This window comes from Dermochelys coriacea, chromosome 13 (assembly GCF_009764565.3).
Source record: "Dermochelys coriacea isolate rDerCor1 chromosome 13, rDerCor1.pri.v4, whole genome shotgun sequence".
Lineage (NCBI taxonomy): Eukaryota > Metazoa > Chordata > Testudines > Dermochelyidae > Dermochelys > Dermochelys coriacea.
Window position 1 is genome coordinate 8,962,368 of NC_050080.1, and position 1,153,433 is coordinate 10,115,800.

At 40.7% G+C, this 1,153,433-nt stretch overlaps 1 protein-coding gene and 2 long non-coding RNA genes across 4 annotated transcripts; all 3 read right to left on the minus strand.

Annotated features, from left to right (window-relative positions):
* Positions 1–13,235: 13,235 nt before the first annotated feature.
* On the minus strand, positions 13,236–680,052 carry CDH4 (cadherin 4). Of its 2 annotated transcripts, none has more exons than XM_043495751.1 (16): positions 679,869–680,052; positions 676,509–676,620; positions 251,022–251,122; positions 235,734–235,910; positions 158,559–158,714; positions 146,474–146,618; positions 129,052–129,224; positions 79,983–80,120; positions 61,368–61,553; positions 52,109–52,362; positions 47,686–47,828; positions 37,811–38,044; positions 36,074–36,307; positions 26,707–26,846; positions 20,787–20,951; positions 13,236–19,146 (listed from the first exon to the last, which is right to left on the minus strand). In XM_043495751.1, the coding sequence occupies exons 1-16, from the start codon at positions 679,926–679,928 to the stop codon at positions 18,940–18,942; spliced, it is 2,625 nt and encodes an 874-aa protein (XP_043351686.1). In that variant the 5' UTR covers positions 679,929–680,052; the 3' UTR covers positions 13,236–18,939. The 2 variants fall into 2 exon arrangements, with proteins under 2 accessions (XP_043351686.1, XP_038226212.1); XM_038370284.2 differs by having other exon boundaries at positions 250,899–251,122.
* On the minus strand, positions 316,789–328,242 carry LOC122456433. Its single transcript, XR_006275359.1, has 4 exons — positions 328,230–328,242; positions 320,002–320,004; positions 317,469–317,586; positions 316,789–316,969 (listed from the first exon to the last, which is right to left on the minus strand). It is a non-coding gene; the product is annotated as an uncharacterized LOC122456433 (long non-coding RNA).
* A 57,726-nt stretch (positions 680,053–737,778) lies between the features above and the next one.
* On the minus strand, positions 737,779–805,280 carry LOC122456527. Its single transcript, XR_006275462.1, has 3 exons — positions 804,762–805,280; positions 797,640–797,854; positions 737,779–739,663 (listed from the first exon to the last, which is right to left on the minus strand). It is a non-coding gene; the product is annotated as an uncharacterized LOC122456527 (long non-coding RNA).
* Positions 805,281–1,153,433: the final 348,153 nt, after the last annotated feature.

Consider the following 1,153,433-nt stretch of genomic DNA (forward strand, 5'->3'; position numbering starts at 1 on the left):
CTCGTCAACCTTGAAGAGTAAGATAAGTTCTAGATACAAGGGTGAATCATGATGAGTTAATTAGGTCAGTGGTTCTCAAACTATTTACCATCCAGCCCTTCTTTTATCAAAGGGGATAAACTAGGAGGGGAGAGAATCAAGAAGGTAATAGGAACTGGATGGCAGTTTTCCTATTTAGGGGTGAGGGGAGGGAAAGTGGAGCAGCCAGGGAGAGGCATTTTTGTGCACATTGAAAGTTGACTTAACAGTCTGAAATTATCACACACACATTGGCAGAGGAACAGAGGGGAGTTAAAAAGTCAAAAGGGAGACTAAAAATCATGATTCAATGGTTTTTAAAATCTCATGACTTTTGAGGATCTGACTCATGAATTTTGATCTCTTGAGGTTGGCAATACTGCCAGTGAGACCTGTTTTAATCGCACTCTTAAATGGTAGAATACCAATTGAAATTTATTAAATATTATGGATGTTTTTCTATATTTTCAAATATTTGATTTCAATTACAACACAGAATACAAAGTGTATAGTGGTCACTATATATTATTATTTTTATTACAAATATTTGCACTGCAAAAATGATAAAATAAATAGTATTTTTCAATTCACCTCAGACAAGTACATAGTGCAATCTCTACCATGAAAGTGCAACTTATGTAGGATTTTTTGTGTTAAATAACTGCACTCAAAAACAAAATAATGTAAAATTTTGGAGCCTACAAGTCTACTTCTTGTTCAGTCATTAAGCCAAAAAAGTTTGTTTACATTTATGGGAGATAATGCTGCCTGCTTCTTATTTACAATGTCACCGAAAGTGAGAACAGGTGTTTGCATGGCACTTTTGTAGCCAGCATTGCTAGATAGTTATGTGCCAGATATGCTAAACATTTGTATGTGCCTTCATGCTTTGGCCACCATTCCAGAGGACATGCTTCCATGCCACTGATGCTTGTTAAAAAAAATAATGCATTAATTAAATTTGTGACTGAACTCCTTGGGGGAGACTTGTACATCTCTTGCTCTGTTTTACCCACATTCTGCCATATATTTAGTGTTATGGCAGTCTCGGATGATGACCCAGCACATGTTCAATTTAAGAACATTTTCACTGCAGATTTGATGAAATGCAAAGAAGGTACAATGTGAGATTTCTAACAGCACTTGACCCAAGGTTTAAGAATCTGGAGTGCGCTTCAAAATCTGAGAGGGATGAGGTGTGGAGCATGTTTTCAGAAATCTTAAAAGCCACAATACTCAGATGCGGAAACTACAGAACCTGACCCACCAAAAAGAAAATCAACCTTTTGTTGGTGGCATCTGACTCCGATGATGAAAATGAATGTGCATCAGTCCGCATTGCTTTGGATTGTTATTGAACAGAACCCGTCATCAGCATGGAAGCATGTATTCTGAATTGTGAATTGTGGGGGGAGCATGAAGGGACATATGAATCTTTTGCGCATCTGGCACATAAATATATTGTGATGCCAGTTACAACAGTGCCATGCGAATGTCTGTTCTCACTTTCAGGTGACATTGTAAATAAGAAGCGGACAGCATTATCTCCTGCAAATGTAAACAAACTTGTTTGTCTGAGCAATTGGCTGAACAAGAAGTAGGACTGAGTGGACTTGTAGGCGCTAAAGTTTTATATTGTTTTATTTTTGAGTGCAGTTATTTTATGTACATAATTCTACATTTGTAAGTTCAACTTTCATGATAAAGAGATTGCACTACAGTACTTGTATTAGGTGAATTGAAAAATGCTATTTATTTTTTCTTTTTTACAGTGCAAATATTTGTAATAAAAATATAAAGTGAGCACTGTACACTTTGTATTCTGTCTTGTAATTGAAATCAATATATTTGAAAGTGTAGAAAACATCAAAAATATTAAAATAAATTATATTCTATTGTTTAATAGAGCGATTAATCATGATTTTTTAAAAATTTTTTGACAGCTCTACTATTTAGTAAAATAAGATTTGAGTAAATGAAAAATAGCTTCTGTTTATAAAAATGCAGCATACAAATGACTTTGGAATTTTGGAAACTTGTGGTGAAAATTAATTTTGAATTTTTCATCTGCTGTACTGATTTTCTCCCTTCCCCTTCCAAGTGTCTTACCTCACCCTTGTCTCCTCTGCCTAATTCATTCCATATTTTATCTCTACCAAATTCCTTTTTAATACAGCTGGTTGAAGAATGGCAAAATTAGAATTTTTTTATGGGGGGTGGAAAAGGTAAAATTCTCATGAAAAACTTGTCTCTTTCCCCAACCAGCCCTGCTTTTTAATTTGAACTCACTGTTTCCATCTTCCTCTCAGTTCACATCTAACCTTGCTGTCATCAATTAGGCTGCCATCGTGTAATTTACTAACAATCAAGACAAGGCTTTCTTCATTTCTAGCATTTATTGCATGATATCAAGTGTGTTCAGGAGGAAGAGAAAAGAAAACAAACAATATTGCATGATATCAAGTGTGTTCAGGAGGAAGAGAAAAGAAAACAAACAAAAAAACCCCCAACCAAACACTTCCCCTCCTCCAGAGAAACATCACCTTTTATAGCAGAACCAGGTGACATGATACTGGGTTGGAGTAGGAGAACTCCTCCACTAGGCACAGTGTGGAAAACAGTCCTGTCTGCAGTTTATTATAGGGTTCAGAAGTGAGGAGTTATCCTCCTGAAAAGATCTTCTAGCCAGCGTTTGGCAACAGTACATGCATCATTCGCCCATTAGCCACAACTGTAGCACCAGCTTCCACTCTAGGATTATGGGACCTTCTGGTCTTCAGGTGCGGGAGGTCAGGCAGACCTCATGTGAGACTTGTCCTGGGTGTCCTGAGTCAAAGCTGCCACTGTGCTGAAATGATGTGGAGTTGTTCTATGATGGATATTTTTTCCTGACTGCATGTCTTTTACAAGGACACAAATGTAATCTTAAAAGAAACCACTTTGATAATGTTCTCCAAGGTTAAATATTTTATATTGTGCTATATTTATTGAATGCATTTCCAGCCTGTTGTACTTTTATATTTTGTAAGGTCTGCTGATTATGACAAGGGCCTGTTTCCAACTCTGCTACTGATCTTGGGCAAATCCCTTAATTTCTCTCTATCTCAATGAAATGGGGATAATAATACTTTACTATTCTCACTGGGCTGTTGTGAATCTTGGTTACTTAATGATTATCAGGTGCTTTAAGACCTTGCATCAAGAGTGCCCTATTAGTGCAAGGTATTTATAGTAGTGTACCTTCCTGAGATGAAACACTGAGGTGTATGGTTATATCTTGGATATTAAAAGCTTAGACAGCTTAGGTCCTACCTACAAGACACACAGCCACATTTTTTTAAAATTATGTATACTGAAATGCGTACGTATTTGTGTCCAATTTGCACTTACAATTAGCACAGTTGTAGTAATTAGGTGGTAAATGACCTGTTAAGTGGCTGAGTGAGCGCACTCACAAGTGATCGTGTGTAATACTGAAAATCTGGGCTGTAATGTCTAAGAAAGAGAAAATATATCAAGCACCTTTAAGGTATCAGGGCCTGCTTTAACAAAGCAAATAGCAATGATATCATCCTGTTACAGGCACAAGAAGTTGTCAGTAGCACCTGGTGAAGTTATATCTTACTGCGCAAACATATGTGTGACATGTTGTTGCATGTCGCTCCATACGGCATTGGTTAAACCACAACCACCTGTACAGTAGTAATGAGGATATAATATCCCACTTAAAATGAAAAGATACAACATGGCCATTTTTTGCTGGTGGACTGTCTCTTGTGAAGAAATTACATGGAATGGTTTATGTGCACGTTCTTGGTTAACTAAACAATGCTACAACATGCCCTGGTCAGACCTTTCCTGTATCGATTCAGCGTGTTTTGTTTCTGACAGTAGCATGGGATGTTTGGAGAGCAGGAAGTTCGGTAACACTGTACATTGATCTCAATAATTACACACTTGGTTTACATTTAATAGTCTGGGTATTGTGAGTTAAAAATAAATCACATGATTGATAAAAGCGGTTACTGAGGATGTAAATGCTCTTACCTAGTGGTTGAATGCTAGCACACAAGGCTTTCATGGTATGGAATTTGTTATGGCACCTTTCATGCTCAAGGTAACTCAAAGTACTTAAGCAAGTAATGAGTTATAGATAGTGTAACATCTTAGAGATTAATGGAGTTGCCATTATGAACTCAGTTATAAAGCATTCATACAACCTTGGATATTAACCCATTTTAACGAGAATGGAAATATTGGCAGGGACACAACAATTCTCTAGTCTTTCTAAAGAATCACATGAGACCTTGATCTTCTATGAAGGTAGCTTCCAGGGATGGACAGAAAGGGACTTTAACTTTTCCGTGCAAGATTGGCACCTTGAACAACACAGCCTATCACTGCCTCCACATTGGGCATTAATCCTTGGATTTTTACTTGCAACAATCTGTCTGAGGCTAAAGTGCCATCAACTGAGCCAGTCACACACAATCATAAACCAGAGGGGATGCCTTCATAGTTTGAACATTGGGTTTGAAATAATTGTGCTACTTGAGATGACATGAATCTAATCTAGACATGGTCAACTCAGCTCATCATCCTCACAAAGTGGATAAACTGAGTTGCATATTTTTACTGAAAAAAATCTTAAAGATGGAAGTCCTGTGCTGTCTGCATGGACAGTAGAGATCTCATGAAGCTTTTTAGAGAGTAGAAGGTTTGCAGTAGTGCTTTTAAACAACACTTTCCCTTTCACCACTGTTGGGTATCATGCTGCCTACCCATTTAGTTCCATCTCCCATCCCAGAGGGGAATGAGTTTCACTGACTCAATATGTCTATAATGTCTATGAGATTCTTTGATCAGGTGGCAAGGTAAGGCAGTTTGACCAATCAATAATCAATTTAACAGAATGCACTTGCTTTATAGATAGGGCAATTATTGGTACATGTATCTAAATTTAATATTCATTTAGTGTTAGATTATGATTCTTAAAAGAATTTAGAAAGAACTAAGGGGAGATTTTCAGTGGAACAAAGAACAATCAGGAGCCCAATGCCCATTGGAAGTCAAAGGCACTGACTCAAAAAGTGTACTTGTGAGATAGTCTATCATACAAAGTCATGTAATGAATAAAAACTTTTAAAACTGATAATATCAATTTTAAATTAAATTCTTGCATGAGATCCAAATACTAAATTGTAAGCAGAAATTTTCATTTCTGAAACCTGCCTATATGGTATGTTTGAAATAAGATGAGAAACAATCCTTAGTTAAAGTGCAGTTAGCAGCTTTCTTGGAGTATGTCTCACTATATATGAATGTTTCCTTGGAAGTTGGACACTATGATGAACAAGTCAGGCAGCCCTCATCCATCCCTTCAAAGTCAGACAGTTTTGTAACCTTTCTTGTGCTGACGCTTCTTAGAGTTATTTGACTTATTGCCTTCAGAGAAAAATAACTCTCTGGTCTTGGATCTGACATCAAGTTCCCAGAGTGGCTGTCTGAACCGTACTGCATCAATCATACTGGTGTCCATCGTTGTGAAGCAGAGCAACATCGAACCTGAAGAGACTGCCATGTTCCTCAGAGCAGCTATCACAACAGCTCACCAATATCATTTAAACATTTTCTTCCTGATTTCTTTTTCCTTTTTGTTCTGGATAAGCACAGCATTTTAAAATGTGTTCCATCGCATTTTAAAATGTGTTCCATCACATTTTGTGTAGAGGGTACCTGTGAAAGTGACTCTAAAAAAAGACATTGAGGGTTTCCATATTTATTCTCCTGGTGACATGCACACCTATTAAATTGGCTCAGATGACAAGTCAAAGGTGATATTTTTCCCACTGTAGTCTTATAAACGTCACCAGGGCTCTGAACAAACAAAGTATTATTCTGTTTTCTCCTACTTCTTCACCAGGAATAGACAGTTTGCCATCTGCACTTAGGATCAGATACTAACTCCTGGCTCAGGCCTTTACTCCTCTTTGAGCTTCTCAAGAGATGAAGGATGATCTAGTGGTTAGAGCAGTAGCCTGGGAGTCAGGAGATCCAGGTTCAACAACCTGCCCTGCCACAGACTTCCTGTGTGATCTTTGGCAAGACATTCAAGGTTAGAGCTACAAAGGGGATTTAAGCTCAGCATTGTGAGGCCACCTGTCACTCACTGGACTCCCCAGTGCTGAGTTAGGCACCTAGGCTCCCTACAGAATGCTAGAAAATGCTAATTGCCTAAGAATGGTGTTCATAGAAGCCAGCAAGTTGAGAGGAGTGCTCACCTCACTCCTCACATATAAACCTGGATCCAATCTCTACTCTACCTGATTCAAAGTAGGGACTTGAGCCCAGGTCTCCCAAATCGCAGGGAAGGAGGGTGCATTTGCTTGTCAGCAAACACCAGCCATGCTCTGGCTTCCACCAGCCTTAGTTATTACTTGTTGGGTGCCCCCCCCCACCACACTCCCATTCCCTCCCTCCCTCCCAAATATGTGTTCTCTACTGAGCAGCTCTCTCCTGGACAGGTCAGATATTTTAGATCTGTTGTCCTTGTAAGAGAACAGTATGCAACAACATACTCCTTTTAAGGCCAAGTCTACACTACTGCTTAAGTTGATGTAAGTTACATTGTGAAAAAAATCACCCCCCTGAGTGATGTAGCTTACATCGACCTAACGCGGTGTCTATACTGTGCTATGTCAATGGGAGACGCTCTCCTGCTGACTTAGCTTCCACCTCCCAGGAAGATAGAGTACAGAAGTTAACGGGAGAGTGCTCTGCCATTGACTTATCGCATCTTCACAACTCCTCCTGGGTCTTAGCGAGGCGCCAATTCCACTGTGCTGCCCCTTGGAGGCTCCACGTCTCCTGGTCACGGTCAGCTTCTCTCCACCTTAAGGGGCCATGGTATACAGAGGCCAATGAACCTGTGGGGGGGGGGGAGGGGATAATGGGGAGGAGAGCAGCAGCCAGGCAGAGGCAAGAAGGCTGGAGGTGCTGCTAAGCTTTTATATGTGTCATGCAGGTTCCTGGGATGCTGAGGAGGTGGTAACTGCTACTCAGCTTCCTGGGTTCATCAGTAATCCTCCTTGAATCCATGGAGATTACTGATGAACCCGGGAATCCCAAGCAGATACCTGTGCCCCAGCTGCCCAGGAACCTGCAGGGCGCACAATAAAAAAGTCCTCTGGCAGAAGCCCAGATGGTGCAAACCACCATAACCTGCAACCCAGCATCCAGCGGTAGTGACTGAGCCAGGGAAGGCTCAGCCTTCCCTGCCATATTATACCCACTGCCCATGGTTCTGCCCCTTATTTTCATAGTTCAGACACCCTGTGAAATGCATTTTCCTGATAGTGACCTCCCCTGCTCCCAGATAAAGTTCTTTTCAGCTGAGAACAAGCAGACTCAGAGTCTTGTGGGGAAATGGTGTTATGCTGTTTCTCTTCACTATGTATGCTGATGTAGATTTTCTTTGTCTTCATTCAGCCTCCCTCTTGCTCTCTGAGGACTCTGTTTACAACTTGTACGCAAACTGAGATAAACACACATCCCTTTGTTAGACAAGCTGGCTTGACTAGTTCTACCTAATTGGGAGAGGGTGGTATGGGAGTTTGAACATGTGCCTTTAACAGCATACAGAGGTGATTTCATAACTTTGTACAAGCTATGCCTTGTAAGGTATCATTTGAAAACTAACTCACTGGTCACAAATATCAGGGTGAAATGTATATAGCAACATTGTAGTATAAAGATTATTACAATAGTGTGTAGGGTGTCAATACAGGTGTGCATTCCATCACACGCAAGTGTACGTATTGGCTAACTTGAAGTTAGCCTCACGGTCATGATGCAAATTAATATGAATATATGAAAGCCTGGATTCATGTCGGATGAAGCCAGCCATGGTACCATGCTCACTGAAATGATAAGCATGGCCCCCGCAGCAGATTACAACATCAGGTGGGCACTCAGCAGCAGAAGTAAATGAATTCTTAAGAAATGAAGATCCACTTTTCATGCAACTATGCCTAGCAATAGAGGCTGAGGGCAGACAAATCCCCAAGCATGGAACCACTACAAGCAAAATTGTTTTAAAATGGAATGTTTTATCAAACTTTTTCCCATCACGGGCTGCTTGCTGCTCTTTAAGGAGTTGGGGTGCATAACTACTACAATTACAGTGGCAGAATGTGAAAGCAGCCTATAAGAGCTGGGTGAGGTTGGCCCTTGATTCTTTAATCCACAATTAAACAGGAAGGAACAATTTCCCTTTTGTTCCCTGTTTCTGATTTCATGTAGAAAAGACCCTTTGCAAAATGAATGGACTGTGAATTAATTCAGAATCATGGAGCTTCTTGAGGCAAGCGTCCCCTTCGAGCCTCGCTGGCTGACCACTGAAATTCCTTTAGTCTTTGGTGAGCAAAGACTGTCAGGTTAGGAGGCCATCTAGGTCGGGCTAAGATTTCTGAGTTGAACAGACAGCTGAAAGATGGCAAGTTCAGACTCCACTCCTCCCAGCACCTTTATCTTAGTCATTCAGGGCTGGATGGCCCACAAAGTTATTCCATTTCCCAAATGTCAGGGAAAGATGCATTGGCAAAAGATGCCACTTCCTTGCTGTGATGTGGCATTAAAAAACACAGCTGCTGGGTTAAAAAGGTCCTCATCCCTCATTACTGCATAAAGAGATCTCCAACCAGCTCACGCGTCACTGACGGCCTGTTCAGATGTGGGAGAGGTTTGATGTCTTATGCCTGAATGCCTTCCCTACCCTTTGCTTTCCCTTCATTGCAGTCACCTGACTGGAGATTCAGCAGAAGTAACCGATGCTTTGGAGAATTTCCCTTCATCCGAAAGAGTCATTTGTGGGAGCTGGGGGGGCTTCTCTCAATGATGCAGTGCAGGGACATCACAGACCGCTTGCAGGCTGGCTGCTTCCTCCGTAGGTAGGTCAACATGGGGCCTGGTGCTAATGAGCTGAAAGCTGTACACCACAGATGATGGACCGACGCGCAAAATGGCTTTCTGTCATTACTCACAGCCACCACCCTGCTGCTGCTTCCAAAAAAAGCATTACAGCAAAAAATAAAAATATTTTTCTCATTAAAGGGCCAGAGGGAGGGAGAAGGGCGGGGGGGGGGGGGGAGAAAAGGCCTACAAGCAGGATAGATAGATTGGGCTGTGGAACTGAGCTGAATGCTGTGAAGCTGTGCATTAATCACAGTGGGGGGGGGAGATAATATAGCTCTATCAGGAGGAAACCATGTGTTATAAAACAACACAGACACATCTAAGCAACCGAACAGCCATGTGCGATAGGGAAAGGGACATTTCTGTTCAACCCAGGTAGGTGCCTCATTCTGTGGATGTTTTAATCCCCAAAATGAGAGGCAGGGGAGAATCCAAAAAAAAAAAAAGACTCATGGCTAGGGCTCGTTCCCTATTAGGATGCTATGTCTGTGAGCTTCTTGTAAAATCCTCCCCCTCCCCCCAACGCACACACTTTGCTTCAAAATACAAATCTTTAATGTCTCATTAACTCTATCCCCCTGTGCAAGCTCTACAGCAATCAGGAGATGAGACAGTAATAAATAATAATCGAGGCTGAGGCATCCCAGCGTAAGCTGGAGAGAGGCAAAAGCTCGTAAAAGAAGCTTGCAAATTCAGTCCCCTCGGAATACCCTCACTTGTCTTTGTTTCCTTTCACTCTACATTGGTATTAAGAGAGATGCTGCATCTTTCACTAATAAGTTGCACAAAACTTGTTACGTCCATTCCTGCAGCAAATGCGCTGAATTAAAAACTAATCAACTGAAAGCCTTTCTGATAAAGACTCAGAAGAGAGTGCACTTAAGAGTTACTTCCTACACGATTTGCAGTGTGAGCTACCACTTATAGACAAGTCTGAATATCCCGATGAACAAGCATATCCTCAGGCGGGATCATTCAGCCTGAAATTCAGCTTTGGTCCTGTTAGTGTGTTTACTGACTCCCTGTTTCTCTAACTGATCATTTCACTAGCGGCTGTTCTGAAGGATGGGCCCTGGCTCTCTGTTGCCAGAGGCTGATCTCAAGGATAGCACTGTAAATCTCAAGGTCCATGATAGCACTCAGTGAATTTACAGTGGTGTAGCTGAAATCAGGAGCCGGCTTCTAGAAACGCTGATGTGAATATGAAGCAATTTGGTTTAAACCCCCACACTCCAGTGAAATGATGGCCATGCGCTGAAGACTGAGCAAGTCAAGGGGGTGGGGGGGCAAAGGGAGCCACTTCCTACTAACTTTAAATGGAAGTTGGGCACCTCTCTCTCTCGCTCTCTCCTTGGCTACGTAGAAAATCCCAGCTACAGCCTTTAATTTGTCAATTTTCCCACTGAAAAACATGAATGTTTTGACTGCATAATCCAACTGTGGCTTTCTCACAATTACCTGCCTTGCACTTGAAGGGACCTTTCCATTGGTCTCATTATTTCATTTCTCCACCCACTTTGGGTCTTCAGAAAGTTGATTTCTTTTTTCAATGCTAGGCTTTCCTTGTGGGGGAGGTGGGAGGAAATCAAATATCCTGATTTTTTTCTTTAATCAAAAGAATAATAAATAATCGTCACCCTGCTCCTGCTAATAATGTCAGTGCTAATGACAGCTGAATGCACCACATATGGAACACTGAGACCAAAAAAAGAAAACAAAGTCTTCCTTTGGCCTAAGCTAAAGTTTTAGGGCCCACTCCAGAATTTTATGTACATGCTTAACTTTAAGCTTCAGTCATCTCTTAAAGTTAAGCACATGTCCACATCATTGCAGGGCCAGGGCTTTTGGGAGCAGAGAAGACGCTCTTATTATGGTGACGAAGCCCACACAAGTCCCTAGAGACAGTGAAGAACTAGATTTTTGTGATACAACTGTGTTGCATAAATTCTTTGCTAAAAATAATTCTAAGAAACTGAGCAGTGCAGTTTGAGAACTAGCGAACCAAGTATACACAGTTGACTCAGGGAAAGCAGCTTGGTATGTATAGCATTTTTCAGTTTGCTTGTTTGCTTAAAAAAAAAGAGCCAGCTGGGTTCCACACGCTTGCCTGAAATAGCGCCTGAGCATGGTGGTAGCGCTCTGTTATCAAGGAGCTGAGACAGCAAGGTTCTTAAGCACTTATGCAACTGCAGGTATGTGCCTAGTCCTCCTGAAGGCAACAGAGTAAACTGGCCTACTGATCAATGGTGTAAAACTGGTGTGACAGCAGAGCTGGGCCAAGACGAGGCAAAGGGGACCTGTAACATCAGCTCATGCTTTGGTGGGCAAATAAAAGGTATCCCACCTCGAGCCTTTATAGTGTGTTGGGAAAATACTGGTGATAGGCCTGGATAAATTCTGGATCTAGCCATGTTGGCCTGGCTAAAAAATGCAAACGGTTGGATTCAAACATTGGCACTGGAGACCAGCTGCAAATGTGCCTCTGGAGGAGCTCAGGGCCTGATTTGGATCAGAGTTTTGTAAATGTGTATGTGTGATTTTAGTGCTAGTTTGAAGCAGGTATTGGCCACTGCCCAAGAAGGCCATTCAGGATCTTGGAGCAATGGTCTAAGCAGGTCTGACAAAGCCTATGGCATGTAGTGCTGTTGCAGCTGTGTTGATCACAGGATATTAGCGACACAAGGTGGGTGAGGTAATATCTTTTATTGGCCCAATAGCTGGTGTGTGTGTGTGTGTGTGTGTGTGTGTCTCTGAGAGAGCAAGACAAGCTTTTGAGCTTACATAGAGCGCAACTTCAGGTCCTATGGTCACATTAGTAGCATCCGATGAAGTGAGCTGTAGCTCACGAAAGCTTATGCTCTAATAAATTTGTTAGTCTCTAAGGTGCCACAAGTACTCCTTTTCTTATTAGTAGCACACTTACAGCAGTGTGTGTGTGTGTGCACCTGGAAGAACAAAAGATACTTTGCCTTGCTGAATGGGGCTGCAGATTTGGGTAACATTTACAATTTTTTCTGAAATCATCTACAAGACTGGGTCCTTCATACTGTACTTTATAGTTGGGCTAGTTTATCACTGGCACAGCCACTGACTTAAACAGCACTTCACTTGTGCACATTCCTACAGCTGGGCAGAACCACAATGGTTTTACACCTTGTGACAACGCCACCAGTGTCTTTTGTTGGGTTAGGCATGCTCTGAGAATGTGAACTGGGTCAGGTCCTGCAGGCAAGGAACCACCTGAGAATCCCACAGGGGTTTATGTGTGAGCTAGGCGCTGAGGAGCTCGGTGCCATCAGGACTTTGGCAACTTTGTGCACACACGCACACACAAGCGATTTAGGCTCCTTTACATGGCTAAGCGGCTGCTGAACAGGAGTTTGAGGAGTTCAGTAGTCCCTAAATGCTGGACTTTGCCACCTAAAGGCTTGTCTACACAGTGGAGTAATGCGCCCCACAGGGCATGATTTCTAAAGCCCACTATCATGTTGTGTATTAATTGGTCTGTGTAGACCCTGCTAGTACGCACAGAAGGTTCCCCAGTTGCACATCAATGTAGTGCTATGTGGATCTAGCCCCTAATGACATAGTAGCTGTGCTTGTGTGAGTTCATGCACTGGAGTGTCTGAATGTCTCCTAGCACTATCTCTCCACTCATCTCTGTTACTGACAAAATGCACAGCTCTGTGTGTGTATGCGCGCGTGTGCACTCGCAGAATAAGGGGTTGGCCGAATGGCTGTTCGAGGTTCTGCATTGACTGAGTGTGAAGGCACCAGACGCTATGTGACCTGCTGACCTCCATCCATTCCAAGTGACAATGTGTTTGCTGGCAGTGCAAAAGTGGCTGCCCAATTAATGCTCAGTGAGAGGCCCAGGAGTGGGCTGGCAGGTTTGAAGGTCACAGACTGTTGCCAGAACATTTTGGGAAAGGTTACACAGCACCTGCCCGAGTTACGCCTTGTGCTAGCCTACTGTAAAACAATTACTTTAATGAGCACTCAAGTCACAACAACAAGACAAGTTTGGAATATCCTGAAGACAAGGGGTTTGCAAAAGAAGTGTTGACACCACCTTTACTATCAGCTCAGTGCAGCTGTCCAAGAACTGCAAGACATGTCCACAGTTTAAGATCATTATTGCTTACCCTTATCTTCTTGCTTCAAGACACTATTTGAACTCTAGTAGGTGCTGTATTTTTTGCTAAATGAATAGGGGCTGTGTATATGAAAAAAACAACAAGTAAGACTATTAAAAGGGGGATTTTATTTATTACACTGGAGCTAGGCGCTAATGCACCAGTTCAGCTTTGATACACAATAAATCAGCAAAGCTGTTACTCAGTTTTGAACCAAGATTGCAGTGGCACTAAAAACACATTGAAAACATTTACTCTCTTCCCTTTTTTTCCTCTTTTGTTTTTGGTACAAAAATGGTACAAACAACAATACAAAATAGTTGTGCTGTTGACAGTTACAAAAACGGTTTTTGAACTTGTTTAACTGATGCACTTGCTTTTGCATTTCGGCATGAATACATCAGAACACTAGAAGTCTTCTTGAAAACAATCACAATCATGCGGGCTGCTACACAGTTTGTCCATTTTAAAAGGAAACATGCAAAAAGAAAAGAAAAAAAAGCGCTCCCATTATACATGTTTTTTTTCTTCCCCTACTTCATTTGTAGCTTTGAGCAAATAACTACATTATGTACACATTGCAGTGAGCAATTGTAGGTGGTTTTTGTGTGTACTTGAGATACCTTTTTCTTTCCACGTGAAACTGAGAGGATTTTTGCCTGGGAGAAAACTACATTGGCTCGTTGCTGTTTTTAAACATATGCTTTTAACACATACATTGTTCCCCCCAACACTTTTACATTTACACTGAAGAGTTCCAAAAGATGTTACAAATAAAGGTCCCATAGTTTCAAGATAAGTTGTCTTCAATATTTTTTTTAGGCCAATCAAAGTTGCAACTGCTGCATGTGTGTTCTACAGACCCTTCACAGACTATAGCAATTGTGCATGGGTGAGATTCACCCCTGTATGAGGGAACTATGGATTAATTAATTCCCACTGAAACCCTATGGGGTGAATTCAGATCTGAGCATCACTGAATCAGGCCTTAAGGGGTACCTGACCTAGTGCTGGCCTACACACATGAGTGAATTTCACCCCATTGCTTTAAAATGATCAAAGGCAGCTCTACTGGTCCAAAAACAGAAACAGAACTATGAGTAGTACATAAGGACAGTTAATAGCACCAAAGGTTATCCATTCACTGTCAGTTTCCTGTAATCTCCTGTTGAGGGCGTCTCTGGTTTTGCTTTGTTGCAAATTATTTCCTTGACTGATGCTTAATATTTACAAGTTACATAATAAAGATTGGATACTGACAGTTATCTTTACTAATGCTATGCCACTGGCCATGTTTGGTCATGAGGCAGTCCCAGGTGTGAGAGTGACCTCAGTTATTTATGATCTCTGGCTCAGAGACTATATGTAACCCTGGTCTCTGGGAGGTAGGGCAGCTTCTACATTGCATTCAGCATGCCCCTTGCTGGCCTCTTCCCTTTGGCAGAGGTGAGAGGTGCTACAGTGTTTATTGACTGTTGTAAGAGGCCTAGTGGGGACAATGAAAATCACAGAATGATGATACCAGGAGGGGGTAACTCTCCATTCTTCCTGAAGCCAGCGCTCTTTCAATCATCTCCCACATCACACGGGAAGTGGAGGATGAAGGCACCCATGCTCATATGTCTGGACTCCACGTCTTTCATTAATTAGCTTGTTATACCTACTACTATTAAGTAGATTATTCAAAGAATAAACTTTCTTGTCCCCAACACATTAGCTGTTAAAAAACAACAACTTACAAGTGTGTCTTGGTAGCTGGTATCCTGTGCCTCTAACAAAAAATGGTATGTCCCATCATCATAAGGTTCAGAGGAATGGTTTGGTACTAGGCTGGGTGGGAAATGTTTTTCCCCATCCCTGGGAAATGTTCCCATATCCACATTTTTTCTTGCCCTGAATCAGAATGAAAAGTCAAAACTCACAGTTTCATGAACCAAAAATCTGACATTTTTTGGAGGGTGGGAGTGTGTTTCAAGTCAATAGGAATATTTTATTTTGACATTTTCCTCTTTTTTAAATTAGTTTAATTTAACAAGATTTTGAAACAAAAAGTTGTTTTTGACTCAAAAAATTTGAAATTTTCCAGTTCAAAAATTGGCACTTTTTGCCCCAAAAACTTTTCACGTCAGAAGATTTGTTGAATCTAACCCTGTCTTCTGAATGGTTTTGGTTTTGACAAATCAGAATTTTTTGGCAAAAGAAGGAGTCTGTTAAAAAAATTCTCAATCAGGTCTGTTTGATACAAACATCTTTTTAAAGAAGCACTGTTATCTTAAATATAAGCAAATTTCCTCGCCTATCTTACAACCACCAACTAACATAATAAATGTGAAAAACTGTAAAAAGTGAATTTATTTTTGCTCTTTATGCTGCTTGCTTACCTTTTGCATGTCCCGCAGCTTGGACAATGGGTCAAATTCTATCCACAGTTACCCCCATGGATGTCATTGGGGTCTTATAGGAAATGTGTGAGTAGAATTTGGTCAGAAGACAACAGATTAATTTGTTTCATGAATGAGCTCATATGCACCTACATGGGCTGCAATATTTGGAGGGGCAAATGCTGCAGGAAAATGTTTGTTTATTTTTAAAATTTACAATGGAAATAGGTTACTTTATTTTATTTTAAACCACTGAAAGATTTCTGTTAGTCTTCGGATTGGTGAACACTAAATGTTGTAATATGCTTAACCCTAGCACTGTCCCTTTAACTGTTGGTGGATAAATGGCTTGTTCATCTCTATTGTAAGTCCACTTATTGGGATAATCAAATTAACTTGTACATAGTTACATTGTAAATCTCCTTAACCTCAGCTTCTTGTTATCATAGTTCAGCATTTTTACCTATACCACTACCATACTGTTTTTATTTTGGAAAATGCACCACCACCAAAGACACAAAAGGTAACACCAAACCTTCCAGAACAGATGTTTAGACTTTGCATTAGCCAAGTAGTACCAAGTGGTTTGCATAGCATAACTTAGAACTGGGGACCATGAGGTTTGACTCCTGGTTGGCTATTCACTTAGAATAAAGTTTTCCAGGGACTGGCTGTCTGCATAGAGGGAAAGAAACATGCTAGATAGAGAGAACAGGGCACTACTTGCATCTTGCATCTCTAAACTGGGTAACTCCCTCCACCCCTTTTGCTTCTTCCTCCTCTGATGAAAAGGAGGTTACAATAATGGTTTCAAATAACTGACATGTACTAATCATTGAGAAACTCTAAGTGCATGTTTTTTATTCATTAATTTTGTTGTGATTGGGCAGTTTCCATACAGGTGCATCATCCATCCTGGTTATAATCTATTCAAGTCTAACACTTTTCTGGAAAGAAAGAGGATCAAGACAGTACATGGATAAAGATCATAGGCCAAATCTCTGCAAGGAAACTGCAATTCAAAACAAACTGCTGTACAAGCGCCGTTATTTCCCCATGTATCAAAGCAGGTACAAACTACTTGACTTGCCAGATGCTGTATAGAAAAGTTTGCCAGTGTGTTACATTGGGTTGGAGGGGTGAGGTATGTAGTGCTAGTGAACTAAGGTTTTCATACTCTGCAAGTGGCAAGATGAAGAAGGCTGAGTTCCCAATTATGGAGTAAATATTTTTGAAAGGCATCAGATACTGAATTTGTCATGCACTGCACTTCATCCCAGTTGAGGCATCTGCTGACAAACACCCTTTTGAACAACACTGATATGTTGCCACTGGACTCCTCATTGTTTCCTGAGGTATTACCTGCCACAATTTTCTCTCCTCAAGAAACTTATATGTACACTTTTTATTTTATTTTTTTTTCCTGGATAGTGAAAGGATAAGCCAACCGAACCCCTTCCCCCATACTTGGTAATTAATAATATAAAAGATAGAGATTGAGTCCTCTCAAGCATACTTTTACCACGTTCCATTTCAGACAAGACACATTTCAAATGCTCATTAATTTACAGAAATTGCATTTTATAGAAAATATGATACAATGAAATATAAAATGCACTAGGAGCATTTTAAAAATCTATAGACACAATCCTGCAGCCTAGTATTCCTTCTTAAACAATGTCTATTCATTATCACGCACACACTTTCTCTCCCGCTTCCCCCATTTAACTCTCAGCATTCAATCTACATATCAAAAAAGCAAGATCATCCCCTGGATAATCACCTTCTGATACTGTGCACATTCTTGGATTTAAACGAAAATATATCTAAGCACTTCTACAATTTTTTAGTGAACCCACTGCAAAATTGTCTGCAGAATATAAAACATAGGTAATCCAAGATTTCATAGCACATGAATTAAGTGGCTCATAATCCATTAAATGTGGTTTATATTACACATCCATGCAGTCTAAATCATTTTACAAACATTAGACATAAAGCCACTAGTTCAAATCAGTAAAGGAAAAATGTAATAATAATAATTAATAATAAAAAAGCTAATAACTATTTGTTATTGGTTAAACTGACCCTACATATAAACTAGGTAGTATGCTACCATTTATAATACTGACGTTGTGTCTGGATGCTGCAAAACCTCTTGCTTAATTGGCGATGTTTGAGCATGTTTACCACAAAATACTAGGTCTTTGTTGCTTTTCTTCTCCAAAAGACATTTAATATAGATAGAAGTGCCTACCCATCAAATATAAAGGACACACGTTAGTTGGGTTACATGATGCTGTTGAGCTTTGGCTACTGATGCTCAAAGGCATTAATATTGTACTAGACCTACTTTATTCTAATGTCATGGTAATGTACTGATAAACTGTCCATGTTATTAACACTGCCCTAGTCTTGAGGTTACTGATTATGCTATCTCCCTGTGTATGGTTAAGCTAAGAAAACAGCATTGATTTTCATACTAACAAGCATCATTATGGATGCATGACAGCAACATGTAACCCAGCTTTTATTTACACTACTCAAAAGGTTGGTGGAGCCAAAAACACATCGATAGCAAAAAACAAACAAATGGCCTTTGGTCATTTCATGATTTACTATAGGGTTTATGCAAGGTCTGTTTGAGATTTTTTGTTGCAATAACCAAAGGCTTATCAATGCTATAGTTCTATGCAGCTACATCAAGTGTGACCAGGTTACAGGAGAAACCCCAGTCAATATTTTGCATCTGATAAAACTGAATTATATACAACAATATGACTAATTCACCACCTGCTTAGGCTTAAAGATGGCTGTTAAGATTTTTTTCCCCAACCCCAAAACGAGTCACCCACTTAAAAAAAAAAGGCAAAAAAGAAACAATCTCCACAGTTTCTTTTGTTAACTCCTTCCCAGCTAGAACTGGCTTAGGGTCATAGAGAGTGCTGCTCAAGATGGTTGAAACATTTGTTTTTGTATGTTTGTTTTGATCACTCCTGAGATTGAAGGGAATCTGATACATGTACCAAAAGGCACTTTCAAATATATATATATATATATTTTAAAAACAGTGCTTCTGTTCTAAGAAATTCAAGTTAAGACAGAGTGCCTTTCACTCTCTTTAGTCATAAAGCGGATAAATGAGTGATATCCCAGCTGACATTTAAAAAAAAATGCAGCAGAGACAAGTGTTCATGCTAGACAGCTCAATGTTCTAAAAAAACCTAACCAAACCCATTAAAAAAAAACAAAAAGGAAAAAAAAAAGAAAAACCTCCTAAATCACTATAATACAGTCAGCAGGGGATATTAATTAAAAAAGCTGCCACTTCTGTACAGTTCTTGCTTCTTCATTGTCTCTTTTTTCCTGTTTTCATCTTTTTTTAAAATGTTGTTCTTCCTTTTTTTTTAAAATAAGAACATGAGGTCAGTTTAATCTTCCTCGCCTCCCCCATACATGTCTGCCAGTTTCTTGAACCTAGGCCCCCAGTCGTTAAGGTAGTCGTAATCCTGATCCCCGGAGCTTGAGGAGTTGAGGGAGCTGACAGAGCCTGCAGTAGATCCGCTCCCCTCGTAGTCGAAGACCAGCAGGGAATCGTACGGAGGGGCTGTAGGGTCATTATCTGCTGCTCTCAAGCCCTGGGATTACAAAGAAACTGTAGTAATAGATGCTGTTCGTTATGTTCAGGGTATACACAGAGAGAAGTTAGATAAAAACATAAATATGCTTCCTTGACGATTGTAATGTAACCCTACTTTATTTCTTAGAATTCAGAATGATAACACACAAGAACCCAAAACCAGAGAGAGACAAAGCAGGCTGCTCCATAAAAACTGAGAGACACAACTCACCCCACCTTACTCTAGGCTGTCTGTCTGCAGAACTGAGTGCTGCTTTCAGATCACACACTTCACTACAGAGCCCCTTTAGTCTGCAAGCAGGACCAGGTACACCACTTCCCCAAAATTCTTAAAGTGATACCTTGCAATTCTAACACTGTTCACTATACCACACTGTTAAACTTAACAGAACTCTTCAGGGGCTGTGATAATGAGGACTGTAAGTACCTAGACAGACAGATTTAAACGGGAGTACTGCATGTGGTGGCCTTGATCCAGCAAAACACTTAGGACCAGATTTTGTGCTACACCTGTACAAGGTGAGTCTCTGGCACATTTTGGGCTGTCTGTTCTGGTTCACTCTGCACAGACCCTTTTATATGGCTGCAGTTGGGGCTAGGCTGAGCTAGGCTAGGGAAGAGGTCCTGGGATATGGATACAGATTTAATTCCAGTCCAGTATAAGGGAAAAATAACATAATGGAAAGTACCTGATCTACAGCAAAAGTTCCTCTTTATTAATCATTTCCAGAAACTTCAGTCAAGGTATGAGTGGGTGGAATTAGTTTTACTGGACTGAATAATAGTGGAAGTGTGTCTGCATGCAGAGGTGCGTAAACATCAGTGAAAAGAAGGGGAGAAAGAATTTAATGAGAAGGATAAGAAAAAAACCAGCATAAATGGGTATAATGATAGAATGAAATTGTTGCCACATTTATATTTTTGACATATGCAATGAATCGTGTTTTGTCTCAGAGGAAATAATGCATTGATTGGTTCACAAACACACAATCATTCATTTAAAAATGACTGGATAAATATTTAAAAAGAATTAAAAGTGCAGTAAAATTACAGTAATCTAACATGCTCTTCTCAGTTATGAGAAGCATTTCTCTGTTATGAAAAGGTTTTGGTGCCAAACAGAGCATGTTGGAGATGGAGGCATATAAACCAATAGGGGTCTGGGAGGCAGGAGCTCCTGATAGCTTTTGTGGCTGCAAGCAAGTCATCTAACTCCTCTGCCACAGCTTCTCCATCTGTAAAAACCCTCTCTTAGTCAGAACCAGGTGCTGCTTTCATTTCAGGTAACTGCGAAAGTCCTAGGCACTGAAATGGGAGAAGGATTAGGGCACAGTTCTTTGAAGATGAAAAGCTACATGCTCAATATTGCATTCTGGGTGAAATTAGAAAATAAACCTTGGGCTTCATTGTTGCATTTTGGCTCATTTTGATTTTAAAGCCTTGGCGGGGCCAAGTCCTGTTTCCATCACTTCCATTGACTTATGTCTGATTACTTGCCTGAGTAATGGGAGCAGAATTTTGGCCCATGGTGAGAACTGAAAATGTGTTGGTAAATTGTACTCCAAGCATTTTCTATCAGTGGCATTAGCTGACTGAACAAGCTTTGAGAAGTGATAGAGAAAGCCTAAAAGAACATACCTCATTAATAAAGTCACCAATGTCCCCAGGATGGGGGATTACTGGTCTTATAGGATACTGGGGTTCAGCACCGATGGGTCTCTCATCCACTCGTCTGACTCCGGGTGCTTTGTTCAGTACATGATCCATAGTCTCCGGCTGTTGAAGTTGGCTTAAATCATAATCCTGTAACAAATGGAGAGGCACAGAGTGAAACCTAGAGCTTTTCGTTGAGATTTTCAAGGAAGTCTACAACTACACTGGCATATAAATAACTTGATGGACCCAATCCTGTTTCAACTGAAGTCAATAGCAAAATTTTACCACCATATATATGGCATCTCTAGTTGTATTAACCTAATCTATAAATGACTCATGAAACTGACCCATGTGTGCTCCATGAGACTAGCCCCATTTAAAACAAATTTAACATCTAAGTTAAATCAAATACATTTCAAACACTGTGCGTATTTAACTTCAATACCCTATATCTTCGTGATAACAACTTGGATTTATTGTACATGTGTGGCTGTGGATATATGTGCAACATTTTGATCAAATATGTCATTTACTATAAGAAAATCAATATTGGTAGCTGTATTATTGCAATAATGTTTCTGTATTTTAAAAGATTAAAAACAAACTTGAATAGCATGTATGGATATAGATCTTTTGTAATGAATAGGTTCTTTTCCTATAGAAAAATGAAAGTAAGATTTTACCATGTAACAAGCACTAGGTAATATGTCAAAATCGTATCTATAATGGTGTTTTGCTGCACTTTCTTTGCTGCTATTTTTAAAGAATTCTTCCTAAAACCACATTTAGTTGCCTGAAACCAGATTTTTCAGCTGGTTTGAATATTTATTACTTTGGATATGGGATGCTTAAATCTATAGGAGCAGTATTTATAAATAATATCTTTGTGATATTAAAAACAAGAAAGAAGAAAGTGAAAGAAATGCTAATTATGAGGATTTTTGCGTTGAATAAGAGCTTCACAAGCCTTGGACAAAGTTCTCTACTCAGATCATCTAGGTAGATCTTGACTATGAGAAGCTTCTTTCCCATGGATGTCAGAGGGGGTTCTGTAAATGTAGGGAGAGCAGACTATTGGAGTTGACTCTGGATTCTGTTAAATGGGCATGACTGAGTTCATAAGTCCAGTGTTTTGACATTAGTGCAGCACTGATGCCAATATTGTCATATTGTGTCCTTGTATTCCCCTGTGTATCTGTACCTATGTATCATCTCATAGTCAGATTGGAAATTCTTTGGGGCAAGGATTGTCTTTTTATTCTTGTTTTTACATTTCCTAGCACTATGTGGTCCTGGTTCATGACTGGGGATCTTAAGCACTACCATAATAGAAACCATAAAAATTTCTTTTACGATAAAAGTGATGTCAGAATAATGATATACCTAAAGGAAAATGAGATTCTAGGGCAGTTCTGTTTGCCCTTTGTATTACGGTGCCTGGCCATATTCACTTCTGGAATAAATGAGCTCAGTTCCATTGACTTTGTTAGAGTTGAATCCATTCACACCAACAGTTAATTTGACATTGTGGATCTGTATGCACGAAGGCAAAAATGAGTTATGCAGCCCACATCAAACAAATGCTGATAAATCATTTATACCACCTCACAGCTTTATGTATTCTATATGGACAACAGATTTTAGAGAAGATCTATTTTAGAAATGGTTTAGAAAGTTTTTAATGGTACTATTTCTTGTATACCTCCACCTGAAAAGCCAGGGACCTTAGTTGTGAGTGCAACTGTCCAGGGGCTGGAGAGAAGAAAACTAATACATTTCTAAAAGTCCCTAAAATAACCTGAGATCGGCAGGAAAAAATGCATAAGCAATTTACAGCTGTACATTAGATCCATGATCTATGTACTATGATCATATTATACACACACAAATTGAAAATTCCACAAACAGTATATATCAATATTTTCTTTTCATCTGTAACTCTCCCCCTTCTACACAATACAACACAACAGAAAAGGTGGAGGAGTTGCACTGTATGTAAGAGAGCAGTATGGTTGCTCAGAGCTCCAGTATGAAACTGGAGAAAAGCCTGTTGAGCATCTTTGGGTTAAGTTTAGAGGCGAGAGCAACAAGGGTGATGTCGTGGTGGGCATCTGCTATAGACCACCAGACCAGAAGGATGAGGTAGACGAGGTTTTCTTTGGACAACGAACAGAAATTTCCAGATCACAGGCCCTGGTTCTCATAGGGGAGTTCAATCACCCTGACATCTGCAGGGAGAACAATACAGTAGTGCACAGACAATCTAGGAAGTTTTTGCAGAGTGCTGGGGACAACTTCCTGGTGCAAGTGCTGAAGGAACCAACCAGGGGCCATGCTCCTCTTGATCTGTGACTCACAAATAGGGAAGAATTGATAGGGGAAGTAGAAATGGGGGGAAACCCTGGGCAGCAGTGACCATGAGATGGTCGAGTTCAGGATCCCGACAAAAGGAGGAAACTAGAGCAGCAGAATATGGACCCTGCTGGACTTCAGAAAGGCAGACTTTGATTCCCTCAGGGAACTGATGGGCAGGATTCCCTGGGAGGCTAATATGAAGGAGAAAGGAGTCCAGGAGAGCTGGCTATATTTTAAAGAAGTCTTATTGAGGGCATCCCGATGTGCAGAAAGAATAGCAAATATGGCAGGTGACCAACTTGGCTTAACACAGAAATCTTCAGTGAGCTTAAACACAAAAAGGAAGCTCACAAGAAGTGGAAACTTGGACAGAGGACTAGGGAGGAGTATAAGAATATTGCTTGAGCATACAGGGGTGTAATCAGGAAGGCCAAAGCACAATTGAAGTTGCAGCTAGCAAGGGATGTGAAGGGTAAGAAGAAGGGTTTCTACAGGTATGTTAGCAACAAGAAGGTCCGGGAAAGAATCGGACCCTTAGTGAATGGGGGAGGCAACCTAGTCACAGATGATGTGGAAAAAGCTGAAGTACTCAATCCTTTTTTTGCCTCAGTCTTCACAGATAAGGTCAGCTCCCAGACAACTGCACTAGGCAACACCGTATGGGGAGGATGTGAGCAGCCCTCAGTGATGAAAGAAGTGGTTCGGGACTATTTAGAAAAGCTGGATATGCACAAGACCATGGGGCCGGATGCAATGCATCCGAGGGTGCTGACGGAGTTGGCTGATGTGATTGCAGAGCCATTGGCCATTATTTCTGAAAACCTGTGGTGACTGGGGTGGTCCTGCACAATTGGAAAAAGGCAAATATAGTGCCCATATTTTAAGACGGGAAGAAGGAGAATCCAGGGAACTACCTTGGACCAGTCAGCCTTACCTCAGTGCCTGGAAAAATCATGGAGTAGGTCCTCAAGGAAACCATTTTGAAATACTTGGAGGAGAGGAAGGTGAACAGGAACAGTCAACATGGTTTCACCAAGGGCAAGTCATGCCTGACCAACCTGATTGTCTTCTATGATGAGATAACTGGCTCTGTGGATATGGGGAAAGTGGTGGACATGATACACTTTGACTTTAGCAAAGCTTTTGATACCGTCTCCCACAGTATTCTTGCCAGCAAGTAAAGAAGTATGGATTTGATTAATGGACTATGAGGTGGATAGAAAGCTGGCTAGATTGTTGGGCTCAACAGGTAGTGATCAACGGCTCGATGTCTAGTTGGCAGCTGGTATCAAGCAGAGTGCCCCAGGGTTCGGTCCTGAGGTTCAACAAGGACAAGTGCACTTAGGACGGAAGAAACCCATGCACTGCTACAGGCTGGGGACTGACTGACCAAGCAGCAGTTCTGCAGAAAAGGACCTGGAGATTACAGTAGATGAGAAGCTGGATACGAATCAACAGTGTGTCCTTGTTGCTAAGAAGGCTAATGGCATATTGGGCTGCATTAGTAGGAGCGTTGCCAGCAGATCGAGAGAAGTGATTATTCCCCTCTATTCAGCACTGGTGAGGCCACACCTGGAGTACTGCATCCAGTTGTGGGCCCCCCACTACAGAAAGGATGTGGACAAATTGGAGAGAGTCCAGCAGAGGGCAACTAAAATGATTAGGGGGTTGGGGCACATGACTTATGAGGAGAGGCTGAGGGAACTGGACTTATTTAGTCTGCAGAAGAGAAGAGTGAGGGGGGATTTGATAGCAGCCTTCAACGACCTGAAGGGGGGTTCCAAAGAGCTAGGCCAGGAGCGGGCAAACTTTTTGGCCTGAGGGTCATATCGGATTTCTGAAATTGTATGGAGGGCCGGTTAGGGGAGGCTGTGCCTCCCCAAAGAGCCAGGCATGGCCCAGCCCCCACTCCCTATCTGACCCCCCCTGATAGCCTCCCCGGGACTCCTGTCCCATCCAACCCCCCCTGTTCCCTGACGGCCCCCCAGGGACCCCTGCCCCATCCACCCCCCTGCTCTTGGTCCCCTAACTGCCCCCGGATCCCCCGCCCTCCCACCACCCCATCCAACCCCTCCTCTCCTTCCTAACTGCCCCCCTGGGACTGCTGCCCCCATTCAACCCCCCTGTTCCTCGCCCTCTGACCGCCCCAACCCCTATCCGGCCCCTGACTACCCCCCAAACTCCCCTGCCCTCTATCCAACCCCCCCGCTTCCTGTCCCCTGCCCCCTTACCATGCTGTCTCGAGCACCAGTGGCTGGCAGCGTGGCTGCACCAGGACAGACAGCTGCACCGCGCAGCACAGAGCACTGGGTCAGGCCAGGTTCTGCAGCCATGCCGCCCAGAGCATTGCGCCAGTGGCGTGGCAAGGCTGAGGGGGAGGGGGAACAGCAGGAGAGGGGCTGGGGGTGAGCCTCCTGGGCCAGGAGCTCAGTGGCCGGGCAGGATGGTCCCATGGGCCGGATGTGGCCCACAGGCCATAGTTTGCCCACCTCTGAGCTAGGCTGTTCTCAGTGGTGGCAGTTGACCGAACAAGGAACAATGGTCTCAAGTTGCAATGGGGGAGGTCTAGGTTGGATATTAGGGAAAACTATTTCACTAGGAGGGTGGTGAAACACTGGAATGGGTTATCTCCATCCGTAGAAGTATTTAAGGCCCGTCTTGACAAAGCCCCGGCTTGCATTATTTAGTTTGGGTTGGTCCTGCTTTGAGCAGGGGGTTAGACTAGATGACCTCTTGAGGTCTCTTCCAACCCTAATCGTCTATGATTCTATGAACGCACCACACCATACCCACTCACACACATGGCTTAACTCCAAAGCAAAGCTTTGCCATTATCAGCTTTGCAATGGAAAAAAAATCCCCAAACATATTTAGACATTTCTTACAAATTAAGGCCAGAAATTAAGAGAAATGAAAGGCACATTAGAGACTATTAAGGAAATACAGAAAAAGCCCAAGGCTCAAGCAAACCCTGGGGCCCTGGGACCCAAGGGAGGGTGGTAGCTGCTATCTGATTTTATGCAGGCATCTAAATGGAAAATGGGAAAATACACAATTTTAATTATTGAAATAATAGAAGTATTGTTTATATGTTAGTGTCAATATGTTGGTTTATCAAATTTTCCCCAGCAGATAGGCTTATGTGGATAAATGCTGCACCTGTCCCCACATCACTGTCCAACATGCTTGTAAATGTCCCATCCATGGTGCATTGTCCCAGCTACATACAATGGACCAAGTTGCTTCTTATATATGCTCATGCAATATTACTGAAGCCAATAGAGTTGCACAGGCACAAATGAGGAAAGAACTTGAACCTGTGCATATAAATCAATGAACCCCCCCACCCCCAGAATAAACTGTAACTTCTAGTACACCTCTGTATCAGCTAATATAAATCTCGTGGCTACACCCTGGCCAGGATGAGCCTGGCAGCCACTGCTTATCTAAAATATCACACTTGGGAGCAGAATGAAGATTGTGAGGTTTGTAAGATGCAGAGAAACGACTCTGGGCGATCCCAGGCCGAGTGTTCAGCTCTCCTCACCTGGTCTTCCTCTCCACCTCCCTCTTCATCGTATTTCAGAATGTTGTCCCTCACATCATCTTCAGGGTCGATCAGAAGTTGCTTCGTATGCCTCTCCTTTTCCCTGCGTTTCATCCACACCACAAACAGCAAGACCATGGCTGCAACAATGAATGACAGGAGCCAGAGTAGTGAGATTTCACATAGCACACGGACGAGCTGCATCAGTTGGAGGGAGCATGTTAAAACACTCTAACCTCTCCCCTCCCCCGCTTCCATAACAAATGGGATGTGGCTGTTAGCAAAGAGCTACATCCTGATTTATTCACCCAGAAGCAATAGAGGTATGTACCATCTCTGTGCTATTAGTTCCATTTTGTTAAGGTGACATTTATAGCAGTGTTAGCAGTTAATGCTGTGGTAAATAGAGCTGCGGGCACAGCTGACTTTTGGGTTTACTGGTAGTTCCGAAAAACCGAAAAAAAAATCATTATGGGCGGAACTGAAACCCAAACTTTTCAGCATATTTTGTTACTCAAAAATATCAGAAAAATTATATTCCCGGTTGAATGAAATTATTCATTTCAGGAATTTTAAATAAAACCAAAGCAACTGAAGGGCTAGATTCACAAGGTGCAACCCCCTTTTACTCAATAGCCCAGTGGCTAGGGCTTTCTCCTGAGATGTGGGACAGTCAGTTTCAGATGCCCACTCTAGAACAAGGGCTGGAACTCAGGTTTCTCCCTTCCCAGGTGAGTGCCCCAAACAGGCTATAGGACGGATATCTTCCAGGCTGTCCTGTTGAAGCTGTTCCATGTTGTATAAGTAATTAAATATCCAGAGGAGCAGGGACTGGTCCCAGGGTCTTCCCCACTCCCCTCACCATAAGTGCCCTCACTGCTGTGTGATAGCATCATTCTTATTCTCTTTCTCTGGCGCTATGACCATTGAAGAATTTTATCCAAAATGGAACTGCTTCAGCAAGCCACCAAAATTAGCACAACAAATGTCACCCAATATCTCCAATGCTAGAATCTTCTGAATGTTTCAAGGTGTACATTTTAACCAAACAAGCCTGGAATAAATTGCAAATGCAGTAACTTTTAGCATGGATTACAAACCCCAATATGATTGGGGAAGAATACTTACATTTTACTAGTAAGCTTCATGCAATTCTTACCTGTTATTGCATGTTAAGAATATAAAAGGGAGGGGGGGGTGTAGATTTTCCCAAAAGCTCCTTGCTACCCATATTCCTTTAAGCATGTTGATTGAGGCCAAGGCTGAAAGGAGCCACATGCATAATCCAAAAGAAAATGAACAGAAAATGGGAGAACAGTAGCTTTCTCCAAGCGTTTATTCTAAAATGCAAGTGACTGCAAGAGCTGAAGGATGAAGGAACAAGGGAAGGGGCATCAAGATGTTAAGAAGCAACCAAGCCACAGTCTAATGCCGAGCACTTTCCCATGAGTGGGTGATTTTCAGTGGCAGAACAATAATGCCCTTTGAGTTTATAAGACAACACTGCTGTGATCTTTTTTCCCCCTTAATGATCTGCAATTTACTCAGAAAGGATGTAATGGGGTGGATAACATTAGTCCCCATAATTCAATTTGGATTCATTCTCATTCTTTTTTTGTGGGGGGGGGAGCTTTCTATATTTCCAAAATCACATTAACTAAAGCATTCAGATATGCTTTCTGGTGCCCGCTTGGAGAATGGTTCTAAGGATCTTTCAAATCTTTCCAGGGAATGGTGCTGGGTTTTGCAGCACAAGGGAGTGCAAGACTAAGTCTGGTAACACTGAGCTAAGTTCTTGAGGCATCAGTTTTTATATACCAGGCTCAGGGCTGGCCCACAACATTTTGGCACCTGAGGCGGGGAGCTCAAATGACACCCCCGTGCCTCCTCGCTTGGGCCAAAACATTGAAAGGTCTCAATTCTGCCTTCTTCCTGTTCTACTCCTCTCATGGTACTACTCTGCTACCTACCCTAAAGGAGAACTAACAATTTAAAATGCCTTGTTCAAAAATTTTAAGTAACGCTTAACTTTCAAACGCCTGAACAGCAACTGTAACTTTTCTTGTCTGCATAGTAAACACTGGCATTTTTATCTGTTTGAATAATCTAAGTGGTGCTTTCCATGCCTTCTTGGTTGCAAAGATTTGAACTGCTTCCTGAAGGTCCACAGTCTGGGCTAGCTCATGCCGTTGAGATAGTTGCAAGGCTGACCAGCCTCTCCTGTGTCATTGTGGAGTGTAGATGTAATTTTATTAACTTCAGCTTGGAGAAGCTGCTTTCTCCACTGGCAACTGTTACAGGAAGTGTTAGAAGCATGCACAGAGAAACAAAAGCATTTGGAAAGAGGGTGGTCATCTTATTTGTGCACGTATATTCCAGAACAGCCTTTGGAGTTGATCCTGCTGAAATGTATCTTGAAAGGGCTTTCAGTTCATCACCTAAATCACTCTCATCAATATTGCGCATGTCATCATGTGTCAACACTGTCTCTAGTGCCCTGCATTGCTGGTGTACGTCTTCTTCAGGTATAGTGAGGAGTTTGGAAATGTCATACAACATCCCAAATATACTGCTGTGTTCCTTGAGTTCATGAAAAGTTCTTCAACTGACTATATTGCACAATCTAGCACCTGGTTAAAGAAGCCAACTTCTGTGCATTTAGAGCAGAGAGAATACATGCACCAGCAGCAGACACAATTTTCTATACTCTGGGTCTTAGTGGCGCCCCCCCACAGTCTGGCACCTGAGGTGGCCGCCTTAGTTTGCTTCATGGTAAGGCCAGCCCTGGCCAGGCTGTAGTTAATCTCACTGGTTCAGATGCTACAGTGACATAGGTAGGTAAATCATTCTTAAATCACAGGAAGATGTTTGCCACTTAAACAGTGTTACACAAACATGATGCTAGCTTCCAAGCTCCGTAACCTTGTTATTCAAAGCCGCATCTCCCAGGGGCTGAACTTAATTTGTTAGTCTCTAAGGTGCCACAAGTACTCCTTTCCAAAAAGGCTAACAGAGTGAGACACATTAGCAGCAATAAGGACTCTCCCAGGTCTCCACTAACACTAGGTAATGCAACCTCTCTTGTTGTTAGCTTTAAAAAAATTTCATTGTTATTATAGTTTTTACTTGAATAATTGATATACAGCTGAGAAAAGAACAATCAGATTACGGCTCTGTCACATTATCTTCTCTAGGAAAAAACGTGTTCTTAACTGGTGATACCTAATGTGCTAACGAGTATGCGGTAAAATCCTAGTGAAGACAAGGCAGCTTGTAGTTTTAACATGAGTTAGCAGACTCAGATACACCCTAGGGTCCCTATAGTCTTTGCTTCACCCAGCTAACTCATTAAAATCACAGATCACCTTGTCATCACTAAGTTTTTACCTCATGTTCTTCCTACATATTAGCTAACTTACCTTAAGAACACACATCTTTTTCCCAAGTGAAGAGACACCTGCAGGGAGAATGCAGGGGTTTCAAATTCTATTTGGAGGCTCTAGCTGTCCCCGGGTATTTAGCTGAACAATGGGAATGAACATTTCATATTTTGCTGTGTCTCACTGTGTTTTAAAAACATTTTTGCTCCTTGTCTCCTCATGGTGCCTCAGCATCACTTCCCTGAACACAAGAGGGAAAATGAGACAAACTTGGGCTGTGCAGACTCCAAGGGACTTGCAATCAAGGTGAGCTATCCGATGTCCTTTCATCTAAAGTGGTTAGGAACTTGGAGTTCTTCCTCTTTCTTTTCTTCTGAGTGCTACAGTATTTATACCGAACAAGAATTCACTGAAGTGAATGGAAGAGGACTGGACAACTAATTACTGCCATTGTGTGCCAACTGGCTGCCATCCCTGCCTGCTAGCTAACAGAACTGTTTTCAGATTGTTCTGCATTTCTTTACAGCGTATCCTAGATCTATTCTGGAGTAAAAGAAAAAATTGAAAAAAAAAAAGGTAACTCTTATCTCTCATGTAAAACCTCTTGACTATTTAGCAGATGACTCAAGTCCTTTTCTTGTCATTTTTTTTCTAGTCTCTCACAACAAGCTTCCTGCCTGGCACGCAAAGAAAATATTATAATGGTAGCAGGTTTTTTTTTAAATGCTACTTTTCCATCGAGTTTTTGGAAAAACGGTGCCATTAATGCCTTTACAGCTACCTTGAAAAAAAGACCTGAGTGTCAATAGCAGATGTCGTGCGTTCTCTCTCTCTCAGTCCTTTTAGTCACCCGACAGAATGGGAAGCTGTATTACTGCTATTAGATCCATTTTAACTCTGCATGTAGTTTTTCTTGAAATCTATTGTCTTCACCCTTCACAGTTTTTTATTGCATAGTTCTTTCCTCAAGTGTATTATCCTGGCAGCTAATACATCAGGTATGAAGGGAAAAAAACATTGCACCAAGGTAAAAGAAAGAAACTTTCTACCGCTTGCAACCACAGCTACGAAGAGTCCTGTGGCACCTTATAGACTAACAGACGTATTGGAGCATAAGCTTTCGTGGGTGAATACCCACTTCATCGGATTCACCCAGGAAAGCTTATGCTCCAATAGGTCTGTTAGTCTATAAGGTGCCACAGGACTCTTTGCCGCTTTTACAGATCCAGACTAACATGGCTACCCCTCTGATACTTGAAACCACAGCTAGTGTATCCTATTCAGCTTGTCAGTGGCGAATTTAGAGTTAGTGGGTCCTGTGCGCAGCTTCATTTTCAGCCCCCTACCCCCTCCGGACCTAGCCAAGAAAAAGAACATTCTCTTTTAGTAATGGGAAGTAAGTGAAAATAAAGTGAGGTATCTGGATTGGAGCAGGGGGTTGGGGTGCTAGAGGGGTGTGTGGGGGGCAGGCTCAGGGAAGAAGTTTAGGTGCAGAGTGCAGGCTCTGGCCTGGGGCAGGGGGTTGGGGTACAGGAGAGGGGCAGGGGGGCGGTGCTTACTCTGGGTGACCTGACTCCCAAAGCAACAGGAACACACACTCCTCTGTCAGCGGCTCCTAGGCGGGGTGGGCCAGGGCGGTCTCTGTGCACCGTTGCCCACGGGCACCACCCCTGCAGGTGCTGCCCCCACAGCCAATGGGAGCTGTGGAGTCCCCCCTGGGGCCACAGGGACATGCTGGCCGCTTCCGGGAGTGAAATGGCATGGAGGGAGGGGAGAGAGGCAGAGTGGGCAAGGAGCTGCCTTAGCCCTGCTGCTGGCACATCTCTGTGTGCCCCTTGGAGGGAGGGGGGCAGCAGATTTCCATGCACTGCCTGGGGCAGGGGCAGCGCACGGAGCTGCCTCCCTCCTCCCTCCCCCCCGCCAGGGGCGTACAGAGACGTGCCAGCAGCCAGCTGCTTCTGGGAGCAGTGTGGGACCACCGGCCATGGCATGCAGGCAGCCTGCCTGCCTGAGCCCTGCTGCGCCGCCAGCCGGATATTTGTCATTTTGGGGGCCCCCCACATCATTGGGTGCCCTGTGCCACTGCACGGTTTTTTTCATGGTAAATCCACTCCTGCCGCTAGTGTATCCTATTGCTTGGTCTGATTTATAAAGCCTGACCTGTCTGACTCCAGAATGGAATTACAGAGCAAAAAAAATCACGTGCCTTTTTCCACACCATCGTTCAGAGGCCACAGCGTAAAATATACCTTTAAAAATAAAAAGGTGAGACAGTAGGACAATGTAACTGAAAAGCTCTTCTCATCACAAATTACATTTTTCATCTCTGCTAGAGGCCTTTGCAGCTCTTGAACATTAAAGAAGTCAATTAGAATGACAATGAATGTACAAATAAGCTTTTGTAATAAAAACCATAATTTAAAATGGGCTAATGTATCTGACAATGAAAAAGGAATATCTTAAATCAAGTGTCTGTCAGCTGGAGTTAATTTTAGTCAATAGAATTTTCAAGTGTTTAAATCACACTTTCGAGCTGGATTTATACAGGAGGCAGCAAAAGGAAGCCTTGTGGTCTATTGCTTCTGTTACTTCTGGTGCAAAGTTTTACTATGCCCTCATTCTTTTTTATAAAAAGAAAAGGAGTACTTGTGGCACCTTAGAAACTAACACTAAAGGCCAACATTTCATCTGATGGGGCTTAAATCGGGCCTGCCTACGCACACACATCACGCAACTGCAAAAACCACACCTGCTTATTACAATGGACAACCATGCTGCACACAGTGGTCCTGTGCGTGGACACACCACTGCCTGTCACTATGTGCAAATGCAGGGGTAGCTCCCCCTGGACTTGCAGCTTATGTTTATGTTGGAAGAGGTGGTCATAAAAAAGCATCAAAAACGTAGATGTAGGGACCAGATAACCCTTTGTACCCTGTGTAGATAGTAAGGTACAGATTTTCAGAGATGAGTGTGACAAATGTGCATCACATTTTATTCTACAACTACCACACTTCCATGAGACTTTTCCCCATGCCCACGTGGACAGTTAGCTGCATAGCTGAGCATGTGCAGATGCAAATCCCCTGTTTTAATGCTCCACCTTGGCATTTGCATGTATAAATTATATATACAACTGTGTTCTCCCATCATTGAAACTCAAGCCCTAGAGGGTTGAGTGTATGGCCAATGGTAACCCTCTCTCCTAATGTACCATAGCATATATATATTAGGCAGCATTCACAGCATCAGTTGCTCTGCCTGCTCTCCATTTAAACACATTGGGGGTAAATATTAAGCATGATTTAGCACCGGAACTCCCATTAACTTTAATGGGAGTCCCACAGTTTCATCCTGCATTTCCTGATGAATATTTACCTCATTGTACATTTCAGTGCTTCTTTTTATCCGTCCCTACTGTGCCAACTCCTGCTTGAAGTTATAATGATATCATTTTTATTTTTAAATGTGTATACATTCAATGTTAGTGCTCATGAAAGCCCAGGAATGACGGTGCTGCTAGAAACAGGGCATCTTCCCCTTAAACCACTGTGATACAGCCTCTCTCAACTCTTTCAGCAGGCCTGTGAATAGCAAATGCTTCTTGCTGACAATATGAAACTGTGCTCAGATACTACAATGGTAAGGGCTGTACGAGAACCTTAATTAGAATAGAACACAGTGACAGAACTCTATTTTTATCATTCCTAGAACCATCCACAAAAACTATATCTTTGCAAATGAATGAAGGTGGTTAGCTTGCATGAGAAGTAAATGATACTAGATCGAAATCAAGATGTCTACAGGTATTTAGGCGTTGCTTCACTCAGCCTAACTGAGTTAGGTGCCTAAGTCTCATTTTCAAAAGTGATTTAGGCACTTAGGAGCCTCTCACTGAAAGACAGTGGGACTTCAGCTTTTGAAAATAAGATTTAGTCTCCTAAATTAGTTAGGTGTGGCAATACTGAATGGCACAACACCTAAATACCTGTAAAATTCTGGGCCAAGTAGTCTAATCTTTTGCCCAGATATATCAAGCTTAATTCTGTTATGAAATGATTAAGTTGTTTCCCTTCTAAAAAAAGGTATGAACAAAGGAGTAATGTAAAGAAGGAATCTATTTGTACACTCGTGTCTTAAAAATGTGAGGTGGGATATTTTTATTTTGCTTGATTCAACCAGCTTGAGGGAGTGTATATTTATGTCTTTGTCTTAAAGAACCCAATGTTTGTTTAAATTATCTTTCCTGAGTGTTCCTCAAGCTTGAATTTTTACAAGTGATAGGAATAGCTATCATTCTTTTGGAATCCAACACCTGAAATAGGCCAGGATGTGGCGTGGGTACAGCAGGAACCGGTAGTCAGGGACTTGGTTTCTAAATGCTACAAGCAGCAACCTATACACACCATACACAGACAGACAGGTGGGTGATCTGGGTGCTATTATGTATTCTGTCACTCACTTGCTGTGCAACCTTGGAGAAGTCACTTAACCCCTCAGTGCCTCACTTCACCTGTCTATAAAATGGGTATAATCATATAATTACGGCATGGGGATAGTTAAGTGCCTAAGAAAGCTGCCTAAGCTCTCCAGGAGTGAAAAGCTGAGAAGAGGAGTGGGGAGGAGGCAAGCAGAGGAGCTTAGGTGCCTATGTGGCTATTTGGTGTGCCTGGCTGAGAGCTGCAGACAGCCATGCCCTCTCCTTGGGATACTCAGCCACACTGCCTCTCCTGGAGTTCGACATCTAAGCCAGGCCAGCTGTTTAGGAAAGCACATGCCCTTGCAGGTGAAACCAACTCCCTCTCTCTGTCTCTTGCTCACACTGAATAGCTCTCTCATGCTCACTATACATTTCTCTTTGCCGCCTGCATCTTTTGGGCAGGTGCTCTGCGGTCTTTCCAACTGTTGGTGGCCTGCCTCTGCTGATGCTGGTGCTGGCAAGTAATGGGTGTTATGTGCGCTCAGAACACACACCTGTAGGATTGGGTCTGGCTGACAAGACAGATGTTCCCCTGCCTGGTTTGAGAATCTGACTTCAGGGCCCATGGGGCTTCATCTTGAACCAGGGCTCTGAGTGGCTCATTAGCTGGGGAGTGGCATCAGCACTTCAGTGGCTTGCGAATGATGACTGGAGGAATGTTATGTACCTAGCGGTCTTAGGTGCCTCCAGGATTAGGTGACAGCAGCTTTGAAAATATAAATGACACCTAAATGATGGACGTAGGCACCTAAAGGGGCAGACAGAGGCCTAAGTACCATTAAGAATCTGGGCCAAAGTGTTCTGGATTAGTGATTCAGTCCATTCTGCTTACATTTTAGTGATGGCAGTTTGAATGCAAAAGAATGAATCACCAGCAATCTGGTCTGCACCTTTGTGCAGTCTGGTCTGCACCCTTTGTATGAAGCTGGTATGCATCTTGAAAGATTCAGCATATAAGAGTGAGACTAGGGAGGAGGCGGGCAGGAAGGGAAGTGGAACACTAACGCTTGTACATCAATCCTAGGTGTACCTCTTTCATCAACAAAAACAATGTCACATAAGGGTAACCTGGCAGAAGGAAGGACACAGAGGTGTTTTGAGTGGGCTGCTCGGCACCAGATATTTTCTGTTTTGCTCAGGTACCAATTCTCTATAATACATAAATAAATAATAAAGGAGTCCGAAGTACAGCATCACATGGACCACGATTCACTGTAAATATTTTGCACAAGAGTTTGCTTCCAACCTGTTACTTCTCATATTGTTTGATGATGCAGCTGCTAACTTAAAAGGAGACTATGCCACCTTAAATGACAGTCCTGGCTTTATGGCCCATTTTCTTGGCCACAGCTGAACTGTTATAATGCAGTTAATCAGTCAGATCTCTAGGAGAGAATGGAATTTGGTTGCTCTGTGATCTACTGGGGGGATCTGCTCATAAACCTTCTATTTCAATCAGAATGATTCTGGCTTAAGATTTCTGAATGTTACCTGCTGCAACACTTACTTAGTAAAATAATGATGCATATCAAGATCGCTATGATGGCACCTGTTCCCAGTCCAGCGGCAGCGACAGCCCCGATGGTAGTGCAATCTCCATTCTCGTCACATGGACACACCTTCACTTTAATGATGGAAGTGTTGTACAAGGGAGGGTTCCCTGAATCCGTCACGACAATTGGGACATCATACATGCCAGCCTCCAGATACATTATTCGCAAACTGAGCTGGGCATAGTCACCTGGGGGCAACAGAAACAGACAGACTGACGGCAGCTCTGACAGAGGTGCTAAAAACAATATTAATATATTGGAAACTCCACTCTCAGATTAGTTCAGTGAAAAAGGCTAACCAGGCTACAACACCCTACTCCACATCTGAACCACTTGAGCTCCAGACTGTTTTCCTGAAGTCTTGTTGAATGGTCAGCCTGCCAAGACTAACAGGATGAACAAGATGCATCACGCATGCTTCATTTCGAAGTAATGCCAGTTCCCTATACTATTAATCCTGCTTGATGTCCTTAGAAAACCAGTGGTCAGTTGCTTGAATTTAAAAACGGATGGCAAGGAACTAGTGAAGCACGTATGATAATGTTGAAAATTGGCTGGCCAGATTTGGGATATCAGTGGTAAAATGCCTTTGCACCTCCCCAGTTCTGGGCTGTAACAGGGCCACTATGCTGGGGCTCTGCTCATATATTCTCCTGCCCCAATATTTTTGCACAGCCCTTTCCAGTCATCCTACCATTTTATTTCTTCCTATTGCTACACATGTAATGACTGCGAGAGGTGCTGGATTGGAAGGTTAGGAGACTGAGACGATGTCTACCCTATGGAGACTACACCAGCATAGGTATGGTGCCGTAGCTATGCTGGCATAACCCATAGTGTAGACTCAACCTACACCCATGGAAGTGGTTTTTCTGTCACTGTGCAACAGCACATCCCCAAGCAACAGCGGTTGCATAGACGGAGGCATTCTTCTGTTGACACACCTGTTTCTACACTGGGGGTTAGGCCAGCAGAGCTACGGCACTGGAGGTGTGTGTGTTTTCTCACACCTTGACCAACTATGTCGCCCTAACTTTTAAGTGTAGACCAAGCCTGAATCCCTCTTTTCAGCCACTGAACAAGCAGCTTTCTTATGCCACTCTGGCAGAGTGTCTCAAACCTGGCCTGAAGGGATCAGCTTTTAAGACAAGAGGGTAGTTCAGTTTCCACGACACGTCCATTCCTTTCCTTCTACCCTGAAACTCCCAGTAAGTGGGCCAATTAGAGCCAACTGAGGTTGCATGCCGCTATTTAAAAATCCTTTACATACTGGTAATCTTCACACTTATCTAGCCCGCCTGGTTCCATGGTAAATTAAAAGGCTGCCTTTAAGCAATTATGGTCAGAGAAATGAACATTGATCGTGATTGTGACTCATGACAATTACACTGGAACATAAGGAAGACTGATAATAGCTTTTTTCCCCTTGGCCATCACGGATGATTTATACCCAGTTCAGTCCTGATAACTGTTCATAATTATGAACTGCATTAAAAAAGCCAAGTGCCAGAGCTCTTAGAATTATGCTACAGGTCTGATACAAATCATTTCTGATTAGCTATCTTGTCTATAATGCTGGACATAATGTGTTTAAAAAAATCAGACGAAGAAGCAAGGAAGTTTGAAACTGTACGCGGTCCTCATTAATGCACAGGATTCCAAATGTCCTCAGGATTGCCTGCCCCATTTACCATTTAGCCTTGTTATGGTCCAGTTCTTCCTGACTGCAGATGGCACACTTGGCAGCTCAAAGACAAAGGGTCCAACATTTGGATCGATGTCAGCATCTGCGGCTGTTATGTTGATGACATTCAGGTTTGGCTTTTCACAGATCTGTGCCTCCTTTGGCAGAAGCTCAGGAGCATTATCATTGATGTCAATTAGATAGATCTGCAGAGTGCCAGTGCCACTTGCTGGGGGGATACCTGAACGGGAGAGGCAGATTCAAATGAGTAATGACAAATACAGCACAAGAAGTGGCATGCACAACTACGCAAACCCCCACACCCTTGGAAAACCTTACAGCTCTATGTACTAAAACATGGCTGAGGCCTGAAGGATTTTTTGTTGTTTCCCCCTTAGATTCCTAGTGATTTCCTTGTCCATGTGTGAAATCTTACAAGATGTATCATTAAAACCTTCCAAAGTTCTCATGAAAAATGCTGTTTTGTTCCATTGAGTAAAATGGAGCTGTTCCATGATTTTACACTAGACCCCATGTTACACAATTCCCATGTTAACTGTGTAGTTAGTCCCCATCATACTGGGCAGGCAAGTCATTCAGTAGGAGGGAGGAAGAGTTAACGAGAAGGGAGGAGTCCCTAAAGCAAGACATTTGGTATTAACATTATAGCTATTTGTAGTGATTAGTTGGTAGGGGAACAGAGACATTCAGAATTGGTCAAGCCAAAGCTCAGGGTCCAGGTCTCATTTTCTCCAAAGCCCCAAAGTTTGGGAGACAGTCAAATAAATGGTTCCAGGTTCGGCTCAGTTCTCTATAGAAGGGCTGAATCTGCAATCGTTTCATTCTGCATAACCTGGTTGGTTAGATTTCAGTTTTGCTAAACCATACCCAGGATCTGGGTCTCATTTTATTCAACCCCCAAACCGGTAGGAGGGTTGGATTGAATAATTTTTACTAATTTCTGTTTGGGAGGAAAGAGGGGGGAGGGCTGAAGCAAGATGGGGATGGGGCAGGGATAAGAAAGAAGAAATAGATGTGGGGTCAAAGATGAAATGAAGTATAATTCACTGGTCAGGATGTGCTACGTGTCTCCCTCTCTGTCCAATCCACAGATGATATGGCTTTATTATGGCTTTTAGGCAGTCTCTCTGATTGCCAGGTGCTGGGACAGGACAACAGGGGATGGATCACTTGATAATTGCCATGTTCTGTTCATTCCCTTGGAAGCATCTCGCACTGGTGGGAGACAGGATACTGGGCTAGGTGGGCTACTGGTCTGACCCAATATGGCCATTCTTATGTTTTTAGTTCAAGCTGGAGAAACACCTGTGTTTAGGTCTGAAGTCCTTGGTTCAATCCCCCGTATGTTGGTCCAGATGGTCACGGTCGCAAAAACACATTATGATTCTACCCAAACCATGCAAAAATAGATGGTCCCACTAAATATATCCTCCTCCTTTTGAATTCTAAACCTTGTTCCAGTTAGCAGGGGTGCTGTGCATCTTCCTGACACAGAGGTCTCAGTCCTGCAATCCTTACTCAGATGAGTAGTCCCACTGACTTCAGTTGAACTGTTTGCCTGAGTAAGGCTCAGTCATGTAAAATTATCTGGATCAGGCTCTTAGTTTCTGTTTTACTTTTTAAGATTAAAAGCTTAATCTTAATCACCATGTCCTGTGAAATCCTCTGCAAATGTCTGGTTCTTCTGCTTTCCTGGCCCTGCATGCTTCAATAACCACCCCTCTAGCAAGAAAAACAGCTAGTTTTCTTTTAAATGGTTCAGTGTTTTTCATTTCCCCCCATCCCTGAACTGCAGGCGGTTTCGTTCCAGGCCTCTACACTACTTATTTCCTCAAAGAGCTCTGCCTCGGTAATTTTTTTTAAGCTTATATTTTCAATTCATGGTCCCTTCTTCCTAGTTCTGGCATGAAACAAACTAAAAAAACACCACTTTTTCCATCATTCCATGATGCTTTCTGTTTGTTTAGGACTTCTCTATCAAACAAGTTTAGCCGCTCAAAAAATCAGCTCAAATAAGCTGCTCAAAATGCAACATGAGCTGACTTCTCTAGCAAACAAGTTTAGGACTTCTTCTATCAAACAAGGACGTGCTCCTTGCTTGTTTTTGCTGACTGTGGGGTCTCAAAGTCCTGGGTGGAGCCCTGAAAATCCCTCTCCCATGATTCCTTCATTTTCCCTCCCAACCTTTTATCACAGACACCATCCTTTCACCCATGGAGCTCTACATAGGTCTCCCTTTAGAACAAACAGCCCTGGAGTTTGCTGCAGAGCGATGCAAAGCCCATGGGGCTTCAAAAGCTGAGTCATTGTTAGTATCTTCTGTGGAAAAGCGTAGGTGATTTTTCCTGTTTACATGGTGCCCAGAATTTAGGACTGACTACAGACTTTACATGGGCTTCTGCACCTTTAGTTTTTAAAGGGTCTTTAAAATAAGTTTCCAATACTAGGAGGCAGTAATGCAGATGTGACTGAAATAATCTGCATTTGCACATGCAAACCAGATACTTGCAAGTGCATGCACAAACGCTGATTTATGCATGCCAGTGGGTGTCTCCGTGCCCAGTTACTCATTTAGCAGGTTCTTGATGTCCCTGAAGTGCATTCAGGAGCAACCCCAGGAGAGATTAAAACAATCATAATACTGATTTAAAACAATTTATAGAAATTCCCTTTACCAAAAAACAGATAGTTTCAAATTGTTTCAGCTACTCTATGGGAAAGGGTGGGAGGTGTTGATGTCCTAAAAGGATCATGGAGCTGAATCTTCAGCTGGTGTAAATCAAAACAGCTCATTTGACTTCAGTGGAGAATCTGGCCGCCTGGCTTGATCTGAGAGTTAAAATAGAAATGAAGCTGGTATGGAAAAGATTTGGTACTTCTCAGCACAAGAGTAGAGGTGACAACTCTACGTCTAGCCAGAGTGCGAATGAACACTGTCTTTTCCTTTTTCATAGTAATGAGTGCTCTAGTTAACAGCATCAAGGCATTGGAAAAGCCTGCTTGACACAGGAAGCAGCTTCTGCAGTGAATCAAAAATGTGATGCTTCCCCATTATCATTTCATTGTACCTTTGGAGGGATTTTCTAGACCACCCATAGATCTGCTGCCTGGTGGGTCTTCTCCATTCAAGAGAGGGAAAATGCCTTTAAAGTGCCCTCCTATGTATAAGGACGTTTCCCTGGAGCCTGTAACACTGAGCTGACAAGTACTGGCGGAAACAAATTAAACTGAATTTATGTGACCTGGTGCTGGGGAACCATGCACCCCCTCTGTATCACTGTGTAATGGCAGACAACCCAAGAGGACCCCCACAGAAGCACAAAAACATTAAACTGATTATGATTTTTTTAAATAGAAGCTGCACTTTTTGCTCCTGTGTGAACAGCTCCTTATTGTAGCTCAGGGAGCAATCATGTCCAACGAGTGGAAAGCTTACTAATCACATTCAGAAAATATCCAAAAGGATTTAACAAAACAGAATGTTGTTTCTTCCTTCAAGGAAGGAAAAAAAACCCCAAACTTGCTTTGATAAGTATGTGATGACACAGCACATGGAACTTAGGACGAAATTTGAAAGGAATCAATTAACGTAGACAAAACTTTAGCCATTCCCCTAAGCACTCAAACCAGCATTTTAAATAACGGGGTGTTGTTTCAGAGTAGCAGCCATGTTAGTCTGTATTCGCAAAAAGAAAAGGAGTACTTGTGGCACCTTAGAGACTAGAGCATAAGCTTTCGTGAGCTACAGCTCACTTCATCGGATGCATTTGGTGGTGTTATTTGTGCATTTTGATGGCTGCAATAGAACAGCAACAGATTAATTTTTCAAAATAAAGGAATTCATCCAGATTTCAGCTCTTGGAGCTGCTGAATAATGGCTCAAGAGAAGGTGCTGCTATATGGGCAGCTCTTCTTTATCAGTATTACAGCAAATGAGACAGCAAATGAGAGAGCCCCTAATCATGTTCCACCAGTGTCCAACCTGAATTGCTGGGTAGGTGGTGGGAACCCTGGTGGGAGCAACAGGGAATAATCATGTCCCTTCCTTTAGTGAGGAAGGGTGGTCTTGTGATTCAGGCATAGGCGTGGGACTCAGGAGATCTGGCTTCAATTTCTATCTCTGCCACAGATTTTCTGTGTAACCCTTGGCAAATCCCTTAATCTCTCTGTGGCTAATGATCCTTCCTCTGTGTGTCTCGTATACTTAGATTTGGGACATGGACTTTTACAGTGTGAATGTACAGCAGACTTAGCACAATGGGGCCCTGATCTCAGTTGGGCGTTAATATAAATAAATAATAGCCACCACTTTAGCCTCAAGCTTCTGTGGAGCACAAAGGTCACCTGGTGCTCCCTGCTTGCCTGTATGCTAGTCTACAGGGTACCCTCCATGGATCTAGACTCTGTGGTAGGCAGGGGCTACCTGTGGGCTTGCAAAATCCTGCCCCGCTGAGGAACTCTGGTGGTTCTCTTGCAACTGCAGGAGGCAGGCAGGATTTGCTCATTAGTGCATTGATTAACAATGACAAAGCAGCTCTGCTTGCTCCCCTTGCTATGCCCCAAACTGGCGTTACCTGGAGGAGAGCTTGGGAATCAATAAGTGTGAGGGTTTCTACAGGACAGTGAGCATCTCTGTATGAAAGCACTTATGTTTTATCTAGTGGCTTTCAGCCTGAAGGATCCCAACAGGCATTGCAAACCGAAGCTGACATGCAGACCATGTCCCTGATTCAGCATAGCACATAAGCAGTCCCATTTACTTACTCACGTGCTTAAAGTTAAGTACATGCTTAAGTGCTTTGCTAGACTGGGGCAAATGTGTGTGTGTCAGCTTAAGTTGGGACCTAGGCTAAAAAGGGTGAACATTTGCTCCTTTTCCTCTCTTCCAGGGAGTATTGTGAGGCACTGGCTGGCTGCTTCCCACCCTGTCAGCTTCAAAAGGGGCTGTCATGTCAGGCTATGGACTCCCGTTCTGCAGGGAACAGGGTGAATCACGCAAGGGGTTCTGGGATTTATAGTGCAGCTGGAGTTAAGCAGAGGCTGCAGCAGGGAGCAGAGAGTGCTGCTGCCATGCGTATGTTAGAGGTGGGGAAGCTATTACTGGGTCCCACAACACCCCATGTGATTAGGGAATTGGCAGCCGTACCTGGCATTCCCCTCAAAGGTACCATTTAGAGGGAATAGCAGCTTGATCGCTCCCAAGACCTCAGGGAAATGAGGAGGGGAGTGGAAGCCTGAAGAACTCCCTCCCAGTCAACTTTTAAAGGAGGGTATCTGTGGCGGGGCAGAAAAGGCAAAATCATTTTGGCTCAGCAGGCCGAGCCAATCTGCTGATGGGGGTCGGAGAGATATCAGAGCCACAAATTCTAACCTGGTATTGGGTATTTTAAAGCATGGGATGGGTGCCCAGGCATAGATTCACAAAAGTACTTATTTATACCTGCCTCTGGAAATTTCCACTACATGCATCTGATGAAGTGGGTATTCACCCACGAAAGCTTATGCTCCAATATGTCTGTTAGTCTATAAGGTGCCACAGGACTCTTTGCCGCTTTTACAGATCGAGACTAACATGTCTACCCTCTGATACAAAAGTACTTAGGCACCTAAATCACAGACTTAGGTGCCTACATCCCAGTTTTAAGTTCCACCTAAGTTTTTGCAGTAAAATGTTCCCCAGGCACCTCTGTTTCTGACTCCGCTAGGCATCCTGGCACCTATCTCCCTGCCTAAGCCCAAAGCAATTCACAAATCAAAGGAAGATAGGCATACATCTCCTAACTTATGTGCAGGGCCCAATCTGATAGCCATGGTCAGAGGCCATATGCTAGATCTGGCCAGGCAAGTTCACACAAAACTGCCAGAGGTAGTGGTTCCCTCATAACTTTTAGCCCTGGGTATGCACCTGGAAGGTTGGTGACCCCTAGTTCAAGTCCCTCCTCCAGCTGGTGAAGAGAAGGGATTTGAACAGGGATCTGCCATCTTTCAGGGGAGCACCATAGCCATAGGACTATGGGATATTCTGAGGTGGGGCCCCATCCATCTTTCCTGTTGGACACTTAACAACTCCATGGAGCAGAGGAACTGGATCTGGGGTCTCCCACATCCTGGGTGAGTTGCTCTAACCACCAGGCTACAGAGTCCTGCTCATGCTTGTGCTCTCTTTCTTTCCTGCACCCAAATAACTAAGTAGTTACCCACAGTGGAGCAGGTTACAGAACCATCTGTGCCAGAGAGAGAGAAATGCCTGTAGCCTGGTGATTAGGGCAATCAACCAGGATGTGGGAGACCCAGGAGAGTACCCTAACCATTGGGCTAAAAGTTATGAGGGAGCTCCTCCTTCCCTTTCCCCACCCCCAGCCCTCTGGCTTCTTGAAAAAAGAAGCCTAACCACAAGGAGGATTCACAGCTGAGCATGGCTAGCAGAACATCAGAATGGCCATACTGGGTCATACCAAAGGTCCATCTAGCCCAGTATTCTGTCTTCTGACTGTGGACAATGCCAGGAGTCCCAGATGGAATGAACAAAATAGGTAATCAAGTGATCCATCCCCTGTCCCCCTGTCCCAGCTTCTGGCAAACAGAGGCTACGGACACCATTCCTGCCCATCTTGGCTAATAGCCATTGATGAACCTATCCTCCATGAACTTATCTAGTTCTTTTTTGAACCCTGTTATAGCCTTGGCCTTCACAACATCCTCTGGCAAGGAATTCCACAAGTTGACTGTGCATTGTGTGAAAAAATATTTCCTTTTGTTTGTTTTAAATCTGCTGCCTATTAATTTCATTTGGTGACCTCTAGTTCTTGTATTATGAGAAGGAGTAAATAACACTTCCTTATTTACTTTCTCGACACCAGTCATGATTTTATAGACCTCTATTATATCCCCCCTTAGTCGGCTCTTTTACAAGCTAAAGTGTCCCAGTCTTATTAATCTCTCCTCATATGGCAGCTGTTCCATACCCCTAATCATTTTTGTTACCCTTTTCTGAACCTTTTCCAATTCCAGTATCTCTTTTTTGAGATAGGGCGACCATATCTGCATGCAGAGACAATATGATATTTTCTGTCTTTTTAGCTATCCCTTTCTTAATGATGCCCAACATTTTGTTTGCTTTTTTGATTGCTGCTGAATTCTGCATGGATGTTTTCAGATAAATATCCACAATGACTCCAAGATCTCTTTCTTGAGTGGTAACAGCTAATTTAGACCCCATCATTTTATATGTATCGTTGGGATTATGTTTTCCAATGTGCATTACTTTGCATTTATCAACATTGAATTTCATCTGCCATTTTGTTGTCACCCAGTGACTTTTGTTGTCACCCAGTTTTGTGAGATCCTTTTGTAGTTCTTCATAGTCTGCTTGGGACTTAACTGTCTTGAGTAGTTTTGTATCATCTACAAATTTTGCCACCTCACTGTTTACCCCTTCTTCTAGATAATTTATGAATATGTTGAATAGGACTGGTCCCAGTATAGACCACTGGGGAACACCATTTACCTCTCTCCATTCTGAAAACTGACCATTTATTCCTACCCTTTGTTTCATATCTTTTAACCAGTCCACAATCCACGAGAGGACCTTCCCTCTTATCCCATGATAGCTTACTTTTCTTACAAGCCTTTGGTGAGGGACCTTGTCAAAGGCTTTCTGAAAATCTAAGTACACTATATTCACTGGATCCCTCTTGTCCACATGCTTGTTGACCCCCTCAAAGAATTCTAGTAGATTAGTGAGGCATGATTTGCCTTTACAAAAACCATGTTGACTTTTCCCCAACAAATTATGTTCATCTATATGTCTGACTGTAGTTTCAACCAGTTTGCCCAGTACTGAAGTCAGGCTTACTGGCCTGTAATTGCCGGGATTACCTCTGGACCCCTTTTTAAAAATTGGTATCACATTAGCCATCCTCCAGTCATTTGGTACAGAAGTTGATTTAATGATGGGTTACAAACTACAGTTAGTAGTTCTGCAGTTTCACATTTGAGTTTCTTCAGAACTCTTGGGTGAAAAGCATCTGGTCCTGGTGACTTATGATTATTTAGTTTATCAGTTTGCTCCAAAACCTCCTCTAATGACACATCAATCTGGGACAGTACCTCAGATTTGTCACCTAAAAAGAATGGCTCAGGTTTGAGAATCTCCCTCACATCCTCAGCCGTGAAGACCGATGCAAAGAATTCATTTAGTTTCTCTGCAATGGCCTTATTGTCCTTGAGTGCTCCTTTAGCATCTCGATCATCCAGTGGCCCCACTAGTTGTTTAGCAGGCTTCCTGCTTCTGATGTACTTACATTTTCCACTTTTTAAACACTTTTTGTCTTTCACTGCTTCTTTTACTTTGTTGTTTAGCTACGATGGCACTTTTTTGGTTCTCTTACTATGTTTTTTAAAGTGGGGTATACATTTAAGTTGAGTCTCTATTATGGTGTGTTTAAAAAGTTTCCATGCAGCTTGCAGGGATTTTACTTTTGACACTGTACCTTTTAATTTCTGTTTAACTAACTTCCTTCCTGCTCTTAGGCCCCTAACTCTGGGAGATGGGGGAGCTTAGCATACCTCCTCTGGTCAGCATCACCCTTTGTCTATCTTATGTGGCTCCTGGCCTAGCGTGCTGGCTTCTGTGAATCACAGTCTAAGGCACCCATCTCACCCCCTTCATTTACAGGGTGCTTGGGTGCCCGAATCAGGCTTTGTGAATCACACTGTCTTCCTGTGGTTTTCTAGGTGCCTAAAAGTGAGGCTCATCCTTGCAACATCTCCATACTTTTGTGAATCTAGCCCCCAGACGCTGGAATGGGCATCCATAGAGGCTGCTCCAAATCTAAAGGAATAATAAATTAAATAATAATGTGGCGGTGTCTGGGTGTAGTTCCAACCATAGCCACCTTCGCTCATCTCTGGCCTCTCCTTGGAACTAGGAGAAATGTAGGTCAGCAGAATTTAATCGCTTGAGTTTGCATTGGGTCTGGACACCGGGGTTGACACCACTAATTTCATTAAAAGTGCTGTGCTATCTTTAATGACCACAAGTGTTCAGGACCTCAGCCTGACATCTCGAGTAGATGACTAGAGGTGTTAACTGTCCACATCATTTTGAATTGTCTCTTGCAACATGTGTTAACTCCTTAGCTGTTCCACATTGTATTTAGCTGTGAGTCACGCTCTGAGTACCTTTCCCAGACCTGAAGAAGGTCTGTGTAAGCTTGAAAGCTCGTCTCTTGCATTAACAGAAGTTGGTCCAATAAAAGATATTACCTCCCGCACCGTATCTCTCTAATCTCAGGAAGAAGCATTGTACTGCTCACAGCTATCCAGATACACTAAAGCACCCTAGTACCTAGTTACTATGGTGATAGCTGGGCACTTTAGAAATGTAGATTGATAGAGAGAGATCAGATCAGATGAGACAGACAGTTTTAAGAAAGTTATAGCATCTTTACATTAAAACAGGTCCGTTTCTTTTTAATATCCTCCCTTTGTCCCTTCAAATTGTTTCTGATTTCCTGATGGAACATTTCTCAGCTGCGGGTTTTGTATGATAATGAAGATTGGTGTTTTGCAGCACATGGAGCTCATACTCCTTTAGTATTTCCTTAGATATAAGCTACACTGCTACACAGAACTTCCCAAATCAATTTTCCATTTGCCCTGACTTTCCCTTAATAACACTCTCTGAATGCAGTGCACATTTAAATTACTCCAGCAATTTCCTGTCCCACTTTCACATTTTTAACCATAAAACCTGGGAAAAAGATAACTTATACTGACAACTCTGTCAGGGCATCATTCCTGTTAATGCATCACATTAGAGTATTATTGAAGCATGAATAATGGGAAGCTTGGGCCCACCGTTGTCAGCCGCCAAGAATGTGGCCTCATAGACATTATTCTTAATGTAGACTGACTCTCGATCAAGGACAGCAGCAGTAGTGATCTGACCGTTTGTGGCATTAATGTTCAGCCAGTTTGCAGGATCTGACAGCTTGGAGTATCTACAGAGAAAGGAAAAAATACATGGCAGTCTTTTCAGTCACATGTCCTTAATATAGCTTGAAATAAGGTTTTTTTGGACTCCTGACCCCTGATTTGAAGGAGCTTTTGGATAACTGGTTTTGTTGACAAACAAAACACTAATTGAGTGTCTATTGCTGGTCATTTTTTGACCTCTGCAATTATTCAATTTTTCCATTTCCTTCCCGTTAAAGGTTCTGCCTTCTGCTAAGTGCCACTTATGCTCCAGCTTCCTGCTACAGGCAACAAGCCTATTCTACAGCAAGTTGCTAATAAAGATAAAAGATAAAAGCCCTTGTTAGAGTACAAAATGGTTACTACATTCATGTGTTTGTTCCTCAAGAGCTCAGACTAAAGGAGAGATTATTTCCCCATTTCCTACTCCAGCCCTCCTACAATATAGATTGCTCCGAAATACTGGATATACCTCCCTGTCTACCCCACATACCATAAGAAATTAGTGCTGGAAGGACCACATCTACAAGGTAGTACTCCTAAGACTGACATCCTTCTGGCCAATCAACTTATTTTACATTAGAACCAGACACAGTTACCTCCATGGTGTATGAAGGGGACTCATGGTTGTATTTGCCAATAGGCCCATGAGGCCAGGTTGAAGCAATTTTAGGTGTGCCATTTTGGAGTGGCTGCGGGGAGGGGTGTGCGTATGTGCGTGTGTGTTGGGAAGTTGGAGAAGAACCTCAGACAGGGAGATGGACGGTCAAGTGGATTCTGAAGAGTGTCTAGCCAGTATGTGAGACATGATTAGCTGGTGCAGCTGTGCACTGGCTGTGGAGAGTAGAGCAGCAGTGTAATGGCCGGCAGGGAATTTGGGTTGACCGCTACTGTAGACCCGGCTCTGTGAGAAGAAAGAGCTGCAATGGAAGTGCTGAAATTCTGTGACCGTAGTAGCTGCAGGACAAACTTTTAGAGCCTATGGAAGCTGATAGGGTCAATACAGTCCTGAGAACAAAGAGTAATACAGAAAGGAATGTATTTTGGTAGTTAGTGTGCATGACTGGAAATTGGAAAATCTATTCCTGGCTCTGGCTCTGGCTCTGAGATACTGCATCTCCTTCGACAAGTCACGTCATTTCTCTGTGCCTCAGTTTGCCCTGCGTATCTCAGGGGTACTATGAGGCTTACTTAATTGCCTGCCAGTAGAAGGGCAAATGATTGGTCATAAGATATCTATCTAAACAATGCAATCGTACTAGATCTGAGAATAGTATTGAAACAAATTCATTCTTTTTCACTAGGTCAGTGCTGAAAAATTCACGGCAAAGCCAAGAACCATGCAGGGGTCCTGATAGCATTGCAGTCTTGAAATTCAGACCAGGTGGTTCAGCACAGTTTCACCTGAGGCACATTTTCTGGCAATCCCCAGGGGTGCTCTATTAGGACCAGAGGCAGGGCATTCTCAGCTGGAGGGCCCACAACTGTGGAATTTATTACCCTATGGGTTCTGGAACAATTTCTACAGTTGGGGTTGCTGAGAGCCATTGAACCAAACTGTAAACGCTGTGTATGATGGAAACAACTTCAAGCCAGAGGGTTCTGCAACACATCCCACACCCATAGTCCCAACACCTATGTACTCCCCTTGCCAATCTACCATAGTTCAAGTCTGTTAGCATTCTACATGGTTGGTTCTATACAGCTTGGTGCATTCCAGTCAAACCTTTCCCAAATGGCTCTAAACAGAGGCACTCTCTTTAATTTTTTTTAAATTCTCTCTTTATTGCTCATGATGTCTATGTGGCTTACTTTTCTAATGTTTATGTTAAAATGAATCTTTGATGTTATCTGTCATGTGTCCAGGAGCAGTAGAAAGGACCATATTATATGTTATTGAAATAAGCAAACACCCTTGGGCTTATTTTGGAGACAACTTGGGCTTGTTGATGGTTTTTGCATCAACATCCTGCAAAATTCAAGGTCCCCTGATACGTAAGCAGGTGAAACTCCATGGCTTTGGCTGAATTTCACTTTCAGGTGCTGGTTTGTTTGAAGTTGGAACTCAAAGTGAAAAGTGAGCAGCCTGAGGCCAGTCTGGATTCAAACAACAATAAATTGTCTGCACAAGCTCCTGCCAAGTAAAACTGTTATGTTGCATGGAGCTATATTCTTTAAGGTGATTTTTAATATCATTGTTGTCACTGTGCCCTTTCATTGCTGAAAATGATCAGTGATCCAGCCTGCAAAGCTGCCTTCATAGATTTGTTTGTGGCTAAAGAAGATAATTTGAGCTGTGACATAGGCTATGATCACTAACAATAGCTGTGGCTTGTTGGGGGATGTTCTTAAGCCCAGATCTTTCATTTGGGAAAATTATATTTAATAAAAGACTATAAATGCTGCTTGCAAAGATATAGTGGCTGGATCCTGTTCTCAGCTAACTGAAAACTGTTTAGGAGATTAGTGTATACATATGTATCTCCCATTCATTTCACTGCTTCGAATATTTACCCTCTAGCATTTTTTGTGTGTCTAACTCAGCAGTGCCAGCTGTGAAGACAAGACAAAAACAAACCAAAACATCATTTTGCCTTGTTCACAAAAACTGCTGGGGAAAGTCTCAACTGAGCCTAACAATATTTTGTAGCTTCTTGCAAAGCCATGGAATCACTCTGCCGTGATGAAACCCAGGTAGAGAGAGCTACGCTTACATTTAAAAACAGTGTTATTGGATCCAAATTTTCAATGAAATGTGCATCCCGGGAATGCTACGAAGAACAGGTCAAGTAACTTGCTGTTGATATTTAGAGAAGATCATGCAAGGTCCTATGTATCTGCCAGGCAGTCAGAAAAACGGCTCAGCCCAGTGTGTCATTCTCCCAAAAACAGGAGAAGTTACAACTAGTAATTTTCATTTTGGAGTACAATCCAAATATCCACAGATCAGAGAGAGTATTTGATCTGATGGGAACTGTTCTCCTCTATGGACTTCAAAACTGGCTTTAGAGGGGAAGGAAGGGAAATAAAGACCCTTCAAAGCAGTGATGGGCCACCTGCGGCCTGTGGGCCACATGCAGCCCATCAGGGTAATCTGATTGCAGGTTGCGAGACATTTTGCTGACGTTGATCATCTGCAGGCACCGCCCCCCACAGCTCCCAGTGGCCCTGGTTTTCTGTTCCCACCAATGGGAGCTGCTGGCCACTGCTTCCCGCAGCTCCTTTTGGCCGGGAACAGAGAACAGCAGCTACTGGGAACTGCTGAGGGTGGTGCCTGCGGATGGTCAACATCAGCAAAATGTCTCGCGGCCTGCAATCAGATTACCCTGATGGGCCACAGGTTGCCCACCACTGACCTACTTTGTTCTATGCAGAGCAGTAGCTGCATGATGCAAGCCTAACCATTTTAAAAGTCAAGCCCATAAAGTTCAGTGGAATTTGAACATGCATCTGGAAGGTGCCCAGGTGCTCCTGAAAGGGGGATGAAGGATGGTCTTGTGATTCATTCATTAGAATGGGACTCTGGAAAAGTTGATTCGGTTCCCTGCTTTGCCACGTTTTCTTTGTGACATTGGGCAAGTCAATTAGGGCTGGACTTTCAAAGGTATTTAGGCACCCAAAGATGCAGATAAGCACTTTTGAAAATCCTGCCTATCTGCATGTTTAAAGGTCTAAATACCTTTGAAAATCTAGCCCTTAATCCTTCTGTGCCACCTGTAAATTGGAATAATATTACTTCTTTCCTCCTACCCTTTGTCTGTCTTGTCTATTTAGACTGTAAGCTCTTTGGGGCAGGGACTGTCTATGATGATCATGCATATGTACCTAGTACAGTGGGGCCTTGATCTGAGTCAGGGACCCTAAGAGTTACTATAATAGGAATAATAAATATGTTTTATACTGATAAGGGGACTTAGCTCCCTGAATGTTGATTGATTTCAGTGGGGGGTGGGAGTGGGTGGGTGAAGGCTCTCAGCACTGCTCAGAATTAAACCCTTTCTGAGATTCACTTATGTGACACTGGGTCTGACTGTGTCTTACTCCACAAATAGCCCCATTCAGAATCTCACCGATTGGTATGGTCCTGAATATTAAAGGCTGCTAAGTGTGTTGAGAGCTTTGGATGGAAGTTGCTAGAGAAGTGCCAAGCATTATAATTACATTATATAGGCTAGTTTATGCAGTAGATTCTGATTGGTGCATACTGTTGCTTTGGTTGCTCTGATTGGTGCATGTCCCCAGCCTTCTATATCCTAACTCTTGCTCTTGATTTTATACTACCTCCTTTGTCTACCTGGTTTCCCACCTTACGGCTTGCTGCATGAAGCGATCAGGATCCACAGCTGAAAATGTTGTCAATGCCGTCCCTGGGGGCACCCCTTCCTCCAGCCTGATTAACTTGTGGTTCGTTGGAAAATAGGGCGCCTCATTGATATCCGTGACTGAAATGGTGACTCCTGCTGTTGACTGGAAGGACATCTGGATTCCGCTTGCTAGTGGAGCTTGGTTTGACACCATCACGGTCAGCATGAAAGCCCTGTTCATTTCGTAATCGACAGCCTACAACAAACAAGCACACAAAATAGCCCCATGTGGAGAATAAATTCCACCTGCTGGTAGAAAGCTGGAAGATTTAGAATGGGGACAATACCAGAGGTCACTGTGTAATCTAATTTCTGGATGTAGGGCCAGATTCTGCGGTCAGTTGCAAAGGTGTAAATCCAAAGTAATAATCACTTCAGCAAACAAAATTACTCCAGATTCACACTTGTGTAAATGAGGTCAGAATTTGACCCTTAGATTTCTGGGAAATAAGAAAACAGGATAAAAAGACCTGGAAGGATTTTCCCTAAGTTTTGTTCAGGTGCTAAGTATTTTCCAGAAGGGAAGGAGACTGACTTTAGGGCCACGTCTCCATTAGGAGTGCTTTGCCAGTATTTAACTATCCCAGTATCAGGGGCTCCGGAACAGATGGGGCCATGGGGCCACCCCCCCCACTTTTTACCAGCGATAAGGGCAAGCGACGGGGGGGGGGGAGAGGGTGGAAAGGAGCGAGCAGGGGGCAGAGTCTTAGGGGGAAGAAGCAGAATGGAAGTGGGGCCCTGGGGAGGAGTGGTGCGGGGGCGGGGCCTCTGGGGAATGGGCGGCATGAGGGCAGAGAGAGGAAGAAGGGGTGGGGGCATGGTTTGGGTGCCTCTGCCCCCTCCCCCCCACTTTTAAGGTGTTCCACTGCTCCTCCCAGTATATTATACTGGCAAGGTGCTCCTAGCTTGGATGCAGCTTTTGTCAGTATAGTTTACTCTAGTCCCCCTGAGGAAAATAATCTATTACGGCAAAAGTGCAGTTTTGCTGGTATAACTGCGTCCACACTACGGGCTTCTGTGAGCACAGCCCTGTCGGTCAGGGATCACACCTCATCCCAACCCTGTCCGACAGAACTATGCTACTAGGCTTTCGTAGCGTAGACCTGGCCTACCATATTTCAGATTTCAGCAACTGCTCCCACCAAGGGCAGCTATAAAAGCAACAAGCATAGCCATGTTAAAAGGAATTAGACAGGTATTTAACAGAGTTATTAGCATTTAAAGCTGCTGGCTAAGTAACTGGGTCAGATTCAGTGGACTTCTGAGCCTGTAGTGTTCCTAGTTTCCTCTCAAGGTTGGGTGGCAAGGTACTAAAGCTGGTTCGGTAAATCATCCTGGCTCCCACTGGTGCCTTTGAAAGCTGGTCTCACATGATGTTTTACGGTTACTCACACATTTCCAAAGGTATGTTTTGCCAGTGGGTGGCTGTAGATCTCATTTTAACATACACAAAAGGAGAGTGTCTCTTAGAAGTGAGAGGGAATAAAAAAGCTTTACCTGGCATAACTGATTGAACTGCAGTGTAATAATAATCTCTATACCATCCCTGTAATTATTATGAGGGTAGCTTCTAATCATATGCCAGGGAGGCTTGAGTTATGCAGAATCACACCTCTGCCTGTTAAAACATGTTTTGCCATAATTTATTAATTGAGAAGTATATGAATTCCCTCTAATATGTCTTCTAATGTGATGACTATTGACTGGCTCTAGAGGCTGAGTGCCAGGGTCTCAGCTGGTGAAAACTGGCGAAACTCTAACGACTTCAGTAGAGACACACTGATTTTCACCAGCTGAGGCACCGTCCCCTATGTTCCATGTAAGAAACTGGAATGCCAGGGCTTAATTCAAACCACAGAGTGGCTGGTCTGAGGCTAACGGCCACAAAGGAAAAACAAATTCCATGGAGGAAAAATGGCAAAAGGTCAAATATTGGAATCTGTGTTTGACTGAAATGCTTGTGCACTGTTCCCATTATTAAATGATTTCTTGACAGGTAGGTCCAGCACTTACTTAATAAATAAAAGGAACTCACACAGACTGATACCCAGAACACTCACTAGCACTGGTGCAGGGACTTATGCTGCTTTCAAGAAAAGAGGCACGTTAAAACTTCTTGCTTCAATACTATTTGAATTGTTCAGCTAATGTGTTTCTGGCTCCGAACTCTCCATCTAGTCTCCTTAATTCATATTCATTAATACTTCATTTTCCTCTGCACTTGCCTTTTGCTAAATATATCAAACTAAAAAAAAATTATTTATACACATTCAACCCACCATTCCGTGGACTGTAGTTCATCAGATGAAGATATGTTGAGGGACGGGGCCCATAAAGCAGAAGACACTACATTGATATGCTTTGGGAAGCAAAGATTTGTTAATGACTTCAGAGTTGTGGCCTGGCTCTTGCTTCCAGGGGGAACTAATTCAAATCTATCTGTTCTCTCTCATCCTTAAGGCCCTCACCAAGGATTCTTGAGCATCCCGTTTAGAACCTTCTTCCCTACAAGGCCCAGTATTGTAGCCAAAACTTCCTTAGCCTGGGCTGGAGAGGATGCCTTCAGAATGTAACAGTGATCAGACTTGATCCGCTATCAGTGCTGACACTAGAGGCCACTCTCAGTTCTCACTAATATTTCTTCCACTGTGCTGAGAATTTACTGATGCTGTGCTGTGTTCCGCACCCTTTGCACAAAGAGAGTGGAGACCGACTGCCAAATCCTAACCCTCCCCTGGAATGAGGGAGTCCTCAGCAGGTGCAGACTGGTGTAGCTGGTTCTTATGCCAGCAGAGGGGTGCACTGGGGCAGGAGGGAGTTGTTCAGGGGCAGAGAGAGGTGGGCAGCGGGGAGTGGCTGGACTGCGATGCACTCTGGCAATCCCCAGGTGGTAGATAGTCCCTTGAGGATCAGGTTAGAACAGCCTCCAATCTGCACCTCAGGTTGGTCAGAGAATCAGAGGGCTACAACTGGCTCCCTGACAGCCCTCTTAGACTCCTGGCTTAGCAGAGAATCTGGTCTTACTTGTTTTAGGTAAGCAAAGGGAATGCTAGGCCCAAATTCAAACTACAGCAACACTGAGGCCAGTGGAGAAAATTCCATAGGAAAAAAAAAAGGTGAAATATGGGCTCTGTTTCTGACTGAAGTGCTTGTACTAATCTTCCCATTGCTAAAGAATTCCGTAGCAGTCAGGGCTAATTCAGCCATACACAGACTTAATACAGCACATTCCCTGGACAGTATCCATACTGCATACCCACCAGGATGGCAAGCTATGCAAACTGCACATCCCTGCCTGAACGGAGGTCAGTCCAGTTTTCAGTATAATAGCTGTGTGCAAATGGAATAATCCGCTACTATTGATATTAATCTCAAACTTTATTTCATTTCTGTATGGCTCTGGGGTACCATATGGTTTATCTGAGCGTATGGATGGCAAATGGGTATGCAATGGGTGAGCATTACTCAGATGTGACGGGACAAACCTCATAGTGGTTTGTTCCTCCAGTTCTCAATTCTTCACACTGGGCTAACATTTTCCATCTTCATGTCACTGAACATGCTACATATTGATTACCCCAAGAGCAGGAGCAATAGCCCGGAAATATGTAACATCTTGGATGAGAATATGTCTCAGGCAGATTCTGATTCCTCATGTATTTCTTTTATTATATATATGTGTGCGTGAGAAAGAGAATGAATGTGTAGTCATATAATATATTACACATACACAAACACAATAAAAGAACATTATTTAAGATTGCAAAATCAAACACTCAAAAGACAGGAAATTCCAGAATTAAGGTTGCCCGAGCAATCTTAATTCAGTCCCCTTATGTGTCTGCATTATCACAGTTTTTATTACATGATCACATAGAATTTTTACCACAAGACCTCTGTCTCAGTCAGTGAACAAGACAGATAGTGCTCAATTAATGAGCAGCTATTCAATATTTTTTCCCCCTCCTTGTTCAAACCTTACTCTGAAGACAGAATTATTAATTTCATCAGAGGCTTTTCTATTGCAGTTGTCACTATAGCTTGAGTACTTCACAAATATTAATGAATTTATTTTCACAACACCCTTTGTGAAAGGAGGGGTTATTATTATCCACATTTTGCACATGGAGAACTAAATCAAAGAGGGAGTAAAGTCAAAAGTATTCACCAATTTTGAGTGCCCAATTTGAGCTGCCTAGAATCTGTTTTTTAAGAGTACTTAGCATTATATAGCATTTCAGAAGTTTAAAGCACATGTCCCATTGACTTCAGATGCCACTGAGAGTACTCAATACTTCCGCAAAAAAAAAAAATCAGGGTCTCAAGTTGGGTGCCCAGAAAATGAGTAATATACAATTAGTGACCACCTGTGCAATGTTTTGTTTAGATGACTTGCCCAACATTACGTAGGAACTCTGTGGCTGAGATAGGGATAAAATCCAGTTCTCCAGGGTAGAATTTGACTGTCTTAACCATGAGACAATTTTCTTTACAAAATCCCAATGAATTTACAGAGGAAACAGGTCCATCTTGTGCAGTGAATGAGGCAGGGGTCTCGTCGTCCTCGCCTCACTCAACCAATGCCAGTTCCTTTCCTCCCAGCTTCTCATCTGATCTGTCTCTTCCCTCCAGCTCTCAGTCCAAGTCTCCTTGCCCAGCCAGTCCCAATCTTTCACCCCACCCCAACTCCCATTTCCAGTTTCTGCCCTTCTGCCCTTTGGGCTCCTTGTCCCAATCTGCTTCCCCTCCCAGGTCCAGCTCTTGTTCCCTCTGCATTTCAAGCAGGTAGCATCCTCCTCCACATTGCCTGGGCTCAGTTGCAGGTTACTGAGAGCACAGGAGAGACAGGCTTCCTGATCTCAGTTCAGGTATCTGGACCTGGACAGGGCACAGACTGTAGCAGCCCAGAGCTGCCATTGAGGGAAAGTCTTGCTCAGTCCCAGGCTGGAGTATGCCTTGTGCATATGGAATCTGAAAGGAATTTAGCTTCTAATAGCCAAGAAGTCTCTATGCATGTGCAAACTGATTTTTCAGAGGTTTATAATGTGGCCAAATTTGGACAGATTTTCTGGGGGTGACAAAAGGCACATCCCTGTCATAAAGGCCAGTCCTCTGCCAAATTTCAAGTCCCTTCTCCAAAGCATGGGAGTGCTACAACTATTTAAAAAAAACACAAAAAAGCCCACAAGCCCCAGATTTTTAACATTGGCAAAACAATGTATTTTCCCCAAACCTTATTCTCAGAAATGACTGACCTGTTTTGACTGAAATTTTCCAAACAAATTTAGCCTGAGGCAGACATCCAGCATGCAAAATTTCAGCCTCTCAGACTTGGGAAAGTTATAAGCAACTGAAAACAGGGTCTTCTAATTGGAGCTATTGGGCAACCTTAATAATAGATACTGCTACCAGTCCCACCTATAATATATTTACATTTCTCTTTGTGAGCCAGAATTAACAGCATATGAATACAATAAATGATATTCACATTAGAACCTCCTTTATCCCTGAAGTTCTCTTATCCAAAACTGGGTTATGTCCCCAAACATTGATTAGTTAGATTATGAACTTCCACACTTACCTCAAATTTCTGAGAGTGACTCCTACACCCCCTCACCCATTTGGTTAAACAGCATTCAGTTCTTCTCTATTCCAGTGGAACATATAACAGCCCCAGTTTGGGGTTGCACCCATGTAACCATGGGCAAAGCAAAGCATATATTCTTTAACTCTCTATGACATTTAAGATACGCAGGCCCAAATGTCTCAAAGCACAAGCAATTTATGTGCACACTATTTGCACATGCATAACGATCAGTGCTTCACATAAGGAATTTGAACATGCACAAATCTATGTGCACAGACAAACCTGACTTGCCTGTGATTTGGGCGTTCAGCCTGAGCACTTTTGCAAGCATACTTACATTTTGACCCCACAGAAAAACACAAATGAAGATCAGCATACATGCCAATGAGAGATCATACACACACTTCTATTATATGTGCCAGACTGGGGTACTTATGGGGCTATCCTGTTACCTGCCACCTGGGATGCTTCTCTTTCATTTTGCAACACCACTTTCGTTGTATTAAATCAAGAAATCATTTTCAGTTTTAGCCTCTAATTTTCATGACAACTGCTTGCCACCGCAAAAGTGGGTCTGCACCCACTGGGTGTATACCAGTATTTAAATGTGCGAATCAGGCAGTTGGGATCAATGTATGAGGGGTGTGCCCACTTTTGCAGGCACTATCCGCTGTGTGCACAAAATTTGAGGCTGTTCAAAAATATGGCTCTGATATCTTGTCTTGGGATGCACAGATCAGCCTCCTGATCTCAAGTTACTAAGTGTCTCAAGTTACCTAGGCACAGCTGATTAAAACAGAGGGCTTACAATGTCCTTCTCTTCTCAACATACTTTTAACTGAAGGGAACAAATTTGCTTTATGCTATTGCTTTCATTAATGATCTGACTCTTGGCATAACATCTCCATGCAGAGTACTTAATACTCAGTGAAGCAGCGTATCAACGACATACTTCTTCAGCTCAAGAGTCTGGTCTGTGGGCCTATGTGTTCTGGGTGGTGGGAAAGACCTGGTCAATAGATGCCACAAGCTGTGATTACTGAGGGGTCTGAGGTCAGGTTGCACTCAATCCCCCAACAGTAAAATATTTTGTCTTAACTGAAAATGCTCAACAGTTTTCAAAGCAGAAGGTGAAATCCAGAGTCTTTTCTTCCCCACCTGGAACATTTAGTCAGAGGCAGTTTTCTCTTATGCTTTCCTGTTGAAGAGCACTGAGAAACTCTTATCAAACTGACAGGTTTCAGAGTAGCAGCCTTGTTAGTCTGTATCCGCAAAAAGAAAAGGAGGACTTGTGGCACCTTAGAGACTAACAGATTTATCTGAGCATAAACTTTTGTGAGCTCACGAAAGCTTATGCTCAAATAAATTCGTTAGTCTCTAAGGTGCCACAAGTCCTCCTTTTCTTATCAAACTGGAAGACTGAGAAGCTTAGGATATACAGAAGGAGCAGGTGAGGTTATCTACTAAAGACATTCTATGGAACTTCAGACTTTCAGCTCAGTGTGACACGACAGGATTTTCGGTGTGATTCGTTGCACTGTGATCACTATGGGTTATATAGCAATGGAAAATCAACATTGGCATCAGTGGCATCTTGACAAATCTGTCCTGCTTTTTGCCTGCAATTTCTGAATAAGGGATGGCTCATTATGCAAAAGTCCTGATGTCGCAAGGATGATCATGTAAATCCCCCAGTTTTCACTTTGATGCAGTTTGAAAACTACTGTCATGACACTTTGTGCTTTGCTAGAGTAGGAATAAAGGGCTTTTTTTTCTTTTAGTGAAAATTTGATGAATGTTGGCATTTCTACTTCAGATCAGCGGCCGAGGTGGAAAAAAGTTAAATTGTTTCATTTTGCCATGTTAAGTTTTTGTTTTTTAAGCAGAATAAAATCCCCCATCCCCAACTCAACCAAATCTGAAAAGGTATTTTGATATTGCAGCAGAGAAGGCTGTCAGTCATCGTTAGAGAGTAATAAGAGTGGTAAATAAAAAGCCCTGCTGAAATACCATCTAGCAGGTAAGATGATGCTTCCTTTAAAGTTTCAGCATTTGCATGCACGCGCACACACACGCACACATACACACACACACACACACACAGAGATTAAGGGACAAAGAACAGGACAAGCTCGCACATTCCTACCACGGTAATCTGAATGGCATTTCACTTATGTCATTTTTCCTAATAGTCGAAGTGTGTGTATTAAGAATGACTGCAATTTGTTAGCTACAAGGGAGTGTTTTTGCACCCACAGTCATTCTTTAATTGTGCAGCTCTTTACACTTTAGTGCTGCTGCTGCCATGTATTTATTAAAACTTTTTGTTAAGAGAAGGTCACACTTTTCAAAAGGTAAAGGCTTTGTTCTTGACAGCATAAATAAATCTTTTCAGGTGCCGTGCATGGTACATGTACATGGTACAGGGCAAGTTCCTTCAGATCACAGCAGTCTATTCATGCTTCTTTCGCTTTCTTGAGAGTCAGTGGGAACATCAGTAGGAATCTTATCTACTAACTGGTTCACTGAATGTTGAATGAATGTAGCTGTGTTCTGACTGCATTTAATATCTGCAGAGGCATTCACTGCCTGGGGTTGCTGGTTTTATGTAAGTCAATGCGAAGCAAACCCTCAAATGAAGACTGAACTCATGCCCTTTGGAGGGGTAAGGGATGAAGGGAAATGGAATTTGATACCTATTCCAAATACTTTTAGGGTTCCAGGTTCCAAGCTGTAGCATTTAAGACATTATAGAAACTGGATGACAGTGGATGAGGAGGAGCTCTGAACTTCACATTGCTAACTTCCTACTTCTGCAGCAATATTGAAAAAAACAAACTGTAGGTTAAGAATATCCGGGGACCTGTTTCTCAAGGAGTCTTTGGGTCAGATCCTCAGCTGGTATAAATATGTATAAAGCCTTTAATGTCAATGCAGCTGCTCTGAGTTACACCAGCTGCATATCTGGCCCATCAAGTGTGTTGATGGTTTGGTATCGGTAAAGCAATAGCTTCCAAACTTTTCAGGCAACTCCACTAGACTAAAACCTTCTCTGCACCAACTACTGATGACTTCTTCCCCTTTTCTCTTTGCCACCAGCAACCATATCCCTCCTTCTGATGACAATCCTCCTTCCCTCCCTGTTTTCATAAGGTATCAGGTGTCCAGGTTTTGTGCTGCTGCCCATCTCATACGCAGAGGGTATGCTCCAACCGTCGATGGAGCGGGTGCACTCCAAATTCTAGAATACGTCAGACTAGGCAAGGCTACAGAGTATAATCTCCACTACAGTTAGGAGCCAGATAATGGGAAGACAAACAGGAATAATATCTTGAAGTGCAGCTCAGAGACGGTGTCCTATGTTCATCATGTAAAAGTTTGTGAGGGCATGTGGTGGCGCAGCCAAAGAACGAGAGGGTGGTGAACCAAGAATTAGTGGATTGTAGTACAGTATGCATGTCACATGCTACAGAGAGAGATGGAGATTCAAGCACTGACATTCCCAGGCACAGAAGACATGAAATAATGGTAGACTTCTGGGAATCCTCCTGGGAGTAATTAGCTTAGAGGGTCACAAAGACTGACTCAGTTTGGCTCCCATTGAAGTCACCTACCTTCACCACAGTTACCATGCCTTCATTGGTAACTGGATCTGTCTGAATGGTGAAATGACCTGAAGGATCTCCACTGATAATGCGGTACACGGCGTTCCAGTTGCGGGAGTGAGGCTGGTCCCGGTCCATCACAGTCAAATTTGCAACCACAACTTCCACTCTGTTCTCAGGAACCTCCCCGGAATACTGCAGTCAAAAAACAGGAACTGTTATGAAGAGTTCTTAAGGACTGCAGGGCTAAATCCCCAGCTCGTTTAAATTAGCATAGCATCCTTGAAGTCACTGGAGCTATGTTCATTTACATCATCCGAGGAACTGGACCTTAGTGTTCAGAGACGGTACTAGTAGTAAAATAAGAGTTAAAAGTATTCTCAGTTACTACACCTGCCCCTGAGTTCCTTTTGCACTTGTGGTTTTACAAATTCCATTTTCTTTTCTTTAAATGTTTTCCCCCACCCTATTGTTGTCTGAAAGACCTACACAAACAAATGCGTGAAACTGACTAACTAGCCAAAAAAAAAAAAGCCAAAGCGTTGTCAGATGTGCAAAGTAAGCAAACTGGGGAAAAAAGAGACTTTCCCCCCTTAGTAATCATGTTCAGTTATAGTAATCGGAGCTGTTAATTGTGACAACAGAAGATTAAACGTCAGACCAAGGCGATTTTAAATTTTTTTTACTGTGTCCCTTTAATGTAAAACATTTTCAGATACTCAGCTTTCAAATGATGCAATCTTATAACTTGATTTTACCTAATTTTTCTTCTTTCTTTTGATTGGATTTTGCCTCCTATTTTTCTAGTGATTTTTTGCATCAGCCTTTCCTATAGGTTAATGCTATTATTTGTTTTCATGAACCACAGCCAGTTTATGCATATTATGATGCATTATCTGCCTTCCTCTCAATTTTCTGCTTTCAAACCCTCGATTTAACATATATCTGGTCAAGGACCCTTGACAGTTCATATTTCCTGTCTTTAGGGCCCAAAAGCTCCCACTTAGACACCTAAACAATGCCCACATCTTCAAACGTGCCCAGCAAACAGAAGCTTCTATTGACAACAACTGTGAATCAACACTTAGATGGGCATACGGCAAATTAAACACCGGGCAAACAATGGAGCTGCTGGCCCCAGTTCTGAAGTTGAAACTCAGGCCCCAATTGTGGGCTCAGAACATTTTCGAAAATCTGGCTCTTGATATGTATTTATGCAGAAGTGTGCTAATTACAACAAATAATTATTTTGTTATTTAGCTGAAGATTCCCTTTAAAGTAACATTGTTCTAGTTTGACACCATTGAACATTTTTGTTTATATATACTTACCACCAATATATAACATTTCACATCTGACAGCAAAAAGTTTTAATTTGCCATATGCCAATCTAAATGTAGTTTTTCCCTTTAGTAATATCTTGATTTTTTGATTCAAATCAAATTCATTTTGATTTCCAGGATGCATCAAATTATACTGAAGTCATTTAACCCTAGAGTTTATTTTTGTCTTGCTCAGTACTTGACAGCACATATGTACAAGCATCACTCAAAGGAGGAAAGGGAAAGAAGCTGGGAAATGAAAAGTTCACATGATGACTTTATGACTTTGCAGCATCTCCTAAATCTAGTCTGAACTGTAGAGCCAAGCATAGTGGAGTAAAACCAAGTAGCTCCTTGTAGCCACTCCTTGTGTGTGCTGATGTGAGATGGATGAATAGGAAGAAAAATTATTCAGGTTCATTTTGGTGACTGCTACAGGGAATTTCATTTCTTCCATGTTAGCCCCTCTTTCTCTTTGCCCTTCATGAAGATTTGCTATAGCAAAGACTTGCTCATACGAATATTTGTAAAAAAGTGAATTTCTGATCTTTAACCATAATTGCAACACAGAATTACTTGTGGGTAGAAGCAGTTTAGAAGGGTTAGGCTATCCACACAGAAACAATGCCCTGTGATGTAGATGACCAACCACACAGCCTGAATATCGAATCACATGTACCTAATACTCATAGGAATGCTCGCAGGGAACAGTTTATGATCAGTCCAGAAGTGGAACTTTGTTTGCACAAAACTATTGAGCAAAGAATTTTGAATATTAAATAAATTGATAGAAACGGCAGTTTGTTGACAATTTGTATAAAGGAAAAAGGGTTAGATTATCCTATAAATCATTAATTGACAGTTCTTTGCCCAGTTTCAGCACTGAAACAAGCAAATGCCATGCTATTGAATGCTCCTATACCATGTTTATATGCCTGCATTTTTACTTTCAGGATTAAATAAGTCTTCTACATCTCAGAAAAGCCCAGAGAAGTAAAACAACTCCAAATTGCATTCTTTATCTGACAGCTGGATATTTAGATCAATAATCCTCTGTTTTTTTTCTTTCTATTTCTACTACCAGTAATTTTGCTTCTCTTCCTAGCAGCCTAATTGCTGTTTTCTTAAGCCTTGCCATCAGTTCTCTGACCTTTAATTTTCAATATCATTGCTGTATGGATGACTGCACTAGGTTCACAAGTTATCCTATCTAATCTGGTCTCTATGCAGATTTGGATCTCAATTTCCGTTACCGTGTAAATCTGGAGCAAAATGGCTTCAAAATTTACCCTAAATTTACACTGGTGTAGCCATAATCAGAATCTGGCCTTAAATCTCCAAATTTTGAACAAGATGATCAAGTCTGGTAAGTAATGTAAATCGTATTTTTTGTGTGTGTAAATCTGGCGGATATTGCAATTTTAAAATGTTAATCAGATTTTCTTAAAGGCCTTCTTAGTGTCATATGTTCTCTTTCTCACATTGATTGTGTTCTAGCTACCTATCTCCACAGTCCTTCTCCTGAAGAGTAGCCCACTGAATACCTACTGCCTATCCTATCATAAAGTGACCAATAAGCAAACTCCCTTTCCTTCTTGTGTTCATTCTTACAGTCTCTCTCACGCAAACAACATTGCAGTACACTTCTGTGCATATTCACTTGGATCAATTCAGTATTCATTTCATGGTACATATGACACATCAGACTAGTTATATGCCATGTGGCAAATGCCTTCCAATACATAATCTGCAAAAGTCGAAAAGACCATTCTTGCCAACTTGCAGTTTTGCTCCATTGTCACTAGGCCCAGCTGTCACTTATCCCTTTATGAAATGAATTGCTTGGGTTGGATACATTTACTCTCCATGTGTTTTTTAATGATCTGCAGGAGTCAGCCTTGTTTTAATGATGTTCAGGAACATGGATTTGGTAGCTCACCAACTATTAAAGGCTGATCTGGAAGTGCTAGCTGTATCTTCACCATTTGGTGCTATTAAAATGCCTGTCAGACTGAAAAGCTCTGAAACCTGTGAGTGAGGTTCTAGGGTCTATTAAAGGCATTATGTTTGCATGCTACTATCTTGTTTATTTACAAATGTGTCTTGATTTAAGGCTTATAAAGAGAATAGTGAATAACAGAATTTAAAGAGAAAAAAAAGCCCAGGAAAGAAGCAAACTGGTCAGAGATTGGTTCATTTGTTTACTTATAGATGTTTAGGGTATCTTTTCTATTTCTCTTTCACTCCGACAGTGGGCTTGCTGGCAGGATCCTAGAATGTTGATATGCCTAGCACCAATGGGCTAAACATTTCTTCCAATTGTTCAGGTGCATTCCCTGACCCTGTTTGACGCTGCCTGGTGTTTGCAGCTTGGACTGTGGGGATGACTTTGTTGTCTGAGTATAGCACCTTTCTGTTTCTAAGCCCCACCCCTTGACTGTGTGCAGAGACAAGCAACCATTTTGATCTCAGACTTGCTGAGAGCTGTTGTTCTTTACCAGTGTTGCTTTCCTTAATCTCAAGTAACAACTAGATTTAACTGAAACAACATGGTTTGCTCTTTAGATAAGGAAACATAAATTCAAACTAAGAACTTGGAAAGAAGGAAATGTGCGTTTAGGAATGGCACATCCTATCCTCCTTGCTCTGAGCACTAGAAATGGAACCTCTGTAATCTCAGACTCTTACATTCAAGAGGGCCAAGCTTGCATCCAGTTTTAATCTTGCATCAATGACTCCCAGAGTATTCGTCAAGGATTCACAGACAAGAGGACAGAATGGTGGAAGGCTTTTTTTAAAAGAAGCTTTGCATTTCCCATAACAAAAGTTAATTTTTTCATCCTTAAGATGTTACATTCTTTTTACAGTATGAAAAGATGCTACGAAAATGATGACACTGAGACACTGCTTTGCTGCAAGATAACCATTTCTGGATAAATGTATCATATGAAATGAAGCCCACATATAAATTTATACATTTCATAAAAATGCTTTACAACACAAAGGAGCTTTTAACAATGTTCATATGAAAGGTTTAAAAAGAGATTAAAATTATGTCCTTGGAAAGGCGCACAGTCTTGCCAAGGAAAGAAAATTCTACATTAACCCCATGGAGGAAAGTTGTGTGTTATCTGTATTTAAAAGGCTATAAAGTACTACTTTAATCAACCTACTTGACTTTGGGGACTTTCATGTCTCACTGAAACTCATGAAGTCTGGCAGAGTGTGGCTTCTTGAACACAAAAGCCTTTAATCTGTAACCTGGCACTCTTGTACATTCAAATCCTGATACAATCACCTTGTTAGGAAGAAAAATTGTGAATTTATCCAAAATGGGATCTCATCCAGTCTAAATGATGTAGCCTTTGCAGCAATGACCTTTAACAACGGTTGTATTCAACAATAAAAGATCTTATCTCAAGATCCAATGGAAACAGTGTATGTTAACATTCTGATCTGATAGCAGAGACTTCTATTTTCAAGTTTTGATGAGAAGCTCTTGAACAGTCCATTTGCTTCTTGTCTAACCCACCTTTCTTTCTTGCCTGAGGAACAAATGGCATGAAAAAGAAACGGGTGCATTTCTGGTGAATATTTGTCAGGTTTCATTAATAATGCTATCTGTTAAATAAGGGCATAGATGCTAAAAATGCTGGAACTGGCTACAGAAACCTACAAAGCTTAATTCTGCTAGTAAAATAGCAATAATTCTTTGCACTGATATAACACTTCTTTACAATGTAGCTAACACTACAGCCTGCAGCGCAGAGAGGCTGTGACTTGCCCAAGGTCACACAGGAACATAGTGGTCGTGTCAGCATTGGAACTCAGGCCCTGTGCTCAGCTGCCTAGACCAGAGCTGCCTCCTGAGAACATCATGAATTAAAGCACATATTTTACAAACACATTCAGGTCAGTCCAGGTTAGTCTCTCTGTCACCACAATGCATTGCCTTATAGATCTCTGATAGCCATCAAGCTGTTGAGAAGCAAAAGACAAGATATGAAGCCTGGAAATGAATTGCATTAAACACTGTAAACCAATGCTAAGGATCAGCAGGCTCAGCAACACTTCAGTCAGCAATTTCCTCCTCAGAGTTTCACAACGCATTGATTTCAAAGAAGAGAAACCAAAATGGTTTTACATCCCTAGAAAAAAAATCAACAGCATTAAGAACAACCTGGGTTATAAACCAACCCTGTAACAGCTGGTTGTAAAGTTCCGTCTGTAGTGGTGGCAGGATCTTACCCTCCTGGACTCAGGAGCAGTGCTAATGTGACTTTCACCTTGCAACAGGTGGTATAAGCAAAGCTTTTCAAAATACAGCATTAGATCCAGATTCTGCCATTATTATTTATATAAAACACTTACCTTCCTGAGACTTGACTTCTCATGTGCTCAGGACCATGGTGAAAGAAATTATCAAAGAGGAATGTTTTGAGGCCAGATTCCCATTCTAATTACTCAGTTGAATAACTTTTGCTAACTGAGATCAGAACCTGGTCCCCAAATTCAGGAAGGCACTTAAGCACATGCTTAACTTTAGGCATGTAAGCCGTCCCACTGAAGTCGATAGGTCTATTCTTGTGCTTAAAGTTAAGCACATGGTAAAATACTTTCCTGAATTGGGGCTTTGGTCATTTGTAGGCAAACTTTCTTTTTACACAAGTCTAACACAAAAATCCTCCTTTAACTATGTTAAATCAATTTTAAACCTGATGAAACCTACTAATGTGTTGGAATGCATAATTAACAGGACCAAAACCTTATTCTTCTTTCCTATACCTTAAAATGGCAAATCAATATGCTCCATTCACTCAGATTTTACAAAACCTTCCTCCCCATTTAGAATATAAACCCACTATGACAGACAAAGATTCATTGATACAGTTCAAACCACAAGCCACTGAAATGCACCCCATGGATTTGACTCAGTACTTGGTGAAATTTGTATAGAACAAGTTGTTTTAATTCATGCAAGTTTAATAAAGTTTTATAAAGAAGGGCCTTAAGCTGATAAATCTAGTTTAGGGTATTCTTATTAACTGCCCACTTCTCATAATGAGTTTTTAATTTATTTTTTTTTCAAATTTTAAGGCATATAAAAACTATTCGTGTACCTTTGGGATTTGAAGGCAGCTATCTGGGAAAGGAAGACATTTAAGAGTACCAGAACTGAATTTTTCATCTACACCATAATCCTAGTATTGAGATTTATAATAAGTTTCCTCTGTAGCAAGGCTCAATCAGTCTGCATGGCGATTTCTTCTCAACTTCTCATTCCGCACTGCAATGGAAAACTCTGCTGTTTCCAGATTAGTTTCAGAATTCACATATGGGATTTTTTTTATGATTGGAACTGTACAGCAATACTAGACTGGAAAATCCAAAAAATCTGCTGTTTATAGATAGAGCCCCCAATTCAGTAATGTATCACTGTTCAAGAAAGACACTTAAACACAAGCTAAAAGTAAAGCACGTCCTTAGGTCCCACTGATGTTAAAGGGACTTAAACACATGCTTTTCCTGTATCAGTGCCAAGATGATTATCACTGTTTGCTTGTTGCTATAAAAAATGTAGTGTACCAACATGCAGCAGAAAAAAAATGTAGGCCCAGCTGCAAAATGCAAACATAAAGTGAATGTAAGGAAATGAAGTCAATGTTTTGATGGAGTGGCAAATATGATGGAGGGGTAAAACAACAGTAAACATGAAGGCCTGGCTGCTTAGAATAATGTGGAATAGTGAAGAATAAATAAATAGATAAAATACATGGCAAATAATGAATGGACCTTGGAATGAGAATGAGAGAGACAGAGAGGATTAGAAAGAAAAGGAGGAGGAGAACTGGGTCTTTTCTGAGAAAGAGAGAGACACACACACAGATACACTGAAAGAGATGGGGAAGAAGGAGAAGAGAGGAAGGCTGTGTTTGTGGTGTCAGGGGTGCATGTATGCGTACGTGTATCTGATGCCTGGTGCCAGGAAAATGGTACTTTTTCTTTTACAGTTAGATTATTTTATTATTGCGTAAAGCTGAACAGTTGAAAAGTTCTAACATACTTAAAAAAGTCATGTGAAACCTTTTGAAAGTCCTTTCCATTTCTAATTCTTCCTGTACTGTGTGTCATGACCCTTTTCACTGCAATTGGGAAATGTAAAGGCATCCTGGACAGTTAGAAATATTTGATAAGAGAAAAGTCACAGCACTACTAAATCCTTTGCCAAGTTATTTTATTTAAGTATGTCACTGAAGATTTTATAACTGAAATGTGCTTAACAGAATTCTGACTATATATCCTCTTATAATGGCATCCTTGGAAGCAACTGTTTTTAGGCCAGTTAGATTTTAATACTAAGTCAACAGGATGTTGAAGAATTTTTTTTTAAAAGCCCAGCCAAAGAAGTTAGCATATTTCAGAAAGAGAAGATTCATTTTTAGCCCTTTAAGACTATGGATTTACTATATGCATCCAAATTTCTCAAACTCAAATCAGAATTACTAAAATAATCCATTACAAATGGGTATTTGCCCTAAATTTGTTCTGTCAATTGTGTCAAATCTAGGCCTATAATATTACAGCACATTTTAGTGTGGTGCCCTGGTTTACAAAGCAAAGGAGCCAGGCATGGTAGAATATAAAGGATATAAAACAATGCATCATAAAACCACAAGAGATAAAGTCTTTTTCAAAATTCCTAATTATGGATTGATACTGAAGGTAGATTAAAAAAATGGTCCAGGTGAGGGCTGCATGACATTTTTGAATAGGAAAATTAGGCTTATACTGTCCTCCTGAAACTAATCAAATGAGACAGTTTAGAAAGAAAACATCTGAAATCTCAGCTGCTCTGTGGTTAAACTGCAAAGCAAGATTTAAAAAACTATGACAGTTGGAAGTACAAGGGGTATTGAATTAAGTGCTGAGTTGTTGACCCCATTTGAAAATCATTCTCTATCTCTGACAAAGCCTGCTAACATTCAGAGGCATTTGTATTATGTCAATAGCTTACTCACCCTTGCATTGATGGTCTAATGAACTATCAATATTTTAGCATATATTGAGCAAGTTTCACAACTGTCTTTTGATCTGGTGAGCCTAACTTAACACATGTAGTTGAACATATGCACAAAAACTGTGCATCTCTTTGATGTGCAAAAAAAAGGTTTTGCATAAGCAACTTGAGCATTTAAGGGCCCAAGTATTTGTGTTCTCAAAATATGTCCAGTTGTGCAGTCATCATTTGCACACACAATACTGAATGCACAAAATCAGAGACCAGCTGAAAATGTCATCCAAAATTTACTGAATAATAATATAATATGGCATTCAAGAAATTAAGATTTTAAGAATCCTAATTTGTCACCCAAATTTCCAGGCCACAGCAACACTTTGGGTCAAGGTTCTAAAAACAGGTGTCTAAGTTACACATACACAAAATATAAGTGTGCATATGCAAAATGGATAATTGAATGTACAGCTGAATGTAACTACGTATTTTGCATGTCCAGATTCAGGCCCAAATCCTCAGCTGGTGTAAATGACTTCTTTCAAATGCTTTAGAGGAGCCATGCCAATTTACACCCAAAACATTAAAGCACATGCTTAACTTTAAGCATATAACTCCATCCCACTCAGCAAAGTACTTTAAAACATGCTTAAATTCCAATGAAGTTAATGTGATTTAAGCACATACCTAAAGTTAAGCATGTGAATAAATACTTTGCTGAACAGGGGTCTAAATACCTGTTTTTGAAAATCCCCATGATTTGGAGTTCTGAGACCCAGCAGGAAATATTGCCTTTATATCTCCAAGCTATTTTTTGATAGAAAGAACTAAGAAGACACCACGGGTTGTGGTAGTGGTGTCTAGTAGACACACATCAGTTGGATAGAGAGCACTGGTGTTTTGCCTCAAGACTTACCACTCAATGTAGGTAGAGTGGAGATCATTTAATTTAATTGTGGACATTTTATCGGCAACAACTGGTAATGTCACATCTCATTGCACTTTGGCACTGGCATCTTTTTTACACTCTGGATATTTCATCCACATTTTTACATAATGCATATTACAAAGGTATGGTTTTATGGTTTCTTACTCTAGACCCCATATATATATTAAATGGAGAAGGAAAATTGAGATGAGACACTATTAAATGAGCTATCACAGTAGGAGATATAACACAGCCAGATGTTGCAAATGAAATGGCTCATGACAAATGGGCTATGACAAGATAATGACAGAGCGGATGTGGTGATATAGAATGTGTACGCTCACTTCAATATACAGCTTTACTGAGCAGGTTGATAATATTAAATATGCTGAATGAGCCAACAAAAAACATCATGCTTGAATATCCAACATCCCCGACAGATTACTGGGTGTTACTAAGGGTATGTGCACGCAGTTCATTCCCATTAATAGGAATTACATACAGGCACTGAGAGGACAGAAGAGGTCTTAGTGTTGTAAACTAAGGCTGAGCATGTACTTATGATGTATCCATTCACTGGGGTTATGTTGTAATTTTTGGATTTCAACAACTTATGTGTTGTGAAGCAGGGAATGAATAGTGCCATGGGCTCTACCTCCTGTCTGGCATTGTAACTCTAATTGGCCAAAATCTGTGCTTTCTAGTGTAGAAAAAGATGGTTGCATTATTCTTGATTTTAAACCAAGAAATACATTGGTCCAATTTAAGAGAGATCAATCAAGCATTTTTTACTGCCTTTTTTTTTTTGCGGGGAAGGCGGGGGTGCAACAGGGAATTGAAATCTTTAATGAATTTGTCATTTCCATATTTTAAATGCACTGGTTTTTGGCAATTTACAACTCTAAGGTCTGAAAAATTCATTATTATTAACTTCCATCAAGGGTGTTCCTGAAACCAAAATTACTTCATCAACTCAATTTAGCTTCTTGCGTAGACCTAATTCAGAAAAACTTTATCTTCCTGAATTGTTATTGCAATTAATTTCTTTCCCCTTTTCTTTTCTGCAGCAGATTACGTTACAGTAATTAGATATTTTATAAAAATGAGTTATATTCATTGAGGGTAGCTTCACTTTTACATTTGATTAATCATATTACCACTGAGGTCTGGGGTTTGTCTCCAAGGAAAGTTTAATGACCTCATTTTAATTCTTCTTTTAACCACAGAGCAGGTATAAATGAAAAGAAATAAAATTATTCGCCCCCCCCCACGCCCCACACGCAATCTCAAGATTACATTTGATGGTTTTGCTGTGTGACTGACCCATTTATAGGGAGCAGTCTATCTGATTCTAATTAGAGACAGAGCAGAATCAGGCTAAATAGAGCCTCGAACTGTCTCTTAGTAACCCAAGCTCAGTAGAGTGGTGAGGAATCAGTGCTACTGGAGCAAAATGGCAGCCAGTTTTTAATACCTTGGATATCTAATCTAGGAATAATTAGGCAGTAAAAATACTAAAAACGAATAATCAAGCCAAAAGGCACTAAATTTAGATTTAAATTAAAGGATTTTATTTGTAAGGAAAATATATCAGGGAGACCAGATGTTTGTGTGTGTGTGTGTATAATGGGATCATTAAACTTATATCCCTTTAATTAGTTTGGAGGCACTCACAGCTATGGCACCACCTTGTGGCTACATCTGGGGATTAGCTGTGCCCCAGTCTGACACCCCCTCCTTCAGTTGCTCATCCCCATGCTCGCTCTCTCTGAACTTTGGCTGATTCCGAATTGTGACTCAGCCCTCTGGCCAGGTCACTATATTCCTCCCTTTCCGGGATTTCAAAGTCCCACTGGACAAACTGTCTATCTGCAGTCTGGTTTCAGGGGGTAGCCATGTTAGTCTGTATCCACAAAAACAACAAGGAGTCCGGTGGCACCTTAAAGACTAACAGATTTATTTGGGCATAAGCTTTCGTGGGTAAAAAAACACTTCTTCAGATCCATTTCCAAGTCTGTGCCATTTTTTCAGTGGCCAGTAGGGGAAACCAGGCCCCCCCCATTACTCCAGGTTCCTGCCCATGAACCCTATGCTCAGCATCCACAGTCTGAGGTGGGTGAGGCGTTGCCCGGACAAACTAAATGCTTTCCTAAGGGTGTCAGAGGAAGTGGACCCAAGTTCCAAAATTTGTATTGATTTATGGAGTTTTGTTCATTCTATAAAAAGGTGGGAACATCTGTGCAGGTCAGATCAGTATACGCTTCAGATTTCCAAAGCTTTGCTGGTCAGACCTCAGTCCATCTCTAAGTGTCCCAAAAAAAGCCAGTGGGCCAATATGAAAGCTATTGTGCAGACCTGGATTTAAAGAACTTCTTAAAACCTCTTTTTAATCGACAATAAAGATATCCAATTGGCATTAGTCCAAAGTTGCACAGGCAAGGCTGTACGTCAGATAAGAGGAGAGAGAAAGCACATGTTTGATCAGCAAGTCCACTCTCTCCTTTTGCTGCTGTTACTTCTGGTCCAACAGCCTTGCTCTAATTAATTATTTATGACAAAGGTTTTCAGGAGCACCTGGAATATAATTAAGGGCAAAAAGACCAGTTCAATTTAAAAGCACTGAGTTCTTATTCAGAAGAACTAATCTGAATTTTGCAGTTTCTAATTAATTACTAATTTGCAGTTTCTAGACTTCATTATTTGTATATTTAATTGAAATGCGCAGGAGATTAAGAATATGTTCCAGTAGTAGCCTAATCACCTGGGCATATGGGTTCACTTGAATACAGTGATTTACTTAGGTTATAAGATGACAGCTCCGTGACTGCATATACTTTACAGTGTACTTTGTTCCAACTTCATTTTGAGTGAAAAATGAGTAAAAGACTATAAACAGCTGGGATTTTCCATGAAAACACAATTGATTTTTAATAATAAATCTCATTTGCAGAACCTTATAGATCTCGCTTGTTAGCTTTTATCTATAAATCAGTGCAATAATGTAGATTTCTTCATGATGACAGGAGGTCTTTTTCCTTGCCAACTTTGATCTGTGCTGTTCACCTCTGTCTTCATTTTTGTCTCTTGTGATAACTGTTTCCAAGTTGTGCTGGTGCCACTTTGGTGATATAAATGATTATTATTTATTATTATTTTAAATCGATCCCCAAATTTAGTCCCACATTTTCTGAACAGTTGACATGCAATCATGGTGAATGCATATGCAAATGGCCACCTAAAGGGCTGCACCACCATTGCACATGGAGTCATTGTATATGCACTGGCAAATTAGGCAAGTTGTTCTGAATATCTAGGCCCTAAATCTTTTCCAAGTATGGACACAACTGTTTTCTACCATCCCAGTCTGGGGCAGACTACTCTTTAGGATGAGACACACTGGTCAGTGTCCTGAACCATCACTTCAGAGTTAGGTAAGTGTCATTATTCCGATTTTACAAATGGGGAACTCAGGCACACACAATAACTGACTTGACCACGGTCACACAGTGAGTCAGTGGCAGAGCCAAAAACAAAAGGTAGGTCTGCTGATTCACCGTTCTCTGCCCTCACAGACCACATAGCTGCCTTTTCGATTCAGATGTCTCTTTTTGCCATCAGTCATACTTGACATTTGATTGATCTGATTGCTTCAGCCAAGTGTGAAAAACAGGTTACTAACATAATATTACTTAGCAGCCTGATATGATTCCAATCTGAAGCTATTAATTAAATATCCATGTGAAAAATCATCCAGTCAATTTGGCAGAACTGCTAGAGACTACTTTTTTCCAATGAGATATTTCAGTGCACTGGTAATGAATGTGTATGCATTCCCTTCTACAGCTAGCCAACTCTTCCGCTCAAAGCAGAGTGGGACTGGGTCATGCCCTGCTCTCTGTCCTGCCCCTTTTGTAGAACATAGCAGTGTTCATTGTACTTACCTGAGGGCTTGTTGGTGTTACTCCAGAATAGCTCTTTCTGCTTTGAATTCACATCCTACCTTATTCCAGAATAACTTACTTGTGTAGACAAGCCCTTATAACAGTCCTTGTGTTCCCTGAATATAAGGATTCCCACTGTGAATGGTGCCTAAGCTAGGCATGCAAAGTGGGAGAAGTTCTTTGTGTCCATTCCCTTTTCTTTTCTGCACACTTGTGCAGGAGCCAGGCCGATCTGGTGTGTGTACAGTCCTCCCCAAATTGTAATCCGGACTGTGATTAGAGAGAGCACTGAAAGGAAAATGGTTCCAGAGGCATCCCCTTCAAATATGCTCCTTTCTGCTTTGACTTCAGCACTGGAATAGCAGATTCTTAAAGCAGTGCCAAAGGGAAAATTTTAAAGTAGCTTTAAATAAGACCTCCTAAGACTCAGGAGCTTAGAGAACTTGAGTAGCCCAGTTTCTCTCTTTCTCTATTTTTTTCCTCCTAAAGGACATCTTGATTGCAAGGCAAGTTTTCCCAAGAATCCACAGCTCTGCTAATCACAAGCACTTCAGCCTTGCTAAATAATATTTCCCTTCCATGGGCTACTATAAAAACAAGTTCTGCACAGTAGGCAAATTTAAAATAACTTTTAATTAACATTTAAGTCACAGAAGTCTGATCATGCAAATTCATCTGCATCTCGTGCCTTTGTGCCTGATTGTTCCTGATTGAATATGATAAAAATAGACTTCAAGTGAGTCAAGTGTGGGCATGGAACTCCCTTTATTTCTCCTCCTCTCTGATTAAGCATTTACTTACTTAAAGTGGAAACCTTTGGATGGCTATTAACTGTGTCATGGGTAAAACTGTAGAAAGGCATCCTGTCCCATACGTAGTTATAGATTGCATTGTAATTAAATACAGTTTTTCAGTGGGCAAATAATGTTGTCTTCGAAAATCCAACCATTTCAGTGACTTACATACATAAGGATTGCCATCGTGCTCCCAAATCCCTGTTCAGAAACACAGCACTCATCAATGTATCATTCCCAGAATCAATGCTAATTTGTGTGACATGATTTGATGCGCCTCCTGTATCTGAGATGAGAGTCTGGCCTATGAGAGGCATAGTTAAGGTTCTGTGGAAATGCGCTACAACTGTAACTTTTCTGATCATGAAGGCTACTGGATAAGTGCAGATAATAAAGGTCTGCGATAATATAGGGTATTTTCCATATCATTAAAATATCTCAGGGAATATGACCTTGTTATCGATCTCAGGAAGTTTGGACAACTGAATGCATTCGATGAAGTGCGACTAACACGGCTGCTACTCTGAAACCTGAGCTTATACTGTATATTGATTGCAATATCTCAGTTCACTGCAACTGTCTTTGTGTCCATTGTCCTGGTAAAACTCCCTACTGGACCTTTTCAGTCTAGTTCAGTTGATTTCAGTGAAGCTAAGACAATTTATTCCAGCTGAGGATCTGACCAATGGCTCCCAATAGACAGCTATCCATATCAGAAAACCACTACTAGAATTGGGTCTAATTGCTACCTTTGTTGGCACTCCAAGCAGAAGGGGCAAAGACTGACTGAGCAAGAAGATTAAAAAAATGCTCTGATCCCTAGCGGAGAACCATCCAGGACTGGGTGATGCACATTGTTCAGGCAACATGGAGAAAGTTACCACAGCCAGTGCTGTTCCCTTACATCTTTTGCAGACAGAAAACTTTAATCCCTAGGGCTAATTCTATTAACCTTTCGCAAGCACTAAAATTCACACGAAAAACATTTTAGAAAAAAGAATGGGTTGCAAATATCCATCTGTTGGTCAGAAGAGTTTTCAGCAGTTTATGCTACTGCACAGCTTCAGTGCACTAAATACTTAGAATTGACCCAAGGAATTACTGGGTAACTATCTAAGAAGATCTCAAAAGTTTCACGAGGTGTCATATTGTTTCAATGTAGATCTGGCTGTTCCAAACTCGGAAACATCCAACATGATGCTCCCCCACTGCCAGCTGCTTTCTGCTGCCACAATGCGAGATAAGATACAAGAGAAGCAGGTAGGGTAGCCTCTCCCTAACAGTTATGAATATTCTAGTTAAAGAGTTCATTCTTCCTGGAGATGGCAAATCCCTCTCCCATATGGCTTCAGAACCCTTTACAAGAGAAGGCAAGGTTCTTTTTTCTCATCATTCTACAGGCCCTCTCTCCTTTGTCTTCCAGGTGATATATTAAGGGATATGATCAATACTTTGGTCCGGTATCAACTTAGAAACCAATCATTTCTGGATTTTATCATACTGTTTTCGCTTTATAGTTTTAAACAGCTCTTGCCTGACTTTACTACTTCTCTTTCATTCCACATCTAGCACAAAGCTTTTATGACAGTGCAGCTGTGACTTTTTTTGGTGCTCTTTAACCAAAACCGTTTTTTATCATAATATAAGCTTTTTTGTTTCTTGGTGTGTAATTCTGACACGCATAAATCTGTCACTTGGGCCTAAAACTTCATCTGATATATATTTATTGTTAAATCAGTCTTACAAGCAGACAATTTGCCTGATTTTTGACCACCACTGTGGTTGGTTTTCTCCTCCTTTCCAGTTGTTAAATTTTACATAGTAACATTAATTCTTGCTGCTGAACACATGAGCTGTAACACCAGCATGTTGCAGCATCCTGCTAGGCTACATTTACAGCCAGAAACTATTAAGTCTAAAACCACCCAATTTGAATGACAGGTAATTTAGGAACACTATAGGGTGTGCTTTTGTATGTTTCTGCGCTGAATATCATCTTTGATTTCCTCTCATCTGGCAACTTTCCAAGAGCAAACCACCATTTCAGTTGTTCAGCCTATTTTGTTTTTGATTGTATTTCAGTGCAGAAATATCTTTTAAAAGGCATGGTATGCTTTTTTACCCTTAAAGAAGCTGTGGATTTAGTGGAACCTTTTTTTTTTGTTTAAAGCACCAGGGAGGCATAAGAATACATTTCAGAGTTGGTGGGGGGAGCAAAGCAATTCACTTCAGTTTGAATGAGAATTATCAGACTGATGATTTTACCTGTGGCATCCACAGGTAAATGGGATTTTTACTATACCGAGGAGGATACAGTATTAAAGCTCACGTTACTAGAGAATCATGAGGTAATATCACTGTAAAATATCCTCAGGTTTGAATTATGAACAGTCCCACTTGGTGCTGTATAAAGGGCCTTTTTTTGCTCTTGAAAAACTCTGTCTCCAATGATTGACATTAGAGAAATGATGGTACAAATCATTCCTGCTTAGGGGAAGAGTAGAATTTTCTGATCCATTTAATCTGATTCTATGGATAATTGTCTTAGCAGCTTTTATCCCTTCTGGATCTGATCAATGCTGAGACTTGAAATACTCAGAATTTACCTGAATGCAATTTTCCATGAACTCCCCTCTGTCAAATTCAGTTCTGGATAAATAAAGTCCTGGTAAGATTTTTAACATATGCTCTTTTATCTCACAAGTCTCACAATATAAATACATGGTTTCCTCCAGAAAATGGTAACAGAGCCATATGGCCACTCATAACATGGTTAATGTTAGTGCCAAGGAGTTACCAGTCACTTTAAATTTCCTCTATTAACTTTATTTAGAGACAAGTACCAGTTTTCCTGGGATATCTTTTAAGAAATTCACATCTGTGCTTAAACAACTTGGCCACTAGATGTCAGCACTTTTTCACTCAAATTAAGGTGGAAGAAGTATTTACATGGCAGCAAAGTATTAGCATGCTGGGGCACATATATTTTTGTGGTGGAAAGACTCATTGCTTGGGATATTGAAAACCAGACTGGATAAGACTCTACAAATTGTACAGGAGGAAGCAATACTACACTGGCAGAGGAAAGGACTAGATAACCCAAGATCCATCTTTGCGTTCTATGGTTGTATAGAACTGCATGTGTCATATGCTGAAATACATTCTTTAATATACTAAATGGAAAATACCCCATTAAATGTATTACTATGACAGACATCATCACACATACCCTATGGTGAGCCATACTCTGTATGCTCTGGGCTAACAACCTCAGATACTGAAAGCTGAGTTACTTCCATGGCAAATGCTGAGTTTCACCGGGTGCCTGTGGTACGCTCTCTTCCCTAACATCAGTGAAAGATGAAGGAACTCAGCAACCTTCTTTGAGATACTCAGCACCTTGCAGGTCTGGAATCATGACCCAAACTGAACTTTCAGTTACACCTGTAGAAGCCCAGTGAGTTCAGCAGAGTTTCATGGATGTAACTGAGGGCAGAGTTTGGCTTTATGCTAACAAATATTGATAGTACCCTTTAGAATACTATCATTCAGTATCATACACATGTAGTATGAACCCACTCCATATACCTACAAGAGCACTCAGTGACATGATACGCAGTACACTTTTGGCTTTAAGTGGTGCTGAAGAAAAGGCACAGTTCCATCTCTCTGGACTCTGTTTTCCCATATCTACAGTGATATTCAAGTAGGATGCTCAAAGATGCTACTTTGAGCTTTGGTTGCATTTTGAGAAGTATATTCCCTTTACGACTGAAACTTTGCTTTTCTTAATAGCTGATCTTATTACTAACGTAAATAACTCAAAGCTAATAAATTCATTATCTATCATTATTATTTCAGCATGACATCATTACACACATTCAGAATACTGCACTTCTCAGAGTTCCTGATATATCATTAATTCCTGCATTTATTTTTGGTAAAGAGATCAATTAAATTCTTTTATTACCTTTTTATCTCCCTCCCCCCAGCCCCACCCCCTGTTCCTTACATTACCTTGTCCATTGCAATTGCTTTATATTTCCCAGTCGAAGAAGTTAGAGCAATGGTCTTGGAGCAGAATAAACACATATTGCACTAGTATATGAAAGATTTTGAGCTAATTAAAAACAGATGCACTGTGGTTTACTGCATTTACTGCCTGCACAACAGAGACATCTGTTACAGTTATCAGTGAAATACGTATGGGTGACTAACTGTTACCATTCAGACTATTTATTTCTTCTTTTGAACTTTAATCCAAGCTACAAAATATAGTTCAGGGTTTAGCTCATAAGTAATAACTCTGATGTGTCTACAACCACTTGCTGTGACACCACTGTATCCTCCTTAATGAAAGCAGACACTATCTTTGTCACATTCTTTTAGTTTCTTCAGTATCTCAGTGAAACTAGTAGCCAAACAGTGTTGCTAGTTCAAGAATCTCTCTCTCTCTCTCTCTCTCTCTCTCTCTTTTTTCCCCTCTGAAAGTCTTTGTTACACAGTTATTTATCAAGTTTTTTTCTGTCTGCCAAACCAGCAAACAGAGACGAGCGATATCAAATGTCTATGAGTTACAAACACATTGTGTGTGCATGCATCATTGTGCTGATGTATTGATACTCACAGTGCTGGCAGTGAATTCTGGTGGGTTGTCATTCACATCTGTCACCGTAATGATTGCAGTTGCTGTGTTTGAGAGACCATAGTTAAGATTTCCTTCCATATCTGTAGCCTGAATGATGACTGTGTACTTCTGAACTTTCTGGAAGAGAAAAAAAAAGAGACAAAAATACCATTTAATATGTCTTGAGTTATTCCACCCCACACATTTGTAGCTTAAAGGAATACCAAGAGTTATTTGAATTCAAAATGTCAGTAACAGGGTTGGGCAAAATTTACCTTCAAAACTTTTTTTGATGAAAAATTTGGTAGTTGACTAAGTAAAAATGTTTTGCAAGTGTCTGCTTTTTAACATTTTCACTTTGTCAGAAAGTGCCTTTTTTGGCTGAAAACAGAATATTTTCTTCAGTTTTTAGCAGTTTTTGGTGACTGAAAACTGATATTTTTTCAGTTTTTGACAGAAAGGTGAAATTTTTCCACTGAAAGTTTTGCTGAAAATGAAACATTTTTAATGTTTGTTGACATTTTCTACAGGGAACCTCTTCCAACTCAGTTTTCCAACCAGCTCTGATAAACTGGTTTTATAAAACCTAGGATTAGAAGAAATATTTTCATTACACACTTGAACAGAAATAAAGCTCATCACAATCGGTTTTTGGGAGTCAGTCATTCTTTTGAAGGGTTTGAAACCTAAATGTTGCCACCACATGCTATTTCATGAGAAGCAGAAAGTGAAATGACTATAAATAAAACTGCAAACAACTACTCTGTTTTCATTGTCCAACACAAATGAAAAATAAAAAATAAAAAGGAAACACACAGCATAAACATGGAAGAATAAATAATATTTTTATAATCACTTCAGTTTTGATAACCTGGAAGGGGGAACTGACTTCTCTCATGGACAACCATCGGATGAGCTGAAAGAGAAATGAGAATTTTCCCTCATGGAATTGTCCTCAGTCCCATTGGAGAATACAGCAAAGGATTTCAACCTCAGAGATCCCATGAAATCTGCACAAATCTTGGGGATTCAGTGGAGCCCTTCTGAGCTGGTTCTAGGGTCCTTTGCTGGCTCTTTGGTTCCTGGACAATGCAGCTTTCCCTGCTTGTCACTGCTCTTGGGACTTCCCCTTTAGATTGGGTTTTCACAAAATGGAGGAGAGGGGAAGAGTTGTGCAGACACAGGCGGCATTAATTTTTAGTGCAGTCTTCATGCAGTTAGACAAGAGATGATGCATGTCCCCCAACTGTGGCCCAGACCTTCATCTTCCTACCCGCTCTGTATATCCAGTCCTCAGACCCACATGCAAAGGGGAAGATACAGTCAGAGAGGGTCACCTCTATGTGTGGCTCATGGGTGAATGATTTTCCTCCCCTAGTCAAACCTTGGCATTCTTACTAAGTTCTCACTTATCCTCTATTCAGGCCAAACTAAGTAAGGATTTCAGAACTGGACCCCTACTGAACTGATAGTGACATGAAGAAAGAACTTAAAATATGTTATTCTTAATCCAGCGTTTCCCTACAATAAAGCAAATGCATTTCACAATGTACGTGAGTAGCAGAGGGTTTTCCACACACAACTGTTCTGTGTATATCTGTTTTCTCCAGTTCACTCTCTGTAAGCGACCCATTATCATTGAACTGCAGCATAAGGATGTTTGACTTGGTTTTCATTTCAAAAGACTGGAGCATAGGAAACCAGAGCATATTTAAAAATGTATAGTGACATTTATATAAAGCAGCCTAGAAAAAGGAGCTTTTTTATTTACCCTTTTGATGGTAGAATTAATGTCAACCTAAGATGCCTATTTCTTCTTAATCAAGAGAAGGGCAGTATTAAAGCAGTAGGGAAAAAAAAGATATAGGACGCCAAAAATTTTGCCAGACAAATGACAAATTTGTGCTTCGCCAACTCAGCAAGGTCAGTGGGGAAAACATGCTACATATGAAAAAGCAATTAGAGAAAAGCTAACATTCCTGGTAAGGGGGATTTTAACAAGGACAGAAAGTGTAATGCAACAAATCACTTACTGGTTATTGTTTTACCTGTGCTATTTTTCATTAGCAATGTTCTTTCAGTCCCATCCTTACTGGGAATCATTTAGAACTGAATTGCCACCAAGCGCTGATCTGTTTCCTTTATTAATACTCACAACAGTCATGGGTGATCACGGAGGAATAAATTAACATTAATAAATAAAAAAGAACCAATTCAGTGTTTGCCGCAAACGGTTAAAGCAAACCTAAACTTGTTGGGTGTACCAAACAGTTAAAGCAAACCTAAACTTGTTGGGTGTACCAAACAGTTTGGTTAATTTGAAGAACCACCTTTAAAGAACAAACTGTGCATATCAGATGTTAATCGCTTAACGAACTACTGGAAGGCACGCATACTCTACGGTGATGAGGTTGGTATAAGAACCTATATTGACTAGCACAGAAATTGGCTCTCATCTTGTATATGTACAAAACACCACAGGAATCATCTACACTTCTGAATACTCAGTTGAACCAAGACAAAACTCCTAACCTTTAGAGTTGCATCCAGTGATAAGTCTCCATTTGGGACGACACGATGTATTGTTATTATTGATCAATTCAGTAGTAACAGTATGCAAAGCAGGCTAGAGACAGGCATGATAACCAGTTCCCTGGCCTGAAGCATGGAAAGTCTAAATGATGTGAAAAAAATGAGGAAGTGATCCAATCAAAATTAGTGTGATTGAAAGGCGAAACTAAGCATTAAGTCACAATCGCTAAGCGCGTCACGCTGCCATTCTTTGGTTCACACATCTGTACTGCGGTGGGAAAGATACTGGAATTTATACGTAATTTGGGAAAGGTGCTTTTGAGGAGGGATGATAAGAAGGAAAAGATGGAGGCACGTTCAACTGTAATCAGTGGGTTCAAGGTATATGAAGCTACATGGAAGAAAACCAAGACACAAGGCAACTAACTGAGTGACTTGGGGGAAGTAAAGTGGAGACTGAGATGAGTGAAAGGAGATAGAGGCAGAGTGTTACACAGGAACTAATATGTGCAGGGCTTAAATGGTCAGGTCAAGGAAGGTGAGGGAAGCCAATAAAGAGAACTGAATAGGGAGACAGACATTGCTAGAGCAGCTGGCATGTTAAAGTGCGTGTAGGTATGATGTTTTTCTGGTGAAAATGAGCTGAAACCCTGTTTTGTTTCCATCCACTGATGTTCTATGGAGTTATTTCAACCTAAGAAAACTGAAAGAGTTTCTAGTGAGGATTAGGTCAATTTGGTTTCCTTTTCATTGTTCAGATATTGTTGCAATAATGGAACTTTCCTATCCTTTTCTTCCTTGTTGGTGTAAAATGGAGACCAAAATTTCAGCCCTACCCTCACTCTGCGGCCTTTCAGTGACAGGTGTTAACTCTTTAACTGGTGTAACTGCACCTGACATCACATACCAGCTTTCACTGGCTCACTGTAGCTGAAACCCATGTTGGAGGCAGCAGTGGGGCCATGTTAATTCCCACTGCCTGGGATGAGGCCTCCTCTTTTTGTATAATAAAATACCAGGGAGGAATTGGTCAAGGCACAGGACTGTGTGCCAGGAAACTGTGTTTAAGCCTAAGGTTTCCCATCTACAGGGATAATAGTGCCGTCCTCCCAGGTGTAGTCCATTAAAGTTTGTAAAACGCTTTGAGATCCTCAGGTGCTGTAGAATAGAAGCACAGTGTCATTATTAATGAATGTGCTCTCTCTCTCTCTCAAGAGAGAGAATTTACATGACCGATATTAGTGTTTATATACAGCCCAATGCTCATGTGCTGACTCAGTGGCATAGCTAGGAGTGAAAATTTGGGTGGGCCCCGACTTTTGGGTGGATGGGCAATGACAGACTGTGTTAGTTCAGCTTCTCCCCTGACGCCACGCTCTCTTCCTAGCCCTGGAGCCTCCAGACACAGGGCTTCACCTGCCGAGCTGAGCACAGGCATGGGGCAGCTCAGAAAATGGCAGGGGAGAGCTGCCGGAGCGAAGGGTAGGTGCAGAGCTCCGTCCTGGATTTCAGGTGCCCAGGTGATGCTCCAGGACGCTGTGGCAGCACTAAACCCCTCTCAGATTTGGGTGGGCCTGGATGCTAAGTGAGTGGGCCACAGCCCACCCAGGCCCACCGTGGCTATGCCCCTGTGCTGAATTATCTTTTTAATGAGGTTTAAGCATGGAGGGAGTGGGGGGAGGAGGAGGATTTGGGGGAGGGAGATTTAAAAGTCATCAAATTTCACAAAAATTAGAAAAATCAGATGGAAGTCTATATTAAAGACAACAGTTCAACAATGTCTGCATACAAAATGGTGACACCACTTCCAACGTTCATCACTGCAGCGAGATGTGAAGCAAGCAATTTAAAGCACTTTTTATTTGATGGCATAGCTGTTGCACATTATTATAAAGGCTTCAGTGCCTCAGTAACATAGCAGAAGAAACTTTCCATGAAAGAACAGGGCGATAAAACATTCCTCATCCGTGGGTTCTCTGTCTCTTTTTTTTTTTTAAGTTTCAGTTTTCTATTTTACCTTGTTTGCAACCCGACCCTTTCAATACTTGTTGGGCTTAGAGGCTACCACTTACAGGTTTATCCATTGGAACAACCTGGGACTGTCAGAGCCACTCACTGCTCTTGTCTTTCTGTCTTGCCTCCAGCTAGGGCACCACAAAGGCAGTTTGGTTTCTGTGTCAAAAGCAATTCAGAAACTCATGACACTATTAATGCAAACTTTACTCTGAACTCCAAGATTGAACTGCAGACCTTGGATAAGGTCACACTAGGCTCCATGCTAGGCTGAAAATCTAGACGGTAGTAATTCATATTGGGCCTAAACTTAAAAAACTCCCATTACCTTTAATTCTTTGTTTGTTTATTTATTTATTAAAGCAAAAGCTATTTGAAGAACATTTCTTGAGAAAAACCATCTGACAGAATACTAGATAAGGGACCAGAAAGTCTCATTTTCAAAAATTTTGTTACTTCATTATCTTGCTTTTCTTTTTGTAATATAGATCTCAGAACCTGCCATTCATTTGAGATACCAAAAGACCCTCTCTTGATAACACGGACTGATAGGACAGAGTATTTATTTAATAAGGTGCCTCTTGTGAAACATCTTCCCATAGTATAAAACAAACACAGAAACAAAGCCCAAACACAGAATAATAAAGGAAGGAAAAATAAAAACAGGGAACAAGCCAACTAAATACAATACAAAGCCGGACAATGAAAAAAACGCAGCACAAGCAAAACAAACTCAACAGTGCGCAGCCAAACAACCCCACCCACGGAGAGATTATTCTCAAGCTAGGAAGAGGAATAGAGAAAACAAAAGTGCAATGGATACAAAAATAAGGGTAGGGGATCCAAACCAAGTCAAAAACACAATACAGCAGCTAAAGTAAATTATGTTTGAAGCATGTCCTAATGGCAGATAGTGAGGGACCTAGGGAATTAAAAAAAGGCCTGTCTTGGATGTAGCTGTGAGTCAGGGACACAGGGTGAGAAGCAAACTGCTGATATAAAGCTCTGCTGAAAATCAATGGGGAGATACTGATTTCCACCATCTGAGGATCTAGCTCACTGGGTCTAGAGTAGATAAGGAAGCATGTTTGTCTGAACTACTAAAGAAAGTTTCTAACAAATGGAAAATGCTCCAGCACTATGGTTGGAACTTCGAGTTGTATTTAATCTACAGACAGACAAAATATAGGAGTATGTGGTTGGTAAAACCTGAGGCATTAGGTTTGGATCCATTTGCACTGGCTTCAATGGGACTACTAACATGCTTAAAGTTAAGCACATGCCTAAGTGATTTGCCTATATCTGAATTTCTCTGGTGTGCAGAGAGCCAGCACAAGGCCTATTATATCATTGAATTCCCATTGTGAACCCTATTTTGAGGGTTTGGGTAGGATTTAGGTCGTGCATAGCTTGGTCATCTGTGAAGGGGTGAGACCATTTGCATCAGTAATAGGATAAACTATTACTTCCCCATCAGCTTCATTCTGAAAATGTGAAATGTTTCATACTGCTTATTATACTGATTCTGGATGCTTTCTTAGGTTTAATATGACTCACTTTATATTCTGTTGGTGAAAGGTACAAGCTTTCAAGTTACACAGAGCTCTTTTTCAGGTCTGGGGAAGGAAATCTATGGTTCAGGGTTTTGGTGTCTAGTAGAGTTATGAATTTAAATTCACAGGCTCATCTTTTGAGGTGTTGAGCAGATTTCCTCTAAGCATGAGTATTGAAAGATCAGATATGGAGTGATCACTTTGTGAAAAGCTTTCATCCATGGGTGACAGAGTGTTTTTGTTGATTATCATTTTTCTGTGCGAGCTCATTTGAAAGAGTATTGATTGCGTGGTTTAATCCACACAGTTGTTATTGGGGCATTTGGTGCATGGATAACATACTCCACATGTTGTGATAGACACCCATGAATCTCGAAAGGTATCTTGTGGGGGATATTGATCATTGTAGCAGTGGAGATATGTCTGCAGGTTTTGCATCTGATGTTCTGGCAGGGTCTGATATCACTTTGGTGTGTCCTGGTGTGTTGGTGTGTCCTGGTCTATGGGGAGCTGGCTTCTGATGATGAGCTTGGCAAGACTGAGGTGTTGTGTGAAGGCTAGAATAGGGGGTGTGGGAAAGATTTATTTTAGTATGTAGCCCCCATCAAATATGGGATCTGTTTGATGATACCCCATAGGGGTTTCAGTGACACAACAGGGACATGGCTTTATGGATCATTACAATAAATTGTAACATAACACACTGCCTGGGGTACTTTTAATTGCCTTCTTCAAACCCTCAATAACAATCTAACCCTCAATTTCCCACTTCACTTCAAGTGACCACCTACAATCTGCATTACTCCTTAAGCTTAACAATCTGTCCCAACTTGTGTTTAGCTCAGACACTCTGGTTACCTTCTGCAGACCTGAAGAAGGGCCCCGTGGAGCTCAAAAGCATGTACCTTCCACAAAAAGAAGTTGGTCCCGTAAAAAATATTACTTCATCTACTGTGTCTCTCTCATATCTTGGGACCAACATGGCTACAACAAACTGTAAGCAAACTTTATATTTCCATCCCGGGAAAAATATCACAGATCTTATGTATTATTTTTAAAAATGATGAAAAAGATTACAAATATAAAAAAACAGTCTTTTTGGATCACATAAAAGTTACTTGTAAAGTAAGGGGATAGCAGAAATCAGATCTCCTGGCATGCTCTATGTACAAACAATTTTGAAAAAAACAAAACAAAACAATTTTTTGTCCAAAAATCACTACATGTTTTTGCAACAAGGATTTAAGTAGAGAGGTTTTCTATTTTATGACCCCTTTTCTTAACACAGATCAATATCACTGAGCAAGTTACATGGCCAAAACAAAGGAATCTATGACCTGAACAAAATTACAGTTATTACATGTGGCTTTCTCCATCAAGACCCAGACTGGCATGACAGATACCTTTTCCAAGAACCTGGCAGCACAAGTTATTGTTGTGAGAGTTTATAAACAAGAGTAGAATATATTTACAAAGAGGATCTAAAGGAATTTGGCATTTTTGAGTCAAATAGCAACAATAAATAAAACCTATATGTGATTTGTGATCCAAATTTTCAAAAGTGCAGGCACAGTTGGGTTTTTTTTTGCACACAACTGTGTTCCCAATATACACCTGTAATGCATGCAAATTGGGAACTGTATGTCAAAGTCCAGAAATACAGTAATTATGTGATTAAATTAATCCACATTAGTGGACACAGAGTTTGAAAAATTCAGATCTACATTTTCAAAGCACAGTTCAAATATTTTCCAATTAATTACCATTTTCCTAGGAGTGGGTGTCTGGTTAAATTTACCATGTTGTTTGTTAAAGCAATATAAGGTTTCAGGGATGTTGCTTCTGAGTGGAGAATTATTGGAGAGAGAAAGAGAAAATCTATGCATTCGATGAAGTGAGCTGTAGTTCACGAAAGCTTATGCTCAGATAAATTTGTTAGTCTCTAAGGTGCCACAGGTACTCCTTTTCTTTTTGAGAAAATCTATAGGTGTTGAAATGTCCTATTTCTTCTCACATCTACCCTTACATCTTCTCTTCTGATATTTATGTGTTTTTTCTTCTGCTTCATGCTAATGTAGTAATGCTGAATGCCAATGAAAGTAAACCTAGTGTAATCCTCCTTGGTTAATTTTATTTTTGGCCATTAAGAACTTGGAATTTGCTTTTCAGGTATAAGATATCTCATGTTATCCAATGGCCTTGTAAAGTAATAAATATTGTACCCAATCAGGAAAGTCATTTTTTAAAAAAATTGTCTGTCTGTACAGAAAATAGTTTTTGCAGAGAGATCTAATTATCAATCACTTAAATAAAGCTCAGGAGGACAGATATTTAAAAGAGTTTAGCACACAACACCTCCCACTTAGATACACCTCAATATATGGCCAGATTTCCAAATTGCTTAACTCCCATTAAGCTAAAGGAAGCGGGCAAATTTTCAAAAATGCTCAGAGCATCCAGCAGCTCTCACTTTTCTGGGTAGGTGTTGTGTGTTTCCAACTCTGATCCCTTCATTTAGGTGCCTAAATGGGAAGTTAGTTCTTTTTGAAATCTGCCCCTGGTTGTGGGTGCTGAGCCCTTTTGAAAATCTGGTCTTTTTCTTTTTCACTACAGTGACAGGTTATGTCTTTGGTTGGGTTGTTGGCATCGGGGATCAAACCTGGGACTGCTTGCTCTTCAGGCATGAGTCTTTAGTACCTGAGCTAAAAGATATAGCTAGGTTCGCCAAGTCACAAGCAGGCTCATCAGCCTCTGTATGTGGCCCAGCCCCTCCAGAGGTGTGTTTCATTTACTATGTGCTGGGTAATAACATGAGAGACACCATGTTTCTAAAACTAAATTGGGTCTTTATTAAGGGAACTATTTACAGAAATGCTGCCACTGCTGCTAACCTTAAAGCCATGTGCAAACAGACTGACTTCCTGGTGCCTCCTTCAAACTCTTCCCTCCAGCAACCTGTGTTCCTCCCTTCAAGTTCCACACTACAAGAGGGCTACAGAGTGTCACACTAGGTATCAGTGACTTACAGTAATAATGTTATTTTTATTCCCTAAAATTTCTACTCCCATAGGATAAAATTCACCCCTATGAAAGGGGTCAGTATAATACCTATGGACCGCCTAAATCCAACTTTCATGTACACTGCCACATATTCTCTCTCCTCCCATGCGCCACTTTTGTAAGTGAAAACCAAATCAGACTGATTTACTTTGCTTTGTTACTCAATGCAATTCAATTACAATGTTGTTCAAACAGGTAATATTTCATTTACAGGAAGTACATGCGAAAAGCTGGCATAAACAGATCAGCTTTAAATGGGAAACTGTCTCTGCTATTCACGCACAGGCTAAATTCATTCCTGCTCAGAGGACCAGCCTAGAGCCTAGTTGCCGCTGAACGCCCACCTAAACTTTACTTTGAGGACTTAAATGGGACTTAGGGGGGCAAATGCCTCCCTGTGCTAGACCTCTGCACAGTGGTGAATTTCCACATTCAAGTGCTGATTTTTACTGTGACTCAAAAGAGACTAGAGACACAAAATATTTACTGAGAAATAATTCACATGAGCAATCCTAATGTTCACTCTGATTCACGGGCCAAAGCGCAGGAGGGTTTTGCCCACAATATCACGTCAGTCAGAAAAAATGCTCCATAAATCTTGGGAAAGCATTGAAAACATTGAATATCAGGGTTTTTTTGAAGCAGATAGAATTCCAGAGGTCACAGTCCAGAATCTTCATTTTAACACTGCTAAGTTTTTGAGAGTTGATCTTCAGTAAATAGGTTTAATTTATCAGTGTGACGAATAATCACAAATTCTGCTTTTTTTAAAAAAACAACCCACTCTCCCTCAGTGCTTTAAACATGTAAAACACTCTCACACCTTATATTTTACATCTCTGTTTGTTTCCTAAGCTATTACCCTTTGTCTTTTAAAATGCTGTGATATGCAAATATTTTCTTGTTATAAAAAACACCTTCTGAATTGACAGATACTTGATCATTTCTTTCCTGCTTCAGGTTTTCCGGGAATAGGTGTCAAAAGCTTAAATATAAATGTGAATCCAGCTTAATCCACGTGATTTAACATTAAGGATTTCTTGTGTGGTTACTTCTGAAAGCGCAGTTCTTCATTCTGCTGGTGTTTATATCATCTCGATAATGTTAACTCCAGTGCTTTTGCATGAGGAAGTGTTTTAAGAGTTACCTGAAGGAAAGTGGAAATAATATTAATCTTTTTCACTATAGAGATTATAAAGTTAATAACAGAGCAAAACCCTCGTTGGGTTCTGTTCTCTGGCTTCTGAGCTGGTTTGGACACAATGGAGCAGATTCTCTGCCCCTGTTTGTTCCCTTTGTGCTGCTCAACTGGTGTGGGAATGGCAACCTCTTTTTAGCACCCAGCTCGTAGAGGAGAGTCCCTGGCAGGCTTGGAGACAGCTTTGAGGGCTACTATACCTCCCCTCCTGAAGTCCCTAGTACACATGGCATGTCAGAGGCACAACATTGCCAAATCTCATGATTTTATCAGGAGATTTATTGGATTTGGTATTTTTCTTGAAGACTTGGTTCTGGAAATCATGTGAGCATGTGAAAAATCTCACCTCAAAAAAGTAAGTTTCTAGCCCTTGTGGGTGTGGAGAAAGTGCAGAAACATGCTCACTAAAGGCTGGAAAACAAGAAGGCAAATAAAAAGAATCACACATTTATTTAATGTATTTATTTATTTATTATAAAATGACATGGTTTTTAACCCCATCACATGATTTTGGGGGGGCCTGGCTCATGATTTTTACTCTTGGGGTTGACAATCCTGAGGGTCCGTCCCCTGGGGAAGGGAAGTGGCTGGAGGGTGATGTACTCCAGCTATTCCCAGTCAGTATACTTTTTACAAGTGGGTTGAATTTTTCCCCTGGGATACCAGACAATAGACTAGTGTGATCAAGGTTTTGGAAAGCAAACCCCAAAGTCAGCAGACACATCCTGTTCTTGTGGAACATGCAAGTAATATATATAAAAAAGGCACTTCTGTGCGAGGAAGGGGGACTGTTGAAAAATACCACAATCAGAGTAGTCAGTCAGTTCCCACACACCCTCCAAGATATCTATCATGCTCTGACCTTGGGCAGGCACCATAGATGGTGAAAACATGTTTTAAAAATGCTCTGTATCTAAGGTTAATAGCGAAGCATGTTCTGTTTTTACCTGATACTAGCTCTAGATTATGAGTTGCAAAGGGTGAAGCTAGAGGCCACATCATTTTTTATTCTATTTGTTTGGTTTAGGAGAATGCCATTACTTGCACATGGCTGCCTGAAAAAAAATAGACTGTGTTGAAAAACAGAAGCTGTTAAACCCAAAGAATTTTTTCATCGCTAAATAGCACCTTTAAATTCATCTCATTCTTCAAAGTTGACACAAGCACCTATTTTCTAAATTGTGCCTCTATAGTTAAGTTTGTGTCAGCGTTTTCTATTTTCAGGGGTTTTATAACAAGGCCATACAATTTGTTTATTGACTAAAACTTGGCAAAAGGCACAGCAAGCATGGAGCAAATTGAAAATAAAAGGTTGGGCTGTTTTCAAATTATAGGTGTGTGTATATGTGTGTTCGGGGAGGAGAGGGGGAGAGAGAGAGAAGAAACCAGTGTTTTCAGGTGTGTTTTTGTATTCTTTTAAAAATTAAGGCCCCAATCCTAAAGATGGTTTGCCACACCTGCACAGAGCCCTCTCAAAGTCAATGGGGTCTCTGTACAGTCAAATCAATCTGTCCAGGCACAATAGATTGTAAGATCTGGACCTAAACTAGTCCAAGCACCAGACTAGTTTAGAAAATGTCAAAGTTTTCAGACTTTGCAAATGCTAGAATTCCTTCCATTGAACTGTTTCCAGCAGGAGAGCCCAGCCATCTGTTTCATGACTTTCCAGAATAATTCCCAAATTAGCGTATTAGAAAATATTGTGCTTTAGAAATGTGCACTGTGCATCCCAACCTGCTGTGGTCTACATATGGGCCTGAGACTCAAAATAAGGGACATGAAAAGTGTTAGTGCAAGAGGCTTAAATGATGGTCAACTATATTTTGTGACCTTCTTACCTCAGCAGAAAGCAAAGAGCAACTTAAATCTAAGAGATGCCACTTTCGACTGATGTCAATATTTTGTACCCTTTATGCTCTGAAGATTCCATTTTCATTTTAGAAATTACTTGAAAATAGGACTGAGGAACAAGATTCTGGCTGTGGCAATTTTTGCAAAATTACTGTATTATTTCTAGCTTTTCCAGGGCAGAAAAATACTCAACAAAAGTTTAATATCTAGGTGGCCACACAGCAACTGTCACTGTCAGCAGATGCCCTTCAGTAAATATGTCAGAGTTGCATTCAACTGCCGACAGTTTGCGTTTGCCTTGTTATGACAATGGCAGTGAGTGTTAGAGAAAACCTAATCAGGTGCCATGAAGAAGGTAAAGGGAATGACAATGTTAAAAAAAAAAAAGAAAGCCCTATTCTGGAGTTCTGAAAAACAAATCCTTCTCTGCAGTATGTAACTTCTTGGTGATTACCCGAAGGCCATGCTTTAATTTTAAAAAATCCTAGTTATGTCCCTTGCACTTTCATAATCTGCAAAACCTTTGCTGTCAAATGCTGCCAGAGCAATTTAATAAACAGGGAGAATGCCTTAATGTATTCTGAAACCTGAAAACCACCCGTCATTAGTCCCACATGCTGTTTCCCTATTTTCTCTGCTTTCAGCCATTTAGCTGCTACAGCTGTTTTCTTCGCAAATCTGACTTCTGTTTTATCAGCCTGATTTGTTTTCGGGTGTATCTGGTTTGATTAAAAAGGAGAAAAAAAACCCCACACAGTTCAGTTTTAGGAAAAATTGCCTCCTTTCTCCAACTTTGTGGGCTGGGCTGCTTGAAAAAGATAGTCAAGAGGAATAAGATAAATCTAGGCCAATGCATGTTGATAATATTGTCCCCCTCATTTTTGTAAGGAGACCAGAGTTGCCATGATAAGGTGCCACTTTTCATGGGTAGCTGAAAAAATGCAGCAGAGTCATAAGTTTTAAATCCCTACAGTCTTGTGTTAATGCACCCATCTTAAAAAAACACACTAAAATATTTCCAATCCATTTAATTAAAGATATTTGCTTTATGTTTATATATAGATAGTCTAGCTATCTTGTTTCTAACAAAGCACCGGAAGGGTCTAGGATTTTGGATCCTAAAGATTATGGCACTTTGGAGTGAACCACAAGCCTTGGGAAGCTAAGGAACATTGACTCTATGGAATGAACAAACTATACTGCAGCAAATCTGATGTCATCCAATATTTAATAAATTACTTCACTTTCATTAAATAGCTTTGCTTGCTTCTTGTTAATGGCATATCAAATTTGCTTATACCTTTTAACAAATGCAGGGGGACATCCAAAGAAAAAAGGAACAAATTACATTGGAGAAAGCAACTGACTGAATTCAATTCAGCAAAACGAAAGGTTAGTGGGAAGTAGTAAAATAACTGAACAGACATTAATGTGAGGTTCTCCCTACTCTATTTCCCCTACAATTTGTTTTATACAGTATTGGCAGGCCCATGTTGACTTCCTGGGTCGATTTGCTGAGAGAGACTGTGATTGACATTATTATCGGAAAAGAGACTAAAAGTCAGAAAGGACTAAGAGGAGCTTTTGTGAAAGGAGAGCTCTGAAGACAAGTGACCATTTCTCTGCCCGTTGAGGGGAGTGTAGCCTTCATGAGCCAAATTCTCTTCCAAATTCTTCTAGGGAAACACCATTGATGTCAGTAGGGAGTCACCGGAGTAAGGTCCAGATCCAATTTGATTTAGTGGAAAGGCTTCCATTGAAAAGGGGCAGTGGTGTTAGGTGTGTCAGCACCTCCCTGAGAGCATCGGAATTACACCAGTGACAAATTTGGTCCAATGTGGTTAGCGGAACCTGTTGGCCCTGACTGGATTGGTGCCATGGACTGAGTGAGCCATTCAGGGACAAATCCTGCCCCCAGCTCACTGCAGCTTTGTTTTACAGGATGGGGGAGACTCTGGGAAGGTGTGTGCACCACTTGTGTCGTGTAAAGTACAGCTCCAAAGGGGATCTCTGAGTCTGGTTATGCAGGAGCATCCTCCTCTGTGCACCTCCTCTGGTTCTCTTCCCCTATGGAAGACACCAAGCCAGTGGAATACACTCCACTCCATTAGGCTGAAGTAGTGGCCATAGAGCAAATCCATGGTCTGGGAAATGATACCTCTTCACTTACCCCACACGTCTCCAGCACCCAGTGAAGCTATTCCACCTGGGACCTGAGCCGCAGTGACATACAAAAATGTAAGAACTCTTTAAACGAACAAAAAAAACCCTGCACGGAGGCCCTGAAGAGAACTGTGTTTCTGTTAATTAAAGTGTTAGGGATGTTCCGGAAAGTGTATTTGTTTGTCTAAATGGTAAGTAATTCTCTTGTGATCTGCTTTCTGAGTTACAGCTGCTGCTTTTCATGCATTTTTCCCCCATCACTGTATCTCATTTCCTGGGTTTATTTGATGACTGTGATGGATATAACTTGCACTACACTAAAAACGTGAGAGAGCATAAGGGTGTCAGAAACATGGTCCTTGGGCTAGATGTTACCTGGATGATATCTGAGCTGGCCTGCAAGTCCACTGCTATTCTGAAAGAGTAGATTTCTATGTGAAAATGAGTGCAAAGGGAAACCTACAGGAAACTACCATACATTTAACCATTTATGCCATCCATTCTGCCACACCCTCAAAACATTTCTGAAAATAAGGATAATTTTATTGTGGTAGAACCAGTTTCAGAGGGATGGAGGTGACTAGTGACATGCAGCAAAGATCAGTCTGAGGCGGGAACGTATGTTCACTGTATGTATAAATAACCTGAAAGAAGTAACATGCAGGACACTGAGAAAAATGCTGATGATACAAAACTTGTTGGGGAGTAAACACATAAAAGAAAGAATGACTTTGATAGACTAGTAGTATGGGTGCACAGCATTCATTTCTGGGCAGGGAAAAGTAAGGTAACAAAGTGAGGGACAAATGCTACAGATCACTCTCTCAGCAGGAACATGTTCTACAACAAATGGACAATACAATTCTGCAATTTTTGGTGCAAGGTTTCTCAGGAGTTTTCTAGAAGCTAACGAAGAGCCTAAGGTTTATAAATAGATGTATTGTATATAAATGAGAGGATTATTTTTGGTAAGTATTGCATTAAGGGAATTGTGTGGAGTCACATGTGGAATATTAAGCATACTTTTATTAAAAGGAGGTTACCAAAATGAAAACATTTCTGCAGAGGGCAGTATGAATGTCCTAGAGACTAAAAAGGAATTTGCTGATGTGCTCAGTACACTTTGGAAAAGGGATCTTAACATGGGAGCTCACTTTGCTGTGAGTACAACGTTCCAAAAGGGAAAAAGTTGATACCCGTAGGTAACATTTGGCTCTTCGCAGGAGTACTGAACAGGGAAACAAGGAAAAGTAACTTTAGCTAAGAGAAAGTATGGAGAGTATGAGTGGTGTGAAATCATTATATAGTTAGCATGAAATAATGAATGCTAATAGAAGGTAAGTATATGGTAACTGCACAATAGCTCCATTGGAAACAATGGAAATCATATTATAACTCATGCTAATGATAACATCTGAACATCTGTGTAATCCAAAAGATCCTGTATTCTTGCTGGCAGTCAGATCATCACACCTTGCAGCTTTGTTTAGGTTTATGATACCTGTATAAAATGGTGTAGTGGCATGATCACTGGTGTCAGTTTACAGAACTAGTGTGAACTTCATTTTTGGTTTTAATTTGAACTGGTTGTAGCCCTTGAGTTTGAGGTTCAGTTAAGCCCAAAAGCTCACAGCAACAAAAATCAGGGGAACCCACCATTGGCTTTTGTGATGAAACCATAAACTAACTCCTGGTTTGCTTGAAAGCGCCTGACATTTTTTGACAGGTTTCAGAGTAGCAGCCGTGTTTGTCTGTATTCGCAAAAAGAAAAGGAATACTTGGGGCACCTTAGAGACTAACAAATTTATTTGAGCATAAGCTTTCATGAGCTACAGCTCACTTCATCAGATGCATTCGGTGGAAAATACAGTGGGGAGATTTATATACACACCCACAGCTCCTGGTGTGTATATAAATCTCCCCATTGTATTTTCCACCGAATGCATCCAATGAAGTGAGCTGTAGCTCACGAAAGCTTATGCTCAAATAAATTTGTTAGTCTCTAAGGTGCCACAAGTACTCCTTTTCTTTTGACATTTTTTGAGAAATCTGGGATGAAATCTGAGTTTGTCATGAAACCTGTGAGTTTCATTGCTGTTTTCTCACAGCTCCAATATGTGTGCATGTGCTCTCAGAGAGGGGACTTGTACATTTTAATACATTGCCTACTCAGAAGGATGAAGATGGCTGAGAAAGAATGGCAAAACTTGCCTGAGTCACTTTATGATGCTGGTAGACCAACTCAACTGAAAAGCTGAGATGTTTGTCTCTGTAGCAACCTTACTGCCCTTGTGGCTTTTTCCAACAGCCTCCTGCATTTGGGATCTAGCCCTCCAGCCAGATTCTTCTAAAAACCCACAGCTCCTGGGGCAAAAATATCCATCAAATTCCAAATCATATCCTCCAGCAGCATTAAAGCAAATCGTGCAAAACATCATGGTGCAAAACCGATTTCATTCTGGGATCAACAGAGTTAAAACAAGGAGCTTCCCCGGTGCTGATACTGGAAGTGATCAGACCTTGCGATGCTAAACTTTTGGTTGCGGCTAAGGAAAATTGTCAGGCCAAAGTTCAGTAGAATCAAGTTTGAGTTAGAAAGACTTAGAGACTGAAGCATTGCAGAGTCATTCCAAGCAATGATTGGCGGAAAATTTGCTCCACTGCTTGCTCTAGAGGTAGACATAGAAACAATGACCAACAATTTTAACACTGTAATGAATGAGGCAGCAATGGAATTCTTGGGAAACACCATAAGAAGACAAAACCTTGGGTCACAAATGAAATATTACAAATGTGTGACATTAGAAGAGAACTCAAGAGAGACAAGAACAGCACTGAGGGAGCTGATAAATACAGAGCTATTGGTAGAAAGATCAAGAAAGAAATGAAGGTGGCCAAGGAGATATGGATTGAAAAACAATGCTCCAAAATGGAAGAGTGTATCAATAATAAAAATAGCAAATGAGCCTTCCGGATTGTAAAAGATCTGATGAAGGAAAGATGGACTAAAGCTAATGCAATTCAAGACAAAGAAGGGAACAGTCTTACAGAAGAAAAGGACATCATCAACAGGTAGACAAATTACTGCTCTGATCTATACAACCATCAGACAAATGGAGATCCTAGTGTCCTGGACAGCCCAGATTCAAAAGAGGAGGCTGACTTTTCAATAGTGTGTGAAGAAGTGGAGACAGCTGTGAAATCACTCCATAATGGAAACACTACAGATATTGACAATATCCCAGCCGAATTGATGAAATTCGGAGGAGAAATAGTAATAGATGTACTCACCAAGATCTGCAATAAGATCTGGCAGACTGGTGAGTGGCCCTCCATGTGGACACTGTCACTAATCATCACTCTGCCAAAGAAAGGCAACCTGTAATTGTGTCAAAATTACTGGATCATAAGCTTAATTAGCCATCCCAGGAATGTGATGTTGAAAGTCATATTGAACAGATTGAAGCTACAAGTGGAGAATATCATCACTGAAGAACAGGCTGGCTTTCATGCTGGAAGAAGTACCACAGAACAGATTTTCAATCTTCGTGTTCTGTTTGAGAAGTACTTACAACACCAGCAGGACATCTACCATGTCTTTGTTGACTTCAAGAAGGCGTTTGACCGAGTATGGCATGAAGCTCTCTGAGCAATCATGAAGAAGTACAATGTTGGTCGTAAGCTTATTCTTACCATTAAACAACTGTATGCCAAGGCCAGCAGTGCAGTTCTCGTCAATGGAACAATAGGAGAGTGGTTTCGCACCACTGCTAGAGTCCGGCAAGGCTGCTTTCTTTCAACTGTTCAACATCTACTTGAAGTGCATAATGACTGATGCCCTTGAAGATCACATATTCATAGTCAGCATTGGGGAGTGAACAATCCCAAATCTTTGGTTTGCTGATGACATTGATGACCTGGTAGCGAAGATGAACATACCAACCTTGGGAAACAATTGGATGAAACCTCCGCAAAATACGGCATGGAAATCAGTTCAGAGAAAACCAAGCTGATGACAAAGAAATGTGACGGGATTAGCTCACATAACTGTGAGCTGATCAGTGGACAAGAGCTGGAGACAGTGAAACAATTCAAGTATTTGGGGGCAATCATCACTGATGAAGGATCAAAGGCAGAAATTCTGGCAAGAACTGTGCAAACAACAGCAACAGTGGCAAAGCTAAAGCCAGTTTGGAGGAACAAGAACATCTCCCTGGAATCCAAACCGAAACTGCTGCAAGCACTGGTCATCTCCATTTTTCTGTATTCGTGTGCAACATGGACCCTTACAGCAGAACCTGAATGGAAAATACAGGTAGTAGAGATGAGATGCTTCTGTGAAATCCTGGGCATCTCCTACTTCGACCACGTCACTAATGAAGAGGTCTGCAACATCACCACCCAACGCGCTGGGTCATATGAAGATCCCCTGACGACTGTGAAGAAGTGCAATCTGAAGTGGTACGGCCATGTAACAAGATCATCTGGCCTACCCAAGATCATCATCCCAGGAACAGAATAGGGGAAGAGAAGAAGAGGTAGACAGAAGAGATGGATTGACAACATAAAAACTTGGACAGGAATGGACTTCGCAGAGACTCAAGCACTGACGCACAATCGTCAGGGGTGGAGACAATTGGTTGATTGCTCATCAATGATGGTGCCCCAACGACCAATGCAGTTATGGGAGTGATGATGATGAGGAGGAGGAAACCCCAAAAAGTTCTCAGCGCTTCTGGGATTTCTCTTCAGTCCCAGTCTCTCCAGCAAAATTGAGAGTCTCAACTGCTGGGCCTCTCTCCCCGCTTCTGAGTTTGAGGTTTCAGCCTTTCCTTCACTTCACACTGATACTCCATCCTTTTCTCAGAACACTGACTCACAGGGATGCCTCCCTTGAGTCCTGCCCTTTTGCAGGGCCCATTACAGGAACTAGTCCTGGTTCTGTAGCCATACCCCTTTTCTTTCCCCATTGATCAGGTCCGAATCCAGTCTGTCTCCGAGGAGAACACTTCCTCTCTCACTTGACTGCCCTTCATTCTTACTTTTAAGTTCCTCCTTCAACTTAACCATGCCTTTCCCAGGCATAACAGGTAAGATCAATAGAAGTTTCAGGCTCATTTTAACCCTTTTTGGGGTGATGTGCGGTTCATTCTGCTCATCAGAGTCATGTTGCAACTGAGAGATTTCTTCATGATGAACGGGACTTTTTTTTCCCTCCAATATTGGCCTGTCAACTTTAAAGATGTCCCCTTCTCTAGAATCACCCCTACAGACAGGTAAGATCATTATTCAATTAGAACAATTATTACCATACATGAAACAAACTGAGCACGTCAACCACAGTAAAAGAACTTAGTGTGAACAATTTTTTAAAAAGTACTCACTCCGTGTTTTGATATATAAAGTATTGGAGGCAAGGGCATATTTATTAATTTAAAAGGAAGAAGTAGATTTAGATGGGTTTCCTTTAATTCTAAAATGTTCCAAACGTAAAGGGAGACTTTTGGCAGCATAAATTGGGCCCTTTTTTATAGGTATAAAGAATCAAGCTGTAGCCACAAGCCATTTCAATAATTGAAAGGAGGATTTAATTTTCTCAGATCAGACCCTTAATCAAGCGGTATTTAATTTCCATACTTTTTGTCATCCAAGGATGCATAGAATCTTTGCAAGTGTCAAAGGCTTTTAAGTGACCAGTAAGCAAGTTCCATTTTAGCAGAGCAAATTTCAAAAAAGAATCACCACTGTGGACATCCATTGACATGATCCCAGAGTCTCGTAATATGGAATTAATTTCACATTGCCAGAAGGTACCAGAGAGGAACTTGCCAATCATATTTACATGATGAAATGTAATTAATGTAGATATAAGACTGGAGAAACACTGAAGTTTCCTGTTTAGTAGCTGCAAGGGGGAGTTTCTGTAGCAGTTTTAGCTACCTTCATTAAAAAAAAAATTAGGCTATGGAAGATCTGAATTTCATATGGGAAGCAAAATGACCCTGAATTTTAAAGTTGAATTTAGCAGCATATATTCTAATATAGTCAAACGTAATAAGCCTAAACTGAAAAAAAAATTGCAAAATATAATTTTGACAAAATAATTAATTGAGGTTAACTCGGCACCTGATCATATTCAGTGCTTCACTGAATGTTTATTAAAATGACATACATAATGGTGGTGTATTTTATTTGATTTATTTAGCAGATACAAGCATTAACAATTTCATCATCATGATACTTCTGTGAGGTAGGGAAGTGATATGCTCATTTTTCAGATGGAGACCTGAGACACAGAGAGATTCAGGACCATATTTTTGAAAGTATCCACTAATTTGGGGAGCCCAGTTTGAGACACCCAGGCCTGATTTTCAGAGTGTTGGAAATAGTCTTATTTGATGGTTGAATTTTCCTGGAAAGTTTGAGGCAAATTGTAAATAGTGTTTTGGAGACCAGATGTCTTAAAGAATGTTTAATTGCAGTGTTGACATTCTGGCTCAGGCAGCAGCCTGAGCTCTGAGACCCTCCCACCTCTCAGGGTCCTAGCGCCTGGGCTCCATATGAGCTTGGACGTCTACACTGCACTTAAACAATCCTGTAGCCTGAACCCTGTGAGCCTGAATTAGCTGGCATGGGCCAGCTGTGGGTGTCTAATTGCAGTATAGACATATCCTTTAAGTCCTGAATATTTTCCCATTGGTCTGGAGGTGAAACTGTGAATGAAATGATCTTCACCCAGGAGAATGCCAGTGTGGCATCCTCACCCTCCAAATATATCTCATGTTCTGAAATCTCAATTCCCAGCACGCCAAGGGGTTAAATAAGCATAACCTTGAAATCAGAAGTCTCAAAAACCACACTGTTATTTTCTTTAGGATCTCTTTTTGTTTCCTATCCCAACAGCAATTTTGGAGGGAGTTACCTGAACTCATTAGGATTAATTCTCTTCTCACACTCATTTTACAATAATGTAACTCCATTCACTTTAATGCGGTTACTCCTGAGATGCACAAGTGTAAGAGGAGTATTAGGTCACCTTTGTAACCATACAAATGCCTGCAAGCAATTTATACCGATGTGCCATTGACACTTTTTGAGAGGAAAATAAATAAATAATAATAATATTTTAATCTTCTATAGAGCTTTTCACCTGAGGTTCTTGAAGAGTTTTACAAACAATATAGTAATTATACTTTATAACACCCATGTGAGTTAGGTGCATGCTATATTTCCTCCATTTCTTGGACAAAACTATTTTGTGAAAGTACAGAGAATAGAAACTTTACAGCAGGCCAAAAACAACTATGTGCTATTCTGACCTGGTAGGACCACCCTCTTTAGGTAGGATGTGAGGGGATTTAGATCCTGGGCATGGGTCTCTCCTAAGTAGAAGCTGCAGGCTGTGATAAACTATGGTTCAAGGTTTTTGCGAGGCAGATTAGCTCCTTGCAGGGAATAAGGTGAGATCATGAAATATATTTAATTTTATCATGAGTTGCAGTCACTTTTGTATCTCAGATGTGAAAAGGTTTTATCTTTGCAGCTACTCGGTCCCACCAATCGTACTGGTTGTTTTAGTTCAGAGTTTATGGAAGCTATATAGATTTTTTTTTTATTTCTCCTTTCTAGTAGCAAATGTCAGTACAATCCAGGCTTTGAAATTTATTATGTGACAGAAGAAACAAAGCGCTAACTTAAATCAGCCATAACAAGTCCCTAGTTTGAGTCCTCGGGGTCTCTAACTAAACTATTAGCCCATGGAGTCATTGATTTAGATGATAAAACTCATACCACATAAAGTTCTTTTTAAACTTTCAGGAAGGACAAGTGGAAAATACAATACATGTAAATACGATCCTATTTTCAACATTCAACAGGGGAGTCTATCATACAACTAAAGCTTTACCGATGCCGATGAATGGGGGAAAACACAAAACAAGGAATAGATGGCAGTACTACCACTCAAGATTTATTTTAGTTTGCTTTGGAAATTACAAAACTCAGCCTGCTCCTGTGAGGGGCTAAGACCCTCCTATGAGGTTGGAGTCTTTGGGAGTTGAGGGGGTTGCTCTAATAACGGTGCCTACAAATTTACCCTGATTGAGAGATCAACTGTAAAAAGTAAGTGAAAGCTCATAAAATATCACAATAACCTATAATAACAAATGCTGATGGGAAAAGGTACAAAAGGGAGACAGAGATGGAATTAGTCCAAACAAAAAGGCATCCTAATATAAGTGTTAAGATTATGCCTGGTAAACAAGAGGAACTGAGGTCTGAAAGTTAATACACCAAAATTGGTATGTTGGATGTTAGGACTAATTAGTGGACAAAATAATGAGGAGATGGATCATTCACCCATCACTCCCTTTTGGGGTTCTTAAGAAAGAGACTTTGGGGAGAAAAACTGGCTACTGAAGCGAGCATCACAATCATTGCTGCCATCCCTACCATTACCTGTGACCCCAGACCTTCTGCTTCCTAAATCCTAAGAGATGTCCTCACCATATCAGGCCAGAGAGAAGGAGCCAGATGACACCACCAGGTCCATTAGCTCCAGCTGAATCCTGAACACCATCTGGGATGTGAGACTTTGTCTTTCCTTCCCCACCCTGTGTCCTTTTCCTTCCCCACCTTATTTCTTCCCTTTCCGATCTCTCTCCTTTTTCCTTCTGCCTAATAAAAATCTGGCTTAGCAGGCAAAGACTCTGTATTTTGCAACACTGCTATAAGCCTGTGACCCGAAAGAAACAACTAAAAGCAATGCCCTAAACAACTTGATGCTGGTACAAGGTTGCCAAATTCCAGAGTGGCTAATATGACTGTGTGCTGTGCCTGTTTTCCTCCATCAGTGAGGCTGCAAATGAAAGTCAACACCAGAGACAGAAGCTACATTTTCTATCTTTGCATTTCTTTTCTCTTCCCTTACGTGTTTGTCTTGTTTTGTCTTCTAGGAAACAGGATCAGACTAACAATAATAGAACAACGTCAGCTCCAGCCCATCATAACTAACTTCTTCTCTTTTTTCCCCGAAAAGGACAATTACCACCATCTATGATACCATCTAAAAGACCGTCAAACAAGCTTTTTGTTTTCTTCTAAAAACTCTCTCTGGCTATTGGGAAAGGGAACAAGGGATGTTGTTAAAACGAACGCCTTATTTAATACTTTGCATTTCAAATGCTTTGATGGTGTTTTCTTTCTTTCTGCATTTTAATAGACATCTAAAAGGATTTTTAATTGTGTGTTTACCACTGTGCTAAGCAGACGGATGTCTGCAAACACCAAACCCCAACCTTTCTGAACATTGTTGAATGTTGGACAGTGACTGGGTTCTGTTAACATCTTCGGGCCCCTCTATTCCATCTAAATTAATTGAGATAGTGTTTTGGTTTTTTAAAATGTTTTATTGAATACTTCTAAATGCTGGGCATGATCCTCCACTGTGTTAGACTCATGTTTAGCACAGCTGATAGATATGGGCAAAGGTGGTTCTAAGCAGTGGTGCGGGACCTAGGGAAGCTGGGGGTGCTGCCGCACCCTCTAGCTTGAAGTAGTAATAACAAATACATGGTTTCCATCATCAGCAACCCCACTATAAAAATTGTTCCAGCACACCTGGTTCTAAGCAATTTTTATGCCTCTCCCTATCCTGGGGGCCATTGAAGATCAAACAAACTCCTGGTTCAAGCGATAGGAGCCACATGGTAGCTCTAATATGTGCAGGTTTGGTACTGTTCCACTGGCCGGACATTGGCAGAGTTCCAGAGAGCCCTGTCCTCTCTGAGCTGTGTCACGGCCCCTTGTCTTGGCTCCCTGCATTGGTGGTCAGCCCCCAAAACAAGAGGAATTCTTCTCATCCCTTTTAGGGCAGATTTAAGGTCCCTCTGTATTGCTCGCAGTGGTATGCAGGGGCTGAGGATCTGGCCTGATGTCATTCATCAGCTCCCTTTTCAAGTACAGTGGAGTACTAGAAACTCAACCCTGTCCCAAGAGCACACCCAGTTCCTGCTGATTTCTGCTCAGCAGCCTGCATAATTGGGCCCTGATTTTTTCATAAAAAGAAACAAACAAAATTGACCAATGGACGCTTTCAGCTGGATTGTGATATATTTGGCATTTCTTTAAAAGCTGCTGCTGCTACCTAATGGAAAATGTCCATTGAGAACCAGTGAAGGTTTCTTTAGCCCATATTTTTTGCATTTCCTTTCCATCATTTTTCAGAGCTACCCTTTTTCATAGCTACCATACGACATTTACTACCCTTGTTCACTCTCAGCACCTTGAATTGTATCCTCTGTGGCCTCAAAGCTGGTTGCTGTGGAGATGACTGATGCCACAAACAACAGTTCACATCTTCAAGTGGAGAAGGAGTTTGTCGGGAGAAGATATGTTGTTCAGCAACAAAGGTCCACCTCCATTTTACAAATCTTATATGGGAGAACGGAGAAGAAAATATAAGCATGGCATCTATTAGGCAGGACACTCTTTCTAAACAGAAAAACAATGAGGAGTCTGGTGGCACCTTAAAGACTAACAGATTTATTTGGGCATAAGCTTTCATGGGTAAAAAACCCACTTTTTCAGATGTGTTAGTCTTTAAGGTGCCACCGGAATCCTTGTTGTTTTTATGGATACAGATTAACACAGCTACCCCCTGATACTTTCTAAACAGAATGTTTTCCACAAAGTTTTCTGAGAGGTGTCAGCTGCTTTTCATATCACACAGAAGCAAGGTACAGTACCTTTCTAGTTTTGACACCAAAGAACATTTTCTACCTGTATTTGAATAATGTGAATATATTAATTAAAGTTGATAATGGCTGATAATGATTTCCATCAGCAGTGGAATGTGGCTATATTTATCTTTATCTATGAGAGCCTAATGCCTAATTATAATTTATACAGAGAAGACATGAAGTAATGTGAACTTGCCATTTTAACAAATTTCCTGAAAACCCTTAAAGCAACAGAATGTTGTTTTCACAGGCATCCTTTGCTGAAGATCTAGAGGGAAGGGGTTCCATGCAGCAGGGGAGTTATAGGCAATTGGATTTTGCTGCAAGCAGGTACAGTTTAAGAGGAGCTGATTTTGGGGCCTGTCACAGCTGGGACAAAAAATATTTGCCCACAGTTTAGGAAAAAATTATAGGCATGGCTTTGCAGGCAGAACCCTACCTTGGTTTGCAGTTGCAATCAGAGGTCAAAGTAAGAGGAGATGGCGGAGCAGGGACCATAAGCTCAGCTAACTTTTCTCTGAAAAAATCTGAGGTGCATTCCCTCTGTTCCTCTGGGCTTTGATGAGCAGCATTCCTGTGGTGAGAACTCCCTCTCCTCTTTCAATCCGTTTTAACCCCTGGAATGCTCAGTGCCCATTAGAGTTCACACCTTGGCCAAAGTCTCCTGTTTTCCCCAAGTGCCATAAGGGGAAGTCAGATGCTGAAAATCTGTCTCGAAAATCCAAATCCTGTTCCTAGTGGAAGTTGATGGCAAAAGTCCTCTTGACTTGAGTTGAACCAGAATTCACTCGAAAGACAGAGAGTAAATACAGACGCTTTCTTAAATATTTAAGGTAAATCTAAAAAGACTGTGTAGGACAACATTAATTACATTGTACAGCAATCAAAACAGAGACTTTGAGTCTAATGAATCCCTTCTCTTACCTTTGGAACAGAACTGGAGTGTCTTGTTAGTCCATAAATATTCTAATTAGGAAGCAACTCCAGATGAATAGGATTAGCAATAAGATCATTTTAGACTAGGTACACAAGAAATACTCTAAACTGTCATGTCTTATCTAACACTCTCCTGACATTTATAATCATGTAGAAAAGCTACATTTACATAGCTCTGCCTAATTAGACATGGTTGCAGTTATGTTTGTGGGCTTTTTTTCTGCCCAAGTATGACTTACACAGTCAAAAGAGGCCATGGGAATTGAAAAGAAGCTGCAGCAGAAAAAAAATGACGTGTACAATTTTTTAAAAACTTTTTTCAATTTTCAATTTACATTTTAAAATCCAAGTTGTTTAGATCCTACACAAAACCTGGATGTCACCGATCCAATTTCAGCATCATAGATTCATAGATACTAAGGTCAGAAGGGACCATTCTGATCATCTAGTCCGACCTCCTGCACAGCGCAGGCCACAGAATCTCACCCACCCACTCCTATGAAAAACCTCACCCATGTCTGAGCTATTGAAGTCCTTAAATCATGGTTCAAAGACTTCAAGGAGCAGAGAAGCCTCCCTCAAGTCAACCATGCCCCATGCTACAGAGGAAGGAGAAAAACCTCCAGGGCCTCTCCAATCTGCCCTGGAGGAAAATTCCTTCCCGACCCCAAATATGGCAATCAGCTAAACCCTGAGCATATGGGCAAGATTCACCAGCCAGATACTACAGAAAATTCTTTCCTGGGTAACTCAGATCCCATCCATCTAATATCCCATCTCAGGAGATTAGTCCTATTTACCCTGAATATTTAAAGATCAATTACTTACCAAAATCCCATTATCCCATCATACCATCTCCTCCATAAACTTATCAAGTAGAATCTTAAAACCAGATAGATCTTTTGCCCCCACTGCTTCCCTTGGAAGGCTATTCCAAAACTTCACTCCTCTGATGGTTAAAAACCTTCGTCTGATTTCAAGTCTAAACTTCCTGGTGGCCAGTTTATACCCATTTGTTCTTGTGTCCACATTGGTGCTGAGCTGAAATAATTCCTCTCCCTCTCCTGTATTTATCCCTCTGATATATTTATAGAGAGCAATCATATCTCCCCTCAACCTTCTTTTAGTTAGGCTAAACAAGCCAAGCTCCTTAAGTCTCCTTTCATAAGACAAGTTTTCCATTCCTCGGATCATCCTAGTAGCCCTTCTCTGTACCTGCTCCAGTTTGAATTCATCCTTTTTAAACAGGGGAGACCAGAACTGCACACAGTATTCTAGGTGAGGTCTCACCAGTGCTTTGTATAATGGTACTAAAACCTCCTTATCCCTACTGGAAATGCCTCTCCTGATGCATCCCAAAACCGCATTAGCTTTTTTCACAGCCATAGCACATTGGCAGCTCATAGTCATCCTATGATCAATCAATCAATACTCCAAGGTCCTTCTCCTCTTCTGTTACTTCTAATTGATGCGTCCCCAACTTATAACTAAAATTCTTGTTACTAATCCCTAAATGCATAACCTTACACTTCTCACTATTAAATTTCATCCTATTACTATTACTCCAGTTTACAAGGTCATCCAGATCCTCCTGTATAATGTCCCGATCCTTCTCCGAATTGGCAATACCTCCCAGCTTTGTATCATCTGCAAACTTTATTAGCACACTCCCACTTTTTGTGCCAAGGTCAGTAATAAAAAGATTAAATAAGATTGGTCCCAAAACCGATCCCTGAGGAACTCCACTGGTAACCTCCCTCCAACCTGACAGCTCTCCTTTCAGTAGGACCCGTTGCAGTCTCCCCTTTAACCAATTCCTTATCCACCTTTTGATGTTCATATTGATCCCCATCTTCTCCAATTTAACTAATAATTCCCCATGTGGCACGGTATCAAATCCCTTACTGAAATCTAGGTAAATTAGATCCACTGCATTTCCTTTATCTAAAAAATCTGTTACTTTTTCAAAAAAGGAGATTAGGTTGGTTTGGCACGATCTACCTTTTGTAAAACCATGTTGTATTTTGTCCCATTTACCATTGACTTCAATATCCTTAATTAATTTCTCCTTCAAAATTTTTTCCAGGACCTTGCATACTACAGATGTCAAACTAACTGGCCTGTAGTTACCCAGATCACTTTTTTTTCCCTTTCTTAAAAATAGGAACTATATTAGCAATTCTCCAATCATTCGGTACTACTCCTGAGTTTACAGATTCCTTAAAAATTCTTGCTAATGGGCTTGCAATTTCAGGTGCCAATTCCTTTAATATTCTTGGATGAAGATTATCTGGGCCCCCCGATTTAGTCCCATTAAGCTGTTTCAGTTTCGCTTCTACCTCAGATATGGTAATATCTACCTCCATATCCTCATTCCCATTTGTCATGCTACCATTATCCCTAAGATCCTCTTTAGCCTTATTAAAGACTGAGGCAAAGTATTTGTTTAGATATTGGGCCATGCCTAGATTATCTTTAACCTCCACTCCATCCTCAGTGTTAAGCGGTCCCACTTCTTCTTTCTTAGTTTTCTTCTTATTTATATGGCTATAGAACCTTTTACTATTGGTTTTAATTCCCTTTGCAAGGTCCAACTCTACTCGACTTTTAGCCTGTCTCACTTTATCCCTACATGTTCTGACCTCAATTAGGTAGCTTTCCTTGTTGATCCCTCCCATCTTCCACTCCCTGTATGCTTTCTGCTTCTTCTTAATCACCTCTCTAAGATGCTTGCTCATCCAGCTTGGTCTACTACTCCTTCCTATGAATTTTTTCCCCTTTCTTGGGATACAGGCTTCCGATAGCTTCTGCAGCTTTGATTTAAAGTAATCCCAGGCCTCCTCTACCTTTAGATCCATAAGTTCTTCAGTCCAATCCACTTCCCTAACTAATTTCCTTAATTTTTGAAAGTCAGCCCTTTTGAAATCAAAAACCCTAGTTGCAGATTTATTTTTGTTAATAAATAGTTCCACGCTGCCAAATTTTCAGAATCAACCACTAGGATGAACTCAATTTAAAATGAGCTTTGATAGCACAACTCAACATGTTTGGTGGTTATCAGCACTTCAAGAGTAGGCATTAAGTTAGGCATTAAGCATAAGTAAGTCCTGCCAAGACTTACACGTGTGAATAGTCCCACTGATTTCAATGGCACTCCTCCCATGCCTGAAGTTAATCACGTACACAAGTGCTTGAAGGATTGGGGACTGGTAGTGCTATGAAGATCTATAACCAGGAACAGGAACACTAACACAACAGGGAAGCTTCAGTTTCCTAATAAACTTTTTGTGGCACTGAGTGCTGATTTTACAAATCATTTGAAGCAGATAAGCTACTGTCAGAAAGCCATTTTTCATCCATTCTTTGCAATTGACTATTAGTGTCCAGTAAAGACCTGAATGGCCAATTAATACGGTCCCACTGTCTTTAGATTGCACCCCATTGGTTGTGACTGATACAGGAGTCACAAAGAACTGTTGATGTAACTCAGAAAAGTTCCCACAATATGGTGTGTGCTCTAAGCTCCCATTGAAGTCAGTAGGAATGGAAGCACCTTGCAGGATTGCACAGCATCCCACAGGATTAAACCCATTGGGCCCTATTCTGTGATATGCCGAGCACCCTGAAAGCTCACCATGAGCAGACTGGCAGGGCTTTTTCCATGAGGGCCCTTTGACTTTACTACTTCCACTCCTCTCCCTGTTCTGAAATAGCCTGAATGTGTTGATGCGCTAGGGATGCTGCAAAGTCTGTTTACTCTCCCTGGCTTTTGGAGAGGTGAGGAGTGATGGAGCAAACACTGTGCATTTTCTGTATGACAATTGTTGACTGTATTGGGAGAGGAGTTAGATAAATTAAGGGAGTGTGTATTACAACAGGGGTATTTCTATATATCATCAAATGTTCCTAGAACCATGCATAGGTAGGCACTCTTATCTTATCTTGTAAGAATGCCAAAATATATAATCTTCACTAAAGACAAAACACATTACAAATGTCAGTTTTCAGGATTAGATCTTGATCCTGCAAACTCATGCATCTAGGCAGATTGCTTACAATGGTATGGAGCTCCACTGGAGTCAATGGGGCATCTTCACAGGCGGGAAGTATGTATGAACGTACGCGATCCAGGCCATAAAAAATTCCTCTGCCAAACCACCAAAAATCCATTTTATTGTCACTTCAAGATCTAATCCTTGCCTCCTCAAAATGCTTTATTTATAAGAAAAACATCCTAAATGACAACTTGCATGCCACAATTTGGCTCCATGCGAATGACACCAGCTGAATTATAATGCTCTGAAAAGCAAGGCTTTATGGCGTCAAAGGTAAGTGACCCTAAAGCACAGACACCACTTTAATAAAGCCATGCGAGGAATAAGCACGACTGAAGAATGTTATCAGAAACCTCTTGCTCAGAGCTTAACAGCTGTGGAACTGGGAGGGAGGATAAACCAAAATGAAGTTCAGGCTGAGGTTTGTGCTGGTAAAAAATTAGTCAATTAAAAAACCCATGATAATTAATGGAACATAACAAAATAATTTCTTCTTACCAAACTGCAGAAAAGCACATTGTTCCAATGAACTGGTATTCTCACATGTCATTTAAATGAAAGCTTGGACCCCTAGTACATATCTGACAAACTAAGGGCCTGATCCAAAAGCCATTGAATCTCAATGGAAGCCTTTCAATAGGCTTTAGATCAGACTTTAAATGAAGAATTAATCCAAATCCAATATTTTTTTAATATTAGAGTTCAAAAAATGCAACAATCAACTTCTAACAATGAATGTAGGTTGCTTTCTCTTTGACTGGAACATTTACCTATCATTTACTTTTTTATCAGAGTTTTTAATCTGGAGCCTTGTAAATCAAGACAGCTGGATCCAAAATCTCAGGATGGCATACCAAACAGCTGAAGATGAAGTCAATAACTATTCAACCCCCAACCTCCTTCATCTGCTCTGTTATATTTAAGATCAATCAATATGTACAAATGACTAGCATCAGGCACATCGGCACTAGACTAGCACATAATCAACTTTATCTTGTCTCAGTTTAATATAATTTTCCACCAAATTAGCAGTCTTTATGTTATCCTGTTTTTTCAAATAAATATAATTCAGAATAACTACATAGTTCAATTGGATTATTTTAGTTATGTGCATATTCACACACACACACACACACACACACACAATCCTCTCTTCAGACACAGCTTCTCTTCATTTTGTTACCCAATGGGATTATAACCATGATTAGAGTGTCTGTGATGGGGTGACACTCAAGGCAATATCGAACCTTTACCAGTACCACTTCAGAAAAATTCTATGGGTTTAAAAGGATGGAAAAAGAAATGAACATAATATCAAACACTGTGCTGTAGCAGCCATTAAAAATGTCATACAGATTTAATGATTTGGGAGAGGGTTGCTGTTACATAAACTAGTTTACCATTAATATGCCTTATTTGCTATATATTTTACACTGTAAAATTATCAGGACGACCCTGATGGAGTTGGAACATACATTTAGAAAATAATTATAATCTCCACTGGGAAACCACAGAAGGTCCATTGGCTTCCAAACCACCTCCAGATTAGATAATCAGTGATAAACTAATCAGAACTCTTCTTCAGACCTGTGGGTGTCCATTTCAGAGAACATAAAATTAGCAGGAAGCTCATGCTAACAAGATCTCTACCATCATCAGAATTTTTATATTGATTCAGGGTCAGAACCTCTGCAGCATCTGTTGCTTAGACACATAAACCCAGTCAAGACAGCATGAAAATAATTTTCTCTCTTGAATTAGTATGAGACTTTGCTTAAGTCAACTTCTAACTCTTTGGGGTAAGAAATGTCCACCCCAAGATACATCTCTGCACAGGTGTCCATTATGGAGGTTTCATACCTTCCTCTGAAGCTCTGGTACTTGGCAATGTCAGAGACAGATACCAGACTATATGGACCATTCATTTGATCTAGAATAGCAATTTCTATATTCCTTTAAACACAGAGGTCACATCCTTTGATATAATTCACAAGGAATGTAAGGAGGGGCAAAAGCTTTAACTCGGTAGTATCTAGGACAAAGTGTGGGCCAAATTCTATTCTCAGCTACTGTATAGTGTTACTTGACTAGTCTTTACTCAACTTCCTTTCTTCCAACCATAGGGCACCCTTCACATTTCGGATGGGACTCTGAGGATACCGTAAACAATCATTGCTTTAACTCTTCCTTCTTCCCAGGATGTCCTATACTGTAGCCACCATTCTGAGTCAGCACCATTCACGTATCAACTGGAGGTCTTGCTCCCATTGCTTTCAAAGCATTCCAAGCATCTACCATCACAGAAAGCAAGGAAAGGGATGTTATGCCTACTCCTTTAATCCCTCACACCCAGAAATTTCTCATTGTCTCCTTCCACCCCTCCAAACTCCCCCATTTCCTTCTACCTTTACCCTATCCCCTGTCATTTCCACAGTGTTTCTGTTTCCCTCTATAGTCAGGAAGGTGAGTGGCAGATCTTGTCTCTTCCCTCATTTCACTATGTAGTCAATAGGCTGCCTGGCAGCTAGGACTATCTCCATAGGCCAGTGGAGATCACTCTGCAAAAATGTTTTAAGTATATCAGAAGCAGGAAGCCTGCCAAATAATCAGTGGGGCCCCTGAACGATGAAGGTATTAACAGAGCACTCAAAGAAGACAAGACTGTTGTGAAAAAGCTAAATGAATTCTTTGCTGAGGATGTGAGGGAGATTTTCACATAGGAGCCATTCTGTTTGGGGGATAAATCTGAAGACCTGTCCCAGACTGGCCTCTGTCAATAGAAGAACTGATAAATTAAATACTAATAAGGCACCAAGACCAGATGGTATTCACCAAGAGTTCTGAAGGAACTCAAATATGAAACTGCAAAACTACTAATTGCAGTATGTAACCTATTGCTCAAATCAGCCTCTGTACCAGATGCCTGGGGGATAGCTAATGTGACACCGGTTTTTAAAAAAGGGTCCAGACGTGATCCTGGCAATTACAGGCTGGTGAGCCTAACTTCACTATCTGGCAAATTGGTTGAAACTATAGTAAAGAACAGAATGATTACACACATAGATGAACATGCTATGTTGGGGAAGAATGCCTCACAAATCTAATACAATTTTTTGAGAGTGTCAAAAAGCATGTGGACAAGGGTGATTCAGTAGATATAGTGTACTTGGATTTTCAGAAAGCCTTTGACAAGGTCCCTCACCTTAAGAAAAGTAGGAAGAATGGGACAAGAGGGAAGTTCAATTTCCAGGTGTAGGCCGGGCTGGGTCAGGGCTGGGGGAGGGGAGCCTCTCCTCCAGCCACTGCAGGTTCGGGGCTGGGCTGGATCCTGGCCGGGAGGGGCACCACAACGGGTCAGGGGCTTGAGGAGAGGCATCTCTCCCCGCCACAGCCCTGAGTGCCTGCGCGGCCCTTAATAGACAGCTGCGCGGATGCGTAGTTTAGAGGGAACTTAGGATATGATAGAGATCTATAAAATCATGAATGGGTATTGAGAAAGTGAATAAGGAAGACTTATTTACCCCTTCAAATAACACATGAGCCAGGGGTCACCCAAAGAAATTAATAGGCAGCAGGTTTAAAACAAACATAAGGAAGTACTTTACACAACATACAGTCAACCTGTGGAACTGGTGGCCTGGGGATCTTGTGAAGGCCTAAGTATAACTGGGTTAAAAAAGAAAAGGAGTACTTGTGGCACCTTAGAGACTAACAAATTTATTAGAGCATAAGCTTTCGTGAGCTACAGCTCACTTCATCGGATGCTGTAGCTCACAAAATCTTATGCTCTAATAAATTTGTTAGTCTCTAAGGTGCCACAAGTACTCCTTTTCTTTTTGCGAATATAGACTAACACGGCTGCTACTCTGAAACCTGGGTTAAAAAAGGAATTAGATAAGTTCATGGAGGATAGGTCCATCAATGGCTATTAGCAAAGATGGTTAGGGATGCAACCCCATGCTCCAGGTGTCCCTACACCTCTGACTGCCAGAAGCTGGAACTGGATGAGAGGGGATGAATCATTCAATAAATTGCCCTGTCTTATCCATTCTCTCTGAAGCATCTGTCACTGGCCACTGTTGCAAGACAGGATACTGGGATAGATGGATCATTGGTCTGACCCAGTATGGCCATTCTTATGATCTGTGAACTCTGTCCAAACAGAATACAATGGCAGAAGGCAACTCCACACCCTTACATTACATTCCTGACTTGCCTTCAAATTAAAGACTCCCGGGAATCTGGCCCCCACATAGTTGAACATCCCAAAAGCTGTCTCTGAAGTTGTACCCAGTTATCAATGATCTAACAAATGGACAGACTACGCTTTTGAAGTGACATATTTATCCATTTGCAGCGTGTTGTAGTTGTGTCGGTCCTAGGATATTAGAGAGACAAGGTGAGTGAGGTAATATCTTCTATTGGATTAACTTCCGTTGGTGAAAGAGGAAAGCTTGCAAGCTTACAAAGAGCTCTTCTTTAGTCTCTCAGGAAGATCAAAAGCTTTCTTGTTCACCACCAGAAGTTGATCCAATAAAAGATATGTCCTCACCCACCTTACCATGTCTCTCTAGTATTTATCCATTGCAGGTAAGAAGAGGAGGAATACGAGAAGGCCTTTCTGCAGCTGAACAAAAATCAGTTAATGGCACAGACATGCGGTATTTATTCATTCATCCATTATGCTTCGCTCACAATGTGTTGCAAAGTGCGCTTAAAACCAGAGTTCCACCCCAAAACCAATTTAATTCTTATTTACAAAAAAAAGTACAAAACAGGGTCTCTGATTTTGATAAGTGCCTCTGTGATTATTCCTTCAATAAATGCCACAAGATCCTTCAGATTGTTCTTTCATGTTTTATTTTGGTTTGGAGCAGAGAAGAGAGAAGTCACAGAGACAAGCAGCCTGTGCCTTGAATCACTTGCTTTATTTTTTTATTTATAAAACCCAGGGAACTACTAGAGCATATTTCATTGATACATAAGGAACTTTTGAACAGTGGATTATACTTTGTGAACTGGACTCCCAGTGGAATATAACCAATGCCCAGCTATAGAAAGTGTCACGATTTATGAGGAAATTGCATCCTGTTAGATGATAATGCACTAAGAGTAGGCTTTCAATATTATCACCGCTGATCATGACACAGAACTCCCCTTGAATAGAAATAATCTAGCTTTCAAAATAAGCAGCAAGCCAGTCTGCTGCTGGAAAGTCTGTGAGCAAAATGCATGCAGAGTAAAGCCAGCATACTCTAAACATTAGTTCACTGCACTGGAAGGGGGTGAAGAATGTTAAATGAAATGTAATCACCTCCTCTGACTTTTCTGCTTATGTTCACTTGTCTCAAGCTAAAATGTACAATTTGTTTTGTTTACTGGATGTGCTTTTAAGGTACCTATCAACATAATATCTGGAAGCACAAAATATTAAGGATGGGATTTTCAAAGATGCACAAGGATGTCCAACTCTAACTGAAATTCACTGCATGTTGGGTGTCTAATTCCCTTAATCTCCTTTGAGAACCCTAGCCTATATTCAGAGTAAACATACACTGTACATATTCGGGGGGGGGGGGGATCTGTGTTTATGCAATGATTCAAGCCATTCCACACACAAATGGCTGCTTAGACATGAAATGGCCTGATGTGACCATGCAAACAATAAATTATATATTAATGTCCAGACTGTGCCTTGCCCAGAAATGGGAGAGAGAGTGCAAGGAACCTCGATCCCTCTCAGGCTGGGGCAGTTCCCTGTTAGCACATCTTTATGGAACAATGAAAGATGGCGAGGCTGTAGGATCAAGATTTCAGTCTTCCTGTCAAACTATCAGGATACAAAGGCGTGTAATAATAATGTGTGGCTCACATGTAGCCCAGTACATTTTCAATGGGCTGCGTAACAGGAATGACAGATTTTAGAGAAATGTAGGACTTTTTGATGTCAGATGGATGAAACCTTCATAGAGCTGCAGTCATGTTTGCTGATTCTTTCTGAGGTCAGCTCAAGATGGCCCTATTGGTTCCAGCCAGATATGGAAGCATTTGAGCAGCTCTTTGAGGCAGAGGGGCATTCTAGGGGAAAACCCAGAAATAGTTAAGGTTTAGGCCAAGGTAGGAAATCCAGCTGGTTAACGGCTGTATACACATTAACTGATTAATCTGTAAATGTAAGGGGGGCCTGAAAACATGGAAAAGGGGGAAGATTAGACACAAAGTGTGAAATCTTGGCCCCATTCAAATCAATGGGAGTTTTGCCATTGATTTCAATGGGGCCTAGATTTCACCCAAATAATCCAGTTGCATCAATTCACAGAAGTATATACATTATTTCCTATGTCCTTGGGTGAATAGGCTGAAGCTTCTTCAAACGCATTTATTATCGAAAATTACAAGCAACATTTTCATCCTTGGTTCCTCTATAAATATGACTCGATCCGAGGTCAGCAGTGTTATGGAGGAAGTCATCTCCAAATCCATGAGAGTTCCTTCTAAGATGCTAATACCAAAGGCAGTGGTCATTTAAGTGATATCAGTAGTTTCTTACTATGGACAATGGAATATCTTTTTTCAGCTTGGCATGTGAATAATTTAGTGCTCATCTCAATATCACATATGAAGTGGATGCACTGATAGCAGCAGCAGAAACCATGTATAAAGCAGCTAAGAGGGCATCAGGACACTCAACAAAAGCAGGCCATGTTAAGTTGTTGTCTCTCCCTGGGCTGTGAAATCATTAATTCCTGTGCAGTATATGCTGATGGAGGCTGCCTCTTTAGTTACCATGTAAAATGTACAGTCCGTCCGGAGACACACACATTTCCTATGGACTGTGATGACTACTGGAACTCCCTCTCCTATGTTCTCTTCAGTCTCTAATATGTGATCAATCAAATCACATCCACCTTCTGGTTTACAAGGGAAATATCATGCTTTATGTTTTTGTAAACATCAAGTCTTCTGCTGTCAAAGATCAATGTGGGAAAAAGGCCTAAATTACAAATCTAATAATACATTTCCAAATCCCATCATGCTTCTCAGCAATGCAATGGCCACAAAAAAAGATGGAATCAGCCAAGATCAAAGCACTTCTAAGGCTAGGACTTAGTGGCTAAAAGAATTAGAAAAATACGTATCTCCAAAACAAACCACTCGGAAAATGAGTATTGTATAGAGTCCTCCTAACTACTACTTCACCTTGGCATTAAGCTCCCATGGCACTTAAACAAATATATTCAGATACTTCAAACATAACAGATCATTACAGCGACACCAATACCACTGCAATGCAAAGTAATCATTCTCTTGGTGGTGTGGATGGCACATAATGCAACATGAGAAGCATGTCCTAATGTTCGCTTCATCCTTATAAAGATCACTTATGGTAGACAGAAAAACAACGCTTTTCAAATAAGATTTAGTCTTTGGTACATGTTTTCTTATGCAATACTAGATCTTCTTTTTCGAAAGGCAGAAATTTACCAGAAAAGCTATTAGCTATGACACAAGACTTACAAACTATTAATTTACAGACTCTGTGCCAGATCATCAGTTGGTGTAAATCAGATCTGCTGAATTATAACAGTTGAGGAATTGGCTCCTCTCCTCTTTTTTAAACATTTAAAATTGTTTACTGTTTCTGCTAATGGACAGGAGTTCCATATTCATATACATGTGAAATTGCAACCCAGCAACAGATCAGTCTGCTTGATTTTTTTTCATAGATCCACAGAATTTAAGGCCAGAAGAGACCACTTGTCACAGAATTTCAACCATCCTGCCATTGGGGTTTGGCTGTCAGATTTAGGGTCAGCATCTGCGTAATATGGTTATTTAAACTGAAAACTACAGATGTGGCACTGGAAATATAAAATGTTATCAAGTGTGAATAAATGACGAAATTGGAAATATCAACTCACTGTGCCAAGTGCTATGGCATACATACCCATGATTTCTTGCATTACCTTCACACTGAACACTGGTTTTAAAACCAGGAGTAATAGGATGATGATGGAAACGAACAGATTTATCTTAGATATTAGGGGAAAATTGACTGTAAGGTCAAATGGACAACGGAACAGACTGTCTAATTGCTACTATAATTACTCCAATTCCTAGATCTCTAAGGAAAGATTACATGTGTTGTGGAAAAAGAAGTATAAGTGCCTTCGTGCTTACAGCAAAAGCCTAGTATAGATTATCCATTTTAAACCTATTATCTATGGACACAATTTTCAATCCCTGGTGCCTAAAGTTAAATATTAGTGTTAATTACTTACACTCTAATAGTGCCTAAATTGTCCAGTGTGAATAGTCCCTTCCCTCCTTCAAAGGGCCAGATTCTGCCACTTTTTCTCATGTTGTATAGTATGTTATTCTTCAAAATCAGTGGCACTACTCGAGGAGTAAGGCACTACCCCGTCTGAGTAAAGAGTGGCAGAATTATGTTTGTCAATTCACAACCATCATGTCCTCCATAACTGTATATTTCATTTCTGTAAATAGGATAAAAAATTCCATTTGGAAAGTCAAACTCCCCAGACATTGTGGAGTTGCAATTGCTCTTCTTTGCACTTAAGCTGCCTTTCCTCTGCATTAGGCTGAGAAAAATGTCTGCTGAATGCTGACATGGACTGTAAATTTATTCCTGTGCCACAGACAGAGCTGCAAAGATAAGACCTCTGTAAACAAAGTAGCCAAAGGGTATGTTTTAAATATTGTACCTCTGTATCCTTAAATATAGCCGTCGGCCACATTTTAAAAGAGCTTTACTATTAAAAATGAATGTACATAGCTCTAGAAAGTAAAGAGTTAACTTAGCCGCTCTTTAAAATGCTAACAACAGACAATGGTTTGTGGATAAATTAATTAGCAGAGCCAGCTTGTGTTTAATTATTTCACTTGACCTGGTGCAGATTTATACAATAATCCCTTTCGAGAGGGGAAGGGGCTGTCGGAAACTATGTGATATTCCAGAGGAAAAAAAACTTTAAATCTGAGTAGTGACTCTTCTGACTAAAACTCGAATGATACACTATTCTCCACTGTAAGACAAGCTCAAATGGAAAAAGAAATGCAGGTCTGAACCACAGAGATTATGCTAAGAACCTGGTGTGCTTCCTACTCTGATACTTAACCTTCCCCGCCCCATAATCTGCTGGGATCTTACTACTGAATAAGGCATGAACCAACCCACTTAGTTGGTGGTGGGATTTCATGAGCAACCCGAAACAAGTGCAACCAGACTTGTACCAGAACTTAGATCTATCTGAGATCTTCCAGCAGAGAAGAAATGGAATGAGAACTGAATAGGCTATCTGGATTCTCATTCAGAATTTGCTAATTGGAATCCAATTAGACTCAAAGGTGTATTTTGACTCAGTTGGTCAAAGTACTTTATGTCTAGCAAAATAAATTGTAAGGTGCCTGAATCTGAGTTTTCATGAGAAATTAATGACTCTAAAGACGTCATTACAGATCAACATGCAAGAGCATGCACAGAGACAAAGGATGCAATATCTTAATGTCAGCAATACCTAAATGAGATCAGGTGCAGTGGAAGAGAGTCAAACTCAAAGAGAAAGAAGTGAAAAAAACTGGGGAAAACAACTCCGTTAGCCAGCAACTGGCTTTAGATTCACTCTGTGATTGGGAAGAAAATTCCCTCCATTTGAGCCAAGTACTAAGAAATCATCCTTGGTGGAGATTACTCAGAGTGGGTGTAAACTGGCTCTCAAGATACCTTTAAATGCTAGATCTTCTGTCCATTTTCAGATGTCACCATCCTCCTCTGCTCATCATCAGAAATGATTTACAATGGCCCAAGAACTTGAGCTGAAAACTTTTCTATAGGACAATCAGACTCACCATCACCATGTGAGCAACAGCATTGCCTCTGCTTTTTACTCTTAATGAAGACATCATTGATGGAGAGAGAGGTGGGGGAAAAGCAGGACCAAGGGTAAGGCAGACAGTGGCATAGGGCAATCTCTGTTTTAGGGAAAGCAGCGTGACCAGGAGGCAGATTACCCATTAGCTCCCATGGCAGCTGCATGTCACTGGAATACCCTCAAGAGTGAAATGCCTGATTGGAGGAGACATAGCTTTCTTGGCAACTGGTCCACAACCAACTTCTCAAAGGGATCGGCATGCACTTCTTTGACCTAGCTATCCTTCAATAAAATTGCCAATTCTACCCTCCTCCCACACCTAAACAACAAGGAGAATTCCCACTGATGGCAGAATGAAAGAAAGACCCTGAGAACACTGTGTGTTCACCTTGACATGTGTAAAGTGCTCAGATACCAAGATAGATTGAATGTGGCAAGGAATTATTGAAGAAAAGTTCAAAATTTAAAAAAAAAGTTACAGCTGAGCACATAAAATACACTGTGGGCTGGAGATTTTGCATAGACACTTCTGATTTGCTGTATGGCTGGTGAGTGTTGTACCAATGTTTTGTCACTTCAGCAAGTTGCAGGCAGGTATGATTGAAATAGCAAGAATTCATGTGATAATCCTCCATGGAAGGTACCAGATTATGGATCACCCAGCGCAGGCCACATAAACCTAAAAGCAGCTCTTCTAGCTAAACAGAACGGTTGATGTACTGTTGATTCACCATGTCCAAAGTGTGCAGCCCTGCATCTCCTTTTCATCAGCATGACTTCAGGAAGTCAAGGATTAAAATGTCACATGGACCTATTGATCTAGAACTGCTCCCAAAGATACAAGCTGGCATCTAAGTGATTTCCTCTCTCAGTGTGTCCTGAGTAGGTGATTGAATGTGTGTGCTTTGCTCTGTTTTACTTTGTCTTTATTAGTGTTTATCTGTGTTTGTCAATATTATTTACTTCCTAAAACCAGTAGCGATATTAGCAGCATGTGCATTTAAACACAGGTAGTATACTTAGTGAATGGAACTAGGGCTGTGGTGAGCTATCTGCCTGAAATTCAAACTGCCATCAGGGCTTTATAGCTTATATGACTAACTGTTCTTTGGCCCATTAAGTTTGTATCCAGCTCATCTTCTTCCTTCACTTGATTTTGTGAAATGATAACTATTGATATTAGAATTGAATGTGCTAGTGTGGCCCCCCTTCTAAGCAGGAAGAGAAGTCAGGAGAAGTCCTTGGAACATTTTTTTTTGCAGAAGGAACCTAACTAATTTCTGTGGTTCCTTTCTCTCTCTGTTCATAGGGCTGACAGCTTTTAAATCTCCTTTTCTCTATCCTTTCATTCTGCTTCAGTTGAATGATCTGCTTCTCCTATGATCTTCAAATCTCTTTCCTAGGGACACTTGTGCTCATGCTCCAGTTCTCTCTCTCTTTCTGACTACTTCCATGGCTTAAATCTCCTCCAGTCTCTCTTTAAGTCACTGATACAACAGCTATCATTGCAGTACTTGTGAAACTTCACCATGCTAAGTGACAGACTGGGGTTTTCTAGGGCTACCTTTAACTCTATGAGTCATGGCCAGCACTCCTACCCCTACCACTTATTCTAATATTTCCAGACCAGACACACACCTTGTCAGACACTTTAGAATGATGTTTCTGTCACCGCCTCCTTTACTTTCCTCCTCTTTACTCGATTCATCCAATGGCTGACTTGGTGAGTGGATAGTCACTTATCGTCCATCTTGCTCCCTCACCTGATCTTTAAGGGGCCATTATAATTAGTCTTATTTAATAATGTATAAAATGTATCCATCAGAAATATAACAAAGAAGATAACATATTGACTAATGTCAACTAAACTGTCTGCTCCAACACCATCTCAGCACATCATCTCCCTCATCAGGCAAAAGTCTAAATAAATAGATAATTCTTATGTGATTTCTTTAATTTCAACCAACAAATCCAGATCTGAGGATTGGTATGCCCCAAATCTAACCTCTAGATTTAAAATGTAGGGAAGAGTAGCAGAAGTGTCTCAGCAACATCTATGATGGTTCATAGGAAAGATGCAGTCTCTCCGTAAGGTAGTCAGAACCAAAACCACTCTGCAATCAAAATCCTCATCTTGAACTTCACCAGAGGCAAACACGAAGCCAGGACAGCTATATAATCTTTATAATATTGCTAAGTAAGCTGGCAGGAGTCTTCTACCCTTGCTGAAACTTCTAAACCATCTTCAAGGATAGTCTCATATAGAATGCTTTGCGGTAATCTAGTTCAGGAAGCACTAGGATGACTGGAAAGGGCTGCATCAGAAAAAAAAAGTTCACAACCACGAGTCAAACACAGATGGTGGAAAATAACACTTCTGGGCACTGTGAATCCAGGACTGCAAACTTCAGTGACATACCCTCTCGTTAATAGGGGCAAACTGCATTCCTTCTGGAGCCTCCTTATACATCTTCCAAATATTGGAACTCCAACTTCAGAGGGTTTGGTTCTGTGGAGCAATGCTGAATGGAGAGTATTTGGAGTGGGTTCCAAATGCTTGATATCTGTAGCTTACTACCAGTGGCTCTACACTGGGTGTATGCTGTGTTTCCAAAGGCACTAAATGGGGTTAATAAACTGACCCCTCTTCATTGAGGAGTAGTAGCACTCCTCACAATAATTTATTGACAGAAGGTCATTCTGATCCCTAATGAGAAAATGAAATGCGTGTTGGACTTGTGGAACAAGTTCAAATCAGCCGTGCATACAATGTAGAAATATAAGCTCAAATCAACTATACATTTACTGGCTAAATTCAGTTTACAGCTAATCAGCTCTTCCTTTGACAGATAATGCTGCTGAGGAAGTGGGATAATTTCATAAATGAATAATTTAAACCGTTTTATCTTTTAAGTAATGATATTCAGACATATTAACATATAAAGCCTCAGTATTTACATTTTTGTTACATAGACCTGCAGAATTAAAATGTATCTGGAGTATTTGGTGATAAATGACATTTATAGAGTGGCTTTCATCACACTGGGCTTCTCTGTGCTTCACAAAAATCCCTGGGATGGAGCATGACAGACAATTGGCATACAGCTCACCACATGACTGCATTAGGGGAGAAGTTATATTTTAATATTGTAGACAAACTTTTCTTCTTTCATAGGTTCACAGATTTTAAGGCCAGAAGGGATTATTAGGTCTTTCAGTCTCATTTCCTTCCTAATACTGGCCATAGAATTTCACCTCTTTACCCCTGTTTTGAGTGCAATAATTTGTGTTTAAGTAAAGCTCATCTTCCAGAGAGGCATTCAGTCTTGATCTGAAGACAGCAAGAGATGGAGCATCCACTCCTTCCCTTGATAGTTTGTTCCAGTGGTTAGTCACAGCACTCTGAAATAAAGTATCCTGGAAACCTTAAGGCCACATGTTCAAATACAGAGACTCGATCTGAACACACAGAAATACATGTGCATGTGCAAGAGTGTACCAAGCAACATATTTGCAAATTTCCACACTTGTGCATGCAACCGCTGGAGTATTTTTCTGCATGTGTTTTTAATGCACTGACCTCAGGGCTCCATTTTTGAATAACGTCCTTTAGGCCCATGAAAATCAGACAGAGCCTAGTTGTTTTCGATCTTGTTGAAAAGAAAACAATGAAGAGAAATAAAAAAGGAACTATTACACAGCAATATCTGTTTATTTAAGGCGAAGGACTCAGATAGTACATGGAAAATACAGCTCATCTTTAGTGGTGCTTGCCATAGAGTGACAAGCCCTTACCAACTTTCTATCAGCCATTGCTGCTCCTTTGAGATTGCTAATTTTGGTGAGGAAAATATGAAACAAATTCATATAACACAGACAAACTTGTTAGATGCTATTTTCCTCTCATTCATTGTCCCCGCCCCTATACACCCTTACCCATCTGATCTGTATAGATTTGCCAAGGTATACCTTGTATCATGTCAAGATCCTTCAGTATCATGTTGCAGCAGATGTTGTTATAGTCTTATTCAGAGAGGGAGAAGTAGGCTTGGATAGCAGCACACTGATAAGAAATAAAAAAACACAGATCCTAACCGCAGGCTAAATCCCTTTTGTGCTGTTCCAGTGGCATAAAGGGGGATTAAAGCTGCCAATAAGGCTCTGCTCCAGATTGTCCTGTCACAGTTGATTCCCTGGTGTCATAAAGCCAGTGAAGCCAGTCTAGGTTATCTACATCTTGTGCCTAGTGTAAAGGACTGGCGAGGAGAGAAAAGGAGCATGCTGGAATGCACTGCATTTCAGTAAGCTTAGACCAATGGAATAGTGTCCAGGGCACCATTCCAGAGGGTGTAAATTAGAGCAACTCTGTGGATGCTCTAACTTACCACAGAGGCTGAACTAGCCCCCAGCTGTCCCCAGGACTGGAGATATAATGTCCTTTCTGCCTCCTCCTTCTTCTTACAGGCACTGAGCAAAACTCTGGTGCACATGAGCATCCAGCCCAATAATTCTCCAATAAAGTTACCAATGGATTTCTAACAAAATGGCTCCTGCAGTTACCAGAAGACAACTGTTCTCATTCACCTACATACTCAGAATAGTTACCATGCAGGACACGAATGAATCCTGACACTGGCCTAGCTGAATTACATGAAGAAAGCAAGGACATTGTTTTTTAAATGCACCCTTTCAAAATTCTGTTCTCCCAAAAAGTTCTAGTTTCAACAAAGACATATTGGAGAAGAGGTCAGCCACATCTTCCAACCAGTGAGAGGAACCTTTCCTTTCACACCCCCAAAAATCCTACTGTTTCATTCATAAATAAAATAAACCACAAGTTCAGTTGCTGGCAGGCACTCCCTTTTATCTTTCACTTGGTTGAGAAAGAAACTAGCAACATCACATTCTCAGAAAGCCAAGGGTGGTAATCACAGAACTGGTTGTCATGTATTTTTAAAAGCATTTGCAGAAGCACTGCTCCAATCATTTTAAAAAGAATTATAAGCATGCAGAAAATTCTGAAGAAGCAGCTTAACTCTCTTCTTTACTTATTTTTAAGATGAGAAGAATGCACTGGAAAAAGACCACTTTCAAAAGGAGATCTCAAAAAGTTAGCACCATTTCACTACAATCACAACAGAGCTGAAATACTTATTATCTCAAATAAGCCCGGGTGACATTTGAGATATCTCGACAATTATTGGCCTGCCAGCAGTATGTGGAATCAGCCAATTCCTTTTCTCTTTTTGGTATCTTTTTTTTTTTACATGCTCAAAGGCCTCATTCATAAAATATGTAGCGGGAGCTCTTCAGAGGAGGATATTGCTTATGCTGTAGACCTGATGAAGTTATTATGCTGCTGAGACAGATATTCTGCCACAAGATAAATCAATGTAGCTGGTGGAGTTGAATCACTGCATCAAGAGCTCAGTGGTTGCCATACCGGCCTTCAGAGCGACAGTCTGAGTTTGATCACAGGCTGGTGGGACAATTTTGAGCTTCAGTGAGAGTGTGGAATAAACACTCAGTATGGTCCTGGTCACTATCCCATGGGTGCAGGGAGAAATGCTACTTGTTAGAATAGGAAACAGATGCGAGTTTGTGACACACTCCCATGCCATGTGATAGGGATGCACTTGGCCCATTTATCTCCAGCATGCACCTGGGTAGTGCAGACAAAGAGAGAACAACGAGGACTGGAATCTGGACATATTGCTAAATTAAGCAGATAAAATGATTAGCAATTGTCCAGCAACTTGATATAAACCAAATAGAAGAGCATGGCTTTTCCCCTACAGTTTAGTTATATCCTGTCTTGCAAATCCAAATATTCCATGCTCTAGTCACTGCCTGGTTTTCCCTTGTCTTAATACGTTCTCCAACAGCCATTTACATCTGCTTCACTTTGGCCTGTTTTAGAGCAAGTGTTTGATTTTAATCTGCTGATGTTAGCCTCGGTGTTTCAGAGTACCTTTGAATCTACGGTTCTTTACATTCTAAAACCCCATCATTTTCTCCTATTAGTTCAATGGGATAGATGCTCTTTTGTTCCACCTTTGGCATTTCTTACCCTTTTTGCAGACAGGAGTTTAAATCAGACAGTTGCTAAAAAATCCTCTAATAATTTTTATGAAGTACAGTCCAATTTTCTTTATCTTCCTTGGGGATCCATTCAATTAAGCATAGTCATAATGAATGAATGGACACAGAGCTTTGTAACCATATTTACATCCAGATTAATGGGAACAAGGTAAGATAACTTTAAAGCCATCAATATTTTAATACCTTTGCTTTTCATTTTGCTATCTTCAATGTCAGATACATTTGGAGGCTGAGTTTTTAATTTCCTCCTCAGTTTGTCAGAAATCAGAGTTTATATGTGGCTTTAAATTACCAAAATTTGCCTCAAAATAGACTTCTTGCAGGTCTTCCATCTTGATAGTCAGCTGAAAGACTGCACATGACAAACTGAGTTGCAAAGCTGATCGTTTACTGGTGACTGTAACAAATATCTATTTATCTACATATTTCCAAGAAACCAGTATTTATCAATATTAATATTTAAATGAAGACTCAGAGAGAGCACTAAAAATATATTTTAGGGAACATTCAGGCAATAGAAATGGTGAACTAGATGAGCTAAAATGTCTTCTCCATTTCACCTTTACCACTCATGTTTAACTATTTTATCCAATGCAAGGTGTTGTTGGTAGACTTCAAATATGAGCCTGATTCTCATTTATACTAAGGCTCAGATAGTTATATTTATAGAGCTGTGTAAAAGGGTCTTACTCTAAAATGAAAATAAGGTTCTATATCAATAGAATCATAGAATATCAAGGTGGGACAGGACCTCAGGAGGTCATCTAGTCCAACCCCCTGCTCAAAGCAGGAACAATCCCCAACTAAATCATCTCAGCCAGGGCTTTGTCAAGCCTGACCTTAAAAACCTTAAAGGAAGGAGATTCCACCACTTCCCTAGGTAAACATTCCAGTGCTTCACCAGCCTCCTAGTGAAAAAGCTTTTCCTAATATCCAACCTAAACCTCCCGCACTGCAACTTGAGACCATTACTCCTCGTTCTGTCATCTGCTACCACTGAGAACAGTCTAAATCCATCCTCTATGGAACCCCCTTTCAGGTAGTTGAAAGCAGCTATCAAATCCCCCCTCATTCTTCTCTTCTGCAGACTAAACAATCCCAGTTCCCTCAGCCTCTCCCTCATAAGTCATGTGTTCCAGTCCCCTAATCATTTTTGTTGCCCTCCGTTGGACGCTTTCCAATTTTTCCACATCCTTTTTGTTGTGTGGGGCCCAAAATTGGACACAGTACTCCAGATGAGGCCTCACCAATGTTGAATAGAGGGGAACAATCACGTCCCTCGATCTGCTGGCAATGTCCCTAATTATACAGCCCAAAATGCCATTAGCCTTCTTGGCAAAAAGGGTACACCGTTGACTCATATCCAGCTTCTTGTCCACTGTAACCCCTAGGTCCTTTTCTGCAGAACTGCTGCCTAGCAATTTGGTCCCTAGTCTGTAGCGGTATATGGGATTCTTCTGTCTTAAGTGCAGGAGTCTGCACTTGTCCTTGTTGAACCTCGTCAGATTTCTTTTGGCCCAATCTTCTAATTTGTCTAGGTCCCTCTGTATCCTATCCCTACCCTCCAGCATATCTACCACTCCTCCCAGTTTAGTATCATCTGCAAACTTGCTGTGGGTGCAGTCCATGTCATCCTCCAGATCATTAATGAATACAATCTAACAGACCAGTGTCACAGACAGTATGATATGTACATAAACATCTGAGAAAATTATGATTTAAAATGGAGAAAACCACGAACACCTTGGTAAATTTAACTATAGCAGGGTGTGAATCCTGTTGTGTTTTTTTTTTAAAGAGTGATCATCATATTATCAGTGGGAGATCACAGTACAGTAAACAATTAGCACTACCGATCACTTTTATATAGTTCAGAAAATAAGATCGCCGTATTCAACATTTGAAAGGTGGTAACCCAACCAATTGTTGGATGATGGAGAAAAAGACATGGCATAAATTCTTCCTCCACCATCAGCTAATCAGAATGGATTTTGAGGACAGCAATCTCCACTCCACTGGTTTTAACTTAGGGGCAAGAAATTCCCCTTTCTTTTCTGTTCCACTTAGTGACTGATTCTGGGGACAGAAAATCCTAGCATTTATGATAATCTGGTCATTTTTTCTGTGAGAGGTGGAAAGCCTATCACTGGATTCACCCTGACTTTATCTAATAAGTAGTACATTTCCAAAGAAGGTGTGTGTTGGGGGTGGGGGAGGTGGAAGGGCCTTGTGAGACTCACTTTAGCTAATCTGAGTTGGTGGAGTGTAGTTTTTATGACATAACAGTCTTTTCCATTTGGAACATTTGCATATTCTATAATGACAGCAAGAAGATCTATTTAGAGAAGAGTGCTTCTCAAAACAAAAGCACATGTGCCTTAATATATAGCAATAGACATTTTCTTAATGTTGTCAACATAATCACTATTAAAGTGGGGACCTTGCTGATTCTCTAACACTAGTGGGTGAATTTTTTAATGCCCGATAATGAAGCAGTGTTTGGGATCTAGCATTTCGATTAATCATTACATGTATTAAGAAATTAAGAAAATGTTCACAATGGTGCTCTAATTGTTTCCAAAGATAAAATTTAAAGACCTGTAGAAGTTAGAGATGGGAAAGACCTTTGTCCAGAGCCCTGCAGGTGAATAACTGTTCTCTACAGTTTATTTTCCATGGCTTTGTTTAAGTTATCCAGGGATAAGGCTTTTAAAACTTTTAAGACTATCCCACAGTTTCATAGACTGCGGAAGATGAGGACAAAAGGTCCAAACCAGAACCCAAAGATCCCCACCTCTGGGCTTTGTGCAAGTCACATCCAGATCTGAACCTCATGGCTTCACTCTGAAACAGAATCCTGAATACAAATGGCTCCACACTTTAGAACATTTGGGTGTAAATCCAAATCTGGATTTTACAGTTCAGTAAATCAGTGACAACCAGAAACATCTATATTTTTTTCCTTTAATCTTACCTCTCTGTCAAGTCCAGCAGCCACTGTGACAATGTCTCCTGTTTCACTATTAATGGTAAACATATTTTGTGATGGACTCTGTGGGGTCTGAGTCACAATCCGGTATCTCACCATCCCATTGGCTGTAGTACTATCATCGGCATCATTTGCAGTCACTGTCATCACATAGGTCCCTTGAAATAAGAGAAAACAAAACACCAATATCTTTTCAATCAGCAGTAATGCATTGTTGGTGAGCTGGAAACCTGCGCTTCATTCAGAAATGTAATAGGCAAGAACATCACATTTGAAATCTACCTAATTACCCAAGAAGCATATTGTGAAAATACTATCCCTGTTTGGATTGGATACTCTGGAAGGCTAATGATAATATATAACCAAGCTTCCCCTGTTTCATTATCAATGCCAGCCTTACAGTTTTTTCAAAGGATTGCATGTTTTAAGGCAACATTTGCCCTCTGCAGCTTCCTGTGCCTCCTCCCAGAGGTATAGGTTTCTCCTTCCAGCCCTTGCTATGAGAATATTTCTAGAATTTAGCAGTACAAGGTCTCCTGGGGTTCTCAGCAACTTCAGAAGGACCTACCAACGTGCACCCACTGCAGCAGGGCTTACCCCATGCCTCCAAATCCTGCAATAACAAAGTCCATCACTGTGGTGCCAGCACCATTTCAGTGCAGAAACAAGGCTTATCTGCAGAGCAAACCAAACAGCTGCTGCCCAGCAGGGAGGGAAATCAATGGTTTGGTATGTGTGGCCAGCAATGTATTGAATCGTTGGTTTGTTTCTTGCTAATCATCAGCTTCTTCATTTGCCTTGCAAAAAGCCTATTTTCCAGATATTGCTAGGAGCACAATGATAGGCTTATTATCACTGGAGTTTGGCAGCAGGGTGTTCTGTTAAAGTGGGAAATTATCATTATGATGGTACAGGATGTTGCTTGATTGGATGGACTCCTGCAGCTGCATGGTCTTATGACCCCCACCCTCCCAACAGCTGATGCACCGCAGCCTAACATTTGTTATTATTAGGTGGAAAGAATGATTTAAAAGATGGGCACACACTACTTACAAATAATGATCTGCAATAATATATGTAACTGATGATAAGGTACCCAAACAAGAGAAAGAGGAGAGCAGGGCTGTACCCTGTTTACTGGCTACAGAAAAACAAAAATCAATAGAAAAATGGAGGGCATCATTATTACGCTACTCATTTGAGAGTCATGCATAGTGAGGGACAGATTATGGCTGGCAATCCATGGCCCACACTGGAGGAGATGCAAAGGGGTCTCAGCAGGGACTCTAGCTCACCCTAAATGGACACTCTTTCAATGGTGGCAGCACACATGCCCTTCTGAACTCCGCCAGCTATAATGGCCATCGCAGTAATCACTGTCTGCCCCACTTTTAGATGGCTACCACCTTTGGGGGTGCTAGCAGGAAGCTCCCCAAGAGGATCACATCCTTGTGCAGGTACACATAGTCCTACTGGACACTTTCCAGCTTGCAAAACCAAGCTGTCTTTGTTCTCTATGGTACTGCAGATCCCTGTGAATTTTGCTATTTTAGCTTTTTAAAAGATGTGTAAGGCAAATTCCTGTGATACATGCAAGTCCTATTTTTCTACAATAACCCTGGTCCTCATTTGTGAAATGAGAACAAAGTATTCAACAACCTTAACATTTTTCTGATAAATAAACTTGAGCTGAGAAAAGGAACATTGACTTGGAACAAGATTGCATGAGTTATGATTTGTTCTCCTTTCTCTTGTAGCATTCTTTTTTCTCCTGTAAATGATGAGAAAACTGATACAAACAAATAATCCATCCTTAGATAAATGCTTTATAGGAGAAATTTCAATAGCAAATATGCTGCACAAGATGTTTGATTTGAAATTTATGTTATCTTAATGCATTCCATAGAGATAATAATCTCTGAACAGAATGTCAAAACTTATGGTTAATGAAAATGGTAGAGAAAATAAAATCTATTTTAGGAGCTATAACAGACACTGTAGTACACAGGTATCCAAAATACCAGGCTCTAGAGAAACAGACTTCATGATTTAGTTTTCGGTGTAAGAAAACTTAACAGTTCAGAAATTTGGTACACTATGTTGCCGAAAGGAAGCAAAGAAGTTTCTTTTATATTCATGAGAGATGCATAGGTGTAGGAATTTACGAAGTGCCAGACTCTGCAAATTCTTACTCATGTGAGTAATTCCATTGATCTCACTGAGACAGCTCCTGTGAAGAATGACAACCCAGGTGAGGCTTTGTAGGATTGGGCCTCATGGCTTTTCTGTCCCTTCACCCTTTTTCCCCTTGATGCAGCACTTTGACCAATAAAATAACATTTTATACATTGCAGTTCTAGAAAACTGATTCTATCAATTGTCCTTGACCTGCAACCCCATAAGGACACACAAGACGTGTTAAATGTCTCTTATGATGTGAACTGAGAACCAGGCAGCTGTGGCTCTTGCTGCAATCTGCTCTGATTCTCATGTGTGACTATTATAATTTTCCATTGTGAGATCCAAATTAGCAGGAAGCAAAGAAAGGGTTGGGGAACTTGACATGAATGCCTACCTTGTAGCGTAATAAGTAAGGGGGCAAGTAGCTGTACCGCCCCAGGGTAGGTTCCGTAGATTCTGAGAAAGTCACGTTTCCTTCCCTGCTTCCCTCTTTGCTCCAAGAAGAAAGTAAGCCGATAACATTCCACTATACACTAGTAGCAGATTACTTTCTCCTCCATGCCATCTCTGCTCTGCTGCCTGATATGTGGATGGGTGCAGCCAATGTGCCCATTCCCTTCACCTGCCCACCCAATTCCTGCCTGGCTCTGTTGGAGGAGAGGAACAGCTTTACAGAATCTGCTCAGCTTCCATGCTGTGACCCGTGTGCAAAGGTGCACTGTCTTAAGGGCAGGTGACAATCCTACCATTATTGTGTGTATTCCATATTCAGTATTATACATATTTATTCCATCTTAACCAAGACACTGCTCTTGCTGGACACCTTCTCAGGGTATCATAGCGTTCAGTTAAAAAAAGGTACATTGTTAAAATATGGCTTGCTGAAGTGAATACCATAAACATACATACACATATTCTATATATACCTAGATGGAGTGGGATGGGCATAAGCTGCTGTGGTATTGGGCATCTTTGTGACTGCAAATTTAACTACTGTCAGCACATCTAAATAGTTTGCATAGCGATACTTGTTTGTATATTTTTAATTGAAATAAAATATATACTGTTTTTACAGTACGCATCCTTGTAGTACCTAGGTACATATATAGGGCTAGACTGTACAGCCCTTACTCAGATAAGGATTCCTACTGACGTTAATTGGGCTACTCATATGAGTAAGGGTTCACCAATGTAAGGACAGCCCAATCTAGCCCATATAGTGTGTGTGTTTGAATTTAGCAGAAATGAAAAGTAACAGACTAACAGTGCTGGCTGGGTGCCATTGTGCATGCAAAGAAATGGCCATTATCATCCCACAGGTCTTTTCCGTCCAATATCATGGACTGACACTGTGAATGCTGTTCCAAAGAGCCTTGCTAAAGTGTCTCATACCTTACTGTTGCACTTCTGGGTCAGCCACTGCCAACAGTAATGAATTACAACGTGGTTTTTAAGATGTGGGGACTAGAATGAGATGACCAAACCCATTTTGTTTCGTAACCTGAGACAGGATTTGAAGCTGTCATGGATTTCTGATAATTAATATTGTTACTCAGCACTTTAGTTCTGCAAGCACTGTATAGGCATGAACTTAGTGAAGAAACATTTCTTATCACATCAGGTACAACATAGATTAAATAAAATACACCTCCTAGTAAATCGTCAATATTAAATCAAGTTTGTTACACCTGTTGAACAACCATCCTAAGCAACTGATTGAATGATCATGCACAGATAGTGCTGACAAGAGTACTGTACATTAGCTCTTCATTGACTAATGTGCCAAGTTCATTTCTCAACTGAGTCAAAGTTAACATATAACATGGCATAGCTGATCTACCATTAAAAAGAAGATACCAAGAATCTGAACTTGACAGTGCATGTCTTCCGTTTTACAACGAATGCAGCCTTCTGGACATAAATTTGCATTACTTGACAAAGTAATTTCAACCAGATGACAATTGAATATATGAAACAGCAAGGCATCCGTTGCGCTGATCTCCTGCCTGCCTGAGACAGAGGGTATGCATACGCTAAATCTGATGGGGGTAATTCCAGCTCAGGTAGACATACCCACACTAGTTCTGATTGAGCTAGCATGTTAAAAATAGCAATACAGCCATGGCAGCGCAAGCAGCATGTGCAAGCTAGCTGCCCAAGTATGATCCCATCTGAAACCCTGGGCACGTACTCAGGGCAGCTAGCCCATCTCATTACTAGTACTGCGGCGATTGATTGATCAGAACAACCATGGGTATGTTTTCCTGAGCTAAAAATTACATCTCCAGCCCCTTCTAGACATACCCTATGAGTGTCACTGTGTGAAAACGTTCCCTTCAGATTGATTGGGCTTTCTGTGGATGTGCACATGATTAGAGAAAGTGATAAAGAAACCAATAAGTGCAAGACAGAGCCTTACAGAATATATTATGGCTGGAGGAGTGGGGGCTGGTAAAGATGGTTAATCCACTTAGTGCAGAATGAGAGTTTCTACACAGGGAGTTAGCGCGGAATGGCTTTTGTGCTTCATATTCACATCCTAGTGACTTCGCACTCACTTCCCCAAGCCCTAAGATTGATTCTTATTCAGTTTGGAAATTACTAAAGTGCAGTTCTGCATGGAAAAGTTACTATGTAAAAATGGCTTTGTGAGGTTTCTTGTATCTCAGTGATTCAATAACATACCGTACATACTCATTTGATAAGTAAAAATAAAAGTAAAAAAAAGATAATATTTGTATCTCTATATACATGCACAGATGCATGCACTCAAATGTTTAGCTCTGCAAAGTCATCCTGGGACCTGAGTGGATTCGTTCTGGCTCAGATGTTAATAATAAAGAACTGCAGACTAATTGCTGCCCTCGCTTTCCCTTTGTCTTCAACCTCTGATCTCTCTCACATCCATGCAACCTCATTTCTGTGCAGTAAAGATTGGGTTTCCACAGTGTTAAGATGTACAATTGTGCAAACAAAATCTGAGAACAGTTGCACTCACACCTCTTTGAAAAGATGGCCTGTAATGCTTTTGTGTTACAATTGCATCATAATTACCACTATTCTAAGGTGGGTAAAAACAAGACTGATGTTTATTAGTTAGACTTAATGCAGAGCTAATGAGGTACTTATCAAAAAACTTAAAGCCTTCTACTCCGTCCTTTACACCTTTATTTACCAATGCAATAAATAAATACATAAAATAACCCCCGCCCTCATCTGTTCATGTGTAGAAACAGACAGGCTAAAACTTCATGCAGTTTTCAGTGATAACTAATTCTTTATTGAGCTGTGTCTTACAGTTTATGTTTTCAAATGGCTGGTAAATGTTGCAGAATCATTAAAGGTTGGTTAACTTTCTCAGTCTAATTTGGTTTTACAAGATACTTAATTTAATCATCTCCCCATAGAAAAGGAATGAATCATTATGTGCAGACATGTAGTGATGACCATATTACATTAGATCTTCATTAACCCAAGTTAATAATGTCTTTGAACTGATGGACTCCTCCCCTTCCTCCTTATTCCCCCTCCACCCCCCAAATTGCAAAGCTCATGTAGTGAATGCTCTACATACCAATGTTTGATAGAAGAATAAAGTAATCACTGATGGAAAGTTCATGCTTTAAAAGTAGCACAAAATTTGTAATACTTTCCTAAAAGTGTCAATTTCTAATTTAAAAGCATCTTGATAATTGCAATCTTATACTACCTGGGTCAGATTCTCAGACCCTTACTCATGTTGAATAGTACCTTACTCTTCAAGCAATACCATTCATTCCAAGGAAACCTCTTGCAGAATAAGGTATGGCGCAGAGAATAAGGATGGCAAAATCTGGCCCTATATTTGTACAAAATGGGATCCCAAACCTGAATAGGTTCTCTGGGTGCTACAGTTATACGAATACTTCTCCTCCACTTACAATAACAACTTTTAAATATTTGTTCAGTGTTGAAGGCAGCAACCATCTGAAAAAACTTAGGTTCCAGGTTGAATCAGTCCGTTGTCCATCTTGGACTTATGTATGAAAATTGTACTTTGCCTTTGTTCTCCACTCCTTGATGATTTCATTGTTGTGATTCCAGCAAACAGCAAAATGGACAAGACTCTTGTTCTGAGAAGCAACTTCAAGTTCAATCTTTTGCCAGTTTGCAGGACCAGACATGATTTTCATCCAGCTGCCACACTGAGGAACAGATTCTTAATGTAAACAAAAGGCACCAATGGAGCCACAACTATTCACACCACTGGAGAATCCGGCACTGGCGTTTTAGGTCCACTGAAGCTCTTGTTTTGGGGGGCTGATATTCTTTTAAACTATCAAGGGAATAGTTGAAAGTAGAAAACATGCTTGTGTGATGGTAGGACATTTTGGGCCTTGCCACTTTTAACCATGATCCTTTACAACTGAAATAAGTGCAAGAGTTACACACTTGTCCGTAAATGGGGCGCCTTATGGCTGTGACCAGCTGTGTTTGATACACCAAAATGCAGGTCCTTCATGAAGCACTGTAGAATCTGAGAACAACCCCATACATATGAATATTAAATAACAACAACAACAACACCTCTTATACAGCACTTTTAAATCAAAAGATCTCAAAGTGTTTTAGAAGGGAGACCACTGACTGTATCTCCATTTTACAGATGGGGAAACTGAGGCACAGAGAGGGGAAGCAACTTACCCAAAGTCATCTAGAAGAAGAGCTGGGAATAGAACCCAGATCTCCTGAGTCCCAGTCCAGTTCTTTCTCCACTAGGTCACACTACCTCAGCAGTTAACAACATATCAGAAAAATCAAATCAGAATCAGAATAGCCCTGACTAAACTAAGCATTATATTTTGATCTAGAAACCCTCATGAGTTCTAAACTTTCTTGGGTGAAGGAACAGGAATCTTGTCATTGAAGCCAATGGGGCCAGCATTTCATTCCTTGTATTTTGTCAGCCAAGGAGGAGGGCAAAAACTAAAACCATGATCATTCAAAGTTTTAAACGTAGGAAAGGAAGACAGACACAAGTGCAAAGCCATAGCCTACGAGAGTGAGAAGGAAATAAAATAAATGTACTATTTTAGTCAAATAAGGAGAAGCAAGACTTGGAAGCCACTGAAATGCCAGAATAACTATTTTCAAATCAATGAAGTATTGTCTGCATAATCAATGTAATGAATGAAGAATAGGGAGAGTTGTCATTACTAAATGTAGAAATAGTGAAGATGGTAGAAGAGGCAATTTAGAAGATATGAACTTGAGGCCAGCATAGAGACAACTGCTGTAGTATCTAAGACTAAAGCTCATCAGTGCACAAAAAATGGATTAAATAGATGGTAAAAAGCCATTTTTACACTCTCATCACCCCAAATGCAAAATGAGAATCAGACCTTCCAAATTTATGCAGTAGAGTCATCAAAATAAATAAATAGTGCCAAAAACAAACAAGTGCAAGGCATGGAGATGAGACAGATGCTTGAAATTCTGTTGCAGATTTAATAAATTACAAATATGTCTAATCTAAACTGTATCCTGCATCACACAGACAGAAAAGTAAAGTAGAAGCAGCACTTTCCTTTCAGATGCTGCTCCCTGGGGAGTAGCTGATAGCTCCTAGCATGCTCTTTTACCATTTTTTTTTGTAAACAATGGCACATTTTGACCTTTCAAGCAATTAACCTAATTCACAGAGGATGTCACTCCCTAATTACTGGAGACATCAGATTCTCAACCTCAAACAAGGCATGAATAGACAACCTAATGTGAATAAAGAGAACATGTGGATCTAGAGAGATGATTGAAAAAATCAGAAAGGGTGCTGTCATCTGGAACTGAAGAACAAAATAAACATCTTGGGAAAGAAAACTAATGAATACACTGAGTACAAATCACACAGAGTTTAGCCAGATTTGAGGTGAACTCTTGTACGATTTGGGAATGTAGTCTGCAGCCTGGTGAGACTGAAAGCACCAGAGAGAAGTTATGTGAAGTAAAACTCCAAGAAAGGCAAACAGACTTCTGTCCAAATGGATGATCCTCAGCTCATGAGGCAGTTTAGTAAATGGAACCACTTGCTTCTCACAGTAAACTCAAAGAGTGGAATAAGAGAGATTTAGGACAAAATATTCAAAAGTGTGAGCAACAAACACAATTTGCATAAAAGCATGAATGCATTTGCCTAATTTGCGCACACACATTGCACAGCTATAACTGTGCATGCAAACAGAAAGACAGCTGTCCGATGGCAAATGCATATGCAAATAGTGAAATTATGCAGACATTTTTCTACAAAATCTGGGCCTCCACATACACTGCACAATGCCATTGTGCATCTTGAATTTTCATTGAGAAAGCAGTCTATAGAATTATAATGTAGTTTCATAATTTCCAAAATAGAATAAAAAAAAGTGTTAGGCTTTTTTCATGACAGAGTGGAAATTAAAGTGCACAGCAGAAAATCTATCAAAATTTAGTTGCCATTAATGCAACTAAAGAAACAAAATATACAATAGATGGTACTTAATATTCAACAGATTGAGAACTGGAAGAATGTATCAGGGCAACTGCAACAATGTTTTCCCTCTGTGGTCCAGCAAGCATTCCCACTCTAGGGTCCCAGATCCTCATTTGTCAACTCTCTTGAGCAGAGACCCATGTCTCTCTTGCTCCTGAATGGAGTTTTTCCCCAACCTGCACTCTTCAGTACCTACACTGTGATATTCTCAGCAAGCCAGACTGCTTAAACAGGCCAGTGTATGTGCTTTACTTTCTCTCCAAAGGCTATGAACAGCTGTAATTGCCAGCAACCACAGGTTACCATACAGCTCTTTATAAGCAAGCACATTTATTCTTAAAGTGAAAGCATTACAGAGAAAATGTATTTAAAAAAACCCTACAAACATGCTAATAAGCTTACCAGAGATCACTTCCCAGTTCCAACAAAGGCTCTGGTAGGAGTCAGTCCTTCAAACCACACAAAGGAGTTTTCTGTGGTTACAAGCTTTCACAGCTTTAGCTCAGAACTAGGCCACCCATGACCAGATAGTCTTTCCTTTATACAGCTTAGGCATATGACATTGGTCTCATGTAATAGGTGATATGCAGAGAAAAACAGTCTCCTCAGGGTATAACTTCAAAAGACTGGGTTTTTGCATAACCAGTGGTGAGGGATTTGTATTAATCTCTCCTTAGGTATTTTCTAGGAACCCATGTATTGTCTCAAAAGACCATTCTTGTCTGGCACATTGTTAGATATAGTCCTTGGTCCATTCAGGCTTCTCATCACATCTCTCCCCTAGAGCAGCTACATACAAACCTGGGCCACAATAATATATAAACTTTGCATTTAGTACAATGGACTCAAAGAGACAAACTTAAGACAATAAGGTTTTTTAAGGATATTAAAGGAAATTGCTGGCTCTGTCACAGCAGCTGCACAGGATGTCTCCAGAAAAGATGCAAGATTTGCTCGACACCTGTTCCATCCTTTCAAGCATATTTAGATATTTTCATTTGATGTAATCTGATAAGACTTGGTGATGCTAGGTGAACAGGGAGGGCCAAAGTTCACTGACTTCAATGCAGTTAGGTCAGCAGAAAATGTGTCCTTTAGTCTACAAGGGGAAACTGTGTAGACTGTGCATAGTTTTCTTGCACAATATGTTACAGACACACAGTCAGCGCACGCGCACACACACACACACACACACACACACACACACACACAGGCAGATTCAACAGAGTACCAGATTCTTGATTGTTTTTGACTATTCACTACTTGCTGGAGGACCCCTGGAAGCGTAGTTACCACCTGGTTAGCATGATGCTTCACAGCTCCTCACTGCTATCAACTTATTCATTTCTATTCTGTTAAATAATGTGTCTTGATTATGTTTCCCCATAGGTATATGGTACATTATTTGCGATTGTTTGGTAAAAACATTGCAGTGGTTGGGCTACTGTATTACTATAATTTATTTCCAGACTGGTCTCGGAAGATTGTTTCAGCCAATTTTTCTTTATATCGACTTGGCCATTTTCTTTGAAGGGAAAAGCATCAGAGTTTTTGGATGTAGATATTTTCCTTCTTGAGCCCAATAATTCACTGCATTGCTACTGGGACTGGCTGTTTCTATACTAAAAAAATAAGTAAGCAAACAAACTATTCCATAACTACCCAGTTTTGACACAAAATGGAAAACAGTAAAATGTGGTTGCATATGAGCACTTTCTTATCCCAGAATGGTGCTTGGCTGAGCAAAAGACTTGAAAGAGACTTTCCTAAATTTATGTGCAACGTGTCAGAGAGAGAGAGTCGGATGAAGCCATTTTTAATAATTTACAAAATGCAAGGATGAGATTAGCCTCTATCCAAACTGAACAGACTGAGGCAGCATTAAGATATTTAAATGGGCTGTAATAATGCATCTGGTAAGACCGAGAAAACTGCTGAATCATATTCTGTTAATAAGGCAATCAGATGAGTTTTTAAGTGTTATCCCTTTAAGGACGATGATACTCTTGCTATTTCAATGCTTTCCTAGTTCTTGTGATGATTAGGAAGAAAATGCAATTAGAAAAAACACACTCTCATGCAGGGTAGGATCCCCCATAAGATTTCACTGTATACATAGTAATGTGGAATTTGATCGTGAATGGTAATAATGACTGAAGTGAGTAAATCTGGGTCATGTTGAGAGAGGCATAGTCTTCTCTTGCTGTGTCACACTTAAGTTGCATACATTTTAGGTCTCCTTTTTCATTTTGTAAAGGACAGGTTTAGATTTTTAAGGGTACAGGTATTATTAATTTTGTCCAAAACTAACGTGAATAATACTCCACAATTTCAAGAGTCAAAGACACTCGAGACATTTTCATCATATTTCTAGGTCTACACCCACCCACCACACAAACGTACTGTGACATACAGTTTCAAGTATAAGTCTCTCTTTCACTGTGGATCAGTTCCTCAGCTGTGTCAATCACTGTAGCTATATCAATTCACATATGATGAATACCTGGCCCTATATATTCATGAATACACATTGATGTTGGGATGTGGTAAGTGGTAACCCACTGTTTCCAGTTCATAAGTATGTTACGATGTCTTTGACTTGCCCATTCCATTGGGCACTTAATATTGGTATAAAAGTCTGGCTATGGATTTTTCTGAATACTCCTCATTTATTAAGGCCCTGACAGGACAAAGCACTTGTAGACATGCTTAACTTTAAGCACATATTTAAGTTCATCCTCATTCAGCAAATTGCTTAAGCATGTATTGAAGTTCGATTGGCTTAAGTGAGATTTAAGCACACGTTTAAGTGCCTTGCTGAATCAAGGCCTTAAATAAAGAATAATGAAAATGATTTGCCTCCAAACTTGTAAAACAACACTGACTGTATTAAAAGTTGAGATTATTAGCTGCAGCTTAGTGTTTTTGGATTGATTCAAATTCAAATGGGAAGGAAGTGTTTTTCACTTACTGTCTGCTGCCAGCAGTTAAAAATGATGGTTCTTATTGCCACTGACTCTGGAACTTTACCTTTGCCATTTTCATTTCCTTTCTCACAACAATTTTACCACCTACAGCACTCCCCCCCCCTTGTAATTTAAGTGGAAATACAACCTTCAGGATGATGAGCATCTCTTTGCTAACTGTACTAACAGGTGAATGAGAGGAAGAGCCAGGAATTCAGAACCTCAGTGCTTCACACAAGTGTATGTATAAATGCAACTCTGTACCTTAAAGGATTAATTTCACAAGCCTTAAATTGCAGTTTAATTTGAAAACTAATTCAGCCCCATAATTGGCTTTTCTATTCAAATCGCTGAGGCTAAAGATTTAAATTCTTAATATTCAGATGACTTTCAAGTATCTGGCCCCATCTGTGCATTAGTCCATGGTGTTAATCTCTCAAGGGAATCTCTGCTAGCATAGAAATAAAACAAAACAAACAAACAAACAAACTGGGACACTAATAGCATAAACTGCTTTAAAAACCCTGATATTATATAGAATATTTATTTTTATGAGATTTCTTTAACTCAATTTGCTACATGTAGATTTTGCTCCCAGCTATTTAATTTTTTAGGTGACATCAATATCAAGAATCACACTATCAGAATTGCATGGAGTTAGGGGGAAGCAGCGAATTTTAATTACAACATTTTTCACTTAAGGAGTATCAATTATAATGCTCCATTTCTTTGGAGGTTTACCCATGATGCTTAGAGCTTCTTCCAGTTCATTCAGGAGTAAGAAACTGGTGTCAACTCTGCCCTTCAGCTTAACAATGCACTAAAGAATCAAATGAAAAACAGGGGGAGGTGAAATTCTGGCATCATGGAAGTCAACAGGAGTTTCGCTATGGACTTCAAAGGGTCCAGTATTTCACCTAAGCCATAGGTGGGGGGGAGATAGCGGATAGATTAATATTAAAATGCCTCCCACATAGAGCTGGTTGGAAATATTCCAACTGAAGATTCTTCCAGAGGAAAATGCCAGTTTGTCAAAAGTGAAACTTTTTTGTATAAAAAAAAAAAATTCGTTTTGAAAAAACAAAACCAAAAAGCTGCTGGAGTGAAGCATTCTGATAAGGTTGATACTTGTTTGGCCTTTCTGGAGCAGAATGTTTTGATTTCCCATTTCAAAACATCTTTTCATTTCAATTTTTAAATAATATTATATTATATAATATGTAAAGTCAATATTGCAACATTTAGATTTTGTCAAAACACAACATTCGGATCACACTGAAATTAAACTTTTGCCACAAGTCCATTTCATGGGAAATTTCAATTTTTTGTTTTGTTTTCATTCTATTTTGGAAGGGGGGGCAATTCAAAATCACAGAATTTCCCATGAAATGGAAAATCCAATTCCCAGCCAACATTACTCTCACAAAATATTCCTGGGATCCCTCAACCCTGTAGAAGCACTGCTGTAAAACTCTAGTAGCTACAGTTTGTGTCAGGCAGTAACTGGTAAAAATATTTGCAAGAGGATTCTGCGAAGCATGGTAAGAAGTAGAAGAAGAAGAAGAAGGATTTTTTTCCCTGGCTATTACCCAATAAGCTAGTTTGCCCTGGTTCACAGAAATAAGCTTTCGAGGTACAAGAGAATTCTTGCAGCACGTACTACATTCAGAAAAGCAGCTATGCAATCCATACAGCTTTATCAGCTCTTGAAAGGAAAGTTCTACAGTGATGAGGGAACTAGAACTTTGCTGATTAAGGCTACCGGAGAAGCCAGGGGAATTTCAGCGCTAGCTTGCAGCAGCATTTTTAAAACTTAGCTGTGTTCTTCATACAGAGGCAAAGTTCAAAGAAGCAGAACGTTATTCAATGTGAGTAAAACATGGCCTTTTAAGATGCACCACTGTTTGAAAGTGTATTAAATCAAAACCAACTTGAGTGTCTGTGTGTGGTGGGGGGGGGAGCTGATTCTGTGGGGAAAAATATCACACATAACTATTCATGTTGTGTTTGTTTGGGAAGGCCCTGCATTTTAAAAACTAAAGGTTTCATCTGCATACCCTTAGACTAAATAAACTAGAAACAGCAAGGAAGAATTTATTGCAGAGTATCAAAGAAGGGAAAAGAGATACATTTCTATACAGCATCTAGCACACATTTGGGGATTGTACAAGGACCAGAGAGTGACACCCCTATTCATACTGAGTAGTACCTTACTCTGCAAGGGGTAATCCCATTAATTTCAAAGGGACTACTCCTGGCATATGGTACTATTCAATTTAAGGAGAGCACAATCTTACTCAAGAATAATAGATTAATAATACATGAGCTTAGGTCAGCATTCCTGTCCAGGTCTGATTTCAATGGTGGCTTGCACCCCTCAGACAGTACATTCTCTGGAAACCTGGGCAGTCTGTTGGATTCCGAATGCCAGGCATTCCATTAAGCCTATTCACCAAAAAGGCGTTCAGACCCTCTTTGACTAAATCTATCCATCCTTCTACTAGCCTTCTCCTGGCTCTTGGTCGGTCTAGATGGCCAAGGAAGGCTATTTCTATGTTTGAAGGAAGTGAATCCATATTTAACCTGGGGTGACACACTGGGAAGCTAGGCAGACAGAGTGAACTAGCCACATCGCACCCTTGTAGCTCACCCACCCATCTGCATTGCCATCATCTTGAAGCTCAGCACCTTCTTTTGGATCCTTGGCATCAAACTCTTTAGGCCATCTTTTGACTGGACCCCCACCACTCACAGCAAAGGCCAGGCACAGTTTGCAGTTCCTGGGCTCTCCTAACCATTGGGAATCTTCCCTCCTGCTGTCTCCCCAGGGGCAATAGCCCCCCTAAAGGTGACAGGGAGTAAGCAAAATGCTAGCTCCTCTTCACTCTGCTCACTAGAGCTTTGCTGGCTGCTAAGAAGGGAGCATGCTGCACATGGCAACCCCGTGTATGCTGCAGCATCTTCTTGAGGCACAATCCCTTCTACAGCTCCCTCTGAGCTGGGGCAGGTCCACTCTGCCCCTTACCCAGAGATGTGCTGTAACGGCACAACAGAGTTCTTTGTTTTTCACTTCAGAGGTGATCTGCTCTAGTGATCCTGTTAATCAGCCTCACAGGGGCTTTCCTTTGTATCTCAAGGTCATTGTGCTCTGCTCAGCTGCATATATTTGATGATCTCTGGGAAATTTCCATGGATCAGATCTTGAGCTCTTTACTATTTTCATTTGGGCAAAATTTCCACTAAGTTCAACAGGACTTTGGCCCCTGGTAGTGGTTGCTATTAAAGTCAATGTTTATCTAGGATACTACAGTTACTTTCCTAAGTTAAAATACATGAACATACCTGTGGCTTTCCTCTATAATGTGGTAATTGAAAAAAAAAAAAGTCTTTTCAATATTGACCACTGTACATGGACACATAGCAAGTGTCAGAAAGAGTAATCAAGGGGCTAGTCAGAGATGAATAGTTCAAGTCCCGAGAAAGAGTTCAATAGGAGTGAAATGTGTCTTTTATGGCAAAGACTTTTTTCAGCTTGCTTGAAGCAGAACTGTGTTTGTCTATACATATAATATAATGCATTGCTGAAACAGTGAACATATTTTGCCTTTTGTTTTCTGTAGGAATATTTGTTATATCTTTCATTTGTTGATTGTTGTGATGAATAATTAGGAATCCTGGCTTCAGGTTTTTTTTCCGTTGTACAAAGACCTTAGTGTAGTACCCTCTTATTATTATAATTTCCTGAAATAACTTGAGTGAAAAAGAATGTTTCCAAGTCTCTGGGAGTGTCATGCTTAACTAAATATGCTGTATTATGTCATTTTAGTTATATATGTCTCCAAACAAAAAGAGTGATGCCCTGCTTTGAAATGGGTGAGAAGCGCACAGGTTGCACAACCTAACTCTACGACCTCTCCGTTATTATCTCAAAAGACATAACCTCACAATTATTGACATGTTTCGCAGGAAGAGGGCATCAGACACCCAAGTCCCCAGACGGTTTTACAGAGGCAAGGAACAGAAATTCAATAACTATTATAAACCTTTAAAAGAATACTGATTAAACAAGAAAGGAGGGAAAACAAATACATCAAAGGCAAATGTAATTGTTTTTTAATAAAATAGACTGTTTCCGATTTACCTGCCTTAAAGGCAGGCACACTGGTCTGGGATGCAGAATACCAAAAACCACTGGTATAACCAGAGGCAGAAGTATTTTGTAGTCCTATTCTGATTTAATGGCTTATAGGCTTATCTGGATTTCAAACAAGGACGGACTGCAATTTACTCCTTTCATCATCCTAATGAGCAGAGCTAGTTGAACATTTGGGAACACTTTCAATATTGATTTGTTTTAGAGTAAGATGTGGGAAGTCTGATTTATTATGGAAATGTCATGAGCATCATGGCTTATTTCAATCAGCATTTCAGATCTTGATAACTTGTACGTGGAAGCCTCAATGTGGCCTTAGTGTAAAGGGGAAAAAAAACCCAAAACCTCTGTGAAAGAGTCATTAAAATGATCGGTTCAGTTTCTTTACAGCCCAACTCTGAGGATCAGAATCTGGATGAGAACTTTGAAGCTTTGGTGCATCTCTACCTCAAAACATACCAAGTGGGAAGCTATGTAATGTTCTTTCCTCAAGAAATAATGTCACCCTTTGTCCCCACTACATGTCACCACAAGAGCCATTCTTCACAATGCTGAAAGACAATCAGGATTGCAATTCACCTTGTTAAAAATAGTGGCCTCAGGAGACTTCTCTATGACAACTACCTCAGGCAGCAGAGAAGTAATGATAAATGTTTGCTGACACAAACCAAAAATCATGTGATGTTTAACCCTTCTACGTGTAAACAACTGAAGATAAATTTATTCGGGGGGGGGGGAGAAATCTCATTAAGGCTTTAGGAGCTTTATATTTTATAGCAGTTTACCTAAAACTAGTGGCAATAGTTTTCACAACACAATCTCCACTTCATTAAATAATGAATTCATTCATATTAGTTATATTCAGCAATAAGCTAAAGCAAACCATTTACCATATTCTAAACTGCCTATTTATGCTTTACTCACTCACTGATTTTGCATGAGAATTTGCACACTTAATTTTTTTTGAAAACCTGGTCTCAGATCTCTGCGTAATTCACGATAGGCAGAAAAACCATGGCAAGAGAGCAAGACACTATGAAGTCAGTGGGAACCTTGTAATTTACTACAACAATTTTTTGATCAGGTCCCATATCAGTAAGTTGTTTTTCCACAACTTGGGACACAGACTTTACTGGACTCTGAGTGGATGGAAAATACTGATCTTACAAATGACTGGATTACTTTTCAGTCAGATAGTGCATCCAATGAAGTGAGCTGTAGCTCACGAAAGCTTATGCTCAAATAAATTTGTTAGTCTCTAAGGTGCCACAAGTCCTCCTTTTCTTTTTGAAATACTGTATATCTATCTGACTGAAAAGTAATCCAGTCATTTGATTTTACAAAGCTTCAGCAGTTGCTTTTGCAAACAAAACTTCCAAGTAGTGTGATTTGGATGCAGCTCCCATTTTATCCAAGTCTACACCTCCTCCCCTTCAATGTTTATGGTAGTTCAGCTAAAAACTGTTCAAGTTTTCACCAATCTTTTACAAAAAAAATAAACAATCTCTGAGCATCAGGAGGAGTCATGGAATATGTGATCAAACCAACTTGTGCTTTATATTTGAAGACTTAGGCTTATCATAAGAGCTCTTCCAACTCTACCTGGTTTAGATCCTTCATCAACAGATCCATTATAGACTTGGTTTATGAACTCAGGCCTGTTGTCATTCATATCAATCACATAGATGTAGAGGTCAATGGGGTTCTCCACCTTGTTTCCATTCATATCCACTGCATGAGCCCTCAGCTGGAAATAAACACAATGGAAACATGATGTCAGTGACAGAGTTGACTTCAGCATTTAAATTCTTTCCAAAAATTAAACTATAGGAATGTCATTTTTTCAGTAGAAACCAGACATCTGGTTTCCATCTAGGCGCTGCAGGATACATAACGTTTCACAACAGGGCCCAATATTAAAAAATCATTTTCAAATAATAATAGTAAATAGAAATACAAATAATTTTATCAGCTAAAAGAAACATTTTCTCCACAGCTAACAAATCACTACATTAAAGTAAAGTAGTAATTGTTACTTGGCAATCTCCAAAGACTAAGTTTGCTTACTGTTATTAATACCCTGATGACATGGGTTTATTTTGCACTAGTCACAAGAACTTCCACAATGTACCATGAAATCTCACATTGCTTTGTGGCCACAATGACATGTGGTAATTAGTAAGTGAAGAGATCTCATAATTGTTGATACTATTGTTATTATTATTATTTGTATTCTGTAGCACCTAAGAGCACTAGTCATGTAGAGCAACCATTGTCCTAGGCGCCATACCAACTCTGAACAAAAAGATGGTCCCTGCCCAATGTTTATTCAATTTCTCCAAAGGGGAGACCCATAAGAATGGGAAGCCTGTCTCAACATTAACTACCACATCAGTGATGCAACATTATCATAGCCAGCACTGTATTGCCGAGTTCTCAGTTAAAATGGCACTGGGACTCCATCTTATTAGGAATAACTATTGATAATAATGCTGGAAACCGAGACCATCTGTTTTCAGAATAAAAGGGACAGATACAGCATGTCAAAATGAGTAATTAATAAAACAAAGCAATCAACAATAGTCTGGAACAATCAGTAATCAGGTGAGAAAAAAATGGGTAGGTCCTTCATTATATGGAACAGATGGCTGCTCTAAATGGGTCGTGTGCTGAAGGTATTTATCGAAGCCGGCTTGGAAGGAGGACCGGATATGAAAGTCTTGTACCATGCCTGACTTAAGTTGGACAATAGAGCGACATCTGGCTCTGGGAGAGCTTTGCAGCTTTAATTTTGTCACTTTCCCTCATTTCAGTACCAGTGAGCACTGTTGAATCCCTGCTCTGACATAAAAATCAGGGACAGCGTTCAAAACCTCAGGGGCAGATTCTGAAATATTGATGAATGAAGAATGAAAATGCCACATAAAAGGAGTTTGGTGAAACTGCTGTCTAGAGAAACAGGACTGTCACTTTAACACCGATACTCAAGTAGGCTTGCCCAATTACACCACCTGCTATCATAATTTTCCCTACAAGATTCCTAATGTATAATGGCCTAGATTTTCAGATGTGCTGGTATCTCCAGTTCCCATTCACTTCAACTGAAGTGGCAGATGCTCTAAAATTCAGGCCCATTGTGTCAAAGAACGTATGTGGTTCTGATGCATAGCATGTAAGGGTGCTAATTGTATTGATTTCAGTCTTTTGCTTTTGCCGAGACTATGATTGATGGGATTTTACCCCTTTGTGTAGGTTTTCCAAGAAGGTTTAACAAATATAATCATGCTATATTTCATAGGCTGGACTGAGATTTAATCCAGGGAAGGGAGCAAACTGCCACACAGACTGAGGGTGGACATTTACAAAAAAAAACCAAAAAACAAAAAAAAAAGACCACTTAAAAATCACTTTTTAAATATTAAAAAGGCTGACTTCATTTTTAATACAGACTATCATTTGTGTTTCCTGATTCTTAGTACTCTTAAGATTTGCATTTCATGCCTCTGTATAAACCGCTCTGACTTGTATCAGCAGAGCTATCCTTCATTATGTCAGATGTAGCAATTCAATAACTTTTACAAGTCAAAGGTCAGATTGTCTTTGAAAAAAAAGTAATTCTGAGCTAAAATTAAAGTTATCTTCAAACTGAAGGCCTCACTGGACTCCTTCTTGCTGCATTTTCAGGAGCGGAAACGGCTCTATTCAGAGATAAAGCAGAGTGCAAAGCCGATATCTTTCTCTTTCAGATCTGGCTCCCCATTCCCCCAAATTTTAATTACATTTGATAGCTCATTTGAAATCTTCAGGAATAAGTCATTTCTCAGCACTGCGCATCTATCTGCTTGTCACACACATATGCCCGTGAACATATGCATATGTTACTGATTCACTCAAGAAAAAATTCAATAAGCAAGACTGTAGTTATCTCACTAAACCTGCAGAGATACACACACACACACACACACACACACACACGAGGCTCCCCTGCTCCATGGAAACATCAGCATTACAGCCTCAAACCTGAATTCTGAAGGTGAGAACCGTACTTGAGAGTATGGACAGCTGAGCTAAGGCTTGCCCCCCTGATGGATTGAATTGGGTGAGACGCACCCTTTGATTTAACATACAAGCCAAACACAGAGCACTGCAGTCTCAATGCTGATCCCCCGCTGCAGCCCTCCGGTTTGCATTGGTGACTGGGTGCCCTCACAGCTCCCCTTGTATGGTTGTTACTGCCTCCTTTCTGACCATTTTTTCCCCTCTTTCTCCCCCTCCTTTTTGTCTGTTTTCCTGTCCTTTTTTTTGTTTTTTTTTTTTATTCTTTCAGTGCTCTTTTGGTTGTTCTCATCTGGCAATGACCTTCCTCCATATCCTCTCACTCTTTTGTATGCTGTATACTCCTTACCTGGGGGTCAGGACCATCTGCTAATGTCAACTACAGTTGACATGAACTCCATGGGCTGTCGTCTGAATCTATAACAATGCACAAAAGAGTTGCTCCTGGGGCTGGCTACATTAGAGTTCTTTGCAAGAGCAGGGAGGGAAGGCAGGTGGCTTTCAAGGGGTCACCTGCAGCTTTGAGGCAAGTTTAAAGGAGGGACAGGGTGGAGCAGATATTTGGGAGCTTTCCTTTCCCTCTTCAACCTTCTCTTCTGTCCTGCAATCCCTCCCACCCTTGAACTAGTGTGGAGCTCTCAAAATGGGAAAAAACAGACATACCTCATCATCATGAAGCCCAGCATATTTTATATTTTCTTGCTCCACAAGTATATATGACTATGACTTATTTATTCAGTATGCATGATTTAGTCTCACAGTGCTCAGCGGGCAGGGCAGCAATCAAGTTCCAGCTGCTACATGATGGATGTTGTGATAAGACAACGGATGGGATTAGAAGTTGATACACTTAAGTGCTTTTTCATGGTATGTGAGCTGTTCACGGGGGGGGGGGGGGCGGCAGGGCATAGAAGATGACTAAACAACTGTCATGTTTACTTCTGACAGCTGGAAAGGAGCATGCTCAGATTGAGGAAAGGACTAAAGTCTTCTGGAACTGGAGAAACCACTGTTTGAAAGGCCATTTACCACAGCCTTGGGTAGAAGAGAAGTCAGAATACACAAAAACATTTAAATGGGAGACCATCAGATGGAATTTAAATTGGGTGCTTGGAGGGTATTTAGTAACTGTTTAATAAAGTTGACATTAAACATTAAAGTTGTCGCAAAGTGGAGAGCATGGTCTTGGCTGTAGGTTAGAGAAAGAATAAATAGGATCAATGGAAAATGTTGGAATTCAACAACCATTTATAGGATTCATAAATATAAATAAAGTCTAGCTAGTGGTCCAGATCCTCTGCTTGTGGAAGTAGTTATAGTTCCATTTGTACCAGCCAAAGAGCTGGCCAGTCCCCCTGAACAAATTTTTAAAAGTAGGACAGTCTTCATTAACATACTTAGGCAGCAGCTACCACTGGTTTCTGTGTTTTTCTACAGACAATTTCTAGAGCAAATGTAGCTGTTGTCATACAAATGCTTCAGCATCATGATTATTGATGACACTGGAGCCTGGTGCTATCTGAAGGTAGTTAGTCAAAGTCAACAGTGAAATGTGTTAAATATAAATACTACTTCTGCACTAATACTGAGAATACATATTTATATTAATTGTAAGTGACAGATCTTTTTAAAAAATTAGGCATACAGTTCTGTGCCTAATTTGCACATACTTTATCATGATTAAACATGTAAATCAAGTTATTATGGCACAAAGAATTGCAGAATTACCAGAAAGAAAAGGAGTACTTGTGGCACCTTAGAGACTAACAAATTTATTAGAGCATAAGCTTTCGTGAGCTACAGCTCACTTCATTGGATGCATCCGATGAAGTGAGCTGTAACTCACGAAAGCTTATGCTCTAATAAATTTGTTAGTCTAAGGTGCCACAAGTCCTCCTTTTCTTTTTGTGAATACAGACTAACATGGCTGCTACTCTGAAACCTGTCAGAATTACCAGAATTACACATAAGCTTTTGTAAACGTGGTTCAAAATATTATTGCAATTAGTACTAGTTTCTCTGGGTCAAATTCCTTGTTTCTAATAGTCTTTTTGTCTCCCAGAGACAGGTGGGTGAGGTATCTCTTTTATTAGACCAACTTCTGTTTGTGCAAGAGACAAGCTTTCGAGCTACACAGACCCAAAGAAGAGCGCTGTGTAAGCTTGCAAGTTTGTCTTTTTCGCCAATAGAAGTTGGTCCAATAAAAGATATTCCCTCATCCTTGTCTCTCTAATATCCTGGGACCAACATGACTACAACACTGCAAATAATTTTTGTCTCCCCCACAGTCTAAACTATTCCCATCTCAGCCTGTAACCAATCTTCCCTTGTCCAGACACCTCTGACTGATATTTCATAAAAGTGTTAATGGAAGAAAAGTGCTGGTTGGGACCATTCCAAGCTATATCTGTATTTAAAAACAGGCATATAAATGAAGCATGTTAATTGAATATCGTTGCCTGACTGCTAAATATTAGATTTTATGGTGATGGTGTTTTGTTAACAAAGCTTGAATATATGTGGGAGACCAACCAGACTGCAGCTTGATAGGAAGTTCTGCCACTTGAAATAATCAGAAAAGCACCAGGAGGCACTGATTTGTCCATGAGTGTAAGCAGAGAGTCATCACCTACAACACCAAGAGCTCATGGGAACTCAGGCTGATAAGGGTTCAGAGAAGTGATCCATGTTAAACACTGATATCTGCTGAAAGTTAGTTGGCACCGTTTAAAAACTGAGACACAGAGACATCCATGTAACAGAGAAAGTACTGTTGCAACAAGTCAGAGCCTTGGAAAAATCCATCCCTCTGATGCTCAAGAGAAATATTAAAAGCTGACAAGCAAGTTCTGCTTCAGAACTGTCAAAATAATTAAAAATTGATATGATTCCTCTCGAAAAAAAGGTGGGCTTCATCAGGCAAATGCTTTCTAATGTGGAGAATTTAAACAGGACTGCTTTAGAAAGAGCAATTATACAAAAGAAAGTAAAAAGAAAAGGAGTACTGGTGGCACCTTAGAGACTAACAAATTTATTAGAGCATAAGCTTTCGTAGCTCATGAAAGCTTATGCTCTAATAAATTTGTTAGTCTCTAAGGTGCCACCAGTACTCCTTTTCTTTTTGCGAATACAGACTAACACGGCTGCTACTCTGAAACAAAAGAAAGTATACATGGAAAACATGGGAGTTAATGATACAGAACTCGCTATAGCGTGTGTCCTCCCTAATTCTCAGGAAGATTTTTTTTCATTGGCTTTTAGGTTATTTAGAAAAAATAACCATGGACAGCATGTGATGCCAACAGAGATGCCAAAAAAATTTAGCTCTGTGTGGGACTGTAAAGAAATGGAGCTGCGTCGATCATACATAGCCATCACAGCTGAACTTCTAGCCTGTGGCACACAGAAGATAACTCAATAGGTTACATGCTAAAAATCCAAGGGCCAGATCTTTTACCTGCTGTAGTTCCACTGATCTCAAGTGGATTTATACCAGCTGAAAATCTGGCCCCAGGACTCTATTAGGTGAGCTAAGAAGAATCTTCATTAGGTTTTAATAATACCTAGAGATGAACTGAGCTATAAAATTAAGACCCAAACCTGAATCTGGATTCAAATTTTCCCAAAGTTCACGTGTCTGGATCGGAGGTCAGGTCTGTCTAGTAATATTGGTGCTTATTGGCAGGACCCTCAGCTATGGTAAACTGGCATAAGCTCAATAAACTTCATTGGACCCAACGAGAAGCCAGCCATAGATGCCAGCAGGGGCAAAAGGAACCAAAGCAGGGACTGCTGTATTGAAGGGGAGGAGGAAAAATGGGGTACAGCCAGCATCACTCCACCCTCAGCATCTCCCTAGTCCCAGAGCTGTGCACTGCACCAAGCACAGTGGAGTCCTGGTCCATGACTGGGGCTCCTAGGAACTACAATAATAATGATTATGATGGAGCTATGCCGATTAACACCAGCTAAAGATTGGACCTCTGTCTAGTTATGTCCTATATAGGGAAGTCTTGCACATAAGCATCTGGTGCCCTTTCTGTCTTCCTATAACTCTGGGACATTAGCCTCCCCACAGTGTTTTGGGTTACCACTTTATATAAAGGGACATTTATAAAGTCCAATCAGTCAAAAGTTTGTTTATAACCATGGCTTGTAATTATCTATAAAACACCTTCTACTAATGTGCTTACAGCCATTTAAAACATAGAATCATAGAACCATGGGATTAGAAGGGACCACAAATTTCATTGAGTCTAACCCCATGCTAAAATGCAGGATTCATTGGGTCATATTACTCCTGCCTGTAATGGGCTTATTATATCCATCAATCATTTATTAACCCTTAATTTGGTTGTAGCTGTTTGGTTATGCCTAGGACTCTTGTCTTCCAGAAAAGAGACTCCCATGAATGAGATTAAAAGAAGTTGTCATTGATTCCAGGTGTTAGAAATTAAAGCTGTTTTTTGGGAAAGTGATACCTGTCACCACAGAACAGTCTTTTCCAAGTTTTCCTGAAATTTCTGGTCTAAATATACTTATATTTGTTGACATTTGTTATGTATTATGGGTCACATAAGTCATTATTATGGGAGTCTATATAATTTTTTTGGCTCAGAGTGTCTTGTACTCAGCATCATAATGGCTCCATCAAAGGGGTTAGTTTGGGAATTATAACAGCTGAGCTGTTTAATAACCCAGCATCACTGAAAAAAATATCGAACACCGAAGCAACAGGCTCTATCTCAAATATTCTTTTTTCAAAATAATCCTCATTTTCGTGGGCACAGCAGGCAAAATAATTGTTGTTCTTCACAGAGGATAAAAATAATTTTGCTTCAGATTCTTTTTTGCCCAGGGAAATTTCTCTTTCCATCCAATTTAAGAGGTAATCTATTTTCTTTATCCCTCTACTCTTGTCCAGGAGCATTGTCACTCTGGTTAACTGGACACCTGATAAAGTTAACAAAAAGTGTGCATCTCTGACAGAGCAGTTAAAAATATGATAGTGGTGGAAGTAGTCCATACCATTGCATTGACAGTATAGCATCTCCAGCAATGACTATTATGATACCAAAGGATGTGTTCAATGCTGATACAAAGCAATTGATGAAACAGCTTTTTGTAGCCACTATAGAAAGAGAGCTAATGGACAAATGCAGGAAGTACTGAAGTTTTGTGCAGCTGGCATGCAAAGAGTAGTATAATTTTTATCAGTTTGTGTGACTGTATTTATTATTTGCTTATACTTTGTAATTGTAATTGTGCTATAGATTATAATACAAAGATCAATTACACTGCACAAAGAACATTTTGTGAGCCAGTAGAGTCTACGGAAGCATCTCTTGGTGTTACTAATATTTATTAATTCCCTTATATTTACTATTAGTCTATTTACCTACTTAAGATCTTATATGATCTCCTCACTTTACTGTCTGAACACCTCCAGATGATTTAAAATGAAAAATGACTATAATTGTTACTGCATGTCCAACTGCAGTAATGAGTGATGACTCAGTAACTTCCTCTGACACCCTAATGTTGATATTGGTTACTCACATTCTTTTAGGCCTGCTCTATATACAAACTTGACCAGCTCTCAGTTAAACCACTGATAAACTATCAAGTTACACAGGCTAAACTACATCACTCAGGACTAAGAAAAATTTCACACCCTGTGTGATGCAGTTAAACTGACCTAAGCTCCAGTGTGGATATCACTAGGTCGATGGAAGAATTCTTCTGTTGACTTAGCTAGTGCCTCTTGGAGAGAGAGATTTACTGCAGTGACAGAAAACCTCCTTCCCTTGCTGTAGTGTCTATCCTACAGCTGTGCCACAGTAGTTTTCTAGTGAAGATATGCCCTAAATCAGTGTAACGTTGTGTGCGGACACTACATCAGTTTAAAGTAGGCTCAGGTTATGTCTTCATTAGAAACACTATAGTGACATGGCGGCAGTGCTGTACACTGCAGAGATGGAAGGGATTCTTACACTGGAATAGCAAATCCATCTCTCAGAGAGGAGGTAACTAGATTGACAGAAGATGTTTACAACAGGGCTTAGGTTGGTTTTACCACATCATAAACAGCATGAAAGTTTTCACAGCCCTAGGCGATGTACTTCAGCCGACTTAACTTTGTAGTGTAGACCAGCCCAGGGGTGGCAGGTTTGTAGAAATTTTGGTGGTATCCAGAATGCCCAGAGCCTGCCCCTCTTCCCCGCCCCCCCCAAACTTCACTCCCTACCTGCCTAACGCTCTGCAAGGGAGTTTGGGTCAGGGGAGGAGGTCTGAGGTACAGGCCCTGGGCTGGTGCAGGGGATTGGGGTGTAGGACGGTTGAGAGGTTGGGCTCTGGGATGGAGTTTGGGTGCTGAGTGCAGGCTCCAGGCTGGGGCAAGGGGTGGGTGTGCAGGAGGGGGTGAGGGTGCAGGCTCTAGGACAGAGTTTGGGTGCGGGCTCTGGGAGGGAGTTTGGAGGGGGTGTGTGGGAAAGGGGTGGGGTGCAGGCTCTGGCAGGGGGTGGAGTGGGGTGCGGCACATATGTGGAGGGGCTGCCCCTCACCGGCACATATGTGGAGGGGCTGCCCCTCACCATAGCCTCACTGGGGTTGGGGATGGGGCTGCCCCATGCCCACCGTTGGGCAGGAGTGGTGGCTGCAGGGGATGCAGATCACAGGGTCAAACACTCACCGAAGCCCCAGCAGCTGCTCAGGGGAGTAAGGTCCACTCCAGATGTCACCTGTCGGAAGCCCCCTTGGTGTCTCGTTCTGGTGGGTGCATGGGGAGGGGAGACCTGCCAAGCATGTGGGTGCCTCCTCCCTCTCCTCCTGAGGTGCAGCAGCCAGCCGCCTCAACCTGCCGCCAGCGCTGCTCTTGTGCTGTGCTGTAGCCTTAGGCAGCAGTAGCAGCCGGTGCGCGGCAGTGCAGGCAGGTGAGGGAGAGCCGCGCCGCTTTCATTTAAGCAGGGATGCTCCAGGGCTGGGTGGGAGGACGCTCTGGGGCCTGGGTGAGGTGTGTGGGGGGCGGCGCAGTCGGGGGCCGGGGCCACTCCAGTCAGGGCCAGGGGAGAGAGCCAGCTCCAAACACTGGTGGAGCAGGACCCCCAGGCCTGAATATTCCTGGAGTCTGGACACCATGGGCCCATACAACTTGCCACCCCTGGACCAGCCCTTACATTGGCTAAACTTAACCCTGGTGTACGCTTAGAACTTAGGTCAACGTAGCTAGGTAGCTCCAGGATGTGAAAAATCCACACCTGTATGCCATAGTTATGCTGACCTACCCCCTAGTGTAGACACAACTAGATTGATGAAAGAATGCTTTGACCTAGCTACCATCACTCGGGGAGGTGGGTTTTCTACAGTGATGGAAAAAACCTGCCCGTTGCTCTAGTCTGTGTCTACACTACCAGGCTACAGTGGCAATAGCTATGCTGCCTATTTAACAAGAGCCAACCAATGTAAAGCACATTTAAAACACGGAGAGTCTACACTAGAGCTGGAAGGTGTAAATTCCAGCTCAAGGAGACATATCCATGTCAGTCGAACCAATCTGCTAAAAATAGAAGTGTAGTGGTGGCGAGTGGTGTGAGGAGATACATGCTTAGCATCATTCTTAAAGCAGCTACTTGGGGAAGTTAGCCTCTCATGCCACTAGCACCACTACAGCAACATTTCTAATTTTAGCATGCTAGCTTGATCACAGCTAGTGCAGGTCTGGCTCCTTGAACTGGAAATTACACCTTCTAGCTCCCATGTAGACATACAAAATGCACCAATTTAACCAAATCAATGTAGAATTGCACCTTTAGTGAGAACCATGCAAATTTGTTATGAAAACAATGCCTTAGTCCTTTTCTCAGTCACAGGGAAAGGAGTTGATCTGGATAAAATATGTGATCAATAAATCCTGAGCTTGGCAACACTCGTATGCTTTCTCATTTCCTCAAACTGAAAATGCAAACCTGGGCCTAATTCTGAGAAGACAAGTTGGGTCCACAGTTCAACATCTAATATGCACAAAACATTCAGTGATGAGGTGAAACCTGCTGAAATATAGCAATTTTGAGTGTTTTACTTTGACTTTGTGAGTTCAGACCCCAAACTCAGGGAAGGATCCAAATCTGTGTGTCTATTCTAGCCACAAAGTCCTGTTGCACTATTCTAGTGGTTAAAGGGGAGACTGCAACGGGTCCTACTGAAAGGCGAACTGTCAGGTTGGAGGGAGGTTACCAGTGGAGTTCCTCAGGGATTGTTTTGGGACCAATCTTATTTAATCTTTTTATTACTGACCTTGGCAAAAAAAGTGGGAGTGTGCTAATAAAGTTTGCAGATGATACAAAGCTGGGAGGTATTGCCAATTCAGAGAAGGATCGGGATATTATACAGGAGGATCTGGATGACCTTGTAAACTGGAGTAATAGTAATAGGATGAAATTTAATAGTGAGAAGTGTAAGGTTATGCATTTAGGGATTAATAACAAGAATTTTAGTTATAAGTTGGGGACGCATCAATTAGAAGTAACGGAAGAGGAGAAGGACCTTGGAGTATTGGTTGATCATAGGAGGACTATGAGCTGCCAATGTGATATGGCTGTGAAAAAAGCTAATGCGGTTTTGGGATGCATCAGGAGAGGCATTTCCAGTAGGGATAAGGAGGTTTTAGTACCATTATACAAAGCACTGGTGAGACCTCACCTAGAATACTGTGTGCAGTTCTGGTCTCCCATGTTTAAAAAAGGATGAATTCAAACTGGAGCAGGTACAGAGAAGGGCTACTAGGATGATCTGAGGAATGGAAAACTTGTCTTATGAAAGGAGACTTAAGGAGCTTGGCTTGTTTAGCCTAACTAAAAGAAGGTTGAGGGGAGATATGATTGCTCTCTATAAATATACCAGAGGGATAAAATACTGGAGAGGGAAAGGAATTATTTAAGCTCAGCACCAATGTGGACACAAGAACAAATGGGTATAAACTGGCCACCATGAAGTTTAGACTTGAAATTAGATGAGGTTTCTAACCATCAGAGGAGTGAAGTTTTGGAATAGCCTTCCAAGGGAAGCAGTGGGGGCAAAAGATCTATCTGGTTTTAAGATTCTACTCAATAAGTTTATGGAGGAGATGGTATGATGGGATAATGGGATTTTGGTAAGTAATTGTTCTTTAAATATTCAGGGTAAATAGGACTAATCCCCTGAGATGGGATATTAGATGGATGGGATCTGAGTTACCCAGGAAAGAATTTTCTGTAGTATCTGGCTGGTGAATCTTGCCCATATGCTCAGGGTTTAGCTGATCGCCATATTTGGGGTCAGGAAGGAATTTTCCTCCAGGGCAGATTGGAAAGGCCCTGGAGGTTTTTGTAGTATGGGGCATGGGTGACTTGAGGGAGGCTTCTCTGCTCCTTGAAGTCTTTAAACCATGATTTGAGGACTTCAATAGCTCAGATATAGGTGAGGTTTTTCGTAGGAGTGGGTGGGTGAGATTCTGTGGCCTGCGCTGTGCAGGAGATCGGACTAGATGATCAGAATGGTCCCTTCTGACCTTAGTATCTAAGAATCTAGTGCAGAGGAGCTGTGGATTAGGGGGATATATGTACAATGCATTAAAAATAGATATTTTCATACTTACATGGTAGGAAGCTCTTTCTTCTCGGTCCATTGGACGTGTCACATACATTCTGCCAGACACGGGATCAATGCTGAAGACTTCCATAGGTGGCTGGTCAGCTCCTACTCCAGTGATGCTGTATCTGATATGGATCTCACTGTCCTTATCAGAACGAATCTGTATAAATAATTAAGGATAACAATCAGTCAGCTATGGACAATGGGTTGGTGACATTGATATTCAAATACCTGCTATATAGTTAGGAGGACATTAAGGCCCAATCTTGCAAGCCTTCTATATGCAACATTGTTAACTCTGACAGGTGATCTGCATACTAAGGCCTGGAACTAGGCTGCAAGAAAAAAATAAAAAGATTTTTTTCTCCACTTTTGTTTACAATGATCCTTTGGAACCCAGAAAGCAGAACCCTTTGACATTCTGTCCCTGATTCTCAGAAGTGCATCCATTTGCATGCACAATTTATGCAACTGTAATTAAATTATGCACGCAAATAATTAGGGCTGGGATTTTTTAAAAGGAGTCTAATGGAGTTGGGCACCTAATTCCCTCAGTTCCCTTGAAAAAAATCTTAGCCTAGAATTCTAACAGGCTGACTGGGCATACACACCCTAAATTTTCAAAAGCAACTAGTGATTATAGGTACCTTAATTTGAGGGCATCTAAACTGAGAAACCTCAAAGGGAGCTTGACTTTCACAAAGTGCCAAATGCTTGCCCTCTAAAAATCTAGCCCCTTTTAGGTGTTTGGAGCTGGGCATCTGTTAATCACTAGACACCCACTAATCACTTTTGACAATTCTCTGTAATCACCCAGGATTGCATTTTCAACTAGTCTAAATGTGCATGTAAACGTACATATGCTATTCTAAAAACAGAAGCCTTTATTTCATTCCTAATACAAGCTTGTTAACGCGGGGTTACTAATGCCCGATGGACTGCTAGCATTACATTTGAACTTCTTCTTATGGAAAAAGCATTACAGCATTGCTTTTAAAACCCATTCCTCCCAGCCTCCTTCCCACCTTGAGAAACAAACAAACAAAAAATCAAATATGGCATGAAAATGACATGAACTTTGGAAACAGATAAAAGGAAATAAAAAGGCAGGTTAAATGTTACCCTAGAAACCTTGATTGTATTGCTTTAAATCTGAAGGTAATTTCTAGATTAGCCATTTAAAACAAGTTCTTGTAATGTCAGGGCTATTTCTGAAGGAAAATGCAAGGTACAAACAATCTACCACTCCCCACACTGTGAAAAACTGTCTTACAAGTGTCAATGTGAAAAACAGGGATTTTTTTTCTAGCCAGGTTTATGAATGCAATAAATTAATGGGAACATCATATAAATCCATTTTTATAGATGTGGACATTAGTATCTGATATGGCAAGGCATTTTCTGTAATGTCTGCACACTCTGGAATACTACAGTGCATGCAGGAGGCACAAATAACTGAATTAAAAGAAGTTCCATTCTAGGTGAGCCTAGATAGTTTCTGAAGGGGAGATGAGGGTTTGTTTATCAGATGGAGGAAATTGGGAGGAGGGGGCTACTATTTTGAAACCCTCCATATATGACCAATATAGATGCACGTATTTCTTCCCATGGATTTCTTTCATTTGCATTAATGAGAGTTAAACTTTCTGTAAGTAAGTCACTGCAGATCCAGGAAATGAAATACAACATGAGATACACAGGAGTTATCCAGCTGTACTAAGAAAATCTATGAGATAATTATACTACATTGAGCAAAACAGATACACTTTGTTACATCTTGCAAACATTTGGAAATCACTCAAAATTTGCTGTGAATCACTTACCTGAACTTACTTTCCAGTAAGAAAACAAAAAATACTTGGTTTTTGAGAGAAGTTATCTATAGGGAAGTGGTCACAAAGACCGAGGACAATGAGACATAGTATGGCTTGTCACTACTGAGGTATTCCTTGTACAAAAGCACATTAATTTTGTATCAGAACATGTCATTTTAACATTTAGTGAGATTTTTTTAAAAAAAAAAAAAGAATACTTCAAAAAAAGAGAATACTTCCTATCTGGAACATTCTGACCATTCCCAGCATGTAATCTAGTAAATCTTTTTGATCTATTAAGACTTATGTGAATACAATACAAGCTTTGCTTGTTAGAATAGTTACTGAATCAGTTTACCATATTAAAAAAAAAAGAATCACTGTTTCAGGGAATATCCTAGATCAGGAAAGAGCAGCTTTACATCTTATTTATGTCTGGTAACGGAGAAAAACACAACACATGTTTATAATAATACTATGAGTGAAGACTACACACATGCATGCCATTCGTTTATCTTACATTTATAATGATGATGAGAATTATGCTGTTTTTTATATACAGAACAGATGGTGAAAGGTTAATTTATTAACATTTAAAACGTTATTACTGTAGCACCCAGAAGTCCCCAGGATCCTCAACTTTCAACGGTGCTAGGCACTGTATCAGTATGTATGAAGACCTGGTTAAAGTGATGTGTGCATTAAATTAACTTCTGATGTTTGGTGATTGATGTAATGGATTCATTCTTTATAAAAGAGTTTTCACTCTCCACAAACACATGGGAAGGAATTTAGCTTTTGGGATTGTTAACCACATCAAGAAATGCACTTTCAATGGGGAGTTCATTGGATTCAGAATCAGGACAAATGTTATAATTCTGTATATCTAGTTTCTGACATGGCTCTCCTCAGCTTATCCTGAGCACCTCACAAACACTAGTGGAGTTTTCCTCATGCCATCCCAGTGAGGAACAGAATCATCATCTACATCATTTTACAGACGAGGAACTGAGGCCCAGAGAGATTGAGTGACATGAACAAGGCCATAAAGGAAGCCCGTGACAGAGTCAGGAGACCTGGTTCAGTTCCCGAGTCCCAATCAGACCTCCCTGTTGGCTTAATGAGACATGTCATTCAGTAAGCTCAGCATGTTGTAGGTTCAAGCTCTGCTGAGCCAACCAAAATAACGTCCAATTAATTCCCAACTCATAACTGGAAAGAGTTTGAGTCCGATTCTGCTCTCTCATTTACACTATAATAAATCCAGAATAACTGCAGATCAATGGAATGACAGATTTAAAACCAGTGTCAGGAAAAACAGAAACAGCCCTTTCCCCTTTAAAGATTCTGACATAATGGCCAAAATACATAAATGATATAAACTTTGATATAAAATTCACATAGTTCTGTCATCAGATCTGATCTTGTGGTTTCCAGCATTGCTGAATTTTAATGGACTTTCCCTTTCACATGCTAAGTATCCTTCATGTTACATTTTTAGGCAAAATCTTAAGGGACATAAACCTCCATCAAGATGTAACATCCAGCTATATTGTTCCAATAAGTTTTACTATTGGGTGAGATTTCAATTTAAGAGCTTGTTCAAGGTAACGGACTTTATACGTCTGTTTTGTTTCTACTGAACATATACTTGTAGTCTTAATATTCCTAATTCCTGTCCTGGGTCTTGCAGTTACTAACCTTCTCACCCTACAGGGGGACATAATGCTGCTCTATGACAGGAGATAAGAGGAACAGGGGGCTGTTGAGAACTGTATAGTTGGCAATTCAGGGGACCCCAATAGCTGGTGAATTACCCGATCATGTATAATCCAAGATACCATGTAATGACACACAACTGTATTTCACTCAGCAGAGCTGCTGTGAAACATACTATATCACGAGATAATGTGAAGTTAAGGTGGACTTATTTTGTCATTGTATAATATTTGCTACTTGATACAAAATGAGTCATTTACGGGTCACAGGGAAGGTGTATCCAGCAGAGGATGTATTTAGGCAAAGCAAAATGACCACATTATTCTCTGTTTCATTTTCTACTAACAAACTGAAAAATAAGATGATAGATCATCCCACAAAACTCAATGTAAAAGATGAAACTGTAACAATAATATTTGCATGACTTCTGGATAGTTGAATCTGATTTTCTGTTTTACACAGCACTCCATAATTATTAATGGCCATGTAGAACAGCGTCAATGCTAAACAAATAAGTTTCATTATTAAGCTGTTGGCTATTTTGCCCATTACAAGGACCAAATGGAAAATAATTGAAGGCTATATTCTCTCATGTATTCAAAGTGTTGCATGGAAGCCAAGAAATGCAAACATATTCAAATCCTTTAAATTAGCACACTTAAGAGTAAATTTAAGCAGTCTAAGTTTGGCTCATTAATTTTAGTGGAAATATTTTAATTCAGCTACATCTTATTGCTCATTGAGACTCCTACTAGGGTTTTTTTTTTTTATTAAACTGAATTTGCAGTATGTTTAACAATCATTCATGTAAACATTCTCAGCTATAATTTCACAATCTCTTTACAAATCAGTAAAGCAGCAGATTTCTAACACTGCCTCTCCAATCATATTATTGCCTGTTGACTTTTAATCATATTTGATTTTGGTAAGCATGGTCAAAAGTAAAATGGACAGAGAATAATTACGTGAGAGAAATGTGGAGAACCATTGGGTTAAAAATAATATTTATTAACTTCTGTCCTCTATTAGTACACTTTCCAGTGACCTCAAACTGCCACCCAGGCAGGAAGGGAGACACTGGAAAGAAAAAAACATTGCAGTTGTCTTCTGAGGAATTTGTCTTTGCTGGGACTTGAAAAAAGGACCCTAAGATCTGAAAGAAAAAGTGCTACCATATCTGAGCTAAAGGAAAATTCCCACTAACTACAGCAGAAGTAGTTTTAGAGGTAGCACTTAAGCCTTCAGTCTCTAGAACATAAAACTATTATCATATGTAGTGTGTTCCCAGCTTCCCGTAATGGTAGTCTACAAACAAGCTGACTGGAAGGGGACCTTTACCCCTTTTAATTGGGCTGACAAACAGAGAAAGGTTGGAAATACCAAATAGAGTTGAGTTATTGATTTCTTCTGTCTCTCTATGTAGCTACTATCAACATTCCTAAGGAAGAGCTCAAAACACTTAAAACCCCCCCACAAAAACCTAACTGTGGAGGTCTTGTCCATTAGCCCTGTGTTCTCTTAGCCCCTAGTGGCCTGATGCCTCTCATGTGATGTTGAATCCTCTGGAAACTCTTGCCTGTAAGATTTTTTAATTGATTTAGTTCAATGCAAAGGAGAGTAAAATTATTATACTGGAGGCCTTTGGGGGTTAAGAACCTCTTTCACCTGCATTAAAACCTCTGCTTTTACATCTGACTCATATGATCTGTGTATGTGAAGAGAGATGCTGCAAAACACTAAAATACAAAGTAGTAAACCTCATGGCCACTACCATACTTCTCTGCAGCTTTCAAGCAACTACAGGTACTCTCTGTAAGTGCTGGCAATCTAATCATAAATCTGTTTGGCCTCCAAGCCGACTCTTACCAGTAGAAGTCTGTTTCCTCCGCACTGACCCTCTGGATGGGGTGGCAAAGAAAATTTACTAAATTTTGGAATTGCATCCGAGCTTCCAATGTTTTCAGGTTCTTTGGCTTCTGCCAATATCTTGTCAACTCAGCCTCCCAGTTTCTGTTCATGAGCAAGAGCCTGTGTGGATGTACGTCCCTTGATTTCCACCCTCCTGGTTATTCTTTTTAACTAGGTCTTTCCCTCCAGATTTTTCTGGTTTGTTTATTTAGGTTTTGTCTTTCTTCCCTGTGTATGATATAGGGGAAGATGCAACACCAAGCAGAAGGGAAAAGGGAGCATCTAAACTAGGCTTAATAAAGCGACCTTAATGTGTTATTGAAAATCTCCTTTTTCAATACAATCATGAGAGATATTTCAAGGCCACGAGACTTTGCAAAGTGGCAATACTAATTGCACTGGCTATCAGCTGCAGTTTAGCTTTTTCTGCAATACCGTTTGCAACTGTAGAGCACTTGTGTTTTAGCATGAGTTAGCAGTCTGGATGCTGCAGGACTAAGTGACTGTTGAACTCATAGCATCTAAGCTTGCTGTACTCTTATCTACTGGTGCCAGAGTTTAGAGCGGAGATAGGGACCTGCAATGGCTGACAGTTGATGCTATTGCCATCAGGTCTCTTTTTCTTTACTGGTGACTATTCAATATAGTGTAATTTGCTGCATGGTCTTCATGATTAGCTAATTAAGCAACCTTCATTACTTGTTATTATGAAGGTCAAAAAGCTAATGCATCTGTAACAGGAAGTGGCCAAAGCTAATGGGTCTTCTACATGTAATCTTAATTGATACAGAGGAGTAATTTCTAAAACACTATGTAATGTTCTCCAGTTCTTTTGCAATAGATTTAGTTTTCAGATTGAAAAACTGTACCACGTTCTGGAAACTGAAAAATACAGAGGGTTGGAGGGAAGGCAAATGGATAGAAAAAGAACATTACTCAAAGATCTAGAACATATAGCAGCATGTTACCAATATTTTTTACCACAGCAAGAATTTAGATACCCAAAACTGCCAATCCCACCTTTACGGATCTGAGCTCTCATCATGAGAGTTACTAGGGCACATAGTCCCTGGTGATGTAATTAGGGGCACTTCCAATGGAGCAACAGCCATTTCCAGGTGCAGAGAACTTCACCCTTTCTTAAGCTACTAGGGCTATTCCATTTAGTTTGATCTCCCATCATGCAAGATACCAGGGCTCCTTATTAAATGATGGAGGCCTGGAGACTCCATCCTTTTAATTAGTGCCATCTTGCATGATGGAAGTTCAAACAAAATGAAATTGTTCTGGTAGCTCAAGAAAAAGCACTAGTAACTGTCATGATGGGAAAGTCACTGGCCTGCATGCTACAGGAGGACATTTTCCTTAATCTATTAATAAAGGACTACAACCTGACCTTATTAATAATTCAGTCCTGCAGCCCTTCCTCAAGCAGCTAGTCAGTGACAGCTATGCATGAGTGAGGACTAAGTAAAAACCAAGCAAGAATATTGGGATTTTGCCTGAAGTCTTTTCAAAGTGTACCCTTGTGGGTCCAACCACGAGCCTTCCGTTAGCTTCCATCACAAAAACAAAGTAGGAAAGAAAGAGACCAGCACTCTCCTGGGAGTGTTACTGTGTGAAGAATAAAAGCACTTGTTACAGGAGGTTAGAAGAATTAGCAAATATGAACCTTAACTATATCACTGTAACTAACAAGGCCAGTCCTCAGCTAAAGTAAATCAGTATAGTTCCATTGGCTTCCATGGAATTACATCAATTCACCCCAGCTGAGGATCTGGTCCAAGCAGTTTAAAAAAAAAAACACTAACGGCACATCACATCAGTGAGGAAAGAACAGTCTTTGTACAACCAGCATACAGGCATTTCAACTCAAGTAGCATTCCTCTTGGTATCACAGAGTGGGGGCAACAAAAAGGTAAACATTAAGAAACCGACACTGCTGTATCTTCATGAAGGGAAGTTTTTTCCACTCTCATGGGATATAATTTGTCTTGGCGTGACCTTTACTTTCATAATAAGCTACATCTTTTCCCCTGTTGTCTAGCTCTCCTAACCTTAAATAGCAGTGCATTTCAATTCACACTCTGTACTATGCCTACAGTTATCACTGATCACACATTGTGGGATTAGAGATACTATCCTCAGCCTTAAATGAAACCTTTAAACCTGTTTACATGTATAACACAAGAAACAATAATAAAACTCAATTTCTAAGTTTTGGGCTACAAAATCTGCCTAGATTAATTTTTGGGATATTACTTTGTATGTTGGAAGGGCAGGGATTAAGAATTTTGTCACTGTATCGGTACCATCATCGTTAAGTGATCTTTTACACTGAACACTATATTAAGTCTCTAATGATCCCAGCTACATAACAAGATACTTTCCTCCTATAGCATATATTACATTGTGTAGAATATATGGAAAAGTGCTTTCATTCATCAGCAAAGGGATGAGCTAAACTTGAAATGGTTGAAAGCGTAATTCTCCTTAAAAGAAAATACCTATCATAGGGACAATATTAAAGGGCATTGTAGCAAGGTGATCACCCCGCTCCGGCCCTGAAAGGGTTAAAAGCCAGTCCTGGGAGAGAACTGGGGCTGAGAGCCAATAGGAAAAGGCTGGGAGGCAGCCAATCAGGGCCAGGCTGGGCCAATAAAAGAGCTGCCAGGCCAGAAGGTGAACAGTCTCTCTCTAGCTTTAGCCTTGGAGTGGGAAGGACCTAGCTGCCTGGGAACGGCAGGTACCTGACACAGAGCAGTGTTGGGGAAAGGCAAGAAGAGCTGGGGAGCTCCAGCCTGGCAATGCCCCAGGAGAAGATCTTTTTTAAGGCCTAAAGAGGTAGTGGGGCTGAGGAGGTGCAGCCCAGGGTTAGGCAAAGGCAGCTGGTCCAACCCCCTTACCAATGATGAGTGGCCATTACAGACTGCAGTTTACCCCAGAGAAAGGGGGCTAGATGACTATTGGCAGTAGCCCCTGAGGCAAGGTGGGCATAGGGGCAGGGGGTTCCCTTGGGAAGGGAGACCCAGAGTGTTGGGTGGACTGCAGTGGGCAGAACCCCAAGGTAAAGGGTACAGGGGTCTAGGAGTGAAATGGGGGCCTGAGGCAGGAGCAACACCAGCCAGCAGGAGGTGCTCTGGGGCTGGAAAAGAGCTAATTCCTGAGGCAACCAGCAGGAGGTGCTGCGGTGGTGAGTCAGCAACCTGCTACAGGCGTTAATGCACGTTTAAATCCTCCCTGTTTTATTCTTCAGTGGTACAGTTTGAGAGATGGCTGTGATCCCAGTGTCCTTTCATGGAGATACTATACAATTTCTCAGATGAAATATTATTTCATACCATATCTCTTAGGGCCAAATTCTGCCCTTGGACATGCCTTGAACGTGTGCTGCTTTGTACTAAGGACAAAGGCCACTGAACACAGACATCCAAGAGCAGCACTTCTTCCTTAGATTATACTGTCTGAAGAGTGTTGGGACTCCAGTAACTCTGAGAACACCACATAAAGAGTACTGACAAGTGAGCAAACGTCAGCGTAACATGGGGGGGACTCACCCCACAGTGCCTTCTGCTGGTCATCCTCAGGAATTAGCTCTTCCAGCCTTCAGAGCACCCTCCATACGCCGGTGTCCCGCTTGCCCCCCTGTGTCCCTCCTGAACCAAGGTGCCCCTTTAGGTGGGGTACTGCCCTCTGTGGGGAACCCCCACCTTGCCTCAGTCTTTGGCTACTGCTAATCACCATTGAGCCCCCGCACACTGGGGCAGACTGCTGTGTATAAGCCAATCATCATAGGCAAGGGGGATTTGGACCTGCTGCCTCTGCCTACTCTTTGGGCTGCCCTCTGCAACCTCAATACCTATTTGGCCTTCAACTAGGCCTGCAGCCTGGGGGTTTCCAGGCCGGCTTGGCCGGCCTGCCTCAGATACTATGTTACGCTCCCCAGCAGCCAGGCCCATTTCCCTCTACCGCTAGAGAAGACTGTTTGCTCCTGGCCCACTGCCCTCTTATAAGGACCAGCTGGGCCCTGATTGGGGTGTGGCCCCAGCTGAGGCTGCTTGGCCAATCAGCTTTTCCCCAGCAGCAGCCCTCTCCCGGGCTGCTTTTAACCCTTTCTCCCACCCCATCCCAGCCCAGGAGTGGGGCAATCGCCCCACTACAGTCAGACACAAGTCTACAAACACACATCTATACATGTCATATGTACCATACACACACACACTGTACGTATGGTGCATAAACACATGCACACATATACTGCATGCACTGTGCAAAAACATACATACACACTATCCAGATCTCACATACCACACTTGTAAACATTGTATGCACAGTGTACACTAATATACACATGCCATATGCACCCCACACACATACAAGCGTGCATGTGTATGCACACCATATACACCACAAGAACACATGCTGTATGCATCACAAGCACTCCAAATACATTGCAAATAAAACTGATCTCAGGTACACCATAAGGCATACTCTGAGGTATATAATAAAACCAATTTTCAGTCTGACCTCTTGTATAGTGGTAGAGTGCCTCTTAGCTGTCTGGGACAGGCAAACCATTTTGGGAATATCACTCTCCACACATCTCCAAACATTGGCCCAGACTCTCTCTTGCACCAGAGTTCTAACCACGGAAGGGGTGGGGAGCATCAAAAAGCTGTTTAGAGCTGATTCTGAATCACAGAAGAATAGGACTGGAAGGGACCTTGAGAGGTCATCTAGTCTAGTCCCCTGCACTCAAGGGAGGATCACATAATAATGAGACCATTCCTGACAGGTGTTTGTCTAACCTGTTCTTAAATCCTCCACTGACAGAAATTCCACAACCTCCTTACGCAATTTGTTCCTGTGCTTAACTATCCTGACAGTTAGGAAGCGTTTCCTAATGTCCAACCTAAACCTCCCTAACTGCAACTTAAGCCCATTGCTTTTTGTCCTATCCGCAGAGGTTAACAAGAACAAATTTTCATCCTCCTCCTTGTAAAAACCTTTTATGTACTTGAAAACTGTTATGTCCCCCCTCAGTCTTCTCTTCTCCAGACTAAACTAATCCATTTTTTTCAATCTTTCCTCACAAGTTATGTTTTCTAGACCTTTAATCATTTTTGTTGCTCTTCTCTGGATTTATCCAATTTGTCCACATCTTTCCTGTAATGTGGCACCCAGAACTGGACACAATAATCCAGCTGAGGCCTTATCAGCGTGGAGTAGAGCAGAAGAATTACTTCTCATGTCTTGCCTATAACATTCCTGCTAATACATCCTAGAATGTTAGCTTTTTTTCTTTCTTTCTTTCTTTCAACAGTGCAGTGATATGCTGTTGAGTCCTATTTAGCTTGTGATACACTGTAACCCCCAGATCCATTTCCTCAGTACTCCTTCCTAGGGAGTCATTTCTCATTTTGCATTTGTGCAATTGACTCTTCCTTCCTAAGTGAAGTACTTTGCATTGTTCCTTATTGAATTTCCTCCTATTTATTTCAGATCATTTCTCCAGTTTGTCCAGATCATTTTGAATTTTAATCCTGTCCTCCAAAGCACTTACAATCCCTCCTAACTTGGTATCATGTCTGCAAACTTTATAAGTATTTGCATCCAGATTACAGCTCCTTTATAACAACTGAGTGGTGCAAAGGGGCCAGACTTGATTACAGAAATATTTACAGGTGTGGGTAAGCAAAGGGAATTTGTATGTCCTCTCTCCATCCCACTCAGTTCCAGCTATCAACTCCTGCTTTCCTCTGAAGGCAACTGTTGCTGAATCTAGCCTAATCCCTTCCATCCATCTGTGATTTACATTTTCCTAAAATAATTTCCCCTTGTTGATCTCTACCTCTTATTCCTCTCTCCCCTATGACCCTTTCTAATACTATTCCACTTCAACAATCTAAGGACAACAATTCTCTGCAAAACCCTCTTCCTTCTTCATATTCAGAGACCCTTTTGATTCCTATTGCAGTTATCCCTCTTTGTCAAAGACAATTGCCCCAACTAGCTTCCACTCACTGCAGTGCTGCCAGGGGATACCCAGGGCTGTGAGACACTTTGCCACCCCTGGCCCTTAGCATGAGAAAGCCTTGTCTGGGCCTATCATCGGTCAGCTACCCAACTCCACGGGCCATAGCAACGCAAGAACTCCCCTTTAGGCCTTGTAGGTCCTGCTGCCACCCTACAACTTAGCAATTGGCACGCTGCAACCCTCAAGCCTTCTGAGTATCTCCTTAGAGTGTCCAGCCCCGGTCCACTGGACACTCACAGTGTTTATAGATCTGCTGCTTCCAAAGAAACAAGACATCCCAGCTTACCTGTTCCACATCAGATCACTGCTCTATTTAATGCCACAGCAGTTAGAAATATTTATAGAGAAATCAGCTTGTGCTTAACAAAGCCAAGAGATTTCAGTGGTAGCAAGTAGAAGTATTGGCAACAAAGGGTTACATGGAAAGTAAAACCATAACATACATTCTAGAGCCAAGATTTATTAACAAAATACTCTCGTGTCTGGTAGAGTATTGCTCACCCAAAATCCTTGCAGAGCTTTTCAGCCAGGTTGGCTGTGATTCTCCTTTCATGAGACAAGCACACTGTCAGTTGCCTCCTAGGTGGAGGATCCCATGTGTTTCCTTGCACCCCAAGATATTCCTTGCACCCCTGCTGTTTGTTTCACCCTGTAAATTTCCTCTCTGGGACATTTCACAATCTTCTGTTCTGCCCCTTGTTCAATATGTGGATAGGCAGGTATTGTGAGGCCCAGAATGCACCAATGACCAGACAGGCAGATAGGCATCACTTCCTGTCTGAAAGGAACATTTCCAAGGTATGTAACCTCCTGGTGACCTGCCTGAACTCCAAGACCTTACAAACATAATTTTTAGCATCGATACATAACTACTTAAATACTATTCACACATACATTTCACAGTAATTATGATGATCAATGGGCTCTTGGCAGAGACCTCATATCCCACTCTTTGGTGAACTATTGTGCATATATCTGACCCAGGGGATCCCTGAAAGCCCCCGTGTATCCTCTGTGCCCTCTGCCAGTTGTCCCCAAGGGATCCCTGGGTCACACTCACCCAGCTGCAATTCTTACATTCACAGTCTACTTTTCAAAGATATCTTTACCCAACCAATCCCCTTTAGACATATGTCCTCAGACTCCATCAGCCTCTGCTCCTGTCTGCAGAACTGCTTCATTAATTAGGGATGGGAGATTGCCAAAAAATAAATTTCAAACTTAGCTGAACTTCACTGATTTGAAATGTATTCATATGACTGAATCTTTGGCAAGTTTTTCTGTTTCATTTACTAAGTTTCTGTATTTTATTCCCCCAGAGCTGATGGTGCAGTTTGCTCTAACCTGAATTATCTGTGTGTTAGATTAGTTCATCTCCAGCAAGACTTACTGTTATGTCCCTACCCATTTGCCTTTTATATGGGACACAGGACTGCTGTACCGTACTGCAGCATACAGCCCTCTCCTTTTAAAAACACCGTAAGCCTACAGCTTTTAGAGTGTCTATACAACCATGCATATCACTTCCTTTTATGAGAGAATCTCAACATTTCCTTTTCAAACTTAGAGAGACAGCTTTGCAAAACATCAGAAGCCAAGGACCGTGTGCAAAAAAGCCTAACTGTGTGCCTAATTAGTACATGCACTTCCCACTACTATAGGAGCAAATCAGGTATCTGGACAAACAGACGGTCATTTAGACAAATATTTGTTCATGAACAAGTATTATTTCATGCAAGTACCCAAATTGCACATGCAGTTACAAGAAATGCACTTGCAAATTAGGCATGTGTTCACACATGCAGCTGTGTTTCACTAACAGGCAGTGATATCCCTTACCTACAGCATGGTGTTTTGAAGCGTAGGGCTTGTCTACACCACAGGGTAATATGTTCTACCGGAGTGTGATTTCTAATGTGCACTGACATGCTGTGTATTAATTGGTCTGTGTAGACTCTACTGGTGTGCTTTAATGGAGTGCTGTTTGAAATTCACTAGGGAAACTTTAGTGCACGCCAGAAGGGTCTACATGGACCAATTAACGTGCAACATGATCGTACGATTTAGAAATCACACTCTCATAGAACACATTATCTCACCATGTAGACAAGCCTTTAGTTAATGTTTCAAAGATGCCTTGAGATCATTGAAAGAAAGATGCTTTAAAGTGGGAAGTATTACTATTAATAATATATTGAAAAAGGATATACAGTAATCTACTTACACCACCTACTTCTCAGAACACTTCCAGGGAAAGGGCATTCCAAAAATTATGACTGCTAGAAGCAAAACGCTTGCTCTGTGATTTTCCATGCAAATCAGCTATTTGATTGTTTTGTACTTGTAGAGACCATACAGTCCAGTAAGATTCAAGATCTTAACGCATTGTATTTATAATTCCAGATAATTGTACTCTGTCTGACAGACATGTTGACTATCCTTGTTCATTTTTTTGAAGTATTTTTGATATATTAACTGATCATTTAATTTCAGAACTGGTAAATTACAGACAGCTCCTTCACCATCACTTAAATGCCATGTTTAGAGCAGAATAGTTTAGGTAAGCAGATTGCAAGTGCTTAAGGCTGTAAAACATAATTATGTACAGCAATATACAATATACAATAGGATTAGCAAAATACAGTAAATGCAGCTGTCAGGGACTAATTCTAGTTCTTAGGCAACAATCCTACAAAGACTTAAGTATGGGACAGTTCTACTGAGTTAAATGGGACTACTCTTGGATAAAGTTACTCAAATAACTATGCATTAGCAGCATCAGCCTTCTACATTACAGATCTTTCTATTACAGAAACTTTAACTCAAAGTTCTGCTGCTAAACTTCTCTTCCGACTCATAGTCACATGTTAACTAGTATTCTAAGGGACAATCGTTAATTGTTTTAGGAATGTTTGATCCACAGTTAGATCTTTCAACCTCAGCTAGAAGATATATAAAGAGAGAGACTGCAGATTCATGTGGCAACCACCAGTCCAACCTTCCAATTGTTTTGAAAGAATGTAATAGTGGTATATTTGGAAATGTTGTGAACAAAAGTGTATTGCTGAAAACAACCGCGGAAGGTATGGCAATAGAATGTCTACATGTTGTAGACACTTTAACTTGGAAATCACATTTCCATCAGAATTGTTTTCTATTACTGTTTACAACTGAACGTTATATTACTGTAAGTGAAAGAGATCATAGGAAATTTTTTTGTGTGCATTTGCTAGCATGTGGGCCCAGATTTTCAAAACAACTCAGGGGTTCATATTTTCAAAAAAGCTCAGTTCCGACTGAGGTGTCTGAACACAGGTCAGATTTTCAGGAGTGCTCATTTCTCAGCAATTTCTATTGAGAGATTTATGGCCAGACTTTCAAGAGATCCCCACCCCCAAACATACTGAGCTCTTTTTATAATCTGGCTACTTATTTTGGTGCTTAAATGGAAGCGGAGCTCTTATTGTCTGATTGCTTCCTTGTGTCCCCCCCGTCTGTTTGTCTGCCACATCCACCTGCTGGCTATCATCTTATACTTGCATTGTAAGCTTTTTGCACATTAGCCATATGTACCAAAATACGAATGAATAAATAAATAAATGGTGCTCCGTTCTCTTGCAAATCTGGCCCTTTGAGCAAAGCCTGTTTCATGATTTGTTGACGATCACTTGCACTTCCCAATCTCAGGCACTAGCAAGATGAAATCACTCATGCACAGCTCTGTTTTTTTTCCAGGCACTGTAAGAGACTGCTTACTAGTAACTGTAATTGTGAAATTGAAATTGAAGTGGAAGGGGAGGGGAAATGAGGCTTGACCAAATGTTTTGTTGTTGTTCTTGGGAGCACCTACTCTCTCCTGCAAAAAACCCCCAACAACCCTTAAAAACATCCGTGAGGGACAGAAAAACCTCTTAGAGATTCTTTCTTTATAGGAATGTAGTAACGTGTGTGTGTGTGTGTGTTTGTTTAAATTCAGGTCACACTATAAAAAGGGTGCTCGAGCATTTCTTTTGCAGATGTTTCCAGAAACATCTCTAGTTATATGTTTAGTTATATCATTTGAACTGGAATATTATGTGGGACTGAAGTCATGCAGGTGCATCAATCACTTGTTCTCACATAAACTCCCCAGAGCATACTAACAAGAAACAGATTTTTTTTTTAATCACACTTCTCCTGAGATACAAGTTCAGAGATGATGGTCTGACACATGCTAGAATCCTCATGAGGACATTTAATAAGCTCCACAATGGGACTGATCCTCGGCTGTGGTAAATCAGCGTGGCTCACTGACTTCAGCAGAGCTACATCAATTGACAATAGATGAGGAGCTAGCCCGGTAATTTTGTGGTGCTTAGTGTTGGCTGTCCCTTCATGTTTATTTCTAGGAAAAACACAAAGACAGCCCTCGTGTCTTTGATCTGCTGTATGTGGCGTGCTGCTATTTGGGGATGATGTTTTCAAGCACTCTTGTTTTTTCTTAAATAAGGGATGGGGGGAGGGGAACACTTTTCTGACCCTCAGACCTATCCGTGGTTTTGAATAAGCTACCCGGTATGCCTGTAAACAGAAGAAAAAAGCTCTTACATGAAACTCTTTAAAATGCAGAGGAAGATGGACAGCAAATGGGCTGGAAGCCAATGAACACGACAATTAGCACACAAAGTTTTCGGGTTTTATTTTGTCAGTCAGCACTTAAAGAGGCTTTAGAGAGGGGAGAAAACAATCCATTTATATATTAATCCACTACTGCTGTACTCTTCCTCTGTTCCATGGATTTAGTGGGTAATTGCTAAACAGCCATATGCAGAGCTTTGTAAAAGGAGTTTTGTTTATTTTGAAATAAAGACTCCATGTCCATTAGTCCAAACTAATGTCCATTAGTTTACACAAGGAAATTAAAATAAAAAAGCTGCAACTGTGCTGGCTGATGCAACATTCTGAGTTGCAATGGCATATGGCAGCTTCTCCCCATTGGGAAATGTACTTAAAAATCAGGGTAACAAAAAGCTGACACCTCTGAATCTGCTACTGGAGGACATCAGCTTGCTAAAGAGTCAGGTTGTTTGTGTTGCCAACTGTAAGGGAACTCAGTGTAACCAATGGGGGGAAAAACTCGACATCCTGCTCCCCCCACCTTTCTGCCTTAATAGACTTGTCAAACTTCTGAAGAAGAGCTTTACTGTTTCAACATGAAATGTTGCTTTTTTATTATTATTATTTATTTATTATCAAACAGTTCTTGAGCAAGAAGCTGGCCACCAGCGGGAGGCTAAGCAATGCCAATATTAATTAACAATGTCCCAAATGAATCGCAGTTTATGCATAGCGGGATGTTTGTAAGCATGGGAACTTTTAAAACGCTGTGTTGAGCATAATGGTTGCAGTTGTTGGGTTTTTTTTAATCAGACAAAAAAATGTTGCTTTGATTCTTTTTATGGCCCCATTCCCAGTCTTTTGAGCTTTTGGCCACCTCTTTATTCTGAGGATGCCATCTTTGATCATCCCTCTTGCTTAGAGACTATGGCTCTGGGATACTATTTTCCCTCTAATTAAGAGAATGGCATACACAGCTGCCCACACTGAATCTTATATCTCCCAGCAGGGAGTGTATTGCAGTAGACTAAACTTGTCATCGGCTGACCTATTTGATCTTCTGCTGGCCAAGAAATTCGGAGTCCATGGGAACTCCTGAATCTGCCTTCCCCACAGTGGTGCAGTGCACTGGCTCCACTACCTGGCTGCCTTTCTATTTCACAGTTTTCATAACCATGCATTCTGGCCTTTTCTGCACATTGTGCCACAGCATGTGAATCCAGAAGCAGGTAACCGTTACAGCAATAGACTCTGTCTTGACTTCAGGAGTATATAGGAATTTAATGGGAAGGAGCTGTAATACAAAATAAGAATATGGTTTAAAAAGTGCTCCCTTTGGGGAGAGTTTGCTGCTGCTTCTTTTCAGTACTCTGGGCACTTGGAAGGAGTGGAGAAAGAGGAAGAAAAGAGACAGAGAGAGAGTGTATGTATAGAACCCACACTACAATGCCCAGACTTCTCCCACTGTTTCTGAAAATCAGATAGGTCTGGACTACAACCCCAGATCCAAACACCCCTGAGCATGGAGAAGTTCAGATCCAAACCTAACAGACTCATCTCAGCTAAAACATGCTTTTTAACTTATTAATTTAGTAAAATATGATTCATAAGGCATATGAGTACATAACTGTAAACATCAGATAACATACAGTAAAATGAAAGGTTTCAGAGTAGCAGCCGTGTTAGTCTGTATTCGCAAAAAGAAAAGGAGTACTTGTGGCACCTTAGAGACTAACAAATTTATTAGAGCATAAGCTTTCGTGAGCTACAGCTCACTTCATCGGATGCATCCGATGAAGTGAGCTGTAGCTCACGAAAGCTTATGCTCTAATAAATTTGTTAGTCTCTAAGGTGCCACAAGTACTCCTTTTCTTTTAGTAAAATGAAAGTAAAGAAGCTAGCAGACCAAATACACAACCAACCAGAACCCAAAGATTTAGCACAATGGCAAATCAAACAACTCATGGACAAGCCATCCACCTAATGAAAAGGATCAGTTCCCATCTGATGCAAAAATAAAATCAAAGAAGCTGGTTACATCTCTTTAATCTGTGTCCAGTTGGTCAAGTTACTGGCAGGTGGTTTTAACTGGTCTCCCGATGGCTAAATTTTGCTTTGTACTTCATGGGTGAGCTAGTGAAGAAAGGTCCTAGGAAGCCTCTATGCTCCTGCAATGCAATAGGGAAGAATTACTACCAAATGGTCCAAAGAGCACCAAAGAAGAGGCTGGGTACTAGGCTGGATGGCACAACAGGACTTAAAAGAATATATTAAGCCAGACACTGTTGGGCATGCCATCTATTGCAAGCACTAGCCAATGTTGAAGGTAGCTCCTTTTCCAAATGTGCATCCTGTCAGCCAATTCTTTGCAATCCTCCATGGTAATCAGGACTGGAGGAACAGAGAAGGCAAGGGGCAGTGTTCCTGGATCCCCCTAAAGCACTAGGAGGGAGGATTTAGCTATAAGTAGTGACATCCTGAGTAACCCCTGGATTTTTGTATTATAGGATAAAGAGGAGATAAGAGCTCAAGCTTATGTATATTGCAGAAAAAACTCCTCTGTAGGCATATTATTCGGCCTCACAGCAAAGTGCAATACCCTGAAAAGACAGAGGTCCAGGTTTAAAAATTGCTCAATGGAATAAGTGCAGGAGAAAATGTAGGTGGTGTTCTATGTGTTTAGTCATTACATAGCAAAGTGTGGGGGCCACCACAGCCTAAACAACAACCATTTCAGTTTCAATGCTGTAAATTCAGAGTAACTTCATTAAATACAACGGAATTATACCCAATTAAGGGCCCGTTTAAAATCTTCTGACATCAGTGGAAAGATTTTCATTGATTTTAATGGGCTTTGGATCAGGCCTTTACAGTTGAATAACTAAAATCAAAATCCGGTTTTTTGAGAGGATCTCATATTGCATGAAAGATCACCAGATGGGTTTTGATAGGGTTTTATTGTTGTTTAGGAAATTTGATAATTTTATAGAAATTATTATACATATTATACAAATTTCCATGTATCAACACGAGCAAAACAATGTAGGTTTCAGAATCTTATTCGCAGAAACAACTGAACTATTTTGGCAGAAACATTTAAAAAAAAAAAGAATTCTTGCTTAAAGTAGACACCAGGCATGGAAAAGTTCAGACTGAATGGTTAAAGTTTAGCAAAGTTATAAGCAACTGAAAATAGAGTCTTATAATAGGAAGTGCTGGGAGAACTTAAGTAAAGGTGCCACGAATCGCTCTGCCTATGATACATGTATTAGGTAAAATCCTAGCTCCACTGAGTGTTAATGGCAAAATTCCCATTGTTTTCAGTGAAGCCATATGCCACTAATTATGTTTATGTGGCTAGACAGACATGCATCTACACACAATTATTTGTTTTCCATTTTCCACCCATACATCCCATTTCTCCAAGAAACAACAGAAATGTAAGCAAAATGTAAATAGAATTACAGATTTGTTATCTAGCAAAATACTCATGTTTAATACTAAAATATGACATATCATCATCCCAACAAAACCTAATAATCTTTTCAGATATATGAATATAAATTCATGAATCAAAGCAGATCTTTAAAACATGCTTCACACATCTTATAATGATTGGTTTTATTTAAAGCTATGCATTGATATGGAAGCCAGGCATTCCATTTTAAAAAAATCCCACAGACTGGTGAGGTAGTAAAAAAAAAGATTTCTTCTTTTAAAGTTTATGTGGGAAAACTCAAACCTGAAGAGTGTTGGGGTGTGACTTTACTGCCCTTCCCATTATTAGATCCTTCACAGAGTTGGTGTAATTAAGTACTGAGTCTGTGAAAGAAAAATTTATTTCCCATTACAGAGGCTGAACTGAGTGAGCTCTTTAAATAGCTGGTGGGGACTAGCGGGGCCTTATTGTTCTCAGCTCCAGAATCACACTCCTTGAGCCTTCATTCATTCAAGAGGTTTAGCAGGTAAACAGATAAATCTCACTTGAAGTCTCTTGTGTTACCCTGGAATGATGGTGGAGGCTGCACTGGCATTCTTGGTCATGCTAGTGTAGAAAAAAATTAAGGCACTATTTGAAAACAAGTATTTTGGGTTTAGATTCTGCTAGCTTTACCCATGTTGAATATACCCAGTGATTTCAATGGGACTTCTTACACAGGAAGGTGTGATCCAATCAGAGGGAGGCTATAAAATTTGGCCTTTAGTATCTTTTTAAGCTAACGGATCAAAAATTCTCGCAATATCATCTAATTCTAAGGACATTAGCAGACATAGATATATATTACATATCTAGTTATCAGAGAATCTACCACAAGATCTCTCACAGCACAATGTGATGGAATGGTGCTCATTCAAGATTTCAAGCTAAAACTTTTAAATTGTCATCTCATAGCCCTGAAAGGCCTGCATGCCACAGGCTGACAAATGAGCCTGACACATAGAGCCCAAGTATTAAAATAGTTAGGTCCCAAATTGCACTAATGTAATGCACTACGGTATGCAGACACATAGCCTGTTTGCGAGTGGGAACTGAACCACGGGCTTCAGAACCCAAAGCACAACCCTCTGCCACATGCACTAAAGGGGGCCTAACATCTCCACCGCTGTAGTAGGTTATTTAGTTGCTGGGATTATTTCTTTTAGTGGCTCACACACACCAGGCCAAGCATACCATATAACTGTATTAGGTCAGGATATTATGCCAGCATGATGAATAAGTGACTGCACAGATAATTTGTACAAGCAAACGCAACTCTGCTAGTTGAATGTGCATGTGTGTGTGTGCACGCACATGTATAAATATATTTTAAAATGATAAATATGAGTATTAGACCTGTCTTGGTGTCTCTGATTTGGAAATGTTTGTTTATGTTAATTTGATTTGGGTCTCCTAATTTCTCCCTTACTTCCCACTGGTAGACAGCAGCCATGACCACCCCTACCTCCCACTCCTATGTGGCGGTTGCTTCTTAGGTTATCAGCAAGGGTCAGACCTTGTGGTTGTGGAAGAGAAAGAAAAGTTGCTGATTTTTGAAATAGGCAAGGAAAGCACCAAAAGGCTGGCGGCACATTTTAAGGTCCATATCTCACTGGCCATAAGGATTAGAAGGAAATGTTGTATAGTATTGTAAAACCAGGGTCCCCAGCTTGCTGACGTTCCTGGTCAAGGTATTTGAACTTCCCCATGGGGTCCTTCCGTGTTGAGGACAAAGAAACAACTTCTAGGGGAGGCTGGAGTTTCTACCTTGAATTAAAATGAGGGTGGATGGGACCCAGGAATTAGAGCAGGGGGAACAGAGACAAGCTAAATTTTAAATAGCATTCTAAAAATGGATCAAGACTGAGCTATAACTCACCACGCCCCTCAACTGTTAGATAGCGTAGTCTAGTGGATAGGACACAAGAATGCGAGTGAGGCTTCTACTCTTGGCTCTGCCACGGACTTGCTGCATGACCTTTGAGCAAGTCACTTATCCTCCAGTCCACTTCCCTCTCTCTGGCTCCTGCCCTACCCACCCCGCCTCTTTCTAATGCAACTTTCAGGGCTCCTGCCCCTCCCTTTCTGCTCTTATTTACCTGCCTATTCCCCGCCTCTTGCTCCTCTCCCTCTCTGTGACTATACACTCCTCAGCACCCCTCTCTTCCCCCATCTGTAGCCATATTCCCCACAACCCCCTTCCCACTGTATCTGTATACCCCTCAATATCCCCCCCCCACGCACAGCTATTTACCCCTCAGCCTTCTCTCCACTCTGCTCCTGTCCACTGACTCCTCCCTGCCACAGTGTCTTCATCTGTCAAATTGTGACCAGGATGCCCATCCTCTTTTGTAAAGCACTTTGAGATGCATAGATGAAAAGTGCTACATAAGTACGAAGCACTATTATTGTAGACATCAGTGATGCCAGCCATTCTGCCATTTAAAATCTGGATGTCTTACAAATGTATTTGCTGTCTGTTAGTTTTCTTTGTGCCTCTCTCTCCAGAGAGATTACATCTCAGTGAAAGTGATGGGGTGTGCACAAGCACTACGCAGCTTGGAATCGTTATAACTGGGATTGAAAAATACAGTTCAAACATCTCTTAATGACCTATTATCTATGGATCATTGACAGTGTTGATTGTAACGGTTCTAAATGGCTCCACTGGACTATTGTGTCAATAGATACTTAGGGAGTTTATAATCTGTGGATGCTTCTGGAATCACTGCACACTAAAAACGCTTATGAAATTTCTGATGAAAAGTAGTGATTGCTGAAGCAGTAAAAAAAAAAGTTCAGTGTAAAAATAGAAAAACAGCCATTTTTCACATGCCAGGCATACAAAAATAGTGTCTGAGACCAGAGATTCCCCTTCCCCTGTAATGTAAAAATGCTCCAAAATATTTATGCCAGGATACTTGAATGACTTGTTTTCCAGCTGAGCTATAATCTTGGTGAGCAAGAATGCTATTGGTGCTCCTTGAAATGAACGGGTGCTAGTCTATGAAGGAAAGAAGGGGGGAAGCTGTCGTAATTCTGAGCTGCAATATTCCCTATTGGTACAATGTGTGAAAGCATGAAAATAAGGAGTGGCAGGAGCCCACAGAAATGTTCATTTTCTCTCTTTGAGAAGTTTCAGAGTAGCAGCCGTGTTAGTCTGTATTCGCAAAAAGAAAAGGAGTACTTGTGGCACCTTAGAGACTAACAAATTTATTAGAGCATAAGCTTTCGTGAGCTACAGCATTTGATGCATCCGATGAAGTGAGCTGTAGCTCACGAAAGCTTATGCTCTAATAAATTTGTTAGTCTCTAAGGTGCCACAAGTACTCCTTTTCTTTTCTCTTTGAGAAGTAGCATTGCGCACGTGTGTTTTAGTTTTCAAGAAAAAGTAATTTGCAAGTTCATAGCATCAGCATGTAGAAGGTAGAAAGTGACCAATACACAAGGGCTTCTGTGATTAGACGAATACCGAGCATCATAGGCGGCATGTGAGTCTTTCCTTTGGGAGGCTATGGAGCACTGGAAGCTCCCTAGAAGTGTGTGTGTGGACCATGGCCCCACCCGCACTCAGATTCGTCCTCTGAGGCCTTGCACCCATTCCACCTCTTCCCCCCTCGCTCTGCTGCCCAGCCTTGGCCTTACGCTCTGCTGCAGAGCTCCTCACTGGCCCCTTGGGCTCCTTACTGTTCCTCCCCACCCCCCAATGAGCTCCTCTCTTCCCCCTCCACTCCTAGGGCTCCTTACTGTTCCTCCCCACCCACCCAAGGCTCCTTCCCGCCCTACCTGCCCCCGGGGTCCTTACTGCCCCCTCTCCAGGGTTCATTGCTGCCCTACCCCCAAGGGCTCCCACTGAGCTAGGGAAGTGCCTCAGGAAGCTGGACATGGGCCCCTAGGCTGCATTTGCAGCCGTGCTGACGCTGCCCCACTGGCGTCCTGCCCTGGGCTCCCCGCCTGGCCGAGTGCAGCACCACAGACTACCCAGAGATGCCTACAGGTAGGCAAAGCCAGAGTGCCATGCTGGGGGCAGGCAGGGGGGAAGAGGCAGAGTAGGGGCAAGGCCTTCTGGGAAGAGACCAAGCAGGGGCAGGGCCTTAGGACAGGGTGTGGCCAGGGCCATGGTCCAGTTATCGCTGCCCGCCCCCTCCCCCACACTTCTAGGGAGCTTGTGACGCTTCTGGCCAGCGCAGAAGCGGTGGGCCGGCAGGCCTCCAAAGGAAGGTGACCCACACCCCATCTGGCATTTGCCCCCTGCATGGCCAGCCTTTTTTATTTCCCCATGCCTATTATACACACCACCCATGCCAAGCATCTCAACTTACATTGACATTTGACACTTTGCAGGATCAGACCCATATGAAAAAAATTATACAGTAATTTTGTGGGAACCCCCCCCCATATGTCCACTACATATTAGAGACCAAATCCTAGGCATCTTGCTCTTAGGAACATCACATTGTTTTTGCTGCTTTTTTCCAGACAGGATGAATCAAACGGACAAGACCTACAGGATTAGAACCTAAACTAAAAGTACGAACGTCATGTTCATTTTTTACTTCAGGTAAAGAAGTACAGAAGCTGCACTGGTGTAACTCAGAGCAGATCGTGGTCCCTAAATCTGCAGAAATCAAAGGCTGGCTCATGAATCCCCCAGAAGGTGCTAGCATTTAGTCAACAAGGAAATAACCTGTATGTTAAACGAATACTTGACAGTATGTTCCAAAGCATTATTTAAATAGACTTCCATTCAGGTTATTAATGTCTTTAATATGGATTCTCTTCCCCTTTTCTCTTTTTATTACTTTGTGTGTCTTTCTGATTATTTAGAGAGTTGTGAAAAGAACTGGTCAGCACTTCAGAGTTCCCACTGCTCATCGGCGACAGATGCAGACTATAACACTAAGCCAACAAAAGAATCCCAGCATTGCTCTTTCTTACCTCTCTAGGGAGAGAAGGTAAACACATCAGTAACCTTTTCCAACTTCCTGCCATGCAGCAGTAACAAGTCTGCAATGACTTCACGGTGTTCTTTTGACTTGGAATACGGAAGCACCAATGGCCTTATAATTATTGAACGATATATTAAGTTGACCAAATCTGCAGTCCTGGGAGATTTTAGGGTCAGAAGTCCCTGAGAACATCTTGCATCATCATCAGAAGATCTGTGAACACTTCAGGAGTTTGTTTTTGTTTTTCTCCTTACACTGGGTTGCCCGTTCCTTAGGCCAACAGCTGGTTTTGACAGCTTGGATGTTTGATGATGTAGGTGTCACACATGTGAAAAGGGTCAGGGTTCCAAAATCCTTTGGCAGAATAACGGAAGGAGACAGCTCAGTAGCAGCAAAAGCCAGGACATTTCAGCGCTCAGACATAATGTCAGGACAGTTAAAGGAAATCCAGATTGTCTCAGATTCACTAGAACACGTGGTCATCTCCTAATATGTTGGCAGAGTTTTCAGATTACTCCAAACCTATGTGGATGTTTTCCCCCCTGGATGCAACTTGCTCTTCTTTATTTAGAATTCATTTAAATTATGGATCAATTTGGTGACTTTTTAGTGATCACGAAAGCCAGGACCATTATAGCTTTCACTAACATAGGCAGAAGGGTGGGAAGACACTGTCCAAGCTTCCACATTCATGAACTATGGTCCTGACTTTTAATACCCATACTATTTTAGTCCCAGGTTTCTAAGTAATGTTACTTAGCATTTAGGAAACTCTGTATATCTTCATACTACTGAATGGACATTAAGGGAAACCCTACCTCCTGCTGGTGAGCATTTACTCGTGTGAGTAGTCCCAAGGATTTAAATGGGTCTACTCACAAATGAATAATAAGAATTCCTAGCTCACATTTTTATCAGTGGGTCTTAAAGTCCTTTACAAAGGAGATCAGTATCATCATCCCCATCTTACAGATGAGGAAACTGAAGCACCAAGAGGTGAAATAACATGCGCAAGGTCACTCAGCAGGCAGAGCCAGGAATAGGACATCTCTTAAGACTGGCCAGTGCTCTATCCACTAGGAAACACTGCTAAATTCTTACCAGGGTGAGTAAGTGCTTCACAGCCTGCCCCTAATTAATCCAGTTAGGATCTGAACCCAGACCTCAGAAAAATGCTTTAACCTATTGCTCTAACCTATTGCTCTATCAGCCTTCTATGTGTTTACCTAATTCAGAACTTTTCCTACTACCAATAGCAGGAAAATAGTAGGAAGGGATGTTACTAATGAACATTATGGTTGAGTGAAAGAACATGCTTTGCACATTCACTTGCTACTGGATTACATTTATCAAAATCTCTTTCTTTGACATCATCTTGTCACTTCACATCAAGTGACTTCCTTCCATGTTCTCATGCTGGGTAATTCCAAATAAATTAATGACTACCATCTAAAATAAACATGTGTGACTTCTAGATAAGTGGGAGCTGAATGACAAGAATTTTATATTAGGATAAAACCACTAGCTACTTTATAACACTCATCTTGCTGCTCCCAGATTTAATAACTGCCTTTTCAAACAGTATCAATTCACTGAACAAATGCCAGTAGGGAATGACATTATTTTATTTTATTTTCCTTTACAAGGATCATGAACCATTTCCTCTTTAAAAATGTACCAATTACCCACATGCTAGCGGCCCTGGAGATGCTCTGATTCTATAGTATGGACATTCTGTTCAGACCCGTACAAAGCTTTTCACATCACTAGTGCATCTGATATCACAATGGGAACGTGGTGGACTAAATTCAGGGCTGGTGTAAGTGGACGCATTTCTGCTCACCTCTGTGGAACTGCACACACTTACACAGGCTCTGAATTTTGCCCTCTGCCCTAAAGAAGATGACCAAGTTGGATGGAAGTTGGAAGGAAATCTTTTATGTGAAAAATATGTAATTTAAAGAATTAACAGAGAAAAGCAACAAAGAGAGGGTTGAAATGAGAGGCAAACATGCTCGGCCAGACCCAGCCATCCATGGTTGTCCAGAGAGTTGCAAATTTTATCTCTTTGTGCCAGTAGGGACGCTATACTCTAAGGAGTAATCCCTGGGGCAGGGCAGGCAAAGGCTGACTCATCATCTTCCCTCAGGGAACATGCACTGTGATGAGGGGAAATGGATAAAGCATGTCAGGTTTCAGGAGGGACCTAGTTTGGCGATTCACCAAAGGTACAGGTGTGAACTGGGCCAGGCTGCTACCAGACAAGCCCAGGACTCTCAGCATGTAACAGTGGCCTCAATGTGTGCTCAATAATAATCTTTTTCTTATAACTCTGCCTGCCCTCTGCACCACTTACTGTTAAGAGAACAAGTTATGCTAGGCAATGGTAGTTTAAATGTTCTTAGGTTTCACTGCCTGACTGACTTGGCTATGGCCCCTCCTGTGCCAATGCTACCAATTTGCATGCTGGCTTCCTGTGGGTTCCCCAACAGAGGGCAGGTCATGCCACTATGACACTCAGTAACATGGCAATGCTGGCACTCTGCAGCAGCATTCACATTAACTAACTTCTGCCACTGTAGACTCTGAAGTGAATTGGCCTATTTTCGGTTTCATCGGCACGCTTACCCTGGGTAGTCGTGTGTGTGTGCAGTTCTCTCCCATGCTTGCAAAGAGCTTAGTTTGCACTGATTGAGTCACGCTGTGCAAAGTGCCACATTTACTTATCACAGAATATCATATTCCACTTCAGGAAGAGTTTACGCTGAATTTGCTAATGCTCTTCAGTAAAATATATTCACCTATTCTGCTGTTTGGAGTGGGGGGAACAACCCTTAATAAATCCCAATTTAGGAGGAGGTTTATTATTCCAACAACACAGCCCTGGTTATACTAATGGGAATGATGAACGCAAATGCTCAACTGCCAAGGGGAGATGTAAGCTGAGGATGCTCCTCTAAACACTGAGGAAATCATCCCTGTCCTAAGGAAATAGCATTATTTTTATATTTCCAGGACATATGTCACGTACGTCTGGCATATCAAATAGGACTTAAGTACTGATCCCACAAACAATGCCTCAGTAAAAGGCTTTGCCTGTGGGAATCAGGTAAGGGCTTGGTGATTTTATCCAGGGATAACAAATAGATGGACTGGTTATACTCACAGTTAGGGCCAAAACTAAGAGCACACCTTATGGGGCTAAGTAGCAGCCATGACCCTCCAAGCCCCTCCAGGACCTTAGTAGTCTACTGGTTCTGTGCTGAGCACAGACCCACTGGCTCCCATGTTCTAGATCCCATTGAGATTTGCTGAAACCTGGTTTAGAGATGTTCTTGGTGGTGGTGTGCAGGGGGGCTGCGAGATCCCACTGTGTGGCTGCGAACTTGGCTCCCATATGCAACAGACACAAAGAACGTAAGGTGCTCTTGTCCTGAATTACCCCACTTAATTCGGTTCAGGAACTCAGTACGAGTGAGCCCTACTTTAAAAAAAAAAAAAGAGAGAGAGAGAGAAAATTATTCCACTGATTTTCAAATGTGCAGAGATTTCCCAGCAATATAGACTGAATAGGCTGAAAGGGAACAATATGGGGGTACAATATGCCACTCTTACTCAAGTTAGTGGGGACTTACTCAGGGGAGTAGTTTCAGTGACTTAGTGGGACTATTCCCCCTAAGTAAGTGCTCCGCAGGCTGAGTAAGAGTCATACAATCTGACCCCTTGTATATAATTTCAGTATAAAAACAGGGTAAGTCCGTTGAGGAAAGCGTAATATAACCCTTATAGGGTTAGTGTAATATAATATGTATACATAATAATAATAAATGTGAAGAGTAGTGTAACCCTTATTAAATCATCAAACTTCCTGCTATATGGTGGCAGGGAAAAATAAGAGATAAAGAAAGAAAAAATAGAGGAAGAGAGGGAAAAGGAATGATTTGGAGCAGCACTATTTCTGAAGGATGCAATACAAATGAAAGTCTGCTAACCAGTGGAAAAGTCATTAGTGAACATCAGATCAATCTAATCGGAAGTATCAAAGGCAGACAGAAAGGATTGCAGGTTATCAAAGGCAGGGAAATGCAGTATTTTCATAGTAAGTGCAGTAGGAGAATAAGGTAATAAGAGGTGTTTTATTTCTCTTGGACTGCAAGTGATACTTTAATTCGATATGACCCTCAAGGAGCATTCACAAGTTTGAATTCAACCAAACAGACTGCAGCTTTTTCTTTTATTCACTTGGCAGAGCTCCCACTTGTCATTTCTTAGTTTTGGCTGAGGATGAGGGAGCTGGGCACCAGCCCCACTAAACCTCTCAGCCACTTTGGAAGAGTCACCGCAGCTTCCACACTGTGCTGACAGTACAGCTTATAGGCTCTCCTGCAACCCGAGTGATTCCTGGCACATTATAGCCAGTGGCTTTCTAACAGGCTGATCCAATGTTCATTGAAATCAGCGAGGATTGGATTGGATCCTAAATGCATTTGGAATTTGAATTAAATAAAAAGAACAGTTAAGAAGAAAGCTTGGGCCCTTTTCTCCCCCCCACCAGAAAAGCCAACAGGATGGGGTATAAGTCTTCCCCTGTACTCCTCTGCTTCTATCACTGTGCTTTAAAAAATAAACAGAGAACCCCACCTCAAAGAGTCCTGAGAGCCCATCAGCTTCCCCATCCATGGTGGCACAAAGAAGACACTGTCTAGAGATGGATTTCTGTATAGCCTCAGATAGGAAGTTTGAAGAGAACTAGGAGTAGACTCAGTTGGTGATCTCTTAACTTAGCTTCCCATCGATGGCTTCCTTCTGAAAGGCTGGCTTGTCCTGGCACCAGCAGCCAACTTTCCAGGGCATGTGGTTGGATTGGGCTCTTACTTGGTTTATCAGTCTTCATTTTGTTTTCATTATAATGGAAAAGTAAACTCTGTTATCTGCCATCCAAACATGGCAATAATTTGAGTCATAAAAGTGCCTATCTTCTCATATTATTGCCACTGTCATATACTGGACAGTAATATCCTGAACATTATACAAAAATGTTATTCTATTAAAATGATAAACCGGCAATGGTTTTATTACACGAGTGGTTTTCCAGGCACTGAGATGCCCTGTACTGCGGACAAGAATAATAAACACAAACACATTAGGGAACAATCATGTGGTTTTGGAAAACAGTTGTTGCAAACAAGTAAGTTATTACAGTGATGTCCTCAAGAATTCAAGTCCCAAATCTTACCTATTGTAACTAAATATTGCTAATGTCCAGAGAATCTACTTTGCACTTCATCACTTCATTGTTCTTAAGTTAATAAACACTCCATAAGAAAGGTACCAGGTACTGCTGTTCATATAGTCTTTGCAATGCCTTGTAATCTAGGCTCTGATAGTTTCTTACTGAAATACATGGAAGTTGTTGGTGATCAGCATCCTCCTGGATTGTGTCGCTGCTGCAAAACGAGTGGGGAGGGAGGGAGGGGGAATCAAACTGACTAACAAACCTTATGCCCAAAATGGTGCTGACATTATTAGAGATGTTTGCACACTAGAAAGGAAGGAATCAAAGCAGAGTCATATTGGCTTCTTCCCTGGCAGAAAGAAAACGGAGAAAAATAATGCCATTGCTTGCCAAATCCTCCAGTTTCTGCCAACCAGACATAATTGTTGCTGATTTATCCATGAGGGCTATAGAGGGGGCTTTCACTTTTCTGCAGTGCCTTGCTATCCATGGTCATTGCTCAACCAATTGCTTAACCTTAACCTGTGAGGATAGGTTTATGTGAGAGTATTGCTTGCAAATAATATTTAGCACATATATAGTGTTTTACATCTTCAAAGCAGTTTACAAGCATGTAATACAAACAAATATGCTTTGACTGGCAAACACTGAGCTCGTATTTTATTCCCCTCCCTCCCCTAACCCAGATGAATTCACAATGATTTTCATACCACATACAAAGACCTGGGGCACAGTTACTCTGTGTATGTGACTAATGAATAATAGGGTCAAAAAAGTGTATTCAAATATATGTGTCTAAGAAGTCCCAGGTCATTGCATAGATGACTGAATTCTAATGTTATAAACGAATACACACAACACTGATATAAGAAGTCTACATTATTCAAAGAAAAGCAAGGATCACATCAGAAAGGAAAAACATGCCATTCGGCTCTTAAACATTTTGTCCTTGTCATAAAATCAAGCACTGAATGAGAACCAAGCCTTTACTCGTACACAGTGTCTAGCTGAGAACAATTCAATAACATGCAATATGCCTCAGACCCCTGAATGCAGCAATGTATGATTTATATTTGTCATTACGATCACCAATAGTTCACATACCACTGAAGCCATCCGACTCCTTGCTATGTGGTGAAGATTTCAGGGATAGTGGGAAGGTATTCTCACCTTGGCCAATGTGCCTTTGAAGGTGTGAGGAACATGGAATTTTCCCTGTAGTTGGGAAGGGAGACATATGGAAGCTACACTACATATTTCACAAACTGCCAAACTAATTTCATAGGGTCTTAGAGGGCATATACCCCAGGAAGAGTCCCCAGGCAACATGATGGGCTTGATGGCTAACTTTGCTTTGTAACTTGAACACTGGTACAGCTATAGGACAGACATGACTATTCACTTGCCTTGTGCCTCCATGCAGGCGGATGCTGTTGAACAGCAGTTTATCTTTGCTACAAGTGACGAAGGTTTTCTGCATGCGAAGGCTGTGGTTTAAAAAAAAGGAAGAGCAGGATGTGCATTTGTGGGCAAATTGGTTAAAAACACCCCTTTTGGACCAGATTACTCCCTCTTCTGGAGATTCTCTAGAGCCAATGAAGATGTGCAGGTGGCTGAACATGTTCTTTGAAACAGGGGTGCTTCTTGGAAACTCCAGAATCTGCGCTGCCAATGAAATGAGCTGTTTTATTAGCCTCAGGTGTACCCTACAGAACTCACAGAATGACAGAGCTTTACGCCTGGTCTTGGTTTTCAACTTTTGTGATTGCTACTTTTCAAGTACATACTAGCTGGAAATTGATGCAACAGTGTGGGCCATTTGTGGTGTTTAGGTACTCATGAACTGCCAGCTTTGAAAAATCAGTAGTTTTGAAACAAATAACTACAGATTCTAAGTTTGTATGCTGATCCCTTTGTAAGTTAGCCTGGCGCGCAGATTTTTTTTGGACATCCATTCTTTATTTCAACATTTTTGTGGGAGAGGGGGTAAAGGAATTATATCTTTTAGGATTTGGTATTCGAAAACACACTCAGAGATTTGAACCCGCAGTTTGTCACACATGGACATCCAAGTACCTGATTTGTACTTACAAATTATGGACCTGATCCAAAGCCTATTGACATCAATGGGAGTCTTTCCATTGACTTTGATAAGCTTTTGGATCTGGCCCTAAGGCCCTATATATAGTGAGGTCTTAAGCACATGGCTAACTTTAAGTGGGAGAACTTGCAAACGAAAAGTTAAACATGCATAACCTGGTAGGATTGGGAAAGGTACTTGAACATCTACATGAATGTTGTAAAATGAACCCACAATTATTCACAGGAGAGAAATCAAAGGCTGAGTTCAGGCCTTGCTGAAAATTAAGGCCTTAATATTTTATTTATTTTCTCAATCCTTGTTTTTGAACATTGTGGACAGTGGAATTGTTTCCTTAATATGCCAATGTGCTGCACTTTTACAGATGGCTGCAGCCATGCTCCCCCCTAAGAAATAACATGCTGCAAAGCTGTGGGGCACAGAGCTAATGTTAACTAAATGACATTTTTTTCTTCTCTCCTAGGCACAGCAACCTGTTCATCACCCTGGATATCGATCTCTTCCAGCATTATTAAACCATGGGAACCTGGCCTGGGAAACCACGTTCCAACTCCAGCAACATAAACCCTGTGAGTCATGCAGCCAGCATAGCAATACACTCTTCCCCTTTTATACATTGTGCTTTACAATATTGTAATCTTTATGCTCTTTATTCACTTTGTATTACTTTGGCTTTCCCAACTCCTCAAGAATGCTTATCAGGAGAGACACACTGTGTAATAATGACTAAACATCCGATCACCCAAAAAATGAATATAGATAAGTAAATATAGCTTTTAAAAAAGTTTTTCCACTTTTGTAATTATATGTGCATTCCAAGTAGTCTACACACAGTGCGGGGTTTAAGGCATTCATATAAATTATACCAATCAGCAATGAAAGGAGAAAAAATGAGGACATCAAATGTGACACTTTCTTATAACTGATGTACACAAGTACTAAATCATGGCAAAACAGTGCCTTAGAAAACAGGGACTAAAATATCATAAAATGAGTTTCTAGCTTCAGCTTTGCTGCCTCTGTAAATGCATATGATCAACTTAATGATGTATTTTGAGAAGACATGATAAATCACTGAGTTAAAGGAGTTTGTGGAATATGAATATATTTCGAAATTTTCCTTTGAAGAAATGAATGGTGTATTGTAATGAATAGTGCACAGACTTTTTTGTATTAAATCATGTGGTTAAACACCACAGTTCAGTGGCTTCTGGTTTGAAGGGATTAGACTAGATGACGCTTTTGGTCCCCTCTAACCCTATGATTCTATGAGATAAGAGCACTACTTTGTCAAATCCAGTTTAACCAGTCCTGGGGACAAGTTGGATGGGATTCTTCTTTTGACTCTGATGGTTTTGGAGCTCCTGCCATACTTGCCAGGGGAATCAGCATAATAAATGTTTTGTTAGGAAACCACAAGTCCTGATGCCTTAGGATAAGGGACTTTAAGAAAAAATGTAGGATAATCTTTTCAGGCACAAGTGCCATAGCCACTCTTGACCGAACCCCAAAAGTCTGTCAGGATGGGTGCATTTATAACTGCTGCTCATCAGATTTTAAGATACCATTATAAAATACCTTCTGTTGGGCTTGTGAAAGGAACCTTGTAGATCAGTGGGGAAAAGAAAAGATGGCCATAAAATGTTATTTGTGGCTTCTATTATATTACCATCAAGCATTACTACCACCAGCAAAGTTGCATATAGGACATAAAACCATTTAGTGAAATGCCTGAACTTTTAGATATATACTATCCTACAATGGTAACCATTAAAATCTCACTTCTGGCAGCAGTATACCTGTTGCTATTTATTATTGCACAATTCCATGAATACTGTGGTAATATTAACTAACCCAAAGACATCAATAACTGTACATATTTTAATGGTGATCGCCTGGAAGTTACTGTGGATAGACACAACTAATATTGAGATTGTAACTTGTTGGGGCAGGGGCTATCTTTTTGTTCTGTGTTTGTGTCTAGCACAATGGGATCCAGATCCATGACTGGAGCTCTTAGGCACTACTCAGTGCAAATAAAATAATAAATTAGAGATAGTAGTTCTAATGCGGACAGATGAAGCTAGTATTTTGTATATGCCATTGTCAGTTCGCACCCATGCACGCACCCTGCATTTTGCATTAGCAATTCAGGAGTTTGTTTTTGCAAACTGGATCCATGTTATATGGTAAGGAATTTAGATCTGCATTATAAGCAATGATACATAACACTGGGGCAGCTTAAAAGAATGTACCCTGGCAAAGCCAATGCATTGCACTGAAGAATTCAATATCCTTTTCTGTTGCTGCTGCTACAGAGTAAAACAACTCTTAAATAGCCTTCATGGTAATACTGCATTGGCTGTGTTATGGTTGTTTAAAAACATACATTTGATTTTCTATATTTTGTGCCTCTAAAATACCTCATGATGTTGCACGTTAGCTTAGTTTTTTTTTCTGGCTTGTAAAGATGGCTATTCCTCACTGATCAAGTTAAGGCATGTTATATAAAGTCCATTTGATTTTCTTGCCTGGATACAACAGAGCATCTGAATGATACTTCTCTATTTATCAGTGAGGAGATGATGAAAGTCAAGCCAGACCAATTATTGCAATGCCAGTTTGAGAAAAAAAAAAGTCTAGCTCTTTAATCCCTGCTGCTATTTGTGTCTCTTCCTTCCTCCTCTTATTTGTTCTTGCTTCTTTAGGATTATAATTGTCTGGAGTTCATTAACTAACCACAAACTCCTAGCTTTCAACTCCTGCCTCTAAACTCTAGTTTTGTGGGATGGCTCCAGCGCTTGGCATGCATGCTACATTAAACACCGCTTACAACAACCAGATGTGAGGAAGCATTCAAAAATGTTCTAGCTCGCCCCAAGAATTGATTTGTGGGGTGTTCTTACACAGTTTTTTCTATTTTAAGATTGCTTTGTGCAATGGCCAAAGAAAACAGCTTCTTTAAAACTTCTTTTGTAAATGGAGAGAAATTACAGGTTTGGGTAAACAAACAGAATTATAATAGATCATAATGTCATTGTGAAGCTCCATTTACTGCAAGTGAAGGGGGCACAGACAGCAGGTTTGACTTGACTTTCCGTTTGAAAGCTCGGACAGCCTGATCTCTTTATGTCTATTTTTTGCATGTTTTCTGATGGGGACTAGTAGCTTTGAGAATCAAACACCAGAAGAACGAAGTTGCTTCAGCTTAAATTTAATTCTGGAATGAATCTGGTCCAATGCCTTTGAACATTTGCCAGCTGTGGCAGAAACCATCACTGAGTAGAGTATAACTGAGTGAGCTTTGAGGCCCTGCATTTTTTTTCCTTGCTGAAAAATAAAAAATAAAGGATTAGAATTATTTGTGGCCTCACCATGTTTCAAAATATTTTACTCAGAGATACTTAAGCTATTGTACAACAAGGAGGGGTTTAATATTACAGGAGTTCATCCCTCTTCAGATCCACTAACATGATTATGTTTTAATACCGCATCATTGCAGTCTCCTGGGATATGAGAGATTGGGTCAACTCTTGGTCAGAAATTTAGCAATATGATTGACAAGCACTCATGTAATGCACCAGTCAGTGACTTACAGGTATGCAATCTTTGGTTCAGAAACTACCAGAATATAGAAACAAAATCTCTAAGAATCAATATAAAATAACATGTAACTCTAAGATATTGGTAAATACACATTTAATATATCATTTTGCTAATGTAATCAATATAAAGCAAAAATTAAGCTAATTAATCATACTAATCTTTGGCTGAGAAATTTTAGGTTAGTTGCTGATTTTTCTTACTATTGTGCCACAGATGTGCATGATTCTTTGAAGGCAAATGCACTAAGAAAAGGTCCCTATTCTCAGGAGCTTACAAATCAATGGACCAGATTCTGTGAACCATTGCACTAAAAAGTATAGTGCTCACCATCAATGGGATTACTCAGGGGAAGTACTGAATGCTTGGTAGTGAATGTTTGCAGGTTTGAACCCTACAGTCAGTCAAAAGATTAGAGGAAGTGAAGTGACAAAATGGGTGTGAATTTGCATTAGGTTGGTAGTGGCATACATCTGGTACTTTTTTGCATAGGGGTCTGCAACACACAAAAGAAGGCATGTAAGGGGACACACAGACACACTGGATGCTTCTCTTGCAGTGGTTCTAAGCCCATACACACGGTATGCAAATATAACGAGAAGTCCTTGTGGCACCTTAGAGGCTACCAAATAATGCATCCGACGAAGTGAGCTGTAGCTCACGAAAGCTTATACTCTAATAAATTTGTTAGTCTCTAAGGTGCCACAAGTACTGCTGTTCTTTTTAAGGACTCCTCATTATTTTTGCTGATACAGACTAACGCGGCTACCACTCTGAAACCTCAGAATGCAAATAGGTACTCAACTGCCATTACCTTGGAGAATAGAAGGATGTGTCTGCTAGGAGACATAGATAAGGCAGTGCTCTGTTGTTCACTCAACAACCTCCCTGGATGCTAAATTGTATTAAATGAGCCTAAAAGTGCTTATGCACCATTTTCTACCCCCAGGCAGAACTGAGCCCTGAGGTACTAAGTGTTAAGTGAGTCTGGTCTATGACAAACACAAGACTACTTGATTCTGGAGCAGATGAAGATATAAGGGAGATTCAAATGTGAGCTGGGATACTACAGAAAGAAACCTTTTTCAAGTAGAATCAAGGCTAACCTTATTCCCAATGGCCATGTTCTGCAGTTCCTACTGTAGAACAGAGGAAGGAATTGTACAAAGTGATGAGGTAAAGCAGTGCCAGCTAGTTGTGCTAGCAAATGCCACTGCTATGTACTAGAGGGAGAAAAAAAGCATTAAAACTGTAAAATGAAGAGTGAACATTAGCCTTCTATTAAAAATATCAAAATACGGGATTAAAATAGCCCTACTCACCTAATGCCATAGATTGTGAAAATAAGGCAATATTTGAAGGTTTCTTCTCTATTCAATATAATATTTCTGATCTTGGACGATTTAAATACTATTTTATCAAATCCTCATCACTCAAATGTAGGAGCTATTCAGTTTTCAGAATAATACAGAATCATAAATTCATAAAGTTAGTAATTACAAATAGCTTCAATGCTGTAAACATTTTAGGGAAAATATTCTTTATGTCATTTCTAAACATGATTTGAGTGCTTATAGCAAATGTTCTAGAAATATGGGAACTTTGTCTTTGGTCTGCCTTGCAAACACAATACTCATTTTTTATTCTGAGTTTGCTAAACAGGGACAGAAACAGATCCCTTCCCAGCTCCTCCTTCTGCACCTCAAAACAAAGGAAAAACAAATGAAAAAAAAGTCTAATTTCATATGAGAAGAATCCTTATTTAATTTAGCCCTTTCTCATTTGGATGAGCAGTCAGACAGGAGATCACTTCTGGGGATACATGGGTTAATTTAGCTTTAAACATTACTATGCCTCAAACCTGCCAAAACCAAGTTTTTAATGCATGTGCCAGCCACTTTGACTTTGTGACTAACATACATCCACAAACAAACAAACAAAACCATCTGGCTCTAATTTCATCCTTCCTTCCCAGGAGATCACACGTCTCTTTTTGATAGAAAAAGTGTTTCACGAAGACCAGATACAAAAGTGATACCACTTCTCAGAGTCACTAGTCAGCTACCAGAGTACTCAGGCAGTACTGGGATTTCAACCGGTGTGATGACCTCAATCTATAGTGTTGTTGACACTCCAGAGCAATTGACATTGGTTATTGAGAAGATCTGCAGACATAAAAGGTAATGCACATAAAGGCTAAGCCATCAGGTCCCAGATTTTTAAAGGTATTTAGGTCTTGCTGCACTCAGCATTGCAAGGCCTAACTGATGTAAAAGTCTAAGGGTATGGCTACACTTCAGAGTTTACAGCAGTGGCCCGCCGCTATCATCATTGGCGATTCTTTGATTCAAGGATTATCTCTACCATGGATTAACATGTGGGTCCTCGGATAACTCAGGAATCCGATCCTGGAACCACAGATCCACCCGCAGTAGGTACCGACATTTCCTGGCAGATCAGCTGCCTGCTGGGAGAAAGTTTTCTTTTTTCCTTCTTCCTCTCTCTTTTCAGCTTTGAGGGCAAGGCACTTCTCCTCAAAGTGGGCCACTGCCTGATGGAGGATGTGGCACCACTGAGGTCGGTTGATGGTTTGCTCCTCCCAGCTTGCAATGTCCACATCAGTTTTCTTAAGATAGGCTTTCAGTGTGTCTTTGTAGTGTTTCCTCTGACCATGCCGGGATCTCTGACCATGGGAGAGGTGAGAGTAAAGGTCTTGTTTTGGGAGGCGAGAGTCTGGCATCTGCACACAATGTCCAGCCCAGTGGAGCTGCTGCATGAGGATCATTGCTTCTATGCTGGTGACAATGGCTTCAGTGAGGACACTGGTGTTAGTGCAGACACTCTAAGCAGTGGGAGAGAGCTCTCCTGTCGACTTCATTACTTCAGCCCCTGCAAGTGGCGGTAGCTATGTCAGTGGCAGAAGCTATCCCACTGAACTAGCACTGTCCACACCACCACTTAGGTCATTGTAACTTACATTGCCCAGGGAGGTGGCATATTCACACTCCTGAGTGATATAACTTGTACCGACATAAGCTGTAGCGTGCACATAGCCTCAATTTCATTTCCAAAAGAATTGTAGTAATTTAGGAGTCAAAATCTCACTGACAGTTGATCAGATTTAGCTCAAAGTGCCTAAACTCCTTTTGAAAATGAGACTTAGGTTCCTAAATTGGTTAGGCACTGCATCGCTGTGCACACCAGTGCCTAAATACCTTTAAACATGAGGGCCTAGGTTTATGTTTAGGGGCCATGACCTCCTGGTTGCTTTTCAGCAGGATATAGGCTTAAAAACCTTTTATTCATGTTCTTCATTCTCCTTCTCTTTGCGAACATCTGAAGTGAATCAAAAGCCAGGCAGCCAAACAAACAATATTGTTCTGACGCAAGTAATGTTGTGTGCGTTTTTGTTTTTCTTTAACATAATCAAAGAAAGCTTCTAACAGTTCTAAAGACTGTGATCACAGTTCTGGGGAAAAATGCAAAGCCTTTGGTATCTAGTTATAAAACGCTGCCAAAGCGGACTTAGGCTGACTGGTAAATATTGATTTATACTGAAGCCTCGGTTAATTTTTATATATGTGATCCTAACATTTCTATTTTCATTGGCCAGATTCCCACTGCTACAATGAGGTTTTGACGTTCATTTTATCAGGTAGCATACGAAGCAGTTTGTTTAGTTAAATATATTCTTTTAACGCTTTATCTTTGCGCAGGCTACAGCACTCATTTAAAGGGTTTCTTCAGCATTAAAACTGTATTCATTAGCAGGGACTAGATTACAACTGGCCCTTATGTAAAGATACAGTTCAGGAGGGTAAATAAACCAGCTAGAAGTGCAATTTCCATTGCAGGGTTGTGCCTGAACGGTATAACCTGGCCCTAAATAATTATATGGAAGCGCCCAGCTACTGCTGCTATGATAGTAAAATAAGGAAGGATTCTCTGTATCTGTACACATGGGCTCTGCCCTCATTTACATCAGTGTAGCTGGGATCAGAATCTGGCCCAAGTGATCAAATGATTGCAACAACATGATAAGTTATGCAGTTATACTGAATATATCCCCTGCCTGAAATGTGCTATGATGCATGAATTCAAGTATTTAAGCTAACTGCACTTGGAAAAATATATTACCGATTTAACAGATATGTTATGTTCTACTTTTGACTGCTGTAACTATTTGTTTGCATACTAGAGCCAGTCAGAATATTACAGACTAAATGGATTTTTGTCAAAATCTGCTGTTTTGTTGAAGCCGGAATGTTTGCAGAGGCATATCAGTTTCAATGACATTTTTGATGGGAGGGTTTCTGAGATCTAGCGCTCTCTGGTCACTTCTGACCAGAGAGGAGGGTGGGGTGGGGGGGAATCAAATACCTGACCTCTTTGATCCAAAAATGTACTTTTGGACACAAATCCATTTCATAAAAGTGTTTGATGGGCTTTGTTTTCATTCCAACTTGTAACAAAAACAAATGTTGGAACCTCAGAAGTTGTTGCTGTGCCAGACATGGAGCTGCAGTGTAATAAGCCGAGAATAGGGACATGTAGCCATTTTTATGAACACAGTATGGGATCTGCTCAGTGAGGAGACGTGATTGAATATGGGATTATAAGACTTTCCTGCATGAATCTACTGATCTAGCTTAACAGGGAGCTATGGGATAAAAACAAGCAGGAAAGCAACACTTGCTGTAGATAAGCAAGCCTCCCAAAAATACTTAGGAGCAGTTATAGGGCAATGGTTTACGTCTGCACTCTGGCCCAAAACGGCACAGCGGTGTTACCTTGCAGGGAGCCTACACAGCCAGTTAAAAAGCCTTCTCGGGAGAGGAAGAGGGGGGAAGTTCAATTTTCAGGGGCTGGCCAGGGTGACAGGCTGACAAAGAGCGTTCTATGGAGGGAGGGAGAAGAAGCTGGACATTCCCCCAGATCCCCTTCAGGGCAAGGCAGACGTGCAGAGATTGGTTTGTTGTTTTAAGATGTTTTCTCTTAAATGCTTTGGTTCTAAATAAATAACACATTGCTTTAAGGAGGCTGTCAGGTCACCGGTTCCCACTGTCATTGCTCCTGACAAGAACACAACTGTGGAGTTGGAGCTGAAGTCAGACCCGCTGAGATAATCATGATCAGTACCAGGAGACTGCAGCTCAAGGACCGGTCTGTGAGTGGGAGCACTGCATGATTCCATCCCAAGAGAGGTGGTGGCTAGGGTCCCAAGACCTGAGGGGAGTGCACTCACAGAGGTCAGAAGTGCTGTTAGCCTTGTAACTGAGACAATCACAAAACGGAATTGTTATCCTCCAGCTGCCTCTAGTCCCAACCATTATATCAGGCCCTGATATAATGCAAAGTGCTGTAGGGAAATCATTCCCTCATATCTATAAATCAAAACCCATACTTAGCAGTGCCAGTTGTTATATTAAAAAGGAGGACAAAATCCAGCATAACCCACTGCTTCTTTTATGGCCTGAAATCAGTGGGAGCTTTTCCACTGACCTCAATGACAGTTGGATTAGGCCTTAAAGAGAGGTCACAATTCTGAAGTTCATCTCTGTTTCAGTGCAGAGTTTTTCTTTTGTTTCATGTCACATTAAAGATTCAGCATTTCTTCTCCTAATGCTCTGAAATATAGTACAATCTATAGGAGGGCAGAAAACAGCACTTAGTGGGGGTGGGGGGGACATACACCTCATTAAGATCTAAAGTTTGTCCTTAAAGTGCCTATGAACTCAAAATGAGGGTCTAAATGGAGATATTTTTTTCTGCTACAGTGTAAAATGATTACAAATGTCTCTTTGTCCAAGAGCTTAGTGGTATTTTATGCAGCTGGCATTGCAAACCCTGAAACAAATCCAAGAAAACAGATTATATCTTTAAAGTTAGAAATCAAACTTTCTACTGCTAAAGTGCAGATTTTCTGGTAACGGGGCTACACCATAATACTAGAAGCTGTAGCAAACAGAATCACTACTGCTATATTAAGTGAAGTGTATTGCTCTCTTTATTCCTTATTGCCTTTTTATCCATTCATTCCATTCCCAAACTATCATTAAATGGATACTATCACACAATATTTTTTGTTATGGTTTTTCATATTCTTTATTTCTCAACATTATTTCTAATACCTACTCAGAAGACTTGTAGGGAAAACCATAAGTTAAAAATGACTAACTTTTCAAATAGACCTGAAAGCCACCCAGTAGTTTTTATCAAGCAGTAACAATAGCTTCAGTTTATATATAGGAATGTCAGATCTGCCATAGTGGATCAAATCATTGGCCCACCAAGCCTGGGGGACTCCCCACCCAATGCAGCCAGACAATGCATTTATTTTATAAACTTCTCTGGCACCTCCCAAGAATTGGAGAGACAAGCATAATACTTTGTATGAATTCCTATTATTGCAATTAACAGACTCCCACAAAAGCTCAAGATACACTATCTAATCATATCATGAGATCCCTTTGTACTCTCCAGCCCCTCCACTTATGAACCTCTAACCAACAGCCTACAAGAAAGGATGGGTTTTCAGCAGGCCCGGAAGGTTAACACATTTGTCTCTGTCACACTAAGGAAGGAAAAATATTCCAAAGAGGAGGATGTATGCTTGCAGCCAGCATCGCATTCTCATTTAAATACATTGGGCTCCAGGCTTTGTTGATCTCAGCCTTGGCAGCATGGTACAGGAAGGGAGACTGTCCTTCAGGTGATTGGGGTCCCAAACCATTTAGTGCTTTATAGGTTAATATCAGCCCCTACAACTCCACTGGAATCCAGCACAGCTGTGGGAACCATGGTGTTATCTACTCTCCACACAATGCACTGCTCATCATCTGGACAGCTGCATTCTAGTTTGAGTGCTTGAGTAGTCCTAATGCATAGGCTGTATCAGAGAGAAATGGTTGCCTGCTCTTAGCCAAAGACAGATGAAAAATGCCTGGTTTTGGCTACAGCTACTACTGTTTGATCTTTCATGAACAGCCCTGGATCTGATACAACTCCAAACTCAATTCTACGAAGTGGGAACACTGCAGTATTGCCCAGTGGTCAACCCACCCCACCACCTGGCATGTTTCTTTGAGCGATCCAATAGGAAGATACAGAGAGACCTTAAGGAGATAGGGATAGGGAGGAAGCAAGCCCAAGAATGAATAATGCTTGGAGAAGGAATACTGTTACTGTACTTTAAGGGCCCAGAGCCTTTCAGAATGGGCAGGGCAAGGCTCCCTCTCACCAAGCCAGTTACAGAGTAGTTGAGGGATATGGAATAGCATAAAAACTGCCTCCTCTTTCCTCCCAACATGGGAGACACTACCTGGAGAAGGCTGGCCTGCTGAGCCCTCCAGACTGGCAAGCTAATTGGGAAGGGTGCTCAGTTGGAAGGTTTTGGCAAAAGCTTTGCAGCTGACTAACCTAAGGCAAGAGGCTTGAGACATGAACTCCAGAAAAAGGGCAGAGAGGGAACTCCTGTTTCAACCAGAGAGACGCTGACTTAAAGCAAGGGGCAAGGAAAGCCGCCATCAGGACAATCCAGCGGCTGCACTGAAGAGCTGAGACTGGCTTTTAGGAAACCCCTCCATAGAAGAAGCTGCAGGAAGCTGCAAGGAACCTCAAAGTCAAGGTGCGGGCAGCAGAGTCTACACATCTTGTGAAGATGCTGATGAGCGAGGTAAAGGTAGAATCAGCCCAGGGAAAATGGTGGAAGGATTGAATAAAAGAAGGTGAGAATGGCAAATACCACATAAAGGCCAGGAGATAGGCTTGAAGGCCATTAGATTTTGAGTTTCCTATCTTCTGTGACCCAGCTAGACGGCTAGGCCGCATAGGACAACAGACTGTTGTGGCACCAGAACACCAAAAGGGGATGTTAGATGGAGCAAACCTTGGCAACACTCCACTTGAACACTAGGAGGCACTCCGGAGGTGAGAGGCACGATTACTGTCCAGTATACTGTATCCAGCACAAGTACAGACTATATCCACTACACAGTCATATTGCGTATAATTTATACCTTACTTACAATATTAGAAACAATCCATTACTTAGTCATATAGGTCCAGATTCTGATACATTTACTCATGTAGAGTAGTATATAACGCCATGTTTAGTCCAACTGAAGTCAGTGGAACTAATCTGATGATGAAGATATGACAGTGTAAGTCAGGGTTTCAAAAACTGGCCCATACTGGATATGTAGGTTGAGTGTATACCCAGCATATGCACAAACTGTGTCCATTATATATTTAATACATGATATATATTTTAGTATTGATCCTACTGTCCTGCAAGCTCTCTCCTAAGAACTCAATTGATCCCCATTAACCCAAACTTCCACATTTAGATTTGAACCTGAAGAAAACAGATTATTTTTAAAGTTTCCCCATTTGGGAGGTGACCAACCATGCTAAAAAGCTTCGGGCAAAAATATTGTTTCAAAATTCTAGGTTATGAAAAACTGCTCAAATAGGACCTTGACTTGATCTTTGGCAGGCATGTGCTGTTAATAACGAAAAGACAAACATTTATACATATTTACGTTGTTTACCCTTCTCTTTATCTCTGTTCCAGGGGCTCATGTTGCTGGAACTAGGCCCGATTAGTTTTCCTGAATGCAGTAACCTTTTGGCATTCATTAAAGAGACACATGGGGGAGGGAGGAGAGAAGAAACAAAAAGGTCCATTCCATTTTCTGTCATCAGGTATGAATGATATATCCACACGAAAGAGGGACTGAAGACACTTTGGTTGTAAGCTTACCTCTCCCAGAAGTAAAATACAAAGAGTGGGAATGATGCTTACCTGCAGACAGAGCAAGTGATTAAAGGACAGAGAGGGGAAGATGAAATGATGTCTTTAAGGAGATGCTCCTGGATAAATGTTGGAATTTTTCACATTCTAAGAAATGCTTTGCTTTGTTTTCTGCTTCAAGAAATACAGTACCTATGGTACCAAAAGCTATAGCATGAATTAACCCGTTAGCATTTGTCAATCAGATAGAATACCTTGCAGATTCAAAGATGTTGCCGATGGTCAGAATTTTACTTGTCCTACTAATGCATATCATGCATAAGAACTTTGCTGTCATATTTTCTATTTGCATAAATTGATGTTCTGTTAAAAAAAGTATGGAGGGAATGTAGATTAAAGGTAGATTGTCAGGCTGGCTCAGCCTAGTTTGTATTTTCACTCAAATGAATGGAATGTGTATAAATAACACTTTTGATTGCTTTCAGAGATGGGGCTGGTTTCAGCATGGCATTCCAATCACGGTACTTACTTTTTTGTATTACCTCTGCCAGTCATGAACAATATGGAACCTTTTTGTTAAAGAAGTCTTTAATTTCACATAGTAATTACCTATTTGATCAGACAAAAGGTAGCATGAATGAAAGCCATTTACTTGTTTCATGCAAGTGAAATGAGAAGTGTCATTACAGCTGTGAGCTTGTCAAAGAGAAAACACTAGGGGTTGATTAGATAAGCAATGTTGTACAAAAAAAGGAGTGGTGGGAGGGAACAAAAGGAGAAAAATTCCAAGTTTTACTCCATTTAAATATCCGGAAGGAAGTTAATGAGAAATCCTTCCGAACATAATTAGCATAATTATCCTGAGATACAGCTCCTACAACTTCACTAGGGTCAACCTTCCTTCGAGTGAGCTAAACACGTGCATATTCGCAAACACCCCTCCCCCCACCTGGCTTACAAAATAACTAACAAACAATCTGGAGGCAACTTGCCTAACACCTGCTGCAGTTTCTCAGACTCATTCATGTAGCAATAGAAAGTGTGCTACGAGGATGTGAAAAGTATCATTTGCTTAAGCTGATCCACTACTATTCAAACAATGATTTGCATGGCTTGAAATTAGAGCTACAGTTTGCTTTGCAGAGGGATTTTTATTTTTTTAAAATTACTGTATCCAGGAATCTGATAATAGAATGTTGAAAAACAGTTGCAGAAAGATGCTTTTGAGGGGGAAATTGTAGTATTTATTAGAAACGGGATGAGGAGATGGTATTTGTATCTAGGTAAGTTTTTTGACTATAGAAATAATTCAAGAATGAACTGAGGATGAGGGGTGGATTTTAATTTGTTGACGCTGAAATCTCACTAGCAGTCCCCATAAGAATTCCTCCCAAAATGTGGAAATCTATCATGCTTAGCAAGTCTTCAGGCTCATCCAGACCAATACCAGAAGTTGCTCCAGGGACCAAATGTTGGACCAAAACCAGGGGAGGAGGAGGAGAACAGCTGTTCAGATCTATGGATTCTGATCTCACCCCCCTACACCAACACTCAGAGTTGTTCAGACCTGAGATTCCCAGTCTGGCCCATCTCTATTCTTTTATGCTATTATCTGAATTTTAGAAGGAGAGAACAACGTCCTAGATGGAATACCAACACCATGCCAACAAGGCCGCACTGTGTTCTCTGTTTTACACACACAATATGAGGCCTGGTGATTTGAGCTTTCTTTTCCACCCAACTTCCCTCTCCTCCTTTGCTGCAGCCAGGAGTCACTGCGAAAGGCACTGCAATTTCCAGGAGTCCCTTCGCAAGGTAAATTTAAAATTGAACCGGTTTTGGATGCAGCCTGTCTCATCTGTGCTGCTGCTGGCCTCTTGGTACTAGCTGGTTAGAGCAAGACATGCTTTTAGCATTAACTGGAAATATTTTATTCCGTTGGACGACATATCAAACAACACAGCCCTGACACTTTCATTGCTTAGAAACTGTGCCTGGAGGTACTTGAGGGTTCTTGTGGACTCTTTCCCCAGCATGATATTTGAGTGCTACATCAGAACACCAGAAACCTCATGATACTTTTTTCATGTCTCTATTTGACTCATAACAGTGACGCATGTAGCATGAAAGTTGAATACTGGTATTTCTCTCCTTGACACTCCTCACCAAGATAACACATAAAAAAAGGAAAGCACTCAGCTAGCTGACCCCAATTGAATGCCATCACTGGTTCACCCCAAATGCTGAGATACTATCAACACTACAGTTACAGCAAACATGTAGAGTGCCAGAGCAGGGCTGTGGATTAAGGAAGGGGTGGGCAAACTTTTTGGCCCAAGAGCCACATCAGGGTGCAAAACTGTATGGAGGCCTGGGTAGGGAAGGCTGTGCCTCCCCAAATAGCCTGGCACCCACCCCCTATCCACCCCCTCCCACTCCCTCACTGCCCCCCCTCAGAACCCCTGACTCATCCAACTGCCCCCTGCTTTCTGTCCCCTGACTGCCCCCTGGGACTCCTGCCCCTTATCCAACCCCCTCCCCCCTCGTCCCTCACCATGCCACTCAGAGCAGCAGGAGCTCGCAGCCCAGCCAGAGCCAGTCGCACTGCCCGTATGGCTGCGGGGGAGTGCGGACAGAAGGGGAGCGGCCAGGGGCTAGCCTCCCCAGCCGGGAGCTCAAGAGCCGGCAGGACGGTCCCACGGGCCGGATGTGGCCTGTGGATCATAGTTTGCCCACCTCTGGCTTAAGGGCTTTGTGGGAGACGAAAAAAAAATCCTCCTCCTCCAAGTGGCACTAACCCTCGCAGCTCCTGTATGCACACATCCTCCACACACCCCGGTGCCTCACATGGAGGGAGAAACGGAACCCCCTGCTCGGCCCCCCAACCACCAGCTCCGTGCACAGCTGGGCTTCACGGTGAAATAAGAGTTTGCATCCTTGTGTGTTGTGTCCTCCCGACTCCCACCCATGCCCATGGATGGAGGAAGGGTTTGCCCTATAATGTATGTTCTTTCTTTGCAGGTACAGATGTGTGTATGTGTGTGGGTTCTTCTGCTAAACTACACTTGTCACTACTGCTGTACCATCGAGCAGGAGGGTTTCCCTAGAACTGCAAGCAGCCACCGCACATGCAATGCTAATAAATATGCCTCAGGAGCATCCATTCTCTAACAAAGTGAATCGGTCCATTACAGTATCCAATAGTCCTCTTTAAAACTTGCCATCAAAACCTAATTTCACAGCATGATCAGTTCCTGTGGCCGAATAATTCTCTATATTATTTAAATCATGCTAAAATGAATATATTAACAAATAACACTAATAAAATTCATGGGATCACACAGTGGAAAAAATTACACTGCATGGAGAATTGAGTTACAGCAGTTACATCACCTGTTGAATCAGATACAATATACATCAAATCAGATAGATGATTACTTTAATTCTATATACAGGCTATTTAATTCAATGCATCCCTTAGTGCATGTAACTGCTAAATGAAATGCACTGGATGTTCTGCAAACACATAATCACCTTGTAAATGAAATACCTATGAAATTAAAACGGATATAACATTTATGAAAGCCATTATGCAAAGAATCAGTTTTGAGATTTGAATGGCTGGATATGACGACTGCCTATGGTTTTTTCAAATGCTCTGGGTGTTCCCAGACTAAGCAGCTGTGCTTCTTTGAAACAGCAAACTCAGAGGTCCCTTATAAAGGTGGGAGAATGTTGTCTTGGGCATTCCAGTTAGAGAGATGTTGTCCTCGTTCAGCAAGACACTTACAAAACATGCCCGAAATTTAAGCAAGTTCAGGGCTTTAGCTGGTTTGGATCAGGATTTTTATTTTCCTGGGGGCGCACCAATGTGTCTGACTTGTTCTATGGGAAGTTATTATAATATAGGGTGACCAGATGCCCTGATTTTATAGGGACAGTCCCGATTTTTGGGTGTTTTTCTTAAATAGGCTCCTATTACCCCCCACCCCCGTCCCGATTTTTCACACTTGCTGTCTGGTCACCCTAATTTAATAGTATATTAAATCCTCACAGAGCTGAAGTGTTTGGCTTGATATTCTTTGTTTCCTGCACATCTATCCCCCCAGGAAAACTAAGAAAGCTCCATTTCTAGTGGGAAACATGGTTTTAGGACCAGACTGTGAATGGCCTATGTGGGGAGGTGGGGGAATCAGTCTCTCCTTCTTGTAGACGTTGCATGATGGCTAGGGAGAAATGCACGCAGTAGATTCAGATGCACGCAGTAGATTCAGGGACTCCATCTGTGAGCCCTAAAGTGGGCCACAAGGGGCAAGGAGAATACCAGATGCATTGGGGAGATGGGATAGCTCTGAACACATCTAGGATGGTGCAGCTTTCTCAATAGGCTGGTGTGGAGAAAAGGAGAGAGAGAGAGAGAGAGTGTATGTGGTTAGAGGCTATCATGACACTCCCATGCACAGCTGGTTACCCAAGGTAGATTTTCCATCTTCATATTTACAATGCATTTTCAAGTAGTTTACTCAATTTCACACCACCTCTTCATTTTTTTAATCAAGGGTTCAACTAGCCATGAACCTGCAGGGGCTGGACCTTAATGTTCTAAAACCAGGGATTTTGATATAGAAACCACTTGTTGTATTTTTAAGGGAAAGTCTCAGCATTTCACTGTACATTTGTCTCTTGTTTCTAGCCTCTGACATTTTTAGCTTTGCAGAAAGGATGTCCCTCGGCAGAATGTTAGCAGTTGCGCTGATTTACACACTACACACAAGCTTCTATTTCTCATCACATTTAAATCTTTACAAAATGAATTTTGGTTAGATGTGAATGCAAAATTCTCCTTTTTTCCCCCCAATGAGCGACTCTGAAATGCACTTTAAGAGGAGCTTGACTTTATCCTCACTCAGAGACCAAGTGGAGTTCCTACATTTAAACCATCCTGAGGGATGGACAAAACCCTTAAAACCAAAGGCTACCAATTCAATCCAGTGGGGAACTGCAAACTCCCTTTCCTATGCCTTTCAAAAGTCTATCTAGAATAGTGTAAATAAAATGAGTTTCCAGTAGAAAGGGACTGAATGTACTAAATAACCTCCCCGCCCTTCAGAACAGTTCTTCCAGAAAAAAATACGTTTTAAGCACCATCATCCACTGGCTTTTAGTCCCCAAAAGAAGCATGGAGCCTGAAACAGAAGAAAAATTAAACCTAAATACTGTTTGACAGCACATCCCTAGTATGTTCCAGAAAATGGAATCATAAGCATGGAAGCAATTCCTAATACTTAGATACTTATGGAACTTATCACTGCAATCAATAACTGAATACCCCACAATAAGGTAATTGCAGCTGATTTCTCTTTCCTGTCTGAAAAGTTTGTCAAAATCATATTCTGTTCATAGGCAATAACACCACCAAATCTTTCGGTCTAGTATAATCTCAGAATGTTGGGTGACCTGCATTTTTGCTGCTCAGGTACATTTGGTAACTACAAGTATCTCACTGCTTAGTATTAGAGACCAACCTGAACAGCAAAATTCACTTCCAGGTTATTGGTTTGGAAATAAATAATACAGTAGCACCTAGATGCTGCAATCAAGGACCAGGGCTTTATTGTGCTAGACATTGTATATAGATTAAAAAGACCTCAAATGTTACAATCTACGTCCTTGTTTATATTTGAAATTGCATGGGATTAACTAAAGATGTGCTTTAAAATCCATTTAATTAAACTGGTGCAAAACCCAGCATGGAGACACTTACAACAGATTTAAACCTGGCATATATCCATTTATCATAATTTAGTTAGGAACTGAATTAGGTTAAATCGATTTAAGATTTTGCATCAGTGCAACTTTGGATATAGATAGAAAAGGGCTTTAGGACAATGACAAGATGCAATAGTTGGATGAAATAAACACATAGATGAGGCCAGGGAGAAGAAAGTTGAGGTAAGAGTTATACAAGTATGTTTTTGCATAGACTTGCAGAGAGTATAAGGTAGCAAACAAAGATACTAAACTCACCCTTCTTTTCTTCAATAGTTTCTTGACTTATGTTGCTTGGGAGAAAATTCTGAAGACCTCACTTGAATGGTTTTTGTACTTGCCCTCTTTTTGTTTCTCTCTCTTTCACTGGCTACAATCCTTATCCTTTTGCTCTTTGGTGCTCTAAGGGTGATGAGGGATATTCATGACAGCAAGTACCATTTCCTGCATCCTTTATCCACCATCTTGGCAGTGCTGAAAGTACATCTCAGTCGGTATCAGCTTTATACAAATTGACACCAAACCAGACCCACCAGGTTTGCATATTAGTACCTCCAGCCAGGACAGAGTCTTGTACACATTACCCATAATTCCAAGCTATTTTTACTTGTAATCAAATTAGAGTTTCATATTTCCAAGTAAAGCTGAGCAACAGAACTAAAGCGTCTTATTTGGGAGCTCAAGTTAAATTTTAATATTGCACGTATAAAAGTTGGTTTTTTTTAAATTTCAAATATCAAAGCATCTGGAAATGACATCATAGAGATCTCACACTGCCTGTATCCTCCTATAGAGCCACTATTAATTGCTAGCTTTAACGAGTCATACAATGCACCCTGAAATTTTGGGCACTTTATGGTCAGACAGCATTTCTAAAAAAGGCTTCAAATCTGTTCTGGAAAATGACAAGAAAACTCTGTGTCATTCCCTATACAAAGGTGTTGATAAAGACTCTCTCACACTTCATTAAATAAATAGATATTTAATGAATTAAAATAAAGACACTAGGTGTTGCAGTAGTCAGATTTTTTCCCTTCTGTTACCCAATAAAAAAAATCTTCTAAAAATAATTTTCTTTTACGTGGTATATAACTGATAGCTTTATAGATGCACCATAGAATTGTACATTAGGTATGAAATCAAAGAGCTGAAGGTCAAATAATGCCTCACTGCAGAGAGCTTGTATCTGAGCTGTGCTATCCCCTCAGAACCTTCTGCCATCCAAACATGGCAAACATATATTCAAAACATAGAGAAGCCATGAATGCAGCAACCTGTTCAAACACAGGTCTGCCTGTAGATAAATCTGAAGGAAATTAGCTGTGCATGCAGTATCAGGACAAAGACATAAGAGCACACTGAAATCTTCATATAGTCATGGAAGATAAAAATGTGAACCCAAATGAACAAATTGGCAGTGGCTGAGAATTTAAAAAAATCCTTAAATCCACTGACAGTTACTTTCCCTTAAAGAAGACTCCAGGCTGCCTAGCCTTTTGTGTAACATGTTCTGTAGCGCTGAAGTAGTCTTCTCCAATTTTCGGGCAGGATTTTTAAAAGTGCTCAGCATGGGCCTAACTCTGCTCCTACTGAAGTCAATGAAAGTTTTACCATCAACTTCAACTGGATTAGAATTAGCCCAACACAGAACTTTTTTGAAAATCCCATTCACAATTTCACTCCATGATCTGCTGTGATCAGAGAAAGATAAAATTACTTTTTTAATTCAGAATGTTTAGAATAAAGGGACTCTCAACCAGTTTTAACAGAAACTTTCAAGCAGCTCTACTCAAAAGACCTATTATTTACCCATGCCTCAATGCCCAAAAATCAAATATTGGACCCTGTGGTTCGGGCACTAGCCTAGAACTTGGGAAACCTGTGTCTGCCACAGACTTCCTGTGTGACTTTAGGCAAGTCACATGGGGCTTGTCTACATGAACAACTGGACCACAGCAAGCTGGGGATGTGAATCTATCCTGCACTAGCCTGTTTCAGTCTAACTGTCCATGTGCATTCTGCTGACATGCATTAGCATTTGTTTGAGCACTCTGATCTAGTCCTCTTTGAAACAGGACTAGCTCAAAACACATTAATGAACTGTTAACGCACATCAGCGGGATACCCAAGGATAGTTAATGAGGTACATGCACACCCTAACTTGCCATAGTCCCATTATTTGTAGACAAACCCTCAGTCCCTCTGTGTTCCACCTGTAAAATGGGGATATAGCACCACCCTACCTGACAGCGATTTTGTGAGGTCAAATATGTTGAAGACTGTGAAATGCTCAGATAATATGGTGAGGGGCTATATAAGTATATAAGATAGAATTCTAACTCAGGACTTCTGACTTGGGAACCATATGTCTCTAATAGCTAAACTAAAGAAACAACTTCACCTGGAAAGCCAATAGAAGACATACCAGTGAACTAGCATATCAAAGCACAGCAGAGGGCAGCTGTGTATATAAAACCTACAGATATTGGAGAAGAGCTGACACATGAGTAGACCCAGTCCAATGCTCCATTCCAAAGAGAATACTCCTGTGCTCCGTTTAAGTGGGGGAACGATGCCCAACATTTTCAAGAACAGCTAGTGATTTTGTGTGCCTCCATTTTTGGGTGCCCAATGTGAGGCATCTTAAAGGAGTCTGATTTTTGGAGAATGAAGGCTTGGCATTTTCTGAAAATCAGATCCCTTTAAGGCAGGGGTGGGCAAACTAAAGGCCAGATCTGGCCCACGAGCCATTTTAAGCCGGCCTGCAAGCTCCCGCTGGGGAGTGGGATCTGGGGCTTGCCCCACTCCGGTGTTCCAGCTGGGGCACTGGGTTGGGGACTGCACCACAGGGCTCGGCCCTGCTCTGGCACTCTGGCTGGGGGCCGCACCACGTGGCTCCCGGAAGTCGCAGCATGGCCCCTCTCTGGCTCCTAAGCGCTCCAATGGGAGCTGCAGGGGCGGTGCCTGCAGATGGGGCAGCGTGCAGAACTGCCTGGCCGTGCCTCCGTGTAGGAGCCAGAGAAGGGACATGCCACTGCTTCCAGGAGCTGCTTGAAGTAAGTGCCACTTGGAGCCTGCACTCCTGAGCCTCTCCCCACACCCCAACCCCCTACCTCAGCCCTGATCCCCTCCCACGATCCAAACCCCCCAATCTCAGCCCAGGGCACCCTCCTGCACCCCACACCTCTCATCCCCAGCCCCACCCAGAGCCCGTACCCTCAGCCGCAACCTGCTCCCCTTCCCGTACCACTGCCCCAGCCCTGATCCCCCTCCCATCCTCTGAACCCCTCGGTCCCAGCTCAGAGCACCCTCCTACACCCCAAACTCCTCATCCCCAGCCCCACCCCAGAACCTGCACCTCCAACCAGAGCCCTCACCTCCCCCACCCCAATTTTGTGAGCATTCATAGCCCACCATACAATTTCTATTCCCCGATGTGACCCTCAGGCCACAAAGTTTGCCCACCCCTGCTTTAAGGGTCTCAAGTTGAGCATCCAAAAAGCAGGCATTCAGAATCACTAGTTGCTTTTGGAAATCTTGGACAATGTAAGTTTAGTCTGGCTCATGGAAATTTTTAGCCCTGCAGTGCCTATCACCTTAGATAGCCAAGGCCAAAAGTCAGGTTGCCAGAGCCCCAAGTATTCACTTTTAGCTCCACAGTTCAAGCAGCAAGTGAAATTTGCAGTTACAAAGGGAGGTTAGACCTCAAGCATGTTGGAAAATTTACAGCTGAATTTCTATTAATTCCTCATTTTATATTTTCCCAGGTGTCAGCCATAATTTCGTTGCAATTGGTTTTGTGTACTTGTATTATGAATGTGCTATGCACCGTTTACAACTCAAGAACAGTAACAGCTACTTGGATTTATATAACATTTTAGCACATCTAGTGCTTCAAAGAGCTTAACAAAAAGAAATAACTCCCGGGATGGCAAGCTAACCTATCTGTTACAAAATAAATAAATCAGTTTTAAGTTCAGACTTCAAAAGGGAAACAGTAGATGTCCCACTAAAATCTCTGTGGGCAGGGAATTCCACTGAGCAGGAACATAATGGCTAAAAGAGCAGTCTCCCAAGGTGACACATCATGGTCCTTTCCCAGTATAGATTAATGAACAGCAGGAATGGAAACGTTAATCATTAAGAAAAGGTTAAAATGTTCTTAGTGTGCATGAATGATGCATAAAAGGATACGACGACTGTTAAGAAAACACCAAATCAGCACAGAGATCTTTCACAAACTAGATTCCAACTGGGAATATATTAAGAATGAGAAACAGCAACAGAAAAGGGAACCTTGGAGTAAAAAGCCAATGCTAAAACAGCACGTGAAAATCAATTGGAACTGTGGCATCAAGGTACCTTGCACGCTGTAAATTAAAGCACCATTCTGGCCCCAAAGCCAGTCATTTAGTGATTGGAAATCTAATACAGTGAAACATCCGGATATGCCAAACCCAACAACTACTGTCTGAAAAATCAGTTATTTTCTATATAAAATGTCTATGTCAAAGAAATGATATTGCATTCAAGTTCCCCAGATATGCATTTTAATTGATAAGTAACATAGGTCCAGATTTTCAATTCATGCCATTATATGTGCATTTATTATGATTGTACACCCAATCATGCCAAATGCTCACACAAGTAACCAGCTGCACATCTAACTGCCTGCCTGTATGTGCAATGACCATGATTTCATCATCACTTTCATTGAGTGCACATGCAAAATTGGGTCAAAGATGCAGACACAATTTTGGACATACATTTGCATGCACTGATTACTGAAAATCTGGCCCTCATTCCACTGGACTCAGTTGTATATTTTAAATATACTGACTGAAATTTAGTAATGGTATGGCAGGTAACTGCAAAAATTGTAAACGGAAATATCCTGCCCCTTCCATGAGCTTCTTAGGCCTCAGTGCAAAAGAACCAATGCAATTCCTCTGAATGGGTCAGGGCAGGATTTAGGGTGCTGGTGGTCCACCCTCCTGTGTGTAACAGATAGGTGCTCAGTCAGGGCTCCCTCTTGCCATAGTAGAAATGGCGATTAAGAGGGTGAAAGCCAGGGTCAGTGAATCCACAACTATTCAGGTCTACCAGGCAATCTCCCCATCCATGATAGAGGGGCACAGCAGCAACTGTGACCTGAGGCTGTAGAAGCAACTGTGGAATCTGTCTCCTGACAGTCCATACTGGGGAAAGATACTTCCAGTGCCCATGGGAACAAGTCCCTCTCGTTCCATTGGGGTTGGTGCTGAGACCAAGTCATGGCCCTCAATAAATATGTGACAGTCATTGGTTACAGCCCCTTTCCATTCCTCCCTGCCTCACACTCATCTCTTGTCTGAGTTCATTAGACCTTTCCAATGCTTCAGGCCAAGTACAATGAGAACAATACCAAGAACTCCAGGCTCATCCTTTTTAGTCAGCACCTGAGTGTGACTGACTGTCAGTCTCTCCTCAGAGGTGTCTGCTTTGGATAGGCCAGAGATATCTAAGTTCCTTAAAATAAAATATATTCAAAAGCAAAGAGAAGATCAAATCAAGCAGTACAAATAACCCCACAAAACCCTAGGCCTCAGCCTGCACCCAGACCCACCTCGGAAGGCCAAGACCCTTTTAGCCACAGGAGAGAAAACAAATGTTTCAGTTGCCCACTTCTCAAGGATTCTGCATGTCAACATTTCAGCCTATTCAAGCTCCAGTCCCCTGATGACAGCAAATCACTTGGTCTCTCCCCTTGGTTCTGCAGGGCTATCAGTTATACTCTCAGGATGCTCACCGGTTGCCAGTATCAATGTACTCATTACCATACTAGCCAGGAAGGAACCCTTGGTTTGTGCATCTGGACAAAAAGCTTGTTGTGGGGCAAATGCATAAAGCTTTGTCTCCTTTCTTGATAAAATAGCCAATTATAGACCATATTTACTGGGGGACTCTCTAGGACTGCAGTTATCTTTTCAGTTTTCCTCTGATGATCGCTAAAAAATTTTAGAGCTTTTTCCATCAACAATTCCTTTTTTTTTGGCACATAAAGTCTAATCAGAACAAAGTTTGTTGGCATTAAAGGAGTCTTTTGGTGGACGGGGGGCAAAGCAGAGAGTATGTATATCTTTGAAGTGTTGGTGGAAGGGGCATCCCCTCCTCAGTTCCAGTCTTCATTGTACAGTAATGATATTTCCCCATTGCTCAGTAATACCCTCCTGTGTCAAATATGATTCATATAAATGAAAGCACCTAATGAATAACAGACAGTTTTTAGCCTCAACATCTGCGCTTAACAAACATTTAGACACTAGTTTTTTTTAACTTGTGTACATAATTTACTATAAGTTAACCCTCAAGGAAAATATTTTGAATAAGTAGCTCGTATTTAACATACACAAAGGGAGCGTTCTCTATAAATTACTATTCTATTCCTGGTTCTGCCACTGACTTGTGTGACCCTAAATAAGCCATGTAACACATCTGAACCTCAGTTTATCCAGAGATTGAATGGGAATAGTAGTTCTTTGGACAGTAGTTCTTTGAGATATATGAATGAAAATGTTTATTATATAAATGCAAGTAAACAATAATAAATATTAATATAAAATATAAAGATTAACCAAATAATTTCACTCCTCTTTAGCATTCCTCAGGAGGGTTTGTGAGGATTATTTAATGTATGAGAAATGCTTTGAGATCACAAAAGATAGACATGCTAAGAGTAAAAAATATTATTAAAGTCTCATTCATTATCCATTTGCTGGATATCTGCAAACAAAGTTTATAGCATTACCAAAAAGACATGGAGAATCAATGCATAAACTGCATCACAAATCCATATTTCACAGATTTAACTGTGGAGTAAATGCAGTATGGCTTATAAATCAAGTGATCCTAGAGATATTTTTGTCTGTTACATTATCCTGTAAAATACTGCACACATTCTCACTGCAGTACATTAGCAGTTTTGGGGAAATTACATCTGTTTATGAGAAAGCTTACCATTTCTAGTAGAAAGGTATAAATTAAAAAGAGTGATGTTACCTAGCTGGATTTGCACATTGTGCATTTACAGCTATGCACCTACCCACTGCAGTATTTTCATATACCTGTTTGTTTATCTGGGATTACACACTGAACCAAATATCTTTTTTTTCAGTCTTGACAGTTAATATCCACTCTTATGGACATTATGAATTGCAAGCCTCTAGTTAGGAAGGCTTAAAGAGAAATCTGTGAATAGTTCCTCTTTCAAGCTGACACTAGCGTCACAGTAATGAGCACCCAAAAAGAGGAAATGACCTCTAGGATATGAACAGGTCCTAAGGACTCTGCTATCAAATGGGTTCCCAACTACCAGACTGGCAATTCAGAATTCCACCCTCCCCTCAATTTGCTGCAAGGATGCTGTTGAAACCTGCTGGTCTATTCCCCCTCCCTTATTAAAAATGAATTCAATTTAGAGTATCTACTGCAGAAAGTAGTACTGCAATATGGTTCAAAGAAACAAAACAATTTCACTACTCATGCACTCTTATTCATAATATTGCATCAGTCTGCTGAAGTAGTACCATATGGCACTTGAGCACCAAGCCAGAACAAATTGTTCAGCTTGTCATAATCTGGAAAGCTGCATGAAACTTAAATAATCTCTCTATGAAGTGGAAGATCTTTGGCTTTAGTATAACTCACTGAAAATGGTTTCTGCATTTTCCTCCTATTATTCCCCATGTTTTCTCTGATTCACATTCCATTTTCCAGCTCTTGTCATCAGTACAAATGGATGCTAGTAGCAACGGGGCTGAAAGGCTGTTAAAAGCATCTTGCCCATAGGAGCTCCTTGATCCTTCATCAGCAAACTGAATGGTATAAATATCTTCCTCAATCACATTCATATATATCTGAATAAAAGAATTAAAGAGGCACTGTCAAGTCTCACAGACTCACATTCCAACACTCCTTAGAAGCAATATGTTCACTTGTAACACATTTGCCCCAAAGTCATGGACTGCTGAGACATTTGAATGTGGTATACTCGCCCATTAAGACTGAGAAGGGAATTCTTTACGGCCTATACTGAGGTGTTGCCAGCTCTCATATTTTACCCCAAGTTTCACAATGGTGCATTTCTAAAAAAACCCAGCTCCTGGAGTCAGGTGAATACATGAGAATCTCAGCCTTTTATTTTTAAAATAAGTAAGTTTCTAGCCTTCATGGAAGAGGAGAAAAGAGGAGAAATTATTTTTAAGCAAATCTCATGATTTTGGTGAGGGGCCTGACTCACGTTTTTGAATGATTGGGGTTGGCAATATTGATACCATCCCATTCCAGGGAGAAGATGGAGAGAATTAGACATACATTAGTGGGGAGCTTGTCCTAGACATATAGGTAACAGGAATGGAAGTTTGGAGATGGAAATGGGTAAGAATACTAAATGAGGGAAGAGACAGGAGCCAAACCTGGAATGACCATAGGGAATAGAGGAGGACAGGGGTAGGGGTAAGAACAGAGGAGGGCAAAGATGTAGGAAGAAGCAGTGTTATGGGAGAGATTGATGTGGAAGAACACTGCAGAAGTGAGCAGGTCAAAATGACTGGAGAGAATTATTATTTTAGCAGCTGCTTGCTGAATCAATTGAAGAGCAGAGAGGTTAGCGCTGAGCCAGATAGCCCAACAAGGTTTTCTAATCTTTGCTGGCACATACATTCAAGCCTTGTTTATGCATCCAAATAGATGGGATCCTGAATTCATTTTCAAGGACCCATCTTGAAGGCCTGGATAAACTGGAGACCAGTATTGCAAGAACGATTCTTCAAACCCGATTCAGATCATAGCTCGTTTTGTAACGAAACTAGAGCCAAAGGGACATATTCTGTCCTCAACAAGAGGACGACTTTCCATTGACTTCAACAGGCATTAGATCAGACCCCAAATAGTTTTCACAAAGACTGACTTCTACAAAGTCTCTCTGCAACCCTCCAAATATATATGATTTCTCCTGTATTTTAAAAACAACAAGAATAAAAAGGAACTAATTCAGGAAACTTATCTCAGGAATGAGTGGAAAAGAGCCCTCACGCATGGGAGAAAGAGAGAAATTCTTATGCCTGTAGTTTTACTGGAGGCAAGGGAGAGCTCTTGAAACAACTCGAACATATGGAGACAGCCTAAAATAAATAAATAAAATAAATCAGTCCCACTCCCTGGATGAAACAATTGAAGTGAAAATAGATATTTTTCCCAGTGATGCATGCCCATTAACAGTGAACAAAAGGAAAGCTGCAGCTAGACACATCACTGTCATGTAGATACAAAGTTACAGAGGGGTAGAGGCGGGGTAGAAAATCAATGTAAAATCCCTTGCTGGAGAAAAGGCAGAATCTGGCATCAGTGGAATAAGAGAGCCACAAGCCTTTTGTTTAAAGTAGCAAGCAATGGTTTTGCAACGGCGTGAAGTTCTGCCCATCCCCCTAGATGCTTAGCTTGGGAGCACTGACAGCACTGTCTTGCTTTCAACTCTAGCTGTATGAACCCATCATAACCGTACTGACATTCTTGCATTCCCCTTACTCCTTCTATGCTCTATGGACTTGCCACTTGGCAGGTTTTACATACTGATTTTGCTCACTGTGTCAGGACCAAAGGATGGGGGGTAGCAAAGGAAACCAATGTGTGGACGCCGCGTGGCATTTTCTTGTTCGTGGCCGTTATTACTTTTGAGAGGTGTGTGTTTGAATCCTTCTCCTTTCATATTCAACATTTCAGGATGGATTGGGAGAACAGACACACTAGCTCCATGACAAATGATGGGGAAGTATCCTCAGGAAGTATGATCCAGTGTGGGGGGGAGGGAGTCTTTACGCCGGGATTCACTCCTGCTTTGTGGCTGGATGTGGTATATTTTCTTTCTTTCTTTCTTTCTTTCTTTTTTTTTTTTTTTTTTTAAAAAAGACCTTCTGAAATTTTAAAATCTGACAACAAAAATGTCAAGAAAAGCTGGTCCTGGATTTCATTTTAAATGCTAAGGGCCAATTCCCTCTCCTCTCACATAAGGAGAGCAGGTAGGAAAGATGACCCGAAGGCATACAGGGCTGGACCTTTCGAAGTATGTAAGTGCCTAATGGGATTTTGACCAGCACCCACTTGGCATCTATCTGCACCTTTAGATGGGTAAATGCTTTTAAAGCTCTAGCCCAGAGATCATAAGGAAATCTATCTGGCTAAAGATCAGCACTAAGCAATCTTCCTTTCCCCCTGCTGTTCTGGCTAGCTAAGGTATGGATGTGATCTCCATTACCATAGTCTCTAGGCTCCTCTCAATCTTTTATTTATTTTTCCTCCCAACACCCATGTGAGGGAGTACAGTGTTACTATCCTCATTATTAGACATGGGGAAGTGAGACACAGAGAGGCTAAGTGTCTTGCCCAAGTTCGCACACAGGAAATCTGCAATGCAGCAGGGACATAAACCCATGTCTCTCGCGCCTCAGGCTAGTGCCCTAACCATGGGTCCATCCTTCTTCTCACATGTCCCATCTTGCCCACAAATCCCCCATTCATGGTTTCTTCAAGATAATGAATAGCTTCAAGAAGATGAAATAATTTTTATTTAGACAGAGAGGAGAAACAGGACAGCAGAAGAAAGTGTTTTACACTGGTTGTTCTGAGGTGTCTGGGTATAGGCTTTCCCATGACATAACCTCAAGCTAGTATTATGAGCAGTCCGTACAACTAAATGGTTGACCTGAATAGCCTCCATGCCTGGGAGTCTTCAGTAGGCCAGTTTACCAGCATCAGAAATCCAGTCATTATAGTATTTGTGGATATTTTAAATAATCTGTCAAGTCTCCTATCTCAGGGGAAAAAGAGTGAAATGAAAAATTTGTTGTGGGCAATTAGCAGCTCCCTTTGATGAATCTGTTCCAGCATTACCACCTTTATGAGAACAGTCTGCTGCCTGAGAAGTGATTTGAAGTTGCCAGCACAAGCAGAACTTCAATGAAGGATCACAATGGAGAAGATGATGAATTGTAAGTGAAAACACTCATCAACCTGGCCCAGAAAACACACTCAGATCTTGATTAACTCCTTGAGATCCTAGAGTGTACTTGTGCCAGAAAAATAAAGTTTCCCTGACTTTAGTTTCAAGTTATACCACTCAGCATTTGTTCTTTTCCCTCATCACCATACTCACTCTGTGCTCTGTACTTATGATTACCCACTATCCAATTAATACCCCATTAAGCTGAACACCTTCAGTGACTTTTTCCCTCACACCACTGCACAGTAAGTCCATAATTATCTGACATTATTATAATGTTAGAATACAAGGGTCTGACCCAAAGCTGAAAGTGATGGGAGCTCATTGGCTTTGGATCAGGTCCTAACGGCTCAGCATACACACACAGTGAAGTGAAACAGTACCTATTCTTTTAGTCAGCTAGGGTAAGGATGCACTAAGACACCAATAGAAATATTGAATGCTTATTGGTAGAGAACAAGGCAACAGTGAAAACAAGAGAGGCTGTGGGAGAATTATGAGTGTTATATGATATAATAACACATTAGATGAGTTAGATTTGAGCCTATATATTGCCTGATCTGACTCGGCCGTGATGGCACAATCATATGCTTAGAGATGGTGTAATATTGATAACCTGTCTTGCCTTTAGATTTTAGTCTTGAATTTCACTTGAAAAGTGGGATACTAGAGGCTCAAAATCAGTGTGACTCCTTCTCTAATTACTGATTAATCAAGAGCAAGTTTGCTTAAATAAAGAATCATGGGGAGAAGGAGGAAGTCTCATTAGGAACAAGAGGTAAAAAAGGGGGTGCCGTTTAACAACTGGATGGATAGAGAGGGAGAAGGAAATGGCTGATTTCCTAATAGCATGCTATCTCCTAATGTTAAATTTTGAATTCATGTCTAATCAAAAAGTGATAAGAAAATATTCTCTCTAATGCTTGCAGATACTGTATGAGATGCAATTCAAAGGGAATAATGGAGAAATTATTTCCCTTTAATAACTTCAGAAATATATATAGTGTCATTCTGTCTCCTGCATGCGCCAAAGGCCCAGCAGCTGTTTCATAAATTCCAAATTGCCTTTTTCTTTAATGTACAGAAAACTGCACCACAAACATAATGCTAGGTGCAAAATATTTGGTAAACCTAGACAGTTGTTGTAACGTTTGCTCTGATGTTTAAGTTCCTCTCTAATGGGAGCTTTTCTGCAAAAACAGATGCTACCCAATAGCGTTTTTTGCCATCAAGCCGAATCTGAATGTTTTCTTACAATATTTTTTTACAGAGACATTAGAATATATTTTCCATCACTGAAAGAAAACAGGCACTTTACTTCTCAATTCTTTGCTGTCAAATGCGTAAAAAACTATTATAGTCTGCAGTAAATGATTTATGTTCTGATGACGTCTGAGTCTTCTACCCTGGAAATAATTTTTTTTTGTTAGACACTGGTGAATGCTATTACCAATAAGTAAATTGTATACTCCTTTCACCATAAATTACCATGCTTCAAATATAAGGTAGCCAAACAGATTTTTTCCCAACTACAGTAACTTCCAAGTAGGATTGTATGGGGACATGTGGCTGAAGCAAATATTTTGTCCATCTGCTTTACCCCAGTCTGGTAAGCATCATAGCTTCTCCTAAATTCTTGTACTCACTCACCTATGAGCTCTTTTACCAATAAAATTATGAGAATGATGGTCAATTCGGGATAAGCAATGATGTAATCAGAAGTAGTGGTTTTTACCTGCTAACCTTTCAGGAGTGATTTGCAAATATAGCAACTGGACCATATTCTTGCAGGTACGACCCTAAGTATTCACAGATACGTCCCATTCTGAGGATGGACATCCAGGTGAGCTGCATTTTTAGCTCTAAGACTACTGTGACCGTAAATGCCAAATCAAGATCCATTTGGTTTTGTATGAGCCAGAAGATTGTGCCACCTTACTCAAATCAAGTAGTATCTTACTTTGTCAGTGGCTCATTGGAACTACTAAGAGAATAAGAAACTATTCCCTATGGGTAAAAGACATAATCTTGCCCTGCAGTCAAATCTTTTCAGAGATGCAATGCCTGACTGTATTTCTAAGGGATGAACAATGAGACCATGCATTTCTTCCTGCTTTATTATTTTTAATCATCCCAAACATTCTGAAAATAAAATTAGCTTTTTTGTTTAAATAAATGTTACAGCTTATGAAGCCTTGAAGCCCAAATCATACAAATAAGTGAATTGCAAAAAAGCCTGAAAGGATTATAGAACTGAATGCAGATGCAAATGCATCTTAAGGCCATTTAATGTTTTGATTTAAAAAAATGGATATCAAGACTAAAAAACAGATTCCCTTTTATAGACAGCTAAAGTAGTACGGGATTGGAATTATTACAATGATGCTTGCTGGCATCACTGTAGTTAAAGGTCTGTCAATATTTCCATCATAACCCTTCAGTTTCAGGGGTTCATAACTCATCCACAAAAACTTACTGCAGGCTGAAATTTGGGATATAAGGTCTCATCACATCATCGCTATAGATCACAGGCTTACACGCAAAGTTTTAGGAAACAAAGGGGTTGGAGGAGGGAATAAGCCCCACATGACAGTTAAGTGAAAGTTTGCTAAAATGCAAATTTTATGTAAAATATATCATTAGAGTTTGCCTGAATGTGGCAGTTGTTGTCTGCAGTGACTCTGGAAAGAGCTGGTTTTAGGTATTTGTAGCAGGGCTTAACCACTCTGGCTTTGGTCACTGCCTTAGTTTTGCCTTCTTTCCCAGTTAATCAAATTTTAATGAGAAGGTGCTTTCTTATTAACTTCTCAGTTCAGGAGTCTGGTTTATTACGAGAGTCCACCACACCACAAAATCTTCCACCCAACCTCTGAGCTGGCTCAACATCCTTTACGTAGGGTTCTTAGTCTCAGTAGGGACAGGAATTTCTTCTCGCTCCCTTCCACCTTCCTAGTTGGCTCTTGCTCCCTATAGGTCTTCTAGCTAGCTTCCTAGCTAGGTTCCCCCAGGACTTCTAGCTAGGAGCTATAAAGAGTTACACAACATAGGCCTCCTGATTAGTCTTTCCACACTATAATGAAGCATGGACACATTCTCCAGTTTGCTATTCATGGAGTCTTTCCCTTGAATGACCACAGACTGCCCTTATATCCCCCCGCAGGCCTGATTCTTAGTCACATGCTCCTGATTACATGAATCTTGCATTTTCATCTCCTATACCTGCAGAGGTGGGCTAAACCTGATACAGCTGAGTCTGAACCCCAACCTTCTTAAAGGGCCAACTCACCCTGTGACAGTATTACAAGGATCTCCAGAAATGGGGATTCCATCGACATGCTGCTAAACATACACAAACCAAGCACAAGCTTCTATAGGTTAATGGCAACATTCTAAACGTAGCTTTTCCTAACTTTAGGGGCAAAAATCACAGCCTTAGGGCCAAATTTTCATTGCTGGCTTCTGATTTTGTGTGTCCATTTTTTGGAAATGAAACTCAAGGTACTTGCTAAAGCGAGTGCACATTTACATTGTGTATGCAAACATCCCTTTGCATGTGTAAATTTGGCAATATGGTCCCTAAATCCTTAAAATACATGGGCAAGTTATTAGAATGTGCTTGTGAAGAGCTCAATCCTGCCATAGTGTGACCACATTGGCTTGATCGAGCAAAGTATGTAACACATGGTTAACTTTCAGCCCCGGAGTTGTCCTGGAGGAGTCAATGGGGCTTCGTAGGGGATGAAAGTTAAGCAGGTGTTTAAATGCGTTGCTAACTCATGACCAGCATGTTTAGCACAGGATCATGCCCCAGTTGCCTTGAGGTTGGCCACAAATGTGTCCCTTAATATAATGCAGTTGCCTGATTATTCAGTGTGTGCGTATAAAGTGTCTCAAGTAGATGACATGACCAAATACCAAATTTAATCAAAAATGTGATCAATTGTCCCACAGGAACTTTCATCAAGAACAAACTGCAAAAAGAGTGAGGGCTTGTCTACAATGACACTGTAGCACTTGTGAAGGCAATACTTACCGAGAGGTAGTAGCTATGTCATCGGGAGAAGCCCTCCCATTGACATTGCCCTGTCTACACTGGGGTTAGGATTTTCCGTATCTGTGAGTGACAGAGTTCTACTTACATAAGTTGCTAGTGTAGACCAAGCCAGAGTTTTTAATCAAACCATGGCAAATGCTAGACAGCCACACTTCAGTGGCCTATCATCTAACCACATGACTTACAAACCTCAAACAACCTGCATTAGGAAAGGCTGCAAAAGGATTTACTCCTTCACAACTGAAAATCTCAACTGCTAAAAATAAAACAATTAACTACAGTAGCAAAGGCTTAAAATTAACCCAAGAGTAAGTTCTTTGAATCCTAAAAGCTGACATCTGAAATTCCAGGGTGCTGGATTTAATTCTTCAGCAATACAGATTAGAAAAAAGAAAAAGCTGTAATAGAAAAAAGGTGGGTGGTCTCTTTGCTCTCCCTAAGCTATACAGACACAGAACAGCACATTTCAGAAACAGTCTTGCTATTGAGGTTATAACTGCACCATCTTTCAGGTTCCACTGTTTCTTTAAGAATACATTTCAAGTCAGCAAAGAAATCTAATTCCACAGCAACTTGCTACCAAAGTGGGTGAGCGGTGTGAAGAAATGAATTATTCCAACAAAGGGACAGATTGCCTCATCTTGTGTCTCAGCCTTTTTATTTATTTATTTGGCAATGCATCAGGAAAACAAAATCCTTTGTCTTATCGAATTAACCTACCCTCCCTCTATACACTTTGACATTATACATTTTGAATAGCTTTTATGAGCAATGCACATTAGCACTGACTATGCCTTCCTGTCTTTGTCTCTACACATAATGACAGCTGTACTGAATGATTATTAGACTTGTCTCGCTTTCTTAAAAGGATGGGGAACATAATGATATGTTGCAATATGTGCTATGGACTACTACATCCAATTGCTTCTCAGAGTGATTGATAAACTCCTTACAATACGCCTGATACGATTTTTTTGAGGGAGGAGTATTTATCTTTCAGCTCTTCCCACTTTTCCATTTTTCAGGGTGAACTCATCTGGAACTGGATCTAGCAGGCAGGGTGGGAGTGTATGAATCAGTTCAGAATAATCAAGGAATGGGCACTGGGCACTTAGTCATTGATCATGCTGAATGGATAGCTTTGACCTCTCAGTGAATGCCACCCTTCTGCATTAGAGGAGCAGATAGACAGATCTAGCAGTCAGCTTCAGAACAGAATGAGATAAATAGCTGGATATACTAATTATAAACCCAGAATATAGGGTTGCTCATCCAAAGTTCTCAGAGTGCTTAACAATAAACAAACCCATCATGAGATGGATGTGATCTAGAAAGCTAAGCATAGAACTGGGAGCCAATACTCAAGAGTTTTCATCCTGGCCTTGACAATCACTGTGTATGTGGCCTTGAAAAAATCATTCAATCTTTCTGCCTCAGTTTCCTCATCTACAAAACAAGGATAACAGTTGTTATTTATGGAGACAGGGTGGGAAGATCAACCCCTGGAGTGGATCCCCACCCCCAATAAAACAGACAAAAAGCGTGATAGTATGGCTCCAATGTCCAACTCTTTAGGATAATTTTCAGCCAGCAAGAGTGCACGGTGTGGGGATGGCATACCAGTCTATACCCCTCAACCCCAGTTTCGCTAAGGATCATTAGTGGGTTATAAAGCACTTTGTAAATGAAGCCCAAATTTTCAGTGCCCTTCCCCTTTCCTGCATGGCGTTATTTGTGCTTGCAACATTTAGGCCCATAGTTTGCCTTGGCAATGAGTTTCAGGCACATATATTAGCCCTTGCATGGCGTATTACTGGATTTGCACCAACAAGCTGGTTGTTAGTCATGCAAATGGATATATATGTGCCAACAAGTCATTTGCAGACACAAAAATGATGTAGGTTAAATTTTGTTGGGACACCAATGTAAGCTCTCTTGGGTAATGATTGTCTTATTTCCCAATTTGTCTGTACAATGCCTAGCACATTAGAGCCCTGATCTGAGAGCAGGGTTCCTAGATGCTACCTTAATATTAATAAGAATAGGAAAAATGAAATTCTGCAATCATACATAGTCAAATTTGGAACCTCACCTCATTTATCTTTTCCCCAGACTAAACTTTGATCCACAAATAAATAAGATAGTGCATATATTTCTCCTTGAAGATATTCTATTCTGCAATTATGGAAAATTTAGGGCCCCAGAAAGATTTAGTGTCTAGGTTTCTGCCGCAAGACTTTTGTCAGTGGAAAAGCATTTGTACTCTTGGGAATCAAACTGAGAGTCACCCATTTGTGGCAGGTGTTTTAAGCACTCAGCCTAACAACTCACCCCCTCATGGCACTACAGCAATTCAACGACTAATTTAAATCTCTGAATATTAAATTAATGATGGAAATCTAAAATATTAATATATTCTAATTGAATATTCTCCAATAAATTACCTAGGCATTCTCAGCAATTTGATTTTACTTTCATTTCTTAAGGAACTTTCAGCTGCATAAATACAGTTATTAAAGCAATTCAAAAAGGGAACATTCTCTGCTCAGACTAGAGAACTCTAAACACAAAGGGTCTAAAAATTTCTTTCATATGATTGATTAAATCATAGAGCCCAAGACAGCTGAATCATTCAATGACTGCTTTCTTCCTGTCCCTCTGGCGTTAGCAAGGACAATATAAATTCCCCAAAGGTCTGAATACAAGGAAATACAATACATATAGTTACAGTATAGGCTTGAATGCTGTTGTAAGAAAATTTCAAATAGAGCATTTATGCTGTAGTTGCACTTTTCTATCTCTACCGCTGCGCGTATGTACATGTAACCCTACCCGAACACTGGGCTTCTGCTTTCTTCGGCCCAGATTCCAATTCCCATGTGGTGTAAATCGGTGTAGCTCCATCAATTTAAATGGAGCTATGCTGCGTTGCACCAGCTGATCTGTAAAATGATGGGAAATTTAAAATGACATCTAGTCTTTGTACTCTGGGGAGAATGCAAATGGAGGAACATATTGTAGTTTTATGAATATATATTATGGTGCATATTTAGAACCTACTCTCTTCTGTCTTTTTGGTTTTTTACAAGGAATGTAACTTTAGTGCCCTTGTGGCCAACATGGAGTCTGCTCTGCAGGCAGCTCTGGCCAAGAGACGGCAGACTCAGGAATGCAGCAGGAAAAATTCCTTTCACCCCAGGGGCACCTGTTCCAAACCCCCCAGAGTGAACACACCCACCCACCGGATAAGTACAATGGATTTAACAAAGGAAGATATTTATTTACAGAGGGATGAGAGGAGAAAAACAAGGGGAAATGTAGAGGGAGCAATAGGACAGGGTTGCATCCAAACCAAGGCTCCACAGGCCCAGTGGAAGCACAGTGTGAAAGGGCAGACACCGAGTTCAGGAGTCCTGAGCAAAGGTCCAGTCCAGTGCGGAGTCTTGGGTGCTCCTGGTCGTCTTCAGCGCCAGTGAACTTTCCCCAACAACCCCTCTGGTGCCCTCTTCTGCAGCTCTCTGCGAAGCCACACAGAGCGACCACCTACCTCCCCACCTAACTAGCTAGCAGCCTCCCTCCTTATTCCCAATGCAGAGTCACAAGCCCCAGTACTCACAGCCCCATGCAGCTCTGGGCAGCAGTGATACTGGGTCCAGCTCCGGCCTGTCCTTCTCGGGCAATTCCCTGGCACAGTGCTCCTCCTGGCTCCTGTCCTGGGGTGTCCCCGATCGGCCGTCCCAGGCTTCAGGCAGGTTCTCTCTCCTTCACTTTGTCCAGGGCCTCCCTGCTGCAGCCCTTCTCTCCCCCAGCTCCAGAGCCACAGCCCCAAGTTTCCCTTCTTTCTCTCACTGCTCCCCCTCCCCAATAGGAAAAAGATTTAAAGGGGCCATGCTCTCTAAACCCCAAGGGGTTACAGGAGTTTTGAACGGACATGTCAAAAGAAGAGCAGTATGTTGAATCGTTTCTCTCTCTTCAGTCAGTCAGGGTATGGCGCGTCCTTGTCTGGTAACAAAACGTGCATGGTACAATCCCACACCACAGCTTGGGTCTATGGCTGCCTGTACTTAACAAACCTGAAATCCTGCTGCAGTTAATCTTTTTCTGTATACTTTGGGCTGGATGGTTCCAGGAAGGCCGAGCCCCGAGCAGCAGACGGTTAGGCTCTGCACCACCACTATCAGAGCGGCAGGAGAGACATTGCAACACAGGAAGATGCCTGCTGGAGCTCCTTGGGAATAAACTCTATTGCACTACACTTTAGAAAGGTGCAGCACATGCTTTCCTCCATCTCCGGCCAGACTGTGTGTAGGCATGGTGTGAAAATGGCCCTGGCCTCCTCCTCACCCAATCAGTCTGTCATAACTCAGTGATGAAGTCAAGTTCTTCTCACTCTAAGGAATTTTCATGAGAAGATCTATCGGGTCTGGACTGAGCTGGCTACCTGTAGACTCCACAACAGAGACTGGAGTGGCCAAAGGCATGAGTTTCAGCTGGTGACACTTACTGAGGTTACGGAAGTGCTGGGGGTAGTTCCTGCTGCAACCTGAGAGGTGGATCCATGTTTCTTCATGGCTGGCAAATAGCAGCAAGAAAGTACGGGGTCTTGACTGAGAGCATGAATACCCTCCCTCAAGGGAAGCACGGTCTGATGGGAAGCCCTTCCTAGGCTTCTGTTCAAAAAACCTTCTCTTGACTGCAGACAAATGCTATGTCTTGTGTCTCCCTCTTACAGCTAGAAGTTAATGGATTCTGAATAGTCAATTTCATAGTGGTAAGAAACCTAGCTAATACAGGGTCTATTAGGAATTCTGTACAACAAAGAAACTACTTCACACGAAGGTGCAGGGTGTAAAGTGAAGCGTAGGCAGGGGAAATGACAACGTTAATGTTGTCTGCCCAAACTAGGGCAGATTCTTGGGTGTGGTACAATTACTTTCCACCACAAATACTGGTGGGATGTGGAGTTAGAGTTAATTTAAAGCCTAAAATCAGTATCTTACACCCTGGAGGATCACCCCAGTACAGGCAGTTGCTGAGGTGGTGTGGACATGACACACAAGCTCTAACACCATCCGCTCTGCTGTGGGTGTAGCGGATAAATGAGGGTGAGGTCAGGAGACCTCTATTCCACACCAGTCCCCAGGTGCATTTGTGGTCTGTTGGGCTCTTTGCAGTAGATGTTTCCCCTGAAACAAGGGGACTGGGCTGTCAGACAGGAGCAACAGGATCAAGGGAGCACAAAGGTGAGCTTTAATATATCTACAGTGTGTGTAGTTCAGTTGAACCCCAGAAACGGGCAGCTTAATTCTACCCCCTTGTGCACATACATCATGAGAGAGTCTTTTATTACACAGTAACAATTTTTTTCCATAGGCCTCATTCAGGGCACGAAAGAGAGAGAGCACTCAGGGAACGAGGCAACTGTTTAATACTTTCTCCTCATTGTTCAGCGTGTGGCCCCATGCCTCATTTACTGCACATCATCCACAGACTGTTCAGAATAGAGAGTTCTTTTCTTTACAGGTTTTGCTACAGCTTCCACTGCCATAGCATCCAAGCCCCTCACAGACACTAAAGAATTTATCCTCACAGCATCCCTGTGAGAGAGGGAAGAATGATCCCTATGACAGAGGGGGAAGCAAAGCACAGAGAGGAAAGCCAAGATTTTCATAAATAGGCATCTACAAAATAAATGCACTGATGATTAGAGGCTGCCCAGACACAAATGGGTCTTGTAAAGGTAACCGTCCAGCTTATGAATAAGAGTTAATAATATGTCTATGGAAAGCTGACGTACGTTAATAATGTTAATACCGATACACGTTTATTTTTAAATGTGCTCCTAAATCCATATTCAGGCCCCTAAATACACTTTGGTGACTTGTGGTAGGTCATGCAGGAAGCGTGCGTCAGAGGCAGGAATACAACCCAAATCTCATGGATCTCCATCCAGTACATCAAGCACAAGACCAATTATCTTCTAGAAACCCCCAGTCTTGCTCACTATACACCAGACACTTTCTACAGGAAATGAGGTTTGGTGTTACAAAGGCAAACCTGTTTCATGACACACCATGCAAAAACTGGGTTCAGAGTAGCAGCCGTGTTAGTCTGTATCCGCAAAAAGAACAGGAGGACTTGCGGCACCTTAGAGACTAACACATTTATTTGAGTATGCAAAAACTGAAGCATATGAAGAAAGGGCGCCCTGGTCTGCAGGCCATTTCACTATGCAGCGCTGCCTCATTCTTTATCCAACATATACAGTGAATACAGCCTGGATCTTGAAATACTGGATATTAGAAGGCTCTTTAATGCAGAGTTAACCGTGTGTAGGGTTCTAATAAGGGAAAGATACAGGGCTCTGTATAAAAATGATTGTGGATTTGGAGGGCTCTGGAGGAGTTCTGCTTTCTTTAAGATGCACTCTTATGTGTACCTTGTTTCTAATTTGAACTTCAGCTTTCAGTCACTGGTTCTTGTTATGCATTTCTCTGCTGCATTAAAGAGACCTCTAATACCCAGTGTTTCCTCCCCATGAAGGTACACACATATCTAGCCACCTCTCAATCTTCTTTTTGATAAATGAAACAGAACGAGCTCTTTACATCTCTCCTTGTAAGGCATTTCTCCAGCCCTCAAATAAAGTTTCTGGCTTTTTTCTGCACACACTACAATTTTCAACTTTTTTAAAAAAATGTGTACACCAGAACTGCACGCAGTACTCCAGGATCAGTTTCACTCATGTCATATATAGCGGTAAAACCATCTCCCTACTCCTACACCCTTCTCTCCTGTTTATAAGTTCAAGGATCACATTAGCTCTTTTTGCTACAGCACCACATTGTGCATGCTGAACTGCTTGTCCACAATGGCCCTTAGAGCCTTTTCAGAGTCACTTCTTTCCAGGATACTGCCCCCACCCACCCCCCATTCTTTGCATACTATCTGAATTCCTTGTTCCAAGATGTATAACTTTGCATTTGGCTGTCTTGCAATGCATTTGGTTTGAGTGGACTCAGCTTACCAATTGATTCAGATCGCTCTGTATAACTACCCTATCCTCAAAAAGAAAAGGAGTATTTGTTGCACCTTAGAGACTAACACATTTATGTGAGCATATAAATAAGTGCTCAAATAAATGTGTTAGTCTCTAAGGTGCCACAAGTACGCCTTTTCTTTTTGAGGATAAAGACTAACACTGCTGCTACTCTGTACCCTGTCCTCATAATTATTTACCATTCCACTAATCTTTGTTTCATCTGCACATTTCATCGGCAGTGATTTTATATTTACTTTCAGATCATTGATGAAAACGCTGAATATTGTCATGCCTAGTAATACTCCCTGCAGAGCCCCACTAGAAACACCACCATTCTATTATGTTTCCCTGTTGACAACTACTTTATTGAGTTCTGTCAGCTAGCCAGTTCTTAATCCATTTAACAGGTTTCTTTATTGATATTGTATTGTGCTAATTTTTTAATCAGAATGTTGTGTAATACTAAGCTAAATGTCCATATTACATCTATGCAGTTACCTTTAATTTGTCATCTAATCAAAGAATCAAATCAAATCAAATCTTGTTTGACAAGACCTATTTTTCATAAAACCATGTTGACCATATAATAAAGGATAGGAATATAATTAATTCTCTATTAATTGAATCTCATATCAGCTTTTCCATTATTCTGTCCAATACTGATGTCAGGCTAACCAGTCTACAGATATCTGGTCATCCCACTTGCCCATTTTGAATTTTGGCACAATGTTAGCACTCTTCCATTCTTCTGGAATTACCTTGGTATTCCAAGGTTTATTAAAAATGAACATCAGTGGTCCACAAATCTCCCTTTGGCCAGCTCTTTTAGAACTCTTGGGTGCAAGTTATCTAGGTTTGCTGATTTAAAAATCTTTATCCTTAGTAGAAGTTATTTAATATAATCTTTGGTTAGTAATGTGGGCTAGAGAGTACTTCATCAATCTCATGTGATACCAATAGATTCAAGTTCTGTCAAATGACAGTCTCTTCCTGTACAACAAGAGGAATATTCATATTCCACAACTGTACTCTCCTAGTACTAGGGTTTACTCACTCCTTGTTGGCCAATACGCAAAAGACCGTAACTAGGAACTGTATTCAGTTTTCTTGCATGTTATTGCGGTGTGCAAACAGTGAATGACATGGGCTAGAATTTTGAATGAATTGTGGTCTGCAAGTACCTACACAAAAAGAATGTAGTTAATATTATGCAAAAAGAAAAGGAGTACTTGTGGCACCTTAGAGACTGCGAATACAGACTAACACGGCTGCTACTCTGAAACCTGTTAATATTATGGGGGTTCTTTAGGGTGACAAACTAAATAGTAAGATGCAATGGCTAGAAGCTGAAATTAGACACAATCAAATTGGAAATAAGATCCAGCTTAAATAGTGATTGTATTTAACAGCTGGAATAGATTACCAAGAGATGTGGTAAATCATCATCATCTGGAGTTGTTAAATTGAGACTGGATGCTTTCAAACAGATATGCTCTACTTCCAGTCCCCGTTATTGGGTTCAATAGTGTTCGCTTACATAGAATGGAAGGATGATTCCCTTCATTGCAGGAAGGACCAGTTGAAATTCTATGGGCTATGATGCATTAGTCCTGGTGGTCTATTCTGGCCTTAACATCTGCAAATTTTATTCACACAGGATCAAATCAACGAACCACATGGATTTACACTAGCTAAAGATCTAGCTTATAATTTGCTTCTGTACTGCTAATGTTTTCTAAGCAGTCAAATCCAAACAGACATTTGTTCTCTCTTTTATTGTATTCCTCTCGACCTAAACACAATCAAACTTCTAGCAGTTGACACATATGAACAGACATGATGTTCCTTTGAAAGAAACAAAACCAAACCCTGTAGTTACCAGAAAGAATTCTATTCCCTCCTCCAGCCCTCCCCAGGAATAACGTTGTAGAAGTTTGATGGGGTGTGCGGTTCTTTTTTATTTTATTTTTTCATTTTGCCAGAATGAAACGCTTTAACGAGTAAAGAATTACAGCTGATCCCAACTGAACCAGATAGCTCGTAATGCAGCCTTACATGGCTCCCATCAAGCTGTATTCACCTTGCTATGATTTAAACTTCATTCAGGCACAGCCTTGCTAAAAATAGTGACAAGTAACTAATCAACTTCCATAAAATGGAATTTTCCCCTTCACAATAGCAAGCAGGATTAGGAGGGAACACGAAAGATTTGCCTATGCATTTCAAATTAGTCTAACCTATAAAAATGCAAACAGAATCCAGCAAGCAGTGGGATAAAATGTACATCTAGTAGGTTGGGTCTTTTTTAATGTTCAGGTTTTCATATCATTCAACACCTCATCTTGGATATACAAGACTACTCATAGATATCATAATGAATGGACAACTTTTCATTAGCTATACTTGCATCTAAAATGTAAGCTCAGACAGCGCTCTCTAGACCAAAGGGAAATGCAGGGTCTAGGAACTACTGCTACTTTTGAAAGTTTTACAAAACTGATCGCATTCTCTGACACGCACTTTTTTCCACATGTTGGGCTCAATGCTGTATTTCTTCATGTGCTCTTTCTGCTGTACTGTGTGAACAGATGGGAACAGAAAAACCCAACACCCAATCAGCAGGAGTGTTTGAAATCAGACCAGAACTGTTCACGTAGCTCTATTAGACAGCAGAATGTCTTAGGGCAATCTGAAGATTATGTGGATTGAAATAAGCACACAGTTCTGGTCTTTGAAAACATAGGGTTGTCCTATTCTCATCAGTTAAAGGGCAGAGTCTAACTGGTGAACCTTTAATACATGCTACCGCTCACTTCACTCAACCCCCACTTATAGGAGCTATCAAATGGGTCGAGGGACTCGATGCCGCAAATGAGACCAAACACCATCAAATATCAAACACACAAACCAGAAACATCAGGCAGTCTCATGTTCAATCACACTGTTATTTGTGTAAGGCTGTGACTTTCCCCTCCATTATAATTCCTTCTGCACTTCACAAGGCAGAAAAAAACAGTATTTTAAATCATTTCCTCCCCTCCATGTCCAAATTTTGATTTCATTTATTTTATTTTATTTTTATTTTTGTACTACTGTCTGCACAGCAGATCTTGAAGCCATGAGGGAGTTTCTTTCTTTAACAATTTAAGAACATGTTTGCTGTATCTAGCTGGTTTTCCCCAAGGCTAGTGTTTCTTTAAGATGTGAATATTTACTCCTCCATATTTATATAAAAGATAACAATTGCCTTCCCTATTTGTGAACATTACTTCACATTCTGAATTCTACAATCTTATCTTCAGACCATGACAACAAGTATGTGGGAGATATTAGCCATTAACCTACACATCTGCAGTAGGTAACCTGATAACACTAACATGTGGTAAGGTTTAATAAACTGGAGCCAAAGTCTCTTGTCACTCTTCAACCAAAACTCATAAAGAAGTCAATATGGGGGGACCTCTTTTTGCAATTAGCCTGCTTGCTGTGTAGCGCTCAAATACTGACAGGCATTCAGAAGTAACCCAAACTATCCATTTTGCTTAGTGAGGTTTTTGAGTTATTCTCCCTTTAATTCATTTAGGCAACTCAAATTACAATCAATATGACAACAAATTAAAAGGCCAGAGTGTGCCCAGATTCTGAATGCCAGGGAAGGCTTCTTGCACCCTTCCCCCACTCATGCACCTCAGCAGTTGACAGGCACAGTTTGGTCCTGAATACTGTGTTGTACATCATGGACCTGATTTTCACAAAGAGAGGCCTATGCTCTAAATGCACTCTGCACCTACCTTCACATGTGAAATAAATACCATTGCACATACATTTGGCTACATAAATCCAATCCTTGAGTATTATTTTTCACCCCACATCACAATAACTGCAGTGTGACAGTATCTGCATAAGTGTGCAACAAAGTGAATGAAATTCAAGCCTCTTTTTTAAAAACAAAATCAGGCATTAAAATATCTGACTGTCAATAATATTCTGTCCCAAATCATCTCTGTGCTCCTTGCAGAGATATTGTACCAACAACACAATTGCAGCACTTGATATTTGGTGGGTTGTAAATGCGTTTCTTTCAGACATTATATGATTTATCAAGTTTCCTGATACTTCTGTGGGATTGAGCAAACTACTCTTTCTTCCAAGTATCATGCAAAGTATCAGCTAATCAGTTTGGAACAGGTAATGACAGCAATTTATTTTAATCCAGGAAAGGGCTCAGCAAGCATTGTTTCAAGAAGAGTGGGATGAATTTCCTGACAAGGGATGTAAATTACACACCACTGCTTTTTCAAAATTAGTTCTTAAATTCTGCAATTATGTCACAATTTTCTTCTAAAGGAAGAATTATAAAATATCAGTCACTGAGTCTTCATTTTATTTACATTTTTTTTTGATAGCTAGTATTTTTCCTTTCCGGAAACCAAAATCATGGCTCATAAAACAAACAGTCACATGCATTCGTAATTTTGCTACACTTATCAACAGCAATCAAATGCATCCTGTAGTCCATATTTTTGTCATCCAAATGTCAGCATAATGTCCCATGGGGCTAGCTGATCTCTACGAACACCATAGTAAAGAAATGAGCAACATGCAGTGTAGGAGCTAGTTAATGAAGGATTTCATATAGTTTTGTACATCAATACCCTTCTCAGGCATGCAAACGTACATCTGGATCCTGACTCTGACTGATAGTTGAGAAAGGATGCTCAGGATGTAACACCCTTTCATACTTAGGAGTCACCATTCCTGGCTTCACACCTGCAGTCATCATCCAGTTGAGAGGGCTGGCTACCTGCCATTTTGGAGAGTGGAGCCAACATCTCCCCCCCCCAGGATTAGCTAGAAGGAGGTGATTAAACTCCATCTGAGTTGGATTTGAGGGGAGGGAAGACTTGTATTTGCTTCAGGTCGTAAGTGCTTTACCTCCAGGACAGACGTTGGCTCAGGAAGAGAGAGAAATGACGCTGTGTTTGATGCCAGATCTCCCATGCTATAGACTTGGAGTGCACCTGTTATTGCACCAGAACAACTACATTATTATTATTATTATTATTTCAATAGTTGCACTTACCCTAACCAGCTGCTGAGGGAAGGGCCCTCTTGAGTTTTCTGGCACATTGATTGGTGGGATGACCCAGTCTCTCTTTTGCCTTCTCAGCCCATTAGAGTTCTGGGGCTGGCGCCACGGTATTAAAGTGTCACTCGGTTGTGACGCAAGATCTGTAGATGCATTTTTCTTCCCTTTTTGCTGTTTTTGAGGAAAAAGAAAGCAAAATGCAGTTAGTTTTTTCCAAATGGGAAAAAAAGGAAAAAAAATCACCACTTGGGACTTTTGCTACAGTGACTCTTGCTTACATGGAACATTCATGCGTCGCTGTAAAAATTATTGTTATTAAAATGAAGTAAACATTTCTGCATCACAGAAGCATAATAGACTTTATTGGCATCTTTGCTGCCACTACATTTTCAATAACGTATGGAACTGTCATTACCAAATCAAACTGCTGTCCAGAATGTATTGTCTTCATTATACCAATTGCAGAAAGCTTTATGAGCATCTTGGATAAAGAAATCTGCAATTTTTGAGTAAATATAATCTACTGGGAAAACAAAAAAAAAATAACAGAACTCCTCAAGGGTGTTTTAACTCCCCTGTACCACGTTAACCTGCTCATTGGCTTTAAGAGAGTACCAATAACTTCTAGTATCTGGTTTTGTGGAAGTAAACTGGCTGTCCTAACTACTCAGGGCTAGACAATTCTTCTCTCTGGTGTTGAAAAGGTTCACAATCACAGATCTTTCATTCTGTACATAAAATAACATTTTTTAAACAGAACTTGATTTTGAATTACACATATGCCTTCAGTGAAGGTGCATGTGTATGTAATATTTTGCAGCCTGTAAACCATTTTGTTTTTCAGTGCGTGTGGCAGTTCTCTAGGTTTTGTGCAGGGTATTTTGTTTTATTGCAGGTTTTTGTAAAGACAAAAGGTAGCTGAGATAAAGATTGAAGAATTTTGCATTTGGCCAATTTAGGAAAATTACTGATCTTCCTCCTGGCAAACATTGGCCTTTTTTTTTTAAACAGAAAATGCCATTGTCATTGGTGATGTAGGTGGAATCATACCTGAGCTTTACAAATTCTCATTAAAATCTCAGAGGGGCCATATGTGGATGTTTGTGGAGACAAAAATGATAGTTTCCCCAGACTCTCAATCTTTTTGCCATCTTCACTACAAAAAATCAAATTCTAGAAAAATTATCAGAGCCTAGAAAGTGTGCGAGTTCAGAAAACAAAGCAAAAAGCTTTGTTATCTTGTGCATCCGGCTATATACTATAATCTGTATATCAGGTCTTCTTAAAATGGCTTAACTTTAAGCACATAAGCAGCCTCACTGACTTCAGTGGGACTAATTACATGCAAAAAGTTAAGCAAATGCTTAAGTGCCTTGTTGGACTGGGGCCATAGAATATATTTACACATTATTGATGAGTAGCACAATAATTTTACTCATGCCAGAAAAGTTACATTGATCAGTTTACTTAATATTCCCCACTGTGGGATGCTGCATGGAATAAGATATATAGGGAAAGATTATAATTAATTGTGGGGGCAAATTAAATTATTTAGACATCACACTACTTGATTTACAGGTGAAAAGCAACCGAAAGTCACTGCTGGCGCAAGAAATACGAGTGCAAATTTGGATGATGCAAATAGTGCCTAAAAATAGTTTACCCTTTTAAAATCTGGGCCTTAATGCTGGGTGGATACTGAGCTTGGCTGTGATGCTGTATTCCTTGTGTACTCAAAATGCCCACTGACCTCAATGATGTTTGACGTATTTGAGAGAAATTTGGAAAAAATGTTTAGTACAAACCTTAAAGATGAGCTAATTTTTCAAAATATTTAGCCCATTTCCCATCAAAAAAATTCAAAGTGAGAAAATTTTGAACCAATTCTAACCCTAATCTACAGTGATCAGCCTCAGGACTTGACATGATCATGGTTTTGTAAGCCTTTACTCAAAAACACCACCACTACTGTAGCATCAGTACTTTGCCAATCACTGCTGCGATACATTTGCAAAAGCACCAACTCTAGCAAGTGATGAATAGGGAAACAGCATCATAGTGTGGCTCTTGGATGCACTTCCAGTATGTTTTAGGATAAAGTAGGTGCTGTTGAGGTTACCCTTAGTAAACCATTCATAAAGCACAATATTTCCAATAGGGTCCCTTCTACTTTAACATTACAGATGCTTTTCCCTCAATCACTGACAGGAGGCAGTATTAAATCAAGAAAATACTCAGAAATGTGTGTCTTTAGAATAGGCCTACCAGATGCTAGCTATGGGGAAGTATATACTTTTTTTTTTTTTTTTAAATTTGTAATTGGTTTGCAGTTCCGAAGCGGGGTTCCTCTGAGGAGCAGGTATTTGGATCAGTTTACATAATTGGCATGTGAGTGTGGGGACAGATTATGAAGGAATGGACAAATAATTGTGCTCTGCTGAGTTCACACAGTGGAATGCGTCTGAACTAAAGAGAGACTTGAGAATTAACACGAATCCCAAAGCTCTGTGTATACTGAAATAATTAGTGTCAGCTCAGCAAGGCAGTACCAGCCTTTTTAGTCTTTGCTGGCAGGTGACTAGACAGTGACTAGCTTCCTTGTTGCCCTGATGATGTTTTCCTACACTAGAATAAATTGTCGACATGTCTCTGAATTTAATATGCAGAATTTCAAAAAGGGCCTCACAGCAACAATCTTATTTATAAAAACCCAACAACTCTTTTTCATCTTCATTTGTTGATGATGTGTTCTAACGGCCTTAATTTCTCTTGTGTTGTTTAAATAAGTTCAACATGTTTTTCTGCTGTTTCAAAAACTGAGAGACAAACGTAACAATGAATGCCAGACCTGTTCATTCTTCCGACTGAATATCCAAGAATTTCTCAGGAATAGCAACAACGATCAATTATAAACACCAGCAATCTATCATGTTATTTTGAACGTGCAAGGATCTCATGCCCAACTCAAATGTGGAATGTAAATATGGAATTTTCATTATACTAATTGGTAATACAGCTCCCAATTTCATTTTTTTCTGCTGTGAAACACTTTTCGCTTAGCTAAACCCTTGGGCTCAGAGATAAATATCTATCTATCTATCTAGATACTTACATGGGCCTCATTGCCATGGTATCGGAGCACCTCACGATCAGTAGTGTATTTATCCTCACAATATCCATGCGAGATACTGTTACTCCCATTTCACACATGGAGAACGAAGGGACGGAGAGACTTGCCTGACGTCACGGGGGGAGCCTGTACCAGAGGAGGGACTTGAACGCAGGTCTCCAAAGGCTGAAGCTTATGGCCTAGCCACTGGACCATCCTTCCTTTCTACTCTTTCAATACTGAGAGTTCCATTTTAATCTCTCCACCACCTCATTTTCTTTCAGGCCATATTCTGAACCTGGCTCTCTGTTCTACCTGAGCTGCGTTTGTTGCAGGAAGAGGGGAGGGTGTGATGGTGGCTGCAAAGTGGCTATTTGTACTATCAGCCAACCCTCAGCAGAATTTATGCTACTCTACACTAGGAGCTGATGGAAGGCAACAGCATTTCACCCACACTCCCTCCCCTAGCTACATTCCCTGGAGTGACTAAAGGGCCAGAATGGAATGCAGATTTGGGCCCTCATGTCTTTTATTTATGTAGGGCCAAATTATGTCAGGGGCAGAGGAAGTTGCACAGCTATAAACACAGGGAGAGATGCTGCCTCCTCCGCGTGCTGTCCTCTCCTACAACCAACCATTTCTGTGGTTCAGCATGGATAGGACGTGTGGGGGGCAGCACCCCACTTTATCATCCTTGATGGAGTGATGTATGCCTTTGTGGTGCAATCCTTGTGTTCCCCCAAAAGCAGCGACTTACGCTCATCCCTAACCTTTGTGCTTGGGATGCATATAGGCAGATGGTCACCCTGTGCTCTCCCTACCCCCATGCAATTGAATAAGGGACAGGAACAATGTGCCACTTACTTTTGGGCCTACATTTGCAATAGTATCGTCTTTTCTCCTGCTGATTCTCTACACACTTAGTGGATACAAACTCAGTGTGACATTTTGTCCTTTGCAGATCATTACTCTGTAATCACTGGATCTATGTTAGCTGTTTATAGTTTGGCATGAGTGAGATACTCCATGGTGTATTTCAGACAGATTTAGGGGAACTCCCTGTATCATGACCATGTGAGGAATTAAAACAAAGTCCTCTGGACTATATTGACACTGCACCTCATTCTGCAACAGGAAGGAAAACACATGCCAAACCAGGAATCTAATTCTACTTTCTGACAGTGGTTTCTTTCCATCCTGGATGTTTGAGGTGGCATTTAAAATGTTTAGGGCCGTGGTTCAGTGCTGTACATTAAAGCTATAAAGTAGACTCCGTAATTCAGTAACAGCACCTCTGTCCTTGGGACACTGATGCATCAGAGAAGTAGGTAGGAAGAAAAGCTTGGAGTTGGACCAAAGCCATTGAGTCAAAGAAAGGAGACTGAAGACAAAGTATGGGGCCAAGGGAAAACTGTTGCAGGGCAGACTAGGGTGTAAAGCAAATTTGTTACAAATTCAGATTTAGTGTGATTTGGTGCCTTAATATTCATGTTGCAGCAATAACTGTACATATGTGTAGTTAGTACAAAGGTATCAGGGCAGATTTATTAAGAACTGTTCCTGAAAGGACTGTGAAGCTAGCAATGTTATCTGTATTGTTTAGATAGTAAGTTCTTTTGGGCAGAAACCATCTTTTTCTTCTGTGTTTGTACAAAGGGGTCCTGGCCCATGACTGGGGCTCCTAGGAGCTACTGCACTACAAATAATCATACAGGTAAATTTTTTTGTTAATAAAGTAACATTTCTTCCTATGTAAAGCCAAATACAATCAATCAATCACATTTTCAGTATTCACTGTGCGCTCGCGTTATTTTAAAATGGAGCAATGGTTCCGTTCTCTTCTACAGCTTGATCAGGGAGGGCCAGAGTCCCACATCCTTAGGCTGAGTAGCCCCCTAACTTTTCAAGCAGTCCTAGTAAAATCAGTGTGTGTGTGTAGCAAAGTTGCCATCCCAGCCCCGCCCCTTGTGTCCACATGTAGTGCTGCAGCAACTTTTGCCTCAGTTCCCCCCTTCCCCCAGTGCTTTGTCCTACTTCACTTGTAGGAGTGGCCTGGCCCTCCAACCAGATCACTTTACAGTGTCCAGCCCCTTCTTGGGCTTCAGAGCCTGTTACTAAAGTCCATCCAAAACTATGAAAACAACCAAACCTTCAGCCAAGCCACCTCTTTTTCAAAGACACACCTCAAATGCCTCCTATGCCTGAAACATCCCCGCTACCCAGGGGCTGGCATACTTCTCCCCTTTCTAAGCAGTTCAGGCAGGTGCCGCTCATCAGGGTTCCTGCCTCCAATCAGACCCCGTTCATTCTGGGAGTAGCCAGCTCATTCTGCTCTTCTCTCCTTTCTGAAGTTCAGCCTTCTTCCAGGCTGCTCCTAGAAAATAAGAACTCCCACTTCCAACTGGGCTCACCCAGCTCTTTAGGGAAATCCCCTAGCAGTCCCCCATCTGGGTCTGATAACTAAGTTGAGCCACCTGATCTCCGGCAGATGTGTGCACGTGTGGGTGGGGGAAGATAGTTGATCCATTGCAGGCTAAACCCTTAAAGGGCCAGCCAGCCTGTGACAGTGCATAAAGGTGGCAGAATCTGGCCCTACATTTGTAACAAGGGGAAATGCCCTCTACATTCTGTTTTTTCCTTTCAGCATATTTATTGTTAATAGGTTTATAAATTATCCCACAATATTTTCACTTTTAAAATATACTATTACTTGTTAAGGGCTTGATCCAAAGCCCATTGAAGTCAATGTGCGTCCTTCGATTGATGTCAATGGATACTGGGTGAAGCCCTATGTGCTAACAGGGTTCTCAGAACTGAATGAGATACAGAAGACTGTCCCTGCCTTCAATCTTTAATATTAGACAAACTCCTTTTGTTCCCAGGACAATCCATGTGTCAGCACTTGGTCTCATTGAAGTCAAAAACTGGAGTTTGTTATTGACTTCAATGGGAGTAAGTCTGGGTCCCATGTTTCCTGGTTCATTCTCACCTTGAATTTAAATGAGTGCAGATTATAGCCTTGTCTACACCAGGTGTTCTTCTGAACACTGGTATTTAATGCTAGTGTAGATGAGACTCTAGGTGACTTCTAGAGTTTAAAACTAATTTGTCTACACTACAGATCTTACAGTGGCACAGCTGTACAGCTGCAGCTGCGCCGCTGTAAGATCTCCTATGTGGCCACTCTATGATGGTGAGAGAGAGAGCTCTCCTGCTAGCATAATTAAACCACCCCTAACGAGCGGCAGTAGCTACATTAGCAGCAGAGCATCTCCTGCTGACATAGCGCTGTCCAGTGAAAGCGCTGTCCAGCTTTTGCCAGTGAAAGTTTTGTTGGTCAGGGGTCTGTTTTTTCACACCTCTGACTGACAAAAGTTTTACTGACAGAAGTGCTAATGTAATGTAGACAAAGTCTAAGCAAGTTTAGATGAAGCTTCTTAAAACACCAGAGGTTCTTTGGAGCTCTGGCTTTACTGGGCTTCTGCCTGTTTATCTCTTGACTTGAACTCAGAGATTCCTCCTTTTCATTTTGCATTGGCTGCAAAAGCCAGGAGCACCCACTAGGGGCTGATGGCTGTTTACATGCTTGCTGCCGTTAGTCTGTGGCTTGTCAAATTTCAATGGGTGGCCTGTTGTGCGAAGCTCAATGCCCATTTACAAAATAGAGCCAAGAAGGAAATAACTCACAGAAGATGAATGGCACTAGGGATTCCAATAACCACAATTACCATCTCAGATAGCGAAGAGAAAGCTGCACCATAATCTTTTCACTAGTCCACAAATAAAATCAGTGTGAGTGAAGTAACACCAGCTTTCACCTTCCGCTACACTTAGCAGTAACCAGTCCAGCCAGCTGGCACCTCTCCCCTTCCAGCCAACCTGTCTTTGATATCTGTCAGCCTCTGGCTACAGAGACATCTGGAAGTTATTATCCAGCAGAGCGTATCACAATCCCATTTACATAATATAATATATTTTGTGTTCCTGCTTAACTGAACATTTTGGATCGCACTAACATTTGGGTAAATAAGCCGCCATTCTCTGCATATAAATAATATTGTGTCTTAAGGTGTATTCTTTAAAGATTATTAATTTTATAGCGATCAGCCCTGGAAATGAAACATTTCCCATTCAATGCTGAAATATATTACTCTTGCTTTGTGAATAAGCAATAACTGTGGTGGGAGGAGAGGGGAAAGTGTTTTCATTTCCAAAATATCAATATTATTTATGACTTGCTTGTGTTTTTCTGATTTGTTAGTCTTATTATTTTCATTGCCTCTTTATAGCTTTGGGTCATACACATTTCAGAAGATAAATAATCTGGTTTTTGTTTGGTTTTTATTGTTAAACCCAATATTTTACTGAGGTTAGATTTTTTTTTAAATAAATGACAAGTCTCTGTAGAACAATCTTCAATCCAATCCTCCAAAATATCTCTCTTCTTCCTGCACACCAATTCACATTCTGAAAGATGGCACCATTTCCTTCCACGCAGCATATTTATTTAAAAGTATTTATTCTGAAGCATTGTAGCTGGTTTCCATGGTAGCTATGGGAATGACAGCAGAAAATGCTATTTACCAAACCACAAAATAAAACAATAAAAATATATCTAAGTTCTTTAACAAATAGAACATGAGAACAGTGCTGAATAAACATTTGCATGAATTATGTTCTGAGACAACAACATTTTTGCTGACATAATGATTGTAGCAGATGAAGAATCAGGCCCTTTTCTCCAAAATACTGCCCCCCCCCTTTTTTTTTAACCTTTTGATCTTTTAGCAGTGAGAGTGATTTCATTTTATGTTTTCATGCAGCCTAATGAAAGGTTTTCAGAACAAAAGGAGAATTTATTTTAGGGTAATTGATTCTTTTGTATTTAGGTCATTGCTGAATTCGCCAAAGTTGAAGGCAGGGCCGGAAATGTAGTAGACAGATGACTCTTCTTTTTTTAGGCCTCCTTCTAGTACAGTCAGTTTAGTTTAAGCGGTTGTGTTGGAACTGTCCAGGTGAGGAATCCAAAATCTGTTTTTCTTGGTTGTTTTCCTATTGGAAAGTCTATTATGGCTACTTATCAGCCATATTTACAAATAGTTGTAAGCTCGGTGGCGAATTTAATCAAAGATAGCTTCACGTCACATCCCATTAGCATCAAAGCATAAATTGCTATTCATGACTGATTTTTGTGTCAAAGTGCTCTGAAAACTGGCATTTTAGCAGCAAGATGTTCCAATGTGCACAGTACTTCAGCAGGGGCATTAAATTAATGTGTTTGCAGAGAAGCCACTAATTGACAATAAGATGTGATTTTGGCAGTGTATTTCCACTTTAAAGATAATGAACAGTGTTTAGATACAGAGAAGATCCCCCTCTGCTCCTAAAACTATATTAATAATTTGTAGTGCAAACAGGAATAGGGGGAACCAATTCCGCCCGGATATTTCAAGTGCCAAATCAAGCTGTTTGATCATTGCTATTTACAAAAGCAAACAGTGGAATCTTAGTATTTGTGACCTTTATCAAATCTGGCTACACACAGTCAAGAATGTTATGTTTGGTTAGGAACTCATTAAACAAAATTATCTCTCCGTTTATAGAAATCGTACAATTACAGTATAAAACATTTTTAATTAAATCAGCTAGTTAAGCAAAAATTCATTACTTTCTTTTTTTAATCAGGTAACAGTGTGGCTGTATAGAACAGATCACATTAGAGTCAATTAATAAGAAAAATTGTCAGATTTGGCAAGCCACATAGACTTGTAGAACACATCAGCTGACAGACAGGAAAAAGTTTGAGTGAGATTCTAACGAGCTATCTTCCCTAAAGGAGACTGTGCTCTGCAAAATGCGCATACATGTATTATGCATGCCAAATCCATCACTGGTGTGAGGAAACTGGTGCGTTTATGTGACCAAACTGTGCTACCGGCTGTATGCACATGCTATTTGTACTGAAAAATGTTGTGTGCATGCAAATGTAGAATTCTGCAGTTACAACAAGTGTGTGCGCATATTATGCATCTGGCTGGTTGGGTAGGCTTTTAAAAATTTGGTTCTAACTAATAACTCAAATACAATCAGCTTTGTGGAGAACTACAAAAGCTTCTTAACACTTGTAAACCAGTTTAGGAAAGAACAGTAAGAAGAATATCAGATCCATCTGAAAGCACAAGTGAGAATTTTGAGGTAGGCAGAATGCCCATCAGCCAGTCTCCATGATTCAAACCCGCCCACGCATCCAATGGCAGCAGTGGGCAGGACAAGTTTCATTACCTTGTTGCCATGTGAGTTAGTCCATCCCCCATGCATAGGGGAAGAGACTGGTAAGGGAGAGAGGGAAAGAGAATGAAGCAGCATTTCCCCCATAGTCCATATACACATTCTGCGCCCCAACAGGAACGGGAGGGGAAAATACAGCGGTGTGTATAGCTCTACCCCAGCTTCTCCTGCTTGGGATCTTCCCCGCCCCATCCAGAGAACAGTGAAAGGTGTGTTTCACTGCCCCCGGACTCAAAGGCACACCCTGGCTGGCGATGGCGTAAACAAGCCCTATTCTGAACAAGTTTCTTTTTTCTTGTTGAGGTATTTCAATCTTTTACATATGTGATCCAGGGGGTGGAAAACGCTTTAGACTGTTAGCAAGATAAAACTCCACAGATGATAACGTAAGGGCTGTATCTCGGCAAAATAGCCTTAACAGTCAATTGGCACTGATTCCACAAGATTTTCATGTTCACGGTATGTAGCAGCTGATTCTACATCTGGTTCTGGAAAGAACGCCAAAATGAGATGGGACGTAGCACAACCTAGGCACAATTACTTACTAATTGATTTTTTAAGAGACAGACATCTCTACTTTTTTGCTTGTGCTGGTGCATATGCATGTATTTGCAAGGTTTTAGTTGCACAATTTCCATTGACTTCACAAAATCTCTCTTCAGTTATGAGAATTTGGGAGGACAGGGCAGGAAGACAGTAGGATTTACAAAGAGAATAATTGAAACAAATTTCTCCTTGGATAAGTTACTGACAGCAACAAGAGCTGCCATAACACCTCTTGTATCCCCAACCCCTTCTGTTGTGAACTCTCTTCTCTGTTTCTGTGATATTAATATTAATGTATAGAGTGATAATTATAGAAAAATTAAATACAGTAATGAAGAGAAAATGCATCACAACTTATTTCATATGTATAAGGGGAAAAAAAGTTCAGCTTGCCCTTTATGGGCCAAATCCTCAGCGGGTGAAAATCAACATAGGTCAGCTGACTTCAAGAGATTCAAAAGAAGTGGGTGGAGAGGACTGACATGATAGACAGCGATGAGGATCTCAGTAACTGCACTTTGTATAGATTGGAAGGGGAGGTGTGGAAGGCTAAGAAGTAGATGAATACAGAATCATGCATATTCCTTAGGAAGATTTCAGGGTATGCACATATGAAACATGGGGTATTCTGAAGACTGACTTCTTCAGCTCTATCACTGTTCACAAGCATATAGTTTTCATCTTTTGCAGTTGGTTAATTGAATATGCATTTGATAGAAAAACACAGTACATGTTCTTAGCAAAGCCAACAATGCATAGCTAATTCCATATAAGTAAAGCCAGCAAGCTGACTTTATTTTCTTCTAGAATATTATCCTACTCAAGTTTATCTTTTCATAAATGCTGACGTGAGCTATAAGGGACTAATATTAGTTCCATAAACAACAATTTCTTGTTTGCAAACTATACCCACAGGTCCCATTGACACTTTCAATTGCAACAACAGCCAATCAAATGAGAACAGTGTGAAAAACTTTATCTTAGTATTTACTGTTATGCTAGAATATCGCTCAGTTTCCTCTGGGGTAATTCAGCACTCCAGTGGGAAATATGTGACCTCATTTGCATTTTCTAATTGAATTGCTATCAGGTTTCCTGCAAGACTGAACAAAAAAAGTTCCTACAGTTACTAACACCACTTGCACTCACCAGAAAAAAGTTTACCTTCAAGTAGTTGCTAAGAGAAAAAAAATTCTTTACGACTCATAAAATGGGTTTTATACTTACCCTCAGTTTTATCACAATCTAATGAAACTTAGATTCTGTAGTTAAAATCCTTATATTACAGTGGTGAACCCTGAAAATTTGTTGGGCCAGCTATGCCTAGGATAAATAGCTGCTACCTCATGTTTATGTAGAATTCTTTATCGATCCTTCAAGAATGAGGTTATGTTATCTCCAAAATAATTAGCAAATGTTCAGGGTGTAAAACAAAAGAGAGGAAACAGAGCCATAGCATAACCATGGCTCAGCTTTAAAAACATCAGTTTTCACCAAGAGTAACCATGCAGCTGTTACTGAGATACATGGATAACAACAAAATCTCTGGTTTCAGAGTAGCAGCCGTGTTAGTATGTATCCGCAAAAAGAACAGGAAGACTTGTGGCACCTTAGAGACTAACACATTTATTGGCGCATAAGCTTTTCCTGAGCTACAGCCCACTGCATCGGGTGCATGCAGTGGAAAATACAGTGAAGAGCAGCACAGAGCCCTTCTGAATTCACTGAACGCATCCTGACAACACTATAGAGAGGTAGGGCCATCTTATTATCTCAATTTTAAGATAGGGAGCTGAGGTACTAAGAGACAAAGTGACTTGCCCAAGAGCCCACACCTAGAGAGAGCATGGCAGAGCAGGAATCTGATCATATGTCTCCTCAGTACCAGGCTAGTGCCCTAACGACTAGATCAACCTTCCTCTCTGTAAGGGTTCCACTGAAGTAACCATTAGGACAAGCTAACTTTTGAATGGTGCCCACTCCAAGTAGGCCAATAATTTCCTTATGGAATTTTAATTCATTGATCATTCTGAACCAAATTTTGTTTCCCCCTTCAATGAATATGCTAGTGGGTGGGGGTGGAGAAGCAGAGGAATATGACACTTCTCTTTTGCCCAGCATACCTCTGCAAGAATTAGCCACAGCTGGTCAATCCCCAAGGAGCATGAGGAATTACAGGTCAGTGCTAATTAGCCCCAAAGGGAGGTCCGTGTGAGGGATAAATGTGAGCAAACTCTGACAGCATAAGATACTTAACACCAGCAATTTTTAAGTATCCAGGAGCTACAGATCACTTACACAAAATCACTCACAGATTTACAAAGTAAAATGGATTATTTTCATTGTCTACCCCAGTGTTTCTCAAGGTAGCAAGTTGGTCCCTGGTATCAAAGAGGTTGAGAAACACTGGTCTACACTGCAACACAGATCACACATAATGGCTTGTTGTTCTCAAGAAACATTATATATATTTATTTGAAGTCTTGCAGGTGAATCGGAAAAGTCCCTAAAACAGGTTTTGTAAAAGCATTTTTGATTGAGTCGTATTATACCTTATAACAATACATTTCAAATCTTTTCCCGTAACAACCATGAAATGCTGTATATTAGGGTCGTGGCCTGAAACTGGATATTGGTTTTTAGCACCACATTGTTATCTTTGAAAATAATCTCATGATGTTGTTCCTTTCTTTGGTAAACAAGTCTTATTTTGCTTGCAAAAAGCATAAGGGTTTAAATAAAATACAAGTCAGATGCCTGAGATGTGGCACAATAAAACTGTCTGTGACCTTGTCATTAGTCTTGTATTCCACAATTTTTCAGCATCAAACTATACACTAATAAGGCTTTTAGAAAGGAATGATATGAATTTTAAAAAGCTGTGGTTCATTCTATCTTGAACCACAGTTCAGTTTATATTAACATTAGAGGAATTTCCAGTCAGATATTTTACTAAAGCATGTGCATTCTCTGGGTTTTCCCAGAGTGAGAAGAAACTGTAGTATAGAAGCTGCATTACTTTGTTCCCCAATATTTAATCACTGTTAGAGAGAAATGGGCTCTCTTTTGCACAGCTTTGTGATGAATAGTTTTTTTCTTCAATTCACTAGCAACTCTGCATTTTTTATTATCGCTTTTAAGCTCAAACACAAAATGAAATTTTCCAAAATTTTTAGCTTATCAAAAAGTAAAACAAAATTTGTGCAACTCCAAAATGAAATATTTTGCTTTGATTTCAAGAGTTTTATATATTTTCATTTGGATTTTCTAAAATAAAATTAAAAGGACATTTTTGAAAGAAATAGTCATTTTGAACCAAAACATTTAAAAGGTGTCATCTGGAAAAATGTCAAAATGAAAGTTTGATCTCTTAGCATTATTTTTATTATTATTTTTTAACTGAAACAATTCAGTGAAACCAACACAAATTCATGGAACATTGAGGTGTATCTGCATTTTTCTCTGAAAAACTTTGCCCAGCTGGATTCTTTTGTTATTAAGTGGCAGATATAGCTGATATAACGTACAGGGCGTAGTTATGTCTTGTACAAGACAGAGCAATGCTACACAAGATGGAGGAGGTGGTATATGTACATGGCTCAAAGCCTCGTGAAAGTTCTGGAGTGAAAACACTGGGTGGCTACAGAAAACAACTCCATCTAAATGCTTTCCACCATGTCTCCCAGCAGGTGAAAAAACTGTCCCAAAAAGGATGGGAAGGAAGCAGGACCGTGACCGCCCAGGGAGGACTAGGTGTACTTGGGGAGTCAGAGGCACTCTCATAAAGCACGGAGAAGGATTGTGGCCTCTCTGGGCTGCCCCTGTGGTGGGGTGCCTCTGTACCATTGTCATCTACACTACAAGCTAGGATTGTGAGTCCCTTGCTCACGTACACTTACTCGCGCTAGCTCTCATTGAGTTAGCGCAGGCATAAATAGCAGCGTCACTGCGGTAGCACTGGTAATGGCAGTGGAGGCCATGCATGAAACTGGTAGTTTTCAATACTCAATACGGCTCAGCCATGCCTCTGCGCCTGCGGCTGCGGCTACACTGCTATTTATACTCACACTAGCCAGGGGAATCACCCTCACTTATAGTGTAGAAGTAGCCTAAATTGCATGACGTAGCCCTCAGACTGCAGGGCAGGGACTGTTCTTTCTTTTTTAGTCACCATGCATATCAATGATGTTAAATATATAACAACGAATACACCTGAGATGCGATGTCTCATGAAATTTCCCTTAAGTACGTATTGGTGGCTTTTCTAAGGCTTTGGAAGTGGTCTGGGTTATTTAACTCCAGGGAGGAGCGATGTTAATGCTCAGCAGATTGAATGCCTGCCACAACGGTGCCATGATGTGCCTGGTTGCCCTTTTGGCCACTGAGGGCACTAGAGAGTATTGTTAATGAGCAGAAACAATGCTCCAGCCCTTGTTGTCTTGGAAGAAAACAAGCTAAAATCTCCTCTCTTGATCCTCACTGTGGGTACATGCTGCATTTCCATGGGGCTTTAGAGACGGACAGATTGTTCATTGGAAGAAATTTATTTTTATAAAATCACTGTAGAAAACTTCCTGGGTCAAATTCCCCTCTCAGCTGCACCAGTGGAAACAGAGTCAGTGGTGTTAGTCCAGATTTACATCACTGCTACAGAGCAAAATGTGACCCTGGGTGTTTTGAGAAAAGGCTGCAATTAAATTCTGGAAGGCAGCCGGGCACGGGGTCTTATTGCTATTCATTCATTTGAAGGTTGTATTTCAAGTGGAGGGACAATATTAACTGTAAACAGCAAAGAAATTCTAGTAGGAAAAATTCTATAGACTAAAAAGCTTCACTATATAGATCAGAACCAGCTGATCACTTAAGACTATAAAAGTATGAACTGAGGAGTTTATTCTCCTCTCTAGTAACACTAAGTGAAAGCACACGTGTCAGCAGGAGAATATACTGCTAAAGAATTGTTCACAAAATGGTGGCCATAGCTTGTGGCACTTGAAAACCTGCCCTTTAAATACAGTTGTACAATACATGTAGTTCACATTTATATTATGTGCAACTTCTTTAAGAACTAGTAAACGTAATGGGAAATAGATGGAGTACATGGAGATGGCCTAGATGACCTCTTGAGGTCCCTTCCAGCTCTACATTTCTGTGATTCTATGAAACATCACAAGAGGCAATTTTAATCAAGGAAAGACAGCCTTAAAGGCCTTTACCTTGTGTCCACTGTGCTGTGATTTCTCCCCAACAAGTAATCTGACCATTGTTTCCCATCTCTCTAGGGTCTGGTGGTCCCACGCAGTTACCATAAACATTGTCTGTTTCAAGGGGATTTGCACCTGGTGGGTGGCATATATGGTCCCATCTGTCCACACTTTGAAGTCCAAGTTGTTGGTTTCGTACCGAATTCCATTCTTCCCGGGACAGCCACTAAATTTCACTAGAATAGGAGGCAAGAGACAAAGAACATGCACATCAGATAAAAAAAAAAAGCCATCGAACACAAGTTTCAGACATTTAATTTTCAGACGCATGCTCGCGCTCTCTCTCTCTCACACCACCATCAAGGAAATGATTTAACTGTTTCTTTGCCCTTTCAGGAACGCTGTTGTGCTTTATCTCTATCCCCAGGGAAGAAGCTGTGGGCCATTTTTAAAGTATTTGATACAGTTTCATTCGATCTAAAACACAGCTGTTCCCCATTTCTACAAGTGGATTTCTCCCTTGTCACTGTTATCTTTTAAATTCAACTAGAGTCTATTACCCCACTGTGAGTCATCTTTAGACAAGATGTATTTTTTCTGCCCAACCCTTCAACAATTTATCTGTGAGACAGATATGTATAGATGCTTAACTAAATTTTAAACACCTGTAACAATTCCATTATCAGAATAATAAAAACATATTTTTTACACAAAGAAAAATTTTAAATATATCCCTCTGCTGGAGTCGGATACACAGAGAGAACTGTAATCTCTCGCTGATCTGACTGTTTGGCATACTACAGTCAAGTGAAAGAGTTGGAACTCTGAAACAACCTACAAACTGCAATGTACAGTCTCTCTCTCTCTCTCTCTCTCTCTCTCTCTCAAATCAGATTAAAGTTCTCTTATAAATCTTTGTGTATTTTTAAGTAGAATTAATTTAAAGATGTGATTGAGAAGCACTTTTTATGCATGCCAAGCTGAATATCACAAATGTTAGGTTAAAAACAAAACAAATCACCCCATATTAATTAAGCAACACAAATTGACGGATTAGATAAGATTTGAACCGGCAAAGCAAAATATTTTTGACTGCTCCAACAAGCCACCAGAAAAAAAAAATACACCTCTATCAAAAGAAACATATTACAGCAGCGAAAACATTTCAAGTCATTGCGAATGGATATACAGCTATCTGTCTTAGGTACTTATATGGCTCCCATCACTGTCGTATGCGAGCACCTCACAATCTTTTATGTATCTGTCCTCCCAATACCTCCCAAGAGGTAGACAGTGCTATTACAACCCCTTTTTACACAGGGAAGAAAGACAGAGAGACACTTACGATATGTCGTCATAGCAAAGAAAACCCATGCTCCTGGGACTCAGGCTGTTTCGTTGTTGCATAGACTTCCGGGCTCAGGCTGGAGCCTGGGCTCTAGGTCCCTTTTGGGAGGGTCTTGGTGAGTCAGCTGGCATGGGCCAGCTGCAGGTTTTTCCTTGCTGTGTAGACTACCCTTAGGGTTTTGTCTAGGCAGGGACGCTCAGGAAAATTAATCCAAATTAACTAAAGGTACGAATTTAAAGTGGATCAGCTCAGCGGCATTAAACCCCTGTGTGGATACTCTCATTCAGAATTAAATTGGCTTTAATTCATGAAAGCTTAATTCATTTTGGAAGTGAATTAAACTAAACCAAATTGAGGACTCTAATTCTGAACAAGAGCATTCAAACAGGGGCTTTAACTAATCCACTTTAAATTCAGATTTTCGTTAATTCACATCAATTTTCCTGCGTGTCCCTGTGTAGACAAGCCCTAAGTGATTTGTCCAAGGTCACACAGAAAGCCTGTGATGGAGCAATGAACTGAATCTAGGTCTCCTGAGTCCTAGACTAGCACCCCAACCACTGGACCATCCTTCTGCTGCATTATGCAAAGTGCATCTCTAAATGAGTTTAGCATCGAGATCATTTCATAACTGTGCTGCTTACAAAGGCTTTCCAGATTCTATATTTATTTAAACCATTTTAGTACATTTTAAAATCTATATGCTGTTGGAACTGTCAGCTAATGCTGCCATAAATTATGAGGCACCAACAGCAAGTGTCACATTTTGCTGATAAAAACACTGGATAAAGTTACCTAGTATTTAAAAAAATGTGGGTATCAAAGCAATTATAGTGGGAGGATTTTGTTTTTAAGCAATTTCACTGTCACCTTTTAAATGATTTAATTACTGTTTATTCCAAAACTCAGGGGGGAAAAAGCTCCTCACTGTTTTGTTTTATAAAGTGTGTTATTCTGTGACTTCACATTTCATTGCTGCTTGGTTTGCAATACATAACTTTTACGCCGGTCTCATCTGGAATATTTCAGTTTAAACCTCTCCCCAGTTATCTGTGCCTCCCTCCCCCATGACACTAAATATTTTTTACATAATAGGAATGGCCACCTTCTGTATTGCTAGAAGTTCAAACAAAAATAATTACTTGGTTTGTCTAAGAAATAGAGTATCGCATTATTATCATCTTTATTTTGGTTATTATGGGTACGTAATTTTGAACAGCTCTCTACAGAGGTTTGGAAAGGGAGTTTAAGAGTTCACAATCTGCATCAAACAGACATTGAGGGACACTAACACAGGAACCAAATACAGGGATTTTCTGCGGCCCCAGCTCTGTGAAGGTTTTGGTCGTCTCGGGTCCAGCCACGGATGTCATAGAAAATGGAGGATGTGCAGTAGCTTGAAGCTCAGTTCTTACTAAGGCAAAACTTCTGTTGAGACAAACAGGAGTTTTGCTGGGGTAAGGGATGAGGAATGACTAAGAATTAGGCTTTATGTGATGTCAACAAAAATTGGAGGTTGCCTCCAGCCCCCAAGTTCTGATGTGGAACTGAACCACAACGTTCTCAACATCTGTGGCTTTTTGGAGTGAGAATTCTAATTCAGGCCCATTACTTCTTGTTAAAATCCTGGGATCGCTTTGAGTTACTGCATAGACATGTTTCAGAATAGCAGCCGTGTCAGTCTGTATCCGCAAAAAGAAAAGGAGCAGCCGATGAAGTGAGCTGTAGCTCACGAAAGCTTATGCTCTAATAAATTTGTTAGTCTCTAAGGTGCCACAAGTCCTCCTTTTCTTTTTGCATAGATATATAGAGACTGAGCCAAACCCACTGAAATCAAGAAGAGTCCGTCCACCGGCTTTAGACTAGGCTCATAATGAGGAATACACTAAAGTCTGAATAAGTATGAACATGTAAGGTTTGCATGGCATCGCTCACAACCCAAGCTATGTTATTACCAGAAAACCATTAAGTATTTAGCATTTTAGGGGGAGATTTCAATGCCACTATGGGATTTGGAGACTGACTTTCAATGGGACTCCTGGTCCTAAATCCATTAGGAGCTTTTGACAATCTTCCCCCAACTCTAAGCCATGGTAAATATGAAAGAACACACTCAGGGCTTGTCTATATATTTAGTTTGCAACACACTGGGGTGTGAATGTACCCCTCACTAAGTGTCTGTGTAGACCCTGTGGACGTGCACTAACAGTTCCTTAGTGCACTTTAATCTACTTCTGTTTCAAAGCACTATTAGTGCACAGCTGGGTCCACATGGGCAGTTAGTGAGTGGCAGGCTAGTATGGTGTAGATTTGTACCCCAATTTGCTGCAAACTAAGGCTATGTCTACACTAGAGAGTTTACAGCAGCACAGCTGAAGCAATGCAGCTCCGTCGCTGTAAGATCTCTCATGTAGCTGCTCTACGCTGATGGGAGAGAGCTCTCCCATCAACATTATTAAACCATCAAAACGAGTGGCAGTAGCTATGTTGGCGGAAGAAGCTCTCCCACCGACAGCGTTGTGCACACTACCGTTTATGCTGGCGGAACTTATGTCGCTCATGGGTGTGTTTTTTCACATCCCTGAGCGACATAAGTTTTGCTGACATAAGCAGTAGTGTAGACATGGCCTAAATGTTTATGTAGGCAAGCCCGGAGTGTACTATAGCTGTTTTATTGCCATTTATTTATTTTCATACCGCTCCCACCCAGCACTTTATGTACTGTGCAAACAAAATCTGGGAGCATTATTAGCCCCTGACTTATGTAATGGAACTGTAAACTCTAAAACACAAACAGGCACAGTGATAAAATTGATATATAAGAAAAAGAATTAAGCAAACTATAGTGGCTGCCTTTTATAAACAATTCAACACTTAGTTTGATTTCATTTAAATTAAAAAAAACAATGTACAATGTGAAAAACCCCTTCCTATACGTACATATTGATTCAATATTCAAAATACTTAAACATCTGTTTAAGATACAGTGCACTGTTCCAATATGCTGCTCTAGTGTCATATGTCACTGTGCCGACTTTTATGCTCCATTATCTGAAAATGGCTACCTCTTAGACAAAGTCCCTCTGTGATTCACTAATTGCTTCCATTAGTTTAAAACAAACTCGACTAGACAGAGAGAATCCTGAGAGAAATTAAGACTAATTTTTTAAATAAGCAACCTCTCTGCTCCACTTTGTTCCTCTCAGATACAACAGGTAGACAAATACACAGAGATTTATTAAAAACAAGGAAGTCCTCGCCAACTGAGATCTTAGATGGTCAAAAAGACAGAAGACTTCAAGGAGAGTATATGGACCTCAGTCCAGCAAGGCAGCTTCAGTCATAACTAAGTATATTAGGCCAAGTTCATCCTTAGTGTCAGTTTATTAGCTTCAAAGGAGAGACACTAGGGTGCAGTTAGCTTATTGTGAGGACTATATTGTGAATCCTTCACTCAGACTGGTGAGCAGTTACTGACTCTATTGGGCCTATGGGGGTACCTGTTTACCAATGTCAGAGGGTCACCATCTGGCCTATTTGGACCTCTCTTATGACTACTTACATATGCCCTAAAGTGTTGATCTAGGATTGATCTGAGAGATGCCAAGAACACTGACTTCAATGAGGGGGTAAGCTGCTCAGCCCCTTTCAGGATCAGGCCCTGACTGACTCAGTACATGAACGCTTTTGGTAGCCCTTTCATGGCTCACCTATGCATCATGCCCTCCGATACATACCAATGTATTTATGCCCTAAATCTGATGACACATGATGATTGTTGTGACAATCTACACTATTATGGTCACCACTTTTACAAAATTATGATAAATCTTGTCAAGGCTTAAATTCTCAATGATTTTTTCCCGGAGACTCCCTTCCCTCCCCTCAATTCGGAGCTCCAGGCTTTAGCCCCATGGGGGGAAGGGGAGGTGCCAGGGCTCAGGACTTCAGCTCCTGTGGTGCGGGCCACAGGGGATGAAGCCCCAAAGGCAGGTGCCTCCCACAGGTTTGAAAATATATCCTGGAGGTCCACTCTGGTGAATTTAAGCCCTGAATCTTGTGCAAAGTATGCCTTGTGAGGTATCATTGGATAAGTTATAATCTGTTGATCACCACTATCCTGCTAAAATGTGTGTATCATCTTTGTATTTGAAGTTATGAAATTTTGCTCTATGTTTGTTACCGAAATATATTGAGTCTGAGGAATGCACATAGATCAACCCCTGAGAGGTAACAAACGATAGTGAACAAAAACCGCACGTCAAGCCTCACATAGACAAAAGGTGTTGGCAAAAGATTTGCAATTCACCTGAGAGATGCTACGAATCTCACATATGTCACAGACTGAGTGTCTGCACCCCAGCGGGGGATATTCCTAAATGCCAGGAGGAGAATATGAATAAGTGACAGTGACATCACCACTTCACCTCTCCCCCCTCACCTATACTGAAGGCAACAAGATCATTTGGAAGACAAAAACATTTGAATTGGGGGGAGTGGTCCAAACTGGAAAAGCTTTCCAGTTAGCACAGATTGCTGTAGGCTTACATGCTTATACCACTTATAATTGCTTAAAATCTACATTTCTGTAGTTAATAAACTTATTTTAAATGTTTTATCTAAGCCAGTGTGCTTTTGATTGATGTTTGGGGAATCTACTCAGGTTACAAATGCGAGTGCATATTTGTACCCTTTGATGGTACAACAAACTAATTAACGAGCTTATTCTAATCAAGGGGGTCTTGAGCAATGTAAGATGCACATTTCTGGGGTGCAAGGCTGGCGTTGGGGGGAATTTGCAGGTGTCTCCCTGTATACAGTTTGAGAGTGTCTGAGAGAGCCTGCATATAACTTTGGGTGTGCCTTCATATACGAATGGCTGTGTGAGAGCAAAACCTGAGGGGGCTGCTTGCCACTAGCAGAGCAGTGAGAGGGGTACTCTGAGCAAGATAGTTAAGGGGCACAGCAATTCCACAGTCCAGATTGTACCTTGGGGCATGTCACAATTGTACCTTACAAAAACTGCTTCAGTAAATTATGGAAAACACAAACAACATTTCTGGGAAAAAATCCTCTATTGGATTGTTTTATCCGCTATTTAGATCACAATTGCTGTATAATCTCTGCTGTGGACTCTCAGATACCTTTTCAAAGGGGTGTAGAGGGATTCAGCCAGACAAGTCAAACTTTAATGAGAGTTGTGCAACTAAATCCAGGTAGAGGCACTTTGAAAATTTATCTCACAACAATTAAATCCAAATGTCTTTAATGGAAAAGCCCATCACACAGACTCATTAAGATTGAAAGTAAGGTATTAATGTTTTATGGTCGCTGAGGAGTTGAACTTGCATGAGGGATGTATAAGAATGTCTCAGAATTTTTGCGTAGTTTTAGGGACTTTAACAATGCATTTTGTGTATTTTGTGCCACAAGGACTCCTTGTTTTTATATATATATTAAAATTTTACAAATTACACTCCATTAAAGTTAAGCACTGGTTTGAATGCTTTCCTGAATCAGGACATCTGTATATACTGTATGAAATAATATTATATTTCAAATAAAAAATACAGCATGCACCTTATCACATGCACTTTACATGATGCTCCTATGGGACACTGCCTCATTCAGGATGCACTTTAGGAGATGGGCAGTGAATGCTACAATGCACTGCTCCATTTAAAGTTCACGCTACTCACAAATGAATGCAGCAGGGTTCCACAGAATCCATACAGTTCCCTAGGATTTACGTAGTTTGTGGGTGGATATCATTTTTCTGCAGGACAGCAACCTTCAGCCACCAATAAAATGCTGTGGGGGAATCTCCGGGAGTAGATCCTTTTGGGTATTTCCTCCCCATGCCCAATTTTCGCAGAGTTTACAGCAGAAGGAGAAGATCTTGTTTGTAGGAAGTTTCAGGGAGTCAGGGGGAAATGTTTCACAAGGTCTCAGTGGCTGAAAGCTGGAGACTACAATGGAAATGCTTAAGTGTCCTTCACCATAGGTGCTCCAGTCACACTGTAGCACCAGTCACACTGTACATACTAGTACACAAAAATGCAAATATGCTTCCATGTGGTATAGCAGAATTGCCAGCTCTCTACTCTGAAACCCTATTATCATTACAAATACACACAATCCTCGCTGCACAAAGAGCGTGCTTTTACAGAATTTCTACAGCATTTATCTTGGGGGGAAAAAAGCACATTACTCTATTGTAATAAATGTGACGCCAATCCATCTTTTTAAATTCCTCCCTCCCCATTTTGCTTTAATTGATACAGAATTAAACTTTAAAATTTACATGATGCCCAATAACATTGATCTTTTTTCCGTAAGTAGCTCTACATTTATGTCATTTGCAGTTGATGCAAATCTTGTATTAAAAAAACCCAAACAAAAAATCACTGGCTATGTTTACCAAGCTCCGATCTCTGTTGACTTGAATCTATCTTTCTTTGACCAGTTTGAAGTCTAAGGAACACTGCATGAATTTAACATTCAAATGCAGTGGCATCAGTAATTAGGATTTTAGATAAACAGCAGAGCCCCACATCTATCATTTTTACAGGATGGAAATTTTTTTTTTTAATATACTGTGGATAAATGTTCAGTGATGCTTATCGAAAGCTTATGTTGAAAACACCATCAAATGCTGGATGAAAAGAAAACCAGTAAGGCATCCTCATTAGCAGGCTTTTAGGTTTAACCCTTTACCCTCATCATTTTTAATTGCTTGCTCTATAAAAGGAGGCAGTATGACAAATCTGAAATGGCAAAATAGGTACTGAATGCCAGGCAGAGAAGTTGCAGCAGTTTGCAACAGACTTCCTGGCATCAAAGGAAGAAAAAAGTTGTATCTTCCTTCCAACAGGAAATGGTGTAAAAATGCAACACGTTTATGAATTGTCCTTTTATTATTATTTAGCTTGTTAGGCTAACAGGACAGTCTCAAATGATCACACACTGAATATGCAAGATTTTCTGTCTACACATTGAACTTGTTGGTCACCAAAATGCCTCAGAATTAGTTTTATGGGGAAAGGTCTGCTTGCATTTAATTTGACCATGGACACTATTCACCAAAAAATTAGCTTTAAGACTTATCCTTCTGAGTTCAGAACAGGATACATTTTTTCTTATTTAATCCTATTTAATTAACAACAGCCACTTTTTGATAAGCCAGACAGTACCACATGTCCAGGAATAACTCTGCTTCTTTGCCAGGAGTTGGATCATGGCATGACAGCATCCTGCAGTTCAGGGCATTGTCCCCCAGGGAGCACTATTTTCCATCATACTGCCCCGTAAAGGCAACCATTTTATCAATAAAAAGAAAAGGAGTACCGGTGGCACCTTAGAGACTAACAAATTTATTAGAGCATAAGCTTTCGTGAGCTACAGCTCACTTCATCGGATGCATTTGGTGGAAAAAACAGAGGAGAGATTTATATATACACACACACACAGAGAACATGAAACAATGGGTTTATCATACACACTGTAAGGAGAGTGATCACTTAAGATAAGCCATCACCCACAGCAGGGGGGGGAAAAGGAGGAAAACCTTTCATGGTGACAAGCAAGGTAGGCTAATTCCAGCAGTTAACAAGAATATCAGAGGAACAGTGGGGGGTGGGGTGGGAGGGAGAAATACCATGGGGGCCTAATCACATCAGCCACACTATCAGAGGCTCGTTCACCTGCGCATCTACCAATGTGATATATGCCATCATGTGCCAGCAATGCCCCTCTGCCATGTACATTGGCCAAACTGGACAGTCTCTACGTAAAAGAATGAATGGACACAAATCAGACGTCAAGAATTATAACATTCAAAAACCAGTTGGAGAACACTTCAATCTCTCTGGTCACTCGATCACAGACCTAAGAGTGGCTATACTTCAACAAAAAAGCTTCAAAAACAGACTCCAACGAGAGACTGCTGAATTGGAATTAATTTGCAAACTGGATACAATTAACTTAGGCTTGAATAGAGACTGGGAATGGATGAGTCATTACACAAAGTAAAACTATTTCCCCATGGTATTTCTCCCTCCCCCCCCCCACTGTTCCTCTGATATTCTTGTTAACTGCTGGAATTAGCCTACCTTGCTTGTCACCATGAAAGGTTTTCCTCCTTTCCCCCCCCTGCTGCTGGTGATGGCTTATCTTAAGTGATCACTCTCCTTACAGTGTGTATGATAAACCCATTGTTTCATGTTCTCTGTGTGTGTGTGTATATAAATCTCTCCTCTGCTTTTTCCACCAAATGCATCCGATGAAGTGAGCTGTAGCTCACGAAAGCTTATGCTCTAATAAATTTGTTAGTCTCTAAGGTGCCACAAGTACTCCTTTTCTTTTTGCGAATACAGACTAACACGGCTGCTACTCTGAAACCTGTGATTATGCAAGGCACTGAATTTAGCCGTATAGAGTGGAAATCTGTCAACTTCATGAAAAAACTCGCACAGATACACAGACATCATCTTCCTCTCCAAATGCAAACAGATGGACATCATACTGAAAGGACTGAAGGTAAAAAATCCATTACAATCTACATACCACACAGACTATGCTGACAGCTTGTGCCACACACTCTCAAAGAAACTGCGGAACCACCTGATCAACATCCTCTACAGCAAACAGGGAAAGGTTAAGAATGAGCTCTCAAAACTGGATACTCTCATAAAGAACCAACCTTCCACACAAACTTCCTCGTGGCTGGACTTTACAAAAACTAGACAAACCATTTACAAAACACACTTTGCTTCTCTACAAAAGAAAAAGGACACTAAGCTATCTAAACTACTATATGCCACAAGGGGCCACAACAATGGTTCCCGTAACCCACCCAGCAATATTGTTAATCTAGCCAACTATACTCTTAGCCCAGCAGAAGAATCTGTCCTATCTCGGGGCCTCTCCTTTTGCCCCTCCACCCCCACGAACATGATACAGTTCTGTGGTGACCTAGAATCCTATTTTCGACGTCTCAGATTCAAGGAATATTTCCAACACACCTCTGACCAACATATTAACCCACAGAGACCTTCCTGCCAACACTACAAAAAGAAGGATTCTGGGTGGACTCCTCCTGAAGGTCGAAACAGCAGCCTGGATTTCTACATAGACTGCTTCCGCCAACGTGCACGAGCTGAAATTGTGGAAAAGCAGCATCGCTTACCCCATAACCTCAGCCATGCAGAACACAATGCCATCCACAGCCTCAGAAACAACTCTGACATCATAATCAAAAAGGCTGACAAAGGAGGTGCTGTCGTCATCATGAATAGGTCGGAGTATGAACAAGAGGCTACTAGGCAGCTCTCCAACACCACTTTCTACAAGCCATTACCCTCTGATCCCACTGAGAGTTACCAAAAGAAACTACAGCATTTGCTCAAGAAACTCCCTGAAAAAGCACAAGAACAAATCCGCACAGACACACCCCTGGAGCCCCGACCTGGGGTATTCTATCTGCTACCCAAGATCCATAAACCTGGAAATCCTGGACGCCCCATCATCTCAGGCATTGGCACCCTGACAGCAGGATTGTCTGGCTATGTAGACTCCCTCCTCAGGCCCTTCGTTACCAGCACTCCCAGCTATCTTCGAGACACCACCGATTTCCTGAGGAAACTACAGTCCATTGGTGATCTTCCTAAAAACACCATCCTAGCCACTATGGATGTAGAAGCCTCTACACCAACATTCCACACAAAGATGGACTACAAGCCGTCAGGAACAGTACCCCCGATACTGTCACGGCTAACCTGGTGGCTGAACTTTGTGACTTTGTCCTGACCCATAACTATTTCACATTTGGTGACAATGTATACCTTCAAATCAGCGGCACTGCGATGGGTACCCGCATGGCCCCACAGTATGCCAACATTTTTATGGCTGACTTAGAACAACGCTTCCTCAGCTCTCGTCCCCTAATGCCCCTACTCTACTTGCGCTACATTGATGACATCTTCATCATCTGGACCCATGGAAAAGAAGCTCTTGAGGAATTCCACCATGATTTCAACAATTTCCATCCCACCATCAACCTCAGCCTGGACCAGTCCACACAAGAGATCCACTTCCTGGACACTACGGTGCTAATAAGCGATGGTCACATAAACACCACCCTATATCGGAAACCTACTGACCGCTATTCCTACCTACATGCCTCTAGCTTTCATCCAGATCATACCACTCGATCCATTGTCTACAGCCAAGCGCTACGATATAACCTCATTTGCTCCAACCCCTCAGACAGAGACAAACACCTACAAGATCTCTATCATGCATTCCTACAACTACAATACCCACCTGCTGAAGTGAAGAAACAGATTGACAGAGCCAGAAGAGTACCCAGAAGTCACCTACTACAGGACAGGCCCAACAAAGAAAACAACAGAACGCCACTAGCCATCACCTTCAGCCCCCAACTAAAACCTCTCCAACGCATCATCAAGGATCTACAACCTATCCTGAAGGACGACCCATCACTCTCACAGATCTTGGGAGACAGACCAGTCCTTGCTTACAGACAGCCCCCCAATCTGAAGCAAATACTCACCAGCAAGCACACAACAGAACCACTAACCCAGGAACCTATCCTTGCAACAAAGCCCGTTGCCAACTCTGTCCACATATCTATTCAGGGGATACCATCATAGGGCCTAATCACATCAGCCACACTATCAGAGGCTCGTTCACCTGCGCATCTACCAATGTGATATATGCCATCATGTGCCAGCAATGCCCCTCTGCCATGTACATTGGCCAAACTGGACAGTCTCTACGTAAAAGAATGAATGGACATAAATCAGACGTAAAGAATTATAACATTCAAAAACCAGTTGGAGAACACTTCAATCTCTCTGGTCACTCGATCACAGACCTAAGAGTGGCTATCCTTCAACAAAAAAGCTTCAAAAACAGACTCCAAGGAGAGACTGCTGAATTGGAATTAATTTGCAAACTGGATACAATTAACTTAGGCTTGAATAGAGACTGGGAATGGATGAGTCATTACACAAAGGAAAACTATTTCCCCATGGTATTTCTCCCTCCCACCCCACCCCCCACTGTTCCTCTGATATTCTTGTTAACTGCTGGAATTAGCCTACCTTGCTTGTCACCATGAAAGGTTTTCCTCCTTCCCCCCCCTGCTGCTGGTGATGGCTTATCTTAAGTGATCACTCTCCTTACAGTGTGTATGATAAATCCATTGTTTCATGTTCTCTGTGTGTGTGTGTATATATAAATCTCTCCTCTGTTTTTTCCACCAAATGCATCCGATGAAGTGAGCTGTAGCTCACGAAAGCTTATGCTCTAATAAATTTGTTAGTCTCTAAGGTGCCACCGGTACTCCTTTTCTTTTTGCGAATACAGACTAACACGGCTGCTACTCTGAAACATTTTATCAATGTAAACAGTTCCCTTGGTTTTAGCCAAAAGGCTGAAAAATGATAATGTAAAGCAGTCTCCTTTCTCCTGGACTTGAAAGAGTCATCTTACAAATTCTCCTACCTCCACTAATATGCAAAAGTACACTCTGCATTAGGAATCAAACTTGGATCCATTAACTGCCCCACAAACACCCCACTTTCCAACAGTGACAATGGAACAGTCCATTAACCATTTAATTGTATTTGCCCCCTTTTCTTTTCAGAAGACAGGGATTAGAAGCCAGAAGATACAATTGGCAAGTTCACCTCTGTACAAACGGTGCCTTTATTTAACACTACATAGACGGCAATCTGCATGGATCTTGTAGGGAGGAGCACAGTTTCAAGGAGGGAAAAATTTGGAGACCCGTAAGCCAGCCTGTTTGCACAAGGCTTGAATGCTAGCTGAAGTTGAAGTTCTTTCAATATAAGCCAGTTTAGTTTTACTGGCATGGAGTGCTCTCACATTATTACCCAGTACAAGGTGCATCAGACAATTTATAGTGTAAAGGTGTCTCTTTTCATAGTCATTCTTTGTGAGCTTTTTAGCAAATCACTTGCCCTCTTGCTACAATGTGGCCCAATGCTACAATGCATCTGCATTCAAACCTCCTATTGACTTCAATGAATCTTTGTACAAGGAACGATGGCAGAACTGGGTCTTTAGGATATACATTAACAGCCTTTGTTTTTCATATTACTATGTCATCACAGAAGCCACTTGGAGGAGACGAAGCTAAGAACACTAAGACTCCGTAATCAGAAAAGAGGTCACCATACATAACAATTTTAATCACACCTTTTAGGTATTGGTGGGGAATTTATTGCCCTAGACAGCATCAATCTTCTGAAAAAAGGTGTGAGACCATTCAGTGAATCAGGCAATCTAGCTAGCAAATATTCTTAAGTATTTTGTATTTATGGGTCGTGTTCTTACAATCTAGCAATGTTCATTAATTATAGTGTTAAAAAATTTGGAGTATGTCTCACTATAAAGTTTTATTTGTTTGAAAACAATGAGTGTGTAATAAATTTTTGGGCTAAAATTTTCCCAGGTTGCTTGATCAGACCTTTATTGGTGTTTATGCAATGGCATGGTACCTATATGACTAAGTAGTATTACACCCATCTTAAAATATGACCAAATTGAGGTCAAGTGAATTCCCCAAGGCCCAGTTGTGAGCCTATGGCAAAGCTATAAACAAAACCCAGTTTCCTGTTCAACTTGGTAGATCAAATGGCCTCATTAACCCCTTTATGATTATACCAAACATAGGAGATGAAAGTTTGGATTGAAAACATGTTAAGTGACTTCCTCCTGCATGCCACAAAGCAAGGGAAGCAGATTTTGGCATACTGATCCCTCTCCCTGAAAAACACATTCCTTACTTAGCCTAGGAAAAACGGGAAATGGACAAGCACCAAATATATGTTGTTTTACCCACCCTATTGTTAAGAAATCTTGTGGATAAATACGAGAAGTTTAGTTTTATGGACCCCTTCTGGGATTGTTTGGTGTAAATTACAAAAGCTAATGGTGCCAGGTTGAAGAGAAAACGAGAACTTTGGAATGAGATTCTGTTTCTCTTTAGCCTGAGAGAATGCATTTAGCTCTATGCAATTTTTATTATCTCTAAAATGTACTCTATACAGGTGGGACAGTCTTCTTTATAGCATTCAGAGATCTGACTGGTAATATTAGGTTTTTAAAACAAATACAAATACTCAGCAATGCCATTCCATTTACAGCAGCTGCAATGTAAAAACAAAGTAAAAAAAACCTCTTTCTCCCTGGATTGTTTGTAATGAGTCTAATGCTATAATCTAATATCATAACTGGATTTCTCTCTCACACAGACAATAAAATACTCAAAGCCCTCCTTGCTTTGTAGAAGACAAATCATGCATAAATAGAAAAAAATGGTAGCACTAAAACCTGATAAAAACAATGTTTTGTTGGGGTTTTTTGTTTTGTTTTTTTTTTTTTTTTTTGCAAGGTATCAACCTGATGTTACTAATTTTATGCATTACATTTTCAAGAATGTCCCCATTAAAATATTGCACTAATAAACTCTGAATGTCTTTATTTAATATTTATAGCACTGTGGGCAAAACAAAGTCTCCTGGTAAAAGGAAAAGCAGCAATTCAAACAACGTTGATGGTAAGTATGTGTAATGGTCATATCCCTGGTGATCAGGTTTGACAGCATGCAGTTTAAGAAAACATTTTGATATGACAAATAATGTGTGTGTGTGTGTGCGCGAGCGTGCACATAAGAGAGAGTCTGGATGAACAACTGTCTGAGTTTAAAAAACACGAATGAAATATCAGTGGGTAGGGAAGAAGTGTAGTTTATGGAAGGTTATATTTATAATCGGTCTCCTTCTGAAACTGTATATTTATTTGAAATGTATGACTCTTATTAGAAAAACTCACTATTTTCCCATCCAAATGAACCTACCACCACACCCAAAATCAAAAAGCTGAGCATCTTAAGTCAAATATTTTTGTTATCTGTTAGAAGAAAATATGGGTTCATGCTTTTCACTTGTAGGTCCAGCAGTATCTAAAAGCTGTCCCTATCTATGGGAGGCCTATATGAAAAACGCCAATTTCCAAATGGAGAAGTGCTTCCACACACACAGTCCTGTGGTGGGAGCCACAGCTGGGAAGCGAAGGATTTAGTTATTCCGTTCAATCTATCCTCTGATCCGAAGGATGGTCATTCTAAGGGCTAGTCTACTGTGCTGCTGAAGCATGTCTGATGAAGACGCTCTCCACTGACAGGAGAAAGCTCTCCCTTTGGCACAATAAAATCCCTCCTCCGGAGGCGGTAGCTATGTCGGTGGGAGAAGCTCTCCTGCCGACATAGTGCTGTTGGCACCGGCGCGTAGGTTAGTGTAAGTTACGTCTCTCAGGGGGTGGCTTATTTACACCCCTGAACAACATAAGTTATACTGACATAAGCTGTAACCTAGTCAAGTCCAAAGTCATTGTTGAGACACATTCCTTGGCAGGTTGGGGACCCTTTCACTGCTGCAGTCTACATGCTGCTCCTGTTCTGTGGATCATCCTCTCCGGCTGTCAATCTAGAACTTTCCACAAATAGTCTACTGATTTAAAAAATGTGATAACCCCCCCCATATCCCAGTGTATGATTTGAAGAAAACATTTGTGTGATAAGCAGGAAATTCCCTCTCTTTGCTCCTTGGGAGTCAATAATACTGTAACCTGGGGCAATTTTAAACTAATCACCTTGATCAATCTTTCTTTCTCTGTCTCTTGACAATCTCTTTCACATATGTCAATATATGCTTGAAATATTGCATACTAGCAGCTGTCACAATGAGTAATGCTTACCTGACATATAAATGGTCAGACAGCAAATTGCAAAACATGGCAATACGCACCTTGTTGTGCCTTCATTTTGGCAGTTAATTGTGGACATTACACATACTGTCCCAGTAGACTATATGCAATCTTTGTGCTTATGGTCACAAATATTTGCCAGTCTGGAGCACTGTTCCCTCTAAGCTGTGCGTGTGTGTGTGTGCGCACACAGATCCTAAACCCCGTGCACACAGCGAAACACCACGCGCACAAAAATTTGCACAGAAGAAATTTTTTTACGCACACGGCCTGTCAAAAATTAGAGGGAACATTGGTCTGGAGTCATATTAAACCTCCTTTACACTTCAGTGTATGACCTTGTACTAAACACACTCTTATTTATGTTCTTGTAGTCTTCAGTTATAATGAATCCACATATACAGTATGTACAATAGCATAAATTGAATCACATTTGTAACATACTTGGTTAAAGTGATTTCACCCACTTCTCAATTGGCTCCACCAGTGTTTCTCAACCAGAGATATGTATACCCCTCAGGGTACACAGGGCTCTTCTAGGGGTTACTCAACTTATCTAGATCAGAGTTTCTCAACCTGTGGGTGACAACCCCGATGGGGGTTGTGGGATGGGTTTAGGGGGGTTGCAAGTGCAGGGCCAGTATTAGTGGGTGGCAAGAGAGACAATTGGCTGAGGCCCCACAGCAAAGCTAAGTTACATGCTTCAGCCCCGGGCGTCGGGCTTCAGACAAGGCTCACAAGTGAAAAATATGCTCAAGTATCACAGTGAAATGTAAGTACAATATTTATATTCCAGTCAATTTATTTTATAATTATATTGGAAAAGTGACAAAGTAAGCAGCAATAGTGTGCTGTGACACTCTTGTATTTTTATGTCTGATTTTGTAAGCAAGTACCGTATATACTCATTCATTAGCCCATTTGTTTATAAGCTGACCCCCCAAGTTGGATAGGTAAAAATAGTAGAAACTGTATGACCCTTTCATAAGCCAACCCTATATTTCAGGGGTGGGCAAGCTTTGGCTCCTGGTCCGTCAGGGTAAGCCTCGACGGGTCAAGATATTTTGTTTACCTGGAGCTTCACAGGCACGGAACCCCTCAGCTCTCAGTGGCTGTGGTTTGCCATTCCCAGCCAATGGGAGCTGTGCGAAGTTGGCTGGGAATGGCAAACCGCGGCCCCTGGGAGCTGAGGGGCTCTGTGCCTGCAGACACTCCAAGTAAACAAAATGTCCCGACCTGCCAGTGGCCTACCCTGATGGGCCGGGAGCCAAAGTTTTCCAACGCCTGTTATATTTTAAAAGCTGGCATTGCAAGAAACACTCAAAAGTTTTGCGAGAATTATTTTAATGTAATCTAATGAAAAAACCAGTTGTTATAATAACTGAACAAATATGTATTCATCTTCAAAATTACAGTCAATATTTAAAACCAGTAAATGGATATTTAAAACAAGTAACTTAGAACAATATGAGACTTTAAAAAGTCTTAAAATCCTTCAAAGTCTGAATCAGTCTCCAATTCACCAAACAGTTCATTAAACACGGCTTCAGTCACAGCTGCACCTGCATTGTCATCGTAGATGTCGGCAGTGTCATCTTCAGACTCAGATTCTCTCTCATCATCAGCCTCTGTTGTGTCATCATTAAATATAGCATCATCTTCTGACCCGTCGAGTGCCTTGCTGATAGAGCATTTCTTACATGATTTTGCTATCATTTCTGAGGGACTGGACACCCATGCGTCCTTAATACTGGGCGACCAGATTGATTTCGGGCTTCATAAGATTCCCGCCTTTTGTCAACTTCACCATGCCTGAGCACATCCATTCAGATCACATTTTGCATAGCCTGTCTTTAAAGAGTTTGTTCAGGCAGACATCAAGCGGCTGTAGAACTGAAGTTAAGCCTCCAGGTATTACAGCTAAAGTAGTTTTCATATTTTTGGCCACATTTTTCACTTCATCCTTCTTGTGTGCCCTGAACATGTCCCAAATGAGCATAGCAGGTTTCTTGAAAAGTGCTCCTGGTCTCTTATTCCACATTTTTCCCAGCCATTCAGCAGTCCCATTTTCATCCATCCATCCATCCATCCATCCATCCCTTTTCATGTGCACGTATGACGACACCAGCAGGAAATTTCATGTTTTTAGGCAAGGTTTTTCTTTTAAAAAACAACAACAGGAGGGAGCTTTGATCCATTTGCCAAACACGATAAAACCGTAAAATGGATTTCACCATAAAATGGATTTTTTCATGGCCAGTGGTTTTAATTAAAACTGTTTTTTCACCAACACCGGTTACCGTTTTGTTGCTTGGGAGATCGAATGTCATCGGTGTTTCGTCCATATTTCTTATATGTGACAGTTCAAATGCATATTCCTTTCAATATTTTATAATAAACCTTTGCAAAGATTCAATTTTTTCTTTCAGATCTCTCAGCAGCTTTTGCGCTATCTTTGTTAGCTGACGAAGACAGAGACTGTGACTGTTCATGAAGCAAGTACAGCAGCCCACTGATGCGCCAAACATTGATGGCTTTACTGACTTGTATGTGTCATCTTTTGACATTTGCAGAGCATGCAGACGAATTCCAGTTCTAGTGACAATGTACCCATTTTGTCGACATTCAACAACCCAATTATTGAGATCTTTCTTCAGCTCAGGAAATGAAGCGCACCTCATTGGACATTTTTTCTTGCTTCTTGGCATGTCTTTTAATGTTGTTTTATTTTTTTGCCATTCTCTTACTTGCCTCTCATTGATAGAGAATTCATGAGCAGTGGTGCAATTATTGTTTGCTTCTGCATATTCAACAACTTTAAGTTTGAACGCTGCATGATAGGCAGACCTTTTTCTTTTGATTTAACCGTTGTTCATTTTAAATACTAGTATGAAAATAGATTATTATTGTAGTTATAGATTTTGTAGGACTTTATATAGAATGTCACCTGCTTTATCACTGTCAACTTATTATTGTTTTTTGTTATTTCAAAGCAGCCCTGTAGATTGGCATGTCTGTGGGGATTTCAATTTTATTAAAGATTCCATCGATTCTGCACGTTATATTTTCATATTGGCTCAAGACTTAAGAGGTCCATGGGTAGAAATGCATGAAGAGATCAAATTACACAGTAGCGGACTGACACCAGTGCTATAGTACTATCATTCATTGTATTTTTCTGATTGGTTTGTAAGGCATAGCACTTTGTGAAATGCATGGGTCAAACGTCATGCAGATCTCAGCACTGCTCTTTTAGTATTCCTTTCAAGCCAATCTAGTCCACTAAACAAAGCCTTTGCAACTTTAAAAGGCTGCAGTATTGACATCAATAAATGGGTTAGCAAACTTTGGCTCCCGGCCTGTCAGGGTAAGCCGCTGGTGGGTTAGGACATTTTGTTTACCTGGAGTGTCTGCAGGCATGGAGCCCTGCAGCACTGGTTGGCTGGGTATGGTGAACCACAGCCATAGGGGGCTGAGGGGCTTCATGCTGAAAGGGGAACAGTAGTCTGGAAAGGTTGAGAACCACTGGGCTACACTACTGAAACAGTAAACAAGCAACAAGTAAAGGCAAAACTTATTCCATTTGACATGGCTGGTAAAAAAGTTACTTTTTTCTGATTTTCGAGAATAACAAAAAATTAGATTTAAAATTTCAAAGATCATCCTCCATTTTAAGCATACAAATTTGTGCACTCACTTTTCAGGTGCACACACGGACGCATACTGTATAAAATGTCTAAGAACACTGTGTGCAATTTTACATCTGATAAAGTTTATTTTGCACCCACAAAAACCAATGCCTCTAATAGGTTTTATGGATGCAAGTTGTAACCCCTGCTTATGCACAGGTGTTAAAATATAAATAAAGGAGTTGTGAGAGCTGGATAGAGGCCCCACTGAAGAATTTGCCTCTGCATTTCCATAGCGGACTAAATCCCTACAACACCTTCTCTAGCTTTATAACTACTTTGGACATCTCTTGCCTATACAGGATTTCAGTTCCCACTGGAATACTGTGACCAGATGCAAAGAACAGGCACAACACACTTTATCACATTGAAATTTGGATTTGGAAAGGAAACTGAACCATCCTGTTGTTCTTGTAGTTAGCCAACATCAATGAAGAGCTGGGAGTGCATTTAAAAAACAGTGGATATAGTTTCAGATCTAATTCCCACTCAAACAAAACCAAGCCAGCCTTATAATTAACAAAAATCAATTCCCAGATGCTGCCCACCTGCCTCTCATTCTCACCTGTGCCATTTTCCATTTATTCTAAGACAATTAAACTGAAATCAATGTTTTTAATGAAGGAAATGTATATTTCAATTTGGGTTTTGGAATTGGAGGGAATAAAGGCCCCCTGGAGAGAATGATTACAGTACATAATGGAAAAGATGAATCACAGTAGCAGCAGCCAGACATCCTCTAACTAATTTTCAGTAAGCCAGGAGTTCATAGACTATCAGGGTTGGAAGGGACCTCAGAAGGTCATCTAGTCCAAACCCCTGCTCAAAGCAGGACCAATCCCCAATTTTTGGCTCAGATCCCTAAATGGCCCCCATCAAGGATTGAACTCACAACCCTGGGTTTAGCAGGCCAATGCTCAAACCACTGAGCTATCCCTCCCCCCATTGGTCCAATTATACCAGGCTTCTTGCTGTACATTAACATGCTTTATTCAGTTTTTTTCCAGAGCTAAAGTATCAGCTGTAGACCCCAAAGGCTTTTCTATTTAGGATCAATCAATCTACCTCACTGCAGCACAAAACATATGCTGTCGGCTCTGGAGCTAGCTCAGAAAAGAACAGTAGAAGAATTTCTGTATAAAAATTGACGTTCTAGTAGTCAGTAGGGGGACACTTTCAACAGTATCACTTATTTTTATGGGATTAGAACTGAGCACTGGCAAAGACAATATTTCCCAAGGTCCACACTCACCCACTGGTAGTTAGGATTCATCTAGACCCTGTGCTTCAGTTCCAACCTGTGGAGCATTGAAACCAAGGGGGATAAAAAGCCTAACTCAGAGGACATCAGTGTAGTATCATTTTAAATCAAAAGGTCACTAACACATCATGCTGGGAAACTGTTCAGGGGCAATAGGTAACATTGTGCTGCTGACAGACCAGTAAGGGATTCTTTTACCCCCTGCCTTGTAACTTTGGGGTGCCTTAATGCTGTGCTCAGATCCTTGATGCCAGCTCCCAGCTTACAAGCATGAAGGTCCCACCCTGGCTTCCATCAGCCTAGTTATTCCTTGCAGCGTGACCCCAACAGCCCTTCCAGTCCTGAGTCTCCCCAAATTCTTCTACCCCAAGTTCTTAACTACCAGCACTCGGTCTTTCCCCCTTTGGTTTATCACCCACACAGGAGTGAAACCTACCCTGTTATCAGTTCACTTTGTGACACACTCCGCACAGTTTGTATACCAGAGTACTGCTTAGAGTTTAAAAAAAAGGTTACTTAACAGAAAAATCACAGATTCAAAGATGAACTAATAAGGAAACACAAACATATACAACTTACACAAAAAATAAACAAATACGCAACCTCAGGCTTTACACTTCTATATTAGAGAAATTCCCTTTTCTAACAGTCTTTACCTATTGCCCCGAACAGTTTCCCAGCATACCCAGTCATAGAGGGGATCCAGTGTTTTGCGGACAGCGCTCCTCCTCGGTGGTGGCCCTCAGTTTCTGGCTGTCCCTCACTTCAAACCTCTTCTCTTGTAGGGTTTGCAGGTTTTTTCTTTCCCTCAGACTATGGTGATTTATGGTGGGGGAAATTTCCCGCTCTTAGTTTTCCAGGACCGGGATTTTGTTTTCACTTTGGAGTTTTCAGTGTTTTCCCATTAACTTGAATGGTCCACCATGGTCTTTTCCTAGCTGGACAATGGATGGGTACTTGAAGTTAATTTCATGTAAACATCTAGCTGGGAGGTGCCCCTCCCTGTTGTCAAGTGTATTTGAAATTGTAGTACTGGTCATGAACATACTTTTCTATATACATAAATACACAGATTTACAACCATTGTCCGTATACTTATCTCTTAGTGACTATAAAGTTCAAAACATTACAAGCTTCACAAAAAGACCTTACTTGGCATGGTTTTAAACGCAGTCCCATCAGATACAACCAGTTGATTCAATTTCTTACTCTTTGGGGTTCAGACCCTGTTCTCACCTTGTGGTGTCTGGACCCTGATTGTCACACACATGCTTCATATTTCAGTGGAGCAGCTCAGAATGTGTCTCTTATATTATTGAGGCCATTGCCCATCATGCTGACCAATACTGTCTCAGTGTTTCCTTGTACTGCCCCATCTCTCTGTTTGCAACCACCTGCTGTCTCTTGTCTTAGGCTATGTCTACTTATGGTGCTCAGGGGCATGAATAAGCCACCTCCTGAGTGACTTTAGTTACCTAAATGCTGGTGTGGACCGAGCTAAGCTGGTGGGAGAGCTTCTCCTGCCAACATAGCTGCTGCTACTCTATGGGGTTGGATTAATTAAATTGACGGGAGCCTCTCTCCTGTCTACTTAGAATGGCTACACTGGAGAGCTTATAACGGTGGAGCTCCATTGGTGCAGCTGGTCACTTAAGTTCCCTGTAAGCTGCGTGGCCATGCAGCAGCCTTCTTAGTATCATGCAAGTGCTCAGGGAACCTGACCAGGGACCTGCTGTGGCTGTGGTGCCCCTCCCCTGGCCCCAACCTGCCTCGGCTGGGGTGCCCATACCCCGGCCCTGACCCAGCCATGGCCCAGACCTGCTGGGGGGAAGGGTGCCTATCCTGTGACGCCAGCCCCAGAGCTGCCGTGGTGGAGAGAGGTGCCTCTCTCCCTGCCGTAGCCCCGGAGCATTGTTTTGCACCCCAAGCTCTTCATCCCCACCCCCACCCCATAGCCTGCAACCCCAGCCGGAGCCCTCATCCCCTGCACCAAACTCTCTGCCAAAACCCTGAGCCCCCTCCCACACTCTGAACCCCTAGGCCCCACATCCACCTCATGAATTTTGTTATGTGCACCAGTATGAAGGTCATGTGTCACACATATTGGTGCACATAACAAAATTCATTCCTCACATGGGTGGGAAAAATTAAAGGGAACACTGCTGGGAACCAGATGTGCCAGAACCGGAACCAGGGCAGGAGGCCATTGCTCATCATTTTTAACAGCCGTAAGGGCAAGCGACAGGAGGAAGGGGTGGAGAGGAACGAGTAACGGGCGGGGTCTTGGGGGAATAGGTGGCATGGGGTGGAGCCTCCGGGGAGGGAGGGTGTGAGGGCCGGGCCACCGGGAGAATGGGTGGTATGAGGAAAAAGGGGTAGTGAAGTGGGGGCAAGGCATTGGGGGGGGAATGGCAGGAAAGGGGCGCTGGGGTCATGATTTGGGTGCCGGTGGCCCCCCCACACTTTTAGGGAGCTTCTGCAGCTCCTGTGTGCCGGTGTAAGCTCTCTAGTGTAGCCATAGCCTTGGACCGTAATCTCTTTTGGTTAGGGTCTGTCTTGTTGTTCTGTGTTTACAGAGCACTGTTATACTGATTTTAACAGCCAAATGAGTGAAGTCTAGGAGAATAAGAAAGAAGGGGCAGAAAGTAATAAGCAGGGAAGGGAGACAGAGCAGGATTTTACTTGCCTCTGCAGTGCTGGCAGCTAGGTATCCCCATTGATGGGCTGTAGACTGGATGTCATCATGATATGATGGCTTTTGGGACTCACAGGTGAAAAACAAAGTTCCTTAAACAAGAATGATGCTTGCTGGCCTTCCCCTCAGGAACAAAGTCCTTTGGTCTGGCTTGCTTCTTGTGACTTGGGGTTGGGGAAGAAGAGATGAGGTGAGCTGGAATGCTGAGCTGGATGTGTTGAGCTGAACCGAGTAGGGATGAGAGAGCAAGGAGATTTTGTTTTTAAAAAGTCTCTTTTTAGGAACCCCCGAAAGGGAAAAGAATGGACGGCATAGTTCATCCCCCTCATTATTTTGTCTACCAATTTGGCCTAATATTTGATGCACCCATTTTATTGATTTCCGGCTTTATTTTTCTTTGTTTTTACCAAGCATAATTTTAATAGTCCTTGAACCATATTAGTACGCCCTTTTGTTTGGGCTAATATAGGGTTTCTTATCTAGTTTTTTTGCCCTTGCTTACAACATTCGTTATTGGAAAAAACATGGCCTATTTTTATTAACATTTGTCATTATAGGTTATTAAAAGTTATTGTAAATAATATGTGAAAGTTCATTAAAAGTTACAATTGAACTTAGGGTAAATGTTTAGATCCAATAATTATAATAGCATTAGCACAAATGGGCCCCGTGGCTACCAATAGAAATAAATAAATAGAACTAACCAAACAATAACAATAATATACCCAGAAAGAATATTTCTGGTTATAACTTGATCAGATGAACTCCTGCAGAAGAAGTGTTTGGGAAAAATAGTTCAGTTTCTCTGAAGAAAGATGCATCAAGTCACAGTTCATGTCATGGTACAATAAGTCATAAATGACACACAAGGGCCTGATTTACCACTGCACAGATCTCATTTTATGCAGGTGTAAGTTCACCATAGTCCATGGGAGTTCCACTGCCATAAAGTTGAAGTAACACAGTGGTGAATCAGGATCAGCAAATATGGTGGGCACCATCAAAGAACCAACATGTGCCTAACAGTTACCACATAATGGTACAATATAACACATTTTCCCCTCTAACCTTGTTCGATTTGATCCTTAGAATAGGAAAGATCTCGGAAACTCTGTGCTAGTTGTTGGCACACACTGAAACTTTATGGGCAATCACTGTATGAACCTGGCTCTTAAAATTCCACACCTTCATGCTATAGTATTGAAATTTCCTACGGCACTAACGAGATCATTTTGCTAAGTAGAAACAAATCTCTGTCTGCTGTACAGGAGAGTTTGGGTTCTTTGATTAAGCAGCAGTAAATGAACACACATTGCTTTTGGCCTTGTTGCAGGAACTCTCTATGATTAACTCTCCAGATAGGATGGACTGATTGACCTCATGGATCAATCAATGAGTTTTCTCTGCTTCAGAGCAAAGGGCAAGATGTGAGAGCTACCTGCAGTGACATATGTTTTAATTATTATTACTACAGCACAGAGTAAATACATCCCAGTGCACTTAATTTGTAAGAAAAGACTTGAGGTTCTACTTCTTAGCACTAATGATTTTCATAACACTTGGTTTGTCAAGATATATATGCAGGGGAATGTTATAAACATCATCAATAGACGTTTCAGGGTGAGAAACTCAGACAGTATGAAGATGCATGCTTGGGAAATAATAATTTCAATACTCTGTGGGTAAACAAAACTTATTTAACCACAAACATCCCATGCAAAGTGTGACTCTCTGTACCCCATGTTCACCACTTTTGTATGGTTATGATATATTTTGTGCAAAGCATGCCTTGCAAGGTATCATTTGAAAACTCACAATCTACTGAACATCACAGTTCTGTTAAAATGTGTGCATCAGCATTGTATATGGAGTTATGAGATTTTGCTATATGTTTGTTTCTGAAACATACTGAGATTCTGGGGAATGCTCACAAACTAGCCCCTCAGAGACACAAAGGACTGTCCACATTCTGCTAACTGCAAACAAAGGTTTTACATGTCACCTCCAAGACAGCACAAACTGCACATACACAGGTTTCAGAGTAGCAGCCATGTTAGTCTGTATTCGCAAAAAGAAAAAGGAGTACTTGTGGCACCTTAGAGACTAACAAATTTATTAGAGCATAAGCTTTCGTGAGCTACAGCTCACTTCATCGGATGCATTTGGTGGAAAAAACAGAGGAGAGATTTATATACACACACACAGAGAACATGAAACAATGGGTTTATCATACACACTGTAAGGAGAGTGATCACTTAAGATAAGCCATCACCAGCAGCAGGGGGGGGGGAGGGGGAAAAGGAGGAAAACCTTTCATGGTGACAAGCAAGGTAGGCTAATTCCAGCAGTTAACAAGAATATCAGAGGAACAGTGGAGGGTGGGGTGGGAGGGAGAAATACCATGGGGAAATAGTTTTCCTTTGTGTAATGACTCATCCATTCCCAGTCTCTATTCAAGCCTAAGTTAATTGTATCCAGTTTGCAAATTAATTCCAATTCAGCAGTCTCTCCTTGGAGTCTGTTTTTGAAGCTTTTTTGTTGAAGGATAGCCACTCTTAGGTCTGTGATCGAGTGACCAGAGAGATTGAAGTGTTCTCCAACTGGTTTTTGAATGTTATAATTCTTGACGTCTGATTTGTGTCCATTCATTCTTTTACGTAGAGACTGTCCAGTTTGACCAATGTACATGGCAGAGGGGCATTGCTGGCACATGATGGCATATATCACATTGGTAGATGCGCAGGTGAACGAGCCTCTGATAGTGTGGCTGATGTGATTAGGCCCTATGATGGTATCCCCTGAATAGATATGTGGACAGAGTTGGCAACGGGCTTTGTTGCAAGGATAGGTTCCTGGGTTAGTGGTTCTGTTGTGTGCTTGCTGGTGAGTATTTGCTTCAGATTGGGGGGCTGTCTGTAAGCAAGGACTGGTCTGTCTCCCAAGATCTGTGAGAGTGATGGGTCGTCCTTCAGGATAGGTTGTAGATCCTTGATGATGCGTTGGAGAGGTTTTAGTTGGGGGCTGAAGGTGATGGCTAGTGGCGTTCTGTTGTTTTCTTTGTTGGGCCTGTCCTGTAGTAGGTGACTTCTGGGTACTCTTCTGGCTCTGTCAATCTGTTTCTTCACTTCAGCAGGTGGGTATTGTAGTTGTAGGAATGCATGATAGAGATCTTGTAGGTGTTTGTCTCTGTCTGAGGGGTTGGAGCAAATGCGGTTATATCGTAGCGCTTGGCTGTAGACAATGGATCGAGTGGTATGATCTGGATGAAAGCTAGAGGCATGTAGGTAGGAATAGCGGTCAGTAGGTTTCCGATATAGGGTGGTGTTTATGTGACCATCGCTTATTAGCACCGTAGTGTCCAGGAAGTGGATCTCTTGTGTGGACTGGTCCAGGCTGAGGTTGATGGTGGGATGGAAATTGTTGAAATCATGGTGGAATTCCTCAAGAGCTTCTTTTCCATGGGTCCAGATGATGAAGATGTCATCAATGTAGCGCAAGTAGAGTAGGGGCATTAGGGGACGAGAGCTGAGGAAGCGTTGTTCTAAGTCAGCCATAAAAATGTTGGCATACTGTGGGGCCATGCGGGTACCCATCGCAGTGCCGCTGATTTGAAGGTATACATTGTCACCAAATGTGAAATAGTTATGGGTCAGGACAAAGTCACCATGAAAGGTTTTCCTCCTTTCCCCCCCCCCCGCTGCTGGTGATGGCTTATCTTAAGTGATCACTCTCCTTACAGTGTGTATGATAAACCCATTGTTTCATGTTCTCTGTGTGTGTGTATATAAATCTCGCCTCTGTTTTTTCCACCAAATGCATCGAGCTGTAGCTCACGAAAGCTTATGCTCTAATAAATTTGTTAGTCTCTAAGGTGCCACAAGTACTCCTTTTCTTTTTGCACATACACAGAAAGTGTAAACAAGAATTTGCAAGTCACCGAAGGATGGTTTGCAGAGCATGTAGGCAGTGACCCCAGGGCCCAGCAAGGATTTTTCCAGCACAAGGAGTTGGGGTATAAAAAGGGCTTCTAGTTCCCTCTGCTCCCCCATCTCAATACATAAAAGCAAGAGCATTTGGAAGACAAAGAAGCATCACTGATCCACGGGGGAAGCAGTTCCATGCTGAAAAGAGACAGCCTGTGAAATGTATTGCAGCTTGTGGTGAGACAAACTGTTTTGCTTTTAGAATTACTAGCCTTGGTAAAGTTTAGGAACTGGATTGTGATTTTATCCTTTTATTTTCTTTTGTAACCAATTCTGACTTTTATGCCTTCATCACTTACAATCACTTAAAATCTATCTTTCTCTAGTTAATAAACTTGTTTTAGTATTTTATCTAAACCAGTGTGTTTGACTGAAATATGTTTGGGGAATCTCTACTCAGGTTAACAATGGCTGGTGTATACCCATTCCCTTTGATGGCCTGGTGGACTGATTATTGAGCGTATACTGATCAAGGGGGTCTTGAGCATTGCAAGACTCACATTTCTGGGGTGCAAGACTGGGATTCAAAGATATGTGGGTTTTGCCCTGTATCTGTTCATGAATGGCTGGCAGAGCATTCATGTAACTTTGCTGGTGTATCTTTACATGCTTTTGGTTGTGTGAGCGCAGCCTGGAGAGACTGCTTTTCATGAGCAGAGCAGTGTAAAAGACACTCTGATCTGGAGAATTAAGGGGATACTGCTGTTCAAAAGTCCAGCTTGTACCGTGGGGGATGTTACACAAAGAAAGTCATCTGCAGCACTAACATCACTATTTCTAGACCCTGACTTGTCTGAGACCTCATTTGCTAACATCATGGATATTTATCTTGGGTACCAGGATGTACACCTTTCCCACCTGGTTAGTATATAAAACGAAGCAACAGAGAGCTGTAGGAACTTTTCAGAAAGGGAGGTTTGATATAGACCCATTTCCAGCATAGGAGTTCAGAGAAAGGGAGAGTGAAAATATGGTCCTGAGAAGGTATCCAAGTCAGGTAGCTTCCTACTTTCCTCTCCGAATCCTCTTCAAAATACACACACACACACACACAGAAATAGAGGATGCACAAGTCACTGAAGAAAAAATAGAGATCCAAGTAAAGAAATTGAATTCCCAGTAGACTTGTTCTACAAATAAACGCGGAGAACAATGGGCCTGATGCTCTTCTACTTACACTAGTCTGAATCAGGATTAACTTAATTCAAAGCAACAGAGTTGCACTTGTTTAAATCAGAATAAACTAGAAGAGAATCAGGCCTTGTGTTCCCAACTGAAAAGGGAATGTCAACTAATTTGGTGTAAGCAAGAATACTAGGCTTTGCAAACTGCTTTATCAAATGAATCAGGATAGAGTGCCTACATTTGCCATGCTGTTCAACTTGACTATGTGCACAGAAAGTAATAGTATTCTTTGACATTCACTGTAAAGCATGTACAAAATCTGCAGGTTTCAGTGGAAATTAATTTTGCACTGAATAAAGCAGTGCTCAGCATCCACTGGATTTAGCTATTTTGACATTTAAGACAACCAGGCCTATAGAGTTGGTAGATTTATTTCAGACCCAGTTGGGTTCAATTTCAGGCACTCAATCAGCAACCCAGGGGATAACAGAGGCCAGCTTTGTCTTACCACTCTGTCAGGTACTAGTTCATGGATTTCAGATTGTACAGAAGAGGCTGCATCTATCTATAAAAAGTCTATCATATTGATAGTCCAAATCTTACTATTTCGGGACCAAATCATGAGTCAGGATTCAGCCTATTGGCCTTAAACTCACTTATTGGATGTTGCAGAACCGTATATAACATCATCAGCTACACCAAGGGGGTGCCAAAGCCAGTGAATTAGAGAATGTGATAAATGTGGCACAAAGCAGTAAGATCACAGAAGGTATCAAGTAAAGAAACAATAGGAAAATCCAAGACATTTCTGAGTGTAGTGAATCAAATTAAACTGCCTGAAATTCCACATGGAATTTATTTGACAAATTTCTTTCTCCCTCTTCAGTTTTCTATTTGAGATGAACTGTCATCTGGCAGCTTCAAACGTCTGGCACAGTTTCAGCTTCAGTTTGCTGGAGTTGAATCCAAACAGGAACTTGAACTTTACCAGTTCTGCTCTTTTTGTAAACATATTTGCTGTGGCTGCCAAGGGCTTTCCAAAAGTACACAAACCCAGAATCCAAAAGGAAAACATTGTTTTCTCTAAATAAAGATGCATGTAAACACCTACTGGTAGTGTCTACCACATATTGCATTGTGCAACCTGATTATATCCTACCTCATCCTGCATTCTTTGCATGCTCCAAACAGGAATTCAGCAGGAGTTCTGGGTGCAAAAAACTGCTGGATTGGGTCCATTACTGAACCGCGGCTGTAGTCATATACCACTTCCAATTCTGGCTTTCCAGACTGTGGTGTTTGCAAATTTTCCTCATAAGGCTGTGTGTTCAGCCAATAATTTAACAATTACAGTATGCCCGAATGAGCCTACTGCGATGAGACAAGCTGTAGCATATCATTCACAGGTTTGATGGCAAAGACCACTATGGATAACCTTAGTGAGTAGTCTCCTGTTGAACTCTTATTTTTAGGTTTCAGAGTAGCAGCCATGTTAGTCTGTATTCGCAAAAAGAAAAGGAGTACTTGTGGCACCTTAGAGACTAACAAATTTATTTGAGCATAAGCTTTCGTGAGCTACAGCTCACTTCATCGGATGCATTTGGTGGAAAAAACAGAGGAGAGATTTATATACACACACACACAGAGAACATGAAACAATGGGTTTATCATACACACTGTAAGGAGAGTGATCACTTAAGATAAGCCATCACCAGCAGCGGGGGGGGGGAGGGGGAAAAGGAGGAAAACCTTTCATGGTGACAAGCAAGGTAGGCTAATTCCAGCAGTTAACAAGAATATCAGAGGAACAGTGGGGGGTGGGGTGGGAGGGAGAAATACCATGGGGAAATAGTTTTCCTTTGTGTAATGACTCATCCATTCCCAGTCTCTATTCAAGCCTAAGTTAATTGTATCCAGTTTGCAAATTAATTCCAATTCAGCAGTCTCTCGTTGGAGTCTGTTTTTGAAGCTTTTTTGTTGAAGGATAGCCACTCTTAGGTCTGTGATCGAGTGACCAGAGAGATTGAAGTGTTCTCCAACTGGTTTTTGAATGTTATAATTCTTGACGTCTGATTTGTGTCCATTCATTCTTTTACGTAGAGACTGTCCAGTTTGGCCAATGTACATGGCAGAGGGGCATTGCTGGCACATGATGGCATATATCACATTGGTAGATGCGCAGGTGAACGAGCCTCTGATAGTGTGGCTGATGTGATTAGGCCCTATGATGGTATCCCCTGAATAGATATGTGGACAGAGTTGGCAACGGGCTTTGTTGCAAGGATAGGTTCCTGGGTTAGTGGTTCTGTTGTGTGGTGTGTGGTTGCTGGTGAATATTTGCTTCAGACTGGGGGGGCTGAATTGGAATTAATTTGCAAACTGGATACAATTAACTTAGGCTTGAATAGAGACTGGGAATGGATGAGTCATTACACAAAGGAAAACTATTTCCCTATGGTATTTCTCCCTCCCACCCCAACCCCCACTGTTCCTCTGATATTCTTGTTAACTGCTGGAATTAGCCTACCTTGCTTGTCACCATGAAAGGTTTTCCTCCTTTTCCCCCCCCTGCTGCTGGTGATGGCTCATCTTAAGTGATCACTCTCCTTACAGTGTGTATGATAAACCCATTGTTTCATGTTCTCTGTGTGTGTGTGTGTGTGTGTGTGTGTGTGTGTGTGTGTGTGTGTGTGTGTGTGTGTGTGTATGTATATAAATCTCTCCTCTGTTTTTTCCACCAAATGCATCCGATGAAGTGAGCTGTAGCTCACGAAAGCTTATGCTCTAATAAATTTGTTAGTCTCTAAGGTGCCACAAGTACCCCTTTTCTTATTTTTAGGTAGGTGACTTCAGGTTGAGTAAAGCCAGACATATAAATAGAGAGACATAGTCAGGAAACTCCTGAGAGAGCAATAAGTCACCATAAACCAGGCAGATTCTCTCTTTTCCTTTAAAAATGAATTACTGATTCTTTTTAACAACAAACATAACACACATTCATAAATTTCTACTTGGCAGGATGAATACAGTTCTTCATGACTGAAGAGGAGCTCTGTGTGGCTCAACAGCATCCCCCTCTCTCTCTCTCTAACAGAAGTTGGTCCCATAAAAGATATTACCCCCCCCCCCCACCTTGTCTGTTCTTCATAACACTCAGCCATCATTCAGCAATATCCCACCTTGCAGTGCATGGCCTCTTACAAAAACCGTGCATTCTGTTCTCCACCATTCTAACCCGATGAAACCACAACATTGTACACCACTTGAGTTCCATAAACTACATATAATACAGAAGCACTGAAAGGCTGTCGGTGGAGAGCAGCAGACAACGCATTACACAGTGGTGGGAGTACATATTTTGGCAATGGACAAAGGGTCAAATAACTGCTGTTGGTAAAACGTCCATAAAGGGCCGGCATTATCTGTAAGGCTCATATACAAATGCACAAAATACATAAAACACGTAGGCCATATGTATTTATTACACATTTATTTTTTTCCTCCTTAGATTCTAATTATCTCTAGATTTTGCAATTACCTTCTTACTAAAGTTTCTATCCATCCAGCAATATTTTAAAGCTATTTCCTAAAAACCTGAAAGATTTGCAGGGGAAAACATAGAATCTATCTTAGGGTTTTGTGATGTCACCCGTCACCATAGTATCTGAACATCTTTCATGTAAAATCGGTTGCAATAGAGAAGTCTCTAGTAGACTTCATGGAGTCTGTCTCCTCTCACTTTTTGGGATAAAATCTTGGCTTGGGGTATGTTTTTTTTCCTTTTTGTTGGTTGGTTGATGTGATTTGTTGATTTATTTTAAAGGTTAAATACAGGCAATGCACAATACCGGGGACAGTGTTATCAAGTCTTACTACTTTGCCCTGAAAATGGCAACAGGCAAAGGTCACTGCCTCCCTGAAACTATGGAGAGCAGCTGACGATCTGAAAAACCTACCAGCCAAAGTCATTACAATGCGTTATGCACAAACTCTTGGTAAGGATGCTACTCCAGAGAATTACACTTATCTTTGAAGCCTACAGTCCTAAAAAGCAATCTAGGTTTAGACTGAGATGAAGCACATGCAATGGGTAATTGCACGAACAAGCTATATCAAAGCTAGCTATCAATGTAGTGGCCTTTGTGGTCTGTCTTTGGCATATGACATGGTTTGTCAGGACTACCTGCTTCTAGTAGTGTCAAAAATAGCACAAAGCAAAACACTGTGCCTTTCTGACAGTCACGTTCGCCAACCACAAATTTCATCTAATGGAACAGATCAGCAAACCTCGTTCACTGAGCTGCAGGCTTCCACAGGGATCTGTCTTGGCACCATTGCTCTTGAATATTTATATCAGTGGCATGTCATAGATCCAGTCATGGACATTTGGATGTGTGGATTATCTCAGGCTTGCCATCAAGGGAACACTTTTACCCATGTGGAATGCATCCTCAAAGAAGATATGAAAAAACTGGAGGAGTACTGTTATGGTGGATCCTCACCTCAAGAGCACCTTTGTCTCTAGTTGTTCCAGTGCAGGGGGACCTTGTCTCTAATGATCCTGCTGGCCACTTCCTTGGCCCTGCCATGGCCTTTTCTCACTTGTCTTTTCTCCTGAGTCTCTATCTGGTTGTTCTGTGGCCTGATCCCCTGGCCATGTCACAGAAAAGTTCAAACCTCTTCCTAAGTAATGAAAAGTCCACTTATATCTTTCAAATAACATCTTCTGCCTTGCCTGTATTCCTGGGCCCTGCAGAGCTCCTTCTAGGCAGCTTCTTTGCAAGCAGCCTTTCCAACTTTGCTCCTTCCTTCCTCAGGGACTCTGGCAGTTTACCTCAGGGATCTCCCCATCACTTACAAACTGTCTCAGGACTTCTCCCACAGGAGCCTAATATGCTCCCTGTGGCTCTCTTCCAGTCTGACTTCCCCAGGCCTTTTCCAGAAAGGACACCGTCCTTGTTCCTCTCACCTGGGTCTCCCCCTCTGACCAAGTTCAGTTCCATTTAAAGTAGTCCTCCGCAGCTGGGATCAGTCATTCTAATTAAGCTCTATCACAGCCACTTATGATTACTAATTACCCCTAAATTGCTAGATTATGAGCTAGGCTGAGGCACAGCTGCTAAATCACAATCAAGGCTGAGCTCAGCGTGTCTTAATGGGATAGCCAGTTTATTGGTTATGGTAACTATAACCAAAACCTCAAAAAACAGCTGTCTCCATGTTCCACCTGAGCAACAAAACATGCAAAGAAATGCCTTAGTGTCACCTTCTGCAATATCAAGCTCAGGCATGAGGATTTCCTGAAATATCTCGGAGTGGTTCTGGATTGCAGCCTCACATACTGCCAACATCTGATGAAGACTGCTGCCAAGATAATGGCTACAAGCAATATAATCCACAAACTAACTGGGACCAGTTGGTGAGCAGACGCTCACACCTTACAGTCAGCAACCTTGGCCTTTGTCTTCTCAGAAGCTGAATATTGTGTGCCAAAATGGGCAATACATACAAAGTTTGTCAACAGGTATTTGAACACTGCTATGAGAATTGTCAGAGGAAACCTGAAATTAACACCAACAGTCTGGCTTGTTGTCCTAGCACATGCCTTACCACCATCCCTCCAAATTGAAGCAGCAATAATACAAGAATATGACTGTGTAATAACAAACCCAGACTCGCCTACCTATGAAGATCTCCAACCTCTCCACCCCAAGATACAACCTGAAGTCCGTGAACCCCTTCTGGTTAGCAGCCAAAGTTCTTAAAACTTTGGGTCTGTCAACAAGAGACAAGTAGCAGAGGCTGTGGGAAAATGGCGAGGGCAACAATCAAGACCTGATCACAGATTCTACAGACCAATCACTGGGCTTCACCATGCTAGTAAGGTATGGATTACAGCAAACTGCATCAGAACCTCACACAGGCATTGGAACTGCCTACTACATAAAAGGAAAATGAAGGTTCACCTGATATGTGAATGTGGAGAAGACATTCATACCATGGAATATCTAGTGAACCACTGCCCTTGAAGGGACAGCCCTGATTCACTCTATGTCATCAGAAGCCACAGAGTGGATGACAAATTTGGATGGCGACCTTTAATGGTGCTGTGCATGTTGCCATATGAAAAAATTATTTTTCACCAATGTCTTTATGTACTTCCCTCTTGGTTCCATGTCTGATTTGAGATATGAAGTCATCTCTAATATGACTATACAGCTGTCCCAATTTACCACCAGTTACCACACCATGATATCTAAGATACCTCAGCTGAATGCTCACCTTGCTCTCACTGAAATCAATGGAATATTTGGCACTCAGTTCAATGGGCACTGAATCTTACTCCTATTTTCTGTTCCAAATACAGAGAATTAAGACCCCAATCCTGTAATGAATGGTCTTCATTCAACTATTCAGATTACTCCTCACTTACATCACAATTGTATCCTGACTTCATGACATGCCTTGGTACTGCACATTTATGGATATATTCTATCACAACATTTTAAAGATTCAGGGATTGATATTTATGTGCCTAATATCATGCACGGTCATCAGGATTATATGCACAAATCAAATAATTACACTACAAATGAATCTGTTAGCCATTTGTTGCCATCACCTGATTTTCAAATGCGGTAACTTGTCTGAATATCAGGCCTTTAAAAAAGAAATGGGCAAATTAACGCTGATTAGCCATAACCAGCTCTGATGTTGGCCAAAACCTCAAGGAATTTTGAAGGTGCAGATCTGTGTGGCTAATTTAAAGGCTTTGCTAACCTTTATAAAAGCAAACCATTTAAAAACAATAGCTGTTCAATTGGCATTTTGAATCCTGGCACCGTGTCACATATATGTCCTTCCAACGATCACCCCCATCCTTCCCCTTCACATATCTTCTCTGGCAAGCAGATGCTGATCAGAAAGTGGTGAACTAATCTGATAGGTAAAGCTATTGAGAGCTGGTTTACAGAAGTGTGTAAAAGAATAATGCTGTTCTACCCTGAGAAGCTCCCATGAAAACTGAACCTTCCTTTCCTCAGAGAATAAACTCTTGATCTGGATCCATTTTTATTGCCTGACATTGTTCCCTCTGTTGCCTCATTTCCTCCTCTAGTCCTTTTCTTCCCTCTTGCTCACACCTGGTGCACACTGTTTTTGCTAACATCCATCACAAAGTCTCACTGGTGAGTCTAGCTGATAGTTGCAAATCCTGGTACCTACCAAGACCTTCCCAGAACAGATGTACCCCAAAATACAGTGGATTATATCTTCTGCTTTGCCCATTTACACCAGCTGAGAACTTCACGCTTTGCAGGTAGAAGGGATGCTCTGGACATTTGATAACAGCAGATGGACCCACAATGCTGAGATGCTGTCTTTGTGAGGGACTCATTCAGGATGAGTGCACCCTACCAGCTTGGAGTGTGCCTGCGTTGGAGCATTTATTTCCTCATTTTCATGAGCAACAAAGTTACTTGAAATAATGAAAAAATAAATAAAAAGGGAAGAACACACGTAACATGGGAAAATTCCCCCCCCACCTACTGATTTCTGAAAAGAAAAATATAGGCTGTCTTGCTCATTACTGCTGTCAAGTGTTTAAGCTGTCCTTCTTCCAGTGTATTTGTGCTGCACAATGCACCTGTGAAGTGGTGATATTAGATGTTGTCACTATTCCCTGTTGTGTCTGATTGCTTAAGCAGCAAGTGACCAAATATCCTCTTTCATCTGTGCTCCGTTATTAGAGGAGAGGTCACAAGGCTTTCTCCCTACTACCCTACATGCTTCATGTTGCCCAAATGGAGTTCTCACATGAGGTAATTATTTGTTCTTGACATGATTAACTGAGGATTTGCATCGGGTCTCCTGGATTCTGTATTGCAGTAAATCTGAATGAATATTTTCGGCGAGCTTACCCTCAAGTTCACAAAACCTAGTGTGGACTTTGTGGAAAGAAAGCTTATTTTCCCGGTGAATTTTCTCAAGTTTACTCACCTCCACATAAAACACCTTCTCCATTTTTCAGTCATTTCCTGGTTGCTTATCTTTGGTGGATGGCTGATATTTCTGCGTTATGTACGCACTAAAGTAATTTCAAATCCTTTATAATAAAGCTGAGGAAACACTAACAATGAAAAGCCAATGCTCCCACTGGCCCATTAGCAATTCTTAGCTCACAGATGAAGGACTGTATCATCCAAAACTGTTCACTAAAACTTCATTTAAAATTAATATTATTTAAATCAGAGAGGAATGAGTGATGCTCCTGGCTTCTATTGCTATTTCTTCAATGAGAGCCAATAATTAACAGCAGTCTCTCATCACATAATCCTATTTCTGAGATCCAGACAGATTCAGATGTACAGTTCCCATTGATGCTAACATGAGCTGTGCATACAGATCTTGGAGGATGTCTGGCCCAGAAAATGAGTCACACCTCCACCACAATTTGCACAACGGAAACCTTTTCAAATACGAAAAATTATAATTTGTGCTTGTTTTCTTAATGTTGAATACAGTATCAATCAGGCCATTATGATTCAGTTCTTTATTTATGAACATAGGACTCAGAAGATCAGCAATTTGATCTTTTAAAAACTTAAAAGCAAGCTTTTTTTTTGTTTTTGTTTTTTCCAAATCCAGATTACACAGCAACAAAAATTATACATAACATAGAGGGCCAAATATCCAAAGGATTGCAGGGGATTGACTGCATTAACAACATATATTCAAAATAGTGGGACCAAATTTTTAGTATCCCATTCAATAGATGAGCCACTGTCCAGGCGCCTATTGCTCAGGCAAAACCCTGAATTCTGGAGACACTTGGTATTCCTGTACTTGTGGCACCTTAGAGACTAACAAATTTATTAGAGCATAAGCTTTCGTGAGCTACAGCTCACTTCATCGGATCCGATGAAGTGAGCTGTAGCTCACGAAAGCTTATGCTCTAATAAATTTGTTAGTCTCTAAGGTGCCACAAGTACTCCTTTTCTTTTTGCGAATACAGACTAACACGGCTGCTACTCTGAAACTTGGTATTCCTGGGAGTCTTAGAGAGGAGTCTGGTTTCAAATATCTCTCTGTTACAATTGCATTCATAACTGTACACACGCCTCTTGATTTCAAACTTGAAATTATATTAGTGGGAGGAGGTATGGAAGAGGGAAGAAAAAATGCCTCATCCTATGGTCAAGTTCGGCTCAGTGCAGAGCATGGAGAGAGTGAAACAAGTTCTGTCACATCACCTTTCCAAACTCTGCCCACTTCACCCTGGGTGCAGACAGGAGCCAATCCAGTGGCCAGTACAATTTAGACCAGCCTCAGGGCTAGTCTACACCAGCTAATCATAAACCCCAAGAGGGTATTTTGCAGCTACAGACCAATCCTTAACCAGCAACACTGGTTCTGCTGCACCTGGGTATATTCCCATGCCAGGGGAATCCTCAGCCTTCTGATTAAGGCAGCTTTCCAACACGGCTGGTGTGGCCAAAGGCATAGGTGGGGGTCAAGAGCTGGCCCAAAGGCTACAAGAAGATTTCAGGATGGCCAGAAAAGGAAGCAGAAATCCTTCTAAAATTGTTGCATGTTTCCACTTGCAATTCCCCTCACATTCCAGTACATTCCATTCCCTGTCATAACATGAAGGTTGGGGTGAGGTCAAATTGTGTCTGCTTACACCAAGCCTGAATTTGGCTTATTAGGACCACTAGTGTCAAGAGAATTATATCTGGGATGAATTTGTCCTATTGATTTTTTTAGAAACAAGAAGTTAAAAAATTCCGAAAAGCTTTAAGGCTTTGAGAACGTTGCTGTGTTTTTGCCCAGGGAAAAAACCAAACAAACAATCTTCATATCTGAAGCAACAAAACTGTGTTTCTTCTATTAATGAACAGTAAAAGCTTGTCTGAGGGGGAAATCTAGTGATTAGATTTCAACCGCGTATTGCTTCCAAATGTAAAGCCATTTTGCTTGAGACAATATTAAGATGCTAGGATGCAAAGTTTGATCATTAATTATGGCAAACACTACACATTAATGCTGATGCAGCCTTAGATGTTTTCTTCTCCCTCCCTGTTTTAGTCAGCCTTAATGATGCTTAAAGCCAATTCTAATTGCTGAATCATATCACTCTCCACCTTCTCTAAAATGCTTGGGGCAAAAGAAATAGTGAAGATTAATGACACACATATAATTAGAAGAAAATGTACAAATCTTTTGTTAATCATTCAGAAATAATTTGATAAATATGAAATTCTGAAAAGCTCACCGAATACAAAGATGATAAAATGAGTGCTGCAGCTACAGTGCGTGGGGCAGAGGAGAATGGGGATGTATTAACATAACAGAATTCAGCACAGAAGACCATCTGTTTTAATAAAGCAAACTTATTCATACAATGCTTTGCACCACTAACCTTGTTTAGATTGATGTTAATGTTCTATTAAAAGGTAGTTTATCATTTCACAATACTGAGTTAAAGTAATCAAACTCATAGCAATATTCTGCAGCTTATATAGAGGCAGAAAGCTAGCTCATTACTGGGCTATTGATCTTCTTAGGCAGGGAGCCTTTGTTGAAAAGTAACCAGGGTTCCTCTTTTTGTGTTATGGGCAAGTACACAGATAAAAACTTTTCTTAGTTTAGAGAGGTTACTCTGCAAAAGATTTGTAATTATGTGTTTGGAAAAAGACAGGAATGATCTTTGGGCTGTTGATGTCTTTCAAGTCATAAAAGGGTAGAATAAGCATGGTGTGTGGGTTTCCTGTGATAGCTTATGGCGCGAAGACATTCAATCTTTCTCTAGCCTGTGCATTTAATGAGAAAGCAAAAAGTTGAGCATTACTTGGAAGCATGCCGATCATTAAAAACCACAGTCACAAGGGTAAGTCAAAGGAATCGTAGCAAGCGCTGCGTCTGTGCTGCAAAGCACATCTGAGTGTTGAACCAAAACAATAAAAATGTAGGAGGCACCTGTATTTCTTGCTGAACCCAATTTTTGCAAATGTGGTGGATCCTGAAAATGCTCTTACTCCCTCACAGGAGAAGACTGGTACCTAATGATTTATGATTATTATTATGTGGTTGCCTTTATGTAACAGGACTATCCTTGCACCAGCTAATAAATAGAGTGATTTGATAGGTGGGGGCTAGCATCAACAGGAGGAAAGCAGCTCATTGGCAAAGCAGCCATCAGGAAGCAATATGTTTACAAAAAAACCAGGGGTATTGATGGAAAAAAAAACATATGCTACATCCCCTTGAACTGGGCCATAATCAACTGATGGAACAGCTTTTCCTAGCCAGCCATCCAGCTAAAGCTCTCATTCCGGTTCTCATCATCTCATATGTCGTCAATTACTGCAATGTCATCTATTGTGGCTTTTGACAAATGCAATCTCTACGTGCTCAGTTCCATTCCCAATGCTACTGCAAAGACCATCTCCCTAGCTTGTTGCTGTAATCATTCACCCCTCTCTTTGCATCCGTCCAGAGGATCCCTTTTTTTCATTGCATCAAACATAGGCTACATGTCTTCACTTCCAGTGCCCTTCATGGTATAGCTCCATGCTACCTATATTCTCGCATAGGCAATTGAGATGTTGATTCCCTGCTCCAATAAGCCAGTGATATCAGCCTTCACCACCCACTAGTTAAATTTTCAAACGTGCACCTTCATGCTTTCTCCCATGCTGTCTCCAAACATCCACTAAGCCACCTCATTGGTCCCCTTCCGATTCCTTCTTAAAATTCTTCTTTGCCATGATATCGACCAAAAAAATTGGTTAGGCAGCTGATGGGCTCAGACCACATCCTATCATGATGTCCAATACTGGATCATTGTTTACTTGTGCTCCCCCCATCTGTCTGTATCTATTGGCTGTCTCATGTTTTATATGGAGATTATAAGCTCTTCAGGACAGGGACCGTCTTTTTTACGCCGTGTTTGTACAGCTCCCACCACATACGGGTCCTAGCCACGAGAAGGGTTCCTAGGTGCCACTAGGATACAAATAAAATACAGTAACAACAAAACTCCACAGAATGAATACACTGTGAGGTCTGAGGGACTTTCCCCAAAATGTTTGTTTCCAAAGGGTACAATTTATAATTAGTTCCTGGCAGATGAACAAGGAAGATGAAGAATACTACCACTACCTAACTAACCAGCAGGTATATGTGAAGAAATTCTTTATATTCCTTTGTAAAAGCACTGAATTTTCATAATGCAGGGATTACAAAAGTACTACTTCTGCACATTCATCCTAGATTCTCAGAACACTTGGCAATTATCAAATAAACCTCACGCAAGCCCCCTCGGAATAGGTAAGCATGATCATTCCCATCTGCAAAATGGAGAAACGGAGGTACAGAGACGTTAAGTGATTCCCCCAACGTCAAGCTACTACGCAGTGGTAGAGCTGAGAATACTACCCAGCAGTCCTGAATCCAAGACTTCTGTTCTAACCACTAGGGCACGATTCTCAAAAGCTTTCTGTGATGGCCTAACTCTACTCCCATTTAAGTCAGTGGTAAGTCTCTTATTAACTTCAGTGGGAGCCCACCTTAGATGACTCTCCAAAATGCATGGACACTGTAGACCACAAGGATATTTTCTGATTGAGGAGCCACACTCTACTACAGCGTTTCTCAAACTGGAGTCCGTGCACCCTTGGGGGTCCCCAATGGTATTCCAGGGGGTCCGCAGGCCCTGCATATCGACTCCTGCCCCTTCCTCCCTCAACTCTTGTCCCCCCCCTTCACAGCACCACTTCCTGGAATCAGGCTCTATCTCCCGGAAGCTACTGAAGCCAAACTGGGAGATTTTAGGCTCCGCACCACTACCGAAATCGCCAGCACGTCCTTGCGGCCCCTGAGGGGTGGGGAGCAGGGGGGGGGGTCTCTGTACACTGACACCACCCTGAGTGCAGACTCTACAGCTCCCATTAGCCAGGAACTGCGACCAATGGGAGCTGTGGGGGCGGTGCCTGCCAGGAGGGGCAGAGTGTGAAGACGCCCTGGCCGCCCCACCTAGGAGCCATTGCCAGAGGGATGTGCCAGTCACTTTTGGGAATCACTCGAGGTAAGTGCCACCTGGCCTGAGCCAGCACCCCTCACCCTTTCTCGCACCCCAACACTCTGCCCTAGCCCAGAGCCCACACCCAAACTCTCTCCCAGAGCCCACACCCCTCATCCCTTCCTGCACTCAAACCCCCTCCCAGAGCCCGCACCCCTTCCTGCACTCCCACCCCATGCCCCAGCCTGGTGAAAGTGAGTGAGGGTGTGTGAGGGAGTGGGGATGGAGAGAGCAGGGGGCAGGAAGAGATGGGGTGAAGGTGAGGCCTTGGGGGAAGGGGTGGAGTGGGAGTGGAGTCTGTGGCTGAGCACCTTGGGGATCCCCAAAAAATTGTTAATCAAAATGAGGGTCCTTGGGTTTCTAAAGTTTGAGAACTGCTGCTCTAACATATAGGGCCAAATCTCTTGCTAGGGTAAACTCACATAGCTCTACTGAAATTGACACCAGCAGAGTAAACCATGGTGTGTGAGATCAATGATCCATCACTAGAATATGAGCAGACACTCAAATGAACCCCAAAGCCTATATAATGGAAAGGCAGAAGCATGCCTTGAAAAGAAAGATAGGTGTACACTCTGTTTGGAGACGTGCATAATTTCTTCTCTAACTGCACATCAACAATATCACAAGTGAGATACACAGGCCCAAAAAATAATAAAAATGTAGTCAGTAACCAGACAACTATAAATTTATTGTCTACCATGTATTTCAAAAGTGCCCAACCAGTGCTCCATGCTTTAAACAAAATGCTGAAAGCCCAAATGAATAATCAAACAACAATACACAGACACTCATGCCAGCTAGCCTACATTAGGCTAGTGCCACATTTGATCATTACAAACCGACATCAAAATTCCCAACAACATTTACCATCCCAGTATACTCCAGCATCCATTCATTCTCCCTTCTCCTTGGAGAAAGCCTGCGGCCAAGTGAATGATAGGGAAAGTTATAACAGCAATTGTGCTTCTTTGAGAGACAAGGTGGGTGAGGGAATATCTTTCATTGGACCAATGTCTGGTGGTGAAAGAGAGACAAGCTTTTGGGCTTACACAGAGCTCTTCTTCTGGTCTTTGAGAGTGCATTTAACCACTTTTGAGATGGCCCCAGTGCTTCAGTTCCCTCCACTATATCTAAGCGCAAGTCTATGTCTACACTACGCAGCTTTTAGCGACACGATTGTGCAGCCATGCTGCTAAAAGGCATGCAGTGTAGCTGCTGTTTGTTGGCAGGAGAGACAAAAAACTTCCACCCCCCACGAGAAGCAGCGGCTTTGTTGCCAGGACAGTGCTTCTGCCGACAAAGCGCTATTCGCACCAATGCTTTTTATCAGTAAAATTTTTGTCATTTGGGGTGTGTTTTTTTTTTTTTTTTTTTTTTTTTTTTTTTTTAACATCCCTGAATGACAAAAGTTTTGCTGACAAGTGCCAGTATAGACATACCATATGCTACAAAATTAAGTCAACCTAAGTTACGTCAACATGCAGCCATCACAGTAATTACATCACTTTTGCATGTCCACATTGCATGCCTTCCATCAGCGGTATGTGTCCTCACCAGGAGCCCGTGCACCGATTTAACGGTCAGTGTGGGGAATTGTGGGACAGCTTCTGAAAGACAGCAACAGTCGATATAAGCCACAGTGTCTACACTGACACTGAGTCGACCTAACTATATCGACGCAAGCGCTATGCCTCTCGCGGAGGTGAAGTTATTAAGTCGGTGTAGTGAGCAAGTTACACGGGCGGGAGCTACATTTTTGTGCAGATGCTTACAGAGTTATGTTGATGTTAACTGCCTTATGCCAACCTAACTGTAGGGTAGACCAGGGCCAAGAGCCTTATGAGAATAGAACTCTGAAGCCTTATCTTCACTGATAAAAAAAGGTTCATTTTTTACCTCAGGATAACTAGTGCACATGAAGTATCCCATAGTAAAACACAGTGAAAACAAAGCAATTTAGTTTTACTGCAAGGTAAACTAGGCAAGGTTAGCACCATACCCCCATCTGGGGTTGACCTCACCTAATTTACTGCAGGGTAAAACCAAAATGCCTGTCCTCACTGTGTTTTTACCTAGAAATAGCTTAGTTACTTTGAGGTAAAAACAAACAAACAAAAAACCAAGAAACTATTTTTTCCCCTCAAAGCAGTGAAAGACAAGATCTGAGGAAGTGGCTGAGTAGTGTGAAAATGAAAGGGCAGTACAGGGGCAATAATCTTGAAGAATCACACTTACTAAGCACTTATCCGCTTTGCTTCCTTGAAGTGGTCTCTATTGGTAGGAAAGAGAAAGAGCCAATTATTGATTTCATTGTCAGGTGTATTCAAAGTTAACATATTATAATTGTTTTACTAAACCTAAATTAAGTCATGATGATCCCAATTCAGCAAGGTACTTAAGCACATGGCTAACTTTAAACAGATGTAGGTTCTTTGGGATCCCTCCAGAGGTGAAAGTAAGCCAGTGCACCATACCAGGGTGAATCGGCTTCCCCAGGCTCAATTTAAAGGGCCTGCAGCTCCCAGCAGTGGCTTGAGCCCCCAGCCCTTTAAATTGCTACCAGAGCCCCGGGGTAGTGGTGGCGGGACTGGGGTGGCGATTTAAAGGGCCCGGGGCAGAGGCGGCCAAGCCCTGGGCCCTTTAAATAGTCTCCGGAGCCCTGCCACCGCTTCCCCAGGGCTCCGACAGGCTCCGGGGACGATTTAAAGGGTCCGGGGCGGTAGTGGCGGCCGGATCCCCGTCCCCGGAGCCCTGCTGCTGGAGTCCTGGGGAAGTGGCAGCAGGGCTCCGGGAACGATTTAATGGGCCCAAGGCTCCAGCCGCTGCTACTGCCCAGGCCCCTTGAAACTGCCGCCAGAACCCCTGGCTGCCGCTGTTACCCCGGGGAGGGGGAAGGAGGCACTTGCCGGTACAGGTGGGGTCGGGGCTGGCTCTGACCTACCCCAGCCCCGCCTGGAGCCGGCCCCAGCCCAGCCCCGTACCAGTAAGTCCCTAGACTTGCTTTCACCCCTGGATCCCTCACACACACACACACACACACACACACACACACACACACACACACACACACACACACACACACACACACCTAAAAAGTCAGGCACATGCCTGAATACCTTGCTGAATTGGGGCTTATAGGAGGAAGATAATTTAGAGTGTATTTTTCATTTGAAGACAGAAATGTCTTTGGAAATATGCGAGTTAGCTACATGGACAATGAACAAATGCATTGCATTTACACATGACAAATTATGCATTCATCCATTGTTTGAAAGTTTGGAATTCATTGTTGGTGGTAAACTTTTTACTAGAACACACAGATGGTCCTGCCTGATCTTGTTAATGAAAAAACTCTCACACAGCTACAAAAACAGACGTGATCATCTGTTTTTCAATATTCTGGAAAAAAAAAAAATCTACAGAGGTGTAAGGTGCTATACAAATGAGAATAATTAGCTTGTGCCATCTGTGGACATTAAAAAAAAAAGAGTATCTGTATTTCTGTGTTTTATAATGATAAGCTTTATATCTCCAGCAAAGTTCGCAGTTAATAACTTTTCAATTTATAGTGACCTTCTGCTCTAATTTACTTAAGGAACTATAATACTAGCTGCATCTCACGCCTTTTCACCTTATAATTAGTAAGTAATAAAAAATGCCATTAAAAAGTAATAAGTCTGTAGCTGTCTGACAATCCACTGATTAATTTTGCAGATTGTAAAGCACTTTGGAACTTACTTGGCTAAACCACCAGTTTTATCCAATTGTCAATTTGCTGGTGATCAGTGTTCATGAGTGACCAAGTCCTCTAGCATATCTATCAGTAACTGACAGTGGTGGGATGTATCAGCAAATAATACTATCCGAGGACATGATAATGCTTTCATGCATGGGATTTTGTACTAATTTATATTTTATCCCTGCACATGGGGATATTTTACTCTTCTGCTCTTTGATATGGGAGGGTGGCTACATACAGTACAAGGCAGTGTGATAAGCTGGTGATAAATGCTGTTACAAAGAGGAGGGAGAAAAATTGTTTCTCTTAACCTCCAAGGATAGGACAAGAAGCAATGGTCTTAAATTGCAGAAAGGGTGGTTTAAGTTGGACATTACGAAAAACTTCCTAATTGTCAGATTGGTTAAGCACTGGAATAAATTGCCTAGCAGTTGTGGAATCTCCATCATTGGGGATTTTTAAGAGCAGATTGAACAAACACCTGTCAGGGATGGTCTAGACCAGGGATCGGCAACCTTTGGCATGCAGCCCGTCAGGGAAAGCTGCTGTCGGGCCGGGCCGGTTTGTTTACCTGCAGCATCCGCACGTTCGGCCAATCGCAGCTCCCACTGCCCACTGTTCGCTGCTCCAGGCCAATGTACAGTATTGTATTTTATTTCACTGCACAGCATCTTGAGTACCCGGGTGAGCTGATCTTTAATTTATTACTATTCAATCTTTTTTAAAAATATGCTTGTGTTAGGTGTTAAGTGGCTTAGCATTAGTCTGAGATGACCTGGTAAAGCTCATACATACTGTAATCTTCTAAGTGCACTCAAGAAGGCAAATTGACTCACAGCGTCATCTTAAAATAGGAAGTCATGAAAAAGGAAAGAGTTCTGTAATACAAATTACAGGATATTCAATATGGTGCTCTAATGCAACTTTTTTCAGTTCAAGCATGTCACAGAATGTACCATGCAATTAAATGCCCATATGAAATTAAAAGACTAAAAGTCAGATGCTTGATGCTATATGTTAAAGAACCTCATAAACATCAGTGGTTTTTATTGCATGCACACTTTAGCTTGTAGAGATACCAAGAAACATTTGCTTCTAATGGGAAAATGATGTTCATTTCAGAATTGGACTGGCCATTAGTATCCAACCTGAGTGATGTTTTCATGGAAGTCTGAATTGCTGTACACACTGAACTACAAGGACTGGACATAAAAGAGATTTTAGTTTCTGTGTTGTTTTAAATGTCAGAGACAGAGCAATTCATGCGTTATTCAAAAACATAACATGTAAAGGCTTTGTGCCTCTTAATACTGGCAGGCGTAGGCAATTTTCATTTTAGTTCAGTTTTTTGGCAGTAGAAGCTCAAAAGTTCATTTGCCAGAATAGTTCCACCCTGCTCTTCTAGCTTTAGATACTTTAGTGGAGCTTAACCATTAGGGTCTCCTACCAAGTAATGGTCAGAGAGTTGGTCTCATCTAGGCTGTGGAGCAGAGAAGAGCGGCAGAAGGGGTTGGGAGAGCTGTGGAAGCCTGGGTCCCCTCCGACATCTCTCTGAAAATGGGCTTCCATGGCTAGAGCATTTGGCAGATTCCTGTAACCTATCTCCCTGCATTGCTTCTGCGATGGGGCCTCCCAACTGGTCACAGGAGCAGTTGATCCAGACACACTGCAGGCTCCCCCCATAAACCCATCACTCCCCCACCCCGGATAGCATATAAGCAGTCCTCGACTTTACGACATTCGACTTAAGATGAAGAGCACTTATGACATTTCTGAATAGACACACTGATTTGACTTACATATGACACTCTGTCCACAATGGAGTGGACTGCAGTTCTGAGTTACAACATTTCAACTTACAATGCAATTTTCAGGAACCAATTGTGTCGTAAGTCTGAGGACTGTCTGTATAGCCTTTTACTGAATGAAGGAACAAGTGGAAAACCAACCAAGGAAGTGGGGAAGAGACATAGGCGCCTTTTTACTTTTACCCGGGGGTGCTCCAGCCTCCTCTACCATGAGGCCCTGCCCCCATCTGCCTCTTCCCTCAAGGCCTCACTTTCAGCCCACCTCTTCCCATCCTTGCTCCACCCCTCCCCCAAGGCCCCAGCCTCTGCCTCTTCCTGCCCCCACTCCATTCCTCCCTGATGCCCCTGCCCACCCACCGCTCACTGCCCTTCCCCAAGCCCCTCCCTGAGCCATCAAACAGTTGTTTGGTGGTGCCTCCAAACTGCTGATCAGCAGTGCCACTGAACAGCTGTGCCTGGTGGGTGCTGAGCACCCACTAATTTTTTTTCCGTGGGTTCTCCAGCCCTGGAGCACCCATGGAGTCGGCACCTATGCGGGGATGCATGTCAAAAAGAGAAAGAAAAGTTCATGTGGTGTGTAGTAGTTGAGGTATGGTAAAGTGTTCGACTGTGGGAAGAGAAGTAAATGGTGTTGATTGCCAAAGACGCAACTTTTCATTCCTTTTGTGGCTTAATGTCAAGCATGTTGTATCTGTGGCATCCTCCACTCATTTACAAGGTATTTTTTGTGTGTATGAATTAAAACTTCAGTGCTTCCCAATGTCTTTTAAGGTGAATACCCTTATTAAAACAACAGGGTTTCTCTCACATGATTTCCAAATCTCCTGGTCTTTGCCAGTATAATATAGGCCTGTTGCAGACACTTGGGGCCAGATTTTCAAAAGACACCAGCCTCCAGCAGATCCTGTTGTGTCACTTCCAGCACTTAAGTGAAGGTCAGATTTTCAGAAGTGCTCAGTGTTCCGTTGTGACATACGTGGCCAGTTGTTCAAAAGAGCTCAGACCCCAGTGTCCCGAGTTCTTGTGAAAAACCTGGCCACTGAATTAGGTGCCTAAATGGGAGCTGAGTGCTTTGAAAATCTGGCCCCCAACTGTGGGCACTAAGCCCTTCTGTAAATGTAGCTCTGATTGTGAATGTTAAGTCCCTTCTGAAAATCCTGACCCTAAACCAAAGGAGGAAGAAAAAAAGCTTTAAAAGCTAGCGTCTGATATGTTTGAAGATGGGAGTTCATTCTTTCAAGACAGTTTCTGCCTGACAAAGCCGACACAGGCTTAATGGTGTGTTTTTCAGCCTTGGAAATGTTAACAAGATTTTAGTGTTTGATTTGGGGCTTCAAATGAATGAAAACAAAATTATGACATTTTCATGTGTGGTATTGAACACATACACTTCTGCATAAGAGATTTGTGTTTTGTAAATTATACCCTTTAGCCATATCACTAGTCATTAGCCTCATTTAAATTTCAATAAGTTTCTAAGCTTCTATCATTAAAACTAACTAGCTCTTCACTGGGAAGTCGCAATCCAGAGGGTTAGGTGAAAGTAATATTATGAAGTCAGACTATGATTAAATCCAACTTTTATTTAGCGCACCTCCTCATTCTCCCCTGCAGTGATACAAAAGCAGCCCTTTTCTGATGGACAGCATGTCAAAGTGCCCTGTTTTAAGTGTCCCAGAGGCCATTCGCTGCCTGCTGTTTCAGCAAACTGCTGTCTGTCATGTATTGCTAAGATTTATAAAGACACAGCAGGGATCATTTTACAAGCACCTTACTCACAATGTGCTCCAATGAAGGTGGTCAGTCCAGGAATTACCTGGGCAAGCAGCAAATATAATCCTTGGAACCAAATTCAGAAAGAAGCTTTCCTATTGTATTATTCTTTGATTTGTCTTTGTTTTCTTGATGTTATGGGAACAGAAAGTTGCAATCACAGTATGGACTGGCCCTTAACTTCATTCAAATTTCACAGGAGCTGGGCATTCATTTAATGTGAGGCAGAGAAGGAGGACTCACAATATGCCTTCCATTGAAGCCAACAGGCCAGACTCTGCTTATGGCAGCACTTGTACCACTGGAATGGCACTGGCTGGATCCTTCCCAGGAATGAGGAGTATTCCAGTGGTACAGAGTGTGCTGGATGAGGATGGGAAGGAAAGGGGTGAGTTGGCAGTGAAGGGCGTGGCTGGAACAGACTGCACTCCAACTATTCTTGGCAGTGCTGCGGCCCATTGGGGGCTGTAGTTAGCTGTTGTAACCTAGAGCAAGCAGCTCTCAGCAGCGCCTAGTGTTTGGGAGCTGAAATGGTGGCTTTGCTCCATCCCCTTTTCTAATACAGGAAAGGAGTGTCATGGAATTTGGACAATTGTCTTCAGTAGGAGCAAGATAAAGCTCCCAGTGTCATCAGAGGAAACAATGAAAATCCCAGCATCAAGTGAGAAGATAAAAACATGAAAGTTAAAGAGAAAAGTAAGCATCAGGATCAGAAGAGTATAAAACTTGAAATTATTGGGATTTGTTCTTATCAATCATGGAAAATGAAGCCCTGTTAAGTATAAGTCAATGACTGATGCTAGGCAGACCGCAAAAAGGAATATAGTTCTCCTACACAGATCTTGATAGTAAGGGCCCAGTTCTGCAGAGTGAGCCCTCAGCTTCATGCCCTCAATTCCCCCTCCCATACAGGACACAGACAACACCTTGCAGGACAGTTAGCGTAGAAGACACAGGACACGAAAAGCTGATTTGTTTAGGAAAGGATGTCCTTATTGCAAGCTTCGGTCTTCCAACAAGTAGCTTTGGAACCACCATTTATTGCCAATTTTAGCAACAACAGCTTGTGGAAAGACTGATGACGAGGACTGACAGACTAATTGGGCATATGTACAGGTAAGACTTTACTGGAGCTTTAGATGAAAAATGTCTTCTCTACAAAATTGTCTGAAGTGACACAGGATTCAAAGGGTTCTAGCTATGTATTGCAACATTAACAGGATTGTTTATGCCACAGAAAACTGATTTTTTTTTTAAATGTTCATTTAATTGGATAGTCTTGTTCCCTTGTTATCTTAAACACATCAACAATTCCTATACCACTAAAGATCTACCCGGAAAAAGAATACTGCATTTCTTTGATTCTGTTCTTGATTGAAACTTATACTAGAAATACCTTTATTCGTATGAATAACGTATGTACCAGAGTACATAAAGGACATGTTATGCTCAATGCTGTACTGTATATTTGCTTTATGCAACAAGTGAAAGATGTAGATCAAGAATTCTAAAATTCCCATGAAATAAAACTGAAGATTAATTGCAAAATCCTTCAAAGTACTTTTTTGGGGGAAAAAATGGTAAACTGTAAATAAGTATTATGGAACTTTTCCAAGTTTCCATAGCCTATAATTAGAGTTACTGAATACTATCAAATCTGAGGCACCAGTCCAAACAAAGAGTTTTTATTGTTTTAAGATGCATACACAGATGTATGAAATTTGTGTCATCATCAACAGTTGTTTTGCCTCCCTGTTTAATTTCAGCAGTACTAAATCAAGGCTATGCAAGACTTTCACATACAGTGGAATAATTAATTGCAAAATCAGAATACCTACAAGGTTAAGCAATAAAATACAAAATGGGAAAATATTCATAAACAGGGGATTAAGTAGTTCTGCCCGCAGTCTCAGGATAGGGATGGGCATGCCTTCTCATTTAAAAGGAGCGATGCAACTGGATTCTACTTCAAGTTTTTGCATACAGCTTAGACAAATTCTCAAAATCTGTTTTCTAATTACAAACAGGTGTAAACAAAGGCCCCAATCCTGCAATACAATCTATGGGAGAAGACCCCCTGTGTTACACAGAGCCTGGTTGACTTCAGTGGAAGTCTACATAGATGCACAAGTGCTCCAGCATGGTTCTGATTGCAGGGTCAGAGTAAAACAGATAATTCTTAGGATCATGGGAACTTGTGGGAAATGTCAAATTCTGCAGAACTTTTTCATGGGGGAATTTTTGGAAGGCTTTTTTTTTTTTATTAAAAAAAAAAAAAAGGAAATTCACTCAACCCTGCTCACCTTACTTGTGAGAGTTGTGCGGCTCACCTGGAGTCAATGGGAGTGCTTCAGACCCAAGACCCAATTACTACTGTACTTCTCTATTAGAGATAAAAGACATTTTACCCCATCAGAACACTTAGATGGGAATCAGGTACTGTAAAATACCCAGATTCTGTGTTCCAGACCTAAAGTAGGAGGCTTATGGTTTAATATATATATATTATATATATATATATATATATATCCCATGTCTGCATCCATATTGTTTAGTGCTTTTGTATTTTTCTGTAAAAGCATAATTATATATGATCATGAAACTAGAAGTCACAGCATTAAAAAAAACCTCACACACATACAACTGGCAGTGACAATGTTCAGCTTCTGTTGTTCTATGGAAAATATTTGCTGCTCTTGCAGAAACAACACACTAATCTGTTCAATAGCTGAATTATTTTAGAATTAGCCAGAACACTTCCTTTTTGTATTATTGGTACTTGAATGTTTAATTTTAAAAGTGTGAATCATATAATTAAAACTCTGTTTTGAGAAATTATGTTTCAAACATAGCTCTCCATGCTACAGGAAAATACAAAGGGCAATATGAACAAGTGGCCTCCTGCCAGGTACTCCCTCATAGCCTGCAAGTGTCCCCTGGCCTCAGTTTCCCTCTTGGGTTCCCAGGCCAGCTTATCCTCTAGCCCATTAACTTAGTTTATTATCAAAACATAGTGCATAGAGTCCCTAAAAAAAAGTCCCCAAAAATAGTCCATATTACTCCCAGTGCATGAAATCCTCAAAACCAGGCCATGTTCTTAACATACCCTGGTGTCTTCTGCCACACCTCCATCCCCCTGCCAAGACAACTATCCCAGACCTTCCTTCTGGGGCACAACCCCACTCTTCACAGCTGGAACTCCCACAGCCTCTGTGCTGGGAGCATCCCTCACTACCCCAGGTTCCCTCATGGTCCTGGTCTCTGCTGCTGCCCCTTCCTTCAGCCCTCTCCAGCCCTCGACACTGGCTCTCCAGCTTAGGCCCAGCAGACATCATCTTCTGCTGCTCCTCCTGCCGTCAGCCCTATTCAGTCCTCTGCCCCAGGCTCTCTGGCCTGGGGACGCCAACCAGCAAATACTAGGCAACATTGTGGTCCATATGATAGCCTGGGTAGACTGCTGTAACTTAGACAGACAGGACTACCTCATAGATTTTAAGGCCAGAAGGGACCATCATGATCATCTACTCTGACCTCCTGCACATCGCAGGCCACAGAACCCCCCCCCCCACACACACACTTCTGTAATAGACCCCTACCTTCTGGCTGAGTTACTGAAGTCCTCAAATCATGATTTAAAAAGACTTCAGGTTACAGAGAATCCACCATTTACTCTACTTTCAACCAGTACGTAACTTGTGCCCCAGGCTCTAAAGATCTCTGCCAATCTGACCGGGAGGAAAATTCCTTCCCGACACCATATATGGTGGATCTATTAGACCCTGAGCATGCTGGCAATACCCATCAGCCAGACACTTGGTAAAAACTTCACTGTACTAACTCAGAGCCCTCTCCATCTAGTGTCCCATCTCCGGTGGTTGGAGATATTTGCTACTAGCAGACACAGATGGATCGCATGCCATTGTAGGCAATCATAGCATCTCTTCCATATATTTATCAAGCTCAGTCTTGAAACCAGTTAGAGTTTTGCCCCCGTTATTCTCCCCCCCCCGGAAGATTGTTCCAGAATGTCACTCCTCTGAGGGTTAGAAACATTTGTCTAAATTCAAGCCTTACCTAAGTTACACTGAGGGCCTCTCCAGACCCCAGAGCTTCCCAGGATCAATAAGGATCAAGGGTGGCTTAAAATCACAATGCCTACCCCTTCCCCTATCATCTGGTTGCATGTTCTGTGCTGCACCTCTTAGAGAACAGAATTGCACCCAGAATTTTTTTTTTTTTTTTTTAAGAGTAAACCTAACTTATTCCTGTATTATTCATATTGCTGCAAAGAAATCTCTACCATTTTCTTTAGGCCCTGCCCCCAACTAGAGATTTTCAGAAGCATCTTCTTAAAGAGAAATAAATGAACAACTATCCAAAATAAATTGCCTGCCACTATCTTTTAAAATTTTACATTGCAAAATGTGCTTGACTCAATCTTCTAGGCTCAGATTTTCAAAGGAACCTAAGGGAGTTAGGCACCCAACTCCCATTGAAATTCATTGGGATTTGGGTGACTACATGACTTAACCCCTATTCAAATTCCCAGCATTAATTATCTGTCAGATTAAATTATTTCTCAAAGTTATATGCAAGAAAAAATGGAATATAAATTGCTTATCCCATATTTAAGATGGGGTCACAATGGTCTCTGCATATGGCAAGCAGACCAGTTGAATCAGTCTTACAGCTGCTTTTTGTCTTTGGCCTTTGACACTTAGATTACGACAAGACACATTTTATGGAAAGCCACATGCCAGTCATGTCATTACATTCAATCAATATAATGGCCTGATGCAGTGAAGTTAACCTAAGATACCTGATTTAAATTTGAGCAGCTGGCAAACAGAGATATTATCCAACCTCTCAGACATGCAGGCATTTTTGTAAGTGAACTGTTTCTACCAACAAAAACAAATCCCTATTTAATACCATACTAAATGATAACAGCACGTTTTCCCACTTTGCTTATTACACTTGACAGTTCTACCACTGCAGAGCTACTATATGACTAGACCTTTACAGCCTAACTAGTTCAGACCATGGTCATGGAGGCCTGTTTATACTGTATGAGTCAACTGAATCTTCTACTCAGGATGTGGATATATTTCACTAAATATCTGGGTACCATCTCTAATAAATTTTCAGTTCTCTGGAGCAGATTTGTAGCACAGTGTGTGTGGAAATGAGAGTTAGCTCTCAGCCTATTTCTTTCACACAAAATGCATCCTTGACCAGATAATCGGGCAATCTTTCTTTTGTTTTTTCTTTCTTTCGGAACTGTAACTGGGAGATGTTCCGAGTTCTCACGTGTTAGGACAGATTAACCTTGGCGTATATTTGTCTTTATGGGACTTCATACTTCCATGACTGATAAAACCCAGCTGGATACCACTTGGAGAACTTATCAAGACAGAGAGAACACAGTCCTCAGAATCCTTCCTTACGCAGGCAGGGTAAGACACAACACCTAGACAAGGAGATGTCCAGCATAATGCAATCAGCGGGCTGTGATGTCTCACTCCATATTCTGTATGAAAATATGCTCATGCTATGAATATGATATAAAAGATATACTTTATGCAAAATGGCTAATGTGAAATATAATTGGAAAGGTTCTGATTTACTGAATGTGATTATCCAGTTAGTATGCCTGTATCATTTATGTATCTGAGGTTAAGAATATTAACTATGTATCTGTATTTCAAATGCGTTACTTTGAGTGTCACCCCCAACCAGCACTTCAGGTACAACAATGGAAAAAATGGAGACAATGGACTGCGAAAAAGCTTAGTCTTCCTGTGGGCACTGGAGACAGCCTGCAAGCAATGGCAGAGACATGGGTCTGAGTCACCTGGTACTGGACACCTCTCCTCCCCTTTTGGAATGCCAGTTGTTTTCCACTAGAAGACAAAGGGTTCCCACCTTACACAAGAGCTATTTTAGGCAGGGGAGTGACATCATCATGGTTCTCCTCTGCCTCCCCACCTGAAGAGACACTGAAAAACACCTGGAAGCAAGAACTGAACTGGGGGGAGAAGGGTTGAGCCCAAGCTGGAAGGGCGTCCAGCTTGTGAGTAATAATACCTGAGGTCTCAAGATGGAGACCACTGCATCTGCCTTTCAAGACTTTCTATAATCTGCCTGCAACAATATCTAGGGTAAGAAATTACTACTTGTAACCGATTTCTTTAGTGAAACAAGCTTAGTTTGCATGTTTGGTTGTATGCGCTTAGTAATCTGCTTTGTTCGGTTTGCTACCCCTTTAACCACTTAAAATCTGCCTTTTATAGTTAATACAATTTGTTTTGTTTATTATTAAACCCAGTTTCTGTAATTTCTAACTGGGGCAGGGGAAGAAGTTGTGCATATCTTCCACCACATTGAGGAAGGAGGTGGATTTACTAACATACCTTTGGGTCTGCACTCCAAGAGAGGTGGACACCTGAGCACTGGGGAAAGTCCCTTAAGTTGAGCCTTCCCAGAGCTGATCTCAGCATCTGTATCATTCTGCAGTTGGGTGTGGCCCTGCCTGTGTGTGTGTGTGTTGGAGGAGGCTTAATAGCCTGGCTCAGCAAGAGAGGTAAAAAGAGTGCCCAAACTGGCATAACAGGCTGGCTCAGTTGTATCTCAGCACATCAGGGTGGCTTATCTAAGGGGGGCAACCTATCACATGGGCATCCATACATGAATTATTGAGACTGGTTTTATTAGGTGCACACCAAAGTGCCAATAGCAGCATTCGTTCCTTGTCTTTTTCTCAGGGATGCTAAATTATCCCCTTTATGGTTTTATTGCTGCTACTGTGGTTTCTTTTACACTGAAAACACTGATTTTTTTAAAACAATATGTGCTCTGCAATGGTGCCTTGCTACCATTCAATGGCAAATACACCAGCTGCAGAAATCAATTACCTGCACTACCTCTTTGCATACGTTGCCACTGCATCTAGCAACAGGCTCTGTTGTGGCTCCATTTTCAACCTTCCTAAAAGTTGCAATGTTAATACACTGTGGCTAGATTTAAAATGGGGACAGATAATTCTCTAAGCAATAATTTCTCTTTGCTGAATTAAAAATGAAGGGCAGGGTGGGGGCTTTCGGGATTGTATCAGTCAAAGGACTGGTAATGGGATAAAAAGAGTCCTTCATATCTCATTTTCCAGGTCATATCCAGTCTGGGACAGAAAGCTGGTAACATCTTATCCCTATTCAGCATGACGACCATTTATGGGAAATTAGTTGGATGTCTCAGCCATTTCCCAGTGGACAGATTTTCATACCACAGTCGGCACTAATCACCAACCTTCAGGGTGGTTTCAGTAGAAAGGGCCTGGAGAGTGAACTACCCTCACAGTGATCTCTGCAGAACATTGCCATGGCATTATGAGGAAGCTTTAATCACTGCTACCTGTGATGGCCTCATTCTGTGGTTAGAACACCTACTTCCTTTCCCTGGAGCGGTCAATCTGGCACATTTCCCCAGCAAGAAGTGCACAAAGTGATAAAAGAAAAAAAATAACTGAGGAAAGAAGTGAAATACCAGTCTGATGGCAGAGATTGTTTAGGTCACAACTGGATGTGACAAACTCCTTTCCCTTTACTCTGAGGTTAGGAAACCCATGTCTATCCCACCTCATAATTGTAAGAAAGATTCATGCCACTTTTACTGCCTTTAAAATATCCAAAGGTGTTTGTGTCTTGCCTTCTTCTTAAGGGATACAAACTCTTTTTTCTCTTATTTCGGTGACATTTGGTAGAAATGGAAATAATAATAAATGCTTAAAGGAGTGGGATAATGGCAGCTTTGTAACCAAAACCAGGAGAAATAAAGATGCCTACAGTGAAAGGCATATGCCCTTTTGGTCACCAGTATGACTAGTCAGTGTACATATTCACTGGTATATTTTGAGCGTGATTCTACTCTCACTTACACTGGTTTTGTACCTGTGTATTTCCATTGACTTCACTGGTATTATCCCAGATTTAAACCAGAGAAGTGAAAACAGAATTATGCCCTCCCTGTTTGCATATCACATGCAGGTCTGCAGTAGCCTCAACCTCTACAGATACCTCCTCCTCTACAGAGAGGAATGGATTACAAACAGAGAGCTATCAGCCTTGTCTCAACACATGGCACATACCAGAAGACTCTGCAAAACACAGTTCCATGACACACAGGGCTCCGTGACACATTGCATGGGCTCTTGGCAGCTGATACTCAGCTCGGGGAGGGAAGGGGAGGAAAGCAAGGACTGGCCCTAAAACTGGTATTTCTGAGCAGCCAATTTGATGACACAATCTATATTTTTGTACCAGAAATATGGTAACACCAATTGATGTACATCACCGGTGAAGTGCTTTGGGATCTTTCAAGCTGAAGAACAATCAATATATACATGTATTATTATTACTACTAGTCTGTAACCTAGGTGCCACCCAACTGAAATACTATCTTAACAAATCTGAAAATTATTTACTGTGTAAACAGTTTGTTAGAATATTCAGCATCAAAGTTCCTATTCTGATTTGAACAGGAATTGTGCAGAATCAATCTTAAAGCTGTAAAGACTTTGTACCTTTTCCCATTCTTATTACATTCCATGTCACAACAATTAATTTGTTTTCATTGCAATATGTATTACAAGATTAAGACACCAGACTTTGACTGGTTCATATATATTTTCTGAATTATAGAAATGGGCTGCTCTGCTTTGACCTTATCCACATTCTGTAATTTGTTTGGTTAGCCGGTCCACTTCTCTGTTAACAACCTCTGTAACCTTTATGGAAGAAAGGAATGGTCAGCCAATTAAAATACAGAATATTGAGAAGGTCAAAGTTCAGCCTATTCTACCATATTTCACACTAAAATTCTAATAAATTATTCTCATGACAGAAATTGTAATGAGAAAATAACAGCACTAAATATGTCCTCTCTCATGGCAAAGATAACTAAAAGAGTGGCACAAATGTTATCCTCTTCCCAATATTTTGTGAAATCTGTTATCTCGTGGCCCTGCTAGAGTACTATAAAATAGTAAATAGTAAAAAATAGTATCAGGGCTATATTTTCAAAAGTATCTGATTTGTGCACACTGAATTGGAACATAAACTTATTTGCATTTCAACTTTTGCAAATATGAGTTTGGTATGACCAATTTGCAGGTGTAAGTGAAGATTTTGCATGCAAAAACGGTTGTGTGCGCACACACAAGCTTGTAAAAATTTTGTGGTGCAAATGTTTTAAAGGGCTGAGACACTTGCACAATTTGAGTCACAATATTTTGTGTATGCTACAAAAATTATTATAGTGCCTAGGAGATCTAGTCAGGATCAGGACCCCCATTGTGTAAGGTGCTGTAAAAAGACAGAACAGACAGCCCCATCCCAAAGAGCTTAACGTTTAAATATAAATGAGACAAAAATATATAGATACAGTCAGACATGGGAGCACATAGAAACACTGAAGCAGTTGTCTCAACACACTCCAGCAGCCTAATCATTAAAATTAATGATGGGCCTAAATCAGAGTACTTGCCCTTATATCTGCCTGCGTTGTGCCCATCATTCAGACTCGCATATGTTTTTCAGGTTAGATTCCCGTTTTTAGAGAGAGACATTTATGGCCCATAAAAACACTTTAAGGGAGCAAAGTAGAAATAATCTATTTTATATCTGATCAACAGATGTACAGCACCTAGAGTGAGGTTAACATATAATTTACACAGCAGAAGATGCTGGCACAAACGTGTCCTAATGAGAGTGAGCTATTCCGGTCAACAGTCAGGGCTTATTTTTGATAAGATAACATGTTGAAGGCTATTGCAGGAAACCTCACTGTGATTCAGCCCATTATAAATACCACTATACCTGTCCTATGAAATGGACATTATAAAATATAGATGTAAAATTATATTGTGGTGTTTTGATTTCTTTTTCATTGTAATATTTCAGCAGTACTGTTGCTTTTCCTGTGTTTATTTTTCTTTCTGCATCTGCTGTTCATGTTCTTTCTCCGTCATGTACTAAAACATCACCCCATGCTTCCATGGCTATTGTGTCTGCAAAAGCACAGTATCTAGCTCACTTAAAAATAAACCTTAGCCAGCCAAATGCACACTTGACCTATAATGTTTCTAGTAATATTGGCATTACAGAGAATCAGCTGATCTTGAGCCAATCAAGGTAATTCCTTCATCTGCTACCTGGACTGCAGTCCTACCTGTGTGCAGTCCTTAAACAAAACGATATTAAACATATATTAAAATGTATAATGGGTTCTATCACTTTGGTTTCATTCTGAAGCAAGCAAGCCAACGTTAATATCCTGAAATAGCTAGTGCCCAAGGCTGCTAACAAGAAAAGATTATACTGGTACCATGGACAGTTCCAAACTCTGGAAAGGATGTTTGCATCATAGCTGGAATTTTTCTCCCATATAATGAGAAAATCATTGTGGTACAAGAAAAATGAGAAACTTCTGACAACTGAAAGGGGGTGGGGATGTCTAATGGCTGATTTGACCCTCTTCCCCCATGTGGCTAGGCTGGCAGAGTAAACTGCTAATGACTAAGCAGGTATCAGCTGTGTTATCATTAACATTACCAATCTGGATGTATGACTTCAAAGCATTAAATTTCTGGTCTCAGAAAACATGGCTGTTTTGATCTTGTTATGCAGCCAAGCAGTAAAAATGTTGCACAGATTTTCTGCGCCTATCCAAAGAAATTTTTCTTTCACACCCTACTTCATGCCATATGTTGGTAGCTGAAAGAATGAAGGATTTAGCTGTCAGTCTCTGAAGGCAGTACAGGCCTTATTCCAACTCTACAGTGCATCGGATCTGAAAGTATGACATTTCGCTTTAGCTTCTATCAGCACTATCTGCAGTGCATCACTGGTGAACTGCTGAAAATATTCTTGATAGGCAGTTCATATGCACTGGATAGAGTGCTTGTTAATTTTTTTTTTTTAAAGAATTGAGAAGGGGGGTGGCTAAACTCTAAGTGAATCTGAGATGTTTCCAAAATATAATAAATATACAAGATGTATCCACACTGTATTTCTTAGCCAGTGTGGAAGTGAAACTTTATGTTGTAGCTTCAAAAAGAAACCAAACAGTCATTTACAAGTTTTTTTTTATTGTAGCTACACTTTTTTCCTCCCCTCCTATCGATCTTGGTATCACAGACTTAGCCATGCAAATAACACCTGCTAATGACTGCCATAGTGAATTGCATAAGATAAAATGGCTAATACTGAGGAGTGAAATTCCATGTCACATATCACTTTGGAAAGACTGAATAGTAGTTTACAAGAGCAGTAAAAATACTGCTCTTGTAAAAATATGTGGCTGGTTCATATGGGTTACGAGTTTACTACAGCTAACAGATAATGGAATTAATCCTTTGGCTCAATTACAGAAGCTGATGCTTCTAAGTGCTAGAGGTCCTGGAATCTAGTTGCTAGAGCTAGTAAAAAACATTTTTAACCTGGAAATTATGGACAGAATTAATAATTAAAAATGCTTTTCCTCTAAATTTTCCACAGAAAATTGATTTTTCAGTTGAAATTCAAATACTGAAATATTTCAGTTTTGGGGCATTTGGTCTTCTGACAAAACACCCTATTTCCCACAGAGAGCAGACACTTTCTATTAAACATTTGGTCAAAGAACCAATTTTCCAAAAAAACAATTCCGATGACAAATTTTCATCCAGCCCTAGTCTTGAGTTTAATCCCAGTGATGACCCATGATGGTGTTTCATATCCCCGTCCTCAGCTTCACTACAGATAAGCTAAGCACAACAGATTCCTGTATCAAGTCAGTCATGTTTAAGGAGTCACACGAAAACAAGAAAATGAAATTGAATAATGTATTTAATTAGCCCCCCCATTTCCCCAAGAATAAAATCTTTGAACATGAAACTTTGAGATACGAAATTACTCATGAAAAGAGGCCACTAACCCCTTCCAGTGGCAATTCCCTATATCTGTGTCTTATCTTACCATTTTCTGTTTGTAAGCACATTCCTTTTGTAGGACCTGGCACAACAACAGAAGGCCACACTAAATAGTTCATAAAGACTCGAAATGCTGCCTTCTGCAGTGAAACCAAATCTGTGTTTTGGATATAACATTCAATTAGGATTAAAAAGCTAAAGTTATTTAAAAAAAAAAACTAGGCACTGTACCGTAGGAGGAATTTACACTCTAAACAGCATCCATGTCAAAATCATTTAGATGTCACGTATTTTGTGTCTACTAATCTTCACAATCAGTGCACACCATTTATCCCACCTCACACAGCAGTGGGATGTGCAGGGCAAAACCAACATAACTACCTAGAAAGCAAACCAGAGTAAAGGAGATAAAAACCTCTTGTTCCAGCAGACAGGCAGAATATACTTGTATAAGAACAACTGCTTAGCTGCTTAGCTGTTCCCAGCGTCTGCCTGACGGAGTAGCCAGTCATGGCTCCCACTTCTGGAGTCAATTCTATGCTGCCAGCAGCCCTGGCATAGATTAGAACAGCCAAAGATTGCACTAGTTTATTCCATCTATCTGTGCCCCTAAAGGGGTGATCCACTACCAAGGAACAGCTGCAGTGTAGCATGCTTCTGGCCATGCACCCTCTCACCTCAACATGCTACCTAATCTGGGGGTTACAGGAAGGTGGCTTAGGATCTGCTATTCCAGGTCTGTGCTTGCAGAGGGCTTTGCTACACTGGGAGAATCCCCAGCAGGGGAGATGCAACTGTTTTGTGCATGTTTGCGCTGTTCCATACCAGAGAATCTGCCCTAGAAAGTACCTGAGACACACATTCATGGGGGTGAAATGGAAGCACACAGACAGCATTTCACTCTACACTTGTATTTATGCCAGAATTTCCATCTCTGCAACTTTCTCTGTATATTTATTTCAATTTTTGTAAGGCAGCTGCCCTAAACTTCATAACCATGTACAATACAAAAACATATTGAGGGAAATGTATCCATCTCAATAATGACTTTTTCTCACCCCTAACCTCTTAGCATTAACTATTACTATCCATCTGACCCCATGTACACCCTCCTCAACCCAACTCATTTGGAAAGACTGACAAATAGAGCTTGCAGTAGGCCCTGAAGGTCAGCTGATTCACTATGTTGCACCTAAGGGATGCTGGAAGCAAGTTCCAGATTCAAGGGTCCTTTACTGCAAATGCCTTGCCCCCCCCCCCCCCCATTCAGGAGGAGTTTCAGCTCAAGTATCTCAGCTGCTGTGTGGAAAGAGGAGATCTCTACAGTACTTATGGAATTGCCCATCACAAGAAGATACCACATTGAGCACAAAATCACCAGTAAGTGCAAGCACTTTTGCATGGATTTTTACATGCAAATGCACACACACCCTATTGAAAATCAGGGCCTAAATTTCACAGCAGATAATAGTCTGCCCACAGCACACAGCTAGCTCTAGTCCCACCAAGAGAAGGGTCTGATAGATGAGATTACAAAATAGGTTTTCTCCTTAACCTGCTTTTTCAGGGAGGGTATAGAGGAAGATCATTTTGGGGCATTAGGAAAAAACACCGGTGTGAAAGATACATACTTGGTGGGTCTAACTTGCCTGGGACAATTTAATTGTAAGACACAAAATGAATAGCACTCTCTGCCATGACAAAGTGTGTAGCTTCACTTATCGGCACCTAAGCCATTTTCAGTGAAGCAGAACTGAAGTGTTTATGTGAAAGCCGCTTATGTGGCCAGCTACTCCGGACTTCTCACTTTAAAGCACCGTGAAATATACACCCTATAATGTTATTTTCAACCTGTGTTCCAGTCACTCTAACCGGGGCTGGGAATTAAGGACATTTCTCAACAGCTCCGGCTGGCAATCACAGGGAGGAGACCTTGTTTCATTTGGTATTTGATTGACTTTGCGTGCCTAGCCCTGGCATGCTATATGTGTCTTTGGAAATGCAGAGACTGTCAGAGGTTTACTGTTCATCACCAGTAGCACATTATGGTTGTAGCCAGTGATGTTGCAGTTATAGGGTGAGGAGAGACTTTCATTTCTAAGCCTATGTTAAAAGGCAGTTATAGCTTTATGAAAACATTACACTTTGGGTTTAATCTCAGCCCAAAGATGAGTGCTATTGGCAGGTTTGGAAATGTGTTATAACTTATATGGTTATGTTATCAGACATTGATATGCTTGGTAAACTCACAATTTTTTTTTAAACTTCACACTTTCCCCTGATTTGGTTCTTAATGTAGGCAGGTGCCTTTGACATATTCAAAAAAAAGTTTAATTTTTCAATCATGAAGTTACAAGTGTTGGAGTATTCACTGCAAGACCTGCGCACAATTCTCTGCCAACTTTCAACAATATACAACACATAGGTGCTGCGCTCCAGCCAAATGCCTTAATAAACATAACAGAATCTTCTGTATATTTCAGTGATGAGGTTTTCATATTAATATATTAAGTAGAGATGGTCAAAAATTTTCTGACAGAACAGTTTAATATCAGATCACATAATAGATAGAGTTGAAAGAAAATGCTTTGATCTTATTGAAATGAACCATTTTATTAAGGTTTTGATGATTCTAAAATGAAATGAAATATTTCAGAAATTTAGTTTTTGCAGGAAATTGACATTTCATTCAGATTTGGGATGAAAGAAAATTTTAAAATATCAGAATTTTCTGTGGAATAGGAATTCTGGAGTTTCCACCAACTAATACAAGGTCCAGTTCTTCCCTGATTTATCTGTATCACAGCTATTTGTATCAAGCCAATACATATTAATGAAAGATGAACACACATGTTGGAGAGCAGTAAGGCTTCTCAAGGCAAATTCATCTCTAGTGCAACTCTACCGGGTGCGATAGTATCCTGGAGGCACTGGGCTCCATGGGAATTTAAGACGTAGGATTGGTGGACACGTATTGAAATAGATCGCAATGTCTGTGGGCATGAAAAAAAAAGTCTATTTTCAGCATTTGTATTCTTCCCATGTTTTTCTTCAGCATTCAGTGCAGGTTAATCCAGTGGCTGGGGCACTGAGCCAACTATGCCAAAAAGCCTGCTCTGTGACATCAGGCAAATTCTCTTACCTTTCTTTGTCTCAGTTTCCTTATCTATAAAATGGGAATATTGTAACTCTCCTTTGCAATGTGTTTTGATATCTATGGATGAAAAGTGCAATATAAGGGCTCCGTATTATTCATTTCCCTCCATTTTCAGGTGTTTCTCTTCCCCATTTGTCTGGATCTAAGGGAGTAATATGTTTAATGAAGGGGAAATAGCAGATTTGACAGTACTTTAAAAATACTAATACTACACTGGTCTCAGAGTATTTTTGTCTAGTGATTTCTGTGTAAATTCTATCAATTAAGTATTACAGAATCCGTGGGATGCAGGTAATCATTACTGTTTCCATTTTACAAACTGGGAAGCTGGCATAGCGAGGTGACTGACCCCAAGGGACACAGTAAGTAGGAACACAGAAATTGCCACACTGGATCAGACTTATGCTCAGTCTAGTTCGGTATTATGTCTCCTACAGTGGCCAATACCAGATGCTACGAAAGAAGGTACTGTACAAGTAAAATCTTTGCAGTAGAAGCCAGGAGGGATCAAGGATGCAGTTAACTTGGGAGTTTTATAGACTGTGTGAACAAATAAAAGATGGTCAGTAACAAAGTTGAGACTACAACCCAGGAGTCTTGGCCCTTTTAGCTAACTGTTAAGTACAATATAGACAACTTTATAAGTCATTGCAATTACTGTCGTACTAAACACGGAAGGATTTTTGAGAATGCAGGATCTTGCAAATTTGCCCTCCTCTCCACTCCTTGAATGAACTAGGCCTCAGAAGTATCTGAGTTCAGTATAAAGAAAAGGAGTACTGTGGCACCTTGGAGACTAAACATATTTATTTGACCATAAGCTTTCATGAGCTACAGCTCACTTCATCAGATGCATTCAGTGGAAAAATACAGTGTGGAGATTTATATACATAGAGAACATGAAACAATGGGTGTTACCATCACGTATTGTTAGTCTCTAAGGTGCCACAAGTACTCTTTTTGCGGATACAGACTAACATGGCTGCTACTCAAACGTAGTTCAGTATGTGAAGATGTGCAAATTTGGCCTAAAATATGACTAAGCAAATAATTTGGGATTGGAGGGGCTCAAATAATTTCTTAGCCTTATTTCTCATTCTTCCTTTTGTAGGCTAAAAAGAGATTAGTACATATCCAATTATCTAAAGCAGATCCTTTCAGCAAAACACTGACAAAGGGGAGTTTATACTTTTTAAGCCCTGAAATGCATGCAGAAAATAAGTGTTTCCTGCAATATCGTAACTTCCAATAGTATTTGATGAGGCAAAATCAATTTATCTTTGCTGCATTTCATTTCATTCTGTTTTAGAATTTTCTCTTTTAGGCTGAGTCTACACTGGTTTTGTGTTGTTGATGTATTCAGTTTAAAGAGCCATAAGGACTGACACCAAGCCCATTGCAGTCAATGACAGGCTTTCCATGAAATCAGTGCGCTTTTGGATCAGACCATTAGTGAGCCCTAAAGAGAACCATCCTGTGCAATGATGAATTCAATACCTGAGCAAGTGCAAGTGCATAGTCTAATTAAGTTCACTGTTTTATACAGCTTGTAATAGGTTGAAGATGCAATGCTATATTGTATAAATATAAATCTGGAAGTCTCACACCTCTTGGAAGCCAAGACTGCTGTAGATATCTGCTGGAAAAAATTAGTTTGTTTTCAGTTCCAGATCTATTATGAATGTAGTCAACCTCTTAAATAAAGATAGCAATACTTTTAAAGGCCAGATTGCTCAATGTGTTCATGACTCTAGGGGCAATGCTCATCCCCATTTCTATGAGCTCATCCTCACAGTTACTTGGGAGCAATAAGATTGAACTGCTTAAATAATTGACTTGAATATTTCATCATATTAGTGAATCAGTTAAAGAATAACTTTTGAAGAGGCACAAGGACTAGTTTCAGGAATTATTTGTGTTCCTTTGAGATGTGCTCAGTTATACTGGAACACATTGGGAACAACAGCTTTGGCAGTCTATTCCAGGATTCAACCTTGAAAAAAATCCAATAGTGTTACCCACTTAAGCTCCACCCCCAAATGACGATACACCCATGAACCAGGCTTCACCCATTTGACATGTTCATATCAGGCCTCCTCTCATGTGAGACTGTGCAGAAGTTCACAGGTGAATTCTACCTGATGACGTGGGCTTGACTCTCTTCAGTTGCATTCAGAAGCCCTGCTGGGCTCCTTGGGCCTGCTCCAAGCTTGGGCTCCCTTTGTATTCACTGCTGGGCTCTACCAGGCTCCTTAACTGAGGGGAAATAAAGTAAGTGCACTCAATACCACCCAGTAATGTGATCAAGAGGAGATAGCACTTAAAATAAATTGGGAAGATCTTCTTAACATGTTCGTTCCTCTCCTTTTCTACTAGCTTTGTTAGCAAGGAAATAGTTAGCAATGCTGGTATTTAAATGATCATTGCTGGGCATCTGAACTGACACTCATTAAGATGAATAAGGGTATTTATCTCAGAGCTATTGTTTCGGGCTTTCTACAGACTCAAGCAGACGTCACTGCATCAGTGACACTTTATTTGTATTCTGAAGGTGTCCTTCAAAAACATAAGGGCTAGAGACTTCTTTAAAAACAAAAGTCTTACATTCTGGAGCACAATATACCAGCTCCAGAGAGGTGGACATATGCCATGTATATCCCCAGTTTGTCCACTCTGATGTCTATTGGTTCAATCCTGCCCCCACTGAAATTACTCCAGATTTACATGCATGTCAAAGAGGAGAATCTGGCCTTCTGTGCAAGATCTGAAAAAAGAAATAAGCTGTGTGGAGCAGTAGTTTGCTGATGGTAACAGAGAATACCTAAAGAAAGAGGATAATAAATTGAGAATTACACAGATGAAGAATGATTTTGAACAGATAAATGCCTTATCAGTCTCAAGATATGTAAAAAGTTATTAGACTACAGGAATAAAGACAAGAAAAGGATTTTAATGGGCATATACTAAAAAGCACCGGGAAGGGGAAGTATCCAGGTTTAATAAGAAACTTGAAACCTTCTGGCACAGACCTGGAGAACATTAAAGCAAAACAAATTACAGGATATATAAATATAGGTATCAAATCCAGTTCAACTGAAGTGATTATAACATTGGAGAAAGCGCAAGTGAAGTCACATTGTGACTGGCAAGTTGATATTAAAATACTTTCTTTAGAAATGGAGAGGAGTAGAAGTGGCCAGCTGCAGTACAATCCTATTCTTTTCCAAAGAGTTTTAAAAGGAATCTCTTCACACACATTCCCATTTTACTTCTATTGAAAGCAGTGGTAAAACCACCACAGACTTAAATGAGAGCAGAATATCACTTGCAGAGAGGAGCAGACAACATGCGGAGTAAAATGCTTAAAACAGCAGTTGAAGCAAAACAATACAAAAAGAATAAACCAGGGCAGTGCCCTCACTTGAAGAGAGTGCAGCATCTCATGAAATACTCTGCAAAGATCTCATGCATTGCTTAGCTCACAAGTCGATGGCAAATTTGTTGGATTGGCTCATCAGAAAAGCAAATCAATTCAACTGAATATTACAGAAAAATGATCAAACTTCATTTCCTAAAGTTCGGCACCTAAATACAAGCGGCACGATTTCTAAAGATGCTGAATCCCTGCAGCTCTCATAGTGATTAATGGGAGCTGTGAATGCACATTGGATGATCAGGTGACTTTTATTTAGGTACCTACATCTGCAAAAGAAAAAGCTGACCCAAAAGCTTCATTTTTCATTGCAAATGCATTCTGGAGTACTTGAGTGCAGCTACTACCCTAGACTCACTCCTCTGAAGACTGAAGTCTTGCAACCTATAGCAAAAATGTTAAAAGCATTGCAACGATAATGCTCATATATGCAATTTACAACCACACCTCCCTAACCATTTTAAATCTTTAACATCAGTTATGGGCATAGGTGTCCAGAGTAATGTGTGCAGGACATCATGGTTTCCACACTGCAGATTCCCATAGAATTCGAACAGTAGACAGCTCTTTCCTATATTTGAGAGGATTTGTGAAGGGTGAGGGGAGAAGTAGAGAAAGAGAGAAATGCTGATTGGAGAGACTCCGTTCTGAACAGTGGAGCAGAAAGGGAAAATTTCCTGCTCTAAATAGAATTTTCACAAGTCAGATACACTAGCATGGTGCCCACCTAGAGTGCTCATTATAACTGCATTATGGGTGGGTTTGTAGTATCAAATATGGTCAATAAACCTTTCGTTCAACTTATCCTATTTATTTTAAGACTAGGCTGTTCAGTGAAATGTGGAGAAAAATCACTTCTTGACAGGAAAACTATAATAAGAATACTTTGTTCTGAGACCCTGTCCTTCATCCGTGGAGAGGAATGCCCATTAGTCAAGATTGGTGGATCTGATAAGTTGAAATAGGGATTTTTGGACACCTTCCATATACTGCACCTATATTTTATAACCATTCACAATACCCACAAAATTTTAACAGTGCTTTTCTTAAACTCACATACTGTTGATCCAGAGGGTCATGATTGTTGCACACCATTAATCTACTATAAAAGGCTAAAGTCAGGGGGTGAAATTCTGATACCAGTTTTGCGGCTATGAATCCAGAGTAATTGCACTGAATTCAACAGGCTTACTCCAGATTTACTGTACTGTAAATGAAATCAGAATCTGCCTCTACACCAACTTATTTTCCTTAAAAAAAAAAAGTGAGCATTCCAAGCAAGCTATCAATTCATAAATGTTTTAAAAAACAACAAAGGCCCTTCTAATTCCACATCATCTTACTTCAGTTTTCATGATCCAGCTATCAAAGAGTCAGGTTACCTCTAGTGTCAATTTTTAAGGCTTCCCTACACAGGGACGCTCAAGAAAATTAATCTGAATTAACTTTTGTTAAACTGCATTATATCCCATGTGTGGGATGCTCTTATTCAGAAATGAGATGGCCTTAATTCTTTAATTCTGAATAAGGGCATCTGCATGGGGTTTAATGTAGTTTAATTTATCCATTGCAAAGGTTAATTTGGATTAATGTATTCTTGTGTAGACTAAACCTTATACTTTAAAAAAGCAACAATCTGAGAGCAGAGCTAATATTGAGCATTGAGTCAACACCCGAGACCACTGGGGTATTTAATAAAAAAACCACAATATATGGGGGGGGCACCCATAAGCAGCTATACCTAAGAATCATGGGATGAAATAAATTAAGGGAAATGTAGGAAAAAGCTTCCTAGCAATGCAGCTCTATTAGCGCCCCTAATCAACAAGGCACTAAAGCAAGCGGTTAAGTTTAGCAGGAGATTTACAAAGGCACAAATGGGAGTTTGGTGTCCAACTTCCATTTACTTTCCAAGAGAGCTGGATGCCTATCTATCCTTTGCTCCTTTGAAAATTTTCTCCTAAATCTTTAAGTAATTCCCATTGACTTCAACAGGACTGTTCACAGGCTTAAAGTTAAACACTTGCTTAAGTGCTTTGCTGGATGAGGGCATTAGACTGTGGAATGGTCTCCCAAAAGCAATGATGGAAGCCCAATCACATGGGACATTTAAAACTAGACTGGTCAAGGCACTAGCAAATAAACCATAGTGACCAATCAATCCTCCGCTGGAAGACAGGATGGACAACATGACCTCATGGTGCTTTTCCATCTCTAATTTTTAGAATTCTGGTTAATTGAAATTCAGTTGTATAACAAAAACTTGAGCATTTCAAAACACTGCAAGTTGCAGCTTCAATACAAATTGAGTTCTCTCTAAAGTCTCCTTTTTATGCTCTAAATACAATAGTTAGTCATGTACCTATGAACCACTGTTTTAATTTTTTTTTCTTTTGCTTCATTGGGTACCTACTGAGCAGAAGGTACTACCTGTGATAAATGCTACCTGTCAAGATTTTACTTTGAGCATGCTTCAAGAGGGAAGAGTTTCCAAATCATTTGCTTGGAAATTTTTAATTCTTAAGTGGGTTGTTTGTTTGCCTCAAAAGGTAGCACTAACCTATTTTACATAGTCAAAATCTTTTTTAAATGAAGTTCTCCTTTGTACTTTAAATCTTCCCTACAAATATTTGTTAGGCTCATTTTGCAAAATTAAAACTAAAATGGATGATTAAACTATTCCTTGAATCAGCAACTTGGTAGCTCACTATTTATCCACTGGCTAAGGAAGTAGGAACAAATCTTGCCAATGGCTCTGTTCACCTGAGTTAGAGTGTTGCGCTAATACTGTAATTTTTCATGGGCACTGAAGCCCCTCTAAGTGTGTCAAATCACAGACAGGAAAGATTCCTAGTTGGGGTTAAAATTCTATTTAAAGAGTTGAGTACAGTGCGAAAATGTAAGAGCCCTCTCTCCAATGCTTCCACTGGCTTATATCAGGTGTCAGAAATAAAAGCAGGAAATTTGGTGTGGTAGGTGGTTTCAAAGGTCACCTCTACAGCTTACAGAAAGGATTTGCCTTGCTTCACTAAATCCCAGACACTGTATTTCAATTTTACCAGTTAAATGCGACTTCCCTGGACTAAGAGGGAGGGGTGCAACTTATCTACTGTGGACAGCAGAACCCATGGCACAATGCATCGCAGCATAGCAAATGCAAGAACCTCATTGAGCTTGTTGGCTGATAGGACAAATTTTACAAGAGGGAAAGTAAAGCTGCCCATTTTCTTTTAAAGGGAAACATTTGGAGATATACTGATTTTCTGGCTTGCATCCTGTCATTGCAAATGATCGATAGACTTTCTATTCAGAATCAAAAATAATGTTTTCAAGGCTCTACTTATGCATAAATAATAGCAGTTAGTGCAATGGACTCATTCCTTAAAAGAAATTCTACTTCTAGTATGTCTGGGTTAATCAGAAGTCAATGGAGTAGGAGAATGGTTCTCCTGATACTGTAGCATTTGGCGTATGCTCCCCCCATGTTTTTTCATGTCGTCCATGTTAATGTCAATGGGAATGACGTGAGGTGAGAAGGAATAGACCCCCTACTTTACACCACTGTCCATAGACTTAAAGATTTGATTAAAATTCTTTTATGTGAAAAGAAAAATCTCTTTAAGGGGGGAAAATAAGGCAGTTTTTTCATTTTATTTACAGACGTTTGTAAGTCTCCTTGAAACCTTAAGCTACTTTCACTTGATGTCTCAGACCTCAGCAAAGCAGATGTGAAGAAGGCAGATATATAGCACTACAGCATGCACAGCAGGGTTTCCAACTGTCAATAAATTTATGAACAGTTTGCAGATCTATGGGAGTTTTGAGAAAATTCTTATTCTTTTAATAAAAACTGGCAAGCCCTCCTGCATCTCGGCAGAAAATGCATAAAATTACAGTGAGATCACACTAGTCTATTTCCACCTGGAAAACCTCCCTCGTCTTCTCCCACAAAACAAAACAAAAACAAACCCCACCCCTAATGCTGTTGGATCAGATCATTTTCACTTGCAGTTCTTAAATCTCTGACTTAAATTTCTCTACTGTTAGGAAGGATAACTGATGTTTGAAACTGGCAAATGAATTCTGCAGTACATTGAATACTCTGGACAATGTGAGATATGATGCAAACAGATTTTAACTAGTCATGAAAAAGAGCAAAGCTTTTTATTATTAAAAATAATTATCCTAATTTTCTTAATCTATTGGCACCAGGAATTTAAAAATCTAAAATTGTCTTTATGATTAAATGCATTGGGGAAAACCCCCTAATTTTAGCCCAAAACACTGGATAGGCAGACTTTAAATGCTTAGTTTTTCACATGCATTTAGTTTACACAAATCAGATGAACACAGGAAATGTGTACTTACAGATTTAAAGGCTGGGTTGAAACCATTCTGAACACTTGACCTTATAGATATAAAATTATAAAGGGGCAAATTTTCAGATATAGCCTACCAATTTATCTGGCATTGTTTTGTAAATGTGCCTGTTAACCAGTGTCCAACTGGGCATTTCCTTGTATTAATCAGCCAAGCTAAACTGCACAGTTGTATACCCAATCAGCAGACACATACAGAGACTGGTGCAATTGCTGAGGCTGGTTTGAAAATCCAAATCCAAGTACATTTAAACACATAGGATACTCAGCTCTGTCCTTTTCCAGTTAAATCCTAAATGCAGAATTCTTTGCTTCTCCTGTACATTCTAGGCATTGCAAAGGCTTAAATTGGTGAAGACAATAAAGCAGGGAGACAATTGGAAGGCAGCCTTGAGCATAATCATCATCAGAGCCATGCCTATAAATTACTGTTGTAGTAGGGTTGAACTAACTCCCACTGTCTTCACAAATGAAAGATCCTTACAATTAGGAGCAGCAGTACACGAAGGCAGGGAGCTCATTTACATGTGCCATCCTCCCAGGAGGCTCAAAAACTTGCTAACACAGTTGAAGGGGTTGTGGAGTAGCTGTAAGGTGACCTCCTGAATAGGTTGACCCACCATAGATCTAGGATCTGAGGCCTTCCAGGATTAGTACAGGTTATTTTTATATGATTTGTTATCATCATTAGATTACTACAACTACTGATACCATCGCCACCAGATACCTAGTATGACAAAAGTAAGGAAGCTCAGGTTTAAGATTGCCACTCTACCCTCATTCCTTTCTCATTGGGCTGAGCTACGAGCATTTAAAAATTGCCTTTTTTTTTTCCTATTACGTTATCAGCAAAAGTTTGGTAAATGCCAAAAGCAACAACTTTACAGGAACCTTCTAAAGTGCTGGACCACTCCCAAAGCAGAAGCACACTGCAGTGGGAAACCTTGAAGCAGAGAGAAAAGGAGTACTTGTGGCACCTTAGAGACTAACAAATTTATTAGAGCATAAGCTTTCGTGAGCTACAGCTCACTGCATCCGATGAAGTGAGCTGTAGCTCACGAAAGCTTATGCTCTAATAAATGTGTTAGTCTCTAAGGTGCCACAAGTACTCCTTTTCTTTTTGCGAATACAGACTAACACGGCTGCTACTCTGAAACCTGTGTTGAAGCAGAGAGTTTGTATAGGAGGTGGTGAGAAAGAGTGCTAAACTTTGTAAACTAACTTTCTTTTAACATCGTTTTTTGTAGATAATGGTTATAAATAAATGAACATAGAACTGTGATGTCATAGTTCTGCAATGAATACAGTTGCTTGTAGAAGCTAATGAGAGAGGAAATTATTGACACACAACACTCTCAGTTGGCCAGACTAAAACCTTATACCTGTACTAGCGTATTTCCTACTATCTCCATTTCACTTGTGTGCACTCTAACAAATACTGGAGGCTGGTCTGCTCCAAAGCCAGAGGTGGGATTTGGAGCAAATGAATCTCCATTGCAGGTTGCAGCGTGTACAACTGAATGGGAAGTCGGGAGTGGTAGCACAATTTCAGGCTCATCATTAAAGTAGGATATCACAAACCTGCAGTAACAAATGCCTTAAGTACCAGTAGCCAAGTGTGTAGCTGTGGTTCTCCCTACTTCAGTATGCATACAGCGATATTACAAAGTACAGCCATTTCATTCACAGAGAGTTCAATTTTATTTGCTAGGAGAGGAAATTGTTACATATAGTTTTGCACCTTCTGAGTTTGGGACAAGCCAAAAAGCAAAACTCAGCCAAAACTGCCAAGTTTAATATGTTTTGAAACAAAAAACAACATAAATCCCTTCTGGCAACCTATGGAGAGACAAGTAATCACTCGAAACTCAGTGTGGGCTCATGAACCTTTCAGCAATCCTGGGATAGGCTTTATATTTGTAATGAAAGCTGAGAAAACTTGAGTTTCAAAGTGGGTATTGAATCTTGAAATGGAAAGTTCTCACAACTCTATTTATTATGGAAGTACACTAAGTGAACTTGCAATGTGATTCCTAGCAGCCGGTCTGCTAATATTGTCCTCCCTAGTGTTTCAGAGGGGAGGTTTTTTTTTTTTTTTTTACTGGTCATGTGACTACACCAAGACTTTGACTCATGCCAATTCTGTCCTCAGTTGCACCCCTTCCAATTCCTGGCTTCACATTACAAAGCATGCGTGCTAGGCAATGCCACAAACCTGACCTGACCTATTTTAGCATAGAGCCTGTGAGTTAAGTATTACCACTACCATTGCACAAATTACCACTACCATTGCACAGAGGCAGAGAAAACAAACACAGATGACTTGTTTGATTACATGGGATTCAGGGTCAATGTGCAACATATGAGGGTACAATCCAGACCAATAAGTAGCTCTGTCACCCCTGCCCTATAAACTGGGGTGCCCTTTTCAATGCCTTGCTGCTGTAGCCTCCAACCTGGACTGCTCAAAATCAGCCTCCAGTATGTAAGTCATTCCAAGCTAGGTCTGTGTGTGCTACAGTCAGCCAGCCACACCTTGAGTCCTACCAGCCTTAAAGATTAACGCAGGCTGACCCCAGCACATTCCCAGATTTCCCCCCAGAAATGTAATCCCTGAACAGCACAAAACACATTAAGTCTATTATTCCTTTAAGGGGTAATAGTCACACAGCTTGTTACCTCCAAATGGAGTTACCTAGACACTTCAATTTAAACGCATTGGATTAGTTAAACAATAAAACAAGTATACTAACTACAAAGAGATAGATAATAAGTGAGCACAATTAATGAGGCATAAAAGTCAGAAATGGTTACAAGAAAAAATAAAAAGATGCTTACTGGTGCCTAACAAACTATATTGCCACCACCATGTCAAGGCTAATTCCCCTTCTGGCACTTTGAGTGCAGAAGGTGGGGGCCCACAAGGATTCTAAAAATTAATACTGGCCACTCCAGGCTTGTATTAAACTCCCAAGGTTACCACTTTTCTCTGACCTTGGATTGGTAGATACTGCCACCCCCCAAGAGCAGAACCCCTTTGAGAGCCCAGAAAGGTGCACTTGGGAATTCCTTCCTGTGGGGTACCCTCAAGCCCTCTCACTCTCCGCTCCAGGGAAGAGCTAAGAAAAAAAAAAAAAAAAAAAAAAAAAAAAAAAGAAAAGGAAACCAGCGGTTGCCACCAGTTAACAAAATAACATGTGAACAAACATCTTAAGACACAAAAATCCAATTCGGTTTTTAAAAAAGCAAAATTTTATTAATAAAAAAAGAAAATACATCTGGAAACTCAGGCTATTGCTGGATTTTAAAAGAGCAACTACAAGGAATAACCACTAAGAATAGCTTGCTTGAAGTTCACTTTAAAGGTTACAAGTGAAACAAAAGCACCTGAGGTTAGCACAGAGGAATCCACAAGCCATAACGAAATAAAAGGGATAAAACGTAATTGCATCTTCCTAGACATTTCCTGATCTACTTACATATGTGGGGTTTTAAATGAATAGTTTCTAGGTACGATACGATGATTTTTTCACACCTGGCCCAAGCTTCTTACAGCATAGCTGATGCCCTGTCCATCTCTCCCCGGGGAGGACAGACAGACAAAAGGGGAGTCTTTTTTTAATTAAAAAAAATTCTAGCCTTCCCATTGGCTCTTTTGGCCAGGTGCCCACTCACTTCCTTTTACCTACGCATATCAGTGAGATTTTTTAACCCTTTACAGGTAGAACAATTAGAGAACAACTACTAAGATGGATTTTATAGCTACTGGTTGTCTGGGTGTCCATAAAAGGGAGCTATCTCCCCTTCATTTATCACAGATTCAAAGCAAAGTTTCTCACCACATGTTTCAGCAGGTTACTGACCAAACTCTCAGGTCAGGAGCCCTTCCCCAGAGTCTAACAGCTGCTTCCTTTGTCTTTTCAGGGCAAAGAATGCAATGGGCAGGGAGAAAGAGAGAGCGAGAGACCTTGTGGTGTTTGTCCCTCTTTTTTATAATTTCAGTCGCCCTCTTCAAAACATTTCCACCTGGGAACCAGGAGCCAAGGAGTCTGTGGAAAGACACTCCAAGCAGTTTCTTTGATAAAAATGTAGGTTTTGCTCCGAGCCCCATTGCTGCCAAAGAATAGCGACTTGGCAAGTAATGTGCCTCAATCTTATTTACACCTGGCTTAGGCATTAGCTTGCCCTTTGGCTCTGAGGAACTGGTTTGGCCACTCTGCAGACTTATCTGAAAATATACTTTTAGTCAAGATCTCAACTTGTGTTCATAACTTTACATATACTGTTGCTACATGCCTTTTGCCATGACATTACTGATCAGGAAGTTATGAGTTTTTAAATGATACCTTGCAAGGCACACCTTGTACACATTATTAAAGTAGTAAGTAGGGTGTGAACACGGGCATATTCTGTTACACAGTGGAAATGAGATTACAGCTCAGGAGTGAATCCTTGTCCTGTGATAAGACCATTAGAACTCATCACACTCTTAAGATCCGAGTCTGAGTCAAGGGTTAGCTGCAATTCTGAGTACATCAGTCATTTACAGAATGTATTCAGGAGAGAACAAGCAGCACTAAAGCTGGATCACAACTGCTGCATATCTATGGCAAGAACACTTTCAACTCCAATAATTCTTTCATATAGCAATAGGGACAAAAATGACAAATCTGATTATGTTAAAATGCATTTTTTCCTAGCTTCCCCATGTTTACAAATTTACCATGTGATTTAATAAGATAACTATTACATGTTTAAAAAGTAAATATTGTCTCCATTGTAATGGATTCAGTTCTGCCTGCAAACATATATCACTTTATCTTGTGAAGTCAGCTATTGCATATTCAAGTATTATATTCACAAGTGTATCAAAGGGTAAGACTTTAGGTAAAATTGTCCAAAGCACCAAAGTGATTTAGGAGCATAAATCCTAACTTCCATATTCAAAAGTGACTTAGGCTCCTAAGGGAGAAATTTTAAAAAGGTATTCATGTGCTTAGGTGCGTTTGAAAATACCACTAAGTGCCTAAATACCTTTAAAAATCTGACCTTTTGTCTTTAAAAATAATGCACTAATATAGCATTACTGACCTGAGAGTGATGTATAACTTTTTCCATGTACTAGAGACATTTTTGATTTTGGTAGACAACATTGATATTATTCCTCCCCACCCCCCTCTGAAGGACAAGGGTTTTCCAAGTAAATGATTCATTTATTTTATATAATGTGCATTATACACACCCACCCACCCACTATCATTTATAAAAATTCAGGAATTGTCTAACACATTTTGTCATCCTCATAGTAACTTAATCTTATTCTTATGCGTCAGAGTAAACCTTAAAAATTCAGAGAGAACATGCTGTATGGTTTGTCAAAAGGAGAAAATTCAAACGGAGCATTGAAAAGAGCTACTTAGTTGCACTGTACACAATTTGTAGGTAATTAACATCACACTAAATCACATCAAATTGTACACAGAACAAGAATTATGCCTGGAAGCATGACAATATTACTTTTTCATAAAGAATAATAATGCACGCTCTTTCCACATATGACTTCTGGTGAAATGAAGATACTAATAAAGGATCAAATCTTGGTCGCACTTAAGGGTGTTTTGCCACTGACTACAATAAGATTGAGACTTGCCTTCAGATGCTAATATGTCTATAGTTGGCCTAAGATTTTGAAAAAAGTTCTCATTCCACAGTGTAAAATTAGTACACTATTCTGATCCTTTTTTACTAGTACGTGGGTGTAAGAATGTCAGTATCAGAGGACCTTCTTCACCTCACACCTATTGTTATTGTTGGCCAAAACCTTGTTATGGGTTGAGTTAAAACCTCATTGAGATTGATTCGTGTGAACGGTCCCTTCAGTTAATATAATTGTAGGGGTAAAATAATCCCAACCTCCCACCTAAAACAAAAGAGTTATGTTAGCCTTCCCAGGAGTTTTGGATGTAGTTGTGCCGATTACTGGTGTGTGGTTGTGGTGACTGAAGGGGGGAGGATGGAGAGAGAACACAGAACAAGAGAGACTCAAGAAGGCAGCAAGAAAGTCAAGCGGAAGCCTATAAGCATGGTGTGACCCTGAGAGAAACCGAAAGAGGTTTCTAGGTTGGGGGTGTTGGCTGAAAAGAAGCTTGGGCCAGTAAACTAAGAAACTACTCTTTTTGCCTTTCATTCCTCCTGCATTCTGAAAAGCAGGACTTTGTACTTCCCTTGTAAATAAACAAGATTGCTTCACAGAAAATACCAGATTCCATCATCAATTTCTACTCTCAACTGGAACATCCTCAGGGCCTTAAATTTTGACTAGCCACTCAGGTCGAAAAGGGATAATATGTATATTGTTTGGTATACCTCCCTCCCAATAGTAAGGCAGCAAAGTGAGTGATTACATACTGGCTGCTAGGAGGGTTTTGAAGTCCTACACACTTGAATTTGTTATTAAAATGAGGTCTTGAGGAAGCATCTGGTTTATCCTTAAAGAAGGATGGATCTTCAAATCTCAGTTTGCACATACTGCATCTGCACTTTACATGTTCACTAACATTTGTGCAAGCCCTTTAAAGAGTGCCGGTGTCATCATTACCACTTGCAAAATTAATGTGTTTTACTAATCCACATGAAGACTTTCCCACATGTAGGTATTAAACTATTTAAAAAGATGCACCCAAGTGGTAGATATTAGCAAGTGTTTGCATCTGCGAAGTGCTGGCACAGGTTTGTGCATGTGTAATTTTCAGCACACACACACACACAGACTGGGTAGGGGCAATTTCGCCCTTAGGTCAATGTTCAGTTCCAGGCCAAGATTCTTTTTGTCCTTATATTCAGAAAAAAAACACTGCCTCATGAACAACCTGTACTAAGTTAACTCTCTCCAAGCAGGATTTCATAGACAGAAATGTAAAGGGGTCCCTTTGTTCAGAAAAAGAATATATACACAGTAAAACCTACTTACAAGAAACTCAGTTGCAGTGAATGTCCTTTTTTAGTATATGCAGTGTTTTTGTAGCCATGTTGGTCTCAGGCTATTAAAAGAGAAAGTGGGTGACATAGTATCTTTTATTGGACCAACTTCGTTGGTGAGTGAGAGAGACAAGCTTTGGAGCTACACAGAGTTCTTCCTCAGGTCAAGGAAAGTTAGTCAGAGGGTCACAGTTAAATAAAAGGTTGAACAGACAGGTTAGCATAGGTAGTTAATACATATTCTAATGAACCATTCAAGGAGAAGTGGACCATTAACACCCCTTTAGTCATAGGTCAAAAATGGGGTTAGTGGGTTACACACAGTTGTAATAAGCCATAAATCCAGTTTCTGCTGATGAGCTTGGAGTATTTGGGTGTTTGTTTGGAGGGGGTTCAGGAACAATTTATTTCAGGATGGGTCCCCATTGAGTATGCTAACCTCTTGATGGGCCACCATGAAGTAGTTCTGGACAAATACAATGATTTTTTTTTCTCTCTGGACAGATGACAAAACTCCCTCATAGATTTCCACCACAACTTCCACAACCACCACTCATCTGTTAAACTCTCTCTAGAACACTGCCACACCAGCATCAACTTCCTGGACACCATGATCAACTTAAACAATGGAACCCTACAGACAACTATATATAGGAAACCCCTGGATCATCACACATACCTTCACAGATCCTGTAACCACCCTAACACACCAAGATATCTGTTATCTACAGCCAGGCACTACAGAATATGCTCTGAGGAGAAAGTCTGCAATATACACCTTAGCACACTAAAAACCACCTTCACCGAACAAGGACTCTCCACCAGAGAAGTAGATCACATCATGGAACAGGCCACCCATACGCTGAGAGAACCTGCTTCAGTACAGAAATAAACCCCTGTCCATCTGCAGATCCCTATTGGTCACTACCACCCTACACTGGAACCCATACTAGGTATCAAACAACTACAACCCATACTCAGTGGGGACCACATCCTGAAAGAAATATTTCCAGAATCCCCTCCTTTTGGCCTTCACACAATCCCCAGCCTCTCCAAGCTCATCATCAGAAGCAAGCTCCCCACAGGCTAGGACACATCAACTCAAAGCTGCACCAGACCCTGACAGGACAACAGATGCAAAACCAGCAGACACATTAGCAGTGGCAAACTGATCAGCACCCCCCACAACACACCTTTCAAGATCCATGAGTCCTGCACATGCCTATCACAATGCATGGTGTACCTCATCCAGTGCACTAAATGCTCCAACAACAAGTATGTGGGTGAAATTAGACAATCACTACAGTCTTGAATGAACTCTCACAGGAAAATGATCAAAGACAAAAACACCCCATCACCTGCGATCACGATGTATTTGACCTATCAGTCCTCATCTTCAAAGGAAACCTGCACAACACTTTCAAAAACTGCTCCTGTGAGCTTAAATTCATAACTTTGTCACACACTAAAAATCGTGGTCTTAATAAAGACAATGGAGGGATAGCTGATTACAACAAACTGTAACCCACTAACCCCCCCTTTTTTGACCTACAACTAAGGGTGTTAATGGGCCACTTCATCTTGAATGATCCATTAGAAAATGTGTTAAACTACTCATGCTCAACTATGTTCAACCTTGTATTTAGCGGTGATGCTCTGAGTACCTTTCCCAGACCCGAGGAAGAGCAGCACTGTGTAGCTCGAAAGCTTGTCTCTCTGACCAGCAGAAGTTGGTCCAATAAAAGATATTACTTCACCCACCTTCTCACCCTTCTAAGATAGTGAAAGGAAAGCCCTGAATTGCTTCAGCACATTTCAGTGGGCTTTCACTTTTCTACCAAAATTTCCTTCTATTTATAGTGCATTTTCATCCCACTATATTTGTGCCCAGTGTGGTAATCCCCCTGCTTTAAATCAGGATGGTCTATTGTAGCAGACAGGCATCACTGGCTACATTCCAAGGCGATTACCACCTCCTCCCTCTCCCCTTGACTAAACAGAAGAGGCAATGAAACTTGCCACTGTCCAATGGAGGAAGAATCCATGTCTCCTTACTTTGTTGCAATATTCCCAGGGGAGGAACTGCAGTTACAGCTACTTCCCCTGCCAATGGCTGCCACTGCCTCCTGCTCTAGCAGGAGCTTCAGAGAGGTCCTATATTCACTAGCAGGGTGAAGGAGAAGGGGAATGTTTGTCAGGATGTCCCTCTCTGATGACAGTGGAATTCAACTAAATTGCCTTTAGTGATGTTCCTATTTGCACCCGTCTTGAATTTGGTCCTAAATGTCCCATACACTGTTTTCATCAAACATAAATCAAATATGTAATTATAGTACATGTATATGCCTACATTAATGAGTGTTTTGTTTCAACAGCCTAATCTGAAAGAACCAATTCTCCAAAGAGCTCTCTCAACTGGTAGATGTCTTTTGGTGTCCGATTCCCACCCCCCTCAAGATTTTTGCACACAATAAGTTATTTCTAGTATGAGACCACAATCCTGAGGTAAACTCTATGGGCCAGTTTTTAAAGGTATTTCAATGGGCTTTAGGTGTCTAGCTGCTTTTGAAAATCCCTTTAGGTGCCTAAATACCTTCTAAAATCTCATTGTATCTGCTTGCATCTGCACAGACCTCATAGCAGGATTGAGGCCACAGAGATCATATATGAAAATTTTGCCCAAATCATCATCCTTTTACATGCAGTTAAGCATTCCCACTGTCTCAAGTTTAAACTTACACATGGTACAATGATGTCTAGTCTTAATTGAATGTTAAAAGAAATATTTCTACTATATGGCTGCTTAATGTACACAATGGGAAGAGACAACCCTTATATAGATAATTATGTCCTACTTTGGTCTGGAGTCTCTTTCAATCACAATGTGCACTCTCAGCATAGGAATGGACATTTTTCAGCTAGAATTGTATGTATACTCATATATAATTAATAAGGGCCCTCACATATCTGGATTCCAGACTCCTTGAATGTTTGAGCTGAGGCAGAAGATAACGTGTATAAATAGTTTAAATGGACAAGCTGCATTCTATCAAAGCAACCGCCACTGTCTTTGTTGGATATTCCCTCTGTATCCTGGCATATCATATGTTTATTTTGGCATTTTTTTGGATGGCGGAAAATAGATGAAATGTAATATAAACAAGTGAGAGCAACAAAATGCCTAACACTTGACTACAAATCAGAGATATGTAGCATCTAGTAAGAAGTATGCCTCGAGGTGTAAGTGTTCCACATGTCTGTAAATGATATAGCCATGAGAGATCACTGAGATAAGCCTGTAGGGGCCCAAACATGCTACCAGGTGTAGGTGTACAGTCAGGCCATATTTGATTGACCGCATATTTCTTCACTCTATTCTCTACAATAGACAGTGCTTAACCCGTCATAAAATGTTGTACATCCTGGCCACTACAGAACATATAGCCTCCAGACCTGATGCTTACTGTACATTTCTTTAACCAGGGGGCTCCCAAACTGTGATCAGTGTATCTCTGGAGGTACATCAGCTTGATGTTCTATCCATTCACTTCACAACAATTATTTCAATAAGATGATACATGAACCAATAGGGTATGGGAACCTCTGCATCTAAATCAAAACCTAACACACTGGGTAAAACTTCAAAGACAAACTATGGTGCATGGGGATAATTTTCAAATTAATTAGACATAGAAACATTCACAGAGGTACATTCTTACTTAAAACCCTCCAGCTGTCAAATGGATAACACTTAGAAACATAAATAGTACAATATATTAACAAGTTCACCAATATGGAGTTTGCTGGAGTTCAGAAGAGAATTATAAATGAACAAGCAAAATACATTAGAAGAAGTTCACGGTCTTAGGAAGCATTCGTTTTTAAAGACTTCAATGTGTTTTTTTTTAAATGTACACTTAAAAGTATAATTTTAATGGGTTCTGCTGCTTTAATTCAAAATCTGAATTGTGCATTAGTGTGCAATATTTACAAGAGATTTCCCTCCCCCCGCACTACCCTATTTTGTCATATTGTCTGCAGTAGATATGGAATTTTTATTTTCCCCTTAGCAGTGAGATAATTTGCCCATGTTATTTGCTCTGTGGGCATCCTCCTAACACATTCTGAATTTATATCATGATGTCTCTTGAAAGCACTATGAATCCAAGACATGCTGAATCAAACTAATGAAGTAACCCCCATACTAAAACCCTCCCTGCCTCAACCACAGAAGAAGCAGAGAGGATGCAAGACTGATAGACAAATATTTAAAATATAATTCTTTTGGACTCGGTCCACATGCTCTCTAGATAATGAGACCTTAACAAAGATGTAGATGCTCATATGAAATATTAGATCTGACATTTCATTTGAGGTGAAAATTGCCAGTCTTCTTAATGACATCTTTTCTTGCCAGGTACAAGAAGCAAAACTATAAAAAAAAAAAAACTTGCTGTTTTCACACCAGCGATCATGATCTCAACATGTTGCATGTCACTGAAGAGGTTTGAAATGAATACAATGGAAAGTTAGCTAAAAAAGAAAGCTGCTAGTTACAATATTCACCCAAATTTCTGGTTATTTTAAAAAGACAGTCACCAAGATAAAGGTGACATTGATGGGGTTCTATCTGTCAATTTGGGGGTGGCCCAGGGCCACATCATTAAAAGCAGTCCCTTTACAGGCAGAATGCATTGACAGTGACAAAGTGCTTTCTCCAAGTCAATGCTATTTGTCCTGAGGTACTCAGAGGGTTAAAAACAGTTTACATCAACCTAGATATTTTCATACTTCAAGTTCTATCTTCAGCTAAGTTTGTGACCTTACAATGCAATGTGTCAAAATGAAGAGGCATCTGGATATTTTATTTCAGTTGTAGTACTGTGTTGTGCATATATTTATAAATTTTTTTTGCAAAGATGTCACATTCCATTCCATATTGGTCACTCAAACACAGCTGCCAAAAATTATTTTCATTAAAAACTTTCCATAATTGGGGTTAGGGAGGGGACTGACAGTCCTGATTGTTTTTAAAAAAAAAATACTGAAAAGCACATGAAAAAAACAACAACTTTCCAGACGACATAGTAGGACAACTAAATTCTATGGTCGGCTGCTACTCTGAAACCTGCAATCTCCATGAAAATAAGAGATGGCTACATGGAAATTGCTAGCGCCTTTATTTATTGTTCAAGAGATTACAAAAAAGTTCTAAAAAAATAATTTTAACTTTCCAAAATCTTGTAGTTTTATCTCAGTTAAAAGACGGGTTCCCTGCTCAAAATGTCATTGGAGAAAGACATGAGATCCCACAATTGGCAGCTTTTCTAATATATATCCAGACTGTAGCATTTAGCCACAGGGTTCTGTGTGGAGTTGCTGAGCACGGTGACCTGAAACAGCAAAGCATGTAAGCATGTGTTGACTTTAATCATATGAGATTTTAAATCAACAAGGTTATTCCTGGCAAACACTTAAGTGTATGTTTAAAGTTAAGCACATGCTTAACTCTCATTGAAATCAATGGGATTTAAACACATGCTTAAAGTCAAGCATGTATTTAAGTGTTTTCCTGAATGGGCTGAAAGTTATGCACGTGCTGAAATGCTTTGCTGGATTAGTTTTTTTAATTGCTTGACAGCCCTAGTTAAAATCACTTTTCTGTCACACTCACTACCCTAATATGATTGCCTGGATCAATCTCTTCCCTCTATAGCTGCCCCACATCATTACTCTTTTTGTTCAAAATTAATGCTCATTGTTGGCCAATGTAATCTTAGAGGATTCAAAAAAAAAAAAAGGGGGGGGGAAATGATTGCAGTCAATGTCAGTTAATAGAATAATATTTGAACATAGGAATAGTGCAGCCTTCACATTACACACTCAAAAGTCATGGACACATTTGATGTTATGTGACCCCAGTGGATCATAAGACAACCTTGTTCTCTCTGGCTACACACATGCCTCATAAAAGATGAGCAAACATAAGCTTGTCTACTAGCTCTTACATACCCTCAATGTAATCTTGAGGTATTATTGTGAATCTCTCCAGACTGCCTAAGCCCCTGAAAAGGACATTTTATAAAAGGCATTCATCATTTGATAAGAGGATACATCTGGGCTATTCCTTCTCTGAGGTAGCTACTGGTACTGTTTAAGTGGGAAGTGAGAATTGGCAGAACAATCAGCTGTACCACCTAGGAGAGAAATAGCCCAATTCTACTTCTGAGCATGCATGTCTTTTTATAAAGATTAAAATCAGAGCTGACTTTTAATTAAAGCCACACACACACACACACACACACACACACACACACACACACACACTACAGTGATGAAAATAAATTCTCGATCTGTTCCAGAAAATATGATCTGGGAAAAAGCAACATCAATAAGAACCAAAAGCAGTTTTATTGGTGATGAAATGCTGGACTTTAATTTACTAAATTGGAGAAGTTCAGAAAAATGATTATTAATAGCATCACCCCCAGGATAACCATAAATATTACCATTGTCACTGGACCTGATATAGGTCAGTATCCCTATTCAGGACAACACTTTAAGCATGTGCTTAAAATTAAGTGCTTGCTTCTTAAGTGCTGTTGCAAATCTGGATGGATTTAAGTTTGTGTTTAATGTTCCCTTGAACTGTGGCCCTTAAAAACATCACCACCACCATGACTATCATCTTGAAAGATTTTTGACCAACATTTGATAATAGATTTACCTTCTCACAAATCCAAATAGATACATGGTATCAAAAAATATTAATGGTGGGTGGTGGTGGTTGTTTTACAACCTAGCAATATTCCATTGCATTTCAATATTTATTATGGGAGAATTGTTTATTCAAAATTATAAATGGTTGCGGTGAACAGCAGTTTTGATCTATGGACAATTAGCAATTTTATTTATTCAATACCAAAATGAACAGGCTTACAAAAATAATTTTGATTACCAAGACTTTGTTCAGCAATTACTTTTTTTGTTCAAATTTGATTTCTTTTGTTAATTTTAATAAGAAGTCCACTCTGTGCTTGCTGTGTCCCTCTTTTACACACATATTTAAAAGATTAGTCTTAATTATGGATTTCAATATACAGTGCTAAAAACAGCAATAGACGCAATTCATGGGTTTCTGCTAATTTCTCAGCAGGCACAAACACTCTTGCATAGGAAAATAAAGGATGAAAATGACTTCTAAAGTTATGGAGAAGAAAACTTCAGCTAAAAGCAAATAATGCTCTATCTTACACAGTGTGCGTTCATTTTGCAAAACAACCTAAGATTTTTAAAGGTATTTAGGCATTGCTTTGGTCAATGTTATAAGGCCTAAGTGACTTAGGGAAGCAAGTCTTATTTTCAAAAGTGACTGTGGCACTTGGAAGCCCAAATCTAACAGAAAATCAATGGGAGTTAGGTGCCTAGGTGCTTCTGAAAATCCCACTAGGCAACTGTCTGCATCATGCCTAAATACCTCTAAAAATCTGGCCCTTAGACACTTCTGAAAATTTTACCCTGTACGTTCGTGTGTCTGATCTCTTTTCAGGGTAGGAACTCTATTAGTTAAGTGCTTGCAAAAGCACTTTGAAGAAGAAGATGTATTATTTATAACAGTTCATCAATATGTATGAATTAGACTTGGTCAAATAATGGGGTCTTTTTCCATGAAAAAGTGCCCCTTTTTGACTAAAAAATTTAAATTTTGAAAAATTTCAAACTAGTTCTAGTATGTATTTACCCCACACACAATACATATACACACACACACACACACACACACACACACACACACACACCTGCATATTATACATACATAGATATACATTTCTCCTGGGGACAATTTCTAGAAAGTGGTGGCCTTCCTTATGGACCTACGTGTTTCCCACACCCCTCACCTCCAAGTCATTTAATTTATGGAGCCTGCATGTACTTTGTACACTGAGAGAGGTCACATTCTTCCCCCTCTCACACCAAGTCTCTCTGAGTTCAGTAGCCATGCTGCCTGCTTGAATTAAACGATTCATCGGCCCCTCTCTATTTGTCCAGGATCTGAATGTGTTCATTCTTTTTTTTCCCCTCTCTGCCCTTTTCTCCAATTCGGTTCAGTCTGAATTTCTTTACAGCCCTTTCTTCCCAGGAGTCTTTGTTCATCCACATTCATACTGAATGGCAAAGTCTCACTATCTGCTGGGAATGCTGACAACAGATTGTTTCATAATTAATTAAAAAGCAAAACCTGGACATTCTCAGTCACCTGCTGATGGGAATTACTTTGTACAACTTCAGTAAATCAACAGTGCACTGCAAAGAAAAACCACAGGTCAAGTTAACTACCAGCCATTTCACTGTGAGCTAACTGCACAATTTAAATTAGTGCTTATTTTAAGGAATCCTTTAAAAAGAACAGCTTCTACAAAAATGAGAAATATAGAAATTTTGTGGTAGATTATATCTAGTTAGTTTAGCTAATACTTGCCTTCAGGACAAGCTTGCATAATAGTATGGATTCCACTTTGAACCACTAAGTGCAGGTCATTGCAGATGTGCAAAATGTGTCACACGTATTTTGCCCACTACTGTCCCCAACAGAAACAAGTCACAATTTATAGTGCTGATTTTAAAAAATTGCTGAATCACTTCAGTGCATAATGGACAAAAAAAATACGTATCCCACAAAGTAATACCTGTGTGGTATTTTGTATGCAGGATTTTTAATCTCATGTTCTTCTGATATTGAACCAAACTTTGGTCTCAGATACACTTGTGTAAATCTGGAATAAACTGATAGAGAGTTAATCCAGATTTACATTAGTTTCTCTCAGATCAGGATCTGCCACATAGGAATTGCTATATCAGATTAGACCAGTGGTCCATCTAGTTCAGAATCTTATTTCCAACAGTAGCCCATACCAGCTACTTCAGAGGAAGGGTAAGAAAGTGGCTTTCAGTAGTCAGATATGAAATAATCTGCCTACTAGGCAATGTTGTTTCCTAGCCCCCTCTTTAATTAAAGGTTAGTCTGAACATAAGGATTTATTTAAAAAACTTTTTAAAAAAATCTTTACTACTGTAACTTTGCATGTTCTCGTTATCCATATAAATATCGAGTTCCTTTTTGAACCTGACTAAGTTTTTTTTTTTTTTTTTTTAAATAAGATAGGAATTTCCAGACTGGACCAGGCCAGATGTCGAAATAGTCCAGTGGCCAGGACCACATACTTCAGAGGCAGGTGTATGAACAAAGGTGTTCCACAAAGAGCAATTTCAAGTGCCATAGTAATTCAGCACATGTTCAGAAAAGGAGCAACTACATGTCCCTTTAAATATATACTGCACTCCGCCAAAGGTTCAAACCAGGTGTGAAGACCTATATTTACAGATTTTTCATTCGCAACAACTGACTCATTATTACATTTTAAAGAAGTGGTTCTAAAGATCACTTTCTCTGCCTGCAGGTCTGGATTCCAATTAGCGCTCTGCTTACTCCTAAACTCGTCATGAGGAGGCACCAACACAATACACTGCATCATCACAACATTGTATCATGTTGTGGTTGTATCATTGCTATTTATGACTCCATTCAAAGAAAGAATGATTCTCCAGCTGTAAAAGGTGATGGTCTATACAAAATTCCATTCCCTTAGATATTCTGTAACTGCACATTCATTCCATGTGAAAACAAAGTTTGGTGACTTTAGAAATTGTTGTATTAGCTTCACTAGCCAGTAAACATTTCCTTTTAAAGTCAAACTCCATTCTTCCGGTGTCCTCCAAAATCTCACGTAAGTAGGATATAAAATAGAGTTCCTTTCTGCTTGCAAAGCCTTCTGAATGACATATAGATGAAACTGTATGAATCCTAGAAGGTTGTAGAAGCACTACAGCTTCCACAAGTAGTAAGCTTTTGTAGGAGGCCCAGTTCTGAAATATTTAATGCTTTGGAAGGCAGACAAAGGCATCACTCTTTTGTTGAGCACAAGCTCAAAACAATTACTGCAAAGCTGGCTTCAATACCAAAAACAAAACAAAACAAAGAAAAGATTAATATTCTTACCTTCTGGCTAATAGTTTAAAAATGCTCCCTTTCTTCTGTTCAAGATGCTTTATTAATATATATTAAAGCATTGTGCCTAGCGACAGTAAGGATCTGTCAGGCATTCCATTACAAAATCCCATTTTCAGCCATAAAAAGTCCCTTTGGGCTGACACTTGGCACATAAGAAAACTTGAAAGAAATCCATTTTGTGGGTTTTGAATTATAAGAGTGAAAAGAAAATTGATTTAAAATGTTTAAGGGACATTTTTGCTCTTATAACTCAAAAATAAGATTCATGTTTTTAAACAAAATTTTTCCAGTCCCTAGTGGAAAGCATTCATTTTTGCTACTTAAAACAAGTAAAAAGGGAAAGAGTTTTGATTGTAAAAAAAATCAATCATCATCATCAAAGTTGTGTGTCTGTGTGACAACTTAAGATTGCACAAACACTACCTCTCCAGTCTCAGTTGGACATCTGCTGTTTCTAAGTCACATTAAGGACACTCTCAGATACATAGGCATACATGTATGACCAAAAAAAATAAATTGAGGGAAGAAAAAAAAGTTACTCTGGGAGCCATATGAAAGCAGACTTGATTTCTGCCTCTGAATGAAGAGCACATGCTCATATAACGTGGGTAGCCAAAGATACAGCCCATGAAGTTGTGGCCTGTTGCGGACCTTTAGTCTCAACAGCCTTATCAAAGGAAAGCATGTTGTAAAATTGATCCATTACATGCAAATTAGGTGTTTGTGTTATTGTTCTCTCTTGGACTCATGGGAAGTTGCTCTGTGTGCTTTGGCCCAATTCAATATACATACTGACTGCACACATAATGTACACATTTTAGGGGAAGAAAATGCATTTGTTCCCAGCAGAAACCAAAGGCAAATAAAAGCATCATCTATAAAAACCGTCAACACCATTAACAATTATGCCTCTTCTCTGAAGTTTCAAAACATTTGTAGTGACGAGATTAAAAGATAAAAACTAATTATCCTCAGTGCAGGTCCTGACTCAGCCCTTACACAGGCAAATTCTTGCTGAAGTCAACAGGAGTTTTTCTTGAAAAAGGATCAAGTAAAAATGGAATCAGGACTTCAGGAACTGGCTCCTTATAGTTTCAAGCCCAAAGTCTTTACTGAATTCTCTCTCTAGCAAAACACTAATTAAAATCACTGGGATAAACATGGAGTTGTTTATTCAGTTTTTACTGTGTCCTTACTAAGCAAATTTTCACCGACTTAAATAGCTTATCTGAGGAAGCAGCTGGAAGAAACTGAGTAAAAACCTGAGTGAGGAGGTTCAGGATTTGACCCAGTGGGAGCTTTGCCTGAGTAAGGACTTGATGAACTGGCCCAGTATCATCTTCCCCCAGTAAGTTAAAAAAATGGGATGTGTCATGGCTGATTGCAAAATTATTTCTCTTAAGGAGTTGCTAACATTTGCCTAGCTCTGGGTCTTTCTTCAGCTCACTGCGTTTATGCCAGTCCTGTTATTGGTTCATGTAAGACTTCTTTCATTCATTCCTACAGTATGAATTTAGCTACATGTCTCTGTCATTTTCTTCTTCAGGCCTAGAAGCTCTCTCAGTGGGGAAGAGCTGTCACTGCTACCGAGACACTGTTTCTTCTTTCAGCGTTTGATTACCACAGTGTGCTCTCTCCTCTCTTTCTGCTCTCACAGCTTCTCTATGCAGCAAGAAGTCTTGAGGTTTGTGTGTTCCTTCATTTTATTTTCCTGTTATTGCTGCCTTACACTCCCTTCGGGCTTTTTTCATCCAAGCCAGGATAGGTTATTCTTTGAGAGAGTGTGGAAGGACGGTAGTAGGCTTTAATCATCTTCCTCAGTCCTGTCACATTTTATCTCCCTGTGTCTTGGGGACTGAGAGTTTGTCCCCTCTGAAATCCACCGTCTTCCTTCATGCTAGTCTGTCTTTATTTCCCACTAGCAAAAATATTAGTCTCCTGATACATCGGGTATATGATGGAACATACTAGGTCATATCCTTTCCACCACTTCTTCTATAGGCCCTGACAGCTACTGAGAATGTCCTGCTGCTTCACACCACTGACTGTACCATATTAGATATCTCCTCCATGGGGATGCTAGCAGAAATTTGCACTAAAGGCTCTTTCATTTAGTTTATCCTTCTTCCCAAACCCCACCCCCAAAACAAAAAAAACCCCTCTCCTCTCTTCATATACAGCATGATCACTGGATTAGCTGATTTGGAATTTACCTTAATAGCAAAATTTGGTTTCTGTTATTGTATACAATATGAGCATGGTCCTGCTCCCAGTGAAATAAAATGGGAGCAGACTTGTCCCCTTTATGGGACAGTGTATGTGTGATGAGCTGAAGGATGGCATTCTTGAACTCAAATGACATTTTAAACTCACAATGTTACTAAGTGAGAAAAATAGTGAAAAATGTAGCAACATAAAATAGCATCAAGAGAATATCAACATATTTTTAGGAGCGAGTCCATTCTGAAATAAAGCAACTAGTCTGTGTCAGTCAATAGAACTCTTCACATTATTCACTTTAATTTTCCACTGGTTAAGAGGATCATAAAACAAAATGATTGAAATAACCTTCTGCCATGTTTACATCTTCTCCCCTCCCGCAGAAATCAGTAAGGAATTTTGATTTACCTTGAATTCTCTCTCTAATGTACAATGAACTAACAATTCAAATACTCACAGACACACATTTCACACAGCATGAAACATCAGTGTTTTGGTTTGCATGATTTAAAAAAAAAAAGTAACTGTCTGGATATTCTTTCCCATATTGGCTAGACAGCTGGAATTCTTACATTCCCTGTGTTACTTTGAAGGTTGATATTAGTAGACAAAATACCATCTTTATGCTCTTTGTTTGCTTTCCAATTTATTTTATCACTGAAGGACTCTTTCCATAAAATTCTCTCTTCAGTAAGAATACAAACAACAACTTGCAGGTTAAGAAATAGGGAAACATTAATTCGTGGATTGATTGGCTTTTAAATTTGTGCTCTTACAGATAATTGCTTTTTTTAAAAAATTTGAAAGCAAAGGAGACTGAGCCGTGTTGGAGTACTGTTCATTTTATGAAGGAACCAGGACAAGACAAGAGTAAATGTCTGCGAGGATAGCAGGTTATAGGACCTTGTATGACAATGAAGACTATTCTCCTGACTCACTTTGTCAGTAAGACCAGATGTGTCTGATTAGTTCCCAACCCAAGAATATAAGTGGTTGGCAGTCTGTCTAAGGCAACATACTAGGAGCAGGGACTGGAGGCTTCTGCAAGGTGAAACTCTAAATATAGCCAATCACACATGGATGTTTGTGGTTACTTATGTTATAATAAAAGAAACCCCAGGAAATGGGTACATTTGGCCCCTACTAAGTGTACATGTGATGTGTTAGGACCAGAGGGGAATCTAGGGAAAAGAAATCATTCAGTTACTATTTATTGGTGACTTAGGCATGGTCTACAGCAGTGTTTCCCAAACCTGGGATGCTGCTTGTTCAGGGGAAGCCCCTGGCAGGCCGGGCTGGTTTGTTTACCTGTTGTGTCTGAAGGTTTGGCCAATCACAGCTCCCACAGGCTGCGGTTCACCACTCCAGGCCAATGGGGGCTGCAGGAAGTGGCAGCCGGTACGTCCCTTGGTCCGTGCCGCTTTTCGCGGCCCCGCATTGGCCTGGAATAGCGAACCGCAGCCAGCGGGAGCTGCGATTAGCAAAACCTGCAGATGTGGCAGGTAAACAAACCAGCCTGGCCCGCCAGGGGCTTCCCCTGAACAAGGGGCATCCCAAGTTTGGGAAACACTGGTCTATATGATGATATTCACTATTTACATTTTAAGTGCATTGAGAGGCCGCAGTCAAGAATCTGGGCCCAATTATGCTCGGCACTGTAGACAGAACTGATCCAGAAAGTACCTTATGGTGTAAAACAAGAGAAAGTGTTTCTTTTAATTGTCATGGTGGATGAACTAAGCCTCCCAGAGCCTTCCACTTAGAGTTAAATATGTATTAAATAAATAAGTTAAACATGAGAAAATTAAACAAGCTGCTTCTTGGTAGGGCTCTCCAAAAGCCCATTATACCATCGGCTTAATGAAGGAAAATAAATGATTATTCAGAATTCAGGAATAATTTTTGTATTTAAAAACTCAAACTAACTAACAACTTCAAAGTGTGTCTGGGTGAGAGTGAGAGTCAGACTGAAAGTAGATATCACTGGAGAGAAAGGATGGTCCAGTGGTTAGGTTACTTGCAAGAGACTATGAACACCTGAATTCAATTACCTGCTCATCCTTTGCATGAGCAAGTCAATTCTTCTCTCTGTGTCCCACTTTCCCCATCTATCAAATGGGGATGACAGTACAGTACTTCCCTACCTCATGATACTGCAGTAATGCGGGCCATATAATCATCTCTAGCTTGAAACAAAAGCTGCTCATAGGAGTGTCGGGATTCTAACTGACTGGAACAGTTTTTTTTTATGACTCTGAACAGCCTCATGAATATCAATACTGTGATTGGACAAATGAGTTCAAATCTATGTAGATACAATGTGATAACTCCATGACTGGATGCCTCTCCCATTGATGTTTTATTTTATGAAGTATTCCAGTGCATCACAGATAAGATATCATTGTTCTCAGATTTCTTTTGCAGCCACTTACACACAATGCTGTATGAATCCATCAATTCCACTTTCTCTAATTGTTGTTCCACTTACTGTTCTTTTCAGCTGCCTTCAGTCCTGAATGACAGAGAGATTACAGAGTATGCAGACACACTACATGAAAGAGGTATATCTGGAAAAAAGGTATGTAGGAATTTAGCTGCATGACTCTCACTAATCTTCTGGAGGAACATGTGGCTATATCCTTAAGACCGGTTTTGAAAGTTAACCCCTTAAAAATCCTCAGACTTATGATCTCATACCAATTTACTTGAGTGGAGTTACTTCAGATTACACCTGTATAAATGACAGAAAAATCAGGCTTTTTTTGTGTGTCTAATAAATAGAACTACTTAGGGAGCTTTACTGTCTTTTACTATCATCTTCTCTAAATCACATCACAAGTGTGTGTGTGCATATGACCAAATCTACTCCACATTGTCAGAGAATTTTGTAAGGGGTATGAACTCAGATAAATTGTAACAACTCCCTAAATATAAAGGTAATCATCAATAATATTTTGTACTTACAAACTTTTCATCCAAGCATCTCAAAAGAATTTACAAAGATGGATGTTATCATGCCCAGTTTACAAATGGGGAAAACAGGTATAGATTTGCTCAAGCAGCACAATGCAAAACAGTAACAGTGAAAACAGAATCCACGTGACCTCTGGTTCAGCCACTACACATATCGCCTTCCCTTAGGCACACAAGTACCCGACCATGTATGTATTGCACATTTAAAACATCATTCCCACACTACTGGGATTTTAATTCCAATGTAATCCATAATCTATATGGTAAAGCTATACTGACTGCACCAGTGTAAAGAATCAATGGCCATTGTATTGCAACCAATGCCACCCATGTGCATATTTATATAGGGAAGGTCAGTGGGAAGGATGCAAACTCCTGTAGTGAAAAAAAATTAACACAGTAATGGGTACGTTGATATCCATTTCTATTTTTTTTTCCTTCACAGAACTTGTATAATCTTCAATAATTACAAAAAGTTATATAAATAATTTGCACAGTATTAATACAATTTTTCTATTAATCTCTGACAAACCATGGAATCTGATATTTTTTACCATGACCAACCGTGAAATTTGTCAACTCTGCCCATAATTTACATAAGGATCTATTTATAAAACGTTATTAAATAAAGAGGACCACATCATCCGTGCTATCTGTAAATTGGTTTACAGAAGAGCCTCTGTCAATATCTGATATTTACTAGATTTTATGTTTATTTTTTAAAAAGGCATTGGCTTCTACTCATTAGTCTGCCTGCCATTTTTAGCACACATAGTGGCCTGAATAAGGTCTTATCAAAGAGCTGGAATCTGAAGGGGAAATAAACAATCGACTATTACTGTTTATTTTTTAATTTAAAGATTTGACTTTTTTTGGTCTTCCAAATAATGATAACGTAAAGAATTCAAAATGAAAACAATAGCGCTTGATGTGTAACCAGTTCTTACAGTTTATCATTTGTTTTTGAGTTTTCTGTTTATGTGGAGTGCGTTGTGCGCGCGTATACACGCACGACACTTTTTTTTTTTTTAAATGTGGCCAAAGCATCAAAATATTGAAATGCTACATAAACAGCCGTCATTCAGGTCATGACCCTGCACCTATTAAAGACACTGGCAAATATCCTTCCGATTTCAGAAATACATGACCAGGGTTTAAAGGTATTTGATTTAGAGGCTGAATTAACTGCATGCATGGGATTGGGATCCAGGCTTTCCTGAATGCTAATCTCAGCTCTGCCATTGCTAAATCAGAGCCTTATCCAGAGCCCACTGAGGTTAATCTTTCCACCAGCTTCACTATGTGCAAGATGAAGCCTCTTTTCACAAGATTTATGATATTTGGCGTTCTTCTTTGGGCTCCTGGAGTCAAGGGATTAAAAAAAAAAAAAAAAGATTTCTAGCACTCTTGGCAAAGGCCTTGAAGCCTTCCAAAAAGTGAGGGGGTGGGGACCCACACCCTCTCCTCTTATCCTAGAGGCCCCACCCCCTGCCAAGCTGGAAGCCAGAGCAGGGCTGGGAAGCCCGGCCTTCCCCCCCCCCGACCAGGGTGCGTGGGGGGGCCAAAAGTAGGCCCCGCCCATGTCCCTGCCCCCTGGGCCACTGGCCCAGAGCAGATGGAGGGACCCAGACTCCTCACAGAGCTCTCCTGAACCTGGCTCTGTCCAAGGGATGGGGGGCTTCCCAGACATAAGAGCTGCATGGGCAGCTGTGAGGGACCCTCCACCTGCCTGCAGTGCAGGGAACCTGCCAAGAGCAGCCCCCAGCCTGTGTCCCTTCCCTCTGGGCCCCCTGCCCAGGGTAGGTGGAGGGTCCACGGCTCCCCACAGCTGCCCATGGTGCGGTTCTTACCATGGCTGAGCGGTGGCTCCGAGCCCCCTCCTCCAGCTGGAGCTAGGTCGGGGAGAGCTACATGGGCAGCTGTATGGAGCCAGCATGAAGTCACAGATCCTCCACTTCCACCTTCCTGGGGTCAGATGGGGACACAGGCTGGGGGTTGCTCTCAGCCTTTTTGCACCATGGGCAGGTGGACAGTCCAGGCGGCTCCCACAACTGCCTGGACTCCCTGGCTGGGCTCCATGCTGGCCTAGACGGGGGTCTACCCCAGCAAAAAGCGGATGAACCAGGCCTGTCCACTTTTGAAAAGTGGGAGGGGTATGGCCCCCCTGGTTCCAGCACCCTTGACTCTTGGGTTGTGTAGAAAAGCTTAAAAATGTGACTCATAAATGCTCAAGAGCTGGAAGACAAATAAAAAGAACCCCAAATTTATTATTTTTAAAATCTCAATACTTCTAAGCCAACCTCATGATTTTGGGGGACTAGACTCATGACTTCTGAATGCTTGGAAGTTGGCAATACTGTAGCTCATTTTCTCCATCTGCAAAATGAGGTTAAATAATAATAATTACAGTATTTACCTACTCCCCAAGGATGTTGCAAGGATTAATGTAAATGTTTCCATGGTGTTTTAAATATGTAAAGCATTATATATGTTAAGTATAATTCTCATTTGCATGTTGGAGAGCAAACAAACTAGATCCTGGATCTCTATTAAAAAAAATACACCAAACAATCAAACCTAAACTTCACTTAAAGCAGCTTACCTCATCAATAACAAATGAGTCATCCATTATTAGTACTGCATAATGTTAGCGATAGTTGGACAAAAGTCATTTGAAAGAACATATCTGAATGTCTGAACAATCTGCATAATCATTTTTAATCATCTCAGAAGTATTTTCTTTAACATTAGAGAATTTATCACAAAAGTGCCATACGTCACTACTAAACACATGGCAGAGCTCTGCCTTATTTCCACGTGTTCACCAGTATCACTGCATAGAGGAGAACAAGTTAAAGACTGGTTTCAGAGTAGCAGCCGTGTTAGTCTGTATTCACAAAAAGAGAAGGAGTACTGGTGGCATTTTAGAGACTAAAATTTATTTGAGCATAAGCTTTCGTGAGCTACAGCTCACTTCATCGTATGAAGTGAGCTGTAGCTCACGAAAGCTTATGCTCAAATAAATTTTTTAGTCTCTAAAATGCCACAAGTACTCCTTCTCTTTTTAAGTTAAAGACTGAGGACTTGCCTCTAGCACATCAATCTGAGGAAAGCGTTGCAGAAAATTTCTCTGTGACATTCTTCTCTTTAAACCATTAAAAATGGTTTTAAATAGGGTGCACTTTATCAGCTGGACCTTGTTTTGTTTTTCCATTGCAGGATATCAACAATTGCCTAGCACCACTGTCTTCTCTATGGCAAGAATGAAAAGAAAGAGCTCCAGCGACTGGGTGTCTGTATACAACACAAAAGGCATCATTCTGACTTTGGATGTGCGTGTACTTCAATAGAAAACACTTATGGGTAGCTGAAGCTAGAATATGTTTTCCACCCTGGATATATATGAACTGCAAAGTCAGAATTCTTGGCAGACTTCTATGCTTATATATATTTTACCACAATGTAGACTAAGGCTAGAGTGGAACTAGAGCTGCAAAATTTGGACATCCTTGAATTTCAGGGGTGGCTGTATTTTGGGGTGTGGCTTAGGCTCTCCTCAAATGATTAAATAATCTGTTTCTCAGCAACTGTGCCTTCAGCATGAGTGCAGAGGAAAACAAGATACAACACCACCATTACACACACAGTTCAAAGAGAAGTGCTGAGCCAGACTGAGGATGGGAATAATGTGGGGGTTTTGGTTACAAAAGAACACAGGAGGAACGCAAAGCAGGAATCAGCAACCTTTGGCATGCAGCCCATCAGGGAAATATGCTGACGGGCCGGAATGGTTTGTTTACTTGCAGCATCCACAGGTTCGGCAGATCGCAGCTCCCACTGGCCACAGTTCATCAGGCCAGGCCAATGGGGGCTGTGGAAAACAGCTTAGGCCGAGGCACGTGCTGGCCGCCGCTTCCCGCAGCCCCCATTGACCTGGAACGGTGTACCGCAGCCAGTGGGAGCTGCAATCGGATGAACCTGCGGACACTGCAGGTAAACAAACTGTCCCGGCCAGCCAGTGGATTTCCCTGACAGGCCGCGTGCCAAAAGGTTGCTGATCCCTGCTCTAAAGTGTCAGTAAGGGAAGGGTCAACAAAGGGGAAAAGGACCCGGGGAAGAATCTGCAAGCAGTGCTAGTGATTCCATGAAGCCAAACTCAGTGTTTCAACAAGTAGGCCCTGTGAATACAGAACCCCAGGGCTAGTTCTGTACACTGAAGCTTTGCGGGATCTGGCCCTCAAGCAGACCCAATCCAAGAACTTCGATGAGGAAAAACAGAGCATGTGTGATACAGAGCAGGGTGTGATGGTCTACCTGCTCTACTAAGAAAACAACTCCCTATGTCTGTTTCAGCTTTACCTCTTTCTGTGAATATATTTTCATTTATTTATTTTTAATTATTCTTTCCCTAATTGGGACAGAGACATTATGGACCTGATCCCTGGTCCTGGTTGAACGCTGCTTGGTGTAGGACCCAAGAAGGGGGCAAAATGACCATCACATTTGGACTTCCACAATCCTCAGGTCTACCAGGTGGAAAGGCAGTTTGGAACCCAACTTAATTATAGCAGCCTCTATGCTACTCTAACTTACTGTATGTAATAATAGCCTCCTACAAGGGCCATTATGCCAGCTGGGAATCTGGGTTTCTTTGTGCTCTGGCCATACTTCTTCCCTTTGGCATGCCCCTAGTACATCCTTTCTGGTGGCAGGTGTAGCACAGAGCCACTTACGTTGGGTCTAGGCCAGACAGAGATCCTCCCACCCCACGTGAATCCTCAAGCTGCCTACTTAGGGCAGCTTTCCAACCCCTTTGCTCCAGCATGGATAGAAAACTCATCCTCATACTTGTGGGATAGTCTTTCCAGCTGAAAAGGGCAGCAACATGTGAGTTTTCTTCTTGTGTAGATTATGCAAAAATGAGGCAGGCTAGGGAGCACCTGCTCTGATAAGCTACATGTAAAATTATAAAATGTACGTATAACAATTAAAACTGAAAAAAAATCTGCCATCTGTACCCACTCCCCAATAGTGTTATACTGTAGGCAAGAGAGAGAGAGAGAGAGAGAGAGAGAGAGACACAAGGAGTTGTTTAGAGGCAGACACCCTTGGGAATGGCACAACCACTGTGCGCACACACAGGGATTCTCTCCCCCCTTGGACAGGCAAATTTCATGCCCACTAAGCTGCGTTTGTCAGCAAGCAGCATTCTGCAAGTCTAGAATGGAAAATCCCACACTGCAGTGAATTTGCCAGAGAAGCTCACTGGTAAGATTGACAGGTAGCCTGCAATACCATCCCCACCCCACGTTGTCATTTCTGATAATGGGATGAATGCTATTAAGGCCAAGGACTTGCTCTACCAGTCATGTTTTACAAAGGGCTTAACCAGGGCATCCATGATTCTTCAGGCAAACACAATCAGGCAGTAACTTCTGAACGAAAGGTCTACAACAAGGGTAGGCAACCTATGGCAAACGTGCCAAAAGCAGCACACAAGTGGATTTTCAGTAGCACTCATGCTGCCCGGGTCCTGGCCACCGGTCCGGGGGGCTCTGCATTTTAATTTAATTTTAAATTAACTTCTTAAACATTTTAAAAATGTTTATATTATAGACTTTAGAAAGGGACCTTCTAAAAACGTTAAAATGTATTTCTGGCACACGAAACCTTAAATTAGAGTGAACAAATGAAAACTTCGCACACCACTTCTGAAAGGTTGCTGACCCCTGGTATACAACATATAAAGCCTCAAGCTGCCACATTTAAATTAGTAGGGGGTGTGTGTCTTGCTTACAGCTGCATAAAGCTGAGCTACTGACAATTCTGTATGAAAAATCCCACATTTTGGAAAAATACAGTTCCATAACAGCACCTCAGGGCTTATACCATGTATATATAATAGACTGAGCCTTACCACTGAATACAAATATATGATCTTTGGATCCTGATTCAAATCAAAATTTTGCAGCTAGGACCATCTCTAGATCAACTGACTATCCCACAAACCAGGAATTCTGTGGTAGTTCTTGAACTCAGGTCAGTCTCCCAAGAATTAATTCTTATAATATGCAAACCTATTACTGTATTTTACATTCATGTCTCACAATCCGCAAAGGCTAGAAGTGGGGTGATTAAATTTGATTCAGAGACCCAAAATGAGGAACAGAAGACTAAGATTTAACAGGATCTGGGATTAATCTATTAGCAAAAGTAAGAGTTTCTGCAACCTCAGTTTGATGAATCAACAGTTCTAATGTAAATAATTCACACCAGTAAAAGAGAGAACACATCAGGTTTAACTTACAATAGAGGTTAATTTGGGAATAACATGAAGGACATCACTTAAACTGAAGGATAGTCATGAGGAATAGCTGTACTGTACAGGAACTGGCTGTACATATTTTATATACATTCACATACATTGCATATTGCAGTCCTCAGTTAAAAAAAATAGATAAGGGGTGCAGAAGGATAAGGAATTGACAGTAGATAGAGTTTAGATGCTCACGTTGCGCAGCAGAAAATTAACGTGGAGAAGACTGCCCTTGTGTTTGATCACTTGCAATGATACTTCATAGTTTCTGATTTAGCCAGCCCTTTACTTTCATTTGCAAAGGGCAGTGACAGAAGGGTGGAACAAAAAAAGCACCCCTGTATCAGATATAAAGCATAGCCACAATGTATCCACCAGCCCACTCTTTCTTATTTATGATTTCTATAACAGTAGCACCTGAAGGCTCCAAAACTGAAATCAGAGCCTCACTGTGCTAAATACTATACTCCAACATACTAAGAAACAGTCCCTGACTTGAAAATTTTACAATCTAAATAGACAAAAGGCGGGAGAAAGAAATTTTATTTTACAAATGGGAAAATGAGTCACAGAGGGATTATGTGATTTGCCAAGGTCACATGGGAAGCTTGTGGAAGAGCTTGGAACTTAACCCTGATTTCCTGAGTTCCAGTCCTATACATTGACCACAGGTCCAGCCATCTCTATTTTCCAAAGTTTATCTAACTTTTTAATATATTCTACAACATCAGCATAGGGATCAATACTAAGTTTATTATATTACATTTAAATAGCCTTTCAAATGGAAGGATCCCAAAGCACTTTGTATTCAAAAACATTTTATGTATACACAAAATAAAAAAAGGATCACTGCTCACACAACTAAAATGCAGCCACCTCTGTGATTAAAATGTAGCAGCTGTATAACAATGCAATGCAAACTAAAATAATTTTTTTTAAATAATATTAGGCCAGGAACTAAAGAAGAAGATGATTGCACAGAGCTGAAACTACAGGAAGAATTTAGATAACAGAGCAGAATATAATTACACAAATTGGAATCTGTCCAGCAAGCATGAACATTTTTTTCAGCATTTTCTGTTTAACTGTTCTTAATTTATTTTCTTATAAATGTTATTACTGTGGCAGAACTCCAACCTTGTCCCCGTGGGTCCCGCGCTTCCAGGCGGTTTATGCTAGCTTCAGAGGCTCACTGCAACCCTCCATGTAGCCCTTCTCTCTCTAGGGTCAGGGATACAGTCTACTGAGCCCTTTTCATCATAAGCCAACAATGGAGGTTGGTGAGAGAGTTCTCACAGTCTCTGTTGCTCTTACGGCCTCATGCCAAAACAGTTTAGCCTCCTGTCCTGACAGAGGCCTGTTTTCCCCTCTCAGGAGGTGTTTCTGTAGCAGTGGGTTGGGGGGAACTCAGGCCCACCCTCTACTCAGGGTTCTGGCCCAGGGACCCTAACGGTAGCAGCTGTTAGCAGCCAACCTTTTACTGCCAGAATTGCTACATTGCCCTAGGCCACTTCCCCACAGCTCTCCTATTTCTCCCTTCTTCACCCTTACCTTAGGGCTCCCTTACCAATGACTTGAGAGTGTCTTCATTAACCAGCCCTTCAGCCATATTTCCCCTGACTCCTCTCTGCCTGACTGGAGTGAGCCCTTTTATATTATCAGAGGGGCCTTAATTAGAGTCAGCTGGTCACATTAGCTTAATGGCCTCACCTGTCTCTTTGCAGGTTAATTGGAGTCAGGTGTTCTCATTAGCCTGGAACAGCCCCTGCTCTGGTGAGTCAGGGAATAGAAAACTGTTAACCCAGTGGCCAGTATATCTGCCTTCTGCTACTCTGCTGTACCCAACTGGCCTGGGTCTACCACATTACAAAAAATCATTAAAAAAGGAAGAGACTTTTGTTAAACAATAAGCTTTAAACAACTGAAAAATATGTTAATATGTTAGAACAAGAGAATTCTGTAGGATGTGCAAAAGGTCACATATTATTGAGGATTGTGGGTTGTTGTTGTTTTTAAAGTAAACACAAAGTACATTATTATCCAATACTCAATCACCGCTGACTGTCACACGTTGCTCAGCCTGATTTATTATTAGGACTCACTTTTTCCTCTCTGTATGTTTAGTAAAATCTCTAACTACCTTTGATTTCAATGGGTTTTGGGTCTAAACTCTATCTAAGCACATAGGGCCTATGTGCTTAGTTCATTTGGGAGCTTAATTTATGAATCCTCCTGTCTGCACTTTCTTGAAATGCTATTTTATTCTAGTAACTCAACATACTGCGTCAGTTCAAGAACAATACTTCTGTACTCACAGGCTCATCTTTCATTGGGCTATAAAAGCACCCCTTTCAGCCAGATATAACCTCTTGTCCCCCTCTGTGCAGATGTAATTAATATATTTTCCTGTGGATCTCCTGATTCTAGAAGTGGTCTAGAAGTACCATTATAAAACAACACAAAGCTAAATCTCCCCCTTCAAGCTAATTGCACCACCTCTCTAATGTTCTTGGCTCATATCATCTTAGATACAGAGAGAACACACCTGGAGTTTGAACAGAGATGTCCTTGGTAGTCGTTCCTGGCTTTCAGTTTAGCTCACTGCACTAACACCATAACGCAAAATTTTCTTGCTCTAAATATAATGTTAAGTTTTGACAGCTCTGTTGGTAACTGGTCATGCAGCAGACTGAATTTGATATGGGCTTCATGGCATTGCTGCCTTTATTTGTCTAGCTTTAACTCATGAGCCAATGGATGTGTGGATCATTTCAGTGAAAAAAATAAAAGACGGCTACATTATTATTCCTGGGATCTGTTTTGAACTGACAGATATTCTTTTACTATTATTTTTAAGTGCACAATTTCTTTCCGTCAGTTAGAAAATGAGAGTCCCTCTCATTCTTTACACTGGGCCAAATTCTGAAGTCCTTATTTAGACAAAACACTCAGCTGGTGGAATTCCATTCTTCGTGATCCTCATATCACTGATTTTACTCATTTTTAGAAACTGCTTTTTCTAAATACAGTGCAACATGTGCATCCCTTCTAAACCCCTGCATTTGCGTGCAAAAACCCAATGCTTGTGCCCTTAAGTGGCCATACAAGTTCACAATAATCCATTTTACCCTTGTAACATACATGCTTGTCCCACCTTTAGAGGTTTTGTAATGCTGTTTGCTGCTCAGATTGTACAGTACTTTGATATATCTGAATGGCACTTTATAAATCAGCAAATAAGACCATATCTGATAATGAAATATATTATTGATGTTGTTTAGATTCTCCGAGTAGATTTCACATTTTCCATTCATGTGCTGGCCTTACTAATATATGCCCCCTCTGTCCCAAGTTTAGCTGTCCATTTAAAGAATTCCATTGCTTAAAAGATAAGCAGGGAGGATTGCTCTCCATGATCCCAATTTTTAGGGTCTGTGAGCAGAATGTCCTCATGTCCCACTTCTCACCTTTCCTCCCGGATATATATGAAAGACCTCAAATGCCACTGGCATGCTCAATCAACTTACTTTCAGGGTTATATTTTCACACAGAAGTGAAATCAGGGGAACAAGCCCGGAATTTGTGTGATGTCAGCAGCTGATAAAAAAGAGGCTGTTTTGGTGGTGGGTCTCTTACCCACTCCCTTCTTCATCATCTTTATGGGTTCTCATTCTTCCTGCATTCTCACTGAGGAACATAACAGAAGGCAGAATGGGCCCGATCCAGTTCCCATTGACATCAAAAGGATTAACTCCCTCTGAATTCAGTGGGAGTGGGATCTGGCTCTGAGTGGCCTTTCTTACTTTGTGCCAGTAGCCCCATTGGAATTCCAACACAGTGTGGTAATACCAACTGTCTGGGACCAAATGCACCCCTATATTCACACTCTACACACTATTGTAATAACCTTTGTACAAGATATGCCTTGTTGAGGTACCATTTGAAAACTAATAACTCACTGGTCAGTAATATCATGGCAAAATGTATGCATTAACATTACATGTAATATTATGAACATAAGCTGAAATCATGACAGAAGTGTATTTACAGGTCTGTTTCTCAAAGACAAAGAACAAGTTGACGCCTGACCAGACGTCATCAAAGCTGATGGACCACCACCTATCAAGTAGCCATTTTTTGGCAAGGAAAAGGGGCAGGAACAAACAGGTCTGCATCTTGGCAAACAACTTAACAAACCTTCCCTCACCAGACTCCATGGCTCCTTACTCTCAGCTGGAAAGAACTTTATCTAGGGGCTGCTCTCAGGAAGATGCATTTCAAAGGGTGACTGAATTATAAGAGTGAGGGACGAAAACACCCCAAGTTGTCTCTCCTCCATCCATCTCCCTCTTCGCACCTAAGATGACAAAAGAAACAGCCATGGGATTTTGGGCGAGGGGTCCTGACCTGAAAAGTTTGGTCGGTACTATTGTCAGAAGGATGTGGTAAGGACTTTTACTTTGTATTAAGTATAGTTGGTTAAGTTAGGCAGTAGGAAGCATTTTAGCTTTATTTTTCTGGTAACCATTCCCAACTTTTATGCCTCATTACTTGTACTCACTTAAAATCTCTCTTTGTAGTTAAATAAACTTGTTTTATTCTTTAATTGAAACTAATCCAGTGTGTTTAAATTAAATTGTCTGGGTAGCAAGTTGTTGTGTATTGTCCCCTTAAATGGACAACAGACCTAATATCTCTGGATTGACCAGGAGAGGGCTGGATAGTACAGAACATACATTTTGGGGGCAAATCAGGGACTGAGAGTATGTTGGGGTCACCCTGAAGAAGTAACCCAGGCTGGTAAAAGCCAGTGTGTAAGGCGATAAGCCAAGTGTGGCTGGCAGGCTGCAGTCACATACAGACACTCAGGGGAACCTGCATGATGGAGGCTGTTTTTGAGGGATCCAGGTTGGGAGTTACTGCAGCAAGTCATTACTGGGCACCCCAGGTTACAGGACAAATGATGAAACAGTCCCCAGAATGTCACACTGCCCCATAATAACTTAGCTAATATTGTTCACCGTGCTCTGAAAGTAATTAATTGTTCTTGGAACCTAAGTCATTAGCTAAGTTATTATTCCACTGTGCTATCTTGCCTTCCCTTTAATTTATTTCTGATTTCCACAGTTTCTATCTTTACAGCAGTATAGCTCCCCGACAATCATGCACAAGTGCCCAGTTACTGCAGCTGGCTGAGGTTGCTTTTCATCCTCCTTAAAATGGTTGTTGATTTCTGCTAATTCAGAGCTGAACTATAAAATATTAACAAGTTATTATTTAAAATATAGAACTGAGTCTCTGAAAACAGACCAATCCTTTAGCCACAGCTTTCACTGCTCTTCATACATTAATCAATGGTTCATATTAATTAATTAGCACCAAGTTCACTTGGTGATGAAAGAATTTCTATGAATAGGAAAATATCTGAACATGAAAACCCAGCTACCAGACTTCTCTAAAGAGTCTTTCCCACTGACTTAGATGTGATAATGGATGTCTCTTATTTATATTATTAGGTGTTTTGAGCTGCTTTTTTTTTCAAAGGGAAAGGAAAAGCATCTTTTCTCCGGCTGGGTAAGAAATAACACAAACTCTTCCTGTAGAAAAGCCACCTGCCTGTGCTGGCAATAGTTGATTTATTTGGATACACTCATGGATGTGCTCTAACCGTATCAGCATGGATTAATAAAAAATAGAATTTTTACTCAACCAAATCTTACCTTCTCAAAAGAGTACTCAGTTCTAAAATTATCGAATATTTGCCAATTAAAGTGCCAACCCATGGAGTTTATTTAAAAAAACCATGTCTGTATACCATGAAATAAACATTTCTCTGGCTGAGCAAAGTAAGTTTAATCTCAGGAGTCTATCAGCTATTTTAAGGTCTTCTCCCTCTCCCTGCAACAGGAGGGCTAAGTTCAACTCTGTTGAGTACCATTTACTCATGTGAGTCACTGCATTGACTTTAACAGGTCTGTTTGCATGAGTAAGTCCTTAGTGAAACACAAAAATAAAAACCACCACAGAGCTATTTGTCAGAGAGAGAAAGGAAAGAACATCATGTGCTAAGGGTGATATATGTAAGGAAGAGAAGCAAAGGTGCCTCCATGATAAGACACCTTGCTCCCTAACTCCTCTAACAACCTTTAGTACAGGGATGTATTTTCCAAAACACCACAAAAGTGGTAGTAGCTAGGACAACTAGGGTACATGCTGGGAGAGAAAGGACAGTTATAACATCATCTCCTTCTGCTATCAGTGCTAATGTTTCCCAAAGGACCTAGAAGCATTTTCTGTTAAGACTTAGGAAGTTAATATATCATCATAAACTGACTTTTTGAGAACTGAGCTTTCAGTATCGACCTCATTTGTTTTCTAGGGTTTTGTCCTCAAGCTCTCTCTTATGTCAGCTTTATGCTTATAGTATATTACTCTATGTAGTAATATCCTTTATTTTCTTAACTAGAAGACAGAGGAAGGTTTATGGAAACTATTAAGGAATTTCATTCAGACTAAATGTGCCGTAATATTGGAATATTTTTAAAGACTATAAAGGTGGCAGTTTAAAAGATTATTTTTAAGAACAATTATTATAGATGGAAAGCTAGTGAAGCTTTTACTTTCAATGCCACCAACAATTCTAATGTAAATTAGATTAAAGTAGAGGTGTGAGGTGGGGTACTTTGTAAATTTTTGTGGGCTACGGAAGAGAGCAAGGCTACTAAAAATTCTCAGATTGTTCAAGTTGTATGTAACTGCAGTGAGTAAGCAGTTGTCTATAACCACCTTAAGTCTACATTTTTGGTTTGGAAATTCAGAGTTTGGGAACACAGAGTCAGTGTTCCAATAAATCTCTAGATTTATAAAGAAAAAATATATAAGTCTTTAAGTGAGTCAGAAATGAATTAATGTGTGTTGGGAAGCAAGCCATTTTAGCAAGCTAATTGCTGTAGGTTATTTTTTTCAGGGACTATTTTTGAAAAGTATCAAATACCCCTGAGAAATGTCTAATGTGACTGAATAGTTCTGCAAAGTTAAGAACAAATAATTCTAGCCTCTGAGATCCATTGATTCCCTGTGATTACTTAGAGATCTTACCATTCTCTAATTTTTGTGTATAAGGTACAAGGGTTCAACAACATTCAGCAACCAGTATACATCCAAGGAGGCCAAAATGGTTTTTATGTGAAATTGAGATACATAGCTCTCTTTTCCCACCAGCTCTCCCAAAGTTTTCCATCCAACATGATAACACATCCCATATTCCTTTAGGAAGATACTGACTTCAGAATAGATTTAAGTTTGCTTGGGTAAAGTTACTGAGCTAACCAAATCAGCGGCACTGCGACGGCTATCCGCATGGCCCTACAGTATGCCAGCATTTTCATGGCTGATTTAAAAAAATGCTTCCTCAGCTCTCGTCCCCTAATGCCCCTACTCTACTTGCGATACATTGATGACATCTTCATCATCTGGACCCATGGAAAAGAAGCCCTTGAGGAATTCCACCATGATTTCAACAATTTCCATCCCACCATCAACCTCAGGCTGGACCAGTCCACACAAGAGATCCACTTCCTGGATACTACGGTGCTAATAAGCGATGGTCACATAAACACCACCCTATTCCGGAAACCTACTGACCGCTATTTCTACCTACATGCCTCCAGCTTTCACCCAGATCACACCACACGATCCACTGTCTACAGCCAAGCTCTACAACCGCATTTGCTCCAACCCCTCAGACAGAGACAAACACCTACAAGATCTCTATCAAGCATTCTTACAACTACAATACCCACCTGCTGAAGTGAAGAAACAGATTGACAGAGCCAGAAGAGTACCCAGAAGTCACCTACTACAGGACAGGCCCAACAAAGAAAATAACAGAACACCCACTAGCCATCACCTTCAGCCCCCAACTAAAACCTCTCCAATGCATCATCAAGTATCTACAACCTATCCTGAAGGATGACCCATCACACTCGCAGATCTTGGGAGACAGGCCAGTCCTTGCTTACAGACAGCCCCCCAACCTGAAGCAAATACTCACCAGCAACCACACACCACACAACAAAACCACTAACCCAGGAACCTATCCTTGCAACAAAGCCTGTTGCCAACTCTGTCCACATAGCTATTCAGGGGACACCATGATAGGGCCTAATCACATCAGCCACACCATCAGAGGCTCGTTCACCTGCGCATCTACCAATGTGATATATGCCATCATGTGCCAGCAATGCCCCTCTGCCATGTACATTGGTCAAACTGGACAGTCTCTATGAAAAAGAATAAATGGACACAAATCAGATGTCCAGAATTATAACATTCAAAAACCAGTCGGAGAACACTTCAGTCTCTCTGGTCACTTGAATACAGACCTAAGAGTGGCTATCCTTCAAAAAAACTTCAAAAACAGACTCCAACTAGAGACTGCTGAATTGGAATTAATTTGCAAACTGGATACAATTAACTTAGGCTTGAATAGAGACTGGGAGTGGATGGGCCATTACACAAAGTAAAACTATTTCCCCATATTATTTTCCCCCCACCCCCACTGTTCCTCAGACGTTCTTGTCAACTGCTGGAAATGGCCCACCTTGATTATCACTACAAAAAGTTTTCTTCCTCCCCCCTGCCCTGCTGGTAATAGCTCATCTTAAGTGATCACTCTCCTTACAGTGTGTATGATAACACCCATTGTTTCATGTTCTCTGTGTATATAAGTAATCTCCCCACAATATTTTCCACTGAATGCATCCGATGAAGTGAGCTGTAGCTCACGAAAGCTTATGCTCAAATAAATTTTTTAGTCTCTAAGGTGCCACAAGTACTCCTTTTTTTTTTTTTTTTACTTCCTGGATGTTTCACTCCCTTTACTGTCCTGTTCCTCTGAACTCTCTCATTCTGGCAAGTTCATGGGATGCCATGGCTCTCCGGAGCACAGCCTCATAGTTCTCTGAATCCATCCTGTGCTTGTTCTCTCGCTATATGGTCTCAGACCCTGACACCTAGCTCTCCTTCCAGAAGTATGCAAATTCCCTTCAGCTATGTTGCCCTGCTATAGCCATGCCTCTTCTCAGCGGACTATGTTGTTCATAGTTGCATAAGTTTCCAGGCGAGAAGGGCCCACTGCAATCATCTACTTCGACCTCCTGTATAACACAGGCCATAGAACTTTTCTAAAAAATCTTCTCTAGGAGTTATTTTGGGGAAGTTCTATGGCCTGTGTTATACAGGAGGTCGAAGTAGATGATTGCAGTGGGCCCTTCTCGCCTGGGAACCTATGCAACTATGAACAACATAGTCCGCTGAGAAGAGGCATGGCTATAGCAGGGCAACATAGCTGAAGGGAATTTGCATACTTCTGGAAGGAGAGCTAGGTGTCAGGGTCTGAGACCATATAGCGAGAGAACAAGCACAGGATGGATTCAGAAAACTATGAGGCTGTGCTCCGGAGAGCCATGGCATCCCATGAACTTGCCAGAATGAGAGAGTTCAGAGGAACAGGACCGTAAAGGGAGTGAAACATCCAGGAAGTAAAAAAAAAAAAAAAAAAGGAGTACTTGTGGCACCTTAGAGACTAAAAAATTTATTTGAGTATAAGCTTTCGTGAGCTACAGCTCACTTCATCGGATGCATGCAGTGGAAAATACAGTGGAGAGACTTTATATACACAGAGAACATGAAATAATGGGGGTTACCATACACACTGTAACAAGAGTAATCAGGTAAGGTGAGCTGTTACCAGCAGGAGAGCAGGGGGAGGGAGGCCTTTTGTAGTGATAATCAAGGTGTGCCATTTCCAGCAGTTGACAAGAATGTGTGAGGAACGGGGGGGGGAGGGGATAAACATGGGGAAATAGTTTTACTTTGGGTAATGACACATCCACTCCCAGTCTTTATTCAAGCCTAATGTAATGGTATCCAGTTTGCAAATTAATTCCAATTCAGCAGTTTCTTGTTGGAGTCTGTTTTTGAAGTTTTTTTGTTGAAGAATTGCCACTTTTAGGTCTGTAATTGAGTGACCAGAGAGACTGAAGTGTTCTCCGACTGGTTTTTGAATGTTATAATTCTTGACATCTGATTTGTGACTAACATGGCTGCTACTCTGAAACCTGTCAAGTATTCCAGCAGTGGTCAACTAGTAACCTCTGGCGTAAAATAACCTCTGTACTACTACTCAAGATTCCGCTTTTTTATGCATCCCAGGATCAGTTAGCCAGTTTTTAATCCATTTAATGTGTGCTGTGTGAATTTTGTAAAATTCTAGTTTTTGATCAAAAAGTCATGCAGTACCAACTCAAATGCCTTACAGAAGCCTAAGTATGTTATGTCAACACTATAACCTTTATCAACCACATTTGTAATCTCATTTAAAAATCTAGTTAGTTTGGCAGGATTTATTTGCTATAAACCCAAGTTAATTTGCATTAATTTCATTACCCTCCTTTAATTCTTTATTAATTGAGTCCTGTATCAGCCACTCCCTTCTCTCACCCAGACCTATCATTACCCGAGTCATCTGATATACCCTTGTTAAATACTGGCCCAAGATTAACTTTCTTCCACTCTTCTGGAATTTCCCCAATGCTTCAACCTTTATTGAATATCAACATTAGCAGTCCAGCACGCTCCTCAGCCAGCTTTTTTAAAACTCTGAGATGCAAGTTATCTGGGCCTGGTGATTTAAAAATGTCTTCCGTTATAACTTCTTTTTAACATCCTCCAGAGATGTTAGTGGAAAGAAAAGAGTGTGATCATCATGATATGAAATGATTGGATCATCTGGATTTTCCCTAAATACAGAACAGATAGTGTTTGAATACTTCCACCTTTTCTGCATTGTTATTGATAATTTTAACATTTCCATCCAATGCCATTGTCAGGATTCCATTTATTCCTAATATATTTTACAAACTGTTTCTTGTCCTTAACTCTGCTGGCCACAGAATTCTCCTTGTATCCCTTTGCTTCCCTTATCAGTTGTGACCTGCTGTGCTTAGTTGGGGCCTCCAGGGATGATGAATCAAAGGATGAATTCCTGAAATCATCTGTGCGTATGTGTGTTTGTGTGACTGTGTTTGAGGTTCCTGGTTGGACTCAGAGGGACCGAAAATGGAAATATGCACCTTCCTTCTGAATTTCTTAGGAAATTTAAGGGAAGATTTCCCCCTTTTTCTCCCCTTTTAGCTGGAGTATTTGTCTCTAGAGAGTAGGACTCAAGGATCCTTCTCAACCTTTTTCTGGGGAAACGAGATCTCTTTGTGCCCTGTGACTCAGTGGTTCATCAGACTGGATTATTCAGTGGTAAATAAGACTCACTTTAGCTCAATTTGGTATATGATGAATAGTCAGGATATCCTGTTCCTCAGTCTATTGAGCAGTTATCCCTTTCCTACAGCTTTATCAGTGCTGGCCTAACTGATGGAAGAAAATATTTTTGACCTTTCTGGCAGAACGTGAGTCCCTTCACATTCCATTTTACCCTCTCCAGGAGCCTTTTTATTAGCTAGAAAACTCATCATTCGAAGTAAAGGATAATCAGTTTAAAACAAAGAAAAGGCGGCAGAGGCCAAACTATGCATAGAGAATTAGTAATATCCATTAGACCAGGTTACCACAAAATGAAGGGCTAGAAGACCCTATTTATATTGTAGACAAGCTACCACAGAGAGCTGGGGGTTAGGAAGTCTAAAAAATGGCAATGAAAGTAACACATGTTGTATTCATTGTCTCTACATTTCTTTTTCATCTTTTTATATCCTTTCTTTTCATCATGAAAAACATTTGCATAGACACCAGCCCTTAAGTTGCCTCTAGGTAGTCTATGTAGCAAGGTTTTACTATACAATTCTAACTAGAGCTCGTTAACTAACATTCGTTGAATTCCTTATTTCCTGAATAATATTTTATGGCTTAAATATGTTTTTGAATTCAAAATTTCATCCATTATTTAGTAATCTGGAAGGCTATAGTTCAAACACAGGTCACAAACAGATATATCCCTATCCTAGCTGGTCACAAAAGACAAGCTTAAAACCTACTAGCAAGAAGTATATTTACACATGATGGCAGCTAGCCTGGTTCTGATCCCAGTAGCAGCAAGGACCAAAGAGTTTATATGATCTTGCAGCATATGCCACACAGAATGTTCTCATACCTCTATTTGAGACATCATAAGACCTGTTGTCACAGCAGCCAATGAATACGTCACAAAAAGGAGAATGATGATTTAGTGAGACAAGTGCAGCAGGAATAGTTGAACTCCTAGGAAATACAAATATTGCTCTTTTGCAGACATCCACTGAAATCAGAGATGAGATTAAGCTGTGTGGTTTAAAGTGTGTGTGTGTATGTGTGTGTGCAGACTCATGTGTGATAGAGAGAAAATAACTGAGCACGTGGTACCAATTTGGCTTGTCTCTACTAGTAATAAAAATATTAATAGAGAAAGAAAAACTCCAGAAATATATCCAGCTAAGAATGCCAGGTGAATTGTTAATCTTCTGGTTCATGTAAAGTGCTCCTGGATCAAACACCAGAAAAATAAAGCTCATGCAACTAATAGTGATGGGTTTAGAAGGGTCTGGGATACAGACATGAAGGGAAAATTCACAAATAATTACAAAAAGTCGGTCCTTTTGATTTATTTTTAATAGTATGGCTGCTATTCCTAGTATATTAATAAATAACATAGAATATGAATAATGAACCCTTCAAACTTCTCTCCTGAGTACTGGACTGGGACTCAGGAGACCTGGGTTCCACTCTTGTCACAAGGCCGGTGGGTGACCTTGGGCAGGACACTTGCATCTCTGTGCCTCTGTTTTCCCTTCTGTAAAACATTGATCATGATACTGACATCCTTGATAAAGTGTTTTGAGATCTACTAATGAAAACAGCCACATATTATTATTGGTCTCTGAGCCATCCACTGTAAACCGGCGAAATGAACCAATTGGCTCAGCAATAGGAAGTAAAAGTCAGTTTTTCTCATGAAAGTTTTATTCTTGAGAGAGTTGCTTGAAAAATGTTGGGCCAGAATTTCAAAAGAGCTCAACACTCAACGGCTGCCAATTTAGGCAACTAGTAAGTGTTGGATTTTCAAACAAGCTTGCAGCAGTTCCCATCATTCTCAGTGAGAACACTTTTGAAAACTTGGTAATTTCTTTTAGGAGTCTAAACAGAAGTTGAGTTTCTTCTAAAATCCACTGCCAATTGTGGCTGTTAAACACTTTTGAAAACATGGAGCAACATGTCTTTATATTTAAAAAAAGAAAAACACCCCCTAGTTTGGAGAGAAACCCAGCTGTGCGACAAATGAGCATGGACCTCTACCTTCTCAAAAGCCATCCTCTGCCTCCTTTAACAATTTTTATAACATTTCCTGTTCACCCTCAGCAAGCCTAATTAGAACTTCAGTTCCCTTTCTGCCACTCTACTCTGCCCTGTAACTCCTACATGAAACCTAAGCAAGGAGTTATGCTTGAAAACAATAACCTCTGGATCATGTTACAAGAACAGAGTTCCAAAGCAAACTGTTTGTCTTCTCCAGAAAGCACAGTAGTAGAAGGCAAGACCAGGGAGTGAAATACTTGGCTTTGTAAGGACTGTAAAGATTTCATTAGCTGCCTTGTCAAAAGCAGTGCTATTGGGAACGCGTAATTCTGAGAGGGAGAAGTAGTGAAGACAATATTAAGACAAACATTAATTAGAAAAAAATTAAACAAAGACACTAGAGAAAAGTAGGACGTTTACCTATACATTCTACAGAAGCGAGTAGCAAGCCTTATGCCCTTGCTTAGTGTCTGTACCACATAGCTCCCCCTTATTTCTGCTCTGACTAGAAAGGGTTTTATCCTGAAATGGAATCTAGTTTGATGAAGAAGTGTAATATTTAGTTTTTTCCTTGGCGGACAGGATGTATGAAAGTCCAGGCATGTGTGAAAATTTGAGGCTATCAGCAGAACTTGCTATTACTCTGACAGACACCCTGTGCAGCCTTCAAAATTCCCCACGGTTGATTCTTGTCTGTCAGACTGAAAAATAACCTACATTGGTTCAAAGCTACTCCCTTCCTTTTTAAGCATAAAAATAATAAAAAACAAAGGTAAGACTGTACCATTTAGAAATGTGCGGTCTCTGGGTCTCCATGGTGCTCTTTGATGCTGAGGACTTATTTTAAGCCTGTTTATCTTACAGATCACTATATGAAAAATGCTACATATAAATCTGAAGGAAGGGAATAACTTTTTCTACAAGTATTTGTATTATTGCAGTGCACTGCTGCTGTTTGTGCTCAAGCTGCAGGCATACGTCAGCATGGCAACAGCAGTAGGTTTTAGGTGCCTTTATAGGACACCACTTTTAACAGTAATCTGTTGATTTTTCCCCTGTGTTCACCATCTTTCTGGGGGGAAGAAGGGGGGTTCTTTTTTGTTTTGTACACAGGTATATATAATTACCAAAGAAGCACTTAATGTTCACTAAGACAGATCACATCACTGAGCAATTCATTTTCTACCAAAGTAGCCTGGTATGACTGGGCCTTTCGGTAGTAATTGAATCCAGTCTACTGCTGTCAAAACAGAGAATTTATGAATAATAAATTGACTGTAGCCAACAAAGCTAAGTTTGAGATGGCAGGATATGTCAAGGAATCAGAAGAAATTTAAGAACACAATAAAGATTAATTTAGAATCAAACCTGTAACGCTTCCACAATGGACAGTAAAAGCAAGTAAAGCTGTCACTCTTCTCTAACATAATCTATAGTGTCTCAAGGTAAATAAGCTTTTGGCTAAAACAGGGCAGCAAAAACGTATGTATCTATAAAGTGTGTGTGCTAATATAATACAAAATGTATAAGTACACCAGGAACATTTTGGTTTAGAATGAGACACAATTCAAGCTTTCATAACCAATTTCACTTTAATGTACATGTAACTTCACAGGGAAAAAAATACCAGGTACTAACGGGCTCTTTAACCTAGCAGACAAAGGTACAGCAAGAACCACTAGCTGGAAGTGAAAACCAGACACATTCAAATGAGAAATAAGGCACACATTTTTAACAGTGAAGGTGACTGTAGAATCATAGAAATGAAGGGTTGGAAGGGACCATCCCCCTGTGCTGAGGCAGGACCAAGTAAACCTAGACCATCCCTGACATGTTTTTTTTTAACCTGTTCTTAAAAAACTCCAATGATGGGGATTCCACAACCTCACTTGGTAGCCTGTGGAACCTTTGATTAACCATGAGAACAAACTACCAAGGGAAGTGGTGGATTCTCCAGCTCTTCATGTCTCAAATCAAGACGGGATGCCTTGCTGAAATATGTGCTTTAGTCTCACACAAGTTATGGGGCTCCATACAAGGGTATCTGGGTGAAATTCTATGGTCTGTGTTATACAGGAGGTCAGACTACATGATTGAATAGTCCCTTCCAGCCTTAAAAATCTATAAATATATTAGCTCAACTGGGCTCCTTAGAGCAGAGGTCCCCAAACTGTGGGACATCCTCCCCTAGGGGGAGCGGAGGAAATTTCAGGGAGGTGCAGGTGCAGCCTGGGCCAGCCCCCATGGGGAGTGGGGAGGGAGTGCCACCCAGCTCTGCTCCTAGCTCTGGCCCTGGCTGTGGGCCCCATGCCTGGAGTCCCACTCCCTGCTGGCTGTTAGGATATAGATATTCAGGTCTGTCTGCAAAGGCCTATACTTTAAAAATGTAGGTGTATTCTTACCACTTAGCTAGTTATAGAGATATAAAAGAAAGAATCAAAATTATTGTCTGCCTGTTTATAGGTCTTTTCTTACTGTGACAGTCTGAGGCCCTGTTCTTAGGCTAAGCCTTTGGCTAAGCAGCAGAGGCAGCCATAAGCTGGGAAGCGAATGGTCACATCCTTACATTCCAAACTAAGCACATTGAAATAAGGTGCTATTGGGCTGTTAGGAATACAGTCCTGTCCTGATAATGCCTATCACCTCCAGAGAAAGGGAAGAGCCTAGAAGATGTAAAAGGAAACTTAGTTTGAGAACATCCTGTCTGGCAAGAACTCACTTATCAATAGCTGGGATGTGAAATCCTCATTTCTTTGTTGTTCTATCACTGTAGTTCCCAGTTCCCTATTGTTTGTCTGTATAATCTGTCTGGTTCGGTGATTGTTCCTGTCTGCTGTATAATTAATTTTGCTGGGTGTAAACTAATTAAGGCGGTGGGATATAACTGGTTAAATAATCATGTTACAATATGTTAGGATTGGTTAGTTACATTTCAGTAAAATGATTGGTTAAGGTCAGGACCGGCTCCAGGCAATAGCAAAGCAAGCACGTGTTTGGGGCGACACGATTCCAAGGTGATATTCCGGCCATCCCTTTTTTTTTTTTTTGCTTGGGCAGTTGTGCTCTCAGAGCTTGGGGTGGCAAATTTTTTGCTTGGAATGGCAAAAAACTTACAGCCGGCCCTGATTAAGGTATGGCTAAAGAGAACTCAAGTTTTACTGTATAGTCTGCAGTCAATCAGGAAGTAAGGGGCGGGGGGGAATGGGAACAGGGAATGGGAGTGGGGGAATTGGAATTATGTTTTGCTAAAGGGGGGGAATGGGAACAGGGACACATGCAAGGCTCTGTGGTGTCAGAGCTGGGAAGGGGGACACTGAGGAAGAAAACTGGAATTCTGCTTGTTGGAAGTTTACCCCAATAAACATCAAATTGTTTGCATCTTCGGACTCGGGTATTGTTGCTCTCTGTTCATGCGAGAAGGACCAGGGAAGTAAGCGGGTGAAGGAATAAGCCCCTTAACACCGGCCATCCGCTGAGGGCCCTGGCGGCTAGCCTCAGCCTCCAGCCGTGACTCTGCTTCCAGCCCTGCCTCTAGCTGTGGCTCCAGCCTTGGCCTCCTTACCCCTGTCTGTGTCTCCCCCTCCTGGAGCTGCAGCTCTGCACCAGGCTCTGAGGGAGGAGGACATTGACAAGGATAAGGGGGAGGGGGTTGAAGTAAAAAGTTTGAGGACCACTGCCTTAAAGAAACCAGCCCAGATTCTGCAGTACAGTTGCTGGCATAAGATCTTAACAACGACATAGCTTAGCGACAGTATGATTGCCCAAATGTAAATGAATCCTCCACTAGTGTCGAACCATTATATCTTCCAGCTCCTGTGCCATCCCCTCTCTCCTGCTCCCAGTGAAATGGGCATGGCTGAAGCTCTCTTCTTTCTGCCCGCTGCAATAGGTGCTAAATGATCACATCTGAGCAAGTTAATGCATCAGTATTGAACAGAGATCCATGGGTTTGATACCTGGACTGTGTTAGCTCAGTGAGTCGCTGTGAAGTATTTATTTCTGGAGCTCTTGTGAGTTCAGTCCGGGGTGAACTGGTGTTTTTTCAGCATCTCTTTGACAGCTGTAGTATTTATTTTAGTAAGGTCAGTTCCATAAGGCTTTACCTATTCAAACCTCTAACCTCTTGACACTGCTTTGTCACACCTAGCCAAAATCCCTGCACGCAGCCCCTGAGGTTAAACAACAGGAATGGCATATGTGGACTGAGGGCAGTGCATGGCCCTATATCTTAATAGTACCCAGGAGGCCAATGGGAGGGTTAGACAAAATATGCAACAACAACATATTATCTAGGTTCTGCAAGAAGCTGTCCTCCCCCCGAATGAGAAGCAGAAAAAGGGATCAAGCCCTGTCTTTTCTAGTTAGTCATTAACAATGGGTCAATTATTCTACTTTAAATTAAAGGGAATAAATGAAACTCAATTAAGTAATCAAAGCAGTAGATAAACCTTAAAAATTGATAGCTTCGCCATTCTCTGTCACTTAAAAAAGAAAGATAAGTCACTCTATGCTCAGGATACTGAATCTACTCTCTGTTACACCAGAAAATCAAAAACATGCACTAAGTAAATGGATTACACAGTGTAAGGTAGGTGTAAGCGAAGGGAAAAAATTGCACCCCAGCATAGAGATAAGGTAAGACCACAAATTGGGCTTTGAATACTATACATTTTTTAACTTGGCAAAGAATGCTGCTGTCTAATTTCTCCAAGCATGGTGCAACAGACCTGCAAAAAATGCAGCAGTCATTCACATACTTCTGCAAAAACTCTGCCTTTGCACACACAACTTGTAACTGCACTGTTAATGACGCAACATATATTTTGTTGCAACATTGTCAGAAGCTTTGTAAGCTTTGGCCCTATGTTATGATAAGCAGCAGTTGCTTGTATACAGACATGAAATGGCTGCTGCAAGACAGCAAGGTCACCACTTCCGCATGTTGTTTCCCGGATTATCCTGAAGAAAACAGATGAAAGACATGGCATCTCTTCTGGTAGGCCCAGTCCTGTGAGGTTATGGAACCTTGTCAACTCCACTGAGTGCACCAGCACTTTGGAGGATATATGAGAGCTGGGACTGAGAAGGGGGGGGGGGCGACATCCTCTCTCTCTAATTTCGAGAAGTTCAAGGCTCATTCTAAGGGTGAATTCCCATTTCCTAGAAATTTACAACTACAAAGAAGCCTTCTACAATCCGCCATGGACTTTGCTAAGAACAACCAACTCCATCATAGGAAAGAACAAGACCTAAACTCAGTGCATTTGAGGGAAGCAACGCATAATAGTCGGACCATTTTTCTCCCGTTCTGACCTCTTATTTTTCCTGATCTTCTTATAGTCATTGTAGCCTTTTTTTAATACTAGTGAGTGGTTTTGTCATTATTAAAAAAACACATTAAGTGAATCCTCCAGCATTCTACCTTATAGAATATTGAGTAGCCGTTGGGACGTTATTTCTCCTGAAGGGTGGCCTTTTCTTATGGTGCGTTGGTGAAATCTTCCCTTGCCAAATGTTTTCTCTCCCTTCTCCTATGAAGTATGGAGATAAGCTTTATGAATCTACCTTTAATACCTCTCAATAAATTAGGACGTGGCAGTGACCAGGCATATAGAACCCTGGGGAGGGAGGTTATAGAGCATCACACCTCTCTCCGACACACAAACATGTTTGCCTTCATTGCAGAGAATGCCAGGGAACCCTGCCATAACGGAAAAGTGGCTGGGCACAGCTGGAGGGAAGATGTGTGTCCAGAGGGACTATAACAGTAATAAAGCTTGGAACATATACAGTGTCATTTGGCCGAGGATCTCAAAGTGCTTTGCAAACAAATTAAGCCTCACAAGACCCATCTCGGTTAGCTAAGTAGTATTGTACCTATTTTGTATGGTTCCAGTCTGGTGCTCTATCCACTAAGCCATACACACTAATGCCTCCTGGAGACTGTGGAGTATATTCCTTTAAAAAATGTACCTAACCTTTCCTCAGCAAGAGTCTGAGAGGTCTTTTGTCCCCTCAAACAGCTCTCCTTTACTACTTGCCACCTCATTACCTGGCTGCCTAGTGCTTAAAGTAGATGGAAACAGATAGGGAGAGCTCACTGCTTCATACAAGGAGGAGGGGAGCTGTGGAGAAATGCTGATACTCCAAGCCAAGGACTGGAGAGGGAACTTTCCTCTGCTCTTAGCGAAAGAGGGGTTTCCCTTCCTCCCATACTTTTAGCTCTGCTTCTTCCAGTAGCTAATGCCTCATCTCAGATCATGGGCCCTTCTTATTAATTATTACTCATATGATGTAGAGCTGGAAGGTCCCATTGTCCTAGGTACTGTACAATCATATAGCTAGTGAATCTTAGCTAGATGTTCACAAGTTCTCCCAAACACAGAGACTGATTTCTAGTAGAGGCCCCAGGTTTAATCAACTTCTCATGTTCTCTCTAAGCTGCCCATGTTATTTGTTCATATTACTAAAAGCTGGCCAAGTAACTGTACTAAGCCTGTGTAAATAGTACTTTGTCTTACCACAGGATATCTAAAATGTAACTTAATGCACTGTACCAACTGAAAACAATCACACATAATATCGCTTTCCATTAGTTTAACATTAGGTTAACTATGTAACCACATTTTTAGTAGTTCAGTTTGTATCCATTAAGATTTGTTTTAGTGTAATGATATTTTGTGGTTCTTGAGAAAAGGCAAACAATGAAGATATGTCTGGTAATATATTAGCCTCCTTATTACCTGCCCAGAATTGCAGTATTAAAAGCATTAAGTGCAAAATAAAATTATACATTCATATTGTATGAGAATGATTACAGGGGCTCATCGCTGTATGAACAATGGAAAAAGAGAAATGTAGAATTTCTTTACAAGAAAATAAAACTGTTCCATAATGACAAAAAAGTAAAAGTCAGTGGAACTCAGCTTTACCTTAGCCCATCATATATCCATGAATTACAATGTTGCTTGCAGTGTTACTGTAGTCTGGAAACTCAAATTCATAATTCTGCTAGACACAAAAAACCATGAACTCATTACAGAGACTGGTTTAATGGCTCATTATGACAATCTAACACACCGCACTTCTGCTAACCCTTAATTGCCCACTTCATTTTAAGTGGTCTCCTACAGCATGTGTAAACTCTTATGCTTAACAATCTATCCCTCAATCGCCCTCTTCAAGTGGTCTCCCACAACAGGTGTTAACTCCTTACGCTCTGAACAATCTGTCTCAACTTGTAATTAGCTCAGTCTAGCCATCTTCTCCAGATCTGAAGAAGAGCTCTTTGAAGCTTGGAAGCTTATACCTTCCAGCAACAGAAGTCGGCATAATAGAAGATATTACCTCACCGACCTTGTCTCTCTCATGAACTACAATGTTCAATTAATTTATGAACCAATTTCAACATGGAATCATTATCTTTACTTTGACATCTGGTCTAAGTAGTAGTACATACTACTGGGGGCATTCTGCACCAGAAAATTTAAAATTATGCACCAAAAAATTAAAAATTCAGCAAAATTCTCCAAATTTTATTTGTCAAAATAACACTACATAATCACGCCAGTTTCAATTGTTTTGGTAATTTATTTCAAAATACCTGTCAGCAAGTACGTCTGTAACAGTACAGACACACACAAAAATTCCCCCAGCAGTAGAGAGTTAAAGAAATCCCTATCATAGAATCATAGAATATCAGGGTTGGAAGGGACTCCTGCTCAAAGCAGGACCAATCCCCAACTAAATCATCCCAGCCAGGGCTTTGTCAAGCCTGACCTTAAAAGCTTCTAAGGAAGGAGATTCCACCACCTCCCTAGGTAACACATTCCAGTGTTTCACCACCCTCCTAGTGAAAAAGTTTTTCCTAATATCCAATCTAAACCTCCCCCACTGCAACTTGAGACCATTACTCCTTGTCCTGTCATCTGCTACCACTGAGAACAGTCTAGATCCATCCTCTTTGGAACCCCCTTTCAGGTAGTTGAAGGCAGCTATCAAATCCCTCCTCATTCTTCTCTTCCGCAGACTAAACAATCCCAGTTCCCTCAGCCTCTCCTCATAAGTCATGTGTTCCAGTCCCCTAATCATTTTTGTTGCCCTCCACTGGATGTTTTCCAATTTTTCCACATCCTTCTTGTAGCGTGGGGCCCAAAACTGGACACAGTACTCCAGATGAGGCCTCACCAATGTCCAATAGAGGGGAACAATCAAGTCCCTCGATCCGCTGGCAATGCCCCTACTTATACATCCCAAAATGCCATTGGCCTTCTTGGCAACAACGGCACACTGTTCACTCATATCCAGCTTCTCATCCACTGTAACTCCTAGGTCCTTTTCTGCAGAACTGCTGCCTAGCCATTCGGTCCCTAGTCTGTAGCGGTGCATGGGCTTATTCCATCCTAAGTGCAGGACTCTGCACTTGTCCTTGTTGAACCTCATCAGATTTCTTTTGACCCAATCCTCTAATTTGTCTATGTCCCTCTGTATCCTATCCCTACCCTCCAGCGTATCTACCTCTCCTCTCAGTCATCTGCAAACTTGCTGAGGGTGCAGTCCATGCCATCCTCCAGATCATTTATGAAGATATTGAACAAAACGGGCCCCAGGACCGACCCTTGGGGCACTCCACTTGATACCGGCTGCCAACTAGACACAGAGCCATTGATCACTACCCATTGAGCCCGACAATCTAGCCAACTTTCTATCCACTTTATCGTCCATTCATCCAGCCCATACTTCTTTAACTTACTGGCAAGAATACTGTGGGAGACCGTATCAAAAGCTTTGCTAAAGTCAAGGAACAACACGTCCATTGCTTTCCCCTCATCCTCAGAGCCAGTTATCTCATCATAGAAGGTAATTAGATTAGTCAGGCATGACTTACCCTTGGTGAATCCATGCAGACTGTTCCTGATCACTTTCCACTCCTCTAAGTGCTTCAGAATTGATTCCTTGAGGACCTGCTCCATGATTTTTCCAGGGACTGAGGTGAGGCTGACTGGCCTGTAGTTCCCAGGATCCTCCTTCTTCCCTTTTTTAAGATGGGCACTACATTAGCCTTTTTCCAGTCTTCCGGGACTTCCCCTGATCGCCATGAGTTTTCAAAGATAATGGCCAATGGCTCTGCAATCACATCCGCCAACTCCTTTAGCACTCTCGGATGCAGCGCATCCAGCCCCATGGACTTGTGCTCGTCCAGCTTTTCTAAATAGTCCCGAGCCACTTCTTTCTTCACAGAGGGCTGGTCACTTCCTCCCCATGTTGTGCTGCCCAGTGCACTAGTCTGGGAGCTGACCTTGATCGTGAAGGCAGAGACAAAAAAAGGATTGAGTACATTAACTTTTTCCACATCCTCTGTCACTAGGTTGCCTCCCTCATTCAGTAAGGGGTCCACACTTTCCTTGACTTTCTTCTTGTTGCTAACATACTTGAAGAAACCCTTCTTGTTACTCTTAACATCTCTTGCTAGCTGTACTTCCAGGTGTGATTTGGCCTTCCTGATTTCACTCCTGCATGCCCGAGCAATATTTTTATAATCTTCCCTGGTCATTTGTCCAATCTTCCACTTCTTGTAAGATTTTTTTTTGTGTTTAAGATCAGCAAGGATTTCACTGTTAAGCCAAGCTGGTCGCCTGCCATATTTACTATTATTTCTACACATCGGGATGGTTTGTCCCTGTAACCTCAATAAGGATTCTTTAAAATACACCCAGCTCTCCTGGACTCCTTTCCCCCTCATGTTATTCTCCCAGGGGATCCTACCCATCAGTTCCCTGAGGTTGTCAAAGTCTGCTTTTCTGAAGTCCAGGGTCCATATTCTTCTGCTCTCCTTTCTTCCCTGTGTCAGGATCCTGAACTCGACCATCTCATGGTGACTGCCTCCCAGGTTCCCATCCACTTTTGCTTCCCCTACTAATTCTTCCCAGTTTGTGAGCAGCAGGTCAAGAAGAGCTCTGCCCCTAGTTGGTTCCTCCAGCACCTGCACCAGGAAATTGTCACCTACACTTTCCAAAAACTTCCTGGATTGTCTGTGTACTGCTGTATTGCTCTCCGAGCAGATATCAGGGTGATTGAAGTCTCCCATGAGAACCAGGGCCTGCGATCTAGTAACTTCCGTGAGTTGCCAGAAGAAAGCCTTGTCCACCTCATCCCCCTGATCCGGTGGTCTATAGCAGACTCCCACCATGACATCACCCTTGTTGCTCACACTTCTAAACTTATAAACTAATAAATTTGTTAGTCTCTAAGGTGCCACAAGTACTCCTTTTCTTTTTACTTCTAAACTTAATCCAGAGACTCTCAGGTTTTTCTGCAGTTTCATACTTGAGCTCTGAGCAGGCATACTGCTCCCTTACATACAATGCAACTCCCCCACCTTTTCTGCCCTGCCTGTCCTTCCTGAACAGTTTATATCCATCCATGACAGTACTCCAGTCATGTGAGTTATCCCACCAAGTCTCTTTTATTCCAATCACATCATAATTCCTTGACTGTGCCAGGACTTCCAGTTCTCCCTGCTTGTCTCCCAGGCTTTTTGCATTTATGTATAGGCACTTGAGATAACTCGCTGATCGTCCCTCTTTCTCAGTATGAGGCAGGAGCCCTCCTCCCTCGCACGCTCCTGCTTGTGCTTCCTCCTGGTATCCCACTTCCCCACTTATCTCACGGCTTCAGTCTCTCCCCTGGTGAACCTAGTTTAGAGCCCTCCTCACTAGGTTAGCCAGCCTGCTTGCGAAGATGCTCTTCCCTCTCTTTGTTAGGTGGAGCCAGTCTCTGCCTAGCACTCCTCCTTCTTGGAACACCATCCCATGGTCAAAGAATCCAAAGCCTTCTCTGCGACACCACCTGTGTAGCCATTCGTTGACTTCCACGATTCAACAGTCTCTACCCAGGCTTTTTCCTTCCACAGGGAGGATGGACGAGAACACCACTTGCACCTCAAACTCCTTTATCCTTCTTCCCAGAGCCACGTAGTCTGCAGTGATCTGCTCAAGGTCATTCTTGGCAGTATCATTGGTGCCCACGTGGAGTAGCGATCCGAGGGCTTGATGAGTCTCGGCAGTCTCTCCGTCACATCATGAATCCTAGCTCCTGGCAAGCAGCAGACTTCTCAGTTTTCCCGGTCGGAGTGGCAGATAGATGACTCAGTCCCCCTGAGGAGAGAGTCCCCGACCACCACCACCCGCCTCCTTCTCTTGGGAGCGACACGACAACCCAGTTATTGTTTCTCTGCCCCTTGCCCCCTTCCAGAGCCGTGGGACCAGCCGTGGGACCAGACACCTGACAACCCCTCCCCACTAATAGCCCAGCAGTGGTGTACATCCAAACCCTCTCCCCCCAGAGCACAGCTGTGGGGCCCCCATGGGCCAGATACCCACCCTCCTTCCCCCAGAGCCCAGGGATCCAGAGGGAGAAACAGCCTGATGCTTGATCCCAAGCATGGAGTTTCCTGTGTCCTTCCCTCTTCTTCCCTTGGGACATTCTGGGAACTGCAGCTGCCAGGAACCTTCTGACTCCCCTCCTCCCCATGACAGTGTCTTCTATGTGTGAGCTGGGCTCTGCTGGGTCCTGTGGCCCCTAAGGATGGCCAGAATCATTGCAGCCCATTTCTGTGGGGGAAAGGAAATTCTGAGTGCATGTTAATTTCTGCAAAATTCTGCATTGCGCAGTGGTGCAGAATTCCCCCAGGAGTAGCATACTGTATACTAAATGACAGGTTTCAGAGTAGCAGCCATGTTAGTCTGTATTCACAAAAAGAAAAGGTGAAGTGAGCTGTAGCTCATGAAAGCTTATGCTCAAATAAATTTGTTAGTCTCTAAGGTGCCACAAGTACTCCTTTTCTTTTTGTGCATACTAAATGGTGACATTATATATATAAAGAGGCAGCATTAGCATTTATTCTTGCAGTGTAATCACTTAAAAATCATAGGCCAATTTTTCAAAGGAACATTATAGATTGCACCCACAAATTTGTGCATGCAAAATACTAGTATATGTGCATATAAAAGAGCAATTGAGTGCACAACTGCATATTGTGCATGTGGATGTAAAAACACAGATACATGTGCAAAAACAACACAAACATAAATTTTGCTGGAAACATTTCAAAGTCTTCGTTAAAAATCTGGCTCAGTAATTCTTAACACAGGTGAAAAATACACAGACAGGTCCTTAATTAAGGATTCTGCCAGCCCAATCGCTCTCCTTCAACTTTAAGTTCTACAGTTGTGACTATGATAGGTCATATTCTGCTTTGACTCACCACAATGTACAGTAAATCTAAGGTAAGTGCACTGACTTAGCGGATTCACCTCAGTTTTACACTAGTGACACGGGCATAACATAGCCCTATGTGTATGAAAATAAAGTTATTCTACTCGTCTCCATTATCACTTGATGTATTTCTGAGATATAACAAATATTGGCTTTAGTCACCATACGCACTGCTGCTTGAGAGAAATGCAGCAGAAGATTGGAACCTAATTGTTAAATGATGTTTCTGATTGTCAGAAAATTAATGGCACACTGTGGGCTGTGTAGTTCATGTCTTTGAAAAATGGATGAAAGTTCCAAGCTTTTACACAAAGCTCGTTTTAATAAATTTGGTTTATACATTTAATTTGTTTTGAAAGAAAGAAAGAAAACTTCATATGCACACACAAATTTCAAAGAGGGTGCTATTTTCCAGCAAATTATATGAACCATAAAATTAACAAAATGTAAATAATATAAACAACCTCAATTAAATATTAAAACAATACCATAGCTGAATGAGTGAATTTTATTTTCATAAGAGGCTGAACCATAAAACCATTCTTACCAATGCAACACCCAGCTGTTTGGTGTTTAGCATCAGAATAACATTATTCTAGTGCAGCTGCTGTTATTGTTTGCTGTATTTCTGCCAACTTGTGGAAGCCAGAAATGTTAGTTTAGCAGAGAGGGACAGCTCTGATGAAAGCTACAGTTTGACAGAAGCTCCCATCAACAACTTTGTTACTCTGATTGACTACATGGTATTTTAGGCAAATTAACCTGTCCAAAATATTCTTTATTGCTATGCTTGTGCACAGATGGAAGTATGAACTTCACAATTCTGGGTACGAGCTTAGCAATTAACTGAAATGTTTCAATAGACTAATGAACTTTCATTCAAAGCATGCTCTCTGTCAGGAGGAGAGACAGTCTGTGTTTGAGAAAGTGTTATAGAATTTCAAATAGATCTTGACAGCAATGCTACTATGAAATTTGAAATATGAGAAAAATCACAGAAAGAAAATCATTTAACACCTTTGTAATCCAGAGGGATCCAAGCTAAACCTTTATTAAATCTGAAATTGTAATACATTATACATTTACTTACTGTAATTCATAACGTATATAATCACAGTGCTGCAATCACTAACATTGCCCAGTTTTCAATGGTCACCCTTTATTTCCACGGGAAAAAATATCAAGTGGTGACATTTCTAAGGAAGTTATTGGAGATGATGTTAACAATCCAACCTTAAAATTGCAGTAATCACTGTCTGAGTCCTAAGAAACTATTAAATAGAAAACCCAATTAAAGCATAACAATCCTGTGCACTGAAATGGAGGAAGAGAGAACTAGCGTATCACCACTCTACATGGATACATTTTTAAAAATGTGCTATCTGGGAAATAAATCAAAGAGGCTGATAAAGGAAGTGCTGTTGTCATCATGAACAGGACTAACTACCAAAAGGAGGCTGCCAGACAACTCTTCAATACCAAATTCTACAGGCCACTTTCCTCAGATCCCATTGAGGAATACAATAGGAAACTGTACCATCTACTCAGGACACTCCCTACACTAACACAGGAACAAATCAACATAGAATAGCCCCAGTCGGGGCTCTAAGGGTATCTACTACCCAAGATCCACAAACCCGGAAATCCTGGACGCCCCATCATTTCAGGCATTGGCACTCTCATTGAAGGACTGTCCTGATATGTGGACTCTCTACTCAAACCCTACCCCACCAGCACTCCCAGCTATCTGCATGGCACCACTGATTTCTTGAGAAAACTACAATGCATTGGTGATCTTCCATCCTAGCCACCATGGATGTAGAGGCTCTCTACACAAACATCCCACACACAGAAGGAATACAAGCTGTCAGGAACAGTATCCCTGATGATGCCACAGCACAACTGGTTGCTGAGCTCTGTAACTTTATCCTTATGCACAATTATTTCAAATTTGGCGACAATATATACCTCCAGACCAGTGGCACGTTATGGGCATCCGCATGGCCCCACAATATGCCAACATTTTTATGGCTGATCTGGAACAACACTTCCTCAGCTCTCGTCCACTCATGCCCCTTCTCTACCTACGCTACATTGATGACATCTTCATCATCTGGACCTATGGAATGGAAACCCTGGAAGAATTCCACCATGATTTCAACCGCTTCCACCCCACCATCAACCTCAGCCTGGACCAATCTACATGGGAGGTCCACTTCCTAGACACCACTGTGCAAATAAGTGAGGGTCATGTTAACACCACCCTATACTGAAAACCCACCGACCGCTATGCCTACCTTCGTGCCTCCAGCTTCCATGCTGGACACACCACACGATCCATTGCCTACGACCAAGCACTGAGGTACAACCGCATTTTCTCCAATCCCTCAGACAGAGACAAACACCTACAAGATCTTCACCAAGCATTCTCAAAACTACGATATCCACATGAGGAAATAAGGAAACAGATCAACAGAGCCAGATGTGTACCAAGCCTCCTGCGAGAGAAGCCCAAGAAAGAAACCAACAGAACTCCACTGGCCATCACATACAGTCCTCAGCTAAAACCTCTCCAATGCATCATCAGTGATCTAGAACCCATCCTGGACAATGATCCCTCACTTTCACAGGCCTTGGGAGGGAGGCCAGTCCTCACCCACAGACAACCCGCCAACCTGAAGCATATTCTCACCAGCAACGACAAACCGCACCATAGTAACTCTAACTCAGGAACCAATCCATGCAACGAACCTCAATGCCAACTTTGCCCACATATCTACACTAGCGACACCATCACAGGACCTAACCAGATCAGCCACACCATGACTGGTTCATTCACCTGCATGTCCACCAATGTAATATATGCCATTATATGCCAGCAATGCCCTTCTGCTATGTACATTGGCCAAACTGAACAGTCCCTATGTAAAAGGATAAATGGACACAAATCAGATATTAGGAATGGCAATATACAAAAACCTGCAGGAGAACACTTCAATCTCCCTGGACAAACCATAGCAAATTTAAAGGTAGCCATCCTGCAGCAAAAAACTTCAGGACCAGACTTCAAAGAGAAACTGCTGAGCTTCAGTTCATTTGCAAATTTGACACCATCAGCTCAGAATTAAACAAAGACTGTGACTGGATAGCCAACTACAAAAGCAGTTTCTCCTCCCTTGGTGTTCACAGCTCAACTGCTAGAAGGGGGCCTCATCCTCCCTGATTGAATTAACCTTGTTATCCCTAGCCTGATTCTTGCTTCCATATTTATACCTTCCTCTGGAAATTTTCGCTACATGAGTCTGACGAAGTGGGTATTCACCCACGAAAGTTTGTGCTCCAATACGTCTGTTAGTCTATAAGGTGCCACAGGACTCTTTGCCACTTTAAAATAGGATGTGTCCAATGGAAATATTTCCAGTGCACTTTTATTCAAGTTACAGAACATGCATTTTTCCTCAATTGTGTTATTTTGTCTTTGTTAGGGAAGAGTTAAATTCTCCATTCCATTATGTACAGCCTTGTACTTAATCTTGGGGGAAACACTGCACTGTGACAAAATAGCATACACTTTTGCTACACAGCTTGTAAACAATTGGACTCTTTCATAATAAAATATTAAAGCCTAATGTTGTAGTTTGTTCCCTCTGAGGATCAGGACTCAGAATAGCCCCAAGCATGTCAAACATGGATTGGAAATGCTACATTTTAATACCAAAGCAAGGTGTTAACTCATGTACTTTGTAATAACATTATCTAAAACCCTTGCAGAAATCTTAAAATCTTTAAAATATTAACTGTTTGGTGAGTTAATAGCTCTAAAATAATCGCTGACGTTTAAAGGAGGGATTTGGAAGACTAACGAATCTTAGAAAAGTACTGCAAAGCTTCTGATATTTAACCCTATAATGAGCATACTGCCGTTCCTATGTGTGATGTGCAATACTTCCATTGACTTCAAAGGAAATAGGTTGGGGACAACCATTTATTAACTTATAACACAGACAACTCCATAGCACAATGGTCTTTGTTAACATCAAAGTAATTGAGTCACATTTTGCCTGATACGTAACTGCACTCTGCTTGCACTGGTTTAACTGAGGGCAGAATTTGAATTTTACTTCACTGTACTCTCTCAGCTGCAATCTTTCAGTGCTTGGGATATAATTCAAGGCAGCTTTTGGCTTGGATATAAATCATTTGATAAAGTTTTTATGTCGGTGGTCTAACTGAATTGACATGTGCATCTTATTTCTGTTCTTCCTGAAGTTATACCCATACCAATAGCCGCTGGTAGCATTGTAATTAGGTAGACTATAATTGTGAGCAAGACAAGCAGCATACTTACTTATCAAATTTTATGTAAGGAGCAAGTTGGTTATAAGTGACAAACTTACGCATAAAGAAAAGGAGTACTTGTGGCACCTTAGAGACTAACAAATTTATTAGAGCATAAGCTTATGCTCTAATAAATTTGTTAGTCTCTAAGGTGCCACAAGTACTCCTTTTCTTTTTGCGAATACAGACTAACACGGCTGCTACTCTGAAACCTAAACTTACGCATGTTTCCAATTTGTGTCATCAAACTCTGGATAGAATTATGCAAATTTTGCAATTTCTGTTTCACAGAAGTTTGTATGAACTTGTTCACACCAATTAATTCCAGGTAGTTTCACACAATGCTTCCGTCCACCCAGTGGAATTAGCAGTAACTTTGCCTGAGCAAGGAACAGAGGTCAGGTATCTTACACCTAATAAATTCTGTTCTATTCCTACTAAACTACTAAAATTTAACAACCTGCTAAAACCTTATTTAAGCCAAATACAAATTCTGAATATTTCTTAGACTCCTGGGACATGATCCAATGCCCAGTGAAGTCAATGGAAAGACTTCCATATACTTTATGGTCACTGGATCAGGCCCTTGGACAGTGTTTCACATGAATCTTCACCGACACCCTTTTGGAAAGCCGTTTAAAACATCTGCTCACCTTAGTAAAGTCTGGATTAAATATAATTAAATGAGCCTTCACCTTATTTTGCCAAAACCTTGAATTATAGATTTCACATAGGATTCTTCATTTCTTAACAACTTGGCCAAGTTTATAAACTTAATTTTTAACCCCCATCAAATCCCCAATGATCTTTTGCTCCCTGAGCCTGTCTCATGATCTGTAGCATGAACTCCTGTGTCCATGCAGAGTCCCACTGACTCCACACTGTTTTCTCCTGATGCGGGATTGGGGTCTAAATAATCACACTCAAAATAAGATCATGTGATATTTTCAGTGAGCATTCAAAATGGCTCTTGCAAAATATGTTTGTGCATTCCTTTGCATTTTTCACTCTCTCTGCAAATTTAGTACTGACGAATCTTGGACAATGTAATGACATTGCTCCAGATCCTTCATGATCATCATTGAAAAGCAGCCTGCAAGTTGGCTAAACCAGCTCCCTGGTGGTTCTGCCCAGTTGAATGGAATCCCACAGATGGTGCTGAGTTGACATAGGGGTCCCATCTTGCCTTTCTCCTAGCATACTGGGCATGGCTGGAGAAAGAGGGAGTGTCACGTGTGTTGCTGGACTGCAGTGATCCCCAACTGCCCAAACAGCAGAGACAAAACAGGACGGTTAACGTAACAAGCATGAAAAAGCAGTCATATTAGGAAGCAACTAGAGGATCAAGCAATGGCCATGGAGGGCATCCCCCCGCAGACCCATCAACATTCAGGACTCAGTGAGGGACTTGCTCTGTTTAAAGGGGTATGTTTCAGCAAAAAGCTCCATGGAGGATAGAGAACACAGCTGTGCGCAGAAATAGTACAGAGCTTCACTAGCAGAAAGCTTAAGCCCATTTTATGCTAAGATCAGGATGAATTTCCAATTGCAAACACATGTGGCTGACAGACAGGGCTGGCTCTAGGTTTTTTGCCGCCCCAAGCAAAAAATTTGCCTCCCCAAGCTTGGAGAGCACAAATGCCCAAGTGAAAAAAAAAAAAGGATGGCCGGAATGCCGCTCCCGGAATTGTGCCGCCCCAAGCACATGCTTGCTTTCCTGGTGCCTAGAGCCAGTCCTGTTGACAGAAAAAAGATCCTGCATCCTGGAATTCAGATAGGCCTGTGAACATGATATTAATGCTGCAGTTAGCTAGAATCTCTTTGTCTGTCAAGGCCTGGTCATAAAACAGGGGAAAATGGACAGATGGCTTTTTGACTGAGCAGGTCAATTACTTTTGTTACCCAGGCTCATACACCCAGCAGTATATCAGTATTTGTGGTCAAATATTCCCTCTTAACCCCGGAATGAATAGCTTGGTTTTTCTGAACAATATATTATGATAGAAGTTATGGAAACAGTCTCAGGCTGCTAAGATGGAAACTATTGAGGGACGGGAAAAAGCCCTGCTTGCAGCGAAGTAGAGGTAAAAGGGTTGTTGGGGTAACTGCAATCAGATAGCTAGATTAGAGGCATGACTGGGTTCCCTAAAGTCTATAGAAATTCTCAAGAAGGCCTCATATATACACTGTGAAAGCAATGAGTCAGCTGCTGCTTTTATTTTGACTGTTTCATGAGTTTTCCTATTACTTCCTCTACTTTACTCACATTCCACAGATGGAAGGCTTGGTGAAAGTCCGGAGTCTGGTATTTCCTGCACCACTGGGTACACAAGAGTGTACCAAAAATTTTACACTCTCATAATATAGGAGGTAAATAAAGACTAGAGCAATGGCTCCCAAACTAGGGCCACCGCTTTTTCAGGGAAAGCCCCTGGCAGGCTGGGTCAGTTTGTTTACCTGCCGCGTCCGCAGGTTCAGCCGATTGCAGCTCCCAGTAGCTGCGGTTCGCCATTCTCAGCTGGAGGAAGGGCGGCCAGCACGTCCCTCAATCCGCACCGCTTCCCGCAGCCCCCAATGGCCGAGAACGGCGAACCGTGGCCACTGGGAGCTGCCATCGGTCGAACCTGCAGATGCAGCAGGTAAACAAACTGGCTCAGCCCACCAGGTGCTTTCTCTGAACAAGCGGCGCCCCTAGTTTGGGAACCACTGGACTAGAGATTTGCTGCCAGCAGAAGACTTGAGTGGAACCAGTCGGAACATTTTCAGTGAAATGAAGTTTCACCAAATTATGCTCTTTCATGGAGATGTATCAGTTTTGACAAAGTTTCTGTTTGAGATTGGGGGGAGGGGGAGAGAAAGACTGCACACACACACACACACACACAGACACACACACACACACAGCACATCCCAGGCCAATGTCCTAACCACCATGCCATCTACCCACACATCTTCCCAAACTGGAAAATTCAGGCTTCAGTTGGAAAAGATACAACTCTGTTTTTGCAAAAATGTTCAAAAGGTTTTGGAACAAAAAAAAAATTCTGAAACCTTAAAAGTTGACATGACATGGAATTTGTTATCATCTGGTCAACTCTAGATTTAAATCCTCATTTCAAATAGATGGAACAAAAGTACCAATAGGGGAAGTCCTGCATGTATTTCATCACGTTTTGAGTTGTTGGACATGGAGAAGCATAAGGAACAAATTACTTAAATGAAGTAGGTATAGCCAAAAAGGTTTTAAAATAGTGGCTAGAAGTTTTCTTAAATCAATCTGGATTTAATCTTCAGGAGTCAGAGCAGCGTATTCTAAACCCATAGAACATTTTTCCTAGTTTCAACTATTACTTAATTGATACTTCTGCCTCATTCTCAAATTTCTCTATTATCTCTAAAAATGACAGATGTAACTTCCATAAAACCTTGATTTGATTCAAGCCACTTGCTAAATTTATTGCTAGCATTTCCAGAACAAGATTAAGGAACACCCTGCCAACTTGTTCATATCTTAAACATAAATTGTACTTCCCTACACAGAAATTAAATGTGCTTGTTGGATAAGATGGCCAATTGTAACAAGATTTATATTAAGTGCAAATCTTTGACAGACCAGCATAATGAACAGTCTTAAGTATTTATTGCCTTTTTTTTTTTAAGGACACCTCACCAGTTTCACCTTTGCATTTGATAATAATTCATAAAATCTACCAGGTTCCATTTTCCTGTATGGACAATATACTGTGAAGAAAAATAACTTTGAGCTTCTATTTGAAAATAAATCTGACCTGTATCTCTTTACTCAAACTATTAACTAGCTAGACAAAACTCACCTAGTATTTAAAATTGCCCCACGAAAAATACTTTCATTTGATTCCTTTCTCACAACAGAGTTTTTAATTTTCTTTATACATTAATTCAATTATTGCATCCACATTTACACAGCAATGGTTATCACTACTATTTGTTAAGAAAATTTCCTGCTGATGGAGTAAAATTGTAAATCTGGCAACTCTTTCTTGGCTATTATCAGTGACAAGAGAGGCTGTTTTAACCAAAGATCTTCCACTGAAAATGTAAACTTTTTTTTAAAATACTGAATTTGTTTAAATCAAATATTTTTAGTAAACTTCTAGCAGCCAGATCCTGAAGTTTGAACCCACGCCAAGTTCAAATACAGAGAAATGTTACTCCTTTTAGAGCAATATGGTCGCTGTTAGACCTATGGGACTTCGGTAGGATCCTCCCTGTTTCACCATGGCTGGAAGGTCCACGTAGCGGTGGCTTCACTAGCTCAGACCCTGCTCCTCCTCTGACATGCCTCTGCATCAACTCTACATCTTATTATATCACAATGAGCAGCTTGCAGAGCTGGGCTCCAGGGCATTAGCAGGTTGCAGATCCCCTATACAGGCTACAAAAAAATCCTGCTCCTGTGGAGCAGAACTGCAGCTGTGCCCCTACACTTAGGGCCCTCCACAGCTGCAGAGGAGAGAACCTGGTTGTAGCCCAGGTAATCCACCCCCTGTATCTATCTCCACCATCTTATTTGGAGACTTGCCATTTGCTCCTTTCCCAGTAGTGCCCAGAAAGTACCTATTATAGATGCAGTACAAATTACAGGGGGCTTCCCTTTTACCATTTACCACTATTTGTGGTATTTGCAATATTCCTTACTCTTGGAATGGAGAATTATTACAAACAAACATCACAAACAATCAGTCATGGCAGTAAACAACACATTTTTAAGGACACCTGCTGCATTGAATTTATTGAAATGTATGTTTTGTTTGGAGAGTCTGTTTTTGTCCACTGTAAATGACTGTCTCTAATAAGCAAATCCCTCTCCATAAATTACAATACAAATTTTCCTCATTAGTGTCAAGTGAGTGACATTTTCAACTTTCATAGGGAGAGGCATTGCAAGAAATAAGAGATCAGTGTCTGAAATCTAACTGCCTGCTCATTATCGCTGCCCTCACTGTGCTGCTCTGCGGTAGCTCATCAGCAGCTCTGAGAACGGACCTCTGATAGGATCCACAGGAATCACACCTTCCTGTCAGCTAAACGAGAGCTTGAAATATATACCAGACCCCTGCACTGGAGGACAGAACCTGCTAGCCAGATGTACCACTGGGAGAAGAGAAGAGAGTTATGGACACCATCACTGAGGCCTAGGAGCAATGCCCCATCACTGCTGCCACTGCCATGCTGGGGACAAGGAAAGGGCTGGGATTTGTACTAGGGTACTCTCTCTGAACCTCATTTGAGGGCTTTGCGTATGATAGCCGCTTCTGGCTAGCTTGTTTCTGATACATCTGAAGCACCGTCCTTCTATCATCTGGAAGGGAGAAAGAGCTTTCTGTCTGTACTCCCTCCTCTAAAACCTCATGGATACTGCAAAGTGAAAGTGTTGGGGTGTGCATGAGGGAAGAGGGGTAGCTGGTACTATGCTTCTTCCCCAGAGCCCCCTGACTACTGCAACTCTGCTGAGAGCCATCTACTGAAGCAATCATCTGTTTACATTAAATCTCGCTGCAAATATGACAATGGTATCATTTTACATGGATACAGTGCCTTTCACCCCCAAATGCTTCATCTACGTATGGCCAACAGCTGTTTCATAGTGTACGACTATACGGTAGTTTAGGGCAGAAATCAGAGAAGAGTACTGCATCCAGCTGAAACGATAGGGGGATTTTAGGTTGGCAAAATGTGATTATTCACATTGCACTTTTGCCAAAATGCCCAGGGCTAACATCTCTCTGCTCGCAAAATGTTGCCCTTAACAATTCCGAGGGCATTCATCTCTTGACAGAGAGAAATGTCTTTGGATCGTTATGCAGCTTGTACAACTTAAAAACAAATTGAAAATTATTATAAAACCTGTTCCACATTTTTCATTCATTAAAACTGTGTGCACCACGTTATTTCTAGGCATGATCAATCTGTCTGAAAGAGCGCATTCTGTGACCAGTCTCGGTCTCCTTATCTTTCCACCCTGGACGCAGTAGTTGTCTAGCTTTCCTCCACTTTGCTGGATGGCCTGGGTACAAGACAGGATTCCATTTTGGCAAGGATCATGACTGAGGGAGCAAAGCATGGGTGAGCAGCAGTGAAAGAGAGCCGTGAATGCGTGGGGGACGGGAGGGAGTTTAGGAGGAAGAGTTGCCATTCCTACCTCCTGCCCTTCCCGGAAAAAGCAGAGGCAATGGCTAGACAGGCACCAACGTAGGACACCACATTTCAGAGGGCTGGAAGGGCTGTGGATCTTGGAAGTAGCCAACAACATAGGAGACATCATGCTGTGTGAACCTGCCTTTTAATCACAAGTACCCAAAGCCTTCACTTATATCCAGACTTTTAGATCCCAAGACTATATCACTGGGAGCGTGGAAAGAGGTTAGTACCACAAAACAAGCTCCGTAATTTACAGCAGGAGAAGAAAAGAAGTATGGGAGGAGGGAGCTGAGGAATGAAAGAGAGAGTCAGCTTTGACTTGGGTTGCACCAAAAAAAACCAGTTAATTTCTTAGGGTCCCAACACCTACAGCCAAGCACCATAAAAACTACAGAATGACTCATTTTCCTTGCGTTTTACCAGATTAAATCACAATTCTTTCTACCAACAGATCAGAAAGGAACTGAATGACTCGCTCAAAGGAGCACAGCGGGAACAATGAAAACAACAGGCCAACACCAACTAGCATTTTGAATAACAGTCTGAAGGACTAAGAACCTCAATTGCATTTTTTCCTTTTTAAGAGGAGAGCTATAAGTGTATCTTAAAGAAGGCTTTTCATAGTAGAGAAAACTGCAAACGTCCCATGTCACCCCCTGTGATTAAAGTAGGTTCCCATTTGGGCCAGTTAAGGGGGCAGGACTGCACCTGGGCTATAAGGGGTCAGAGGGAGTTTCAGTGAGGACAGAACTGGAAGGGAACAGACCTGGCTGAGACAGAGCCAGGAAACTGGAGGGAGTGACAGTTTCAGAGTAGCAGCCGTGTTAGTCTTTATTCGCAAAAAGAAAAGGAGTACTTGTGGCACCTTAGAGACTAACAAATTTATTTGAGCATAAGCTTTCGTGAGCTACAGCTCACTTCGGCTCCTGCAAGAAAGACCCTTACATCGGGGGAGTTTGGAGGCCAGAGCCCAGTGAGCAAGAGGCTCTGTGGCAGGTGTTGCCAACTTTCTAATTGCACAAAACCAAATACTCTAGCCCTGCCCCTTCCCCAAGGCCCTGCCCCCCACTCACTACATTCCCTCCCCTCGGTGGCTTGCTCTCCCCCACTCTCACTCATTTTCACTGGTCTGGGGAAGGGAGTTGAGGTGTAGGAGGGGGCGAGGGCTCTGGCTGGGGATGCAGGCTCTGGAGTGGGGCTGGGGATGAGGGCTCTGGGGTACAGGAGGGGGGTCCAGGTTGGGGGATTCGGTGTGTGGGAGGAGACTGCGGGTTGAGGTGGGGGTTGGGGTGCAGGAGGGGATATGGGCTCTGAGCTGGGGACAGGGATATGGGGTTCAGGGTGTGGGAGGGGGCTCTGGGCTGGGGGTTGGGGTGCAGGGGGGTGAGGGCTCCGGCTGGGGTGCAGGCTCTGAGGTGGGTCTGGGAATGAGTGGTTTGTGGTGCAGGAGAGTTCTTTGGGCTGGGATCGAGGGGTTCAGAGGGCAGGAGGGGGCTCCAGGCTGGGGTAGAGGTTTGGGGTGCAGGAGGGTGCTCTGGGCTGGGATTGAGGGTTGCAGGATGGGAGGGAGGGATGGGGGAGGGCTGGGGGGGGGAGATCAGGCTGGGGTGGGGAGGTGCAGGAGGGGGTGCGGGCTCTGGCTGGGAGTGTGGGCTCTGGTGTGGGCCTGGGGATGAGGGGCTCCAGATTTGGGGAGGGCTCAGGGCTAGGACAGAGAGTTTTGGCTTGGGTGTGGGCTTATCTCGGGTGGCTCTCGGTCAGCAGCGCAGCGGGGCTAAGGCAGGCTCCCTGCCTGTCCGGGCTCCATGCTGTGCCCTGGAAGCAGCCAGCAGCAGGTCCAACTCCTAGGTGGGGGGGCTAGGAGGCTCTGCGCTCTGCTCTCACCCGCAAGCACTGCCTCGCCCAGCTCCCATTGGCCACGATTCCCGGCCAACATGAGTGCGGAGCCGGTGCTCGGGATGGGGACAGTGCGCGGAGCCCCGTGGCCCCCTCACTTAGGAGCCGGACCTACTGGCAGCTTCTGGCTAGGAAGAGCTGGGAGGACTGGCTATGGGAACAGACTTTGTCACAGGAAGAGCTCCGGTTGTGATAAATGCCAGAGCCCAGTATGAACTTTGTGTTGTGGTGATGGACTTTATTTTGGGATCCTGAGGATTATTTTGAACTGTTTCTGTTGTTAAACTAGCCCCAGACCAGAGAGAAGACTGCATGGAGTTCTTAAGGGGGGAAACAGAGGCAGGGTACCTCAAAATGACCTCTGGCCACAAGGGGGCACTCAAGAGACGACCTGCTCTCTTACGTACTAATATTTCAGCTTCCTGTGGCTTTCATTGTTTTTCTTGCCACTGTTCCCAGTGACTGAAAGTATATTTTTAAAAGCAGGCAGTAGGAATTGCCAGACTGGATCAAACCTAGGGTCCACTAACCTGTCTCCCACAATGGCCAGAACTAGATATTCCAGAAGACACCATAAACACTGTAGTAGGCAGTTATGGAATAATCTGTCAACAGGGAAAGTTTCTTCCTAACCCCTATTAATTAAAGTTTGGCTTATGCACTGAAGTATGAGGATTTATATCCCTTCCAAAACTCCAGTGGCGGGGGAGGGGAAGGATGTTTTATTTTTTAATACTTTCTGTTCTAGCTCTGGATGTTCTTATCGCCCATTTAAAATGGCCAGTAGCTTTTGGAATCTTGCCAGTGACATATTGTGTCAGTGAGTTCCACAGGCTAATTATGCACTGTAGAAAATAATTTCCTTTGGGCTACCTGAATATCCCCTTATTTACAACCCAGGGGAAATAATACAGTATAAATGTCAAGTATTTATTATCCTCCTCCTAAATGAGCTGACTGTAGTTAGAAACATGGAATTAAAATAATTAACTAATATAGAGGCAAGGTGTTCTTAAATTCCACCTAAAAGATTTACTGAAGCTATTTTTTTGGAGGGCTACATACATCTTGGTTGCATAGACTCCCCTCCCCTTTCCACAGCATTGTTGCTCCACACCGAATCACCAAGCCATTCGAACAGCCAAGTTTTAAAGCACATTTTTGGACTTGACATTCTGCCTTCCTAGCTAGTACATGTAGCTCAATCATAGCTTCCTCGGGCTACTTGTAAATAGCTACTAACCAGAATATGAACTCTGGTGAACAGGCTCTTTTCAGGCTCACTTGGAAAATCTCACAAGCTCACTGCTGTTTTCCCCCAAGACTCAGGAGCAAAAGGAAGTCTTAACGCTGCCAATACTTATACAGTACATTAACTCCAGTTGTTTGTGAAACAGAGAAACGCACATACACAAGCGGGAACAGAAACTAGCATCCCAGAACAAAAATAATATATTTAAGGGATTCATTTCATTTTTGATCCTAGTGATTTCTGTGTTGCATTCATTAATGTTCCATCTCGGCTACCGTGCATGGACAGACTCCTCCTTTATTTTTATTTAAAAAGATGGAGCTTGAACACCATGTGGAGTTTCCCAGCCACTCACTCCTCCATGAGCTAAGTGTAGCGACATCACTTAAAGCAAATTGCGCCCTTTCTCTGCCCTCAGCCAATAGACACTGAATTTTTATGTGAAAACATTTTCAGGGCTGTTCTGCATTTATTGCCCTCCTTTCAAAGAACAGGGGAAATCCAAAGTTCAATCTTTTCCACAATGCACTTTCTGAATTCAGTCAGCAAAATTAATCTATGCCCAACAATTCTGCAGAGTACAATAACAACAAGCTGGTTACACAGATGGGGATGCATTTGGAATTTAAATGAGTTCCCATTACTCTTGCTCTCTCAAAACCTACACAGTGCTGAAGGACCCTATCTAATGCTTTTTAAACACTTTAAAAAATCATTTAAAAAAAGTATTTTAGCCCCTCTTCTGTTACTATGGTTTGTCCTCCCCAAGGAAAGAGTGTTTCTTGAAATTTCTTTTGCCACAAATAAAGGCACTAATCAAAGATACATTTTACTCTGGTTGTCTTGACAATCCCTTGTGATTAAAAGTCTCAGAAATAAGTACCTGGAGTTTATCATACATTTAGAAAAACAGTGAAAACATGAAATGTTTTGCAATAGGCTCAATTATTCCATCTTAATTCTTTCTGTTCTGCATTTTTTGGTAATAGTATTTATAGTGTGGTAGTAACAAGGAGCCCCGCACATGGAGCAGGGACCCCATTGTGCTAGACACTGTACAAACACAGAGCAGAATGAATTATTGTATATGTTTTCTTCTTTAAGTTGCTTTCATATCATGTATTTCTCCCACTTTGAACACATATTTAATATTAGCAGGAATGGCTGGCAGTCAGTCAAACCATAGTAGCTTTTTTTACTGCATATTAAGCTTGAATCAGTTACTAAAGAGTTCTTTTTTATTTACAATGTTCAGTAAAGTACAATATATTATTCCCTTGTTTTCCCCTGCCTCCAACCAGTGAAAAGATTATTCAGAATCTAACTTGGAGAAAGGCAACCAGGGTCCATTCACAAGGAAACTTCTGTTCAGTTGCATTTCGAACCCAAGTCCATTCATCCACCTCTATGACCTCTTGATCTGCAACATCAGGTTGTATATAAGTAGTTAACATGGCTTAGATTCCATTACTTCCTGTTTTGCTAGGGAGCTACTAAAGCAGTGTTCATAAGGTAGGTTCCCATTCTGTTCCCAGTCATTCTTACTCCTTACATTCTTCTAAGGCACTGTATAAGTTTTACAGATAGATGAAGGAAACTTCCCATCGAGTTCAATAGGAATTGGGTCAGCTCTTTAAATAGATAATTCAGATATATCTTTACACAGACAGACCCACCAAAACAAACAAATACACAGCCTGATCTCAAGAGGGGCCTGTACTTACAAATCCCATTGACCTTAGTATATTTTGAGAGAGAAGTAAAATATGGGATTGAAATGAAAAATTAAATAGGAGAGCTCTGAAATAATGCCATCAGCTCTCCTGGTGAAGTTAAATCTTGCAGCTCTTATTCCTGTCGCTCAAGCAAAACTCCTATTAGTATCTGCAGAATTTGGCCCTAAAATTATGCCCCCGAAAAGAAAGAAAAAGCATCCCACAATCTACAGCCAACATTTTTATACTAAAAGCTGAGCACCACTCATGGTGGCAGCAGAATGCTTTCCAAGTCTGAAATATTAAATCACATTTTTTCTGAACTCGTGGCTTTGGCAATAAAAGGGGCGTGGGGAATCCTCACTCTCATTTGTTTGGTTCTTCCGCATGTGCTCCTAGAGCTCCTTTCCACATTTTCTTGTAAAGAAAAAAGGAAGAATTGTGGTAATTTAATGCTATTTTTCTTCATGAACCACTCTCAGCTCTTCTGTATAAATAACTAAATGCTCTTATTAGGCCTAACACACAGAGAAATACATACCATTTGAGTCTGTGTCAGTGCGAAATCTTTGGAAAATCAGCTTCTGTCTCACTCTTAGTTTTCCAACAAGAGTCTGGTATTTTCCCCTGAACTGTTGTTTTGACAGCAGGGCCACCAAAGAATAAGAACAGAAGAGGACTGCCCTTCCCTTGGGTGTCAGCACCAACCTTTTCTTCCATAACAAACATATCCAACTGTTGCATTCATTTCAGCGCAGCACATCCCTATCAGCATGTAGGACAAATTCTGCTGCTCCACTGGGGCTGTTAATTCAATTCCAGCAATCCATCAGCAGGAGCAGAGCTGCTATCACTACTACCTCTAGGAAATCTGGAGGTGACACTTCCTGGGGCGTGAGAATCTTGACAAATCAATACATCATGCCACCATTTTTTGTGTCACCAGGCTAGCCCTTTCCTTATATTTCTAATGCACCTCCATTGCTTTTAATCGAAGATAGGCCCAGGAGTTATCTGAAAAAAACCCCCTGCATTTCTCCAAAGCACCTATGACAATGGGTTAATTGTGTTCTTGCCTAGACCTGCAACTTCCATTGAGATCACCAGGAATTGCATGATGACAGGGACAGAACTTAACCTCGTGCGTATTGTTTTCCTGCAGTTTTATAAATTAAGTACAGTAAAGGGCATGCACTAGTGGTCTGAGCACAAGACTGGGAATCCAGAATACCTGAGTTTTAATCACAGCTCATGCGATGCCCTCTTGTCTTGGGCAAATCACAATTCTGCCTCTGTTTTGCCAACTGTGAAACAATGATAATAATATTCATTATCTACCTGAAATTAATATGTTGGGGTTTATGTCTTAGTTTCATAAATAAAACAACACATTTGAATAGGAGCTTCAGAAATGTTTGAGCTATTGTTATCCTTTCCACAGTGAAAGCTTACCTATAAGCACTAGAAGCCCAGACCTGCAAGTATTCTGTCTTGATTCTCCCATTGATTTCAATGGAATTTCTATTCACAGAGTGCTTTTTGGAAGTCTCCATGCCTAGATCTACAGTTAGCATTATCAATGGTGTTGATAATCAGAGTAGCACATCACCAATGGACAAACAAATAAGTATACAGTGGAAAATAAAACTTGTAAAGTGTGTTGGAAATATTCTGTAATGGGGGAACAATCAACATTTACCTGCAATGCTAAAGGATAAAACCAATGAAGAAAAAGTTATTTAAGTTTCCTATCCTATATTACAAACAACAGGAATTAAACAAAAACAACAACAAAATACACATGTGCACATAGGCCTATATTCATATATAAATGTGACTCCCTCCTTTTAAACCCACATTTTAAATTAGGAAGAACGACCACAAGTGAGTGACTTGCTGATTGCAGACTGAATTTAAGACTTGTCTAATCATTGCTGACACTTACACTTGTAATTTTAGCAGCTTCAATTAAAACAAAAAACAACCCCCAAACTTGACACTGATCATTGGGTCTTCCAGACTCTCTTGTATTGTGCAGTATTAACCAGCAGAATTTTTGCTTGGTTTGGTTGGTTTTTTGTTTTTTTTTTAAACTAGCTTCATAAAATAATATCAATGGTGATGATAATACATACTAAGGATAAAGAGTATTCTGCATCAAGACAAGACATGAGTGTACAGTATACAAGAGACATGGCGCTAAGCTCAAGCTGAACCCTATCTAGCTCAAGACATTTTAAATGGCTTTCTGGAACCTAAGCCCCACGAAGGAACCTATGCTGGCTACACAAAAGACCCAACGTGCATATAGGGGACACCTCACTGACTGCATAGGAGGGCTTAGGCATGTGTACACTTTGTTCCTGGTCTCTCCCTATCCCTTCTGCTTAAGTACACAGGAAGCAGGAGTTATCATAGCTCTAAAGCTGCTTAGCAACTTCAAGAAGAAAAAAGCAGGAGACACGCTCAGCCTAGCCTATAATCGACCCTGCTGGCTAACCTATTTCCTCAGGAATCTGGTCCTCAAGTACTGAAAATGTGATATCAGTTTGGACTAAACTGAACTTTTAGGACTAGACTGAGGCCCTTGGATTCTACACCAGGTAGATTCCGCATGTAGAGTCAGCAGCCCCTGTGACACTGACCCCCCTCTTCTTGGCCCAGAGTGAGTGATCCACACAGAGATACTGAGTGACAGGGGTGTTACAGGAGTGCTCTCTTTGTATATATGTAAATAGCTAGCTACAAGATAAGTTACAAGATAGTTAGTTACAATAGATAGTGCTCAAGAACACGTTGTGGTTTTGTAAGATCAAAAAAACCTCCCCAAACCTTATTGTGCCCCCTAAATAGCTTCATCTGGATGCTCTTAACAAGGGGAAGGAAGAGAGATGGGAGAGGGGGACAAAGCTTGTCCCACCAGTGTTGAAAGGAATTGTTTAGACCCTCCTTTAAGAGGGTACATTGCATTATAGCTTAACAGGTTTAATTAAAAGAAAATGTTACTAAACATGGTGCAAAAATACATTTTTACTGGAAGTGTCTAAGGGAAAATCTTCGCCCTTCCCAGTTTCCTAAAAATTCTTTGCTTATTTTTTAAGCAAGGCATGTGTCTCTGAAGCATTTTAACTGGACTGGATCGGGGACAGAAAGGGTGAAGAGCAGTGAGCTGGTAGTCTTGTCCTGGTCAAAATGCGACTTGGGCAGAAAGGGTTGGATGAACCTCAAGTGCACAGCTGTTTACTTTACAATTTAATTTTTTACATTCTGAAAGTTTGTGATCTAATTAGCCATTTTATTTTATAAAAATACTTTTTGGCACCAGAAGACTCTAAATGCGGGAGGAGGGGCATGTGTATTAGTATGAGTGGGGAATAAAGTGTGTTCAACATGAGCATTGGACTTCATTTTCGCAGAATTTCAACTGAAGTAGAGGCGGATTATGGATTGTGGGACCCTGGGCCAGAGCAGGTGGGGGCCCCTCCCCACCCCTTCCACCTGCAAACCCTCCCCCCCCCCGACCCTACCAACGCGCCTGTTAGGGAGCTGGGTCAGGGTGTAAGGGCTGACCTGCTCTGGCCCATCCGGTGCTTCTGCCGGGAAGTGGGATCAGGGCATGGGGAGCACTGGGCAGGCAGAGCAGGGCAAACTTCCATGTCCTGGCCCTCCTGCAGGCATATGGGGGGGGAACGGGGAAAGCCCCCACACCCTGACCCCACTCCCTGGCAGGAACGCTGGGTGAGCAGAGTGGGTTGGGGCATGGAGGCACCCAATTTTCGGGGGGCCCCATTAGCCAGTGCCCAATGGCTAATCCGCCACTGCCCGAAGCAAATCTAATCTAGTTATGCATGGCTATGGTGGTAGGATATCAAGCCATTAACTGCCAGGCCACGGCTTAAATCTAGCTAAGAACAAATAGTAACCCATACTTTTGAGTAGCCCTATGTGAAATGAGTAAATGGTCTCAGATCCCCATTCTGGCCCAAAGAGTCTTCAAAACAAAAGGCCCATGTGCTTTTGATGGTGCTACTTACAATCTCAGCAAAGAGGCCAGGGATTAAAACAGGCATGAACACTAATATATCTTCTTGCACCCTAGAGCTGTCTCTGGTAAATATCCAGAGAAGTGAAAATCCTTCAGGTCAATGTCAAAACTCCCACTGACTTCACTGGGGCCTGGATTTTCACCCAAGATGTCTGGATAAAACAGAAAACTTTTGTCTCCAGTGCACTCAACCAACTGTTTTTATAGATCACTAGATAAAACTTTCTCCTGCATGCAAAGAACTTGCACATGGCATGGACAATGCTTAAGTCCCACTTAAATTCAAAATAAAGTTTAAGTAAGACTTAAGAGACATACCAGCTTTGGACAGGGTCTCTGCAGAGGGGGAAATATCATGCCCAATGGATTAAAACATGCCATCACACCCTCTAAGCCACACACATACATCAACAAGGAAAACCATCTCAATTAAAACAAATGAACTGACTTTGGTGCATATTTTATTCAATATTTTCACATCCTTTTTTATGATAAAACCAAAACATTAAACTGTAAATTTAGCTATAGCTCTTCTGCATAGTTAAAATAATATATCTGATCTTAATTCACAGGGTCATTCCTATTGGCTGAAATTCTAGATTTCTAGCAGGGATAAAAATTAATTTGGGGGTGAGATTTTATGGGTTTATTTATATACCAGTGGTCCGTAGAAAATATAATTATATCACATAATGATCAAAAACACTAATTATGCTGGGATACATGTCCCCTGGCTGCAGAATTCCATTGGGAATGCAGTATTATTAGCACTCAGTGCCATAACATGATTGCATTAAAAGCCTAATTCATGTAACCTGAGGCAAAATCATTACCTTGGAGAGCACCTTGAAAATGAGCAAGAAGTACTTTTTTTTTAAAAGGCTCTCTTAATGCAAAAAGTTGCCTATTCACACACCAACAAAGTCCAATCCTTGTCTGTTTGCTCTTGCTGTGAGCACACAGAGAGAAAAGTGGCTTAGCTTAATTGACAGTGGTGATAATGGGGATAAAGAACTTTTTCACTTCAAATAACCATCTTTCTCTCTCTATAATATACATAACTTTGATGACACACAAGCATACTTCTTAAAAAAATCTTAGTATGTTACTCAGTACTATTATTATTTGCATTACAGTAGCGCTCCAACTGAGATCAGGTCCTCGCTGAACAGGGCACCGTACAGCCATATAGTCCTTGCAAACTAAACAGGCAAGCCAAGGGAAGAAATAGTTCAACTGAACCCAGGCAGCAATCGGTAGAGCTGGTAGGAAAAAAACCGATTTTTCAAAATTTTCCCAGTGAGAAAAGTGAAAGAAATTTCTGGTGAAAATCTTTCCCATCTTTTGACCAGCTCTGGTAAGTGATTTGCTGCACGTCACATGCGGATATGCCATGGGTTGAGTCAGGAACTGATCTCCAGGCAGCACCTTAACTACAAGCTTCTTCTTCAGATCAGTGTCCCTTCATTACTGAAAACAGAAAAGGAGTACTTGTGGCCCCTTAGAGACTCACAAATTTATTAGAGCATAAGCTTTCGTGAGCTACAGCTCACTTCATCGGATGCATTTGGTTTTCCACCAAATGCATCCGATGAAGTGAGCTGTAGCTCACGAAAGCTTATGCTCTAATAAATTTGTTAGTCTCTAAGGTGCCACAAGTACTCCTTTTCTTTTTTGCGAATACAGACTAACATGGCTGCTACTCTGAAACCCTTCATTACTGGTAAGACATTAAATATATTTCATAATCTGGATTTAATGTCTTGATTGTGGCAGAGCAACAGCTATGCTGTGTGGCTGCACGTGTACTCTCTCCAGCGTTCCGATCAGACACATGAACAGGGTAAGGAAGCTTTGCACTATTGCTTTCCAAGGGGTACAAGCTTTCTGGATAAACTGAGGCTCTCAGTCTCCAGCACTCTCAAGTCAGCCACAGGGTTCTCATTACTTAATGAGGCTAAGCATCAATTCACACTTACTTCCTCCACTTTCAAAAAGCCTGGTGGGCAAAGCTCTCAAAAACTGCAATGAAAACAATGTACTTTATTGTAAGATGCCAAGGGCATCTGAGATAGGATGTTCTGTAAACTGATATACATTTTTCTTTCAGAGCGTAGGGGTGTGCGTGTGTGGGCAAATAACCCTTTTATTGAAATTCTTATGTTCTTAAAACAGACAAGTAATTCTCTGTACTGTGAATCCACAGGAACAGGAATACATTTCTCTGAGGTGCATTAATGATGCCATATCTGCTCTCATATATGCTGTGTAAGAGTGACTTCCAGCTGAGAAAAGCAGAGCATGCTGCAGCTCCTGCTGGTAAAGTCAGATGGAGAATTTCCGTTAGTTCATTTGGCAGAGCTGAAGGCCCTGATTTTCAATTTCAGTTGAAGTGGCACACAGATAATACATAAAGGGTCAAATGATCAAAACCGGGCCTGAACTGCTTGCTCAAATGTGCATTAAACACTGTGCCCACTGCAAACTTGCCATGTTCTGAAACAGTTTTCCAGAACCAGTCTTGAAAACGGCTTCAAGCAGCATGGTCAGGATGCCTGGTCAGCTTGTCTTGAGGTGAGTTTTCAACAACCTTCTGTCAAATACAAAGCACTGTACATCCTGGCTGGCACCTGCTAGCAGCGCTGTGTTACCTGATACCATTCTCAAGATCAGTTGTTGGAAATAGATGCAGAACCACGGCCTGTTTCCCTGCGGAGATGCAGCCTTAGGCATACAAATTGCATTGCATAGGTTTACATGCACAAATTCAGCAGCCAGTTTTGGCTGATACTGGCTCCTGCCAATGGCTGGATTTCTGCCCACCATTTGGCAAATGCACTTTCTGTCATGGGTGAATCCAGAACATGCTTCTTATGCAGCACTGTGCCTTTTAATTTAAGAAACCAACACCACATTTCTCTCCCACAAAAACATCATAAGCTGTATTCAGTATTCGAATAGTAATTCTGGACTGAATTTAATCAACAGTCTTGATTTATTAAGCTTTAATGCCTTCTAAAGGAGGGTAATACATTCTATTCTGTAAAAGGGTTTTAAACCACACTCATCACTGTAGTATCTGAGTGCCTTTCAGTAGTGCATTAAGAAACGTGACTAATCATCTGTCACGTGTCATTTATTCTCTCCTTCTCTTCCCAGAGGGAGAAACGTGTACAGTGGAGTGTCTTGTTTGGTAGGTTCTGGGTTTATTTTTAAATTTATAAATATACCTGTTACATTTTTATTTTAGAGAAGGCAGGGGTAAAGAAATGTGCCATGCATTTGGAGTGAAAAGTGGTGAGATTTGTGATGGTCCTTGGGGGAGTTCATTCCACAGTCTCAGATCACCCCCGGAGAAAGTCGTGTCTCCACTGTGGTCTAGCTTTTTCCTCATCTGGTGTCCCCTTCCATTGGTTGCTCAAGCTATGGCCCCTTTTTCCATGACTTGGAATGCTCCCTCTTTGTGACCTGGCCTTCCAGCCAGGTCACTAGATTAATACCCCAGAAGGGAGGGACTATGTCCCACTGGACAAGCTGTCTGTATGCTGTCGCAGGCAGTCTTCTGTTCCAGCTCCAGATCTATGCCACTTTGCCAGTGGATGGTAGGGGAACCTTGGCCCAGCTACAACTCTGGGCTCCAGCTCAGGGACCCTATGACTCGCAACCTAGGTCTTCTCAGTCTCAGTCCTGGTTGCAGAGTAGCAGCCGTGTTAGTCTGTATTTGCAAAAAGAAAAGGAGTACTTGTGGCACCTTAGAGACTAACAAATTTATTAGAGCATAAGCTTTCGTGAGCTACAGCTCACTTCATCGGATGCATTTGGTGGAAAAAACAGAGGAGAGATTTATATACACACACACAGAGAACATGAAACAATGGGTTTATCATACACATTGTAAGGAGAGTGATCACTTAAGATAAGCCATCACCAACAGCGGGGGGGGGGGAAAGGAGGAAAACCTTCCATGGTGACAAGCAGGTAGGCTAACTCCAGCAGTTAACAAGAATATCAGAGGAACAGTGGGGGGTGGGGTGGGGGGGGAGAAACACCATGGGGAAATAGTTCCACTCCGTGCAATGACTCATCCATTCCCAGTCTCCATTCAAGCCTAAGTTAATTGTATCCAGTTTGCAAATTAATTCCAATTCAGCAGTCTCTCATTGGAGTCCGTTCCCGAAGCTTCCTTGTTGAAGTATAGCCACTCTTAGGTCTGTGATCGAGTGATCAGAGAGACTGAAGCGCTCCCCAACTGGTCCTTGAATGTTACAATTCTTGACGTCTGACTTGTGTCCACCCATTCCTCCACGCAGAGACTGTCCAGCTTGGCCAATGCACACGGCAGAGGGGCATCGCCGGCACACAACGGTCCTGGTTGCTGTTTCCCTGGGCTCCTTCCTACCCTGCCTCTCCATCCCTGGGTTTACCACCGGAGCATCTTCTGCGTCCTGTGGCTACTTCAGCCTCTTGTAAATTTTCCTAGTCCTGGGCAGGACCCCAGGGCTTATGCTCCCCCTGGATCTCCTTCTTGTCCCCCTAGAGAGTGACTGCAGACCTCCTCCCAGCAGTCTCTTCCTGCTCTCACTTCCTGGCTTTATACTCCTGTCCCAGCTCCTCCTCCAGCTGGGCTTCATCTGCTACTAGTGCTCATCAATCCCTGGCTTCCCTCCAGGTGCAGTATTAAGGTTAATTGTCTCCTTCTGGCCTATGTTAAGCTGCTCAGAGCTTGTGTGATGTGGATACTCCATCACATCTGCGTTATTCTGATTGTTGAGAGTTCCATTGTGCCAGAGGAGCATAGTTGTTGACCAGGGTCTTCATCCTGAAGCTTTAGATGGTCTTTTAGATACATTACAAAACTTTCAATTAATCTTTAGAAAATATATTTACTTCATTTACTTTGTTAAATCAGGAAAATATATAGGACTGCTAGTTGGAGCATTTGCTGATTCTTATATGCAATCGCATGACAGTGAAACATGCCATAAAAATGCATTTACTGTTTCAGGTGAAACACTTAACACAATATTCTGAATAAAAATATTAGCCTGGGCACTGCTACAACCAGTGAAATGTCCTCTCAAATTTAGTACATGCAATAGGCTAAGAGGAAAAATATTCCAAATATACCAGAAGATCTTATATGTCAATGAGACCTATTCATGCAAGCTGCAGTCTTACTGATAAAAAATGGATATTCCATAGCATTGCCGATAGGAGTGGGAACTAATTGGCCTGAGTTTACTCCTGCTGACTAGCCTCTGTTCATTTTGGCTCCCTCTGGAGGACCCAATCAATCTCAAGCCCAAGCTACATCTGACCCATAGGCAGCTGCAATTAAAAAACAACCCCTGCTTGCTTAAAGGTAGGAAGTGAATGAATTTAAGATTATCTGAGCTAGGAAAGGGGACTTCAGGCTTCTCATAGTGCATAAAAGGTTATATCACTACAGATAACCCTGTTCCTTCTATCTAGTGTTTCATTTTACCTAATACATTTTGGTAAGTTAATATAGCCGTTTAGATTGCAATTGTCCATTGGAACAACTCCATTTATACAGATATAAGCAGATATAGTTCCACTGTGGTTTACAGCAGCTGAGCACCTGGCCCATCATTTTAAAAGAATTCACCGATTCCCAGTTTAATGGAACAATACTTCCTTGACCTAAAACTGAAAACTGAAAACAGTGCCCACAGGACATTGACTAATAAATCACCAAATGGATATCAAAGTGCTACAGGAAGGCAATCCAAAAGGAAAGATCTCGGAATAAACAGCATATGATGATATATTTAGGAGATGACATTGCAAAGCACAGAAAAGACACAGGGGAAATATACATTCTCTGGTGGGAAATCAATGTCTAGTTAGTCTTCTCATGGTAGGACAGATTTTGTTTGGCTGTGCAAAGGAGGGAGGATGGATAAGGGGCTACTTCCCTCCCCTGTGTGTGACCTGCAGAGAACTACAGAGACACATGCAACTTCAACTGTGTCTGTGAAACACAGTGGTTGCTCCTTCCCAGCTCCCTGCACTATGGCATGCGGAAGGGGGCGGGTCAGGGAGGAAGAGAAGCCATCCCCCCTCCAGGGCTTTGGAGTGGAGCCCGCTGAGTAGCTCCAGAGCAGTAGAGCTTCAGCCTGGAGCTGGAGTGGAGCCAGACCACAGCTCCAAAGCCCTGCTCCCCTCCTCCTTCATGGACTAGCCAGCAGAGTCATGCAGGAAGACGCAGAGAGCAAACTTCACCTCCTCTAGGCAATGGACCTCCATGTATTTGGAGCTTTGAAAGGCTCTCTGCTCTACTGGCGCTGATGTGACTCTGCACCACCTCTTTGTACAAGCTGAGCCCATTCAAGCCCAGTGCCTTGTGATCCTTCTTGCAAGAACTTACTTTGCTTATTGTACTAAATGACAAACAATGGGCCAACATCAGTCTGGGTGTATGTTGGGTGCACTCCACTGGAGTTTACAACAGGACTGAATTTGGCACAAGGGTTGCTAAATGCACTGTAGATACAAAACACAAATAGAACTGATTCAACGATGTCAGGATGTTATTGCCTCCAGACAAAAGCTGCCCTTTTAAACACAGTTCAGAGGTAAATCTAAAGTAGCTAAATAGTCAGGAAAAAAAAGTATTAGCAGAGAAAGAGAAACTCAGAGGTATAAACACTGCTGTGCATTTTTCAGAGGTCTAGTTAAAAAGTAACAAACTACTTAAAATGGATATCAAACTTCAAAACTGTAACCAATAACTCAGTTATGCTCCAATATAATCTCTCAATTTCAGATAATTTCTTAAAACTATGCGATTTAATCACTTGTAGGATAGCAACGTGTCTTCCTAGGGCAATGAAATCAGCAACCAGTAAGTCATATTTCAAGCTGGTCATTCCTCTGGCCAACTATAAATCTTCCTGATTGTACATTTTTATGTTTTCTCTGTTACAAATAAAGCAAAGAGACACCTCTGTGCAAACGTGTTACCTGTCAACCCACAAAAAACATAACCAAACAATCAAATAATAAATTTAGGACGTGAAAGAACAGGAATGGCTTTGGACAGCCAAGGCATTACATCTCTATGTTATTTATATAACCAAGCAATAAAACATTAAAAAAAAAACCTAGGGATACAGCAATTGATATTCTGTGCTTAAAATGCAAAGGTTGTATAAATACATGGATTTGGCTGGGTTTATTTGCCTCCTCTGAAGCTAACACAATACATTTTCCAACAATGAAATGCTGTTTTCCCTCTGCATTTTAACTACAGAAAATAAGATGTTTTCCTGTAAAATTATGTGTCATAAATATAAAGGGAAGGTTAAACACCTTTAAAATCCCTCCAGCCAGAGGAAAAACCCTTTCACCTGTAAAGGGTTAAGAAGCTAGGATAACCTCTCTGGCACCTGACCAAAATGACCAATGAGGAGACAAGATTCTTTCAAAGCTGGGGGGGGGGGAGAAACAAAGGTTCTCTCTGTCGTGTGATGCTTTTGCCGGGAACAGGAAAGGAATGGAGTCTTAGAACTTAGTAAGTAATCTAGCTAGATATGCGTTAGATTCTGTTTTGTTTAAATGTCGATACAATAAGCTGTGCTGAATGGAATGTATATTCCTGTTTTTGTGTCTTTTTGTAACTTAAGGTTTTTGCCTAGAGGGATTTTCTATGTTTTGAATCTGATTACCCTGTAAGGTATTTACCATCCTGATTTTACAGAGGTGATTCTTTTACTTTTTCTTCAATTAAAATTCTTCTTTTAAGAACCTGATTGTTTTTTCATTGTTCTTAAGATCCAAGGGTTTGGGTCTGTGTTCACCTATGCAAATTGGTGAGGATTTTTATCAAGCCTTCCCCAGGAAAGGGGGTGTAGGGTTTGGGAGGATTTTGGGGGGAAAGACGTTTCCAATGGGGCTCTTTCCCTGTTATATATTTGTTAGATGCTTGGTGGTGGCAGCAATAAAGTCCAAGGGCAAAAGGTAAAATAGTTTGTACCTTGGGGAAGTTTTAACTTAAGCTGGTAAAAATAAGTTTAGGGGGTTTTCATGCAGGTCCCCACATCTGAACCCTAGAGTTCAGAGTGGTATTTTCCTGTAAAATTAAGTCAAATCTCTTAACCTGTACATGTCAAGTTTTGGAGCACTTTAAAAAGTATACACAAGTTCCCCCTTACACGACCACAAGAAGAAAGTAATTAGCATTAAGACGGAAGCAATTGAACTCTTGCCCAAACTAGTAAGTTTTCCAATTCAATTAGGCATTCATGCTCTGTTTTTGTGGCAGCTCCCACTGAGTAGAACGCTCTGGTTTAATGGTGTAATGACTATAAACTAAGTAGTCTTATTAAAAGGAGAATTCTTTCAGAGTCAGATTTCTGGGCTCCCTTGAAGTTCCTTCACAGAGTTAACAACTGTATAAGACAAACTTTGGAAAAAAGTACAAAACCAAACTTCAAGGCTAATGAAAATGCACATTCTGATTTTTGAGTTTTACATTTCAACCACCAGTTGAAAGACAGGGAGTGACTTTCCTTGGGTTCCGGGCTCTGGGGAAACGAGATCAAATACTGAAAAGTCCACCAACACGTAAAATAATTGAATAACATCTTGTGTAGCTGAACTTGAAATTTACAAACCATGCGCACCTTGCCATAGAGCCACATTTCAACAAAATTCAGCATGACAGTATGTAGCTCCAGTTGTTGTTCCCCTCCTTTACTCTCTCTTTGTACAAAAAGAATGGAAGGACTTGTGGCACCTTAGAGACTAACAAATTTATTTGAGAATAAGCTTTCGTGGGCTACAGCCCACTTCACTGGATGCATAGAATGGAACATATAGTAAGAAGATTTATATATATATATATACACACCTACAGAGAACATGAAAAGGTAGAGTAAGAGGCTAATTAGTTAAAATGAGCTATTATCAGCAGGAGAAAAATACTTGTGTAGTGATAATCAAGATGGCCCATTTAGACAGCTGACAAGAAGATGTGAGGATACTTAACTTAGGGAAATAGATTCAATATGTGTAATGTCCCAGCTACTCCCAGTCCCTATTCACACGCAAGTTAATGGAATCTAGTTTGCATATTAATTAAAGCTCAGCAGTTTCTTGTTGGAGTCTGTTTTTGAAGCTTTTCTGTTGAAAAATTGCCACCTTTAAATCTGTTACTGAGTGGCCAGAGAGGGAGAAGTGTTCTCCTGCCGGTTTTTGAATTTATGATTCCTGATGTCAGATTTTTGTCCATTTATTTTTTTGCATAGAGACTGTCCGGTTTGGCCAATGTACATGGCAGAGGGGCATTGCTGACACATGATGGCATATATCACATTGGCAGATCTGCAGGTGAATGAGCCCCTGATGGCGTGGCTAATGTGATTAAGTCCTATGATGGTGTCACTTGAATAAATATGTAGACAGAGTTGGCATTGGGCTTTGTTGTAAGGATAGGTTCCTGGGTTAGTGTTTTTGTTGTGTGGTGTGTGGTTGCTGGTGAGTATTTGCTTCAGGTTGGGGAGCTGTCTGTAAGCGAGGACTGGTCCATCTCCCAAGATCTGTGAGAGTGAGGGATCATTTTTCAGGATAGGTTGTAGATCTTTGATGATGTGCTGTCACCACTAGCCCGCAACACACCACTAGCTGTCACCTTCAGCCCCAGCACAACAACATCACACTTTTACATCTTGAGCAGCTCAATGCAATATGTAGACAGTTTACGGATCATTCTATTGGCACAGCAGCACCCTGGCTCACCTCATCAATTCTGATAAGAAAATATGTGCAAAGTTCACTTTTATCAGTTTTTTAAGAGCTTACAGAAGTGAGTTTTAAGATTTGGAGGCTTCAGAAGACTTCCAGTTTTTATGTTTATGTCAGTCATCGGTTATTAGCAGTTAAAACTTTGTTTAAAATGTGAAAGTTCAAGTAGTGAAGGTTATTACTTAAGGCAGAACTGTCTCATGGTTAGAGCAGGGAACTGGGGCATTAGTACACTTGTGTTTTATTCCCAACTCTGCCACCGACTCACTGTGTGACTGTAGCATTTCACTTATCTTCTTTATGCCTCTGTTTTCTCATCTATAAAAGAGGGCTAATAATTCCCACTTTAGTAAATTGCTTGAAATCACTGGATAGGAGATACTATATAATTGCAAAGCATTGTCATCACCACATAAGATTAGGGGATTGGTGTTTGATTTTTTTTTATTTATTTTTTTCATGTTGGCATCCACAAAACAAATGATCACAACTGAGGATCCACAGACATTTATAAACCAATTCTGCTTTTAATGGAATATAGCTGCCTCTATGCCATGTGGAGGTTCCCCTTACAGAATGGGACTGGGTTAAGATGGATTAAAGCATACCCAATGGGCCCAAGGATCTGGCTTAAGCTGTTTGACCTGCACTGGGACTTGCACAGACCACCTGCTTTTCATTAAGGACCTGATCCAAAGCCCAGTGAAATATCTTGCAAAGACTCCTATTAATTTCACTAAGGTTTGGATCAGATCTTTAATGGTTTCCATAAAAAGATCAGTATTTTTTTTCTTTTGGTATTATCACTCACTGATTTGCTTTTGCAGCCCCACTTCATTTCACTCTCACGTTGGCAACTTCAAACATTTGGCAAATATTGTCACTTTCCATTTGCCCGTTACATACACACAGATAATCCTCTGCCAATCCTCTGCCCTTTTTTTTTTAAGTTCTTTAAAAATGCTCAGTGAGGAAAACTGTTTATTCAATTAGCTTCAGTTAAAATTCACTTTTGCAAGGCCTATAGAACCTTGTAGATGAAAAAACAAGCGTGTGCTTTCTTTTGCTTTCACCTGTTAAGAGGCCTTCGGGACCGTCAAATTATTATTAATACTAGTAAACATTTATAGTATGACAGCTCTCAAAGATTCTATTTGGGACTGGGGCCCCATTGTGCTGGACTCCGTACAAAGTTAGATCCCAGTCTTGCAAATGCTTAACTTTATGCACTGTGTGTAGCCTCACTGACTTCAACATAATGGGTGCAGATAAAAGATAATCCCTGCCCTGAATGGCCTAGATCATGCAATTTGCTGTTTGTAGGTACATGGCTGTGCTCACATGAAGCCCCACTGAAGTCAATGGATGGATCTAGCTCCAGGATCTAGCCCTAAAATACAAATATCTTCACAACAGACTAAGTGCAAGTCCGGGGAAGGGAAATGTTTGGTTGGTTGCTTGGTTGGCTGTGTGATATGTTGTTTTATTAGCAGAGTATCAATCTGTGGGCAAAATCCTGCAGCCTTCAGTCCTTACTGACAATTTGGCCCTATAGTGATATACCGTGAAGATGCATTCATTAATAAACATTTCACCAACATAGTCTGATTGCAAATATCCAATCCTCTCTTAAACATCTTACTGGTTGGTACAAACAGTCCTGAGTTTATTAGTACTGGGCCCCCCTGGGTTGGAGTGATCAGCTTGCCGTCAAAGAGATGTGCGTGAGACTAACACAAACCTAAAGACTCATAAACCCCCCCCAACATTCAGTTTTCCAGCCCTACTGCCTTTTCCATTAATAGAAATCGGCCTTATTCAGCTGTTCTTTATGCTTAAATCCCTTGGGCTTCTCAGCAGTGATTGCTAAATTATAAAATGATTTAGAGATGTTTTGTTATAGAAACCATTCATACACTTATATGAGTATCATATGGGAAACATCAGGGCCTAAGAGTAACACATGTTACCCCTGCTCTTAAGCCTTAAAGGACGCTCCCATACAGAAGGCGTATAAGAAGTCGTCACCATGGGAAAATGCTGGGCTCTTTCGTTTAAATTGACGAGTCATGTCACATTAGATCTCAAAGCAAAATGATGTGAAATGTCACACAATAAAAATAATGTGTTGGAAATGGGTCAGCGCTGAAATGTTCACGCTGTCTGTAACCCATAGATCATCAGCTTCTCCAGTTCACCACCCTTTTGAAAACTATTTTTTGGCACGAGCATGAAAAGCAAAATGTGGGCTAAAATCTGTCCTCTGTTACCGGGCAGTAAATCTGGGAGCGTTGCACCCCATGTGACTGAACAGGATTTGGGCCACTGGCGGGGAAATGATTTTGGATAGACCTGGCTGAAAACTTTTCCGACGTAACAGTTTTCCACTGGAAAATGCTGATTTGACTAAATCAAAATGTTTCATATGAAGTCTCTACTTGCACACACTATTATTGAAATGTTTAGTTTCAATAAGGTCAGAACTCTTTATTTCAACTTTATCATTTCTATTATTATATTATATAAAATATAGAAGTCAAAACATTTTGACTTCTGTATTATACTAGGAATCCCTGTGATGTAGCGGTGTTCCTTTGTCCCAGATAAGCACCCTTCGCTGGGAAAGGGAGCTGGAATATAGTTGCCTCTGTGCTTCCCAGGGAGTCCCCTTACAGAAGAGGACTGGTTAAGATGGATTAAATAAAGCACATGTAGAGGGATCAAGGATCTAGCTCACTGTGTTTAATGTGCACTGGTGCTGATACAGACAATCACTGCATTACAGCGAGTCCATCGGGAAACTCATCTCCAAAATCACTGATCCCAGCACAGGAGTGGGGGAGAATATAACCAAGAAACAGGAACAAATGAATGAGGTTAAGGTTGGTTGTGAAGACATGTTCTCTGTGAGGGCAGAAAGCAGGCTAGCAGGGTGGGGTGTGAGAGGGAAGAGGGCTGGTTCAAGCTGAAGAGACAAGACTTGGGGCTTGACAATAGGGTGACCAGAAGGCAAGTGTGAAAGATCGGGAGAGGGGGGTAATAGGTGTCTATATAAGAAAAAGCCCCCAAAATCGGGACTGTCCCTATAAAATTGGGACATCTGGTCACCGTACTTGACATAGTACAGAGAAAAAGAACGTCAGATAAAGAAAGGGCTCTAAGAAGAGGGAGATGATTATGATGATCTGAGGGAAGGAAAGAAAAACTGCTTTAGTACTTTATTTACCAAACGAGCTACTGACATGACAAAGGGCCCATTCAAATAAAAGAAGTGAAGTTGGATGCCTAATGCTGGCTGTATATACATAACACAATGTACAATGAAAATACAATTCACATGGACAAAATTAAAAATACATATTGGCAAATTTGCCTAGATAATACAAACATGCATCTATGTGATGGACTAAGAGGCAGTAATGGAAAAGCACCAGTTATTCAACGTAAGGAATGTGTGCAATTTACCAGAATAAACACAGATTATCATATTCAACAATCAACAGTATCCAAATAGCTATCATCTTTCCACAAATAGTTAGCACCATCCTCTAGTAATACTCTAGCAAGTAGCTGGCATATGGATGGTGTTCAGTAACAAAACAATGACATATCCAATCCTTAGCAATAAGGACTTGTGCCCATTCTAAATTATTTATTCTCTTCCCCTGCACATGCACATCCTTCAAAGAAAGGCTTTCACCGAGAAGCAAAGGAAACAATGTCATAACACTTTAGAGTTTAAAGTTCCAAATGGAGGTAGCAGATGGGGATCCAAACATTACTAAACGCCACCTAGCAATACAACATATGCAGCTCCTGGAAATCATGACATCAGCTAATGAATACCAAAAATTTGTACTGATGATGGAATTGCACAATTTACCAAGAGAAAAACTGAGAATCAGCAAGATGCACACTGCCCAGTTCAGGGAAATGAAGGAGAAAAGTGACCCAAAACCACCACTGGTATCTCATTGGCAAGGACAGGGTGGATAGTTCAGAATCAGCAATTTTTCTTGCTGTTCCAACATTTTTTGGCAGGCAAGTAGAGACAACCTGAGAGATAGTTTGTAGATACCTTGAACAGGATAAGCCTCCATTCATTACATCACCTAAGTATAAGTGGATTTGCAAAATGTATTTTTCTTTTAGAAGACAAATAGCTGTTATGCATCTAGATGTTACAGAGTCTGTTATCAGACAACTTATGCTGCAAAAATAGTAAAAAAATCAAACAAATGTCTGTTCATTTATTTATATTTATATACTGTCATCTTTTATTTATTTTATCTTCCTTGGAAATTGAGAAGAGAAAAAAGAGGGTACAGGACATTGGGTCCCCAACCTTTGAAATTCTGGCCTTTAGTCTTGGCATAAAAATACGTTATACTGAGAACTTTCGCTGTAGAATCATGTAATTTAATCAGATACGTTCACAATTAAAGAAGCTGAAAATCCTTCCTGGCAGTATAGCAGCTAAAACTTCAGTACTACCCAGATAATTCTTTTTATTACATTATATGTGATAGTTAGAATATGCTCTTGTATTCTACAAATGCACAGTATGGCCAGATTTTTTTAAAATGTGAATATGCAACTGCACATGCAAAAATATACAATGCATGCCTACTTTGCCCAAGTAAGTGATGGTATAAAACATTCAAATCAGGTAACAGCAATGACTGACCAAGTAAATGAGGCATGCAAATATGTGCACAACGTGAGCACCTACCATTTTTGAAAGTCTACCCATACTATGGGAATTTAGAAGAGATTTGTGATATTCTGTTGTTACAACCTTGGACCAGAAAATAGACATTAGATTGTATTTTGTGTTATAGAACTGAACTAACTACAAAATTTATTTTTTTAAATACAAAGACAGTAACATTTATCTTTTTAATTCAAAATTAAAAACTTTTAATTAAAATCTATAAATCAGAGCCAACCATTGCAGACTAAAGTGTGTTTAGTACACAGAGTGAATTTTATTTTTAAATTCTTTATTGGCCTGTAAGAGAACAAAGCAATATAAATGCCATTCACACTTTTTAATTTACACTTTTAAGAGGTTTTTTTTTGTTTTTGTATTTTGCAGAACAAGCAATGGCACTGCTCGCTGATTAGAAAGTACCAGTTGCATGATGTGTTTGGATCCTGTAAACTTCAATCCAAGTATTCCATTATGCCAAATGATTGACAACAGTTTCCCTAGAGTTCACCCAGTATAGAGGAGTTCTAGGCTCTGGAATTGCCAAAAGCATACCTAAGGTTTGAATTTCATTCTACTCCATATTGCATTTCCTTCCACCTATAGAATTTTATTTATTTATTTATTTAAGAAAGGAAGTTTGATTGGCTCCCCTGACATGGCTGTGTTATTACAAACTGAGATAGAAAGCAGGAAACAGCTGAAGGGCAGCATAACCCTTATCTCCTTCTATCTCCCTCTCTCTGCTCTGAAATGTTGTCACTTGCTACAGCTCAGTAGGGCTCAACATAGCCATATATTGTTAAAAAGCACATGTTTAAAAGAATTTCACTGCAGAAAAGTACAGTACGGTAAATGCAACTAAATTTACAGATATAGCTGAAATTAATGTACTCCAATACTATATATATATACACACACACACACACACACACACACACACACACACACACACACACTTAAGATATAATCAAAATGATAGCTGGAGAAAGAGAGCAAAAAATGTTATTTAAATTTGAAAACAAATATTCATGACAGTTATTTGCTTTTCACAAACATTTAAATGCTCATGCTTTATAACTAATGCTCACCAAAAAAGCAAATTTTGACCCTACACAAAATTCAGATTATATATTTGATTGTAAATTCTACAGTTTGCTCTGTATTGGTTAATTATATAAATATCTAATCCCATAAAAACAACAACAGTATGTGATTTGCACAATGAACCAACAATACGCAAATTGGCAATATTCACAATCCACAAATAATGTGAAAACCCAGAATTATGCACTAACGAAATTTGCAAATAATTTTGAACACTGACCGACCGTTGAAGTTTTACTATTTGCTCAAGGTCAATTCTTCCACGAGGAAATAAAACAGGAAACTGATCAAACAAAATATTTGTTATGAACGATTCACTCAGCTCTGATAAAAAATTAATTTAAGGTGGGATATTTGAAGATAAGTGATATGTTTTACTCTTAACTGAAAATACCATTATTTAGTTTTGCTTTCAAATCATAGATTATTTTCTAGGTGATTGGAATGAATATGCTGCTAACTGTTAAGTAGATGGAAGCATGCCAAACCTCCTACTTTCTAAGCAAGCACAATATGGGTTTACATCTGGTCTCGAGCAGTGATGGGCACACTTTAAACAGTTTGGCTATTTAGTTCAGATAAGTGCCTAGAAGTCGGGATACTTATCCAAAGCTTACTCAACCTACCTGAACCACTTGGTTCTGCAAAATTAGACTGGCAGTGTGGTGATAACAGGCTTTCTCTTAACATTTCTGGCACTTCCTGCTTCCAGTTGGGCTGGAAATCCTGCAAGAACAATCTCTCGCTTTTGACATTTCATGTCGTGGTAAACTGGAAGCGCAAAGATGCACAACATTAAAAATGAAGGAGAAAAACATTTTAATTAAACTGCACTGAAAGACTAGTTGCAGTTTGATGGGAAACTTTAGCCAGGATTTATCTTTTATCTGAGGCTCTGTCTACACTAGCACTTTTGTCAGTAAAACACACCGCTGGCCAACAAAAGTTTCACTGACAAAAGTGCCAGTGTGGAATGTGCTATGTCTGTAGGAGACGCTCTCCCACCGACATAGCTACCGCCGCTCGTTGGGGGTGGTTTAATTATGCCAGCAGGAGAGCTCTCTCTCTCGTTGGTATAGAGCGGCTACACAAAAGATCTTATAGCTGTGCCACTGTAAGGTCCGTAGTATAGATATAGCCTCAATCGCTTCACCTGTCACTAAACAGGATCTATATTTCACAGCTCATAACCTGTGGCTGGCATGAGAACTGACTAACAATGTATTTTCTGAAAGGAAATATCTAGCTAGATGCCCTGTTGTTGTAGCTGTGTCGGTCCCAGGATATTAGAGAGACTGGATGGATGTGTAGACTTTCGGGCTCACATGCGAGCTTGAGCTCTGAAGCCTGGCAGCATGGGAGGGTGGGCTTCAGAACCAAGCCCAAACATCTACACAGCTATTTTTTAGCACTGTAGCATGAGCCCAAGTCTGTGGACCTGGGCTTTAAGACTTGCTGCCATGGGTCACTGCTTGCCAGGTAGGCCGTAACCAGAGAGCACAGAAGAGTGCACTGGGCAGTGCTGCTAACATCTGCGTCAAAAAGGTGCAGCATACATTTCTCCTGATCCTCTGTCTGTTTCTAGGCACTAGCTTGGCTGGTCATGCCTTTTTGGGATCTCGAAGCCCTAACTGTGCTAATCTGTGTGGTCAGAAGGGATACCAGAGAAGTTCTGCTTGAGTCCCCTGTGTGTGTGGTGAAGTTGGGAAAGGCTCCCCGCACTGTCCCTGGTGCAACCCAGCAGGACCAGCTCTCATACAGGTTTGAATGAGTCGAAATTTAATGGGCAAAGCACTACATGACCTTTTAACGGAGGGAAGTTGCTTCTTTAGCATGAAACATCTATGAAAAATATCCATTTCTTTGGGCAAGATTGATGTTTGTGTCAGCATCACTGAGCGTATAGACATACCTGACCTCCTCTTGCAAACCACTGGGGAACGTGCATGTAACGAACTGCCCCATGGCTGGCCTGAAATGACACTAATGGAATGCTGCAGAGAAGGATTTGAAATAGCATGCAAACACTGCACTCCATTCCATACCAACAGGCTTTACAGGTAGCACATGAATGACCAACTACCCTGTGTGACCAACTAGCTGATTCTGAAAATACACGAGTAGTACAAGGTGTTGGGATAACAGTTTATTCCTGCTGTCTCTGGCAGCTCCCACTGCTGGAGCTTTCTCCTGCCACAGGTTGCTGCTTAGCCTTTCCTGCCATGGGGAACGATTCTAGCAGTGGGGAGGCAGCCTTTCACTGATGCGTGTAGCTGCACACTGCAATGTGGAGACAGCTTGCTTTTCACTGTGGCCTGTAGCTACATATATCCTAAAAATCAGCATGTACAGTGCAGATGGAACCGAATACTCTAATGGTCATTGAATCTTCAACAAAAATATAATCCTTCTTTAGCTTTTCACCAGTTATGGTCCTGTTGAAATAGATGTTCATGGCTTTAAATATTTATAAAGCTATTTAGAATTAAAGATACCCAGATATATAAATAGATATACAAGTGCATCTTGGAATAAATGAAGCAAACGTACAAGTGATTGCATAAGTTGCAAGGACAACTTCTTTGTTTATGGAAAGAAAAGGCTATTTTACATGCTATCTATCTTCTCTACATTACCAAGGAAGGCAGTGAAGACACAGCAAAATGGGAGCAGTTATAAATTGCTAAAATCATGAATAAACTCTGTTTAAAAAATATGGACCTAGAACTAGACAATAAAAAAGGTATGAGATTCCAACATAGAGATGTATAAGTGACTTATCTTTAATGTGTGTGTTTTTTTTAAACTACAGTCCCATTGGTCTTTCTGATCTTTCGCTACGACAAATCCATTTATGTTTTCCAAAAATCAAACATGACCAGAAATGCATCCATATCCATGACTGATCTACAAAAAATGAGATTGCTTTGGTTCAGAAAGCTCCTGTGTCAGAAAGACCATGGAATACATGCCTATTGCTATTGCTGCACTTCAGTCACATGGGACCAAATATTGAAGTTTTTACTCAGAACTTACTCATTTAAAACTCTAGTTTGACCCTAATAAGCACTGAGCAAAGACAGCAGGATTTGGCTCACAATTTGCACAAACAATTACTTCCCTTTGTTTGGGTAATGAAGTAATGTTTAAACTCAATTAGAGTATTGAAAATGTATATATCTATTTTAATGTGCAGACATTTGTGATAACTTAGATTTAATATGGTAATGGCTGAACAAATGTTTAGGAAATTGTGTTCATAAGTTGATGGTGACTGACAAAGGATCCATATTTTAAAATGTTAGCTTCTATGGTTTATGATGTGCTGCTGCTGAGAGTCTCTGTTTTGTCTGGAAATGAGTAAACTGGCTTTCCATTACAGAGGGCAGTGCTTTGCCTTTATATAAATGAAAGAAGAACTGGACAAATCAAATACAGAACCGGTCCATTACACACAATTAGTTTCAATGGCCCAGATTTTCTAAACTCATTTCCACCACTGCAGATCCGGAGAAACCATTGACTTCAAGGAAGTTACTCCAGATTTGCACAAATGTAATGACTGTAAGAGAATATATCAGCTATTTTTAAATGCCTCATCATTTACACATTTGACTACCTTTTCCTATACTCAGTGATATGTACACTGAACTCCATGAGACTGCTCCTTATAGTAAGTACGGCTCCATATAACAAATGGTGGAAGAATTGACTCCATATTGATCAAGGAGCTTTAACATCAAATTGACAATATCCCTGAGGAGCAAGCCAGGGAATGCAGGCATAATATGGTTTCCTGCTACACCTCACTAAACGATGACCATCAGTATTCCAATCAGTGACTGATGGTTTTATTTCCCAGCTGAGTTTCTCCAGGTCATCCCTGTCTGTTAGAAAAGTGCTTAGTCATTAAAGCTGCATTGAACAGATGGTTACTGATCAGATATTAGTACCAGAGTCTGGGGTCAGCTGGCTGCCAAAAAAAACTCATCAGAAGCCTGTCTATTTCAGTCACCTCTGGGACAGCAGTTTGCTGACTGCTATGGACAGGTGACTCACTAGGCAATGTTATTGTTCACATTCAGATCTCTCTATGTACAACCAAATCACACTTGATACATAATTTATAGCCCTGTGATTTCAGTGACTGGTACTACAATATCACTTTTGGCTCCAGGTCACTCAATATAGACATTTGAAGGGAGGAAGGGCGAAGATAGGAGAGAAAGAAAATGTTTTGATGTTTTTTAGTCATTCTTCATGGAATCATAAACACAGGATTGGAAGGGACCTTGAGAGGTTGTCAAGCCCAGCCCCCTGTGCTGAGGCAGGACAAGTTAACCTAAAGTATCCCTGACAGATGTTTGTCCAACCTGTTCTTAAAAAACCTCCAGTGATGGGGATTCCACACCTTCCCTTGGAAGCCTGTTCCAGAACTCAACTACCCTTAACATTAGTAATTTTTTTCCTAATATCCTTACCTAAATCTCACCTGGTACAAATTAAGCCCATTATTTTTGTCCTAATTTCAGTGGACATTGAGAACAATTGATCACCATCCACTTTATATGAGCCCTTAATGTTGAAGGGTTTTCAGGTCCTCCCTCAGTCTTCTTTTCTCAATACTAAACATGCCCAGTTTTTTAAAACCTTTCCTCCAGGGTCAGGTTTCTACACCTTTTATCTCTTTTGTTGCTCTCCTCTATATTCTATCCAGTTTGTCAACATCTTTGCTAAAGTGTGGAGCCCAGGTAGGACACAGCACTCCAGCTGAAGCCTCACCAGTGCCGAGAAGAGTGGGACAATTTCCTCCTGTGCCTTACATGCAACACTCCTGTTAATGCACCCCAAAATAATGTTAGCCTTTTCCACAACTGGATCACACTCTGACTCATATTCAATTTGTGATCCACTATGATTCTTCAGATCCTTTCAAACAGTACTACCAGCTACTCAGTTATTCTCCATTTTGGAGTCGTCGTGCATTTTTTTCCCTTTGTATGTATAGTACTTTTCATTTGTCATTATTGAATTTCATCTTGTTTATTTTGGACCAATTCTCTAATTTTCAAAGTCATTTTGAATTCTACTCCTGTCCTCCAACAAAGGGATTGCAACCCCTTCCAGCCTGGTGACACACCCCAAATTTTCCAAACATACACTACATTGCATTATCCAAGTCATTAAGGAAAATATTGAGTAGTACCAGATCCAGGATAGGCCCCTTCAGGACGCCTCTAGATATACCCTGACCCAGTGTGTCAGTAAACCATTGATAACTATTCCTTGAGTATAGTCTTTCAACCAGTTGTGCAACCATCCTCTAGCTATGTAGGACCATAATCCCTCACAATCTCATCAAAGCCTCCTCATGCTTTTCAAAACTTCTGATCAGCTTGTCTATTCATTGGTTTCATTTATTATTATTTCAGCAAGAAAAGGGGGAAAAATCAACCTCTCCCCACCACAACAAATAGACATTAGTTTTCCATTTTAATTACCCTTCCAGTTTGGACCTTACTTTCTGAATGTTGCTTACTTCCAGTAAAACACTGGGGGGCTCAGATATCCAGCATTGTGCCCTGATCACTGTGCTGTGATAAAATTCATGCCTGAAAACATTTTTTGTTGCTAAAGATGCCGAGGGGGTGGGCGGAACGGAGCTTGTTTACTTATCTAGTGGAAGAGGTAGGTTGAGAGTCACTAACACTGCTGCAATTTCTTCTTATTATTTATATTGCCCAAAAGCCTATAGACTCAAACTGAGATTGGGGTCTCATTGTTCTAGAGACTGTACAAATGGATAAAAAGAAAAGGAGTACTTGTGGCACCTTAGAGACTAACAAATTTATTAGAGCATAAGCTTTCGTGAGCTACAGCTCGCTTCATCGGATGCATCCGATGAAGCGAGCTGTAGCTCACGAAAGCTTATGCTCTAATAAATTTATTAGTCTCTAAGGTGCCACAAGTACTCCTTTTCTTTTTGCAAATACAGACTAACAGGGCTGCTACTCTGAAACCTACAAATGGATAGTGAGAGCAGTCTCTGTCTCTACCTAAACAAGAGAGACAAAAGGTGGCAGGGGAAACAGAGAGAGGAAGTGACTTGCCCCAGGTCACACAACAATTCAGTGTCAGAGCCAGGAATACAACCCAGGTCAGGTCTCCTGAATCCCAATCCATTATCCTATCAATCAGCTCATGCCGCATTAGCAATAACTTATTATGTAATGGGTTTGCCATACTCAGTTGCAGGTAACTGAAATAGGAGAGAATATATATAATTCTTTTGAGGCTTTCAAATGAGATACCTTATTTACTCTCATTAAATTCTCTAGCACAGGGACACTATGTCTACTGTATTGAAGAACTAGGTCTGCTATTTCAAATTCAGGATTAAACAACAGAGCATATTGGGATATTTAACGGTATAGGTTTCTCATTACCATTTTTATTCCACTTTCTTGTGTTTTAATGTTTATGTGCATTGAACTGCACATTTCTGTGATATGTTAATGATTTAGGTCCTGATCCTGCAAACACTTACATGTCTGCTTAGCTTTATACACGCGTAGTCTCACTGAATTTAGCAGGACCATTCACATGTTGAAACTTAACTGATCAGCATCTAATTCATTTTTCTATTTTATTCTGAGGTTTTCCTCCTGAATCATTTCTATATTATTCATCAGTATTCTGTCACTGTAGAATTTTGACACTCATGCATTTATTCCAAAATAAATATATTATTTTATGTTAAAAGGTAACATTCTTCAGGATTTTAATGAAATGAAATATTAATGCACCAGACTCTCAAACAGAAATGTCTGGCTGCCCTCATTTCAAACCAGCCAATTTAAAAAATCATGTCTAACCTACTACAAGAACAATTTTATGGTCACAGCTTGAAATTTGTTTTGAATTACCACGGTGATAATATAGCCATTCATTTAGCAACAGTGGTTTTACATGGCTAATATCTCTCTAAGGCCCGATTTCTAAATCTCAATCCTACCTTATCACATTATTAAAATCAGTAATGATCCCTATCAGGAAGCTGTAGTTGGAGTTAATCTCCCCATCACATATGTTTGTACAGAGCCTAGCACAAGGAGATCCAACTTAGCTGGAGCTTTAGGTGCTACTGCAATACAATTGTGAAACAACAATCATTAAAATGTAGATACTTGCACAGTAAAACCTTGATCCTGAAAACATGCACATCAGGAACTACTCGTGAGCATGAAGCTGAGGTCAATGGGATTACTCACATGCATAACATATTCTTGGGTAAGTGTTGAGATTCGAGTGTTCTCACCCAACCCCCTTGGCTTGGGTGGGGAGGCTGCAGAACGTGTTTTTGCTTGTATTTAGGTTGTCTTGTATTTCAAGTACTCCAGACTCTCGCTTGAACGCGTCTATATAGCACAAATTCGCATATAAACGTGGTCGCGCCATGGATCCCAAAGTTAATTACTTTAATTGGAATTCATTTTAACACGGTCCCCGCGTTAACGCAGTACTGTGCATGGATCCCAAATCCCGCATTCTAAAGGTGTTTAGATGTCAAGATAGGCACTTTTTCACATTTTGCATAAATTGGTGGCAGCGGGGAGGGGAAGAATAAATGAAGATGACCGCTGAGGACTAATTTAGCATTAAAGGAATCTGGTAAAAATGTCTCAGCATTTACGAGACAGACAAGGTGGGTGGGTAATATCTTTTATTGGACCTACTTTTGTTGGTGAAAGAGACAAGCTTTTGAGCTATAGAGAGCTTGGTACAATAAAAGATATTACCTCACCCACCTTTTCTTATATCCTGGGACCAACACGGCTACAACAACTCTGCAACCAGCATTTAATGTAATTTTAATCCCCTTGCATGACAATTTTCAGGATAAACTGAAAAATGGGATGACTCATACTGCACAAATAAATGTATACACATTTTGCATCTTACTCCATTACTATACTTCTGCTTGGTCTGGATTCTTACAAATTCACAGTAAAACTTACTGCATCTGTGTGTAAACACTGGACCAGAAAAACAGTGTCGCGTGTGACCGGTTGAATGGTTTCCAAACTGTCCAGCAAACATAGTGTTAAAACCCTGTCCTCTAAAGATAGCCCTGCAAACACTGCTAAGAATCCAGGGCCATTCAGTTAGCTAATGCTGTGGCTTTAAACCACTGTACAGCAAAGTCTATGGTCACTGCTCAGCAGGAGTTTTTTGGGAGAACATTGATGAACTTTAATAGGTAACATGCAGCAGTAGTACAGAAACCACGCAGGTACTTTGAAGTCCTGAGAATAGGCAGAACTCCCTAGTATCTTCCCACATTGGGCTTTGGCTGCACAACCTCTTCCTTCAACCTTTGAACTACGTGAATCCTTCCCCATTTACTTTTGGGGCTTGACTTAAAGAAGATTTTTCCTTTTGCAGTCAGTTCTTAAATAAACCACGCATCCTTCAACGTCTGAATTATGAGTCCCGAGTAAATTCTTTTTCTACCTGCCAGCTGACCCATACCAGCTGTTGTTTTACTTGGCAGGGGGTAGCAACATGTTATAATACAATAATTACACAGTAACTTGCACTAATTCTAATGCATGATCTCCCATTAAATGAACTATTTGCTTCTGTTGTCATCGCATGCTCACTGGACCATACAGGGGCTACTTCAATTACAAGTTCATAGAGCACTTAAGAAACTAATTGCCATTCTCCAGATAATATGGGGCAGATTTTCAAAACTCTAGCTCTAAACAGTGCCCATATGTACACACAGAAAAAGTCATGCACTAAACCAGCACCTCGTTGTGCATAGTGAGTGACAGAATCTACAAGAATGATTTATGTGCACAAAAGTGGCTTTTGTACATACAAGTCACTCAAAGCATATTCCGCAGATCTTCATAATATTACTGTGCCACCTGTTTCTTGTGTGATTAGAACAGTAGTGAAATAGTAAACAATGTTGACACTTCAATTCCCATCATTAGTCTTCAGCATTAAAACCCAAAAGAAAAGAAAAGAAAAGAAAAGAAAAGAAAAGAAAAGAAAAGAAAAGAAAAGAAAAGAAAAGAAAAGAAACACTTGTCTAAAATTTGGCTGTAACTTCTGAAATACACGACTGGTGACATTTGGTTCACATTTTGAAAGTTAGCTTTGCAATCAAAATAACTAGTAACTTTTTAAAAATTTTAAAAGTCCACCCCAAGCTGCATTTGGCTTATCGGGCTCACGTGATTCAGGCACATCAGTTTCTATAGCCAACTGTACACAAGGATGCGATGTGGCTAGCTCCAACATCTGGCCTCCTTTGATTCTCCTAATCTGATGTATCAAGTCCGCTTTTGCAGCGGATTTGACTGGAGGTAGCCCTGCTATTTGAGATGAAATAAGACTCAGCTGCCAGAATTGCTGCTGAGCACTTGAACCATGTGGCCACCACGCCTCACAGCACAAGCTTTAGTATGTGGAGAAAAAAGTACCAGCTCATTGAATCACTGTGAATTGCCCAGTGTGACCAATATAGCAAACTATTTGCTAGAACTATTACTTTTGAGTATGTCTTGTTTGTATTTGGAGCTATGTAACTGGCCACCTAATGTCATATGGTATTGTTTCTGCTCCCTCATTGGATAACCCCCTAGCCCCAGAAAGAGATATTAAAGTGACTAAACACTTCTGATGCAAATACTCAGGTAAATGTATATTGGCAACAGTTTCTTGTGCAGGAATTATCTTATAAGCAACTTGTTTGAACAAATGTTCCTGAAGGTAAATAAACGAGGGTTACAAATATGATTGTTGCTGAACATTTTTTGTTAGGTGCAATGTTTACAAAACTACGCTCTCAAAGCTGTTTTGAGAGTTGATTCATTCGTGTTTGTACAGCACTCCAAAGATGTAAAGCTATATAAAAGTGCTAAGCATTATTATGACTGGTATCTACTGCATGTGAGCCCTATGAAATATACATGGTGAATGCTTATATTTTTGAAAGGGAGAAAGCAAAAATGTAGCTACAAGGAGCAAGAAAAGACATACAAATATCTATGTGCTATCTTCTTTTAATAGCACTCTAAATGTATAATCAATCTTTACGACCTGTCGCTGCAGGGAAGGCATAATAGCATCAAGTTGTGTTATACAATTGCAAATCATGTGAATCCCTTTAAAAAACAAGATTATGCCACTCTTCATTCCAAATCAACACTGACTATTCCTTAAGGTTTATATAAACTGTTTTTAAAAGTGTACATTTCATGCAATATAAATACACTTAATATGGAACAAAATGCCTTCTACCATACTAAAAATGCCATAACTCATTTATCAATCTTAATTCGTGAAAAACACCATTATATCTATTATTTATGTGTAATTTTTTAAATAAAGGTTATATTTTAGTCATCTGTTGCCTCTGTTTTACTCTGTGCCACAATGACCCAATGTACAACATAATCCCAGAGAAGAAAAACAGTGCCCAACTCAAGGTGGACACTGGGCCTGATACAAAGCTCACGGTATTCAATGGAAAGGCTCCCTTGGCTTTCAAAGGGACCAGACTCTCTGTGAAGAAACATGAATGAAAAGAGAAGGTTCTCACGATGACCATCTGGACCCCTTTCAGCAGTGAGCTGGATTTATATTTAAAAATTTAAAAAAAATTCATCCAGGAATGATTTTTGCTGTCATGAATCAAACAGGAAGCTGAAAAAATAGTCACCTAGTGTACGCCTAAATTTGCTAAGCAGTAGGTGAGGAGATTTGCCATTGCCATTGCTTCCATTAAAATCCAGGGAAATTTTAGGATTTAAAATCCCTTGCATTGCTTAGCAAATCTGGGGGTACATAAAATCTGTGCACCATTTAAACTCTCTGCAGTTCTCTCTCAACTTTTGAAATTTACAAAAAAGAAGAAAAAATCCACAACACAGCCATATTTGTGCTCTCAATAGGCTGGAGAAAAGTTACAGTAGAGTCTAGCACAGCAAGCAAAAAGTCATTTTCATAAAAAGAGAAAATACAGAAATTATTAATTCACCAGTTTCCTCCTTGGTATGCTAATCAGCTAGAATAGTGCAGTTTGCTGAATTTAATCTAGTATTCTGCACTTGTAGCTTTATATGTGACCAATCACAGAGTCTGTTTGATCATCAGTTATTAGACAGAATGTGCTTCTGCAAAAGGAAATATAGTTTCTATTGCAATAAACCTTTCAACAGTTTTATATCACAAAAAGTACCCTTTACATTTTTCTCTCAGCATTTAATGTACCATAAGTTTATATTTGACTTTTGATGATTAATTTTAGGAGACAGAAAATTCTATGAGTTTTTTACCCACTCAGGACACTTACTGTTTCAAACATAACTGCATATGGTGGGGGGTTGTTTCATTGTAAGAGAAAGACCATTAGGTGCATTAAACCTCATTTTCCAATCTTGTCATATTTGTAAATTTACTTCAAGATGCAGTATTAAGATGACAGTCCAATATTCAAACAGACACAGAGACACACTCCTTAAGACAATGTTTGCAATCAAATGAAAACAAAAATAAAAATAAACAAATGAAATAATCACTGTTTGGAGTCCAAAACAATTTGGTACAAGTACTATCAAGAATTAGTTTCGAGATTTTTTTTTAACCAGGTTATCATCTACTTAGGAACAAAGGAGAGGAAAACATTTGCCATCTGTTGAGAACATGGACCTGGTGTTTCTTATTGCAAGAACTAATCTTAAAGCTTACACACCCCTATTTGACATTTTACTGATTGCTTTCAAATAATTTTCCTTAACAATTTCTAGTACAGAATTTTGCAACCACACAGTTTTAAATGTTCTTTCTTTTCTGAACAGAAATAAGATGGATTCAATTGTTTCTAATCAACATTTTCTCCAGCAACAATGAAAAAAATTTTAAAACATTTTATTGTATCATAAAATGGGAGAACAACATATAAAGTGATCCCATTTGTTGCCTCCCAGAGTACATATTTGGTTCCCATAGTCCACTCTTTAATGACATATACCTTTTTCCACAATTCCTCAAAATTGCTTCTGATTTGATGTACTTGCAGGGTGGATTTGATTTAAATCACTAGTCAGGAAGACTCAATTTAATCATGGATTTCTACATAAAAGTGCATTCTGGAATATGCTGCTAGAACAGTTTCACTTTTGTTTCTACTGCCTGTCTCTCCCTTCTCACATTTATCTCCAGACTTCTCCTTGTCCACATCTATTCTGCCCCCACCAATCTTCTATTCATTGAACTTTTTGAAACTTTGCACTTTTAGAGGGAGGTGAGGGATTGACTCTGTGTACACAAATTTGCAGAGACACAATAGAGTTGCGGTCTGTTATTTCTCACCTCTATCTATTATTTAAAAACATTTTTGCTGTTAACAAGCATGCTATCTCTGGAGACAAATCCACAGTTTGAAAACTGCAAAACTAAGCATCTCTGATGGCATCTTCTAGACTGAGCACTAAGTCCCATTGGGTAGATAGAAAGATTAACCTAAATAATCGATAAAGAAGCCCCTGGAACCTCATAAAATTGGATCCATAATCCATGAACAGGGTGACCAGATAGCAACTGTGAAAAAAAGGGACGGGGTAATAGGCATGTATAAGGAAAAGTCCCCAAAATGGCACTGTCCCTTTAAAAATGGGACATCTGGTCACCCTATCGATTGGACTATTGGAACTCATTTACAAAACTTTTCTTAAACATTACAAGAACATATTGTCTCATACTATAGAATTAGAATTTATAATCCCTATTCCATGATGAGATATTTTTGAGCTATAAAGTATCTTAATTAAAACTATCTTTAGATAGGTTTTTTCCTCAAAAAGCATTTTATCAAAAAAATCCAATTTTGGATTTTTATCCACCCTGTGTACTTGTATATGAAACTTCTGCAGGTCTAAGTCTAGCCAACCATTTTACTGATCCAGTCTGATGCCATCTCTTCCCATAGAAAATTGGATTCATTTGTAAATTTGAAGAAGATTAATCTCTTCTGTTCTCTGAAATACCTCATTCTATAACCACTCTCATTCATTAGTACAAATAAGCCATACTGATCAACTTGTTAAATGATAATGCCCCAAATAGCTATTATTTATCTGGTACCATATGGCTCGCTGACATTTGGTCTTTAAAAAGTTTCCCAAGTTGAGATATGTACTTGGCAGAGTATGTACTTCTCACTTCCCATATATTAAGTCCATTAAAATATGGGTCATTTTAAAAGAATACACTCTATTTGCTGAGCGTCCACTCACCTGTCTTTAAACTTTAAATATGAATTCCTAAATAAAAATGTGGAGAGGGAATGGGGAGGTGACAGAGAGACTGCATGTTGCAATAAGTAAATTGCTGGGTCCTGAAAAGCAAGATACGGGGAAAGAACAACTGGAACGATAAAAACATCTCATGAGCGGGAGGGAAACAAAATTCTCTTATCCTATTTGCCGCCTTCCAAATGTTATATTGATATAAATTTTATATTTAATCCAGTAAAGAACAAACAAGATTGTTCCTGATGCTTTGAACAAGAATTTCCCTCTCCTATTCTGATGGATCAGATCTGCTACTTAAAACACAAATAATGGGCCATATTTTAGCTGGTGTAAATCGGTATAGATCCATTGGTGCCACTAACTGAAGACCCAGCCCAAGCGGGGAAACCACTTCTAGATTGTTTAGTGTTTTCCTGCTGAGTAGTTTTCCCTTTTCCCATCATTCCTTTCGGATATACAGGCAGCGGATAATCTGGTTTTATAGACATTGGCACTGCATGGTTCATGGAATTGAAAATGAGATACAAAGCCTTTTTCAACTTTAGGTCAGTAGTTCAGATGCTAGCTAGGCCAGTCATGACCACAAGAGGTTACTTTCTGACAGTGGTTTCAGTATATTAAGAAATTCATCACCATAACTGGCTCTAATTGACACTCGTATTGGTACACTCATCACAGCTAAATGGACCATGGATAGGACAGAATAAGCTTTTCTTTTTAAAAAGGATCAGGGTAGCTTTCGTTTGAGCTATGATCCTGAGCTAATAGTTGCTATAATCTCAGTGAAAATACATCCTTAAGCATTGTGGACTATTGTGCCAGTTTCATGCAAGAGGTGCAAATGAGTTTGGGGTGAGACATTAAAATATGCTGTAAGATGGCATTAATTCAGCTGGAATTCACTGTACTAATACTAATTATGGTGTGCTAATGGGGTATTACTGAGAACATAATATACACTTCTACAGGAAATCCACTGTAATGCACCAATTAACGTACTACTATTGTGAAATGTGCTTTATCGTTAGTAGTAGTATTTGAAACCCTCATTTAAAACTTCAGATTAGTGATGTGTTTTCTGGGGGGCAATGTGGTATGTTTTCTTTTTAAACATAGAGTTGAAGTCTGCATAAGATACAGAACAGAGATCCCATTCTACAAAACCTATGAGGATTGGAACCTGTGTTTTTCTCAATATTTCAATGATCATAAATATTTTTTCCATAAGGCTTAGGATCTTACAACAACAAAAACCCTACTTTAAATAAAATACTCCCCCATTGTTACTGCTCATTTTAGAGCCACAATCCCTCTCAATATGGAAGAGTACAGATGGCTTCTTTAGTGCTTGTCAATATACTGTAAGCAGCCAGCAGGTTCTCTCTCAATCCCTGTGCACAGTATGGTGACAGAGGCGATGGATCATGCATTTTCTTAGTACAAGCACAAAACGTTACCGAGAGACCATGAAGTTAATTTTAACACAACCACCATTCCACAAAGTAAATCTCTCACTTTGCCTTTGTCCATCTGATTGCAAGATAAATTCTGAGAAACAGCAAAGAAAGGAAAACTAGCATTCTGAAGAATGGTAAATTGCACGAGTCTGGAAACCATTAGTCAAAATTACTAACTGTGTATAGGTTTCAGAGTAGCAGCCGTGTTAGTCTGTATTCGCAAAAAGAAAAGGAGTACTTGTGGCACCTTAGAGACTAGCAAATTTATTAGAGCATAAGCTTTCGTGAGCTACAGCTCACTTCATCGGATGCATTTGGTGGAAAAAACAGAGGGGAGATTGATATACACACACAGAGAACATGAAACAATGGGTTTATCATACACACTGTAAGGAGAGGTTTCAGAGTAGCAGCCGTGTTAGTCTGTATTCGCAAAAAGAAAAGGAGTACTTGTGGCACCTTAGGGACTAACAAATTTATTAGAGCGTAAGCTTTCGTGAGCTACAGCTCACTTCTGTAGCTCACGAAAGCTTATGCTCTAATAAATTTGTTAGTCTTTAAGGTGCCACAAGTACTCCTTTTCTTTTTACTGTAAGGAGAGTGATCACTTAAGATAAGCCATCACCAGCAGCGGGGGGGGGGGGGGGAAGGAGGAAAACCTTTCATGGTGACAAGCAAGGTAGGCTATTTCCAGCAGTTAACAAGAATATCTGAGGAACAGTGGGGGTGGGGTGGGTGGGGGGGAGAAATAACATGGGAAAATAGTATTACTTTGTGTAATGACTCATCCATTCCCAGTCTCTATTCAAGCCTAAGTTAATTGTATCCAGTTTGCAAATTAATTCCAATTCAGCAGTCTCTCGTTGGAGTCTGTTTTTGAAGCTTTTTTGTTGAAGTATAGCCTCTCTTAGGTCTGTAATCGAGTGACCAGAGAGATTGAAGCGTTCTCCAACTGGTTTTTGAATGTTATAATTCTTGACGTCTGATTTGTGTCCATTCATTCCTTTACGTAGAGACTGTCCAGTTTGACCAATGTACATGGCAGAGGGGCATTGCTGGCACATGATGGCATATATCACATTGGTAGATGCGCAGGTGAACGAGCCTCTGATAGTGTGGCTGATGTGATTAGGCCCTATGATGGTGTCCCCTGAATAGATATGTGGACAGAGTTGGCAACGGGCTTTGTTGCAAGGATAGGTTCCTGAGTTGGTGGTTCTGTTGTGTGGTGTGTGGTTGCATCTGTTTGCATTTGGAGAGGAAGATGATGTCTGTCTGTATCTGTACGAGTTTTTTCATGAAGTTGACAGATTTCTATACAAACAGATGGACATCATACCGAAAGGACTGAAGGTAAAAAATCCATTACAATCTACATACCACACAGACTATGCTGACAGCTTGTGCCACACACTCTCAAAGAAACTGCGGAACCACCTGATCAACATCCTCTACAGCAAACAGGGAAAGATTAAGAATGAGCTCTCAAAAATGGATACTCTCATAAAGAACCAACCTTCCACACAAACTTCCTCGTGGTTGGACTTTACAAAAACTAGACAAGCCATTTACAACACACACTTTGCTTCTCTACAAAAGAAAAAGGACACTAAGCTATCTAAACTACTACATACCACAAGGGGCCACAACAGTGGTTCCCGTAACCCACCCAGCAATATTGTTAATCTATCCAACTATACTCTTAGCCCGGCAGAAGAATCTGTCCTATCTTGGGGCCTCTCCTTTTGCCCCTCCACCCCCACGAACATGATACAGTTCTGTGGTGACCTAGAATCCTATTTTCGACATCTTCGACTCAAGGAATATTTCCAACACACCTCTGACCAACATATTAACCCACAGAGACTTCCTACCAACACTACAAAAAGAAGGATTCTGGGTGGACTCCTCCTGAAGGTCGAAACAGCAGCCTGGACTTCTACACAGAGTGCTTCCGCCGACGTGCACGAGCTGAAATTGTGGAAAAGCAGCATCACTTGCCCCATAACCTCAGCCATGCAGAACACAATGCCATCCACAGCCTCAGAAACAACTCTGACATCATAATCAAAAAGGCTGACAAAGGAGGTGCTGTCGTCATCATGAATAGGTCGGAGTGTGAACAAGAGGCTACTAGGCAGCTCTCCAACACCACTTTCTACAAGCCATTACCCTCTGATCCCACTGAGAGTTACCAAAAGAAACTACAGCATTTGCTCAAGAAACTCCCTGAAAAAGCACAAGAACAAATCCGCACAGACACACCCCTAGAACCCCGACCTGGGGTATTCTATCTGCTACCCAAGATCCATAAACCTGGAAATCCTGGACGCCCCATCATCTCAGGCATTGGCACCTTGACAGCAGGATTGTCTGGCTATGTAGACTCCCTCCTCAGGCCCTACGTTACTAGCACTCCCAGCTATCTTCGAGACACCACTGACTTCCTGAGGAAACTACAGTCCATTGGTGATCTTCCTAAAAACACCATCCTAGCCACTATGGATGTAGAAGCCCTCTACACCAACATTCCACACAAAGATGGGCTACAAGCCGTCAGGAACAGTACCCCCGATAATGTCACGGCTAACCTGGTGGCTGAACTTTGTGACTTTGTCCTCACCCATAACTATTTCACATTTGGGGACAATGTATACCTTCAAGTCAGCGGCCCTGTGATGGGTACCCGCATGGCCCCACAGTATGCCAACATTTTTATGGCTGACTTAGAACAATGCTTCCTCAGCTCTCGTCTCCTAATGCCCCTACTCTACTTGCGCTACATCGATGACATCTTCGCTATCTGGACCCATGGAAAAGAAGCCCTTGAGGAATTCCACCATGATTTCAACAATTTCCATCCCACCATCAACCTCAGCCTGGACCAGTCCCACAAGAGATCCACTTCCTGGACACTACGGTGCTAATAAGCGATGGTCACATAAACACCACCCTATATCGGAAACCTACTGACCGCTATTCCTACCTACATGCCTCTAGCTTTCATCCAGATCATACCACACGATCCATTGTCTACAGCCAAGCTCTACAATATAACTGCATTTGCTCCAACCCCTCAGACAGAGACAAACACCTACAAGATCTCCATCATGCATTCCTACAACTACAATAACCACCTGCTGAAGTGAAGAAACAGATTGACAGAGCCAGAAGAGTACCCAGAAGTCACCTACTACAGGACAGGCCCAACAAAGAAAATAACAGAACACCACTAGCCATCACCTTCAGCCCCCAACTAAAACCTCTCCAACGCATCATCAAGGATCTACAACCTATCCTGAAGGACGACCCATCACTCTCACAGATCTTGGGAGACAGGCCAGTCCTTGCTTACAGACAGCCCCCCAAACTGAAGCAAATACTCTCCAGCAACCACACACCACACAACAGAACCACCAACCCAGGAACCTATCCTTGCAACAAAGCCCGTTGCCAACTCTGTCCACATATCTATTCAGGGGACACCATCATAGGGCCTAATCACATCAGCCACGCTATCAGAGGCTCGTTCACCTGCGCATCTACCAATGTGATATATGCCATCATGTGCCAGCAATGCCCCTCTGCCATGTACATTGGTCAAACTGGACAGTCTCTACGTAAAAGAATGAATGGACACAAATCAGACGTCAAGAATTATAACATTCAAAAACCAGTTGGAGAACACTTCAATCTCTCTGGTCACTCGATTACAGACCTAAGAGTGGCTATCCTTCAGCAAAAAAGCTTCAAAAACAAACTCCAATGAGAGACTGCTGAATTGGAATTAATTTGCAAACTGGATACAATTAACTTAGGCTTGAATAGAGACTGGGAAAGGATGAGTCATTACACAAAGTAAAACTATTTCCCCATGTTATTTCTCCCCCCCACCCACCCCACCCCCCACTGTTCCTCAGATATTCTTTTGCATAATGACAGGTTTCAGAGTAGCAGCCATGTTAGTCTGTATTCGCAAAAAGAAAAGGAGTATTTGTGGCACCTTAGAGACTAACAAATTTATTAGAGCATAAGCTTTCGTGAGCTACAGCTCACTTCATCAGATGCATCGGATGAAGTGAGCTGTAGCTCACAAAAGCTTATGCTCTAATAAATTTGTTAGTCTCTAAGGTGCCACAAGTACTCCTTTTCTTTTAACGGTGTATCGTTAAGGAACCTAGCTTAATTTTTTCCTATCAGAACTCTTTTTTCTGCCGCTAATAGTTACAATAATGAGAAAGTGTATTCCTGTCTCTTAAATTCCTTTACTAGGTTTAAAGGCTAAACTGTGGAAAACAAAGAAAAAAAGAGATTACTTTATTTCATTATTTCTCTAGACCCACAGCTAGATTGGCTAGCATAAAATTACAACATTTGACCTTAGATTGCAAGAGTGAAGAGTTCTGCTCAACTCTTCTCTCTCTTTCATGTATTTTATGAAAAGGGCAATGCTGATAATCTGCATCTCCCTTGCCAAAAGGCTCTGAGTAGCTCCAGCTGACATTTCTGCCTTTTCAGGCAAATGGACCATTTTCCTACCCTTACCTCACAGGAATAAATGCCAGTATGCCCAAAGTCTGGAACCTCACTGCTTGACACTAGGAACAATGTACTGAAATGACAAGTTGTGCCAAGGTTTTTTAAAAAACAAACAAATAGATCTTCAGGAGAAGAGATGATAACAGTCTCATTTATTTCTGTTTTCAGCAACATTACCAGTTCCCTACACACTAACTTCATATCCACAGCACTGCTAGGAATGCACGCTCTTTTCTAAAACATTACCTTAAAAACAGAATCCGATCAAGTGAGCTGTAGCTCACGAAAGCTTATGCTCAAATAAATTTGTTAGTCTCTAAGGTGCCACAAGTACCCCTTTAAAAAAATAGCAGATATCTCAGATATAAGGAACAGAGTCTCCTCTTCTATGAAAAGAGAAATGCCTCTTCTCTGATTGGCTTAGTACTGCCAACACCAAGAGTTAAAAACCTGTGAGTCAGGTTCTAAAATTCATGAGGCTGGCTTAAAAATAATGAATACAAAATAATAAATATGTGCCTCTTTTTATTTGCCTTCTAGTTTTTGAGCACTTGAGCCACATTTTCAAGCTTTCTCCAAAATCATGAGGACAAGAGTCTCGCCTTTCTTAAGGAAAGCTGAGATTATCACATAATCAAAGGACTCCAGGAGCTGGGGCTTTGAGGTAAAACATCATATATTGTGAGATTCTGAATAAATTCATGAGAGTTGGCAACACTACAATCTGACCCTATAGTCTGAGAAAGGATAAGAACTGATCCAATAGTTAGGTTGGTGTCCGGGGACTTGGGAGACCTGGGTTCAAATTCCCTGCTCTGCCACATACTTCCTCCGTGACCTTGGTCTAGTCACTTGGCCCAGATTTTCTACTCAACGTTGCAATGCCTAACTGACTTAAGAACCTAAATTGCTTTTGAAAATGAGAGTGAGGCTCTTTAGTCAGTTAGGTATTGCAACACTGAGTGAAGCAATGCTTAAATATCTTTAAAAATCTGGGGCTTAGTCTTTCTGTATCTCAGTTTTCCATGTATAAAATGGGGATAACAGACTTGCCCAACACCTCCTGCACACTAAATATTGTGAGATGCTCAGATAGGTGCTTATATGGAAATCACCAAGCTAACACACATGGAAATGCAAGGCTTGGGATGGGATTACAAGCTGTAACTGTTTTTGCCTCTACTTCGAAAAAACAGACTGAGATTGCAAAGTAGGTTGCTTCTTCCAAAGACACCGTGGAAGCCAAACTCAACATACATTTTTTACTACCAGATTTTCTCAACATCCAGCTAACAGAAAAGTTGGCCTATAGCCTTTTGGAGAATTTTTCTCTTTTGCTCAATATTTTAGATAGGCAAATTTATCATATTCAAGGCTGGGCCTGGAAGCAGGATGAAATCATTTTACCAGCTCAGCTGCCATGTATTTAATAACTTAGTCACAGTTGTAGGAGAGGGAAAAAGTTGGATTATATTGGTGGGGGGGGGTGAGGAGAAGGGGACTTACCATTATTTCCTAGAGTTGTACAGGACTTTACATAAGCACTCTGAATCATAGGTGCCGGATTCCTCTGGGCTTGTCAGGTGCTCAACCCCCCCACTCCACCTCCACCCTCCACCTTTCCCCAAGCCCTCATCCCCATCCAGCCTATTCCTACCCAAGGTCCCGCTCCCACTCCACCCCTTCTCTCAAGTCCCCACCCCACCCTCTTCCCACCTAGTTCCACCCCCTACCTTGAGTGCCCTGTCCCCATTCCTCCCCCTTCCTCCCAGAGGCTCCTGCACACCTCGAAACAGCTAACTGTGGTGGGCGGTAGGCACTGGGAAGGAGGGAGAGGATTTGATTGGCAGGCAGGAGACACTGGGGAGGAGGGGGGGAGCTGGCTGCCAGTGGGTGCTAAGCACCCGCTAATTTTTTTCCATGGGTGCTCCAGCCCTAGAGCACCCACTGAGTCGGCGCCTATGGTCTGATCAACTGAGTGAGGTCTTTATACAGTAGGACTTCAGAGTTATGAACACCAGAATTACAAACTTACCGGTCAACCACACACTTCATTAGGAACTGGAAGTATGCACTCAGGCAGCAGCAGAGACAAAAAGACCCAAAAACAAATACAGTACAGTACTGTGTTAAAGATTAACTACTAAAAAAGGAAAGTTTAAAAAAAGATTTGACAAGGTAAGGAAACTGTTTCTGTGCTTGTTTAATATAAATTAAGATGGTTAAAAGCAGCATTTTTCTTCTTATTGGAAAAGTTTCAAAGCTGTATTAAGTTAATGTTCGATTGTAAAGTTTTGAAAGAACCACTATAAAGTTTTGTTCAGAATTACAAACAACCTCCATGCCCGAGGTGTTCATAACTCTGAGGTTCTACTGTAACATTTTCTACAGGCTAAATTCAGAGGGCTGAGTTTAAATTATGCTGGTGATGTCTGATGCGTCTTGCAAGTGAACAGAAAGGCGTGTCTGTTCTTAAAAAAGGAGAGAAAGAAAAACAGAAGTCAATTTGCTGAGAAAAGGTTTTGTTTGTAGGACAGAATTGTACTCTTGACTGCAAATGCCAAGTGCAGATTTGTCAAAAGGCATGTCACGCACCTGATCCAGTTGTCAATTGTTCCAGTGGCTAAAAATTATAGGATGACATGTGAAATGAATTTGTACAGGACTTGTGTGATGGAAATGCTTCTAGTTCTTTTTGGCAAGAAACTATGAATGGAGTGAGGGGGCGAGGAAGGAAGCTCTACTGCACTAATAGAATGATTGACCTAATATTGGATAACCCAGTACCCAAATGCTGATATGAAATAAAAAGCCTGGCTCCTAAGTAATTATTAAACATAATAAATTACTAAATCTTTGCATTGTACATATTCTAAAATAAATTAATCATTGTGAACTCTGGAGAATACAGTTTTATAATATGAGAAGAAATAGAATAGTGCATAATAGGGTATTTAAACACTAATACAGTCAGGACAGTGTAAAACATAGCATACATTTTAACACTGGTTTAGTGAATACTAATTATGCTCCACTAAGTAGCCATAAGTGCCATTTCTATGGTTTGCTGCAAGTATTGATCCCGCTTGTGACAAGTATAATTTGCCATAGTTTAAAAAAATCTATTATCAGATTACCAGCCCCTTTTCAAATTTGCTTTCCCTTAGATTTCCTATTGAAACAATTAGTGGCAGTTTAATATGTGGCACTTTAGAATCATTTCAGCTCAGCAGTATGAAATTGAGATTGAATATTATTGTTCCCCCTTTTTGACCTGAGTGGCTAGTCAAATTTCAGGGCCCTGGGGATGTTCCAGTTGGAAGTAGAAATTGATGGAGTCTGGTATTTTCTTTGATGCAATCTTGGTTATCTACAAGGAATGTATAAAGTCCTGCTTCTCCGAATGCAGGAGAAACCAAAAATAAAAGGAGCTGTTTCTTGGTTTACAGCCCCAAGCCTCTTTAGCCAACAGACCCAAAAGCTTGCTCTCTGGCTTTTCCCAGGGTCAAACTGTACTACAGGCTACTGCTTGGCTTTCTTGCTTATTTTTCTCTGCCTCCCTCTGCTCTTAGATAGACAAGGAGGGTGAGGTAATATCTTTTATTGGCCCACTTCTATATAAAAGATATTACCTCATCCTCCTTGTGAATCTAACATCCTGCAACAGACACAGCTACAACAATAATCTCTCTTTTCTTGTCTGTTCCCATTTCTGTGTGTTCTCTCATACCCACACACTAGGGTTGCCAACTTTCTACTAGCACAAAACAGAACACGCTTGCCCCGCCCCCTGCCCTGCCCCTTCTCTGAGGCCCCACTCCTCATCACTCCATCCCCCCCTCTCTGTCACTCACTCTCCCCGCTCTTTTTCACTGGGCTTGCTCAGGGGGTTGGGGTACAGGAGTGGGTGAGGGCTCTGATTGGGGGTATGGACTCTGGAGTGAGACCAGAAATGAGAGGTTCAGAGTGTGTGTGTGTGTATGTGTATGGGGAAGGGGGCTGTGGGCTGCCCCTACACCTAGGAGCCAGAGGGGGGACATGCTGCTGCTTCCAGGAGCCATGTGGAGCCATGGTAGGTAGGGAGCCTGCCTTAGCCCCACTGTACCACCGACTAGATTTTTAACAGCCTGGTCAGCAGTGCTGACTGGAGCCGCCAGGGTCCCTTTTTGACCAGGCGTTCCGGTTGAAAACCGGACACCTGGCAACCCTACCACACACACACACGGTTACAATATGGACAGACTCTTTTAGGCCTTGTTTTAAGTGTGACCTCTTCACTGTCTGTATGATGGGCGTGTTCACACATCAGTTTGAATGAGGTTTTAACTCAACCCATAACAAAGTTTTACCCATCTCATGACATTATTTTCAATCTCAAACCTATTCTGCTTTACTAGACAAAGCCACCTACTTCCCATAATTTCACAACTGGCCACACAGTATACTACATGGACTACCGTCAAAACCAAGTGGCTCTACCCCAATATGTACATGGATCACCCCACATCTATAAACATTGTGTTGGTGTGTTGCTATATAGGGCAAATCCAAGCACTGAGTAACATGCATTTCAGCAAGTCCATATATGTAAGTAGTGGAGGCATTGTGATACCCTCACCCATGTTGAGCTGTCCTTGAGTGTGCAAGCAGTCCTTTGAGGGTATATTGGGATTACTCCTGGGTATGGTATTAATCAGCATGAAAATAGGGGGGGCAGAATCAGGCCCACAGCCACTAAATTTAGCTTAGCTGGGGTGGAGGTCAGCACAGAATTTGGCTCCGATCACATCAAAATATGCCAGGTCACCCCTGACAAATGTGAAGTTGGTAAGCCTCAGTAAATATATTTTAATGATAGTCTCACATTTAATTAACATATAATATCTACTGCATTGAATGCAAATTAAATATGCGTACAGGATATTTAATTTAAAACTTTGCCATTTTCTTTTATCTGCTACATCAAAGAATACCAAAAGAGTAGTGGCTTATTTTATTTTTTTGTGCTTCACAAATATAATGTTAATAGAACTGACTTAGCGGGAACATGAATGCAAATGCAAATTCAACAATATTAACTTTTTCAATTTTGCTACAGAAATTGATTTGGCTTATATTTTAATTTTAACTTGGCTGATCACGGAAAGGAAGTGAGATCAAAACCCCGTGCTGAAGTTTCTCCAGCTGCATAGGAACACTGAGTATAATTCAAGTAGTTGTGAAAAATTAGCACAGCAAGCCATGACAAATAGGTTTGTTTGTCTTTTTAATGTAACAGCATTAGGGTAAAAGAAAGTACCATTTCTGTAGTTCAACTGAAATAAACATTACATAAGGCCAATTTACACTTCCAAGATTACTTGTAATCACACAATGTTAAGGAAAGCAGCATTTTAAGGAAATTATTTGTGAGGTTAGTGTTATTTTGATGTACAGCTGTAAAGATGCCATTTTACTTAGTTATTTAAAATGTATTTCTTAGCTGTTTTTCTTAGCACCAACAAATACAGATGTGCTGTGATCTACTTTTTAGATTTATTTTTATCACTAAAGTTAAACAGAGAATAGTGCTAGACATGCAGTGACATAAAGATAACATATTAGGGCTTTGAAATTAACAGAGGGAAGTGACCCTGAGGAAAAGTAGCATTTTTTCCCACCCACTAGAAGTAGCTTATTGCTAAAAACTTTACCACTGGAAGGAAGTTCCACATTTCATTTGCTTATCCTTATATTGAACTATTGACAGTCACATAACTGCTATTTGAAAACAGAATATAATTACTTTTCTAAGAATTGCAAATGCATGTCATTTAATTTGAATATCTTCAGCTCAACACTAAAATATGAAAACTAGCTCTTTTCAGTTAACGTGGTAATGTAAAAAAATCAAACTTTAAAATATTCTCCAGTTATTTATTGTTTTATCTCACTGGAATGCCTATGGAATTACTCAGCAATTCTATATTAACCCAGATGAATATGTCCAGATTATTATAATTACAATAAATATCAAAGAAATCTAGATGAGCAGGTCACTTACATTTTTTCCACTTTTTCTTGATACTTTTTCAATTTGACAACAAACTTTTTAAACTTTGAAATTACCTGAATATACAGCAATTAACTTCATACAACAGAAAATGATCAAATTCCCCTCCCTTCCTCCCACTCTCACTTCCTTTTTGACAGGCCCCTTAATGTAACTCATTGCATAAGAAATTCAGAGATGTAATGGGTTACAAGAGCCTGGAAAAAAGCTTTTAATGGAATGGCCTGTTTGTTTGATTATTACTATAATAGTGCAACAAAGTCAATGTAATAATTTGGAAGCCACTTAATCCTAGTACTAATGGGGAGCTGCCAAACCAATTAAGATTACTGATTTAGCCGCTGGCACTGAAGACATATAAAATAATCCTGCACCCAGTCACATTGTTCTTATGGGTTCACACAATTGAGGGAATAATATCCAAACAACATGTTTTAAATTAGCTGCTAGAACATCTGCTGAGAGTAGATAGCTTTTGTCTGGAAGACAAAAGCTGCAATCACAAACCCATTTGTGAAAATGGTGTGAAGTCTTGGGTCCCGCTGGATTCATCACTAACTGGGCACCTAGGTGGTATCAGTGGCAAGAAAGGTCTTCTTCCACTTTCATCTAGGATATGTCTACACTAGAAATGCTACAGAGGCACAGCTGCGCTGCAGCAGTGGGAGGGGTTCTTCCATTGCTGTAGTAAATCCACTTCTCCAAGAAACGGTCGCTAGGTCAACAGAAGAATTCTCTCGTGTACACTGGGGCTTAGGTCAGTTTAATTACATTACACATGAAATTTTTCATAGCCCTCGAGCAATGTAGTTAAGCCAACCTAACTCTGTTGTGTAGACTAACCTCTAGTTAGGAGACTTTGCCTCTTTCTCTCTGGCAAGCCTCAGACTACAGTGGCTCAGAAGTTCACCACCTCCAGACTGTAATTTACTATATATGGGGCTGTGGATGGAATTGGTACACAAGCTTCAGCTTGTGCAGAAAATAGCAGATCACACATTCTACCAGCTCTCAATAGCTTCCATTGCTCATCCCAAGCCTGAGTCCTAATCTTCAAAACCTGTTAGTTGGCCAGGATCTGGTTATAACAGCAAGGACATCTCCACCAAGACAGCTGCACTCCACTGGGACAGGGGCTGTGGAGCACCATTTAAACTAGGGGAATTTGCCTGACCCTCCTCTTCCCTTCTCAAGCACCTCACCGCCACCAACAGACTGACCCCCAAGTCCCATGAGCCCCTGCACTCAACTCCTCCAAGTCTCAGTGTGTGGCATTACAACCTGGCACACAGGATCACAGCACCACTCTGCTACCCCGCGTATGAGGTCACAACAGGTCTCACTCAGATTCGGCTCAGACACCCCTCCGTCATGATGGAGGTGCAGCTGGGCCAAACCTGAGCAATGCTGCAACCCCACACATCAGGTTGCAACACCACTCACTCAAATCTGAGTTAGTTGCAGCTGGGCTAAATTTGAATGAGTGGTGTTGTAGCCTGGTGCCCAGGGTCATAGGTCTAACCCAGCCAAAAAGTGACCCTCTGGCTCCGCAGCCTATGTCCTGGGACAATGCAGCTAAACCAAGGAAAAGCCCTGGAGAGCTGGAGATAAAATGTTCTAAGTCTTTAAGGAGACTTCAGCACTACAGTGAAGATTAAGGTCTGGTCTACACTGGGGGGGGTGGGGGGATCAATCTAAGATACGCAACTTCAGCTATGAGAATAGCGTAGCTGAATTTGACGTATCTTAGATCGACTTAGAATCACTTACTTCACGTCCTTGCGGCATGGGATCGATGGCCACCGCTCCTCCATTGACTCTGCTTCCGCCTCTCGCTGTGGTGTAGTTCCGGAGTTGACGGCAGAGCGATCAGGGATCGATTTATCGCGTCTACACTAGATGCGATAAATCGATCCCTGATAGATCGATCACTACCCACCGATCTGGCGGGTAGTGTAGACGTGGCCTTAGATGCTGAAGTAGCTTTTACAACATGCTTCAAGACCCTTTCAACATAGCTAGAAGATTTAAAAAACAAAAAAACAAAAAACAGAATATACAAACACAAACAAAACTTTAAAAATGTTGCCTATATGCCCCACACAGTTTCCTAGAAGATGGGATGGGTGGAGAACAGAATCCTCTATGAAATGTAGAAAGCACTAAGACAGATAAGATCCTAGCTCAGCTGCATAAAACACAAGTATTTAATTTAAAGGTGGGCAAAATGGATTTGTTTAAAGAGCCAAATTCTGACAATTCCAAATCAATTTTCATTCCTTTCAATAGCATTGGTTTAAAATTGCTTATGGGTTTATTCATCCTTACCCTCTCAATCTGTTGTTCTGTTTTGCTCTGATAGGGATATGGAAAGTTATACCCTGCCATCAAATTTCCCAGCCTGAATCCTTTCTCGTAATATTGCTAAAATTCTTCTGATCTCTGCTTTGGCTCCTCTTTGAACGTATCAAGGTTCTTTACTTAGCACTCACTCTTTTTGGATCTGCTTCTCATTTACATAAAGGTCACTTTACCCCACACCAGCAGCGAAAGGATGCCTTAAAAGGAGAGCAAACATAATTTAGGCATCATGAGAACAGGCCCTTTTAGTCCACATATGGATAGAAATACACAGCATCTGAAACTATCTCTACGAGATGAGTAGATCATCCCAGAACAACAACATCAAGTGGGGTACAATCACACACAGAAGATCCCCAAAATACTGTGACACTTTCAGAGGTCTCCTTCAATGAGCCCATGGTATTTGTGAGTACATCCATTTGTGCATGCATGCAAAAACCTGCACAAAGGGGGATGCAAGCACATAAAACAGTTACATCATGTTCAAATAGGGGGGAGCACTGCATTACACATTCTGGCTATATTTGGAATTATTCTGCCTATACACCCAAACCAGTGCAAGTTTTGGCAAGCATTTAAATGGATGCCCATGCAGATATAATTAAGAAAGCCCTACAAATCTTTAATAATGAAAGATGCCTTGGATTTAACAAGGCAGCAGGCATGGGACAAATGAGGAGGTGTATGAGGGAACATGAGGAATTACTTAGGATTTAAAAATAAAGTCTTTCTATTTTTAGACTGAGCATAAAACAGTAACAGGTCCGGGCTGGAGAAGAGTGGTGGGGAATGGCCACATGACAAAAAAAATCTTAAACATATACATTCATTTTATAGTTTAATATTGCACAGGGCTACATGACCAGCAGGTCCCTTTGAAGAAAGAAGTGGGGAGACCGAGCAGCATAAGAAACCAATCTGCTGCCAAAAATAATGGATTATATTTTAAAAACTGTGGGTGCAGAGTGTGCTGCAGTTCCAGGGCAGCAATACAAATATGCACCAGCAAGCAGGCTTTACACTGTGCTTAATATAATTATAAAAAAAAAAAAGTAAATGAGGTGTTGCCATAGCAACCGTTGCCTCCTGAGGAATATGAAAGATAGGGGACAACCCTCACCCAGGGGAATGCTTTTATTTACTGCTTCGTATTTTGAAGGTTCAGCAAACACTATGCTGCAGGACATTACTGTGCACTTGGATTGCAGACCTTCATTTTGGCAGCACTTGGATTGTCCCTGGCTAGGTGTGAGAGAGCGCCCTTGTTGTCATTACCATGAAGCAGGAACAGAGGGATACCTCCCTACTGGCTGTGTCACGGTGGTCAGACAATTGACCCTTCCAGTCTGATGTCCTGCCTCTATCAGCGTCCCGTCCCTGGCTTCACAGAAAGGCCAAGAACAAAACAAACAAACCCCCACAAAAGGACCGAAATAACTGAAAAAATGAGGGGGTAGGAGGAAATTGAGGCCCTTTTTGATAATCAAATTTATGTCTGGACTCATCAAATTTGATTTCCCTTATCTTGGCCTAAAATCATTCAGCTTGCTCTGTGCAGAACCTGTGGGAAGGTGCAATCAAAGGGCCATTCCAGCACATGGGGATAGCTGGAGTAGAGTGGCTCTCTGGCCACACCCTGCTGTTCCAGCCACAACCCTCACCCCAGCTTCACCACCAACATCCCCCCTACACCAGAGGCTGTCACCAAGGGAAACCTCAAGAGGCTGGTTAAGCAAGCTTTATGGCCCATTTTTGCCAACAGAGCACCACACTGGGGCCAAGAATCTGAAGACCTGTGGTCATGAATTGTACTAGCTGGCTTCTCACATTTTCTTTCCATTTATAATTTTCACTTGCCCACAATTTCATTTTTTGTGCTCTGGTGCTAAAAAGTAATACACACTACAACAGAATGAGAACAACCAACACATGTCTAATAGAACCCAGGTAAAGCAGAAAAAGTGAGGGGTAAAGGAAATAGAAAAATCATCAGAAAGTTTGGAAAGCAATGGTCAAGCACAGACCCCAGCCTATATTCCCCTTCACAGAAGCTGAAATACCCACTCTACTGCCGTGAAGCTGCTCCATGGCAACAACAAATTGTTCCAGTGTTTCTTTTATTCTGTGCCCTATGAATGTGGCACGCATTAAAAAGAGAACTACTTCTTACTACCACTGGTGTGGACATTCTGTAGCCCTACTGCTGTTCACTAGAGGATTTAAGCATGTTTTACTTACAAGAATGTGCATACATTCTGTTGACATCAACTGGATGCAAGTTTTTGCCAGTTTGTTTCGCTGAACAAGGATTGATTTAAGATTATGCTTAAAATTAATCATGTGTTTAAGTGCTTTGCAGAATTGTGGCCTTGAACAGTCAGATCTGGGTGTGAAAGGTAGACATGAAGCAGGGCAATGAAAGGCCACTATCAATTACTGTAAGGATCAAAATATTAGTTATAAAAGGATGTTGTACTTCAAAACCATAATCAGTTTCTAGGCATGTTCCTCTTACTAGTGAAGGAGATGTGGATGCTTGTAACATACCAACTTCACTGGTATGATAAAATACAGGAGGTCATCTGAAGATGGCATCATATTTTCTGAATGCTTTATATTTAGTGATGGACTTCCAGGGCAGAAAAGGGATGTAAAGAGAACGTTTCACATTTTACAAGAAAATAAAAATCATGCCATTAGCAACTAGCCTGTCTCTCAAGTCAGAATCTGCTCTTTGCAAAATTTGAAAATTTCTTTCACTTCAGACTTATTTGTGCTATCAAAACAGTCTGATACACGTTTTTATTTGTAGTAATTGAAGGCCAGGTTCTTCCACCCCTACTCACAGTGAGTAGTGCCTTATTCTAGGTGCATTCTCCTCCATGTTTGCTTGTACTATCTCATACTCAACATCTGCATTTTTGCTTTTCATTCCTTCTTCTTAGATCACTGCTAATTCAGCCAACATAGACAGTTTCACATTTGTTCTTATTATTCACCATTTGCTTGAATACCAATCTAAATGATATTTCTAATCCAGACAGTAATACTGCACTGGCACAGTGCAAATACATTTACATCTAATGTGTAATACTCATGTCTTCAAAAAATCCAGTATGTCCAGCTGGAAGTACAAACAGGGTGCTTATATTCAAACAGTAGCTAAAGCCATTTTATTTTAGTTTTAGAAAAATCAATAACTTGCATTATTTCATGCATTCCTAAAGTTGAACATGCTAATGAACTTAATTTAAATCAACCTAAATGTATGGCAAATTACAAAACAAAATCCCAACCCTCTGTCTTTTGCAATAGAAGCCGAATTCATGCTTCCAAAAATTCCAGTTTTAAGCACAGCATACATTGAATATAAAGAGCAGGAAAAAAAAATCTTGACGTTAGCTGCATAATATTCACGTTGTTACGTTATGCAATATAAAAGAAAGAAATTCACCCCATTTTCCACCTTGAAAAACAGATTTTTTTCTAGCCGTATGTGATGCTATTCAATAATGTAATAGAAGGAGACAGAAATTATGCATGTATGGAATGTAGCGAACATCAGAGGAGAGATGGTAACAGTTTCGCCACCAAGTATAGTCATCTTAAAGAAAGAAAGCAAGACAAGAAGCAGAAGTGAGGGGAGGTGGGAAGAAAGAAGGGTTTTATGCAAGAAGGATGAGTTACAGGATTGTAATGTAACATGCTCTTCCCTCTAGGCAGGAGACAGTCTGGGTGTAGCAATAACAAATGTCTTGTATTGCTACAGCAGCTGTAGAAGTAAAAGCTGCAGCTTTAAGACCACCCCAATCGTGTTCTCGCTCTTTCCAGCAGGTCCCTTTCTAACTTTTTAGCTGGCTTTGCTGCCATGGCTAAAATAATACCACTCTCTACATCACATTCTCTTTTTATAAAGCACTATTAACTCCTACCGTTTCATGCCAGATGGGAGACACGGATCTGAATATGTTGGGAGCAATGAGGGATCTCAGCTGAATTTTCTGATGGGGAATATTAACTCTTCTATGGCACACTATGCTCATGAGTTAAGGACTCTTCAAACAATGTCCCTCTTGCTGCTTGAATGTTCAATTAATCCAGTTGCAGGTGCCCATCTGGAAGTGCTCCAGGTGTGTGGAAGCCTCTTAGCGGAGAGTTTACAGTCTATACAGTGTGTAGGACTAGAAAAGCTGCCTTGCCTGGACACGTCCTTTGGAAGTGTTATCCTGATAAATTAACAGCTGTGAAATGCACATAGGTCTGGGATGAAGGCCCATTGACTTCAGTCCAAGTTCATTTGTTCATATTTCTACATGGGGGAGTGTTCCTGATGCCTGGATGGGAAACACTCCCACCCCCACCACTACTCTTTAGCACTCACATAGCCGTGTGGTGTATGTCTACATTGTAGGGGGTGTGGGGTTTTGTTTTGAAAACTTGCATCTTCTGCTGTAGTTGTAAAAGCCCTCAGTTCAAAGCAAGTTTCACTCCAGGGAAGCCGTCTCCGGCTTTTTACAGGTGAAGATCCATGATGAAGGACTGAAACATCCTCAAGTTTCCACGCTTGAGCAACACTACGGATTAGAACAAACTTTAAAATCCCAGCTAATCCTTAGTTTACTAATAAGCAATTTTATCTAAATCTTCCCCTAAAAATTGTGCTTCCCTGACTCATGCGAGTGGAAGAAAGATACTGTCCAATTTACAGACTCTATTCAGCAAGTAGGCTGCCAAGTCATGAGGCTCAATGGACCTCTCTACCTCAGCAGCTATGAAGCCTTCTCTTGATCCCTCTTAGAATTCCAGCTTCAATTCACTCCAGGCCCCATCCCGAGAAGAGCTGAGTAACCTGAACTCCTATTGGCCAATGATGGCGCTATCTATTTCAGGAACTTCTATGGCCCTATGCCATAATGTCTGAATGTATCACAATGTTTAATACATTTATCCTCACAACATTCTCAGGAGATAGGAAGTGCTATTATCTCCATTATACAGATGGATAACTGAGACAAAGAGAGCAAGTAACTTGCCCAAGGTTACACAGGAAGTCTGAAGCAAAGCAGAGCCCAAGCAGGAATGTTTACAGTGCTATTATTAGCATATTAGAGCAAGCCCTAGTCTGTAAACCTGGCTTTAAAACTCACTGCCACAAGTGTTTATTTGCAGTGATGTGACATATCCTTCCACGCCTAACTTGTCTATTAAACCTTTAGAGCAATGCATGGAACCATTGTTAGGCAGCATACTGAAGAAAGTGGGTCTTCAAGGAGGAGAGTCAGGCACCTCCATGCAGGTATTGGGTCGCCCATGACCTCTTCTCTGACATCATCTCAAGAGAGCTGTAAATGTGATTATATTCACTCTACTTACACTGCAGAGACATGTATTGACCTGCAGCAGCCTTCACTGTGTAGCTGCTAAATACATTCATTCAAAGTATGTTAGTTGGCCTACAGTCACAGCTTGAAAATGTTTTCACTGTGGAAACGCTGCCTGGTTTCAGTTTTTATTTTCTGTCCTGTTTGGGAGATTAATTGTGAGCCACAAGGTCATATATCAATTGGCTCTGCTCTGAAGAAGCCAATCCAAGAGCACTATAGGACTTCTCATCAAATCCAGCACGGAACTATAATACTTCCTACATCACACGAACAGCTGTATTTTAAAACTGTGTACCTAATTTGTGCAATCAAAGTAATCGCAGGAACAGTCAAGGTAACTGCATATATAAACATGGCTAATTGGGTGTATTTGTCCACAGAACAACCCTAATTTGCACTTGGAGCCACAATGATTGTGCATATAAATCTGGGGCATACTTTCTCACCCAACTTTGCCATAAAATCTGGCCCATAAAGAAATTCCTGCGGCATGTAGTTGTAATGCAGGGTTTGAAATACACTTGATTCTAGGGAGTATAGCATACAATTATTTTATATACTGTAATACTCTATTAGAAAACAAAAAGAAGAGAAATGGTTAATTCCTTTCCTCCTTTGGGAATAATGAGACCTGGATCTACAGAGAGAGTAAGTTACTGGAGTTGTAAGATGTGGCAAGTTATATTACTGAGCAGATTGGTAGGATGGGAAAATTAATTCATAATGAAATTTTTTTCCCCATCAAAATATGCCTGTTTCCTAGTGTATGAAATTTGAAATTATACATTAAAACTTTGTGCAAACATTTCCCTGCAATCAGGATGCCTTTGCCTTCCTCTTCTGTATTTAAAGCTGGGGACATGGTATTGGTACTGCAGTGTTGCCAGCCCCAAGTAATCAAATATCACGAGTCAGCTTCCTCCCCTTCCCTCCTAGAAACCATTAAATAGGCCAAAAAATAAGATTAAAAAAAACTGGAGTTCTTTTTATTTGCCTTCTGGATTTCAAATTTTCTCCACAATCACAGAGATAAGTAACTTACATTTAAAACAAATGAAAACTGAGATAATCACATCACTCCAAAAGCTGGGTCTTTAAGTGAAAACACCAAATATCATGAGACTCATGATAAAATCGTAAGAGTTAGCAACCTGATGGTTCTTTGATTGTCAGAGTAAGCAGAAGACTTACTATTTGTGAGGACTCAGAAATAAAATGGCAGCAGGGGTGGCTTGGTACTATTTCATGTCATCATCAGTGGAGACGGCAGAATGGTGATGGGGGGCACTTTTCACCTTAACCTGCCATGTTTTCAGAGCGATAATGGTTCTAACTGGTGGCTACTTGGTGTACGGGCCAGTTTATCAACCAAAGATGACAGAGGAGGGGCGCAGACCACCAGTTGTTCCTTACAAAGACAACACAAAGGAAGGGCAAGGGGGATTGTCTGAGGACAGACTACAGTGCAGCCTAGTGGGGTCTTCTGCACATGGCTTAGATAAGCCTCCACATAGCCTTTTTGAAGTTCTTCTGTCACTGGCTTTACTGTTTGCCTACACTTCTATTTACAGTGACCCCGTTTGTCCACATGATTGCTGTGCTTTGCATGGCTTTTATTTTATTCTAAGGTCACCGGAATGAGTTAGCATTTGCTATGCTGTGAGTTTCCAGTGGAAAACAGACTGGTCTACCAACGAATTTCCATAAGAACACCACCAGCAATAATAGACATACAACACGCAGCCTCAGACCTGCTTCCCTCGCTTCAGTTACCTAAAATTATCATTTAAAGTCACATGACTCCTCAATGGCCACCTTTTGGGTGACTGCTGGATTCCCAGGTACTGTAGGGCAGATGGAGCAAACAGGACCAGAGGAGAAACTACTTATGATGATGCAGGAGAGGAAATACCCACATCCTCTGCCTCAGTTTCCATGGATATTCAGTCAACTGCATCATTGGCTGCACAGTGCTCGGATAGGCCTCTACCTTTGATGAGCAGCCAAACTTCCTGGTCATTCAAGACCCACTCACAGTACTCAGTGCTCCACCCATGTTGAGTGACAGCAGCCCCAAAACAAAGGAGACTTCATTCATCTGGGCCTCGGCCTATTCCCACTTTGTGGGAAAACTCCTCCTTATCGCTACATCTCAGCGTGGCCCACTGAACTGCTGAAAAATGATGGGGATTCTCAAGGAACACCAGCGTGCAAATGTGCTTGTCAGCTTCCATCTGCACCTGACCGGATGTGTGTTTGCGGGTGGGAGTGTGGGTTTGTCTCTTTAGATATTTTAATTCTTTAATTTTATTCATAGGCATCTCCCTAGCACCCGTCAGTGCAATATCCGTTTGCCATTGCTTCCTGATCTGCCATGCTAATTCACAGTGTGAATTTTTGAATGCACAAATTTGTGAGAGGTAGATTTCATAAGCTGCTCAGCAAAATAATGACAGATCCTCAAAATTACAGGAATAAGAGTGCCGAGGGCTGGAAAAGCATATGAAATACTGGTTGAAAGATCTGTCTGACTTTTTTTTATTTTTAAATGTCAATTATTCCCAATCCTCTCGGTGGGTAAACACCCACAGCTCTCTTCTTGCAACCATAAGCTTAAATGATGCAAAAGGTTACAAAGAATTACTTTTTAGCAGAGCCTTAAGATATTGCCATATTATTTTGTTTATTTTAAAAATAGATAAGTTGGGGATGAAAAAATTCTATCTAACTATTTATTCTATGGTCTGTTGAACAGCAACATAAAAAAATCCTCTGGATTTCTTATAGATACAATGCATAGCACTGACACAATAAGTTAATATGACAGGATAAAAGCCAATACTCACGCTGGGATCATACAATAAATAGAATCTATTAAAGTACTCTGTAAACTCTCCTGTGAGATATTTCTCTTTGATCCAGACTTTAACAGGAATTATTTAATCATAATGAGATGGTAATAAAACAACAGCACCTGAATAATCTGTTTTATTACCTATTTCTTAATTAGCTCCTGTTCATTATTATTCTTTCAGATATTTAAAACTTATGATGTAAGTGACACAGTGTTAAAATATTGGAAACTGTATATATCTGTGCTAAAACAACCTTTGTACATTATCCAAAGTGTCTGAATATCTCAAAAGTTTATATTTTTGGATCTACGAAAGTATTACACAAAAAATACCAGCAAATGAAGTGCTCTTTTTTCACTAAATGCAGGGGGCGAGGCGAGGGAATTGTGAAAAACCATCTTTTCTATTCAAAAACACAGAAATGGCACAGGTTAAATTTAACACTAGCAAAAATAGTTTCACATAACCTAAAAATAGAAAAGTCAAAAAGAAGTATACTTTTATATTACATCAAAAGAAATTATATTAAAAGAATGTTAAGATTGCAAAATTGAGCAAGCAAAAATTAAGAAATGCCAGAATTAAGGTTGCCACAGTGGCCCCTGTCTGACAGGAGGAGAAACTTCAGTGAAAGCGGGCTCAACAGACATAGCTCCAGGATGGAGCATGCTGTGTGGATGTCACATGCACAATCTGGTCACACGCTGGAGCTCTGAGGGAATGCAGTATTCTTAGTACAGATGGAATCTTTGGAGAATTTAGCAGCCAAACTTTAACAAATCTTTACTGAGCATGTGTGAACTCAGATTTTTTTCAGAGGCTCACAGTTTGCCCCAGTTCGGGACAGTTTCCCTGGAGATGGGAAAAGGAACATCCTGTTATCAGGGCAACCTCCCTGCCAAATTTACAATCCATGAAAAAGCTTCTCAACAAAATGGTTTCATGTAAGGAAATTAGTTAGTTCCACTATTAACTTTCTTTCTTTCTGGCTACACAAAACTCCCAAGTATTTCTGTACATATGGTACACAAATTAAGATGATTAGCACAATTATATAAAATACATTTTGATATTTCATAATTTCCTATAGCTAAACACATTGTAAAGTCCACCCAATTCTTTTTTGAAGACTCTCTTTGAGACCACAAAAAAGTAATAACTGATAACTTGACAGGCCTTTGAACACTGTTGAGTTTTTAATAAAAAATTCATGCCAGGGACCAAAGCTTTAGCTGTATACATGCTAAGTCTAAGGCAAGTTTCACTCTGCTGAGAATGTAATTGGATTAAAACACATCATTTGATAATTTTGAAGTTAGTCAGTGAAATGGACATGTAGGTAATTTCAATTTCACAGAAAACTAGTCATCTTGTGCAGTTTGGTGAAACGCAATTTTTATGAAGTTTGGAAATAATACACTATTTAAAAATGTCTAATATGCAATAAAAGCGGATTCTACTCTTTTTTTCCCTCATGTGCATTCCAGTATTTCCTATATTAGGTGTAACATGTTTTTTTCAAAACACTAGCTGCACTTAGCAATTTTTATAATTTAATTCTGCAAAATGTGTAGATAAGAACAGTATTAATGAAAATGAAAGCTCCACAGATTTCTCTTACAGATGTCTACTACAGTATGTCAATCCTGAACTAATGCACCCTTATTATTTCAGTCTTGTGTAGGCTGGCAATTATGACCTATTATATGGTGACTATGGGCTGGGACCAAATCGGGACTAGGGTGAGATGCAGAAAGTCATTCTCTCTGGTGCCAATAGAAAATATAAAATATGAATGAAATGATAAAAATGAATGTAGAAAAATAATCAATGACAACAAACTATTATATGAACCTACTAAACCATTTAACACCGTTTGCACAAATTCTGAAAGGACACTGCCAACGTCTTTATGCCTTAAATGTAGTTCTTTTGGTTACCCAATACTAATGTGTCATATTTTCAAAAACAGCCTCCAACTTTGATCTCGTAGTTTTACCTTTGCCAGTCCAAATTTAAAGGTCAGGTTGAGGCTCCTCTGAAAATATGTCAAAGCAGAAAAAAAATCAACAAAACAAATTTTCTTTTTTTCTGCAGAGCTCTAAATCCAATCACAATATGTATTTATTTATTTTGATTTATACCGCTGCCACTACAAAAGGAACCTATCCCAGATTCTGGGCAAGTTTGGCAATCTTTTACAATATACTGTTACACTAATTGTCTATTTGTATATGCTCTTTAGGGTTTTAAATCTGTTCTTATGTGTTTGCATAATCCTTCACACAGTGGAACCCTGATCTCAGTTGGTGCCTCTAGATGCTACCATAATAAAAATACAACTATTACTACTAATTATAACAACAACAAACAGTACTATTGTTTTAATAGAAATAGGACAATATTTTGAGGTTAAATTATTATATTCATTTTTGACACCGTTTCTGCAAGTATAATCAACGGTTTATAATTAAAAGATACATAATCCTTTTTCTGTGTTACGCTAAGTTCTCCTACATCTATGACTGTGTCAATTCCCAGTAAAAGTGCCTATTCTGTACTGCTTCTGCAACTTTCCTCAAAGCAGAGTCTTCTAATGCAAGGTACTGATCCAGCAGCAATTACTAGCATGGTACTGAAAAGTTACACTAATTCCCTGTCTTTATTTCCCCCCCCTCTCCCCCAAGCTGCAGGGTATTAGTTTCCAAGTCTGTGAGACTGTGTGCCATACTAGTAACGTTACCTTGTTCATCAGGAATCAAGGTAAACATCACAGCCTGGGTAGTAGACTCTGGGGAGGATAAGAATTAAGGAGAAGAAGAATGATCTTGTAGCTATAACACAGGCTTGGGAGTCAGAGGAACTCTGTTCAATTCCCAGCTCTGGCACAGGCTTTCTCCCTGTGGGCCAAATTCAGAGGTGAGTCTAAATGAGTTGAGAGGTAGTCTAAGAGGGGGTCATGCTTCAAAAATTTCAATTGCTTTGACTAGATATATTACTTCAGTATTTGGATCATTATAAGTATTCCCTATACAAAACTCACTTCAGAGGTAACCTTATCTAATGCAAACCTAGTAAATACTAAAGGATGGCCACTGTTCACCTCCTTCTTGTGCCACAAATCTGTACATTGCAGAAAATTAGACTCAGACCCACTTACAGTATGTAATTTTCCCTCCCTTTACCCTTCACTTATAATTTGGCTGACTGAGTGAGAGTGTAAGGGAGTCTAACTTGGGCCAGCACCCAGTCACACGCTGGTAAGAAGGTGTAAGTCGATGAAAGAGAATCTAGTTCCATCACCTTACACATCACTTATGAATTGGATTTCCACATCTACCAATGTGATATATGCCATCATGTGCCAGCAATGCCCCTCTGTCATGTACATTGATCAAACCGGACAGTCTCTACGTAAAAGAATAAATGGACACAAATCAGACATCCAGAATTATAACATTCAAAAACCAGTCGGAGAACACTTCAATCTCTTTGGTCACTCGATTACAGGCCTAAAAGTGGAAATTCTTCAACAAAAAAAACTTCAAAAACAGACTCCAACGAGAGACTGCTGAATTGGAATTAATTTGCAAACTGGATACAATTAACTTAGGCTTGAATAGAGACTGGGAGTGGATGGGTCATTACACAAAGTAAAATTATTTCCCCTTGTTTATTCCTCCGCACACACACTGTTCCTCAGATGGTCTTGTCAACTGCTAGAAATGGCCCACCTTGATTATCACTAGACAAGTTCCCCCCGTGACCCCCCCCGTGCTCCTGCTGGTAATAGCTCACCTTAAGTGATCACTCTCGTTACAGTGTGTATGGTAGCACCCATTGTTTCATGTTCTCTATGTATATAAATCTCCCCACTTCATTTTCCACTGAATGCATCCGATGAAGTGAGCTGTAGCTCACGAAAGCTTATGCTCAAATAAATTTGTTAGTCTCTAAGGTGCCACAGGTACTCCTTTTCTTTTTGCGAATAAAGACTAACATGCTGCTACTCTGAAACCTGTCATTATGCCAGGCATTGAATTTAGCCATATGGAGTGGAAATCTATCAACTTGATGAAAAAACTCGTACAGACACAAACAGACATCATCTTCCTTTCCAAATGCAAACAGATGGACATCATACCAAAAGGACTGAAGGTAAAAAATCCTTTACAAGCTAAAGACTATGCTGACAGCTTGTGCCACATGCTCTCAAAGAAACTGCTGAACCACCTGATCAACATCCTCTACAGCAAACAGGGAAAGATTAAGAATGAGCTCTCAAAACTGGATACTCTCATAAAAAACCAACCTTCCGCACAAACTTCCTCGTGGCTGGACTTTACAAAAACTAGACAAGCCATTTACAACACACACTTTGCTTCTCTACAAAAGAAAAAGGACACTAAACTATCTGAACTACTACATGCCACAAGGGGCCACAACAGTGGTTCCCTTAACCCACCCAGCAATATTGTTAATCTATTCAACTATACTCTTAGCCCAGCAGAAGAATCTGTTCTATCTCATGGCCTCTCCTTCTGCCCCTCCACCCCCACGAACAGATACAGTTTTGTGGTGACCTAGAATCCTATTTTTGACGTCTCTGACTCAAGGAATATTTCCAACAGACTTCTGAACAACATATTAACCCACAGAGACCTTCCTATCAAGGCTACAAAAAGAAGGATTCTGGGTGTACTCCTCCTGAAGGTTGAAACAACAGACTGGACTTCTACAGAGAGTGCTTCCGCCAACGTGCACGGGCTGAAATTGTGGAAAAGCTGCATTACTTGCCCCATAACCTCAACCGTGCAGAACACAATGCCATCCACAGCCTCAGAAACAACTCTGACATCATAATCAAAAAGGCTGACAAAGGAGGTGCTGTCGTCATCATGAAAAGGTCAGAATACGAACAAGAGGCTGCTAGGCAGCTCTCCAACTTTCTACAAGCCATTACCCTCTGATCCCACTGAGGGTTACCAAAAAAAACTACAGCATTTGCTCAAGAAACTCCCTGAAAAAGCACAAGAACAAATCCGCACAGACACACCCCTGGAACCCTGACCTGGGGTATTCTATCTGCTACCCAAGATCCATAAACCTGGAAATCCTGGATACCCCATCATCTCAGGCATTGACACCCTGACAGCAGGATTGTCTGGCTATGTAGACTCCCTCCTCAGGCCCTACACTCCCAGCTATCTCTGAGACACCATTGACTTCCTGAGGAAACTACAATCCATCGGTGATCTTCCTGAAAACACCATCCTAGCCACTATGGATGTAGAAGCCCTCTACACCAACATTCCACACAAAGATGGACTACAAGCCGTCAGGAACAGTATCCCTGATAATGTCACGGCAAACCTGGTGGCTGAACTTTGTGACTTGGTCCTCACCCATAACTATTTCACATTTGGGGACAATGTATACCTTCAAATCAGCTTTCAGAGTAGCAGCCATGTTAGTCTGTATTTGCAAAATGAAAAGGAGTACTTGTGGCACCTTAGAGACTAACAAAGTTATTTGAGCATAGTGAGCGGTAGCTCATGAAAGCTTATGCTCAAGTAAATTTGTTAGTCTCTAAGGTGCCACAAGTACTCCTTTTCTTTCTTCAAATCAGTGGCACTGCTATGGGTACCCACATGGCCCCACAGTATGCCAACATTTTTATGGCTGACTTAGAGCAACGCTTCCTCAGCTCTCGTCCCCTAATGCCCCTACTCTACTTGCACTACATCGATGACATCTTTATCACCTGGACCCATGGAAAAAAAGCCCTTGAGGAATTCCATCATGATTTCAACAATTTCCATCCCACCATCAACTAAAACCTCTCCAATGCATCATCAAGGATCTACAACCTCTCCTGAAGGACGGCCCATCACTCTCACAGATCCTGGGAGACAGGCCAGTCCTTGCTTACAGACAGCCCCCCCAATCTGAAGCAAATACTCACCAGCAACCACACACCACACAACAGAACCACCAACCCAGGAACCTATCCTTGCAACAAAGCCCGTTGCCAACTCTGTCCACATATCTATTCAGGGGACACCATCATAGGGCCTAATCACATCAGCCACACTATCAGAGGCTCGTTCACCTGCGCATCTACCAATGTGATATATGCCATCATGTGCCAGCAATGCCCCTCTGCCATGTACATTGGGGATACTGGAAAGTCTCTACGTAAAAGAATGAATGGACACAAATCAGACGTCAAGAATTATAACATTCAAAAACCAGTTGGAGAACACTTCAATCTCTCTGGTCACTCGATTACAGACCTAAGAGTGGCTATCCTTCAACAAAAAAGCTTCAAAAACAGACTCCAACGAGAGACTGCTGAATTGGAATTAATTTGCAAACTGGATACAATTAATTTAGGCTTGAATAGAGACTGGGAATGGATGAGTCATTACACAAAGTAAAACTATTTCCCCATGTTATTTCTCCCCCCCACCCCACCCCCCACTGTTCCTCAGATATTCTTGTTAACTGCTGGAATTAGCCTACCTTGCTTGTCACCATGAAAGGTTTTCCTCCTTTCCCCCCCCTGCTGCTGGTGATGGCTTATCTTAAGTGATCACTCTCCTTACAGGGTGTATGATAAACCCATTGTTTCATGTTCTCTGTGTGCGTATATCAATCTCCCCTCTGTTTTTTCCACCAAATGCATCCGATGAAGTGAGCTGTAGCTCACGAAAGCTTATGCTCTAATAAATTTGTTAGTCTCTAAGGTGCCACAAGTACTCATTTTCTTTTTGCGAATACAGACTAACACAGCTGCTACTCTGAAACTCTCTCGTTACAGTGTGTATGGTAACACCCATTGTTTCATGTTCTCTATGTATATAAATCTCCCCACTGTATTTTCCACTGAATGCATCCGATGAAGTGAGCTGTAGCTCACGAAAGCTTATGCTCAAATAAATTTGTTAGTCTCTAAGTTGCCACAAGTACTCCTTTTCTTTTTGGATTTCCTCAGTTTCTCCTTCCGCAAAATGGAGAGTATAATACTTGGCCTGCTTTTGCTACCTAATATTTGGGCTCATACTTGTCCACATTGAGAATAAATCAGAATAAGGTAAAACATTCTGTATCAGTATTGATGCATTTTCTCTCCCAACAGGAAAGTAAACCAATTAGAATGCAAATCTCCTCATTCCCTTGCAGAAGCCTTGACTACCCTAAAAACCCATCAGTTGTAACAATCACTCCTGAACAGTTCACACTAGCCTAGCTCAGGCACTGGGCAATCTGAAAGGTTGCCATCCAAAAGCTAGCTAACAATGGTTGCAGTCCAGTACTAGAAAGTATTCTAAAATTTATCACAGGTTACTTTGTAAGCTTGTATCATTTCCTGTTCAATATGTGTACAATATAATCAGGACATCATTCAGATATAACCAGCTGAATAAAGCATGAAATACTCTGTCTTGAAGCTTACAGGAACATTACATGTCCACAGTCCACAACATGTAATGGCAGGTGAATTCTTGCAGCTGTGGATTCCCAGAGCCCACACCAACAAGAGCTGGCCTCAATATTGGCTTTAAACTATGTCACTGATTGGACAGAATCAGCACACAACAGGTTAGATGTTACCTGTTTATCTCCTGTATCTTCTCTGATGAAGAGAATCTGGGAAGGGGTGCAGTGAAGCAGATTATAAGGGTACAGAGGCACCAAGACAGTCAATTACAACAACTACTGCAGACAGTAGCGAGGAAAAAGGTAAAAAGTGCAGAAAGCTCATGGCTTTCAGCGGAACAATTTTATACAAGTGCGATATTCAAGCGAGGCTCTGTTACAGAGTGAGGGGGGCAAATGATTCCATTAATTCAAATAAATTACCTTTTACCGTGTTAAATAAAAGCTAATAAAAATGAAGCAGCGATGTACATAGCAGATTTATGCTAACTATAATCACGTCATTTCAAGATGGAAACACTTTAACATGATATTAAAAAAGATCAAATTAAACTTTAATGAATACTATAGTAGGTATTAGAAAATGTGCTTTCCCTTTTGACATTTTATACTGTAAAGCATATACTTTAATTCTGCCTGATCTCCAGCTTGTTAAAAAGTTGATCGGCCCCTTTGGAGAAAACGAAGTACTATTACTGCCACATTTTTTTAACATTGAAAATGGTGCACACAAGCTAACCATCACTCTGGAGCATTTTAGGTGGCACTCCAAAATCAGAGCACAGGTTGCTAAATAAGAGAAATACTGTATTTCCGCAGAATAATATGCTGCAACACCTGAAGTTGGGCCTTAATAATATATATGTGATGAAAACAGAAAAACATCAAAGAAACTTGTTGCTTAAACACTACGAAGCCATCTTGACATCTTTCATTTAACCAGAACAATGTGAGAATTCTTTTATCGGTAGAAAAGTCATAGAGATGTAGAAAACAGTAAGATTCCTTATTGCATGACCACTACCTGGGAAAAAAAGTTTAATGTTAACAACAGTAAATGCTGTAAATTTAGCTGCGTGGGGTAAAAAGCTTCTGGTTTTGGTATTATTTGATGGCAAACTATTGTTACTTTCAGCTTATTTACATATATATATATATATATATATATATATATATATATACATACACATACATAGATATGTGCACTGTATTCTTATTTTGAGCAAAAACAAATCAGCAAGCAAATTCTAGGGACAAGGAATGTGGTTGCCAGGAATCCATGCAGACCACCTTTTGAAAAAAATGAAATACAATACAATCAGCATCAAACCACCTACAATCTTCTCTCCCTAAAATTACAATGGTCTGAGTTTCTGAGGAGCACAGAGAGCGAGTGTGAGTCTAGGATCAATTCAAGGCAGTAAACAATTTGAGATCTCACAGGGCTGGAAAAAGACTGAGAGGGAGATTTTTCAAAAGCACAAAGGAGAGATAGGCTTTCAACACACAGCGACTTTCAATGACAACTAGGAGCCTAGCTCCCCTTTGCAGATCTCCCTCCCACCCCCGCTGCTTTATACCCAACTGGAGATTCCAAACTTTCTAATGGGATGCATGATACTTTGCTCATTTCTGCTGAAGGGCTGGAGGTAGCAGGTCTTAAAATTACAACGTTAGGCTTCAATTCTGCAATGTGCTCAGTATGGAACTGTTCAGAGCCCCATTGACTTAATGTAGAGCTCACTGCAGGATCAGGGCACTGATTTCTGTGGAAGTGTTATTTCTGATCATTTGTAGAGGTTTCTAAAATTCTCTCTCTCTTCCTCTAAGGCTTGTGCAGTTGGATTTGCACTGTAACAAAGTCATCTTCGCTTTGCTCTGCATCAGTAAAACTTGATTGCTCCAACATTTGTAGAAAGTAAACACCAAAGGGATGCAATTATGGCCAAAGTGAATTCTTTTAAAAATTGAAATGAATACTTGTTGAACTTTTTTTTTTTTTGCACTATTCACCCAGGTCTACCACCAACCCTGTCTCCAGCAAGAAGTGCAATGGGACGTTTGATTACTGAATGGGGTGAGAAATCCACTGATTTAATTTTTATTAGCATTTACAACATGAGAGGAAAAATGGAAAAAAGCAACAGTTTTGGACCAACGCTGGATCCAGCACAACACTGAGGTATGGGTTTACCTTTTCACCACGGGTAGTCAATGGAATAAGACCCAGAACGATAAGCAGAGGAGGGTCAGCTCCTTTGCACACTTTAGGGGCACGTTTCAAACTGCTTCCCGAATTTGTCCAGAATATACAGGATCACTTTATTTCAATAGGTAATTACAGATACAAATGCGAATTTACTAATGCAAAAAGGAATCTTTATGCATAAACCAGGCACTAAGTACTTATATATCTCCCAGTGTGTGCAAATGTTATGTACTACATTGGCACATAAAATACCATTATATGGGTGATCAAATTCTACCACCCCCAATAGTATGGGATGGTGCAAACTTCACAGCCTCAAGGAAGTGAATTTTTCTACCTATATATGCTTCTCACATGTTCTCCTGCCCAACCCCCCACCATGACCTTGATCCAGATTAGGATCAGTCTTCAGTTGCCCATCTGCCTCCGTCCCAATGGATACAACATTACCCAGGTGTGAATGGAATATCTTTTGGAAGGGTATATACTGAGGGCAAAACTGCTTGCAAAGAAATAGGCCACTATTCACTTTCCTTTCCAGGAAACAAAAGGTCAAATGCAATTTTTTTTCATTTATTTATTATTGCAAGTAGTGCTTTTATTTTTCCCACTGCTGACAGAAAAGGGGAATTCCGTGACCTGTATCAGGCGGGCACTGTAACTTGCTTGTGAATCAGATGGATTGATGTAGAAGTGTTCATGAAATTTGGGTGGCTAACCTGTACCCCCTGTGGCTATACAGCTATTTTCAGCAAGCTTGCTCAATCAAAGCTAGCTAGGGTGTGCCTAAATATTCTGCAATTACACTTCCTGACTGCAGTGCAGACATACCCACTGTGTCAAATCCTGCCTTGCAATATGTATACACAGCTCTTATTGTAATCAACAGGATTTTGCATATACAAATTTGAGGATAGAATTAGGCCCTCGGACTTCACAAACTGAATCACTAGTGACCCCACTGAAAGCAGTGGGAATTCTGTAATCTCTGGGGATCTGATTTGCTTGTTTTATCACTGATGTGATAAATGGCTTAAAGCAATTAATTAGAAACTCTGCCGCTATGACATTTGACCAGATTTACTGCATACAGATTCACAGAGTTGGATTTGTATTATAGGTATCTGACTCTGACTTGATAAACTGCTTGAAGCCTAGTTGGCCCACACAGTTTTGATGACTGCATGCCCCCAGCCAGGATCTGTGCACACAAAACCTACTGAATATTAAATCAATTGTTTGTATGTACACTATGACACGTAAGTATGGCATGTGCAGTAATTATGCATGTACAGGTGAATGAAATAGCATGCATTTTGTGTGTGGAATTACACATGTGGAGTTACAAAAATTTTAATCACATGTTCCTTGCAGGACATAAACAATCCCATGGGCTTTGTGCTATTTTAAAATGAAAATGAAAAATGTATTTTGAATAATTTAAAAAAGCCTAAATATGAACATATTCTTTAGAAGTGAAATTCTGACATCCCACACAAACCATCTAGCCCACTCCTTCTGTGGAATGTGTGCTGAGTGGGTGAATACATCTCTCAGATCTAGCGGCCAAAACAATACAACTCTCTCAACCTAAGCAAACAGTCTTTCCTATGATATATGCACCTGCTCACTGGGTCACTGTGGAATTTGGCAGCAGGGCACGCAGGGGTTACAGTGAGCCCCTGCACAGCCCCTCTTCTTCCTGGCTCTTCTATGCAATTTCTTCTTAGCAGAGTAAGACTAGAGACTTAATCAAAATTTTCTATTAAAGATAGTAAGGGCCAGATTCTGCCACCCTTGTGGAGTAAAGTGCTATTCAACAGGACTAAGAGCATCAAGGATCATGCCTGAATGATTTTAGGAGAATTGTGCATATGATACATTTTTAAATAATAGCCAGTTTGTAGAAGATGAGGAACAAAGAACAAATTCTTCATCTTTTTCTACAGTATTTCTCTTCCATGTGGTAATAATACTTTGCACTTATAAAGAGCTTTGCATGTTCAAAGCACTGTCCAAACATTAACCAATTAACCAACCTCAGATCATCCCAAAGAGTCACTGTTATCATCATCACCATTGCATAGTTGGGGAAAATGAGGCACAGAGCAATGAAGTAACTGCTTGGAACCAAAGAGTGAGTCATTGACAGAGCCAATAATAGAATGCAGGGCCCAGCTCCACCTTCTACACTACCATGTTGCTCAAAGAAGCAAATACAAGTAATTTCTTTCAAGACATACTTCTATAATAAACTGCATGATGTATTTCTTCATTTATCTTTTTAACTGAGATTTACTATTAAAAAGGTCCTTTTGAAAACTGCTTAAGTCCATTTAATTAATCTTCCGCCAACATAAGAAATCTTAAAATGATTATGAACACATTCATTATTACTTCACCCAACCTGTCTCCAGCGGAACGCCTACTCGTGTCTTTCATAAGGCTCACAAGAGCAGAACTGGATCATAACATAAGTAATACTGTAGTAATGTGCATTTTAGTCGACCCTGTTATTTAACCTCTCATTCTTGTGTGCCCTAGACAAAATGAAGCCTGTTACATGAATTGGACATGTACTGCTTGGATGTACATATGTTCAATTGAATTGATTGAATCTCATTTTTACAAAGTCTTAGTCTTTTGTATTCATTGTATCAAAACCATCTAAGGAATCATCAGACAGTTCTTTTTCTTAAAGTCTTTCTCGCTCTCTCTCACTCACTCACTCGGTCCTTAATAGTTATTGCCTGTTGGGAATGCTGAGAATTAATTTATTAAGAAATAAATAATTCTAGAACATAATCTGCAACCATACTGGAATTATCTTCTAAAATGGTCAACTTTTATTTTTGCCTTTTTGTAATTTGAGGACTGATTAATCTTCATGACAGTCACCACTACAATGGCAGTTTCCCCAGGAAAGATATGTCAGTGCAGAGAACACAGCTTTGTCAAACTTTGGTATGAATATGAAGTAAAGGAAATTCAGTGCATGTGAAGGTATTGTTTGGTTTACTGTTAAGTTTTGAAGTCCCAGAAGACAAGTCTTACAGCTCTGAAATCAAGATAAAATTAACTATATCTACTTTGCTACAGGTGACTTATCAGCAGTGTGGAAACATTCCAGACACTCATTATATATGATATACATAAGAAAAGTGAAAATAGTTCTTTCTAATGTATTGTAATATCAATGACCTGAGATTATAGATTTGGTCTTTGTGAGTACTATTAAGAGCATCAGCATATGATTCTGCTGTAGATTTTTTTCCAGGGGAAATATCCCCCAATTAACTCAGACAGGGTAGGTAGAAAGATACTGGTTGTTATTCAGTAGCTGCTTAAATTTACTCTCTGATGGAAATTCATTCATTATGAGTGAAATTCACCCCAAATATGGAGGGGAAATACAAGGCATATGTACAGTTAGAGCCCTCTCTCCGTTTAAGGTTCTGATTAATGCTGTAAGTGGGCTGAAGTTTTGCATACATCCTTATTCTGCACTGGAGTGAAATTCACTTGACAGGGTCTTTACACTATTTTTCATACACTATTTTTCTGTGATGTGTCATTCCATATTCTTTATGAAAATATGCTTATTATATGAATATGACATAACTGAGATATACTTTATGCCAGATGGCTCATGTGAGATATGATTGGAAAGATTATGTTTACTGAATGTGATTATCCAATTTGTATGTCTGTATCATTCTTGTATCTGAAGTTAGGAATATTGACTATGTAATTGTATTCCAACTATGCTACTTTGGTTGACTCCCACTGCTATAACAATGGAAAAACTAGACAGGGCAGATGGCCCATTAGTGACGGCAACAGACTGTGAAAAGGCTTGACCTTCCTGCGGACACTCCATACTGCCACTGACTCATGGACGTTGTGATCCTACAGAGTCAGGTGGTCTTGTCACCTGATACTAAACATTACCTGGGACTTCTTGTAACTTTCCTTTGTAAGGGAAAGGGGGGGGGGTCAAGTTTGAGAAACAAAGGATTCCCGCCTTATATAAATCCTATTTAAGGGTGGGGAGGAAGGCAAACAGGACTTCTCCTCTTCATGGCCCATCTGCCCAAGAAGAAAAACTGAAGGCAAGGGGGTGGGAGTCCAGACTGAGACAGGGGTCCAGTCTGAAAAGGAATATAATGAACGCTGAACCACAGAAGCTTTGCAACCTGCCTGCCACAATATCTAGGTGAGAAGTACTATTTGTAACCAATTTCTTTAGTGAAACTAGCTTAGTTTGCGTGTTTGATTTCATTTGCTTCGTAATTTGTTTTGTTCTTTTTGTTACCCCTTTTACCACTTAAAATCTGCCTTTTATATTTAATAAAATTAGTTTTGTTTATTATTAAACCCAGTTTCTGTAATTTCTAACTGGGCGGGGGGGGAGGAGAAGTGTGCACACCTCTTTCCACATTGAGGGAGGGGGTGAATTTCAGAATATATCTTTGAGTCTGCACTCTAAGGGAGGTGGACATCTGAGTGCTGGAGCAAGTGCCTTAAACTGAGTCTTCCCAGAGCTTATCTGCAGCTGGGTGTGGCCCTGCTGTGTGTATGTTAGAGGAGGTTTTAAGAGCCTGGCTCATCAAGACAGGTTAAAGGGTGCCCATGCTGAGAGAACAGGTAGACTCAGTGGTACCTCAGCATATCAGGTGGCATCCCAAGGAGTCCAACCAGTCACACATTCTTAAATTAATAAGTTGGTATATGATATTTAAATTTAAAGGATATGCTTATAAATTATTAGCTCTAAAACTTAATATATTCTCCAAATTTTCATGTATCACATGTTTGGCTTTCATTGCTCCAACAATGCATTTGTAATTTTATTATTTAATAACAACAACAATAGAGATGATGGATCCGGGATGCCTTTCATCTTTAAACATTAGTTAACAAAGCCTCACATTACGCTAGGGAGGTACAGTATTTTAACTATAATTATCCTCTTTCAAAAACAGAGAAGGAACCTGAGGCAGAGGTGTTAAAGTCCAGACCTTAGGAAGTGTACTTTTCTCAGCACATAGGCATGGAAGTGTGCAATCCCACCTTGAAGCACATGCATGCATCTGCCTGTTTGTACATGGATATTTGAATATTTGAGCCTATGAGGTTTTTACAAGGCTGCAGGAGGAGTCAGTGTCAATGCTGGGATTAACACCCATTTATTTCTGATTTCTAGCCTTATTTTCAGACCACCAGATCCCCTTCCTTAACCATCCTACAAATCCCTGTCCATGGACGCTCTAGTGGAGACATCAAGGCGCACAGCTCTATGGACTCTCCACACACTATATTTCCCTTACACAGAAGAACCATACCACTTCCACTGGTTATCAGGAGTTCCAATTGCATAAAGAAGACAAAGGAGCTGTTACTTACCCCCAGTTGATCAAATTCAATTTTACATCAAGTACATCCAAACTCACGCATAGCTACTTTGCCCCACAGATTTATCAATGAGCCAGCAAATACAATCAACTTAACTTGTCATTATTCCTTAAACTACATTCTCCAAGATCATATCATAGAGCAGTATTTCTGGGTACAACATTAAAAATAGAACTGCCCCCGATTTTATTTTATCTCTGAATTATAACACAGTTTTAGGGACTGATGCAAAGCGCACTGAATTTAATGGCAGTCTTTGTAATTCACACCAATTGGCTTTGGGTCAGGGCCTTTTAAACACCAAAAAGGCTAATAAAGCTTCTTTCATGTGCCCTAGATTCACAAAAAAACATTTTTTTTTAGAGAGACAGAATTAAAAACTCATAGAATATGTGACTGTCTCCCAATTTATATAACAGCTTAAAAATGTATATTTTTTCCATGGAACAACATCCACACTGCAGCCTTCCCTTCTTATCTTTGGTTAATCAAATATGTTTATATGAAGATATACTTTTTAAATCTACCTTTTTGGTCAATTTTACCCATGCAAATTCTAAAAAGCCTCATATTGCCAGACATGTAGGAAAAACTAATGCTACAGGTGTTCGCAAAACCCAGTGATAATGCATGACAGATAATGTAGAGAAATTCATGAAATAATAATGCCACAGAAGGGTACAGCAAAATATGAATCACACGCAATCAATTCTAATCTACTACAGGTGTGACTGCCTCATTACTATTAAATAAAACCAACCTGAGTGTGGGAAAGAAAGCACGTTTTGCATTGGAAATGGAAATAGAAGCTGGCACTTTATGCTGGACTGTATTTCAGGATAGAGTCATAACTCTTCATCAGCTACAGCCTACATCCAATCCAACAAATTGTGTAATTAGAATAATAAATACACTAATCAATTCTTTTCATAGATGTAGGAAAGCAAAGACCTTGCCAAATTTAACTTTCATTGCACACTAATGTGCACTGAACATCTGCTGTCATAGTTCAGCGAAGTCAGGTTTCTATCAGTTTGGTTTTTTACGCAACATAACTCATTTAAACAAAAAAATTTAAATGTTGCAAACAATCTAGTCCATATTTCATGCCTATTGTACCTTCCACAATGAATCTTATATACCTTAGGCCTGTGTGTAAGTACTGTAAATGTGGCTTGTAGCACTCCCTATCAAGATGGCCCAACACCATTATAAAATGCTATTCAATTGCAAATAACTTTGCCAACACTTAACTGCTTGGGCTGAAATTTTCCATGCTGATTGCCTGCTTCAGATGATTTTTTTTTAATTGCAAAATTTCAGCCAAAATGGTTCAGCTGTTTCCTAGAATGAGGTTAGTGAGAAATAGGTTTTGCCCACATTAAAAAAATTCTGGCGAATATTTCTTTGAAACCTTCTAGTGTCTGAATAGTTTGGAACAGGGACTTTAAATTTAGCTGGGGGTGCTTTTTGCTGTTCCTGGGAATATCTGCTCAAATTTGGTCAAGTTATGAACCTTTGAAAAATCTCAGCCTGCTCTTCCTAGAGTTTAAACTACAAACCCTGAAGATTCTATCTGCACTGAGCATGCTCCAACCTGGGGCTAAATGGGACTTTCTCTGAAATTGCTTTCTGGGGTGCTGTGGGCCATGCCAGGGCCAAGCACTGGAACTGTAAAAAGGGAGAATCTCTTTCCTGTGCTCTAAATACCCTCAGGCTGGCACCCAGACAGGGCACAGGAGGAAGCTGCTTAATTCAAATGCACAGGGGACACGAGAATGACCTGGGGGAAAAAGGACAAAGTAGATTGGGACAAGAAGTATAAGGGGAAGACTAGAACTGGAGGCAGGTGATGGGACAAGAGGGAAACTGAGACTGGGAGTTGATGGGGTGGGGGGTGACTAGGAATGGCTGGACAAAGACACAGGGACTAGGGTGACCGGATGTCCCAATATTCTGGACTTTGTCTTATATAGGCACCTATTATTCCCCCATCCCCTGTCCCGATTTTTCACACTTGCTATCTGGTCACCCTAACAGGGATAAAGAGCTTGGAGGCACGGGTCATTGAGACTGGACAAAGCGCCTGGGGAGCAACACTGAGCCTAGAAGTCAGTGGGAATGGGGAACATGGCTGGGTGCATCTGGAGATGGGGAAGGAGAGAGACAGATTAGATGATGTATCCCTAAAGGGCTAGAACCTACTAACAGTTACATCGGGGTAAATCCTGGGTACCCAGTTTACAGGGCTGATTGAGAACAGAGTTTGGCTCATGATTTATTCTGATGCAAGGCTCCAAATACCCCTGTACAATAGTAAGATTTTCTGATCAGCTGATCAAACTCCTCTAGACATGTAAAGCTCCCTTGAATGCACACAAATACATATACAGTACTTCTGATAACATGTAGACACTACAGACGGGGTCAATTTGATACAAATAGTATTTTACACGAAAATGCTTTATGCCTGAATTAGATTTTGCAAAAACTTGCCTGTGCAAAGTTATATGTATAAGACATGCCAGTGAAGATATTCCTGACTTCTGAACTTGGTAATTCACCCCTTAGTATGGTCATGGTATTATATTTTTAAAATGGAAATCTATTTCAAAGAGATTGCCTGAAGGCTATGGAATATGTCACTAGGCTAATCATAGTAAAGTAATACAGTGGACACGATTAAAAATTCAGTGATGACTTACTGTCCCGGGGTTTCTGAGGTAACTGCAGCACTTTGCTGTACTGCAAGCAATATAGAAAGGCAGTGCTAAGTCTTAAATGGAAACCACCCTGTACTATTTTCTCCCAGCATTTAAGAGCATATTTTGTAAGGTGCTAAGCACTCTGGACCCAATCCAGCAAAGTACTTAACCATGTGCTTATCTTTTAGCACATGAAAAGTTTTATTGTCTTCAATGGGACTTCCCAGTGCTTAAGTTTAAGCAGGTGCTTTAGCAGATCATGACGAGAACACTCAGTGTCTGGGCAGGATCGAGGCCTAAATGAATGAGTATTTGTAGAATCAACTGTACAGTGAACCCAGGAGAATGAAATCCTCTGTTTATCCACAGGAAAAAACACAGCATGGATAGTGGGCATGTCAAGTGTCAGCCTCGCACACCACAAACCACCATCTAGATAGGCTCTTCCTGCCTTTTGTGGTGAACAGCTGGCTAAATTTCATCCCATTCAATTCCTGGTCTCAGCTGAGACTGCCAGTTATGTTACCACTGAAGAACTAGCAGTAGACAAATTTTACTCATTGACCCACACTGCATTTAAACCAATGATGCAGTGGTGAACGGCTCTGTGTTCCACCATTGAATGTAAGAAAGCAATATTTAACTAATATTGAACTGTGTCCCAGTAATACTTCAGAAATTATATATATTAGTACCAGGAGAGCCCACACCAAAATCAAGCAGAGAAAATGTACACAAATTTGAAGGTCTCCCAGAGTTCCAAGAAAGAATGGACCATAGCTTAGAACTCCTCTGAAACTGGCCACATAAAGCCTTATGAAACTTTCATAGAATCATAGGACAGGAAGGGACCTCGAAACGTCATTTAGTCCAGTCCCCTGCACTCATGGCAGGACAAAGTATTATCTAGACCATCCCTAACAGGTGTTTGTCTAACCTGCTCTTAAAAATCCCCAATGATGGAGATTCCACAACCTCCCTAGGCAATTTATTCCCATGCTTAACCACCCAGACAGTTAGGAAGTTTTTCCTAATGTCCAACCTAAACCTCCCTTGCTGCAATTTAAGCCCATTGCTTCTTGTCCTGTCTTCAGAGGTTAAGAACAATATTTTTTCTCTCTCCTCCTTGTAACAATCTTTTATGTATTTGAAAACTGTTATCATGTCCCCTCTCAGTCTTCTCTTTTCCAGACTAAACAAACCCAATTTTTTCAATCTTCCCTGACAGGGTCATGATTTCTAGACCTTTAATAATTTTTGTTGCTCTTCTCTGGACTTTCTCCAATTTGTCAACATCTTTCCTGAAATGTGGTGCCCGGAACCAGACACAGTACTCCAGCGGAGGCCTAATCAGTGCAGAGTGAAACAAAATAATTAGTTCTCATGTCTTGCTTTCAACACTCCTGCTAATACATCCCAGAATGATGTTCACTTTTTTTGCAATCATGTTATACTGTTGTTGACTCATATTTAGCTAGTGGTCCACTATGACCCCCAGGTGCCTTTCCGTAGCACTCCTTCCTATTTCCCATTTTGTATGGGTGCAACTGATTGTTCCGTCCTAAGTGGAATATTTTGCATTTGTCTTGAATTTCAATCTACTTACTTCAGACCATTTCTCCAGTTTGTCCAGATCATTTTGAATTATAGTCCTATCCTCCAAAGCACTTGCAATCCGTCCCATCTTGGTATCATCCACAAACTTTATAAGCGTACTCTCTATGCCATTATCTAAATCATTGATGAAGATATTTAACAGAACCGGACCCAGAACTGATCTCTGCAGGAACCCACTCGTTATGCCCTTCCAGCATGACTGTGAATCACTGATAACTACTCTCTGAAAGGTTTTTCAACCAGTTAAGCACCCACCTTATAGTAGCTCCATCTAGGTTGCATTTCCCCAGTTTGTTTATGACAAGGTCACGTGAGACAGTATCAAAAGCTTTACTAAAGTCAAGATATACCATGGCTACCACTTCTTCGCTATCCACAAGGCTTGTTACCCTGTCAAAGAAAGCTATCAGGTTGGTTTGACATGATTTGTTCAAAAAAATCCATGGTGTTACTTATCACCTTATTATCTTCTAGATATTTGCAAATTGATCGCTTAATTATTTGCTCCATTATCTTTCTGGGTACAGAAGTAAAGCTGACTGTCTGTAATTCCCCAGGTTGTCCTTATTTCCCTTTTTATAGATTGGCACTATATTTGCCCTTTTCCAATCTTCTGGAATCTCTCCCGTCTTTCATGACTTTTCAAAGATAATCGCTAATGGCTCAGATACCTCCTCAGTCAGGTCCTTGAATATTCTAGGATGTATTTCATCAGGCCCTGGTGACTTGAAAACATCTAACTTGTCTAAGTAATTTTTAACTTGTTCTTTCCCTATTTTAGCCTCTGATCCTACCTTGTTTTCACTGGCATTCATTATCTTAGACATCCAACCGCCACCAACCTTCTTGGTGAAAACCAAAACAAGGAAGTCATTAAGCACCTCTGGCATGTCCCCATTTTCTGTTACTGTTTTTCCCCCTTCATTGAGTAACAGATCTACCCTGTCCTTGGTCTTCCTCTTACTTCTAATGTATTTGTAGAATCTATTCTTGTTACCTTTTTATATCTCTAGCTAGTTTGATCTTCTTTTTTGCTTTGGCCTTTCTAAGTTTGTCCCTATGCATTTGCGCTATTTGTTTATATTCATCTTTTGTAGTTTGACCTAGTATCCACTTTTTGTCAGACTCTTTTTTGAGTTTTAGATCATTGAAGATCTCCTGAGTAAGCCAGGGTGGTCTCTTGCCATACTTCCTATCTTTCCTACACAGAGGGATAGTTTGCGCTTGTGCCCTTAATAGTGTCTCTGAAAAACTGCCAACTGTCTTCAATTGTTTTTCCCCTTAGACTTGCTTCCCATGGGATCTTACCTACCAACTCCCTGAGTTTGCGAAAGTCTGCCTTCTTGAAATCATTGTCTTTATTTTTCTGTTCTCCCTCCTACCATTCCTTAGAATTATGAACTCTATCATTTTGTGATCACTTTCACCCAAGCTGCCTTCCACTTTCAAATTCTCAACCTCCCTATTTGTCAAAATGAAATCTAGAACAGCCTCTCTCCCCTAGTAGCCTTCTCCTCCTAAAATTAAAAATTGTCTCCGATGCATTCCAAGAACTTGTTGGATAATCTGTGCCCTCCTGTGTAATTTTCCCAACAGATGTCTGAGAAGCTGAAGTCCCCCATCACCACGAAGTCCTGTGCTTTGTATGATTCTGTTAGTTGTTTAAAAAAGCCGCATCCACTACTACTTCCTAGTTAGGTGGTGTGTACTAGTAGACCTGTACCATGACATCACCCTTGTTTTTTTACCCCTTTTATCCTTACCCAGAGACTTTCAACAAGTCTGTCTCCTATTTCCATCTCAACCTCAGTCCACGTTTATACATTTTTAATATGTAATATAAGGCAACACCTCCTCCCTTTTTTCCTTGCCTGTCCTTCCTGAGCAAGCTGTACCCTTCTATGCCAATATTTCAGTCATGCGTATTATCCCACCAAGTCTCTGTGACGCCAACTATTGTCATAGTTGTGTTTATTTAGTGGCATTCAAGTTCTTCCTGCTTATTTCCCATACTTTTCACATTAGTATACATATAACTAAGATACTGATTTGCACCTCCCCCCCAGTTTCATCTTGTCTTTCCCTTATCCCTGCTATAACAGCCCATGCTCCCCCCAAATTCCAACCCTTCTCCCAGGTCTCCATGTTTTGATCACTTACAACTGCTCAGATATCAGGCACATACCATCTGAGCCCCAGCTAAATGACAATGAAGGAAATTGCTGCCAAAAGTATCTGTACATGCTGAATATTCTATAGCACTAATAAGTATTTACAGAAAGGTCAGGGAATGTTCTATTCCCATCTGCCATTATATTTGCTATAGAAAGAGCTGCCCATCTTTCTGGAGATAAAAGGTCTCCTTGGCTACATTTTCCATGTCAGTGTCTGCTGTGTCAGTTACTGATGGCTTCCCCGCAACAGCATCACAAACTTTGTACTAGAGGCAGCCATTCGAACAGAGAGAAACAGAAGCAGTTTTCTTTGTCATGGTCAAAAGCACAGACCATTTTCATTTAGATTTTTGACTTCAGTGAAGAACTAAAAATAAAATAAAAATACAAATAAATCTACTTACAAAACAGAATTTTAAAGTGCTAATGTAGTGCTGCATTATCTGAAAGATAGGTATTATAATCAAGACAGCTCTGCTTTGCTCTACAATCTTTCTAATGAGATGCACTGGCAAATGCTATTCCAATTTTTGTAGAAAAATTACCTTTACTTGTTTTCACATCTGCAATTTTTTAAAAAATATATATATAACCAGACAGCACAAGAGCTCACACAACCACCAGCTTTATAAGTTGTGCTTCTAAAAGTATAAGCAGGCTGGCTCCTGAAGTAGGTGATATTTACAAATGCTTTAATGTATTGTCAGCGACGGTTGTTATTGTGATTAAAGGCTGACTGATTTACAGTACAGCTGTGTTTAAGCAGTTAGAGGTATTTGTCTCATCACAAAAGACACTATCAGTGTTTGGTTAACTTCTAACCTAGTTTGACAAAGACTCCTTTCACAGTTTGCTAAAATAAGATTAAAAAACAAATTTAAAAAATCTTTAGATAAGGCTAAACAACATGGTGGCTTGATTATAGCATTCTGCTAGAATGATCACTCTTATAACCTTAGAACTGACAGTATATTTAGCATGCTGAGTTACCAATTATTTTGGTCTTGTTGCACATATACTCAATGTTATAAAGAAGTAAGAGAAATTGTTGCTGCAAATCACTGCAAATATCACTGCAAATCAGCAGCACAGACTGGAAAAAGGAGAAAAGGAACAAAATGTTCAACAACCTCTACAGTTTTTAATCTAATATTTTCAAGGGTTTCTGTTGTTGATATCTACCAGGAAGGATGTTATTTAACTATTGCCAATAGCAGGAATGTGTTCTGCAGAATTTCCTAGTGGGAAAAAAATCTATTTTGAAGTTCAAGTTCCATTTATCAAGCTCTATCTTCTAGATTGGCTGAGGAGAGAGAGTTTTAGTGATAGCTATCTCTCCACCCCAATCCTCTCTAATAGTAAACAGGACCACAACAGGTGCAGGAATATCTCTCCAGTTTTGTAATTAGGGTTTTTACTTGTGGGATGAAGATGAATGGGGAAGAGAGGAGAGCATGCAAAGCTGATATCTCCAAAGTGGACAACTGTCATTTCTATTTTCCAATTAATTATTGAATGGGGATGAAAATAAACTGTGACAATTACATTTCATATCCTAGGGTATAGAAATTAGAAGTATCCTGTATTTAATAATTTGTCCAATATTAATATCACATAGCAATAATATGTAGCAGGACAATATTAATCTAATGTGGCTTTATTAAACTATAATCCATCTGTGACTATATTTTTTGGGTTTTCTAGACTTTCAAGTAATTACTAGTCAGGCAGTCATTGTTTTTAATACAACAAAGAATGGTCTTGTGGTTAAGGTTCTGGAATGGTGCTCAAGAGATCTGGATTCAATTTGTGCTATGGCTCTTTCTGGGTGACTTCAGGCCAATAACGTAGCCTGGGGATTGAAGGGTCCAGTCAACACTGAAATTTAACAGGAGTTGGGTGCTGAGCTTCACTAAACTCTTTTGATTATCCCAATCTCAGTGCCCCAGTTTCCCACTGTAAAATGAGCTGACGGAAATTTTGAAAACTTTCAGCAACAATAAAAGTTTTTGTTTCACTGGAGATTTTTCATGAGGTATTTTGTTTTTCAAGGAAAAATTTTGAAAACAGCTTTCATTTCATTCTGGTGGGAAAATCCCACTCTCTTTTATTTTATTTCCTCCAGAAAAAAGGTGAAGGGGATGAAATGAAAATAACTGAAGGGAGAAAAGCATTCTCCCTCCCTCCGTCCCTTCCTATCTTTTTCTTGTGTGGGGGGAAAAAAGGGGGAAGGAAAAAAAATTCATGTGTGATAAAGTGGGATTGTCTGACAATTCTGAAATGGAAAACTCAACAAAAATGGCATGTGGCTTTTCTTTGAAAATTGTTGTCATCTGTGGAACCCCATTGTTCAATATAAAAAAAAATCAATTGAAATTTTTTGACGAGTTCTACCAAAGAATTATACTTCCTTTCTCACACAGTATGAGTCTTGTCTGTTTAGATTATAAAATCTCTGGAGCAGCAAACGTATCTTACTATGTGCATGTACAACAACAAGCACAATAGGGTCCCAATTTTAGCTCGAGATTCTAGGTTCTACAATGCAATACAATAATAATAAAAACAAAAGCAACAATATCCCACTTTTATTAATTTACAGATCTAGTCAGGAAAAAAAACACATGCAGGATATAGTGAGGCAAACTTCCTCTTTCAGGTGGCCGAGTCTAGCAGAGGTATGTTCAACGGTTTATTATTGCTTTTTCATAATGGTTTAGTGACACATAACATAAAACAGTATCTGTCCCATTACAGCACATACATTTCAGCAGACAATTATATCAGTATTTTTGCACTGTTAGAAAGTAGACTCTCAGTCCCCCTCAGCCATTATGTTAACTAGACCTTATGTGTCACTAAAAACAAAGGCAACCGAGAATGTGAGATTTGCATACACTTTGATATCTGCACAATCCACTCTTTGTGCAGATCTACCTGCAACTTTTACATTCTCTTTAGTCTGCCCACAGAATTTACCATGAAAGGCCAAGCTACCAGGGTAGGTTGAGAGCAGTAATTCTGAAAACAACTATGTTGTACTCATGATTAGTTCTGATTTTTATTACTCAGATTTGCCAGTAGTAAAATTGCAATTTCCAAGGTTCCCATGTCTAATTTCTACCCTTCCTTAGAGAAGCTCTTTTCAGTTTGCTAACCTAATGGGAACTTTAAAGCGTGATATGTTAAATCAAATCAGTTCAATATGCGTCAGTAATAGTCCCTCCAAGACAGAATGAAAACATATACATACAAAAGATATACATTTAAAAATAACTTCAACAATGAAAATAGCCCAAAGTCATATTTCTTAAGCAAAATATTAAAATATAAAACAATGAATTCTGAGCAGCATAATAAAAAAGAAACACCTTCTTTTACATTAGGAATGCTCTGAACTGCTGTCTTTGTTGTTTCATCTCCCCCCTCCCCATTAAATCAGACACTTCTTTTAAATCAAGCCCTCGGGGAGTAAGAGACAAAAGTGATGAGAATGCAATGCATGAATATAAAAGTGGAGCATGTGTTTTATAACTAACTCTGTTCAGAGATCAAGGGAAATGTCACTGTTTATAGCCATCAGTAAAGAATCAATGTAATTATATTTGTAGTGTCAATTCAGGTCAATATTCTAATACATACACTGTAAAGCCACAATTACAATTTACATCTGAGCTGAACTAGCGTATTTATCTCTTAACTCTTTCTTTGTGGAAAATAATATCCCCAAACCTATTTTAAATTACAGCCGCCTGATTTTAGCTGCAAAATAAAAAGGTTCAATACTGCACCTGGATCTGTTATTCAGCTTGAGTGCATACTGTGCTGACCCATCTCAGAAATCTGGCTTCAAAAGTAAATGGAGAGCTTCTGATCTTTAATCTTCTGAAGTACTACAGCAACCATGAACTGAGTCTCAGGGTGAAGGAAGGAAATACTCCATCCTTGGAGCAACCCCTGTTAGATCATTCATGCTGCAGTGAATTTAAGAGCACTGGCTTCCCCCCTTCCCCTCCCCACATTATTGGTTAGTAATATTTTGTGGAGAGGCTGAATTTTGGGAGCAGGCGCATGTGAGAGTAGTGGTATCGTTGCCCAGCTCTGCTCACAAACCAACCTCTGCCACTTGTGACACCAGAAATAGTAGATTGTGCAGATATTAATAATACATTCATCCTCTGGTTTTACTGTATGCTTCAGTCAGCAGTAAAACAATTGAAAGTGTTGACACTTAAATTGTAATAATTAGGTTGCATTGTTAATGACCCACACAGAGGATTCAGAACCATGCACACCTCTCAGAGATATTGTTTCAGGACGACTGCAGACTAAGATAGACATCGTTGTATCACTTATACTCAGTTCACAGTTGGTGGCTATTTTTGCAACCATAAGGGCTAAAGACTCACACTCCTACATGAAAGCTCAGGTGTAGTAGCACCAGGTGGCAACCTCCACAGAAAAGTACCATCTCAGTGAGCCACTGTTTACCAGACCAGTTCAGCCCCTGCTTTTTCATCACTAATTCAATAAATATCATCAGTGTTTTAGTATGGCAGTTGGGTTTCTGGTATTTGAGTGAACATATTGTCTTTGGCCCAAGCATGGTAGAAGATGGAAGGACTAACATTCAATCTCATAAGCGACATTCTTCATTGCAGTGATAGATGGAGTTATCTACACTCAAGTTAGCCTATCTTGAGTGAGGTATTTGTATCAGCAGAACACAGTAGATGAGTCCCCACTGCATTCCCAGCTCCAGCATCAGCAGCACTTGACCTTCAACTCCCACCACCTGCTGGGACAGCTAGCTCGAATTTAAGGCATCACTTAATTTAAGATAGAGCCTTTTGTGGTTGCACATAAATTGGGTCAGAGGCAACAGCTGAGTTATACTTTGGGCTAACAGTGCCATGAAGGCAAGCCCCCACAGTGTGAATGGAAGAGGATGTGAACGCACTCTTTCTCTGGAAACAAAACCCAACAATCCGAGATGGCACCACATGGCAACCTACAAAATCCTGAAATTAATTTTGGGGGGATGAACTCCTCCAGTTAATCTACCCTAGAACAAACAGTACATCTCAGCACTGAAAGAAATACTCACAGGCAGCATGCAAAAACTTTGTATGCCTCTATCATAATGAATTGCCATGAGTGAAAATGATAATAGTGAACATAATATTTCAGTAGCTGTCTAACAGAAAACCCTAATGCTAGCAGCCCAGCTCAGGCGAGTCACCCTGCAATAACAAATATGCGATACATTGTGGGAAAAATAAACACTAGATAGAAGTTCTCCCAGAGGTTATTATAGATATGATAACATAGTGCTAATAGCTTGCTTTGATTGTTTCTAAGATAGGACAGTCAACATCAATTGCTCTTTCTTGTTCACTGACCATTTTTCTACTCCACTTTGCTTTAACCAAGGAGAATACAGAAGCATTATCTTTCACTCACCATGGCTTGATTCTTGCTGCATGGGTCTCAGAGCACCACTGAGAGTGCAGAGCCCTGCAAGGCTGTGGTGAGCACCTTATAGAGCAGCACATGAACCAAAGCCCACCCATGCAACAGGGGACAGGTGATGCATGCAACACACAGGAGCTCATGGCTCTGCAAGAGTGCAGAGTGGGGGATTCTGGTTGGGGTCACTTCTTCAGCTTGCTGAGGCGGGGACAATATGGGCCTCTGCTACATGGCAGCAGAATGCGTAGCTTTCCAAATGGTGGAACTGGGGATCTGCACCAGTGGGTCCGGCGTGGGTTCAGCACTGCTGTGGGTTCCATCTATGTGGTAGCATTACCCCTTGCCCTCTGGTAGGATTAAACCCCAGAACACATGTATACTCGTCCCTCCCACCTCCTCCCTCTAACATTAGAGGTAGAGCCAGTCGGGATTTTTCTGATGGAAAATGCAGTTTCCACAAAAGCAAACATTGTCATAGGAAAATTTCGATTTTGCTGAACATCTTCAATTTTCTGTCAGGAAAATCAAAACGAAATATGTTGTTTCAGGTCTATTCAACTCATACTGGAATTTTGTTTTATTAATTGGATCAGAAATGTTTCAAATCAGTTCCAAAAAGAATTAATTTGCATTTTCCTAATGTATTGCCTTATGGGAGTTGTAGTTCAAGCCCACATTGTCTCCTAGAGATCAGGCTCCCTGAAGAACAACATCTCCCAATATGCAAATGTGGACCCAGTTCACCAATCTGTGTGGTGCATCATAGGAAACCCAGTCAGGGAGCCTGATGCCCCCATTCTCTCTTATATGTCAGGCTCCTGTTTAATGCTGACTTGACTCAAAAGAAAGCCTTTCAGATCAATTCAACAAAGTGAAAAATATCAATATCTAGAATAGCAAAATGTTTTGATTCAGAAACATCAACACTTTTCCAATCAACACAAAATTTTTCAGAATTTTTGTGCAAATTTTTTGAAATTTCAACTTTTCATCCTGTTTTGGGATGAAAACAAATTCCAAAGTTTATTCCATTCTAATTAGAAGCTCTATTTTCAGCCAGCCTCAAGCTGGGCTCTGAATTGACAAGTCCACTTTGCACAAACTATTCCCTCAAAAAGGGTATGTATGGAGCATACAAAACCTACAAGCTTTTGCCTGTGCACAAAATTGGAGATGAAAATGTGGTCACAAACTCAGAAAATACTGAAAAACCGTAATAAAAGTATCAAAACTGAGGATAATACAGGCCTTACTTCTCCACAGGATAGCCAACCTTTCAGTGCTTAGAGAACTGGAACAGTGAAGTATGTTCTCATATCTTTTGATTTACCGTACTTAAGGAAACTTCCATACTCTTTAAGACCTCAGACACTTACCTAGAAATAAAGAAGAGTGCACATTAAGCAGAGCTACATTTTTTCTTCAATTTTGCTTTTTAAAATGACAAAGAAACTTTGGTCAAACTTTATATTATACTTTATAATTATATATTATAAATACTTTATACGCATTATATTAATATTGCATTTGTACATGATTTATATAGAGTTAATAAATTATTTGTGTTTGTTCTAATGAGTGCTTAATCAATTTTTATATTGTTCTGAAGCCCAACAAATCAGTAGGCTGCTTATAACTCTGGCGTATAACCATCATTACTTGTGTGTGGTATACTTATAATATTTATAACTTTTATTAAATCTTTACACATCATTTGTAAATGAAGCCTTAATGTCAGTGTGACCAAACCTTTCTTAACTGGTGCGAAGCCATATACACTAAAGCAATATACAAAAAGGTGGAGCTTCATTAATAGATAAGGCTGAGATTCAGGAGGCAACCCTATTCACCGCAACACTTTAAAAGGTGCTTAAGTTTAAGCATTTACTTAAACTTCCACCTTTAGGACAAGACTTGGCAATAGCAGACTTAATCATGTTGTTGACTTTCCTGAACTGAGGTCTGCATTTGCATATCACATAAAAAGTTGAGAGACTAATGTGGGAGGAAAAGCCAAGGCAAAAACCACAAGACACAAAACAATATTTGGATTATACTTCTGATTATTTATTTTAATGAAAACAGAGTTCGGGACCAAATCTGCAGTCTTTGATCATGTGAGGAGACCTTACTTTCAAGAATACTCCCATCAAGCTCAGTGGCACATTTGTATATGGGCTGCATGATCAGGCCCAAGTTTTGTATTTTGGGATTATGGCTTACAGAACACTAAAAATGAATACAACCTTTTTGGCTTCTGTTCACAAAGCCCCCTGGTTCAGAAGAGCACTTAAGTACCTGCTTCAGTGATATCCAAAATAGCAGTGCTTCCCAAAATTGGGGGCAAAGTGTTTCTATTAGGGCTGTTAAGTGATTTAAAAAACATGATTAATCTCCTTGTTAAACAATAATAGAATACCATTTATTTATATATTTTTGAACGTTTTCCACATTGTCAACACAGAATACAAAGTGTACAGTGCTCACTTTATATTTATTTTTGATTATAAATATTTGTACTGTAAAAATAAAATAAATAGTATTTTTCAATTCACTTAATACAAGTACTTTAGTGCAATCTCTTTATAATGAAAGTTGAACTTACAAATGTAGAATTAATTATTCATAAAAAATAACTTCATTCAAAAACAAAACAATGTCAAACTTTAGAGCCTACAATTCCACTCAGTCCTACTTCTTGTTCAGCCATTTGTTCAGACAAACAAGTTTGTTTACGTGTGCTGGAGATAATGCTGCCCGTTTCTTGTTTACAATGTCACCTAAAAGTGAGAACAGGTGTTTACATGGCATTGTTGTAGCTGGTGTTGCAAGATATTTACGTGCCAGATGCGCTGAAGATTCATATGTCCCTAATGCTTCAACCACCATTCCAGAGGACGTGTCCATGCTGATGATGAGTTTTGCTCAATAATGGTCCAAAGCAGAGCGGACCAACATATGTTCATTTTCATCATCTGAGTCAGATACCACCAGCAGAAGGCTGATTTTCTTTTTTGGTGGTTTGGGTTCTGTAGTTTCTGCATCGGAGTATTGCTCTTTTAAGACTTCTGAAAGCATGCTCCATACCTTGTCCCTCTCAGATTTTGGAAGGCACTTCAGATTCTAAAACCTTGGGTCGAGTGCTGTAGTTATCTTTGGAAATCTCACATTGATACCTTCTTTGCATTTTGTCAGATCTGCAGTGTAAGGTTTCTTACAATGAACAACGTGTTCTGGGTCACCATCCGAGACTGCTATAGAATGAGATATATGGCAGAAAATGGGTAAAACAAAGAGCAGGAGACATAGAATTCTCCCCCAAGGAGTTCAGTCACAAATGTATTTAACACATTTTTTTTAATGAGCATCATCAGCATGGAAGCATGTCTTCTGGAATGGTGGCCAAAGCATGAAGGGGCATACAAATGTTTAGCATATCTGGCATGTATATACCTTGCAATGCCAGCTACAAAAGTACCATGTGAAAGCCTGTTTTCACTTTCAGGTGACATTGTAAATAAGAAGCGGGAAGCATTATCTCCTGTAAATGTAAACAAACTTGTTTGTCTTAGCAATTGGCTGAACAAGAAGTAGGACTGAGTGGACTTATAGGCTCTAAAGTTTTACATTGTTTTGTTTTTGAGTGCAGTTATGTAACAAAAAAAATCTACATTTGTAAGCTGCACTTTCACAATAAAGAGATTGCACTACAGTACTTGTTTGAGGTGAATTGAAAAATACTGTTTCTTTTGTTTATCATTTTTACAGTGCAAATATTTGTAATACAAATAATATGCAGTGAGCACTGTTCTCTTTGTATTCTGTGTTGTAACTGAAATCAATATATTTGAAAATGTAGAAAAACATCCCAAAATAGTTAATGCATTTCAATTGGTATTCTATTGTTTAACAGTACAATTAAAACTGTGATTAATTGCGATTAATTTTTTTAATCGTGATTAATTTTTTTGAGTTAATCGCGTGAGTTAACTGCGATTAATTGACAACCCTAGTTTTTATATCTATTTCCCATGGCATATATATTTATTAAACAAGTTTATAATATTCCCATAAAGTACTCTGTGGCACCAACTTTATTATATTTTTATCCTTCTAAGATTTCAAGACAAGTCTTTTACAGACCAGTTATTCCTACAAAATGCAATCTATAAAGATTAAAGATGAACATTTATGGAAAAATACCTCTCCCTAATACTATAGAGATGCCATAAAAAGTAATACTTTTCATTATAATATCATTTTATGGTACAAGAGCTTTAGTATCCCACAGTACCAGTATCTCCTTCTCAATATTTAAATGGAAAAGAACACAGATTGCAAAAAGTGGTCACTTCTTTCCTCTGCCCTCCCAGCTCAGCAAATATATATTAAGTCTCTTCGAGATGAGCTGTGTTGTGGAATGAAATAAAACCCACAGTAAAGACAAGATTTAAACAAGATTAGTCATTGTAGATGCATTTTTACTCATTTTGACAATGTAGAATTTTAATGAGAGAATGCTGTAAGGACTTTGCTGTAAGGACTGAAACAAGCAGTTTAATTCACTCAGCAATTCAGAAAGCAAGCCTGAGTAATGACTTTGTAATTTTTAATTATCATAGAAGAACCCTTGTCTGTGTGCTCTTTTTCTTTATTACTACTGTATATCCTATTAAAATTTAGTTTCCATTCTCAAACTAGGCCAATAATATTTTCATTGTTTGGCAAATAAAAACAGTAATGTAAACAAATTACAGAGGGGCACACACAGAGTGTTCACAGAATGGTATTGTCGGGTTTGTGTTTATTATTTTGGTTTAGCATTCAAGCCTCCTTATGATCGTTCAGAAATTTCCAATAGATGCATGTCATCCTTTATTCTATGACAGTGAAATTCATTCATTAAATGTAAGGAACATGGAAGACCTCCAGTGAAAACCACAGTGGTGTGAAGTTGAGAATGGGGACAATTGGGGAGCCTACATCTCCTGTGAATGACACAGATGGCGTAGGACTTCATAGACTAATGATGGGGTGGTGATGATGGCTTCAAGGTATGGCCAGTGGGCTTCTAATTATGGAGATAAAGTGTTCACAATGCTCACCCATCTGCAGGGTTACTTCTCCAATTATTGTCAAAGCTCTGGAGAGTAGAAGACTTGTCACCCCAAGCGCCTGAGAAGTTTCCTACACAAAGGCTGTTATTTTGGGCTTTTCTACAAGGAGGTGGAGATGAATTTCACCCATAAGTTTAAACAATAGCCTGGATTTTCAAAGAAAATTGCATCCAGATAAACCATTTAAGGCCCAAATTTCAAAAGCAGCCTCTGATTTTGAGTGCATCAATTATTGGGTACCCATCCTGAGCACCCTCAGCTTCCACTGATGTCAGCTGGAGTTGTGGGTGCTCAAACCATTCTGACCACCGGGCTCAAGATGTCTCAGTTTGGGTTCCAGAACTGAGACACTCAAAATCAGTGAGCGATTTGGGAAATTTTGGCCTTAACTTCCATTGGTTCTCCACTTACCTTTTGTGAAATAGGTAAAATAATTCAATAAAATGAATTAGAGTAAGTAATAGCAATAATATTTACTTATCTCACAGGGGTGATGTGAGGTTTAATAGCTTGGAGACCCCTGAACAACAGGTGGTGCAAAAGCAGGAATTATTATACAACACCGTTAGCAATTTTGCCCCCACAACTCTTTCGTAAGACATTTATACTCTCATGTGTAGATCATATAAATCTGAGTGAAACTGCTATAGACAACAGACAATCTGCGGTTTATTTTCTCCCTGCTTCTGTCCAAGTGGAAGACGGACAAAGTGTAGCGCAAAAGCAGTAGTTAACTGAGAACTAATATAAAGGACTGTAGCATTAATATTTATTAATTATTTGACTTACACCAGCATAAAGCTTTCTGGCATTCAAGTCACAGCACGATGGGCCTGATCCAAAGCTCACTGAATAAAGGTGAGTCTTTTGATTAATTTTACTAGGCTCTGCCAGCGTTAGTTTGTATCATACTGAAATCAATAATAGAAAATGTTAAAATCTATCCTAAATATAAAATTTAAAAAATTGTTTAAATATTTTACTGAACTGGTTTTGTTTGCAAAATGTTTCCTTATTTTTTATATAATTTTGGAATTTACTGCTAAAATATTACATTCATAAAAAAAGAGATTTGCTTCCTGTATACACATCTGTTACCACAACAACTCATTATGTCCTCAGCAGAAAATGAAAGCCTTCATTTAGAACTCACTTAGAAGCTGGTTATTCTGAATTTCATACAGAAAGAGACACTCTTAAAAGTGAAGATCAATAATGATGCATTTGTCAAAAAGCCATAAAGATTTGGGTGCAAGATTTATCTAGGGCTTTGATACTCCAAATGTGGTACAGATTTTATAGAATCCAATGCTATATGCACAGTGAGGGAAATTCACCACTGCTCCCACTCTGCACAAAACCAGAGTAAGTGAGACTAAACAGGTTTCAGAGAAGCAGTCATGTTAGTCTGTATTCGCAAAAAGAAAAGGAGTACTTGTGGCACCTTAGAGACTAACGAATTTATTAGAGCATAAGCTTTCGTGAGCTACAGCTCACTTCATCGGATGCATTTGGTGGAAAAAACAGAGGGGAGACTAAACAGGGACTCAAATTCACCTGACCAGTTCATTAGGCCACCTGAAGCTACTCCTCATATCATATACAGGAGTTCTGAGACATATAATTAGCTGAAGTGAAGGTCAGAGCCAGTCGGAACATACAAATTCCATTCTTATTTTATTTGACGAAAAAGGACCTTTTTTTTTTTTCAAAAACTTTCACACACAAAAAAATTGCTATTTTTTGACCAGCTCTTGTAGTGATCCAGTGATCAATGCCTGGGCTTGCACACAGCAACACCCTCTATGTTGTATTATTCTCCTTATTAAGGCACAGAGAGCTTGCATATCTGTACCCAGCACTTGGAATTTGCCAGCTCCTGGAACTCTGGCCCGAGGGCTTGTCTACACACAGAGTGCTGCAGCTGCCCCGCTGTAGGCTTAGTGAAGACATTACCTACACTTACAGGACAGCTTCTCCTTTTGACGGAGGTACTCCATCTCCCCAAAAGGTGGTAGCTATGTCGAAGGGAAAAGCCCTTCCATCGACAAAGAGCTGTCTGCACAGGGGGTTAGATCAGTATAACTGCGTCATTCAGGGGTCTGGATTTTCCGCATGGGGGTGCTCTGGACAAGGAGTTTGCTGGGCCAGTGATGAACGGGCGTTCCACCTGCTCAGGGAGAAGGGACAGTCTCACTTGGGGACAAAGAGACTAGTTTTATGAAGTTTTCTGAGTTTGGGAGCTGGGAGAAGCAGAGCAGCTCAGGGGGGTCTCTGGTTGACTCCCCTGGCCTCTTGCACAAAGGGGATCTTTGTGGGATCCAGTACATGGGTCAGGCAGCTCCCAGAACAGGAGAGACCAGGATCAGAGTGGCAGAGAACCAACCCAGAGAGCCAGATGAGACCCCCCCATAGGATGCCAGGACAGGAAACCAGTAGAGAACCCTGCCCCATCAGGGTCGGACACACAGTCAGAGGCTTTTTGCTTAAGCCATTCACTGTGCTACAGCACTCATCTCCAGCCTCCCACCTGCCTGGGAAGGTGCCAGAAGGGGGTGGGGGGAGAAAGCTGGGAGCTGGAAAGAGTTGTGGATGCTGGGAGGTGGGGAATTTGTTGATGCTCAGTACCTACTAGTTATCTCTAACTCTTTCCTTCCCCAGGTCCTATGTGTTTCTGCTCCCAACAACAGTTAATTTGGATGTGTCATTCTTTTGCAGGGGTTTATGTTGATGTACTTTGTTATTTCTTGTGTACTGGGTTTTAAATTCCTTGCCCATTAGTAGCATTGTTCAGCATCCCCAGGGACAGCACCTCTTGCGTCCCAGCTCAGAGGTCACAGTGGGTGGAAGTGCCGGGTGTCAGAAAAAGAAACCAGGACCCAGCCCATGCAAGGAGGGAGGAGAAGCAATAGCACATGCCAGGGAGGGGGCTTGAGCCTTGCACATTATTTCTATTTAAGCATTACATCACTGGAACACACCAGCAAGCAAAGCCCAGTGCCGGCTGCACCCTCCCTGCTGCCCAGCGCCATTCTGTGATGCTGCCCAGGGTACCGTCTGCCTTAGCATGAGGAAATCTTGTCTGTGCCAGCTGTGGATCAGCAACCTGACTCTGCCAGCCTCTAGCAATACAAGCACTGCCTTCCAGGCCTCTGTAGGCCTCATTCTCGCTGTATAGGGCTGTGAGAAGCCCACACTGACTCCTGAGTCCTCTAAGCATCCCTATGGAGTGATTAGCACCTGTTCTGCTGAACACTCTCAGAACTCCCAGATCCTCCAAAGGCACAGCATACACCAGCGAGCTAGATTCAGCTCAGGGTCCCCATTCTACTTAACACACAGTACTGAGATATATTCATAGAAAAAACAAGAATTAGTTTATTAGCAAAGAACCGAACTTTGAATAACAGAAAGAGAGAATATTGGAAACAAATTGTTACATGTAAAACAAAATCATAACATGCTTTCCAGAGCCCAAACTTAATGCATGAGATATTCCCCGTCTTCTACAGGATAGCTTGCCCCAAGTTCTTTTCCCATTGTGTTCAACCAGGAGAGCTGAGATCTTCTTGAGATCAAGCCCAGCAACAGCTTTTCTTCCCAGACTGAAGCATGCCTGATACATCACAAAAAGTTCATTGTCTTTACTCACTGGCAGGATAAGCCCTGCTATTTTTGTTTTTTTCCTGCACCACTTGCAATCTATTCATTAGCTTTTGACTCAATATGCAGGCAGTCTTCCACTGCAAGATACACAATGGGCAACCAGGGAGATAAATGTGCCCTACTTATATAAAGGCTACGTCATGTGATGATACCTCCAGGAATACGCCCAACCAAAATTGGCAACCCTAGTCACACCTCATATTTACATAACACTAGCAGCTACTCCATGCATTCTCCAGCCTACTTGGGGCCACAAAAGAATTCCCTTCTCCGCAATGCAGTGTCTACATTTAGATTAGGTATTTATATGGCTGCTATTACCATCGTATACGAGCCCCTCACAAATTTTTCATATATGTATCCTCAGAACATCCCTGTGGTACTATTATCCCCATTTTACAGATGGATAACTGAGACACATGGGCTATGTCTATACTTTGAGCCGGGTGTGTGATCCCTACCTCAAGGAGACATACTTGCAGTAGCTCCCATCAAGCTAGCAGGCTAAAAATAGAGTGGAAGCAAGACCTGTGTACCCATCCAAGACCCTTGTGTGTGTGTGTGTACCATTCCAAGACCCTTGACAGGTAATTGGTGTGACCAGCCCCTCCCCTCTCTGCCATAGCTACATTCAGTTTTTAGCATACAAGCTCGATGAGAGCTATGAGTATATCTCCTTGAGCCGAGAATCACAGTCATAGAATCACTCTCGTTGTACCCACAGATTCTAACCAACCAACCCAAGGTCACATAGGAAATCTGAGGTGGAGCAGGGAACTGAACCCTGGTCTTTTTAATGCCCTATCCATGGATCAACCCCTCTTCCACAACATGGCCACTACACTTGGCTTTGCCCCCATGAGCACACTGCTAACATCTAATGGAGAGCACCTCAAAGGGGCTCCTCTTCACCCAGTCTGTAGAAATGGAGAATCATGTTAACGTGCAAGAATGATGGAAAACCGTAGAGATGTTTACACAACCTGCCCAATGCCATAGATGGAGTTTGCATCACTTCCTGGAGAATTATTAACACTGAGGGATATTCCACCATTAAGTCTGCATGGATGCACTGTCCACCAAAGATGAAGGTAGGTGCCTTATCAAACACCTTGAAAGGCTGGACCAGTGATAACATGGAAATGTTTAAAGACTAACATCTTCAAAATGAAAAGTACACAGAGTTGTATTTTGTTGCAAGTTTTCACTGCTCTATCCTGAACAAACCTTTTTGTTTTTCTTTCCTCTGTATAAAGTGGAGTCAGGTGCAGTATTCAAGTTTTTCCTCTTCATAAGAGCTTGACCACAGGCTCAGAAGTGAAAAAACACAGACACATCCTGTCCATAGAGACGCTGCTATGCATGAAGTTTTATTGAGACAAACCCCACAGGGAAAAGAAGCTGTGTGGAACACAAGCAACTCAGCCTAAAAATGTAAGTGATAAATATCAGAGCTGTTTACAATCCAATGGCAATCCAAATGGTGCTGAACATCTCCTGTCTGGGCTATATCCAGCCTCACTCAAGCTTGTCAAACTGAAAACTTGCATAAGGATCTGTGTGCAGCATCCAAGATTATTCTCAAGATCACAGAAATGCTTAGGGTTTTGGATGGATAGTTACAGCACCATGGCAAAGTTGAACAGGCAATGATTGGAAACCTTTTAGAGTCAAAGCACGTATAGCAAATCTAAGGTACATAAAACACCCTTTTAAAGAATCAAGTTAAAGCGCTATGCAGCCTGCAGCATAAAAAAATACTAATTACACTTAAAATGTCTAAATAATCCCACATTTATAAAATTTCCTGTTCCAGCTAAAACACAGTTTCTGCTGTAAAGCCAGCCTCCCTCCCTTATGCATTAAACTGCATAATCTCCTTTTTAATAGAATGGTAATGAACTGAGTTTTGGTGCTACTGCATGCTTTGGTGCTATTGCTGTTTTGTCCCAGAGCCTACAAACAGGCAGAAGAGCAGAGCGTGAGGAGATTAACTCCCACTGAAATCAAAGATAGCATTGGCTGAGGACTGCAGGTTTGGGCGCTATATTTGTAAGGCAGTTCTCAAGTTAAAGTACACAGATCAGAGATGAATCCGAGACCACTATGTCTCGCAGCTTTGAAGGTGTTCTAGCATCTGAGATAGTGACTAAATCATCAGGGGAAAGCAAAGCCTTCAGTAGTTCTACCATCAGTCAAAAGGGAATCATCTAACACAACATGAACTGATGGGAACCCAAGTCTGGCCAGGATAAAGAGGAATGATTTAGTTTAACCTCCACTGGTTCTGAAACAATGCTCAGCAAAATTTAAAAGATGGAAATACACAGAGGTGCGTGTGTTATATGGAAAAAGAACTCTAGCCAGGAAACAAAGCAGAGACTAACCCATTCTCTGAAGCTGCAAAGCCTGAAGAAACAAATCAATGAGACTTAAAGCAATCCTTTATTCTAATTCTTTAAATTTGTTTTTCCTAATGATGGGGGATTGTGCTACTAAGAAAAAAAAATCTTATTCAGATATGTCTTTGCCCTGGAAGATCTTCATTCCCAATGTGACATGTTTATTTTTATCTAGAAAGGGCAAGGTCTCTAAAAAGACTTTATTCCAACAGTAATGTATTTTCTTCCTCTAAAGGAACATTATACATGGGTCCTGTTACATTACTCTGCTTTCCTGGTGTGACGTTTTAAGTTTTAAAGCCGTGCCCACTGTACCTGTGTTAGATATAGATTTAAGGTCAAATACAGGCAAAGGTTGAGCACGATTAGCAGTTGGGAAGAAGCAGAGAAGAGTAACTGAAGTGGTAGAAACCTGGATGAGTAACAAACTTAGTAGCATCAGGTGGTATCAGTAAAATGTATCCATATGCTCTTTTAGCAGGGCCGGCTCTAGGAACCAGCAAACCAAGCATGTGATTGGGGTGGCACTTTTTAAGGCATTCCGGCTTTTTTTTTTTTTTTTTGCTTCAGCGGCATTCCGCTTGGGGTGGCAAAAAATCTAGAGCCGGGCCTGTCTTTTAGAATTGAGTATTGAATGATATTGAAGGATATTGGAAAAAATATTATACCACAAATACAATGCTTTTTGTTACCTAGAAATGTTAACTTTCCATTAAAAAAAACACAACACCTTAAAATTACCTGTTAAAGTTACCACATCTGTTAAAATTACCACAATTACAAAACCATAGCAGCTTTTAGTACTGTACTTAAGAAGAGATCCTTAAAATGAACTCACATTCCTTAAAATGGAAAGCCTCCATAACAGAACCCTTTGTAATAAAACATTTAATACATTTACATTCTACCATAGCTACTCAGATTCCCTATGAGATACACATTACAAAAATGAGCCAAATTATAATGGAGCTTTGTGTAGCTAGGTAACATAACATACACTTATTGTAACCTTGCCCTGAGGCATTTCACAGAGAGATGAAAAGAGAATAATAGCCTGTATTTAAGTATTTAATTTTTTTAAGAGAAAAGATAACATGTTGGTTTCCTTAGCCCTTCCTAAAAGGACAGTGGATAGTATTAGGTAGGACAAATCTCCATTCCTACAAAGGCAGACAAAATTATGGACTTTCTTTGGTAAGTTATTAGACGTTTGCACAAGACATCCCCATGCCTGCCATTTAGGATGTTTGTTCCAGTTATAAAAAGTGTGAGCATCAAGAAGGTGACTCATAGCAAGGAATAATGAAAGGACATAAGCCATGCTACTCAGTTCAGTCACTGTACACTGGCTTCTGCTTCAGAAGCAGCTTTGTAACGCACATGACTGGAGAGAAGTGCAGCGCAGAGTATAGCATCACGATTAGTAAGTGAAAGACGCAGAAAGCAGCTACTATTCTACTGCACTGAGCCAACAAGAAACTGAACTGGCTCCTGGAGTAACTTAAAACTGATGGGTTTCAGAGTAGCAGCCGTGTTAGTCTGTATTCGCAAAAAGAAAAGGAGTACTTGTGGCACCTTAGAGACTAACAAATTTATCTGAGCATAAGCTTTCGTGAGCTACAGCTCACTTCATCGGATGCATCCGATGAAGTGAGCTGTAGCTCACGAAAGCTTATGCTCAAATAAATTTGTTAGTCTCTAAGGTGCCACAAGTACTCCTTTTCTTTAAAACTGATGGCTGTTTTAAGATAGTCTAGATAGACTGGCTCCCTAGAGACCATCCTATGGATCTGGCACTGTCCTTGCCACTTGCCCCACAGCACATACACTCAATCACTATCATGTCTTCAGCCAAGTTCAGAATTGCCCCAGATAGCTGAGGGATGGGAGACTGGATGGCACAGAGTCAACAGTGCAGCTTTATGCTATCAGGGGAAAAGAGAAAAATTCTCAGCTGCCCAGAAAGGATCAAAGAAACTGGAAGACTTAGGCCTTGTCTACTGCTTAAGTCAATGTATGTTACATCACTCAGGTGTAAAAAACCCACTCCCTGAGCCACGTAACTTACATCGACTTAATGTGGTACCTGCACTGTGCTGTGTTGAAGGGAGACACTCTCCCGTCAACATAGCTTCTGCCTCTCATTGAGGTGGATTAATTAAGTCAATGGGAGAGCACTCTCCCCTCAACTTATCGCAGCTTCATCAGATCCACTAAATCGATGCTGCTGCATTGATCGAAGAGGTGCCGATTTAGCACTGCAGTGAAGACAAGCCCTTAGATATTTGTAATTAATTAATCTTTACTAAGATTCAATATCCTGTAGGATGCATCTACCAACAAAGACCAATCTCTGCATAAACACAAGTTTAACTTTTTCCTTGCAAAAGAAATGTGGATATATGTTCCCACAAAAACCAATTATTATCCTTCATTCTTCCTCTTTCTTTGCTTGTTTGCGCAGGTTAGGTCTATAAAGGCTAAAAATTGAAAACCTGTTGAGACCTTTAGGAAATATGAGCAGCACGGTGTATAGAGAATTATTTCTTCTCTCAAACTTTGTAGGGTCAAACACACACACACTAAAACCACTCAATTATGTTAAAACCATAACTACAAGAATCCCTACACAAATATACAAATTATATTTTGGAGACCATAAAATGCCATTTAAAAGAGCAATCCAACTACAAAGCAAACTGGCATATTGATGGGTTCTAAAAGGGAAACTCTGACAGCTGCAGGGTATATATATTAGAGCTTCAATGCATATTATTCCTACGGTCAGTGTCTTACTCTTGGCTGACAGTTGTGGGGACCGTACACAAATTAACCAACCAAAGGGCTATTTTGGCAGTCTTCATATCATTTTCCTTTAATTCTCTGTACGCTACAATCTCTACAGTAGACAGCTAAAGGGAGTTCAGTGATTGGTGGGGAATTTACTTCTTTTTTAAAATCCAGCATCACAAATGCCCCTTTTCAGAGCCAGATAATCCGGAGGTTTTAATGACTTTTTTCATAGTATCAATGAATTCAGGTGCTATAGAACTGATAGGTCAATTAGTCCATCTCCCTGCCAAAGCATGATTTTTCCCTAGTATACATAAGCTTGTACTTCTGTCCAATCTAATCTTAAAGGTACCAAACAAACAGGGTTTCCACCACTCTACTTGAGAGACTATTTCAAAAGATCTGACTCTCTGAAAGGTTTTTCTGCTCTTTATCTTAAATGTTTCATTTTTTAGTTTCATCCCATTAATCCTGCTTATTTCCCCTTTACTGTTCCATTCAGCTTTCTCAGTGTTTGGATCACTCAAACATATCTAAATGTTATCATGTCTCCCTGTAGCTGCTTCTTAGCCAAGATAGACATATGTACTATTTAATCTTTCCCATCAGTGGATCTCTTTTATTATGGGAAAAAGGGAACATTTCGCTAGGGGGTGAATTCACACAATATCTGTGCATCACTTAGTCCAAGCTGGTGCATGGTGCTTGTCAGGTACGGGCAATGAGCTTTTAGGTTTGGTCTCAGACTTATGCTTTGGGGAGCATTATGTGGCTTAGGTATTTCAATACTGGTCCACTTTTATTAGGGACTAACCTTCAATGTGCCTCTGGCAATACATAATCAAAAGCACACAAATTTGCACCCAAATCAGTAAAGGCATATTCAACTGGCTGCTTAAGATCACAATTACTTGATCTGCATTTCCAAATGCCTCCGGGGACCTTTAAAAATCTGGTCCTTAAAGTGTACATACACTAATATATATTTTTTATTTATGAGGGAAGTTTTAACAAGATTAGAAAATCCTTGCCATGTATATATCAGAAACAAAATAATCATTACAACAGTTAGCTTTTGTTTAAAGACACATTATACATGAATAGATCTTTCTATTTAACAGAGAGTGTTGCCATATGACAGAGAGATCATCATTACAACAAATGTGTTGTTTCCAGTGATTTCATTAAATTGGGTGAAAAATCTGTATTGACATATTTAACCAACTAGGTATGTCTATAAATGGGAGTATTAAAAAAATTGGACAGGTATGCTGGTATTTTTGTAGGTGAATGTACTTTGAGTACTAAATAAAAAGAAATCAAATATCTAATTATCTATTTGTCCATTTTGCTGGGTACGTAATTGGTGCTAATTTTTCCATAACCACAGCCTCTCATATTCTTTGAAGCATGGTTGGACTATTTTTCTTTTTCCAGTGAGAGGCAACCAATAACAGAGCAGCTACTAGCAGATAAGAGATTAATTTTTTGTTTCCTTTTGTGTGATCACTTCCACCAGGAAGCCCCAGAAGCATTATGAAAGGATCATTTGGTAATAAACATCCAAACATTTGTGATAGTTGGTTACAGATTGCATACCAATACTCTCTAATGACTGGGCATCATCACCATAAATTCTCCAACATTTATCACCATTCAGTCTATATCTATTTTTTAACCTGACTGCTGTGAGGTACCATTGAAACAGTATCTTAAAGAAATTTTGTTTTATTGTACTACACACAGGTTGTTGGTCCTCTTTTTCAGATCAAATCCCATTTTTTGTTTCCTAATTGACCAGATGCCATCACTTCTATTAAAATTAACTTTCTGTATAAAACAGGTTTTCTTAAAAGCTGAGACACATAGTTCCCAACTTGAAAGTACTGGTATCAGGACAGGGAGAGTGGGCCAGCTAAAGTTAGTTTTGGTTTCTAAATAAGAAAAGTTTCTTTACTGAATAGCTGACTTGCCATGTGTCTCCCATGGCTCTCCTAATCTTTGAAACTCTCTGGTTCACGATTTGGGTTAAGATTTTGATTATTTGCATCGGGCCGCATTGGTGAGGGAAAAAAAACAGATCTTATCTCACACTAATAATTTTTAGTGAGTATTTGTGGAGACCCTTATGCAACATTCCTCCTAATTCAGACAGTATCATATAAGAACACATCATCTAGGAAAGAGAGCAATTAAGTTTTTGCTACAACAATCAGTTGTGGGGCATAAAAAAGGGCTGGAAGTAGAAGGAAGCTGGCATTTGTCCCATTTGCTGAGATAAGAAAAAAATGCAGAGCAGAACTGGGTATCTCTGGCATCACAGCATCAGCAGCTGTCACACACATCAATGATAAAGTCCTATAAAGGACATGCCAATTCATTTTGAAAATTGTACTGCTATTTAGACAAGTAAGATCTATATTTGATAACCATCATCTATAAACGTATCTGTGAACATCTGAGATTGCAATAATGTTGCAGTATACAATTTCTTTAGCTAAAAAGCATATACCCGTGGAGGCAGTCAACACCAATCCATAAGTGGAGACAAGAAAGAAAACAGAGAGGAAGACCACAGTCTGGATGATTTTCCCAATCAGGCCTAATTATTAAAATTAAATTGAAAATAAGTGTTTTTAAGAGAACAAATCTTTTGACTCATGTAACTTCCACATATAGCTTATGTGTCCACAGGTGATCACTTCACTGCTGAAGAACAAACTTTTGCCAAAGACATCAAATTAAATAACCAAATTGCCAGTTTATTCTGTATAACTGAGCTGCTCTCTGGAATAAAAGAGCTATAACTAGAGAGATCTACTGTGGCCATTCTCAGATACAGCAGCTTTAGTGTAGAGTCCTGCCATCATCTGTTTAAAATAATGGAGAGTTCCCTCCCACAGAGAAGCTCCAAAAAAAATCTCGCCCCCTTCAAGGGGAAGAAGAGGAGAAGGAAGAGTCTGAAAATGCCTGATAACTTTTAATGCAGCATAGTTCACCAGGTGTGTGTGTGTATGTTGAGATACGGTAGAGTGAAGCAGGAATGAAGAGGACAAAATTAACTGGAGATACTGGATACTATTTCCTCACAGTCAATCTTATGGTTCCAGTTCTAATGATAATTTTGGTTTCATTTTAACCTGTACTGTCTCAGGATATGTTGATTAAGTAAAAAGCAAAAATGTGAAGTTCTTAATGGAGGCCACTGTCTGTATAGTCTTTCATATGAGATGCATATTGGCAGCTTTAACCACCTCACTTGTAAAACTTTTAGCCCCTTGTTTAAGGTACAGACCTGTGACATGGGAAACGTGATTTGAAGAGGAATCTGCCACCTCTCAGATGAGTACTCTGACCATTGGGCTCCCTCGATCTCTTTGCTGAACCAGTTCCACTAGGTACATAATTAAAAGGTCATTTGGGAGAGAGAGAGAGAGAGAGAGAGAGAGAGAGAGAGAGAGAGAGAGAGAGAGAGAGAGAGAACACACACACACAAGCATGAGAATGACTCTATAGCCTAGTGGTGAGAGTACACTCAGGATGTTGGAGACCCAGGATTGAGTCCCCTAGCTCCAACGACTCATTATCCACAGTGGAAGAGCTTCAGCAGGCATCAACAACTCTGGAGCTGAGGAGTGGGAGAAAGGCATTCATATGCCAAGAGGTATGCAGCAGTGTTCATGCCCACTAACAGAAACGTAGGTGCCTACTGAATTTTCACTGTGAAAATTCAAGTGCCTAGTGAGCTTAAGCAGAGTTAGGCAGTGGCAGGAGGTTGTGCATTGCAGTAGTGCCAAAACTGGGACTTAAATGCCTAAACAGAGTTTAGATGCCTAACTCCCTTTATGCATCCAATCCATTCTGCCTAGAGTACATAAAGTTATCCCGGCAGTTTTAACTGGATAAAGTTTATATTTTCTTTCCTGAACTGTCAAGTAATGTTCCTGTGCTGTTATCGGTGACTTCAACCATTTATCCTTGAGGTGACTGCATTTTAGTCTAAGTGAAGTCATTCCTATAGGACCCTACTCCTATATTTGTTAACCATGAGTGGAAATGCCACTGACATTAATAGGAGAGTCACAAATGAATGAAGAATTTGATCCTATTTGGAAATCACATCATCGGACACTTAAAGACCTTTGAAAAATAGCTATTTTTTCCAGATGTCAGTTATTATTAACTCTGAATTCCAAGCCTCTGTTACTTTTAAATGTGACACCAAATTAGTTTAGTGTCACATCTGCAAATTTCATGTGGAAGCCCCATTTTAATACAGTCTTGACTTTTACAAAGCATCATGTAATATATCTAATGATCATTTTTTTTGCTGAGTTAATTAAGAACCACACAGAGGTAATTTTTATTATACATCAGGAAAAAACAGCTAAAGTATTATTATACTGAACTTACATTTTGAAATTTATACATTCTGTTGAGATTTGAAACAGAGCCTGGGGGATTTAGACACATATTTCTATTATTGGGTTGAGTGGAAGGTGTGTCTAAGCCCCCCAATTGCTTTGAAAAATGTCATTTCATACTGTTAAATTCTGCAGATTCACTATTTTCAGGTATAATCTGAGGAAGAAACATCAGTTTCTATAAAAAATATTTTTCATAGCATTAATCATTATTTAAAAGTGTATCGTTAGGAATTAAAAATGTTAAGCCTATTTTCTTAGCGGTAATACATTTTCTCAAAATCTGATCCTCTGTGCCTGTATATGTCATTTTCACAATATGAGCAAATCAGGCAGACAATTAATTGCATGGAAAGTGAAGAGTACTCTGTTTTAAATGTCTGTGCAAGGGAAATTGCACATACAAGCCCTACTGAGCATTCCTAAACCTGTTAGTAACAGAGCAGGATATTTCTCTGGGGTTTTTTTTTTCAGCTCCTGCTGTGAAAATGTTGAATCATCACCACACTCTGGATAATCTCCTTTTAACCTAATCAGCCTAAACTGGGTTCAGGATTGTCAAAAAGTGGATATTAATATAACAGAAGTATACTCATGCATATCAAGTCCTGCAGGTAAAAGGGCTCTGAGGCACATGGCTTTACAGGAAATGAAGCATCATTGATGAACATCAGTTTTTCATTTTAAATATTAAAACAGGCCACAGGACTCTGCCTTTCAGAGTGGGACTGAAGAGACATTTGAAAGGTTAATTAAATGACTGACAAGCATGAGGGACAATAAAAAAAAAGGTCTACTCATAGAGGGCTCCTGTTTGAAGGGAATGCAAACATTAGGAACAAAGTTTTAGTTGTGTGAGTTTCCCTGGTGCTATCTTTGCTTTATCTTTTCATATATCTCAGCTTTAGGTTTCTTTGTTATTAAGTTTAGCTTCATGTGTTTAGATTTAGGTTTTCTTTATTTCTTGAATTTTATTTTGGGATTTGCAATAATGTTGAATAATGAATTAAATGAACTGCGGGGTGAGGAAAAAGTGGGTTCCAGCCCAATAAAATGGCTTCTTCCTCACCCTCACAATAGGGCCACTAGTTTTCCCTCTTTTGCTGCTACCCGCTATGTTGCCTCAGCTTCAGGTATCCCTTTGTCTACCTGGCTCCTGTCTCCACAGATCATAAAAGCCATTGCCACGAACGGCATTCTTGGGGGCAACCTGAAAAGACAGACCAAGGACTGAAGGAGTCACAGAGATGGAACTCCTGCTCTCATCCTCTGGTCAGGGTTGAGGCCCATTTGCAGGACAGGGATGAGGAAGCTTCCATTCCAAATACCCAGGCCAGACTGTAAATCCCTTACTCGCACTGGTAAGCACTTACTCAAGAGGAGTAGCCCTCACTGAAGTCAATTACAACTACTCAGTGGGAGCATGCATAGAGTAAGATGCAATTTGTCATGAGTAAGGGTATAAGAATCCAGTCCTCAGTGGAAAGTCAGTTTCTGCAACAAGAGCTATTAGCTCCCTACCCTTCACAAGTCCTTAATTTACTCCATAGGTATGTAATAATGGGACATGGACCATTCACCTGACTTTATCATCTCTTGGGACAATGGCGGAGTAAGGAAGAATGCTTGGAGCCGTGAGCTTAGAGGAGGCCTCTTTGTGTCTAAAAAAGGGAGTGAAATCCTGGTTCTATTGACTTCAATGGGAATTTTGCAGTTGACTTCAGTAGGATCAGGATTTTATCCACAGACTAAGTGCCTTGAAGGATCCCCCTCCAGCAGTAGGAGAGGAGCAGATCTGTGGGGCAAACACCTGTGCCCACCAGTATTTGTGGGTGCGTAGTCAGAAGACAAAATTAGGTACTCTTGAAATTCAGGATCTTAATATTTTAAATGATATTAAAAACCTAAAGGTATAAATATATATACACAAACACATTAGTTCCCAATCTGATTTGTGCCTGTAGTTCTTTTACACCATTTATTAAAACATCTATCAATCAAATTTTAGAGTAGGCAGCCTACTGCATTTAAACAGCTGCAAAGATGCTTTAATTTTTTTTGGCTGCTGGTCATGAACATTTTTAACTTATGTTCTAGGTACCAGAAACAAATACTGAAAAGTTTCATGTTCTTCGCCCTACACATTTACTTGGGGAGAAAAATGTATACATTTCCTGCTGGCTTGAATTCCTGCTGTGATATCTTGAAGTGCTTAATAAATTCATTAGACCTTTGCAGAGAAAAAAATATAATAAAAATCTGCCATACAGCTACCGAGACTTTGCACTCTTGCAGCATTGGTCATAGAAGTTTTGTTAACAGCAGATATAAAAAATACTTAAGGCATTCAAAAGAATATTTTCAGGGAGGAAAAAAGTGAATGAAATGTTGGAGGCAATCATAATTATGTTTTAAAGAGAGATTTTGATTGCTTAACCTGAGTCACCTAGGGCATAATGATTACAAAATTCATAACTCTTCCCATCTTACAGTAAATGGAAACGTCTTAATAATCTAAAAAATATTGCAGTATCTTTCTCTAGTCTGTGTGAATCAATGATATTTATAACCCTGGAGGTATTAAATTTCTTTTGTATCAAGGAACACCAATAATGTACTATTCCATTATAAAAGAACAGCTCAGAAAAGTGAACATTTTCCAAGACCAAGAGAGTAGAGAAAGTTAAAGTCTAGTATCTACAATCTCATGATGCTCTTTTTCAACCAGTTAGAATGATCTAATGTTCTCAGTAGTTTATAGTACAGAATATAAAAAATAAGATAAAAATGTGGACTGGAAGTGAATTAGCAAGACCTGTAACTGAGTTTATTTGACAAATTAGTGGAGAGCTTTACAGTCTAAAACTAAAAAAGCATTTTGACCGAAGCTAAATAAATAGAATGGCTTAAAAAATTAATGAACAAAAGCCAACATAGGTTTGCAGTGTGATGTGATGGATAAAAGTAATCCTTTGAGAAGCTGAATGGGATTAGGTGGCCCACAGAAAAGGGAAGCAGTGGGCATCTGGCCTCATAACCTCATAGACTTCCCAGGGTGTGATTCTTCTGCTCATGTAAACATACTCATGGTAGTTCAACGAGAGCTAGTGCAAGTATAAATAGTAGTGTAGTCACAGTAGGATGGGCAGCTGCAGTGAAGATAAGGCTGGAGTCCACCTGGAAACAATGGGCAGTAGCTCAGCCATGTCTCAGCTGCTGCTGCCCATGCTACCCACAGTCCATGTTTCAGCCTAAATCCTAATGCCTACACTGCAATTTTAGAGCCCTGCAGCCCAAGCCCTGTGAGCACAAGTCAGCCGATATGGACCAACTGCAGGTGTTTAATTGAAGTATAGACCTACCCACTGAGATTACCTGCACACATGCTTTGTGTAGTCTCTGCCTTGGACCTGCCAGGTGTTCATTCCCACCAACCACTCCATAAGGAGTGCACATTAACAAACATTCTTACAATAATTAATTAGGCACAAAGACAGAGGGACCATTCCCACAGCATGTGATTTAATTGTTTATAATTTATTATTAATATTGTGTATTAATTATACAAAGCATAGCAGAGGAGGCTGCACACATACCCCCAGAAGACACAATATCATGATGCACTTGGTGACCATGATAATGCATTTATGAATGACATTTTAAATTATCCAGTTCCATTGTTGAATATCTTGTTTCTTTATGTACCATGGGTGGGATTTTCAAAGCATTCAGGGTTGGCCTAACTCTGTTCCTATTCAAGTGAATGGGAGTTTTTCCACTGACTTCAACAGAAGAGAAGTTAGGCCGACGGCTCAGCATTTCTGAGAATCCCACTTTATGTGTATTGTTACAGTTAAATATGTACCTTGCTTCCTGGCCATTAGTGTGAAATTCATTCCTGTGCAGAAGACCACCAAAAGCACAATTTACATCCTGAACATAAAGACTTAAATTATGATTTGTATTACCGTTGGACCTAGGAACCCTCCTTATGTGCCAGGAGGCTCTTTTGTGCTGGGTGCTGTGCAAAAACAGAAAAAAAACAGATGGTCCCTGCCCCAAAGAGCTTACAATCTATGTACAAGGCAAGCGACTACAGATGAGTACAAAGCGACAGTTTTTGTCTGATATCCAAAAGGAAGCCTCTTTGATTCTCCCTGGCTGAGATAACATGTGCAGATATAAGTTTCAGCAGCCAATCCAAAAACACAGCCTGGAGGAAGTGTAGCTGGTTAATTGGGCACCCACAGCTTGTCTTCAGTAAAGTAAATATTGACCAATATCAGACGCAAGATACTAGAAAAGATGGACAAACAGCTTGATCCCATGTCCCTCATGTACAGAGTTTCCTTCCCATAGAACTAATTTTGACAGCCTCGTGCTTTGCATGTTATAAAAGGATACAATAATGTTTGATTTTATCCAGCTACTTTCATAAAAGTGTTATTTTAAAGGGCTTTATATAGCAATGAATGGAGTAGCTAATATGTTCTTAACAATAGCTGGCACAGCCTCAGACACGGGGGTTATCACCTACATTTGACAAGTTTCATGGGAATCTTTGACTTTCACCTGAACTGTCACCAAAGAATGGCTCACAGGAGAATGAAGTCCTACTGAGGAGTGTATTAAAAAGGGAGACTTTATGATACACCTTAATGGAGGTCAGAGACAAGGCTACCTTTCTCATTTACGAAGGAAGAGAACTAGATTGTAACGATGGCATCAGGATGGGGAAACTAATAAAGTCATTCCTATGGCTAGCACAGCTGGCCCCATTCAGTAAAATCTTTTTCACCTTAAATATACAGCCTGCACAGGCCTGTACATGTGACTCTGCAGATGGGGTAAGACTACTAACATGCATAGCACCATTTGGAGCAGGTAGCTTTTGTGAGAGAGTCACAGGCAATAGACATTCCACCCAGGGAAGAAAGATTGATTCATGATTCATAGCATTCCTTGATTAAAAGGTTTCAGAGTAGTAGCCGTGTTAGTCTGTATTCACAAAAAGAAAAGGAGGACTTGTGGCACCTTAGAGACTAACAAATTTATTTGAGCATAAGCTTTCGTGAGCTACAGCTCACTTCATCGGATGCATCAAGGACATCGTTCTTCATAGTAAAAAGAAAACTAAAAGTTACATGGCAGTGATCTTAGGCTGTAATTCTGGGATTATACTGAGGAATTCACTAAATATACTCTAAGAGGTCATCTTTCCTGTTTCATTCAAACAGGACTAAGGTTTGACCAAGAATGGTCACACTTGGATATCTTATTTTCAATGGCAGCACTGATGCCTGGCCAGAATAGGAAATCCTGGGCTTTATTCTTATGAGTCTCGCAACCCAACTGAACGCTGTGGATTATGCTCAGCATTCCTGACCTAATGCTTTTGCTCATTCATGAATACCTTTGCTGGCAGGATTAAAAATATCTTTCCAAACAACAGTCAGTCCCCACATACTCACACAATCAAAAACCTGTATGCACTAATATTTGGGAAGAGCGAATCCCAGGGAGGATGAACGTGGTAATCTAAACACATTTGCAAAACTTCTTTTTGGAAAGATAAACCAGCTATCCTGGGTACAGACCTATTTATACTGGACAGCCTATGAGATATAAAAGAAACCTGAAACCTTTCCCAAAATTGCATATGTATTGATGCTTGTGGTCCTACACTCAAGAATCCATTACCCCAATTTCTTTCCACATTCAGAAATCTAATCTGAAACTATCCAGGTTAGCAATTAGAAGCATGAAACCTTCTATTTAGGAAGAGTCAACCAGCTACCAAAATAGCTTAAAAAACACCTGCCTTTCACTGTATGTGTTAAGCATTATAGTAAAAAAAACAAAACAAAAACAAACCCTCTTCAGTCCAGAATAACGTAGCTGGCCATGAACAGCTGAATACATTTGACAATTTTTTTTTAAAGTGGGGAGTAAAGAGGGGCCTCTTACGGTTATGTTTACACTGCGATAAAAGACTCCGGGTAGGAGGAAAGTCCCTGAGCCCAAACATCTACACTGCAATTTTTAGCTCCCCTGCTGTCTGAGCTCTATGAGCCTGGGTTAGCAGACCTGGGCTCTGAGACTCAGTCCCATGGGTTTTTTAAAATCTCAGTGTAGACGTACCCTAGGAGTCCCCTTCTTAATTATTACTCTATCTTCCCCTCCCCGGCCATGCTGGGTTTTCTTAGATTATGGAGTGTCTTTAGTTTTTTGTGGTCAGCTGCATCATTCTGGATTGAAGTGCTCATTTAGTTATTTATTTTAACTATAAGGCCAAATGCTTACAGTGAAAGGCAAGTTTTTTCAGTTATTTTGATAGCTTAGGGTATGTCTACACTACAATGAGAGCTCAGGGCTCACATTAAGACTCAAGGCTCACTCCCTTCCCATCTAAACACAAACTGTGCCAGCCCAGGGCTCTGTTCCTAGATCCCAGGAAGCAACAGGGGTGGAAGGTCCCACCTGGACTGTCAGGTTTGGTGTTACTACTTTTGAAGTGGCACTTTAAATACCAGCTTCCCCTGCTCCCCCCCCGCCTCCCCTCCATCCTTCCAAGGCCTCGCTGCCTTCCCTCCCATTGTCCCAATCTCCCTCCTGTGCACCCCAGGCAGGAGTGGTGGAAGCTCCCTAAAGTGGAGGGGCTACCAGCATCCGAACTGTGGCCCCGCACCACCTACGCTGTCCCTTCCCCCAAGAATCTGCCTACTATGCCACCTCTTCCTCCCTAGACCCCGCCCCCCCACTTGCTCCTCTATGCCCCTGTATCTCTCACCCTTAAGGTCAGTAAAAAGTGGGAGGATATAGCCTTCCCACTTTTAAAAGTGATGGGGCCATGGCCCCCTGTCCTCCCCCGTTCCAGGCTTCCAACACTTACTGGAGGCTGCGGGCGAGGAAGGGACAGGACTCAGCTGGCTTCCCCGTGCCCACACTGGCAGAGCTGTGCGGCCAGCCCGGCTTCCCTGCTCCGGGGGGCATCTAGTGGGGCTCAGTGGGATCACCAGCTGCAGTGCCTTTCCCAGGCATGTCCCTTCAGCTGCACTCAGCCCAACTCCCACCCTGGCAGAAACGGGGGAGGGAATCCTGAGATGGGGAACCTAGGCAGAAGCTGAGGGCAGTGCTGGAGATGATTATTGGCTGGGAGCATGCCCCCTTGTGCACACCCCTGCTGGTGACCCAGAATTCAACAATTCTTAACCTGGGGTTACAAATGAGTGTAGATTCCTAAGCGCCACGTTAACAAACACAGGGCCTGCTAACTCAAGTTCTACTAACTCTGGGCTTACATTGCAGCATAGATATATCCTTACTGTTTTGACAGAGCATAGTATTTCTACCGGTACTTTGAGCTCAGTCATGCCTTGCAAGAGTGTACATGAGATTTCCCTGATGTAGTCTCTCATAAATATACATTTTTCTCTCTAAAGGGATTTAAATTCAGGATGACAGCATGGAACTTTTTCCCCCCACTTAAAAACAAAACAATAAAGTACCTGCTTCCCCAGCATTCTTGCTGGGCATTCAACTTTGTGTTCCAGAAGAAAAGCCCTAATGTTGTCTCTAAACCAACGTTCTTGTTAACTTTCAAGGCCTAAAATCAACGTTCCTCTTGAGGCTCAATGGGGATTTGGAAGCGCATTTTTTTAGATTTGAAGGTATAAAAAATACATTTTTGGAGACCTACATGAACTCTAAGAACTTGCCTAATAGGGGAATCAAATTCTGTATCGCCAAGCTTATTAAATAGGGGAAAATGTAAAATGCACGACTGGGATAAAAGAACCACTCTTTGTTGATTAATTCCTAAGTTTTTGATGTTAGTATCTTTGTCCTGAGCAAAATTGTGTGGTAGCAGCTCAGCCCCAGTGGAAGCCAAGCTACATCAAAAAACTATCCAACACAAGTTAGCAAGACTGTCCAGTTCCGCTCAAGAGGTTCCTGACTAAGCTTGCATAGAGGCAGAAGCATAGAAATGGAGAGCTGGAAGGAACCTCAGAACGTCATCTAGTCCACCCCCACCCCAACCTAAGGTGGGACCAAATATATTCCTGACCCCTTAGGATGGTAAATGACCTAAATTAGATATTATATCTTTAACAAGGCTGGACACGAACATCTCACAGTGCAGCTCTCTATGCTAACTCAAACTTGTAGATACATCAAGGTAGATACATTAGTTTCTAGCTTTACCCAAACCAATTAGCTCTTGGCAGCATTATTCACTTCAGAGAACAAAATATAATACAACATTTTAAAGTACAGTTTAACTAATAATAAGAGTAGTTCCTCAAGGGTAATTACAAACCAATATGTTTTGAGTCCCAGCATGTTACTATGCTTCTCTATACCGCTTTCTAGTGTTCACATTTGATTTCCCACAAGAAAAAAAGAAAGCGGTACCAAACCCTAGAGCCAGCATCTTGTATGACAGCTGCTTCCTCAGCAGATAAGACCCATATATTTTTAAGTGGAAGGGGCAACTTGTGAGACTCATCTAGGTCAGGGTCAAGGAGGGACATTTATAAAACCCTAAGGGTAGCTATACTCCATGGAATATTTTGTCTTTTAAAAAATGAACAACAAATTTTCGGGCCATTTCTTTGCATATTCTTTGGTCTTGCACAACATGATGTAGAGGATGGTGTGCAGTGCTCAAGAATGGATGACATTCATATTTGTATATATTCGCCCCAATTTTTGGCCTCCAGCATCAGAAGTAACAATTATTAGCCCTACACAAAGCTTGAATATTTTATCTACGTTAGGAGAACACATGATGTCTGGTAGAAAAGTTTTATTGACATCAGTATGAGGTGACCACGCTGCTCAAAAGTGGCAAAGCTCATTTATGCCTAATATCCAAATGAGTTAGGATAAAACCTTTATACCACACTATCAATATTCTCTGTTTTCAGGTTTGCAGGAAAAGAGGACATATTTTTGGCTGTTTAAAAAAAATCTAATTTGTTTAAAGATACTCAAGGGCATCAAAGAATAACTCCTTGCAAGTGCAAGAGATGAGGTAAAAGGTGCACGATGAATGGAATTTACCACATAGCTATCACAACTGTAGATGTAATATGTGTGGGCCATCTCAATAAAGCTTGCTGATCAAGTCCACTTCTCAGTGGCGCGTCAGAGTGCAACCAATAAAGTGAAGTCTGCATAAGTCTGCACACACCGTGAAAGGAAACCAGAGGCAGAAGTCAGATTTGCATCTAAAAAAAAAAAAAAAAACCTGGGAGGAGGGGGGAGATTTGGTCTTGGCCCTTTTAAAAATCTACCTTCTTAAAGAATAGTGGTTTTTATTATTATTTTATTTTTGTAAGGGGCTGAGACTAAGATTGGGGTCCTGCCAGCCTTGTTGCATTCCTTTAAAGCTATTTTGTTAACTTTTTCTACGATATTTCAGTTGTTCTTTCAGCCCTACTACTGAGTGGCAAAGAAATGTATGCATGTGTAAGTTAAATATGGAAAACATCAAATCAAACTGATTTTAAGTGCAAAGGTAGTATTATATATATACAGACATGGGCAGCACGTGAACTGCCCATTCAAGGAGGCTAGCCCCCAGCCCTGCCCTATTTGCCCAAGACCCTGCCCCTTCTGCTCCCCACCAGAGCCCCACACTGTGGCCACCCTTGAAGCACCAAGCAGGCGGGCAGCGTGGCCCCAGCCCTGGAGCACCAGGCAGGTAGGTGGCATGGGCCATGGCCCCAGTACCAGCCCCAACCCGGGCCACACGCATGGCAGGGGGGAGGAAAAGCCACAGAGCGGAAAGCAGGAGGGTGCCTGGGGGTGGAGTGTGGGAAGGGCAATGCCTGGCTGTCTGGGGAGGCTCAGCCTTCTCCAGCCTTTGATACCCACTGCCCATGTATATAGATGATATATAGAAATCCACCAGATACTCTATATTGGTGATACGCAGACCTCAGTAGTTCAGGAGCCAAATTTGCTATCAACATTACCCGAAAGATCCATAGTAGGGTGAATTCATTGTTTCATCTCCTATTTTATAATATCTCACAGCAAAATGACTGATCAAGTATTCTACAATTGGTTAATAACATAGTAAAAGCATCCTGATTGGTTAATAATTAAATCACACAGTGTTTTAATATCATGTGCAAAGCGTCACAGGAGACAGATTAAAGAGGCACTTGCAGCTCCCAAGCCTCAGTCTGAGTATCACTGCTCTTTATACATCTAGATACATCATATACAGTAGCTATAATTAGGCAAAGATATATAGTTCTAGGGATGTTTGTGTGTGCAAAAATATGCACTACATAGGTGACAGACAGTGACCCTTCCTTGCTTTAATATTTTTTCAGGCCAATGCTCATATTTTAAATCTGATACCTTCTAATGATAAAAGTGGCTAGGATAATTTATTTAGGACATTCTGGGTTTTTCATTTATTTTAAGTCAGCTTTAAAGTTGAATTTCTAACATGCAACAACCCATTCAGCTTCCTAAAGAAAATAAAATCAAGTTTCCAGCTGACCACACAGGCACAGCTAATATTAAGGGAAAAGGTGAATCCTACATGACATGTACTTTTTTCTTAGGGTTGCTGTGAAGCCTGAAGGAGTCAGAAGGACAGACCAAAATCCCTAATAAACCTGTAAACTGAAAAAAGCAATATCTGCCCATAGAGAGAGAGAGAAAAAAAAAACAGGGTCTAATTAAACTGACACATCCTAACTAGTGTGTATATATTTTTCCAAAACCACTGTTTTCTGAATTTCTAAGTAAATTTCAAATTTCTTCACTTAATCAGTTTAGTATTCTGTTCTTGTCCAACTGTCTTGTCAAAAAACATTACCATAGTCTAAAAACTTTAAGTTCACAGGAGCAGCGGGGGAAGCTGAAAGAGCATCTATTAAAAAGGACATTTATGATCTTCATTTTAAAATAGATTCTACTTTTATGACTGAAGGTACAGAGCTCTGCGCCCTCAAAATTTACCCCACCTCTCAAGGCTTGGGATAGGAAAGCCTGCTGAATAATTCCTTCCTTATCAATTACTAGTGAAGTGTAAAGTAAATCCTCCACAAAATCACAAGTCTCTCAGTTACTGTTTTCTGACTCAGTGGTGTCGGGTATTACAGGTCATTGCACAGGTTAAGTGAACAACCTCACAAATGCAGAAATAACACAAACCGTGATTGTTCCAATTTCCTTACAGCAGCGCGTTAAAGAAGAGCATAATCAAACCTGCTCTCTCCCTATCATGACCTGCCCCTCCTTTTTATTTACTTTTTGGCATTGTATTGACTCTTTTATACAACCAACTCCCCCACAACCATACACCCACTAGTCAAGCTGTTTTCTTACTTAGCATTTCAGAAGACCCCTCATCTCAGAGCTTGTCGATGTTTACTCTTTTCAGAGGAATGAAAGTCACTTTTCATTTCTGGTAGAAGATATTCTAAAGAAGCCTTCGCTGATGACCGATTTGTCAAGTTCTGACACTCGATATATTATTTTTTTACACTAATGTAGTTCATTAACCCTGCATAACTGCCAATTAAGAGATTCTCTCGTTGAGAAGCAACATCCTCTCTGAAACCCATTTAATTACCAAAAAATGAATAGCTTAAATATAACATCCTCTTCTCCTGTTAGTTCAGCTGTGGTGAATTTTACATACTCTTACTATTTTTGGCCTCTGGTTGCAATGAAATGTAAGGTTGGAAAAAATACCCTAATTTTTAAAGATATTTTTTCTGTAATGTTACTCTGAATTAGCTAAATCCTGAAGGATTTACTCACATGGGGACTGTGCCCTTCCAGATCTACAAGCAGCGGGGAACTCCCTGTGCCTTTCTATCTAACTTAGGTACTTCCTTGACCCCCATTATCACAGTATCTGAGCACCTCCCAATCTAATGTATTTATCCTCACAACATCCTTCTAAGGTAGGGAAGTGTTATTATCCCTATTTTTCAAATAGAGAATTGAGGCACCGAGAGATTAAGGGTATGTCTACACAGCAGCTGGGACTGTAACTCCCAGCTCAGATAGACATATATTGGGTCATATTCTCATCTGATGTAAACTGGCATTGTTACATTGCTTCTCTGTATCTTTGCTTCTCTTTCTGTTGAAAACCCTATCAGCATGAATGGATGGCATTCATATATCTCTATAGAAAGAAAAAGGACAAGCATTTAATTGTCATCAAGAGGTGAGTGGAGAAATTAAAACTTGTATTTGGTGTCCTGAACTCTGGGATGAGCTGTACAAAGATCAATAGCTATCAAAGTGCACTATCTAAAGGAAGAAAAGATAATTTAATTTAAATGTATTTATTCAAAGGCATTGCCACTCATTACCGTACTCTCTCATTGTACGAAAAGATACAAGGGAGGCATGGTATAAACTGTTCAGCAATTTAACAAACAATGTAAAATGGATTTTTCCGCTTTGCTTAAGGAACAAAAATTACGCTCCCTGTCATTCTTCTGGCTGCTTATTTCAATTACATACTTCCCAACATTCTGCATCTCACCACTATGCTCATCTCCTCTGAGACTCTCCTTCCTTGTGTTCCGTCAGTCAGGGGCTAGGGGACACTCAAAGTGATGTCTGGTCAGCATGGTCTTACTTAGAGATAAAGCAAATGAGCTGCTCAACCACGTTTAGCATGCATCCTATCAGAGTTCTAAAATAGTTCCTGAACTCCGGTTTTTTACAGAGCAATGCAACACGGAAATCACCAGGTGGCTCTATTATGTAGCAGTCATTAGTGAAAAACCCCGGCCACACAAGACCTGGCTTTCATGTTTTGTAACGTTGCTTGATTACTTGAATAAAAGATGCCGTACTGTCCCTAGAGACTGCTCACTGTGACTTATACCCTGGTGGGGACAATAGAAATTAATTGAAGATATTGTTAACCTCTGAAGGATGTGAGAAGCCCAGCTGAGGACATACAGAGAAGCAGATGACAGTGAAGACTAATTGTTTAGAAAAAGATTCCCTGAGGTTATTTGAAAATGGACTCTCATTTCAGGAAATTCATATTCATCTTTATTGTCTTCAAGATACTCAGGTTCAGATGAAGGCCAGATTCTGACTTGAACAGAGTTCACATTGGAGTGACTGAGATCAGAACAGACCATAAACGCATGTTTAAGATGAGCCCCATCTCAAAAACACTGCACCTGTATGAAGACTATCTTGCCAATTAAAAAAATCTACTGATGAACTGAGGTAATGTGTCCGAGTGGCTAGAGCACTGGACTGGGACTCAAGAAACCTGGGTTTTAGACCTTGTTCTGCTACTGGCCTGCTGAGTGACGCAGGGCAAGTCACTTCAATGCTCTGTGCCTCAGTTTCCCCATCAATAAAATTAAAATACAATGAAAGTGACCTCCTTTGTAACATGCTTTCAGCTTTGCAGATGAAAAGTGCTATATAAAAAAAATCTAAGTATCACTACTACTATTATTAAAGCAGTTTTATTTTTAATTTTACTCTGTTAATTTGGTTTTAAACTTTTCACTCATTGCTACTGCAGAAGACAGGAGTTCTCATTGTGAAATGTCAGTCACGTAACTGTCCAAAGCTGCCCAGGAGATTCTCACCTGCGTTTTAAAAATTATTTCTCTTAACCCTTACCACCAGCCACATAAAGGGCCCAGTTTTCAAACAAATCAGCTATTTTGTGGATCCTACCTGTGTCTGCAATATTTGCAGTCATAACTGAATTGCAGGCACATATCTGAGTATATGTGGGTCTAACTACCTGACTGTGAATGCAAATCAGGTAGCTAGAATCAAAAGTAATCAGATTTGCCTTCAAATATTGTTTTGGGGTTGCAGAAACACAGGCTTACATTTTTCAGGTACAAAAAATGTGTAGGTACAAAACTACCTCAGCAATAGGACATGGTCATAAACAGAGTTATGCACATGCTTAACTTTATGCACTGCAAGTACTTCCACTGAGATCATGGCACTAGTGCAGTGAGTAAAGTTAAGCATGTGCATAAATCTTTGCAGGATTGGGGTCTGTGATATTGATATTATTGTTCTAGGGGAAAAGTACCTTACAGTTACTGCCTTCTGACAGAGTGAAGAACGCACAACTGCATAGCATCTTAAACTAGGAGGGGACAATTGTCATGCTTTTAACTCAAGGAGTTCTCTCGGGGGAGAGTCTATGTATACTTAACAGGTTTCAGAGTAGCAGCTGTGTTACTCTGTATTCGCAAAAAAGAAAAGGTTTTTCCATTGAATGCATCCAATGAAGTGAGCTGTAGCTCACGAAAGCTTATGCTCAAATAAATTTGTTAGTCTCTAAGGTGCCACAAGTACTCCTTTTCTTTTTTATGTATACTTACATATTAAAACTTTTTAAAGATTACCATAATACTCAAGGATAATAAAATACTGTTGGATATTTTTAAAATATATTGCACCCCAATGGCATGTACTAACAAGGTAAGCCAATTTTCTACCAATTGGTAGGCATGGTTATTTAATGGAAAAGCCACTATATTTATTTTAAATATAAAAGAATCCTCTAAGGACCAGAGAGTCAAAGATCTACCTTGGTTCTGAGTGAGTTTGTGCACATCACATAGCCACCACACAGTTCTAAGAAGAAATTTTCCGCAATGGAATACCAGGAAGACTATAATTCTAAAGGGAGGTGCTTTCCCCAAGCTACATGGGCAAAATTATAATTATAGCCAAACTGATTAGTCTAATATTATACATATACACTTAACAAGTGCATCCAATATTTAACAAGAGTAGTTATGATTCCCACCTTCTTTATGTTAAGAGATGATTACCAGAGCTAAACATGAAAAAAACTGTTCCACTGAAAGATAGGAAACCAGTTGAGTTACTCTGGATTTACACTGGTATAACGGAGATCAGAATCTGGTCTTAGATTTATAAAGATAAATAACTAATTTTCTCTGATATTAAAGTGAAATATAAATTGCTTAGTGTATTATAATATCCTCAATTAGATTTTTAGCTGAGAAGACTATATTTTTCAATTTCCTTTTGGCATTAAGTGGTTTATTATAAGTTGATGTGGTTAGTTTTCTGAAAACTTCATTTTCTCATTTTGATTTGCTTTCTTAATAAAATCTTTTTTACAGAGATATCTTCATGTGACCTATTAGAAAAGTTTCATTTTAAAAAAAATTTTAAATGAAAGATCAAGAGCTTTATTTTCAGAGTCCAGTCTCCAGTCGGGCATAGGCAATTTTATAAATGTACACATGCATGTATATTCGCTCCCATGTGGAGATAACAGAACTTGCACACAATAAATGCAAGTGTTAATGCAACAAAGTGCAGGCACAATTGTGCAAGTGAGCAAAACAAAACAACTGATAGTAAACTTTAAATAGTTTAACATCTATGCAATGCTGAATTGGTTTGCACCATGACATTTGTGCAGGTATTAAACAATTACAAGTTCACACAGCATTAGCCATTCTTACTATGTGTATGCATGTGTTTTGCTCCTGAAATCTGTGTGTGAAAGAATGCGTTTTCAGTGGAGAGCGGTCTGTCAATAGATAGAGAACATTCTCATGCTCCTGAACCTCTCTGCAGTGTTTGACACTGTTGATCACGAGATACTGCTATCTCGGCTGGGAGAGATGTCAGAAGTCCACAGTAATGTACTAAAATGGTCTGATTCCTCCAATGGAATGATGCACCCAAAGAGTAGCGATAGGAAACTGCACCACCAGCATTAAGCCTCTCATCTGTGAAGTTTAGGGTGGCCAGGAGCCCCGTTTTTGACAGGAAAGTCCAGTTGAAAAGGGGACCCGGCAGTGTCTGGTCAGATCTGCTGACTGGACACCAAAAGTCTGGTTACTGCGGACGGGGGAAGCTGGGTCATAACTCAGCTGGGACCTCCTCTTGCCTGCGTCAGGCTTCTGCAGCTCCCAGCCCCAGCTCCACAGGCGAGTCTAGAGTGACCAGATCACAAGAAATAAAATATCAGGACACATGGGGACGGGGCAGGGCGGCAGGTGGACCCCCATTCCAGGAAGGCTAGTCCTGTGGCCCTGCCCCTGCCGCACCAGGCCCCGCCAACAGAGGAATCCCAGGCCGGCCCCAGGTCCAGACCCCACTGCAAGGAGGGGGCTCAGGGCTGAGGGTTGGGGTGTGGGAGAGGGGTCCTGGCTCCAGAAGGGAGTTTGGGTGTGGGAGGAGCTCAGGGCTGGGGGTTGGGTTATGAGAGGGTGTGCAGGATCCTGGAGCAAGGAGGGCTGGGCAGGGGGTTGGGGCATGGGGGGGTTTGGGGTGCGAGCTCTGGGAGGAAGTTTGGGTGCAGGAGGGGGCTGGGGCAGAGGTATGGGTGGAGGCGGCTCCCCGGAAGCAGCAACATCTTCCTCTGGGTTGCAGGCAGCACTCGTGGCGGGGCAGTGTGTCGGGATGTGGGGCAAAGAGTTAAATATTGTGACAGTCCCAATTTTATTGGGATGTCTGGTCACCCATGGTGAGTCCTTCCCGACCAGGGGTGGGGGTGTGGGCAGAGGGGAAAGAGCAGCAAGTGATTGGAGGAGGACAGAAGAGGAGCAAACAGGGGGCAGGCCTAAAATATTACAAAGTTGGCAACCCTAGGGAGTTCCACAACCAAGTCCTGGGGTCAGAACACCTAAAAGAACATTAAAGCCCCAAGACGAAGACTGTGGTCAACAACTTTGCACCTCTGGCATAATGGAATAATCAACAATAAGAGTAAAGCTCATGTGTGCAGGAGACAGCACCTTCTCTGGGGTTGGTCTGAGACTGGAGCAGTAACTCCCCCAGAAACGAAGAACCATGACAAACTTCACAGCTTTCTGCTCCAAGTGCAAAGGACATTTCTTTGACCTTGCCTTATGTAATATAATCACATAGCACCAGGTATATTTAACAACCCTCCCCAACCCAAACTACCAAATCAAGGCACTCCCCATGCTTCTCCCTCTGAGGAGAGGCGAGAACAAACGAGACATATGTGCAGTCACCTTGCTTACTGCACTGAAGGAAAGTGCTCAGATACTACAGTGATGAGCGCAGTATAAAAACCAAGACAATAGAATAGTATAGAAAATATTCTAACTGTACCCTTAGAGAGTTACTCATTTTAGCCCCCTAAATGGCTGTCAAAATCAAGTCCTAAACAAAAAGCTTACACCTTTCAAATGCTCAGGAAGAAAAGCAGTGTTTTCTTAATTTTACTGTGCAATTTCTCAGGTTTCCTTCTCATGTTGTACAACAGGAATAAGGCTCCTACCACTGGAGTGTACACGTAATAAATTACTTTTGCAGCTTAGAAAACACTTGCATTTCATTTTGTCATTTAATCATCAAAAGCTGTTTGTAGCCTCATTTACTCTTCCACTATGAACATTATCCCTTAAATATTCATATTTTCATGCAAAGATACAAAAAGAGCCCAGAAACTGCTTTAAAAAGTGACAATAAGGATCAACATGAGTAGACATAGTACAAGAATTTATAGTATCCAATAGCTCATTCATCAATCATACCCCCCGTCATCTCAGGCACTGCTCCAATCAATGTGCCTTGATTATCTGTACTGAACAAGGGCTAGAACTAATCACGTCTCCAATTGTTGGTTTTTGGTTAACCACTTCTGCTGCTCCTTTATTTCAGACACTGAGCTAAATATTCTTAGACGTTAGCTACATTCCAGACCAGTTTTGAGGTTCATACTCATTCTAATCTGTGCTTATCCACCAACCACTGTTAGGGATCATATCATCATGCTCTACATTTGCACACAATTCATGCTTTATTGTGGTTGGTCCCAAAGTGTAGAAATGGGTTCTCTTTGAAATACATCTCAGTCTCTTTCCTTCTCTCTTTTACAGAAGTGCCTTTAAAATGACCATCATTGATCCAATACTTATTAATTTCCTCTGTTATGCCTTCGGGTATTTTGCATGTTCAGGGAGTCTAAATGTATGCAAGTATCTGATTCAAAAACTCACTGAAATACTTGAACATGCAAAGTAAACGTGCTCCATTGCATGGAAGTCTGTGGAACAGCAGCCATGTGGGCCAACACAATGGGGACTGTACTGGGGACCTGCAGAGCTAAAACATACAAACTGTTACATCTTGAGCTAAATCTCTCTAGGTGCTGTGTAACAGATTAATATTCTCTGTGGACTGGGCACAGAGGGGTACCTGTAATGTACACTGACCAGTGGCTTGCACCTATGCTTCAGCCATTTTGAATATATGACTTTAAGGAGGGTCATTTCCAATTGTTATTGCAAGTAGGATTTTCAAAACTGCTTGGTGACTGTGTAACTTTGTATCTACTGAAATCAATAGGATTTCACCATTAACTTCAACAGGAACTGAATTAGGCCAATGTCAAACAATTTTGAAAATCCCACCATTTATTCATTTTGATTATGTTGTACAGTGTCCTGAACACCGTGGCAGGAAGTGTGGGGTAGGGAACAACCTCACAGAAGGTTTTCAAAAGGGGCTGGAGAGCCATCTGTCTTGGATTGTTTAGACACAACAAATCCTGCATCTTGGCAGGGGGTTACACTAGATGACCCTTGCGGTCCCTTCTAACTCTATGATTCTAAATAAATTATATACCCTATGCTTACAATGGGGCTTGGCTTTGCTCCCATAACAGAACATCACAGTGTAATAAGCACAATAAATTGCTTCAAAAATTGTTCTTTAGAGAAAAAAAGTGGTTTACTGTATTATAGAGAAAACTAGAGATTAGGGTACACCATATATGATTAACGGTGCAATCTTTATTTAAAGGGTTGTTCATGTTGTGCATGTTCCGTTAATGTAATAGGGAAAAATAAGGGAAGCAGAAAATGGTACTTGTCAAAGAACTTGGAAAATGGGAGTGTTCTATAACATGATTATTCAGAGTTTTAATTATATCATCTCCTCTCAGTCTGATGGCAACCACCTGTAGCAATCTAAAGTGACCTCTGTTAAATCCGTCCTTTCTCCTGCATAGACCTCATGTCTGCTCCTGAGTTTGAAACCTCCTGAGGAGCTAACTACTTTTGCAGCAGATCCTAGCCAGGCTAGCATTAGGCTGAACTCATTGTTACGCTGTTTTAAGCTTGTCATATTATTCTGTGGAACCAGTAGAAGTTGACTCAACACTGCAGCATAGCAGATGAACAGACTGCGTAGACCCCTAACTTTGTAAAGTGTTCCTAATAGTAGAGCTAGCTGGAAAACAATAATTACTGTTTTACAAATCAGGGACTTGAACCTGTGTCCGAAGCCCAAACCATCAGGTTTTCAGCTATTCTGGGGTGGTAAATCGCTCTCTCTTCTCTCCACACTCCATTTTCAGATCATTTTTATCACTCATACTATGGAGTAAGAAATTAATTTCAGCCACTGAAATAGTCTTATACCAGCTACCCCCATACTGCAATCTTCTTCTTATAGCTTTTTGATCCTAGAATTCACTCTCTAACAGGAAAATTCTCCCAGAATAAATGTAAAAATGTAGAAATGAAAATATTTTGTTGGCACTGGAAATATGGTACATTCTGTTAATAAAAGGGTGAGCTCGGGGGAGGGGGGAGAGCTTTAAAACATTATCTTTGATTAAATCAAATAAATTGCTTTGTCCCTTTTAAAATACTAACAGACTTTCCAGAGAACATAATGGATGTTTGTATCCACACAAACTACGTAAGTATAAATGTAAATAAAATAACTTTATACACACTATAGGAGATTAGAAAGGAAAAAAAGGCATGTATGATGAACCAGATCTAGCTGGACAATAACCACAAGTAACTCCATGCTGTCTTTGTGTTTAGTTCTTTTGAATGATTATTTTGTGTGTTCTGCTTATAAAACATAGTCATGGTCATATATACCACATTTCTGTTATGGAAGAGCACCCAGCATTGCTTACTGAAACCTCTTAGGGAAACAAAAAAAAAACCCCTATTTAAATTATGCAGCAGAAAGATAAAATGTGTTGGATTGGAGTCAGCCACAGCAATTTATGGGTTTGGAAGATTTAAAAGTAAACTTTTGTTTAGTCTGTGGCTTAACAGCAATGAGTTAAATGCACACACAGCCAAAAATAATCCTAACAAAAATTTCCCCAAAGCAATCCATTTTAAGAACCGTTACTTTAACATATGCCACAAAAATCATTCATTTACCCAGGGGACTCAGCCATGTTGGCATCGACAAAGGATGCCAAAGCCACTTAAACAGCTTTGACAGCAAAATCATGGTTCCCTGGTAAGCGTTCAAGAATACACAGAAAAAAGTAAAAAGAAAGAAAAAAAATCAAGTTAATTCAGAGTTATCATTTTTCAGAGGAGGAGAGGCAGAAAAATAAAGAAGTGGGTGAAGGAAGGAGTAGGGTTGCCAACCCTCCAGGACTGTCTTGGAGTCTCCTGGAACTGGCATCAATCTCCCAGTGGCTATTTAAAGCAATCTGAGAGACTTTAATAGGGTATTTAAAGAAAATGGCATTACGTCATGTTGGAAAAAAAATCTCCCGAAATAGCTTCAGTTAGAGTTGGCAACCCTAGAAAGGAAGCAAAGGCCAATATTAGGAAAGCAGTTGTGTGTATTGTGCAATAAGATACATTCCTCATTCTTTTTCAGTTGTAGAAATGATACAATCTCTCCCACAGATAACCAGTCTTCAGACACTAAACAGATCGAAGCCTCAGTTCATCAAAGTACTTAAGCATGTGCTTAAATCCATCCCCACTGAGCAAAGCATTTAAGTATTTGGCTAAGTGCCATTAAAGTCAATGGGACTTAAGAACATGCTTCAGCGCTTTGCTGAATAGGAATGGTTTGCCACATTAGGGCCTTGAGAAGCAGGATAATGAAGTCTGCTTGTCATCTTTCATTTCTGTCATTCTCCCTTGGTATGTGCCTGGTCTGAAAGGTGCTGACAGCTTCCTGGGATATGCCAAAAGTTCTTGGTTCCCATGAAAATCAATGGGAGATGAAGGAGCCCAGTGCCATGCAAGGGTCATGTGTTGTCTGGTTGTCTGCACCAAAGTGCATCAGAATAGGATTTTCAGGATGCCTTTATTGTTTCAGCCATATCGCCGTGTCTCATAAGTTGTAACCTATTATCTCTCTTGTTCCAGGATGCCAATGAAAATGAGATGCTCAGTCTCAGAGGGGAGAAAATAAAGGAGAAGCAAATGTGTTTACATCTAAAGCCCCTTGTATCAGGCACAATAGGTACAAAAGGCCATTTCAGGGCCCCCATACAGTCTTGGTGCCACTGTGAATGAGAGTAATTGATGGAGAAATGCTAAAGCCCAACAAAAAGGGAAGGATGCTGATTTCATACCCAATGCAGTTAGCACACATTCAAGACTGGGGGTGGGGAAGTTTGTTATTTCATTACCACTTAGCACTATGATATATATATATATCTCTCAATGGGAACATTTTTTTTTAAAAGAAAGAACAATTCAATACATCATGGAATATTTTGAAGGCTATAAAAGAACCTTGTGCTCCTGAGTTCATGCAGTGGAATTAGATGGGCAGGATTCGAGGTATATCAGAAAGGTTTTCAGGAGATGATAAATAAATAAATAAAATCAGCCACCTGAACTGCCAAGAGATACCACAGCCACTCTTTGCTATAAATCAAATGAATTTGAGTCTTCAGATATTTTTATTTTAATAACTTTCCCAGCAGTGTCTTCTTTTGAAATTAATATATCTGCTCTAGTCATTTCAGTTTTCCTTGTAAAATAATGACAGTTAATAGGAAAGCACTGTCATGTATTCTGACTAAAGGTAATGTATATGACAGCTGTGTGATCATTAAAAGAAAGGTATTTCCAAAAGACAAAAAGAATAATTAAAATGAGCCTGCAGACCTAGCCTTGGATTTAAATGTTTAAATGTTTTAATTTGAAAGAACAATGGCTGCTTGATGCAACTTCACAACCAGTACTGACAGCCTGCCATTTATTAATCACTGTTAAATAACAGTAGTTCGGGTTTCAACACTAAAGAGGAGATTACGTCTGAGGATCTTTAAAATAGCAGTGAAGTTTCAAAGCTGGTGTATCAAATGAATGGAGTTTTCAAGGGAACCTTCTGAAATATTGACTCTAGAGACAAAGCATCTTTGGAAATGTAACTAATATGACAAGTGTGGCAAGTTTCAGAGTAGCAGCCGTGTTAGTCTGTATTCGCAAAAAGAAAAGGAGTACTTGTGGCACTTTAGAGACTAACAAATTTATTAGAGCATAAGCTTTCGTGAGCTACAGCTCACTTCATCAGATGAATGCATCCGATGAAGTGAGCTGTAGCTCACGAAAGCTTATGCTCTAATAAATTTGTTAGTCTCTAAAGTGCCACAAGTGTGGCAAGTGCGTATCATATTTTTTGTTTAATTCTCTTGTCTGAAGTGTGACCTTTCATGTGTCTCTGAGTAATTTGCTGGCTCTAGGTGTGTCTCTGAAAATAACCAGTGGACCACAATGATGAATGCCTCCTCATCAGTTGACCTAATTAACCAGTCAAAGTAAATTTTCAGCAATTTAATAAATTTCCCAGTCAGCAATCACAGTGTAATTCTTCTTTCTCTCAGAAGCAGTATGTATAGTTATTTAAGGAAACACCGATGAATCCATTGGTACACTATATCTATAAATTTCTGGCAAAATGAATATAGCAAGGCACACAGTTAGATTATCACAGTGTACTCAGGGTTTAAACCAATGTCTGACTTTTAGGGTTTAGAATGACACTGCATGGGGAATTGTGTGGAATTGCACGGATTGTGTGGGGGTTCTGGGCCCTTCCTCTGAAGCATTCAGTGGTGGCCACTGTTGGGGCTGAAGATTGGAATAGAGGGATCATGGGTCTGGCAATTCCAACATACCTTGTCTCAGTGCATTTAGAAAATATTGCTTATCGGCTATTCTCTTCAGAATAAAATCACGTATCAAAGTGTGTTCAGTTGATTTTGAATAAAAATTGGAGGGTTGAGGGGCAAAATGCAGAAAGAATCCTTCCACTTTAGGTCCCAATCCGGAATCCTTCCTCTTCTGAATAGTTTCATAGGCGTCAATAGGCCCAAATGAGCAAAAATTGTCTCTACTTCTAAAAACTGAGGCACCAGTTTGAGTCCACTTTTGAAAATCAGAGCCGGCTTGACTATTCAGGTGATTATGACCTACAATGGATGTCAAAGGACCAAATCTTTAGCTGTGAGTGCCCAACTGAGGAATCATACATGTAACTACCCAACTCACATGTGCAAGGGTGGGCCTTCAGTGTGTACAAGACATAAAATGACACATCCAGGAGCTTAATGTTGGATCTAAATATCTACATATTGTTTCAACCATAATACTAGATCATAGGAGAGGTCTGAGCTTGCAAAGTATTGAATTGTCTCTCTTCTTAATTATGTAGCATTTTTCAATGGAAGACATGTATCTGTTTTGCTGCCAATATCTTCAATGTGATGTTTTCATAGGAAAACTTGCGCCAGAATATATATATATTCTTAGGCTGAAGTGTAGGGATTAAATGAGTCTATTCCACTTACTTTATGGCATGTAAACTATTATTCGACCTCTGGTGAGCAGTGGCAGAGAACTGGGCTCTAGAGCTGGGCAAAAAAAAAAAAGTGACTGAAAGTTTCTTCATTGAAAAATTTGACCTAGTTTAAAAAATATTTTTGATGAAAGTGTTAAAAACCAAAAATAACCTCTGTTCTCTATGCAAATCTGAGACTTTTCTCTAAGAATAATTTTTGTGTTGTTTTAATCTCCGTTTTTTGGGGGGAGGAGGGACAGAAATAACTCATCAAACAGCTCCACCAGACAACACAGAGGAAACAAGACCCTGGTCCCAAGATAACAGAGCAGATAAGGACGACAATATACACAGCAGCCATTCCTCTAAAGGCCTCTTCCCCTTACTCCAGTATAAACCACCATCCTTATATTTAAGCTACTGGCTCCAAAGCCACGAAGAGATGTGCACCTATTTCACAGAAGAGGAAAATGATGTTATTTCTATCTGATTGCTCTGTCACAGGCTGGCTAACCCCTTAAGGCAAGTTGGGCTCAGAGTTGTCTGTGACCTAGCACCTCAGTGATAATCAAGGTATGTCTACACAGTGAATGGCAGTGAGTCTCAAACTGAGTCTCTCCTGGGCCGAGAGACTCAGGCTTGTGAGACTGAGGCTACTGTGCTAAAAAGAGCTCTGCAGACATTGCAGCTCAGGCTCTCAAGCTGCGCCGCGCCATGTCCTCCTCCCTCCCTGCCCCCTCAGCTTCTGTGCCTGAGCTACAACATCTACACACTGTTATTTGCACAGTAGCCTGAGCACCACAAGCATAAGTCTGTCGACCCAGGATCTGAGACTTGGTGCCACAGGCTGCTGCTCCCCAGGTAGAGGTGCCCTTAGTGACCCCATCTGAAGGAGGTTTAATTACAATAACTAACCCCAGCTCTGGGGAGGAATCAGGAAGGGCTATATAAACAAAGTTCAGAACTTGGAAGAATGGTGAGAGTCTGGAGCAACAGGGGAGAGCTGCTGGGGACAGCCAGAACCAGCTGGAGAGTTGGCTGAGCTCCTGAGACAGGTAGTGTGGTAAGCCTTCAAGGAGCAGCCTGACAGTTTAGAGACTACAGTCCCAGGAAGAGAGTCTTGGGAAACTCCAGGGAAAAGAGCTGGGGGAGTAGCGGAGAAACTGAGGTTCTATGTTTGGCTGTGGACAACTGACCTCAGGAAGAAGGAATGGTATCTGCCTGGGGGGAGCCATGGAAAGACTGTTTGTCCCGTAGGAGGCTCGGAATAGAAAGATGGATTGAAAGGGCAAAGCATCCAGATCACAGAAGACCAAGAGACACAGGCCATCACAGGGCTGAGGAAGTGGTCAGAAGGTGGCACAAGAGGTGAAGTTCCATCTAACACCACAACTTGAAACCAGGGGCACTATGGCAGTAAGAGCAATTGCTTACACATCACCTCTTGAAGGTGTAGACAGCTCTTGGCAAGAACTTATCGAATGCAGGACTTTTCCTATGGGATGTCTGGTCCTTCCATATACTACCACCACTATAGTCAGGAAAAAGGGAATCAATAAGGCTGAAGATAGAAACGTTAATTTAATTTCAACAGCCATGTGTGTCACAAGCTCCAAGCATTCTGGGGGTTTTCCCACCTTACATCACTTCACAACAGAAGAGCACAACAGAAATTTTTAATATAGCTGATGTCTATAAATGTACATTCACAAGGTCAAGTATTCAAAGAATGACATGGATCTTCATGTCAGAAAGGCAATGCATCATTCCTGTCAAACAGAATGAAGTGTTCCAACATTATTTAATTGGCTTTAATCGCTAGTTCAAAACAATTTTGGGGTCATCCCCCCAATTTAGATTTTATGATTTTACAAACATTGTGTTAATATCCCTGTAATTTTTTTACACAAACACATTCTGATTCAATACATTTATGGGTGTCTGAAATAAATCATAGCAAAATAAGGAGGAAAAAAAGGAATTGTAATCTTTTTCCTGGGCTTTGATTTTGACTTCAATAGATGTTTTAATTTTAGAAGCGTCTCTCAATCATTCATTTCTTTTCCCCTCAATGCATACACATCATTTTTCAAAGAGCGAAAAAACAAAAAACTTTTTTTTCTTACTAAACAGAGAGTCTTCCATGCTGGAACACACAATAGTCAATTAAAAAAGCAGCAAATTAACTTTTAATTAACTAGTAAGTGCACTAGTATTTCTACAGCCCTGTTGGAAAAACCCTAGACAGTAATAGCTTATTATTCATTTTTTAATTTGAGCTTTGTAAACTGTAAATAGTCTATAGTTCCCATGAAAGTATTTCTTCATGTAACAAATGTGTGTAACGCAACTAACATAAATGCAGCTGAATAGCTCATTTATCTGACACGTAACAAATCTGCAGTTTTCTGTCATATATGTTCAAAAGTAGCTAACTATTCTTTCTTATGGGGTCATCTGTCTTTCTACAAAAAATTGGGAGAAAGGATAGACCTTGAAGTCTATCTGCGATCTAGGTTCAAATGTTGGGTCCTTCATTTTACAGATGGGAAAGATAAAGGTAAAATGCTGGTCCCATTGACTTCAGTGGGTCCAGAATAGTCACTCTAAGTGCCATATTCATTCCTGATGTAACAATTATTAAGTCAATGGTTTTACATTGGGCATGAGCATGACCATGAATGCTTTGCCCAAAGTTTTGTTACAAAAGTCAGATTATAGCTTAGGAACTCCTGCATCTCCCATACCCCCATGAAAAATTCTTTAAACCACACTACTTTTAGACTCATTTCATGTGATTCTTAGAAGTTAATAATTGATAAAGTCATTGAAATCACATACAGTATGAGCCTAAATGTTTTTCCATGGAAATCAATAGGAGTTCCGCCACAGAACATAGTAAGAGCACAAGTAGGACTGAAAGGTAGTCTGTAGCCAGTGAGCTAAATACAGCCCAGATGTGTCAAGGGAATCCCCATCTGAAAAGGGACCCTGGCGGTACAGTCAGCACCGCAGCAGGCCATTAAAAGTCTGGCCAGCAGCTCAGCTGGGCTAAAGCAGGCTCCCCGCCTGCCGTGGCTCTGCACAACTCCCAGAAGTGGCTGGTACGTCCAGCTCCTAGGCACAGGGTAGCCACAGGGGCTCCATGCGCTGCCCCCATCCCAAGCACCGGCTCTGTAGCTCCCATTGGCCGGGAACCACGGCCAATGTGAGCTGTGCAGGCAGCGCTTGCAGGCGGGGGCCGTGTGCTGAGCCGCCTGGCCGCTCCGCCTTGGAATCAGTTATGCCAGCCGCTTCCGGGAGCTGCCTGAGGTAAGTGCCACCCAGAGCCTGCACCCGACCCCCTCCCACAGTCTGCACCTCCTCCCACACCCAAACTCCCTCCCACAGCCTGCACCCCCTCCTACACCCAACCCTCTGCTCCAGGTCGGAACCCTCTTCTTCACCCCAAACCCCTCATCCCCGGCCCCAGCCCCCCCCCCCCAGCCAGAGCCCACACCCCCCAGCCGGAGCCCCAACCACCTGCCCCAGCCCTGATCCCTCTTCCACACGCTGTACCCCTTGGCTCCAGCCCAGAGTCCCCTCCAGCCCCCCAAACCCTTCAACCCAGGCCCCACCCCAGAGCCTGCACCCCCAAATGGAGCCCTCACCCCCTCCTACACCCCAACCCCATGCCTCAGCCTGGTAAAAGTGAGTGAGGGTGGGGGAGAGCAAGCGACGGAGAGACAGGGGATGGAGTGAGCAGGGGCTGGGGGCCTCAGAGAAGGGGCAGGGAAAGGGTGGGGAAAGGGTGTTCAGTTTTGTGTGATTAGAAAGTTGGCATCCCTACGTGTATCTCCAGGAATGTGAAATTCCACTGAATTCCACCTAGAGCTGAGTTTGGCCTAGACCGTAATATCTGTGTGTATGTGCGCGCGCACACGTGACCTATAAAGGATTAGTTAATCAGTTAATGCCTGTAAAATACTTTGATATGTAAGGCACTGTGGTCAACACCCACAAAATGCTAAATTCTACATTCAAAGCACCCACTCAGGTCAATGGGAACCTGTTCATAACAACTAAGATCTCTTTAGACCACAGAGTGAACACACACAGAAAATATATAGGAGCAAAGCTACTGTGCCAAAGATGTATGTAAATAGGTCTTTAAGCACACTGAGATACATTAAGTAATGAAAGACATATACAACCCCTCTCCACAATTCTGTTTTCTATTCTTCTCTTACAAACGCAAATAAAATCAAAAGATCAGTAATGATATAATTCCAGTTTACTCTAACATTCCCACTATGTGGCTTGCAAAAGCACTCGCTGCATACTGAGGCTTCCTTCACAAAATCTCCTTTACTCTCTCACAAGATCTGGGGACAGGCATTTGAGTTAAATATTGATATTACATCAGCAGCCTGATTGCCCCACAATGCTGATAAATAAAATACAGGGTAAAATCCTAGGCCCAATACAAGTCAATACCTCTGACTTTCCAAATTTATCTGACCTACTCCCAGCCAAGTATGAGGCTTAACTTGCAGCATAGGACAATTCCCTCCAGAAAGCATATTTTCAGGATGTATAATTTTAAATATAAATACCAGGCTCTACAATTAAGTTTACACAGGAAATGATATACAGTAATACAAGGCAGCATTGATAGTAAGCTATTACCATAAGCATGCCATTTTGCAACTTTGCAAGTGCCCAATAAAAGTCTTCCAGAGAGTACTTCACAAATAAAATATTTTCTTTTACAATAAAGTGTGTCCTAATGGTTTATTATGTACTTTCAATAAGAAGAAAATCTAATCTATAAAACTAAAGTTTCACAGAAAGTCTGACTAGCATCTTTAAAGAAAACACTACACAAATATCATGAGATTTCAAAAATTTCTAATGGGACTTCTTTACAGAAGACATATTTTTCCACTAGTGTTCACACCACCATAAAAAGAAACAAAAGACAAAATGAAACCATCATCTTCAAAGGAATCAATACTTCAAATGCCAGGCATAATTTAAGATAAGTTTTATTCATTCAGGAAATGCAACCTGCTAAAATGCATTTCATAAAGTATTAGAGATTAGGATCTAAAACCTAAAAATAGATGTCTGGGGAAACTAGCTTCTATGTTCAATAGCATGAATTTGATTTTCCACTAAAAATAGAAGTTGTTCAATATTGTAGTTAGCCAGGAATATAAATGAAGTTTGAACATCCATGGAACAATGTCCATGCTGTTCTTCTGGACATTAATTTCTATTTAAATATATTATCATCCACTGGTACTGTTAGGTCAAAACAGGAATGCAAAGAAATTACCAACATTTGGGAAAAGAAAATAAATCTTTTCATGTTCTTGTTATCTGATCAAAGCCAAGTTTATAATGGTAGAAAACTACAAAAAATACCCCATCTAGCATGGAAAGACCTGATCCGCATTGTTGTTTTTGAGATCTATAATGTGACTACAATTGCTCTTATGATAAGAGAAGTAAAACCTGTTAAACTTGTTTAGCAAATCAGTGCAAAATTGCAAAGGATTTGTGTACCAAAAAAAATAGAACACCCCAGAGCCTTTTTATATATTCTTACTTTGTTGCAGAAAGACTGAGTAGATAATAAGCTACTATTGTATCTTCAAGTGAAAACTGTGATGAAAAAGGGACTGTCAAGGTTCCTTCCCCACTCTGAACTCTAGGGTACAGATGTGGAGACCTGCATGAAAAACCCACTAAGCTTATTTTTACCAGCTTAGGTTAAAACTTCCCCAAGGTACAAACTATTTTATCTTTTGTACCTGGACCTTATTGCTGCCACCACCAAGCATCTAACAAAAACAACAGGGAAAGAACCCACTTGTACACGTCTTTCCCCCCCCCCAAAAAAAATCTCCCCAAGCCCTATACCCCCTTTCCCGGGGAAGACTTGATAAAAATCCTCACCAATTTGCATAGGTGAACACAGACCCAAACCCTTGGATCTTAAGAACAATGAAAAAGCAATCAGGTTCTTAAAAAAATAATTTTAATTAAAGAAAAAATAAAATAATCACCTCTGTAGAATCAGGATGGTAAATACCTTACAGGGTAATCAGATTCAGAACATAGAGAATCCCTCTAAGCTAAACCTTAAGTTATAAAAAGACTCAAAAACAGGAATATACATTCCATTCAACACAACTTATTTTATCAGCCATTTAAACAAAACAGAATCTAATGCATATCTAACTAGATTGCTTACTGACTTTTTACAGGAGTTCTGACCTGCATTTCTGCTCTGGTCCCGGAAAAAGCATCACACAGGCAGAGAGAACCCTTTGTTTCCCATCCCCCTCCAGCTTTGAAAGTATCTTGTCTCCTCATTGGTCATTTTGGTCAGTTGCCAGTGAGGTTATCTTAGCTTCTTAACCCTTTACAGGTTTTTCCTCTGGCCAGGAGGCATTTAAAGGTGTTTACCCTTCCCTTTATATTTATGACAGGGACATACCTCTGGACCAAAGTTTTTATGTAGATAAGTTATAAAGGCCAGCTGCAGCACCACTTTAAATATAAAATGCCCAATTATGACTTTGGTAGGAGGAATTTAGCTGTCACCACAGAGATTCAAGATGGCTAATCATGACTTTTGGCTCTGTTGACAATGTAGAACTTAGCGTGCATTCCCACATTTGCTGCTTGGGTATGGATTTTAACAAGACATTTAGATATATATACTTCCTGATTTCCTGCCCTCTGATTTCTGATGTCTTTTTGGACACAAGAATTTATGGCCAATGCAAAATGGGAGAGAAGTCTGCAAAACCCTAAACTACCTACACCCAGTGGGGAACTGATAATTTCAAGACATACTATTAGCAGATTGTGACAATTTGCTGCCAGTTGTGCCTTCCCTGAGACAGCAAGTACCCTGCTATGTAGGGGTTGATGTTTGGGGAAGGCCTGACACCATTGCGATTCCTGCTGATGTCCTTTGGAAATTGTGCTGCCTCCGCTCCAGGCTGTAGAGCTAACGATCGACTTCTTTGCTTCCCAGCTGGTAAAAGTGAATGCTTCTTATATTATTATCAAGTTAATTATTAATTAATAATAATTAAAGATAATTATTATTATCAAGCCTAATAATGAAAAACTGCAAGTAAAGAGTAAATCAGTCAGCAGCATTGCTTGAGAGCTAAGCTTAAGAATGCAAAAGCACATTATCTTGTATTGGCTGAAGCAACAGGTTTTCTGAACAATAAATAAATAAATAAATAAATAAATAAATATTTGGAAAATGGCACCAAGAGCAGAAACCTTTGAGTAGAAGCTGGCTCTTTTGGAACCTCCACACAGCACAGAGGAATTACTTTAAACACAACTCTAGAAGCCTCATCGCTCTATAAAGATTCACATAGTTTACAGGATGCCTTCTTTGCAAATAAAATTCTGAGTGCATATCCCACACCAGAATGGTGGAGCACTATTGAGAGTGAGGGGTTTTGTGCAATTCTTTGGTAGGGATGGAGATAGACATAAACAAGGAACAAAAGATACGTCTGTAACACAGGTTCATGTGGTCCCGAGCCTGGGAAGGACACACACAAGAAGGGAAGAGATCGGACTTGGCAGTAAATTTTAAAAAGCGCTTGAGTGACGTAAGTTCCTAACTCCCATTTTCAAAAGTGACTTTGGCTTTTGATGAGATTCAGACTCTTAAGTGCCTTACTCACTTTTGAAAATGGGACTTAAGCACTTTTGAAAATTTCTCCCTGGGTAAAGATTATTTTCCACTGCATGCATCCAATGAAGTGGGTTTTAGCCCAAGAAAGCTTATGCTCAAATAAATTTGTTAGTCTCTAAGATGCCATAAGTACTCCGCGTTCTTTTTACTGGATTCAATGTTTCTGTAATTTTCATGGGTAAAAGATAGCACCTTTAGGAACTTAAGTTATCAATTGTATTAATTGCATAATTGATGGTAACATCCTCAGTTCAAAGATGAAATTCACAGGGCTGTTGGGTGAGTTATGCAATGAAAAAATTGTTTATGGTGAATATTCAAGATTAACCTTTGCTTTTTGCATGTATTCATAATTATAAAACCTATTCAGTAGAATAAAGTATTCTTAGAAGAACAACAAAACTGAATCAAGTTTATTTGAAAGATACAAATGAATACTCATGGCATTTATTATTATTTTCAGTATTCACCTAGGTCTCTCACAAATTATGTGATGGTAAAAATTATTTTGAATTGCAAAGTGACCTTCCGAGGCCGACCATTCTCGCCATACATACAACTGAATTGCAGGTGTAAATATGCAGACAAATTTTGTGGGTTCAACTTGGGCTTCTTTGAAAATTTGGCTCTAAATGACCGAGAAAAAATACAAACTAACACTTAGAGTCTATGGGTCAAATTCTGATCACAGATACTCTAGTGTAAATCACTGCTAATTCCAGATTTACACCAAAATAACTTCAGTGAAGCCATATTTACACTGCAGTAATTGAGTTCAGAAGTTGATCTAATTAGCTCTCCTAAACCCTGATCAGCCAATGACCTTCATGCAGTCTACTTAATTTTAAGTGTATCTGTAGATTCCCAATGTAAGTTGGAAATTTGTTATGTCTCTTAGTATGCCAAGTATGCTCCATCCCAAGGATGTGGCAACGTGGGTCTTCTGGGGCCATTGATAACACATTCCCATCACTTTCTCTCCATGCTCTTCCTTTCTGGCAGCCAGATGCTTCCTAGTACTGCCTGATACATTTTTTGCATACTTCTGATAACTTCTTGGGTGCCTTGGCTAGCTCTCCTATGATACCTGGTATGTACCTACATTAACACTTTGCTTTCTAGATTAGGTTTTATCCCATGAGATTGCACAGGCGTAAGAGACAAAATTTTGACCCTGAATATTTTTGATACATATACTTTAAATTCTAAAAAAAACCACTTTCACTTCCAATTACGGAAGTTTAAATTACAAAATACTTGCAACAACTCCCTGTTGCATGAGTATCCTTATTATAACCAGATGGTTGTGTGGTTCATTATGCATATTAATTATGCATTTTTGAACATATTGGTGCATTTAAGGGAGAAATATAATTTAGATAACAATGCTGGTTGATCAGAAGCAAAACAATGTTGGACAGGGAACAGCAGATTAGGATATACAGAAATTTCCACGGCCAAGATATTTTCTAAGTACATTCATATTTTAAACATACAGTTCATGATTCCAACAATTAAATTTCTAGATACAGAATATTATAAACAGCAAGTTATTTACAGTGGTCTTTTTTCATAAAAATGAAATGCTCAGCGGAAGGTGGATTCTTGCTTAACTGGTTTCTCATCCGTTACCAACTATTTTTTCATCCGTTACCAAAATTCCTTAGTTTGCTCTCTCTCTCTCTGCTTTACATGAAATGCTCGATAGCCATTCATTCTCTTTGTGTATGAAAAGTAGCCTGTATCTTTAAGCCTCAGTTTTCAGATTCAGTGCATTAATTACTATGGAGAAATGATACTCGAATACATCATGTGCTTACTCTAGAATGGACAGTTCTTGTCAATAACATATTCAAGCAGCTTAAAACTTCAATAGCCTGGTTCTTATATACTGTAAGTGATGCCGAATGTTCAGTTTTATTTCTCTGTTTCTCTGCAAGAAGCAAATAAAGAACACACTTTTAGCTAAATGAGAACTGAAGTGCATTGGAAGAGTGCTATAAATTATATGCAGGCCACCAAATAAAATTCAATTTTCAGGTAATGTGAAGGTGTAATGCGTCTGGAGAAGCTGTTTTGCATATCACACAAGACAGCAGGCAATAAGGAATGGGGAATGACTAAAAACTGATCTGTCACATGCAACTCTTTGATTGTTTCTCCTCCTTTAGCTACTCTAATCGCACTGTTGCAGTGTTGATTCAGAACACGGCGGCCCATGAAAAATGTCACCGTTCTGTCGATGTTGCGGATCCGCTGGCAATTTCAGCAAGCACTGGATGCACATAAAGGGTGATAAGGCACTACATCCTGCCATGCTCAGCAGGTTTTCCATTTCCTCCTGCAATTACACATCAAACTGTTTTAGCTTCACAAGCTTCTGCACTATGAATGGCCTCAAGGCAGAAGTCTGCTTCGCACACTGATGAACCTATCTTCAAAGCAAAGTGCAAACTCAGGTTTTGGGGAGAGATTTTTTTTTAAAAAAAATCAACCCATACAAACACCCTTTTTCCAGAGCTTTTAAGAGTTTACTTAGAGATTAATCCTATCATTTTCTCCAGGTACTCCAATTAACAGGCAGTTTTATATCAACCTTAACTGGAGTTGCCTCTAAGAGGAGACGAAAGTCATGTATAGGCTAAGAGTGAGCCACTATTTGCTTTGGAATTCTGTTTATAGTATTACATCTTTAAATATCCCAGCTTTTTAAAAATGAGTTTTCTTGAAATTCTAGACTGACCAGGAAAATCATCTGAAGAGACTGGTTTTCAGATATACCAAAGCCTCACAGTCACAATGCTACCAAAGTTGGATCTCTCTCAGGCTGCTCCATTGCAAACAGTTAGAATTCTTTCCATACATCTCAGACCCTTCCCTGCCTCCTGCACTTCTGCATTTCATTTATAAGTGTCCTAATAGCATGCTGCCCTTACTGAATGAGGGAGGCAACCTAGTGACAGAGGATGTAGAAAAAACTAATGTACTCAATGCTTTTTTTGCCTGTCTTCACAAACAAGGTCAGCTCCCAGACTACTGCACTGGGCAGCACAGCATGGGGAGGAGGTGACCAGCCCTCTGTGGAGAAAGAAGTGGTTCTGGACTATTTAAAAAAGCTGGATGAGCACAAGACCATGGGGCTGGATGCGCTGCATCCGAGAATGCTAAAGGAGTTGGCGGATGTGATTGCAGAGCCATTGGCCATTATCTTTGAAAACTCATGGCGATGGGGGAGGTCTCGGACGACTGGAAAAAGGCTAATGTAGTGTCCATCTTTAAAAAAAGGGAAGGAGGAGGATCCGGGGAACTACAGGCCAGTCAGCCTCACCTCAGTCCCTGGAAAAATCATACAGCAGGTACACAAGAAATCAAGAGGAGAGGAAAGTGATCAGGAACAGTCAGCATGGATTCACCAAGGGCAAGTCATACCTGACTAATCTAATTGCCTTCTATGAAGAGATAACTGGCTCTGTGGATGAGGGGAAAGAAGTGGATGTGTTATTCCTTGACTTTAGCAAAGCTTTTGACATGGTCTCCCACAGTATTCTTGCCAGCAAGTTAAAGAAGTATGGGCTGGATGAATGAACTATAAGGTGGATAGAAAGCTGGCTAGACTGTCGGGCTCAATGGGTAGTGATCAATGGCTCCATGTCTAGTTGGCAGCCGGTATCAAGTGGAGTGCCCCAAGGGTCGGTCCTGGGGCTGGTTTTGTTCAATATCTTCATTAATGATCTGGAGGATGGCGTAGATTATACCCTCAGCAAGTTTTCAGATGACACTAAACTGGGAGGAGAGGTAGATATGCTGGAGAGTAGGGATAGGATACAGACAAATTAGAGGATTGGGCCAAAAGAAATCTGATGAGGTTCAACAAGGACAAGTGCAGACTCCAGCACTTAGGACGGAAGAATCCCATGCACTGCTACAATCTAGGGACGGAATGGCTAGGCAGTAGTTCTGCAGAAAAGGACCTAGGGGTTACAGTGGACAAGAAGCTGAATATGAGTCAACAGTGTGCCCTTTTTGCCAAGAAGGCCAATGGCATTTTGGGATGTATAAGTAGGGGTATTGCCAGCAGATCGAGGGATGTGATCGTTCCACTCTATTTGACATTGGTGAGGCCTCATCTGGAGTACTGTGTCCAGTTTTGAGCCCCACACTACAAGAAGGATGTGGAAAAACTGGAAAACGTCCAGCGGAGAGCAACAAAAATGATTAGGGGACTGGAATACATGACTTATGAGGAGAGGCTGAGGGAACTGGGATTGTTTAGTCTGCGGAAGAGAAGAACGCGGGGGGATTTGATAGCAGCTTTCAACTACCTGAAAGGGGGTTCCAAAGAAGATGGATCTAGACTGTTCTCAGTGGTAGCAGATGACAGAACAAGGAGTAATGGTCTCGAGTTGCAGTGGGGGAGGTTTAGGTTGGATATTAGGACAAACTTTTTTACTAGGAGACTGGTGAAGCACTGGAATGTGTTACCTAGGGAGGTGTTGGAATCTCCTTCCTTTGAAGTTTTTAAGGTCAGGCTTGAAAAAAACCCTGGCTGGGACGATGTAGTTGGGGATTGGTCATGCTTTGAGCACGGGGTTGGACTAGATGACCTCCTGAGGTCCCTTCCAACCCTGATATTCTATGATTCTATGAATCTTGGCACAAGAAGAGAGTAAAACCAATGTATCATGTGGGAGTGGCTCTGGCAACCTCCCATCAGTTGTGGAACAAGAAGAGAATTTGCAGCCACTTCTTTCCTTTCCCCACCAAATGAGAGAGAAAATGTCTCCAACACAGAGGCCTCAGGTGGTATGCAGATGGAACAAAAGAGATTACAATAGGTGACACAGGCACAACACTGTACTTCAATGTCATAGCCTGCTCACACAGAATGCTAACGTTTTGCTATTATAAAAGCAGTTCTCTCCTGCATTGTAGGCTAAGGTCTTTACAGCTTTCAAAATTCATGGAGCACCTGAATTCCCATCATGCTGGCTGAAGGCTGGGATTGATGTGGACATGAAAACAAGACACAGATACCATAATATGCACAAATGCAGAGGCCCATCACTTTATGTAACAACTAATACTGAACTCACTGGTAAGCTACCCAAAACTACTTAGCCAAGTTGTTCCAGGGTGGATCTCTATGGGCACCAATGGCTCCAGTGCACTATAACCAAGACTTAGTGTGAAGTCTATGCCCCCTCTTCACCATCAGACCTGGCAAGAGACCCTAACTAGTGACCAAAATGCTGATCCACTCTCCTCTTCAATGCTGGAGGTGAGAGAGATGAGCGAAGAGGAGCCCCAAGCAGTGCCAGAGACAGGGGGCAAGGCATTCCCCACCCCGCACACCATGCCAAGTGACTACTCAGGAGCAGTGCCCTATATCTGGGTTTTAGGGCTCAACTGGACCCTCTCTAGCCCAAATATACTGGAAACCACCAAAGCTGTGACAACTGCAACTTAATACACACAAGCATACACACCAGACCTCCTAGATACCAAATGGAAGGTGAAAAACCCCACCCAGCAGTTCGCCAAATGTGTCATGTGGAAAAATCACTTCCAGAGACCCAAAGAGTTGATCAGCCAAACCATGGGCATCACAGGAGATCCAGCTACTAGCTCAAGTGTAGGAAAGGTGGGGCTGAGAGAAAGTGCCTGAAATGACTACCTGGCCTGCATGCTGTGCGATACACATGCCCCCCTTTCCTCTGCTTCCACTAGAGGGGAGCCAATCACCCAGCCCTGAATGTCCTCCAGCACCTCATCTCTCACTGGCAGCAGCAGATGGTAACACAAGGCCCAGAGCCTGAGCCCACATGCAGCATGTGACTCCCTCTTCTGTTTCCCCTCCCCAACCATGCAGCACGAAGGAGGAAGGGGGAGAATGAAGTAGCAGACCCCACTTGCTGGAAGTGATTGGGGCAGGGAAAATGGGGGCACAGAGAACATGGCTTCAGCCACTCCATGCACAGATCTCCCCTCCTGCACTAGACTGTGACTTCTCTGCTCCCAGCCAACCCTGGCTGGTGGGGTGAGAATTTTCAAATATGCCTAAGGGAATTAAGCACCAAATGAAATCAGGTGCCTTTGAAAATCACAAAGATGGGCTCCCCCCTCGCAATCTGTAAATATTCAAAGAGGGGGGTAAATACTAACTTTCTTGAACTTATTTGTGTGTTCTTCTCACATTTGCTGCCACCATTGCTAACTTGGATATCTACAGCTTTCATCCCACAACAGGATGTTTCTGGAAAAAAAACCCTCTGGAATCTACTCCTAACTCTTTGGCAGATTTTTTGTTTTTAAATCTAGCATTGCTGCTCTAATTTGAACAGAATTAACCACACATTGTTCATAATGAAATGATTATTTCCTTCTTTCTTGGCACCTTCTCTCGGTGGCATTGTTACATTTGCTGTAACTCCCAAGTGTCACTCCAGAGTAAAATCCCATCGTTGATAAAGAGTTCTTCAACTTCCAGAAAAAACAACTGAGCATGTTCTTTCCAATACAGTGTGGCCCCGGTCCTTTCAACGTGAGCCGAAAAGTGCATAATGGGGGAAAACGAGTGCCACGCCAGGCCAGAAAGCAGGTGTACATCACGAATGCCATTACATGGTATGCAACCATCAAATGGAAGAATCCCATGGCACGCAATGTGCCCAAATCAGCTGGACCTTTGAATTAATATATTTTCTTTAAATAGCACCAAAGTGTACTCAGTACTCTACATATGTAATGGCCACTAGCTTCATTAACCAGGGCTCCTCCAGAGCTCAAAGCAGAAGTCTCTGCAACTGGAGCTAAAGAGCCAGGCTCTCTCTAGCTAAGAGCAGTAACAGATTCGCATTCTCTGCGAACTTGTTACAGATGGGGACAGGTAGCACATGCTGACTAGTAGGTTACACATATACAGAGGAAGACATGGTCCCTGCCCCCAAAGAGATATGTAGACCAACAAAGAGAAAGGAGAAAAGAGAAAAAGGCTGGTGGGCAACATAAAAACTAGCAGATGCAGAGTAAGCCAAGATGTACTGGCTTTTTGCAGCAGGACAATACAGACACATTAAGCAAGAGAGCGTTATTCTGTGGCTCTCACATGTGCAGTAAATGAAATGCAAAGCGATGCAGTACACCTGGGAAATAACACACCAGGAGCCAGAGCTTGTCACCGGGCTGCTGAACACTAACATTCCACATTTCTCAAGCCATAAGAAGTGACCCTAATCCACAAGCCTATTGACAGAGCTTCTTGGGCGAGGTTGTAATTTTACAATTTACACTGAATGGAGGGCAGCTCATAGCTTCTCCACCCTAGGAGCAGGACAATCTCAGACACAGAGGGTTTGTCTGCATTGCAATGAAACACCCACGGTTGGCTCATGTCAGCTGACTTTGGTCTGTGTGACTTGGGCTATGGGGCTATAAAATTGCAGTGTAGACATCTGGGCTCAGGCTGGAGCCTGGGTTCTGAAATCCTTGGGCACATTGCAGTTTTATAGCCCCTCAGCCCGAGCCCTGCAAGCCCAAGTGAGGTGACATGGGCCAGCCATGGGTGTTTTATTGCAATGTAGACATACCCTGAGAGTCCCCATTCCTTCCCTGCTCCTGGCTTGGGAGAATAAATTACTTCAACACTTTTGGTGGAGCAGTTTATTCCTTCCTGTGCAACCAACCTGCTACTCTGGCTGGTGAGTAAGTGGGACAAAGCCAGGGTTCCTCCTATTTTTTGCCTTCTTCTACCCACTTGCTTGCAGGGGGAAATAATGGGAAAGCAACCTCATCTCTTCCCACAACATGTACACAAACAGCAAGAGTTGCATGCAATCTAAGCGGGGGTAAGCAGGAAATCTTAGAAGCCAAGGAACGGCTGTGACAATCCAGCCCCAAGGGAATAAGCAGTCTGCAGTTAGCCAATTTAAGAAGAGCAATAAGTGATATAAAATAAACCTAAGGATAAGACTAAAATGAGACTAATTCTGGGAAAAAAAATTTGAGGAAATAAAATTATTACAGGCAGTAAGATACATACCGAGAGAGAGAGAGAAAGAGAGAACACTCCTATGACAAACACAGCTGACACACAAATACAGATACTGTGACAAATATTTCCATCAAGTTAAATACCATAAGAAAACTGTCAAATACAGAGAACATCAAACACAGATGTATTACCAACCTGCAGACATAAAGGGCACGTCCCGTTGAGAAAGAAAATAAAAAAGTAGGGGAGGAAGAGGAAACAGATATCCCTAATGGAAACCCAAATCTTGGTCAGATTTAGATTAGCAGTAGCAGAAACAAGTTCAGCAGTGACAAAGAGACTTTAGCAGCAGCAGTGAAAAAGTAATAAAAAGAACATAGGTGGGCACAAGCAGATTGTCTGACAAGGGAGAAGGGAAATAGCACCTAAGCCGCTGATCCGACATGAAGCCCACTTGCAAATGGCTGCCAAACCAGAAAGAGTCAGAAATCATCTTGTGAAATGTTTGTTATAAAATTCCCTTGCAAAAGTTTGCATGGTTTTGTGGAGTCTGCTAATCAGTGGTCACATGCTATAAGTGAATTAAACCAATTCAGAACCCTGCCTTCCTGGGTTTGATCCTGCATAGTGGCACAGCACTGCAGAGGAAACTTAAATCATAATTCACAGATATCAGCTCTCACAGGTACATTGAAGGGAAGCCTCTGGATAGCTGACTAAAGAGGAACAGTGTTGAGCTCTGAAAATGTCCTAAATTAGCATCATGAAACACTGCTGCTGCAATGTGGTTGGAATTTAAGTGGGCACGTCTTGATTTATAATCCATCGCCTCTAAACCATCCCTCCTCTGCTGCAGGATGATTCATAATGAGTTGCATTGAGATACTGCAACAGTAAAAATTCTACTATAAGAATTTCCACTGTAAATGGTTTTAATTGTGGATACTGGTTTCGTTAATATCAATCAGCTGGAAAACCAGAACTGTTCTTTCACTTTTAGAACCTAAGGAAAGCCAAACACTCAGAAAAGCCTTTTTGAAGACTATGAAATACTGGGAGCTAACATTCCAAGAAGTGAACATAAAATATTAATAAATAACAATAATGATAATAATACCATCACTTAACTCTTTTATTCCATCTCCCAAGCCCACTGTGTGCTCCTTTGCTGCTGTGTTAGATATTGATGTGAATTGTGACAGACAGTGAAGAATGGTATGTGTTGACAGATGAAAGTTAATGCAGAAGGATCTCCTGTTTAAACATATGTTTTGTAACAAAGTTAAACAGCATTTCATTCCATTCACCTGTCGCTTACAGTAATGCTCATAAAAATATTGGTTCATACACATTTTCAGTGTTTTGTATACTGGGAAATTTATATCTTCCTTACTAAGAGCTAACTGCAAATGATCTATGTGTAAATTATGTACCATCCTTGTGTAAATTTCAGTTTTAAAAAGAACTCTCATATTCCCAAATTTGCTAAGGGTGCGTCTGTGTGCTGGGAAGAACGGGGGGAGGGGGGGGAGGGAAGAGAGAGGAAAATGGTGTCAGGAGCAAGTCAGACTAAGAAACCACAGTGAATACAAAAAGAAAAGGAGTACTTGTGGCACCTTAGAGACTAACAAATTTATTAGAGCATAAGCTTTCATGAGCTACAGCTCACTTCATCGGATGCTGTAGCTCACGAAAGCTTATGCTCTAATAAATTTGTTAGTCTCTAAGGTGCCACAAGTACTCCTTTTCTTTTTGCGAATACAGACTAACACGGCTGCTACTCTGAACAGTGAATACAGATTGAGGGTAATAAAGGAATTGACTTTTGGATGAACACTTGCCTGGTGTATTAAGAAGCTGATGATTAATTTGTTTGTTTCAAAGAACATGATTTCTAATGCAGTAAATGGGTGGATTTCCTAAAATTAAATTTTGCTTTTGTTCCTCATAGACAGTCTCCAGACATTGCGATACTGTATACTGCCATAAACCAGTAACACACTTAATTGTTCAGATATGTACAAGTTTAACAATACTGAGTAATTCCAAATGCTCAACTAATCTTTCCTTTTAAGACTAAATACACACACAAGAAAATGAACAGCAGCCAACAACTTCCCCACATCTGGAAACTCCTGTTCTAGTTATGACCATTAATGATGAAGCAAATGGACTATAAACGTTGCCATCAAAATTGGGGTATTGATGGATCAAACAAGCCATAGGTTTGGTTTAGTACCTGAGTATATTAAACTCAAGCCTAGAACAATAATGATGCTTTAAAAATGCATAATGATCAGGTTTTTTTATCAAAACTGTTTTCTTATATATGTGGGTTTGAGGCAGAAATTATTCAGTGAGTTTCTATCACCTGTGTTATGCTGGAGGTCAGACTATGGTCATAGATACTAAAGTCAGAAGGGACCATTCTGATCATCTAGTCTGATCTCCTGCACAGCGCAGGCCACAGAATCTCACCCACCCACTCCTACAAAAAACCTCACCTATGTCTGAGCTATTGAAGTCCTTAAATCATGGTTTAAAGACTTCAAGGAGCAGAGAAGCCTCCCTCAAGTCACCCATGCCCTATGCTACAGAGGAAGGCGAAAAACCTCCAGGGCCTCTCCAATCTGCCCTGGAGGAAAATTCCTTCCCGACCCCAAATATGGCGATCAGCTAAACCCTGAGCATATGGGCAAGATTCACCAGCCAGATACTACAGAAAATTCTTTCCTGGGTAACTCAGATCCCATCCATCTAATATCCCATCTCAGGGGATTAGTCCTATTTACCCTGAATATTTAAAGATCAATTACTTACCAAAATCCCATTATCCCATCATACCATCTCCCCCATAAACTTATCAAATAGAATCTTAAAACCAGATAGATCTTTTGCCCCCACTGCTTCCCTTGGAAGGCTATTCCAAAACTTCACTCCTCTGATGGTTAGAAACCTTTGTCTAATTTCAAGTCTAAACTTCCTGGTGGCCAGTTTATACCCATTTGTTCTTGTGTCCACATTGGTGCTGAGCTGAAATAATTCCTCTCCCTCTCCTGTATTTATCCCTCTGATATATTTATAGAGAGCAATCATATCTCCCCTCAACCTTCTTTTAGTTAGGCTAAACAAGCCAAGCTCCTTGAGTCTCCTTTCATAAGACAAGTTTTCCATTCCTCGGATCATCCTAGTATCCCTTCCCTGTACCTGCTCCAGTTTGAATTCATCCTTTTTAAACATGGGAGACCAGAACTGCACACAGTATTCTAGGTGAGGTCTCACCAGTGCCTTGTATAATGGTACTAAAACCTCCTTATCCCTACTGGAAATGCCTCTCCTGATGCATCCCAAAACTGCATTAGCTTTTTTCACAGCCATAGCACATTGGCAGCTCATAGTCATCCTATGATCAATCAATACTCCAAGGTCCTTCTCCTCTTCCGTTACTTCTAATTGATGTGTCCCCAACTTATAACTAAAATTCTTATTATTAATCCCTAAATGCCTAACTTTACACTTCTCACTATTAAATTTCATCCTATTACTATTACTCCAGTTTATAAGGTCATCCAGATCCTCCTGTATAATATCCCGATCCTTCTCTGAATTGGCAATACCTCCCAGCTTTGTATCATCTGCAAACTTTATTAGCACACTCCCACTTTTTGTGCCAAGGTCAGTAGTAAAAAGATTAAATAAGATTGGTCCCAAAACCGATCCCTGAGGAAATCCACTGGTAACCTCCCTCCAACCTGACAGTTGGCCTTTCAGTAGGACCCGTTGCAGTCTCCCCTTTAATCAAGTCCTTATCCACCTTTTGATGTTCATATTGATCCCCATCTTCTCCAATTTAACTAATAATTCCCCATGTGGCACGGTATCAAATGCCTTACTGAAATCTAGGTAAATTAGATCCACTGCATTTCCTTTATCTAAAAAATCTGTTACTTTTTCAAAAAAGGAGATTAGGTTGGTTTGGCACGATCTACCTTTTGTAAAACCATGTTGTATTTTGTCCCATACACCACTGACTTCAATGTCCTTAACTAATTTCTCCTTCAAAATTTTTTCCAGGACCTTGCATACTACAGATGTCAAACTAACTGGCCTGTAGTTACCCGGATCACTTTTTTTTCCTCTCTTAAAAATAGGAACTATATTAGCAATAGGAACTATATTAGCATCTTAATTTTTGCTGTTTGGCCTTGCTCACATTTTGTACCCTATTAGGCACAGTCAGTATTCTACAGCCAGTATAACCTATTAGACTAGTATCCACACCGCCCTCGCTCCTTATATACATTCTCCTACCCACGGCTGTATCCTTTCTTACTTCGTCTTCTTCCCTCTCAATGCTAAAATCTGGCGTGGAGATTACCTGGACATCTCCCAACCATCTCCCCCTAATTCCTAGTTTAAAGCTCTCTTTATCAGTTGTGCCAGCCTTGATCCTAGAAGTCTATTTCCTTCCCTACTCAGATGAAGTCCATCCCGAGAGTACTGTCCTCTGTCTGTGAATGCCTCCCAGTGGCCATACATCCCAAAGCCCTCCTTATAGCACCACTGCCTAAGCCATCTGTTGACAGTCATAATCTTGTCACACAGTGGTTCTCAATTTAGCTTCGCAGGAGCCCTTGTGGCATGCGGCCTCAGGCAATTGCATTGCTTGCCAACACTGGCCCTGGCTTCTATATGCAGAAAACCAATTGTTGTGGCACAGGTGGGCCATGGAGTTTTTATAGCATGTTGGCGGGGGGGCTCAGAAAGAAAAGGATTGAGAACCCCTGATCTAAACACACCCTTCTGGCCTTAAAAATGTATAATTCTTTAATATATTTCTCAAAAGCTGGTGAACTATTACCATACTTTTAAAATTTCTGGGCATACATATCATTTGGAATTAGAGATTATTATGTGTCATTTACTTAAAACTATAGATTCCTAATCATTTGAAAACACATTTGAGGGTAGAGGGAGGAGTTGGGAGTGGGTTCCATCTCATATGCTCCATCAATTAAAATTCTAAGCACAATGTATTAACTTCATTAGAACTAAACACTTTAAATTGGAGTATTTAAAAAGTTAAACAGTCTTTCTGAAATTGATCCAAGGGAAGCTGCACTATGCCCCATCTCTGTCTGTCTCAACCACGGGAATCTGCTGTGATTGACTGAATGCACCCAGGAGTCAATCAGTCCTTTGACCTAGTGCTCAGGGATAGGTTACAGAGAAGAGAAGGCTGCGTGTATCGTGTTTCACACAGATGTGTTTCACTTTCACACACAGGTATCTTATTGATGTGATGATGGGTCGTGATAAGCTCCTAAGCTAAACATTGATCTGCAGAAAAAGACAAGCATGTTTCAAAGATGGATTGAAGCACTCATTTTATTGAAGAAAACAACAGTATATAAATGAGATCTGCGTCCCTTTATCTTCCATTTTGTAAGAATACCCTGCATTTGATCTGGAATTGGCTTTTGAATTTGCAAGTTAAAAGTAAGTCTCTGTTACAGTGAAAAACAAGCTGGAAGGCCACATTTACTAAACCAGTCATCTTCTTTGCTACTAGCACTTTATAATAACATACTGATGCATTTATAACACTTTAGGGTTATTAATATTTCAGCTGCACAAAGAGATATTACTTTACCTGGTGTCTGAATTGAAGTTACCTATTAGAGGGTCATTTTTATTAACAAACTGTCAATGAATGGAATTTATAACAAGGTGAATTAGAGATTTGCTGAATGGTTTTGCAGTGAGTCTTTGCAGCATTAACTACTGACTTCTTTCCAAGATTGTCCAGGGCAAACTCCATATTTAAATTTAATCTGTGAAAAACTGCAGTTATCCACAAGCACAAAAATCCCATGAATATGACATGGCAGGTAATGGGAATCTTTCACCTACAATCAAAATTACACTCAGCTCTTCTTTTCTCATAGCTAAGATGCCTTCTGTGATCAACAGTTGCCATGCGCGACTAAACATGAATTTTTATATTGCACAAAAGCAAAATACATTGCCTCTAAATATCTTATTTAATGGCAATGTGCTATAAAGATCAAACACTGAGAATATTTTAAAATCTAACACTGAGATTCATTTCAAACATACCCAATGGCCAATTGGACACTCATAAGACATTTCCAGCTTACCTGTAGGATTTACATTTTTAAATCCATTGTTATCGGCACTCCCACATTTGTAGAGCACTCATCTCCCATGAAGAGTGGCAGTCAATGGAAGAAACAGGATGCTACTTCATAGGAGCCTCATGAATACAAACTGTATTTCCAGGAGAATAAAACAGCTTAAAAGGATTTTCCCCCTTTGCCTATGCTACCATAATTCCGTAAAGAGGCTATTTCTCATATATTTATATCAGTCTCTTTTCCACTTGGGGCTTGTCACTTGGGGAACTGCTTCAGTTTAATTAAAATCCTCTCTTTTTTGGCAAGTGGGAGGGTAATGGCGTAGCTCCAAATCAGATTCCCCTTTTCTCTGTTTTATTTTAGGAGATGCTCTCAAAACACAGAGATAGCAGTTAGATGATGCCACAGAGGAGCTCAGTAAATCCTCATCCAAAGCATAGAAGGAGGGGGGGAAAGAGGGAAATTGTTCTCATCAGGGAAAGACAAAAAACAATTTGCCATTAGGTTTGAGAGACGACTGGGGGCAAATAGAGATCAGAATTAGGTTCTCTCTTATTATGGATCAACAGCCAATGTTTGGATTTTAATGTATAGCCCCAGACCAAGTGGCATCAATTCAACTCTTTACAGTACTGTTCTTCCCCATAAAGTTATTTTTTCTAAATGGATTTTCCAGATTTTGAAAATGACTATACAATATTTTCAACAGAGTATCCTGTATCCAGAATAGAAACTAGCTCCAGAAGATTTCTGATGGAGCTCATTGAGAAATAACTTTTTTCCAACCAGGCACCAGAGTCTGATGAGCAATGTACAATGCTTTCTGAAAGACCCAGGAGAATTCTATTGTTTTGAGGCTTAATTTTCAATTTGCATCTTTAAAAAGGTATGATTTCATGCAAATTCACTGGCCTACTCATTTATATTTATCAGTAAGAGACCACATTTTAGTTCCTTTGAAAAGAAACACAGTAACAAATCTGATGTTCAAAATTATTCTAAACTGCAGTCTGTTTGGATAGAGATGTGACTAATTTGTTGTACCCATAAATAAGGGCTTGATTATGCAGCCTCTCTATGTGCAATAATCCCACTGAGTTCCACATGTAAAGCTGCTAAAGAATACAGGATGAGGTGTTGTAAACAGCTCTATTGAAATCAATGGAGCTCAGCTGATTTACATCAATGGAAAATCTGACTCATTCTATAGTGGAAAATATCTGCATCCTAAAATATTTTGTCCCATGCCAGATAAGTCTCTCTTTAACAGTGACAAACTGAAAACCAACTGCAACTGGAATAAATTTAAATTAATTGCAAAGCAGTTACTACCTTGCATCAAATCCCAACTAAAAGTTGTGCCTTGAAGCTTACAATATCCTGAAAATGTTCAAGCCTGATCCCTTCAGATGAAGGCTCTCAACTAATTTTCTATAATGAACTACTTTAGAACTCTAAATGCAATGTTAACTCGTGATGAGCTTTCCGGATTCACAATGGTTTTTGAAAGAGAGCAATCAAATAGCTAGTTATTTTGAACCCATGTCCCTTTTTAAACTGTTTTCCATTTAGTCCATCTGGCAGAGAACCTTTAAGGCAACCAAGATGATGTAATGCCAATCATAAAGAGCTTTCATTACACTAACACTTTCAAAAGACCTGCACTGTTGATTATCACGAGTCCCATTAAGAAAATGCAAGTTGTTCCTCTATTTAAAATGTATTAGTTCCATGGGCATTGTGCACATAAATGAAACTGAACAGATACAGCAAGTGCAATGAAGGGAGAACTTCAGAGCTATCCACCCCTGCTGTTCTCATCACACATCTTTAGATAAATTCAGGGTCCTGCTAATCAAAGACCAGTCCCATCTTGGCTATTTGTTGCTTTTCTCACTAAAACTGCTGGATTGAAACAACACAGGACGGGGAGTGGGGGAAAGAACCCTCACAGTTCACTCAGCAGGAATGAGAAGTTTGTCTTAGTTTCACCCATGACTACCAGATGGCAAAACTAATTCCTCAAGGAAGATAAATTTTAAGGCTGAAGTATTTTCAAAATACACATATGATAAAAGAATATATAGAATGGTAAAGTAATAGTTTAACTCTAGGGTGATTTTCCCAGTACAAAATAATTTGGGAATTTATTTCATCTACTGTATATAAAGACAGAGTAAGGCTTATATAGCAAAAAATGCTACTCTATAAAAAGTATAGATATTTATTTAATTCAAAGTTGACTATGCGTGCTACAGTTCAGGGCAACTGGACCTATATTCCCCCTCTATGATGCAGCATGGGCACTCACTCTCATCTTACGGCTCCCCAGCTATTGTGTCTCTTGAGCGGAGACACACATCTCTCTCTCTCTCCTTTCTGACCAGGGTATTCCACACAGTCCCCTATCTATACTGTGATAACCCCAGCAACAGACAGGCTGCCTAAGCAGGCTTCTCTTACCTTCTCATCAGAGACTGTAAAGACCATAGTTAATCTACCACACAGCTCTTTCTAAGCAAGCACATTTTATTCTTAAGGTAACAGCACTAGAGAGAAAACATACTAAAACAATAAATAAATCTACATGCATGCTAATAAACTTGCCATGGATCACCCCAACTCCAACATGGGCTCTGGCAGGTGAGCAGTCCTTCAAACCCCAACATGGTTTTCCTGTTTCAATTTTATAACATCCTTTGCTCAGAACAAGAACACTCATGACTTTGAGTCACTCACTTATCCAGTTTGGGTCCTTGATGAGACCATGAATAGGCAGTGAGTCAGACAATGGGTGTCTGTTCAAAGCACAACTTCTAAAGGACCCCACTGCCAGAGGTGGGTAATTTGCATTCAGCTCACCTGAAGTATTTCCCTGGAAATCCATTTCAGACATATTGTCCCCAGAAGTCCACTGAAGTGCCTAATACTTCCCAGAGATTGCATTAATCCCGTCCTTCCTCCTAAAGAAGTTATATGCAATCCCACAACAGTAAATAAACAACTGCATTTTTAATACAATGGATTCCTAAAATACTTAAACTTAATTCAGTGAGCTTTACTTTAATTCCATAAGGTTTGTCCCAGAAGATTGTCATATCCATCAAAATGCCATCACAATTTCCCAGAGTTTACGGCCAAAAGGGACCATTTTATCATCTGGGTCTGACATCCTGTATACCACAGGTCATTAAGTTTCACCCAGAAATTCCTATATTGAACCCAATAATTTGAGTTAAGGATTTCATTACTCAGGAGATAAAACTGTTGTGTTGCCATAGGCAGAACAAACGAGATCAAGGTGCCACCAATGCCCAAGGCCCCTCCCTTGGTGGGAAATTGATTAAGTGAGAGATGCCCAAATGATCCTAGCAGGAGATCCATACTCCATGCTGAAGAGGAATGTGACACTCCCCCCACACACACACCCAAGGTCCCTGAATCAATATTACCCTGTACAAGTATTTGCATCAAAAATTAAATCCATTCTAATGGAGCATTAGGGTACAATCCTGGCGCTACTAAAGTCAATGGGAGTTTGGCCACCGACTTCTCTATGGCCAGGATTTCACCCTTGGAACTGAGGTTAAATATATCTGTGTTCGTGAAAGATTAGATATGGGATCGTTCTTACAATTGGGAAACCAGTGACACTCCCTTCTTGCAGCTAGCCTTTCTCCATCCACAGACCACTGTCCACTCCTTTCCAACACATCTCAGGACAATCCCTCTCCAAAGACATCTCTTAAAAAAAAAAAAGACATCCTTGTTACAAACTCAGCTATCCAATGAAAGCTGAAAGGACTAGTTTGTCTTCAAATCCTGCAAATACACCTGCAGGGTTTGATTAAGAAAACCATTTAAAGAACTGAATTCCAGAGAATTCTGTTAGTCTTAATGAATATCAGTATTGTCAACTCTCCTGTAGTGAGTGTCATGACAGCTCATGGACATGACAGACTGCATGAGAATCTTACCTTTCTTTCATTCATTCCTTTTTTTTTTTTATTAAAGTACATTTCTAGGCCTTCTGAATTGTGAAGAAAATCTTTAGAACACAAAGTGAGCACACCCTGAAGACTCAGAAATCAGGAAACAAATAAGAATCACTCCAAATTCATTATTTTAAAAAGAATCTTTAAACTAATCTCATGATTTTTGAAATCTTGAGGTTGGCAATACTGGAATATACCTTATAGGGGTGTGTTTTGTGTCATGTCAGAATTAAGTTTCTGGTCAAAAACAAAATAAAGCAAAATAGAACAAAGATCAACAAGATGAAATAAAACTTTTCCTACTTCTCAAAATTTATTTTAAAAACTATTTTATCAATTCTCCCAGTCTATGCTCCAGCTGTGAGGCCTGCCAAATTGAGACTTTCAAGCAGATCTCAAACATAATGGCATTAAAGTAGGTGAGAACTGAATTAACAGAACTGAAGCGATCAGCAAAACCTAGCACTTAAGTCTGCCCCATCTGCTTTTACTTATTTTGGAAACAGCAGGTTTCAAATATTTTAGATGAAACGAATGAGAAACCATTACAGCAACATAAGTATACATTTTTTGTTGAAGGAAATTAACAGATTTTAAAACAGATTTCTAATACATGTAGAAAGGGTTCCCTGCTTTTTCTCTTTGTTTTTTTTTAATTGGCTCAGTGAAGTACAAAGAAAATGGTTTTATTTTTCACAAGTTTACTTCTATAACAGACATTTGCTTAACAGTTTTGCAGTGAGAATGGTGCTGCCATATCCTGATGCTTCATCCTACAGAATACTGCTAAAATGTATCCCTTCTTCTAAAAGTTTGGGTCTTAATCTTGCAAAGAGTTACACATGTATTTAACTTTACACACAAGTTACTACACTGAGTAATTCCATGAGCGCCTCACCACATACCCTGGCCTGCTCCCACCTTAACTACTGCAGCTACTCTTGCATCTCTGAGGGCATATCTACACTTATCTCTGGAGCGATCTAGTGAAGACTCAATAAATCGACCGCCAAGCGCTCTCCCGTCAACACTGTGGTAAGTAGCTCTAAGTACATCGACTTCAACTACACTATTTTCGTAGCTGAAGTTGTGTAACTTAGACCGACTTGGCTCACCCCCCACCTTCCCCATGTAGACCAGGCCTGATACTCAATTTGTACCAATGCACCTAACATGTTATGCTGCTCCTAGAGTCAACTCTTGCCCACTGCTCTGATCACATCAGATCTGCTACAACAAATTCTACTCCCAACTTCACCTTCCAGGTTTCCCACAGCTCCACCCTGCCTACATCTTTTCTCTTGTTTTCTATCACTTCCCTGCTTGTCTCCCCCACCCTATGAATTCGAGACTCTTTGTTTCCTAGACGTGATTTGGTGCCTCTTTTTCCATGCTGCCTGCTACAGCTAAAATACCCTCACTGATACTGGGTGCCAGGAAAATGCACTCTCCTCCTTCAAACCGCTTTTCTTTTGATTAGCCTTCCAACGATAACCTCTCCAGCAATACGCTCTTTTGCTGATTTTGCTCTGTCTATTGCTGCCCTTTTGACTGCTGCTGAGCAGTCAGCCAATATTCAGAGCCTTGTTTCCATTGGGATGAGAAATCGATGATGAGAGTCAGGAATATTCTTTGATGTAATCTTGTTAGTTTACAGAAAATGTAGAGTCATGTTCACAAAGTCCTGTTCCCCTGAACACATAAGAAACAAACAAAAAGGAAGTTTCCTTACTCAGAAATCCCAGAGACTGCCGCTCCACCGAGTTATGTGCCCAAGAAGCTTTGTCTATCTATTTCCTCTCAGGGTCATGTTCACAACTATTTCTGCTGGATTTTGGCTTCTAACACACAGGCACGCAAACCAACTTCCAAGCCCCTACATTTCCAACCAGGGAAACCCCTTGGTCCTGACCTGCCATGCAAACCAGTGCCTCAGGCAAGGACTGCCGTTGTTCACAGCTGTTTCACTACATAAAAAGGACTTAATTGCTTCTTTCACAGAGCCTGAAAGAGAATGCTTGGCACCCATTGCATTAAATGAGATCTGCGATTATCTTCCAATCAAAGTGTCTCTTGACAGTGGCATAGTTAGAATTGGAAATTTGGGTGGGCCCTGACTTTCGGGTGGAGGAGCAATGACAAACTGTGTTAGTTCAGCTTCTCCCCTGACGCCACGCTCTCTTCCTAGCCCTGGCACCTCCAGACACAGGGCTTCACCTGCCGATCTGGGCAAGCGCATGGGGCAGCTGAGAAAATGGCAGCGCAGAGCTGCCGGAGTGTAGCTTTCTGAAGGGCAGGCGCAGAGTTGGATTTCAGGTGCCCGAATGACGCCCTGGGCTCCTGTGACAGCACTATACCCCTGCTCAGATTTGGGCCTGGATGCTAAGTGGGTGGGCCACCCACCTGTGACTATGCCCCTGCCTCTTGATGGCAGCCATTAGCCCCTTTCAGCATAATATATTGACAGAAGACAGGGGACACAAGAAGATCCAAGAAGAAAACTTCACAGTCCTTCACTACCATAATCCATGTCCTCTCCACTTGCTGCCTCTCTCCTTTCCCCTGCTCTAACATGGGTTCAAACTCGACTGGCTTTACTCACCAATGTGGTTCCATTGAAGTCCCAGTGAGCAAAATGAGGGGATTTGCTACTTGTTATTTTTACTGTGGTAGAGTCATGGACCAGGGCCAATGTGCTAAGTGCTGTACAAACAGAACATGAGAGACGATTCCCACCTGTAGGAGCTTTCTGAAATTACTTCCAAGCAGGGTCTTGTTGACTTTAATGGGTTTCTGCATGAGTGCAGGGATCCATGTACTTGGAGCTCATTGCAAGATTGGGGCCTAAAACCTCAGTCCTGTGAAAATGTTCTATGTGCATTATTCCTTTGGAGGGACTCTCCATATGTGTAATGTTAAACACTACATGGTTTTTGCAGGACTGAGAACTTTGATTATAAACTCAACTGAGCAATGCCTCTTCTTTGTTGACCTGTGAAACAGCACTCACACCTAGGGCACTGGAGAAATCTTAGTGATTCTAAGAAACCAGATGAAGACAAAGCAACATTCTCCACCAATCCATCCCATACCTGACAGCATTGCCATTTCTCTCTGTAACCACTTTCAAGAATAATTATTATTATTATTTTTTTTTTGCAACCCTCATGATTACAATCAAGTCTCAAAGAATGAACTCAAAACCAAGCGGTATGCACTGTTTTAATGCCACTGGTCATTTCTGAAATGTTAAGAAGTGTGAAATTTATCTGATGCTTTGATGCAAATGCAAACCACCATTGTAACAGAGAGTGATGGGTGTGAAAATTAAATGAATTAATCCAACCTTCAAAAGGGATGTCAGCTATCAGCATTGTTTTTTTAGCTATTAAAATAAAAAGCTACTCTGAAAGGGAAAAACAGTGTCTTATTGTTAGTACCATGTAGAAAATGGAAGAATAGACAAATCAGGGGACAAGAATAAATCTAGTGAGCTTATAAATAAATGTGCTTCTGATTTTTGAACCTGTAGATTTATGAGGTCCTGGTATACATCACAACTCTGCAGGCACTCTGGTCAATAATAAGTGAAATCACCATGTCCCTATTACTTCAGTTTAACTGTGGTTGTCAGTCACCTAATTGCATTTAAAATTTAATTAATTAAAAATAACGTGGAGATATTTACATTAACTGAAGACTGCACACAGTAATTTCCAGATTTCACTGATTTTTTTTAAAATTCTTCCTAACATATTTAATTATTACTAAAACTATTAAGAGGTATTGTACAATAAACATTTTCTGGATAAACAAAATTAATAACTCCCTAAGAGTAAAAGTTTTTCATTATGTTTTAGATGTACAAAAGTTTGTTTTAATTTACAATTTACCTGTACAAACACACTGCATGCAAAACATCTAATATGAAAATTAATTTTGAGGTAGGAAAATGTATAAATGCATTTAAATTAGATCTGAATAAGCTGCATTTCTGTATGGTACTATACCTGAAGCACAAAGATGTGACCCTGAAAATTGAAATGATGCAATCTGACTCTACAGTTTTGCGCTCTGAATTTTAAACTAGAACTTTCACTATATGTATGTAGACGATTCTACAACTGCTATTTCTAGATCTTTGACAAGATACTCTGAATCCTGAGTTGGAAGGTTTGCAACCGAGTGCCACAGGCTAAAGAAATTCAATGTAAATAGCTTGGCCAATCTATTAGAGCTGGTAAAAACATATCATTTACATCCAATGGAAATTTACAATATTTTGACGTTTGGATTCCTCTTAAATTGGGATGAAAAGCTGATGTGTTGGAATTTTACATGAAATGAAATATTCAAAAAATATTTTGTTTCAACCTTATTGAAGCATTTTGTTTTTATAGGGTCAAAACATATAGCTTCCACTTTACCATTTTGGCTTTGTTGTATTACATTTCATAATATAGTGCAACAGAAAACTCAAAAAGATAAAATCCAAAGCAAAAAATATAGACCTTACCGAAATAAAACATTTTGACCTCATTTACGTTCAACCTTATCAAAATATTTTGATACGGTCAAAGTAAATGTTTCAATAATTTGCTGTAAAAATTTTGACAAAATACATATGCTTCCGCATAACATTTTGGATTTAATCAAATTCGTATTTTCCAGCAGAAAAAACTGTTCTGACTGAACATTTTCAACCAGCTCTGTGTTACAGCTATATCTATCCAACCATCCTGCATGTGGATGGATCGATGCCCTTTTTTGAAAATGTCTCTAATTCACTCCCACAATCGTCTAGCAAAATCAAATGGCTAATTCAAGAAAACCCCAAATGTATTGGCAAAACCTCAATGCCAATGTAACGTGAACCTTTCTGGTGAATCCTATTTTTATTTCAGAGAACCAGGAATAAAAAATATTTGAATTGTAGAAAACACAGTAAAATTAAAGAATCCAAAGACTCCCTTTGAACAATAAATCCAACAACTTCTCAGGGAAAACAACATTGTATTGTCTAAAGTCCCAAAACTTCATAGGGAATCATTCTGGTGAACTCCACACAACCCATGTGGGTCATCATTGAAGTACTTCCAATGTGGTTATAGGTGCAGGATTGAGGCCTGGCTGATTGGAAACATATCTAGTGTCTACCCTATGCTACAGTTACCATGCTTGCAAAATGTCACAACCCTCTCTGTCTAAAACTGCTTTGCACCATAAAGTCAGTCAGCACAACAGACAACAAAAGCTTCAATCCTACAACAATTTAGGCAAGTGCTGATCATTAAGCATCTAGTCAGTCTACGCACAAGCTTAATGCTAAGCACATACATAAATCTGTGCAGGATTGGTGCCTAAAGCAGGAACAGTTTGCCAGTCAGTTTTTTATGTAATAAGGGTAAATGTGTTTTGCAACAAACCCATGTGCTCCAGACATACAAGTACACATGAGCCACACACACACAAAATCAGGGAGGATAGCTAAGCCCTTGCTCATTCTGGTGAGCTCCCACCTCATGCAGGTAGTCCCATTGATTCTAGTGGCACTACTTATTAACCAGTGTGAGTAGGTGGTTCACAATCTGGCCCCTAAGGAGCTGGAACTAGAACCTCTGACCTTCAACTACAGAATGATAAGCCCTCTGCCTCTTGAGCTGAACAATGACTCCTATAATCTGAAATTACTTGCAGGTCTCATATCCTCCCTGAGAGACACCCCCTAGAACAATGGTTTTTAAACTGTGGTTGCAGAATGGAAGGCACTGGGTCATGGCGGCTCTGGTCAGCATCACCGACTCTGATCAACACCGCTGACTGGGCCATTAAAAGTTCTGTTGGCAGTGCTGCCCGGCTAAGGCAGGCTAGTTCCTACTTGTTCTGACACCGAGTTGCGCGCCAGATATGTTTCCAATCAGCCAGGCCTCAATCCTGCACCTATAACCACATTGGAAGTACTTCAATGATGACCCACATGGGTTGTGTGGAGTAGGTGGGAAGGCCACGGGGCTCTGCGCACTGCCCCCACCCCGAACATCCGCTCTGCACTCCCATAGGCCAGTTCTGAGCCAATGGGAGCTGGGGGGGTGCCTGCGGGCGAGAGCCACACGGTGCTGCTTGCATGCCTCCACCTAGGAGCCGGACCTGCTGCTAGCTGCTACCGGGGCGCAGCACAGTCCACGGTGCTAGGACAGGCAGGAAAGCCTGCCTTAACGCCCCCCCTCTCCCCGTGCCGCTGACCAGGAGCCACCTGAGGTAAGCCCGCGCCCCAATCCCCTGCCCCAGCCCTGAGCCCCCACAAACCCGGAGCCCCATCCTGCACCCCAAACCCCTCATCCCTGGCCCCACCCCAGAGCCTGCACCCCCAGCCCAGAGCTCTGAGTCCCCTGCCACACCCTAACCCCTCATTCCTGGCCCTACCCCGCAGCCCTCACCCGAACCCTCTGCCCGAGCCCTAAACCCCTCCCACAGTGCAAACACCTCATCCCCAGCTCTGTTGGGTCGTGGGCATCAATAACTTTCTTCAACTGGGTCACCAGAAAAAAAGTTTGAAAACCACTGCCCTAGACTACAGGGCATCACTATTCATTCACATACACAGCCAGTACATTACACGCTCCTCCATAGTTAAACAGCATCCAACCTAACCAGCAGCTACTAAAGAGCCATGTCTCTCAAACACATACAAAGCCAGTAGTATACTGTTGTCCAGTTTTGTTCTGCCATTTTCTGCATAATCAGTAAGTTTCAACATATATTCATCCTCCTCTTGAAATATCTTGCTAAAGGCTAATGCTCATATTTATTTGTACAGACCGATACATTTCCCCACAACTGAGAAACATATTAGAGGTTCAGAAATGCATTGTTACCAAGGAAAGGGCAATTGGTTGATAAAAGAATTATGTACAGCATCAAATTTAATTGCTAAATACATTTTACTCTTCGCAAAAGGCATTAAATGGATATAATAGCAATTGATGAACTGGACAATTATTTTTTCTCTCCTGTACAATGGGCAAAGTTCAAATTTCTAAAGCAAACTTTAATCATTTTTCAGGGGGAGGGGGCGGGGGAATAGCTGTAAATCAAGTTTGATGTGATTTCCTAGATGAAACGGATCATTACATCAGAGTGAAATGAGACTAAGTTCACATACCAGTCCTCTCTATTAGCTACACTACATTCTCATTAAATAGAATTTAAAATTATAATGTTCTTAAGGCAGCACTCTGGCAAACCTCACAGCCTCATGTACAGTTCATCTGAAGCAAATCTATTAGCTTAAAGGAATGCTGAAAAACTAAATGTAAAATAATATAAACACCCTCATCTTCCCCCCCCCAATTTTTTTTAAAGTTGAAGGCAGGTCTAATGGATAAATGTATTAGTTTATTTGGAATGTCAGAAGTGGAAGCAATTATGGTGAATTAAACAGTCCTAATACTTATGAAAGAAGGAAGTGCCTTTTTTTCCCCACATCAACCATTCCTGGGTTTTTGTAATCTTCACTCATGCCTCCCAGATCCCATCCACATCTGAAGTGAGAAATTCCAAGCAGTTTCTTTGCATGGTAGAGCACTGAGTGGGATTTTCAGGAGTGTTCGTTGTTGGATTAATTGCTCAGACTGAATAATGGCAAAACGCCCATTGATTGCAACAAGAACAGCCTTCAGAATCCCCTTGAGCAATAAATCAAACAGCTTCTTGGATGGAAATCGAAAGCTTATACTCTAATAAATTTGTTAGTCTCTAAGGTGCCACAAGTACTCCTGTTCATTTTATTGTATTGTTTAAGGCCCCAACCCTCTGTACAGAACTGCAATGGTGGACTCCACACAAACCACATGTGTCACCACTGAAGTAATGTGATTCTGCATTTAAAACATGAAAATAGGTGCACTTTGTCATAGTTCCAAAGTAAAAATGATCACTTACTAAAATGGCAAATAAAGCGAGATTTGACGGGGTGTATGGAATTGCACAAACGTAAGAAGTGCAACCTGTCATTTTACATTCCACACACAGTAGCTACAGGAGTGACAAAGAAAGATGGGGAAATTGCTCCCATGCTACCAAAATGCATAACATTATGATATGTATATTACAGAAAGGAAAAATATGATTGTACCCATTCTGCCCAACATCTCATAGTCAATAGCGAGCATTGGTAAAAATGAAAAATTACATAATAAAACAGCGTCATCCACATTCACAAGCATATGACAGTAAATAACATCATGGACAACTAGAAATAGCCTTGAAAATACAGGTCAATTAACCTTATATGCAGAAAGTTCGTAGGAACATGCAACTGGATGTCACAGAGCGAGAAGCACTTTTATCCAATGTGGCCAGCTACAAGATTGACCAATGTGAGCCACTCACAAGGGGCATGTGAGCTGGCCAATGGCAGCTCTTCTACAAGGGTAAACACCATTGGCTGATGCCAAATTGAAGGGGCAAACCATTCTTGTAAGCCCCTTGTCAGCCAACTGAATTCCACAGAACCCTTATAAAATCAGGAAGAGCAATTAAGACATATGCATTAACAGTCCAATCCTGGTAGGTGCTGAGAGCCTGATCCCACACTCACTGAAATCAAAGAACTCACTGACAACTGGATCAAGCCCAGAGGAATTCAGCACTTTGCAGGATTGGGCCACTGTAACAATGGTATTCTGAAGTGACAGCACTTGAATGTTTAAGAAATAAGAATAGCAATTAAACGTCACACAACAAAACCTTCAGAATCACTTTGGTGTCTTACATAGTGCCCAACATCTTACCCAATGAACTAAGTAGGAGATATGAATGTTTACAATCACAATATTGAAACAATTTAAAAGGCCACACAGTGCTTTTGTCACAAAAAATGTAACATCTGATTAATACATGACATTTCCAAGGGAGAGGTATATTCAAACGTTCAAAATAATTTATATTTGCAAACTAGAACCCTCAGTTCAGTGAAGTGGAAGCATATAAGAAACATAACTGCTAACAATACACAGTAGAATCTCAAATGGGAACATGTCATGATATTTGCAATTCATTTTGTTCTAGTTTTCATAACGAGTAGATTATTCCTGGGTTCCCAATTAAATATTTTATAGTAGTTTTCAGCTTGGGGCAGCTATTCATTTAAAGGAAAAATCCTCTTTCACTTAAGCAGTAACTTTGGAGAATGGATGCATACAATCTGACTCAAAGGCATGGCTACACAACTTTGACAACAATAGTTTTCATCTTTATTTTAATTGCTTTGATTAACCACTATTTTTCTATCCAGAACAAACTCCATATTTTGCATGAGGCTATCACAAACCTACCTAATAGGATCTCTTCCCACTATACAACTGGGTATGAGTCTGGACTTGTCAGTTATAGTCAGGCAGTTGCAAAGGCAGAAAACCCAGCAACAGTTTAAATTTTCTAGCCAAGCCAGAGTAGGCTGTGTAGCAAATTTGAGAGCCTGCAAACTCAGCAGCAGCTGCTACTGCAAAACACTGTTTGATAACAGAAGAGGGAAAATAAGGCCAACTAAAAAGCCTCAGTCAAATAGTTCAAAGGCAGTTATTTTTGCAAGACAAATGATCATTTAATTTGCCAGCCAAACCAGAGTAGATTTTGTAATGAAATAAACTACAATTTGATTACTGGCTGCAAAACACAATTTCATTTGATTTTAGAGGAAGGGCCTTTCTCTAATTCTTTGTTATAGTCTTGGAATTGCACACATAGCTGCTTCTTCAGGGCCTCACAATTTAATTTTCAAATCAATCCTTGATTTAAACACTAGTAATTTTACATACATTGGTATAAAAGCTATATACACCCAGTCTTGGTTGGTATACAAATATATATTTGAAAAGTTTCTGGAATGCACTTCAAACCACCCAGTTGGATCTTAGGGTAAAACAACTACAACAACAACAACAAAACCTCCATCAACTTGAATAAATAGAGGGTAATACTGAAACCTCTGGGCTAAGTAAAAGTAAAGAACATGGCACAGAAAATGTATACTAATGAATATTAAAAATTTAGATGTAAACATACATTCCAGAACTTGTGGAAAGTCAAATATCCATGGGTTTCATGTCAAAAAGATGAAACATTTTGTATAAGTTGCAGCAACCATGAGCAGCTTTCCCCTAATGGCAGTCTTTTGTAACTAGAACTGATTCCTTACATGTACATGACTGCTCTGATGCTCATGTGAAATGCATAAAAGCAGAAAATGTGTAATTTTGTCCCTAAGAAAATATGCTTACAAGTGTGCTCTGTAAAACACATGATGAAGAGATCAAAAAATTTGTCACTTAATTTAAAATTACTTACATGGTCATGGAACACAATTTTAGCTTTAAAAGGTTTGAAATAGCCTTTATATAGGCTCAAACTATAGAGACAATTGCAGTGTCTTGTGGCAGTGTCTCAGGTATTTTTAATGTGCTTGCTGAGAGATCTACGGAGAGATCTGGAGATGAGCAAGATCTGCGTATATCAGTTTTGTGCAAGATGGGAAATGTACCCTGTTTATTCACACAATAGACTCAAAATATGGCATAGCTGGTGGTACTACATAAGGAATAAAGGCCACTTAAGGAATGGGGATAAAGGCAGAAATTCATCTGAGCTGGTTGGCTTTGTATTTGGATGATGCAGCAACCAACAATGGTTGTTTAAGTGGCCAAAATATTACTGTGAATACAGTCTTGAGGTTGGTATTCAGGCTCCCAAAACAAGATCATCCCTACTTTTAAAAGTTGAATCTAATTTAAAACATATTTTCAAAGTCTAATATCCAAGTTCCAAAAGATTATGCCAGCTTTCTGATGCCACAAAGTCAGCTTTGAGTTAGGTGTCCACCATGTATGTGAGTTGTTTCTCAGGCCAGAGGTAATGCTCAGAATTGTGAGTACCACCCATTTGTAACATACTGAAAACATTGAGGCAGAGGGTGAAGTACCTTGAGCTAGGGGAATTCTTAATATATATATATATATATCAAGATATAAAAGTTTAATAAAATACATTGTATTCACAAAGAATTAAGCTTCACTCTGACTGAAGTCTTCCTTACTTTGTAAGAAGATGATTGCTTGTTTGAGGCTTTGCAAAAGCTAAAAAGTGCTATGCCAGAAGTCACACCAATAAAAGACAAACCTAGTCTCTGTGTCTGAAAACTTACCTCTGGGGATGGCAAATTGGAAGTCGGAAACATTTCCAGGTCTACAGGCAAAGCTGCAGAAAAATTAGATCTATACGTGGAAATCTATAGACTCCAGTGCCAGATTCACCAGTTTTCAGTAATGCATTCATACGGGTCCAGAGCTTCAGCTTTAAACAATGATGAAGTGATTAAAAAAAAAAGGAATTGGCCCTTCATGACAATGAACTATTGATTATCTGGTAGACCACTTTACACAGGTATTTACTAAGTGAGGACAAAAAGAAGAGAACCGTATTCCAGTGGCTGCCTGTAAAATTGCCTCAAATAAAAATAAAATCCACAGTAAGTGACAGCATGCATGCATATCCAACAAAGCCTTTAACCACCAGGCCACCTATATTTTAGGATAGATACCTCTGGGTATCTTCTCAATACCCTGTAGCACTGCTGGGATAGAAAGTGGATCCACCATGAACTTCATTAAAAGAAACCTATGAACAAAGAACGTTCTAGGATTTACTGAAGATAAGAGTGTTCCCCAGCCCCATCAGACCATGCTCTGTTAGCTTGTAGAAGAACCAGGAATGTCTATGAACACATCCTCAGGGAACGCTCAATAGCAACAGCAGACAACACTAGTGGAGGATCAAGTTAGAATTACTCTCTGTAACCAGATTGAGATTACAAATCATGGGGGCATTACCCAAACTATTCTTTGGGGATTCAAATTTTTACTTGAATTCGAAATAATATCACAGTCTCAGTCCTGATTTCCAGTCTCAGTCTTATAATAAAGTGAGAACAACTTTAAATATGCAAAACCAAGAGAGATCAGACACCCTGACAACAAGAGAATAAAAAGGAGAAACCCTGGCATACAACAGTCTACAAGAAGAGAAATGCAGAGAAATGCCTTTAAGACAATCACAGTAGAATAATGTTTCATATTACTCAATTTGAGAGAATGAGAGCACAGCTGGAAGATTTGGACAGCTCAGATTTTGTGCTGGACAACCAAATCTGAAGTCTAAGATACTTGTGGACAAGTGATCAAAAAGTTATTTTCCCCCTAGACTGAAATACAGGCAGTCCCGTACTGTAACATACAAGGGCTGTATGCATTTCCAAAACCTGCAGGTAAACAACATTCTAACATTGTGGTTGTCACAAAGAATGAGCAATGTGAATGAAATGAATGTCCCCCACCTCATTAAATGAGCTGATAAAGAGGACTTTCCAAGGGAGATTCAAATGTGCTCTGTGGGAAACTATAAATAAAATAAATGGTAAACATCATAGCCTAATCATGCTGGAAAGTGTAATCTGAGGCGGGGGGGGGGGGGGTTATTCGTCTATTCTATTTTATTAATGCTTCAACAGAATGAAAAATGTTCTTGGTTCAAGAAAGCTCAATTTTTGGTACCAGTTATATATTCACTTCTCAGAATTCTCCCTACGCCGACAATAGGGAAAGCTTTTCTGGTGGACAACTAGTTTTCAGTACATAAAGTGACATGGTAAAATGGTAGCTGGATAAATGGAGGAGATTAATGCACTTGACATTTCAGAAGAACCACTGGCTGAAGTGGCATTTTTCCCCCTTCTGAAATGAATGTGCCATATTGAATTTCTGGTGAATGCTGTGAGAAAGAGTCCGAGATTCTTTGAAAATGTCAAATTTAACAGCACGAGGAAATGTCTTTTGAATCAGAAGATGAGAACTCAGGGGAGTTAAATTAACAACATAGAACAACATTTTACCAAGTAATAGCCCTATATTTTTTCTTTTATGGAGCACTGCTCAGAGCAATATTTAATCTCTTGAGTTTAATGAAGTTTTAAAACTATTCAATAAATACTCAAGGCCATGACAAATACAATCATAAGATAAATTCAGCTCCACTTCAATGGACTATATCACTTTTTGTTATGAAAAATTATAATTTTAATATTCATGGGGACTTCATTTCCTATAAAATAAGGTGTCAGATTTTCTAAATTCACATCATGATGATTGGTTTTCATTAAGTACAATGTAATTTTTAATAAAAATACACGGTGATCCCTTCTTTCTAGGCTATTAATGGGGATTTGTATAAATAGCCCTATCTATAAAACGGTTCTAGCTCTCTGGAAGGCTTTCTTTAATCACACAGGAGGTTAAGATTTTGGGAAGTAGCTAAATGAATAAAATTCACACAAGAGAAGAATTTGTGATGATCCTTCAGATGAAGAACACCATAGTAATTGTATATTTGTGCTCCTCAGTGGGGAAAAAAAGTGTACACAGATGATCTGAGTACTAGGATTAAATTAAAAGACTAAGTGATCAGATTCTAGAGACATGTACAATATAAGACTCTACATCAATTAAATATATAGAATCAAAGCCAAAACCGTTACTAGGAAAACTCAATTCATCTGACAGGATTGTCTTGACTGCAGTGGTTCTGGCATGTGAATATTGAATACTGGTTTAAAAGCTGATATTTTCTTTCTGCCAAATTTTTACTGGAAAAAATGTTTCTCAGAATTTTCCAGTCAGTAATTGGGGGAAAAAGTTATCTATATAAAGTGTCACTGGAAAAAATTCACTGTTTTCCCAACATACGATATAATACAAACATAAACTATGTTAAAAGTGATTATGATTAAGGTTGCGAAGTCAAGCACAGAAAAGTTAGGAAAGGTCAGAATTTAGATTGTCTATGCAATCATAATTCAGCCCCCTTATGTGTATGCATTATGATACAGTCTGCAATTACATGTTCACATATTTTTTCCACAGAAACCTGCTTCATTCAGTACACAAGATGGAATCAGGGTTTTGTAGTACAAGAAGCTGTTGGCCACAGAATCTCTGCCTCCTTTCTTGCAGAAATTACAAGGCCTGTAGTGAATGATGCAGGGGATTGTGGGAAGAGAAAGGACTGTCTCGTGGTTAAAACAGAATATTCTGGAGCATGCTTAGTGGGGATGGAATCTTCAGGGAACTTAGCTTCCACAATCTAAGACGTCTCTAGTAAGCACGTGCAAACTGAAATTTTTCAAAGGCTTATAACTTGGACACATGTGGATGGATTTTCATGGGGACAGCAAAATGCAAATAGGGCTACCTGAATAACTGAATATTTGGTTCAGGTGCAGGTCCAAAAAACTAAAAAATTGTGTGTGGGGGGAGGGGGGGGTCAACATTTTTTTTTCTTTTTAAACCTGAAATGAAACATTTTGTTGGAGAGCTTTTTAAAAAAAACAAAAACGTTCCCTCAATTTTATTAAAAATAAATAAATAAATAAATAAATAAATAAATAGAAATTCCAGAACAAGACATCTTTACAAAACACAATGTCAAAATGTTCCATTTCAGAAATACTTAAACAAATCGTTTAGATCAGTGGTTCTCAAAGCCAGTCTGCCACTTGTTCAGGGAAAGCCCCTGGTGGGCTGGACCGGTTTGTTTACCTGTCGCGTCAGCAGGTTCGGCCGATCGCTGCTCCCACTGGCTGCCGTTCGCTGCTCCAGGCCAATGGGGGCTGCGGGAAGCGGCACAGGCCAAGAAATGTGCTGGCCGCCCTTCTCGCAACCCACATTGGCCTGGAGCGGCGAACCGCAGCCAGTGGGAGCGGCGATCGGCCGAACGTACAGACGCAGCAGGTAAACAAACCGGTCCGGCCCTCCACAGGCTTTCCCTGAACAGGCGGACTGGCTTTGAGAACCACTGGTTTAGATTTTCCTACCCCCAAACATGGAAAATTTCAGCCCAAAAAGTAAAAGTTTGACAAAGTCATTACTGAAAACAGGGTCTTATTAATGAGATGTCAAGCAACCTTAATAATAGGCAGAACTTCCTGCCCCACCTATAATGTATGTTTTAACTAACATTTTCTGATTTGCTCTAACAGTAACAATTTGTTTTAACATGATTTTATGAGTATTAATTGCAAGCTATTTGCATGCTATTGATCAACTAAACTCTTCAGGAGTTTCACTCTGTGAAATCCTACCCACACTGAAGTCAGTTTTGCCGCTGACGTTAATGGAGTCAGGATTTTGCCCTATATCCATTTTCATCTTGCCGCTGATTAGAATAGGCCCACACTTGGCGATCCACTGTGTGCCGATAAAAGAATGCTTAACTGTGCCATAGGATTATCACTCAACGATAGATACTGCTTCGAAGGATTGTGCAAGAAAAGAATAATAAGATTGCAAAAATCAAGCACTCCAAGTTAGGACATACCACCAGAATTAAGGTTGTAAATGTCTATGTTGCCAATTACCAGTATTAAAGACATACAGATTTAACTTTCTAATTTCAAAATAGTATCAGGGTCACAACGGGGAATCTTTTACCAGTCAGCCAATAACAAGTTACAGCTGTCTGTGCATCTCTCCTCTTGGTACGGGGAGGAGACATGGGACAGGGAAACAAAACAACAGGGACTTGGGTCTTACGACAGTGACAGAAGAGTCCCTTGAAAAATGGAATTCTCAGTAGTTGCTAGATTAACTCCCAAAATGTTTACTACAATGCACATAAAGAGGCCTTAACTCTTAGCAAATATTAGGTACATTTCTGAATGTACTGATATGTAAATTTACATAGTGTCCCTTATGTTCCCCACGATTTTGGATATGCTTATCCCTAAATGCTTTCAGAACCTACCCTAGATGTGTGCATATGTCCTCTGAGTTATCATACCTGTAGTGTAGTGTAAGCAGTTTTTCCATTTATTTTCCATTACCTTCCTAGAAAATGGGGGGTGGGGAGGAGGAAACCAACTGCTGCAATTCTTCTTGAAATAGATTTCTGAAAAAATCTGTATATTGAATTTACCTCTTCCATGCACAATTTCTTTGCACTCCCAGGAGCATGTCTCAGTAAAATACACCTATTAGTTTAAGATAGCAAGCCAGATAAGCGATGTGTGTTGGACAAGCACCATCCTCCTTGTTATAGTCTGATATGCCGAGACACTGAATAATTCCTTAAACAGTATTGTGCAAAGCTTTTTACGTTTTACATAGAGAAGGCACTTCTCCTATTTTCCCTTTGGAGCACACACACAAAGTTGCACTGACCACTCAGACCCACCAGACACAAACACATAAACCATTTTAAAAACTCCGTCATATATACTTCTTTTGTCTTCAAGAAGGAAAAGGAGCTCTGCCACAGACTGCTAGTGAGTCTCCAGTGCCAAACGGGTAATTTGTCCTGAAAGGTTAAATGAACAGCATCCAGGGTTTCAGAGAACTCATGTCATTGCTTCCTAAATTTTTCTCAGTCTGATAAAAACGTTTAACTATTTTTTATGGGACACAGGAGGCTGTCATTCTGGTTCATTACAGGACGTGACAGAAGTGCCATACCTAATCAGTCACCACTGAAAACTGTTGTTATTCCCAGCAGGGTTCAGTCAACAATCCAGTGGGGCCACATGCTTGCACCTGGGCTTTCTTTATCAGCTGCAGTTGTCAGATTTAATGAGTTCTGCAGGTACCCAAGCAAAGCACTGATAGTTTCCATTTTCCTTTAATAAACGTACTCTGCACCTTCCCCGGGGGACTCTAAATGATGTTGGTTCTATTCGGATGAACTGTTTTACCAGATATACTTAGGCTGCAAATTGCCAAGATAGTAGAGTAACTAGATGCCTCTTTTGAGGTGTTCTGGTTTGTGCTGGATCACATGGGGTTTTTGCCAATCTTTAGATATAAAACTATGAAATAGTCAAGTTAGCTTTAAAACGACAATGTGCTGACATCAACCCAGCAAAATATTTAACTGGGACTCTTCTGTCACCATAAAAAAGTAAATACTTTCCCTGCTGCCAGACTGAAAGTAGCATTTAAGGCTGGCTCAAAAGACCTCATTCCAATAGAAAATATCTGCAGTCCCTCTCCCTCCTACCCAAACAGTCAGAGGCTGATTTTATGCTGGTGGAAGTCAGGAGTAACTCCATTTACTTCAGTGGAGCTATACTTGATTTACACCATCTTAAGTGAGAACAGAATGAATCGAGCCCAAGGTCACAGATCCTGACTGCAGCAGGTAGACTTAGGCTGGGATAATCCTACTCCTGATGAAGTCAGTGGGAGTTTGGTCATTGATTTAAGTTTTAAAAAACATGGATCATTGTTCAGTGACTTGGGGTCAGACTGTAGCTGGCCTCCGAAAGGAGGAGAAAGCTGCAAGGAAGGAGCCTTCCCTCCTTATATACCTTCTCCTACATGCAGGGTCCAGGAACAATTGCAGTGGAAGGACTGCCCCCTGCTAGGGTTGCCAGGTGTCCAGTTTTTGACCGGACTGCCCGGTTGAAAAGGGATCCCAGCAGCTCCGGTCAGGGCCATTAAAATTCTGATCGGCAGCGCAGTGAAGCTAAGGCATGCTCCCTACCTACCCTGGCTCCGTGCAACTGCCAGAAGCAGTCAGCATGGCTCTGCAACCCCGAGGTGCATGGGCAGCCAGGGAAGCTCCGTGCGCTCCCCCCGTCGTGAGCACAGTCTCCGCAGCTCCCAGTGGCTGGGAACCTTGGCCAATAGAAGCTGCGGGGGCTGCGGCCTGCAAGTGCTGGCAGTGCGCACTGTGCAGAGCAGCTGGCCGCGGCTCAGCCTAGGGGCCATACATACCGGCCGCTTCCAGGAGCAGTATGGTGCCAAGGTAGGCAGGGAGCCTGCCTTAGCCCTGCTGCACTGCCAACCAGGAGTCACCTGAGATAAATGCTGTTCGGCCAGAGCCTGCACCCTGGACCTCCTGCCCCTGGTCAGAACCCCCTCCCGCACCCTAACTACCTCCCAGAGCCCACACCTCCTCCCGCATCCCAAACCCCTGCCCCAGCCGTGAGCCCCCTCCCGGAGCCTGCAACCCACACCGCATCCCGCATGTCAACCCCCTGCCGCAGCCCCAGCCCTCAGCCCCCTCCTGCACCCCAAACCCCTCATCCCCGGCCTCACCCCAGAGCCCACACACCCAGCTGGAGTCCACACTGCCTCCCGCACCACAACCCCCTGCCCCAGCCCTGAGCCCCCTCCCGCACTCCAAACCCCTTGGTCCCAGCCTGCAGCCCCCTTCTGAACCCCAAACCCCTCATCCCCAGCCCCACCCCAGAGCTTGCACCCCAAGCCGGAGCCCCCTCCCGTATCCTGAACCCCTCATTTCTGACCCAACCCCAGAGCCTGCACCCCCAGCGGGAGCCCTCACCCCCTCCCACACCTCAACCCTCTGCCCCAGCCCACTGAAAGTGAGTCAGGGTGAGGGAAAGCAAGCGACAGATGGAGGGGCCTGAGGTAAGTGGGGGCAGGGCTTCATAGAAGGGGTGGGGCAAGGGTCAGGCCTCGGGGAAGGGGCGGGCAAACAGAAAGTTGGCAACCCTACCCCCTGCTAGTGACACAGGACAGCGACCCACTCCAAAATCAGGGGCAGGGAGGAAGTGGGCTATGGCCTTGAGACCCTATCTCACCAGGCAGCAAAGCTGGGGTAGTCACAAATGGGAGTGCCAATTTTAGGGGGTGTAGCAATAGGCATGGGCCTCACTGAAGCACACCTACTGTTTGACTCTGAACAGTCTTTAGTATGCCTGTTGCCCAATAGTTATGAACACACCCTTGGAAAGGGAGGATGGTTCATGACTCTATTGGCCATTTAAAACTAGGGCTGCTTGAAAGCTATTGTGTGAATGATTGATGTTAAAAAACAACGTTCCGCAAGAGACATTGATTTGAATGAGCATTCTACTTTCTGCTTTCATTTATCCTGGTCTAAATCAAGAGGGACTCCACTGACTTCAGTGGCCTTGCACTAGTGCAAATGAGCTGAATTTGGCCCAGACTTTTTGCTGTGGCGAAGATGATGGCTTAAAGTCCCCATGATGCAGTCCCTGTGTGAGCAGAAGAGAGAAGATTTCCCACTTGAGCATCAGGAGTAGCATCCACATCTATGGGCACAGGAGCAGCATGAAGTAGCCATGAAAACTATTTGCAAAAATGCAAGGCTCTCCATTTGGGGGTTGGACTAGATGACCTTCTGGGGTCCCTTCCAACCCTGATATTCTATGATTCTATGATTTGAAAGATTTTTTACCTCTATGTTACTGGTTTAGGTTGCAGAAATAAACTAATTTTCATAAAATAAATGAATAAACAAAAAAAAAATCACAGGATGTTTAATTAGAAAAAAGGTTGCCAAAAATAATTTTAGTTCTTTCCAGTGCTGAAGTTGGTTATTTTCTGATTCTTTGACTGCAGGTTTTTGTACCTTTTATCAACAGAATATGTACTTCTTCTGTACATTTTTTTCCTTTATATTTAATTTTCTGCCTTCCACATTACCTGTGGATTTGCCATAAGCTCTGTGGATTTGCCACAAGCCCTGAGCTAGGGCAGCACATGTTGCACTGCTCCAGGAGCGGACCAAGGACCAATTTGTGATTCAGAGTCACAATCCAATTCCTAGTGCCCCGCTTGTTCTATAATAGGGTAATCTATGCCAGTCTTTGCCTGGTGCAGATTAATTCCCCAAGCACAGCAGCTGAGCTACATGGGCCAGGATGGGAGAAGGGAAGAGGGTGGAGCCAAGGCTTTTCCTACTCCCCACCCACCTACACAAGATGGGCAGTAGCAGCTCCATAAAGGCTATTTTTGATCTAGGTAGCCAACACAGGGCAGCAAATGGGAGCTAAAAGTTCTCTTGCTTCCCAACATGGGAGTCTGGTTACCTGGTAACAATCTGGCTTAAAATTTTCAAATAATTTAAAAAAAAAAAGTGTCTGAATACATACACCATTTAACAAATTAAACAATCTCATATCGACTCATGGATTGTAAGGCCAGAAGGGACCATCTTGATCATCTAGTCTGATCTAGACTTGATCATCTAGTCCAGCACATCACAAGCCATAGAACCTCATCCACTCACTCCTGTAATAGGTCCATAACCTCTGGCTGAGTTACTGAAGTCCTCAAAACATGATTAAAAGACTTCAAGTTACAGAGAATCCACCATATACTCTAGTTTAAAACAGCAAGGGACATGCCCCAGGCTGCATAGGAAAGTAACCCAAACCTGCATATATTGTGCACTCAAATTTCCTATTGAAATCACTGATGTCAAGGAGTTCAGGATCAAGTCCAGGGACACAACAGGTAGAACTTTAAGGAAATCAGCTAACTAGTACTAGGCTATGTCTACACTACGCATCTTTTAGCAACAGGGCTGTGTCACTACAGCTGTGTCGCTAAACGGTGCACAGTGTAGCCGCTGTTTGTCAGCTCTCCTGGCAACTAAAAACTTCCAGCCCCAACAAGTGGCGTTAGCGTCGTCAGCAAAACTTGTCTTTCGGAGGTGGTGGTGTTTTTTTTAACATCTCTGAAAGATAAAAGTTTTGTCATTCAGTTGCCAGTGTAGACATAGCCCTTTAGAAAGAAATTACCACCCATCTAAGGTTGGCTTTAATTACTCAATTAAAACAGGTTCTCAGACCTGCTCCTATTTATCTGTTTAGCACTACACATCCCCATTCCCCCAAGATTTTAAAGAACTAAAGTTTTGATTTTTTTTAATTCATAATTTTTTATTCTTACCATTTACCTGTAATATCCACTTTGCTAATTAAACTTGCCCCCCTTTTCATTGCTGTTTTAATGGATAGCCAGCTCAAATGTTGAAAATGGGTCTTTCAAGAGGTTCAACATACTGTGCATCTATGTAATATTAATTCTGGCAGATTGTTTCAATATAGGCAAGAAAGAATTAGTCTGCCTTTACCTCAGCTAATCCAGAGCAAATCATAATAACTGCTAATAAACATACATAGAACTTTCATGTTCAAAACAATTAGGGTCAGATCCTGCTACCTTTGCGTTGAGTAGTCCCTTACCTCATGTACAGTCCTTTGCAATGGGACTATTTGTGGAGCAAGATACTACTTAGCATGAGTAAGGATGGTAGGATTTGGCCCTTAGATAATATCTTATTATCCCTCACACTACACCAATCAGCTTTGAAAGTATCACCTCAGTTTGACAGACGGGGCAGATTGAGGAAGAATGGTTATAATTGGCCCAAGGTCACAGTAGAAATTAGTATCAGAGCCATCATTTGAACTCAGGTGTGCCCATAGGTGTTCCCATCTCTCAGATCCCATTACTCAAACCATTAAATAGCACCTCAGATAGCAAAATGTAGATACTGTTTTAAATGCCTTTCCCCTCCAGATCTAAAATGCGAGCATTCTCACATAGCTGACATGTTTTCAAAAAAAGCCAATTACTTCTGTTTAACGTGATACACACCAACAATAATTGTGTATAGTTGGTGCAGTTTTCTAAAGGACTTTCTTCTATTTAGTTACACAGGTAAGGTTTCTGATTGTAACTGGTGATACGAGATAGCCAAATTGTCGGTGTACCATCAACTGTAGGTCACAAAGAGGCAAGCTAACCTTTTTGCTGCAGATGTAGCAAAGAGCCTAAATTAAACTAATCACATAGAAAACATGAGACCTAAACATCCATTCCATAATAATTACAGTCATGCAACCCTTTTGAAAATGCATACATAAAGCCTGTATTTCTGATTTTCTTTCAAACGCAGGACTCAATCTCAGCAGAAAATACACCACGCATTTTGTTGGCAAACTGCCGCAGCAGAAATCTCTGTACCTCCTGCTGAGCTAAACAAACTCCTTTGTTTGTGGACTGCAGCATTGGTTGCTGAATAGATTCATCTCTGGGGAAAACTAATGACTTGTATTCTCAGCACTTGAATTCATGTAGCTTCTATGCAGTGTGGTGAGCTATTTTTTCTTAAATCACTTAGGGCCAAATTGTGCACTGACTTACACTCAGTGCAACCCAAATGTAGTTAATGGAGCTGCACAGGGTGAATGTGAGCACAAATTTTGGCCCTTCCCATTTAAAACTTTTCTTCCCATTTCAAATGCAGGTTTCCAGTCTCAGAAGATTAATAGGACACAAAAATTGACATTATAATTCAATAAAGCCAAAAGAAATCTTATCTGTCACTCCATCGTCAGGCCACATAACCTCTTTCTTGCTCTTCTTAGCTGACTTCTGAACAAAGCTGTCAGCTTGGAAGAGGAACATATTTTGAGACTCTACCACCTTTACATTTCTTCCCTGGCTCGCTGACATTCTGTCACCTAGGGAAGAACTTGCTCCAGTGATAGGATTGCTGGGAATTTCCTGACCTTGCTCAGTGGAACGCCAATGCTACATGCAGTTGTCCTATATAAATTCCCCCTCTGAAAGCCTGATCCTGCAAGGTGCTGAGAGTCCTAAAACCCCATTAATGGAACTTTACAGAATTCCTTTTATGTCAGGAGTAGCCTAGCAGGAGTGCAGAGGCTAATTTTGGCTGTATTTGGCCTTTAATAAATAACAATGGTTCCAACTTACCTCACCCTCTCTCTAGATTTTTACACTGGGTCCATCATCAGTGTATCTGTACACCTTACAAATACACTAAGGAGAACAGAAGATTCATCTTCCTTTCCTGATGGGAGGGATTTTCTTTGACAATTTGGTGGCATTACTGAAAGAAGACTAGGACAAAGGGGGAGGAGAGGCTCACACTTCATTTGGAAGGAGCTGAGGGATCATGGTCATTTTGATCTAAACTCTGATAGGACATCGTATTGACATCCCTAGTTGACAGGCTAGGGGTGGAGGTAAATTTGAGCTTTTATGAGTATCAAGCTATTTTGGAAGAGTTAGGGTTTCAGGGTTCAAAAGATAGCTAGAGTTCGAGAGATTTTTGTCAGCCTGTAATTTAAACCTATGTTTGTTACATCTCCCCATCCCTCAAAAAAATAATGATTTGATTTTAAGAGCTTTTCTAGATACAGGAGGACCTCTTACGTATTAGGGAGAGAAAAAGCCTCCAAAAAGTTGAGTTGATACAGACGGGAGTCCTACACAAAGCAAACAATCTAGTGGGCTTAATTCTGCTCTCACTAACATTGGTGTAAATTCAGAGTAACTGATCTGATGGGGTGTTACCAAGCAAAGTGGATTAGGGGTTTGTGGGGCCCTGGGCCAGAGCAAATGGGGGCCCCTCCCCACCACTTCCACCTCAATCCTGCCCCGACCTGCTCCACCCGCCTGGTGCTTTTGCTGGGGAAATGGGGTCGGGTCACAGGGGCTTCCCCCGCTCCCCACAGGAGCGCCAGGAGGGCAGGCTGAGCGGGTGAGGGCACCCATTTTTCTTGGGGCCCTCTAACTGGCCAGGGCCCCTGGGCACCAGCTAATCTGCCACTGGTTTACCAAGATAACAAGTATTTTAGAAATACCTAAAACTGTTTTCCCCCCCCCATTCATCTTCTGCTCCTTTCTCACCATCTCTCCTAAAAAGAAAAACCCGAACAATATTCAATGGAGTGAAACTCTGAAACACACAATTAGGGTATGAAGGACAGTCCAAGTGGTTAAAATGCTGGAATGGGGTTCAGAGACCTGGGTTCAGATCTGGTTCAACCACAGATTTTCTAGGTGACCTTGGGCAAGTCATAATCTACCGCGTGCCTCCATTTTCACATCTGTAAAATGGGAATAGCACTTCCCTATCTTACAAGCATGTGGTGAGGACAAAATGCATTCATGATTATGTGTCACTCAGGTACTATAGTCATGAGACCATAGATAAAATATGAGTGTATTCATGATTAAGGAAAGTGAGTTTGACTATCCTCTCAAATGGTTAACCAACATCTTTCTCCAGAATATTTAATAAATGTTTTCACAATCATTTTCTTATAAATGAAAGCAGCATCCTGTTTCTCAGATTGCTGTTAAATATGAGGAATTTCCTACATTTCTACATTGTTACTTTTACTGAGTTAAAATACATTTTAAAGGAAAAATGCCCTTATTTTTATAAAAGGTATGTGCTACATAGAAGGAGTTATTCACGGTCATTAAGTGAACAATTATTAAATGCAAAAATGTAGCATTAACGAGGCTGAGAACATTATAGGTGAGACTTTACTTTTTCTAAGAACATTTGAGTGCACAATTTTACTACTATCAATGCTAGGTTTTTTGCATTTAGTTTCCTTGAGTTTTGGATGACAAAAGCAGGAGATAATCAGATTATTCATACGGAACCTTTCCCCTGAAGACTGTGTACAGTCTTGGAACTGCAGTTATAGTCAACCCTCGATTATCTGAAGCCTCGTCAACGAAAACTCTGATGTTTCAATCAAATAGTGTTTTACCTATCTCTCTGTCTCTTTTTTTTTTTAAATCTTCATCTGAACTATTTCTTATCACCTCTTATATAGTCACAGTATTTCCAGTGCTGTTCTGAGTGGGTGAAAGAGAACCAGTCTTAAACTCCAAGGAAGGAAGTGACAATCAAAAGATATTAGTTATTAAAATTGTATTAACTGAACACTTTTTTTCACACCAGTGCAGTCACACCAACTGACATCTGCCCTTTTTTTGGAATGTTAACAATTAATATGGTACAATACCCATGCCAGGCACCCAGACTTTGGCATTTAACAGTGTATATTATTTTAAAAAAATGCATATAAATTTGCTAATCAGATTGGATTTATGAATGACAGAATTTTATTTGAACTGTGTAATATCCCACAATGAGATGATATCACCTGTCTCTGCTGTGTGCAGACAACATTTTAAAGGATTTGGGTGAGGAAAAAGAACTGCAGATTTCCCTTGAAGAAACAGTTGCACTTTTTTGTAACATGCAGTGAAATTCCATATCTTTTGTGGATCTGGTGACACCTGAATGACACACAATTACTGGCTTCAGAAAGTTTGCCTTACATGCAAAAGCCAAGACAGCTAAATTATTATATCTCTATCATGAAATGCGGCAGTACAAACTTTAGCACAGAATGAGTGGGTGAAGCTAAGACAACTATGATTAATGTACAAACAGTGTCCACTCAACCATTGAGGCAGTAATAAAGGTATTAATTTGGCTGCAAACATTAAAATATGTACAGTAAGATGGATTTTTGAACAGTGCAGCATGGCATAACCCTAATGCAGTACATTAAAATCATTCATTACAATGAATAAATGACTTAATGAGATTTGAAACATCTAGCAGTCTCTGTATAAGCATCAATGAACACAAATTATACAAAAGTAATACTTTTAATGTAATTATGCAGTTGTATTGTTGCTATTGTTAAATATTCAAATGTACATCTTTCTAGAACAATATCAAATTAGTCTGTACAATAAAAAGTCTATCTAAAATATATATAAGATCATAGTGTGATTTTTTCAACTGATTTATTCTAGTGTTGCAGAGAAATGCTTCTAACCAAGCTTTTTTTTTATTACTATTAAAATTTTTGTTGGCATTTTACTTCCAAAAGGTCAGCTCTCAAATTAAACATGGTGTGTGTATGTTCAACAGCAGGTATTTAATATACTATGTTAAAATGAAAGGATATTAAAAGAACTGTTGGAGCATTTTTTTCATATTCATTTAAATAATTTACTAACAAATCAACCCATTTTATTTAAATTAGGCATCTAACCATGTAATTAGTTAAGTAAAAACACTTAAGGCACATTTTTCTTCCCATTTTAGACAGTGAAGTTAAAGCAGATAAATGCTAAAGCAGTTACTCTACCAATGATTTTTAAAAAAAGCAGATATATGCTAAAGCAGTTACTCTACCAGTTACTCTACCAATGATTTTAAAAAAGGAGAGCACAGAAGTTCTCTGTAGCATACATGGAACCTTGAATTTTGTTTAACAATCGTCTATTTCTTCCCTGTGCACAGATGCGGTTTTTAATTTTTGGATTAATTTCAATAAATATAAAAATTTTTATTCTAACTGTTCTGAAGCACTTGTGATTTACACTTGGAAGTGCAGGATCACTCATGCATGGCTGGCTGTCAATTAATCCAATATCACCCTGCGGATTCTCCAATTTGTAATTGGAAAATAGAGAGCTTCTGGTGCTCTGCAAAGAACAGCAGCCATTTAACTCCAAGTGGGATCTGCAGTGGCAATATGCACATTCATCCAATTCAATGCGCACACACACACACACCATATATAAACAAACAATCAAGAAATTTTTCAGAGATGGAAAATGCATTTGGTGTTATTTTTCTAGTCTTTTTTTCTCAAACTTTTATAAGTGCTTGAAAAGCAGAAATCAGAAGAATGCAAGGGGTGTGAAGTGAAAACATTAAAAATCTTAATTGATCTTAACTTTTTGAAATGGAGTAAGTGAATATACGTTGCCTGATAGTAAAAGGAGGATTTTACGATTATTTAAAAATATATCAAAGATACATCATACATTGTTTTGGACATGATTTTATTAATAATAATTTATTTTTCTCTTTCAAACATTAATGGATTTAGCCACACAACACCCTTCTGTGGGAGGGAAGTATTAGCTCCATTTTACTGATGGAAAACTGAGGCATAACATATTTAAGGGCTAGGTTGTGAGCCCCTTATCTCAGGGGTTGATCAGTTACATGGATGCGGTGTATGACTATTTGTGGAGTAGGAGTATTTTTCCACTTTTCCAGGGAGTTGGGGTGCAGGAAGGGTTGAGGGCTCCAGCTCAGGGTACGGGCTCTGCGGTGGTACTGGGGATGAGGGGTTTGAGATGCAGGAGGGGGCTCCAGTCTAGGGGGTGGGGCTGAGGGATTCAGAGTGTGGGAGGAAGTTGCGGGTTGAGGCAGGAAATTGGGGTGCAGAAGGGGGTGTGGGCTCTTTGTGGGGCCGGGGATGAGGGGTTTGGGATGCAGAAGGGGGCTTCATGTTTTGGCGGTGGCTCAAGGCTGGGGCAGAAGTTGGGATTCGGAGTTGGTGCACGGGTTTACCTCGGGTGGCTCCCAGTCAGTGGCGCAGCAGGGTAAGGCAGGCTAGTCCGTATCTGTCCTGGATCCACACTGCGCCCCAGAAGCAGCCAGCAGGTCCGGCTCCTAGGCAAGGGACGGGAGGGCCAGGAGGCTCCATGCATTGCTCTTGCCTGCAGGCACCACCCCTCCCCCGCAGCTCCCAGCCAATGGGAGTGCTGAGCCGGTGCTCGGGACAGGGACAGCACACGGAGTCCCGTAACCCCCACCCCACCTAGGAGCAGGACCTACTGGACACTTCTGGGGCGCAGCGCGGAGCCAGGACAGGTAGGGACTAGCTTGCCTTAGCCCTGCAGCACCGCCAACATGACTTAACGGCCCGGTCAGGGGTGCTGACTGGAGCCACCAGGGTCCCTTTTCAACCGGGCATTCTAGTCAAAAACCAGACACCTGGCAACCCTATGCCTTCCCCAATAATCTCCCTGCAGTCGGATTCCCCACACAGAACTATCTTCCAAGGTGAATGGGGGATAGATACATGAATTTTGTAGGTGGTGGGAAAACTGACCCAGAGGAGCACTCAGCTAGAAAGCCAAGAGACAGATAAGTTCTGAAAATGAAAGTGCAGAGGGCAAAAACCGCAGACAGCCACAGAGCCAGGCTGTTGTACGGAATCAAATGGAGTAAGCTGATTGCTTTGAACACTGGCTCCCAGAAGTACTACATATTCAATGCAAAAAAGAAATGAAATAAAGATAAACCAAGTGTATATTCCCCACAGTGTCCCACAGAACCTAGTATTTTTACAAGTTTAGAATGCAATGTGTAAAGTTTTATTGTAGGTACCTATTCAGCAGCTATAAAATGGCCTGCAAATTGCATCAATAACCCTTCCCAGCTGCCTCTGTTTGCTCTTCTGGATTTTTGCTCTTCTTTTGGATTTCATAGCATCCTTTTTTATATATACGCTAATCTGTTACAACTAGGACTGTCAAATGATTTAAAAAATTAATTGCGATTAATCACACTGTTAATAATAGAATACCATTTATATATATATTTTTGGATGTTTTCTACATTTTCAAATACTGATTTCAATTACAACACAGAATATAAAGTGTATGGTGCTCACTTTATATTTATTTTTGATTACAAGTTTTTGCACTGTAAATAAACAAAAGAAATAGTATTTTTCAATTCCCCTAATACAAGTACTACAGTGCAATCTCTTTATCATGAAAACTGAAGTTAAAAATGTAGAATTATGTTAAAAAAAAAACAACCACCCCATATTCAAAAATAAAATAATGTAAAATTTTAGAGCCTGCAAGGCCACTCAGTCCCAATTCTTGTTCAGCCAGTTGTTGAGACAAAAAGTCTGTTTACATTTGCAGGAGATAATGCTGCCACTTCTTGTTTACAATGTCACCTGAAAGTCAGAACAGCTGTTTGCAAGGCACTGTTGTAGCTGGCATCGCAAGATATTTACGTGCCAAATGTGCCAAATATTCATATGTTCCTTCCTGCTTCAACCACCATTCCAGAGAACATACGTCCATACTGATGACGGGTTCTGCTTGATAACAATCCAAAACAGTGTGGGCCGATGCATGTTCATTTTCCTTATCTGAGTCAGATGCCAGCAGAAGATTGTTTTTCTTTTTTGGTGGTTCGGGTACTGTAGTTTTGCTCTTTTAAGGCTTCTGAAAGCATGCTCCATTCCTTGTCCTGCTCAGATTTGGAAGGCACTTAAGAGTCTTAAACCTTGGGTCAAGTGCTGTAGCTATTTTTAGACATCTTACATTAGTACCTTCTTTGCGTTTTGTCAAATCTGCAGTGTTCTTAAAACCAACATGTGCTGGGTCATCATCTGAGATTGCTATAACTGAAATATAGGGCAGAATGCAGGTAAAACAGAGCAGGGGACATACAATTCTTCCCCGAGTTCAGTCACAAATTTAATTAACACATTATTTTTTTAATGAGCATCATCAGCATGGAAGCATGTCCTCCGGAATGGTGGCCAAAGCAAGAAGGGGCATACAAATGTTTAGCATATCTGGCACGTAAATACCTTGTAATGTCAGCTACAAAAGTGCCATGCAAATTCCTGGTCTCACTATCAGGTGACACTGTAAACAAGAAGAGGGCAGCATTATCTCCTGTAAATGTAAACAAACTTATTTGTCTTAGTGATTGTCTGAACAAGAAGTAGGACGGTGTGGACTTGTAGGCTCTGAAGTTTTACATTGTTTTGTTTTTGAGTGCACTTACGTAACAACAACAAAAATATACATTTGTAAATTGCACTTTCATGACAAAGAGATTGCACTACAATACTTGCACGAGGTGAATTGAAAAATGCTATTTCTTTTGTTTATCATTTTTACAGTGCAAATATTTGTAATAAAAATAATATACACTTTGATTTCAGTTACAACACGGAATAAAATATATATGAAAATGTAGAGAAACATCCAACATATTTAATAAATTTCAATTGGTATTCTATTGTTTAATAGTGCAATTAAAACCACGATTAATTTTTTAAATCACAATTAATTTTTTTGAGTGAATCGCGTGAGGTAACTGCGATTAATCAATAGCCCTAGTTACAACTCATTCTTAGTTATTTGTTGGAAAGGCTTGTAGTAGTAGTTTGATCACTCGATATTCCACAAATGAAATTCAGTTACAGTAAGCACCATTAACAATGGACATTTACCACGTGCAGTCATTCAGTTAGAATGGGAAGCACAGCAAATACCGTGGTTAAATATAGGAAATACTGCTGAGAATGCCAACAAGGTTACCAATTAGTTTGAATTGTGATGTGAGTACATGTTTACTGAGAACAGAAAGAGGCCACTAAACTCATTTAACATAGACTACCAGCTATCAAATGGTATTAACATACAGTTATTCCTAGCCTGCACTGGATTTAAAGCAGTTACCTAGAGCAGGGGTTCTCAGCCTTTTTCTTTCTGAGGCACCCCTCCTCCCACAACATGCTATAAAAACTCCACAGCCCATCTGTTCCACAACAACTGTTTTTCTGAATATAAAAGCCAGGGCCAGCATTAGGAGGTAGCAAGCCGGGCAATTCCCCATGAAGCTAAGTTGCGCAGAGCACTGGGCTTCAGCCCCATATGGTGGGGCTTCAGCTTTCTGCCTTGGGCCCCAGTGAGTCTAATGCCAGCCCTGCTTGGCCGACCTCCGGAAATCTGCTTGCACACACACACACCCCCCCCAGGGACCCCGAACCCTTGGTTGAGAAACCCTGACCTGGAAGAGAACATTTCTCTATCCCTTGAGCTACCCAGTTCTCCTTCCAAGCAATTTCTGAATACAAACAAGCATCTGAACAATTTAATGAAAGCATGGAAAGAAAGTATTTTCCATGCTTGTCATAAGCCAAATTCAGCTTTAATGGGTTTTCTTCAAACTAAAAAAAAAAAAAAGTCACTTCTGAAAGGAGGCTTAGCATTAGAGATTTCAGCCCAAAACGTAAGTTTTGGAAGAATGTCTGAGTCACTGGAGATCAGAACACGGAGTTTGATTCTTACCTTATTTATGCCCATTTCCAGTCTGACTGGTACACACATGCATTCAAAGGCAGAGCTCACAATGGAAGAGCCTGCTCAACAATAATGATACAGTAATAGCAACACCACCCTGATGTTAGTGCAATGCAACAAGTGAAGCAAGTTGACAAACATCTTTGCTTTCTTCTGCCTTTATATTATTTTTAAAGAAGCGTGTGAAACACAGGGCCAATCCAATAACTGTTGGACTACACAGCGTTGCACTCTTGTTCCAAGAATACATCAGAAAACAGATTATATGCTTCAGCCGCCATCCTGTTTTTTGTTTTTTTTAATTCAATACAAACTAATTCCTTAACAACTAGGGCAAATAAAAAGGTGTGCATATTGTAAAGTAAGAACGCCTGTTGACTTTTTTTCTCCCCAGTGACACATGTTGGGTTAAAGCCAACAGGGCCATAAACTGACTAAGCTGAGATCCAGGGATACATCTAAAACAAAGAAATTTGCAATAACCTCCTTCCACAGCTCTGATGAGGAGGCAGTTAATCTGTTTAATGAAAAACTTACTAGTTTAATGTAGTATTAATTCCAGCACAGCTTGTTTTACACTAGGTTTTATGTAGTAATTACATTTTGTCCTCTCATTAAGGGGTTTAATGTCTAGTAAAAAAATACTCTCATTATATTCTTGGTAAAACAATATTGTTAAAACGCAGCATTGAATTATGCTCTAAATAACTGATGCAATCGGTATTTTGCCCCTTACTTGTAATCATGACCCCACCATTCAATATCAGTGATTTCAAACTAAAATAATTTTAAACGCTGGGGGGAAAAAGTCATTTTGGAAAAACTATATTGCTGAGTCAATACCTTAACTCCACAATGTCTAAAGTAGCACCTTCCAGAGAGCATTCAGGTAGTTAGGAGTCATTATAAAGGATCCCACAGTATGAACAATTTCACTGACTCTCCTTTTGGGGAGAAAATGTCATTTGTATTTTACTTAATTATTGCACAGACAATAAATTACTGATGAATCAATGACATTCATCAACAAAATTCCCCTCTTTTCTTCTGTCAAAAGGGGGTAGAAGCAATTTACGGAGAGAAATATTGGTTTGTGCAGTCAACCAGTTTGGGCTTTTAGAGCTACTCAGAGAGGAAGTCGCATAAAAGATCTGCTCTAGAAATTACTTTGGGGAAGTTCTATGGCTTGTGATATACAGGAGGTCGAACTAGATGATCACAATGGTCCCTTCTGGCCTTGGAATGTACAAATGTATGAAAGTATTCCAACAGGCACAGGTGCACAAAATGGGCATCTGTGCACTAAAAGTGGAATTAATGTCCAAGTGAGCTAGGAGCACAAGACCCATTAAAGTCAGTAGTACTTGTTCACCTCAGTCTAGTGCTTTTGAAAGTCCTTTTTTAAATGCTGATGTAAGCATTCAAGGATAGAATCCTATTAATGCACCCCTATTTAAATATTGGCCCCACAGTGTTCTCCATCAAATCATTTCCACTTAGAAAATACCTGATAACGCCTCAAATTTCCATGTAAGGATGTAACCTGCAGATCTTTGGCTTTTAGACTCTCTCATAACCACTCACCCAAGAACCCTAGAGGAAAAGATCCGAGTGTAATAAGGCCAAAAACTGACTTTAACTAATCTGCAGTTACTGAACAAGCTAGAGCAGGTGTGGAATGTGTGAGAAAAACTTGGAAGCATGCAGATAAATGAAAATACCAACTTCCTGTCGCTAACAATCACACAGAATAGTGTATACACTAGCTTGCATAATACAGTCAAAACAAAAACTGCAGGATATAATCAGAATTCTTGTACAGCTGACCTGGTGGCTTTCCTTCCATAACAGCTTTACTAAGCAGCTTTCAGATCATATCTGCTGTTGCTTTAGTCACACACACACAGTATATGGCAGATCCTTGGACATGTGTTAAGACATTAAATCAAAATAAACCTTTTCTGTTGCAAGTTCTCATTTTGGGGGAAATAACCAAAATGCAGCCTTTTTCTCAAGAACAGGAGTAAACAAATAATATTTTTATTGTTCTTCTTTAGAGGTTCAATGGTTTCTCGCATTTGATCTGCAATCTTGATGCCTTGGTTGTATCTCAGTTTCTTGTGTATCTTTTATATAGTCAGTCTGTAATGTTAAGAAAACATTAAGAGAGGTAGGAAAGACTACTCTAGGGTGGTCAGAAATGAATTCCCAAGTCTAAAGACTGCCAGAGGCATCTGACAATGTGTGTGTTTACAGTGGATGGAGTGGGGATTGAGTGCTCACAAGTGTCCATGGTCCGCAATCCTTCTAGTTACTGTGACCCAGTGCTGTTCCTGTGAATCACCTTATTACTGCTTGCCTCCCGCACCAGGGAGTATTGCCTATGCAAGCTGTGTGTCAGCTCACTAACACAACCAGCCTGTCAGATGCTCAAGCACTCTCTGTGCTACACCAGCCTGGTCTTTGCCTTGCAGATCAACAATAGATGCATCCTAGTCCGTCCCCCCAGAAGTCTCTTCAAAGAGTCCCCCTGTAGTATCCAACCCCTGATCACTGGATACACATAGCAATCCCAGGTCCTCTGTTTCCAAGGATGAGTGGACCTGTTTTACCTTAGACCTTTTTCCTGTATTACGCACAGCACTTGAGTTCAATTATAAAACAGACAATTCATCTAAGAAATAATAGAGATTCAAGTAAAACCCAGTGTGAGAAATGGGAACAAATGGTTATATATTAAAACAAAATCATAACACATATTCTTGAGCCTAAATGTAACTAATAAGTTTATCCTCCTCTCTAAAGCATTTTCAACCAAGCCTGGCTGAGATCACTTTTTCTTGAAGCGAACCTGCTGTCCATTTCCTAGATAAAGGATGCTAGGGAGTCTCTCTGCACCCCCAAATATACCAGAAGAGACTTTTGATGTTCACCTCAAAATAGAGTCCCCCATTGTTTACCTTTTCCAGTTAATTTCCTTCTGAACTTTTTGTCTGCTATTCATTAGCATTTGACTCAGAATGCTAATAGACTCTTATTGTATGACATATAATACACAATGGTCCACCATGTAGACAAGTGTCTCCCATCTCCTATTGGGAGAAGTTTGTCTCAAGACATGCTACCTTTGAGTGACCTGTTTTTAACTACAGATCTAGAAAACATAATTTTTAGTACATATACACATCATTCTTCACATATTTTCCATACGTACATCTTGCAACGATTAGGTTTACACCAGCTTTCAGCAGTGACCTTGCAAGACCCTTTTGGTGAACCTAAGCAATCCCTGTCCCCCTATGTACTCTTGTTCTCTGCCAGTTGACATCAAGAGGTGCTTGAATCACAGTTAAATAAGAAATTAAACATATGACACTGACTATTTGGCTTTCCTAATGCTTGGGGAGTATATCCTAATGGGTGCTCTGATCCTTTTGATACATAAGAGTTACACAAAGCTAGAAAATAATCTCTCTCTCTCTCTCTCTCTCTCTCTCTCTCTCTCACACACACACTTTTAAAGCATACCAATTTGAGTGCCTAATTTTAAAAACACAGTAACAAAATTTTCATGTTTTGCACGTAACCTTATTCACACACACACACACAAACACACACACACACACACACACGGTAGTAATGGATTGCTCTTTGGCCTCCTGTGAACATGCAAATGCAAAAGCAGATTTTACCTGCCAAATGTAAGCGGGGGAAATAGTCCCGCTATTGTGGGGAACTTTCCTGGTTTCTGCACTACCCTGGTGAAGTGGGCTAGCGAAAGAATCTGAGTCTTCACTTCCACTTTCTTTACCCAGTGATCTCCCTGCCCTTGAGGACTCCCCTTCCACTCTCCTGTTTGGCAGAGTCCTCGTAACCCCAACAAGGCTGGACCCAGGATTCCTGGGGGCTCAACCCCCAACCCTGCTGTGGTCACCGAGGACAGGGGTTAGGGTGTCCCCACTCCGGGATACTCTCTCTGCACTGGGCACTTCTCTGACCCAATGACCATTACATACAAGTTAAAGCAAATGCAAGTTATTTAATTAACAATTAATTTTAAAAAGAATAAGGAAAAATGGAAAAGATTAAAGGAAACACATCACCCCATTCTGTTGCAGGGAACATCACAAACAGCGTCTCTGGAACGTCAGGGCAGTTCACAGTCTGTTCCTTGTAAGTCCCAGGCCTTCTTCTCAGGCCCTGGCTGTGCTGCAGGGATGCTGTGGGCTGGACACTTGCTCTGGTGGTGGCCACACGCTCTCAGGCTCTAAGTGGTAGGACCCTTCTTCCCAGTGTCTCCCCCGCCCTGTCAGGGTTACGATCCAAGCCTGGCCTGCAGAGCCCCTTGGCTGAGGCGTCTCCCTGTGCTGGGCCCGCTGCCCAGGGTCCCCCTTGCTTTCCCCAGCTACTCACCGCACCCAGCTCCAGACTGCTCCAGCCCCAGCTGCACCACTCGGTCTCTGCCCTGCTGCTGCTGCTCTGCCTCCAGCTCCCTGGGCTGCTTCCCTGGCCCCTCTGCCTCTGGTTGCTGCAGCTCTGCTCCCAGGGCAAGTCTGCTCTCTCTGGGCTGTGCCTCTGGCTTTGGGGCTGCAGCTCTGTTCCCAGGACAGGGTCTGCTCTCTCTGGGCTGCTTTTCTGGTCCCTCAGGATCTGGCCCAGCTCTGCTCCCCAGCTTAGCTTGGGCCCCCACTTTCTCCTTAGCTCTGTCCCACTCTGTCTGACCGAGGCAAATCCAGCTCACATGGAGGACGGGACCTCCCTGGCCTCCTGACTCCCTGATTAGCCTGCCCGCCCTGTCATTCAGGCTGACCTGGAGCAATTGGCCTCTCCCCATTGTACCTGGGGACTATCAGTCTCAGGGTCCTGGTTTCCCATAGACCCTTCCCCTTTTAGTACTGGGAGCTAGCCAACCAAAACACGCCCACTGAATGTTAGTAAGGGGGCAACAGTCCCCTTACACAAAAATGGGGTAGTTGGAGAGAGAGACTCTTTTTCGGAGGCTAGTTTGAAATTTTGACACTTTCTATATTGGTTGAGTTCAGAATTTAGACTTAGTTTTCTGTCACAAGAACCAATATTCACTTAGAGATGTTTCATTAGCAATAAGTGATCCTACAAGCATGGAGGCTAGTGTAACATGCTGAGAGGCCTGTGTTTTTCTGGTAGTAGCTTGTCCCCAGCCTGCAGTCCAGCATCCCTGGTGTCACATCATACTAGTTCCCTTCTGGAACCTGAACTTTCATCAGTTCCACTCATCACAATTTCTAAAGAAAATGAGCAACAGATAATTAAACTCATTTCCAGTCACACAAAACTACCATAAACCAGATTACATTAGCAATTAGCCTAATCAGAATCAGCTTTACCATGGACTTGAGTAGACACATAGCCCTGAGACAACATGGTTTCCTAAAAAGGGATCAGAACAGTACTGCATAACCGCAAAGGCTGGGGGAAGGATATTTCGCAAGACATCTTAGCAATAACATTCTGTTGAGGACCAAGTTAAGTGATGGCAGTTAAGGTGATGCAGATAACAAGGTAGAAGGTCTTATTAAAGGGATGCAATATGAATCATGTGATCCTATGTTATAAATACTGTAGCCCAGTGGGCTAGCTTGCCTTTATTATATTCACTGCTTTGCATTATATTCAGCAGTAATGCAAGAAACCGAGAGGCCTGTATCCTGTAAGATATTAGCTTCAGCAAGTTAGCATAAGGCTTGAGGCCTATGAACTTTGAACAGATAAACTCTGGACAGATAAATGGCCCAACAGAAAACCCCAGTATTTGGGGAGCTGAAAATAGAGTTTAAGTGGAAATTGTGACCACAGGTACGTGAGTCAACCACTAGGGTGGCCAGACAGCAAATGTGAAAAAATCAGGATGGGGGTAGGGGGGTAAATAGGAACCTCTATAAGAAAAAGACCCAAAAATCAAGACTGTCCCTATACCATTGGGACATCTGATGACCCTATAAACCACAGAAGTGTCCTGGCAATGAACTGACATACATAACAGGTACATGAGATGCATCTAAGACTAGCCTGCTTCCTTATATATCTTTTCTTATTTTATTATGGGTTTGCTTATTTGTTTTATTATAATAGGTTTATATTACAGTCACAGTTGCCAACTTTCACATGGTAAATAAGCACCGCCAACTTTCACAATAAGCCAAAAATCAAGCTAATCCCATTTCAAAACGAGGCCAAAACAAGCCAATCCCTAAGAACCCCAACACTGTATGTGACTAGATCCCCCCAGCGTGCAGTCTGGTACTTGTGGAGGGCTCGCTGTGCACCCCTGATGCTCTCCCACCTCTTGCCTTTGCTTGCCGGGCGCCAGTCAAAAAAAAAAAGAAGCAACAAGCAACAAGCCAAAAACTAGCCAATAAGCAACTCACAAGACAATTAAGCCAAAAACAAGCCCAATTTCTGTATTTTTTCCACGGGTTTGGCATTTCTGACTACAGTATATTTTGGTTGTAATGCAAGGGACCTACAGGCCACATCCTGCATGTTGAGCTAGGACAAAGTTAGCATACATATGTTTGGGACCTTTCACCTAGATAGATGATGATGATGAGCTAAACGATAAGGTCCATATATGGCTGTGATCTTTAACATAGAGGATGCGTTGAAGTAGGCTGGCATAGGGGGCTTCCTAAATTCACACCCTTTTAAATTTAACAGGTAAACCGGAATTTGGAAAGAACCAAAATGACCAGGGAAGATGATGGTGATGAAGAAGATGATGGCTAACATTTTAGGTTGTTCTACAGGAGATGGTATGAGTATATGGATGTGTGGCTGAAAATTCTGTAGTATCTCTACCTACTGAGTTGCGGGGGTTGTGACTGCGCTAAATGTATTAATAAACTATATTAGTAAATATAAGAGAGTTCCTATAGCGTGAGTGTTGCAACTGTGTACATCGGGATTCCCAATTATATCTTAATTTGAATATTACCAGGCCTGATCCTGGGGGAAGAACCTGTCAACCCTCAAAGTGATAATTGGGGATTCCTAAGTAATCAATGTAATTAATACATAATCTAAAGATTGGGCACCATGAGTTATGGGATAATTTTATAGAAATGAGAAAAAGAGCACTGCCATTATGGGATTACAGTGTAGCCCTATGGGAATTCAAGTGGTGAGGAATATATAACATTGCTCTGACAATATCCAGCATAGAAAGTTTAGTGTTCTCATATTTTTCTTTGCAGCATCTACATATTGAACACCAAAATATTATTTTTAATATGTGAGGAAAATTGTTTCATTTTTGTTGAAGGAGCAGAAGACTAAGTGCTAGACTGAGGCAGTACATGCGTACAAAGAACAGGGAGAGCTGAAGAAGCCTCTCTTTCTGTAGTACCTCCCTCCTCCAACTGCAATCCATTATAGCTGCCTCTGGGACACTAGCCACTAGAAAGGATGTGGAGAATGGCTCCACCCTTCTGCCCGGGGAGCGTTTGTTACACATGCTGACGTATAATAGTGAGCTTACTCCGCTCCCTCTACCTCTTTAACTCCCATTGAACCACCACCTGCTCAGAGCTCCAGCTAAAAGCTATGATGCAGCCCAAAGAAAATTAAGCCTGAACTTTGGTATGCTGCACAGTGATTGTTTATGAACTAGGGAATATAGTTTGAACATTAGTTTTTAAGAAACTTATTTTTGATATTTCCATTGCATTCGTAGGGCTTCTCCGTCCCGTATGTTAATTTACCATTAATTCGCCGCCCATCCCTTTGTTTAAGATTATTTAGCCTACATGCTATGGCACCTTGTTTTAGTACAGAAGGTGGTGGTGGGGTTTGAAACCACTAACTCTTATGGTATTAAACATCGGCTTATACCAGTATTTCCTCTCAGTGGGATATGGAAGAACATGTTTCTATCACTTACTTATGTTCTAAACCAAAACAACAATAGAGTGTAACATCAAATAAAAAACATCAAGCATCTGATTTTTTTTCCAAATGGACAGAAGCCCAAGTACACATCTAGTGAGCAAGTACAGTTACTGAAATTGCACACCCAGATTAGGTGTGAATAAGTGTAACTGGGCATTTCTCATAAACTCAATTAAATGCTCCAGGGCTTCTTCAGTATTTTTTCTTCTGGTCACTGTAAACAGATATGTACAAATAGAAGCTTTTGCTTTTAAATCATAGACTTTTTCTCTAGTCCCATTACTTTAATAATATTGCCATTGTTTATTTATGTATTTATTTTGACACAACAGCCTGCTAGGTAAATGACTGTGATGAACCAAATTGTGGATTTCAGAATTCTGAGGTTCAAAGACCATGCAGCTTGGGACATTGCAGTCTTCCCCCCTATTCACCCACCTACACATAATGCTTCAGGGTCCTTTCATTACCTTATTTTTTCAGTTTTCATATTCCATTTTTTTCCTCTCTCCAAGAATCAGATAAATACATGTAAAGAAAAAATTGAATTCAGAAGTTTAGTTTAAGCTAAGCAACATGCCAATATTTTCATTTTATAATAGTGCTAGTTCATTAATTCCAAGTGAAACCAGACTTCAGGTCAGTGACTTTCTACTCTCAATCTTTTCATCTCATTAACAAAAAATACCTTAAATCATCCACTGTGATGGAAAGGACATTTTTTTAAAGATACTGAATAATTAAATGTGTGTCTTTTGTAAGCATCCATCCAGGAAAACTACAGTTCACCCAATTGTTGAGTATCTGGGATTTTGTTTTTTGTTTTCCTTTTTCCAAGCTAACTCAAGGAGATTTATTTATTCACATTCTATTCAGAACCCCATTTGCCAGAAATAGGATACCTGAAACCAAACAAATCTGGGCCCGTATTGCACAATTCCTCTACAAGCATTTGTCTTTAAACCACCTTAATTCCCAGTTCACTGCTCTAGTGTAAACACTAGGCTCGTTGCTTTCACTCTGCCTACAGCGCAATGGGTTGTGAGGACACCAAGGGGGCCTGAACTAAATTCTTTGTTGCATCTACATAAAGTAATAAATGAAGCATACAGCTCAAATTTCTCCTGCATTGGCCAGGCCCTTAGTGCCTTTCCTTATGGAGGTGAGGGATTTAAAGCTATCATTTTCTTTCCCACATGCTTCATCTTTCAACTTTATCAAGCAAGGGGAAAAAAATTAAGGCTTTGTTTTGCACTAACTGTTCCCATCAGATTCTGACACATATCTTGATGAAAGCTAGGCTGTGATGGAGTGAAATCAAAAGAGGGAGAAATTTCACCCCTGTGAAATGATGCTTAAAAGGAAAAAGGCCTTGGAAAAAAAATTCCTCATTGAGTAATTAGCCATAATAAGCTTAGATAGACAACAGATCAAACGAGTGCTCTTAAAAGAGTTGTTGAGGGAAACAAAAGAGAGAGATTTTCTGCAAGGGACTACAAACAACACTAAAAATTTAAAAGGTAGAAATATTGGCAAGTTTCTCTATTTAAGCTATAACAAACTACACATGATTGTCTGTCTCTCTGATCAGTTTCATGATTCCAACTTGAGCTAGGAGAATTTGGAGGGGGAGAACAGCCTTTTGTGCAAGTACACCTATTATTTCTTTTCCTTTTTTCCTTTCTTTCCTCAAAGCTAGATATATCTCTAAAGCAGAAACCAATCCACCTATTGTACATCCTGGGCCCATTCCTGTAAGTTCCCCCTCCTGTGAGATGTCAATGGGAGCTGAGAATGCTCAACCCTTTGTAGTAATCTTCTTCAGGGTTGAAAGTTAGCACCTCTTTCTTTCTCCTTCTCTGCTGAAAGGTCTTGCTCTCACAATGAGCAATCAGATTTCCAAATATAAATATTAGCTTAGAAATCCCTTCATCAATGCAGCAAGGTCTCAATATTTTTCAAGAGATACTTGGGTACTTAAGGACTCCATTATCCTAGTGTCTGAGCTCCCATTACCCTGGTGCCTGAGCCCATCACACTCTTTAAGGTATTTATCCTCACAACACTATGTGAAGAGAAGCACTATTTCCCCATTTTACAGATGGGGAACTGAGGCACAGAGAGATTCACTCAGTGTTTGGCATCTTCAAAGATTTGGGCCTACATGACTTGTCCAAGGCTATGCAGGAAGACTGTGCCAGAGCATACGGCTGAACTGGGATCTCCAAGACTGATGCCAGCACCCTAACCGCTGAACAATCCTTCCTCTCCAATTCTAATTAACATTGAGATCGTTTTTGGTAGCACGACGGGACACTCACAAAACACTGCACTTCAGTACTCATGCCATACGTTAAAAAAGAAAAGCAAAGTGGTAGTTGCAGAAATTTTTTCCTTTAGGGGGAGTTTGAATTATTGGATCATTGGCTCTTTGCAGACTGCCAGGCCAAGGTCAAACTGACTGCCATTTTAAACAACTATTTGAACCAAATCAACCAAACTTAAGCCAATCAAGAAATCCAGGCCAAACTGGAGCCAGACTAATTTCAGATAGTAACTTGGGAGGAATCCTGAGCCAGGCTCCAGGACTGCCCCCCCGCTCTCAGCCCATACATTGGCCAAAGATATACATTAAGTATATATGGGGTAAATTCCTGGCCCAACTGCAGACAATGGCAAAACTCTCATTGACTTACTTCCACCAGGATTTCACTCATGTAGTTTTCAACGCTATGACTACAGAAATTTTCTATTGCACTCAACTGATAAAGGCTAACTGTTTTGCGTGTATTCAGAATAGAATTAAGTTCTGGAGGCTGGTAGTGTCCAATTTTGGATCAGCAATGCATGCCTATAATGACGTATTGGGAAAACACAGGTATGAAACAAAGTCACTTCTTCTAGTCACATTGTAGACTCCTGGCCCATCTCCCCAGCCCAGGAAGGATTGGGATCACAGCTAAAAAGTCCGCTGCAGGCTCTTTTTCTCAGGGCTTCAGCTTTATTTCCTCTATACACCACAAATTCAGCACATCAATTGTCCCTGATCCCGTAACTCAGGGTCTATCTATTCCCTACACGTGTACCCACCCTAACAGCCATTGGATGAGGGTATGTCTACACAGTAGCTGGGAGATGTGATTTCCAGCTCAAATAGGCAAACATGCTAGCTCTGCTTGAGCTAGGGCTTAACAATAGCAGCGTGGCCACAGCAGCACAGGCGGTGGCTTGGGCTAGCCCCCAGAGTATGTATCTAGGCATCAGGCAGGATTGTATGTGAGCAGCAGGCCTAAGCCGTCATCCACGGTGCCATGACCACTCTGCTACTCTAGGCGCTAGCTTGTACAGAGCTAGCGTGTGTACGTCTACTTGAGCTGATATACCTCCCAGTTGCTCTCTACCCCAACTGAGACACTTGCTGCTTTTATAATCCTTTGCTCCCTAGCTGATCAGTCTCAGCTGGCAAGTAGCTGATCCCTCACAAGTGAGGCTGGGCCTAGCTCTCCTTAAAGGGCCAGCCAGCCTGTGACACACATACTTTGATTTTAAATGGCACACCCCTTAATTCACAGGTAATAACCTCAGCAGGCTTTATTCCAATGTTGCACAATAATTTTCCTCAAAGATCATTTGATCACACTATTTCTGAGTTGAAGATACTGCATTTCTCTCTAGAGAAATCAGTAGTCCAGATGTTAAGAGAAGTAAATAGACCATAATGCAAATTCTAAATTTACTTTTCATCTCTAAAACACTGAAATTTGTAGTCAGGACTAAATCTGAGTTATCTCCCACTCCCAAGATAGCTGACTATACAAGATTTGGTTCATGAACTTTTTTTTTTTTTTTTTTTTTTGCATGGGTGGGTAAGCTTTGTCTAAAGCTGGTGTCTTTTTGCCCCGTGCTTGTTATAAACCAAGCCAAAGAATCCACCTCCGCTTCCAACATACATATTGCTTGCTTTACTCTTATAAAGGTTATCATCTGACAATGAGTTCATTTAGACTGCTGTGCTTTGGGCAGATCTGCTGAAACAAAGTCATTGTGTCAAGGTGCTGGTAAGTTACCTGCATCCACTAGATACAAAGAAGATTCAGGAGAATTGAAACTATAGTTGCTGGCAAACTAAGTGCAGGCCTCATGCATGGCAGAAGGGCTGACAATACCATGGTATTGACAGTACCATGGAATCAAACAAAAACAACAACAAAATTAAAACCCTATGTTGCCTCATTTCCCCTGATCAAGTTATCTATGCTTTTTGTGAGCCCGATTCACCGCAAATTGTTCTAATTCTTTTTAGCCTTTTGCATTGTCAGTTTATTTGTAACTATTTATTTCAGGCACCTAGAAGGAACGCACATGCAGAGACGGATAAGGTCACCCAAGAATTTGGGGTGAAATTCTGGCGCTATCAAACTCCATGGCATCTCTCCCATTAACTTCAATAGGGCCCAGAATTCAGCCCTGGAAACAAAAATGGAGTTGTTTAAGCAGCAAAACATTTTTCTTGTAACCATGGTATTTCATTAAAAAGGAGATCAAATTAAATATAGAATTGAAACAAATGACAAATAATTACATTTCACTTTTGTAAATATTAAAATTCTTACTTCAAAACCAGCATATGCAAAATCAGATTTGTTTTAATTAAATTCAAAATTAACTTTATCATATAAACATTTTATCCATTCCACCAAAAAACTTTCATGAAATGAACTATTGTGCTTCCAGACCCACGAAGACAAGCTTTCTATTAAAATTGTTTTTGTTCTTCAAGGCAAATTAATTATCCTGAATTAAAATATGCAACACAGTGCAAATTATGTTTTAAACAAGTATAAATAGTAAATCCATGTAATAGAATATAATTACGATTTCTAGGATATCTTTTTTTATTTCAGGTACGGTCCTACCCCTTCCATAATTTAAAGGGAATGAGTTAGATAATAGGGTGGAAGTACCTATGCAGCCATTATGCATTCAGCCACACATTCAGAGCATGCACAAGCCAGGATTGTACAAGGACTAGATCTGCAAAGAGATATAGGCACATCACGGCCACTTCAGGCACCTAAGTCCAAAATTTAGATCCTCATTACCCCTGCTCAGTTGCCACCTAACTCTGCAGGTGCCCATGCTTCTACTGATAAAATTCCCTGGATGCCTAAAAATCATTGGAGCAAGGACTCAACTTGAGTCTCCCACTCCTCAGGTGAGTGCCCTAACTACTGGACAATAGAGTCATTCTCTCCCTTGCTCTCTTTCCTTGGCCCTTTGTGTAAATAAATAGTTATACAAACCAGAATGGCTTCAACAGGAGAGACAGAGACCCACCCACCCAAGAATATCCCATATCCAGTGCTTAGAGCACTCACCTAAGGAGCAGGAGGCAAGGGTCTAAATCTAGATTCAGATCTCCCACATGTTAGGCAAGTGCTCTCATCATTGGGCTACCGGTTATAAGACTTCCTTCTCCTCCTCCATTGCAGGCTCCTCCCCTGCAAAGAAAGGGTGTTACTCACCATCCCAGAGCACGCTCTTACAGCAAGACTCATGGCACTTCCGCCTCAATTTCCCCACAACGATCTTCAGCCCACTCCTGCCATAGAGGTGACCTGACCCTCCAGCCAAGCCACTTTAAAGCATTCAACCCTTTCTGGGGTAATAGACTCCCTTAGTCCAAGTCTAGTACATCATCAAAACAAGAGAGCAGTTGGCCCCCCACTGAGCTCAGCCTTCAGCCCCCTTCCTTACAGGTGAGCTCTCCAGAGCAACAGTCTGTCTGACTGCCAGCTCCTCCTGGGCTCTAATCCTCCCAGCCATTCAGGTCAGGGTCCTATCCAGAACCTGTGGCAAGCCACAGCCTCAGCAAGTTCCTAGCTCAATCCCAGCTTCTTGCCTCACCTCAGTGCAGCCTGTCCACTCTCCTCCACAGCCAGCACTCAACTGCTGCACTTTCTGCCTTTTAAGTCCTAAACCCTACACACATACAATGGGGGATGGTGGGCTACTGAACAGAGCTGACTGGCCCAAGGCCTTTTGGCCCTTAAAGGCAGGCTGCCCTGTTACAGGCACTTAACTCCAACAGAGGTTCACGGCTGGGAATCCCAAGTGGAGACAGATGCCCAAATCTCTTGAGTGATAGGGTTTAGGACACGCTCCTCTTGTTGGCATTTCCCATTGGCTAGTTTAGGCAGCTCCCCACTCAGCTTGCTGGCTGGCTTTTGCAGATTACATTCTTCAGTGCCTAAACTACACCCCAGGGAATTATGCAAGGGGAAAAATCATAATTATGCAAAATTAAATCCTTTTATTATTATTAACAAATTATAGCACTACTTGAACCTTCTTTAGAAATATATGCAAGTATTTTGTACTTATATAGCAAATCTAGCCCATTTTATCACAAAATCTGTCATATTTTATCATTCCTTGAACAAAAAATAGTGATCCAGCAGGTGTGATTTTGAAAACAAAATAAAGTTGTTAAATAAAGTTGTTAAATTGAGATTAGTTTTTACAATTTTCAGCAAAATGAACATTTTTATGCAGTAAATTAGATGCTCACATCTTTTTAAAGCAACAAATAAATGAACGCATTGAGTCCTTGTACGATCTCAAGTGCTGTGCAATGTAACAAAATTATTGTGCAGGTATATTGGGTTCTTCTCTCATACCGCTTATCAAAATACTAGCACAGTCAGTAAAAATAAAATAAAATAAAGCATCAATAAGACTAACCCAATGGATTTTTTGTAAACAAAGTCTTTTTAAATTCAAAGATTGAATAGAGGAACACCAGCTCTTTCAGTTTGTCTTCCAAAAGAGAACGATTCTGACCGGAAGGACAAGATTATGCAGCGAGCTGGTGCATTCAGTATCAGTTGTGTTTGTTACAGCATTTATCTATCTGAAAGCTAATGTTTTCAAATTCGGAAGACAGTCGGCCATTGATGACCAAAATATGGCAATGTCAACATCCCAGTTTTGTGTGTGAGCAACAGATACTGCACATGTGCAAAAAGGCATTCACACTTATGGAAATCTGTTTCTGCAGTTGGTTTTACTGAAAGATGAAATGCTGTCCTGGGCCTAGGGGTTATCGTCTAAACTTCCATGTGGCCTTTAACACAGGAGAGTACTCCAAAACTGGACTAAGATTTTCAGACAACCATTCAAGGATTAGACACATGGGCATTCAAATCCCATAGCTGGCTTTGATAATCTTAGTCATAAACTAAATTGACACAGAATATATTTATGGTGGCAGTCTAGTCTGTTTTCTATTATACACTGCATTATTTAAATCAATATAAATCCATTTAAAGGTGAAACTATAAAATTGGTTTGTCTGCCATCTCTTCTTGTATAGTTTACAAATACTCAAAGTCAAGGACTCTTTTATGTTTCTGATAATATGTCCATCTATCTACCAATGCCTGGGAAAAAATCCATCAGTTGGATGAAATGCATCTGGCATAAGTTCAGCCCAGGAGAGTCAGCTGTAACGTGGGCAGGAAGGGGGAAATATTCTAAGAAACATGCCAATGTGTATCCACAAATCATCAAGGGAATCAGACCACACAGAGTCAAGATGGTGTGGAGCTTCTTGGTTTAGCTGGACTCCTCAATAACCCTCAGCTAGAGTTGGTCAAAATTTCTGGACCAAAATTTTGTTGTTCTTGAAATAAAAATGTTTTGCAAATGTTCAGTTTTGGTAAAATTTTAATTCTCGATGAAAGAGCTTCTAAACAAAAAAAAAATAAAAAAAGGAAAATGTCATTGTGCTGAATTTAATTTTTTTTCCTTTTGAAGTTAAATTTTCTTTTTAATTTTTTTTCCATCAAAAAGTCAACATTTGCTGACAAAAGTGTTGAATGAAATTGTTCTGTTCAAAATGTTGTGGAAATAGAACTGGATTTTTCAACCAGCTCTACCTTCGACACGAAGATTGCCACAATATCTTTTTTTTTCTTTAATCAAACACAAGTTATTAGTCTCAACACAGGAGTAACTAGTGAAATTCTGTGGATTGTGTTATGCAGGAGATCAGTCTAGATCAGTGGTTCTCAAAGCCAATCGCTTGTTCAGGGAAAGCCCCTGGCGGGCCAGACCAGTTTGTTTACCTGCCGTGTCCGCAGGTTCGGCCGATCGCAACTCCCACTAGCCACGGTTCACTGCTCCAGGCCAATGGGGGCTGCAGAAAGGGTGGCCAGTACGTCCCTTGGCCCGCGCCACTTCCTGCAGCCCCCATTGGCCTGGAGCGGCAAACCACGGCCAGTGGGAGCCGCGATCGACCGAAGCTGCGGACGCGGCAGGTAAACAAACCAGTCCGGCCCGCCAGGGGCTTTCCCTGAACAAGCAGCGGACCAGCTTTGAGAACCACTGGTCTAGATGACCCAATAGTCCCTTATGGCCTTATAATATATTAACCTTATTTCTCCTTCACTTGGCTTGCAGGCTGCGCCCATCTTTCTGAGTTGAGAACTTAGCCACAGGGATCCAGTCCATCATTGCTTCCAGGTTAAAGGATTGTAAGTCATTCTACAGTTAGAAAAGCTGAAGCTGGCATACCACATAATAGCAAACCTCATTAGTGACAAAAGATGATGTAGACACACCACAAGTGTGTTTTACAAACTCTGCTGACTCTCCATTTGCTTCAGAGCAAGTTTCAAAGGCCTGATCCGAAACCACAAAGGTCTAGAACATAACATACCTCAGAGCCCCTCCACGATCCCAGACGATACAATGCAGCCAAGGTCTGGCTGTCAGGAACTGAGAACAGAATATTCCTGGTGGTACAACCCAGAATAGGGAGCTGCTTGCAGAAGATTGGACTGAGCCTGGCGCTCGCTCGCTCGCGCTCTCTCTCTCTCTCTCTCTCACACACACACACACACACACACACACAGGCTCACATGCTTAGAGAAGCAGAAATAGGAAAAGTACCTCTTAGTTGTGGCCTCTTGTACTCTTCAGTTTTATGCAACACTTAGGTACCAAGTACTACATGTAAAACCATAGGTAATTACATTATTATATACTAAGGACCAGCAGAGGGAGCATAGACGCACCAAACAATTTTGTGCAAGTCCTACAATAAATGTTAGCTCTGTGAGTACATTGCATTTTCACTTTCTCAGTGATGGTGTTATGAATTTCCAGATAATTCTTTAATCAGAATTGTTGATTATATTTTTGATTCCGTGACTATGCCTAGAAGCCTGGTAGAGATGTATGTAAAGTGTACATGCAATGCTATTTGATTTGTGTGGGCAAGCATCATGGCTGTATTCACAAATGCAGTAACTCCAACCACAGACAGCTGGTTGTGGTCATTTGCTCATTCTGCGATTCCCAAATGGGGCACTTCAACAAAGTAGCATTGGGCACAAGTTACAACTCTTTGGAAGCCTGGCCCACGCTCTGTCGCTATTTGGGATATTAACCATTAAGAAGAACAGCATGAATATATTTTTGCTCATCTTTTTGTCAAAAATCTTTGATGCACATTTTCCAACCGCACTAACATATATTTAAATAAAGTTTCACTTCACTAGAAAATGTTTTATTAGAAATGTATTAACATAGTATAATACACTTTATAGTACAATTAATAAATCAAAACAGATAGGATTCATTTAAAATCAAATCAGACTTTTCCCACTATATCATTTAAAGCCAAAACCTGCAGTTTTCCAGGGCTCAAGCCATGGAATTAGACATTGTTCTATTTAGTTTTATTTGCATACCAACTTGCCTTCACTGAAAGATGTAGGAAATCTCTGTTGAAGGCCATTTGAAGGTAGGAAGTCTTTAGGAAAAACCCCAACAATTAATTAGTGCTCAGCAAGGTTTCCCCCAGTCTACAATGTGAAGTAAAAGTACGTTACATATACAGTCCCTCACACCTGTTACAGGTTTCAGAGTAGCAGCCGTGTTAGTCTGTATCCCCAAAAAGAACAGGAGTACTTGTGGCACCTTAGAGACTAACAAATTTATTAGAGCATAAGCTTTCATGGGCTACAGCCCACTTCATCAGATGCATAGAATGGAACATACAGTAAGAAGATATATATATATATATATATATATACACAGAAGGTGGAAGTGGCCATACAAACTGTAAGAGGCTAATTAATTAAGATGAGCTATTATCAGCTGGAGAAAAAAACGTTTGTAGTGATAATAAAGATGGCCCATTTAGACAGATGACAAGAAGGCGTGAGGATACTTAACTTAGGGAAATAGATTCAATATGTGTAATGACCCAGCCACTCCCAGTCTCTATTCAAACCCAAGTTAATGGTATCTAGTTTGCATATTAATTCAAGCTCAGCAGTTTCTCCTTGGAGTCTGTTTTTGAAGCTTTTCAATTGCAAAATTGCCACCCTTAAATCTTTTACTGAGTGGCAAGAGAGGTTGAAGTATTCTCCTACCAGTTTTTGAATGTTATGATTCCTGATGTCAGATTTGTGTCCATTTATTCTTTTGCATAGAGACTGTCCGGTTTGGCCAATGTACATGGCAGAGGGGCATTGCTGGCACATGATGGCATATATCACATTGGTAGATGTGCAGGTGAATGAGCCCCTGATGGCATAGCTACTGTGATTAAGTCCTATGATGGTGTCACTTGAATAAATATATGGACAGAGTTGGCATCGGGCTTCGTTGCAAGGATATGTTCCTGGGTTAGTGGTTTTGTTGTGTGGTGTGTGGTTGCTGGAGAGTATTTGCTTCAAGTTGGGGGGCTGTCTGTAAGCGAGGACTGGTCCGTCTCCCAAGATCTGTGAAAGTGCAGGATCATTTTTCAGGCTAGGTTGTAAATCTTTGATGATGCACTGAAGAGGTTTTAGTTGGGGGCTGAAGGTGACAGCTAGTGGCATTCTGTTATTTTCTTTGTTGGGCCTTTCCTGTAGTAGGTGACTTCTGGGTAGTCTTCTGGCTCTGTCAATCTGTTTTTTCACCTCAGCAGGTGGGTATTGCAGTTTTAAGAATGCTTGATAGAGATCTTGTAGGTGTTTGTCTCTGTCTGAGGGGTTGGAGCAAATGCGGTTGTAGCTTAGAGCTTGGTTATAGACAATGGATCATGGTATGACCTGGATAGAAGCTGGAGGTATGTAGGTAAGCGTAGCGCTCAGTAGGTTTCCGTTATAGGGTGGTGGTATGTGATCATCACTTATTAGCACAGTAGTGTCCAGGAAATGGACCGCTTATGTGGATTGGTCTAGGCTGAGGTTGATGGAGGGATGGAAATTGTTGAAATCATGGTGGAATTCCTCAAGGGCTTCTTTTCCATGGGTCCAGACGATAAAGATGTCATCAATGTAGCGCAAGTAGAGTAGGGGCATTAGGGGACGAGAGCTAAGGAAGCGTTGTTCTAAGTCAGCCATAAAAATGTTGGCATACTGTGGGGCAATGCGGGTACCCATCTCAGTGCCGCTGACTTGAAGGTATATATTGTCCCCAAATGTGAAATAGTTGTGGATGAGGAGAAGGTCAGAAAGGTCAGCCACCAGGTTTGCCGTGACATTATCGGGGATACTGTTCCTGACGGCTTGTAATCCATCTTTGTGTGGAATGTTGGTGTAAAGGGCTTATACATCCATAATGGCCAGGATGGTGTTTTCTGGAAGATCACCGATGGATTGTTGTTTCCTCAGAAAATCAGTGGTGTCTCAAAGATAGCTGGGACTGATGGTAGCATAGGGCCAGAGGAGAGAGTCCACAAAGCCAGACAGGTCACAGGTCTTTATTTGAGCACAATCTCTTATTTGCCATTTCAGCACCTCAAGGTTTCCTTTTTAGCAGCTATGTTGACTTCATTTCTTGAATATGATCCTATGAAAGTAGGCAGTGGAAGGTTTCCTTTGGGAAGTTACCAAACTGCAAAATTATTAAAATTAAAAACTTTTGGGGCTTTGTTTTAATTTTGAAATTATGAGCCAGATCCTCAACTGATAGGTCTACAGAGCTTCCTCCAGCTGGCTAAACGGGTAGGATCTTTTGGCAAAGTCAGCATGTTACTGTTTTTACTCTTTTTCCAACAGTAATGTCTTTTTAACATGCACATTTTCTTAATTCCAGGTTTAGTCTTCCCGAAGCATATTTAGTTTATACATGAAACACCGTGATTTGTTATTTCTTTTGTGTGGGCTGTTTTTAAATTTAATTGTGTGGTATTTGTATAATAACAATAGCTTACTATTGCAGAGGAGTAACAAAACCCAGTGCCTTGAATGAAGGGGTAACATGTTCAAGGAAAAGAAGCATTAACTCTTTGATTTTCAAAAAGCCTTCTGGACAAAAATCAACCCATTTGGATCTAGAGCAGCCACTCAGCCAACCCTGCAGTCACAAAACACTCACTGTCTTCAGTGGGTGCTGCAGGCAGGTTGACAACTCAGACTCAGAGAAGAGAGGCTTTTGGGGAGTTTTTACTGACTGCTGGCCGAAGTAAACCATTGATCCTTTTGATTATTTAAGGCTGCTGGCTGGTGGAGTTAATATATTGTGCATTAGTATTGCTGTTGCTGGATGGCTATTGTAAGTGTAATGATCAGGTCAGGCTGAGTTATGGGATGGGAATTCTTTTATTAATATCAAATCTAAAGGAAAAATAATAAATAAGTGTAAGTGGGACTGTGACATAATATTGCCTCTCCACCACTCCTCTTCTCTGTGCCTCTGCTCTTAGTTTCTCCTACTTCTTAGAGCCAGGGCGACAAGAGGAGCATTTTCAGATCCGTAGGGGGCAAGCTGGAGGTCTCTTCCATCCCCTTTCCCTCCCTTGATGATATTGGTATGGCCCTGACAATATCCAGACTCTTAGGATATGCTTCACTGAAGGATCAGCATAGCGGCCTAGTCCTGCATTTGTTTTCAGGGTTCTCATCTCTACTATTCTCACCAGTGACCATGACTGCCATATCTGGAGTTGAGAAGGAATTTCTGCTACCTGCCCACTTTTTGCCTTTCCCCAAACAGCCTTATTAGCAGGTGTCTCAGTTGGTAGGCTGAAAGGCTGAGGATTATCCAGTATGTATGCGGGGCACACGGAAGTTGGTGGTTAGGCAGCAGGAAAACTGGAATCATGACTTGTTTGATCATGTTCCTCTTGTGAGACTGAGTGGTTTAATAGCCATATACTGTGCTCAGTCAAAGAAAGGAAAGTTGGTCAATGGTTAAGGCATTAGCCTATGACTTGGGAAACCAGAGCTCAATTTCCTGCTCTGTCACAGACTCACCATGCGACCTTGAACTAGCCTCTTGGTGCCTCAGTTCCCCGTCTGCAAAATGGGGGTAATAATATCACCTAGTTCTTATACCGTGCTTTTCATCAGTAGGTCTCAAAGTGCTTTATAAAGGAAGTCAGTATCATTATCCTCATTTCTCAGATGGGGAAACTGAGGCACAGAGAAGTGAGGTGAGTGGTGCAAAGTCACCCAGCAGGCCTCTGGCTAAGCCCCGAAGAGAACCCAGGTCTCCATAGTCCCAGTCCAGCGCGCTATCTATTCGGCAATACTTCCCTACGGCCCAGAAATAGTGTGAGGATATATACATTAAAGTTTGTCACATACTTTAGTAATGGGGGTCATTTAAGTCTCTTAGATAGAGGCAGATTCATAGTGTCAATGGGCTACACTTTGCAGCAAGAGCATTGAATGGGGCTATGCCTCAACAGGGTGTATGTCTACACTGCAATTAGACACCCATAGCTGGCCCATGCCAACTGATTCGGGCTCGCAGGGCTCAGGCTCAGAGATGTGGTAAAATGTTTGGCTGCATGTGTGTCTTTTTGTTTTAGGCTCCCTTCCTAGTACAAGAGGCTGTTTAATAGAGGTGCAGAAGTTCTGGCATAGGGCTGCAGCCCAAGCTCCGGGACCCTCCCATCTCCCAAGGTCCTACAGCCCAGGCTCCAGCCTGAGCCCAAACATCTCCATTGCAACTGAACAACCCCATAGCCTGAGTCCCATGAGCCCAAGTCATCTGGCACAGGCCAGCTGCAGGGTTTTAATTGTAGTGTAGACATACACCAAAGGTACAATATGAGATATGTCTTTGGAGGACATAACTCCTTGCACAAACAATGGGTCAGCTGGATTTGAGCAGACACCATGTGTCACGGGTGGCCAACTTGAGCCTGAGAAGGAGCCAGAATTTACCAATGTACATTGCCAAAGAGCCACAGTAATACATCAGCAGCCCCCCACAACAGCTCCACCCTCCCCCTCCACCCCCGCTCCCAGCGCCTCCCACCCACCAGCAGCCCCGCCAATCAGCAACTCCCCCTCCCATCTCCTGATCAGCTGTTTTGTGGTGTGCAGGAGGCTTGGGGGAGAGGAAGAGGAGTGAGGGCACGGCAGGCTCAGGGGAGGGCATGAGAAGGGATGGAGTGGGGGCAGGGCCCGTGGCAGAGCCAGAGGTTGAGCAGTGAGCACCCCTGGCACACTGGAAAGTTGGCACCTGTAGCTCCAGCCCCGGAATCGGTGCCTATACAAGGAGCCGCATATTATCCTCCTAAGAGACGCATGTGGCTCCGGAGCCACAGGTTGGCCGCCCCTGCCTTATGTCATTTTGCCAGATGTGCCAAAAGTATTTATGATGGTGATGGTAGAGGGAAAAACCCTCAATCTATGGAAACTACTTATTCAGGGGAGTAAGTACAAGATACAGAGAGAAGATTATTTCCAGCAGAGAGTTAAAAAAAAACATTATCCTGAAGAGCAAGATTTAATGGAGCTACTGCCTTTTTTTTTATTGCACTGCTATTACTTAAGACTTTTGAATATATAAATGAAAATTACTTGACTGACAGCCTCTTTATCAATAGTATAATCAGCTTTCTTTTGTTGGAATAAGTCATTTATTTCCACAGGAGCAACATTATTTTAACTATAGAAATATAACCCTATTTATTTCCAGTGTGTGAAAGTAACCGTCAATGGTATAATGGAATTGAGAGAGAGAATTTTTCTTATCTGCACAAAGAATAAAAAATAATAAATAATAAATAATAATAAGACTATGGACTACACTGTTAGTGATCTAAAGACTAAGCTTATATTTCCACACTAACATTGGTTTGTGGGCAGAAATTTGAAAGTCTACAATGGAATTAAATTGGTGATAATTCAGTTTTACTAAATGTAACTTTAATAGACAAATGTCTTGGCCTGTTATTTTATCTCCAAGCTGTGAATAGTCTCAGTATGGCTATGCCATTTAATGGTAATGCTGCTCTACTACCTGTTGGTGTTACTAAAATAAATTCTTCTATTTTATTTCAAAAGAAAATAAAAAATAAATAAAAATATGTCACAAGAGTTGGAGACAGAATGTATTTCTGCATACAGATGTGTGCTGATTCCTCCTTGACTGAACATGATCATATTTTTAGGTACTATAATTAATAGCTAACAGCTTTAAAATTCTCTCTAAATATTCATTATTAGAAGGAAAATTGAAAAGGTCTAATCCATTTTAAACATTTCTGACAGCTGCCATTAAAGCATCCTTGTACAAATTGCTGTAGATATTTATATTTATTCAGCACAGAGATGAATCGTGGTAGTCCACATCCTATGTTACATTTTTCCCTCTCTATTAGACATGTGGATTGGAAGAGATGTCAGGTACATTTTAAAGAAACAACATATTCTTAAACCTTCCCTCAAACATATAGGTTAGCTGTAGTCTTCCATTTCCAAAAAGATTATGGGCTATATTGTGCCTGTCAGGCACAGTCAAGAATAAAGCACAATGCCTCTTGGCATTCCCAACATGTGTGGGGAGGAAATAATTTGTGATATCCTTTTAAAGGATCATCCTATTCCTTCTCCCTCCATGTGGCTGGTATGAAGAGCTGAGCAGCAATAGAGGGAGAACCAGAGCCACGGCTCCACCTATTTTCATTCCTCCCTTCCCCCTTATCCAGTGAGATCCTGACACCTTAACTCAAGCAAAGCTTTCTTTACTGACTTAAATGGGAGTGTAAAACTGCTATTCTTTCCTACAAGGGCTACAAGACTGATTATTTTAAAGGTCTAAGATGCTATTTTAAATGTCACTTCTGCCCCCTAATCTGCCTGCATTTTCCTATCAATTAATATCTTTTATTTTCCTTGCTAAATATAGGTTTCAAAGTCAAGGGTTAAGGAATGCATTTTCTTACTTATTAGGATTCTTTCTGCCTTAAGTGATAATCTTTGCTTGGCCTCATAAAATGCCTACTTGCGAGTCTGAGGGAACAATAAACAGGAAAACCATTGGATGTAAGCAACTGTGGACATGCTCTTTTGCATATAAATTCATTTGGGAACTACAATTTTATTTTTATTCCTCCTTTTATTAAATCATTTGAGAGTTATGCTGAAAATGGTAACTGTAAAGTGTAGTTAATCAGAATCAGGGAGCCTACGGTGCCTTTTTTCACAACACCGATATAAGTCATATAAGTGATACGGATTGACCTTACTATCGATGTGCTCCCAGAAAGTTACAACTAACAATTTTTCAGATCGAAATGCACGACTGGCAGCAATCCATAATCCTGACACAATGTTATTGTTGCCAAAGGGCATCCACTGAGTGCTGCCTTTGCATTTTTTAAATGTTTTATGAGCTCAAGACTCCAGGATTAAATATCTTCACTTTGGCAAGCATCCTGCCATCTGATGCTGTGGGCACAAAAAACAAACCAAAAAAAACCCCCTTAGCCCTTAAGTCAAGTCTCCTTATCCTGAAATTCTCCAATTTAAGGGCTCTGAATGTTATAAACTAAGAGCTCTCAGCTTCAAATCCATTACTGTTAACTGTTCTTTACCCTTGTCACTAACTTGTGTTTTGTTTTGTTTTTGCTGCCAACAGTCAAAAAAAAAAAAGAGAGAGAGACAAGCTGATGAGTCTATCACACATATTGTTTGTTATTTCTATTTACTAGTCTCCTATTAACAGCACTGTAGAATTAAGCAGCAAGAAGATATTTACAGTCATGGAGAAAGACAGAGCACGTCAATTCCATAGTTGTCAGTCTGCAGTATTTACCAAACCCATTCCACAGCTTAATAAAAATATAAAACAGCTCATCTCTTATTTGCCTGTAAACACATGAAGAAAATGCCATAATTCAGCAGTTCCACTTAGAGAGATTGCACAATTCCTTGGTTATTTCCAAAGACTTTGGAGGCATGGGACTGCTTAGGCAGCCCTGCAATCTCAGAGTCAGGAAACAGAGAAGCTATGAGAAAAGGCAAGTATGCAGCAGCCTAATCAGGATTCCCGCTACACACAACTCTATTAAAAAAAAACCAAAAAAACCCAAACACTGCTTTTAAGGAGAGTCACTGCTATAATCGTGAATGAGGGAAGTACAGAGCTAGCCACAGCCTCTGTTTCAGAAACATCTCAAAAGGAACTGTGTTCTGGAAGGATTTCTCCATTTAAACTGTGTGCTAAGTTTTTCCCTATAAGAGTTTACTGAAAAACAGAACACCAATATAGCATCAGGTGTTTTCCCAGTTATAGAATTTTTGTTTAAAATGGTATATAGAGGCTTGTATTCTTTTTGTCTATCTTGCTATTAAACGACCATATTAAAAAAACCATAGCTTGCAGCCATACTAACGAACACACAAAACTAAGCAGGGCTGGGTTAGAGCCGTAACTGGATCTGAAGCCTTTAGGAAGCAGCTAGTCTGTATCTACACTAGCAAAATATCAGTCTGACTGAGTCAGTGCAATTAGCAATGGTATAGATTTATACTATTCATCCCATTTTGGGTGCACCACATCCACACACAGCATTCATTGGGAGTACCAAGTGGGCTGTGCAGTGTCATGTGTGTCTCCCTCTCTGCCTGGTGTAGCACCCTAGACCAGGTGCAGAATACCTGTACGTTTACACTATACTGAGGTAAAAATGCTAGAAGTCAGTCCACCCGAATACTCCTGCAATTACTAGGCCTGGCTGAGCTGTTCCACAGGAATGATGGGAGAAGCTCAGAAACACCTGAATAGACAAGGCCATATCCATTTAATTGGCACAATAATTGCTGCAACAGGCAGAACTGTAGGGAAGATCTTTATTGAACATGCTGGGAAGCCAGTGTTCCATGCTAGAAGGCCTGGGTTTGTTCAGTAGCAGCCAGGCTATCAGCTATTATTCTTGAGCTCCTGGTATCACATCAAACTAGGTACCTCCTGAAACCTGACCCTCTTTCTCCAGTCCCATTTATCACCCGAAAAAATATGAGACCTAAAACATCCAATGTATTGCACTCATTTAATATTCCATTTAAGATTTCACACTTAAATAAGATTGACACTCAGAAACACTAACTAATGCAGGCATATGTATATAGCTGATATTTGAAAGAGATTGATTGTTTCTTACACAAACCAACAGACAAAAAAAAAAATCTTTCTGCTTCAACAACTGATCAAAATTGGTTTAACTACTATACAGGGAAAGCTGTATATCCACAAATATTCCCCCAGATTGTTAAAGAATGCAGACATTGTCAATGGATTTCAATCACACAGGCAACCTAGAAAAAGTGCACGAATGGTATATAGATTTTGGGGGCAAGGTGTGGAATCTGTAAGTGAGATCCATGAAAGCCTCCCCTCCCCCCTGCAATCCAACTGAGGGTGATTTATTACATTGTAATAAAATGTCTTGAAAAAAGCAATTTTATGTAACCATTGATTAAGTCTTCCAGTGTATCAGTGGATTACAAGTCACTATAAATCAATTTCTATTGCTTGCCTGCAACTCTAGACAAAAGCCCTCTCTCTCCAGCTCCACGATCTTTTTCCAGCTCTTCCAGAGGTGGCTCAATGTGAATGAAGGAAAACATGAATGTATTAGGAAACCTGAAATTCCAAATCATCATTGGGCTTCTTAAGTGCCTTCCCATCCTCCTAAGAATAAGCCTCTACTGAAAGGTCTGAGGCTTTGAGCAGTTTCCCAGAGGATAACAATTATCCCCGTCACTTGAACAACAGAATCCAACAGCACAGAAACTCATATATTCCAATATTGTCTAATTTTCTCCTCTTGCGTACCATCATCTGTCTGTTGTCTCTTGTCCTATACTTAGATTGAAAGGTCTTTGGGGCAGAGACCATCTTTTTATCTGTGTTTGTATGGAGCCTAGCACAATGGGATACTGGTCCATGACTGTGGCTCCTAGGTGCTACTGCAATATAAATTATTATTATTATTAATAATAATTTCAAAATCATGAGGTGACAAATTATGTATTTATTATTTATTTATATTTATTAATTATTATTATTATTATTATTATTAAAACACTGAAGGTGAACTTCTGTACTACTCTCATCTGGGTGGCCCAATAATGACTCCAAGTTATACATTATTCAGCACGTTAATTTGGAAAGCAAGAAATGGGAAACATTAAAAAAATAAGAACATGATAGAATAAAAATGGTATATGAATAAAATGTAAGATGAGAGAGAACTATTGGTCCCAGAACAGAATTTAAGAATAGTCTAGCAGCTGGCATGTAAAGTTCCAGCCCATTAAGATTTTAAATACCCTAGTTATCATAAAACCAGAGAAATTAAAGATTAGAAAGAGATATTATATAAAATAGCCCACCCTTCTGCCAATGCAGGATTGTTATAAATCTCTTAAAGAAAAAGTCAAAATATGTAATGATAAATGGCCATGACCTTTAAATTCGATAATATAACATCCCAAAAAGCAGTTACCAACTAGTTATCCCTAATGATAGTGTGTAAACTTGGTAAGAGGAGGAAATACAATTGAATATTCCTGGGTTCTCCGTATTCTAACACATCTCCCTGCTAAAAAAAATTTTTCCTCAGAAGTCCTCAAACAATAACTATAATTTTTACTCTTTATTAATAGCAGCCATACTTCCTTACAAAAATGAAAGCAATAAATGTCAGCTTAAATATACTAAACTTTCAGTACTGAATGCAAGAAAAGTTATTCAGTGACTATATACAGCATTCCAGTATAGGAAATGGAAAATATATCTGAAATAATTTTATCAGATGTTTTTAGAAATAACTAGTATAATAGGATTTATATTGTTGTATTTCCACATTAGGAAACTAAAACAAAGAAATAAAAATGGCAACAGAAATCCGTATAGCAGTTAGAACCTCATAATTCCCTGACAATTACATGAGAAAAAAATTGCTGAGACAGCTTCTAAGATATCTTCTCAGTGAGAAGTTTTAAAATGACATAAAAGCATTTGACACGGTGCCACATAGGAAATTATTAGTTATATTTGGGAAGATGGGGATCAGTACAAGCATTGTAAGGTGGATAAGATATTGGTTAAAGGGGGGGAAGGCAATGGGTTGTGCTGAAAAGTGAATTATCAGACTGAAGGGTGGTTACTAGTGGAGTTCCTCAAGGATCAGTTTTGGGACCAATTTTATTCATTATTTTTATTAATTACCTTGGCACAAAAAGTAGGAGTCTGCGAATAAAATTTGTTGATGATATAAAATTGGGAGGCATCATAAATACAGAGGAGGATCAGAACATTATATATAAAAATCTGGATGACCTTGATGACTAGACTGACAGAAATGGAATGAAATTCAATAGTATAAAGTGCAAAATCATGTACTTAGGGTCTAATATTTCTGGAATTATTCTAATTTTCTAGAATTTCTGCTAGAAGATGGGGACTCAGTTGGAAGAGACAGAGATAGGAGAGACACCTCAGTTTGTAGGTCAATCATAGGATGACTATGAGCCACCAATGTGATGCAGCTGTGAAACAAGCAAATGCAATCTTAGGATGTATTAGATGAGGCATTTCCAGTAGCAATTGAAAAGTATTAATCTCATTGTACAAATCAGTGGTAAGACCTCATTTGGAATACTGTGTACAATTCTGGTCACTCAAGTTAAAAAAAGATGAATATAGAACAGGTGCAGAGAAGAGCTACTAAAATGATCAATGGAATGGCAAGCCTATTTTATGAGAGAAGACTGGAAGATCTTGAGTTGTTTAGTTTACCAAAAAGGATGAGAGGGGATAAGTTTGCTCTCTATAAATACCAGAACTATTTTAGTTAAAGGACAAAGGTGGTACAAGAATAAATGGATATAAAGTGGCATGAACAAATTCAGGTTGGAAATTAGAAAGTGGCTTCTAGCTGGAACAGCCTCCCAATAGGAATTGTGAGGGCAAACAACTTAATTAGTTTTAAGAGACAGTTGGACAAATTTACAAGTGCAATTGCATGTCAGGGTTTCTTGTGATGGTCGGGGGCAGAGCTCAACAGGCCTGGGGCTCACTGCTGGTTTATGTCATATGTTCCTAAAGCTCATGTGTCAGGGTTTCAGCTGGCAACTGGCAAGGATCAGGATCTCCCCAATGTATTCTAAGAGAGTTTTTTATTACTCTCCTTCCTCTAAAGCATCAGGGATGGCCCCAAAATGGGACATTGGATAGGGTTGGACAGGGCTATACGGTGGTACCATGCATTCCCTCTGTAGGTGCTTGGCTGGCTGGTTCTTGAACCGTTCTCCTCTTGCAAAAAGTGCTATAGGATCTGTAATGGTCATAACTGGTCAAGAGTTTGGTTTCAGGGCTCAGTAATAAAAGACATTAATTTCATTGAGAATTGTGTGGCTAAGTCCCATAGTCCGCTTTGAACATCTCAATCAGTGCCTCTAGCTGCATGAATATAACACCATATTGGAGCACAGACAGAAGGAAGAGGTCTGTCTATTGTCTCAATAATTTCTTTTGGTCTAGGTGTTCCCTGGAAATGTCCCATCAAAGTACAGACCTGGACCAACACCACTTACACTGTGAAATACATTAGGATTACAGGTTTCAGAGTAGCAGCCGTGTTAGTCTGTATTCGCAAAAAGAAAAGGAGTACTTGTGGCACCTTAGAGACTAACAAATTTATTAGAGCATAAGCTTTCGTGAGCTACAGCTCACTTGCTTATGCTCTAATAAATTTGTTAGTATCTAAGGTGCCACAAGTACTCCTTTTCTATTAGGATTACAGATAAAGTAACACAAGCTGCAGTTGAAAATATACTAACATATCGAAACAGCTGACAGACAAGAACACAAAATACAGAAAAATTCTAGCAAGTAGTTGAATAGACAAAAATATCCCTCTGCAATGATTCTGGAGTCTGCAGTATGCCATGTGACATCAGGGCTTTCCAGTCAACAAAGAGCAGAATGCTTGATTGAAAATAGTAATTTTTGCTCCATTGTACTGTGTGTCAGCGCAATAAAAGCTTGATATTCTATAATTGGCACCCAGAGAAATGTTTTCTTCAATATAAACAATGTAATGTAGTGTAATTACAAATGAACAGAGGATACAGTTTTGGGCACTGAGGTCTGCACAACCATTCCTAATAGACTCATATCAGAAAGATCTATTTCAAATCACTGTGTTGGAAGTGTTCTGGACATTTGACTTTACCAAGAAGAAACTAATACAAAGGAAGAAGCCACAATGAAGAGGAATAATTGACAAGACGTTTTAAGAAAGAGAAATTTGATGGTTACCAAGTATGGACTAGGTTTATAGTTTAGAAAAATATAGATTTATACTCTACCTCAGGTAACTTCTGCATAATGCCCACATAGACCATACTCCTAGCAGGATCTTAATCATAGATGTGAGGACAGCGGTGAGATGGACTTGGCTAAGAACCGCACACCTATGCTGGCTAAATACTAAATAGAAGGGAACATTTGTAAAGAGACTTTCACACACACTACACTAAGAATGGCAGCTGCAGAAATTTGGCCTTGTCTGCATAGGAAAGTTGTAGCAGCTAATTTACCTGCTTTAAAACTAATTTAGTTAAACCAATGCAAACCCCATGTGTGCAATCTTAATTCAGTTTAGGAATGGCTTATTTTGGTTTAGCTTAAACCTGTTCCCAAATGACTTAAGCAAACCTAAAATGCCACTATTAAACCAAAATAAAAGTGTCCATATAGGGGTTTGCATCAATTTAAGTAAACTGGTTTAATTTCACACTTTAGGTGAAACTGATGCAACATTCTCATGTAGACCAATCTTAATTAACCCTAAGCCTTTGTCAGTGTGAGGAAAATGCTACAGAGCACCCCACACACTCATTAATAAAACAGCTTCTATAGAGCCTAAGCAAAGGAAATTTGAGTTTTCTGTCCCAGGTACTCATTTGTAAATGGTTAACTTTTGGTAAATTTCTTGAGGACAATTTTTTCAACTGCTGGTTTTTGAACAGTGTTTTATTTAATTCTTTTGTATAATAAAAACAATAACTGTATTATTACACACTGTTATTCACAGACATCCACACCTGTGGAAGATCAGAAGTGTTCCCCATGCCTGATAATCTCCCAGAGGTGTGATTTTCTCAGGATACCAATAATCACATTTCATGTGTTCATATAAAAGGTGCTATTTATCATCAAATCAAAACAAGATTTCGCCAACCTTGCCATGCTGAATTTGTGGGTTAAGCCTAAAACCACACCTAAATTTAAAAATATATATAAGTCTGGTTTGCTGTAACTAGGTAAACTGTAGTCTTTTATTCAATATATTAATTATGTAATAAAACCTAATCTTGTAGTTATTGTACTGGCCATTTTCTTGATAGTTACCCATTAACAAATTGTCTAAAACATTACATAGTACATATATAAATATCAAATCACATAAATACACTGACATTTATCAACAGTCATATTTGTCTACTGTTGCTGATTTTCCAATATATATTTATTATGGTGAATAATACAACATCATAACATTAAGCAAGAAAATCTCTATCTCATTAGCTTTTAGTATCAATCATCGGGTTTATTAGCACAGGGACCATTTGTGTGTACCCTTGAAGTCCATAAGAGATTTGTCTTGGTAAAATTTGCAGCATTTGGATCTTTCACCCCAGATGCTAAGTCTTTTGGGGTTAATGTTATGTCAAAACTCAGGCACTTCCTGCATCTTTTCTGCATCTGGCAGTAACAATCCTTCATTTTCAAAGGCATCAAAATAGCATGCAGTGAAGATCTGCTATTTTAATACAGTGGAACCTCAATTTTATGAATACCAATCTTATGAATGACCGGTTATATGAACAGTTTTTCCAGACCAGGGCAGAAAAAACCCATGTAACTTAACTGATGTCGCCGAAGAGCAAATTGACATCCCTTCACATTCCAATGCCTTCAATGCGTTGGAAATTGCTTTGCAGTGGCCTGAAGGACAAGAAGAAAGCAATGCAGTGCACCATGCCTACTTTAATTTTGAGATGTTCACTTTTATCATTTTTTTGATTTTATGAACACCTCAATTAGTTTGTAAAACAAGGGTTCTACTGTAGCTTCATAAAAACAATCACAATAGATTAGATAAGATGAATCACTGCATTGTTCTGGTATTAGCTATTCCTATGCTCCTGACTTGTTGGTTGAGTCCTTGCCAGTTCATAAGAACTCAGCAGAGCTTCAGGAATTTGGACCTGATGATTCTCAGAATCCAGATATTCCCAAACCAACCATTAAGCTATTTCCCTCTGGTTCCATCAGGAAAATATGAACTTCAGTGGAGCTATGTTGATTTATACCAGCTTAGGGTGACCAGATGTCCCAATTTTATAGGGACAGTCCTGATATTTAGGGCTTTTTCTTATATAGGCACTGATTACCCCACACCCCCTGTCCCGATTTTTCACATTTGCGAACTGGTCACCCTACACCAGCTGAGGATATGGCCCACAATGCAACAGAGAATAGGTAACTGAAAGCCTTTCCTTTTGGGTTGTTCCACAGCACCTTGTTATGGGGACTGTCTTGTAAATTTGTTTTTCCGCTTTTCAGAACTTGGCCTTTGGGAATAGGTAAGTTTCCTACAGAGGCAGAATCTACAGCTACCCACAGCTTGTGCAGCTAGGAAAGTTGCATATAGACCATGCTGGACAAAAGACTACTGCATTTTTTAAAATCTCAAGACAAATACAATACTGTATTGCAAGAGCAACCATATCTAATTCCAGGCATCCAAGGGAGATATTCCTTAAAAACACTGATTAGATTTCCTAATATTCTGAAGTGCTGCATGTGTGCACTGAGCAATTAGCAATCATGCACTGGGTTCACTCAGCTAATTTAATGCCCTCTGCTATCATGTCATTGTTATATTAATTAATTTCACCTAATACATGTGTACACCTCAGGTAATGTTGTGATGGCCTCTATCTTGACTGACACACTGGCAATTGCATAGAAGACCTACAGAGCTCATCTTCATAACCTATCACTCCAAAACCACAGTCAAGACCTGGTGGTGTCTCTTATCTTGAATAGTTCCTTGGGGGTAAAGGAAGTTGAAAGAGCGTACTACATCAGGCAACGTTCAAGCACTTGCTTATGCTCTCCACATTCACATTAGGGGTCATTCCTCAGTTTCAACTTGAGCATATTGTCTCCCAGTCTTTGCCACCCAACCTCTCGTTCAGTTTAGAATATATCAGTGTTTTCATTTGAGGTCTGTATCTGAGGGAGTTGTTCTGAAGAAAATAGGTTCTCCGAGGTCAGTGGCATTTTCTGCCACTTTGTAGCCTTCTATAGTGGTATTTTGGGGTTAAGGGATTTTCAGAGGCAAAGCTGTTTCTGGACTTCAGCCTCTTAGGTAGCAGAATATGTCCATGTAGTGGATGTCCTGGATTATGCACCTGTTTCTGTCTCCATTTTACTAAAGGCCTCCCACCTCACTGATGATGGTGCAGTCCTCACCAGGCAGTATAATAGCAGTACGGGAGTCAGTTTCAAAGTCCCTCTGATGATCCTACAGGATTGATTGAGTTCAGTATCTCTTTTGTGTGCAGTGCACACCTGCAAAGCTAAATGCATGAACTGCTACAGCATGGGCTAAAGAGCCACGGTTCTCTAGCTAGGGTTGTAACAGTCATATGTTCTGTAGAATGGGCACAGGGGGAGACCTGAACAAGCACACATCCAATGGGTTACAGTATAAATGGTGGCATTTTAGTCATATGCAGTAATGCTTTCACACCAGGCTTCCACAACAGCCCAGAGTTTAATTTTTAATCACTTTGATACAGGAACTATAAACTTCATAATATTATACACTTCCACTGAAATGGGCAGAATCATGCGTGGCACTTTGTTTCCGCTGCACTTTGAGGTGCTATCCAAGCACAGTACATAGCAGCTGCTTCCATTTTTCTAGTTTAACAATTCAGCGCCTTTAACTCCCAGATCTGCATCAACTAGCATACATTGCCAGAGTAAACTAGCCACAGGGGCAGGTCTATGCATACGATTATTTTTCAGTGATTGCACTGCAACAGGAGCATTTATCACCTCATTTTAACCAACCTAAACTGCATTTTGACATTGCACTAAGCGTTTCCTAATTACTCAATGACCTTTTTTGTAGAATAGCTTAGTATTAGTGTTCCATTAAACTATGGCTCATGGGTACCAATTTATTGCTTGTACTCTTGGAATTTTAATAGCAACATCCAGGAATTGTCACAACTGTAGCTTCATTTATTGCAATATTTTCTTTGAAAAAAAAACAGTATTCAAAATACTTAAAAATGGAAAAGCTATAAAGCCATGAAGAGAATTTCTCCAGTTTGAGAGGGTTTTGTTTGGTTTTAAGAACAATAAACTTCTGTATTCCAAATAGAGTCTTTTATTCAAGTGATTGACATCTCAATATATTGCTAATCATCATAGATACTAAGGTCAGAAGGGACCATTCTGATCATCTAGTCCGACCTCCTGCACAGCGCAGGCCACAGAATCTCACCCACCCACTCCTACAAAAAACCTCACCTATGTCTGAGCTATTGAATCATGGTTTAAAGACTTCAAGGAGCAGAGAAGCCTCCCTCAAGTCAACCATGCCCCATGCTACAGAGGAAGGCGAAAAATCTCCAGGGCCTCTCCAATCTGCCCTGGAGGAAAATTCCTTCCCGACCCCAAATATGGCAATCAGCTAAACCCTGAGCATATGGGCAAGATTCACCAGCCAGATACTACAGAAAATTCTTTCCTGGGTAACTCAGATCCCATCCATCTAATATCCCATCTCAGGGGATTAGTCCTATTTACCCTGAATATTTAAAGATCAATTACTTACCAAAATCCTATTATCCCATCATACCATCTCCCCCATAAACTTATCAAGTAGAATCTTAAAACCAGATAGATCTTTTGCCCCCACTGCTTCCCTTGGAAGGCTATTCCAAAACTTCACTCCTCTGATGGTTAAAAACCTTCGTCTGATTTCAAGTCTAAACTTCCTGGTGGCCAGTTTATACGCATTTGTTCTTGTGTCCACATTGGTGCTGAGCTGAAATAATTCCTCTCCCTCTCCTGTATTTATCCCTCTGATATATTTATAGAGAGCAATCATATCTCCCCTCAACCTTCTTTTAGTTAGGCTAAACAAGCCAAGCTCCTTAAGTCTCCTTTCATAAGACAAGTTTTCCATTCCTCGGATCATCCTAGTAGCCCTTCTCTGTACCTGCTCCAGTTTGAATTCATCCTTTTTTAAACATGGGAGACCAGAACTGCACACAGTATTCTAGGTGAGGTCTCACCAGTGCCTTGTATAATGGTACTAAAACCTCCTTATCCCTACTGGAAATGCCTCTCCTGATGCATCCCAAAACCGCATTAGCTTTTTTCACAGCCATATCACATTGGCAGCTCATAGTCATCCTATGATCAACCAATACTCCAAGGTCCTTCTCCTCTTCCGTTACTTCTAATTGATGCGTCCCCAGCTTATAACTAAAATTCTTGTTATTAATCCCTAAATGCATAACCTTACACTTCTCACTATTAAATTTCATCCTATTACTATTACTCCAGTTTACAAGGTCATCCAGATCCTCCTGTATAATATCCCGATCCTTCTCCGAATTGGCAATACCTCCCAGCTTTGTATCATCTGCAAACTTTATTAGCACACTCCCACTTTTTGTGCCAAGGTCAGTAATAAATAAGATTGGTCCCAAAACCGATCCCTGAGGAACTCCACTGGTAACCTCCCTCCAACCTGACAGTTCGCCTTTCACTAGGACCGTTGCAGTCTCCCCTTTAACCAATTCCTTATCCACCTTTTGATGTTCATATTGATCCCCATCTTTTCCAATTTAACTAATAATTCCCCATGTGGCACGGTATCAAATGCCTTACTGAAATCTAGGTAAATTAGATCCACTGCATTTCCTTTATCTAAAAAATCTGTTACTTTTTCAAAAAAGGAGATTAGGTTGGTTTGGCACGATCTACCTTTTGTAAAACCATGTTGTATTTTGTCCCATACACCACTGACTTCAATGTCCTTAACTAATTTCTCCTTCAAAATTTTTTCCAGGACCTTGCATACTACAGATGTCAAACTAACTGGCCTGTAGTTACCTGGATCACTTTTTTTTCCTTTCTTAAAAATAGGAACTATATTAGCAATTCTCCAATCATTCGGTACTACTCCTGAGTTTACAGATTCATTAAAAATTCTTGCTAATGGGCTTGCAATTTCAGGTGCCAATTCCTTTAATATTCTTGGATGAAGATTATCTGGGCCCCCCGATTTAGTCCCATTAAGCTGTTACAGTTTCGCTTCTACCTCAGATATGGCAATATCTACCTCCATATCCTCATTCCCATTTGTCATGCTACCATTATCCCTAAGATCCTCTTTAGCCTTATTAAAGACTGAGGCAAAGTATTTGTTTAGATATTGAGCCATGCCTAGATTATCTTTAACCTCCACTCCATCCTCAGTGTTAAGCGGTCCCACTTCTTCTTTCTTAGTTTTCTTCTTATTTATATGGCTATAGAACCTTTTACTATTGGTTTTAATTCCCTTTGCAAGGTCCAACTCTATTCGACTTTTAGCCTGTCTCACTTTATCCCTCATGTTCTGACCTCAATTAGGTAGCTTTCCCTGCTGATCCCTCCCATCTTCCACTCCCTGTATGCTTTCTGCTTCTTCTTAATCACCTCTCTAAGATGCTTGCTCATCCGGCTAGGTCTACAACTCCTTCCTATGAATTTTTTCCCCTTTCTTGGGATACAGGCTTCCGATAGCTTCTGCAGCTTTGATTTAAAGTAATCCCAGGCCTCCTCTACCTTTAGATCCATAAGTTCTTCAGTCCAATCCACTTCCCTAACTAATTTCCTTAATTTTTGAAAGTCAGCCCTTTTGAAATCAAAAACTCTAGTTGCAGATTTATTTTTTGTTAATCCTTCCATTTAGTTTGAACTGAATTAGCTCATGATCACTTGAGCCAAGATTGTCCCCTACAACCATTTCTTCTATGAGGTCCTCGCTACTCACCAAAATTAAATCTAAAATGGCATCCCCTCTAGTCGGTTCAGCAACTATTTGATGAAGGAATCCATCAGCTATCGCATCTAGGAAAATCTGAGCCCTATTATTATTACTAGCACTGGTCCTCCAGTCTATATCTGGGAATTTAAAGTCTCCCATGATCACGCAGTTTCCATTATTATTTACTTGATTAAAGACATTAAAAAGGGCTCTATCCATATCCAAATTAGATTCCGGAGGTCTATAGCACACCCCAACCTCTATCGTAGGAGAGGCTTTACTAGTTTTCTTCCCCAATGTAATTTTTGCCCACACGGACTCTGTCTTATCCATTGTATCGCTTCTTATTTCTTTACATTCTACCTCATCATTGATATACAATGCTACTCCACCACCTTTACCTTTGTTTCTGTCTTTCCTAAAGAACACATACCCTTCAATACCTGTAGTCCAGTCATGACTACTATTCCACCATGTTTCTATTATCCCTATAATATCTGGTTTCACTTCCTGCACCAGTAGCTCTAGTTCTTCCATTTTGTTACCTAAGCTCCTCGCATTGGTGTACAAACATCTTAATTTTTGCTGTTTGGCCTCGCTCACATTTTGTACCCTATTAGGCACAGTCAGTATTCTACAGCCAGTATAACCTATTAGACTAGTATCCACACCGCCCTCGCTCCTTATATACATTCTCCTACCTACAGCTGTATCCTTTCTTACTTCGTCTTCTTCCCTCTCAATGCTAAAATCTGGCGTGGAGATTTCCTGGACATCTCCCAACCATCTCCCCCTAATTCCTAGTTTAAAGCTCTCTTTATCAGTTGTGCCAGAGTTGATCCTAGAAGTCCATTTCCTTCCCTACTCAGATGAAGTCCATCCTGAGAGAACTGTCCTCTGTCTGTGAATGCCTCCCAGTGGCCATACATCCCAAAGCCCTCCTTATAGCACCACTTCCTAAGCCATCTGTTGTCAGTCATAATCTTGTCACACCTTTTTGCCCTTCTCTAGGAACAGGAAGGATCCCGCTAAAGATCACCTGAGCCTCAATTTCCTTAAGCGTCTTCCCCAGCCTAGCATAGTCTCCCTTAATACTTTCTAGCGAGAATCTAGCCGTATCATTTGTTCCCACATGAAGGATAATTAGGGGATTCTTTCCCGCTCCCTTTAGGATCCTTTTCAACCTCAGGTCTACATCCCGTATCTTAGCACCCGGAAGACAGCACACCCTTCTATTCTCTGGATCAGCTCTAGTTACAGGCCTGTCTATTATTCTCAATAAAGAGTCCCCTATCACATAGACCTTCCTTTTCCTGGTGACGGTGCTATTCTCCAGTCTCTCCCCTGTTCCCTCTGGCTGCAAGTTCTTTCCATTCCTATTTTCCCTTATAATCTTCTTCAACCCATCCTGTATCCTCCTGGGGCTCATATTTGGTATAGTCTCCCTTGACTCTTCTGCTTTTCCTATAGGACTAGCCTCTCTTCTCTTCTTCCTTACCCTTCCACCTTCAACAAGTACCTGCTGAGCCCCTTCTTCATTTTCCAACTCTGCAAACCTATTCCTAAGCTCTATTTCTCCTTCACTAGCCCGTCTTTTCCTCTGCCTGGTTCTTTTAGTCACATGCTTCCACTGACCACTTTCCTCACCCAGTCTCCCCTCATAATTCCCCAGCCCTGCTTCCATCTGTGAGTCTGAGCTTTTCCCTTCAGATACCTCATATCTTTGCTCCATTATCTGCTCAAACCCCTTCCTAAACTCAACGAGACTTGAAGAATGCTTGGTTTTAGGAAGGTAAAAACAAATAGGCATTTCATGGTAATGCATTAATTTTTAATAACAAGGCCAATTAATGTCTAAACACTATAATTCAGAACAGTAGTGCCTTTAAAGTTCCAATAAATACATCTTTAAGGAAATATCCAGGTCTCTTCAAATATTTCCTGGTAGCATGTTCATGCCTTTTTTGGTGCTATCTAAACTTTAAACTTCTCTAATCACTCCTTTGATTAGTCTGATGATTATAAAAATATCAGTGCTACTTATATAAAAATAATAATGATCTTTAGAGAGATATTTGGTGGCAGGAAGGATTTACTGCACCAGAGCTCGGAGTCAAATTCAAAATCTGTATGTACAACATCTTCTGTACTCACGGAGGAGTTTATGAGGACAAGGTACACGATACATTTCCATGTTGAAAATGCAGAGAAAGCTGGTTGCAGTAAAGAAGCAGCTAATACAGGAGATGGAATTTATCAGCTGCATAAATGAACGAAGAGCATGGGAAGAATTCCATGTAGCGTACGCAATTTGGCAAAAGTCGTACACGTGATTCTAAATAAGGGAGCTGGTTAAGAAACATGCACCTTCTGTTTACACACACTTTCTACATTTTTTGGTAAATTTCTTTTTACATTTCCTGGTCCCATTGAAAGCAATGGGAGTTTTGCCATTGATTTCAACGGAGCTAGAATTTCACTTTTATATCTATATCGGTACTGAAGACTCATACAAAGGTTTGCAAGTTTTTCCCACTATACATACTGAAAGGGAACAGGTCAGGTCATAACTACTTGATGTACACTCCCTTTGCTCTAGTCATATTGCATAGCATCCCAAGGAAAACTTGTAATTACATGTTTTATATTGCCATTTTGACCCACCAATAAGAGAGAAATAAGATATTTTGTTGTTACAGTCAAAAATAAAATACAATGAAGCCATGTCCAATGTTGGCTATCAAAATTACACTCATCTTATGTGAAATAGTATGGATCTTCAGTTAATGATGGGGATCAGGCACTTGAAGGATAACAGCAGACAACATCAAGAATCTGATAACGCTTCTCTTTGCAATTTTGCTAAACTAATCGCAATAAATTTTGTGACCAGCAGGCATGTAAGTGTCTACTTTTTATAAAGCATTTGAAACAGCAGGCAAAAAATATCACTGTACATAGTATCAGTTATTACTGTTATCTCTACAAAAACTCATCAGTGTAACTAACTCTCTGCAAATTTTACTGACTAAAATCTCACCCTTTCTACTAGATATTTTCAGTTTGAAATGGTCTTTTAATTACTTGTGCTACTCATATCAGATGTTTTCAAGAAGTACTGAATCAAGACATTAGACTAACAAGGATCCCTGGATGTAGTCCAATAGGAAATTGAGATCAGACTAGCTAAACTAGCCATCTGTCCTAAGCACCACAAATCAAGACTAATATTTTACATTATTTCAATCTGATTTTAATTGCAAGAAAAAACTTACAAAGAAAGGTGACTGTGATAAGGCAGAACCCTGAGAAGTTTACATCTGTTTGTGTTACAATCTATTTCAATTTCAATACTTCAACTTCATAAACACAAGAAATGTCCTAGATACTGGATCAAAGGGGCAATAACAACTAAAATTGCAGTCTTTAAATTGTCATAAGAATGAATTAATGAATTACATTTGTACCAGTTACTGTTCTAGTTACAATTATCAGCAGGAGAATGGATTTATAATGTGGTGGTTCCTGTTCTCATTACAATCATTCTCATGAGAATATATAATCAGAATTTTAATGACTCATCCATTCTGTGAAAGATGGCTGTAAAAATGTATTAATTGGACATTTTCAACGTTTTGTTATTTGATTTGTTGGTTATTTTCTCTAGCATGTATAAATTGTCAGAAAATGTACGTATGATCAGTGAGTCAAAGCATGCTAGTTTATTTTCTTCTTCCAATGTGAAGATTGTGATCTTATGGCCCTCTTTAGATACCACACACAGACTGAGTACAGCAGTTCATTGCTTTAAGCTATCATTACAATTGTTGAATTTCTTCTTCAGTATTAAAGGAATAGTCAGACCCTAAAAGTAAATATTCAGAGCAGGAAAGATAAAAAATATTTACAATCGACAGAATACATTACAAATGATCCATTTTAGTAAGCAGACACTTACCATTATCTTCAGTGTGTTTTCCAAAATATACAAAGTAACTGAAGCATACAGAACTACCAAGAGTACCACGTTATCCTAATATAGTTTCATGAACAGATCCTTCAGACTAGCTGAATTGTGATTGGGCATATCTGGGATGGGGAGAGGGCAAAAGTGGCATTAAGTCACCTACAGGCCTCTCTATTTATGCCAGCTGTCAGCAGGGACTGTTCCTGAGCATGGACCTTGGGGGTGACATATGAGCTGCTACACCAACCCTATGCCACCAGAATAGTCCCTTCTGCATTCCTTTAAACCAGTTTTAAGTTTGCCTTGTACCACTAGCATAATGCAAAGCACACTTAAAAGGCTGCAGAACCTAGTCCTTGGTCTGCAAGCCTTGTTAGAAAAATCATGACACTGTTCTATTTACACATAATACTATAATGAGATGGTATAAAGCTATTGTTCAATATTGTGGATTATCCAGAACTCCAGGTTAGACAAGTGAAATTTCATTACCACCTACTGGCCAAGCTTCTGACCTGCACTGTAAAATGTTGGGTGCACCAAGTGACTTGTGCATCTGACCAAAACCTTAAAATGGAATTTGGTCTCCTGCCTCCATTTCTTTGCAAACATGATTGAAGGAATGGGTAAAGTCACCTTCCTGGCCTACTTTGCTGAACACTTCGATGGTTCCACTCAGCCAGTGCACATAGCTAATTATATACATCCTCTTCAGGAAACTCAGTACTACAACTACTATTGTGATATGTACCACAAACTCATATGAGAGGCCACATGTTACTTTCGGTATCAGATCAGACATGGCAATCAATGCACCCAGGAAATATCAGAACAAAAGACTGTCCTTCCAGGGAAATAAGTGACAAACAAATTAGACAAGCAACTTTCTTCTGCCCAAGCATCAGGTGGAGTTTTTAGATTTTGCTCATCCTAACATGGACCTCCATTCTCTTGCCTTCACAATAGTTTCAGTCTTAACTTCCCCCACCCCTCCTTCTCCTCCTCGTACTGCTCATTCTCTGGGTGAAGCCTCCCCACATGGAGCATGAATGACATAGGTCATCAGTACTGACACATACACCCTTTCTCACTTAGAATACTTGTTGAATTCCAGACCAAGTTGGAAGGAACCCAAAACTGTTGTAGTGTCAAATTTTCAAAAGTCCTTAAGTGATTTAGAAGCCTAAATCCCTTTAACCCAGCTCCCAGTTGACACTGCATCCATCAAGCGGACATCAGAAAAGACACTGCCACATCTGGCACTAAATGCCACTTTTGTTAGAAGTCTTGGCAGACGAATCAAGGACTGACTGGGCAATGGAAACTGAACAAGCCCACTTACTCCGAGAGGTGGTCCCTCCTAGACAACGTTGTGACATATTTGAGGGGACGCTCACACTGCCCTGGTCTGTGCTTCACCTGCTCTGTGGATAAATAGACAACTTCAGTCCAGTCTGAAAAGGAATATAACTGGAACTCTAAACCACAGAAACTTTGCAACCTGCCTAAAATAACATTTAGGATAAGAAATTACGTTTTGTAACCTGTTTCTTAAGTATATTGAGCTTAGGTTGCATATTTTGCTTTATTTGGTCAGTAATCTGCTTTGTTCCATCTCTTATATTCACTTAAAATTCATCTTTTGTAGTTAATAAACTTATTGCTTGTTTATAATATAACAGTTTATGTAATTTCTAACTGGTGGGGGGGAGAGGGCAAGAAATTGTGCATATCTCCCTCCACATTGAGGGAAGGGGAAAATTTCATAAAATCTTTGGGTGTGTACCCCTTAAAGGGAGTGGGCACATGAGTGCTGGGGGAGCCCTCTCACACAGAGTTGACTTCAGCCTATGTCTGCAGCGCGGTGTGGCCCTACCTGTGTGCTTGGCTGTAAGAGGCTGGAGAGCCTAACCCAGTAAGGCCAGGTAAAGGGGACCCAGTCTGGCAGAATAGGGTGATTGAGCAGGGGATGCTCAGTTAAACCCCAGCACATCAGGTGACACCCCAAAGGACCCAAGCCCATCACAGCACCTATTGATCCTGGGGATAAAAAAAATGGAGGAAAAATTTCTCCACAAACCCTAAGTGAAGGAAGTCACCAAAGACACATATAGCACTGTTGTAGTGAAATAAACCTTTCTGATAGCTAGCAGACCATTCATTATGAAACACATGTTCACAAATCTAAGATTTACAGTGTTAAGTATTAGGAAATGAAAAAGGACAAGCATAGCGATCAGCTAAATAACAATAAAAACATAGGTCTTTACAGACCAAGATGACTTACGTACAATGCAGCTTAAAATACAGCTCCTTTGGCTACAAGAAGTTGAAGCAACCATATTTACCTGCTGGACAACAGATTTTATGATCCTTCTTGTCTGTGTCAGTCTCACCTTAATTATTTTTTCTTTCCCCCTAGTCTGGATGCATTGAACAAAGTTGTGACCCATGTTTAGCCTTTTAATTTTTTTTAAAAACAATGCATGCGTAATTTGTAATGGTAGTGACACAAAAGTATTGTCTGACCTAATTTATGTAGCTAATGAGCCATCCTTGAAGAGAGTTGTGTTGTGCTAAATTTTCAAAATCCTGAGTCATTATATTGCTGACCTGACACATGTAGCAGCATGTTGTGCTACTGAAGTTGTTGTATACAAGTGACCTTGGAACAGGAATTCCCAGGGACATTCGGGACTTGGCATGTCAAAGGGGCAATGTTTTCAGCTTCCACAGAGGATGTAATATGCTCACTGTTCTGCTCTTACAGCAACCCCTACAGTCTAATACATGGAGTGGAACCGACGGCAGCCTCTCAGGAGACTATATATCCTGCTTCTGGAAACTGGAGGAAAATGCGACAACAAACAAATTTAGGGGATTAGAAGTAAACAGGTGAGCAGTCAGCCCACGTTACAGAATGAGACTGACCCATTTTGGATCATCTGCACCTATATCTGATGACAACAGTGACAGATTTGCAGCATGCAGTAGTCATGATATTTATCCAAACTACAGCAGTGCTGTCAAAGCTGATGCTTATTGTGGTAAAAGCACAGGATTATGAATCATGAGATCTGGGCTTGGTCTACACGCTTTGCTGCAGATTCACAGAGAGACCAAAGGAAGTCATTTCACCACTGTGCCTCAACTTCCCCACTTACACAATCGCAATACCCACCTTACAGTATTACCAGCAGCCCATGCTACCATCTTCCTGCACTTTAGAAAAGACTGCAACATATGCAAATTTTTAAAGCAATAAATCTGGGTGTCAGAAACTCCACATCACATCTTTCATCAATGCTGATCTTCTGCAGGAGTACAGAGGCCAGGCCAACTAACTGGTAGGGACAGGAAGCTTTTTTTAATCTGCAGTGAGGAAGTGGCCCCATGTTCTTCAGGACGGGGGTAAGGGATGGCTATAGAAATGCAAACCCAGCAGCTTGAATTCTGAGTTTGGATATACTGAGGTGGAAATCTCACCTGCCATAGAATTAGATTTAGATAAAGGCAAGTTAATTGAGATGATTTACAATGGGGGATAGGATCTTGTTCACAGCAGAATTCACCCAGGATACAGGGGTCTTGTTGAGCATGGTCTATGGCTTTCTGAATGGCATGTAGGTGTCAGGCTCAGTTTTCTAAGGGACAAGATAAACTGATTTTATATGCACGTTGTTCGTTTGTGTGAATCTTGCCTTTATAAAGCTATGCCCTTTTCATATCAAAGAAAAAACCTATGGTCATTATTCAGGTGTGCGTCTTTCGGCAATGCAGCAACCTAAAATAAGTCCTAACAGACAAAGAAAGGAAAGCGTTCTCTGAGACAGAGTTTTCTATTCCTCAGTACTGCCTCTCCATAAATATCAGTTCTTGATATTTGCTCTTTTGATGTTTAGCCATTTCACAAACGCCACCAAATGCATTTCATTAGCGTTTACTAGCTTTTCAGTCACACCCGGCTTTTCAGTCACATGCACCCACATGCACACACGCACACACCACAGTCAGTGGTTGAGTGGATCATCCATCGTTAAATCTCTTAATCTTCCCAGTATTACACACACAGGAAAAAAACAGTTTCATAGTAATGAAGCATTGTATTGTCCAGAACCAGAATGTGTACAGAAACATTTTGTGCTCATTAGGTTATCAGCAATTAAGACTGTTGTTGGACACATTCTTTCAGAAGTTTGCAATATAATCTCTTTGACTGCACTGACAGATTCTGACACACAGAAATATACTCCCCATGGTGAAACCCTTGAGACAGCAATGGAGAGAAACTACAGCTAATGAGGTCAACCCTGCCATACAATGCATTGTTCTGGTATGCTGCCCTTAACATTGAGATCAGAACCCATGATCTCAGCTTGCTAATAGACATTGCAGCCCAAGTATTGTTTGAAAGAATTTAGGATAAGGGAGCCTAGAGACTTGCCAGAGCACATACCATATTTTATTCAGCTTTCATAATTTAACAGAAAAGGGAGGAAGGATGGATTAGGTAGTGTGACAAGGTATAAGGATTCTAGCCCCAGGGAGCAAGAGGTTAATTTAAACTCGGCTTCCCTCCTCCCTAGCTCAAGTATTCAAGGGAAGAGCTGCAGGAGAGGCTACTTGGGAGAATGCCTTTAGGAAGGCAGGACTGCAACCCCAGGGTCATGTGACTGGCTTGAACCTCAACATGGGGAATAGCCAGGGTTTGTTTACTATAACAATAAAAGCAGCAGCAACTAGGTTCTTCTATGGTAGTATCTGAGCACCTCACAGGCACACATGAAATGTTTCCTCCCTATTTTACAGACAGAACTGATGCATAGAAAGAACTTGCCCGAGGTCACACTGCAAATTTGTTGCAGAGTTGGAAACACAGACCCAGATCTTCTGAATCCAGACCAGTGCCTTAGCCACAAAGCCATCCTCACTCCTTAGGTTAACATACACGGATTTCTCATTAAAAGCATTCCTAGGAGAGAGAGTCCTTGCTGACTGCGACTGTGTTTGTTGTTTTTCTGCTGAGTCATTCCTGCAGCTCACAAGGATATATTCTCTTTTAGTTAAGATGCGTGCTACGTGCTCTTCCCTGCCCTCAAAATCACAGCCTCAGAAGTGGCCCTGCTACAGCTTGGTTCAATCACCGCAGGAATAATTTGCGTATACTCCTCAATAACTCTAAAATGATCTATGTCTTCAAGCGTCCAATGCTCCGCTCCCCTTATGTCAGCGGAGGGCAAAGCACTGGGCTGACCCATCTGGAGGAGGGAAGCAGCAGCTGAGTAAGCTGACCAAACTATCCCAAACCTGCCCACTCTTCCAGTACTGTGCACTGGATGTTCCATAGGCAATGGATGGCGGGGTGGGATCCAAGCTGAGGTTAGCTACTCTATACAATATGAATCTTTGGGAAAGGTCTGAAAGTCTGCGAACATTCATGCTTCTAGGACACACAACAACTCTCCCTCCACATTAGCAGCCTGGGGGTGGCCATGTGCAGCCGTGGTGGAGAACAGAGCATGGGAATCAGCGGCGTTGTCAGAACCAAGAGGTATGCCCAGAGAGCACATCAAGAAACAAGTTGTTGGCATCCTATAAGATTTGTGCTAGATTCCTAGCTACATCCCTCTGCCGTGGGTGCTACATTTCCATTCATTTGATGGGATGATGAGAAAATATGGCAAGAAGCTTTTGGTATTTGAGAGTACTTTTTTTTTTTTGCTTGGCTGAGGTAGGGTGCTTAAGCTCATGCTTTGCCTTTAACTGTCTCCCTCCCCCAGTCTTTGACAAATGTTTATAGAATATTTATAGAAATTATTCTCTCTCGGTTAACCCAACCATATAATCAGCCACATAATTTCCATGATCTAATGAAAAACTCAAGCAAAATCCTGCATACAGTTTTGGGCCTGATCCAAAGTCCGCTGGAGTGAACAGAAAAACTTCTGTTGACTTCAATAGGCTTTGGATTAGGCCTGTCTCATTGTTTTCACTAATTTCTTCAACAAGGAAAAAGCACATGCTGCTGCATTGCCCCACTCTAATGTTGTAGTTTAGCATTTAATTTTACTTATGAACAAGTCTCTTTCAACCAAATACCAGTACCATCAGTAAGCAACATTCCTGGCCTTCTGAATTACCAGAGACAAGGTGTTCTACCTGTAACAGGCAAAGCAATTCAGTTTCTCACAAGAGGCAGCATATATTAGACGAAAAAGGGTAATCTTGCAAAAACCTAATAGCTCAGAGGCTGATGAGTTTGTCCTCCTTCATTTCCCCCAGCCAAAGATGTATTCAGTCTCACTTGAAACAATAAATTTGTTTCGTCACCACAGACTTGATTTAGGAGAACAAACTGCCTTTCTTTGTAACACTCGACAATTGGGTTGAGTCGTAAACTTTGTTAATTTTTAGCCATGAAGGTCAGCTTTTGATTTCACACTCTCTCTCTCTTTCCCTCCTCTGGTATACAAGACATTTTCCCCCCTTCAGAGGATGATTTTGGGGGGCAACCCAGATAATAGAAGTCATAATCTGTAAAATATATCCTTACATAAAGTAAAAAGGGAATTATTAATTTAACATTTCACTTGTGGGTTTATGCTTGAGTGTTACCGAGATTCTCCCCAGGAGCTTGGCCTGTATTATCTAATCTCAACGTCCACAGAAATCACAGAGGAAAAATGACCTGCATGATGCCTTTTTAAGAATGACCTTGTGACATCTTAGCTCATGCAGATATCACTGGGACTTACTCGTGGAGTAAGATGCTACTCACCCTGCATAAAAAATGGAAGAATTTTCCTCTATCCAAGGTACTTGTACGGCCACAGTATCCGAGTGCCTCACAACCTTTAATGTATTTATCTTCATAACACCCCTCTGAGGAAAGGAAATGCTATTATCCCCATTTTTCAGAGGGGGAAACAGGTGTATAGAAAGACCAAGTCCAAGACTAAGTGACTTGCTGAAGGACGCCCAGGAAATCTGTGGCAGAGCAGGGAACTGAACCCTTATCTCCCAAGTCCCAGGCTGTTATGATTACTAGTAATTGAAAGCCTAGGCTGTCACACAGGTGTAATCAGTAAAGTCATGGCTGTAAAAAAGACAGAAATGGCAGAGAATTTAAAACCAGGATAGTAAAAGACTGCAAAACCCAGTGGCGATTAAACCTTGTGATAAAGTGAATGAAAAGAACTCTCAGCCACGATTGTAGCTGTTTCCATCACTAAACACTTACTGTATAGACTTTTTATAGCGTGACATTCATATTATACACACTATTTATTTGTATGATTGTAGCACGTAGGAGCCCCATTTATGAAACAGGACTGCACTGTGCTAGGCACTCTAACACCACAGAACAAAAAGACTGCTGTTGGTCAGAATTATCCCTTGGAGCAAGAGTGGGAAGCAGAGAAGGACTCATGGCTGCATAAAACATGATTTATTCCCTGCATTGCTGCTGAGGCATCACTTCTATGCACTGACCCTTCAGATGCACAACTGAGCCCTAAATAATTCCCCAAGGGTATTTTGACAGTACTTCTGGGCAACCTTGCAAATTAGATACTTTAGACATAGCCCTCTGCTAATTCATGTAAATTAGGCAATTTTCAGTCTACAGTAAATAAGACCAATGATGCTGAAAGGTATTATAGGCCATCCTGGGCACCTTGCACTTCTTAAGAGCAATGAGACGTCTACACTCCATAGAGGAAACTGGAATACTATAATTTCTACACTAAAAAATAGCTCATCCCTTAAGAACAAGGAGTTGTCTTCCAAGTTTTAAGCCAATCAATCTGCGATTCACCACCACCACCACCACCACCACAATAGTGAGATTTACCTCAGTTTGTACTCTACTCTAATTGGAAGTGGACTGATGGCTCACAATAATAAAAAATTATTGAAACTAATAAAATTACCCATAATAAAATCTGGCTTCCATGGCATTTACTCAGAGCTTTCATCTTGCCAATCATATGATTGCGTTTTATTGTCAATTCACACATCATATTAACAGCTTTCTCTATTTTGCTCGTTTATTTAGTGAAGAATTTATACAGGGTTAGGAATGAGTGCTCGACTCCCAAGAGGATCTCTGTGCACTGAAAAATTGAGAAAGCCAATATTTATCTAACGATGGGTGAAAATCTGAGACAAATGCTTTCTTTAATGATGGAAAAGAAATAATACCAAGATGGTTTAATGGATTGGCTTAGACTGCTTATGCACCTAACACACAATAGACTTTACTTTAGGAGTTACATTAAGACGAATCTAAGGCTTGCAGAGATTGTTGTATCTCTTAGCTCTCAATCTGCTGGAGAGAGACAGTTGCATATTCTCCCTCCTACCTTTCTCCCTTTGCCCTCACCTTTGCATCGGGTTATAGATTCATGGTGCATCATTAACACTCGCCTCATGCCATAGTTGATCTTCCATTTTCCTACTTATAGACGGAAGCACATGCATCCACATGTACACTGCAGGGGTAAGGAAATACAGAGGCACACGTGAATGAATGGTAGAAAACCAACTGTCTTGATATGCCAAGAACACACCCTGGACAAAACAAACCAACAAAAACAATAATACTACAATGGGCCAAATCTTCAGTGGGTGCAAATCAGCATAGCTCCATTGATGTCAATGGAGCAATGCCAATGTCTGTCAGCTAAGGAGCTATATAAATATATTTAACTTACTTCATGCAGGTTTCAGAGTAGCAGCCGGGTTAGTCTGTATCCGCAAAAAGAAAAGGAGTACTTGTGTCACCTTAGAGATTAACAAATTTATTTGAGCATAAGCTTCATGCATCCGATGAAGTGAGCTGTAGCTCACAAAAGCTTATGCTCAAATAAATTTGTTAGTCTCTAAGGTGCCACAAGTACTCCTTTTCTTTTTACTTCATGCAGTTTACCTACAAAGGATGCAGAATTCACGTTGTGATTTAAATGCACAATATGCTTTTTGTCTGTTTGCAAATCAACTTCTTTTATGTACACAAGCAAAATAGCTAAATCTGAGATTGAGGGTAAGGTAGATAAGATGTGCACTAATATAAAAGGCAGCAAATCCCCAAATACAATAAAAATAGTAGAAGGGAAATAAACAAGGATAGCATGTGTATGTTAATGCAGCCCAAGGGCAGCTTTATTTAATGCATCAGCAAGTTGCACAGGTTTGACGTGACTATTTACTTTACAATTCTATAAAGCTGGAGTGATTATAGTACAATAACAACTCCCAAACCACACGCTACTTATGCTTTTACCCCTGAGATACAGACCGCTTTTCTCAAACTAAATATTTTCTGGCATGACTCATAAGGGAAAAAAAATACAGGTAGACTGGTGCTGTTTACAACACTATTATTTATTGGAACTAGGGCTGTCAAGCGATTAAAAAAATTAATCATGATTAATCGCACTGTTAAACAATAATAGAATACCATTTATTTAAAAATTTTTGGATCTTTTCTACATTTTCAAATATATTGATTTCAATTACAACACAGAATACAAAGTGTACAGTGCTCACTTTATAATTATTTTTGATTATATTTGTGCTGTAAAAAATAGTATTTTTCAATTCATCTCCTACAAGTACTGTAGTGCAATCTCTTTATCATGAAAGTTGAACTTACAAATGTAGAATTATATACAAAACGTGTTCAATATACGTGTTCAAAAATAAAACAATGCAAAACTTTAGAGCCTACAAGTCCACTCAGTCCTACTTCTTGTTCAGTCAGTCACTCAGAAAAACAAGTTTGTTTACATTTGCAGGAGATAATGCTGCCGGCTTCTTGTTTACATTGTCACCTGAAAGTGAGAAAAGACGTTCGCATGGCACTGTTTTAACTTGTGTTGCAAGATAGTTATGTGCCAGATGCGCTAAAGGTTCATATGTCCCTTCATGCTTCAACCATCATTCCAGAGCACATGCGTCCAAGCTGATGGGTTCTGCTCAATAATGATCCAAAGCAGTGCAGACTGATGCATGTTCATTTTCATCATCATGAGTCAGATGCCACCAGCAGAAGGTTGATTTTCTTTTTTGAGGGTTCAGATTCTGTAGTTTCCCATCAGAATGTTGCTCTTTTAAAGATTTCTGAAAGCATGCTCCACACTTTGTCCACCTCAGATTTTGGAAGGTACTTCAGATTCTTAAATCTTGGGTTGAGTGCTGTAGCTATCTTTAGAAATCTCACATTAGTACCTTCTTTGCATATTGTCAGATCTGCAGTGTAAGGTTTCTTAAAATGAATAACGTGCTGGGTCATCATCCGAGACTGCTATAATATGAAATACATGGCAGAATCTGGGTAAAACAGAGCAGCAGACATACTATTCTCCCCCAAGGAGTTCAATCAAAATTTAATTAACACATTATTTTTTTTAAACGAGCGTCATCAGCATGGAAGCATGTCCTCCAGAATGGTGGCCAAAGCATCAAGGGGTAAATGAATATTTAGCATATTTGGTATATAAATTCCTTGCAATGCCAATTACAAAAACACTATGCAAACGCCTGTTCTCACTTTCAGGTAACATTGTAAATAAGAAGAGGGAAGCATTATCTCCTGTAAATGTAAACAAACTTGTTTGTCTTAGGGATTGGTTGAACAAGAAGTAGGACTGAGTAGACTTGTAGGTTCTAAAGTTTTACATTGTTTTGTTTTTGAGTGCAGTTATGTAACAAAAAAAATCTACATTTGTAAGGTGCATTTTCGCAATAAAGAGGTTGCATTATGGTACTTGTCTGAGGCGAAGTGAAAAATACTATTCCTTTTGTCATTTTTACAGTGCAAATATTTGTAATAAAAATAATAATATAAAGTGAGCACTACACATTTTGTATTCTGTGTTGTAATTTAAATCAATATATTTGAAAATGTAGAAAAACACCCCAAATTATTAATGCATTTCAATTGGTATTCTGTTGCTTAACAGTGCGATCAAAACTGTGATTAATCGTGATTAATTTTTTTTTAAATCACAATTAATTTCTTTGAGTTAATCGCGTGAGTTAACTGCGATTAATCGACCGCGCTAATTGGCACAATTTTCTATTGGTGATATTGTCAACTCTCATTCTTCCTATCAGCTGGCTTTTAAAAACTGACAAAGATAAAAACTATTTTTTTGGTTCAAGTTAACCATATTTAATTAAATGAAATATAAATATTAATGATCCTAGGGATACATTAATAAACCAAGGGCATCTAAAAGTAATGTTATAAATAGAGGGAAAGGAGGAGGAAATTCTGACCTTCTGTGCAGTTCCCTAACGAAAGTTTTAGTTCCATAGGGCTGCAGGATTTGTCCCTACGGATTTGTTTCCGGTTGTTTTTTTTTAGCCTTATTTAAGAATAGGGACTGAATTCTGTGGTCACATACATTGGCCCAGCTCCACTGAAGTCAGATAAACTACCATATTACACTCGCATGGAATCTGGCTGTAAGGTTTGTGGAGTATTAAAATCTGCAGTGCTTTACCTAAATTACAATATTTGTCTTAGTATTAGTGCCCCTTTTCCAGGTATTGTGATTTAATGGACCATATGTTGGGGTTCTCCTGTCCCTGCACCTGATCATTCTGTCGTCAAGGAAATGCTGAAAGCTGATGCATCTGCTCTATTGTCCCACATCAACAAGGGATGCTTACTGTCCAACACATCCAAACACAATGGTTACTTTATTTCACAACAGATATTTGATGATCACAGGTTTATATATTTTAAAAAAAAACCTAGCATAAAAATTACATTAAAATACATTTTTGTAACATATATGGGTAAACAAACATTTTAAATTTAGTTTTATTACTATGTAACATACTAAAACAGCCTCCCTGCAACTCACAAACAAAACTACATCCCATTCTCATCTCCTTAAACCATTTTCCCCAAAGGTGTAACTCCACTGATATTACGTCTAACTTACATGGTATAAGTGAGATCAGAATGTAGCCGAATAGGATGCTAATTTTAGGCCTGGGAGTGCTCCTAAAATTCTGTTACCGAAGTAAGTCCATGACCTGTAGGGAACGTTGCACTCAAAAGTCAATGTTTATGCTAGTGTAAACGTAGCTCTTCATTTGGTATAAAGTGTCTGCTTTACCCAAAAATGGATGGAGCTTCCAAAATTGTACTTTTAAAAAAGAGGCTGAAAATTCTTAGCTTTCAATCTTCCAAAATAACTCATTCAACTGTGGCTCAGAAATAAAAATCCTTCCAAACTGCCTCCAAAACTCCAAAGCCAATGTCAGAAAATGATGGACTTAATCTAGGGAGAATAGGAGTGGGACAGCTTACCATGCATTCCTGATAGAAACAACAGCTAAAACAAAATTCATAACGGCTGGAGCAGTTTTCTTTAAATTAAAATTAAAATGCCTGATAGTGTAATGAAAATAAAATATCTAAGAAAAAACTTTGTGCAATGAATGTTATTAAGGCAAGGTTTATGAAGTTTGAGTATAATTACAGATAATGTGTATTTATTACTCCTATAGGATCAATCTGTGGCACAGATTTTTATATTTGAAAAAAAATGTACAGATACTTACCATATCTGTAGTTATCTCCAGCACTGAACTCCCACACATCTCCCTAGCGACCCATTTACTGTATCAATTTGTGATATATCAGGATCCTTCATTTTATTTATTTCTGTCTTCTCTTTACAAAAAGGAAAATTCACAACACCTTATTTAAATCTTTGATACGGCACCTAGATTTCTGAAAGGGGCAAACCCGAACAGTCAAAAGGGATATCCAGATTGTCACAGTAGCTACTCAAAAGCCTTCTATGAAATTGGAGAATAAAAGCTTATATTTAAAGATGTGCTCAGAAATCTTACATGATCTATTCACTGGTTACCTGCCAATTAAAAGGAAACTGCGGCCTACCTTCTCCCTTCACAGCCTATATTCAAAAGACAACTGAGCTGTATGGGAACATGATACCATTTCCCTCTGTGCTTTGAGTGTGGAGCAATCTAAGCAAGAATATAAAGGATAAGGGGTATAAAGCAGTGATGAAAGCTAAATAAAAATACTTCATGCAGCTGAATCATCTATATGTGACAAACAGAGTGAGCCAGAAGTATTATCACAACTTCCTTGAACCACACTGTCAAATCCAGATAGAAATGACAGCTCGCTGCATCACTGCATTGCAGATGTATTCCACTCCATGCAGTCCATTGTACCTGGGTCTTTATGGCGAGGTATTCTATACCAATGTTGCATCTGTTCTGTGTGAACACTGAAGATGCCATGGTGCTTTTTTGTTAGGGTTTGCATTGGGGCTCTCAGCCAAAATGGTCCCCAACGTGGATGTGTTCGATTGCTCGGGGAGAGAGGGTATACAGGCAAGTCTTTCTCCCACTGGTGCTTCCATGCAGGAAACACCCATTATATGGCTACCTGAACTCCCTCTGTGCAATATGTGCGGGCAATAGCACTGCTGACAGCTCACAGTGCCCCACAAGTGGTCATGCTTTGATTGGGGTATGTCCAAGGCTTGCCGCACACCAATCTGTCTCTGTAAGGTGGCACAGGGGAAGCACCTTTTACAAAGGGAGTAGCCAGCAGCAAGTGTTTCCTCTGTGCAAATACAACATTATGTTTCAAATCTCCCATATATAGGGGTACTGCCTCCAGTCACTGCTGCTTGCACACTGTCTTTCCCCTATCCTTACTGTGGCTGTAGGTCTAGCAGCTGTAACTGAGCTTGTCATTTTTAAAGCATCCTTTGTATGAAATCCCTATATAATTGTAAAATACTAGTTAACTGCAGTCATCAGATAAGGACAGGATCGTAGGGAACTATACAAACAGAAGGAGGGAGAGTATGTCTTGGCCAAGTATGTCTGCAGCCTGTCAGGGAAATCCGCTGGTGGACTGGGCCTGTTTCTTTACCTGCAGCATCCGCAGGTTCGGCTGATCACAGCTCCCACTGGCCGCGGTTCACCGCTCCAGGTCAATGGGGGCTGCGGGAAGTGGCGCGGGCCGAGGGATGTACTGGCCGCCGCTTCCCACAGCCCCCATTGGTCTGGAACAGCGAACCGCGGCCAGTGGGAGCTATGATTGGCCGAGCCTGCAGACGCTGCAGGTAAAGAAACAGGCCCAGCCCACCAGCAGATTTCCCTAATGGGCCACGGGCCAAAGGTTGACGATTCCTGGTCTAGATAATAAATACTTAGTCATGCCATGAGTGCAGAGGACTGGACCGGATGACCTCTTGAGGTCCCTTCCAGTCCTACAATTCTATGATTCTATGCTGTGAGACCTCAGCAGCTCTGAAAATCAAGCCACTATTACACTGGTGCCCAATTATGGATGTAGGTGGCCAACTTTAATTTTGAAAATGTTGGCTCTGATCCATAGCAAAAACTAGATGGTGCCCTAATAAGATTGTAGGTGTCACTATTCACACAGCAAAACCCCAACATGTATGAAAAAATAAGTAAGTTTACAAACTTTTGTCCTCACCGTAGCACATACGAGAACACATTACTTAATGGTATCTGTTTGCTTAGAAAAGGACTATCTCAGTGGAAGTCCATATTTCATGGAATGCAGAACTCCGGTGCTACATACAAATGTTTACTGAATAGCAAAGTATCATGCATTTCTGCCCAGTGTTCCACGTCAACAACTAAAATTCTAGTCTAGGTGCCCCAGGTAACAGAACTCTGTGTACACTCTGTTTTGAATAAAAATACTGTTTCTTTCTTGAAAGAATAACTTGTCTCTTCTGAGTGATCCTGTCATCTCTTGTTTCCACTAAGATAAATGACGGAGGAAGGGACAGAGAATGACTTGCATTCACTTGAACAGAATTGTGTTCTGCAGTCAAACTTCACAATTGCCTTGGTTCTTGAATGTTCCCCTATGCTCTCACAAATATGGGCCAAAAGCTCAAGCAAAGAGAGAGCAAACAAAATCTTGATTATCCAATGCCAGGACTGTTATCTTTTAAACATCCAAGAACTGGTATAACTACAACTAATGCATTAAGAAAAAGTTAAATTATTTTTCAGTCATTTTGACATACTGTCCTAAAACTCATCAAGGGTAGAACATATCATGTATGTCCAGTGCACCTCTGAGCCTTACACCAATTCTCTACTGTCTTTGATCTTGTAAAATATTTCAGAGAGGAACATCATCCACATAAACATCACTCTTGTTTCTGAAAATAATTTTTTCTCCACTTGTTGCAAGTAACACCACAGAACAGTGGAACTGAGGAGTTGAGAGAGAGAATATTGCTCTCTATTTTCAGTTTGTATACTTGATGCATTTGAGAGCACTTGTGTATAGTCATTTTCACTTCCCCCTGTTGTTTGTTTGGGGCTTTCAACCAGCAACAAAGGAGGAGTAAATGTTTTAAAAACCAAGGGCTTCTCCACACTTAAAATCCTGTAGCGCTTCAGGTAAGACACTACCTGTGCCGACGGTAGGGATTCTCTCATCAGCATAGATAATCCATCTCCCTGAGAGGCAGGGAGTTGACAGAAGAAATCTTATATTGACCTAGCACTGTCTACACCAGGGGGTTAGATTGGCATCGCTTCGTCTGTGAGGGGTGTGGATTTTTCACACCCCAGAAGATAGCTACTGACGTAAATTCCTAGTGTAGGCCAGGCATAAGAAAATTTATCTGTGAAACCACAACAGTTGGCAGGAGGACTCGGGGCTTGTGACTTTTTTTTTTAAATTAGAATTCAAGTTGACTGTCTCCTTTTAAATATTCAGTACGAAACTTTGATAATTCTCAAAAATCTCTATGCAAAAAGTAATAGCGCATGTGTAACACACACTATCTCACTCTCTCACACACATACACACAGTGAAGAGAAACTTGGGGTTCTGCTGGTGGTATTAAGGAAGGGAAGTGGGATGGAAACCTCTGTATAATGTCAAAAAATGGACTAGTTGAAGATCTCATGCCTGTTTGAATACGTAGCATCTTATTTCCAAACGAACCAAGCAAAAAATTCCTGCCGCTGATGGAGGCAAGTTAAAAAGATCAACTGTTTTCAGAGCTTTCAAAATAGCAAAGCACCAGCACTGGAAATAAAGTCATGTTTAATATGATACTATTTCATATCCAACAGCCTCATCTACACCCCCCTTCTCCTCCGTAAAAATATTTTAAACTAAAACCTAAAACTTGTAACAAACAAAATCAATCAAGCCAAAGAAAAATACACCATACAGAATTTTTACCCAAAAAAGGGTAGAGAGCTTCCCACTAGAGAATTCACCATTGCTACATCTTTTTTTCATGGAAGGCGATCAGAAGCTATGGTGATGGGCAGCAGTATAAACTCCCAAGAGAGATGGATAGATTTTAAAGAAGTAGGATAAGATTATACAGCTTTTCTAGAAGAATATTTCTTCATACTGATTGCATCATTAAAGCTAGATCCTGTCCTCTGCAGAATGGGTGCAAGGGGAGGGAATGAAGAAGAAAGCATAGAACTCATAGTTGTGCTTGGAAAGAACTTCCATTCCCGCCCACGCTGATCTCATTGGGCTTTAGATCAGGCTCCTGTTGCAGACTGGGACAGTTTAAGGCCTGAGCCAAAGTCAGCGTGCAATGAGAGCACATTCTGAGGTGAAATAGTGGGTGCCAAAGTGCGTAAAACCTTTGTCACAGAAAACAGAAAAACAACTGGGGTGGTGAAGAGAATAAAAATGGAGGTTCTTTTTAGCTCTGAATTTTTTTAAAGATGTGTTCTTGAGGAATTAATAGAAATTAACTTTTTTTATACACAGCATTAAGTGATTAAAAGCTTGTTCATCACTTTGCTTAATTTTAGAAAGGCCTACTTGCAGATCCTTTGATGCATAAATGCATAATTAATTAATGGCAACGTGATTACATGGCTACTGAAGCAAACAGTCGGTGTGAAGTTCTGTCCCCAAAGAAAAAGAAAATGCATGGAGCATAGGCAGCAATTAGGATATTCCAAAACTTTTCCTAGCTTTCCAGTGGAATCCTATCTCCTTCTGCACAGATATTGCACATCATTGACAAATATCACTTACATGGTGATATTTATTGGTCCACAACTCATTTCTACTTGCACAAGACTTTTTTTGTCAATTGGATCTGACAGAGAAAATTAAAATAATCCTCTTTTACTTCTGCATTATCCTTTAAGTACTTAAGTTTTAATTATATCTATGTCTACCTGAAGACATTTTGGGAAACTTCCAATAATGTGCATAAGCAGTTGAATACAGTGTAAAAGTGCATGTAATTTCCAAGTCCCCAGTTGTTAATGAAATCCCAAACATTCAGATTTTAATTGAACTAGATAAAGATTAAGAAGCTTAGCAGCAGCTGGCATTACGAATTAGTTCTCAGCAGATTTTTATGTTGTACTCTAAATCATTGCTTTTGTAATCTTCCTAAATTGTCCTTTATCTTGCTAATGCAGATATGATTCTCAGAAAGCATTAGACTTCCACTGTTCCCATTGCCTGTAAAATCTTGAACTGTAAAATCTTAATAGTCTTTTTAATAAGTATTATGATCTATATGTATAATGTGCATTCAATAAAATCTTACTGTAATTAGAAGAAAAGTTTTTAGTTTTTACGTGACCTGTTTTGCAGATTAGATTTATTAAACAGTATAAACAGTTGGAGCTGCATTGAGATCTATGCAGGCACGAAGTGGAAAAACAGTACTGAATTTAATATTTGGAGGTTTATCTGCTCATATTCTCTAACAGGGCATTAGAAGACTTCCTCATTCCTGAGGTTCAAGGAGTGATGTATAAATGTGGTTACCATTCTTAAATGTTATGATATTGTACATCAGGGTAAGCAAATAATATTTTCCTTAAAAACATTTTCTAGAAATCAGAGAGAATACACTGCTTATTGCCTCTCCCCCTACCTGATCTTTGTGCACTGCTTTCCCAAGTGTTTTGTCTCTCTTTTCTAACTTAGAACCTGATCTTGCAACAGATCCTCCCAACAAGGGCCCATTTTTCAGGATTCAGGCCTTAGACCATAAACCCTGTGGGGCAAGGATCTATGTTTGCAAAAGTGTCAACACTAGTCTCACAGTACTTTAGAGACACAAGGTGGGTGAGATAATATCTTTTATTGGACCAACTTCTGTTGGTGAAAGAGACAAGCTTTTGAGCTGCATAGAGCTCTTCTTCAGATCTGTGTAGTTCGAAAGCTTGTCTCTTTCACAAACAGAAGTTGTTCCAATTAAAGATATTGCCTCACTCACCTTGTCTATCTTATATGCTGGGACCACCACAGCTACAACAACACTGCAAACTCACATTACTTTGTCAACCACAGCAGTAGCTCCTAGTACCGTTATAGATGTAAATATTTATATCGCCATAAGTTCACATAGTGCTTACTCAGTTGCATGCATTGTGCTTTTTTTCCTCATGCTGATGTAAATGCGTAGTTCCTCCATCTGGTGTAAAAAATGGATGAGAAAAGAACAAGGCCCACTGATTCCATCACCCAGAACTATGAAGCACTTTAGTTAATTTTGTCTTCATTGTAAAACACACTAGTGATTTTCCAGACTGGTTTAGGAATCGCCAACACTTTAAAGCAATTGTATGTGGTTTACAGGAGAAAATTACAAGTGGATAACACAGCCACCTGGCTTTAGGGCTTTAGATATACTCTTTGGGGCAACTAATCAAACTCAGACTTCAACAAAAATGCCTAAGTACTATTAACCCATTGCTGTCCAGTGTAAGGGAATCCATCCTATAGAATTTTTCATAGGAGTGGTGGTATCCAGACCTAATTTCAGTACATTCTGCCTCCCAAGCTTTCTCCTACAGTTTCAGCTGAATACATTATTCTCCTTCACTTCATGTTTTGAGCTGTTGTGCTGTAATGATGTCTGCTGCCGAACAGTTATGCTCCACCACAGAGCTGGCTGCACTTGGGGTGAATGAAGTGATTATTAACCTTTACCTACCTTCAAGGGATGATGACTGGCTCATCTAGCTGTGTGATTCTTGAAAGAAAGATGCCATAAGTGGGGCTAAGCAATTTTTTCCTATCTGAAAGTACTGACATTCTGGCAGACCTGTTTTTTTTCAGAAATCGAAGTTTCAGATGCTGACATTCTGCTCAATCTTTTCAAGCATTTTCACTATCTGAACTTAAGCAAACTTACTATTGATTCAGATGCTCACAATTCTACTTTCTTTTGTTACTACATAAAACAAAGAGCAATCACTGTTCTCATTCAATTTCTTAAAGCATTAATTACAGTCCCCCCCCACATTTTTATGCTTTCACGGATATCAGCCAAGTTTCAAAAAAGTGTCTCCTCACTTTGGGCACCTCATTTTTTGGATGCCCAACAAGAGACACTTTCAAAAGGCTTGATTCTCAGGGGACAGGTGCTCTGATTTATCTAAAAATCAGGCTTCTTGTAGGTGTCTCAAATTAGGCAACCATAGGCAAAAACCACTTCTGAAAATTTTGACCATCACGTTTGTGGTAGATACTAGCAGAAGGCACCATATTGGTTCTAGTGCTGAGACTACCATGAACCACTCTTGCAAAATGCATCATACAAAACAAATCCTGACCCTGTTGAAGTCAACAGGAGCTTTGGTATTTACTTTAGTGGTGCTAGGATTTCATCCACGTCTGTCTTTATGCGAGGTATTTTATCTGGTACACATAAACCAATTTCACTGTCCCCCAAAAAACTACCAATGTAGTGTTTGAACCAAAGTTAAAAAAAATGGAAACATTTCAAGTACAATGAAATTCAGTTCACCCACCCACACACACAATCAATCATTCAACAAAATATTTATATTATTGTAGGAAAATACACAGAGGGGAAAAGAACTACAAAGAGATTCTAATTATTTGGAGTACTGTTAAATGGACTAGTGAGCCTTATAATTAGAAGCATAATAATCATTTTAAGACAAATAAAAATAATGGCTCTTTTGTACTACACAGCATAATAATTGTAATAGTACTTTGCAATGGTTTATTAGTTATTGATATTAGCTTGTTGTCCTATCAAATTTTAGAATTCTGAAACACAGTAAATTATAATCACTTCTGGCCAGACTCAAGATATGTGTGAAATAACCAAGGCGGGGGACTTCTGGGGGACGGGTGGGGAATGTTAATTGTACAAGACAACTGATCATTCAAGTCTATGTACCTTAATCTGACCCTTGCAACACACACGAATTGGTCTCTCTGCCAGCTAATAACCAACCCAGACACTAGTTGGCTTGAGAAAGGTTGTCCGGTATTAAAAGCTATTGTGCTCATGTCCACAGAAATATAGTGACTGAATACAGAGGGAAAACATCATTTCCTAATATATTACCACAGATGTTAAATTATATTTCTCTTATTACTTGAATAATAGGCAAAGGATGCTTCATTGAATACATGAGTTATTGGAATCACTTGTACAAGTACCACTTTCTGATGTTAAAATTCTTACTAGAATTTCATATATGTGCAACATTATATGCCAACACTGAAGCTACAAAGCAGAATAATATTGTATTGCCTCTTGTATTTGATCTGTAACCCAGAGTAGAGCTAAATAAATGAATTAGGAATTTACTGACAGTAGAGGAATCTCTGGAGCCCCAGATTAATAATTTCTAATTATTATTCATATCACATCTGCTTTAATATATTCACTCTGTTTTCCCTACAGATAAATGCAAAGTTCAGCCAAGTGCACATAATAGTTAGCTTTTGAAACCCACCAAAACATTGGGAAAAGCCCAATAAAGATAACAACATAAACTACTGTTGTAGTTATCACAGAAATATGCACACTAGAATAAAGTAATAATTAGTAGTGCATTAAAATGCTTTACTTAACATAGCTGTGATTCTGTGGCATGTAATTTAACGTATCAGCATTTAAAAACCTTTATTATTATTTTTTATTCTAATGATGATGAAAAGTGTGTTAGGTGCCTTGAGGTAAAAAGATAAGGGGCCCGATTCTCAGCTATAGACAAGGACTGCTAGGCACAGCTGGGAGGAAAGAATCAAAGGGTCCTTCATAATCCCCCTCATCCTGGGGCCAATTTATGTCAGTCTGGTCATTCCCAAATGGCTCATACAACATCTGGGGATTGCTAGGGTAGAGAGACAGTGGAGTAGCAGAGGAGCACTACGTTAGTGGCCCAAGGCAGGAGAGATCCTCCAGGAGCAAAGTCTATAAAGTTTAGGGCCACTTGGTGGAACAGAATAAAGTGGCCAGAGTCCAGGCCAGGATAAAGAGCAAACTCCCTATCAGAAGAGCTCATGAACTAAAGCTCTTCTCCTGCAATGAGATCTACATGGGTGGGTCTCTTCAGCCTGTGCAGAGCTCCCATGACTTCAGTGAAGCTCCACACAGAACCACGGAGACAAGTGTCAAAGCCATCATAAACTTGAAGGGATGTGCAATCCTTCAAACTGCAGAGGGTATTGGGCCCTTTGTACAGGTTCCCATATGCAGCAGAGACTGTACCATGTGCCCTCATGGACCTGAAGATGTGGGCTAGGGACAGTGCCCAGTGCGATCAAGAATTTTACATATCTGATGTTTTATCATAGTCATTAATTTACATGAGGGAAAAAAATTGGATACCTATAAAATGCCTTTGCACGTACTGATGAAGAACTGAATCTGATTGTATCTGTTTTTCCAAGTTACATCACTTTTTAATGCAATTAAAAATATTAGCTCTGCCTTATGGCAAGATTTAAATTTTTGCTGAGAGTGCAATTTCAGGCATTGATATTTTAGCATGACTTTGATTTTCTTAATGCTAGAGGTTAACAGACAATTGGCGACAGACCTCACTATTTTCCTAAGACCTTTTTTTTAAAAAAAAACAAAACAAAAAAACCCTCTTCAGACAGGGACAGGTAAGCAACTCATTCACAGCAATACTACTGCCTCACTCGTTCTGCCGTACACAATGATGACACCTGGATACAATCCATAATTTGACCTCTTTTTTTTTTCTTTTCTTTTCTTTTTTAAAGAGCTGAGTTGGGAAATCTTAAAATCCGAAGGAGCTTTCCTTTTACTCTTTTGTCTCAAATGCATTATTTTGCTTTCCCCTGCTTACATAAGAAAACAGTTTACCTGCCTTCAGTCACTGGTTGAAATGGCTTTGTTTTCCCTTCATCTCAATACAATGAATAACTTTGGACATTGCAATACAGATAAAGCTGAGATACCTTATATTTTCAATTGTTGTGTAGTGCAGCTGTATATTATTTCAGCTACCTGTAATGTCAACACAAGCCTAAAATACAATGTAAACACAAGCTGAAGATACAATCTGCTTCATTTGTAGAGCTTTAACATACCAGTTGCTCAAATCCACTTCACTAATTTTTCAAACAATATTACTACTTTTCTGGACAACAAGTACATAACCTGGTAAGAACAGATCTCTTCTGACAAGCAAGGCAAATTGTATAATACTGCCTAAGTGGCAATGAGATTCATTAATTAGGTGGCTGCTTTAGAGTGTTGTTCCCCTGCAGCTATATTCTGCTCTAGGGTGTTTTCAATAGTATTGAATAGATGAAGCAATTACTAAACAAAATCCACTAACTGATGGCCACTGTCAGCTTCCTCTGGCTGCAGTTTCAGAGGGGTTTATGTATTTCCTGGATTATATGATTGAACTTAGAAAAATCAGTGTAATAGCATTAAAGTTATTCATATTTAGGGTGTGATTTTTAAGAACAGCCTCTACTTTTGTCAGCACAAAATTAGAAGCTGAATTAATTTGCTGTTGCAAATGCTAGCTGGAGGATATCTAGCTGCCCGACTGCACATGCAAACAGGGCTGTCTGATATCTAAAGGCTAGTATTTGTGCTCACTATTAACTGCAGGCACAAAACTACACAAGTAGCAACTGATCCTTCTTTGATTGCAATTGCCTAGTTTGTACCTGTATATGCGATAACAGCATATGCCATTGTATGCCTAACTTTTAAAAAGAATAACCTTGTGGCCAGCCAAAATGTTCTTGTTCTGTTTCACGTGCTACTCATCAGTATACTGTAATGCTCCCACTGTTTTATGGTTCCCATAAGGACACAAAATCCTGAGCATGTAAGCAAAATATAGTACAAATGAGTCTTCATTAATAACAAACTGTTTCATATTAAAGATGCGTTAAGGTGCTTTTGTATATGTGCGTTGTTTCAGTTTTTATGATGTTTATACTGTACCTCATTAAAGTTGGGAGCAAAAGTAAATCCGTCTTCAGTCAGGAATATTTCACTGAAAGTTTAGGGTATCTGTAATTGTAACCAATCTTCTGCTCGGCATTAAATCTTCAAAGAATGTCAAAGAGTGTCTTAAAAACTAGAGATGCTTGACTCTATATAGATGAGGAACAAATGCACCTCTGTAATTTTCCCATAAACAAGTAAAAAATGAACCCATCAGCTATTTGGGATACTTGCATGCAATCTGGGAGACGCATCCTTTTTTTCATTGTTTTTTTGTTACAGTTTTTAATGTCTTCTGAACTAAGCCAATGTGCAGTGCTGTTAAAAAGCTTTTACACCATCATATGTTTGTTTTCAGCAACTTACTAAACAGAAGTGCCATCTTAGAACTCTTGCCCTTAAATAAAGGCATTAGCCACTGCTCTTAGCCTCTGAACTCTGAGAATTGCTAATATAGTTCCTATTTTTAAGAAAGGAAAAAAAAGTGATCCAGGTAACTACAGGCCAGTTAGTTTGACATCTGTAATATGCAAGGTCCTGGAAAAAATTTTGAAGGAGAAATTAGTTAAGGACATTGAAGTCAATGGTAAATGGGACAAAATACAACATGGTTTTACAAAAGGTAGATCGTGCCAAAATCAACCTGATCTCCTTCTTTCAGAAAGTAACAGATTTTTTAGATAAAGGAAACGCAGTGGATCTAATTACTTAGATTTCAGTGAGGCGTTTGATACCGTGCCACATGGGGAATTATTAGTTAAATTGGAAAAGATGGGGATCAATATGAACATCAAAAGGTGGATAAGGAATTAGTTAAAGGGGAGACTACAACGGGTCCTACTGAAAGGCGAACTGTCAGGTTGGAGGGAGGTTACCAGTGGAGTTCCTCAGGGATCGGTTTTGGGACCAATCTTATTTAATCTTTTTTTACTGACCTTGGCACAAAAAGTGGGACTGTGCTAATAAAGTTTGCAAATGATACAAAGCTGGGAGGTATTGCCAATTCAGAGAAGGATCGGGATATTATACAGGAGGATCTGGATGACCTTGTAAACTGGAGTAATAGTAATAGGATGAAATTTAATAGTGAGAAGTGTAAGGTTATGCATTTAGGGATTAATAACAAGAATTTTAGTTATAAACTGGGGATGCATCAATTAGAAGTAACGGAAGAGAAGAAGGACCTTGGAGTATTGGTTGATCATAGGATGACTATGAGCTGCCAATGTGATATGGCTGTGAAAAAAGCTAATGCGGTTTTGGGATGCATCAGGAGAGGCATTTCCAGTAGGGATAAGGAGGTTTTAGTACCATTATACAAGGCACTGGTGAGACCTCACCTGGAATACTGTGTGCAGTTCTGGTCTCCCATGTTTAAAAAGGATGAATTCAAACTGGAGCAGGTACAGAGAAGGGCTACTAGGATGATCCGAGGAATGGAAAACTTGTCTTATGAAAGGAGACTTGAGGAGCTTGGCTTGTTTAGCCTAACTAAAAGAAGGTTGAGGGGAGATATGATTGCTCTCTATAAATATATATCAGAGGGATAAATACAGGAGAGGGAGAGGAATTATTTCAGCTCAGCACCAATGTGGACACAAGAACAAATGGGTATAAACTGGCCACCAGGAAGTTTAGACTTGAAATTAGATGAAGGTTTCTAACCATCAGAGGAGTGAAGTTTTGGAATAGCCTTCCAAGGGAAGCAGTGGGGGCAAAAGATCTATCTGGCTTTAAGATTTTACTCGATAAGTTTATGGAGGAGATGATATGATGGGATAACAAGATTTTGGTAAGTAATTGTTCTTTAAATATTCAGGGTAAATAGGACTAATCCCCTGAGATGGGATATTAGATGGATGGGATCTGAGTTACCCAGGAAAGAATTTTCTGTAGTATCTGGCTGGTGAATCTTGCCCATATGCTCAGGGTTTAGCTGATCGCCATATTTGGGGTCGGGAAGGAATTTTCCTCCAGGGCAGATTTTTCTGGAGGTTTTTCGCCTTCCTCTCTAGCATGGGGCACGGGTCATTTGAGGGAGGATTCTCTGCTCCTTGAAGTCTTTAAACCATGATTTGAGGACTTCAATAGCTCAGACATAGGTGAGGTTTTTCGTAGGAGTGGGTGGGTGAGATTCTGTGGCCTGCGTTGTGCAGGAGGTCGGACTAGATGATCAGAATGGTCCCTTCTGACCTTAGTATCTATGAATCTATGAAACTCAACAGAACCCACTTCTCACTGTAAAATGGGCACACACAACATATATTTATTTTCTGAGAAAATGAGATCAGCTACCCTAAAAGTTTTCTTTAAGGTCACATCAATGGGTTTGCAGAAAAGGAGTCTGTATCAGCAATTAAACCAGTTCTTAAATGCAAGAAACACATTTAACTGAGCTCTCCTAAATATGTTTTTTTTTAAGTGCCTCTAGAGTTATGTCTGGCTTTGCAGAGAAGAACAGACACTTACTGCTAAGTATTGATCTAATAGAGCAAAAGCAAAAACAAAAACAAAAAGGGGGGGCAAGGGGGCAGGAGACAACCCATAAATCTGAATGACTTTCAGCGAAAGCTTTCAATAAAAAGCAATTTCAAATAAAGGTTCCAAAAAAATCATGTTTTGGTCAATCCAATACAGTTTAGAGTGCCCAATTTTCGATCAGATTTTCAACCTACACTTTAAGATTTGGCACTTACTAAATGACATTTACCACAATGAATCCATTTCCCATTGTTCTGACTGATTGCAAACACCTTGCTATGGGGCACACACATACAACCTGTCACTGACATGCTAATGGAAATGGTCAGCAAGATGTAAACTAACACCTAATGCAAAGTAATCAGCCCAGAAATGTCTTGCCTCTGGACTGTAGTCAAAACAAAATCAGTCACAGGCCTCAGATTCAGGTAAGGCTTTCAAATCTCTGGAAATCCTATTTCCCTTCAGACTAAGGATGCTTCCATGCTCAATAAAGGCACGACTAAGCAGGTGATCAGAATGGTATCACTCTGATAGTCTACTAAAAAGTACAAACTGTGTGCTGGTTTCTCTAATGAGCCAGAACATTGACATTTGGATTACATGTCTATGAAGTAATCCTTTCGTTTCCTTATCTAGAAAGAGCAGAGAGAAAAGGAATAGAAAAAGCAGCTCATTTCTAACTGAAGATTTTCAGTTACAAAATCATTAAACAGGACTGAGTAAGATGTACATCAGAGACTGATAACATGTGAGCTCTTACTTTGCTTAACTTTGTTTGCTAATGATCTCCTGCCTTGACTGCTGCAGCTCTCTCTGATCTGCCTTCCCTGCCCTTGGCCATGCCCTGCTCATGTCTCCAAAATGTGACTACTGAAGTCATCTCTCACTGCTACTGCTTCACCTGTGTCAGGCTTCCTATGTCTTAACACATTAATTCAAGCTCCTCATCCTTACTCGCAAAAGCCCAGCCTATATCTCTGTGTTCCCCGTGCCAACCCACCTAGCACTGACAGATGTTCGGTTTTCAACCAGAACACCCAGTTGAAAAGGAACCCTGGAGGCTCCAGTCAGACGCACCCAAACTCCCTCCCAGAGCCCGCACCCCCTCACACCCCACCTGCTTGACCCAGCCCAGAGCCTGCACTCCAACTCCCTCCCAGAGCCCACCCCTGCACCTTCTTCCACACCCCAAACCCCTGCCCCAGCCCAGATCCCACACCCAAATCCCTCCCAGAGCCCGCCCCCTTCACCTGCACCCCAACCCCCTGCCCCAGCCTAGACCCTGCACCCAAATTCCCTCCCAGAGCCTGCCCCCTGCACATGCTCTTGCACTCCAACCCCCTTTCCCAGCCCAGAGCCTGCACTCCGCACCCTAACTCCCTCCCAAAGCCCGTCCCCCACACCCCAACTGCCTGCCCCAGCCCTCCATCTGCACCCTAACCCCCTGCCCCAGCCCAGAGCCCGCACCCAAACACCCTCCCAGAGCCCGCCCCCTGCACTGCCTCCTGCACCCCAATCCAGAGCCCTGCTCAGGGCAGCACCAAAAATTATATAAACCTGCCACCCCTGTGGAGAGGTGCCTTTCCCAATGGACGCTAAAAATGTCAAACATAAGAAAATAAGAATGGCCATACTGGATCAGAACAATGGTCCATCTATCCCAGTCACCTGTTTTCTGACAATGGCCAGTGCTAGATGCATCAGAGGAAATGAACAGAACAGGGCAATTATCAAGTGATCCATCCCCTGTTGTCCAGTCCCAGCTCCTGGCAGTCAAAGGTTTAGGGACACCCAGAGCATTGGGTTGTGTCCCTGATTATCTTGGACAATAACCATTGATGGACCTTCATAAACATATCTAATTCTTTTTTGAACCCAGTTATACTTTGGAACTTCACAACATCCCCCAGCAACGAGTTCCACAGGCTGTGTGTGGTGTGAAGAAATACTTCCTTCTGGTTGTTTTAAAGCTGCTGCCTATTAATTTCATTAGGTGACCCCTGGTTTGTGAGTCATGTGAAGGCATAAACAACAAACACTTTCTTATTCATTTTCTCCACACCATTCATGATTTTATAGCCCACTATCATATCCCCCCTTAACCATCACTTTTCTAAGCTGAACAGACTGTCTTTTTAATTTTTCCTCATATGGAAGCTGTTTCATACCTCTAATCATTTGTTTGCCCTTTGTACTAATTCCAGTTCTAATATATCTTTTTTTGAGATGGGGCAACCAGAAATGCATGCAGTATTCAAGTTGTGGGCATACCATGGATTTATATAATGGCATTATGATATTTTGTGTCTTGTCTATCACACACATACCCTTCATGATAATGAAGAAATTAACAATAAGATCAAATTCAGATCAAGCCTTCTCCCCAGGTCCTGGTTTTCCTAGGTTTCCTCCTTCAAACCTACTCAGTTCATGCTTCAATTCCTCCCAAGAGAGCCATTCCCAACTCTCTTTGAGGTTACAAGGCACTTGGCCTGTGTGCAACAGCAAAACTTTTGTAACTTTCCCAGAAGATGCAACACGTGCTCCCAAGGGGTGGTGTTTCAAGGAACTTCCAGGTCCTCCCTCTTCTGATGTCTTCTGTCTTGTGTGTGTCTTTTTGTGTGTTATGTTTTTCTTCTCTTGTTTAGGCCACACACTATTCATGAGAGGGAACATGTCTTATCCACATTCTGTAAAGCATGATGTAAATTTACAGCACATCACAATGTTATTCAAATACTAAGAATTATACAGACAGTTAAACACCATGACTCGGATTCTAGGATCACATTTCATTTTTTTTTTTAAAAAGTCAGAACATGTAAAGCCAGCCCCCATAGGTTAAGTCTTTGTCTCACATATTTAATGTTAATATTAATAATTACACATAAGTACTAACTGGATTTCATTGATTCTTCCTCACATACCACTGCAATTTACCATGATGTGACAGACACTGTTTGTTTTTTTTAAACAGAAAATTAAGACCTCTGCTTTTCACAGGTGTGTGTTGTAACAAAGGGAGAGCTTGTTGAAAAATGCCAACTGGGGGAGGGGAGTTTGCATATTTCATTGTTTGTGTTGGCCAAACTTGCTGCATGCATCAGGGGCCTCTTGCATTCCTCCATCCCTCTCGCAAGCTCCCTGTGTGCCACCACCCTCTCTATTTCATGGATTCCTTGCAACTCCCCTCTCCTCCCATATCAGGGTTCCCTGTTCTTCCCCCAATGCCAGTAGCTCTGTGTGCCTCCCATTTTCCCCTTCCCCCCATGCCAAGGGCTCTCTGGGCTCCCCTTGCTCCCAGACCAGGTTCCCCAATCTCTGCCCCCCACTAGTAAATCAAATTAGGGTATGAAAGTGCAACCCCTCTATACATATATAAATATAAATATTTTATAAATATAATAATAATAAATATAGCCATGGGATTCCTTTTTAAATTAATGCTCATTAAAGACCCGTGCTTTTTCAATAAACACTGGTGGCAAGAACATTCATTTTATGTCTCATTTGGAACATGGCACCTCCAACACTAGTGCAGTGCTTTAATTAGATGTATTAGTCCTGTGTCCCTTTCACAATAGATTTAGTATTTACATAAGTCTAGACCCTCTGGCCCTTACACAGCAAATCTCCCACTGGAGTAAATGGGAAGTGTAGAGAGGCTTGCCAGGGCTCGTCTCTCTCCGGGGCGGCAGGGAACTACACTCCTCGCTATCTTTGGGCTCTTGCGGGGAATTAGTCTGGCTTCGGGAATCTTCCTCTACGGCCTTAGTGAAGGTACAAATAAACACAGTGAGCCCAGGCCCTGGGGCAGGGCGGGACAGGGCACTGGTGAGTCAGATGCTCGGGCCCTCAGGCAGGGGCTGAGCAATAACAGCATTTAATGGTAAGCCCAGGCCCTAGGTCAGGGCAGGGCACTGGTGAGTCGGGCACTCAGTATATAACAACAAGTCCAGCACCGGGGTTCCTCGGGACAGCTGGCCAGGGGTAGACTCGGCAACTCCTCCGGGTAGCTGGCGCGGGGCCGGCTCGGCAACTCCTCTGGGTAGCTGGCGCGGGGCCGGCTCGGTACCTCCTCCGGGAAGCTGGCGCGGGGCCGGCTCGGTACCTCCTCCGGGAAGCTGGCGCGGGGCCGGCTCGGTACCTCCTCCGGGTAGCTGGCGCGGGGCAGGTCAGGCCAGGTCTCGGGTTTCCGACAGGCCACCCGCTGGGCTTTCCCAATCGCAAGCTAGGCCAGAGGCATCTGGCCTCCCCAATGGCTGCTTCCCTAGTGAGCTCTGAGGCCGGGCCTTTATACTTCCAGGGCAATGCTGACCCTCTGTGGGGCGGAGTCAGAGCTCCCTGGCTCCGCCCTCTCTGGTGTCCAGAGGGGCTCGTCTTTCTCCAGGGCAGCAGGGAACCACACCGCCTCACTACAGGAAGAATGTTCTGAAAGTTTTGCCTGCCTAAGGAATAGTCGTTTACCATTTCCCTCTGTCACTCTCTATCATCACTCATGGTGTAAGTAGTCTGTGTGCTACTGGAGATGGACAATTGTATCAAACAAGCTCGATATGAACCCTGTTCCTTCTGCTCCACAAATGCAGGTCTGGAGTACTTCAGCTGAAGTACTATAGCTATCAGTAGTAATAGGTTTGTGTGGGAGTCAGTTTGTGGAGGGCAACATCATGTTCAAAAGCACCTTATATCTGTTTGCATTATTATTTATCATTTCTATTGCAGTAGTCCCAAAGGATCAAAGCCCTGTTGCACTAGGCACTATAGAAACAAACAAACAAGTCTCTTTCTCAATGAGTTTACAATCTAAAAAACCAACAAAAACAGACAAAGTGGGTGACACCATAGAGTTGCATAAGACACAGGTTTGCCAGCAGGTTGATAAAACACCTGAGATAAAGTAGCATAATCAATAAGAATAGTGTATATTTAAAAACTTTTAAGTATGATGTGATCAATTCATACCACAGTAAACTAGTATAACAGAACATCTGCAGCTACAATAAGCTAATTTAACGATACTTCCATCAAGTGCTCACACTTTCAACTACTGTTGTTCATGGTACAATGAAGCCTGTGTAAAAATATGTCATGAGTCAATATGGCATTGTAGAGAAAAGAAAAGACCCACACATCATTAAAATTTTAACTAAGCCTTCATTAAATAAAATACACCAAATTAGCTCCTTCAGAAGAATTTAATTAGTCAATACATGCAGGTTAAACTCACAATATGCCATTGTTATTTTGCAAAGCCATTCATTTTCTTAAAGATGTGCCATAAAAAGGATTTTTTTAAAAAAAAAATGCTAGTAAAACACCACAATTCTTTTTAGAAAAAGATAAAGTATCCCTTGTAGACCATGCAAACATCTCAAAATATTTCCATATGAAAACATTTTTCATTGGTACTGTGAATAGAATGCTGCCTTGTTAAGTTGATTTCAACCATGTTACCCATCTTCATTAAAAAAGTCAGGGATAAGATTCCACTTTTCACAGCAAAAAAACCTCAACAGCTGCAGAGTAAAGGAGGGACAATAGATTCTTAAACAGAAAAGAGGAATTACCAGCTATCTAGCTTGAACTGAAACCTTGGGAAGCCCCATCTGCAGTTTCACTCATTACAAATCATGATAATTATGTGAGTTCGTGAGCCCATATATAAAATTTCAATACCTATGAGGAACTGCAATGCTGCAATGTCCACAATACAAAAACATTGCCAGCTCATTTTGGGAGGCTTCAGGCAAGTTGTAACAGAGATGAATCAATAAAATGTTATCAGTAAAACAGTTTGATTCCTGCACAGTTAAGCGCATAGCCACTTCTATATCTCAATCCCCTCCAGTCAATATAATTTTACAGTTACCCAGTTCTCAGCAGTGAAATGATACTGGTGGATGTTTCAGATAGTCTAAAGTACTTATTTCTACGTGGGGGAAGGGAAAAAACAGAATACAATTTTTTTTTCTATTTTGGTTCAGAAACACAGCTCTGGTAAATTAAGTTATTCTGAAAAGGTTCACTAGGACTAATCCTGAATGATTTATTTCCCCCGCCCTCAATTTCAACAGGAGATTTGGGTGAGTAAAGCAAGCAAGGTTTGGATTTGATCTTTCACCGCATATAAAGATGAGACTTATTATAAGGGTAAGTTTCTGCCCACTTTACTCAAGCAAGTCTTAAGAAAAGGGGAAAACGCTGGTGAGTAAGGCAAACAGAACTTGGCCCTCTTACAAGGATTTAAGAAAAGAAAATAATACTGACATAGACGAACTCTAAAGTTAATATAATATTCCATCATATATGCATGTAATTCTTCATGCATACCCTTAATTTCCAGCTTCTCATCTGAGCATGTAATATAATAATGCCTACGGTTAATCACATCTCCAAAGAGTTGCATTTCCTGGATAAATAAAACATCAAATATACCTCCAAACACAGGAAGAAATCGTTGTCATTGCTAACCAACTACAGTACTCCAGAGGCAGGTAATGTTCACCAGGAAGCTCATTTTAGACACAAATCCACTTTCCTTGATTTCATTTGATAATGGCTTAATAAATGAGTATAATCCTATTAAAGGCCCAATCCAGCTCTGACTAAAGTCAAAGGCAAATCTCCAATAGACTTTAATGGGAAGAGGAGAAGTGAGCCCCAAAACCTGTGCAAGGTTAAAAATATTTCTGCTTTTTCATTTTGCCCCCATTTTCATCCAATTATCTCTCATCTATTTTCTTCTGCTAGTCAGCACCCTGCACGGCACCCAAGAGGCTAAGATAACAGCTGATCCCACAGCCGTTAAAAGACAAAAGGCATTTGCTATGAGTATTTGCTGTAGTACAATAACTACTACTCTTACGCTCAATTCCAATTAATCAAGGATTATGTTGCTAACAAAATTTCACTAAAACCAAGATCAAGCTACTTATTCTCCCTCTACCTTCTAGTAAATCTGTTTTTAAAGGTTTAGTTTACAAATATTTTAAGATTATTTTTAAAATGTGCAAAGCCTATAGAATTTATGCATGGTATTTTTTCCCCATTTGCTATACCTTTACCCTAGGAAACACATATAGCTACATTGTTGGTATAAAATTCTAGCTTAATGGTTAAAACATAAGCATGATTTTTTTTCTGTTGAAAAAACAAAACAGATGTATATGATACAATCCAAGCTGTTCTAACATGTTTGGGTTTTTATGTGACAGAGATTGGTTTTACAACTTTCCCCCAAATAGGTTATCATTTTAGCATTGTAAAACATTAAAGTTACATTTAAATAGCAAAACTGCAGTGATCGTCACATGTCCTATATCAGCATTCTGCACTGTTCATCCACAACAAACCAGGGTGAAGAAAGCAGTTTATCATACTAGAAGATCAAACTTACCAAAATACAAACAAATCAGTCGCTTTAAAAAAAAAAAAACCTTCAGAAATGATATAACTTGCTGGGGGAAGGTTAGAGCTTCCCGAATAGAGATTCCATTGGGAGAAAGAGTTTTAGATTAACACCACAAATAAATAGATAAATCTTTTGCACTGCAACACTAGCTGATATTGTGAGACTAGAACTAAGGCTTAGAAAACAGAGGGAACGTTAAAAAGCATTTTCCCCCCCAATCTGTCCACTTTTGTTTTATAATCGAAACCATCAAATAAACCACATTTCTATATCACATGAGGGATTATCACAATGAAAATATTCTGACTTGATAACACTTTTTAATTGTAAAATTTTGGTCAGCTTTATACTTAAGCTAGGAGGAAAAATGATTTTTTCACTACACCGATAAAGCTGAAAAGCAATAAGGGAACCCCAAGATAACCACGAGTACGGGCTGTCTTTCTGATATAATACAAGTCCTTTAAAGTGAGAAAACAATGTGATTAGATACTTGTGCCGGGAGAGAAAGATACAATTAGCAGTTTCACTCCATCTGTGAAAATTCCTTAAACCTGGTTTCCATTTCCTTTGAATATGTGGATTAAGCAGCACCTACTTAGATTCACCTTCAGGCTGGAGGAGCCCAGTTTTCACTATCATTACTAATGCCTCTAGCCTTGGTTTGTGTGTTTTCACTAACAGTGTTTCTCTCCTCGTTCACCAGGTTGGGGTTTTTTTTCAGACTGGTAGGGAACCCAGGTAACAGGCGAATAGGTCACAGCAGCATCCATGCCCAGCTAATGAGAGTGCACCAAATTTTGTTACGAGTCCATAGATTCCAAGACTAAAGGGCACCATTGTGATCATCTAGTCTGACCTCCTGTACAACAGACCATAGAACTGCCCCAAAACAATTTCCAGAGCAGATCTTTTAGAAAAACATCCAATCTTGATTTAGAAATTGCTAGTGATGGAGAATCCACCACAATCCTTGGTAAATTGTTCCAGTGGTTAATAACCCTCACTGTTAAAAAAGGTATGCCTTATTTCTAGTCTGAATTTGTCTAGCTTCACCTTCCATCCACTGAATCATGTTATACCTTTCTCTGCAACACCGAAGAACCCATTACAAAATATTTGTTCCCCATGTAAATACTTACAAACTGTGATCAAGTTACCCCTTGACCTTCTCTTTGTTAAACTAAATAGATTGGGCTCCTTGAGTATCATCATAAGGCAGGTTTTCTAATCCTTTCAACATTCTGGTGGCTCGTCTCTGAACCCTCTCCAACATATCAACATTCTTCTTGAACTGTGGACATCAGAACTGGATGCAATATTCCAGCAGCAATTGCGCTACTGCCAAAGACAGAAGTAAAATAACCTCTCTACTTCTACTTGAGATTCTCCTGTTTACTCATCCAAGGCTACATTCACCCTTTTGGCCACAGCATTGCACTGGGAGCTCATATTCAGAGGATTATCAATCATTATCCTCAAATCTTTTTCAGAGTCACTGCTTCCCAAGTTAGAGTCCCCCATCCTGTAAGTATGGCCTACATTCTTTGTTCCTAGATGTATAATTTATATTTAGCCATATTAAAACACATATTGTTGCTCAGTTTCCAAAGTAATCCAGATCACTCTGTATCAGTGATGAGAACTCTTTATTATAAACCACTCCCTCAATTTCTGTGTTTTCTGCAAACTTTATCAGTAATGATTTTATGTTTTCTTCCACGTCAGTGATAAAAATGTTAAATAGCACGGGCCAAGAATAATCACTGCAGCACTCCACTAGAAAGACAGAGACTCAACGATAATTCCTTGTTTACAGTTACATTTGGAGATCTATCAGTTAGCCAGTTTTTAATCCATCCATGTCCCAAGTTAATTTTATATTGATCTAGTTTTTTAATCAAAATGTAATGTATTACCAAGTCAAATGTCTTAGAGAAGTCTGAGTATATTACATTAACATTATTACTTTTATCAACCAAACTTGTAATCCCATCCCCCCACCAAAAGTCAAATTTATGCTCATAAATGAGCAATTCCAATTCCTCTTTTGTTACCCAAATTCCTAGCATTGGTGTATAAGCAATTAAAGCATTTCTTCTCTTCATATCCTTCGGTTCCTTGACTAACTTTGTTCTCAACCTCTTAATTCTGTGCTAAATGAGTGCTCATATTTACCCTCTTTTTACCCTCCCCTTTTATTATTCATTTAACATCCTTCTGACTACCCTAGCCGGCCTGTTCCTGAGGAGATTTGCTCCTCTTCTACTGAGGAGGAGGCCATTATACAGTCCCCTCTACCTATGGCAGGTGGACCAATGTTCCACAAAACCAAACCTCTACAGCACTTACTTAGCCAGCAGGTCTCTTCCAGAATCTTCTGTCTTCTAGCTCTCAGAGAAGAGCACTTGGACATTCTTCTTCTTCTTCAGCATGCTTCTGAGGTCCCAGAAGTCATCTGCTATTTGTGAGATATCCCATGATACTATATAATTACTGCTGATTATGAACCATCACCAATGGAGCCTTGCCCGCTGACTTCAGAAGCCTATCCAATCTTAGAATGACATCTCATGTCTTGCCAGTGGGGCTTGGTACATCCTAAAATAAGTGGGCCAGCACTCCTGCCAGTGCACAAAAGAATGTGGCCTTACCCAAATGGCAAACCCCATTAACCCTTATTCCCTAGATACTGTACTGAACAACTGTAATTTATAGCAAAATTTGCCCCAGTGTTTTATTAATGTTGGTTTGATGACGAATCTAGCCTGAGTGGACAAGAAATTACCACTGAAATTTTCAAAGCCACATAGGAGATTTGGAAACCCATTTCCCAATTAATTTTAGACAATGGCTCCAATATCACACATATAATGGCTATCAAATATGCCAGAGGAGTAGCTCATCAGTAGTGATGTTGCACTTCACATATGAAACAGCATAACACCAAGTAGCTTTCATTAACTCTCTGCATTCTTTATTATCTTATAATTTCCAAAAAGGAAATCTAAAGACAAGGCTATCACGAGAACCAAATCCCAATGGCGTTCTTGTGTTAATCACAAACCTATTACAGCCCCTTGTTCAATTAATAGATCATTTTATCAAGTATTCACTGGACAATAAAACTATTTTTAATACTTCTAAGCTTTATGTTTATAATGAGACCGACACACAAATTCTAAAGGTTATGTGCAATAAAATAAAGCTTTTTAAACAAGTAGAGAGATGCGCTTAGATGCCATGGGCTAGAATACTATATTACAAGACGGTAAAACTATAGCCCATGGCTCCAATCCAGCCTGCAGAGTAATTTAATCCAGCACACACAGAAATCAGAAAAATGGCCTTTTGCTGTATCGAATCAGCAATGCTGGTAACCATGCTGCCTTCTATCAGATACTAAGAGGAAGAACTGTTAGTAATGCCAACTTAACATAGAGCAACTATTGGGACAAAAACCAGCAGCAATATTATGGTCCAAATTTTCAGTGTGTGTAAAGTAACTTAATTCCACTGACATCAGGAACTACACTGATTTATATCACCTGAGAATCTGGCCTTATAATTTCATATTTTTATTTTTGTTTTAAATTAATAGAGTGATCTAGCATTGGGATGTTTCAGGAAACCAAGGTTTGGGAGGGATCTTGGATGAGTTTTGGAGTGCAAAGGGAAGGGAAATGAGCCATTTGTAATTCTGACAGTCTGTTGGATGAGATAATTTTGAAGATTATGAGAAAAATATGCATAAAAGGAAGCTCTTTAAAATATATTTGAACCACATTAGCAACAGGTTCCAATGCATACATGATCATATCAAAGATGCAAGAGGAACAATCGTTATTCTTGGGCAAGTTAAGCCTGTCAGAACAAGTTTTACTATGAACTTTCAGTTTTTGCAATAAATGCCTCCCTCCTTCAACAGAGAGGGAAAAAAAAATCTCTCTTGAAAAATGTTCTTAATGAATTTCTTCATCCAATCTGGTTGTATATAATGAAAAATCATCAGCATACATGCTATCCATAGTAATGAGTCATACTTGGGGCCAACACAAAGGTCACAGGTTGCTTGATATTTTTTTTCTTAACTGCAATAGCTAGTGCTTCTACAGAATTGCCAAAAAATGGGATTGCCATTGGGTAAAAAGAAAAGGGAATCTGAACTACAACTATTTGTCATGTGTCAAGCCAAACAGGGAAAAGTCTTGTTACCAACAGATGAGTCTTCAGTGAGCTCTGTGACATGTGTTGATGGTTACAGCCCTGTTACTGATTGCCCATATCTCAAAGACTGCCACTAATATTGGCATTCCTTTTTGAAGTTCTCAGCAGAGTGGTTAAGAAACAAGTGCCCAATTCGGCCCCAGAAACATACATGCACCTCCTATTGACCTCAGTGAGAACCATGCACGTACATGTGAGAGAAGAAACATGTTAAAAAAAAGGATTAGTATGCACAAAACTTTTAAATGGTCAATACAACTACAGCCTGAGGCTAACAGGGCTTATTGGCAGGGCACGGCAAGAAATATTGCACAGCCATTGCTCATGCTGCTCCTGTTGCATAACGGCTTAATCCAAAGCCTACTGAAGTCAATGGGAGTCTTTCCATTCACTTCAACGTGTTTTGGATCACCTCCCGGATAAATAGGGCAATTCATTTATTAGTGCAGTAAGTCTGACACGTTTCATAAGCACTTAAAATAACTGATTAAAAATTATACCCAAAAAAGAATTTAAGCCAAATTGCCTTGTCACTCAAATGTGTAGGCACATTCCATCCATTGTTGGCATCCAACAACAAACAGGTAACATGAGCATTTAAGTCCCCTCTTTCCAATGTATTAATCTTTAAATTGTCTTCAAAGGCATCTATAATTTTAGGGGCACTAAATTTTATGCATCTGGAGGTATTTTTATTAGCTGGGGTTGCATTAAATTGACATTTACAAGGTATTAAGTTTTTTGAGCATGTGACCTAGGTTTTTTGGATGCAACCTTGAGCTGGCCAATTTTTCAAAAAACAAGCGTTTGTATTGTTTCATAAAGCTTCTCTACGCTTAGACTGTAAATTATTTGGGGCAAGAATATTTGTACTACAACTATCATATCTTGGAGGCTACTAGAAATAAATAACAGAGCACAGATTCAGAAGTTTCCAGATGCACACAGTTTCATGGCATTCATTGCTGCATGTCTTTTTTTTCAACAAAACAAAAACATTAAGTGCTAAATTCTTCCTCTTAGAAGACAGAGCTGGACTGGGAAGGGGCACCACTCAAGCTACAGTGAATAGGGTGACCAGGAGTCCAGTTTTGGACTGGAACACCTGGTCGAAAAGGGATCCTGGTGGCTCTGGTTAGCACTGCTGACCGGGCTGTAGACTGTCTGGTTGGCACCACTGCCATGCAGCGGGGCTGACAGGCTCCCTGTTAGCCTCCACTCCACGCGGCTCCCGGGAAGCAGCCAGAATGTCCCCACTCTGGCTCCTACACCTAGGACAGGGGTGGGGAATCAAGGGCCTGCAAGCCGGATTCAGCCCTGTGGTTAATTTCATCCAGCCCGTGGTGCCCCCTTCCATCCCCAGTAAGGCAGGAGCTGCGAGTCCTGGCTCACCCATTGTGATGGGGAAACCCTGAGCCTCGGTGCCCCCCCACCCCCACTCATGGGGCTGGAGCTACAAACGCCAGCTCACTCCGCTGCAGGGGGAAGCCCCAAGCCTCCGCGCCCCCCACATCCCCCACAGCGAGTGAGTGGCCCGCGATTGATTATTTTCTGTGGATCAATGGCCCATGACAGAAAAAAGGTTCCCCACCCCAGAGCCCACACCTCCACCCGGAGCCCTCACTCTCCGGCCCCATGCCCCAATCCCTTGCCCTAGCCTTGATTCCCTTCCCACCCTCCGAACCCCTCAGTCCCAGCCCAGAGCACGCTCCTGCACCCCAAACCCCTCATCCTGGGCCCGACATCAGAGCCCTCACCCCCAGCTGGAGCCCTCACCGCCCCCATGCTCCACAACCCCCTACCTCAGTCCCCTCCCACACCATGAAATCCTCATTTCTGGCACCACCCCGGAACCCGCACCCCCAGCCCAGAGCCTGTGCATCCTCCCACACCCCAACCCCCTGCCTCAGCCCGGAGCCCCCTCCCGTACTCCAAACCCCTCAGCTACATCCCTAGCCGAAGCCCAGTCCTTCACCCCAAACCCTTCATCCCTGACCCCACCTGAGAGCCTGCATCCCCAGCTGGAGCCCTCACTGCCTCCCGCACCCCAGCTCCCTGAGCCAGCTCAGTGAAAATAAGCAAGTGAGTGAGGGTGAGGAGAACAAGTGACGGGGGGAGGATAGAGTGAGCCGGGGCAGGGCCCCGGAGGAGGGATGGGACATGGGCAGGGCCTCAGAGGAAGGGCGTGGCGGGGCAAGAGTGTTCGGTTTTGTGAGAGTGGAAAGGTGGCAACCCTAACAGTGAATGACTACTCTAGGTCATAAAACATTCAGATGTACTGGGCGAAGAACTTGGAGCAATGGAACTTGCTACCCCGTCACAAAGATGAAGTGAGCACCTCCACCAGTGCTCTACTCTGCGCTAGAACATGGCAGCTTTTTAACAGCACACAGCAGCATTGTGTAGGAGTTTAGGGCAGGAAGTGAAAAGAATACCACATCCTATCGAAAATGGAGGTACAATTCAGAGATAAAATGCCATTACTTGCCATGGGGTTCTGCCGGGACATTGGCATCAATATCCATGCGGCTGTAAAATTGTAGTGGGCTCTTAAATGACCATATGTGGTCAGGACCCCTGTTATACGTCTCACCACAAAGGCAGCAACACTGACCCTTACCTCTATATTAGAATGTTGGTTCAGTACTGAGTCAGAGCCATGAGCACCACTTACTGAATCACTTTCACGTGGTTTTCCTTGGTCTGTCAAGTGCATAGCTTCCAAAACGGGAGAAGATTCAAGCCTGAGCTAGCCTCATGCAGAGGCTGGTGTTTGTATTTTGCAAGCTGATAGCCTGGCAGGGGCCCTCTGTGCCAGACCACACCTAAACCAGTCGGGAGGAATCTGCTTGGGATGGGTCTAAGGAAAGGGCCCTGCATCTATCTATCTATATGGAAATTTCCACCCCCCTCGTGGATTCACAAAGAGAGTGACCTCTAGTCCAGTGTAGAATAGTGGAGAATCAGCCACAAGAGAGTTAGGATGCAGTCCACAATCTCTGAACCCCTACTGAGCTCCCTACCCAAAACACTCAACTATTCAGGCGGTTACTGAGGAGGGAATGTGCTATGTTTCGTGGTATATAGCATCAGTCTGTTATGTAGCTTTTTTACAACTCATTTGAACAAGTCATTTGGAAAGTCCCATAATTCACTTTACTGAGATAAACACTAAAAGCTCTCCGGTTTAGTCTCTTGCTGTAGTCTGGCTGTTCCATCAAGAAATGTTTTGGTGCATTCTGACAATTTTCAATGGCAACCTTCTTTCAAGGAAGGATTTCACCACTACATTCAACCCAACCCTGGTCTTTACACTCATCATTATATTAGCAACTCTTCACTACATCTTCCTTCAGCCTCAAACAAAACAAAACCCAAACTCAAACAAAAATGAGATATTCTTTTTATGTCATTTACCCACATTCCTCTATCCTTCTGGGAGGGTCACATGCCAAAAGGGACGTGGAGTCAACGAAAAAAGAAAAATATTTAGAGTCCCATGGTAGGAGAAATAAAAGAATAATTCACCCCTGTAATGTAGGAACAAAACATTAAGCCTTCTGGAGACAAGTGTAACAGTTGCCTTTTACATGTAATTGTATAAACCTTCTGTTTTCAGGGGAGCAAAGCAACCAGCCAGCAAAAATTAGGCTCTTGAAAGACAAGTAGTAATACTTTCAGGACCTGAAATGTTGCCTTCTCCCATTCCCCTAGGAGAGTACTTTTAATGGGAGAGGGAAAATTCTATAAATAATTTTCCATCTGGAAAACCAATCTCCCTACTCTTTTCTCCTCAAATGAGCGGCTCTAGATCTCATCGGCAGGGGGATTTTGTCCCTCTAACAAACAGAGCAGTGAGCTTCTGCTAAAAAAAACCCAAAACAACAACAACCAGTCTCTAGAACGCACTCTCAACAGGTGAACGAGACACGGGCACAAATCAGTGTAACTGTGAAACATGGGCTGGAACATTATTCATCTTACAGAATATGACGTTATGATGAGAACAAGCAACCCAGCAGCTAACTGGTCCTGTGCACAGCAAACATCTTGCCATCAAGACACTATATTACATATATGTTTCTCTGAGGCTCAATATTCTATATTATTGGCAAATGTCAAAGTCCCCAGCCACTCATTTCTCATTGCTGTGCCCTTCGTTCCTCCAAAGGCTACCTCCCACTGTTCATATATAGAGGTGTGCATGCTCCCAGCCCACACACTATCATGGGACCTGGCTTTGATTTAATCCCATGGCTGTCAGTGGATGTTGAGATCAATAATGGATCCTTCAATCCAAATATCCTCCCCCTGATTAGGCTTTGATTCTGATTTGGGGAAAGTGAAAAACCCAGACTGGGAAAAGGCCTTCACAATGCCAAACTGGCACTCCGCTAAACCAGAGCACTTAAAGAAACTAGCCAGTGAGCTAGGACAGCCTGGACAACCATCCAGAAACCACACCCATCAGAAGTGAAGGTTGATGGGAGGCGATTGGAACTGGTCAGAATGGTGCCTGATGCCAGAACAGCTGTTCTTATGCTCTCCTAGGGGCAGAGAAACAATCAGTGGAGCCCCTGCAGCATTCAAACTGGCCAGTCAGGACAGAGTGGGACTCTCTTCCCTTCCCACCAGCAAGAGAGAAAGCTCAACATGCAGCCTAAGGCAGAGGGGGAAGAGAACAGAAAGCAAGGGGCAGCCCTTCCCTAGGCCCCATAAGGACACAGGGAGAGGTGTCTTCCCCTGCTGGCTCAGCCAAAGGCCAATCCCAGGGAACAGGCTGGGCCCTGTGATTAGCTAATTATCTCCATATATTTGTACAGGATTATTTCAACTCTAATCCTCAGTATGCCCCAGCATGGTGAGCAAAGGCTCAAAGCAGCCTTCCTTATGCACACTCCCTCCCCCAAGCACACAATTCCAGTCTCCCATCGCCCCAAGTGCACGGACTGCTCCTTGTTCATGGAAAAATAAGGTGTGGAGCAGGCACAACCACAGCTACCGTAGCCCTCAGAAACAGCTAAGAGTTGCACCTCTTTTAGAAATATTACTATTATTTAACAGATATTGTGCAACTTTAGCACCCTGATGGCCAAGACGGAGCCTGCTCTGCAGGCAGCTCTGGCCAAGAGACAGCGCGCGCAGGAATGCAGCAGGAAAGATCCCTTTCACCCCAGGAGCACCCGTTTCAAACCCCCCAGTGTGAACACACCCACCCACCGGATAAGTACAATGGATAGAAGAAAAGGGAAATATTTATTTACAGAGGGATGAGAGGAGAAAAACAACCAGGGGAAATGTAGGGGGAGCAGTAGGACAGGGTTGCATCCAAACCAAGGTCCCACAGGCCCAGGGGTAGCACAGTCTGACAGGGCTGACACTGAGCAATGCGTCTGCACACAGAGTTCAGGAGGCCTGAGCAAAGTTTCAATTCAGTTGTGAATTTTGGGTGCTTCTGGTCGTCTTCGGCGCCAGTGAACTTTCCCCAACAGTGCCCTCTTCTGCCGCTCTCTGCAAAGCCACACAGAGTGACCACCTACCTCTCCACTTAAATAGCTAGCAGCCTCCCTCCTTATTCCCAATGCAGAGTCACAAGCCCCAGTACTCACAGCCCCATGCAGCTCTGGGCAGCCATGATACTGGGTTTAGCTCTGGCCTGGGTTTTGGGGGCCGTTTCCCCCTGACACAGTGCTCCTTCTGGCTCCTGTCCTGGGGTATTCCTGGTCAGCCACCCTGTCCTTCCCAGGCTTCAGGCATGTTTTTTGCTGCTTCACTTTGCGAGGGCCTCCTTGCTGCAGCCCTTCTCCCTCTCTCTCGAGCCCCATCTGGAGTTTTCCTTCTTTTTTTTTTTTTTTTTTTTTACTGCTCCCCCTGAGGAAAAAGATTTAAAGGGGCCATGCTCTCTAAACCCCAAGGGGTTACAACTGCTGTAGCGCCTAGAGGCTAACCAGGCTGGGGCCCCATGGTGCTAGGTGCTGTGAAAATATATTGTGCATATAGCAGTGGGATGGCTTCCTCTGCACACCTGGCAGCTAGCGTTAGGGCACACAACAGCTCCCAGAATTCCAGCCATGGCATTGCACCCCACTGAGGGGCCATGTCTAGAGGGCACAACTTAATTCTGTTGTTCCCCTTTGACTGAAGGGGATCGCCGGGTGAGAACAAATGTTGCCTGCACGTCTTCATGTCAGTGGAATTGTTTTATGCCATTCTTTGTAATACACTGCCACCCGAATGTCTCATTTGCAGTTTGGATAGAAAGGAAAAGCTTCCACTCTTCTCACCTGAGCTCCACTTAACATACCAACTGTATCATAAAACAGATGCTCCCAGGGATCGTATACATTTGTACCAGCAGTACAACACCATCCTAGTCTGTCTTCTCTATTCATTTACAATCTCAATATGATGAAACTGCAAGTACATTGATTCTTTATTAATAGAAAAATGCTCACAATATCACCCTCACAGTTAAGTGTTTTGTGTACGTCTTCATGAATAAAGTAATGTGCACATTAGGAGGGTGTACTTACATTATAAATATTTGTATCTGTTTTTAGGTTTTCGACAGGCATTTTAAAGGCTCAGAGTACAATTCATGCGGCTGAAATGACAATCTGGGCCCTCTCATGGATGTGTATTTCTAGATGGTAAAATTTCAATCAGAAGATCTCATTTTGTGTCACTCTGGTCCTATGAAAGCCATGAAAAGCAAAGACAAATGCAACTTGACATTTGGATTTATTTCAGTTCATGTGGAGCCCATATACACAGCCCTAGCACACATTCTAGTTAAGGATCTGCATTTTTCTTATCTAAGTGAGGCTGCATTTCCCACTTTCTATAATTTTTCTCTCTCTAAAAGCTTACCTTAAGTCTACCTAAATCCAGGCATAAGTTGGTGCACCAAGGTACTATGAGTTGGTACAGATAAATACTAATGCACGTTAAAAGCAACATGGTCTAGTTAAAATTGACCAAACATAAAATTCAGCAGATGAAGGATTAAACCCCATTCTTTACCAACCCAGCAATGCTGAAATATTGATGAGTCCCAAGACTGCAGACTTAAAAAAAAAAAAAAGCCATACAGCAATTACTGTGGTTTCTCAGAGGCGGTAAAAAAGGGCATGCTTTGGATGGAATTTTTTCTTGAACTCTGAATTTCCTGATTTCACAGTTTAGATCAAACACCTAATGTTTGGCCTGATGGTGGGCTCTCTGACTTGGAGTCAGCTGATGTTTTCCCTGCACAAATAGCTCAGATTTGGGCTCATTATTTTAATATCAGCTTCTTCAATACACTCTTGCTTGCATTCTTTAAGTTAGCTCAGAACTGTTTGGTGGCTCCTATAATGGAAGTGCAGAGACTGATCACCCATAATTGTGCAGGGGAGTTATAGATGTATTGTAACACACATTCTCATTAATTTATTTGTTAGTCTCTAAGGTGCCACAAGTACTCCTTTTCTTTTTGCGAATACAGACTAACACGGCTGCTACTCTGAAACCTACTTAACAGGACAATTTACTAGAAATGGGATAACTACTCAGAGATGGGGGAGTAGAATTAACTTGATAAACAGCTATCCCCAAACCAAATCATTCCCCCCACCCACCCCCAGTCAGATAAACAAACATTTTTATACCTTTCCCAGACTAGACATATGGCTCCAACTTCCCACTGAAGAATCTGTGGCAGAGCCCAGAAATCCTGAAAGCCAGTCTCTGCTCAATTCAAATCTGGCATACTCTGGGACAAGAGTGGTCATTAGGGGGTGCACCCTTAAATCACACAAATTTGGATTTAGTGGCATCTAGGAGAAGATAGGGAGAATCTGTTAAATTGCCCACCATGATCAGACACCTCCCCTCCCACCATGACATATACGGCCCAATATTCATTGTGAAAAAGTCCCCATTCCCCCATTACCAAACTTCTCAGTCATGCCAAATAAGCAGGTGGGGAATTAGTCCTACCTGTGTGTTTGGGGACAGGGGTGTGATGCAATAAGGAAGGCATCTGGGACTGGCAAATGTGTTTATGGAGGAAGCTAGAGAACTAGTTGATGGAGGTTTCCTGTTAAAGAGGGAGGTGGATAGGAATATGTGAGGGCAACAATAAAGAGGAAAGTGGTCTTGATCCAAACTGTTGAACAAGCCAAAGCTCAGTTAACGAGGAGCAGCTCCCATCCCATACCACATGACACCGGAGCACAAGACAAACACTACCTGAACATTTCAGCCAGTCCGCAGTGGGATGGGCCACCATGTGGCGGCATGTTTGGCAACATTATCCAAACCAGCCCAGCATTCCACAAGGCAATGAAGACCCACCAGATGGTGACAACTTGCTGTCATACTAAGAGCCTGATTCTGCACATGAATAGTCTCTCTGAAGTCAACGGAACTTCTCACAGTAGGACTGGCCACAGCAGCAAGTGTATGTAGGAGCAAGCACTTAGGGTTGATTTATATCACAGCTACTTTATTTATTTAAATTCCTGAATAAGCTGATCCTGAATAAATAGCTTGTTACATTTTATGCCTTAAATCAGTACTGATTTGGACTTATTCAAGTGCAACCGCTTAGTCAAGTGTTTGGGTTTTCACATTTATACAAAACAAAGAATTGCTAAACCATGATTTTGTATTTAATTAAAGCACTTACTACTATATTTCTTGGTGGTTTTGCTTTGCATGCCAAGAATCCCAAATTACATTACTCTTTAAGACCAGAAACAGTTATATCTGCTTCTTTGACCTGCCTCTGTGGTCAGAGCCGGCTCCAGGCACCAGCTTTCCAAGCAGGTGCTTGGGGCGGCATTGAGAATGGGGCGGCAGTCCGTGTCCCACGGCGGCAATTCGGCGGCAGCTCCGCTGCTCTTCCCGCCGTGGCGGATTTTGGGCGGCAGCTCCGCCGCTCTTCCAGGCAGGTGGCAATTCAGCGGCAGCTCCGCTGCTATTGCAACGGCTGCAGTTTGGCGGCGACTGCTTGAGGCGGCAAAATTGGTAGAGCCGCCCCTGTCTGTGATGTCTTTCTGTGGACTTTACATAGCAGAAATTGATTGACTGGTTTAACAGCTTTGTAAGTGACAATTTTTGTAATCCTGGCTTTTTATCTTTGACTAATTGCTATGTTTATAATTATTTCAAAGGAAAAATAAAAGGGGTGATTGCTACTAGACAAACTCTGGATAGCAAAGTTTTAGGCTGTAACTCATTTTTATGCCTAATCTATAAACAGCTACAAAATTGTGGTTTATAAAGGAAACGGCAAAAACCTTAATGATAGCAATGCTTCTGAATACCAATGTAACACCCAGATTGGCTCTTGATTTAAATGGAAAGGATTTATATTTTTATTTTTCTGCTGCATGAGTGACACAAATGGACTCTCAGGCCCTACACGAGTACTTCCAGCCCTTCAACTGGGCCTTCCATAAAAATGATTGCTACAACAGAAGAAATTTTAACAGGCTGTAGTGAACCTGACCTTCAGCATAGCAGCTAGCTCCAATGTAGCAAATGGAGCGTTGAATTAGTCCCTGTTATTGGCTCTTGGTGTTACCAAAGAGTGGCAAATAGGAGCAGACAGGAGATGGTAAAGCAGGAGACAAGTGATGGAAATAATTGAGCATTTGCACCAGATGGGAACAGAGGATAAGCAAGAGACAGGGCTGGCATGCAAAGAGTCAGTGTTCTGGAGTTATGTGATGTGTTGGGAAGGGAGAGCAGCAGTAGTAACTGAAAATCTTAGCTTCTAATGACTGTATGGTCCAGATGCCAAAACATTTGTTTCTCCTCTCTCCCTCCGTGCACTTGCAATTTAAAATAAATAAACAAACAAACAAACGCTAAGAGGCCATGAATGCAGTTCTATTTCAGACAAATATCAGTAACAACAACATTAAAGACTGCAGCAGAAAGGAATTTTGCTCAACTAACAACTTTATGCATTTCACAGAAATTCACTTGGGAATGATTCTGCTGAAGGAAATAAAGCAGCCAGTATTACTGACAAATATTTGAGAAAAACAGATGTTTTCCTTTTAATTCAGTTCAAAACAAAATCTTTATGCTGCATGCTCTTGATTAAGTCTGATATTTCCTTTACTCTAGGAGACAAATCATGCTCACAATTACGCCTGGACTTTAGTGGTGGTGCACAGCAGAATTTTGGTCCCTTGTGTTTAAATTGTTACCTCGTTAGAAGTTACCCGTGCTAGAAGCTAGACAAGTACCATTTGCCTGCTAGCATCCATCTTTGCAGGCTATTCCAATATTTCTATTTAAAGCTATTTGATCAACACAAAGCCCGTCTGCCAATTTCAAAAAAATAATTTAAAATGTCTCATTGTATCAGGAAAAAACTGACATTGCATGATACAAGGGTGATGTGGGCCATGGAAGTATCTAGATACAATCAAAAAGTTAACCACAGAGTTTTTGCAACTACAAAATATGGTTTCATATAAAAAAAAAAATACATAGAGATAGATGCTTCTGCCTCTGAATCAGTGCAAGGACTTCAATTGTTCAGGATCAAGCCCATAGAGAACTTCATTTCTGGTCATTGGTAAGGGGTCCTTATAAAGGATAACTCATCGAGCCATTGAAAAATTGGAGTTTTACAAATTCTATCCACAGCATGTACTGGACACAATCCTGTAAACGCTTAGTTCTAGGCATAGTACTTCAATGTGTTATCAGTATCCATAAACTAAACTAAATTTACGTACCCCTCTTCCTCTATATTGTTAAATTCTGGGTCTATGGAAAAAATAAAATGATTGAGGCTTCCCTAGAAAACCCCATCATCAATACTCCTTCTGAATCAGACTTTTAAGCCCCATCTACACTAGTAAATTGACCCGCTGGTGACTATCTATCTAAAGTACTTATATGGCCCCCATTGTCACAGCATTCAAGTGCCTCACAATTTTTAATGCATTTATCTTCACAACACTTCTCTGAGGCAGGGTTGTGCTATTAACTCCAGTGTGCAGATGGGGAACTGAGGCACCAAGAGACTAAGCAACTTGCCCAATGACACACAGGATGTCTGTGGAGGAGACAATAGGAATCAGCAATGGGGCCACGTGAACTGGTGGGGGGAGGAGAAAGAGTTTACCCATTAGTGTGGATAGATTAAACATTTTAAACACTATTTTCATAGATTCATATTTTCATAGATACTAAGGTCAAAAGGGACCATTATGATCATCTAGTCTGACCTCCTGCACAACGCAGGCCACAGAATCTCACCCACCGACTCCTGCGAAAAACCTCTCACCTACGTCTGAGCTATTGAAGTCCTCAAATCGTGGTTTAAAGACTTCAAGGAGCAGAAAATCCTCTAGCAAGTGGCCCATGCCCCATGCTACAGAGGAAGGCGAAAAACCTCCAGGGCCTCTTCCAATCTGCCCTGGAGGAAAATTCCTTCCCGACCCCAAATATGGCGATCAGCTGAACCCTTAGTGTATGGGCAAGATTCACCAGCCAGATACCCAGGAAAGAATTTTCTGTAGTAAGTCAGATTCCACCCCATCTAACATCCCATCACAGGCCATTGGGCCTATTTACCATGAATAGTTAAAGATCAATTAATTACCAAAATCATGTTATTCCATCATACCATCTCCTCCATAAACTTATTGAGTTTAATCTTAAAACCAGATAGATCTTTTGCCCCCACTGCTTCCCTTGGAAGACTATTCCAAAACTTCACTCCTCTGATGGTTAGAAACCTTCATCTAATTTCAAGTCTAAACTTCCTGGTGGCCAGTTTATACCCATTTGTTCTTGTGTCTACATTGGTGCTGAGCTGAAATAATTCCTCTCCCTCTCCTGTATTTATCCCTCTGATATATTTATAGAGAGCAATCATATCTCCCCTCAACCTTCTTTTAGTTAGGCTAAACAAGCCAAGCTCCTTAAGTCTCCTTTCATAAGACAAGTTTTCCATTCCTCGGATCATCCTAGTAGCCCTTCTCTGTACATGTTCCAGTTTGAATTCATCCTTCTTAAACATGGGAGACCAGAACTGCACACAGAAAGCATTCTAGATATTCTATACTGTCAGCAGCAGTTCTGCTTGGTAACATGGCCAGCAACAGGTCACTTTGCTAATATAGATGTGGCTTTATGGTAACCATGTCTTCTTGAGACTAGAAGATGTTGAAGTCAGTGGCGTGGACATCGAAAAAAAAAAACATTATAAAGGTTAACATCAAATCCCAATGTTGTCCCAATATTGAAAACAATATTGTCCCAGATATAACCAAGCCCCATCTCATCATACCAGGAAAAAAAATATATGCTGCAAAAAGAATTTTCTTCACTAGAATTTGCTGTTTCATTTCATTCTTCTCCTAAATATCACCTAGTCCGGGATCGCTACTTTGAAGCAGTGCAATTATTGAATAGTCAAATTACAGAAAAAGAGGAAAAGCAGAGTCTGCTGTTGAAAAAGCCAAGTCATTCAGATAAAGCTCAGTGTCTTCCCCGGAATTTGAGCAAAATTGATTTTACTTAGGTTTGAGACTCTGATCTGGAAAGTAACATTCATTTAACAATACAAGAGACTTAATTTGTAGGCTCTTATTAAATAATCTGGTCCTCTTCAACTGATATACAATTTTTATATTAGGACTATGATCTGAAGGATAATGTGCAATATGGATAAAATGCAATAGCAGCCTCCATCCTGAAATGTTCAGAGAGTCAATGTATTGGTCCCAGCCTGGGGTCTTCCCTTGCATTCCCTATACATGTGGTGCATTCTGACTTGCAACAAGCCCCAGGTGAAGATAAGTACCTTTAAAGAGGCAGCTATGGGGCTAGAGAAGCATTTCCTGGATAGGATAGGTGAAGCGGTGCCTTTTTCTGGAAAACCTTGGGCTGGAAGGAGGAGAGGACAAACCTGTTGGAATGTGCTTCGAAGATTTCAGGAGGAGAAGAGGCCAGCCAAGCTGCCCACCAGTTAGACCAAGAAAGAGGGGATGAACAAACAGTTCCCATCCCAAAATGTAAAGGTAGAAGACTGATCAACATGTAGGGAAGAGTCCTGGGGCCCAATGAGCATTCACCTGGTTTCACGGTTTTAATATAAAACCTTGTAAAATGTATTAGGACAGTGTATGATCTTCTTCAATAATTCCCACTTACAAGCAGATTCTTTTTTGGTCAAATACACTCCCAGTGGGGAGCATGCAGCATAGTCCACTAGAAAGGTAAGGTCACAGTAAACCAGCGGGATATCAGAAATAGTTAGAACAGGCAGTAGTGGAATTCCCCACTGAACACACTAGGGCAGACTGTGGCTAGTACTGAACAGGGGACCAAGTAACCCTCCCTTTGCTTCCTGGAAATTCTAGCACCAGACACATCAAGGGGACATAATACGATGTGTCAGAAGATAGGGCGATGGCTGTGCACCCTTCTGTATGAACTGATGGCATGGAGAGGAAAAGAGGCATGCATGCCGCACTTCCAGAAGGTGGTGTGGAAGTTGCCTCCAATGACACACCCTCAGCGGCACTAAAGGCATTCTATCTGCCTTCAGCATCATGGGCAGAACGTCTCCAGGGACTGACAGCGGGCCAGGACTCCCTCTTCCCCACTAAGCTTTAGAAGCTAAAAGCCACCAAGGAGGCCACAATGCACATGAACGACTTCAAATCCCAGGAGTGGTTTTGGAGATGCTGCATTCACAGGGTTTTATTTTTTGAGTACAAAGCATTCACGACAAGTCTAAAAGCCTCAGCTAAACAATTGTTTCTATTTTTTAAAAACATTGGTCAAATTAGTCTCTCTCTCTTTTTCTCCCCCTAACGAGACACGGAAGAAACCACTGGTTTAAATGCCTCCAGCATGCCATGTTTGTAGTTTCCTTTCATCAATGGACAGATTCATAAAATTGCCTGCGATAAAAAGTAATTAATCTGAGCCCCTCGGAACAGGAGGTTATGGCCTGGGGACGCACTATGAAGCAAAGTTCTTTAAATGTTAAACGTTTCAGGGGCTACAGAATATTACAGCTGTAATCCTTATTACTATTATTTCTCCAGCAGCAGCTAGATGCGACTGATAGCAAACAAAAGAGTTGGGTGCTGGGTTTTGTTTTGTTTTTTAAAGAAAGAACTAATCAAAAGGACTTAGGCAAAAATACAGCAACCCCAGCCAACCTAGAAAATCCTAAAGCAGAGTTAGGGAGTGTTGTGACTCAGTGACAACTGTCCTTTGAGAACTGAAAAGCCAGCACTGTAACTAAACAGAAGGATCATGTCCCGGACTCCAAGCTAGCCCTGCGATACCTGAATGTATCCCCCCCTGCCCCTATTTTGGACTTGGCTTATCCAGTTGAATTGGAAATTTAGGGGCAGGTATCCATTCCAAACCCAACTTTAGATTTCAGCCAGACTGACCGGCTCACTAATTTCTAAACCAAGCAAATGGGCACTGGGAATGAATATATATATTGAATTCAGACTGGACTAAAGTGACTGAAATCCATTATTTGATTGACAATGGGATGGACTTCAGTGAACTAAATTAAATTTGGAGTAATAGGAAAGATAGGTGTGTCATCTATTCACATTCAGAGCATACAATTATAAAAGTCTTGTAAACTATAAGAGTCTGTCTACAGTACATTGGAGCTGGAGGGTAATTTCAAGCTCAAGCAGACATGCTAAAAGTAGAAGCATAGCCACAGCAATGCAAGCAGCAGAAAGGGCTTGCTGCCTGAGTACTTACCTAGGGTCACAGACAGGATAGTATTTGGGGAGGCTAGCCCCGCCTGCTGCCATCAATCAGAGCAAATGTGGGTATGTCTACCCAAGCTCCAAATTCCATCTCTAGCTCCTGTTTAGACCTACCCTAAGACAATGGAGCAGAAATGATTGAGTTTTGTCAAGAATGTCTTCATCAATGTTTTTCATGCAATGAGGCCCACCAGATATTTAAACACACACTCCCTCTCCCTATGCGCAGTAAATCCTTAGGTATACACTCGTTGCTATATATTTCACCCCAAGAATACTGTTCTGTTCCATTCAGGTTCTTATACCATCACCACAGTATCTTAACTCCTTCCAGTGGCGCATTTAGAAACATGACTAACATTTGGTATGTGAGGCTGTTTTTTTCCTCCCTCATATCCTCTCCCCCCAGAAGAGAAATGTGTATGCTCTGTCCTATGCAGCTGGGTGAGAAGTGGTTTTCCCATCCAGAGAAAATTTTCAACAGTTCAAAATTATTCCCCATTCCACAACGGGAAAAAATTTCGTCAACATTTTTTATGAAAAACAAGAGAGAGATTTCAGAGTAGCAGCCGTGTTAGTCTGTATTCGCAAAAAGAAAAGGAGTACTTGTGGCACCTTAGAGACTAACAAATTTATTAGAGCATAAGCTTTTGTGAGCTACAGCTCACTTCATCGGATGCATTTGGTGGAAAAAACAGAGGGGAGATTGATATATACACACAGAGAACATGAAACAATGGGTTTATCATACACACTGTAAGGAGAGTGATCACTTAAGATAAGCCATTACCAGCAGCGTGGGGAGGAGGGGAGGAGGAAAACCTTTCATGGTGACAAGCAAGGTAGGCTATTTCCAGCAGTTAACGAGAATATCTGAGGAACAGTGGGGGTTGGGGTGGCATGGGGTGGGGGGGAGAAATACCATGGGGAAATAGTTTTACTTTGTGTAATGACTCATCCATTCCCAGTCTCTATTCAAGCCTAAGTTAATTGTATCCAGTTTGCAAATTAATTCCAATTCAGCAGTCTCTCATTGGAGTCTGTTTTTTTGTTGAAGGATAGCCACTCTTAGGTCTGTAATCGAGTGACCAGAGAGATTGAAGTGTTCTCCAACTGGTTTTTGAATGTTATAATTCTTGACGTCGTCTGATTTGTGTCCATTCATTCTTTTACGTAGAGACTGTCCAGTTTGACCAATGTACATGGCAGAGGGGCATTGCTGGCACATGATGGCATATATCACATTGGTAGATGCGCAGGTGAACGAGCCTCTGATAGTGTGGCTGGTGTGATTAGGCCCTATGATGGTGTCCCCTGAATAGATATGTGGACAGAGTTGGCAAAGGGCTTTGTTGCAAGGATAGGTTCCGGGGTTGGTGGTTCTGTTGTGTGGTGTGTGGTTGCTGGTGAGTATTTGCTTCAGATTGGGGGGCTGTCTGTAAGCAAGGACTGGCCTGTCTCCCAGGATCTGTGAGAGTGATGGGCCGTCCTTCAGGAGAGGTTGTAGATCCTTGATGATGTGTTGGAGAGGTTTTAGTTGATGGTGGTATGGAAATTGTTGAAATCATGATGGAATTCCTCAAGGGCTTTTTTTCCATGGGTCCAGATGATAAAGATGTCATCGATGTAGTGCAAGTAGAGTAGGGGCATTAGGGGACGAGAGCTGAGGAAGCGTTGCTCTAAGTCAGCCATAAAAATGTTGGCATACTGTGGGGCCATGTGGGTACCCATAGCAGTGCCACTGATTTGAAGAAAGAAAAGGAGTACTTATGGCACCTTAGAGACTAACAAATTTACTTGAGCATAAGCTTTCATGAGCTACAGCTCACTATGCTCAAATAAATTTGTTAGTCTCTAAGGTGCCACAAGTACTCCTTTTCTTTTTGCAAATACAGACTAACATGGCTGCTACTCTGAAAGCTGATTTGAAGGTATACATTGTCCCCAAATGTGAAATAGTTATGGGTGAGGACAAAGTCACAAAGTTCAGCCACCAGGTTTGCCGTGACATTATCAGGGATACTGTTCCTGACGGCTTGTAGTCCATCTTTGTGTGGAATGTTGGTGTAGAGGGCTTCTACATCCATAGTGGCTAGGATGGTGTTTTTAGGAAGATCACCGATGGATTGTAGTTTCCTCAGGAAGTCAATAGTGTCTCAAAGATAGCTGGGAGTGCTGGGCGTGTAGGGCCTGAGGAGGGAGTCTACATAGCCAGACAATCCTGCAGTCAGGATGCCAATGCCTGAGATGATGGGGCATCCAGGATTTCCAGGTTTATGGATCTTGAGTAGCAGATAGAATACCCCAGGTCGGAGTTCTAGGGGTGTGTCTGTGCGGATTTGTTCTTGTGCCTTTTCAGGGAGTTTCTTGAGCAAATGCTATAGTTTCTTTTGGTAACTCTCAGTGGGATCAGAGGGTAATGGCTTGTAGAAAGTGGTGTTGGAGAGCTGCCTAGTAGCCTCTTGTTCATACTCCGACCTATTCATGATGACGACATGATGAGAGAGAGACGCACAGACAGACAGACAAACCCTAGAACAGCTAATAGCTGGTGGTTAGAATGCTCACCTGGGAAGTTGGAGTCTCAGCTTCAAATCCTTGCATCTCTCACATGCCAGCTGAGTGATCTAACCAACGGATTATGAGACCACCATCCCAGAATAAACAAAAGCCTGATAATGAGGGGAATCCCCTGGGATGTGGATGATGCATGTTCCCTGCCCTAAGTCAGGCAGAGCCGGGTCTTGAACCTGGATCTCTCACTTCGCACACGAGTTCCCTGACTACGCACATGTTTTGCCCTGCTGAAAGGCTAACAAACTTGTTTCATTGTCATAGAAGTGTTTTAGCTTTGACCAATTGCCATTGTGTGCCAAAAAATTCTCAACCAGTCCTAGTAGTGTTTTGTTTTGGAAGGGTTCTGTTTTGTGTATAAGTATCCACCTTCTCTTTCCCACATCTATTATATATGTAAGGGGACTGTTGCCCCCTTACTAACATTCAGTGGGGGTGTTTTAGTTGCTAGCTCCCAGTACTAAAAGGGGGAAGGGTCAATGGGGAATCAGGACGCTAATACTGACAGCCCCCAGGTACAATGGGGAGAGGCCAATGCTCCAGGTCAGCCTGAATGACAGGGCGGGCAGGCTAATCAGGAGTCAGGAGGCCAGGGAGGTCCCCTCTTCCATGTGATCTGGATTTGCCTGGGTCAGGCAGAGTGGGGCCAAGCTAAGGAGAAAGCAGGGGCTCAAGCTAAGCTGGGGAGCAGAGCTGGGCCAGATCCAGAGGGACCAGAAGAGCAGCCCAGAGAGAGCAGACCCTGTCCTGGGAGCAGAGCTGCAGCAACCAGAGCCAGAGGGGCCAGAAAAGCAGCCCTGGGAGCAGAGTCATAGAAGCAGCCTGCAGAGCAGACCTGTCCTGGGAGCAGAGCTGTAGCAACCAGAGGCAGAGGGGCCAGGGAAGCAGCCCAGGGAGCTAGAGGCAGAGCAGCAGCAGCAGTGCTGAGACCGAGTGGTGGAGCTGGGGCTGGAGCAGTCTGGGGCTGGAGCTGGGTGCGGTGAGCAGCTGGGGAGAGCAAGAGGGACCCTGGGCAGTGGGCCCAGCACGGGGAGACGCCTCAGCCAAGGGGCTCTGCAGGCCAGGCGTGGATCGTAACCCTGACAGGGCGGGGGAGACACTGGGAAGAAGGGTCCTACCACTTAGAGCCTGAGAGCGTGTGGCCACCACCAGAGCAAGTGTCCAGCCCACAGCATCCCTGCAGCACAGCCAGGGACTTACAAGGAACAGACTGTGAACTGCCCTGACATTCCAGAAACACTGTTTGTGATGTTCCCTGCCACAGAGCGGGGTGATGTGTTTCTTTTAACTTTTCCATTTTTCCTTATTCTTTTTAAAATTAATTGTTGATTAAATAACTTGCATTTGCTTTAAATTGTATGTAATGGTCATTGGGTCAGAGAAGTGCCCAGTGCAGAGAGAGTACCCCGGAGTGGGGACACCTAAGCCCCTGTCGTAGGTGACCAGAGCCGGGTTGGGGCTGGAGCCCCCCAGGAATCCTGGGTCCAGCCTTGTTGGGGTTACGAGGACTCTGCCAGACAGGAGAGTGGAAGGGGAGTCCTCAAGGGCAGGGAGGCCACTGGGTAAAGGAAGTGGGAGCGAGTACTCAGATCCTTTCACTAGCCCACTTCACCGGGGTAGCGCAGAAGCCAGGAAAGTTCCCCACAATAGCGGGACTATTCCCCTGCTTACATATACACAGGCATTTGGAGCAAGCACATTAGAGGCTGGTCTGAAATGTGACCTGGACATTTTTTTTTAATTGGGAATTTGCTCATTTTTGCTTTTTACTATTGCATAAAGGGTTTATGTTTTTTCTCTCGTTTTACACCTTGAAAATATCGGGAATGTGGATTCTGATCTTCCCTGGGTTTGCAAAAGACGTCTTGGCGGGGTCTTAGAGATGTTTATTATTAGGAGCTTTTACACCTTAAATGAATATGTGAGGAGTATGAACCTTTAGGAAAAACATACTTTATCCAAAATTTTAATTAGGCCAGGCCTGCATACAGATTTTGTATTAGTTTAATTATTTCAGTTAGGGGTGTGGTTTTTAAAATAATCAAAATAGTTATACCAGTCAAAGCCCTAGTGTGGATCCAGTTATACCGGTGAATAAGTGTCTTGTAGTGCTACAGATTATCCCTCTTCTCACATGGATATAAGCAAGACCAGTATAAGGCCATGTCTACATGTATAGCGCTGCAGTGTCACAGCCACATCACTGCAGCGTGTCTGGTGAAGATACTCTACACCAACGGGAGAGAGCTCTCTCCCGCTGGCATAAAAAAAGAACACCTCTGTGAGTGCAGAAGTTGTGTCTGGGGAGAGAAGCTCTCCGGCCGACACAGCACTATGTACACGAGCACTTATGTTGAGGTACCTTATGCAGCTCACGCAGGGGTGGTTTATTCACAATGCTGAGCAACATAAATTATGCGGACATAGGCTGTAGTGTAGACATAGTCTAAACACTTTTTTTTTTTAAACCAATGTAAGTGTGTATACACTAGGGGATTTATATCACTTTAACTGTACCAAAATAGGTAAAGCACTGCCACTTTGGTGTGTGGACAGGACATAAGTCAGTGAAGTCAATGAGATGTGAACAGCAACAAACAAAAGGGAGTTTTAAACAGTTTCACTAAAAATCCTGTTCCTTCACAATTGCTCCGCTTTCAGTCTCTTGAGTTTTGTGAGAGCCACACATCAAGGACACTAGTCATGAAACCCAGTGCTCTTCGGGGAGGTGTTCAAATGCTACAGGATGTTTAAGAACCTATATAGACTAGAATTGTGATGTCATCATTCCACTAGTTCCCCAGGCAAAATAGAGTCTTCACAGTGCAGATAATGCCTGAATTTTTAATGTAAAAATCCAGATGTTTAAATAAAGAAGCAGCACAATTCAGCCTTTCAGACTTTATAAAGAAGCATAAAAAAGGGGACCAGACCAGTTTGTTTATATACTTTTGCAAGTCACCTTTAAATGACACATCCCACTATTACCAGCAGCCTACTCGCTACCCCCTCCTCCTGCCCTCTGAGGCAAAAAGGTCATTGCCCCAATACACCTGAACCCCACTAACCCAGGGATCAAACCCCTATGGTTGCTCCTGAACTCAGACTCCACAGTAGCAGTACATCTCAGTGTCATAACCCCTCAGGATAGGTGTTCTCACCAATTTAAGTTAACATTAATTATTAAAGCAGAGAAAGATACCAGCACAGTAACTGTCCTCTGCTACACTGCAGCTTTGAGATGGTTCAGTTTTAGCCTAAGGAAAAATACTTTAACCATCCTATTTTAGACATTACTATGCATCAGTGATCATGACTGTAAGTTTATTATCCTGAAAACAAAAACAGACAAAAATATATATGATTACATCCAAATAACTCATAGTAAAAGAGGAAGGGGCAGCATTTCTAAGGGAACCAGTGGCTCTCCAGACCACATCAGCTAATACTCCATATTAAGCTACGACATTTGCAATGAGGTGCCATATACAGTATTTGCAGCCCTATTGGGGAAAACTATTTAAAGCCTAATTAGCATGAAATTTTTAGAATGCAATGCTTTTCATTTAGACATAAAACAAAATACCATGACATTTCTTCCATCCATTTATCATAAACATATTAATTACTGTGTAACAAATCATTCCTTCTGGAATCTGTGTGTTTTGAGGAAGTTAGAGAGAGCTGACTCAGGCAAATAAGATGAGCCACAAAGTAGTAGTTAATACCTGATGACATACTGATAATAAAACAAGGACAATGTTAAAGCTTTTATTGTCAAATTAAGGCTAAGCTATTTCCATTAGAATAACTCAATTATAAGTAGTCATTATCTGTTTAACTTTATTCAAACCAGGAATGCTAGGAGCACTTTTATTTTGATACATGTATTCATAACGTATATATTTGTGGGCCACGTATTACAAAGCTTAGCATGTAAATGCTGTATTTATCATCTCCTTGTTTTTAAGTAGCCTGGAATAGGCTTCATTTATTAACACTGAATCTTATTAACGTTGGCTGAAATTCATTCCGGTCCTGAGGTCCAGCACAAGGCCTACTGGACCACACAGATCCTTTGGGGGTAAATCCTCAGCCGGTGTAAATTGTCAGAGCTCCAGGGAAGTCAACTGCAAACTACACCAGTTGATAATCTACCCCCTGGGGCTAAGTGGAATTTGTGTTGGTCCTCACAGAAGTACATTTCATCTTCTGAGAGTCACTTGAAAAGAAGAGAGACTCCCCCTTCCCTCTCCCCCCCCCACCCCGAATCCCCAAAAATCTTGGCAGGCCAAAACCTACATGACTTTCTCACACAAACAGTCCCACTGAGCCTGAAGAGGAATTGCTGAATACTGTTGACAAGATGGTGGTAACTGGCAGAAAAGCTTTGCTTGGCTAGATAGTGTGAAACATATGCCAATCCATCAAACACATTAATATAAACAACATGAACCCATTTTGGGGCTGAACTATTGTTGAATACTTCACCCAGATGGAAAGAAAGAGCTAAACATTTTATGTTGCAGACACAGTGTGTTAGGAAGTAAAATTAAATGAAAAATGGAAAACTACCAATTTTGCATGCTTGAGTGTGTGTGTGTGTATATATATATATATATAAAGAATAACATAAGCACAAAGTAGAATTTTATGTAGCAGATTTTTTCCCCCAATTATACAAATTAATTAGCTATATTTCTTTCTCTATGATAAACAGCAGCATGTATTGGAGTGTACAATTCCAAAGATGTAAAGAAGACACTTTAACTGGCAAACACAACATTGTTGGCAAACACAACATTTTCACTTTTTTCCTCTCTCCTACAGTTGACAAAATGGTCTACAACTGACATAACACCTGGCAATGTTACATGGCACACATTTCACATACAATGTGTATGTATGTTTATATATATATTTAAACAACATATTGAGGGCCAATTCTCCTCCATGTCATTGAAAGTTTTGCCATGACTGCAGTGGGAGCTCAATCAGGGTTCATTATATACATGTTTTTATTCAACTCAACTAGACTGACTGTATAAATATAATATCATATTATTTAAAGATGACATCTGTTATTGAAATGAAATAACAGCTACTCCATTGGCTTAGCTTGCAGTAACTTTGAACTCTTCTAAACAGACCCTCTGCTCCAGCCCTGTTGTCCACCTACACGACATGCAGCACAATTAATCAACAGCAAATTGTCATAAATACTCCTCCAAAGTAGCAGACTAATGACGTTATTATTTAGTAAGATGAAAAGGAAAGAGAAATATTTGGAAAGCGCTGTAAATCAAAATGAGTTCCCATAGCCAAAGAGTCAAAATCTAAATGCTCGGCTCACAGACTGATCAGCAAAATCCTACAGTTTTGGTTGCCGGGGTGTGGGGGGGGGAGGGGTGTGTGGAGGGAAGAACTTTAACTATGTAAACACCTGGTAGCATTTCCGTATTACTTTATGCCTTATGGTATTCCTGGATTTGTCTGTGTGACGTTTCTGTATAGTTATCTTTCAAATTAAAAATAATAAAGTTTAAAAAAGTCTGCTAATTGATGCCAGGGTCAGCCAGGTGAATTCTTGTACAGCGGAACTAAGACAACTAGGCTGAAAAAACAAACTGATTGCCAGACCACGGAGAGATAAAAAGGCTATATAACTGAAGCAAAAATGCTCAGTTCCAGATGATGAAGCCAGAAAGAGAACCACAGCAATCCTGTATCTCTAATGAATCCAAGAGGTAGAGCTAGTGTCAGCTATTGGGGGGGGGGGGGGGAAGACAGAAGAGGGCATAATTCCCACCATACTGGGAAAAGACCCCAAAAAGTGAAAAAATAAAACTTGTCAGAAAGTTTACAATCCATTCAATATAAAACATTGAACACCGGTGTCCTGCTTAGCCCTTTTCAATGTATTGTGATTTCAGAACTCCTATATAGCATCTGTTGGAGATTACCAGTGTACAGAGGTGTCATATTTTGTCTTACAAAACTGCCCAGCAGGAAAACAAGGATACATTTCCTGTATCATGCAATTATAAAAGTTTAATTATTTTTAACTTGAAAGGGAAACAGATCAATACACAAGATTATCTATTGCCATTTGGATTATGAAGATGTCTTAGAGTTTACAATCACAAAAGTGTTTATAATCCTGCAATTACTATACAGCTAATTGGTAATGTCTTCCTGCTTGTGTTTTCATGTTGTCAGTGGGGCAGTAATGAAAATGAATGCCATATTTGTGAACAGAATGTCTGTAGGCTTGTTTACCACATTTCCAACAACAAGGTCTGCTTTATCATGCATTTCAAAGCAGGGATAATTTAAGGATCTTTGAATTTCATACGGAAAAATACTCTGTAAAAATGAAACCTAAAGCTCCTGCGACAGGGTGGGGAGTGGGAGATTCAGAGCTGAAGTGGATGAGGTCATGTACTATATTCCAATAATTCACTAGAGCCAGACAACGTGTGGCCATGGAATGATTCATCTAATTCACAAAACTACTACTCTCAGGTAAATTACTTCATGCTTCATCCTCCTACAAATGTTATTCAATGGATAATTTCACCAGCAAAACCAGAGAATTCTGGCCTTTTGCCTCTCAGATCTCTAAGCTTCTCTCCCCCACAAGGAAAAAAAGAAGAATGAGAATAAAATATTTTCACTGCAGCATCTAGGAATCATTTCATTCCACTTACCTTTGAGTAACTTCTGCCCTTCCATGATATTTTGCGAAACCAAAGCTGTGTAATCTTCTTCTGAAAAGCCAGGCTTGCAAGTGGGTCTGACTGTAAGATCCCCATTGTGTGCCTGCAGAGAACAACCAAAGGGAAACAAACAACTTTGACTTTTGTTTGTTACGATATTCTTGATCAGGTGTTGAGGAGCAGGGAAACTTGAACAACAAAGCAGGGTGCAATAAAAGATGGATCCGGTGAACCTGACAAGGAGTCTGTAGGAGTGGATCCAGACCAAATTAGAAAAATTAAACTGGACAGAAAATAGTGGCATGAAATACAATAAGGAATCGTTATTCATAGGAAGCCTGGTTTACTGGGTTTGATTAAAGGGGTGGGGAGGAGGATCAGCAATTCATCAATGACAACCATGTTCCTATATTGCAGGCATCCTGCGCCCAGATCTTGCAACCTTAAAATCAGGGGAAGTTTTGCAATCCTTAAGAAAGATCGGGGCGGCACACTATCGGACTGGAGTGTGATTAAAAATAATTCAGAGAGAACTGGGAAGAGGAGCACCCGTGTCTGAATTTGACAATTACCCTGCCCACCAACTCCACCCCATGCCCCGAATGTCTCTTGAAGTCCCAGTTAAGCTGCAGTGCGCGGCTGCTCCGCATTTGAGACGTTAAGCACCGGGCAACTCGCCTAGCAAATCAGGGCAGAATTGCTGAGCAATGACCACCTGGCAGGGAGCGAGGGTGCACGCAAGCCTTAAACACAAGAACATGCACCCGAAGGTTAATAGAGAACAGGCCCCCTAAGGATGACCCCACACCTGCTGCCTCAAGCCAAGGCAGCCTATTAGGATCGCCCAGCCAAAACCCTGCCGGCCTTAGAGGGAAATCGCCGCCGGAAAACTTGGCTGCTGGCAAGCAACTTTCTCTTTGCAGAGACGGATGCGCCAAGGACTGGGCTCCGGATGCGATACTCCCCGCATGACCCCGAACCCAGGGTGGGGTAGGGGGCGATGTGATGCTCTCTGACTGCTGGATAACTGCCCCTGCTCAGCTTCGGCCAAAGTACCAAGCACCGGCCGGGACATCTTCCCCCATAAAGCTCCTTGTCTACAAATAAATGCTGGTGGCAAGGGATGGGGCTGAAGCTCTGGGGGCAAAGAGAAGATCTCTCCCGAGCAGTAGCTAATGGATACAGATTTCACATGGAAACAACCCAGTGGGCTCTAGGGTTTCACTGATCAGGGCGAAAGACAAACTAATCAGATACCCAGGGAACATGCAACTTTTAACTCAGGAAGAGTTTGCCTCCAAACACAGACTCATACTCCCACGCTGACAGAGCCCCTCAAGCCAGAAAATGAGATCAGCTCCACTCAGGTGGATTTTAAAATAATTATGAACTGAGAGAAAGCTGCATTTAAAAAGAAAAAAAAAAAACCACCCGGCTTGTCCTTTCAGATGAGCTTACTAAGCAGAAAGAAAAGCCTATGTAATCTCTGCTAGAAAATCACGCTTGGGAGACAGATGCCAGCTCCTCTATGGGAAGTGCAAGAAAGCAGAGCTCTGTGGACTCTTAACTGTTGTCTCCGGCAAGATGTTGCAGTTAGGAAACATTTCAAAAGGGCTGACTGAAGTGAAGAGAATAGTTTTTGAATTTAAAATCGCCCAGTTCTTAGAACTGGGCTCGCTAGTGCCGCCATAGAGGGGGAGGGTGCCACTGTTCCCCCCCCCCCCCGGGCTGTTAACTGGGGTATGATAGACCTTTCCCACAGATTAAACTTGGCACACAGGGGCTCAGCCTGAAAAATAAATAATGCCACTGGTTTATAGAACAAGCCCGACACAAAACCAACAACAACATTTTCCAGGCAACATTCTAAGAACGCATCTACGTGACTGATAGATCGTTTGTGTATTATATAATGGGGGGGTTCCTTTGTTTTGTCTATCTCTTTGATAGGATTGCATTAAGAAACTGAAAACAAACTTTTCAAGCCATTAGCCCGTTGGACCCACCAGACCCAGTTAAAATATACCGTAAATTATATAGCGGAAATATGGAGGTTATAAAAATAGCTACCGTGCAGGCAAAGGAACTGCTCGTGAGGATTTGTACTCCACATTCAGCACTATGGAGCCACAACATTCAATTCGGAAGACTCCATTACAGAGCCTCCTGCGAATGTGCATTAAAAATACACCGATAAATGAGCTCTGTCTTGCAGATCCGGAGTACAGAATGAAGACTGACCGTTTCACAATACAGCGAAGATGAGCGTAGCAATGCATACACAAGCCATTAAAGTTTATCGTGGGAAATGCATATTGAGAATCATGCACAAGTTTTGTCAACGCCCCCCCCCCCGCCTCCCCGCTGCACTGACAAGAGCCCTTGAATGACATCAAACGTTAGATGCGAAACTAAGCGAAGTACGCCATAAAAACGGCACACAGCAAAGTCTATAAGGGAGCGGAGATAAATCTACCAAAGCTACGGAACTCAGAAGTTAAAGGATGCTCCGTCCACGTTTAGCCCACCCTGCCGTGCCTGGTCCTCTCTCTGCCGCTCATCACTGCATGGCTTTTACTCTCGGGAGTCGCTGCAACACCGAGGCAAACACCGTGAGGGTGAAATGCTGGGGTTCAAGTCCCAGTTTGAGCCTCAGCTCTGAAGTTCCTGCATTTGGTCGCATTAGAACAGAGCCTTAACGTTACTGCAAAAAGAAAACCATACTCCCCCCCCCCCCCCGCGCTTCCAGGAGAAGAATTGGACGGCACGGAGCTGGAACTGATCGGGATCTTCATCTCGGCCGGCCGAGGGGTGCCGTGTTACCCGCACCGCTCTGCCTTTGCGAGACAGCCCCCCCCCCCCCTGGTTTCCATGTAGTCTCTCCGTACAGGAGGTTTTGTCCGCCAGTGCCTATGAATGGCTCGGGAGACAGCCGTGTGCGTGCGTGTGTGTGTGTGTGTCCGCTCCAGCACGAGATACACACAGACCTGACATTGTTGCACACACTCTCCGCACCAAGCCAGGCAATAACGCGCGTGCGGCCACTTTCTCCAAACGGGAGATGAAACACACACAATCGCGCGCTCTCACACACGGGGGGGGGGGGTGGGATTCTCTAGCTGCAGGCAGCTCTGTGCCTGGATAGCCCAACGCGCATCTCCCCAGCTGTATACAGATAGATCTGTGTGTGTGTGTGAGTGTGAGTGTGAGTGTGTGTGTGGATCTATGTTCCAACAGGCTACCCACGCCCCCCACAACGGACGGAGGCGAGCCCACCCCGGGGCGAGCCCCCGCTTCCCAGCTGCACCCTCTGGGCCACTCGGCGGCGTGGGAGCCGGGCACCCCACTTACCCTCGCCGAGCCACAGAAGGGAAGCAGCAGCAGAAGTAGCATCCCTGAGCCAATTGTCATTTCCCCGGCTGCGCTCGGACTCCGGGCTGGCACCGCTCCTCGCCGCTCGCCCAGCGCCCGGGCTGCCTCCCTCCAGCCCGCCGGGGCAGTCCCAGCGCCCCTGCTTCGCTCCCCCGCCCCCGAAAGCCACTCGCCGGCTCCCCCCTTCCGCTCGCCCGCTCTGAACTGCAGGTGAAGCGCTCGCGGTGCAGCTCCGGCGAGTCCCCGCCCCCCAAGCCCGGCCCACGCGGCTCGGAGTGACAGGCGGCCTTAAAGGAGCCGCCTCCGTCCGCTCCCCGCCCCGCCGTGCGGCAGAAGCGGAGAGGCAGGACCACGCTTCACACCACGGCCACAGGCGAGGGTCGCCCCCGGCAGCTTTATACCTGCCCCGAGATCCAGCCTGAGCCCTGCAGGAGGTACCCCTGTTCCACGTGTGCATTGCACTAGATAGAGGGCTTGCCGTGGCTCACCAGGATCATTTAGGTTTCAGAGTAGCAGCCGTGTTAGTCTGTATTCGCAAAAAGAAAAGGAGGACTGGTGGCACCTTAGAGACTAACACATTTATTAGAGCATAAGCTTTCGTGAGCTACAGCTCACTTCATCGGATGCATTTGGTGGAAACCAAAATTGGCTTTTTTTCCACCAAATGCATCCGATGAAGTGAGCTGTAGCTCACGAAAGCTTATGCTCTAATAAATGTGTTAGTCTCTAAGGTGCCACAAGTCCTCCTTTTCTTTTTTCAGGATCATTTAGGTAAGTGAAGATAGGAAGAATAAAGACACGACGTGATCACCATGGGAGTGCCAGTCTCCAAGCAGGAGCCCCAAAGGACTTCATTATCTGGCTAGCTATCACACAGTCACTTAGCATTATGAAACCACTGGTATTTAAAGCATGTAGCTAGTGTTCCTTAGTTTTATTCAGTGTACTTGGGCACAAGTGCCTTTGGTCTGGTAGAGATGAATACCTTCAACACAAGTCGACTAGTAGTTTGAAGTTAGGCAGTATCCTAAACGGAAGTACCATGTACTCCTGTCTGGGCTGTTACAAAAGTCTAGCACCACTTTAAAAGCATCTGCACTGTGTATAGGAGAAAAAAAAAATAACCCACACAGTTGTGTTCACAGAAGTCCAGCTTGCATCTGAGACAGGATTAGGTTAACCTGCCCTCCTTCATGTTTATGCACCACACTGTAATGTTCTTGAGAAGAAAAACCAACAGACCCAAACATCACAGTACAAATACCAGTTTGGAATAGCTTCCCTTCCTGCAAAGCTGGGAGAGTGGATGCTTATACTGAAAGATATTCTGAAAGTGGAAACATTGTTATATAGGTACAGTTAGATAATGCGGTAATGGCCATATTAGAAATTACAAAAGAAAAGAGACTTCATGAAAAAGAAAGGCTGAGTTTACAAAGGAGTGGAAGTTTGTCCGTGTTCAGTTTTAACGAAGGGATAAACACATTGCTCTTGACTCAGGTATTCTGAGGTTTCATCCACTGTGTTTGGCTGGAGACCCAGGTCTAGAGGTAGCATAGGTCCTATGTTTGTTCTAATTGCATTTATGGTAAAGAGGGAAGGGTTGAACAAAATAGGCATGTGTATTCCTCTGATCAAAGTCATTTGTGTGAAAGCCGGTTCTAAAAACAGGTATTTAAAGAAACAAGTCTTGAGCCAGACCCTCAGCTGATTTGAGTGGGCCCAACTCCAAACAAGTCCCTTATTTATTTACTTAATTTTAAGGGAAATGGATACATTTGGTCTAATTCAGATCTTACAGCAGTGTAAATTAGCATTTACTCCACTAAATTCAGTGGAGTTACCTTGCTATAAGATTAGAATTTAATCAGGCCTGGGAGCCTCCCTCAAATGAGGGAAACTTTGTACAGCATTTTGAAAATGTAAAGCAATGATAAGCACTATAATTTATTATTTTCAGCCAGCTTGAACCAGGTATCCAATTGTGGTCATTCTTTTTTGTGCATGCAGTTCAACTGCACATAAAAAAGTTATCAGATACACATTTTGTGAATATATGACCAGTCTTTTCAAGATCAAATTGGATACCTGGGCACCCGACCTCCTGATTTGCACATACAGGAGCATACCAATTGCTGTTTGTGCAAAATGCAGGGCTGAAAGACTGGTCCTTAAATAATTCTGCTAGATATACAGATTAGAATAAGACACACATGTCCATTTAGTGCGTCCTTTGCTATTGGGTAGGTTTATTAGTATCATGTTAATCAAAGACCAGGGCCTTGTTAGGTTAACCTCTGTATACATATATAATGAAAAATAGTCCCTTCCTCCCAGTTTAGTAGGTTACAACCTTTACCCTGCTTTAAGCAGATAATCCAAACTGGACAGTCTCTACGTAAAAGAATGAATGGACACAAATCAGACGTCAAGAATTATAACATTCAAAAACCAGTTGGAGAACACTTCAATCTCTCTGGTCACTCGATCACAGACCTAAGAGTGGCTATACTTCAACAAAAAAGCTTCAAAAACAGACTCCAACGAGAGACTGCTGAATTGGAATTAATTTGCAAACTGGATACAATTAATTTAGGCTTGAATAGAGACTGGGAATGGATGAGTCATTACACAAAGGAAAACTATTTCCCCATGCTCACAGCAAGGCCTGTATTTCCCCATGGTATTTCTCCCTCCCACCCCACCCCCCACTGTTCCTCTGATATTCTTGTTAACTGCTGGAATTAGCCTACCTTGCTTGTCACCATGAAAGGTTTTCCTCCTTTCCCCCCCCCCCCCCGCTGCTGGTGATGGCTTATCTTAAAGTGATCACTCTCCTTACAGTGTGTATGATAAACCCATTGTTTCATGTTCTCTGTGTGTGTGTATATAAATCTCTCCTCTGTTTTTTCCACCAAATGCATCCGATGAAGTGAGCTGTAGCTCACGAAAGCTTATGCTCTAATAAATTTGTTAGTCTCTAAGGTGCCACAAGTACTCCTTTTCTTTTTGCGAATACAGACTTACCCGGCTGCTACTCTGAAACCTGAATATATTATGTAACATCAAGTAAATATCCACTGCTACTTTAAATTTATATTTGCTATTACTACCTTTTGCAGAATATTCCATAATCGCATGACCCCGTGGTAGGAAAAAAAATAAAATCTCACCTAACTTATGTCTAAATTTGCCCTTCTATAATTTCACCCTGAGCTCCAAAGTTTGTCATGGGCTTTTGTCATGGATTTAAGGGCAGCTGTTGTTGCTGCTACATAAAGTCTAAAGAGCCCTGCAGACAAGGTTGTTTTTACTTCTAAGATTTTAAGAAAGTGGATTTGTATGGCTAAAATGTGAGTATTCTCTTGTGAACGCCTACATGCTGTTGTCTCTAACTGGACTACAGCTATTGCTGTGTCCATATTCCTTCGTGCCTCCCCCCAGTGATACTATTAACATTTCAAGTTCCACAGTATTATCAAAATAAGTCTAACACCACAACTCATCATGAAGAAAAGCAGAGCAGATTTTTTCCCCCAGTATGGCTCGAGAAGATTTCTAATCTGATGGCATATTACATTTTTTAAAATCTACTGCTGCTTCTTTAAATGTATTTATACCTTAAAGTAACAGTTAGTTTTTCTTCTTTGCTTTTAACAAAGTGTCTTTTTCTCTTTCCAATGACTTGAAAATATTTCTCTAACCTCCTTGCATTTTGGATCTGGAAGAATGCAGTGCTGCACTGTTTCAATTTGTGCACTATTACACTGCTTGCGAAGCCTGGCCTCTTTTCATATCCCATTTAATTCATGTTTGCCAACCTTCATTTCTAAGCAGTGGCCACTGTCTCTATACTTGGGGAATAGAGACAGTGATTGGAATTCCTGTGACTGGAATTTTTCATTAACTCACCCAACAATCTGTTTGGAATAGTTTCCATTTAGGGATCTATAACTCTGACTTGTGTGATCTATTCTTTACCCTGGCTCTCAGGGCCCTATTTAGTGTTTTCAGAGGAATCAAGTGATCAGGGAAGGAGAATACAGACCTAGAATATTATAGACAATGCAAGCAGATAGTATCTGGGTCCCCTCCCCCAGTTCATTTTCCTACCTCAAATTTCTTTAGTAAGTTTTGGAACCAGATTAACTGCTTTTACCTCCATTCCTCTCTGTAAAGAGTTAGTTAATTTTAAAGTGTCCATAAAAAGGAAAATGGAATCATCTGGTTAAGTTGTTTATATCTATTGAACTGCCATCAATTATTTGAATCTATGGGTTAGAGAGGAGGTTGATAGTGTGCAATCTCAGGAGGCTGTTCTCAGCTTTACTAACTATATTTTGTTTCATCTTCCTTTTTCTCCCTTCCATGCTCACTTTCAGTCTTTTGCAGGGAACTAGTTACGAAGACTCCTGCATAAGAAGGAAATAGGAAAATCTATCATCTGATGTGCAAACACTACAAGACATGGTTTTGGCCGGATGAAGGTATTCAAGAATGTACACGTGCACATTAAATTAACTTGCTAAACACCTCAGGAGCAAGACTGCTGATCCTGAGAGCCAGCTTGCTACACTACACAACACTCAAGAGAATAAAAGGCTCATAGATGAGACATTTACAGAACTGACTGTGCCAAGATAATGAGGAGAATGGAGTACACAGGGGATCTGTCTCCCCTTGATGCCCACGTGTAATTCCTATTGACAGCAATGGGAGTCACACATGCATATCAAGGGGACAATAGAACCTTTAGTAAAGGAGATGAGTATCAGATGTAAGCTGCGTTACTGAGGGCAGAAAATGAGATACTTGAAGGTGTGATCACCGAGGAGGGACAGCACAGTGCACAATAAAATTGTCAAGCAGGCATCAAATATGTGAAAGCATGGGAACAACAAATTAAATGTACAGGAGGAGGGAAAACAAAGCCAAGAGGCATATGCTGTCCCAACCTAGGCACCCAGCTCTGAATTCCTTACTCAGGAAAGACTTCCACTCAATTAATTAGTTTACTTCCATGGGAGGTTGAGTTCAATGAGAGGTTTCCTTGAGTAAGAAGTTCCGGTCAGATGCTAGCGGGAAAATAACCTATACTAAAAAGAAAGTGACATATGGAGAGAAATGAAATTAATACAATGTGCAATCATGACCTTGGATCTCATATAAATTTGATATTTTCAGGTTCTGAAAGTAGGAGACAGGTAGCTGACTCCTGATGTGATCTGGAGAGGCATTACTACTAATCTTGGTCCATGTCAAAAGCAATAACAAAGGGAGGAGGAGTTTGGAGATCCAGAGAAACAACCATGCCAAGGACTGATGGTGGCCTTCCATTAGGAGTGGCACTGTGATCTCCTTACTGAACACTACAGGCAGGGCTGGATTAACTCTCTTGTGGGCTCAGGGCTATTAGATTTTGTGGGGCCCCCGTATACAAGTCTTGTTCCTAATTGAAAACAAAATTATCATAATTATGGCATTGAGGCTATTAACGCTATACTAAACTTGCCTTTTAATTAACATAAAGCCATTCTGTGGTTACATTTCAGTCTTAAAACATGTAGAATACAGTTAATTCAAAATAGCCCACTTCTTACCTCAGAACAGCTGTTATATTAATTTCTTTCTGGGAGGGAGTTTGGGTGCAGCAGGGGGCTCCAGGCGGGGCAGAGTGTTGGGGTGCAGGATAGGGTGAAGGGTTTGGGCTCTGGGAGGGAGTTTGGTGCAGGAGGGGATTCTGACCTGGGACGGGGGTTGGGGTGCAGGAGGGGGTGCAAGGTGCAGGCTCTGGACAGGAGGCGCTTACCACATGCGGCTCCTGGCCAGCGGCACAGCAGGGCTCAGGCAGGCTGCCTGCCTTCCTGCCATAGCCCCATGCTATTCCCAGAAGTGGCTGGCTGCTGACACGTCTCTGCGCGCCCCCTGGCAGAAGGGGGACGGTGTGTCTCCGTGCTCTGCCCACACTCGCAAGCGCCACCCCGGCAGCTCCCTTTGGCTGGCTCCTGGCCAATGGGAGCTGCAGGGACAGTGCTGGGGGTGGGGGAGCACACGGAGACACGCTGTACCCCCTCTCCCGCCAGGGGCTGCAGAGACGTGCCAGCAGCTGGCCGCTTCCAGGAACAGTGTGGCACTATGGCAGGCAGCCTGCCTGAGCCCTGCTGTACCGCTGGACTTTTAGCGGCCTGGAGATCGTAATCGACTGGCAGAGGCTCCAGTATTGACCAGTCAATCACGATTGACGGCTTGATGACCACTGAATTGTATATAATTATGGATTTATTTTTGCGGGGTCCTTTTTAGCCTGAGGCCCTGGGCTGCAGCCCCTAAAGTCCCTGTGTTAATCCGGCCCCGAGTACAGGCATTGCCTGGAGTGTTCCAACACTGGTTATATTAGAGACAATTAAAAAACCCTATTTCCAGCTCATTTTCACCTTAGGCAAAGTAAAACATCAACATACTTAATATGGACATAATGTAGAATTAAATTATTATGCTCATAAAAGTGTAAAATTTCTGATCTTGTTTTTTCTACTTACATTATTTTTGCAAATGAGGTGTCACCCTACACTCTTCCCCTTCTCCTTCTCTGACACCCTCCCCCCAAAAAAGTAATAAGCCAAAGGCAGATAAAACAGTACTTGTTTCAGGTCTCAGAATAGCAGCCGTGTTAGTCTGTATTCGCAAAAAGAAAAGGAGTACTTGTGGCACCTTAGAGACTAACAAATTTATTAGAGCATAAGATTTCGTGAGCTACAGCTCACTTCATCGGATGCATTTGTCTGTAACTTTATGACAGATTATAGTTTAAAGCAGTGATATTTTTACAAGCCAGCTATTCTATTTGTTTTGTTCTCCGAAGGTAAGTTGTTACGCTATTTTTATCACCATGTCCCTCTAGCACTGGGGATGAAATAAAAGTTTTGGAAAAGATTCCTCTGCAAGACACCCAGGCAAACCTGAATATGCTTACTACAATCAGAAGTTGATATAACATGACTGAAAACAAAATGGCCATGTAGGTAATTTTAATTCATGTTAGTGCACATGGTCATGTTGGCTAAGAGCTAAATAATGGCTGGGCTTGTGCCACTGTGCAAGGGAATAAAGGGAAGTAAGGCACCCTTCCACACCAGCTACCTGGAGCCACTCCACCATGTTTGCTATGTTCCCCACTCCTTGTGTGAATGGGCAGGATGGGGAAGGGAATGGTTGGAGCTTTGACTCCGCTCCCCAGGCCCCAAATGCTGCCTAATGTAGCTATACCAGCAGACTGGAAGAAATATATTGCTACAGGTATACACCACGCAACAGGTTACAACCTGCTTCCTGGGCTGCTCAGTGATGCTCTTCTCTTCCCTTTACTCAGGGCAACAATTAAGATGCTTAGCCAGTAAAACAGAATAATATCCCTGAATTTATTTTAAAGAGATGTACTGATTATCTCAAGTACAGTATCACAAAAAACTGACTCATCATAAACTGTGCTTGATAGAAAAAAGTGTTTTCAAGTAGGCTGCAGGAAGGAATTGCTTGTGCCATCACCTCAGAGACAAAGCTGCATAAGAATAGCTAATCACCACATAGGCCTAAAACTCTGGAAATCCAAGGTAGCCTTAATGTTGTAAAAATAGCTTGAGTCAGGAGAGGAATTTACCAAGATAACATACAATTATTTAATTGTTTGTTTTTTTCCCCCCTAATCGAAAAGGAATTTGGGGATCAAGCCCAGTACGCAGAGATGGCTGTCAACCAGCACTTCCATCACCATCATGGGAAATTACAGCCTTCCCCTGCCCTGAATTATGGTCAAACTGACAGTTTCAATGAAAATTAGCAACAGAAAAGAGAAGGACATTGTGATGGGTTTGGGCCCTTTGGGGTGTCACCTGATGTGCTGGGATGCCACTGAGTCAGTCTGTTCTGCCCGCCTGGGTCCCTTTTACGTGGCCTTGCTGGGTTAGGCTCACAAGCCTCTTCCAGCCAAGCACATAGGCAGGGCCACACCCAGCTCCAGAGAGAGACAGAGATCCGCTCTGGAAAGATTCAGCCTTAGGGGCTTTCCCCAACACTCTGGTGCCCACTCCCTTTAAGGGGTACAAACCCAAAGGTTTTATGAAATTTTCCCCCTCCCTAGGCACAACTTCTTGCTTCCCCTTTCCCCCCAAGTTAGAAACTACATAAACTGGGTTATATTGTAAACAAGGAATAAGTTTAACCACAAAAGGTGAATTTTAAGTGAATATAAGAGATAAGACAGAACAAAGCAGATTACTGAGCAAATAAATCAAAGTACACAAGCTAAGCTCAATATACTTAAGAAACAGGTTACAAAATATAATTTTTTACCCTAAATGTTATTTTAGGCAGGTTGCAAAGTTTCTGTAGTTCAGAGTTCCAGTTATATTTCTTTGCAGACTGGACCCCCATCTCAGTCTGGACTCCCCGCCCTGCCTTCCCTTTAGGTGGCTTTTGAAGTCTTTCTTCTTGGGTAGACAGACCATGGAGAGGAGGAGTCCCATTTGCCTTCTTCCCCACCCTGTAATAGGATTTAAATAAGGCAAGAATCCTTTGTTTCCCAAACATGACCCCCCCCCTTCCCTTCCAGTGGAAAGTTACAAGAAGTCCCAGGTAATATTTAGTATCAGATGACAAGACCATCTGATTCTGTAATATCACAGTGCCCATGAGTCAGTGTCAATATGTAAAAAGAAAAGGAGTACTGGTGGCACCTTAGAGACTAACAAATTTATTAGAGCATAAGCTTTCGTGAGCTACAGCTCACTTCATCGGATGCCTGAAAACATTTTGGTGTGTAGCACTGCAAACTTAAAAGACACTGATATCTGCATTAAGTATAATTGTCTTGGCATTTAGCCACCAAAGCAGAGGCAGTGTGCCTCAGTTTTCCCGTCCACAAAGCAGTCTGGACTGGTTATGCTTTCTCTGCTATGCCCAGCTCTAAGCCTATTTACAGGTACTAGCTGAGAAGCAGTATTCTTATAGGACTTTGTTACTGCTCCCAGTTTGTATCAAAGATTCTTCCAAAAATCATGCATGTCACATGTCCTGAACATATAATAGATTCAGCTAGGACAGTGTTAGTGTTTTCCAAACTTGGGACACCGCTTGTTCAGGGAAAGCCCCTGGCGGGCCGGGCCAGTTTGTTTACCTGCTGCGTCCACAGGTTCGGCCGATCGCGGCTCCCACTGGCCGCGGTTCACCACTCCAGGCCAATGGGGGCTGTGGGAAGCAGTGGCCAGCACATCCCTCGGTCTGCGCCGCTTCCCGCAGCCCCCATTGCCCTGTAGCGGCCAGTGGGAGCTGCGATTGGCCGAACCTGTAGATGCAGCTGATAAACAAACCGGCCTGGCCCGCGAGGGGCTTATACTGAACAAGCGGCATTTGGAAAACACTGAGCTAGGAGAATAAGGACCAGTATATACTTAAAAGTTTTGCTTCTTTAACTCTGCTGGTATAGTTGAAGTGGTAAAGCTCCTATCTAGTGTGGACATGGTTTACCAGCATAAGAGTTCTCATATTGGTATAATTTATTCCAGTTTGGGAACTGATATAAGATATACTTGTATAAGGCACTATTATACCAGTATAACTGTGTCTAGACTAGGGCTTTTAAAAATATAGCTGTATTGGCAAAGAATCACAACACTAACTGATATAAAATTGTAAGTGTAGACCAGGTCTAGAATATCAATGACAAATATGGTTGTTTTTTTTCTTCTCTGAAAATTACATGGTTTCTCAGGGAGATTTTCTAAGCCACACATGGGAGTTAAGTGTCCAGTAACTAACTGGCTTTTAAGCCTTAACATCTTCCCCTATGTGAACATCAATCAATTTAACACCTGGGCAGGGTTTTAAATGTATTTATCCTGAAGAGCAGATGTTAAGAGCTGCACATTGGAAGCTACCATTATTTGGTTTGATATGAAATAATTTTCTGAAGCTGTCAAAATCATTGGCCTAAAACAATATGGAAGATGAGGTATTTCACAGGAAGGAACTTACAAACCTAAGGGTTTGAAGGGCACAACTGAAAATAAAATGTAGGTAATATGCCTTTGTAAGAGATCCACTAGAAAGTTGGGACTCCCAAGAGATGGGAAGGACCCCTGTCTCAGGAAGTATCTCTGAGAGGAAGTTCAAAATGTGTGTTTGCAGGCTCAAAGAGAGAGGGGGAAACTGTTTGTACCAGCAACATAAGGGGAGCTGCCTCTGTACCCTATTACTGTTATAAATACAGGTGATTCTGTTACATGGAGCTCAGGCCACTGTCAGTATTCTTAGGACTCTGCTTGGCTGTGCTAACCAACCAATAAGGAGACCATAGGGGCACAAAACTATTTTACAGCACTTTTGCTTTTGAGAATGGATATTATTTTAGATGATAAAATTATGTTCTTTGCCTTAACAATGATCTGAAATTTTGTTTGGTTCAAGGCAAAGACTGGATCCTGGAATCCATCTATTAGTAATTTGGGGATTTTGACAACATATCATTTTAGCGGTTTATTCTGAACTCTCTTGCAATAGGTAGAGCCTAAATCTTGTTCTGAAAACAATTGCAGGTTACTGACTTTGGAATGATCCATATGCAAGCCACTGCATATTCTTAGACAACTACATTGTTTTATTCCAAATGTGTCACAATCTTTATTTGTTAAAAGAGAGAGGGGTTTTAATATATATTAGTTATTTAATTTGCATGCAGAATTGTCAAGAATATGCATGCAGATAGGAAAGTTCATGTACAAATGACTAATTGGTTGAGTTGTGTGAGAATTTACCTAGTTCATGCATGCAATCTGAGTAATTGTACACACAAATCTGTGTGCAATTGCATTTGCATTTTGTTCATTAACTAATTAAAAACATTGGCTTTGTAAGCTTATTGCTATGTAGGAACAATTGATCCATAGCACAGGATTGGAAATGCAGTATGTTGATAGGAATTATTAAAAGACTATGAACTGTACAACAAGACTGGGATTTACAGTATCTTCTACTACTGTTTTTCCAATTTATTTACAATCATAATGTGATCTATTAAAGTGATGAACATATAGTGCCATCACTAAAGGGAAAAAAGTCTGGATGTAATGAGCCCTTTTTGTTCAAGTGGTGCAGAAGCAAATATTTTACTTATTACTCAGCACAGCAAACTGAAAGCTCACATGTCAAGAAGCATTTTTCATTAAGCAGAAACTGGGGGGAAAACAGGGCTTTTGAGCTGCAAAGTTTAAATGAGTGAGAATTTAAATATCAGAGAGACACTTTATCAGAGAAGGCTATTTTAAAACTGGCTTAAAATGACTCAAACTGTTTTCTCCTCCTTAGAAAACCTGAACAAAAAATAGCAGAGAAAGGCATTAAAAGATCCAATGGATGAAAGTTGAAATTGGAAAATAAGCAATTTGGAAATAATGTACATTTTACAATTTTAACTGTGTGGGTAATTTACAAGTGAAACATCGTGCCAAGGAATGTGGTATATTTTCCATCAAGTCTTTAAATCAAGATCACAGATCTTTCTAAAGATGTGTGCTACAGCAACTGGAACTTACGGGGTGAAATCCTATGGCCTATATTATACATGAGGTCAGATGAGATGATCATAATGATTCCTCCTGGCCTTTAAATCTATACATCTCTGAACCTGAAAATGATTTTCATTTAAAACAATGGTTCTTATCCTTTAGCTGGTGACATTGATGTGCCTGAAAAGTGAAGCTTTACATCAGATTGCAAAACAATTTTGATATTGCTTGGGCTCTTTTTTAAAAAAGAGATTTGTTTTGTGCTATATAAAAATAAATTTTATGTATATTTCTATTTTCAGGCATTAAAGTTCTTTCCTGATTGTAAAACTAGTTGTAAAAAATGCTAGGACATGTTTGCAATGTTTCCCAAAGGGTCCCTTCCCACCGTGGCTCCCTTGTTGCTAAAGCTATAAATGATGCAGTTTGTCAAGAAGTTGGCTGCTGTCAGTAGGAAGTTCAAAAGGGCCAATTCTAATTTCAAATGTAGTTCATGGGGACCAGATAGTCAGGGCATTGAGAATGGGCTATACGGCATTTCACTTCTAGGATGATTCATTTCCTGCCCAGGGGACTCACTATTCACGTGAATAAAGGATGACATTCACCTTTCTGCACCTATGCACCACCTAACTTCAAAATAGGGTGCAAATGGGACTTAAGTGGTGCATAGGACTTTTGCGCAAAGGGTAAAATTCAGACCTATGCAGAAGGTCACCACAAGCAGTAGTTCCATTCAACTCAGTAGGATTTTAAGGGCTAGATCCACAAAGGAAGTTAAGTATTGCAACACCTAAATTTTAGGCACCTTGCCACCCATTGGAATCCACAGCCCTGAGTTATCTGCCTAGGCTCCCTATGCAATACATGGGGAGATTTAGGACACCCCGCCCCCCCCATACTCCCTTATAACTTTTAGCTCACTGATTAGAGCATTCACCTGAATGTGGGAGATACCCCCTATGCCTGATGTAGAGAAGAGATTTGAACTTGGGTGTCCCATCCCTCCAAAGGAATAGCGCATAGCTCAGTGGTTAGAGCACTTACCTGGAAGGGAAAAGGGATGGGACACTCTGACCATTGTGTGGGGAGATAGGCATACCCTGAGAACACCAACCTGCACAGAGCTGCATTAAGCTGGCTTCCAATTTTCTGCTCTTTGTAGTATGTGCAATTCACCATACTGGCAACGAGGCTAGTGTCCCTGTAGTGTGTGCAAGACACAGAATGGCACAACCAAAAGTTTGGGCCACAGATTTGTGCAGGCAAAAATGGTGCTTTGGGGGAACAATATTGTGTTCACAAAAGCAGACATGCAACTAGATTAGATTCCAGAAAGAAGGATTTGAAATAGGCTTTCTGCCACTAAGTGGTGCTGTATACAGTACAGCATCTTTATGATACCACAACTGAGAAGAAAAACAGAGCATTGTCAGGATGATTAGGCTGATGCAGGCACTTAACAAGTTTTCATTATACTGATTTAGTCTCTCTGTGGTACTGGATAAATCAGGAGGAAAAGCAGAATCCAGATGAAAAATGTTATGCCCCAATCTTTGCATTTCTTTAAACATCAGAGGCAGAGAACTGCAGAAAATTGCTTTAAAGCATTTTTTTTTTTTAAGAAAAACCTGTCTTGGTTAATCCTATTCTGCTTTTTCCATTGTTTCAAGTCTAAATGTTTTTAAGGCCTCGTCTGCATACCAAATCATACTGAAATAATTAAATTTTAATCCCCCTTTGTTTTTTCTAAGTCAGTCAAAAATCTCATTTTTAAAAAAGCAAAAGTTGAAATTGGCAATTTAAATTGGCAAATAAATAAATAAATACATAAATAAATACATAAAATCCCGTTAAAGAAAGGACACTTATTTGGAACCGTGTCTACACAGACTTGCACCAACACAACTAAATGTGTCAGTTAAAAGCAATTTAGTTATTTTAGTCTACGTACAACATTGCCCCAATCCAAAGCTATTTTAGTGGTATTAGTGTTTTGCAGGCTGTTTATATAATTACACACATTTATGCAGATACTACTGATCCTCATTAGAAAATTTTGCTCTGATGAACTTGGTATTTGTTTCAGTGGATACATCCCTTTAGGATTTTGGACTAGAGCTTTAATAACTTCTAGTTGTGTTAAACATTGCTTGGATTACCCTACAACACATTTGATCCCAGAATTAAGTTCTTAGCACCATGATGAGGAGTATGACAATTTCTTTGCATGAGCGCATTCTCAGTAAATCTGGCCTTCTTTCTCCCCTCTGTTGAGGATATCAAGTCCATAAGGGAAAGGCTGCTGGATATAGAATTCTTATGCCATTTGCTAATGTGCTGTAACATCTTCCTTTGGAAGTTTAAATTCCTGTTACCTGACAATCTGGAGTTGGTTGCTATTGGAGAACAATGTTTATTTTCCATGTGTATTTTATAGCATAGATTGCCTTCACAAGGGCTAACAGCTTAGCTGTAATAAACAAGGAAAGGTAGTCAGAGAACTTTCCTTAGCAAAATGGTTTTTAAAAGTAATGGTTAAGGAACTGTCAGGAAGATTTTCAAATAATCCAGGGTTTGTTTTCAGGGTCATTAGGGATACTAAAGGAGATGTCAATCCTTTGTGTGATGACCAGCAGGTTTTAGTCAAGAGATTCTCTGCAGCCTTGCTCAGTGTCATCATTAACCCCACTGAGAGTCAGCACTTTGCAGTATGCCCTGAGTAAGGACAGCATGTAACTGTGCTGCCCCAGAAGCAGAATAGTGAATGGACTATGTAACAAGTCCTCCCTATTTCTCTCTTACTCTAGGGGAGAAGTTATTTCACTCCTTTTTTTTGTGAAGCATCTTACTCTGCACTGTGTGCCCTACAAGCCATTCTATCCACTAGTGTCTACTCTTCTCCCCCCTCCCCCATTGCTTGCTCTGAGGAGCATTGGGAGAGTAGTCCCTGCTCTCCCAACCATGGCTGCAGTTGCAATCTGAGCAAGGGCAAGCCAAGAAAAGAAGGCCTGACACCCTCTTAGCCCTCATACACACCTGGGTAAGGGCTGTGACAATGTAGCCCAATGGTGTGACGAAGGCGAAGAACTGATGGGGCTCACAGATCTCACATTTCCTGTAAAACATTTCTTCAACAAGGAAAGGGGAGGGGGGAAGTGATGCTTGATTTGGTGCTTCCTAGGTGCAGGTTCCAGCATTGATTGCATGTGCACCAGTGTTGGTCTGTCTTCTGAACCAGATAACTTTCAGAAAGAGGTAGACCTTCTGGACGGAGCAGCAGGCTTTGCTATGGATTGTATACATAATACACTGATATTTAGGTACAATTTTCCCCTGTAATAAATTTAGACCAGGAGTTGAAAGCTGAATGGGTATTTGTTTTCCTGCTGTAGAAGTATGAGAGTGGATTACTACAGAACATTTTACCGAAACAAACTGACTCTTCGTTGATTGTTTGGTAGTTCTCTAGAAAGGAGGGCTGTGTTAAGCCACAAACAGTAGTTCCTCTTTATTTTGCATTTTCATTCCATGTGATTATTTTTAGTGCTGTGTGTTAATTCCATTCTTGAAATGATATTAACAGGCAGAAGTTTCTGATTCTTTTTGAGAATAGAGGGATGATTTATAGACAAACAATGATAAAATATATAAACCACTGAACTAAATATTTCTTTCAGTGTTTGTACACGAAGATGGGGACAGAGTAGGCCACAAACACATTGTAGGAGACTGTACCTTTTCCAAGCTTGCTATTTAAAATAGGCAAAGCATGGTCAGGGAAACAGAGGCAAAGGTGAAGTGACTTGCTCAAGGTCACAAAGCAGGTCCGTGACAGAGCTAGGAATAAAATGCAGCTCTGACCCCCAGTTCAGTGTCCTATCCACTCGAGAGCATTACCTTACAGAGTTCAATAAAAGCCTCTTGGACGATAACTTGGGAGGTACCAATGAAGTGAATCTGAATCCATCAAATGTCACTTACATCATGAATAAGGCTCCACCATCCCTGTCTATGCCACTTTTTGCATGTTCTCTGCTGTCACATCCAGTAAGTTTTCCTTCTTTAAGTACTGGTCAATGGAAGGATTCTTTGTTGGACCCTATCATGAGTTCCTCCAGTGCCAATAGCATACATGCCATGGTAGATACACTGGCTTCACCCATAACGTTTGTCCCAGATATCTTCATCTTCTTTTTTGGATAAGGGTTGTTGAACTCTGGGGAATCTCAATTTGTTATAAATGAATTCCATTAAATACCTACTATTCTTTCCTAAGGCATTTGGCTGGGAAGGCATGTCCATCTGTACCTTTGGTGGATTTCCAACCTTCACATTCATATTTTTATGTGGCAATATTTGAGTTTAAGTTTAGTAGTTTGGTCTTTACATAGAAGATTTCTGACGACCAAATCTTGTTTATGCTGGTGAATGAAGCTGCCACCATGCCAGCTAGTGACATTGTTTCCTTCTGGACATGCTCATTGGTTTGCATGTTACTGCCAAGGTATGTGTATTGACCCACCTCTTCTCCTCCTTTGCCTTTTATGTAATGTCTGATTTGGGAGTTGCTAGGATTCTCAGAGGGTTGGGTTTTTTGGCGGGGAGGGGGTTCATAACTGATTAACCCCATCTTACTGGTTCTGCTGGACAACCTTTTGGTTTTTATTCGCATGTTGGTTGAGCTGTCACTCAGAAGAGCTATACGGTCAGCAAAATCGAGGTCTTCTAGTGTGCTCTTATAACACAGTGATTGCGTGGCTCATTTGTCTATACTTTTTTCTCCTAATGAATCAATTGCAATGCCAAACAGAGAATGCATTCTTGTTTGACACCAGTGTCCATGGTGAACCATTCACTCAAGACTAATTCACTTTAACTGTGGAAGCTGCATCTTGATCATTACTTTTGTTGGCATACTGTAATACTCAGGATGTTCCAGAGTGAGTCACATGGGGGTAGTCAAATGCTTTCATAAATCTATGAAGTTTGGAGTGGCTCTTGCCATTCAATGCTGTCTCTGATGATTTTTCCGAGGATGAAAATCTAGTCAACACATGATCTTCCAGGTTGCCCTCCTTTTAGGCTTGCCTCATAGCATTTCCTTTATTCTGCTTGAGGTGGTGCTGCAGAAGACATTGACTATAACTGGAAGGGAAGTAACACTTTTGACTCTAACGTCATTACTCTCTGGAGGCTTCCTTGGTCCCATACTTGGCTGAAAAATGTGGTGATTTTAATTACTGGTCTCATCATCAGAAGCTTTCAACATTTCTGTGGTGACTTGGTCTTCATCTGTAGTCCTCCCAGGTTTTAAATATTTTTATTGCACCTTTTACTTCTCTGTGTTGTGGGATGTTATGATGTTTAGTTCTGCGTTCTTTGTTTCTTTGTCAACATCAATACAGTACACACCAATTTGGATAACGTGTTTGGATGCACAGCGCTGCTGTTCACTAACATAGGGATTCACTAACATAGGGGGACTCACTGTGAATTTGGACAGCTAGAATTTTCAGATGAAGGGAATTCAGATAATGGGAATTATACTATAGTTTCTTGTGGTGTTGCTCTGCTTAGCACCTTATGAAAATGCTCTGCCCATCAGTCTGTTTTTTGTGTTGTTAAGGGCACACAAGGAAAGACCCTAACAGGTTCTCTGGCTGATGTAAGCTTGCCAATTACAACCTTGGTGAGCTAAGAACATTTTACTATCACCACTTTGAGCAGTAGTGTCAGTTTCTTTTGGCCATGTTATCTATCTAGTTTCTTTTCTCATGCTGCTTTGTACTACTTTGTCCTTATTTTATAAATATCTTTTTAATTCTTTTTCTAAAAGGTGTCCAAGTGGTTGAGGTTTCCTTTGGCTTGTTTGCTTTCTTTCACACAGTTCCATATTTCCTCACTTATCCAGCCTTTATGTTTGCTTGTCTGGAAACCAGCTACAGTTATTGTAGCATCTATGATACTGTCAGCAGACAGGGCCATGACATGTCAACATGGATGTCTTGTGGCGAAACTAAAGCATTGTAGCACCTGATATCTGTTCAGTTCATTTGAAAATCGCTGGTGTAACGTCTTGTCTGTTAGCCTTTGCTGTTAATTTTTCACAGTGCTTTTGGAATTTTTCTTTTTTAAGTTTGATTCTTCTGTCTTGCCACACATATTGTGGTCGCTTCCAACTTTGCTCCTCTTTTGCTCTGACATCCTGGTGAGTTGATCTAAGCTTCCTTAGATGGAATCCATGGATGGTCAGTCTGGTTCCTGGTGACTCCGTCTGGGGGATTCCAAGGTACTCTATGGATATATTTGTGTGGGAATAGTATTCCAGCAAATAATACTAGGTCCGGTTCTTTCAGTCTTTCCATCATTTTGATTTTGGGAACCAGGGCCATGCTTGCCACTTGTTCTCCCCACACGGCTGTTATCCCCAAACCAGGCACTGAAGTCCACCATTGCAAAGCAGATGTCACACTTACACATTGTCAGAATTTGCAGGCAACTGTAGAACTGACCTTTTTGTTCATCATTATAGTTATCTTTTGGCGCAAAACATTGTATAATTCTTATCATCATGTATTATGTTTGAAACCTAGCTCGGAGCAACCAGCTGTTAATAGGCTACCAGTCTACAAGCAATTTTTCTGCTTTGGAAATAATTAATTCTACTCCCTCTAAGTGGTAACCATTTTGCTTCTGTGAATATATTATGACTTTATTTTCAATGTTTAATAGCTTTTCGTCAGCTTGTCACCATTGACATTCATTTACTCCACAAATTTCGACATTAGATTCTTCCATTTCTTTCATCACCTGTGTGGCTTTTGTTTTGGCAGCCATTGTTCTAATGTTCCAGAAACCAACTTTCATTGTTTGTTTAACCTTTAGTAATGAATCAGAGAAAGGCAAATGCAACTACTTATATTTAAGGAGGAATCTAGAGAAGATCCCAGGAAGCTAAAGACCTTCATGGTTTTACACTACTAAGAGACTCGGATATTACTTATCAAACAATGCTAGTCTCACTTACTAAAACTTATTTAAACAGTCGACATAATTCCTGCTACAATGACTGAAATGGATAAAAAACTTGAAAGCTTTAGTTTAAAATTGCAAGAAGCTTAAAGAAAGAAAAACAGAGATAATGAGTTTGAATTATGAATAGGACATGGAGTGGATATTTTTCCTTTGTAGAATTTATATATTTAATATGCATATTCATCTCTGTACCATTCAGCAAGATATTGCAAGAAAAATTGATTAAAATTTGGAAGATACAATATAAACAATGCCACTCATGTCAAATATCAAACAATAGCTATGCAATACCCTTTTCATGTATCTGGCTTTATGAATAATGAAGATAATGTTACTGTAACACCAAAGACTCAGGTAGTTTAGAAAGTGAAACAATATGTGCAAGTGAAACTTCCAGCCCAAAATTATACAGGGCTCCTAGTAACATAAATGGGAAAGTTTTCTCTATTGGCTAGAGCTGAAAAGGTGCTTCATGCCATCTTGCAGTAGAGTCTCTACTAATAGGCTAACTTAGCTGTGTGTCTGGTCATCAGACAACTGATGACCTAGGAAATAAACCCAAATTAAGAATTTTGAGTTTGGAGTGAGTTTGTGATATCATGAAGATGAAATATTTTGCACTGATTTATGAAAGTGGCGAGCTTGATAATGCATCATCAACTGTCATATATCCAGGAAGACCCATCAGATAACATCCCAAAGAGACCATGTAAAATGTGCATTTCTTACTATAAGGGTCAAAACTTTGAAAAACGCAACCAAAATCCATAATTCTAGGACCATATCCTCAGGTCCACCAGCTGAGCTATGTCTGGTGCTTTATATCATCTTTGCTTTCTCGTGGTCCTGGGGCAGCCCATTTGTTTTTGGTGTAAGTTAGAGCAGCCTCAAGGCTGCTTCCATTTGCAGTGTCTGAAACCATTCAGAATCTCCTGGACATTCTGTTGGCCCAGTCTTACTGAACTCTCTAGCCACAGACTTTCTTTCTCTGACATGCTCCCTATGCTGTGAGCAGGAGTCACTCCCCTACTTAAGGGGAATCCCCAGCTGGTTTAGGTCAACTCTCCATCCCTTTCACATAGGGCAGGACAGAGAATTGGCCCTTCACAGTTTCAAAGTTTCACTTTGTCTGAATTATAGTCAGTAACATTCTCGGGCACCAGGAATCTCCTGTGAATGTTAAAGTGGGGCACGAAAACATTAGCTTGGAATATCCTTTTTACTGACAGGCTCCCTGTGGAAGTTAGCGTCATAATATTTTTGGGTTCAATCTTCCAGTCCTTATTCACAGAAGTACTGCTATTGACTTCAGCCATACTATTCATCCACTGATATCTTCAGTGACCATTTCAGGACTGATCCTTTGCTTTCCCCATTGACTATAATGACATTTTTTAAAGAAGAGGATGGCAGACTTCAAGCAAGCAATAGAAGAAACAGATTCAGAGTACCAGATAGTCAAGCTATTTCACTTTTCCCTTCTGTTCTCTAATGGCCCAATCCTGTATCACTGACATCAATGGTAAAATTCCTACTGGATCCCACAGGATCAAGGCTTAAGAGTTACTGCAAAAGGAAATGGTTTATGAACCTATACACACACACACACACACACTTCATTTAGTACTACAATTATCATATGAAATTAATCAAAATCCATGTTGTGAAACCTCCATGACCTTTTTACTGGATGAGTTCTCTTCTGTTCTATTATTTAGAAGTACGCATAATTCAAACTGATATGCGCTATAGCTGAGGAGAAGCTGAGAAATCAGGAATAAATAGCAGGATGACGAGGATTTTTGAAGGAGGAATTCAGTTTCACACCTCTCCATACTGGAAATGTGGATATTAATGGTTTTTGCAGCCAGCGAGCCAAATGATTTCAGTAGCTCTACTGCATTGAAAGTACATTGAGCATTAATTTTTAAATGGGCCAGGTTTTCAAAGACTGATACCTAAATTGTGGGCACAAATCCTGCCCAAGGACCTGTGCCCTGGAAACCCATATTTAAATATGTAAATCCAGTAACTTATTGCACAGAATTGTATTTACATAATACATGTGTGTTTCTATCTAACAGTTACAGGTGCATTTACCTTTTCATATATGTATTCCATACTTTGTACAAATCATTTATTTAATGAGGAGAGAGGATGGACCATTGGTTAGGGTGCCAGCCTTGTAATTCAAGACTTGAGGTCAACTATCTGTTCTGCCACATAGACTTGCTTTGTGATCTTACTCAAGTTACCTAGTCTCTGACTCAGTTCCCCGTCTATAAAATGGGGATAATAGCATTTCTCTACGTCACAGGTATGTTGCATGGATAAGTACATTAGAGTGAGGCATTCAGACCCTATGGTAATGAGGGCTATATAAGTACTTCAGAGATATTTAGGCTCTATGACTTCAAAATTTGGTGAGGGAGCATGGAAGAATACAATACATGCATAAAGAAGATGGGGGTACCCGGTCTTGTATTTTATAGTGTGATGGCCTGAACATAAAACATACCTGGCCAGAAGATACCAGAACTGGCCACATATAATCTCCTTCTCAGGGCCAACAGTTCTTGAGCCAAAACACCATGCATGATGGACTTCCACTCCACAAACTTTAGGAAGAATAATTTTGCACATTACCTTTTCAAAACATTGTATATACATCAAAGGACACTGGGAGTGCCACAAGTAGAGCACTTGGTCTGAGTAATAAAGGTTTGCTTCCCAGTGCTCACAAATCCCATACTGAATTCACAAACAGCATGACACATTTCTGTTTGGCTAGTGTTGTGAGATTATTATAATCTTCCTAAGAATCCTTCTTCTCTTGCCTAGATTTCCTGGTTTCTCTTTTCAAAAAGTGGGTGGGTGAAGGATAGAACATTCTAAGGAATGCTAAATTAATAAAAAGTATATATTTTTGACCTTGTTCATTATTAATCATATAACTCTTAAATGTCTGAAAGTATTACATCACAGTTGATAAACAGCACTTGTCAAATATACTAGTTTTCTAGCTCTATAATTAAGGAAATTATTTATTGAAGATGCAGCCTGCTTATGTTACCATTACTTACTTAACAGTGCAGTATTATTTAATAAACCAAATTAAAAAATGATACTGAAAAATAGGAGGAGACTTTCATTATTGTTAATGGTTGTTGCACACCTAATTCCCTGCTTGCTGTGCAAAAAAAAAAAAAAAAAAAAGCGTTAACATTTCCACTCCTCCTAGTTAGAGCAATGAGTTATAATCACTGTAGGTCATATAACTAAATTCTTAATGTAGATAATTGCAATGCTTCATCTTAGCATTATCATCATAGTAACAGGAACTACCCACAGTGCTAACAATATCAGAGATAAACCACAGCTAAGGTAGGAAGTTTGTCACAGGGATCATTGAAGTCATGGGCTCAGTGATTTCCTGAAGTTGTTTGTGACCTCTATGACTTCTAGTTTCAAGCACTAGATCTTCTGTAATCAGTTTCATCTATTTATATTGTCTGTCTTACTTTGTTATCCAAGAGAGAGTATGGTGTGTTCCTTCTAGTCTCCATCTCCAGCAGGGGGTAATTTGCTTTCATTTTGCAGGAACAAAGATTGTGGGTTTAAACTGTTCTGCAAAAGGGAGGCCAGTCACCCTTAAAAAAAGATACCCTCTTTTAACACAACATTTTTTCTTAGAGTTAAGTGCTATTGGCATGCTCTGCTCAGGGAAAAAAAAATGAAAGAAGTCACAAATTAAATCGATTAAGAACTGGTTAATGGACTGATCTCAAAAAGTAATTATCCATGGGGAATCATCATCAAATGGAGTTGTTTCTAGTGTGTTCCACACTGGGCCTGACATTAGTCAACATTTTAATCATGGTCTGGAAGTAAATACAAAAATCACGGCAGAGGAGACACAGTTTGGCAGAATGGTAAATGATGGAAGACAGGGGCATACAGAGTGTGTGCTAAGCAGGTGCTATTAAAAGAAAATGTCTTTGAATATAGCCAAATGCAAAGTTATACTTCTAGCAATAAGAAAGGCAGGCCACACCTACCAAATGGGAGACTGTATCCTGGAAAGCAGTGACCCTGAAAGAGATTTGGGGGGTTATGGTAGAATAGAAGCTCAACATGAACTCCTGATGCAAGGCTGTGGCTAAAAGGGCTAAAGTGCATCCTTGGATATATAAACAGGGGACTAGGGAGTAGGAGTAAAGAGGCTGTGTAGAGCATTGGTGAGACTGATACTGGAATACTGTGTACCGTTCTGGTGTCCACATTTTTAAAAGGAGGTGGAGAAATAGAATGGGTCCAGAAGAGCCAAACAAACAATGATTTGTGGGCTGGAGAAAATGCCTTACAGTGAGAGACTGAGGTTTTGTCTACATTGCGTTTATACACCGCGGCTAACCCATGACAATTGACTCAGATTTAGGCTAAGGGACTGCTTAATTGCAGTGGAGACATTCAGGCTCGGGCTGCAGCCCAAGCTCTGGGACATTCCTGCTTTGCAAGGTTCTAGAGCCCAGGCTCCAGCCCAAGCCTGAATGTCTACACTGCAATTAAACAGCCCCTTAAGCTCAAGCCCTGAGAGCCTGAGTCAGTTGACATGGGCCAGCTGTGGGGGTCTGTAGATGTAGATGTCTGTAGATGTAGATGAACCCTTAAAGAGCTCCATCTGTTTAGCTTACCAAAAAGAAGACTGAGCAATGACTTGATTTCAGTGTATAAGTACCCTCAATGAGAGAGCACAAAGGACAAAAGGGCTGGGGAATTTTGAGGGGAGACTGGGTGAGGAAAGTGGTCAGTGGAAGCATGTGACTAAAAGAACCAGGCAGAGGAAAAGACGGGCTAGTGAAGGAGAAATAGAGCTTAGGAACAGGTTTGCAGAGTTGGAAAATGAAGAAGGGGCTCAGCAGGTACTTGTTGAAGGTGGAAGGGTAAGGAAGAAGAGAAGAGAGGCTAGTCCTATAGGAAAAGCAGAAGAATCAAGGGAGACTACACCAAATATGAGCCCCAGGAGGCTACAGATGGGTTGAAGAAGATTATAAGGGAAAATAGAAATGGAAAGAACTTGCAACCAGAGGAAACAGGGGAGAGACTGGAGAATAGCACCGTCACCAGGAAAAGGCAGGTCTATGTGATAGGGGACTCTTTATTGAGAAGAATAGACAGGCCTGTAACTAGAGCTGATCCAGAGAATAGAAGGGTGTGCTGTCTTCCGGGTGCTAAGATACGGGATGTAGACCTGAGGTTGAAAAGGATCCTAAAGGGAGCGGGAAAGAATCCCCTAATTATCCTTCATGTGGGAACAAATGATATGGCTAGATTCTCGCTAGAAAGTATTAAGGGAGACTATGCTAGGCTGAGTAAGACGCTTAAGGAAATTGAGGCTCAGGTGATCTTTAGTGGGATCCTTCCTGTTCCTAGAGAAGGGCAACGAAGGTGTGACAAGATTATGACTGTCAACAGATGGCTTAGGCAGTGATGCTATAAGGAGGGCTTTGGGATGTATGGCCACTGGGAGGCATTCACAGACAGAGGACAGTTCTCTCGGGATGGACTTCATCTGAGTAGGGAAGGAAATAGACTTCTAGGATCAAGGCTGGCAAAACTGATAAAGAGAGCTTTAAACTAGGAATTAGGGGGAGATGGTTGGGAGATGTCCAGGAAATCTCCACGCCAGATTTTAGCATTGAGAGGGAAGAAGACGAAGTAAGAAAGGATACAGCCGTCGGTAGGAGAATGTATACAAGGAGCGAGGGCGGTGTGGATACTAGTCTAATAGTATTAGTAATAGTAATAGTAATACTGGCTGTAGAATGACTGTGCCTAATAGGGTACAAAATGTGAGCGAGGCCAAACAGCAAAAATTAAGATGTTTGTACACCAATGAGAGGAGCCTAGGTAACAAAATGGAGGAACTAGAGCTACTGGTGCAGGAAGTGAAACCAGATATTATAGGGATAACAGAAACATGGTGGAATAGTAGTCATGACTGGACTACAGGTATTGAAGGGTATGTGTTCTTTAGGAAAGACAGAAACAAAGGTAAAGGTGGTGGAGTAGCATTGTATATCAATGATGAGGTAGAATGTAAAGAAATAAGAAGTGATGCAATGGATAAAATTACGTCTGGGCAAAAATTACATTGGGGAAGAAAACTAGTAAAGCCTCTCCTACGATGGTGCTTGAGGTGTGCTATAGACCTCCGGGATCTAATTTGGATATGGATAGAGCCCTTTTTAATGTTTTTAATCAAGTAAATACTAATGGAAACTGCGTGATCATGGGAGACTTTAACTTCCCAAATATAGACTGGAGGACCAGTGCTAGTAATAATAATAGGGCTCAGATTTTCCTAGATGCGATAGCTGATGGATTCCTTCATCAAGTAGTTGCTGAACCAACTAGAGGGGATGCCATTTTAGATTTAATTTTGGTGAGTAGCGAGGACCTCATAGAAGAAATGGTTGTAGGGGACAATCTTGGCTCAAGTGATCATGAGCTAATTCAGTTCAAACTAAACGGAAGGATTAACAAAAATAAATCTGCAACTAGAGTTTTTGATTTCAAAAGGGCTGACTTTCAAAAATTAAGGAAATTAGTTAGGGAAGTGGATTGGACTGAAGAACTTACGGATCTAAAGGTAGAGGAGGCCTGGGATTACTTTAAATCAAAGCTGCAGAAGCTATCGGAAGCCTGTATCCCAAGAAAGGGGAAAAAATTCAAAGGAAGGAGTTGTACACGAAGGTGGATGAGCAAGCATCTTAGAGAGGTGATTAAGAAGAAGCAGAAAGCATACAGGGAGTGGAAGATGGGAGAGATCAGCAAGGAAAGCTACCTAATTGAGGTCAGAACATGTAGGGATAAAGTGAGACAGGCTAAAAGTCGAATAGAGTTGGACCTTGCAAAGGGAATTAAAACCAATAGTAAAAGGTTCTATAGCCATATAAATAAGAAGAAAACTAAGAAAAAGAAGTGGGGCCGCTAAACACTGAGGATGGAGTGAAGGTTACAGATAATCTAGGCATGGCCCAATATCTAAACAAATACTTTGCCTAAGTCTTTAATAAGGCTAAAGAGGATCTTAGGGATAATGGTAGCATGACAAATGGGAATGAGGATATGGAGGTAGATATTACCATATCTGAGGTAGAAGCGAAACTGAAACAGCTTAATGGGACTAAATCGGGGGGCCCAGATAATCTTCATCCAAGAATATTAAAGGAATTGGCACCTGAAATTGCAAGCGCATTAGCAAGAATTTTTAATGAATCTGTAAACTCAGGAGTAGTACCGAATGATTGGAGAATTGCTAATATAGTTCCTATTTTTAAGAAAGGGAAAAAAAAGTGATCCAGGTAACTACAGGCCAGTTAGTTTGAAATCTGTAGTATGCAAGGTCCTGGAAAAAATTTTGAAGGAGAAATTAATTAAGGACATTGAAGTCAATGGTAAATGGGACAAAATACAACATGGTTTTACAAAAGGTAGATCATGCCAAACCAACCTAATCTCCTTTTTTGAAAAAGTAACAGATTTTTTAGATAAAGGAAATGCAGTGGATCTAATTTACCTAGATTTCATTAAGGCATTTGATACCGTGCCACATGGGGAATTATTAGTTAAATTGGAGAAGATGGGGATCAATATGAACATCAAAAGGTGGATAAGGAATTGGTTAAAGGGGAGACTGCAACGGGTCCTACTGAAAGGCAAACTGTCAGGTTGGAGGGAGGTTACCAGTGGAGTTCCTCAGGGATCAGTTTTGGGACCAATCTTATTTAATCTTTTTATTACTGACCTTGGCACAAAAAGTGGGACTGTGCTAATAAAGTTTGCAAATGATACAAAGCTGGGAGGTATTGCCAATTCAGAGAAGGATCGGGATATTATACAGGAGGATCTGGATGACCTTGTCAACTGGAGTAATAGTAATAGGATGAAATTTAATAGTGAGAAGTGTAAGGTTATGCATTTAGGGATTAATAACAAGAATTTTAGTTATAAGTTGAGGACGCATCAATTAGAAGTAACGGAAAAGGAGAAGGACCTTGGAGTATTAGTTGATTATAGGATGACTATGAGCTGTCAGTGTGATATGGCTGTGAAAAAAGCTAATGCAGTTTTGGGATGCATCAGGAGAGGCATTTCCAGTAGGGATAAGGAGGTTTTAGTACCGTTATACAAGGCACTGGTGAGACCTCACCTAGAATACTGTGTGCAGTTCTGGTCTCCCATGTTTAAAAAGGATGAATTCAAACTGGAGCAGGTACAGAGAAGGGCTACTAGGATGATCCGAGGAATGGAAAACTTGTCTTATGAAAGGAGACTTAAGGAGCTTGGCTTGTTTAGCCTAACTAAAAGAAGGTTGAGGGGAGATATGATTGCTCTCTATAAATATATCAGAGGGATAAATACAGGAGAGGGAGAGGAATTATTTCAGCTCAGCACCAATGTGGACACAAGAACAAATGGGTATAAACTGGCCACCAGGAAGTTTAGACTTGAAATTAGATGAAGGTTTCTAACCATCAGAGGAGTGAAGTTTTGGAATAGCCTTCCAAGGGAAGCAGTGGGGGCAAAAGATCTATCTGGTTTTAAGATTCTACTCAATAAGTTTATGGAGGAGATGGTATGATGGGATAATGGGATTTTGGCAAGTAATTGATCTTTAAATATTCAGGGTAAATAGGACTAATCCCCTGAGATGGGATATTAGATGGATGGGATCTGAGTTACCCAGGAAAGAATTTTCTGTAGTTTCTGGCTGGTGAATCTTGCCCATATGCTCAGGGTTTAGCTGATCGCCATATTTGGGGTCGGGAAGGAATTTTCCTCCAGGGCAGATTCTAGAGGCCCTGGAGGTTTTTCGCCTTCCTCTGTAGCATGGGGCATGGTTGACTTGAGGGAGGCTTCTCTGCTCCTTGAAGTTTTTAAACCATGATTTAAGGACTTCAATAGCTCAGACATAGGTGAGGTTTTTTGTAGGAGTGGGTGGGTGAGATTCTGTGGCCTGCGCTGTGCAGGAGGTCGGACTAGATGATCGGAATGGTCCCTTCTGACCTTAGTATCTATGAATCTATGACTAACTAAACAGAGAAAGACATAAGAATCACTGGATTGATGCTGAAGCCAATCAAATTCAAAGTTAAAAAATTGTGCCTAACTTCTACAGTGAGGGAGATTAACCAATGGAACCAGCTACCAAAGGAGTGGCGGATTCTCCATCTCTTGGAGTCTTCACTTCAAGACTGGATGCCTTTCTGGAAGAAAAGCTTTAGCCAAACAGATGTTATTGGACTTAATACAAGGGTAACTGGGTGAAATTCAAGGATCTGACATTCTGTATATCCCAGACTAGATGACCTAATGGCCTTAAACTATGAATCAAAAAGCAGGCATGCTGCTGCGAATGACAGAGTTGTATTGACAAATTCTGAGGGGAATCATAGAAGATTAGGGTTGGAAGAGACCTCAGAGGTCATCTAGTCCATCAACCTTCCTTGACTCAAGATAGTGGTGGTATTAGTCCTTCACCTTCTCATGCACTCAAGGTTTTATCCTGCACCTCTTGAAATCAATGGCACAGAATCAGGCACTGAATTCACTGACAAGTAGGTGATAAAGCGAAAAATATAGGGCCTTGATGTTTTTTTCATGATACTAATATCATGATAAATCCGGTGGAGGCATGTAGGTTATTTTCATGCACTTCCCCTTTTCCTTTAGTTGATACTAGATAGTATGGATAGATATCTTTAGTCACATAAAACAGAGTTTATCTTGCTTATCCCTCCTCACCTCTTTTTTCCTACTTTCTGATGCCCTTCTGGTGTAGTTTAGGTTTTTATTGAATTCAGCTTCTCTACTACTATTGAGAAGACTAGCTGTTGTATTGAGAAGACTAGCTGCTGTTGGCTATGAGTCATTTCTAATTTTTTCTGTAGCTAACATTATAGTATACATGTTCATTGCTGTGTAAAATAAGCAGAATTGTGTGATGACATTCAGACTTTGCACTACGGATTACATATTCCTCAAATTACACCCAAAGTGGTGTGAGTTTCATTTGCCATGGTTTAAACACCAAGAGTTATGAAGACTGTATTTTCAAAGGCTGAGAATTTTGTTTGGCAAATAGAGTGATTCCATAATGTCTGGCTATTTTATCTCTCAAAAGGCTTTAGTGTTGCTTTACCGTCTAATTTAAAAACCTTCGTTAGACTTGAAATCAGACGAAGGTTTTTAAATTAGACGGTAAAGCAACACTAAAGCCTTTTGAGAGATAAAATAGCCAGACATTATGGAATCACTCTATTTGCCAAACAAAATTCTCAGCCTTTGACGAAGGTTTTTAACCATCAGAGGAGTGAAGTTTTGGAATAACCTTCCAAGGGAAGCAGTGGGGGCAAAAGATGTATCTGGTTTTAAGATTCTACTCGATAAGTTTATGGAGGAGATGGTATGATGGGATAATGGGATTTTGGTAAGTAATTGATCTTTAAATATTCAGGGTAAATAGGCCAAATCCCTGAGATGGGATATTAGATGGATGGGATCTGATTTACTATAGAAAACTCTTTCCTGGGTATCTGGCTGGTGAATCTTGCCCATGTGCTCAGGGTTTGGCTGATTGCCATGTTTGGGGTCGGGAGGGAGTTTTCCTCCAGGGCAGATTGGGAGGCCCTGGAGGTTTTTTTGCCTTCCTCTGTAGCATGGGGCATGGTTGACTGGAGGGAGGCTTCTCTGCTCCTTGAAGTTTTGAACCATGATTTGAGGACTTCAATAGCTCAGACATGGGTGAGGTTTTTCATAGGAGTGGTGGGTGACATTCTGTGGCCTGCGCTGTGCAGGAGGTCAGACTAGATGATCAGAGTGGTCCCTTCTGACCTTAGTATCTATGAATCTATAATTCCTGAACATTTATTTTTCAAGATATTTGAAGTACAGTGTTACACAAATTGTCAGTGGTTTGGATAGTAGTACATTAAAATGAAGAATAAAAGCAGATCTCAGCTCTTACATATTCAATTCTGCATGGGTTTTGGTCAGTCCTAAATTTACTCAGAAAATTTGACTACTTTATCATTGTACAAATAAGGGCGAATTTGCACCCAATCTTCTAGATATTAACCAAGAAAAACCTCCCATGCATGACTTTATAATTTCTGCATAGAGTGCTCAGTGTATACACATTGAGATAGATAGGGACTGGAAAGAACATGACCCAACAATGCTTATGTGGGTTTGATTAATGAAGCACCACGAAATAAAAATAACTATGCTGAAAATCTGGAGAGTAATGCAAACTTTTTATAGCATTTTCAAAGTATTTAATCATAAAATTGCTCCTCAATTTGTTTGATGTGAAACTTCATTACAGCCTAGAATGTTAATATTGAGTTGCAACTGCATCATAAATTACTAACTTCTTCAATGATGCATGGCTCTGTCCTGCTATGGCCAACTGCAATTTTAATAACTCTCTCAAAAAGTGAGAAATTTACAAATAATTGCATGAACTTTAAATTAAGTTACTGTTATAGAGATCATAAAATATAAATTGGTTAAAAGGAATAAAAACATTGCTAGTTTCACATAGGCAAATGATGCAGTTCTTTACTGTTGAAGCAAATTCTAGATTCTAAATGCTTATTTTTGAATGGATCCATTAATAACCCATTCAACTGACCTAGCTTTCTGCTACATGACATGCCTGACAGACAGTGAATGAATTACTGCACGTAACTGGCAATTTAACCATTGGAAACATTATTGTGTGTACAACTAGTAGCTTGCAGTATCTTAAAAAAATAATATTCAATTTTTGACAAGTCTAAAGTACCAAGTTACAGCAATGTTTATTGACAGACATCCTTGTTTAGAGCTTAATATTTAACAACACAGCTGGATCAGAAGAATCAGAAGAATCAGTTGAGTATTTTTATGGTTTGTAAAAGGCAGGTGAACAGAATTACCATGCCGTTGTGCTTTTCACCTTCACGGCAAATTTTGCAACAAGGTTCTAGTAGCATTTTTTTTTAAATGAACTGCCATAGCCACAACATTTTGGAATGCAAAAAAACCCACAAACAAATAAAACCCAGCAACTTGCTTAAGATGGAAGTTTATTACTATGTGCGTAATCCAGAGTCCACTATAGTTGATGTAAAGATTCCCACTGATTTCAGTGGGCTTTGACCCAGGCCCTACTATCATTTCAGCTCAAAGCTAAATCAGCATCTCAATGATCAGCACAGAAAGAGAGGCAAGGAGCAACAGTTAGCCTGGATGTGGTGGTCTGAGGGCCAAAGACCTCAGTGAAAACAGGCAGTGTTGAAGTTGGAGGTATGAAATGAAAGGATTTATAGGCCAGTTCTGTTTGGTCCTGGACAAGGGTACTGAGCACCTTATTTGTGATGCCATTGCCTAAATATTCCAGTGAAGTGTCAAAATGATTTACCTTATCTTGAAAGTGATTTTTATTATATATTCAACCTGGTCAAAATTTTCCAGGTTTCAATTTTGATTCAGTTTGTGAAAAATGTGGATTTTTTCCCAAGAGATACTCCCCTACCTCCCCCCCCAAATATCACCAGTAATACAGCTGTTCAAAATTCTTCAATAATGGAAGGAAGGGACAAATTTTTGTAAAAAAGTAAGTTACAAAACAGCTACAAACATTTTTATTAACTCAGTTGGATACAAGACTATCCCCACTGGCTCCTCAGCCCTGCCATTTATTAGACAGCTAAATGCTTGCAGTCATCACTAAAAATGGGTCTTCATTATATAGCACTTTTGTTAATAACATAAACCACATGAAACATATAACATAAATGTTAGGGAGAGCTATGGCTTTCCGAATTTCATAGGAAGACTGACCCATAGAATCCAAGGGGTCCACACAATGCAAGAACAGCAGCCAGCATGTGCCCAAGAAGAAATACCAGATCCATTGAATTCTTGTGAATATCCTTTCCTCATAGCCTTTGGGTGACTTATGGTTGTAAGCTCTTCGGGACCAGAACCATGCCTCCTTATGTGTACAATGCCTAGTATGCAGTGGCTGTGATAGTTTAAAAAACACAATACACCTTCAGATATTAAGGAGGCAGAATGAAAGCCCTCCAGAAATGATTGGTTCAAGTCCAATTCAGGAATATCACCATTTTTAATTGCACGACAGTATTACACAACAGTTTCGGACAGGAAAGAAAAAAAAAATACTAGAGGCATTCCAAATTGCAGAAAATTAAAATCAATCATTTGGAATTTGGCCAGACGGAACACTAGGATCAATAACTTTACTTTTATGAAAACCAAAGTGGGATCTTTAATGAAAACTAGTGTATGTGCATGTGCCTCAATTTTACATCTCACACAAAAGATGACACATCTGGTAATGGCCCTTGCAACACACAGTTACAATGCTCACAATAATCACTACAAGTCAATACTCACTACTGAAGCAAAGAGTACCAGATTTTGGTGCAATGTGGTGTATAAGCCCTACAACAGGCAAGGAGGAGTTAAAGAGCAGATTTGGCCGCAGGAAGCCCTGACCCACCTAAGCTGAGAGGCATGCCATACTTGGAGGGAGAAGCTCAGTTCAGAAGGCCCCAGTGTGGGGAGGTGGGCAGACCTCTCAAAACGAGAGCCATGCTACCTTTGGTTACCTGTGAGCACAGCCTGGTAGGATAGAGGGCTGGATGATCTTGGTAAGACAGAAACTGGTACTGCTTTTTATTTTCATGAATTAGTTTCCTTTCCTTTGTTGATTTGAGAACTGGGACTAAGGGCTTGACACCAGGGAGCAGACCTCCTGCTGAAAATACTAAATAGGTAAATTATCCTGTGACCTGAAGAGACCTGTGTATAATTAACATTGAAATTTGGTGTATACATTATGTAAGAAAAAATATGTATTCATTGCAAAAGTTCTGAGCTGATCTGTAAATGGCTCACCATTTTCTGACTTCAATCAGAAATGTAATTTCTTCACTTAATAAAATACTCAACTCAACAATCCTTAAACACTTGATCTTTAGAAATGACACCTCCTGCTGTGTGTGTGTGTGTGTGTGTGTGTGTGTGTGTGTGTGTGTGTGTGTGTGTGTGTGTGTGTGAGAGAGAGAGAAACAGTGGGAGGAAATCTTAAAGCTTCAACTGGCGAAAAAGATCCTTGCATGGCCAGATAGACTGACAAGCTGTTCAGGAGCATGAGGATTTTTAGTGAATAGAATTCAGTTTTTCGGTATCTTTTTGGTAGATTGTGATAGCTAGAAGTCCATACGTACTCTGCTGGGTGATCATTTCACCAAGGCGGATTTGTATTTTCAACGAGGAGGTCTGCTCCCAGGTCTGCAGGAGGCATTGAATTTTCACCTCAACTGTAACCATCAAGAGATGGGCCAACACAGGAAGTAGCCCAATGAAGACACAAAAGGACTGACTAGAGAGAAGTTAGGTACTTGTTCCAAGGATCCCGGGGCTGGTAAAAGGCAGGGACTGGGTTCCCCTACAGCATCGCTGTGAAGGCTAGTGGGAAGATGCCAGGCACAAGGGGCCAGGACTATTGGGCCTGATGTGAGGCCCTGCAACTACTGAGTGAAAATCCTGCTTTACCCCAAAAGGGGTTAGACCAAAGGTGAACTGGCGAAAGAGCTGAGTCCACCAGGCAAAAGGATATCACCAGCAGACCTGGTTGGCCAGCCTACAAAGGAAAAACCCTGCAACACCACAGCTAGCCCAAGTGGCGCAGTGTCTGCTAAGTCACTTTGTCATAACTGGTTAAAAAAAAAATCAATCACATCTCACAGCTATCTGGGTTTTCCCCTGAAGATATTTCAGTCAAGTATTATTCAAATCAAATTTTGCTTAGCTAATGAGTTCACAGCCCCAAATAATGATTGCTCAACATCCAGACACCCAATAGTCTATCATGCAACCACTTCCACAAAATATTGAAGAATGAAAATACGGAATAGATTACACATCAGAACCAACATACGATCCAGTCTCTTATATTTTGATATTTTTGTCACCCATGCATCTCCAAGTGGTGATTTTTAAAAAGAAAGGAATTTGTAAAGAAACGAAGTCTACATGAATAATTTCTGAATAGGAAGAGACTGTATTCACCGAATATCTTCATTCAGCTCCACTTAAGTTTCTGGCAAAACAACACAAGTAGTGCAATGTGTAGATTACAAAGGTCAGAATTAAAGCGGCAGATAGAGAAGGTTAGGTAGGTTAATAGGAAACCCATCTCTTGATGGTTACAGTTGAGGTTAAAATTCAATGCCTCCTGCTTAGGAACTGTTTTTATGATTATTCATCATGATGAAAATTATAACTTGGATCCAAAACTTCAGCTCCAAAGAAATGCAAGTTGTAGAATGTTAATTTTTTTTGTTAACTGCGCTGTCATTATTCAGATTCTTTATTTAAAACAAAGACCAGGATGAGAACAGTGATGCCAGATTTCATAACAAATCATTTGAATTTAATTGAATCTGTAGCATTTAACGTGAAATATAAAGAATTAACTTTTATTTTTGTTTCCCTTTGGTATAATGTATAATGACCTGCCATGTGATATGAACAGTCACTCTCAGCTCACTTATGCCTTTGCCCATTAATCTTCACCTGTAATCTAAGATGTAGTTTATTTTATGGATGCTCATTATGCATCTGTTACTCACACCCAGCAGAGTACGTATGGACTTCTAGCTATCACAATCTGCCAAAAAGATACCGAAAAACTGAATTCTATTCACTAAAAATCCTCATGCTCCTGAACAGCTTGTCAGTCTATCTGGCCGTGCAAAGATCTGTTTCGCCAGTTGAAGCTTTAAGATTTCCTCCCACTGTTTCTCTCTCTCTCTCTCTCACACACACACACACACAGCAGGAGGTGTCATTTCTAAAGATCAAGTGTTTAAGGATTGTTGAGTTGAGTATTTTATTAAGTGAAGAAATTACATTTCTGATTGAAGTCAGAAAATGGTGAGCCATTTGCAGATCAGCCTCAGAACTTTTGCAATGAATATATATATTTTTCTTATATAATGCATACACCAAATTTTAATGTTAATTATACACAGGTCTCTTCAGGTCACATGCTAATTTATCTATTTAGAATTTTTCATGATTGGTTCACCAAGGCACTGTCATTGTGTCCTGTTAAATATTTTATTTTTATTTTCCTGAGGCATAAAAAAGCAAAACAATGAATCTGAAAGGTGGCAAGAGGCATCCATTTTAACATGGGGAGGAGGAGCTCTCCTAATCCAATGCTCATTGAAATCAGTGGGAGATCTTTCATTAACTTTAATGGGAGGTGCTTTGGGCCTGAAGGTGTCTCTCTGCAGAACATCATCAAGGACTATCTGCAGCTTTCAGAATTTTGCCACAACGAGTGTATTAAATCCATTTGTAAACAATCATGGAAACATTAAGAATTATCAGTGCAGCTGAGCAGGTGTGCCTGCGAAGGTGACTTAAAGCTTCCCTGACTCTGGGTTAGTTGGAATGGCAATAAGTGGGCTGTAATGAGGAGAAGAATCAGAGCTTCTGGTCCCTAACAACTCAAATGTAATTGTTCTACATGCTACTGTGCAGCATTTCATTTACACTGTAACTGTATCATGTGACAAATATATTAGAGAAGTTATCTTTTTAAAAGCCTACTATTGATTGAGACACAAGGTGGGTGAGGACTAGCTTTTGTTTGTGAGAAAGACAAGTTTTTGAGCTTTATGAGCTCTGTATAGTGCTGTTAAAGCTTGTCTCTCACCAACAGAAGTTGGTCCAATAAAAGATATTGCCTCACCCACCTTGTGTCTCCAATATCCTGGGACCGACACAACTACAACACTGCATGCTATTGACTGAGTCAAATGTCATTTTAAAAGCTAGAATAAGGATTTATCACTAATTTGATGGTATGTTTATGCCACTAAAGGTTTTCAGTATGTTTGCCAGATATATATGCTCTGTTTAAAGTGGGGGTTTTTTTCCCACACAATGGTCAATATTAAAAGCTCCATATTCCAGAAATCGACCGTGTGAGTATTGCTTCAAGTCTTTTAATGTGAGTTACAATGAAATAATTAGTGATGCTTCTTGTATGCTACCCCTGATGAACACAGAGGTTCAGATTTTCAGCACACACTCTTACTACAGCTACAAAATTGAGAGTGTGTTCATTATCTGTGCACAAAACCTATTTTTCCACTCAAGAAATTGGGGACAAGACCAAATGAGCACATAAAGCACACACTTAAAAAAAATCTTATAGGCACAGTTAAGAACATCAGACAAAAGTTTGGCTACCCACGTTCTTATCCACTCCCAGAAATAATTCTATAAAATACAAACATCAAATAGTATTTACAAGTTTCTCTCTAGATCAATGTGATTTTTTATTTATAAGCAGATGTTTTTGGAGGGAGAAGAAAATCTGACACTTAGCCACAAAAAAACATTTTTTTTTGAGTCTCATTGGGAAACAGACTGATTTTCAAGTACATAAAGCGAATTACCCAAAGCCAAATGTGATTTGAGTTTGAGGGGGCAAGACTCAGCAGACGTCATGTGAAATAGTTTTAATAGTAACTCCAGCTTCACCTCAAATATTTGTTGCCATTGTTGAAATGTGCTTTAAAATAATCATTTATGATGAGGTAACAGCTAACATTCGCTCTATTTTCTTTCTTGAATATCCTGCACAAGGCGTTTCTGCTTGGCTTTTGGGACAATTGCTCTGTGATGTCCAATGGCATGTTGTGGAATCAAGAGGAACTTTGGGTTCCTTTCAGCACTACAGACTATAAACCAGCACAGGACCTGGAAGCAGCATGTTGCTCTTACGCGCATTGGCCCAGATGGTTAGAAATGCCTGTGCAAATGAAGCGCACAGATGTGTACACACTTTTCTGAACATTTGGGCCATAAGCCTGTGTAAAAACTTGGGAGAGGGGAGCAGAGAGTCAGATGACTGAATTTCATCTCAGAGTTTTCCAACACGCAACCTTTCAACAGGCTCCACAGCCCATTAAGTTGGCAAGTAGCCAGGCCGAAGAACCCAGAAACTCCACCCCCAGATCCATGGACAAAGGAGCCATCCAGCTTGGCCCCACACCCTCCAGACAATAAAAGCTTCTGTGGGAGCCCTGCAACTATTAGCTGTCTCCTGAAGCTGAGCAGGGGATGGTGCCCCAGAAAGGCTGTCAGCTTCTTTGGTGTACCCTTCTGGCCTCTTCCTCAAATCTATGGAGCCTCTTCTGCACAGAATCCAGTAGGGAGTGTGTGTGCTGGGAGTGTGTGTGGGAGGGATGGAGCATTCCTATCTGTGTATTTGGTAGGGGGCAATCCTACCTAGTCATCATAAGCAATGACCAAAATTCAGCTTTCCAAATATCCAAGTCAATAACTAGTCCTAGAAACATTCCAGAATCTCAGCTTTCATCCCTTCTCTACCTTATCAAGTGATCAAGTGTGTTGCGTGTGGATCTTCATATTCAGAAGAGGTTGAGGCAGATTTCAAATTAAATCTCAATGTAAGAAAAGCCTATTGTGAACAGATTTTCTGCTAACACTTCTAATGACTGAAAGTTACATCTTTGCGATTTGTTTCTGGCTTGGCAAAAACATGCCTATTTTAATATGAATTTGTTATGAGTTTTAATGAGGGCTCAGAGAAGCAGAAAGATTTATGGGGCAAAGTAGTATCCCAAGCTGATCCATATCTGTGTACGGACTTGAGCAAATGAACTAGTGAAACAGCCTTGAGAAGCATCTTCTAACAAGCTGAGATGTTAATTAGGTTCAAAATGAGCTCAGCGGCAAAACATTTGGTTCTCTTAGTGGGAGACTTCTGCAAAACTGAACACACCTGAGGGCTAAAGGAACATGGTTGTCTCTCTGCTCCTGTACTCATTTGGAAGAATGAATATTCTCCTCTTTTTGGGGACTCTTGGCACTTGGAAGATGCCTTGTGACACTCATGGAGTGTTATACACTCAATGATAGGCAAAAAATATGAAACCCTCCTCCCCGTATTTGTCTATTATAAAAACAGCATTTTGGGGAAATGGGCAGTACAATTAAAGGATTGATGAAATGGGGGAAGGAGATGAGATAAAGGGCACATTTTTCCAAAACAACTAAGTGACTTAGGAACTCAAATCCCATTGAATTTCAATGGGAATTTGGGTCCTATGTCTCAGATGCTTTTGATTTACCCAAAGCCCATTCTGCTCAGAGTTCTCGAACATGAAGATCACAAAAAGTGATCAATTTCCTGTAGTTCATTCTTCTGAAAGAAACAATATTTTTCAAGTATCTGGCAGAACTTCCAAAAACTACCAGAGAGACCTTAGATGTCATTCTTCTTTCAAAGAAATGCTATTCTTTTATAGTAAGGCAAAAATTCTTTTGAGGAATGTTCAAACAAAACAAACTCTTAGCCTTGTGGGTTATAGGGAGAATAGCAATTCCTTTTGCTACAAACTTCTCCTAAAGGTAATCCTACATTAAGTATTCAGTATAAATGGCACTAACCTACTGAACATAGAGAAGACTAAGATTGATCCTGTAGTGCAATTAGCAAAGGTCACAAAAATAAGCAGAGGAAAAGATTCTGAATATTCTTCACACAGTTTAAAATAAAAAGAAGAATTCACTTCTGGCTGAGGGCAAGGCTTTTTAAAAAATTAATTAATTAAGGAAAAATCCTGTCACACTTATCCATCCAGAAACATTACATTACACCTGGGGATTTTATAGGAGCAACATCCCATTGAAGGATTTAAAATTCTAGAAAGGTGCAAGCTTATTTAATATGGGATGACAGTCTTCTGACAGTGAGTAGCCAAGAGGAACGGTTTGAAATGGAAAATAAATCTATGCAAGTTTTTCAGCCATTATGGGCAATAATATTGGGGACAGGAAGTTTGATGTTCTAGAGAATCACAAAATCTAGAAGCACAGACAAGTTAAATGGGTATTAAACACATGCATCTTCTGTTAGTGACTATGGGCAAGGCCTGATTTTCAGATGATTTCTGTGAGCAAATACACTCAAAGTTCTTGATTCTCTTCTCATTTACCATGGTGCAAATCTGGAGCAATCCCACTACAATTCGTGGTGATACCCTTGATATCAACACGCGAGGGAAGGATCTGGCCTTCTTCACGGAAAGATTTCTCTGTTCTTTCTTGTGAAAGTTGTTCTGTGTATCAAATTCAAAACAAACAATATAGTTGGAGAACTAGTTACATGTTGCCACAGTAAGTTAGAAAAATCAAATGACTGGTCAAGCACTTTTTGCTAGAGTATACTGTACACTCTTCCAATTTCTGTTGATGTGTACCTTCCCAAGCTAGTGAATTTGAACCACTTTACTCACCCTTTGCTATGAACAATATTGTGGTGAACATTTTCAGAATACATCTCTAGCCCTCAGGATTCAGTTGATTTTGATATAAAATGTTATTAACTTTGGCTCCTAGTACAAAAGGTCTTGATCAATAATTGCTTCCATCTTCTAAGACACTTTTGGGCTGCTGCCAAGGCATTTCAGTTCATAAGCACATAACGTATTCCATGCCACAAGGCTAGGAGGGTTTCTCTCACAGTTTCATTAGCTTGAAGATTTTTTTTTATCTACATAGATTAGAATTCACCATAACTGTTTAAGGTCACCCTGGAAAAAAAATACTCCTCCTCAGCCCTCAGTAAACACCAGCTACCTTTCAACAGAAGCCATAGTCATTGCACATCAATACCTCTTTGTATCAGTGGTTTTTAAACTCAGAGTGAGACACACAATCCAAACTATGTAAACTAATAGGCTGCTGTTCACAAGTCCTTCCTTACAAAAAAAACAACAACAAAACACACACATGCTGCCACCATTTTATTAGGGGATTTCAGGGACAGGTGGGAGTCAGGTGGTCCTAAATACTGCAGCACTTAGTAAGAGAAGAATCTTTGGTAACTATGACTTACAACCAGGGCTGGCTCTACAGTTTTTGCTGCCCCAAGCAGTGAAAAAAACTGCCACCGCAGACAGCAAAAGGGAAAAACTGCTGCCGAATTGCCGCCCCGGAAACATTGATACCCCTTTCTAACTGCAACCCCAAGCTCCTGCTTGGAACGCTGGTGCCTGGAGTCGGCCCTGCTTACAGCACTACAGCTCCAGGCCACACTGGAAACACTTGTGGGCAATGAGAGCATCTTAGACATATGATTTTTCCTTTACTGCTTAGGGCTAGATCTGCACTGTCCGGCATTTTGGAGGATGCTTGAAGGAGATTATATTAATGTGAAATAGGAACCTTTAAATTCACACATGCAGCGTCCACGTGGGGGAGTTACAACACAGAACTTTAGTGTGCACTGCTGTCCGTGCCCCTGTCGTCAGAACTCCAGGGCAGTGTAGACAAGCCCTTAGAAGGCTGCACAGGCATTGGCAGGACAAGCGGCACGGTGCAAATCTGGCATTGTTTGCTTTGTTATGCTATGGTGTTCATGGGTGGAGCCCAACCCTTCAGTTCACAAGGGGATGGTCATGAATTTGCAACTGGAGGTTTAAGTTCTCCACCTCTCCCTCCCTCCTTGACATTCACCAGGCTCTGTGACCAACTCATGCATCAGTGTCATTTTCAGCAGGACCTGGTAGTTTCCTACCACCTTCTACTGAATCCGGAGTGGGCACTGCAGCTCATGGCTTCTATCAGGGTTCCTTCCCCACTCTGAACTCTAGGGTACAGATGTGGGGACCCGCATGAAAGACCCCCTAAGTTTATTCTTACCAGTTTAGGTTAATAACTTTCCCAAGGTACAAACTTTGCCTTGTCCTTGAACAGTATGCTCCACCACCAAGCATGTTAAACAAAGAACAGGGAAAGAGACCACTTGGAGACGTCTTTCCCCAAAATATCCCCCCAAGCCCTATACACTCCCTTTCCTGGGGAGGCTTGAGAATAATATCCTAACCATTTGATTATAAAATCATCAAAGACCCAAACCCCTAGATCTTGGAACAATGGAAAAATCAGTCAGGTTCTTAAAAGAAGGATTTTATTAAAAAAAAAAAAAGGTAAAAATCACCTCTGTAAAATCAGGTTGGAAAATACTTTACAGGGTATTCAGATTCAAAACACAGAGGATCCCCCTCTGGGCAAAACCTTAAAGTTACAGAAAACAGGAATAAACCTCCCTCTTAACACAGGGAAAATTCACATAAAACAAAAGATAAACTAATCCGGCTTGCCTGGTTTACCTATACTGGTTGCAATATTGGAGACTTGGATTAGGATGGGTTGGAGAAGATGGATTTCTGTCTGGCCTCTCTCAGTCCCAAGAGAGAACAACCACGTAAAAAAAGAGCACAAACGAAAGCCTTCCCTCCTCCCCGCCCCGATTTAAAAGTATCTTGTCCTCTTATTGGTCCTTTGGGTCAGGTGCCAGCCAGGTTAGCTGAGCTTCTTAACCCTTTACAGGTAACAGGATGTTGCCTCTAGCCAGGAGGGATTTTATAGCACTGTATACAGAAAGGTGGTTACCCTTCCCTTTATATTTATGACAGCTTCCTATCTTTGAGGGGGTTTATTAGGCAGATCTCCTAATATGGTTAATGAGGAGGCCACAGCCAAAGAAAACCCTCCCTCTCCCACTGATACTGGAGGCAGGTACTAAGATCTAGTGTGGTCGCTATGGGACCCTTAGGAGTTCCCTAGCAACTATGCTACAATTATGAGGCTTCACTTAGTAGCCGATGGTTGCTAAGGAACCCTGAGGGATGGGTAGGTCAGGCACTTTTCTGGCTTCTGATTCAGAAGACTCTCCCTGGTCGACCCCTGAAGACAGGAGATGTGGAAACAATTACCAAATGTGCCCTGAAGGCCCAGGTATCAGTAGGAGGGGTGGGGAAAACTGGCTTATTTTCAACATACCAGATCTGAATCTGGTCTCACCGGAGTCAGTGAAAAGTACCAATTGGCATCAATGGGAGTAGGGTCAGGATCCTGTATGTCCGCAGTATCCTCCTTAGTGCATCAGCTCAAAATGTAAAAACAAATATAAAAACCACTTGCTGGAATCCTTCACTTTTTAAGACTGATTAACTTAATTTGTCATTTCAACAACACATGCCTGATTCCCTCAGTATGTCCCCAGGTGTACAACTGGCAATGGAGCAGAACCACCAGCATGGTTCAAACTTGTAGATTAAAAATGTGACCGTTTTTCTGAAAGTTATGATGAAAATATGTCAGGCTACTATAAATGTATTTTTAAAACAATTATCCACTCCCTTTGGCTAGTGAAGATTTATATGGGCAGAGAGAGCATAAGCTGTTTTGCCACCTAGACACATTTAAGCCTTTATCTCCAAAGAACTGAGCAGGGACTCCAAAATGGAATGAATCACAAATCAATCAATCAAGTCTTTTTTGTTCATAAGAAGTATTTTCTGGTACACAATATTTTTTACCATAGTTATAAGTGTAGCAAATTCCTAGAGAGATTATTTCCTCTTGTGATCAGCTTTTAGAATGTAAGTAAAAAATTAAAACCCTAGGGGCAAAAAAGAATTCAAAGGAGTTCTTAAATGTTCAGAAAGTAGTAAACAAAAGGCAGGGGGGAAGAAAGAAAAATAAACATCTGGAGGTGTTGTGAAAGGAGTTTGGATGTAGCTTCACTGTCTTTGTTTTGGTTGGTAAGTGTCATACAGAGTTTTACAGTTCGTTCTGTATGCAGTTAGCCTTTGAAGCAACATTTTGAGAACAAATCTACCATCATTCTTTGATTCTCCATTACTGAGGGCTGTTTCTTATTACAGCAGAATGAGCAAAGAGATTCATTATGAAGAACATTACAAAGCAAAATGCAGAGACCACAAATTGGCTAATTTGGGTGAGGAAGTGTTGTGAAAACAGTAGATGAGTTTCTGTGGCCCTCATTACTGGACTGAGTGCCTCACAGATAAGGAATTTCTCCTCACAGTCCCTTTTGGAGGTAGAAAAGTACCATTAGTCTCATTTTACAGATGGAAACTGAGGCAAGAAGAGACTTATGTTATTTGCCCAAAGTCACACAACCAAGAACTATATTCCTTTCTCTCCTCAAACAAAGACTTCAGTGAGATTTAATTGATGTGCAGGCCTCATACTGGTCCAGAAATGAATTTCACCCAAGGTGAATAAGCATATGGCATCAATACATCTTGACACCACTTTAGGTATGCCGACGCAGCAAAACAAAACAAAAACAAAACAAAAACAAAAAACCCCACAACCAAATAAATATAATGAAGTGTTAATGTAGGATTCCGAAGGGTACAGCTATGCAGAAAAAAAAAATCCTGCAGGAGCAAGTCTGAGAGCCTCGGTCAACTGACTCGGGCTCCTGCTGCAGGGCTAATAGCAGCAATGGAGACATTTGGCTTCTGGCTGGAGCCCAGGCTCTGAGAACCTCCCTCCTCGCCACATTTCGGAACCCAGGCTCCAGCCCAAGGTGGAATGTCGACATTGCTATTTTTAGCGCCGCAGCAGAGCCCAAGTCAGTTGACCTGGGCTCTGAGACTTGCTTCTGCAGGATTTTTTTTTTTTGCTACATAGATGTACCCTTTGAAACCCTACATTAACACTTCATTATATTTATTTTACTTACAGTTTATTTAGAATTAGCAGTGAAAATATGCAATCTACATAATACATTGCATACTGGTTTTTGCAATCTACACAGGCTCGCAGTTGATTGGGACCACATTGTAAAAGTGTGGTCTGCAGTGCCTCTCTGTGCTCCCTGCTCATGCCTGCACCACCATCTGACAGCAATCTACTCCCCAACCCCCTCCTCCTAAATAGGGCAATGTTTCACTGCAAAGGGTTGCAATCTACTTTTATCTCATGCTTTTCTTACAAGCTCACAGATATCTGTAAGATGCCGGTAATTGCTGTTCCCTTATGCTGATGGCATGGATTAACACCCACACAAGGTCTGTAATCCCTTAATAACACTTGCACTTAGCATCTTTCACCCAGACACTTGGAAATGTTAATTAATGAAGGCTAGAGCTGATCAAAATTCAAAACTTCTGTTCCATGGGCAATTCCAACATTTTGAAAATTTCCTTTACCAAATTGGACCAAACTATCCAAATTGCCCATGAGAAGAAATTTCTAAAATAAATAATAAAAGAAGTGTTTCAGAAATATCAAAACAACTTTATCAAACCATTTTATCTTTATCATTTTGACATCTATTATAACTAATATGAATTACATAATATCAAAGTTGAAACACAAAGCACTTCAATAATTTCTCATTGAAAATTTTGATGAAATTGGTAAGTTCCCATGAAATGTTTTGATTTAGTCAAATCAAGCATTTTCCAATGGAAAAAAACTGTCCTGTCAGGAATTTTTTCCAGCTAGCTCTAATGAAGATCTACACCACTACTGGAAGGCAGGTGGATTTATAACCATTTTACAGATGGTGAAAACAAGACAGTTGGCCCCATCCTATTATCCTTACTCGCAGTGAGCAGTCCCTTATTTCATGAGAAATCTATTAAAGTCAGTAGGACTACTTGCAAAATAAAAGGTCCTTGTAAGAAGGGGGGAGGCATAAACAGGTCAGAAACCAGGACATGGGCAGATGTGCCTAGTGGTTGGAGCAGGAGTCGATAGCCAGAAATAGGAGCCCAAGGTCAGATGCCAAAGCCAAGGGTCAGAGTCAAAGTCAGAAGTTAAGAATTGGAGCCAAGGCTCAGAGACGGGTTACCTGGAGTGAGGCACAGAGGACAGGAGCAGGGCTGGAACCAGGCAGGAGCAAGGATGGGGACAAGCAGGGGCAGGAGCTAACAGTCATGGGCAAAAGCTTTGAGCAGCCAGTATAGGGTGACCAGATAGCAAGTGTAAAAAATCAGGACAGGGGGTGGAGGGTAATAGGTGCCTATATAAGAAAATGCCCCAAAAATCGGGACTATCCCTATAAAATCGGGACATCTGGTCACCCTAAGCAAGTGAACTGCTGCTCCTGAGTTTAAGAACTAATCAGCTGACTCTGGTTACACTACCTGAGTGGTGGGAAATCAGGCAGCTGGTGTACTACAGGCCAGCTGTGCACATAAGGTTGCCCAGAGTTGGGCTTTACAGCAGACCCCGATTCCTGGACTCTTAGAGATTAAGTGATTGAACACAAGTCAGAGTCAATGGCACAGCCAGAAACAGATAATAGGAAACATGCTTTGTCCAGAGATCTAACCACAGTGAAAATGAATCTGCTTCCAAGTTCACCAGTGAGAATCCACTAATTATAGTGAAATGACTTCTGATTTACACTTGTGTGATGCCACACAAGTGTTTGGGCTTATGGCTATCAAAGGGAAAAAAAATCCCCAATATCAGTGCAACTGGTTATTCTAGCCCTCTTTTTGATTTCATAAATGCAAATTAAAAATACTTATCTGCTTTAAAAAAGACTTGGCATGTTTAAATAACTATTATCCTTTAAATATATTCCAGTGATGTAGGAATCATTATTCTAACAGATAGAATAGGCATTAAATCCACAGGGGAGTCATTAAAAGATGGCTATTTCTCTCTGTTTGACCGAAGCAGCAGTTATAATGTATTTATTCAGGATTTACCAAATGGAATTCAATTAGAAATGAAACGGCATTAAATTGAGTAATTCCTATTGTATTTGTCTGACAGACAGGAATGGCATGACCTGAAAAGTTAAAAGGAACAGTATTCATCTGAGCCATCCGGATTCTATAGCACTTGTTGACAGAATGTCACTAAACTGGTGTATATCCTACTTAACTTCTTAATCATCTGCTTAACACCTGTAGTAAAAATAAGGACCACATAGGTTTATTGACATTATGTGGTGAAGTCATACCTTAATATGAATAATCCCCTAACATTCACTGTATTACAGTCAGATCTGAGTCTGGTGCTCAAACATAATTGTATTTTAAATAACAAGGAAGAATTAAGTACTATACAGTAACTTGTTTATCTGGTACTTTGTTTTTTAATGATAGTGAGATTTCATGGGACTTCAAGCAGTTTGTTCTTTGTTTCGGTTTGGTGCAGGTATGCGTGTGTGCTTATACAATATATATACACACACACACACACACACACACACTATACACATACATAAGCAGGTCACATGTCTAAAACATTGTATATTGACAATGTAGGAGTGTATGAGTGAGATTCACAAAATAAATAGCTTCACTATTTTTCATACAACCTCTTTGAAGAGAGCAGATTGTGGGTATTTTCCCTTGATGATCCAAGAGGAACATGTATTCACCTCATTGAGCACAAGATGTCACTATTAATCAACAAAATTCCACCCATAAGGGCATTTACCTGGCTGTAACAAGGCTGTGTCTTTTAAAAAAGGACAACAATTTAGAGATGTTATCTGACATATGTTAAATATGCAGGAAAACAAAGTGGCAGTATTGGGCCATCAGGTGAAGCGAGCGTTCCGGTAGATTTATGATCTCTATTAAAGAGCTTGCCAGCACTCAGCTACCTTATCCATTGCTGCAATACTTCTGCAATAAAATATTGTATTAAAGTAGTAATTATAGTAGTAGACCTCATACAATGCAAATATACCGAGGGGAATTAAGATTTACTGGGGTCCTGGGCATGAAGAACATTTGGGGCCCCTGCACCTCATTAAAAACCCATGCACACACACTGGGGGGCAGGAGGCTGCATTGCTCCCCCAAACTGCAAGCCCTAGGTAGGTGCAGAGTAGCACTGGCAGGCTCTTACCACTCACGGCTTTGAGCATGTCCGGGGGCAGGGCCTCGGGTGAGGCGGGGGGAGAAAGAGGAGGGTGGGTCCACAGGGAGGGGTGGGGCCTTGTGGTAGGCATTGGGGGGGAGGGCAAGATTCCAGTGCTCCTGCCAGGGACTCCCAAATTGGTGGGGCCCCTGGGCACATGCATTAATCTGCCACTGCAAATATAAATTTCATTTTTAAAAAGCAGCAAATCATATTTCTTATTTATGTATCTGGAGCACAGAATTATATCAGGTCCCTCAGTTTTACTTTTTTTACTCTTTCCTGAAAGCAGTGCTGATTATCTCCAAAGACCAGATCCTGGCAGACCTTAAGCACATATATAACTTTATTCAGTCCAATTAGTCTCCAAAGCTCCAGTTCAGCAAGACCTTAAACACATGCTTAAATTCTCCATTGAATATGAATGAAATGCTGAAATGAAGCCTGACTACAGTGGGATTACTTATGTGAGGAATGTTATGCCCGGGCTTAAGTGTTTGCAGGATTGGGACCCAACTAACAACAAGATGACAATATAAGAACTTGATCCTTCAAACTCTTCCTCGGGCTACAGCTTCAAGAATAATTAGGTTTGGTTCCTGGCATTTCTGAAAACTGAACAAAAAATTAGCTGCAGATCGACCCATAATGAAACATTTGATTTTCAAGCTTTTTTTAAAATATTGAAATAAAGAGTCATTTTGAATTGAAATATTAAAATATTTCCAAAATGCATAAATGAAATTATTAGATCTTTTCTGCTTTTTAATCAGATCCCCCCAAAAATTATCTTGCAAATTTGTGGATCAACCAAATCTGCATTTATTGATGGGAAAAAATTTCAGCTGAATAATATTGCCCAGCTCTCTCCCCACACAAATACTCTTTACATAAGAAGTCCCATTGAAATCAGTGAGAGTAAGGGATATTCATATGAATAAAGGTTGCAGAATCAGTCTCAAAATGCACAATTGAGTACAACTGCATTTTGAAAAAAATCTGGATGATATTGGTGGTACCGAAAGAAATATTAAATAGTATGGAAACGCTTTTAAAAAGTCAAGAGAAATTCAGTTTTTCTAAGGAACAAACTGTAGTAGATTCAAAAGGGAAATAATGCTTTAGACCAATATTTTCAAAAGTGGTTAATATTTTTGAGTGCCTAACTTGATTTCCTTAAAGGAATTGATTTTCAGAGAGTGCTGAGTGCTCACATGCTGATAATTGGGTTAGTTTGAGGTATCTCAGGTTAGGAATCTAAAATCACTAGTCTCCTTTGAAAATCTTGACTTCAGATTAGAATACGAGTGCCCGGCATTAAATATGAAAGGATACAATTGTCAGAAAACTTCATAACCACCACCTAGCAACCCAAAGATTTTTTTTAAATGTATAAATGATATAAATAAATGCACTTGGCTGTTATCTAACTATTTAGATGTTCACAAAAAAGGTAAACATATGATAAAAATCCCACTGGACAGTGATGTCCCCTTTGGAGTGTTGAGAAGCAGATGGTGGGGTTTTTTGTTTGTTTGTTTTAAACAAAAAACAGGGCAAGGAGGCAGATGCTGTATAGTTTCCACAAAAGAACAGTGGTAACCAATAAGTTCAGACAAACTTTTGCTCACTAGTGGAATATATTATCCTGGTGTAAAAATAATTACTTTAAAAATATGTCTAGGAAATAGCCTGCAGTTCGATTAAATTATTTTTATAACCATCATCCGCTTCACATCAATCCAAAAGCACCTCCAAAACAAAATACGAAACAAAAGCTCATGGAGTTGAAACCATCATGTGGAAACACAGGATAGAAAAACGAATTCTGTACTGAAACGTTTAAGTCAAAACAAATGTGGATGGATAAAACACATAATTTCAAAGCATTAAGAGATGCAATTTTAGATAGTTAAGATGCATGTTAATTAGTATTTATTCTTTGTCTATAGGGTTTACTGAGCTGCAGAAATACCAGGATAATTGCTGAACGTTATGTATTATCACCACAAGGCTTGCTCATAGACGTTATTATGCACAATTCATGCTTAGAAACTGTCTGACATACAGAGTGACCAGAAAGAAAAGGAGTACTTGTGGCACCTTAGAGACTAACAAATTTATTAGAGCATAAGCTTTCGTGAGCTACAGCTCACTTCATCGGATGCATCCGATGAAGTGAGCTGTAGCTCACGAAAGCTTATGCTCTAATAAATTTGTTAGTCTCTAAGGTGCCACAAGTACTCCTTTTCTTTTTGCGAATACAGACTAACACGGCTGCTACTCTGAAACCTGTCATTATGCAAAGAGTGACCAGAATGACAGTTCCCATGTATAATTCAAGAACAACAGAAAAACCATGCACTTTTTTGCCTTTATAGATCAGCCTGAAGAATTCACTATGGCAAGAGGTTATGGAGTCATACATGGCAGCATAGGGGTAATCACATGTAATGCTTTGAGGTGTATCTGATCACAGCAGGAACTCTGCATCTTATGGACAGGTGCATTATTATAAGGGAGGAATTTTCGTCTGGGGCATGAGGCATTGACATGGTATTTGTCATACAATTCCATGAGCAGATATGCCTGGTATAAACTGGTGCAGTTCTATTCATGTCAATGGAACTGTGCCAGCTGACACCAAGAATTTGGCCTTATAGTTCTAACATCAAAATTTGATAATGTCACAAACAAGTCATCCTTTTGGTTTCCTTCACCACTGAAATTTAGTTACTACCATTCCAAAACATTTAGGGCAGGAAGTGAAGAGTAGCGAATACCACTGAAAGTACAGAGGGGAATTTAATGAGACAAATATACTACTGACCAAATACAGCTAAAACTCCTCTCCTAGAAAAATGTGGCAGGGGTTTTGCATGTTCAGAAGCCATCAAGGCCTCATTTTGAGGCCTGATCTGAATGCTGGCACTTCTATCAGCACAGTGCCTATCTGATGGCAGCATCTGGGTCAACATCAGGAATTCAACCACGGACCTGCAGAGATGAACACATGAGTGTCTCTACAACTTGAGCTAAAGAGCCAAGTCCGACATGTGTAACACATCCATCCTACTCTGTGGATCAGGCACAGAGAGGAGGACACATATACACACTAACCAGAGGGGTACATCTGCACATGTCATACTGGGGCAATTTTGTCAAAGAAGGAAGACTGCCACCTACTGAATCCACAGCACCCTGGTATTTCCTGAAGGCTTCTCAAAAAGTACTGATCAGACCTGAGCCCCAAAAAATGAGTTTGTGCAATCCAGCAGGATCCAAATCTGAGGTGCTGTTGCTGCACACTATTCCTACTATGGTGACAGGTTTCAGAGTGGTAGCTGTGTTAGTTCGTATCAGCAAAAAGAACGAGGAGTACTTGTGGCACCTTAGAGACTAACAAATTTATTTGAGCATAAGCTTTCGTGGGCTAAAACCCACTTCTTCGGGTGCATGCGGTGGAAAATATAGGCTTGAACAAAGACTGGGAGTGGATGGGTCATTACACAAAGTAAAACTAAATTTCCTCTGCTTGTTTTTTCCCCTACTGTTACTCACACCTTCTTGTCAACTGTTGGAAATTGGCCATCTTAATTATCACTACAAAAGGTTTTTTTTCTCCTGCTGATAATAGCTCATCTTAACTGATCACTCTCATTATAGTGCGTATGGCAACACCCATTTGTTCATGTTCTCTATGTATATATATATATATCTTCCTACTGTGTTTTCCACTGCATGCATCCAATGAAGTGGGTTTTAGCCCATGAAAGCTTATAATCAAATAAATTTGTTAGTCTCTAAGGTGCCACAAGTACTCCTCGTTTTTATTCCTACTATATATTTTTCATTCAAATTGTATAAACAAATATATTTTGCTTTTGGGCATTACTGCTTCTAACCAGCCTCATGCACTATGAAGCCTGGTCCCAATAGCTTTTGGTGTCCAGGACTGGAAACCACCCCAAGACATCAGAAGGGGAGGACTTCTTCTGCTATCGTGTTTTCAGCACCCATAGGGCTTCTAAAACTTCAGCTACAGAGTTCTTTGAAGGAGACTTTAAGAAACAAAAGAGGAGCAGTCATTGAGGTCTTTCGCTTCTGGCTTTTTCCATTCCTAGAGTATATCTTCCCAGAAGGGCCAACAGTTTCCAGGCTGCCCTAGGGGCAGATTTCAAATAATTTTTGTTTGATTCGGAAAATGCCAGAGAAAAGCTCCACTTTTGAGATCTATTTGGACATGAACCCAGAACATCCCTAAGCAGAAGGCTGGTTAATGGAACCATTGACACATCATGTGGACTTTTGAATTAGTCATGGGACTTGTGTGGACCTGAGGCACTTAAATGGTCAGATTAAGACAACACCCTGAACATTAGGTGCTACCGCTGAGCTGAGCCTTTCCAGGCTAACAAGTTACAAAAAAAGTATAGAGGAGGTATGAGCCTGGGATTAAGGTCCTGGATAGGGACTCAGGAGAGCTAGATTCAATTCCTACTTCAGCCACAGATTCCCTGCACGACCTTGGGGCAAGTCACAATCTCTGGGTACATCGACATAATCTGCAGCAGCTCGCCTTCCAGCCCAGGTCGAGGGGCTCACACTATCGTGTTAAAAATAGCTGCGTAGACAGTGCTTTGAGATTGCAGCTCGGGCTGGAGCCTGGACTCTGAAGTCCACCAGCCTTGTTAGGCCACAGAGCCCAAGCTCCAGCTCAAGCCATGACACCAACACAGCTTTTTTAGCATGGTAGCATGATGCTCGCTGCCACTGACTGGGTAAACATACTCTCTGTGTTCCAGTTCCCCATCTGTAAAATGGGAAGAACAATAATTCCTGGTCTCACAGGGAGGTTGTGAAGATATGTATTAATATGCAAGGGGACCAGAGACTGCAGTGATGGATATATGGGGAGAGGCATTTAAGTACTTTAGAAAAGGTGTATTTATTAGCCTGCACCACAGGAAGAATGTACAAATGAGGAGCACAATTTTCATGACAGCCTCCTGGCTGCTGCACTCCAACCCTGCACTGGTAATTTAAAATCGAAAAAACATTCCCATTCTAAATTTTAAACTAGGTCTTTTACAGGGCTCGTTTTAGTTTTCCTCCTAACAATGCTCTGTTTGGTTGGGATTCTTTTTTTCCTTCTTTCTTTTAAATCCCAGTCAAATTTAGATAATAAGAAAGTTGAAAATAGAAAGATAAAGACTTTCTGCTACATTTTTCTTATTCAGGTTGGAAGATAATTTTGTTTACTTGGTTCAGGTAATATTCCAGTTGTATTGCAAGTGGTTCCAGAGGAATGAAAAATTGATTTTCTCCTTGTAAAGTATAGTGTACACAAACACCTATGATCTTTATACATTTACAATAATATAAAAAAGGTCATAGTACATAAACATGTCAAAACCATAAAAATTCTATGGGCCAGTTTTCCACAGGCCTCTCTAAAATATAGCTGTTGCTTTTGCATGTGCAGAGACAACACACACTTATTTGCATGTACAAATCAGGCACTGGTTTATGCATAAAGGACATTTCGTATACCTACATGTGCCTGCTCACACACAGAAATACAGGGCAACCAATATGCAAATAAACTATTTTTGTATTCTCATTGAAAAGTTAGCACCCTCTTCAAAGGGTACCCCCCTCCACTGCCCAGTGTGGTATTCTACCCTGCCTGTTTCCACCACCACCCACTCATAAACACACCCAGGCTGTTTTTTCTTCACCAAATGTACCTTTTATGCCACAGTCCTTTTTCAAACAGAACATGATACAGCCATATTCCAGCAAGAGTTTTCGATACAGTGTCTCTTCTTCACACTGCTCACCCTCTGAGCTCCTTCCCCCGTACTTCCTGTTCTTCCCACTTCTGTCTTCCCAATTACTGCCAGTTGTAGCAATAGCCTAGTAACTACCACCCAGGTGCTTGTAATTCACCAACAGAAAGTGGTTAACTGCTTCCAGATCAGCCTGCAGCCTTCTCAGAGGGGCAGCAACATCAGTAATCAGGGTGCTGCTGCTGCTAGCACTCTATCTCACATCCAATGTTTGTCAAGATTTCAAAAGTAGCTAATGATGTTTGGTGCCCAACATGATATACCTTAAAGGAGACTGATTTTCAGAAAGTGCTGAGAGCTCACCCTCTGAACATCAGGCCCCTTTAAGCTGTCTCAAGTGAGGCACCCAAAACTCAAACACAAAATCAAAGTCATTTCTGAAAATTGTGGTTACGGGCTATATTGTTTCTTAAGCATTTTACCCAGAAGCAACCAGATATAGTATCGGCTTAACCAAGCGGAAACAATACAACAGACCTCCCCCCCACCCTCCGCGACTTGCCGTTTAATTTCTTTGGAAAAAATATGGTGAGGGTAGCACTAGATTTTGCATATTACATATTTGCGCTTTTTTATTAATATTTAGTGCGCTTCTTGTTGTGAAGTTGGCTGCTTTTGATGAAGCACCTGAAGTAACAATCTGCTTCATGATTTGACACTGAATCTTTACATAATCCTGCTTAAATTATTCCTTTTTTAGGTTTGCTCCAGATGTATGTTACAAATAACCTGACACGTGAAAGCAGTGCGCATGGAAAAACTGATTCAGATAAAACAAGAACCTCAGGTCAGGTTTTGGAACCTAACATTTTTTAAAGTTCTGAATCATCTGCTGGGGCTTTGTCTACACGCAAAAATAGTACTGGTTTAATTAAAGCAGGACAACTCTATGGGGTGGATGCCACCATACCCATGTAGCTTATCCCGGTAAGAGAAGAGGAAATAAACTATACTGGTGTATAAGAATATACTGGTATACATGCACCCACACTAATGTTGTAGCAATATTACTATTTCAGTTAAAAAAAAACCCATACACCTAACTGAAGAAGTTATAGCAGATATAGATAAGGTTTTAGTGTTTGTTCACTGTCTGCAGTGGGAAATGATAATGCTTTTTTTATGGCATTCCACAACAGGTCCAAGAAATGCACATTCCTCAAAGAAATCCAAACACTAAAAATGTCTATGAGCATAAGGGGTGGAACTAGGAGTGCTGCCGCACCTCCTGGCTTGATGTGGTTTCCATCACATACAGGGTTTACAGTTTGGTTCAATTGCTCTCAGCACCCCAATATACAAATTGTTCCTGCACCCCTGCCTAGGAGCGACCGAATTCTCCAGTATAGTGACTTTGCCTCTGATACCATGGCAAGGCAAATGTACGTAAACTGTCATATTACATATACAGATTTGGATGGTTCAGACAAACATTCAAGCTTTCTAATCCTTACCCAAACAGGGAATCTTTTGAGGTTTGCTCATTCCTAGGACTTAAATCCCGCATCAATAAAGTCCATGGCAATTTTGCCACTGATCACACAGGACAAGATTTTGGATGGTCCTCATGCAGGTGCATAGTGATGGTGGAAGAAGTAAGGAGCCTACCTTCACCTTTTGCAGGACATGTGAAGTCCAGACAGAACTGCAATCCTCGGGCATGTGGTGTGTGTGTGAGAGAGTAGGCAGAGCCATGTTCCTGTCTCCTCACACGCCAGCTCACTAAAGTACATTGCATCTCTTTAAAGGGTGTAAGGGTATGTATGTTTGGCCACACAATAGGAAACTCTTGGAGTGTCCAGTGGTGGAATGCTGCCAGTCCTTCCTTTGAGTGATGCAACTGTGCCTTATCCCCAGCATAGATATATTCCTAAATGATACAGCCCATCCAATGGGAGCAGGAGCAGGCCCAAGTTCTAGACAGAGAACCAGTACTTTGTCTAGAGAGGAAAATTAGCAGGCATAATTATACCACTAACATTATACGGGTCTAACTCCCACAATTCACTCATATTCCAGAAAAGGAATACCTTTTTCCAGTGTCACTTATGTCACTTTGAAAGGTATAAATATCCTAGTATAGTTATCCCCGTAAATTTGCCCCATGTAGACAAGCCATTACTTGACAGAGGCTTGTTTATTTCAGGACCAAACATTATGACTCTAGGGGTACGTCTACACAGCCCACATCAGTAAGCCTCCCAGCTAGGGTCAACAGACTTGAGTTAGCAGGGCTTGCATTGGCGCTCGAAAGGGAGCTGTATAGGCAGCACTTGGAAGTTGTGGCCTGGACTGGAGCTCAAGCGCGGAAGTCTTGGGAGGTGGGTGGGCCTCAGAGCCTGAGCTGCCACTTCAGAGTGCTGTTTGCACAGCTGTTTTTGGAGTGCTCCCATGAATCCCACGTGCCCAAGTCTGTTGACTCAGGCTACAAGGCTCGCTGCTGCAGGCTGCATAGGCATACCCTAAAAAGTATAATTCTTTCATGTTCTTGTTTGGCATGCACTGCGGGTTTGATGTGAATATTATTCACGTTATTCAATCAATCAGTCTAAAATGCAATTGTTTGCCTTGAACTCCACTATAAATTCCATTTATTTTCTTTGTTAAATTCTCTGAGTCACAAATATTAATTACCCAATCAACTAATATTGCTGCTACTTTGCATTTCACTGCCAGATGATGTATGCTTGCACCAACCACAAGACAAACACCTATCCTGTTTCCCAGAAAGCTGCTCACTTTTTTGCTGACTAATATTCTTTGCCTTTCTTTTCAAGTCTAATCCCACAAGTGAGTTCATTTGATTCATTCACCAAAAGATAAGTATTATACAGGTATGGAGTCTGTTATTTTTCAAATAGCATCAAGTTATATAAAGTACATACCCAAATGTAGGCACTACGCAGACAATTTTAAAGAATTTCCTTATAAATTACCCATACAGATATGGAATGAAACTGGTGACATAAATTGCCTGTGGCAGTAGCTTCTTTTTGTGCCTATTTGTTTCAGCAAATAGAGGCTGCAATATAAAATCAGATGCTTAAAATTTGTGCATTGCAAGCAGTTTTATTTCCAGGCTCCTTCAGTGTTTTGGATGCTGGAGAGAGCTGATTGAAGGGAGAAAAAATTGATCATTCTATTAAAGATCTGTACATTCTAAACACAAAGTGAATACCCTGCAACCTTAAGCAAAAAGGAAACAAAGAGTGTATATGTCTGAAAGAAGTCAAAGGAAATTAATGCAATCTGACCTAGATAGAACATGCTTGAGGTCTTTTTCCCCCTTAGCCAAGGTATTCATAATATTAATGTGCTAACCAGTCATAGTGCATGGATGCCACATTGATTTTGTTAATCTGAAATATTTTACTTTCACCGAAACCACATAACTATATTAAGATAATATTAAAGGTCTGACATCCCACAAAAGCAATGATTGCTAAACTGCTTCCTGAACTCACTTCATCATCAGGTCAGCAAATGAAATAATAATGTTGACACTTTGAGATCCTCTGATGAAAGGCATAAGTGCAAAGAGTTTTATAACGTTGGGCAGCTCTTGCTATCCCCATTTTGCAGGTGGGGAAAATGAGGCACAAAGTGAGAAGATCTTAATCTCAGTAGCACAGCTGGGAAGAGTGCCCAGGACTCCTGGCTCCCAGTCCCCTGCTCTAAGCAGTGGGCCACATTGTTTCTCTGACAACTCCTCCCTTCTCCCCACCATGTATGTAAACAAAGGGGGCGGGACAACCCTTTACCTGATAGCTAGCTAAGGAACAGCCTTTCTCCCACAGAAGTTCGTTATCTCAAGTTCCCCCGACCTTGCATTTCAGTAAGTCAGGTACAGCACATCCCCTCACTTGAAAGGGGAGAGAGCTCAGCAGCAAACCTTTGCTCTCCCTTGCTGCTGCACCTCCTCCTCACTGCACAAAGGAAAATAATATAGGGGAGCTATAGTGTATAGTAATAGGTAGCATGCCTTTAAATAGTTTGAACACACCACTAGTGATTTAAAGGGACATCACACAATTCCTACACAATACAGGAGAGGAGGCAGGCTGGATGTATTCTGAGGAAAGAGAGGTCCAAGAGAGCACAGTAGGAAGAAAGGACAAATGAGGGTGAGAAAGAGATGAGAGAGGGAAAGGAGGTGGGGAATGAATATAGGACAGAGGGAGAGAGGTCTTAAAGAAAAAGAGAAAGAAGTTGCATGAGGAAGAAAGAGTAGAAGGAGAGAAAGGGAGAACAGAGAAATAATCATGTTTATTTAAAAAAAACAACCCGTTGTTTAGTATGTTTCAATTGGCCTATCTAATCCACAGTTTGCGGCAAGGGAGTGATAAAAGACAAAATATCCTGGCCTTTGGCTGGGGTGGCAATGACTTCCTCTCCCTTGACCCACCTCCCACTGAATACCACATATCACTCTCATTTTCAGCCCTACTCACCTGCCTTTCCAGTGGCTACTTTCCAGGATTTGGGGGAGACTTAATTCTCTGTTGTTTGTAAAGGTTTGGATGAGAGGCAAGTGTGGAAGAAACACAAACAATGTAGGCTGCTTGTGTACACCCTTCGAGCAGACTGAGGTAATGAGCGGGAGGTGGAAAAGACCAATGGGTCCCCCAAGAAAAAACGCACTTGTGATTCTCTAGAATCCTAAAGCCAGCACTTACACTGTGGGCCTGATTTGCTATAGGAGCAATGTGATATGATGCATTAGCAGCAACTTCAGTGTGAATGCTCATTTTTTAATCTGGCATCCAGGGGAATGCACATTGTGACAACACAAAGAGAAGGTGACGGAGAGCCTCAACATTTTATTAATTTCTTTGCAAATATTATTTGTTCTCCAAGTCTCAAGTGCTACATTTTCTTTCTCTGGAGAAGCTATTCTAGCTTTTGGGAAGCCTAGCTTTGTATAGCCTGCCCTTCCACATCCCTAATTGGATCTTTCAATGGAAAGAAATGTTACATTCATTTCACAATTTCAGCAAGGTGAGAAGTAACATATTATGATTTAGTGTCTTCCTTAGCAGTGTAGCATAACCACAACTAAGTGCCATCCATCTCTGGCATATACACTATAATATTCACACCTGCTTGGGTATGAATTCATGACCTTCTCTATACATTAGATATTAGGAGTTCTTGAGTGTTACTGTACTTTGTCAAAATAAAACCATCTCCCCATAGAAAAGGGACATTGTAAATTAATATGAAAATAAAAGAGCTCAGCATCTTTCCAAACCCAGGACGTTGTGACCACAATACACAGTTTCTTGCAACAATAACACTACAAATAATAGCCTTTTATATTCAAGGAATTAAAAGCAATCAACATGTAGTAACCTCTGTCAATGTGGCTTGTCAGGTATTCTTCCAAAGGCTTATCAGGCAATCTGTGATAGGTTTCAGTGTGACTTTATTTAACACCACAGTCACTCATGCATAGTCTGTCATGAGTTGCTTCTTACTTTTTTCTGCGGATGGTTCAACTTCATGTAGTTTGTTGTCATCAGGATTGTTTGACAAACCCAATATACCATTTCAGAAGTTTGCAAAACATCAATCTTTTTTTTCTTTCCCCAAAGGTGAATCACTTAACTCCCCGTTTCCATTAAAAAGAAGATGAAGAACAACAACAAAACCCACGGCATTAGAAAGGAAACCTGTGCAATGTACCTATCTATCTTAAGTAATTATATGGTCCCTATTACCACACTCTCTGAGTACCTCACAATCTTTCAAGTATTTATTAGAAATACTGGTGTTATGTTCATGGCATACATACAGAAAAGTTGTATAAAACCATAATATTATATTTCTGGAAGGCTGCAATGTAACCATACTTAATTGTCCAGAACCCTAACACACAAGAACCAAAAACAGAGAGGCAAAGCAGGCTGCTCTCTTAGGCAAAAAGGCACTCTCAATCCACCTTGCTCTGGGCTGGCTCTTTGCAAACTGCCTGCTGAAGACCCAGAGCTCTAGAGCCTGCAAGAAGGATCAGAAATCTCTTTAACTTAAAGTGATGCACAGTTTTCAATATAGAGGAACTGGTTCAAAACTAGGATAGCATAGATTAGTTCTGTCTCCCTTTCTCTGTATATAGGATCAGATTTTTAAGTACCCAGCACCCAAAACCGAGGCCAGAGTTTCAAAAGTGCTCAGCACCCAACAGCAACTATTGGCACCAAATTTTCAAGATCACAGCACCCACAATGGATAGCTTTCTAGGAACCTAATCCAAAGACCGTTTAATCAGTGGAAAAACTCTCATTGATTTCAGTGGGCTTTGGATCCAGTCTTGGGTTTTCTTCCTTAAAGAATGTTGTAGTTGTTGTAACAGTGAAACTCACAGCTATTCCAGTTAGTAAATTTGTGTGTTTATCCTGCTTTAACCTGAACTTGCCCTTTGGAATCCACATCGAATGCTGGATTTCAGAGCAAACCTCTCTCAGAACTGATGGACTGGCAGCATCGATTTACGGGGTTTGTATGGTGATACATAGTGGTGATATTTATGGGCATGGATGGCTGGCAGAGATACAAGCACATAGCTGAAGGTGAGCAGCACTGATTAATGGCATGGATTATTAAAGCAGGTCAGGCAGCAATATTAATAATCAGTAACAACGTAAACCATCTTCAGGGAAAGCATGAGGGTAGGAATCAGTGCAAAGATGGGTTTCTTCATTTCTATCAGCATAAGAAATAAAAATGTCCTCGCCTCTCATGCATCATTTTGCCAACTAGAGACAGCTGGATAGTCTGGTCTGAGGTCAAATACAGCTATGGTAAGCTGCTTCTCCTCTCTTACTATGGTAACAAAAAAGGGTCTGGAGTACGGGCTGATTTTTCCAGAGCTACAGAACAGATATCCAAGTATTCAGCACCCTAACTGGGACCAGGTTTTCAAAAGAGCTCAGTTCCCATTTAGGCACTGAAAGGTGGGCCATGTTGCAGAAGAGCTTAGGCACCTGTGTCAGCTGTAGCCAGCTTTTCAGAAAGATCTCAGGACTCACTGTGCTCAGCTCTTTTGAAAATCTGGCTACTTAGTTTGTTGCCTAAATGTCAGATCCTATTTATCTGATCTGACAAAATATATCTATATCTACATCTCTATATATCTTGTGTACCTTCCAGTCAAGTGTGTTTTAAAATGCATGTTTTAAAAAATGGTTTGCCCTAAAAACACAAAAATGTGGTGTACATTTTTTGGATATAATCATGTATAATTTGACAGGAAAAAACATATGTTTAAATTGTCTAGAGCTCCATCAGGATTTTCTTTAAATACAGGCACAACAGAGGCAGATGCCTCTAGAGAATGTTAAAGTCACTTTTGTCTCGCCTCTCTGAATTATTCTGAGTGCATCATGGATAGATCTGAGGATCTGATGCATATTAAAGGAAGGAAGGTCTCCTTTCGGGAAACGGTGGATAAAAGAGCTCTCAAGTGGCCAAGTCCCTCATTCTGAATGAAGAAGAAAAAAAAAGCTCATTAATCATCTATCTGCAACTTTGTCAATAACAATCATTCTTGGGCCATGGATCAATAGGCAGGGGTCACAGCACTTAAGTCACTCATCACAGTCTTCCTTTCCAAATACCGGTCTACAAATGCTACTTCCAGAAAACTTGATTAAAAAGAGTAATTAATTGTGATTTGAGAGTGCATCTAACCTGGCATTTATTGTGTTATGGAACACACACCTCTATTATTGTATCTTATGTAGCAAAATTATAAAGTGCCCAGGACTGGCTCTAACCACTCTATACTCTGAGAAGCCCTCCCTTCCTAGTTTCTTTCTTTTGTTCTTGTTTGATGGCAAATCTTGAGTACTAGTTCCAGAAGAGTGGGCCCAAATGCTCTCGTTTCTTTTTCACAAGTGACATATGGATGCGGGCCTTGCACTCCCCATTGATGTGGAATGATATAATTGCTATGTGCAAATTCCCAAATGATACTGCACATTCTTTACTTTTTTGTTGTTAGTGGTGCTTCAACAATGAAATGTTGCCACATTGCTCACAATACATGGGCCACAGCAATTTACCAGTGTCACTCATATAGCAGTATGAATTTGCATAGTGATTTACAAGACAAAAGCTGAGTGCATCCCCCCAATAAAGGGAGAGAACATGCAGTAGGGGAGAATGACAATGAGAATGAAGGCAATATAAGAATGCAGTAACTTTGAAGGCTGAATCATGTCTTGATGGTTACATGGTAGGGTTATTTTATACACACTCAAACACACAAATACACACACACTGAACTATAGCCTCAGTTGCACTCCACCATGATATAAATGGCGATAATTATATATGTACTAACAAGCATGAAGGGACACAAAAAAATCAGAAAAAGCTAAGGCACAAACTGAGTTACAGCTAGCAAAGGCCAAAAGAAGAGGTTCTATGAATACATTAAAAGCAAGAGAAAGATGAAGGGAAGTGTAGGTCCCCTACTTAGTGGGAAAGGAGAGTAATAACATGACACCAAGAAGGCTGACAAGTTTAATGCCTATTTTGCTTCAATCTTCACTAGAAAAGTTAATTGTGGTCAGATGCTTAACACAATATGAACAAGGGGGAAGGTTCAAGCCACAATAGGAAAAGAACAGGTTAAAGGTTATTTCAATAAGTTAGATATATTCAAATAGGCAAAGCCCGATGAAATTCACTCTAGGGCTCTTAAAGAATTACCTGAAGCAATCTTAGAGCTGTCAGTGATTATCTTCAACAACTGATGGGCATGGGCGGTGGGTGGAGCCCCCCTTCAGGGAGGATAGCCCCCGGCGCCACCCCTTCTGCCCACCCCCCTCGGGGCTGGAGCCATGAGCTTTCTCCCACTCAGAGGAGTGCTGAGCAGCTCCCACCTCGGCTGGAGGAGCCCCGGGCCAGCCGCAGCCGCGCTGCACCTCCCCTCCCCAGACCCCAAGCCGCCCCAGGGAAAAGAGTCTCATTCTCATCCCGAAGAAGCACATGCAGGTTCTGGGAGTCCAGAGAGATTATTGTTGAACATACCGCTACCTCTGCTGCCCAGGAACTCACATGGGGCATAATAAAGCGGAAACTTCCCAAAAAAACCCACAAACAGGGGTCCGGCAGCCTCATCAGGGGAGGCTGAGCCTCCCTTGGATTATTATACCCAGCACCCATGCTCATGGAGAACCGGTGAGGTCCTACAGGGTTGGAGAAGGGCAAACATAGTACTTGTCTTTAAAAAGGGGAACAAAAAGGACCTGATGGATTATAGATCGTATAGCCTAATGTCAATACCTGGAAAGATATTGGAACCAAAGAATAACAAATTTGCAAGCTCTTTGAGGATTATAGGTTGATAAATAAGTAGTGATTGACTTAATCTGTAGCAAGGGAGATTTAGGTTAGATGTTAGGAAGCGCTTTCTTACTGTAAGGATAGTTAAATACTGGAATAGACTACCAAAGAAGGCTGGGGAATCCCCATCATTGGAGGTTTTTAAGAACAGGTTAGATAAACACCTATCAGGGATGGTCAATGTTTACTAAGTCCTACCTCAGCACTGGGGGATGGACTAGATGGTCTCTCGAGGTCCCTTCCAGCCCTATATTCCTATGATTCTATGTACATACAAACATTATATATATGTATGTGTGTGTGACTCGAATGTATTCATTACTTTACACTCCTTGATTGTGTTCCATTCTATATATATTGCTCTCATCATTGTAGTATCTGAGCACATATGAAGTGAGTTGGAGTCAATCATGGAAGGATACACATTTATACTGCCATAGACAGTGAAGGCTGACATGCATTGTTTATGGAATCTTTCCTGTCAAAATATGCTGTTTTAGAATATCCTGTTTTAATGAATGAAACCATTACCTGTCAGGTAAGACACAGACCTATATGCTACTTCCTTGAGAGAATACAGTTTAATTGTTATCATGATGAATATCCAACTCTACATTGTAAAAAACGGAGTTGGCATGTGCTAGGGTGGGGTCAGATAAAAACGAAGCTTTGATTTTAAAAGAAAATTGGGGGCGTACTTGTGCATCTAGTGTATGCAAGAATTTATACAATTTCCATCATGGGGAATCATTAAATTAGTCACACAAAAGTCTGTATTTTTTAAAAATGCAGGCTGTGTAGTTTTGACTGGTGGTGGAGATGAGGAAGGTAGAGAGCTCACGGTCAAAGCTGGAAAGCAGTAAGGCAAAAATGAAGCCATTCTCATATTATTTGTTGAAAAATATGAGGTTTAGCTGCATCTTACCATGGAGACAGTGTCTTGTTTGAGTCCTAATCTTTTTCTAGCAGTTAAAGACCGTTACACTAATTAACAGAGGAGCTGGAAATCAGTAGACATGGGCAGGAACTGGATTTTCCATTTTATGGCATTTTCCACAATTCTGAATTTTTTTCCGTTCTGAAAAAGAACAAAAAAAAGCATTATTTTCAAGAAACGAAGAAGAAAAAAGTCCTGTTTGTATTGATGGAAATGTCTTGTTTTGATAAAATTGAAAGATTTCATCCTGATTTTGATTTTTTTTTACATTTTAATAATGCTCCATTCTGATTTTTTGTCATGAGAAAATTTTGTCTAAATTGACAAGCTTTGCTTTTGATGAATCCACGTTTTTGTTTGTTTTTTTTACAGAAAAATGTTTTTCCATTGGAAGATTTCTGATCAATTCTAGAATTTAGTCAAAATGGTAAATGAAAAACTAGATTCAAATCTCAGTTACAGAAGTGCATAACTGAATTAAGCTCAGTGACTTCAGTAGACTTACTCTGGATTGTCACCAGTGTAGCTGGGAGCAATATTTTGCCCTAGATTTATAATAAAAAATACCAATGTAGATCAAGTTCAAACAATCCTCCGAGTCCCAGGTAAGATAGATAAATAATTGGCACAAGAGGGCTGAAAAATATTGGAAAAAGAGAAAGAACTTAATATGAACCTTCATGGAAAATTTCTCATGGAGTTTAATGAAGTTAACAGTAGTGATTTTAAGAGATGGCACAATCATTTATTATTATTATTTATTTGTACTACTTTAGTGCCTAGAGATCCCAACTGAGATCAGAGACCTAGTGTGCTAGGAACTGTACAAACACTAGAGCTGGTAAGGGACTGATTTTATCCCCTTCAAAAATTTCAGGTTTTTGTAAAAAAATGAAATGCTCAAATTATTCAATGTTTAGCAATGAAAATGTTTCTGGTTTTGGCATTACAAAATAATTTATTTTTTGGTTTTCAATTTTTTTTAATGAATGTGGAAAAGTATGGAATGGAGATTTCTGGGGGAGAAAATTCCTGTTTAATCGAAAAGCCATTTTCTCATTGAAAGAGAAGATTTTTGACCAGCTATAAGAAACACATAGTAAAAGACAGTCCTCCCCTGAATTACACACAGTCTAAATAGGCTAGGTAGACAAAGTGTGGGAGGAGAAACAGAGGCACAGAGAGGTGACTTCACCAAGGTTGTAAAGAGGCTAAGTGGGAGACCGAGGAATAGAACCCAGATGTACTTCCTTCAAGTCTGGTCCCTGACCACTGAAGCTTGCTTCTGATTAAAATGGACAAAAAAATCTTTCTAGAAAAAAGTGGCAGTGAAGTAGATTTTTTCTCAAGCGTTCAAGAAATGTAATGCAAAAACTGTCTTAAATATTCTGTAACTATATGGAATTTCACAGTAATTCTGATGAGATTAAATGGAGTTTTATGAGAAATATTTCTAAATGTTCAGTAAAGTGCTTCTCTGAGAATTTTCAGCCATGTAGTCTGAAAGCAAGACATTAGGCCAAATTCTGCCCTTAAACTGCAGTGGCATGACACCAGAGCAAGAGAGAAGAACTTGTCTCACAAACTTCACAGCCATACTTTAGATCCAGGATTTAGTCTTCACTCTTTTCAAAACCACATCTTGGGCCTGAATCTCCTCCCATTTAAACCACTCAGCTCCAATGGAGTTACTCCTGACTTACATACACCAGTGTAAGAGGAGACGCAGGACTGTCATAGTCAGGTAAATTTCATTCTGGTGTATCAGTCTCAGTCTGATACAACATTATGTTATTCCAGTTTTACACTTGTGCAATTTCAAATTTGCTACACTGAGATACAATTGGAATAATGCATCCGATGAAGTGAGCTGTAGCTCACGAAAGCTTATGCTCAAATAAATTTGTTAGTCTCTAAGGTGCCACAAGTACACCTTTTCTAATTGGAATAACATAGTAGTTAATCAGGCCCCTGATATTTGAGTGGACTCAGCAACTCCAGCTACCCCAACCATTCTGTTCATTTATCCTTAGATCACAGAAGTCAGCAATGGAAAACACTTATTTTAGCTCACGTACTCCCTGTGCAAGATGCATCTTCAAAAATCCTCATATCACAGCTTGACAATGACATGGTAGGGTTTTTACAGGGAACTGAGAGTGGGGCCAGTTTTGAAAGCCATTGCTATACAGGTGTCAGAAGGAACATAAGAATAGCCATATTGGGTCAGACCAAAGGTCCATCTAGCCCCAGTATCCTGTTTTCTGACAGTGGCCAATGCCAGGTGCCCCAGAGGGAATGAACAGAACAGGTAATCATCAAGTGATCCATCCCCTGTCACCCATTCCCAGCTTCTGGCAAACAGAGGCTAGAGACATCATCCCTGCCTTCTGGCTGATAGACCTATCCTCCATGAACTTATCTAGTTCTTTTTTGAACCTTGTTATAGTCTTGGCCTTCACAACATCCTCTGGCAAGGAGTTCCACAGGTTGACGGTGCGTTGACAAAGAACATGCTAAAACATGCTCTCGTGCTGATGTTTATTGAAATTAAAATGAAAGCACATAAAAATGTCTCTTTAGCTTGTAATATCCTGTTCCAAGTCCATTCAGCAACAAAAACATGCATTTTTTAACTGATTAATAATTCATGTGCTTTATAAATGAGGCCAGTTCATATGACCACAATTGTCGTATCTCCCACCTTTTGGACTTTGAGATTAACCAATAATCAATCATTTTGGGGTTAATTTGTTTGGTATAATGTGTATATTAAATTGCAAGAAAAGGAAGATTCATACTCAAATACACGATTTGAATGTGACGATTAGTGGATGTGGAAGCATTCAGTGTTGCTTTATGTTTCATGGCAGTGATTGTCCAGAAATATTAAAAATACACAAGGTAACAATCTGTTCTAATATCGCAGTCACAAACTTGCTATTATCTAAGAACATACAGATGCTCTTAATGGTGTGATGTGCTGACTGCTTGAGATAATTAATTTCCATGTTCCTGTTGAGCTAGAATCCTGAAATTTGGTTCAGTCATTCATTGTGGACTGCTGAGTACAGGAAAATTTTTTCCAAATTTGAAAACACATCTTGCCATTAGAAGTCAGTCAGTTTTATCAATGGCTTTCAACTTTTAAGTGGTTTTATTTGCACATTGGGGTGGGGAGGAAAAAAAGCCTCCGTTTTGAAGAAATAAAAGTAATAGGAGGCCATCTAATGATCAGATTCAAGACAAGAAAATTGTAAAAGATGAGAAAGTATCTCAGTTCTCCACATGTCTAAATAACACAGAGAGACTTATGAACTAATTCAAAATGAGATGAAAACAAAGCAAAAATTGGCAGTGTATTTAATGAGCGGCTACAGGAGAAAGGCAAGAGTTACTCTAGCTCTGTTTAATTTTGCATTTGCATGCCAATAATGATGACAACAAAGCCATTAAAAGTTGCCATTTACCTAGAAAATCCTTTAATCCTTCTTTGCAATATTTGCAATATTTCTTCATTCAAAATGAAATGAATATATCAAATACCATAAACAAGGTAAAAAAAAGTTTAAGGGTGCTCATTTTATTCAGATTAATTTCCACAGCGTGTATAAACTCAGCCAATAAAATTTATAAAATTTTCACCGTGGGGAGAAAAAAATGTCCTGGGATAAATCCATAGCATAAAAGCGATGAATATATTTCCAGTTCTGCAGCCTGTTGAGCGCTGATACTTTATTAAGGTGATCATAGAATCATAGAATCATAGAATCATAGAATATCAGGGTTGGAAGGGACCCCAGAAGGTCATCTAGTCCAACCCCCTGCTCAAAGCAGGACCAAGTCCCAGTTAAATCATCCCAGCCAGGGCTTTGTCAAGCCTGACCTTAAAAACCTCTAAGGAAGGAGATTCTACCACCTCCCTAGGTAACGCATTCCAGTGTTTTACCACCCTCTTAGTGAAAAAGTTTTTCCTAATATCCAATCTAAACCTCCCCCATTGCAACTTGAGACCATTACTCCTCGTTCTGTCATCTGCTACCATTGAGAACAGTCTAGAGCCATCCTCTTTGAAACCCCCTTTCAGGTAGTTGAAAGCAGCTATCAAATCCCCCCTCATTCTTCTCTTCTGCAGACTAAACAATCCCAGCTCCCTCAGCCTCTCCTCATAAGTCATGTGCTCTAGACCCCTAATCATTTTCGTTGCCCTTCGTTGTACTCTTTCCAATTTATCCACATCCTTCCTGTAGTGTGGGGCCCAAAACTGGACACAGTACTCCAGATGAGGCCTCACCAGTGTCGAATAGAGGGGAACGATCACGTCCCTCGATCTGCTCGCTATGCCCCTACTTATACATCCCAAAATGCCATTGGCCTTCTTGGCAACAAGGGCACACTGCTGACTCATATCCAGCTTCTCGTCCACTGTCACCCCTAGGTCCTTTTCCGCAGAACTGCTGCCGAGCCATTCGGTCCCTAGTCTGTAGCGGTGCATTGGATTCTTCCATCCTAAGTGCAGGACCCTGCACTTATCCTTATTGAACCTCATTAGATTTCTTTTGGCCCAATCCTCCAATTTGTCTAGGTCCTTCTGTATCCTATCCCTCCCCTCCAGCGTATCTACCACTCCTCCCAGTTTAGTATCATCCGCAAATTTGCTGAGAGTGCAATCCACACCATCCTCCAGATCATTTATGAAGATATTGAACAAAACGGGCCCCAGGACCGACCCCTGGGGCACTCCACTTGACACCGGCTGCCAACTAGACATGGAGCCATTGATCACTACCCGTTGAGCCCGACAATCTAGCCAGCTTTCTACCCACCTTATAGTGCATTCATCCAGCCCATACTTCCTTAACTTGCTGACAAGAATGCTGTGGGAGACCGTGTCAAAAGCTTTGCTAAAGTCAAGAAACAATACATCCACTGCTTTCCCTTCATCCACAGAACCAGTAATCTCATCATAAAAGGCGATTAGATTAGTCAGGCATGACCTTCCCTTGGTGAATCCATGCTGACTGTTCCTGATCACTTTCCTCTCCTCTAAGTGCTTCAGGATTGATTCTTTGAGGACCTGCTCCATGATTTTTCCAGGGACTGAGGTGAGGCTGACTGGCCTGTAGTTCCCAGGATCCTCCTTCTTCCCTTTTTTAAAGATGGGCACTACATTAGCCTTTTTCCAGTCATCCGGGACTTCCCCCGTTCGCCACGAGTTTTCAAAGATAATGGCCAAGGGCTCTGCAATCACAGCCGCCAATTCCTTCAGCACTCTCGGATGCAATTCGTCCGGCCCCATGGACTTGTGCACGTCCAGCTTTTCTAAATAGTCCCTAACCACCTCTATCTCTACAGAGGGCTGGCCATCTCTTCCCCATTTTGTGTTGCCCAGCACAGCAGTCTGGGAGCTGACCTTGTTAGTGAAAACAGAGGCAAAAAAAGCATTGAGTACATTAGCTTTTTCCACATCCTCTGTCACTAGCTTGCCTCCCTCATTCAGTAAGGGGCCCACACTTTCCTTGGCTTTCTTCTTGTTGCCAACATACCTGAAGAAACCCTTCTTGTTACTCTTGACATCTCTTGCTAGCTGCAGCTCCAGGTGCGATTTGGCCCTCCTGATATCTTTCCTACATGCCCGAGCAATATTTTTATACTCTTCCCTGGTCATATGTCCAACCTTCCACTTCTTGTAAGCTTCTTTTTTATGTTTAAGATCCGCTAGGATTTCACCATTAAGCCAAGCTGGTCGCCTGCCATATTTACTATTCTTTCGACTCATCGGGATGGTTTGTCCCTGTAACCTCAACAGGGATTCCTTGAAATACAGCCAGCTCTCCTGGACTCCCTTCCCTTTCATGTTAGTCCCCCAGGGGATCCTGGCCATCTGTTCCCTGAGGGAGTCAAAGTCTGCTTTCCTGAAGTCCATGGTCCGTATCCTGCTGCTTACCTTTCTTCCCTGCGTCAGGATCCTGAACTCAACCAACTCATGGTCACTGCCTCCCAGATTCCCATCCACTTTTGCTTCCCCCACTAATTCTACCCGGTTTGTGAGCAGCAGGTCGAGAAAAGCGCTCCCCCTAGTTGGCTCCCCTAGCACTTGCACCAGGAAATTGTCCCCTACGCTTTCCAAAAACTTCCTGGATTGTCTATGCACCGCTGTATTGCTCTCCCAGCAGATATCAGGAAAATTAAAGTCACCCATGAGAATCAGGGCATGCGATCTAGTAGCTTCCGTGAGTTGCCGGAAGAAAGCCTCATCCACCTCATCCCCCTGGTCCGGTGGTCTATAGCAGACTCCCACCATGACATCACTCTTGTTGCACACACTTCTAAACTTAATCCAGAGACACTCAGGTTTTTCCACAGTTTCGTACCGGAGCTCTGAGCAGTCATACTGCTCCCTTACATACAGTGCTACTCCCCCACCTTTTCTGCCCTGCCTGTCCTTCCTGAACAGTTTATAACCATCCATGACTGTACTCCAGTCATGTGAGTTATCCCACCAAGTCTCTGTTATTCCAATCACGTCATAATTCCTTGACATCACCAGGACCTCCAGTTCTCCCTGCTTGTTTCCAAGGCTTTGTGCATTTGTATATAAGCACTTGAGATAACCTGTTGATCGCCCCTCATTCCCAGTATGAGGCAGGAGCCCTCCCCTCTCAGACATTCCTGCCTGTGCTTCCTCCCGGTATCCCGCTTTCCCACTTACCTCAGGGCTTTGGTCTCCTTCCCCCGGTGAACCTAGTTTAAAGCCCTCCTCACTAGGTTAGCCAGCCTGCTGGCAAAGATGTTCTTCCCTCTCTTCGTAAGATGGAGCCCGTCTCTGCCCAGCACTCCTCCTTCATGGAACACCATCCCATGGTCAAAGAATCCAAAGCCTTCTCTCCGACACCACCTGCGTAGCCATTCGTTGACCTCCACGATTCGACGGTCCCTACCCAGGCCTTTTCCTTCCACGGGGAGGATGGACGAGAACACCACTTGCGCCTCCAACTCCTTTATCCTTCTTCCCAGAGCCACGTAGTCCGCAGTGATCCGCTCAAGGTCATTCTTGGCAGTATCATTGGTGCCCACGTGGAGAAGCAGGAAGGGGTAGCGATCCGAGGGCTTGATGAGTCTCGGCAGTCTCTCCGTCACATCACGAATCTTAGCCCCTGGCAAGCAGCAGACTTCTCGGTTTTCCCGGTCAGGGCAGCAGATAGATGACTCAGTCCCCCGGAGGAGAGAGTCCCCGACCACCACCACCCGCCTTCTCCTCTTGGGAGTGGTGGTCGTGGAACCCCCAACCTCAGGACATCGCATCTCATGCCTCCCAACCAGCGGGGTCTCCTTCTGCTTTCTCCCCCCAGACATATCATCTGGTCCACTCTCCGCAATGGTACCTGTGGAGAGAACATGAAAGCGGTTAGTTACCTGTGTCTGTGTTACTGGAACCCGGACATTCCGCTTACCTCTTCTGGAGGTCACATGTTGCCAAGCTTCTTCACTGGCCTCTTGGCTCCTCTGTGCAACCTGCTCTATATCTTTAGAGCTTTGTGCCCCTAGAAGGCTATCCTGAGTTTGGTCCAGAAAATCCTCAGTCTCTCGTATACAACGCAGGGTCGTTACCTGTTGCTCCAGACCTTCAATCTTCTCTTCCAATATGGAGACCAGCTTGCACTTTGTACAGACAAAGTCGCTTCTGTCCTGTGGAAGAAAGACAAACATGGCACATCCAGTGCAGGTCACAATAGCTGAACCCCCCCCTTCCATATCACCTACCTACTATGAGCTTCCTCAGAGACGTTGGCAAGATGTAAGCCTCACTGGGCTCACTCCAGGCGAACTGATGCTAAGGCTAAGAATACATACCACCAACTTAACGGAAAAAATCATTCTGAGAACATTGTATTTTAAGAATAAATAATAATGATACCTAGGAAAATATAGAGATAAGGTTAAACCCGTTTGAAAATTGGGCTTTTGTGCTGTTAGCTTAAATAGAATAGTGAAAGCATACGCCAAATCATGGTAGATTTCAAGCAAATGTCTTGCAGCTGCTAGGATGGGATAGGCAAGTTATTGCTAGGTACCATAGGTTATGATAGTACGTTGTACATCTCAAACAAGGTCAGTAATGCTCATTACTTTTTTTATGTTGGTTGTCTGTAATCATAATAACACTGCTATCACCACAAAATGTTGGCTTCATACATTATCCAGACTGGTATTAAAACTTCAGCCAGCCTCCTTTGATGAGCTGACCCATGCTCAAATGCTGACACTGGCAGTGGGCCCGCATCAGCGGTCTAGCAATCTATTTTAAAAACACTCTTTGAAACAGTGCAATGGGAAATGGCTTCCATCAGCTGAAGAACACGAATGTGCATGATAAACATTACTAGCAGGCTGGGGTCTGAGCACCCAATTTCTGCTGATGGCTCAAAAACCAGGTGAAGACGCTGAACAGTTCCCATGGGATAATCAGGATGTGACTCCTGAAGGCAGCACAGGCATGGCTTTGACATGAGCTTAGAGCCTTAAAAATGCAGCAGTGTAAAAATTGTAGACGTGTGTTAGCTTCTTTTTCCAGCCCTCTCTTCAAAGCTTGCAATAATAGCTTAGTGGGTGTCAACTGATGGTAAAAAGCAGCCCCTGGCTGGCATGGCTCAGGAGCAAAAGGACATGGAGAAATGAGTAATCATCTCACCTCTGTGTATCTGGAGATCCAGATTTGTTACCAGGGCAGTTTGAGGAAACTGTGCCACACCTCGGCAAGATACACTGCAGTATGTAGATAACATTGCACAAAATCAGCAGCTTCTGTCCAAGAAAATATAGCAAGCCAGGATTCAGCTGTATTTTAAGAAATGCTTAGAGAACACTAAGAATTGCACTACACTTCGCTCTAGCCTGCTATTTCAGGCCTTGCTTTTAAAAGCTTTACCCACGAGTAGTGTCACAGTCATAGGGCTAGCTGCACCTATCTCCCCTTCCTCTCAGAGTGTACCCTCTTTGGTGTCTAGGCTGATATTTTGACCTATCCAGGGGTGGAACTTTGCAGTTCTCCCAGTCTTAGGCTGAGCCCTGAGCTTCAGATCCCTGTGTACTGATTGTTCTTACCCAGCAGGACCAACTGATTTCAGGTTCCTGCAGTTCTTTCCTTCAGGAGTCTGTGAGCAGTGGTATATAGTGATCAGACAACCTTCTTTAAGCAAAGTACTGGTTATTTTTACAGTAAGAAAAAAAGCATTTAGAGAAAAAAGGATTTAAAAATAGCAACACTTTACATGCATGTCTATTTTCCACCAGTGCTTAATTTGTGCCAGGCCTTGCCAGGGCTGAGCCCCAGCACCTCTAGATTTGACAGTTCATAGTCCTGGCACCTCTGGGTGTGCCGTGTCAGTTATGAAAGTAAAAAAAAAAATAGCTTGAGCCCCGGCACCTCTTTCATTACAAATTAAGCACGGATCTTCCCTAATGGCTTAACACCCCGAAGATAAGTGAGGCAGGCCTACCTTCTTCAGACACCCCCTTTGGGTGCTGTGTCTCAGTCTGGTTCTCCCCAACAACTACTACCCTTCTCTTGAGAGACTGTCCCTTTTAAAACTGATATAGTCTTTGTTTCTTCTGTGTTCCTGGGCCTTGGTCTTTCTGAACAAAACCAGACCTATAGGGTCAGCAGGAGATTGAGGTCGAGTCTTTGCCATTGTCACTTAACAGCCCTGAAGTGTTTGTTTGCTGATTAGTGGCTTATCTTGAGACATTCTTTCCCCTTCCTACTTGCTTTTCCTCACAACCCCTTCTTAAACTAAACCAATATGTTCATACAGTAAACATCCAAATTAATAGGTCAACAAAGAGCAATGAGAAATGTTTACAGAGCAGCTCCACTTCCATCACAAGTAATTCCTTAATCTGTGAGCAGTTCATTAAAGTTAGATGGGGCTATTAGAGGAGTAAGGCATTATAATGTGCATAAATGACAGAATCTGTCCTGCCACAGTTAAATCAAAAGAAAAAGAAGCCTAACTATAAATAAAAAATGTGCCATATTCTGATCTCAGTTACATTTATCTACATTTCAAGGAATTCCACTGAAGTCAATGGAGTTACTCCACATTTATAATGGTATAACTAAGATCAGGATTTGCCCTATGGTTTAACATTTAATTAAGTCAATACTAGATGTAACATTTTATTTCTCCTTTCTCTTTTCTGGTTTAGATCATAGGTTCTAGAAAAGAAATTCATATACCAACTTACTGGCTCTACACTGTATATAATAGATCATAATAAATGCTATTATTGTGTGGCAGTAGTGGAAATGCTGTTACAATGAACAGCTGAGCAAATAAAACAACCAATAGGTGGGAAATTAGCATGGGAGTGCTGTGACATTTCTGGAATTCTCCCAATGGTTCAGCAGACAAGGAAGGCAACTTTTTATTGAAAGGTGGCTGGAACAAGTCTCGGTTAGCCCTGGCACATGTAACAACTGCTTCACATGCTTACACAATACAGATGTATTTTAATTTTGGGAGGACGTAAGTGAGAAATCTCTCTAGTGAATGGACTGTTACTTATAGAGAATGAATTAAACCACTCTTATGTTGAATAGTACCTTTCCCCCTGGGATGCTTCCCTGGGAATCAGTGAAACCATTTGTGGAATAAGGTACTGCTTAGAGGAACTGGGTCAGAATCTGACCTATAATAAATAACTTTTGATCAAAGGTTCCTCCCACCATACCCACTGCCAGCCTCCTCAGAGTACTATAAAACTTCAGTGAAAACAACATAAAAAACAACATTATTGTTATATTCCTTGTGTGCGCACACATGCACATGCATTCATGAGAGGAACACGGTCAGTTATTTTAGACATTTATCTATGGATATCTTGACAAAATCCTGTCTGAGTCAAAACTCTCATTGAAGCCTCTGGGCAAAATTCTACCCTTACTTGTGCATATATATGTAAACCTGAAGTAACTCCGTTGGATTCAGTGGCAATCCTTCACACATGCACCAATTATCTGAGAGGAGAGTCTAGCCTATGTGGAGTATTTGGGATTTGGCCTACTATTTGTAACATCCTCTCAGTGGCCTGAAGAACCACAAGAATATTCATCTTTTCTTCTCTGTTTCTCATGGTGTACAGTGAACACTGCTCCTTTTTCATTTATCTCCTTGGTCCTGCATTTCTCTTTATCTTCCGGACTATTCAATAAAGGGCTCTGTTGTCATTTTGTGCTCCTTAACCCAAGCGGTAATCCTCTGGCTGACCTAGTCCCAAACCACTCTGGACTATCCCTGTCCTTGACAGTGACAACTTCAATACTGTATTCTCTAACCAGATAGAGAATTGCTCAGGAATATGGGGCTTGATCTAAAGCCCATTGAAGTCAGTGGGAAAATTCCCATTGACTTCAGAAGGGGAAGGGGAAGTGTTGATTTTCCTGTCCATTTGGGCATATGCTTTAGAGCATATCTATGATGGTTTGCAGAGGGAAATGAAAATTTTTATTTGATTACATTCAGGACTGTTTATGCCATGGCAACATAAAGTTGTACACACTCAGTCATTCAGTTGTTCCACATTTCAAAGGCAAAAATGCTGCAGGAATGGTTGAAGGATAGGGCCCACAATGGCCCTGGATTGGGTTCATAATGGCGGCGCATTCTCCACAATTACAAATAAAGCCATGAGGTGATCTCATATGAGCTATGCAAACAGCAGCTTTGACTGACAACCACAAAACATGGTTAAGCCTTGAAAAATTACTTTTAAAAAGAAAAAGTCTTTGCAGAAATGAGGACTATGGGTCAAAATACTGGCAAACCTCTGGACTCACAATTTATGCCAAAGCCAACCAAATAAAAGAACAGGCATGGATGTGCAATAATAGCAGCATTAATGTGTGCCCACATTCTGGATGTCGGCAGCCCATTAACAGAATAGAAATATTCTGCCTAAGGGGCTGTGGGAAGCCAACCATTTTCAGGTCAAGGAGAATGTGAATATTACAAAGTTGTGGACTATGACTCCTTGGCAGACCCACAACAGTGCCTCTCAGCCCGAAGTGCCTACAGAGAGATCTCTTCACAGGCCTGAACCTCTAACTGCCTTGAATCTTGGATAGTCATTTACACCTGTACAAAGTGAATCTAAAATCATAGAATCATAGACCTGGAAGGGACCTTGAGAGGTCATCTAGTCCAGTCCCCTGCACTCGTGGCAGGACTAAGTATTATCTAGACCATCCCTGGCAGGTGTTTGTCTAACCTGCTCTTTAAAATCTCCAATGATGGAGATTCCGCAACCTCCCTAGGCAATTTATTCCAGGGCTTAACCACCTTGACAGTTAGGAAGTTTTTCCTAATGTCCAACCTAAACCACCCTTGCTGCAATTTAAGCCCATTGCTTCTTATCCTATCCTCAGAGGTTAAGAAGAACAATTAAAAAACGCTACCTCTGTACGATTTGGAAGCATTGTATACCAATTTCACACTCTGCAGTAAATGAAAACACAAGGTGCAAAGCAGTGGAGAACTTTAGGCCCAATAGGTTTTCACAACAGTCAGGGCTAGGGCAATCATTCTTTTACAAGCATTGTAGCAACACCATTGATATTCATGCCATTTAGCAGACACACACAGGGGAGGACATGTGAAACAGAATGTGACCCCAAGACTGCACATTTTCATCCTGTGTAGTATTTTACAAATTTCCCTTTTTTACTACTGGTTTATTTTTTCCCTGGTGCCAATGACTACATTTGGCTTTTCTTTTCTTTTTTAGCCGGGCATGATAATTTTGCAATAATCTTTCATAAATCTCAGTGTGCTTCCTGAAAGTAAATGATGGCATAATTTATCACAGTTGAAAATGCATTTTGTAGCATGACAGTGTCATTAGGCATTCTTTTCAGGAGACATTGTAAGTATATACCAGTGTATTAAAGTTACTGTACTGCAGATCTGCTTTGTTGATTTACTCCTTGTCTTTGGCGAGCTTTCATCATGACAGCCACACAATTGTGCATTTTCACTGAGGAAGTGGGGGGAGTATGAAAACAATTAAAAAGGGTTTCTATGTGTTCACTAATTCATGCTGGAAAGGGATGCAATTCGACTGCATTTTTGTACCAATTCATTGCACATTAATTATGCAGTGATCAAAATAATTTCACATGCATAATGCTGACCTCATTCACTAGAGGGCAACAAAACCCTAGCTTAAAAAGCCTCCACCTTCTACTTTCAATGACAGAGCACGTTTGATAAGATGCTGCATGGATTTTATATTGAATGCCCTATTAATTTTACATAAGTGCAAAGTTACTTTTGAAACGCTAGTTAGGCTGTTTAATATAGATGTTCTAGCCTAACAGGTGCCAGAAAGACATTCTTGCAGTAACCGCCCCCCCAACCTCCCCGACTCCCCTGTGGGTGTGTTCATTTGTCTGAGTATTATTGTTTGACTGAAGTTACCCTACTGAGCCCCATTTAATAAAGCCCTCTTGGAATGTTATACTGTTTTTGCAGATCAAAACATGTGGGTTTAAATGCAGATCACAATGTTGAAATTACTTAAAATTGTAGCAAATGAAAAGTTCCTGTTTTCTTGACTGGGTTTTGAACTGGAGGGTTCTTTCCTCTTTTTCCGCTGCCTCTTATGGTGTTACCTTAGCATTGTTGCCTTAGGAGAATGCAGATTTTCATAAAGCAGTTGTTTGCTTAACTAACATACAACAGTAAACCTTTGCCTGAAATTTTTTTGAAGAGAGATGTTATGAAATCTAAAACAGTTGATATCATCTCTTCCAAGAGTCTGAGAACTAATTAATTTACTATAAGCCAGCACATTAGTCCTAATAATTTAATTTAAAAAGTTCACTCTGCATAATAAGATCTGGTTGCTGGGTCTTCTTCCTGAGTTGTAAATAAGAAGAAGCTATTACTGCTACGGTCTATGGAGAAAGGATTTTATATACTGTGAAAAAATGATTACACACACACACAGACCCATCCAGTTGGAAAATAATTATGTGAATTTGTCTTTTGTCCTTAGATGCAAATAATGGCTAATGCAAATAAAGCCCCAGTGAACTATTTTCACATTGTTTTTAATAGGACAGCTAATACTACATTTAGTCCATTTGTAATAAATATTTTAAGTGTCGTTTTTTCCCCTGTTACTTGTTATCAGAGGAAATCATTAAGACCAGCTGAAAACATCCATATTATAAAGGGATTGCTTCCATAAACATGTCCCTGGCCTTTCCTTTAAAGTGATTTCTTCCCCAGGGGTGACTGGATATGTAGAAATGCATCGTTCTGTTTCAGAGCAGCGTGGGGTGGGGGGAAGAGATGTACAAATACATTTTTCTATTACACAGTTGACAGCGCCTTGGGAAAACAAGTCTAAGAAATGTGCAACCTTGAAATGTGTGCATGGTGCGAGCAATATTTTCAATGTGAACCCTGTGTTCTTATTTTCAAAGTCCTTAATCATTTGGCTGTGCTGTGCAGGAAGAGCCTACTGAAGATCCTAAAACACACAGAGTCTGGATTTAGTGTCTTTTGTGTGTGAAAGTCATTTTATTCTTGTGGAAAGGCAGAATGAAGCATCTATGCTGCACCATCTTGCCGATGCAGTGAAGCCTACACTTTGCATGCCTAGTTAGCAGTATTCTCTTCCCCAAACAGTACAGTGTGACATGTTCCCCTTCCTGCCAACGTATTTAACAATTTCCTTTGAAATGAAACTCATTATACAAAAGCAGAACTAAATAAAAAATACTCCAGAGAGGGAACAGATTGCTAGATATAGATTAGATGTGTAGATCTTAGATCTTAATTCTTCACAAGAATTAAATATTTAACATAATCACACCACAGGTGACAGGAAGAAGTATACATTGTTTCATTAGACTTAATTAAGCATAAGGAAAAAAATCTAATACTCATTCAGGTCTAGCTTTAAAATTGATTACAAAAAAACCCTCCCTTTTTGAAGTACCTTTGTATTGAGAGAAATGCATTCTTGCTTTCCTTAACTGGGGGAGTCCTAGCTTTACAATATTCAAAAGCTATGAAGAGATAGTTACATTCAAAAGCCCATAGCTGACTGTGGCTTTATACCATCAAGTTAAGGACAAAGCAAAAGACCTGACATTTCTAGCACTGCTGACTTATAATGCTGAGCTCCTTTTGCTATATTTGTATAAACAATTATGCTCAGGCCATTTTTTTCCTATTATTTTTTATGTACTTATTGTTTACAAGAAAAAAAGATAGAGCATTTAATTATGAGATGGACCTAATTTTCTATAAAAACCATTGCATGCCTGGCACTGACTCTGGAATTCTGCTTACAATTCACGTTAATCCTACTAATAGGAAAAAACAGTTTAGAAGAGATACTGCTTTGTAATACAAGGCTAGCATTTAATATTATGAATCATTTGCTGATAGCATTCTGACACCTCTCCCATTTCAGAACTATACTTAGGTGCAGAGGAGTATATCTGCAATGTACAAGAACTAGAGAAACTTCATGGTGTATTACTTAATTTTACAATCATCTCATTTAATGATACGAGTTGGAATAGCTGGGTAAGAGCCCAATCCAGCCCGTCTTTGCATTCATCCGCTCAAGGCCTAAGCTATTATTTATTCACACACTAGATGTGAAATATGAAAAGAAAAGCAACTACACAAACCCTCATGTTCATACAGGTAAACTATCCAATTCAGGTTTCAGAGTAGCAGCCGTGTTAGTCTGTATCCGCAAAAAGAATAGGAGTACTTGTGTCACCTTAGAGACTAACAAATTTATTTGAGCATAAGCTTTTGTAAGCCTATGAAAGCTTATACTCAAATAAATTTGTTAGTCTCTAAGGTGACACAAGTACTCCTGTTCTTTTATCCAGTTCAGTTGTCCTCAGCTTTGCAGAACAGAAAAGCAGTCAGTTTTGAAGGGGAGTTGCAAAGAGCCACAAAATCACTACTATGTAAGGTCCTTCTGACATTACAATGCCACCTTCACACTTTTATTGTTCAGTGTCATCTTGCTGATGCACTGTTACAGCCCAAGCATTGTGACTCCGTGAGACATTGCTCCACACTATTTCATGGCTCTCTGGGACTCTATTTGTCCCTCCCTCCCTCCTGTGTTGTCCTTCTCTGGTTTCTGGGCTGGAAATCTTTTTATTTATTTATTGAAGAGGAGGAGAGCTTGTGTATCAGCTTTTGGGTTCCAGTTATAACCTATCCCAGACAACAGGGTTAAAAAACTTATACAGTAGACTCTTATTTTATTAAGTTGAAGCCAGTGGTCCATGCACATTTCTGTGCATCCATTTGCATATGCAATACCCACAACTGGATGCACAAATGAGGCATATGTGTGTTCACAAATGAATATTAAGAACCATTTGCATGTGCAAATATCTAATTTGCATGCATAATTATTGCTGTATTTTCACATGTGAGACAGAACCTTGAGCCTCAGTTTATGAAAATAGGTCACAAATGCACTAGAGATGTGCCCAAGATACAAATTTGAGATCCGGATGTCAAACACTTGAAAACTCAGGGCATTTCAACTCAGAGTTTTGGTTTATCCCGTTATAAATATGAGAGGGAGGAAAGTGCCCCTTCTTCAGACTTTGCAAAAACTTGACAATGGGCTTACATGATAACTGGCTTGTATATCTGGGAATAAGGCAGCTGAAGGATGAGGTTGTCGAGATGGCTGAGGAGACAAAATCATATGCCAATCAGCCTTGTGAGGTATTCAATGGAGAAGTGTGATCTCTGACAACATTACTTTACCAAGATTCCTAACCTGTATGATTTGTGTCCAGTGTGCATTAATTGCTTGGCCAGAATTTGTTGCAGTCCCAAGCACTGGACAGGTGACTTCTAGTGATGGGACCCAGCCAAATATCTTAGGATTTGAGGATAGGGCATTTTTTTCCTCACTGATTGACTGGACTGTGTGAACTCTCCATGGTTCCCCTTTCTCCATCACATCAAGCATAAGCTACCTCTCGTCACTTCTAGCCCCCTCATGACCTACTCCCATGCTGCCTATCATCTCTCATTCAGCAATGAGATGTTGACCTCCAGTAGGCCAATGATGCCAGACTTCATGGCCCACGTGTACATTTTTCAAACAAGCACTTTTGTACTTTCTTCCAGGTTGCCCCTCATGCTTGGGAGGAGCTCCTTGTAAAAATCCACAAAGCTACTTCACTATCCACCTTCATATCCCATATTATAAATCCTCCTTTGCCTTGAGGCCTACATTGTCATGTTTTTTTGGTTAGCCACTGCCTATTACGTGGCCAGTGTTGTCTTCCTGTTTTCTTACATTCCCCAGTTTCTCTCTGTATCCACCTATTCTATCTTGTCTTATATTTAGATTGCAAACTCTTCAGGTAAGAAGAAAAGGAGTACTTGTGGCACCTTAGAGACTAACAAATTTATTAGAGCATAAGCTTTCGTGAGCTACAGCTCACTTCATCGGATGCTCACGAAAGCTTATGCTCTAATAAATTTGTTAGTCTCTAAGGTGCCACAAGTACTCCTTTTCTTTTTGCGAATACAGACTAACACGGCTGCTACTCTGAAACCTGTCATTCTTCAGGTAAGGGCTCTTTGTTTTGTGTATGTAAAGTGCCTAGCACAGTGGAGTCCTGGTCCATCACTGAGACTTCTAGGTCCCATAGGGTGACCAGATCACAAGAGTCAAATATCAGGACACATGGGGGTGGGCAGCCACAGGCACACAACTCCGACCTCAGCCATGGGGGAGAGGAGCGCACAGCCCTAGGAAGCTGCGAGTGGGTGTATGTCTCTGCTACAGCTTCTGCCGCAAGCCACAGGTAGGGACTCATGGCCCCAGTTCCAGCCCTGGCCATGCTGTTGACTCAACCCAGCTGACAGTCACCTCACCTTCCAGCAAGGCCAGTGAGTGAGGTCAGGGGAGGGGGCAGGGCGTGGGGGAGTAAGTGTCTGGGAGGTCTGCGTGTGTGTGTGGCGTTCTGGGCTCTGAGGGGTGGAGGGTGCTAGGCAGTGGAGGGGCTATTGTGAGGGCGCTGGGCAGTGGGTGAGTTCTGTGTGTGTCGGGGCACTGGGCAGTGGGGGATCTGTCTGGAGCACTGGGTAGTTGAGGTGGTGGGGTTGTGGGGAAGGTCACTGGGTAGTGGGGGAAGGGGAGATCTGTGTGTTTTGGGGAACTAGGGACTGGGGGCTTCTGTGTGGGGTGCTGGGTAGTGGCAGTGGGGCTGTGTGCAGGGGGGCACTGGGAAGGGGTGGTGGTGTGCAGGGCGCTGTGCATTTATGGTGGGGGGGCTTTTGGGGGGCGCTGGACATAGCAGGTCTGGGGGGTGCTGGGCGGGGGAGCTGTGTGGCATGGCATGCGCCCACCCCCAACAGGAAGGGGCATGCTGGTAGCACAGGGCCAGGAGGAGGCCCATTGCCCCGGCTGCCCCCACCCCCACCCACCACTCACCTCCTCATCTGAGGGCTGGGGCAGGGGGAGGAAGTGCGGGATCAGGGTCCGGGCAGCGTTTACCTGGGGCAGCTCCTGGGAAGCGGCTGGCAGATCCCTCTGGCTCCTAGGATCAGGGGCGGCCAGGAGGGTCTCCGCATGCTGTACTCGCCATGTGCGCTGCCCCCGCAGCTCCCATTGGCTACGGATCCCAGACAATGGGAGCTGTGGAACCAGTGCTCGTGGCAGCACCCCCCTGGCCGCCCCTCTGCCTAAGGACTGCAGGATCCTGCTGGCGGCTTCCCGGGAGCTGTGCGGAGCCAGGTAGGGAGCCTGCCAGCTAGGGTGACCAGTCCAGTTCCATGCCAAATATTGGGACAAATAGCATCCCGACTGTATATCAGTCGGGATGCAGGACAAACAGCTAAATGTCAGGATAGTCCCAATTTTATCAGGACATCTGGTCACCCTAAGGTCCTGCAACAATACAAATAAATAAATGATCATTTCAATCCCTACCCCTCATTTGAGGAGAGGGTGAAAGAGATCAGGACTGCTTGGATCCTGAGCTCTAGGTTAAATTGGCAGGAGGGACCTAAGAGTTTCTCTTCCTCTTCAGCGCTAGGCTTGGTCTTTGTGTTGGTGAACCACACTGGACTTAACCTGCTGAGGTGTGAGTGGGCCAGAGCTGTTTGGGATTTCTCCCTCAGCTCTGTCCATTAAACAACTGATAAAAGTTACAGACATATTTCTCTGTGGGATGTCTCATTCACTGTGATGTCCTGGCCAAATCAGTATTTATCTGCAGTGAATAATTTGACCTGCTGTAAATATAATACAAACTAGAAGCCACTGTAAACAGTGTAGAGAATAGAGTTGAAGTGTACATGGGCCACAAGAATTTAAAACAATGGACAAAAGCCAATGCAATGAAGAGTTAGGCCTAATTTTTCTAATACGGAGAATACACATGAAGGGAAAATCCTTCCAAACAGAAAGTTCAAATGAGAGAATGGGGATATCAGCAGCAAATTAAACATGAATGCAGAGTGTGAACATGTGGCATAATGCTAATCCGGGGGTTGGTCAGCACCTTGAAGCCTTGGGACTAGTGTTTGTAAGACCCTGGAGGTGATAATCCTTACTTATGCAAACTTAGGCCAGAGTTGACATAGTATCTTTGTGTTACGGCTCTTCATTGTAGAAGGAGCATCGATAAACTAGAGGCCGTTCGAAAAAGGGCAATGAAAATGATAAAGTGGATACCTTGCATGTCCTAGCAAGTCAGGCTGAAGGAAATGGATATGCACATATCTATGTAACTATACAAAAGCAGTGACAAAGAGGGGATAAGATAATTATCAATAACTGAAGATTAGTAACTGACACCCAAGGGAGAGAGTAGGGTATTTAAAGGGGGCAAGATATAGATTCCTTAAGGCTAGACTGTAACCTTGTGCACACCCTGAGTAAGGGATACTACCTAAGCTAGTTGCAGGAGGTAGAGTGACTCACAGACCTCCTTACCTCCAAATCACAATTCCTCCCCACCTTGTTACTTTGGAGGGAGAGGAGCAGTAATTTGCTGCTGGCCTTTACCAGGAGGAAATTATGACACCCCCTTGGCCCTGTCACATTGGCTCAGCTGCACTGGTTAGTGAATATGGGGGCAAGAGGGAGGTGGAGCTAAGTTTCCATCCATTCCCCCCCTCCACCTGTCTACTTGCTCCACACCGACATTGAGTGGGTATGCAACACCTACTTACTCTTACATGCCTAGACACAAGACACAGGACCGTAATACTCCCCTGGGTGGACAGGAAGTCCAAGACACAGTCTGGTCCTTAATTTTAAATCAGAAAAGGGAAAATTGAGATACACTATCAGAAAAACAATTCTATACTTATTTCCCTGTGGTCAATCAGGCAACAGAACAATTCTCCCAGAGAAGTCATTATATCTAAGTGTGTTCAAGGGGACATTAGATGTAACACATGCATGGCTAACAAGCCAGATGTAACCCTTGCATTCATGGCTGGGAGCGAGTGTCCCTTAGAGAGTATCCTGTTAGATATAAACTTTTGTAAAAAGAAAAAGACTGACACATCAATAAAATGATTCATCTTTTCACATCAGTATGTACTTTGGTATTTTTTGCTTTCTACTTTAAACAAATAATTCCCTGCATGAAGACATCAGAGGAGCACATACTGAAGATAAACATTAACTGACCTAGCACGTTCTTTTAGAAAATGGTGTCTGTTGACATTTTTTCTTTTCTTTTAAAGACAAGAAACAAGTTTGGATTATCTACTCATCTATAAAGCCAGAAATGTTTAGTTAGAATATATTAAGATAAATATTTCTGCTCACAATTATATAATTACATTATGGTAACTGAATGTTGAATCCAATCTCACTAAAAATTCTGGTTGTCTTAATGGCAGCATCTAGATTCAGGTAAACATTTTAATAATTAGATTAATTTTTGATATTTTAAAACGCAGTCCTTATAGAGGCAAAAATCACATCCAATTCAAATTAAAGTGGCAGAATAATTTGATTACTACTGAGGGATCACCTGTGCCAGGTACATAGCTCTTTAGACCCTTCATTCCTTATTAGTGTAAGACTGTGAGACATGAACTATTTCAAGTCTGCATAAAACTAAAAAATATGATTGTCATCAAACCCTAGTCTTTTAGGCTTCACAGGCAAAGCTCCTATTGACTTCAGAGGAGAAAGGATTTCACTTTATGACATTTTATGGCATCAGTTGAAACAGAACCCAGATCCACAAAATCCTACCCTAAAAATCACAGGCTTCTAGCACTCCAATTCAAGAAGAATCTCCCTTAGTTTTCAGGAGTATAGGACCTGTGACACTCAGTTGTACAGTTCTGATTTCCTCCAGTCAATAGTGGTGATGCACAAAGAGATTGGACAATTTCTTATAGTGTAATTCCATTTCACTGTTAAGAGACGTGCTTTAATAGCTATATTCTAAATATGTCCAACATGTTGTTTGCATAGGAGAGAGGGAACTTAGTAATGTTGGTGCTTTTCAAATGTGAATCCAAATACTCATCAGTTATTTAATTTCCAGATGAGTCAGAGTGAGAATGTCAAGAATTAGCTGTCGCATTTATACCTGGTCTCTTGCTATAATAATAAACAGCACACTTACATGCTTCTCAAACTACTTCCTCTTATTCCAAAGACTCCATTTGTTCAGCATTTCAAGAACAATTTAGTTGAATCAAAAAAATGAAAAATAAAAATATAAAAAAGCTTCTATTTCAGACTTACGTAGAAAGGAATTTGTACATATTACACAACATGTTAATAAAAAGAAAAGGAGTACTTGTGGCACCTTAGAGACTAACAAATTTATTTGAGCATAAGCTTTCGTGAGCTACAGCTCACTTATCCAATGAAGTGAGCTGTAGCTCACAAAAGCTTATGCTCAAATAAATTTGTTAGTCTCTAAGGTGCCACAAGTACTCCTTTTCTTTTTGCGAATACAGACTAACATGGCTGCTGCTCTGAAACCTGTCAACATGTTAACAGATTCTGACATCTTTAGCAACTGAAATGCTGGGAAAAAAACAGTGAGTGGAATAGGAATACAAAATAAAATATATAAATTCTGATGTCTCCACTACGATAGAGGATCCTCATCTATTATACATGATGTACCAGAAAAAGTCTGCAATAATAATGACATCCACAGTACAAACTTGTTTTGATTACTTGAAAATAGCAAATAGCTCAGAACTTCTTGCTCACCCTATCTATGTGAGTTTTCGCTTCTCCCTAAATTTCAGCTTCAGTCATAATTCTCTTCCTGGTTTGTTCAAGAGCTTGAATTCCATCTCCAGTTACTTTGGATTTCCTGGAAATAGAAATGCCAGCTAAAATTGAATATAATAGGTTAACCATGGGCTCAGCGAATGGTCTCTGATAGTACAGTGACATGTTTTAAGCTTTAAAGCTATAGGGCAAATGAATAAAGCTCGCAAATGTGAGACATCTTTAAAGCCTCCCATTTAAGCATTTTAGTGACTTAGTTTTCAACCATATTTCAACTATTGAGTTTTGCACGTACTAGGACAGATTTTCAAGAGGGCTTAAGTAGCCACAAATGGGGGCAGAAATTCCAAGAAACTTAGCTGTCATTTAGACATCTAGGTTTTCAGATTTGCTCATCAAACATGTGTACACAATTCAAAAAATATATTGAGGTTTGGAAATAACTTAATAAACTCACATAACATTGAGATGAGGTCATGCATAATGAGCCTGATCCAATGCCCACTGAAGTCAGTGGAAGTCTTTCCATTGACTTCACTTGTCATAGAATAAGACACTGTATCATTTTGATTTAACATGATGGCACTTTGCAACCCAGAACCTCTTTTAATCCTCACTCTTTTCCCCAACCCCATGTTAATGATAGAATTCTAACCGTTAACTCTGTCAAATGAAAACTCTGTTCCGAACATGATGGTCATTTGAAAGAGAAAAATAAATCACTGTTAAACAAGCTAGCATGTTAGCATTTCTAAAGCTGTAGAAAAAATGCATGAAGTGTGTGTGGGGGGGGGGGGGGGGGTGACTCCCTCCAAGAAAAAGTAGCACAAAGTTATTTTTATGTAGCCACTGAAAGTAGAGTGACCTTTCATATTTAGTTTTCTTCATGGAACTAAGGGCAGAATGAACTTGAAATAATATGCCAGAAGGTGCATAGTGTCCTGAACATATGTAACTAAATAGCAAAGACACTTCCTTTATAGACAATGGGCGCATTGAACAGACAAGCAGATAGCACATTTACATGAAGACCAAACTGAAGATATAACACAAATCTCAGCACAGTAAAATGATGAGACAGAACATCATTACCCTAGGAATTTCTGGTTCCTTTGCATCTCTAGATTCCTCCCCACCCACCCACAACAAACAATGGTTCTTACCTCTGAGACCAAAACACAGCCCCTCTCTGAAAAGACAGGGGAACCCACCAAAAAAGTGATTTTGAAAGAAACCTCAAAGCTCCAGTGCAGAAGGGAATTTCTAGCACCTGGTAATGAATCAGTAAACTGCAACTACAAATAAGCCCATTGACTCTTATAGAGAGAGAGGAATGAGCAGTGTGGCCTGTAAAGTAGGTAGATTAATATTACCCAATAATCACTGCAGAGAAATTTGGCTAACAAAACTCATTCCACCAGACAAATGAGCTGATAGAGAAGTTTCAGGGTGAAGTGATGTTACCTATTGTAAAATAACTCTTGCACAGATGAGGTAGCAAAGCAGCCAAAACACATGGGAATACATAGATAGCATGCTGGAGATATGGAACACACACCAATGCCCTATACAGCCAATATCTGCACAAATATCAAATATGAAGGAGGAATTAGTGTATTTGGTCATATTATTTTGTTTTTGTTTGTTAAGGATGTAACTAAAGTTAGTTTAAAGCAGCTGAAAAGCCCAAGGCTTTTTACTTGCCAGGGCAGAAAATGTTTTAGGTGGAACGGCTAAGCAAAAACAGAAACAAAACTTAAGAACATAAGAATGGCCATACTGGGTCAGACCAAAGATCCATCCAGCCCAGTATCCTGTCTACCGACAATGGCCAAAACCAGGTGCCCCAGAGGGAGTGAACCTAACAGGTAATGATCAAATGATCACTGCCATCCATCTCCACCCTCTGACAAACAGAGGCTAGGGACACCATTCCTTACCCATCCTGGCTAATAGCCATGAATGGATTTAACTTCCATGAATTTATTCAGTTCTCTTTTAAACCCTGCTATAGTCCTAACCTTCACAACCTCCTCAGGCAAGGAGTTCCACAGGTTGACTGTGCGCTGAGTGAAGAAGAACTTCCTTTTATTTGTTTTAAACCTGCTACCCATTAATTTCATTTGGTGGCCCCTAGTTCTTATATTATGGGAATAAGTAAATAACTTTTCCTTATTCACTTTCTCCACACCACTCATGATTTTATATACCTCCTTCACATCCCCCTTTAGTCTCCCCTTTTCCAAGCTGAAAAGTCCTAGCCTCTTTAATCTCTCCTCCTATGGGACCCATTCCAAACCCCTAATCATTTTAGTTGCCCTTTTCTGAACCTTTTCTAATGCCAGTATATCTTTTTTGAGATGAGGGGACCACATCTGTATGCAGTATTCAAGATGTGGCATACCATGGATTTATACAAGGGCAATAAGATATTCTCCGTCTTATTCTCTATCCCTTTTTTAATGATTCCTAACATCACGTTTGCTTTTTTGACTGCCGCTGCATAATGTGTGGACGTCTTCAGAGAACTATCCACAATGACTCCGAGATCTTTCTCCTGATCAGTTGTGGCTAAATTAGCCCCCATCATATTATAAGCCCCCATCAAAAATGGGGGCTAGGGGGCAGGCTGGCCTATTCAGAGCAAAAATAGCAGGCTAATCAGTGAGTGAGACAAAAAAAGATACCAAGTTGTTGTCCAGGACAACTGCCTTTGCCCAGCCCTAGAATGGGCCATGGCAGCTGAGGGGAGTGAAATATGCTTGAGGACTAGAAATAATTAAAAGTTATACCTAATCCAATGATTGCTGTAGAACCAAATAATTTCCCAGCTGACAAAAAACATCAGAAAATATATATCTATCTATATCTATATAAAAATAATATTGGACCAGGCCCTTATAGAAACACTATGGTCCAGGGCCTCGTATAATGCCCATTGTGATCAGTAGGAGTTTTTCCATTTGCGTCAGTGGATTTTGGTTCAAGCCTTGTAAAATAAATGAGTCAAAGCAAGCAGACATTTAGAGGGTATATTTTCAGCCAAGCTGAGTCCAGGCTGCCGTTTGCGGGTACAAATTTTAGGGTGTAAATTGTGCCAGCAACGGAGATCAGCCCATCTGAAAATATCATTTAAAGAACTGAAGAATCCTGTAACAACCTGCACATCATGGATTTACTGCAAAGATAAGTGGTATTCTGTGCTATCACTGATCACTAATTATGAAACTGAATATAAAACACAGTTATATATTCATTATCTTACTGTAAAGCTTTGTCAACCATTTCCAAAATGACCAAATCCTCCCTCCTGCCCAAAAAATGTGAAGTAAATCTAGGGCTAATCCTATTCCTGACCTGGAGCTCCTTCTATTTGACTGCCTTTGACATCAGAATCCAACAAATTATTGGAAAGCAAAGGACTGATATTGCTGTATTGTGTTTATTGCCTTGAGCAGCATTTTAGTGTTATCAATACACTAAGTGTATTATTTGTCATAAATCTGACTCACAAATCTCACCTAAATGAAGGTGATTTGCTCTGGATGGAACATGGAACTATTCACATTTTTAATACAAATAGTAAACTGATTACATATGCTCAATAATGTTAGACATGTTAAAATCAACCATCTTAGCTGCACATAGAGCAGATGGTCTATTCCTCATCCTGGCATTACAGGCATAACAGATATAGTGGTTCCCATTTCAACAGAAAGGGTAAGTTGTTGATGAACAGAAAAGTTAAGGGATTTGTCCAAGGTCATACAGTGCGTTGCTCTTACCGTCTACTGACAATAATCATTTTCATCCACAGATTTAGTTCTTGAGAAAGACACGCTGGCATGGATTCTCCCAGGCATGACAGTCCCGTAGCCAGGTGACAGAGATTTTCCCCGGACTCTGAACGGGATGGATGCAGGGGGCCCCATCTAGGAACACAAATGCAAGCCCCCTTCATAAGCCTCAGCACAGGGAGCAGGCCAAGGGTGGGGCTAGGAATAGGAGGGGTTTGTTGGTAGCATAAAGAGCTGTGGTCATTCAAGCTGGCTCTTGGTTCTGGAGCTGCCCACATGTAGGCCAGCTAAGGCTTCTGAAGCTCTGAGAAGCTCTCAGGCTGTTTAAGCACCCACAGCAGCCCAGAATCGGAAAGACACAAAGATGGCTTAAAACTGCCTTTGCTCCAGGTCCCCTCGGGTTGTGAGTTCTGCACTGCACCACCTGAAATTGCAGCACAGAATCCCATTCACTATTTTCATTTCTTCAACATCAAATCACTACTGGACTCCTTACTTGTCTCCCTAACTGAGGATTACAGGGATTCAGGAATTTCCTGATTGCTCTCTCTGCCCCTTTGTTATGATTTCCATATATCCTAACTCTTTGATCTTTGTGTGATATGATAGATGGTGGTTTGCCCACTAAGCCATAAGGGGAAATTAGAAGACATAACATCCATCTTCAGAAAATGAAGCTTCTCTGAGAATGTCCATGGTAGAAATAAATACAAAATCTCCTTTATAGACTCAATGATTTGCCCTGGTCAATTCTTACTCTCCATTCCCTTCTACTATGCTCCTTCAAGTGACATATTCCTCTCTAAAAAAGAAAAGAAGGACTTGTGGCACCTTAGAGACTGTGCCACAAGTCCTCCTTTTCTTTTTGTGGATACAGACTAACACGGCTGCTACTTTGAAACCTGTCATATTCCTCTATGCCACTCCATTCGGGTCTTGGGTCCTTCTTCTACTCCTGAAACAGTCTCCCTACATCACAGGGCCAAATATTGAGCTTATGCTCAAATAAATTTGTTAGTCTCTAAGGTGCCACAAGTACTCCTTTTCTTTTTGTGGATACAGACTAACATGGCTGCTACTTTGAAACCTGTCATATTCCTCTATGCTACTCCATTCGGGTCTTGGGTCCTTCTTCTACTCTGAAACAGTCTCCCTACATCACAGGGCCAAATATTCAGTGGGTTTATAGATCTGCACACACAGATTTTGCACAAGGAATGATTTGTGCATGCAGAATCCACATATGTGCACTCACATTGGGTAGTGAAATGTGCAATTACTCAATCTCTAAATATAAATACTGGCTTGTATGCTCAATTGAGGGTTTTTATCATACAAATGGATATATATGCAATTTAAAGGAAGCAATTGACAATATTAACTGGATAGGGCAAATGTAAACTTGCATAAGCAGCTGAAATTGACAAATCAATGAATATGGACCAGGGCATGTAATTTATTTATAGATATTAGCTCACCAATATTTGCATGTAACGACTGCAATTAATATAAATAATTCCACAATACATTTATTGGAGTATTGGAGTAAATTAAAATGTATACTGCACAAGAGAATTGAATACCAGACTTGACTGTTCAAGTAATTAATGAGCCAAGTTTCCTGAGGAAGAAAAAACAGAATGATGATTATTAGAAATAGTTCATGACTTTGCTACCTGCTGTTTAGATGTACTTACAGATAGCATTTATAATTAAAACCTTCTTTGTGCTTAGGCATCTCTCTCTCTCTCTCGCTCGATATATAGAATTTCTTGCATATGTGGAATCCCTTAACCATAGAAAAATAATAGAAAAAGTTACTTGTAATTAAATTCTTTATGGGGTTTTTTATGAGCAACTCATAAAAGGAAATCAGCTGCAGGTGTGAAGGTGTAATATAATGTTCATAATCAGCTGGGTCAGTTTAATCATTGATTTGACTTGATGAGAGAACATGTGGGAAGACTTATGAGTTTAGGAAGGAATTTTCAAAGGAGTCTAAGGGAGGTAAGTGAATTTCAGAGGGAGCTCCCTTGGGCACCTTTGAAAATTCATCTTAATGTGATTGGCATGGGGGAAAATCAGACTGAATGAGTCTACTCAGATTTATATGAAGCCACCATGTGACTCTATGGCCTATGTCTCAAACACAGGATTTCTCAAAACTAAGCTGAGTCTCAAGAACCTTTGACCAAGTCCTATCCTAAGGTACAGACTTGCAATGAGTAGACTGTTCAAAAATCTTCCTTTCAAATTGTTTCCCAGAGGTTTGCTTTCCATGGGAAAGACTGATTTTTCATCAGAAAACAAAAGTTCCAAAACTCAAAATATTTCAGCCAAAAGTGTATATTTGAAAATGCTGCTGCAGTGCCTCATGGGATTTGTAGTTCATGTGCCTTATGTTCCCATTCTTCCCAGACAAGGACTACCATCTTATCAGGGGTACTATGCCCAGGGACTCCCATGATGCACTGCCTCCACTCTCCAGGAGGACAGACTGTGATGCATCATGGGAGTTGTAGTCCAATGAGGGAGCATGGCTTGGAGAAGAGAAAGAAAGCATAGCACTGGAACTACAAGTCCCATGAGGCACTGCAACAACATTTCCAAATCTAAGTATTTTGACTTTCAGCCTAAATAGTTCAATATTTGTATTTCCAGTGAAAACTCAAATTTGTTGTTTTTGTGGGGAAATAATCAGTTTTTAACCACTTCTAGCAATGAGTTTTTCCTACTTTCTGGACTTGTGGTGAAAGTTTCCTAAGTAAGGCCCTACCAAATTCATGGTACGTTTTGGTCAATTTCACGGTCACAGGAGTTTATAAATCGTAAATTTCATGATTTCAGCTATTTAAATTTGAAATTTCACGGTGTTGTAATTGTAGGAGTCCTGACCCAAAAAGGAGTTTTGTGTGTGTGTGTCTGTGTGTGTGTTTGTGTGTGTGTGTAGGGGGGTCACAAGGTTATTGTAGGGGGGGTTATGGTACTGCTACCCTTATTTCTGTGCTGCTGCAGGTGGTGGCTCTGCCTTCAGAGCTAGGCAGCTGGAGACTGTCAGCTGCTGGCCAGGAATCCAGCTCTGAAGGCAGAACCACTGCAAGCAGCAGCGCAGAAATAAGGATGGCATGGTATGGTATTGCCACCCTTACTTCCACACTGCTCCCTGCAGAGCTAGGCCCTCAGTCAGCAGCCGCCACTCTCCGGCCACCCAGCTCCGAAGGCAGCAGTGCAGATGGAAGGGTGGCATGGCATGGTCTGGTATTGCCACCCTTACTTCTGCGCTGCTGCTGGTGGGTGCTGCCTTCAGAGCTGGGCGCCCGGCCAACAGCTGCCGCTCTCCAGCTGCCTAGCTCTGAAGGCAGCAGTGCAGAAGTAAGGGTGGCAATACCATGACCCCCCTAAAATAACCTTGTGACCCCCCTGCAACTCCCTTTTGGGGCAGGACAATTTGAGAAACTCTGGTCTTCCCCATGAAATCAATATAGTATAGGGTAAAAGCACACAAAATAACAGATTTCACTGGGGGGAGATCAGATTTCACAGTCCATGATGCATTTTTCATGGCTGTGAATTTGGTAGGGCCCTATTCATAAGCTCTGGTAAGGAGAGATTTCTCCTTGGCACATGTCCTAACACAAAGTGGCATTTCTTATGGCAAGGTCTGAGTCTTTTAAATTTGGATGGTTGTCACTGAACCTAATATTATTGCTATAGACATAATTGTATTCCTGAAACTGCCTAAGGAGAAACACACTGTGGGACAGATCCTTATCTCATGTAAATCAACATAGCTCTATTGACTTTATTAGAAATATGCTGGTTTACACCAGCTGAGGATCTGACCCTGCAATTAACAGATTGTTCTTCTTTGTGAATATAAACACTAACATTCCTCCTCATTTACCTCAAGAAATGGTAAATTCTGCCACCACTTTCACTGGTGCTCAAAGCCCAATTGGATGCAAGAGAGTTGGTTTGAAATTTCATTAAGCCTGTAATTTCCTGAAAAATGATATGGGTTCCACAAACTTTCAGCAAATCACATGCAGAGTTCCACTGGAATCCTGCCTGGTTCCCTGCCAGCTCATCTGGCCTGAGCCCAGCCATGCAGACAGCCATGAGCCAGACACCCTGGGCTTCCATGGCCTGCAGTTCCAGGATAGCCCTGCCACACCAGGACTTCCAGAATTCCTACCTTGGGGCTGGGAGCTTGGCAGACCTAGGAGATGCTGCTCGAGCCAGGGCTCTCAGGACTTCCCAGCTCTGCAGCTAGGAGTCTCAACTCTAACTGGTGTCCCTAACCTCTGTTTGCCAGAAGCTGGGAATGAGCGACAGGGAATAGATCACTAATATGATTACCTGTTCTGTTCATTCCCTCTGGGGCACCTGGCATTGGCCACTGTTGGAACACAGGATACTGGGCTAGATGTCTGACCCAATATGGCTTGACCCAGTATGGCCGTTCTTATGGGAGCCTGGAAGTCCTGGGGGCTCTCAGAGCTTCCCGGCTCCCTGCTATGGAGATGGGAACCTGGAGGGACTGGGACAGGCTTTGGAGTCTGTTGTTTCAGGGCAGACTTTCCATGCAGACTGCACGGGGGTTCGGGACCCCAGGGCTTCCAGACTCCCAAGCCAGCTGAATCCCATGGCTTCTGGCTTGACAGAATGGATAAAAAAAATGTCAACTTGACACAACAGCTGCTGGTCCTGGAGAGCAAAGTTCATTTCAGAAACACCATGGACCAGGATTAGGCCCTAAGTTTGCAGGAAACAAACCCAACCCCCCTTTCCATCTGCGAGAGGATTTTCACACGTTCAGTCAACTATGGAAATGATTTATGAAGAATTATATTTGCTATTTTGAGAAAAATTCTAAAAAAGGCACTGGGAACAACTGATGTGACTTTGAACATGTAATCCAGAGCCGAAGACTGTGTGCTTGTATCTTCCAAATCACCTGGCACTGCAAACAGAAGGATCATAGTGTGTTGTGAGAGAATCTATTCACTTTGATACTGGACACCTGGTAGTTTAGTGTTTGTGCATCCCCAAAGTGGTGGGCTGGATTCACAATGAACAGTACTGGGTACTAGAAGAGTCAGAAAGTTTGAGTGAAGGGGGGAGTGGAGGGGAAAGCAAAAGGAAAAATAAATGAAACAATATTACTAGAACTTTGAAGGGACAAAGAAACAATGATCAAATAAAGGCGCCCTACTAAGTTTAAAGTGTTTTGCTTGCTTTTGATGTCAAACGTGCCGCTTCCTTATATGTCAAGAATGAGCAAAGTCAAAGCTCTGAAGATCTTAATTCTGATTTTAAGGGCTGAGTTTTGCAGCCTAATGATAATTATTTATCTATAATTATTCATCTCTATAATTATTTTTGTTCCTCCTGGCAAATTACAGAGTGGCAGAATGGTTCTGATTCAAGTCCAGAAATTCTGGGAGTAGGTTGGGCTGACTTGACTCAAACAAGTCAGCATAACACAGTGTGGGAAATATATAGACTGGATATTTTTTAAAAATTCCTTTAAGAATATTAGGACCAAAACCTGATTTTAAAAATGGCTTGATTAATTTAGGGGTCTCTATTTTGGAGGCTCAATAGGAAGAGTTTGACAGATCTGAATTCCACGGAAGACACTTGTTTGGTACCAAAACCTTATCCATTTTGGGTCAGAATCTTGGTATTTTATTTTATGAGCCACTACAGAGGTAAAGTCCCTTTTTTAAAGCCCTCAGTTCCTTGGGCTGCCTTGTCCTGTTCCTTTGAGCTCCTGAAAGGATTCCTTTGGGTACAAACTTCTCCATCTCTGCCAGATGTTATCTCATTTTGTTAGGCAGTACCAAGACCAAGAGGGCCCACATCTAGGTCCTGAGGATTCTGCAGCACCCATCACAGAGCCAGTTCAGTTTAAATAGACAACTCTTAACAGATCATTATTCCTCTTGCACCCAACAATACAAGCTCAGAAAGGGACGATTTGGGGATAACTTTTCACTGCTTGACCTCCCTTTTGTAGGCATAATTGATGTCTGTAAAAAACATGCTCCTACACCTTTTGTGGCTGCAGTACAAATCTAACCAGTCACACATCTAACTCTCAGGCGGTGGATGCAAATGAAGGTTACTGGAGCAAGGCCAGAGCCACAAACTTCAGATCTAGTTCTTGTGGGATATTTTGATCCAGCATTTTGATTCACCTCATTGTACACAAAGAAGCAAAACACAAGTTTGGATACAAATCTGGAGCTGAACTTTCTCAAACTTTGGTGATGTTTAGAGCTGGAGTTCTGGTCCAATTATGTCTTATGCATGCTCAAGGGATTCTCTGTGAAACTACTGGGAGCTGAAGGTACATATGCAAGATCAGAATGTGGTCTAATTAAACACATAACTTAGAGTACCATGAAAATTCAAGAATCGAAACTGCTTTACAAAGAGATATTGCAGAATGTGTCAAGAATGTGTATGTTAAATGAAAATTTACAGTGGTAAACACTGGTTTCAGAGTAGCAGCCGTGTTAGTCTGTATTCGCAAAAAGAAAAGGAGTACTTGTGGCACCTTAGAGACTAACAAATTTATTAGAGCATAAGCTTTCGTGAGCTACAGCTCACTTCATCAGATGTAAAGTTAATTTCTCTAAAATGTACTAACGTGATGTTTGTTTATCACGGTTTGACCCATGATTCTAACAAATGGACAGAAAACACAACAGGCCACTTTACAAGACAGCCAGGGTCTCAAAGATTATTGCTTGTGTAAGCCATTACATATTATGCACACCACTTTAATAAAGATGCAGCCTATTTGCGCAATACTCATTTGCATTATGTTGCTTGTTTGCATACTAGCTCCACCTCTTAACCTCCTTCTCTTTTCATTGCAGAAAAATACACCTGCTATGGCAACAGATATCCAGGACTGTAGTTAGGAGCTTAGAATTATATTCTTACTGAACACTTTATGACCTTGGCTTTTGCTACTGCAACTGCTAGATTTAAAGTGTAAAGTTCTCAGCCAAACGTCTATTTGTTCTTGCCTCATGTGAAATATGTTCCCTTATAATCGATGTCATTTTGGTTTCATCCAAGTTGCATGTGCAAACCAGACGGTGGATGCCTAGCTTCCCAGCATAGGAACAGCTGCACATGCCAAACAGGGTTCTTACCTACTGTTATGCATATTGCCAGTTGTATGTGAAACTCACTGTGCAAAATAATAAAATGGGAACCCAATAAATTCACTTGTGCAGTACTCATAGTATATTGACATTTAAATCCAAGTTAAGGAACACTGGCATGAAAACGTTTTCATTTAGGGCTAACTGAGAAGAAAACTAACAAATAAAAATCTAGTGTAAAATGCAATATTCTATGCCTGCTTTGCATGATTTTTTTCTGTTTACCTACAAAAGAGTATATGCCACTTGGAGTGATTACTTAATTTGCATGGCACTGAGTTACAGGATGTGGGTGTTGGAAAGTTATACAAAAGAAAAACAAACACACCATGAATCACGTAGCTAAAAGAGGTCACCTAAAAGTGCAGCAATTGGAGAGTTACTGAGATTTGTTACCCACCAACCGCTCATATTTGATATCCATTAGCCATTGCTACCCACTATGAATACAGCATAAGTATGTGCACTATGATTTGAATTCCTAGGCTCTTAAATGTGTAAAGAGGGAACTCACTCATTAATCTTTATATGCTTCTTCAAGTCCTCCTGCACTTCTAGAGTACCCTGTCAGGTTTCTGGCCTAGAAATCGTGAGAGAGACAGAAAAAGTAAAATATGATTTGCCCCCTTTTCAACTTCCGCCGCCTCTAATTGTCATTAAATCTTTTCCAACTCCTAAAATTATATTATCTTACCCATCAGGCACTGACTGTGGATTCAGCATTAGAGAAAAAACTTAAGAAATCTGAAGACCCTGGTCCCTTGTTCTGGATCAGGGCCCAGGTAAGTGGATAGAATGTTTTCCCTACCTTGATTTTTATGCTTGTGAGAACCTCATGAAAAGCTGTGCAGTGACAGAGATCCGCACTGGGTTAAACAGCTAGTACAGCTTTTCCAGGGACCACATTCTTGCCACCTCCCACTTTAATGCTTCAGCCACAAAATCAAACTCAGAACTGAACTTTCCTAAAAGGCACAAGGGTTGGACCAACTCATTAAAGAGACTGAGGAGAATCATGACATTTGGAGGGGCATACAGATTTTTTTGAAAGTTTGGTTTCAGGTCTTTCTTTAGAAGAAAGTCTCCAAGGCAAATGGGGAGGCTATCTGAATGATGGTGTGGCTGGACAAGTGGACTGAGAAAAAATGACTACAGTATTATGCACAATTCAAATGATAACCCCTCTCTGGCCAATATGATCTTTCTCTTTAAAACATGTTAATGTCCAAGGGGGAGTGTGAGTGATTGCCGAATGCACAATTGACTGAACTACTAGTATCTCATTCTGTACTTCCCAGAAACTTTTTTCAAACACCACAAAATATAATACATGCTCTGGTTAGTATAGATGCTGAGTTGCAATGTATATGCACTCTGTGCAGTTGGGTATTAAATTTGGGGTCTTTGATTTCAGAAAAAAGAGAAGAACAGGAGAAACAAGGAGTGATTTATATCTAAATTTATATTAAAAATGCAACATAGAACATATTAATCAAGGATATAGCATCCAATATAACAATAAAGGATTTAATATCCTAAGAAACCAAGTCAAGACAAACTAAAAAAGTTCATCATGCTGATTTGTCTGGTAACCTGAGTTCAGGGCCAAGTTTTTAAGTAAAAGGCTAGTTTATTAATCTGCTGTTTTTCAGAACAGGCTTAAATTCAGAGTTCAGATTTTTACAAGCCGATTCAAAGAAGTCAGCAAGAGAAACTCCCCTTTGAAATTATTTTTCATCTGAGGCAGCACTGAATTATACCTTTCATGACATTGCACAGCTGTGTTAATAACAGAATAACAGAGTGTGAGCTCCCTACACTGTTCATTTCCTGGAGAGCTTCTTTTTGTTTCTATGAATGTCCAACTAGTATCAAAAAAAGGAACATAGACTTCTTTTGTATTGTGGCTAATGAAACCTAGAAACTATATATCATAGTTTCAAGTAGATTTCTGAAGCATACTGAAAAGTTCTTGGAGAGTAATGAGGCATGTGACAGTCAACCACAATGACAACACCTCTCCCAATTGGCAAAAACAGAAATCATAGCAATCCATCAAAATTCTTCCCCTGATAGAGATGGAACTTGAAAGACAAAGTGTTCATAACTGGTGAAGCTGGGTTTAACATAGTTAAATATACAGTAATTAATGAAGGAATGATTTGGTGTGGTTTTGAGTGACCACATCTGTCCATGACATCAGTGGGAATTGTGGGCTCTCAGCACCTCACAGGATCAGCTAGAAAGGGCTAATGTGCACATCACTGGTCTCATTGTGGGGAAACATTTTCTGGAGCCCAGGCAGCACGAATAAGAGGAGGAAGCAACCTGAGAGGAATACAGAGGGGTGAGAAAAACAGGGTCAGAATTAGGACTGCCACCTTTGTGGTACAAAAAACCAAGACATCTGGAAAGATCCTGAGCCCATAAAATAGGCAGTGGGTGCTGAGCAACTTTACAGATTTCCTGGGACAGCTGCCTCAAAACAGGGATGATCCTAGGAAAACCTGGACAGGTGACAACCCTAGTGACAATAGGAGCAGAAGAGGAGAGGGACAGGAGCTGGTGTGGGAAGGAGAGTAGCAGCATGGGTGTGTATGTATCTGGGGTTGTGGTGGTATATAGATGCAGAGAGGGAGTAGGAAGGGATGTGAATGGGAGCAGAGAGGAAAGAGGTAGCAGGGTCTATAACCACTAGTTCACACTCCCCCATCAGAACCTGAGTCCCAAGTCTCTACATTACTCTGATGTCAGCAAATAGCTACAAAATTTACTGGCAAAATTTGAGTCTGATCTCCATCTGCTGCCTGATTCACCGATGGTAACAACCTACTACTGTTATCTGTTACTCTGTTAGCCCATGTGGTAGAGGACTGTGCTGTGGAACTAACGGTCCAAACCCTTCTAATGACTCAAGCTGGGGGTCAATATGATTCCATGACGGAATTGTTTCTTCAGTTTTTTTTTAAATTAGCAATCATGTAATTAAAGACTTTATCATACCGCATATGCATAAGGGGGGCAAATTAAAGTTATACGGGTAACTTTCATTCTGGAATTTCCCAACTTTTGAGTGCTTGACTTTGCAACTTTATGTTGCTTCAATATAGAGCTTTTTTACTGTAATATAGCATTTTTTTGATGAATGGAAATCAAGGAGCATTAGTTACAGTATGTTTTTTGGGGCATATAACAGCACAACATGTATGATTGCATATTATTATCACAGCAACACAATGCTGCTTTTCAGATATAGACGGTACATGAAATCAGCCCTGAGAGTTTTGCCAATGTTTGATGCTATGTTGTGGTAATTTTATGGAAGAACAGCAGGACATCAACACAAGTTGCCAACCAATATTTGATATTTTCAACAGTAGAAAAGGAGGAAGTAATTTTTAGTGGAAGACAGGGAGAATAGTATTCATGAGATTGTACTTTCTTTTTTGGTAAATAATGTCACTTTGGAATGGATTAATTGTAAAAAACAACAATATTTTTCAGATACTTAGACAGAACTCAGAGTAGCAGCCGTGTTAGTCTGTATTCGCAAAAAGAAAAGGAGTACTTGTGGCACCTTAGAGACTAACAAATTTATTAGAGCATAAGCTTTCGTGAGCTACAACTCACTTCATTGGATGCATCCTATGAAGTGAGCTGTAGCTCACGAAAGCTTATGCTCTAATAAATTTGTTAGTCTCTAAGGTGCCACAAGTACTCCTTTTCTTTTAGACAGAACTAACCTGATTTTCAGAGGTGTAACTGGGGCTGTGTAGCACTTCTGAAAAATCAAGGTAGTTGAATTTCACTGCCTAAATAATGTTTTTTGGAAATTAATCTTAAGTACTACGTCTTGCGGTAGCTCCTGGAAACCCAGTCATGGACCCGGGCCCCATTGTGCTAGAAACTATATACTCAGAAACAAAAGAAACTAACCCTGAAGCAAAGAACTTACAAACTAAGAAAGTTTCTGATATATGCTATTATTTTCCTAACTCTATAAACATGGATAGGGTTTTACAGACACTTCCACTGTACTATGACAAGAATGATGTGAACATACTGAAGGTTTTGTAGAAGCATTTGGAATTAAACAAAGGCATTCTAGTGATACCATAAAAAGGCTCAGATTATGACCAGATTATGCAATATAGCATAGGCACCAGCAGCAGAAGCCATAGCATGTGTACGCAACACCTTCATATGAACAGGATAAGCAGCGGCATATCCATCAGCAGCAGAAGTGAGAACAAGCAGATTACCAACACCAGCTGGATACATTGTAACATTTCACATTTTTTGTCACTAAGCCATATGAAGCATTTGCTGTGGAATTATTCTTACATCTCTGTGGTTCATAAACTACTTAGCAAGGTAGAGTTGAAGCTAATCTGAGTCCTATATGAGAACTGAGATGGGGTATTTTTTTGCACCACTATTTGATATTTGGTTACAGCTTTCTGTGTACTTACTGTAAGTTAGGGCTGTTCCATTAAAGCCCAATAATGGCCAAGCAAGGCTCACACAAAGGCCCTGTGAATGGGGCATAATTCTCCTGCATGGAAGCAGGAGAGGCAATGAAATATATGCCTATATTGTGCATCAGGAGTTGAGGAAGGATTTGCCTCCTTCAAACAGATCCCTCCTTAAGTCCCCCTGGGACAGTGAGACACGGTGCTGTGCTCAATGTGGGCCTTAATGGCACAATTGGGCCTTATCGTAAATCTTGTTTTGAGAGAGAGAGAGCGAGAGAGAGAGAGAGTGTTTATCTATCATTTCTGCAAATATCATTGTAGTGGCCACATGATAGCAATTCCATGGGGCAGCCAGCATATTTCTGTTGTAAGTAATTTTACAAAGTTTAAAATAAACTGAATAGTTTTAAAACTCTGATTGAGTTATAATTTCAAGGGGCTTTCATTTCTAATCAACAGTTTTATAACCTAGTGATCTTTCTTCAACAAGAGATATGTTTATTCAAAACCATTTAAGAAAGCAGCAGTTTATTAAAGTGCCAACACCAGTGATTGATTTCTGATGCTCTTGAGTGCATCTATTTTCTAGCTAATGACATCACTGCAAGCAAGCAGATACAGTATTGCAGGCTGGGACTCTAATGGAGAAATAAAGCTGGCATGCCTTTTCTATAAAAAAAATCGATTTCATTGGGAAAAAGATCTATTAATAAGTCAGATGTTCAAGTAACAGTCATACCAATTGGCATTCTTATACACAACTGGCATTTCTTCAGAAATAATTTGTGGGTTAACAGTGTTTATACTAAAATCTCTAAAGACAACATCTGTTAACTTACATTCCAAAAGTGGTGATTGATTTATGATCTATTAAATCACATCTGTACAAGAAAAATGGCCTGTAGGATGACATCTGTCATCAGTCAAATACATAACATAGGTTTCTATGATAGTGTATGAAAGATGAAACACTTCAGTTTATTTATCTATTTGTTCATTCATTTTAACATTTTTTTGGGTGTGTGCAAGGGCCAGGGAATAAAAATGAATTTATTCTAAACCCCATTCAACAATTGGAGAAGTTACAGAATCTCTAATTTCACTTTCCTGGACCAGGTCCTGTGCTGATGTAAAGCAGCAGAGCTCTTCTGGCTCTGATGGAGCTGAACAGCAGAAGATCTGACCCCTCCAATCTCTAAAAAATCTCTAAAGAATGCCTGTGCACACAGCCTGTTTATTGTGGCAGTGCCTGGGAGTCCAGAATAGGTCCTTCCTGAAAAACTGTTTATGGTCTCTGTGGATGTTCTCCTTTTAATCCTATGTAATCTTCATTAATTAAAATGTAATCAATTTCCTAAGTAAATCCAAGTGCACACAAATAAATAAGCACTGATTTTCTTTGCTTTTAAAGGAAGATGGGAGAAGCTATGATTTGGCAGCCAGGACTCAAAGAGCACAGGACATTGGGGTTGTTACCATTTCTGCCATTGCTAGTGGCTCCAGATGGGGCCTATTATTAATTTATTATTTGTGTTACATGTGGATTGAGTGGGGGCAGAGCAGGGCCATGAACTAACCTTCCTCAGGCTTGGGCACTCCTGGCCTGGATAGAACATTGGCTATACCTTTCCAAAGGGGTATCAAGAGCGATGTAACAGTGCACTCCCCCCACTGCTAGCAGAGATAAAATACCTCCCCAGGCTGTTTGGGGCTGCCCCCACTGCTTCTCCAGTGCTTCCAAGGAGACATAATTGTGCCCTAAGACAGTTTTTTCCTTTGGATGCATGGGTGATGGGTGAGTATGCAGTATTGCACATCAGTGCAGTGAGAAGGGATTTGAAGAAAAGAAGCACAAGACCTAATAAACCAGCAGTTTAAAATTCTGTACATTTAAAAACCAATATAAATGCCAGGGAAAGTTAGATCACAGCTTGAGCCCCGAAATAAATCTTTCACATTTCTTGGCTTTTGAGTCCTTTTCTTCGCTCCTGACCTTAGTAAGAGAAGTTTCCCAAATTCAGAAACACTGCTTGGTAGCTAGGCTTGCTTTCTTACTATTATTTCATGGTCTACTTTTTTCTTTCCATCTTCTTTCTTCCACTGATGCACCAGGGAGCATCACTGTTCTCATTTCAAAAAGCAGGAGATGACCTATTCAAAACCTAATGAGCTTCCTCATCCAGGCTTACATGTTTCGCTTGAACACTAAACCTAACCCTACCCAGACACTTTGCACCCTTGTTATTTCCAAAAGTTTTCTTACATATCATAGATTTAAATTTTCTTTTCCTTCTCAGCTTCTTTGACAGGGTTACTGGCTTAGTGGATGTGGGAAAGCAGAGATATGAGATCTCATGATTGTAGTAAGGCTTTTGACACAGTCCCACATCACATTTCCCTAGTTTGCCTTTGAGAATGTTGTTGAGATGAAATAACTATATTGTGGATGCATAATTGGTTGAACGACAGTACTCAAAGATTAATTATCAAAGTGAAGGACATATCGAGTGGGGTCATGCCGAGATCAGTCCTAGCTCTGGTACTATTCAATAATTTTATGAATGACTAGGATAATAGAGTGAAGAATATGCTTAAAAAATCTGTGGTTGACACCAAGCAGGGAGGGGTTACAAGCACTTTGGAGGACAGAATTAGAATCAAAACAACCTTGACAAATTGGATAATGAGTCTCAAATCAACAAAATGAAATTCAATAAAGACAAGGGTAAAGACTTCACTTTGAAAGGAAAAATCAAAAGCAGAGCTACAAAATAGGGAATATCTGGCTAGATGGCAGTACTGCTGACAAGGACTTGAGAGTTATAGTTCATCACAATGTGCAAAAACAATGTGATGCACTTACGGAAAAGGCTGATGTTCTGGGGTGCAGTAAAAGGATTGTCGTATGTAATTAATTGTCCATCTCTACTTGGCACGGAGGCCTCAGCTGGAGTACTGTGTCCTATTTCAGACACCACACTTTTGGAAACATGGACAAATTGGAGAATGGCCAGAGGACAGCAACGCAAATGATAAAAGGTTTCGAAAACCTGACCTCTAAGGAATTTTTTTTTAAAATTGGTTATTCCTGAGAAAAGAAGATTGAGGGGAGATCTGATCACAGTCTTCAACTATATTAAAGGCTGTTACAAAGAGGATGGTGATCAGCTGTTCTCCATGTCACCAAAGGAAGGACAAGTAGTAATGGGCTTAATTTGCAGGAAGAGAGATTTAGGTTAGATATTAGGAAAAACTTTCTAACTTCTAAGTTAAACTCTGGAATAGACTTCCAAGTGAGATTGCAGAATCTCCATCATTGGAGTTTTTTAAGAACAAGTTGGACAAACACCTATCAGACATGGTCTGTGTTTACTGGCCCTGCCTCTGTCCAGGGGGCTGGATTTGATCACTTGTCAAAGTCCCTTCCAGCCGTACATTTCCATGGTTCTAACCCAGCATAATTACAACACACTAGTGTCATTCCCAATTCCCATGGACCTTATGGACCCAATTCTCCACAGTCTTACACCTTGTAGAGTCATTTACACCTTTGTAAAGTGGGAATTAAATGCTACTGTATCAGAATGGTAATATTTTGCACCTTGTACAGATGCAATTGATTCCACAAGGTGCAAGGCTTTGGAAAATCAGGCCCTATGACTCCAACCATCTATTCTCTCCCCAGTTAAAGGGCCATCACATTACGTTTTTTTGGCTCAGATTTTACACAATACCTTAAAGATGCCTTCTTTAATGTGTGTTTGATCCTAGTCAGGAATTTGTAATGAAACTTTTTTAAATTGAAAAATGCTAATTTTTCAAAACCAAAATGATTGTGAATCAGGGTTTGTTTTGATGAATCTTCCATTTAAAAAAATAATTGATTTTTTTTCAAATTTGTCAAAACATTGACATTTCAAAATGAAAAAAATCATTTTTCCAATTCAAAATTACTTTTTATTTCAAAATTTAAACTAACAAGACTAAAGAAGGTTAAATAAGAACACACGTAAAAATCAAAATGAAACACTTTGATTTACCTGGACCAAAAATTGTTTTGGTTTTTCAGTTAATAAAAATTTAAGATTTTGACTTTTTGTCCCAATTCAAGAAAGGAGAAAATTTCAAACTCTTGAAAACATTAAATGGATGGAGCAACTATATTCTACATAGAACTAATCCATATCCCAATGAAGAAAGTAGAAAGACTCCTATTGACTTCAATGGGCTTTGGATGAGCCCTTTATTGCTCCGTGGGAGAGAACACAGAACTTAAGTCTACCTTCACTCACAGACTGGAACCTTATTAATGCATTTATTTATCCATTACAATCAATAACAGGATAATAAAAAGTCTGTTAGTTTCAGAGGTCTCACAGAGTATGTGAAAACATCTAAGAATGTACAAAAAATGTTGTATGCACTGGAACAAAAATCTTTTACTAAATCTGGATCGCAGGTCATGGATTTGACCTTTTGTCATTTTTTCCCTTGTAAATTAAAATACAATGCACCCTCTTCAGGAGAGAAGTTGCTCACAATACTACAGTTATTCCAGAGCTGAGATGCATTCGTTTCCTCGTGTGGATATTGTTGACTGACCCTTCATTTTTTCACTCTGGATATTTGGATTGGGAGCACTACCTAGTTGTTTTGAGCTAATAGGTATAAAAGAGCTAATAGGTATAAACAGGATAGGGATTTTTAGTCCAAAAAGGAAGTTACTCTGTTTGGGAAATTACTTCATTTTTCTACATAGTAAATGGTACACAAATGAGGGTAAAAGAAGGACCAATTTTCAACTGTGGGTTTCTTAAGATGCCCACATCCCATTTTAATTAGGGTGTTGCAATCAAGACTCTACCATACCATAAAATATATCAGACACAATGTTCCAATATGGAGCCAAAGGATAGTTGTTTCAAGAGTATGTAGCGATGGCTTAACTCTGCATCCATTGACTTCAAGGCCAAGGTTGACAATTTATGAAAATTGTTCAACCTTGGGTACCTAAATTTAAGCACCTAAAACCATATTTAGGCACCTAAATAAATGGCCTGATTTTTTGGAGGTGCCATATCTGCAGCTCCCATTGTGAGATATCTTAACATTTTGGTGCTGAGCTGAGCTGAGCTCTTTTGAAAATCTGGCCCTACATATTCAGGAAAGTTTAAGTCCACTAAAGCTCCCCTCCTCTGATCACAGTATAAATATTTAAATAAAAACCTCCAAGAAAACTGAAAAAATACATTACTTTATAAACAATTTTGATCACTCGTGCTGCTGTCAAAAATCAGTGCAGCAACTTGGCAATTTATGGATACTGTTCCATCTTGTTTATTAGACCAGCTATTCAATAACGAAAGACAAACTTCTAAAAGCTTTTGAATCAGCAATAATCAATGTAATTTCCCCATTCTTGTGTTTTGCTTTTTCATAAGCATTTGCGCTTCATGATACTCTTTGGGGAAAATTCTTCTAAATGTGGTCTTTTTTCTATGGCAACATACTCTATGAGTAAAGTGTTTTTGTAAGGATCCCTGATGTTGAATTTGATATCCTAAACATTTTCATTAAGCTCATTCTTTTGGGCATGCATTATCACTTCAGGCAGCAAGTAGCAGTGAATTTCCTGCTGTGGTTATACAAAGTAAGCCATCCAAGGAATCCATGTTCTATGTGGTACTTATGCCAGTTGAACAACACTGAGAGAAATCCTTTTTCAAGTTGACTTGGAGAGACTTATTGAACCAGCCAGTGAATGTGGACATAACTAGTAATAGAAATAGGAAGGCCATTAAAACCAAGTAGATAACCATTTCAAAAAATTATCAATATCTGTAGCCCTTTGCTGTGTAGCCTAGGATAAATTATGTGAGACTGCAGAAGTGTGTCCAAAGGACAGCCACACTTAAAAACAACCATTGCAGATAGAGCTATAATACTGTGCAAGTATGTCTTTTGTTAAACTTCTTCGGAATTTCTAGAAATGACTCCAAAATGAGTGACATTGATGTACATAGCCACAGACATAAACTGACTCACTGCGAACATAAGAAGTTTCTGACAGCCTTTATTTATTTTTTATGCGAAGCCACAGTGATGGGTACAAACATTTCCCACAAGATAAAAGATGTAATGTTTCTCTAGGGAATCACGCTGCATTTTTTTATACATACATGGATGGCATCTGGCTAGCCACTCTAAATATATCCTGCATTTCAACACTGACTATAGAAAGAAGAACTAATTCTGTCATTTGAAAGCTTTAGGGAGGATAATTTTGATGCCCAGTTTCATCTGATGTTGAGGTGCGGAACTGGCAATTGCTCGTAAAGCAGCTAATCAGCACATGCAAACAGATGCATTCAGCATTAGCGCTGTATGCAAGCTTTTGATATGGCATGTTAAATCTTGATATAGAAAATGTGAAGGGATATATTGTTGTAATGATCTAATTAGTTTGTTTTTGTTCAATGTCAAGTAAGGAGAATGTGTAACTTCAAAATGAGAAGAATGTACAACAAAGTAAACATTGGTTTGATCCCTAAAGCACCTAGCACCATATGTACATGTTTGTGAGTGATTCCGCTTCAGCGAGCAACTTGAACAACACATAATTTCTCTGATCCTGTTTTGGTCCCTGGAGTAACATTTGCAGGTCACTGTTTAAATGAGGAGAAAATTGGTTATAGATCAACTTAATTTTCAAATGTATTAATCCAAAAACAACCCAATTCTGTGTGAAACTGTGCACTTTGAAAAGAGCACAGGCAAGTAGTAGGAAAAAAGCCACTTGACTTAAACTTGAGTCACAGTCCCACTGAAGTAATTTCACATCTCTTTTCTTTTCCAGGTTTCTGTATTGCTGCAATGCCACAGAATGTGGAAGAAGAATTCATCACAGGGAAAATATTAGAATTAGTGTTTAAACACAGTGCTTTAGAAAAAAAGTAAAGCTATTCAGACATTGTTTCTTTATATTTTCTGTGAAAATGAATTGGATGAAGAAAAGGAGTACTTGTGGCACCTTAGAGACTAACAAATTTATTTGAGCATAAGCTTTCATGAGCTACAGCTCTCTTCATCGGATGCATTCAATGGAAAATACAGTGGGAAGATTTATATACACAGAGAACATGAAACAATTGGTGTTACCATACACACTGTAAGCTCATCTTCAGTGATCACTCTCCTTACAGTGTGTATGGTAACACCCATTGTTTCATGTTCTCTATATATATAAATCTCCCCACTCTATTTTTCACTGAATGCATCCGATGAAGTGAGCTGTAGCTCACGAAAGCTTATGCTCAAATACGTTTGTTAGTCTCTAAAGTGCCACAAGTTCTCCTTTTCTTTTTGCGAATACAGACTAACACGACTGCTACTCTGAAACCTGAATGGGATGAAGGGTTGAGCCTCTTTGCCGTACAGCTTTGGGTTAAAGTACACTTTAATGAGACCTGAAATCAGACTTATTGTTGCTTGTAATTTTGGAGATCTTGCTTTTCTTCTGACAAGAGGTTGCCACATAATAAACTTGTTAGCATCATCTATATTCCTAGCAGGTCACTGCCCACATCACAAAACTACCACACATAATTCATCACAATTGACAGTCTGCGCCCAAGAGAAATGACTTGTTTTGACGTGATTTCAGAATTTCTCATTGTACTTTCCCTCCATAGACTCAGCAGGGAAGAATTAGTTAATTCCTTGAGGTCTGCCTACAATTAATATAGAACAACAGTTTTTTCAACTCTCTTTTAGGCCCTTACACTTGATCTTTCAGTTACAGAGAGGGATTTTCACAGGTAAATTCACGGAAGGGCTAATCCTGCAAGGCGCTGACTCCAATGGAAGTGGAGGGAACTGTGCTCAGCATTCCACATGATAAGGCTTCTCTACCTAGCATCACTGAACCAGACTAGGTCAATCCAAGCTTCAAGCCTCCTTTGCACACTCCATTTTCCTGTTGTGCTGAGAATCTGGCCCAACACTTTCATAGTCATTTTTTAGAAATGCAGAAAAAAGCCATTATAAGCAGAGCTACCAATTAGATAAAATATAATATTTCAAAGAAATGAAACTGAAAATTTAAGTCAACACACATATTTAGTCATAAGCAATTTAGATTATGTTATTTGATTCATTAGCCAGAGGTCGAATTCTGCTGTCTCTTACACTCATGCAACTTTCAGAGTAGCAGCCGTGTTAGTCAGTATTCGCAAAAAGAAAAGGAGTATTTGTGGCACCTTAGAGACTAACAAATTTATTTGAGCATCCGATGAAGTGAGCTGTAGCTCACGAAAGTTTATGCTCAAATAAATTTGTTAGTCTCTAAGGTGCCACAAGTACTCCTTTTCTTTTTACTCATGCAACTGCATCAAAATCAGTGGGTTTGTAGTCATGTAAGTGGCAGTAGAATTGGTTCAATACATCCGTCATTATTTTGTACATTACTTTGTACAATTTCTTTTTACCTACAAACACAGTTCCATCCCAGAAATAACTAAAAATGACTTCCATCTACGCTTGTGTAACCCATGCCTGCTTGGTGTGGCACTCTTTCTTCCTCTAGTGGTAGCTAGACCAACTAGAGATTGATGAGTCTGCTACAGCCCTGGCTAAGAGACTTGTATCTTTTAGCTCATGTGCTAAGCTCCAGAGGTCCCAGGTTTGATCCTGGCTGCCTATGACGGGGGTCTGTCGGTATTACACTTGGACTATAAAAGAAAACCTACTCATGAAAAATCCAAAAGACCCAGAAGAAAAAGGAAAACCAAGGACCTGATCTTTAGAAGTTCTGGACAACCATAAACCCAAGTTTAGTGAATGGGAGCCGTGGGTTCTCAGCCCCTCTAAGATCTGGCTCCCAATGTCTGGTGGGAGATAGAGAAAAGGGAAAACAGGAAATATAGATGGAGAGAGCACTGGTTTCTCTGAATGAGCCCCAATGGAAATGCCCAGAGCAAAATTGCCCAATAGATTTTCAGCTGAGCGAATTGGCAAACTATATTCTTTGGCAGCCTTCGTATATTGCATATTGTACTGAGAGCTCTTGGACAGGGACTCTCTTTGTTTTATTTGTACAATGCCTGGTACAATGGGATTCTAAACCCTGTTTCACTTCCTTCAGTTCCCACATATTAGAAACAAGAAATAATACCATCAGGAAAAAAATGGTGCTATACACTGCTAATGAATTGTAAAAAGAAAAGGAGTACTTGTGGCACCTTAGAGACTAACAAATTTATTAGAGCATAAGCTTTCGTGAGCTACAGCTCACTTCATCGGATGCACGAAAGCTTATGCTCTAATAAATTTGTTAGTCTCTAAAGTGCCACAAGTACTCCTTTTCTTTTTGCGAATACAGACTAACACGGCTGCTACTCTGAAACCTAATGAATTGTGTCTTCCTTGGCTTTTATATTTTATCATTGTGTTAAGATCATATGGTATCGTGGTACCTTAAAATTCAAACCCTTTAGAAAAAGCTGTTTTCTTGAACGATCATCCTGTAGTATTTATCCTACCATTGATCCACAGGCAAATCTCCCTACTTAAATCAATGGAGCATTCTGCATACAAATCAATGGTAGAATGTGGCAATTGAATTCTTGCCAGAGACAAGTGCATGCATTTGTGAAGGCTTTTACCTGATAGTTTTATACTGGGTCTCATTCTGGAGGTTGTGACAGCAAGGCGAGTGATACAACTGTTTTCTGGGAATGTTCTATTTTACTATTTTCATTTCTTGCCTACTGTTCCAATAGGCAGCATAGGCTAGTTGTTAAAGCACAGGACTATGAGATAGAAGACTACTTCTAGTCCTACATCTACCACTGCTTTGCTATGTGATTCTGGGCAAGTCATTTAATCTCTCTGATTTAGTTTCCCTATTGAAAATGGGGATAGTACTACTCACCCATATACCTACCTCATGGGGTTGTGAGGACAAATTAAAGATTGTAAAGGTCTTTGAACGTGTACTATATGAGCGCTCCTAGTAAGAGTAAACATTATTGTTCCTACTTTTCATAACCCTGCGCTGCTCAGACAAGTGTGTGTCCATTGAAGACAATCAAGTCCCTTTGAACAAATGCTGTCAGCCCTCCATCACATCTCTCATGCAAACAAAATAGTGATAGGTATTTAGAAAATTGATCACTCTTTTTAGCGAAATCATACGACGGCTCCCCCACCAGCAAGCCAGAATCTTTAGCCAGGTTCTTTGAATATTAACCTGATCCTGAATAGTAATACGTAATGCACAATATAGTATGTTAGCATTTTATTGTAGTGTTGTCTTAATAAAAGGTTTTAAATAAGTGTGCTTCTTCCACAGATTTGTAAAACACAATGTACCAGACAAATTTAAAATTCTTTAGTTAAAACATCTCCTGTTCGGATTAGATGAATTATGAATTACAAAGTTATTTTCTTGAGCATTTGCATTTACAACACTTTCATCTGATTCAAAGCATTCAAATAAAGATTGTCTAGCATACCTGGGGTAATTATGTCTATCAAAGTACATTAGCAGCTATACAAAATGCTTGGAATAGCATGCAGTGTGTATGTATGAAGTGTGATAGAGAACTCAGGTATCTATGGTAACAACATGCAGATATTTTAATGTCACTGTACTTTCTGATAATGGGTCCATTAATGAAATAGTTGCTTGATGTTCAATTACATATAATGATAGCTTTTTGCACAATAACTATTCAGCTATACAGATGTATGCAGATAACTTGTTACAGAAAAAAACAACACCCACCCCCACCAAAAAAAAACAAAAAACAAAACACCCGAGGCATAGCCATTAGGAAACGTATCATTCTATCCTTGCTTTCTTTGATTTATAGTTCAAATATTTGCAATTCATGTTTAATAACAAAACAAGCAACCCACCCTATAATTTTAAGGACATTGTGGTTTTCCATATGCTACAGTGTAAAAAAGTTGATTAAACTGCTCAAGGATTTATTTGAGATATGAAAAGAGATTTTTGTGATGGAAATAGCTGCTTGAGTTACAAATTAATGCTCCAGTCAGTACAATTTTCCACTGGAAATAATGATTTATGGTCCCAGGTTATGAAGTGAACACCCTTGCAGCTTTCACCTTGTAAACCTGAGTACTAAACCTGTTAAGAATGTTCAGGTTTAGTCCTTTGATTAGCATGATTTCATGAACATACACTGCAGCACATATACTTATAACATTCACTTAAATGCTCTTGATCACCTTGGATGAATTTTTCAACTTTAAAACTTGTCAGCTACTTGTTTGGTCCTGAAATTCTCTCTGCTTTCCCTTAACACATTGGCTCCTACTGCATTACATTTCTCATAGCATGGCTAAATAAGCATGAGTTAGCAAACTATTTTTATAAATGGGCTTTAAGTGATTGTGGAAGGGCTTTCCAAACAAGAGTTATATTTTTCCAGGTTCCTTTTCCTAAACCATTATAAATCCAATCACAATTTTACATGCTGCAAAGGAAAATTTATCTTCAAAGATGTAGGGCCAAGTCTTCAGCTGATGTAAATTGATGCCACACCATTTACTATCATAAAGATGTGCCAATTTACATAATCTGATAATCCGTATGATATTTTGGGGTGGGATTTTATTTACCACAATATTTTCTCTTGTTTTATAGTGATTCTTGTTATTTTCTCCCATTCCATCAGACCATAATTTACCTGTTGGTAAATTCAACTAAAAGATACAAACATTCTGATCAGAATGCTTGGCTGTTTGGGATTGTCTAGTCAGCTCTTAGACATGATGGGGCCAGGACATAAGGTAACAAAGATTCTCCTTTCTTTCTTTTTATTTTTTTTTTTTAAGATTGAAGGAGGAAGAAGCCTAGCTTCTTAAAGTTTTGCTCAGCACTGTCCCTGGTCTACAGGGGAAGCAGCATTGAAGTTCTCAATGGTTGCTGCTTTTGAATCAATATACGTTAACCAAAATGTTAGAGGATGAGTTCATTTTTACTTTTCTCCACCCCCTGGGGTAATGCCCTTATTTTCAAAGAGAAGGAGTTTCCTAATCTCCTCAAGCTCTACTATTGAGGAACAGAGTGGCTCATTATGTATTAAGACAGCGATCCTGATGTGTAAAGCATAGCAGCTTCTTATCCTCTTCTTCAAATGGACTTAGAATCTCTGTGACAGACTTTCAAGTGTTTGGAAGTGTTACCACAATTATTTGACAGGTTTCAGAGTACCAGCCGTGTTAGTCTGTATTCGCAAAAAGAAAAGGAGTACTTGTGGCACCTTAGAGACTAACAAATTTATTAGAGCATAAGCTTTCGTGAGCTACAGCTCACTTCATCGGATGCATTTGGTGGAAAAAACAGAGGAGAGATTTATATACACACACACAGAGAACATGAAACAATGGGTTTATCATACACACTGTAAGGAGAGTGATCACTTAAGCCATCATCATATATCATTGCTGTGATATGTGATATATGCCATCATGTGCCAGCAATGCCCCCCTGCCATGTACATTGGCCAAACTGGACAGTCTCTATGTAAAAGAATGAATGGACACAAATCAGACGTCAAGAATTATAACATTCAAAAACCAGTTGGAGAACACTTCAATTTCTCTGGTCACTCGATCACAGACCTAAGAGTGGCTATATTTAAACAAAAAAGCTTCAAAAACAGACTCCAAGGAGAGACTGCTGAATTGGAATTAATTTGCAAACTGGATACAATTAACTTAGGCTTGAATAGAGACTGGGAATGGATGAGTCATTACACAAAGTAAAACTATTTCCCCATGGTATTTCTCCCTCCCATCCCACCCCCCACTGTTCCTCTGATATTCTTGTTAACTGCTGGAATTAGCCTACCTTGCTTGTCACCATGAAAGGTTTTCCTCCTTTCCCCCCCTGCTGCTGGTGATGGCTTATCTTAAGTGATCACTCTCCTTACAGTTTCAGAGTAGCAGCCCTGTTAGTCTGTATTCGCAAAAAGAAAAGGAGTACTTGTGGCACCTTAGAGACTAACAAATTTATTAGAGCATAAGCTTTCGTGAGCTACAGATGAAGTGAGCTGTAGCTCATGAAAGCTTATGCTGTAATAAATTTGTTAGTCTCTAAGGTGCCACAAGTACTCCTTTTCTTTTTTCTCCTTACAGTGTGTATGATAAACCCATTGTTTCATGTTCTCTGTGTGTGTGTGTATATAAATCTCTCCTCTGTTTTTTCCACCAAATGCATCCGATGAAGTGAGCTGTAGCTCACGAAAGCTTATGCTCTAATAAATTTGTTAGTCTCTAAGGTGCCACAAGTACTCCTTTTCTTTTTCTGATATTCTTGTTAACTGCTGGAATTAGCCTACCTTGCTTGTCACCATGAAAGGTTTTCCTCCTTTCCCCCCCCGCTGCTGGTGATGGCTTATCTTAAGTGATCACTCTCCTTACAGTGTGTATGATAAACCCATTGTTTCATGTTCTCTGTGTGTGTGTATATAAATCTCTCCTCTGTTTTTTCCACCAAATGCATCCGATGAAGTGAGCTGTAGCTCACGAAAGCTTATGCTCTGATAAATTTGTTAGTCTCTAAGGTGCCACAAGTACTCCTTTTCTTTTTACAATTTTTTGAGAATCTGGTTTGTTGAAGAAAAGGGAAAGTTTTGAAATGACACAATGCAGATGGTGAAGTATGAGGGTTCTGAAAACACGTTATAAGCTGCCTTTTACAAACATCGGATTTGTGACCTATTTTCCACAGACATGTTGATAAGGAAGAATTTCCAAGAAATATGTGCAAGTTCTTAAATTTTAGTATGATTTTAAAATGACAATTTCCACATTTTGTTTCCCATCTTATCCGTGTCCCTCACATTCAGTATGTTATTGTCATCCAAAGTGCAACTAGTCACTACTGGCTGACACCAAACCCTCATTGTTACTGACATCCCATATCTCAGAACAGGCAGCTGAAGCTTGCAAACAACAGAATTCAAGAGACAAAACAAAAACCCGAGGATTGAATGAAATCCAATGTCAAGAGCTATTTGTAGAAAATGTGTTACAGGGGAAGTGCTAAACAATCCACCTTGTATTTAGCTGTGACATGCGGGGTACAGTTCCCAGACCTGAAGAAGAGCTCTGTATAAGCTCGAAAGCTTGCCTTGGTCATCAGCAGAAGCTGGTCCAATAAAAGATATTCCCTCATCCACCTTGCTCTACTAATCTGAGACCAACATAGCTACAGGGGAGGTGACGTGCATTAGGACATAATAACTGCATTAGGACACAATAAAACTTTACATGTCATTCCATGGTAACCATAAGCCAGTGTTCCCTGTAAGAAACAGTCACTGAAATTGCTAAGTCATACTGATCTATGTCACACCAGTGCTACTAATGGTTCCTAAAATACATGCAGGCCTTTATAATTGCAACCACACACTTCATTAATGCAGCACTTAGTACTGGGTCAAATGAAAAATTTCTCAAAGAAAATACCCAAATTCGCACAGATGAATTATTTGCAATAAATCATTTGACCTGCTGTTGTGGCAATGCACATAATTCTAAAGCGCTTTTGGACAACATGTACAATGACCCAACAATGAATAATGTAGACATTCTCGAGCCAACCCCTAACTAAACCAGTGATGGGAAGTAAACATGCAGTCTATGCATGATACAAACAGGCAGACTAGAGTTCCACACATTTGGTGCACTTAGCAGCAGCAATATGCATCCCCAGATAGCACTACCAGCTAACAGTAAAACATGCATTAACTGACAATTAAGCAGGGTGCAACCTTTGATATAGGCAACATCCCCTGGCAGATACAGTGCATAGACAGATTTTTCATCTGCAGTTCTTTTGGCTTCTTTGGAGATGTCACATTCTGTTGCTTGTATAAAAAAAAAAATCGGTACATTTTACTTCCCACTTCCCACACCAGAGCTAGAATAAGGCCACATATATTTGCACTTGAGCTATGGCACTGTGTAATATTTGTGTGATACAAAATATATTAAGAAAAGACATGGAAATAAAACAATGCTCTTTGTGTTTGAAGGAGAAAATACTTTAAAAAAATCAGATATGTGTCAATGTTCTACAAAAAATGTTCTACAGGGGTAATGGCTAACATCAAAATATCTGCAATGTTTGTAAATGAACAAAAGGCGGACGCCTTACAATGCATTCATTTTCACCATGAAGTCCATCAACCTTCACTTTGAGCCTAATACTGTAATTGTTTGTGCACACTCAAACACCAAAAAATGCTTCATACATCTACAATTTTATAATTATCAGTCCTTGGCCTATGTCTGTAGGAAACAACAGAGCTAGTAAACACATTTCACACACACACACACACACACACACTCTGCATTTCTTTTGTTGTCTAAATTTAAGTAGAAATGAGTCAATCTCATTTGAATAATTACAAAAGACTCTCAGTTTCCAAACCTTTTATGACATACCCCAGAATGTTATTTACCGCACAGAAATAATAATAAAAAATGCCTCCAACAATTTATAGCTTCCTGCATGCTATAAAAATGCTTTTCACTTTTATTATATCTCCCACTAGAAAATGGTTTCTGAGGCATGATTTGCTGGAGATGGTTACAATACCTAGACTACTGAGAAGCCTGACTATCATTTGCCCTATTGACAAATTCTGACATTTCTTGCTACTTGTAAATATTCAGCCATATTACACTTGGAACATTCTCACATTTGAGCCTGAACAACACATTTACCACACAGGGCAAAGCTGAAGAATAATAGTTCAAAGATATAGTTACATTTGTTGCAAAATCTTGAATTTTAAATTTAATTTTTCCAAATGCTGCATTGAGCTACTCAAAACAGGACTTTCCAGAGAACGGTAGTTGGGCTACTGACTTGACTCCCAATAGAATGTTTTTTTAAAGAAGGTGTCATAGAAACAGGAAGGAAACTAAGGCCAGACTGGCAATCTCTTTATGAACACTGGAGCAGACAAGGGATTGAACCACTACTTTGTTTTTAAGTATGAAAATCATCACTCTGACTTGCTATCATTAAAGACAGAGTACTTACTCCATGAGCAGGTCCACAATGGGGCTACTCGAGGAGCAAGTGTAAATGTGGTAAAGATCTACTTAGCATGATTAGGAGTGGCAGAATTGGGCCATATGTCAGTTGGCTAAATCTCAATACGGTTTCTAGCAAACAGTGTTCACACAGCTCACTAAATGCCAACATGAGGAGCCCCTCTGTTGAAAGAGAAGCCAAGGAACGAATGAGCCATGGAGACTGAACTACCTTCTCACTCTACCGGAGGTCTCCCTCAGGTCAGAGCTGATGCCTTGTGCAGAAGCTCTTTCAGCTGCAGGCCATGCTATGGGTTGTGCCTTAGACACTTGGCAGTGTTATCTTTTTGACTAGACAAAGTTGCAGCAGTGTTTACACTGTTCCCTGAATTTAGCAGTATTTTTGTTACTCTCATTATTTTGCCTAAGGACATTCTGTGACTACAGAACTTACATTAATAGAGCTGGTTAAAAATGGCAAAAAAGAAAAGAAAAGAAAAAAAAGTCCACAAAATATTTTGCCAATTTTTTTTGCCCAATTTTTGAAAATAAAATAAAATAAAATAAAAACCAACTAGTTGCAAGCATTATCATTAAAAGGTGTGGTGAAAGGTATGAGAGTGACTTACCATTTATTTTCATCAGGATTAAGTTATCTCTTGGGTGGAGGGGGAAGCTTATTTTTCTAAGCTAAGAAACAGCTACTTTAAGTATTTCTTTGGAGATTAATTGTAATTCAAGCTTTATTCAGAGCATCTAGGAAAAGCAGAGACTTTATCTGAGCTAAAACAAAACTAAACACCATTCAAATCCCTTTCTTTATAGCAACTTACATCACTTTCTTTACAATACTCTACCCTAAACTCTAATAGGGAGGTAAAAAACTCTAATATTGAATACTTTACCCTAAACTCTCATAGGGAGGTGACAAAAGCAGGATACCGTTGGTTTTAAGTCTGGTACATAGCTCAGATCCAGACTATTAAAGCAAAGCTGTATTAAAGCTTCAGTGTAGCCACACTTATGGGACTCATTCAGCTAGGCTCAGCATGTCCTGGCTGTAGAACTGAAGACCATTTGGTGATGACCTTTCAAGCCTTGTCCTTTCTGGATGGCTCAAACCTGCAAAATGGAGAACCTGACCCAGATATACTGCCCTCTCTTCCGATGCATGTGCATAAATTGGGTTTTATGCACACATCATGGGTTTTATGCATCTAAGGCAGGTACACGCTGAAATGTGCTCAAAAATAGGCCTTTGAGCATTTGGGGTTCAGAGTGAGCAACAAGGAAATGCTAGCATAGTGGCAAGGGAAAGGATACCTACCAAATATGTCCTTTTTGCTCCATCACCACTGTTAAAACCCTTGTTTATCACGTCTTTGCTCTCTGTTGCCTTGTGACCTCTAAATCGCTGTTCTTCGCCATACCTCACATCACCCCTCCTGATCTGTCCAAATTCCCTGCTGCTAATTGTCTTTTTCGCCTGAAGCTGATCATATCGACCTCCGATGCATCACTGCCTTCTTGTCTTTTCTGGCACTATAGAAATAATTAATATTATTATTATTATTAATAATAATAATAATTATACATATATATGTACATCTTGATGAATTATTCATAACAAGTGGAACTACTTAAATTGTTAGACATTATATGCATAATCATATATATCCAAGAAAGATTACCATATATCTTTCAAAGTCAGCTTATTCTTTTCTGTTAGCCAGAAAGATTTCAATTTTCACACAGTTTAGGCATACAATTTCATGTGCAGAATGCACACAAAACTGCACCGGTAATTTGCATGTGTTTATCACAATTTTTCCCAATTGCGCAGCTGAGCATACAAATGGGGAGTTAGATTTACTTGTGCATGTAACCAGAATAATTGTGCATGCAAATGACTCAATTGCATGTACATTTGTGAGTCTATAAAGATATCGTGCCCAGTTTATTTTTTTTCCATGTATGCCATTTTACCTCATCCAATTCATCAATCTTTTAACATTTGAAACATTTTTGTAGAACCATAATTTTGGAAACTTCTTTAGTACTTGAAATATTTTCCCCCATCTGCTTCAATTACACTGGGATCCTTTACATGAAAAAAAAGTGACACTTCCTGTTTCCCTTCTCCTCTGTTTTGTGTTTCAAATCACAGTTAGACTTACTGAATCTAAAAATGGACTAAGGGGGCCAGAATCTCAGCTGTTGAAATTGGCATAGCTCTACTATAGTTTACATCAACTGACAATCTGGCACATAGAGTTTGTGTTTATGTCAATGATTTCACATAAAAATACTTAGTTTCCAAGTCCAAAGATCTTCTAATCTACCAGCCCTGCAAACAAAACGTGAATTTAAAGTCAAGTAGAGGCCTTGCTGGTTCTGACAACAATTATCAATGATTTTGTAATGAGAACTAAATTAATACTTCTATTAATTACGTCTGACCCAAAATCAAAGCAAGCTCCCCTCCCATAGTGGTCTCTAAAGTACTAACAGGAGTAAGACATAGTACAAACTTGTTTTGCTCAGAAAACCATGCAAATATGACTGAATACATGCAGGAAGCAGGACTGATGAGCAATGAAAGTGTCATTGTGCCAGAAGCAACCCAAGATGTGAGGGATGTGATTTAATGAGGCTGCAACTTTATTAATTTAATTCAGTATCTAGCTGTCAGTGGATAATAAGAAAAGGGAGAAGAAGTCACTGGGTCAAATTAATCTCTGGTGTACTGGTGATATATCAGTGATGAATACTAGGATCCAAATGTTCACATGGTATAAACTGATGTAGGTCCACTGAAGGCAATGGAGCTATGTTGACTTACATCAATTGAGAATCGGGGCCTTGTAAGTCTTTGTCTGTTGATGGATTTAATCAATGGAAGAGTATTTGCTGACATATAGAAAACTTTACTGCGTTACTTTTAGGGGGTGACTCCATTCTTTTAGCAGTGTTGTTTATTTCAGGGACTGTGTTAACATGACTTATCAGAACAAAGTGCTCTGTTTTTTAATAATTTCTTTTATTACTATAGAAACAGAAGAAAAACAAACAGAAATTATCTATAATTTCCCATTGCTGAAGTTCACACACATGATTATACTGCTGAAGTAAATCCCTAGGAATACTTGAAAAATTATATAATTATCTCCAAAGTGTGCTAATGGCACTAAAGCAAATGGCTTTTCATTGCATTTGCTACTCATGACCTCTTAGCTGAATAATTCAGGAGAAGGTGATTGTAGCCACTTTCAGACTAATGGCTGGGGTAACTGCTGTGTGAATTGTAGTTATTTCTGGCAATCCCAGACAATTAATTCTCTCAAACAGAGAAAGTGATACCAAACGAAAAGATAGATGGTTAAAGTACTGCTTGGCACTGGGAAAGCATTAGGAGATTAGACTGTGCTTGAATTCAAAGCAGAAAGTAATGACAGTTTTGTGCGGTGGAGTTTAAATATTGCATCTACCTCCAGCACCATGAGAAAGTGAAGTTGATGGAAGAAGCACTTTTTTCTGGGTCTGACAAATTCAGTGACCTTCAGGGTGCCTCCTCAAGAAATCTTCGGAGAGGCTGCATAGTCCAGTACATGGTCAATAGCCTAGGCATCAGGGAAGTTGGATTCTATTCCAAGCACCTGCTGTGGGACCCTGGAAAGTCACTTCGCTTCTCTATGCCTCTGTTTCCCTGCCCATAATTTTTTTTCTTGTCTATTGAGATTTTAAGCAGGGACAATCTCTCACTATGTGCCTGTGCAATGCCTAGCACCGATATCAGTTGGGGCTTTTAGAGGCTACCACAATACAATAAATGACGAGCATAGTAAATCTTTGACATTGGTAGGCTAGAGCAGGGAGAAATGTGACAAATCATCCTACTGATTTCTATTTTATTTTTTTACTACAGTGATCCAAATACTCTGCATACCATGTTCACAACCCTACATCAAGATAAGCTGCAACCAATGAAACTATAGCTGCAAGTAAAAAGAAAAGGAGTACTTGTGGCACCTTAGAGACTAACAAATTTATTAGAGCATAAGCTTTCGTGAGCTACAGCTCACTTCATCGGATGCTTTTGGTGGAAAAAAAAGCTGCCAGTGTGTCTTTGATCTAAAAGCATTCAAAGACCCGGTAAGAGCCAGGCTAGCCACCCTACATTCTGGCTAAATGGAAAAGCCAATTAAACTGCTTTATGGAGTAACACAGTTGGAAACATTAAGAAGCCACCAGCCAAGACACTGTACTAAATGACAAGTACTGAGGAAGAACTAACTCATCAGGGAGAATGAGGGGTTTCCCTGAGTGAAAACAAAGGCACCGGTCATTGATTGGTGGAGCTGTGTGTGACAGAAGCAAAAAGCAATGAGTAAGCCAGAAGAAAGCCGGAGAAGCACTGGCAGTGTAATCCTGGGAGGGTGTAGAGACAGAGCTCCTTGGGACACAGGAAAGCAAGTTTGGGTTTCTGAACTAGGAAACTGCCTCCTGCTTTTTGTTCTTACTGTTTTCAGAGAAACAGGACTTTGTAAGCATACTTTGAAATAAACATTGTTGAACCAAAGAAACACCTGACTCCTATCATCTATTTCTCCTCCTAAGAGAAAGAACCCAGCAAGGCCCCAAATATTGGCTAAACTGCTTGAGCCAAGGGGCAATATTTCAGAGTGCTGTATTCATTGATTGATTAGAACAGATGGTACATTCATTCTTTCTTTCTCGCTTAGGTTATCAGTTGGTCTCCAGCCCCTGCCCATTCTGCACCCTAAAAACAGCAGCATCAACATGAAACTATGGCATAACAATTGGATTTCATTCTTCTTATTAATTATTATTGCCTCACTGTCAATTCAACAACTCAAGATTTACCCAGCGCTCTGAAGTCCTCTTATCTGGTGATATTTCACGGTGCTGATATAAAGGAAAGTATCCCATTTTGTAGGGCTTTCAGATTAGCACAGGATCTTTGATGGCTAGATCTCAGTGGAATATTTCATTATAGGAGAGATATACTCCACAAATTGGAAATGCAAAAAATGCTAACTATTGCCATAAATGGGGGACTAACTACAATAAATTAGAGTGTGTGTATCTATATCTATCACTGTAAAGTGAGATAGCTATAACAATATAAATTGGTCCTTTCCTTTGGGATATAAAGGACACATCATTCATCTCTGGGTAGCAGGTAATTGCAGTGTAAACTGCTCTACGTCAGAGTGTGGTTGTCCCTGCCCACATGAGCCTTGGGTCCATCTGGCCACAGTTGGTAGTATCTGATAAGGGCCCCTCCCCAGGGTACTAAGCAAAGGGCAACAATGGACCCAGCAGATAAGGGCCAAGTTCTCCTAACAGTGGTGAAGATGGATAAGCCATGACAGTGGATGCAGTGACTGTTTGATGGACAGTGTTTGCTTGTGGCACTACCTAGTGGCTAGGGGGTTACGCCTCTGTTCACCACATCTCTACTTTTTAACCTGGGACACCTTCATGCCTACTGGAGGTCTGTCTTTTAAAATGGTTTGATTCGACCCTACAGTCAAATTACCCCTAAGTCTTTTATGTACCCAGTGTGAAAGGTTATTAGGAAGATATGGGGTTCAACTATTCACCCCCCTATGAGTGTCCAGTGGCTGACGGGGTTCAAAAGTCATTTACCCTCTCCCTCCTTCATCCAGCAGGGGAGTATAAAAGGTGAGGCATTTTGTCCCCTTCTTATTGGGGGTGAGGTTTGTAGAGGAACCCTGGCCCTCCCAACTCCACTGGGCTCTGGCCCAGAGCCCTGTAAGGGCTACCAGATGTCCAGATCCCAGCAGTTCCTTAATGCTGCCTCCCTGGGCCACTTCCTATCACCACTTTCTTGTCAAAGTCTTGCAGTCTGCCTCAAAGTAGTAAGAGGAAATGTACTAGTTCAACCTTCAGCCCCTTCAGGGTCAACAGACAGGCTCTTCGTCTCCAGCAGAAGGTATCTGCATCACCCATTCTCAGGAGCTCTCAGGGTAGGTCCCTTTCCCTGCCTTGTCAGGCCCCTTCTGAGCTGTCTTGGCTCCCTCCTAAGCTCCAACTCCAGCTGGAGGACTCTCTGCAGGTGCATCTGGGCAGGGTTACCTGGGCCCAGAGTTGCTCCTTATCAACTTTCAGTTCTAGTGTAGAACTAGGGGCAGAAGAAGAGCTTGATCTTCATAATGGTCATTCATGCCCTCAGGAACCAATGGCATGTGGCAGGAGAGTTCCTGGGAAGGGGGATGCTGTCAAGGAGGCAGACTGAAATGAATGGGCAACCAACCATGACACACCGGAACAACACCACCAGGGTTCAAGTCCACTATTACTGACTCCAGGAGGACAGACATGTTCAGCATGCATAGGATGGGCATGACCCAAACCCAATTTAGGGAAGATACAACCCCAATGATTGCAACTTCCTGGAAGTCCAAACCAGACCATAGAGGTGCATTCCATGTCATCACATAGAATGCGTTAACACTCAGGGATACTGGGTACAAAACAGCTCTTATCTAAGGATTCACCTGTCACAGGTTTGTAATCGCTTGTATCATAGAGGCCCATCTGTGGAAGGAGCAGCCTCTCTCCATCCCGGTTATCCACACTGAACTTAAAGTGTGGCATTTGTTAGTGGACAACCTCTAACACAGATTTTCACCACATGGAACTATGTTCAGTGCCAAAATTATCATGGACACTTATCTATCATTGTGGCCAACGTACCAACAAAAGATGCAACAGAAGATGCGGAAAAGGATAGATTCTACCATCAACTAACAACAATGATTGAGTCAACTCCACTATATGACACACTGCACACGTTCGGAGATTTCAATGCCATAACTAGCTGCAATCAAACTGGATATAAAACTGTGATAGGTCCCTTTAGTTGAGGTACTCCAAATGGCACCAACACTTGTCCTTTGACATTGTGTGATTGAAAATACATTATGAAAGTGTGCTGAACCATGCACCTGCTGATGACTGTCCAGAACTACATGACCAGGCAAACTGCATGGCTGCAGACTCAGAGACAAACACTGATACTCCATCATTCAAGGAAGTATGAAAGGCCATCCAAAAGTTATGGAATTGATATGCTGCTGGACCTGCTGGTATTCCACCCAAGCTACTCAGAGGCACCTTGTAACCAGTGAGCAATGGCCTGTATCAACTGTTCTTAGAAGTGTGGGCATCAAGCAAAGTACCATCAGAATAGAAAGACAGCATCATATTGTACAAGCACAAAGGATCTTGCAACTAGTGTAGGAACTACAGGTTGATCTCATTATCATCAGTCCTTGGAAAGGTACTTTGCTCATGTTCTGCTTGGTAGGATATAGCCTTTCCTTAACAGACATCATCATCCATTGCAATCAGGTTTCACTGGTGAGCAGATGACTATGGATTCTGTCCTTACCTCCCAGCTTCTGGCTGAGTTGCACTGAGAATTTAATCAACTGCTTCATGTGACATATATCAACATCAAAGCAGTGTTTGATTCAGTGAACATGTCAGCACTTTGGGTGGCTGAAAGGAGCTGGCATTCCAGATGTTACGATTTCTCATATAGAGCTCATGTGGGTACTTTGTGATTCCTCAGTGCACAAAAGCAGCCAAACTTACACCACAGAACAAGCTTTTCAGTTAAATGGCCTTGGAGCACATGGGTTTGGATTCACCTAAGCTTGCTGGCAGGGTACTCACTTTGCTGTAACTCTGCTGTAGACCAATAAAATCCATTACAACTTTATGACAAAATGATATGAAATATGTGAAGTCTACCCTGCTGTTATGTTGCATTGAATATGCTGACAAAAGACACGATCAGCACAGTTAATGTCTCTTGCAATCTTTCCTAACTTGGTTTTAAATGCAAAGAACACTGATAAACATTAAGGCCAACCAAGTTATAGTTAAGCCTTGACATCCACATTTAACCTTAGTGTATTGGTAAACAAGTCCAGAGAGTGCCATGTAAAGATAATGAGACAGCTGTCAATGGCACAAAATCACTATAATCACTTAAGATGACATGGAAGGATGGAGCAATCAGTAGAACCTCTGAGCTAATCTTAATAAAAGATCCCAGTGTCTTTAATTATGTGCAAAACAGAAAGGTCACTGAAAGCGGATTTTTCCTCCCTTCAATTGCTTAATGAAGTGTGAATAAAAAACTTATTAGGTCTATTTCACTGAAGAGATTATTCTCTGTTTGTGGTTTTAGATAAGAAATGGAAACCCAGTATTAGCAAGCTGCAGTTAACACACATATAGGAAGCTAAGGTTTGTTTTCTGAGCAGAATATTTATCTGAAGAAAAAACACATACATACAATTCAGGAAGTAGTTCTCCTATATTGCTTGCTCCTATAAAGCCTGGAGCTTCTTCAACTCCTGTTGAAGTTAATGTAAGTAGAGGGATTTACCACCAAACAGAACTAGCTCTCAATTGCTAAGTGGCAATTTCAAAACAACACCAAGAAGGCTCCTTCTATGCAGATACTGAAGGAGTAGTACAATTTCAGTGGTGCCCAAACTGATCATTATTGCTGCAGAGGGTATGTAGCAATTAGAGGGAGCTAATCAAATTATTCATGGCAAATTATATGTTTTGCAAATTTAAGGTCCCCCCCCCCGCATTTGAAAATTATTTGCAAACCAATCCCGATTTCCAAGAATATATTTTTTTTATTTTAAGTATTGGTCAGATAATTTTTAGGACCAGTTTTCAGTCTATGGCTTGTCTGAACAGTTTGCTTCAGCTCTTCTCATTGATTATCCTACTCCTGCCCCTCTCCCCCTTGTATCAGAGAGTGTGACTGGGGGGTCTCTGTTACCAGCTCCCTGGCTTTATAGAAGCCCTGCTTGTTTCTGCCCTGGTGAGCTTCATCCTCAATTAAGCCTCATTGCATCCTAGCTCTCCTCCAGGTGCAGCATAATAATTGGCCTCTTGTGATTCTATTAACCCTTTTAGGGCTAGTGTGGGGTGAACGCCCCATCACACTGCTGTAAAGAGTTTACAATCTGAAAAGACAAACTAGTATTGTCGAAGCGAGGAGGACTGTGGTAGAGGTTACAAGCAAAGAGATCAAAGTGATGGTTGGAAGGACCTTGATAATTCTATGTATTATTAATTATTATTTTATTTTATTATTTCCCAACTGTCCCTCTATTAAGCCATTGTTACCTGGCTAAATTCTTACAGGTGTTACCTCAGGGCTACGTCTAATCTACGAGCTAGGGGTGTAATTCCCAGCTCACATACATAAACTCATGCTAGCTCTCATCTGAGCATAGGCTTGCCATCCTGAGTACAAACCTCCTGAATCCCGTGGATGCATACTCGGCCAAGCTACCATGCTACAGGCTGTAAGGAAAAACAAGAAGGAAGAAAACAAACTGGATCGAGGTAAACTGCTTCTCCACAAACACTTGGGGGTTGTTGACAGACATTGCCAAGACAGGAAGAGGCAGAATAAACAATACTTTTCTTTTCAGAAGACAGTCTGGTCATTATATATATATATATATATATATATACTACTGATCACAGAGTCCCAAAGACACTAAACCCAGTTGGTCCTACAGGTAAGCACAGTTGATACACAGAGAAAATCATATGATTTGACTCTGAGATAGGGATAGGGCTGAGGTCTGAGATGATGCACTTAGAGATACCAGAAAGGGGACAGAAGGGCAGTTAACCCTGCAACTGTGACATATGAACTTTCACATTAGTTGCCTCTTAGGATTAACCATGACTAACTAGCACATTTTCAATCACCACTGTCTTGCCACTGGGTACTAAGTAGTGTTTAACAGGTGTCTAACAGCATGTTAACTGAACAGTGATAGGTGACATGTTTTCTAACACAACTCATTTTCCCAGTGTAGAAAAAGTAGAGGTGGGTCTTGAAGTGGGTGGACTTGTGAACCTATTCAGGAAAGAACTGTTGAAAATGGATAGGAGATGGTTGTGGGAGAAGTGGACAAACTTGAGGTGGGCATCATTGGTGGAGTGGGAGAGTTGGGGGTAAAACAGTAAGATTAAGATGGATGGGTAGAGAAGGGCAGAGTTGAGTACAGCCTTGAGGGTGTTCACAAAAAGTCATGCGGTGGAGAGAAGGAATGGTGGGCAATGGAGGGAATCAGAGAAAAGGGAGACATGGTCTCATTGATGGACCAGGTTGTTAGTGGATGCATTGTGTTGTTGTGATTCCCCCCTGAGATCTCTTTTCACTTGGTATCCCAAGAACTTAGTTTGATTCCAGATTTTGTCACCCAGGTATTTTTATTTGGCAAAAGCTTTGCTGAGTTGATCAGAAATGCAAGGGGTAGATGTCCAGTACACCACAAATCCAAAGTTACTCAAAAAAACCTCTTCCTTTATACACATTTACACACATACATTGGATTACTATACATTACATTTGGGATTGGCTTGGTTATTTTGTAGGAACAAACCCCTGTACAGCATGTTCTGTCCATGTACTGTCCACACACAACCTCTTATTTACCTCATGTCTTGTTGTCCTATTTTGTCTATTGTTATCTAGTCCCTTGTAAATGCTTCCCTGAAATGTGTAATGGGTGGAAGAGATAGGTAAAAAGGGACATCCATCAGTCATCCCTATAGAATGGAAACCAGAAGTTAAAGCCATGTGAGAGGATGTCACTGAAAGACCAGGTGCAGAGAGAAAAAAGGAGGGAAGTCAGTGTCAGAGTGCTCTGGGGGCTTCAGGGAAGGCAGGAGAAGGAAAGCCATTGTGTAATATTGTCAAACAGTATATTCCAGGAGGGGAGAGAATTTTATCTCATAAAATTAAAAGTCATTCAGTAATGAAAGAGACTGGAATGAAGAAATGTGATTTTCCTCTGAAATATGCACAACATTTCTCTCTTTCTCTCTCTGCTTATAATTTTCTACCACCACATCATCTTCAGTTTCAATGTCTCCTTTCCCTAATAAATAGAGATCTGTAGAAATTAGAAATTTGGGGACTTCTGTCAAGAACTAACATGCACAATAATCAGGGATAATTTGAGAAAAGTGTTTTGATTTTACCTTCTCTTTCATATGAACTTTGTCTATATTACTAAATTCATTCTATTATACTAAAGAAAACTCTCTTGAAGTTTATCCTTTGTGTTATTTAACCTACCTTATCAACACTGAAAATATGTGCTTTGGAAAATTGTCTCTCACATCATTATGACATTCAGTTTCCACACATCGTATATTTTTCAAGTGCAGTTCTTAATGACAAGATTTGCATCACAGACAATAGCATTCCCTAATATCATACATGTCACACTCATTATTCTTTAAATTCACAAATATAAATCAAATTATTATTATAGCTTGGATATTACATATATTTTCATTAAAAAAGGGGACTTCACTAAAGCAAGATTCAGACAGGTTGCTAAAACCTCCCCTTCAATAGTGTGCCTTAGAGCTGTGGTAACTAAAGCTGGTTATAAAATAGAAAAACATTCCATGAACATTTTAACAAAAATGGTGTCCCTGTTTTCCAGTGAAAACTTTTGAAAATTTTCAGCCAGCTATAAAAAATATACAAATTTGTTCTTCAGATAATATGTTTAACAGGCAGATGTTTAGGCCATTTCACACACAAATGCTGATATAATCCCTGTATTTTATGCACTCTTGAATATCTTGCCCTAAATAATTATTATTTGATGCCACAAATAAACACAATGTGAAATTTAGAGGTCAAAATTTGAGGTTCTCACTTAGGCAAAGTAGAAGATAGCCTGAGTAAAAATTGAGTGAAGACCTCAGGATTTGGCCCTAGAAGAATAAGAGTGACCAGTCAAATCCAAACATATTCTATTCTTTCAACTAGTTCCAGAATCTCTTCTTTTCTGAACTGGCTCACAGCTAAGAGAAGTATGGGACTGCTGTTGACATAAAAACTCAGCATCAAAGGTCTATTACCTTAACACTCAGCTTCTTGTACAGGGGAAGCCTATTTAAATCATAATGTAATGCTAACAGAACAGGAAGGCCCATTTGTATATTTGGTTTCTAAAATGAAAGCAGCCGTCTGCCTCTCCTATAATTGCTGTCAGGATTTAAGCTATCCTCCTTTCAGAACACACATTTTAGTGCAGCTGTGAAAAATTGTTACCAGGCAACAAGCAAGTTCTGAGTCCTGAGAATTCAACAATGATTGACATGAAGACTTCTCAACTAGAGCCTGTGAGGCTCTTGCTACTACAATGGGAACCACAACATGGCCTGATATGATGGTGAGGAGTGGTGTGTAATATCAGTGAAGGATCAGAGGCTACAAAGCCTCAGAGAATCCTCTGAACATGAATATTGGCACTTAACATTTCTAACTCATCTGTCTGCATAAAAGGCCAGGCATTCATTTATTGTTAAAGAGGTTATTTTGTTAGTAGTGGGAATGTGGACTGTGGCTGAGCTAACATGAAGGGAGTTAGAGGACAGTAAGTTACACACAATACTTTTTCTACTCATATCAGTGAATCTCAAGTGACCTAGTATAAACAAGCCCTCGGTATATCTGGTTTGTCAGAGAAGCTATCTCACTGTAGTTCCAACAAGATATCCCCCATCAGGAACATGTCCTATGCCTTACCACATTGCTTATGATTGGTACTAGGCTAATTGTCCCCTGCTGCTTTCAACTATCATCTCCTAGATTGGCCTCAGGAGGAATATATGTCTTCTTTCAGTTCTGCCTTGCAGCCGGTGCACTGATGCAATGGTGCACTGATGCTCTAGAGCATGGAGACTTACCTAATAAACCCACTTCTGAGAGGCACCTTATGAACACTCTCTACACTGCACAGACTTTTCATTATAAATGGGCAGAAAACGGTGAAAAGACGTGGAAGACTAGTCATGATGATACATTTTACGCTAAAAGGAGTGTTTTTAAAATAGGAGCTACAGGGAGTTTAAATCATGTCTATAACAAAGTGAGTCACAACCGTGGCTCTATAATAGTTCTCTCTCTCATATACAGTATCTCTTTGTTCACTTGTATGAATGAAAATATATACAGCCTGATTTTCAGAGGTGTTGAGCACTAACTCCAGCTAAAATCAATTGGAACCATAGCTACTTGGCAGCACCTCTAAAAATCAGACCCGTAAAGTTATAGATGGATATATATCAATAGTTTGTTCCTTAGAAAATATATACCACATAAGGGCCAGTCCCGTAGTTCAGTAGAATTATTTCTCAGCATCTCTGCTATGATGTTGGATAACTTTTTGAAGTTGAGGTTCTAGCCTTCAAAAGAGCTTTGACATCCATATTTCCATGTAGATTGCCTTGATTGAGATCAAAGTCCATGCATTGTATTATGTTAGTAAGAGATTGCTTTGCCCCGACCATTTTCAAAGTATTGTAGGGGACTTTGCTGGACAATTTGAGATGCTGCCTAATTTTCACTCTAACTGCCTTCGGTGGAAATCAGCAGTAACACAGTTGAAATCAATAAAGTTAAAATAGTGTAAGGTATAGGAGAATCCATCCCTCAGTTTTTATTTTTTTTTCTGCTTGCTGTTTGCAGAATGCCAAAAAAAGAAGTGGCTGAAAGGATGTGACTGTTTTGAACTGTTTCCATTACTGCATCATCTTCTATTGGCCTTGCTTTTCAGACTAATGACTTTCAGGATAATTCTGACTTCAATGCCCTTTACACTTATCGTACATGCAGCAGTCTCCACAAGGGAATTATTCTATGCAGTGGATAATTAAGCATCTTTGCTGATGCTAGTCTTTGACTATGGTAGGAATTCCTACAGCAGAAGCCTTATTTTCTGACCATTTTATGTCATTCTTGAATTAGAATTGGGCCCTAAGGTCTTTCAAAAACTCTTTTAAACCCATCTTATCGTGAAGAACTTTTTAAGTATGTCTTTGCCAATCAGACCTCAGCGAATTATCAAAGTCTGTGCCTGTCAACTACAGCTTTCTCCTGAATGACGTGTCTCCTGCTATTGTTTGATTAGCAATGGGAAGCTGAGACCTGTTGCATAGGGGAGAACAGAGCACTGATTTACTGTAGAAGAAAAGGGAATATTGCTGCCATTTTGGAAGTCATGGGCTTGATTCCGGAGATGCTATGTGTCTCCTAAAACCTCACATTCACTGAGGTCTGTGTAAATTGAGAGATCTCAGCTTCTTGGCCCTGGTCTATGCTGGGGAGGGGCGGGGGAATCGATCTAAGTTACGCAACTTCAGGTATATGAATAATGTATTTGAAGTTGATGTACTTAGATCGACTTACTGTGGTTTCTTCACCACGGTGAGTCAACTGCTGCCACTCCCCCGTCCACTCTGCCTGCGCCTCTCATGGCAGTGGAGTACAGGAGTCAACGGGAGAGCGCTCGGGGATTGATTTATCACGTCTAGACTAGATACGATAAATTGACCCTCACTGGATCAATCGCTGCCCGCCGATCCAGCAGGTAGTGTAGATGTACCCTTGGAGAGGTTAATCATACCTCAGAGGATCAGATCCAAGGAGAAGTTATAACCCAATCCATCTCTGAAAAAAGGCTGGGGCATAAATCTGGATATGGAAGAGGTTTTAGAGCTCGATCCTGCAAAGTATGTGCTTTGCTTTATGCAAATAAGTAGTCCCAGTGAAGACAAGACGACTACTAACATGCATAAAGTTAAGCACATTGTTAAGCGCTTTGCTGGATTGGGCCAGAATGGTCAGCAATTTATAGAATTATGTCTCTAAACTGGTTTGTTTGTTTGTTTATGTTTTATACACCAGTTTGTCTATCCCTGACAAATCATTTATTGATTCTGTTCTGAACTTTCTTTCATCAATTTCACCTATTTTTATAGGCTAAAATGACTATCCTGACACCTTTTAACCATTTTTAACATCCAAAGATGCAGCCTAGGGTAGAGTTTAATGCAACTTCACCGCAGAATCAAGCTCCATATGTCAGTGTTAATATCGCAAAGTATTGAAGAGGGTCTGGGAAATAAGTGCATGGCAGCACAATCTCAAACAAACATTTGCAGAAGAGGGAAAAAAATATAAAATTGCAACTGGGGAAAAATAAGTCAACCACCTTTCGACTTTATCACAACAGAACCTTTCTATCCTGCTCATAAAAAACAAACACAGGAGGATATGAAGGAAAATCACCACTAACAGGCTTATATGCTTCATAAACAGATACCTAAGAGAACTGCAGCTCTTCAACCAATCTGCCTATGACTGACAAAGAGTTTATTAAATCAAACAAGATGCTCTTGGCACTTCCAAAACAATTTAAATGAGGGGGAAAAAAGATGAAGCAAGGCATCTTGACTTTGCAAAACCAACTGACGTGAAAGGAACAGAAACACTCAAGCCAAAAAGCCCTGTAAAAACTGTTTTTTCCTATCATCTAGCAACTCATTTTACTTTAAAATAGGAGACCATTTTTTTTGACAGCCTGGCCATTCTTACCCATTAATTGCATCTCATGATAAAATACATACGATACAATTCTCAGTTAGCCACTACCTGCCCCCACCATCCTCAAACTAAAATTATTCTGACACCACCATATTCCTGAGAGAAAACACTGTCTAGACAAACAACAAAATCTTTACTACTAATGGCTACTTATAAACTTAACATACCCAGGGCCTGATGACACCCTTTAACACACAAAAAATGTGCACACAGATAAGAGATGTGTGCAACAAATTTACCACAATAAAGCGGCAATAATTACATCTCCTTATACCACCGCCTTCAATGCAGAGACTGCATTTGGAGTAGTTAGTAACAGTGTTTCGTGCATGATAAGAATGAAGTCAGGGAGCAGAACTATCTTAAAGCCATTTGTGGAAGCTATTGGAAGAGAAAGGAGCAGGAGCATAGTGCTGGAAAATGCCTTATTGTTAAGGTTAAGATTCCGTCACGGGTATTTTTAATAAAAGTCAGGGACAGGTCACAGGCAATAAACAAAAGTTCACAGAAGCCCACGACCTGTCCCTGACTCATACTAAAAATACCCTGGGGGCTGGGGGAGTGGGAGGAGAGGAAGACAAATAGAGTGGTGCTGGGGGCTTGCAGCTGCTCCAGCCCCGCTGCTCCTGTGGCAGGGTCTGACCACTGCTGCTCCAGCCTCAGGAGTGCTGACCCAACCCTGGCCACTGCTCCGTCAGGCCCAGGAGCCGCTACTCTGGCAGCTCCAGGGCTGGCTGCTCTTCCAGTGGCCTCAGGGTCACTGCTTCATCAGCCCCAGGGCTGACCACTGGTTAGCTGTTCTGGCAAGCCCCGGGGCTGGCCACCAGCCGCTGTTCTGGTGGCCTGGGAGTTGCTGCTCCTGCTCTGGCAGCACTGGGGTTGACTCCCTGCAGCTGATCCAACCCCAACCACTGCTCCAGCCCCAGGGGTACTGACCCAACCCCAGCCACTGCTTCAGCCTATGGAATCTGGGACCTCTGTGACAGAATCATATCCTTACTTATTGTCTAACAAGGAGCCCTTTGGTGACAGGGATAGCCCTGAAATGACAGGGCACAGGACTACGTATATCAGTGTGAAGGGAGCTCAACAAAATCATATTCCTGCTGTAACATGAAGTCAGTTTCAGTAATACACATGGGCATTAGCACTCCTGAAGTGTCTGCTGCAGCATATGATAGACACTGCACAATCGCTGCCAGAACACCCTTTACAAAACTTAGATTCATAGATTCCAAGGTTAGAAGGGTCCATTGTGATGTTCTACTTTGACTTCCTGTATGACACAGGCCAGAGAACTTCCCCAAATAATTCCTAGAGCAGAACTTTTAGGAAAATACCCAATGTTTTAAAAATTGCCATTGATGGACTGTGCCACACTCCAAGATGGCTTAGGCACTGTGCCACATTGCTCAATCATGTGTCATGGAGGGTCTTATTGTGGTCCAGTCACACCCATACAAATTAGTGCCCAACGGCAATGGTCAGTTTTGGATATCACCCTAATCCACCCTAGCTGGCGTGGCAAGATCCCATGTGCCAGTGCCAACCAGTGTATGATATACTTCAATGCAGTGTTAACGTGCTGTAAATTGCAACATGAGGTTTCAAGAAAGATAGAAGCTTAAGAATATCCTTTCTCCCCTCAAAGAACAATCAACACCACCATCTGGCCCACCCCTTGGAAGTAGTAACAAATTCCTTTCTGATAGCAACTGACTGCAGAATCATAGAATATCAGGGTTGGAAGGGACCTCAGGAGGTCATCTAGTCCAACCTCCTGCTCAGAGCAGGACCAATCCCCAACTAAATCATCCCAGCCAAGGCTTTGTCAAGCCTGACCTCAAAAACCTCTAAGGAAGGAGATTCCACCACCTCCCTAGGTAACCCGTTCCAGTGCTTGCTTCACCACCCTCCTAGTGAAAAAGTTTTTCCTAATATCCCACCTAAACCTCCCCCACTGCAACTTGAGACCATTACTCCTTTTTCTGTCATCTGAGAACAGCCTAAATCCATTCTCTTTGGAACTCCCTTTCAGGTAGAAGAAGAAGAATCTAAACACTTGAAAATATTTATTTTCTTCACTTTCAATGAGGGTTATAATAGAAAAATTGGTTTGGCTTTTAAATTGGTTTGTTTTTACACCTCTAGCTCCCTTAGCTGGTCTTTATCCAACTGATAAAAGTTGGCAATGTCTTCGATAAATAGATTAAAAAATACTGTATTGAAATTATCATAGTGTAAATGGGAGATAAGTGTCATCATAGCCTGAGTTTTTCCGAGATGCTAGTACAAATACATAAAATAAAGAACATATAGTGAACATATAGTCCAACATATAGCAGCTTGCTCAAAACTGCCTGTCATCAGCTTCCAATGAAATAATCCCACCACATGATATATTTTTCAGGAGAAGTATGTTAAATGCATGGTCACAACAAACATTTGTCAAAACAAGGAAACATTTTGTCTGGATTACAGCAAGGAAATAACTTGCTGAAGCACCATCTGAAGCAGAAGGTTCCAGCTCATTGAAACTGCTGTATAGTCATTATATGCATGAACAACTCTTGGAACAACAAAAATTAGTGCATGACTATACAGGCAAATATAAAACAGATTTTGTACTTCCATTCACTGCAACTTGAGAGTGTCTTTTCAAAATTGTCTCTTGGGAAGTTGGCACCAATGATGCATCCTTAAGTCAGTACTTCAAGATATCAGGTATTTTACAGGAGCAAACATCAACTTCATGTTGGAAAACAAAGAAGAAGCTGTTGTCAGGGCAATATCAGAATGCATATCATGCATAAACTCCATAGCAAGTGAAAACTAGGACAGAGATAAAGATTATTTCCCATATTAAACAGAAATGGGCCAATCTCCTATATCTTCTGTCCACATTGAGAATAATAATAGTTGGATGAATTTGGTCCATTGCAAGCATTCAATTTGTGGCATTCTTTTGAATTATTTCTACTATAGAAAGTGAAAGGAGCTTCCTGGAGAAAAATATACTGTAATACTGAATGACACTTTATATTTTTGGCACACATCTGGCACTTAGTTATTTTAAGCTATCACATTACAGCATGTAATGGCAGAATGAACCACGATGATAAAATACCAGCTTCCAGTTACAAATCTGCAGACCTCTTCTGTACATCTATTTTTAGGTATTAGAATTGTTATCAACCTTATACCATTACCAGGAGAAATAACATGACAGACCAACAATTCAGTGAAAAGACTTATACTAAAGTGTCATGCTCTGACTGTCAAAATCAGCCAGTTTGTTGGTATTCAAATGATTGGAAAACTGAATGGCCTGAATGTAACTCAAAAAGGAAAAATGAAACTACGTATCCTTAATAACCAGAAGAAAGTCACCGGAAAGATTTTGTAAGGAAACTAAGATAGACCATGTCATCTACTGCTCATTCACTTCTTCCACTCTGAAGCAGACACCTTACATACATAATCTTAGTTCATTTCCCAGTGGAATATATTGATATCATCTACACTTATGCTGAATGTAGAATGACTATAAGTTATTAACAATGAGTCAGCAACAGGAAAGGAATAATCATTGTATGTTAAATCATGACCGTGAGGCAAAATCCCTTTACTCTTCTAAAAAGCAAATAGTGGTTAGTCATGCCAATGATGCTCAGAAAACTGAGTTTAATTTTCAGGCCCCAGGTAGATGCAAATTTGCTCCCATGCATGTACACACCAAGATACCTGTGTGCAAATTTCTATTTCTTTATACACAGTTAGGTGAGCATTAGTCACATGTAGGCACAGATTGGGGAGTTGCACGCACACAACTGGACATTCAGGCACAAAATAGGTGGATATTTGCAGATGATGGGGAGGGGTTGAAAAATCAGGTCCTTTTTGTCACTTTCTTAAAAAATATAATCTGGTAATTGATTTTTATTAAGAGACAATTCTTCCTATATGTTACTCTGCAGTGAGTACGGTGGAGATTGAGTGGTAAAGAAGTATGTTGACATTGGTGGGACATGTGTAAATTTATCTGCAAGTATGAGGAAGCCTATGACTCAGCTGGACCACAAACACTAAAAGCAGAAGAACCCTTGAGAAACAAAAGTCTCCTCCTATCCAAATATCACATCCAAACAATGGAAGGAAACAACCCTGTCTCCATAGAAAATACCAGATTTTCAAATAGATTCTTATATGCACCCTTCCTTACTACAGTATTAGAGCACTTCATAATCTTTACTGTATTCATCCTCACAACAGCCATGTGAGGTTGGGCAGTGCAATTATCCCCATTTTACAGATGGTGAACTAAGGCATTGTGGCTATGTCTACACTGCAATTAAACATCTGTTGTTGGCCTGTGTCAGCTAGTGTGGGCTTGTGGGGCTTGGTCTACCGGGCTGTTTAACTGTGGTGTAGATGTTTGGACTTGGGGTGGAGCCAGGGTCCAGGAAAGCCTGGGCTCCATCCTGAGCCCAAATATCTTCACTTCAATTAATCAGTTCTGTCGACTAGGCTAGCTGACACAGGCCAGCCATAGGTGTTTACTTGCAGTGTCGACGTACCCAGAGAGACTGAGTGATTTGTCCAAGGTGACACAAAAAGCTTGTTGCAGAGCAGGGAACTGAATCATGTTCTCCAAGCTAATGCCTTAACCACTAGACCATCCTTCCTTTCAAAATGTCAGCGTTTCTTCTCTTCTTCAAGGAAGTGCATCTTTAAGAGAGGAAAGGAGGACTGTGGCACCTTAGAGACTAACAAATTTATTTGAGCATAAGCTTTCATGAGCTACAGCTCACTTCATCGGAGGCATCTGATGAAGTGAGCTGTAGCTCACGAAAGCTTATGCTCAAATAAATTTGTTAGTCTCTAGGGTGCCACAAGTACTCCTTTTCTTTTTTGCAAATACAGACTAACACGGCTGCTACTCTGAAACCTGTCTTTAAGAGAGGAAAAAGGGAAGGAGGCATCAGAGTATCACAAAATACAGAAAAAGGAGAAGCGCCAGCATATGCAAAGATAGGTGCAATATAATGCAGGAAAATAATATACATGGCTTTTAATAAAGGCAATGCTCAATTATTCAAAAGGTAGAGGGAGAAAGAAAATATTTTAATTATTATGTTAAAAGGAGAAAGCAGATTAGCCTTCTTTTATAAAACTAAAACTAAATCAAACATCATTTCTCATTCCCAAGAAGGAGGTTTGGAAGAAGTAAAGGAATGTGGTATGGAAAGCTCCTTTGTTGTATGTAAGCCTAGGAACAGGAAAGAACTAAAGACATCACAGAGTCATTTGAAAAGGCTATTCTATTTTCTTCAGGATCTAACACAGCACCCCATTACTGTAGTATCTCAGCTTATTCAAGTTTCCACTCCGAACCATGAGAAGCCTATGAAATATATATAGTTAGTTTTTATCCTCATGCAATGCTAACAGGTTAAGAAATTTCTTTGTGGGAAAGTAAAGTTGCAGATGGGAGTTTTGAACTTGGACCTGGAATTGGTGAGGTTTGTGGTCAATCTTATTTCCTCCAGGAATGAATACCATAGTCCTGGTTCACCCAGGGAGTTAAGCATATGCCAAATGCCAAGCATATGATTAGTCTCACTGAAGCTTGAGCCTTTTTCCCTTCCCATGTCTGCTTTACTTTTGATGATCAAAGTTCCATTATTGCTGAAGTGCAGCACTCTCGAGTGTGGTCAAGGCAACACAGACTGAGGCAGTCATTTAGACATTCATGGTCCAGCTGATGGTTTTTGGAAATAAGGATTGAAATGTGCCCCATGGAAGCTAGTGGATTGAGCAGCACCATGGGGGTGACGTGCACATGGTAGTTTGTATTGCTGAGGAGATGAACTTCCCACATTCAGCACCACTTCTTTTCCAAGGATCGTCTCTATGTATGTGATCATTTCAAATCAGAATACTTTAATGCAACATACACTACTTGTAGACCATGTGTGCCCCCCCCCCCCCCCCCGCTGGGGTGTGTCTATTTTCATGGGAAGTTACCCTGATGTGGATGCCTTGTTGTCCCTCCAGGTGATTCTTCCTGCAATGGTGTTGAAGCATGAGGAGCACAGAGAGCTGATGCTTTAAAGTTATCCTGCTTTGTACTACCTATAGAGTTGTTAATCCCAGCTGTTGAGTGTATCTGTGGGATGGCTGGTACATGCCTTGAGGAAACAGTGAGCACTACAGAAATTAGCAGCCTGGCCAGTCTCCAAGTTTCCCCTCCAGCAAATATTTTCAGTTTTCTTCATTATTCTTCTTCAGCTATCTCCTCTGCTATAACTTAATTCATGTGGAAGGGTTTAGGTTTGTCATTGTGTTAGATGACTAAAATTAAAACCTTTTGCAGCTGATAATGTTTTCACCATTGTGTATTAACCAAACACACTCTGTGGCTGAATGTCGGTGTGGGAGGGGGGCACATGTACCTGTTTTCTCTTGCTTCAGAAAAGAATAAAACAAAAAACCGCAAGCACTTTTCTTCTCTTTGAATTTATGCAAAGAACAGAAAATCCCACAGAAACTAAGGGAATCATTGCTGCTTAGCTAGGAGCTTACATTGGTAAACTGGATGAAATCTTTTTTCTTATTGGGTTTTAATTTAGATGTTAAACCAGCTTGCAATTCATTTTGGATTCTACAAATATACATTTAAAATGGGTATGACATAGGGAAAAAATCTGATTAGAAATAATCTGCATGTAAGGCTTCATTGTTTGAAGAAGGTTTTTTTTCCAAGCAGTATTCAGAATAGGTGTACCCATGAGAGAAACCGTGTTCATCATTTAAATGACTGTAATTAACTGGGAGGGGTGGGGGGCGGGAAATAACTGAAGGCGATTACTAGGAAACACATGGGAAGTGAGATAGACTATTAAATTTTGTTCCAAGTGGAGGAAGTATTACATTTCCCTGTTTAAATAACCTTAGTTAATATACATTGATCAATCATTGCTTCACATATATGCACTACTTATCAGTTTATCAACATCCCAGACTTTAGTGCCAACAATTCTGACATGTTCTCAATAAATATTATAATAGAGAAAGGACAAAAAGAAAATGGGGAGATCCATCTTTCAATGACTATTACCATCTTAGTATGACAATACATGTCATAATGTCCTTATCATTCTGGAAACAGAAATCCTATTATGGCAATCAAGCTCTAGTATTTTAGTTGTTAATTTAGATCAGTCATGACTGACCCAGGATATTTCAGGTTGCTGCAGTAAGTAAGAATACAAAATGTGGCCTGAGTAACTGTTAAGTTCATTTTCTATGTCAAGCAGAAAATTCTGCATGGTATGTGGATTTGGGACACATCCCCACGTCTTTGACTGAGTGACTAGATTCTAATCTTGTTGCACTGGTGAAAATCCAAAGTAATTCCACTGACAACACCAGTGTTACTTCTGATTGACATGATTGTAATCGGGAAAATAATCTGACTCAATTTGTTTTATGTATTAGGAACATAGGAATTATCATACCACAATGGACCAAAGGTCTATTTGTAGGCACCACCAGTATCCACTACCAGATGCTTCAGAGAAAGGAGCAATAAACACCATAATGTACAAATATGGGATAAGTTACCCAAAGGATAAGTTTCTGCCTAACTCTGGGAAGATAATTGGCTTATGCCCTGAAGCATATACATTTATATTCCTTGTAATTTTAAAATTCTGTCTAATGTAACTGTGGATATTTTCATTTTACCCATTTAATAATCTAATTCTTTCTGAAATCACATTAAACTCTTGGTCTCAATGATACGTTGCAGGAATTATACACATACACACACTTTGGACTTACAGGATATTTTTTTATTCAAGGATCTCAAAGCATTTGCTAAAACATTAATTTTCACAATACTGTGGTAAAATAGAAATTATTATATGCATTTTATAGATGGGCATTTTATAGATGAGACACATAAGGGTGAAATGATATGGCCAAAGTTACACAGCAAGGGTAGAGTCAAGCCCTCAGTCATCTCATCTTCTAGTACCATCCTCTAAATATTAGATCTCACTTTGTATTTGGTGGTGGGGGCAAATGAAACACTTCCTATGCAGTTGATATAATTATGTACTTTTTTTCTGGTTAGAGTAAATATTGATAATTTGTTCCTGATACATATATGGCCAATATTACTAGTCATCTTATCCGATGCAGAATAGTATCCAGTCATTAAAAACTAGTTTACCTGTGAATTTCATGCAACTTACAAAATTATTATGTAGAAGACTGGAGACTTGAGGATGGCCAGTTTATAAAAAAGAAAAATGTATAGATTGTGTGTTCATGGAACAAACAATAAAATTTGATATGGGCATCTTTTTGCTCATCCAAGGACTGGAATTTATGTGGGGCATCTTTCAGGAAAGCACCTTTACTGTGTTTAGGATTTGGCTGCATTACTGCAGCAACATCTTTGGCATGGGGCAGAATTGTCATGTCAGAGAAACTTCAGCTGTCCTTTGCACCTGTCACTTTCTTCATCTTCAAGCATATGTGTGTCTGGAAAGGTGGTGGTGAGGGGTGGGGCACAGAGGGAGTCGAAGGACTGAAGGAGGAACTGTGTAGAATAGGGAGGAAGAGAATGGAGAACAGGAGAAGAGGGACTGAGAGATGAGGGTGTGTGGAGAGGATCTGGAACAAATGGGAGTTTGAACAGGAGATGGAACTAAGGTAGAGTGACCATATTTCCCTTTGCTGAATATGGGACACCTGGTAAAACTACTTGTATTCAGGCAAGTTCAATGGCAGTCAGTCAGAACTTTGTAGTACAAATGTTCAAATTAACATCAAGTTGACTGAGGCCCTGATAAAAAGAAATGCTGTGTGGCTGGATTCTTTTTACTTACCTTCTTATCATTGGCTTTGGGGTTCACACAGGGAGGGGTGACACACACGCCCTTACCCCACCAACACACACACATGGGGAGTGGTGACACACACACACACAATTTCCACACTCCCATACACCTCTCTCACACAAGGTGGGTGACTGACTGACCTGACCCTCCACGCCCGATGCTCTCCGCCCTCCGTGCCTGGCTGGGCCCCTAGAATGGACCAGCCTCTCCTGGTACCTGGCTCCGCGTCTTCCCAAGGCAATACATGTGGGGGAGGGGGAGGGCATGCAGGGTCACATGCCACCCCTCCCAAGATTTCTACCAGGGTTCACACCAGAATGTGGCCAGCAGCAGTCTTTCGGCGCTGTGTGGGATGGAAAGGACGAGAGCTGCTTCCAGATACAGGAGAGGAGGAAGGGGGGAAGGGATGACCTGGCCTGTGTCTTTGCAGAGCTCATCTCTTCTTCCCCCACCCCTCCAACACCACCCCCACTGTGGCCGGAAGCAGATTGTCCCTTCCTGCCCGCACAGTGTCGAAAAGCAGTTAACTCCTCCAGGCTGCTGCTGGCCACTGACATAAGCTCGCCACCTCCGGCTACAGCGTGGGTAGGAAGGAGTTAAGCCCTAATGCTGCATTGTGCACCAAGGCCCAGGGAACCTGACTGCAGGGGCTTCAGCAAACCAGGCCAGAGAGGTGGCTCAGCAGGGGAGGATGCAGCAGTGGTCTCCAAAGTGAGGTGCGCACACCCCAGGGGGGGCGCCAGAGGATCCCAGGGGGTGCGCGGCAAGGAGGAGCGCCGCCAGATGGCAATCTGCCGTTTTTTTTTCTTCTGCAGTAGCTCTGCACACCTGCAGCAGGTCTTCCCTTCCAGCGGCACGCCTGCGGCAAGTCTTTCCTCCTTCTTTCTTCAGCAGCATGCCTGCGGCAGGCCTTCTACTCTTCTTTCTTCGGCAGCACACCTGCGATAAGTCTTCCACTCTTCTTTCTTTGGCAGCACACCTGCGGTGGGTCTTCCCCTCTCCTTTGTTCGGCGGCACCGTGGGGATGCGCGATCCAAAAACTTTGGAGACCACGGGCCTCGGGGACGGAGCAGCCCAGTGCTCCGTGGAGGCAAGACCCAGGGCGGGGGTGGGGTGGGTGAAGAAGGCGCTAAGTCCCCGCCATGGGGGCTGCTGTGGAGCCTGCAGGTTCAGGCTATGAACTGGCTGGAAATTGCTTCTCCCGTCCTGCCCCCCCGCCACTCTAGAGCTTAGCTGAGCAGTGGAGAGGCTTCCCCATACCAGTGCTGTGCGGGGCTTCAGCACATGCAGGGCTTGGCTCCTCCTGGCTAGCACCCCGGGCCGGAAGGTTTTGAACTTTCCTGGAGCGCCAGCCTAATCAACGGCAGTGGGGGGAAGGAAGGAGCCTGCCAGCCAGGCTGTTGGCAAGCTGAGTGCTCTGACCAGGGGATGGTTCTCTGCACAGCACTGGGAGAGGGACGTGCCCTGCCCGGAGAGATATGGAGGAGCAGTAGGGCTGGGAGGGACGAAGGGGCAAAACAGGGAGAGGACAGCAAGAGGAGGAACACATACAGGGCAGATGGGTGGGCAGCAGAGGGGACACGTAACTGGCCACCGCCTGTGCTTGCCTGCCCCCATCAGCCACCGCAGCTTACAGCGTGCAGCCAGCACCAGCCAGAAACAGGATTGGGGGGGACCCTGCTGGTCGAGAACTGACACGCAATGGGGGCTGTGCTAATGGGCCAGCAGGGGGAGTGGCTAGTCCCGTGTGCTGCATCTTCACCCTGCCCCCAGCCTTTCACACCCGACCCCATCATCAGCCACTGGATCCCCGCCCCCCGCTCCCACTCACCACTGGACAGCTGGCAAGTAGAGATCCAGCCAGTAGCAGGACCCACCGTACTGATGGGCGGGGGAGACAGGAAATACAGGGCAATTTGCCTGTTTTTAAGAAAAAGTTGGGGCCCCTGCAGGAGGACTTTAATATGGCACTGTCCCTTTAAAAACGGGACATCTGGTCCCCCTAAACTAAGGGAAAGAGAGTAAGGACACAAGGTGTCAATATTCAGGTCAATAGGAGGCTTCAGTGAGACTTGTCATTTGCTCTTTGATGAACATATGCACTCTGATGAGAATGTGCATTTGGTTTACATCTACTTATAAATGTTCTCAATCCACAGGCTTTTTTTAAGGTGAGCCTATATGACAGCTGGCTTGCTGTCATTTAGCACTGGAGAGATTCCCCCCTTGAGTAATGACATCAAGGCATGCATGATGGAATCCACCTGATGTCGTCATGCTGCAGAGTTGTAGCTGTGTTGGGCCCAGGATATTAGAGAGACAAGATGGGTGAAGTAAAACATCTTTTATTGAACCAACTTCTGTTGGTGAGAGAGACAGGCTTTCACGCTTACAAAGAGCTCTTCTTCAGGTCTGGGAAATGTAATCAGAGCTCAATACAAGATGGAACAGATAAGGAGTTAACACATCCTGCAAGAGACCATTCAAGGAAAACAGGGCAGTTAACACCTCTACAGTTGTAGGATAAAGGAGGGTGTGTAAATTACAGATTGCTGTACTGAGCCATATTGCCAATGTTTTTATTAAGTCCATTGTTTTTGGTGTCTAGTAGAGTTATGAATTTAAATTTCTATGCTTGTTTTTTGAAGGTGTTGTGCAGGTTTCCTTTGAGAATGAGCAAGGAGAGGTCGGGTGTGGAGTGATTGTTCTGTGAAAAGTGCTTCACCCCTGGGCAATATGATGTTTTTGTCTTTTATCATTTTTTCTGTGTGTGTTCATCCAAGAGGGTAATGATTGTTTCATTTCATCCACATAATTGTTCCGATGAAGTGAGCTGTAGCTCACGAAAGCTTATGCTCTAATAAATTTGTTAGTCTCTAAGGTGCCACAAGTACTCCTTTTCTTTTTGCGAATACAGACTAACACGGCTGCTACTCTGAAACCTATAATTGTTATTGGGGCATTTAGTGCACAGGATAAGGTACACCACATGCTGTTTTAGGCATGTGTAGGACCTGCAGATCTTGAAAGGTTTGTTGTAGGGGGTGTTGATCATGTCTGCAGGTTTTGTCGCTATTGTTATGGCAGGGTGGGTGCCACTTTGAGTTCCTGTATTCTGGTCTGTGAGCTTGCTTCTAATGATGAGTTTGGTGGGGTTGGGGGGTTGTTTGAAGGCCAGAAGGGAAGGGTTGGGAAAGATTTCTTTCGGGATGTAAGAATGGGTCGTAATTGCTTAATGACACCCTATATGGATTCCATGGAAGTCTGTGGAAAAGCTCCCAGTGACTTGAGGGCCACACTTCATGCTCTGGCATCAAAGATATATTTGTTTACCTTGTACTTTTCTAATGTCCCCTTAGAATTTTGAAAATACAAATGTCTCACTCACTTTAAATGGATAAATACTGATTTTATTACCCTTGGAGCTTGTTAAACATGACCTTTTGTTTTGTTTTGTTTATTCACTTGTTTGATGGTGTCTTTGATGGTTCCAGAAGGAAGAGCTCGGCATGCTCTCTCTGTGTGCATGTGCATATGCTCCTATATGAACCCTGGAAATAGTGATTTATTTGAAACAGTTTATGATCTAAGTATATATATTTGCTATGACTTTCCAGTGAGGATTGGTGCAATTTCTTTGTAACTGATTTTAAATCCATTCTCCAATCAGATTTTAATAACTGTAAATCAGGAGGTAGGGAGAGATGCGTTTGTCCCTATTAGTATGTTGCCATGACCACTGGAACGTCGTAGAAAACATAAATATAAAGAACAAGAATGATACATTGAAAACATGCTAAGAATTGGACCTGAATTAACTGCAAATGTGGGATTAGAATGTGACTTGAGACACGGCCTCAGGAAGGTATGCTGAATAAATTATACCACCCATTGTACCTCAGACACTCACCCCGAGTAACAATTCCTCCCCCACTTTCTCCTTATTTTGGGAAGGGATAATTTTCTCCTGCCCTATGCCAGCAGGGAATTATGATACACACTGCTGCTGGTTTAGCTATACTTGCCCGTGAATGGGAGGGGCAGAGCTAAGGCTTTACCCTTCCCAGATCAACTATCCTTGGGGGAGGAGTTAACAAGCACACAGCACCTGCTTACTCCTGTACATAGGGTTTAGGGAGCCTGCCCTGAACAGGAGTATATGGGGAGTTTCTTACACATATAATCCAAGTGATAATCTAGCCCTGAGAGGGCATCTAATCTAATGGATTTTTTTAAAAAAACAGGATATTAACCCACTGTTAGTCCATAAAAAAGTGTTTTACAAATGAACTCTCGCTCACTAGTCAGTATGAAGAATTATTTTTCATTACCTTCTTTTCTTTACTTTCGGATAGCAGCGGGTGTCCACACACAATCCAGTGCATCTCTATCACAGATAATGGGAACAAGTAGCCCAAATGCTGTCATTTCTATGCACTTCTTATCACTGGTCCTGCAGCTGGTGTTTCTTTGAAACTTTGTTCGCCTTTGTTTGAGTTTTTAAACCAGTGAACATTCTCTGCAGTCATATTTGGGTACTTTATAGTCCTCTTAATCTTGACAAATCCTTGGTCCATGATTTAATGCCCACAAATTCACCCCAGTTTTCAGAGGTTTAGAATATACTGGCATGCGGCATTTGGACTCTTGGGAAATTTTAAATTGTCTTCTAATCTTTAGATATGAGAAATATGTCCTGTACTCTCTAGTATATTCTTGTTGTTTAAACTGCATAGTCCTATAATGGAGATTTTCTTTTCAAAATCCCAATATGAAAGATTTATTTATTGGAAAATAATCTGAACAATTAGGTCAGATATTTTTCTTTCTAAAAGGGGGTTCCTTTGCTTTTGTTTGATTTCTAAAAACTGAAGCCCAAGATTTTCAAACATGCAAAAATACAATATTTAAAGTCTGAGCCTGAATCTTTTCTGATTACGCCATCAATTGAGCTTCCCCTCATACTTAATGAGAATGATATTGTAGGCTACCAGCACATCATCTGTGAAATTATGAAATTGAGAATCATCATGTGTCTATGACACAGACATTATATGTTGCTGCAAAAATGGATATATTTTTTATTACAAAATGTGTGTTGTGTTCCTATGAGATTTTTATTCCTTTTGCCAGTACAGAGCAGACTAATCTGCAGAAAAGGCAGTGAGCACCTACTATGGGCCATTCTGTGCAGTGTTGGGTCATGGCTTCCTATAGTTGCAAGAACAACGAGGAGTCCTTGTGGCACCTTAGAGACTAACAAATTTAGTTGGGCATAGGCTTTCGTGGGCTAGAACCCAGTTCATCGGATGCATGGAGTGAAAATACAGGAGCAGGTATAAATACACGAAAGGATGGGGGGTTGCTTTACCAAGTGTGAGGTCAGTCTAACGAGATGAATCAATTAACAGCAGGATACCAAGGGAGTATCCTAGAGCAGTCACAATGAGCCGAATACTTAGTGGGTTGGGGTGGCCCCCGGGAATGAAGAGATGAATCTGGGATACAGACCATTCCTAGTCTGGGAGAGTTTAAGCAAGGCAGAGGAATGCACCACAACCACTCACCATCTCACAGCAATGACAATAAACCATTCCACTGCAGATTTCTTTCATCTCTCTGAGTATGTCCTTGTTTATTTTTCAGTAGTTCCATAAAATCCAAGACTGTTTGAATCCTTTCATTTGGGTTTAACAGGTCAGTTACTGAATGTTTTAGCTAATTGTAGGACAGGTGCTGTGTTTCTATGGAATTCCATTAAAGCTCACTGCAGGTTTGCTAAAACTTTGCAACTTTGTATAGTAAGATTATTTTTTAACGAAATGACTCGCTGTCTGAGACTGGTGTGTCAGTCTCAGAAACGGACACAGTAAATCGTGGAAAGGTTCCTTCAGCAAAAAATTAAGTTTTGCCAGCTCTGAGTATTTAAAGCACAACAGCTCAGCATGGAGCCTAACCCTGACTGAGACACCCTTTACCACCCTTACAAAACATTAAAAAGAAAAGGACACAGAGATAATCACAATGTTTTGTAAGGTTTCAGAATAGCAGCCGTGTTAGTCTGTATTCGCAAAAAGAAAAGGAGTACTTGTGGCACCTTAGAGACTAACAAATTTATGAGAGCATAAGCTTTCGTGAGCTACAGCTCACTTCATCGGATGTATTTGGTGGAAAAAACAGAGGAGAGATTTATATACACACACACAGAGAACATGAAACAATGGGTTTATCATACACACTGTAAGGAGAGTGATCACTTAAGATAAGCCATCACCAGCAGCAGGGGGGGGGAAGGAGGAAAACCTTTCATGGTGACAAGCAAGGTAGGCTAATTCCAGCAGTTAACAAGAATATCAGAGGTTTCAGAGTAGCAGCCGTGTTAGTCTGTATTCGCAAAAAGAAAAGGAGTACTTGTGGCACCTTATGCTCTAATAAATTTGTTAGTCTCTAAGGTGCCACAAGTACTCCTTTTCTTTTTAAGAATATCAGAGGAACAATGGGGGGTGGGGTGGGTGCCATCGTCATCATGAATAGGTCGGAGTATGAACAAGAGGCTACTAGGCAGCTCTCCAACACCACTTTCTACAAGCCATTACCCTCTGATCCCACTGAGAGTTACCAAAAGAAACTAAAGGAGTACTTGTGGCACCTTAGAGACTAACAAATTTATTAGAGCATAAGCTTTCGTGAGCTACAGCTCACTTCATCGGATGCATTTGGTGGAAAAAACAGAGGAGAGATTTATATACACACACACACACACACACACACAGAGAACATGAAACAATGGGTTTATCATACACACTGTAAGGAGAAAGAAAAGGAGTACTTGTGGCACCTTAGAGACTAACAAATTTATTAGAGAGTGATCACTTAAGATAATCCATCACCAGCAGCGGGGGGGGGGGGGAGAGGAGGAAAACCTTTCATGGTGACAAGCAAAGTAGGCTAATTCCAGCAGTTAACAAGAATATCAGAGGAACAGTGGGGGGTGGGGGGGAGGGAGAAATACCATGGGGAAATAGTTTTACTTTGTGTAATGACTCATCCATTCCCAGTCTCTATTCAAGCCTAAATTAATTGTATCCAGTTTGCAAATTAATTCCAATTCAGCAGTCTCTCGTTGGAGTCTGTTTTTGAAGCTTTTTTGTTGAAGGATAGCCACTCTTAGGTCTGTGATCGAGTGACCAGAGAGATGGAAGTGTTCTCCAACTGGTTTTTGAATGTTATAATTCTTGACGTCTGATTTGTGTCCATTCATTCTTTTACGTAGAGACTGTCCAGTTTGGCCAATGTACATGGCAGAGGGGCATTGCTGGCACATGATGGCATATATCACATTGGTAGATGCGCAGGTGAACGAGCCTCTGATAGTGTGGATGATGTGATTGTAGGAATGCATGATAGAGATCTTGTAGGTGTTTGTCTCTGTCTGAGGGGTTGGAGCAAATGCGGTTATATTCCACCATGATTTCAACAATTTCCATCCCACCATCAACCTCAGCCTGAACCAGTCCACACAAGAGATCCACTTCCTGGACACTACGGTGCTAATAAGCGATGGTCACATAAACACCACCCTATATCGGAAACCTACTGACCGCTATTCCTACCTACATGCCTCTAGCTTTCATCCAGATCATACCACTCGATCCATTGTCTACAGCCAAGCGCTACGATATAACCGCATTTGCTCCAACCCCTCAGACAGAGACAAACACCTACAAGATCTCTATCATGCATTCCTACAACTACAATACCCACCTGCTGAAGTGAAGAAACAGATTGATAGAGCCAGAAGAGTACCCAGAAGTCACCTACTACAGGACAGGCCCAACAAAGAAAACAACAGAACGCCACTAGTAGCGCTCTCACAGATCTTGGGAGACAGGCCAGTCCTTGCTTACAGACAGCCCTCCAATCTGAAGCAAATAATCACCAGCAACCACACACCACACAACAGAACCACTAACCCAGGAACCTATCCTTGCAACAAAGCCCGTTGCCAACTCTGTCCACATATCTATTCAGGGGATACCATCATAGGGCCTAATCACATCAGCCACACTATCAGAGGCTCGTTCACCTGCGCATCTACCAATGTGATATATGCCATCATGTGCCAGCAATGCCCCTCTGCCATGTACATTGGCCAAACTGGACAGTCTCTACGTAAAAGAATGAATGGACACAAATCAGACGTCAAGAATTATAACATTCAAAAACCAGTTGGAGAACACTTCCATCTCTCTGGTCACTCGATCACAGACCTAAGAGTGACTATACTTCAACAAAAAAGCTTCAAAAACAGACTCCAAGGAGAGACTGCTGAATTGGAATTAATTTGCAAACTGGATACAATTAACTTAGGCTTGAATAGAGACTGGGAATGGATGAGTCATTACACAAAGTAAAACTATTTCCCCATGGTATTTCTCCCTCCCACCCCACCCCCCACTGTTCCTCTGATATTCTTGTTAACTGCTGGAATTAGCCTACCTTGCTTGTCACCATGAAAGGTTTTCCTCCTTTCCCCCCCCTGCTGCTGGTGATGGCTTATCTTAAGTGATCACTCTCCTTACAGTGTGTATGATAAACCCATTGTTTCATGTTCTCTGTGTGCGTGTGTATATAAATCTCTCCTCTGTTTTTTCCACCAAATGCATCCGATGAAGTGAGCTGTAGCTCACGAAAGCTTATGCTCTAATAAATTTGTTAGTCTCTAAGGTGCCACAAGTACTCCTTTTCTTTTTGCCTACTAATATGTTAACTTTATCCTTATCATCAAGCACCTTTGCCATCTGACTAGTGCTGCTTCCCCAGCTGCTTCTGTGCTGCCATCTCTAAGATGAATCATTGGGCTTAGTAAAAGTCATTACATAAACTTAATCTAGAAAAATCCAATAAGTTTTCTTTCACAACTTTTCAAATATCTCCAGTTTAAGTTAAACTTCAAACTTCACAGGCTGCAAAGAGCCCCGTGCTTGCACAGCTAATCTGTGTTCATGGGGGGAAGCAATTGTTTCTTGAGAAAGGATAATGGAAATTGCAGTGACACAAAGGCAGCGAATAGGAGTGGATTAGAATGCTCAACATGGAACAGGAGCACTTTTACATTTTTACAGCTTGCTCCTCAAGATGTTGCTCTTTCTCCTCTGATATGAACAGCGTATGAACCACAGAAGTTGAAAAGAAAATATACAGTGACTCTACAAAAGGGGGGAAAAAATCCCTGGATGCTTCTTTTTACCTACAGGTCTCCACCAAATTCAAACAATGAGCCAGCAAAGCATGTCAAAAGACAATTCGTGGGGCTTTTTCATGTTCCATCCTTTCCACTAACAGAATTACAGTCATGACAGGACTGGATCATGCACAGTTCTCCAAGGAAAATCCAGTCTCCTCTCTTTAAGATGACAATAAAGTCACTGAGTTAAAGCCAGAAGGGCCACTAGATCCTCTAGTCTGATCTCCTGTACACCACAGGCCACCAACAAAGCCAGCAGCCACACACTAAACCCGACAATGGAAATGAGACCAAAGTAAATGAGACCCCGAGCATGTGAGCAAGAACCAGCCAGCCAAACACCTGAGACATGTCAGAGTCTTGGCCCACCCACTCAGTGTCACATCTTCAGCAGTGGCCCTCCCTGCTGAAGATAAAAGGAAATAAAAATCCCTCCGAAAGTATGTTGAGGGAAGAAAAAATCCCTTCCTGACTCCTGCAGGTGGCTGGCTGAAATCCTGAAGCATGTGCTTTAGGAACATGAGAGAGAGATCAGAAGTGAGGTCTCGGGCTGCTGAGCCCTGCCCCTCACCATCACAAGCAACTCCATTATACACTGGAACTAATAAATTTGTCCAGCTCTCTCTCAAAATGAATTAAATTGTTGGGAGGTTGCTCCAGAACCTCACCCCTCTGATGGTTAAGAACCTTCTAATTTCCAGACTCGATTTGTTGATAGCCAGTTTATATCCATTTGTTCTTATGCCAACACTGTCTTTTATCTTAAATAGCTCTTCACTGTTCCTTGTATTTACCCCCCTAATGTATTTATAGAGAGCAATCATACCCCTCTCAGCCTTCTTTTTGTGAGACTAAACGAGCCAAGCTTTTCCAGTCTCCTCTCATAAGAGAGGCAACTCTGGTCCCTTGATCATCCTAATAGCTAGTCTCTGGACTTGTTCCAGTTTAAAATCATCATTGGTGTACATGACCAGAATGTACACAGTATTCCAAATGAGGTCTTACCAATGCCTTGTACAATGGCATTAATATTTTCTCTCTCTACTGGAAATGCCTTACCTAATACAGCCTAGGATCACATTTGTGAATACAATGATTAAGTATTAAATGATTCAAGATGAACCAAACAGAAGAATGTTGCATAGGTAAAGTTTCCATGCCTTTGGACATATATTCTTCTTGTAGTCCTTAGTCTCAGCCATAAATGCATATATTGCAGCCCCTTTAACTATTTAATCTGCATAGAATAGATCCTGCACTCCCTTACTCATGAATATAATGCTACTAAAATGAGCTTGCAAAGATTAACTTGCATAAGGAAAGGTTTGCAGGATCAAGACCCCAGATAGCACGGTTAGGATCACTGGACTACCACCAAAGACTGTATTATGATGAGGTTAACAGTTACCAAAATGGCTGGAGTTATGTTAGCCTGGAAGTGACTGCTGACCTTCCTCTTTCCTTCAATTAGTGTTTGCAACATAGAACTGTATGAGAAAGCAGCTTGCAAACTCTCAGTGGGTTTCTTGAATTTCATCAACATGTTCTTCAATATAGTTGGATATTGTCATTGCTGATTATTGTTTACATCTTGTTTGGAGGTGTCTGACCAGAATATAACACAGTGCTCAATTCCAGCTTCAAAGATATCCTTTATAATCCTTCCGAATACTTCAGTTAGCACACAGAGACATCTGCCTACTTCAGCTTCCACATACATTCCTTATATAGGAATCAAATTCATAAAATACTTCCATGTCTAGCCTACTAATATCACTCATTCCCCACATGGGAAATTCACTAGCAAGGGAGCATTATCATTCCATTTGACTTAGTGCTATTCAGCCTTACTTGGTAGAAATAGGACACATGTAGTGTTTTCAGATATGCCTTGAAATATCTGAGCAAGATATTAGAGAGATCATTTCTTGTCATACCTATATCAACATTCCAAGTGTCTAATTATCAGCTGAGCTCTTGTAACTTTTACTGAAATCAACAAGAAATTCACATTCTTAGCGCCTCTGAAAATGAGGTCCTAAGATCTCCATTATTTATTGAGTTATTACTTCCTGGAAACACTGAAACTCATTCCCTACCTGGCACAAAAAAGGATTGCTTCTATTACCATGTTTAGTATGATCCAGAAGATTACATTAGTGCTGTCTGAAAGTTGGTTGTGGTGTATATGGATATACAACATATATGTACAACAACTTTAGGCCAAATTCTCCCCGCACAGGAGCTATGCAGGGCCAGCACACTGTTTAAAGCCCATTTCAGCAAAGCATTTAAGCACATGCGTAACTTCAAGGAGATGAATAATCTCATTGACTTCAATGCAGCCATGAAGAAATACTGACTTCAGAGGGGCTACTCGTGTTTAAAGTTAAGCACATGTTTACCTGCTTTGCCGGACTGGGGCCTACATGAACAAACTGAAACTGGTTTATTTTATGCTGTTGTTTTATTTACAGTGCAGGGGTGACGTATTATTGGTTGTTCTAATTTGTTCCGTATACTGTAGCTTTCTATTTCTTTTCTACTCCTCCTTCCTCCGTTCATATCTTGCTGCCTCTATATCACCTGAGTTGTTCTTAGCTATTGAGCCCCTTCTTCCCAAAGTCATCTAAACACAAAACTGCCTCAGGAATTTATACTGATATTACAGCTCCTGAACTCAGCTTCTGACACCCTCCAAATCCTCTCCTCTCCCTCCCCCTCTTACCTCACACACAACCTAATTTCTGCTCACATAGACTCTAATCTTCACTGCACTGTATCACCTCCAAGCCATAAGCTGATCAGCTCTACACTTGCACCCTAGGTGATGACCGGGGAAGCTCTGTATCATAAGCTCTCATCCCTTTTGGCTCTCCATAGAAGGCATGCTCTGAAGGAAAAATAATTTAGTCCAGAGCAGAACAGCAACCTTCTGCTGTCTTCTGTACTATGGGAGGTTGGAGATGTCTGACCAGTGCCCCAAATTTGTATGCACTTGACGAAGGAGGTTTTGCAAGTTAGAATACATGAACACCAGCATGTGGATGGGAGTACAAGAGAAGAAATAAGCATTTCTAACCTGCAGCATTTCTGCAGACCAATGAAACCTTGCTAACGTAATGGCGATAAACACTTGCTGCTGAAAAAGCTGAGTAAACAAAATGTAATCTTAAAATCTGTTTTGCTTGAATCTGATCCAACTGAGTAGGGATGATGGTGCCCAGACACTAAAGGAATATATGGATTAGCCACACACTTTGTTTATGTTATGCCTCTGTTCAGTTAAACTTGCCCTTCCTGACCTGCCTTCAAGATGTGTTATCATATTTTCCCTGAGTATTATTTTGGAAAAAAAACCAAGACAAGCAATTCCTTTTTTATTGATTTCTTCTGTCAGGTTTCTTGATGCAGAAGTGTATTTTATGATCAAACCTCACTCTTTTCTTTTAGTAGTAAACAGTAAGTGGTGCATCTTTAGTTTTTCCTTTAAAAAAAAAAGTGTTACATGAAATAAAGGTGCTGGGAGGGCAGCAGGGGGAGAAGGGATTGTTTCAAATTATTCGAAGTTCATCCTCCATATATTTCCTATTCCATTACTTTCAGTCTACCATGAAATCACTTGCACTAGTGGTTACAGTTTATTTCTGCTCAATAGCTGGAAGAGGTTCCTATATACAATTGCTACCTCCTAATTACCAATTAAATTCAATATAGTCCCCCATGAAAGGCAAATCATATATATTGACTGACAAAAAATACTTAAAATTCCCATCCTGTACTCAGAGACATGTGCACACATTGCAATATATCTTACCCAGACTCAGGAATTCTGCACCTGTGCCAAGGCAATGAAGGAAGGAGAAGAAAGACATGGGGCTTCTGGCCCCAAGTGGAAAGAAAAGGTTGGCTACAAAAAAAGGTGTAGCACATACATGCAGCCATCTCTGTCTGAAGAAAGGATTTCTATTCCTCCTGGGAGAATTTCTTAGGAAAGTTATTTAAAAAGGGAAAAGAAAAAGAAAATCTGCTCTTCCTTTTTACAGCTGACCATCTGTATTGTATTAAGAGCAAGAGCCGTTGACAATAGGCTGCTATTGATCTGTAGGTTACATTTATAAAGTAAAGCCATTATTTAAAAAAAGACACTACCCTGTGTTGAGGGCTCAAATCTGAATTCCCTGTGCCCCCGAGGGAAGGATCAGGTCCAGCTTTTGAATTAGTTGCATTTTAAGTCTGAATTCTGCAGACTATGAAGCCAAACTTTCATTCAGTGAGGCCTGAGGGTCAAAGGCAGAAACATAAGTGCTATCGCATACACGCATTTGCTGAACAATTATTGTGACGGCATGCAAATCAGATGACTGCATGAAGAAATGACTAGCAGGGTGCTTAAATAGCTGTATGAATACACAGTGAAGATACCTTGATAAATATGAGGTGCAATATAGTAGCAGTGTTATATATGGAACTTAGGCCTCTCTAAATGAAAATTTGTCCCACAGTATATATAGTCTCATGCTTTTTTACATGGTGGGCAGTCTGGAAAATACCAACATGCTATGGGTTAAGTGCCCTTAAAAGTTTATTGTAGAGTTGTATAGAAACATAGGACCTGCCATTTGGATCAGCCCAGGTCCTTGTAGTTTAGTATCTTACCTGCAGCTTGAGCTGCTTCAGAGGAAGACATAAGAACCGCTCAATAAGCAGAAGTGAGATAATCTGCCCCCCCCTATGTCTTATCCTGATCTGTAATAGAGATCGGCTTAAACCGTAAAGCACAAGGTTTAATAACCCTTCCAAAATTATTATTGTCATTAATTATGATAACTCTTGATATTCTTGATCTCCATATATATATCCAATCCCTTTAAAGGTATAGGTAAATAGCATTCTTTTGAGATGATTTCAAATCCATTGAGTTCTTATACAAAGAGACAACTCTGCCTTGTGAAGGAAGAAACTCAAAGAAATAGCTTAGGTTTGAAAGAGAAGTAGCTTTAAGGGCAAGAAATAAAAAGGGTATTATTCAGTTTTATATTTGAAGCTGAGTTGGCAATTTGGAGTAGAAAAAGGATATATTCTGCTGCCTTTAGTACAATTAAAATGGTTCCAATATTATATGCTGTCATCTCTGAAGTACGAACAAAAGACTGGAAGGGAATTTGCCACGTACATTACCCAGCTTATGTGGCTGTTTCATGTACAGATTTGCTGGTCAGCTAGTGGCTGAGTTTTATAATGAGGAATTAGCCCACAAGGACCCAAGCAATATTCTCAACAATGTTACTGATTTTTATAGTGTGCTTTTTAATGGGACAAATATTGATGTTACCCAGAATAAGTCTTTCTTGGACTGCATCCAGTTCCCTGGAGTTTTAGCAATGGAGTCTATAGCTCTATTTCTTTAATTTCACAGGACAAGCTCAAGAAGCAATTGCCTCTTTAAATTACCAAAAATCTCTAGGGATGGACAGCCACATAGCAGAATTTAAAGGGAAAAAAAAGAGGTCTTCTACTAAAAACTTTAATGTAAAATGCATTAAATCATTATTTGATTTCATTTTAAATTGCCCTTTAAGAAGAATCCTGGGGAGCAGTTTTGGAGGAACATGGGTGAAACAATCAGTAACTCGAAATCTGGATTTTTTTACTTAACAGAAATTGTTGAGTGGTGTAAAAAGCATTGCTCAGCAGCTTGATCTTGGTTGTGCCTTTCTTATAATTAAGAAGCAATGTGAGCCATGAAGTGTGGGATTAATGCTTCTCATTCTAAATGGAAAGACATGGATTCTCTGCAACAAATATCTGGGGAAAAGAAACTTTGATGTCAAAAATTGAGCAGCTCATCAATATGCAATGCAAAGTGGACAGAAGTACTCTAAAACACTGAACATCAGCACCTATGAAAATTGAGCTTTCAAGCTCTCAGTTTTCCCATCTGTAAAAGGAATGTAAAATTCCTGACCACAACGGCAGCTGTTGCACTCAACAGTTGCAAAAATCAGGCCTCACTTAGGCACTTAAAACCTTGCATCCCTCATCTAAAGAGCTCCAAGCCTCAGTATTAGCAGCTTTCTATCCATACTATGGTAAGGAAAGCTCACTGTATAATTACTCTCTAAATAGCTCATGCAGTCGGGCTGGTTGGATATTTTTCTAGCTTTAAATTTTTATTTAATACCTCATTGATTACACAGAAAAGGAAATAAACAGTGAAGACGACACTTTTCATAGCTTTTTTATATATATATAAACATATACAGCAGAAAAGACATCTGGCTTCTCCATCACAAGTTTAATACAATCCAATTTTTCACCCTAAACTAAGACTCAGTGCGCTAAAGAATTCCCACCATAAGTACTTTGTTGGCTCCTCTGTTTAATTCTAGATTTTTAGAATACTTTTATCTTTTTAAAAAATATTATGCCTTTTTCAAGAGCCAAGGCATTTCTTTCTATATCTCATCCTGGGTCCAAGTAGAAAGCAGTAGTTCTGCAAATAATGGGCTCATGCCTGCTCACTTCCATGACCTCAGGAATTAAGCCTGATGTTCTTATCCTCTGGATGAAATGGCGGGTGTGAGATGAGGTACAGAAGGCTGATGGAATTAATTTGGATAAAAGCGCAGGTGAAAACATCATATGCCCTCTCCAGTTCATGCATGCCAAATGATCCCCTCTTCTGGATGTGCCTCACTGGGATGTAATGGCCTGTGTATTGAATTCATGTGGGGTAGGTAAACAAATTATCATATAAACCTCACTCACACATAATGTTGGGACTAGAACTCTGATCCTTCAGCCCCCAATCCAGATGCCTCTACCACTTGAGCTCAAGGAGGATTCCTCCATTTGCTGGTAGTCCCATGTGTGGTCTGTGGCCCATGCACATTATTCTCGGGATCATGCAGTTGCTTGGATCTGTAATCCAGTCATGTATTCCTCTCTGGGACCAAAATGCAAAAGTAATTTCCTAGGGTGGGGCATTATGCCTATAAGGAGACCAACTGACTTCAGTGGAGCATCACAGGAATGCAAAGGACATCCAAGCAGTCAAACCCCATGAGTCAAGCCCCCCAAAATCATGAGATTGGCTTAAAAATCACGGTGCCTGATTTTTTTTTTTGAGTTCTTGTTTTAATTGTCTTCTAGTTTCTGAGCTGTTAGGGTGCACTCAAGCATTCCTCTGCAACTATGAGCAGTAGGAAACTCTCTCTTTTTTTTTTTAAATGAAAGCTGAGATTCTCCCATAGTCACATGACTGCAGGAGTTTTAAGAAAACACACCAAATATCATGAGAGTTGCAACAGAATTACGAGCATGGACAACACTGGGGTTGCACAAATCCCCTTGTAAGGCTGGGGATATAGCCAGTACGCTTCTCCTACAGCACATCTGCATGGTTATCCTTTGGTCATTGGGCTTAAATAGCCATGCTTCTTGCTTCTTCTAACAGCCTGCGATAGTGTTGGTGAAGAACATGCTAAAGATTAATTTCCAGACTGAAGATGGCAGATGTGTGTTTGTTTATTATTTGCATGATTGTAGCACCTAGAAGTCCCAGTTGCGGTCCAGGAACCCATTGTGCTAGGCACTATACAGACACAGAACAAAAAGCTGGTCTGGGCCCTGATGAGCTTACAGATCAGTCCAAACCATGACATGGGTTGGTATTCTGAGTTGGTTTTTATTCTGGCTAATAATCAAAACCAGGATACATGTCTGGGTTTGGATTTTGGTTTGGGCCTATCTCTAATATTTTTGTGCTTCTCAGACCTTTTTGCATTTATTGGCATGGAAGGATGAATTATGGCTCTTGGTACAATCGGCTTTGTGTTCTCTTGCCTGATCACTGTTCCTTGCTGTGTGAAAATGCTCTTTGCCAGTATTCCAAAGATAAGTCTTCCTGAGGAAGATGCGTTTCCTCCTCTTGTGTTGTATAACATCAAGCCGTCTGACAGCCTTCAATAGCTACTAAATTCTAGAACATCAGTCACATACTTTTACTTTTCCTCTAAAGTAATTGATGCAAAATGACTGAAGAATAATGGCATTCAGTATCAGCATTAACTGCAGAGACTAGATGAACGGAAAAATAAGTGATGCCTCCAGAATTAACAGCACACTCATCAACTTCCTGAACAGCTGCTCTGTTGCATCCTCCTTCAGCTAGCTCCGAAGCCACAAAGGACAGATCCAGATCTGTGCATTCTCAAAGCTTCAGGGTATTCAGATCAGGGATTATGTGTTGGGGGGCTTCTCAAAGGAAGACTCAACGTTGTGATGAGATTCCCTACTTTTGCGCTGCACAGTCACACAGCGTGGCATACCACAGATACCACAAAGATAACCTGGAAGTGAATTCATATCAACTGCTTCCAGGTATGTCGCCCCAGCATTTGGAGATCTATCGTCTCACTCTCTTCTGCTTAGCTGTGGATTGCTATCAAGCTGTGTTGTCACAGTACAGATGCCTGTGGTACGTTTTCAAAACAATTTCAAGTTAACCTGGAAGCTACTTGACCTACCCTCCAACCAAATTATTCTTTGGAGACAATTAAGATCCAAATCACTATCGACTGGCAAATGGAGGGGGTCAACCCCTTGAACAGTTTTTTAAATTAAAAACAAGCCAAATGCAAACTGAGGTTAATACGATAGGTACAAGAAAAAACGGAAATAGATTAGAAGTGATGTGTGTGCCAAGAGGCCTTCTGCAGGCAGTGGAAACAAGTGAACAAGGTTAACATGTTTGATTTTTTGCCCCCTGAAGAGCCGGGAGAAGTCCTCATAGCAGCAAGGTCAATTCTAATCTTATTTCCTTATTTCTCACAGAAATTTCATTACCTTCCTCCCCATTTTTAAATTTCACAGAAGAAATGGTTTTGTTGAAGCAGAAAACAATTTTGTTTCCAGAAACTTCTGCATTTCAGGATCAGTTAAAAATCATTTTAAATAATTAATATGAGACAGATACAGGAGCAATGAGTCCTTTTAAACAATAGCCACTTGCAGCAAACTGTTTAAGGAACCACAATCTTTTCTTGTCCTGAATAGCTGCTGCCTCACTCATGCAGACATTAACATGTTGCACACAAAAAATCGTGTAATTATCAAGCACTTTCTCTATTTCTGTTTTCATTATTGCTGATTACCAGAAATTACTGGGCAAATAGAAGCTTTCTCCTTTATAATCAACCTATTTCTCCTCCAGTTGATTCCTTTGATGATACACCGGAGTCTGGATCACTGTTTCTATGGAGCTTATTTTGGCGGGGGATGGGGTGAGGGGAGATGAGAGGAAGCATGTGAGAGGTATTAAACTGTGTTTGAGTTACCAATGTTGTAAGCTTTCAGGATGTTATCACATGCTTTATGACATTTTTGGTGTTTTTCTTCAAGCCCCAGGTCCTGGAAACTTCTGATCAGGTTAGAATCTCAGCTTTCATTTAAAAATAAAAAAGCAAGTTTCTCACCCTCATGGTTGCAGAGAAAACTTGAAAATGTGACTCGAGTGCAGGCTAAAGACTCAGACACAAGAAGTCAAATAAAAAGACCACAAAATGTATTTTTTTTTTAAATTTCATGAGCTGTAAGCCAATCTCATCATTCTGGGGGCCTGATTGACCATTTCTGAATGCTTGAAATTGGCAATATTGAGTTACCATGGTAGCTAACTGCAGTTTGGGAGGCCCTCTGCTGACTTACTCTTAGTTCCCATGAGAGACAGGAAAATACTTCCTTTGCCTTCTCTGAACCAGCACCAGGATTCCAGGAGGAGGAGCAGTGACCCAGAAAATAGTCCTCTGTTTCAGGGCTCCAGCCAAGGACTAGGACAAGGTATAATATGCACCCCCTCCATCTATCTAAAAATAACACCTGCCACCCCAGGCCTGCCCTTCCTGGCACAACTGCAGGTTCATGCTCAACTGTGCTAAAACCAATTGCATATGCACTTTCACTCCTAGTTGATGGGTGTTCAGCTCACTATATGCGTGGGTGAGGTCTAACATGGAAAAGTGGCTCTTTCTAACCCAACTGATCTATCTCCTGTGCGAGTCATTCCGCTGACCAAAGCCCGCATTCAGTCTTGTTCGCAGTATTCTTCCCAAGAACAAGTTGCAGACCACTTTGGCGTGTGTGCAATGAACAATGTTGGCCAGCAAAATTCTGAGTTGTGATTATAAAAGATTCTGGAAAAATGCTCAAGCCCTCTATAGAAATTCCCAGTGAAAATGGCCGTCTGTCCTCCAGGAAGGAAAACTTGAGGAGCAGCAGCTGCTAGCAGTGCTGTGGGCTGAGGGCCAGCCAATCCCTCTGCTTTCTCACTTCTCCCATGGTGCCAGGACATAAGAGGCACAGATCCAGTGCAAGCTCTCCATGCCCAAAACCAGCAGGGGCTTTTTAGTCTTAAGTCCCTTGATAATGCCAGAAGCTCTGGACTTGATAAGCTGTTCTGGTGGGGTTGGGAGATTGTTTCTTAAGGGTAGGAAAGCGGGGTAATCAACTGTGGGTGAGGTAGGCAGGACTTGGCAGAACCTTCACAACCCTGGATTTTAGGGACATCTGAATATAAACTCCCCAGCTGATCGATGGACTTTCTACCCTTCTTGCACTTGACACCTGTCCACTCTCTCTCCTACTCCTGACACAGCAGCACAAAGAGTGGGAGAAATCCTGGGCTCCTGGTGGCTTTCCAGGCCCCATTTAACTGCAGTTGTTTGTGAACTAAATGAATGCAAAAGAGGAGGAAGTGATCATTTTCTGGTCTTGCTCATGTATCTCACCCTTCAGAGTGAGCAAAATGATTTGCTTTTCAAAATGGAGAAAAAAGAAATACTATCTCAGGCTGAGACTTTGCATTTTAAGTTTTAGCCTGGAGCAAATTATTAAGGCTGAGTTACTGTCTAAATCTCTGGAAATAGGAGTTTATACTGAAAACACTGACAGATCCACAACTATAGCCATGCAAATACAGCAGATAAAAATATGTATAAATGATAATGTGATTTAATAGCTTAAAGAGTTTTTAAAGGAGGAAAAATGTCTGCTTTATTTTGACAGTGCAAAATGTCAGAGCAGAATCCTGTGGATGTAGCAGAGTCTGGCTCTATACTTCTTGGAGATTACTTGACAAGAACAATTTCAATGTTCTATTTAATGCGTTTATGACAAATTTAAGTGATGAATTGATGCCTGAGACACCATGTGGCTAGAATTAGGAGAACAAATTCCCTTGTTATGGGAGCAACTAGAGGCCACTTCAGTGCTGATAGGCATACTAAAAGTTAGATAAAGGAAACCTAAAAAGAATATTATGTCAATGTTCAAGAAAATGGAAACTATATATTTATTAAGCTTTAATATCACCCAGGTTATACTTTGAAGTACCTCACAGGCAAAGTCTCTAGGTACAAGAAAAGGATTACAGCCGTTTTGGAAAAGTTGCTTGCTGAAAAAAGCAAACATTACTATACAATTTCAGATGTCACTCATAGTCAAATGTGCTATTATTCTGTGAGCTCCTCTAATGGGGAGTGGAACTGAGCAAGCCATTCAGTAAAAATGAGCCTTCTCTTAATAGAGGGGAATGCAGCCAGATATCACTCAGACAGATCTAGGAAACCTAAGATTATCTCCCTTTTCATACTCAGTAAATAGCTAGTCACTCAGCACAATCTATACTCAGGGAGCTTGGATCTTGCCAACTTTCATACATGTAATTTAAGCATGCGTAAGGGATGAAAGACTGGGCCACATTCAAGACTGAAATAAGTCAGCTTCCAAGGATTTTCTCTGCTGACACGTTTTAACTGAGGCTGCCAGTTTATCAGTTGCATTGAAAGTGTCATGACCCCGTTGGCAGGTTGAGAGGGGAGACTGAAATTGGAGACCTCTTCATCCCATAGGATAAGCTTGAGCTAAAGGGCTGCATCTATTTGGTGGGAACAGTAGATTGCTCAGGTGGGCCAGCCACTAGACAGGGACAAAAACCTATACCTGTGTTCAACTGGATTACAAAAGGATGAGGATCTGAACAAACATCAGCATCTCCACAAGTTATTTTCCCTCAAAAGTGTTTCAAAATGCAGTTTGAAAGAAAGAAGGTGCCAATTATCTAAACCAGGTCCTCCCTAGACTGATGCAAATACTTTGCTGAAGGTTACACAGCACATCTGCCCTAACGTTTTTTTCCTCACTATATGCCCCATTAGGAGCTACAACAGAAACAAGCATGTGAAACAAGATATGATTCAGGATAATGTGCGATATCCCTGGGATTTAGAAGTTCTTACATTATAGGACCAGATTCAGCACAGACTCAGCCTAACTTCTGGCTAGCATAACTCCTGCAGGGGGAAGAAATTTGTGTAAATGTGTTGCATCTCCCCCTCACCTTACTCCACAGTAAGGGGAGGACAAAGTGTCCCATACACCCTAAAAAGTAGGTGATGTTGGCCTGAAAGGGAACTGAGAAGGCAGTTACCGTTTGCACTACTTCAGCACATCCCATCAGCAGTCTCAAATGGTGTGGCTCCGGAGTCACTCCAGGTGTAAATTAGAGCTGTTTCACTCAACACAAAATTCCAAGGAATGGCATCAGAAGCAAAACTGCCTGCTCTCTGGGGCAATGAATCCCTCTGGGGTACAAGGAAATAAAACTGACCAATAAGTGTAATTCAAACTCCCACTTTGGTCCGCTTGGCCCAGGAATCTAGAGATGGGACAGATCTATTGAGGAATTGCACCTCCATTGTATATTTAATAATCTAAGTCTTCCCTTTAGTGTCCAAAATGATTGGGCTTTCACTGATTCCTGTGGATTCCACTAGTCCCCAGAACAATACACCTGGCTGACAGAAAGCTTTCCTCAAACTTTTTCACTCTTCATACAAACCCAGGACTCCTAGTTATAACCCCTTTTATTATGTTAAATATAGAGGTGGCAAGAAGCCCTTAAAATGTTTTGTTGAAACTGGCTCTTTAAGCTCTCCACACTTTTTATTTTTAACCAGCTGCTCTTTGTAGATATTCTGTGTTTGTATCCTTGACCTTTCTTTTTTTTCCTAACGTGTCTCTAAATTTGCTGGGTTTCAGAATAGCAGCCGTATTAGTCTGTATTCGCAAAAAGAAAAGGAGTACTTGTAGCACCTTAGAGATTAACAAATTTATTTGAGCATAAGCTTTCGTGAGCTACAGTTCACTTCATCGGATGCATTCAGTGGAAAATACAGTGGGGAGATTTATATACATAGAGAACATGAAACAATGGGTATTACCATACACACTGTAAGGAGAGTGACCACTTAAGATGAGCTATTACCAGCAGGTAGGGAAGGTAGGGGGAAGGAAGAAAACCTTTTGTGGTGATAATCAAGTGGGCCATTTCCAGGAGTTGACAAGAACATCTGAGGAATGGGGGGGGGGGGGAGGGAGGGAATAACATGGGGAAATAGTTTTACTTTGTGTAATGACCCATCCACTCCCAGTCTCTATTCAAGCCTAAATTAATTGTATCCAGTTTGCAAATTAATTCCAATTCAGCAGTCTCTCCTTGGAGTCTGTTTTTGAAGCTTTTTTTGTTGAAGAATAGCCACTCTCAGGTCTGTAATCGAGTGACCAGAGAGATTGAAGCGTTCTCCGACTGGTTTTTGAATGTTATAATTCTTGACGTCTGATTTGTGTCCATTTATTCTTTTACGTAGAGACTGTCCAATTTGACCAATGTACATGGCAGAGGGGCATTGCTGGCACATGATGGCATATATCACATTGGTAGATGTGCAGGTGAACAAGCCTCTGATAGTGTGGCTGATGCAATTAGGCCCTATGATGGTGTCCCCTGAATAGATATGTGGACAGAGTTGGCAATGGGCTTTGTTGTAAGGACATCTGGGCTCAATTCCTAGCTCTGTCAGGGTGTCTTGGATAAGTTATTTAATCACCCTGTGCCTCAGTTTGCCCATTTTTAAAAAGGAAATGATACTTCCTTTGTACCTCTTGTACAATGTATATGCAGTTGCAAGAGCACACATATAATTAGATAAGGGACATCTCCAAAATGCATATGTAATATTGCATTGGAAAATTAGCAGTGGACCCGTAAGTACAGTTTCTTTCTAAAACCAGACTCAGTGAGTTAAAAAATGAGTGTGATAACAAAATACTGTTTTGTTAGTGTTTATGGTCTAGAGTGCCTTCCCAGCCCTGGAACATCTCTAATCTTTGTATATTCATAAATGAAAGGTTGTTAGATGGCATGAAGCAGATTGTATATGCTTCACTAAGGACACATATTATTCTTTTTAGAATATGAAAAGTCCTCATTCCCATATGAAACGCTTCACAGGAAATGCCTGAATTCAGAGATATCAGGGGTTGGTTTGTTATGCTAACACTTATATAATTCAGGGATTAAACCAAATAGATGCAGATGATGTAAATTGTTTTCACATTTTCCATATTCAGGGTTCATTTTAGTGGAAAAGTTAAGCCAGACAATAAGGAGAAAATAGATGCTAATGCAGTGATCTCTCTCTCTCTCTCTCTCTCTCTCTTTTGGTCAAGGAACCAAATAAATTTTCTTTTTTGAAAATTTAGCCAGGAGCCCTGTGAAATCAGAACAAATAGACTGTTGTTGGAGCCCTGCAATCATATATGCTCGAGGACTTCTTGCAGATCTATATTGCTCTGAGAGTTGGTGACCTGGCCTATTTTCCTTCATAAAGAACTCTGTCTGGCTCAGGGCACTTGGGTCAGAGAGTCTAACCACATTCTATGGGGAAATGCACCAGGTTTAGAAGTTTGCTTATGCTGTTTGTTTTCAGCTACGGGCAACCCCTGATTGCACTGTTAGGTGATGACTCCAGATTCCAAATTAAAGCCACAATTAAACTTCTGCGTGCCAGCTGTGTTCCCACGTACGTATCTCACTGCTGATCCATTAGCAGAAAATATCAGATGTTACAAGGAGGAGGGGATCCATTAGAGAGAAAGAATATAACATAACAAACCAAATATGGACCAAATCCAGCTCTTTTCTCTGAAGTCAATGGGGCAGCATGGATTTTATGGAAAGGAGAATTTGGCTGTTTTTTTCCAGCTCTTGTTTTCCTTTGTTTCACCCTTTGCTGTCTGTTGAGTTTCTCTAGGCCACATAAATATTTAGGGCCAAATCTTGCTTGCCTTGAAGTCGGTAGTTTTCTCCCCATAAATAAGGCAAGTGGGATTTGGCCTTTATTATATTCTTAAAATCTTTTTTCCCTGTGTTTGTTAAATCAGTGGATTTCTCTCTTCCCGGAATGAGCCAATTAATCTAGGGCATATTATAAGAAGGGGCCATGTGGTTGCCTGAAAAATATTGGTTGTTTGCAATAATTTGGATATGGCAAGTAGCCAAAGGACTGCTCACAAACATATGGTTATTTAGTTTCACTACTCAAGCACTAATACAGCCTATTTGCTACATTACTTTGCAACTGTAACAAGTTTTAAAAAGAAGAAGGACCACAAATGCACAAAACAATTAATGGGAATGGCTGAAAAGCAGTGCTCAAAATCACTGACAGTTGAAAAACTCTCCTTCACTTTCACTAACAAATCCCCAAAGACTGACTCAAGCTTAATCTGCTATAGCATGTTTGACTCCTTTGTTTAGCCAAATCTGAAACAGCATCTTTTCAGTGTGACACGTCAGCTGAAAAAGTGTAACTATTGCTTGGAGAAAGCTACTATGTGGGTTTTATTTTGAAGGCTGAGAGAAGCATTTGTGGGTGTGTGCATGTGTGGGTGAAAGCAATAGGAGACATGGTGAACTCAATGTAAGGTGACTAACTATTTGTCACTATCCTCATGCTGGTTCTGGTGTGATAGCCTCACTTCACAGACCGAGAAAGGAAGCGGAGGTGGGCTCTACTGAAATATCCAGTTATTCAGAGGGCCAGACTTTAATGACTCAAGAAATCTGGGAGTGGGACACAATTTAGGGGTTTCACTGATTTACAGAGAATTTACCCTCTGGGTAACTTCATCTAAAGAGCTATCTGAGATGCAAGTAAGGAAGACTCAGCTGAAAACCATGGGAAAGTGTTCTGTCAAAAAAAGGTAGGGAGAAGGAAAAAACGGGTGAAACATTTTTTTTAGATGAAAGAGGTTGAGATAATCTCAGATATATCTCTGAACTCTTGTACACTTATGTGAACTGAATCACTAGACTTATTAAAATTCTTCCATCACCAGTTACATCTCATATTTTCTTTCAGAAGTGTGTGATCACCCAAGGATTCCATTCTCTGTGATATACCATTGCTTTTCTCAGCTTCCCTGGCATACTCTAGACAATGGCTATAAAACAGCTTTAAAGCAAACAGGATCCCCTTCCTTTGCCCTGGCTCTCTGTGGCTAACCTGCCCTTGCAAAGCATATACTCTCCTTTCATCTGGAAGAAGCCAGTATTCCCCAAGGATATTTTAGTCTTAGTGGGACAGACAACTAGATTCTGCCTATATCAAAGTAATACTAACCTGTGGCCCAAATAACAAAATCTTTATCTGGTGTTTACTGCACAAAACTCCCATTGATATAAATAGTTCTTTTGAATAAGGATTTCAACCCTTTATATGGTACAATATTTAGCCTCAACAGTGTGATTTAAGATTGTAGAGTAGGCGCCTTACCCTGGAATGTCCATGCTTGTGTCTGTTTGGAGATGGCTGGAAACCTGGGACATTATATACATTGTGGCAAATTCTGCTTTTTTGTGTGCACACGAATCTTGATGTTAGTGGATGAGGATGGGGAAGAATGCTTAAATTATACTCAAAAGAAGACTAAATCCCATTAATGTGAAAAAGTAAATTGCATTAATATACCCATCATTGTCATGAAACAAGAAGTGTTTCTACAGGCATGTTAGCAACAAGAAGGTGGTCAGGGAAAGTATGGGACCCTTACTGAATGAGGGAGGCAACCTAGTGATAGATGATGTGTATAAGTCTGAAGTACTCAATGCTTTTTTTGCCTCGGTCTTCACAGATGGGGTCAGCTCCCAGACTGCTACACTGGGAGTATAGTATGGGGAGGAAGTGAGCAGCCCTCAGTGGTGAAAAACAGGTTAAGTACTATTTATAAAAGCTGGACATGCACAAGTCCATGAGGCTGGATGCAATGCATCTGAGGATGCTGAGGGAGTTGGCTGATGTGATTGCAGAGCCATTGATCATTATCTTTGGAAACTTGTGGCAATAGGGGGAGATCCCGGACAATTGGAAAAAGGCAAATATAGCACCTATCTTTAAAAAAGGGAAAAAGGAAAATCCGGGGAACTACAGCCTCACCTCTGTCCCTGGAAAAATCATGGAACAGGGCCTCAAGGAATCCATTTTGAAGCACTTGGAGGAGAGGAAGATGATCAGGAACAATCAACATGGATTCACCAAGGGCAAGTCATGCCTGACTAATTTAATTGACTTCTATGACGACATAACTGGCTCTGTGGATGAGGGGAAAGCAGTGGATGTGTTATTCCTTGACCTTAGCAAAGCTTTTGATACCGTCTCCACAGTATTCTTGCCAGCAAGTTAAAGAAGTATGGATTGGATGAATGGATGATAAGGTGGATAGAAAGCTGGCTAGATCATCAGGCTCAATGAGTAGTGATCAATAGCTTGATGTCTAATTGGCAGCCGGTATCAAGCGGCATGCCCCAGGCGTCAGTCCTGGGACTGGTTTTGTGCAACATTTTCATTAATGATCTGGATGATGAGATGGATTGCACCCTCAGCAAGTTTGTGAATGACACTAAGCTGTGGGGAGAGGTAGATACACTAGAGGGTAGGGATAGGATACAGAGGGTCCTAGACAAATTAGAGGATTGGGCCAAAAGAAATCTGATGACGTTCAACAGGGACAAGTGCGAAGTCCTGCACTTAGGATGGAAGAATCCCATGTACTGCTTTGGGTTGGGGGCTGACTGGCTAAGCGGCAGTTCTGCAGAAAAGGACCTGGGGATTACAGTGGACAAGAAGCTGGATATGTGTGAACAGTCTGCCCTTGTTTCCAAGAAGGCTAACGGCATATTGGGCTGCATTAGTAGGAGCATTGCCAGCAGATGGAGGGAAGTGATTATTCCCCTCTATTTGGCACTGGTGAGGCCACATCTGGAATATGGCATCCAGTTTTGGGCCCCCCCACTACAGAAAGGATGTGGAAAAATTGGAGAGAATCCAGCGGAGGACAATGGAAATGTTTAGGGGGCTGGGGCACATGACGTACGAGGAGAGGCTGAGGGAACTAGGCTTATTTAGTCTGCAGAAGAGAAGAGCGGGGGGGATTTGATAGCAGTCTTCAACTACCTGAAGGGGTTCCAAAGAGGATGGAGCTAGACTGTTCTCAGTGGTGGCAGATGACAGAACAAGGAGCAATGGTCTCATGTTGCAGTGGGGGAGGTCTAGGATATTAGGAAACACTATTTCACTAGGAGGGTGGTGAAGCACTAGAATGGGTTACCTAGGGAGATGTTGGAATCTCTATCCTTAGAGGTTTTTAAGGCTTGGCTTGACAAATCCCTGGCTGGGATGATTTAGTTGGGTTGATCCTGTTTTGAACACTCCTGAGGTTTCTTCCAACCCTGATCGTCTATGATTCTATGATGAAATAATATGAGATGCTAATAAATAGTGTGGTTTAATAATCCATTGGTTAATTTCTAAATAATATTACTCATAAGCAGTAGATCAATGATATGATCACTGATTTTGATGAAGCCATGTCAATGTATTATATCAGCATAATATATGGATCTGGTACAATATAGATAAACATTTAAGAAGCTATGAATAGGAGAAAGGTCATGAAATAGTCTGCATATGCACAACAGCTAACAGTCAAAATGTATGTCTCAATGTAATTCTGTAGTTTTTTTGGAATATACTAATAGTTGTTATCAAATAATTGCCAAATAATTCATTTTTTTTAAATGTAAAGATTTTTTTTAGAGGAACTAAAACAGCATGCAAAATTGGCAAGCATAAGATTCTTTTGCCTTCTTCTAATGAAAAATAGTTGAACTGGTTTTGAACCAAATTATATAAAGTATTCAGTCCTTGGCTATGAATATACACATAGAGCTTCGGCATGAATTGATTTATTTTTTCTGAGTTATAAGCTTCTCAGAAAAAGTTTACTGTATATAAGAATCACTGACACCAGCTTATCTATAGTAGCACAAATGGTGTTAGTTAATTGAACTGGAGGATATTCTGCAATTTTTGAATTTGCATATACAGTAGGCTCATTAATAATGACTGCTAATTTTCATTTATCAGGCATCCCCTGAACAAATTCCATGTCTTTTTTAAATTGGAAAATGAAAGCAAAAAAAGAAAGGATAGGAAGGATATCAAGCTTTCAACCCTGAGCTAGGACTGATACTGTGGGTAGCAGCTAGGTCATTAGAAATATGCAGGTAAATCATACTGAAGGGGTATATTGCACAGAACTGGCATTATGTAGGTAGCTTCTGTAATTGTGTAACTGATAATGTGCCAAACCCACATGCATCCTCAGGAAAGCATGAATTATTATCATTAGACAAACTCTGTCACTGGATCCACCAATAATATTGGTGAGATCAGGCCCTGTTCCTAGATAGCAGGACTTCAGAGGAAATATCTATGTGGTACTGCAGGGTGGCACAGTACATATGCTACACATATTGGAGAGGATTAATTTAATTGGACATAAACCTAGAAAATGACTACAGTTCTTTGAATGCAGTGAGATACTAGAGTGAAAAGAGACAGGGTCTGTGACCTTTCTAATTATTCTAAAAGTACCTGTTTGTTTGCACTCTGTCAACCTGGTTGAAACTTAGAAAGATTTGAAGTCCAAATTCTCCTTTGATAAAAATCTCATTTTTTTTACCACTGGCTAAGCCTAATTTGGATCTTACTGTTGAGCTCTCAGCTAATCAATCCACTGGGTATTTTCTTCCATCTGTTTTAAAACATTATTAGCAATAGGTTTATTTAGTCTGGAGAAGACAAGACTGAGAGGGGACATTATAACAGTTTGCAAGTACATAAAAGGTTATTACAAGGAGGAAGGAGAAAAATTGTTCTCCTTAACCTCTGAGGATAGAACAAGAAGCAATGATCTTAAATTGAAGAAAAGGCAGTTTAGGTTGGACATTAGGAAAAACTTCCTGTAAGGGTGGTTAAGCACTGGAATAAATAGCCTAGGGAGGTTGTGGAACCTCCATCCTTGCAGATTTTTAAGAGCAGATTAGACAAACACCTGCCAGGAACAGTCTTGATAATACTTAGTCCTGCCATAAATACATGGGACTGGACTAGATGACCTCTCAAGGTCCCTTCCAGTCCTACGATTCTATGATTGTCCAAGTTCTGCCACTCTTATAAGCACAAATTACACTTCTCACAGCCTATATTATTTGTCAGATAAATAAAGTGGCAAGAAAACAATCAATGTGGTCTTAATAATATATCCTTGTCAGAAGGAAGAATCTGTATATCCAAAGTTGCACTGCTAGAAGACGTAACAAATACACTATTAAATGCAAAAAAAAAAACAAATAAAAAAAGGTAATGTGATGATATGGTTGCAAATTTTAATAACCACCAGAAATCAGGAGAGGCAAAAGTTAAGGTTCCACCATTAACAGTAACCATAGCTATCGTGTAGTTAAGACATGAAGAGCTACACATTTAATAAGAAAAACAAGAATAAAATGTATGATCTTTTCTATAATGCAGCAACAAGGCTTCACTGAACAACACAACAAAACTCCGAAGGATTCATTCAGAAGGGCCAAAATCAACAGTGTTACAGACTCAGTATTGCCAGTACCAAGCATTCAAAAACCATGAATCAGGCATAAAAACCCCCCACGAGACTGGTAAAAACATTTTGGGTTCCTTTCCTTTTGTGTCCCAGTTTTTGAGCTTGGGGTCGTATATTCACATTACATTTCCCAGCCTTTTTCTGGAACCATGAGAGCTGCAAACTCTTGTTCAAATGAAAGTTCATGTTCTCATATAATCAAATAACTCCAGGTGCGGGGGAAAAAATACAAAGTATCAGAAGACTTCCAATAAAAGTTGTGAGAGCTGGCAAGGCTGGGTACAGCAATGGCAAGTTGCAGTAGCCTGTTTTATATTTTAACCTAAAGCTGCAAGCGTTAATAGGTGCTGATAACATCTCTGGGGTCAAATCCTGAAGTTCTTACTCAGGCAAAATTCTCATTTTAGACAATGGGCCTTTTGCCAAATTAGACCTGAGTGTTTGACTCTGTTTAAAGCTATCATAATTTTTCAATGCACCTCGATTCTCCTTTTGATATCCAGTTCTCCCCCTTCCTAACAGATCTGTGCCTGAGCCGATCCCCTTCATCAGAACATCTTGGTTCTTGTTTGGACCGTAAGTGCACCTTCTCTTCGTTTTCATGCAGTATTACTGGAAGAAACCATATGTAAGTTTGCTTTTTTGGTGGTAGAGGATTGCCAAGATATGTTTCTTTACTAATTAGCAATTACTAGTGTCTTTATAAACACATTTATGTTGAGCTCAATATTTAACATTCATAACACGGATGCAGTGCTAAATATATACAGCACTTTATTCCATGCCAAGCTATAAGACATAATTTACTAACAGTTCATTCCTTTTATGATAACTTGAAAATTCAATCCAAGGTTGGGTTTATTTGCACCTTAAAAGGCACGATTAATTTAAATTTCTGGAAGTGTTTTCATTATTGATATTAAAATTAAGTTCTCTTGAGATGGAGGAAAAGCAAGGAATTTATATCAAGAGACTAATAATATAACTAGTGAAAAATCTGATCTTTTTTTATATTGAATTTATAAATCATGCTAGCAGTAACCAAACTGTTTAAATAATATATAGAGTTTAACTATAATATACTTATTGGTATAAGTAATTTTGGTGCTCTTTAATATAACAAATCACTCATAGAAAATATTCTCATTTAATCACTAGTCCACTCAACTCTAGAGAGAGGCATATGTATCATTCATTTTATAATTTGGTAGGAATAACACTACTATAAAACTTTCTATTGTATGCCAGTTGATGCAGCATTTATTAAAGACATTCAGGGTCATTAATAAAGTATCAATTTCTTTCTGCATTGTAAAGACACTATCTACTGATATTGGGGTAGCCGTGTTAGTCTGTATCCACAAAAACAATGAGGAGTCCGGTGGCACCTTAAAGACTAACATATGCCCAAACAAATCTGTTAGTCTTTAAGGTGCCACCGGACTCCTCGTTGTTTTCATCTACATATAGGCCAGTGGATAATTAAAACCAACAGCAAGAGTAATTAAAATGAACATGCTGTAGAGTGCGGAGACATCTATTGTGTATTTAGTCAAGACACATCAAAAAATACCTGTTGGCCTCTTTAAAGGTGAAATTCACCTCTCCTGCACTCTCACCCCATCCATCACAAAGCTGGAGTAAGAAAGGTTTGTGTGGGGAGCTACACAGGATACTGGGTTATAAATTTCAGGTTGGTAGAGAGGCTGGCTGCAACCCTTGCATATTCCTCCTTGCACAAAATGGTACATACCAATTGCCATGCCACTGCTCATTCTAGCCCTCTCCAAACTGCCAGGTCTGTGGTTGCCTACAAGGTGCAGGTCTGCAATGTGTAGGGAGTTTGGCTCTGCAGCTCCCTTCGCTCCTTCATACAATGGAGCTGCTACAAAGGTGCACAATTTGTAACTCAGAGAGTGTTTTCTGAATAACTAAGTGGAATCTACTTGCAGTGTTCACTGTGAGAAGGAACCACTGCCCTGAGAAGTCAAACTAGACTAACTCTGTCAGCCTCAGTTATGGGAGATACAATTTTAATTAGAGGGGACCTGAACAGCAAAATATGGATCAACAACCAGATCTGAATTTTCCCACCTCGTCACTTCAGAAAGGTTGAACCAAATGTTCTGGTTCTGGCTCATCTCTAATTTTAATATCCAAAATATACTCTGTGCATATCACTGATGCTCAACCCTACCACTCTCAGGACATTGAGTGTATCTCTCATTAAATGCTCAGTTACAAACCGTGTTCTTTTTGTTGTTCCAAAGACAAAGATCTTCTCCAGTGCCTCAGTTATTTTATTGGGAAAGCACACATGTTTGTGCAAAGATCATTGTTAGGAGCATAATATGCTATCGTACTATTGTAAAAATGAAAATAGTACCATATTATTATTACATCCTTCCTGCACCAATGCTGGTGATTAGTGAGGAAACCAGTCTCTTCCATTTTTTTCTGTCATCTGTTGCTGCTTTCATTTGCTCTATAGCAGTGAGATAGACTATTCTCCCCTACCTGTTAGTAGTTCTTCTATTGGGTGCCCTCGTTTCCTGACACCAGTTGTTTTCCACTTGACAGCTTCCTGGGTGAGTCTATGTGTTGACATCCAGAATACATGCCCCAATTCTAGTGGAAATGAACTGCTGGTTAGTGATTTCTCAGATCTCTTAATTGGTGGTGAAGTCTTTCCAACCAGCATCCATAATCTTAGATTCATAGACATCTATTTGCAAAGGCGTCTAGTTTTCTGTCTAATGTTTTAGTAGATCTCCAGCTTTCGCAGTTGTATGTTAGCACTGACATGATATTAGAACTGAAAATTCTCAGTTTTGTTCTGGTGCTGTATTACTTTGATTTCCATGTGTTGCTGAAATTAGTAAAATGCTGTGGATGCCTTTCTTATCCATGATGTCATTTCCCCCTTGAGGTCTACATTGACTCAAGAAAGAGCTCTGGCAACACCTTGGTAGGTGGACTGTTCTACATTCTTGACATTTTTGCCTTCTAATCATAGAATCATAGAAGATTAGGGTTGGAAGAGACCTCAGGAGGTCATCTAGTCCAACCTCCTGCTCAAAGCAGGACCAACCCCAACTAAATCATCCCAGCCAGGGCTTGTCAAGCTGGGCCTCAAAAACCTCTAAGGATGGAGATTCCACCACCTCCCTAGGTAACCCATTCCAGGGCTTCACCACCCTCCTAATGAACTAGTTTTTCCTAATATGCAACCTAGATCTCCTGCACTGCAACTTGAGACTATTGCTCCTTGTTCTGTCATCTGTCACCACTGAGAACAGCCTAGCTCCATCCTCTTTGAAACCTCCCTTCAGGTAGTTGAAGGCTGCTATCAAATCCCCCCTCACTCTTCTCTTCTGCAGACCAAATAAGCCCAGTTCCCTCAGCCTCTCCTCATAAATTATGTGATCCAGCCCCCTAACCATTTCTGTTGTCCTCCGCTGGACTCTCTCCAATTTGTCCACATCCTTTCTGTAGTGGGGGCCCCAAAACTGGATGCAATACTCCAGATGTGACCTCACCAGTACCAAATAGAGGGGAATCATCACTTCCCTCGATCTGCTGGCAATGCGCCTACTAATGCAGCTGAATATGCTGGTAGCCTTCTTGGAAACAAGGACGCACTGCTGACTCATATCCAGCTTCTTGTCCACTGTAATCCCCAGGTCCTTTTCTGCAGAATTGCCACTTAGCCAGTCGGTCCCCAGCCTGTAGCAGTGCATGTGATTCTTCCAACCTCAGTGCAGGCCTCTGCACTGTCCTTGTTGAATCTCATCAAATTTCTTTTGGCCCAGTCCTCCAAACTGGGATGAGTCACTCTGGACCCTATCCCTACCCTCCAGCTTATCTATCTCTTCCCCCAGCTTTGTGTCATTTGCGAATTTGCTGAGGGTGCAATCCATCCCATCATCCAGATCATTCATGAAGATGTTGAACAAAACCGGCCCCAGTGCCCTGGGGCACTCCACTTGATACCAGTTGCCAACTAGACATCGAGCTGTTGATCACTACTTGTTGAGCCTGATAAGCTAGCCAGCTTTCTATCCACCTTATCGTCCATTCATCCAATCCATACTACTTTAACTTGCTGGCAAGTATGGGAGACCATATCAAAAGCTTTGCTAAAGTCAAGGTATATCAGATCCGCTGCTTTCACCATATCCACAGAGCCAGTTATCTCAACATAGAAGGTAATCAGGTTCATCAGGCATGACTTGCCCTTGGTGAATCCATGTTGACGGTTCCTGATCACCTCCCTCTCCTCCAAGTGGTTCAAAATGGATTCCTTGAAAACCTGCTCCATGATTTTTCTGGGGACAGAGGTGAGGCTGACTGGTCTGTAATTTCCCATTCTCCTTCTTCCCTTTTTAAAGATGGGCACTATATTTGCCTTTTTCCAATCATCTGGGATCTCTGCCGATTGCCACGAGTTTTCAAAGATAATAGCTAATGGCTCTGCAATCACATCAGCCAACTCCCTCAGCACCCTCGGATGCATTTCATCCAACCCCATAGACTTGTGCATGTCCAGCTTTTCTAAATATAACGTGATGCTATTGCTTGACTTCTGGGTTTCAAGGATCTTTGTTTTAGCTCAAAGGTAATTCTGAGCTTGTTTGGCTAAGTTGTTTCTCTTTGGTTATAATTTTTGTATCCATTGGCTCTTTCATTCTGTGAAGTATCTTAAATAAGGATTAATTTGCATGAAAAGATACACTTTTGGAAATACTTGAGATGATCTGACCTTTGCAAAACAGCCCTCAAACTACATAAATAATCTTCTGGCTATTATCCTCAAAAATAATGTTTCAGAAGAAAAACAGTTGCCATCAGCAAGATCTTTTCTTTAGGGTTACTGTTTACAACAGGGGAGCGAATCCATTCATGTAATAAGAAAGGAAGCAGAAATCTTCTTTAGGCTGAACTCCATCCCCGTCCCATGACTTTGCAGTGTGCAGCCTGTGTAGGCCTGAGATCTAATCAATCCCTCTACCCCCAGTATTAAACAAGCCTTTGGTGAAACTCAGGGAGTTCACCAGTAACACTGAGAAAAAAAAAATTCTGCTGCTGATAAAGCACCCCTACCTCAGGAATGTCCCTAACGAAAGTTATAGCCACCAAGATTGCAGACACACCCAGGCACTGGGAAATTAGCAGTGGGGTTATAGAAAGAGACTCAATTAATGGTAAGATAACGTCTGACCAGCGTTTTTATGTTGACCATTTGCATAAACAGAGAAGGTCACAATTAAGTTACAATTTGGGCATGAAAGACAAAATGTAAAAAAACTTGTGCAGGAAAGAGGACACATAGGGGCCAGTGTGTAATGATTAAAATGTTTGTTATTTACGAGTGTGGATAATGAGATAGATTCAGTAAATTTAAAGGAGGTAGTTAGTTTCACCTGTAGAATGTAAATGAAAAACAATACTCTTTGGGAGCCATTTCCGGACTGCAGTTCAACATCAAGCTACTGGAACTCTTACCCTTCTGCACAACCGTGATGTGCAGAAGCATCACCGGGAACCCTGAGATGAGTGGATCCTTGGACTGGCCATTGGATGAAATTTGTCTGTATATTAGGAGTGGTGAGCATGAGATATATTTGCTTGGTATATGTATTCTGTGTTTGTTGCTAATAAATAGATGTTTAGAGCACAACAGTGTAAGACTCTTTCACTGGGAAAAGGTCATGCAGACCCATATAGCCTGGAGCCCCATGGGAAAGAGTGAGTACTTAAATTGACCAGCTTTCTCCCTGAGCCCCGTGGGAAAGGGTGGGTGACTTACACCCTGAGCCCTCAGTAGGGAAAGGATGGGGTTGCCTAAATTGACCTGATCATGCCCTCGGTAGGGTATAGGTGGGGTGCCCTAGATTGTGTGGGTAACACCTGACTTTCCCTAAAAAACACTACCCACTATCTGTGTCCCAAGAAACCATTCTTCCAGACTCTCCCCTTACATAAGTGCAAAGGAAGAGGGAAGCAGAGATGGGGTAAACCAGTGGTGGGCCACCTGTGGCTTCTGCAGCTCCCATTGCCAGGGACAGCGAACCGCGGCCACTGAAAGCTGCAGGTGGCTGTGCCTGTGGACGATCGATGTAAACAAACTGTCTCGCAGCCCGCCAGTGGTTTACCCTGATGGGTCGCAGGTTGCCCACCACTAGAGTAAACCCTTGTTCACCACAGACTACAATAGCATCCTTCCACTTTGCCAGAAGTCGAAATGAAGCATAGGCCCTGATCCTGAATAAACTTCATTAGAATTCACTGGAGTTTTTGCTTACTTCTTCATGGCTTGTGGGAATGTGGGAAGGGAGACAGGACTCCTTAGGGATCAGCACATAAGGGCCACACTGCAGGATTGGGGCCTCAGTAAGGAAAATCATTATCAAGACATTTTCTGTGTTTTTCAATGTATGGTTAGTGACCTAGGGAATGTTTTTACAAAGAAAACAGCACACGTCCATGCAATGAAAATTACCACATCCAAGCAAGATAAGTCATTGTCACAAGGATAATATTTTAAAAGTTGCTAGGGTTTACAGCAATTTAAATAACATCTGGAGGTACAAAGAAAACGGAAAAAAATTAAATGTATCACAGTGTGAACTTTCTATGAAAGAACGAAATCTCAGCTGTTCTGTTCCTGAATTTTTTCTCCCCCATCTGGAGTAGAAGCAAATAAATAACCCTTATAAGGCAACAGATCAAAGGCACTTAAGTGCAGATGAAGAGATGAAATATTGATGCAATTCTTTGTTATGGGATTTGATCAGGAGGCAATAGCAGAATGAAGAGGGGAAAGTTAAACAAAGAAAAAATGAAACAGATAGAAAGTGTTGAAAGTTCACCTGTAAATAAAGATATCTAAATATAAGCAGACCAGAATTGCTGGGAACTTTTAAAATCCTTGTAGGAGAAAGTTGAATGTCTGCATCTAATCCCAGAGTCTGCTGGGTTAAACTCAGATGTACTGGTACATAGTATGAATCCACGAAGGAGCTTTTCCACATTATTTCAATATTTCAGCTGAAGTGTGCATCTTTTTCAAAGTGATGGCCTCTTAAAAATATGTCCCATTGTAATCGGCAGCTGAAGGGAAACCATGCTGTTCTTCAGGGTCCATAGTAAGGAGTAATTCACTGAGGATGATGCAGATATTAACAGTCAAGCTGAAACTGTGCCCTCTCACCCTTATGCTATTATGTGACTATTGTGTGTGAAATATGCACACTCCCAAAACAGCTACCTTTCCCTATCAGTTTAACCTTCTTCCCCCCTTGCCTTATCTCCTCACCATTCTCCCCTTATGATTTGCTGTCTCCTCCCCTCTTGCCATTATAAAGTCTGATTAACTGATGTTGTAAGTTTAATTGGCCAGGGACTTTATCTTACTTTTATGCTTTAAAGTATCATGCATATGCGTGATGTTCTACAAATAAATAGCTTAAATCAGTGGAGGCAATAGAAATATGACAAGGCAGAGGGTTAGCAGAATGATGCCCTTCCTTTTATCTCTTACCTAGCGAGGAGGTGAACATATTGAAAATGTGCATCATTCCTAAAAAGACATCTTTCAACTGTCATCTTCACTTCTTGGCAGGACAATCTTATTCATATCAACTGTGAACTTCCCCATCCTTCAATGTACATCGATGGCTCCAACAAGTTTGGTCAGCCACTTGTTGAGGTTAGATTGTACAAGGTGCTCAGCACTCTCCCCTCTATTGTCTTCAGTGCGGGTGAAGGGTGCACTCAGAACCTCTCAGGATCTTGCAAGATTGGACCCTAAAATGGAAAATACATTTTGCAGAATGGCCCAGCAGACTGGGAGTCAGGAGACCTGAATTCTCTTTGTGGATCTTCCAGCGTCCTGCTAAGTGACATTAGGAAATGTTGGTGCGGCGAAGTTTTTCCAAACAATAGGAGCTTTAAAGTAGGCTTTTAAATTGTGCTCCTCAGTAAGTGCCCTGATTTTCAAGCAGGTTCCATTGATTTTAATGGGATCTGAAACACACCATGGTTCAAAGAGAAGGGGAATGGACTGGGCCTCAGGAGATCTGTGCTCTGTTCTCAGCTCTGCCATTGACCTGCTGTGTGAATCTTGGGTAAAGATTGTCTTACCTGTCCATGCCATTGTGTTCCAATCCCATCTTTTGTCTGCCCTGTCTATTTAGACTGTAATCTCTTTGTGGCAGGGACACATTGGTATGCATTTGTACAGCTCCAGCACAATGGGACCTTAATGTCATTATGTAATATAAATAGATAATATTTAGGATTATGCTATAGCTATGCAATGTTTGAAATAAGTAATACATACTATATGCTATGCAGATTATTTTAGTTTACTATGCAGTATTGTTTAAAGACTCATTGAAACAGATTACCTTTATCTGATTGTTTCTACCTGAAAATTCATGTTAATATTTTATTTAGGTCTGCATGGAAAGGAGACACCATTTCACTTCCACCAGGAATAATCCTGGATGTGTAAAATACAGCTTTACCCATAAATTTAATCTTAGGTTAGCGTCCTTTTGCATAGCACTACTGGTTATAACACCATATATACAGTGGGAATCTAGACCTAAAATCTATGCTTTCAGTCATCCACCTAAAAAGAAAAGGAGTACTTGTGGCACCTTAGAGACTAACAAATTTATTAGAGCATAAGCTTTCGTGAGCTACAGCTCACTTCATCGGATGCATTTAGATCCGATGCATCCGATGAAGTGAGCTGTAGCTCACGAAAGCTTATGCTCTAATAAATTTGTTAGTCTCTAAGGTGCCACAAGTACTCCTTTTCTTTTTGCGAATACAGACTAACACGGCTGCTACTCTGAAACCAGTCATCCACCTGACTTATAAGCAGAACACGCCTTAAAACAAGCACAAACAATCTGTTCCTAAATACCCTCTAAACTTTTATGTCATTCAGTAATGTAAATCCCAAGCAAAGAGCAGACTGGTTCCAGGACCCAGCCGAACCATTATCATGCATGGTGGTGAGGTTCCCACCTCTCCTCCCTAATTTCCTGGCACCCACACAGTTCTAACAACATGGCAAACTACTGTCATGCATGTCCCACTAACACAAGGTTAATGCATTTCTGTGCCTTAAAACTTTTACAAATTTTTTCATGGAAAGTTTTCAAAATTTGTGACAAGCAGGAGGCAGCTCCGGTTGCCAAACTAAAGGGAAATGTGGGGTGATTTTACTGCTTTTGATGGAGTTTACCTGCACTCTAGCTTCTGCTTATTAATACTTTCCACAAATGGCAATGCTGAGCTGGTTTATATACTTAAGAGTATTTATGTTTACCTTTGGAATGCAATTGATAGCTCTAAATGGCAGATATTTAAAAAAAAATTCTGGGGAGACTAATTCCAGTTTCTATGAGGTCTTCAGAACTGCCAGCTCACATGTAGCTACATTATCCATCTGCTATCGGTGGGGTTTTCAAAAGGGATTGATTTAACTCTCATTGAAGTCAATGATTAAACTCCAATTGATTTAGTGGAAGTTAGGCTAGCACTGAGCAATTTTGAAATCCCTCCCTCTGTGTAATTAGGCAGAATTTGATTTTTATTTTGTCATAATTTTGACAAATATTGATGTTTATTTTTAAGCATTTATCCTATTTGTATCATTTAATTTTTATGGTTGTGTGAAATTATGGGTTTAAAGCTAATTTTTAGAGTTGTGGAAAATTTTGGAGGGGGTCAGACAACTTAATGACAGTAGACATTGAGATTCAAAAAATTACACCCTTCTAACTGGTAAAACACAAATTGTCAACATATGTTAAGATATACAAAGTAAATATCCTTAAATCAAACTCTAATAATTTCTCAAGCAGCATTTTTCTTACTTTGACTATCTGTAAATTTTGACTATCGATAGAAATATTTTTTGTCGGTTTCTGTGAATAGGGTGAAACTGACATTTACTGATAAAAGTAACCCTTCCAAACATAAGTATATTTTTCTGAAAAAGTACAAATATGTCAGCCAAGTACATCTATGTGTTTTTGTCTCCCAGTTTGGTTTTTATCTTGGGAAAACATTTTTACGTTTTTGTTTAATTGTGTTTGTGTGTGGAGGGTGGTGGGCAGAGTGAAAATGTTCCCCAGGCCCTCTCTCACTTTCCCTGAAAGTCCATGCACCCTGGGGACACAGGATTTATTACAGGCTAAAGGGGAACACTTTTGTGGGGGCCCCATGGCAAAGTGTTATCAGCACAACAGTGCATAGAGACAAATTGACAGTTTACCCTCTTGCTAACCTACAAGAAAAGAGGTTAAAGTGGAGATTATTGAGTTTTTATTCCTAGAGCTCAACTCAAAAGCAGAATTAACTCAGAGAGGTTGTTGGTATCCATTGAATAAGATCTTCAGCTGCCTTTTGTATTGTATTAGTTTTCAGCAACAGAACAGTAGCTAGGAGGATTAAAATAGCAGCTGGAATGTTTCTATAAGAGATGACCCCAACAGTTGACATCCTTATGAAACTGAGGTGACTGCCTACCAGAGATCACAAATGTGCATTAAAAATGTTGCAATGTGAAATACAATTCTTCCTAGGTCTGACTGTTGGAGTGCCATTCTGCCCTGCCTAGCAACTATTAAACAACCCCAGACGGCTTAACATATATCTTAGGATAAAAACTCTTGAAGAACTTCTCCTGACTGAGAGCTGTGATTTGACAGCCTTGCAAACCTCTCTGGAGAGAGATGCTGGGGCTTCTGTCAGTGCTGTAAAATATTTAAAGGCAGATGTGCTTCAAGGTCATCTCTCAAATGAGGTCCCTGTACCTAGAAGAAGACACAAATCACTAAGTACTCATAAAAGATATAGCTGGTGAGGGACTCTTCTGTTTACTTGCTTTGATAACTCAGAGGTGAAGTCAAAGTATCTGAATTTGGAAGTGGTATAACAAAGTGACAGAAGGGAGCCAACAAGTGATCATTAAAACAACAGGGCAATATTAGCAGCAAGAATAGGATGGGGAAAACTCATTGTTCAGTAACTAAGTCTAAGAGAACGTACCACACTGAATATGATCTTTGACCATCAGATGGGACATCAGACAGGACAGATGCATCATGAAAAGTGTTGCTTTACATCTCTTCCCCCCCCATTATTTTAAAATATATTTCAACATATTAAAACACACAGTCATATAGAAATGAATATATTTCTTATTCTTATTAAGCAGTTACTTCCTTTCCCTCCCTGTCTTGGGCCAAGAGTTTCCAAATACAGTAGTGATTTTGGGTGCCCAATTTTGGACACTTTAAAAGGGCTTCATTTTGAGAGGGTCCCAATCTTGTCTGAAAATCAGTCCCCTTTAAGATGTTGCATATGGGGCACCAAAAAAAATGGAGACACCCAAAATCACTAGTCACTTCTGAAAATCATAGCCTAAGAAAACAGGAAGGGAAAGGAGGTAATTGCTTAATAAGAGCAAGAAACACATTACTTATGTATTTATTTGATTCCAGAAAGTTGGTGAAGTGAAGAATTTTAAACCAGGTCATATTTTGCAAAGTATATATTCTGTTTCAGCAAGTTCTTTGACTCCCATGCTCAAATCACTAACTTTAGGGTACACGATGATTTATATTCATTGAAACTTCTTTGCCATGAAGGAAGCTCAGTAAGCTTTTTTTTTTTTGGTCATCTTTGGAACTATCACCTACATTTGATAGGTTTCAGAGTAGCAGCCGTATTAGTTTGTATTAGCAAAAAGAAAAGGAGTACTTGTGGCACCTTAGAGACTAACAAATTTATTTGAGCATAAGCTTTCGTGAGCTACAGCTCACTTTTATTTGAGCATAAGCTTTCGTGAGCTACAGCTCACTTGATGAAGTGAGCTGTAGCTCACAAAAGCTTATGCTCAAATAAATTTGTTAGTCTCTAAGGTGCCACAAGTACTCCTTTTCTTTCTACATTTGATAGGTTTCCTAGGTAAAATATGCAAGTCTCATCCTATTTTTACAGCCATCTTTAATTAGATCCAGATAATGGGTCCCAAACAGTTTTTGCTGCAAGTGATAATTCCAAAAACACCCAAACACATTTATTTATAGCCTTACAATATTATGTATCATGGGCACTTGCTAATCATTCAGTAGCTAGGCGAGTTGCATGATTCAAACTGCTACAGTTTGTAAATATACATAGTAGAAGTCTTAATATAGGAAGTCCTTGTGCTGATTTTTTAGCCCATTTTCAGAACTAGAATGACTCAAGGCAGAAAAAATGCCTATCAGCTTCTCTGATGAGCCTTTTGCTGTAGTTACTAGACCATGTCGCCTCAAGTGGCTATTATTTCTCCTCCATACAACCAAGAAAACAAACCTGTGTTTTAGACTACACATGTTGGGAGCAACTTCAAGTAGCATAGGTCAAGCCTGTTAGGTCACATTAGCTTAGGTTCTCTATTTAACTGAAAAGACAAAGACCCAAGCCAAAGGCATTTGCAGAGTGTAATAACAATTTTCACAAAGTGCTGTGTGGCTGGTTTTCTCATGAGTTCCTTGCAAAGTTATATTAACAGAATGGGGTTTGTGAACAAAACTAGCTATAAGTTATATTTTTCCTGTCAGCATGTTGGCCTTCTTACTCTTGGAGTCTTCGAAAGTTTGTACACAGATTTGGGGTATTTTTTAATCTTCTAGAGTCAGGCTGATATCATGGCAGTTATGAAGTCTATATGCACCTTCTACTCGAAACGTTTTATATAGTAAGCAGCTCTGCCTTATAGACTTCCATTATGTTGCAGCTTTTGTGAAGATTGCACTGAGATTGCCGTTTATCTCATACCTGAAAGGATGTGGTTCCTGTAAAATAGGTGGATTTTAAGCATCCTCTCTTGGTCTCTAAAGCTTTCAACTCAGCAGCTAAAAACTTGGGCCAGATACTGAAAATTATTAAGAGCAGTCTTCAAAAAAAGGGATGTACAGGGGACTAGGAAAAGTCTAAAAAATCTAGAGCCTGATACGGCAAGGAACTGAGCTTCTCCTGAGAGGTGCTGAAAGCCCTCAACTCCCACTAGTGTCAACATAGTTTGAGGGCACTCAGTACAGTGCAGAATCAAGGTCTTAATGGATCCCAGGATGAAAACACATTCTTGTTGATTTTGGAACAGGTGGAAACAAATTCCCCCACCTGACCTTCCAATTGTTGGTATATATATATTAGATTAGAAACATCCACTAACAATGCGGTTTACAATTCTTAAACCATAGAGAAAAGAAAATTTAAGCGATTATTTGGGTATGTATGTTGCCCATTTGCCATATGCAAATAGCTACCATGTATTTTTAAAATTACTGTATCAGCCCACTACGTACAGTGAGTGTACCAGTTTGAGAGAGATTACTGACTCTCTCTCTCCATTTAAATTATAGGGACGATACAAGAAACTGGCAGAATCTTTAAAAAAACAGAAGAAACTTTAGTTGCAACCACAGTAGCATGAAGATAAATATACTCAATCAACCATCTTCTTTGTATTCAGGTCGCTTTTGCAAAACATATTTCTTCCATGAAGCTTTTCAAAGAATAAACAAAGCAAGGTCTATATTTTCTGTATTATATAAGTGTGAATGCTGCAATGTTTTATACTGGTACTTATCTGATTTTTTAGTACTTTGTGCATGTTATCTGTCTTATACAGACAAAGCTCTTTGGAGCAAGGACAGCGTTTCCTATGTATTGAACTGTGCTGGGCCTGCTATCAGTACTCAGCGAATAATAGCAGCATAATTATAGAAAATATCAAAAAAGCAGTTTCATTTATAAGTATAAATACAGTACATATGATTATATTTTGTATTTGATAGCACCATTGACCTACTGATGAATCTTAAAGAGATTTACACATAGCAATTAAGCTCACAATACTTTGTGAGGCAGGCAGAATCATTACCAGAATTTGGTAAACGGAGGCACAGAGTGAATAAGTGACTTGCCCACGGTTACCAAATAAGCTTCTGGTCCTGTAGTCAAATCAGCATGGCTGGACCCCCTAAGCCCCATCCATCTCAATGGGGCTTCATATTGGCCCAAAAGTCTGTCCGTACAGACTCAGTTGTGGAAGCAGGGTCCAAATCGGTTGCAGAGTTTGAAAGAGAATCCAAAGGTTCTGACATCCCGTGCCCAGTGTTAATGGCTAGCCTATGTTTTCCCATGTTAATATGAAGCCTTTGAAAAACAGTTAGATATTTGCTTTTATAATATGAACACATTAGCTGAAAGAATGAATGTCAAAGTTTAACATGTCTGCTGTAAGCCTATGAGCAACATCTCTGATTTGAATGGAAAATATCCTGACTTATGTCCACAAATGCAGTGGCTAACCAGCCAAGTGCTGAGATCTGCTCCCACAATTCATTTGAGGGCAGCAAAAATCCAGTGAGGTTGGGTCTCAGCCAGGATGAAACTTTGCCCTTTAATAACTTCTGACAGAAATGACTAATATCTGTAATCTTTGACTCTAGGAGGCTAGTCCAATGGCAGGGAACAGTTTATTTTCAAGTGCAAACCATCAAGGTTTGGCACATGTAAATGTCATCAGCAATACTTTGACACTAATTTCCAGTAGAGGAGAAATTAGATTCAGAGGATACAGATTCAGAAACGTCAGCACTTTCCATTCCAACTGCCCTGGACTGTAATGTCGTTCTCTTATGAATGATTTGTAGTGTTGATTTTTTAAAATCTGTTGACAGCTTCATCTTTTGCACCTTATGATAATAGTGCTTTGCACTTCCAATTCATCCTTCATCCCAAGATCTCATAGAACTTTATCAATAATGAAATAGACCCTTTGTGAGATGTAGTCAAATTATTTGTATTTACTTGCTAGATAAACTGGGTCAGAGAATGGCTAAATGAATTGCCTAAAGAGAGGCAGTGAAGCAGAGAACAGAACCCAGGTATTCCAATTCTCAGTCTCCTCCAATATTAGGGATCACAATGTCGTGGTTTTGCATAATGTTTGACTATTGTTAGGGGAAAGTTGCCATTACTGCAGAACTGGAATTCAAGCTCTCACCCACCTTTGAAGACCAAATACTCTTAAGCAATAAAATCCAAGCCCAGAACTGCATGAACCTATGAGACTAACAACTATGCTTGACAGAAAGACAACTTTCAGCCTCTCACAGAAGAGAGAGTTGAACATGGGGCCTTCAGCATGTCCTGAGGCAACGGAGAGGATGGAACATACAGTTAAACATATGCAAAAGTCAAGCCGGTTGGATAGAAACAACAGGAAGTGAGGGAAGAAGTGCATGGTGTCTCAATACCTGTGTCATTGAAGAGAGGAATACAGGGCAGTTCACTCTAGTAGCAGAAAGTCAACAAGTGGCTGAGAGTTGTGTGCGCACACAAAAGGTAGAGAGAAGAGTGCACATTTACAGCGATTTGGGGGTTTGATTTTTTTGTAAATAAAAAATGTTCTTGCAGCAGGATTTGCATGTTTTCACAGCATTTTACTTAGATTGTTGCCAAAGTCATGCTCTTCAAATGTTCCACATGAGGTTATACAGGAATGGCACGAGGACAAGGCATGGCTTAATATCCCAAAGAACTGGAGTTGGTCAGCAAGACCATCTAGTTTGGATAGTCAGACTCCTTACTGCTAACCTGAAGCACAGAATGCATTCATCAGCGCCTATCACAGCACTAGCCTTTCCTGTGAAACGACAGCACTGGACATTGGGACAATAAGAACATAAGAAAACACATAAGAACGGCCATACTGGGTCAGACCAAAGGTCCGTCTAGCCAAGTAACCTGTCTTAAGACGGTGACCAGTGCCAGGTGCTTCAAAGGGAATGAACAGAACAGGTAATCATCAAGGGATCCATTCTGTCACCCATTCCCAGCTTCTGGAAATCCTTTTCCAATTATACTGCGGAAAGATAGAATTATTAAGCGCATTTATGCCAACAACATATGAAGTTATTTTTTTAATTATTAGATTAACAATCTGGTGACAGTTTTTCAATTAAGAAATAAGAAGCCTACCAATAAAACAAACAACTAAAACCAAAAAGACATGGTTATAGTAAATAGCTTTCACAGATATTTAACACTCTAACAATGCAATAAAGCCAATTATTGAACTGGCAACCTCTTCAGCTGGACATAGAAAGCAATGACAATGGGATATACCTATCTCTTGTATTGTTTAGGGGTTTCACATATAATTTGTGGCTTCCTTTTTGGTTTTAATGACTTAATTAAGAACAGCAGTCCTACACTAGATTGCAAGAGTAAGTGAGGCATAAATATTAGTATAGGAACAGAAAGAACTCCATATGAACTTAGTAAGGAATCCTGACTCTTCCGTTTGTGTGATTATTTCATTTTTGTTTTAGCATCCAGAGGCATGGGCAGCCATACCTTAATAGTAATTGAGATCATTTGAGTCCTTCATGATATCATTAGTGTTGCTCACTTACCACAATGATGGAAAGAAAGGGGAGTGTGTTGAAATCTGAGGATCTCAGGAATTTTGTCTCTTTTGCTGTGTTACCCAACACACTTCATAAGCCTGTATCACCTTTCAGATGTTGTCAATTGCAGAATTGCATTTAAACCCCCAAAACTCACTCCTACTGATCCTGATGTCTCATAAATGCACGATGAAGATCTACATAAGAGATCATGTTGCTTCACTGGCAAATGAGCAACTCAAAGGTGATCTTTTTAGAAAACTCTTTGTATTAAAGTAGCATTTATGAATTGAATTGAATCCTACTGTGTTGAACTTCAATTTTTAAAATTGAAGTTCAATTATTGTGTTGAAGTTTCCTCATCTGATGTTCTCCTAGGTATCTGAAGATATGGCCAATTTATTATAATCAAAATTTATAGCACTTTTAATCTCCAAATTTCAGACATTAACCAATTAATCCTCACAATGCTCCCGATTACTATAATTCCCATAAGATAAGGCAAAGAGACTGAGTCTCCCAAAGCCAAAGGGAGTTAGATCAGAGATGAGAACACACAAGTTCCTGGCTCCCAGTCTTGTGCTCAACCCTCACTTCTTTTGTATGTTTCACTTTGTTCAACTCAGGTATACAGCTATGATCAATATATTGCAAGTAAGGACGATATCTATGTGGATAAATACTATATAGTTATATAATCAGCTTTGGCTTACATTAATACATTCTTCTGGATGAAAGATTTTGCCATAAAAAAGTCTTTACAATGACTTTTGGTTATTTTTTAGAAATATGTTATTAAAATTAATTATTAAGAATAATTGAATGTATTTTATTTGGGATATTTTCTAATTCAAAATTCATTTTATACCTACTTGCTGCACATCCTAATAATCAAAAAATCATATTTCTTATCTCTAGATATTCATCAATTATAGAAATGCGTAGCCCTCATTTAAGCAAATATTGGGGTGGTCTCTTTTTAAAGATACCAGTTCAAATTGAACCTGGCTATAGTTAACAACAAATCCTATGGACATCAATGGGAAATCACACCCAATTATTCCTAAGCTGAATTGTATGTGCAGTATTGCCAACTGTTAAAAAAAATCAGATTCAATTCTCCAAGTATTAAATTCCTCTGTATGTCTAATATATGTACCAGCACTGTCGGAAGCAGGTTTCAGAAGTTATTTCCTATTGCACTACTCAGAATCTAGAACAATTTACCTTTCTTTCTGCTCCAAAACAATTTGGCAATTAACTCGTGAAATGTGACTGTACATTCTGATTCATTCCTTCTACAGATAAGACCCAGTGAACATTTTTCATCACTTCCCAAACTCTGTGCATTAAGCCTGACGTGCATTGGTAATTTCCCCCATTTTAAAACAAATGAAGGAAGTTATAAATAAAGGACAGTGAAATTCATCCATTTTCATTGGGAGAAGGAGGCAGGATGGATTTTCAACTATCATATGGTGATTTTAAGTAAATACCAATGATTTCTGTTTGCTGTAACCTGTAGGAGGGGAAAACATCCCTAATGGGCTGTATTGTGCATCCCTTACTCATCCTGGTAAACTTTCAGATGAGTCAGGGTGTTTATCAAGGTAAGAATGACACAATCAGATCCAAAAATGAATTGCTCTCATTATATTGTAGCAACTAGAAATGAGCTGAATGAGTCACAAAGACTAGAACTGGATCTGAATTTCCCCAGTGTTTGGAATTGTTGGCATTGACTTTTCATTTCAGCCAGTTAGTGAGATTGGAGCTGGCCGTGAAGTTTGGGTACAGATTTGGATTCAGATTCCAGTTCTTTCGATCTATTTGGGTTTGAGAAAACCTCTAGTAACACAAAGCAAACTAGGAACTAAATCATCTGCATGTTTCTACCTAAGAATCTTTATTTGGATAATATAGGCTGAATTCTCAGGTGATGTAAAAATTGGACTAGTTCCTTTGGCTTCATTGGGGCTATGCCAAAATACACTGTCTGATGATCTGGCCCTATAATCTGGAAAAAGAAAGAGCAACCTTAAAGTGAATGTTACTGCCTAGTGAAAGGTACCAAAGAGAATCTTTTGAGACTTCAGTCTTCCATTTGTACAGAATGGGAACATATCTGGCACGAACAGAATAAATTTCCTTCCACCTCCCTGCCAACATGCTTTCATGCTGACCTAAGAGACCCTCTACATGAGTGTCTCTACGTAAAAGAATGAATGGACACAAATCAGACGTCAAGAATTATAACATTCAAAAACCAGTTGGAGAACACTTCCATCTCTCTGGTCACTCGATCACAGACCTAAGAGTGGCTATCCTTCAACAAAAAAGCTTCAAAAACAGACTCCAACAAGAGACTGCTGAATTGGAATTAATTTGCAAACTGGATACAATTAATTTAGGCTTGAATAGAGACTGGGAATGGATGAGTCATTACACAAAGTAAAACTATTTCCCCATGGTATTTCTCCCTCCCACCCCACCCCCCACTGTTCCTCTGATATTCTTGTTAACTGCTGGAATTAGCCTACCTTGCTTGTCACCATGAAAGGTTTTCCTCCTTTCCCCCCCCTGCTGCTGGTGATGGCTTATCTTAAGTGATCACTCTCCTTACAGTGTGTATGATAAACCCATTGTTTCATGTTCTCTGTGTGTGTGTATATAAATCTCTCCTCTGTTTTTTCCACCAAATGCATCCGATGAAGTGAGCTGTAGCTCACGAAAGCTTATGCTCTAATAAATTTGTTAGTCTCTAAGGTGCCACAAGTACTCCTTTTCTATATGAGTGTAGTTCATTATTTCTCTCTATTCAGTCCTTGGCCTCTCTGCTGAGAATGGCATCATTCATGTTGTTGCATTTTGTGATGTAGACACATGTCTACTATGAACTGGATTGAGACCAGCAATCCAATCCACTATAGGCTACCAAGCATTTTTGTAGTGGACCAACAGGAAGAAAAAGGATTTTATTTAATCTGATCCAGTTTACCCACGCCCACTTTCAAAGAACTCAATAAACATTTTTTGACTATAGGAAACTCAAGAGGAATACATATCTCCATATAGTCTTCCATATTCTTGGCCTGCATTACATTTAGTATGATTAGCTATATCCATGCAGTAAGCAGAATGAAAGATGCCATTCCATCTTGAGGAACTATCCATCTGAATTAGCACTTGGACTATCAGATGGTGCAGGTGAATGTATCAAATCAGCTTGAAATCCAGCCACAACTTGCTGTCCACGGACTCCCTGATAATCAACAGTCTACTCTTGGAGATTTTGGCAGTCTCACCTGGTTACACCAGTAAATCTGAGTGAATAGCGGCTTGATTTGTTATTGATTTCCCTGAGGATATAGTTGAAGCAGCAATTTTAGTGATAGGTCTTCAGAGTGGAAATGCAGGGCAAAGAAAAAGCTTTGCCCATGAAAGGGGACTCAAGTGGGCACAATCTAATAGCACTGGAATATTCACTGTCAATAATCAGCTGAACTTAGGTTTCTTTTTCAACTGTCTGAGGCAAAGGGGTGGGAAGGAAAATCAATCTTAGCATAAAATCTGAAGTTTAGGAAAAAAATTGGAAATATGTTCAGTTACATTTTCTGCTTTACTGACTACCTGAACTTCTTCAAACCTCTGACACACGACTATTATCAGACATGATAACTGGTATTTGATCCTATACTCCTATGTATTTATGAAAACCATCATCTTGCCTGACACCCTGCGGATTGCATTGGGGACCGCCAAAGCTAAAATTGTGAGCTTTTACAGCTGGAGCTAAAGATCTGTAGGAGTGGCTGTAACAGACTTGTATCCTGTGTGGATCGAGCACACTGGGAGACCTGTAACACACACTCACCAGTGGGTTACGTGTTCACTTAGTAGTTTCAGATATTTCCATATTAGAGTTGGGTAAAACTTCTGGGTTTTGTGGAACATGAAAATTTGGCAGCATGTATGGGATGATAGAAAACGATCTGTGGAATAGGCATGTCTGTGAGGATTTCAGGGCCGAGCTCTTGGTCTTGTGATCTGGTTGTGAACATTAATGGAATGTAAATAAATTCCCTGAAACTTCATTTTCAGGGCAAGCAAATGGTTATGGCTGCAAATGTGGCTGGGCAAGGGCAAGAGAATACTGTAAGAGCAGGTATCGGATTCATACTGCAATGAAGTTTGCTTTTTTTTTTTAACATACACCTCCCCTGCAGAGCTTTCATTATTCTTGCTTTTTGTAAGTCAGAAATTCTGCCCTCTTAGTTCTGTAGTAAGGCTATTTCTATTCTTTTTATGTGAATGAACAACTGTGCAGTCCTTAAAATGGGTTGCTCCTCTTGGCTGATAATTAGGCTTGGTATACTTTTTCTTTTTTATACAATTTTAATGGATAGCTATTTTTAAGCACTCTTTTTATCAATTTAAATTTTCACAGTTGTGCAAAATAATGGGCTTTAATCTTCTTTTCAATTGCTATCAATTTACATTTTCACAGATGAAGTAGATATGGGGGGCAGACAGTAATTATTTAATAACAGCAGATGTTGAGCTTCAAAAAATTAAAGTTTTATTGCCATTAAAACAGAAATTATGAACATTAAATGTCAAAATATACAAAGTAAATAGCCTCAAATCAAACTCCAATAAATTTTCAAGCAGCATTTTCCTTTCTTTGCCTTTCTGTAAATTTATATCATCATCATCATCATCATCATCATCATCATCAATAAAAATATGATTTTGTCACTTTGTGTGTGTACAGTGAACTCAACATTTACTAATAAAAGGCCAATTCTTCCCAAGCCTACTGATAATCCAGGCTTAACACTAAAACAGCCTGCTCCAAAGCTCATTAAAATCAAGGGGAGTTATCCTACAGAGCCAACTCTCCATGCACTTGTGAACATAAGTAGCTTTAAATGGGGGTGGTTCACATGTACTACTGTTTGAAGGATCAGGGTGCAAATTTAGAAATGCTGGATCTGTGGTACATCTAAAAGAGTGTCAAATTTGATGACACCAGAAATATGGGAGACCTTGTATCTAGAAAATACCTTTAAAAGTTTATGTTTACCTTGTGAATCTCCAGTTCCCACGTATCAGTGGAACCTGAGAAATGTACTTTAAACTTTTAATCCTGACACATTCCATAAGGACACAACCAAACAATTTTAACAGATGGTGGCTAATCCATTCGAATCATTTGCAATATGAGGACAACAAGAGCTGAAGAAATGGATAAACTAAACAAGTCCTTCCTGTTATACCATGCTTCCCACACAACCAGCAACTCAGTTTTCTTTTTTCTACCAAGTTCAAGCATCCTGACTTTTTCTTTTATATTTTGCATCATGAAAGATCCATGGGATTTGTAGAATATACTTTTTCTTAAATTAATTCATTCAGGCATCTGATTTGTCATGGTTTCAGATGTCATTGTGTCCAAGTTGTATCAATATGAAAGAAATAGGATTCAAAACCCAGTGGCATTCTCCCTATTCAAAGGCTAACCAAGAATATAACCTAAAGCAAGCTAATGCAGAGCTTTCATCAACATTGTTTGTTGCAACTTTAGCAGAAGCGATGTTTTCCTACAAAAATCCACCATTTGGGCAGGCTGTTAAAAACAAATGAACCCTCTCCTCAACAGCTGTATCTACTATGTTTTCCCAAATGGTGAAATGTTTCCTCTTCATTTTGTATTGACTAATAAGTCAGTACGTCTATGCATTTTGCAACAGCATATACATGTTCTTAACTACAAAAGCAGAAAAAGAAAAATGTGTGTTGTGGTTGACTTGTCTCAAATTACCAAACTTTTACATGACTGGAAGAAAAGCCTGTTTTGCTGGCACAAGCTGAGGGGTTGCAAAATTTTCTATGAACAAATGACAAACATTCCATCAAGACAATGATACAGCATTTATGATTGTGCCTACTCATGACATTTTGTCCTTTTCAAACTCAGACAACTATGGCCCTCGCCCAAAGCCCGATTATGTTAATGGAAAGATTCCCAATGACTTCAATGGGCTTTGCATCAGACCATAAATGCACCAAGACATTAGACCTGCCCAGTGTTTTTGCATGCACATACGTAGGGACTTCTGAGTGCAAACATATTACCCTCCTCTAACTTTTGAAATGTGGTCCTTAGGTTGGCAAACTACAACATTTCCAGAGTGCTCTCTCTCCTCTGATATAAGACTTGTCTTTCTTCAGAGAAAGACAAAACGTATCTGAATACACAAATCCCACTATGCTCAACTTCACGACAGTCACCACTTTTGGTGGATGCCTGGGTCACGTTGTTCAGTGGTGGATATGTAGTTGATGAGATAGATAGATAGATATACTATTTCATCTATCTATCTATCTATCTATCTATTATAAATGCACAAGGAGGTTTGTCACTTCCAGAGCTAAGATGTTCAGTAACATTCATGATGAAGTTTGTGATGCAGGGTAATTTGATTTGATGTGAAATTCTGTTTTGCTCCACCATACCCACTTTAATAGTATCATAGTGGCTAGACATTTTATCAAACTGTCTACTTTCTCTGATGTTCATGTTAAAACCTATTTTGAAGTACAAAGACCATTACAGGATGCCTATTATACCACTACTCAGTGAACAATTTCAGCTTCATATACTTTAAGGAAATGCTTTAAGATTTCTGCAAAATTGAGTTAAGGTTGCTCTGAAATGGAAAGACATGGATTTTACTCTTTTCTACCAAGAAACTGTTTTAACTGGTGTAAATCCATTCATTTCAATAGTTATTCTTGGTTTGCAACTGAGAGATCAGAATCAATTCCCCCCCAAAGACCAGGGACATGCAGTGGATAATGGCTTATTTTCTCTCTCAGCAAAGTGAGTTTTTCATATAACTCATTGAAAGCAGCTTTCATCTTTGAGTTTTCTTTGGAGAACAACAAATTATCTCAACATTTAAGATGAAGACTCACATTTTGGTATGTGATGTCAGGTTGCATAAGTCATGTTTCATTATATAACAATTCACCGGGAGTGACACTATCGGAAGTAACTTTGCACAACACATATCTGCTAAAAACATTAAAAACAAATTGCTTTGACACCACTGTCATTTAGACAAATGTACTTTAAAGAACAATAATCACTACCTGTAAAAAAAAAGTGTACAGGTAAAGTGTTTGCAAATCATACACTTTGCAGATACAGCAGAGACTGTTCGGAATTTCATTGTTGCACTGTGTAGGGTAACAAAATGCATAGTATTGTGGTACAAAACTTAGGCAGAGTAAACATATCTGTACTCTACCAACCCACCATCTGCCCTTGCACACATTGAAGGCAACGACAGTTTATTTCACAGAAATGTTGGGTTGGAAGTGACTTCAAGAAGTTATCAAATCCAGCCGCCCCCCCACCCCCGGGGTTAGGCAGGACTGAGTAAACCAAGTCCATGCCTGACAGGTGTTTGTCCTACCTGTTCTTAAACCCCTCCAATGATGGGGATTTCACAACCTCCCCTGGAAGGCTATTCCAGAGCTTCTCTACCCTATAGGTAGAAAGTTTTTTCCCAACTATCTAACCTAAATCTTTCTTGCTGCAGATTAAGCAACTTCAGGAGTACAATTGATCACTGTCCTCTTTGAAACTGCCCTTACCATATTTGATGACTATTGTCAGATCCCCCTTAGTTTTCTTTTCTCAAGATTAAATATGCCCAGTTTTTTTAAACCTTTCCTCACTGATAAAAGGTTTAGAAAACATGACCTTTTTTGTTGCTCTTCTCTTCAATTTGTCCCCATCTTTCCTAAAGTGAGGCACCCAGAACTGGGCACAGCACACTAGCTGAGGCTTCACCAGTGCTGAGTAGAGCAGGACAATTTTCTTCCGGGTCTTACATATGACAGGCCTGTTAATATACCCCAGAATTATATTTGCCTTTTTCACAACTGCTTCACACTGTTGACTCATATTCAATTTGTGATCAACTGAATATTCAATTTGTGATCCACTGTAACCCTCAGATTCTTTTCAACAGTACTACAACCTAGTTCCCTATTTTGTAGCTGTTCATTTGATTTTTCCTTCCTACATGAATTACTTTGTACCTATTGTTATTGAATTTCATTTTGTGGTTGTCAGATGAATTCTCCAATTTGTCAATGTTGTTTTGAATTCTAATCCTATAAAGGGTTTGCAACCCTCTCAGCTTTAGTGTCATCTGCAAATTTTATAGGCATACTCTCCACTTCATTATCCAAGTCATTTCAGTGGGAGAAAGATCAAACCTAGCAGTTACTTCACATCTACTCCATCTCAGAATCCCCCACACACAAGAAATTAGATCCTGTTGGATTTGAATTTGATTAAAAATCATTTCTCTCAGTGGGCAGATTCAGCTCAAGGGTCACCTCAGATACCTCCTATCAATGGAGGTTCAACATGCACCAATGTCTACTGAGGGCTACCTGGAAATCCCAAGCATTCCATATCCCAAACACAGACTTAATTTTTTCTAGGCCCTGTTGGAGCACCAGGTTACTCTCTGACTCCAATTTTTAAAACAGGAAGTTTGCATTCATATTTTTATCATTTTCTGCTACTGAGTCATACTGCTACAAATTCAGTGATCATCACGCAGATACAGGAGCATGTTTCACAAGAGGACTGCTGCAACTGAATATCATTTAATGCACTGACAACTAGTTTAAGAATTTCATTATATTATACTTTAAAAAATTCTGTTCTTTACTCTCTCACTAAATTAAGAAGAGCCAGTGTCAAACTTCCCTTCGTGCCCCCCCCACCCCCACAAGTTCTGTAGTGAGAAGTATCAACTGATACAAAATTCAAAGTTTGTCCAACAGCCTGGGTTGTCATTCTGTTGCAAGTAGATGTAATGGGCATTAAGTCAAATGTTGAGCTGAATTGTGTTTGACGCTTCCCAGAGATTTTCTTGCACATCTGAATTGCAGAATGTGCTCTTGGCAAAGCTAATTCAATTCGTAATGGATGGTTAATGTGAACCACTGCAGGTTCCACATGTACAATCATTTAAGCAATAGTGGGGTTTCCTTCATATAGCTTTATGCCACTCTAAATCCAGCTTTTTGGAAACACAACAATTCATATAATAGATCAAGAAAATGGTCTAAGCACAATGTTTGAAAAACTTGTACTACCTGAAAGTCAGAGGTTCATGGCCTGTTATTTATACTGTTCACCATTCTCCCAAGACAAATTAAATTCAAGGTATTTTAGCATGTAGGTCTTCCAGCAAAGTTCTTAAAACAACAATGTCTCTGTGCTGTGTGAACACTGAAGACCCTATAAGACTTTCTGTGAAAGTTGGAATTTGCCCCAATATACTTAGCCATTTATGGTAGTTGGATACATAGGAAGCTGTGGTATTTTCTGTAAGCTAATTGGATTCAGGAGTAGTAAATGCTCTGACAGAGTATAGTATTTCTGGATACTAATTATCAACATGCAAGAAGCCCTAGTCAGAATCTACACATCTACACTCATGCTTTTTTTTTTGTTAAGGATTAGAATCTACTAGTTACATACCTTCCAGCAAAGAAAGCATTGTACAGACTGTTAATTCTTATAAAAATTGTATACCTTTTAAATTATTATCCCCAACTTCTTTCCCACCTATAAATCCAGAAACTGGAAAATGTAGCAATATTTTATGTTGCACACAGTAAAAATTTAAAATCAGATTAGAAAACATGGTTGCCATGGCATCTGAGAACTATACTTTCATGCAAAGCAATTTAACAGATATGAAAGCATTGAACCTTATAGCAGGCACAGTACAATTCTTAGGTGAAATTAAAAAACACTGCAAGGATATTTCCAATAGAGGCTGGTGTGGATGTCCCCTTTTTCCATGTATCAAGGGGCTACCCCTCCCTTACCTAAGTCTGTAACTGGACCAGTCTGGCCCTGACGGATGACATACTCCTGGGATGAGTCCCCTCTCCTGGGCTGCAATATTAGCCACATTTAAGTCAATGGGAGCTTTGCCATTGACTTCAGTGAAGCCAGATTTTCATCCCTGGTTCTATGAGAGTAGATTGCAAAAAGTAGCATTTAAGGAGAAGAGCACTCTCCTAGAAAAGAAGGCAGCTGGAACTGCAGTCTGATATGCCATCTTGGCTCTAAGGAACAGTTCAGATAGCCTCTCCTGTTACAAATGCAGTTACTGAGGGTCTCTTGCATTAAATTTAAAAGGGAAAAACCATATCTGTACATGCATGAGGCTAGGTGTGCTTTCCAATTTCCAATGTGTGTGTGTGTTGCATGCATTCCCTTCCTTTCCATTAAGTGGTAATACTGAACATCATTTGGAAGAGAAAAAAAGTAACAGCGGAAATACTAAGAATGCAGCATGGCCAAATGGGAACCTGGGATAATAGTGAACAGCCAAAGAGATACTAGCTTTTCATGCTATTTGCTGCACAACTCCTAACTCTACTTTGGGTGGCATATACAGAGATCTCACATTAGGGAGCAGTGAGCTGATGATCTCTCACTATATGACACCGATGAACTTTCATGTACAGATACATTGAGGTTGTCTAGAAGAAATCCTATTGTCTGCCAACCGAGGACAACCCAGATTCTGAGCTAAACATACTATTGACCTGCACTTAAAGATTCTGGGCCAGATTTTAAAAATGGCTCTATACCCAACAGCTCCTATTTAGGCAGCTGAATAAGTGGCCAGTAGAGCTGGTTGAAAAATGCTCCTCTTTTTTAACCAGTTAAAGAGATTTTTATAAAGAGCTAAACACCCACTAGTTCCCATTTAAATCAATGGCAGCAATTGGATGATGAGCTCTTGAAAATCTGGCCATTTCATGTACATAACTAAATCGTAGGAAGTTCTTTTCAAAATCTGCCCTGTGGGTGCTGAGCAATTTTGAAAACCTGTCCGTCTGTGTATACATTAACAGACTAGTAAGACCAGAGGCTAAACATAAAATATGGCCTCCTACCTCGAAACAACACAAAGGGCAGAATAAACAATCAATTTTTTCCAGTTAGCCCATGTCATTAAATTCTTTCTGTGCCCCAGACACCACTCCTGAAAGACAGCACATGGTTAATGTGTAGCTAGGAAAAAGAAAAATGGGGACAACTATTTAGTGGTTGGACAACCAGATTTGATCCCCCACCTTGGAGATTGCACCTTGATGGGGGAAGGCTTCTATATTCCAATGAATCTGAAAGCTAGGTTAGCAGGAGTTTTAACTCTTGGTAGGGCCACCCAAGCCAGACAGGTCAAAGGATAGGGATCAGCTGAATTTCCAGGTCCTTGAGATTGGGGGTTGAGTGATAGGCCAACAACCTATCCCCTGGAAAAAAATTATAGAAACTACTAGGTACCCATTCTGACAAACACATGATAGACAGAGCCTTGTTCGTTCCCTAAGCAACAGTTTGGGAAGGATTCAGAATCAGATTTGATAGCCAGCCTATCCAGGAGGACGTTTATCCTTTCTAAGGTGGACTCCTACTTATATCAATACCACAATGGGATTCACAAATGGAATGAATTCAGAGAAAACGAACAAAACATATGATTCTCCTATGTAGATGATTGGATTTCCATGATTCTCTGACCATAAGGGATTTCTGGACACAGGAAAAGTTAATGGAGAAGTGTGAAAATGCTTGCAGTGGCAGGACATGTATTTTTGTGGAAGGTCCACATGACAGCTAACTCTGGGATATTCTCCCCCTTTAAAGTTACTTGGCAATAATTTTGATTTAGAGATAAAGCTTTCATGCAGCTTTAATTGCCATTAAAATAGCTTTGTAACACACATTGGAGACAAGACAGATTTATCAGGGACTCCCTCTCCCTCCAAAAATTAAATGTTTTTTAATTTTGCAGTGAAAAATTAGATACTGTATTGGGACAGCAGGATAATATGTCATATCAAATCTGTCAATACATGAACTACTGGAACAATAACTTGATATAAAACTTGATGAACTGCATTGTCCTCTGCTGCTAATAAGAGTGAAACACCTTCTCGCACGTTATACCGCCAGCAAGAACATAACTCCCACAGAAACGCTTTCTGCTGAAAGTTTCACTCTCCTTTAAACAGGGAGTATCTCAAGGAAAACAGAAAATAATTAGTAACAGACAGCAAACAGAATGTGTTCCAGAACAGGAGCACATATGGGAAATCACCATTCAACTTCTTTAACAAAACACTACTTTGTATGCCTAAATCATTTATTCTTCAAGGAAATTGAAAATGTAAAAGGAAACACAGATAAGTTACTTTAATGCCACATCTGCAATGGCAGTCACAGCTCAAGTATTCTCCTAGCTAAACCAGGAGACAATCTTTTCCCTTACTTTAAATGTTTTACACTGTTTTTTGGAGCATACAATGGAAAGTATAGTACTAGCTCTCAGACAAATGTTGCTCTCTGATCTGATATGCAGCTCTCATTATATGGCCCTGATCCAGCAAAGCCCTTAAGCACATGCTTAGTTTTAGTTACATATGTGGTTGCGTTGAAGTCATATGGCTGCGTATCTCCCATATGATCTCTTTCCCAATGGCCCTAATCCATTAAAGACCTTAGGCACATGCTTAACTTTAAGCATGTGAGTAATCCCAATGAACTCAAGGGAAAGGCTCCCATGGTTTCATATGAAATACAGGCTTAACTGCTTTGATAGATCAGGGCAATTGATATCAGACTCATCTTCACTACAGCCTTTATCTGCATAGTGGGACAGTCATTGAGATGCTGAGAACCCGTCAGAAAGGATTTGGCAAAAATATTGAATAGTGAAAAAAAATGTCAATGAGGTTTACACACAGGAAAGAGAATGGTGTTCTTTAAAACTACTGCCCTAGTACACAGTATAAATACTAATAAATACTTTGCAATATGGAAAACAGCTACCATGGAACTCATTTTGTCTAATTTTGAACCCAATGGAAAATCACGTATATTTGAGTTCAGCTATAACTCAGAAGTCAATAGGTTATTGCTCAGTGCAGGATAGACTGAGAAAAAGAGTATGAGAAGGAGGGAGAAAAACAGTACAGACTATGGGACAGATTTGCAGCTGGTGTAAACCAACATAACTCCATTAAAGTCAATGGAGTGGCGCCAGTGTACCCCAGCTGAGGATCTGGCCCTATGTATCGTAAACAAGCTACTCTCTCCTGCCAACTTAATTCTGGGGGGTTCTTCTATCTTTCCAGCAACGTGTTGTCACAGATTTCTTTTTAGCACAATAAATATTCAGTTAAGAGAGAAACAAGTTTCACATTAAAAAATGAATCCAAATTACAGGAAACTAGAGGTTTATGACCCTGAATTTGTTTTATATATAGAGAGAAGAGTCCAGGTTTCTCTCAAAGTCCACCCCTGGTTTGCATTCTCTGTACAGACAGTTTCACATGAAAGGCAAAGGGCCAAAATCTGCAATATATTTAGGCACCAAAAGACACAAATAGGCACCTGGTGGGATTTTCAAAAGTCCAGTGGGAGTTAGGTGGATAAGTGGTTTTGAAAATGCCATGAGGTGCATACCTGCAACTTTAAGTACCCAAATACCTTAAAAATCTGGCCCAAAGTACTTTATAAATAGGTTTGGCAGCATTCAATTTGAATTTTTTTATAATTTGGACAAATACTTATGTTTATTTTTAAGAACTTTCTTTGATTAATATCAATTTCAGTTTCAAGTTGTACAAAATTATGGGTTTTAATAATTTCTTTAGATTTTTTTCCATTTAAATTTTCAAAATTTCTGGAAATTGTGTGGGGCATCAGACAATAGAGAGAGTCAGACAATAATTACTCAGTGATAGCAGTAGAAGTAAAAAGTTAAAACATTATAATCATCAAGAACACAAATTGTCAGCATCACATATCAATATATACTAAGTAAATATCCTTAAATCCATTTCTAGTAAGATCTCAAGCAGCATTTCCAACTTTGCTTAACTGTACATTTCAATTATTGATAGAGATATTTTTTCATCAGTTTGTCTATATAGAGTGAAATCAACATTAACCAACATTTACCAATAAAAATCAAATCCTTCTAAACCTATTTATAAATGTTGAGTCAAAAATCCAGTTGACCTCAATGGATTCGGGATTTGGCCCATAAATTATGCCTTACGACTCCTCTGTGAGATAGATATTCTTGTTGGAATTTATAAAAATAACTCATTAAAAGTAATAAAATAAATTACTTTTACAACAATTTATGGGAAAAATTGTTTAGAAGAAGAGCAGGTTGCAATATAGGAGAGAGAGAATTTTGCATAATAACCTGTGATATTGCTGAGTTGTGATAGGATGTATTTTCCATTTGTTGTAAGAAGAAACAGTAAAGGTTTGAGTAATGAATAGACTTAATTAAGTTTAGTGTGACCAGATAGCAAGTATGAAAAATCGGGACGGGGGCGGGAGGTAATAGGAGCCCATATAAAAAAAAAGCCCCAAATATAAAGACTGTCCCTATAAAACTGGGACATCTGGTCACCTAATTAAGCTAGACTGAAATCCATAAATGCTTTGTACTAAAGCCTCTGTATTTCATCCAGATCTCTCTTGTTTTTACTGATGAAGGTATGGCTGAACCCTTGACCTTGATCAATAAGGTTCCATGTTGTGAAATGCTCAGTTTTAGGGGGATGCAAGAAACATTTCAATATATCTCATCCTTTCTTTTGCTCGTAACCACTTGGCCTTCTCATGAAAAGAAAAGTTTGGTGCAAGTGTAACCCATGCCTGCTTGGTGTGGCACTATGTCCTCATCTAGTAGCACCTAGACCAGCTAGAGATTTATATTTGCTACAGTCTTAGCTAAAAGACACATGCATTTTAGCTCATGCCTTAAGCTCCAGAGGTCCCAGGTTTAATCCTGGCAGATGACAACCGGGATTTGTCGGCATTATGCAAGGTTCTGATGATTTAATTCTGTTTCTAAGACTGCATTCAACATCACTTGAAGTGATACCATTAGCTATTCATTTTATCCAATACGTTTCTTATTAACAATAATCTATCACAATGCATGATGATTATTAAAATCTGAGCAATAAGAGCTTTAGAATAAATGAACTGGCATACTTGACTAACCTTGAAACCTGCTTTATACATTAAAAATGCGTTTTTCCCCATGAACATTTTAGTCGCTTCATTTTCCTTATGTTCTTCAAACCTGAATTGTATTTCTTTTTTTTAACTCTTGCCATTGATTCAGGTGAATCTATTCAAGCATGTGGAACAATTTTTTAAAGATAAATCATCATATGAATCTAAAAACACTTACTTTCTCCCTTCTTTTTAGCCATCAAAAGTGGGTCCTTACTTGCCCCAATGCCCAGATAAAGACAATAGTAAAGACAAATTTACTTTGTCCATAAAGCATGATGGTGAACATTGCACAAAGCAGAGATTTTGGGATTTTCCCCTACCTCACTCCCATGCAGTCATATTTCATACATATATAGTTTAAAATAAAGACATCACATGAATAAAAAACAACAACAAAAGCTTGGAAGGGATATAAGCCGTTATTGTAGAATGATGGATTTCTTAATGAATATTCAACCAGAAGGAGGTAGTGTGCAATCCTAGGACTTAGTGAAAAGTAAGGGAAAAGTGGCACTATTTCTGAGAGAGGATAGTTGTGTGGTTAAGGTACCAGACTTAGCTGCAGGTGTCGCATGTTCAGTTCTCAACACAGCCATATGTTTCCTGTGTGACCTTGAGCAAGACTCTCTATGCCTCAGCTCTGAGTTTGCTGCTTGAATGTTGCATACTTTTATCTAGCTTGTTCAGAGCATAAACTATTCTACAGGGCCTGTCTCTTACTCTATGTCCGTAAAACACCTAGCCCAACCTAGCCCTGCCTGTGGCAGCAATCCTCCCATCACAGGTTGACCGACTCGGGCTAGTGGGACTTGAACTACTGCTTTAAAAATAGCTGTAAGAGAGTGCTTTAAAGTTATGGATCAAAATGGAGCTTGAACTCTGAAGAGTACAGACTGAGATGGGCTTTAGTGCCCAAGCTGCAGCCCACATTGCAACTTCAAAGGGCTGTCTCTAGAGTGAACCCTACTATCCTGAGTCTGGTGACCCAGGCTAGGAGGCTGACTACCATAGGCTGTGTAGACATACCTACAAGTCTTAACGTAGGTTGCAGCCTCCAGGTGCTACTGTAATGTAAATAGGGCTTCTGTTGCTCAAGGAATATTAATTTCATTTGACAGAATTTATTTTTAGCAGTTTGAGTTTATGTAAAAAGAAAAGGAGTACTTGTGACACCTTAGAGACTAACAAATTTATTTGAGCATAAGCTGTTGTGAGCTACAGCTCACTTTATCGGATACATTCAGTGGAAAATATGTAGATGCTCTAAAACTGGGGGGGTTCCAAGACTCTCTTTGTATATACCAGGGATCAGCAACCTTCGGCACGCAGCCCATCAGGTTAATCTGCTGGCCACCGCTTCCCGCAGCTTCCATTGGCCAGGAACGGTAAACCGCAGCCACTGAGAGTTGCGGGGGGCCGTGCCTGTGGACAGTCAACATAAACAAAATGTCTCATGGCCCGCCAGTGGATTACCCTGATGCGCTGCTTGCCAAAGATTGCCGACTGCTGGTATATACTGTAACGAGTAATGTATGTTATAGACATTATTTATAACAGTAGTATGCACTGTAATGAGTCATCTCTTTGTGCTTTAACTCAGTAGTGTTTCAGACGACACTATGTAAAAATGCACTAGAGAACTTTTAGTGCGCACCAGCAGAGTCTACGAGGACCAGTTAAAGCCCAACATGTCAATGCACTTTAGAAATCAAACTCCTGTAGTCTACATTGGTGCTTCATGTAGACAAATGCTCAGATACAAGTAACCATTTCTGGTGCTTTCCTGGTATTTCTTGGAGAAACACTGATTTCATTTTTATTGTTGTATTATTGTGGGGGGCGGAGCGGGGGGAGAGTTATTGGTGTTTCTTGCTTAAAACTGAAAAGCAGAAGCCTGGAATACAAATAATAGGGTTCTCAGAGCTCCATCAGAAAGGTAGAAAACTCTCCTAAATCTAGACATTGTGAAATGTTTCACACAGTTATGTAGGTAATCAATTTTAAGATTCTCTCTAAGGAAAGTTTACAATTCATACCAGTTAACCCCTAATTCTAATGTAGACCAATTCCACTTTAATACTAAAATTAATTTGCTATATATAAAGGGTATCTTCTAAATAAATGCAATGTAGACTGACTGGCAATAAGAGTATTTCTGTTCAATACACTATTCTCTCTGCTAAATTTTGCTATGAAGACTAGGGAAGAGTTAATAGTAAAATATATTTAAAAGTGAACGATTTGATGCTAATAAAGTTAACACTTTCCACCGGTGTAGGACAAATTAGAATATTAGGGTTTAATCTTGCACTATTGAAATCAGTGTTAGTGTGTGCAATTGTTACAATTGCATATATCACTCAGAAAACTGCTCGTTCAAGTGGCTAATTAGGCACAACTGTGAATACAGATCATCAATTAGGCTGTTGATGCTTAGCATTTTTGAAAGTCTCATCCTTAATTGCATGTATATTTCTGAATTTCTAATTTTGTGAAGGAGAAAGAAACTGAACTGACAAATATTCTAAAAATGAGATTAATTAAGGAAAAGAACCAGCACAAGAACATCAGAAAAAGAACCAGCAACTAGGAGTCAAAAGGCAGAGAACAAGCTGGTGCAAAAGGTCCATAATGTAGAACAGGACATAGGTGAGAGATAGGAATTTGAAAATAACATGAATAGGATATGATAATAAACAGAATGATAGCAACAGAAATAAAACTGGGAGAAGAAAGGGAAAAGATGTGAAAATGAACCCAAGCTGTGCACTTCATACTCACAAAAAGTGGAGTGTAACCAATCAAAATGACACGAAAATCAAAATAAACAAAGAGGCAACTGAAACCGGATGACAAGCAAAATAAAAGTTAAGTCACTTAAAACCACAAATCTAAACGGAGAAGAATGAAACAAAACCAATGAGTACTCCAAAGAACTCAAAACAAGAGTGACATGCAAATAATGGGTCCAATGGGTTATTGGTTTATTGAATTTAACGTCTAGAGCTGAGGAAGGTGGGTCCCGATGCTTCAGTTGTCTGCTTGGTAACGTTTCTAAGCAATTCTTTGCAGATCTGTTAATTTTTCTCATTACAAAAGCAAACAATTTTATTAGGGCTGGATGCAAAAAGCTTTGGCATTGTGAGAGAGGAGCAAAGCTATGGGATTTAGTGTCCACTATATAGATGTAAGGCTAGCCAGAAGAGACAGTGCTTTAGTGATATAGTTAATATGCCTTCTTCTGAAGGAGGTAAAGACAGGCCCAAATCCAAGCAGCCTAGCTTTGCAGAGAGAGACTCATTGGGAACCTTTAGGTCATAAAATTCCACGGTGGCAGTAGCTACATTTTGGGGGGCTACTATGGATCTTTCTGTCCAAGGGGGGGAAAAGGCCAGTGGATCCAGATAACATTAGATCCATTGCTCCAACCCACACTTGCCACCACTCCAAGTGCCAATACGTGCATGTAAGCATGTAATGAAATATTCCTGCAGGGCATACCTAGTGTTCCTGTTTTACAGGTTCTGCCACCTGCATCCCCCATGCAGCAGAAGTGCACCAGTTCCACTAGGCAGATATAGAGGAAGGAGGAAGTGTAAAGGGAAGAGCCCAAAGCTGGTTTCCTTAATTCATAAATGAAATGCAGTAGGTTCTCTCCAAACAGAAATATTCTCCCATGTTTGGAGACCTACATTCTGTGTTAGAACAAAATTTCCCTTGTTTTACACTAAGCCTCAGCTGATTTGCAAGTCTGGCACTGTTTGGCTAAACAATGTCTACTTGTTACTGACTTCCCAGATGGTCATTCTAAATATCAGGAGAAGGTCAACCAAGCTAGCAATCAGGTCGCATTTAGTTTAAGTCAGTACAACAGCTGTCTTTTTCTTTCTTATAGACTCAAGCAGCACTTTGTATTGTTCCAAGACTCTCCTGAGCATGCAGCAAATAGAGTTTCAATGAGTTAGAAAGTCCTGCTTTAGATGATGTTTTAGTAAACTGTCCCTATTCTTCTCCTCATTTTGCTATGTGTATGTGTGTCTGCTACAGTTGCACACTTAACTTTAAACTAGGATAAAGCAGCTCGATTTCTCTGCTGCCTTCAGCCTATTTAAGGGGTTTAGGTTCACACGCAGGAGACTCATTATGAAATATGTAGCTGCTCAAATCACACAGAAAGCATGAAATAGTCAAAGTGCACACAAACAATTACCTCTGTTTATGATATATATCACACTGACACTGCTGGATAGTGTCATAAAACCAGAAAGGGATGTCAGAAACACCTCTAGCTTACAGAGAAATAAGCTGTTAGATGCTCTCAGTAAGAATCATCACATAACAGATTAAGTAGTTGTTCTAAAACCAAAAACCATGATTATGTAAGCGGGGAAATAGTCTCGCTATTGTGGGGAACTTTCCTGGCTTCTGCACTATCCTGGTGAAGTGGGCTAGCGAAAGAATCTGACTCCTCGCTCCCACTTCCTTTACCCAGTGGTCTCCCTGCCCTTGAGGACTCCCCTTCCACTCTCCTTTCTGCCAGAGTCCTCGTAACCCCAACAAGGTTGGGTCCAGGATTCCTGGGGGGCTCGACCCCCAACCCTGCTGTGGTCACCTAGGACAGGGGCTTGGGTTTCCCCACTCCGGGGTACTCTCTCTGCACTGGGCACTTCTCTGACCCACTGACCATTACGTAAAAGTTAAAACAAGTTAAAACAATGCAAGTTATTTAATTAACACTTAATTTTAAAAAGAATAAGGAAAAATGGGAAAAGTTAAAGGAAACACATCAACCCGCTCTGTGGCCGGGAACATCACAAACAGTGTCTCTGGAAGGTCAGGGCAGTTCACAGTCTGTTCCTTGTAAGTCCCAGGCCTTCTTCTCAGGCCCTGGCTGTGCTGCAGGGATGCTGTGGGCGGGACACTTGCTCTGGTGGTGGCCACATGCTCTCAGGCTCTAAGTGGTAGGACCCTTCTTCCCAGTGTTGCCCCTGCCCTGTCGGGGTTACGATCCAAGCCTGGCCTGCAGAGCCCCTTGGCTGAGGTGTCTCCCTGTGCTGGGCCCGCTGCCCAGGGTCCCCCTCGGTCTCCCCACCTGCTCACCGCACCCAGCTCTGGACTGCTCCAGCCCCAGCTGCACCACTCTGTCTCTGCACTGCTGCTGCTCTGCCTCCAGCTCCCTGAGCTGCTTCTCTGCCTCTGGTTACTGCAGCTCTGCTCCCAAGGCAAGTCTGCTCTCTCTGGGCTGTGCCTCTGGCTTTGGGGCTGCAGCTCTGCTCCAAGACTGGGTCTGCTCTCTCTGGATCTGGCCCAGCTCTGCTCCCCAGCTTAGCTTGGGCCCCTGCTTTCTCCTTAGCTGAGCCCCACTCTGTCTGACCCAGGCAAATCCAGCTCACTCCGAGGACGGGACCTCTTTGGCCTCCTGACTCCCTGATTAGCCTGCCCGCCCTGTCATTCAGGCTGACATGGAGCATTGGTCTCTCCCCATTGTATCTGGGGGCTGTCAGTCTCAGGGTCATGATTCCCCATTGACCCTTCCCCCTTTTTTGTACTGGGAGCTAGCAACTAAAACACCCCCACTGAATGTTAGTAAGGGGGCAACAGTCCCCTTACATGTATCAGGTGCATGAGGCATGAAGCCAGAGGTAAAATGCCACCAGCATCAGAGAAGGGGTGCTCTTGTTCTCACTGTAATCATGAATCCAAGGAAATGTGTGTCAGTTCTATAGCAGCAACAACTGTGCCAAAATGGATACCCATCTCATTCTGCTCCTGTACAAACTTCTCATTCAGCATCTCCTGTGGTGACTACTTCCTCGTCACTCCATCCCCCTACCGGGCAAATATCCTTTTAGAATATCCTCATACCTTCCCTTACAAAGATTTTGTGATTTGTTATAATTGGCTAATGTTACCTTTGTAGGCCATGTAATGCAAGGCTTTTTCTCTCATCGTTTCATTTATATGGATGCATCATTTTTGGAGATCCTGTAAGTGTAACCTTTTCTGCAGTGGCCAGTGTTTACATCCATGACAGGCAGAAACACAAACATCTGGCAAGTGTTCAGTTAGTTGTTTACTTAAGCCTGGGAACCATGTATGGATACAGAAAAATGCTTTTGACTGTGTAAGTGTGAATCTGAGCATACGCCTCTAAACCATAGCCATTGGGTCAGAAAAATCTCAACAACAACACTAGTTAGCTGGCCTCTATCACAACATGTTTACAGCAACCAGAAGGGCATTAAGTCTGTCTGTAGCTACAGTTCCTCTAACTATCCTCTGTCACTACATCATAACTAGGATCAGAAGATGTGTAAGAGCAGCCTGAGTGCATTCTAATTTTCATGCAATTGCACATTTAGGCCTCATCTGGCTTACATTTTTTTTTTTTTTGGTGCCTAAAGAACCTTTTGGAAAAAGGATTCATGTTAAATTTTTCTCTGCAGCATGAGTTGGGTGTCACATTATTAAAACTTTAAAAATGTCTTTGTTTAATTACTTTGTAAGCAAAATCATATCCTAACCACACCATTGGCCCAACTTTGGTAGCAAAGTAATGGCAGAACGTACAGCATAGATAGATTTACAGTGTCTCTTGCCCTTCAGAGCCTTTACACACCCTCAAGGAAACACTCAAAGGCATCAGTCATATGCCAAGAAGATGAAATGCAATCTCAATTCCCCGCAAACGGATCTATTGCAGAACAGAAAGAGCAGCTGTGGAATAATGGACTGGGCTAGGCGGCAGATACCTGGGTACTATTCATGATTCTGTGTCTGCCTCGGCACATGATCTGGGGCAAATCATTCCATCTGTCTTCCTGAGTTTCTCCATCTCTGAGGATACCAGCATTCACCCACCCTTGTAAAGAGCTTTGCTATTTTGGATGAAAAGCTCTGTAACTACAAAATGTCATGATGATGGTTACTAATGATAAAATATAGTAAAATACAGTTGTAAACAAAAAAGCATTTCAAAGAGGTTTTATATTAAGGGGGAGCACATTCACTGGCAGGAGTCCCACAGAAACATAGGAGTAAAATTGGTACTTGTGCTTTCATTGTGACACTAAAGGCAATAACAACAAGGAGTCCTTTTTGGCACCTTAGAGACTAACAAATTTATTTGAGTATAAGCTTTCATGGGCTAAAATCCACTTAATCAGATGCATGGAGTGGAAAATACAGTAGCAGGTATATTTATACATAGTACATGAAAAGATGGGAGTTTCCTTACCAGGTGGGGGGTCAGTCTAATGAGACAATTTAATTATCAGTAGAATACCAAAGGAGGAAAAATCACTTTTGTAGTGGTAATGACAGTGGCCCATTTCAAACAGATGACAAGAAGGTGTGAGTAACAGCAGGAGAAAATTAGTATGGTAAAATTAGGTTTTGTAATGACTCATCTACTCCCAGTCTTTATTCAGGCCTAATTTGACGGTGTCCAGTTAGAAAATTAATTCCAGTTCTGCAGTTTCATCTTGGAGTCTGTTTTGAAGGGTTTTTTTTTTTGAAGAATGGACACTTTTAAGTCTGTTATTGAGTGACCAGGGAGATTGAAGTGTTCTCCTACTGTTTTTTGAATGTTGTAATTCCTGATGTCAGATTTGTGTGCATTTATTCTTTTGCATAGAGACTGTCTGGTTTGGCCAATGTACATAGCAGAGGGGCATTGCTGGCACATGATGGCATATATCACATTGGTAGATGTGCAGGTGAACGAGCCCCTGGTGGTGTGGCTGATGTGGTTAGGTCCTATGATGGTGTCCCTTGAATAGATATGCGGACAGAGTTGGCACTGGGGTTTGTTGCAGGGTTTGGTTCCTGGATTAGTGTTTTTGTTGTGTGATCTGTAGTTGCTGGTGAGTATTTGTTTCAGGTTGGGGAGCTGTCTGCAAGCGAGGACTGGCCTGTCTCCCAAGGTCTGTGAGAGTAAGGGATCGTCTTTCAGGATAGGTTGATCTACAGCCCCCCAACTCCATGCATCTGATGGATCCACAAAAGCTTATGCCCAAATAAATTTGTTAATCTCTAAGGTGCCACAAGGACTCTTTGTTGTTTTTGCTGATACAGACTAACATGGCTACCACTCTGAAACTAAAGGCAATGTAAAACAAAAGATACCAAATCCCACCTCTGTGGAAGTCAATGAAGCTATGCCAATTTACACTGGGGCAGGATCTGGCCCAAGGAGTAAGGGACACAGCTGAGCCTTTGAAGCAGAGACCTTCTGCCCCTCTCTCTGGTGTAAACACTGAAAACAGTTTATATTTCAGTACTAGACCCTTCAGTCTAACTCTGCTCCTTGTGACCATGGCAATATTGTAGCTTTTTGTGATGGCCACAGAAATTCTGTTTTAATTTCTAAAAAAACAGTTGAAAATAGAAAAATGTGTTTCATGGTTATAAAACAATGTTGTGCTACATACAATGGCTACCATAATGAATAGCTCTGTTTTAGCAAAGTGCTAACACCATGAGGTTGCTAGTTACTGAAACGCTACCATTATCATGCATGGTAGATCTGATTTCTAGCCTACTTTCTTTTTTGGTCAAAGTCCATTTCCTTCCTTCTTAGACTATTTTAGACTTGTGCACCTTTCCCCTTGCACTCAGACTAGCCATTTGCAGAAATGGTGATAAATGACACCAACTTGTAATCTCAGCCAAACAGCCCTTCCCTCTCTTTATCCATTACTCCACAAAATGATACAGACCAGCGAGGTCAATACTTTTGATAGAACAAAATACCACAGCACTTCTTTCCTCATAGTGTGTTGACAGTGGCCATGCTGCAAATATAAGACATTTTGACTGACAATTCACCATGGAAACCATACTAATTAAGAGTCTGGAGAGAAATTAGACAAGGGTTGTTTTTGAAGAATACACATTACATATGCAGGGAAATTGAACAGTTATGTCCAATTCAGCCTTTGTTATTTTTTTTATGAAGCGTGGGAAACCCTGACAGCCAACCAAGTTACAAACATATCATATGAGTCAACTCTCAGAGGTGGATTATACCACAAGGGCAGGATACTGAAAGATGACTGAGCCTTTTTTGTGTGTCATATACAACACTGCAGCTATCCAAACTCAGTGATGCCAACTCTCACAATTTGATAACATATCTTACAATACTTGCTTAAAGCCCTAATCCTGGAGTCAGGTGATTGTGAGAATCTCAGCTTTTCATTTTAAAAACAATGTTTTTAGCCCTCATTGTGAAGAATAGCTCAAAAATGTAACCTAACTGTACCTGAAAGGCTCAAAACAAGAAGAAAAGTAAAAGGAACCCAAAATTTATTGATTTTTAAGATCTCAATTTTTAAACCCATCTTAATTTTTGGTATTGGAAATATTGCAAACTATTTATTATGAATAATGCTCATTACAAATTTTAGCAATTTTTTTTTTGCTAGCTAGTCATTTGCCACCTAGCTCTAAAAGCTTGTTGTGTGTTCACCAGCTGGTTTCGATTAGTAATTTTCAACCTATGAGTTCTTTAGAGGCTATTTGTTTCAAATATTTGTTCTTTATGTGTTAGTCCTGCTGTGTGATTGGTGAAACCAGGACACATGGATGAATAATGGACTTATGGCTACACATTTTAGGAAAAATAACCTGATCAGAAATTGTGAAACTTTTGGGAATAACATACGTTTCCACACCTACCCAGTGATTATCCAAATAGTGGTGAATAGTAACCAGTATGCACCCAACTCGGCACAAAAATATTTATGGATCAGTGTTTTTACTATTTGACTAGCTGTATACAGTACAACATTTGGCTTGTATCTGTTTTTAGGACTGAATACAAAGCTCCTTGGGCTGGATTTGTACTTTCCTGCATGCTTGCATGACAACTGCATTTTGGTCATGATCAGGGATTGAAACAGAGACCTCCAGAGTTAAAGCACAAGACTCTACAGTTTGAGGTAAAGGATAAAATTAGAAGCAAAGGACTGTAACCAACTCATATGCTCTATAAACTGGGCACAGAAAGTGGACACAAAGCACACTGACCAAAGGGTTATATTTGCATAGCATCAGGCAGGCTGTCAATGCACAATATTTATTCCCACAAAATGTTTCAAATTAGAAGCCTAACTGAGGTTGAACATAGTTGGATCTGAATATGAGCATAACCTAATGAAGTGTTTTTATCTTTAAATTATACATTGCATTCAGGATTTTAGACTACATCAAAAATTCCCTTTGTTAACTTGGATTAATATTTTAAAGCAGAAAATATGACAAGGAGACAAAGAGAGTATTGTAGCAGATTAAACTAAAAACACCCCTGCCACATTAAAATAGCTTTAGAAATAAAAGGACAGCTGTTCACAGGATGAAAAGGAGTCGGAATAAATGAAACAACTACATGATGTGCTTATAGTCTTACACATCCTTTTCTAATGCAACACATCTCTCTTTGTACAGTATTTATATTTGTTTCTCAGTAAGATTAACTAAGTCTCTATTATTCAGTTGCATTTATGAGTCAGTTACAAAACCAGCTAAAAAAATCCTTAACAAAAATCATCTTTCTGAGTTTAGCCTCCAAGCACAATACAGGAAGAAAAACAACACCTGTGCCTTGCAAAAGAACACAATGTTCTTTTAGAAAACACACTAATGAGGGGTCAGGCCAAATTCTTTAGTGAATACTATCTGATTGCTGGGCATGTTTTCTAATTATTTTGCTACAGCAAAAGAGAATTGTGGGTGGTGTTGGCTGAAAAATAAGAATTTAGTTTCATGAAAAATTGAGATTTCAAAATTTGTTTTCATTCCACATCAGAACAAAAATGAAACCTTTCCAAATGTGTGTGAAAAAACAACAGAAATACCCACCTCAGAACAGCCAGCATCCTAGTAGTTACAGCACTCAGAGGGGATGTGGAAGACCTGAATCAGGAAGAGCAAGGACTTGAGCGTGGGTCTTCTATATCCCAGGGAAGTGCCTTAACATCTGGGCTAGTGTAGAGTCTCTCTGTGTCTCATATGTACATCATAAACTTAATAAACCTTCCCGATGAAAGATTAGCTGACACCAAATCATTTCTGTGAAAAGTTATGGTTTGATGAATTGACATTTTCAATGAAAATCGTTGTCAAGCATTCCTGACCCAGCTCTAGTTGTGGTGATTTTCTGAAAGCTAAATCAGATAAGCGAAAAAAAGGAAATACTGTAACTAGCAACTGGGCTTGATTGACTAGGGGATCCCCACAAAGACACCTCACAAGCTTGTGACAGTTTATGTCACCAACACTGCAACTGTATTAAAACACACAACCAACAAGAATGTAAACAAATGCAGCAGAGAAAAGAAGGTAATCTCTGCAACAAGGCACTTATATCAAGCATGAGCCATCATTTGTCCTGACTGGCTCAATAGCCATTTGACTTAAGGGTCTGCCAGAGATATCCTACAGCTCATGCAGACCTACATGTGAACCAACCAGTGCTTCACCCCCCAAAAGGGGCTTAGACCAATCACTGGGATAGATGCCAGACACTTTCCACTGGTGAGTTTTTCAGACTCAGCTTCACATGAATCACACAGATCTAGGAGATATATACCCTTCCCTCCTTACCATTTCAGCCCAATGAACAGAATGCATTGACACTCCTGTGAAATCGACATCTGCCTCAAAGGCTACGCATACACTTAGAGCTAGGCGTGTGACAAACATTTTCATTCTAGCTCTCAACAAGCTATTTTGCTAAAAATAGTAGTGTAGTTGTGGTAGCACAGGCGGCAAATGATGGCATGGGTTAATTGGCCTAAATACACACCCACCAGGCCCAGATGCATTTGTACTTGGGATGTCTAGCGCGTGTCATTACTGCCCATTCTACCATGGTTATGCTGCTATTTTTAGCACTGATCTCCAGGGCCCCCAGCAGGCGGGAGGTGCTGGGGGGGGGAAGAGGGAGGAGCTGTTCAGTGGGGCTGCCGGTGGGTGCTGAGCACCCTCTATTTTTTTCCCGTGGGTGCTCCAGCCCTGGAGCATCCATGGAGTGGGCACCTATGCCTGGGTGGGTTGAAGGGAAAACTTTGCTATAACTGGAAGAGAGCCTGAATGGCCCTTCGCTCCTCCCCCAGATCAGCCCAAGGAGGGAATGCAGCTCCCTGGCACCTAGAGGGCTCTTTACAGCTGGGCTCTAACACCATTTGGACAACCCACTTATCCCTCTTTTTGTCCTATGGCAACAGGGATGTTAATGGATCACTTCACCTTGAATGGTCCCTCAGAATATGTGCTAACTACTTATGCGGAACTATCTGTTTGGCCTGTATTTATCTGTGAGACTCTGAGCACCTTTCCCAGACCTGAGGAAGAGCTTGTTTTATTTTTAATCTAAACTAATATAGTGTTGCATTTAAACTGAACTGTTTGCATGACTCCAGTTAAAAAGCAAACTGTTGAATGTGGACCTTGTCTCTGTCACCCACAGAAGTGTATCCAATAAAAGATGTTACTTTACCCACCTTGTCATTCTGACATCCATTCAGGCAAACTCCCAACAAACCTAGCCCAGCCAGCCACTGCCCTGTGAGTCTGCTTGGTTTATTAGTTTTCAAATGACATCTCACAAAGTATATTTTGTACAAAGATGATTACAGTGGTATGTAGGGTGTGAATGCATGGTGCATTCACTCACACATATACACACACAACTATGCACCCACACAAGGGCAGACCATACCTTGATTGTTCTCCACACCCCGTTCCTGGGAAGTACATCTCCACACTGCCTCCTATGCAGGGCTGTTCACAATATAGTTCAGACAAATGTTTTAGGGAGGAAAAGTGTTAAAATTATTCTTGCAATTTCAACTTTTGAGTAGAGTTCTGGGCCTCAGTTCCATGTCTTTATCTGTACAATAAGGAACGGCTGTATGTCAAATGCTTCAGGCCTTTATCTATTCGTACCGATCTATATTTCATTAAAGTAGTACAGTATATTGGGCCATATCCTTTAGTTCACAGTAAATGGAATTTCATTCTGTGTATCTCCTCTAACTAGCATTTAATCTGTTCATCCTTCAGAAACATGCCATTTTGTTTGCTTACAAAATTGCTACTTAGAATATTGATCTACCCAGGCAGTGTTTTACGCTGCACTCACTCATTAGAAAGGGATGAAAGAGTAGCACATAGGGGTGTATAGTAGCATGCTAGAAATTAAACACTACCAAAGTGAGTCAGAGGATAGAATGGATCGATGGTAAAATTCAGATGAAAGCACTTGCAGCTAACAGTGATCCAGGGATGTGGATTCTCACTGCAGGGCAAGTGATGTGTTATAAGGAAAATAAAACAAAAATGAATTTATCATACAATTCTTCACTCAAGGCAAAGTGTGAATACTTGATAAGAAAAATGTGTGAGGTTGATTAATATAAAGCAATTCTGCCTCTCTTTTTGTCCTCCTGTTCACAGTGAAGCAATGCTCTAGAAATTATTAGCTCTATAACAAAGAAGAAAAGTTTCAAGTCTCTAGAGTGGTCTTGGAGTCAGTAAGTTGGAAAAATATTCAACTGATTTTCTGCCTTATACCTGGTTGGCCCCCGTCTGCTTTATATCTCGTACCAGACACTGGTTGGCAGGGGATGTGGCCCATTATTGCCTCCATGGGTAGGACTCATGATCACGTGTTGAGACTATTATGTCCATTGTTTCATGGAGATCCTTAAATCATGCGGTTGAGACTGTACAGTAAGATATCTAAATTACGAGCTTTATGAATTCACTACATATGCATTCACACACACTCCAAGTATGCTTCCAGAAATCCAGTCCCAACATGTGGAAATCCTACAGGATCCTCTTGTTGGGTTGTTCCAAATCCTGGTCAGGAATCTGGAGGGACATCTCCAGGATATTGCAAGCATTGCAACAGGAGCAGAACTTTCTTTGGAGTGGGGTGAAGTTGCATTGGTGAGTCACAAAGGCAGTCTAGAGTCGCCTTTTCCCACCCCACCTCTGCAACAGCCCATTATTTAGTTACAAGTAAGCAAATGTCATTATCCCCATTTATAGATAGTGAAACTGAAATTCAGAACGGTTAAGTGTCTTGCCCAAGGACTCACTGAGACAGTGCCAAAAACAGACTATTAAACAACTGACTAATTATGGAAATTACACTTACACATCAATAAGTGATCATTTGTCATCATCAGGCTCACCTTGCTAAATGGGGAATGTAACTGGGGAGTCCAAAAGCGGTGGGGATACATGTTCCACCACTTCTTCCCCTTGGTTTGAGTGTGAGAATAGAACAGGAGGGGAACTGAGCTCCCTCTGGTCCTATCTTCCCCTTTTCTCCTAATGGCTTGCAATCTTGGGGGAGTGGGAGAAGATGGAGAGGCACTGCTTTCAACTCATCTCATTCCCATCTCTCCTCTCACTTTTCCCTTATTGAGAGGGAGGGCGGCCTATCTCCCACAACACAGAGCACTGGGTCTGTCCTGCCCACTCCATCTGCAATTGGATAGCTGGGGTCATGACAGACAAGCTACCTGGCTCTTGCCTGCTGAGGGGAGTTAGGAAGAATTGGGTTCACTTGCTGCTGGCTTGTAACCATTTTGGCTTCCTTTGCTAAATTTTATTTGGGGTCTTGAAAGATTTTTCACATATGGCAAAATTGGCAAACGTCTATGTAGGTTATTTCACCTTCCATCCAGCATGCTGGAGGTCCAGATGGGGGGGGTTATATTACATTTACCACAACTTTGGTGGGGTCTAGTGTGATTGATAAGTTAAAAAGAGTCCAATGTGAGGTCCTGGTAACCCAATGGGCTCAGAATATGACATTGCACTGTGAAGGGGTCATTCCTCCATGTTGCAGGCTGCACTGGACTCCCCCTCAGCTCATCTCTCCTACTTCTGGTGTGGAGGAGAGGAATGAGTTGGGACAGCTTCCAGCCAAGGTCCCCAGACAGGCCTGGTGTGTAGAGGAGGCACCGTCCTTGTATCCATTCTCAGGTTTGTAGAACCCAGGGCCATTGGTGCCCCGGTGAATTCTTTATTGGAACAGCCCTGCCAAGTAGTTCGGGGAGGGGTTCCCTAGTGGGTGATAGTCTAATAATGTGTCCGTCTCTGCATTTACCTATACTCTGGGTTGTGCTTCTCATTGTGTTCATGTCTGCATTAATAAGGAACATGATAAACACCTCACTTTTTCAGATCTGTTTTCTAAGTAGGATTGACAGCTATTTTTTTCTGTTTTCAGATTAAGTTCTTTTGCTTCAGATATTCTAGGAATGAGTAGCAGACATCAAAATGAATCCCAGACTGTTCTGACTGTATGAGCTTTTTCTTACATCTAATAACAACAGTGCATTGTTTTCTTTAGCCAACTATCCTAGCTTGATGGTTTCCAGTAATTTCCCTCATATCACTTTTGGCATGTTTCAGAAAATTGTATGATCGGTCAAGCTCAACAGAAGTTTCATAACAATATTTAAAACTAGGTGAACTATCACTAAACTAATTTGGCACAAACCTGACCTAAGCAGAAATCATGTGAAACACTGTGGTTTGAAGATATTATGGGCAAATATTCAATGAAAACAGGTGCAAGTGAATAGATAAACACAACTGTACATCTAAACTATCTGCAAACCTAACATCATACAGATCAAGTTAAACAAAATCTACAAATGTAAAATGCCAACTTAGATTAATAGATTCAAGACCAAAAGGAACCATTTTAATAAGCTAATCTTATCTTCTGGATAACACAGGCAATATAATTTCATCAAGTGATTCCTGCATCAAGCCCATGTTTTCTGGTTGACCTACCGCTATATCTTTTAGAAAGACACCCAGTCTTGATTTAAGGATTCCATGGGATAGAGAGTGCACAACGTCTCTAGGTAAATTGTTCCAAATGTTAATTACCCTCCTCAAAAACCTTATTTCCAGAGTTTGTCTATTTTAAGCTTCCAGTCACTGGACAGTGACAAGATTTTGTCTGCTAAGTTAAAAAGCTGTCTACTATCAGAAATTATCTCCCTACTGAGTTTGCCTATTTTTAGTCCTATATTTCTTAAATCGGCAAATCACAGATAATTTAACTTATTTAATTTGCACTATTGAGTGCAGAAAACAAACATTTCACAGTCCTCACATAAAAAAAAAATTACATTGTGTTGATCTTAGTTTGAAACCAAACCCTGCATACAAATATCCCCAAACTCTGGGGGTGGATGGGAAGCATATGAAAAATGTTGATCCAAGGAGTCAATAGAAGACCCTCGAGAACACCATCATAAATTCATTGTTTATTATTGCTTTACACTGTTTATACCCTTACAGTGTGATACTTTAATCATTATTGTTGAGATATTTCTGAAAGATTCAGGATAAGAAACTAAGTAAGTGGATGTGGTCAGTGCATACACGGTGTACCGTATATACTACAGAAACAATTTGAATAAAAGAGAAGGGAAGCCGTAATGAAGACACTACACAGTGTTTGAGCTCTGGTAATTTTCTGCATGGCTGGACTTGTCCAGGAATGTTGTCCCCCGATGACGTTTTGTTTTTAATTGTCAGTTTATCCACGGAGTGGAATGAACAAAATGTCCACAGGAGCCCAAGAATTTTCAACAATCGGGGGTTTGTCCACATTACAATCCTTAAACCTGTGTGTATTTTTTAGAGCCAAAAATAATTCACTAAATACATTTAAAAATGATCTAATTTTCTTGGGGCATTGAGTTGCAAACACACTTGATCTGCATTATAAATATTACATTCAATCAATGTTGGTCTTTAAAAAAATCTTGGAGAAAGTTTCTTTCAGAATCATGAGAAGCAATCACATGGTGGGCTGCAGCTTGAAAGTTTTCACAAGTGTGTTCATGATAAGTTTTTCATGGCTTGAATATTGTTTTGGGTTTTTAATTTCCTTTTCAGCAGAGAGTTTCTTTTAAAAATTAGTCCAATTGTGTGACTATGAAACAAAGATAATATGATCAACACATGAAAACCTGGTAATTTAGAGAGGTTGCTGGCTGTGGATAAAGCTGTTTGATATCTTTGCCATGATTCATCCAGGAAGAGCAGGTTAACTTCCTCATTGATGCTGGAATGTCATTTGCCAGAGGTTTTATTTGTGGGGATTAAAATATAGTATACAGAGTATACAACTGAAAGAGAGAAATTAACACCTCTAGTGTGTGCCCATTGCATGACTGCAGATCCAGTCCTGATTTTGAGCTCCCAGAGTTTGTATGTGTTTACACCTAGTCCATCTGTATATGAAGTCATTAGAAATTCACAGTATGCATTAGGTGACAGTACGGTAAAATCTATAAAGTATGTCAGGGGTGGCCAAACTGTGGCTTGCGAGCTGAATGTGGCTCTTTTATAGTTAAAGTGGGGCTTGTGGAGTTGCTCATGTCCCCCCTACTCTCCACCTACCAGACTGGGTGGGGAGCTTAGGATCTCTGCCTTGCAGTGGGGTGGTGGGGTAGGGGCTTCAGCCCTATGGGGCGGCCTGCCAGGGCTTGGGGTTTCAGCAAGAGCAGAGCTGAAGACCCAAGCTGTGGCAGGCACACCCCGACTCTCAAATGTCTGAAGATTGTCATATGTGCCTCAGAGGGTCAGTAAGTTTGGCCGCTCCTGGATTATGTTATATGTACATGTTTGTATTTATAGTTGTGTACATATATATACAGATATATATTATTCTTCATGTGTATGTATTATATATACATTTTGTCGATTAATTGCAGTTAACTCACACGAATAACTCAAAAAAATTAACTGTGATTAAAAAAATGTATTGCGATTAATCGCACTGTTACACAATAGAATACCAATTGAAATTTATTAAATATTTTGGATGTTTCTCTACATTTTAAAATATATTGATGTCTATTACAACTCAGAATACTTGTACAGTGCTCACTTTATATTATTTTTTATTACAAATATTTCCACTGTAAAATGATAAACAAAAGAAGTAGTATTTTTCTATTCACCTCAAAGAAGTTCTGTAGTGCAATCTCTTTATTGTGAAAGTGTAATTTACAACTGTAGATTTTTTTTGTTACATAATTGCACTCAAAAACAAACAATGTAAAACTTTAGAGTCTACAAGTCTACTCAGTCCTACTTCTTGTTCAGCCAATCACTAAGATAAACAGATTTGTTTACATTTACGGGAGATACTGCTGACTGCTTCTTATTTACGTCACCTGAAAGTGAGAACAGGCATTCGCATGGCACTTTTGTATTTATATGCCAGATATGCTAAACGTTCATATGCCCCTTTATGCTTCGGCTACCATTCCAGAGGACATGTTTCCATGCTAATGATGCTTGTTAAAAAAAATAATGTATGAATTAAATTTATGACTGAACTCTTTGGGGGAGAATTGTATGTCTCCTGTTCTGTTTTACCCACATTTTGCCATATATTTCATGTTTTAGCAGTCTCGGATGATGACCAAGCACATGTTGGTTTTAAGAACACTTTTACAGCAAATTTGACAAAACACAAAAAGGTACCAATGTGAGATTTCTAAGGATAGCTACAGCACTTGACCCAAGGTTTAAGAATCTGAAGTGCCTTCCAAAATCTGAGAGGGATGAGGTGTGGAGCATGCTTTCAGATGTCTTAAAAGAGCAACATTCTGACATAGAAACTACAGAACCCAAACCACCAAAAAAGCAAATCAACCTTCTGCTGGTGGCATCTGACTCAGAGGATGAAAATGCATATGTGTCAGTCCGCTCTGCTTTGATTCTTATCGAGCAGAACCAGTCATTAGCATGGATGCATGTCTTCTGGAAGGGTGGTTGAAGCATGTAGGGACATATAAATCTTTAGTGCATCTGGCACGTAAATATCTTGTGATGCCGGCTACAGCAGTGCCATGCGAACACCTGTTCTCACTTTCGGGTGACATTGTAAACAAGACGTGGGCAGCGTTATCTCTTGCAAATTGTAACCAAACTTGTTTGTCTTAACGATTGGCTGAAGTAGGATTGAGTGGACTTGTAGGTTCTAAAGTTTTACATTGTTTTATTTTTGAATGCAGGTATTTTTTGTACATAATTCTCCATTTGTAAGTTCAACTTTCATTATAAAGAGATTACACTACTGTAGTTCTATTAGGTGAATTGAAATATACAAGTTCTTTTGTTTTTTACAGTGCAAATATTTGTAATAAAAATAAATATAAAGTGAGCACTGTACACTTTGTTTTCTGTGTTGTAATTGAAATCAATATATTTTAAAATGTAGAAACATCCAAAAATATTTAAATAAATGGTATTCTCTTGTTGTTTAACAGTGTGATTAATCGCAATTATTTTTTTTAATCACTTGACAGCCCAAATTTTGACCGATACCAATAAGAAAACATATACTGAATTTTCAGACAGGTTTGCTCGTTTTATTATGAGAGATAACTAGGCCTCATTTTCCACTGCATCATACCTTGCTTAGTCATTTGCACATGTACAAAGTAGGTATAAATGCTATCAAATCAGCAGAGGTTGGCTTATAGAACTCGGTAAGACATATGGTGCCATAATTGATATGAACACTATGAAGCAGACAAAAGCAGACTTACCCACTTCTCTTATAAGTGAATAATTTATCCACTTTTAATATATCACTTTTTTCCACCCAAAGACCCTTCATTGTGCTGACTACTGCTTCTGCAGATCTGGGCTTGGATACAACCCTCTCTGGAGACTCTCTGTGCATTTCACGGTTTGGCTGGATGGACTCCTTTGGGAGTGAAATGGGGCACCCCTCCCAAGGACTGAGTAGACTGCCTACACTTGCATTCACTTTCAAACCTCATTAGCCATGCAGCAGTACGTTCCTCTGCCACTGCTCCAAAGATACTACGAGCGGTCACGTTTTGACTGAAGTGCTCATAAGTGTACTCATCTCTTATTGACTTCTGTGGGAATTGGGCATTCTTATTTGAGGGCAGAATTTAGTTCCGTGAGATTGCTGCAATTTCCCATTTCACTCCTATTACACTGCCTTTAAAAACCATTGACCAATTTTGAGAGTTCTTTCCCAGACACACAGGAAGGTTCAGGGGGAAATACATACTGGAAATAAAAATAATCCCATGGGCACATTAGAAATGCATAGAAAGACAGGCAACATTTAATACTTAAATACCATCTTCCATTTGGTGAGCTCAAAGTGTTTCACGCAGATTAATTCTGAATGGAAATGTCATTATACAAACTTCAAGGGCCTTGTATGAAAATTTATTCAAATAGTTAAAATATTTGTTCAACTCACAGACTGTAGAATATGTCTGTATTCCATTCAGAAGCTATGGAAAGACCACGTCTACATAATAAGTGTCAATACATGTTTTATTTGGGCTCTATATGTGTTTAAATATTGTTATGTTTCATGTTATGTTGCCATAGATACTGCTTTCCCAAGTGGGAAAGCTTTTCACAAAGAAAAATAGTGCTTAGTTGTAGCACTGATTGATTATGTAAAGAAATAATTCCATTTTTGTGACAAGGAAAGAATCTTTAAAATATCATATATGTGTATACGTTGATTTAAGTTGTTCATGGGGTGGTGGGGAGGGTTATACCCCAAATTGGCATCGGTTTAAGCAATCTAATCCCTTTCCACCATGAGAATGGCTCACTACACTGAAACCCCATTCTGTTTCCTAAACCCCAACAACAAACAACAACAACAACAAGGAAATTAATACCTTTAAAGCAAAAAACCCCAAACAAACAACCCCCCCCCCAAACCCTGCCCCAAGCCAAGTATGTAGATATGCCACAGACCCCATGAAGTCCACTGTAGACTTTGCTTTTGGGATCAATTTTACATGGAAGGTGCTCAGATACTACGGTGATGGGGAGCATATGGAATCCTGTGACAGATGGATAGAAGAAAGAATGACAAGCACACTTTATGTTTATTTAGTTCCATTTTTCCTAAGGACTCACTCACCAGTCATAGAAATGGCAATCACCTCTGCAGTACATCAAAGGCAACCACTTCTGTCACAAAAAAAGTTATGTGGGGATGTTAATGGACACAGGTGGTCAAGACTTTGGTTTTATAATTCACATCCTAAAGCTGGCACTTCCAGCCTCATTGTGCCTCCATAATAAAGTTGTGTCACAGAGAAGTCGTGAGAAGATATTGAACTTTATCACCTGATCCTAGTGACATACCCTGGGTCATGGCTACAAAAGCTTATGCCCTTTTTACATAGATCTACAAACTCTGGGGCTACTTTTATACCCCCTGACACCATATGGTGGTATTTATTCAGAAATGACTCATACGACAGCACTTATTCGTGAAGTGTCTGAGCTGGTCTTAGCTACCTCATATCAAAATACTAACCAGGAGGAATCATAATCATGGCAGCTTGTCAGGCCTGTGAAGACCACAACCTGAGTAGTATAGAAAGTGACTGAGGTGGCCTTGCTATTTCTGAATGTGTAGATTACCTGGTATATTTATGTACAAGTCTGCCTCAATTACCCATGAATCAAGGTTTCCAATAAGGCTGAGCCACTTCATTCCAATAAATCACATGAATAAAACACTCACTTTTGTGTAGATCCCGATTAGCAACAAAATAACTATACTGACAAATGGAAATACTAACATGCATTCCACACTGTAAACCTCGATATAGGTCACAATTATATTCCAATTGTGCAGTAATAACCACCAAATAATCAATACTTAGTTAAATCATCTTGCTTTAGATATTGTACCACAGGGATTCCAAACACTTATATGTATTTAATTTAAAGAACTATTTATTGGTTGAACAATCAATAAGTTAGGATTAGAAACTGAAATTCTTGCTTCCAGTCAGGGTTATATATGTCTGCCTTTTCCATCTCTCCTCTGGTTGCCTTTGTAATCAAGATCTCCATTTCACTTACATACCCAGCTCTCTGCAGAAGAGGCATGGTCAGCTTTTGATTATTGTGAAGACTTTTGCACTTGCTGAAGCATGACCTTTATGAAATGGGGAATTGACTTCTTAGTCTCCCAAATGATCCTAGACAACACCCCAATCATTCTAATCATTTTATCATTAGTCCCATGCTGGTATGCTCTGAAAATTAATCTGGAGACCAGAGATGATCGACCTCACCTGTTTTGGATAATCACCCCAAACTCTGGAAATGTATTTGAATTATCTGAATCATTACATTCCCTGTCCTAGACCCATACTTTTATCCGACTGTTTTGCTGGGGACAATCCCAGCAGCTTTCTTCCAATGTCCTGTCTCATTCATTAGGGTATGGCTAGACAACCCAGTTCTTCCAGCCTAGCCTATTCCTGGTTCTGGTGTAGTAGGATCCAGTAATCACTACAAACATGGAAATTTAGCAGCACTTCAGACAGTGGCATAGATGCCGCTGAACTGAGTCCAGTACTATCTAATTATGGGTACAGATCAGTTTACATGGAACAAAAGTACTAAGATTTGTGCCCACAAAAAAGGAGGCTGTCTCTCAGTCTGGCTGAAAATATGTCCTTAAATGTAATGACCACAATGAATGTGAGTAACAAAATCCCTGTAAAGGGAAAGCCTATGAGAATCCCTTAGAAATTATATACATTTCATAGATCAAAAGGCCAACTTTCTATTCAGTTCTTATAGGGCAGTCATTGGAGTCCTGTGATGAGTCGCTGAAATATCTAATATTATATCACTGTTGACAAAAGTCTTTACAGATATTTTAAGACATACTGCCATATCACAGAAATGCACATGAATAAGATTACGACAGAGGCTCCTGCCAGAGAGCTCTAAGGTGTAGAATTTTTGTTTGTTTTCCATTTTATTCCTTTCCAATTTGAGAATGACTGGATAAAGAATGCACACTCTCTATTACCACTCAGAATGTCTGACTTTGCCCTCTATTTGTTCTTTCTTCGTCTGTTCCCTTTGTCTTTTCTTTAGATACACTAACCTCCTTCTCGCTTCTTCTACAGCATGAACGGTGTTTGTTTGTAGGAGAGAATTCAAAATGGAGGCCAGTGTATTTACAGATTAGTCTCCACCCACAGTAGGGGTTATACTAATTAGGGAGCAAAACCCAAAGTCCTTTACACTGAGCTTTGGCCCTTTGGCAAAACTTGGTTTCTGCAAAAAGGAGGATTTGGGTTTACCCTGGTTATTTGTACTTCTCTCAGAGTGGTTAAAGCAATTGAATATAGAACCCATAGGAGCACATATGTTAATGTTAAATGTAATTATCATTTGCTCAACAGCAATAATTTCCAATAAAATTCTACACACGTGTAAGGTTAAAGAAATCTGGATGCAGCATTATTATGTACCAACCTCTGCTTGCCTGTGTAACAAACATGGTGCCTTTAAAATTTTTTGATATACGGTTCAGAATCCTGGGCTTCTTATACCTTCCTGTGACACAGCAGGTCCTGGCTGCTATGTGATTGGTGGTGTGATCCAGTATAGTAATTCCTTTGGGACCCTTGCATTAAACATAAGAATACTCTAGAAATCAGATTTTATGATTTAGCCACAGCTAAACTGCTGCATGGATACTCACCTGTCTAAAAGTGTACACTGTCAGCAAAGAGGATTGAACCTAGGACCTCTCACTTTAAAGGCATACATTGCTATGCCTTTAGCTGAGAGGCCCAGCTCTGGAAATGATGGTTTTAACAGGCTCAACAACCTCTATATGTAGTACAGTCACCACTGAGTTCCACAATGCATGGATTACAACTAGTGCACCATCTTGTAGGACAACTAACATACTCTCTCTTCCCAGTATGATGTGACAGGTCCCTGACTTCTCCCCACCCCAGTGTTATCTTGCACCTAAAGGGGTGCCAGAAAGATAAGGAGACTATGCATTCCTCAACAGCCCAGAGTCTGCAATTCCGCTTGCCCTTTGTGCAGAGGGGCAGAACAGTTAAGATGGGTGAAAGATGTCCTCTCTCTCCCTGCAGGTGAGGTAGCATAAAATAACAGGAACCATTCACAATTTTAATTCTAATGTAATGTAAAATGTGAAGGAAATAAAATAACTATTCAAAAGCAAAGTTTGCAACAGAAACCATAGCTCATCGATAATCCCTGAGGTTTGTGATTGCATTCAGTGTTTCCATGACACATTGTTAAGTCTACGATTTAGTCATGGGTATTTTTAGTAAAAGTAAAAGGGACAGGTCAAGGGCAATAAACAAAAATTCAGGGCCTGTGACATGTCTGTGACTTGTACTATAAATAGCCCTAACTAAATCTTAGTTGTGAGGTTGCTGCTCTGGGGGACCCCTGGGGGATGCTGCTGGGGGAGGGACAGGGCTGACCACCTGCCGCTGCTCCAGCCTTCCCTGGGACTGGTGCTGGGGTCCGCCATGGATAGTGGCACCAGCTGCCGTGGGCCGCCAAACAGCAGCTGCTCCAGCTGCCCCCGGGGCCATCCACACACCATTGCTCCAGCCACCCCCGGGATTGCTGCTCAGCCAGTCCCCAGGCCAGCTGCACTGGCTGCAGCTTGGGTGGCCAAGGAATGGTTGACTGTGAGGCTGCCCAAGCGGCTGGTTGCAGAGCTGCTCCAGCAGTGGTTTGTGTGGCTGCCCGAGGGCCCTGGGGTCAACCACACTGGCCACTGCAGAAGTCATGACTTCCAAGACCTCCATGACAGACACAAAGGTCACATTGTCTACTGTAAGTAAGTGAAACTGACATCCAGTAGAAGCCAACTACCATGGCACTGTAATAAAGTGTTGTTTGTAGTGTTACTATAACCATGTTGGTCCCAGGATATTAGAGAGACAAAGTAGATGAGGTAATATATTTTTTTGACCAATTTCTGTTGGTGAAAGAGCTGAATTTTCGATCTTACACAGAGCTCTTCTTCAGGTCTGGGAAAGGTACTCAGCATGTCACAGCTAAATACTATTTATTTACCATAAGTAGTTAGTGACCATTCAAAGTGAAGTGACCAGTTAACACCTCTGCAGTCCTAACACAAGATGGGGGGCGGGGAGATTCGTGGGTTATAGATTGTGATAAGAAGTCACAGTTTTTTAGTGTCCACCAAAGTTAAGAATTTAAGCTCCCAGGCTTATCATTTGGAGGTGTTGTGCAAGTTTCATTTGAGGATGAAGACTCAGAAATGGAGTGGGGGAAAAGTGTTCCCCCACGTGTGATATGGTGTCCTTATCTTTTATCATTTTTCTGTGTGAGTTCATTAACAAGCACAGGGATTGTCTTGTTTCACCCACATAATTGTTATTGGGGCAGTTAGTGCACTGGATGAGGTACACCACATGTTGTGATTGGCATGTGTAGGACCCAGGGATCTTGAAAGCTGTGTTTTGGAGGATATTGATCATTGTAGCAGTGGAAATATGTGTGTAGATTTTGCCTCTGTTGTTATGGCAGAGTCTAGTGCCACTTTAAGCTTGTGGGTCCTGGTCTGTGGGGAGCTTGCTTCTGATGATGAGCTTGAAGAGCTTGGGAGGTTGTTGGAAGGCCAGAAGAGCAGGTTCAGGAAAGATTTCTTTCAGGATGGGGGTCCCCATTGAGTATGAGTTATAATTGTTTAACGACACCTCATATGGGTTTCAGTATGGGGTGGTTGGTGACAACTAGGTTTATGCACTGGGAAGAATTTTTTCCCCATATTGAAGCAGATTCTCTTGGGATATTTGGGTGGCCCGCTCCATGATCAACTTCTCTGGTAGACTGTCCTTGTTTGGTGAAGGTGATTTTAAGTGTGTCAAGTTGTGTATCCCAGGGACAATCAATGTGTCTCAGGCATATCATTGGTTTTGTGGTGCACTGTAGGAAGTTCCTGTTTAAGTTTAATTTCCTTCCATCCACCACCTGGACTGCTGCTGTGCTTCATCACTGATGGAGGATTATTTTTCTTCTTTGCTTGGGCCTTTGAGAGGTAAGCAATTTTGCTACAAACGAAATATCATGAGAGAATGTAATTCCCTTTCAATTGTAACACTTTTTCTTTTAGTGTTTTCATCCAAGAATATTTTGCAACATGTAGTTCCTTTGAAAGAGGTAGATGGTTCATTTGGGTTACTAACTCACAGCGGTGGTGTTGCTGTCGTTTAGATCTTGGTTAAATTCCAACTGATAGATAAGAAAATTAATTGTCAATGGAAGTAGTATAGCATCCTAGATGTAATGAGTCTGGGGAGCTCAGCACATTCTTTTAAGGTTATAAACTACTCACATTTTATAGAATAGAGAAGCAGAGCTGTAGATAAGATTCATACTTTGTAATGTCAGATGGGACCATTATTATCATCTACTCTGTCCTCCCATATAGGAGGAGAGCTCTGATTAAGCTCAAAAGCTTGTTTCTCTCAGCAACAGAATTTGGTCCAATAAAATATATTACCTCTGTAGTAGGAAGAGATCCTGAGACATAAGCCCTTGTATCAGAGGCCTAGTATGAGGCCTGAGGCCTGAGCTAAAGTAGTGGTCAAAGCTTTGCTAATATAAAGCAAATACAGACTGTGAATTAGAGACCGGGCCTGCTCACAGAATCTGGCAAGAACATGGATGTTATTGCAGAAACACACATTCCAAAGTAGTTCTAGACACACAAAAATACACACAGAAACACATTCCAGAAGGGTGGTACCAGAACAACTTGATAACAACACATTCCCCAAAGATGACAGAACTCCTCTGACTCATCCTAAAGATAAGGTCAGGATGACAGCATGATGGATAGAAATGTTTTGATCAAACCAACAGGTACAAGGTAATGGGTGGTGGTCAGCTATGTCAGAGGGTGACATCTAGCCACATCAAGGGCAATATGTAACTTGTTTGTATCGGTATATAAAGAGGTATCTTAGAGGGAGTATTTTTCGCTGGCCTAGGGGATAGTGGAAAGTCCTGCCATTAACTGAGCTAGTCCATTGCAAAAGGCATACATGTGTTAGTGTACCTGAGCAAGGACATTAGGACTGTGCTTTGTTGACAATAAACCTGAGCAAGTGCCTTTGTTACGAACCGAGTCTGTGGTTATTGGGCAGTTTGATCAAGGTCTGCTGTGCCAACTGTCTGCGCAGAGCTGGAACAGCACAGAGAGCAAACACACACCAGCCTTGTCTCTCTAGTATCCTGGGACCAACACCACTGCCTACTCCTATATAACACCAGCCAAAGAACCTCATCAAGTAGTCTCTGCATCAAGCCCATAACTGAAAAAGAATTTTCACCACTTTTGTGACAAATTAAGCAGGATTTGAAACTGCCACCACATGTGCACACACAGTTATGCTCCGCCAAGTCCCTACATGAAACAGACACAGAATGTTGGTTCTGCAAAGAACCAGTAAGCTGTGCTTAAGGGCCAAATATTCAAAAAGTTCGACTCCTATGTCAGCATCTTAAATAAGGGCTGAATTTTCAGATGAGTTAAGCACCCCACCAGCCCATTTTGCCAACTGAACTAAATTCTATGTGACTCTATGGCTGTGATTGCACAGAGCTCAGTAAAAAGATCAGCACCTAAGGTCCTGATCCTGTATGTCGATCAGGATTTTGGCCGGGGCTCCAGCTTGCAGGATCACAGCACAAGTGCTATCCATTTTACAAAGGTTTATGGAAGCTCAGTTTCTTAGAACACGGGAAATTTACCAGGACAGCCAGTATTTCATATTTAGCATCTCCCCCAAATTTACATTTATGTTGCATCAGTACTTCAAATAAAATATTAATGTGCATAGTGTCAGAGGAATATGCTCAGTGGAGAATAGTAGAAAATAAAAATATTGAGCTGTGGAGCCTTAAACATATCATTATCCTTTGTAGGCTTCTTTTATGTCTCAAGTTTATGTTCTATAGGACACCCATAGGCTGTAGCCTTTTTGTTAAATATCCTACTTTTTTCTACTTGCTTTCAGATTCTTCAGTTGATTTGGGAGAAAAGCAAGTTTTTAAGGATTTTTTTTCCTACCATAAAGACAATCATTTTTCTTTCTATATTCAATTAACTGTTTTCAAGTTGCAACCTCTCTCTTGTATGTGCCTGTTCTCATCATTTCTTTTCCCTAGTCCATTTCATGGTGGGATTGAGATTAGTTGAATCTTCCCTGGTCTCTTCGTCATCCATTAATCCATAAGATTCAGAAAAATGAAGAATTAAATGGTAGAATTTGGATTCTCATCCTCTGTAAAATAAGCTTCAGAGGTGAGGTTATTTTCATCATTGGAAAAACTGTTTGAAGGTAGCACCTGACTATAGTAGGCCACGTCTACACTACCCGCCGGATCGGCAGGTAGTGATCGATCTATCTGGGATCGATTTATCATGTCTAGTGTAGACATGATAAATCGATCCCCAATCGCTCTGCTGTCAACTCCGGGACTCCACCAGGGCGAGAGGCAGAAGCGGAGTTGATGGGGGAGCGGCGTCCGTCGATCCCTTGCTGCGAGGACGTAGTGTAAGTGATTCTAAGTTGATCTAAGATATGTCGACTTCAGCTACGCTATTCTCGTAGCTGAAGTTGCGTATCTTAGATCGATCCCCCCCACCCCCAGTGTAGACCAAGCTTTAGAAAGAGAGCCTGAGACATAAGGCCTTGTGTCAGAGGCCTGGTATGAGGCCTGAGCTAAAGTAGTGGTCAAAGCTTTGCTAATATAAAGCAAATACAGGCTGTAAATTAGAGGCAGGGCCTGATCCCAGAATCTGGCAAGAACAGGGCTGATATTGCAGAAACACACATTCCCAAGTAATTCTAGGCACAAGAATACACACCAAACACATTCCAGAAGGGTGGTACCAGAACACCTCGATACCAACACATTCCCCAAACTAACAGGAATACCCTGACCCATCCTAAAGATAAGGTCAAAATGACAGCATGATGAATAGAGATGTTTTGATCGAACCAACCAGTACAAGGTAATGTACAAGGCACCCAGATACGTTACAGGCTGGCACCTAGATATGTCAGAGGGGTAATATGTAACTTGTATCGGTGTATAAAGAGGTATCTCAGAGGGAGTGTCTTTGGACAGCTGAGTGGATAGTGGAAAGTCCTGCCACTAATTGAGCTGTGTCCATTGTCACAGGCATACATGCATTGAGTGTACTTGTGGCAAGCAAAAGGCACCAATATCGTGCTTCATCGACAATAAATCTAATCAAGTGCCTTTGTACCTTAACAGATCTTGTGGTCATTGGGTGGTTCGCTCAAGATCTGCTGTGCCAGCTACCTATGCAGAGCTGGGATGGCACACAGAGATAACACACACACACACACACACAAAGCCAACATCTGACAACACTGACCAAAGAAAACTTACTGCTGATTGTCAAATGTTCTCCAGAAAAAAATATTTCCTTCACATCTAGTATTTTCATATATGTACACTAAGGGATGCATATCTGTATTTTATATTGAAAAATATTGAAGTAGGGGCCCGTCAGAGGACTCAGTCTTACCCATCATGCATTTCTCACAGCTGACTTGATTCATTCTTGTGAACAGGAAAAGTAAAATGGGGTTCATGAGGTGTGAGAAAGTCCAACAAATAAAACAATTTTGATTTAGGTCCCACTCCTGCAATTGCATCTGCATGAGCGGACCCCTGAGTTACTTGAGATTTTTACCATCATAACTGAGATCAGAATCTGGTTCTTAAGTCTATGAGGTTTGGGAGATGGGGAATGACAATATGCATTCTCTGTGCAGTATTCTCTACTCTAGTGTGTCCAGAAAAAAACAATAACAAGATTATGTTTTCTAAACCAAGATGAAAGATTTTAAAAAATTGAGAATATTTAGTCTTGAGAAAAGAAGACTGAAGGGGAGAGGATATACCCACCTGCTGAAGTGAAGAAACAGATTGACAGAGCCAGAAGAGTACCCAGAAGTCACCTACTACAGGACAGGCCCAACAAAGAAAATAATAGAAAGCCACTAGCCATCACCTTCAGCCCCCAACTAAATTCTCTCCAAAGCATCATCAAGGATCTACAACCTATACTGAAGGATGACCCATCACTCTCACAGATCTTGGGAGACAGGTCAGTCCTTGCTTACAGACAGCTCCCCAACCTGAAGCAAATACTCACCAGCAACCACACACCACACAACAGAACCACTAATCCAGGAACCTATCCTTGCAACAAAGCCCGTTGCCAACTCTGTCCACATATCTATTCAGGGGACACCATCATAGGGCCTAATCACATCAGCCACACTATCAGAGAGGCTTGTTCACCTGCGCATCTACCAATGCGATATATGCCATCATGTGCCAGCAATGCCCCTCTGCCATGTACATTGGTCAAACTGGACAGTCTCTACGTAAAAGAATAAATGGACACAAATCAGATGTCAAGAATTATAACATTCAAAAACCAGTTGGAGAACACTTCAATCTCTCTGGTCACTTGATTACAGATCTGAGAGTGGCTATTCTTCAACAAAAAAACTTCAAAAACAGACTCCAACGAGAGACTGCTGAATTGGAATTAATTTGCAAACTAGATACAATTAACTTAGGCTTGAATAGAGACTGGGAGTGGATGGGTCATTACACAAAGTAAAACTATTTCCCCATGTTATTCCCATCCGCCACTGTTCCTCAGATATTCTTGTCAACTGCTGGAAATGGCCCACCTTGATTATCACCGGAAAAGGTTTTCTTCCTCTCCTCCTCCCCCCTCTGCCCCGGTAATAGCTCATCTTAAGTGATCACTCTCCTTACAGAGTGTATGATAAAACTCATTGTTTCATGTTCTCTGTGTGTGTAAATAAATCTCCTCACTGTATTTTCCACTGAATGTATCTGATGAAGTGAGCTGTAGCTCACAAAAGCTTATGCTCAAATAAATTTGTTAGTCTCTAAGGTGCCACAAGTACTCCTTTTCTTTTTATGTTAAGGGCTGTTATAAAGAGGATGGTGATCAATTGTTCTCCATGTCCACTGAAGGTAGGACAAGAAGTAATGGGCTTAATCTGCAGCAAAGGAGATTTACGTTAGAAATTAGGAAAAACTTTCTAACTATGGGGATAGATAAAATCTGGAATAGGCTTCCAAGGGAGGTTGTGGAATCTCCATCACTGGAGGTTTTTAAGAACAGGGTGGACAAACACTTGACAGGGTTTACTTGGCCCTGACTCAGCACTGGGGAATGGACCAAATGACCTTCTGAGGTCCCTTCCAGCCCTATATTTCTATGATATTTGCTAATGTTTTTAATGTGTGTGTCCCCAGCATCTTTTTCTGACTTCTCTGCTAATCAGTCGTCCCCTTTTGCTACCATTCCATGCTATCAGTACAACACTGTAGTGATCCTGTCTCCCAATTGCACGGCAGAAGTCCCTAGACAAATCAGAACCACAGCAGTTTCAACAGATGGGGGAAAACAGGTCAGAGGAGGGTCATGAGCTTTAAAATGGTGACAGATTTCAAGTTGGTCCTAGTGCCCCACAAGGCATAGAGATACATTATCAGACAGAGTAAAATTTTCAGAAAAGCCTGAGTGATTTAGGATCCTAAGTCCCATCATCTTTCAATGGGATTTAGGTGCTTTTGAAAACCCTACCCATAATATCAGAAGCACTGAAAGTAAGGCAAAGCAAGGCCCCAATTCTGCAAATGCTTTCACAAGGATTTAAAGTGAAACACCTGCATATTTGTTTGCAGAATTGGAGTCTAATATTCTAAATCTTCACTAAATTGTGTAGAGAGAACTCAGGGCATGGAAATGTTTTCACTCATTAGGAATGAACTTCCATAACCTACTGTACCTATGTTTATGATTTCTCATTCCTGAAAGTATAAGGTCATACCTGTCTTGCTAAAAAAAACCAACCCTTTAATATTTTCTGATACTACAGTTTTACAGACAGAACCCTTTAACATTAAGAGAATTAAATGTGCAAGATGACGAAGAGAAAAAAATTGGTGAAGCAATATTTAAATGATCACAAATGTAAGTTTAATATAAAACCCTAGCAGAACAATTGAGAATCATGAGAGCTGATTTATTATTTATATAGCACACTAAAAGTTAGCTGTAAAGGAAATTGTGTAATATGCAGTAAATTAGACAAAGCTGCACTATAAATTGGGATTAAATCTTAAACTGATTTTAATATTTAATATGCTATCATGACTCACATTTTCATTTATGGTTGTTCAGACTTCAGAAAAAGACAAGTAGATTCAACAGGAGGTCTAGTTCCTCAACCTTGCCTATGAACAATTCTAGCTCAGCTTTGTTCTTAATTGAAGAAAACGAACAAAATCACCATGGATCTTTAGACTGGGCCAGATCCAAAGCCCACTGAATGCAATGAGAAAAGGAGTACTTGTGGCACCTTAGAGACTAACAAATTTATTAGAGCATAAGCTTTCGTGAGCTACAGCTCACTTCATTGACTTCAACACGCTTAGGCTTAAGCCCAGGGAGAATTATATTGTTACTTGAAATAAACAAGCTATTGTTCAGAAGAACAAAATATTTACATTTTGAACTGATTTATTTGTGATTTAGGGGCTGATCTTATTTCCAGTGGAAACAATGGCAGACCTCTCACCTACTTCAGTGGCCAAGTTCAGAATTAAGGACCAGCTGCAAATTTTGATCTGGACTCAAACTGCCCCCAACTGTAGGGGTGTTTCAATATAGAGTGTTGGCCCATCTCCTTTTCTAAATGTAGAGGGTCCTATATGCGTAACTCTTTGCATATTGCGAGGAATTTTACTAAGTGGAGACCAGTTTATGGCCTTTTACTTTAAGACTCCCATAAGGAATCTGCATTTCAAAGTTTCTGATTTGACTATCTTAGTGTAGCCCTAGACATAGCTCCAGGTACATCATCATATTTATATGTTTCCATTGTAATATAAGAGCCTAAACACATCTACATACGGAATAACTCTCTATCAAAGCTACTAGCAGTATATTTAGATGGATCCAAATTAAGCCAATTTTTTAGCCTTAGTTGTTCAAGGCAGATGCTTAGTGCTTTTTTGAACTGTGGGCAAAGTTCATAGCCACGGTGCTCCACTCATTGTCTACATTTCTCTTTGGATACAACACTAAAATGTATATAATAGCCATGTATGGAATAGACACTACCATGTTGTGCTGAGACCAATGACTGTCATACTACCCAGTATCGTCTCATTGCTTCCTTGTACTCTACCTGTCAGTCAGTCTGTATCCATCTGCTATGTCTTGTCTTATATTTAGATTGTAAGCTTCTTGGGGGCAGGGACTGTTTTTTGTTTGTACAGTACCTAGCACAATGGGGTCCCTGATTAGGGTTGCTAGGTGCTACAATAGTATACATAATAAAACCTAGTTTCATAGAATCATAGAATATCAGGGTTGGAAGGGACCTCAGGAGATCATCTAGTCCAACCCCCTGCTCAAAGCAGGACCAGTCCCCAATTTTTGCCACAGATCCCTAAATGGCCCCCTCAAGGATTGAACTCACAACCCTGGGTTTAGCAGGCCAATGTTCAAACCACTGAGCTATAGTTCTTATATAGCACTTTTTATCCATGTATTTCAAAACACTTTACAGAAGAGGGTCAGTTCCATTGTTACCATTTTACAGATGGAGAAACTGAGGCACAGAGAAGTGACTTGACTTGCCCAAGGTCACCCAGCAGAGCTGGGAACAGAATGCAGGTCTCTTTAATAGGAGTCCAGGGCTCCAGTCACCTGGCCTCATTTTGACTCATCTTTAATGCTGCCCATACATTTTATTTTTAGCTGTTCTCCAGTGGCAATCATATGCAAATGTCTAACAGGTCATGAAGTGGCTTAAAATGCCTACCTGTCATTTTGATTGATCTAAAACAGGCACAAGGATGATAAATTTGACCCACAGTGAACTGACATTACAAATAATGGTTCTTTCCAAGGCTGTTGCTGCTAGCAAAAGGCTCAGAAATGCCAATTTTAATTAAAACTTTATTTTAAAATATATTGTTTTGCACATTGTGAATTGTGAAAAGGTCTCTTGCTCAGTGAGAACTTTCAGACTGCTGTGCTAAGCAACATGGCTCAAGTTCTCTTTCAAGTCCATATCCACATTGTCCTCTTCCAGTGAAAGGTGTTTCTATCACACAAGACAGCTGCCTTTATGAATCACCATAGCTACTGACGTTTATTCCTTTACTGTAGAGATAAATCTAAGGTCTGGCCAGAGCTAGTTATGACCCTAACCCAAGTCTGAAATTAATTCCAAGATTTAATGTATGAATTGAATATATTATTATTTGTCATGCCTGAGAAATTCATACAAAAATAGTACATCATAAAAGCCAAACATATAGTGCAAGAGATGGGCCCAAGCCTTCCCCCATAGAAGCCAGTGGGAGTTTTGCCAGTGACTTTAGTGAGAGCAGGAATAGTCTTTAACTGAGTATAGTGTTGTCATTATTTATAAGGGAGATTCTCCAAGGTAAAAAGTGAGGTTAGGTACCCAACTCCCATTGCAAGTCTATGAGAGTTTGGCATCTAACGCACAATTAGCACCCTAACTACCAGGCCATTGGCTATTCTGGGTGGGTCCCTCTCAGTGGCTCCTGTTGGAGCTGTCCCACTTTGTAATATTCATTGGGCCACAGAGCAAAAGACTAATTCTACAGGCTGGTAATCATGGCACTCATCTGGGTGATGCAGCTTCCTACTCTGAATCAGACTTGAACCTCTTTATCCCACTTCCCACGTGAGTGCCCTAACCACTGGGGAAGCTGTTTTCTGACCAGCTGTAGAAGAGAATTCTGGGTTGGTTTGTTCCTCAGACCAGTTTCTGTAAACCCCTCTGGAAACAACCTGTAGATTACAGACATTCTATAATTCACCAAAATATTTCCATGTCTACACCAATGTCTATATTATTTTTACTTTATTATTGACAAAACTATCTCACGTGCAAATGTGGCCCAGCTTCCTTACTGAAGAGCACGTTATGAAAATTATTTCCAATAGTGAATATAAATGTCTCTAAAAATAATTCCCCTCAAGAATTTTTTTTGTTACTTAAAGCAAATACCAACATTTTCATGATGTAAAAAAGCATTATGGTCCTAGCCTAGTGTTACTTTTTGTGATCATGTTCCATTAAAAAAAAAATAGAAACTTGAATACAAACTGGAATTGTCTGGCCAAACCTCTCTATTTTATTTCTTTTTAACCATTAAGTCACTTTTCATTTCATTACTCTAATGTGCCTCAGAGCAGCAACTGGTACCTTAAAGAACATAACCTCATTTAAAATGTTCACAGCTCATTCCACCTTAAAATATATTGCACCACTTACAATCAACACAGCAGATAAAACCATACAACAGCAGTGTTCTGATCAGAGGGCATTCTGGCAGCTACGTCAACTAAAAGAAAGACGGAGGCAATATAAAAAGTAACATTTTTCTTGATTAAAAGATACACAGAAGTTGATATAACCATTTTTTATTTGTATCTTAGTGTCTCCAGATCATTTTTATTAAGGTAGAGATTTCTTACATGACATACAGTTCTCGGCACAGCAAACAAACAATTCACTAGGGTGATTTTTACCATGGTGATTATGTAAAGGAAGAGCTAGCTACCTTATCTGTGAGGGAAAAATATCTTTATGAGGCATATATTTATCTGTGGTATTTATATCCCCCCCCCACTATCATAGTGTCTGTGCACCTTACACTTTAATTTATTTCTCCTTATAACATCCCTGTGAGGTCTGGTTTACCCCCATTTTACACCTGGAGTACTGGGGCCCCAAGGAGCTAAATGACTTGCTCAAGGTCACATCACCACTGGACCATCCATCCTCTTCTGTATGGCTGAGAGCTCTGTTTAAAAATGGATTCAGCCATTCAGCTGAAAGGGACATTGGACCATTTCATAAACATTCTGCTCAGACAAAAGAAGGGGAGATTTTCACTTGCCTACAAGGTGCTTCCAGGTCCAACTCCCACTGAAAGACAAAGTCAAAGGCACACATGTAAGTTAGGCTCCCCAGCTCCCATTGAAAAGTAATGAGATTGTTGGCACCTAACTTATATTTGTGCCTCTGAGTCTCTCTCCCTAAACTGTTATACAGTCAGACAAATTGAGTAGATTGGTAACCCTAAATAATACCCACTAAATAGTTAGATATAATCCATAGCATTTATATAAGGTTTTTCAACTGTAGGATTCAAAGCATTATACAATGGTGAGTAATCCACCATTTAAAAGGTTGGGAAACTGAGACACAGAGCTTTTATAGAAACAATGTCTTACTTTGCAGCTCCATATGAAAATCCCTATCAGTCCTCCAGTAAACAGAAATATTAGCTGCAGTAAAATCAGAGTATGAATTTGGAAACAGGCTCAGACTCAGCCCAGTTCAATGGCACAGCACGCTGTATAAGAGTGGACAACATGACTCATTACCCAGATGCTGTAGCTCACGAAAGCTTATGCTCAAATAAATTTGTTAGTCTCTAAGGGGCCACAAGTACTCCTTTTCTTTTTGCAATTACAGACTAATACGGCTGCTACTCTGATACCCAGATAGTGTACAGACAATGTAATGCTGGTATATGTAAGAAACGTGCAAAAAACAAAATTCACAATGTTTTTAGCAGTTTGTTGTAATGAGGAAAGGAGATTTTTATAAAGCCTATTTTGCCTTTAAAAAAAATCCGTATTTTTAAAAAAAATTCTCCATTTTTTAGTGTCTTTGCTGTAATACTCCAGGCTTAGTAACTTCTCTGTTACACAAATGATCTAGCTGAGAGCTTAGACATTTCAAAATGACAGTTAAAAAAAACACACACCGATGCCACTTTTATAATATAATCAAATGATTGACTGACATGTGGCTATCCTATTGTTATGACATACTGTATCATTTTTCCAAGTCAATAAAATAAGAATTTGAAAAAAGGCAGTCATTTAAACACATCAACTTTATATATAAGCATGATACCTATTATATCCTACACATCTTTAAACTGCTTGCTGTTTAAAGAGATGAAAATTCACTGATGACACAGGGTGTTCCTATCAGTGAAATTGCTGAATACCTCCTGCATGGTGCAGGGGGCTGTAAGATTTACTAACCTTCTGAGGAATTGAGGTTGCCATTCAGAGTGTTCCAAACAGTTCAGTGAATTCATGGAAATTAAGGACCTGATTCTCCATTGCTCTGCACCTTGCGAAGTAATTTACATCAGTTCAAAGCAAGTGTAAAATGCTATCGAAACCACTTTTCTATCGCCCTACCAGTACAGGATTGTTGAGCATGTGTTCGCTTGCCCTGTGCAATCTGCCGGGAGTGACATCTTTTTCATTGTGTAAAAATGAAGTGAATGTGAAATATCATGAGATTACATGATAAGTCTCATGACGACTCCTGTGATAACCATGTACCTACTGCAGGGTAACTCTGTTGAGACAGGAGCATGCGGAGAAGGCTGATACTATCTGTCAATGACCCATCAGCAGGTATTTGTACCTTTCCACAGACTGACTTGGCACAACTCTATTCTACCTGTTTTACCTATTAAGGAGGCTTCATATTTTCATCCACATTCTCTTTACTTTGTTGTAATAATTTTGTCACTGGCACTCCCAAATTTCAGTATCACTAGCTCCCAAATCTGAATCAGAATTTCACCATGATTTGCAAGGAGAGGGTGCCGCTGGTTTTGTAATACGTGTTGGAGACCTAAAAAGACCAGATTTTCAAATTAGCCTCTAAGTTTGTGCCCACTGTTTTGTATGTAGAACTGATAGAAATTCAGATCTTCAACTAGTCTATAATTGATGTAGCTCCTCAGCTGACTTCAGTGGAGCTATGCTGATTTATACAGCTAAGCATCTGGCCTGATAATTTTACTTGCTGCGTGGATCCAAACGTGTGCTCTGATCCCTCAAACACTATTGAACACACAGCTTACTACGGTCGGTAGTTCCATTTACTGTGCAATTTGCTCATTCACTAAAAGAAAAGGAGTACTTGTGGCACCTTAGAGACTAACAAATTTATTAGAGCATAAGCTTTCGTGAGCTACAGCTCACTTCATCGGATGCATTGCATCTGATGAAGTGAGCTGTAGCTCACGAAAGCTTATGCTCTAATAAATTTGTTAGTCTCTAAGGTGCCACAAGTACTCCTTTTCTTTTTGCGAATACAGACTAACACGGCTGCTACTCTGAAACCTCATTCACTAGGGAGCTGATGATACACTATGAGTAGCAAGCACGATGCCAAAGTGTTTGCAGCATCAACAACTTGGTCCATACTTAGGTTAAATTCCCAGTCACCTTATGGTTCTATGGTCTAATAACTTCTTGGTGCATATTGATTGTTTGCTTATCAATTACTCACTTTGAAACAGCAGAACTCTGGCATGTTCAGAACTGTAGATGTATCTTTTGAGAACTTGCAGTATTTGCCAGGAAGAGAAGATGATATTAATATGGTCAATTCTGAATTTTAAACCTGAGATGGACATACAAGGACTCTGAGGGCTTGTATCCACTACCACTTATATCGGTATAATTTATGTCACTCAGGGGTGTGAATAAGTCACCCCCCTGAACGACGTACGTTACACCGACCTAAGTGCTGATGTGGACAGCGCTATGTCAGTGGGAAAGCTTCTCCTGCTAACACCGCCGCTCACAGAGCTGGTTTTATTATGCTGACGGGAGAGCTTGCTCCCACCAGCATAGAGCATCTTCACCAGACATGCAAGAGTGGCGCAGCTGCACCAGTGTAGTGCTTCTAGTGTAGACTAGCCCTCAACCTGAAGAAAGAGTTGGCTGACTAGCTCATATGGGGAGATGCATTTCCTTGAACATCTATAGTAGATACACTGAATAATAATATCCTAGTAGATTTGAGAATGTTATCTGCATATTGTAAGCTTCTATTCTCCTTAGTTTGTAAGTTACTTGGGGGAAAGGAACACTTTTTGCAATATGGTGTGTAAAGTGCCAAGCACAATGAAGGCCTAGCCCCTGATTGGAGCCGGTATGATGCTACTGCAATATAAATAATAAATAAACATTGTTCAGTACAGCAATTGATGTAAAACTCTAACATTTCATAGGATATTATTGTTGATAAATCTCCATAGGGACATTATTTTCATGATGGCCTAAAGTAGCATGGACTGGGTCATAACGTAGCATGGACTGCGCTCAGTATTCCTATCATTGCCATAGTTGTGAAGTGACATGCTAGAGAATGGCAAAAACTTTCTGCTGTCTCCTAAATAATTATAATATAGGGGTGAGCAACAGCTTGCGGAACAGTGAGCTTTGTGGTTCTGTGCTACTCAATCTGCTCCAAGCACCACCACTATCATTCTTCCTGAGACCCAATAAAAGTTTCTATAAATTCATTATCAATTATAAACATGTTAATGCCTTACAACCGGTGGATGTTTCTCATGGGGAGGAAGAGCCTCTTAATTCCTGACCCTCATCACTTCTGTAGCTTTATTAGATACCTGGCCTAGCACCAGGAACATCATGATTGGTAACTGACTCTGGAGCCACCCTGTCTGCAATTGCCTTAGAAGAGGACATTGGAGTAATTACATCAGTTTTGCTATTCTGGTTATCACTGATCATTGCCCATCACTGGACAGTCAAACATTTTGATATAGATGCTGCTTCTGTTCCATGGTATTAATTTTTGCAGTAAACAAAAATACAAAGAGACCTCTCCCATAACCTTCAATCATTTTGAAGTCTTGTAACAGAAGTTAACACATAACGTATGTTCAAATAGCATTGTTATTCTTTACTATTTGCAGTAAGATAGAGGCCCCAAAAGAACCGAGTCCCCATCGTGTCAGGTGCTGTACAAATATGTAGTGAGACAATCTCTGCCTTGAAGAGTTTATGAGTAAATAGCGAAGATATTTTTAATCTGTGTTTCATAGCCAGTTAGAGAGATTGTAACATGCTAGTGAAATGCCTAGATTTTTCCTTCTTCTTTCATCCCTCTTCCTCCCTTACATTTTTCCTCCATTGTATTATCAGACTTACTTACAGTCACAGCCTCTGATTCACCCTTTGTGGAAAATAAGAAAGATAACACTGAAATATGGGTTCATTTTCCTTCCATTTTCTCATCAAAGGTAAGAAGAGGAACAGCAGCATCAGAAACAGGGACATTTTACCAATTATCAAGCACTTCTCTTCTTTTTCAATTATCAAGCACTTCTCCTGACATTGTTTTCTTCCAGCACTGGTCAAGCCACCTCCATCTCCTGCTATCCCAGGCTGAGCCTGAGTGATAATACCTGCAGATTTAGCTTGTGAAAATGTCACAGTAAATAGAATTTATGCTTTGAACATCCATCCCCCTCCCCTCCCTGCTGTGCTGCATGTTTCATTTTCATGAGGTGCAAAAAACATACTGATGAGAATGTCCTTCTGCTGCTTCTGAACAGAATCAATGTCTTAAAAACCACTTCAGCAAAATATCTCCCAGCTTAACATCCAACAGAATAAATGTAAATTCTTGGGGCTGTTCTTTCAGGGGCAGACAAGTATATCTGCTTTGCGTAAATCAGGGATCATAACCTTGAAATCTTCCTTCTGGTGGCATCCAGTCTATGAGCTGAGTCACTTCTAGAGTGGATAGAGTAGGTATGGAGTAAAGAATTGGCTGAAAAAAATAAATGCAGATTTTAAAAGCTTCCTATTTTAAAATAATTTTCATTCTGAAGTGGGATTTTTTTTTTCATTTTTTGCAATACATTTTTCATTTTTTAAAAAATTAGCTTTTTTTCCCTTCTTTCCACTCTTTTTTGGGACCAAATGCCATAAAACATAATATGTTCAGATTTCTTTTCTAATTTCTTTGTTTTTCATTCTACCTGCATATGTTTCTTTTCAAAACTTTCTCAACTTTGAAAAAGTTCCAGCATGGCAAAAGGAATAATGAAGAAAAAGAAAGAAAAGTTAAAAGGTTGAAGGGGGGAATGTCCAAAACCTGGATATCATGTACTCTCTTGCATTCAGTAGCAAATAGGGGTCAAGGGAAGGGAGGATGGGGTGGGAAAGAAGGAAAAAAAAACCTAAATTTCAAAATATTGGAAATTTGAACATTCAAGGTTTATTTTTAAAAGTATCTAACAATTGGAAGCACAAGTTTCTTGTTTAAAAAAACATTCAGAGTGAAAAAAAATTGACCATGTCTAAGTTGCCAACAGAATAGATATGCTGAGGAAACTATGTACCTCCTACAAGGTTCTGAGGGTCTCTGTGCCAGTCCTATGTAGGCCAGTGGAGAGGGTAGCATTGGTTGGAGGATCCGGTGCAATCAGAGGAGGGGCCATGATGAGGTCTGTGACTATATGGATCCAGTAGCCCTAACATTATTTGCAAATACTGTGGGAGGCCCATGCTAGCCCGTAGGCTAGAGCAGCAGTTGTGTGCATATGTACAGAGGGAGTGGGAGAAAGTTTTTTTTCCCCTCAGACCTGGTCCCTATTTTTGGGCATATTTCACTGAGTATTTGAGCTGTATGAAGTGACTTTCATCTTATGAGAGTAAAATGTCTTTCATTTGATTAAAATAAATACCAAATGTCAACATTAAAAACTCAGCCGTTACCAGATTTTATCACACTGTTATATCTATTATGCCATAGTTATTTCCTTTTTTTTATTCATACAGGACAGCTATTACGGGGTTGACTCCTCAGGCATGTCTGCACTGCAATTAAACACCCATAGTTGGCCCAGGTCTGCTGACTGGGGTTGGCAAGGCTCAGACTATGGGCTTATTTATTGCAGTGTAGATGTTTGGGCTGGAGCCCAGGCTCTGGGACCCTGCAAACCCCCCAGTGTCTACACTGCAATTAAACAGCCCCATAGCCCAAGCTCCATAAGCCCAAATCAGCTGACCTGGGCCAGCCATGGGTGATTAACTGCAGTGTAGGCATACTCTTCAAGTCCTTCTTCTCCATTCCAGTCTGTCTTGAAGCAGCTCCTCAGAAACACCACAGCTAATCATAGAATCATAGAATATCAGGGTTGGAAGGGACCTCAGGAGGTCATCTAGTCCAACCCCCTGCTCAAAGCAGGACCAATCCCCAACTAAATCATCCCAGCCAGGGCTTTGTCAAGCCTGACCTTAAAAACTTCTAAGGAAGGAGATTCCACCACCTCCCTAGGTAACGCATTCCAGTGTTTCACCACCCTCCTAGTGAAAAACTTTTTCCTAATATCCAACCTAAACCTCCCCTACTGCAACTTGAGACCATTACACCTCATTCTGTCATCCGTTACCACTAAGAACAGTCTAGATCCATCCTCTTTGGAACCCCCTTTCAGGTAGTTGAAAGCAGCTATCAAATCCCCTCTCGTTCTTCTCTTCCACAGACTAAACAATCCCAGTTCCCTCAGCCTCTCCTCATAAGTCATGTGTTCCAGTCCCCTAATCAGTTTTGTTGCCCTCCGCTGGAGGTTTTCCAATTTTTCCACACCCTTCTTGTAGTGTGGGGTCCAAAACTGGACACAGTACTCCAGATGAGCTAAAGTCAAGAAATAACATGTCCACTGCTTTCCCCTCATCCACAGAGCCAATTATCTCATCACATAAGGCAATTGGATTAGTCAGGCATGACTTGCCCTTGGTGAATCCATGCTGACTGTTCCTGATCACTTTCTCTCCTCTAAGTGCTTCAGAATTGATTCCCTGAGGATCTGCTCAATGATTTTTCCAGGCACTGAGGTAAGGCTAACTGGCCTGTAGTTCCCCGGATCCTCCTCCTTCCCTTTTTAAAAGATGGGCACTACATTAGCCTTTTTCCAGTTGTCCGGGACCTCTCCCGATCGCCATGAATTTTCAAAGATAATGGCCAATGGCTCTGCAATCACATCCGCCAACTACTTTAGCACTCTCGGATGCAGTGCATCTGGCCCCATGGACTTGTGCTCGTCCAGCTTTTTTAAATAGTCCCGAACCACTTCTTTCTCCACAGAGGACTAGTCACCTCCTCCCATGCTGTGCTGCCCAGTGCAGTAGTTGGGGAGCTGACCTTGTTCGTGATGCCTTCCATCCATTTAGTTTTCGGTCTTCCCATCCTTCTCTTACCTTCCATTTCTAAGTTTAACTCCCTGTTTCCTATATAGTCTTCCATTCTTATATAGTCTTCTATTCTTTTCACATGCCCAAAATATCTAAACCTGTAATCCCTCAATTTTCTACAATTCATACCACCTCCATACTTCCCCTAATTCATTCGTTTAGAACATAGTCCATCCTTATAGTGTCAAACACCCATTTAAACATTTTCATTAAAATTAAAATTAAAGATCTACTCCTACCTCTCCCTCAGTGCCCAGCATTCAGAGACTCCTGTCGGATGCTGTGGCATCCAGAGATCTAACGTGGCACTCTAATAGAGATCTCATAGAGCTCTCTAGAGATGTGTGGCTGTTGAGCAAGGGGAAAACATTAACCTAAATGCTTTTAGAAAAAAAGAATTAATGGTGACAAGTGGTAAAGAGACTAAGTTGGATAGAACCAATTATTCATGTTAGGGGATGTGAGCAAGGGCTTACTTCAGCAATAAATGCAGTTACTGAAAGCAAGGAAAAGTAATAAGCCCAAATATGTGCTTGCTTAGGGGAAAGATTTTCAAAATTCAATGTATGGAAGTAATTGGACTAAGGGAGAATTTGAGCCAGAAGAAAATTTATAGCAATAAGGTGTTCAAGAAACAATATAAAAAATGTATCTATGACACACACAGTGGATTAAACCTCTTCCTTTCTAATAAATGTTGCAGGGATTATAGCGATGCTGTTAATGTTTATGGATAAATGATTGAGTTCAATTAAAATAAACCATACCACAAACCTTAACAAACTGATATAACTCAAAAGTAAGTTGTTTTGCCCTTCAGGAGTGTTTTGATAAGGACTCCTCCTCATTTCCCACCCCAGGCCCCAACATCTCAAGCCTTTTCAGTATTGCTTAGCACATGTAATTTTAAGTATATTAAATGAGACCGCTTTAATGCTCAGCTGGCCTCAGTATGTTAGCATATATATTTTATTACTAGGATTAATACAAAATTTGCTATGACTATTGCCCTATTGGGGGTTAATTTAGAGAAAGAGAAAAATGATAGTCCTTTCAGACCTCTTAGGATTTTTGCTTCTAGTAGCACATATTACAATAGCAGCACAATGGAGAGACTTAGGAGAATCATCAATTATGGGATGATTTAATAAGGCAATGGGACATACCATCCATGGACAATGTACAAGTAATAAGTGAGATTCTTTGCTTAAGCTCTCCTTTCATTCGATGTATTGGTATAGCCTCAGCCACCCATTGAAATGGGCATAGTAACTTAATCTAACTCAATGAAATCAATTTTTGTTAAATTTTCAATGATTTCTACTGTTTAGTTAGGTGCACATCTCCATCTGTATGGCATATTATAAAAAGTAAGCTTAGAATTAATACCCACCAATGTAGGTACTATACACACATTGTTTCCCTAGGTGTTTGAACTTAAATACATATTAAAGCATTCTTAAATCTCTCTTTCTGTGAGTGGATGACAGAATTTTCTTTCTCAGGTCTACGGGAAATACAGTTTTATAGGTAACTAGAGACTCAACCCATGCCTACATTTCCCTCATCTATTGTATCTTTCTGCTGCTAAGGGCTTGAGCCCTGTTAGGTGTGGTGTGCTTTCTGAAGAACCCAGTTTACACACAGCTCCCACTGCTGGGAGTTTCTGCTCTCATTGACATCAATGGGAGATTTGCTTTTAACTTCAATAGGGTCAGGGTAGGGCACATCAGTAGGAGGTGAAGGAACTCAGTACCCCTCAAGAGGTGCTCAGTCCCTCGGATTTAGTCCACTTCAGACAGAAATGCCACAAGGACTAATCAATGTGAGCTTATTGGTCCAGATCCTCAAAAGGTATTTAGGAGCTTAAATACTGTTGGGGATCTGGGCCATTGACACTTTTATGCAGGCCTTTCCAGCCATCAGAAAGCAGGACTATGATTCCATGTCTAACATTAATTGCGAGCAGGTGCACAACGGTTTTGGAAAATTGTCTGATGTTGAACTTTTTTTTTTGAAACACCAAGCCCATAATGTCGCTTCAGGTTGCCCTGGTTTTTTTCCTTTCCTTGTGTATTTGATGGAATTGTTCTTTATTACATTCATTCTTCTATTGATTTGGGAAAAAAAACAGAGGAAAACTGACAAGCAGGCTGCATTTATCCCAGCTCCTCTGTCATTTGTTTCGTGGGTAAGTGAGTAGAAATGAAGACAGCATGTTCCATGTCAAATACTGAGAGCATAGAACATGGCCTCCAGCTAGAGCACAAATAATTTCTATGCATGATGAATCCTTTCAATAACAAGAGCCCTGCAAATGTGGGATCAAATCACACTCATTAGTTCTTGGTACTGTTCTTAAATAGATGATATAGAAATCCTAACAGCGTCCAGCCTTAGTCAAGTGTCACACAAACTAGCCCATATTTAAGTTAGTAATTTACTCCTCTCATGAATGTGCTGGTGTAATTAGAAAAAAAGCAATCTGATAAGATACAATCCTCCAAAAGCCACAGTCATTTTAAGAAAATGGTGGAGCGTATTAAAATAAGAGACTATGATGGCACTCCATTGATGGCTTAATTGGCCCATTGAATAGGACAAGGAAATCTCAGGTTTTTTATGCAGTGAATGCTTTTTCTATTGCAGGTAGCATGGGTTTGAAAAACTTTGCCTGTTTTTCTCTCTCTTTTTTTTTTTTAATTTGGCAGGGAGAGGGGGGAGTTTGTAACACCAAACCTAGGAATGAATCATGTGTATGGAGTGTGCAAAATGTTTAAGGGGTATGAAGGGTTGACTCACAACTAGACCCTCCTTGTGGCTGGGCGTAGTATGGCGTCTCTCTCCCCATCAGGTACCTCCTGCTGGCATTTTGGTCACCTGCCTCTTCCTGTGACTTGGACCTCTAACTTTAAAGTCTCTCCCTTTCCAGGGTAGTCAATGAACAGAAACAAGGGGAATTAACACAAATGAATCACAAGGCTGGATTAAGACTGTCTTCCTTCACAGGGTGCTCATCAGGCTCTGGGCCCAATCTGAGTTTACAAGTTATAGAGGGGAATGGTTCCTGCTCAAGGTTAGTCGGCAGCTGGTCCTCTTTGGCCATCAGGGAACAGCCATCTGGAGAGCTTTTGCCTTCACTCAGCCCTCCCTCCAGAAGCTGAGGATTGAAGATCTGCTATCCTCCCTGGTCTGCAATCAATTGAGCTGGGTTTCTCCCTGTTAAACTCCTCCCCCCAAATCTAATATTTCTCAAAGGTCTGATGGGGTGGAGCCACCTGAACCTACATTAGCTCATCAACCTTAACCCTGTGTTTCCCAGTGTGGGGTTTGTATACTACAAAACAGGGAATATTTCTCCTTTGAATGGAGGGTTATATTTGTAACTTCATTGGGATGCTGAGCAGGTTGCTTTCTTTGAATTGTGACAACAGACAGGGATACAGTTAGTAAAGGGCAGGATGGATAGAAGATTAGAGTTGGAAGAGACCTCAGGAAATCAGCTAGTCCAACTCCCTGCTTAAAGCAGGGCCAACCCCAACTAAATCATCCCAGCCCTGGGCTTTGTCAAGTTGGGCCTTAAAAACCTCTAAGGATGGAGATTCCACCACCTCCCTAGGTAACCCGTTACAGTGCTTAATCACATTCCTAGTGAAATAGTTTTTCCTAATATCCAACCTAGATCTCCCGCACTGCAACTTCAGACCATTGCTCCTTGTTCTGTCATCTGCCACCACTGAGAACAGCCTCCATCCTCTTTGGAACCCCCCTTCAGGTAATGTGCTGCCCAGTGCAGCAGTCTGGGAGCTGATTTGGTCTATGAAGACTGAGGCAAAAAAAGATTGAGTACTTCAGCTTTTTCCACATCATCTGTCACTAGCTTGCCTCCCCCATTCAGTAAGGGTGCCACACTTTCCATAACCTTCTTCTTGTTGCTAACATATCTGTAGAAACCCTTCTTGTTACCCTTCACATCCCTTGCTACCTGCAACTCCAAGTGTGCTTTGGCCTTCCTAATTACACTCTGCATGCTCGAGCAATATTTTTATACTCCTCCCTAGTCATCTGTCCAAGTTTCCACTTCTTGTAAGCTTCCTTTTTGTGTCTAAGCTCACCAAAGATTTCTCTGTTAAGACAAGCTGGTCGGTTGCCTGCCATATTTGCTATATGATGTCTAGATTTTATGTGGCAAGTAAGATGCAAGAAATTGAAATGTATCTTTAACAATCTGTGGGTAGGGATAAGTGAAGGATGATTGAGGTTATGGTTATGACTTTGCAAAATCTTACTTCCTGGGGTGGGGGGAGTACTTGAATTCCCAGACCCTGCACTGAGGAGAAAGCAGTTTCAGTCATGCTAGTATTCTTCCCACCTCATGTAGTTGGAAAACAAAGGCAAAGCCCCACCCAACTCAAGCTCAGCTGGTGTGGGAGGGGACCTAAGCTGTTCCAGGACAATTGGTGCACAGCTGACTTTCATCGGTGCAAATGCATCCGATGAAGTGAGCTGTAGCTCACGAAAGCTTATGCTCTAATAAATTTGTTAGTCTCTAAGGTGCCACAAGTACTCCTTTTCTTCTTTTGACACTATAATTTTTAACAGGATTTATTTTCCAATTTTTATTCTCTGTTCTATAACTCACTCTTCTATCCATTGGTCATTATAGTTGCTAACAGCAGATTTATATATACACTTTAACAAAAAAGAAACTAATTTTTCCCAATACCATAAGCAAGCAATGTCCTTTTTAAAAAAAGTTCTCTATTTCCTTTGTCTTAAATCATTCACATTCTCTCTCATAACTGCACATGTAAGCAGGGATACTTGGAAATGTATTATTAACAAATATTTCTATAGAACAGAAAACTGGTGAAAAATTACATTTGGCAGGTTGCTTCCGTGTCCTCATGTTATTGCTCCTGTGGGAACACTGTTCAGAAAAGTAGCTATTACTATTTTAGTAAATGAGGGTCCATGTAAAATTAAATTGCAGTCTGTATCCCCATTCCTTCAGCTTAGATAAGGGATGCTTCCCCATGTCTGTATTTTCCACCACTATGCACTGCACTGGCTCTGCATCCACAGAAATTGTCACATTCCCATTTTGATTTGTTAATTTGATGCAATGCTAGGTTCTGCTCTGGTTATGTTAAACAGCAACAAGACTCAATTTATTACCAAATAAGGCTGTAATATGGCCACTAATTAATAATTTTACACAGAGATTTCTGGCCACTAAACATACTTTGCTGACTCAGGCATGTTCAAGGGCCCCTCTGACACCATACCACATTTCTGAGTACTTCATTCTGCATCCCTCAGTCCATTGGACTCAAAGGCGGGTTGACAACACAATTGATACCCTAGATTGGTAACAGCAAACCACATGATAAATAGCTCCAGAAATTGTGATGCTTTTCCAGCTCCAAAATTGGCAATATCAACAAAATTCAACTATTTGATCAAAGAAGGAAAAACTTCTGTTGAATCAATATATTTTTTTGTTTATGGAAATGAAAGCAATGCACATACCCCATTACCTCTTGGGGGAGTTGTACCCAGTAGACAATCTAAGAATGCTTAGAGTCATTCCTCTGGCACAAAGTAGGACACAAGTCTTTCCTTACTGACTTACTTGCCTTACACAATGGAAGAGATAAAGGGTGAAGAGGCCATTAGTAGGCCTGGTGTTTTACTAGCTAGAAATAAACTAATCTAATTGAAATTAACATAACACTCATGCACTTTGTGGTACAAATAGGGTCAAATGGAATCATATATTTTAAAGTTGAACTAATACATTTTTATCATGACCAGCAGACCTTTATGATGCAGCATGATCTGATGAATTGGAGGACGAAGAAACCTGGGTTTATTCCCAGTTCTGCCACTGACTTTCTGCATTGCCTAAGGTATTAGCAAAGATGGAAAGTCGACATCCACCGACTTGAAAATTTTTGGCCTTACACTTTCCATGCCTCAACTTCTTCCTCATCTATAAAATAGCATAACCCAGTTTGCAACTCATTATGAGATCTGTCAATGAAAGGTGCTAGATAAGTGTTCAATAGAAAAACAAATATATGATGATTACATATGATATATAAGTCAATGTCATTTCTTGCTCACGCTAATCACATACCATGTTAGGGGCCAAGTTCTGGTCTGTGAAGCTAAGACCATGTTAGGGGCCAAGGTCTGTGACGCTAAGAACAGATTTTGGCCTTAAGCGCAATATTAAAATAATCAAAACAAAACAATTTGATCCTTCTCTCTGCTACAATTGAAGGAAATCCTGAAGATCAACAATAAAGATAATGTAAAGGCTTTGTACTTTTTGATCTGCAGTTTTGTTACATAAAATACATGAATCAAATGGGATTCGAAACAAGAGAGTAGGAAAACATTGTCTCAAGCCAGTTGATCCATGGTTGATTTATAACATTAGCTTTTAGGGAAATATAACTGATGCCATATTTATTTGTTATAATGTAATTTGGAGATCAAAGTCAGAGCAATACAACAGCTAATACAAGATTGTCTTGTGTAAAAGAAAAAACAGAGCTTGATCTGTGATGTCTCAGTGAATGGTGCATAAACCTGAAAATGACCAGGTTTATTATGTATTGAGACTTGCTGGAAACTTGCTTGGCTGAATTAAACTCAGATACTCACCTCTCCTTTTCTGTGACAACTCATGTCATGACATTAAAGGGCATGTCCCTTCCTTTCTGTTACTTTAGATTATGCCATCAATACCTTGAAATGATGTGAAGGAGAATTTAGTAAGTGCTGCAGAATTGCTGAAAGCCATCCTAGATGGCTGTTTTTCAGATATCCATGCAGTTCCACTTATGATTTCAATGACTTCAGCTAATATTTTGCATCCTTAAAAGGAAGAATAGGTGGCTTGAATATAATAGGGAGTAAGTTGAGGATGCAGGTCTTGGGAGTAGTAGTAATTTAAATTCCAGTCATGCCATTCCTACAATCATAGCAATAACACCATACATGCATTCATTAAGGAAACATTCAGTTACTTTCTTTGCAATCAGGTTTAAAATGATTTAGCTCAACACTCTATCCCCAAAAGCATACATCTGTGCTAAAATCAGAAATAAATAATTTAAAAGAATAAATGTTTATTGAAAACATTTGGATCTAACTCAATCAAGTGCTTACTTGTATACTTTTCAATAACTGTTTTCCTTCTGCTTTTTTTTTTAAAATGAGAAGTAAAGTTTCATTTTTCAAACAAAGCACCTTTCTCTTTTCCCCACCTTCTGGCAGGTAGTTCGAAAGTAGTTAGAAAATGACTTGGAGTGCCCCACTGGAAACATGAATTGAAGGTATAATGTAACTTGTAAACACACCATTTATCTTAATAGATACAATGAACCAACCTGGAGAATGAACTACCAAGCAGTAACATATCATGTGTGCTTCCCATTTCTGATAAAGCCATGAGTGCTCCAGGAGAAGGAAATAAAATATATATATTTTTTATTTGCTATGTGGTTGGTGCTTATGATATGGTTTTCTCCTGCAGGTTTAAATATTACAATGCCTAAAATTCTCATTTAGTAATTTCTTTCCTTAATTTGAGTCAGATTTCTAAATTTAGGTAAAAAAAACCTTCCACCGCCTCCCCCAAACTGCACCCTGTATAAGTGACCCAGGCAGCAAAACCTATGTGGTTTAAAGGAGTAGTGGGGCATAATGGAAATCCACATCTCCTGTGCAGCACACTGTGCCACCTACTGGAGGGGATGGGACATAGTTGGACTAGCTGTAGGATGAATCCTCCCACCCAGCCCCCCATTGTATAAATATCCAAAGTAAGACACTTGGACCATTGGCCTAGATTAGCCTCTGCAGAAAGCTGCGGAGGCAATTTCTATACTAGGGCATATGATGGAATATGGAGTAATGGTCTCAAGTTGCAGTAGGTCAGGCTTGACAAAGCCCTGGCTGGGATGATTTAGTTGGGGACTGGTCCTGCTTTGAGCAGGGGGTTGGACTAGATGACCTCCTGAGGTCCCTTCCAACCCTGATATTCTATGATTCTATGATACTTGCCTCCTGCATAACTGCCCAGTACGAGGCCCAGCCATCAGATTTTAGTCTCAGTGGTGATTTGAAGAAATGATTGTTTGGATTAAAATTAGTAAGTGATAGGATGGAGAAAAGAAAAGAGACACCACATTTCTAAATGGTCTCTGGGCTTGTCTACATGATGAGCTTGTGTCTGGCAAGTCAGGGTGTGACTCTGTAACACACCAGCATACCACACACTAACTGGCCACAGTTTCCGTTATCCAGTAAGAGGATAAGAAACTCCAACAGTCACTAGCCCAGTGCTGTTAGGCCTGTTATGGTCCTGTTATAAGCTAAGCAGAATCAGGGCCCAAGTTGGGCCCCAACCAATGAGATATGGCTCAAGACCAAAATCATCCAGCCAGTCCTTTCCTCACAACCAAAGGGCACCTCTAATCTGTGCTCAGGTTGAAAGGTCCTCCCCCTATCCTACCATTCCCTGCATCCTGTGACTTACCCACGGCCAGTTCTGTACACAGATTTGAGATAAACTATGGCGGCACCATGCCCCATCACTACAGAGGACTCCTCTCATTCTGACAAATACTTAAGTGCTGCCTATAGACCCTGAAAATTGCAACATCAAGAGACACATCCACACTACACAACTCTGATCTACTCCCTAATTGCATCTACCAGATGCTTAAGGGAAGGTGAAATTCTTGTCTGACAGACAGATCAGCTGTGAAGGAAAAATACTTTCCTGACCACAAGAGGCAGTGGCAAGGGGTAGCTCAGATCTTGCCAAAAACCTTAATGCCAACAGAGCTGAACCAAAGCCATGGCCACGAGGGCAGGTGCTGTGAGGGAATGCCAAATTTTTTCTTCAGTGACAAGTATCCTGCCCCTGCTCACACCAGCCTCTATATTCCCTTTCAAAAGTCAGCAGGGGAAGAGACGGGACAGCCAATTGGCAGGCAACAAGCTTCCTACTCAGGAATTCGGTCCAGGGCCTGCTAAAAGCTGCCCCCAGTAAGTCAGGGGCGTGCATATCTAAACATGATTTCTATTATGACCTTTTCCTAACCATTTCAAGTGACAGATGGAATGTTCAGCTTGGATTTCCTTAGTGGATTCAATATTTAGGCTGTCAACTCAATCTTCTGTTTTTCCTGCAGAGTAACAGGCAGCACCTCAGGTGAAATAGTTACATGCACCAAACCACAGAAATAGATCATTCATGATATGACATCCTCAGCTTCTATTTTTAATGGGTTGCAAGTTTAAAAAAAAAGTACTTTTTTCTTTACTGTGGCACTTCCCCCCCCCCCGACCTCCACGCAATCTATCATACACAACCACAGCCAGAATATTGTCAGTCTGCAATGTGCCAGAGAAGCCCAGCTTCTCAATACAATGATCAGTTAGTTATTGCTGTTACGATAGTGTCAGTTTTTATTTTGTCTGGGGTATTATGTCAAGAGCAGGCCCCGTTTTGCTAGGCAACGGGCAAACACATAGTAAGATGAAGACGGGAGAGAAGGAGAAGGACTGAGGGAGCAAATGGCGGAATGCAGCATGGAGGGTAGAAAGACTGAGGCTGGCAGCAGAGGGACAATGAAGGAAGGATATGCAGGGAAGTGGAACTTGGAGCAAGCAAAAAGAATGCCCGGAAATTACTTTATATACGGCGATCTGCTGACATCATTGATGGCAACGGGTTCTTCATATGCTCTGCCCCCCTACTGCTTCTGGCTGAACCTCACCTCCTGTCACTGCTACTTCCAGCTAGGCCTCTTCCTATGACCCACAGCTGGTGCTGACTTGGTTACTGGGGACATCTCTGCAGCTCCTGGGGACAGAGTCCACTCTGGGTTCTCTCTGTTCCTATCCATGGGGCTTGGTGTGAGGAAAGGGAAGGTGTGGAACAAGAGGAGAGATGCTTAGGACTTGCTTATCCCCAAAGAAGGAGTTCATGTTCTTGTCTGGATCCATGGGGAGGGCAGGAAGAGAAGAATGGCCCAGCTAGGCCTCTCCCTGCATCCAGGCTGTTTGTTGCTAGGGAACTCCGTCACTCCCGGGGTTGACCCCTGTTCAAGTGTTTCTCCTTTACATATGCTGTTTGAATATTTGTGGTTCAGATTGTGGATTCTGCAGCTCTTCATTTGCCTGGACAGGACAGATAACCATATACTGGGTCTGTTACTGCAACCTTTACTCAGATTGACCAGCACTTACTCAGACAAGGAGTCTCATCATGGTCAATGGAGCTACTCATGTGTGCAGGTACTCAGCACAATGTAAGTAAAGGATGCTCAAACAGGCACTGGTGCATTAGAAATCAAAAGGTTTCTAGGTTTGTGGTATGCTGGTGTGTTACAGAGTCAGACCCTGACTTGCCAGACACAAACTCATCATGTAGACAAGCCCAGAGACCATTTAGAAATGTGGTGTCTCTTTTCTTTTCTCCATCCTATCACTTACTAATTTTAATCCAAAAACCAAGAACCAGATGCAACATAATCCTCCTCCCCAGAAAACACTCCATAACTGGACTCCAGTGCAAACCCAGGAAGCTGACTTTAAGTCACAGCTTGAGTGGAGCACGAGGCAGAGATTTTGTTTAACTGACTCCTGAAGTATATAAGCCACCTCCCCCCACAATCACTGTTGCCTAGATTTTCATTTTTAGATAAATATAGTAGAAGTTGAAAAACTGCCCAATGTTGTTAAAAATGGGGAACATAGTACTGAATGTAACAATAATTGTCAAAATCTGTAACTGTCAGCTTTTATATTGTTCAGATCTTACTTTTTAAACCTGCTACAGAATGCATAATTGCCACCTTTCAGATCACACCTCACAGCCTGGCATACTGATATTTGACTCAGTAGTCAAAAATTCCACACAGATAATTCGTAGCTCTTAGAGTAAATGTCACTGTTTTCATTCAAAGCTGCATTGCTGACTAACCGGCTTCAAATCTCATGGTCATAACTACAAACTGAAGTAGCTATAGGAGGCTGTATGTCTCAATAATCTTTTCTTCCTGAATTATTATTATTAAAGGGCTGGATTTGATTTTTCTCCTCATTTAAAAAAGGACATGAGATAGTTTTAAATATAATTTGAAACTTCATAGCTTTGAATTCAGAAAATTTTAGCCACATCCATTATAGTATAGTGCAAGCTTTATATATATATTCATACTTGTAATCCTCTCAAAAGCATGTCTTTGGATAATTTTTCGTGCACTCAGTTGCCTTTTAAAGTGCATTAGGCAGAAAGGCAATCAGATTTTTCCTTATATTTATGTTTTCTTCTATCTAGAAAACAATGGCTGCAATACTGACCCATGTGTGGCTGCCTCTTGATTGTAGGCCTTGTCATTCTGCTCTGGAAAGCAGGGTATTAGCATAAAGTACATCTTCACTGTTTTATTGTCAGACCCTGATCCTGCAAATCCTTACTCACAGAAGCAGCTTTTCCTTACACAAGTAGCCTGAATATAATCAATACTTCACCTATAAAGGCAATGAGACTACCTGCAAGAGTAAAGGCTAATCAGTTGTGTAAGGGTTTGCAGTACTGTGCTCATAAGTCTCAGGTTAAAAGAGCATTTTCCACCCAAATTAATCTTAGATAAAAAGTTTTAGTTTGATTTTGCACACATGCAAAACTTCTCAGTGATTCAGAACCATCCAGTTGTATGTATTACAAGCTTACTTTGCAAAACCTGGTCTTCTTAACACCAGCTCTGTTGTGGTTGAGTTTGGGAATACTTTTCTGATGATTGTTTGAGTAACGCAAGCTCAGAATTCATTGCATTTATACCTGTACCTTTCATTATTTTATTGAGAAGAGACACAGTCTAGGGCAAATGACACAATCGTAGAGAAAGGATTGTGTCTGGGATGGAGCCCCATGCTCTGGGTGTCCCAAAGCCGCTGATTGCCAGATGCTGGGACTGAATGTCAGCTGATGGATCACTTGATAACTGCCCTGTTCTGTTTACTCCCTTTGAAGCATCTGGCAGTGGCCACTGTCAGAAGAGAGGATACTGGATTAGATGGACCATCGGTCTGACCCAGAATGCCATTTTCACATTCTGATCGTTGTTAAAGGGATATTATATATAAACCTGCATAAAGTTTTGGAACTCAAGAAAAATTCAGGAGATGCTCAATGGATGGTTATACTCTGCAGGGAATCTTACAAACTGAAGAGGAGAAACTCTGAATAATTTACCTTAAAATCTGCTTGATTTACAGCCTTCTGTTCTCCCCAATCACCAGGGAGACAGTATATGGGAATGAATCCTCATGGTAAATCTACTTTTTTAACACATGAAAAGTTACAAAGCTCAAAAGACTGACCAAGACAACTTAAGTAACTATGACAACAAAGTATCGGGGATCCCACAACTTCCAAGTGAGAAAATAGAGCCAGAACTCATATGATGGGCATTTAACACAACTTGTTTTATTAATATTTATTATTTGTATTAGCATACCACCTAAGAACCCCAGATATGGGACAGGACCCCACTGTGCTAGGCTCTGTACAAACACAGAACAAAAAGATAGACTATAAGTTTTTGGGGCAGAAACTAAGTATAAGACAAGAGACAACAGCTGTATACAGACAGATTGATGGTGTAGTAAAAGGAAGCAACGAGACAATATTGGTCAACACGATAGGCACTGGTCTCAGGACAGAGCAGCCTAGCCATTGTCAATTTTTCTTGTAGACATCATAGCACAGGAGTATTTTATGTAAGGGTTTTAAGAAGAACTTGACGGATCTTTTAGATGTTTTTGGAGAGATCGTTCTAAGCATGAGGGGCAGTGATGCAGATTGGAAAGTTGAACAGGAGGGCAATAAAGGCTGGTATCCCTGGCTAATTGTAGAAGGCAAATTACTGGTTTGCTCATTTCCATCCACTGTAGAGGCAAAACCCAGAGATCCTTACACAGGCAAAACTCTCATTGATCAAATGAAACCTTGGACAGCAACAATAACTTTAGACAACAAACTATATGTTTTCTACAACTTTCCCTTTCATATCTTACCAACTCTCTCTCTTCTCCCCCAGTCTGCATGGCCCCAGGATCATTGCTGACTGACTACTGGCCAAGAAATGCATGGACACAGGGGCACAATAATTTCTCCATAATTATCTCTTTTAAGAAATAGCTTTAGCCAAATGCATAATGGTGGTTCCTCAAAAACTAGTAAAATCACTAATTTAGAATCATGTCTTGGTTGAAGACCCTTCTGAAGCACAGCAGAGCTGGGGACAGATGGAGAAAGGAAAGTTTGAGGATTTTGATAAGGGGATAGGGTATGACAATGCCGTGGCTTCACCATTATAGTTCAAATACACATATGCACATAGAGCAATTCATGGCCTGTTATCCAGGGAGGAGAAGTCAGCGCACATACCTACAAATGAAGCTGATCTTAAAATCAAGAATGTACCATCAGAGGAAGAGGGAAGATTAGTGGAGAGCGTGGGCAGGGCGGGGGGCGTTGTAACTTACCAGCCTTGGGTTCTGGTTCCTGCTGTGTTTCGGGGTTCTCCGTGGGTTCATTGCAGGGGGCTTCCTCAACCAGTTCCTTTGGGTGAAGGTGAAGATTCACATGCTCCTTGTCCTCTGGATCTCCTGCAGCATCCTCTGTGGTGGATGTTGCCTTCTCCCCAGCCCTCATCAGACAATGAGGTCAGAGGGGGTTGGACAGGGAATCATGAGCCACTTAAGGTTCAGTACTGGGAGTCCTGGACAACTCCTGGTCAAGCTTCTTGTAGAAGAGGCATGTATGATGAGCCCTCCTGGAGTCTCTGTTTGAGTCTTTGGCCTTCCTGTACAGGACCCTCAAGGGCTCGATGTGCTCCTGGCACTGGGCCAGAGTCCACTGAATGACCATCAGCTCCAGCATTTATGAAATTTCCTGGCACAACTGAAGGACTGGGTTTGTGTCACAGTGGAAGACTTTGTAACTGTGCACAGTTATGGATTTTGCATATATAGTTTTTATCATAGCTTGAAAGTCAATAAAAATATGTGTGAGTGTGAGAGAGAGGACTTGCATTCTGTATGTCTGATGAAATCCATTATTTTAAGTCTCTTGATTACAGGTCCATGTACTGGACTATCACTGCCCCTTCCTCCTCGCAGTGTTCTAAGCAACTATAAGGACACTGACATTTGTGTACAAAAGAGATATAGCCTGATTTTGCAGAAGCACCATAACAACTTTCCCTTTCAAAGCTTTTCCAGAATAATATGTAAAGAAACATCAAATATTTCATGGCATTATTGCAGCAAACTAAAGTGTTTCATTTCATGGTTAATTTATTTTGTAATTATAAATCTGTTGGTAAACAGTGCCATAATATTCTTTGCTTGTTTATGCTTTTGAACAATTTAAGTTTTAATATGTTTTCACTACAAACGACATGATAATAACTGCTCCTGAAAATGGTTTAGTAGATAGGTTCATTCAAATGTAATATTTTAGCATTCGTAGATCTACAGATTGCTCCTGCATATACCTGCTAGTAGAAGACGTTAAAAAAATAGATAAAAAAGAAAATGGATTCAGGCAATTTTTAAACTGCAGAATAGAAGTAATCATTTATAACCAGAATAATTTTAATACTATCTGTATTGTAATGATACTCACTTTTCTCAGAAAGTCAAGAAGACAGTTTTCAATTAAAAATACTTTGTGTGGAAACAAGATATGTTAAATTAACACATGTACATACAGTTCCTATTTTAAACCATTCTCTACTTGTTCAGCATAGAGAATAGACAGAACCAAAGCTATGGACTCCCATTTTACTATATTCTCTTGTCTGCATTTTCAAAAAAGAGATGTAGTAATGAGATAATGAATGTAATAATGTAATAATGAATAAAGAGAGGGTAAATGGTACTTTGCTTTTGCCTGATTCTGTCCAGTACTTTGCAACAACTTCCGAATAATGGAAAGGTTTTCCTCCTTCCCCCCCCCCCCCCGCTGCTGGTGACGGCTCATCTTAAGTGATCACTCTCCTTACAGTGTGTATGATAAAATCCATTGTTTCATGTTCTCTGTGTGTGTATATAAATCTCCCCTCTGTATTTTCCACCAAATGCATCCGATGAAGTGAGCTGTAGCTCACGAAAGCTTATGCTCAAATAAATTTGTTAGTCTCTAAGGTGCCACAAGTACTCCTTTTCTTTTTCCGAATAATGGGGCTTGGAATTTAAACACCTGCATTACCAAAGTGAAAGAGTTGAACCCTTTCAAAGTGTGGATTCTTTAACATGCTTCTTGCATTCTATTTTGTAAGAATACATTTGTTTCAGCTTGGCTGTGGCAGTAATTTTTCCAGTAGAGGTAATTGCTGAGCAGATAGCAACACATAGGGTCAAATCATGAGAGTAATCTCCCTAATTATACTTGCAAACTATACAGACAGAGAGGCCTATATTTTGAAAGGCCAACTTCCTTTCTATTTCCAATAGCATGTTCTTCTATACGTTCATGTGTATATTTGCACTTCAGCTTTGATGGTGAAAGCACCACCATGTGTTCTAACATTTCTAATGTATAGGATGCTTACTTCATGTACTCTAACATTTGTACATGCACAAGTATTAGAAACTGCATTCACAAGAGCCACAGATGACAATAGGTTTTGCAGATGTAAATTCTTACACATGCAGATATTAAATTATGGAAAGCATGTATACGGGTATTTACAATCTGTACACAGGTGATTGCATCTGCAAAATGTAGGAACCAGTGTGTGCATGAGATTAGGGAGATCACACAATAGGGAGACCAGCCTCTCAAAGTTTATGTGTATGTACCGAAGACAAAGAGCTCGGTTTTGTCTGGCCCTACACACATCCTCGTAGGGGTAAGAACTTTGGTCAGTGTGGATAAGAAAGCTCAGGTAGCCATCTGCTTTATGCCCCTACACAGACTCCTAGCACAACTGCACAAGAGACTCAAGCACTCAGCAAGTCTATTGCTGCTGCCATTGTCTTATTACCTCCCTGTCAATCTGGCCCCTCATGGAAAAGACTGTATACTACATCCACTTCAAATGCAGTACTGCAGTGGTTACACTTTATTATCGAGTGACCAGAGTTACGTTGCAATTACTGTGCAATTACTTCCAGTCACTGTATTTTATAGCTTAACCTAGACTTAAAGTGAATCATTTTGCTATTCTCTTCAACTCTTCTAACAAATATAAAACAGGCCAAAGAAGCACTATGTAGTGCTTAGATCATACAATAATTCTTTCGTACAGAATAGCAACATGTTTTTAACCCATTTGGAGAGGAGTGAGAGTATGGAAACATTATTGCCATCTTAAATCAGACCACAGGTCCATCGAGTTCAGCATTCTGCCTCTGTTACTGCTCAGTAGAGTCACAGGTTAAAGTCATTAGATGATCTAATCTGACCTCCTGCATAACACGGGCCATAGAATTTGACCCAGTCATCCTTGTATGGAGCCCAGGAACTTGTGTGTGACTAAAGCACATCTTCCAGAGAAGGTTCAGTCTTGATTTAAAGACTTCAAGAGACAGAGACTCCACCATTTTCACTACCAGATGTATTGGAGGAAGGTGTTAATGGACAATTGCCAAATAAATTGGTCATTGGTCATTTAGGGAATTCTTCCTAAAACTAGGAGGAATATAATTATGAAGATAAATTTATGTAAGGGAGAGAATCAATGTTATATTTTACCTGGCTAGTTTTACAGGAAATATATATATTTGTAAAAAGGACCACAATACAAGGCAACAGTGGCACAGCTGAGTGGATAGCTACATTCTAGAATCTACTTTATTGTGGGAAGCGAAGACAGGTGGTTTGTGTAAGTGTGCTGCCTTCAACCTGGAAATTATTTGTGCATTCTCCTTAACACCCAATTCATATAGCAGATGATCTAGATTCTTTTGGGGTTCAGTTCCTGAATAATCTCTGTGGGAAGAAGCAGCTTTTGTTGTACATAGGTATCTTTCAACATATAAACAGCTGACTCTGTTTGTTCAATTCTAATAATATATTCTTTATGCTCTGTTACCTCTGCCAAGTTTTAAAATCAGTTAAGAGGGTTTTAGCTCTCAATTTGTGTCTCAAAAAGTTTATAAAATCTTTTGATGTCGTGACTATGGCAGGAGGTTGAATACCTACTTTTATGTAACGATGATGTTTTTGTTATCTAGATGAAGAGAAAAAGAAATTCTATGATTCTATGATTCTAAATACCTATTTATAATATCAAAAATATGTTTCATTGTATTGTCTTTATAGAATGTGGTAGAAGATTGCAGTTTGAGAAAAGCTACTTCTTTTTCTATGGTATGACTGATACTTTTTAAATATTTATTGACATTTAAAAATATGTATTGAAATGTTAATTCATATTCTTTGAGAAGTACAAATTCAAACCTAGATCTGTTTACATAATACAAAAAGTGATTCATAAATATGTTGATGAATATATTTGGCCAACTCAATCCACTGTTATTCATGGAGGCCATATTCTTCTCTCTTTGTAAGTATTCGTTACTAACATAATTTTAGACATCTGTTGGTGCAAATTTAGAAGATGCTTTGAAAAATATGACCTTCAAAATTATCTTTTTAGTAATGCATAACAATTCTTTGGGATATGGCCCCAAGAGGGCATCAAACAAACAAAAAAATGATGGATTTCCCTATTTTGGGGTTTTGTGAGAGAGATTGAAATATGGCATTCCAAAAACATATGCAACTCAACTGATATAGAAAACTGACTAATAACTGAAACACTATGTTCCACATGTAATAGAACCCTGACAGCAGAGTTTCTCGGCAGATATAGTGCTAACCATAAATTACACGTCTTTGGGGCAAGAGAAAACCCAGAAATCCAACATTTCTGATTGATCATAGGGTTGAAAGATAGATGATATTTCATATTGGGGTGGTTGGGAAAGGCATTGTGTTTATTTTCTTTGTATCTCCCAAGCAGAAAGTCATTTTAAAATCCTTCAAGCCGTCCATCTTGAATGATGGTGGTCTTATCTCATCAGTGAGCACCAATAACATCTGCAGAAAGTAAAACAAAAAACTTTGAATTTAATTATGGAACATCTAATTCACAACAGTAAAGGACTTTGAGGACTGTTACTTTCCATTTACGTACGCATGTGGAGATGCTGAGGTTTAGTTCAAAGGGAATGGATATTCATGTGGGAGTTTCACTAACAGACTTCAGAATTAATGAAAACATTGGTTGGCCCTGCTCTTGGCAACTGAAAGAAAATATTTTCCCTCTCATTCACCCAGATCCTAAAAAGAAAAAAGAAGTATGCATTGGAGATCTAAAGTAATGATGTTTTCCTCCATTTTCTAGCCATTCCCAGAACCTAGCTTACTATAGTCTTTGAAACATACAATCTTCTGTTTAGAACTGTAATCCAGTGCCTAAGTTTATATCTAAGTACTGCAAGGACCCTCATCTGAGCATATTTAACTGCTGCAAGGACTAGTGCATTCCACTCTGCATAGAAAGGAGATAAATATCCAAGTCCTTACCTGTGAGGTACTCAGAACTTTTTGCAAAAAAAGCAATATCAACTTCTATTAGTTTCAAGTGAGTCAGGTGAATTCTGACTACTCTCACATTCACCTATGAGTTACCCTCCTGTACATTCATAAAGATATATAGCAAAAAAAGGGATCGTACAATCTCAGAAATAAAAAAAAAGATCTATCAGGTCATATAGTAAGTCACCTGCCTGGAGAGGGCAGGATTATCTCTATTATATATATATATTACACACACACACACAAACACACACACACACACGACATCAGCTGAATGTTTTCTCAATTTTCTCCTGAATACTTTTCTTTATTTCATCCCAAAGTTTCTTGCTATAGCCCTTGGCACTATTGCAAAGTAATGTACTGTGTATAAATAGGATTTACATTTCTGAACCAGAATCTGAACTCTATCTACAATAGAAATTTGGGGCACTTAAGGGTCATAATCACACCCAAATTTCATGGCATTTGTGTCTATCAGAGGCAGAACCTGAACAAACTCTCCAGAGATTTGATTCTAAATCAGCATCTGATACTGACTTCATGACTCAGGCTGATCTCTGTCACACACATATTCATATCTCTATCAAACACACATTCTTCCTTTCTCCATAGTACAGCTCTGAAGGGCATATGTGCATTACTCGTAGTCCATGGTGCTCTAGTATAGTCATGCATTATCAAATCCATGATTCTTTAAAATACATAAATTTAAAGCTTCACTTTTGTCCCAGAACTAGCTAAATTTTGATGAATGAGAGCTCAGACTAGACAGGTAAATAGAAAAGGAGTGAAGTCTGTGAGCTTGCAATGTATAATTTATTATAAGTGCCACAAATACTAATGCTGAGAGAAAACAAATTATTGGCCTCTCATGCAGTGACCATGAGAAGGTGATAAATATTTCATTATATGGTACTCATCAGACATTTGAATAGCTCATCTGTCCTATTTATGCCAGCTAAAATGAATTCAACCTATCAGTGGAAAATGTATTTTTAATGATTCTCTTTACCTTCTGTGGAAGATGCAGCTAAAAAGTCCATCTTCCACAGGGATTACATTATTCATTTCATTACATACTGTAAAATGTTTATGCTCAAATAGGCTTTTCCTACTGAAAACAAGCCTTAACATCTTAAGAAAATTTCACCTGCATTGCTCATTCTGGTTACTTTCCTTGGACAGAAGCAGAAGTTACCATAGATGTTTTCAAAGCTTTGAAAACTTGACATTTTAATGGAGAAAAAGCCCATCCTGAATCCAAGTTTTAAAATGTTCAGAAATATCTGTGGAGACTTTTTTCTTTTGAGAAGGAATGCCAAGATGGCTACCATTTTGGAAGCTTTTTCTAAGTGCTTTCTGAACTTGAAAATCACATTGCTTTTCTTCGCAAAAGGATATTAGTAATGCTTCCTGTGGTGGATATTTCAAGCTGTCATATTTATAAAAAGAAAAGGAGTACTTGTGGCACCTTAGAGACTAACAAATTTATTAGAGCATAAGCTTTCGTGAGCTACAGCTCACTTCATCGGATGCATTTGGTGGAAAAAACAGAGGAGAGATTTATATACACACACACAGAGAACATGAAACAATGGGTTTATCATACACACTGTAAGGAGAGTGATCACTTAAGATAAGCCATCACCCACAGCAGGGGGGGGAAAGGAGGAAAACCTTCCATGGTGACAAGCAGGTAGGCTAATTCCAGCAGTTAACAAGAATATCAGAGGAACAGTGGGGGGTGGGGTGGGGGGGAGAAATACCATGGGGAAATAGTTTTACTTTGTGTAATGACTCATCCATTCCCAGTCTCTATTCAAGCCTAAGTTAATTGTATCCAGTTTGCAAATTAATTCCAATTCAGCAGTCTCTCGTTGGAGTCTGTTTTTGAAGCTTTTTTGTAATTTACAGCATGTTTAAAAATTGTAACCATTAAATATGCAGAGACTGGAACATGAAAAAAAAATAATATAAGGCTACAAAATCATCTTGGTGCTCTCATGGCACCACAAAAACTTATGAGCTTCTTTCTCTTCCTCATATAGCCCTTGTCTGTGAGGTGCCTAACAACACCTGAAGCAATGCTGACTGTCTTCAAGTGAGTAGCAGTTGGAAGCACTTGTCACATCATGGAATCATGTCCTGTAATAACAGAAATTCTTGGGTCTATATCAGATTTATCAGGAGCATCTTCTGGGAGGCACCTAGTACCTTGGTGGATTGGGCCAAAGGAAGTATCCAAGTATTAACATCCAAAGGAAGTATCACCTACCCTCCTGCCATGTGTTTCTCGTAGATACAATTTTCTACAGATTTAATATGTGGTTAGCATTACTTTCATTACCATGTTTAATTAAATTTGTGTCAAAAGCACATTCTATTCTCTTAAAGGTTTTTAAACAGAGACATTTAATGCCAATACTCATGCACACAGGGTTACAGGATACTACTGTGAAATTTAAAGTAAGGTTGAGAGCTCATGTTCAAAACTTCTGACATAAAAAAATTATCCCCCTGAGCTAAAAGTATGAAGTGAAAGGCACTTGCTGATTTAGACATCCATATCTAAGAAGGGTCTTTTCATTTTTTTGCCTACATATAGTAGGGAATGAGAGGTTTGCAGTTGATTTAATCATCTAAAAAATGTCCACTTCTTATCAGTTTTGAGAGATGGTGACAGTTGTGTCAATAAGAAAAGGATTTAGTAGATCATATTTTTAAAATAGCTGCATATCATCCTAATGTTATATAGTATCTCACATGCTTCATCATATATCCAGAACGCAGGTATTGGGGTGAAAGAGGATTAAACACAAACAAAAACAAAACATTTTCTTTCACTGTGCCAATGAATATCCAAGATGGATATTTTCAATGTATTTAGTTACAAAACATTATAAAGCAGGCACTGTTATAAAGCTGGAATAGGATCTTATGGTTAAAACACTGAACTTGGAGTCAGGAAATCTTGGTTCAATTCCTCCCTCTGCCTTGGACTTCCTATGTGACTTTCAGCAAGTCATTTAAAAGGGCCAGATCTGCTCAGGACACCAATGTGCTGAACTCTTTGCTGTACATCTCTCTGTGTTTCTGCAAAATGGGGATGGTTATACTTCCTTTATCCTACCTTTTCTTTGTCTTGTCTGTTTAGACTGTAATCTCTTCTATCTAAAGTACCACAGTATCTGAGCCCCTCGCAATCACTAATATATTTATCTTCACATCACCCTTTTGAGATAGGGAAGTGCTGTTATCCCAGGTTAACAGATGAGGAACTGAGACATAGAGACTAAGGGCTTGTCTAGATGGACACTTAGGCTATGTCTACACTTATGGGGATCGACGCTGCTGTGATCGATTCAGCGGGGGTTGATTTAGCGGATCAAGTGAACACCTGCTAAATCGACCACAGAGTACTCTCTGGTTGATTCCGGTACTCCACTGGAATGAGAGGAGTAAGGTAAGTCGATGGGAGAGTGTCTCCCGTCAACGCAGTGTGATGTAGACACCACAGTAGGTCGACCTAAGCCATGTTGACTCCAGCTACGTTACGTACATATCTGGAGTAGTGTAATTTAGATTGACTTACCCCGGTAGTGTAGACAAGGTCATAGTGTGCAACAAGCTGTATGTGTAAATCTAAAGTACACTTTTTTCAGAGTAGCAGCCGTGTTAGTCTGTATTCGCAAAAAGAAAAGGAGTACTTGTGGCACCTTAGAGACTAACAAATTTATTAGAGCATAAGCTTTCGTGAGCTACAGCTCACTTCATCGGATGCATTTGGTGGAAAAAACAGAGGAGAGATTTATATACACACACTCAGAGAACATGAAACAATGGGTTTATCATACACACTGTAAGGAGAGTGATCACTTAAGATAAGCCATCACCAACAGCAGGGGGGGGAAGGAGGAAAACCTTCCATGGTGACAAGCAGGTAGGCTAATTCCAGCAGTTAACAAGAATATCAGAGGAACAGTGGGGGGTGGGGTGGGGGGGAAGAAATACCATGGGGAAATAGTTTTACTTTGTGTAATGACTCATCCATTCCCAGTCTCTATTCAAGCCTAAGTTAATTGTTTGCATTTGGAGAGGAAGATGATGTCTGTCTGTATCTGTGCGAGTTTTTTCATGAAGTTGACAGATTTCCACTCTATACGGCTAAATTCAGTGCCTTGCATAATCACAGGTTTCAGAGTAGCAGCCGTGTTAGTCTGTATTCGCAAAAAGAAAAGGAGTACTTGTGGCACCTTAGAGACTAACAAATTTATTAGAGCATAAGCTTTCGTGAGCTACAGCTCGCTTCATCGGATGCATTTGGTGGAAAAAACAGAGGAGAGATTTATATACACACACACAGAGAACATGAAACAATGGGTTTATCATACACACTGTAAGGAGAGTGATCACTTAAGATAAGCCATCACCAACAGCAGGGGGGGGAAGGAGGAAAACCTTCCATGGTGACAAGCAGGTGTATCATGCACTAACTGTTCGTGTGGACCATGCTACTGTGCACTAAAATTCCCAAGTGTGCATTGACCTACTGCTATTTCAGATAAAGAGTAGATTAAAGCACACTACAGAACTTTTAGTGTACAGTACCAAGGTCCATATGGACAGTTAGTGCATGATACACTCGGGAACTGTAGACTTGCAGCCAAGCTTGCTGCATGCTAAATTGCCATTTCGCCCAGTCCTAAATGACTTACCCAAGGTCACACAGGAAGTCTGTGCAAGAGCAGGGACTTGAGTGCAGGTTTCCCAAGTCCTAGTTTAATACCCTACCCGTGGATCATCCTTTCATACACAAGAACTCTCTGGTACTAGGTGTTTGGACAGTGCATGGCATAATGGGCTCTTGAACTTAGTCAAGGCTTAAGCACCCTTTTACTACAAATCATTCTAATAAATGAACTATTTAGCTTTACCACAGTATTTTATATATTTGGCTCTACTAAGCTGCATATTTGAGAATAATCCATGCTTTAAAAATTACAGCTGCAGCTGGCTGTTTGCCAGAAACAGAAACTCTGGAGACTAAACCTGACAGTTGACCTTAAAAAAGATCCATCCTCCATTCAGACAACAAGCTTGTGTGGGACTCACAATTATAAAACCTCCCCTTTTATTTACTTTAATCCAGTTTCCTTTTCTAATTTCTCATGAAATGCTGCATGGGGCTCAAGCTATTGTAACTGCCACCCATTTGCAAAATGAAGTTAGCAGGAAGCTTTCAATAACCACCTGCATCTCAACTGATTAGGAATATTATGGTGTGATAATGATTTTTTCAGAGAAGAGAGAGAAAAGGTGCGACATCCACTTGATATTGATGTAAAGATGCAGCCACAAGTACTCCTTTTCTTTTTGCGGATACAGACTAACCCAGCTGCTACTCTAAAACCTGTTATTTTTTCCTGTAGATCATGCTGACCACCATTTTGAGAGCTGGAATGGGAGGCACTGGGTTTTTAATGTAATGCTTCCTCCCACCCCCTCACCCCTCTTTTGTTTTAGAGGAGGCAAGGAGCAGCCAGCTTGCATTGTGCAGCTTTGCCACTGATTAAAAATGTTGCTCATGCAGGGAAGATGTCACAACTCGCAAGGGGCCTTACATAAAAAATAAAGATTTGAAAATCCAGACTTTAATGGACAGGGGAGTCAGTAATAACAGGACCAGCCCCCCAATTAATCTCTGCAAACTAGTAGAACTCTCTTGGAGTAACTACATGTTTGTCAGCTAAAAGGCTGGAATGCTAAAACTCGCATGGATCAGTAACTGGTTAAAAGATAGGAAACAAAGGGTTAGGAAAAAATGGTCAGTTTTCAGAATGGAGAGAGGTAAAGAGGGGTCTGTGCTGGGACCAGGACTGTTCAACATATTCATAAATGATCTGGAAAAAGGGGCAAACAATGAGGTGGCAAAATTTGCAGATGATACAAAACTACTCAAGATTGCAGTCTGCTTTGGACGTAACTAAGAATTACAAAGAGATCTCACAAAACGGGGTGACTGGGAAACAAAATGGCATTTAAAATGCAAAGTAATATACTTTGGAAAACATAATCCCAACTATGCATGTAAAATGATGGGGTCTAAATTAACTGTTACCACTCAAGAAAAAGATCTTGGAGTCATTGTGGATAGTTCTCTGAAAACACCCACTCAATGTGTAGCGGCAGTCAAAAAAGTGAACAGAATGTTGAGAATCATTAGGAAAGGGACAGAAAATATCATATTGCCTCTATATAAATCCATGGTAAGCCCACATCTTGAATACTGCATGCAGATCTGTCACCCCATCTCAAAAAGATATATTGGTATTGGAAAAGGTATTGAAAAGGGTAACAAAAATGATTAGGGGTATGGAACAGCTTCCATACGAGGAAAGATTAATAAGACACAGCAAGCTCAGTGAGCCAACAGTAGCCTGGGATTGCTAACAGAGGGCTTCATTCTTCATTCCTTAGCTCAATAACACTGCCATTGAGACCAATGGGAATTTAGCTTGAGAAAGGACTGAAGGATTATGTCAAGAATCATCAGCAATTAAATGAGCTGATCTATCAAAACAGAATGGAGAATACTCCCATCTCCCATGGTCCTCCCAGTCTCTCTACCTTTCCTTTGTGCCAGTTCAAAGAAATTCAGTCTCAGCTGTATCCAGGCACCCGGTATCACTGGTACAAGCAGATTTTCATGTAGATCATGAAACAACAATGAGCATGCCCAGCCATAATCTGAAATAAGGGGTTAATATGATAATCAACCAAGTAACTTTCAAAGCATCACAATGGTACCAGGTGGAACCATATAATCACATCACATATTAGATAATTTCTTCTTCTTCACAACCCCTCTGCCCCATTTATTTTTGGCATTGCTTACTAAAAGCTTGGAAATATATACAGTAAAAACTTTGTTATCTGGCTTGTTGGGGAAATGGGGGGTTCCAGTAAGTCAAAAATTCCAGTTAACTCAGAATTATATGTACTTTTGGAGGGAGTTTGGGTGTGGAAAGGGGCTCAGGGTTAGGGGATAGGAGGGGTTTCAGGGTGCCAGATCTGGGTGGTGCTCACCCCAGGCAGCTCCCTGGAAGTGGTGACATGTCGCTGCTGCTCCTAGGCAGTGGTGAAGCCAGGTGACTCTGCACACTGCCTCCGCCAGCAGGCGCCACCCCCGCAGCTCCCATTAGCCACAATTCCCAGCCAATGGGAGTTGTGGAACCAGCACTTGAGGTGGGGTAGGGACAGCACATGGAGACTCCATGGCCATTCCTCCACCTACGAGCAGCAGGGACATATTGCTGCTTCCAGGGAACCACGCAGAGCCAGGTAGGGAGCCTGCCAGCCCTGCGCCAACCGGACTTTTAATAGATATCAGAAATGCCGGTTTCTAGAGCTTCCTGGTTGGTAAAGTGCAGGATAACACAGATTTTACTGTATATTTTTTGCTTACCCTTTTACTTTCTACTCACTATGTGTATGAAAGCAGGGGTACAAATTTAGGGCCTGCTTCCGCGCCCATTTAAGTCAGCAACAAAGCTTTTATTGAGCAAACTCAGACACCTAAAGTTCACTTTAATTCCCTTTTAAAAAGTTCTCTTCAATCTTTGCAGAATCAGTCTGCTTTCGTCTTTAGAGTAAACATGGCAATTTTCAGACCAAGCCAATTTTCCAAGCCTTTGCTTTAACAGAGTTAAAACAGGGCTTTATTATGGGATCTGCCTGCAGCAGACCACTACGTCTTCATGAAATTGGGATTCTCCATGCAGCACAACACAAGCATAACACATTTTGGCCAGGTTTAAGCGTATTAATGGACAAGACTGGTGGGTGATATATGCCCTTGCAATGCTCTAGGAGCAAAGCATAGGAGTGCTGAACCTGCAGCTCCAGCATATCCCAGTAGGGGATATGGCTAGTAGCATTTCAGGGTTCAATCCTGTTTCTGTTGAACTCAATAAGGGTTTTGCTATTAATGTAAACGATAGCAGGATTAGGCTTGAAAACACATCCTTGCTTTTCTTTTAAAAATAAATATGTAAATTCATGTAAATTAATTGATATAGGTGAAATAAGGAACAACAGACAGCACTGTCTAAGGAACCTGCAGAGCATGTGGAGGGACCCATAAACACCCACCCTGTTGGATTAACAACAGTTGAAACCAAAGTCCTTTACAGAGAAGTGGTACACACAGGATTTAAAAAAAAACCACAGGTAAAATAGGAACATTATAGCCATTCTTTAGGCAATAAAATTTGTGAAAAAAATATTTTAAATCCTTATTTTCCTTAAAGCATCTATTTTACTGCTGACTCTCCATTGCTTTGCTTTGCATTTATCGGCACACGATTTATGAAAGAAAGTCATTAAGTATTACAAGTCCCATATTTTTATAGCTCAGCTTTTCCCAGCAATTCCTTATATGTTCTTCTTTTATTATGAATTCCAGATTTTGCATTCAGTAATCATTCTTTATGACAAACCTAAATATGTACTGCATTATTTGTGAATTAGAGAGCAATTTATTTAGGAATTGCAGAAAATGACTTTTCTTCTGGGTGCTGTTTTACAGTCTATCCATTTTCCCTTTTATCTGCTATTACCTCTTGTGTGTCACATGAGCCTTAAGAGATATTTCATTCAGATGTGAATTGCAGTGTTACAAAAATTGTTTCAAAGAAAAGTTCCTTCTTTGATTGTGGTCAGAAGGAAAATAAAAGCTCTGTGAATACAAAAGAATAAGAAATGCCTAGAGAAGAAAATGGGACTCCTTAAAGGGGCACTGTCAGCATGGTGCCAGACTACACTAGCAAGAGCACAGGGGACCACAATGCCTCTTGGAGCCCAGTTTTATAGAGAAGCAGATGGAGCACATCCACTGTCAGATCCTGTAAGGTGATTCTGGCTGGTTGGTAGACATATGGGCACAGAGCCATGGCCCTATTGCTGTCCACTCACAGCCTCTTTTGAGAGCTCTAGATAGCTAGCAAAATGCAGTCAGGAGAGTGCAGGGAGTGAGAGAGGGATCTGACTGGGACTTGGGTGGTCAGGCCCAATGGTTAGAGCCAATGGGTGATCTGAAGATGTAGCCAGGATGCAGAGCCAGGGTTGTCAAGGATGGAGAAGTGCAGGCCCTGAAGAAGGCAAAGGAACAGGCAGAAGAAGCAGGACCGAGCACAGTTGCAGGTATGGACTGCATTGAGCAGCCAGTGAGCTAGTAGTAGCTAGCTTCATTCCTCCACCAATCAGAAGCTCAATCAATCAGGCGACGCCTACCAAGGTCAGCTGTGTCCAGTGTGTTGCTAAGAGACTGACCCTGCTGCAACTGGCTCCCTGACCGTGTGGTTGCAAGACCATAAGGCTTTGTGCGTGCACACTTAGGCCTGATCTATACACAGATCTTGTACCAGTATAGCTATTTCAATTAACTGATATAGTTACACTGGTACAACCCTTAGTGTGAACACACTTATATCAGTGTCTTATACTGATATAGCTTATTTTCCTTTCCTTCCCATCCAGGAATAAGCTATGCTGGTATAACTGGGAGCAATGTATTGCTCTAGCTAGTTAAAGCAGTGCAACATTTGTGTGTAGACAAGACCTAACTTAATTATCAGGGGCCTGACCCACAGCCCATTGACTTCACAGGATTCTTTCCATTGACTTCACTGGGCTTTGAGTCATATAATTATAGAAATATAGGGATGGAAGGGAAATCAAGACATCATCTAGTCTATCCCCCTGCAATCCGGCAGGACCAGGTGCAACTCGACTATCCCTGATAGATATGTGTCCAACCCTCATCTTAAAAACCTCCAATGACCGGGATTCCACAACCTCCCTTGGAAGCCTATTCTGGTGCTTAACTATCCTTACAGTTAGAAAGTTTTTTGTAATGTTTAATCTCAGTCTCCCTTGCTGCTCCCATTACTACTTCTCCTACCTTCAGTGGACATGGAGAACAATTGATCACCTACCACTTTATAACAGCCTCTGATAGAAGGGCTTGGAGAGGTGGTCAACACACCCAACTTCTGGCCCCTTTTCCCTCGGTCAGGGCAGTAGAAATATCTGTTCCTGACTTTAAACTGGGAATCTTTGGTTTCCCACTCATATCTGTGCCTTAGCCCTTATGGGGTACAAAATGGGGACCTGGGCCTTCACTCTCCACTGGGTCCCAACCCAGAGTTCTGTAAGAAGCAACAACAGAGGACTGAAAGTCTGCTTCCTTGAGCTATTTCCAACCAATATGTCCCTGCAATTTGGGGCATGGCCCCTATAATCCAAATAGTTTTTCAACAACAACAGGTCCAAGTGATCAGGGCCCTGCAGGACCAACTGTTTCTCAAAGTGGCTGGTGGTTGGAGAAGGCACGGCCTGTGGGCCTTACCTGCTCTGTAGTCCCCTCTCAGGGTCAATCGTCTGCCTGTCTTGCTGGAGAAGGAGTCCTCTCTCCTGCAGTCTGTCCACCACTCTTTATCTAGGCTTCTCAACTCCATTTAACCTGCTTCTCCAGGTGGAGCATTCTTGACAGGCTTGGAGAGGTGGGGGCTACCTGGGGCCAATATCATCTTTTAACCCCTTCGGCCCCAGTGTGAGGTTTGTATACCTCATCCCACAGTCCTTAACACATTTGAAGACTATCAGGTGTCCCCTTAGTCTTCTTCTTTCAAGGCTAGTTTTTTAAATCTTTCTCCACAGGTCAGATTTTCTAAACCTTTTAGCATATTTGTAGCTCTCTTCTGGACTCTTTTCAATTTGTCCACATCTTCTTAAAGTGTGGTGGTGCCCAGAACTGGACACAGTACTCCAGCTGAGGCCTCACCAGTGCTGAGTAGAGTGAAACAGTTACATACTGTTTCTTACATATGACACTCCCATTAATTCATCCTTGAATGATATTAGACTTTTTATCAGCTACGTCACATTGTTGACTCATATTTAATCTCTGATCCACTGTAACCTCCAGTTATTCCCCTTTTTGTGTTTGTGAATTTGATTTTTCCTTCCGAAGTGACCTAGCACTTGTCTTTACTGAATTTCATCCTGTTGATTTCAGACCAATTCTCCAGTTTGTCAAGGTCATTTTGAATTCTAATCCTGTCCTTCAAAGAGCTTGCAGCCCCTCCCAGTCAGACTTTGTGTGCCTAAATAAGAAATGTGGAATGCTGAGCAATTTTGAAAATCTGGTTCACAGCCACGGTGAGACATTTCTATGAAGAGTATTCTGCAGCAGTAAACTATATAGCATCATCTCTCCCTCATTTTAGGAGTTCTCAAATTGATATCAAACTTTTCCTTAATCAGAAGAGGCAAAAGAATCAACCTGTCCTAATTTATGGATTTTCATTTTTTTTAATAAGGGTTGGGTTTCAGTTAACATTACAGGCCAAACTCTGCTCTCATTTTCAGTAGGGATGACCAGCATATACATTAAAATAGAAATTGGCCACACACAGAAAACTGATTAAAGGGAACAAATGAAATGGTTCTGAAGTCCAACTTCCACATATTTTGTAGAAAACATGCACATGCTATTTAAAGAGAAAAATCTATTTTCCTTCACATTTAATGTAAAATAAAGTACATTTTCTTTAGTGATTAATTAACACCTATGGTTGAGATAACAATTTAGCAGTGAGGCCATGAACAACTTAGGTGCTAAAAGTCCACTTAGGTTTGCGGAATAGGAATATCACCTCTCCCACTTCCTCTAATGAGTACTAAATCCAATGAAAAAATGCATTCTGTTACAAAGGCCTTTGTAGCCAGTTTACTCGCAATCCCAGGCAAAAGACTTTATTAACCTGGAATTAAGATTTTTTTTAAAAAATTATCCCTTACTTCATCCCAAAATAGAAGATATCTCAAAAAGCACAAACATCATAAAGCCAGGAGATTGCAAGGAATTGTTCCACTATTAAGAAAAAACACCAACGTTTTCAAAAATAATTCACTACTGTTACTGGAAGATCAATGGAACAGGATAGCTCAGTGGAGCAACCATATTTCTCTGGTCATAGCACTGAAAATGTTTGTGGAATCTTTAGCCACACCACCAAAGCACTACTGATTTCCTCTTGAGTAGAGCTTGTAAAAATATTTCATCACAGCTTCTTTTACAACAAAAAATGATTGTTTTTGTGTTGACAAACTTTTCTTTTGAAGCTTTCCATTTTCATTAAAATGATTTGGGTTAAAATTAAAAGTTCATTTTTCAAAAAAAAAGAGTTTAACAATAACCTGAAAGATTCCAATAAAACAAAAAAAATATTTTCTTCAAAAATTTTGTACAAAATAAATTACGCTTTTGAGCTGCTCTACTCCTGAATCCGTGTGGTGATGGGTAAGTTTGTCCCAAAATCTCGATTTTTCTTGGGATGGTAATATAAGGCGTCTCTTTCATGCTCTGGTCCCAGGCTGTACTCAGTGAGAACATGAGGGAAAATAACAAGGTGCAGGGGAAGAGCACAGATTTATGCCCATCCTGATCCTGAGAACGATTTGGCCTCCAGTGCAAAATTAGAGTACTCCTGACTTGCACTGGCTGCTAACAGCCCCCAAAGGCCATTATACAAGCTAGTGATTGCTGGAGCACAGCAGCACTAGGACATTTCCCCAAAAAGCATGTATGCCTGGAATTGGCCCTACATCATTTAGAGATTCCCCCACACTGGGGGACTCACCAGCTGTCCAATAACACCACCTTTCAAGCATAAGGGGCAAAACAGAGCTCAGGATCTGGCTCTCTATCTATAAAGTTTTAGGACCAAATACAAGCCGGGTGTAAGTAGGGTCAGTGCCCACAAAAGTCTCAAGGAACTTAATTAGGCAATAATAGAAATAGTGCTATAAATTAAATGATGACCGGGAGTAGAAAAACAGGTGCACTGAATTGGCATTCAGAGGGAGAACAAGTTGGGTGTAATTTACACTTTTAAGGCAGGGAAAAGCTGGCAGAGAGAAGCTACCAAGAGGGTGCAAGAATCAAAAAATACTGACTAAGTCTGTTACTGTATTAACACTTATAGGAACCTAGGGCACAATCAAAACATTCTGAATGTTCCCCTAGTGTCAAGCAATTTACTAGGTAAGATTCCCTCCTGCACCAAAGCTCTGTTTGGGACAGAGCATGTCAGGTATTAGGCAGACACGGCTCCCTGGTTCTGAAGGCTAGCTCCTTGACTCCAAGGTCAGCTGAGCTGCCAGACAGGTGCTGAAGGGTCCTTTGTGGGCCCTCCACCAGAAGAGGGTTGGCATACAGGAACTCCACCCCATCCCCACCCTGCCCTTTCTGCTGGGCAGGATGCAGAAGAACAAAGCAGCCTATTTGCACCAAGCAGAGAGTCCCCCTACACCAGAACCCACTGCTGTGCATTTGTGGCCGGGGTATGACCCCTTTACACCATTCACTAAAGAACCTGGCCCACGGACTCCTATGTCTATTATTAAAGTTGACTCCTCTAACGGGATCCTCAGAAGGCCTCAAATGGGAGTCTGGTGGGCACATTCACCTTAGGACAAAAAGAAAAGACTTGAGTAAACATCAGAAAGCTTGAAAAAATGTATGGGCTTATTTTCCCACAGTTAATAACCTGGGTGAGGTGTTTGTCATGGGTTTAATGTTTATTCTGGTGGAAAACTTAGTCTGCACACTTTTCTCTCTTTTTATTTTTTGTTTCTGTCTGTAAATTTTAAAAATATCCAATGACAAATAGCAAAGATCAGAACCTTTCCCTGAAAATAAATAGTGCTCTACTGCATTTGTATCAATATGTTATTAAGCATTACATTCATTGAAAGAAAAACAGACCGTTCTGTCTCTCTCCCCCATCCCATACTGCTTCTCCTCTCTCTTAAATAAACATCAGTGCTCTCTGAAGAGAACTTGTACCACACTGAATTACTTTATTTTCAATAAAATCCAGCAGTGTGCTGCTATAGTAACTGTCTTAACAATGATTAATGTAGGAAACATTAGGAAAAGCATGTTATTATTATTCTAAATTACATTTTGCTTGAATTAATTTTTATGCATGGTTACTAAGATGTAAAGAGTTCTGAATTTCTAATTGCAACGTTCATGCTTCTAAGATAAGATGAGATTCAGAACACAAGTGCACCCTGCTGAAAGATTTGTAGTTGGAGAATTTGCCAGAAGGCCAGCATATTAAAATAAAAAGAAAAGGAGTACCCGTGGCACTTTAGAGACTAACAAATTTATTAGAGCATAAGCTTTCGTGAGCTACAGCTCACTTCATCGGATGCACATATTAAAATAGTTAGTCTATAGGCCACTAAACCAATAGATTATGAGGCCTATGATGTCCTTAATTAGAGACTTTTGTTAAAACCAGGGACCTTAATGTACTTCATGGTAATTCTTAGGTTAATGATATAAACAGAGTACAATATCATTGTAAAACTGCATAATATTTCCCCATCCCAACCCCATAGTTACCGGTTTGCTTTTCTTTACCACTCTATTCTCTGTTACCCAGGCAGGTGAGTGAACTATAGAGGAATGACAAATACCTATTGCTAGCTGGATGCTAAAATTCCCAGTGTTCTTTGTAATGATGTGGTAGATTAATCCATCTAAGGGTTATGGGCTGAATTATCCATCCCCTTGCATAGATATGGGCAGCATATTTCTGGAACTTGCAGATTTCTTCCATGCCTTCTCTGGAACCCCTTTGTCCCCACTTTGGTTCCCAGACAGCCAGGCTCCATTGGAGCTGTAGCGCCAGGGCTTCCTCACAGCCCTTACTGAGGAGTATTTTCCCCGCACAGAGGAGTATACGGATGTTATACCTGTAAATTTGGGAGAGAGAATGCAAAAGCCACCGTCTTGGCCCTTCCTCTCTTGCTACTAACCTGCGCCCCCTACAGCTATAGATCCTCAATCCAGCAGGGGTTTTGCAGGATCCAGGAATGGATCAAGGGGGCTCTTGGGAGGCTGCAAATGGCTGGTTTCCTTCTCCAACAGGAAGGTGAAGGATACATGCATAAAATGGGGGTTATGCCAGCATAACCATATTTTGCATGCCAGGCTTAATAGCATCAATTCTAGATGGTCGGTTTTAATGAGTGTCTTGAAGGTAGGATGATGTTGCACTTTAGGACTGGTGATTTGCACTCCTCATTCTTTGAGATTAAGAACCTACTCAATGACTAATATATGCAGTAAGAAAATGATGAAAACACTGCAAAACAAATCACTGTTAAAAAAATCCAAATAATTGCTTTCCAAGAGATTTGACAGTTCTATTTAATGAATATACTGATCAGTCAGTGATCAGGACAGCAGTAACCAAGGATTGTTTTCTAGTCAATGGGCAGAATGGATATTTCTTTGCTTTTTATCTGCATCTAAATGAGGATCCAGTATCTGCTGTCTTTGCAATAACATGACCCAAAATGCCATTATGATTTGATGCAACAGAGTTTAAAAATACACTTTTCTTCTCCATGCTTCCCCTTCATTATAAATAGCAAATGCAGAAACACACTTGGAAAATCTGACCACACTTACCCATTCTATTTCCCTCATTTCCATTTTCCTATTTTCTCTACAGAGTCCCCTCTCCATTCTTTGTTCAAAAACTCATCCAATTCTCTCCTGAATGCACTGGTGCTCCTTGACTCAACAACTGTTCAGATTGGTAAATTATTCCAAATTAATTTGTTGTTCTGTCACGTGAAATAACTGTGCTCAGGATCCCCTAAAATTCCAACTTTTGGTCATTTAGAGGATACATTTTCATATCCTTTGGTTGTGCAGATCTAGAAATAGGAGACCATGTAGAAGCAGTGAAAGACATTTTATAGATAATTCACCGTGTCTAAATTCTGGATTGCAATAGGACAAAGAATGCAACCAATTACTTATGATCACTTGTTCAGTTTTTTTTTAAATATTTTTGATTCAGCTGCATTTATGCCCCATTGTGTTCAAAGTCCATGAATATTCTAGTGAATGGGCCAAATCCTCAGCAAGTGGAAATCGATACAGCTCCACCAACTTCAAGAGAGCCACATCATTTTGCATCAGCTGAAGATCTGGCCCAGTGAGATAACTGGCAGGAATGTTCATCCAAACAACATGCTACAGGATATTCATGGGAAGACTACAAGGCCAGGTTGTCAAATAGCATAAATTAGTTTATGAAGCTCTACCCGCAGCTCCATCAGCATAGCTATAAAGTTTATACCATCTGACAACCTAGCCACATCTTTCTGGTTTCCCCAACTATTCATATCAGTGAATATCTGAGTTTTGCTCATCCAGTGAAGGAACAGAAACACTGCTATGTGGCAGCTTGAGTTTCAAATGGCCTGTGTCAATGCAATCCTGACAGCCAAAAGTTCATGAACAACCCATAGGCTGAAATACATTAACAGAAAACAGGCACTAAATAATAATCTTTGATGAAATAATTCATTGAAAACATGGAATGTTCACTAACAAATCAAGAAGAGAAAAAAAAGGGCCCATGTTCTATGAATAAATTGCTTGTTGCAAAACGTTCACCGCAGTTCTACTGATGGTTTCACTTTCTGAGACTTGTGCTCTAGTTATGGTGCATTGCAATCCCCAAAGGCAATTATATATATATATATATAAGCTATTGGATAGTTATCAGTGCTTTAAACAAGATTTCCAGACAAAGTCTAACCAATGCCTTATTTATTAATAATGCCTCCTCCTTTGATTTATATTGCATGCACACAGCAAAGCAACCCAGTGTCCCTTGTGGACAAAAAGCTCCCCTAATTTAGTCGATAGAGCAAGATGTGTTTACCTTCAACCTAGCTAGAGAGTTGACTACAAGGTCAACATCAACCAAATTAAAATTGTAGCTGTAGTCCTTTGCAGAAAGAACAGGGCATCACAAAAAGAATAAGCTGGCAATAAATAAAATACACATCATGCAATAACGTGCATGCCAGCTGGTTGACAGCATATGGAGTAGCGATAATCCTGTTAACACTAGCTGGTGGTACCATAAATTAAAGAAAGTGAAGAAATAGCAGTAGCCCCTCAAAAGTCACTACATAGCCAACGGCAAGTGCTAATTGTTGCTTGTCTTCTTTCTATTGACTTCAGTGACCCATAGCGGGTCATTCTTTCAGAGAGATGATCCTCTGTCTAACTACATCTTCTCTATTGTTTCAAGGGCCAAAGTGAGCCATAATTAGCTCCTTAATCTGGTAATATTGTTGCGAGCTTTTTACATTACATGACTAGACAGGAGTTTATGTACTTTCTTGCCTGTTTCTCATCAACTTAGGGCTCAGTCCTGCAGTCCTCGCTCAGAGACTATTCTTCCATTTACTCCAGTGGGAGTTTTCACTGAGAAAGTGGATTTCAGGATTGACAAAGAGATTGAAATTCATCATATGACTGGCCTCTGGATGGAAAATGGATTGATCATTTTGCTGCTTTAAAAAGAAAAAATCACTCAGATACTGTGAATCATTATTTAAGTTCATCAGAGAAAACATTAAAATAATGTAAAAAGAAGGGAGAGCACAGAGGAGCGGAGCAAGAGAAAAAATACACCGTATTGCATATCCTCTGGAAGGATCTAACTCCCTTATACATAGCACAGACTTCCCATTAGTTGGAAACACTATGTTTCCTTGAAATTAATCCCTGTTTAAAGAATATGGGTTTAGACTATGTATAGGGGCAGAAGGATGATTTAGAGTCTAGAAGACATTTTGCTAACCTCCTCCTCCTCAAAAAAAAAAAAAGTTTAAGAGATGGCAAACCCTCACACTATTTTAGGGTTTTATATTGCCACCCATCCCCATAGTAGTTCAGACTTAGTCATTATTTATATTTATATTTAGTAATGTATATAATTTAGTAATGTATATAAATGTATATAACCTCCACTCAGAAATTCTGAACCCTTATATTCACAGATAAAGTTTGATATTATACTGGCTATTGCTTAATGTTTATCTTGCAGTAGCATGGAAAGGCCACTACCAGATTAGGGCTGATTGTGCTAGGTGCTGTAAGAAACATATTCTAAGTGATAGTCCTGATCCCACTGAATTTCAGCTTCTATACATCACGGTTACAGGGATGGATCTTGCTGACCTGTCCGATGAATAATCATCACATTTTAAGGGATTTAGCCCCATTGAATTCAGTGGCAAAACTCTGATTGACTTCAGGGTAGCCAGGGTTTCACCCAGGGGTGTTGGAATACTTTGTAGAGTGGGGATGCTGAGAGCCATTGAACCAAACTGTAAACTATGGAAACGACTTCAAGCCAGAGGGTGCTGCTGTACCCGCAGCACCTGTAGTTCCACCACCTATTGTTTTACCCATTGTATTTTTCTCCAGTCCTGTTAATCCAGCATCCTTTCTTATTTTTCTTGTGTACTCACAGATTCTGCTGAAATCAACAGGAGTGTTGAGCATGAGAGGAATATAGAATTAGATCATTAAAATGCAAAGCTAAGTATGAGAGATTTTGAAAAAAAAATATTTATCTTTCCAGTAACATTTTCAAAGAAAACAAAACTGTTTATTTTGGAAAAGAAAGAGAAAAAAAAGCAGATTTCTTCAGATTTTTGTCAACAGACTTCACACTTGAAAGCAAGTGTTTCAGTATTTGGGTTTTCGAAAAACATTTTTTTTTATTTTGGGAGTTTCATTTTTTACACAAATCCCACCAAAATTAGATGAAAAGAGAATGTTTTTATGAATATTTTCACTTAGTCATATATATAGATAGATAGATAGATATTTCACCAAAAATGGTGACAATTTTTTATGAGCAGTTCTAGAAAAGGCAACTTTAAAATACCCCCAGACATGCAATATTCATTGTCTTGTAGTATACTCATGCTGTGAGCAGCATTAACAGAATCCTTCTCAAGCAAGGTCTTATACCTTTGAAGCTGGACGCTTTATAGCTTGTCGACATGTTTTCATCTTGATTTTCTCTTTCATTGAACTTCAATATTTTCACTATCAACATCGGAAATTTAAAAACTAAATTTAAATTATTGAATAAAAATAGGAAATCAGCAAACAAAATTAACATTGGTGATTCTTACTCAGGCTTCTGAGTGATTTACAAAAGCTACATCTGTTAAACAGGGGAACCAGGAGTTTAAGGAAACGTGGTCTGGTTAATAAAGCCAGACTAATGTGATTAACTCTCCTTTTCATTCTGTATTTATACATGTCTAGTTCAAGGGTTCAGAATGACTTTGATTTTTGGAGCTACACGCACTTCCTTGTTGTTCTGTTGATTAAGAAAAAGTTGTAAAATAAGCATATCTAAAAAATTCAAGGCCAGAATTTCAGCCCTAGGGCCAGATCCTCAGCTGGTGTTAAAAGGTACCCTATTAACTTCAATGGTACCATGCCGATTTACACCAGATGAAGATCTGGCTATATTATAAACCCACTTTGCATGCACAACTAATTCCAGGCATGAAAGATACCATGCAGCTGCTTTCCCTGCAAAATTGGGCTTACTTAAATCAGACGTTAGCTAGAAATATGTCCTTCTGTATTTTAACCTATTTAAAACACAACTGTATCCAAAGGGAGAGAAAAGAAATGGACCATAAAAGGTCCTGCTGACCTCTTCACAATGACAGCAACAACAACAACAAAAAGAAGAGTGGCAGCAAAATCTACTGTTCTCATAAGGAGTCTGAAAGTGGTGAGTGAATTCAGCAAGAGTGGAACTTGAAGTCAACCAGCAGCAGGATGTGTTTAAAATGCTACTTTGCTCCGGTGCACAAAAGTGATGGAAAAAACAGGGAGGTGACAAAGCTATTTTGATCAAATAATAACAAATCATCATTACTTTTATGATGTTAAAAATATATTTTTAGGACAGCGTAGATTAGTCGCCAGTAGAATTCTTCATTTTGCAGCCATCTGGCCTAAATTGCTTTTCCACTCCCTCAGATTACCTACATTAGTAATTAGTATTTCAAAGTGAGACTTTCCACAGAAAAGCTCTATGGCACTCTGATTAGTTTAGCTTTTACTCTTTCAAAAGTCTGGGTTTTAGCTGGAAAAATGCTAATGTAACTTAACTGCTAATACCTGTAAGACAAGGTAAAATAGTAAATGGTAAGAGATTAGTGTCTGGACAGATGCTGTTGTAGAGTTCATCTTAAATCATTCAAGGCCAATATCTTTTATACCTATAATTGCTGCTAAAAGTTCAGTGTGGCATTTTGCTGATGTGCTTAAAATAGTCTTCATGGGTGGGCTGTTATACTTGATTTGACAGTAGTTATGGTATAAGGTGCAATGATCCAGCTGAATGCCTGTCCAAGTCATTTTGATAAGTGAACTGCCTGTGCAGAAACTCCTTAATTATTCCAATATTCTTCAATTGTTCCTGTTATTAGGGTCTTTGAAAAAGGTCATTAATCAATCACAGTCAGTGTGAAGGTTTTATGTTTTGTTTGCTTAATAAAACACATCTTTAGGGAAGGACAGTCTTCTTAATTTCTTAGTAACTGATTTTAGTGCTCCCTTTCCGAAAAATAAATTGGGAATGTGAATCATTTAATGTCTCCAATAATAGGGAGGTGCACAGTGAGCACCCTTCCTTGCTCCATGCTCTTTTTCTCAGATTGCAAATGCGGGAGAAGCTAGCAGACTTACTTAGATGGAGCAGAGGATAATAGATGGGGCCACAGCAACTATAAACCTGTAATTCTCTCAAGAGGGTGTAATTATTTTCTTAATGCCACAAACTTTTTAGGCTTAGTCCTACATCCCAGGCCTGCTACTGCATCACGTGGGTTTGGACAAGTCAATGTCTCAGTTTCCCCATCCACAAAATAAAGCTAATTCTTATGTACAGTGCTTGATGTGTGGATTAGTAACAGACTGTTTTTACATGCACAGAGCTCTGAAGATGCAGAGCACTTTATAGCCTAAAGTGTTCTAACTTGTGCCAACTACCCCAGGGAACCATTGGCTGATATAATAGGCAGTGGGCACCAAAGCACAGAGGCTAGGCTATGTGACTTTTTCCTGGCTATGATCCAAATCCAGACATTCCCACTATGATAGGGTGAGGCACAGTGGTGCAAGTAGAAATCATTTCTTTCCGGTACTGCACTCCTGGGATGGACGGGGGGAAGGGGAGCACATGACCTCCCCACGTGACCCTCCATGTGACTCCTCCCTGCCCTGGGCCCCTACTTCTGCCAAGTGAAGGGAAATCTCTTCTCACTGTGAAAGATGGTGTTTGGAGTCACATGGGCAAGCTACATGTCCATCACCCCCACCCATATTCTAGTTAGAATGTTCACAGGAAAAGTGTCGAGAGGCATTTTCCAGGGTCTATTGTGAGCTAAGTGTTCCTTAATGTTAGTGTTGCTCATTCAGCTGGAATTGTCCCTTCATGTGCTGGTTAAATCCCTTGTGGGCATACCACAGGAGCAAATGTAGTAAATATAGCTAATATTCATAACTTCAGATACCAAGATGATATGATTATGCTATTTCTATGCATGTAAGTACCAGCTATTTCACATACATGACTATTCCCAAAAGAAAAGGAGTACGTGTGGCACCTTAGAGACTAACAAATTTATTAGAGCATAAGCTTTCGTGAGCTACAGCTCACTTCATCGGATGCATTTGGTGGAAAAAGCAGAGGAGAGATTTATATACACACACACACAGAGAACATGAAACAATGGGTTTATCATACACACTGTAAGGAGAGTGATCACTTAAGATGAGCCATCACCAGCAGCAGGGGGGGGAAGGAGGAAAACCTTTCATGGTGACAAGCAGGTAGGCTAATTCCAGCAGTTAACAAGAATATCAGAGGAACAGTGGGGGGTGGGGTGGGAGGGAGAAATACCATGGGGAAATAGTTTTACTTTGTGTAATGACTCATCCATTCCCAGTCTCTATTCAAGCCTAAGTTAATTGTATCCAGTTTGCAAATTAATTCCAATTCAGCAGTCTCTCGTTGGAGTCTGTTTTTGAAGCTTTTTTGTTGAAGTATAGCCACTCTTAGGTCTGTGATCGAGTGACCAGAGAGATTGAAGTGTTCTCCAACTGGTTTTTGAATGTTATAATTCTTGACGTCTGATTTGTGTCCATTCATTCTTTTACGTAGAGACTGTCCAGTTTGGCCAATGTACATGGCAGAGGGGCATTGCTGGCACATGATGGCATATATCACATTGGTAGATGCGCAGGTGAACGAGCCTCTGATGGTGTGGCTGATGTGATTAGGCCCTATGATGGTATCCCCTGAATAGATATGTGGACAGAGTTGGCAACGGGCTTTGTTGCAAGGATAGGTTCCTGGGTTAGTGGTTCTGTTGTGTGGTGTGTGGTTGCTGGTGAGTATTTGCTTCAGATTGGGGGGCTGTCTGTAAGCAAGGACTGGTCTGTCTCCCAAGATCTGAGAGAGCGATGGCTCGTCCTTCAGGATAGGTTGTAGATCCTTGATGATGCGTTGGAGGGGTTTTAGTTGGGGGCTGAAGGTGATGGCTAGTGGCGTTCTGTTGTTTTCTTTGTTGGGCCTGTCCTGTAGTAGGTGACTTCTGGGTACTCTTCTGGCTCTGTCAATCTGTTTCTTCACTTCAGCAGGTGGGTACTGTAGTTGTAGGAATGCATGATAGAGATCTTGTAGGTGTTTGTCTCTGTCTGAGGGGTTGGAGCAAATGCGGTTATATCGTAGCGCTTGGCTGTAGACAATGGATCGAGTGGTATGATCTGGATGAAAGCTAGAGGCATGTAGGTAGGAATATCGGTCAGTAGGTTTCCGATATAGGGTGGTGTTTATGTGACCATCGCTTATTAGCACCGTAGTGTCCAGGAAGTGGATCTCTTGTGTGGACTGGTCCAGGCTGAGGTTGATGGTGGGATGGAAATTGTTGAAATCATGGTGGAATGCCTCAAGAGCTTCTTTTCCATGGGTCCAGATGATGAAGATGTCATCAATGTAGCGCAAGTAGAGTAGGGGCATTAGGGAACGAGAGCTGAGGAAGCGTTGTTCTAAGTCAGCCATAAAAATGTTGGCATACTGTGGGGCCATGCGGGTACCCATCGCAGTGCCGCTGATTTGAAGGTATACATTGTCACCAAATGTGAAATAGTTATGGGTCAGGACAAAGTCACAAAGTTCTGCCACCAGGTTAGCCGTGACAGTATCGGGGATACTGTTCCTGACGGCTTGTAGTCCATCTTTGTGTGGAATGTTGGTGTAGAGGGCTTCTACATCCATAGTGGCTAGGATGGTGTTTTTAGGAAGATCACCAATGGACTGTAGTTTCCTCAGGAAATCGGTGGTGTCTCGAAGATAGCTGGGAGTGCTGGTAACGAAGGGCCTGAGGAGGGAGTCTACATAGCCAGACAATCCTGCTGTCAGGGTGCCAATGCCTGAGATGATGGGGCGTCCAGGATTTCCAGGTTTATGGATCTTGGGTAGCAGATAGAATACCCCAGGTCCTGGCTCCAGGGGTGTGTCTGTGCGGATTTGTTCTTGTGCTTTTTCAGGGAGTTTCTTGAGCAAATGCTGTAGTTTCTTTTGGTAACTCTCAGTGGGATCAGAGGGTAATGGCTTGTAGAAAGTGGTGTTGGAGAGCTGCCTAGTAGCCTCTTGTTCATACTCTGACCTATTCATGATGACGACAGCACCTCCTTTGTCAGCCTTTTTGATTATGATGTCAGAGTTGTTTCTGAGGCTGTGGATGGCACTGTGTTCTGCATGGCTGAGGTTATGGGGTAAGCGATGCTGCTTTTCCACAATTTCAGCTCGTGCACGTCGGCGGAAGCAGTCTATGTAGAAATCCAGGCTGCTGTTTCGACCTTCAGGAGGAGTCCACCTAGAATCCTTCTTTTTGTAGTGTTGGCAGGAAGGTCTCTGTGGGTTAATATGTTGGTCAGAGGTGTGTTGGAAATATTCCTTGAGTCTGAGACGTCGAAAATAGGATTCTAGGTCACCACAGAACTGTATCATGTTCGTGGGGGTGGAGGGGCAAAAGGAGAGGCCCCGAGATAGGACAGATTCTTCCGCTGGGCTAAGAGTATAGTTGGATAGATTAACAATATTGCTGGGTGGGTTACGGGAACCATTGTTGTGGCCCCTTGTGGTATATAGTAGTTTAGATAGCTTAGTGTCCTTTTTCTTTTGTAGAGAATCAAAGTGTGTTTTGTAAATGGCTTGTCTAGTTTTTGTAAAGTCCAGCCACGAGGAAGTTTGTGTGGAAGGTTGGTTCTTTATGAGAGTATCCAGTTTTGAGAGCTCATTCTTAATCTTTCCCTGTTTGCTGTAGAGGATGTTGATCAGGTGGTTCCGCAGTTTCCTTGAGAGTGTGTGGCACAAGCTGTCAGCATAGTCTGTGTGGTATGTAGATTGTAATGGATTTTTTACCTTCAGTCCTTTCGGTATGATGTCCATCTGTTTGCATTTGGAGAGGAAGATGATGTCTGTCTGTATCTGTGCGAGTTTTTTCATGAAGTTGACAGATTTCCACTCTATACGGCTAAATTCAGTGCCTTGCATAATCACAGGTTTCAGAGTAGCAGCCGTGTTAGTCTGTATTCGCAAAAAGAAAAGGAGTACGTGTGGCACCTTAGAGACTAACAAATTTATTAGAGCATAAGCTTTCGTGAGCTACAGCTCACGACAGTCTCTACGTAAAAGAATGAATGGACACAAATCAGACGTCAAGAATTATAACATTCAAAAACCAGTTGGAGAACACTTCAATCTCTCTGGTCACTCGATCACAGACCTAAGAGTGGCTATACTTCAACAAAAAAGCTTCAAAAACAGACTCCAACGAGAGACTGCTGAATTGGAATTAATTTGCAAACTGGATACAATTAACTTAGGCTTGAATAGAGACTGGGAATGGATGAGTCATTACACAAAGTAAAACTATTTCCCCATGGTATTTCTCCCTCCCACCCCACCCCCCACTGTTCCTCTGATATTCTTGTTAACTGCTGGAATTAGCCTACCTGCTTGTCACCATGAAAGGTTTTCCTCCTTCCCCCCCCTGCTGCTGGTGATGGCTCATCTTAAGTGATCACTCTCCTTACAGTGTGTATGATAAACCCATTGTTTCATGTTCTCTGTGTGTGTGTGTATATAAATCTCTCCTCTGCTTTTTCCACCAAATGCATCCGATGAAGTGAGCTGTAGCTCACGAAAGCTTATGCTCTAATAAATTTGTTAGTCTCTAAGGTGCCACACGTACTCCTTTTCTTTTTGCGAATACAGACTAACACGGCTGCTACTCTGATTCCCAAAAGAGATTCTGAAAAAATCACACCATGTATCTGAGACCCTATATGTCAGCACTGGAGTTTTGTTTTCTGTTATCTAACAACAGAGATGGAGCCAGTGACATAACTCTGTTTAGCCTAAAAGGGCAAGGTTAATTATTAGTTGTTCCGGTGTGACTGAGCCTTTAGTCAGTAAGGGCATACTGGCTGCCACACATTCTGGTTAATGGGCTTCAGTGTTCCTTTGCACGTAACTTTTTAATGTTCATAAACCTGGTATGTACTGAAGTGGTTTAAGCATAACACAGGTTTTCAGGTTTGCAAATCTGTGAACCTCTACCTCTTTGAGATTTTATTATTTATTTTATTTATTTATTTGCTGATCATAAAGTGGGAGGGTCTCCTCTGCGCCCTCTTCTTATGAGGTTATATATGTGTCTTGTAGCACTCTTCTGAACACCAGTTAGAAGGAATTTTTTTCCCAGTAAGTGTGGACTGATTCTTTTCTTTTAGAAGGCATGTACTTTTTTCAGGTACCCACTGATTAACATAGAAAACAATTGGGGCTGTTAAATTTTCTTCAAATTCCATAGAAAATTAAGTTCAACTATATTTTCCAGTACAGTGATGAAACACTGTACTGGAACAATGATGTATATTCAAACATCAACATGCTTAACTACTCACTTTCCCCCCAAATATGTAGTATTTCAGTCTGTTTATATAGAATATGGGAGTTGGGTGAGGAGCCATTTCAGTATATGTATGACTTATTAAAAGACAAATTTTAATTAGAACTGTATCCTAAACTGCATTATGGTATTGTACCCAAACATTGCATTTCAAGGGGAGATTCAACTTGCTTTATAGGAACAGAACAAACTCCGGAAACTCTTACCACAAAAGTGGTCCATAATCATACAAATAGTCCTATTGCCTTCAATGGAATTGATCAAATGATTAAGGGTTTACAGGATTAGGTTCCAAGTTTGTAAATTATTCCGGATGAAACTGACCATGCCTGAGCTGTCAGATCAGAAGGAGCTTCATTCAAATAAAGGTGGGCAGATATGTGATAAGTCTTAGCTCTGTTGCTAAGATGAGGAACATATTTTCAGCAAAGTTCTTGGCAGATTCCTGAGGCAGCTGGTTTAAGGCCATCAGCGTCCAGCATTATAAGCTTCACTTACAGTTCTCTCACCCACAAAGCTGAAAAATGAGGCATTTGTTTTCTTTGTTTTGCGGCTCCAGTGCCAGTTAACACAATGCATGTTAGACTAGTTTGGCTGCAAAGAAGAATTCTATGTACAGTGGGGACATCACCTGCTTTCTGTTAGGCTGCAGAACTGGGCTGACACTGGAATCCAAACATCCTCTGGTCAATGCAAACAGATGCATTCCTCTAATGATTTGGACTTGATATGATGCGGTATGGGATAATTCAGACCAATGGGGAGAAACAGAATGAAAAACACTGTTTAAACAGCTTCTGTACACCCCCCCAGCCCCTCCCCCGAGGACTCCTGACCAACTTAACAGCAGAATACATATGTGAACACACTTAAACAAACCCTTTGTTTAAGTGTGTTAGCGTATGTATTGTGCTGTTAAAGCCATATAAATGCCCTTCCTACCCACATTCTGCTCCTTTAAGGAGCAGAGGGTAGCCCCACCTCCCACCTCCCGCACCACGCAGGCGGGGGTGGTGGGCTAGCCCCAAGTCTTTCCAGTACCCTGTACCCACTAAAAATCTCTTGCCGGTACTGTGTACTGGAGGGCACCACCCTACTTGCACTACTGGCGAGGCAAAGTGTCTTCACCCAAGTGGAGACTCCGGTCCAGGTCTGAATTTGACCTCTGTCTGAAAAGCTCTATATGGTTCATGTGATTTCAAGGTTATCAGAGTAACAATGTAATTTTGTATTGAATGGAAGAAAGTATTCAATAAGTATGATGTATGAATTGTGCATAATTTGTTGGAACTTAATGCAGGCCTAAGGCAGCAGGTTCTTATTTCAAAAATGAACTCTTCACTGAAAAAACACTCTTGACAAAATATTTAAATTTTATAAAATATTTAAATTTTTGCACTTATTGCTTTTGGAAATGCTTATTTGATGGGCTATCTATGCTTAAGAACATTTCCTTAGGTCTACCCCTGGGGGTGGGGGGCTGAGGGGGTTAAATAGGAAGGAACCCCTAGGGAGTTATACAAGAGATCTGTGAGTAACCCCAGCTTTCTTATTTTTTCCTCACATTCTCTCTGTCTCCCTCATGTGAAGTACTTGTGTTAGGTTGCCCACAAGGTATTCAGACTGAAATGCAAACCCCTACCATATTGATTATTTTCCATTTTGCCTGCAAATATTTTTCACATCTCTAGCTAAGGCATTTCAATCCCAAGGCCTTTTCTTGGTAGAAATTATAAAGGAAAATGTAAAGGTGGCATTATTAAAAAGTTTCTTTTACTTGCATTTATTTCAGGACCTGATTAAGGACCTGATCCAAAACCAACTGAAATCAATAGAAAGACTTGCATTGACTTCAGCAGGCTTTCAAACAGGTCCTTAATGCACCCATTCCCAAAATCTCTGGGCCACATTCTCCACTGCTCTGTACATTGCGTAGTCCCTAGATGGTGTAGGAGAATGGAGAACATAGCCATCTGTAAGGAGAGAAAAGGGGAATGTACACATTACGGGTTTTCAAGGTGCCAAATGCAATTGTGAAAATACAGATGACTTGGGCCTGAATCTGACCCCACACCAGTGTAATTCCATTGCATTCCAGTGACAGTATCAGCTCCATTAAAGATCTTACCTACTTTCCCGGCAGTTTACTATAATTGAAAGAAAGCACACATGGTGTGGATTGAATTTCTTGCAATTCCTGAAAGCAATCAATTATTTGGGAGAGGAAATCCATTACCTGATGTTGGACCATGAATAAATGAAAAATATTAAAATCCCTTAGAAATTAAACAATGGCTTCTAGCTGAAAAATGGAGAGGATATGATTCCCTTAATTCCTTTATGCTTTTTGCATTCCTAAGATTACATATTTTTTTAAAAATCTTCTTTTACCACAATTTTATCTCCCTGATCATCCAGCACAATCAGCTGCTCCTTTTGAGTACGATTCAAATGGAGAGTTGCCAAACAATATCGACATCAGAAAATAGTTACCAACATTTCTAAATTTAGGGCCAGATTTACTATACGCAATGTGACAAGGGAACATTTTCAAGAAATCATATCACAGGAACAAAATGGAAATTATCCCCCTGCAAACAACACTACAAATATTTCATCCCTTGTAATGCAGATTTGCCATGTTATGTTATTTAACTGATTACTATGGTCATTAGTTATGTAAAATTTATGCAAGAGACTCTGTATATTTTTTTGTTTGTTTCATTTTTTTAGGACAGGAGTTACCTTTTTAAAAAATACCCTAGATGTCTCTTTTGGTACATGTTTTATCTTCCTTTAAACTTGCAAGTTCCTCCAGGGCATTGTGAAAGAAGGAGAGAGAAAGAGAGAGAGAGATTTTCACACATATGAAGAAGATTTATTGAATAAGAAAGCCATAGAATTTGATCATTTACTGCATTTTCACTTTTCTTCAGAACAAAGTTAAAAAAAGAAATTCCATAAACTGAACATAACTGATTTTGTGAATCTTTAAGATGCACATGCATAGCGTACAGAGACCTGAAGGGAAAAGGAAAATATGCATATCTGAAAGTCTGACACTCTCTGTTGTTTTAGTGATCCGAGTTACAAATGCTGTGCTTTGCTGATGATGTGCATTTACATGAACTCTGGTGTAAAAATCTGTGGTCCAGATCGTCGGTTGGTGTAAATCTATGTACGTCAATGGAATGGTGTTGCTTTGCCCTAGCTGCAGATCTGTCCCTGTCAGTATCAGACATCAGAGGATTAATAAACAAAATAATAACTTGAATTTCATTAGATTCTTTCATCTGAGTAACCCAGAGCACTTTATACGCATCCGCTCTTGCTGGGGTAAGGAGGTTTCTTGCCAGCCTTGCTTGCTGCACTTAAGGGTGGGTCATGATACTGCCACCTACACTCCTTGTGGGTTTCTGTTGGGAGGGATACTTTAATCTCTGCCAAGGACTTCATGGGATACCCACAAGTTGAGGGAATGTGCTGAGCCAGTGCATCTCTTAGCTGTGCTGAATGCACTTTTTCTCTCTTGCCAGCACATCATTTTGGGGGCTTGCTCTGCTTGTTTGTGGGGTCCCCTGGCAGAGGATGTTGTGGACAACTTAAACCATAATCATCATTCTCCAGATGGGCTTTCTATCCTGGGAGGCCCATTAACTAATTAAGCCTCAGAACAGATCTGTACGGTAGATAAGGGATATTTGTCAAAGAGAGGAGCCCTACAGATCTGCAGCAGTGGGAACTGAGGTTCAGCAAAACATCATTACTTGAGCTGACATTTGAGGTGAATGCCTGTGTGACCTGTCAGTCGGTTATGAAAAATGCCATAAGCAAATGGTTAGGATGTCAGCTTTACACCTTACCCACTGTCCAGAAACTCAGCACTCCCTCGCACAGTGCCACGGAAGCACTTTGCTACTGCTGCAGAATTAAGAGTTCCACAAATTCAACATCTCCTCAGCTTCTACAGAGATAAAGAGAGTGATAACTTCTTTCTTGAAATGGCTGAAACATTAATGCACCAAAGTCAAACAGTTTATGGAAATAAGATTGTTTGATTATTTGTTTATTTCATTTTTTTCCAAGCCTACAGCAGTAACACAAAGCTGATTAATTAGGTGACACTCTGATCCGCCAAGAGGCAAAGTGCAACCCATTTATAACTAGGATAAAATTTTTAAGGGCTTTTAAAAAACATAATTGTTTGTTTGCAAAGTTAAAAATAAATAGTGCCTCCTGCAAAGAGCAGGCACAGAGATACTGGCGTTCTGCAAAGATGGATTTATACTAGTGAAAAGAAAATGCCACTTTAATAAAGCACCTCATAATATAGCTGCCTGTTTTCCCATACTGCTGAGAGTGACAGACCTCCACTCTCAAGGATTAGGAGGTATAACAATATAGCAGATAATATTGCTTAGTATTATTGAACAAAATCCCGGAAGTCTCAGTTCTGCTACTTTTATTCACATTGAATAGCCCTCACAGAAGCACTCTCATTGGGTTCAATGGGAATATTTATGTAAGGACTATTCTGTGTTTGGAATTCAGTGAGCAAGTATTCATATGTGTCAATGCAACTCGGTATGAGTAAAGGGAGGGTAGAATCAAACCATAAGTCCTTACACTTAGCCCATGGAGAGATGAGAAGGTATCCTGAATCACAGCTACATGGTTTTTGTGTATGGCCAATGGGCCTGGATGTTTATCCCTGTCCCATTTCTCTCAATAACTTTACCATTCATGGTGAACAGATAGAAGTAGGAACATAAGGGTTAGAAATATGAAAAACAATGGGATGGGGGAAAAATTATGCCAAAGTTTTAGGGTCATATACTGCTCTTGGTTATGCTGGTGGAGCTATGGCAGATTTTTTGCCAAGGTAACAGCAGGATTCACAGCATAACCAGAGAGATATCTGATATCATCAAGACATTGAGTTTATAGGACATACGGGTCAGATGAGCAGAGGACGATTGCTGAAGCTAATGTTGCAGGGATGAAGTGAGCTGTAGCTCAGAAAAGCTTATGCTCAAATAAATTTGTTAGTCTCTAAGGTGCCACAAGTACGCCTTTTCTTGTTGCAGGGACTGGTGCTGGGTACCAGGGGATGGCTGTAGCGAGTGTGGTTAGAATATATGGCTGACTGGATGGGATGCAGTGTGGTGCACTTCTCAAGGCTATGTGAAGACCTACCCAATGGAAAATCTGTGGGTAAAGGAGAAGAAATCTCATCCAGGTTCTCTTTGGATACATTTCTCCCTAATCATTCCATTGTCAGGGAAGGGGGGTTCCTATACAATTCTTCAATTGCTGAGAGGATGGATTTTCCCCTCTCCCAGAGCAGGACATTGACCCTGCGGAAAAAAAAAAAGTCATAGATGGGCAAGATCTGCAGCTATCTCCTGGGATCCACCAAACTTCACAATAGCTCTAAGCAAGGAAGCACCAATAGATCCAAACACACAGGGATTCCCTTGCCTGCAGGTTCCCCTAGAAATCCTCCTTACTGGAGAATCTCCACAGGAGGGAGAACAGCAGAGAAGCCTTCAGCCATGTTACTTTTCCACCCTCAGTTCTGCAGGCCCGGCCTCATATCCCCTTTGCATGTTCTTACCAGCCCCTGCCTGCCCTCTTCTCTGTGTGTGGGAGCAATGAGGACTGAGGGAAGGGGCTGAAACACTGCAGCTGAGGTATATACAGAAGGGGATGTCAGGGGACCCAAAATTAATAGCAGTGGTGATAGCTTGGTATTTTCACAACACTCTGTATTTTAAATTCATTATCTTTTACATTTGAAATAATGTTATCGTGTATAATTATTATTATTAGCACTTTTAATTAATTCTCTGGTTACTCACTCTTCAGTCAAGTAGAAATTTTACTTCATAATTAGAATATTCTGTTCTGCCTCTTAACCTCTAGCTGCTCTAACACTGCTTCAAGTAGATAACTATGAATAATCTCACTTCTATCTTCTAATAATAATTAGGAAGAATTTCAGTTTGAGGGATCTTCTATCATGGAAAAACAATTTGGATTTGAACTTCCGGAAATTACACAAGCAAGATTCCCATTGACTTGAACAGCAGTTACATGCCCGGACAAAGCAGTAAAGCACAAAAGGTGATTTTTAAAATGATGTTGTGGTGTTAGTCGTGAACGTTTAGAACCACTATTCAGAGTGGCCAATAGGGGGCATAGAACATGTTTGCATGAGTTGGTGTAAACAGGAAATAGAGACAGTTTTGTGCTCACTCCATCTATGGTGTTTTGGGTCTCTATAATTTCTACAAATATTTCCTGATATTTTTAATATCATCATTATAGTATTATGGACTAAATTCTCTCCTCACATCCATACAGAGCGGGCCAAACCTCACCATTTTCAATGAGAAAAGGCACACATTTTAAAATGAATTATGACTGTTCTTCCCTCCTCTTGTATTCACTTCCTGTAGCATTTAGGCTGTTATAAGAGTGCTGCATAAAAGAGAGATATCCGTATACATGTGCTGGGATTTAAGAATACGAAGCATTGTTCATAAATTAGGTTCTACACAGTAGTGGTTATGCACAGCAAATTGCTTCCTGAGTCTAACTCTAAACACAAGTAATTGATTTTTACTCACATAAAGCTTTGCTGGAAGTGAATTTTAAGCTTGCTTGCACGTACGCAGAAGTGGCATATTTTACATAGGAAGTGCCACTGCTTGACAACAAGGGGATAAGTCTCCTAGAACTCCCTTGCCAGATCTTTGGGCACACAGGCAATTATATGATTAAGATAAGTATTTAACTACACCCCTGACACTAGGACTGAGCACATGACATTAATTTAGGTCAATGACTGTGGAGATGATAGGAAGTTACAAACCTCTAAATGGTATTTGGTATATTTTATACAAGATGAGATACTACAGGATGCAGAATAGGGAAAGGGTTTCCAAAGCCCCTTGCCAGAACTCTGGCAGCGCGATAAGCCATAAGCGCCCTATTTCTGATTGTAACCAAAGTGCTTGTCCAATCAGAGAAAGAAAACAATATTATGTGACCAATCGTAACTACACAGCATTTGAATTCTATTCTATATAGGTTCTTATACTACACTCATCATTGTAGTATCTGTGTTCCTAGATCTAAATATCAAGTATTGCAGCAAACTGTTCACTTATCAACAAGATTAAAATAAAACAACCCCCCAACTTTGCTGAGTAAATTCAAATTCCAAATAAAATAATTCTGATCTTTTGTGGACGTTCTATAAGGATTTTTCCCCTTAAGTCCTTGCATCATGAATATGTCGTTTTAGTCCAGAAGGAATCAAAAGCATCATAGAGTGAATGAATTTAAAATAACTTTGTTGCTTATAATGGGTAACACTGTAAATGAATCTATCCTCTTTTCCATGCCTATTAATGCTAGTGCATTGGAAAGAGAATATAATCCATAATATATGCACAAAACCTGCATTATTGTTGATACAAGAGTCACTCTCATCCTTGGGAGTTAGTAATATGCAGTGGTAGTACTCTTATTTAATAAAGTCTTCATTATTTTTTCTTTTAATTGAATATTTTATACTTTATAGTAGCATTAGTAAGACCATTTTCAGCTGTCTTTTTACTATAACCCAGCCATCCTGCTGTTTAGCACTCTTTAGGGATGTGTGAATCTGCCTGTCAAAACCTGATATGAGCCAAATTTTATCTCTTTGGAGATTCAAAAAAGTTCAGCAAACTTCTTGTTTATTTGTGTGTTTCTGCACTTTTTTGATCTCATGTAGAAGCAGAAGTGAAGAAACACTGCGACAAAGGCAGTCACTTCTGAAAGTATTTCTGGTCCACTTGAAATGCAGAAGTGGTAGACCCCATTGAAGTCAGTGGCAGAAATCCCATTCAGTGAGGCCAGGATTTCACTCAGAGGTGTTTTGAAGAAAGCCCACTGCATTGAAAGCTTTGAACAGAAGCAAGAATCTTCCCCAGCAGCCAAGCAAACATGTCGGGACAGGCCTATTACCAGCCCCTGGTAACAGAACAAACTGAATCCTGAAAAATTAGTCAAGACTTAATTTTCATAAGATTTCCAGTCTAGTTTTCAGACCTGAGAGGATTAGACAAGTATCTGATGCCACCAGAGGACTAGCTCATTGATCTCTCAGGAACAACTTTAATTCCTCTATGGGTGGAGAGATTTCTCTCCCCCTTGAGGGATTGCCCCCCATCCTTCCCCCCGCTCCGAATTAGGTTGGGTTTGCAAAGGTTGGCCCGGGTGTGACAGATGCTATATTCAGATGTGTCCATTGTTTCATGTAATGAGCACAGATACAGATATTTGCATTAAATAGAAAAATAGAAGTTATAAGAAATGTAACACTTTTGACCTGCTAGGAAGTGTATGTATTTCCAGGACCTGACCCTAAAGACTGCAGGGATAAAATAGAGCATTTCACCATGGACACTGAAATCTGAGGCACATGGATTAAACAAGCATGATTCTGATTCAGCAGATCCTAGCCGCAGCCTCCACTGGCCCACCTGCAATGTAAAGTTGCCATCGTCTGACACAAAACCTGAGGAGAGCAATGGCAAAATAGCAACCTTGAGCATTCTGAAACCATTAGCCAGGCCCCAACAACCATGAGATTGGCTTAAAATCAGGAGATCTTTTTAAAAAATTACACATTTTATTTATCTTTTTATTTGTCTTCTGGGTATTGAGTGTTTAGGGGCTCATATTTCAAACTTTTCTCTGTAACCAGGAAGGCTAGAAACTGAGGGTGTAACGACACTGCAAAAAAGAGCCATGGCAGCAAGTCTTAGAGCCTGGATCAGCTGACTCGGACTTGCTGGGCTCAGGTGCCGGGGCTAAAAATAGCAGTGTGGGCATTCAGACTCAGGCTGGAGCCCAGGCTTTGAAACCCCATCAGGGAGGTCTCAGAGCCGAAGGTCCAGCCACAGCACAAACATCTACACTACTATTTTTGCCCTGCGGTCCAAGCCTGATTCAACTGACCTGGGGTCGGAGACTCATTGTTGTAGGGTTTGGGGTTTTTTTGCTGTATAGATGTAACCATAGTATTTTTAAAATGAAAACTGCATGCCTCCCATAATCATATGACTGCAGGAGCTGGGGTGTTAAGTAAATCACCCGCTATCACCAAATCCATGATACAATTAGGAGAGTTGGTAACACTTGCAAATACTGCTTATCTTCATATAGGGTGCTATAATGCTCCCTGATGTGCAGATGTATAGTGTCCAGAACTAAAGTCTGCATCTCCCTGCATTCTGCATAGTGATTCCCACCAAACGTGTGGACGTCACCCTGGCCATGGCCTTTGCCTCATTTGTTTTGTGGGTAAATAGCAAAGTGCTATTTCCAGTGCTATCAATCCATGCCCTTTCTCTATCACTAATTTAGAAATCACACAGCTTTTGGAGATTCGGCCCCTAGTAAATATAAATAAAAATTCATTGGCAATGTATAGAAAGTATGCTTTGGGAATACAGCTTGCAAGTCCGTTTATGCTTTGACCTTCCTGTTTTGCCAGGTCTAATTCTGAATTGCTCTGCATATCCCAAAGCAACCAATTGCTTATTCTGCCCCTGTTACCAGTTTAGGGTAAGAATATGTTATTGGGTTGTTGTTTTTTGGCCTGCTCTATTTTCTCTCTCTCTCTTTTTTTTAAAAATTAAACAAGACGTTTGTTTTTCCAAACAATGAAAGGGTAAAATACCTCCCATTGTATCCAACGTTTCCTATATATTTCAACAACAATTCATGGACAAACAGCATATGCCCTGTGGGAAAAGTATTTGTACAGACAAAATATGTTGATATATTCATGCATATTACTACATAGTTCTCCAAACAATTTTATATGCTTCTCCCCCCCATTTTTTTTCCCAACTGAGACACCAAAGTGGGAAATGTCTACATTTGGTAACAAAATAAGTTTAGCAAACAGCATTTTAGTCAAGTTCCCCTTACAGAAATCCATTAAAAACATTCTATAGCAGCCTTTAGTTAACTATTCATGTAGATGACAGATAGTATTCTGAGCCAAATAGCTCCTGCCCCATGTGCTCTCTTATCTGCCAGCTCACAGCTCTCATAAGAGGACATTTTATTTAAATGATTTTCTGAAATACCTACACAATTAATCGGTTTCTTTTTCTCCTCGGTTGGATTTGACAAAAACAAAATAAAACCAAACCCCACACACACCCCAAACCACATTTTTTCCAATAAACCCACAGGTTAAGACTCATGTTGCTTCTCAAAGGGGAGAGAAAAAACACTTTAAAAGGTAGATTATTTTCAAACCATTTCTCTTATTGCTTTCTGCTCAACCAGACTGCCAGGTTGAGCGAGGACTCAGAACACTGTAGTGTTTTGGGATATGAATTCAATTTCCCTTTAGGGTCTCATTTAGGCCTAATGGAAATGACCCTAGTTCAAAGTCCCCACAGTAGGAGATGTTTGCCCCTTGTCATCAGTTCACATTTAATTTAAGAGAACATGAAGAAAAAAGAAAAAGAGGTACAAGTCTGATCTATGTGTTTGCTTTAGCGACAGCATTTGTATGAGCAAATGTGAAAGGAATAAAGAGCTAGCAAATGGAGTGACTTGAATATTTTTGATGGCAAAAAGCTTTGGAAAAAAGGGTTTCCTTTCAAGCAGAATGAAATACCTATGAGATGTAGCTATGCATAAGTAGGGGGTAAGAACAGAATGCAGATTGATGTGGATACAGTGGCAAGGACAGACACACACATGGAATTAAATGGCAGGCTAAAACTTTTATTATACTTTAACACAGGGGAGGGGTGCTATCTGCCCATCACCCAGACTCTCCTATGCCAGGCATTTAACTGATTCTATTGTGAGGTGTCCAGGGCTCACTACCATATAACCTGTTAACTGGCACCAGGGTTACAGGGTCCTTACCATATAACCCATAATGAAGGGTGGTTCTCTCAGCCTACCCCCCCACCCCAGTACTGAGCTTTCTCTGTGTCCTAGTGTATGCATACACCCGCCAAGTGGGACAGAGTGTGCAACAGGGTGGGGACGTTGGCCCAAGAAGACCACAAGGGCTAACCTTGGGCTGTGAAGGCCACAAGGTCTCACTCTATCACATAAACCCAAGACCCATCACCAAAATCCCAGGTCTTTTATCTCTAGGAACCATTCATTTTATTCTCTTAGCCATACTGGAAAATGGCCAGAAGTTGCGACGATATATAACCACCACATACTGTTATGAGTAATCAAAACAGATATAAGGGAGGTGGCATCTTTGTCCACTTGTGACAAATAAACACCACCACCTCAGTAATTCAGTTAGGTATTAAGCACATCCTTTACTTACATAATGTAACTATGAGCCAATATTTAGCCCACTGTATTTATTAATCAGCAGTGCAATAAGGGCCCTACCCAGCTACCATTGAAGTCAATGGGCCCTTTCCCCAAACTTAAGAGGAAAGTGCATCAGAATATAAATGAATTACAATGCATTCATTCATATATTACAGTTGAGCAACACTCTAAGATCCCTCTATTGTTAATCGCATTTTGGAAATTTAACGACCATAATGATTTTCCATAATAAAATGGGTGAATTCTAGAGACCTGACTCAATGGGAACTTAGATTGAGAAAAGACTGAAGAATATGGCCCCAAAATGTGAACTAATTATGTCCATCTCTTTAAACCCATGCCTATGGGCTCTGCTACCAATTTTTTTCATAAAGGAACATGTAATATTTTGAAGATGCCATTCAAATACAAAGTTCTAACAGGTGATTGTTGCCCCAAAGTACAAGGAAAAACAAAACATATATAAGAAAAAAAATCACATTTGCATCAGAACAGTTCCATGCTAAAAATATATAGTATCAGACAGTACATAAGTCACTGTCCATTTCTATCCACAATAGAGCAGGCAAACCCAGTATCTCATACTACTCCTCTCTCTGCTGCAGCTTCCCCTTAGGTATCACATAAATTAGTTAGCCAGACATTTACCGTTCCTCAGAAACAGGCTGTCTCTGTCAGTTTGTCCTGCCTTTATTTGTGGTGAGTTAACCTGTGCCTGAAGAGTTCCAGAAGGTTCCCTGACATCAGAACAGAGAAACTTCTATTTAAATCAACATAATAATAATGGTGCCCAATTGAGCTGCCAAACTGAACATTCCTAACTGTGATGTTCCTAGGGTATTTGCTACAAGATAGGAGAGCGTGGGGGATAGCTTGCCATGCTCACAAATCTAATCCAGTCAAGGAAGAACTGAAAAGTTGGAAGGTAAATGAGTTACAGTATCTCAAAGTGACAAAGAAACACCTGGAGATCAGGTAAATTCATTCAAGAGAAGTCAATGGATGTTCATTTCAGTTATACAAGAAGAAAGGCACGCAGAATATAGAAAAAAGAAAGTGAACAAGGCACCAATGTAACCACCACACACTGTTACAAGTAATCAAAAAAGTTATAGGGGAAGTGACATTTTGTCTACTTGCTTCACATCACTGATGGAGAAGAGCAAATCAATGGAAAAGTTCAAAGGTTTGCAGAACCTCAGCTAGCTATGAAACAATTCCCATTCTGTTTCTGTCATATGGGTTGAAATTCACCCCAGTGTTCAGAACCTGTGCAAGACCATACACACCTATTAATCCCTCCATATGAGGCTTAAGTGGTACATTGGATGCCTTGTAGTGAGGTGAATTTCTCGTTTTGCTGTATGATCTCCAAAGTGACTTTGTGGAATGTACAAACACACTTCTCTAATGGCCAGAAAAGATTATTTTTCTTTTCTAAAATCACTACAAATAAAAAGAAATGTGTTGCCCCTTTTAATTATGTATATACGGAGACACTGCTCCTTTCATAGAAATTCATGACTTAAACCAAGTATTTAGGATAGTCTAAGAACAATCCAAGCGTACAGTTCTATTCATTCCCAATCCCACTAAACCACTAAGCACCTATGCAATCTGAAAGACAAAACAATCACAAGACATTATATAAAAGATTCAGTTTTTGAACAAACTACAGAGTTAGCCAGCTGTGTCTCCCATATTGTATCTCCGATGATTACGTTGTGTTCTTTCCCCCTAGTTTAGCAGATGAGTTGAAAAATTGCCAACAAAGCATTGAGAGTTCAAGATACAGATTTGTAGATCAAGGTGGTATTTCTCTCCTTAACCATCTCCCTCAACAAGAAAAAATATCAAAGCTAAGAAAATATTTTCTTAGTCTGTATTCTGAATCTACTTTTTTAACAAGTGCCCATGGATTTCCTCAAAATATTGGACAATTGTAGACTTGAGATGTCCGGAATTATTTCTGTGGGCAAAGAAAATGGAAACAATTGTAAAAATAAAGATAAAGCTTGCAAAAATTTTATTCAGCATTGATTATCCCTAATGTAAGATCACCATTAATAGCTTGATTATCCTCTAAGGCTAGAATAACTACTCAGTTATTGTCTGTCATGGCAGATCTGTCATGTGGCAATTTTGCCAGTGGCCCTGCAGAAACAACCTTGCTGCATCCCCTGCTCCTGCTCCTGCTTCTGCTCCATGGCCCCTATGCCAGTGGGTGGGGATGTACAGGGTGGCAAAGGAACTGCCATGGCCATGCATAGTTCCTCGTATGCTGGTGTAGATCCTCCTGGAGCCACATCTGCCTGCTTTAGGGTTCTGCATTGCTGGAGCTGGAGGATTGGGGCCACTGGAGTTACACTGCTGTTGAACTGCACTAAGTGAGAAGAGAATCAAGGACAACAAATCAAGGACATGCTAAGGATAAGTATGGCCCCAGATTTTGCAAATTCTTGGGCATAACAAAGTGGGACTGAATTGAGGTTAACCCTTACATCTCGATTTTCAGTATTCTCTGTGGATTTGCCAAACCATTAACTTTTTGTGAAAGCAAGTGGGATTTGTGTGGTTTAATAAGGAAATATTAAACCAACTTGAGCCATTTCTTAAGAGTTATGCATCAATGCTTTTAGCCACCAAGAGGAAATCAAAGATTCAGTTATCTTCATTAAAAACGGGTGTGATAGAAATAGAACATAGCATGCAGATACATTTATATCATCTGATTTAGTGAAACGCTAAAAGAAATAATTTGGAATTCAAAAACATACTAGAGCAGAGTGAGTCAAATTTTCGAATGAGCTGAACTAGTAAATGTGTAAAATTTGAAATAATTCATGCGGAGGCCAATCTAATGCTGAGTGATGTCAAAAGGAAACTTCCCATTCACTTCAACCGTTAATGCACCAGGTCTTTAAAAGAGATGGTCTATAGAAAAATAAAACAGTGTGCATACTACTTACAAATGAATTTTAGATCTGATATTCCATTATAGAATATCAGGGTTGGAAGGGACCTCAGGAGATCATCTAGTCCAACCCCCTGCTCAAGGTAGGACCAAGCCCCAATTTTTGCCCCAGCTCCCTAAATGGCCCCCTCAAGGACTGAGCTCACAACCCTGGGTTTAGCAGGCCAATGCTCAAACCACTGAGCTATCCCTCTAAGGCCTGGTCTATTTAGTTTCTTCACAGGTAAAATTCCTATTTACTTCATTGGAGATTTGCCTGCATACCAAATCTGGAGTAAGACTCCTACTGTTTTTCTTTGCATTGTTATGAATAGTTTTTAGGGGTTAGATATAACACATATCTGTGCACTCAATACACTATGTCCTGATCTCACACCACTGAAGTCAATGGGAGCGTTGTCATTGACTTAAGTAAACACAGGATCCAGCCCTTTACGAAGGGAATGCTGACTCGTTGCAGGGTTTGATAAGACAATTAAAGTAGGTTTAAAAATCTTGAATTTCTTAAAACCTAGTCAACCTTATGCATAAATATTTAATTTTTTTAAAGACAAATAATTCAAACTGAATCTATTAAGAGTGACCTCCCTATAAACAAAACATTGGCAGTCTTAGCCCCCAGTCAATAGGGATATCTGTCACTCATTCGGACATCATCCAGCACAATGGCCTGGGCAAACCCATTCTCCAATCAGCAGGAAGAAGCTGTGCTGAGGTGGATTTGCCGAGTGATTTTTATGATGAGAAGCAGCAGTTGATGCTGAAATGGCATTAGAAGCACTCACATTTTGTTATTTTGGTTTAAATTTTTTGTTTGCCCTTATAAAAAATTTAAACAGAACATTCTTACCCTGTAGCAAGGCGTATCGGGATTGATAAAGGAATTTGGCTTCAGGAAGTAGAGAGGGACTTATAAGGGGCATCGAAAAGCTCTGGACACTATTATATTTATAGAAAGCTCTGAACCTGCCTTATCAGACCAAGATTTTGCTAGGTCACATCATTTCTAAATTTCTGAATTTAACTTTGTGTATTAATATGTATAACAACTGGGGAGGGTATCCCACTTGTATGAATGCAATCCAAAAGTGGACATAGAAATCAGAGATCTGGGCTGGATTTTTAGTCTTTATAGAAGTAAATCCACAGTAGTGACAATTGGATGTTCCAAAGATTTTTCAAAAAGAGTTCATGTACCTAAGAAAGATCTGCAGCTGCAGCTTTTCAAGCAAAAGTGGTAAAAATACCCACGTCTTGTCTACACTAGCACTTCGTTGCTTATATTATTCATCATTGCAGAGAGTTACTGAAATATGGCTAATATAAATGAGGCCAAAGAGAGACGACAGACTGCTAACCAACCATTTCAGTGGTCCAGGAGTCAGAACATCTCTGAGCGTTTTGATTCTCATCACATTGTGTCATGAAGTCGAGCCTTATATTCTACATGCTTTAAGTGATAGGTCACGATTATAGACTGTATCATATGCTGGTGATAAAGTTTAATATCATGCATCAGTGTATATGTGTACAATTACATATATAAAACTTGACTTTTTTACAATATGGTGAACCAAGGCAAGCAAAAATGAAACAAAATGAAGTTCTGATGTATTGTTTTCAGGTCATTCCTGATCAGGTGATGCATAGTAGCTATGCAGTACAGACCAGATGTGTATACAAAACAGTTTACCCACAGGAGGGACAGGGATAGGAAGAACCCTCCAAGCAATTGGGCACTTAATAGTATTAATGGAGTTAAGTTGTTTTTTGTTGTTATCCTGTCAGAAGACAAGACAAATAAATGCTTTTTCCACAGAGAGGATTCATATGAATCATGCTGGCTTCTGAAGCAGCTGGGTTTGGGGTGTACAGAAATCAGCCTTGTGTGTATGTGTCTGTGTGTGTGCGCGCGCGCAAAGGAGATGAATTTTTAAAGATTTGTGCTCGATAACTATGAAATACAATGATTCCATTTCGGAGAAAGCTGGTTTTACTGAAAGCATTTATTCTGATTGTGCTCCAATTCTACACAGCATGCATAATTTAAAAACAATATATTTTCAATTATTTTGAGCTTCTAAAACAAGACTTTTTATGGATGTTAAATATAACCAGGTAATCATTAAAATCTTGCTTGTGTTGCCATTTTCTGCAGTTCAAAGCCAACGTTAATTTTTTTTAGTAGTAAATGAGACCTCTGGAGAGAAATGGTTAGAAAGAGATTTAATCAGTTTTTCCACAAGGAAGAGAAAAAAAATAAGCGGCAGCAAAATAGCTTTCAATTTTCTTACTTTGTTTTGGAATCAAAGTCATGCCCCAATATCCCATTGAGAAGAAAATTATTCTAGGCTAGCAGATCTACAGAGTGAATCTTGTTTCCATGAAAATGTATTGACATTGTGATCTCGCTAATATGCGATTATATCCAGTGAAAAATTGACCGCATGACCAAAAATGTTTGGTACCTAAATGTTCCGATAGGTAGTTTGATGTGCCCTCATTATTTAAAATTAATTCAGACCCTTATAAGATGTTTGGAAATGCCTGCCAGAAACAACAAAAGTGACAGCTTAGTAAATCAGATTTCAGTGACACCTTAGTGAAAAGTCAAAAGAAATCAGCTTGATCTACCTCAATGAATAGTTCAATGTTCAAACTACTTCTAGTCCTCAGACCCATGTCTACAAAAATGTATCATCTAGCAATCAAAGATGCACAGACATGTCAAGGCTCACAGTTTTCCTGCAAGCATAACTGATTTCTCATTAAATTCCCACGTCCATAAAAGCTCTTTTATTTCTCCAAAATTGGCCATTTTGAACTACAGGAAAAAATCATGGCCAACACATTCAAGGTTCAAAATCTGCCATACTGCTGTGATTGTAGGCAGCTGGGAGAAAATTTCAAAAAAGAAAAAAATATATAATTGGGAAGAATTTTCAGAAGCACCTATTTAACGTAGGCTTCTAAGTTTCACTGACTTTCAAATGGACTTACATAACTTAGGAGACTACATCCCATTGAAAGTTAGTGGAACTTAGAAGCCTACATAAATTAGGTGATTTTGAAAATTATACTCATTGTCTTTGCTCAGAGGGGGTTGATAAAGTATAACAACTCGGGCCAAATCCTTAATTCTCATAATATACCTATTATTAGGTAGGTATGGCTCCAGTCCTATGAAACACTTGCATATGTCCTAAACTTTACTCACATGAACAGCCCCATTGAAACCCAAATGAAGCTACTAAAGTACAGAATATGCATTGACGTTTTTGATTTGTTTTGTTTCTGCAGGATTGGGGCCTACACAAGCATTATCATCTCTATTTTATGATGGGAAAATAGAGACAAATATTGAATGCTACACTTTCAAAAGGACTGGCTCCCAGATGCCCTTTCTTGTTAGCACTATTCAACACTCAAAATTTGTGACTGTCTTTTGAGACCCACAAAGTTAATGGTGGTCACAAATGTGTGTTCTTAAGTGGTTACCTCATTGGTGCCTATGACAGACAGCTCAAGCCATAAATAGAGATTTTTGGAGAGGATTGGTCGGAATACATGTTTTGAGGCTCACAGCTATGGATAGATTTATTCTAGGTTCGGTCTATCCATAGTTGTGCCCCATATACGGGCACCCTTAATTTGTCCCTTATGTCCTGCACCCTATATCCAATAAGTAGCATCCGCTCAGATAAAAAAAGTCCTGATCCCACTAACATAAAAGGCAAAACTTCCATGGACTTCAGTGGGAAAAGATTTCACCCTATGTTTTCAAATAACAGTCTATACAATCCTACACTCTTACGTAAGTATATATTTTTCTGCCCCATTTAAAGTAGTGAGGGTGCTGTCCCTTAAAAATAAGATTTATCCTTTATTTTTCATGCAGTTGGCCTGTGATTCCTGGAAAGCTACCCTTGTTACACAGAAAAAACTGGAGTGCAGCAAAATGCATGGCCTAACATTTTGCTGTGTTTTCTGGTGGAAAAATACTGATTCAGAAGTGCACGCACATCAGCAGCCTGCCTTCTTAACAGTGGCCTTCTTGCTTCTGTAATCTAATGAGGAAGAGGAAAACACCTGAGATCTGCAAGGTGAGATGACTGTCAGGATGCTGCAGAAGATTAGAGATAAGTGTTTGCTGTCAAAATAAATTAAACTATCTTGGGTTCCTATTAATCTATTTCTTGTACATGGGAAGAATTAAACTGGAGAGGCATCCCAAAAAGAAACCAGATCAACAATATTAATTTTGGTGTTTAAATAGCTCAAGGACAAACATTAGTGATCTGCACAGTCAACAGGATGGTTTTTTTAATTTATTTTATTTAACGAGAGCAATATATGGTTGAATAAGGCTTATCTGTAGTAAATTAATTTATTCTTGGAGAAGAGCATATGGGTTTTTACTGAGGCTATGCATGAGCCTTTCTGTTTCTTTTTTTCTTATTCCCCCCGCCCCCTTTTTGAAGAAAATGAAAAAAGTAGAGATGGTAGAATTTAAGCCACCATTGAAAATCATATCACTTTTTGTAAGGGTTTGTAGTTTTATATGTAGGCGTGGAGCAATTTACATAAGAAACTGACCCTGCAGCTTTGGCTTCTGGAGAAATCTTTGTGGATAAGGTGGCATTTGTAAAATCAGAGATCAGAGCTGAAAATGTTACCTAGCACACTGTGATGGAGTGCTCTAGTCACAACTGAGTGGCACCTCCTCCTGACTGTTCTGGGGATTAGCTCAGTCAGGCCGATGCCCTTTCCTGCGGTTGGACTGAGTCACACTCTGTCTGCAGTCCCCCTCTCACTCCAGGAGAAGCAGCTTCCTCTTCATGACTTGGTCCTCCAGCCTGGTCAATAAGCAGTTTCCCCTTCTGGGATAGTCTTTCAAAGTCTCTTTCCACAAGCAGTGTCAGGCAGTCCTCACACCTGCTGCCCAGACTATGTCACTCCTGCAGTGATCCTAGCAGTCTTCCTATTCACTGACCTTAGTGATACTACTCTGCAGTGGTTGGTAGGGGAAATCCAGGCCTGACCTCTTCTTTGGGTTCTAGTCCAGTGCCCTTTACTAAACAGTCAAGGTCTGCAGCTTCCCTAACTTTACTGCTCTCACCCCTGGACTACTTCCTATTTTGCTTCCACTCATCCTAGTCAGACCCCTCTCTCCTAGAGTCTACTAGAGAAAGAACAGAAAGGGGAAGAGAACACATAGGGGAAATTGAGTATGTTATTTTGCATGTCAGGGCATTATTTGATAGACAGCTTAATGCCACAATGTTACAATAAATAATCCAATACAAAAGTTAAATGAAGGGATGGGATAGAATGGATTGGGGTTGATGCATGTAATGAAGTTCACTAAGGGCAGGAAAATGCCGAGAGCTGTGCACCATTTTAGGCAGAGATGAAAAGAGCTAGGAAACTATCTTCAATCATGTTAATGACATGAATTTCTAAAATATGCATCAAGTAGTGTAAAGGAGAGAGGGAAGGCTGCCCCAATCGGCTGTAAACTCTAACCTTTGGTGAGTAGCTGTTGCCGAGATGGAGTGCTAGGAAAGCAGTTACATATGGATTAGTTGATCACAGAGCTGACTTCTCTCTTTTGCCTCAAGGGTTGTTTCTCTATTTATGAGTACCATTTATCTTTTATCTAGCCCCGATGTAGCAGAAAGTGATATCCAAAACAGACAGCATAATTTGTTCCATTAAGCTCAGAAAGCTTGTTCCTTGAGTCCTATGGAATATTTTTTTGAATTGCCTGATTTTGATTTTTATCCTAACCGAACTCAGACACCTCAGTGAAAACAAAACGGTGTCTATGCTTATCCAGAGTATCTTCACACAAACCTGTCAGGCTGCATGACCTGAAAAAAAGAACTGGACAATTACAGTTGGTCAAATATTAAAACATTTGTGATTATGTTCATGAATAAAAGTACTGAATTTGATTCAATATTATTCATGGATCATGTTGTTTGTTATACATGACTATTTGGGCAGACATGAGATACCCATGAAATTAACTGAAAACCCTAAAACCTTCACAAATTTTAGCACAAAAGGAATATTCTAATAATAATTACAGCTGGAAAGTGCCTGTTTGTTGCACGCCATTCATTATTTGTCATTGGTTATTGTCCAGTTCTAAAGAGTTTCAATCATCCATTCGGGAAGCAGAGACAAAAATCACCTGACATAGGGTATGTTGATGCTTCAAGCTGGGGTTGTAATTCCCAGTTTGAGGAGGCATAAACATGTTAGCTCTGATCCAGCTAGCACACTAAAAACAGATCAGAGCTATGGCAGTGCGAGTGACCAGCTGCCCCACGTATACGCCTAGCATATCAAATGGCTAACCCCTTCTGATGCTCACACCACAGCAGCTACGCTCTATTTTTGGTCTGTTAGCTCGATCAGAGCTAGTGTGAGTACGTGTATTTGATCTGGGAATTATACCTCCAGCTCAAAATGTAGACATACCTTGAGTTGATTAAGCATACATCATAAAGCCCCAAAAGCCAAGTGTGTAGAGTTTTTAAGCAAGCCACAGGCTGACCATTGTTCTTCCAAAATTATTTGGCAAACACAAACAAGTCCATCAGCAGAAATCAAGATCATTAGGTAAAGGATTTGCACAGGAGAATAAGGGCTGAATATGCAATGAATATCGTTTGTGATGAATAATTCAACTGGTTCTAGGTACAATGCACACAGGTGTAGATAAATATATGCTATACTAACATACCCACAAAGTTGCTATCACCATTAATTAGCAGTAACAATTTGAAATGTGAATTTTGTATTATTTGGAATTAATTATCCATCAAACACTAAATTAGGTGTGCGAGCAGGAAATTAATGTTATGTTACAAAAAATGTACTGTGTGAAACTATCCCAAAAATGTAAAGCAAAGGCTTTTAATTCTCTTTGGCCTGTTGTTTCACAGCTGAAAAAGGAAACAGAAGAGGTGAGTGAAGATCCTTGGACCTGCCATAATCTATAGTTGAATCTTGGCTAACAAGGAAGCCTTTCAAAACTTAGTTTTGGAAAAGCATGGAGGTGTCCACTGAGTTTTGCCTTATGTTTCAGGCTGATTTGAAACTCAACATTCCAAGTAAAACCTAGTGGTGCAAACCAACCTACAAAATTCCATATGGATCTCTGAGTGAAAAGTAGGGACTGAAATTTGTTCAGATGAAACCTCCACTGACCTCAAATTGCTGCCTAGCCTTTAACAGAACACAAGTCCTTGAGGTTTGAAAAAGGTAAGTTAATAAATTATTTTTAAAATTCACAAGTGTGGTCATTAACTGACTTGGGTTGAATTGTAATGATCAAATTATAGTTAAAAACAAACACAGAAAGTACTTTAAATCTCACAAAAAAACCCCATCTGATCTTGAAATGTTGCCTACTCCATATCTACAGCAGAGATATTTAGATAAGTGTGAATTTGCTTTTCATAGCATTCAAAGCTTTCGATTCTTATTCAGACTTGACTTATCAAACTTTTGAAGTTTGCAACCAAAGAGCAGTGCAGTAAAATAACAAATAAAAAGTGTTCTTTGTGTAGCAGTGAGTACCGCATGACAGAACAACTATTTCTGGTGAAGAAGCATGTCAGTGCTTTCAAGGTTGCCTATATGCTCTTGAATAGGCCCTCTTGAATGAGATTCTGACCACCACCATTAGGTAGAATGAACTCTCTCCACCAACCTCCCTTCTCCCCCCATTCTGATGGAGAGAAGAAAAGATACAAGAAATCAGCATGCAAAATCAAGTTTCTGAGCCAGCACTACATTCAAATTGCTCCAATGGACTCAGCTAGGGCAGCAAGTCATGTTTAATTGGGAATATCGCTGAATTATAAGCATATTCTGAATATCATTTTTTTTTGTCTGAGAGAGACTATGAGGCTGGGCACTGTATTGGTAGAAGAGACCAGAAGAAAGAGGGAGGGATATTCATAGACCATGTAATAGCATTTTCCAAATCCTTTTCCCTGTGAGCACAATGACCACACATACGCACAGTTTGAGATGCGGGCAGCATAGGCTAAGCAAAAGGTATTCATTAAAATACCCTAACAACCCCACAGATCTGTTGTTTAGTAATCACTCTGGGGCCTTTATTCAGTGACACAGTTCTGTCTGCCCCTGCTTAACAGAACACTGGCTGGTGTCATGCACCTTCCCCAGATTTCCTGTGTATTGGAAGCTAAACCACTTAAAGGCACTGTTCCCAATACCACAAGAGCCAACCACAGTCCATTTCAGATTCAAATTGTGTGCTCCTTAAAACAGCATTCACTTATTTGGTTTATTAATTTTTGGAACAATGCATTATTCCAATATGTGATAACACCTGAAAAGAGAGGTCGGTACATCTGTGCTTTAAAATAGTCCTGCTTCTTCATCAGAATAACAAAAAGTTGGACCACCAAAAGAAAATATACTAATCTTAAATGGTATAGTCTCTTCTCCTCTCCATATGCAAGTGACATACATAGGACCTACTGGACGTGCATGTACTTGAGGAATTGGATACACTTGCTCTCTAGACTTAGTGTCTGACACAAAAACCTCATAGCATGGTTTCTTGAATCTTTTTTACGTTGAAGCAAACATCTAGTGCAGGGGATTTCACCAAACCAGCTCAAATAATAAGATATGGATTAATCCCCATTGACATAGGTCATTGCTTCCTGGATGTTCACAATCCAGCCTTCCCCTCCTACTAGCTACTTGTAAAATCTTACACTGTAAGATTTTACTTCAATTTATGCTTACTCTGCAAATTCTTTGGGAGCAGGGACCGTCTATTTCTTATGTGTTTGCACAGCATCTTGCACAGTGAGGCACTGATCTGTGATTGGGGCCTCTGGGTGCCACAGCAATATAAATAAATAATAATAATGTGGCATGATAATGAATCATATTAGAGCTGCTCAGTGTGCGTAAGTAACATTAGAACAATAAGTACCCATTCCATGCACCTAACGAGAAGACTTAAAGCAATTCAAACAGAGCTTAAGCCAACAATACTCACTAGAGCTTCTGTCTTCCCAGTGCATTACACAGCTTGCCCTAGGACTGACAACGAGTTCACCTTGACAATGCTACTCAACGGAGTCAATGACCAATACCCATTCCACGTGGAATGGGGCAGATTCCAAGAGGTGCACACTTTCACTGACGTCAATGGGGGCTGTGGGTGCTCAGCAGCTGTCAGGATCATGCTTTAATAAGTACTTCATTGTGCTCATAAACATCAAGTGCATGCTTGAAGGACGGGGCACGTGCGTTAAATTCTGGGTTTCCATATGCCAAGAGCATACTGAACAACTTCAGTCCTTCCGAAGAAGGAGCTGATGAATGGGAAGTGCACAAACCCTAACAATTGCTTTATGGCCCTAGGAGTTTGAAAAGGACGCTTCTCATACAATAGACAGGAAAATCAAGCATGGCAATATCCTGAAGTACTGTAATTGTTACACAGGGGGATCCAGACAAACAGAGAATGAGATTTTCCTTGCCATGGCAACATCATGTTTACTAGGGGCGGTGGTTTGGTGGGGGGGGGAGACAGAGGAAATAGGTGGAAAGGGAGAGCTGCAAAGGTATGCTTTGGAAAAATTCAGTTTGTGACTAATACAATGGAGAAGTGTTTTGAGAATAGAAGTTCATCCAGGTGAAAATATGACCCCATGATGCTGCCAAAGTCAGCGAGACCCAGTGTGATCTGCTGAATAAGCACTGGCAAGGAAACTTAATGCCAGCTAAGGGATGGTTGCATTAACAGATGCACCTGCATTTCCTGAGATGTCAAAAAAAAATTCAGGCATAGGAATGCATGTAACTTTACTCTTTTGTATCACTTTCACCCCTTTCCTACTTCCTCGGTCCCTCCCCCCTTTGGTAATTTGGAAGAGATATGCTATAAAGGAGAGAGCTGAGTTTGCTCTGTTTGAAGGAGGGAGCCAGGGCATCACATTCACATTGGGTGAAAACCTGAGGTACCTGAGGTAAGTGAAAGTACTTAGCCCTTGGCTTTGTAGATTAAGGACTTTTAATGAGCTCCAGGTTTTTTAAAAGGTAGAATAACTCTTTTTGTGCTACAGCTCTCGGTTGCCTTAGAAAGAGAGAGAGAGAAAACTTGAAGCTTCTTAACCAGATGCTGAGAGTAATAGCAAGGAAAACATTTTCCCTGGAAGATATTACAGTTTATAGTCAGTCCGTGATGGTGTAGAGTGGAACAAAGGTTTTGTCACTGTGAATTTGGAATGGCTGCTTTTCTTATGAGTGGTGATGCTATGACTGTCTTATTCAGGTCATGAGTAGCAAGGTAACATTTGCCCTAGGACTGACAACGAGTTCACCTTGACAATGCTACTCAACGGAGTCAATGACCAATACCCATTCCACGTGGAATGGGGCAGATTCCAAGAGGTGCACACTTTCACTGACGTCAATGGGGGCTGTGGGTGCTCAGCAGCTGTCAGGATCATGCTTTAATAAGTACTTCATTGTGCTCATGCGCACATCATCATATACTCTGTAGTGGCCACATATACATCAGAAAAGGTATTTTAGAAATGTCTTAGGGAGCTAAAAATGATTGGGGCTATTATGTATCTTCAGGTTGCCTTAGTTACTATGGGAGAGGTGGGATCCTTGTTCACATTCCCACAAGGATGGGTGCTTGGTTGCCTCCAAGGTATCATTCCTCTCTTCCATTTTACACTGTAGAGGGCTCTCTGCTGGTTCAGGGATCTGTGCAGAGGAGAGCATGGGTGCTGGGGGAAGAGGATATACAATGTCCCATCTTAATTCCTGAAGAATTTACTCAGAATCAATAATTCAGCCTGGGGCTACATTGTCTTTCCCAAGAACCACCCTCCAGAGCAGAGAGGGCTTCCCAGAGCAACCTTGGATATGGATCTCTTTGATAGAGAGGGTCCAAAGAAGCCTCGTTCTGCCAGGGAAGAGGATAGCTATCAAGGGACTGAGCTATTGAGAGATCAGAACTTTCTCACAGGCCACCCCTGAGATCTGCATGATTTGTGAGTGTGTCCCACCATTCATTCTGAATAGACAAACCTCTGGTTACCAATGGAGCAACTTAAGTATAGCTTTGAGGGGATCTGTGCAGAGATTCCAGCCCTATGTATCCAGCTATACAGGTCTTGCAGGAGAAGCAAATTATAAACCAAACATCATCTTGGAAAGTTGTACAATTACTTCAGCAACTTTTCAATGCATAAAAGGGTCATAGTTTTAAAACCTGATGTCTTGGCATTTTATTTTGCTACAAACAAGAGTTATGTCTCTCATTAGAAAGATGGGAATCTCCCCCTTCTACTGGTCTAAAACTCCCATTTCTAGCTCTCAGGAGTCAAAGGAAATCAGACTTTAAATCTGCCATTGATGCAAGACTGCACACAGCCTGTCTTGGGATTCATTCAGTGAAAAGAACATTGGGAGGAGGGAGTAATCTCCATTTCGGGAGGAAATAGTTCTCCGATGGGCTGTTTTTAAAAACAGAATGTGTATAATTTCCTCCAGGCTTGTGACAGAGCCAAGACTGGAATTCAGCTCTTTGGATTCCTTGTGCTGTGCTCCAGTCACAGGGGGATATATTAAATAGGCCAGTCCTCCCTTTAGAAAAAGTTGACTCGCAACAGCAGCTCATGTGGTACACTTACTCGCCCTTGTCTGGCTACAATTCCCCCTCCCCTTTTTTTAAATGTTGTGATGTTGTTTAGTTTTATTGTTTTAATTGAGAGGACCATCCCAATAAAGGGGATGTTTTTATCTACCTCACTGATCTTTTCTTGCTGACCATGCAGCCTCTCAGCCTCAGTTTAACATTGCTTATAGATTTTGGATGCATGTTAAAAATCAAATCAAATAATGTAAAAAAACTGGTAGACTATATGTATTAATATCAAAATAATATATTATAGCTCATACAATCATAGAAATGTAGGGCTGGAAAGGACCTCAAGAGGTCATCTAGTCCAGCCCTCCGTTTACAAGCTGAGTGAATAATGTCGTATACTCTGCTAATATGATAGCATTTGCTATAGGGCGAGTGTGACAAAGCATTCCTTTTATCTGTATCTATCTGCATAGCATGCCCTTTTTATGTAAAAGTGATCAGTTCTAACAAGATGGGTGCTTAAATGCAGCCTATCTTCTCCAGCATTGTTACAGTATGAATAATTCTTCCAGTTCTAAGCAGTAACATACTTACTGTGTATGAACTTCATGACTTAAATGGAACCTGACCAAAAAAATCCAGCTGATCTTTCAATAGATGGGTGACCTGGCTAATGTTCTGTCCATATTTTGAGTCCAATATTAACATTCTGGTGCCCGTTTGAATGTTAGCATGGTCTAGAGAAGAGATGAATGGACTGGCTTTTATAATCCATATACTATTCATGTACAATTGGCATTTAAATCATTCAAAGTTGTGACCTTTTTAAGGCCTCAACCTGCTTAACACAGCATTCTGTAAATTCAAAAATGTGTCATGTTGAAGCTTACCTGCTCTTCTACAAGTCAGGCATTCTCATATGGTGGGGCACACCCCTGTTAGATAAACCCAAGACAATGTTTGGATATTTATAAACATGATTCACAACCCCGGACTTATTTTGAGGGATGTGACAGTACCTGCAGGCAATACTATGTCAAATAAAAACCAGAACAAAACACGGTCATATTTCTGCTGGTGTTCCAGGCTATGTGAACCAAAATTGTATTAATTGTTATTGTTGTTTAGGGTGCAGCTCTGCCATCAAACAGAGAATAACAGCACAATCCTGTGCTCAGTTAGAAAAAGAGGAGGGAAGTTGATGTTTTTTTAATAAAGATTTCCTATTGTCCCAAACCCTGTAAGAGTGGTGGCTGCCATCTTAGCTGTCATGCAGGGACTTAATGACTGACTGGCAGAGTTTAAAGCAAGAGTCTCTGCAACTTGAGCTAAAGAGGCAGAATCTCAAGCTGGGAACTGTCACAGGTTCATCCTCTGTGGAAGAAAAATAACTGGAGCTGGTAGGAAATTTTTCAATGAAACTGGGAGGGGTGGGAGGGGATGGTCAGAAAATACCAATTTGTCAAAAACAAAACTTTTCACAGGAAAGGTTCTGTTCTGATAAAATTTTCACTGTCTCAGGTCTATAATGGGGTGGGGAGAAGGAAGAACAGGAAACAATTTTTTTTTAATTTTGTAAATTCTCACAGGATGGGAAATCCATTTCCCACACAGTTCTCCACATGACACACTGACCAGTGAGTGGGTTAAACAAATTTGTTATGCATGTTAATGTTCAGTTCTCTAACAAATACATTATAGACTTATACAATGGGTGCTGAACTACAGATCGAGATACAAGACAGCTTTTGTTCTTCAGAAAGCTGAGCTGATATTGAGTTTTCAAAACAACCAGAGCAGCTAAAAAATGGAAGAATTTAGTTTAGGCACACATCTGTCTTGTAGCATAACCACAATGACAAGCAGATAAGATTGTGCATGTAGAGGTTTCTGTTCTCACATGACTATTTTCCACCAGTCACCTGTGACCATTCATATGTGTGTAATCTATGTAGAAGGGAGGTCAATTTACATACCGATTCAGTGCTACAGTATTCCTCAGACAGCTACAGAATTCCTCAGATAAAAGTATTTGCACAGACCATGAATTCCTATCTTTGTAAGAAATTACAGCTGGATTTTCAACAGGAATCCTCTAAATACTAAAATTAGAAACTATAAGAAGATTCACTTTCTTTCTCTCCTTTGGAATCCAGGAACAATCTTTACCATAAGACAGTTACACATACACACACTTAATTTCAAATTCCTTTTTATGAATAACACTCAAAAAATAAACTGTTACACCACAGCAGCACTTTAACTAGACTAACATCACAAATTAAAATTTTGCTATTTTCCTTTAAAATTAAGGCTATAACATGGAGCCTTAACCCCCCATCCCTGCATCCAGTGTGTGTATTGTACACACATACACCTTATGAAATCAATACAGGGATTGGGTCTTCTACTTCCACATAGGCTCAGCCTGGGTATTGACAATGAAATACAATGTTCAGTTGTAGTACATAATCCGTTATTTCATCAGCCACATGGCTGAGCATGTACAGAACTTCAAATAAGAAAAAAAATCCTTGACAACGACTGTAGCTGTTAAGCTCAGACACTATTTCTGGTTCAGTGATGTAGGACACCTCCTGAAGATATTTGGCGTCCAGTCCTGTGATTGCTTCTTTATGTTGTTTCCCCAGTCTCAATCTCACTGATTTCTGTAAAATTATAGGAAACTGCCTTGAGATCAAGCCCACAGGTCAGTTTGGGTCACCCCTGGCAGCTCTATCTTCTCCCTGCAGGGCTGGACTGGATCTGTCTGATGCTCAAACTGGCTGCCAGTTTTGTACCCCTGATAGAACTCACTATTGATTGATAAGGAGCTTCTAATTAAGGGGGGCATGTGTCTACATGCACAAATGTCTGCCCTTAATAAAGCCTTGCAGACCAGCTTCAAAACAGCTACTGAGTATGGTTAACAACTTCCTGTACTCCCTCTAGTGTGCTAAAATAGCAACTACTTCTTTGTGGTCATTCAAGGCTCAAGTAGAAACAGTAGCTGTAATAACAACCATAAGTATTTGTGGCTGAACATCATGAAATAAGAAAAATAAATTGGGCTATTTTCTCTAGTGGCGTATTTCATAATTCTGTACAATGTCCATATAAGCACCTGTACATATAAAATGGCTATTTGTGCATGTTCCTTGGTGTTCAGAAAGCATCTAGAAGATTTTGGGTGCTAAGTCAAGTCCATTTATTCTGGTCTGAACACTGGTGACATCATAGCAAAATTTTCAGAAGCCTTCTTCGGCAATTGCTAACTTTTCACACTCAGCAGCTGAGCTCCCAATGACCTGTGCACACCATCTATCGATCTCTGTGCCTGTCGTCCCCCTGCTACAGTGACCTGCCCCCATTTCTTCCATGATAACCTTCTCACGCTTATTGCCATCTCTACACCTCCTGCGTCCAAAGTACATACATTTGCACCTGTTGATTACTGAGAGCAGAATTTAGTTCTTTCTAATAATATTTCTAACATGTGTGTTGGTCTTCTTTTCTGTCCAGCAGATAAGCAAGAGTCTTCACGAGCTTCCACACTGCAAAGACTTAAATTTTCCTCCTGTCTACATCATTAGTTTCCCAGGATTCACCTCCATAAGTTTTAATGGAAAAAATTAAACTCTTCACTAGTCGAACCTTCGTATATTTAAAGATGTCACGATTTTTCCACACTTCTGTAAAGGAGGCCATGATTGAATGAGCCATTCCTAATCTTTTTCAGATTTTTTTTAGAACCACCTCCTTGGTTAGATATGTAATTAACTGGGATCATACATTAGTCTACTGTGTCTACAGCTTCACTGTTAAATGCATCTTATTATTGATCATGTCAGTGTACATGCATTTAATTTTTGCCACATTTAAGGGATAATCCATCGTCCTCACTAACGTTCTACAGACTCAACATTTGTTGCATTGCATCAGTGGTTGCAGCAAAGAGAGTGTTATATCATCAGCATATCTGCGTTCGATTAAGAGGTGTCCACCAAAGAAATACCCTGCTCCTTCCACTTTGTCAAAACCTTACAGGATTTGTCTCAAATTCTGTGCTCAATTTGAAAAGACTTGGGGATAGTATCCACCCTTGTATCACACCCTGCACAGAGAAAAACCAGTCACTATTGCCTGCTACTGTCCGCACTGCGGTCTGTTGACAGTAGAGACTTGGGATGAGTTCAGTGAGATACTTTGGAATTCTCATGTCTGCCAGTATCCTCTGGAAGAAGAGCTTTGTGTAAGTTGGAAATTTTGTCTCTCTCTGACCAACAGAAATTGGTCCAATAAAAGATATTACCTCACCCACCTTGTCTCTCTGTCTTCCAGAGACAATCATGTCAGAGAAGATCAAATGCTCTGGAGTAGCCAATGGATAATTTTACTCCCCACATTTTTCAGTGATATTATGGGCTATTAGTGATTTGATCACGTATGCCTCTGGTGTCCAGTATTGTAAGTGGTTCTCATGAGGCATACAGATTGTCACAATAATCTCTCAACCTGCTTTTGATATCATCATATCATCACCTTCAGTAAGAACTCTGCCATCAATGTTTTTTTTATTGTACTCAGTCATGGAAAAAACCTTTTTAGTAAGAAGTCTGGCTTTTGTATTACTCTTGATAATTCTCAAGTTCCTTGCATTTTGCCCTGATATATTCATTCCTGTCTCATCTAGTCTGCCTTTGAATCTGTCTGCTCAATTCTTTGTCTTCTCTCCTACATTCTTCAGTCTCCAAGCCACTCTTTCATTCTACATTGTTTTTTTTTTTGCTATCTCAGACACCTTCTCCATTAACTGTGGTGTGGTCCAATGCTGACTTTTTGAAATGTGAGCTTTGGCTGCCTTCAGGCATGATAATATTCATTTTATTCCCACGTTCATTTGGGTTGGCCTCCTCTTTCACCAGTGATCATTCCTTACACCCATCCTGGACAGAAGTCATGTAATTTTTGGTGAGAAGTACAGATGTTGGACTTTTGGAGAAATCCAGATGCTGAAGGTCTTATTTTTGTAAATTGTAATTTTATGATTGAGACTAACAGTGGATAGTCTGACCCTCAGTCTGCACTCAGGAAAGTCTTTCTCCACTGGATGCTCAATCTCTAGTGTCCTTGTATCATTACATAGTTGAACTGATTCATTGTCATGCTTTCAAGTATACACGTATACAAATGTCTGCAATGTAGGGTGAAGATAGTGTTCATAATGACTAGATGATTAGAGCACTAGAATTTGACTAAACACCTTCATTTCTCATTTTGTAAACTTATTTTTCCCCATTATTTCTTTATGAGAGCTTGCAGCTCCAACTTTCACATTCAGATCACCAATTACAAGGGTGATATCTTTGCTTGGTGATTTAATGAGTGTCTCCTCAAACCATTTGTAGAGCTCATCACTTCTGTCGTCACCAGCTGCTGTCATAGGAGTATAACCCTGTACGATAAACACAATAACTGGCTTTGTTCAAAGGTAAATTGTAACAATCCTGTTGCAGATTGGGTTACATCCAAGCACACGCTTTGATGTTTCCTTGGATAAGATAATTCAACCCAATTTTCTCTCACTTTCTCAGATGCCGAGTAGTATACACACACTCATCCATTGTCATGAAGTGACCTTTACCACTGCATCCCAGCTCTGAGATTCCACATATATCTATCTTACCACTTTCCAATTCTTTGGTCAAAACAATTTCTCTTCATACATATTCCTACATTCCACGTTCCTAGTCTGATGATTTGTTTACAAAGGTTAAGATCATTCTCTTCCTTCATGCAAACATCAGGAACTGTACCTCCTAAGGATATGGTACAGCCCCATCAAAACCACAACTGGTTCTCTTAATCCATCAGGTCTGGAGGTCTCGTCATAGATTGCATTTGTTCTGCCATAATAGTTCTCATGGGAAACAATAGAGGGCAGTTTTTTGTTGCCTTCACTCCAGTTTGTAGCTGCCATTGGTTACATTGTTATTTCTCTCTTCCACCTTTCAATGGCATGTCCTCCATTGAGGGTTCCACTCCCCTCCCCAGGCACTCGTCCATCTGAAGCCATTGGAACTTTCTAGTGGTACTATCTACAACCATTACAGTAGCAGGCTACAATACAGTTTGATCTGACCTATTTTGGGTGCTACTTCAACAGAAATATTTATATGCTTAAACGCAGATTCTGTATATGCAGATTTTGCAGACATACCTCAGATGTACATCTTGGAAATGTGGTACTCGAGGTCCAATTGCCCATTGGAAAGAGAATATATTGGATCCCTACACAAATTTTTTCAAAATTTCTAGAGACCCTAAACTAAAGTTCTACTTCCAATGGCAGCAGCTTTAAGCATCACAATCCCACAGGACAGTTCAGATATAGGGCTATAAATCTGAGAATAACTGAATTTCACTATTGACTACAGCTGTTTTATCACTTGTGGTTTCAAAACATCTGCAGAGGGTCTTTCCAGATTTTGTCTCTTAGCCAGTGAGTTAGGCAATTTTAACATGATGAAATGTATACATGCATTTTCATAAACAAAGTTTGTTACCTAGTAGATGGTCTTTATACCTTCTTTTACTTTACAAGCAGAAAAGCCGAGTGACACATGGATTGAGAGTTTCATATATCCCATCTTATATCTATATGTATTTACTGCAATGTTACTTAACCGCTATATTTACTTTTTGTGGTTTAATTTCAAGTGGAAAATAAGAATGTTTTCTAATTACTTTGACTTAAAGAACACATGACACAGACTGCAAGATGATTAACACCCTGGAAATGCTCATTTACTGCCTTGTACCTCACTACAAACTTCAAGTTTAAAAAACCCCTAAACAATAAGATAAAAGAACACCGGAAAGTGGTTTGGTTATTCAGGTCTTGCAGTTATGGTGCCACAATTAATTTCCTTAATTATACTAAAAGTCATTTGCCCTGAGCGTTAACATAGTTTTTGAATGGTAATGTATGTAAAAAGCCTTTGGGGTTTAATGAATTATGGAGCATACACTTTCTTTCACTGGGATTGGAGATCACTTGTGGAAATCTCATAAATATGGGAAATTATTAGTAGAACTTGGGAAAAATCCGCTTGACAAATTGATTGCTCTCTCATTTTTAAGTTCCTCACATTCACAAAACTGGTGAAATACTTAGTCAATAAAGAATAAGACAGTGAAGAAGATCCACTACACATTTCTGGATCATGTTGTGTATTTTCTAACAGATTAGTCCTAAGCTTTTTCTAATAGAGCTACAGACCTATATATACACATGCAGACACCTTTCTAATAGTGCATCCCATCCTCACAAATCAATTTATTCTCAAGGATCAGATAGCAAGTTTTGTAGATCAGACAGCTCTACAGTAGGATGAGTTGTGAGGTGTGTAGATGTGGAGAAGGAAAGCATACAGCCAAATGTCAGAAGTTCCGATCCTGAAAGCTGTTCATGATGCAGGTGCCAGTGCCTGCATGGGAAATACATACACTTATTTGCAAAAACAAGGTCTAAAAACCTTTAGAGTTTACATTTTCAAGCAAAGAAAGCTAAGCTTCTCATGATCACATGACTCCAGGAGCTAGGGGTTTAAGAAAACACAGCTCATCTTGCAAAAAACTCATGGTGAAATTCCAAGAGTTAGCAATACCCAAGTAGTGCCTGGAGATCAGCTTATGGGTCATTTATTTTCAGGAGATATGCTGCCAGTTCCAACGATACCACTTCATGAATTATCTCCACAAAAGTACATCCTCTTCTGACATTACTTCTTGTGTAGACTGAACTACAGCTGGCTGAAACTTTTCCATCAAATCTTGGTATTGATTTTTTCACAAAAAGTGCCTGCTTTCTATGGAAAATCTCAATTTTTCATTGACATAGCTAATGACTGAAAACAAATATTTTAACTGAACACCAGAATATTTATAATCTGAAATGTCAGCACAATGTCTTATGGTATTTGTAAATTGGGTGTCTCAGGCTCCCATTCTCCACTGTGAGCTCAGCTCACCAGCCAGACTTTATCTCCCATGATTTACTGAAGCCAAAAGAACTGCCATGATGCAGTGTCTCCCCTCGCTACGGGGGAAGACAGTAGTGCATCATGGGAAACATAGTCTTAGCAGGAAGCCCAATCTATAGAGCAGAATGGGACCATGAGGCACTTGAACTATAGCTCCCACGAAGCATCACAGCAGCCTGGGTAGAGACCATCAAATCGTGGAAGTCAACAAATGGCTATGCAGGTGGTGTCGGAGAGAAGGCTTTGGATTCTTTGATCATGGAATGGTGTTCCAAGAAGGAGCAGTGCTAGGCAGAGACGGGCTCCACCTAATGAAGAGAGGGAAGAGCATCTTCGCAAGCAGGCTGGTTAACTTAGTGAGGAGGGCTTTAAACTAGGTTCACCGGGGGAAGGAGACCAAAGCCCTGAGGTAAGTGGGGACGTGGGATACCGGGAGGAAGCATGAGCAGGAGAACGCAAAAGGGGAGGGCTCCTGCCTCATACTAAGAAATCAGGACAAACAGCAAGTTATCTCAAGTGCCTATACACAAATGCAAGAAGCCTGGGAAACCAGCAGGGAGAACTGGAAGTCCTGGCACAGTCAAGGAATTATGATGTGATTGAAATAACAGAGACTTGGTGGGATAACTCACATGACTGGAGTACTGTCATGGATTAATATAAACTGTTCAGGAAGGACAGGCAGGGCAGAAAAGATGGGGGAGTTGCATTGTATGTAAGAGAGCAGCATGACTCCCGTATGAAACTGCAGAAAAACCTGAGTGTCTCTGGATTAAGTTTAGAAGCGTGAGCAACAAGGGTGATGTCGTGGTGCGAGTCTGCTATAGACCACCGGATCAGGGGGATGAGGTGGACGAGGCTTTCTTCCGGCAACTAGCGGAAGTTACTAGATCGCAGGCCCTGGTTCTCATGGGAGACTTCAACCACCCTGATATCTGCAGGAAGAGCAATACAGTGGTGCACAGACAACCCAGGAAGTTTTTGGAAAGTGTAGGGAACAATTTCCTGGTGCAAGTGCTGGAGGAAGCAACTAGGGGCAGAGCTCTTCTTGACCTGCTGCTCACAAACTGGGAAGAATTAGTAAGGGAAGCAAAAGTGGATGGGAACCTGGAAGGCAGTGACCATGAGATGGTCGAGTTCAGGACTCTGACACAGGGAAGATAGGAGAGCAGCAGAATACGGACCCTGGACTTCAGAAAAGCAGATTTTGACAACCTCAGGGAACTGATGGGCAGGATCCCCTGGGAGAACAACATGAGGGGGAAAGGAGTCCAGGAGAGCTGGGTGTATTTTAAAGAATCCTTATTGAGGTTACAGGGACAAACCATCCCAATGTGTAGAAAGAATAGTAAATATGGCAGGCGACCAGCTTGGCTTAACAGTGAAATTCTTGCTGATATTAAATACAAAAAAGAAGCTTACAAGAAGTGGAAGATTGGACAAATGACCAGAGAAGAGTATAAAAATATTGCTCGGGTATGCAGGAGTGAAATCAGGAAGGCCAAATCACACCTGGAGGTGCAGCTAGCAAGAGATGTTAAGAGTAACAAGAAGGGTTTCTTCAGGTATGTTAGCAACAAGAAGAAAGTCAAGGAAAGTGTGGGCCCCTTACTGAATGAGGGAGGCAACCTAGTGACAGAGGATGTGGAAAAAGCTAATATACTCAATGCTTTTTTTGCCTCTATCTTCATGAACAAGGTCAGCTCCCAGACTGCTGCACTGGGCAGCACAGCATGGGGAGGAGGTGATCAGCCCTCTGTGAAGAAAGAAGTGGCTCGGGACTATTTAGAAAAACTGGACGAGCACAAGTCCATGGGGCTGGATGCGCTGCATCCGAGAGTACTAAAGGAGTTGGCGGATGTGATTGCAGAGCCATTGGCCATTATCTTTGAAAACTCATGGCGTTCGGGGGAGATCCCGGATGACTGGGAAAAGGCTAATGTAGTGCCCATCTTTAAAAAAGGGAAGAAGGAGGATCCTGGGAACTACAGGCCAGTCAGCCTCACCTCAGTCCCTGGAAAAGTCATGGAGCAGGTCCTCAAGGAATCAATTCTGAAGCACTTAGAGGAGAGGAAAGTGATCAGGAACAGTCAGCATAGACTCACCAAGGGCAAGTCATGCCTGACTAATCCAATTGCCTTCTATGATGAGATAACTGGCTCTGTGGATGAGGGGAAGCAGAGGACGTGTTATTCCTTGACTTTAGAAAAGCTTTTGACATGGTCTCCCACAGTATTCTTACCAGTAAGTTAAAGAAGTATGGGCTGGATGAATGGACGATAAGGTGAATAGAAAGCTGGCTAGATTGTTGGGCTCAACGGGTAGTGATCAATGGCTCCATGTCTAGTTGGCAGCTGGTATCAAGTGGAGGGCCCCAAGGGTGGTTCCTAGGGCCAGTTTTGTTCAATATCTTCATAAATGATCTGGAGGATGGTGTGGATTGCACCCTCAGCAAGTTTGCAGATGACACTAAACTGGGAGGAGAGGTAGATATGCTGGAGGGTAGGGATAGGATACAGAGGGACCTAGACAAATTAGAGGATTGGGCCAAAAGAAATCTGATGAGGTTCAACAAGGACAAGTGCAGACTCCGGCACTTAGGATGGAAGAATCCCATGCACCGCTACAGACTAGGGACCGAATGCCTAGGCAACAGGTCTGCAGAAAAGGACCTAGGGGTTACAGTGGACGAGAAGCTGGATATGAGTCAACAGTGTGCCCTTGTTACCAAGAAGGCCAATGGCATTTTGGGATGTATAAGTAGGGGCATTGCCAGCGGATCGAGGGACGTGATCGTTCCCCTCTATTCGACATTGGTGAGGCCTCATCTGGAGTACTGGGTCCAGTTTTGGGCCCCACACTACAAGAAGGATGTGGAAAAATTGGAAAATGTCCAGCGGAGGGCAACAAAACTGATTAGGGGACTGGAACACATGAGTTATGAGGAGAGGCTGAGGGAACTGGGATTGTTTAGTCTGTGGAAGAGAAGAATGAGGGGGGATTTGATAGCTGCTTTCAGCTACCTGAAAGGGGGTTCCAAAAAGGATGGATCTAGACTAGACTAGACTGGATCTAGTGGTAGCAGATGACAGAACGAGGAGTAATGGTCTCAAGTTGCAGTGGGGGAGGTTTAGGTTGGATATTAGGAAAAACTTTTTCACAAGGAGGGTGGTGAAACACTGGAATGTGTTACCTAGGGAGGTGGGGGAATCTCATTCCTTAGAAGTTTTTAAGGTCTGGCTTGACAAAGCCCTGGCTGGGATGATTTAGTGGGGGATTGGTCCTGCTTTGAGCAGGTGGTTTGACTAGACAACCTTCTGAGGTCCCTTCCAACCCTGATATTCTATGATTCATTTCAAAATATTTCAGTTTTGACCAAAATATTTCCGTTTCTGATTTTTTGCTGTAAACCTGAAATATTCTGTAGGAAAAAGGCCATTTTCTTACCAGCTCTACTCACAAATATCAACAGGAGTTTATTTCCGAGTGAAAGTTTGTAATTTTTCAACTGATCTCATTTTGAGAGGGAAATATTGTAAAGCATTGATGTTCTTCTAATGAAAATGGAAACATTTTACAAAATCCAAAGAATATATGAAGGCCTCCAAGATTTCAGAGTTTTCAAGTTTCATTGGGAATATTTCAAGCATCCTTAGTCACTGCATTGACAGCTGCTAACTGAGTGGGACATCATTCTTACAAAGAGAAAGGCTATGGGCAAAAACAATGGCAGTTATGTTATTTAGTGTTCCCTAGCTTCTGAAAACTACATGAGGTGCCTACAGGTAGATGAAAAAAATGACTATTTGAATCGTCACCAGTATAGACTAGAGTGAATCATCATAAGCTTTTCTCTGATTGGCTATTATCAGGCTTCATAATAAAGTAAGTCTTTCTAGACTTCTCAGACCTGCTCAACTATTAAGTTGTTTACTAGCAGCAAGATAACAGAGTAGAAAGCCTTAATATAGTTAATTAAGCATTTTCTTTATCTTCAGTCTTAATTAAGTCAACAATGGTTTTCTTTAGCTCAGGTGTTAGAAGGCTGTATTTTGGGTGAAAAATACCTTAATTTTTAATAACTTTTTTTATATTAATTGTCAAAGATTCAGGTACTCCTTGATTAAATAATCTGAACAAAAGATATCAAAAGTCAACGTCATATTATTGATCCTATTTTAAAGAAGCAAGCTCTTTTACAAGAAGCAATGAAAGGTCAAATCCTGCTCAGTTTACTCTCAGGAGTAGTCTCTCTGACGTCAGTGGGACTACTCACGTGTGCAAAGAGAGCTGAATTTGGCCTTACATTTAAGCGTTTTACCAAATAGAGGCCAATAGGAGTACATCAAAAGGACAGAATGGAGAAAGCAAGGAAAAAGGAGAAAAGAAGCAAAAGGAAACACTACAGCAAATAGCTAATGTAACTGGAACTGGATTCTAGTCATCGTCAAATTGTCTTCATTGCCCTGAAGCCTATAAACTGCCTTCTCATAAAGCCTGCTTCTGTAAGTAATATTATCCATTCCCTTTCCACTGGAGAGATATTAGATTTCCAATGTCTTAGAATTATTACCTTGGCAGGATGATTTTGTGCTCTGTTGTTCCCCGTGTGCGCTGTTTAGTTGGCTAATATGATGTTTGTGAGTATGCAGCTATGGCTTTGCTACAGGCATTAAAATTTATAACTAATTCAGGAGGAAGGAGTAGTGTTCTTGGCATTTTTCTTTATCCTCTTTCCCGCCCACATACATACCCCATTTACAAGAGAGAAAAAGATTGACAGTGTCTTTGAATTCACAACCTGTCCTTTAAAAATCAAAGAGACGATTGACAGGTGGCATGGTGGAGCTTAGATGGCTGATCTTGCTTCCTAATTTGCAGCAGAGTGGGAGCTTGTTCTTAATTCCAGTTATGCAAACAACTTTAAAACCCTAAGCATATTTGAATTTGTTTCTTTAGGAGAGGTGGAAGAACCAATTTGCAAGTGTAGTGGAGCCCACATACTGCCTCTTCCTTAATGTTCATGAGCTCTGTGATGGCTCATTCTACTGTGTTAAATATATTAATAGCATTCCAAAAAATAGTTGTACAAATGGAGCAACAAATGGGAGGAAATAGCAAAGAAAGAGCAGAAACTGGAGTAGAGCTGGTTTGGAAAGTGGGGGGTGAGGGGAAGGTACAGTATATTCCAGTGTTCTCCCAGTAATTGGACACCAAACTTTAATCTGTTTTCACAGCTCTTCAGGATCTGCTGATTTTATAGCTCTGCAAATGCATTAGCAGTTCTAGAAATTCCCCCACCTCTGCTACCTTCTCCTCCATCTCCCTCCTCCCCCCCACACCAAAAAAAAGCACTGGCCAATGAGTTGGAATATGAGAGATTCAATAATCAAATTTATATGACTCTGAAGAAGTAAAATAAGTATTGTATCTTCATTTCATTCATGGCACTCTATCACCTTTTCTTCCACTGGTGCTAGAAGTCAATGAAATCCTAATAACACGGCAATCTTGCATTAAACCTGACAGTTTACAAATTACAGAGGTTTTCATTTCAAACATAATTAGTTTGTGGCATTCTGGAGTTACACGGCATGAGTGTTAAAAGTATGAACAAAGTTGATAAAAAAGTGTGTGTGTGTATGTGATTTTCTCTCGTTTTTAAATAAAGAAAAAAGAATTAGATTATTATGACCCTTTCAGTCAATCTAGGAAGTGCAGCAGGAAATAGTGATTTAGCACTATTAGTAATAATAGCACTAATAGTTCTATGGGCCTGAGCCAAAGGCTACTGAAATCAGTACAAGTCTTTCTGTGGACTTCAACTGGCTTTAGATCAGGTCCTGTGTGCTCTGTGTAATTAGCATATCCTAAGAAGAGACAGATTAAAGCAACTGAACCTTAAAATAGGTAAATAAATAGATGTACAACCAGCAGGGCTGAAGCTGGCACCTGCAGTAATGGCGGTCATGGGTAATCTCAGCCAGCTGGTAAATAAATCAGAAATCATGCCAGAATTAACTTGGAGACCAATCTAAAGCAATTTTGGTTGGTGAGAAATTTCCCATACTCTCTTCACCTTCCCAGCTGCTGATTTAAATTCCTGTTAAACATTGTTTGGAGAGAATAAATACCAGTCCCAGCTGACACTCCCCTTCCAGCACTAACTTTCTGTATTGCAAACAGTCCCTTCTGTGACAGGCATAGTGGCAGAGTAGCTGGCATTTAAACAGAACCCAGAAAGTATCTGACATCTGTAAGGGATTGAAAATGAATCCAAAGACCCTAGTTGGAAATGAAAGGCAAGAGAGGAGAGCCCAGGCTTCAGTGATACAACAAAACTTTGGCCCAATTCCAGACAGCACTTAAGAACATTCTTAACTATAAACTTGTGTTTAAGTGCCTTGCTGCAAAGGAGCATCTGAGATTGCAATGGAAAAGTGAGAGAGAGGTGAGGAAAAATAAAAATGGAAGAGAGAACTGTGAATATGAATGATGGGGGGATAGCTTAAGGGAACTGAAGGAAAGAAAAGTGGGGTAAAGAGAAGAAAGTAAATGTGAAATGAGCGAAAAAAGCAGAATAGAGAAATATGGGACAAAAAAGTTAGCCTAGAAAGAGCAGAGAGGAGAAAGTTGGTGAAGCTACATCTGAGAAGCCCATCCTCCTGCATGCTGTTGCTTTGATCTCTAAAATTAAATAGTGTTTGGTCTCACTTACTTGGTTAATAAGGCAAATACAATGGATTAATCACAAGAGTGTGCAGAAGGCTCTGTGTTTCTGAAGCAAGTATTGCCTATGGGGTGGATGTCTGGACACAGAAATAACCAGCCAGTCTTTAAGGCCATTAGTCTGCCTTATTTCCACTTGTAAACATTCAAATATGTATTCTGTGCCCAGAAATCGCACTTTATGACAAAGAAACCTTTCAGTGTTTCAAATAATTACCTCTAGAAATGATACCAAATGGTCGTCGTGGGCAGATGTATAGTCCATTAACTATATATCTATTTATACACACTAGTAACTGACCTGGACAGGTCCATGGATACTCATGAAGTAATATGCATGGATGGTATCTACTTTCCTGTTGCTGTCCTTGAGCTGGGGTTATGAGAACCAAATGGCAGGATTCTGTGCATTCAGCACCACATTTAATTTACCTGCAGAATGACTTCTTCTTGTACAAATGGTTAGTAAAGCTGCAGCCCTGGAGCCTTAAATTTCCTCCTGGACTGCAGTAAAGTGGTGTCTTTTTATGTTATTCAGTGAAACTAATCTGCTGGGCAGGGGGAATTTTAAGGCCCCAGGCCTATAACAAGCACATGGAGGCAATCAGTAATGAGCCATTAACTAAATTACTTCTAAAACATACACTGTAGTTGAATCTAAACCTTTCTGCCATCTATGATAGTTTAGTCTTAAGAGATATTCCCCATGCCTGTCCAGCCATATCTTCAAATACACCTTGATGATAAGAGAAATGGACCTGACCACAGCATAGTTTTAATATCAGGATTAGTTATGTAACCTTTCTACCACGTGGTTAATCCCAGCAGTAAGAGCTGGGTTCAATATATCTTGGGTCCCCCTTGACAAATAACTAAACTGGCTCAAGCCCTGAGCCATAAACCTGGAACCACTAGACACACCCTTCCTGTGTACCCTTAACAGGCAGAACTTCCCCTCTCAAAAGCAATCTGAGCCTTTGTACAGACAAGGAAATCTTTACTGGAACAAAGGAACACCACCAAACTTGGAAAAATATAGCAACAGAATGTACCTGGAAATAGAGAGTAAAATCTTTACACACACACACACACACACACACACACACACACACACACACACTGATAACATGGGCATCAGCCCATCCAGCTCTGTTCCCACTTGCCCATGAGAATGTCCCATAGGTAATAGTCCCTTAAATGCAGCACCTCACTCATCCACCAACCCCACTCATGGTTTGGATCAATGAGTAGCTGTTGTTCAAGTTTCAGAGTAGCAGCCGTGTTAGTCTGTATTTGCAAAAAGAAAATGAGTACTTGTGGCACCTTAGAGACTAACAAATTTATTTGAGCATAAGCTTTTGTGAGCTACAGCTCTGTAGCTCACGAAAGCTTATGCTCAAATAAATTTGTTAGTCTCTAAGGTGCCACAAGTACTCCTTTTCTTGTTGTTCAAGTATCTCTTTGCAGGTCTATCTCCGGTCTCAAGGGAGCTGCTTACTTAGTCCCACCTGGAGAAACCATTATCTAAACCTAGCTTAGTGATTTAGCTTTATTAAGGTGGTTGGTAAGTGGAACCTCACCTGAATCCACTCATCTCTGCTGTTATCCTCTATATTATCTCTCACTGCAATATCCTCCTGAAATAGGCTTAGGATCCTGCTGTAGACTGCTTAGAAATGAGAACTTTCCCTATTCTGGGAACTGTTCCCCCAAAAATCCAAGTTCATTTTCAGTTATGGTGACCCCACAAATGTCACTAGAGGAATTATGGGTAGGTAGTCTATGTAAATGCAGCTCTGAGACAGCACTTTTTCCTTTTCACCAATCAAGAGACCAGAGAGCTCTTCCTCCCACTGAAGTTTCAGACCAGAGGACTTACAGTTACATAGCAGTTTCTTTTCCTCTCATCCTTTGACAACTCTATGATCAAGGTCTATTATTTCCAAGTTTCATGTTTAAATAATAAATAAAAATAAACTTTCATGTTTAAATAAAAAAAGACGAGCAATGTCACCTCTTCCTCTTCAGGTTGAGAGCAATTAATCAAAGATACCATTGGAAGAGTATACTGGATGGCTTTGTAAAATTCCAAGCCTTCTACTATTAAAAACCAAACATAAGGCAAAATTACATCTGCTGCTGGTTTTGTTAGCCGACAAACTTATATTGTGCATTGGAAATACATTTTGGCAAAAACAATTGCAAGGGTTGTCAGCAACCAAGCATGCTTACATGGCTTTTCTTTTGGCTGGAGACTGACTCACTTTCTTCTCTCAGGGTTTTGGATTGCTTTCCTTCCTTTTCAAGAGCTCTAATAAATAATCATCACTGACACATCAAGTGACCAATAAGGACAAGAAGGTGTTACATGATGCTCTGATTTTGCATCTTCCCACCTGTCAGCACAAGGGAAAAGAGCAGCAGGAAAGAAAAAGAGAACAAGGATTTAGTCAGAGGTGTTTCCCTCTGTGCTTTATACATGTGTTTGTACAGCACCTAACACAATGGAGGCCTTTGTGTGTTTTACGGCAATACAAATAATAGTAACAGTCTAGCTGGTGCCAAGAGCAAGAATTCCTGAGAATGAATCATGCTCTTTTACGACTGTGGGGGACAAGGGCATAATCTGGCCCTTGTCACTTTGTTAGTTCTTTCATCTTTTACCTGAACGTTGGTTTTAAAACGTTTCCAGTTCCAATGTAAGAACAGCTGTAGGAGAAAATCTTTGGTTACTTTATCCGGCAAATACTGAAATAACCTCTCACCTTTCTTGCTCTTATGAAAATATTTGAAAACCTTTGTTTTTTGCCTTCAAAACTTTGGCTGTGTGGAGTGCTCAAGGCAGATTGACCAAAGCAAGCTTCCACATTCTACACCGGATCAGGAATTCTCCTTTCACTCCAGGCATTTCTTAAGAAATGCCTGTAAGTGAAGAGCTGGTTTTGTGATGTGGACAAAATTCTCCAGGAAGTAAAGGATCCCTATCCTTTTTCCTATTGAAGTCAGTTGGACCTAAATTAAAATAATCAAATCACTGTCAAGTCACAAATGAAATGATTTTGAAAATGGATTTCAAACTACGAGAGTCTAATGAATTGACCCCTTCACTGCCCTCTGAGGTTACAATTAACCAGGTGGTGCATTCGTAATCCTATGGCAACAAGCTCTCATCATTCTTTAGGATTGTTATGCCATACAGATGGGTTACAAAACGAGGCATGTAGACCCTTTTTATTTTCTGGTTCATCTGTTTTCTGCAATTTTAAAATTTCTTGTATGTTTATAAAAGGTGTCCAGCATGGACAATGCAGAAGATGCCATACTTATAAAGGATTGGCTGATTGACTGATTGAGTTCATTAAAATCTATTTTCAAAAATTTGTTATGCATACTTAATTTTAAACACTAGCATGTTTAATTTTATTTTGGCAAAGGATATATTTATTTAAAAAATTGTAGTCAACTGCACACTCAGATGAAAGCAGATGTAAAACAGGTGGGTTGCGAAACAGAGAAAAATATCTGTTGTCATGAGGAAACATCCCATCGTGCCTTTATAACAACCAATTATGTGTACTCTACTGAAATATCCTGGTTTCCTTAGTTCAAAACTTGTCAGTGCATTGACTCTACATTCAGGGCCAGATGCTCAGCTGGTGTAAATCAACATAGCTCCACTCATTTCAGAGTCTGGCCCCATGTGTGTAATAAGCTCTATAGTGAAGAAACAAGGTCTCTTGTATATTTCATTGACTTATACCATCATAGAATATTAGGGTTGGAAGAGACCTCAGAAGTCCAATCCGCTGCTCAAAGCAGGACCAACACCAACTAAATCATTCCAGCCAAGACTTCAGTGGAGGGCCACCGACTTCCATCAGCTCAGGATCTCATCATTTCAACCGATAAAGAACAGCCATCAGATCCAAGAGTGCCACATTAATAAGTTCTCTAACTGAAATTAGAAATGCATCTTCTGTCTCTATGATAATTTGATAGTATTATTAACAACATATTATTATCAAGGCTAACCAATCATTAGTTTTACAGTAATTTTTAAAATTATTTTTGTATAAGTGTTGCAATTTAGTTAGATCATAGTGAGAACTTAGTTGCTGAGATGGTAGAGAGTGTGGTGAGTTAAGCAGTGGTAGTGATCAACTCTGAAAAAAAATATTGTTCTTCCTTAACTGGCAGGAAATTAGGCATTATTTGGGGCCTCAAGGATGGAGAAAGTGGAAGGTAAGGTAGGAAGATTTTAGAAAGAATTGGGGCTCTACAAGGGAGGTAAAAGTACCGTAGGAAAAATAGCATTGTGGCAGAATACTTTGATCAATTTGTCAACAAAGAAGCTGTTCTCTATGTGGAGGAGACCCTGAGATTCCTCTGGCCCTTGGGCTCCATGACACCATTCCACTCCACTTCCCAGGAGAGGGGGACATCAATACAGAAGCCTAGCTACATCAAATTAGGCCAACTGAGGCATCACACAAGCCTTGGGCCAAATCAGATTTTTTTTCTTGGCATGGGCGCAAGTTCTAACAAATTTAGTAATAATTTTATTTTCTCCATTTCTGAATTTTTCTGCATGCAAGACCCTAGCAGAAAAGGCTATTTCTGAGCCAGCCAGAATCAACACTGGTGATTTAAAAAGAAACTTGACTCTCAGAAGATTTGCAGACCACTTGCCAGAAATATAATTTAGAGAAATGTCCAAGCCTTCGGATAGTTATCTCCACCTTTCAATCCTACCCATTTTCAGCAATCTTCTGTCTATGCAAGATTCCAAGACTCAATCTGCCAAGGTTTCAATGAGTGTCTGTCTTCTCTGCATCCTGTCAGCACACACATAAAATAGGACTGCCAGTCCCATGGAGACAAAAGTGACACAACAGGATTGAAACTTTTTCATGGAACAAACTACTCAAGGCAGGAAAGGAAGGACTGGGAATTGGATACAATCCAGCAACAACCAGGTGTCTCTACCATTTTCTTCTTGCAATTCTCTGCCCCATCACCAAGTTAATTTGTCTTATCCTGTCTCAACGATGAATGACTCCCCTTTCCCAATCCTCTTCACCGCCTCTTATACTCCCCACCTGCTGGCAATTAAACTAATCTGTAATTAATCAATTTAACACAACTCTACATGTAGGGGACCCTATGTTTACAATTCCATAATCACAGAGCATAATATATTCAACCAGGGAGACCAAATGTCTGAAAAACTGCATTTTTAAAAAGGATATACAAAGCAGCCTGTTCCCCTCTTCCTAACAAAAAATATGCATTAACTCACATTGCAGAAGACAGGAATAAAATTATCCATGAACATGCAGTGCAAAGTACCATATCAGGATGTGCTGGCCATCTGGCCAGGTATCATAGCTAGACTGTTCACTCAGTGAATAAAATGGAGTCTTTCGTTACAAGGATGCTCTATCAAGACGTGGGAGACCTGGGTTCAGTTTCCTGCTCCATCACTGACTTCTTGTGTGACTTGGCCCTAGATTCCCAAAGGGACTCAGGTGCTGCAATGTTGCCTGTTGTAACGCCTAACCTTTAGGCACCCAGAAAATCACTGGAACAAAAATGGGATCCACAAAGCCTGAGTTAGGTGCCGAGGGCCCATATACAATAAATAGGGAGAGACAGGCACCTTAGAATGCGATCCACAAAAGCCAACATGTTAGGCAGGTTGCTGCTTAAGGTAACCAATGGGAGATGCTGACAAGGGGGTGTGTCCTGAGCCCTGCTCTCGTACAGAGTTAGCTGCCTAAGTCCAGGCTGCAAGAAGGCACCTATCTCTGCTTGTGATCCACAGACAAGAACCCCTGTCTTGGAGTCAAGTGGCTTAGATGCTTAAGCTGCTTCTTGCAAGAATGAGCTAGGCATCTGCCTTACTTCACACAAAATGTGGGGGTGGGGAAATGTGGGGGGTGGGGAAATTCCTCAGTCTCTCCTGATGAAGCTACTCCACTGTGTATAAATACTTGAAAAGTCCCCTACGCAGAGAAAGAGAGCAAGAATGACTCAGTAGCTTGCTGGTTAGGGCACCTGCCCAGCAGATGGCAGACCAAGTGTTCAGTCTTCTGATTTAATTCCTTTTAAAATTATGTGGATCTGGGCCTTAGTTTCCCATCTGTAAAAGGAGGATGATAGCACTCACCGTGTTAGACAGGGGAGCAACTACCACTTAGTCCAGTCAAACATGACCCTGAGAAGATGTGGTCTATTGGCTTGGGGGCATGACCGAGCCTATCACTTCTCCTCCTCCTCTGCTGAGATTATATTGTATGCTAAAGGATGGTGCAATCTAGTCTTCTATGGAGCAACAATCAGGTATTCTTCAGTGTATGCCTTCCAGGCCCCTTGAGCCATTCTGCCCTGTGCTGGCAGCCACCTCTACTCCTTCCCTACTATGTTCCACCAGCACCCCTGAATATATGAAGAGCAGGACTTTGCCCCAGTGTAGTCACACTGGAACGTGAAATCCACCTGCAACCAGGCAAATGTAGCTTGTCTGAGGTCTTAATACACTAACCACTGGAGGTATTAATATGAGGAAAGCTTTGAGTGTGGATAGACTGAGTTATGATTTCACCTCATTTTTTACCGGAACCTCAATCAATGTTGCTGGCTGCTTGTTTTTAAACCAAAGTCGAACTAAGCTAAGAAACAATTATGCTAGACAATTGAGTTTCATAACCAACGTGAAGCAGAGTGGATATGAGCATTTTTAGTAAGGTTATTTTGTTGTTGATTACAATAGGGAAAGATTTCAGCAGCAGTATCTGGTGGCAGAAGGTTACATTAAAAACAATGTTCTCTTCTACAAGGCCATCAAACTACAGGCTCCAGGGAATGCAAAGCTGAATTCTCCAAATTACATACTCCCAACCTCAGATCCACTTGACTGAGCCTTGCGTTCACGATTTGATGCATTTGTAAACCTCAGCCCATGTTGCAGTCAGGAAGTCAGTCAGCCCCCTTCCCTGCATCCATCCTCTTGTATTCCTCCCTGCAACCTCAGAACCAGCTTTCTCACCATTCTTCTAAAGAAACTGGACTCTGTCCTCCAAAATGCAGGTATAGTGGGATGGGGGGCAACGGGGTTTCCCGGTCTCTATGAGCTAACCTGCAGGGCTCTGTGTGCAAACCCCTTTGTTAACTATGGCAACAAGGCAATCTGCATTCTTGATTTTAGGCAGATCTCGTGAGAGAAGCCTGAGCAATTTGTTACTGAGACTAAATGAAAATGGTTCTAATGAAGGGTTATTGGTCCTGATTGGATTATATATCAAAACTGTTGGTCAAATCAGCTGAAATTGAATAATTTTAAACAGGAAAGAAACCCCTGCTTGGAAGTTGGGAGAAGTGATCACTCAATCATAGTTCCATGTATATAATGTGTACTAGAGATAACTCCAGGAATCAATACATTTGTGTTCTTTTCCCCCATAAAATATTGTAGCATTGATCCAATGTGACATCTTTAGATTTGTGTATAAATCAGATTCAGCCTCCTCTTTAAAATCTGATGTTTAATAGTTCTACTGTAACCATATGATTTTTCTATGGAAGGATGGCCCAGTGGTTAGGGAACTAGCCTATGACTTAGGAAACCATGGTTTAATTCTCTGCTCCGCCACAGACTTCCTGTCTGACCCTGGACAAGTCACTTGGCCTCTCTGTGCCTCATATCCCTGTGACTAACACTAACACTGAATGAACTTGAAACCACAAGAAAACCCCTTGGTGTATATGTTATTGTGAAACTGTATACAACTCCTCTTGGATCTGACTAATGCAATTGCGGGTATTAGGAACTTCTGAGGCTTTTTGGACCAATACATGTGAAGTGGATTTCCTAAGAAATACCTGGGGTAACAGTAATAAATGGTTTCAGAGTAGCAGCCATGTTAGTCTGTATCTTCAAAAGTACCGAAGTACTTGTGGCACCTTAGAGACTAACAAATTTATTAGAGCATAAGCTTTCATGGGCTACAGCCCACTTCATCAGATGCATTGAATGGAACATATGGTAAGAAGATATATATACACATACAGATAAGTCGGAAGTTGCCATACAAACTGTGAGAAGCTAATTAGTTAAAATGAGCTATTATCAGCAGGAGAAAAAAAACTTTTGTAGTGATAATCAAGATGGCCCATTTAGACAGTTGACAAGAACCTGTGAGGATACTTAACTTAGGGAAATAGATTCAATTTGTGTAATGACCCAGCCACTCCTAGTATCTATTCAAACCCAAGTTAATGGTATCTAGTTTCCATATTAATTCAACCTCAGCAGTTTCTCGTTGGAGTCTGTTTTTGAAGCTTTTCTGTTGCAAAATTGCCACCCTTAAATTTTTTACTGAATGGCCAGAGGGGTTGAAGTGTTCTCCTACCGATTTTTGAATGTTATGATTCCTGATGTCAGATTTGTGTCCATTTATTCTTTTGCATAGAGACTGTCCAGTTTGGCCAATGTACATGGCAGAGGGGCATTGCTGGCACGATGGCAAATATCACTTTGGTAGATGTGTAGGTGAACGAGCCCCTGATGGCATGGCTAATGTGATTAGGTCCTATGATGGTGTCACTTGAATAAATATGTGGACAGAATTGGCAACGGGCTTTGTTGCAAGGATAGGTTCCTGGGTTACTGTTTTTGTTGGGTGGTGTGTGGTTGCTGGAGAGTATTTGCTTCAGGTTGGGGGGCTGTCTGTAAGCGAGGACTGGTCTGTCTCCCAAGATCTGTGAGAGTGAGGGATCATTTTTCAGGATAGGTTGTAAATCTCTGATGATGCACTGGAGAAGTTTTAGTTGGGGGCTGAAGGTGACAGCTAGTGGCGTTCTGTTATTTTCTTTGTTGGGCCTGTCCTGTAGTAGGTGACTTCCGGGTACTCTTCTGGCTCTGTCAATCTGCTTTTTTCATTTCAGCAGGTGGGTATGGTAGTTTTAAGAATGCTTGATAGAGATCTTGTAGGTGTTTGTCTCTGTCTGAGGGATTGGAGCAAATGTGGTTGTATCTTAGAGCTTGACTGTAGACAATGGATCGTGTGGTATGTCCTGGATGGAAGCTGGAGGCATGTAGGTAAGTATAGTGGTCAGTAGGTTTCCGTTATAGGGTGGTGTTTATGTGACCATCGCTTATTAGCACAGTAATGTCCAAGAAATGGACTGCGTGTGTGGATTGGTCTAGGCTGAGGTTGATGGTGGGATGGAAATCGTTGAAATCATGGTGGAATTCCTCAAGGGCTTCTTTTCCAGATGATGAAGATGTCATCAATGTAGCATAAGTAGAGTAGGAGTGTTAGGGGAAGAGAGCTAAGGAAGTGTTGTTCTAAGTCAGCCATAAAAATGTTAGCATACTGTGGGGCCACGCGGTTACCCATAGCAATGCCGCTGACTTGAAGGTATATATTGTCCCCAAATGTGAAATAGTTGTGGGTGAGGACTAAAGTCAGAAAGGTCAGCCACCAGGTTAGCCATGACATTATCGGGGATACTGTTCCTGATGGCTTGTAGTCCATCTTTGTGTGGAATGTTGGTGTAGAGGCTTCTACATCCATAGTGGCCAGGATGGTGTTTTCTGGAAGATCACCGATGGACTGTAGTTTCCTCAGGAAGTCAGTGGTATCTCGAAGATAGCTGGGAGTGCTGGTAGCGTAGGGCCTGAGGAGAGAGTCCACATAGCCAGACAATCATGCTGTCAGGGTGCCAATGCCTGAGATGATGGGGCATCCAGGATTCCAACTTTGAAACCACCCTTTTGGAGCTAAGCCCTGGAGAGGAAAACCCATTGTCTAAATACCTGCTCCTGAAGCCTCGAGGTCAAAGACCCCCAGACTGTATAAAGGGTGGTCTAAACCCATTATGAGTGTGTTTGTTCTGAGCTGAAGCTGTAATGAACTTAAAACCACAAGTAAACCCCTTAGATAGTGTATGGAAGGACTGCTTTTGCCAGAGCTCATGTTAGAGGTGGGGTGATCTCTGGGGAAGCTTTTTTGTATTCATGTAGGGTTTTTTTTATTGTTTTCAATTTTTTCTCTGTAATGTTTTTATCTGAAGAATACAATGAGCTTATATCAAAAGGGCTGTGTGGTATCTATAGCTGTGGGCAGTCACACTGTTAACCATCTCTGAAGAGAAAGCAAACAGGCCTGGGCAGTCTGTCTTTGCTGGAAATAACATACTGAATGCAGGGAACTGTTCATCCTGGAGCATAAGCTCCAACTACATGGATGCTCGGAGGCTCAAGCCCCCACCGAGCCACAGCCATAGGTGGAGAGTGACTCTTGCATTTGGGGAGGCTGGGCGGGAACTCCAGAAGCTCCCTAGAAGTAAGAGGTAGGGGGCACCACTGCACAGAGCGTGGTTGAAAGACTAATATTTCCAAAGAACCTGAAGACTGTTAGGTGTCCAATTCTGCCTGAAAGTCACTATATGACAGTGGGTAGTAATTGCAGTGTTGTCATGGCAACACTAATTTCCTATTTGTAAAGTTTCTTTTCCCTCAGAGATGACTATTTTGGGACAGTTTGGTAAAACTCCATTTGTATATTTTAAATATAATATTCTAAATGTGTGTCTTAATTACAAATATTTTTGGTAAAGCTGTGCTTCCAACAGAACACTGGAAAAGTCGCTCCTGGATCTATAATAAGCAATACCTGGAACTTTGGCATATTGTAATGTAGAAGATTTGATGCTGATGGAACTTTCAAATTGTCCCTGTCATTTCAGACAATGTATTTAGATTTTTTTGAGCAAAGTGCATAATTAACTTCAAGTACAGAGCCCATTTCCAGTCTATAATTCCAATGACTTAAAATATTATGTTTCCCGCCCCTTTCCACCTCGTTTCTCAACTAGTTCACACCTCCGATTCAAAACACTTTTTTTTCAGTGACTAATCATCTGTAAACCACAGTATGAAATCCGGAGAGTCATATGGTATGGAAATGAGCCTTGCAGAATGAAACAGACAATAGATGATAGCATTAGTAAAAGAGAAAGAAAAACATAAAGGTTGAAGTCTGATGGGATAACACCCAGTTGTTCGTTTTCTTATCCAGATTAATGCAAACTTTAGTTTTCTACAAAATTCACTTGGAAATCGCACCTAAAAAGACTTTCTCATAGCATTTCCATGATGGTTGGAAACCAGAAGTGGAGAGTTGCACAAGGAGAAAAAAAAAGTATAGGGACTGTTTCTTCCTGTATGTTTGTGCAATGCCTAGCACATTTTGAGTGTGACTATAATATTAATAAATAATTAACACAGCCTTACCAACATTAAGAGTTCAGTTTTGCTCCCATGGAACTCAATGGGAATTTTACTGTTGCTTTCATTGGGAGTAGGATCAAACATTAAGGGCCAAATTTTCTCTCGGTTGCACCAATGTAAATCTAGACTAACTACAGTAAGTCAGTGGAGTTCCAACAGTGAGACCATAAGCAGAGCTTGGATCTAAAGAATTTACCCTTGTCCATATATTTTTGAGATGGTGAAAATGAGACACAGATAAGTTCAGTGACTTGTCCAAGTCACATGGTATCAGAATCTGGTACCCTTGCTCAAGTAAGTAGTAACCTTACTCCTTGCATAGTCCCATTGAAACCAATGGGTCTATCTACAGGATGAGGTCCTGGTTATTTTGAGTAAGAATATTAGAATCTGACCCCCAGTAAGGAGGGAAACTCAGAGAAACTCCCCTGCAGATCCTGACTCCTAGGCTGCTGCTCTATCTACTAGACTACATAATCATAGACTATTAGGGCTGGAAGAGACCTCAGGAGGTCATCTAGTCCAACGCCCCGCTCAAAGTAGGACCAATCCCCAACTAAATCATTTTTCTTGATAGTGGAAAAGTAAGGGCTTAGACACTTAAATTTTGACCAAAAGGTCGGTAGGAAGTGGGGATGGAGTTTTATTTTATCTACATGAGATTGTTCAGCCCTATGACAGTATGTATAATATAACCAATAATAATACAATATGAGATCACTAGGCATATCTGCTGCTTAATTAGGGGCAAACAAATACAGAAGAGCATGCTGAAAGTGTTCATTTATTAACACTTTAAAATTTAAACCCTGTCCAAAATAATAAAAGGCAGCCTTTTTTCATAAAAGCAGTACTGCTTTCAACCTCCATTCCCACATGTTTACACTATCTATTCAAAGGCCTATTAGATATAAACTCTTTGATGTTTGACCAACTACTTCTGTTGTGGCTTTTTGTTAACTCAGAGCTAAACCTAGTGGGGAAAAAGGACAAATTGGTTCTTTTATCAAATACTTACAGTACCAACTTACAATGAACTGGGATGTCCCTGGCTTTTGTATGCATGTAGGTGCATGTGTGTGCACTTAAGCTACACAATGATGTTTAGGACAAGGACAAAGTGGGGAAACACACAACTCAGCATCTTAATTAGAACAAATCAAATATGCATAAGCAATGGGAATATGAACGGTTTCATTTCTAAATGAAGATTGCCTGTCTAAGGCCCTGAACATAGCACACTATCCACATGGACAGACCTTTCTGCCCACCCTGAGCCCTCTCAAAGTCAATGGGACTCCATAAGGGTCTGCTCACATGGACATCTTCATAGGATCAGAGCCTATATATGCTGATAAATTAAAGCCTTAAGAGCAGTGGGACAGACTTCTTCTGTGATAAGAACTCGGTGCAGAGGAATGTGTATCATTTTTATTCAAAACGAGACAGGACATTAAATCAAGTATCAGAAAATAAGATGCCCCTGGGCAATCCATTCATTTATTAAATAAAAAGGAGGAAAAGCCTAAATAGTTCATTTTGTGAGGCTCTGAGACCAAAGGTAACACAATAATAAGTACCTACTTTTTTGCTATCCATATGTCCTTTACTTTAGGTATCACACTTAGCTCTTGTTGTGAGGCTATATTATCTAATACCATCTCCAATGTGGCCCTATCAGCCATTCTCTTCTTGCAAATATGTGAAATCATGTTAGGATTATGTGTCCAGTAAGAAGGGATGGGCTGCAATAAGGAATCTTCTAACTGCTTCTAGTAGCACACTATGGACCCGTGGGCATGAGGCTAGCAATGCAGCGTGGACACTCAAGCGTGAGTTTGAAATGACTAGGTCTGCAGGCACAAGTCCAATAGACCCAGATTTACTATGCAGAGTAGACCTACCCTGAGAGCGGCTCTGATTCAAAGCCCATTGACATCGGTGGAAAGATTCCCATTGACTTCAGTGGGTTTTGGATCAGACCCAGAATGAAAATAATTCAGGGTCAGAGTCACAGTCTTTTTCAAGTGGTTTAAACTTAAAGTCAAAAACAAGCTTCTGCTACTCTAGGTCATGAGCTGAAAAGGAAGAACTTGATAAAAGGTGAGCTGCTCTCTTCAGAAAACAAAAACCCACTTTAATCAAAGTCAATGAAGAAAATTAAGGAACAACAAATTATGGCAGCACTTTAAAGTGGCCCCGGGGAAAGCAGAGGAAGCTAAAGCAACTCACATGATGTGTGACATGGGATACAATCAAGGATAGGGAACATCACATGGAGAGCATGGGAAGGGAAATAATCCATCTATTTCGTTGTCTAGTAGGAAATCACATCCATTATATTTTTAGAACGAGCTGGTTAAATTCTATTCTATATAGCAGTGTTTCCCAAACTTGGGACACTGCTTGTTCAGAGAAATCCCCTGGCGGGCCCAGCCGGTTTGTTTATCTGCCGCGCCTGCAGGTTGGGCCAATCGCAGCTCCCACAGGCCGCGGTTCGCCACTGCAGGGCAATTGGGGCCTCGGGAAGCAGTGCGGGCTGAGGGATGTACCAGCCGCCGCTTCCTGCAGCCGCCATTGGCCTGCAGCAGTGAACCGCAGCCAGTGGGAGCCGAGATCGGCTGAACCTGCGGACCCGGCAGGTAAACAAACCGGCCTGGCCCGCCAGGGGCTTTCCCTGAACAAGCAGCATCCCACGGTTGGGAAACAATGCATCCGATGAAGTGAGCTGTAGCTCACGAAAGCTTATGCTCAAATAAATTTGTTAGTCTCTAAGGTGCCACAAGTCCTCCTTTTCTTTTTGCGAATACAGACTAACACGGCTGCTACTCTGAAAACTGCTATATAGAATTCTATACTGCACTCATCACTGTAGTATTTAGCGGGATGTAAACAGGTAGTAAACATGTAAACTAAAAACTCAAATTATGATCCTATGGAAGGTTGCCCCCCAGGAAACCATAACTGTCAGTTTGATGAACCAGTCTACATTATCATTGTACCATACATTGGGCATGTTGGCAAAACATGATTGACACATGAAGCCTGGAAACCCCCAGGCATCACTGAATTATAATAAGCAATATACTTAAAGTTTATTTCAAAATGTAATGATCAGCCTTCCACCCTACGAAGACCTTGATGTATTTGGGGAGCAGTGCAGAGTTGGAAGTCTGGTATTTTAAGTACATTGCATCATTGTATCAATTACACATTACAGTTTTAAAGAATGCAAAGTTACCATGATCAAAAAAGTTCTTTAATGTGCAATGTATTATTTTATTTGGATTTCATTTTTAATGAGGCATGATTTTCAAAGTGAATATATTGCTTTGTATAAATTGCTCATCTTTCTAATCGCTCTGAAGTCCATCTAAAAATTACATTTAAAAATGGATTCTATTGTTTTTAAAGTGGGGAAAATGCTAATGTAGATAGATTTTTTTTCCACCCTCACCACCAGGTTTTAATTGAACTGAATTCTCCAAACTGACTAAATGGTGCATGAATGAGCATAGATTCAAAGTTCAATTTCTTCAATCAAAAATTCAGAATGCACTGCCAAACTAGGCATGGTAAAAAAACATGGCAAAATAGCGTCTGCTCAGACTCTGCCAGTCCAAACCAAATTACAAAACCTTATCTAATGACGGAATAATTAAGCACACATGAAGTAATCACCAGCACATTGTCAGAAACTGAGTCTAAAATCAAGATATAAATATCAGCAGTTTCATGCACTAAGTCTATAACATTTGCTTTCCCTGACTAACTCCAATCAATGAGTCAACTGCAGCAGGTCGAAAGCAAATGTGATAAAATGCCACCTTATGAAGTAATTGCCTTCATAGATCTTACCAAATGAGTCATAAAACTATTCATCAATATCCTTGGTTGTGCAGCATAGCAGAGTTAAGAGGTAAGCTCAGGGAATTCTCTGATCAGAAAAGCTTACTGTGTGATTCCTTTCTTAGTCCATATATCATAATTTCTTGAATTTGGTACCAAGGTTGAGTAAGAAATGAAAACATCCACTACCATCAGGCGACTGCTAACAAGATTTTAACTTTTCCATTAATGGCGTTGACAAATTCAAATAGATTTTAAAAGCTCATTTGTGTCAAATCTAAAGAGGTGAAATAAATTGTCTGAATGTTCGGTTTAATTATATACTGAATTATTTGCATTTTTTCAGGGCTTTTCTTTTCTGCTGACATATATCTCCCAGGCACCGGAGAAATATATGTCACACCTTCTTATACCATACCCTCTGCTTGCTTCTCTTTTTTTACATTTTTTATTATTTATTATTTTTAATTATTAGTTCAAGTTTATAAAATATCACCATTGTGAGCCATCCTGGAGCCCCAACTGAGCATCCATCTCTCTTCAGCAAAGCCTTCAACAACACGCTTAAGTACGATATACTTCAAAGGGACCTAAACATGAGCTTAAGAGTTCTGCTGAACAGGAATGGACTTAAGCATGTGTCTAAATGCTTTGCTGAAATAGGGACTGGAGACCTATCCTATAGGAAATCCATAGTTACCCAAAATAATATAAAAGAGACTTCCCATAGAGATACAACCACTCCCATTTTTAGCCTGGTCTCTTCTCAATAGCCTGGAAGAGATGGCAAAAGATGCAATGACAGACACGTTAGTGCAACATGCGAGATATTTAAATATCTACTACTCACAAGAACACAAAAGTATACTCTTTTGAAGGTAAAATCCCATCTCTTTACAACTTAAAGAACATCTTCTATTACCAACTCAGCAGCAGCAATGATTCTCCCCTAGTACTGCGCTATCACTTATGCTTCAGCAAGTATAGAATCAACACATTAACAAGGGCACGACAGGGGAACATGATTCATCAGAAAGATAATTAGCCATGCAGTCATACATGCAATAAGCAGGCAGGTAACATCACATTCTCATAGTAACTAGCAGAGGGATCTACTCCTTTTACCAAGGGTTCGTGTGAGTCTTTGTATGCCACTAACCCTGTAAGGCAGCTCTGTGTGTGTGAGCACTGAATATTCCAGGCTCTCTCTGAACTCCTTGCATGCTATGGAAGTCAGTTCCAAATAAGCCAGCATGTAGAGGGATGTTGGGAGAAGCCTGTGAGCACAGGCCTAGGGAAGAGCCACTAGAGCTGCACTAGATCTTCCCTGGCCTGGGAAGTGCCAGGACACAGAGATGAAGCAGCCACCATTCCAGTCTCTAGATTGAACTCAGTGGGCGTTTTGCCTATGGTATGCAAGACTGGTGCCAATGAGAGCCAGCTCCCTCTCTCTCCTCCAACCTCCTCCTCATTGCTCTCTTCCTTACCTTACACACTTGCTCCTGTCCTAGATATGTCCCACCTGAGTTAATAAAATGCTTTCATGCAACATGATGCCCAGATAAATCTTCCATTTGTGGAGGATCAAGACCACAAACCTCAAAGAACTTTCTACACTCTTTACAAGGTTTGTTAGCCTTCATATCAGAGCTCAGAAACGGCTGAGGGATAAACTGCTATTTGCTGAGGGTAGGATAAAAAGTGGGGATCTAGGTCAGGAGTGAGTAAAGGGCAAGGTTGTGCCAGTGTAGAGAATGTGCAGAGCCACATTGCCCCAGACTGGAAGGACCAAGCACCACCTCATCCCCATCCTTAAACATTTGTATCCCAGGAGGCACGCAGAGGGAGCAGAGACAACAGCTGAGCGACTCTTGAGCCACTGTCCTGTAGGCCCACCTGCTCAAGGGTCAGTCACATTCTGGCCCTAAAGGCCAGACTCTCCCCGAGAAAGACTTCCAATGACTTCAGCAGTCTTTGGATCAGGCCCTGATTGCCTATGGCTATTACTTTTTAAGTAATTTCCCAAAAATTCATTCTTTCTCCTGTGGGTAGTGGAAAGCTGCTAGTTTCTCATGTTAATCCTGACATGTTCCACTCACTGCCTGAAAAATATTTTCTGCAAATACAAAATCTTTTGTATTTTCCCATCCAGTTTGTAAATACATGGCACTAGCTTAGCATCAATATGGTCTCCTGGAGCTTTAATGCTTGCATAACTCTAGGTAATGACACATTTGATGGCAAGTCATATTCAGATGACTGACTAACAGCAAACATGGGTTAAGCATGCCTGCCCCCAGCTTGACCCATTACAGAGCTGACAGCAGACTGCCTACACACAGCTGGAGGTGTCTGCAACTGCATAGGCTGCTTTGATTGGCTAGATTTTCCTGGGACTTTTCCTGCATTTGGAGGAAAACTAAGTTTTAATCTCGGCAATACACATTTTTGCTGGATGGTTGCTTTCTGAACTTGGGGCATCTGAACACAGCCAGAGACAGAGCATGGATGGTAAAATAAAGCATTGTCTTCTTAAGAGATAAAACAGATTGCAGTTGCCTTACACAAGCAGCAATAGAGAATTTATCAAATATACACAATAAGGGAACACAGAACAGTTGAGGAAGAAATAGTTATGGATTACAATAAGCCTATATAATTTCTATCATTCTATTTTAGGGTTTGCTATAGTGTCTAGCCCCTCTAGTATAGTGGTGTGACTTTGTGGGGGGGATAGATCAGACAGGTATAATCCCAAGAAAAATGACAGCAAGCAAATGTTCATTTAACCAGGAAGCCAGTTCTTTTATTGCTGGAAGGAAGGACTCAGATAGATCACCCTTGGCTGCTTGTGTTTGGTGTTACATTCAGGCTCACTCTCTCATAGAAAGAAGGGAAACATTAAGAAGGCACACTCCTGAACTTGTTCCTCTTATTGATTCCTGAGCTGAGGTCCATGCAATTCAGGTCGAGTAACATGCTTTGAAAGCTCTTTGGGTTAGCATGCAAAGAAACACATACTCACCCAGCCAACACAATTACTCCATCAAACTAGATATAAGGCACACATTTTTATCAGTAACCATTGGAACAGGTTACCTAGACGTGCAATGGACTCACCATCACTTTTTTTTTAATAAAGACTGAATATCTTTATAAAAGATAAAGAGAAATTGTGGCCTTAATGCAGGAATTTATGGGTAAATTTTTATGACTTGTGTTACACAGGAGGTCAGACTAGATAGTCATAATATTCTCTTCTGGATTTACAGGCTATGGATTACAGTACCAAAGGCCTCACCAGGTAAATTGCTAGTGGACTCTAGGAGTCTTCTGCTCTTCTCCCTTCCCTATTAGAGGAGGTTTTGCTTGGAATATACTTCTCTTCTTCTCTCTCTTACCCCGCCACAAGAATTAAAATGAACAATCCTGTTATTATAAACGTCTCAGTGACATGGCTGTAGGTTAAATTATGATAAAGGTATCAGATTCAAGACCTACAATCTAGAAAGAACAGTCATTGTTTTTCTAGGGTCGCACTACCTTTTGCTAATCTACGGTGTTAAAACTGCCCCCTGGTGAGAAAGTAGGCTGGGTTTCTGTCAGAGAAAAGGTATAAGGCTCTCAGGGGGTATCTGCTGGGGTGGGCTGCAGTGGCTCAAGACACCTGTGAGGAACTAGCTCAGCCCCCAAAGCACACAGTCCAGCATAGTCCATTTCAGCCTCTTTTGGCAAAGTCCAAAGGAGTCCTCAAAGTTAATGCTATCCTCCTGTGGGTGATGGTAGATATACACAGGCCCGTTGAAGCCAATAGCAAAACAACTATTGAATTCAGTGGTGCCAGGATTTCACCCCGGAGAGCACTGGGCTTCAGAGGAGAACAAAGGATGTAAGGCAAAGTTTTCAAACTAACCTAAGTGACTTTGGAGCCTAAGTCTCATTGCCTTTCAATGCAATTATCACAACAATACTAGTAATAAACCATATACATTGGAATTATCTGTGAAGAGAGCCACCTAGAGGATTTCCTGCCAAAGGAGAGATTCTTGATTCACATTCATTATTAACTTTAATTTTTTCATATCTTTAATCTCAACATTATAAAATGGTTCCAGGATATCTATTTTAAAGTTCTTGCCAGTGACACTTCTGCAGCAAATCTACATTGCAGTAACTAGAAAAACGCAATAATTTGGCACTAAGCAAGTCTTTTTCTGTAAATCATCCTTTGAAAAAATACTTTCTAAACAACCCTTGTGAAGACTGTCATTCTCTATTTGCCAGAACACTTATGTCAGACAAAATGCTGTACTAGTAAATTCTGAATAATTTATTTTATGTGCCAGCATGGGTTGTAATGTCCTTTTCAAGGTTAACAGGAGTCTCAGCTAAAACTAGTTCATGAAGACATTGAGAGGTAAATAATTTTGAAAGTTAAATAATTGCACTGAAAAAGTTAACTGTCCATGTAATCATGTACATAAATCAAACTTCCATAGGTGCAGTTACTTTTCCTCATTTCTCTCCATCTCCTCTCCTTTGTTAACATAAACGAAACAAGCAGTGGCTTAAACTGAATATTTCATAACACGAAAAATTATTCAACTTTTAAAAAATTCTTCTTAGGACATTAAAGAAGAATGGTTAGTATTATCCAAAGGACAGTGGACAGTTGGAGGGAATAGAGCCAAACAGACTCTTTTGAAAATCACATCCTAAGTGAATTAGGCACTCCAAAAATTGTGTAAGGTGTTTAGGTACCTAAAGATGCAGATAGGTGCTTAGTGGAGTTTTCAAAAGAGGCTAACCATATATCTATACATTGTCACCTCTAAAAATCTGACCCTCAGCTCCTAAAGTATTTCTTAGGAATTGAACTTCTAACTCCCAAATGTCTTAGACTTCTTTGAAAAATTCCAGGAATGATGTCCACATTAGAGCTGACTGATGAAATTTTTTCAACCACAATTTCCAAAAAAACCTGGATTTTAACAACAATGACATTCTTCATGAAAAAAAGTCATTTTTTGTTTTAAAAAAAACAAAGTTTTTCAAAGTTTTCCTTTATATATTTTTTTTGTTTTAAAATTGTGGCAAAAGCCCCAATCTTTGTCTCTCTTTGTCTTTCTTTTTCTTAAAACATTTTCCAGTCAAAAAAAGGGAAACATTTTTTTAAATAATAGAAAATGGGATTTTTTTTCCAAACAAAATGGAAAGTTTTCAAATAATACTGTCGAAATGAAATATGGAAAATTTCAAACAAACCAATAAATCTTCATTTTTAAAAAAATCATGAAACATACTTAGCTTTTTTCCAAATTCATATATTAAATATGACAGCTATGTACATTATAATTCTATTTTGCAAGTTTCTAGTGTACACATAAGTGGTCTGACTGTTTCAGTTACACTGGTATCACTGTATGTGCTTCCAGAGCATTACTCCAATGTAAACAAGAGTAACATTTAAAAATAGAAAATTAATCTTTTTAGGTAGCCTTAAACTGAAAAAAAAAACGTTTGTTGCCCTTTTTATTCATTTTTCAGGTTTTAAGTGAAAATCTCATTTTTCTAGAGGTTTGTTTTTCCTGAAAAATATCTATTTCCTGAAAAGCCATTTTGTATAAAAAACTTTTGATGAAAAATTTTCAACCAACCATTACTCTTTATAGTGACAAGACCCAGACCTAAAGAGTACACCTTGCAATTCATGATAGTTTGGATTATACTAGAATTGCCTTATTTGGTCGTGATATGATCTAGCATGATGAAAGACTACTCCCAGTATAGCTATAGAACTGTGCTTATAATTATATTTTGACTTCAATTCTGGGCCAAAATTAGGCACAAAAATTGCACAGTTAAAATTTCTTTAAGCCTGACTGTAAATATTTCCCCCCACCCCAAATACTGGTGCTTTAAAATCAGTTTATTTTAAAACTGCCATTGCTATGTGCAATATACAATTACAGTAGTTGAAGCTTTGGCTTTTCCTAACCACTTTTACAGAATTTCTAGATGCCACAATGTTAGCTGCAAAAATAACCCTGGCAGAGACTAAACTAGATTCAAGAGCTAAATAATTTGTAGACTTGGAACTCAGACTCTGAGCTTCTGCAACACTGATTGATTGACGAGAAACTTCTGGACATACCCTTTCCCCACAGTTCTTACCAGTATTTTTTAATAAGATGTCTCACTGGACACTAGGAAGATGTCTTTAGAACTCTCTGATGAGAATCCTGAGTCCCCCACTGTTATAAAAGAGGACATGATTCTCGATAGCTGATTAACAGCAAGCCCTTCACTGACCAACTTTAGGGGACTGCTAGAAAAGAAATTAACATGTCCGTTAAATAATAGCAAAATGATAAAGAAGGGCTTAGTTCCCCTGATAGAGCATAAGTGCTATCCTGTACTCTCTGTTGGAGGCACTCAGAGACCTCATCCACAAAAGTTCCATGATCCAAATATACTTCCTGCTAGGTAGCTAACATAGCTCTCTGACCTTTAGCGGACTTAAAAGGTCTGAAAGTTTATGTCACATCTAAAAAGTCAAAGATTACCTTTTAAACTAGGAATTAGCTGTTAGAGACAAGTCTTTCGTCCTGCACCAAATCTGAGTAAATGGACTTGTCAGGATAATGCAAGTGGAGATGGAATCTTGCTCTCAGTCCAAATATGTTTTGGCTGCCAATGTAGTCTTAAGGTAGTGTAGTGCACTCCCTATACAGGGCATTGTGTATATGTAATTTTCCATAGGTTCTTAGGGCCGGAATGGACATAGAGCAAGTGCAGAAAGGAGTTTAAGGGCAAGATAGGAATACTGGTGGAGTGTAGGAGGCAAGACTAGTGGGCCAATTAGGACTGGAGTTGGTCAGAAAATTTTTCAGAGAAATGTTTTGGTTGGAAAATGCTGATTGGTTGAAACCAACATTTTTCAAGGGCATGTATCAGTTTTGACAAAGCTTTCCTCACCTCCAGGCAGGGGTGAAAGTAATATTAATTTCTTACCGGTATGGGGGCTGGCTCCGGGCCCTCAGAAGGGGCGGGGCCTCAGGCAGAAGGGGCGAGGCTGGGGGTCAGCCTCCCCCAGCCAGCCCATCCACGCTGCCTGGCCTATGCCTCCAGGGCTCCAGCGATTTAAAAGGCGAGGCCGACAGGGAGGGGCAGTGACATTAAAGTGCTGCCGTGGCAGTGCTTTAACGTCAGCTGGGTACCGGCCTCCAGGACGACAGGGGGGAATGGGACAGTGCTCACCCCAGAATAGCCAAAATCCAATGGTTATGGGACTCAGGTGGAAGTTCACAGTTCAAGTGCCTGCTTTTAATCAGCTAGAACAGGGACTTGAACATTGGGGTCTCACAGCCCACATGAGTGCCCTAACCACTCAGCTGTTGGCGGGTGGGTCTCTTGGAATTTATCCTGGTGAAGCTATCCACTTTGTACAAGACATTAACTATGTATTGGTCAAGAGAGAGAGAGAAATTCACTGCATTACCCAGTGGCTGTGGCTCTTACCTGAGATATAGTTTTTAACCTTGGTTTCCCACGTCCCCAGTGAGTGCCCTAACCACTAGTGTGTGGGCTACTCTAGGATGGGCTCTCTCATTTTCCATGAAACACTTCAAAAGATTGCAGATTCATCCAGATGCAGAACAGAAAATATTCTTTTTGTAACCTCTAGAAGTTTTGCAAGACGGGAAAAGTGTTTCCTGCCCACCTCTCATCATGACATGGATTCACCTATTAAACCTGTGTCTGTCTCCAAGCAGAGGGTCATTTGCACTAGTTGTGATCACTATCACAGCCAGAGAATGGATCAGCTGCTGCTACGCAGCCGAGGGGTAGACAGTTCTCCCCTCTCACAATTGCCATAGGACACACCCTGCACCATGCTCATTTACTCCATCTTGGTGCAGTGCTGAGGATTTATGATTAATTTATGCTAGGCAAATCCCAGGTCTTCCCATCATTTAGCATCCAAGGTAATAGACAGTTTGTCAGATTTGATTTGCCAGAACAATGGCATTACCATGGTGTTCCATGCCATGGTGTTCTTCAATAATGCTCCAAGAACTGTACATTCCATGACTGCAGGAAAACAGAGATAGGCAGAAGATAAATCTGAGAGCATTGCACGTTTGCCTCCTAAATCCAGGATCTTTACTGGGTATTACCCAGTCCTTCATATGGGACCTTATTCTTTGAGTCCAGATCCTTACCAGCTGGTGTACACAAATATAATGTAACATCAGGTTCCATCAGCTAAACACAAAAGCAAAGTTGGGAGGGAGAGAAGGAAAGAGTAACCTTATTTATTATTGAACATATTTACAAACACCTGAGATCTACTGCATTCATAGGCATCGACTCTCTGGGTGCTCAGGGGCTCAAGCAGCCCCAGAGAAAAAATAGGGAGTGCTCAGCACCCACAGGGTTGGCTGGGGCTGCTGCTCTGGTGGCCCTGGGGCTAGCTGACAATCAGATATTCAGTGGCTGGCCCTACGCTCTCAGCAACTCTTCAGTGGCTGCCCCACTGATCAGCTGTTCAGTAGGGCTGCACTGCCATTGGCTCCTCTCTGCCCCCTTCCCCCCTCACTGCTATTAAAGCAGAAGGGGGCAGAAAGGAGCAAGCACCGGGCGGGAGGTGCTCAGGGGAGGTGAGCTCAGGGGAGGGGGCTAAGCGGGGACAGGAAGAGGTGGAGTGGGGGTGGGGCCCTGGGGGAAGGGGCTGAGCCAGTGTGGGGCACCCACCGGCAAAATGAAAAGTCAGCGCCTATGACTGCATTCGTTGTGTCCTTTAAATGGGAGTCCAGATTCTAAGCTGGGAGTTTTGTAACTAAACTTTGTGGTTTATTTTGGTGGTATATGTGCCACAAGTGCTAAATTGCCAGGTGTACAGCAACCCCCATATTCACTCCCATCTTCAGATTTACCTAAATTCTAATCAATATGTTCCATGCATTTTGTCTATACCGGAGCTCATCTTATTACATGCTCAATTGATTCTTGGAACAACAACAACAACAAGGTGTAAAAGTCTGTAGCATGTGGATAAGGCCAATGTTTTTCTGATCTCCACCTACTAGCTTTAGATAGCCAGTTTTGTCTCTGTTTTTTTGTGAAAAAAAAAATATTCCCACTACACATTTGACCCATGCAGAGCAGATATTACTTTGTGAGATAGATAGATATCTTCCTCTAACCTGACAGATACCTGACAATTATGTGTGAAAGCCATGGCAAAGTTTTAATACCTAGGAGACTGGGACTTTAATTCCTGGCTGACGTTCTTTGTGAAAATTTTGGCACGTGCCATGCTGAATGCAGAGTATATTTATCCAAAGGAAATTTTTTAAAAAGCAAATTCAAAATGAGCATTTGATTTTGCAGGGTGTGCGCGCGCAGGGCAACTGTTTGTTCTGCTGGCTACTTCTGCTGTCTAGTTGCATAATGGGATGTTTCTGATTACATACGAATAGAGGGTCAGACCATGGTCTATTGTGCCCAGTATCCTGTCTCCTACAGTGGCCCATACCCAGAGCCATCCCTCGGCTATGGTGAATTGGGGTGACCGCCCTGGGCTCTGTGCTTTAGGGGGCCCCACACTTCCATAAAATCATGAGGAGGCAGGCAGGGAGGCGAGGCAGGAGGCAGGCAGGTGAGTGGGGTGAGGAGGAGAACAGGGAGGCGAACGGCAGGCAGGTGGGCAGGCAGGCAGGCGGGCGGAAGGGTGAGCAGGAGCCCCCAACCAGAACCTCCCCCTCCCCCAGCATTTGTGATTTAATTACAAATTTCAGAGTAAAAAGAAAAGGAGTACTTGTGGCACCTTAGAGACTAAAATTTATTTGAGCATAAGCTTTTGTGATAAATTTGTTAATTTCAAATAAATTTGTTAGTCTCTAAAGTGCCAGAAGTACTCCTTTTCTTAATGCAATTTAAATAATCCACTTCAAATTCACACCTTTAGTTAATTCAGATTAACTTTCCTGTATGTCCCCATATCGACAAGCCCCCAGTCTATGTAAACTGAGTGATATTTTGAAATCTTCAGTGGCAATATTCATGCGAGTAAGAACTACCTAAAGGAGTAAAGGTTTGCATGATGTTGCCCTCAGTTAGTGTATCTTCATGTTCTATAATTAATATTTGATTTTAGAAGAAAAAACACATTTTCTTTGTAATTTTAAAATAAATGCCTGGTGTTTAAATGACCATCAGCTACAGAACAAAACAAAAATGCTTATATACTATTTCTGTCCTGGAGTTTTACTTATGTTGGAAAGTTCTGATTGGTTGGTTTAACTCTGAGTTTTAAAAGTGAACAAGATATTACAGAGTGAAGGCAGCATGAAAACTAGAAAAATCTATCAATCATAAGAACTGAGAAGAGCAAAAGGATCTGGTAAAAGGTATCGAAAGAATTTCAGGCAGGAAGTGCAGCAAAGATCAAATAGACAGCAGTGACAAAGGATAAGGACATAGAGGTGTGGATGGAGATTTGTGACCTGAAGTATAGGAACACTGACAGGTGTCAGAGTAGCAGCCGTGTTAGCCTGTATTCACAAAAAGAAAAGGAGTACTTGTGGCACCTTAGAGACTAACACATTTATTTGAGCATAAGCTTTCGTGAGCTACAGCTCACTTCATCGGATGCATTTGGTGGAAAATACAGAGGGGAGAGATCCACCAAATGCATCCGATGAAGTGAGCTGTAGCTCACGAAAGCTTATGCTCAAATAAATTTGTTAGTCTCTAAGGTGCCACAAGTACTCCTTTTCTTTTTATAGGAACACTGCTTCTGAGGACATCAGAGACCAGAAAGACTGAGAACAAAGCACAGTATTGATTCATTGTATGTTTTGTGAGCTTTTTAAGGGATTAACCTGTTCACTGTGGGAAGTGGGGTTGGGGGTGAAAGGAAGGGGCATGATAAACAAAGATATCCAGGCGTGTACACATGTACAAAAGTGACTCATGGGTACTTCTATTACATCATGTGGCCAAGGCCTACAGTAAAGGCCTCAGCATAATGTTACTGGGTGACAAGCAAAACAGATCTCCTGTATGAGATACATCAATATCAGGTTTCTAATACAACCAACAATATGGCTGGCAAAGAAATGAGTGTACCTGCTCAGCCTTTATTAGCATCACGAGATCATAGTAGTTAGAAGTCGAGTTGTTGATTTAATTGTATATAAACCACTACTTATATCGACACAACCAAATGACAATCTCACACATATGCAAACAACATTAGGCTGAGATTTTCAAAGCCACCCAAGGGAGTTGGACACCCAATTTCCATTCATTTTAATGGGCACTCTAATGACTCTAACAGAGCATCAACTTTAACAATTAGGAAACCACATGTATAGGTCTTTGTAGAATTAAGGACAAAGTTCTGACAACTTGGCTGAAAATTCATTCCTTTACCATAGCTGGGGAGTCTACATTGTCAGAGGGATGCTGCATTTCCAAACTGGAATGTTTGCCAGATGTAAACAAAATGGCCAGACTGGATGGATGAGTTTGATCAGAGGTATGTTAATTTCAGTTGTCCGGAGTTGGGGCTTAATCTTATCCCCACTGAAAAATAAACATAATTTTCAGATCATTGGCTCAACATTTGGTTTGAGGCTTGAACACCTTCTACTATCAATATCTATTTGGTTGAAAGAAGAACAAAAAAGATTCTGGTCTTCATCTCAAAACACATCCTTACACGGATATCGCCTCATGTGTTTTCATCTGTCTTCTGCTTGATCCCCCTTGTGTTTTTCTCTTGTGGCTTCTAGACTACAGAGCTTCTACTAGAAGGAAATAAAGTGCTTTCTCATGGTATTTTGACAGGGGAAGAGTGCACTTGTTAAGGTTCTGACCCTTATTACCATTACCCAGGGGGTGTAGTAGAAGAATAGAGGCTAAACTGTTCAAAGCTGAACACTTAGCAAAAGAAGGTGGGGGAAGAGGGGATTAGGGGGAAGCCCCAAACCACTCAGCTTCTGGAGTGTTTCTGGTAGCAAATAAAACTGAGAAAAATTCAAAGGGTGTTCAGACTGGCAGTGAGTGAAAAATCTGAGCTTTAAACTATACACTCCTCTGCCTATAGTCCATGTGCATTTATGGAGAAACAAAAGGCTTTTTTTCCCAGTTTTCTGTGACTTTTTGAAGCACAGTGAAAGGAACACTTTTTGAGCCTGTGTGCTGTCTTGCTCAGTGAGTCATTCCAATGTACATTTTTAATTTGATAGGTTCTAAATCAGTTTTGAACCAATGGCCCACCATGATATTAGCAGGCCTATACTGCTGGAGGGCCCATTTTTGAAATTAATCTTAAAACACCGATAACATGTGAGCAAAGATCCCCAGCAGCTTTTTTTTTGCAAAGGAAAGGACACAGCTAGCATGCCATGCCTCTGTGACAGCTTGGATAATTACATTCTTCCTACTGAAACTCCCCCCTGCAATTTATCTTGGGTATGATATTTGTAAGAACATGCTACTGCCCCAGGAATAAGAAACCGAAAACACAACAGAAATTAAGAGCACTTACCAGCTGTGATAGTGAGAACTAACACAAGGAACAACTAGCTGCAAATGGCCTCTTTAAAGCTGCAGTGGTATGTCTTTTCCAAATTTCAAGGTCTTGCTCCTGCCCAAAAATGCATGCTGGGAAGAAGTTTCTATAAGAAGGCTAGCCTACACTGGGGAGGGGAAAGGAGGTGTTTGTGGGGAAATGTCTATTAGCCAACACACTGGGAATGGAACTATGGCTTTCCAAGCCCTAAAGCATGAATGGTTACAGCTAGAGTTAAAGAATCACTGTTCAACCAGGGCTGCAAGAGACCTATCATCTCTGCAGCCCAGACACAGCAGGAGAACTTGCTATAACAGAAACTCACTGCTGAGCTCCATGCACTATATCACAATGGTCTTCTATCTTTCATATCCTAAAAAGTTGTACATTATTTAATGGATGTCTTAATCCCTATACATAATGTTACTATTGTAAATGTCATTAGCATGATCTGTACCGTGCTCACATGGGTCAGGATTTAATCAGAGCTCAAGCTGTAGCTCCCACCTGTGCCAGGCTTTGCTTTCAGATCAAGTGATTACAGGAGGGCCTCTGGGTGAGGCTTATATAAAGGTCCTTTCCCCCTGGGGGAGGGGAATGGGGGTGACTGTAGCTGGTATAGGAAGTGCTTAATGACTGGGGTCTAAAGGAGACAAGTGGTAGTTCTCTACAGAAAGAGAACTGATAGAGGCATCCAGGAGGATAGTGCAGAAGAATGCATGAAAAGAAACTACCAGGACTATACTAAGGAAACCTGAGAAGGTCTAAAAAGATCCACTATTGCAGGATGTGGCTTGGGAAACAATGAAGCAGGGTGGTTTTAGAATAAGGGCAACTATCCCCTGGGCAGGAGCTGCTTGCACAAGGACGGCATGGGCCCTGTTATAGTACTGCCTGGGGAAGGTAGTGTGGAAGCCCCTGGACAGAACAGTGAGAGATCACTAAGCCCATGTATCCAAGAGGGTGAAAAATTGGTTAGCTTTGCAAGGACACAAGCTGCATTGAGAAGGGAAGTCTGCAGTTGGTTGAGAGCAAAGGGACATTGAACCCCTGTACTGAGGGTGAAGTATGGTAGCCTGGGGTGGTTAAAGGATGTTTCTGTTTTGTTGTTGTTTGGGATGTCTCTACATGCTGGTAAGGTGACTGCCACGTTTGTTTTGGCTGGAGAGTCAAAGCACAAAGTCCTCCCACCAGCATGAGGAAGACTATATCCAGTGAAGGTAAAGTGAGACACAGTGGTGCATCTTGACAAGCCAAACCCCTGCACATAGGAACGAATACAGTGATGTTTCCTTCCCCAAGGAGCTTAATCTAATTCATACGCAGAGAAATGAGCTCAGCCAAAGGAAGAAATCTAAGTAAGGCTTAATCAACTAATAAAGTGCTTTGCGATACTCAGATGGCAGGTGTAATATAAGTGCAAAGTATTGTTCTTATTAAGTTCTTGCTTATGCCCTCAAGACATCCTACTCCCAAGTTTTGCTGCTGCATGAAAAATGCTATTCCCAGACTCAAGATTGAGCATGAGCTTTTGGTTATGCATGATGCTGAACTTTTGCTTTGACGTATATTGGGTGGTAGTAAGAACAGCTAAACACTCTTCTACAAAGGCCTCTTTGGGATTAGGGATACTCCAATACTGTATGTATGAGCCTCTTTATGATTGCTTGCCCTCTGTGAGCTGATCAGCATAAAACACTATCCTCATTTTCCAGGACCACTAGACAGAGTAAGAAGCACATGTTCAATACTGTTCATCGCATGTTTTGTTTTGTTTTTAAAATTCAGGCAGCTGGTTAGGACAGCACAGATGGAATGTCATGTTGTCCAAGTGTAATATTTGCCTGCATTCTGGACAGAGATGAATAAGTATTGCTGTATCTTTCCCTTTGTTTTCTGGGCAAACACACTTTGCCTTTTCCCCTCTCCCCCATGGAAAGAGTTGTAGCTTAGGCTTCAGAGAACTTTTTCTCTCTCTCCTCTTTAAATCTCTTCAGTGAATTAAGGATTAAATGTAACTGCCCATCTACATGGTCCTCATCTGGCTAACCCTGTATTCAAACCTTTTTTTTTTCCTGGATGGCTTTAAGGGTTTGACCCTCTTGTTCCTGGCTATTGAAGTATCTGAGAGGGAAAGAATTGTCATGTCTTTTGTCACTCCTGCTTTGGAGGCTTTGGGGTTGGTGATTCTGTAGCTCATTCAAGATGGGCAGGAAGTTGAAAAATAATCATTTTTCCCATCAGCCTCAGAAAACTCCTGTGCCATAGAGGTAACCCAATGCTCCTGACCAGCCTCGGTCCCATCTCTGGCAGACAGATGTTGTCCTCTATTAAATTTGAAGTAGAAAGAACATGTGTAATTTGATTATGTTCCCAGGGTGGGTGTAGGTGTAGATAATGTTATTCTCTCAAATGGAGGGTTGTAGCAATAAGTATAAAAGAAAAATGTCTGGCTCAAGGCACTGCAGAAGTGCTAGACATTAATTATACTACCTGGATGGATGTTTGTCACCTTTTTTGCCTCATTTAATGGTGTTAAGGACGTATACATGATTCTTTTATTCTATTGCATGAAATATTCTGAACATTAAAGTGTCTTAGAGATCAGATCAATTTTGGTCCAAGTGCACAGTTAAAAAACAAGTTGATCCTGAGCCCCTCAGATGTTCTTAACCTCTTGTACTTGCACTAGGGACTGAGGAGACAGGAAGAGCAGAGACAATTGGGGTGAAGCTAAAGGTAGGGATTCTATTTAAATCACTTCCTTGGATACTGAGCTGTGAAAATCAGGTCTGAGCCTACCTCAAATCACACATCTCTAAATTCGGTCTATAAGCAGGTTTCAGAGTAGCAGCCGTGTTAGTCTGTATTCGCAAAAAGAAAAGGAGTACTTGTGGCACCTTAGAGACTAACAAATTTATTAGAGCATAAGCTTTCGTGAGCTACAGCTCACTTCAGCGAATGCATCCGATGAAGTGAGCTGTAGCTCACGAAAGCTTATGCTCTAATAAATTTGTTAGTCTCTAAGGTGCCACAAGTACTCCTTTTCTTTTTGGTCTATAAGCAGTAAGTGAAAAATCTGAGTGTGTGTGCTAGAAGCAGGGTGACAATGTCTGGCGGGGGAGAGCTTGCCATGGAAGTTTTGAGTATGGCAATAATAATTATAATGACAAAATACTTACAATCCATATGCATAGTAGAGAAGCTGTGCTCACTGCTTGTTATACTTATTGTATTCTTCTCATTGTTACCTATACTCACCTCATCTGTTCGTTTCTATTCAGCAGTTGTCCGTAAACTCTTTAGAATGGGGCCTCATTTCACTGTACCCACACATAGAGAAAGGGTAGTCCTGCTCCCTGGTTGCAGCCTCTAGGTGCTCCCATATTGCAGATGATGATGATGATGAGAAAGAAGGTCAGCTATGGCTTAGAGAAATCTGACCCTATGAAAAGTGTTTAAATTTTCTATTTACATTTAAAATAAATTTCAAAACAGACCCACTTTTAATTACAGTGTTTGACCAGTTGACTCGGTTTTAAATAGGGATGGTCAAAGATTTTCCCTTGAAACTTCTATTTTAATGGACACATGGGTGGTTCCTCAAGCCACGGGCCCATCAAGGGGATTTATTTCCCCTTAGAGGAAGTAAGCTAGGGGGCTCCCAGGTAGGAGGCTTCTACTTCTTCTGTCAAGTACTGTTGCTGCTCTGCCTACTGACAGGACCAGCTCTAGGCACCAGCAAAGCAAGCACGTGCTTGGGGTGGCACATTTCCAGGGGCCATGCTTTTTTTCCAGGGCAGTTGCGCTCTCGGAGCTGCACCACTTAGACAGAGTGAGGGCGCCGCACCCCCGGCCGCAGCAGGAAGGGGAAGCCCCAGCCCTGGGATGCTGAGCTGCCAGGGCCCAGCCGCTACCTGGGGAGGAGAGGGGAGTCCTGCCGGCTCATCTGCTCACTGGCTGCTGCGCTGCCTTGTGTCATCCCTTATATTGGGGCTTCTCTACACAGCCAGGCGAAGAAGGGGGTAAAGCCCCTGCAGGCGCTGGGAGAAAGTGACATCACTCCCTCTGCTTCCAGCACCGCCTGGGAGCCATAGCCCCACCTGAGCTTGGGGGTGGCCAAAAACCTTGAGCTGCCCTGCCTACTGAGGAGAAAGGCTGGGAGCACTAAACTGGCCCTTTACAACACAAAACAATAACTACAACTGATGCAGGGCTGGAGGTACTGCTGAGTGTTGCTACAAGCTCAGAAATGGGGCCTGCAGTCAGAACAACAGAAAATAGCATTGACTTTCTAAAGGTTTATAGAAAAGAGATGAGGCGATTCCTAATTACAGGAAATTATAAATGAAAAACAGAATCACTCTGTTTAAACTTTCTAATTTAAAGGATGCATAGAGAGAGCGTGCGCGCTAGAATGAGATCATGCATAATTTAATGTAATTGAGTAAGGGAATTAAAATATCATTTTCACTCTGCCTCCTATTAACATTGTTCTCCTGAGCTCCAGGAACATTGTCTTAGCCAAAGGTGGAAGTTTCACTGGCAATTCTAGGTGAGAATAGATACAATTGTTTAATAGAAATAAGTAGAACAAAAGGGCATGAAGATGCAACATTTACTAAATTGGGGATTAAGGAAATGATTAGAGGTGACTCCCTTTATTCTTTAGTTTAATGTTCAATCCTGAATGTAAAATGAAGTTTAAACTTGACTTAATGCTGAAGGACTCAGACCCACAGAAAAATATTATCAAGTTAATTTGGATGTGTGATGGTAGCTTGGATGGCTGGAGAAACAGGCAATGGAATATTGAGACTTTCCATGGTAGCTTGCTGAGAGTGAGTTAATGTGATTAGCGGCTGATGGCTGTTTGACCTTTGTGAAGCGAGTTGGCAGTGTCTACTCAGCAGTGTACTTGGGCAAACCAAGCTGAGAAATTCTCAGGTGTGCCAACTACAGTAAATATTGGACACTTGCAATGTGTCCATCCCAAACTGGCGCAGAGGCCGCTCAGTGGACAAGGCACTGGCTTCCCTCTCCCTCTTCTGGCGAGAGGAACAGCTTGCACTGGGGGAAGATGAACAGCAGCCAGGATAGGTTGATGTTTGTGATTTGGGAGGCAGAGTGTGGAACAACAGACATTTATTTTCCAGATACTAGAATTCCTGAACACAGCTCTGAACCTGTATTGCTACCCATCTATTCATGCATCCTCACAGACCAGGTCCTAAAAGACTAGTATTTGCATTAAAAAGAAAAAAAAACTATTCTAGGCTGTAATAGGCATCTTTGTTCACACTCTCAGCAGGGACTCAATAGCCATACAGAATATGCACAATTTGGCAAGCACCTTGGTCCCCCCTGTTGGGGTGTATTACCAGGGAATGTTTCACAGCTGCTACCTAGTGAATGGAAGAAGAATACCACCCTACAGAGATGTCAGTTCCTCTGGGTAGTGTCCACTGACTATTCGGACTTCTCTGAACAGTGGGCATTGTCTGGAGTTCTCTACTAAGAGTCCCCTTCTGAAGTGCTCATTTTGACCCTATGACCCCACATCCCATCCCTCATTTTTTGTGCCCCAATGACCTGTTGATTGCTAGGTTCTGTGACCCCCACCTTAACATCAGGGACAGCTCTTTTGTCTCTTGTGTAGGCTGTACCCATAAATCCCAGCTGTCAGAGAAGCTGGTTCTTTTTCACCAGCCCTAAATTCACTTAAAATACTTTTTAGTACTTCAGGAAGGGGGTAGGCGGACACTGCAAAAGAAGGGTGTGTCACCGTCATAGAGTTCAGGCTTTGGATTTTGGAATGTTAAGAAAGGACAGGTTGAAAGTTTTGAATGTACCCCATCAATGGCATATAGTATGTCTAGAGAGGCTTTAACACCTTCACCGTTCTTGAACATGTGAGAAGCTCTAGAAGCAGGGTGGAGGGGAGGTTAACTCAGAGACTGGAAGGAAATAGGATTCTCTTTGAAGTTAACAATCTGAGGCATATCAGTCTCTCCTTACAAGGAAAAGGACAGAGTCTTACATCAGCAGAACCCTCTGATTGGTCTAATACTAGATATGAACACTCCAGCCCCAACAGTAGGGGAAGTTAACCCCCCAAAATAGATTTCAATGTTGCATAAAAAAACAAATAGGTATGGAGTGCGAGATCCTAAATTGTGCAGAAGAATGGTCTGGGAAAAGAAAGTGAGCCAATGACTTGTTCTGTGAACTGGGAATATACATTTTTGATCCTTTTTATACACAAGCTTCTTGCATTGGTTTGGTGGTTTAAGCTCCTTTTTTGCCTTTTTAAGGAAGGTCGCAAGTAGAGTAGTGATAGTTCCTGGTCTGGGCACCCAGAAGGACTCTCTAATTCTGGTCCTCTTAGAAGCTTGGTAAAAACATTCCTTCCCCATAGCACACTCCTATCATTGGCCCCCTTCTGTGTCTTTTGGAACACAGCTAGTAGGCAAATAAATCAGTAAAAGATCAAAAGCATCATCAGTGAAGTCATTAAGTCAGCAAAGTTGCAGTAAAAGTATTTCACTGATGACTTATGAGTTCTCCAAGCAAAATGATAAGAAACTAACATTAAATGGTATTTTTCTATAATGCTTAGTGAGTGGAGACTTACTTATTAAAGTCATTTAGACTCCCAAGGACATGGAGTTCAACAGATTATAACATCATAAAGTCTCCTTGGGTCAAATGTGTAGGTTGAACTACTAGTTATTGTCCTTTAGACCAATAGCTCTGTCATTGGAACAATATCCTAGGTGCACCTTGACTTTTTCTTGATTGTATTGCCCTAACTGAAACATATCCATTTAGTTTACTCCTAGAGATAGATGAATATTCTCTGTTGCTTCACAGCATCTTTCAACACAATATTTACTTATTTGCTTGGATGCCACATTAGAGCAAACTTTTCTCAGGGTTGTGTTTTTTGGTCTGACAAGACTGGTCTTCCGCGAACCAAGTGTCTGCTGCTTGGGGAAAGAGCAATCACCTATCTGTAAACAGGATATGTAAAAAAGGGGATGAGTATTAATGTCTTTTTCAAAGCGCTTTCAGATTCACTAATAAAAATCCCCACATAATAGTAATAAAATGTAGCTCTTGCCTTCTATTCATTTCTTTCTAATAAAGAAAGATTAATGGTGGTAGTTAAAGAATGAATACGAACACGTGATATAGTCCATTTTGTAATTTTTGTTGCTGGTGATCCCTCTGATATCCTACAGCTGGCTTTGCCTTCGGAATGGGAAAACAAACTTAATGATCATGGGAATTGTTAGAAAATATGATTCTTCCAGAATTTGTGATTTACCTGTACTGGAAGACTTGATTTGCCTCACTGCTGGGCTCATCAAAGCTTCTGCATTAACAAACAAGGCCCAAGTAAGGCAGAAACAGCACAAAAAGGAAAATGAGATCCAGATCAATTCTTCCATTTAGAGAATTTATCTTGAGTACAAGAACAAAAAAACCAAATGTAATTGTCACGGCGTGTTAGGCAAGTACATAGATTTCTTTGGTTATTGAACTTAGAATGGCATGAAAGCTACTGCACTCTTTATACATGGATTGAGACAACTCTTACATTCATTCTACAGTAAAGATGGGTCCTGCAGTCTGCAGATGGGTTTGTACATACACATTAACTTTATTGGAAATTACTACTTCTCCTTCACAGCTTTTCATTATCACCTCTTCCAAATGGGCAGATGCACTGGTGTCAGGACTTTCAAAAATAGGTGCTTACTGATGTGGGGAGTATGGTTGGTAAGTCAAAAGAGTGGCTTCACTGCGGGTGGATGTCGGGTACTTTGTGGGGTGTGGGGGTGATTACTCATATGTATTGTTATGGTCCAAACTTGGCTTGGCACACCAAAAATGCAGGGATTTGGGGAGCTGATGCTGAAGTGTACCTGTTGCTAAGAAAGTTGTGGTGCATATATGTTGTATCACTAAGACGCATTTCCTATTAAAAATAGATATCCAGGACTCCTTATGTTCTATGGGGAAACTGTCAAATAGCTAGTGATGCCTATGTCGTTTGGGATGAAGTTTCTGCATCTCTCTCAATGTCTTCCTTTAACTAATCATTTGGAGTGCCAGAAAATGTTGTCCTGGGATTTGCACTATTTCTTTTGGCCTGTCAGGTTCATAAACAGGCTGCAGTCTATTGCAGCTTCAGTGCAGAAATAAAAACAACAAACTTAAAATTGGTCCAAATGCCAATTGCCACCAATGGCTATGCCTTTGAAGTGTATAGCAAAGTATCCTATTGGTCCACTTGAGCAAAGAACAGATGGATTCTCTTTATGGGGATGAAAAATACAATGCACTCCTGCATTTCAAGAATCATCTATCTAAAAAACACCTAATGGTCCTTTGTCAATAAAAAAGTGTAAGATTGGCCCTGAGGAAAAAAGTAGTATTACAAATAAAATTCCCTAGAAACCTGTAAATGAAGTCTCTTCTTACATTTTGAATGTAAAAGTTCCAGTAAAAGTTAAAATTTGGTACAACATGAAATCCTGAAGAAAAAGAGCAATGATGCGTTGGAAAATAGCGATCAGACACTAACAGTATCAGGCAGCTAAATTTCCAAATATTTTCATGGTCAATCTAATAAAGACATGAGTCCTAATTTAAAGTGACAGCAAGGTTCAGAATTGTGACTAGTGTTAGATTCACTTTTTCTTTTGTAATTTTACATTATTAGCCTTGCAGGCAGATTGTATTATTAAAATAATGTCCAAAGATGGAAGTTTGGAGCTGCATTTCTCCAGGAGGAATAGAGGGAAGGCTTGCAGAAAATCCCTGGGAAGCTGGGAGAACAGGCACACTTCATCATTTTGCCTTCAGATGGCAAAACCTGTCCCCCTTTCATGCCTGCCAGCTCTGCAGTCCAGGGTAGAAAAGGGGCTTTGGCCCCACCTTCTTCCTGTCCCTTCTCAGGTGGTTTTTGCTATGAAGTATATGGAGTGAATTGTTCTTGTGCTTCCCTTAGTGCAGCATCTCCCGTTGTTCCTATCCCTGGTGTTGAGAATGCAGAGAAGCTCCTTTGTTCTCCCACATGATCTAGAAGGTTGGGCAGAAATCTACCAATCAGGAGACCTGGGTTCTTTTCCCAGGTTGTAGTATTTGCACTTCCTTTCCTTGCTGTAATCCAGCATTTCAGAGAGTGGGTTTTTATTTAAAGCTTTTCCTGCATGTGCAATCAGTTAGAAAAAAGTACAATTAAAGATTTTGGGAAAGTCCCTGCATGTTCTTAACTCCCCCATGCCAGTTCATCAGTACCCAGTCAGCACTCCTGAACTATAGTCATTTACAGAATTATAGTCATTTATAGGAATAAAAAAAATCACCACTCAGTTGGCAATTTGGGGGCTCAATTTTTCAAATGATAAAATAAATAAATGTATTAGGATACATGAGAAAGTAGTAACATCTCTAGGTTAAAATTTTACCTGGGAGATTATAACTCAATTTAGTGGTACATATGCCCTTGAAGGGCAAAATTTTGCCACCCTTTCCTCACACTGACTAAAACTCTGCTTCAAAAGTTGTCTCATGAATTGAAAGTGTAAGGGTAAAAGAAGCTTTAAAGTAGCTCTGCAATAGCTGCAAGCCTCCATAATGATGCCCTTTTGCTCTTATGGAACCTTTTGGTAGAGGGTGTGTATCTGCACTAGTAGTCTGGGACACTGGTGGAAATGTCCCAACATGGATTCTTCCTGCAAGTACAATTCTTACCGCAAAGAGTCATGCCTAGATTTGGGATGAAATAAAATTAATCTCAAGGACCCTAAACAGTTATTTTTATTCATCTTTGTAAAGGTGTTCTTTCTAGTGCTCCAGGCACAGAATAATAAATGAATTAATAGGAACAAGGTCAGAGAGGCATTTTGCTAAAGTGGTAGTCTTGAGATAGCAAGGATGGTAACTAGGATTCCAGCAAACCCTCAGCTGTTTGAGGCAGGCAACAGAACATCATCATGATCAAGTGTTTCTAAAGCTAGTGGCAATACAGACAAAACTAAAAAGAAAGATCAAGCCTGAATCAATCAGCTGAAGGAGTCGCATTGCAAACTCTAATCATGATCAGTCATAAAAATGGACAGACATTTCCTATATCGAGGATTTTTGTAAAGGTAAAATTTTAGACACAACCATTTGAAACCACTTGTGCCAAAAAAAAGGGTGATTAGAATTTGGACTAACTGCCTTTCAAAATAGTCTTTTAAAAAGTATGGACTCTCTGCCTTTGATTTAGTAACAGAACTCTCCCAACAGCCCCAGAAAGGTTTATAACTAAACAGACATAAAATGAAGTGGACTGGAGTAAGTTTTAAACAAGTTGGAAAAGTCTTGGTAAATATAATCAAAACGATCTTGTAAATGGTAATTAAATCAACATGGCTGGAAGTTGAAGCTAGCCAAATATAGACTGAAAATAAGGAGTAATTTTTTAACAGTGAGTACTTAACTATTGGAACAACTTGTCAAGGGTTTTGGTGGATTCTCAGTCACTGGAGATTTTAAAATCAAGATTGGATGTTTTTTCCCCCCAAAAGATCTTCTCTAGAAAAAAAATTATGGGGGGGGGCAGAGGGAAGAGAGAGTTGTTCTATGGCCTGTGTTATATAGAATGTCAGACTAGATGCTCACAATAGTCCCTTCTGGCCTTGAAGTCCGGGTTTTTCACTTGGCCCCACTTTTACATATGTCATAACACCATAAGTGCTGATCCCTTCGTGAGTGTTGAGTGCCATTGATTTCAATGGGAGTATGCTCAATACTGCAAGAATCAGGCTCAGAATTAGGATGTAATAGTAATGATAATAACCTAGTTCTTATATAGCACTTTTTGCCTGCAGGTCTCAAAACACTTTACAAAGGAGGCAAGTATTATTACCTCATTTTACAGATGGGGAAACTGTGGCACAGAACAGGGTTGTGATTGGCCCAATGTTACCTAGCAGGCCAGTGGCAGAGCCAAGAAAATAACCCAGATATCCTGTGTCCCAGTCCACTGCTCTATCCATTAGGTTACACTACTTCTCATGATTAATAGAATGGTAGTATATCATTACTTTCACCTCTGAATTTATTGGGCTGAATGTTCACTGTGCCCCAATCTTTGTGTTTGCTCATAAAAAAAAATCTATATTTGACTGTATTAGATCTCAGACTCACCACCACAGCACCTCCTGCTGGTCAGTCCAGGAATTAGCTCTTTTCCAGCTCCGGAGCACCTCCAGCTGGCCAGTGTCCCTCCTGGACCCTGGTGCCCTTTACCTCAGGGTGCTGCCCCACTGCAGTGCCCCCACACTCTGGGTCTCCCCTCCCAGGGAACCCCCAACCCTCTAAGCCCACCTTGCCTCAGTAGCTACTGCCAGTTATAATCTAGCCCCCTTTCCCTTGGGCAGATTGCAGTCTATAATAGCCACTCAGCATTAGCAAGGCGGTAGGACCTGTTGCCTTTACCTATCCCCAGGCTGCCCCAGTACCTTTCATAGGCCTTCAACAAAGCCTGCAGCCTAAGGGGTTTACCAGGCTGGAGCTCCCCAGCTCCCTTTGCCCTTCCCCAGCCTGCTCCACTTCAGATACTTTACTCCCAGGCAGCTAGCCCTTCCCATTCCAGGGCTAGAATAAGACTTCTTCAGCTCTTGGCCCCCCAGCCCTCTTATCAGGGCTAGCTGGGCCCTGATTGAGCTGGACATACCTGTGGTCAGCTACTCCCTCAGCTGCTCTCACTAGGGCTACTTTTAACCCCTTGTTCTGCTGAAGTGGGGCAGTTGCCCTACTACAATGATCCAATTTGTCACAAGTCCAGGCTCTGTCGTAGGCTGGCTGGTCCTTTCAGGGGAGTTGGGCTCAGATTTTTTTAAAATAGCTCATCTGATAGCCTAGGTCAATGACTAGACCCAACTGGAAGCAGACCTGGGGATTTCCCTAAAGGGAGGGGAGAGTTTAGTTAGAGAGCTGCAAGAGGAAAGTAGCTCTAGAGAGGTAGAGAAGCAGGCTCCTGTAGCAAGCCTGGAAGAAAGGCTGGGACTCAGGCTTTCTTCTGAGGGGAGGACTCCAGGAAGAAAGCCCTGAGCGTTAGTGGTGTGGGTAAGAGCTGGGCCCCCAGTCCAAAAGCCCAGTGGGTCAGCAGTCTGCAAGACTATGGAATGCAGGATTAGCCCAGAGAGGCAGAAGATACATTTATTTTGTTTCCTTTAGACTATTGTTTGAGTTTCTGAACTCTAAAAGACAGAGCCTAACTAGAAGGGCAGTGGCAAGCCAAGGGCTGTAGCAGATCCTCCTCTGCTGGGATTAGAACTGTCTGGGGTCTCAACCCTAGCCAGCAGTAGTAAGGAGCCACCAGGCACAGGGAAGTGCTGGCAGGAAGCCCTGATTCAATGATGACTGAAGATCCCTGGGAGACTCACCAAGCTCTGAGAGTTTTGACTTTGTTATGGTCACTTTTTGGAACTTGGATACCCCAGAATGGGTGGTCCTTTGGTGTGACTTAGCCAGAAGGCTGTTACCACAGCACCAGACCATGTTGGAGGCAGCTGCTGACCAGAGAAGATCCAGAGGAAAACTGAGGCAAGGTGAGTAGTGTTATGAGGGACCACAAGGGGATGCTGCAGAGGCAGACCCTACCCCAAGCCATTTTGTGCCTGAATTCTTACACTTCCAATTGAATTGTGTGCACAAAAGTTTCACTAATTTTGCCTCCATTTGATTTGAAGTGTGACTTGACTATTTAAAAGCACAAGAATGTAAATAAAACTTGTAATTAACTCTGTGTACCCAAAAACCCAGCTGCAAAATTTTCCTACACAAAAGCTGTCTGAACTTTTGAAAACTTACCCCATAAAGGGGGAGGAGGGCAGGTTGTGAATGCAAATGGCACAGGCCAGTGGACCTTTACGTGACATGCATGCGCAAAAGTGAGCTTAGTGTGCACAGATAGATGTGTGCACAAAGAAAGGGCTGATGAGACCGGGACCTGTGCATTGTGTCTCTCAATCACTTTTGTTTAGTGAATCCCACCTCGTACAATTTTGCTCTTGCACAACACTAGGGACATGAGATAATGGTTATGCGATCTGAGCTCTATTTCATTATTGCTCTTAGTTAATATGCAAACACCTTTATGAGCATGTTTTGGTTTTTTTGTAATGTGGGACACTTTGGCAGAAGTAAAGGGCTTGGCATCATGAGAAGAGATGAAATGTCCTTTCTTATCCTTTACATAACAAAGGATTAACTTTCTTGTCACAAAGCAATAGAATATGCCTTTGGATTTCATAGGGATTGCCATATTAGATTGACCGCCGGTCTGATTCAGTCCACTATCCTGTCAGACAGCTAGTAACAGATGCTTCTGGAGAAGGTCCAAAACTCACTGCAGTGGATAGTTAGGATGTAACCTTCCCCTGAGAGAGCTTCCTCATAACCATGATGATAAAAGTTTGGCTTAAGCCTTGAAGATTGACTCTTTAGGCATTTTGTATGTTGTAGTCATTCCAGAAGGAGTCTGTGGGCCAGCTCCTCAGCTGGTATAAACCAGTGCAGTTCTCTTGGAAGTCAATGGAGCCTTGCTGGCATATATCAGCTCAGGATCTGGCCTGATACATCCAACACATAAACAATTGCTCACTAGGTAGGAGCCCTTAGTAATGGTGTAACTGCTATGTAAATATCCTAGCACTAGACCAATGATCAAAAGCGTTACCATGGGCCAGATTATGCTGCTTCTGTTTAGGCAGAGCTGCCCACTGATCTCAGTCGGGACTCCTGCCTAAAAAGCTAGAGAGTGTCTTGACCAATTGCAAATTAAAATGTTTTACCCATGAAATTTTACATGGGCTCTCTAAAAATAAATCATTACCCTTCTTAAACAATTCTAATCAGAAAGCAGCATGCACTCTATGCTATACATACTTGTCTCCTGGGTGGTTGTTTTGTGGTTCCCTATTTCTCTTTCTCTTATCTCACAAGTGAAAGAAAGAAAGGTGAAGTGTTTGGTACAGCTCTGCTGTGATCTGAATACTATGATCTGGGGCCATCTGGTGTTTTTAGCACCAGCATAGACAAAAGCAAGCAGACTTTCATATGATGTAAAGGTGGAGTCCTAAATTATTGATACATGTCCTTTGTCAATGACATGAGGAGTGGCATGTGAAACAAATAATCCAAGTAAAATGTGGCCAGCAATAGTGTAGGTCATTATATCCTTAATCTTTCTGTGCTTAAAACCTTTTGAAATTGTACCAAAATAGATCAACTGTAGAAATATGCTGAAATGTTCAAAACAGCTTGAATAATCGGCAAACGCCTTTGTCCCTCTAAGCTCTAAAACAGCAGAGCTAGTTCAATATTGGCACAAGGTGAATTCACAACAGAACATATGCAATCTAGAATTACTATCTGTGCTAAGGAGATGCTGCACAAAAGCAAAGTGGTTGTCTTAAAAATACATACTGTTGAATCAGATTTTACAGATATAGCCCATTTCAAATGTTTTAATATAAATATCTAGTTATTAAATTAATTCATTTCAAAGGATCATAGATGCCTTCTATAGCTGAATATCACTGAGAAAGTTAGAAAACTATGGTACTATACTTTGAAGTGTATATTCTTATATTTAAAAGATGTCCTATCCTTCATTAATAGATATCAATAAAGCCAATTCCTTAGATGTTGTTTATTAGTGTTTTTGACACATGTACAATGAGTATGACATTTAAGGGGTTACCAGATTCCTATTTATCACATGGATGATCGGGGGGGGGGAGTTATAAAGGGAATGGGGAAGTTGAAGCAAAGAAAATTGCTCTCGGGGAAGGCTGTGTCCTCTTTTCTCCCAGCTTGCTGAAGCTGAAGAGCTGTTGGGTAGTAGTTACCCAGTAGTTTGAGTTGACTTGCTCTAGTTTGGATCTTGTTTTTTGACAGTAAAGAAATCCATAAGGAAGGGGATGTGATGCCACTGGCTATAGGTGTTGGAGAAGTGCTATATTATATCCGCATACATGTAAATAGCTAATAAATTGCAAGTAGATAATGCTCAAGAATATGGAACATAATCCCAGGGTTCTGTAGGATCATTACCATTTGTTGTTTGTATCCTGCAAATGGGTTCTTCTGTACAGCTCCTTCAATGGAGTGCTTAACATTTTGGACTTCTGTTTTTCCTTCCCTGATTACTGAATCTGGGCACTGGCTTACAGTGGTGTTGGGTGAGCAGCTTTGGTTAGAGGTTCTTATTATACAGAGCATGGGAGACTAATGAAAAATAGACACCAATGGGTACACTTATTCTTCGTAACAAATTTTGATTCAAGAAGGTTTTTGGGGACCTGGGGCTTGAAGGCACAAGAGTGCTTCTCATCACAGTCTGTAGTCTTGTGGTTAGGGGACTAGCCTGAGCTATGGAAGACCTGGCTTTCTCTCTGTTCTGTCTGATTCAGAGTGAGCTGGGATGGAAGACTCTGCTTTGAATCATGTAGAAGAGGGTTGAAACTAGGTCTCCCATGTCCCAGCCCCTCCCCCAAACACCTCCCACGGGAGAACTGGACCCCCCAAAAAAGTTCCTGCTGAAAGTTTAGTCAAAACTGATACATCTCTATGAAGTGTGTTTTGGCTTTGATTAAATAAAATTTTGTCAAAGGCCCTGACCAGTTTTTATTTCAGCGTACTGAGTACATCAGGGATAAGAAAGTATGAAATCCTTCTTTCAGGATGTGATTCCTGAAGCACTGCTGGGTCTGCAAAATACTAAATGATAATAATTCATTAATAAAGAAGTAAGTTTTTTTTATTAGGATTGAAATTGGAAATTGATCCAAAGAATGTATTCATTTGTCTCCTCTACTTCAGGGACTTGGTAAAAATGATACCTGTTTCTGTTTCTGACTTTAACTGATGGAGCAAAACCATGACCATAGGTTTTGGAAAAACAAAACTACCACTGGCTTTGCCCATATCTAGTTGGAATCTAATAGTCCAACTGTTAAAACAACCCAACAGTCTAAATGGAAAGATTAAACTCAGTCACAACTACTGGGGGTAGAAATGGTGCTGCCTAATAACCACATTTACAAGAAGTGGTGTCATTGAGCACATGCAATTGCTTTGTCTGTATGTGCAAATATTTGCTTGCATGCGCGAATGCTATCCTCCTTAGCATATGAACAACATGCCTCGGGTGGCATGTGACGAGGATGCACAACTGAATTCGGGCTGCTGGTTGGATCATTAGCCTCGGGCCGGGTACTGATGGGGCATGCTGATCCAGGCCTCTTAGTGCCATCGTTGCATAGCCATATATGGCGGATGGTATGAAGGCACACACCCTTTTGTGTATGAATTGGATTCTAGGTTGAATCCAGTTGATGATTTCGTTCTATATGTGGAAGCATACAACTCCATGAAATCAATAGAGCAGACGTTATGTAAAATATATCTGGTTACTCCATAAGACAAATATGTTTTGTGTTGAACAATTAGTCATGCAATCTGTCTCTCTTTTCTCACACTTTGCTTATCTGTAAACTTGCCTGTCACCGTCTCTGGAAACACTGCCAGAATTTGTCTTGACTCTGATCCTGGCTTGCTACATTCTTTATTCATGCTTTAATCACTTTCTTGCTTCAACAACTGCGATTCATTCTTCTTTATGGTCTTCCTAAATCCCTGCTCTCTAGATATCAGGGCGTTAAAGACATATGATGTTAGATTACTTTCCCATATCGCCCCATCCACTATGACTTTTCACTGACTTTGTATCTCCAAATCCAATTCTATTTGTCCTCCTGGTTTAGAAAAACTCTCCATGGGTTTGTCCTAGTCACACTTTGGCCTCACATGTTCCTACTATTCACATCATTCCTTCAATGTTGATACCATCCCTGCTGCCTCTTCTAATTGGAACTCTTTCCTCTCTCTTCCCTCTGAGCCACTCAGCCACATGCATTCTTTAAATCTTGCCTTAAAACTTTTCTCTCTAGTGAGCAACTGACTCTCTGTAGAGCATTCTGAGAAATAGAGCCTGCAGTTTAAAACTACTTGGCATGCAACTGCATGAGCAAAATGTTCATGAAAATGTTCATCTCAGCTGTTTACATAGTCACTATCTAACACATGCATACAAATCCAGTAATTTTATATGCAAATGGCTAAATATGATGTCTTAAATGTACAATTGCTCTAACTTGTATTTACATATACATTGATGTAAATAAAAGTGCCTACTCCAAGCTGTGGGTGCTTTTGACAAACTTTAAAACATAAGACATGAAAAAGTCGTACGTCTAACAGTTTAGGCTCATGCAGTGTTGCTAATTCATGAATCTTTTTCATGAGTCTGATCACAGTATTTGTTAGGTATTTTTGTTTTGGTTTTTTGCGGGGGGGATTAAGTTCCAGTTAGCGTACTCATTAAATTGCATGAGAATCTCTGATTTCATAATTTAGAAAATATGGGGTTTTAGCCCTTGTGGTTGGAAAGAAAATCTTAAATATGTGAAGGCATGTACAGCACTCCAGAGGCTCAGAAACCAAAAAGCAAGTAAAAGGGACCCAATATTTATTATTCATGAAAATCTAATGACTTTCAGGAGCCTGACTCATAATTTTTGGATGCTTGGGGTTAGTGATACTGCACACTGTAACCAGCTAGAAATAAGGTTGAAAATCTGAAATACTCCATTTCCCCAAAATGAAGGGTCATGCATCTTCCCTCTGCCCAAAAATCAATGGGTTTTGCATCATGGCCTGAAAGTCAACACACTTTTGTTTTGGGCCACGGTAGAGTGAATGAACTCCAAAGTCAAGCGGTTTTCATAGAGAATACCCAGCCAGCAGGTGTCTTCCATTTAAAAGGAGAGGGCTCCAGGTTGAATGGCTCCCTTGAGTGCAATTGTATCACAGTGGAAGAGAAGTCCACAAGTAGGATTTTTAGATCAAAAGCACAAACTTAAATTCCACCCAAAAATCAATGAGCAGCCATTGCAGTTGATCAAGCACTGATGTGCTGAGCTCATAACAGGATTGCTGCATTTTGCAGGAGCTTTGCTTTCCCAGTTTACACATGTAGTTGAATTCCCAACTTCTTTAAAAATTGGGTGTTCTGCCAGAGCAGGTGTTTTGGTATTTCCCGGCTTTGTATTATTTGCCTTTCCTTCTGAAAGTGTTTGCGGCAGAGCAGAATTTAGAAATGCCATTCTCACCTTGCAATGTTCTTAACTACGATAAACCTGATTCTTTTTGTAGGGGAGATGCATTGCTTAAAAAGTCCAGAAGTTCAGCCAGCCTGCAGAGCTCATTAGAGCTAAAGAAATGCTCTTAAAATTGTAAACGGCAAATTCTCTCCACTTAAATGTGTGGTAAAAGGATGGGTCAATATGGGTTAGTCTTGTTTAGATTAATCATGGTAAACACAAGCTCCTGAGCTGACCCCTCAGCTATCAATAACCACTAAATCAGATGTTATTTAATCAGGTAATTTTGAGCTACGGGCAACGTCTCTGCCAACACAAACATGACTATCCAATTCTTCAACAAATATCTGAAGTTTTCAGTGGCAGACAGTTATTGATCTCTCTTCCTCTTAAAAAAAATCAATGCAAGTGTGCAGCTAAGACTCTCACTACACTGTATAGTGTAGCTATAGTGAGCTAATGCAATGGCTTTCACTTTATCAGCTGTTCCACCAGGGATATGTTTAGGGGCGTTGGGTAAAAGTTCTCCTCTGCTATGTAATACCTTATTTACCACAGTGCTCATTATGCTGGAAACAGAAAAGAAGTACTTGTGGCACCTTAGAGACTAACAAATTTATTTGAGCATAAGCTTTCGTGAGCTACAGCTCACTTCATCGGATGCATTCAGTTAAATGCATCCGATGAAGTGAGCTGTAGCTCACAAAAGCTTATGCTCAAATAAATTTGTTAGTCTCTAAGGTGCCACAAGTACTCCTTTTCTTTTTGCGAATACAGACTGACATGGTTACTACTCTGAAACCTGTCATTATGCTGGAAACTTACATTATACGGAGTAGAGAATGTCCCTTCTGAGCTCTATTTAGAATAGATGGCTAAGAACTTCTATTGCACTGTGAAGTTCATATTGGTGTTACTCATCATCTGAGCAGTTTTACATTGATGATGTTTAATGACATCTATGTCATTCAGATGGATTTCAAGCTGTGACTCAGCAAGACTTCACCAATTTAGCCTTCCTAAACATACCTTCAGCTTCCTTTCTGTGTCTACTTCATGCCACATAAATTAGTCTTCCATTGAGCTAATTGGATCCTTGTGACTCTTAATTTTTTTTGCAGATATGCTATTTTGAAAATAAATCATGAAGTAACATCTTTGAATGCTAAACATAACTCACTTTGATTCTATTTATCTTCTCTCTGTAATGCGAGTGTATCTATAATGTCTGAGGTTTGTGTGTTGGGGATTTTTTGCTGGGTTTTGGGGGGGGGGTTGGAAATATAACAAGCTAGATAGAAGATCATGTTAGAGTGATAGAGCCTATATAGAGTAGCTATGGCTAGCTTGGTCTCTTACATTTATCTTTTTCTATAACCCTTGACCTTCTGCCATCTGAGCTGAGTCAGAAACGTTTAGCCTGTGGCAGTGGGTTGCGGAAATAAGATGGTACCAAGCTTAGAACACAAACACATGAATGAAAAAGGAATGAGGAGGTATCGCTGATGATCTGTGGTTTGGGATAGCTTTACTTTGGTTGGGAGAAGGTGCAGTAACTAAGGTTGCTTGTGGCCCTATCGTGAAATAAAACCTCTTTAGGCAATGACACTAAGGAACTCTGCTTTTTTAAAAATATAATAATTGACTTATTTTTAACTTTTTGTGATAGCTTCACATTGCCTTGGTAGAGCCATGACTGTGAACTGTAAATTATGTATGAAATAGAACTCCATGTTGTAGAGCAACAATGAAGGGAGACTTCTTAACTATTACTGATATGCTATTCTTAGGAGTGTTAAAATTGGGTATAGCACAAAAAGCCCGCTGTGATTTTTGTCTCCCATTGAAGCCAGAGCGAGTTGAATGCACCCATCACCTTGCTGGATTGCGCTGCTGACTCACCTGGCAATCTCAGCGACGGCTCTCTTTGGCTCCGTCTTGGTGACGAAGAGGGAGTTTGCTGGGAGGCAAAAAGTCTGGCGGAGAATGGCTCTTTCACTTTATAGGAGTTGTTCTACTCTAAAATAGGAAGAGAGTGTTTGTTTGGAGAACCCCCTATTTTGTGTATGTGTCCTGATTCTGGGGGATCAGTGTGGGGGACACAGCCTGTTCCCCTTCACCATGATGTTCTCCCATTCTAGGGCAGCTCATCTCTGTTCACTGAGGTGTAACATGCAGTAGCCAGAGTCCTTTTACAGACCTTTCTCCATCCACACTTTCAGAACCAGCCTTTAACAAAGAGAAAATATTCTAATTGGTTGGTAATGTCTTAGCTGGGAGAGAGGTTTCTGTCCAAACCCACAAAGGAAGCTTTTCTAGCCTCTCAGTACTGCACTGTAAAACAATGTTCACATTTGATTATAAAATCAAAAGCGTATTCATTTTCACATGAATTTGTTTTAATGGTCTATGTGTTTTGACAAAAGCGGGTATGTTTTCAAATAAAAATGTACTAGTTTTAAGGCATTAGTGCACTGTTTGAGCTAAACTGGCCAATTTTTCCAAGCAAAGACAGCTTAGGAAACATGGGGAAAACACACTTTTGATTGTGGGAGTTTGGGGTTGGGGTGATGTCATCAAATTTGTGAATAAAGGAAAACTTGGTGCACACAATATTTTATTTCAATTCATGCAATTTTGTAACAAACTAGATTTTTATCTTATTCTAATGCAATGTATGTCACCTTAGCATAGTTAAGAAGCATATATTTCCCTTTATTCTTGTGAAATCATTTTTTTAAATCAATGATGTGAAAATCTAGTGATATCAATATCATACTCCTGTACTTCTCCTTTAATTCCCTTGAGCATCTTTAAATGGGTCTCCACTTGTAAATTTTGAGCCCTTGTCATATGTTTTTTCCCAAATGAACAAAGTATTAAAAAATACAGTAAGGCTATCTGGTTAATATGTTTGGGGGTCTCTTATTCAAGTGAATACATCCCCAAATCAATCATCACAATTAGGCATATAGCTGCCCAAAAGCTCTGTAGATCTGTGAAGGGAGCAAACAGATACTTACTATCTGACTTGCTCTCTGACATGGGTGAGTCATGATGCTACCAAAGGGGGAATGGGTAGGCAGGGCTTGAGTGTAGCCCAGAGTAGTCTACCTTTCTGCACGAGCTTGTGGCTGGGGTTGGGGCCTAGAGAGAGTGCACGCTGCACACATTAAAGGGTGTAGCAGTTGCCATTCCTTTGTGCACTCAGCAAGTGTTGTGCCTGCCTTCATCCTCTCCCTTCCTCTGAACTTCCACGCATGCAGTGACCCTCTTCTGCACCCCATAGTGCAGCAGTTGCCAGTAAACCTACAATCTGTCCCATAGCATACAAATAAACACTTTGTATAAATGTTAAACAGTTGTTGAAACCCCACTTCTAGGTAAACTCCTGTGTTTGAATCGCCAGGCAGTTTTTCCTTGTGTCTGCTGGAGAAATTTTCCGCCCAAATTTTTCTGCTGTCTTTAATATAATATTTGTTTAGCTCTAGCAAAATGCACTGTCTGCTCCATAATTATATTATTAAGTATCATGCCTAGTGTGCTATAAATACAGTGGTAATTATAAAAATGATCTAGTTGTTGTCAGTCACATCAGGAGCTCTTTAGCATAAGCCTACTTGTGCATGATGACATTCTGGGTAATATCCCTCTAAATATGCCTTAACCTTTAAGGTACTTACAAAGAAGCCTTACTAGTCTTCAATCCTCTTTTGGCCCTAAACATTCCAGTTATAAGATCAGTTAGCTGTGATAGGAATTTCAGTGCTGAATGGCTAAAGATATCTGGTACAAGATGGGGATGAAATGAACACTGAATATTGTTAGGTTTCAGAGTAGCAGCCGTGTTAGTCTGTATTCGCAAAAAGAAAAGGCGTACTTGTGGCACCTTGGAGACTAATAAATTTATTTGAGCATAAGCTTTCGTGAGCTACAGCTCACTTCATCGGATGCATTCGGTGGAAAATATAGTGGGGAGATTTTTATAAAAGATAAAAATCTCCCCACTATATTTTCCACCGAATGCATCCGATGAAGTGAGCTGTAGCTCACGAAAGCTTATGCTCAAATAAATTTATTAGTCTCCAAGGTGTCACAAGTACTCCTTTTCTTTTTACTGAATATTGTTGGTGATGCAGGAACTCAACAAGGTAACATGAAATGTGTATTTCCCAAGAGCTGACAGGTAGTTATAGTCAGTCATCATCATAAAAGATTAGAATACATGACTAGATAAACTGTTCCCTCCACCATTGTGCACTCTCGAAGACTGATATATGAACAAACAGGAATATCACGTAAAATACTCTGTTGATAATACAGGCTTTTGAGATCGGGCAAAGTCCAGGAAAGTTAGGTTGTCCATCCTGTTCTTAAAGGACTCCGTCCACTGTGGCACCCCTCTTCCTCAATTCCCATCCAATGCAATGGAAGTTCAGGGCCCTCAGCATCACATCGGATCAGACCCCAGAGGATTTGCTTGAAAATGTGTGTTGAGCACTTTACAACTTGTGGTTCTTTCACTCATCACCAAGACTGTCATGCAGAAGATTAATCAAGTCTAATTTTTTATTAAAGGATACCATCAAATATTTTATCATATAAAGTCAGAAGTATTTATCTTCAGTAAAACCTCCTACCCAATCTCCACCCCTACACAAAAGCAGCATCTTTGTGCAATTTAAAATACAATCCAAGAGAAAGCGATAGCAAATAAATGCCGAGTCTCAGTTCAACACAGACCAGTCTGTAAAACCTGAACTTCCCCACCTCAACTTCCACAAAACTGATTTGCCCAAAGAAAATTCCACACTCGTAACTGTTCCCCTCCCCCAAATCTCTGCTTTCTCCAAACACCTGCCAAAACTAATGGGTTTTGCAGCATGCTCTAATTGTTAAACTTGGGCTATTATGGAACAAGATAGGGAGTAAATTTCTCTCATTGAAGAAGTTGAGAGGCCGTTGAAGAGTTAGAGAGATTAAGCCTACTCTGTTACACACTTACTTTTACTTCTGAAATTACATTATGTGCACTACTCCACTCCAGATGATACCTTCTGGCTCCTTGATGTGCAAGTTACAGAAACTTACACCCATTGTAACCATGCATAAAGGAATACAAGTCTAGGAGAGTCCAACTGAGTGCAATGGAGCAAGAGTTACACTAACTTCTTACAGGTTTCAGAGTAGCAGCCATGTTAGTCTGTATTCACAAAAAGAAAAGGAATACTTGTGACACCTTAGAGACTAACAAATTTGAGCATAAGCTTTCGTGAGCTACAGCATCCGATGAAGTGAGCTGTAGCTCACGAAAGCTTATGCTCAACTAAATTTGTTAGTCTCTAAGGTGCCACAAGTACTAACTTCTTAACTTGGCCCATAGATTCAAATTGAGGTCTGGAACCAGATTGAAACTTTCCTAAAGTCTGGGGGAAGAGAACACCATCCAGTTCTGTGTCAGGCTTATCCTCCTTTCTGTTTTTTCAGAAGCCATTTCTTGGGTCATCTTTGTGTATTAAATGTGTGCCTCTAGCTCTGAAAATTGAGCTTCAATCTAGGACAGAGGACAGCTTTCTGGAAAATCTTTAACTCCATGGGGCATCGCGGCTGCATTTGCACATCAAAATATTTTGAATTTAGTTGTTTGAATTTTTTCCAAAAATCAACTTTTTCCCCCCATCAAAATGTTATCAAACTTCTTGTTTTCATGGACATTTTCTGAAAGGAAGGAGGGACTTTTTTGTCCTACTCATCTAATAACACGGGAACAGTTTATTATAAACGTGCTATTTTATTGAGATCAACTGTAGCATTTTCCTTGTTTATATACTGCCATCTTGGCTAAAAATCTCCTCAGATCCAGAGCTGCTGTTCAGAGAGATGAAATGTTTATAGTATGACACAGTTCTTCCCATTAGTACAGATCAGATTACTCTAGGTGTGAACACAGGCTATATTGTCTCTTACACAGCTATAGTGTTAACTTTGGGAAAATATTCTGGATAACTTTAACTAGCAATAAAACTTGTAATTATATATTAATGCTAAGAAGGGGGTAATAAAGTCTAATACTTTAACATTTGAACTGATCATAGTAGGTATCCAGTTTCCTCCCTCCTGATCTGTAGAACTGTACAATTTAAGGTGTAATGTGGTGTCTTTTTTGACACATCTGGAATAGCTCACATCCAGAGTGAGAAGATTTGGACTGATGGCCTAAGGGTCCTAACTGCTGTGAAAATCCTATGGATCAGGTCCTTGGCTGGTGTGAAATGATGTATCTACATTGAAACAATAGATCTATGTTGAATCACACCACCTGTGGATAAACAGCCTGTGTTATACAGGAGATCAGATATGATCAGTGATCCCTTCCAGACTTATCTATTCTATATATTTTAATGTGAAAAACAGTTTTCAAAAGACTAAGTGCTTTCATTTCCACCCCTGGTTGTATGACAATTACAATATAACATTTATGGCTATGTTATACCAGTATGTGACTTTAATATTCAAAAGGACTTGCAAAAATAAGAAAATTTAGTTTGCCAAGCAGTGAACAATTAAAAGTAGTGGTTTGCAGTTTCATTGAGGTGTATGGTAGGCAGTTTTGTAAGTGATGTTCTAACCTGCTAATGTAATCTTTAGTAACTAATAAGATAATTATTCTAGCCAACTCCGGTGGTCGCTCATTTTTCACTTACACCAAATTCACCTGAAAAATAACATGCTATCTTCAGTTTTATAAGGCAATATAACCTAAGAATTGAAGGGCTAAAACACCTTTGTGTGTATCTTTATGTTTTAACTTATAGCTTCATAAGAATAAACAGCTGACTGTGCTGCCATAAGCAAACCAGCATGGTCCCTTCCCTTTCCTTATGAGTCTAAGGTCATCTACACAAACATACAGCTGTTGCATTTTTTTCTGCCCTGGTCCTTTTCTGTCTATAAGATAGATCCAGCCCAGGGGGATGACTGGCCGTTCCTGACCACACTAGAATAAGTGGTGACGCTGGTGTCTGAACTGACACCAGCTATTGATTCGGTATAATATTATTTATTGAAAATTGCATGACTACAAAATCTTCAGCTATTCAGTTCCTGCAACTGGATAGCCTTCAACTGATAACCCATCTTCAGCAAGAGCAGAATGATACAGCCATATTTTGAAAGAGTAAATCTTCATGCTGGAATGATTTATGTATCAATAAAACCAAGCAAAAACTAATTGGGTAGGGAAAGACTACCAAAAATTATGTTCATAATGAAAAACAGAAGTAGAACTAATTACTCTGGTGCAGTGTTCCATATAGCTATCATTCTACAGTCAAATTGGTATTCTGTTTAATTGTACAATTAATGAACATATAAATTAAGTTCAGTTTTTCTACTACTAAAGTACTTATTTGAATTGTCTCTGTTTAAAACACACACGCGACTCAATGCACACATTATTAAAATGAGTTTAGCTATCGACATTCAAGATATTTCCTAATTATTAAACAATTACTCCCCTGGTGTTTATATGCTGCTTTTGCTGTTAGAAAATAACTTAATATCCTCTTTGCAAATAAACAGCTATTAGTTTTACACATACAGATTTCCCTCTCTTCTTGCTCCTCCCCCCAAATCCTTGAGGCTCTGTTGGTAGAGAAGAATGCGTTCAATCTGTTTTGTAGATGAGAGCTAGGTCACTTTTCAGATTTTTTTTTCATCCACTATTTTTTCATTTGGAAAAGAGATTCTTCCTTTTAGCTTCTCCACGTAATGCACGTTGTTTGTTCTATGCTGGTCACATCCTATATGTGGCATAACATATGCTATATGAAACTCCTCGCACGGCGATGCATTAGCAGGTCCAGCATGCCTAGAGGGTTAACTAAAACATTATGATCTACAGCAAGGATGAGCAACTTTTGAAATCTGCTAAAAACCTGTCAGGTCGTACTTTTTTTTTAAAGAGGCTAGACATTGCATAATGCTGAAATATTTGCTACAGTACAGCATATTGACATACAATTAATCATGTAACAGTGTAAATCCAAAGTGGTCTTAAATATAGAAGTCCCTTATAGCAAAACCTTTTTTAAAAAAACAGCTTAAACATCAATCTTTCAGTGCACAGAAGAGCAGGGGAATAATAAATGAAAATAACAAAACAAAACCTCTCAATGCTTTTTCAGTGCTGCTTGCTGGTTAGTGTGAAACTGAAGGGTGAGCCTGCATGTGCACTAAGATGGACACATCTGTATTTTAATGCATCCAACCTGCATAAGATGGAAGAGTTTTCATCTGTCAGTTGATTCCTTCCTTTTGACCTTTGAATGATTCATTGTAGAGAAGTTATTTTCCCAGATGTACGTGCTCCAAACCCAGCACACAATTTCAGAGACCACCTTCTCAGATTTGGGGAACAGGGCTGAAGAAGCAGTTTCTAAAACAAAATGCCCCTTTCATTCGTCTTTAGAACAAAGAAAGGATTAGTCTGCAGTTTGCGCAGTTCTAGTGGCAACTGAGAAGCCTGGCCACTGACAACAGCTGCAACTGGCTCATTAAAAAGGATCAGTTGCAGTCAAATTTTGAAATGCTGCTGCTTAATTTCAATAAGCCTATTTTAAGAATTTTCAAAATCGGTAATGCATCCGATGAAGTGAGCTGTAGCTCACGAAAGCTTATGCTCTAATAAATTTGTTAGTCTCTAAGGTGCCACAAGTACTCCTTTTCTTTTTTCAAAATCGGTAGCGTGCCTGCTAAATTCAGACTTGCATTCTTGTACTTGAGTCAGAACTGTAGCAGCCACATGGGCAAAATCCAAAAGTAACAGGTGAGTCTTAAAAAGTGTGAGCTTGATTTGGAAACAATCTGGGTAAGCAACGAGGTCTGAGGCAGTCTGGGCTCTGCTGTGCAATTACAGAGTCAAACAATTTAGATGCTGAATTGTATCAGTCAAAAATGCCTTCTTCTAAAGACACCGAATCTTTCAATTTTTTCTGAAACTCCCTAGTGTCAGAACTAAGTGTCTTTCAGAAAGGAAACCCTCTCCTTTCAAAGTGCAAAGAATCTCTCAAGGCATTTGCCATGATTCATCCATCACACTTCAGTATATTGCTCTGAATCACTGTACTCTGCATCAGCTTTAGAGAAAAGTCACATACCTGTGATGACTCAGTGATCTGTTGCCACCTCAGATCATGCTGAACTTTCATGACCACATTCATGAAATGATCAAAGTCCAGTGGTTTTCCTCACAGCAACTCTTGATGAATAATGCAGTGCAGTGTTAGGCCACCCTAATGTGCTTCTATAAATCTGCAAACTCCACCTTTGATCCATGCATAGCAGGTGCTCCATCATTAATCACAGCTAACAACTTTCAAAACCTCCAATACCTGGAACAGGCTCCCGAAACACACCAAAATATCTGGACTCTTTCTTCCATGTTATGAGGCTGACTTCATAAGTTCTTCATTCATGTTAAAATTTCTGTCAACTATCCATTTGTATATCAGTAACTGTCTTACATCTGCACTGTTTTTTCTCGTGCTGAAGAAAAGTAAGAACCATCTTGCATAGTTTCCTTTAATTTTTCTTCCACATGATCAAACACGTCTGAAACTCCTCGTGAAACTATACCTCAAGAAAGAGACGCTGGGTTGCATAACGGCAGAGCCCATTTCCTTCCGGCAAGATGGGGGAGGCTGGGACAAATGTAAGTGGCATTGCAACCCAGTGAGTGGGCTTCTGTGCCCATTCCCGGGCTCTTCCCCTCATGGCAAAGCCTGTGTCCATGGGTGGAACTGAGTGGAGGCAGACACTGGAGCAGCAGGATCCAATGCACCAGGGACAACCCCACTCCAATTTGGCCCAGCCACCCCTCTGTCATGCCAGCAGGGAAGGTGCTCTGCCATTATGACATGCAGCTCTTGTTACTGCCTCCCTGCTGGCAGAAATGTGCCCTGACCCACCCCTGGGGGGTGAAGGGGTGCTGGTCACAATCAGATTTACTCCCAATGGCTGTGGGAATCTGATTGTGGCCAACCCTCCCCCCAAAACACCCACACCCACACACCACTGTGGGCAGGCTAGGGTGCACTTTTGCCAGTGGGGAGGGAGTCACCAGAGCTGTTATGGGGTAGAGCCCCTCTCCTGCATGAATGACAGAGGTAGCTGTGCCAAAGAGTGGTCAGAACCCGTACATAAGCACCTACTCCCAGTCCTGGGCTCCACTCCATTTCCCATCAGCACAGGCTCTGGCTCCATCTTGTTCCACTGAGCTTTGGGTATTGCCTCCCCATTGGCAAAGGTGTACCCTGCTTGTACCCACTGCTGGAAGGGGCCGGGCCAGAATCAGACTGTTTGGGAGCTGAGAGCCAGTCAGCCAATGGAGAAGCAGTAACTGGAGCTGGGTGGCTTGGGGTGGAGTTGGAGCCTATGTTGATGGGAGAAGGGAGCAGTATGAGGCAGAAGCAGCTGTACTAAAGTCTGCACCCCTCAGCAACCCAGGTTAATCATTTTTTTCCCCATGGCTCCAACCCCACCACCACTGTGTCTGCCCTGCTTAACTGTTGGCAGGCCAAATAAAATGATCTGGTAGGCCAGATGTGGCCCCCAAGCTACCAGTTGCCCATCTCTGATGTGCAGGGTTACAATCCGTCTTAGCTCCACTTTTCACACTGCTAGTGAGCTAAAGCAGCCTTAATATATATATGAAATCAGGCTCCTAACTTCCACCATACAGAATACCAGGTGGGCATGTCTATTTAGCCCCTAGCATGTAAGAAATTCCCAAGGGTGCCTCTGAAAATTCCACAGACCACTAGATACTCCGGTGACTTGAGTGAAAATGACCTGTGTGCCCAGCTCCCACTTCAGCCTTTAGATTGGAGTCCAAATGGTTAGTTGTGCTTACCAAAAGCTTTTGCAAATTTGATCTGTAGTGTGTGAACTAGCTGCCCTAAACTGCTTCCCATTCTACATCTGCAACTCTCTCAAGCACAGAATGGCAAACCTGGTTTTTACTTTGTTTATATAATGCAATGATCAACTAGCTGCACCCTCATTTAATTTTTTAGACTCTTCTTTCAGTAAGGGACTTGTGAGATCATTGCTTTCTCCCAGTTGTCTACAGCAAACCATGAGAGAATTGCTGAAGTGTCTTGAGTAACCTTGCACTGCAGAGAGCTGTCCCTGGAGAACATGGTGTCATATAGTAATGAGGTTTTGAAAATTTCAGTGGCTGATAAACCTGGCTGAGACCTTGACAGCTTGGGCTTCTAGAACTGAGCAAATTTTCAAAGAACACTCTTCTCTGCTTTGAGAATTCCATTGCTTTTTGGAGTCCCCCAAACTAGACACTCAAATCTTTTGCAAAGCACCCAAAGGAGGTCTTGAAAATGCTCCTGCTTATTCATTATGGCTAGTTAATTAAAGCACAGAAGTATGTGCTTAAATCCCATTGACCTTCCGGGTGTAAGTGCTTTGCTAAATTCAACAATTATAGGCACCCAATTCAGCAATCTAGAATATTTCTGGTTTAAGACTAGCTCAATAGTCTATCTTTTTATCTAGGTGTTTAGCTAATGTTTTGTCTCTGGACTCTTCTGTTTTTTATTCTTTCTTTGTTGCAAGATGCTATGTGAGAACAGTGCTATTTAGATGTTTATCATGCTGGGGTTTTTTTTTAATCATGTCCTTCCCAAGAAAGAAAACACTTCTATACAAGGTATTCCCAAGGGTCATGGATGCTCTCTGGGTTATGTTTGTAAGAACAAACATGAAGGGGCAATGATAAGTGTGTCAGAAGAATAGAAATAATTGAAGATGGAAAAAATCTTGCTCTGTTGAGGAGCAGATAAATCCTAAACTGACCTTCAGAGAATAACTATGATAAGAAATGCAAAGGTAAAAAGTGAAAAGAATACATTAGAGGCTGAGATAAAAATGAGTATTTTTTTCAAGTACATAAAGAACAAGATGTTAGCGAAGGAGACAATAAGGTCTCTGAAAGCCTGCTAGAGCAATTTACTGATGGAGGAGGTAGACAGTTTTTAAAATAACTGACTTAAGGCCTGTCTTCATGGAGACTTATCATAGAATCATAGAATATCAGGGTTGGAAGGGACCCCAGAAGGTCATCTAGTCCAAACCCCCTGCTCAAAGCAGGACCAAGTCCCAGTTAAATCATCCTAGCCAGGGCTTTGTCAAGCCTGACCTTAAAAACCTCTAAGGAAGGAGATTCTACCACCTCCCTAGGTAACGCATTCCAGTGTTTCACCACCCTCTTAGTGAAAAAGTTTTTCCTAATATCCAATCTAAACCTCCCCCATTGCAACTTGAGACCATTACTCCTCGTTCTGTCATCTGCTACCATTGAGAACAGTCTAGAGCCATCCTCTTTGAAACCCCCTTTCAGGTAGTTGAAAGCAGCTATCAAATCCCCCCTCATTCTTCTCTTCTGCAGACTAAACAATCCCAGCTCCCTCAGCCTCTCCTCATAAGTCATGTGCTCTAGACCCCTAATCATTTTTGTTGCCCTTCGCTGTACTCTTTCCAATTTATCCACATCCTTCTTGTAGTGTGGGGCCCAAAACTGGACACAGTACTCCAGATGAGGCCTCACCAGTGTCGAATAGAGGGGAACGATCACGTCCCTTGATCTGCTCGCTATGCCCCTACTTATACATCCCAAAATGCCATTGGCCTTCTTGGCAACAAGGGCACACTGCTGACTCATATCCAGCTTCTCGTCCACTGCCACCCCTAGGTCCTTTTCCGCAGAACTGCTGCCGAGCCATTCGGTCCCTAGTCTGTAGCGGTGCATTGGATTCTTCCATCCTAAGTGCAGGACCCTGCACTTATCCTTATTGAACCTCATTAGATTTCTTTTGGCCCAATCTTCCAATTTGTCTAGGTCCTTCTGTATCCTATCCCTCCCCTCCAGCGTATCTACCACTCCTCCCAGCTTAGTATCATCCGCAAATTTGCTGAGAGTGCAATCCACACCATCCTCCAGATCATTTATGACTTAGTGCATGGCAAGCCAGTGTGTAAATCTACAATGCACCAGCTTACCCTGCAGTAATGCCCCATGTGGACAAAAGTTCCATAGTGCTCTTTGGTGTACTGCTGTTTCAAATGGTAATATATCAAAGCATACGATGCAGTTTTCAGTGTATGGTGCCAGGGTCCACATGGGCATTTAGAGTGCGGTAAGCTGGTGTGCTGTAGATACTCACAGGCATGCACACCCTAAATTGGTGTAGACAAGCCCTGAAGCAGATGAGTGACCACTACAAAACCGATGTTTGGAGCAAATGACAGCAAGTATTACTCTTCCTAGGCTTCCAGTCCCCACTAACCCTTTTGAATACCCAGCATGTATCCCATCTCTTACGGAAAGATCCTCTGAAAATAAGCAAATTCTTAGCTGATGACATCCTCTTTGGAAAGTAGCAACTGCACTTCCTAAGGTTCCAAATCACTGTGTACATTTTGCACAGGTACAAGCATATATTATTTCCAGCCCATAATTGAGGCTGAGCTCTAAAAATCCTGAGTGGCTAAAAATCATGGGACCTTTAACTTTAACTTAAAAAAAAAAGAGAGAGAGGTACACTTTTTCATGCTTTTCTCTGAATTCATCAGGGCTAGAAACTTACATAAAATAAAAGGAAAGAAAGCGGAGTTCTTCACATAATCGCAGAACCTCTGAAGCGACAGCATTAAGAAAACACCAATTATAGAAAGCCTTTCAATAAAATCATGAGTTGGCAACATGTGTTTGTGTATTTCCACTATCGTACAAAATTCTAACCTCTTCCATCATTCTAAATGTTTTTTCTGTCTACTTTTGGAAATGTTTGGTTTTTTTCCCAATAGAGTAGGAGCTGCTAGGCAGGTAGGGCAGAATGAAGACTGCAAAAATACTGATATCTGTCAGAATTTTAAACAAATTCACTTTAGCTATGATCATGCCACTTTTGTGTTCACTTTCCACAAATACTCTAGTGAATATGTTTGTTTCCAGGGCGGTTTATGCAACCGTTGGAAAATATTCACACTGAATGAATTGTGACCTCCTTTTCCATGAGTACTTACCGTTGGAACTCTAGTTCTAGGAATTGTCTCATCAATCTGGGAAGAAAGATGCATCATGTGACTAAGAGTGATCAATCTAATCAACTATTCTCAGCAAGCAGCTCACAAACATACTAGAAACAAAGGATTGGTTGTATTGAGGCACTTAGAAATTATTGCAAACCACTTTTGGACAGTTAGTGAACAGGTATGAAGTTCATTAGATCACTTACATGTTGGGAACTGTGTGCCAGAACTTCAGAATATGTTGACTGCTTTGGAGCAGCTGGTGAGAAGAAGGAGAGAGAGAGGTGAAGGATTACCTTGGAGCATTTCTTGTAGAAGTCGCAGAACTATTAGCTGAAAACACATAAAACAAAATAGCTCTGGTCTACACTGTGAGGGGAGGGGAGGAGAATTGATCTAAGTTACGCAACTTCAGCTATATAAAGAAAGTAGCTGAAGTCGACTTACTTAGATCTACTCACCGCAGTGTCTTCACTACTGTGAGTCTACTGCTGCCGCTCCCCCATCGACTCTGCTTGCACCTCTTGCAGCGGTGGAGTACAGGAGTCGATGAGAGAGTGTTTGGGGGTCGATTTATCGCATCTAGTCTAGACTCGATAAATCGATCCCTGCTGGATTGATCGCTGCCCGCTGATCCAGTAGTGTAGACATACAGAGAAACTTTCTTGAGGGTGAAAGGCTATAGCTATTATGGGGGTTAGGAGTCTTCAGCTGGGCTTTTATAACCCTGAGCAGGGCCTCAAGACAAGTCAGAGATGATTCTTACTGTTTCTCTGACAAGCTAAAGAGTATAGGATGCCCGGATTAGGAATCAGAGCTGTTGGACCAGGACAAACCCATTTCAGTGCTGAAGCCAACACAGTACAATGGTGCAAAGAAGTGTGTATGTGTGTGTTCTCCATTCAGCATTATGCTTGTGTCTCAAGCACTAGTTCTGCACTCACTGCCTGAGTTTGTTGTTCTCCTGATATATCTGTCTCACCTTGGAAAAAAATTAATAGAGTTAAAGGAGGGATCTAAAGAAAATGACATATCTGTAAACCAGCCCTCTATCATTGGGGAAGATTAGGGATTTCCTAATCAAGGAAATGTGGAAATACCTTCAAAGTTGTGATTTATTTATTTTTTAAAAATATTTTAAATGTTGAAACTACTAATTGACTGACTGAGAAGATGTGCAGGTTCTTATTTTACTTTGCAGTAAGCTGATACATTTTGTTGATGATTAAAATAACCATGGGTGATGGTCAGTACACAGAGTAACAAAAATCAAAACGACGTGAATGGAGAGGAACAGGTGGATTAATGAGGTTTTATCTTAGTGCAACAAAATGTAAAATAATGCAGCAAGGGACATAAAACCAGAAGAGGAAACGTTCACTTAATGCTCAGAGTATAAAACAATGAATGGGAAGAGATTCCTCGGAGTCTTGGCCTGTGCAATTGTAAAACCGTCAGCAAAATATTGAACGACAATAGTAAATAAAAACAGCCTAAATCCAGGAATGTATAAAGATAGGACAAATGTAGAAAATCTGCAGAGAGAACTCTAAGGCAGAGATTAATGAGGACATGTTTGCAAATTGTGTGTAGGATTGTGGTCTGCCTTTGAGAGGAAGGTACAGCAGAGGTAACCACACAGACTTGAGGTTGCAACTTTATGTGAAAATATTAGACTACGTAGCAGATTCTGCTTTCACTTACACCAATAGCAAGGTAAAGGAATTTCAATGAAGTATTATGGCCTGATGCTGATGGCTCCAACTAGTAATGGCCAATAACTCTATGTCCTAGTCCTTTGTCTTTATCTATTTGTTTGTGCATCACTGATCACAAAATAAACAAGTATGCTTTTTTTAAGCATGCCAGGATGTTTGACATCTGCAGTTCGCACAAGGTTGGTAGGAAGTATGAAATCTCATACCAGCTGCTGGTTGCCACTTAGAACTTCCTTCATACAAAGATAGACATAATACCTAGCATTTATATATCGCACTTTTCATCAGTAGAACTTGAAGTTCTTTACAAAGGTGGTCAGTGCCATTATCCCCACTTTGCAGATGGGGAAATTGATATGCAAAGAAGTGAAGTGATTTGCGCAAGGTCACCCAGCAGGCCAGTGGTAGAGACAGACCTAGAACCCAGGGCTCCAGAGTCCTGTCTAGTGCTCTATCCACAAAGCTACACTGTCTCGCAAAACCCTTGTTTTCCAGTTGAATAGTCCCTGTATTCAACAGAATTCCCCAATTCCTTAAACTTCCATGGGTGTTTTATTTCTTAATGACAGAAAATCCAAGAGCAAGACCATGATTTGACTGCTACAACAGGCCTCTTCAAAATGCTATGCCTGCTCCTGCATTGCTGCCCACCTCTCAGGAATGTGTTCTTTGGAAAAGAGGAGAATCAGAAAGGTGTTACTGATGTGCTTTATAGTCTGAAGGCAGAAGTGACAAGATAGGGATGCAAAACATATTTGTTCTTATGTTTGACATCAGCTTAAGTTCATAGCCCTTGAGCTGAAGGGAGGACTGGCCACTTAAATAAATGTACTTGCGCTAATTTTATTAAATTTGGCATAATTTAATATATGGGATAAACTGTCAAGGACAACAATAGCAATAAGTATTTTAGTGGCTGATGGAAAAATGTGAGGTACTAGTCTTGATACAAGAGAGTCCTGTATTATTGAATAGCCCTGTTATCTCAAGATCATTAAGGATGGGTACACTAATTAGGAAAATATACAGCTTGATTAGAGCCTTTGCCAGGACTCAAACCTAACTGATTCAGCTTCAATTTCACCTATGTGTCTTCCCTCAGCTCCTTCACATTTTTATGTGCTGCTGTTCTTTAATGGAAACAGAAATGTAAGTACTCAGGTTAAAACCTACCTGTTCCCATGATATTTCTAACTCAGTAGAAAATAATGTGAGTAGTGCCTGCTCTTGTAAGATATGCAGCGCGTTTCTGAAGGATAGCCCTTCTTTTCTGAAACTCTGGCACTGGAAGGTTTAAAAATGTAATGTAAATGTTTTCAATTGAAATTAGAGAGACAAGGTGGATGAGGTAATATCTTTCACTGGACCAACTTCTGTTTTGAGAGAAACAAGCTTTTCAAGCTACACTGATTTTCAATAGAAATGTCTACTAAAGATACGAACTCTCCAAACACACCTTCAGCCCAAGGTTACCCTTAAGACCAAAGACTTCATATGGGTCCTCAGGCTGAGAAGATGATGAAAAGTAAATTCAGACATTCATGTGCATGATCCAAAAACCCATAAGACAGTGTCTTTCCATTGGTTTTAATGGGTTTTGGATAATGGCATGTGGGCATATGATAGGCTAGCTGTGAATCCCTATGTCTCCCTTTTTATGTTGTGTCAATAAAACTAACCAGTAAAGAGTTGCCAACAATTCACCTACATGGCCCATCAGCAGAACTAGTTCCATTCTAAAATGGGGGGTCCAATTAGTCCAGTAGATGAAGATTTTGGACAAAAATACAATCTGGTCTCCTCTCCAAAACCTAATCTATGGCTTCTTTCAGCTCAAAAGAAGAAAATTCATCTACAAAAATTTCTACTAGTAAACATTTGATACAGCACTTAGTTTAAAAATTAATAGATAGAATAACTCTTGTTGGCAACAGCAGATCACCGGTATTTCTGCCCTTGTCCAACACATCAGTTGTAAGCATGCTCATAATTTGTAACTTTGTTTGTAGCCTTTCTACCTCTGGTTTCCTTGATTTGTTCCTGTGTTTCATTTTCTGAGTCTCACAGCCATACATCTGTTCCATACATTGTCCATTCCTTCAGTTTCACCAACCTGCACTGCTTCTTTCAGTCACTGAAACAGGAGGATTTCTGTGATTTTTGGGGAGGGACGGTGCGGCTTATGTGAACCTGGAAAGGAGGACTGAAGTTAGGTAAACCAAAGCTATAGAAACATTTCTTCTCTTATATCTGAATCTCAACCTCTGGCTTCAATCTCATGGTCAATAGTTCAAGATGCTCAACATGCTAATCTACTGGCATTCTAACTCATGACATTGAATGTAATCATATGTAATTACTATGACTGATAACACAATTATGTATCTTAACACAATCTTCTATTGCCAGTAACATCACGTCATCATAACCTTTCCTGTTTCCTTTCACCAGAGCCTCTATAAGCTTGATTTTGAACTTTCCAGGGAAAGGATTCATTTAAGGTAATGAGTCTTTGTAAGATATATATGTGTAAATGTCAAGGAATCAAAGATGACCACTATTGAAATCTTTGCATACTAAGGAAACATTTGTACCACTCAGAAGCCATTTGCAATGGGGTGGGGTGCGGAGATTCAACATTGTTAGTGTTCATGATGATAGGGCCACCCCACTCCACACATTTAATCTGGCCCTAGCACTGCTTCTGTGATCCACCATTCTCCCCTTCTTTTGAGGACTGAGTGTGGAGAAAAGGAATGGCCTCATTGTGCCGGACATTATGAGTAGGGTTGCCAGGTGTCCAGTTTTTGAGCGTAACGCCCAGTCAAAAAGGGACCCTGGCAGCTCCAGTCAGCACCACTGACCAGGACATTAAAAGTCCAGTCGGTGGTGTAGCGAGGCTAAGGCAGGCTAGTCCCTACCTGTCCTGGCATCACACTGCACCCCGGAAGCAGCCAGCAGGTTCTGCTCCTAGGTGGGGAGGGGGCACATGCACTGGCTCCTCCAGTGGGAGCTGGTGGGGGGTGCCTGTGGGCGAGAGCAGCACGCAGAGCCTCCTGTCACCCACACTCCCGCCTACAAGTCATACCTGCCGGCTGCTTCCGGGGTGCAGCACAGAGCCAGGAGACACAGGGAGCCTGCTCTAGCCCTGCTGCACTGCTGACCAGGAGCCGCCTGAGGTAAGCCCCTGCCACAACCCTGAGCCTCGCCACAAACTCAGAGCTCCCTCATGCATCCAAAATCCCTCATCCCTGGCCCCACCCCAGAGCCTGCACCCCAAGCCAGAGACCGCATCCCCCCTGCACCCCAACCCCCTACCCGAGCCTGCAGCCTCCTTCCGCCCTCTGAACCCCTCGATCCCAGCCTGGCGCACCTTCCTGCACCCCAAATCCCTCATCCTTGGCCCCACACCAGAGCCCGCACCCGCAGCCGGAGCCCTCACTCCCCCTCCCACACCCTGAACCCCTCATTTCTGGCCCCACCCTGGAACCTGCACCCCCATCCCAGAGCCTGTACCCTGTCCCACACCCCAACCCCCTGTCTCAGCCCAGAACCCCCTTCCATATACACTGGTGAGGCCTCATCTGGAGTACTGTGTCCAGTTTTGGGCCCCACACTACAGGAAGGATGTGGATAAATTGGAAAGAGTACAACGAAGGGCAACGAAAATGATTAGGGGTCTAGAGCACATGACTTATGAGGAGAGGCTGAGGGAGCTGGGATTGTTTAGTCTGCAGAAGAGAAGAATGAGGGGGGATTTGATAGCTGCTTTCAACTACCTGAAAGGGGGTTTCAAAGAGGATGGCTCTAGACTGTTCTCAATGGTAGCAGATGACAGAACGAGGAGTAATGGTCTCAAGTTGCAATGGGGGAGGTTTAGATTGGATATTAGGAAAAACTTTTTCACTAAGAGGGTGGTGAAACACTGGAATGCGTTACCTAGGGAGGTGGTAGAATCTCCTTCCTTAGAGGTTTTTAAGGTCAGGCTTGACAAAGCCCTGGCTGGGATGATTTAACTGGGACTTGGTCCTGCTTTGAGCAGGGGGTTGGACTAGATGACCTTCTGGGGTCCCTTCCAACCCTGATATTCTATGATTCTATGATTCTATGATTCCATACTCTGAACCCCTTGGCTCCAACCCCCTCAGCCCGGAACCCCTCCTGCGCCTCCAAACCCCTCATCCCTGGCCCCACCCCAACCCCTTGAGCCAGCCCGCTGAAAATGAGCAAGTGAGTGAGGGTGGGAAGAGCGAGCAACAGAGGGAGGGGGGATGGAGTGAGGGGGGGATGAGGGGCCTCAGAAGAGGTGGGGCCCCAGAAAGGGGCAGGGCAGGGGCTGGGGCAAGGGTGTTCATTTTTGTGCAAGTAGAAAGTTGGCAACCCTAATTATGGGTGTGTTCCCCATCTTCTTTAGGAGATATCAATGATGAGGTAGAATGTAAAGAAATAAGAAGCAATGCAATGGATAAGACAGAGTCCGTCTGGGCAAAAATTACATTGGGGAAGAAAACTAGTAAAGCCTCTCCTACGATAGTGCTTGGGGTGTGCTATAGACCTCCGGGATCTAATTTGGATATGGATAGAGCCCTTTTTAATGTCTTTAATAAAGTAAATACCAATGGAAACTGCGTGATCATGGGAGACTTTAACTTCCCAGATATAGACTGGAGGACCAGTGCTAGTAGTAATAATAGGGCTCAGATTTTCCTAGATGTGATAGCTGATGGATTCCTTCATCAAGTAGTTGCTGAACCGACTAGAGGGGATGCCATTTTAGATTTAATTTTGGTGAGTAGCGAGGACCTCATAGAAGAAATAGTTGTAGGGGACAATCTTGGCTCAAGTGATCATGAGCTAATTCAGTTCAAACTAAATGGAAGGATTAACAAAAATAAATCTGCAACTAAGGTTTTTGATTTCAAAAGGGCTGACTTTCAAAAATTAAGGAAATTAGTTAGGGAAGTGGATTGGACTGAAGAATTTATGGATCTAAAGGTAGAGGAGGCCTGGGATTACTTTAAATCAAAACTGCAGAAGCTATCGGAAGCCTGTATCCCAAGAAAGGGGAAAAAATTCATAGGAAGGAGTTGTAGACCAAGCTGGATGAGCAAGCATCTTAGAGAGGTGATTATGAAGAAGCAGAAAGCATACAGGGAGTGGAAGATGGGAGGGATCAGCAAGGAAAGCTACCTAATTGAGGTCAGAACATGTAGGGATAAAGTGAGACAGGCTAAAAGTCAAGTAGAGTTGGACCTTGCAAAGGGAATTAAAACCAATAGTAAAAGGTTCTATAGCCATATAAATAAGAAGAAAACTAAGAAAGAAAAAGTGGGGCTGCTTAACACTAAGGATGGAGTGGAGGTTACAGATAATCTAGGCATGGCCCAATATCTAAACAAATACTTTGCCTCAGTCTTTAATAAGGCTAAAGAGGATCTTAGGGATAATGGTAGCATGACAAATGGGAATGAGGATATGGAGGTAGATATTACCATATCTGAGGTAGAAGCGAAACTGAAACAGCTTAATGGGACTAAATCGGTGGGCCCAGATAATCTTCATCCAAGAATATTAAAGGAATTGGCACCTGAAATTGCAAGCCCATTAGCAAGAATTTTTAATGAATCTGTAAACTCAGGAGTAGTACCGAATGATTGGAGAATTGTTAATATAGTTCCTATTTTTAAGAAAGGGAAAAAAAGTGATCCGGGTAACTACAGGCCAGTTAGTTTGACATCTGTAGTATGCAAGGTCCTGGAAAAAATTTTGAAGGAGAAATTAGTTAAGGGCATTGAAGTCAATGGTAAATGGGACAAAATACAACATGGTTTTACAAAAGGTAGATCATGCCAAACCAACCTAATCTCCTTTTTTGAAAAGGTAACAGATTTTTTAGATAAAGGAAATGCAGTGGATCTAATTTACCTAGATTTCAGTAAGGCATTTGATATCGTGCCACATGGGGAATTATTAGTTAAATTGGAGAAGATGGGGATCAATATGAACATCAAAAGGTGGATAAGGAATTGGTTAAAGGGGAGACTGCAACGGGTCCTACTGAAAGGCGAACTGTCAGGTTGGAGGGAGGTTACCAGTGGAGTTCCTCAGGGATCGGTTTTGGGACCAATCTTATTTAATCTTTTTATTACTGACCTTGGCACAAAAAGTGGGAGTGTGCTAATAAAGTTTGCAGATGATACAAAGCTGGGAGGTATTGCCAATTCGGAGAAGGATCGGGATATTATACAGGAGGATCTGGATGACCTTGTAAACTGGAGTAATAGTAATAGGATGAAATTTAATAGTGAGAAGTATAAGGTTATGCATTTAGGGATTAATAACAAGAATTTTAGTTATAAGCTGGGGACGCATCAATTAGAAGTAACGGAAGAGGAGAAGGACCTTGGAGTATTGGTTGATCATAGGATGACTATGAGCTGCCAATGTGATATGGCTGTGAAAAAAGCTAATGCGGTTTTGGGATGCATCAGGAGAGGCATTTCCAGTAGGGATAAGGAGGTTTTAGTACCGTTATACAAGGCACTGGTGAGACCTCACCTAGAATACTGTGTGCAGTTCTGGTCTCCCATGTTTAAAAAGGATGAATTCAAACTGGAGCAGGTACAGAGAAGGGCTACTAGGATGATCCGAGGAATGGAAAACTTGTCTTATGAAAGGAGACTCAAGGAGCTTGGCTTGTTTAGCCTAACTAAAAGAAGGTTGAGGGGAGATATGATTGCTCTCTATAAATATATCAGAGAGATAAATACAGGAGAGGGAGAGGAATTATTTCAGCTCAGCACCAATGTGGACACAAGAACAAATAGGTATAAACTGGCCACCAGGAAGTTTAGACTTGAAATCAGACTAAGGTTTTTAACCATCAGAGGAGTTGAAGTTTTGGAATAGCCTTCCAAGGGAAGCAGTGGGGGCAAAAAATCTATCTGGTTTAAGATTCTACTCGATAAGTTTATGGAGGAGATGGTATGATGGGATAATGGGATTTTGGTAAGTAATTGATCTTTAAATATTCAGGGTAAATAGGCCAAATCCCCTGAGATGGGATATTAGATGGATGGGATCTGAGTACCCAGGAAAGAATTTTCTGTAGTATCTGGCTGGTGAATCTTGCCCATATGCTCAGGGTTTAGCTGATTGCCATATTTGGGGTCGGGAAGGAATTTTCCTCCAGGGCAGATTGGAGAGGCCCTGGAGGTTTTTCGCCTTCCTCTGTAGCATGGGGCATGGTTGACTTGAGGGAGGCTTCTCTGCTCCTTGAAGTCTTTAAACCATGATTTAAGGACTTCAATAGCTCAGACATGGGTGAGGTTTTTCATAGGAGTGGGTGAGTGAGATTCTGTGGCCTGCGCTGTGCAGGAGGTCGGACTAGATGATCAGAATGGTCCCTTCTGACCTTATCTATGAATCTATGAATCTATATGCCCCCCAATTCAGCTTCCACTCCTGGTTCATTAGGGCACCAGACCCCTCACTAAATGACTATCTGCACTGGACACCTGTCAAGCTGCAGCAACATGAACACATTGACATAATCTGCCCACTGGGTCCCTGAGCTGCGGAGTTTGTCATTGAGGGATGAATTCCTTCCAAACCCACAAAAGGCACTAGCATGATGCTCACAGCAGGCCTCCAAAATACAGTCCTTAGCTAATCCCCTGGGGGTGTAAACTGGTGCTCTTGGGTGCAGAATGGTGCCTAGGCAGGGGAAAGGGTTTATAAGCACTTCCCCCAGGTATGCAGGAGCCAAGGAGCTTCACCCTTCAATCAACCAAGGAGCCCCCTTCAAGTCCATGAGAAAGCTGAGTGCCCACAAGGAAGGGAGGAAAAGAGAGGGGTAATTCTTAAATTGGCCCATGAGTTTTCTTTCCCTTGCTGCATCAGACAAGGCCTCCCATCTCTGAGGCTGTGGGATGAGATTAAACTATTTTATAAATGGATCCTTAACATAGGTGTGCCGCATCCCCTGGCTTGAAATGATTTCCATTATATATCTGGTTTACAGTTTGGTTCAGTGGCTCTCAGCATCCCCACTATACAAATTGTCCCAGCACCTCTGATCCTTATATTAAATGTGACCATTTTTTCTTAGTGAAGGCCCAGCATATGGCAAATTAAGCAAGAGTTAAGTGAACTCTAACATAGGATTCCATCCCTAAACTTCTCTGTACAAAATTCTGCCTACTCATAAATCAATTGTCAATTTGGAAAGCATTGTAGGCCAGATCCCTAATTAAAGTTAACCAGCACAGCTCCATTGAGTGACTTAATCCTGTCTTTATCAGAATGTTTCACTGCAGTTGAGCTACAGAGCTTTCCATCGTGTGAGGATTATGTACTGGAAAACATTCTTATTAAAATAAAACGAAATTGTCAACTCAGATTTGGGTTTGGATTTTGTTTTTTGGTGACCCTACGAAGGTAACATCTTCAAAGTTCATATCTCCGCAAAACTGTTCAATGAAAGTTTAAACAACAGAAAAATAAATAAAAGCAAAGAATAATGTGTGGATGTATAACCACCAGCCTTGACATTTTACAGAATTGCATGTAGCACTTTTGTGTTATTCTGTTAAGGAATGCATTGTACTAGAGACTTAAAGATGTATGAAACCAGGATACTGCAAATAAGAATTAGTAAGTTTATGCAGGCACTAAAGAAGTGGAAACTAGGTCAAATTACAAAGGATGAATATAAACAAATAACACAAGTATGTGGGGACAAAATTGGAAAGGCCAAGGAACAAAACAAGATCAATCTAGCTAGAGACATGAAGGGTAACAAGAAATACAAATACTTTAGAAGCAAGAGGAAGACCAAGGACAAGTTACTCAATGAGGGATAAAAATAACAGAAAATGTGGAAATAGCAGAGGTGCTTAATGACTTCTTTGTTTCAGTTTTCACCAAGATCGGTGGTGATTGGATGTCTAATGTAGTGAATGCCAGTGAAAATGAGGCAGGCTCAGAAGAGGCTACATAGGGAAAGAACAAGTTAAAAATTACTTAGGCAAATTAGATGTCTTCAAGTCACCAGGGCCTGATTAAATGCATTCTAGAATACTCAAGCAGCTGGCTGAGGAGATATCTGAGCCATTAGCGATTATCTTTGAGAAGTCATGGAAGATGAGAGAGAGATTCCAGAAAACAGGAAAAGGACAAATATAGTGCCCATCTATAAAAAGGGAAGTAAGGACAACCCAGGGAATTAAAGACCAATCAGCTTAACTTCTATACCCAGAAAGCTGCTAATTAAGCAATCAATTTGCAAACATCTAGAAAAGAATAAGATGATATATAACCGTCAGCATGGATTTGTCAAAAATAAATTGTGTCAAACCAACCTGATAGCTTTCTTTGACAGGATAACACGCCTTGTAGATGGAGGGAAGCAGTAGACGTGGTATATCTTGATTTTAGTAAAGCTTTTGATACTGTCCCGCATGACCGTCTCATAAACAAACGAAGGAAATGCAACCTAGATGGAGCTACTATAAGGTGGGTGCAAAACTGGTTGGAAACTGTTCCCAGAGAGTAGTTATAAGTGGTTCAGAGTCATGCTGGAAGGGCATAACGAGTGGGATCCCACAGGGATAAGTTCTGGTTCCGGTTCTGTTTAATATCTTAATCAATGGTTTAGATAATGGCAATGGTACACTTATAAAGTTTGCAGATGATACCACATTTCAGGAAGGATGTGAACAAATTGGAGAGAGTTCAGAGAAGTGCAACAACAAAAAACATCTAGAAAACATGACCTATTAGGGAAGATTGGAAAAAAAAATTGGGTCTGTTTAGTCCGGAAAAGAGAAGACTGACAGGGGACATGGTACCAGTTTTCAATTATGCAAAAGGTTACTACAAGGAGGAGAAAGAAAAATTGTTTTTCTTAAACTCTGAGGCTGGGACAAGAAGAAATGAGCTAAAATTGCAGCAAGGGAGATTCAGTTTGTACATTAGGAAAAATTTCCTAACTGTCAGGGTGATTAAGCAACGGAATAATTGTCTAGGGAGGTTGTGGAATCTCCATCATTGGAGATTTTTAAGAGCACGTTAGACAAACACCTGTCAGGAATGGTCTAGATTATTAGTCCTGCCACAAATACAGAGGACTTGTCATAAACATACAGCTAAGGGTAGCATAAAATCCCTCCTTTACCTGTAAAGGGTTAAGAAGCTCAGATAACCAGGTTGGCACCTGACGAAAAGGACCAATAAGGGGAGAAGATACTTTCAAATCTGTGGGGGAAGGTTTTTGTTTTGTGCTTCTTTGTGTTCTCTCCAGGACAGCAAGGAACCAGGGCAGGAAAAATACATCTCCTAAAGCCATACCTGAACTAAGCATCTAAGGTTATAAATTGTAAGTAATAGGAAGGAAATGCGTTAGATTATCTTTTATTTTAGCTTGTGAATTTTCCCTAGGCTAAGGGGGAGGTTTATTCCTGGTTTGTTTGTTTGGGTTTTTTTTTTGTAACTTTAAAGTTTTGCCTAGAGGGGAATCCTCTGTGTTTTGAATCTGATTACCCTGTAAAATTACCTTCCATCCTGATTTTACAGAGCTGCTTCTTTTACTTTTTCTTTATAATAAAGTTCTGCTTTTAAGAACCTGATTGGGTTTTTAGTGTCCTAAAAACCAAAGGGGCTGGTCTGTGCTCACCTTGTTAACCTATTTGGTTGGTATATTTTTTTCAAGCCTCCCCAGGAAAGGGGGTGAAGGGACTGGGGGGGGGGTTATTTTGGGGAACAGGAACTCCAAGGGGTTCTTTTCCTTGAATCTTTGTCTAACTCACTTGGTGGTAGCAGAGATACTATCCAAGGACAAGGAAGAATTTGTGCCTTGGGGAAGTTTTTAACCTAAGCGAGTAGAAATAAGCTCAGGGGGTCTTTCAAATGGGTCCCCACATCTGTACCCTAGAGTTCAGAGTGGGGAGGGAACCTTGACAGACTGGACTAGATGACCTCTTGAGGTCCCTTTCAGTTCTGCTTCTTTGATTCTATAATATTGAAAGGAAGGGGCAGAAGCAAATCATGGAGCTCTAACTGTGACTCATTCAGTGTTCTTCCAAAGATAGTTTACATGTTCATGCTAATTTTTTTGTACCACAATTGGTTATAAATTAAAACTGCACCTGTAAAGTTTCTGTGTTCTACTTCTCCTTGAAAGTCATAAATACAACTTCACCAAGTTATGCTTTGTGATTTTATTTATATACTGTATGATTTGCATTTATAGCTTAAAACTTGACTTTTTTTCCACCTTCCCCCCTCCCTCCCCTCATTTATCTGTGACCGAACTGTGTGTACAGAAGAGCTTGTCTAATTTAGGATACACTAACTAAGACATGAAGAAAGGCCAAGCTGTTATGACTGTAGTGAACCATGGGTATGCCTCATAGCTACACATAGTGTCTTATCTTTGCGGAGAATAAATCTATACCAACTGATGAGATCATTTAGGTGGGATCACTTCTAAACTTTTATTGTTCTCAATTTTTCTGTCAATATTTTTTCCCCACAACCCTGCAGTGTGCAAAAAGAAAAGGGGGGGGGGAGAAACTATTATCTCTAATTATTGAACTGTTGAAGATTGGAAGAAAAAAAGTTGGATTTTTTTCTGTTTGTGTTCTGAAGGATATTTGACTGAATAGTTCTTCATATAATGCTTGGATGTTTATATTGATTCATTCTATTGTTGCCTACCCTGCATGGAATTTTTCCATACTACTGTTTACAATAATGGACTTATAGAAACACTTGGCCATAAATCTTTAAGCTTTTAATAATTTAGCTTAAAGCATTAGGTCTCCACTCCATAGAAATTACAGTAGATTGTGAAAGTCTCATTTTTGTAATTATTTTGCTGGGTTTTTTGACCGAATAATAGACTGAAAGACAAACTTATAGTTCACTACTTTGAGACTAGCTCAGTGAATTAAGAATTCACTGACAATGCTGGTTTACTCTGCTTGTATCACCTAATAGCTTTGACGATAAACTGCACTAATATTCTGTATTAATCAAACTACTGTCAAATTATGTAGAGATGATATATCCCAATCTGTTTTTTAAGAGGAGTTGGTTTATTTTTTTAGAATTATTGACTTAAAATATTTGTGGGGGGAAGATTTTTTTTGAGTTATAATGATATTCTTTACACAACTATATACAGTGTTGATATTAATTCCTGGTGGTTATCAGTTTGACCTCTAATGAATAGAAGAGATTTATGGGAAACTCATTAAAGAGTCAGGTTATGACTTTAGTGATTCATTCTGGCTGATAATTAACAGCATACACAGAGAGTTCTGAGTGCTCTACAAAATGAACTTAATATGAACTGTGCTTACCCTAGACAAGATGTTTTGAGTATAGTGGTGGAAAGGGAGGGAAAAGCTTTGGTCATTTAATATGTTTCAAAAGGTTTTTCTTATTTTTTCCCCTTGGCGTGCATGTGTGCATGCACACACACACACGCACACTCTCTCTCTCTCCACAGTTACTACAGGAAGAAAACTTAGTAAATGCTAACTGGCAACGGAATCTCAAACAGTTTTTTTTTAGTTTGATATCATTGGTCCTGTATGCAAGCTATTATTATTATTTGAATTTTATTTTGCATGCTTAAATGGAGTACACTACTGTACTTCTATTGAACTATTCACTGTACTGCATACTGAGGATTCTCTCTCTAATGTATGCTTTTATACTAGAAACTGAACCATGGACCTAATGTGGTGGTTTTAAGTGTTTTTTTTTCTTTGTCAGGTTTTCCTGTGATAGTTAAATGCTGGTTTACTATAGTGCTTCCAGAGACATATTTTTTAAATTAATATATGGAGAGTCCGAAACCAAAAATAGCCTGCTTTGTTTAAAAAAAGAAAAAAAAAGTTAAGGAGACTAACTGACAACTATGTAGTCACCTACCATGAGGGAGTTTAGGTCGTCTGTCCAGAGGATGACAATATCATCGATTGTATCTCAGGTAATTATCGATTTATAATCCTGCATAGATTTCCACCACAATTTCAACAACCATCACCATCCACCAGACTCTCTCTAGAACATTCCTGCATCATCATTAGCTTCCTGGACACCATTATCCACTTCAATAATGGAACCATACAGACAACTATATACAAGAAACCTACAGATCATTATTGTGATATACTATGTTACCTCCTGTACCCACATTGTCACCACTGCAATATAATTATGATATGTTTCGTACAAAGTATGCCTTGTGAAGTATCATTTGAAAAGTCTTAATCTGATGAACCTCATTATTCTGTTTAAATGTGTGTATCATCAGTGTATATGAATTTATAATATTTTACTATATATTTGTTATTGAAACATGTTGTGACTCTGGGAAACACCCAAAGATTAACTCTTGAGTAGCAACAATGGAGTGAGCAACACCCAGTAAGGTGTCAAGTGATCATCCCTGGCCATTCACTAGCAGGGGAGTTGTAAACAAGATATTCACATGAAAGACAGTTGCTGAAGCATGTACATAATGGGGCTACCTAGCCCCCATGACACATCAAGGATCATTGCAGCACCTGAGGAGCGAATAAAATAAGGAAGAGTTTGGGGAATCTATTCAGGTTACAAAGACTTGTGCATATTCATACCCTTTGATGGTATGACAAATTAATGAGCTTACTCTGATCAAGGGGTCTTCAGCAATGTAAGATACATATTTCTGGGGTGCAAGGCGGGAGCCAGGGCAATTTGCAAGTGTCTCCCTCTATATAGTTCGAGTGGTTGTGAGAGCCTTCATGTAATTTTGCTGGGTGTGCCTCTGCCGGCTGATGGCTCAGTTGACAGAGCCTGGAGGGGTTTGCTGTTTATTAGTGTAGGAGACAGCCTGGGCAGGAGAGTTAAAGGGAGCACAGCAGTTTCACAGTCCAAGTTGTACCCTGAGGCATGTCACAACCATATTTGCTTTCACAGATTTAGTAACCATCCTAAACACACACAAAAATATGTAGTCTACAGCCATGCAGGCAGTCAGACACCACTGAATTTGCTCTGAAGAGAAAATCCGGGGTGTACACACTCCACCAGAGAAGTAGATTGCATCATGGAATAGGTCACCTAAATACCCTGAGAGAACCGGATTCAATACTGGGGGGAAAAACCCTTCAACCACACATCCCTTGTTATCACCTACCATACCACACTGAAACCTATAGTGTGTGTCATTAAATAATTATACCCCATACTCAATGGGGACCACATCCTGAAAGAAATCTTTCCTGAACCCCCTCTTCTGGCCTTCCAGCAATTTCATCAAGACATCATCAGAAGCAAGCTCCTCACAAACCAAGACCCACCAACTCAAAGTGGCACCAGACCCTGCCATAACAGATGCAAAAAACTGCAGACACATCTCCACTGCAAAAGTGATCAGTATCCCCCAAAATACCTTTCAAGATCTATGGATCCTACAAATGCCTATCACAATCCGTGGTGTACCTTATCCAGTGCATTAAATGCCCCAATAACTATGTGGGTGAAACCAGACAATCACTATGCTGTCAAATCAACTCTCACAGGGAAAAAGTGATAAAAGACAAAAACATCATATCATCTCTGGGAGAACCCTTCTCACAAAATGATCACACCATATTTGACCTCTGTCCTTGTGTTCAAAGGACACATGTACAACACTTTCAAAAGACAAACTTGGGAGCTTAAATTCATAACTTTGCTTGACACTAAAATAATGATCTTAGTAAAGATACTGGTTTCATGGTTTATTACAGCAATCTATAACCCACTAACCCTACTTTTTTGACCTAAGACTGCAGAGGTGTTAATGGGCAACTTCATCTGAATGGTCCCTTAGAATATGTGTTAACTACTTGCCAGGGATCGGCAACCTTTGGCACGCGGCCCATCAGGGAAATCTGCTGGTGGTCCGGGATGGTTTATTTACCTGCAGGTTCGGCCGATAGCAGCTCCCACTGGCCATGGTTCGCCAATGGGGGCTGTGGGAAGCAGCATGGGCCGAGGGATGTGCTGGCCGCCACTTCCTGCAGCCCCCATTCGCCTGGAATGGTGAACCATGGCCATTGGAAGCTGTGATTGGCTGAACCTGCGGACCCTGCAGGTAAATAAGCCATCCCGGCCTGCCATCAGATTTCCCTGATGGGCCACGTGCCAAAGGTTACCGATCCCTGACTTATGCTAAACAATCTTTTTCCTCCTTGTATTTCACTGTGACACTCTTTCCCAGACCTGAAGAAGAACTCTGTGTAGCTTGAAAGCTTGTCTTTTTTACCAACAGAAGTTGGTCCAATAAAAGATAAAACACTGAAATATTTTAAATGAAGTATTTTGACTTTTTGTTTTGAAATGACTTTTTGTTTGGAAATTTCCCCTAATTATTTTGTTAATTTTTTAAGTAGGTATAATACTGAAACAAAATGTCCAAATGCACATTCTACCACCATTCTGCACTTGCTAGCCTATAGTTGAACAGCTCTTGACTACTCTCCAGGCTGCCTATGTATGGCTTCATGAGCCATGGCATTAAGGGGAAGGCTGGGTCCCCAAGGATAACTATAGGCATTTCAACATCCCCAACGGTTATTTTCAGGTCTAGGAAGAAAGTCCCTTCCTGCAGCTTTTGAAACAGACCAGAGTTCCTGAAGATGCGAGCGTCATGTACCTTTCCTGGCCATCCCACGTTGATGTTGGTGAAACGTCCCTTGTGATCCACCAGTGCTTGCAGCACTATTGAAAAGTACCCCTTGCGGTTTATGTACTCGCTGGCTTGGTGCTCCGGTGTCAAGATAGGGATATGGGTTCCGTCTATGGCCCCACCACAGTTAGGGAATCCCATTGCAGCAAAACCATCCACTATGACCTGCACATTTCCCAGGGTCACTACCCTTGATATCAGCAGATCTTTGATTGCGTTGGCTACTTGCATCACAGCAGCCCCCACAATAGATTTGCCCACTCCAAATTGACTCCCGACTGACCGGTAGCTGTCTGGCGTTGCAAGCTTCCACAGGGCTATTGCCACTCGCTTCTCAACTGTGAGGGCTGCTCTCATCTTGGTATTCTTGCGCCTAAGGGCAGGGGAAAGGAAGTCACAAAGTTCCATGAAAGTGCCCTTACGCATGTGAAAGTTTCGCAGCCACTGGGAATTGTCCTAGACCCACAACACTATGCGGTCCCACTAGCCTGTGCTTGTTTCCCGAGCCCAGAATCGGCGTTCCACCGCATGAACCTGCCCCATTAGCACCATGATGCCCACATTGGCAGGGCCCGTGCTTTGAGAGAAGTCTATGTCCATGTACTCATCAATCTCGTCACCACGCTGATGTCACCTACTCGCCCGGTTTCGCCTTGCCAGGTTCTGGTGCTGAATATACTGCTGGATAATGCATGTGGTGTTTAATGTGCTCCTAATTGCCAAAGTAATCTGAGTGGGCTCCATGCTTGCCATGGTATGGCGTCTGCACAGAAAAAAGGCGCGGAACGATTGTCTGCTGTTGCCCTGACGGAGGGAGGGGCAACTGATGACATGGCTTACAGGGTTGGCTTACAGGGAATTAAAATCAACAAAGGGGGTGGCTTTGCAAGAAACTGAATGGCCGCCTCAAGGATAGAACTCAAAACCTCAAGGAAAGAACTCAAAACTAGGTTTAGCAGGGCATCAATTTCACAGATGGAGGGAGGAGAAAATGAATACAAAACAAATCTGGTCTATTTCTTGTTTTGAGCCATTTCATCTATCTTTATACATCATGCTGGCAGCAGACTGTGCAGTACAACCGCTAGCCATCGTCACCTCCTGGGTGCTCGGCAGAAGACGGTGCAGTATGACTACTGGCCATCATCTTCTGCTGGCTGCAAATTAAAAGACAGTGCACTGCTAGTAGGACTCAATCACCATGAGATGAAACAAGGGAAATGACCTGGCTGAGTCACTCCCATGTTTGCCCAGGCGCCTGGTTAAAAGAGCACCCAGGACTACGTTGACGACGGCTACCAGTCATACTGCACTGTCTGCTGCCAAAAGGCAATAAACTGCTGCTGTGTAGCAATGTAGTACCATGTCCACCAGCACCCAGGAGACATACGGTGATGGTTAGCTGAGCGGGCTCCATGCTTGCCATGGTATGGCGTCTGCACTCAAGAAAAAAGGTGCAAAACGATTGTCTGCCCTTGCTTTTATGGAGGGAGGGAGGGAACGGGGGCCTGACGATATGTACCCAGAACCACCTGCGACAATGTTTTAGCCCCATCAGGCACTGGGATTTCTACCCAGAATTCAAATGGGCGGTGGAGACTGTGGGAACTGTGGGATAGCTACCCACAGTGCAAAGCTCCAGAAGTCGACTGTTGCCTCGGTACTGTGGACACAGTCCACCAACTACATGCACTTAGAGCATTTGTGTGGGGACACACACACTCGACTGTATAAAATGCTTTCTACAAAACCGACTTCTATAAATTTGACCTAATTTCGTAGTGTAGACATACCCTAAATCTGAAGCCCACATGACAGGCTTCTTCCCTTATCAGATTTCAAACAGAATATCCTGGAATGCAACTGTGATGATCCTGTCCAAGGACAATCACACAACTATATTACTCATACTAATCACACTCCTCATGATGATACAATTAAGGTTAATTTCCCCTTATTCCTAAACTCTCCATTATTATGTATGTTATTTAGGGACTGTACTAGATGTAAGCAACCAAGAGACCAAACAATTGAAGAATGTCAAGATTTAGCACAGAATATAGGAATATTAGAACAGCTGGAAAATGTAATAGCATTGCCAGTTGTTCGGTTTTCGACTGGAACACCCAGTCGAAAAGGGACCCTGGCAGCTCTGGTCAGCACCGCTGACCGGGCCATTAGAAGTCTTGTTGGCGGTGCTGCGGGTCTAAGGCAAGCTAGTCCCTACCTGTCCTGGCACCACGCTGCACCCTGGAAGTGGCCAGCAGGTCCAGCTTCTAGGCAGGGGGCCATGGGGCTCCACACACTGTCCCCACCCCAAGCACCAGCCCCGCACTGCCATTGGCCGTGGTTCCCGGCCAATGGTAGCTGAGGGGGCAATGCCTGTGGGTGAGAGCAGCGTGCGGAGCCTCCTGGTCCCCCCCGTCATCCCCGGCTAGGGGATGGACCTGCTGGCCCACTTCTGGGATACAGCACGGAGTCAGGACGGGCAGGAAGGTAAGCCCGAGCCCCAACCTCCTGCCCCAGCCCTGAGCCCCCCCAAAATGGAGCCCCCTTCTTCACCCCAAACCCCTCATCCCCAGGCCCAGCCCAGAGTCCACTTCCACAGCTGGAGCCCTAACCCCCCTCCCACCCTCCCCTCATCCCCACTGCACTCCAACCCCCTGCCCCAGGCCAGAGCTCCCACCCACACTCCAAATCCCTTGGCCCCAGCCTGGAGCCCCCTCCTGCACCCCAACCCCCTCACCCCCAGCCCAGAGCCCTCACCCCCTCCTGCATCCCAACCCCCTGCCCCAGCCCAGTAAAAGTGAGTGAGGGTTGGGGAGAGCGAGCCACCAAGGGAGGGGGAAATGTAGAGAATGAGGGTCAGAACCTCAGGGAAGGGATGGGGCTGGGGTGTTTGGTTTTGTGCAATAAGAAAGTTGAAATGAAGGCCAGTGTAAGATTTCTTCTGTTGAAAAATAATGGGGACAAATCCTGCCCTCCACTGGAGAGAGTCCAGTACGGGAACAAAGGATAGGTGGCTTGTGCCCTGCCTTCCAGGCTTTCCTGAGGACATTCCTAACTTGTGCCCATTCTGCAGTGGCCCCAGGACACCTCTGCACATGGCCATGGCCATCTCCCTCCTCCCCTTTGTCCTGTGGTTCACCACTATCATGGCTCTGCTGCCTTTCTGCGAATGTCTCTTCCCTCTTCTGTCAGCCCTGTGACTATCAGATGGCCTAGTGCTATTCAGTGGTCTGAGGGCAGGCCTCAGGCCTTCCCTGAGATCCCTTAGTAGCCCCTGGCACATATAATGGAGTTCAGAGAATCAGGCCCAATAGGAGGCCCTAATAGAGGGACTAATAGAACTACATTTTGTAGGTAGCTGTAATGCATGGGATATAGTTTAGTTTCCCAGTAACATTTTCAGAAGAAGAAAACTGTCTCTTAAAAAAAACTTAAGGCAAAGCTTGGTAGTGTAAGGATGCTGAACCCATGGGCTGAGGAGGTGCCAAACCTTGTATTTCCAATTCCTGTCATATTTCTGCTTTACTCTTTCCTTTCGCTATTGGGAACTGGTTTTGCAAGGCACCATTTACAGTTTCATTGTCTCGGCCTTGCCCTGCCAGAATGACCTTTCTCCCACTTTTATATTTAGAAACAACTTCCATGTTTTTTTTTTTAAAAACCCACCTATATCAAGACTCAGAATGCAATTCTAGCTCCTGGCTAGGTTCTGTTGATCATACTAATTAGTTGTATATTGCTTTAAAGATAGTTAAAACTGCTGGTCTTATCCTTTGTTCTGTCAATTTTTTTCCCAGCTGGACTTCATTGTGAGCAATAATTACACTTCCATCAATTGTTAGACTCTTCTTTGCCACTGTGAGAGAACCTTATGACATGTCTCTATTTCTTTATAATTATCTTGTGTGATAAAGATAACATGAAGAGAAGTGGACACATTCCAGGCTCATCCATGTTTTCTCTGCTCCTTGAAGTCTTTAAACCACGATTTGAGGACTTCAATAGCTCAGACATAGGTGAGTTTCTTCGTAGGAGTGGGTGGGTGAGATTCTGTGGCCTGCATTGTGCAGGAGGTCAGACTAGATGATCAGAATTGTCCCTTCTGACCTTAGTATCTATGAATCTATGTTCTCTCCCTCACTTAGAAATCTCATTACTATACCGGCTGATTTTCCCCCTCCCCCGCTTCCTTCTCTAATTTTTCTCCCTTGTGGAGCTTCATAATGAAAATAATGCACAACCTCTTACCTCTGCTGTTTCCCATGCAACCATTTTGTCTCCTTCTAATGAATAAGGCTCAGCAATATTTTTTTTGAATTGACAATATCTGTCCTTTATGATGTTCCATAAAACACTCAGATGAGTTCTGGGGATCCCTCTGGTTAAGAGCAACCCTTAATTAAGTCACAATATCTGAATCTAGAGCTAAATGTTGAATGTCTTAGAGTTCAGGAGTATTTGCAACTGGATAGCGTAATGGGCTTGGGTCTGCATCCCACTTTCTCACATCTTCATTGGATCTGTGCATTGCTTAGGATGCTGCATTTCAAGCAAGGTCTGTCCCATCCACCCTCTTTATGTTTTAAATTTTAGCCGCCTAAAGTATAGTAATTTTAACAATGGCCAACTTCCTGCCACAGCACTTGACACTTTCCCTATACTTGGAAATGTAAATAACTCCAACACTAAGAACAGGCACCCGGTTTCTCAAAACATTTTGCAAAGGTATGTGGATATTTAGTAAGAAAAGGCCACCTTCCAGTGAAATCAGCCATTCTCCAAGTGAGAATGATTTCCTCATTGAAACTGTGAAAATATTTTTATTGCCTGTTTTTAAAGCAATATATTTAGTCAAAAGTATTAATAAAATAACACTAGAGTGAGGTGTGAAATTGGCGGGGGGGGGAGACAAAAATGCCAGAATACTCTTCTGGAACAAAAATTGTAAATTTCACACAGTGCTGGCTCAGAGTAGTATACTGAATGAAAAAACCTAAAGAGAATTAAAGCGTAAGCTTTGCTTTACTTATATCACAGCCAGTAAAAATAGTCTCAGGCAACATAAGACTACATCAGTAGCAACTACTATAGTATTTTTGTCTCAATTCAGTTTGGATCATTCTGTATTTTTCCTTTATTCTGCAATGAAAGCAAGCCTATTCCATGATGCTAATGAAAACAATCAATGATATCTGTATTACCCAATTCTGCTTTAGTGACATCACTGGGCATCTGCTTTAGTGATATTGCTGATCATTCAATTTCTGTATAAATTCATATTAACAAAAATTTCTGCACTGGGGCCCACCCCAGTGGATCTAATTGCAGAACTGGGACTCTTAATCTGTGCAATTGAACCCAATCCTGTAAACACTTAAGCAGATGCCCAAATGTATTCACATGAGTAGTGCCCTTGAAGTATCCAGTGCACAAAGGTGTGTGCATGTTTTAATGTTTGCAAGATTGGGCCTAATGCTACTGCATTACAGCAGCATCTTTCTATTAATGTAATCAGGAAAATACTTTACCACACTTTCCCCAAATTTGTTATCATTAAGTTATTCTAAGTAGAATAGACCAGAGTTGTCATGGCTGGTGGTGGAAGCATTTTGTTTAGACTGCATAATCCATTTTTACATGAGATCCATAGGCCACAACTGGATGGGATGGAAGATCACCCAATTCTGAAGTGTGTATATGAAGAAAGGCTGCTACAGGGCCAGCTATCATATAGGCACCAAAAGCTTTAGTGTACAAGATTACCAGTGAGGAATGTAGATTGAATATACAATCAGACCACCTTAAACACCCTGGGCAACACTGGTCTGGGTGGTGTTCAATTTGCAAGAAGGCCATTTCACTTTGGGATTTGCCATGATGATGATAGGCCACAATTCTTCACCAAAAGTGGAAGACTTTTTAAACTAAGAATTAAAATTTCAGAAGATCAAATTTGCTCTCATCCTACATCTATGCAATGGTATTGCCTGGATATAATGAAGATAAATTTTGACACGTAAACCTCTAATAGTAAAAAGCGTGGAAGAACTGCAATGTTGCTAATGCCTTTAGCAATGCCCGGCAGTGGAGTTATAATAAATATATGCTGCATAACTGGTCCATACCTGCAAAAGATTTTTGCATTGAACAGAAGTTTATATATAGGAAGGAATTGTCCCCCACCTCAGATTGACAGAGACCCTGGGAGTTTTTCACCTGCCTCTGTAGCATAGGTAGGGTTGCCAGGCATCCGGTTTTGGACCGGAACGCACAGTCAAAAAGGGACAGTCAGCACCATCGACTGGGCCATTAAAAGTCCAGTCTGTGGTGCAGCGGGACCTCGGGGCTAAGGTAGGCTCCCTGCCTGCCCTGGCTCTGTGCAGCTCCTGGAAGCAGCCATGAGGTTCCTGCAGCCCCAAGGCACATGGGTGGCCAGGGAGGTGGCACATGCTGCCCCTGGCCCTAGTGCCAGCTCAGCAGCTCACATTGGCTGGAAACTGCAACCCATGCACCTAGGGGCCTCAGGGACCTGGTGATCATGGGAGCCACAGTAAGTGCCACCGGGACCCCGCACCCCACACCCTCTCCTGCACCTTAACCCTCTGCCCCAGCCCAGAGTCCCATCCCCACCCAAACTCCCTCCTGGAACCTGCATCCCCACATATATTCCAATCCCCTTCCCCAGCTCTGAGCCCCCTCCAGCACCTCAAACCCTCAACTCCAGCCCTATCCCAGAGTCCACACCTCCAGCCAGAGTGCTCACCCTCCCCTCCTTCCACATCCCAACCTCCTGCCCCAGCCGGAAGCCCCCTCCTGAACCGCAAACCTCTCATCCCCAGCCCCACCCCAGAGCTCACACCCCCAGCCAGAGCCCACACCCCCTCCCACACTCAAACCCCTTGGCCCCAGCCCGGAGCCCACACCCCCAGCCGGAGTCCTCACCCCACCATACCCCAGCCCAGAGCCCTCTCCCTCACCCTGAACCTCTCATTTCTGGCTCCATCAGGAGCGCACATCCACAGCCCAGAGCCCATACCCACCCACACCCCAACCCCCAGGTAGAGCCCTCATCCCCCTCCGGCACCGAACCCCCTGCCTCAGCCTGATGAAAGTAAGTGAGGGTGGGGGAGAGCGAGCGATTGGGGGGGGGGAGATGGAGCATTGGAGAAGGGGCAGGGAAGGAGTGTTCGGTTTTGTGCGATTAGAAAGTTGGCAACCCGAAGCATAGGCCACGGGTCTCTTGCTGGTTAAAACTAGAATAAATGGTGGATTCTCTGACTTCAGTAACTCAGCCAGAGATTAGGGGTCTATTACAGGAGTGAATGCGTGTGGTTCTGTGGTCTGTGATGTGCAGGAGGTCAGAGTCCAGTCGAAAAGAGAACCCTGGCAGCACCAGGTCTGTAAAAGTCCAGTTGGCTGCAATAACTGGCTCCCACCACTTGGGGGGGGGGCGTGAAGAGCGGCAGCTGGAGCCACATTGGGGAGCTGCTCTGTACGCAGTTGCTGATGCCTGAGAGAGAGCAGTGGCTGGCTTCCGGACCAGGCTCCAAGGGGATCCTGGTCAACCCCCCCCTTCTGCTGTGCTATGGTCCAATTGCTCAAGCCCTGGCCCCTCGCTACGGGAACCGACCTCCCCCCCTCGACCCCACTGAACTCCAACTGGGCAGGTGGGCAGGCTCCGCGTCAGCTCCTCCCAGACTGGCTCTGTAGGCAGCAGGTGAGTCCAGGGAGAGAAGGGTGGAGAGCGAGTGACGGAGGGAGGAGGGAGAGGAGTGGGTGGGGAAGAGGTGGGGCAGAGGTGGGGCCTCAGCAGAAGAGGCGAGGCAGGGGGCAGGGCAAGGGTGCTCGGTTTTCAACAATTAGAAAGTTGGCAACCCTAGGTCATACTAGATCAGGGGTCGGCAACTTTTCAGAAGTGGTGTGCTGAGTCTTCATTTATTCACTCCAATTTAAGCTTTCGCGTGCCAGTAATACATTTGAACGTTTTTAGAAGGTCTCTTTCAATAAGTCTTTAATATATAACTAAACTATTGTTGTATGTAAAGTAAATAAGGTTTTTAAAATGTTTAAGAAGCTTCATTTAAAATTAAATTAAAATGCAGAGCCCCCCGGACTGGTGGCCAGGACCCGGGCAGTGTGAGTCCCACTGAAAATCAGCTCGCTTGCCACCTTTGGCACACGTGCCATAGGTTGCCTACCCCTGGACTAGATGATCAAGATGGTCCCTTGTGGCCTTAAAGTCTGTGAGATCTGTACTAGGAGATATATGAACAGATTTCTTCCCTTCAACCCTCCTAACATGCTGGAGGAGATAATCTTGGTCTTAGTTAGAAATACAACCTTTGATTAATGGATGCATGTGAAAGTTTTTCCAAGTGTAAAAATCAGTAAGGAAGGTAGCTGGACTCCGATTATACTGTGGCACATTCTCAGGAACAAGCCTGTATACATTTTTTTCTGCTATCACAAGATGATTTAGCAGAGGGGTTGTTTTAAAAACAAAACAAATGCAGCTGGGGGGGAAACATAAAATTCTGTTTCTATTCACTTCAGAACCTGCTTGCACTGAATTCTACGAGAATTACTAAGAAGAACAGAGTATGAGCTAAATCAAGAAGCATTTCATTAGGAAAATGTGAAAGGAAAGAAATTTATAGCTAAACCGTAACAAAAATCACCCAAAATACAAATTGACACTACCATGTAAAAAATACAAGCATTAAATAATTGAATCGTGTTATATGCAGTAAAGAAAACTCAGTGTTTTGTTTTAAAAGTACGTCATCATTGAAATCTGATGACAATTTACATAAATGCAGTGGATTCCCTCATTGTGCAAACAGAAAAATAATAGAAAAATAAGTCAGTATAGGTGTTACTGCAACCTCTCAGACAGCTAAGGTAACTATCTTTTAGACAATTTCATTTTTTCTTTTTACTTCAGAGTGAGATAGTAGATAGGCTTTAAGGTAATTGACCAGTATATGTATCCTGTTTTTTACATTTAAAACAACATGCAGCAGCTCCAGCATTTCTGGTTTTCCTGAGAAATGCTGCAGATTTAATGAAATGCTGTACTGTTATCTCTTCAGAGTGAGGATGCTCTGTCTTGACACGAAAAGCGCTTTAAAGAAACTGTAGATAGATTTTAATTGCCACTCTTGGAAAATACGACAATTACACTGTGTAGACAACTACAGCTGGATTCAAAGTGAAGTTATTCTGAATACTCTTTATACCCTGGATCCTCTAATTTATTATATGCTAAAACTGCAGTGGGAAGATAACTTTAGCTGGCTCCAAATTCTAATTTGAAAACCCAATGTAAAGTAAATCCTCCCAAGAATGCATAATTAACCAGTGTTTGTTAGAGTCAATCTGAGTGCTTAAATTATTGAATATGGGTTAATCTTGGTTAGATTTAAAGCACCACCTGTTCACTCCTATTAAAAACAAAAGTGTCATAATTGTAATTTCTGTTTCAGTGAAGTATTTAATCCTTACATATTTGGTTTCATCTTTTGAATATGCAGTTGGCTTATGAATACCCTCCATCACTCAGAGAATCAATGTGTGTCCCATTTATTGAAAATGCAAGTAGTACATTGCCTTTGCTCTGCATATGCTGGGTAGTGAAACACTGTCATTCAAAATGTACTTTCCAGCTGGGGAAAGCAATGCAGATCAGAGTAGCTCAGGCATTATGTATGAAGGCTTCAGTGGCTGCAAGGCAAAGTGCTGCTTACCAATGCAGTCCGAGCAGTAGTAGTAGATATGGCAGTTCTCTGGATTCAAGCTTAATGACTGCTAGCAAACAGCTACTTACCTAAGCAGTTCGCAGTAGTGGTGGCATTCTGTTGCTGTCGATAGCAGCTATGTACCAAACTGCCCCTTTAGCTGTCTCATTTAGACTTCATTTCCAAATAGGAAATTCAAAGGTGTTTACACAGCTGTGAAGTTCAAAAAGTGGCTCGCTGGATTGTAGTGAGCCACCTGTGATCACCAAAAAAGTTTCATTCCAAATCCATTCCATCTGTCTCATTCTCCTTTGGATAGTGGCATTATGTACTCTAAACTGTCTTATTAAAAGCTGCAGGGAAAGCCACTAGAGGGAAGGTACAAGGTACATTGTCTTAATGTAACCTCCTGCAAACCTTTTAGGGTCCGACTCCATATAGATACCTGGGACAAGTGTGTCTGTGCCTTGCCTGAACTGCACGGGCTGTGATGGCAAAAAGATTCAAGCCCTCTCCTAAACAAACAAACAAAAAAAGAAAGTAAGAAAGTCTGTTGCATACAGCATGCAGGCTTCTCTGATCAGAGCATGTTGCCTACTCCACAAATATCCTCTGTATGTGTACAAGACGGTATTCTACCAATGCACTGTGCTGAAATAGGAACTTAAGAGGTAGCCTTTGTTCAAATAAGCAGTCCGAGAAAAATATTCATAGGACAGGGCATGGACAAAATAGAGGGAAAACACCTCCCAGAAGTTCTCTTTTAAAAGCATTCTAGGAACATTGTAGGTCCTTAGACCAAGACACAGTAAGTTGTAGACACTACAAAAGCACTGCTGTCAGCAACACAAGTCTTTCAGAAGGAGTAAGACATTTAAAGGGCTTAAGTGTAGGGGGCACTGTGGGAATTCTGCACGAGGCTGGGATCAAAGAGACCTTCTCTTCTGCTTTGGCTATTCAATTTAATATCCCTGAGGAGAAAAGCTGTTTTTACAAAAAAACACCTGACTGTCATGGCTGTGTTATAGGAATGTAATGAGAGTTTAAACTTATTCAGTTTTGCTTTTAAGTTATAACTATCCTTTTTTAGCACAGGTCAGCACAATGGCAATAGGATTAAAAAATGTTGCTCAGGAAAGTAAAATCATCATTTTTAGTTGCTTAAAGCAGAATACTTTATCTCTCTAAGTTAGAGGAGGGGGAAGACCCTTAAAGTAGCCAGCTCGGTATTCTAAAAGGGGCCACTTTATTTCTGGTTTTATCTTTCTTTTTTTCCTCTCCACTATGATCAAAAAAAGTGTATTACCAAGTTTAATTCTCAAATTTTAGTTTAACTGGAGAGGAAGAACAGGGGAAAGTAGCACTTTGTGCCACATGTATTTGACCAGAAAAATATTGGGGTCCAAATGCAGTGAGAACAGGATTTTGATTGGGCTTAATGAATCTCAGAGATTTTTCTTTGTAACAATGTGGGCAAACTGAATTTAGGGTATCTCTACACTGCAATTAGACAGCCATGGCTGGCCTGTGCCAGGCTTGCAGGGCTTGGGTTAAAGGAGGGCTTAACTGTGGTGTAGAAGTTTTGGCTCAGTCTGAAGCACCGGGACCCTGTGAAGTGGAAGCCTGCAAGGTGTAACTAGGCGGCTGGAAGCCAAGGTGTGGCTTTCATGTTGTGCTGATTTGGCTCAAAGCCCTGGCACCAGTTGCTAGTGCTACCCCACAAGCATAAAGGAAGGCAGTGGCAGAACCCCTTACTGGTCTGGGTGATTTCCAGAGTGTCACGAGTATTAGTCTTTAAAATCCAAACTGTCTTGCAAGAATAGAGTGTCCTTATTAACATGTAGCACCTCCCCTGAGGTGTGGCTCAAACCTCCTCCCTGGTGCTTGTTAATTGGAGTGGCTTCTCCCTGCCCCCTTGTTGGGTTAGGTTAGGTTCTTTGTTGCAACGCCTGGCGCCTCCACCTAAGGTGACTCCTCACTGAGCCCACAACACAAGGGTTGGTGTCCCTTTGGAAAATGAGCAATGCTACTCCTCCAAACGATGAGTATAACGCAATACACCAGAAAAACAATAATAAAAACGCTAACAAATGAAATGTCACACCCCAAAACAACAATATAACAAAGAAGGACTTTACTGGGGACAGGAAACAAAGGGTCTAGGGAAGGTTTCAGAGTAGTATCCGCGTTAGTCTGTATTCGCAAAAAGAAAAGGAGTACTTGTGGCACCTTAGAGACTAACACATTTATTTGAGCATAAGCTTTCGTGAGCTACAGCTCACTTCATCGGATGCATTTGGATCATTTGAGCAAATGCATCCGATGAAGTGAGCTGTAGCTCACGAAAGCTTATGCTCAAATTAATGTGTTAGTCTCTAAGGTGCCACAAGTACTCCTTTTCTTTTTGGTCTAGGGAAGGAAAAGGATGAGGGTCAACTAATAAAAGCTGGTACCAGGATGGTTCTCTGCCTCCTTGGTGCTGGCCTCTGCAGGGCTGGAACTGCCTGACCCAGGCAGTTTTCCACAGCAGTTCAAAGTCTCCCTTTGTGGGGTGGAAGTGGAACAGAGATTCCCCTGAGTTGTTCTGCTTCTCTCTCAGCTGCTCCCAAACTCAAACAGCCAAAACTGAAATTAAAACTAGTCCCTTTGTCTGTGATTCAGTCTAGACTGTCCACTCCCGCTGAGGGACCTGAGCGGTCCTTGCTCCTCACTGGCTTACCAAAATGTCTGAATAAATCACCTCATCAGAAGCCTTTCTATTAGTTTTCTTGCAAGAGTTTCCAGTCTATTCTGTCCCCAAACTCTTAGTAGACTGGGAAATATATGGTATGAACCTGCCAAACCTTACTCATGGGAGTAGTCCTTACAGAGTAGCACATAGACTATTGCCTTGGTATGCCTCCAGGAATGCATATTGAATCAAAGGGGGCAGGGAGGACATGGGCCATACCCCTACCACCACCATACAAGGACCTTACCAGCTACTTAAGGGGGTGCAGGCTGCATCATCCTTGAAGGTCACCCTCTGCGCTGGTCAGTCACCCTGTGTGTTAGGAACAGGTGAAATGCTGCAGCTGGTCTCATAATGGAGACCACCACATTCAGCAGAAGTTATTTCAGTGAATGAAGACTCTTCTCATGAGGAGGAAATGGGGGGAAATGTTTCAAAATATTTCTTCCACCACTTCAACCCATGCTGGTTACTGATGCGGGATCCCATGTCCACAGAATATTATTGGTGCCATCCCCTGTCCAAATGGGAGATTTTCCACTGGGTTTGGGTCATGAAATGTCTTTCACTGCTTAATTGCTCTGCATTTTACTGTGCATCATTATCTGAAATAAATGTAATATTTGTCAAACTGGCAAGTCCTTCCTCAGTACACACAATACAAATGCTTGCTACATCAAACACAATGCCTGTGATAACGCGTAACTATTTTCCGTTCAAAAAGAGATTGCACAGATTTTCCTGCTGAGTCACCTCAAATTCAATTTCTCATCGAGAATTCATCTAAATGACCTGCCCATGAATTAACAATGCTGAATGCTAACAGAGACATTGAATTATATTATCTTTCAGCTACTAGTTCTGGAAAATGTAATTGCAGCTGACAAGGTCAGCTTCATTTTTTTTCTCCATTTTTGACTTGCTCATCATGCCTTTTATATTTCATATTCTGGGTGGAAACAAAGAGTCAAGCAATTTAACATATTTTATGGGGGGCATTTTATGACATGTCACAGTGGCCACATAACCACAGTTTTTTCCCAGAATAGAATACCACTTTCAAGGTTTGGATGGCTCCTTCAGTGTGGCCTGGTTGTTTGTAGATAGACAGGTCACATAGTCTGTTATCTGCTCCAATGTTTACGCACCAATAATTACTACATCATTGGACTGTGTTTTGATGTCAGAAATTGAGATATACTTCAGTGAAAGCTCATAAGTAGCACAACCATCTGCAGGCAACTGTTAAGGTTATTGCATAAGGAAAATATACATACAAAGGTAGGCACAAGCAATAAGTATTTTATAAAGAAAGCATAGATCCACCTACTATATACCCTACCCTACAAAAATTGTACTATGCTGGTAAAATAGATAGAGCCAGTTAACTGCTGGTAACTTGCTCTGGTGGTAATTTATGGAAGCTCTGGGAAAAGAAGCTTCTCTCAATAGCAAAATTAAAACTCCCTCAATACTTATTTTTAAATTATGATCACAAATGATGCTACCACTGAGTAAAATGTTTTGGTCAAAACTTTTTTTCATATAAAAATGCAGCTTTGGATCAACCGAATCATCTAGCAAATTGAGATAAAATTCACCAAATTGTTTCAGTTAAAAAAATGTTTGAGAGTTTCTTCAATAAAACTTTTTGATTTGAAATGACTTTGTTTCTACTTTTACATCACTTTCTTTTTTTTAAGCACTAAAAAAAAATCAGTTAAAACAAAACCTTCTATTCCAGGACAAAAAATATTTTGTTCAACACAAAATTTTGAAGGGAGGGATAGTTTGGTTTTACTTTCTGGTGTGGTCAGCAATGCAAAGAATCATTTATTTGCATATAGGGTGACCAGAGGGCAAGTGTGAAAAATCGGGATGGGGGTAGGAGGTAACAGATGTCCTATATAAGAAAAAGCCCCCAAAATCGGAACTATCCCTATAAAATCAGGACATCTGGTCACCCTATTTGCATAGCTCTAGCTAAGGCCTTTTCCTTGTAGAATGAACAAATCCTGAGGTAATGAATCAGATGAGCTGGTGAGATGTTCACAGCATCTATCCACAAGGGGCAGGTACCGCTCCCTGCTGAGGAGAACACAAATGACTTTCAGGTACAATACCAGCTCAATACTCTGATGTGAGAGACTTTTACAGACAGATTATTAGCCATCACTACCTGCCCTCCAATTGTGAGGAAGACCTTTTCATCAATAACACCAATATTGTCTGGTGATAACCATGTGTAAGTGACAGGCTGCGAAAGTGAGTTGACATGTAGGTAGAAAATACCTGGTGGAAATCCTGCCAAAAATAAGGCCCTAAATAGTGGGTTGCAACATGCTTTTGTTCCTGCTCTCTCTTTTTAAAGTGAAGTTCAAAGTGTTAAACTTTCCAAAATTCAAGATCCTCCTAAAAGAGGCAAATTAAACACATAAAATCCCTAGGTGCTAGGCCTCAAGAATTCAGCCCTTATCATCCACTTTAGGAAATCCAGCTAACTAAAGAACAGAAATCTCCAGAGTTAGAAATATATTAGAGCAGTTGAGTTTGATAAGCCGAATGATATGTTACACTATAAACATTTCAGTCCTAATGTCAAAAATTAAGGAACTAGATTACAGCTCTCAGAGTGTGCTGTTTTAACAAATGGATATTAAAATGAGATTTGCCAAGCCCAAGATTTCTTCCCAGGTTGATTTGAAATTAGAAATTTATATGTGCCTCTCTTCATTTTATATTTTGCCACAATTAATCATCAGGAAAGAGCAAATACTACATTTAGCATAAGAGAAACATGTGCTCTGCATCTTCTGACAGCGCTTAAAAGAGAAGATCATAGAATTGAACTGTTTAAATATTCTGTTGTTTGACTGAAGCTATTAACCTTTGGGAGGGCATTTTCCTTTCAGAAAATCTTTTAGTTGCTTTACTTGTGAAATAAAAATTCAAATTCATTTTTGTACAGTGGTAAGTCAACCTCAAAAGGTTCATAGTTAGGCTTGTCAGATTTATCCAGAACCCATGAGGTGGAAAAATGAGGTTGGAAATGTCATGAGAATGGTATCCTGGATAAGATGAATGGCACTTTTTGCTTCAGTCCCTGAGTGGAAATAACATGAGACCAGTTGCTTTTGCAATTTCATGGTGCATCTGATTCTGGGTACATCCATCAACCCAAAAGTGCAAAGGTGCACAAGACTGAATGCAAATATTATCTAGACATTTCCAAACAACCAAAAAGTTTTATATTTGTTCATAAGAAGTGGCTAGTTAAATCAGAGGAAAGGGATTGGGATGGTTTGTATTTTATTCTAACTGGCTTGGTCTTTTCTAATTAAAAGTTAAGGATCACACTGTTTAACCCAAAAGAAATAGTAACCAGAGACTCCATGAAATCCAGTAGAAATGCTGCTATTACTAGCAATTTTTACATGGAAAGTTCTTAGAGAATGCAGTGATGGACAGAAGTATAGAACCCAGAAATAGATGGATGTCATCAGTCTTATTCACCGCATGTACTGCCTGTGGCACAAGAACCTCAGGCAGAGGGCATAGGGATCCCCTGGGTTCACCAAAAGGGGTCATTAAGGTCTCTACTGAAAGCTTGGCCTTGTAGTTAACGGCAGGTCACTCAAAGGTAGCCTGCCTTGAAAGAAACTTCTTCCAACAGGAGGTGGGAGACACTTATATCCCTGGTGGACCATTGAGCATTATGTGCCTTGCAATAGAAAGCATACTGAAGCCAATGACAAAATAACCCTTTTTGTTGCCCAACCTACTTGGCAAACCTGCCTGTCTTCTTCCAGCTCATCCACCTGTCTCCTCAGCAGCCTATCTGCCAGACTGCCTCAGGGTGGGGAACCTAAGACTTCCAGGATCACTGCTTCCAAGGAAGCCTACCAAAGCTCTGGCTCCTATCTCTTTTACAGAGAATTTAAAAATGGGTTTGTGTTTTTTTGTTTCAATTGGAACAAAACCAATTTTTGAAATATTGAAATCCTCCACAAAGCAGAATTATACATCTCCAAATAGTACTAGTGGGAATGCATTGGCCCTACAGCCATTTTCAGCCTAAATTGTCCATGTGGTTACCATGAATACACATGCAAATTAGGCAACCATGCACACACAGAACTAGTTAATTATCCACAATTTGCAAGAGATAGTAGTTTATACATATGGGCCATATTGAAATACACAATAGAGTCAAATTTATAAGGAAAATAGAAGTATTGTAAGGAAAATTTATCTTCCTTTATCTCTGTAATGTTGCCCTGGATTTTGGCTTATTCAGCCCATAAATATATAAATAAATAAATCTCAATGCAAGAAATACCTTGCCTACTGCTTTGCTAAATTAACATGTTGCTTTGAGTGGCTAAAACATTGTTTGTTTTTAACATTTAGCAATAAGTGTCAACCCATTCTGTAGCTTGATGAGTTGAGCATGACACCAAATTCCTTTGATGTGTTTTCAGACATTCTTTGTGCCAGGGTTTAAAGAAGACACTTTCCTTGTTTTACCTCTTAAATATTAATAGTTATTTGACTAATCAGAGGAAATGTCAATACATTTGTATTGTTTATGCTGGAGGCTGTTTATAGGCCTGGCTTTGAAGCCAATGTTTTCATTTGGAAGCAGAAGGTGCAAAACCAAAAATATGTCTCAATGGTTTCTCTTATATGCAACATAAAATAGTTTGCTGAAGATACATTAAGTCAATGTTTTATTAATCTCTGGGGTATTTAAGAAAGTTGTAAAAGGTAGCAGAAAGGATGGAAGAGACTTCCTAGAAAACTATAAGTGGGCCAGATGCTGATACCCTTACTCACATTGAGAAATATCTTACTCAATGAACAGCAACATTGATTTCCTTTGGACTACTCATAAAGTTAGTACTCAGAATGAGTAAGGCTATTGGGAGCTGGCCAAATGTGATTAGCCAGCATGGGTCATAGAATTACATGCCAAAAGCAAACTCTTTCCTCACTGGGAGTTTACACCTATTATATTAGATGCCCTCTTGTTATAAAGACATTTATCTATAAAGCAAGAGGTAGCATCCAGGACTTGAATTATAGTTCTTCAAATAGATATCTCCATTGCTACTATGGAGCCATCAAATCATTTATCTAGATTAATTTTAAGACCAAACCCACAGAGGAGCTCAGTATCCCATTGAAAGTGCTGAGCACGTTTGTTTCCACTGATTTCAAGGCACTCAGCACACTGCAGGATCAAGCCCTCTAAGGATAATGCATTTGGCAGTAATTCAACTCAGTGATTTCCCATTTGCAAGAATGCCAACAGCCTCAGTGAAGTTATTATTGCCATTCCTGATTGCTGTACAAGTCAACTAGAAAAGAGTATTCTTTGTTAGACCTGGCTACAGATAATTCTAAGACACGCCCCCCCCCCCACACTATAGTTAATTATCTTCTCTGTAGGATGAAATGCTAACCTCAGTGAAGCCACTGACAAAATTCCCATTGGCTTCAACAGGGCTAGGATTTCACCTGTAAACTCTTTGGGTCAGATTCTTGTTTACACTACAGCCTATACTGCCAAAGCAATAAGAACATATGAATGGCCATTGGTCTGACCAGCCTAGTATCCTGTTTTACAACAGTGGCCAATGCCAGGTACCAATGTAAAATGGTCTTTGTATAAATGAGTATCTGCCTTTTAATACTGAAAATGTTCTTACAATGACATAGAGGTAGGTAGAATTTTCCTATTCACTACTATAGTCCTGCTCTAGTCTGGGGGAATGAAGATAGAGCCAACTGGTCTATATCTTCTACAGCAGTAATTTTCTAGAATCATAGTTTTTAAGGCCACAAGGGACCATTAGATCCTCTAGTCTGACCTCCTGTATAACACAGGCCATAGAATTTCACCCTTTTGCCCCAGAATGATAATCTACGCATGCCTCTTCTTAGCCCTGGATGAGGCTCTATTGTTGGGTTTGAATAAAGCATCATATGAGAAAGCATCACATGGGACCTGATCATGGTGTGATGGTTGCCCCAAGAAAAATATGGTACTTTAAACAAACATACAGAGACATAAATATATACTGAGACTTGTGACTGTAGCACTGAGATCATCAGAACCACACCTACTGATGAACTTAAAATATCAGTTCTCTTTCCAAGCTGTGCATACAGCTGGCCATATTGTAACCTCTGTTTAATTCTTTTGATGAAAATATTGACAATCATTTTGTAATTGTTGCAATCATTCAATGCCTCTCTTTGTAGGGCTGTCTGCCAATCAGTTCTCACTTCAACAGTTAGAAAAGAAGGTTGAGGGGAGACATGATTGCTCTCTATAAATATATCAATGGGATAAATACTGGAGAGGGAGAGGAATTATTTAAGCTCAGTACCAATGTAGACACAAGAACAGATGGATATAAACTGATCATTGGGAAGTTTAGACTTGAAATTAGATGAAGATTTCTAACCATCAGAAGAGTGAAGTTTTAGAATAGCCTTCCAAGGGAAGCAGTGGGGGCAAAAGATTTATCTGGCTTTAAGATTAAACTCGATAAGTTTATGGAGGAGATGGTATGATGGGATAACAAGATTTTGGTAATTAATTGATCTTTAAATATTCATGGTAAATAGGCCTAATGGCCTGTGATGGGATGTTAGGTGGGGTGGGATCTGAGTTACTCAGGAAAGAATTTTCTGTAGTATCTGGCTGGTGAATCTTGCCCGTATGCTCAGGGTTTAGCTGATTGCCATATTTGGGGCCAGGAAGGAATTTTCCTCCAGGGCAGATTGGAAGAGACCCTGGAGGTTTTTCGCCTTCCTCTGTTGCATGGGGCACGGGTCACTTGCTGGAGGATTGTCTGCTCCTTGAAGTCTTTAAACCACGATTTGAGGACTTCAATAGCTCAGACATAGGTGAGATGTTTTTCGCAGGAGTGAAATTCTGTGGCCTGCATTGTGCAGGAGGTCAGACTAGATGATCATAATGGTCCCTTCTGACCTTAGTATCTATGAATCTATGAATCGTAGACAGGTTGAGGGACAGAAGGTGTCACAACACAAGATAGTGACAGAGTCACAAATGCAGCAGACAAGTTCTGACTTCCAGCCCCTTGCTGTACCCAATAAACCACTCTTTATGTGCAGTCACTAGAAATAGTGGTTCTAATGGTTCTAATGGTCTTGGCTACTGGTTCTAGTTGTATAAGTCAGTCATTTCTAGTTTTTAAAAGTCTTCACTCATTTTCCTAAGGTGTATCTGGGCTGAGAGATATGGGAGGATATAAGAGAAGTGATGGCATGGAACTTGCAGTATTTGGCTTGTAAGTACATCCTTCCTGTGGTCTATCAGCCTATGGTATGGAGGCATAGTATTGAGCCTGTCTTTGAGATAGAACTAAACCATATTTAAAGCACACATCTTTCCCATTAAAACACTGTAATTGTTATGTCCTCTAGAAAGCGCACAGTACCTTGGTCTGACCACAGTGGTAGTTGCATTAGTTTCAAATATGTTTGGCACTACTCTTCTCATTAACAAATGTTAATACCACACACAGCGAGCAGCCATTTAAGCTCTGACTCAAATGATCACTGCTATATTCCTGAGTAACCAGTTGAGCTGAATAGAGGATGTTAACTAAACTGGCAACCACAGTCCATTATAGAGACAATAGGACAGTACCTGTCTTCCTGATCTTAGGCTGTTGAGTGTAGGCATACATAGATAGGTTAGTTCAGCAGTCTCTCAAGCATATGGCACATGGATGTTTGAGCCAGTTGGCGCCTCTTGCTCAAGCTGATGTATTGGCAAGTTCTCTTCCTGGAGCTGGATCAATTTTTTTCTGGCCAATCTGGAATAGACAAGGTGTTACGAAATCTTATGTGCCAACTCTAAAGTGCTTTCAGTAGCAAGGTTCTGACACAGAAAGGCATTGTTATGCAAGCATCACCCTTACGTGAAACACTCTGTGTGTGCCTGTCTGTAGCCACCGGCCTTTAAGTAAACCATGTTGGCACTGGAATCTGATGGAATGAATTCAGGGCTCAAAACTTGGGATAAAACACGTTGTGCACCAGGTTTTCAAATCCTTTAATGCACAGTGGGGTGTGTGTTTTGATGACACTTAGAGAAAGCAGCTTCAAATTGGCTTCTACCCTGGTACAGCCATACCATTTGGTGTGGATGTGTATTTATTTGCACTCAGAAAAAATAATATAATCCCATAGCGGTGCGCACCACTCTGTTCTTATTCCTTGATTTATAGCTTGTACTATAGTGAAATATGTCAGTATTTAGTGCATATCACAAGATCAGAGCCCAGTTGTAGGCATTTTACCAAGATGTAGCAAGAGATAATTCCAGATCCAGAGAATTTACAATATAAATGGACAAGAGAGGTAAAGGGTGGGAGAAAGGAAACATTATTAACTGGATTTTAAAGATGAGGTATTGAAATTTAAGCCTTGGAGCAATGCCACTGACTTCAATGGGAAGGTCACTCACAAAATCTGTGACAGAACTGGGAACCAAACCCACAACTCTGATGTCTTCATTTAATGCCTTAGTATCAAGGCCATCCATACCAAATATGCCACCCTCAATATCAGACTTTCTAGACTTGCAGTGGTTGGCAGTCTAAATACTTCCCTAAGCCAAGAAACAGCAAGAAGTCAGCCCTACCCCTCATTGGGGTTGGAAAAAGGACATCATAATGATATTTGGCTTTTAATATATAAAGAAGCTGAAAAGCCTAGACTAGAGAAGAAAGGCACTTCAATGCATTTTGACTCTTATCTCTAAATTTTTTTGTTTTACAATTTATATTTGGCCCCAACATGACTTTAACATACATTATTTTTAAGCGTAGCTTTTTAAATCCTATAAACATTCCATTCTCAACTGAATGAAAATCAATGTTTTTGTTATGTATTTCAAAAATTGCTTTTATGCTTGGGTTCACTGTTCATTTCTTTGAAGTACATGAGACCAGAGACAGAAGGAACTGTTTTCTGTGTCATTCAGGCTTTCTGGAGAAACTAAGGAAGCATCTCAGCGTCAGACACTGGAATGATAATCTAATAATGCAAGATGCAGAGCAATGTTTGTTCAAAGACTGAAAGTGAAATTTCTGACTGGCTTGAAGTGGAACCAGGATTGAACCCTCTTGGAATACCTTATTTTAAATTGTCACTTACTTTTTCAGATAAGAAACTCCATAGGGTGGGTACAGTGACTTTATGTTCAGTAGAGCAGCAGGCATATTGTCAACAGTCAATTATTCCTGCTGTTACTACTACTAAATATTCTGTTCCATAAATTTGGTATTAGAAAACAGGCACACGAGGACACTGTGCTTTATGTGACTTGTATCTAAGACCTGATAAATTATATGGTCATAAATATGTGTTTCAACCGCGGGCTGTTTGAATGCCTTATTCCCAAATCTTTGAGCCCCAAGTTCATTTCATGAGATCTTTTATTGCTATGATGATGTTTCGGAACTGATCCAAAAGAAAAGAAATGAAAGCTTAATACTTGTTTTCCATATGCTCAAAATTATAGGATGAAGATGAGCAGAGTAGTACACAGGCTTGAGGAGAGTACACATTCACAGGAGAGATTATCACTCTGTCAAGTTGTGTTAAAAGCAAACAAAAATGGTAAAATTAAAGAGAGGCCAACTATTTTTCTGGTACTTGTATGTTAAACTATGGATCATAGAGTATGTCAAAGAGAAAGATGTGCAGTAGAATGGACGCACCTCATCTGGTGCAATGAAATTTTCTACTATAAGGGTAATGCTTATCTGTGAAGGAGTCAGAGCTTGCGTGGGGGACAGTTTGAGACTTTGGTGTGAACTACCTGAGGAACTAAGGACCATCACAAACCTCCCCACCTTCCACTCTAAGTGCAAGATGCATTCCTTTGATTTAACCTTCTGCAACATAAAAATAGCTCTGTGTGTGTGTGTGTGTGTGTGTGTGTGTGTGTGTGTGTGTGTGTGTACAAATTCCAAAACAAAATACTCCACTGCACACACTTCTATTCAGAGAGGATGAGAGAACAAACAGCTAACAGATATTAGTCACACTGCTTAATGCACTGCTGGAAGACACTCAATACTGCAGTGATGAGTGTATATTAGAACCTGTACAGAATAGTGTGGTAACTCTTAGACTCCAGTTAGCTACAGAATAGTACTCCAAGCAAGTTATTGGTATAGCCATGTATGTAGAAGTCTGATGAATTGGCATAGTTTCCCATGAACATTCAAGTAATGAAGCTGTTTGTCCAGGTCTTCCTTGTTTGATGACCACCCATACTGAGAAAAAATGATCTACATTATGAAAAATAGTTGAAGGTTTTACAGTGAGAACACAAGTATGTCATGGTTAATGGTACGCTAGCTTAACAGCAGAAAGAATATGTCTAAGAAGTAGTTGTGCATTGAGTGAAAATCTAGTAAATGAGCGTTGGCATAGACAATGTTACAGTAGTGAGGACTGCAGTAGCAAGTCTGACTGGGAGTGTTAGTTGATATAACCAGAACAAAATATCTCAGAGCCAAGTTTAATCAAGGAATGCTGGTAAGTGGAATGCTCAGAGCATTTCTCTGAGCAATGCTCAATGCATTTCCCAAAACTCTGTCTCTTCCTAGAAGGATGTTTTATCTGGTTGGTCAGCCTAAATGGTATAATTACAAATTTCTAGCAAACAGAAAAATCAGTCATTTGCTTCACCATGATTAGTTTGAACTGCTCTACCCTGGGTACATTTTCCTTTCTCGTGGGAAGCTTCTTAAAGGGCTGGAGTATGTCACTCCCTTGTAGTCTTTCCATGACAGCAACATCTTTCTTAATGGTTTCCTTATATGTCATCTGTTATCCCCCTCACTTCCATCTTCCACCAAATGGTATCCAGTCAAGGGCTTGTCTAGGAATATTGGGGTGGGGGGGTTACATCTGTACAACAGGCCCAAACCGCTTCAGTCTTCTTTCTCAATCCCCCTTGTCTCTACAACCTGTTGGAAAGTCCTTTGTAACATGTCAGAATTCGTTACTTTATCCCACCAGTAGACACCACATATTCTCAGCACACATTTCTGATGGTATCAGTTAAGTTCCTGACGTGGGCTGCTAGTTTCAGAAGCAAGTCACAGTGTGGGTATCGCAATAACTACATAACTTATCTTGGTTCTCTTGTGAATTTCCTTATTTTTCCAAATATTTGTGAGTCACAAAAAAAGCTCCACTTGCTTTCCCAGGTCTTGCTTTCACCTCCTTATGGAGCTGGTTATTGGCACTTGTGAGTTTCTTTTAAATCTGGGATGTGCCTTTTTGTGACTGTTTTAGTGTTTGACTTACTGCTGGATAATGGCAAATTAGTACAAACACATTTTTAAAAATCACTGATGAACAGGTGCATGAGACGGGCAGTGGGAGACTGTTAAGTGACAGCTGAAGCTTGAACATAAATACCAGCAGATAAATGTGTTCAATTTTAGAATTAATAAATTTTGCATAATTTCCTTTAGAAAAGGGTTACAATAATAATAAAAAGAAACCCCTAACCAAGTAATTACATACTTGGCAAACCACAAAAAAGCGTAAACAATGGAGCATCCCTGTAATTAGCAGAGTTGTGAGGTCAATAGAAATATTAAACAACTCCCCATTCCTTATGTAACTAATTACATGACTCAAGGAGTTGGGACCCTAGGTATAGACCTATAGTGCCTGTGCCTTAATCCAGCTCTGACCAAAAGGAGTGTTATAGTTAATGCTACTGTTGTGTGTTTAAAACACAGTCATATGCACGGTAGAGGGGATTCAGTGAATATTTTCAGCAGTGTGGGGGGAGTGTGATTTTTTTTGCCTGCATTCACACTCTCTGCATTAGGATACATCCAAAAATGTTAAGTGAAACTCTTCCAAAACCACCAAGTTTAATATGGTTTCAAACAAAAGTGTAAATCCCAACTGGCAACCCCAAGGTAGATGAGGATTCACTCAGAATTCAGCCTAGGTCTATTAACCACAGCCAACTAGTCAATGAAGCTGGGCTAAGTTTCAAGCTTGAAATGAAGCCTGAAAGCAGATGAGTTGCACATAGTTTTTGGGATTTGAGACTAAAGGCTCACACAGCTCTGGTTGATATATCATTAACTGTTTGTTGTCTAGTTTCTAAACAAACTAGGATATGGTACCAGGATAACGTGTGTCCCTGATAGTTTAGAATTTTTTTTAGTTGGCCAGTATGAGACACATGTCTGCAGACAGGTCTCTGTGATCTCCCAGCCGTCCAGTCATAAATTCTGCCCCCATTTATACCCATGCAATCCCACAGAGATAATAAATCAGTGGGACTCTGTGGCAGTCATTAAGGCAGAATCCGTCCACCTTTGATATCATTCATTACATGCTACAATGGAATCAAATCCTGCTTGCTTCATTCACACAACCAATGTCAGTGAGATTTCTTAGATGAGGTGATGAACAGGTTGTGGCCCATAGACTGCAATGTGTGTTTTCTGCTACTAATAATTCATAAAATTCAGTTGTGCTTAATCAGGGTTAAAGGTATAGCTTGATGACTAAGGGTATATATACAGTTACCTCCATGCAATCCATATGCACTGACTGGAGAACACGGGGTGGATCTTCAGCTCTGTCAGAGGACCATTTGGTGCAGAAGAGAAGCAAAGGTGCCATTTGTGCTCCCCTGATCTCAGGGCTCAAGCCTGAACTGGAGATATTTTGGTAATCACTTTAGGGCCACCTTCCACCAGTGAAGTGGCCCAATGCATCTGGAGTATAGGCAGAACCAGGGCCTCTGCCCTCAGTCTTTTTTCCAAGAATGAACTACTGGACCATTTCTAGGTACAAAGGATAGATGAATGGTTTAAGATAATCAAACCCCTTTCAAGTAAAACCTCAGTTTGGACTTTGGCTAAAGATTCAGAGCCACAATCTCTATGCATCCCTCTACCTTTCTGAAAACTAAATGAGTAAGCCTAGTAAACAGTGTAAAGACGGCATGTATGTAGCTATTTTTGTCCAGTAGTTTTAACCATTCCAGCATTTAAATTAATAATTCTTAATAATAATTAGTAATACCTGAGCCAATTTTTCACTTCAAGGGTTTTCTTGCATACTGTGCGGTGTAATATAGAAGGGCAAATACAAGCTGTGCTCACAAAATCTCTGCTGCATTTTAGCACCTGCGGAATTGAAAGACAGTCCAACTCTGAGTATGCACCGTACGCCTCTAACAACCTGATTTGCACTTGTGGCTTGCTGCAAAGATTCCAGGAAGCATACAGATGAATATCAATAAATGAAATGAGGTAGTAAGATGAAGCATGCCAAAGAAAGAAACTTCAGGTCAAACATGCAGTATAATTGACATACAGTACTGCAAAGATCTTTTTTGCCTATGAAGTAGTCTGTGGACTTCATGTACTTGCTTTGCGGCAAAACAGTCCTTTTGGCTACACCATGGCACAAAGAGACAGGAGGATTGTGTGTGCTTTGGTGAATCATACTGTCGCAGATTACACAAAATTAAATACCTGCTTATGTGCAGGTGCAGATGTTGTTGACAAATCCAGCTCCTGCACAGATATTAAGCCAGGTGAAGATGATAAATAGTGACAATGTGACAGGCTCAGGAAAGTGAACTGTGATCTTCTGCTATGGTTAGGAGAACTAAAAGAAAACACTGTGGTTCTGAATCCACCATCACAGCTGATGTATGCACAAAGGCCTAGTTGCTTGATGATATGCATATTGGCCTGGGGATCATTTCAGGTGATGCGACCACAGCGACAATGGAAGTCAGTGAAATCAATGGAAGTTAGGAGTCTAAATATCTCTGAGGATCTGGTGTCTTCAACACCAAGTAACATCCAAAGCATCGGGTATAATTAGAACATGCTCCACCAGTCATTTGCAGAGGTCACTGAGGACATCAGAGGATGAGAATGTGATGTACCTTCAACTGGTTGATCTCTCTTTGGAGATTTCAAGTCTGAACGTGATCATGGATGACATTTCATTGAAGACACTAAAGCAGAAAAGCAGCATGAACATTAGTGGATTGGGCCCATACACCCATGAAAAAAACAGAGGCATTATTATGTGATATAGACTCCTCATGTGACAAGGCAAATGTGGCTTTCCTGTTAGCTGACTATACATGGGATCTAAGCCAGGAGCTGGATGTATGGCTACTAAGGAAAGCCATTGGAGAGGTGTCTTCCTATGCCTTTTCTGGTTTCAAACATTATAGGCCCATGGGCTACACAAATATTTGCACGAGGACTGGCTTAACAGTAGCTAGACAACCCTGTGGGAGCTATGTCTCTCTCTGGATGATTTATCTACCGTTCATCTGGCTAGGCTGTGGCCAAATCTGGCTTGACTGCTTAGCTCAAGGGATTACAATTAATTCCATAGTGGTATTGACTTTTGCTTTTGAAAAGCAGAATGATCCCCAAGAGATGTGTAAGCACATGCATGAAATGGTGATAATGGTGCCACTTGATGCACAAAAGTGGATTTGCAAGGAAAATAATGACTAGAAGAATGTATCTTTAGCTTCTTTTTCTAATACCATATGTAAGACACTATAGCATTAATAGCAAGATAAAAAAGCTGGTTGCAGAAGTAGAACAGTTTTTAAATGAGTTCATTGGGTTACTGAACATTTGGAAAATGATTCCTAGCATTCTTCCACAGAAACATCAAAACCATCAGCAGGTGACCTAAGGAAATCATGTTTGAAAACAGATAAGTACATCTAAGTATAATTGATTGCACAAGTAATAGTGCCAAAAGCGATTACACAGTCTGGTACTTACAAAAATAATTATACTTCAGAATATCAAAATTAATTTGGACACTTCTGCTCCACTTTTGAAGTTGTTGACATTTCATTGTAGTGCTCCTAATGAAATGAAAATTATTAATAATTGTTTCTACTTGAGTGTGACAAATGTCATTTAGCCGGGGATGTGAAAGTGTCAGAGTGCATCACCAGATCACTAAGTTGGTGGCTTTGGGTTTGGATTCATATTTAAAACTGCATTTCTTTTAAGGTATTTTTCTGACCTGTGTAAACTTACAGTTTATGCTATACTAAAATGATCAAATACCAGGCTTGATTACCCATTGTGAAGCACCTTGTATTGTGCAATCATTTACACTGTAGCAATCACACTGCACAGATGTAAAGATGTAAGACAGTAGAAAATCAGCTCCATTGGGTTTAGACAGGAAGATGATCCAGCGGTTAGGGGGCTAGACTAGGACTTGGGAGACCCAGGCTGAATTATCTGATCTTCCATAGACTTCCTGTGTGGCCCTAAGCAAGTTACTTAATATCTCTGCCTCAGTTCTCATCTGTAAAATGGGGATAATAACACTGATCTGTCTCACAGGCACTCAGATATTCTGCTGATGGGGGCCATACAAGTTTCTAAGATTTATTCAATGGGCCCTAGTCTCAACTACCACACACTGTTGTATAAATGGGGCTCAGTTTCTGTAATTTCCCTTTTTCCACTGAGCTACAAATCTATTCACATTTGTAATGCATTGTAAGTTCCATAAATATAGAATCTTGTCATTGTTTAAATCCTGGAAACTGTAAAATTAGTAGCAACAATGCAGAATGATACAAGAGGACTGAAGACCCAGGACTTAAGTAAAATGTTCAGTCTTGCTGCCCACAATAGTGCTTTGGTCAGCTCAAATGTACCATTCATGAATGATCGGTTCTAATTACTCAGTGATACTATTATGTCATACAGGTAAAAAATAATGCACTCTGCACTTATAATATCTTTCATCAGAGGTTCTCCAAGTACTTTACAAACATCAACTCATTAAATCTCTCACCTATAGTCTTGTGAGACATATATTATTACTCCCACTTGACAGATGGGTAAACTGGGGCCCAGTAGGATTAAAGACTCGATGACCAAAATGGTCCGTTCTGACCTTGGAATCTATGAAGTGAATTGCTCAGGGTGCCACAACAAATGAGTCAAAGAGCTGGGAATAGAACCTCCAAATCCCTCATCTGCAGCCTGACACAATGCCCGCTAAAATCAACTGAAGTCTTTCCATAGGCTTTGATAGGCATTAGATCAGGACACTAGACGACACAACTTCTCAATATTTGATCTGAAAGTGCATATCCATTATTGTAGCCATTTAAAAAAATCTGTGATATTAGGAATCTCACTGTCCTTTTTAAATAATCTTGTTTACTTGGGGAAGTGACTCACAATTTGTTCCACTGTAATTAACTCTCACATGGGTGAGATGCAGGAATTGTATCAGATGGGCACCACACTTATTTCCTCTAAATGTCATCTAAGCAGCACTTAGTTTTACAAAACCGATGACAGGTTATGCAGAGATAACTAGTCTGGGTCCGTGGTGGTTTCCTAAGGAAGAAGTGTTACCAAGACCCAGTTTTGTAAAATCAAAGCCTTGTGCAATGAAGGCTGTATTAATATTTTTAAAATTTTCTCATTTATTCAGAACTTATTTCACAGGCCCTGACTGATGATAAAATCTGAACTGTAGATGCCTCTCAGAATATAGTAGTCGGATAGAGATCTGCTTCACCTGCACATAGGGAATGAATATGCCAGCTTTTCTCATTGTTCCCGTAAATCTGAATTGCATATTGACAGGTTTGAAAAAGGAGCTTGTATAATGCCACCCTCTCTGGAAATGTATCTTTGCTTTAAAAAAAGGCATATGTGTTTCTAGTACAGTATCTTTCCTGAATCTGGGTAGGATTTTCTATTCTTTTGATAATATTGCAGTCACATCAACAACAAGATGTACTTTGATCTGTTTTCTATTATAATCCATTCACAATTAGAGATAGCAAAGAGAGGGCCATTTAAGGAAATTTGTTTTCATAGAGATATAATGAATTAATATCCACTATGATGATAAAAATAGGATAAATGCCTGAATTATGGAAGCAAGCTAGCGATCTTTTGAGTATAAGAATGGCCCACTTCTCTCACATATTCCATCCGATAATAAGCTGTTTCACTTACTTTTCTAACTTGTAAGCATAAAACTCCCCAAAAGAACCACTCGCCTCCATTCTCCCTTTGGATGCTCTTCCATAACCTTTCTGTTTGACTTTACAGCTGGCCCATGCAATGGAGAGAGAAAAACAAAATAAAAGAAGAAAGTCTGATTTTTATTTTTCACTTCTGCATGCTTCATTTCCCCCCATTATCTGCAAATCTCTGCTGGACTGTAGGCCTTATTTGGTGTTGCCAATTCTTACCATATTCAGTTTTTTTCTTAAAGCCCCAGCTCCTGGAGTCTTGTGATTATGTGAGAATCTCAGTTTCCTTTAAAAAATGGTAGTTTCTAGCCCTCAAGGTTGTGGAGAAAATCCTGGAACCATGTCCTGAAGATACCCTAAAAGCTCTAACCAGAAGGCAAAGAAAAAATATTTTTATAAAAAAACCTCATGATTCTTAAACCAATTTCATGATTTGTTGTGGCTGGGCTCATGCTTTTTTTAATTCTTGGATTTGATTATACTGCTCTGGGTAATGATGTAACAGCATAAAGTTTTGCCCACAGACACTTATTTTATAAATGAGAGTTAAAAGTTGTGAATGAAATCCTGGTGGGTGCTACATTTAAGCACAGAACAGTCAGATGTCTCATACAAGTCAGAAAAGAACATGGCCAGCAATAGGAGCATGAGGATGAGATTAGCCACAGCTATTCTAGTCCCTCTGAAATACTGCAAAGGTGCTGCTCCATTAGCCTTTCCATGACAATTCTGTGTAGAGTGGCATTCCTGGGTAAGGCCTTTAGTTCAGTGGAATGGTCAATTGTGTTTGCATGTATATTCTGTGACCTGGCAATGGTGTCTGTATACAGCCTCCACACAGATGATTCTTCTCTCTAAACCAAATTCTCCTCTCAGTTACACTTGTGTAGTGCCAATTGGTGTCAGTGAATGCAGAGCTGCATCAGTAATGCTGTTCACCAAGCTGTTGACCATTGGCCCACAGGAGTGGAATTGGTCCATCACCTTCATCTCTGGCTGTGATTGTCTTGGGTGTTGGAATATGCTGCAACTCTTCCATAGGATCTCTGCACACATTTACACACTGGCATATTTGCAGTTATTCTGGATTTCAGTGTGGTTGTCCTGATCTTCAACATTTTAAAGTGAGAATGAGGCTCCAGATATGTGCCTTAGTTATAGGCTTTCCTATGGTCTTTGCTACCATAGCATCTGAGTAAGTCTGAAATATTAATGTATTCTCCTTCAAGCATCCCTATGAGATAGTTATTAAAATCTCCATTTTACAAATCAAAAAATTGAGGCTCAGAGAGCTTAAAATGATTTGCCCAAGAAATTCTTTATAGATGCTATGATTTGAACATGTCTTCTGGTTCCAAATGCAGATCCTCAACCACAAGACCATTGCTTTCTTTCCTGAGTGTTTTTTTTTTGGAGGGGTCTGTAACCCAAACTGACAGAATGTAGGTCTTTGTTTCCCTCTAGTGGCTGGCCCACATAAGGAGGTCTATGGCTCTGCAATCTCCTGCAAACTAGTGGACCTAGTCTTTTAGCTCAAGCAAGAGAAGCTCACCTTTTTTTTATGTAAAGGCCTTGGGTTCAGTCCCCAGAGAGTGCCTGTCCAAAGCACATAATTACAGGCTCTTTATACCTGTTTCTGTGCACCACATGATGTGGCGCCTGTAATACTTGTATGGGGGCCTTCCTGTATCATGTGTTCATAGAACACATTTAAGTGAACTTTTTTAAAGGACCAGGTACAAAAGAATTTGTTGCTCCCTGGGGTCTGTACTACACTTGCACATGAACATTTCTAACCTATTCCATTGAGTTTGGAACCCAAAGCAAAGCCATAATTTGAATTTAGATTAGAAATTGGACTAGATGAGAAACTTGAAAGACACAAGGCCACTGCATTTTCCCTTCAAAAACTGAATTCCTAAGGGGTCCTCTTAAGATTATTCAGAAAAGGAACAGTCTGGAGCATCAGGAGTGCTAGGTAGGTGGTCTGATAAGTGGGACAGTTGTGCAGTGATGTGTTATTTTCATAGTGATGGTAAAGTGTGTTGCTTCACAGTTACCCAAAGAGCTCTGAGTTCTGTACAAATGCCTGTATCTCAAGGTCTTGTCGTTCTGGGTCATTAATTAAGAACAAGGAGGTGGCGGAGTTACAGTTGGAAAGCTCCAGTGTAGCTAGGATTTACAAACTTTAATTTTGCTGTAAGTTTCAGTTGCGTTTGTGCTATAGTTTGAATATCATTTAGAGGTTAGCATTTTGCCTAACGGTATGAATAAAAATCCTTAATTAACACAACAGAAAAAAAAGAGCTTTGGTTTTGTATTGACTGGAAATTGAATTAAAAAGTCAGTGGAATGGATGAGGGGTTTTCCTCCTGAGGTGTCGTCCTTGCAAGTATTTCTTTCAAAAAGCCCCTTGATTTCAAATTCTGAGGTATCAGGGACCACAGTGTCCTCATAATAACTGTCAGAACTAGAATCTGAGTCCCACTAAGGACTCCAGTCCTGGGATCTGATTGGCAGAACTCTGAGGGTCCTAATAGGTTCCCTGGTTGTATTTAAACTGAGCACAGGCACAAGAAGTTGTCCATGTAACTGGGTTTTCTCTGCTTAGGACTGCTTCGATTGCACTACTGGCTTATACTGTCTGAGTCTGATCTTCTGGCCAGGGCCGACCCTAGACCAAATAGCACTCTAGGTGAGGAGCATCTTCCCCAGATCCCTCTCCCCTTGGGTGACCAGATGTCCCAATTTTATAGGGACAGTCCCGATTTTTGGGTCTTTTTCTTATATAGGCTCCTATTACCCCCCACCCCCTGTCCTGATTTTTCACATTTGCTGTCTGGTCACCCTACTCTCCCCCACATTTGTTCAACTTTTGAATACCTCATTTTTTATTGCATTTATAGTAATTTCACAACTTTGATGCACGATTTGCATGCATGATTGATTTATCCTTGTCATATAAGATAATAAATTTGCATGCAAATCGTGCATCAAAGTCGTGAAACAAAACCAGCACCCAAAGTCCAGTGCCCCCCAAGTCCTGCACCCCAGGTGGTCGCCTGGGTCACCTGCTCCTAAATCTGGCCCTGCTTCTGGTAACTTAATTCTGCCTGCCTCCTGACGTCTGACTCTCAGTTTGCCCTCTAGCCTGTCTCAGTGTTTGGTCTCCTGGTATCTGACCCAGCTCTTGACTCCTGTTATGACAGGGTGATATTCTGCTTCAAGCATCCCTATGAGATAGAGGGTGGTTTTGCAGTTATGGGACCAGACTGGATTTCAGAAAATCTGAGCTTAATTCTCAGCTCAGCCCTAGACTCACTGTATGATTGTTGGCAAGTCATTTAAGACTATATCTTCAGCACCCATCTGGTGATATTCGTGGGTACAGAGCACGTGGAAATCTAACCCATGGGACCCCAAGTAAAGCCAGTGGGATTCTTTCCAGTAAATTCAATGCACTTATCTGTCTGTTCCTCATCTATATGGAGATCATGCTTTGACTGTGCCGGGATATTGAGAGAGTAAATTCATAAATACTGTTTAGCGCTGAGATATTACAGCTATGAGAACCATATAAGTATCTAGAAAGGGAAAGGTGGATTAACACTATTTTGTCCTGTTTGCCTAATTAACTTTGAGAGTAACAATTTCACAGCCTCCTAGTCAACATGAAAGCCCTTCCCAAAGCACTTACAAAACTCTAATCCTAATTTTACGCGTCATCATTGGTGAGCCTTGAAATGGATCAACATATTTCGGTTAGCTGAAATGAAAGGATTAAGAGAATGTAAATCTTTCTCAGAAAATGAAGAATAATTTCCACAGATTAATCATGGGAAGGGAATTTATGCAAGCACATCTTTACTGCAGCTGTCTGGGAGGCAGTGGTCTTCCATGATAATGGCCACATCCCATATACCATGGATCACAGGATCACCTTGAAGATCTTAGGACACGTGTGGATATGGAGAGCCTCACTTCCTGCCCACAGCACTGGGAAAACAGTAGAGAAGGTAGTACTGCCCAGCCGTACTCCACAGGCAAAATTCACATTATCATCAATGCAGATTTTCAGTGTTGCCAACTTTCGTGATTTTATTGAAAGTCTCACAATGGTGGTTTTCTTACAGTCCCACCTCATGGAGCTAAGTGATTATATGAGAAATTCAGTTTTAATTTAAAAGAGGGTAAATTTCTAGCCTTCATAGCACAGAGAAAAGTTGGAAAGCTGGACCTCTGTGTACTCTAAAGATTCAGAAACCAAAAGGCAAAGAAAAGGAACCCAAAGCATATTATTTTAATAATTGCATGATTGTGGTTTTAGGTAGGACTCATGGTTTGAATGATTGTGGTTGGCAATATGGTTTTGAGAAGAGCTTGCAGAACTGGGCCCATGTTTATCAAGTTACCAGCAATCTTGCCTCTGAATTCTACATCTAAGTTTCCTACTTAGTTGGCAGTCATGACATTGTACCATCAGCATCAACCTACTATCAGCAGAAATCTGCGCTGTGGATTGTCACGCCAGAAATGTTTCAGTGGCAGTCTGAGCACACGGGCCATATGCAAACAATTCGGGTTTGTGTTGTCATCATGTTTTACTGCAAGGGGTTCTGAAAACCTTACTACACACCTTGGAAATCCCAGGTCTAAATGCTGTCCAATCTTGTGCATTAGTGCTATGCATTCTTAACATGGTATCAACAGCTTTTTGCGTCTTCTCAAAGGGTTTTGTTAGCCAAACATCCAGCTGGTTACTACAAATATTTTTCAGCAGTGGGTGGCACAATATGCACTGACTTATGAGTCTTACTTTTTATCATAACTGCTATGGAACTTACCCCTTCTATTTTTGCTACAAAAGGGAGTATTTGCTCCCAGTAGAGAAGTCCATTCTCTGCATGATTCGAAATGGCATCACAGTAAGTTATAGTTCACTAATTTCTCATTTTGTGAGAGGAAGAACAGTAGTTCTTTACATTGATATAAAATTCACCATACCATGTTGGCCTAAGAAACCAAGTAGCGAACGCTGGGTGTGATAGTCCTAGTCAGTAAATGTGAGAGATCAGCTAGGAGGGGTGTATATAGCTCATTGCACAAATGATGATTGTGAGCATTCAGGAATTATTCAAAGCCCTTGACCAAGCCATTCTTTGATCTAGTTTCCTATCTGTCTTTTAAACCAAAATTATCTTGCCTAGTATTAAAAGTCACCATAGCACATCCCAGATACAGATTACCCAGCGTTGTTCCACCTCCTGGCTTCCATTCCCTCCAGAACAGCAATCTGTGTTTCCTGTGTATTTTTTGCACTGGTCCAAAGGGAAAGTTTGTAAAGTGCTTAAGTGAAATCTTACCCAGCAAGAGTGGAATTCCCATCTGTGCAGGGTGACAGCAAAGTCTTGGGCACTGTTTATGTCCCACTTGAAGCCCTAAAGGTACTTAAGAAGTGTCTAGGCCTCCATTCCAAGCACCTATATGGCTTAAATGGTGCCTAGAGCTTGTGTTGGCCCTTTCAAAGGGGAAATTTCACCCTGCATGAACACTTACCCCAATCTTCCCTATGAAATCTTAGAACTGGATTGAACATTTGTTGCCAAGCATTTAAACTGATGCTTACTTAGCTTTCCTTTTATCCTTCCCTTGGTGTTTCCTGCATGTATTGTTGGGATAAAACAATCCTGGGATTCCTAAGAAGTACTTGCTCATTTTATTTATTTCAAGCTGTTGGGTCTGTATGAGTTTCAATATGTATATTTTCTGTATGGTAATATTCACACATGAGTATGGCAGTCCTGTGCATGGTCTTTGACACTACTGAAACCCCTAGTGTTTAGAACAGTACACCTTCCAAGTGCTGCTGAGAGGGGCTGAAAGGGACTTTAGGGGATGGGCCAAAAGAGGAACTATTGGATCCACACTGAAGCTTAATCCATCATCCCAAAACCCTCATATAAGGGGCATGGTTAGGCACCAGCCTCTGATCCCAACCGTAGAATGGACTAGTAGCCAAGTAGACATTCAGTTTTAATTGACATATTTTGTTTCTTATCAAACAAGCTGGAAATGAAAAAGATGCATCAAGTTCATCAAAGGTACTTATTTGGCTCCCATTAGTGTAGTATCCTATGATACTGTATCATCAGTGAAGGGACTTTCAAAAACAACTGCAACACAGTGAGCTGTCATTTCAGTAACAGTATTTTAGGGAAACAGTACTGTCATGCTCCCAACACCCTTGTGTGAGATAGGGAGATTCTATTAGTCTGGTTTACAGATGAGCAACCAAGGCAAAGAGAGAGTAAGTGGCTTGCCCAAAATCACACAGGAAGCCAAGAATCAAATCCAGGTTTGCTAAGTCCCAAACTAGCACTCTAATCACTGAACTACCCTTCCTTTCCCACAGGCTGTTGGTTAATGAGCATAACTGAATGTTGATTTGGTTTAACTGAAAGTATTTGTGTTTATTGGAATTTAACTTTCTTTTACCTTTCTTACAGTTTAATTTGTTATGTGTTTATTGTTGGTTGCTTTGTGATCTGACAAAGGATCCTTTGTGTTAGTTACTTAGCCAGTTAGCTATACGAGCTTAAGCAATGACTTCTTCTACAGCAGGACCAGAGGAAGAAAATATGAGTCTGAAATGATGAGCACCTGAAATGATCAGCAACTTCTAGGCTATGACCCCATTCCAAAGCCCCCCACCCCAAGATTATATTCATTTTTTGTGTAGTGGGGGGAGATTTAAAGACAAATGAGAGATAATGATGGAAGAAAAACTGTAACAAGGAAAGATACTTTCTCATTTAGATCAGGGTCATTATACCAAGAACCTCAGGAGCCATTATTTTAAGTATTAGTGTATTAATGTAGTACACTACATTAGGTTTAATGTACGGTAGTTGGAATGGCGAGACCACTACTGTAAACTTTCTGTCACTGATAGGCAATGTTCTGACATTGTTCTAATGAAGATAAAAGGTTAATTAGAAAAATGAATATATGGGGGTAGAGCCACAATGGGTGTAAATCGGGGTTGATTTATTGATTATAATGGAGCTATGCTTATTTATACCAGCTGAGGATCAGACTCTCTGGGCCTAATTCTCTTCCCACTCACATCCGTATAAATCATGTGTAACTCTGCTGACATCAATGGAGCAACAATGGTGTAAATGTATAAGTGAGAGAACAATCAGGCCCATTGTTCTTTGTTTCCTACTGGAACTGTGTATATGCCACCGTGTATCACCATAGGGACCCCATTTACCTAATATGAATCAAGGACTGGCTACAGCAGGGACAGAGAGAATCAGGACATCAGACTTCTGGTCCTGGTACTGTCACAGGCATAGGGCACTGGTCATCAGCAGGAGTAGTTTGCAATCTACCCCTGGCTGTTTCACATGGGGTAAGACTCTGTCTTTCTAGCTCAACTTCCCTGTGCTTGAGTTTCCCCATCTGTAAAATAGGGATAATACTGACCTCCTTCCCAGTAGTATTGAGGCTGAGTTCATTAATGTTTATAAAGTGTGTTGAGATCCCTGAATCAATGGTGCCATGATTTTGTTGCTGAAATGACAACTCGTGTGGTAAGTAAATCGGTTTGAAAAATTTTCAGCAGACCTTCTTTTCCGTTGAAAACGCCATTAAGTGGAAATGGAAATATTCTGTGGAAACATAATGTTCTGTGGAAACATAAGGTCCAAGATTGGGTCCAAGATGGAAATTCTGTTGAGAGAAACAGATGGAGAACCCTACCCTGTACAAGCCAATAGCCTGGTCATTCAGGCACTCCCTGGAAGGTGGGAGACCCCCATTCAAGTCTCTGTTCTCCTGACGGGCTCTTCTATGGTGGTTCTCTCTCACACTTTCCTGTGAAGAATTTTCACAGGTCTTATTTTCATTATACTTTGGAATGAAAACAAATTTCAAAACCTCAATTTTTATTGCAAAATGAATTTCTTGTGTTTTCTAGTTAGTCCTAGTTATAAGTTTATTGCTTGAAATCCTCTCCCCAGTGGTTCTGTATCATGAGAAATTACCTCAACACAAGAGAGGACCAGGTTAGCCATTCTTCTCACGGATGATTCTGGGGAGGTAATTAAGAATTTAGATTGTACGATCTTTAGGACAGCGTCTCTTATTCTGTTTGTACGGTGCCTAGCACAATGGACGGTGCATCACAGTTGAAGTCCCTAGGCTTTGACATATACAAATAAATAATAAAAATAACCATGTCTAGGTAGACTAATCTGCACATTTGTTTCTTTGAGGAAACACTGAAAATTTTTGGCAATGTATTCTCTGTTTTTACAAAAGGATAATCTATAAAATATTTAAGACCTTTTTATGTTATATTATGATGACTCATTATACCATAAAGTATCATACAAAGCAGCACATTGCTTATATAAAAAAGGGAACCTTGTTTTATTGTTTATTAGTCAAGGGAATTTGCAAGGAATACTTACATATACTATAAAACCCCTGAGATAGCAGAAAGTATTTAATCATGGCAATGGCTTTTTCAAGTGATTTTTCTTTGTGACAACCCAAATATGTATTGTATTATTTGTGGATCAGTATATCTAATGTCAGCACACATTGTCTGTTTATTGACTCATTTTATCATGCAGAGCTGTCACCAGCTTCTTATTAATCTGTCTCCAAAGGATCAAAAAGCTTTAATAAATACGTTAGGTCCTTTAGATCTCTGGCTGAAATGAAACTGTTAGTTAAATGTACTGTGACTTTGAGTGAAAATACCTTTAGAGATTTAAAATGAGGGCATGCTATATAAATCCAAAAGACTGACAAAGTAGAGTATGTGGCTCTCTCGTAATGGCCAATTAGGAACCAAGTTTAAAAAAAAAAGAAAAGAAAAGCTTTTCTCTACAAACACTGCACAAAGTGTGAGCTTTCATTATAATGCATAGTTCATTTCTCAGTGGCATTATGGATTTTACCTTTATTTCGCAATGAAAACTCATCGCTTAAGTGCAATATTCACTGGCATGTAGACAGATTGGTTTGCATAAGGTCAGTACAAATAGTGTTTGCACAAAAGACATAAAGGCTCAGGGATAAGGGGAACCATTGTTTCTTACTATAGAAAGACTTTGTGTGCTATTTACTGAGGAATTTGAATTCTTGCTTTATTAATCAATATGAAAATGCTATTTACTTCAGCTGGCAAGGACAAGAAAGGGGGGACAGGGAGACAAATATTAATCTGTAAAAGGACTATACCGTAAGTGCTGCTGCAGTAGAAAGTGAATGAACTTGCCTTGATAGATGGCAGAAAAGCCAATTTTTGCCTAGTCAGAATCTGTGTCCTGCAAGCCAAAGGACCAAAATGTCATGCAAGTGCAAGAAGGGCAGACACATCATTTCAAAGGGGTAAGGGCACTGAAGAACAATGCCAGGTTAAAAAATAAATTTTAAAAAAAGGATTAACAGCATCCTCCTGTTATTTGTATTATCACGTTAATAGGGTGTGGATTTATAAGGTGTACTGTCAAGGAACACACAGAGAACTGAAAGGCCTCGCTGGCTCAGAAAATGTTGATGATGAAATGGAAAAAAGAGTCCTGTATTTGGCTAAACTTATGTTTCCAACATAGATCACAAAGATGCGGGGGTGGGAAATCTGGTAAGATTTGAGAAACCTCTTCTACAACATAAATAGAGTTATATATACTCCAGCTGCATACTAAGATAACCACACTCACAGAGGTGCACTTCAGGTTGTAAACAACACCTGTATTTGCAGGAACTGTACCTGTAGATATTTCCTCACATGGGTCAGTCTTAACCTAGCCTGTTATTTAGCTGTCAAATAATTTTAAGATCTCAAACATCAAGCTCATATTTTTTGATGGATGGTAAAGTGGAATTAGTAAGTAAATAGCCACATTTCCCCGTTGGTTTTAAAGTACCTGAAATCAATCTGTCTGACTGTCCGTGTCTGTATTATCTGTGTCTCATAAATTTATTAGAGTTGTGTGAATCCTTTGTAACGTAGCTGATTAATTTAGCCTCTTTCCTGAAAAATATTAAATTTTAAAAAAACTTAATGGTTTTGGTGTTGTTGTGGTTAGTAGCCAAAACTAAAATATTCAGTATTTGAGCTGTATTGGTAAAAGCTGGTCAGATATGTCATATGGTGTTATTTCCCTGGTGGACTGAATATAGAAATACTTACATGTGCAAGTATAACATTCAGTTTTCATAACAAATACTTGTGCATGTAACTTTGACATGCCCTTCCTGTGAACAGTCAGGCCAGTTAAACTTGATTTCATGACTTCATGGAAAGGGAATATACCATAGCTGAAATAAATTCATTTAAAAGGATGTGTGTGTATATGTCGAAGAATGTGTGCTATATTAAACAGGCTCAAGAATGTATAGTGTGTCCAACAGTGTGCAATCTATGTCCCTAGGAATACTAGCTATTATATGGAGCTCTTCTTTCAAATCTATCATCAAGCTAGGCTGTGTTATAGTACGTTGTGTGTGTTTTTTTCCCCTCTGTCATCATATATTGTTGTTGGGAAATGAAGCATAATAGGGCTACTATTTGAGCACCTCGCTAAATAGGATACTGCAAGAATTACAACTGTTGAACAATTGATCAATTCCATTTTGCGTCAAAGAGATGTTTTATCAATATTTGATTTCCTTTAATACAAAATCCATGTTCCTATATAGTCTTTAATTTTTCTCCTGAATTGCATAGGACAAGACCAGCCCCCATCTCACACAGAAAATGATCAAAGCAAGCAGACCTTGCATTCTGTTAGAAGAAAGTGTGTATGTGTGTGTGTGTATGGGTGTGTAATCTGTGTCTCCTTTTGTAACAGAACGGAGCACTTCCACATCTATTCAATTAGCTACAGTGAGGAAGACGCTGCTCAGGCTAGCTTCCAAAACATTCTGTCAGCAAGCTAAAGTTGTTCACTTTTTTGTATTCACTTTGCTAACTCATTTGTCCTGGTGTTTCAGAGTTTTGTAGTGGTGTATTTATGAAGTTCCTTGACTATTCATCCAGCAGCCTATTCCATGGAGACATAGTGCACCACTGAAATGTTGCTGTTATGAGATGAAGGAGTAGATCAAGGGATACTGTGAGCAATGTTTAGGTATGCTTAAGCAATGTTCACTTCTGGCTCCTCTCCATATTTGAACATGACCTAGGCTGTCTACATCCTGTGACTTTCACTTATGTGACCTTATATCATGTGTCTCAGTCAACAGAAACAAGGATTCTGTTGCACTGCATTGTGACTGGCAGTGCAACAAAAAAATATAATAAAACAGCTCCTTTTTCAGCTTACTGATTGAAGCTTAGTGCTGCTCTAATAAGAAACAAGCCACTCTAGTACAGAGGGTCTTATTTGTTCTTATCCAAGACTTGAAGTTAAGGGAGGTGCTAATAAGAGTTTGCATAATAGGTATTATGCAAAAAAATAAATCATTGAATGTCATGTCTGATTAAGGATCATTAGAAATAAAATTAAGGTTGTTCTTCACTAGACCAAACTGGCTGCAAATCTTTGCGTGACTTACAACACTGCCCCAGACTGGTAGCAGATGAATGTTTAGGAGGAAGTAGTTGGTTTTTTTTTTAAAAAAATCTATATATCTGCATACTGCAGCTGCAAAGTTTAGATCTGGATCTATTCTTTTGCCTATACTTTGGTTCTGTTGGACCTGTGCTTAGTATATATGTGCACAGGCCAACATTTTCAAATGTGTATGCCTAAATGCCTAGGCAATTAAATCCCTATTTACATGCTTAAATAAATAATCTAATTTTGGAGTTGCTGACCAGGGCCAATTTTCATTCCAATCCCTGGGGAATTCAACACTTCTGAAATTCAGGTCTCAAAGGTGGGTTCCTAAATATGTATTTAACTATCTGACATCAGGCACTCACATTTGAAAATGTTAGCTTCAATATTTGAACATTTAGATTGCCGACTGGGCTGCATTTATTTATTTATATTTTTGAAGGAGGAGCACAGGGACCATGTGCAAAAGGTGATGAATTAATTACCAGAACTGCCTGTGCAGATGGGTAGCCAAATGCCAGAATGTCTACTTGCATATACAAACAGCTGATTTGTGCGGCAAACCACTGTGACTGCTAGTGCAAATTAAGTGAGCGATTGCATGCATTTTTGTTTTTCTGCATTGTATGCTTGTGTAGTTTTGGAAATGTGGAAGCTCTTCCATGGGCGTAGGTAGCATCTTCATTAAGCGCTACAGTGGTGCAACTGCTGTAAGTGTAGACAAGCCCCCTGAGTAAGGACAATGAGAGGTGGAACCTCAGTGTAAACATCACTGGATCTTTTCAAAGAGTCCTATGCAAATAAATTATTGTTGTTGTGTTCTGTCTTATTGTGGTAATAACACATAGGGTCCAAATTACAACTGTGTGAATTATGGGTTCACTACCAATTCCAAAAAACAAAAAAAATGTTTTTGGCCAAACAAGACATTTTGTTTCAACATTTTCAAAACATATGGATTTTAATCAATTGTAGACATTTTTGGTTAACTTTATAAAAACAAAGGAAATTTTGAAACAAACAGTTGTTTTGAACCAAAATACCAAACATTTTGGTGTTGCCCAATCATAATTTTTCTTCAGAAAAAAGTTTCAGCCAAAAATTTTATCCAGCTCTAGTCCTAATATATCCATTCAGTCCCAAAGGCTAGATGAGTACTATTTTGAACTGTCAGGCATTAGAAAAGCTTATACAAAGCCAAGAGGTTTAAAAAATAATAAACCTCGCACTGTAGATATTAAAGTCAGGTAAAAAGTCTTTTTTTTTTTGCATTGTAAGACAGTCAACATTCAAATAGTTACAGCCAAATCAGTGGAGTGGCTTCCTTTTCAAAGGTGCAATTTTCGGCTGCATTTTCTTCTACAACTGCAATTGCTAAATAAATAAATACATAAATAAAAATAGAGAGTAGACCTCAGCCCTCTCGAAAATGTACCTCTGGCTGTCCCCGAACAGTAGGATTTGCAGAACTTGTCATAATTAAAATACATATATCTTAGAAGAGATGGAGCCTGATTCACCACTGTGTTACTCCAGCTTTACAACAGTGAAATTTCCCTTCATTTCAGTCAGCACTGTCTAATGTACTATCTCTGTTCCAGAATTCCTTCTGGAACTCCCACTGCAATGGGGTCTTCCTCACAGTCCTCTTTGGCAGGGCTGTGCCTTCATTGACCTTTATGGTTACATTCAGAATAAGAGGAGGCAGCTCCTAGCAGTCTGATCCTCTTTTCTAAAGGTACACTTTAATGCATAGGCATTCGGGGGTTGGTCCTGTTCCTACTCAAGTTAGTAGAAAAAATCCTATTGATTTGTGCAGGATAAAGTTGTAGCGTTTAAAATAGTTTGTGTTTAGTAGTCTCATTTATTTGGAAAACTGTATAAATATGTTTCAGAGTGGTAGCCGTGTTAGTCTGTATCAGCAGAAAAAACGAGGAGTACTTGTGGTACCTTAGACACTAACAAATTTATTTGGGCATAAGCTTTCGTGGGCTAAAACCCACCTCATTGGATGCATGCAGTGGAATATACAGTAGGAAAATATATATACACAGAGATGTGCAGGTGAACGAGCCTCTTTTGGTGTTGACCTTATCACATCAGCCACACCATAAGAGGCTCACTCACCTGAACATCTACCAATGTGATATATACCATCATATGCCAACAATGCCCCTTTGCCATGTACATTGGCCAAACTGGACAGTCTCTATGCAAAAGAATAAATGGACACAAATCAGACATCAAGAATTATAACATTCAAAAACCAGTCAGAGAACACTTTAACTTGCCTGGTCACTCAATTTCAGACCTAAAAGTCACAATTCTCCAACAAAAAAAATTAAAAAAACAGACTCCAATGAGAAACTGCAGAATTTGAATTAATTTGCAACTGGACACCATTAAATTAGGCTAGAATAAAGACTGGGAGTGGATGGGTCATCACACAAAGTAAAAACTATTTTCCCATGCTAATTTTTTCCCCTACTGTTTGTTACTCACACCTTCTTGTCAACTGTTGGAAATGGGTCATCCTGATGATGGGCCATCACGACAAAAAGGTTTTTTTTCTCCTGCTGATAATAGCCCACCTTAATTGATTGGTCTTGTTACAGTAGGTATGGCAACACCCATTTTTTCATGTTCTCTGTGTATAGATATCTTCCTACTGTATTTTCCACTGCATGCATCCGATGAAAAGCCCACAAAAGCTTATGCCCAATGTGACAAAGTTCCTGCTCTACCTTGGTGGGTCTTGCACTTATTGGTAGATTTGCTTGCCTTGGAGCTTCACGGCAGCCTTCAACTTGGCCATTTTTATGAATCCACAATCCAGGTCGACTCCTCCTGTGTCTGACCAGGAGTTGGGAGGATTTGGGGGGAACCCGGGCCCGCCCTCTACTCTGGGTTCCAGCCCAGGGCCCTGTGGAATGCAGCTGTCTAGAATGCCTCCTGGAACAGCTGTGCGACAGCTACAACTCCCTGGGCTACTTCTCCATGGCCTCCTTCCAACATCTTCTTTATCCTCACCATAGGACCTTCCTCCTGGTGTCTGATAATGCTTCTACACCTCAGTCCTCCAACAGTCCGCTTTCTCACTCTCAGCTCCTAGTGCCTCTTGTTCCCAGCTCCTCACATGCACACCACAAACTGAAGTGAGCTCTTTTTTAAAACCCAGGTGCCCTGATTAGCCTGCCTTGATTCTAGAAGCTTCTTGATTGGCTGCAGGCGTTCTAATCAGCCTGTCTTAATTGTCTCCGGAAGATTTCTGATTGTTCTGGAACCTTCCCTGTTATCTTACCCAGGGAAAAGGGACCTACTTAGTCTGGGGCTAATATATCTGCCTTCTGTTACTCTCCTATAGCCATCTGGCTCAACCCTGTCACATATCTCCTCCCCCCCCCGCTCAACACTATGGGGTTGGGCAACTTGGGATGTCAGGCAGTGTACTCGTGACAAGCCATCTGCATTGCCATGGTAGCTTCCAGCCCAGTGTTGTACGGTGAATTGGAAAGGTTGTAGGGACAGGAACCATTTGGTCACCCTTGCATTCTTCTCTTTATTTTGCTGCACTCACTGGAGGGGTCCATGGTCGGTCACAAGGGTAAACCATCATCCCAGAAGGTAATAACATAGTGTTTCCATGGCCTATTTCACAGGTAGGCACTCTCTTTCAACCACAGCATACTTCTGCTCTCTCGGGAGGAGTTTCCTGCTGAGGTAGAGGATTGGGCATTCTTCATCTCTGACCATCTGCGATAGGACAGCTCCCAATCCTACTTCAGATACATCTGTTTGTAAAATGAATTATTTGTTGAAGTCTGTGGCTATAAGCATGGGGTTACTGCAGAGGGCTGTATGTAGATCCATGAATGCTTTCTCTGCCTCATCTGTCCACTTCACCATGTCTGGACCCCGGGCTTTTATCAGGTCTGTCAGGGGACTCACTCTGGTAGCAAAATGGGGAATAAATCATTGGTAGTACCCCACCACAGCCAGAAATACCCGGACTTGCTTTTTCTGATTCGGCAGGGGCCAATTTTGGATAGCGTCTAGTTTGTTTAGCTGGGGCTTGACCATGCCCCTTCCTTCAATGTAGCCAAGGTATTTAGCCTCGGATAGCCCTATAGCACACTTGGCTGGGTTGGCTGTGAGGCCAGCCTGTCTTAGTGTGTCCAGAACCGCTTCCACCTTTCCTAAGTGGGTTTCCCAGTTGGGGGTGTGAATAATCTCATCATCCAGGTATGCCACTGCATAACTGGTATGGGGCCATAGGAGCTTGTCCATAAGACACTGGAAGGTGGCAGGTGCCCCATGCAGTCCAAAAGGAAGAACAGTATATTGAAACAGACCCTCTGGTGTAGAGAATGACGTCTTTTCTTTCGCATCTTTGGTAAGGGGCATCTGCCAGTATCCCTTTGTTAAATAAAGGGTGGACAAAAATAGGGCATTGCCCAGGCAGTCAACTAACTCATCGATACGGGGTATGGGGTATGTATCGAATTTGGATATCTCATTCAGCTGGCGAAAGTCATTACAAAACCTAATGGTGCCATCGGGTTTGGGCACCAACACAATCGGGCTTGACCACTGACTGTGGGACTCTTCAATGACTCTCAGGTCCAACATCCTTTTTACCTCTGCCTTGATCTCCTCCCTTTTTGCTGCTGGGATCCAACAGGGTGTTAAAGTTAGCTTTGCCTCAGGGTCTGTGATAATGTGGTGATATGCTTTGGTGGTCCAGCCTGGTTTGGTTGAAAACACGTCCTGGTATTGGTTGATCATCTCAGTTATCTCCTTCTTCTGGTTTGGTGTCAGATCAGTGGATATCCTGATCTGCTCCTACATATTATTTCCCTGAATCGGGGTCTCTTGGGACACTACACACGCCTCTGGTTGGTGCCAAGGCTTTAAGAGGTTAATGTGATAAATTTGTTCTTGTTTCCGGCGTCCTGGCTGCCAAACCTTGTAGGTTACTTCCCCCAAGGGTTCAACAACCTCATAAGCTTGCTTTCTGCCATGGGTACCAACACCATCACCCGATCCCCTGGTTGGAACTGTTGGACATTTGCCTGGCGATTGTAATGGGTTCACTGCGCCTCCAGCGCCTTTTCCAAATGTTCCCGTACAATAGGGGTGACCTGGGCTATCCGTTCTCGCATCTGCAACACATGGTCAATTATATTTCTCCCCTCATTGGGTTCCTCTTCCCAGATTTCTTTTGCAATATCTAGTATGCCATGGGGGTGGCGTCCGTATAATAATTCAAAGGGGAAAACCCAGTTGAGGCCTGAGGTAGCTCCCGGATTGCAAACATAAGGTAGGGTAGGGTGTCCCAATCCTTCCCGTCTCGACTTACCACTTTCCTTATCATTGCCTTGAGGGTTTGGTTAAACCTTTCTACCAGCCCATCGGCCTGCGGTTGATAGACTGAAGTTCTCAGGGTATGTATATGGAGCAGCATACAGAGGTCCTTCATTAGCTTCAACATAAATGCCGTACCTTGGTCTGTTAATATCTCCTTTGGTAGCCCCACTCGGGCAAAGATCCCCACCAACTCTTTAGCTATCGTTTTAGAGGCCGTGTTCTGCAGGGGGATGGCTTTTGGGTAGCAAGTAGCATAATCCAGAATGACAAGTATATATTAGTGGCCCCGGGCTGTCTTCTCCAGGGGTCCCACTAGATCCATAGCTATTCGCTCGAAGGGGACCTCTATGATGGGAAGGGGTACTAAAGGTGCCCTCAAATGGAGACAGGGACTGTGCAGCTGACACTCCGGGCAGGACTCTGCACTTCTTCACTCAGGGCCAGAAGAATCGTCGCAGGACCCGTGCCAGGGTCTTCTCTACCCCCAAATGCCTCCCAAAAAGATGACTATGGGCCAGACTTATTACAGCATTCTGGTGTTTTTGAGGTACTAGGATCTGCTGTACCTTCTGCCCCTGTACTGGTGCAACCCGGTATAAGAGATTCTTCTTCATTATGAAGTAGGGTCTTGGTCCCTGGGTTTTCCCTTCCATGGGGACCCCATCTATTTCGGTCACCTCCTTCCTAGTGTTGTTGTACCTTGGGTCTTCAGCCTGATCCCATCCAAAATTTCCTCTCCTGGGGCTAATCTGCCCAAGATCTAGGGTGCCAGTCTCTGTTGCCTCTACTGGTTCAGAGGCGTTAGGGTGTGGGTCAGACTCGGGTGCTTCTCCCTCCTGGGTGACCTCCTTTTCAGCTGCTCGGGTCCATCTACCTACTAGAGCCACCCTCTGGCTTTGGGCCAGTATTTGGGTTCCCAAGGCCTTAGCTGCCCTTCTTTCCCTTTTCGTTTTTCTACGCTGTCTGGGAGTGGAGAACAAATCTGGGGCTATTTCAGAGAAGTTTGGGGGTTGACAGTCTATTGTGGATGCCTCACTACTTTCAGGGCTTCCCCCTTTCTCCAATTCCCCTGCCAGGAGTAAGTCTCCAAACCCTGGGAAGTCCCTCCATATGAGCACTGGGTATGGGAGTTTAGGGACTACACCTGCTGCTACCTCTGTTGTGTTCCCCTGAATCTCGATTTTTACTGGGATGGTGGGGTAATAACCCACTGTCCCATGGGCACATGTTATCCCCGTATGCTTAGCCCACAGCAGCTGATTACGCTTCACAAGCTTCCCTGAGACAAGCGTGATAGCACTCCCCGAATCAACCAATTCTGTGGTCTCTACTCCATTTAGTTTCACTGGTCTAATGTACATATGTGGGGTTAGTGAGACCCCCACAACGTGGATTAGGGAGCATGGGTCTGCCCAGTTCCCCATGTTACACTGCATAGGTTCCTCGGCATTTGGACACTTTAGCTATGTGTCCCCACTCCAGGCATAACATCTGTATGGAGCCCTAGGCATTCCCTAGGCATTCCCGGGTATCTTGGTTTGGGTAGTCTAACATCACGATCCTCTTCCCCCTCAGTGCTCTTTGTGGCTATTGGTGGGCCTTCAGCTCCTCTCTTTTTCCACCTGGGTTCTCCTGGTGGCCCAGTCACCCGAGCTCTAGGGCTTGGTGCTGCTAGTTTAACCTGGGGTGCTTCTTCCTTAACTGGTCTGGTCAGCTCCCTCGCCATCCTTTGCCTTTCTACCAGTGTGACAACCTCGTCATAGGTGGAGGGTTCGTTCTGGCTTACCCAGGTGCGAAGGTCTGGAGGTAGTCCTCTCATGTACCAGTTGATGACCAGAACCTCTAGTATCTCCTGCAGCATAGCCCGGTCTTGAGCAGCCTGGTCCATCAGCAGGCGATTAGTGTCTTGCTGCACCCGCACTGCCTACTGTTGGGCAGTGCCAAGTGGGATCCTGCAGGGCAGCTGTGTCTTGTATCAGTGGCTGCACTACCTCCTCCATTTTGGTGAAAAAAAAATAAAATAGACCCTCTTCCCTTTTTTTTTCCTTCCAAACACCCTCCTTCTTCCGCCGTGCTGTGGACACCAGATCCCACTTCCGACACCAGTTGTGACAAAGTTCCTGCTCTACCTTGGTGGGTCTTGCGCTTATTGGTGGATTTGCTGGCCTTGGAGCTTCACGGTAGCCCTCATCTTGGCCATTTTTCTGAACCCACAGTCCAGGTCGACTCCTCCTGTGTCTTTTCCGGCTTCCAGCCCAGAGCCCTGTGGAATGCAGCTGTCTAGAGTGCCTCCTGGAACAGCTGTGAGACAGCTACAACTCCCTGGGCTACTTCCCCATAGCCTCCTCCCAACCCCTTCTTTATCCTCACCATAGGACCTTCCTCCTGGTGTCTGATAATGCTTGTTCTCCTCAGTCCTCCAACAGTCTGCTTTCTCATTCTCAGCTCCTAGTGCCTCTTGCTCCCAGCTCCTCACACGCACACCACAAACTGAAGTGAGCTCTTTTTAAAACCCAGGTGCCCTGATTAGCCTGCCTTAATTGATTCTAGAAGCTTCTTGATTGGCTGCAGGTGTTCTAATCAGCCTGTCTTAATTGTCTCCAGAAGGTTCCTAATTGTTCTGGAACCTTCCCTGTTATCTTACCCAGGGAAAAGGGACCTACTTCGTCTGGGGATAATATATCTGCCTTCTATTACTCTCCTATAGCCATCTGGCCCGACCCTATCACACCCAATAAATGTGTTAGTCTCTAAGGTGCCACAAGTATGACTCGGGTTTTTTTGTATAAATATGGATTAAGATGATGCATCTTTTGAGAATGCTGGCTTTTGCCTGTATGTTGTTTAAAAACCCGCTCTCTATTTACACACACTGCTGTGCTCATTGTTTGAATTTTCTTTCAGTAGATATCTGTATGTCTATAGCAACAGCAAGGGATTTTTCTTCTCCTGTGGAATTATTGTGTTTTCTTTTCAGTGTCTGTTGTTCATACATTGCACCGATGGAACTTGATACATACTGGGTATGCAATCCAAAGGCACACCATTCACAAGGCTCTGTGTCACTACATATTCCATTCTCCTTACTTTATAAAAATATTTGCTTCCTCCTGTGAACACAAACTTATCCATGCAAGCCCAGGGCTGCTTTCCCCTCTCCACCTCTCAGCATGTGAAAACTTTGAAGTGTGAACCCTAGTGATAGCTGAGAAATAGTTAAAGGAAGCTGGTGGCAGCGCTTTGATATACTGCAAGACCTTGAAAGCTGTGGTGGCTGGTGCAATGAGTTTGATTGAACAAACAAAATAATCTCTTAGAGACGGTGAATCAAAAACTTCTGAAGGAGTCAAAAAGGTTGGCACTGTAGAGATGACAAAGCCATATGATGTGTTTTGTAACAAAAGATGAAATACACTGTTTGAAGAAGAAGCTGTTGACCTCCTCGGGAAAAAGCATCTGCCTACTTAACTTCAAGATGATTCTCTTATAATGAAAACTTTACAGAGTCAGGGGGCCAGATAATCTTGATCTTCTAATAGTTTTGGGTTAGAGCAAATTTACTTTAGATTATGTTTAACTAAAAAGCTCTAGCAATAAAAGTTAGAAGATTGTGTAAAATGTTAGACTGTGTAAAATGTATTTCATATAAAAGCCCAAATCCTGCCAGATTGGACCTTCACTGTAGCATTACAGGAGTCCCACTGCCTTGCCATCTCCTGTGATCTATTCTGCAGGTTGGAGTGGTGCCACCATTACAGGAGTTCCATGTTTTCCCATCACCCCATAAACTAGTGAGATATAACATGAACTTAAAACTCCTCTTTAATGAAAAATTATGCAAAGAGAGGTGTAAAGGCATCTCACACTCTGTTCCTCCTTTATGAGCATATTCAGACACACTTTCTCTCCGATCTTTTAGTTTCTAGTTCAATGACCTCTGATGCCCTAAGTCTTTTAGCATTTATTCAGCTGACCATAGACTCTGACATTTACACCTATAAATGGTAAGGGGAGCTACCCATATTGCCAGGTTGTCAGGGATGAGAGTGGTTATACAATGTAATGTAAAGCTGTTGGCTTGTTTTTCACTTTGAAAACAGCTTGGGTGAATACTCTGGTGCTGGAATCTGATATTGTTCAAATAACATGATTCTTCCTGTGGACTGTTGAGTTTATTAATGGCTGTCTCATAAATAATAAAATCTACTTACGCATTAAATGCATTTATATGAATGTGCCCATTACCAAGACATTAAAGCAAAGGGAATGCGTGTTGGATTCTAGGTGATATAATATTCTATATTATAGGACTATACTCTTTAAGAACATATAGGCTAAACCTACATCCCTTCAAAAAAAACACACCTCAACCACTATGACATATGCAAAAGTATTTCAATTGAATCTCCATTTTCTTGAAGCCCTTTGATCTTTTGGCACATGAAAGGCAACTATGATACTTTTTTAACTATGTGGAAAGTTCCCATTTAGGGTTTTAGAAGGAAGCTACGGGAGGAAAAAAAATCTTCCCTTGTTAAACTCATAAAGAAAAAGATTCAGGAATGAAAGCAAAATGGAGATACAAAGGCTGTTTTAAGGTATTGAATGTTTCAAAATGTGGTTCTGGCCCCTGCCCACTGGCCAGTTTCAAATTTACTGTCTATGAACTGAAATTTCAAAGGTAATTTGGAGATGCCTTTCCTAGGTTAACTAACATGAGGGCACTTGGCCCTTTAATCTGAACACATGGCACTAAAAATATACATGTGTAGAATGCTTTGTTTCACAGAGTCGTATTTTTCCTTTCATTTGTTTCTGAAATCAAAGGTTTTTGTGTTCTTTAAAAGGCTGAGCATGTATAGTATTGTGCTTTGAAATCCAGTTCTCTTGACATTTTATAAGAATATGAAAGGTAGAACTTTGACTGACTGCATTGCTCCTCCAACTTAGAGACACCATCAAAGTTGGTGGACTCTAAATTCAGCCTACCTTGTTTTGTTTTGTTTTTTCTTATCCCATTACAAATCTTGTTTGAGTCTTCTCTTCCCAAACCAAATGCTTCAAAGCTCTTCTTGTCCTCCCAAAAACTAAATGAACAAAAGTCCAGCAGCCCTGTATTTGAGATACCAGAGCAGTACCTGCATATGAGACGAGGGCACAGATTTCAATTCCAAGTTTACAATGAATTATGCCAAACAACAAATGAAAATGATTTGCAACATCATGGGAATGAATTATGTGTGGTTGCAGCTCTGATCAAAATCAATGGGAGCCATTCATGTGCATCTAGGAGAAAAATGTGCTCCCACTAAAAAAGATACCCCTTTACAATAATTTAAAGAAAAAAAATCCTACTTTTCAGGACAAGTTTCAATCTGGTCTGTTGTCCACAAATGAAAATCAAAGAATAGAATGAAGAACATATGTTAGTGCTGTGAATAAGTGGCTCCACCCAATCATGGGTTTTTAAAAAAAATAATTACATAAAGTAACTTCCTTTATGCTGATTCCACTTGTTATATTCCAGAGAAGTGACTCAGTGCCACCCATGTACCACCTTCTCACACAATAATTTAAGGGTAAGATTTCAATCTTTGCTTGAAAAGGCCTGCTATTGAAAAAGGTCTCACCTTGGCTTCCATATTTTTTTAACCAATACAAATGTCTCATATCTGGTGCAATAATGATGGGCACAAAATTACACCCACAAAAATAAAGATTTGTTTCAAATAAATCAAACTAAATTCTTTAGATTTCAAGAGGCATAAAAAGGTCAGTTGTGTTGATGGACTTGCTGTCATTGGAAGTTTATTTCTGAGGGTGAAACTAATTACAATACATTGGAAAACTCAGGAGACCTCCAGATCTTATGCTTTTGTGGTCTAAAGGGACTAAAGAAAATGCAGGGCTTCACTCTTTAAATGTCATGCAGTCATAGCCACGCAGCTCCCCTGAATTTGAACGGTAGTCATGTGGCTGGAATCCCATGCAACGTTGTGGAACTTACGTGTCAGTGTCTGGTGAGATTAGACACAGGATGAAATATGCACAAAATCAGGCTTGTGATTAAAGAAAACTTTTTCCTATTGCAGTCTCTGGTACCCAGGAAACCTTTCCTTTAGCACCACTGCAATCTATGGATGGCATGAGTGTCTCAAGTATCATTTGTATTGGGCTGCAATAATGATAGCACACACTGGAATGGGAAAACTCGGCAATTGGTTGGATCTCCACCAAGTTCTTCCATGGGATAAGGAGACACAATACTCATGAGAAGCTGAACTTGTCTCATGAGCTTTTGAGTGTTATAGATTCTTCACCCAGTTTGGAATGAGCTATACCAAGCTGCTTCTACTTTTTCCTCATTCGTAATGAATCTATCTTCTTCAGTTTTGCTATATAAAATAAAGTTGGAATGACATTTTCCAATGAGACTACATTGTGCACTGGTTTTGTCTGGATCTTTCATTTCAGCTTTGTTAGATCTTTTGTTTCTTTGATGCTTAGAATATTGCATCATTTCTCTCTAAAACCTACATTAGAAGAGCATTAATTAAAGGCAGACATAGTGCAATGGAGACACCATGAAAATTATGCTTGAAGGTACAATGTAATTAATTTTGTACAAGTGAAACATAAAAGAGAGAGAATGAAACCAGAGGAAGCATATCTTCACAAAATGATAATGAGAAATACAAATGCAGATTAGACAAAATATGAAAGGACATATGGAATAATTAGACTTCAAGAAAAAAATCAAAACAAAGGCTAACCTGCTAAGTGTTCATAAAAATTAAATGAAGAATACATAACTAATGTTCAAGGATTTTTTTCCCTTCTGTGGAGTGTAAGCTTTGTATTAAGTACCTGTCGGTTTACATGAGGAAGGAAATTATGATGTAAATGTAGACAGTAGTGCAGAGAATTAAGAGCACAGCTCTGTTTAAGTAGCAGTCCCCTTTGTCATAGGCTCCAAGAGCAGACAATGGACTGTGATGAGTTATGCATTCCAAGTTTAAGGTGGGATCATATAAGAGTATTCAGGTTAATTATCTCCATGCAAAGCCCATTATCTCCATGCAAAGCCTATAACAATGGGGGAGGGGAAATGCATTAGAAAAAAAAATTTAAAATATAATTTAATTTTCTAATCTGTTTGGAACCATGTGTTTTAATATCAGTTGGTGGCATCCGGGAGAAATGCAATTGAAAAGAATTATCTTGCAGTTAGAGCTTCAAGCCTGAGTTCTAGTTACATTCCTATCTGTCATTTCATCTGTGACTTGGACAACCACTCTGCCTGCATTTTCTCATCTTACTTACCATGCAAGGTCCCAGAGTCAACAAGGTACTTAAGCATCTGCATAACATTAAGGATCTGATTAACTCAATGACTTCATTGGTAATATTCTTGAACTCAGTAGTACATAATACAATGATTTTTTTCCTTAATAAAATAATAATAAACTTAGAAAATTACATAAAGACTACACTAAAAGAATGTTATTTAGGTTGCAAAGTCAAGCACTCAAAAGTTAAGAAATATCAGGTTTATAGTTGCCCATGCAACCTTCATTCTGCCTCCTTGTGTGTATGCATTATGATACAGTCTCTATAACATTATCGCATACTATTTTTCCACAGGATCCCTGCTTCATTCAGTACACAGGATGGACACACAAGGGGATAGAGTTCAGGCTGCATGGGCAACCTAAGTTCTGGAATTTCCTAACTTTTAAGCATTTGACTTTGTAACTTAAATAGCTTTCTTTTAATAAAATTTGTGTATGCAACATAAAATTAAATTGGCAGACAAGTCAGCATTGGAAGGCTGACTGAAAGAAGAACAGATGAAATTCCTCTTCAGTGAGGTTTATTTTATTCATATGGGCAAATCAATTTGAGATCCTTGGATGGAATTCATGTATCACACTGCACTATTGTTGGAGCTTATTGAAAAACATTGAAATTTAGAGAAAAAAATTCAAAAATGATCATAAAACTTTGCTGCTGTTTTTTATCAGTTTACAGAATGGTCAATTTTGTTGGAAATATAATTTTTTAAATAAGCATTTTCTCAAAAAAAAATCTGAATTGTTTTGACCAGACCTAGTTGTTTGTCTATTTTAAATAGCAAATTCACCAATCATTTCAACTGGCATTTAAAGAAAGTAGAGGGCACAGGAGACAAACTTTTGATTGGTGAAGTAAATAATCAACACGGTCACTTTGCCAATATCAGACTTGAACACTACTCGCTGGTCTGAAATTTCAGCTTCTTTAAATCCTGGTTTGCATATTTAAATGTGTTATATGTTCCCTGTGTCATAAATATAAAGGGAAGGGTAAACACCTTTAAATCCCTCCTGGCCAGAGGGAAAACCCTTTCACCTGTAAAGGGTTAAGAAGCTAAGATAACCTCGCTGGCACCTGACCAAAATGACCAATGAGGAGACAAGATACTTTCAAAGCTGGAGGTGGAGTGGGGAAGGGTCCTCTCTGTCTGTGTGATGCTTTTGCCAGGACCAGAGCAGGAATGCAGGTCAGAACTCCTGTAAAAAGTTAGTAAGCAATCTAGTTAGATATGCGTTAGATTCTGTTTTGTTTAATGGCTGATAAAATAAGTTGTGCTGAATGGGATGTATATTCCTGTTTTTGTGGTTTTTTGTAACTTAAGCTTTTGCCTAGAGGGATTCTCTATGTTTTGAATCTGATTACCCTGTAAGGTATTTTCTCTTCCTGATTTTACAGAGGTTTTTCTTTTACTTTTTCTTTAATTAAAATTCTCTTTTAAGAACCTGATTGCTTTTTCATTGTTCTTAAGATCCAAGGGTTTGGGTCTGTGTACACCTTTGTGTCAAGGTTCCTTCCCCACTCTGAACTCTGGGGACGGATGTCGGGACCTGCATGAAAGACCCCCTAAGCTTATTCTTACCAGCTTAGGTTAAAACTTTCCCAAGGTACAAACTGTTTTAGCTTTTGTCCCTGGACCTTATACTGCCACCACCAAAGTGTCTAGCAAAAATTACAGAGGAAGTGCCCATTTGGAAAATATCCCCCCAAGCACTACACCCCCTTTCCTGGGGAAGGCTTGATAAAAATCCTCACCAATTTGCATAGGTCTTCTTATTGGTCATTTTGGTCAGGTGCCAGCGAGGTTATCTTAGCTTCTTAACCCTTTACTGGTGAAAGGGTTTTTTCTATGGCCAGGAGGGATTTAAAGTTGTTTACCCTTCCCTTTATATTTATGACACCCCGTTTCATCAAGCAGAAGGAGTTTGGAAGTGATCAGTTTAGAGAGGGAGATCTGTGTGCTGTATGTCATTTTGTTGGCACCATATTAATGTTTTGCATTCAATAGTGTTTTTCTTTACTGGAGCCAAAAGTTTCCAAAGGTCTGTGTTTGCAGTCTTCAGCTTTTAAAATGAGCATAAAACAACAAAAAATAGAATGAGAGATTATCATATATCTCTAAACTTCTCTATTGCATATGATAAATTCCTTTACATAGTTAGGATTGTGAATATGATGGATTGTCTGTAGAGCTTTCATTTTTATTTTATAGAAACCATTCATATTTTAGAGTGGAGATTAAAGTTGGGTGAATTTTGGCTGGTTTTCCCCCTCCAAAATGCAAATTATGGTCAACCAAAATTTGTAAATTTATGTTTATTTTGGCTAATTGCTTTGTTTGGGGGGAAAAGAAAAAATAGTTCAGAAATGTCAATATGGTTCATTTTGACATTGCCAGAATGAAACGTGTTGCTTTCTCAGCTTGAATAATAAGGGTATTTATTTGCCATTCAAACCCTGAGGGGAGGGTGTTCCTTCTTTACACTCCATGGTGGTTAAGGCACTCACATGGGATGGGGGAGACCCAGGTTTGAACCCACAGTCAGGAGCAGGGACTAAAGCCTGGGTCTTTCCCCACTGGTGAGTGCCCTTGCTACCAGGCTATTGGATATCTGGCAGATCTCTTTCATTCTGTTCTCTTGATACTGTTATATTTTGTATATATAGTTAAATATTAATTGGAGCAGGAACTGGAACCCAGGTGTCTTTCTCTCTTCCCCCTCACCCATTAACTACCAGGCTATAGCATCATTCTCTCTCTAGTCTAATGAATATTTAACCTAAACTTATGGGAGCAAACAGTGCTGCCAGAGATTTATCTAGTCCCTTATTATGGCTGCTGAAGAATCATCATATGGATGGGTAGGTTTTTTTTAAGTATAACAATTCAGTGCTGGGGGGGAAATGCCAAAAAAAGAGAGAGAGAGAGAGAGAGAGAGAGAGAGACTGTGTTGATTCACCATATGAAGACATTACAGATTGGGACTAAATACTTTCTTGTCAATTTCATCACTTCCCAGAGAATGGTACCTATGTGAATGGAATACAGTACTGTCCTGGTGTTGAACTAGGACTGCTCCATTCACCAATTAGATTATTATTGCCACAGCAGTTACTAATTAATGCTGAACTCATCCTATATTACAACAGCCTCTCATTAGCATAATGTGATACTCCTTCAGGATAAGGATACTTTATGCTTTATGCTTTATGGGGGCCAGATATTCAAACAAGTTAACCAGCCCACACAAAAAAATGAGTAGTACTTGTGGCACCTTAGAGACTAACAAATATATTTGGGCATAAGCTTGCATGGGCTAAAACCCATTTCATCGGATGCATGCAATGGAAAATACAGTAGGAAGATATCTATACACAGAGAACATGAAAAAATGGGTGTTGCCATACCATCTGTAACGAGACCAATCAATTAAGATGGGCTATTATCAGCAGGAGAAAAAAAACCTTTTGTAGTGATAATCAGGATGGCCCAACAGTTGACAAGAACGTGTGAGTAACAGTAGGGAGAAAAAAATTAGCATGAGGAAATAGTTTTTACTTTGTGTAATGACCCATCCACTCCCAGACTTTATTCAATTTAATGATGTCCAGTTTGCAAATTAATTCCAATTCTGCAGTTTCTCACTGGAGTCTGGTTTTGAAGTTTTTTTGTTGGAGAATTGCGACTTTTAGGTCTCAAGGAATATTTCCAACACACCTCTGACCAACATATTAACCCACAGAGACCTTCCTGCCAACACTACAAAAAGAAGGATTCTGGGTGGACTCCTCCTGAAGGTCGAAACAGCAGCCTGGATTTCTACATAGACTGCTTCCGCCGACGTGCACGAGCTGAAATTGTGGAAAAGCAGCATCGCTTACCCCATAACCTCAGCCATGCAGAACACAGTGCCATCCACAGCCTCAGAAAAAACTCTGACATCATAATCAAAAAGGCTGACAAAGGAGGTGCTGTCGTCATCATGAATAGGTCGGAGTATGGACAAGAGGCTACTAGGCAGCTCTCCAACACCACTTTCTACAAGCCATTACCCTCTGATCCCACTGAGAGTTACCAAAAGAAACTACAGCATTTGCTCAAGAAACTCCCTGAAAAAGCACAAGAACAAATCCGCACAGATACACCCCTGGAGCCCCGACCTGGGGTATTCTATCTGCTACCCAAGATCCATAAACCTGGAAATCCTGGACGCCCCATCATCTCAGGCATTGGCACCCTGACAGCAGGATTGTCTGGCTATGTAGACTCCCTCCTCAGGCCCTTCGTTACCAGCACTCCCAGCTATCTTCGAGACACCACTGACTTCCTGAGGAAACTACAGTCCATTGGTGATCTTCCTAAAAACACCATCCTAGCCACTATGGATGTAGAAGCCCTCTACACCAACATTTCACACAAAGATGGACTACAAGCCGTCAGGAACAGTATCCCCGATACTGTCACGGCTAACCTGGTGGCTGAACTTTGTGACTTTGTCCTGACCCATAACTATTTCACATTTGGTGACAATGTATACCTTCAAATCAGCGGCACTGCGATGGGTACCCGCATGGCCCCACAGTATGCCAACATTTTTATGGCTGACTTAGAACAACGCTTCCTCAGCTCTCGTCCCCTAATGCCCCTACTCTACTTGTGCTACATTGATGACATCTTCATCATCTGGACCCATGGAAAAGAAGCCCTTGAGGAATTCCACCATGATTTCAACAATTTCCATCCCACCATCAACCTCAGCCTGGACCAGTCCACACAAGAGATCCACTTCCTGGACACTACGGTGCTAATAAGCGATGGTCACATAAACACCACCCTATATCGGAAACCTACTGACCGCTGTTCCTACCTACATGCCTCCAGCTTTCATCCAGATCATACCACTCGATCCATTGTCTACAGCCAAGCGCTACGATATAACCGCATTTGCTCCAACCCCTCAGACAGAGACAAACACCTACAAGATCTCTATCATGCATTCCTACAACTACAATACCCACCTGCTGAAGTGAAGAAACAGATTGACAGAGCCAGAAGAGTACCCAGAAGTTACCTATTACAGGACAGGCCCAACAAAGAAAATAACAGAACGCCACTAGCCATCACCTTCAGCCCCCAACTAAAACCTCTCCAACGCATCATCAAGGATCTACAACCTATCCTGAAGGACGACCCATCACTCTCACAGATCTTGGGAGACAGACCAGTCCTTGCTTACAGACAGCCCCCCAATCTGAAGCAAATACTCACCAGCAACCACACACCACACAACAGAACCACTAACCCAGGAACCTATCCTTGCAACAAAGCCCGTTGCCAACTCTGTCCACATATCTATTCAGGGGATACCATCATAGGGCCTAATCACATCAGCCACACTATCAGAGGCTCGTTCACCTGCGCATCTACCAATGTGATATATGCCATCATGTGCCAGCAATGCCCCTCTGCTATGTACATTGGCCAAACTGGACAGTCTCTACATAAAAGAATGAATGGACACAAATCAGACGTCAAGAATTATAACATTCAAAAACCAGTTGGAGAACACTTCAATCTCTCTGGTCACTCGATCACAGACCTAAGAGTGGCTATCCTTCAACAAAAAAGCTTCAAAAACAGACTCCAACGAGAGACTGCTGAATTGGAATTAATTTGCAAACTGGATACAATTAACTTAGGCTTGAATAGAGACTGGGAATGGATGAGTCATTACACAAAGTAAAACTATTTCCCCATGGTATTTCTCCCTCCCACCCCACCCCACCCCCACTGTTCCTCTGATATTCTTGTTAACTGCTGGAATTAGCCTACCTTGCTTGTCACCATGAAAGGTTTTCCTCCTTTCCCCCCCCCCCCTGCTGCTGGTGATGGCTTATCTTAAGTGATCACTCTCCTTACAGTGTGTATGATAAACCCATTGTTTCATGTTCTCTGTGTGTGTGTATATAAATCTCTCCTCTGCTTTTTCCACCAAATGCATCCGATGAAGTGAGCTGTAGCTCACGAAAGCTTATGCTCTAATAAATTTGTTAGTCTCTAAGGTGCCACGGGTACGCCTTTTCTTTTTGCGAATACAGACTAACACGGCTGCTACTCTGAAACCTGACTTTTAGGTCTGAAATTGTGTGTGATTGTGCAGATGTAGGTGTCACCAGCCATTTCTGTTCACAGCTACCTGATTAGCATGCACAGTTCAAGTAACTCTGTGCGTAAATAATGAATACACTTGTGATACAACATGTGAGAGCAGTTGTGTGTCTAATTTGTTTGAAAATCTGGCTCTTGAAGTCTGTTTTGAATAGCTTGGGATAATGTAGGTAAATTTAGGGCAGATTGTTTCTCGCTTCTTTGAAGGCACATAAAAAGGGGCAAGGGTTCAAAGAGCTTCTATCTTCTGCATGCACAAGGGTCCAGATACACTTACAGTCAGTGTTGAGCTGGAGCTGGTTTGCAGCGGTTCGCTGGAACCGGTTGTTAAATTTAGAAGCCCTTTTAGAACCTGGTTGTCCTTCATGGGGCAAAAGTGGCGCCTTAGGCGCCGACTCCATGGGTGCTCTGGGGCTGGAGCACCCATGGGGGAAATTTTGTGGGTGCAGAGCCCCCACTGGCAGCTCCCTGCCGCGCCCAGCCCCAGCTCACCTCCGCTCTGCCTTCACCTCCTCTCCTGAACTCGCCGTCCCGCTTCTCCACACCCACAGCTTCCCGCGAATCAGCTGTTCACGTGGGAACCTGGGAGGGCTGAGAAGCAAGTGGTGGCTTTGTGCTCAGGCCCAGGGAGTCGGAGATGAGCTGGTTCAGGAGGGCGCGAGGAGGGCCGCCCGCACCGCAGCAGGTAACCGGGAGTGAGGGGATGGGGGGGAGGGGAACCGCTCCCTGCCCCAGCTCACCTCCACCTCCCTGGGCCTGAGCACGATGCTTGCTTCTCAGCCCTCCCCGGCTTTCTGCATGAACAACTGATTCGTGGGAAGCCGGGGGCTGGAGAAGCAGAGCAGGATGGTGCATTCAGGGGAGGAAGCAGAGGCAGAGCAGAGGCGAGCAGGGGCTGGGTACGGGCTGAGGAGCTGCCGGTGGGGGCTCTGCACCCACCAAATTTTCCCCATGGGTGCTCCAGCCCTGGAGCACCCACAGGGTTGGTGCCTAAGTCCCCACTTTTCATGTGATCACTGGGGGGAGCAGCTGCTCCCCCTGCTCCTCCCTAGCTATGCTACCCCGCCCCTAGGAGCCAGAGGGACCTGCCGGATGCTTCCTGGGAGCTGCCCCAGGTAAGCACTGCTGGGACTCCCCACCTCGCCTCCTGGCAGGTCCCTCTGGCTCTTAGGGGTGGGGTGGGTACCCACTACAGTGACCCACAAGACCCTCCTGCCCGGTTCTGGGGGCAGTCAGAGGACAGGGGAGGAGGGTAGATGGGACAGGGTTCCTGGGGGGGGCATCAAGGAATGCGGGGGGTTGGATGGGACAGGAGTCCCAGGGGATGGGGGTGGGCCACTAACCCCTTGAGGGGTGAGAAGGGAATCGATTGTTAAGATTTTGGCAGCTCATCACTGCCTACAGTCCTTGTTTTTATCAGAGCACAAATACTAACAATGATGTAAATAAGGCACTATATAAAAAATACAATGTCCCATAAATCTTTTATTTATTGGCATTCTTAAAATAGTTTTAAATAAATCCAAGTTCATTATTACTTATAGAGGTGGTGGTATTATGAATTGTATAGCACCATCAGTCTGTTAAAATGCATTTAAATATAATAATTAAAGGTCAAGGTACTTTGTACAGTAATATAAAAGACACTACAGGTTTCTAAAACTGAATGCCTTCTAAAAGAAAATGCGTTAAAACACCAGGACATAAGTCTTGTTTTAGTTGTATTGACCAATTACTACATTTCCTCCTTGAAAAATCAAACCACAGAACTTCAAAATCCACACAATGACTTGCCTGCTCTTGGAGGGGTATTTTTTCCTCTCTTTATTGTGCCATGGCTGGTGCCATTACCTCTTCCCGTAATGGTGTAAGAAATCATTTAAAAATATTTAAGAAAGCTTACTGCAGCCATATGGAGCCTCCATTGCTCCATAATATGCGGTGAAAGGCTGAAGGTCCTTGACTGTAGGTGGGAGCTGTTCTATCATAGTTCATAGAGTTGCGTGGTAAGAGAGGTGCTTTAACACCCAAAAATGATCTTCAGTTTGGTTGAGTAACACACTCCTGAACTTCAGATGTGACTCATTTAGCTGAAAAGGGGTTTAGTTAGTGTTCTTTGGAAAATTTAGTTTAATATTTATTCTACTGCCCATGACTTATTAAATTTTCTGCTCCAGTGATTATCGCCACCTCTTGTTTTAAAGAGTTTTAAATACTAGAGAAACGTATTACTGTCAGGGCTGATTATTAAGCCTACAAAAGTTGCTTACAACCTACCAGAGTAACACCAGCAACCAAAATAATATATGCTTTACAATTCTTTTTTAAGACCCTGCTACTGTCCTTGGATGAAATACTGTAGGAAATTGATACTCTGATAATTTTAGTTTACAGATCTTGTCTCTGCCAATTAAGCTTTGCACATTTTTACTCATCTTTCTTGAATGCTCATGGAATTTTGATAGTGTTAGCTCTATATCTGCACTGCCAGAAAGGACTTTTTAATCTGTTCTGTTTTACAACGTCTCTGAAGAAAGCCACTGAATTGCAAAGCAGTTATGTTTTAATGCTGTACAGATAATATTTTGAAGGGTAAATATATTAGAGCACTATTAGCGATGTAGTGATGCTTCTTCTTAATAGATGATGATACTAATTAGTCTAGTACAAAGGTTTTCAAATGGAACCTGAAATACTATGAAATGTGGCTGTTTTGCACAGGCATAGCAAGGGGGTGGTGTAACAGCAGCCATATCTCAACTCATTCCCCAAACTTGTTTCATAAATTTTCATTAGCGCTGTTGCAGGCCTCATGCAACCACACTCCAACAGCAATTTCCCATTGACTTCAGGGAAATTGTGCTTGCAAATGCATGTGTATCTGTGTATGCATTTGGATGGCTAACTTAAAAGTACAATTACCACAACTGTATTCTCAATCATAAAAATACCATGAGCTGGTGTTGCCAAAAATAACATTTTTAGCATGTCATAAAGGAGGAGGGGCTTTGTTTTCATTCAGAATAAACCCAAATTTTGAATAACTGAAGTATCTAACTAACCAGAAATCCTGAGTTTCAGCCAGCTGTAATCAGAAGTGCTGTGTATTAGTAGTTATATGGCCTCCATTGCTGCAGTATCTGAGGAATTCATAATCTTTTCCAACCCTGTGAGGTAGGGAAGCATTATCTCCATTTGACACAGTGGGAGATGAGGAAGACTAAGCATCCTGCCCAGGAACATGCAGGCAGTTCTTGGTGGAGCAGGAAAGTGAACCCTGGTCTCCTGAATTCCAGGCTAATGCCCTAACCTCTGGACAGTCCTTCCTCTCTTAATTGTAACTCTGCACAAATGATGTGTACTGTTCGTAACATCTGTCAGAGTAGCAGCCATGTTAGTCTGTATCCGCAAAAAGAACAGGAGTGCTTGTGGCACCTTAGAGACTAACAAATTTATTAGAGTATAAGCTTTCGTGGGCTACAGCCCACTTCATCGGATGCACAGAATGGAACATATAGAAAGAAGATATATATATATATACCTACAGAGAAGGTGGAAGTTGTCATACCAACTGTAAGAGGCTAATTAATTAAGATGAGCTATTGTGCCAGCAATGCCCCTCTGCCATGTACATTGGCCAAACCAGACAGTCTCTATGCAAAAGAATAAATGGACACAAATATGACATCAGGAATCATAACATTCAAAAACCGGTAGAACACTTTAACCTCTCTGGCTACTCAGTAAAAGATTTAAGGGTGGCAATTTTGCAATAGAAATGCTTCAAAAACAGACTCCAACAAGAAACTGCTGAGCTTGAATTAATATGCAAACTAGATACCATTAATTTGGGTTTGAAGAGAGACTGGGAGTGGCTGTGTCATTACACGTAATGAATCTATTTCCCTATGTTAAGTATCCTCACACCTTCTCGTCAACTGTCTAAATGGGTCATCTTGATTATCACTACAAAAGTTTTTTTCCCCTGCTGATAATAGCTCATCTTAATTAATTAGCCTCTTACAGTTTGTATGGCAACTTCCACCTTCTCGGTAGGTATATATATATATATCTTCTTACTATATGTTCCATTCTATGCATCTGATGAAGTGGGCTGTAGCCCACAAAAGCTTATGCTCTAATAAATTTGTTAGTCTCTAATGTGCCACAAGTACTCCTGTTCTTTTTGGGTGACATTTGTGTTTGCCAGCACACATACAGAGATATGTGCATGTAATGAACCCACCTTCATTTAGCAAACTTCACCGCTGGGGCAAGCCTATGGACTTTTGAGTAACCATCAAACATCTGAACAATTTGCATACATATTGTCCTCTTGGCTGCACTCCTTCTAGCTTATGTAATGAGTCCTTTGCTTTCTAGTCCAGTTTACAGTTCTTGCACAAGCACTCCAAAATAACGTTTTTTAAAATAAGCACAACAATGTTTGAGGGTTTTTTTTTCATAACTTCTTCATGAGGAGTATTTTTTTAGTGATTTCTTTACCTATTAAGGAAAATCCACTGTGCCTAATGTCCAAGAGCATGCTAAACGAATCCATATCAATAATACTATTTTCATCCCAATTCAGTTTCTGATGTGCTAGTCTGCTTGCTGATGTATCTGTGGTGTATTATGTAACACTCTTACCAATGACAGTTTTCTTTCATCTGCTTGAGCTAATATAAAATCTGAGCTGAACAAACAACAATATTATTGCCACTGTGGAATAATGTACTTGCTGAAGCAGCTGCTAAAGGCAATGTCAACAGGGAAGGGATGTTGAGCA

What these genes read in the sequence shown, in the direction of transcription:
- CDH4 (XM_038370284.2), bottom strand. Translation starts at nt 679,928, where the DNA reads ATGACAATTGGCTCAGGGATGCTACTTCTGCTGCTGCTTCCCTTCTGT. An exon ending in GACCATAACAAGGCTAAATG is followed by an intron (nt 36,308 to 37,810) that starts GTAAATGGGGCA and finishes TGTTGCCCCCAG; the next exon opens with GTGACTATGCCCAGCTCAGT. An exon ending in GAGGTGGAGAGGAAGACCAG is followed by an intron (nt 20,952 to 26,706) that starts GTGAGGAGAGCT and finishes CATTTGTTACAG; the next exon opens with GATTATGATTTAAGCCAACT.